At 35.4% G+C, this 1,153,433-nt stretch overlaps 8 protein-coding genes and 3 long non-coding RNA genes across 12 annotated transcripts; 8 read left to right on the top strand and 3 right to left on the bottom strand.

The window, feature by feature from the left end:
• The first annotated feature begins 108,094 nt into the window (after positions 1 to 108,094).
• Positions 108,095 to 112,071, top strand: LOC137398999 (uncharacterized). The gene is made up of 4 exons (XR_010979104.1): positions 108,095 to 108,257; positions 109,242 to 109,402; positions 110,305 to 110,439; positions 111,856 to 112,071. It is a non-coding gene; the product is annotated as an uncharacterized lncRNA (long non-coding RNA).
• Positions 112,072 to 172,311: 60,240 nt separating this feature from the next.
• On the bottom strand, positions 172,312 to 187,343 carry LOC137398358 (uncharacterized). The gene is made up of 10 exons (XM_068084465.1): positions 187,251 to 187,343; positions 183,791 to 183,944; positions 181,734 to 181,952; positions 181,489 to 181,625; positions 178,117 to 178,256; positions 175,670 to 175,808; positions 173,752 to 173,821; positions 173,216 to 173,434; positions 172,970 to 173,106; positions 172,312 to 172,362 (listed from the first exon to the last, which is right to left on the bottom strand). Exons 1-10 carry the CDS (start codon positions 187,341 to 187,343, stop codon positions 172,312 to 172,314), a joined length of 1,359 nt encoding a protein of 452 aa, XP_067940566.1.
• A 71,955-nt stretch (positions 187,344 to 259,298) lies between these two features.
• Positions 259,299 to 268,256, bottom strand: LOC137398544 (uncharacterized). Its single transcript, XR_010978961.1, has 5 exons — positions 267,523 to 268,256; positions 266,263 to 266,381; positions 263,500 to 263,606; positions 261,074 to 261,375; positions 259,299 to 259,600 (listed from the first exon to the last, which is right to left on the bottom strand). It is a non-coding gene; the product is annotated as an uncharacterized lncRNA (long non-coding RNA).
• Positions 268,257 to 272,190: 3,934 nt separating this feature from the next.
• LOC137398990 (uncharacterized) lies at positions 272,191 to 274,432 on the top strand. Its single transcript, XM_068085159.1, has 4 exons — positions 272,191 to 272,529; positions 273,438 to 273,500; positions 273,823 to 273,906; positions 274,267 to 274,432. The coding sequence occupies exons 1-4, from the start codon at positions 272,235 to 272,237 to the stop codon at positions 274,392 to 274,394; spliced, it is 570 nt and encodes a 189-aa protein (XP_067941260.1). The 5' UTR covers positions 272,191 to 272,234; the 3' UTR covers positions 274,395 to 274,432.
• Positions 274,433 to 329,027: 54,595 nt separating this feature from the next.
• Positions 329,028 to 333,061, top strand: LOC137398357 (uncharacterized). Its single transcript, XM_068084464.1, has 6 exons — positions 329,028 to 329,709; positions 330,595 to 330,657; positions 330,980 to 331,063; positions 332,260 to 332,322; positions 332,439 to 332,522; positions 332,958 to 333,061. The coding sequence occupies exons 1-6, from the start codon at positions 329,028 to 329,030 to the stop codon at positions 333,059 to 333,061; spliced, it is 1,080 nt and encodes a 359-aa protein (XP_067940565.1).
• Positions 333,062 to 425,817: 92,756 nt separating this feature from the next.
• On the top strand, positions 425,818 to 928,166 carry LOC137398356 (26S proteasome non-ATPase regulatory subunit 10-like). Its single transcript, XM_068084463.1, has 5 exons — positions 425,818 to 426,499; positions 926,586 to 926,648; positions 926,982 to 927,065; positions 927,528 to 927,611; positions 928,063 to 928,166. The coding sequence occupies exons 1-5, from the start codon at positions 425,818 to 425,820 to the stop codon at positions 928,164 to 928,166; spliced, it is 1,017 nt and encodes a 338-aa protein (XP_067940564.1).
• Positions 648,261 to 651,784, bottom strand: LOC137398993 (uncharacterized). Of its 2 annotated transcripts, XR_010979095.1 has the most exons (4): positions 651,737 to 651,784; positions 651,056 to 651,216; positions 650,023 to 650,157; positions 648,261 to 648,611 (listed from the first exon to the last, which is right to left on the bottom strand). It is a non-coding gene; the product is annotated as an uncharacterized lncRNA (long non-coding RNA). The 2 variants fall into 2 exon arrangements; XR_010979094.1 differs by lacking the exon at positions 651,737 to 651,784 and having other exon boundaries at positions 651,056 to 651,396.
• A 45,601-nt stretch (positions 928,167 to 973,767) lies between the features above and the next one.
• Positions 973,768 to 974,580, top strand: LOC137398355 (uncharacterized PPE family protein PPE24-like). Its single transcript, XM_068084462.1, has one exon. It carries the CDS (start codon positions 973,768 to 973,770, stop codon positions 974,578 to 974,580), a length of 813 nt encoding a protein of 270 aa, XP_067940563.1.
• A 15,775-nt stretch (positions 974,581 to 990,355) lies between these two features.
• LOC137398354 (uncharacterized) lies at positions 990,356 to 994,681 on the top strand. Its single transcript, XM_068084461.1, has 10 exons — positions 990,356 to 990,397; positions 991,088 to 991,524; positions 991,668 to 991,771; positions 992,820 to 992,885; positions 992,997 to 993,095; positions 993,234 to 993,296; positions 993,564 to 993,626; positions 993,745 to 993,828; positions 994,007 to 994,069; positions 994,578 to 994,681. Exons 1-10 carry the CDS (start codon positions 990,356 to 990,358, stop codon positions 994,679 to 994,681), a joined length of 1,125 nt encoding a protein of 374 aa, XP_067940562.1.
• A 67,513-nt stretch (positions 994,682 to 1,062,194) lies between these two features.
• LOC137398353 (CARD- and ANK-domain containing inflammasome adapter protein-like) lies at positions 1,062,195 to 1,066,235 on the top strand. The gene is made up of 6 exons (XM_068084459.1): positions 1,062,195 to 1,062,236; positions 1,062,930 to 1,063,617; positions 1,064,758 to 1,064,823; positions 1,064,943 to 1,065,026; positions 1,065,621 to 1,065,695; positions 1,066,132 to 1,066,235. Exons 1-6 carry the CDS (start codon positions 1,062,195 to 1,062,197, stop codon positions 1,066,233 to 1,066,235), a joined length of 1,059 nt encoding a protein of 352 aa, XP_067940560.1.
• Positions 1,066,236 to 1,093,464: 27,229 nt separating this feature from the next.
• Positions 1,093,465 to 1,149,554, top strand: LOC137398352 (fibrinogen-like protein 1). The gene is made up of 5 exons (XM_068084458.1): positions 1,093,465 to 1,093,540; positions 1,095,347 to 1,095,565; positions 1,146,184 to 1,146,320; positions 1,148,697 to 1,148,814; positions 1,149,351 to 1,149,554. Exons 1-5 carry the CDS (start codon positions 1,093,465 to 1,093,467, stop codon positions 1,149,500 to 1,149,502), a joined length of 702 nt encoding a protein of 233 aa, XP_067940559.1. The 3' UTR covers positions 1,149,503 to 1,149,554.
• Positions 1,149,555 to 1,153,433: the final 3,879 nt, after the last annotated feature.

Here is a 1,153,433-nt window from a genome sequence, read left to right as displayed (position 1 = left end):
TCACTCATCAGATTTGAAATCTACATATGTGAGTTAGTATAAATTTAAGAGATCTTCCATCTGAAAGGAGGTGGCCACGAAATCAAAAAACTAAGCACTTTTTATATCTCGGCTGATAGCCTATGAAAAGTGTTATTAAATGAGTGAATTACATTCGTGCTCGAGAACTCAATCATCACCAATTCAAGGCATTTTTAGAAGAACTTTATTCAGATTACCTAGATGTTGTGTACTTCTCTGCAGTGCGTTGGTTGAGCCGAACTAGTACGCTGAAAAGATTTGGGAATCTGAGAAAGGAGATTGTGACTTTCATGGTTAATAAGCAGCAGGACGTTGCTTGTTTAACTGATGATGACTCAATAAATGACCTTGCCTTTCTAACTGACATCGCACAACATATTTCAAATTTAGATGTTAAACTACCAGATAAATGCCAGTTAGTAAACAAGATGTTTGAACACATATGTTCCTTTGAAAAGAAGCTTCAACTGTTTCGGAATCAACTGAGTAAAACACAACTTACTCATTTTCCTTGTTTAGCAGTCAGAAAAGCAGAACTGCCAGGAAGAGATTGCTCAAAATATACTAAACTTGACAAGTTGCATTCTGAATTTTCAAGGAAGTTTACTGATTTTAGGAAATGTGAACCTAGGTTCAAACTACTTTCTCAGCCCTTTGACATGGTACCTGAAGACAGTCCTGACCGCTATGAAATGGAGATGATAGAATTAAAATCACATGCTGATTTGAGGAGAGCATATACTAATAATGATTTAGTAACTTTTATGAGAAATATGTATTTGGAAAGTATCCAAATCTAGAGCTGCATGCTAGAAACATGTTATTACTTTTTGGCAGTTCATTTTGTTGCAAAGTTTCCTTCAAAAATGAAATTCACTAAAGACAGGTACCGAAGTCAACTCACCGATGAACACTAGACCAGTCAACTTTGAGTTGCAACTACATCGATAAAAGCGGACATTGAAAAGTTGTGTGAAAGTGTAAAGTACCAAGTTTCACCCTAATTATCTGATCTGCGCTTTATTTTTTTTGTCTCAACTTCTTGTTCCAGTATTACAGATTCATGCTAATAATAGTTTGTATTTATTGTTTGCAAGAAATGTACTTACTTGAATTACATCATTTTCTCAGTCTCCTCAACTCGACACACAATTTTCCATTAGATTACATCATTATGGGTTGTTGGCCATAGGTATTGTTCAAATATTGAAAAGTGGTCCTCAAAAGAAACATGTTGCACACTCTTGGTCTAGGCAAATGTAACTCTATCGGTGAACTTCTACTTGCTTTCTGCTCAGAGCATAAATTCATCACATACAAGGGTCATCATAAGACATCATTGATGCGTCAAAAGTCCAAACATTGGCACCTACTAGACTGTGATCACAAAGCAAGTAGACTGGAGACATGTTCAGACATCTGTGTTCATAGAGGTACATAATGATGTGCAGACCAAAACATGGTCTATTCCATGATAACAGTCGCAATACAAACGAAACATGGAGAGACCCATTCAAAACCACCAAAGAACCTAAAAGTTGGAAAGCCAAAAGACAGCAAGATTCGAGAAAGCCTAGAGGAGAAAATAAATGAAAGTTACATAAGATAATAAGAGGTCACTGAACGATGTGGAACTTTAAAGACCGTGACATTAAACGCAGCATATGAAATACTGGGCCAACTGTTCGAAAGACACCAAGATTGGTTCAGAGAGGACGATGTGAAGTTAAACTAGCAACTTGAAGAAAGAAATGTTGCAAGAAGTCAGTATCTTTTTAGTTGCGCCAGAGTGAACCAAGCAAAACTTTTAACAGTAAGGACTATAAGCTCTAGCAATACATCACAGAGCCAAAACCACATTTATCAGAAAACGAAGCCTACCATCCACTGCCCATTGCAGAAATATAAAGAAATTCTTCTATGGTCTAAGAGAAGTATTTCTTCTCACCCAAAGAAGAAAGGAACACTCCAGCTAAAAACACTTGATGGAGAAACTGACCCATAGAATAAGAATTGCTGTCCAAGACAGTATGGATTTTGCGAGGGGTCAATAATATTGACATCGGATTGGCCACAGCCATCAGGTGGCGAAATTTGTTGATCGAGCTCCGTTGAGATTGCACTAACCTGGGTTTTGGGGCTAACACTATTCTCACGAGGTGGTTGCGTTTCCTTGCTAGGTTTTGGGGTCTAGGTTTTTATTGCAGATATGCGTTGATCGCTGATAACAAACCATAAATCAGCAAACCTTGCATTCCTACAGCGCAGGGGTAGTACCTAACCAGAAAAATGAATCCATGGAAAATAAAACATTTCAAATTACTTATTTTCACAAAATTTGAGATTGGTAGAGGTCTTAGTATATGCTTAAAGTTAAATATAAGTTACCCGAATTCACCCAAACAACGGCCTTTTTTCCTAGTTTTTGATTAATATTTTGCCACCCCTACCAAAAAATGACAAAGTCCTTTATCGTTGTCACATTGTTTGACCTGGCCAATAAGATGGGACAGCAGGCAAAGTTATGCAGTGTAATTTTCATACTCAAAATTTAAATCTAAAACCAAATGTGGGCCATTTTAAAATGGCGACTATTAATATCATGAATGCTTGTGAATGGCAACTGACTGATCATTACTGTGACAATATTAGACAACTATATTTATTTGATAACAAAATGAAACCAACAGATCAGTAAAATAACCATCATTGTTCATAATATTTGTAAATATTTGTAAGGTGCCTTATTCGGCATATTTCTTTGTTCTGGTGCCAAGTTCGGGTTCATCCCAAAAGAGCTTGACATGTTTATAACCCAACCCCGACCTTGCCCACATGATGACCGTGACCAATCCTGTAGGAGAGGAGGGGTTTATACCAATGGAGGGATGTAGTACAACATTTAGAGTGTTTGGCCTCAATAGATATAGGAAAAATGTCTAGAACATGTCATGCCTTTGCATGTATTTTCTATCTGAATCAAATTAGAACTTCAACAAATTTTCAAGGAGGTGAAGTGCAAAAGAAGAGAAGTTATCAGAAGGAATTGCTGCCACGAAACGCTGCAAGGCGTCTATGCAGTAGAAATAACACACTTGAATGACAGTTCGACCTGATGTTACTGTGCCACCATCAACATTGTTCGAACAAAAGTTAGAAAAACATTTGGGAGGCAATTTTCAAAAATTGACCCAGCAATGAAACAGATCTGGCTGCTGACCAAAAACTTTTTATGTCTAGTTTATGACGAGATGAGTGAACAGAGTCAACCCACCAAACAAATCAACCTATGAAAGGAAAACAAGATATGTGTATCCATACTTACAAGGTTAAGGAAGTTTCTATCATCAGTGCTTATAATCATGATTGAATGATAAGGTTTATAATAAGCTGACTGTGACAATAACAATAGTTTTAGATAGAAAACAACCTGATGGATACAGCAACACAACTGTGATAGTTCACAATGAGAGTAACTCTATGTCTATATCATTGTTATGTATTCGGGTGACTCAAGTTATAGAATATTTTACTGATTGATGGTTTAGACAAAAACATACATGCTTAAAGGCCGGGCCACACGTATCGTGTAATTTCAACTAATCTGGGAAATTCCATTCGTACGAAATTTCTGACCTGCCACACAGAGTTTCCCCACCACGGATTCGTACGAAACTAACTTTCAACTAGCCAATCATAACGCGGTGATAAATTGAAGCCGATTCCGTTTCAATCATTTGCTTCAGTACAAACATGCGGGTCAGATCTAAAAAAGATAACGATTTGTGAGTTTCTAGTCGCAATTCCTAATTCCTAAAATCGGTTGCGGAATGTACACGTAAATTAATTTCGGGGCTTACAATATAACTGCGCATTAATAAGGTTGTTTCTACGCAATTACAAAACTGCTAGTGCTAGTTGCACTGAGTAGTTGTAGTCGGCTGTTGTTGTAAATGGTTTTTAGTATACTTTTGAATAGAGCTTGTACATTGATAATATTATTACGAACTATTACGTATGTACTACATTGCAAAACGGTTATTTTGTATGACTAGAGCAGGTTTTGGCTTGCCCACAAAACCGTTTTACTTTTTCTTCTAATTACAATACAAATGTGAACCTGACTTTTCAGCAGTTATTAGCCTAGCTACAAAACAGTTATATTTATATTAAATACATATTGAAACCTGACTTTTCAGCAAATATTAGTCTAGCTACAAAACAGTTATATTTCTATTAAATAAATCCATTACGGCCATGGTACTACTGATTACATATAATCGCCAACACAGTACGCAGTTTTCAAACCGAGTTAGGAACTGCGGGCTAGAAACTCGCAAATCGTTATCTTTTTTAGATCTGACCAAACATGCGCAAAAGAAAACGACCTTCAACATTCAACTAACCTTTTCAACCGACCAATCAAACAACGATTTGTAGGAATTTTTGACGTTTCGTTCAATTCAGGATTCGTTCATCGTGCGCAACCAACGATGGACGAATTCGTCCAAATGTCAATTCGTACGAATCGTTTCGTCCAAATTTCGCCGATTTCGTGAGAATTTTGTCTCATGTGGCCCTACCTTAAGCCTGTTCATACGCTACAGAGCTCAACGTACTGATGCTTTTAAACCTTACCGTTTCTTCATTCCACATTCCTTTGGGATTCCTGCATAAAGGACACAACTCTTTAGAAGGAAACTGAATTTTAGCATATACGGGATCCTCACTGGTCTTTCCAGCCAACCTCTTATTTGCCTGACAGTATAATAAAATGTAAATGATTAGACACTTTGTGTTAATACACAAAGGGATCAAAGCAAAACCGAAATCGCTACAAACCAAACAACGGAGTATGCAGTTAAGCTAAAGTTGAATCTCTACTTACTTATTTTAACACCAAAATCAAAAACGCTATTAACCGATAGTTAGCAAAACAGAGGGATCTGGAAATGATTAGTTTTACCGTGAATAAAGGTTTTGGGTCAAGGTTACGAAGCTGGCCACAATGAGTAAACTAAGTTTCGATAACGAGGAGTAAAGAATTCTCATATATATTATCATTTTATCTCTACTATTATAGACGTGATTAGCAACAGTTGATATAACAGAACTAACTATTGCTACAGAGTATTCAGTTAAGCTATAGTCGAACCTCTACTTATGATTATATTAACATATTCTGATATCAGCAGTCAGCAAATGTAAATACAGTAATCTCTTGCTATTTCACGTCACATATTTCACATCCTCACAGCATCGCAGACTCATTAATAGCAACAGTTCTATCGAACGTGACACGGAGGGAGGCAAAAGTCAACATGAAATCAGTAATCAGTATCAAATGTTTACGAAATTTAAAGTAATAAATTATAAATAATCATATTGAATTATTGTTACTATGTATACTAAGCAATTTGCACAATAAAAGGCTTTTAGAAGTCAGTTAAATTAAAAGTGCAACTATGTATTATATATACCAACTGTTGCTAATGCAAATTAATACAAGCACTAAATTCCTCGCTCTTCTTTAAATACTCAAAATAAACCCAATGAATCAATATCTAGTACAAATATGATGTTTGAACCAAACGATCCCTGATATGGAAGATAGAAAGAAGCAAATCTCACCCTGTTATGAGCGTCCCAGAGCCATAGAGCGCAATCACTGTTAGACTTTCCCTTCAGTTCAGGAATTTCAACAGCCATCTGAGCAAAGTTGATCCTGCAGTCAGCGCAGGTAAAGAAGTGTGCCACATAACCACGTACGGACTCGAGTGCCTCATAGCAGACATCTTCAGTTTTCCTTATCTTCTCATCTTTTCTAGCAGCTGCTGATGCTACAAAAAGTTACATACAGTCAAACCTTGACTTATGAACAAAGCAGCTCAATATACAAGCGTTTCTGATTTATGAGCCATGATTCAAGTTGAGTTTTTTGTTTGTCATTTCGTCAAATTTGAAATGCCAGCCATATTTTAAGAAGCTGTTTGACGTATAAGAAGTGAAAGCCAATTATGGACTGGTATATGTCACGCGTTTATTCTGCATCAAATATAAAACACTCTGCATCCTTCGTACCATCTAAGACAGGATGGGAACAGTTTGAAAGGCAGGAAAAAGCAAATCTCATAAGATAGGTTTTCCAAAAAGACCAAAAAGTGAAACAGATGAGAATATAACTAACAATAAGAGTGATGATTAAATATACAATGTTAAGTTTAAGTTGAAAGTTAACAAAACAGATTATTGTCTTGCAAATACATAGTTTCTTGTATTCATTGAAAAACATGGAATTAACCCATATCATTGTTGATTTTGACACCAAGGAAAATGCCCTTCATGTTTAAAGTTGAGAAAATGCACAGCTTCAGCCACCTCCACTTCTATTGGCTGCAATAATCCATTGCTGAAGTTTGACAGCCAAATAATATCCTTCTTTGACGTAGTAACACTTTTTCTTTGCTTTTATCATGCACTGTCAGATGATATTTAAGTATTTATTATTTAGAAAACCTGATTATTTCCCTAAATCACAGATTTAATTTTTTCCAGGTCAGAAATTAACTTGATATCAGTGATTGTGTATGGGATTTATTCGATTGACATTCAAGTTGATTGATGTACGAGTTTAATACCGTACATGATGAATTTATTCGCGGAGTTATATTTCGTGAAAATTGTCTTTTCATGCATATTCGCGGATGAATTTATTCGCGGCTGAAAACTGCCACTATCTAGGAAAAGTTAACTCTATTACGTCTAGCAATAGAGTTAACCTTACGCATGCGCGGCTGCGCGTTTCGTTTTCTATTTAGCTTACAACTACGGGTGGATCGTACTAAGCTATAAATTCTTTGTTGCGTTCAGAGGTTTTCACGAATATTCACAGATTTGGAGGCCTTTGATGAACCAACTATTTGTGGTAAGTAATGAGTTTTTCACATTTACTAAATTAGTTGAATTTTACCTTGGTTCTTCGGTAAAACGCAATATTTATGTTTTCCATCCCTACCAATTCATTATTTGTTTTAGTGTGAGAGAGATTTTTCATCATACACGGAAGAACAATGATTGCAAGGGTGGTGTATGTCATTTTTAGAAGATCACGAATCATTCAAGGAAGTCTGGAAATTCAGATAGAAGTGACCGCAGCTACTTACGAGAATATATCTGATTTAAAAAAAGAGCAAAAACGCCTTTACGAGCTCAAATCTTTGGCCAACCGGCAGAACTTTGCAATAGTAAGCTACGAGGAGAGTTCTGATGATAACTTCCTTACCAGCCATGTAGTAGCAAGAGAATCGCCTTTAACATCTACCCAAGACAGTGACAGCGATGTAGAGCTGCTATTACCAAAATAACTAGTCAGAGAGCGCCACTACACGCTAGTATTCACTTATCAAGAGTATCAGTTTAATTTTATTGCTCTACACAACCGCAATATATACTAAACTGTTTATATTTACTCCATTCATCGTTTGTAAAATTTTATTTGTACACTCAAGTTTGTAATAAATTATAATATATCTATACATGAAATAAAATATATAATTTAATCATGTTTGCTGCAGCGATATCAAGGAGTTGTTGTCAATGAAGGGGGTCTAGGTTGACTGGTTGCTTCTCTGCCAATATTCCTGCCTTGATGAATATTACTACTAGTCTCTAGTTTTCGTAATCAGAGTAGGTTGTTTTATTCTCAATCTGCAGTAAACACAAAAAAGAAAAAATCTTAACAAGTGTCAAGGAAGTACAAAAACAATAGCTGAAGTATTTAATGAAAGCGATCAGTTTTTGAACAAAAAAATTAACTAATGCAGTTAATAATGAAAAAACGTATCTGCACTGCACATCAAATACATACCATAATGTCCAGATCAGAATCATGATTGTCCTCAACTTCGGTATTCGAGATTGATGGAGTTGATTTTAATGTATAAAGACTAGGAGAGCTTTTTTGCGATGATGAAGCCATGCCGAACTACTTGTAAAAACCTTGAATAATTTTGTTGATTAAGTTTGATGCAATGGCAATAAAACTAGAACCCCGGCGAGGATTTTAAAGAAGTTTTGGAACTCGGCTACGTTTAGTACTTCTGCCTAGTGGCTATTTTCGCTATGACGCCATTCTGCCTATCTTGTGACAACCTTGAATAATTTTGTAAATAAATGTTTTGGAACTCACCTACGTTTAGTAGTTATATTAAAAACTAGCCTAGCGACTAGTTTTCAATTTGATGCAGTAGTTATTCTCCCTTGTGATAAAAAATAGAACTAATTATTCACGGAATTTAATAATTCGCGGAGTTAACTGTTCGCGAAATCGCGAATTTTTATATCCATCGGATATTTTCATCCTGTACGGTAACAGCATGAATCAAATTCACACCTTGAGGTTCAACTGTATTGTTCACAGAAAGAATACTGACCCTTTCACTTTGCATATTATCAGATAAAATAACATTATTGATTAAATATTTTATCAGTAATTTTATTAGGCTAAGAATCATTAATATAGTAAAATAACGAATAATGCAAGAGGAATTGCTTCCTCACAATATTGTGCTAATTACTCCAAATTTAATGTGGCCAGGTCTAATAGATCACATACCTGCATTTACAGTTAATGTGTGAAAAAGGGTCCACAAGGTACAAGGAAACCCTCTGTATTTAGCTTGACTGCCCCGACATCGCAACAACTTTGCATGAGACTCCGTAGCAATAAGAAGACCACTAGCCTGTAAATATATATATATATAGATATATATATATATATATATATATATATATATATATATATATATATATATATATATATACTCAAAATATGTAGGATGGGAGGCCCCCTAATAAGAGGCCTTTGTATATATAAAAATTATTTAAAATGTGTATAGCAAATTGATAATAGGAGGCGGAACAATTTTGCCTCCTATCGTGGATATATTTTTAATTTCGTTAGAGGTAGTTTTGAACTTGGAGTTGTCTCCTCGTTGATTTGTGTCCAAAATTAATGAATTCTTTGGTAAAATTTGTTCACACTACAAAAGTTAAGTCTCCTTACACCAAAGTTTGCCATAAAATGCACAACTGATGGCTGCCAGCAGAGCTTTTATAGGCAGGTTTTTATCAGGCATGAAATCAAAGTGTTTTGTGATGTAAAAGAAAAACAAACCAATTATGAATTGAATTACCAAGAAGTGGTTTGGGAATATAAAACCACAAAACTGATGGTTTGATTTCGATGATGGTAGTCTATCTTTCGAACTTGTCTGTAAATTGGCTACTTTTCCACAAAGTACAAAAATTCATAGCATTTTATTTATTGCACAACAAATATAGTTTGCAAATGTGGATGTTGGCTGACTGGTTATGGTCATGGCAAAAAGGGACTGAATGGTAGGTACTAGAACAGCTGGTTTACCTAACATTTTTATCTAAAAAGTTGTAAATGCATTAAAACCAACTAAATTAGTTTGTATTTTATTACCTCCCAAGGGTGCCAAAAATAAATAGCAAACATCAATAAGTTTATGCAAACATAGTATGATCATGCAGAACTACGCTAAAAAATTTGTCTTTGGTTATTAATGTTAATTAATCAACAACATATTGATACATAATTAAAAAAATACGATACAATAACAAATAAATTTAAAAGATAATTTCTACAAAAGTAGAAACACCATTATTCAAACACATACAAAATGTTCACAATGTGTTTTTATTATTTTGTATGATTCATCAGTGTCAGTTTATAAAACATAGTTATAATGTTTTTATTTTGAATTGTAAAATCAAGCTATTGAAATCTAAGGTTATATACTTTTGTACATATACGTATGTTCATGTATATAATTTAAGTGCGCATGTAACAATCATAGGATATGGAATGTTCAACAATAGATAGAAATTAAATTTTGACTTCACCCTGACATTCTAAATCACTGCAAAATAATTTTGATGAAAAAGTTGCTAATCTGATGCTTCTATGGAAAGAATCGTTTTTACAGGGGAGATAAATGCTAAAAAATCATTTTTATCAAATCTCTCATAGAAGTGGAAATGACAGCTACGGCACTTCTTCAGCTTTGAATTATCCATACAACAATTAGTCTAAAGCACTGCATAAATTTCCCCTGAAAAACGGTGCAAATGGAAATGCAAGATAAACTGCCTTGGCGCACGGCCTATACTGCTTGAAAGTGTTAATCGACTTCTTAACAGGTGTTCAGAAAACCATGAACAGGCCATTAAGCATGCCACTAATTAACAAGCTTACACTGTTCTGTCTACAATTGAACAAACATACTGTGAGAATCGCATGCAGCTAGTTTTGCGATGAAGGCAGCGAAACGCCAGTTATTTTGTCTTAGTTCATTGGCTACTACTACAATGATGCATCAATAGTTACAAAGAAGATATTTTCTTGCTTCTACTAGCATTTTATATTTATATAATTGTAAGTAATAAAACATTGCCTTTTGCCAATAAAATGCTACCTTATCAAGCAGAGAGTGTTTAAGCGCATTACTTCATTTAATGAAGAACCAGTTCAGGCATTCTTTTTCTACCTGTTTTAATAACAGCACATCAAACAGAACAGACACTAGTCAATCATTTATATAGTATATGGAATTTTTGTCTGGGCCTCTGAAGCCAGGGTTAGAGATTTAGAAATCGTTGTTTTTATTGGTTTCAAATGTGTGGTATATAGCTTAAGAGTCAACTACCTTAATGCATGCAATAATGAGCTGCCTTCTTTAAGGATAGAATAATCAAAAATATACTTATTCTCTGCACATTATCGACACACATGACCATTCCTCAAGATACAGCGGACTGCCATGGGACTAGTAATAATAATAACAATAATAACTGTAAAGTATGAAGGCCGCATTCTGACGAAATACACAAGGACCAGAGTGAAGAAATTATACATATTTTAAATGAACTGATAACGAATAATGAAGAAGGAATACAAATATAGAATTTAGAGAAAAACGGAAATTTGCTATGCTAGATAATATACACCGAAACTGATGAATGAAAAATAACAAATAAAAACAAGTAATCAGAGAGTACGGGGACACAAAAGTGGATGACAAGAAGAAGCCTTTAGAAAGAGGTAGATAGTCTAATAACAGCAGCACAAGACTAAGCACTGCAAACCAATGCCAGGAAAGCATGGATTGAGGAGAGTATGAATGATGTTAAATTCAGATTGTGTAAGACAAAAGATGTACCAGCCATATTGTAAATGAGTGCTCAAAGATTGCACAAACATAATACAACCATCGACATGATCAAGTGACTGCAGCAGGTTGCTGGACTTTCTGTGAGAAGCATCACATGCCACACACAGCATATTGGTATAACCATAGGGTAGAGCCAGTGTCTGAAAATGACAAAATGAAAGGTTTAGAACTAATCATAAAAGAAACAACATGGGTTAAGATTAGTTATATAACCATCCCAGGTGATGCAAGAGTAAAAAAAAGATATTAAGAAGATGTACAAAGGGCAAGATTTGAGCTTTGAAGGCTGGAGAATGTCCAAGCGAAAGTGTTATCTGTAGTAATTGGAGTGATTGAGACATTAATCAGCTAGCTTTTCTTATATCTCTCTGAGGGCAGAGCTCAACAGTTTTTCAAACAACTTAGAAAACAGTGCTGCTAAGAGCTAGATTTCTTTTGAATACTGATGAATCTAAAATCAGTTAAAATAGTAGGATTTGCAGAAAGCACTTCTCCATAAGTTGTCAGAATTATCTTCTCTTTCCTTAGTTTACAAACAAGAGCCCTCTTTATGTAATGGTCCATATCAGTGACTATACTCATATAGGTATACTTTATAGGAATATTTATGTCAAATTTTAAGGAAGACTCCTCAGTAGAAGGACTCGTTAAAGTCAAATTCCTCAAGCTAAGGCCTTGGCTCACCTACTACCAGCCACTCGGTTGTGAAGACAGTTTTTAGAATGATACTAAAAATATTAATAAAAGCCGTGTCTGTCCATCTGTCTAAAGCTAAATATAGAGGATAGGAAAAACATTGCACGGAGAATTGAACTCAAAATATTTGGCGGAGCAGCTGTGCACCCTAACGATGGCTCAGCTTAACCACCTTGCAGCTATGTGTAATAATTTTGCAAATTCAGCGTGCCAGACTGACAGGGTAGGCTACTAGTTTTCTGGTAATAACAGCCCTGGACCTCCTTGGTTCCAAGCCATGGTTGGAGGTTTGGGATAAACATTGCATAATAGGGAAGTCAAACCTACAACATGCAAACTGATTCCCAAGAATGCCACTACCAGCGTCGACCATTCAGCTTCAATTGGTTTAAATTGTTTGCCTAGGCATACTCACTATACTTTATTGACACATCTGTTAGTGTAGGCTGTACTGGTATATATAAACAGTTTGGAAAAACTTGTTTGTTGATAATCTACTCATGACACACTTACATCTGCATAACATTACCATGGTTGACAGTTAGTTGTGAAGATAGCTTGCACATTACTTTCATAACAATATTGTTTACCAAAGATAAAGGGCAGATGTGCTTTGCTATTCTCAAGCAATTATCTGTGTCGCTTAAAAAATGATACTACTGAATAAATGGGCTGTTTGCTTAGTTTGTGTGACAAGCATGCAAATTTTAATAAAATTTACTGTAATAGGTTAAGACTGAAAAGTTGCAACGCAAACATTATTTTTGAAAAATAAATTCCTGCTGTGATAATTTGCTGAGATATAGTTTTTAGAATTTGGCCCATTCATGAAACATTACTGCCAGAGACAGTTAAAAGAAAAACGATAAAAGGATAATGAGAGCTTAGAAGATTAGGTCGTCACACTGACCAAGAACAATCCTAGCAATATTGTACTATGGCTAGAAAATCAGCAAAGAGCAACAAAAATTTGTAAAAACTATTTAAAAGAACACTACCACTGATTAGTTTACACTCTCATTCATCTACAAATAGAACTGGTTGGAATTTGTATTGGGTGATGAAAAGGCTAATGAAAAGGCTGAGCTAATGAACTGCCTATACAAGCATCCAGGCATCTTGTTTGCAGCTTTTGCATATATGCAGGATGAGAAAACTTGTGCTCAGAGGCCACTTATGATGGATAGTCAAAGCTGCCATGATTTTTCGCAAGCTTTTTAAAAACGTGTGGTTCTCCTTGCTGTCTATTTCACGTTAATATAACTCTCGCTGTGCTTCCCGAAATGTCAGCAATTCTTATATGGTTTAAACAGTAATTAAGATGCTTGTGACATTTTAGTCTCAATTTTTATACATAGTTCATTTGCTTTAATATCTTTAAGGCAATTTTACCTGTCAAGTATTTGAAGAGTTAATCAAAAAGTATTGAAGTTTTTTATCATATGGAATTTTGCTGGTGGTTTTCGGAGTTCGGACAAGCAGGATATTTTAAGATTAAAATTTGCGAAACTCAATTCCAGTTACAATGCTCACAAGAAAAGAAATGTGCCCAGACCTCAAAAATTACATCAATAGTCATGCTTGTTGTTTATCAAAATACACATACTGTCTCATTATCAATGATTCCTCATGTGTTCATACAGTAGTTAATGGAAAACAATGGGACTAATTCTAATCAACCTATAATTAACCTAATAGCCTTATAATTGCACTTAAATGTTAACAATTTTAATTTTGAAACATCCCAGCAACCAAATCACATAAAACCACATGCAGAAATTCAACAAATTGAAAAATGCCAATAGTTTTTTAAAACACTTTTTAAAATTTTATGTAATGGACCCTTTCAAAATATTTGTTTCAAAAAGTTTATGGAAATTATTTGCCAAATAATGACATCAAGATTAGTTATGCGTTATACTCAATAAATAGTAGGTAAAAGTTGCAACAATTTACATGTAGATGATATCAACATTTTAATATTTTTATGAAAAACGCTTTGATAACTTTAATTAGCTCGTGTCATACATTAAACTCTGCCACAGAAAGCTAAATCTGACAAAAAGTGATTATTTTTAACGTCTGTGACTTTTTTTGGTGGACTGCATCACAACTGTTGTGTCACACATGAGAGCACATCACATATTACCCAACATATATAAAAAAGAGTCGTTGTTAGCTCATTTGTTTTTTAGGATATGATGCTACCTCGCAACGCTTGTAGGCTTATACTGTTTTCTGTTGGTAGGATTTTTACTGTTAAAAATGTGGTTGTGTCAAATTTGAGTTGATCCTAAAAGAAAGCATTTTTTTCTCTATCAGTTGATATGTTGTATGTTGTGTTAGGCAATCTCATTGCCAAGATATTTGAAGATTAAAATCGGAAAAATATGGTCGCCGTAAAAACGCTCAGGCCAAAAAAACATGCCCAGACTTGCCCAAAATGATGTCACAAGTGAATTTATCTGTCAATATATCTCGTATTCACATCGGCTATTTGCGATAAAAGTCTAGTCCTACGCGGCTCTATCGGCATATACTTTATTTTGTATTTGCTCATGTTGGTTAGAATAAAATTTTAAACCCTACTACAGATACATTATTATGAATGTTTCAAAGGCCTCAAATAACAAAAATTAAAAATTAGTCTTGCTCACTTTTTCTAAATGCGGTGTAAAGATTTGAGTACCGACTACCAATTCTACCGGTCTACGGTAATTCTGTCAAGTTAACTGTATAATAAGGTCTTTGTATCAGCACACTTCCGCCGCTACCCACACTAACGATATACAGCCCGTGTCGTATAGGGACATGTCCCTATACAACACTGTATACAGCCTCCCGAAAGCCCCGCCCACATTATGTCCGTCGCCTATCTTTGGTGCGGGGCCGTATATCATTGCCAACACTGAAAACTAGTTTCTTACTACCTTTGAAAATAATATACATAGGGATAAAGTTTTAAGGATGAGAAGTCTGCTGCAAACTGGATTTGAACTCACATTCTCCAGCTCTGCGGACATCCATATACCGTATCCAATTCAATACAATATTCTGTAAATCATGTTTTGCATTATCGTCAACAATATAATGCTATTATATAATTTTTACAAGCAAAATATTTTCATCCCGGCATAAAGCTTTTATTAAAAATATTCATCAATTCGTGGCCACTCACATAGTTTTAGCTGTTACAATAAGACAAATTCATCTACTGCAAGAAACTTAAACAAAACATGGTTTATACAGCACACATTCAAGTCTCTCTTTTCCCTTTATGGCAGTTTCTATACTGACAAAGCTGCTTCGGATGGTGGGACGACATAAACATCCTGTAATCAGTAACACAAAGGCAATAAAAATATGTCATTCATAAATATGTCATTCTAAAGCGTATCTACTGAAAGCTTTCAAATTGGGAGTTTGATAGACTGCGAGTGTAATTTTAAAAACGAATAAACGTTTAACAAAGGCACAAGTACGCCAAGCCAACGATTCGGAGCTTCGGTTCTGGAAATTAAAGATTTGCATTGATCAATCGATTTTCTTCACTTTCTACAAGTGAAAAGTGAACATCTAAAGTCAAATCATGAATCTAATTTACTACATAAAACTGCCACAGAAAATTTGAAGCAAATGTAGCTAGGAGAACCGATAAAAAAACATAAAAAGATAATTATTGATAGCAAAAATGTATAATTTTATTAATTAGTACATGTATTATTGAGTACTAAAATATTACCTTTAGTATATTCATCAATCTAAGCCATTGTATTGCTAGATGCTAAAGATTAGAAAGAAGCCATCAAAAATTCACTGTACATACGTATCTCGCACGCGCAGGAAATTACATTTCAGCCTCAAACAGGGAAATATAATCTGAATGTAAACTCAACAGGAAACTTTATAGGAGAATCATAGTAAAAGATAAATTTATCTCCATTTTCCAATCTTCCTCCGTAGAACTTTTACTACCTGATGCCAAGAAAACTCACAGCCACCTTCGCAGCAATTTTTACAATCATGTTGTTCGCCAATAAAACGTGTCGATCGAGTAATTCATTAAAGTAACGATGTTAATTAATTTAGTAAATATCGATGTCCATGCGATTTAATAATATAGTAATAGTCCTAAATTTGAGATCACAGCCAACGCGTCTTACGACTGACAACATTTGTTACGGCCTATATAAAAATTCTACGCTGTGATTGACTAAGGAAGCTACCTCATATTTATCGCTCGTGGTTTCTTTTCAGATATATTGCTTGTGACGTCACGAAAGAAGCACCCGCTGGAACGTGAGCTTTTTAAAAGCGGGCCCCACTTAAATGCATATATCTCTGAACAGGGTTGGTCTACAAAGACAAAAATGGCATCAAATTGTAGCTGATGTTTCAGCCTTTTATGGGTCTTAATTTAATTAAATAAAATTTTTTGACGCAACCACATCTTTAAAGCCTTTGTAAGATATATAGTTGGGGTCTGAAAAGTGAAAACATGACAAGCTACATCAAATTTACATACTTGAGCAGTAGCAACTGCTTTGCTTCAAGGAAAGCTTTTAGAAGTTAATTTCTTTTCAGCCTTTGAAGTTTTTCGTGACTCTGAGTTAGGAAAGAAAATTTTAGTTTACCAACGCAAGTGTGTTACTATGCTACATTGTTTTCATGATTGTTTATAAAAATAAAAAATCTCAGTGAGCCGCAGCACTACTAATGTAAGCATTGTTTATAAACTAGCTGAATGCATTTACTTGCCTAGGCATTCTCATTGCGCAAAACTAAAGATTACATTATCTCAAGGAGTATGAACATTGCTCAGAATTTTCTAACAACAGACTTTAAACTTACAGTGAAATGTTGATCACTTGCAACATTTTATTAATTTGCAGTTTTAATAATGTCTATTGAAACAATGCAACTTTTTGTGGTGTATACTTGTACTTTTAGATATAACACTAGACCCATTCAAACCAAGCTCTTGCTGATTAAACTCCGCTAAACAATTGTAATGCAATCAGACTGCTGATTTGTGTGAATGGTTCAGAGTTGTGATGCGTTAAATCTGTACTGTGTAATTGCAGCTCAGTAAACAGTAATTTTCCACCGCATTACAACTTTACAAGGCAAAATGGACATTTTCTGTTACTTAAACCGTGCTCCTACTGTAATTTTCCTACTTTCATCCACTGCCTATTTACTTTCATGACTCATTACCTAAAACCCAGCAATTCATACATAGTACTAATGCACATTCTTAAAAACTTGAAACTGCATGCGTACTGCAATTGTGAATTAGTATGAAAATGATACTGTGAACCAGCTGACACTACTGACTTTCTAAGCATCTGTACTGCATTGTACAAGATCGTCCAATACTATTGTTAGCACTACTGAACTTGTCTAGTAAGTCCCATATCATATTCCAGATTCCAATCATATAAGCTACAATATGCTAGTGGTGATCAACTTGTTTGCCTAATTACATTCAAATTTTAATACCATCCACATCTTGCAATTGTGTTGCAATTTTCAACACTATACTTGATTTTGGAATGATATTTCATGAAAATGTACTGTGCATGTATGTACAATCAACCGTAATGCAGAGGTTTTTATTGCTTGTAACACTACGAAATGTACCTTAGCAACACTTCCACTGTATCTAGCATTGCACCCTGTGCAGAAGGTAATACTGTCACTGAATCAATACTCATTAGTATGCATTATAAAAGACTTGTACAGCATGTATAGTGCATACTACCCATAGTAAAAGTTTGTAATGCAATTATCCTGACAGCATCATGGCTGTGACACACTTACTAGTGCTACTGCACGGCTAATGCAAATATATAGATGTCTAGACTGGCAATTGTTGAAATTGCTATGAGTTTTATATCCAAGCACAAGTGAGGGCAGTGCTCATTAATGAGTAGTTATGTTTTCTCATAATGGTGACAACCCTGACCATGGTTTTATGTCAACTGTTAATCCGCTTAATCTGCAAGAATAACGTAATCCCCTACCAAAGCTAAGTGATTAGAATAACATAAAAATGCTTTGTGACCTTGTCTTTAAACCTTGCAGTTACATGATATTGACATGTTGGTATGAAGTTTATTTTACTGGCTAATGGAAGAATTGGTAAAAGCAAGTGATGTTGTGTGGAAATAAAAGAAAAGAGCAATTATAATGACTCAAAAACTTAACAACTTTTAATAGCAAACCTTTTGTGAGATCAGGATATTTTCTGGCATCAAAGTTGCGGCATAGTATGCAGGATAGTCTGTTGACGTGCTTTAGACAACAGAGATTAAAAAAACCCGAGGTACATCGAGCCCAATTCTATACCTATCAAACATCATCAATCTGAAACAAAACTTGTGTAGTGTTTCTAGCTTTTCCATAGCTCTATCTAATAAATATGAAAAAAAATTAAATGAAACAGCAAGCAGTTGCAGTGAATAACTTTGTTATATATGCATAGGACATGATATGTTCTCATGATTGGCCTATGATTTACAGACTAGCTAGATAAAAGGGGTAGCGAGAGGGATTTTCTGTGTTATGAGTCATTGGTTTAACATTACATAACCAGGCTTCATAATTGGTAGCTAAATGAAAGCAGTGGATGTCATTGGGAAACGACCTAGATACTGACATTTCAGTAGATGCTGTAATGCTGAGATAACATTTTACCAAATATTTTACCTTGTATCAATGGTAGTGACAATTTGCCACTACACTGTGTCATCATAGCGCAGTAGCAAGTGATATTTCAGTGCAATCAAATCTTTTAATATGAGTAGGCTTTTACTTTATAGGCTTTAACATATATGTAATAAATTTAAATACTTATATTATTTTTAGCCATTTCTTAAACATATTTCTAGCAAACATCAGCCCCAGACTTCTTTGTTTTCAAGGTGTAATAGATAATTACTTCAACAGATGTGTCCTGACTATATAACAGGTACATTTTTATTAAATACTAATAATCTTTCCAGTTTTTGGTTGTTGGGATGAATAAGATGGAGAGCTGCTGCTGCTTCTGCTGCGATTGGTGTGGCTGAGACTAGGACTAATTTAGGCACCGAGATGTGCACTAATTCTGTTTAGTTTTATGCATTCTCGGCTCATCTTGGTCTACTGTCTCCTCTAGACCTGGTCAGTAAAGCGGCAGTTGTTGTCCTGAGCAATATGGCTTAACAAGCTTACCCTATTGGTGATAAAGCTTCTAAGTTTATAAAGTTTTTTTTTTAAGTTTCAAAGTCTACAATATTTTCAATTTTATTCTACCAAGACGAGCCACAGAAGGCAACAAGGCAATTTTTTCTCAATTATTTTGTGTATTTCATTTTTAGCAAACTGTTGAACTTTTACACACATTAATATTTGTTACATTCACTGCCTATTTCTGATTTCATGTTTATTTTACATTTTATGGCTAATTCTATTCACTTGAGCTGCCTCTAAAACATTTGCACCAATATGTATATTTTAATCTGTTAGAAGTATTTGCAACTGTTTTATATTGATTTACATGTCATGTAGTTCACAATGCAGACTTCACATTGAGCCAGTTGGGTTAAATAGAGTCACATGAACCACAACTTCTCATCATTAAATCTAGCTCTCCATTATGGCTTGTTGCCCTAGATAGGGCATGTTGCTGCAATCATGTAATTCACTTCAAATTGACTGATTTGAAAAAAAAATTCATTGGCGCTTAATGTTAGTGTTTTTTAAACTTCTCTCATTGACAAGCAGTTAGTCATGATGCATTTCGCTTGCCAATAGCTTGTGAAATGTGTGCTGTTTTTTAAGCATTGCAGAAAGCCCTAAGATCTTCAAATAAATCCCATAGGCATACCAGATAGCAGAGATTACCAAAAGGGGTTGGCAAGGCATTAAAATCACTTGTATGGTTCAAACTTGCATGTCCTAGAACATGTTATACAATACAAAAAAACGGTTTTTTAAAAATTGTGCTCAAATTTATGCACGCTTTCATCATTGCCTTTTAAACCAATAATTTGGCAAGTCTCTCCCAGCTATTGTTTTAAACATATATGTATATTGTCTATACATATTAGTGTACGTGCTGTAGCGTAGCGTATAAATTAAAACCATCAAAAATGTACAAGCCTGATAGTAAACTCTCTCTGTTATATTGAAATCATCAAAGAGTTACAATACTTTTTCTGCATAGGCTAAGGTAAGGCCCGCTTCAAACCTGCAGACAGCTGTGTAAACCCTGAGTCTTCATTTATCCAACAGCCAAAAAATTAAACAAATTACGTAGCTGCGTATGGGCATATACCTAATTTAATTGTGCTGATAACCACATTTCTTTCTGTAGGATTTACTATCGCTTGCGTGAACTCGGAGTGCACTCGGGATCGAATCTAAGCTTCAAATCTAATTCATTTAACTCATCTCATGTCAGCAACGCTTTTTAGTGCAAGTATTATCAATGGAGGACAACTGAGCTGGCAGAAGATCTATGTGGCTGCAAGTTTCTGATTTAGACCAACGTGAGTAGGATAAAACTGTATTTAAGAAATGAAACAGATAATGAAAGCAGCAGGTATGTGTGCTTTTGCTTTAGATTTTACTTTACCTTGAACTTTGGGGACTACATTGGGCTACAGGATTTGTTGTTGTCGCTCATCCAAAGTAACAAAAATATACGACTTTCAATGAAAACTTGGATGACTGTAGCTTAACATTTGCTTCATACTCAAGTCAAGTCAAGCTCATATGTCAAGCGATTTTCAGGAATCGAGTGTTGCGATCATTGGTAGACATTGGTATATATGCATCACTGAATAATTTTCCATTGCTAGCTGGTTGTCGGATGCATGCTTTACGTTATATCCTTAAAATCCCAAATTTTTCCAACTTCTCAAAAATTCAAGTGATTCAAAGATCTATAACAAAAGTTTAATTAAAAATGGTTTACAGAAAGAGTTTTTAATTGAATTCTGAAAGAATATATAATTTATATTGTAATACTCATACAAAAATTAGTTCCGTAGGCCTACTATATGCTAATCAAAGCAACCGTTTCAAGGCAAAGGTTAGCAGTAGTTAACCTTTCGGTATAGAGATTCAAGACAAAGAAATTCATGTAAAATAAACGTGTTATAATGCTAGAAGCCTAGAACTAAGTGCCAGCAAAGCTTTGCTAGCAAAGCTTTGCTAGCAAAGCTTTGTGAAGTGTATTAGATACACATGGCATGAGGAAAATCTGTTGCTGCAGATGTTTATATTATTGATTGATATAATTAATGTGGTTATGTAAACATTGACTGTAGCATATATTCTTTAAGGGGAAATATATATTTTGCCATAAGCCTTGTTTTTTTTAAAAACATTTTTTGAAGATTGACTAACCAAACATGAAACAGGTACATTAAAAATAATTAAGCTTTTCGTATACCCATTATTATGCTAGTTTGCAACGAATTTGCGTGTAGCCTATCATCAGAAAACTCAATGACCAAAATTTGCTTGATATTTCTCCAGTATCCTGCGGGACATGTATTGCCTCCAGCTAGCTTTAGCTTTCAGAGCCAGACATAGAACCCAGTTCGAGCAATAAAGGTCATAAACTAGTAACAAGCATTAATTAAACATCTCTTTGTATATAGCTTAGTGTATGGCATTACGTAATCTCATACCTGTTGGCTGTTTAGCTCAGAGAAAGAGCTAATCTCATCAATCACTGTCAACAGGGTGTCAACAATCACTGTCTCTGTTGGCTGGCACTGGCTACATGCATTACTCATGTGTCTTTGTGTAACTTGTGATGTACTCTCTAACTTGGTCCACATAAATGCATGCTAATAATCAAATGTCTTTTTTTCTTGTAGAATGTGACATTGTGTTTCGTAATAATGCTATAATGCCTGGCTTGCTATTGGTTGCAGGTATGTACTGACAAGATAAAACAATCTGACTTTTTTTCATTTTTTTTCCAGGCTTTCATTTATATGGTCTCTAATTTAGACAACAACTGCGACGACTTAGCCTTTAGCTGTGCACTTTTCTTGTTGTTTTGTTATCGTTACTTATGCCAACAGAAAATTTAATATTCACATTGTTTTTATATAGTAATGATAATAGCAAAAAGAGTACAATTTAAAATAGTTTTTCTCTGTAATTACCAAAAATCATTTAGCAACCGATATAGTTCTAGTCATAACATTGAAATGAATATTTTCATGGTGTAGTATCCTGGTTAGCCTCTGAACCTTGAGTTAAATGTATTCTGTTTTTGTCTAATTTAAAAGTTTTGAGCTATTGAGACATACACTGACCCTCGTATAGAGATAAACCCTGTCTTTAACAATGATGATTTCAGCCAGCTTTCAATAACCTAACCAACAGACCTTACCCATTCTGTGTTGTGCTGTCCTTGTATTGTGGTTGGTTTTTGTTAGTGCAGAGTAGGTGAGAAGTAGGATACTTGAGCCAATAAAAGAGTTACATTTTTAATATGAAATAACTAAGGTTTTTTTGCGTTGTATTTATAATTTTGCATGCTCTTAGAGCTTGGTTAAGTGCATCGGTGAACATGGTTTTACTTTTGCTCTCTCAACTGCATTCAAATAATTTCATATAGTAAAGTCAATGGGCCATCTATCTTTGAAGAAAGATGCATGGGTCAGTATGGAGGATTCAGAGGCCACCACTTGAGGAAACTTGGGCATAAGGGCAAATTTCATGATCTTAGGCTATACATATAACTGAAAGCTTTTCATTTAATATCTTATTACAGCACTACCCATAACATTATTTGACGTATAGATTTTTGCTGCTTTCTTTTTATAAAACTATGGTATTGGCTAAAAGCGTAAATTGAATGGGTTATGATAAAATTATACTTGGCCGCTTGACCCATCTATCCGTTTTTGCGCTTGCATTGCAGTAGATTAGTTGGGCCAACTGGTCCAACTACCCTCATCCTTAATGGCCCATGTATACCCAGCTTATAACTTTTGTAAAGTGCCATAACTCTCAAGTTATTTACAGATTAGTTTTAAATTTTGTCTCAAATCGGTTAAAAGATGTTTATTTATGTTAAAAACAAAAATTTCAGTAAACGTCATTCATTTGCTGCATGTTAAACCTGCTAGAATATTAAGTAAATTTACGAAACAGTACTGATGAAAGGTAACTTACCTCCATGCTTGACATTTTCACTTTGACAGAAACTAAGATGGCAGCAGTGACCTATTTTTGGATTGGACAATATTATACAAGCAATAGAAAACTAAAATAAAGTAAACAATTTCTAATAATGGGATACCTATGTATCCCCTGTTTCCATATATCCCACTTCTCCCCTAATATTTGTCCTGAGTAATTATACTCACTGGAAATGTGAGTTTATCTTCTCTCAATTTTTGGCATTAGAAAGGTTGAGTATTTTTATCATGTTTGCTAGAATTTTGACTTCTGAGTTCGAGTTTGGCACATGAATTATTGAAGCACAATGAATAAATGTTGGGATTAGTCGCTTGAAAGATGTGCGATACTCAACAACTATGCCTGCTATGGACTAATGCATCTATGGAAATAATTATAATTGTATTTTAATATCACAATTACTATTCTGGTGTTATGGATTAAATTAGGCTGCTGAAATATAACACTGGATATCTAACATGTTTCAGTCAATGCTACTTGCTAAATTAAGTTTGAGCAGGGTAGTGTTTTTAAAAGTTTACTCTCTATTCTTTGGATTTAAGATTCAATGTTTTTGTAGTTGTACCTGCAAAATGATAGAAAATCATTTTCACCTGTAATTACAATTTAAGTATATGGAACAGTACTTGAATTGTTCCATATACTTGAAGAAAGAGATAGAGATAAAGTTATAGCGACCAAAAAAGGTAATTGACATGGTATGGCTAAATATGACAGGGTTGTTATTCACTGCTGCCACATTCAAGGCAAGGCCAATGTTTTCACTGCGGTTTATCTAGTATTTTGCAATATTATCACAGACTCATTATACACGCATTATGTGGCTCTCGGAGCGAATAAGAGTCAGGCTTATAGGGCAGAGCTAGCTAGAGAGTGGCAAAACACACCTGTGAATAATAAAACTTGATCGGAAACACTTACTAGAACCAACATCTTCGTACATACATAAAGCACTAAGCTGGGACAAGAACCCACCAGAGCACGCAAGCCAATAATAGCTAAAGCTGAAGCAATAATAGTCATAAAAGCTGAAGCAAGCGGTAGAAATGTCAAGTGATTTGCAGGAACTGATAATTGCAGGGCTTTGTGAAGCGTATTAGATATGCATGACATGAGAAAAACTCTTTGTCGCGGATTTACATATTATTGATTTTATTGAATGATATTAATTCATTCGCACCTGCCTAATTTTTAGGTGATTTGCCCCAGATACCGCTGATTTTCGGAAAGTTGCCGTAATTCAAATTACTACTACAAAAAACAAACTTAAGATAATTTACTCATTTAAATTTCACAAGAACCAGCCAAATCTCCGTTTTCAAATTATATTATATTCATACAAACAACTCGTATCCCTTTTATGTAGATTCATGCATCAAAGAAGGTAGTTTTAGGAAATTTCCAATTTTCAAAAAAATGTCATTTGCTGAAACAAAGTTAGATTTGCACCATAAAAATTGCAAAATATACTAAGTTTGACTGAAATTAGTTATTTATTACAGACAATACATAGTTATAAAGATTATTTATACAGATGTAGTTAGTCACGAACACGAAAATCATGAAACTTCAAATTTTTCCCAACGAGAAACTTTGAATTTTTTCTTCAAACAAACGCATAGCAAATCTATATGCCAATATAACACGAATAAAACTTCATGAAAATGTTTCAAATAATAAAAATATGTTCAATAACTCTGTTCTTGACTTTTCAGATATCATAGACAGCTCTCAGAACCAATATGATCCTATCGAAACTGAAAGATAACGTCAGTCTGACTACAGCTGGCAGCGTGAAGAATGCATTTTTATTCGAGCATAACAATTCAAATTGGCAAAATTAAAAGTTAATAGAAACTTTGAAACATTAAAAATAATGTTTTAATTTGATTTATGCAGTCTTTCAGTGTCTTACCACTTTTTGATCTGCATATTTACTGCTGAAGTTGAAAAAAGATTATCACAAACTAAAAAAATTTCAAGTCAGCATGATGATTTCTGGTTTTGGTAGATATTGAGATAGGTGTACTAATCGGGTTATAACTTTTGTCGAAGATGTCACAGAAGCATATTTTAAAGTTTTTCTGATTGGCCAGAAATTTTTCTTTATAGCGAATTAAAAGTATTATTTTATAACTAAAAAATAATGATGCAAGGAGTTGGTAAATTTCAGACGCGAGTAAACACGCGTTGAGTGCCTGACAATGTTATAAATACGCATGTTAACTTGCGTTAACTCGCGCATGGGTGCGAATGAGTTTATCTGGTTATGTAAACATTTACAGTAGCAGATATTATTTGAGAGAAAATGACTATTTTGACTTAGCCTTGCTTTTGTTTGTAAACATTTTGTTGAAGATTGTCTAACGAACCATGATACAGGTACATGCAAAATCGTGAAGCTCTTCGTATACACATTATTATGCTGGTTTGCAAGTTTTTGTCTCGAGCTTTAGCTTTCAGAGCCAAACATAGAACCCCGTTCAAGAAATAAAGGTCTTAAACTAGTAAGAAGCATTATTTAAACACCCCTTTGTATATAGCTGAGTGTATGGCATTATGTAATCTCATACCTGTTTGCTGTTTAGTTCAGAGAAAGAGCTAATCTCATCAATCGCTGTAAACCACATGCTGGCACTGGTTACACTCATTACTCATGTCTTTGTCTAACTGGTGATGTACTGTCTAACTTGCCAACATAAATGGATGCTAATCAATTGTCATTTTTCTTGTAGAGTCCGATATTGAGTTTCGTAATAATGCTACAATGCCTTGCTTGCTCTTGATTGCAGGTATGTACTGACCAGATAAAACGATCTAACTTTTTTCCATATTTTCTTTCCAGGTTTGCATTCATATGGTCTCTAATTTAGACAACAACTGCCAGGACTTAGCCATTAGCTGTGCGCCTTTCTTGTTGTTTTTTTACTGTTACTTATGCCAACAAGAACTTTAAAATGGTATTGTTTCATATAACAATAATAACAACATAGAGTTACTACTTAGAATAGTTTTTCTCTGTTATTACAAAAAATCAAAATTTGCATTCAATATAGTTCTGGTGATAATATTAAAATGAGTATTTTTATGGTTTAGTCTCATGGTTAGCCTCTGAGCCTTGATTTCAATGTATTCTGGTTTTGCTAACTGGAAGGTTTTAAGCTATTGAGACATTCACTGACCCTCCAATGAAAATAAAGACTGGTTTTAACTCTTTCGCTACCGTAAGCCGATATATCAGCTTTAGTGGTAGTTCAAGTACAGGCTGTAAGCCATATATCAGCTTTAGTGGTAGTTCAAGTACAGGCCGTAAGCCATATATCGGCTTTAGTGGTAGTTCAAGTACAGGCCGTAAGCCATATATCGGCTTTAGTGGTAGTTCAAGTACAGGCCGTAAGCCATATATCGGCTTTAGTGGTAGTTCAAGTACAGGCCGTAAGCCATATATCGGCTTTAGTGGTAGTTCAAGTACAGGCCGTAAGCCATATATCAGCTTTAGTGGTAGTTCAAGTACAGGCCGTAAGCCATATATCAGCTTTAGTGGTAGTTCAAGTAAAGGCCGTAAGCCATATATCGGCTTTAGTGGTAGTTCAAGTACAGGCCGTAAGCCATATATCAGCTTTAGTGGTAGTTCAAGTACAGGCCGTAAGCCATATATCGGCTTTAGTGGTAGTTCAAGTACAGGCCGTAAGCCATATATCGGCTTTAGTGGTAGTTCAAGTACAGGCCGTAAGCCATATATCAGCTTTAGTGGTAGTTCAAGTACAGGCCGTAAGCCATATATCAGCTTTAGTGGTAGTTCAAGTAAAGGCCGTAAGCCATATATCGGCTTTAGTGGTAGTTCAAGTACAGGCCGTAAGCCATATATCGGCTTTAGTGGTAGTTCAAGTACAGGCCGTAAGCCATATATCAGCTTTAGTGGTAGTTCAAGTACAGGCCGTAAGCCATATATCAGCTTTAGTGGTAGTTCAAGTACAGGCCGTAAGCCATATATCAGCTTTAGCGGTAGTTCAAGTACAGGCCGTAAGCCATATGTCGGCTTTAGTGGTAGTTCAAGTACAGGCCGTAAGCCATATATCAGCTTTAGTGGTAGTTCAAGTACAGGCCGTAAGCCATATATCAGCTTTAGTGGTAGTTCAAGTACAGGCCGTAAGCCATATATCGGCTTTAGTGGTAGTTCAAGTACAGGCCGTAAGCCATATATCGGCTTTAGTGGTAGTTCAAGTACAGGCCGTAAGCCATATATCAGCTTTAGTGGTAGTTCAAGTACAGGCCGTAAGCCATATATCGGCTTTAGTGGTAGTTCAAGTACAGGCCGTAAGCCATATATCGGCTTTAGTGGTAGTTCAAGTACAGGCCGTAAGCCATATATCGGCTTTAGTGGTAGTTCAAGTACAGGCCGTAAGCCATATATCGGCTTTAGTGGTAGTTCAAGTACAGGCCGTAAGCCATATATCAGCTTTAGTGGTAGTTCAAGTACAGGCCGTAAGCCATTTCACCATTTCACCTTTCTTTTAATTATGAAGCCTATAGAACAGCTAGACTAATCAAATTTTGTCTCCAGTGAAACAACCTTGTTGCCAACTACTTGCTATCAATGTAAATATTTTTAGCTAAATATTGTCAACAAATCGCGGTGATAAATGTAGTGACCGTAAAACGATATATCGGCTTATCAATAGGGTTTCACTTTTCTTTTCATTGCGAAGCCTACACATTAGCTAGACCAATCAAAATTTGTCTCCAGTGAAACAATTTTGTTGCCAATCACGTGCACCTAAAAAACTTTTGTTTCAACTAATCCATTTCTAATTATTTTTCAAAACGGTGAAACCAGATCGTTATCGTCATAGCAAGGAAAAACACACTGCGTTCGTTCAACACAAATAAAACGTTTGATATTGTACAAGAGTAAAAATCACCTTGTAATTATCTTGTAGAAAATTTTGTTTTGAATAGGATGCATTTTACAGTAAAGTGATATCTGCTTTTATTCTCGAGATATTGCTTAATTACTAGCGGTATATCAGCTTTTCAAAAAGTTGGTTCATTAATTTGGGCAGAATATTCATTCGGTAAGATTTTAATGTGGTAGTGAAAGAGTTAAAGGTTTACTTGCATCAAAATTTATATTACAGTTATTTAGTATGGAAAGATTAACCAAGTTTTACTTTGTTGTGTTGTAGGTGGAAAATATTTTACTAACTATATTTTTCCAGTATATTTTGAGTCATGAAATGATGATGAGCGTGTGCTGGATGGATATGATCTGTAAATTTTTTTACGAGTTTTTAAAATTGTTCAAAAGTTTATAGTTTCAGCCCGAACAATGGTGAAATACCATTTTTTTCTGTTTGATGACATCGGTGGTAGGTTTTTTACTAGTGTTTGATCAAATATCATTATACTATTCTTTGGATCGCTGAAAATATTGCCCAGGTTTACTGACACGCATTGATAAGATCGGCAAGGATCAAAGCGTTAAAACTTGACATATCATCAATTCATGAATTTTTACAGGTTTATATTTATATTTAAAGACTATGGTATTATCTTATTGACATGGAATTACTTAATTTATTTGAAAATTTTAGCACTTTAACTACCAGAGGTGCGAGCTGTCTACTGACACAGGCTTGGGTAATGTTTCATAACAAAGGCTAGTACAAAGCCATTTGCCCAGCTGCTTGCATTGAAAGCTGCTCATCCATAACAGCTCATGTATTGCTTTCCAGTTGGCAAGCACTTTATGTATGCCTATATCAAATTTATCGGCATGTCCACCAACATATCAACTGGTCGTGGATCAGTAGTTTGTTATCTGTTTAGGCCTACGTAGTCATTAAAGTCATCTTTCCTGAGAGATGTTACAATGATGAACGGATCTCAAATGCTAGTTCAACGCTTCTTCCCAGTCATTGGATGCGTAACCAACCTGATTTTCAAGGGCTGGTAGGTCATCCTTAACTAGTTCACTTAATAAGCTTTTTACTCAATGACCTCGCATAGACCTTTCAACACATTAGTTTCAACACTTGTTGCCATTTGTCTGTTGCTTTGAATTTCTTTGCATAAAGTGAACCTTTTTGCGGTATAACTTTAATTTATTTTAGACTTGATCGATACCCCAAACTTTTTTTTTAACTTTTGATAAACGCGATAATAATACCTCAAAAAAATACCATAACGCATCTATTTTGATGCAACAACACTCTATCTTTCAGTCCTACTCCCATCCTTCAATAAAAAATGGCCCTCAATTTTTCAAACAATTGCTTTAAGTGGTCTCAAATAGCAGTACCATTAAAATAGAGTTAGCATTCAAATATAGGTTTAATGGTAGCCCACTTTCAACATGTCTGCAAATACCAAATAAAAGGTGGTCAGAGGCTCAATGCATAAAGTGGTCATCAACTTTCTTACTTAATATTATGTTACAAACATTTTACTTTTGTAGAAATTGTTTGATCTGGAGAATAAAGATGAGCTCTCCACACCGAACTATAGTCCCTCGATCATTTCCTCATAGAACCAATCATATCGGTCTACAAGTTTTTAAAAAAGCTAAAGGGTGAGTTTATGAGCCCTTGTTTTTTTAGTCTTGATCTTTTGATGATTATAGTTGGCTCTGGAGACTGCAGTCATTAATTACATTGGGCAGTTGGCTAAACCAAAATACCATAGCACTGGCAATCAAAAAAATAACTAAAACAATAGTTAGGATGCAAAATACTAATGTATGAAGTTGTATGTACAAATTATCCGTTTTTTATATTTATGTACAGTATTTCAACTATGTATAAATTTAGTATAAAGTTTATTAAAATATTATTATTAAATATTAATATTTAAATGTTAATATAAAAATATTAACCATTTTTGCAAAGTTTGACTGATTTTTTTAATGAGTTTAATTTGGGTTCTCAGAATTGAAACGTTTTAAAACACAAGCAGGTTTGTACGTAGTCCATTAACTGAGTGCATACAACAGGCTGTGCAGTGCAGCTCAGCACAACGTACGCGTTTAGCCAAGATCAATGTTCTATGGCTCTTACAAAGTTTTCCGTACAAAACACTTTTTTTAGTGAGTAGCTGATTAATTGATTAATTGATTAATGGATTACTGATTGCTTCCTATTTTATTAGCAAAAGAGGCCGAGAACACGGCCGAGCTCACACTGCAACACACTTTTAGCTTTTTGCTCGCATCTTTAGATGTAAAATTTTCTGTTGATTGATGTGTATATAAAAAATCTCATAGGCGGCGGGTTCAAAAATAGGGGCCATGCTAACCTGAGGGCACACTTCATTCATTGGTGAAAGTTAGGTCTTTAACAAAAGCCATTACATTTATGAGAATAGCGATTTGTATACCAAAATATGTTGTATTCTAATAAATAGTGTATTACGTTGTTCTATATAGAACGATATGGTAATGATGCTACCATATCACTACCAGGCACACTGGCTTTTTAGCTATAACTAAAAAACAACTTGTATTAACCGTTTTAGGCAACACTCTTGCTCACCTAAATTCTGGAGTTTTCTGTTCATGTAATAATATTATGTTTTCCAAACTATGATACAATTAAAAGTGCTGTTGTGAATCCTGGTCATCAAATGTTTTTAGCATTTTTTTATAACATCAAGTGGCAATTAAATTTTCCTATTTAATAATAATAATTTATTGTGTTTTCCAAACTATGATACAATTAAAAGTGCTATTGTGAATTCTGGTCATCAAATATTTTTAGTAATTTTTTTATAACATCAAGTGGCAATTCAAATTTCCTATTTTCCAGCAAGATCAATAAATTTTTAACCCCTCTTAGCATTTTCAACATATTGAAGAGTGAAGTAATAATTTGTGGACATGATCCACAATAATCATGAACTTGTGGTATGACTCTTACTCTGTTTCTTACATCAAGCCTGCTTATAAACATGCTGTCAAAATGCAGTTGCATTTAAAGGTCGACTCGCAACAAAATTTACATTACAGTTATTTGGTATCAAAAAATTCACCATGTCTTACTCTACTGGGTTGTAGGTGCAGAATTTGTAGAATGGTAATTACAAGCTCTTAAAAGCTCAAAAATGAACAGTTAATCGCAGCCATCAGGAAAACATCGTAGGTTAGAATCCCTGTATTTTGATTACGTACTCAACTCAATGTAGTTATTGTTCTGACATGCAGTGTTATTACGTAAAATTAAAGGCCAATCACAGCCTCGGTATAAAACGTCTCGTAGCACTAGTTTATGACAAACACTTCGGGTTCTACCGGGAAGCTCTCATCAAATATACATGCTCAATTATAAATGCTCGCTACTTTACAATTTTTTCAGCTTGGTGTAATTTTTTGTCGTAATTTGATCATGTGACCCATAATTCCTGTCAAAAAGCATGAACAATTTCTGCAGAATCCTTTGACTATCGCAGGTGACCAACAGGCTCCTCATGTCATCAGAGGATGGTATACATTCCTTCGAACTAAAGTTAAAAAATAAAATAATTTTTAGGCGAGGTTTTGAGATATCAGTGCTCAAAGTGACAGCATTACAATGATCAGGAAATAGTCACCTAAGGACAATAGACATGATTTATTGAATACATGAGGTAAATTTGTAAAAATATTTTGACAAATGAGGTTGCAAAAAAGTTTAAACAGAAGCCATCACTGCGCAACTTACACCCCATTTTAGCCGTTTCGTAAAGGGATTCCAACCTATGACGTTTTTGTGATGGCTGCGATTAACTGTTTGCTTTTGATCTTTTAAGATCTTGTGATCACTTTTTCCCATATTTTGCACTTACAACACAGCAGAGTAAGATACGGTAAATGGTTTGAGACTAAATAACTGTAATGTAAGTTTTGCTGCAAGCTCACCAATAATTTACGCATAAATTGTCTCAGTTATTTTTTTAATCATTTAAGAATTGAATTAGCTATAATAATAATTAGCTCGATTAATATTAAAAGCTTGGAAACCTCTGGTCCTGATTTTTTCTGAATTATACACGTATACAATATGATTCTCAAATACAGCAAAGCATGACGTAAAAGTAATACAAAGCAGATTTTACACTGATTGCTTCTGTTTTCTTTTGACGAAGCTGTTTCAGTACGAATCAAATTGTTCAACTCCTGAGCTACTGTGAACCTAGTAGGACAGTAAAGATAGTCAAAGTATTTTTGCATAACCAAGTGCTGCATGATGTGGCTTTGTCAAGCTTTTGTACGAATGGGTCGCAATCTCAAAAACCATGGTCAAGTCGCAAACCATGAAGTTGAGTTATCCGACTATAAAGCTGCACTAACTGAATAAGTAATACATTTTTTTTAGATATACAGCTATTTCTATGACAACCAGCTACAATCTGTTTAGATTTTTAACTTCAGCATAATTTTCTGGATATAAATTCAGAAATCTAGATAAATATCACAACATCTTGATTGATATTGGTTGCTATGACATTTTGAAATGTAAACACAATTGTGCATTAGTTTTTGTTTCTCAAACTTCAACACTTGTTTTCTCGGAACTATGTTTTGGCATTAATGGTTTCAGCATTCAGCATGCATTAATTACATGCATTCAGTTTATTGACCATAAAACCTGCTGTAATTGAGGTAAAATCAAAATTTTGTTGTGCAAAATAGCTGTGAACTCACTCCTTTTGATAGTAGTGTAGATAACTCCCAATCTCAAACCACTGATTTAACCATGGTTTCTGAGATCATGACCCAAATTGTTTATGATTAGTGAGTAATTGACAAATTACTTTACTGTATATATACCTGAATGAAAAAAGCAATTGTTTGTATATGTTGAACCAATAAAAATATGTTTACAACCCAAGTGTAGTTTCGCTTTGCGAATACTTGCTTTATGACAATTTCTTCTTAGAAATGACAGTCATGTCGGAGGCATAACAGCCACAAATTTTTACTAGTTTTAGTTCTATGGACTGGGTAATTTTATTGAGTAATAGTGCTGATGAGAGTAATCTTTTATCAGTAATAATATATTGTAAACTAATAATATTCATGAATCACCTCACGGTAATTTCAAAATGAACGAAAAGTGTTCCCTCTCATTCTGCAACACATTTTTTATAGTTTTCGCGGCATCAACTAACGTATTATTATATTGATTAATTTGCTATAAAAAGACTGTTAATAGATCATGTGGTTTAAAGTTATAACCATTTATACAGACTCATTTTAGAAATTAGGTGTCACTAATTACTTATGTTACAGTAAAGAAATTCCTTTCGTAGTAAAGGAGTTGACGTTAGTTTGTTAAATACATCATGTAGTTACCACACTGTTTAGAACAAATAGTGCTAATGTAAAACTACAATAAAAATATGTCATCGCTAACATAAATTTGCTACCAGTTTTAATTTTATATTATACTATATATTTTATATAGGTTTTGCATTTTCTATTAAAGGATTTTAAATGTTCCCAGAACAAAAAGAAGCCACTGCAACAGGCTTTTCATAGAAATGATTTTAAACTCTATCTTAGTATGATAGATATTTCTGTAACAAGTATTGATGTGGCTAATTGTGCCTAATACTTTTATACGCTTTTGACTAAGTCGAACAAATCTAGTTTGTTTCACTCTTACCACCTGCCTCAAGTCGGTGCAAATGATCATCAAAAATTTGATTTCTTTGTGCCGCTAAAAATGGCACATTAAAGAAAATTTAGTTTGGTGAACACTCAAATATTGATTAATTATTTGCCTTGCTAAAAACCGTAATAGACTCATCTGGATTACATGTACAACTTAGCTGCCTAGGCTGCTAACTCGTAGTTCCGTGGCTTGTTATCATTTTGCTTGTTAGGGAGTAGTAATCTTTTAAAAAAAATGAACCCGCTTTTTTGTTGGAAACATACCATTCAAGCAGCAAATGTATGTCAGTGCTACTGCGCATTATGCTGGTTAATATTCTCAGCTTTGTTAATCATTCTTAGTATTGAATAAGTGTTGCTGCTTTTTGGTTTGTCTCTTTTTCCATATATATGTAACTATTATGTATGACTTTTTAGCTTCATGAAGCTGGTGCAGAGTTCTTACTAACCCTTTAGTGACCGCGGGCTTACGGCTGGAATTCCCCCAGCGCACCAGAGCATTTACTATGGTTATTTGAGCCTTCGATACCACTGCGTAAAAACTGCATCAACTTTTATCAAAATTGAGGTAGATACATAAATTAACATGCACAAGAATGCTGAGAAATTTCTCTACAAGCTGATTTTTTTTATGTAGCTAGCTTGCATTTGCTTTCCTGCAAAACTCTCAATTCGTTGAAGCGACGAGTTTTTTTATTTTTGTCGGTCATTTTCAATTGTTTTTATATTTACTAAAAGCAATTTTGCAATGTTGTATAAATAATTCCTGCATGGATTTATATGTTCACAACAATTTAAAAAAAATTAGTCGTCCAAGAGCATTGAAAGTGGAGTTATGAGCTCCAATGTATAGCGGGAGCGCCACTGGAAATGCTCAAGACGCCTTGTCCATAAGCAGCGCAAGACAGTCACCCGACAAGGTTGCTCCAACTTTTGTGCAAATTGGCACAAAACTGTGAATAAATATGCATCTGGAAGCTGAGAAATTTTTCTGCAGAATGAGATTTTTTCCTCCACACAGCTTGCAAAAACTTGGCAGCTAGACATATATAATTATATGCAGTTACGATTTTTTGCTCTAGTTTTTATGCATTTCTTGAGACTATAGATCTATGTAAAAGTTTTGCATATAAAGTCAATGCACAGGTTCATGTGTGCTGCAGCAAACATTAACCGGTTGTGTGCAAGAAGAATTAAGTCGTGAGCCTATATTCACACATTTGGTGAAGCAGCAAAAAACATGAAGTAACATTTATTATGAGCAGAAACAGCAAATCATGGACTACTAGATTGCAAAACAATATGAGAACAGAACTTTTTGATTAGACCGCTGCTCTGAAGATGAAAGTGTGCAACAAATACAGCACACCAATGCACAACTAATACAATAGATTAGCAAATTTATGTAAAAATGCTAGCAATACAAAGCAGTGAAGCATTTGCGGAAACAATAAAATACCATTTGTAAATAAATTTAGTTAGCATGGTAAAGATCAAAACATGACTTGCACAAATATATTCCACTTGTGACTCCGCTGCCAGTGCATTCAGCTTGCTCGTCGACAATGTATACAGACAACTGGTGCACATAGCCAGAGACAGCAACGGAAAGCAAATAACTTAATTCCAAATTTAGATCTGTTAGATGGAATATACTGTCCGAAGTTGAGCCATCCTTCCCATGCCAGCAAGCTTTCATTTACAGATATAAATTTATCAGAGTGAAAAACAGGATAGAACCAGTCGCATGTCATGGCAAAATTTTTTTCTAACTTGAACATTTTATTGCCAGTAGGGTCTTCAAAATTGTCAATAAAGTGTAAGCTTGCTTCTAATTTTCTTTCAATTTTTAAATTGATTAAAAATCAGTGTAGATAATAAAGGAATGTCACAGTGGACCAGTAAGGCAGCATAGTAGGCTTTTTGAGAATACCTAAATGCAAAACTAAACAAACAACTCGCCAAATCTTTATCATCAACAGGCTCCGACGCATCGCAATGTTTTTGAAGGCCATATTTATTTGTTTCGTTCAAAATAATATTTATAGTGACCGATGTTTAAAAAGCTTTGAATAATAAAAAACACCTACCTGTTTAAGAATTCAAACTTATACTCCTGCCAGACTGTTAGCAAAATGTAATTATTTTGGTTTTAAATCAGCTCCTCTTTGATATCCGTCATTATTAGCCGTTTCAACGCCGGCCGTTTCAGTCTCACTTTCGCAATCCCATTCATTTTGTTGATTTTCTTTTTTACTTTCATCGGCTTCCTCACATTTTTTGGTCTAAAATCCCCTTCTTCACTTTCAAACCTGTCGTTATCTTCCTGTAAACAAATCTTTTTAACCCTTTAGCGACGATCGGCTTACGGCTTGGAAAGTACCAGCGGACGGGGGCAATTACTAGGGCGATTTGACCCTTCGACATGACTGCATAAAAACTGCAGTAACTTACATCACAACTGCGGTAGTGGCATAAATCAACATGCATGAGAAAGCTGAGAAATTATTCTACAGGCTCATTGTTTTTGCATGCAATTAGCTTGCAAATACTTTCCAGCAAACGTGTCCATTTGTTGAAGAGATGATTTTTTTATTTTCATGTGCCAACTTCCATTGCATTTTCCAAATCGATACGAATAATCGACAATGTTGTACAAATACTACTTGCAAGGATTCATAGGTTCACAACAGTTTGCAAAAAAAATTGGTCGTCTAAGGGCTTTGAAAGTTAAGTTACGAGCTCCGATACATTACGGGAGCGCCCCTCGAAATTCTCAGTGCGCGACCTGTAAGACAAGCAAAAATTGAAGGCCTGACATGGCCGCCTAAAAATCGCAATAACTTGCCTACAAATTGACATGGAGCTATAAATTAATATGCATTGGACAGCTTAGAAATTTCTCAACAGGCAGCCAATAATTTCCTGGAAATAGTCTGTGATTATTTTTGACAAATTATTAATTTGTCTAAGTTTTCACTTCTTTTTCCATAAAATATCGATAACAAATACATTTTTAAAAGCAATAACTCTGTGAAAATGATTTATAATATGCATCTGCACAGTGTCATATGTTTGCAAGAATTAGCAAAAAAAAAATTTGTTTAAGTGCATTAAAAGTAGAAATAGGAGCTTCGGTGCATTGCGGGTGAAGACCTTCAAAATGCTCATGACGCCATGTCGATAACCGTGCAACAGTCGCCCGACAAGGCAGCTCAAACCTTGCTATAACTCTCGTGCAATTTGGCATAAAGCTGCAAATGAATATGCATCTGAAAGCTGAGATATTTTTCTATACAGACTGAGATTGTTTCCTCCAGACAGCTTGTGAAAACTTAGCATCTTGAGATCTATATGTTTGCAGTTATGATTTTTTGCATTCAATTTATTATTATGTATTTCTTGAAGCTATATATGTATCAATTTTGCATATAAACTCATTGCACAGACTCATATGCGCTGCAGCAAAGATTAACTGTTTGTGTACAAGAAGAATGGAGTGGTGGGCCTGTATTCACACATTTGGTGAAGCAGCAACAGACAAGAAGCAACATTTATTATGAACAAACACAGCAAATCATGGAGAAAGCAATCTGCTACATTGCAGAACATGTGAACTGAACTCTCTTGATTAGTTGGCTGCCCTGAAAAGGGCAATGGACAACAAATACAACATATCAAAGCAATGCAGAACAAATACAACATATCAATGCAATGCAGAACAAATACAATAGACTAGATGACATTTCAGCAAATGTATGTACAAAAGCTAAAAATACAAAGCAATGAAACAGTTGCCAAAACTAAATAAATTAATTTGTAAAGAAATTTATCTAGCATGGTAAGGAATAAAACATGACTTGCACAAAGATACTCCACATGCTAGGCATTTAAACTTAGTTTCGCTTCGTTTATGGGTGCCGTCATCATTTCGCCTTGAGCAGCACTTACAAACTCTATATTTTGGTTTTCTATTTTTTCCTGGACTATTTAGCACTAGTCGATGAGGGGAAGAAGTTGAAGAAGTTGAAGCGCAGGAACTAGTGTATTTGCGGCAAGATCCAGTGTATTCAAATATCTGTTCAATTAATTTATTTCGAAACTCTAGGTCAGTTATTTTACAGCCGCTATGTACTCTATAAACTATGACTGCATTATACACACAAATATCCAATAAGTGAAAAAATAATTTTTTGTACCATTTCATGGTTTTACGCGCAACGTTATAATAATGCAAGTTTTGATCTGATTTGTCAACTCCCCCCATGTATTTGTTGTAATCCAAAATAGCAGCTGGTTTGCAAATTTTACCCCCTTTATAATTTACTTTGCCTGTATCTACGACTTCCAAGTTTTTATGCATAGTTGAAATTAAACAAATAAATTTTTTATCTCTCCAACAGCCAATCATACTATCACCATTAGAAAAACTCGTTGTTTCACCTTTTTTAATAGTTTGTCCATTACATAATTTTAAATCTTTAGGAACACCTTTTCTGTTTGGACGCAGAGTTCCGCAAACATGAGTGTTATTTTTTATAAGTTCAGCAGCTAACTCTGGCGAATTATAATAATTGTCCATATATAAGCAACGACCTGTATTCAGCAAACCATTCATTAATTTCATTACTATATTATGGGTGACTCCTCTGCCGGTGCCTTCAGCTTGCTCTCGCTCATCACCTATGTACACGGACAGCTTGTGCACGTAGCCAGAGACAGCATCGTAGAGAGCAAATATCTTAATTCCAAATCTGGATCTTTTAGATGGAATATACTGTTTGAAGCTAAGCCGTCCTTTCCATGCCAGCAAGCTTTCATCTAAAGATATAAATTTACCTGGCAGTAAAACAGAAGATAACCGCTCACATATCATGGATAACACATTGCCTAGCTTGAACAATTTATTGCCAGCAGGGTTTTCCGAGTTGTCAGTGAAATGTAAACAGTTTAAAATCGTTAAAAACCTGTCTCTTGAAATCATTTTCCCAAATATTGACGTAGATAAATGGGGACGGGTAGACCAGTATAATTTTAGAGTAGGCTTTTTAACAATACCCATGAGCACAACTAAACCAAAAACTCGCCAAATATCTTTGTCATCGACAGGCTCCCAGGCATCGCGATGTTTTTGAAGGCCATATCTATTTGTTTCGTTAACTATTACATTCATGATGGCCGATGTGATAAAAAGTTTTAAATAATCAAAAATACTTATCTGTCCAGGAATTCGACTTTTTACTCCTGCCAAGCTTTCATCAAAATGCAAATCTTTGGGTTTTAAGTCGGCTCCTCTTTGAAAGCCGTAAATACTCCCTGTTTCATCGCCGGCCGTTTCACTCTCATTTTCGCTATCAGATTCACTCTGTTGATCTTCTATTTCACATGCATCGTCTTCCCCACTTTCTTCTGACCTGATATCCTCTTCCTCACTTTCGAACCAGTTGATGTCTTCATCTAAACGTACTTTTTTGGCTGAGCTGGAACAATCGCGTCCGTCCATGTTGACTAGCTTTCCAAAAAGGAAGAGCAATTTTTTGCAACGTGTTCTTCTTGCACATGCGTATTAGGGATTACTTTTCAGTCTCAAAACATTACTACAAAACCTACTGAAATTGATGAAATAATTAATTTTATTTTTAAACGCTATTTTCTTAAAAAATAAAATATTTTAAAAAAGGTCTATCGTAGACTGATTTCTAACGGGCTTTCACGTGATTCGGCCTCTGAGACATTGCCCGGTTGACGGGCTTTCACGTGATTCGTCCCCAAAGAGTTAATAGCGCTTCAAATATCGAATCCGTTCATGATGATCAGCTTTCCATAAAGACCGTTCAACTTCTAACAAAGTGTTCTTTTTGCACATGCGTAGAAGGGAGTAATTACAGCCTCAAAACAGTAGTATGATATCTTTTAAAACTCCTCAAAATATTAATGAAAAATGTTAGTGCCATTTTTAAAATAAATAAATGAATTTAAAAAATACCTATCGAAGACTCAGATCTGATGGCAATTACGGGTTTGGTGCGCTGAGACTGCGCTCTCAGCCCATAAGATTTACGGGAACGGTGTGGAAAAGGTTAACAATAATTTGGTTGAACGTCAGGTTCTGGTTATTATGTTTTACAAATTGGACTATGCCCTGTGAATAACTGCTTAATTTCAATTATGTACACAGCTCCTATTTACCCTTGCATGTTTATAGTTGTCGTGTTCTTGCATTCCTGTTACCTGTTTACCGGCGATAGCACTTGTACAAACTATAGGTTAGCGTAGCGTCTGAGACAGGAACAGAAACTTGCAGTTAACACCCATGGTGACGAGCTCTAAACTTTACCTTACAATAATGTCTAGAAGCCAAGTCCAAATCAAGGTCAGACAACTGGCAATCGATTTCATGACTTGGTAATCGCTTTTGAAATTTTGTTCACATTGCTTAAGTCATGCTCTTCTAATGCCTAAAGACTACACCGGTGAGGAATATAAAAGCTGTGATTGAATGTCAGGGCTAGAATACCAAATACACTTCTACTTGCACAGTTTTTGTTTTTTTCTGCAGCAATCAATGAACTTGCAAACGATTTGCTGTAAACGTATGTTGAAAACAGTTAATGTAAATCGGAAAAGGTTCTATTAAAAAAAAACTTGTTATTTCTATTTTGTTATGAATCATTGCAGAGTGCTGCCATAACATGTCCTGCATCCTCTTTGATGCTAGTCAAGTTATCTACAGAACTGGCAATTTAAGTTTCAAACAGCTTACATACATCTTTGGGATGTTTCTGGTCAGAAGAGAGTGGACACAAGAACTTAGTGAAGGTAAATCACGGTGTTTATAGACCAAAATATTGAGAAACGTAGAATGAGCTTTAGTGAGAAAAAAAATTTTTTTTTAGAGGTATTTTACAATTATAGAGATAAAAAATCACTTCTAGTCTTAAAAATTCAATTATATTATTTTTGGCAAATACATTTAACACTTTTGCTATCACATCAATTTCTGACCAAACAAAATTAATTCAAACAAATTTTCAAAAAACTGATATACAGCTAGTATTTAAGTAATATCACAATAATCAAAACCTACCGTTTCACTGCTAAATGCATCTTTTTCAAAAAAATTCTACAAAATAACTATGAAACTGTTTAGTGAGTCCCAATCTCACAAATGTTCTGACGCTTTCTTTGCGTTGAATGAACGCTGTGTGTTTCTTATTGCCATGACGATAATGATCTGGTTTTTCTGTTTTGATAATAAGTAGAAATGAAACTGTTAGGCTAAAAATTATTCTATTGGTTGCGGGTGATTGGCAACCAAATTGTTTTGGTAGAGACAGAGTTTGATTTGTCTAGCTAATGTGTGTGCTCCGTAATGAAAAGAAAAGTGAAACCCTCATGATAAGCCAATACATCGGCTTATGGTCTGTACTTATATTACCTCGGAAGCCGTGACATCGGCTTATGGTAGCGAAAGAGTTAATAATTTGCCCCATGCTATACCCTTTATAACTTTCAATGGCATTCATGTTGGTTAATAGATTGACTCGCATATTAGTATTACTTACAATCTTTTTGTGATAAATCCAATTTTTGCTCAAAATCCCGTTCTGCCTGTCATAGCTATCTTTTGCAGTTATCCTTCATTTTTCGTGATACACAGGGACATTGGTTCTTTGTGAAAAGTGAAATCGCAAAATAAAAAGTAGTTTTTTTTACGTACTATATATACATGTACGTGGCTCAAACTTTTTTTGTTAAAACACTTGCATTTTTCTCTAAACATAATGTATTTGTTTCCTGTATGATAAATAAATTAAAGTTCTCTTGATTGACTGTTATGTCGTATTTCAATTTCAATCCCAGTATGGTAATTCAAAGAATGAACTTCAAGTGTATGGGCATAGTTTGGACTTTATCTGGTTGGAATATCTGTCCAGTAAATGCTCTTATAATGCATACCTCTTATAACGGGAACTCCACCTAAAAATAATTTATGTAAAGCTTTTGTTTGATGCAACATAAATACTTTCACATGAAGTAAAGTGTCAAGTTGGTGCAAATTCTCAAATTCAATGACGAGAATTTTATAGCTGGCTTTAAAAATATAGTTTACATTATTGCCGAACTGGAGCAATAAGAGTATGTATAGGGTTTGCTATTATAGATTTTAGTACATTGTTAACTCTGTTGCCACCGCAAGCCTATAATGCATCAGCTTATCAATAGGGTTTCACTTTTTTTATTAGGAAGCCCACACATTAGCTAGACACATCAAATTATGCCTCCAATTAAAGAAATTTGTTTCCAAGCAGGTGCAACCAATATAATTCGTTTGCAGTTCAACCATTCTAACATTTCACAGTAATTTAAGTACAGACAGTAAGCCAGTGTCTTGACAGTTCAATAGGGTTTCACTTTGCTTTTCATTACGAAACTTACACATTAGCTAGACTAATAAAGTCTGGTCTCGCACGAGACCACCTTGTTGCTAGTCAGGTGCAACCAATATACATTATTTTTGTTCAACTATTCAATTTCCAATCATTTTTTCAAAACGGCAAAACCAGATCGTTATCGCAAACAAAGCGTCAGAAAAATTGTGAGAGTGAGATTCACCAAACAATTCTAAGCTTACCTTGTAGAGAACATTCTTTTAAATAAGATGCATTTTACAGTAAAATAATATCTGTTTTCATTCTTGAGTTATTGCTTAAATACTAGCGGTATATCGCTTTTTTTCAAAAAAACGTTTGAATTAATTTGGGAAGGTTAATCATTCGGTCAGAATTTTATGCAGTAGCAAAAGAGTTAAACTAGTTTGCCATTAGAAGATGTCAGTTGTGTCAAAAAATAGAAAAAATGACTAGCCTTTCATAAACTCCCAAAAATTGGAAAGCTACCTATTGGTGCAAGCATTGGAGTATTGATATACCCAGATGAATGTTATGAGCTCTAGTCTCATCAAAAATATATATTTTTCCTAACTGTATCCCGACGATGGATAAATGAAAAGTCAGACAGACACCGCTTTCACCTTGTTAGTTAGCAACAACAAGTATCAATCAGTCTTTTGTTGCTTTTATTTACTTCACCTTCTTGTTTGTCTCCAAATTCATGTCTACTGCCAATTAACCAGAATGTTTTTAATTGTTTAATCGGTTGATATGAGCATTAAAGTGGAAATTTTACCTGAGCTAGTAATTATTTCAGTTTTCTTGAATAGTGTTACAAAAACGAACTGTAACAAACAGGCGCAGTGGCACTTGCATGCCAATGGCAGAGTAACTTTATTGTAAAAGCACATGCCATAATCGTGTAAACCAAGGCTGAAAATCTGTTCTACTAGAAACTTCTAAGCTATTTAAAGGACTTTAATAATGTCTATATAATCTCAGATTTTTTGAATTTTTTTAAAGTGGTCGAAAGGGCAACTTCATGTTTTTTTGTCCCAGCATTGAACCTTCTTCAAATAGATTACAATTTTTGGAGAAAAGCCGTCTGCACAGCAATTGAAGGCTCATGTTGTTCGTTGGAGCTTAGGACATATTATTTTAGTGTTAATTGTGTTTTAGTTGTATCATGCGTATTTTGGAAGAAAACATTAAACCTAGAAAGAGTAATTCAAAGTGGTCTAAAAACATGCGAGTTATAAAGCAAGCTGACTTATTTTTAATAATCCTAGCTTAGACAACTGAAAAAATTATTTCTGTAAGAAATGACATCTTGAAGCATATTTGTTAAAAAAATTATTTGCTTGCAAAATCTGTTGGTCTAAACTTTTCTTGATTTTGCTGGACTTGCTGGACGTACTATTTTAGTGTTAACCCTTTGGCAGAGAAACGACTAAAATGTCGTTTACCGGTTGCGTGAAGAAACAAAATTTATGTCGCTTTCGGTAGACGTTTATAAAACTGTCGCCTAGTAACGTTAAACAAAGGATATGAACACTAGTAAGTTTTAAATATCATCAACAATATATCGGTTGATGATTTACTATATGAAATGATTATCTGAGAGGCTTTGATTTGTGCTAAAAACTAAACAAATTGCCTCTCCTTGAAAAAGAATAAAATTTGGAAAAAACAGTCAACATCAGCTCGACTTTCAAAACGGTAAAATAAAAGATTATTTGATCCTGCGATCATTAGTGACTTTTTGTTTGATCAGAATCAAAATAATTCAAATAATAGAAGTGATGTAAACTTTTTGGATTTTTAATAAACTTGGAAAATATAGGGAAAACGATCGTTGTGGTGTCAAATGCCTTCCAACGCTAAGTCGGTTAATATGCATCTGCAATGTTAGATTTCAAAATTTGATCACTGGCCATTTAAGAAGAACTAAATAGTTTTAGTGTAATCAGTATTAATAATACAAATAAAATCCACATTGATCGAAAAGTGTGCGTGAGGATCTTGTCTGTTTATATTTGCCTCCAGTGTCACCTGCCTACAATAAATGATTTTAGTTTACATAAAACCTGTTGTTATTCAATAAAAGCACTGATTCAACTTATGCTACTTCTATTTCAGCTCATCAAAAATTGGTAAACTTGCAATGAATCTATGTACTTATTTTATATATTTAGCTCTTCATCTTAAGCTTTCTTAAATTGCAATTGAGGTCCGTAAAAGTCGACGATAATTTTTTGCGATAGATGTAAGAAATAGAGTAGTAGTCATACCACAAGTTCATGATTTTTGAACAATTTATTACTTCATTCTTTAATAAGTTGAAAATGCTAAGACGGATTAAAAAAATTATTGATCTTGTTGGAAGAGAGGAAATTTGAATTGCCATTTGATGTTATAAAAAATTGCTAAAACATTTGATGACCAGGATTCACAAGAGCACTTTTAATTGTATCATAGTTTGGAAAACATAATATTATTACAGGAGCAGACAACTCAATAATTTAACTGAGCAAGAGTGTTGCCTAAAACAGTTAATACAAATGGTTGTTTAGTTATAGCTAAAAGGCCAGTGTGCCTGGTAGTGGTAGCATCATTACCATATCAATCTATATAGAACAACGTAATACACTTTTTATTAGAATACAACATATTTTGTTATACAAATCGCTATTCTCATAAATGTAATGGCTTTTGTTAAAGACCTAACTTTTACCAATGAATGTGTGTGCCCTCAGGTTAGAATGGCCCCTATTTTTGAACCACACCGCCTATGAGATTTTTATAAACATATCAATCAACAGAACTTATTACATATAATGATGCAAAGAAAAAGCTAAAAGTGTGTTGCAGTGTGAGCTCGGTCGTGTTCTCAGCCTTTTCCGCTAATAACATAGGAAGCAATCAGTAATCCATTTTCAAAAGTCTATTGATTGCCCATTTCTGAAACCTTGGTAACTTTAAAGGTCTGACACGGCTGGTTAAGTAACCAGCCGTGTCAGACCTTTAAAGTTACCAAGGTTTTTTTACTACACTTGTAGTAAAAAATGAAATTGCGAGAACAAAAATATGTGCTCCCAAAAAACGGAAAATCCCAGGTCGGTGAGGGTTGTTAACATGTTTTCTATTGGTTCAATGCAGGCAGATGATTCTTTTCTTTCAAATAGGTACACGTATGACAGGCTAATTAATCAGCTACTCAATAAAAATGTGTTTTGTACAAACATATTTGTAAGAGCCATAGAACATCGATCTTGGCTATACGCGTATGTTGTGCCGAGCTGCACTGCCTGTTGTATGTAAATGTTGTTTCAGCCTGTTGCAAGTAAATATTGTTTCTTTTTTAGATCAGCTGTCTCAATGAAGTTCTGCTTGGCTTTTAAATTGGCATCCCACTGTGTGGTCGTGTTTCAGTCAGTGTTTTTCACCTCCGTGTTTCAGGTCGCAAGCAGAATTTCGCGATAGTAAAAGTACTTAGATGATACACCCTAAGATGCATTCTAAACAGTATTGTACGATAGCTTAGTGCTATAGACTACAACCCTATTCTGGTGTTTCAAACTATTGCCAGTTAGGAGTGTGGTAAGTAGCAGCTAAAGCTAAATGTTTTTATTATATAAAGTACCTAAATACTGGCAAGGCAGAAGCGCATGGAAAACATGTAACTATAGAAACTGTTCATAGCAAGATATCCCTTTTGCTGCCATATGCGCATTTATGCAAAGTGTATGGCCAACTGTCATATGCACACTATAGCAAATTTTCAAGCAGTCGCATAGTAACTTAATTTTATTACTTGTTGATAACATAACCAACGACCTTTAGTACTTTTATAGTATTGACAGTGTTGTCTAAATATTTTTCTATGAAAGTTGCATAAATTCGCAAGTCTGTTTTAAGTCTTTGTTTGGAAAATTTCAACTTGGAAACGCTCATCTTTTTTTCAACATTTGAACTATTTAGAGTTATTATGGCCTTCGCAAGTTCCTCGCGACTTAAAAAACAAAGAGTTACATATGTTGATGAAATTGCAGCCAATTCAAAATCTGGCTTAGTAATTAGAAAGATAATGAAAGACGCAGCACTAACTCTGACGGTAATCTGCTAAGTTCTGACGGAAATAATAGTTTTGTAAGTGTAAGTAAAATTGGAGATGATCATTTTAGTTTCATTGCGATCACAGCTTTACATAGGTTTAGTAATGCACAAAGCATAAACATGTCGATTTGGTGCATAGCTCTGGTAACACGTTTGCAAAATAAAATGTTACAAAAATGTTTTAGAGTTTGAAGTTTAAAAAACCCGTGAACATATCATGAAGTAAAATCACGATATTTCAGTAAAATGACTGACAGTAAGCCGATGCTTAATTGGTACATGGATGGCAGCAATAGGCATATCTAAACACACCAACCTTAGAGTGTTAAAGGCCAACTGAATAATAAGGGATTTTTATACAATTAAATAGTCAATCTGTGCATGAAAAAACATTGACTGTTAGACAGTTAATAATTTTATTCAGCTCAAGAGTTGGACTAAACTTGGTTTGTACTAAAAATACCATGGCAGTCTAGAGTGCGGTAAAATATTGTCAGTTGCAATAATTAAACATTCAATTATTGCAAACTATTGCAAGAAGGTCAATTAGCACAATTGTTATTGTGTCAGTCTAACGCGTTGAATCTTGCAAGTTTAAATCCTATGTGACACAATTTTTTTTTCTGATTTCCAACTGTGGCTTTAGATGGACATATACTGTTCTCATAATAGTACAGGCTGAATGTGTACAATGTTGTTGATTTTTGTGCGTTTTGCTTAGAAGGGAAAGGAACAGTACCGCTGTAATTGTTGGTTTGTAAAATAGAGCTTTTCTTAATCCAACTATTTATTACATATTATATTTCAATGATACCATTCTTAACTAAGATTTGAACAAAGAAGCATTAGCTTGAAATAAATCACTGATGATAATCATTGTTTTTAATTTTACTGAGCGAAATGATTTGTGTTAACCACAACATTAAAACAAACTTTTTCAAAGAAAAGCTTATTGATTAAAGTTTTATTGTTAGGTGGAACATCAGCATACTTAGAATTGCAATATCTTTAGGAGAAATGTAATTATGCAGTTTCAGTAGGAAGACATCTTCTGTGCCACACCTACATGTAGTAGTGCTGCCAAAGTAACCCGCTGCAAAAGCTTCCTTTTAAAGTTCAGGTCCATTTCCTAAGTATTTTGAAACAACGTGATGGAACACACTTTTTAGTAATTAATGTTAGAAAACTTCCTTGATATTTTGGGAAAGTCTGTAAAATGGGTAGGGTTCAAAATTCTCCTAATTTTCAACTATACAAGCGGGTTACTTAATGGTTTCTTTGCAGGAAGAGCAGCAACTCTACCCGTTGAAGCATAGTGGTCTAGAATGCCTGACCTTCAAACGACAGGTTGTTGTTCAATTTCCAAAAAGGTCTCCAGTGACAGGAAAGACATCCAAGCTTGAAGTTCTTTCTGCAACTGGGCGTGTCTGCAATCAGCAAAGTTCCCTTGCCAATTACTTTAGAGATGTCTTGCTAGAATATTATTGTAAAAAATTGTGCCTAGCCGTTGGTTACACTAACCATAACATATTGCACTATACTCAACATGCAAGGGACTGCTCACACAAATCGCAGGACAATTATTGTAGCAGCAGTGTTTTGAAGCTCTAAAACTTTATTTGACAGAAATAAATCAGATAATCCATTTTTGTTGACAAAAGGTTTGATGCTATGCTTTGTAAATCATTCAATTTTCAATATTTTGGTATTGCAACAACTGTTCGGGCTGCTTTTGATGGTTGGTTCCATTTTCACAAAAGACCTTTAGGTTCATACAAACTCATTGTTTGTAATAATATTGTCTTTGTCATTGTTGCACTCAATTAAACTATTTGTTTGACACGCCTATATTAAGCTTATAACATCTCTAAACTCTACTCCCTAAAGGGGCCGCTTATGAATTCATTTTTTTCTTTTGACTAAGAATGATATTTTGAAATGAAAGTGTTGACCAATGTTGATAAATGCGAGATGAATATCTATGTAATCTTCACAGTGTGTTCAAAGTTACTCCTTGGTTTCATCGAAAGCTCCTATCGTAAATTTTTTTATAATTCAAAGGCCACCACATGCTATCTTTTCCAGTTTTGTCTGCTAGTAGCAATGATTGGATTTGATGAACATGTTTTAGTAATGAAAGTGGTCACAGTTCATGTTTGAAATTTATGTTTTGAACATTTTAGCTCTGTGAATGTAACGGGCATATTTGCAGCATGCTTGAATATATGCGATGCTTTAATATATGATCACAAAGTGTATTTGTTTCTATGTGAAAACTATGATGATCTCGATACCAATCCGATCATTATTGCAACTTGTTTAAAACTAACAAAATGCTAGTTCTTGTGTTGCTTAACACGAACAAGCTATAAAGGGTGAAACAAAATTTTCATGTGGATAAACAATATGACAAACATTTGATCAAAGCACAAAAATATTTGCCAATAAGTCTTTTTTTTGGCATTAGTTGACCAAAGTCCTCAAAACCGAATTAGTTGGCTTTTGCAACCTATTATTAAAACATTTTATCTAATAATCAAGGTTCATTGCAACTAAAATCCGTAAAATTAAATATCATATGGAATTTAGCTAAATTCATATAAAAAGAAGTAATGTAGACCTTGACACTAAGACTATCTAATGCTAGACATAAAAAACCTAATAGAAGTCCATGAAATTAAAGAGAAGATAATTGCTTGTGCAAAAGAGAAAACAACTCCAAATTTTGTATAAAAAAATTCAATTTGTGCGCTAATGGGAGGCCCTCCAATTCATACTACAGAGCCTCCCAACCTGCAAAATTTTCCAAAATGTTGCATTCTCCGGCAAAATTTTTGCAAAATGCAAAATAGATACATATGCGATCAGCATGACGAGTAGAGTTGTTTTAGCATGTTTTTAGCGAAGCCTCCTATCAGAAGCCTCCTATTATCCAAAAGCCCTATATCGTGGATATATTTTCCAAAATGGCCTCCTATTCACTACAATTTGACTATATATATATATATATATATATATACAGTGGTGTGCATAAACTTGGAATCGCATTGTTTTGTTCACTCTATATCGAATGGATCTCCCATTTGCTTTCTATTTTCCCGCCAATTATGATGCCATGCCAGATATTATATATCAATCTGATCAGCAGAAGATGTGCTTTCAAACAATGCATTGATTGATTTAACACAATCATTTCTGAGTGATTTATATTAATCCTTGGCATCACATCATCACTCCTGAAGAGCTCAGAAAGTTGGTAAACGGCATGCCTCGACGGTGTCAGATGGTGATCAAGAACAAGGGCTGGCCAAAAAAATACTAATGATCAGCTCAAGACACCTTACCAGTCCTTCTGAAGACCAACAATAACCCAACAGCCCTTTTCAGGGCCACCAATTTGTATAAAAGAGTTTGTTTGTATCCTATTTTATCAATTTTCACTAACAACATTCATAGCCTGCAATAAGTCTGCTTTTCGGTAGATCCACCCCCAGCGATAAAAATCTGAGAATATTTTTGAATATTTGACATCATCTTGTTCTTCAGAATTTTCTCTTTCAAATGATATATATATTGATGGGGTTGAGGCACTTAACTCCCAAGAATTTCTTAGACAACAGCATATAAACATACATATTTGAAGATTTAACTGGTGATTCCAAGTTTATGCACACCACTGTATATATATATATATATATATATATATATATATATATATATATATATATATATATATATATATATAGTCAAATTGTAGTGAATAGGAGGCCATTTTGGAAAATATATCCACGATATAGGGCTTTTGGATAATAGGAGGCTTCTGATAGGAGGCTTCGCTAAAAACATGCTAAAACAACTCTACTCGTCATGCTGATCGCATATGTATCTATTTTGCATTTTGCAAAAATTTTGCCGGAGAATGCAACATTTTGGAAAATTTTGCAGGTTGGGAGGCTCTGTAGTATGAATTGGAGGGCCTCCCATTAGCGCACAAATTGAATTTTTTTATACAAAATTTGGAGTTGTTTTCTCTTTTGCACAAGCAATTATCTTCTCTTTAATTTCATGGACTTCTATTAGGTTTTTTATGTCTAGCATTAGATAGTCTTAGTGTCAAGGTCTACATTACTTCTTTTTATATGAATTTAGCTAAATTCCATATGATATTTAATTTTACGGATTTTAGTTGCAATGAACCTTGATTATTAGATAAAATGTTTTAATAATAGGTTGCAAAAGCCAACTAATTCGGTTTTGAGGACTTTGGTCAACTAATGCCAAAAAAAAGACTTATTGGCAAATATTTTTGTGCTTTGATCAAATGTTTGTCATATTGTTTATCCACATGAAAATTTTGTTTCACCCTTTATAGCTTGTTCGTGTTAAGCAACACAAGAACTAGCATTTTGTTAGTTTTAAACAAGTTGCAATAATGATCGGATTGGTATCGAGATCATCATAGTTTTCACATAGAAACAAATACACTTTGTGATCATATATTAAAGCATCGCATATATTCAAGCATGCTGCAAATATGCCCGTTACATTCACAGAGCTAAAATGTTCAAAACATAAATTTCAAACATGAACTGTGACCACTTTCATTACTAAAACATGTTCATCAAATCCAATCATTGCTACTAGCAGACAAAACTGGAAAAGATAGCATGTGGTGGCCTTTGAATTATAAAAAAATTTACGATAGGAGCTTTCGATGAAACCAAGGAGTAACTTTGAACACACTGTGAAGATTACATAGATATTCATCTCGCATTTATCAACATTGGTCAACACTTTCATTTCAAAATATCATTCTTAGTCAAAAGAAAAAAATGAATTCATAAGCGGCCCCTTTAGGGAGTAGAGTTTAGAGATGTTATAAGCTTAATATAGGCGTGTCAAACAAATAGTTTAATTGAGTGCAACAATGACAAAGACAATATTATTACAAACAATGAGTTTGTATGAACCTAAAGGTCTTTTGTGAAAATGGAACCAACCATCAAAAGCAGCCCGAACAGTTGTTGCAATACCAAAATATTGAAAATTGAATGATTTACAAAGCATAGCATCAAACCTTTTGTCAACAAAAATGGATTATCTGATTTATTTCTGTCAAATAAAGTTTTAGAGCTTCAAAACACTGCTGCTACAATAATTGTCCTGCGATTTGTGTGAGCAGTCCCTTGCATGTTGAGTATAGTGCAATATGTTATGGTTAGTGTAACCAACGGCTAGGCACAATTTTTTACAATAATATTCTAGCAAGACATCTCTAAAGTAATTGGCAAGGGAACTTTGCTGATTGCAGACACGCCCAGTTGCAGAAAGAACTTCAAGCTTGGATGTCTTTCCTGTCACTGGAGACCTTTTTGGAAATTGAACAACAACCTGTCGTTTGAAGGTCAGGCATTCTAGACCACTATGCTTCAACGGGTAGAGTTGCTGCTCTTCCTGCAAAGAAACCATTAAGTAACCCGCTTGTATAGTTGAAAATTAGGAGAATTTTGAACCCTACCCATTTTACAGACTTTCCCAAAATATCAAGGAAGTTTTCTAACATTAATTACTAAAAAGTGTGTTCCATCACGTTGTTTCAAAATACTTAGGAAATGGACCTGAACTTTAAAAGGAAGCTTTTGCAGCGGGTTACTTTGGCAGCACTACTACATGTAGGTGTGGCACAGAAGATGTCTTCCTACTGAAACTGCATAATTACATTTCTCCTAAAGATATTGCAATTCTAAGTATGCTGATGTTCCACCTAACAATAAAACTTTAATCAATAAGCTTTTCTTTGAAAAAGTTTGTTTTAATGTTGTGGTTAACACAAATCATTTCGCTCAGTAAAATTAAAAACAATGATTATCATCAGTGATTTATTTCAAGCTAATGCTTCTTTGTTCAAATCTTAGTTAAGAATGGTATCATTGAAATATAATATGTAATAAATAGTTGGATTAAGAAAAGCTCTATTTTACAAACCAACAATTACAGCGGTACTGTTCCTTTCCCTTCTAAGCAAAACGCACAAAAATCAACAACATTGTACACATTCAGCCTGTACTATTATGAGAACAGTATATGTCCATCTAAAGCCACAGTTGGAAATCAGAAAAAAAAATTGTGTCACATAGGATTTAAACTTGCAAGATTCAACGCGTTAGACTGACACAATAACAATTGTGCTAATTGACCTTCTTGCAATAGTTTGCAATAATTGAATGTTTAATTATTGCAACTGACAATATTTTACCGCACTCTAGACTGCCATGGTATTTTTAGTACAAACCAAGTTTAGTCCAACTCTTGAGCTGAATAAAATTATTAACTGTCTAACAGTCAATGTTTTTTCATGCACAGATTGACTATTTAATTGTATAAAAATCCCTTATTATTCAGTTGGCCTTTAACACTCTAAGGTTGGTGTGTTTAGATATGCCTATTGCTGCCATCCATGTACCAATTAAGCATCGGCTTACTGTCAGTCATTTTACTGAAATATCGTGATTTTACTTCATGATATGTTCACGGGTTTTTTAAACTTCAAACTCTAAAACATTTTTGTAACATTTTATTTTGCAAACGTGTTACCAGAGCTATGCACCAAATCGACATGTTTATGCTTTGTGCATTACTAAACCTATGTAAAGCTGTGATCGCAATGAAACTAAAATGATCATCTCCAATTTTACTTACACTTACAAAACTATTATTTCCGTCAGAACTTAGCAGATTACCGTCAGAGTTAGTGCTGCGTCTTTCATTATCTTTCTAATTACTAAGCCAGATTTTGAATTGGCTGCAATTTCATCAACATATGTAACTCTTTGTTTTTTAAGTCGCGAGGAACTTGCGAAGGCCATAATAACTCTAAATAGTTCAAATGTTGAAAAAAAGATGAGCGTTTCCAAGTTGAAATTTTCCAAACAAAGACTTAAAACAGACTTGCGAATTTATGCAACTTTCATAGAAAAATATTTAGACAACACTGTCAATACTATAAAAGTACTAAAGGTCGTTGGTTATGTTATCAACAAGTAATAAAATTAAGTTACTATGCGACTGCTTGAAAATTTGCTATAGTGTGCATATGACAGTTGGCCATACACTTTGCATAAATGCGCATATGGCAGCAAAAGGGATATCTTGCTATGAACAGTTTCTATAGTTACATGTTTTCCATGCGCTTCTGCCTTGCCAGTATTTAGGTACTTTATATAATAAAAACATTTAGCTTTAGCTGCTACTTACCACACTCCTAACTGGCAATAGTTTGAAACACCAGAATAGGGTTGTAGTCTATAGCACTAAGCTATCGTACAATACTGTTTAGAATGCATCTTAGGGTGTATCATCTAAGTACTTTTACTATCGCGAAATTCTGCTTGCGACCTGAAACACGGAGGTGAAAAACACTGACTGAAACACGACCACACAGTGGGATGCCAATTTAAAAGCCAAGCAGAACTTCATTGAGACAGCTGATCTAAAAAAGAAACAATATTTACTTGCAACAGGCTGAAACAACATTTACATACAACAGGCAGTGCAGCTCGGCACAACATACGCGTATAGCCAAGATCGATGTTCTATGGCTCTTACAAATATGTTTGTACAAAACACATTTTTATTGAGTAGCTGATTAATTAGCCTGTCATACGTGTACCTATTTGAAAGAAAAGAATCATCTGCCTGCATTGAACCAATAGAAAACATGTTAACAACCCTCACCGACCTGGGATTTTCCGTTTTTTGGGAGCACATATTTTTGTTCTCGCAATTTCATTTTTTACTACAAGTGTAGTAAAAAAACCTTGGTAACTTTAAAGGTCTGACACGGCTGGTTACTTAACCAGCCGTGTCAGACCTTTAAAGTTACCAAGGTTTCAGAAATGGGCAATCAATAGACTTTTGAAAATGGATTACTGATTGCTTCCTATGTTATTAGCGGAAAAGGCTGAGAACACGACCGAGCTCACACTGCAACACACTTTTAGCTTTTTCTTTGCATCATTATATGTAATAAGTTCTGTTGATTGATATGTTTATAAAAATCTCATAGGCGGTGTGGTTCAAAAATAGGGGCCATTCTAACCTGAGGGCACACACATTCATTGGTAAAAGTTAGGTCTTTAACAAAAGCCATTACATTTATGAGAATAGCGATTTGTATAACAAAATATGTTGTATTCTAATAAAAAGTGTATTACGTTGTTCTATATAGATTGATATGGTAATGATGCTACCACTACCAGGCACACTGGCCTTTTAGCTATAACTAAACAACCATTTGTATTAACTGTTTTAGGCAACACTCTTGCTCAGTTAAATTATTGAGTTGTCTGCTCCTGTAATAATATTATGTTTTCCAAACTATGATACAATTAAAAGTGCTCTTGTGAATCCTGGTCATCAAATGTTTTAGCAATTTTTTATAACATCAAATGGCAATTCAAATTTCCTCTCTTCCAACAAGATCAATAATTTTTTTAATCCGTCTTAGCATTTTCAACTTATTAAAGAATGAAGTAATAAATTGTTCAAAAATCATGAACTTGTGGTATGACTACTACTCTATTTCTTACATCTATCGCAAAAAATTATCGTCGACTTTTACGGACCTCAATTGCAATTTAAGAAAGCTTAAGATGAAGAGCTAAATATATAAAATAAGTACATAGATTCATTGCAAGTTTACCAATTTTTGATGAGCTGAAATAGAAGTAGCATAAGTTGAATCAGTGCTTTTATTGAATAACAACAGGTTTTATGTAAACTAAAATCATTTATTGTAGGCAGGTGACACTGGAGGCAAATATAAACAGACAAGATCCTCACGCACACTTTTCGATCAATGTGGATTTTATTTGTATTATTAATACTGATTACACTAAAACTATTTAGTTCTTCTTAAATGGCCAGTGATCAAATTTTGAAATCTAACATTGCAGATGCATATTAACCGACTTAGCGTTGGAAGGCATTTGACACCACAACGATCGTTTTCCCTATATTTTCCAAGTTTATTAAAAATCCAAAAAGTTTACATCACTTCTATTATTTGAATTATTTTGATTCTGATCAAACAAAAAGTCACTAATGATCGCAGGATCAAATAATCTTTTATTTTACCGTTTTGAAAGTCGAGCTGATGTTGACTGTTTTTTCCAAATTTTATTCTTTTTCAAGGAGAGGCAATTTGTTTAGTTTTTAGCACAAATCAAAGCCTCTCAGATAATCATTTCATATAGTAAATCATCAACCGATATATTGTTGATGATATTTAAAACTTACTAGTGTTCATATCCTTTGTTTAACGTTACTAGGCGACAGTTTTATAAACGTCTACCGAAAGCGACATAAATTTTGTTTCTTCACGCAACCGGTAAACGACATTTTAGTCGTTTCTCTGCCAAAGGGTTAACACTAAAATAGTACGTCCAGCAAGTCCAGCAAAATCAAGAAAAGTTTAGACCAACAGATTTTGCAAGCAAATAATTTTTTTAACAAATATGCTTCAAGATGTCATTTCTTACAGAAATAATTTTTTCAGTTGTCTAAGCTAGGATTATTAAAAATAAGTCAGCTTGCTTTATAACTCGCATGTTTTTAGACCACTTTGAATTACTCTTTCTAGGTTTAATGTTTTCTTCCAAAATACGCATGATACAACTAAAACACAATTAACACTAAAATAATATGTCCTAAGCTCCAACGAACAACATGAGCCTTCAATTGCTGTGCAGACGGCTTTTCTCCAAAAATTGTAATCTATTTGAAGAAGGTTCAATGCTGGGACAAAAAAACATGAAGTTGCCCTTTCGACCACTTTAAAAAAATTCAAAAAATCTGAGATTATATAGACATTATTAAAGTCCTTTAAATAGCTTAGAAGTTTCTAGTAGAACAGATTTTCAGCCTTGGTTTACACGATTATGGCATGTGCTTTTACAATAAAGTTACTCTGCCATTGGCATGCAAGTGCCACTGCGCCTGTTTGTTACAGTTCGTTTTTGTAACACTATTCAAGAAAACTGAAATAATTACTAGCTCAGGTAAAATTTCCACTTTAATGCTCATATCAACCGATTAAACAATTAAAAACATTCTGGTTAATTGGCAGTAGACATGAATTTGGAGACAAACAAGAAGGTGAAGTAAATAAAAGCAACAAAAGACTGATTGATACTTGTTGTTGCTAACTAACAAGGTGAAAGCGGTGTCTGTCTGACTTTTCATTTATCCATCGTCGGGATACAGTTAGGAAAAATATATATTTTTGATGAGACTAGAGCTCATAACATTCATCTGGGTATATCAATACTCCAATGCTTGCACCAATAGGTAGCTTTCCAATTTTTGGGAGTTTATGAAAGGCTAGTCATTTTTTCTATTTTTTGACACAACTGACATCTTCTAATGGCAAACTAGTTTAACTCTTTTGCTACTGCATAAAATTCTGACCGAATGATTAACCTTCCCAAATTAATTCAAACGTTTTTTTGAAAAAAAGCGATATACCGCTAGTATTTAAGCAATAACTCAAGAATGAAAACAGATATTATTTTACTGTAAAATGCATCTTATTTAAAAGAATGTTCTCTACAAGGTAAGCTTAGAATTGTTTGGTGAATCTCACTCTCACAATTTTTCTGACGCTTTGTTTGCGATAACGATCTGGTTTTGCCGTTTTGAAAAAATGATTGGAAATTGAATAGTTGAACAAAAATAATGTATATTGGTTGCACCTGACTAGCAACAAGGTGGTCTCGTGCGAGACCAGACTTTATTAGTCTAGCTAATGTGTAAGTTTCGTAATGAAAAGCAAAGTGAAACCCTATTGAACTGTCAAGACACTGGCTTACTGTCTGTACTTAAATTACTGTGAAATGTTAGAATGGTTGAACTGCAAACGAATTATATTGGTTGCACCTGCTTGGAAACAAATTTCTTTAATTGGAGGCATAATTTGATGTGTCTAGCTAATGTGTGGGCTTCCTAATAAAAAAAGTGAAACCCTATTGATAAGCTGATGCATTATAGGCTTGCGGTGGCAACAGAGTTAACAATGTACTAAAATCTATAATAGCAAACCCTATACATACTCTTATTGCTCCAGTTCGGCAATAATGTAAACTATATTTTTAAAGCCAGCTATAAAATTCTCGTCATTGAATTTGAGAATTTGCACCAACTTGACACTTTACTTCATGTGAAAGTATTTATGTTGCATCAAACAAAAGCTTTACATAAATTATTTTTAGGTGGAGTTCCCGTTATAAGAGGTATGCATTATAAGAGCATTTACTGGACAGATATTCCAACCAGATAAAGTCCAAACTATGCCCATACACTTGAAGTTCATTCTTTGAATTACCATACTGGGATTGAAATTGAAATACGACATAACAGTCAATCAAGAGAACTTTAATTTATTTATCATACAGGAAACAAATACATTATGTTTAGAGAAAAATGCAAGTGTTTTAACAAAAAAAGTTTGAGCCACGTACATGTATATATAGTACGTAAAAAAAACTACTTTTTATTTTGCGATTTCACTTTTCACAAAGAACCAATGTCCCTGTGTATCACGAAAAATGAAGGATAACTGCAAAAGATAGCTATGACAGGCAGAACGGGATTTTGAGCAAAAATTGGATTTATCACAAAAAGATTGTAAGTAATACTAATATGCGAGTCAATCTATTAACCAACATGAATGCCATTGAAAGTTATAAAGGGTATAGCATGGGGCAAATTATTAACTCTTTCGCTACCATAAGCCGATGTCACGGCTTCCGAGGTAATATAAGTACAGACCATAAGCCGATGTATTGGCTTATCATGAGGGTTTCACTTTTCTTTTCATTACGGAGCACACACATTAGCTAGACAAATCAAACTCTGTCTCTACCAAAACAATTTGGTTGCCAATCACCCGCAACCAATAGAATAATTTTTAGCCTAACAGTTTCATTTCTACTTATTATCAAAACAGAAAAACCAGATCATTATCGTCATGGCAATAAGAAACACACAGCGTTCATTCAACGCAAAGAAAGCGTCAGAACATTTGTGAGATTGGGACTCACTAAACAGTTTCATAGTTATTTTGTAGAATTTTTTTGAAAAAGATGCATTTAGCAGTGAAACGGTAGGTTTTGATTATTGTGATATTACTTAAATACTAGCTGTATATCAGTTTTTTGAAAATTTGTTTGAATTAATTTTGTTTGGTCAGAAATTGATGTGATAGCAAAAGTGTTAAATGTATTTGCCAAAAATAATATAATTGAATTTTTAAGACTAGAAGTGATTTTTTATCTCTATAATTGTAAAATACCTCTAAAAAAAAATTTTTTTTCTCACTAAAGCTCATTCTACGTTTCTCAATATTTTGGTCTATAAACACCGTGATTTACCTTCACTAAGTTCTTGTGTCCACTCTCTTCTGACCAGAAACATCCCAAAGATGTATGTAAGCTGTTTGAAACTTAAATTGCCAGTTCTGTAGATAACTTGACTAGCATCAAAGAGGATGCAGGACATGTTATGGCAGCACTCTGCAATGATTCATAACAAAATAGAAATAACAAGTTTTTTTTTAATAGAACCTTTTCCGATTTACATTAACTGTTTTCAACATACGTTTACAGCAAATCGTTTGCAAGTTCATTGATTGCTGCAGAAAAAAACAAAAACTGTGCAAGTAGAAGTGTATTTGGTATTCTAGCCCTGACATTCAATCACAGCTTTTATATTCCTCACCGGTGTAGTCTTTAGGCATTAGAAGAGCATGACTTAAGCAATGTGAACAAAATTTCAAAAGCGATTACCAAGTCATGAAATCGATTGCCAGTTGTCTGACCTTGATTTGGACTTGGCTTCTAGACATTATTGTAAGGTAAAGTTTAGAGCTCGTCACCATGGGTGTTAACTGCAAGTTTCTGTTCCTGTCTCAGACGCTACGCTAACCTATAGTTTGTACAAGTGCTATCGCCGGTAAACAGGTAACAGGAATGCAAGAACACGACAACTATAAACATGCAAGGGTAAATAGGAGCTGTGTACATAATTGAAATTAAGCAGTTATTCACAGGGCATAGTCCAATTTGTAAAACATAATAACCAGAACCTGACGTTCAACCAAATTATTGTTAACCTTTTCCACACCGTTCCCGTAAATCTTATGGGCTGAGAGCGCAGTCTCAGCGCACCAAACCCGTAATTGCCATCAGATCTGAGTCTTCGATAGGTATTTTTTAAATTCATTTATTTATTTTAAAAATGGCACTAACATTTTTCATTAATATTTTGAGGAGTTTTAAAAGATATCATACTACTGTTTTGAGGCTGTAATTACTCCCTTCTACGCATGTGCAAAAAGAACACTTTGTTAGAAGTTGAACGGTCTTTATGGAAAGCTGATCATCATGAACGGATTCGATATTTGAAGCGCTATTAACTCTTTGGGGACGAATCACGTGAAAGCCCGTCAACCGGGCAATGTCTCAGAGGCCGAATCACGTGAAAGCCCGTTAGAAATCAGTCTACGATAGACCTTTTTTAAAATATTTTATTTTTTAAGAAAATAGCGTTTAAAAATAAAATTAATTATTTCATCAATTTCAGTAGGTTTTGTAGTAATGTTTTGAGACTGAAAAGTAATCCCTAATACGCATGTGCAAGAAGAACACGTTGCAAAAAATTGCTCTTCCTTTTTGGAAAGCTAGTCAACATGGACGGACGCGATTGTTCCAGCTCAGCCAAAAAAGTACGTTTAGATGAAGACATCAACTGGTTCGAAAGTGAGGAAGAGGATATCAGGTCAGAAGAAAGTGGGGAAGACGATGCATGTGAAATAGAAGATCAACAGAGTGAATCTGATAGCGAAAATGAGAGTGAAACGGCCGGCGATGAAACAGGGAGTATTTACGGCTTTCAAAGAGGAGCCGACTTAAAACCCAAAGATTTGCATTTTGATGAAAGCTTGGCAGGAGTAAAAAGTCGAATTCCTGGACAGATAAGTATTTTTGATTATTTAAAACTTTTTATCACATCGGCCATCATGAATGTAATAGTTAACGAAACAAATAGATATGGCCTTCAAAAACATCGCGATGCCTGGGAGCCTGTCGATGACAAAGATATTTGGCGAGTTTTTGGTTTAGTTGTGCTCATGGGTATTGTTAAAAAGCCTACTCTAAAATTATACTGGTCTACCCGTCCCCATTTATCTACGTCAATATTTGGGAAAATGATTTCAAGAGACAGGTTTTTAACGATTTTAAACTGTTTACATTTCACTGACAACTCGGAAAACCCTGCTGGCAATAAATTGTTCAAGCTAGGCAATGTGTTATCCATGATATGTGAGCGGTTATCTTCTGTTTTACTGCCAGGTAAATTTATATCTTTAGATGAAAGCTTGCTGGCATGGAAAGGACGGCTTAGCTTCAAACAGTATATTCCATCTAAAAGATCCAGATTTGGAATTAAGATATTTGCTCTCTACGATGCTGTCTCTGGCTACGTGCACAAGCTGTCCGTGTACATAGGTGATGAGCGAGAGCAAGCTGAAGGCACCGGCAGAGGAGTCACCCATAATATAGTAATGAAATTAATGAATGGTTTGCTGAATACAGGTCGTTGCTTATATATGGACAATTATTATAATTCGCCAGAGTTAGCTGCTGAACTTATAAAAAATAACACTCATGTTTGCGGAACTCTGCGTCCAAACAGAAAAGGTGTTCCTAAAGATTTAAAATTATGTAATGGACAAACTATTAAAAAAGGTGAAACAACGAGTTTTTCTAATGGTGATAGTATGATTGGCTGTTGGAGAGATAAAAAATTTATTTGTTTAATTTCAACTATGCATAAAAACTTGGAAGTCGTAGATACAGGCAAAGTAAATTATAAAGGGGGTAAAATTTGCAAACCAGCTGCTATTTTGGATTACAACAAATACATGGGGGGAGTTGACAAATCAGATCAAAACTTGCATTATTATAACGTTGCGCGTAAAACCATGAAATGGTACAAAAAATTATTTTTTCACTTATTGGATATTTGTGTGTATAATGCAGTCATAGTTTATAGAGTACATAGCGGCTGTAAAATAACTGACCTAGAGTTTCGAAATAAATTAATTGAACAGATATTTGAATACACTGGATCTTGCCGCAAATACACTAGTTCCTGCGCTTCAACTTCTTCAACTTCTTCCCCTCATCGACTAGTGCTAAATAGTCCAGGAAAAAATAGAAAACCAAAATATAGAGTTTGTAAGTGCTGCTCAAGGCGAAATGATGACGGCACCCATAAACGAAGCGAAACTAAGTTTAAATGCCTAGCATGTGGAGTATCTTTGTGCAAGTCATGTTTTATTCCTTACCATGCTAGATAAATTTCTTTACAAATTAATTTATTTAGTTTTGGCAACTGTTTCATTGCTTTGTATTTTTAGCTTTTGTACATACATTTGCTGAAATGTCATCTAGTCTATTGTATTTGTTCTGCATTGCATTGATATGTTGTATTTGTTCTGCATTGCTTTGATATGTTGTATTTGTTGTCCATTGCCCTTTTCAGGGCAGCCAACTAATCAAGAGAGTTCAGTTCACATGTTCTGCAATGTAGCAGATTGCTTTCTCCATGATTTGCTGTGTTTGTTCATAATAAATGTTGCTTCTTGTCTGTTGCTGCTTCACCAAATGTGTGAATACAGGCCCACCACTCCATTCTTCTTGTACACAAACAGTTAATCTTTGCTGCAGCGCATATGAGTCTGTGCAATGAGTTTATATGCAAAATTGATACATATATAGCTTCAAGAAATACATAATAATAAATTGAATGCAAAAAATCATAACTGCAAACATATAGATCTCAAGATGCTAAGTTTTCACAAGCTGTCTGGAGGAAACAATCTCAGTCTGTATAGAAAAATATCTCAGCTTTCAGATGCATATTCATTTGCAGCTTTATGCCAAATTGCACGAGAGTTATAGCAAGGTTTGAGCTGCCTTGTCGGGCGACTGTTGCACGGTTATCGACATGGCGTCATGAGCATTTTGAAGGTCTTCACCCGCAATGCACCGAAGCTCCTATTTCTACTTTTAATGCACTTAAACAAATTTTTTTTTTGCTAATTCTTGCAAACATATGACACTGTGCAGATGCATATTATAAATCATTTTCACAGAGTTATTGCTTTTAAAAATGTATTTGTTATCGATATTTTATGGAAAAAGAAGTGAAAACTTAGACAAATTAATAATTTGTCAAAAATAATCACAGACTATTTCCAGGAAATTATTGGCTGCCTGTTGAGAAATTTCTAAGCTGTCCAATGCATATTAATTTATAGCTCCATGTCAATTTGTAGGCAAGTTATTGCGATTTTTAGGCGGCCATGTCAGGCCTTCAATTTTTGCTTGTCTTACAGGTCGCGCACTGAGAATTTCGAGGGGCGCTCCCGTAATGTATCGGAGCTCGTAACTTAACTTTCAAAGCCCTTAGACGACCAATTTTTTTTGCAAACTGTTGTGAACCTATGAATCCTTGCAAGTAGTATTTGTACAACATTGTCGATTATTCGTATCGATTTGGAAAATGCAATGGAAGTTGGCACATGAAAATAAAAAAATCATCTCTTCAACAAATGGACACGTTTGCTGGAAAGTATTTGCAAGCTAATTGCATGCAAAAACAATGAGCCTGTAGAATAATTTCTCAGCTTTCTCATGCATGTTGATTTATGCCACTACCGCAGTTGTGATGTAAGTTACTGCAGTTTTTATGCAGTCATGTCGAAGGGTCAAATCGCCCTAGTAATTGCCCCCGTCCGCTGGTACTTTCCAAGCCGTAAGCCGATCGTCGCTAAAGGGTTAAAAAGATTTGTTTACAGGAAGATAACGACAGGTTTGAAAGTGAAGAAGGGGATTTTAGACCAAAAAATGTGAGGAAGCCGATGAAAGTAAAAAAGAAAATCAACAAAATGAATGGGATTGCGAAAGTGAGACTGAAACGGCCGGCGTTGAAACGGCTAATAATGACGGATATCAAAGAGGAGCTGATTTAAAACCAAAATAATTACATTTTGCTAACAGTCTGGCAGGAGTATAAGTTTGAATTCTTAAACAGGTAGGTGTTTTTTATTATTCAAAGCTTTTTAAACATCGGTCACTATAAATATTATTTTGAACGAAACAAATAAATATGGCCTTCAAAAACATTGCGATGCGTCGGAGCCTGTTGATGATAAAGATTTGGCGAGTTGTTTGTTTAGTTTTGCATTTAGGTATTCTCAAAAAGCCTACTATGCTGCCTTACTGGTCCACTGTGACATTCCTTTATTATCTACACTGATTTTTAATCAATTTAAAAATTGAAAGAAAATTAGAAGCAAGCTTACACTTTATTGACAATTTTGAAGACCCTACTGGCAATAAAATGTTCAAGTTAGAAAAAAATTTTGCCATGACATGCGACTGGTTCTATCCTGTTTTTCACTCTGATAAATTTATATCTGTAAATGAAAGCTTGCTGGCATGGGAAGGATGGCTCAACTTCGGACAGTATATTCCATCTAACAGATCTAAATTTGGAATTAAGTTATTTGCTTTCCGTTGCTGTCTCTGGCTATGTGCACCAGTTGTCTGTATACATTGTCGACGAGCAAGCTGAATGCACTGGCAGCGGAGTCACAAGTGGAATATATTTGTGCAAGTCATGTTTTGATCTTTACCATGCTAACTAAATTTATTTACAAATGGTATTTTATTGTTTCCGCAAATGCTTCACTGCTTTGTATTGCTAGCATTTTTACATAAATTTGCTAATCTATTGTATTAGTTGTGCATTGGTGTGCTGTATTTGTTGCACACTTTCATCTTCAGAGCAGCGGTCTAATCAAAAAGTTCTGTTCTCATATTGTTTTGCAATCTAGTAGTCCATGATTTGCTGTTTCTGCTCATAATAAATGTTACTTCATGTTTTTTGCTGCTTCACCAAATGTGTGAATATAGGCTCACGACTTAATTCTTCTTGCACACAACCGGTTAATGTTTGCTGCAGCACACATGAACCTGTGCATTGACTTTATATGCAAAACTTTTACATAGATCTATAGTCTCAAGAAATGCATAAAAACTAGAGCAAAAAATCGTAACTGCATATAATTATATATGTCTAGCTGCCAAGTTTTTGCAAGCTGTGTGGAGGAAAAAATCTCATTCTGCAGAAAAATTTCTCAGCTTCCAGATGCATATTTATTCACAGTTTTGTGCCAATTTGCACAAAAGTTGGAGCAACCTTGTCGGGTGACTGTCTTGCGCTGCTTATGGACAAGGCGTCTTGAGCATTTCCAGTGGCGCTCCCGCTATACATTGGAGCTCATAACTCCACTTTCAATGCTCTTGGACGACTAATTTTTTTTAAATTGTTGTGAACATATAAATCCATGCAGGAATTATTTATACAACATTGCAAAATTGCTTTTAGTAAATATAAAAACAATTGAAAATGACCGACAAAAATAAAAAAACTCGTCGCTTCAACGAATTGAGAGTTTTGCAGGAAAGCAAATGCAAGCTAGCTACATAAAAAAAATCAGCTTGTAGAGAAATTTCTCAGCATTCTTGTGCATGTTAATTTATGTATCTACCTCAATTTTGATAAAAGTTGATGCAGTTTTTACGCAGTGGTATCGAAGGCTCAAATAACCATAGTAAATGCTCTGGTGCGCTGGGGGAATTCCAGCCGTAAGCCCGCGGTCACTAAAGGGTTAGTAAGAACTCTGCACCAGCTTCATGAAGCTAAAAAGTCATACATAATAGTTACATATATATGGAAAAAGAGACAAACCAAAAAGCAGCAACACTTATTCAATACTAAGAATGATTAACAAAGCTGAGAATATTAACCAGCATAATGCGCAGTAGCACTGACATACATTTGCTGCTTGAATGGTATGTTTCCAACAAAAAAGCGGGTTCATTTTTTTTAAAAGATTACTACTCCCTAACAAGCAAAATGATAACAAGCCACGGAACTACGAGTTAGCAGCCTAGGCAGCTAAGTTGTACATGTAATCCAGATGAGTCTATTACGGTTTTTAGCAAGGCAAATAATTAATCAATATTTGAGTGTTCACCAAACTAAATTTTCTTTAATGTGCCATTTTTAGCGGCACAAAGAAATCAAATTTTTGATGATCATTTGCACCGACTTGAGGCAGGTGGTAAGAGTGAAACAAACTAGATTTGTTCGACTTAGTCAAAAGCGTATAAAAGTATTAGGCACAATTAGCCACATCAATACTTGTTACAGAAATATCTATCATACTAAGATAGAGTTTAAAATCATTTCTATGAAAAGCCTGTTGCAGTGGCTTCTTTTTGTTCTGGGAACATTTAAAATCCTTTAATAGAAAATGCAAAACCTATATAAAATATATAGTATAATATAAAATTAAAACTGGTAGCAAATTTATGTTAGCGATGACATATTTTTATTGTAGTTTTACATTAGCACTATTTGTTCTAAACAGTGTGGTAACTACATGATGTATTTAACAAACTAACGTCAACTCCTTTACTACGAAAGGAATTTCTTTACTGTAACATAAGTAATTAGTGACACCTAATTTCTAAAATGAGTCTGTATAAATGGTTATAACTTTAAACCACATGATCTATTAACAGTCTTTTTATAGCAAATTAATCAATATAATAATACGTTAGTTGATGCCGCGAAAACTATAAAAAATGTGTTGCAGAATGAGAGGGAACACTTTTCGTTCATTTTGAAATTACCGTGAGGTGATTCATGAATATTATTAGTTTACAATATATTATTACTGATAAAAGATTACTCTCATCAGCACTATTACTCAATAAAATTACCCAGTCCATAGAACTAAAACTAGTAAAAATTTGTGGCTGTTATGCCTCCGACATGACTGTCATTTCTAAGAAGAAATTGTCATAAAGCAAGTATTCGCAAAGCGAAACTACACTTGGGTTGTAAACATATTTTTATTGGTTCAACATATACAAACAATTGCTTTTTTCATTCAGGTATATATACAGTAAAGTAATTTGTCAATTACTCACTAATCATAAACAATTTGGGTCATGATCTCAGAAACCATGGTTAAATCAGTGGTTTGAGATTGGGAGTTATCTACACTACTATCAAAAGGAGTGAGTTCACAGCTATTTTGCACAACAAAATTTTGATTTTACCTCAATTACAGCAGGTTTTATGGTCAATAAACTGAATGCATGTAATTAATGCATGCTGAATGCTGAAACCATTAATGCCAAAACATAGTTCCGAGAAAACAAGTGTTGAAGTTTGAGAAACAAAAACTAATGCACAATTGTGTTTACATTTCAAAATGTCATAGCAACCAATATCAATCAAGATGTTGTGATATTTATCTAGATTTCTGAATTTATATCCAGAAAATTATGCTGAAGTTAAAAATCTAAACAGATTGTAGCTGGTTGTCATAGAAATAGCTGTATATCTAAAAAAAATGTATTACTTATTCAGTTAGTGCAGCTTTATAGTCGGATAACTCAACTTCATGGTTTGCGACTTGACCATGGTTTTTGAGATTGCGACCCATTCGTACAAAAGCTTGACAAAGCCACATCATGCAGCACTTGGTTATGCAAAAATACTTTGACTATCTTTACTGTCCTACTAGGTTCACAGTAGCTCAGGAGTTGAACAATTTGATTCGTACTGAAACAGCTTCGTCAAAAGAAAACAGAAGCAATCAGTGTAAAATCTGCTTTGTATTACTTTTACGTCATGCTTTGCTGTATTTGAGAATCATATTGTATACGTGTATAATTCAGAAAAAATCAGGACCAGAGGTTTCCAAGCTTTTAATATTAATCGAGCTAATTATTATTATAGCTAATTCAATTCTTAAATGATTAAAAAAATAACTGAGACAATTTATGCGTAAATTATTGGTGAGCTTGCAGCAAAACTTACATTACAGTTATTTAGTCTCAAACCATTTACCGTATCTTACTCTGCTGTGTTGTAAGTGCAAAATATGGGAAAAAGTGATCACAAGATCTTAAAAGATCAAAAGCAAACAGTTAATCGCAGCCATCACAAAAACGTCATAGGTTGGAATCCCTTTACGAAACGGCTAAAATGGGGTGTAAGTTGCGCAGTGATGGCTTCTGTTTAAACTTTTTTGCAACCTCATTTGTCAAAATATTTTTACAAATTTACCTCATGTATTCAATAAATCATGTCTATTGTCCTTAGGTGACTATTTCCTGATCATTGTAATGCTGTCACTTTGAGCACTGATATCTCAAAACCTCGCCTAAAAATTATTTTATTTTTTAACTTTAGTTCGAAGGAATGTATACCATCCTCTGATGACATGAGGAGCCTGTTGGTCACCTGCGATAGTCAAAGGATTCTGCAGAAATTGTTCATGCTTTTTGACAGGAATTATGGGTCACATGATCAAATTACGACAAAAAATTACACCAAGCTGAAAAAATTGTAAAGTAGCGAGCATTTATAATTGAGCATGTATATTTGATGAGAGCTTCCCGGTAGAACCCGAAGTGTTTGTCATAAACTAGTGCTACGAGACGTTTTATACCGAGGCTGTGATTGGCCTTTAATTTTACGTAATAACACTGCATGTCAGAACAATAACTACATTGAGTTGAGTACGTAATCAAAATACAGGGATTCTAACCTACGATGTTTTCCTGATGGCTGCGATTAACTGTTCATTTTTGAGCTTTTAAGAGCTTGTAATTACCATTCTACAAATTCTGCACCTACAACCCAGTAGAGTAAGACATGGTGAATTTTTTGATACCAAATAACTGTAATGTAAATTTTGTTGCGAGTCGACCTTTAAATGCAACTGCATTTTGACAGCATGTTTATAAGCAGGCTTGATGTAAGAAACAGAGTAAGAGTCATACCACAAGTTCATGATTATTGTGGATCATGTCCACAAATTATTACTTCACTCTTCAATATGTTGAAAATGCTAAGAGGGGTTAAAAATTTATTGATCTTGCTGGAAAATAGGAAATTTGAATTGCCACTTGATGTTATAAAAAAATTACTAAAAATATTTGATGACCAGAATTCACAATAGCACTTTTAATTGTATCATAGTTTGGAAAACACAATAAATTATTATTATTAAATAGGAAAATTTAATTGCCACTTGATGTTATAAAAAAATGCTAAAAACATTTGATGACCAGGATTCACAACAGCACTTTTAATTGTATCATAGTTTGGAAAACATAATATTATTACATGAACAGAAAACTCCAGAATTTAGGTGAGCAAGAGTGTTGCCTAAAACGGTTAATACAAGTTGTTTTTTAGTTATAGCTAAAAAGCCAGTGTGCCTGGTAGTGATATGGTAGCATCATTACCATATCGTTCTATATAGAACAACGTAATACACTATTTATTAGAATACAACATATTTTGGTATACAAATCGCTATTCTCATAAATGTAATGGCTTTTGTTAAAGACCTAACTTTCACCAATGAATGAAGTGTGCCCTCAGGTTAGCATGGCCCCTATTTTTGAACCCGCCGCCTATGAGATTTTTTATATACACATCAATCAACAGAAAATTTTACATCTAAAGATGCGAGCAAAAAGCTAAAAGTGTGTTGCAGTGTGAGCTCGGCCGTGTTCTCGGCCTCTTTTGCTAATAAAATAGGAAGCAATCAGTAATCCATTAATCAATTAATCAATTAATCAGCTACTCACTAAAAAAAGTGTTTTGTACGGAAAACTTTGTAAGAGCCATAGAACATTGATCTTGGCTAAACGCGTACGTTGTGCTGAGCTGCACTGCACAGCCTGTTGTATGCACTCAGTTAATGGACTACGTACAAACCTGCTTGTGTTTTAAAACGTTTCAATTCTGAGAACCCAAATTAAACTCATTAAAAAAATCAGTCAAACTTTGCAAAAATGGTTAATATTTTTATATTAACATTTAAATATTAATATTTAATAATAATATTTTAATAAACTTTATACTAAATTTATACATAGTTGAAATACTGTACATAAATATAAAAAACGGATAATTTGTACATACAACTTCATACATTAGTATTTTGCATCCTAACTATTGTTTTAGTTATTTTTTTGATTGCCAGTGCTATGGTATTTTGGTTTAGCCAACTGCCCAATGTAATTAATGACTGCAGTCTCCAGAGCCAACTATAATCATCAAAAGATCAAGACTAAAAAAACAAGGGCTCATAAACTCACCCTTTAGCTTTTTTAAAAACTTGTAGACCGATATGATTGGTTCTATGAGGAAATGATCGAGGGACTATAGTTCGGTGTGGAGAGCTCATCTTTATTCTCCAGATCAAACAATTTCTACAAAAGTAAAATGTTTGTAACATAATATTAAGTAAGAAAGTTGATGACCACTTTATGCATTGAGCCTCTGACCACCTTTTATTTGGTATTTGCAGACATGTTGAAAGTGGGCTACCATTAAACCTATATTTGAATGCTAACTCTATTTTAATGGTACTGCTATTTGAGACCACTTAAAGCAATTGTTTGAAAAATTGAGGGCCATTTTTTATTGAAGGATGGGAGTAGGACTGAAAGATAGAGTGTTGTTGCATCAAAATAGATGCGTTATGGTATTTTTTTGAGGTATTATTATCGCGTTTATCAAAAGTTAAAAAAAAAGTTTGGGGTATCGATCAAGTCTAAAATAAATTAAAGTTATACCGCAAAAAGGTTCACTTTATGCAAAGAAATTCAAAGCAACAGACAAATGGCAACAAGTGTTGAAACTAATGTGTTGAAAGGTCTATGCGAGGTCATTGAGTAAAAAGCTTATTAAGTGAACTAGTTAAGGATGACCTACCAGCCCTTGAAAATCAGGTTGGTTACGCATCCAATGACTGGGAAGAAGCGTTGAACTAGCATTTGAGATCCGTTCATCATTGTAACATCTCTCAGGAAAGATGACTTTAATGACTACGTAGGCCTAAACAGATAACAAACTACTGATCCACGACCAGTTGATATGTTGGTGGACATGCCGATAAATTTGATATAGGCATACATAAAGTGCTTGCCAACTGGAAAGCAATACATGAGCTGTTATGGATGAGCAGCTTTCAATGCAAGCAGCTGGGCAAATGGCTTTGTACTAGCCTTTGTTATGAAACATTACCCAAGCCTGTGTCAGTAGACAGCTCGCACCTCTGGTAGTTAAAGTGCTAAAATTTTCAAATAAATTAAGTAATTCCATGTCAATAAGATAATACCATAGTCTTTAAATATAAATATAAACCTGTAAAAATTCATGAATTGATGATATGTCAAGTTTTAACGCTTTGATCCTTGCCGATCTTATCAATGCGTGTCAGTAAACCTGGGCAATATTTTCAGCGATCCAAAGAATAGTATAATGATATTTGATCAAACACTAGTAAAAAACCTACCACCGATGTCATCAAACAGAAAAAAATGGTATTTCACCATTGTTCGGGCTGAAACTATAAACTTTTGAACAATTTTAAAAACTCGTAAAAAAATTTACAGATCATATCCATCCAGCACACGCTCATCATCATTTCATGACTCAAAATATACTGGAAAAATATAGTTAGTAAAATATTTTCCACCTACAACACAACAAAGTAAAACTTGGTTAATCTTTCCATACTAAATAACTGTAATATAAATTTTGATGCAAGTAAACCTTTAACTCTTTCACTACCACATTAAAATCTTACCGAATGAATATTCTGCCCAAATTAATGAACCAACTTTTTGAAAAGCTGATATACCGCTAGTAATTAAGCAATATCTCGAGAATAAAAGCAGATATCACTTTACTGTAAAATGCATCCTATTCAAAACAAAATTTTCTACAAGATAATTACAAGGTGATTTTTACTCTTGTACAATATCAAACGTTTTATTTGTGTTGAACGAACGCAGTGTGTTTTTCCTTGCTATGACGATAACGATCTGGTTTCACCGTTTTGAAAAATAATTAGAAATGGATTAGTTGAAACAAAAGTTTTTTAGGTGCACGTGATTGGCAACAAAATTGTTTCACTGGAGACAAATTTTGATTGGTCTAGCTAATGTGTAGGCTTCGCAATGAAAAGAAAAGTGAAACCCTATTGATAAGCCGATATATCGTTTTACGGTCACTACATTTATCACCGCGATTTGTTGACAATATTTAGCTAAAAATATTTACATTGATAGCAAGTAGTTGGCAACAAGGTTGTTTCACTGGAGACAAAATTTGATTAGTCTAGCTGTTCTATAGGCTTCATAATTAAAAGAAAGGTGAAATGGTGAAATGGCTTACGGCCTGTACTTGAACTACCACTAAAGCTGATATATGGCTTACGGCCTGTACTTGAACTACCACTAAAGCCGATATATGGCTTACGGCCTGTACTTGAACTACCACTAAAGCCGATATATGGCTTACGGCCTGTACTTGAACTACCACTAAAGCCGATATATGGCTTACGGCCTGTACTTGAACTACCACTAAAGCCGATATATGGCTTACGGCCTGTACTTGAACTACCACTAAAGCTGATATATGGCTTACGGCCTGTACTTGAACTACCACTAAAGCCGATATATGGCTTACGGCCTGTACTTGAACTACCACTAAAGCCGATATATGGCTTACGGCCTGTACTTGAACTACCACTAAAGCTGATATATGGCTTACGGCCTGTACTTGAACTACCACTAAAGCTGATATATGGCTTACGGCCTGTACTTGAACTACCACTAAAGCCGACATATGGCTTACGGCCTGTACTTGAACTACCGCTAAAGCTGATATATGGCTTACGGCCTGTACTTGAACTACCACTAAAGCTGATATATGGCTTACGGCCTGTACTTGAACTACCACTAAAGCTGATATATGGCTTACGGCCTGTACTTGAACTACCACTAAAGCCGATATATGGCTTACGGCCTGTACTTGAACTACCACTAAAGCCGATATATGGCTTACGGCCTTTACTTGAACTACCACTAAAGCTGATATATGGCTTACGGCCTGTACTTGAACTACCACTAAAGCTGATATATGGCTTACGGCCTGTACTTGAACTACCACTAAAGCCGATATATGGCTTACGGCCTGTACTTGAACTACCACTAAAGCCGATATATGGCTTACGGCCTGTACTTGAACTACCACTAAAGCTGATATATGGCTTACGGCCTGTACTTGAACTACCACTAAAGCCGATATATGGCTTACGGCCTTTACTTGAACTACCACTAAAGCTGATATATGGCTTACGGCCTGTACTTGAACTACCACTAAAGCTGATATATGGCTTACGGCCTGTACTTGAACTACCACTAAAGCCGATATATGGCTTACGGCCTGTACTTGAACTACCACTAAAGCCGATATATGGCTTACGGCCTGTACTTGAACTACCACTAAAGCCGATATATGGCTTACGGCCTGTACTTGAACTACCACTAAAGCCGATATATGGCTTACGGCCTGTACTTGAACTACCACTAAAGCTGATATATGGCTTACAGCCTGTACTTGAACTACCACTAAAGCTGATATATCGGCTTACGGTAGCGAAAGAGTTAAAACCAGTCTTTATTTTCATTGGAGGGTCAGTGAATGTCTCAATAGCTTAAAACCTTCCAGTTAGCAAAACCAGAATACATTGAAATCAAGGCTCAGAGGCTAACCATGAGACTAAACCATAAAAATACTCATTTTAATATTATCACCAGAACTATATTGAATGCAAATTTTGATTTTTTGTAATAACAGAGAAAAACTATTCTAAGTAGTAACTCTATGTTGTTATTATTGTTATATGAAACAATACCATTTTAAAGTTCTTGTTGGCATAAGTAACAGTAAAAAAACAACAAGAAAGGCGCACAGCTAATGGCTAAGTCCTGGCAGTTGTTGTCTAAATTAGAGACCATATGAATGCAAACCTGGAAAGAAAATATGGAAAAAAGTTAGATCGTTTTATCTGGTCAGTACATACCTGCAATCAAGAGCAAGCAAGGCATTGTAGCATTATTACGAAACTCAATATCGGACTCTACAAGAAAAATGACAATTGATTAGCATCCATTTATGTTGGCAAGTTAGACAGTACATCACCAGTTAGACAAAGACATGAGTAATGAGTGTAACCAGTGCCAGCATGTGGTTTACAGCGATTGATGAGATTAGCTCTTTCTCTGAACTAAACAGCAAACAGGTATGAGATTACATAATGCCATACACTCAGCTATATACAAAGGGGTGTTTAAATAATGCTTCTTACTAGTTTAAGACCTTTATTTCTTGAACGGGGTTCTATGTTTGGCTCTGAAAGCTAAAGCTCGAGACAAAAACTTGCAAACCAGCATAATAATGTGTATACGAAGAGCTTCACGATTTTGCATGTACCTGTATCATGGTTCGTTAGACAATCTTCAACAAAATGTTTACAAACAAAAGCAAGGCTAAGTCAAAATAGTCATTTTCTCTCAAATAATATCTGCTACTGTAAATGTTTACATAACCAGATAAACTCATTCGCACCCATGCGCGAGTTAACGCAAGTTAACATGCGTATTTATAACATTGTCAGGCACTCAACGCGTGTTTACTCGCGTCTGAAATTTACCAACTCCTTGCATCATTATTTTTTAGTTATAAAATAATACTTTTAATTCGCTATAAAGAAAAATTTCTGGCCAATCAGAAAAACTTTAAAATATGCTTCTGTGACATCTTCGACAAAAGTTATAACCCGATTAGTACACCTATCTCAATATCTACCAAAACCAGAAATCATCATGCTGACTTGAAATTTTTTTAGTTTGTGATAATCTTTTTTCAACTTCAGCAGTAAATATGCAGATCAAAAAGTGGTAAGACACTGAAAGACTGCATAAATCAAATTAAAACATTATTTTTAATGTTTCAAAGTTTCTATTAACTTTTAATTTTGCCAATTTGAATTGTTATGCTCGAATAAAAATGCATTCTTCACGCTGCCAGCTGTAGTCAGACTGACGTTATCTTTCAGTTTCGATAGGATCATATTGGTTCTGAGAGCTGTCTATGATATCTGAAAAGTCAAGAACAGAGTTATTGAACATATTTTTATTATTTGAAACATTTTCATGAAGTTTTATTCGTGTTATATTGGCATATAGATTTGCTATGCGTTTGTTTGAAGAAAAAATTCAAAGTTTCTCGTTGGGAAAAATTTGAAGTTTCATGATTTTCGTGTTCGTGACTAACTACATCTGTATAAATAATCTTTATAACTATGTATTGTCTGTAATAAATAACTAATTTCAGTCAAACTTAGTATATTTTGCAATTTTTATGGTGCAAATCTAACTTTGTTTCAGCAAATGACATTTTTTTGAAAATTGGAAATTTCCTAAAACTACCTTCTTTGATGCATGAATCTACATAAAAGGGATACGAGTTGTTTGTATGAATATAATATAATTTGAAAACGGAGATTTGGCTGGTTCTTGTGAAATTTAAATGAGTAAATTATCTTAAGTTTGTTTTTTGTAGTAGTAATTTGAATTACGGCAACTTTCCGAAAATCAGCGGTATCTGGGGCAAATCACCTAAAAATTAGGCAGGTGCGAATGAATTAATATCATTCAATAAAATCAATAATATGTAAATCCGCGACAAAGAGTTTTTCTCATGTCATGCATATCTAATACGCTTCACAAAGCCCTGCAATTATCAGTTCCTGCAAATCACTTGACATTTCTACCGCTTGCTTCAGCTTTTATGACTATTATTGCTTCAGCTTTAGCTATTATTGGCTTGCGTGCTCTGGTGGGTTCTTGTCCCAGCTTAGTGCTTTATGTATGTACGAAGATGTTGGTTCTAGTAAGTGTTTCCGATCAAGTTTTATTATTCACAGGTGTGTTTTGCCACTCTCTAGCTAGCTCTGCCCTATAAGCCTGACTCTTATTCGCTCCGAGAGCCACATAATGCGTGTATAATGAGTCTGTGATAATATTGCAAAATACTAGATAAACCGCAGTGAAAACATTGGCCTTGCCTTGAATGTGGCAGCAGTGAATAACAACCCTGTCATATTTAGCCATACCATGTCAATTACCTTTTTTGGTCGCTATAACTTTATCTCTATCTCTTTCTTCAAGTATATGGAACAATTCAAGTACTGTTCCATATACTTAAATTGTAATTACAGGTGAAAATGATTTTCTATCATTTTGCAGGTACAACTACAAAAACATTGAATCTTAAATCCAAAGAATAGAGAGTAAACTTTTAAAAACACTACCCTGCTCAAACTTAATTTAGCAAGTAGCATTGACTGAAACATGTTAGATATCCAGTGTTATATTTCAGCAGCCTAATTTAATCCATAACACCAGAATAGTAATTGTGATATTAAAATACAATTATAATTATTTCCATAGATGCATTAGTCCATAGCAGGCATAGTTGTTGAGTATCGCACATCTTTCAAGCGACTAATCCCAACATTTATTCATTGTGCTTCAATAATTCATGTGCCAAACTCGAACTCAGAAGTCAAAATTCTAGCAAACATGATAAAAATACTCAACCTTTCTAATGCCAAAAATTGAGAGAAGATAAACTCACATTTCCAGTGAGTATAATTACTCAGGACAAATATTAGGGGAGAAGTGGGATATATGGAAACAGGGGATACATAGGTATCCCATTATTAGAAATTGTTTACTTTATTTTAGTTTTCTATTGCTTGTATAATATTGTCCAATCCAAAAATAGGTCACTGCTGCCATCTTAGTTTCTGTCAAAGTGAAAATGTCAAGCATGGAGGTAAGTTACCTTTCATCAGTACTGTTTCGTAAATTTACTTAATATTCTAGCAGGTTTAACATGCAGCAAATGAATGACGTTTACTGAAATTTTTGTTTTTAACATAAATAAACATCTTTTAACCGATTTGAGACAAAATTTAAAACTAATCTGTAAATAACTTGAGAGTTATGGCACTTTACAAAAGTTATAAGCTGGGTATACATGGGCCATTAAGGATGAGGGTAGTTGGACCAGTTGGCCCAACTAATCTACTGCAATGCAAGCGCAAAAACGGATAGATGGGTCAAGCGGCCAAGTATAATTTTATCATAACCCATTCAATTTACGCTTTTAGCCAATACCATAGTTTTATAAAAAGAAAGCAGCAAAAATCTATACGTCAAATAATGTTATGGGTAGTGCTGTAATAAGATATTAAATGAAAAGCTTTCAGTTATATGTATAGCCTAAGATCATGAAATTTGCCCTTATGCCCAAGTTTCCTCAAGTGGTGGCCTCTGAATCCTCCATACTGACCCATGCATCTTTCTTCAAAGATAGATGGCCCATTGACTTTACTATATGAAATTATTTGAATGCAGTTGAGAGAGCAAAAGTAAAACCATGTTCACCGATGCACTTAACCAAGCTCTAAGAGCATGCAAAATTATAAATACAACGCAAAAAAACCTTAGTTATTTCATATTAAAAATGTAACTCTTTTATTGGCTCAAGTATCCTACTTCTCACCTACTCTGCACTAACAAAAACCAACCACAATACAAGGACAGCACAACACAGAATGGGTAAGGTCTGTTGGTTAGGTTATTGAAAGCTGGCTGAAATCATCATTGTTAAAGACAGGGTTTATCTCTATACGAGGGTCAGTGTATGTCTCAATAGCTCAAAACTTTTAAATTAGACAAAAACAGAATACATTTAACTCAAGGTTCAGAGGCTAACCAGGATACTACACCATGAAAATATTCATTTCAATGTTATGACTAGAACTATATCGGTTGCTAAATGATTTTTGGTAATTACAGAGAAAAACTATTTTAAATTGTACTCTTTTTGCTATTATCATTACTATATAAAAACAATGTGAATATTAAATTTTCTGTTGGCATAAGTAACGATAACAAAACAACAAGAAAAGTGCACAGCTAAAGGCTAAGTCGTCGCAGTTGTTGTCTAAATTAGAGACCATATAAATGAAAGCCTGGAAAAAAAATGAAAAAAAGTCAGATTGTTTTATCTTGTCAGTACATACCTGCAACCAATAGCAAGCCAGGCATTATAGCATTATTACGAAACACAATGTCACATTCTACAAGAAAAAAAGACATTTGATTATTAGCATGCATTTATGTGGACCAAGTTAGAGAGTACATCACAAGTTACACAAAGACACATGAGTAATGCATGTAGCCAGTGCCAGCCAACAGAGACAGTGATTGTTGACACCCTGTTGACAGTGATTGATGAGATTAGCTCTTTCTCTGAGCTAAACAGCCAACAGGTATGAGATTACGTAATGCCATACACTAAGCTATATACAAAGAGATGTTTAATTAATGCTTGTTACTAGTTTATGACCTTTATTGCTCGAACTGGGTTCTATGTCTGGCTCTGAAAGCTAAAGCTAGCTGGAGGCAATACATGTCCCGCAGGATACTGGAGAAATATCAAGCAAATTTTGGTCATTGAGTTTTCTGATGATAGGCTACACGCAAATTCGTTGCAAACTAGCATAATAATGGGTATACGAAAAGCTTAATTATTTTTAATGTACCTGTTTCATGTTTGGTTAGTCAATCTTCAAAAAATGTTTTTAAAAAAAACAAGGCTTATGGCAAAATATATATTTCCCCTTAAAGAATATATGCTACAGTCAATGTTTACATAACCACATTAATTATATCAATCAATAATATAAACATCTGCAGCAACAGATTTTCCTCATGCCATGTGTATCTAATACACTTCACAAAGCTTTGCTAGCAAAGCTTTGCTAGCAAAGCTTTGCTGGCACTTAGTTCTAGGCTTCTAGCATTATAACACGTTTATTTTACATGAATTTCTTTGTCTTGAATCTCTATACCGAAAGGTTAACTACTGCTAACCTTTGCCTTGAAACGGTTGCTTTGATTAGCATATAGTAGGCCTACGGAACTAATTTTTGTATGAGTATTACAATATAAATTATATATTCTTTCAGAATTCAATTAAAAACTCTTTCTGTAAACCATTTTTAATTAAACTTTTGTTATAGATCTTTGAATCACTTGAATTTTTGAGAAGTTGGAAAAATTTGGGATTTTAAGGATATAACGTAAAGCATGCATCCGACAACCAGCTAGCAATGGAAAATTATTCAGTGATGCATATATACCAATGTCTACCAATGATCGCAACACTCGATTCCTGAAAATCGCTTGACATATGAGCTTGACTTGACTTGAGTATGAAGCAAATGTTAAGCTACAGTCATCCAAGTTTTCATTGAAAGTCGTATATTTTTGTTACTTTGGATGAGCGACAACAACAAATCCTGTAGCCCAATGTAGTCCCCAAAGTTCAAGGTAAAGTAAAATCTAAAGCAAAAGCACACATACCTGCTGCTTTCATTATCTGTTTCATTTCTTAAATACAGTTTTATCCTACTCACGTTGGTCTAAATCAGAAACTTGCAGCCACATAGATCTTCTGCCAGCTCAGTTGTCCTCCATTGATAATACTTGCACTAAAAAGCGTTGCTGACATGAGATGAGTTAAATGAATTAGATTTGAAGCTTAGATTCGATCCCGAGTGCACTCCGAGTTCACGCAAGCGATAGTAAATCCTACAGAAAGAAATGTGGTTATCAGCACAATTAAATTAGGTATATGCCCATACGCAGCTACGTAATTTGTTTAATTTTTTGGCTGTTGGATAAATGAAGACTCAGGGTTTACACAGCTGTCTGCAGGTTTGAAGCGGGCCTTACCTTAGCCTATGCAGAAAAAGTATTGTAACTCTTTGATGATTTCAATATAACAGAGAGAGTTTACTATCAGGCTTGTACATTTTTGATGGTTTTAATTTATACGCTACGCTACAGCACGTACACTAATATGTATAGACAATATACATATATGTTTAAAACAATAGCTGGGAGAGACTTGCCAAATTATTGGTTTAAAAGGCAATGATGAAAGCGTGCATAAATTTGAGCACAATTTTTAAAAAACCGTTTTTTTGTATTGTATAACATGTTCTAGGACATGCAAGTTTGAACCATACAAGTGATTTTAATGCCTTGCCAACCCCTTTTGGTAATCTCTGCTATCTGGTATGCCTATGGGATTTATTTGAAGATCTTAGGGCTTTCTGCAATGCTTAAAAAACAGCACACATTTCACAAGCTATTGGCAAGCGAAATGCATCATGACTAACTGCTTGTCAATGAGAGAAGTTTAAAAAACACTAACATTAAGCGCCAATGAATTTTTTTTTCAAATCAGTCAATTTGAAGTGAATTACATGATTGCAGCAACATGCCCTATCTAGGGCAACAAGCCATAATGGAGAGCTAGATTTAATGATGAGAAGTTGTGGTTCATGTGACTCTATTTAACCCAACTGGCTCAATGTGAAGTCTGCATTGTGAACTACATGACATGTAAATCAATATAAAACAGTTGCAAATACTTCTAACAGATTAAAATATACATATTGGTGCAAATGTTTTAGAGGCAGCTCAAGTGAATAGAATTAGCCATAAAATGTAAAATAAACATGAAATCAGAAATAGGCAGTGAATGTAACAAATATTAATGTGTGTAAAAGTTCAACAGTTTGCTAAAAATGAAATACACAAAATAATTGAGAAAAAATTGCCTTGTTGCCTTCTGTGGCTCGTCTTGGTAGAATAAAATTGAAAATATTGTAGACTTTGAAACTTAAAAAAAAAACTTTATAAACTTAGAAGCTTTATCACCAATAGGGTAAGCTTGTTAAGCCATATTGCTCAGGACAACAACTGCCGCTTTACTGACCAGGTCTAGAGGAGACAGTAGACCAAGATGAGCCGAGAATGCATAAAACTAAACAGAATTAGTGCACATCTCGGTGCCTAAATTAGTCCTAGTCTCAGCCACACCAATCGCAGCAGAAGCAGCAGCAGCTCTCCATCTTATTCATCCCAACAACCAAAAACTGGAAAGATTATTAGTATTTAATAAAAATGTACCTGTTATATAGTCAGGACACATCTGTTGAAGTAATTATCTATTACACCTTGAAAACAAAGAAGTCTGGGGCTGATGTTTGCTAGAAATATGTTTAAGAAATGGCTAAAAATAATATAAGTATTTAAATTTATTACATATATGTTAAAGCCTATAAAGTAAAAGCCTACTCATATTAAAAGATTTGATTGCACTGAAATATCACTTGCTACTGCGCTATGATGACACAGTGTAGTGGCAAATTGTCACTACCATTGATACAAGGTAAAATATTTGGTAAAATGTTATCTCAGCATTACAGCATCTACTGAAATGTCAGTATCTAGGTCGTTTCCCAATGACATCCACTGCTTTCATTTAGCTACCAATTATGAAGCCTGGTTATGTAATGTTAAACCAATGACTCATAACACAGAAAATCCCTCTCGCTACCCCTTTTATCTAGCTAGTCTGTAAATCATAGGCCAATCATGAGAACATATCATGTCCTATGCATATATAACAAAGTTATTCACTGCAACTGCTTGCTGTTTCATTTAATTTTTTTTCATATTTATTAGATAGAGCTATGGAAAAGCTAGAAACACTACACAAGTTTTGTTTCAGATTGATGATGTTTGATAGGTATAGAATTGGGCTCGATGTACCTCGGGTTTTTTTAATCTCTGTTGTCTAAAGCACGTCAACAGACTATCCTGCATACTATGCCGCAACTTTGATGCCAGAAAATATCCTGATCTCACAAAAGGTTTGCTATTAAAAGTTGTTAAGTTTTTGAGTCATTATAATTGCTCTTTTCTTTTATTTCCACACAACATCACTTGCTTTTACCAATTCTTCCATTAGCCAGTAAAATAAACTTCATACCAACATGTCAATATCATGTAACTGCAAGGTTTAAAGACAAGGTCACAAAGCATTTTTATGTTATTCTAATCACTTAGCTTTGGTAGGGGATTACGTTATTCTTGCAGATTAAGCGGATTAACAGTTGACATAAAACCATGGTCAGGGTTGTCACCATTATGAGAAAACATAACTACTCATTAATGAGCACTGCCCTCACTTGTGCTTGGATATAAAACTCATAGCAATTTCAACAATTGCCAGTCTAGACATCTATATATTTGCATTAGCCGTGCAGTAGCACTAGTAAGTGTGTCACAGCCATGATGCTGTCAGGATAATTGCATTACAAACTTTTACTATGGGTAGTATGCACTATACATGCTGTACAAGTCTTTTATAATGCATACTAATGAGTATTGATTCAGTGACAGTATTACCTTCTGCACAGGGTGCAATGCTAGATACAGTGGAAGTGTTGCTAAGGTACATTTCGTAGTGTTACAAGCAATAAAAACCTCTGCATTACGGTTGATTGTACATACATGCACAGTACATTTTCATGAAATATCATTCCAAAATCAAGTATAGTGTTGAAAATTGCAACACAATTGCAAGATGTGGATGGTATTAAAATTTGAATGTAATTAGGCAAACAAGTTGATCACCACTAGCATATTGTAGCTTATATGATTGGAATCTGGAATATGATATGGGACTTACTAGACAAGTTCAGTAGTGCTAACAATAGTATTGGACGATCTTGTACAATGCAGTACAGATGCTTAGAAAGTCAGTAGTGTCAGCTGGTTCACAGTATCATTTTCATACTAATTCACAATTGCAGTACGCATGCAGTTTCAAGTTTTTAAGAATGTGCATTAGTACTATGTATGAATTGCTGGGTTTTAGGTAATGAGTCATGAAAGTAAATAGGCAGTGGATGAAAGTAGGAAAATTACAGTAGGAGCACGGTTTAAGTAACAGAAAATGTCCATTTTGCCTTGTAAAGTTGTAATGCGGTGGAAAATTACTGTTTACTGAGCTGCAATTACACAGTACAGATTTAACGCATCACAACTCTGAACCATTCACACAAATCAGCAGTCTGATTGCATTACAATTGTTTAGCGGAGTTTAATCAGCAAGAGCTTGGTTTGAATGGGTCTAGTGTTATATCTAAAAGTACAAGTATACACCACAAAAAGTTGCATTGTTTCAATAGACATTATTAAAACTGCAAATTAATAAAATGTTGCAAGTGATCAACATTTCACTGTAAGTTTAAAGTCTGTTGTTAGAAAATTCTGAGCAATGTTCATACTCCTTGAGATAATGTAATCTTTAGTTTTGCGCAATGAGAATGCCTAGGCAAGTAAATGCATTCAGCTAGTTTATAAACAATGCTTACATTAGTAGTGCTGCGGCTCACTGAGATTTTTTATTTTTATAAACAATCATGAAAACAATGTAGCATAGTAACACACTTGCGTTGGTAAACTAAAATTTTCTTTCCTAACTCAGAGTCACGAAAAACTTCAAAGGCTGAAAAGAAATTAACTTCTAAAAGCTTTCCTTGAAGCAAAGCAGTTGCTACTGCTCAAGTATGTAAATTTGATGTAGCTTGTCATGTTTTCACTTTTCAGACCCCAACTATATATCTTACAAAGGCTTTAAAGATGTGGTTGCGTCAAAAAATTTTATTTAATTAAATTAAGACCCATAAAAGGCTGAAACATCAGCTACAATTTGATGCCATTTTTGTCTTTGTAGACCAACCCTGTTCAGAGATATATGCATTTAAGTGGGGCCCGCTTTTAAAAAGCTCACGTTCCAGCGGGTGCTTCTTTCGTGACGTCACAAGCAATATATCTGAAAAGAAACCACGAGCGATAAATATGAGGTAGCTTCCTTAGTCAATCACAGCGTAGAATTTTTATATAGGCCGTAACAAATGTTGTCAGTCGTAAGACGCGTTGGCTGTGATCTCAAATTTAGGACTATTACTATATTATTAAATCGCATGGACATCGATATTTACTAAATTAATTAACATCGTTACTTTAATGAATTACTCGATCGACACGTTTTATTGGCGAACAACATGATTGTAAAAATTGCTGCGAAGGTGGCTGTGAGTTTTCTTGGCATCAGGTAGTAAAAGTTCTACGGAGGAAGATTGGAAAATGGAGATAAATTTATCTTTTACTATGATTCTCCTATAAAGTTTCCTGTTGAGTTTACATTCAGATTATATTTCCCTGTTTGAGGCTGAAATGTAATTTCCTGCGCGTGCGAGATACGTATGTACAGTGAATTTTTGATGGCTTCTTTCTAATCTTTAGCATCTAGCAATACAATGGCTTAGATTGATGAATATACTAAAGGTAATATTTTAGTACTCAATAATACATGTACTAATTAATAAAATTATACATTTTTGCTATCAATAATTATCTTTTTATGTTTTTTTATCGGTTCTCCTAGCTACATTTGCTTCAAATTTTCTGTGGCAGTTTTATGTAGTAAATTAGATTCATGATTTGACTTTAGATGTTCACTTTTCACTTGTAGAAAGTGAAGAAAATCGATTGATCAATGCAAATCTTTAATTTCCAGAACCGAAGCTCCGAATCGTTGGCTTGGCGTACTTGTGCCTTTGTTAAACGTTTATTCGTTTTTAAAATTACACTCGCAGTCTATCAAACTCCCAATTTGAAAGCTTTCAGTAGATACGCTTTAGAATGACATATTTATGAATGACATATTTTTATTGCCTTTGTGTTACTGATTACAGGATGTTTATGTCGTCCCACCATCCGAAGCAGCTTTGTCAGTATAGAAACTGCCATAAAGGGAAAAGAGAGACTTGAATGTGTGCTGTATAAACCATGTTTTGTTTAAGTTTCTTGCAGTAGATGAATTTGTCTTATTGTAACAGCTAAAACTATGTGAGTGGCCACGAATTGATGAATATTTTTAATAAAAGCTTTATGCCGGGATGAAAATATTTTGCTTGTAAAAATTATATAATAGCATTATATTGTTGACGATAATGCAAAACATGATTTACAGAATATTGTATTGAATTGGATACGGTATATGGATGTCCGCAGAGCTGGAGAATGTGAGTTCAAATCCAGTTTGCAGCAGACTTCTCATCCTTAAAACTTTATCCCTATGTATATTATTTTCAAAGGTAGTAAGAAACTAGTTTTCAGTGTTGGCAATGATATACGGCCCCGCACCAAAGATAGGCGACGGACATAATGTGGGCGGGGCTTTCGGGAGGCTGTATACAGTGTTGTATAGGGACATGTCCCTATACGACACGGGCTGTATATCGTTAGTGTGGGTAGCGGCGGAAGTGTGCTGATACAAAGACCTTATTATACAGTTAACTTGACAGAATTACCGTAGACCGGTAGAATTGGTAGTCGGTACTCAAATCTTTACACCGCATTTAGAAAAAGTGAGCAAGACTAATTTTTAATTTTTGTTATTTGAGGCCTTTGAAACATTCATAATAATGTATCTGTAGTAGGGTTTAAAATTTTATTCTAACCAACATGAGCAAATACAAAATAAAGTATATGCCGATAGAGCCGCGTAGGACTAGACTTTTATCGCAAATAGCCGATGTGAATACGAGATATATTGACAGATAAATTCACTTGTGACATCATTTTGGGCAAGTCTGGGCATGTTTTTTTGGCCTGAGCGTTTTTACGGCGACCATATTTTTCCGATTTTAATCTTCAAATATCTTGGCAATGAGATTGCCTAACACAACATACAACATATCAACTGATAGAGAAAAAAATGCTTTCTTTTAGGATCAACTCAAATTTGACACAACCACATTTTTAACAGTAAAAATCCTACCAACAGAAAACAGTATAAGCCTACAAGCGTTGCGAGGTAGCATCATATCCTAAAAAACAAATGAGCTAACAACGACTCTTTTTTATATATGTTGGGTAATATGTGATGTGCTCTCATGTGTGACACAACAGTTGTGATGCAGTCCACCAAAAAAAGTCACAGACGTTAAAAATAATCACTTTTTGTCAGATTTAGCTTTCTGTGGCAGAGTTTAATGTATGACACGAGCTAATTAAAGTTATCAAAGCGTTTTTCATAAAAATATTAAAATGTTGATATCATCTACATGTAAATTGTTGCAACTTTTACCTACTATTTATTGAGTATAACGCATAACTAATCTTGATGTCATTATTTGGCAAATAATTTCCATAAACTTTTTGAAACAAATATTTTGAAAGGGTCCATTACATAAAATTTTAAAAAGTGTTTTAAAAAACTATTGGCATTTTTCAATTTGTTGAATTTCTGCATGTGGTTTTATGTGATTTGGTTGCTGGGATGTTTCAAAATTAAAATTGTTAACATTTAAGTGCAATTATAAGGCTATTAGGTTAATTATAGGTTGATTAGAATTAGTCCCATTGTTTTCCATTAACTACTGTATGAACACATGAGGAATCATTGATAATGAGACAGTATGTGTATTTTGATAAACAACAAGCATGACTATTGATGTAATTTTTGAGGTCTGGGCACATTTCTTTTCTTGTGAGCATTGTAACTGGAATTGAGTTTCGCAAATTTTAATCTTAAAATATCCTGCTTGTCCGAACTCCGAAAACCACCAGCAAAATTCCATATGATAAAAAACTTCAATACTTTTTGATTAACTCTTCAAATACTTGACAGGTAAAATTGCCTTAAAGATATTAAAGCAAATGAACTATGTATAAAAATTGAGACTAAAATGTCACAAGCATCTTAATTACTGTTTAAACCATATAAGAATTGCTGACATTTCGGGAAGCACAGCGAGAGTTATATTAACGTGAAATAGACAGCAAGGAGAACCACACGTTTTTAAAAAGCTTGCGAAAAATCATGGCAGCTTTGACTATCCATCATAAGTGGCCTCTGAGCACAAGTTTTCTCATCCTGCATATATGCAAAAGCTGCAAACAAGATGCCTGGATGCTTGTATAGGCAGTTCATTAGCTCAGCCTTTTCATTAGCCTTTTCATCACCCAATACAAATTCCAACCAGTTCTATTTGTAGATGAATGAGAGTGTAAACTAATCAGTGGTAGTGTTCTTTTAAATAGTTTTTACAAATTTTTGTTGCTCTTTGCTGATTTTCTAGCCATAGTACAATATTGCTAGGATTGTTCTTGGTCAGTGTGACGACCTAATCTTCTAAGCTCTCATTATCCTTTTATCGTTTTTCTTTTAACTGTCTCTGGCAGTAATGTTTCATGAATGGGCCAAATTCTAAAAACTATATCTCAGCAAATTATCACAGCAGGAATTTATTTTTCAAAAATAATGTTTGCGTTGCAACTTTTCAGTCTTAACCTATTACAGTAAATTTTATTAAAATTTGCATGCTTGTCACACAAACTAAGCAAACAGCCCATTTATTCAGTAGTATCATTTTTTAAGCGACACAGATAATTGCTTGAGAATAGCAAAGCACATCTGCCCTTTATCTTTGGTAAACAATATTGTTATGAAAGTAATGTGCAAGCTATCTTCACAACTAACTGTCAACCATGGTAATGTTATGCAGATGTAAGTGTGTCATGAGTAGATTATCAACAAACAAGTTTTTCCAAACTGTTTATATATACCAGTACAGCCTACACTAACAGATGTGTCAATAAAGTATAGTGAGTATGCCTAGGCAAACAATTTAAACCAATTGAAGCTGAATGGTCGACGCTGGTAGTGGCATTCTTGGGAATCAGTTTGCATGTTGTAGGTTTGACTTCCCTATTATGCAATGTTTATCCCAAACCTCCAACCATGGCTTGGAACCAAGGAGGTCCAGGGCTGTTATTACCAGAAAACTAGTAGCCTACCCTGTCAGTCTGGCACGCTGAATTTGCAAAATTATTACACATAGCTGCAAGGTGGTTAAGCTGAGCCATCGTTAGGGTGCACAGCTGCTCCGCCAAATATTTTGAGTTCAATTCTCCGTGCAATGTTTTTCCTATCCTCTATATTTAGCTTTAGACAGATGGACAGACACGGCTTTTATTAATATTTTTAGTATCATTCTAAAAACTGTCTTCACAACCGAGTGGCTGGTAGTAGGTGAGCCAAGGCCTTAGCTTGAGGAATTTGACTTTAACGAGTCCTTCTACTGAGGAGTCTTCCTTAAAATTTGACATAAATATTCCTATAAAGTATACCTATATGAGTATAGTCACTGATATGGACCATTACATAAAGAGGGCTCTTGTTTGTAAACTAAGGAAAGAGAAGATAATTCTGACAACTTATGGAGAAGTGCTTTCTGCAAATCCTACTATTTTAACTGATTTTAGATTCATCAGTATTCAAAAGAAATCTAGCTCTTAGCAGCACTGTTTTCTAAGTTGTTTGAAAAACTGTTGAGCTCTGCCCTCAGAGAGATATAAGAAAAGCTAGCTGATTAATGTCTCAATCACTCCAATTACTACAGATAACACTTTCGCTTGGACATTCTCCAGCCTTCAAAGCTCAAATCTTGCCCTTTGTACATCTTCTTAATATCTTTTTTTTACTCTTGCATCACCTGGGATGGTTATATAACTAATCTTAACCCATGTTGTTTCTTTTATGATTAGTTCTAAACCTTTCATTTTGTCATTTTCAGACACTGGCTCTACCCTATGGTTATACCAATATGCTGTGTGTGGCATGTGATGCTTCTCACAGAAAGTCCAGCAACCTGCTGCAGTCACTTGATCATGTCGATGGTTGTATTATGTTTGTGCAATCTTTGAGCACTCATTTACAATATGGCTGGTACATCTTTTGTCTTACACAATCTGAATTTAACATCATTCATACTCTCCTCAATCCATGCTTTCCTGGCATTGGTTTGCAGTGCTTAGTCTTGTGCTGCTGTTATTAGACTATCTACCTCTTTCTAAAGGCTTCTTCTTGTCATCCACTTTTGTGTCCCCGTACTCTCTGATTACTTGTTTTTATTTGTTATTTTTCATTCATCAGTTTCGGTGTATATTATCTAGCATAGCAAATTTCCGTTTTTCTCTAAATTCTATATTTGTATTCCTTCTTCATTATTCGTTATCAGTTCATTTAAAATATGTATAATTTCTTCACTCTGGTCCTTGTGTATTTCGTCAGAATGCGGCCTTCATACTTTACAGTTATTATTGTTATTATTATTACTAGTCCCATGGCAGTCCGCTGTATCTTGAGGAATGGTCATGTGTGTCGATAATGTGCAGAGAATAAGTATATTTTTGATTATTCTATCCTTAAAGAAGGCAGCTCATTATTGCATGCATTAAGGTAGTTGACTCTTAAGCTATATACCACACATTTGAAACCAATAAAAACAACGATTTCTAAATCTCTAACCCTGGCTTCAGAGGCCCAGACAAAAATTCCATATACTATATAAATGATTGACTAGTGTCTGTTCTGTTTGATGTGCTGTTATTAAAACAGGTAGAAAAAGAATGCCTGAACTGGTTCTTCATTAAATGAAGTAATGCGCTTAAACACTCTCTGCTTGATAAGGTAGCATTTTATTGGCAAAAGGCAATGTTTTATTACTTACAATTATATAAATATAAAATGCTAGTAGAAGCAAGAAAATATCTTCTTTGTAACTATTGATGCATCATTGTAGTAGTAGCCAATGAACTAAGACAAAATAACTGGCGTTTCGCTGCCTTCATCGCAAAACTAGCTGCATGCGATTCTCACAGTATGTTTGTTCAATTGTAGACAGAACAGTGTAAGCTTGTTAATTAGTGGCATGCTTAATGGCCTGTTCATGGTTTTCTGAACACCTGTTAAGAAGTCGATTAACACTTTCAAGCAGTATAGGCCGTGCGCCAAGGCAGTTTATCTTGCATTTCCATTTGCACCGTTTTTCAGGGGAAATTTATGCAGTGCTTTAGACTAATTGTTGTATGGATAATTCAAAGCTGAAGAAGTGCCGTAGCTGTCATTTCCACTTCTATGAGAGATTTGATAAAAATGATTTTTTAGCATTTATCTCCCCTGTAAAAACGATTCTTTCCATAGAAGCATCAGATTAGCAACTTTTTCATCAAAATTATTTTGCAGTGATTTAGAATGTCAGGGTGAAGTCAAAATTTAATTTCTATCTATTGTTGAACATTCCATATCCTATGATTGTTACATGCGCACTTAAATTATATACATGAACATACGTATATGTACAAAAGTATATAACCTTAGATTTCAATAGCTTGATTTTACAATTCAAAATAAAAACATTATAACTATGTTTTATAAACTGACACTGATGAATCATACAAAATAATAAAAACACATTGTGAACATTTTGTATGTGTTTGAATAATGGTGTTTCTACTTTTGTAGAAATTATCTTTTAAATTTATTTGTTATTGTATCGTATTTTTTTAATTATGTATCAATATGTTGTTGATTAATTAACATTAATAACCAAAGACAAATTTTTTAGCGTAGTTCTGCATGATCATACTATGTTTGCATAAACTTATTGATGTTTGCTATTTATTTTTGGCACCCTTGGGAGGTAATAAAATACAAACTAATTTAGTTGGTTTTAATGCATTTACAACTTTTTAGATAAAAATGTTAGGTAAACCAGCTGTTCTAGTACCTACCATTCAGTCCCTTTTTGCCATGACCATAACCAGTCAGCCAACATCCACATTTGCAAACTATATTTGTTGTGCAATAAATAAAATGCTATGAATTTTTGTACTTTGTGGAAAAGTAGCCAATTTACAGACAAGTTCGAAAGATAGACTACCATCATCGAAATCAAACCATCAGTTTTGTGGTTTTATATTCCCAAACCACTTCTTGGTAATTCAATTCATAATTGGTTTGTTTTTCTTTTACATCACAAAACACTTTGATTTCATGCCTGATAAAAACCTGCCTATAAAAGCTCTGCTGGCAGCCATCAGTTGTGCATTTTATGGCAAACTTTGGTGTAAGGAGACTTAACTTTTGTAGTGTGAACAAATTTTACCAAAGAATTCATTAATTTTGGACACAAATCAACGAGGAGACAACTCCAAGTTCAAAACTACCTCTAACGAAATTAAAAATATATCCACGATAGGAGGCAAAATTGTTCCGCCTCCTATTATCAATTTGCTATACACATTTTAAATAATTTTTATATATACAAAGGCCTCTTATTAGGGGGCCTCCCATCCTACATATTTTGAGTATATATATATATATATATATATATATATATATATATATATATATATATATATATATATATATATATATATATATATATGTATATATATATGTATATATATATACATATATATATTAATATATACATACATATATATATAATATATATAATCAGAGTCGCTAATCATGGTAGCCCAGGAGCAAGTGCTCCCAACAAGGCAACTCCAAACGAAAATCTATCACACTGGAGACGATCCTAGATGCAGACTGTGCAAAGATGCACCTGAGACCATCCAACACATCATCAGTGGATGCAAGCAGCTAGCAGGGAACGCATACACTGAGCGGCATAATCATGTCGCAGGTGTTGTGTATAGAAGTCTATGTGATGAGTCTGGCCTTAATAAGCCATAACACTGGTGGGAAGCTCCTAGTAAGGTCAATGAAAATGACCGGGCTAAGATCCTCTGGGACTTCTACATCCAAACTGACAAGCATGTCCTAGCAAACCAACCAGATATAGGGGTGGTAGACAAGGAAAACAAGAGGGCTACTATAATAGATATACATGTAGCAGTACCCAATGACTACAATATAGCCAGCAAGGAAAAAGAAAAGGTAGAGAAATATCTCCCTTTTTGGAGAAGAAATTGAAAAATGCTGGAATGTAAGAACAACTGTAATCCCAGTAGTCATTGGGGCACTGGGCGCAATAACACCGGCGCATAAAATGTGGCTTGCCCAAATACCAACAGCAATCAACTCAGGTGAGTTGCAGAAAAGTGCGCTATTGGGAACAGCTAAGATCTTGGGGCGAGTGCTCAAACTCCCAGGTCTCTGGTAGGAGACCCGAGTTAGAGCAGAATTTACCACCCATACGGGGTATCCGGGGTGAGGAAACAATTTTTTTTATGTATATATTGTGGAGGACTAGACAAATGTATTACCTATGCTCTTATCCTTAGATATCAATGTTCTGTATTACAACCTTATGTGTGCTTTTCTATTATACCCTATTATGTAACACTGCATATCTAGGCCTGCCTCACAGGCCTTCCGCAACGTAATTAGGTGTTATGTAATCATTATGTAAGTGGGCGACGCTGTGCAACATGTATTCATGATTATATATAATAAATAGGCTAAATTCACTCACACCGACTGATCACGTTTATGCCTGCCTGGGTGGCTTAGTCAGGACCATTCTACCAAAACTGATCTAGCTTCAAGTAAGGACTGCTTGGGAGATACCTAAGGAAGGCTAAGGGTTGGCTACGCTACAACAGGACCTGATCAGAAATGCGATAGCATTAGAGATCAGGCCCTACAGTAAGCTAGCCCGGAACCTAGACTAGCCAAGATAGGGTCTCAGAGAGCAGGCTGTGTTAGCGTTCCAAGTGAGCCTGAGATTGGGGCAACCAGCCGTGGCCTGATCAGACCACTAGGTGTGTCAGGCAGGCCGACGAGGGGAAGGCCCAGAGTTCAGGCTGCACCGGCTTGTTAGGATAGTAAGGCTGGCTCAGCTACCGGGCCAAGCCATTACAATATATATATATATATATATATATATATATATATATATATATATATATATATATATATATATATATATATATATATATATATATTAATCTGTGTCTAAGTGTAGTCCTGTTATAGCAATGATAATAATTACCATCTAGCTTCAGGGCTCATAGCCTCACTAGCTGAATGCCTGGCATTGCAGGGGTAATAAAACAACTTATAAACAGTTGCAGATAATGTACTGTAATTGTAATGTAGTAGGTAATGTAGTGTTTATAAGCAGTTCTATTACCCTTGCAACGCAGGGCATTCACCAAGTAATAAATGAAGCGTTGTGCATGTCTTGACAATGTTCTAATGAACTGGAATGTTTTGCAGAGATAAATTAATCATATTAGCAATGCGCATATTAGTCTTTTTAGCAATGAACAAGATGAATGTTTGAAATATGTGACATATTATCTGAAAACCTACCTCAAAGAAGAATAATGGCTAATTTTGTGAATACTTTTTACAGAAGCAGCGGACCATTTTAACCTTAGCTCAAGTGTTGTTTTTGTTGGCCCAAATTTATTTTGGCTTAGTTTAACTTTAACTTAAGTGACCTCATAACACCTTTCAGAGGTACATGTATATGGTTTCATTTGATACCATGCCTTCAAAGTTTGCTCCATAATTGAATTAAGGGCAAGTCAGTTAATGTCAACTCATGCATACCTCAGATGTTTAGATTTGTCACTCTGTAGCTTTTAAATGAAATAGACGTATTGAAAGTGATTGTGAAGTATCCCTACCATAACTTTGCTAGTAGATGAACTAGGAAGCCTCATACTAAGTCATACACTGTGAAAAGAAGAAAAGCGATGAGACATGATCAAAGTCAACTAGCATTTGCAATGATTGGTGAAACATGTTTATTCATATAGAAGAGCAATAAAGGTGAAAAATTCAAACAGCAAGCAATAAGCGCTGTAAAATAGTCAGCTTGTCTGAGGTTGGGTGAACAAAATCCTCCATAACATGACAAAAGCAATCACAAAGATTCTGTTATAAATTCTGCTGATGTTCCAAGTTTTAGCTGCGGGTAACAACATCTGTAAGGGCAAAAGCTTACAAAGATGTTTGATGTCAAAGATAGTCAATGACTCCGTCCAATGCACTCGCGCAACTGCATCAAGCTTCAAAAATATAAATTCTAACTGTTTACATGTTTCAAAAAACAAATAAGTCTGGTAAATCTAAAATTTTACTGTGCAATCATCGGTGGAGTTGTAGGAAGTTGCAGCTATGTGATTGCAGCCAATTTCATGTGCAACTAAAATTGATAGTAGTTGCTGCAGTGTAAACACACCGTAAGACATTTCCACTGTAAGCCTATTGAGTGATGTCATAGCGAAGAGGCAAACTGGTAAACATGACTAAAATAGTAAACTTTTGATTGATTACTGTTCATGCAGTCATAGAGCTTACTCCATGAATAATACCTACTTTGGGACAGCCATAGCATTGCTCAATGAGCGAATGATGGAGATGCGATGCACATGAGACTGGTGGGTTTAAATATACCATAGTCATCTATTTTGGCAGCACAACTAAATGTCTGGCCAGGTGTTTATTTGTTAAAGGTTGACTTGCAACAAAATTCACATTACCGTTATTTGATATGAAAATATTCACTATGTCTTACTCTGTTGTGTTGTAGGTGCAAAATATGTGGAAATGTGATTACAAGCTTTTAAAAGCTCAAAAACGAACATAAAATCGCAGCCCCACGAGACCGCCGTAGTTTGGATTCCCTTTCCAAAACGGCTCAAACGTGATGTAGTTGTGAGAGATGGATTCTGTTTACACTTTCATGCAATCTTATTCGTCAAAATGTTTTCGCAAATATACTTCACGCATTCAATCAAACTATGTCTATTGTTCTTACGCGTCAGTTTTATCGTCATTGTAATGCTGTCACTTTTAGCACTGATATCTTATAACTTATCGCAAAAGTTCATTAAATATTTTAACCTTACCCCGAAGGAGTACATATCATTGTCTGATAATCATGACGAGCCTGTTGGTCACCTTTGATGATCGAAAAGTGCTGCAAAATTTATTTGCGAAGTGTTGGGTCACATTATCAGATTATGGCTTGCCAATTAGACCAGGCCGAAGCAAAACTGTAAAGTAGTGAGCATCTATATTTGATATGCGGTCTTTGGTAAAACCCAAAGTGTTTGTCATAAACTAATACTACGATAAGTTTTATATTGAGCTTTGTATTGGCCTTTCAATTCGCGTGAGAACATTCGTGACAAGACAATAACCAAACTTCGTGGTTACGTCATCGAAATAAAGAGATTCTAAGCTATGGCGGCTTTTCGTTTTTGAGCTTTTAAGAGCTTGTAATTCCTTTTCACATATTTTGCACCTACAACATAACAGAGTAAGACACGGTGAATCTTTTAATACCAAATAACTGTAATGTGAATTTTATTGCAAGCCAACCTTTGACACAGCTGCAACTATAATGGAAGACAGCTTCAAAACAGTGCCATTATATGTTGTAGCCACACAAGTATCAAAATGATTAATAAAAATTTGTGTGTATTTCTATTTTCAGAATGGCTGTAACATATATGCAACATTCCAAAACATTATGGTTAGGATGATGTACATAGCAAAATGCTTAATTATTCATATTCTCTGATTGTAACGCGCAGTCACTCGTACTAATTCCTCATTGAAGTTGAGAGCACTTTTGCAGGATTTTATTACATTCAATTTACTCTTTTCTACATTTCAAGTGAACTTAGGTACAATACACCAACATTTTACTCAATCGAGGCCTGCATTTGTTTCACCTATGTTGTCATTTAAGTTCCTTCTATTTTATTGTTTGCATGCAAAACTTTAGCACAGAATAGAAAACCATTTTAATATTTAACAAGGCTCTTTAAAACACAAACAAAATTATTATTAATGAAGTATCCTTATTCAGCTTTAGTCTTGCTTCATGCAATGAAAACAACTTCTCTATAAGATATCACGGTTTTTCTGCAACAATGCTTTATTCAGTTGCAGAATTTAAAAAAAACTTTAGATAGATTATTTTAAAATCTAAGCAAAAATCTTTAGCTGTTTTATGGTTATAAAATACCTGCAAATTTTCCAAATGTATAAAAGGAAACCTTATTGCAAATATCGTTCACAATAAACGAGCTGCTCTGTTTAAAGATCGGTCTATTGTTAGGGCAATGTTAAAAGGACTATAACTATGTTTCCATGGTGCGCAGTACTGCGATACAGCCCCCTCCGAAGTCGAAGGGATTGTGCGTTACCATGCTGTGCAGTGGTTTTCAGCAAATTAGCCAGAGAAGAGACATTGTATAAATCGAATCGCCTGATGGAGAAATTGAATCGATCATGGATACCGAACATCAGAAAAGGTCTTTTTATGCTTCTGTCATCATTATACTTTTATTTACAATACACAATCACAATGTTTTACAAAACTTAACACAATTTTTACAAAGTAATATATTTTTAATAAGAATTTTTTAAGCAATATATTATTTAAACGTTATTTAGGACGTGCCTCCTGTTTTTCGAAAAGTGTTGGCATCGATAACAAAGTCTGGGAAAGTAATCACCTCATCCTTGTGGGCGCAGACCATAATTAAATATAGGTGAAAGAAAATCAGATTAGAAAAAAACAAGATTAGCAGGATAGCTTTTGTACTATTTCATGGCCCTCGAAGAATCCGTTTTCATGGCATGGGAGATATGTGCAGCCACTGCGCAGTTGCTGTTTCCTTGTTGCAAATTTGCATAGACTTCGCACTGATCAAGGCGCAGTGATTTCAGTGCGAAGACGCCGTTTCCATGATTCGGAAAGGGCGCAACTCCGAAGCACTGCGCATCATGGGAAAATAGTGTATGTCAAAAACCCTCCTAAGAAGGTTGAACTGGCTAATTTTGAGCACGTAATATTACTGCTGCAATATTTGGGTAGACCTTTTGCTAGATTAATTAAACGCTCATGCTCTAATATTGTTCGATTCATTTTGGTTCAGTAAATGTTTGTTCCAGCTGTCTCAAGCCATTTTTAGTCCTAATAGTCAAAATAGTCCTATAAAACCACGGGTACGGGTACGCTGTAAGCCTCATAAGGACACAACAGAGAGCATTTAAATCCAAATTGCTGATTACAGCTGATGTCTGATCAGAACTTTGCAGGATAAAAATAAACTAACTTGAATTGCATAAAATTTGCAAAGTTCTCACAATTGTATTCACATAGTTAAACAGCTGCAAAATGGCTGAAGACTGTTTTGCCATAGATGTTGGAGATTATATTCATGACCAGGGGAGTGTCCTACTACATGACTGACCCTGACACTATATTGAACTCATGAGTGATGTTACCACTTATACCCCATACAGAGTGAAGTAGCAGGGATAGCTCAATATGTATGTGTGCCTGTGTGTGTTGGTCTGCGTACTGCTACTCATGTTTAATTCTCAGCTTGACCTTTGGTGTATTTTAAATGCCAATGCGCTGGCTGAAGCTCACTACCCTTTCTTGAAGGTGACATTTACGAGCCTATTTAAGACCTATTAGCTATAGGAGACTGGGCAATGCAAAGCCGTGGTGTCCTACATAAATAGCCGCATGCTTTGTGACAGAAGGGAAATGCTTTGTTCACTTGCAGCTGGTCAGGCAAGTGAGTCATCATTGTTTACACTGAAAGAATCAAGAGACATTTTTGTTGCTACATGTAATTTGATATAACTACTAAAGCACACAAGATATTTGTTTCAAATTTTAGATACAACGCTTATACACTATTTATTTCCTACCCTGCAAATTTATAAACATAAAGTTGAATATTTCATATAAAAAGTGCGAGTAAAAGTTTATATTGATGCACATGTATTCCAAAAGATATTGCAAAATTATCAATGTTGCCATATGCTATGGGCTAACATGCCAGATAGCTAGGTGTACAAACTGATTTCAAATGCATACACACTGGTACATCGTACGCTGATTGCAGTCTGCCATGAATATAAATGTTGGGTCTTGGGTGTTATGCAAACAACATCAGCAAACTCGTAGAAAACAAGCGACAAATGGTACACTTTTCTAGACATACTGTGAAAGGCTACAAATGACTAAAGACGATCAGTCGGGTGAGTTTTGATCTGAGATTCCCTTGTTAGCTGCTACCTTTGTAGCCTCCTGATGAATTATAATCCTGAAATATCTGGAGGTGATATTTTAACTAACGTTGCGCTGTGCAGTGGAACGAGCATGGAAATCCCTGATGCAAATTGCTTTGTAAAACCGATGAAAGAGTTTTAGTGACCACCAGCTTGTGTATGTCTGCAGTGATTCCTTGTAAGTCGACACCCTGCTGTATGCTCAGTTCTGAGCCTAGACATATCTTTGTGATGACAGGATGAGGTGGAAACAGACCACCTTTATCTTTTACACTGATTAGTATCGCATAATCCCCTGATGGGTAAACCTGGACAGGAGGCTATAAAGCTGGTGCAGTCATTGCAGTTGAGTTTTAAGCTCTGTACCTCATAACCTGCTAAATAAATATCATATGCTAATATTATTATAAAAAGCATGTATCAACCATAAAATAAATTTACCTACATTTCACTGATCTGCTGCAGTATTATTTCAAGCCACTCTGCTTTCTGTATATCTGCTTTATACACTAACAATAAGTGAAAGTAGCTAATACCAAAATACATTTATATACCCAAATTATGCACCACAATATGAGCAGCCATGCAGTTTAGCATATGCAGCAAGGCTGCAATGTGTGCCAGATATTTTGTTTTGTAGAAAACCTGGATATATTGGTCATATTTACCTACCGATGCACTCCACTATGTCCGAGCCAGACCTTGACAGTTCGATTTCCAGCTGTTCGCTTGATTCCAAATCATCATGGAAGTCATCGTCACCTTCTACATGACTCTTTCTTGGTTTAGATGAGAGAAGTAAGGGCAGGAGCCATCTGTGTCATTAAAATCAAGTTTTAATTGCATAACACAATTGCAAAGAATGCTATTTTTAATAAATTTCGGTAGGTCTCAGGATCTTTTCATGAGTGACATCGGAATACTGTGCCAAAATTTATCCAAAGTTTCCAAACCAGCCATTGTACCTACCACTTAGATTTAATAGCAATTACTTTTAAAAATATTATTAAATTCACATAAAAGCTTTGCATCCATAAAGCTGGTTGCCGTATGACATTAAAAAATACTCAGCATTTAAGTGGCTGAATGGCATGTAGTAGAGTCGCAAGTGGTGATAAGTGAGCATGCTAGTCACAGTAAATGTAATAAACATGGGCTAGTTAAGTTGAATCAAAAAGCACTAGAAACAGTATTGCTGTTTTTCTAGCAAAAAAGCCATTTTAAAGCTGATCCAAAAAATAGGTGCGAGCTTAGCAACAAAGGTAGTTACCATTTTTAGAACACATTCTCCTATTCTGTAATATATTTGATTGTTAATGTGTTTGCTTGCAGATTTCGATGCCATCTACCAAGTCCAGCATACTAATAAGTTAAGACGAAGAATCATAGTGCTATACTTTTAAAATTATAAAATAAAATACATTTGTCTACCTTTGGGTTGTAATGTATAGAGTTCCATTATAACATGTTTTATAGAGAAAACAAATAAAGCAATTGAGGATTTCAGGCCTACGCCAACAATAATAAGTCTGACAAAGATACTAATGCTCAGCAAACCAAGCCAATCAATGATTAACCAGATTTTTGAGAATACAATAGAAACACTCATGAAGAGATCTGCCATCTTACAATATTCAGTTAAGAGATACACAGTTTTACAAGCAACTTGTGTGGAGTATAGTATGGAAGTTAGTGATGTACTTGCGGTTATTATACAATGTATATAGTTAAAATCAATACACTCAGATTTTCAACAGTTTTGCTGGAAACAATTTGCTGTTAGAAAGTTGCTGGCAGCAACATCACAAACTACTATCTACAACCACCACAAACATGCTGCTTCAGTAATGAACTTGTCAATTGAATAGTTGACTGATGACATAGAAATTGTAATGACCCTCTGTTTAAAGGATTATTAACTATAAGTGCTGGATTGGTGGTTCAAGTAGTTGGTTTATGATTTGCGAATTTATAAAGGACTGTATTTTAGGTGTAGATTTAATGTCAAGAATTAGACTGGTTTGTTTTAGTTAAAAAACTTTAAAACAGAATATATTTATTAAAAATTCAAACTTTCAATTGCAAAAACATAAAATATATGAAGGCTAATCAAGTCAATGGCCGATGCTCATTGCGCAAGTCTAAAAATATAAAGAGTGATACAAGAGCAGAGTGATACGTAGAGCGTGAGTAAAATATGGAGTTCGAATTGTTTCTGATCTACACAGGCTTATATATGTTTGCCTAATCAGTCAGGCAATCGTCACATCCGTAGATCACAGACGATTGGGCGCTGCAAAGCTTCCTAGGCAGTAAGCGAGTAAGTACAAGGAAGCAGATAACATTTATGCTAAGCAGTAAAATAGCAGGTGCTAGGAAGTTGGAATAATAAATCTGCGTGTCAGGCTAGCAAGTAGCCTGGGCATGGCTCTCGTGGGGATTGGGAGAGAGAGCCTGGGACACATCGCAACACGCGGGGAAGACAACTCTAAAAGCCGACTTCTGAAGTCGCTAATATCACAATCGTTATTTCCGAAGGAGTATCATGTGATGGTCTTATTTATGATCTACGCGAGTATTATGTATTATTTTTAATCTGAATTGGCAGCAAACAAACGCTGGTTAGTAAGTATGAACTGTTGGTTGCATAATAAATCAATCACGACAGTTATATTATTTCATATGTTCAATTCATTATGTTTTGATTTAATTATAATAAAAAATTGAATCAATTGAATAAAAAAAATTCACAATAACAATACAAACATAGCAAACGAATAGCAATAGAACAACAAAAATGAATTGCACGCTGCTAGTAAAGAAAAGTTTATCTAGTAAAAAGTAATCTCAGTTTTATTTTACTCACGAGTATTATTATTCGCGACAGTTATTATGAACAACTCGGACCTACCACTGCAAAACGGTGCCATCTGAAAGCAAATACTCTTTCCGAAGCCAGTAGGAAGAACTATAAATTGGTCAAGACCTGCGATAATATGTTGTAAAGCTTGAAACTGTTCTGGTCTCAGTGCGACTATGCCTAGCTTTGATAGTAATTTTTGAATGGCTCCATTTTTATCAGTATAGGAAATGAAACTGCTAACGTGAAAACGCAAGAGAATAGTAGCCTATGGTTCCTATCGTTTTATTATCAAACAAGGTATTTCGTAACCACCCAGCCTATCAAAAAATAGCGCTTTTTACTAGATCAAGTCATGTTACCGTGACAATAGGCTTTTAAACGCGCCACATCTAATACATCGTGAGATACGAATCTAACAACACGCTTCCATTAGTATCAGTCTGAGCGTCATATGTAACATATGTCGCTCGTTTTGCAGAAGTTATCTTACCTTTTTTTCGCTATGTGTCCCAGGCTCTCTCTCCATATCCACCACGAGAGCCATGCCCAGGCTAGCTAGCAAGAGTTCAGAAAGCTGTTTCCTAATCACATCAGAAATGGTTAAATAAAAGGGGATGAGTGGTTATGTAAGAGGTGTATAATACTCTTAAGACAGGATGCATAAATACTAATATAGAAGTTGAATAACATGATGAGTTCCTTTGTTTCACAATGACAGGTATTCATGGGGTGTGTAACTAAAGATTACAAATGCTGGTCGCTTCACAAAATGGCACCACAATGCACGATTATATTAGCTCAAAATTCAAAAGCAGACACTACCACTGAAGCTGCAATAAATTAGAACTGGAAACAATTGCCAAAAATGAACTAAAGTCAGATATATGCTTCTACTGAGAATACCCTCTAGAGAAGAAAAAAAACATCAGTTTCTATTAAACCCCTACAACAAACTAATAAGCATTAAACCTGACACCACTGCCCTGCTAGAGCAGATACACGATGTGACCAACCAACAATATTCGTTATAATACTTTTGCATAACATAAGTTTCCTCCTAAAAGCAGAAAGCTAAATCTAACAGACTAAAGCTGCGGTCACAGCAGCCGATTTTGGGTCAATTCTCTGACCAATTTTTCTACTGACCGAGAATCGTATCGTGTGAACAGCGCAAACAAGCCTGATACCGATATAGTCCAAAGAGAAAAAATTTTTTCAAAGCCGATATTCTATTTGAGTAGCCAATGACATCTTTTTTACCGTGAGTCATAGTGTCATTAAAGCCTGGTTTCCATATGACAGCACAATGATCGTGCGCAGCCCAGTGATCGTGCACAATGCATTTCATGGGCCGCGATGCGGTGTTTCCATATCGCGCGTAGGCACCACGCTTGCATTGGACAGAGTGGATAATTTCCTTACTTTTTCGTAGGAGAGACAGATTTCTTCGGAAAACAGCCCTCCGTTTGAATCATGGGATGGGTTAACAAGGTCTAGCGATGTATTGTTGGATACATAATCGTGCGCACCCATCGCAAGGACCCATTCCATTGGATCCTTGCGATTAGCGTACGCACGTCGCGCTATCGTCGTGTGTTGAAGTTTCCATATCACAGCTAGCCTACGCACGAAGGACGTCGCGGCCTTGTGCTGTCATATGGAAACCAGGCTTTAATATGAACACCATATTTGTCTTCACACATGTGTATGCTATTGTCATAGCTTCACTCATGAGTAACAGCAACCCGGAAAACTGCTGTGGAATTGTTGCTCAGGTTCAATTATCATAGCAACCACATGCTAATTGAAGTATCTGCTGTTATTATAATAGTTGAAGCACATTATGTTAGCAAAAGATCGTCCTCCTTATGGTTATCCATTATTAGCGATGAGCAGTGCAAAACAATCAGGCAGCTTGCTAAAAAAGTTCACTAAAAACATTGTAGGAAACAGTCAGCAAAATTCAAGGAGTGACTCACTAAAATATATCAGCTAAAGTTATCTGACCCTGCAAATAAAAAACGGACAAAATCATCCACTCTCATATCAAACTTGGCCTCTGCACAATGGCTGATCTGAACGCAGCTTAATACTAAAGCCTGGTTCACATATCGATTGCGAAACTCTGGCGGTAACTTGCGCAGCAAAACGCTTGCGGCACTAGGCTCGGTGGCATATGTTCACATATAAGCTACATCGCTAAACATAATCGAGGAATCACATAAAATGTTCGCTCGCCATGCCGTTTCTATAATGGTGACCTTCACCTGTACGAGTATTACATGAAGGTTTTGCCTGCGGCCTTTTGCGACATTTGAACAGCACTAAACTATTGCGAGGCCGTCTGCAACTATCGGCGGTCCTTGGCTGTACCCGGCGCATAGGTTCCCATTTCACCGCTAATAGCATGCGGTGCTGTCGCCAGTACTTTGCGACGTGTATGGGAACAGGCGAGTGACCAGAGCACACATACACACACACACACAAACAAACTGCTTATGAATCATTCAATAAACTAGTGGACAACCAAAGCGACACAAATGATTGTCCATACTGGTTAGGTTATTAAACTATTGAGGCACTCTGCTTGCGCAAAATCTAGTGCGTTCTATACAAGAGGTCAGAGGCTTTTCTGCTCCTTCCAACCTCGGACAAACAGCACAAATAAGCCTAATTGCCAAAGAAATAAGTATAACATCATAATTCATGTAGTAATTGGACAAGCACTGATCATTTTTAGTACCAAAGATGGCTGTGATTCTTTGTAAAGTGCTTAACCTCATCCTATTCTGATATTCGATATTCTAGAGCACTTGCACTATTTAATTGAAAAAATAAAATAAAAATCATGACTAGGCTGAATTATTAATAACAGTGACTATATACATGTAGAAACGTGTGTATACAAAGGTTACTGCTGCAGCAGAAGCTACTTTGAAAAAGTATTGAAAAAGTTTTTATGGACGATACCAGTACAAATGTATAGAAATGAAGCGCACCACGGTACTTTGTAGATTTAGCGATTGCTTTATAAGAAACCGAAAATAGGAGTGTAGCAGGACATCTAAAATTGAAACGTCACATTAAAAGATAGGTAATGGATTTTAAAATGACTTTATAAAAATGAAACAAATGGTAATATTAGTTAATAGTAAAAATTACATATACATTTAGTTAGTAACCTACAATCACAATACGGATACTGAAAAAAAGATGGCCGAAAATCACAATCTTGTGGTTAGTTATGCGTGTTTGCAAACTTGCGATTACAATCTTCGCAAGTTTAAATCCTCTGCGAAGCGAATTTTTTATTACTAAAACTATCCGTATACAACTGGACCGACCGACAAACGCTCACATTTATATATAGATTGAATGTCATCCGCTGCTAACAGTATTGCATTGTAACATATTGCCACAATTTATTTTACCATTGCTTTAACTTATTGAATAATTATATTAATTACACTAACTATCATGGTTGTTTTACTTTTATTTTGGTCAGCTGCCAATGACATCTTCGATAACAGAACGACTTTGGAGAGACCTCTGCAAAAGGCTATGTAATATTGTATAGCCCTTCGGACCTCTATAGAACCTCTCAGCTATGTATGCATGTATGGACCACGTGATGTAATGGAAGGTGCACCAGTAATAGATTCGCTTACTTGAAACACAGCCTTTTAGTAATGTTGCAAAGGTGACACGCTAAAGCCGTGGTCACGCGATGACCGAACTGACTTAGGTTTGGAGGTTAGTTTACTTCGGGTCGGCTAAGCCACATGTCACATGGCATCCGGAGTCAGTTCGCCTCCTAGATACCATACGCATGGAGACAGGACACTGTTTCATTGGTAGTTTTTATGTATTTAAACTAAATATTTCTATTGTAAACAAAAAACTTTGAGGAACAATTATTAATTATTATTACACAGCAGACTTATCAGAAGATCGTTCAGCTGCTCAGAATAAATTACTCGATAGAAAAATTTTGCCAAACCTTCCATCAACAAAATTATACTTTTTGTTAATATATGAATGTTTTTCTATGCTGAGTACATAACAAACAAAAACAGTCTTCATCATAGTACTGTGGTTTTACATAAATAAAACAGGCAACGATTATTCATCAGGATGAGTATGACACATTACTTATATTCTACAGGAAATAAAACCACAACCATTCTTTAACATTTATGCAAAACTCAAGCAGAACATCTTACATTCATGCAACACAATCACAAGTCCGGGAGAGCCTTGTCATAAATTGTTTGATGTTGTTTATTTAACCAAATAAAAAGATCGTCCCATTTCTATTTACCTTTGCTCACACGCACATAAATAGAAATGTGACGAGTGCTCGGTAGAATTTTAACCAGCCAATAAACGCAAGGGTTCGACCACAAAATTTCGAGCAGGATCGAAATGGTTCATTTCAGCCAGAAATGTCTTAGGCTGAACAGTTTACAACTGACAGCGACGTTGTTTTGTGTTGTTTAGTTCGTTTCGGCTCTCACATGACCACTGACCACCCTTAAAGAGTATTGATGAGTAAGAAATTTGTAAGCTGCGAGTCTAAGATACACCGGTAACTGCTCAGTTGAGCGATAATCCCATTGAAATACAATTCTTGGATAATACTGTGATAATGTGGCATCATGCGGATCGATCACCCATAGACTCCCCTTCAATCTATTGCATGTGCGTTTCTATTAATAAGACAAAACTGTCACCATAGAGCTATAAGCTGGGCTGACTAATACTTTTTAACGAATGCCATAGCTGTTTAGTAGTTAAAAGTTACTGGATAAGTGGAATTGTCTGCTCCAAGGAGAGATAGCTTTATCGTTGCAACAGTATGTGTAGACGTGAACAGAGCCGTATAGCACACATGTGAGCTCTACGACTCTGAGAGTGAATTTTAAAAAGCTGAAGCTTTTGCTGTTGATGAAAAGCAGCTTAGCCTCCAAAGCTTTAGTTTTAGTCTTAAAGGTTGACTTGCGACAAAATTCACATTACAGTTATTTGGTATCAAAAGATTCACCATGTCTTACATTGTTGTGTTGTAGGTGCCAAATATGTGGAAATGTGATTACAAGCTCTTGAAAGCTCAAAAACGAAAAGCCGCCGTAAATTGGAATCTGTTATTTCTCTGACGTAGTTCTGACAGTTTGGTTATTGTCTTGTTACGTGATGTTCTCATGTGAATTGAAAGGCCAATAAAAAGCTCCATATAAAACTTATCGTAGCACTAGTTTATGACAAACACTTCGGGTTTTACCGAAGACCCCATATCAAATATAGATGCGCGCTACTTTAAATTTTGTTTTGGCTTGATCTAATCGTCAAGTCGTAATCTGATCATGTGACCCAATACTTCGCAAATAATTTTTGCAGCAATTTTCGAATATCACATGTGACCAACAGGCTCGTCATGATTATCAGACAATGATATGTACACCTTCGAACTAAGGATAGAAAGTTTAACGACTTTTTACGGTAAGTTATAGTATATCAGAGCTAAAAGTGACAGCATTACAATGACGATAAAATAGACGCGTAAGAACAATAGACCTGGTTTTATTGAATGTGTGAAATATATTTGTGAAAATATTTCGACGAATGAGGTTGCATGAAAGTGTAAACAGAAACCATCCTGTAACAACTACGTCCCATTTGAGCCGCTTTGGAAAGAGAATTCAAACTACGACGGTCTCATGTGGCTGCGATTAACTGTTGGTTTTTTTGGCTTTTAAAAGCTTTTAATCACATTCCCATATAATTTGCACCTACAACACAACAGAATAAGACATGGTGAATCTTTTGATATCAAATAACTGTAATGTGAATTTTGTTGCAAGTCAACCTTTAACAATAGGTCATATATAACAATCTTATTTTTTGTTCATGAAATGACGAGAACACCTATTGTAGGTTTTCGTAAACAGTGTTAAATAATACAGTGTGATATTCACTGTTCTTTTGAAACCTTTGGCTCAGTTTTTGTTGTTGCTTGTCACAGTAGATATTACAAATAATTAACAAAACAACGAAGTGTTCAGTTATTGTTATTAGCTTGCTTATATGACATTGTCAATTTACTAAACAAATCTTCCTTTTGCAATTACAAAATAGTTTGCGCCCATCTGGGGCATTGGTCAGTAATGACACAAGAAACAACCATCGTAACCGAGCCTGTCAACTTGCAGAAAATTCTCACATAGATGATTTATACAGCTTGCAGGCAATTACGCGGCTATATCAAACAGTCAGTTCACATACCTGTTGAAATGATTGTTGTATTGTCAGATTTGCTCTTTACAAAATAAGAAAAAGGGGATGCACCTTCAAAAAAATTTCCAAACCTTTATGCAATGTTGTTGTTGAATTTAACTCGAAGAGAGATTATCTCATTTATATCAAATTGTAAAAATCACAATTAGATAAATTACAGAAATTAAAAATTACAGTTACTACATGGTCATGTCATAATAATTAGTCTACATGTATTTGTTAGAATAGACCATGGATCCGTATAACGTTACTTCCACTTGGCAATGCTTAAATAATTTTGGCAAAGATAAATTTTCTTAGAATTGTGTAACATATTAGCAGACAAATCACTGAAAATTATGTTTTTTTGCAAGGAATGTTAGAAGTGAAAAGGTTGCTTTGCTTGTTGTCTGATGGATTATTTTTGGACTCAACAAAGTTTCATGCTGTAAATAAAAAATGATTGAGTCTTGACTGACAATTTGCAACTTCGTTTTTCTTTTCAGTCAGTACAATAAATAGTTGTGTAACATAAACATGATGTACTGCTCACAAAAAATCACCTCAAAATCTCTTTCTCATAAAATGTCTTCAACTTATTCACTACGTAATTCATTTTAGGTTGAACATAATTAATTTGTATCAACAAAAGCCATTCAAACAGCTGCTAACAAAATGGGTCAGGCCAAACAAGGCAAGTCTTCGTCAGATGCGATGAAATTCGTATGCTCTCTACGAGCGCGTTTCAGAGCTTTTGTGCTTATAGATGTTGGGAATCATCCACAGTTAACGTTTCACATGAAATGAATACAAATGCTATATATATATAATACTTATAAGAATCCTTTACTGTCAGTTTCACATGAGCACACACTACAATAGTCTCCATACTAAGCATTTGAACCAAGAAAATCTGAATCCATTCACTTGTAGCTACAAAAAGAGAACCAAACCACATAATATAAAAAAGCTCCAGTGAGGGGCTTCCGTCTGATTTAAATTGTCTGTAAGCCCCACAGAGGGGCTTATAGTAGTGCATGAGTTAAATCGGTCACCACAAGGCAAATATGGTATTCATTATTCGATATCAAGTTGATTTCAACCCTTCAGGCACCATTTTCGCAGGTCTGCGAGTGTGCAGTGGCTTTGTGTAAGGCAGTTTTGTAACTGATCAACAATTTGAGGTTTCTTACCAAATAGCGTCAAATCACGTCCATTAGTAGTGAATAAATCACTCGGCGATATTTATTCAGAACTCTTTTAGCAGTTTTAACACAACATCATGAGTATAGGCAGCGGTAATCACATCGGTAGTTTCAGAAAAAATCACCAACTTGTCGGAATCTCCAACAGGTATTCGGCGTTAAGTATGACTCGCTTGGTCTTCCATAACCGTGGTTTTACGACGTTTTGTCAGTTTACGTCTATTAAATCTTTACAAAGAGATTAAACGCTTTTTTTTGTATTACTGTATAATGAACCAAAACATCAACCGAGATTGTTTGTGGGCATATACATAGAATTTAGTTATAACTTTTCGGAATTTATGAAGTTCGATGCGTGGGAAAGCTAAAAATCCGCATCGTACTCCTTCGAAAGATTTCGAAGGTATGCATTTACATCGTATTATGCCTGAAAATATCGGACAAGGCAAAACTAGGAGGAGGAAATATCCGCCATACTGATTTATTTTTCCGGTTGTTGTAGTTTAATTAATGATTTAACGATGCTTAACTCATCTGCAATACTTGCAATAAAATTCACAATATAGTAATAAATGATATTGACGCTCTTTGCGATCGTTATTGCAGGTGAGTAAAGTTTTTTGCATTGGTACAAATTCAAGTTTTTCTCCGTAAATAAAACCGAGTGTTAAAGACTGTGTTTCTAAATAATTGCACTCCATGGTGGTAAACTGCAGTGGATTATCGTTCTTGGATGCGTTTGACGTTGGAAAACAGCTTGAAAAGCATTTGCGAGTCATAGAATGGATATAATTTGTCTTTAAAATGTCACGCTTCTGTAAACAGGAATTCATTAAAAAGAGTAGGCCTATGGCACTAAAAGGGTTACATATTGCTTTCGTTCTTTAACTGTACCTCTGTGCTTTAAGAGAAGTACAACTTTTAATATGATTTTTTTCACGTATCACAGCGATGTTATCGAATGTCTTAATAACTGATAAAAACACTTTTGCTGGTTGAGCGAGCTTTTGCTAATGGAATTGAAATGGCTTTGAAGCCATATATGCGTAGAAAAATGTGTAAAGCATGTTACTGAGTAGTAGCATGTATCTTTTGATTTCATTACCTACTTCAGAGGCATTGTTGATAATAAATCTCATTGCGAGTGACTGTGTGTTGTGTACAAACGGAGTAATGGTGAATCATTAATAGTTTTTGACTGCCATAAAATAGAGAAGACAACTCTGATGTGACAAACTCTGATACAAGTTTGAACGCCATTTCCTAAACTTAATTTGAAGAATTCTTTCTTTGCCATTATTTTTGTCTCCAAAATTTCATAAAGATGAAGATCTATACGCATATATCAAATGAGTAAAGACATGTTTGTTAGTCACTGAGCTACTAAACTTGTTATTCAGTTGGAAAATGTTGAGCAATATTAGTAGTGACCAACCAGCAGTTTTTAGTGGCCAGATTTAGGGTTTGCAACTACAAGGTTATCGGTTCAATCTCAGTCCAAGTCCATAACCATTAGATTCTTACCATATAGATAGTTTATCGATTTGTTGTTTGCAAGATCTCTAATGTGGTTTGTTTGCGATTTTTTAGAATGAATCTCACAAGATCTGGCCATTATCCTTGCAACTAATCGTCTAATCGCTATCTAGTCAATCACCACTACTATGGTCAATTTGCCAACCATACACCGGTTCGGCTCAACAGTGAATTCTCCATAACCAATTGAATCGGTATCAATAAATGTGGGACAGGTGAGATCTAGACATATTTCTTGCATTTTTCCATCACTATTGCAAATTTTCCATGTCTGTGTTTTTATTATACATGTTGTAGGCTCACTAATATGTTATCAATATGCTTTAATTCAGCTACATGGAAAGTTTGTTTATTTGTGCCCTAAGCCCTTAACGTCATGACAACCATATCAAATTCGATAAACATACCATATAATATTCAGTACATAAGACCAGTCCTTCTAATGCAATGTCGCCTCGCACACTGACCAGTGTGTTTTTATGCTACACCTACAACCTTCCAGCTCGCTGCGCTGGAAGATGTTACCATAGAGCATTTGTGTTTGAATCCCAACAGTGACTTCGTTTCTTTCATGAATTTAAATAGTATTGCTGCGGTGTCTGCACAAAAATACGACGGTAATGTAATTCATGGCACGATTTCTAGTAAAATTCAACTTCAAAAAACCGTTGCAAATCAAAATTACATGATATCACATATAGGAATTTATTTATAAAATAGTGAAATACCAGTAATCCTACTCAATGTGAGCTGATTGGAACACCAGGTCCCCATTATTCACCATTCGAAATGTCATCACTAGGATTCTCTTCTGGAATTACGTGATATGTTTTGAATTTGATGTTGGTTTTTGTAGTATCTGCCTACAAGGCCACACTTCAGTAATCCATTTGACACATCCACTATTGGTGGGCATTCACACCTTTTTCTTGTACATGAATCACGATTCCTGACAGAAATCTGTCTTGAGGCATTGCTACTCTGTTGAATACCTATTATCCGAGGTAGCGGTTTTGTTCTTGTATTGAGGTGAACCAGTACGTTGGTTAAGTGCTTGTTTTTTGTTCCCTGTGATCTTCACTATAACATGCTACTCTCAGTCTTTTGTTAATTGTAGTATTCCCGACGGCGCCAAAAATGGTGTCCTTACTGATGGTGTTTTGAATGCCATTTCCTCAGCTACGCATTGCCCGCCTCTGATCCCGATTGAACTATTAGCGAATAAAAGATTTGGGCCATGGAAGAGGTTACGGTATGTACATGTCAAAACCAGGATTTTCGAACCAAACTTCAGATCTCGACTTGTACTCTGGAATTTACGATAGATCTATAGTTACTCTCCCTTTAACTGTGATTTTTGTTATTGAAAGTTGGAAAAATTAGTTTCAAATTTAGAAATGCTGTAGTACAAAACGTAGATTTTTTTGGCAGATTGGAAGCACATTTTAACACTAACTACCTAGCACATCAGAATTTTAAGCAGAGAAAATATGGAAATCTAAGAGTTGTGTGCACATGTACATAATTAAGAAAGCAACTCTTGAAAGTTTGCATTGTGTTAGATTATGTATAACTTGTGATAAGCATGATAGGTTGAGAATTGTGCTGCCTTTTACCAAAACGTCAACTTAGAGCTAGTAGTGCGATGTAATTTTTTTTTCTCTTTTTATGACATGATTTTCAGCTATTTTATTGTGATATAAGATAGGTATGATTGAAGAATTTGACAATATGTAAGAGGCAACAATAGCCGATTGACTATGTATTTTTAAAAGAGTGTACGCGCTAATTCAAACAAGCTTATAAAGGAAATTGAAAAGGCAGGCTGCTCGCATACTTCTAGATCAACTAAAACTTACAAAATCTTATCGTTTAATTTTTAATTTTTCATTAAATATCTGCACGGCGTTTCTTAAAGCTTAGGAACAATCTGCAATAGCATTAGCAGTGCTTCTCATTTACCTGCGTATATAGCTGTTTGCACATATAGCGTCTCATCAGAAAGGTTTACTCCAAGTGAATAACTCGACTAATGCGGAGTTGTTAGCTTACAGTTTGTTATTATTTTTTAATGGATATGTCCAAGTTCGTGTTTTTGGCTACATGAGATTTACTAATTAATTTACCGCATTGCTATTCTACAACAACTCTTTTTTAAATTTCAAATTATTAAAATGATAATTCAGCATAAGAACAATGCGACTAGGACATTAGTTGCTTCTGAAGAAACTTACTATTAGTGCAACCCTAAATATGATATGCTTGTGCATTTTTCATAATATGCCAATATGAATTTGCAGCCTTATAGGAAGCTCAGTTATGAAGCAATTAAATAAAAAGCTGATTGGGATGTTTGAAAATATGGTGGTTGTGCACTCTTGTATTCAGCTGTGCCTATTATGAGGAATCGCGATTCCAAAAACTTGAATGAGTGTACAATTTTGCCTTATTATAGAGTGCCCACAAATAGTGAAAAGAAAAGTATTGCTGGTACTATTTCATGTATCTAGCAAGGGACACTGTGATGTTGCAGATCAACCTCGATGTTCATAATTACTTTGTTAACAGGTTGTTGCCATATTTAGTTTATACTCATATTTGCTTTGTTTGTATTCTGTACTTTTTAGCAGTTCTCATCTGATAATATAAATGCTTCTTCACATTTCAGGCCTATACTGAAGGATTGTACTGTAATCTGAATTGTTGGATGAAAGAACAGCCTTCGCCACCACAATCCAATGACGAGCTGGAAAAACTTTAGTCTAATGTGGTAAAGCATTTGGTGGACTGTAGCATTATTCACAAATATGATCATAGCTTTGCTTGTTTGTCTCTGTGTATCATTGATATATAATTTATTCTGGTGTAAAGGTTGTGGTATTTTTCTGCCTTGTTTTGATGATGACAATATATATAGAGTTTAGTCATTTTATAGCTATATTTTTATTGTGTTTCATATTGTTTTTTGTTATTATATCATGCAACTGTTTGTACCAAAATATACAGCTTCGGAACCATGCCCTAACTATTGAGATGCTCACAAAGATTATTTTAAGAATAATCTAGTAATAGTCTTCGTATATATCTAAGGTGCAATATTTGTTGAATGTCCGTCAGCCTTGAGAAGAGATGTTGTGTGAAGGTTAAGCATTGTACGTTATAGAAAAGTTAGGTTGCTTCGGAGGCGTAATGTTGGTGGAATGTTGTATAGCTTAAGGAAAAAATATTGTCGACGGTTATGCTCGGTACATTATAGTAACATTGTACGCAATTCATTAGAGGAACATTCTGCGAAACATCAAAATGTTAGATATTGTCTACACAGTTACACCCCATTAATGTTCTGCACGAAAATGTTCCTGGGATGTTAGCGAATATCTTTGAAGCAACTTCATGAAAGGCATGCTTGTGGAATATTCTGTAACATTCTTCCCATGTCGCAGGAATTTTGCACCAGATCATCTGCTGAATGTTCCATAATGGTGAAACGCCATACTGTTCCGAATATATTAGAAGACAATATTATGTGAATGTTTATACCCAAACATTTCAAAGTAGCAATCCTGTAACATTGCTGGGACATTCGATAACAATGTTTTGTAACAACGTTATAATAACGTTAGCAAACCTTTTCCTCTAACGTTCTAGCTAGAATGGTACAAAAACGCATGATTTAATTTTTGGAAGTTGTCACCCTTTCATAACAAAAAATTATTTAAAATGAAGCAAACTAAAAATTTTATAGATTTTTCATTACAGATATAAAAACAAACAAAATAATGAATAAAAATAATGATAAATTTGAATGATTTATGTAAATGAAATAAAAAGTCACTACAAATTTCAATTTTCGCACTTCATTAGACATATCCCAAAAATGACTACGGTCCATTAGGCTCCAGTTGTGTGTTAAAGTGTCAAATTAGACGCAACTGCGTAAACGCGTCGCAACTGACCAAGTCTCCGTATGTACTAATTGTGTGAGATGCATGCTGATAATTTATTTTTCGATAAATTAACGCCACGTTATCGTCTAACAGGCTGACGCGTATGTGAATCATTTCGTTAGTAGAGCGAGCCCAATTAACTTGTATGACCTTTATATTTCGTTTTAGCACAACGAGATTACCGCGGCAAGGAAAGCAATGTGAAAGCTAGGAATATTGTATAATAAAGATGGAAAATCCCTATGCGTTAATGTCCCACTAATGTTCTATGCGTAACCTTCCTGGGATGTTAGCTAATAGCCTTGAGACAATCTTATGGAAGAAATGTTCGTGGAATATTACGCAATGTTCTCCCAATATTGTGGGAATGTTATGCGAGATCATTTGCTAACATTCCAGCAACGTATTTCCAACAACGTTGCTGGGACGTTGTGGGAAATTCGTTCCAGCAACGTATTTCCCACAACGTTGTAGGGACATTATGGGAAATACGTTCCAGCAAAGTATTTCCCACAACATTGATGGAACGTTGTGAGAGTTACATTCCAGCAATGTATCTCCCACAACGTTGCTGGAACGTTGAAAATGTGTCTACAAATAATCTTGTGACAACGTTACGATGAAACGTTTCTGGGACTTTTTGGAACATCCCTGGAACGTTCTGGGAACGTAAAATTGTTAGTTGGGAAGTTAGTAAATTTCGTTGAATTCTTTTTGTTTCAGCCATATCTATGCGATAATTTTAGTGATGTTATAGTAATCACTCAGAGGAAGATACAGAAATGGTATGGTGAATATTTAAAGAGAACTTGGAATATATACTTGTTTTATTTAATTATGGAATACAAATCAAAATCGTTTGCTTAATTAGGCTTATAAATAATCATAGGCGTAGAGTCAACAGGAGGGAAATTTCCCATAATTCTCATTGTATCATCGGTTTCTTGTCGAAGGTCCAGTCTCATGAAGGAATATGGTGAAGATGTTGCATCTCGGTAGGATTCCTGAAAATATTTAACTTGTCCAGGAAAAACTTGTTTTCCTAAAAATGTGATTGATGTAGAATCCCTGGGGTTTTTTCCTATAAAAAAATAGTGACTATTCAGCGAAATTGTTCTAAGTTTACCAAAGAATAAGTTTTGTGTAATAGTAAAAATACTAATATTTAGATGGTGACTTTCTCGAGTATACAAATTGTTAGCCATCTTGATATTTGATGATAATTCCTCCATTAGGTCATCAATGATCATCCATCTATTTTCTCCATCTTTGGGAAAAGTACTCGGATCTTTCAATCCTTCATGAAATTCTACTCCTTTCATATCCTCAAAAGCTTCCTGCCATATTCCATAGCAATATATAATTTCGATTGGAGGAGGAGTAGATATTAATTGAGATTGTTCAATCAACCGTTTAACGAGTTGAGTTTTTCCTGATCCTGTTGGTCTTGTTATCATAGATGTGAAAGGAGAATGTAACCTCACATCAATTGATTGTAGTCCGTCTTTCTCCATGTTTTGATAAATACTAACATTTGAAGTTTTCATTTAAACTAATTATAATGATGAGGAGATGTTTCAAAAATCATACTTTCATTATTCACAAAATTTTGAAAAAATACTTCTACATAGTTCACAGTAGCATTCATCTTTTCTCCTGTAATCCGAATAAAAAAATATTCAATCAAAGATGAAGCTACAGTTATTGCAAGTAATATTAAAACCACTCCAAAAAATTGAAGCAAACTTTGTCGAAGCGGTTTTGATGTAGATTTAGTGATGTTATCAAAATGATTATGTAATAATACAGCCTCTTCAACTAATCCATCTGTTTCATATTTTTCTTCTTCACAAGAATTGTAAACTTTAGAATTATCCTTGTGAATAGTTTCCATTATTTTATATTCCTTCTAGTTGAACTTCTCAATGATATAATGTTCATATATATAAAACTCTTAACTTATAAATAGTGAATGGACAGTTAATCGATTCCACGAATAGACACGCCCGAACTCGTCCAACATCAGCGTTCATTCAACCGAAACGACATAACACCGTTCACCCCACCGGTCGCCAACCCGACCCCAACCATTCGACGATCGATCGCTCAACTCGTCGACACCCGAACCCCAAACCCATCGCATCGAAACCCGAAACCATCGCCCTCTTCACCTCATCCTTCCCACAATTCCTCTCGACCAGCACCGCATCCTTCCCACAATTCCTCTCAAACTTCATAACCTTAGCTCCCAACACTCACACACCTACCCCCCCCCCCCAAACTTTCCATCAGACAACACCATTCTCCGAGGTTCTCGGGCTAAAATGTACCCAAAATCCAACTTTAAGTGCACAAATGTGTAGATCTGCTCTCACTATACTACTCCTATATATCAATACACCTATATATCAATATGCCTATATATCAATATACCTATACTTCAATATGCCTATATATCAATATGCCTATATATCAATATACCTATACTTCAATATGCCTATATATCAATATGCCAGTATATTAATATAATAATATATAAATTTACCAATGTATCAACTCACCTATATATTAATATAACAAAGTTACATGTTCGAGTTTCAAAATATTTTAAAGAATAAATAAACACATTCCAGTATCCTCTACTTTACCAGATGCAAGCTTTAGTTTAACAATTTCAATATTTACCAAAGAAAGGAATTAAAAGGTTTAAGAACATGTATTTTTAGGTACAAAAATAATGATGCTTCTGATGCTACCTTCAGACAAGTATTACGGTACCTAGTGAGTACAGTTACTCAGACCTTGCAGTGTTGTATAAAGACAGGTATAGACAGACTTATAATATACACTTATTCACCCCTTACTATGATGTTCATACATATATTTCGAGAGTTAGCCTGCCATCTCTGGTGGTAAAGGTTAAATTAATTTCGTCGTAGATAGAGAGAGACCACTTGCCTTATCATTACAATTGATGTTGCATTCCGCTGTTCCACCAAATTTACTTACTAGGCTATAGAAATATAAGCATATAATATAGAGATATCTATTCTCAATGAGAAAAAAACTCTTGTTTTATTTCAAAAAAGCTTCTTTTGATAAAATTTTACACGTCTAACTACTACACAGAAAAAAATTGCATTGTACATGATTCGAACTCACTACTTTCAGCAATGTAGATCTACACTCTAACAACTGTATCAATCAACTGTCTACTGACATCATAGAATAATTGTATGTTCATGTCTAGTTATTACACATGACAGTCTCCCACGACACATCACACTGTCAGGTTATTAGTTAGCAGTATTTACTATAATAAGAGTCGTGTCTGTCTGTCTGTCTGGAGCCATGCTAAGAGAGTTAAGAATAAAGATTACATCATACAGGAGTCCATCTTAGATATTCAAATTCTCAGCCAAGCGCTAGTATCAGCATCACTCGACCACCCTTCCATATCTAAGAATAATTATGCTAATAACTATTACATATGATGATCTCTCATGGTGCACGGTACTTCCATCATACTAGTAATAATAATAACAATACTATATAAGGATTAATAATGATTATACTATTATCTAAAGAACTTATAATCTAATGTTTAAGTTTTACTAAGGAGTTGTCATAACTTGAAAATACAGACAGTTTGTCAATGTTTGGGATATTAAGCAATAGTTGATAATTGCTGTCAATCAATGTTTGCCACAACCTTTTGAAGAAATAGAAGTGAACCCTAGGATATTAAAGTACATGGTTTAGTCATAGTTGGCAATGTGAAGCAGTACATTTACACTAATTACAGCAAAGCATATAAACCTGAGTGTTTTGCTATGGACAAAGATTATGTTACAAATTTGCTTGAAATAATATATTAATAGACATCACTTTATCCATACTGGTATGATGGTAGCCCCTGCACTGTGAGAGATCATATAATTTAGCATATGAGCACAACTACTAGAAAAGGGATATCACTGCAAGGTGGATGAGTAGTGCAGGAGGGAGTGTGCTCGGTGAGGAATCTTAATATCCTAGTTTGATACCCATGTGGAGCAATCCTTTATCCTAATGCTGTTAGCTTGGTTTCTGAGGAGCAGACAGGGCTAGCATTATAGCAAAGATCCTTATATGATTCATTCAGAGTAAAATGAGAGAAGGGTAGAGAGTCCACCCGCACGCATGATATACTCACTAATAAATATCATGAGCATAACACAATGAAACATAATGTTAAAGACACTCCCAACCAAAACTGAAGCTTTGCCGCTAAACATTATTCCAAAATTTGATAAGACTTACGTTTGCCCGACTGCTGCAGAAGGCCGTGAGAAACTTTTACAACTTTTACAAAACCTACAACTTTTACTGTTGCTGTTACAGCAAGAGCCTATTATCACCCTGAGTCTATATAAATGAGTGGATATGAAATGCCCAGTTTTGTTTCATTGTACCAGTCTACAGTTTGCCTTTAGAGTATAATAAACCAAATTACGGAACGAAACTCACCTAAAACCCCACGTACCTAAATAAGTTCAATGTCCCCTTAAAGAAATAAATATTTTTTGAAAGAATTCACCAAAAAAAGATCTGACTTGATAAATTTGGATAATAAAACCACTCCAGCAAACACCATTTTTATAATAGGCCTATAAATTATAACTAAGCTAAGATAATCCAAACTGCATGGTTTGAGAAAGATGTAGGAACTAGCATTATGACATAACGTTAATATGTACTTCTGTTAGCACTCCTTGTTTAATCACCAGAGTTTACAGTATTTTAAATGGAGAGAAGAATTTTAGCTGACAGCTCCATGGTTCCTAGCATATGCCATGTAGATTAGACCCTGAGACATTTACTAGCTTTTAGAAAGGCTAAGAAGGTGAATGGATGATGACATGAAGATACCATGTAACCATGTCAGCCAATCAAAATAAATAGAGGTGAATGAAGATAGTTGTAAACATAGATGTAACCAGTCAAAAACAAAGAGATATGAATGAAGATAGTTGTAAACATAGATACAGCAAAACAAAACGAACAGAGATTAATGAACATAGTCAAGAACATAGACGTAACCTATCAATACATATAGAGATGAATGAAGATAGTGATAACCATAGATGTAACCTATCAGCAACAAATAAAGATAAATGAAGAAATTCGTAAACATAGATGTAGCTTATCAGCAACAAATAGATTTGAATGTAGTTAGTGGTAAACATAGATGTAAACACTCAAAAACAAGTAGAGATAAATGGTCTCACTGTCGCAGCTGACTACCTTTCTAATGTTAAATATGAATAGTTCCGTAGCATTGATAAGAAAATGGCTAACAGGAACAGCAATGATTGTCTAATGATAAGGTAGACCATCTAAATTGCAGTAAAATTTATCTCGATTAGCCAAAGATCATGGGCATTATTGAAGAAAAAAGTTGCACTAAAGGATCACTTGTCAAGCGCTTGGCCTTATGTAAACATTAATTGCCAATCATGGTTTTTTAAAACTAAGAGAAAATGTCTAAAATGCACCAACAATTAGCAAGCTTGGCTGCTGCAAGAGATGTGGTTGTTACATCGCTACTAGACCGATGACAGATAACCTTAGCATTCATGTTTGATCTATGACAGATAGTGTTAGCATTAAGGCTATCAACAAAGCTTGACAGAAGTTCAATATGAACAGTAATGGTTGGCTAATAGTTAAGTGAACTGTTTACAACCGGGTCCAACTTTTCCCTCATAACCAGACATACTGGTAACCAGGTGTTGTCCAACATAACAAGGACACCTAATAACTTGTTGTTAAGACATGGAAAAAGGTCAGGTACAAACTTAGAAAATGTAAAAACATCGAGTGATAACTAAGAATGGGAAGTCAACTAGTAGTTTTAAATAAAGTACGCAGTGCTTGCCAAGCGCTGCCAGTGCACGCTGTTCTGTAGGGTCACAATCCGTATATATATTTATCAAAGTATGTCGTATGTCTGCCTTCCAGCTATAGATATAGCTATAGCGCACGCTGATTATTATACTGACGCAGCTACACGGTATGACGCTGTTGTTAGGAATCCTTTTTCGTAAGGTTAAATTGCTATATCTGGGGTCAAGGCCAATTCTTATTGACTATACAGTTACGTTTTTTCTATGGGAAGAGTCTTCATAGAATAGGAATGTCTATGTATTCAAAGTTTTGATCGATAGCCTCTGCTAGAACGGTAAACGCAAACGGTTTATACACAAACACTTCTTTGCAAGAATTGTTATTAATAATTCCACATAGTCAGGATTTTATTTGGTTTTCTCAGTTCATATTAATTGTATCATTACAAAATTACCGAATCATGATCTATAGTAATCGTATCGAAATCGAATTACTTTAGCTATTAATTGCTAATTATTTTACATTTAAATCTAAACCTTTTTATAGTCGTTTTATTTTTTTAATTTATTTGTTACGCACGAAACATTTGTCTCATGATATGAGTAAATATGAGTTTAAAAGTTTTTTGACAAAGTTGGAAAATCTTTTCAGCTGTTTTTATGTTTTTATTTTCTATTAAATTATTTCAACTAACAATGTTCTCATGATATGTAGTTTCAAAGTTAAAATGGCAAAATTTGTTATACGTAAATTACAATTCAATTTTCTGACCAAATATTTTCTATTACCCGGGCAACAGCGGTTTGTAAAGCTAGTCTTTTATACAGCTATGAGAAATGATTCTTTGATAATAATACTCTCAGGATGAGAGGAGACAAGTCTTTCAAAATGAACTCCATCTAAAAAGATGAAACTGATGTCAACTGTATCACTGATTGACAAAAGTACTTTGTTGTATCTTATCTTCAGAACCTAAAACCTATTTTAAAGCATTTGCTTTTTTAAACACCAAAGTACCCTCACAGAGTTAAATGGTTAATAGCCATGCTGTACATACATATCTTATAGGGGTGCAATATTACCAGAGGACTGGTATTGAGAGGGTAGATTATGGTTAAATTATGAATTCTACAGAGAGTGCTTGCAAGTGTTTAGCCCCAGTAATTCTGTGTGACAAACATAAAAGCTCTTTATACATACTTAAGATAATGAACAAACATACCTGTAACTGCACTGCGTATATAGTACTTCAGTTATTGTACTCAAATTACCATATAAGGTAATATCATAATCTACACATCATCATGATATGTTATTACCAAAAGATAGCAGGATCTCAGAAATCTATTCATAGACCTGACTCTTTCCATTATGTAAGAAGGAAAGTGGGATCATCATCTCAGACTACTTCATTGCAAGGGTCCTGCTATTGTTTGAACGTGGTCTAAGATAAATACTACATTGTTGAGATGAGCATACAATCCCCCAGGGCTTAGCAACCAACCAAGAGAAGAGCAAACATTGTTTGTTGTCGTCACGGGAGTAAAGTTGAGCCCTGGATTAGTCCTCTCACATTCGAGAGCCAGTTATAATACAGGGAAGATATGATGATGGGTAGTCTAGAAAGGATGTATAAACTTGTGCAGGCAGACATGTGTAGAGTAATCCCTCATATGTTTCTATATAAAAGTCTCACACAAACAACCAGGCTAATGTTTATATAATATGGTTTGTACTTCATATTTAAGATATTATTTGATGGAATCACAATATATGATAGAAAACTACAGTAATATGCAAAACACAGATATAGGTGTGTAGGCTATTTTGACGTTTTAATTGTATTTAGTGTAAGATATATTGTACAATATTTAAGATATTTAAAAGTCATAACTCGAAAATACAGACAGTTTGTCAATGGTTGAGATATTATTCAATAGTTGATCATTGCTGTCAATCAATGTTTGCCACAAACTTTTAAAGAAATATAAGTTAAATCTAGGAGATTAAAGTAGGTGGTTTTTGTCATTGTTGGCTATGTGAAGCAGTACATCTACACTAATAACAGCTAAGAATATGAGCCCGAGTGTTTTGCTATGGACAAAGATTATATTACAAACTTGCTAGAAATAATATTTTAAAAGACAACACTTTATCCATACTAGAATGATGGTAGCCCATGCATGAGAGAGACCATCATATATAATAGCATATGAGCACGATTATTACTTCAAGGTGGTAGAGTGGTAAAGGGGCCGTGTGCTCGGTGAGTAATCTGAATATCTATGTTTGATACCCATGCAGTGCAATCCTTTATCCTAATGCTGTTAGCTTGGTTTCTAAGGAACAGACCGGGCTAGCATTATAGCAAAAGTTCTTAACTAATCCATTCAGAGTAAAATGAGAGAAGGGCAAAGAGTCCACCCGTACACATGATATGGTCACTACTAAATATCATGAGCATAACACAATGAAAAACAATGTTAAAGACACTCCCAACCAAAACTGCTAGCTTTTCCGCTAAACATTAGTCTAATATTTCATAAGACTTACATTTGCCTGACTACTACAGAAGGCCATGAGAAATCTAGCTACAACTTTTACTGTTGCTGTTACAGCAAGAGCCTATTTGTCATCAACTGAGTGTATCAACTGAGTTTGCCTCTAGAGTATAATAAATCAAATTATGGAACAAAACTCACCTAAAACCCCACGTATCTAAATAAGTCCAATGCCCCCTTAAAGAAATGAATATTTGTTCAAAAAAAGATCGGACTTGATAAATTTGAATAATAAAATAACTCCAGCAAACAGCATTTTTATAATGGGCCTATAAATTTTAACTAAGCTAAGTTAATCCAAACTGCATGGTTTGAGGAATATGTAGGAACTAGCATAGAGACATAATGTTAATATGTACTTCTGTTAGCACTCCTTGTTTAATCACCAGAGTTTACAGTAATTCAAGTACAGAGAAGAATTTTAGCTGACAGCTCCATGGTTCCTAATATATGTCATGTAGATTAGAACCCGTGACATTTACTAGCTTTTAGAAAGGCTAAGAAAGTGAATGGATGATGACATGAAGATAGAGATTAGTGACACGGAGAGATTAAGTAATGAATATGATGAACAATGGAATGAGTATTATAAAAAGGGATAATAGAGAAACAAATAAGAACCTAATGAGAGAGTTAAAAAGAAAAGAGAGAAAGCTGATGATTTCTCCACCTTAAAACTGGCTCAAATCAGATCTAATCAAGACATCTGAGAAACACAGTAAATTTACAAGTATTAACTAGCAGTAACTGTTATTATGAGAAGAAAGATGGTTGCCGGCACAGATTAGTACTGTAAAAGACTGACTGATATTAGCACAAATTTAAAAGAAAAGGGCAAGTGTATTCATGAATATGTTAAGTGCACCGCAAATGGCTCCCATCAGAGGTGCATTATTTCTAATTATTGACCATGTTAGCCATGTCAGTGGTCAGGTGATCAGAGGGTCTGTGAGTCAGATGATCACCAGGTCATGTATCAGTAGTTTTTGAATATATCAGTTGCTTTAAAATATTTTTTCATCGCAAGGTCAGGTCAGTTGAATCAACAGTTTAGAAACGTTGGACTTATTCTAAAAATATGCAAAAAGCTGCTCTCTGAAAAATAACATTTTCTCATGTCTATGTAGTCATGCAGTGTGAACTTACTTGAATATGTTCCAGCTTATTAATGAAATACATGTATGACCACAATGTATGAAGTTTATATTCTAAAAAATGTTAGTAATTTTATATTATATTAACCTTAACAGTTATTAGGAGAATAATCTTCAGTTAAGAACTCACAAGGTGCACCAACTTTTAATAGAAAAATTAAAAGACCAACTACGAACACAACAGCAAGAGGGGAACATGGAAAAGCCAAGAGTAGATATATGTTTGGTAGAATTTGCTGGTAGAAGAATACAGCTCAAATATCTTCAAGTACCTGACATAAGTGTATAACTCAAGATATGTTATGGCTGGGGTCATGATGTTGGGTTAGAGTTGTCAGCACCTTCTTAAGAATAGGATGTTGGTATAAGGAACTAAACATAACCATGGCAACCAGTCACCCTACATAGAGAAGTCACAGAGCTAGGAATTGTAGTACCTCAATAGATTTGTTATATATATATTACTAATAGTCTAAAACTGAGGAGTGAACTAGTTAATATCTGGTTAGATTTCTTGTTAAATGTCTATCTTCTATGAGGATAGCTTACACTTACAAATGTAGTATATTTATCGTCCATTTTGTAGAGAATGATTGAAGAGAAAGTATACCACTAGACGAAAAGTTGTCTTACCTTTATAAACAGAATGCACCACTCCTACCATATAAATATGGCTTAAGGAGATTATCTGCTCTATATCAGTCTGTTACCTGGGAAGAGAGGAACATTACCCATGGTTATTCAAAGGCAGGAGAGAAAAAGGCTGATATTGGAAGAAGGCAAGAGAGAGGTACAACAAGGAGAAGGAGTAAAAGTCAAACCTCTTTATCAGGAAAGGAGAAAGAGAATACAACAAGGAGAAGGAGCATTGGTCACACTGGAGAGGAAGGAGGGAGGTACTAGGATAAACATAGTATAGGTCTGATGAGGAGGTAGAAAAAGAAAGTTGAAACTTACAAGAGAGGAAGCAGAGGAGTTCAAAGAAGTTGGGATGACTGTAGACTGTGAGACAATGAATAGTCATAACATGGAGTTGCTGGCATTCAAGTCAACCAGAGCACTGTTGAGGTCTTCTGTTAGAAGCAAATAACAAATGCCTTCTAATGGCGTTGTTAAAAACAGCAAAGACTTTGCTAAAGCATTCCAACAACCAATGACTGCGTGTGAAATATGATAAATGGAAGTTATCTTACTAAAAGCAAATAACTCCAGTTCTTAGCAATATGGTATTTTAAGGTGAGCCAAAATGTCCTGGTAAAACCACTCAACAACTCCATTAAATATCAAAATAGCCTTAGAGTCTCTTAGAGGGTGTGGGTAACATCTGCATGTTGAGATTGAAGGTGTGTTAGTGGCACTGAGTCTGTATACTTATTTACCTGATGAGAACTTATTACCATCAGAACAAATATGTAGCCAGAGACAGAATTGCAAATACTGACTTCCAACAGACATCAGCCATGTTAGTATATCCGGGTACTAAGATGACCTACTTTATTACAAATGTATATTACATGTAGATGTTGAATTAAAAAGGTAGATTAGGTGCTGCAATTATGAAAAATTTCAAAATAATCTTTTGAATTTTTGTTATGAAAAACTAGCCAAATTCTGGGCGTGGCATAGGTATTAAACAGCTTATAAACAGTGACAGGTAACGTAGTCACCTACCACTGCCATTAGCCTGGCACATTGCCAATGACTAATTTGAAAAGCTACTATTTGTGGGGGTTCTCCCATGTTTTGTGACGATTCTGCCGACCCGACGACAGGGATATTTAAAAAGTGACAGACCAGACGATCATTTATCAATGTAGGTGACGATGATTGTGTAAGGATTACTAAAGGTTCGGCTACACGTAACAAATTTTTCGTTGGTTCTGAGTTCTGGCCGGAAATCACGAAAAACGCAGAATTAATTGGTCGAAATTCACAGAATTATTTGAGCAGTACATGCCCACCGAGTTCGTCGACGAAACGCTTTTAACAGATTAAACAAATTATTGGCGAGCACGATTCTACATGTAGCAGCTTTAGCAATTAGTATAAGGATGAGAGATAGTTCAAAACTTCCTAGTCCAAGACTTTGCTAGTCCAATCCGCAGTTAGAATGAAAAATATAGATCGCATGTAAAACATTTACCTGTGGCTTAGGCATATTCAAACTTCTGGAATTTTGAAAAATGGAGTGTAATATGCCGTTTTATGAGTTGTGAAGCTACTATAAAAACACATTTAATAGCAATATCGGCATTTCAACTAGTCAATAGTTCAAACTACATGTATATTTAACATTGTGAATGTGTGAACTACTGTAAAGATATAATATAACTGTATTCTTAGACAGCAGCAATGAGGTTCCTTTTTCCACTGTGAAACCCAGCAGTAATCTCATGCAGCAAAAAACTAGTGCTACTAGGCTCACACATACAAGTATCATTAGTCCTGGATTCGATTTTAATATTCATCAAATTTCTTTTTCATATAATAGACTCATGTGATGAATCATTTAAATATTGTTTCATGTGTACATTATTCAATATTATTACAAGGTTAACTGTTCATTGACATTACTTGCCTGCGAACTATTCTCTAATTGGACAAGTTATATTTGCTTCAGCCAATCAAGAGGCAGATTGTTGAATAAGGGGCGGAGACATTTTCAACCTATAAAACACACTGAACAGTCAGCAAGCATATCACTTACAGAGCACCTACAGGTAAGTATAACTTCTTTATTATATTAGCATCTGTTGATATTATACTTACTCGGAATACTAGAGTAGATGAGGAGAGACACTGAGTCAGTGTGATTATAATATAAATCTGACCTGAGACTATCACTCTCTACCCTGAGGAGACTCATAGAGTCTATTCTCTAGTGAGGTTAAGTTAAGGTCAGGAGGCTCTGGTTTCATTCCTCAGTCATTTTTGTACCTGCAAACATTCCCTACTGTAAATATGTCATATTCCATTATGAATAGAATGAGGAGCCCTGAAACTGAAGTTTTTAACTGCTTCTCTTGTCTTTATTCTGATCAGAATCAGCTGCAGGTCACTGATTGTATTTAGTCACCAGTTTTATAGGAAATTAGTGTTTAAAGTAGGAGACTGTATGAATCTTATTGCTGTCTCCTGCTTTGTCATTCGATTTTGTCATTATTAAAATTTTGTTGAGTTTATTTCCATTAGTTTAACACATGAGGATTGGTTTAGCATAACACATTGGTTTAGCACATAATAGAGCAAATAGGAGTGTTGATGCTTGATTTCCCAGTTCTCAGTATCACATTCCTAGTCTCATTTTTATACTCTGTGAATATCCAGGGTTCACCTGCAGCAACTCTGTTATGGTTGGCAGCTTTATAAGTCATCAGCTAACCCAGAGTCAGCAGTTGAGTCACAATTTGTCTTCATTTTTCTCTATCATATTTTACTATGTGGAGTATTTTACAGGAAACAATGGAGCAATGGATTAGGGAATATATTAGAGCTAGCGGAGCTCCTGACATTACCTCTCTTAGGGCTGCCCTAACAACCACCCCTCCTGATCAGCTACTTCAGCTTATAACAACTATCAGAGATAGTAAGTCGCATACAGCTCTGCTATTGGCTATCTCCCGTGGCCATCCTGTGGTAGCTCATATGTTACTCACTCCATTGAGAGGAATAGCAGATGAGTTGCTGTTTGAGAAGGATGTGGGTGGATATACAGCTCTGTACAGGGCTGTAGTGAAGAGAGATAGAGAGTTAGTAGAGCTTATACTTCATACAGTATCCTCTGGTAAGAAGTATGAGCTGATAGCTGAGAAGGATGGAGTTGGTTACACAGCTCTAACAAAGGCTGCATTGAGTGGATATACAGAGATAGTAGAGACTCTACTGATCAGCCTGTCAGTAGAGCAACGAGTCTCCCTGCTCAACATACAGGATATCTACCTGAACACAGCACTGCACAAGGCAGCCTACATGGGACAAACAGCAGCTCTACAGTCAATGCTGACCTCCATCCCTCCTGATAAAATCTCTGCTCTCCTCAGTATAAGGAACAGAGACAGTAGAACTCCTCTGGAGTATGCAGAGTCTGTGGGAAAGAAAGAGACAGTAGAGCTGCTTAAGAGCTGGAAGCAGCCAGTATTAGCAGGTAGGATTATTATACAGTGTGATACCAGCTACTCACTTGTACTATATTGCATAACTCTCTGCTTGTCCCCAGGGTATCTTTATAAACATACCCTGGGGAATTCCATCTACATTTTCCTTGCATAGAGACTGCAGTGGGCTGTAGAAGCAGTTCAGCTCTGTCTCTGTATTAAATGCTGTCAGTTCAGCCTCTTCTCTTCAGCCAACACTCAGCCCTTGCTAATCACTCATCACTTCTGCTCTCTCTTGGATAATTATAGTCTGAGTATTTTAATTCCTTATTCAAAACTTATAGGATTAAAGTGATGTTAGCAACTCAACACCTTGTGGCAGCTATTAGTCAGCACTTAGCTGAACTCTCCTGGTTCATGAATATTCTTATTACTCACTACAGTTTTAATAGAAACATGAGCTATTTACTAGAATTATAGTAGTAGGTAAAGGGCATGAGACTAGTGTGAAGCTGTATCAATTTGGACTCAAAAGGTTTTTCAGTTTTATTGCAGGTTCTCAGTCTATTATTACTCACTGAGGCTGTACACATGGTTGTAGCCTTAGAGAAGATAAGTGCAACATGCAATAGGAAAGTTTTAAGCATTAGGAATTAGGTAGGAACGCAGTAGAACTTATAAAATATTTGTTCCTATCAACCATACTAGTTGATTATCATTTTATTAACTCCTAACATAAACTTTTAGCGCTAGTTTTTCAGGCTATTATTTAGCATTTGCTGAAATAGTTTTAACTCATAGTAATAACATTGCACCCACAACACCAGTTGCTTCCTTCCACATATACCTGAGGCTATAATAAATAAGGGGAAGGCTTCCTATTCATAAGATGGTTTGTCTGTTGATCCTTTTATTATAATGAAGTCTTTATTTTCACTTTGTTGTAGCCCATGCAGCCACGTACCAAAAATTCGCTGCCCTGCACAAAGCTGACAATCAAAAATCAAAAGGTGGGATTTACAGTTCTTAAGCTGTTACTGGAACAACAGTACCTGAGCCCATGAAAATATTCTTTCCACAGAACTTCATTTTTTTTTAGTTTTTAAAAGTGTGTTAAAAATGTGTTAATTCGTAAATTTATACCAAAACTAATTTACTCCTCACCATAAACTCTGTGCACCAGTTCTGAGTCTATACTCTTGTGTTTCTCTATATCTCCTTCTCATGTAGTAACAGTATATGAGCCATGATTCTATAGTTGTTAACAGAATATTGATGTTTCTACACATCCTCAATATATGAGCCATGATTGTTATATTATTATCATCATATTATTGTTTTAGCATTGACCAATCAGGGAGCGGAGTTAGCAGAGTCTAAGCAGCAGATTGTAGCCTTGCAGGAAGAGGATAATCGCAAGACGGCAGGTGAGTTTTTAATTTTAGTAGAGCTGGATTTATTTCTTGTCATAAAATATGATGACGTCTGCACACTGTTATATAAATCGATGTGTACTCACATGCGGTTGATGTCAAGAAGAAAGCTCTCTCAATCTCCCCACGCCTTTATACTCCCGTAACCTCTTGTACTTCCTGTAACCGCTCGTACTTCCCGTGACCTCTCGTAACTACCTGTAACTACCATGACCTCGGGCATTAGCGTAGCCCGCGGCCCACCAGCTCGATTATACAACATGCCCTTTTTCTTTTCTCTTTTTGTATGGGCCACTAACCTTCCAGAAATACATTGGGACTCATTCATCAACTCACCTTGCTGGTGAAGTTTACCTTACGCTTAGTCTTCCTCCATCGACACCTCCTGCGTACCATCCTCCCGAGCAACCCGGGGCTGCTGTTGTACTCGGCCGCACTACTCTCCTGATCTTCCACTCTCACTGTTGTATAAATCAGTGTACTCTTCTCGCTACTGCCAGCTCCATTGCCAGTCTGCACTGGCTTTTCCACCACTCTGACCTCCGCCGCTACCAATACTTTTACCGTGACCACTGTCACTACCAACACTCCTTCCACCAACATCTCCAACACTACTTCCACCAACCCTGACAAGCCCGGAGTCTTTTGGTTGGGTCAGTAATGACTCCTCAACCTCATCTCCGTCTCTTCCGTCTTTACCTCGCTCTCCCCAGTAAGAGGCAGGCTCGACAGGCTTCCTGTGGGAGGTCTCCACCTGGGCCGTAACCGGCTGCACAGGGGATGGCACCACAGAGCTGGGAGTTGGCATAGGCCCAGACCTATCTAGCTCGACCTCACCTGCAACCAGTGCAGGTCTGCTACCAGCAATTCTCCTCTGAACCTCGGCTAACTCCTGCACCACTACCCTGAAAGCCTTGACATTTTCCAACTCCATGACTGCTGCCTCCCGTTTGGCTTTCAGCTTAGCCAATTTCTCCTTCGACTTCCTCCGCACCTCCCTTTCCTCTCTTTCAATCTCTGCTACCTTTTTCTCATGACCTTCTCTGTCTAACATTCCATTGCTGGATACCTCGGCTAAAAAAGAGCAAACCTTTTCCATTACAGACACTGGTTCAGCTACTTTCTCAGCACCTTCCCTTACCTCATCGTGACTCTGTTCTCCATCACACCCCGTAGACCCTTGCACATCTCTGGTGCCTTGGGCTGTCCCCTGTTGGCTACCAATTTCCACGTATTCGCTACTCTTCACTCCCTTGGTTTTACAAGTCCACCAATCTTGACCTGTGTGACCTCTCTTAACTTCGCTCTCTCTGTCAGACTTCTTTGTCAGGTTTTGCAACTCGACATCATCTGAAACATAACTTGACCCAGCAATAATGGTTCTTGACGAAAACGGCTTAACCGGCTTAATACTTCTACACTCCTTAACAGCCTCAAACTTACTTTCGCATAACGCATTTACAACAGCAAATAATTTAAGCTGCCTTAACTCAGTTATGCCCAAGAAGTTCGTTCTCAATCCTTTCACCACATATACCTCTGTCTCCATAACTCTATATTTACTTTCCAACTGAACACCTGCTTTACCGACTACTCTTAGCTTACAACCATCTATTCCCGCCAAAACAGTAGATGGCTCCTCTAGCCGTAGGTTCAGCCTTTCGGCCGTCCCCTCGGTTACAGTCGACACCTCTGCCCCAGTATCAAACGTAAATTCAACGTTCTTCCCATTGACCTTCAAAACCTGTACAATTCTCCTTTCTAGTCAACTGTCCTCCTCATACTTATCCCTAGAACCAGAGAACCTGACACTTCTGCCCTTACTACTATCTTGGTACCTCTCCTTATACTTCTCCCCCTCAAACCTATCCATACTGTTGTCCCTGTACCTGCCAAATTTGTCTCTAATCTCGCGGGGGCTTCCTCGGCCCCTATACCTTTCCCCACTACTGTCCCTGCTACCATACCGCTCATAGCTATTATCTCGACTACCTCCTGACCTCCTGCTACTACCCCGCCCGTCATAACCTACTTCTCTCCTATCCCTACAATAACGGGATACATGTCCTCGCTGTCCACAACAAAAACATTTAATGGAGGGACAACTCCTCATCTCATGCCCACTACGTTTGCAATTGTAGCATACTCTACCTCCACTGCCTTCTCTACTGCTTGCTCTAGATCTAGAGACATGCCTCTCCCTGCTATTGTCTCTATACTTTCTACTGTCACCGTCCTTGTTATACTCCCTGCCTCTTGTCCCATATCTACTAGCACCTTGCTCTTCACTACCATAAAACTCTCTACTACTCCTAGGGCTACCCCTAGGGGAAGATCTACCTGCTGAATCATAACTTCTATCTCTATCATTACTCCTGTACTGCACTCGGCTATCAAACTCTGATACCTTTGCTACTTCTCTCTTAACCTCACTCTTTAAATCGGTACTTCTACCCTCACCTCTCAAAAATCTATCAGAGCTGTCGGCCATTTCTCGAGCCCTCAATGCCTCCTGCAATAACGCCCAAGTAAGATTTGCATTCTTCATTAACTCTCTGCTTACTTCTCTATTTCTCAACCCGTTAACCACCACAATAAGGGCAAACCTTACCCTATCATTATCGTTAGTCACCTCTGCATATCTGCTCAAACTCTCTACCCGTTGTAAAAACTCTCTATCACTTTCCCCAAGTGTCTGCCTAGCCGTAAGGAACTTATGCCCCTTTACGAACATACTCTCCTGTCTACCATAATACCCCTGTAAAACCTCCACTGCCCCTTCATAAGTAGAATTTACGCCATCTACGTTAAACCCTGCACCTCTCAATACTTCTCTACCACTGTGCCCAATAGCTCTCAATAGTGGCACTAACCTAGCTCTACCTCTCATAATAGGGCGCCTATTTTCACCTTCACCTTCGTAACCTCTTCTCTCTACAGCACTCTCTATACATAAATTCATCTCCTCTATGAATCTCTCCCACGACCCATCTCCGTGCTCTCCAAACACCAGCTTCGGAAACCCACTCTCCATCTCTACCCGATACAATATCTCCCTCGCCACGAATACACTCTACCCCACTCGTATAATTAGTGTAACTCCCACCTCCGAATATGTAATAAATAATTGCACCTCAACACCGCTACTACACCTCACAACACTACCCTAATCAATAATTGCACCTTAACAACACCGCTACTACACCTCACAACACTACCCTAATAAATAATTGCACTTTAACAACACCGCTACTACACCTCACAACACTACCCTACCTCACGTTACCTCACCTACACGCCCGTGAAAGGGTCTATACAACCGTTTAACTTACCCGCAACCAGAAAAATTATCGCTAATGATAACAAAACAAGAAAAAAATCAGAGCTTCGTCAACTGCGCCATGTTATATAAATCGATGTGTACTCACATGCGGTTGATGTCAAGAAGAAAGCTCTCTCAATCTCCCCACGCCTTTATACTCCCGTAACCTCTTGTACTTCCTGTAACCGCTCGTACTTCCCGTGACCTCTCGTAACTACCTGTAACTACCATGACCTCGGGCATTAGCGTAGCCCGCGGCCCACCAGCTCGATTATACAACAGCTCCTTTGTATGTAGTACCTGATATATATACACTATCACTAGAGTTCAGTTTTGTTCCTGCCCAGACATGTGCAGCTAGTGCTCTATAAATAGCTTAGGATGAGTCATCCCCCTATCTTTTGTCTTACTTAGCAGCTGGTCAGCTGACCTTGCTCAGTGTTTAGTTGGCTAGTGTTAACTCTGGTTCAGTTGCTAATAAAGCTGTCTAATTGTAATGTTACACTTGCTTATGTCTTCTTTTTGTAAGATGTAACAGTACATGAACCCTGATTAAAGTGTTGTTTTAGCATTGGCATTAGCATTAGCATTGTACAATAACAAGCATTAATTGTAAGTATCAGTTGTGTAACAGTAGAGTCTCATAGTGGTAGCAATACATAAGCCATGTTTATATTGTTTTAGAATTAGCCAATCAGAGGGAGGAGTTAGTAGAGTCTCAGCAGCAGATTGTAGCCCTTCAAGAAGCAAACAATCAAATGACGGCAGGTAAAGTATTACTCGCAGTTTAACTAGTATTTGAATTTTAATATCCACCTATTTACTGTTCATCAGTAACAACACGTATTCATTTACCTTCATGTATACTTTGTCTTGCTAGTTATTAACTTATAAGGAATGGATATGATGAGTATTGGTTCATTTTTGCTATTGGTTGGTCAGCAATTAGTTCTATTGGTTAATGTGCAAAGTGAGCGCATCGCTCATAATTAGCTGTTGTGAATAAGTGAATCACAGACTAAATTGTATTGCTGTACAGTAACTGAGCAGATTAGTCTACAGTAGTCACATCTCCAAACCATCTCTTGTGAACCTTCCCTTAGTCTGAAGGATGGTTTACACAAGGTGATTGTGAGATGGTACAATTCTCATAAAAAGAGAAACATTATATTATATATTATTGCTTATAATAAACACTAATAAATATCTGTTTATTTAGATATGGCTGCCATGATGGAGAGACTTAATAGACTGTATATTTATCTGCGTACTCCCACTGATACAGACGAGACAGGAGACCAGCTCCATGAGCCTTTGGGTTGATACCTTTCTCTTTGTTTAATTAAAATCACATGCAATTCTTGTTCAAGATTTATAATTAAATACAATTTCATATTTGTACTTGATACATTTTCTCCTCTCTACTGATCTAGCAGTGATTTTTATGAACACATGTTCATCATTGAACTGCACCCATGCTATATAATGCCACCTGCATTGCTTGGCAAAATTCCAAATCTTGTAGACTGGCATAGATTAACAGATGGTATTCCCTACTCATTGTGGACCTTTCAATGCTTTAGAGCTGGTCTCACTGCTGCAGCTGGCCACATTTCTAATATTAAGTATGAACAGTTCCTTAGCATTGATAAGAAAGTGGCTAACAGGAACAGCAATGATTGACTAATGTTAAGGTAGACTGTCTAAATTGCAGTAAAATTCATCTCGAATAGCCATAGATAGTGGGCATTATTGAGGAAACAAGTTACACCAAATGATCTCTTGGCTCTAAATCCTGGTTTTCATATCACAGTGCAAGGCGTGCAACAAGGCGCATGACGTCAGACGAAGGCTGGCTGTGATGTGGAAACGTCAACGCACGACGACCGTGCGCCGATCGCAAGGATCCAACAGTAGATCCATGCGACGGGTGCGCATAATGATGTATCCCACAATACACCACCCGTCCTTTTCAACCTATCCCACAATTCGAACGGAGGGCTGTTTTTTGAAAAAATCTACAAAAAAGTAAGGAAATTACCCACCCTGTCCAAAGCAAGCATGGCGCCTACCAGCGCTATGGAAACACTGCATCACAGCCCAAGCAATGCATAGCGTGCGATCACTGGGCCGCACGATCAGTGCTCTGTCATATAGAAACAAGGCTTTATGTAAACATGCATTATGAAAATTGCCTGGTTAAATCAAAGGGAAAATGTCTGACACGTACCAACAACTAGCATGCTTGTCTGCTGCTGCCAGGAGATGTGATACTGAAGGGACAATACTAAGACTGATGACAGATAGCTTTAGCAATCATGTCAGATCTATGACAGATAGCCTTGGTATTCATGTCAAACCTATGACAGATAGCCATTCTATTCATTTCATATCTATGACACATAGCCTTAGTAGGCCTATTCATGTGTGGTATGAACATATAGTTTTTCAACAATAGATCCAGTTGTTGTGAGGAGATAATTCGGTTGCTATACATTCCAATATAACATATATAATATATGGGTCATGACCTCTGAAAGTGTTCCTAAATTTAAAAAGATTATAATTTAAATAGTTGCTTAGCTAAGCAGAGAAAAATCTACAAATTTTCTTACAAAAAGGTTTTTGAAGTTAATTCAAGATTTAGCTACATCACAAATTAGAGTATACGGGCAAACATTAAAATACTTACTGGTAGATAATGGTGTCGTTCCGCTGACAAGTCCAGCATAAATCTGACATGGGTTTACAGCAGTGTACTCCAGGAAACAGCAACTTTGACAGTCGTTTAAAACTAGAGATGCTGACTTTTAAAGATTCAGCATTAGAACTTGTCTCACAATATTGACTGTAGAGGTATTTTAGTCATGTGTAAGCCAACACCTATGTAGCTTTTCTGGATATACCATTCAGTCCACCAGGTAGCACTAAACTGAGCTGCTGTAGCATATTCTTCATAGAAGTTTGAAAGCATACGGACTGTTCGTTTGTGATACCGTAGGACACTTATGTATTTGCCTCATCTAAGTTTTGCGTTTTCGCGAAGTCATTCTCTCACAAAACTTTCATGAGCGAAACTAAACTATTATAACGAACGAGCGAAAATGCGGAATTAAATAGCTTTGTTTAATGATAGTTCAAGAAACAAATGGCAGCAAGCGATCAAATTGCATTATTGATCTGGGCCACACAATTCTACCTGTGGTTCACAATTACAAACTAGTCTCAAATTGTTTTCTTACCGATGAACCGAACCTGAGAAATCTAATTATGTTTGTTCCACTGCATTTATTTTCACATCACTATATTTTCGCACTCATCAAAGCTGCGAAATTAAGTTGCATCAAAATTTTACTCTTTATGCTACTCAGGAATCTAGATACTAGCGAAATATAAGTGTCCTAGGGTATTAATTTTGCTTTTTTTCGAGGATTCAGCTTCCTTGCACTGATTAACTGAAGCTTATATTAGACACTAATAAATATATGTTTATTTAGATATGGCTGCCATGATGGAGAGACTTAACAGACTGGATATTTATCTGCATACTCCTACTGATACAGACGAGACAGGAGACCAGCTTCATGCGCCTCTTGGCTGATACCTTTCTCTTTGTTTAATTGAAATCACTTGCAGTTCTTGTTTAATATTTATAATTAAATACAATTTCATATTTATACGTGATACATTTTCTCCTCTCTACTCATCTAGTAGGGATTTTTATGAACACACTGCACCATCATTGAACTGCACTCATGCTATATAATGCCAGCTGCATAGCTTGGCAAAATCACAAATCATTTAGACTGGCATAGATTAAAGGTAGGGCCACACGAGACAAAATTCTCACGAAATCGGCGAAATATGGACGAAACGATTCGTACGAATGGACATTTGGACGGATTCGTCTATCGTTGTTTGCGCACGATGAACGAATCCTGAATTGGACGAAACGTCAGAAATTCCTCCTGTTTGATTGTTCGGTTGAAAAGGTTAGTTGAATGTTGAAGGCCATTTTCTTTTGCGCATGTTTGGTCAGATCTAAAAAAGATAACGATTTGCGAGTTTCTAGCCCGCAGTTCCTAACTCGGTTTGAAACTGTGTACGGTGTTGGCGATTATATGTAATCAGTAGTACCAGGGACGTAATGGATTTATTTAACAGAAATATAACTGTTTTGTAGCTAGACTAATATTTGCTGAAAAGTCAGGTTCCAATATGTATTTAATATAAATATAACTGTTTTGTAGCTAGGCTAATAATTGCTGAAAAGTCAGGTTCAAATCTGTATTGTAATTAGAAGAAAAAGTAAAACGGTTTTGTGGGCAAGCCAAAACCTGCTGTAGTCATACAAAATAACCGTTTTGCAATGTAGTACATACGTAATAGTTAGTAATAATATTATCAATGTACAAGCTCTATTCAAAAGTATACTAAAAACCATTTACAACAACAGCCTACTACAACTACTCAGTGCAACTAGCATTAGCAGTTTTGTAGTTGCGTAGAAACGACCTTATTAACGCACAGTTATATTGTAGGCCCAAAATTAATTTACGTGTGCATTCCGCAACCGATTTTAGGAATAAGGATATTATAAGGAATAGGAATTTTAGGATTTTAGGAATCGCGACTAGAAACTCACAAATCGTTATCTTTTTTAGATCTGACCCGCATGTTTGTACTGAAGCAAATGATTGAAACGGAATCGGCTTCAATTTATCACCGCGTTATGATTGGCTAGTTGAAAGTTAGTTTCGTACGAATACGTGGTGGGGAAACTCCGTGTGGCAGGTCAGAAATTTCGTACGAATGGAATTTCCCAGATTCGTTGAAATCACACGATACGTGTGACCCGGCCTTAACATATGGTATTCCCTACTCAATGTGGACCCGTCAATGCTTTAGAGCTGGTCTCAGTGTTGCAGCTGGCCACCTTTCTAATATTAAATATGAACAGTTCCTTAGCATTGATAAGAAAGTGGCTAACAGGAACAGCAATGATTGTCTAACAATAAGGTTGTGCATATAAATTGCAGTAAAATTTATCTCTAGTAGCCAAAGGCAATGGGCAATATTGAAGAAACAAGTTGTACCAAAGGATCTCTTATCAAGGCAAGTGATTGGTTCTTATGTAAACTTACATGACAAAAAGTGATTAAATCTTTAGAATTGAGACAAAATGTACTAACAAACAGCACATTTGTCTACTGCTGCCAGGAGATGCAATACTGTAGGGCCAATACTAAGGCTGATGACAAATAGCTTTAGTATTTATGTTTGATCTGTGACAGATAGCCTTAGTATTCATATCTAATCTGTGACAAATAGCCTTAGAATTAACAAAAAGGTTCAATATAAACAGCAATGATTGGCTAATATTGAAGTAAACTGGTTACAACTAGGTCAATCATCTTCCTTATAACCAGACACACTGGTAATCAGGAATTGTCCAACATAGCAAGGACACCTAATAACTTGTTGTTAAGCCATGGAGAAGGCTCAGGTACAAACTTAGAAAATGTAAAAACATCGAGTGATAACTAGGAATGGGAAGTCAACTAGTCATTTCAAATAATGTAAGCAGTGCTTGCCCAGCGCTGCCAGTGCACGCTGTTCTGTAGGGTCACAATCCGTATATATATTTATCAAAGTATGTGTGTCGTATGTCTGCCTTCCAGCAATAGATATAGCTATAGCGCACGCTGATTATTTTACTATGCGGCACGACGCCATTGTTAAGAATCTTTTTTCGTAGGGTTAAATTACTATATTTGGGGTCAAGGCCAAATTTTCTCGCCTGGACAGTTAAGTTTTTTTCTACTGGAATAGTCTTCGTAGAATAGGAATGTCTCTGTATTCAAAGGTTTGATGGATAGCCTCTGCTAGAACGGCAACTTTTTTTATACGCACACGCTTCCATGCAAGAATTGTTATTAATAATTCTACATATTTAAGATTTTTATTTTGTTTTCTCAGTTCGTACTAATTGTATCATGACCAAATTACCAAATCATGATTTATTGTAATCATAGCAAAACCGACTTAATTTAACTATTAATTGCTAATTATTTCACATTTACCTCTAAACTTTTTTATGGTCATTTTATTTTTTTAATTAATTTGACACGCACAAAACATTTGTCTCATGATATGAGGAAATATGGGTTTAAAAGGTGTTTGACAAAGTTTGAAAATCATTTTAGCTGTTTTTGGTTTCCATTAAATTATTTCAACTAACAATTTTCTCATGATATGTAGTTTGAAAGTTAAAATGGCAAATGTTGTTATATGTTAAATACAAATCCATTTTCTGATCAAATATTTTCTATGACCCGGGCAACAGCGGTTTGTAAAGCTAGTCTTTTATAAAGCTATGAGAGATGATTCTATGATAATAATACTCTCATGTTGAGAGGAGACTAGTCTTTCAAAATGAACTCCATCTAGAAAAATGAAACTGATGTCAACTGTGTCACTGATTGACAAAAGTACTTTGTTGTATCTTATCTTCAGAACCTAAAACCTATTTTAAAGAATTTGTTTTTTTTATATACCAAAATATCCTTCTAGATTTAAATGGTTTATAGCCATGCTGTACATCCATATCTTCTAGAGCTGCTATATTACCAGAGGACTGGTATTGAGAGGGTAGATTATGATTAAATTATGAATTCTACAGAGAGTGCTTGCAAGTGTTTAGCGCCAGTAATTCTGTGTGACAAACATAAAAGCTCTTTATACATACCTAAGATAATGAACAAACATACCTGTAACTGCTGTGTGTATATAGTACATCAGTTATTGTACTCAAATTACCATATACATGTAAGGTAATATCAAAATCTACACATCATCATGATATGTTATTACCAAAAGATAGCAGGCTTTCAGAAATCTATTCATAGACCTGACTCTTTCCATTATGTAAGAAGGAAAGTGGGATCACCATTTCAGACTACTTCATAGCAAGGGTCCTGCTATTGTTTGAACGTGGTCTAAAATAAATACTACATTGTGGAAGATGAGTATACAATCCCCCAGGGCTTAGCAACCAACCAAGAGAAGAGCAAACATTATTTGTTGTCGTCACGGGAGTGAAATTGATCCTTGGATTAGCCTCTCACATTCGAGAGCCAGTCATAATACAGGGAAGATATGATGATGGGTAGTCTAGAAAGGATGTAAAAACTTGTGTAAGCAGACATGTGTAGAGTAATCCCTCACATGTTTCTATATAAAAGTCTCACACAAACAACCAAGCTAATGTTTATATAATATGGTTTGTACTTCATAATTAACATATTATTTGATGGATTCACAATATATGATATGATAGAAAACTACAGTAATATGCAAAATACAGATATAGGTGTGTAGGCTATTTTAACGTATTAATTGTATTTAGTGTGAGATATATTGTACAACATTTAAGTTATTTAAAAGTCATAACTTGAAAATACAGACAGTTTGTCAATGTTTGGGATATTACGTAATAGTTAATCATTGCTGTCAATCAATGTTTACCACAAACCTTTAAAGAAATGAAAGTAAATCCTAAGAGATTAAAGTACGTGATTTAGTCATAGTTGGCTACGTGAAGCAGTACATTTACACTAATCACAGCTTAGAACATGAGCCCGAGTGTTTTGCTATGGACAAAGATTATATTACAAATATGCTAGAAATGATATATTAATAGACAACACTTTATCCATAATAGAATGATGGTAGCCCATGCACTGAGAGAGATCATCATATATATTAGCATATGAGCACGATTATTACTTCAAGGTGGTAGAGTGGTAAAGGGGCCGTGTGTTCGGTGAGTAATCTGAATATCTAGGTTTGATACCCATGCAGTGCAATCCTTTATCCTAATGCTGTTAGCTTGGTTTCTAAGGAACAGACCGGGCTAGCATTATAGCAAAAATTCTTAACTAATTCATTCAGAGTAAAATGAGGGAAGGGTAGAGAGTCCACCCGTACACATGATATGGTCACTACTAAATATCATGAGCATAGCACAATGAAAAACAATGTTAAAGACACTCCCAACTAAAACTGCTAGCTTTTCCACTAAACATTATTTCAAAATTTCATAACATTTACGTTTGCCCGACTGCTGCAAAAGGCCATGAGAAATCTACCTACAAATTTTACTGTTGCTGTTACAGCAAGAGCCTATTTGTCATCAACTGAGTGTATCAACTGAGTTTGCCTCTAGAGTATAATAAATCAAATTACGGAACGAAACTTACCTAAAACCACACGTAGCTAAATAAGTTCAATGCCCCCTTAAAGAAATGAATATTTGTTGAAAGAATTCACCAAAAAAAGATCGGACTTGATAAATTTGGATAATAAAATCACTCCAGCAAACAGAATTTTTTATAATAGGCCTATAAATTTTAATTAAGTTAAGTTAATCTAAACTACGTACTTTGAGGAAGATGTAGGAACTAGCATTGCGACATAATGTTAATATATACTTCTGTTAGCACTCCTTGTTTAATTACCAGAGTTTACAGTATTTCAAGTGGAGAGAAGTATTTTAGCTGAAGCTCCATGGTTCCTAGCATATATGCTATGTAGATTAGAACCCGCAACATTTACTAGCTTTTAGAAAGGCTAAGAGGGTGAATGGATGATGACATGAAGATAGAGATTAGTGACACGGAGAGATTAAGTAATGAATATGATGAACAATGGAATGAGTATTATAAAAAGGGATAATAGAGAAACAAATAAGAACCTAATGAGAGAGTTAAAAAGAAAAGAGAGGAAGCTGATGATTTTTCCACCTTAAAACTGGCTCAAATCAGATCTAATCAAGATATCTAAGAAACACATAGTAAATTTACAAGTATTAACTATCAGTAACTATTATTATGAGAAGAAAGATGGTTGCTGACACAGATTAGTACTGTAAATGACTGATTGATATTAGCACAAATTTAAAAGAAGAGGACAAGTGTATTCCTGAATATGTTAAGTGCACAGCAATTGGCTCCCACCAAAGGTGCATTATTTCTAATTATTGGCCATGCCAGCCATGTCAGTGGTCAGGTGATCAGAGGGTCAGTGAGTCAGATGATCACCAGGTCATGGACCAGTAGTTTTTTGAATATATGATTTGCTTTAAAATATTTTTTTCATTTCAGGGTCAGATGAATCAAAAGTTTTGAAAAGTTGGATTTTTTCTACAAAATATGCAAAAAGCTGCTCTCTGAAAAATAACCTTTTTTCGTGTCTATCTGGTCATGCAGTGTGGACTACTTAAATACGTTTCAGTTGATTAAGGAAATACATGAACGACCACATCATATGAAGTTGATATTCTAAAATTATTTTTAATTTTATATTGTATAAACCTTAACAGTTATTTGGAGAATAATCTTCAGTTAAAAACTCACCACAAGGTGCAGCAACTTCTAATAGAAAAATTAGAAGACAAACTTTGAACAAAACAGTAAGAGGGGAAAATGCAAAAGCAAGAAGTAGATATTTGTTTGGTAGAATTGGCTGGTGGAAGCATCCAGCTCAAATACTTCAAGTTCCTAACATAAGAGTATAAATCAAGATATGCTATGGCTGGGGTCATGATGTTGGGTTAGAGTTGTCAGCACCTTCTTATGAACAGGATGTTGGTATAAGGAACTAAACATAATCATGGTAACCAGTCACCCTACATAGACATTTAACAAGAGATCTAATCAGATAGTGATCTAATCAGATCTAATCTTCTATGAGTATAGCTTACACTTTCAATTGTAGTATATTTATCATCCATATTGTAGAGATTGATTGAAGAGAAAGTAGACCACAAGAGGAAAAGTTGTCTTACCTTTTTAAATAGAATGTACTACTCCGACTATATAAACATTCCTTAGAGGAGATGGTCAGTTCTATATCAGTCTGTTACCTGCAAAGAGAGGAACATCACCAATGGTTATTAAATGAAATGGAAGTTATCTTAGCAATAGCAGATAACTCCAGCTTTTATCAATTCGGTATTGAAAGGTGAGCAAAATGCTTTTTGGTACAAACCGTTCAGCAATTCAATTAAATGTCAAAATAGCCTTAGAGTCTCCTATAGGGTGTGGTTAACCTCTGTATGTTGAGATTGAAGGTGTGTTAGTAGTACTGAGTCTGTATACTTATTTACCTGATGAGAACTTATTACCATCAGAACAAATATGTAGCCAGAAACAGAATTGCGAGTACTGACTTCTAACAGACATCAGCCATGTTAGTATATCCGGGTACTGAGATAACCTGCTTTATTACAAATGTACCTTACATGTAGATGCTGAATTAAAAAGCTAATTTAGGTGCTGCAATTATGAAAATTTTCAAGATCTTTTTAAAAATTTATGAAAAATTAGCCCAATCCTGGGCGTGGCGTGGGTTTTAAAACAGCTTATAAATAGCGGCAGGTAACGCAGTTGCCTACCATTGCCATTAGCCTGGCGCATTGTCAATGACTAACTTGAGTAAGCTACCATGCGTATTGCTAAACATACTACTAAGAGCCGTGAGATCAAGCTTTAGTGAAGTTGCATAACACGGAGTGCTAGGCTTATTTTAACCAACATAACAATGTGTATCACCTAATGAATTCATTGCATCTGGCTTAGCTTAATTGGTTAAGCAATAACAGGGTGAATGGGAGGTTTTAAGATCAAATCTAGCACCAAACAGATCTGTCATTCTCAGATTTCAATAGCTATAGCTAGACACAACAGAGTGGTAAATTTACATATACAGTGAAACTCGGATAACTCGCCCTCGGATAGCTTGAACACATGGTTAACTGGAACGGATTTGTTTGGTCCGTTCCAAAGCGATGATGAATTGCTTTAGATAACTTGACCACAACTTGGTTAACTCGAACAGTTTTTTGCCCAAAGGCTACCGAGATGGTTGTTATCGCTTTAGAATATCACTTTATTCCAAGCCATAGAGATAAACAACAACTTTTAGTAGTTCTTAGGCATCATTATTACCACTATCGGCAATATGTTTTCGTTAGCGACTTTTCTATAGGTTTGCATAAAATCAAATTTTACCAGACATCCGCTTGGGGATAGCCCTCCGCAAGCAAGGATAAGCAAGTTAACCTTCAGATAAACTTTAAGAAAAATCGGCAAAACTGGTTTTTGTTAAAAAGCTCTAAAGTAAAATACATGTATGCCTTTTTTTCTGAGAGTTTCAACTGCAATCAGGTTTTGCCTATTTTAATCTGAAAACGTCCTAGCAGTCACATTACCTAAAACAAACAAATGAATCTCAAGTAATAACAGGAAAATATTTACTTTCTGATAAAAATGGTTAAAACATTACATGAGAGGTCCCTTAACTTGCAACAAGCAATCAAAGCTTTTGATTTATAAATAGTTTGTATATGTACTGATAAATACAATAATACATGCACTTGTGACAGTGTTCTCATAACTTGAACACTCTGATAACTCGAACACTTTCTCTCTGTCCCGTGAAGGTCAAGTTAGCCAAGTTTCACTGTATATAGATTATGTTGGCTAACCGAGTATTACAAAATATCTAAGTATTCAAAAGTATGTAAGGAAAGTGCTCAACAAGAAAACTCCTTTCAGTTACAACCCTCTAAAGTAACTTGATATGATGATAATGGCAGCACTACCTGACTACAAGTAGGTGTCTCTACAATTATTTCTAGTATCATGTGTAAATATTGTGATAGAGGTCACTAAGAGGTCAGTTGGTATGAATGGTAAACCATACAATAACTCATCTTAATGAAAGTAACTTCTTGTGAAACAGCAGAGAACTAGTAACAAACATGTCTTCATAGCCATATATTTACCTTCATAATAATATTTTATGCAATTAACTTAAAATTTATCTTGTACATAATAAGTAACTGAACCTAAAGTTTTTAGCAGCAATAAATCACCCGTTACTAGCTTGACTAGCGCTAAGCTTCATAGCTTGGAACTTTTATCAAGTGCTATCAGTAACAGCAAACCTGATTGGCTAAGTGGTGGAGGAGGGAGCATATGCAATGCCTGGTGTGAATGTCTAGGAATTTTGGCAGGCGAAGCAGGTCTTTGCAGATAGTAACCTGAATGCATTTCCCTCAGCTGTGGTGACATGACAAGCTCAGCAGGTGGCACAAACCGGCAGGTTCCGCAGGTGGATAGTGAATCGTCAGCTAAAATTTAGTGTAAAGAAAACTTGAGATAATATGAAATGCTAAAATTTAATTTTAGCTCGTTATGTGTCAATGTGTGTTCTGAATGTTTTAGTAAGCTTCAGATACCCTTCAGAGATTGTACTTAATAAGGTTTCCATAAGCATTTTCAGCAAGTCTTTTTATAACTATGATATTCCTTCTCCACAGTTGACTCCCAGAGCTAAAGCTGCAGAGTTATAGAGCTATATAGCACACACAAATAGTTACAATAACATCACACATCATGAGATTCAAAAAATATCTAAGAATTAGGTAACTAAGAGACGATCCACTGACAATAATTAAAATGACAAAAATAAAATAGTAGAATAATAAAATAAAATGACAGGGCAAGTACATTAAGCCTGGGATAGATTGCGAGACTCTGGTGCTAATATTGCGCAGCAAAACACTTGGGACGCTCGGCTTATGTTCACATAAAGCCGCATCGCTAATAACGGCATAAAAATGGTCGCTCTCCATGCCGTTTAGATAATGCTGACCTTCACCTCTACAGTGCATTTTGGTAAGGTTTTGGCTTCTGCGTTGCCGCCGGCAACTACCGTCGGTCCTCGGTGCGTAGGCTCCCATTTCACCGGTAACAGCATGCGGTGTGGTCGCCGGTGCTTTGCGGTGTATATGGGAACCAGGCTTTACAAGGCAGAGCAAGTACATGGCATGACAAGTGCAAAGTGCAGGACATGCCCAAACAAGAACATAACATGATCAAACAAGAACATTACATGATCAAACAAGAACGTAACATGCCCAAACCAGAAAATAACATGACCAAACAAAGACATGATAGGGTTAGTATGTGGCATGACAGTGAAAGTACATAACCAAACAAGTTGACACTTCACTCAGTAAATAGAATTCATTTCTATATTCACTGATGGAATGTTTGGGAAGTCTAAAAGAGCGTGTTTGCCAGTGTACTTCAGATAGAGCTGTGTATCTTGCGGCTGGCTGGGCTGATAACTGCCTGAGGTATATAACAGCCAAGCAACTCAGGCTTTCCACCTGCACAAAAAAAACTCATTTCAAACAAGTGGAAAAATTTGACAAAATATGAATTATTAGGATTTTAATCATTTTGAACTGTAAATCCTGATATTAAGTATATAACTTGATGTTTTTATTTGAAGGACTTTTGCTTCACCTCATCATGATATTTACCACTTGAATAGTTCTAGTAAATATATTAGCTATGAAGATTATTTTAAAGATTTTTTTATCACAGTTCAAAATTCCAACATTACCGATGTTCATATTGAGCCATGGCTATGTACGTCTGTGAAATGCATACTTTGTGTGTAAAATGCATTGGCAAAAGGCAGTCTTGACAAACATGTTGGTCTACTAGAAATCAAACACTTTACAAAAGGTAACAGGAAAAACTGAACCATGATGACCACAATCATGACAACTGCTACCATAGTGATGCTTATTGAGAGATTTCAATGGGTCAGAGTGAATGAAATAGAGTAGTATGAAATAGAGTGGTATAAAGTAGATTGGTATGAAATAGAGTAGTATGAAATAGAGTGGTATGCAATAGAGTAGAATGAAATAGAGTAGTATGAAATAGAGTGAGAGTGGTATGATATGGCAAGATATGATATGGCAAGATATGATATGGCAAGATATGATATGGCAAGATATGATATGGCAAGATATGATATGGCAAGATATGATATGGCAAGATATGATATAGCAAGATATGATATGGCAAGATATGATATGGCAAGATATGATATGGCAAGGTATGATATGACAAGGTATGATATGGCAAGGCATGATATGTAATGGCATGATATGTAATGGTATGAGATGTAATGGTATGAGATGTAATGGTATGAGATGTAATGATACGAGATGTAATGGTATGAGATGTAATGGTATAAGATGTAATGGTATGATATATAATGGTATGATATGTAATGTTATGAGATGTAATGGTATAAGATGTAATGGTACGATATGTAATGGTATGAGATGTAATGGTATAAGATGTAATGGTATAAGATGTAATGGTATGAGATGTAATGGTATAAGATGTAAAGGTATAAGATGTAATGGTATAAGATGTAATGGTATGATATGTAATGGTATGAGATGTAATGGTATAAGATGTAATGGTATGAGATGTAGTGGTATGATATGTAGTGGTATGATATGTAGTGGTATGATATGTAATGGTATGAGGTGTAATGGTATGAGGTGTAATGGTATGAGGTGTAATGGTATGAGGTGTAATGGTATGATATGTAATGGTATGATATGTAATGGTATGATATGTAATGGTATGATATGTAATGGTATGATATGTAATGGTATATGTAATGGTATGAGATGTAATGGTACGAGATGTAATGGTACGAGATGTAATGGTACGAAATGTAATGGTACGAAATGTAATGGTATGAAATGTAATGGTATGAAATGTAATGGTACGAAATGTAATGGTATGAAATGTAATGGTATGAGATGTAATGGTAGGAGAAGTAATGGAACGAAATGTAATGGTATAAGATGTAATGGTATAAGATGCAAAGGTACGAAATGTAAAGGTACGAGATGTAAAGGTACGAGATGTAAAGGTACGAGATGTAATGGTACGAGATGTAAAGGTACGAGATGTAATGGTACGAGGTGTAATGGTACAAGGTGTAATGGTACGAGGTGTAACGGTATGAGGTGTAACGGTATGAGATGTAACGGTATGAGATGTAACGGTACGAGATGTAATGGTACGAGATGTAATGGTATAAGATGTAATGGTATGATACGTAATGGTATGAGATGTAATGGTACGAGATGTAATGGTACGAAATGTAATGGTACGAAATGTAATGGTACGAAATGTAATGGTACGAAATGTAATGGTACGAAATGTAATGGTACGAAATGTAATGGTATGAGATGTAATGGTACGAGATGTAATGGTACGACATGTAATGGTACGAGATGTAATGGTACGAGATGTAATGGTATGAGGTGTAACGGTATGAGATGTAACGGTATGAGATGTAATGGTACGAGATGTAATGGTACGAGATGTAGTGGTATGCTATGTAATGGTACGAAATGTAATGGTACGAAATGTAATGGTATGAAATGTAATGGTATGAAATGTAATGGTACAAGATGTAATGGTACGAGATGTAATGGTACGAGATGTAATGGTACGAGATGTAATGGTATGATGTGTAACGGTATGAGATGTAACGGTATGAGATGTAATGGCATGAGATGTAATGGTATGAGATGTAATGGTACGATATGTAATGGTACGAAATGTAATGGTACGAAATGTAATGGTACGAAATGTAATGGTACGAAATGTAATGATACGAAATGTAATGGTACGAAATGTAATGGTATGAGATGTAATGGTACGAGATGTAATGGTACGAGATGTAATGGTACGAGATGTAATGGTACGAGATGTAATGGTATGAGGTGAAACGGTATGAGATGTAACGGTATGAGATGTAATGGTACGAGATGTAATGGTACGAGATGTAGTGGTATGATATGTAATGGTACGAAATGTAATGGTACGAAATGTAATGATACGAAATGTAATGGTACGAAATGTAATGGTATGAAATGTAATGGTATGAGATGTAATGGTACGAGATGTAATGGTACGAGATGTAATGGTACGAGATGTAATGGTACGAGATGTAATGGTACGAGATGTAATGGTATGATGTGTAACGGTATGAGATGTAACAGTATGAGATGTAATGGCATGAGATGTAATGGTATGAGATGTAATGGTATAAGATGTAATGGTATGAGATGTAATGGTATGAGATGTAATGGCATGAGATGTAATTGTATGAGATGTAATGGTATGATATGTAATGGTATGAGATTTAATGGCATGAGATGTAATTGTATGAGATGTAATGGTATGAGATGTAATGGTATAAGATGTAATGGTATGATATGTAATGGTATGATATGTAATGGTATGATATGTAATGGTATGATATGTAATGGTATGAGATGTAATGGTATGATATGTAATGGAACGAGATGTAATGGTACGAGATGTAATGGTATGAAATGTAATGGTATGAAATGTAATGGTATAAGATGTAATGGTATAAGATGTAATGGTATGAGATGTAATGGTATGAGGTGTAATGGTATGAGATGTAATGGTATGAGATGTAATGGTATGAGATGTAATGGTATGAGGTGTAACGGTATGAGGTGTAATTGTATGAGGTGTAATGGTATGAGGTGAAATGGTATGAGGTGTAATGGTATGAGATGTAATGGTACGAGATGTAATGGTATGAGATGTAATGGTATGAGGTGTAATGGTATGAGGTGTAATGGTATGAGGTGTAATGGTATGAGATGTAATGGTATGAGATGTAATGGTATGAGATGTAATGGAATGAGATGTAATGGTATGAGATTTAATGGTACGAGATGTAATGGAATGATATGTAATGGTACGAGATGTAATGGTATGAGATGTAATGGTATGAGGTGTAATGGTACGAGGTGTAATGGTACGAGGTGTAATGGTACGAGGTGTAATGGTACGAGGTGTAATGGTATGAGATGCGATGGCATGATATGGCATGATATGATATGTAGTGGTATGACCTGTAGTAGTATGACATGTAGTAGTATGATGTGTAGCGGTATAATATGGCATGGTAAGATATATAATGGTATGAGATGGCATGGTAAGAGATAGCATAGTAAGTGAAGACATGGTATGAGATGGCATGGTGAGAAATAGAGTGGTATGAGAGAGACAATGGTATGAAATGGCATGGTTGGAAATGGAGTAGTATGAGATGGAGTGGTATGAGATAGAGTGGTACGAGATGGCATGGTATGAATTGGAGTGGTATGAGATGGCATGATATGATTTAGAATGGGATGAGATGAAGTGGTATGAGATGAAGTGGTATGAGATGAAGTGGTATGAGATGGAGTGGTATGAGATGAAGTGGTATGAGATGTAGTGGTATGAGATGTAGTGGTATGAGATGTAGTGGTATGAGATGTAGTGGTATGAGATGTAGTGGTATGAGATGTAGTGGTATGAGATGTAGTGGTATGAGATGTAGTGGTATGAGATGTAGTGGTATGATATGTAGTGGTATGATATGTAGTGGTATGATATGTAGTGGTATGATATGTAGTGGTATGAGATGACATTTTATGATATGACATGGTATGAGATGACATGGTATGAGATGAAGTGGTATGAGATGAAGTGGTATGCTATGTAATGGTACGAAATGTAATGGTATGAATTGTAATGGTATGAAATGTAATGGTATGAAATGTAATGGTACGAAACGTAATGGTATGAAATGTAATGGTATGAGATGTAATGGTACAAGATGTAATGGTACGAGATGTAATGGTACGAGATGTAATGGTACGAGATGTAATGGTATGATGTGTAACGGTATGAGATGTAACGGTATGAGATGTAATGGCTTGAGATGTAATGGTATGAGATGTAATGGTACGATATGTAATGGTACGAAATGTAATGGTACGAAATGTAATGGTACGAAATGTAATGGTACGAAATGTAATGATACGAAATGTAATGGTACGAAATGTAATGCTATGAGATGTAATGGTACGAGATGTAATGGTACGAGATGTAATGGTACGAGATGTAATGGTACGAGATGTAATGGTATGAGGTGAAACGGTATGAGATGTAACGGTATGAGATGTAATGGTACGAGATGTAATGGTACGAGATGTAGTGGTATGATATGTAATGGTACGAAATGTAATGGTACGAAATGTAATGATACGAAATGTAATGGTACGAAAGGTAATGGTATGAAATGTAATGGTATGAGATGTAATGGTACGAGATGTAATGGTACGAGATGTAATGGTACGAGATGTAATGGTACGAGATGTAATGGTACGAGATGTAATGGTATGATGTGTAACGGTATGAGATGTAACAGTATGAGATGTAATGGCATGAGATGTAATGGTATGAGATGTAATGGTATAAGATGTAATGGTATGAGATGTAATGGTATGAGATGTAATGGCATGAGATGTAATTGTATGAGATGTAATGGTATGATATGTAATGGTATGAGATGTAGTGGTATGATATGTAGTGGTATGATATAATATGGTATGATATGACATGGTATGAGATGACATGGTATGAGATGACATGGTACGAGATGAACTGGTATGAGATGAAGTGGTATGAGATGAAGTGGTATGAGATGAAGTGGTATGAGATGAAGTGGTATGAGATGAAGTGGTATGAGATGAAGTGGTATGAGATGAAGTGGTATGAGATGAAGTGGTATGAGATGAAGTGGTATGAGATGAAGTGGTATGAGATGGAGTGGTATGAGATGGAGTGGTATGAGATGGAGTGGTATGAGATGGAGTGGTATGAGATGGAGTGGTATGAGATGGAGTGGTATGAGATGGAGTTGTATGAGATGGAGTAGTATGAAATGGAGTGGTATGAGATGGAGTGATAGGAGATGATATGATAAGAGATGGCATGGTATGAAATGGAGTGGTATGATATGTAGTGGTATGATATGTAGTGGTATGATATGTAGTGGTATGAGATGTAGTGGTATGAGATGACATGGTATGATATGACATGGTATGAGATGACATGGTATGAGATGAAGTGGTATGAGATGAAGTGGTATGAGATGTAGTGGTATGAGATGTAGTGGTATGAGATGTAGTGGTATGAGATGTAGTGGTATGAGATGTAGTGGTATGAGATGTAGTGGTATGAGATGTAGTGGTATGATATGTAGTGGTATGATATGTAGTGGTATGATATGTAGTGGTATGATATAATATGGTATGATATGATATGGTATGAGATGACATGGTATGAGATGACATGGTATGAGATGACATGGTATGAGATGAAGTGGTATGAGATGAAGTGGTATGAGATGAAGTGGTATGAGATGAAGTGGTATGAGATGAAGTGGTATGAGATGGAGTGGTATGAGATGGAGTGGTATGAGATGGAGTGGTATGAGATGGAGTGGTATGAGATGGAGTGGTATGAGATGGAGTGGTATGAGATGGAGTGGTATGAGATGGAGTGGTATGAGATGGAGTTGTATGAGATGGAGTAGTATGAAATGGAGTGGTATGAGATGGAGTGATAGGAGATGATATGATAAGAGATGGCATGGTATGAAATGGAGTGGTGTAAGAGGGTATGGCATGAGATGGCATGGTAAGAGATGGCACAGTAAAAGATAGCATGACATAAAATGGAATTGTATGAGATAGCATGGTGCGCGATGACATGGTAAGAGATAGCATGGTATGATAAGGCTTGGTATGATATGATATGGTAAGCGAAGGCTTGGTATGAAATGTAGTGGTACGAGATAGTATGAAATGGCATTATGAGCAACAAGAATGAGCACAGGCCTAAGTGTAGGTCATCAAATGCCATCTTGTGAGACATTTAGGTGAAAAGTTCAATTTAGTTAACCATATCGTAACTCTGAAGGTCTTAAAACTATCAAATCAGCAAGTGGATACCATCTTTTGAAAGGGAAAATTCTAATATTTGGAAAACCTTTGGAAGCATTTAAACCTCCCTAAGCTATAATATCAGGCTTTTAGAAAGGTGCAAGTCATCCTGCATATCAACTACTGGGTCAGTTTCCCTGTGAACTATAGTCTAACACCTGGACAAATAAACATGAGTGATTCATTGAAGTGGAAGACAAACGCAATCTTGCTTCATTCTAGGAAGAATTTCACCTTGACATTTACTGCAAAATAATTCCACTGAAGTCAAAAAGGCGCAAACTAGCATAAACATAGAGTGTCACAATATAATATAGTAAAATATCTACAATCCTTCTAGTATTGAACTAATGGGTGAAACGTTGGATGAAATACAAAAAATGTGACAATTGATAAACATTTGCTCACCTTGCGGCTGGTTTCAGAAGGCTGTATAAAACTCAGCATATCTCTACAATGATCTCCAACAACCATATAAGAGCTTAAATCACATTGTCTATTGATTGGTGACTGTTCAGGCAAATCTCAATGGTGATTGGCCCAGCTTCTGCAAGCAAGTATATAATTGGCTAGCTACTTTATTAATGCTCAGTTTTCAAACTTATACAAAGTCTTTACAGATATTGTGATACAAGCATATTACTCATATATAAGCTCTTATTCTTAGAAGGTTGTAAAATTAACTGTTGTGTTTAATATGAACTATTGTCACCAAAAACCTAAATAGGATGTACAATGGCTGCCCAACACAGTATGAGTACTGGTAAAAAGACATCTATCATAATTTTTCATATTGATTACAGGGTCCCCTCATTCATCACAGTTAATGAGGACCTGTCCCTCATGATAGGCGAATATCTGCAAAATAATATCATCCTTATATGTATTTTTGAAGGTGTTTTAATGATTTAACGGTCTTAATACTAATCAACCTGGTTTTATAAGATAAAAAGCAAAATTATGATGTTATTAATACTGTATATGTGTAGATTCATTCAGCCCGTATTCCCTTACTACAGATATTATTGTCTGATTTTTCAGTCTAATAAAATCACTTTTTTTATTATTTATAAACAATTTTCTTTTTTACTTGTCTTCATTAGATGCCTTTGAAGGTCAAAGACATTTAAATGACATGAAAAAATATATGCACAAGCAAAATGTAGGTTTACGCTTTACAACATGTAACAGGAAATACTAAACCACGACAACTGCTATCACAGTGATGCTCATTGAGAGATTCCACTAGGCCAGAGTATGAGAGAAATTCATGTATTTTAGTTAGTTAATTAATCATTTTAATTTTGAAATAAATATTTTTATTCACAAAATGCTGAGTCCACAGAAGCATGAAGTAGTGAGGGAACAACTACTATGAATCACAACACAGTGATTAAAAATGTCCTCAGAATTGTCCAATGGCATAATTTTAGCACAGGACTATGGATAAACATCAACTAGGAGTTATCCTCTCCATATCGACTTTTGGGTTTAGTACACAACATGATATCTACTAAATACAGATTAGGTGATGACCAGTACATGGATACAGTGAAAACTGTTTAACCCTCACCTAACACACTTGATACACGTAGTAGCCTACAAGTCATAAATAGTGACCAAGATCTCAGGCTAGGTTTATTAACTTAACGCCTCAAGTTAATATTTACTAGCACCCGTAAATGTAATCTTGTATATTTGACAAAAGGCCAGTAAATAAAACTTTTTTCATAAAATGCCTTCATTTAATCACAAATTCAAACTTCAGTTCAAATTACTAACATATTTCATATTTGATATTTTTTATTTCCTGTTTCATCCAAACCTGTAACTCTAGAAAAGTCCAGTGTGTCATGGGAGATCATCAGGTTGAAATATAAATCACAATATTTCAAACTTCATCAATATTATCTCCACTTACTTTTTCTGTCATAAAACACAGATAATATGTATCTGCACAATTAATCTGAAACACTGAAAAGGAGGTTGATTAGCGCAGGTGTTAGTGTCGATATAACAAACTGAATGTTATGAGATCGAGTCTCGTGAGAAGCAATCATTTACTCTGACCTCTGACCCTAACTTCAGACATACAGACAGACAAAGACGGATTTTAATATAGTAAGAGTTGCAGCATTTTTGCACCTTCGTAAATGCAAAATCTTTCACATATTATTTTTAATTGTGAGACATTCACAATTGGAACCCATATGGTATACAAATACTTATGAAGTATAGAGAAACCCAAAAGCACCCAATACATAGGATATATGAAGGAACTCTCACCAAACATTTTCCATTATTAGCAAATGATCTCTAATGACCGACCAAGTTTTTATTTAAACATTATTTAGTAAAATAAAACTGATGTGATAATTTCATTGATATGGCAACTTGTTTAGTTAGAGTGGAAGTTATACCTGAAAATATCTATTATTATTCAACGACACACGGCTAAATGTTATAAAAATCAAATAAAATAATTTACAGAATTTCAAATTGCAGAAGCTATATCATCAGATCCTTTAAAACACATAATAGGGATAGCCTTAGTGTCTAATTATGTAAGGGCTAGCCAAAAATGACATTTTAATGTTAGCTCGGACTAGAATTATGCTGCATCTATTTATTAAATTTATAAAATATCGTGTGCTACACGCCCTCCATTATCATGAAGCTGCAGTACCATGAACAAACCTGATTATTAAGTATTTTCTTTCAGATCTGTAATGGTGAAAATTTCAATTGTATCAACACAAAGAAATGAGCTAAACAATTGTTTTTTCTCAATATCACATAATCCAACAGTTTCTTACAATACGCATGCCTTGAGAGTAAATACAACGCGTCATATGCTTGGATAATGGTAACAAGTGCAGACAACTTCCAAACAGGCACAAAAACACTAGCTAATTAATTATGCGATTAATTAAAATAATAGACACAGTCTGATATGTGCCTACCAGCAAGGTCAGCAATCCTTAGCCATGACTCTTTGAGTGATGTCAGGTTGGTTGGGTGGTTGGTCCACCCTATGACTATGAGGAACTCTGAAATGCTCTGAATGACTCGAGTCTGTAACTTTTGTATGATTAACTTTACCTTTGCTTATGGTGCTATGAATAAAGTAACAATTAAATGTGAAAATGACTCAAAATACCGCACTATAGAATCTTCTAGAATTGTGAAAAAAGTGATCATGTTAAGTCATAAATCTAATAACTCTATTATTGTAATTATGAAGCGAGTCACACTGATGATCAGTCGCACTTCACTCCAAAACTGAACAAAATGAAGCCCTTCAAAACTGTTGTGCAGCAAGAGGATCAAATCATCGACAGCCAGTTTAGTCCTTCAGCACAACCATATTTTATCCATAGAAATTTTCGTAAGAAACATGTTTCTCCGAGTGATATTTACCGTCATTGGAAAAATGACGTACAACACTTTACTGCTCTAGTATAATAAGTATGATGTTCCGCGATGATAACAATTTCTCGTGTGAAAAAGCGTTATAAAAACAGACCCACCCAGTTTATTGAAAGTGAAAAAGCTATGCCAATATCAATTGACCATATATGATAAAAATGTGCTGTCTGTCTGATTAAAAACTCAAAAACCCACCTTCACATGCTTTCAAGGTGAACTTTCACAAAATCTTATTATATTCTATCAGAAAGTATCAATAATTCTCTATCAATTGATATTGTTTCTTAACTTTGAAGTCATCTGACTACCAGGTGTTTCAAAATTAACATAGACAAAACTAGAATGCGATTAAAACCCTCAAAAGAAAAATACTTGCAAAATGACATCATTATTTGCCATTGTAAATATAAAACTAGCAAAATGCTGATACTTTATGATGCAATCTAATAAAATATTGTGTAAGTTCATATTTAAAGATTTAAAAATATTTATAATATATATCATTTATATTCATAATCAATAATAGTTTGTGATAAAATTTACTAAATTTTTGTGCCAGTTCATATTTAAGTACCAGTCTTGTTACTTGAATTAACCAGTTCAGATGTTATAAAGTTTAGCATCGTCTTAGGACACATTTTAGCTGGTTTCAAACATCAAAACAATTGCAAACGATGAAAAATATCGCTACTTTCTGATAAAACTTACAAAATTTTTGCGCCAGTTCATATTTAAGCACCGGACTTGTTTCTTGAATTAACCAGTTCTGATGTTATGAAGTTTAGCATTGTCTTAGGAAACATTTTAGCTGGTTTCAAACATCAAAACAATTGCAAACGATGAAAAATATCGCTACTTTCTGATAAAACTCACAAAATTTTTGCGCCAGTTCATATTTAAGCCCCGGACTTGTTTCTTGAATTAACCAGTTCAGATGTTATGAAGTTTAGCTTCATCATATTACATGTTTTAGCTGGTTTCAAACATCAAAACAATTGCAAACGATAAAAAATATCGCTACTTTCTGAAAAACTTACTAAAATTTTGTGCGAGTTCAGCTTTACGTACCAGTTTTGTTACTTGAATTAACCAGTTCAGATATTGTGAAGTTAAGCATCATGTTATTACATATTTTAGCTAGTTTTTTATAGCAAGATCTACATCTGTCTGTCTGCCTGCAGCCACAGAAAGATAGTGCAAAAACGTTACAGCACTCAAGATTTTAGCTTTTAACATTTAGTTTACACACAATCATCTAGATTAAACATTCACCTTTCAGAATCTTGAAATACTTATAACATACTTATTCCTTTGGCTTCATCAGCACACCTGATAATCTCTCATGGCACACTGGATGGCCAGGGTATTAGCTTTTACTAAAATAAGAGTTGTGTCCATACTTTGAAGTCACGTTTTGAGGTTGCACAGCAGGTTGCTTCGTTCAGTCCCCTGAATGATACCAGCAAAATTTGGCATATCCACCTGTCATACTCCTTCCTGTTCCAATAGTTCTCGTACCATAGTTTTATAGCTACTAGTACCCTTTGAGTCTGGGGTGCCTTGAGTGATCATCAGGTGTAACAACTAAATGTACAATTATTCTGAAATGCTAGTGATCGACGATTGGTTCAGTTGCTAGTGTCAATCCTCTATAATAAATGTTGCTTATTTGTATCTAGCACAGTTATATGTTTTCCTAACTTCAACCTTCAACCAAGGCTTCAACCTCTAGCAATTAGCTTGGGCTAGAGGTTGGAGCAGAAGCTACTGCATGTGCAAAAGATGGTTTGGCGCAGAAAATAAAGAGAGCAAGAATCTCCAGGAAGTGTTTTAAATCGGATACAAAAACAGATCGAATAACCTGTATTCGAGGCGATTTTGTATCCTCACTTTGTACAAAAAACTGAGAGGGGATGCCTATTGTTCAACTGACAAGGTTTCTTTCAAGTTTAGTAAATGGCTTAGACAAATTCCTTTGATAGAGAAGTTAGCTTTTATTGCAGTAGTTTTTCTCATTTCAACAATGGTCGTAATAAAATGTTTTGTATTTATTGATATAGTGTATGAAATTGTTTATACAAATGAATTAATTCTTTGCAGGTAAAAATGTGACTGCAGAAATAACTTCATGGTTGCCGACAATGAGCTTCTTGATGCGTATTTAGAACAGCGGGCAAATGATATCCCTTTCCGATATGAACAAATTTGTTTTTAAAATGCAACTGAACAATGCATAATGAGCTGTCATGTCTTATATATTTTACTAACTTACTAACTACTACTTACTAACTTAAATTTACTAACTTCAGCTTATCACTGACTCTGCACCAGACAAGGAAATGTAAATATGTAGGTTGTGCTTATAAAGTTTATTTATGCACTAACTGGTATTTCTTTGCGGTAATTAATCCGTACTAAAGCAACTGTTGTTAATTGGGTCTAGGTTTTGCTCAAGGCTAATATTAGAGATAAAGTATATTGATAGTTGACAAGGGAACTGTTTGTTAAATTTTTTTGAACTTTTTTGCACATTCTGAGCAATAATTGTTCAAAATTTTACCAGTATTGTTATTTATCTAGATGTGCTGCCTGTGTGACATTTGCTGCCTGTGTAAAATAATTACTTTATTTAAATAAACTAACATATTGTCTTTTTTACTTTTGATTTCAGAGCCTAAAAATTGTGTGAGATTACAACACAGTAAACTAATCCAATTATGAAATATCCGCAATTTGTGAAATACTCAAAATTGGTTTAACAATGTAAAGTGAAAAACTGTATAAAAAAGCTAAAGAAAACTATTCAGCATGAATATAATGAATAATAATTGCTGAGGAAATTTTTCAAGTTCCAATCAGTCTCCTCGATGATACAGTAGACACCCTTATGGTTGATCTGATTAATGGTACAGTAGATGCCCCTATGGTCTGTCACATTAATTATACAGTAACCACCCCTTTTGTTAGTCTCACTAATGGTGCAATAGACACTCCTAAGGCTGGTCTCACCAATGATACAGTAGACACTCATTTGGTGAACGCCATCAATATTTTTCTAATATTTGAAATAGTTTTGGAAGTTTGTGGTAATCTGAGAGCCCAAAAGATTCCAAATTGAAAGTTACAAACATTGATCGCAATTTAAAGCTCACTAGAAAAATACGTGCCAAGAAAGCCTCACTAGTTCCAAGGCTGTCTATTTCTAGCCAACCTTATGATGAATTTCAGCAACTATCTTATGAATGACTTCCCAATTGTATGCTAAACTTATCACGATAGGCAGCAATGATGACCTACAGGGTAAGTGATACATTCAGAGTTTTCGTCGCAGCCCATGTATTTATTAACTAATATTTCTTATTTAAAATAATTATTATTTTGACTTGTCAGTCTTATCAGAATATTTGGCCTAAACAAAATTAAAAATTGGAGTTGTTTACTCTATAAGTCTTTCTGCTGTGTGTATTTTTTAATGAATTCACTTTTTGCTAAGTATCAGTTCATGAATACACAACCAGTTTGCAGTCTTATGAGAGTATTTCATTGTGACAGAATATATTTACTTCTTTTGTATCTGATGCTGTTAGATTGCCATCATAAAGCTTAAGTCATGCTAAATTTGCGCTATCTATTTTAATATAGCTAAAATATTCTAATACAAGGAATGCTTTTGTTTAGCTATTTATTAGATAGCCATAGCTGAGGCTTATATAAACTAGGTCTGGAAGGCAACAGTACAATACATACTATGAGAGTGAATAAACCACATCTTGTGTTATTATTCATACAGGAACATAACAGAAGTTATTGGCGACAAGGATGGGATATTCTTGAGCAGTACAACTGATATTCTTACAAGAATATAACCCGGAACCTATACAGCATTCTCAGTATATACAAGTATGTCTTCGGAAGTGGATAAGTTAATTGAAGTAATTACAACTCAAACCAAAAGATGGAAGAACAACAACAAGCTTATCTGGAAGAAAATAGGAAACTCATGGAACTACTGGTGAAAGGTCAAACCGAGACAGCAGCGAAGATAGCACCATCGGCAGCCTTACCCAAGTTTTCAGAGTATGATCCAGCTACCGAACTATTGACTGATTACATAAATCGATATGACACTTTTGTAGCAGCTCACTCTATACCTGAGGAGAGGAAAGCTAACGTGTTCTTAATTAATCAGTCACCTGTTCTTTACAAACAGATCAGCGACATGGCTAGCCAACTGGAGACCCCGAAACTTATAAAGGAAGTTACCATGGAAGAAATAGATAATTTCTTAAAAGAACAATATGATCCCACACAATTTTTAGTACGCGAGTGTTATAAATTCTGGAGTACTATGAAAAGGAAACCTAGAGAAACTATTCATGAATTAGCGAATAGAATTAGACAGGAAGCGACCACATGTGACTTTTCTAATATTGATGATCCATTAGATGAAGCTATGAGAACACGGTTCGTCTGCTCAGTAAATAATGAAGCAGTTCTCAAAGCACTGTTCAAAGTAAAAGAAACTGAACTATCTTTTAAAAGAGCTATTGAAAATGCGACAGAAAAGGAGGACGCAGCCAAGATAGCCAAAGAAACCGTATATGGAGAGCAACAAAAAGTTAACAAGGTACAACCAGATCATAGAACTAAGACACCAACAGGAACTTCAAACTACAAAGAAGCAAGACAGACAACTTTCAATTGCTACAGATGCAATAAAATACACATACTGCTAAGGAATGTCCATACAGATCTGCTACATGTAATTTTTGCCAGAAGTTAGGACATCTAAGAGTTGCCTGCCGAAAAAGAAAGCAACTACTAATAAAAGGCCTATAGCACAGAAATCTATACCAAAACAACAGCTTAAAACTATTCGAAGAATACATATGGAACAACTTCAAAAGAGTATTGAGATAGAAAAGCAGATCATCGAGATGGAGTTAGATACAGGAGCCTGTGACAACTTCATTACTGAGGAAGTCTGGTGTAAACTTGGAAAACCTGTACTCTCTACAACAACGACAAACTACGAATCTGCTTCAAAACATCCTATTGAAGTAATTGGACAGTGCCAGCTGAATACTAAAACCGTAAAGGGAAATCCTATTGCTTTGAACATTGTAGTTAGCCGGGTTCTAAATCTCAACCTGATAGGACGAGGAGCAATCAAACTATTGGGGATATCAATAGACAACCTGCTCAGCCAACCAACTACTACGACTTGTAAATTAGTAGACCAGGAAACGGCTGACAAAAGTCTACAACAATCTTGCGAGCAACTCTGCAATGAATTTCCTGATCTATTTAACAACGATCTAGGCTGTTTAAAGTATTACGAGCTAGAAATAAAGTTCAAGGCAGATGCAAAACCAGTGTTTCACAAACCTCGACCTGTTCCATTTGCTATTCAAGATGAATTAAATCTAGCCTACGAAACTGGAATTCAAAGAGGAATCTAGAAACCAGTACATTTTAATCAATATGGTACGCCTGTAGTTCCGGTCAGGAAAGCGCAACTTTCCAACAGTCATCAAAGAACGATTAGAGTATGTGGAGACTACTCACAAACAGTCAATCCACAATTAGAGACTCACCGACAGCCTATACCTCTACCCGAAGACCTGATGAACAAGTTAGGAGGAGGATACAGATATACTAAAATTGATCTAGCGGATGCATACAACCAAATCCCCCTGGGACCAAACAGTCAGAAAAAGCTTGCTCTTAGCACTCAAAAAGGAGTACTACTACAGATGAGACTTCCGTTTGGAATCAGTTCAGCACCTGGATATTTTTAGGAGATAATGGAACAATTGACAGCTGATCTACCAGGGGTAGCTGTATATTTAGATGATATACTAGTTAGTGGTACTGATGCTACAAGTCATTTACAGAATTTGCGACAACTACTTGCAAGACTGAGTGAGAAAGGTTTACGATGTCGTAAAGAAAAATGCCATTTTGCTCAACCCTCGGTAGAATATCTTGGTCATAACCTTTCAGCAAAAGGAATTTCTAAAGGACTAAAAGCAGATGCTGTTAAACAGATGCCTGCCCCAACTAACATAAACAGTTTACGTTCATTCCTTGAATCTGTACAGTTCTACAGCAAATTCCTACCTAACCTATCAACGATTACAGAACCATTACATCAGCTAACTAGAAAAAATGTGCAGTGGAAGTGGAGTGCAGAACAGGAAACCAGTTTTCTTCAGCTAAAGCAACTGCTGACTGCTGACACAGTTCTTACACATTTCAACTCAAAGCTGCCTATAGGAATAGCATGTGATACTTCCGAAAAAGGAATTGGAGCTGTCTTATTTCACAGATATGAGGATAATAGTGAAATACCTATTATGCATGCTTCTAAAACATTGACGGCGACCCGAAGAAAATATGGTCAGATTCAAAAAGAGGCACTAGCTATCATATTTGCGTTGAAGAAGTTTCACCAATTTCTCTATGGCAGAAAATTCACCATCATTACGGACCATCGAGCATTGACATCTATGTTTGCACCTAACAAAGGACCTCCTGCACTTGCTGCTCACCGATTAGCAAGATGGGCTCTCTTACTCAGTCAATATGAATATGAAATTGAATAAAGAAAGACTAACAAACATGGGAATGCAGATGCTCTTAGTCGGCTACCTGTTGGACCAGATGTTGAGTTTGACAGAGAGGAAGATGATGCTGACGTAGACATTGTTTGCACTATTAAAACTATTGGAGCTCAACTTAACCCTACAGATCCAGGAGTAATAGTCAATGAATCTTCTAAAGACATTGTTATCTCTACAGTCATGAGATATACAACAGAAGGATGGCCACATCGAGAGGAAGCAACTCCAGCTACTTCTGAAATCAAAGAATTTAGAAAGTTAGAAAACTCACTATCGGTGTGTAATGGTTGTCTACTCTATGGAAACAGAGTAGTAATTCCTACCAGCTTACAAAAAGAAGTACTGAAGATATTGCATCTCGGACATTTTGGGATACAAAGGATGAAGCAGCTAGCACGCACAGCGGTATACTGGCCTAGAATGGATGCTGACATTGCAGAGACAAGCAAGTTGTTTATATCATGTGCTGAAAATCGGAGACTACCTTCAAAGTATCCTGTACATCCGTAGATGCTACCAGAGAAACCATGGAGTCGTTTACACTTAGATCATGCTGCCAACTTTATGGGAAGTAACTGGCTAGTTCTCACAGATGCATACACTAAATATTCTTGCATTCACAGGACCAGTTCTACATCGACAAAATCAACTACTGATCTTTTAGAACAAGATTTTTCACACTTCGGCTATCCACACACATTAGTTACAGACAATGCTACTACCTTTAAATCAGAAGAGTTTCAACAGTGGTGCAAAGAAAGAGGAATTACACATTTATCAGGAGCTCCTTATCATCCTGCAACAAATGAAGCTGCTGAGAGAATGGTGCAATCATTTAAACAAGCTTTGAAAAAGTCTACTCTACCACCTAATGCAGCATTATTAGAATTCTTGATGCATTATAGAAGAACACCTTTAGAGACTGGATATTCACCAAGCCAACTGCTACATGGAAGGCAAATCCGATGCAAAATTGACACAATTATTCCATCACCAGCCCATTCGGCTCAAGGAAAACAATCTAAAAATACACAGCTTCTGAATGACATGGTAAACAAGATTCACAGCTATCAAGTTGGAGATCCATGCTATGCGTTATACTGTGGCCCTAGAAGATCTAATCAGCCTCGATGGGTTCCAGCATTAGTGACTAAAGTCTATGGCCAGCGAAGTGTTAATGTTAGAGTATGGCCACGCGGACCCACATGGAGGAGACATGTAGCACAACTACAACCTAGATTTAGCACAGAAGAAGACCTACACCCTGGAGATATATTTCAAACATCAGATAAAAATAGTGACAGGCTACCTATTCCGGTACCTCCCGAAGAACCAGTGCGTCAACCATAGAGACCAAATCCTAGACATCCTCTACACAGTGATTATGGACCACATAATCCACGTAGGTCATCTAGAAGGAGACAGCAAACACAATTTTATCCGTAACGTTTCGTCTGTTCATTTTATCTCCAGACTAGTGAGGAGGTGTTAGATCACCATCATAAAGCTTAAGTCAAGCTAAATTTGCGCTATCTATTCTAATATAGCTAAAATATTCTAATACAAGGAATGCTTTTGTTTAGCTATTTATTAGATAGCCATAGCTGAGGCTTATATAAACTAGGTCTGGAAGGCAACAGTGCAATACATACTATGAGAGTGAATAAACCGCATCTTGTGTTATTATTCATACAGGAACATAACAGATGCCTAGTTTGGATATTTGCAAAAAATGAGAGTTTTAAAGGAAGTAGAAGAATCATTAGCTCATTTAACTAGACCTGGTGATGACTAATGCAACATTGAATTATGCTTAGAACAATTCAATTATAGCAGTAGTTGCTTAATTGTATAATTCAATTATTCATCATTAAACTATACTAGTACTTTGTTATCATTCATAGTTGTTTTTAGCCAAAGAACTAGGTGACGAGCAATGCATTTTCGAGGATTCATGTAATAAAATTTGGTTAAAAATAGTTTTGTTATCGCTTTGAAAACACTACCAAAAAGTCATTTACATGGCTTAATTGTCTCGGGGTATGATGCTCGCTTAGGGTGCGAGAAGTCCCGGGTTCAAATTCTGGTCAAGCTCAGTAGCATTTCTAAGAATGATCGAAAAGTGTGTTTTTAAAACGTTTACCTCAAAATTGAGCTTAATACCTTCTATGACTGAACTCGTATGTCAATTTTTTCGCATCTCAAAATAATATTTCCTATATGAAATAACGAAACAAGAATTAATTTGTTTCATTATTTCGAAAACAACACCTAAAAATATGAGTTTATGATGTAATGTGTTTTAATTGTTCTAATTGAAAGCAGTTAATGCTCACAAAGTAACAAATATCTATTGGTTATTATTTGCAATAAGGTGTAACATATATATGTACAATACTGCATGGAGTTCTTACCTTCGAGACAAACAGAGTGGATAACATGGGTATAAGAGAGGGGTCACAACAACACATTTGGAACGCTGCACTTTTTGGATGCCATGTAACATAACACAAGGTTAAAATTAACCTAAATGATATTTACTTACTAACCACGTACCTAGACTAAGTGTAAATTTGAAGTGTGTACTTTAGAGTTAACACTTGAACTAAGTGTTAATTCTATTTTGTCTTCATTTAAATTTAGATTATTTTTTTCTTTGCACCTTTTGCCTCACTTTTGCCATCGCTTTCAGTCAGTCTTTAGAAAACTTTTTCTAACTGGTGCAACCCCTATAAATAGTTTGATGGTTCTATGAACAGTTATATAAATTTTACTTTGAGTGTAAACTGTGTGTTGGTTCAAATACTGGTGATGCCAAAAAACATCTTCAGAATGAACTGAAAACTCGCAAACATCACCGTACAGTTTTTCTTTCAGTCTTCAGTTAACTGTATTTTAGGTTTAGTGGTATTAGAAATTGAGTTTTTCTCAAGGGCCACCAGGTTTAGCCATCTATATATCTATGTAAAAATTTTATCTAAAAAGAGGTTATTTACATTGATATGAAAGTTTGGCACTAAATATCAGTAACAAGTATTTGTTTTCTTTTTTTTGAAATTCAACAAAGCTTTGTCATGAGTAGATTTCTCCTTGTTTTTAATAGTTCATTTAAAATCAAAACAAATTGAACTTTAGTTTTGAACATGGAAACTGTGTGCTTATAGCCGAAATCCTGACAGTTATGAACATATAATGAACATATAGTAAAGACTTTAATAACATTGATGAGCCATTAATTGTAATTTTATGAAACAGTTTCATATTGTTTGATTTCTGTTTGTTTTTTGAAAAAATCAAATTTTAAAGAAACTTTATTTCCATTGTATTGCTGATTTCTAAAACTGTTCAAAATTAGAATCGGTCACTCTGTGCCGTGTTAAACAAACATTTTGTGTCATGCAAAAAAGTATGGAGCTTTCAATAAGCTTAACATGAGCTTATCAGTATGGAGCTTAACAGATAATCTTACAAATGTTGGTTGTAAAATGTAAAATTAATTGTGAATTACTAATATTAATAATAAAATTTGGAAACTGACTAAGTAACAATAGCGGTGTTTGAAAATGAATAATGTTAAAACTTCAAACACGAAACTCAAATTACGTTTCAAATAATGCAAGGTGAAATAATAACAATAATGAAACAAACTTTAAAAACTAATATTATAAATTTCAAAAGTTATAAGAAGTTTAAGAATGTAATATGATAATGTAAATCTAGTTATATATTTCTCAAAATATGTAAATGTGTGTAAATATAAGATAGCAAGGAATAACTGATACTTGTAATGTTACATGATAAATTTTACAGATAATCTAATACATAATCTTACAAACGTTTGTTGTGAAATGTAAAATAAATTACAAATTATTAATTGGTTAGGTTTAGAAGCAAACATGTGTAAGTTAGTACAAAAAGAGAGCACTGATAAGAAATGTTGTGATTTTCACAGACGTTTGCAAACTTTGTCTTATCCGTCTGTTGAGAAAAGGAAAATGCGCTTGGTAATATACTATATCGCTATTAAAATAAAGGTTTAATAACAAACTGGAAAATATTCATCCAAACGAAGATGTTTTAATTTAAACTAAAAGAAATAACGTAAAATATTTTTTAAATAAACAATGATTTGGTTCGTATTTAATGATTGTGGAACGCAAGGTACCAAATGAGAAGTCAAAAAACATAAAGTAGCTGTGAAAAAGTCTCCTGAGCAGCTGAAATAAATTAGTAACTAAATGTAGATGTAAAATAAATAGCAGGTATGTAAGGTACAAAATTTCAACAACAAAAATTTATAGTTCGAGATAATTTATCAGTTTTAACGAAAAAAGACGAAAAAGCATCGCGTTGCATATACTTAGGTCCCAAAAAATATCGGAACAATAGCATAGTATTTCGTTGACGCAAGGCTAAAATAAATAGCACGCGTGTATCCGTTAAATTTGTAAGGAGTTAAAATGCAGTTTTAATGGCAATGTTCAAATAGCGTTTGTTAGCAAGGCTAATTTATAGTTTGCACACGCATAGCGTATCTGTTATATGAGAACGTATATAAAAAATGCAAATGTTTACTAAGGCATTATAGCTCAGTGGTAAAGCTTCTGGATATACTGGATTGCCTCATGGATTGTCAATGAGAAAACCGTTGTGAGTTCGAATCCATATGATGGCAGAAAATCAAGGTTTTAGGATCTATAACCAGATTTCCGACGACGACACACAGATGGATAGAATCTGAGAAATATATATGCAAAGATTATCAAAGTCGCTTCACCATTTAAAGGTCCACCATTCACCATTTGACTTGACTATCATAATGGTGGTATTTCAAGTTTTACTAAACAATTTAAGTACTAGAGCACTTTATTAATTGATTGAAATACATATTAAAGTGCACTAATAGTGTGCTAATAGCATTTTAAAGTGAAATAATTAATAATTGATCCAAAATGAAAATTTGCTTCTCAATGGACCTCAAGTGTTTATAATGTTCTATTTTGATTGAAGTATCCATACTACTCAAAAAACAGCTATACAAGACTCCAATAAAGCTCAGCTGTTATGCCAAAAATGCTATGGTATAATTCCTGCTTATGAAATCGTACTAGTAGCATGCTTCACATGTCGCGTCGGAGAGGTATCGGCTTCAAATCCCGGTCAAGCCAAAAAACTTTTTTTAAGAATGATCTGAAAGTGTGTTTCAATATGCTTTGTCGTTGCTTGGGAAACACTACCAACAATTAGTTTACTTAAATTGTAGGGTAACAGTCTAAGGGTGTATTTTTTGTTTTTGGTGTGAAATATTCCAAGTTCAAATCCCGATGAAGTCCCAAAATCTTTTTTCGAATTGATACAAAAGTATGTTTTGATATATGTTTTTCTTGGAAATATATGTTGCTTGGAAGACACTACCAAAAAGTAGTATATTGTAAACATGATTTGTAGCGTGGGAGTATGACCTAGCCTGTCTCGACAAACTGTTGTTTTTGCGGAGTTGTCCCCCGTCGCGCGGGCGAGCACCACAACAGCTTGTCACAAGACGTACTGCACCCGATGCATCAGCTGCACTTATAGGGAGTTGTTTTTTTCCATCTATGCGGCTTGGTTGCGATGCTATGTCGGTCGCTCCATTGGTAATCATAACAGATTTCGTGCAAAAATTCATGTAGAAAAAACTAAGATTACGATGCATTACTAAGATTACGATTACTAAAAATTAAGATGCAGGCGTTTAACCAGCGACCAATCTCTGCGATAAACTTTAGTAGAACCTGAGAACTTAAGCAACAACAGCGATTAAACATGTCGTTATTGGTGCACTCAGTCAGTTTTATTTCTATTTTTGTATCAGTCAGTTATATTTGTTCTTATGGATTTTATTTACAATCTATTTAATTCTGAAGTTTTACTAAAGTTTACAACAGGGGTGTAAACAACCAACAGTCTTTGGTTAAAAGTTGCAATCTTATTTTTTTCTACATAAATTTTTGGGCGAATTCATTTATGATTACCAATGGAGCGACCGATATAGCATCGCAAGTAAGCCGCATAGACGGAAGAGAACAACTCCCTATAAGTGCAGCTGATGCATCAGGTGCAGTACGTTTTGTGACAAGCTGTTGTGTTGCTCACTTGTTCGACGAGGTACAACTCCGTAAAAACAACAGTTTGTCAAGACAGGCTAGGTATGACACTGTTTTGGGTGCCGGTGCCACAGGTCTGAGGTTGCAATCCTGGTTAAGCCAAAAAGTTTTTACAAGAGCTATCTGAAACTGTGTGTCAATATATGCTTTGTTGCTTGAGAAACACTCTCAAAAAAGTCAGATTTTTTTTACATAATTTATAGTTGGATGTTTTATAGATATGATTCTTGTTTTTGGGTGCAACAGGTGTAGAGTTCAAATCCCGATCAAACCCAAAAATACTTTTTGGGTTGACGTAAAATTGTATTTCAGTACATGCTGCGTTGCTGCTATACAAACACTACCAAACAGTGCACTGCAAAACACAAAATGACTTTTATTCATTAACAAAAATCCTTTAATAATTATTTGATGTTGCTACTTCTTATGAAGCAAGTAGGTTAGATTATTTGATGCTATCCTAAACTATCTGATTATCTAAAATATTTGGTTAAAAATCTTTATCTAAGCAGAGTATGGATTGGGTTGGGCAAAGTGTCAACTTTCATGCTGACTTTTTGTATTGGTCCTTTTGATAAAAAATGTGCTAAAATTGATGTTTAAATGATACCTAAATTGAATATTTTTTATAAATTCGAGAAAGTTTTAAAAAGGCAACAGAATCATGAGCTCACTTAAAAGCATGTTCAAGACTACTATAGCATTGAATTACGTTTGCTAACAACTACCACTTTGTTATCATTCATGGTTTCTCTCTGATCTAAGCATGGCTTAGACCAGAGAGAAGTCTCTCTGGTCTTCATGGCTAAGCAAATTACATGTATGGTTTTAATGCAGCTGATCCTAGCAGATAAATCCATCGCATTTGTATATATTAGGGTTGTTTGATGTTTGCCTTGGCTAATTTACTATAACTGGCAAGCTAATTGTTAAGGAGTAGGTTTAAATTTGGTATGGCTGAAATTATAAACTAACTAAAACTTTATTAAGGATAAGTAGTGAAAGGAGCATTTAAAGATTATATAAGTGATTTCAAAATACCTGAATGTAGATTTATTTATATAAATGTAAATGCAAAAAGTTAAGCTTGTTATCAACGAACCCAAGTTGCCTGCATAACACTCATTGCATGAATGATGTCAGTACTAGTAGTTTTAGTGCATCTTTCTTTAACGCAAGTTCTAGTCAGCCTTGATACTCCTAACATGTGATAATGACAACTATTTTATATCATTATTAAACATTTTTGGTGTGCCAAAGGATCTGATTATTTACATGTTCAGTTTAATTTTAGTATAATTAAAGCTGTGTTCGTCTGTCTGTATTTCCATTTGTTTGTCTGAAGCCATAGTTAGATACTGAAAAAAAACATTCCATAGAAAAGATCTTGAGCTCACGACTCGTATAACCTGAAATAGCTTTTTAAAACTTGAGAACGGATTGTAAGCAAGTTTTCGCTTGTCCCACTTACTGATTTCTGTGCTCATTTTCACAGATTCCTCGGTTGCATATTCTGCGACAAAGTGTAAGGTTTACAGCAGATTACCCAGGAGATATGGTAGTTGAACTTTTTAGGAGTTGGCCCACCCTTCAAGTGCTGTGAAAACTATTAACCCTTTGGCTGGAGAAACGACAAGAATGTTGTTTGTCAGTTACGTGGGGAAGCAACTTTTATGTTGCTTTCGGTAGTCGTTTATAATAGAGCTGTCGCTTAGTAACAATTAATAAAAAATATAATTGTTAGTAAGACTAAAATATTATCAACTAGAAATTCCACTGTCATACAGCCCATGACCAAAGTGATACTGGAAAAAATAAAGTGTACTGATGGTTGAAAAATTCAATATTAGCAGTCAAATGGCACTGCAGTGCAATAGGATAACTGCAATGGTAGCTGTAATGTACTAGGTGTGGGTGTTATTATATACAACAAACAGAAATAATGAAAGGAAAAGAATATATGATTGTATCTCTCCCCCTGCAAAAGGAGAAACGCAATATTAGAAGTAAAATGCACTTATATTATTAAAATAACCAATATTATTAATATAGTAACACAGTAATAAATGAAAACCAATGCACAATTTTGTTTACATTTAAAAATGTCATAGCTAACAATATCAAATAGTATTAAAAAGAATATCTAGACTAGTAATAGTAATACAGTAATAATAAAAAGCCAAAGCACAATTTTGTTTACATTTCAAAACATCATAGCTAACAATATCAAGAAGTATCAAGAAGAATATCCAAACTCATAATTAAGTATCGTAATAATCTCATAAGAATCGTTAGAAAAATATCATCGTCATTTCCTTTACTTACACTGCTTTGGACATCAGTTAGAATACCAAAGTACTCAAATGTGTCTAAAATGTCAGTTACGTTGAAATCGGCAAATATGAAACGATTTCTGTACTCTTACGTTAGTTACAAAAACATTCGGCAATTCGACAATGCTATAGACTGGTGAAATGTGCACATTATTTTTTTCGTGAAATGCGCGCGACTTAATCGTTCTATTCTCTTTCGCTCGGCGTTTCAATTTCCGATCTTAACTTTGATAAAAGTGAGGCTTAACAAGTTTTAATAACGTTTTTCGTCCAAATAAATCTGTCTATATGTGTATAATCCGATCAGATTGGTAAGTTTTAAGATAATGCCGACGGTTTACAAAGACTTGGTAACATATTTAAATAGGCTTATATGTGTTTTGTATCGTTATTATACTTTAACGACTCTACAAAACGATAGTTAAATTTGTTGATGAAATTTTAAGACAAGGGTTCATCACAATGTTGATGAATAATTTTCGGGAGTTGTGTGCACACGTTCATTTATTATCATAAATCGCCCTACCAATTGCTTCGCTCGTGTTTGGCCGTGGGACAAAACGTTGATCAACGAATTAGAATATAAAACAATTATCTATAAGGCGTTGATTTGTGCTAAAAACTAAAGAAATCGCGACTCCTTTTAGATGATTTGAGTTCGAAAAACCAGTCAATATTTGGCTCAATGTTCAAAACGAGAAAATGATAACTTATTTGATCACACAATTGTTAGTGATAATTTGTTTGATCAAGATGATAATAATTCAAATGATAGTAGTGATGTAAACTCTGAAGACTGAATATACAGAGAAAATTTATGGTATCTCCAATGATGTCGATGCTACTAGCGTTCACTACGCCATGGGATTGAACTCTGCCAAAAGGAAGGCTTTCAAGCATTTCATACATTATACACTATATATTATTTAGACAATTGTACATAGTCAAAGATTTTTAGTAGTATACATGTAAATTAAAGTTTATGTACAAAGTTTACATTATTATTAATAAAAATAAATATCAGTTTGAGCTATGTAAGGTCATAGTATACAAAATTTATTGAATTTTCAAATGTAAATTACGCAGTTCACAGCAAAGCTAGAAAAAGACCAAATAATGCATGGTCAGGCCAAACTCAGGGTCAGCAATGAGGGCCAAGATCGGGTAAGGCCGGGTCAGCGCTGGCGATTTTTTATTCATTTAAGGTTAAGAGAAAGTTCTATTACAGCCTAATGTTGTGACATCAACCTGAGATAAAAGAACCCATTATCACACCAGCTATTATATTTTGTGGCTTGGTTTATAGATGCAATATATAATCTATTGCTAGACATTGGCGGATCAATACTATTCAATAGGTGATAGATTAATGGCATAAACTTTGGCTAGAGTGTTTTTATTCCAGATTTTATTTTTAACTCCGCTATTGTAATCAACAAGAAGAAATTAATTAAAAAATAGTTAACAATTATAGAAATAGATAGCCCTGCATAATTGAAAGTGAAAATCAATCACTTCCCTAAAATTTCTGGTATTAGTGAAAGAAACTCAAATTAAAAACTGCTTGCTGACAACTTTGATTTTCACACATGAAAGCAGCTGAAGTCGGCTGTTTACTTTTTTTATCATTCTTTCGTTCTTTGCTGGATTGAAAGTTCTAAAACACGCTTTTAAGATCCTAAGGATGCCTTTGTTGTAAATGCCTTAATAGTATTGAGGTGGACCCTTCTTTTTAGCCTAACTTGCTTCCGCACATTGTACAAATAACTTGGCCTTCCCTTTTTACGACTGGCTTCTTCATGAACTTCCAGACGAACCGCCATGTTGATTATTTCTTGCCGAAAAACATTGTGAAATCTATAGTCCAAAAACTATAGGTTAAATCACAAACGTAAAAATATAGCCTTGACTCACCTTGTTTTATTTCGCCTGGTCCTTTTGCGCTAGGACTAAGCGTGACTCTATTACAATCACGCTTAAAAGAGAAATACTACTCTTCTCGTCCAGGCATAAACTTACCCGTGTCTTTGTATAGGAAGATCCAAGAGTCGAGTGGCCCGACCTGGTCACCTCTGACACGGTGGGTCGAAACCGGACAATCTAACCGCGCCAGCTCTAATGAATGCCAAATTTTTTTTAATTGCATCAAGTCTTAAAGCTTCCTTTAAAGTCAAAAAGCTTTCTTTTTAGTCTGTGCATTAGAATACAAATTTATTAAAGTCAAATTTTGTACTGAAGGATAAATCTTTTCTCTCTGCTCAGAAAATGCTAGCGTTAGCTGATATTGCGGGTATTTAATTTAACAATTTAATTAATCACATTTCAGTGAATTATTTTTTACTTGTTGCTTTTTGAAAGGATGTGGTAAGTTAGGGCAATTACTAACAGGATTCTTCTGTCACAATATTTTGTTTCAAGTGTTCTTGTTTGTGTTTTGAAGAGTGTAGAGGCCTGCGAATATAAACTGCGAAGACAAAATTAAAACACTGAATATGTTGAACCAATAATAACCATTAGTGAATATAATAGTGCATGTGTGTGTTTAAAAAAGTTAGTGCTGCAGCAGGACCTATCAATCACAACTTTGAATATGGCGATACTGGTACCTACCGATACTAATCAAATGTAAAAATGAGACATCAGACTGTCTTTGTTTGATCAAACACAGAGAGAATGTAGAGGCTATAATTCTTATGTGAGATAATACAATTGTCCACATGAAAAGCCTTGACCATGATTTATGATGGAACCTTACAAAAAACCGGAAATAGAAACTCACTAAAACACAAAAGAGCATCGCATTTCATATAGTTATTAAGGTTTAAATTAATACAGAATTTAGCATGGGTAATTGCAAAGCAGGGAGATTGCCATATACAGTACATATAAGAGCTATGAATCGTAAAAGCCTTTGTAGACTCGTGGTTAGGCAATGGGATTACTAACATTTGGTTGCCTTCTTAATTGATTATTTGTACATGATTATGTCATAATTATATGATATTCATGATTAACAGAACCTACAAAACATAGCAGAATATGTGAATACAGTCGGATCTCAAAAAACTCACCAAAAGTTGGTAGTTGCTCTCTTTGTTTTCTATCTGGAATAAAGAATAGTTGGCTGTTCTTGACTGACCTTCATGATCTTCAAGAAATATACTCAGTTTCTGGTTCTTCTTTGTTAAGTGGTGAATATTTTTCAGGCCTATAAACATATATAAATTTAATTTCAAAAATACATACATATAACTTAACATAAAAATACCAATGAAAACAATGAATGCAAATTGCCACTTAATATATGTCCTGATTACCTATCCAGTATTCTCCTTGTATATTGCCAAAGCCACGAGCATATTCATCCCATCCTCTGTTGAAATCAATGGTACCATCTAATCTTCTTTGTATTAAAGTCCAACCAGATTGATCATCAAACTGGCAGACAGCTAACACAGGTGCAGAATCAGGGTCAGTATGAAGGGTATACGCAGCTCCACTGTTTCTTTCTCCGTTATCAAAAACATCTTGGCAGTCTGAAGTACAGACAGGTAACATAATTATGCAAATGAGGGTAACCCGTAGTCCCAATTCAAGTTACATACCTAATTCATATTTGATAATTAATAATTCTAAATTCGAATTTATAATTCATAATTCTAAACTCAATTCATATTTTTTCTCAATAGACCATATAACATGTATGGCTTAGAGGGCTGGTACAATACAGAAGTTTTAAAACAATATACATGTAAACAAAGTGTTCTAACCAGAGTAGACAATGTTAAATTATTTGTAGTAAACCATTTGTTAAAATCTTTTTATCTGCTTTTATTTTATTTTGCATACTAACCTTGATAGACTCTTGGCGATGGAGCTGCATTGCACGTAGAACTCTTTTCTGTACCACAGAAACCTTGCATCTAAAACATTTGTATGCGTTAGCAGATATGCAATTGAAGAATAAATTCCAAGCAAAAAGACCAAAATTCAAACGCATTTGATTTATTGTTTATTTACTATTAGCAGCACTGCGTTGTATTACTCAGTGCCTAATTTTTTGAAGTGAAAAATATTTCCAGTAATGGAATGAGCATCCCTATATATCCTCAGAAGACAACAAATACTGAGTAGGATGGCTTTGAACTGTAAACCTATATTTGTTTTGTAGACCTATCTTTATTTGCCCGTCAAGGAGACAGCAGGCTCACACCCCTTTATATAGTGTGTTTATTTAAACCAAGTATTTTATACAGCATCTTGCAGCACATGCTCAACTACATTACAAGTCAAATTTATTTCCATAAGTTTATAGTAAATCTGTTTCGGAGATTTTGTATGAACAGAGGTTTACAGCAACGTTTGAAGCTACTCGAACCAGTCATTTGAGATTATGTAGTAGCTACAGCTCAGGATTAATGTATGTACGTAAAGTACAAAATGTAGAATATATATGTACGTATGTACTCTATGTATGTATGTATGTACGTATGTATGTATGTACATAAGTATGTACGTATCTACATATGTATGTACGTACGTATGTATGTATGTAAGTATGAATGTATGTATGTGCGTATGTATGTATGTATGTATGTATGTACATACGTATGTATGTGCGTATGTATGTATGTATGTACATACCTATGTACATACGTATGTATGTACAAATGTACATATGTATGTACATACGCATGTACGTACGTATGTACGTATGTATGAACGTAGGTATGTACGTAGGTACGTACGTATGTATGTACGTACGTATGTACATGCGTATGTGTGTACATACATATGTACATATGTATGTACGTACATACGTATATACATATGTGTGTGTGTATTATGTATGTACATATGTACGTACATATGTACATGAGTATGTACATACATATGTACATATGTATGTACATACATATGTGTATGTACATATGTATGTACGTATGTATGTTTGTATGTATGTATGTATGTACATAGGTACGTATGTATGTATGTACGTATGCACGTATGTACATATGTACATATGTATGTGTGTACGTATGTACGTGTGTACATATGTATGTATGTATGTATGTACGTATGTATGTATGTACATATGTACGTATGTATGTATGTACGTATGTGCGAATGTACGTATGCACGTATGTGTGTATGTACGTATGTACATATGTGTGTATGTACGTATGTACATATGCACGTATGCACGTATGTATGTATGCACGTATGTACGCATGTACGTATGTACATATGTACATAGGTACGTCTGTACATATGTATGTATGTATGTACGTATGTATGCACATCAATTTAATTAATCACATTTCAGTGAATTATTTTTTACTTGTTGCTTTTTGAAAGGATGTGGTAAGTTAGGGCAATTACTAACAGGATTCTTCTGTCACAATATTTTGTTTCAAGTGTTCTTGTTTGTGTTTTGAAGAGTGTAGAGGCCAATTAACAGGTATTTAATGGTTCTATACATAAATAAAATGCACCAACATGCAAGTAAACTGACTACGAGCTGAGTCCTCAAATGCATGATGCTCGTAAGTCGATGTATAACTGTATTATATGTAACATAAAACTATACAAAGATATGTAATTTTTTTCAGCTGCATACAATCAATAAATTTATATGATATATGTAAATGCACGTAATGTATTTATAAATCAACATATTACCTAGTCAAATGTTGAGCAATAAAATCACCTAGACTCCATAAGGCTTTTCCATGCTTTCTTGTGCTTAAAATGCCGGTCGGTCTGGCTACCATGGAACGGCTAGCTAGCATTAAGAGGCCAGTCAGCATGGAAATGGTAGTCAGCATGGAGGGACCAGCCAGCATAGAGAGGCAAGCTACGTTGGAAGGCCAGCCTGATTGCCTCAAGTTGGGTAGATCTATTGTAGAGCTGTGGTAAGCAAAATACACAAATACAAACTTTTTTATGCCTAATTGACTGAAATACATATGAAACTTTGCTTTTAAGAAAATGCAATGCTGCCTTCAAGTAACAATAATGATGTGGCTTTAAATGAAAGGTAGAGTTATAGCTGTTTGATGCATCACCACTCTTAAGTTCTTAAAATGATAAAGTATTGTGAGTTTTACTTTACTCGTGTCAATCTTTTGAGATTTTTCCAATCTGCATGGTTGTGAAATCCTTTTCTAGTATTTAGTCTTTTGACAACGTTTGCTACACATTAAAAGACAAGATTTATTTGATGAACCACCTTTCCACAAAAAGCAGAGCAAATGCTTTAGTATTCATGTTTGTGTCAAACAAAGTCAAGGAATCATCCAAAAACTATAGAAATTGGAAGAAAGCAGCTTCGAGGTACACAAGAAACCTGAGGAAGAAATAAGATACAAGATAAAACAATATTAATATCATCTTATTTAACTGCATGCTTTGCGGTAGCATCAGTTACCAATCCTCATGTACACAGTTTTAAAGGAATACGGAGATTTCCAAGCAAACCAAGCCACTCAAAATTTCGAAGGTTGAGCATCATCGGCCTTATGCCAGACTCCATTTAAATTAGCCCTCATGTAACTGCCATACCACCAGCCACCTTAAATATGCATGTGATCTAAGAAAAAGCTAAAGCTGGTGAAATGTTTTAGTTACAAATGGTAAATCTTGCTAAGTGCATTCACTATACCCGACTGTTGAACTCTTTAGTGGTAATCAAAAGGCAAAAATCAGCAAGAACCTAAAAGAGGAAAATAACACCAGATACCAAATTCTACTTGTCAGCCGACTATTTTTAGACCAGTATTCCCTGGTTGCATGTTGGGGCGGCAATTGTTAGGTGACTAGTTAGGAACTGGGAGTTGGAAGGGGGCCGTGTAAGTACCCCCCAACAGGTTTCTTTCACGTAGGGCCTTTCATGTAGTTTTGAAAATTTTTATCTGAAAGTAAAAATATTTTTTTACTATTTGAGGTTTGTTTTAGGTGATGTGATTGCAAGGACTTTTTTAGATTAAAATAATCTAAAATTGACTGCAGTTAAAAAGCTAAAAAAAAGACATCATTTTCTTTTGAACGTGTCAAGAAAGATCAATTTTGCCGATTTTATTTTAAGTTCATCTACAGGTTTTCATGATTTCAATTGCCAATCGCCAATTGCCAAGCGGGTGTTTGGTGAAACTAGACCTTTTGCAAACGTTTACAAAAGTCGTTATGAAGAATATTTAGCCGATAATGATAACAACGACCGCAAGAAAATACTAAAAGGTGATGTTTATCTCTATGAATTGGAATATAGTGATATTCTTCAGCGATAGAAACCGATCCACTAGCCTTTGGGCAAATAACTGTTTGAGTTAATGATGTTGAGGTCGAGTTATCTAAAGCAATTTATCATTGTGTGAGAGCGGACCAAACCAACTCATTCAAGTCAACCAAGAGTTCGAGATAAAAATTCCTAAAATGTTGCGGCGGCTCAGCCGGGCTAGGGAATCTGGGCTAGGGAATACGGGCTAGGGAATATGTGCCTGACCTTTTTAGCTTAAAACCAGAATAAAGATTTGGCCTAGTGGGCTTTGATAATTTCGAATATAACGTTTTTATCCCCTAAAAAAACTGAGCGGATAGCCAAATGAATTATATAAAGTATTAATAACCATTTGCCAAGCTACGATATTTCCTGTTAATAACTAACCACTAAGTTTCAAGTCTACTCTAGCAAATAACTATGAATTTAAATACTAAATACCTGACCATGAAATTATTTTTGGATTGCATACATAATTGTATAGTTTAAAAATCCAGGTACAAGTAAAGTCTACTCACGTCGTAAAGAAAAACATAATAAAATCTATGTATTTGGTGGTCAATTTAGGAACTTTTAGAATACCTGTATTTTCTGCCAATTAGTTTTATCGAATACATAGTTATATGTAACTAATTTATCCATTTAGTCTACATGTTAAATAATAGGGTATAGTAAATCTGCAAAAGACATTGCACCCAATCACAATGTGTGTTTACGAAAATAATATGAGTTATTATGTCGAGGACATGTAATCCGCTAAAGTCTCACACTTATCTACATAAGGAACAAATATTTCATACTATCTCAAATGAATTTATTATTGCCATAGTTTGACGTGAATTATGTTGTCAAAGTTAAAGATATTGAAATCTCCAAAAGTCTTCTTAGTTGCAGTTTATTAAGAATAAATGCATGGCACTTTTTTGTCAAACAACTAACTGTATGATTTTGTTATGATCACCTTGGTAAGTAAGAGCGCAGCTTCCTGGGCTACCATCATTGTCATAGTCAAAGGTAGAGAATCCTAGTTCATGATGATAAAAGAGAGAGTCTTCCGCGTCTCTACTGTAGCCACTTACCTATAAACAGGACATGTAGGCTTATTTAACAAAACATACCCAATGAGCATTCTGATGGCATGAAGTGAAAGTTTTACCTACTCTTGACTATAAGACAAAATGATGTTAACAAATACATACATGTAGCTTTGTCATTAGAAATCTTTGCGAAAATGATAATTGCATTAATTTACATTTAAATAGTATTGGTTTACAATAAGTAATTGATTTAAATAATAAATATACCTATTTACAGTCGGTTAGAAATTATATAACCATTACATATATGTAGTGTTGCATCATTAATGTCGAATATAGAAATAGAATAGCCATCCAAAAGAAGGATGCGTCTATAAGCGTGTGGAGTTGTAAGCGTTGTTAACTTAACCTACTGGTACATGTATATTTTCTCTGCATAGCTGTATCTATAAAAGAACTATTGCGAAATCTGCATTTCAGTTGAAAAGTCATTTAGAAAGAATTTATAGAAAGACAATCTCAAAGTGAAATCTATGCGCTTGTGTTGAACCGCAGTATAGAAACATAAGATCAAGAGTCCCTACAAGTGGAAAGATTAAGTTGAAATTTAGACGGCCTATTTATCTGCTGTGTTCAACCATTTCACTATAAAACGAGTTAACTATTTCATTGTCGTATACGCATTTATGCGAAGTCTATGGTCGACTGTAAAATGCGTTTTTATGTGGGCTTCCCAGCAATTGCGTAGTAACTTACTTTTATTATTTGTTGACAAAATAACCAACGTTTTTTAGTACTTTTACAATATCAACAATGTGGTCCAAAAACTACTCTATACATTGAGCATGTAGCAACAATTATAAATACTTATTTGCAAATTTTCAACTAAAAACACACACTTTTTACTTTCCAGCGTTTGAACTGTTTAGTGTTATTATGACTTCTGCATACACCTCCTGTGTAAAAACCAAAATGACTTTTACACAGGAGGTGCTTGCAGAGGCAATAATATAGCCACTGTTGATGACATTATAGCCCGTTTAGACTCAGAATTATTTACATATTCAGTTCATGAATGTCACAGCGCTGTTTCAGATGGTGATGACAGAAAGGTTTTGTAAGAGTAAGGAGCTTTGTATAAGATCGTTGCAGGTCTGTAGCAGTTGTACCTTCACATAGCTTTATCAATAAACATGATATGGATAAATTGAATTTTTTATTGTTTTTTTGTTAAAGTAATGGCAGTATAATATATATAACAAAATTTATCTTTATAGAATTGGAAATGAAAAAATTTGTATACATATCATTCAGCCAATTCGGCAATTTTTATTAAAATGGCTGACATTAAACGAAAAGCTCAACTTGTACATTGATGGAATTGAAATGGTTAATAATGATATCAGATCTAGACCAAATATGTACAGTCACAATAAAGACTGCTATATATATGAGACCCCAATGAAAAAAACCAGTGATGTCACACTTTTACAGCTTCGAGATAATTATCTTTTAAGTTTTGTGGCTAGATCATGCAATTAAAATAAAGTATATGACAAATAAACTATTTATGTTACAATAAATGCAGTTTATGACAAGTAAGTTTACTGAAAAATAAATAGTTTGTTAATTATAAAATAACATTTTCAACTCTGGATATTGGTTTTTTTGGTATTCAGTGGTAAAAAATGAACATGCATGTTGGCAACGGACATTACCTATTTTTTCGTTTGAATGCATTACAAAGGTTTTGCTAAATAAAAATTATATTTTTCTTATTTTAAGCTATGTTTAACTATAATATTAGTACAGTAACACAACCAGTAATTAAGAGCAGTTTAATGTTTCACTACAATGTTCAAATTTTATCATTATTTGCTGTCTCAACGTCACTGGTTGTGAGATTGTCAACAAATTGTTGATTCTCTAATTTGCAAAATCGTTTAAGAACCTGCAAATCTTGGTGTTTTGCTTTGCTGATTGGCAATGTACTGGTGGTTATGCAAGTTGGATGAGCTCAATGAGAAAGCTTAAATGGTTGACCAACAGCACTCTCAATTTAACTGCCATTCCATGGTTCTCTATAAAACGCCATGAGCATGCTTTACATATTCGCAGCTTTCATTTGACGTATAGGCCTAGTTTTCAATTGGGTAAGTTGTTTGGTTGCATCTGTTTAAGATATTCTGCGTTATTAAGGAGCTTTGAGCGGTAAAGATGAATTATATTAATAGGTTTAGGATGTTTGCTAGGTTTTTTAAACAACTTTACCTAATCAGACGATAGATCTACAATTGACTTGCAATTCACTGCATTCGTGTCTCAATCACCTTCCATGTAAGAATGTTCACACATTAAATAGCTTATTGTGATCTAGTTAAAAAAGGTTTTCTCACAGCACAAGCCGATGAATATAGTGAATGAGTATGTAGTTTTTGTTCTGTCAAGTGTTTTGATTACAAAACAAATCCAACTTCATTACTTCGGGATCAATGTGACTTACTACATGAACTTCTTCTCTCTACACAGTGTTATTAGCAAAAATAAGTAAGCGTCTGGTGGATTCTTTGTAATATAAAATTGATTAAAATCAGTCAACAATTTCTGCCTGTCAGTTGGACACACAATTTAAAGGCATTTTTACCATTTGCATAAGCAATTTTCTTTTGTGTTGCTAGAAACCTTTTGCTTTTTAGCCTTCTTTTGTGCATTACCATCTTTTCTTGTTCTGCAGGCTTTTCAGACTTGCTTTCAGAGTGCTGCAGCAAGAGCTATCCATCAAAACTTTGAATATGACAATACTGAAACCTGCCGATACTAATTCAAATGTAAAAATGAGACATCGGATTGTCTTTGTTTGATAAAACACAGAGAGAATGTAGAGCCTATAATTCCTACTCGAGATAATACAGTTGTCCGCATGAAAAGCCTTGACCATGATTTATGATGGAACCTTACAAAAAACCGGAAATAGAAACTCTCCAAAACACAAAAGAGCATCGCATTTCATAGAGTTATTAAAGTTTAAATTAATACATAATTTAGCACAAGTAATTGCAAAGCAGGGATATTGCATTATACAGTACATATAAGAGCTATGAATCGTAAAAGCCTTTGTAGACTCGTGGTTAGGCAATGGGATTACTAACGTGCGGTTGCCTTCTTAATTGATTATTTGTACATATTTATGTCATAATTATATGATATTCATAAATAACAGAACTTAGACAATATAGCAGAATATGTGAATACAGTCGGATCTCAAAAAACTCACCAAAAGTTGGTAGTTGCTCTCTTCGTTGTCTATCTGGAATAAAGAATAGTTGGCTGTTCTAGACTGACCTTCATGGTCTTCAAGAAATATACTCAGTTTCTGGTTCTTCTTTGTCAAGTGGTGAATATTTTCCAGGCCTATAAACGTATATAAATTTTATTCAAAAATACATACAGATAACTTAATATAAAAATAGCAATGAAAACAATAAATGCAAATTGCCACTGAATATATGTCCTGATTACCTATCCGGTACTCTCCTGGTATATTGCCAAAGCCACGAGCATATTCATCCCATCCTCTGTTGAAATCAATGGTCCCATCTAATCTTCTCTGTATTAAAGTCCAACCAGATTGATCATCAAACTGGCAGACAGCTAACACATGTGCAGACTCAGGGTCAGTATACAGGGTATACGCAGCTCCACTGTTTCTTTTTCCGTTATCAAATGCGTCTTGGCAGTCTGAAGTACAAACAGGTAACATAATTATGCAAATGAGGGTAGCCTGTAGTCCCAATTCAAGTTATATACTCGATTCATATTTCTTCTTAATAGACTATATAAAATGTATGGCTTAGAGGGCTGGTACAATGCAGAAGTTTTAAAACAATATACATGTAAACAAAGTATTCCAACCAGAGTGGGTAATATCAAATTATTTGTAGTAAACCATTTGTCAAGATCTCTTTATCTGCTTTTATTTCATTTTGCATACTAACCTTGATAGACTCTTGGCGATGGAGCTGCATTACATGTAGAAACTTTTCTGTTCTGTATGTAGAAGTCTTTTCTGTACCACAGAAACCTTGCATCTATAACATTTGTATGTGTTAGCAGGTATGCAATTCAAGAATAAATTCCAAGCAAAAAGACCAAAATTCAAACACATTTGATTATTTTTTATTTACTATTAGCAGCGCTGTGTTGTATTACTCAGTGCCTAATTTTTTGAAGTAAAAAATATTTCCAGTAATGGAATGAGCATACCTATATAACCTCAAAAGACAACAACTACTGAGAAGGATGGCTTTGAACTGTAAACCTATCTTTGTTTTGTGGACCTATCTTTATTCGCATGTCAAGTAGACAGCAGGCTCACACCCCTTTATATAGTGTGTTTATTTAAACCTAGTATTTTATATGACATCTTGCAGCACATGCTCAACTACATTAGAATTAAGATTTATTTGCGTTAGCTTATAGTAAATCTGTTTCAGAGATTTTGTATGAACAGAGGGTTGCAGCAATGTGTGAAGCTACTTGAACTAGTCATTTGGGATTATGTAGTAATTACAGGTCAGGATTAATGTATGCACTTAAAGTACAAAATCTAGAATACATATGTATGTATGTACTCTATGTATGTATGTACTCTATGTACTTATGTATTTATGTAGGTATGTATGTTTGTATGAAGCTTCCCAGCATGCAATTTCTGTTTATCGACCTCCGGTTTATGAGCAAAACTAACATATAAGGTTGTTTTTAAATCAATGCTTAGAAAAAGCTTAGATTTTGACTGAAACATCTAAAAACTTCTAAAATTTCCTTACGAATAGTCCTCACATCTTGAGCGTCAAGCTGTTAATAAATAATAATAATTATTATTGTATAGGGATCCTATTAGATATCAATAGGTATTAAATTTCAATTAAAAAGTTTGACCTTATACTCAAACACAGGGATTATAGAAACTGGTGTCAGTACATGTCCATATGTACCTCTGTTGTGCTTTTTGCCGCATCAGATTTTCTCTTTTTGATGTATGTCAGCCCAGTTTTTGTTCCAGTAGGAAGCGCGTGCAGAATTGAAGAAATTAACTTACATTCTCCAGATGCACTGATTCTCACAGCTGACAGGCAAGTAGGGCTTGCAGTACACAGGTTCACACAAAATGAGAGAGAAAAACTTCCTATATAAAATAAAAGAAGCCATTTAATTTATGCCTCAGTATATGCTACTTTATTAATATTTGTTTTTTATTTGTAATTAATCTGAGTATCTTACTAGAAAAAGGGACTTGGGGCTAGTCTGAACTTTTATACAATGACTCTGTAGATAAATTGCATGTAAAAAATGATTGCTAAATTTTAATATTAGTCAAAAATAACGATCGGAGATGCAACAGCCTAATATGTTGTGATCTCCCAAGTTGCGATATGGCAATGTGCAAATACATGTAGAACACAACAAATATACATTTAGATTTTTAATGTTATATTTGCATCAGAACATATTTTGTTAGAAATTTGTGTTAGAACATATCAAAGTTACTAGCTGTCTAACATCGTAAAAGTTACCTGCTGTCTCAAAACTAGTGTGGTTGGTGAGCAGATCTTGAGAAACATCTCTGATGATATCATAGAGTTCATCCATTGCCACTGGAGTACTGAATATTGTGATGATCAGTAGAATAAAGTTAGGATAAGATAAATGAAACTTCATGCTGGCTCGCTGGAAACAGCCCAAATGAACTGTAGATACTCTGCACTTAAGTTGCTGTTCCGTCAAAACTAGAAATCAATGTTTGATCAGCGACTTGCTTCATCTCTTGTAATTAAAACTGTCTTCTTACCGCATTTACTTTGATGTTACAGCAGTTGTAATTTGACAGAAAATATAAAATAGATTTCCAATGTTTTAAATTTCAAGATTACAAGCCGTAATCAGTAGTATATCTCAACTGTGTCTGCGGAAAACATAAAATATTGATAATGTGTTTTATATTTATGGCTAGCATTGAAGTCTGTCGACAATATCATCCGTTGCTAGCAGTAACCTTTCTTCTTAGTTTACTCTTTAAAATGAGTCTCTCAAACTGATTGAATATGCTTTGGTTATAGCTTTATCCAACTCTAACTGCAAAGACTAGAAGTCTCATTGATGTATTTAGGCTATAGCATTAATATAGAATTTTTACAGAATATTTACAATTAAACATTCATCTTAAATACTAACATGCTCAGGTGCTTTATGATATATAAGGGGCGCCTCTATGATATAGAAGGGGTGCCTCTATGATATAGAAGGGGTGCCTCTATGATATAGAAGGGGTGCCTCTATGATATAGAAGGGGTGCCTCTATGATATAGAAGGGGTGCCAAACTCATTTTAATCAAGGGCCACATCAGCGTAATGGCTGTTCTCAAAGGGCCTGATAAAACTTATAATTGTAACAAAAAGGTAATTGAATAATGTAAAATAGCTTTAACTACTCTTTGATGTTGAATAACTCTGACTTTATTACTTAAAGTTGCAAACAGAACCGTTGCACAGCAAAGAATGCAGAACATTTTTTTCGGAAAAGAAACAGAACGAATACGCAATACCTTATTACAATCTTATTTTGATGTAATTACTTTGTATTGTTTATTAATAGGCCTTGAATGAATGCTGTGAAAACATTTTTGCTAACTTTAAATGTTGTTCTTACTGACAAGTCCATAGTTATCATAGGCTACAAATATTAATAATTTATAATGATCTCAGGCTATAGCTTTTAATGAAGTATCGACATGCTTACGCACATCTGCTGATAACAAAAGGTGTCTAACTTTGTATCTGCATTTATCAATCGAAGAAAAATATGGTGCTGGTGTTACGCCGTATTACTGAAAATCGAATGTTTATTGTGTGTACATACTCAATCCCCTACATAACTTTTGCCCTATATTTTCTCTCTCATTCATCACTAACGAAAACATTCACCTTTTGGGCTTCCTTTTTAATACATTTATAAATTTAATATTTGAGATTTGCAATTTTGAAATTAAAGATCTCTATAGATAGGTCTTCGATAGATGATGATGATCATCATTCTTAGGCTAATTTACAGTATTTACAATGATTAAAAAAGTTTCAAAGAAAGTTGTGGGAACATTTGCTACCTTGTTTAGATTTACCCATGTCTATTGATGGGTATATTCAGCAGAAGTTATGAGTAGTGTTATCCATCTAACACTCTCACCTACTTGTTATCATAAATGGTGATCCTTTAGGAGTTGATTAAATTACACACATAGTTTTACTTTTAGTAAATTTTTCAAAAAAATGTTTTTTCTCTGCATATAACGTTATAATTACCTGTTTATTTCATACATTAGCCATATTAAAAGCTTTCTGAATTGCCGATATTTTCGCAAAATTGTGTGATTTACAAACAGCCTTCCGAAGCAAATATACTTCAGGAAAACAAAAGAATATGTGGCCACTTCATGCCAGGTAAGCAAGCATATCTAGGTTAGTATTTGTAGACTTTGTTAGTGTTATGCTAAAATTATTTGGTATCATGAGAACATTTAGATATATTTTATAAAAGCTTAAAAACATTGCATTATTAGACAAATTGTGCCGTGTTACTGAACCACCTTAACAAGTTTTGCCTGGGTTCAAAGGGTGAAATTTTGCCTACTTGTATTATTGAACAAATTGGTTAGCTCGGTATCAGCAGAGCTTGTTAGCCAGCTAACTATCTAGCTAGCTCCGAAAAGCCAAAGATCTCCTAATAAATGTACATCGAGAAACACAGAAATATTTAAACCAGTTGATATCTATTGTTTGTAATTGACCTGTGATGGTATCATAGCCTGTGTCCTTCTTCGCACTTTAGTATTTTCAATTTTTGTTTTATTTTAAAATTGAAGACACATTTTGTAAGCAGTATTACTTTGTTGAGGCAATGATTTAAAAAATCATTAGTTTGAATCACTTCAAAAAGTTAAACATGCAGCGTTTGAAACCATTTACATGCTATGAAGATGAAAATTATGACAAAATTCATAGCGAGTACACTGGTGATAGAGAGCAGATAGATGCTAGGTTGTTACATAATACACACATACTTCTCATTTGGTATTCTCCATCAAGAGTAAATACCTCTAAAGCTACCATAATTGCTCCAACTTGCTCAGTTTCTCCATAAGACAGCTTTTCTCTCTAATATCAGATACTGGAGTGTAATTTATTAAGGTATTGTCACCCTTTTGCTGCAGTCTGTGAAGTATCGAGTTTATCATTATCAAGTACCATCACAATTCCTTTAACACCTTGCTAGGCAAGTTTATTTTCAGAGTTTCCCTTTTTGTTGGGGTAAGATAATTTTAAATGACTATTCGTTACGTTTCACTATTTTAGACTGACCTCAATTTGACCTTTGATTCTCATGAACTATGCAGAAAAAGGATGAGTAGAAAGTCCACTAGCAAATACTAATACTAGTACTGATGAGTTTAATACTAATGATTATCAGATGATTAGCTAATCGGAGCAGATCATTTATCTACAAAATTTGTGGCTTGTTAGCCCACATCAACTCCAACTTTATGAGCAATGTTGTGGAATGCACTTTTTCAATTAACGAAAATCTCATTGAGCAGTCAAATTCCAGTTTATTCATTTTCAGTGATTGCACCGCTTTGGTAGCTCACTTTAAATTTGTTGTAATTCTTTGACCTTCACTCGTCCTTACCAACTCTGACCATGAGTGAATGTTTGCTTGATATTTGTCAATCTCTGTCTCCTAAGAACAATTAGATGGTTTCTGCATGCTTGGTTCTCTTCTCTGCTATCGGTAATTACCAGAGTCTGGACCAGTTGTGATGTCATACACTTGAACATATGTATATATCTATACATTAAGGTCACTTTGCAGTGACCTTGCTAGGAGGTACCAGCAAGTAAAAGAGATGCTGAGAAGAATAATTGTAGAACTCTACAAATCAGCAGATTTTGCAGGAACTCGAGTCGATCTTAAATTCCCACCATAAGGTCGGTAGCAGGTCTCTCATCCCTTATGTCAAGGGTGTCAGGTTCGATGTACATGTCTTTATCGATGAGTGAGTCAACACAAGTCATGGTGTACATCCTATCCATGGTGCACTTGACACACATTCCTCTTTGATAGAGGTAACTTGGGTCTTCGGCTCTCTGGCTGCATCCACCTCAAGTTCTGATATCATCTGTCTCCTGACTATATTGTTACTCTAGACAATAAGTTGTTAAGCAGTCAGAGGCAATTCAGGACAAGATTCCATTCACAGATGTTACCCAACTTCTTAAATTTTCTCACGAACTAGCACTCCATTAGGTTCATGTTATTAGACCGAGTCCATTTAATCCTTTTAACCAGTAGCCCATTTAGCACAGCCTTGTCCTGGTTCAGCTACCTGGTAGCTAGGACAGTGAGTGGTGGTAGCTGGGATCTCACGGTCACCAGTGAACTCCCCTACCAACTGAGCTATACTTTCTATATAGATATTCACATAAATAAAATTTTATAAGTTATTTTAAGGTCTTTTCTGGATAACATTATTGTAGTTACCCACTGATAACATCTTGTAGTTGTTGTGTTCTGTAGAAAAGCAGGAAAGCAGGCGACAAATTAAAAAAGGAAATCAGGAAAGTAGGAAAAAATGTCAGAAATTAATAAAGCAAAATACTTAAGGATTGAATTTAATTGCAGACTTTTGTGTGCGATTACTAACTCAGTCTATTTTTATATGAAATCGTGTGAATACATGGAAGTTTTTTCTGTGTATTGCTATTAGCAATAGAGAAGGCAATTTCATGTTGGTTCAACTGAAGTCCTTAATACATTTACTTAGGCATAGTAGAGTGGACAACTCCATCAACTACACCCATCACTCGCTACATCTACAAATGTATCTTGTATCAACTAATCATTTCAAACCTCAACCTGAGTTATTGACTGTAATCAGGTGACCACTCAGAGTTTACAATCATTCTCATCACACGACTATCTACATTCATCTCTCTTTGTTTCTGAGGGTTACATCTATGTTTACGACTCTCCTCATTTATCTCTATTTGTTTTTGATTGGTTACATCTATGTTTACGACTCTTTTCATTAATCTATATTTGTTTTTGAATGGCTACATCTATATTAGGACTACCCTGTTACCTGCGTCATTACAGCGTAGCATGGTGCAATTTGGCAAAGCATTACAACCTCCACTTACAATTTTTACTGCACAGTGCCTACTGCCATCTACCATACATTTACTTCCATGACTTATGATCTGAAACCAGTCCTTAACCCTGGTTTCCATATGACAGCGCAATTTCGCAACTGAGGGCTGTTTTTCCGAAGAAATCTGTCTCTCCTACGAAAAAGTAAGGAAATTATTCACCCGGTCCAATACAAGCATGGCGCCTACGCACAATATGGAAACACTGCATCACAGCCCAAGAAATGCATTGCGCACGATCACTGGGCCTCGCATGATCTTTGCGCTGTCATATGGAAACCAGGCTTTAATGTTGATCACTATTTTAATTCATCTCTTTGTCTTAGATAGGTTACATCTATGTTTACAAATATCTTCATTCATCTCTATTAGTTTTCGATTGGTTACATCTATGTTTATGACTCTTCATTCATCCCTATTGGTTGATAGGTTACATCTATGTTTACAAATATCTTCATTCACTTCTTTTAGTTTTTGATTGGTTACATCTATGTTTATGACTCTTCATTCATCTCTATTGGTTGATAGGTTACATCTATGTTTACAATTATCTTCATTCATCTCTATTAGTTTTTGATAGGTTACATCTATGCTTATGACTCTTCATTCATCTCTATTGGTTGATAGGTTGCATCTATGTTTACAAATATCTTCATTCACTTCTTTTAGTTTTTGATTGGTTACATCTATGTTTATACTCTTCATTCATCTCTATTAGTTTTTGATAGGTTACATCTATATTATAACTGCCTATTACTTGTGTCATTACAGAGTAGCATGCTGAAACTTTGCTGAGCATTACAACTTCTAACACACAGTAGACATTTACTGCTACCACACACAATTGAGCATCTACTGCACAGTGCCCACTGCCATCTGCCATGACACATGACCTGAAGCCTGCCCTTCATGCATGCAGTGAATGCTCATTCTTTCAGCAACCACACATTAGTGTGAAGTTCATACTGCAGATCAACAGCGACTTCTGGCTCTCTAAAGCCTGGTTCCCATACTTGTCGCAAATCACCGGCGACAGCACCGCAGGCTATAACCATTGTAATAGGAACTTACGTGGTCCTCGGTTGCCGCCGAGGACCGCTGGTAGTTGTCGGCTGCAACGCTAGTGTTTAGCGCTGTTCAAATTTCGCGAAGAGTCGCAGGAAAACCTTCACGAAATGCATTGTACAGGTGAAGGTCAACATTATCGAAATGGCGAGCGAAGATTTAATGCCATTATTAGCGATGCAGCTTTATGTGAAAATAAGCCGTCGGGCCGAGCGTCGCTAGCGTTTTGCTGCACAATTTTACCGCCAGAGTCTCGCAATTGATATGGGAACCAGGCCTAAGCGTCTGCTCTGTAATTTCATTGTTACTGCGCATCACACAAAGTTTTCACCACAGTTGTTGGTGTTTGAAAGTTGAAAATGAAACTAGACTAGGTAGACACCTTCATCTAGGATTGCCTCCAGTAATTTTCATCAACTAATCAAACTTATGCTTTAACTTCCATATCATTTGAAGATAAGGAGTCAGGTATTATCACCCGATTCCTTAATTCATTGTGATGGAATTTGGGTCTTTATGTTGTACTCTGATGGAAATTGTATATTAAAAGCATAATAGATTTTTATTCAACTCTACACAATGTGCTCATTGTGATCAATTTGTTTGTCCACTCACGCTCAAGTTTAACCAGAATTCACATCTAGCAATTGGATTGTGGTTACACCAATGTCAATTCAATACTTGATTTTGTGATGAGTTTTCACGAACATTTACTGCGCATATATGTACAGTGTAACGCCAAAGTTCCTACTACATAGTACACTGCAAAATCTGCACTAGCAACACACCCACTCCATCCAGCATTACATAATGTACTGTAGATAATACCACCACTATAACAATACTGCTTCATGAGCATTAGCAAATAATGTAGTTGTAGTGCATTTATAGTGCATACCGTGCAGTAGTAAAACTACGCAAAGCTGTAATACTGCTTGGTTGTGGCACGCTTACTACTGTTCTGCACTGCTAATGCACCTACATAGATATCCATGTAAAGATTTACTGCAAATGTAATGCATTTTACATATAAACATCAGTGAGTACTTACCAATGCGCAGTTATAATTTTAATATTAGTCATATATTATTTTTTATAAATTTTCCAAATAGATTTTTGTATAGTTTGTTTATAACTGCAGCACCTGATCTACCTTTTTAATACAGCATCTACATGTAATATACATTTGTAATTAATTAGGTCATCTTAGTATCCAGATATACTAACATGGCGGATGTCTGTTAGGAGTCAGTGTGTTTAATTCTGTCTCTGGCTACATATTTGTTCTGATGGTAATAAGTTCTCATCAGGTAAATAAGTATACAGACTCAGCACAACTAACACATCTTCAAACTCAAAATACAGACCCGTCCCTCAACCTGTACAGTGCTCTTAGACTATTTTTTATTTGTTTTCACCAAAAGCCAGTAACACTGCTCTTGTTTCCCTCAGATCAAGCAGACTTGAGCTATGGTTCTTGGACTTTCAGGTGCTTCTAAAGCCTGGTTTCCATATGACAGCGCAAGGCGCGCAACAAGGCGCACGACGTCGTGCGTAGGCCAGTTGTGATATGGAAACGTCCAATGCACGACGGTCGCGCGACGTGCGTACGCTGATCGCAATTATCCAACAGAATTGATCCTTGCGATGGGTGCGTGCGATTATGTATCCCACAATACACCGCTAGACCTTTTCAACCTATCCCACAATTCCAGCGAAGAGCTTTGTTCCGAAGAAATCGGTCTCCCGTACGGAAAAGTAACGAGCCTTATTAGCCTGTTTTTTATATGACAGCGTAATTTCGCAACGGAGGGCTGTTTTCATGAAGAAACATGTCTCTCCTACGAAAAAGTAAGGAAAATATCCACCGTGTCCAATGCAAGCATGGAGCTTACGCGTGATATAGAAACACTGCCTCGCGGCCCAAGAAATGCATTGCGCACGATCACTGGGCCGCGATCACTGTCATATGGAAACCAGGCTTACATACCATAACATGAGGTACATAAGATTAGAAGGTGTATTCATACTTTTTTCTGGTATATTGTTGTACTTGCTGTGAACATCAAGTAGTATGAGGTATAATCAGATGCATACAAAGGCTTAGGTAGACACCAATATTCAGATGATAGAAATCTCTAGTAGTAATATAGTAGTATATAGATATCGTAATACTGATAGCAATGTATAAACTACAGTAATTTAATAATTATCAATTATCTAGAAGAGTTTTTCAATATCTGTTCATATTTCACCCATTGAGATGTTAAATCTCACTGTATGAAATTGAGTCACTGATAGAGTCATATTCAGGGCTCATTTGAATATGTCTTGTTAGCAGGTCAGTCAGAAAGGAATTCAATTAGTATCACATCTCATCAGCTCATCAGGTTTTTGTCTGTATTCATCTTATTATTCATTTATTTTGTTAACTGTTGTTCTCTTTTAGTCTGATAATATCAACTTTCTAGATTCTTTGGTACCTCTTATATTTTATTTATGGGCAGGTCATGCACCACTGCCACAGTTTTTATGTTGAAGTTAGGAATCAGGAAGATCTCAAGCTACACATTGAGGATCTCTCCACTCCACCCTGCCCTAGATCACTTAAGCTATAGACACCTCACACTAACCAATGACTCACCGTCTACAGTCATTCCAACTTTTTTGAATTCCTCTGCTTCCTCTCCTGCAGCTTCAAAGTGTAAGTTTCAACTTCCTTTTCCACCTCCTCACAATACCTACTATGTTCATTCTAGTACCTCCTTCCCCTCAAGTGAGAGGTATGTGACTTATACTCTTCTCCTTGTCGTATCTCTGTCTTGCCTTCTTCCAATGTCAGCCTTTCTCTCTCCCCTGTCTATGAGTAACCATGGATAATATTATTCTCTTCTCAGGTGATAGGCTGATGTAGAACGGGTTATTCTCCTCTAAGGAATGTTTGTATAGTGGGAGTTGTGACACTACTTAAAAAGGTAAGACAACTTTTTCTCAGTGATATACAACCCTAGCAATAGACATTTTTCACTACTACTCTTTGCTGCTTGCATTGTTTTATCAAACACTTCTAATATCAACCAAATATTTTTAATTTACACAATTTTATTTTCTTTCCTACTGCTAATTTTTCTCTCTTCTCACTTTCTTATAACTCACTGTTTTTTGACATCCTCATAGTCCTGTCCACGGGCCATATGATAGTCTATAGATATGTTTCACATGTATGTTGACTATATGACCCACAGACCATGTTTTACATGCCTGGTCTAGCATTTGCCGAAACTGAAAGAAGAATTGTTATCCATTCAGTGACTCAACTTTGTCCTACAAGCAATAAAACCAATACATAATTGTAGACAAATAAGCTAATCCGAGCAGATCACATTGGAGTTGCGTACTCATTGTTACTTCCTGAAGCCTTCAAGTACAGTGGCTTGTTATACCTGGGTGGTCAGCTTGTGTGTGGTAATAGCTTTACAACTGTCGGTTTACATTAATCACTAGAAGAGAGTGGAGAGAGCTTGAGTTGGATGCAGAGAGCTGGGATCTACTTTAGTTATTTTGAGAATCTATATACAAAATTTCATATGAACAATTTATATTATCATGTAACTAGAACATAATTGTCACTGGAGAAGAGTGGAAAGGGTTTGAGTTGGACGACTTGAACTTGTCACATAGAAAAATAATCCAGTTTTTAAATTTATCATATAGAGAGTCCACTTTGTAACCATAATAGCATTGATTCATAATAGTCCTTGACCTTTTCTATGGCTCTAAAGTTTGCTAAATGATGTTCAATTGTGATCTAAAAAAAATTCTGCATGCTTGAAATTTGTTTGCTTGAAACCATTTGATGACTTTCATAAGGCATATGCACTGTGCAGCCATCAAATCTCTTTTAAAAGAGATGAGATATTAAACTTTTCAAGATTTTATACAGGAGCTAATAACTTCTCCATGTTTGCACTTTGTGTTAAAACCGAGATTGTTTCCATTATAAAATCACACTGCGTGTTGATAATTACTCACTGATGTCTATATGTAAAATGCATTAGGTTGCAGTAAATTTTATGTATGACTATTTTTATATTGTACATTCATGCGCAGCACATTTTCATAAAATTTTGTACCATAATCAAGTATTGAGTGGAATCTGCTGCAACTAATTCACTAGTGTAAGAAGTAAATGTTGCTCAAACTAGAGTTTGGGTGGGCAAAGAACTTTTTAATCTGTATAAGCGCTTTTAAACTTCAAACTTTTTAAAAGTTTTAATTTAATTGAAAGCCTCCGTACTGTTCAAAATTTTTCAATAGCTATTCCAACACTAGTTTTTTAGCCGTGTCAAGTTCAGGAACTTAGGCTCATCAATCAACAAATGATGATAATATCTGAAGCTTTATTTTAAAGTGATATGGGAGTTAGCATATGAGTTCATACGCTTGTTTAATATAGCATCTGACAATTTCATAAGATGCAGTGCAGATGCTTAAAAATCCAGCTGCTTTAAGTGATTCACCGTATCAACTTCATACCAGTGCGCAGTTGCAGTACATATGCAGTTTCAATTTATACATAATGCGCAGTTGCAGTACACATGAATTGCTGGTTTGTAGGTAATGCTTCATACAAGTAGATTGCAGTCAGCAATTTGCAGGAGTGAATTTGAAGTAGCAGTAATTGTGTACCACGCACTAGAAGTTGTAATGTACTGCAAAATTACTGTACTGCAATGACAGAGTGCAGCTCTATTGCGTCACAACCCTGGTTAAAACCAAGTCTAGATTATTTTTGTATGTGATGCGCTGTTGAAACGCCAACAACTCTTTTTTAGAAAGCAAGTGGAAATATTAACAATTGTTCTCTGAAGCAAGTTCTTCTGAATACACAAAAGTTATCCTGTTGCTTTTATTAATGGACAGGAGCAAACAATAGACCTAAGTTCTTTCAGAATGCTTAGCTGAATAGTAAGTTGGAATCACAACCCACCCATAATTATATTAGTAATAATATCTGTTTTTATTCAAATATTAGGTTATTTTGGTCAACATTTTTGGTCAACAGCAAATGGCACAACAATATTGCGTTACCCTGAGCATTGAATTTGAGTTTATTTGACGATTTAAAATGGTGAAACTATGTCAAGGGGGTCTTTGTGACTCCGTTGACATCGTTTTCGACTTTGTGACTTTATTTGAATTTCAATAAAGATAATTCTACAAATATTGACTTCATACAATAAACAGAACAAACATTAATATACATACATGTACATTATGCTAAGGGCAGAATTAATCATTATTCCAACAGTCATTTTTTATCCGATTAAGAAAAATAGCTGGTCGCTTGAAACACACATATAAATAATTGGACACAAGTACATTAAAGTAAAATAAATATTGTCAATATATTTCTGCTATATATATATATATATATATATATCTGATATATTTAGCTCTAGCGTTGAGCCAGCATTCTGTTCACCACAGCTGTTGGCCACTGTCTTGTATGGCTTGGATGCTAAGTACCAAGTAGCGTTGAGCCAGCATTCTGTTCACCACTGCTGGTGGCCACTGTCTTGTATGGCTTGGGTGTTAAGTACCCATGTGGTGTACCCCTCATAGCGATGAGAAGCTCAATGTCCCTGTTCAACAGCTAAACTTTTCTGAAATAAAGTGAAACAGAATGTATTATCACACGTTGTATATATTTTAGAGAGTTAACATTAAAATTTTATTATTATAAGGAACACTTTTTCAATTCATACTTGAAGAATTGTTGACTATTTATTCATAGCATTGTAACTAAAACACATGTGTTTTATTTACGAACACAGTGTCTTCAATAAAGTGTTGAAACTCACTACCTTTTTTTTGTTGAAACTGTTGAAACTCACTACCCCTTGGCCTGTCCCATTCCTGCGGTTTTGATGTGCAGACTGGTTCACTGGGAACTTCTTGCAGGCCACTGGTCAGCCAGTCGGTCAACTTGAGAACTATAGTCCCAAGACATGGACACATTCCCCTCCAGCTCAGAAATTTAAATGTGTTATTATGAAATAATGGGCCTCAATTAAATTCAATCAAAAATTAACTGTATCAATTATTGCGCATCTTGACAGTAACGTGCCTAAAGTAATATCAGTAGACATGTTGCACAGAATTCTTCCAAACTCCCATTTGCCATATCAAAAATCATAAAAAACTGTCAACGTACAAATTATTTGGTCTAATCTTGACAGGTGCTGTACCTGGTATAGATCGGACACATGGAACGAAATTGATTCAGTCATAGTGAATATTACTAAAACATACACTTATTTTTGTAAGAATTAAAGAGTTAATTTACCCCACTTTACAAGAACAGTGTGCATCAGTGACCTTCAGCGGCTTCTCATTCTTTCGCTGTGACCGGTACGTTGTCGCCTTTACAGTACTTTCTTCGTCATTTTTTTCAACAGACACATTCACTGATGCAAAGAAGCTTTCATTTGCAGACTTTCTTTCTTGAATCCGTTGCCTAAGAGTTGGAATATACGGTAAAAAGCTTTCGCCAAAATCACTCCGTAAACAATGTAAACTTCGTGTAGCCGCCATTTCGGTTTATGCGTGTCGGAGGGCGACTAGTTGCTTGGTCACCTGACGAGTGGGTGGAGCTACTCTGGGACTCAGGGTCAAGTCAATTGACATCCTCGCTTTGTCCTGGAACCCATTAGGCTTGTATGTTAAGGTATGACAGTATATGCCTCAGGTTGTTCGTTGTTACACCAGTTCCATTATAAGCATCGTAACATGTATCCTTCTCACTGCTATTATATTGTTGATAGACATGATTGAGGTCACCTGCTCCCATGTGTCAGAAGTCTACCGGGTAATCATATTGGCTGTGATTGACCATCACTCTAGTAATATTTTCTACTTGACAACAAGCTCTGAGGTGTGAGGGTTGAGAGAATTCACTGTGGTAAGTACAACTATTGTTTGGTATTCAGTTATAATCAAAGCAGGAAATGGTATTGACACTACTATTTATATAGTTCACATTCATTACAGTAGACGCTCCTATAAGCTATCCCTTCTATAACCTTAATTCCAGAAAACGTAAATAATTTATGTAAAGTTTTTGCTTCGTATAACGTAAAAAATTCAATATAACTAAATATGTCAAGTAAATTGGGTTCACAATTTCGATTTGAATGTTAATCTAACTTGCTGCACTTGTGAAATAGAAAATGATGAGTTTATATCATTATATATATTATATATACAACCTACGACACATTTTAGTTCGTCGTGATAGATCATCGTCACATGTGTCGCCAACACAGAGAATAGGATAGCGGTGCAATTATTCATAAATACAAAGGCGATCGGTGCAGGTGTTACAGCGTCGGTCCATCAATATTAATGGCACGAGTTGGTTTTTTGTCGAAAGTTCTTTTTTATCCTAACCTTGACCCCTGAAAGCAGATAGGCGACAAACAGGTAATACTGTGCTTTTATAATAAAAATATTTTGAATATTTTGTTGTTTTGCCTAATTGTAAACATAAAATATTGGTTATTACTTTTACTTTGCAGAATACACTTTTCTGTTTATAAGAAAATGAGACAATAAACATTGAAGATGTTTGCTCCTTATAAACCTATAATTGAAGTACTACAATAATGGCCTATGAAGCCAGCGAAATCAATCAGAAACAAGAGAAAAGTTGTCGATGCAAGCCAATCCAATAATACTGCAGTCACAGTACAGCCTATAATTAATAATGTTAATTCTTGTTTTTCCTTTTTGTATGGCCAATGGGGCAAGTTTGGCAAGATCTTGGAATGGATTAGACAATTTATTTGTATTTAACTGTTCTTATAATGTAAAATCCCAATAACGTAAAGGTTCCTAAAGCAGATTATTCACGCTGTAGGAGTGCCTACTGTAGTTTTATCTGCATGAGTTACATAATTAGCAGATCGATGATAGGTTATTATATGTGACAGGTCGTGTCATTTTCAATACAAACGAGGTTGGATCACAAAATTGTTTTTAGCCCAATGTAATAGAAAAATTTCTCAGCTTTTTAAAACTGTTTTCGAAATTGAAATCGAAGCAACTCAACCTAAGATACAGGTTTTTATCGAAGAAGGTGTTGGTCAATATGGTCGTCACCACAAACTGAGAAATTCGTCTTTAAAGTTGATGGATTGAATTTTAAACAGTATTATTTGTTGACGTTTTGGAATGTCATAGCAACCGCACGCTACAGACATTATATTTTCATGAATGTTAAGATCTATAGGGAAGAGAACATGGCGAACGGTATGAAATGAGTCCCGATGATGTCACTTCAACTTGAATACATAAAAACAGTGAGGTCAAGGTCACATGTTGTGTCGTTGGAAAGGAACACATTATTACACAGTAAACGAGTTACTACCAAATTGTGTTGCACATTGAATTGATTATTTTGAGCATAAAGTTGATGCAAATGTATCAGTGTTAGAATATATACTCAATGCACTCACAGAACTTTTACTGAGATGAATAAGTTAGCGTCTTTAGGGTAAGACGATCCAAGGCTTCTGAGCCCAGGGAGACAATTTGAGATTAATGTTACCTGTTTAGTAGATAACTTAGGTTTAAGTTAAAGCAAGTTAAAATTGATTAAAACATTATTAAAATAACATGAATATAATATATTAATATAAATAAATTAATAGCACTGCTGCTACTGTCTGTGATTGACATTTACATTTTTGTATCAGGGCGATACAGCTAGCCTTAGTACACTTTTTAGTAGTTTTTGGATTATGCAGTCGTTGCAGCAGACGTATTGAGCTGTGATGGCTGTTGAATGGGCGCTGGGCACACAAGATTTCTTTTGCTCTCATCACATAACTCTGATTTCTTTTAAAAGATATTGCTGACGTTCAACACTCAGACAAGGTGGCGGAATGATTTCAGGCCGCCCTGACCTGGCTGACTCTGCAGACATAAGCTGTATATCTTCACTCTCCCCGCTATTGGCATGCTTTTTACTTGGACACTGCCTGCAGCAAAAAAACGATTACTGCACACACTGTCTATTTGTATTACATTTATTGTACAACATTATCGAATTTCCCATGTTGTACTTTCAACTCAGATTAAGTAACCAAGAACCTTTAGATAGTTTGTGTATAAATAGCGCGTGCAAGAATTGCAAATTCTTATTTCACTAATTGACAAAATGAGAAACATACCTCAGCTATATCAGAAAGAGAGCAACTATGTTAGTTCTGTAGTTCCTTTTCAGCAGGCCAAAGCAGTAATCACAGCTGAACTTCGTGTGACCTGCGACGAGAAAATTCAGTTCAATCTCCTTGTGCAGCCCGTTTGCAACGCGCCAAGCCATGTACTGTATTACTGCGTTGTTTTTATTCTGGCCACTAAAAAGGGTTTGATATACATAATTTTATCAATACATTTTCAATACAAACATGAAACTTCATAACATTGGTTGTTGCTTGCATACCAACAGTTGTCAGCGTGGAACAAAGCTTTCTTTTCACCAAGGCCATAGGTCTCTAGATAGTGATGAAAATAGGATACGACACTGTTGGCTCATCAATCAGATAGTTCACTTGTGCAGGGAAGGTGTCACAGGCCACTCCAAATAGCGCACACATCCGACGGGTTTTGAAATAGAGTGGCTCAAGTTGCTGTGGGTTGGCAGGGTAGTCAGCCTAAGAATTAAACAAAACAAACATTTGTTGTTTGCTGTAGACATGCAAGTACCTTGTACATTTACCATTTAAATTTTAATTTTTAAATATACATTTTGATTTATAAACTTGATTGTTTTTATAAATCTTAATTAGCATTTGCAATTGATAATTGCAATATGTTAAAACTCAGCAATGTTTCAACTTAAAACACTACATTCATAGCCTTATACCTTGTAATAATCAAGTAATTATTGTTATATTTTGGGCTGCGTGTGCGTTTTTGACGAAAATATAAAATAAGATTTGCGTTTTGTAACAAGCAACAATAAATGTTTAAAAAAATGTTTTTGACCTACCTGCTGTGCATAATAAAATCCGTAGTGAACAACAGAAGATCCAGTCAGAAGAGTGTTGGTACCAAGCTTCGAACCTTCTGTTAAATATTGTCGTGACAACAGGATCCCTAAACTACGACTGTTATTAGTAAAACTTAGCTGAAACTTTCCATCTAATCCATCATTCTCAAGATCTAAATCGATCTTACTGCTTCGAGAATCACTATTACTTGCTTCTCTACACAATAAATCTAAATAATCCACATCGACCTCCTCAAATTCTTTCCAAAGGTCACCACCACCGATATCGCAGTGAGACGTTTTAAAACGCGATACGTAGACTGAATAACCGGAAATAAAAGATCGCCATTTTTGTTGTCCTTAGCAACCACTTTAAAGTCTGCAAAACAGTCTAATAAAGCATCCTAGCTAATCAAACACCTCAGAAAATGATTCCTGACATATGATTCGCCCTAGATAAGTCATGACCTCAAATTACAAAAGTCTAAGCTGCATGGACAAGTTTCACTTTGAAAGCCTATTGTGCGTTATATGAAATGCCGCGTTTGTATTGAAAATGATACGCGCTGTCACATATATTACACACAAACTTCCTATGTAGTATTCTCTAGTAGAGGAGACAACTTCAAAGCTACCATAGCTGCTCTAACTTGTGCAGTATATCCATAAGACAACCCTTATCTCTAGCATCAGTCACTAGAATGTAATTGATTGAAGTACTGTCAAATTACTGGTAATGCTGGAGTATCTGAAGCATGGAGTTTACCATTATCAATCAGTCAGTTTTTACACAAATTGCAACGTGGTGATCATAACTTAACAAAACAGTTCTATAGCAGTGGGTGGTCTAGAGTTTGCTTCTATATGGAACACCCTGTTTGTAGCTCTTCAACTATAGCTTTGTTCCTTTCCGATTAGCATTAGTTCGAGCATCAAGTAGTAAAGCAGCATAGCCATTTGTGTTAAAATCTATTTGTGTACTTCAGACTATCTAATTGAAAATAAAACAAAGTCTTGGCATACAACTGAATTACATCTTCATTTTTACTCCTACCAATTTAATACTAAGACAGGACAGGAGGAGACAAAACAGACAGAAGCTGTAAGAAATAGTGTAACCCTTACTGTTGTACGGCTTTGAAATAAATAAAAAATATCAAATAATATGCAGAAGCTAAGGATATACTCTAAAATATTAACTGCTTTTATGTTAAAGCAAAACAATCTGGTTTTTAATGTTTGCTATTCATGAGTGTAAACAGGTTTCATATCATCTGCCCCTTTTTTCTCTCGCTCACTACACTCCTGTAGTCTATCTGCTACTGCCTGTTTCTTTAACACGGCATCTTATTACCTTCACAAGTGCATCACTATTAGGTGTGATATTTTGAGTAGCAAAACATTTAACAATGTCATTAATGTGTTTGTTTGTTAATCTTGATCACTACTTTGTTTTATTATTGTTGATCATGAAGACCACCTGTTGACAAATATCAGTAGTTCTCACTAACATCAGTAGACCGGTTTAAACCGGTTCGAACTGATTCAGCGAGTCATTAGAATTGAAGATTTTTTGCACAGCTTCTCTGAACTGCTAGAAACAATGCATTCATTAATTTGTCTGCCACATAGAGAGTGCATCTAAGGAAGGTGACGCGCGATCATGAAGCTAGTACTGTGATTACTGGTGTCAGTGTAAAATGAACACCTAAATCTATTACACAAGTTCTAAAAATGTATGATATATTTTTCTTCTGACCGAATGCTATAACAAGAGTCCGAAAATAATGCATTGTTTTGTGTCCGTATGCGACTTTCATAGCGGATCAGAATATCTTAAGTGTTATAGTTTGCAAATATAAATTTATAAAGTTGCATACTATAAAACTATAGTTGTATCTATAGTTTTATATGCAACCTTTATAGTGGCTAACTTGTGTCAGTGCATCATGAATCATGCTGGGCATGAAACTTTTAAAATGCTTGAAACATGCTGGGTAAACTTTTATCATCGCTTGGACCCATCGTGTTGTGTTGATTTTATGTGACTAACTCATGTCAGTGCAGCATGCTAGGGATGAATGCTGGGCATGAGCACTTTTACAGATTTAATATCCTCAAGCAGCTGTAGGGAGCATTTGGGTTGTATTTATCTTCAAAAATCACAAATTTTGATAGAAATGAACTGGAGACTTACTTCTTTTCTTACATACTCAGTGTCCTGTCCACATGTCATGTTTCACATTCCTGGGCTAGCATATGCTGAAACTGTAAGAGAAACTGCTATCCATTTAGTGACTCAACTTTGTCCTACAAGCAGTAAAACCATTCTGTATTTGTAGATAAGTGAGCGGATCTGAGCAGATCACATCGGAGTTGTGCTTTCATTGGTACCGCTTCATGCCTTCAAATAAAGCAGCTTTTAACACTTGGGTGGTCCTTTTTGTGTGCTAATAGCTTTATAGCAATCAGTTTACACTCATCACCAGCGGAGAGTGGAAATGGCTTGAGTTGGACGGCCCTAAACCTTCACATTGAAGAAATAATACAGGTAGTACATCTCGAGTATTTTTTTCCTTTGCCATATAGATTGTAACCATAGTAACGGTGATTCGCAGTTGTCCTTGACTTTTGCTACTGCTCAAAAACTGCTAAATGACCTTCAATCGAGATCTGAAAATCGTTTTCTTGCTTAAATAAAATTTGTCAGCTTGAAACCATTAGATGAATTTATAAGGTTTGTGGAATGTACAGCTGTTAAATCTCTTTTTCAAAATGTGGTTGCGTCAAATTTGAGTTGATCTTGAAAGAAAGCATTTTTATCTCTATATCAGTTGATATGGTGTTTGTTTGTCCTTGTGTTAATTCAAGGAGAGCCTCATTCAGACGCATATATCTCTGGGCAAGGTTGGTCTACAAAGACAAAAATGGCATCAAATTGTAGCTAATGTTTTAGCCTTTTATGGGTCTTAATTTCATTAAATTTAATTTTTTGACGCAACAACATCTTTAATAGAGACACAGCACTTTTCAAGACTTCGTACAGCCTAACTTCTCTATATTTAGACTTATACACAAGATTTAATATAGTTTTTCCATGTTTAGATTTTTGTTAACTTGTCTTTACAACAGGCTTGTGTTCATTATAAAAATTGCACTGCATATTGATAAGTACTCGCTGATGTTTATATGTGAAATGCATTACAGTTGGAGTAAATTGTCGCTTGGATATCTATGTAGTTGCATAAGCAATTCAGAGCAGTAGTAAGTGACTCACTTCTTTTTGACTTACTCAGAAATTGATGTCAGGCCAGATTGAATCATCCAACAGGGCAGGTCCTGCTGACAGGCCATATTTCACAAGCCTGGTCTAGCATATGCTGAAACTGAAAGAGGAATTGTTATCCATTCAGTGATTTACCTTTGTCTTACAAGCTGTGCAACCATTCAATATTTGTAGATAGATGAGCTACTCCCAGTAGATCACATTGAAGTTGTGTACTCATTGTTACTTCCTGTAGCCTTCAAGTACAGTGGCTTGTTATACCTGGGTGGTCTGCTTGTGTGTGGTAATAGCTTTATAACTGCCAGTTTACATTAATCACTAGCGAGGAGCGGAGACAGCTTGAATTTGATGCAGAGAGCTGGAGATCTACTTTTGTTATGGTGAGTATCTATGTACAACATTTCATATGAACAATTCATAAATCCTTATGTATTTGCTTTATTTCTTCACAGACATCTGTACAAGTCTCAGCATAGTAGTGTTTGCTCTGAATACCTTTGCACTCTATGATGCTCTTTTTGAACTCACTGAACACTCTATGATTTTTAAAATATGACAGGAAGCTATATGACCGCAATAACTTCAAAGTTGTTGTTCAAAAATTATATTTAATGACAACGATATTACTATAAAAAACCTTTTTGATGAAGATGAGAGATTGTTCAAAACTTCCTAGTACAGGATTTCGCTTGTGCAGTTAGTATAAAAATATAGATCCCATGTAAAACATTTACTTGTGGCTTAGGCATATTCAAACTTCTGTAATGTTGGAAAATGGAGAATATTATGCTGTTTTATGAGTTGTGAAGCTGATATAATAATACATTTGATAGTAATATAGACATTTCCACTAGTCACTAGTTCAAACTATATTGAACATTGCGAATGTATGAACTACTGTAGTAGGGATATAATATTACTGTATTGTTACTCAGCAGCATGTAAATCATGGTTCCTTTTTCCACTGTGAGACCCGGCAGTAATCTTGCACCCCAAAACACTAGTGCTGTTAGACTCACACATATAACTAGCATTAGTCCTGGATTTGCTATAAATATTCATCAAATGTCTTTCTCATATAATAGACTCACATGATGAATTATTTAAATATTGTTTCCTGTGTACATTACTCAATATTATTACAATGTTAACTGTTCATTGTCATTACTGGCCGGCAAACTATTATGTAATTGGATCAGTTATATTTGCTTCAGCCAATCAAAACCCGGATTGCTGAATGAGGGGCGGAGATATATTCAAGCTATAAAATGCATGGAGCGCCCAGCAAGCATATCACATACAGAGTATCAACGGGTAAGTATAACATCTCTATTATATTAGCATCTGTTGATATTATACTTACTGGGAATAATAGAGTAGACGAGGAGAGACACTGAGTCAGTGTGATTATAATGTAACTCTGACCTCCTGAGACTATCACTCTCTACCCTGAGGAGACTCATAGAGTATGTCCTTTAGTGAGGTTAAGTTAAGGTCAGGAGTCTCTGGTTTCATTCCTCAGTCATTTTTGTACCTGCAAACATTTCCTACTGTAAATATAACATATTCCTCTTATGAATAGAATGAGGAGCTCTGAAACTGGAGTTTTTAGCTGCTTCTCTTACCTTTATTCTGGTCAGAACAGCTGCAGGACACTGATTGTATTTAGTCACCAGTTTTATAGGGAATTAGTGTTTAAAGTAGGAGACTGTATGAATCTTATTGCTGTCTCCTGCTTTTTTATTTGCTATTGCAATTTTTGATCGAGTTTATTTCCATTAGTTCAACACATGAGAGAGTAAATAGCAGGAATGTTGATGCTTGATTTCCCAGCTCTGAGTATCACATTCCTAGTCTCCTTTTTATACTCTGTGAATATCCAGGGTTCACCTGCAGCAACTATGTTATGGTTGGCAGCTTTATAAGTCATCAGCTCGCCCAGAGTCAGCAGTTGAGTCACAATTTGTCTTCATTTCTCTATCATATTTTACTGTGTGGAGTATTTTACAGGATACAATGGAGCAATGGATAAGGGAATATATTAGAGCTAGTGGAGCTCCTGACATTACCTCTCTTAGGGCTGCTCTAACAACCACCCCTCCTAATCAGCTACTTCAGCTTATAACAACTATCAGAGGCAGTAAGTTGTATACAGCTCTGCTATTGGCTATCTCCCAGGGCCACTTTGTAGTAGCTCATATGTTACTCACTCCATTGAGAGGAATAGCAGATGAGTTGCTGTTTGAGAAGGATGAGGGTGGACATACAGCTCTGTACTGGGCTGTATGGAAGGGAGATAGAGAGTTAGTAGAGCTGATACTTCGTACTGTATCCTCTGGTAAGAAGTATAAGCTGATAGCTGTGAAGGGTGGAGAGGGTTGGACAGCTCTAACATGGGCTGCAGGGAGAGGATATACAGGGATAGTAGAGTCTCTACTGATCAGCCTGTCAGTAGAGCAACGAGTCTCCCTGCTCAACATACAGACTATCAGCCTAAACACAGCATTGCACTGGGCAGCCTACGAGGGACGCACAGCAGCTCTACAGGCAATGCTTACCTCCATTCCTCCTGATAAAGTCTCTGCACTCCTCAGTATAAAGAACTGTGGCAGTAAAACTCCTCTGGAGGAGGCAGAGTCTGAGGGAAGGAAAGAGACAGTAGAGCTGCTTAAGAGCTGGAAGCAGCCAATATTAGCAGGTAGGATTATTATACAGTGTGATACCAGCTACTCACTTGTACTACTCTATTGCATAACTCTCTGCTTGTCCCCAGGGTATCTTTATAAACATACCCTGGGGAATTCCATCTACATTTTCCTTGCATAGAGACTGCAGTGGGCTGTAGAAGCAGTTCATCTCTGTCTTTGTATTAAATGCTGTCAGTTTAGCCTCTTCTCTTCAGCCAACACTCACCCCTTGCTAATCACTCATCACCTCTGCTCTCTCTTGGATAATTATAGTCTGAGTATTTTAATTCCTTATTCAAAACTGATAGGATTAAAGTGATGTTAGCAGCTCAACACCTTGTGGCAGCTATTAGTCAGCACTTAGCTGAACTCTCCTGATTCATGGATATTCTTATTACTCACTACAGTTTTGAATAGAAACATGAGCTATTTACTAGAAGTATAGTAGTAGTAGTCCTGACAGACGGCTCTTATTGTTGTAAATATCTTTTCTATGGAGCAGCTCTTGCTAAAGATAGAATCACAATGTTTGAGGAAGCATAAAATATGGTATAGTTTTACTGAAATTTTTTAACAGTTTAAATGCAGTTTCTCAGTCTATTATTACTCACTGATGCTGTACACCTGGTTGTAGCCTTAAAGAAGATAAGTACAACATGCAGTAGTAGATTTTAGAATATTTGTAGCCAGTAGCAACACTAGTTGATTCTCATTCACTAGTAATTCCTACCACCAACTTTTAGCTGTGGATACTGAAGCTATGTTTTAACTATTAACATATTCAAAGGCTATGTTTTGAGAAATTATCCAATAGCTCTGATTATTAGTACTAGTACTCTAACAGTCCAATGCAGTCAAGCGTGACTTTTTGGTTAATTACTCCTGAATGTTGAAAGGCAGTCACTTAGTGCAGGTGGTACTGTCAGCCTACATAGCTGAAAGTCAAAAGTTTTACTCCTGATGACAGCAATCTTTTTCCCAGACATACCATTACTATCACCATGTGTTACTTTTTTATTGCAATAATGTTTTTGTTTTTTAATTTGGTTCTATAATGTAGTGAGGTGGAGGACTTCCTATTTATAAGATGATCTGTTCGTTTATTAGATTGAAGTATTATTTATTTTTACTTTGTTGTAGCCCACGCTGCTCCCACTTTCTGGAGGTTTGCTGCCCTTCATGAAGCTGACAGACACAAAACAAAAGGTAAACTTGGGATAAGATTGCTTTGAAGACTAAAGTCTACAGATCTTGAAACGTAAACTTTTTCCCAGAAATTGGATTAAATCAAAGTAACTTTTAATTTTTGTTTTTTAGCGTTTACCGAAGCTTCACTTTTCCTTTTTGTAGCACATGCCGCTGCCACTGATGAGGAAATTGCTGTTCTTCATGAAGCTGACAGACACAAAACAAAAGGTGAGCATAGAATAAGATTAGTTTTATTTTGTAGTTGATGCTGCCGCTGATAAAACAATTCATCAACTTGTAATAGCAGAATATGAACCCTGATTATATTGTTATTTTAGAATTGACTAAAATAAAGGAGGAGTTAGTAGAGTCTCAACGACAGATTGTAGCTCTGAAAGAAGCGGATAATCGTAAGACGGCAGGTGAGTTTTTAATTTCAGTAGAAATTGATTTATTTCTTGTCATAACATAATGATGACATCTTTACACATCCTTTGTATGTAGTACCTGATATGTATGCACTATCACTAGAGTTCAGTTTTGTTCCTGTCCAGACATGTACAGCTAGTGCTCTATAAATAGCTTAGGATGAGTCATCCCCTATATTTTGTCTTACTTACCAGCTGGTCAGCTGACCTTGTTCAGTGTTGAGTTGGCTAGTGTTAATTCTGGTCCAGTTGCTAATAAAGCTGTCTAATTGTAGTGTTACATTTGGTTATTGCTTCTTATTGTAAGATGTAACAGTACCAGTACATGAGCCTTGATTCTATTATTGTTTTAGAGTTGGCCAATCAGAGGGAGGAGTCTAAGCAGCAGATTGTAGCCCTTCAAGAAGCAAACAATCAGATGACAGCAGGTAAAGTTTTTACTCACAGTTCAACTCGTGTTTGAATTTTAATATCTACATATTTACTGTTTATCAGTAACAACACGTATTCATTTACCTTCATGCGTACAGCAGTATATGAGCCATGATTCTATTTTTGTTGTAGCATTGGCCAATCAGAGGGAGGAGTCTCAGCAGCAGGTCGTAGCCCTGCAAGAAGCAAACAATCAGATGATAGCAGGTCAGCAGTTATTGGTTAATGCTCAAAGGGAGCGCATCGCTCATAACTCGCTGTTGTGAATACGTGAATCACAGGCTAAGTTGTATTGCTGTACAGTAACTGAGCAGCTTAGACTAGAGTAGTTACAGCTCTAAACCATCTCCTGTAAACATACCCTTAGTCTGAAGGATGGTTTACACAAGGTGATTGTGAGATGGTGCATTTTTTATAGATAGAGATGAATGATATTGTTGCTTACAATAGATACTGATAAATATCTGTTTATTTAGATATGGCTGCCATGATGGAGAGACTTAACAGACTTGATATTTATCTGCGTACTCCTACTGATACAGACGAGACAGGAGACCAGCTTCATGAGCCTCTGGGCTGATACCTTTCTCTTTGTTTAATTGAAATCACATGCAATTCTTGTTTAAGATTTATAATTAAATACAATTTCATATTTATACTTGATACATTTTCTCCTCTCTACTCATCTAGCAGTGATTCTTATGAACACACATGTCCATCAATGAACTGCACTTGTGCTATATAATGCCACCTGCATAGCTTGGCAAAATTCCAAATCGTGTAGACTTGATTAACAGATGCTATCCCTACTCAATGTGGACCTTTCAATGCTTTAGAGTTGGTCTCACTGCTGCAGGCCACCTTTCTAATATTAAATATGAACAGTTCCTGAGCATTTATAAGAAAGTGGCTAACAGGAACAGCAATGATTGTATAATGTTAAGGTAGACCATCTTAATTGCAATAAAATTCATCTCTAGTAGCCAAAGATAGTGGGCATTATTGAAGAAACAAGTTGCACAAAAGGATCGCTGGTCAAGGCAAGCGCTTTGCTTTTATGTAAACATGCAGTACAAAAATTGCCCTTTTAACACTAAGAGTAAATGTCAACACAAATCTAGATATAGCACGCTTGTCTGCTGCTTCCAGGAGATGTGATACTGAAGGCCTAATACTAAAGCTGATGACAAATAAATTGCAGTAAAGTTCATCTCTAGTAGCCAAAGATAGTTGGCATTATTGAAGAAACAAGTTGCACCAAATGATCTCTTGCCAAGCCATGTGTTGGGCTTTGATGTAAAAACTCAGTGCAAAAAGGGCCCTTTTAATACTAAGATAAAATGTGCAAAATACACCAACATGTAGCACACTTTTCTGCTGCTGCCAGGAGATCTGCTACTGTTGGTCTGATAGTCGACTGATAACAGTAAACTTTAGTATTCATGTCTGATCTGTGACAGATAGCCTTGGTATTCATATTTAATCTGACAAATAGTCTTAGCATTAACAAAAAGGTTCAACATAAACAGCTATGATTGGCTAATATTGAAATGAACTGGTTACAACCAGGTCAAACATCTTCCTCAACCAGACACACTGGTAATGAGTATTGTCCAACATAACCAAGTCGCCTATTGACCTAGTGTATAAACAAGCAGGTGATTCAAGTAAATAACATCTTGTGACTAGGATTGAGAAGACAACTACTTATTTCCAATAACGTGCTAGTTTAATGTTACCAGGACACACAGTGCTGTATGGCACAATCTTTTATAAAGCTATGAGATTCTTTGATAATAATACTCTCCGGTTGAGAGGAGACAAGTCTTCAGAATGGACTCAATTTGTAAAGATGAAATTAATGTCAATGAAAATGTCACCAAAGCTGTCTCAATTGTGTCACTGAATGACAAAAGTTTTTTATTGTATCTCAACTGTAGAGCCTGGAACATATTTTAAAGGATTTGATTTTTAAACACCAAAGTATCCTCCTAGAAGTAAATGGTTTATAGCCATTCTGTACAGCCATATCTTATATGGGTGCTATATTACCATAGGACTGGTATGGAGATTATAGTTAAATTATGAACCATACAGAGAGTGCTTGCAAATGTCTAACACTAACACTAGTTATTATGTGAACTGGGCAAACCGGGTCTCTATATATACATAAGAGAAAGAACAAACATAACTGCACTGTGCATATTGTCCTTACAGTAGCTGCACGCAAAACACATCAAAGGTATTATTATAATCTAGACAGCGCTATGTTATTTTAGTAGCAATCCATAGAATGCTCACAGTAAGCTATTCATAGATCTGACTCTATCCATTATGTGAAAAGGACAAAGGAATATGATTAACATCTCATACCAATTTATTAAAATAATCCTGCTATTGTGTGAACTTGGTCTAGTATAAATACCATTCTGTGTGATGTAAGTATCCATTTACTTAGCGCCTAGCAACCAACAAACAGACAAGCAAACATTGTTTATCCTCATCATGAAAGAAAGTTAAATCTTTGTAACCTCCATTACTAGTCCTCTCACACCCGAGAGCCAGTCATCATATAGTAGAGTAATTAGTAGGTAGTCTTGAAAGGATGTAAAAACTTGTGTAGGCAGACATGACAGGATGTGATGTCATAAAGACTGTCATTTTGATAACAGCTATCAGATTTCACATTTGCTCAGCCTTTCTGTCAGATTCTGCAATCATGAGTAATAACTATGTTGATAGAACTACTGAAAGGTTCTATCAATATAATTATTACTGTGTTTAATTATTAAAGTGACTGCTTTTCTCATGTTGCTATAATAATTGAATCAGATGCTGTTGGTGAAATATCGTCCTCCCATGATTGTCCTATTATCAGATTGTCCTCCCATTACTAGTGATTAGGTGGACAGTGCAAAATAGTTGGTAAACTTGCTACAGGTGTCCATGACAACCTTTGTAAGAAACACTCAACAAAATGTACGTCTTGACGTGCTAAAAATATATCAGGTAAAGTTGACTGACCCGGCAAATACAAATGGCAAAATCGTGCACTCTTGGTTTAAACGCATCCTGAAGTGAACAAAAAATCAGGCTGATAACTCCCATAAAATCATTTAGAGATCGGCCATGAACACATGTTTACAAACTTGCTAGTGTGAAGGCAGCTTGACACAGCACCTTAATCGTACTAGCCAATATAAATAATGAGAAACACCAGCAGCCGTGTCGTTTAGTGCGTATTTTCTTTCAAGCTTTTTAACCGCAATCAAGTTTTAGCATTTTTAATTTAGACGCATCCTGACAGTTAAATCATCTCAACATTCCGAAACAATCGCAAATAGTATAAAAACACTTGTGTGATAAAAAATTTGGGAAAGTTCTTCTTCAACATATCATTTGATGGATTCACAATATATGATACAGCTGCAATACTGGCTAGCCTGGCAGTAAACTGGAAACTGGTTAACTAGTACAAGTCATGGAGTGTCATGCATCTACAAGGGGAACTGTCATGAATTTGACTCCTGTAAAAATTGATCATTTATGAAACATACTAATTATTGTATATGTATTATTTTCTTTGACAGTTTCAAGACTGTAACATAAGAGTTACACAACTTCAGTGATGTAATCTCTTTTGGCATTGCTTAGTAATATTTACTATAATAAGAACCGTGCTCAGCAAAAAAATTCAAAACTTAAAAACTTTCTCATGGGAAAAGATTTATAAGACCCTCAGAACTCACAGTGTTACCTACAGCTTATTTATTGTGAGAAACAGACCAACTCTAAGTGATATCTGGCTCAGTTGGCAATCTTAGTAATAACTTTTGTTTTCATTGCATGATCTACCACAATAGCAACTCATGAATGCACAGTAACATACATGTACAAGAAGGATAACTCCCCTCAATGAAAACATTCATGCATTGTTGCCATAAAAGTAGTGTAAAAATGTGGGATGAAAATATACCTGCAGGCTGCCTGATTGAAATGTTGTTATTTATAAATAACAGTGACTTGAAAGCACGGATCGAAGGATCTAACATGAACAGCAATGATTGGCTAATATTGATGTGAACTGGTTACAACTAGGTCAAACATCTCCCTTTTGACCAGACATAGTGGAAATTAGGTATTTTCCATCATACCAAGGACACCTAATAACCTCGTGTCAAGACATGGAGGTGACTCAGGTGTAGAATATGCCTGTTGAGACTAGGACGAGAAAAAATCTACTGTCAGTAAGTAACCTAAATAATGTGCTTGTCAAACATACCAGGTCACATGCTGCTGCAAGGTTACAAGATTTCATATAATTATGAGATAAATCTATGATTTATCTCAGTTTAAGAGAGGACAAGTCTTCCAAAATGAAATGTGTAGCATACTATTGAAAACACGAAAAGTACATATTTCATTGTTTCAAAAAGATGAATGTCTGTAAAAATTTCAACAGTTTAAAAGGCGGTGTCAATGGCTGCCACAAGCTTGCAGTGTCACAGGCTGCCTCAATCATCTGACTGATTAGCTAAAAAATTTTGTTGTACCATAACCTCAGAACTTATTCTTTAAAGATGTGATTGTGTCAAATTTTTGTTGATTTCAATGGAACATATTGATTTTTTTCAGCTGGTGAAATGTTGTTTGTTGTTTTAGGCGATCTCATTGTCAAGATATTTGAAGATTAAAATCGACGCAAACCGATCGCGGTCATTGCCTAGCAACCAACTAACAAACTAATAATTACTATTAACACTTTATATAGTTGATGTGTACAGCTTGAACTACACTGGGTCACTAGTCTAACTGGTAGTATATTGAAATACCAGAGTAGGAATGTAACCACGTGTAGTGAAGCACAATGGTACTCTGCCATGAGCAGGTATATTTATACATATCATTGAGATATTCTGGTAACAGTATTCCAATAATGATCTACCTAGTTCCACAGGCTATATACCAGAAGTTAAGCTATCCATAGAAACAGAATGGACGCCTACATCGTGAGATATCAAAAGAGACATTAAGCAAGCTGATAAATATCTCTACATAACAGTATAGAGAGAACTGGAACAAGATAGAGACTAGAGGCAATACAAAGGGGAAACAACTTCTTAAACATTGGTTAGACTTATGGGAGGTACTCAGCAATCCATTCAGCAGAGGAATAAACATTATACACATTACACATAAACATTATATACTGGTCTCATTTAGGTCATGAACTATACCTATATATCAATATGCCAATATACTAATATATAAATTTACCAATAATCAATATACCTATATATCAATATGCCAATATACTGATATATAAATTTACCAATATATCAATATACCTATATATTAATATAGCAAAGTTACATGTTCGAGTTTAAAAATATTTTAAAGTATAAATAACCACCTTTCAGTATCGTCTACATTAACAGATACAAGCTTTTGTTTAACAATTTTAATATTTACCAAAGAAAGGAATTAAAAGGTTTTAGAATATGTATTTTCAAGTACAAAAACAATGATGCTTCTGATGCTACCTTCAGACAAGTATTAGGGTGCCTAGTGATTACAGTTACTCAGACCTTGCAATGTTGTATAAAGGCAAATATAGACAGACTTACAACATACACTTATTCACCCCTTACCATGATGTTCATATCAATATAATATAATATCACAGTTAATGAAAAAGGGGCGGAGTTAATATATTACACTTATAATAAACACTTGTTCAACCCTTGCCATGGTGTTCATAGAGACCCATCGAGAGTTATCCTGCCATCTCTGAAGGTAAAGGTTAAATTAATCTATTTATAGATAGAGAGAGACAACCTGTCTTATCATTACAATTGATGTTGCATTCCGCTGTTTCACCGAATCTCCATATTGGGCTATATAAATATAAGCATATAATATAGCGATATCTATTCTCATTGAGAACAAAACTCTTGTTTTATTAAAAAAAAACTGCTTTTGATAAAATTTTAGACGTCTTACTATTACAAAAAAACTGCATTGTACATGATTCGAACTCACTACTTTCAGCATTGCAGATCTGCTCTCTAACAGCTGCATCAATCAACTGTCTACTGACATTACAGAATAATTATATGTTCATGTCTAGCTATTACACATGACAGTCTCTCACAACACACCAGACTGTCAGGTTATTAGTTAGCAGTATTTACTATAATAAGAGTTGTTTATGTCTGTCTGAAGCCATGCTAAAAGTGTTAGGAATAAAGATTATATCATACAGGAGTCAATATTAGATATTCAAACTCTCAGCCAAGCCCTAGTATCAGCAACACTTCCATATCTAAGAATACTTATGCTAATAACTATTACATATGATGATCTCTCATGGCGCACGGTACTCCTAGTATACTAGTAATAATAATAATAACAGTACTATATAAAGATTAATAATGATTATACTAATATCTAAACATTTTATATTCTAATGTTTAAGGTTCACTATAAGGAGTTGTCATAACATGAAAATACAGATAGTTTGTCAATGTTTGGGATATTACGTAATAGTTAATCATTACTATCAATCAATGTTTGCCACAACCTTTTGAAAAAAAAGAAGTAAAGCCTAGGAGATTAAAGTACTTGGTTTAGTCATAGTTGGCTATCTGAAGCTGTACATCTGCACTAATCACAGCTAAGATAATGCGTCTGAGTGTTTTGGTATGGACAAATATTATATTACAAATATGCTTGAAATAATACATTAGTAGACCACACTTTATCCATACTAGTATGATGATAGTCCCGTGCACTGTGAGAGATAATCATAATGAGTAATCTGCATATCTAGGTTCGATACCCATACAGTGCAATCCTTTATCCTGATGCTGTTAGCTTGGTTTCTGAGAATCAGACAGGGCTAGCATTATAGCAAAGATCTTTGACTGATTAATTCAGAGTGAAATGAGGGAAGGGCAGAGAGTCCACCTGTACACATGATATGGTCATTACTAAATATCATGTGCAAAACACAATGAAACATAATGTTAAAGACACTCCCAACCAAAACTGCTAACTTTTCCGCTAAACATTATTCCAATATTTCATAAGACTCACGTTTGCCCGACTGCTACAGAAGGCCATAAGAAATCTACCTACAACTTTTGCTGTTGCTGTTACAGCAAGAGCCTATTATCATCCAATGAGTGTATATAAAATGCCCAGTTTTGTTTTATTGTAACAGTCTGTGGTTTGCCTTTAGAGTATAATAAATCAAATTACGGAACGAAACTCACCTAAATTTCCATGTCCCTAAATAAGTTCAATGCCCCCTTAAAGAGATAAATATTTTTTGAAAGATATCACCAAAAATAGATCTGACTTGATAAATTTGAATAATAAAATCACTCCAGCAAACAACACTTTTATAATAGGCCTATAAATTATAACTAAGCTAAGTTAATCCAAACTGCATGGTTAGAGGAAAATGTAAGAACTAGCATTATGACATAACGTTAATATGTACTTCTGTTAGCACTCCTTGTTTAATCACCAGAGTTTACAGTAATTCAAGCGGAGAGAAGAATTTTAGCTGACAGCTCTATGGTTCCTAGCATATGCCATGTAGATTAGAACCCGCAACATTTATTAGCCTTTAGAAAGGCTAAGAAGGTGATTGGATGATGACATGAAGATAGAGATTAGTGACAGGGAGAGATTAAGTAATGAATATGATGAACAATGGAATGAGTATTATAAAAAGGGATAATAGAGAAACAAATAAGAACCTAATGAGAGAGTTAAAAAGAAAAGAGAGGAAGTTGATGATTTCTTCACCTTAAAACTGACTCAAAGCAGATCTAATCAAGACATCTAAGAAACATAGTAAATTTACAAGTATTAACTAGCAGTAACTGTTATTATGATAAGAAAGATGGTTGCCGGCACAGATTAGTACTGTAAAAGACTGATTAATATTAGCACAAATTTAAAAGAAAAGGGCAAGTGTATTCCTGAATATGTTAAGGGCACCCCAATTGGCTCCCACCAAGGGTGCACTATTTCTAATTATTGGCCATGCCAGCCATGTCAGTGTTCAGGTGATCAGAGGGTCAGTGAGTCAGATGATCACCAGGTCATGGATCAATAGTTTTGGAATATATCATTTGCTTTAAAATATTTTTTCCTTACAAGATAAGGTCAGCTGAATCAACAGTTTAGAAAAGTTGGACTCTTTCTAGAAAATACGCAAAAAGCTGCTCTCTGAAAAATAACCTTTCCTCGTGTCTATCTAGTCATGCAGTGTGAACTTACTTGAATATGTTTCAGTTGATTAAGGAAATACATGTACGACCACAACATATGGAGTTTATATTTTAAAAATGTTTGTAATTTCATATTATATAAACCTTAACAGACATTATGAGAATACTCTTCAGTTAAGAACTCACAACAAGGTGCAGCACCTTTTAATAGGAAAATTAGAGAACAAACTATGAACAATACGAGCAAGTGGGAAATGCAAAAGCCAAGAGTAGATATATGCTTGTTAGAATTGGCTGGTGGAAGCATCCAGCTCAAATATTTCAAGTACCTGACAAAGATTATAAGTCAAGATATGCTATGGCTGGGGTCATGACCTTGGGTTAGAGTTGTCGGGACCTTCTTATGAACAGGATGTTAGTATATGGAACATAAACATAACCATGGCAACCAGTCACCCTACATAGAGAATTCACAGAGCTAGGAACAGCAGTAACTAAATATATTTGTTATATATAAATTACTACTAGTCTAAAACAGAGGAATGAACTAGTTACTATCTGATTAGATCCCTTGTTAAATGTCTATCTTCTATGAGTATAGCTTACACTTTGAATTGTAGTATACCTATTTACCATCCATATCGTAGAGATTGAATGAAGAGAAAGTAGACTACAAGAGAAAAAGTTGTCTTACCTTTTTAAATAGAATGCACAACTCCTACTACATGTATATAAACATTACTTAGAGGTGATGGTCAGTTCTATATCAGTCTGTAACCTGGGAAGGGAGGAACATTACTCATGGTTATTCATAGACATGAGAGAGAGAAAGGCTGATATTGTAAGAAGGCAAGTGAGAGGAACAACAAAGAGAAAGCGTAAAAGTCACACCTCTGTCTGAAAAGGAGAGTGATACTAGGATGAACATAGTAGGTCTGACGAGGAGGTAGAAAAGAAAGTTGAAACTTACAAGAAAAAAAGCAGAGGAGTTCAAATAAGTCAGGATGACTGTAGACTGTGAGCCAATGAATAGTCATAACATGGAGTTGCTGGTATTCAAGTCAAACAGAGCACTGTTAAGGCCTCCTGTTAAAATCAAATAACAAATGCCTCTTAATGACCTTGTTAAAAACAGCAAAGACTTTGCTAAAACATTCCAACAACAAATGACTGCATGTGAAAGATGAAAAATGGAAGTTATCTTATCAAAAGTAGATAACTCCAGCTTTTATCAATACAATGTTATAAGGTGAGCAAAAATGTTAGTCTGGTATAATTGACTCAGCAACTCAAAAAATGTCGAAATAGCCTCAGAGTCTCTTAGAAGGTGTGGGTAACCTCTGTATGTTGAGATTGAAGATGTGTTAGTGGTACTGAGTCTGTATACTTATTTACCTGATGAGAACTTATTACCATCAGAACAAATATGTAGCCAGAGACAGAATTGCAAATACTGACTTCTAACAGACATCTGCCATGTTAGTATACCCGGGTACTAAGACGACCTACTTTATTAAAAATGTAGATTACATGTAGGTGTTGAATTAAAAATGTAAATTAGGTGCTGCAATTATGAAAAATATACAAAAAAATCTTTTTAGAAATTTATGAAAAACTAGCCAAATACTGGGCATGGCATCGGTATTAAAAACAGCTTATAAACAGCGACAGGTAATGTAGTTGCCTACCACTGCCATTAGCCTGGCACATTGCCAATGACTAATTTGAGTAAGCTACTATCCGTATTGCTAAACATCCTACTTAAAGCCATAAAAGCAAGCTTTAGTGACATTGCATAACGCAGAGTGCAAGGCTTATTTTAACCAATAAAATAATGAATTCATTACATCTGGCTTAGCTTAATCGGTTAGACTATCACTTAGCTTAATTGGTTAAGCTAAGCCAGATGCGATGAATGGGTGAATGGGAGGTTCTGAGATCAAATCCCACACCAAGCAGATCTGTCATTCTCAGATTTCAATAGCTATAGCTAGACACGATGCAGTTTTAAATTTATATATAATATGGATTATGTAGGCTAACCGACTATTAGAAAAGAATCCCAACTGTGTATTGATACTTACTGATGCCCGTATGTAAAACGCATTGCAGTTGCAAAATTGTTTCCCATGAATATCTATTTAGCTGTATTAGTTGTGCAATTTTTATTTAATTGATTTAATTTTTCATTATCCTTAAATCAAAACATAATTAATTGAATATATGAAATAATACAACTCATGTGATTGATTTATTATGCAACCATCATTTCATACTTACTAACCAGCGTTTGTTTGCGGACAATTCAGATTAAAAATAATACATAATACTCGCGTAGATCATAAATAAGACCGTCACATGATACTCTTTTGGAAATAACGATTGTGATATTAGTGACTGCAAAAGTCGACTTTTGGAGTTGTCTTCCCCGCGTGTTGCTAGGTGTCCCAGACTCCCTCTCCCAATCCCCCACGAGAGCCATGCCCAGGCTAATCCGTTACTAGCTTGACTAGCGCTAAGCTTCGCAGCTTGGAACTTTTATCAAGTACTATCAGTAACAGCATACCTGATTGGCTGAGTGGTGAAGGAGGGAGCATATGCATTGCCTGTTGTGTATGTCTAGGAATCATGGCAGACGAAGCAGGTATTTGCAGATAGTAACCTGAATGCATGTATCCCAGCTGTAGTTACATGACCAGTTAAGCAGGTGGCACTAACCAGCAGGTCCCGCAGGTGGATAATAAATCATCAGCTGAAATTTAGTGTAAAGAAAACTTGAGATAATATGAAATACTATAATTTAATTTTAGCTCAGTATGTGTCAATTTGTGTTCTGAATGTTTTAATAAGCTCCAGATATCCTTCAGATTGTACTTAATAAGGTTTCCATAAGCATTTCCAGCAACAGTATTTTATAACTATAGTATTCATCCTCCACAGTTAACTCACAGAGTTATAGCTGCAGAGTTATTCACTATGTTTCCATGACTCACATAATTCACATAATTCTCATGATTACCAAGTTGAGTTACTTTGCAAGAGAGCGTTTCAATGAACACCTGCACTGTTGTAGAGGATTTAACGCCAGCGCTTGACCAGCGCTTGAATAGCGCTTAGTGAAGTATTAGCTTTAGAGTAGCTGGTCAAGTATTAGCTTTAGGACTAAGAATATCTACGCAGTCTTGTTACGCCAAGCTTAGCACATCATTTAGAACATCGCCGGAGACTGCATTTGAAGACTGCGCAAATTTATCGAAATAAGAAACGACTGAAGCGTGAAAATGTTTATAATGTAATAGCCTTCAAGCTAATGCGTATTATTCGCAAGTGCCGTTTCCATGATTCGCCAGCGCAATGGATTCGATAACGTTTTTTGCGGATCACAAAACTCGCTTAGCTTGCGCATTCAAGCCATTTCCATGAAGCGGATAGCTTGCGGATTGGCTCAAATTTGTGAATTACACACATCATGGAAACACAGTGATAGAGTCAGAACACATACCAATAATTACAATAACATCACACATCATGAAATTCATAAAATATCTAAGAATTAGGTAACAAAGAGACGATCGACTGATAATAACTAACATTACATAAATTAAAATGCCAGAATAATAAAATAAAATGACAGGCCAAGTACATTAAGCCTGATATCGATTGGGAGACTCCGACCCTAATATTGCGAAGCAAACGCTTGTGACGCTCGGCTTAGCAACTTCTGTTCACATAAAGCTGAATTGCTAATAACGGCATAAAAATGTTCGCTTGCCATGCCATTTTAATAATGTTGACCTTCACCTCTACAGTGCATTTTGGGAAGGTTTTTTCTGGGCCTCTTCACGAAGTTTGAACAGAGCTAAACTTTAACGTTGCCGCTGGCAACTACCGGAGGTCCACGGCGGTGCCCGGCCCGTATGTTCCCATTTTACCGCTAACAGCCTGCGGCGCTGTCGCCGGTGCTTTACTACGTATATGGGAACCAGGCGTTCCAAAGCAGAGCAAGTACATGGCATGACAAGTGCAAAGTGCAGGAAATACCCTAACAAAAACATAACATGACCAAACAAGGACATGACAGGATTAGTATGTGGCATGACAGAGCAGATACATGACCAAACAAGTTGACACTCCACTCAGTGACTAGAATTAATTTCTATACTCACTGATGGGCTGTCTGAGAAGTCTAAAAGAGTGTATTTACCATTGTAATTCAGAAGGAGCTGTGTTTCTTGTGGTTGGGCTGACCACTGCCCGAGGTATATAACAGCCAAGAAACTCAGGCTTTCTACCTGCAAAAACAAACTCATTTCAAACTAGGGGTAAAACTCCACAAAATATGAATTATTATGATTTTTATCAATCTGAACTGTAAATATTGACATTAAGTATAGATGCATGTATCTAGATGTTTTTATTTGAAGGACTTTAGCTTCACCTCATCAGGATATTTACCACTTGAATAGTTCTAGTAAATATATTAGTTTTGAAGGTTATTTCAAAGTTCTTTTTATTACAGTTTAAGATTTCAAACATTACCGATGTTTATATTGAGCCATAGATATGTACATCTGTGAAACACATACTTTGTGTGTAAAATGCATTGGCAAAAGGCGGTCTCAACAAACATGTAGGTATACTAGCCACGGAAACCGTTGCGTCTATGATGGCAACTGTTTCCATTCATCATTTCAAAAGAATTTATGAAGGGGTGCACAAGCAGTTTGCAGGTTTACACTTGACGAAAGGTAACAGGAGAAACTGAACCATGACCACTGCTATCATAGTGATGCTCATTGAGAGATTTCACTGGGTCAGAGTATGAGATATATTTATGTATTTTTAGCTATTTTAAATCAATTTAATTTTGGAATAAATATTTTTATTCATGAAGTACTGAGCACCCAATAGAGCAGAACAGAGAAGTATTGGAGCAACAGCTACTATGAATCACAACACAGTGATTAAAAATGTCCTCAAAAAGTCAAACATGAATTTAGTACCGGGCTACGGATAGACAACAACTAGGAGTTATCTTCTCCATACTGCCTTTGGTGGTTAGTAAACAACACAATAATTACTATACAGATTAGGTGATGACCAGTACTTGGATACAGTGAAAACTGTTTAACCCTCACGTAACACACGTGATACACATATGCCTAATAGCCTGCAAAGATCAAATACTGATCTAAGACCAAGTTTCTTAACTCTTTTGGTATGGTAAGCAAATGTATCGGTTTTCACGGTTATATAAGTACAGACCATGAGCCGATGTACCGCCTTATCAATAGGGTTTCACTTTTCTTTTCATTGCTAAGCCCACGCATTAGCTAGGCCAATCAAATTTTGTCTCCCATGATACAGCTTTGTTGGCAATCAAATGCAGCCAATAACAATCTTTTGGCTCAATAATTCTATTTCTAATTATCTTTTCAAAAGAGGAAAACCAGAACGTTATCATCATGGCATCAAGAAACACACTCTATGATGCTAAAACAGTTGATAGACAATATTAGACAAGTGATTAATTAAACAAGCTAAAATCCCTGCCTCTGAAGATGAATAGAGATAGAGAACCTGAGCTCTCATGCACTACGAAATTTGAACCTTGAAAGACATACATAGAAACAAACATTTAAAGTTTGCTGTTTTTATATGTAATCATACAAGGTGTGAGATGGCATGTTATGAAATAGTGGTATGAGATGGCATGGTATGATATGGCATGGTATGAGATGGCATGGTATGAGATGGTAGGTATGAAATATAGTGGTAAGAAATAGAGTGGTAAGAAATAAAGTGGTATGAAATAGAGTGGTATGAAATAGAGTGGTATGAAACAAAGTGGTATGAAATAGAGTGGTATGAAACAAAGTGGTATGAAATAGAGTGCTATGAAATATAGTGGTATAAAATAGAATGGTATGAAATAGAGTGGTATGAAATAGAGTGGTATGAAACAAAGTGGTATGAAATAGAGTGGTATGAAACAAAGTGGTATGAAATAGAGTGCTATGAAATATAGTGGTATGAAATAGAATGGTATGAAATAGAGTGGTATGAAATAGAGTGGTAGAAAATAGAATGGTATGAAATAGAGTGGTATAATATGGCAAGGTATGATATGGCAAAGTATGAGATGTAATGGTATGAGATGTAATGGTATGAGATGTGATGGTATGAGATGTAATGGTATGATATGTAATTATACGAGATGTAATGGTATGAGATGCAATGTTATGATATGTAATGGTATGATATGTAATGATATGAGATGTAATGGTAGGAGATGTAATGGTAAGAGATGTAATGTTATGAGATGTAATGGTATGAGATGGCAAGGTATGAGATGTAATGGTATGAGAATTAATGGTATGAGATGTAATGGTATAAGATGTAATGTTATGATATGCAATGTTATGAGATGGCAAAGTATGAGATGTAAGGGTATGAGATGTAATGGTATGAAATGTAGTGGTATGATATGTAATGGTATTAAATGTAATGGTATGAGATGTAATGGTATGATATGTAATGGTATAAGATGTAATGTTATGAGATTTAATGTTATGAGATGGCAAAGTATGATATGTAATGGTATGAGATGTAATGGTATGAAATGTAGTGGTATGAGATGTAATGGTATGAAATGTAATGGTATGAGATGTAATGGTATAAGATGTAATGTTATGAGATTTGAGGTTATGAGATGGCAAAGTATGAGATGTAATGGTATGAGATGTAATGGTATGAAATGTAGCGGTATGATATGTAATGGTATGAAATGTAATGGTATGAGATGTAATGGTATGAGATGTAATGGTATAATATGTAATGTAATGAGATGTAATGTTATGAGATGGCAAATTATGAGATGTAATGGTATGAGATGTAATGGTATGAAATTTAATGGTATAAGATGTAATGTTATGAGATGTAATGGTATGAGATGTAATGGTATGATAAGTAATGATATGAGATGTAATGGTATGAGATGTAACAGTATGAGGTGTAATGCTAGGAGATGTAATGTTATGAGATGTAATGGTATGAGATGGCAATGTATGAGATGTAATGGTATGATAAGTAATGATATGAGATGTAATGGTATGAGATGTAATGGTATGTGATGTAATGGTATGAGATGTAATGATATGATATGGCATGATATGATATTTAGTAGTATGACATGTAGTGGTAGGATATGGCATGGTAAGATATGGAATGGTATGAGATGGCACAGTATAAGATGGTACAGTAAGAGATGGCATGGTAAGAGATGACATGATAAGATATAGCATGGTATGTGAAGACATGGTATGAGATGGCATGGTGAGAAATAGAGAGGTATGAGAGGGAATTGTATTAGAGGGAATGGTATGAGAGGGAATGGTATGAGAGGGAATGGTATGAGAGGGAATGGTATGGGAGGGAATGGCATGAGATGGCATGGTTTGAAATGGAGTGGTATGAAATAGCATGGCATAACATGACCAAACAAGGACATGAAAGGGTTAGTATGTGCACGATAGAGCAGATACATAACCAAACAAGTTAAGCCACTTCAATTAGTGCATAGATTTCATTTCTATACTCCCTGATGGGTTGTTGGGCAAGTCTAAAATAATGTATTTGGCAACGCACATCAGAAGGAGCTGTGTTTCTTGTGGTTGGGCTGACCACTGCCCTAGGTATATAACAGCTCAGCAACTCAGGCTTTCAACCTGCACAAACAAAACTTATTTCAAACTAGTAGAAAAAAATTGACAAAATATGAACTATTAGGATTTTAAACAATTTGAACTGTAAATACTGACATTATGTAGAGATGTATGCATCTAATTATGACATTAAGTATATATCTAGATGTTTTTATTTGAAGGACTTTTTTGCTTCACCTCATCATGATATTTACCACTTGAATAATTCTAGTAAATATATTAGCTATGAAGATTATTTTTAATTTTTTATCGCAGTTTAAGATTTCAAACATTACCAATGTTCATATTGAGTCATGGCTATGTACGTCTGTGAAACACATACTTTGTGGTTACAATGCATTGGCAAGAAGATGTCTAGACAAACGTGTTGGTGTACTAGCCGTGGAAACCGTTGTGTCTATGATGGCCTGAAAGAGTTGAATCATAAAAACCCTAACAGCTAATCCATTTATTTCATTATCGGTTCAAGAGTATAATATTTGAGATTGACTTTGAATAACAAAGTTAAGGTTTTCCACAAACCGCTGTTTAACTCTAGATATTGTTATTTGTGACAGATATGTGAAAGTAACCGGTGTCAATTGAAACTGTTCATAATATATTCTAGTTCATTTTAGTTGACCATGAAAAATCAACCCGCTGTCGAATCAAATTTTGTACCTCCTAAACCAAAGTTTTGACAATAAGAGCAACTGATATGACCCATGTTATGACCAGTGAATGTCAAAAGCGAGGAAATAAGCAGAAATAAAAAATATGACCCTAGTTTAATGGTCGACTGGTGTGTGACGATTGGTAAACATCTGCCCACCTTGTGGCTGGTTTCACAAGGTTGTCTAAAACTCAGCCTATCTTGGACAATGATCTGCAACAACGTGTATTATAGCTTCAATCACCTTGTCTGTTGATTGGAGACTGCTCAGGCAAATCTCAATGGTGATTGGCCCAGCTTCTGCAAGCAAAGATATATTTGGCTAGCTACTTTGTCAATGCTCAGTTATCCTACTTCTACAAAGCTTTACAGATATTGTGATACAAACATATTACTCATATATAAACTCTTATTCTTAGGAGGTTGTAAAATTAACTGTTGTGTTTAATACGAGTTACTGTCAACAAAAACCTAAATCAGATGTGAAATGGCTGCCCAACACGGTATAAGTACTGCTAAAAAGACATCTATCATGATTTTTCAAATTGATTACAGGGTTCTCTCATTCATCACAGTTAATAAGAACCTGTAACCTCATGATAGGTGAATGTCTGCAAAGTAATCTCACCCTCATATGTATTTTTGAAGGCTCTTTTAATGATTTAACAGTCTTAACACTAATCAACCTGGTTTTATACGATAAAAAGCAAAATTATAATGTTATTAATACTGTATATGTGTAGAATCATTCAGCCCATATTCCCTTACTACAGATGTTATTGTCTGATTTGTCAGTCTAATAAAATTACTTTTTTATTATTGGCAAAATATTTTCTTTGTGGTTATTTTCATTAGATGCATTTGAAAGTCAAGGACATTTAAAAGACATGACGAAGGAGGTACCCAATTAATTTGTAGGTTTACATTTTACTGAACGTAACATGAAAAACTGAACCATGACAACTGCTATCATAGTGATGCTCATGGAGAGATTTCTGTCGGTCAGAGTATGATGGAGAATTATGTATTTTAGTTCAATTTAATTCTGAAATAAATAGTTTTATTCATGAAGTACTGAAGCCAAAAAATCAGAATCATGAAGTAGTGAGGGAACAACTACTATGAATCACAATCACAACAAATGTCCTCAGAACTGTAAAATGGCATAAATTTAGAATAGGGCTATGGATAAACAACAACTAGGAGTTTTCCTCTCCATACCGACTTTTGTGGTTAGTAAACACCATGATAATTACTATACAGATTAGGCAATGACCAGTACATGGATACAGTGAAAACTGTTTAACCCTCCCCTAACACACCTGATATACATAGTAGCCTACAAGTCATAAATAGTGACCAAGATCTCAGGCTAGGTTTCTTAACTTAACGCCTCAAATCAATATTTACTAGCACCCGTAAATGTAATAATAAAATAATTTATATCTGACGAAAGGCAAGTAAACATAACTTCCTTCATAAAATGCCTTCAAATTCCTCAATGTTCAAATTACTAATATATTTCATATTTAATATTTTTTATTTACTGTCTCTTCCAAACCTGTAACTCCAGAGAAGTCCAGTGTGCCATGGGAGATCATCAGGTAGAAATATAAATCATCATATATCAAACTTCATCGATATTATCTCCACTTACTTTTTCTGTCATAAAACACAGAGAATATGTATCTGCACAATTAATCTGAAGCACCGAAAAGGAGGTTGATCAGTGCAGGTGTTAGTGTCGGTATAACAAACTGAATGTTACGAGATCGAGTCCCGTGAGAAGCAATCATTTACCCTGACCTCTAACTCTGACCTCAGACACACACAGAGACACAGACCTTTGAATTCAGACACACAGACTTACACATTATTTAATATAGTGGAAATTGCAAGTTTTTGCACCTAAATGTAAATGCGAAATTATTTTATTTTATTCACAAATTATTTTTAATTGTTAGACATTCACAACTGGAAACCAGATTGTATACAAATACTTCTGATGTATAGAGAAATCAAGAGCACCCAATACATAAGATATATAAAGGCACTCTCACTAAACATTGTTCGTTATTAGCAAATGATCTCTATTGACAGACCAAGTTTTTATTTACACATTATTTAGTAAAATAAGACTGATGAGATAATTTCATTGCTATGGCAACTCGTTTAGTTAGAGCAGAAGTTATACCTGAAAATATATATTATTATTCAATGACACACGCGTAAATGTTATAAAAATCTAATAAGAGAATTTACAATTTCAAATTGCAGAACCTATATCTTCAGACCCTTTAAAACACATAATAGGGATAGGATAGCCTTAGTGTCTAATTATGTAAGGGCTAGTCAAAAATGACATCTTTAAATTTAGCTCGAACTAGAGTTATGCTGCATCTATTTATTAAAATTATAAAATATTGTGTGCTACGAGCCCTCCATTATCATGAAGCTGCAGTACTATGAACAAACCTGATTATTAAGTATTTTCTTTCAGATCTGTAATGGTGAAAATTTCAATTGTATCAACACAAAGAAATGAGCTAAACAATTGTTTTTTCTCAATATCACATAATCCAACATAATCTAACAGTTTCTTACAATATGCATGCCTTGAGAGTAAATACAACACGTCATATGGTTGGCTAATGGTAACAAGTGCAGACAACCCTTAAACAGGCACAAAAACACTAGCTAATTAATTATGCGATTAATTAAAATAATAGAGACAGTCTGATATGTGCCTACCAGCAAGGTCAGCAATCCTTAGCCATGACTCTTTGAGTGATGTCAGGTTGGTTGGGTGGTTGGTCCGCCCTATGATTATGAGGAACTCTGAAATGCTCTGAATGACTCGAGTCTGTAGCTTTTGTATGATTAACTTTACCTTTGCTTATGGTGCTATGAATAAAGTAACAATTAAATGTGAAAATGACTCAAAATACTGCACTATAGAATCTTCTAGAACAATTGTGATTATGTTAAGTCATAATTTTAATAACTCTATAATTGTAATCATAAAGCGAGTCACACTAATGATCAGTGGGCACTTCACTCCAAAACTGAACAAAAAGAAGCACTTCAAAACAGTTGTGCAGCAAAATGATCAAATCATCGACAGTTAGTTTAGTACTTCAACACAACCATCTTTTATCCATAGAAATGTTCATAAAAACCATGTTTCTCTGAGTGGTATTTACCGTCATTGGAAAAATAACGTACACCACTTTACCACTCTAGTATAATAAGAATTATGTTCCGCGATGATAACAATTTCTCGTGTGAAAAAGCATTATAAAAAAAGACCCACCCATTTTGTTGAAAGTGAAAAAAACTATGCCAATATCAATTGACCATATAATTTATGGTAAATATGTGCTGTCTGTCTGATTAAAAACTCAAAAACCTACTTTTGCATGCTTTCAAGATGAACTTTCACAAAATCTTATTATATTCTATCAGAAAGTATCGGTAATTCTATATCGATTGAGATTGTTTCCTAACTTTGAAGTTATCTGACTACCAGGTGTTTCAAAATTAACATAGACAAAACTAGATTGCGATTAAAATCCTCAAAAAAAAATACATGCAAAATGATATCACTACTTGCGTTTGTGAATATAAAACTAGCAAAATGCTGTTACTTTATGATGCAATCTACTAGAATATTGTGTAAGTTCATATTTAAAGATTTAAAAATATTTATAAAATATAACATTTATATTCATATTTAAAAATTCTGATAACTTCAGATGAAATCTACTAAAGTATTGTGTAAGTTCATATTTAAGGACAATTGTTCTCAATGAACATGTTTATGGACTTTTGTTGACAATGAACAAAATTCCAACAAGGATAATAAAGGACAACTGGCGAATCAACCTAATGAAAATATTTGCAGCTTTCTCCTAGCGCACTTGCTATACAGCGGGTGGTTGGCTACCCTAATCTACTAACACTAAATTATGACAAAGACCTTAGGCTATGGGTTGTAAATAATATGAGGCACACATATGCACCGTTTAGAAGCTTCTACTATTGCTTTTTAAAAGACCACCTTGTTTCCTCATCATCACAAAAACTATTGTAACCTTATGAGTTATTAAGTGGGTGATTACCATATATGCATACCAACTACACCAAGGAAATCTAAAATTACCGTAGCGTATCTCGGCGTAGTCTTCCGTTATGATAGTTCAGTTACAAATCTTGATATATCGCTCTGGTGAGGTGCATTGTGAAAGTCAATGAAACATGTTGTTATATAATCAACCTATTGATGTAAACTCAGATGGTTACTTCCCCTGGGTCAAAACTAAATAAATGCAAATTGAAAACAGACGTAGAAATCCATTATGTATTGGAGTTTGCTGTAAGCAATTAGGCTTGCTTGGTCAATGGCATTAATTACAGCATCACAGTATCTATACAGCAAAAAAGAAAACATTGAACATATATTAACTGATTGATAAACAATTAATATTATTGGTATCAGGCCTACAGCTGAACTTCTTGCAATCAACAGTCACACATGCACAAAATTTTGCACTCTTGAACAGTGTTATTTAAGTCATGCATATTCCAATAAATTGAATAAAATTTTATAGGCTATTTAAATCAGAACACCCTAGAACAATTCACTGCTTGAAATACAATCTACTCTTAGTGAATGAATGCAGCCGTTGGCCTATAAGTTAAAGTATTGATGTAATTAGTTTACACACCTGCTTGATACAGCATTTTCTAATTAGTTAAAATTTAGCAATTAATAATGTTCGTTTAAGTAATCAACTAATATTATCATTGCAACTTTTCCTTGTGGGTAACAAATGTAAAAGCGAGCAAACCGGTGTCCGGGGTTATTTAAATAAGGCGGAAATAGGCAGTGACAAGACGCAACTTTGCGGTCAGATCTAAAAAAGATAACGATTTGTGAGTTTCTAGCCGCAATTCCTAACTCGGTTGCGGAATGTACACAAAAATAAATTTTGGCGCTAACAATATACCTGCACGTTGACAAGGTCGTTTCTACGGAACTACAAAACTGCTAATGCTAGTTGTACTGACTAGTTGTAGTAGGCTGTTGTTGCAAATGGTTTTTAGTATACTCTTGAATAGAGCTAGTGCATAGTGCCAGCTATGCCAGCTGTTACACGCTATATAAAAGATGTCCTGTTTTAAATTTTTAAAACAATTATAATAACTATGCACAGCCATGCAACACTAATTGTTCTCAAAATTAATATCTTGACATAGTCTTTTAGTATAAAAGTGCAGCATAAGAATGCTAAGCATTATGGAGTAGTGACTTTGCTCAGAATCATGTCTTGGAACTATAACAATGTCAGCTGGCTGGTCTAAAGCGTTAGTGAGACTATCATAGATTAGTAGAGCATAAAACTGAAAATAAACATTTGATACACATAAAAAAGTTAACGAATAATACAATATGGCAAGATCTTTTTTACTGCGTTAAGCGTTGCATAATAAGTTTATAAAATATATATTTTGTTGATGTAACAAAAATTATGATAAAATTAATCCCATGATGAACTTTTACTGCTGATTAAATGAAGTAGAGGTATTTGGACAGCATCACGTCACATCAACTTTAGATCACAACCTCAGAAAGACATACCTTGATTGTTGATTTCGACTTGGAAATCGCCAGTTTTATGCCGACATCTAACACCTAAAATAAGTAAAAGAAAATTTAAAACAGTCCAATATTTTGAAGGAAATTACAATTAGAAATTTAACAGACTGCACTAGAAGACACTGTTGCAACACAAACTGTCATCAAGAACGTAGTTGCTTATAAAACATCTGTCTAGGATCATATTTTTTCAATGTATTATGTTTTTATCACTCTTTTATATATATACCTTATATTTCTAGTATCTAGAATAAATATAGGCCTTTCCAGCACCAGCAAAACACCAGTAACCATTCTTTAATGCCAGTAATCATTTTTAATTTTCAAGAAGAAGAGTTTTGACTGTAAGCATGTATTCTCAATGAACATGTTTATGGATTGGTGTTGACAATGAAAGAAATTCCAAAAAGGATAATAAACGAAAATATTTGCAGCTTTCTCCTAACACACTTGCTATACAGCGGGTGGTTGGCTACCCTATTCTACTAACACTAAAGTATGACAAAGAACTTAGGCTATGGTTTGTAAATAATATGAGGCACACATATGCACCGTTTAGAAGTTTCTACTATTGCTTTTTAAAAGACCACCTTGTTTTCTCATCATCACAGAAACTATTGTAACCTTATGAGTTATTAGGTGCGTGATTACCATATATGCATACCAACTACACCATGGAAACGTAGCGTATCTCCATAGCGTATCTCGGCATAGTCTTCCCTTATGATAGTTCAGTTACAAATCTTGAATTATCACTCTGGTTAGGTGCATTGTAAAAGTCAATGAAACATGTTGCTATATAATCAACCTATTGATGTAAACTCAGATGGTTACCTCCCAGGGTCAAAACTAAATAAATGCAAATTGAAAACAGACATAGAAATCCATTATGTATTAGAGTTTGCTGTAAGCAATTAAGCTTGCTTGGTCAATGGCATTAATTACAGCATCACAGTATCTATACAGCAAAAAAGAAACATTTAACAAATATTAACTGATTGATAAACAATTAATATTATTGGTATCAGGTCTACAGCTGAACTTCTTGCAGTTAACAGTCACACGTGCTCAAAATTTTGCACTCTTGAACAGTGTTCTTTAAGCCATGCATATTCCAATAAATTGAATAAAACTTTATAGGCTATTTAAATAAGAACACCTTAAAACAATTCACTGCTTGAAATACAATCTACTCTTAGTGAATGAGTGCAGCCGTTGGCAATTGTAGAACTTAAATGTTGACTTGCAACAAAAATCACATTACAGTTATTTGGTATCAAAAGATTCGCCATGTCTTACTCTATTGTGTTGTAGGTGCCAAATATGTGGGAATGTGATTAAAAGCTCGTAAAAGCTCAAAAACGAACAGAAAATCGCAGCCACACGAGACCGCCCTTGTTTGGATTCGTTTTCCAAAACAGCTAAAATGTGACGTATGTGTGCTAAAACGGCTAAAATGTGTGCGAGATAGTTTATGTTTACACTTTCATGCATCCTTATTCGTCGAACTATTTTCACAAATATACTTCACGCTTGCGATAAAAACCATATCTATTGTTCTTACGCATCTATTGTATCGGCATCGTAATGCTGCAACTTTGAGCACTGATATCTCAAAACATAGCATAAAAATATGTTTAATATTTTAAATTTAGCTTGAACAATTGCATATCATCCTCTGATAAAAATGATGAGCCTTTTGGCCCGCTATGATGGTTGAAAAATGCTGTAGAAATTGTTCGCGCCATATGGCGGGAATTGTAAGTGACATGATCAGATAATGTTAGTTTCAGTTCAAGTTTGATCTATCGCAAATAGCAAACACGCTTTCTCATATTAAACTTGTTAATTTCAATTCGTCATAATGTCTAACGCGCCACATAGTGTTTTTGCAGCTGCCAAGCTGAGAAGCACCGTTTTTTTGGCCAAGAGCTGAGAAAAGATCAGACCTTCACCGGGCGTGGAGCAACTGGGTGAAGCTGGATGTGACAAACTATTTATTCGCCTGCTTACTCTTACCTTTGATTTCGCCAGTTCAAAGACGACATGTTTTCTAACCTGTTTGCATACTCCACATATCACCAAAGCACGTGAGTAATTTATTTTATGAACTACCTGTATTAGTAGTTGTAACTCGGGTTATTTTCTAGTATTCTCCTAATAGTACTGTACTAATCTATATTTAATATAACGATATTAATGTCATTTAATTGTAATATGATATTATTAGTATTTTATCTTTTTAATTACGTGTATTATTCTTATTATAATGACAAAACTAATTCATACTGCATATCTATCTGTAAAGCGTAATGTATTAATATATAATTGATAAAATAATGTTGTTTCAAGATTAATTTCGCCAAATTTCTTAACCCCACTCACTTATAGATATGTTATATAAAATAGTTATTGTCATTTTCTGGTATCATCGTTAATAGCATATTAATATTACTAGATGATTATTATTAGTATTAGATGAAGCATTTGTGCCAACCACTGAAGACTGGGAAGAGTTTGAGCGCTATGTTGGCCAGCGCTATGTTGGCCAGCGTCAAACGCTCTCCAATTACATGTAAGATAGAGCTGAACTAAACCAAACTTGACAAAATATAAAGAATATCCATAGAGTTATTACTCACATTTTTATGTTTACAATATCATGGATTCTGATAAGGTTTTGTAAAATCTGTGTCATGATTGCATGGCTATATATTTATTCTTTTTCTGATCAAGCAAATATGATATAATAACAGGAAATGATGTTGTACAAATCTTATTGCAAGTCAACTATTGTGTTGTGATTTCAGACCCGAATCCTCCTTCAAAGAGGAAAAAATAATTGTAAGTGTGACAGCACCCCAGCGACTATTTCACTGTCACGCCTGCGCCCTCCCCTGCTCATTCACGATGGTGCGAGAAGGCGGATGGGTAGAGTTCAAGGTTACACGTGCCTCCTGTCACCGATCGTACACTTGGGAAACAACTGCCAGGGTGAACAGAGCTCACGTCATCAACCCCCTGCTGGCAGCTGCATCACTCTTTTCTGGCGGATGCTTTACGCAGAACATCCGTTTTCTGTCACTCCTGAACATCGCGATACCAAGCCACAGCGTTTGCCTCTACCAACAAAGAGAATACTTACATGGTGTAAGTGTTAATATTTACTCATAAATTTGAAAAATGTGAGTAAAAGCTTGGCACACTAATTGAATAACGACATTTAGAAACAATTTTTTTCTTGAAATTAAAATATGTCATCCTTCAAGCGAAATATATTATAATTTAAAATTCTGATTCTTCATCATAATATAGCACAAAAAGGGGGAAGAGGATTCTACATTCTTAGACTAATGATAATGATACAAATTAATCTTGTATAATGAAGTTTTACAATATTTTACAGTGTATTGCTGAGCAGTACACCCTGCATAACGAGGGATTGATGGCAGCAATCGATTGGGAGCTTGATTTGGCAGGTGACGGTAGATGCGATAGTCCGGGGCACTGCGCACTATACAGGGCCTACACTATGATGGATCAGAGCTGTGGTTTACTAGTCAGCAGCCATCTTGTAAAGGTAAAACTTTGACAGTTTTTACTTCACAGCCTGACAAAAACCCAAATGTTTTAGTAGTTATCAATACATAAACATGAAGTTGCTGATCTAGCTAAATAATTCATTCAAATAATGTGAAAATGATTGTTGGTCGTAACTTTCTTTACTTTGCAGTCAACAGAGACCACCAGCTCTAACACCATGGAGCTGGAAGGTTTCAAGCGATGCCAGTCCGATCTAATTTCCCACGGCCTGAGAGTGAGGTCCATTACAACGGATATTGTTACAAAGGTTGTGTGCATACCGCAAGCTTGTGTTTTGGCTTATGCCGCAAATTCGTCGCCGTGAGCGACGGCCTCTACCTGCCTGCTTGGTGTCTAAGATTCGGGCTCTTTTCCCACCAACGGATGATGAAGAAGTGTTTGCAGACTTGCAAACAAGATTTGCGGCATAAACCAAAACACAAGATTGCGGTATGCACACAACATTTTCCGAGCATTTGGCGATGGCTCTCCAAATTGGAATAGATTATCTACCAAACAATTATTGAAAAACAATAATTGCTGATCATCAAAATAATCTCGATCTTTATGTAATAAAATCATAAAATTAATACACTCCCTACTGTAGTAAGTGTACAAGCCAAATATAACAGTTCTCCCTGTGTTCCACGAGTTCAGAATATGTGTGTTCAACCGATGCATTAAATGTTTAACACAAGAATTGTAGATAATTCATGACACATTAGCATAGCTTTGGTGTTGTTGGCATTAAATGAAAATCCAACTCACTATGATATCACAGGTAATTATTCCACCCCAACTCAAGGGGTGCAGGCACTACGAGTTCGTCCACACCAGGATGCATACACAGGCATTCATGTTCCCCGCGGTCATGGAGACGATGCACAAACTCAGCATCATGGCAGCGCAAACATTCAGGAAGAGATGGCATGTCTTGTCAGCGCTTGCAGACACACCACTCTGTAGCCAGTGGTATTAGCTCCTAAAGAAATGAACAGATATGTCTATGCAACCATAGCTAATACATCGGGTCGATGTTATCCAACAGTATATCAGTGCAGCACTAGATTAAAATTATTAATGTTGTCATTCGAGAAAAATCTGTAATTATTTTTTCGCAATATGAAACGATAATTATCATTACTAAAATCATATATATAATAACAATATTCGTTCTATCACTCTCAAGCTAAAACTATTACTACTAGCTAGCTTGGCACATAAGAGCTGGCTTGTGGCGGTGCTTACTTGCTGTGAGGTTTGATTCTGTTGAGAATCAGTTCTTCAGAGTTCTTCAGATAGAGCGTTAGGCTCGAAACGCCAGGGTCTTAACTATTCAGAATTTGACATTTTTTATGATCGCAACTGAGACATGTACACGTACGTTGAATCGTTGGACGGAATGCCCAACCAGAAACTGTAAAGTAGCGAGCATCTATATTTGATACGGGGTCTTACGTAAAGCCCGAAGTGTTTCTCATAAACTATCGCTACGATAAGTTTTATATTGAGCTTTTTATTGGCCTTTCAATTCACGCGAGAACATCACGTGACAAGACAATAACCAAATAGCGCGGATACGTCATCGAAATCAAGAGATTCCAATCTACGGCGGCTTTTTGTTTTTGAGCTTTTAAGAGCTTTTAATCACATTTCCACATATTTGGCACCTACCACACAACAGAGTAAGACATGGCGAACCTTTTGATACCAAATAACTGTAATGTGAATTTTGTTGCAAGTCAACCTTTAAGTATTGTTTCTTATGTACATTATTCAATATTATTACAATGTTAACTGTCCATTGTCATTACTGGCCTGCGAACTATTCTGTAATTGGACAAGTTGTATTTGCTTCAGCCAATCAAGAGGCAGATTGTTGAATAAGGGGCGGAGACATTTTCAAGCTATAGAACACATGGAGTGTCCAGCAAGCATTTCACCTACAGAGCACCTACAGGTAAGAATAACTTATCTCTTATATTAGCATCTGTTGATATTATACTTACTGGGAATAATAGAGTAGATGAGGAGAGACACTGAGTCAGTGTGATTATAATATAACTCTGACATCCTGATACTATCACTCTCTACCCTGAGGAGACTCATAGAGTCTGTCATGTAGTGATGTTAAGTAAAGGTCAGGAGTCTCTGGTTTCATTCCTCAGTCATTTTTGTACCTGCAAACATTTCCTACTGTAAATATGTCATATGCCTCTTATGAATAGAATGAGGAGATCTGAAACTGGAGTTTTTAGCAGCTTCTCTCATCTGCCTTCTGATCAGAATTAGCTGCAGGTCACTGATTGCATTTAGTCACCAGCTTTATAGGAAATTAGTGTTTAAAGTAGGAGACTATGAATCTTATTGCTGTCTACTGCTTTGTCATTGTTAAAATTTTACTGAGTTTATTTCCATTAGTTTAATACATTGGAGAGCAAATAGCAGGAGTGTTTATGCTTGATTTCCCAGCTCTGAGTATCACATTCCTAGTCTCCTTTTTATACTCTGTGAATATCCAGGGTTCACCTGCAGCAACTCTGTTATGGTTGGCAGCTTTATAAGTCATCAGCTCACCCAGAGTCAGCAGTTGTGTCACAATTTGTCTTCATTTTTCTCTATCATATTTTACTGTGTGGAGTATTTTACAGGATACAATGGAGCAATGGATTAGTGAATACATTAGAGCTAGCGGAGCACCTGACATTACCTCTCTTAGGGCTGCTCTAACAACCACCCCTCCTGATCAGCTACTTCAGCTTATAACAACAATCAGAGATAGTAAGTCGTATACAGCTCTGCTATTGGCAATCTTCCGTGACCATCATGTGGTAGCTCATATGTTACTCACTCCATTGAGAGGAATAGCAGATGAGTTGCTGTTTGAGAAGGATAAGGGTGGGCGTACAGCTCTGCACAGGGCTGTATTGAAGGGAGATAGAGAGTTAGTAGAGCTTATACTTCATACTGCATCCTCTGGTAAGAAGTATGAGCTGATAGCTGAGAAGGATGTAGGGGGTTGGACAGCTCTAACATGGGCTGCGGTGAGAGGATATACAGAGATAGTAGAAACTCTACTGATCAGCCTGTCAGTAGAGCAACGAGTCTCCCTGCTCAACATACAGACTGAGTACCTAGACACAGCACTGCACTTGGCAACCTACAGTGGACACACGGCAGCTCTACAGTCTATGCTGACCTCCATCCCTCCTGATAACGTCTCTGATCTCCTCAGTATTAAGAACTGTGACAGTAGAACTCTTCTGGAGTATGCAGAGTCTGAGGGAGAGAAAGAGACAGTAGAGCTGCTTAAGAGCTGGAAGCAGCCAGTATTAGCAGGTAGGATTATTATACAGTGTGATACCAGCTACTCACTTGTACTACTCTATTGCATAACTCTCTGCTTGTCCCCAGGGTATCTTTGTAAACTTACCCTGGGGAATTCCATCTACATTTTCCTTGCATAGAGACTGCAGTGGGCTGTAGAAGTCGTTCAGCTCTGTCTCTGTATTAAATGCTGTCAGTTCAGCCTCTTCTCTTCAGCCAACACTCAGCCCTTGCTAATCACTCATTACCTCTGCTCTCTCTTGGATTATTATAGTCTGAGTATTTTAATTCCTTGTTCAAAACTGATAGGATTAAATTGATGTTAGCAGCTCAACACCTTGTGGCAGCTATTAGTCAGCACTTAGCTGAACTTTCCTGATTCATGTATATTCTTATTACTCACTACAGTTTTGAATAGAAACATGAGCTATTTACTAGAATTATAGTTGTAGTAATTCTTACAGACAGACACAGCTTTTATTATAGTAAAGATTTTCCTATGGAGCAGCTCTTGCTCTTGCTAAAGATAGAATCACAATGTTTGAGTAGGCATAACATATGGTATAGTTTTACTCAAATTTTTTAACAGTTTAAAAGCAGGTTCTCAGTCTATTATTACTCACTGAGTCTGTACACTTTATTAGAAACTTAGAGAAGATGAGTACAACATGCAATAGGAATGGTTGGCTCATTAGGAATTAGGTAGGAATGCATTAGCAATTTGCTTAAAGAATAGAGAAAGCATAATATTATTATGCTTTATTATTCATCCTGAGGTGTTGACTGATGTTTTAAAAAAAGAATCAAGGAGATTGACCAACCAGAAGCTGAGATATAGCCAGCCAAACACAGGTCTACCAAAAAACAAAAGTGTTTTGGTAATCATCAATATATGACGTATGAAATCGACTTGTGTGCCATTGGTCAATTAAGCCAACTAATGCGCTCTCCTATAACAATCACGGCGTTTTAATTGGTTTAATCCCTGGGAGTATAGAACAATCAAATTGGGCCTAACAATCATCGCTCCTAGAATTCCGAACCAGTCCCTCTGACGTGTAGATTAGTTTTAGCATAAAATAATTACACGCATCTATTATTTCGCAACATTTCGCTATCTTGCTAGTTCAGCTCAGTTTTGTTGTTCTCCTACTTAGCTTCCCTATTCAGACTCATCTTTAGCGTTGTTCAGATTTTTTTAATTATAGCTAATAAATGGAATCAATTAAATCAATCATCAATCTCGGTTATCATTTGGAATTTTCTACAAATTGTATTAGTTACATCATTTGTTCTATACACAGTTATATTATTATTTTGTATAATCTGCATTATGAATATTATATAAATCATAAAAAATAATCATAGATAAGATAATAGATCAATAGAAAAATCAAAGCAAAAGTTATCGTTTTCTTTTCTTATAGCAAGAGCAGCACGGTCAAGTTAGTCTTTTTAAGATTATGGCTGTAGTGAACTTCCAGTCTGTTAATAGTGACGATAATCATGAAAATCAACTGAATGCTGCAGTAGATACACAGTAGAAGAATGCTGCAGTAGATACACAGTAGAAAAATGATGAAGGAACAAAAAGTCCCATTCCTATTTCTTATTCTAACAAACTGCAACTCGCGGATATCGCATATAGACTATACACGCGCCGTTCGTTGAACAGATGATCTTCGGAGCAAATCCGTGGAGATCGAGTTAAAGTTTGAAGCACAATAGTCAAAATCTGCTCTTCTGCTTTGAAAAATCATGGCAAAGGGTTGTGGGCAAATGCCTTTACCACACAATGTTTGGTTGATTTTTCTGAGAACCCAGAGCTAGTATGTAAACTATTTACTATCGCGAGAAGCGTTTCACATCTCGTAGCCGAAACAATCATTATACATAACGGTGGTAAGGGTGTGCAACTCCGGCACATGACCATTAAGTCGATTTTATACGTCACAGTTTTCGGGATTTTCGAAGGGTTTTCCTCTGATTCTTTATTAGGTAGACCTGTGTTTGGCTGGCTATATCTCAGTTTCTAGTGGGTCAATCTCCTTGATTCTTTTTTTAGAACATCAGTCAACACCTCAAGATAATTAATAAAGCATAATAATATTATGCTTTCTCTATTCTTTAACATTAAATTCAATTGCATTAACATTTGCTCAAATAGTTTTAACTAATAGTATTAACATAACACCCGCAGCACCAGTTGCCTCCTTCCACATATAGCTGAGGCTATAATAAATAAGGGGGAAGGCTTCCTATTTATAAGATGGTTTGTCTGTATCCTTTTATTATAATGAAATCTTTATCTTTACTTTGTTGTAGCCCATGCAGTCACTTACCAAAAATTCGCTGCCCTGCACCAAGCTGACAAACTAAAATCAAAAGGTAGGGTTTACAGTTCTTAAGCTGTTACTGGAACAACAGTACCTGAGCCCATAAAATACTCTTTCTACAAAACTTTATTTATTTTTAGTTTTTAAAAATGTGTTAATTCGTAAATTTATACCAAAACTAATTTACTCCTCACCATAAACTCTTTGCACTAGTTCTGAGTCTATACTCTTGTGTTTCTCTATATCTCCTTCTCATGTAGTAACACTGTACTTGAGCCATGATTCTATAGTTGTTAACAGAATATTAATGTTTCCACATATCCTCAATACATGAGCCATTATTGTTATATTATTATTATATTATTGTTTAAGCATTGACCAATCAGGGAGAGAAGTTAGTAGAGTCTAAGCAGCAGATTGTAGCCTTACAGGAAGCGGATAATCGCAAGACAGCAGGTAAATTATATCATTAGTCTGTTGCTGTAGAGAAATGATAGTTGATACCCGAGGAACTTTGCTGTACAATCACAAGTATTAACTGTAATGGTGCGTTTACACTGGCCGATTTTGTCACCGATTTTGTCGTGCACAGACAAATTTGATGAGTCGGTGTCGGTAGGTGTGAACAGAAAAATCAGTGTCGGCACCGATCTGAAATTCGGTGTCGGAGCTACCCAGCAGTGCCCGGTTGCACCGACAAATCGGACGCTCATCAGCCAATCAGAAGCTAGGAGCCTCTGGTTAAATGAGCCTAGGCTTTAATGACAGTGCTAAGTTTATGAAACGAAAGGGTTAGGTTTAATGAGAGGCTAGAAGACTGTCATTAAACTTTCCCTCGTTCTCTTTTTAATAGTGAACCAGCATGGCTAGCAACGCTGTGAACGCGAGAGTACCAAAAAATCAAGTTAGTTCTTTAATTTAAATTAATTAAAAGTGAATAGCCAGTTGTACGACTACTACTAGTTATACTACAAGTACTACTGTAAAGGAATATGCTGGCCCTTACTTGGTACGATCTAGATTATGTCATACAGAAATAAATTGCGTGTGATTTCATACAATGTTTTATTAGCGAAGGAAATTCACTAGCCGAGGAGCGTACGGCCTTTTGCTCTGTCTACTAAGTGAGCGTTGCTCCCTTATATACAATAAAATTGCCCGTTTCGGCTAACGGGACCGAGTGAGAACACTGGCTAACAATGTTTGAATGGCCAATAATTAGGCCCGCTAGTGCGTTGATATGACAACATAAACGACGACAATTGATAGCATAACGAGTAACAAGGCCAACAATAAAAAGGACAACCCATATAATAAAATAATTACAGACATATAAAATATATACAAACAAATAATTACAAAAAGTGTAAAGTGTTGGCCCGGCGTCCACCAAACTACTACTACCACAAATATACATTCACCATTAAATCTTCTTCATTATTCATTTTATTTATTATAATTACTCTGACGAAAGAACTGTACGTACAGTTCTTTGCTCGGGTTTTCATTGCCTTATCATTCATTCATTGCTTGGCATTCAGTAGTTGTTTCTAGCGATAGTAGTATGAGCAGTAGTAGTAGTGTAGTACTAGTATATAATTTTCCACATCAAGCGCGTTGATTTTTATGTGTACTCGTCTTCGCGTGGGCGGGTGAAGGTCAGAACGGCGAAACGCTGTGATTGGCTGTTGGTACCGACAAAAATCGTTTGATCGTTGCAATGTAAAGGGGGAGTCGGTGTCGGCGCCCACACGTGAAATGTCTGAGGTACCTGTCTGAGTCGGAGTATTGGCACCTAATCGGAGTCGGTGACGGCCAGTGTAAATGCACCATAAGTAACAGTTGTGTAACAGAAAAGTCTCATAGTGGTAGCAGTACAAAAGCCATGTTTATATTGTTTTAGAATTAGCCAATCAGAGGGAGGAGTTAGTAGAGTCTCAGCAGCAGATTGTAGCCCTGCAAGAAGCAAACAATCAGATGATGGCAGGTAAAGTTTTTACTCACAGTTCAACTAGTATTTGAATTTTAATATCTACATATTTACTGTTCATCAGTAACAACACAGATTCATTTACCTTCATGTGTACTTTTTCTTGCTAGTTATTAACTTATAAAGAATGGATATGATGAGTATTGTTTCATCGCTGCTATTGGCTGGTCAGCAGTTAATTCTATTGGTTAATGCTCCAATGGAGCCAATTGCTCAAATCTGTTTTTATGGTCCTATGAATTCTGTCTAAATTGTATTGCTATACTTAACAGATTAGACTGCAGTTTTTACAACTCCAAACCAACTATTTTAAACCTACCCTTAGTCTGAAGGATGGTTTACACAAGGTGGTTGTGAGATGGTGCAATTTTTATAAATAGAGATGAATGATATTGTTGCTTACAATAGATACTGATAAATATTTGTTCCTTTAGATATGGCTGCCATGATGGAGAGACTTAACATACTAGATATTTATCTGCGTACTCCCACTGATACAGACGAGACAGGAGACCAGCTTCATGAGCCTCTGGGCTGATACCATTCTCTTTGTTTTATTGAAATCACATGTAGTTCTTGTTTAATATTAATAATTAAATACAAATTTTATATTTATACTTGATACATTTTCTCCTCTCTACTCATATAGCAGTGATTTTTATGAACACATCTGTCCATCATTGAACTGCACTCATGCTATATAATGCCACCTGCATAGCTTGGCAAAATTCCAACTTTCTTAGACCACCATAGATTAACATATGGTATTCCCTACTCAATGTGAACCCTTCAATGCTTTAGAGCTGGTCTTACTGCTGCAGCTGGCCACATTTCTAATATTAAATATCAACAGTGCTGCCAGGAGATGTGATACTGTAGTGCTGATAGTCGACTGATGACAGATAGCCTTAGAACTGTCGCTATCAGTAAACCTTAACAAAAAGGTTCAACATAAACAGCAATGATTGGCTAATATTGAAGTGAACTGGTTACAACAAGGTCAAACATCTTCCTCAACCAGACACACTGGTAACGAGTATTGTCCAACATAACCAAGTCGCCTATTGACCTAGTGTATAAACAAGCAGGTGATTCAAGTAAATACCATCACGTATCTTAGCTTTAGAACCTGAATATATTTTAAAGGATTTGCTTTTTTATACACCAAAGTATTATCATGGAAGTAAATAGTTCATAGCTATACTGTACATTCATATCTTCCAGGAGTGCTACATTACCAGAGGATAGGTATTGAGAAGGTAGATTATGGTTAAATTATGAATCCTACAGAGAGTGCTTGCATATGTTTAGCAGTGGTGACTGCTTGGGCAAAGCAGGCCTCTGCATATACATAAGAGAGAACAAACATACCTGCAATGTGCATATTGTCCTTTCAGCTGTTGCACTCAAATCACCACTAATGGTATTATTATAATCTAGACATCCCTATGTTATTTTACTAGTAATCCATAGCAGGCTCCCAGAAAGCTATTCACAATTCTGACTATCTATTCTGTGAGGACAATAGAAAGTGATTAATATCTAGGACCAATTTATTGACATAATCCTGCTATTGTGTCAACTTTGTCTAGAGTAAAGACTACTTTGCGTAACGTTTTTTATCTATTAGCTCAGCGCCTAGCAACCAACAAAGAGACCGGCAAGTTTGTTGTCATGCACTGTGAGAGAAAAGTTGACTCTTTCTAACCTCCATGGCTAGTCCTCTCACATTCAAGAGCCAGTCATCATATAGTAGAGTACGATAGTAGGCAGTCTAGAGAGGATGTAAAAACTTGTGTAGACAGACATGACAGGATGTGGTGTCATCAAAGCTGTCACATTTAATATACAACTGTTATACTATTCTCAGACTAGAGCTGGAACGAGACCAAAGAATGCAGGGTCGGGCCAGACTCAGGGTCAGCAATGACGGTCAAGATCGAGTCGGCCAGGTCTGCACGCATGATTTTTTATTCATTTAAGGTTACGAGATAGTTCTATTACAGCCTAATGTTGTGACATCAATAGCCTAAGATAAAACAACCCATTATCACACCATTCATTATTATTATATATTATTATTATATATTTTGTGGCTTGGTTTATAGATTCAGTCTACAATTCATGGCTAGACATTGTTGGATCAATGCTATTCAATGGGTGATAGATTAATGGCATGACTTTGGCTAGTGTTTTTATTACAGATTTTATATTCAACTGCCATTATAATCAACAAGAGATTAGTTAAGAAATACTTTACAAATATAGAAATAGATAACTCAGCATAGTGGAAAGCAAAAATCCCATCACTTCCGTAAAATTCTGGTATTAGTGAAAGAAACTAAAAATAAGATAAAATAAATTTGCTGGATTGAATGTTCTTAGACACGCTTTTAAGTTCCTCAGGATGCCTTTCTTGTAAATACCCGGTGAGTCTGACCCGGTGAGTCAAGACCGAGTGAGCTACCCGTGCCAGCTCTATCTCAGACTCGAAAGTAATTTTTATGCACAAAGTTCTTTGCATAGTTTAGTGCTCAAGTAAACCTGTGCCCTTCATGAGATAGACTGAGTTCCTATAATTAAGACCTTATGTAGGTAAATAAAACGAGCCATAGAATGATCTTTTTATGACGATTTCAACTTGAAAGTAAATTTTTATTTCAGTTTATAAATTTATAATCTGAATTAATATGAGAATCTGAATATTTCACTTGTTTTTTATATAAAAGTATCATGCAAACAACCAAGCTAATGTTTATATAATATGGTTTGTACTCCATATTTAGCATATCATTTGTTGGCTTCACAATATATGATATGACAGAAAACCACAGTAATATGTAATACACAGCTATAGGGGTGTATTGTGAAGTCTGAAGGTGTCACAATACAGGCTAGACCAGCAGTAAACCATAAGGTGGACAATTAGCAAGGATCATATAATGTTGGTCTTCTAAGCAAAATGTCGTGAGTTCGAGTCCTGTAATAGTCGATATTATTTATATATATTTGACAAAGTCACAATACATGTATAGGCTAACCTGGCAGTAAACTGGAAGGTGGTCAATTAGTGCAAGTCGTAGAGTGTTAATCTTCCCAGCGAAAAGTTGAGATTTTGAAATCTGTCCAGTTTGAATTTTTTATGAATCACTCTACTTATCGTATATATATTATTTTGATATATTACTAATAGTAATATAGTAATACTAATACCATGATATATTGCATTATTTTTGATGGTTGCAAGACCAAAAGATCAGAGTTACATAATTATAAGAAATTTACTGCCTATTGGCTTTCCTTGGTAACATTTACTATAATAAAATCGGATGTCTACAAAAAATTAAATTTTTTTTAAATATCTCGAGTGAAGAGTTATGAAAGCAGACCACCAGACCTCAATACGTTACCTACAGTTTATTAAAAGGAAAAAACTGGCTCACTAAAACTAACGCTGAGCTCAGTTGGCAATTAAATTGCATCAATCTCAACTAAATTAAAATGCCTCAATCTCAATTTAAACTTGTTTTCGATGCAGATGCTTCACTATCTACCACCTTAGTAACTCATGCATGCACTTTTGCATGCAAGAAGGACAACTCCCCGCAATGAACACACCCATGCATTGTTGTCATCAAAGCACTTTAAAAATTTGTATTAATAATCTATACATGAACTGTGACTACCTGATTGAATATTACAGAAACATCAGAGAACCAGACAACGCAGAAAATACAAATAGTTGATAATAAATAAAAGTGACTTGAAAGGAGAAACAAAATAATCTAACATGAACAGCAACGGTTGGCTAATATTGAAGTGAACTGTTTACAACTAGGTCAAAAGAAAATATCCGTGGTGACCAGACATACTGGTAACCTATGACTAGGTATTTTACAGTTTAACAAGGGCATGCAATAACTTTCTGTTAAGACCTGCAGGTGACACAAGCACAAACATAATAAATGTTAAAACACCCTGCTGTGACTTGGAATGAGAAGACAACTACTGCAGTCATAGACACCTATGTACCCAAACATACAAGAATCTCGAGATACAAGCACTATTTGAACAAGCTTCTTCTTTGAAATACAAGTCACCTTTGAGATACGAGCGTACTAGCCAGTTTCCGATTGCCTGTATATAAGGCCAAGTATGCGAGAAGTCACTTTTGAGAACAGCATTGCTCAATTTTTCTACTCAAATCAGTTTATCACAGTTTTTAACAGGTTAGTTAAAGGCTATAATGAACGCAAGGCAAAAAGAGCCAAACTAAAAACATATAATAGCAAATCAAGACAACAAAATTATGGTAAGAGAAGTAAAAGATTAAAACTTAGCTTTATCTGTGTGTTTAGTTGGCTAACTCCATTTAAATTCAACGTTTGTTGCGTTGTGTCACAAAAGTTTAGTGTTTTTAAAGCGTTAGCTGCCAACCGGTCGTTGACCCGCGATCGACGTTAGCTACTAAGTCTGTCTAGAAGACAAAAACTTACAGTAGTGTACATAGCAATGTTACATTTTGTTGCAAATGTTAATAACTAAATATATATTTGTTACTTTGTAAGCGTTGGTACTAAATTACAACTGTTAAAAGCACATTTTTGCTGTAATGCATGCATTCTGTTTTATGTACTTCTTCTCAGAGCATGGTAATGACTTAGTTTGTATTTAATTATTTTATATAGAAAATGGTGCTTTGAGACACGAGTAGACTGACGTATGATCTCAGTGAAAGAATGCAATAAGATCTTTTTTGAAGATATGCCTTTAATTAATTTAGATAATGTGTTGTCAAACATTTCTAAGGTCACAAGCCTGTGTAGGGCTACAAGTCTTATAGCTATGAGATAATTCTTGAACAGTAATACTCCAAGGTTGGGAGAAGACAAGTCTTCAAAAAAGAAAGGTGTAGCATCCATTTTAAAATTGAATTGTTTATAGTTTTTTCCTTTTCAAAAGAGTCAAACCATGTCAGTAGAAATTTTACAAAGGCTGTTTCATTTGTGTCACTGAGTGACAAGCGAACTTTGTTGTACCTTAGCCTCAGAACGTATAACCTATTTTGTAAACAGGTATTCAACCAGGTACATCAGTACAAAAGTGCACGGCCAAAAGTTTTGGTATTATAGCAGTACATCAATATAAAATGAAAGAATCAGTATCGTAGCAGTACAAAAGTATAGGAGTGTGCTGCTACTACTACTAGTATTACCACTACTATTACTACTGCTGCTAACACTACTACCACTATTACTACTATTACTACTATTACTACTACTACTAGTATTACCACTACTATTACTACTGCTACTACCACTATTACTACTACTATTACTACTACTACTATTAATACTAATGCTACCACTACTATTGCTACTAACAGTACGATAACACTACTCCGCAACAACCAGTTTTTTCATGTCAGTTACTATAAACCACAGAAATAGCACACAAGACGCAAAATAATTTTCAACATAAAACTTTACAAGTTTACCAAAACTCAGGAGTTTTATAAATAAAAAAAACACATAAATAATAAGAAATTTAAGAGTTACCTAATACAAGATAGAGTAACATACATGGTATGTGTACTTCTACTTCTACCTTTGTACCAATTTTACACTTATGTTTCACTTATAATTCTCCAAAACGTATCGTTTAGTTGATTGTTATTTCCATTATTTGATTTATATGCAAAAATGTGTAATATTTTCAAACATAATAATTCTGTATGGTTTATATTGTTTAATGCTATATATTCAAAGTACTTATAAGGTAGTTATTACATACCTTTAGAAGGCTGAACCGATTAAACCAATTACAGTGTATTCTTATGACAATATTCTCCATATACTAATAGTGAATATGATATATAACTCATATCTTACAACGAGTCAACTTCATAAGTTGAGGTTTGACTGTATTGGTAGTATTATAGAATCTGTCATAAGTGCAGCGTTTAGGAACATTTACAGCTCATCGTCATGTGACCAGCATGTGAAAGGAACATAGCTAACATTTATATATACTTAAGAGAAGAAACAATGATATTTGCATACTCAGTCTCTGAAATGCTGCATGTAAATATCTCATAGTTGGATAAAATACAAGTATTATTGTGTTTTAAACAGCAAAATACTATTTATTAAGGAAACCATAACAGGCTGACGTCTGATGTAACTATGAAGAGGTTCAGCAATACCAGTTATTAGGAAAGCAAAGAAATGGTTTTAGAATATTGATACATTAAGAAGAAATATTTAATTGTGTGAATTTGTATATAAAATAAGTATTATTAATTTCAAGATGAGTAACAAATTACTCATTGCCTAGCAACCAACCAACAGACTAATAATTACTATAAATACTTGATATAGTTGATGTGCACAGCGTGAACTGCACTGGGTCACTAGTCTAACTGGTAGTATATTGAAATACCAGAGTAGATATGTAACCGTGTGTAGTGAAGTACAATGATACAGTCATACTTCAACTTACGAGCTTAATGCGTTCCGAGACTGAGCTCGTATGGTAATTTACTCGCATGTTGGTGCAATTTATTTGTATATAGAACCATTAAATATATATATTGATTGGTTTCCATACTCTAAAAAATGCAAATAAAACATTCAAAACAAGATATTGTAACAGAACGAACATGTTGGTTATTGTCTTAATTTACCAAATGCTTTCAAAAAGCAACAAATAAAAAATAATGCAAGGAAATGTGATTAATTAAAATGTAAAATTAAATACATACAATAGCAGCTAACGCTAGCATTTGCCAGAGAGGAAGATATAAGTTATCCTTCATTACAACAGTTGACTTTGATGAATTTGGATTTTATCAATGTCTTAAAAGACAAACGTAAAAGCAAACCTAAAAGCAAACTTTCATTTTTAACTTAACGTAATTAAAATTTCTTCGGCGTTCCTACTTTGAAGTTTCTCGCTGGTTAGCTAATTTTTTCTTTGTTTCGCCTTCACGACTAGCCGGCCGTTTTAAGATAATCCTATCTAGAGACTTTTGCCTTTGTCGCCCTTTCAATGTGTTGCGATTAGGACGAACGCAGGTGTCGTCACAAAAGGTTAATGCACGACCACTAGCCAACTTGTCCGAATGTCTATTTTAACAGTTTTGCTAGATGGTGCAGGCCTTTTCATATAGCATCGTTTCAGTTACGCTGTCACCGGCCAATTGTTTATCCAATGCCCGAGCAGTCTCTCCACCAGCGGTCGTGAAGATCGCTGGGCCGTTTAGAAACTGTGGCCAATCCTTTTGCGAACTAAATGCCCTGAATACAATCCTTTGATTTGATAATAGTGGATGTATTTCTGTCATATTGCTGAGCTAGCTCAATCACGCATACACATTTTGCATATTTTTCAATAATTTTCCGTTTAATATCAACTGTTATCATTTGCTTTTTCTTTGCATTGTCTTTCATTTTACTGGCAAACTTTCGGTCAACGCAGAGTACTTTTAATTCACATAATTCTGCACTGAAAATCGCAGACAAAAACACAGTACAAAAGTATAACCTGAGCAGTTGAAAAATACAGAGTGATGCTGTTCTCAAAAACACCTCCGGCATACTTGGAAACTGACTCACGTGCTCGTATCTCAAACATGGCTCGTATGTTAGTGCTAAAACTCGCTTAAAAGCTGGCTCGTATCTCAAGTTTCTTGTACGTTGGAGCACTCGTAAGTTGAAGTATTACTGTATGACATCCTGCTATGGGCAGGTATATTTATATTTATCATTGAGATATTCTGGTAACAATATTCCAATAATGATCTACATAGAGTTACACGGGCTATATTTACCAGAAGTTAAGCTAGCCATAGAAACAGAATAGACATACTTATATATTTATACTTATAATATACACCTGCATCATGAAATATCAGATAAAAGGTTATTAAGCAAGCTGATAACTATATCTACATAACGGTATAGAGAGAGCTGAAACAAAGATAGAGAATAGAGGAAATACAAAGGTGAGACAACTTCTTTAACATTAGTTAGACTTATGGGAGGGACTCAGCAATCCATCCAGAGGAGGAATAAACTAAACATTAGATACTCATTTAGGTCATGAACTTTACCTATATATCAATATATCAATATACTGATATATCAATATACCTATATATCAATATACTTATATATCAATATATCGATATATCAATATACCTACATGTATATATCAATATACCTATATATCAATATACTAATATACTAATATAGTAATGTATAGATTAACAATATATCTATTCAACTATATATTAATATAACAAAGTTACATGTGGGAGTTTTAAAATATTTTAAAGTATAAATAAAGACCTTCCAGTAACCTCTACATTAACAGATGCAAGCTTTAGTTTAACAATTTTAATATTTACCAAAGAAAGGAATTAAAAGGTTTAAAAATATGTGTTAATAGGTTTACGGTTCCGAAGGTAAAGGTTAAATTAATTTCTTTGTAGATAGAGAGAGACCACTTGCCTTATCATTAATCTCTCCGCAGATAGAGAGAGACCACTTGCCTTATCATTACAATCGATGTTGCATTCCGCTGTTCCACCAAATCTCCATACTGGGCTATATAAATATAAGCATATAATATAGCGATATATATTCTCATTGAGAATAAAACTCTTGTTTTACTTCAAACAAATTGCTTCTGATAAAATTTTACACATGTCTAACTATTACACAGAAAAAAATTGCATTGTACATGATTCGAACTTACTACTTTAAACAATGTAATTATGATGTAATAATTAGTAATAATTATGTAATAATTATTATTATTGTAATTATTGTATATGATGCGAACTCACTACTTTTAGCAATGTAGATCTACACTCTAACAGCTGCATCAATCAACTGTCTACTGACATTACAGAATAATTGTCTGTTCATGTCTAGCTATTACACATGACAGTCTCTCACGACACACCAGACTGTCAGGTTATTAGTTAGCAGTATTTACTATAATAAGAGTTGTGTATGTCTGTCTGTCTGGAGCCATGCTAAGAGTGTTAGGAATAAAGATTATATCATACATGAGTCAATATTAGATATTCAAATTATCAGCCGAGCGCTAGTATCAGCACCACTTGACTACCTTTCCATATCTGAGCATAATTATGCTCATAACTATCACATATGATTGTCTCATGGCGCACGGTACTTCCATCATACTAGTAATAATAATAACAATACTATATAAGGATTAATAATAATTATGCTTTTATCTAAACTACATGTACTTACAATCTAATGTTCAAGTTTCACTAAGAAGTTGTCATAACTTGAAAATACAGACTGTTTGTCAATGTTTGGGATATTATGTAATAGTTAATCATTGCTGTCAATCAATGTTTGCCACAAACTTTTAAAGAAATAGAAGTGAATCCTGGGAGACCTAAGTAAGTGGTTTAGTCATAGTTGGCTGTGTGAAGCAGTACATTTACACTAATTACAGCAAAGCATATAAACCTGAGCGTTTTGCTATGGACAAAGATTATGTTACAAATTTGCTTGAAATAATACATTAATAGACCACACTTTATCCATACTAGTATGATGGTAGTCTCGTGCACTGTGAGAGATCATATAATTCAGCATATGAGCACAACTACTAGAAAAGGGATATCACTGCAAGGTGGATGAGTGGTGCAGGGGGAGTGTGCTCGGTGAGGAATCTTAATATCCTAGTTCGACACCCATGCGGTGCAATCCTTTATCCTAATGCTGTTAGCTTGGCTTCTGAGGAGCAGACAGGGTTAGAATTATAGCCAAGATCCTTAACTTATTTATTCAGAGTAAAATGCAGAAAGGGCAAAGAGTCCACCCGTACACATGATATGGTCACTACCAAATATCATGAGCATAGCACAATGAAATATAATGTTAAAGACACCCCAAATAAAACTGCTAACCTGCAATAAGATTTACATTACATAATTACAAAATTCATATGACAGTTATTTGGTATCAAACGATTCACCATGTCTTACTGTTGTGTTATAGGTGCCAAATATGTGGAAATGTTCTTAAAAGCTCAAAAACGAAAATCTCTTTATTTCGTTTATTCAGGGTAAGAGGGAAGGGCAGAGAGTCCACCCGTAAACATGATATGGTCACTACTAAATATCATGAGCATAACACAATGAAACATAATGTTAAAGACACCCCAAATAAAACTGCTAACTTTTGCACGAAACATTTTTCCAATATTTCCATTTTTCCAAAAGTGCAAAAGACTTACGTTTGCCCGACTGCTGCAGAAGGCCATAAAAAATCTACCTACAACTTTTACTGTTGTTGTCACAGCAAGAGCCTATTTGTCATCAACTGTGTGTATATAAAATGCCCAGTTTTGTTTCATTGTACCAGTATGCAGTTTGCCTTTAGAGTATAATAAATCAAATTACGGAACGAAACTCACCTAAAACCCCACGTACCTAAATAAGTTCAATGCCCCCTTAAAGAAATAAATACTTTTTGAAAGAATTCACCAAAAATAGATCTGACTTGATAAATTTGAATAATAAAATCACTCCAGCAAACAACACTTTTATAATAGGCCTATAAATTATAACTAAGCTAAGTTAATCCAAACCGCATGGTTTGATGAAGATGTAAGAACTAGCATTGTGACATAACGTTAATATATACTTCTGTTAGCAATCCTTGTTTAATCACCAGAGTTTACAGTAATTCAAGTGGAGAGAAGTATTTTAGCTAAAGCTCCATGGTTCCTAGCATATGCCATGTAGATTAGAACCCGTGACATTTAATAGCATTTAGAAAGGCTAAGAAGGTGAGTGGATGATGACATGAAGATAGAGATTAGTGACACAGAGAGATTAAGTAATGAATATGATGAACAATGGAATGAATATTATAAAAAGGGATAATAGAGAAACAAATAAGAACCTAATGAGAGAGTTAAAAAGAAAAGAGAAGAAGTTGATGATTTCTCCACCTTAAAACTGGCTCAAATCAGATCTAATCAAAACATCTAAGAAACACAGTAGCTTTACAAGTATTAACTACCAGTAACTGTTAATATGAGATGAAAGATGGTTGCCAACACAGATTAGTACTGTAAAAAACTGATTGATGTTAGCACAAAATTAAAAGAAAAGGGCAAGTGTATTCCTGAATATGTTAAGTGCACTGCAATTGGCTCTTACCAAAGGTGCATTATTTCTAATTAATGGCCATGCCATTCATGTCAGTGTTCAGGTGATCAGAGGGGCTGTGAGTCAGATGGTCACCAGGTCATGGTTCAGTAGTCTTTGAATATTTCATTTGCTTTAAAATACTTTTTTCATTACAAGGTCAGGTCAGCAAGGTAGCCGTTGGCCAAAAAACAGTTCGACTTAACAGTGTTGAGTTCGAGTTATATAGAGCCATTTATCATTGCGTGGGAACGGACCAAGCAAATCCAGTCGAGTTAACTATGTGTTCGCTATATCCGAGGGCGAGTTATCCATGTTTGACTGTATATTTAATTTACACAATTTTATCTTCCTTCCTACTGCTAATTTTTCTCTCTTCTCACTTTCTTATAACTCACTGTTTTTGGCAAACTCAGAGTCGTGTCCACGGGCCATATGATAGTCTATAGATATGTTTCACATGTATGTGGACCATATGACTCACAAGCCATATGTTTCACTTACCTGGTCTAGCATGTGCTGAGACTGAAAGAAGAATTGTTATCCGTTCAGTGACTCACCTTTGTCCTTCAAGCAATAAAACCATTCAGTATTTGTGGATAAATAAGCTAGTCCGAGCAGATCACATTGGAGTTGTGTACTCATTGTTACTTCCTGTAGCCTTCAAATACAGTGGCTTGTTATAGCTGGGTGGTCTGTTGTGTGTGGTAATAGCTTTACAACTGCCAGTTTACATTCACACTAGAGGAGAGTGAAGAGAGCTTGAGTTGGATGCAGAGAGCTGAGATCTACTTTAGTTATGGTGAGAATCTATATACAACATTTCATATGAACATTTTATATTATGATGTAACTAGAACATATTTGTCACTGGAGAAGAGTGGAAAGGGTTTGAGTTGGATGACTTGAAATTGTCTCATAGAAAAATAATCCTGTTTTTAAATTTATCATATAGAGAGTACACTTTGTAACCATAATCGAATTGATTCATAATAGTCCTTGACCTTTTCTATGGCTCCAAAGTTTGCTAAATGATGTTCAATTGTGATCTAAAAAAAATGTTCTGCGTGTTTGAAATTTGTCTGCTTGAAACCATTTGATGACTTTCATAAGGCGTATGCACTGTGCAGCCATCAAATCTCTTTTAAAAGAGATGAGATATTAAACTTTTCAAGATTTTATACAGGAGCTAATAACTTCTCCACGTTTGCACTTTGGGTTAAAACCGAGATTGTTAACATTATAAAATCACACTGCGCATTGATAAGTACTCACTGATGTCTATATGTAAAATGCATTGCAGTTGCAGTATACTTTATGTATGAGTATCTATTATTTTGTACTTTCATGCACAGCACATTTTCATAAAACTTTGTAACATAATCAAGTATTGAGTGGAATCTGCTGCAACTAATTCACTAGTGTAAGAAGTAAATGTTGCTCAAACTAGAGCTTGGGTGGGCAAAGAACTTTTTAATCTGTATAAGCGCTTTTAAACTTCAAACTTTTAAAAGTTTTAATTTAATTGAAAGCCTCCGTACTGTTCAAACTCCTTCAATAGCCATTCCAACACTAGTTTTTTAGCCGTGTCAAGTTCAGGAACTTAGGCTCATCAATCATCAAATGATGATAATATCTCAAGCTTTATTTTAAAGTGATATAGGAGTTAGCATATGAGTTTATATGCTTGTTTAATACAGCATCTGACAATTTCATACGATGCAGTACAGATGCTTAGAAATCCAGCTGTTTTAAGTGATTCGCCGTATCAACTTCATATCAATGCGCAGTTGCAGTACATATGCAGTTTCAATTTATACAGAATGCGCAGTTGCAGTACACGTGAATTGCTGGTTTGTAGGTAATGCTTCATACAAGTAGATTGCAGTCAGCAATTTGCAGGAGTGAATTTGAAGTAGCAGTAATTGTTTACCACCCACTAGAAGTGGTAATGTACTGCAAAATTACTGTACTGCAATGACAGAGTGCAGCTCTATTGCGTCACAACCCTGGTTAAAACCAAGTCTAGATTGACTTTTGTATGTGATGCGCTGTTGAAACGCCAACAACTCATTTTTAGGAAGTGGAAATATTACCAATTGTTCTCTGAAGAAACTTCTCCTGATTACACAAAAAATATCTGGTTGCTTTTATCAATAGACAGTGGCAAACAATAGGCCTAAATTCCTTAGCAATACTTAGCTGAATAGTAAGTTGGAATCACGACCTACCCATAATTATATTAGTAATAATATATGCTTTTGCTACAAATGTTAAGCTATTTTAAATAAAGCCTTTCAACATCTTTGGTCAACAGCAAATGGCACAACAACATTGTGTTGCCCTGACCATTGAATTTGAGGTAGTCAAGTACATGTAGATAACTGGCTAAATGACTATAACAGCTCAACTTAATATTTGTCCTTGACCTGTGTTATTGATGACTGGAAACTTGTAGGAAACTACTTTCTATTAATATATAGTTGTTTATAGACTGTTTACTTTGGAGTTGTCACACCTCCTTAAATACAGGACTAGAATTATATTTATGTAGTTACTTTTTATTTGGTAAGCACATGTGGTGAACTGTAGTTGAGTCAGGGTCATTGGTTAACATGGGTCAACCAGGTCTACAGGTTGAGTCGAGTCAATGTAGGTAGGGTCATTGTGAACACTTACAAACTTGTTTTTCTGCTATGTTTAGGTTTTAGTTTGGTATTGGTATTTGGTATTTCCGAGGGTTGGAATGAATTAATTTGTATAGAGTATTTTTCCATAGGAAAATTTGATTTGACACAAAAAAGAATTGACATTCTCGCTTTCTCCTGGAACCCAGTAAGCTTGTATGTTGAGGTATGACAGTATATGCCTATGGTTGTTGGTTGTTACACCAGTTCCATTATAACCACCATAACTGGTATCTTTCTCACTGCTATTATATTGTTGATAGACATAATTGAGGTCACCTGCTCCCACATGTCAGAAGTCTACCAGGTAACCATTTTGGCTGTGATTAACCATCACTTTAGTAATATTCTCTATTTGACTACTAGCTCTGAGATATGATGGTTGAGAGAATTCACTGTGGTAAGTACAACTATTCTTTGGTATTCAGTTATAATCACAGCAAGAACTAGTGTAGACACTATTGTTTATATGGTTCAAATTCAATACAGTAGACGCTCCTATAACTTATACCTCTTATAACCTTAATTCCAGATAACGTAAATAATTTATGTAAAATTTTTGCTTCGTATAATGTAAAAATTCCATATAACTAAAAGCGTCAAATCAAGCGGGTTCACAATTTCGATTTGAATGTTAATCAAACTCGCTGCATTTGTGAAATAAAAATGATGAGTTTATATCATTATATCTATTATATATACAACTTACATTACATTTTAGTTCATCGTCATAGACCGTCACATGTGTCGCCAACACAGAGAATAAGATAGCCGTGCAATTATTCATAAATACAAAGGCGATCGGTACAGGTGTTACAGCGTCGGTCCATCAATCTGAATGTCATGAGTTGGGTTTTTGTGGAAAGTTCTTGTTTATTTTAACATTGACCCCTGAATACGAATAGACGACAATTAAAGTAATAATGTACTTTTATAGCAAAAATGTTTTGTTGTTATGCTTTATTGTAGGCAGACATATAAAATATTTGTTATTAGTTTCATTTTGCAGAATACACTTTGTTGCTTAAAAAAATGAGCAAACTTTGTATATAAATGTCAAAGATGTTTGTTCAATCAACTGGATGTAAAAGTACCACAATAAGGACCTATTAAATCTATATGGAATAGCTTTGTTCCTTTCAAACTAACATTAGTCCGAGCATCAAGTAGTGAAAACAGCATTGCAATTTGAGTTAAAATCTGTTTGTGTACTTTAGGCTATCTAATTTACAATGAACAAAGCTCTGGCATACAACTGAATTACATCTTCATTTTTACACCTACCTATTTAACACTAAGACAAGGCAGGAGGAGGCAAGACAGACAGGAGCTGTAAAAATAGTGTAACTGTCACTGACATACTGCTTTAAAATAAATATAAAATACAAAATATTTTGCTGAAGTTAAGGATATACACTAAATATCAACTGTTTTTTATATGAAACCATAACATTCTTATTTCATGGCATCGCAACACAGAACAAATTTTATGTCATCACCCCTTTTATTCTCTATCGCTAAATTCTTGTGGTCTACCTGCTCCTTAAACTTATCATCTTATTACCTTCACTAGTGCATCACTATTAGGTGTGATATCTTAACCCTTTCGTGGGCGAATTTTCAAAACTAAATCAGAAATTCCAAAAGGTTCATACACTTTTCTGTGTGTTATTATGTGCATATCTCTATGTTTAAAGGTGCATATGTATACATGTATATGTCCATAGGCATATATATATTATAAATAAATAAAAATGTATAACATAAAATATATGCTTTTCATAATAATTGTCTATTTACGAATGATATTTTCGAAAGCATTCTCTTTTACAAAGGCCCACATCACAGTCTTTGCACCATGTACTTATTCGTGTAACAAAGAGCTCCCACAAAAATGTACTTCCTTGATTGACAGGCTCAAAAAACTTTTCAAAATACTCTACTGGTTGAGCATCTACTGGAGTAAATACTGGGCCTGTCACTGCTATAAACTGCTGAATTGTAGGAGATTTATCTCTGTTTATGTTGGTTATATTCGTCCAGGCACTGGCATCACTCCTACTCACATCCTCATCATTACTGCTACCAGCCTTTTCATCACTGTCACTTGTAGATGTAAAGTCATTACAATCACAATTCAAACCTGATTCACTGTCATCTCTTGCTACTAAATCTAAAAAGTCACTGTCATCTCTGAATCTCTTAGTAATTTTGGTGTTATATCTCGTTTTGTCAGTTTCTGCTTGCCGAAAAGGAGTTGTCTCGTCATAGCTGGTAAATTCGACCTTCACATTATCTAAGTCGGAACTTCGTAGGAAATTGCATTATGGTTTGGATCCGCCATCTTGTAGTCCACGTTGGCATTCGCTATAGTGTATTAGGCACGATTAGTACGACCAATAATATTGCGTAGCTGGCCTACGTCACATTGGTATAGCGTGAGTTATTTCTCTTAATAGGGGCAGTACTGATAACCTCCCCCCCCCGTCACAATTCTTGCACTCGTTGGTCTTCAGATGCAACATCTAACCGGGAGATTTAGAACTATCCTCCTTTCTTTTTGGGATGAACTCTCGACCGGTGAAGACCACTTCCACGAGACGGTGATCGCCCTATACATTACTATCCAAATCCGTGCCTTGTCACGGCAGGCTGTGTACGTCCAAGAAGGAGTGACCAGTCTGCAGTGGACGATCACTAATAAAAAGGTAAATTACTGTTCTAACATATTTTCGTAATTAAAGTCATATTTCTATTGAATCATTCGTCCCACAATGTAATAGCTATAGGGTTCACACCGTAATATTATTAAGCTCTGCTTAATAATATTATGTAATAATAATAACAGCCAACGGCTATCTCTCTATCTCTCTCTCGCATGCTCAGCGAGCTGTTGAATATTGTGATATGAAGAGAATTTAAACACCATACAATTTCATTTATGGATAACTGAATAATACCGAATTCTATCATATCATCGGTACTAGTACTTGCTTTATGAGAATAATCTCGGGAGGTTCTTTTAGAAGTCGCCATGACGGTAAACTAAAGTCAAACTCTCAAAAAATTCGGTAAATAAAAGCTAAAACCGAAGCAAGAAAAATAAAAGTTGATAAATTATTTAGAACAATTTTCTAATTTTTTTCGAAAGTTTATTTATTCATCACTGCTAAAAACGATCGTTTTTTTTCAACCTTTAAGTCAATTTTTGAGGCTAACTGAAACTACTATATCGTAGCTTGCTATTGGTAAAAAAAGTAAACAAAAAATGAGATTTAGCTAACCAGAAACGGCAATAATAAAATACGTTACCGAAACGACAAAAACGTCGCACTGCCCATTAGCAGCCGTATCGCAAAGCGACAAAAACTTCGCACTGCCCACGAAAGGGTTAAATAGCAAAACAATTAACTGTAGTCTATCCTGTAGTCTATCTGCTACTGCCTGTTTCTTTAACATGGCATCTTATTACATTCACGAGTACATTACTATTAGGTGTGATATCCTGAGTAGCAGAACATTTAACAATGTCATTCATGTGTTTATTTGTTAATCTTGATCACTACTTGGTTTTTTTATTGTTGATTATCAAGACCACCTGTTGACAAAAATCAGTAGGTCTCAGTAAGATCAGTAGACCGGTTCAAACCGGTTCAAACTGATTCAGTGAACTAGTAGAATTGAAGATTTTTTGTGCAGCTTCTTCACTGAACTGGTAAAAGCAAAGTGCTCATGCATTTATTTGTCTGCCACATAGAGAATACATCTAAGGAAGGTGACGCGTGATCATGAAGGTAGTACTGTGACTACTGGTGGTAGTGTAAAATGAACACCTAAATATATTAAACAAATTCTAAAATGTGTGATACTATTTGCTTCTGACCGAATGGTATACCAAGAGTCCAAAAATGATGCATTGGTTTGTGTTCGTTTGCGACTTTCATAGTAGATCAGAATATCTAAAGCGTTATAGTATGCAACTATAAAACTTTACAGTTGCATACTATCAAACTTTAGTTGTATCTATAGTTTTATATGCAATCTTCATAGTGGCTAACTAGTGGCATTGCATCAGACTGGGCATGAATGCTGGACACGAGCGCTTTTACAGATTTCATGTACTTAAGCAGATGCAAGGAGCATTTAGAATTTATTTATCTTCAAAAATCACAAATTTTGATGGAAATACCTGGAGACTAACTTCCTTTTTTACATACTCATAGTCCTGCCCTCGGGCCATGTTTCACATGCCTGGTCTGGCATATGTGTAAGATATTATAATATCTCAAAGAAGAAGACCGCCAGAGTTGACCCAAATATGTCAGCCTTATACGACAACCATTATCTCGTTAAAATAGCAACGCTGTAACATTCCAAGAACTACACTCATTTACACAAGCTATGCAATGTTTACTGGTTTATTTATACCGACAGTCATTGCTGACATTAATTACTACGAACAATGTCTAAAGCCAACAATTCCATCCTGTCTCCATCTTCAAGGTTTATTCTTGATACATTGCCTCCAACATAATAGTATAATTTCCTGTGAACTTTGGTTGTGCCATTGGTGTCTAAAACATAAATTGTATATTTTGGCTATTATTATGCGTCACATGTACCAAGTTGTGTTTGGCAAAGTTTATATCCTTTGACGTCAATCATGCTGTCCATGTTTTTATATATAAGAAACACTCTCAGCTATAGAGAGTTAGTCTTTTTACACGTGCTTGCTATATGCAGTGTAATTTACTCAAATATATAATCTTGCTTGAAGTTTAAAGTTAAAGTCATATTTGCACAAGAGTTACGCCGAACCCATAAGTGTGAGCGCAGCACACCCTGACATATTTTGGTGTCAGAAGTATCAGAAGTTTTAAAGAGAGGCTAAAGCATGGCCGATGAGGATCGTCAGGAGGACCAGGCTGTAGTCAATGGTCAGCAGAGAGGCGATGATGGCAACCCCGCTGCGGTGGGTGATGGAGTGCAGGCTGAGGGTCTGCGAGTACTGGAGGGCCAGATGGCAGCGCGTTTTGAGGACATGGCGGACAACATGGATGCCACCAGTCACAGAATTGATGGGATGGAGGACAGGCTGGCACAGCTGGTACGTGCGGTTGGGAGAATGGAGAGACGTTTAGGAACGCAGGAGCAAGGTGGAGGGACAGAGAGCGAGGTTTCCTTTGACGGTAAGTCAAATTTAAATACATTTAGTAATTCTAAAAGAGACTGGGTTAAATTTGGTCTTTCATATACAGGTAAACCGTCGGACGAAGATTTTGATTCCTTTTGTTTGAGATTTGAAACGTGTTGTAACTTAAATGATGTGCCAAAAGAGAGTTATACGATGCTTCTGGGAGTATATGTGAAAGATTTGGCTGCCACATATCTGCGTGAGACAATTAAGGAAATGGGCACAGATGCCTCATACAGTGTAGTAAAAGCAATGATGAAAAAGCGTTTGACTGCCTCTCATGGGGCAGAGCAAGTAGCATTGGAAGTCTCTACCATTAAGCAACGTAGTGATGAGACAGTTAGAAAATATTACGAGAGATTCAGAAAATTGGTCAGTCAGGGGGAAGACTCTGAGCTGAGCCCTTTTGTTTTGTTACACTTTCAGCAGGGGCTAAAGCCAAAGATTAGAGAAAGTGTTATGGCTTTAGCAGGCAAGTCTCTGCCAGAGTTGTTACAGGCTGCAACAAGTGTAGAGGCCGGCTTGGCAGTTACTGCCGAGGAGCCTGCTATAGTTGCTGCCAGTGACAACTCTGGGGGGAATCGGGTTCCACCACAAAATAACAGATTTTTCAGACAAAGGGATCCACATGCAAAGCGACTTTGTTATAGGTGTGGGTCAGATAAGCACTTATCCTATAACTGTGAGGGCAGTGGACATAGTAATGGTGGGAGTAACACCAGGACTGGGGGTTGTGGGCGCGGTGGTGGTGGCCGTGGTGGCTACCAACAACGTGCCAACAACATCCAGTATGCTGAGGCTCAGGCTATTCCGAAGCAGCAAAATGGTAGGAGTGATTTTAATGGTGACTTACCTCAGGCTAGAGACAGCCAACAGAGTCAGTATTCATATATGCAGTCTATGCCGGCGTATCCATGGATGCAACCTCCACCATGGATGCAGTGGTATGGTCAATTTCCAAACCAGCCACCGGCAGCTTCTTTTGCTTCAAGTAACACTAATGAACAGTCAGCTTCAAAGAAAGCTGAAAAGCCTGAACAAGTAGATAACTGTACAGTATTTTGTTCAACTGCTTTTGAGGTTGTTGAAGTTGAAGTTGCTTCGGTTGAGTCTGAGCCTGAGGTTGACTGTGTTATGGTCTTTGCTGAATGTGACCTGCAACGATGTACTAACACTATTTCTCTTTTTACACAGAATCAGTTATCAGATTCCAGTGTAGGTGCTGACTGTGTGGAGACAATTGCGAAAGAGCTGAAGGTCGAGGGTCGAGCAATTAAACAAGTGGCTTTAGGAACCCCAACTCCAACACAGACGCAGGAAACTAGAGGGGAGATCCCTACAAGCAAGCTGACGTTGGGTAATCAACGAATGCCACAGGGTGAGTTGATCAAAAGGCCATCAACTAAACCACCAGACTGCTGGCATGTCAATGGGCGCACGTTCAGTCATTTATTACTCAGTGTTCTTTGTTTGTTTACTGTGGTCACGCCATGTGCAAGTCAAGCGCCTATGATATGTAGGACAGGGCACACAATTGCCAAATTCAAAATTCCTGACCCACCACCCTGTTCGCTGCCAAATGCCGAAAATGTCCATGAACCCTACGATTTGACATTTACCCTTTATAAACCAAATTTGGTACAATACAAGAGTGAGGCTTATCATTGCCGTATTGTAAAAACGGTTATAGTAACACACTCAGGGTTTTTTGGAACAGGGCAAACTAGAACTGATGACTACATTGATCAGCAAGTTTCACGAGATATTTGCTATTCCATGTTTAAATGGCACACTTCCCCTCATGGCGACCTGGTTCAAGTTGGCACATTGTATCAGACTAATAATGTAGCAGAGCCGAAATTTCGTACAGGATTTCATTGTTGCAAGGATTATGAATTTACTGTTCTTAATTCTTATTTGTATCAAACTGTGGTGCTGAAGAGACATGGAAGGGAGGAGAAAGTAGAAAGCCCTGCTGGTGTGGCAGGTCATTGCGCGTACCCGTCTGGCTTTTGCACCCTCAAAGATGGATCAGCGCTGCTTTGGGAACCAGACAACAAGGAACAGTGTCAGTACCTGCCACATCAGCAGTTTGAGGGCAAGCTACAGGACCTCTTTTGGATGTCCAATAGCGGTGAGTTAGCACTCAGTTTCACAAAACAAAAAATTATGAACCAGGCTCCGGAGTGTGGTGGTGAGGTTATGGTGAGTGATCAGGGAATTGCATGTAACAGAGTTCAAAATTTGTCTCGTTTAAAGCGAGAAGCTGACAAATTGGATGGTGAAGTAACTGATAGCGAAGTCAATGCTAAATTGCAAGCCCTTGAGTTGCGAATTAATCAAAACTACAATCATTTGTTCAGAACTTCTTTCTTGACATACTGTCAAAATATGCAGTCATTGGCTCAATTGATCACATCAACATTGGAACGCAATCCTACATTAGCAGCTCGTCACCTCTTGAATCACACATACATGCTAAATTAACGCACAACCTATTATCTGTTTATCCATGCGAAAAAGTGGACATACACCGTGCTTCCTGCTGATACATGTTCTAATCGCATTCCTTTAAATGCTATTATTGCTGGTAGTAATCAATCAATTTGGCTTGACACTCACACTAACATCGTCTACCACAACCCGGAGCTGGGTGATTGTTCTTTAGAACAAGAAATTCCTGTTTCACTAGATGGTCAGTTATATTATTATCACCATAAGACTGGGGAGTTGACTAAGATCTCCGAGCTAGATTCTATCAATTTGGTTTTCCTAAATTACTCAGGTTTTGCTGTTGAACCAGATAAAATTGTGATTCATGAGTTATTACTGTATGATTGGAATGTATTCAAAGACAAATTTAGTCTCAATGACTGGACTGGATCTGTCTCACACCAGTCACGGATTTTCAAGCACTTAGGTGCGACTTCAGGCTTTCATCAGAACCCTCAGAAACAAGCAGAAACTTTTGCTAGCAATGTGGTTAACACGGGGATATTTTCATTTTTGTCAGATCTGGGTGAATTGAGCGTAAAACAGCTATGGATTTTCCTCTGTTGCGTGGCAGTAACCGCTAATGTGTTTTGGAGTTGTCTACGCACGTGCACAGGCGCTAGAAACTTTAAACAGAGACCACAAAAATACATACGCGATTATTTTCTGGGACCTGGTGCTGACAAACCTACCAATGAAAAGAACACTAATATCAGTATTTCATTGACACAAAAAGCAGTAAATGAAAATGTAAATAGTGCAAATACTCCTTTGGAAGAGACAAACCTTGATGTGCTTGAATCCCAAGTTGCCAGTTCTAAGTCGATTGAGCCAGAGCCTGCTGAGCTAGCTGAGGCTAATTCTAGCGTGACTGAAACATTGCCTGCTGTAACCTACAATAAACCACGGCATGCTGGTAATTGGCCATCTAGAGTGACCGCAGACACATACACTGCAAGAGCAGTTAGAATTGCAAGATCGCCTGCTTCAAAACCTGCAGGTAGTTGGAGACGTAGTAAGCACGCTTACACATTGAGACAAAAACCACCAACGCTAGGTGACATATTGTGTGCTTTCACGAAGGTGGTACATGAGTCATTAGTCAAAGCAATCATTGCCAATCGTGAGATGGATGTGTTGATTGATACGGGAGCGCAGGTCTCTACTATATCCAAGTCACTTTGTGATGAACTAGGCTTGACATGTAAGATTAGACAAACTGCACGATCAATTAGAGCAGTTAGCGGTGATATTGTGAAAGGTATAGGTGACGTGTATGCACCCATCCGTTGCGCAGACATTGAGCTCGTTGAAGCTAGACTGTTAGTCATTGCTACATGCCACTATCCATTAATATTAGGTGTTGACAATTTAAGACACATGGGCAGACTCTGCATAGATTTCTCCACTGGTAGATTATACCTGCTACCTCTCCCACTTTCTAAGAAAGCGAGAAAACGCCTGCCCACTATAAATGCTAATGCTGATAGTAATGAGGCAAGTGAAAACAGATTTTGCAATGTTTTTGCAAACAGAGATCTTGTTTTTCCACCTATGTCTGACAGCATTTTTTGTGTACCAAGTCCCAAGTTTGATACGCAGACTTTGTTTGAACTAACATTTGTGAGTCCACTGTTATTGTTTGCATCAACTCTTAGTAAAGCCGATGGTTATGTTAAGTGCAGAGTTATTAACACTAGTCATCAGTATGTCCAGGTTTTCAAAGAAACACCATTGGGGATTGCCAGTGAACTACCAAAGAAAAGAATGGCTGAGGTCAATGTACAAGAAATCATGTCAGACATCAATGAAAAGCCGGTAGACCCCATAGCTAACATTGACATGTCAAAATCAGCTCTTTCAAAATCTGATCAACGTAAGTTCATAGATTTTCTGAAAACTAAGCGTACGGTTTTTGCCAAACATGACTACGATTTGGGAAAAGTTGGTGGTGTTTCAGGTAGACTTTGTGACACAGGTAATGCGGCACCAATTAGAAAGGCTCCCTATAGAATTCCCGTTGCGTATAAACAACCAGTTGATGAAGAGATTTCAAAAATGCTTAAAGCTGGCATTATTGAACCAGACAACCGCAGTGCATGGGCTTCTCCAATTTTAATGGTTAAGAAAAAGAATTCTGATAAACTTTGCCTTTGTACAGACTTTCGCAAGATTAACTCAGTAACAACTACTCTTACATACCCGCTACCACACCAAGACAGTGTGAAAGAAATGTTAGCAGGGCAGGGCCTGTTCACGACTTTAGATTTGGTAAAAGCGTATTGGCAAATAAAACTTGATTACGAAGAAGACCAAGAGCGGTCAGTGTTTGTTACGCACAGTGGAACTTATAAATATAAGGTCATTCCTTTCGGCTGGAAAAATTCTCCAATACAGTTTCAGAGAGCTATTTCGACAATACTTGACAAACTAAATTGGCAAACTTGTCAGTGCTTCATTGATGATATTTTGATATTCAGCCCGATGGATGTGGATGAGCATATCAAACGAGTAGGTGCAGTGTTAGACAGATTTATAGAACATGGGTTGAAAATTCATCCTAAAAAGTCTACGTGGGCACGCTCAGAAGCCCAGTACTTGGAGCATGTGTATGACAAAAATGGGAGTCGCCCTACGGGGGAGCTGGTAGATAAAATCAAACGTTTCCCATCCCCGACTGACCTGCCTAGTTTGCGTAGAGCTTTGGGCCTCGTAAACTATTATCGTGGTTATATTGCAAACTTTTCAGAAATTGCTAAACCTCTGCTGGAACTTTTGAAAAAGGATAAGCCATATACATGGTCACCTCAGTGTGAATCTGCTTTTAAACTTCTCAAAACAAAGTTAGCTGAATACCCTGTGTTACGCTATCCTGATTTCTCTAAAAGGTTCATTTTGCAAACTGATAGTAGTGGCTTTGCCTTAGGAGCGCAGCTGTTGCAGGAATTTGAGGATGGAAATCTCCATCCTGTTGGCTTTCATAGCAGAGTTTTGACACGTGCAGAGACTAATTACTCGACCATTGAAAGGGAAGGGTTGTCGATTTTAGATTCTATGGCTAAATTTAGACATCTGCTGCTAGGACACAAAGTAATAGTAATGACTGATCATGCCCCATTGAAATGGTTGATGACTTGTGATCATAAAAGCTCACGATTGGCGAAATATTCTCTTAAATTGCAGGAATATGACCTTCAGGTCATATACAAGCCAGGTAAGTCTAATGTGGTTGCAGATGCTTTATCTAGGGTCACCCTCTATGACAACAATGTGGTTGGTGTTACTGAGACACACCTCTCAGCAAATAAGACAGACCTCCTTGCCTTTGCCAGAGGTCAACGAGAGGACAACTTCTGGGCACAAATCATTGATTACATCATGACTGGTAAGAGACCTATATATATGAATCCTACTCAGTGGCAACATTGGCAACATCAGAAGGACAAATATTTTTTACAAGAAGGCGTGTTGTATTACTGTCCGCCTGATGCAATGAGACCTCTTTTGTGTGTACCTGAATCACTTCAATTTGACTTGATTACTACGTACCATTCCTCACTGTTTGGTTGTCACACTGGTCGTAGTAGAACATATAAGCGCTTGAGTTTGAAGTATCATTGGCTTGGCATGTCACATAGTGTTGCGGAGTTCGTTGCTGGCTGTATACCCTGTAATCAAAGAAAGAGAGCACCTGTGAATGCTATATACCCATTGAAGCCTTTGACATGTGAACGCCCCTTCTCACGTCTGTCCATGGATGTGTTAGGGCCTTTGCCATTGACACCCAAGGGAAACAAATACATAGTTGGATTTCAATGCAGCTTTACCAAAGTGACAATTGCCAGACCAATACCTGACAAAACTGCTGAATCCATTGCTGAACAGTTTGTGGAATTTGTCATTTTACCACATGGAACTCCGAACGTTATTCTCTCAGACAATGGTAAAGAGTTTGCTTCTCAAATCATGGAAAAATTGGCTGAAATTCTTAGGATTGATAAGCGTACGATAAGCCCCTTTTGTGCACAGACCAATGGCGAGATTGAGAGATGGTTCAGTACCTTTAGCAACTTGATGTCCACTATTGTAAACCGAACTCAAACTGACTGGGACTATTTGACTAAGTTTGTACTACATAGTTACAACAACACAGAGCACTCTAGTACAGGCTTCTCACCGAACTATTTGTTATATGGACGTGACTTGGACATACCTTTTGACCTCTGTGTGCCTATTACTATGCCGAGGTCATGCAGCGACGACAAAGACTTCATTCAAACAATGACTGAATCATTAGCACACGCATGGGCTGTAGCTCGTGACAATATCGAAAGTGCCCAGCGTGAGTACAAATATTACCATGACTTACACGTGAAAGGACCTACTTATGCTTTAGGAGACATTGTCTACATTTTAGTACCTAGAGTAGCTCTTGGCCAGGTAAAGAAATTTTCGAAGCAATACCATGGACCATACGTAGTGACCAAGTTACGAGGACTTAATGTGTATATTAGAGCTCTAGGTACTTCTGGTATACCTGTAGGAGTCGAATTCATTACTCACATGCGACGCTTAAAACGATGTAAACCACCTATGACTAACGACTTTCAGACACCCACATATGTTTCTGTCAAACGTGGTACAGACTCAGAAACTAGGACTTCTACTGACACTCAGATCACTACTGCAAACAGTACCGACAAACCTAGCCACTCGTACTATTTAAGAAAGAGACACTAAAATAGTAATTATTAATGACTTATTAGCGAGCTTTATATTATTGAATAATAGCGACTTGTTTTGCCGTACCCTTAATCTGAACTCCTTTTTATGTGATCACTGTTTGCTCTCACCACTTCACATTGTGTAGCCATCTTGTTGATAAGCTCTTTTGTCCTGTAATTCAATAATGATAATCTCCACGCTAACTCATTCATGCTGTGCGGACGATTGCCGCTGTAACACTGTTCAATACTTCCGTTTTGAGCCTACGAACAAGTTGACCTAATTAAGAAAATGCAATGGAGAAGTTAAATTAATCAGAGTTGTTATAGTGCTACGGCTATGACATAATGCAGGCAGTTGTCCTACCTTAAAATAAGTTGTAAATATTGGGCACACAACTCCGAGATTGCTGAACTAGTGGTAACATGTTTTAACTTAAAGCCAGTGTGTAAATTTTGGATTGGATGCCCATTAATCAGAAAAGAAAAAAAAAAAATAGTTGAACAACTTAAACTACTTGGCTTATGAATCAAAATTAAACTGGCCCATGTGAAATTTGTAAAGATTGATGTAATTCACTGAATTAGGGGATCTACCTCTGTGTCCACTGAGTTTGTGGCCAGATTGACTATACCCCTTCTTTCTCATTTATGCTCTGCGGCTGACTCTTCAAAGCTATAAATACGGCTTCCTGAACCTCCATGGAGATCTATCGATGAATTCTGCTATGACTGGCTAATTCTACACATATAACCTATTTATGATCGGATGGTACCTATGACCAGGGCTGATGTTGTTTTACTTCCCTGATATGGACTTACCAATCAAGATAAGTTTTGTAACTATTGCTAAGATAAGTTTTGTAACTATTGCTAACAAGTGCTTTTCGATTTGTTTATGTTCTCAGTAATATGAAAAAAAAAAAAAAATTATGGATGAATGAGGTTGTTATATCTAGGATAAATAGAAATACTTTTTTTATTTTTGTTTTATATTGTAGTAGCAATAATTGGAAACCTGAACAGTAGAGTAAGGTTTCACCTAGTTTGTGACGATTAATGTTTTTTTTGTGTAACTAAATATTTACAAGGGTTACTGCACATTACGTTATATGTTTTCTCAGGGCTCAAGAACATCACATAAGAGCGCCACAAGTGACGTGTCATCGACAACATGGTATATGGACGCACCGAAATTTGTTGATATTCGTTAGGCACACAGACACCGAGGCAGATGTTGGTATACGACATGCATCAAACATCCTCTGCAATTGAAAGGCATTAATTGTAGAGGGTACCTAAATTTTAAGATTTCGTTTCTCCTCCTCTCCGCACTTTGAAGCAGTGTTCCTGCGGTTCAGCCAAATGACTCATATACGCTCCGACTTTTTCAAAGAGGGAAGGTGTAAGATATTATAATATCTCAAAGAAGAAGACCGCCAGAGTTGACCCAAATATGTCAGCCTTATACGACAACCATTATCTCGTTAAAATAGCAACGCTGTAACATTCCAAGAACTACACTCATTTACACAAGCTATGCAATGTTTACTGGTTTATTTATACCGACAGTCATTGCTGACATTAATTACTACGAACAATGTCTAAAGCCAACAATTCCATCCTGTCTCCATCTTCAAGGTTTATTCTTGATACATTGCCTCCAACATAATAGTATAATTTCCTGTGAACTTTGGTTGTGCCATTGGTGTCTAAAACATAAATTGTATATTTTGGCTATTATTATGCGTCACATGTACCAAGTTGTGTTTGGCAAAGTTTATATCCTTTGACGTCAATCATGCTGTCCATGTTTTTATATATAAGAAACACTCTCAGCTATAGAGAGTTAGTCTTTTTACACGTGCTTGCTATATGCAGTGTAATTTACTCAAATATATAATCTTGCTTGAAGTTTAAAGTTAAAGTCATATTTGCACAAGAGTTACGCCGAACCCATAAGTGTGAGCGCAGCACACCCTGACATATGCTGTAACTGAAAGAGAAACTGCTATCCATTCAGGGACTCAACTTTGTCCTACAAGCAGTCAAACCATTCTGTATTTGTAGATAAGTGAGCTGATCTGAGCAGATCACATCGGAGTTGTGCTTTCATTGGTACCGCTTCACGCCTTCAAATAAAGCAGCTTTTAACTATTGGGTGGTCCTTTTTGTGTGCTAATAGCTTTATAGCAATCAGTTTACACTCATCACCAACGGAGAGTGGAAATGGCTTGAATTGGACGGTCCTAAACCTTCACGTTAAAGAAATAATACAGGTAGTACATCGAGTATATTTTTTCCTTTGCCATATATATTGTAACCGTAGTAACGGTGATTCGCAGTTATCCTTGACTTTTGCTACTGCTTAAAAACTATCGTATATGACCTTCAATCGTGATCTGAAAATCTCTTTCTTGCTTAAAAAAACTTGTCAGCTTGAAACCATTAGATGAATTTATAAGGCTCATGTACTGTGCAGCTGTTAAATCTTTTTTTTAAAAAAAACACAACATTTTTCAAGATTTCGTACAGCCTAACTTCTCTATAATTAGACTTGTACACAAGGTTTAATATAGTTTTTCCATGTTTAGATTTATGTTAACTTGTCTTAACAACAGGCTTGTGTTCATTATACAAATTGCACTGCACATTGATAAGTACTCGCTGATGTTTGTATGTGAAATGCATTACAGTTGGAGTAAATAGTTGCTTGAATACCTACGTAGTTGCATTAGCAGTTCAGAGCAGTGGTAAGTGACTCACTTCTTTTTTGACATACTCAGAAATTGTTGTCAAGCCAGATTGAATCATCAAACAGGGCAGGTCCTGCTCACAGGCCATATTTCACAAGCCCGGTCTAGCATATGTTGAAACTGAAAGAGGAATTGTTATCCATTAAGTGATTTATCTTTGTCTTACAACAGTAAAACCATTCAGTATTTGTAAATAAATGAGCTACTCCCAGAAGATCACATTGGAGTTGTGTATTCATTGTTTCTTCCTGTAGCCTTCAAGTACAGTGGCCTGTTATACATGGGTGGTCTGCTTGTGTGGTAATAGCTTTATAACTGGCAGTTTACATTAATCACTAGAGGAGAGTGGAGAGAGCTTGAGTTGGATGCAGTGAGCTTGGATCTACTTTTGTTATGGTGAGAATCTATGTACAACATTTCATATGAACAATTCATAAATACCGATGTAAATTCCTGGTTGATAGTAATATAGACATTTCAACTAGTCAGTAGTTCAAACTATATTGAACATTGTGGATGTTTGAACTACTGTAGTAGGGATATAATATGACTGTGTTCTTAGACACCAGCGTGTAAATCTTGATTCCCATATTGGCAGTGAGACCCGGCAGTAATTTAATGCAGCAAAACACTAGTGACGCTAGGCTCACACACATATAACTAGCATTAGTCCTGTGTTTGCTTCAAATATTCATCAAATGTTTTTTTCATATAATAGACTCGCAAATAAATATTAATAAATTAATAAATTAAATATTGTTTCCTGTGTACATTATTCAATATTATTACAATGTTAACTGTTCATTGTCATTTCTGGCCTGCGAACTATTCTGTAATTGGACAAGTTATATTTGCTTCAGCCAATCAAGAGACAGATTGTTGAATGAGGGGCGGAGACATTTTCAAGCTATAAAACGCATGGAGCAGCCAGCAAGCATATCACATACAGAGCACCTACAGGTAAGTATAACTTTTCTGTTATATTAGCATCTGTTGATATTATACTTACTGGGAATAATAGAGTAGATGAGAAGTGACACTGAGTCAGTGTGATTATAATATAACTCTGACCTGAGACTATCACTCTCTACCCTGTGGAGACTCATAGAATCTATCATCTAGTGAGGTTAAGTTAAGGTCAGGAGTCTCTGGTTTCATTCCTCAGTCATTTTTGTACCTGCAAACATTTCCTACTGTAAATATGTCATATGCCTCTTATGAATAGAATGAGGAACTCTGAAACTGGAGTTTTTAACTGCTTCTCTTGTTTTTGTTCTGGTCAGAATCAGCTGCAGGTCACTGATTGTATTTAGTCGCCAGTTTTATAGGAAATTAGTGTTTAAAGTAGCAGACTATGAATCTTATTGCTGTCTCCTGATTTGTCATTGTTAAGATTTTACTGAGTTTATTCCCATTAGTTTAACACTTGAGAGAGCAAATAGCAGGAGTGTTGATACTTGATTTCCCAGCTATGAGTATAACATTCCTTGTCTCCTTTTTATACTCTGTGAATATCCAGGGTTCACCTGCAGCAACTCTGTTATGGTTGGCAGCTTTATAAGTCATCAGCTCACGCAGAGTCAACAGTTGAGTCACATTTTGTCTTCATTTTTCTCTATCATATTTTACTGTGTGGAGTATTTTCCAGGATACAATGGAGCAACGGATTAGGGAATATATTAGAGCTAGTGGAGCTCCTGACATTACCTCTCTTAGGGCTGCTCTAACAACCACCCCTCCTGATCAGCTACTTCAGCTTATAACAACTATCAGAGACAGTAAGTCGTATACAGCTCTGCGATTGGCTATCTCCCGAGACCACCCTGAAGTAGCTCATCTGTTACTCACTCCATTGAGCGGAATAGCAGATGAGTTGCTGTTGGAGAAGGATGAGGGTGGAGATACAGCTCTGTACAGGGCTGCATTGAAGGGAGATAGAGAGTTAGTAGAGCTTATACTTCATACTGCATCCTCTGGTAAGAAGTATGAGCTGATAGCAGTGAAGAATGAACTGGGTTGGACAGCTCTAACATGGGCTGCTATGAGTGGACATACAGAGATGGTAGAGTCTCTACTGATCAGCCTGTCAGTAGAGCAACGAGTCTCCCTGCTCAACATACAGAATATCAGCCTAGACACAGCACTGCACTGGGCAACCTACGAGGGACACACAGCAGCTCTACAGACTATGCTGACCTCCATCCCTCCTGATAAAGTCTCTGCTCTCCTCAGTATAAAGAACAGTGACAGTAGAACTCCTCTGGAGGAGGCAGAGTCTGAGGGAGAGAAAGAGACAGTAGAGCTGCTTAAGAGCTGGAAGCAGCCAGTAATAGCAGGTAGGATTATTATACAGTGTGATACCAGCTACTCACTTATACTACTCCATTGCATAACTCTCTGCTTGTCTCCAGGGTATCTTTATAAACATACCCTGGGAAATTCCATCTACATTCTCCTTGCATAGAGACTGCAGTGGACTGTAGAAGCAGTTCAACTCTGTCTCTGTATTAAATGCTGTCAGTTTAGCCTCTTCTCTTCAGCCAACACTCAGCCCTTGCTAATCACTCATCACCTCTACTCTCTCTTAGATAATTATAGTCTGAGTATTTTAATTCCTTATTCAAAACTGATAGGATTAAAGTGATGTTAGCAGCTCAACACCTTGTGGCAGCTATTAGTCAGCACTTAGCTGAACTCTCCTGATTCATGAATATTCTTATTACTCACTGCAGTTTTGAATAGAAACATGAGCTATTTACTAGAATTGTAGTAGTAGATAAAGGGCCTAAGACTAGCGTGAGACTGTATAAATTTGAACTCAAAATTTTTTTCTAGTTTTGTTGCAGGTTCTTAGTCTATTATGGTTGCTGATGCTATACACCTGGTTGTAGCCTTAGAGAAGATAAGTGCAACATGCAATAGGAATGTTTTGAGCATTAGGAATTAGGCAAGAATGCAGTAGGAACTTATATAATATTTGTTTCTATCAGCCATACTAGTTGATTCTCATTGCAATTTTAATAACTCCTAACATAAACTCTTAACACTAGTTTCTCAGGTTATATTTTAACATTTGCTCAAATAGTTTTAACTAGTAGTATTAACATTACACCCGCAGTACCAGTTGCCTCCTTCCACATATACCTGAGACTATAATAAATAAGGGGAAGAGTTCCTATTCATAAGATGGTTTGTCTGTTGATCATTTTATTATAATGAAGTCTTTATCTTCACTTTGTTGTAGCCCATGCAGCCACTTACCAAAAATTCGCTGCCCTGCACAAAGCTGACAATCAAAAATCAAAAGGTAGGATTTACAGTTCTTAAGCTGTTACTGGAACAACAGTACCTGAGCTCATGAAAATATTCTTTCTACAAAACTTTATTTCTTTTTAGTTTTTAAAGATGTGTTAATTCGTAAATTTATACCAAAACTAATTTACTCCTCACCATAAACTCTTTGCACTAGTTCTGAGTCTATCCTCTTGTGTTTCTCTATATCTCCTTCTCATGTAGTAACAGTACTTGAGCCATGATTCTATAGTTGTTAACAGAATATTGATGTTTCTACATATCCTCAATATATGAGCCATGATTGTTATATTATTATTATCATATGATTGTTTAAGCATTGACCAATCAGGGAGAGGAGCTAGCAGAGTCTAAGCAGCAGATTGGAGCCTTGCAGGAAGAAGATAATTGCAAGACAACAGGTGACTTTTTAATTTCAGTTGAACTGGACTTTCTTCTTGTCATAAAATATGGATGACATCTATACACCTCCTTTGTGTGTAGTACTTGATATGTATGCACTATCACTAGAGTTCAGTTTTGATCTTGCCCAGACATGTACAGCTAGTGCTCTATAAATAGCTTAGGATGACTCATCCCCCTATCTTTTGTCTTACTTACCAGGTGGTCAGCTGACCTTGTTCAGTGTTATGTTGGGTAGTGTTAACTCTGGTTCAGTTGCTAATAAAACTGTCTAATTGTAATGTTACATTTGCTTATTGCTTCTTTTTGTAAGATGTAAAAGTACCAGTACATGAGCCTTGATTCTATTGTTGTTTTAGAGTTGGCCAATCAGAGGGCGGAGTTGACCAAACTAAAAGAGGAGTTAGTGGAGTCTAAGCAGCAGATTGTAGATCTTCAGGAAGCAGATAATCGCAAGACAGCAGGTGACTTTTTTATTTTCTGTTAAACTGGACTTTCTTCTTGTCATAAAATATGGATAACATCTATACACCTCCTTTGTGTGTAGTACCTGATATGTATGCACTATCACTAGAGTTCAGTTTTGATCCTGCCCAGACATGTGCAGCTAGTGATCTATAAATAGCTTAGGATGAGTCATCCCCTATCTTTTGTCTTACTTACCAGCTGATCAGCTGACCTTGTTCAGTGTTGAGTTGGCTAATGTTAACTCTGGTTCAGTTGCTAATAAAGCTGTCTAATTGTAATGTTACATTTGCTTATTGCTTCTTTTTGTAAGATGTAACAGTACCAGTACATGAGCCTTGATTCTATTGTTGTTTTAGAGTTGGCCAATCAGAGGGAGGGGTTAGTAGAGTCCCAGCAGCAGATAGTAGCTTTGCAAGAAGCAGATAATCGCAATACAGTAGGTAAAGTTTTTACACACAGTTCAATTCGTGTTTGAATTTTAACATCCACATATTTACTGTTCATCAGTAACAACACGTATTCATTTACCTTCATCTGTACTTTGTCTTGCTAGTTATTAACTTATAAGGTATGGATATGATGAGTATTATTTCATCATTGCTATTGGCTGGTCAGCAGTTAATTCTATTGGTTAATGCTCAAAGGGAGCCAATCGCTCAAATCTGTTTTCATGGTCGTATGAATTCCAAATAAATTGTATTACTAGACTGCAGTTTTTACAACTCCAAACCATCTATTTTAAACCTACCCTTAGTCTGAAGGATGGTTTACACAAGGTGGTTGTGAGATGGTGCAATTTTTATAGATAGAGATGAATGATATTGTTGTTTACGATAGTTATTGATAAGTATTTGTTCCTTTAGATATGGCTGCCATGATGGAAAGACTTAACAGACTAGATATTTATCTGCGTACTCCCACTGATACAGACGAGACAGGAGACCAGCTTCATGAGCCTCTGGGCTGATACCTTTATCTTTGTTCAATTGAAATCACTTGTAGTTCTTGTTTAAGATTTATAATTAATACAATTTCATATTTTTCCTGGATACATTTTCTCCTCTCTACTCATCTAGCAGTGATTTTTATGAACACACATGTCCATCATTGAACTGCACTCATTTTATATAATGCCACCTACGTAGCTTGGCAAAATTCCAACTTCCTTAGACCACCATAGATTAACAGATGATATTCCCTACTCATTGCAACACTTCAATGCTTTAGAGCTGATCTCACTGCTGCAGCTGGCCTAAAAAGGCTCTAAAAATGGCTAACAGAAACAGCCATGATTGTATAATGTTAATGTAGAGTCGTAGACCATATAAGTTGCAGTAAAATTCATCTCCAAAGATAGTGGGCATTATTGGGGAGCAAGTCGTACCGATCTCTTGTCAAGCAACGCACTGGGCTCTTATGTAAACCTATTACAAAAAGTACCTTTTTAAAATAAGAGAAAATGTCCAGAATGCACCAACAAATAACACACTCGTCTGATGCGGCCAGGAGAAGTGATACTGTATGTCAACACTAAGGCTGATGACAGATAGCCTTAGTATCCATGTATGATCGATGACAGATCGCCTTAGTATTCATGTCTTATCTATGACACAGCCCAAGTTTTTATGTCTGACTTATGGTAGGTAGCATTAGTATTTGTTAGATCTATAATAGATATCCTTAGTATTCATGCCTGATCTATAGCAGATACTTTATGAGTCATGCGTGATCTATAACATATAGCCTAACTATTCATATCTGCCATCAACATATAATTTTTCCATGATAGATGCAACTGCTGAGAGGAGACAATTCTGATGTCATACTTTCCAATATAAAATACATAATATATATTTGAAAAAATTAAAGTTATAGCATATGTATGATTTTGTTAAATTTTTTATTATATAAATAAGATTTATTTTTGCTGTGAAGGCTATTGACATCAATAAATTGAAATCAATCTGTTACTCACTTCATTGAGAGGAATAGCAGATGGGTTGTTGATTGAGAAGGATGAGGATGGACATACAGCTCTGAACAGGGCCGTAAGGAAGGGAGATAGAGAGTTAGTAGAGCTTATACTTCATACTGCATCTTCTTGTAAGAAGTATGAGCTGATAGCTGAGGAGGATGGAGTGGGTTACAGAGCTCTATTATGGGCTGCATGGAGAGGATATACAGAGATAGTAGAGACTCTGCTGATCAGCCTGTCAGTAGAGCAACGAGTCTCCCTGCTCAACATACAGACTCTCGACCTAGACACAGCACTGCACTGGGCAGCCTACAATGGATAGGATTATTATACAGTGTGATACCAGCTACTCACTTGTACTACTCTATTGCATAACTCTCTGCTTGTCCCCAAGGTATCTTTGTAAACATACCCTGGGAATTCCATCTACATTTTCCTCGCATAGAGACTGCAGTGGGCTGTAGAAGCAGTTCAGCTCTGTCTCTGTATTATATGCTGTCAGTTCAGCCTCTTCTCTTCAGCCAACACTCAGCCCTTGCTAATCACTCATCACCTCTGCTCTCTCTTGGATAATTATATTCTGAGTATTATAATTCCTTATTCAAAACTGATAGGATTAAAGTGATGTTAGCAGCTCAACACCTTGTGGCAGCTATTAGTCAGCACTTAGCTAAACTCTCCTGATTCATAAATATTCTTATTACTCACTACAGTTTTGAATAGAAACATGAGCTATTTACTAGAATTATAGTCCCACGACCAAACAAGAGTGAAGCAATTGATTGGGAGATTTATGATAAATGCACATGTGCACACAACTCCCGAAAAATTATTCGTTAACGGCCGTCACTAAACCCTTGCAACGAAATCCTATCAACAAATTAAATATTTTTCAGTAAAGTCGTTTAAAGAATAGAGAAAGCATAATATTATTATGCTTTATTATTCATCTTGAGGTGTTGACTGATGTTCTAAAAAAAGAATCAAGGAGATTGACCAACCAGAAGCTGAGATATAGCCAGCCAAACACAGGTCTACCAAAAAACAAAAGTGTTTTGGTAATCATCAATATATGACGTATGAAATCGACTTGTGTGTCATTGGTCAATTAAGCCAACTAATGCGCTCTCCTATAACAATCACGGCGTTTTAATTGGTTTAATCCCTGGAAGTATAGAACAATCAAATTGGGCCTAACAATCATCGCTCCTAGAATTCCGAACCAGTCCCTCTGACGTGTAGATTAGTTTTAGCATAAAATAATTACACGCATCTATTATTTCGCAACATTTCGCTATCTTGCTAGTTCAGCTCAGTTTTGTTGTTCTCCTACTTAGCTTCCCTATTCAGACTCATCTTTAGCGTTGTTCAGATTTTTTAACTATAGCTAATAAATAGAATCAATTAAAGCAATCTCGGTTATCATTTGGAATTTTCTACAAATTTTATTAGTTACATCATTTATTCTATACGCAGTTATATTATTATTTTGTATAATATGCATTTTGAATATTATATAAATCATAAAAAATAATCATAGATAAGATAATAGATCAATAGAAAAATCAAAGCAAAAGTTATCGTTTTCTTTTCTTATAGCAAGAGCAGCACGGTCAAGTTAGTCTTTTTAAGATTATGGCTGTAGTGAACTTCCAGTCTGTTAATAGTGACGATAATCATGAAAATCAACTGAATGCTGCAGTAGATACACAGTAGAAAAATGATGAAGGAACAAAAAGTCCCATTCCTATTTCGTATTCTAAAAAAACTGCAATCGCGGATATCGCATATAGACTATACACGCGCCGTTCGTTGAACAGATGATCTTCGGAGCATATCCGTGGAGATCGAGTTAAAATTTGAAGCACAATAGTCAAAATCTGCTCTTCTGCTTTAAAAAATCATGACGAGGGGTTGTGGGCAAATGCCTTTACCACACAATGTTTGGATGATTTTCCTGAGAAACCAGAGCTAGTATGTAAATTATTTACTATCGCGAGAAGCGTTTCACATCTCGTAGCCAAAACAATCATTATAAGTAACAGCGGTAAGGGTGCGCAACTCCGGCACATGACCATTAAGTCGATTTTATACGTCATAGTTTTCGGGATTTTCGAAGGGTTTTCCTCTGATTCTTTATTAGGTAGACCTGTGTTTGGCTGTCTATATCTCAGCTTCTAGTGGGTCAATCTCCTTGATTCTTTTTTCAGAACATCAGTCAACACCTCAAGATAACTAATAAATCATAATAATATTATGCTTTCTCTATTCTTTAAGTATAATAATGATGCAAAACGCATATAAACCTATTTAAATACAGTCAAACATGGATAACTCGTCCACGGATAGCTCGAACACATGGTTAATTCGAACATTTCCTTTGGTCCGTTCCCACGTAATGATAAATTGATATAGATAACTCGAACTCAACACTGTTAATTCGAACTGTTTTTTGCCCAACGGCTACCAAAACGGTTGTTATCGCTTTAGAAAATCACTTTATTCAAAGCCATAGAGGTAAACTTCATCTTTTTGTAATTCATAAGCGTCGTTATTACCACCATCGGCAAAATATTTTTGTCAACGACTTTTCTAAAAGTTTGGTGAAATTTGATTTATACTGCGATACGATGAATAGCACGGGCTAGCCGGGTCACGCGCGCAAGGATTTTCGCCACGCACATACAAAAAAAGAAATTGCATGTTGTTTTGTATGTGCGTGGCGAAAATCCTTGAGTGCGTGACCCGGCTAGCCCGTGATGAATAGTTTTCCGACGTTGATTCCGTGTTGAATCAACGTCGGAATGTTGAATGTTTAAAACGTCTTAAAAATTGTTGCAATTAAGAGTATACGTTGTCTGAGCTACAAAAAACTATTCATCGTTTGACCTAAACACAGAATACGTGTGTACATTCGATAAGTATCTATTAAAAAAGCGTGAGCGATATAGAATGTATCGTAAAACCTCGTAAAACTTCTAATTGAACTGCCTCGAAGTGTTGCTCTTAACGAATCTCAGGTAAAGTAAGGTAATCTGCATAAACTTCAAGAAAAAATGGCAAAATTGATCGTTGGTAAAACCCCAAAAGAAATAAATGTCTTTTCTTTTGAGCATTTCAACAACGATCAAGTTATGCCAATGTCAATCTGAAAAACTTCATGGCAATAACATCACCTCAAACAACAAACCAATCTCAAGTGATAGAAAAATCTCTGTAATTTTTTCATGAAAACGTTTTAAACTTTACATTAGAAGCATTTAATTTGAAACAAGCCATTTGTGCTTTTGATTTATATTTTAATTTGTATATGTACCTGTATCTACTAATAAATAAGTAAATATATAAAATATGTGACAGTGCTCTGATAACTTGAACGCTCTGATAATTCGAGCACTTTTGCTCGGTCCCTTGAAGTTCGAGTTATCCATGTTTGACTGTATGTTACCAAGCCTTTGAAAGGTTACCGCAAATTCCTAAAACTAACCCATCTGATCGGATTACAGATAAATAGACAGATTTATTAGGACGAAAATCGTCACAAAACGCTTGAAAAGCTTGGTTTAATAAAGGTTAAGACCGGAAATTGAAACGCCGAGCGACAGAGAATAGAACGATTAAGTCTTGCGCATTTCACGAAAAAATGTGCACTTTTCACCAGTCTATAGCATAGTTCCCAAGGTTTCGGCAATTAACATAGAAGTACAAAAATCGTTTCATTCTTGTCGATTTCAATTTTTTCATTGTCAATTTCATTTGCTGACACATTTGAGTACTTTCGTATTCTAACTGACATCCAACAAAGTATAAGTAAAGGAAATGACAATGATATTTTTAACAGTTCTTATGATATTATTACAATAATTAATTATAAGTTTGGATGACTACAGAACAATGACTACGTAGTACAGATTTTCTCAAAATCTAACGCAGTGTAAGTAGCCTAAAGGGAAAGACGATGATATTTTTTCTAACGGCTCTAATGAGATTATTACAATAATTAATTATAGGTTTGGATGACTACAAAACAATGGCTACGTAGAACAGATTTACAAAATCTATATCAGTGTATTTCACTTCCAATATTGGTCGATATTGCATTTCCCTTTTTGCAGGAGAGATATAAACATATAATATTTTCCTTTCATTATTGCTATTTGTTGTATATAATAACACCCACACCCAGTACATTACAGCTACTATTGCAGTTATCTTATTTGACTGCTAATATTGCATTTCTCAACCATCAGTACCCTTTCTTTTTACCAATATCACTTTGGTCGTGGGCTGTATGACAGTGGAATTTCTAGTAGTAGTAATTCTTACAGACGGCCAGGGCTTTTATTATAGTAAATATTTTTCCTTTGGAGCAGCTCTTGCTCTTGCTACAGATAGAATCACAATGTTTGAGTAAGAATTAAATATGGCATAATTTTACTCAAATTTTTTAACAGATTAAATTCAGGTTCTCAGTCTATTATTACTCACTGATGCTGTACACCAGGTTTAGCAGTAGTATGTAGAGAGCAGATCTACACAAAAAAGTGACAGATCCAGCGAGGGGATAGAAAAAGGGGGTTGCGAATTAAATTGGCTAGGGGTGTAGATTGAATTGGGTGGAGTTGAATGAGATGTTGGGGTTTGGGGGGAAATTGTGGTGTAGAGTAGGGGGTTGAATTCGAGGGGGTATGGATCCGCTCCCGGCGTAATCGGCGGATTATCTGTGGATGAGTCATCCGATTAGTGGGGGATGAGTCATCCGATTAAACATGGATTATCGCGGGATTAGTCGGGGGAATCGTTGCGGATTAGTCGGCCGAATCGTCGCGGATTATCGGTGGATTAGTGGGGGGTGAATATCTGGGACATCGAGGGCTGGTTGGTTTTCCGGAGTGGATCTCGCGGATTATCGAGAAGAGCGAGAGGAGAATGTTATATATTTGGTTGAATGAGAGATAAGTTTTTATTATAAAATATAAACTATAAATGTTACAAAAATTCAAAATCATTCTGTCATTCGTTTTAAAAAGGAAAGTTTTGGAATACATCTTTCATCAATTTCTGTGTCACATCGAAGAACTAAAATAAGAGTTGATTTTCCCAAAGAATTGAGAAACTGAACAGGAAGTAACAAATCTAACCCTTCATTTTTTCCAATATTATCATAAATGAAGGTATCTTTAGGTGTAGTAGAATTTGAAATAGGCTGAAGATTACAGATAAAGTCAATATCTTGAAAATTCGATCCTGGAGGACATTGCAACATTGAAAGAGTAGAGTTATATCCACATAATTCTCCTCTGTAGAATAATTTGAAATCAATTAGAATATCGATTGTGGAATTTTGAACTGAATATTCACATTCAGAATATGTTAGAACTTGTTCCGATGAAGCTGACACTATAGGATTAAGGTATAGGTTTTCTCCATCTGTTTCATCTTCATTTAGTAGTTCTTTACATACAAATCTGTGGTTGCCTGGTAATGGATAACCACAATGAAAGTAGTCTGATGGAAATATTCTTCCACATGTTTCATTATTCTTGTGATATAAAGTAGTTTCTTCGAATGGAAGTAGTAATGAAACTTCAAATTCATTGAGTGTTCTGCTTAAGCAGCTATTCGCATCGGTAACATATTGAATTCTTTGATTTCCATTTATTATTCCCGTAAACCGTAAAATGAGAAATATTATAATGTGCAAATTCATTATAGTCATAGTGTCTTTTTAAAATACTACTCTCTTGAGTGAAGTAGGCAAAGAAAATGAATAAAAAGTATGTCGATATAATATATATAGTTCATTCTTCAAAATTATCTTGAAATAGTATACAAAAAAGTTATTCAATCCTTCTTGGAAATGAAGTGAATAAATATAAAGAATTATGCAAAGTCTAACTGTGATGTTTATTAATTCTTTCCATTGATATGTAGGAGTTCACTGAAGTAATGATTTGTAACTTGTTGATCATTGGCTTCTCCTCTCAAATATGGATAAAGTCTTGATTCGGTTAATATTATGTTTGAAGGTGTGTTCCAATCAAGTGAGGATAATAATGATAGTTGGACTTTGTCACTCCTTGGTCCGATTTTAGCAGATTCCAAACACGTTCCAATATCGAGTTCGGCAAAAGTCTCATGAAGTTCTTGTCGAGTCAATCCTTCATTTCCATATCGTACTTGCATTATTCTAATACAATGTTGACATCCTTGAGCTCCCTCGAAGCATCTACACTGACTTTCTAAATATGTTACGAAGCGTTTATAGATATAGAATCCGATAACATAGTAAAAAGTTTCTTCAGTAACTCTTCTGATGAATTTTTTTGTGTTTTTCTTTACAACCACTCTTGATAATTGTCCATCCTTAAGATGAGCTGGAATAAACTCCTCTAGAAATATAACCGACATTGTTTCTGTTTTCTTCGTTTTTGGTTCCTTCACCGTCAGAGCTAAATTGAAGAATGGTGGAGAATTCTAGAGGAGTAGACTTAATAACATTCCGAATCTTTTATTATTTTCATCCAACAGTTTTTTCATCTATAATTACATCATCAATTTCATGCTCGATTTCCTCTTCCAGTCTTTCTCCGATTAATGGAAATTGTGCTATATGAAGGAGTCTTCTGAAGAGCAGTTGTTTCGTTTCTTCACGTTGTGTAGGATGAGTCATGTAGTGCCGAATTCTATTCCAAAGCATGGTTTAAAAAATCTTTTCTTCCATCGTTTTAAAATCGATCGCGATAAATCTGTTAATCCATTCTAAATCAACCTCTTTTCCAATTTTACCTTCTCGAATGGTAGCTTCAAGATCAACCCATTCAAAGATCATCTTCAAATCTGAGGGTGTTATCGATATTTCTTTTACAGATATTGTTGATTCCAAACATTCCCTGCATTCCATCGCACTGCAGACACAGTTGGACTTTAATCTTTTTAATGACACAACTTTTCTAAAAGCAGCTGTTCCTAGAATGTAGTATAAACATTCCTGGGTGAGATGTGTACGAATTTGTTCATTTTCGTCAAGTTGAACCAAGATGTTATCCGGGATTATTTCTGCAACCTCGAATGGAACAAAATCTTTAATCAGAATGTTTTGAGCCATGTTACTATGAGAAAGTCTACATTCGAAATGATTTTACATTGGATAGTATATTAAATTTATATGAGCTTAGTTATATATTATTGATATTGTATATACGAAAAGAAGAGTCAATGAAGAAAATAAAATTTTATAGTAATAATACATCGTGGAGCAAAACTCTACTATCATATATACTTAGCAACAAAATCACTTCTAAAAATTATGCTAAAATATATTCTGTGCTCACTCCATCATTACATACTCTTCTTTTTGAATAAAAATATGTCAATCCTGTTCTAAGTTGAGTGTATGAGAACACTCTATTGTCTTTTTTACAAAGCCTTTGTTTATCCCTTCCTTAGGAAATCTTGAATGTAATACTTTTAAAAAAGTGTCTTTTGTAAAACTATTCGTAGTTTTACTTAATCCTTTACTGCTATGCTTTGTAGAATGAGTTTCAACATTCCAGCAAAAGTAAGTCTTAGAATTTAAGGCTACTATTCCATGACCTGAAAATTCTACTTTGAATAAACCAGGAGTCCTTATATCATATTGATATACTTCTTTGCAACAATTTTGTAATTCCCACAACTTTGTAAGATCAGATTTACAGAGTTGGAAATCATCCGCGTGTCGTTCGCAATACATCCTAGGAAACCATTTTCCATATTCTTTGTAGTATATATCAGCGATCTCTTTTCTAACGATATTATCCATAGGTGCTGAAAGAGCCATGTAGGCACTATCTGTATCCATCGCCACATACTGGAAGTCCTTTCTGTCGAAGAATCTAAAATAAAAAAATTTCAATCCTTAATTCTTATTATCTTAGTATTATAATACTCTCATTTCAAAAATTTATCATTCAAATGAATACCATTATACATATTTTTTCTAGAAGATACAAATAAGATTACTTACCTATCCATGAAGTCATAGTAGAACTCCAACATCCGAAGTTTAGCCAGTTGTAATATGTAGAATCCGATATGTACAGGTATATCCATCTTCATCTGAATAAATATATATACAGTCTTATTAGATTTCTTTACATATATTACTCCAAGTAAATTTTTCATTATGATTCAATTATATCAATAAGATAATAAATATATACTACTAACCGAAGACTTGTGTTGAGTCAACTCATAGAAGCTATCATCGATTTCCTCCAAAGATTCAAATCTGTGTGATCGTATTCTCAAGGATGCTTCATAAACTCCTTGAATATACTTGACATTTCGATGTTTTAATTTCTCAGTGATTGTTTTCCCGTACGATGAATTTCCAATGAGTTTATTGGTTGTGGCTATCAACTCTTGGTCAGGATCTTTGTCACCAGCTCTTCTAGCATTTGAGACAGATTCTCCAAATGACTTGAAAACTCTTCTAGGGGTGTATTCTATGAGTTGATATATTTTGGTTATAATCATCCCATGATTAAGATACCATTTTGCTAAAGTGGTGAGTAGTAAAATTTTTTGTCCAAACATTCTCCCCACCAAAGTTCGTTGTTCTTGAGGTAGCATTCCTTCCTTTTCAGCAAATTCTTTCATACTTTCACTAAGATGATTTCTATTCAAAGATGTATTCTTGAAAATGGGGCTCATTTCTGAAAACTTTTCGTATAAGTTTTCAGGAACAGATATATCGCATTCAATGAATCCATATATCTCCCCTTTTATAATCTGCTGAATAATCTCATCCTCGGTGGCAAAGGAATTGGAAGGATAAAACTCTTCGTTGAAGATACTAATAAAGTTCTTAATCTCGGTGTTATCCTCAACCATCTTGTCCCATTCACACTCCCAGATTCTTACTAAACGATATCCAAGTTCTTTAACATATTCTTCCTTCTTTTTCGTTTCCTCCAGAACTTCACTCATGGGTCGATTCTTATATGGATGTATACTTATTCCTCTGGTCTTGTTACAGTTATGTCCATGCCAGAAACATCCATGAAATTGAAACACTGTATTCGATTCTTCACAATATCCATCAACAGGAAGATTATGTTGTCCAATTCTAAATTCTTTATCATTGTTTTCATGTAAGATTTGAATATTATCCTTCCAAGTCAAAAATTGTAACCATCCATGAGCAGCCATGCTATTTTTTCGAGGATGAGTGTATGCAAATCCATTTTCGATTCGCCTTATTCTAGGGTTTCCAGTAGGCATTTCTTGCATCATACTCCACAAATATAATGCATTTGCATCAACTCCTAGAATAAGTTCACAAAGTTTGGATTCCTTTCCAAACTTTCTTTCTCGAATCAGTGTTTTCTTCGACTCATGAAGTCTGTGAAAAATAATGCTAGGTCCACCTACGATATTGTCCTTGATGGTAAAGTAAATATCTTTATCGTTTTCCTTGATCAGACAGACAGGTTGACAAGTTTTGAAATGATGTGATGAGATTGTCTGATGATGAGAACTTATAGGATGAGGAGGTGAATCTGAAAGTTTCAACATCCATTTTACCGCCAATCCAGGAAGTGAAATGGCGTCTTTCCACATATCGATTCCCATGGTTCTGTAAACTTTTTTTTGTTTTTCTACAGCTTCAACAAATGGTACTACATCGAGATTGTTGTACCATACTAGAAAATCTTTTAACGTTTTCATCTTCTCTTGTTTCCAAATGTTTAAACAGATTTCATAATCAGCATCCGAAATATGTTCATCTCTCAAAGAACTGTAAAAACATTCTTTAGGTGGTAGAAACGGTTGTTTCAACTTCTCAAGATCATCCATATATTCATAAGGATAGAATCCTTTTTGTTGAGAACATTTGAAAGCTTTGAGATACTTTGCATAGGAAAATCCTGGAGCAATGAAGTTGGAAATATCCAAGAATTTGAATCTTCTTGATTGAATACAGCTCATCTTGTTTGTTCTTTTCACTACAAAATCAAAATCTTCATCTTCTGTGTCTTGAAGACATCGAAGTAGAGGTCCTTTCATCACATTCAGGTCGTAGTTTTGTGAATTAAATCCTAGAATCGGAATACATGAGATGAATTTGTCGAAACGTTCAAATAAATGACGAAATCCCTCTCTTGAATGGTATACTCGAGGGTTGGAAAATTTGCAGAATTTAAATCTTTCTTCAACTTTTCCTTGCTTTTCAGCTTTTGCCTTCATCATCTGTCTAATGTAGTAAAGTTTTTTTTCAAGGATATCCCGGGCTTCATCAGCAATTTGGGAAATATACTGAACAAAAAAAGATATACAAGAATCAGTATCTCCCTCACTTACAAAACACTTTGGATCCTTAAATCCGGGTACATTTGAACAAACTGATATACTCATCAATTCGTGTCTCGATGTGAATGTAACCGAATTGGAATTTGGTGGAAGGTCGGATTTTGGAAGATAACACTCGATATCATAGGTGATTAAAAAAGGATAATAAGTATTTTCCTCAGCCACGGATATTCCTATCTCTCGTTTCAGTTGTTCGAAAATTGTAGGTGTTGCCTTAAACTTTCCTCCTTCGAAGATGAAGTTTGTTACTGTTTCTTGACTACATTTATGTCTCTTGAAATTTCCTCTTTTTATAAAGCTCACTTCACAGGAAGGACAACTAAACCCTTTAGTATAAGCATTAACATCCTTGATGAAACTGAAATGAGAGTTCTGCAAATCGAGGAAGAGTTCCTTTCCCTCTTTTTGGGTCGATGTCCAGATGACTGTTGAGGTTTCATCAGCATTCAGAGATAATACGGTTATACGGATGTCAAAACACTTCTCAAGATAAATTAAGTCTCCTAACTCAATTCCAGGAAAATTCTTCATCAGATCTTTGGAGGGTGAGGAAGGAGAAGAAATGTGTTTCGAGTACTTTTGAAATAGCATCTTCACAAGATGCTGTTTTGGTCTTTGTCTGGTGCAACTACATCGCTTTGAACACTCACACATCTCCTTCAATGCTAAACATCTGAAGAAACAGAGATTGTCTGTGTAAGGAGTGCAGCTCATAGTGATTACATGTCGATTGTTAAGAATGTGAGACGGAAGATCTGAAGCCACTCCTATTTGCCCCATTCCAATCAATTTATAGAAATAGAATGAAATATTGGTAATTACATTCAATTTCCAAGCTGTATTCGGGCGTTCTCGAATCGCTATAGCAGCAAGATCTTGTCTTGTCAATTCTTCAAAAAAATTCTGTAGTTCCTGTCTTGTTGTAATCAGTTTTGCTTTTTTGAAAATTGTAGCATTATTCGATGAAGCATGAAAATATCTTAATTCTCCTGTGGCTTTATGTTCAAGAATGCATCCCACACTACAATTTAATTTAGCTCTTGTTTGTATCCCATTCCAAGTTGTCATCATTTCGTTCCATATTCTTTCCGAATGGTTTGGAGTTGGAAGTTCTGCTTGAGGAATATTTCTATTCCATAAATTTACGTTTAACATTTCAACAACTCTTCCTCGTCGTCTTTTTGTTTTCATAGCATTCCAATATCTTCTTATTAATTAATCCCATGCCTCATCATCATTAACAGGAATGATATCCTGATTAACTTGTTCTCTTTCATTTTCGATAGGAACGATGGGCTCGACTCTATCATTAATACCAACTAAATTGTCATCATCAGCGTCCACTTCATTTTCGTTTCTTTCGAATTGATTTGTAGGTTGATCAGATAAATATCTATTTTCTTCGATTTCATTTGTATTTTCTTCTTCTGATACATCTGATTCATCGGATTCATCATCAGCAAGATTTCGAGTAATAGGAGTTACTGTTATCTTAGATCGACTAAGATCTCCTCTTCCATTTTGAGTTGAAGCAGAACGAAATGAAGAATGATGAGAAACAATCTTTACTTTTTCGAAAATGAAAGGGGGATTGGAAACTTGTATAATAATCGAGGCATCATCATCATCATCATATTCGTGATATTGTTCCGAAGAATCATTAGTTGATGTTGTAAACGATTCTGAACTTTCATTCGATTGGAGATGAATGTGTTTAACATGTCTTTTGAGGATTGAGTTTTTGTTAAATGAAGTCGAACATTCTAAGCAGATATATTTATTAGCTGAAACGGATGATACACTTCTTTCCCTACTTCTGCTTCTTTCTCTATTATCAATTGAAGTGGAAGGAGCAGAATTTTCCGATGAAATTAATTTATGCTCTCGTGAAAGCTTGAACATCTTTGAGGAAGATTTCCAGCTGTCAAGAATTAAAAATCTCATTTTACTATTCTCTCTACATTTATTCATTCATTAAAATTTTTTTCCACCAATTATTGTAAATCAACTCACCTCATCAGATTTGCTCCAGTCTCTTTCTGAATGGGAAGATGCCGGATACATTTCCTTGATGTATTCAAATTTCGGAGATATATAATCCAGTGAAACAGAGATAATCCGAAGTTCTGAGAGAAGATTATACATAGATATCCAAATTGTAGAATTAATCCAAACTTTTGTGAGATATATAATCCAGTTAGTTCGGAGAAATATAATCCAGTGAAACAGAGATAATCCAAAATTCTGAGAGAAGATTATACATAGATATCCAAATTGTAGAATTAATCCAAACTTTTGTGCGATATATAATCCAGTTAGTTCGGAGAAATATAATCCAAAGTTCTGAGAGAAGATTATACGTAGATATCCAAATTGTAGAATTAATCCAAACTTTTGTGAGATATATAATCCAGTTAGGTATAGAAATAGTTCGAAAAAAACTCTCGATTATGGTGAGTCCATCAAACTTGGCTGTATTTATACTAGTCAAGTTCAAGGAGGTGGAACCTGCACAAAAGCTATAAATCACTTCTAATCCAACTTGTCTCACTCAACTTTCGCGAAATTGGATTTCGCGAAAGTGAATTTCGCAAAATTGGATTTCGCGAAATTACACATTATATATATTATATAGTCAACTTTCGCGAAATTGAATTTCGCGAAAGTGAATTTCGCGAAATTCCATTTTGCGAAATTACACATTATATATATTATATAGTCAACTTTCGCGAAATTGAATTTCGCGAAAGTGAATTTCGCGAAATTCCATTTCGCGAAATTACACATTATATATATTATATAGTCAACTTTCGCGAAAGTGAATTTCGCGATTTTCAATTTCGCAAAAAGTCTTCTGATATTATGGATGATGCAGCTAAATTTATCAAAACTCATTAATCATTTGATGAGGAGAATTGTATATAACCAGCAGAATTTTACTAAAACGATATCAGTTCTTCATTCAAACTCAGAGAATTAACACACTACACAACTATGGAGGATAATACTCAATCTGGAGTGATAAAACCTGGATCGAATAGTTCAGTGAAGATGACGAAAAAGAGAATTTCACCTGTAACTCTTTCTAACACGACTCCTTCAACGAAGAAGAAGAAAACCACCCAAATCGAAACGAATTTGGAGCAAAGGGCAAAAGATGTGGCAGACAAGTTAAGAACATTAAGTAAGGATACTTTAATGGAGGCAAAATCACTGCAGAAAATGACAGACCTTTCAGTAGGATTGATTATGGAGGTGACAAAAACGGAAGAAGCTCATTCGATCCATGGAGCGTGCTGTATCATTCACTTCAACTATGTGGAAAATGGGATTACTAAATCTACTGCTGTATTTGCTCCAAAACGATTTCTAGATGAATCGCTGTCTTATCCAAGTATTATGGTATATCTTGGATTAAAACCTAAGAGTAATGGACAGGGAAGTTACCATGACTTAAGACGAGTAACAGAAGGATCCTCAACTCCCTTGGACATGAAACGCACTCTAGCCAATCTGAGAACGAAGAGAGTTGAAAAACTTATACAACTTTTCGAGACTCGTCATCTCAAGGAGTTCAAAGCACCATCTATTTTCTACTATCACAATGTTGGAACAAGTGAATACAAAGATGCTGAAGGCAAGGTGAATGTGGTACCAACTGTAGCATTTTCAACCAAAGTTGATGGAGAGGAAGTTCAAGGAACTTTAACGATGCCTTCGAGATATGCCCTTTCGTTGAAAGAAAATTACCCGGGTATCATTATATACAAGGGACTAGTAACATCTCACAATACTCGCGAATACTACGATGTAGTAGTCATGGGACATGAAGAAGCAAGCAGATTTTACGAGAGTACACAATGCAAAAAGGAATCTGCTATCACAGATATTTCCGATGACGATGAGTGAATGATAAACAACTCGATACAAACTTCGTTATAAAGATTGTACATGAACATTTTCTTATGTATATATTCAATGTTTCATTTATACTATATTATCTTTATTGTGTCCTATCTACTTGAACATTTTCATATATTTCAAGTTAAACATAAACTATTTTATTTTTATTGAAACAAAATGATGATGGAAATAATGAATAATACATATAAATATATCTTTTAAAGTGAATAATTTTGTAAAAAAACTGATCTTTCATTCAACATATTAATTTCTCCAACAAATTTCAATCTTACATACAAAAAAATACAAAAAAAAATCCGAAAATAAATTCCTTAAAATTCTTAAACATTCAAGAGCTTCAACATTACAAAATCATCAAAACTTCAAAAAATAACTTTGTACATAAACACTTTCTCATATATATTCAATGTTTCAAATATATAACAATCTCAGGAAAATCAACCCCTCGGTGTCCCAGATATTAACCCCCTCACTCATCCGGTAATCTCTCGCTCTCCTCGATAATCCGCGAGATCCACTCCGGAAAACCAACCAGCCCTTGATGTCCCAGATATTCACCCCCCACTAATCCACCGATAATCCGCGACGATTCGGCCGACTAATCCGCAACGATTCCCCCGACTAATCCCGCGATAATCCACGTTTAATCGGATGACTCATCCCCCACTAATCGGATGACTCATCCACAGATAATCCGCCGATTACGCCAGGAGCGGATCCATACCCCCTCGAATTCAACCGCCTACTCTACACCACAATTTCCCCCCAAACCCCAACATCTCATTCAACTCCACCCAATTCAATCTACACCCCTAGCCAATTTATTTCGCAACCCCCTTTTTCTATCCCCCCGCTGGATCCGTCACTTTTTTGTGTAGATCTGCTCTTTACATACTACTTTTAGCCTTAGAGAAGATAAGTACAACATGCAGTAGTTTTTAGAATATTTGTAGCCAGTAGCAACACTAGTTGATTCTTATTCACTAGTAATTCCTACCATAAACTCTTAGCTGTGGATTCTAAAGCTATGTTTTTAACTATTAACATATTCAAAGGCTATGTTTTGAGAAATTATCCAATAGCTCTGATTAATAGTATTAGTGCTCTAACAGTCCAATGCAGTCAAGCGTGACTTTTTGGTTAATTACTCCTGAATGTTGAAAGGCAGTCACTTAGTGCAGGTGATACTGTCAGCCTACATAGCTGAAAGTCAAAAGTTTGACTCCTGATGACAGCAATCTTTTTCCCAGACATACCATTACTATCACCATGTGTTGCTGTTTTATTGCATTAATGTTTTTGTTTTTCAATTTGGTTCCAACATGGAGTGAGGTGGAGGACTTCCCATTTATAAGATATCTGTTTGTTGATTAAAGTATTATTTATTTTTACTTTGTTGTAGCCCACGCTGCTGCCACTTTCTGGAGGTTTGCTGCCCTTCATGAGGCTGACCGACACAAAACAAAAGGTAAACTTAGGATAAGATTGCTTTGAAGACTAAAGTCTACCAATCTTGAAACGTAAACTTGTTCCCAGAAATTGGATTAAATCAAATTAATTTTTAATTTTTGTTTTTTAGCATTTACCGAAGCTTCATTTTTTTGTAGCACATGCTGCTGCCACTGATGAGACAATTGCTTCCCTTCAGCAAGCTGACAGACACAAAACAAAAGGTGAGCATAGAATAAGATTACTTTGAAAACGGAAACCAGCAGTATCAGAGGCTATACTGAGTGATGAGGAGGTCTTCCTATCTATAAGATGATTTGTCTGTTTTTTATAACAAAATCTTATTCTTTATTTTGTTGTAGCCCTTGCTGCCGCTGACAAGAAAATTGCTGTTCTTCATGAAGCTGACAAACACAAAACAAAAGGCAAGCATAGAATAAGATTAGTTTTATTTTGTAGTTGATTCTGCCGCTAATAAAACAATTCATCAATTTGTAATAGCAGAATATGAGCCCTGATTATATTGTTATTTTAGAATTGACCAAACTAAAGGAGGAGTTAGTAGAGTCTCAACGACAGATTGTAGCTCTGAAGGAAGTGGATAACCGTAAGACGGCAGGTGAGTTTTTAATTTCATTAGAAATGGATTTATTTCTTGTCATAACATAATGATGACATCTTTACACCTCCTTTGTATGTAGTAGTGCTGGGCACGAGCACTTCTTGGTCAACGGGTTTAGACCCGCCCCCTTCTGTTCGGGTTTTTCGAGTATCGGGTAGCTAGTAGTGCTAGGCTCGGGTATTCCTTTGCCTACGGGTTTTTCGGGTATCGAGTTTGTTGATATGGATTTTATGTTTAAATTTTCTAAACAGATATATCTTCAAATTTACAAAGCAATTATATTTCTTTTCTATTTATTTATCATTTTTCAGTTTTCATTGACTGACATTCGTACTCGCAGCATTAACAGGTAGATTGTTAAACAGTCAAGATAGTCTGGGGCTACAGGCCATTTTCATGTCAACAGGTGGCAGAAGATAGGGTCTATGGTAGCTTAATACTTAAGCATGTTCTATGTACCTCTCTGACTTTTTGTAGATGGTGCTCCAAATCTCATAAAAAACTTTACATTATCGGCGTTTCCGTTAGTAAGGCTTGTTGGCTTAGTGAAACTTGGTTATAATGAATTATGTAATCCATAATAGCTAATCATATAGCTAATCCATAATGGTAATCAATTTAAACAGAGTTATTAAATTTTCACTGCTACTATCAACGCTGATAGCTTTTTCTCACAAGGCGATAGCGGAAACAGACTAAGGACCTATGTGTTATCGGTGATAGCGAACACGCGCCGTATTAAAAATGACATAGATTTGTTTACGAAGCCGATTTGGCTAACTGCGCAAATAAAATTTGATGTAAGTATTTCTTCTCACCTTTTAATGACAAGTAATCACTGCCTGACTACAATATTTCTAGTAGGCATAGTAAATAAGGTACGATATATTTTATTCTATCCATTAAATTAAAGACTCGTTAAACCCCATTGTCATGCCTCCTTAGCAAAAATGACACAGAAATGCCCTGTGGTCCCAGACTAAGAGCGCAGGGTGCAATAGACCGAGTTTTTGTTAACACTACCCGACGGATCCGTGTACCGAAACCCGAACTTGAAAGTCAAAACCCGAACCCGAAGGACCGGAATACCCAAAATCTCGATTACCCGATACTCGAGAGAAGATAAACCCGCGAGTTCAATGAGTATTACTACCCGTGCCCAGCACTAGTATGTAGTATCTGATATGTATGCACCATCACTAGAGTTCAGTTTTGTTCCTGCCCAGATATGTGCAGCTAGTGCTTTATAAATAGCTTAGGATGAGTCATCTCCCTATCTTTTGTCTTACTTACCAGCTTGTCAGCTGACTTTGTTCAGCGTTGAGTTGGCTAGTGTTAACTCTGGTTCAGTTGCTAATAAAGCTGTCTGATTGTAATGTTACATTTGCTTATTGCTTCTTATTGTAAGATGTAACAGTACCAGTACATGAGCCCTGATTCTATCGTTGTTTTAGAGTTGGCCAATCAGAGGGAGGGGTTAGTAAAGTCCCAGCAGCAGATTGTAGCTTTGCAAGAAGCAGATAATCGCAAGACAGCAGGTAAAGTTTTTACACACAGTTGAATTCGTGTTTGAATTTTAACATCCACATATTTACTGTTCATCAGTAACGTCACATATTCATTTACCTTCATGTGTACTTTGTCTTGCTAGTTATTAACTTATAAGGAATGGATATGATGAATTTTGTTTCATCACTGCTTTTGGTTGGTCAGCAATTAATTCTATTGGTTAATGCTCAAAGGGAGCCAATTGCTCAAATCTGTTTTTATGGTCGTATGAATTCCGTCTAATTTGTATTGCTATACTTAACAGATTAGACTGCAGTTTTTACAACTCCAAACCGTCTATTTTAAACATACCCTTAGTCTGAAGGACGGTTTACACAAGGTGGTTGTGAGATTGCTATACTTAAAATTATACTGCGTACTCCTACTGATACAGACGAGACAGGAGACCAGCTTCACGATCCTCTGGGCTGATACATTTATCTTTGTTTAGTTGAAATCCCTTGTAGTTCTGGTTTAAGATTAATTGTATTTAATTTAATTGTAATTAAATAATTAATTACAATAAAATTAAATACAATTTCATACCGTACAGGATGAAAATATTCGTCGGTTATGAAAATTCGCGATTTCGCGACCAGACAACTCCGCGAATTATAAAATTCTGTGAATATTTAGTTCTACTTTTAATCACAAGGGAGAATAACTACTGCATCAAATTAAAAACTAGTCGCTAGGTTGGTTTTTAATATAAATACTAAACATAGTTGAGTTTTAAAACATTTTTAAAATCATTGCCTGGGCTTTGAGCTTACACCATTGCCAATGCATCACATTTTTTTACAAAATTATTCAAGGTTGTCACAAGATATGCAGAATGGCGTCATCGCAAAAATAGCCACTAGGCAGAAGTACTAAACGTAGCTGAGTTCCAAAACTTCTTTAAAATCATCGCCGGGCTTCGAGTTTTATTGCCATTGCATCAAACTTTACAAAATTATTCAAGGTTTTCACAAGTTATTCGGCATGGCTTCGTCATCGCAAAAAATCTCTCCTAGTATTTTTACATTGAATTCAACTCCATCAATCTTTAATACCGAAGTTGAGGATGATCATGATTCTGATCTGGACATTATGGTATGTAATTGATTTGCAGTGCAGATACGTTTTTCCATAATCAACTGCATTAGTTAATTTTTTCGGTTAAAAACTGATCGCTTTCATTAAATACTTTAGCTATCGCTTTTGTACTTGACACTTTATAATATTTTTTTCTTTTTTGCGTTTACTGCAGATTGAGAATAAAACAACCTACTCCGATTACGAAAACTAGAGACACGTAGTAATATTCATCAAGGCAGGAATATTGGCAGAGAGGCATCCAGTCAACCTAGACCCATTCATCGACAACAACTCCTTGATATCGCTGCAGCAAACATGATTAACTTATATATTTTATTTCATGTATAGATATATTATAATTTGTTACAAACTTGAGTGTACAAATAAAATATTTCAAATACAAATAAAATTTTACAAACGATGAATGGAATAAATATAAACAGTTTAGTCCATATGGCGGTTATCTAACAACAAAATTAAACTGGTACTCTTGATAAGTGAATACTAGCGTGTAATGGTGCTCTCTGACTAGTTATTTTGGTAATAGCAGCCCTATATTGCTGTCACTGTCTTGGGTAGATGTCAAAGGCGATTATCGCGCTACTACATGACTGGTAAGGAAGTTATCATCAGAACTCTCCTCGTGGCTCGCTATTGTAAAGTTCTGCCGGTTGGCCAAAGATTTGTGCTCGTAAAGGCGTTTTTGTTCCTTTTTTAAAACATATATTATTCTTGTTAGCAGCTGCGGCCACTTCTACTTCTATTTCAAGACCTCCCTGAATGATTGGTGATCTTCTAAGAATGACATCTACCACCCTTGCAATCATTGCTCTTCCGTGTACGATAAAAAATTTCTCTCTCACACTAAAACAAATAATGAAGCGGTAGGGATGGAAAAAATAAATATTGCGTTTTACTGAAGAACAAAAGTAAAGTTAAACTGATTTAGTAAATGTGAAAAATTCATTACTTACCACAAATTGTTGGTTCATCAAAGGCCTCCAAATCTACGAATATTCGTGAAAACCTCTGAACGCAGCAAAGAGCTTATAGCTTAGCACGATCCACCCGTAGTTGTAAGCTAAATAGAAAACAAAATGCGCAATGCGCGTAGCCGTGCATGCGTAAGATTAACTCTATTGCTAGACGTAATAGAGTTAACTTTTCCTAAAGGAGTGGCAGTTTTCAACCGCGAATAAATTCATCCGCGAATATGGATGAAAAGACAAGTTTCGCGAAATATAACTCCGCGAATAAATTCATCCTGTACGGTATTTATACTTTATACATTTTCTCCTCTCTACTCATCTAGCAGTGATTTTTATGAACACATCTGTCCATTATTGAACTGCACTCATGCCATATAATGCCACCTGCATAGCTTGGCAAAACTCCAAATCTTGTAGACTGGATTAACATATGGTATTCCCTACTCAATGTGGTCATTTCAATGCTTTAGAGCTGGTCTCACTTTTGTAGCTGGCCACATTTCTAATATTAAATATGAACAGTGCTGCCAGAAGATGTGATACTGTAGTGCTGATAGTCGACTGACGACAGATAGCCTTAGCATTCATGTCTGATATGTAACAGATAGCCTTAGAATTGTTGCTATCAGTTAACCTTAAGTCTCAACATAAACAGCAATGATTGGCTAATATTGAAGTGAACTGATTACAACCAGGTCAAACATCTTCCTCAACCAGACACATTGGTAACCAGGTATTGCCCAACATAACCAAGTCGCCTATTGACCTAGTGTATAGACAAACAGGTGATTCATGTAAATAACATATTGTGACTAGGAATGAGAAAACAACTACTTGTTTCCAATAACGTGCTAGCCTAATGTTACCAGGTCACACAGTGCGGTAGGGGCACAATCCTTTATAAAGCTATGAGATTCTTTGGTAATAATACTCAGGTTGAGAGGAGACAAGTCTTGAGAAATGAACTCTGTTTAAAAAGATGAAACAATGTCAATGAGAATGTCACAAAGGCCGTCTCAACTGTGTGTTGATTGTCAAAAGTACTTTGTTGTATCTTAGCTTTAGACTTTTATACAGCAAAGTATTATCATGGAAGTAAATAGTTCATAGCTATACTGCACATTCATATCTTCCAGGAGTGCTAAATTACTAAAGGACAATTATTGAGAGAGTAGATGATGGTTCAATTATGAATCCTACAGAGAGTGCTTGCCAATGTTTAGCAGTGGTGACTGCTTGGGCAAAGCAGGCCTTTGCATATACATACATAAAAGAGAACAAACATACCTGCAATGTGCCTATTGTCCTAACAGCTGTTGCGCTCAAAATACCACTAAAGGTATTATTATAATCTAGACAGCCCCATGTTATTTTACTAGCAATCCATAGCAGGCTCCCAGGAAGCTATTCACAAACCTGACGATCTATTCCGTGAGGACAAAAGAAAGTGATTAACATCTAGGACCAATTTATTGACATAATCCTGCTATTGTGTGAACTTAGTCTAGAGTAAAGACTTCTTTGTGTAAGGTGATTATCTATTATCTCAGCGCCTAGCAACCAACAAACAGACCAGCAAGCAATGTTTGTTGTCATTGTGAGAGAAAAGTTGACTCTTTCTAACCTCCATGGCTAGTCCTCTCACATTCAAGAGCCAGTCATCATAATATGATGACTGGCTTGTACTCTACTATATTATAGTAGAGTACGATAGTAGGCAGTCTAGAGAGGATGTAAAAACTTGTGTAGGCAGACATGACAGGATGTGGTGTCATCAAAGCTGTCACATTTAATATACCACTGTTATACTATTTTCAGACTAGAGCTGGAACGAGACCAAAGAATGCAGGGTCGGGCCAGACTCAGGGTCAGCAATGACGGTCAGGATCGAGTCAGCCAGGTCCGCACACATGATTTTTTATTCATTTAAGGTTACAAGATAGTTCTATTACAGCTTAATGTTGTGACATCAATAACCTAAGATAAAACAACCCATTATCACACCATTCATTATTATTATATATTATTAATATCTTATATTTTGTGGCTTGGCTTATAGATTCAGTCTACAATTTATGGCTAGACATTGTTGGATCAATGCTATTCAATGGGTGATAGATTAATGGCATGACTTTGGCTAGTGTTTTTATTTCAGATTTTATATTCAACTGCCATTATAATCAACAAGAGATTAGTTAAGAAATACTTTACAAATATAGAAATAGATAAGTCAGCATAGTGGAAAGCAAAAATCCCATCACTTCCGTAAAATTCTGGTATTAGTGAAAGAAACTAAAAATAAGATAAAATAAATTTGCTGGATTGAAAGTTCTTAGACACGCTTTTAAGTTCCTCAGGATGGCTTTGTTGTAAATGGCTCAATAGTATTGAGGTGGACCCTTCTTTGTAGCCTAACTTGCTTTCGCATATTGTACAATTAATTTGGTATTTCTCTTTCTTGACTGGCTTCTTCATGAACCCCCACACCACCAACATGTGGATATTTTCTTGCTGAAAAATGTTGTGAAACCTATAGCTCAAAGACTATTGTCACAGACATAAAATATAGTCTTGAGTCACATTGTTTTATTTCGCCTGGTCCTTTCGCGCTAGGACTGAGCGCGACTCTATTTCAATCGCACTTAAAAAACGATATACAATCGATCTCGTTTAGCCATTAACCTACCCGTGTTTTGGTATAAGAAGACCCGAGGGTTGGGTGACCCGATCCGAGAACCTCTGACCCGGTGAGTCAAGACCGAGTGAGCTACCCGTGCCAGCTCTATCTCAGACTCGAAAGTAATTGTTATGCCTGAAGTTCTTTGCATAGTTTAGTGCTCAAGTAAACCTGAGCACTTCATGAGATAGACTGAGTTCATATAGTTAAGACCTTATGTAGGTAAATAAAACGAGCCATAGAATGATCTTTTTATGACGATTTCAACTTGAAAGTAAATTTTTATTTCAGTTTATAAATTTATAATCTGAATTAATATGATAATCTGAATCTTTCACATGTTTTTTATATAAAAGTCTCATGCAAACAACCAAGCTAATGTCTATAGAATACGGTTTGTACTCCATATTTAGCATATCATTTGTTGGCTTCACAATATATGATATGACAGAAAACTACAGTAATATGTAATACACAGCTATAGGGGTGTATTGTGAAGTCTGAAGGTGTCACAATACAGGCTAGACCAGCAGTATACCATAAGGTAGGCAATTAGCAAGGATCATATAATGTTGGTCTGCTAGGCGAAATGTCGTGAGTTCTAGTCCTGTAACAGTCGATCTTATTTATATATATTTGAAAAAGTCACAATATAGGCTAACCTGGCTGTAAACTGGAAGGTGGTCAATTAGTGCAAGTCGTAGAGTGTTAATCTTCCCAAGTTGAGATTTTGAAATCTGTCCAGTTTGATTTTTTATGAATCACTCTACTTATCGTATATATATTATTTTGATATACTACTAATAGTAATAGAGTAATACTAATACCATGATATATTGCATTATTTTTTGATGGTTGCAAGACCAAAAGATCAGAGTTACATAATTATAAGAAATTTACTGCCTATTGGCTTTCCTTGGTAACATTTACTTTATTAAAACCAGATGTCTACAAAAAATTAAAAAAAATTGAAATTCTCGAGTGAAGAATTATGAAAGCAGACCACCAGACCTTAATACGTTACCTACAGTTTATTAAATGGAAAAAAACTGGCTCACTTCAATTAACGCTGAGCTCAGTTGGCAATTAAATTGCCTCAAACTCAACTAAATTAAATTGCCTCAATCTCGATTAAAACTTATTTTTGTTGCAAATGCTTCACGATCTACCACCTTAGTAACTCATGCATGCACTTTTGCATGCAAGAAGGACAACTCCCGCAATGAACACATCCATGCATTGTTGTCGTCACATCACTTTAAAAATTTGTATTAAGAATCTATACATGAACTATGGCTACCTGATTGAATATTACAGAAACCCTAGAGAACCAGACAACGCAGGAATTACTAATAGTTGATAATAAATAAATGTGACTTGAAAAGAAGAACAAAATAATTTAACATGAACAGCAACGGTTGGCTAATATTGAAGTGAACTGTTTACAACTAGGTCCAAAGAAAATCTCTGTGTTGACCAGACATACTGGTAACCTATGACTAGGTATTTTACAGAATAACAAGGGCATGTAATAACCTTCTGTTAAGACCTGCGAGTGACACAAGCACAAACATAATAAATCTTAAAACATCCTGCTGTGACTAGGAATGAGAAGACAACTACTGCAGTCATAACTTGACACCTATGTACCCAAACATACAAGAGACTCGAGATACAAGCACTATTTGTACAAGTTTCTTCTTTGAAATACAAGTAACCTTTGAGATACGAGCGTACTAGCCAGTTCCCGATTGCCTGTATATAAGGCCAAGTATGCGAGAAGTCGCTTTTGAGAACAGCATTGCTCAATTTTTCTACTCAAATCAGTTTATCACAGTTTTTAACAGGTTAGTTAAAGGCTATAATGAACGCAAGGCAAAAAGAGCCAAACTAAAAACATATAATAGCAAATCAAGACAACAAAATTATGGTAAGAGAAGTAAAAGATTAAAACTTAGCTTTATCTGTGTGTTTAGTTGGCTAACTCCATTTAAATTCAACGTTTGTTGCGTTGTGTCACAAAAGTTTAGTGTTTTTAAAGCGTTAGCTGCCAACCGGTCGTTGACCCGCAATCGACGTTAGCTACTGAGTCTGTCTAGAAGACAAAAACTTACAGTAGTGCACATAGCAATGTTACATTTTGTTGCAAATGTTAATAACTAAATGTCTATTTGTTACATTGTAAGCATTGGTACTAAATTACAGCTGTTAAAAGCACATTTTTACTGTAATGCATGCATTTTGTTTTATGTACTTCTTCTCAGAGCATGGTAATGAATTAGATTGTATTTAATTATTTTATATAGAAAATGGTGCCTTGAGACACGAGTAGATTGACGTATGATCTCAGTGAAAGAATGCAATAAGATCTTTTTTCATGGTATGACTTTAATTAATTTAGATAATGTGCTTGTCAAACATTTCTAAAGTCACAAGCCTGTGTAGGGCTACAAGTCTTATAGCTGGAGATAATTCTTTAACAGTAATACTCTCAGGTTGGGAGAAGAAAAGACTTCAAAAAAGAAAGATGTAGCATCCATTTTAAAATTGAATTGTTTATAGTTTTTTCCTTTTAAAAAGAGTCAAACCATGTCAGTAGAAATTTTACAAAGGCTGTTTCATTTGTGTCATTGAGTGACAAGAGAACTTTGTTGTACCTCAGCCTCAGAACTTATAACCTATTTTGTAAACAAGTATTCAACGAGGTACACCAATACAAAAGTGCACGGCAAAAAGTTTTGGTATTATAGCAGTACATCAATATAGAATGAAAGAATCAGTATTGTAGCAGTACAAAAGTATAGGAGTGTACTACTACTATTACTACTAGTATTACCACTACTATAACTACTGCTACTACTACTAGTATTACCATTACTATTACTACTACTAGTATTACCACTCCTATTACTACTGCTGCTACTGCTACTACTACTACTACTTTTACTACTACTACTACTACTATTACTACTACTAGTATTACCACTACTATTAATACTGCTACTACTGCTACTACTATTACTACTGCTACTACTACTATTACTACTACTACAATTAATACCACTAGTATTACCACTACTATTACTACTGCTACTACTGCTACTACTACTACTATTAATACTACTGTTACTACTATTACTACTACTATTACTACTACTATTACTACTGCTACCACTACTACTAGAACTAATACCACAATTACCACTATGATTACTACTATTACTACTGCTACTACCGCTGCTACTACTATTACTACTACTCCTGCTACGACTACTACTACTATTAATACTACTGATACCACGACTACTGCTACTAACAGTACGATAACACTACTCCGCAACAACCCATTCTTCCATGTCAGTTACTATAAACCAAAGGAATAGCACACAAAACGCAAAATAATTTCCAACATAAAACTTTACAAATTTACCAAAACTCAGGAGTTTTATGAATAAAATAAAGCATATAAATAATAAGAAATTTAAAAGTTACCTAATACAAGAAAGAGTAACATACATGGTATGTGTACTTCTACTTTTGTACCAACTTTACACTTCCGTTTCACTTTTTATTCTCTAAAATGTATAATTTAGTTGATTGTTATTTCCATTATTTGATTTATATGCAAATGTGTAATATTTTCAAACATAATAATTCTGTATGGTTTATATTGTTTAATGCTATATATTCAAAGTACTTATAAAGTAGTTATTACATACCTTTAAAATGCTGAACCAATTAAACCAATTACAGTTTATTCTTATGACAGTATTCTCTATAAACTAATAGTGAATATAATATATGACTCATATCTTACAACGAGTCAACTTCATATGTTGAGGTTTGACTGTATTGGTAATATTATACAGTCTGTCATAAGTGCAGCGTTTAGGAATATTTACATCTCATCGTCATATGACCAGCGTGTGAAAGGAACATAGCTAACATTTATATATAATTAAGAGAAGAAACAATGATATTTGGGCACTCAGTTTCTGTAATGGCTGCATGTAAATATCTCATAGTTGGGTAAAATTCAAGTATTATTGTGTTTTAAACAGCAAAATACTCTTTATTAAGTAAACCATAACAGTCTGACGTCTGATGTAACAAGGAAGAGGTTCAGCAATACCAGTTGTTAGGAAAGCAAAGAAATGGTTTTAGAATATTGATACATTAAAAAGAAATATTTAATTGTGTGAATTTGTATATAAAATAAGTATTATTCATTTCAAGATAAATAACAACTTACTCATTGCTTAGCAACCAAGTAACAGACTAATAATTACTATAAATACTTTATATAGTTGATGTGTACAGCTTGAATTGCACTGTGTCACTAGTCTAACTGGTAGTATATTGAAATACCAGAGTAGATATGTAACCACGTGTAGTGAAGCACAATGGAGTCCTGCCATAAGCAGGTATATTTATACTTATCATTGAGATTTTCTGGTAACAATATTCCAATAATGATCTACATAGAGTTCCATAGCCTATATACCAGAGGTTAAGCTAGTCATAGAAACAGAATAGACACCTGCATCATGAGATATCAGATAAAAGGTTATTAAGCAAGCTGATAACTATATCTACATAACAGTATAGAGAGAGCTGAAACAAAGATAGAGAATAGAGGAAATACAAAGGTGAGACAACTTCTTCAACATTAGTTAGACTTATGGGAGGGACTCAGCAATCCATCCAGAGGAGGAATAAACTAAACATTAGATACTCATTTAGGTCATGAACTTTACCTATATATCAATATATCAATATACTGATATATCAATATACCTATATATCAATATACCTATATATCAATATACTTATATATCAATATATCGATATATCGATATATCAATATACCTACATGTATATATCAATATACCTATATATCAATATACTAATATACTAATATAGTAATGTATAGATTAACAATATATCTATTCAACTATATATTAATATAACAAAGTTACATGTGGGAGTTTTAAAATATTTTAAAGTATAAATAAAGACCTTCCAGTAACCTCTACATTAACAGATGCAAGCTTTAGTTTAACAATTTTAATATTTACCAAAGAAAGGAATTAAAAGGTTTAAAAATATGTGTTAATAGGTTTACGGTTCCGAAGGTAAAGGTTAAATTAATTTCTTTGTAGATAGAGAGAGACCACTTGCCTTATCATTAATCTCTCCGCAGATAGAGAGAGACCACTTGCCTTATCATTACAACTGATGTTGCATTTCGCTGTTCCACCAAATCTCCATACTGGGCTATAGAAATATAAGCATATAATATAGAGATATCTATTCTCATTGAGAATAAAACTCTTGTTTTACTTCAAACAAATTGCTTCTGATAAAATTTTACACATGTCTAACTATTACACAGAAAAAAATTGCATTGTACATGATTCGAACTTACTACTTTAAACAATGTAATTATTATGTAATAATTAATAATAATTATGTAATAATTATTATTATTGTAATTATTGTATATGATGCAAACTCACTACTTTTAGCAATGTAGATCTACACTCTAACAACTGCATCAATAAACTGTCTACTGACATTACAGAATAATTATATGTTCATGTCTAGCTGTTACACATGACAGTCTCTCACGACACACCAGACTGTCAGATTATTGGTTAGCAGTATTTACTATAATAAGAGTCGTTTCCGTCTGCCTGAAGCCATGCTAAGAGTGTTAAGAATGAAGATTATATCATGTGGGAGTCCATCTTAGATAGTCAAATTCTCAGCCAAGCTCTAGTATCAGCACAACTCGACTACCTTTCTATATCTAAGAATAATTATGCTAATAACTATTACATATGATGATCTCCCATGACGCACAGTACTTCCATAATACTAGTAATAATAATAACAGTACTATATAAGATTAATAATAATTATACTATTATCTAAACTACTTATATTCTAATGTTTAAGTTTCACTAAGGAGTTGTCATAACTTGAAAATACAGACAGTTTGTCAATGTTTGGGATATTATGTAATAGTTAATCATTGCTGTCAATCAATGTTTGCCACAACCTTTTGAAGAAATAGAAGTGAACCCTAGGATATTAAAGTACATGGTTTAGTCATAGTTGGCAATGTGAAACAGTACATTTACACTAATTACAGCAAAGCATATAAACCTGAGTGTTTTGGTATGGACAAAGATTATGTTACAAATTTGCTTGAAATAATATATTAATAGACCACACTTTATCCATACTAGTGTGATGGTAGTCTCATGCACTGTGAGAGATCATATAATTCAGCCTATGAGCACAACTACTAGAAAAGGGATATCACTGCAAGGTGGATGAGTGGTGCGGAGGAGAGTGTGCTCGGTGAGGAATCTTAATATCCTAGTTCGACACCCATGTGGTGCAATCCTTTATCCTAATGCTGTTAGCTTGGCTTCTGAGGAGCAGACAGGGCTAGGATTATAGCAAAGACCCTTAACTGATTTATTCAGAGTAAAATGAGGGAAGGGTAGAGAGTCCACCCGTACACATGATATGGCCACTACTAAATATCATGAGCATAGCACAATGAAAAACAATGTTAAAGACACTCCCAACTAAAACTATTAGCTTTTCCACTAAACATTATTTCAAAATTTCATAACATTTACGTTTGCCCGACTGCTGCAGAAGGCCATGAGAAATCTACCTACAACTTTTACTGTTGCTGTTACAGCAATAGACTATTATCATATGAGTGTATATAAAATGACCAGTTTTGTTTCATTGTACCAGTATTCAGTTTACCTTTAGAGTATAATAAATCAAATTACGGAACGAAACTCACCTAAAACCACACATACCTAAATAAGTTCAATGCCCCCTTAAAGAAATAAATATTTTTTGAAAGAATTCACCGAAAAAACATCTGACTTGATAAATTTGAATAACTAAATCACTCCAGCAAACCACACTTTTATAATAGGCCTATAAATTTTAACTAAGCTAAGTTAATCCAAACTGCATGGTTAGAGGAAAATGTAGGAACTAGCATTATGACATAACTTTAATATGTACTTCTGTTAGCACTCCTTGTTTAATCACCAGAGTTTGCAGTAATTCAAGTGGAGAGAAGAATTTTAGCTGACAGCTCCATGGTTCCTAGCATATGCCGTGTAGATTAGACCCTGAGACATTTACTAGCTTTTAGAAAGGCTAAGACTGTGAACGAATGATGACATGAAGATAGAGATTAGTGACACGGAGAGATTAAGTAATGAATATGATAAACGAAGGAAGGAGTATTATAAAAAGGGATAATAGAGAAACAAATAAGAACCTAATAAGAGAGTTAAAAAGAAAAGAGAGCAAGTAGACGATTTCTCTATCTTCTTAAAACTGGCTCAAATCAGATCTAATCCAGATATCTAAGAAACACAATAAATTTACAAGTATTACCTAGCAGTAATTGTTATTATGAAAAGAAAAATGGTTGCCGGCACAGATTAGTACTGTAAAAGACTGATTGATATTAGCACAAATTTGAAAGAAAAGTGCAGGTGTATTTTTGAATATGTTAAGTGCACTGCTATTGGCTCTTACCAAAGATGCATTATTTCTAATTATTGGCCATTCCAGCCCTGTCAGTCTTTAGGTGATCAGAAGGTCAGTGAGTCAGATGATCACCAGGTCATGGATCAGTAGTTTTTGAATATATCATTTCCTTTAAAATATTTTTTCATTACAAGGTCAGGACAGTTGAATCAACAGTTTAGAAAAGTTGGACTTTTTCTAAAAAATATGCAAAAAACAGCTCTCTGAAAAAGAACCTTTCTTTGTGTCTATCTAGTCATGCAGTGTGGACTTACTTGAATATGTTTCAGTTGATTATGAAAATACATGTATGACCAAAACATATGAAGTTTATATTTTAAAATTATCTGTAAATTTATTTTATATAAACCTTAACAGTTATTAGGAGAATAATATCCAGATAAGAACTCACAACAAGGTGCAACAACTTTTAATATGAATATTAAAAGACAAACTATGAACAAAACAGCAAGAGGGAAATGCAAAAGCCAAAAGTAGATATATGTTTGGTAGAATTGGCTGGTAGAAGCATCAAGATCAAATATTTCAAGTACCTGACATAAGAGTATAAATCAAGATCTGTTATGGCTAGGGTCATGACCTTGGGTTAGAGTAGTCAGCACCTTCTTATGAATAGGATGTTGGTATAAGGAACTAAACATAACCATGGCAACCAGTCACCCTACATAGAGAACTCATAGAGCTAGGAGTAGTTGTACCTCAATAGATTTGTTATATATAAATTACTAATAGTCTAAACTGAAGAATGAACTAGTTACTATCTGAATATATCTGCTGTTAAATATCTATCTTCTATGAGTATAACTTACACTTACAAATGTAGTATATTTACCATCTATATTGTAGAGATGGAATGAAGAAAAAGTCGACCACAAGAGGAAAAGCTGTCTTACCTTTTTAAATAGAACAACTCCTACTATACAAACATATAGGAGATTAAATCTCTTAAGGAGATTATCTGCTTTATATCAGTCTGTTACTTGAGAAGAAAGAGGAACATTACTCATGGTTATTCATGGACAGGCGAGAGAGAAAGGCTGATATTGGAAGAAGGCAAGAAAGTGATACAACAAGGAGAAGAACTATCAGTCACACCTCTCTTTGTAGCGCGCTCTTGGGCTGCGATTGGCCCCGTTATACGATTTTCTTTCCCTACAATCTAGAACACAATGATTGTTTGTCCTTTCCATACAAAATATTTCTCACCATACAACATTGACAAAATTTTCTCTCAAATTCAAATTTGGCTGCCGGTGTGCTGATGGCGTCGGAATAACTAATATGCCACAATGCTATTCGCTGAAATCCTTCTAACAACAACTGAAAGAGATATGATGCTCCATTTCGCTTAGTTTTGCGTTATTTGTTGTAAATCATTGAAAAAATGATAAATTAGTATCTCTATCTGGGAAGGATGGAGATACTTGGATGAACAAAGTACGTCTGACGAGGAGGTAGAAAAGAAAGTTGAAACTCACAAGAGAGAAAGCAGAGTTCAAAGAAGTTAGAATGACTGTAGACTGTGAGCCAATGAATAGTCATAACATGGAGTTGATGGTATTCAAGTCAACCAGAGAGTGTTAAGGCGTTTTATTAGAAGCAAATAACAAATGCCTTTTCACGGCGTTGTTCGAAAAAGTAAAGTCCTTACTAAAGCAATCCAACAACCAATGACTGCATGTGAAAGATGAGAAATGGAAGTTATCTTACCAAAAGCATTCAACTCAAGCTTTTATCAATTCGGTATTGTAAGTTGACCAAAAACTTCATTCTGGTACAAACCATTCAGCAATTCAATTAAATGTCAAAAACATCTGTACAGGTTGGTGAGCGGATCTCTATTTTGAGATTGAAGGTGTGTTAGTGATACTGAGTCTGTATACTTATTTACCTGATGAGAACTTATTACCATCAGAACAAATATGCAGCCAGAGACAGTATTTAATACACTGACTCCTAGCAGACATCAGCCATGTTAGTATATCCGGGTACTGAAATGACCTACTTTATTACAAATGTAGATTACATGTAGGTGCTGAATTAAAAAGGTAGATTAGGTGCTGCAATTATGAAAAATTTCAAAATAATCTTTTGAATTTTTTTATGAAAAACTAGCCGAATTGTGGGCGTGGCATAGGTATTAAAACAGCTTATAAACAGTGACAGGTAATGTAGTCACCTATCACTGCCATTAGCCTAGCACATCGCCAATGATTAAATTGAGTAAGCTACTGTCCGTATTGCTAAACATACTACTTAGAGCCGTGAGAGCAAGCTTTAGTGACATTGCATAACACAGAGTGCTAGGCGCATTTTAACTAACATAACAATGTGTATCACCTAATGAATTCATTGCATCCCGTTTAGCTTAATTGGTTAAGCAATAACAGGGTGAGTGGGAGATTCTGAGATCAAATCCAGTACCAAGCGGATCTTTCATTCTCAGATTTCAATGGTTATAACTAGACACGACTGAGTTTAAAACTTATACATGTGGATTATGTAGGCTAACTGACTATTAGAAAAGAATCACAACTGCACATTGATACTCACTGATGCCCATATGTAAAATGCATTGCAGTTGCAGAATTGTTCTGTCTGAATATCTATTTAGTTACATTAACTGAGCAGTAGCAGTAGCAAGTGTGTCAAAACCATGCAGTATACAAGATAATTGTATTGCATATTTTTACTAATGCATGTACAAAGACATAACACGCAGACCCAATTCCATCACAATGGTGATAATGCTCGACTCCCTATTTTCAAATGATATGGAAGTTAAAGCATAAGTTTGATTAGTTGATGATAATTACTGGAGGTAATCCTAACTGAAGGTGGGTACCTAATCCAGTTCAATTTTCAACTTTCAAACACCATCAACTATCAACTATTGATTATTGATTATAATTATTGTTCCATCTCAGCATATCTCTGCCAGTTTTGAACAATAGATAGTCACATAGAACCAAAATACAGACACTGCAGATCACAGTGTTTAGTCATGTGTTATTTAAGGAAAGTATTCAACAAGGAGACTCCTCTCAGTTACAGTATTCTAAAGTAACTTGATATGATGATAATGGCAGCACCACCTGACTACAAGTAGGTATCTCTACAATTATGTCTAGTATCATGGGTAAACATTGTGATAGAGTTCACTAAGAGGTCAGTATGTATGAATGGTAAACAAAACAATAACTCATTTTAATGAAAGTAATTTTTTGCGAAACAGCAGAGAAAACCAGTAACAAACATGTCTTCATATCCATATTTTTACCTTTATAATAATATTTTATTATAAACCTCAAATTTATCCTCGTATATAAATAGTAATTGAATCTAGAGTTTTTAGTAGCAGTAAATCATTGTTACTAGCTTGACTAGCACTAAGCTCCATAGCTTGAAACTTTTATCAAGTACATGTACTATCAGTAACAGCTTACCTGATTGGCTGAGTGGTGAAGGAGAGAGCATGTGCATTGCCTGGTGTGAATGTCTAGGAATCATGGCAGACGAAGCAGGTATTTGGAGATAGTAACCTGAATGCATCTCTCAGCTGTGGTGACAAGACAAGCTCAGCAGGTGGCACTAACCAGCAGGTCCCGAATGTGGATAGTAAATCATCAGCTAAAATATAGTGTAAAGAAAACTTGAGATAATATGAAATGCTAAAAGTTAATTTTAGTTCGTTAAGTGCCAATTTGTGTTCTGAGTGTTTTAATAAGCTTCAGATATCCTTCAGATTGTACTTAATAAGGTTTCCATAAGCCTTCCCAGTGACAGTCTTTTTATAAATGTGACATTCATTCCCCACAGTTGACTCCCAGAGTTATAGCTGCAGAGTTATAGAGTTACAGCACAGACCAATAAGTAAAATAACATCACTTAGCATGAGATTCATAAAACATCTTAGAATTAAGTTACTAAGAGACGATCGACTGACAATAATTAAAATTACATATCACAAATAACAGAATAATAAAATAAAATGACAGGGCAAGTACATGAAGCCTGATCCCGATTGCGTCAAGCCTGGCATCGAATGCGAGCCTCCGGTGGTAATATTGCGCAGCAAAACGCTTGGGACGCTCGGCCGCTTATGTTCACAAGAAGATGCATCACCAATAACGACCTAAAATGGTCGCTCTCTGTGCCTTTTTAATAATGCTGATCTTCACCTCTACAGTGCATTTCGGGAAGGTTTTGGCTATGGCATTGCCGCCGGCAACTACCGTCGGTCCTCGGTGCGTAGGTTCCCATTTCACCGCTAATAGCATGTGGTGCGGTCGCTGGTGTTTGCGGCGTATATGGGAATCAGGCATTACAAAGGAGAACAATTACATGGCATGACAAGTGCAAAGCGCAGGACATGCCCAAACAAGAACATAAAATGACCAAACAAGGACATGACAGGGTTAGTATGTGGCATGACAGAGCAGATACATTACCAAACAAGTTGACACTTCACTCAATGATTAGAATTCAATTCTATATTCACTGATGGGTTGTCAGGGAAGTCTAAAAGAGTGTGTTTGCCAGTGTACTTCAGAATGGGCTGTGTTTCTTGTGGTTGGGCTGACAACTGCCCATTGTATATAACAGCCAAGCAACTCAGGCTTTCAACCTGCACAAATCAAACTAATTTCAAACTAGTGGAAAAATTTTACAAAATATGAATTATTAGGATTTTAATCATTCTGAACTGTAAATCCTGACATTAAGCATATATCTAGATGTTCATTTGAAGGACCTTCGCTTGACCTCATCAGGATATTTACCCCTTGAATAGTTCTAGTAAATATATTAGTTATGAAGGTTATTTTAAAGTTGTTTATCACAGTTTAAGATTTCAAACAATACCAATGTTCATATTGAGCCACGGCTATGTACGTCTGTGAAACACATACTTTGTGTAAAATGCATTGGCAAAAGGCGGTCTAGACAAACAAGTTGGTCTACTAGCCACAAAAACCGTTGTCTATGATGGCAATGGTTTCCCTTCATCATTTCAAAAGAAATGATGAAGGGAAACCGTCAAACCGATGAAAGTCAAGGACATTTAAAAGACATTATGAAGGGGGTGGACAAGCAGTTTGTCAGTTTACACTTTAAGAAAGGTAACAGGAGAGACGTTGAACCATGACAACTGCTATAATAGTGATGTTCATTGAAAGATTTCACTGGGTCAGAGTATGAAAGAGACTTATGTATTTTAGGTATTTTAAATCAATTTAATTTTGGAATAAATATTTTGTTCATGAAGTACCGAGTACCCAATAGAACAGAACAGAGAATTATTGAAGCAACAGCTACTATGAATCACAACACAATGATTAAAAATGTCCTCAAAAAGTCAAACATGAATTTAGCACAGGGCTACGGATAGACAACAGCTAGGAGTTATCTTCTCCATGTTGCCTTTGGGGGTTAGTAAACAACATGACAACTACTATACAGATTAGGCAATGACCAGTACACGAATGCAGTGAAAACTGCTTAACCTTCACCTAACACACTTCATATACATATGCGTAATAGCCTGCAAAGATCAAATACTGATGTAAGACCAAGTTTCTCAACTCTTTTGCTATGGTAAGCCGATGTATCAGTTTTCACGGTTATATAAGTATACAGACCGTGAGCTGATGTACCGACTTATTAATAGGGTTTCACTGTTCTTTTCATTGCGAAGCCCCCACATTAGCTAGGCCAATAAAATTTTGTTTCTCATGAAACAGCTTTGTTGGCAATCACATGTAGCCAATAAAAATCTTTTGGCTCAACAATTCCATTTCTAAGTAGTTTTCAAAACAGGAAAACCAGATTGTTATTGTCATGGCATGAAGAAACACACTCTATGATGCTAAAACAGTTAATAGACAATATTAGACAAGTGATTAGTTAAACAAGCTAAAATCCCTGCCTCTGAATATGAATAGTGATAGAGAACCTGAGCTCTCATGCACTATACTAAATTTGAACCTTGAAAGACATGCATAGAGACGAACATTTAAAGTTTGCTGTTTTTATATGTAATCATACTCGGTATGAGATGGCATGGTATGAGATGTAATGGTATGAGATGTAATGGTATGATATGTAATGGTATGATATGTAATGGTATGATATGTAATGGTATGATATGTAATGGTATGATATGTAATGGTATGATATAGCATGATAAGAGATAGAATGGTACGAGATGGCATAGTATGAGATGGCACGGTAAGAGATGGCATGGTAAGAGATGGCATGATAAGAGATAGCATGGTAAGTGAAGACATGGTACGAGATGGCATTGTGAAAAGTGGAGTGGTATGAGAGGGAATGGTATGAGATGGCATGGTATGAGATGGCATGGTATGAGATGGCATGGTATGAGATGGAGTAGTATGAGATGGAGTGGTATGAGATATAGTGGTATGAGATGGCACGGTATAAAATGGAGTAGTATGATATGACATAGCATAATTTGGAGTGGTATGAGATGTAGTAGTATGAAATGGCATGGTATGAGATGACACAGTAAGTGATGGAAAGCTATGAGATAGCATGGTAAGTGATGACACAGTATGAGATGGCATGATATGAACTGGCATGGTATGAAATGGTGTAAAATGGCGTGGTATGAGATGGCATGGTAAGAGAAGGCATGGTATGATATGTAGTGGTATCAAATGTAGTGGTATGAAATGTAGTGGTATGAGATGGTATGAGATACTATGAAATGAAAATGAAATGACATATCGAGCAACAACAATGTCCACAAGCCTAAGCTTAGGTCATCATATGCCATCTTGTGAGACTTATGTGAAAAATTCGTTTTAGTTAAACATATCGTAACCCTGAATGTCTTAAAACTTATCACATCAGCAAGTGGATACCATTTTCTGAAACAAAAAATTCTAATATTCGGCAAACCTTTGGAAGCATTTAAACCTCCCTAAGCTGTAATATCAGGTATTTAGAAAGGTGCAAGCCATCCTGCATATAAACTACTGGGTCTGTTTCACTGTGAACTAGTCTAACACCTGGACAAATAAACATGAGCGATTCATTGAAGTGGAAGACAAAACACGATTTTGCTTCATTCTAGTAAGAATTTAACCTTGACAATTACTGCAAAATAATTTCACTGAAGTCAAGAAGGCGCAGACTAGCATAAACATGTAGAGCCACAATATAATATAGTAAAATATCCACAATCATTTTAGTATTGAACTAATGGGTGATACTAGAGATTAAATAAAAATTGCAATTGGTAAACATCTGCTCACCTTGTGGCTGGTATGAGAAGGCTGTATAAAACTCGGCTTATCTCTACAATGATCTCCAACAACCGTATAAGAGCTTCAATCACCTTGCCTATTGACTGGTGACTGCTCAGGCAAATCTCAATGGTGATTGGTCCAGCTTCTGCAAACAAGGATATAATTGGCTAGCTACTTTGTTAATGCTCAGTTCTCATACTTATACAAAGCATTTACAGGTATTGTGATACAAACATATTACTCATATCTTATTCTTAAGAGGTTGTAAAATTAACCGCTGTGGTTACTACGAGTTAGTGTCAACAAAAACCTAAATATGATGTACAATGGCTGCCCAACACAGTATAAATATTATTAAGTACTTTTAAAAAGACATCGATCATGCTTTTTTATAATGATTACATGGTAGATGCGTAGATTCATTCAGCCCACATTCCCTTACTACAGATATTATTGTCTGATTTTTCAGTGTAATAAGATAACTTTTTATTATTTGTAAAAGGCTTTCTATTTTAGTTATGTTCATTAGATGCCTTTAAGAAGTAGTGAGGGAACAATTACTATGAATCACAACACAGTGATTAAAAATGTCCTCAGAAGTATCCAATGGCATAAATTTAGCACAGGACTATAGATAAACATCAGCTAGGAGTTATTCTCTCCATATCGACTTTTGGGTTTAGTAAACAACATGATAATTACAATACATATTAGACAATGACCAGTTCATGGATACAGTGAAAACTGTTTAACCATCACCTAACACACTTGATATACATAGTAGGTTTCTTAGGTTCTTAGGTTTAGGTTTCTTAACTTATTGCCTCAAATTAATATTTACTACTACCCGTAAATGTAATAATAAATTAATTTATATCTGACGAAAGGTAAGTAAATAAAACTTCCTTTATAAAAATGCCTTCATTCAATCACAAACTCAACCTTTAGTTCAAATTACTAACATATTTCATATTTGATATTTTTTATTTACTGTTTCATCCAAACCTGTAACTCTAGAGAAGTCCAGTGTGTCATGGAAGATCATCAGGTTGACATAGAAATCATCTTCATTGATATTATCTCCACTTACTTTTCCTTTTATTAAATGCAGAAAATATGTATGTGCACAATTAATCTGAAACACTGAAAAGGAGGTTGATTGGCGCAGATGTCGGTGTCGATATAACAAACTGAATGTTACGAGATCGAGTCCCGTGAGAAGCAATCATTTACTCTGACCTCTGACCCTGGCTTCAGACATACAGACAGACATGGATTTTACTATAGTAAAAATTGCCTCATTTTTGCACCTTCGTAATTGCAAAATCTAACTCAAACTTTTTTCAATTGTAAAACATTTACAATTGGAACCAAAATGGCCCACAAATACTTCCGATGTATAGAGAAACTCAAAAGCACCTAATACATAGGATATTTAAAGGCACTCTCACTAAACATTGTCCATTATTAGTAAATGATCTCTAATGACAGACCAAGTTTTTATTTACACATTATTTAGTAAAATAAGACTGATGTGATAATTTTATTGCTATGGCAACTTGTTTAGTTAGAACAGAAGTTATACCTGAAAATATATATTATTATTCAATGACAGACGGCTAAATGTTAAAAAAATCAAATAAGAGAATTTACAATTTCAAATTGCAGAAGCTATATCGTCAGATCCTTTAAAACACATAATAGGGATAGCCTTAGTGTCTAATTATGTAAAGGCGAGCCAAAAATGACACTTTAATTTTAGCTCGAACTATAGTTATGCTGCATCTATTTATTAAAATTATAAAATATCGTGTGCTACAAGCCCTCCATTATCATGAAGCTGCAGTACAATGAACAAACCTGATTATTAAGTATTTTCTTTCAGATCTGAAATGGGAACAATTCAATTGTATCAACACAAGGAAAATAACTAAACAATTGTTTTTTCTCAATATCACATAATCCAACATAATCCAACAGTTTCTTGCAATTTGCATGCCTTGAGAGTAAATACAACGCGTCATATGGTTGGCTAATGGTAACAAGTGCAGACAACTCACAAACAGGCACAAAAACACTAGCTAAATAATTATGCGATTAATAAAAATAATAGAGACAGTCTGTAATGTGCCTACCAGCAAGGTCAGCGATCCTTAGCCATGACTCTTTGAGTGATGTCAGGTTGGTTGGGTGGTTGGTCTGTCCTATGATTATGATGAACTCTGAAATGCTCTGAATGACTGGATTCTGTAGCTTTTGTATGATTAACTGTATCTTTGGCTTATGGTGCTATGAATTAAATAACCTTTAAATGTGAAAATGACTCAAAATACTGCACTATAGAATCTTCTAGAATAATTGTGATTATGTCAAGTCATAATTCTAATAACTCTATAGCTGTAATCATAAAGCGAGTCACACTGATGATCAGTGGCACTTCACTCCAAAACTGAACATAATGAAGCACTTCAAAACTGTTGTGCAGCCAGAGGATCAAATCATCGACAGTCAGTTTAGTACTTCAACACAACCATCTTTTATCCATAGAAATGATCATAAAAACCATGTTTCTCCAAGTGGTATTTACCGTCATTGGAAAAATGACGTACAACACTTTACTGCTCTAGTATAATAAGAATGATGTTCCGCGATGATAATAATTTCTCGAGTGAAAAAGCATTATAAAAACAGACCAACCGAGTTTATTGAAAGTGAAAAAGCTATGCCAATATCAATTGACCATATATGGTAAAAATGTGCTAATGTCTGTCTGATTAAAATCTCAAAAACCCACCTTCACATGCTTTCAAGATGAACTTTCACAAAATCTTATTATATTCTATCAGAAAGTATCAGTAATTCTCTATCAATTGAGATTGTTTCTTAACTTTGAAGTTATCTGACTACCAGGGTGCTTCAAAATTAACATAGACAAAACTAGAATGCAATTAAAATCCTCAAAAGAAAAATACATGCCAAATGACATCACTATTTGCGTTTGTGAATATAAAACTAGCAAAATGCTGATAACTTCAGATGAAATCTAATAAAATATTGTGTAAGTTCATATTTAAAGATTTAAAAATATTTATAAAATATAACATTTATATTCATATTTAAAAATGCTGATAACTTCAGATGAAATCTACTAAAGTATTGTGTAAGTTCATATTAAAGGACAATTGTTCTCAATGAACATGTTTATGGATTTGTGTTGACAATGAACAAAATTCCAAGAAGGATAATAAAGGACAACTGGCGAATCAATCTAATGAAAATATTTGCAGCTTTCTCCTAACACACATGCTATACAGCGGGTGGTTGGCTACCCTAATCTACTAACACTAAATTATGACAAAGAACTTAGGCTATGGATTGTAAATAATATGAGGCACACAGATGCACCGTTTAGAAGCTTCTACTATTGCTTTTTAAAATACCACCTTGTTTTCTCATCATCACAGAAACTATTGTAACCTTATGAGTTATTAGGTGGGTGATTACCATATATGCATACCAACTACACCTAGGAAATCTAAAATTACAGTAGCATATTTCGGCATAGCCTTCTGTTATGATAGTTCAGTTACAAATCTTGATATATCACTCTTTTGAGGTGCATTGTTAAAGTCAATGAAACATTTTGATATATAATCAACCTATTGATATCAACTCAGATGGTTACCTTTCCTGGGTCTAAACTAAATAAACGCAAATTGAAAACAGACATAGAAATCCACTATGTATCGGGGTTTGCTGTAAGCAATTAGGCTTGCTTAATCATTGGCATTCATTACAGCATCACAGTATCTATACCTATACAGCAAAAAAAGAAACATTTAACAAATATTAATTGATTGATAAACAATTAATATTATTGGTATCAGGCCTACAGCCGAACTTCTTGCAATCAACAGTCACGGTTGCACAAAATTTTGCACTCTTGAACAGTGTTCTTTGAGTTATGCAAATTCTAATAAATTGAATAAAATGTTATAGGCTATTTAAATCAGAACACCCTAGAACAATTCACTGATTGAAATACAATCTACTCTTACTGAATGACTGCAGCCGTTGGGCTATAACTTAAAGTATTGATGTAATTAGTTTACACACCCGCTTGGTACAGTATTCTCTATTTAGTTAAAATTTAACAATCAATAATGTTCGTTTGAGTAGACAACTAATATTATCATTGCAATATTTACTTGTAAGTAACAAATGTAAAAGCGAGCAAACTGGTACCCGAGGTAGACGGAAATAGGCAGTGACAAGACGAAACTTTGTTCGGTCAGTCGTAACCCACGATATAACACTTCGCATTTTTTCATACGCTTTTGTATGACGCCCGGAAAAGCTTAAAATGCTGAAACTCACAAACATGACTTAGACATAGGCAAATAATTATGCCTGATATCGTTAATAAAGTTTATTTAACGGGTCTGAGGAGAACGGGCATTAGGCGCGTCTTTGCGTTAAGTATGATTTCATTCAAACGCTTATATCACTGACCAGGGCTAGTCTACCAAGACACACTGTACATCAAATTGTAGCTGATGTTTTAGCCTCATATCGGTTCTAATATTCTTTGAATGACTTCAATGGTGCAATCATATCTTCAATAGCAACAGTTTGACATCAGTGTGAGATAGCATTTTGTGTTTTGTAGATTTCAATATCCCACTCTGACTTAACTTAATCACAATCATTTTCGAGTCATTTTTGCATCTAACAGTTACTTTATTCATAACACTTGAAGCCAAAGATACAGTTAATCATACAAAAGCTACCGACTCTAGTCATTCAGAGCATTACAGAGTTCCTTATAATCATAGGGTGGACCAACTACCTAACCAACCTGATATCACTCAAAGAGTCACGGCTAAGGATTGCTGAGCTTGCTGATAGGCGCATATAAGACTCCTGTTATTTTAATCAACTCCATACTTAACTAACAGGTCTATCTGTGCCAGTTTGAGAGTTGCCTGCACTTAGTCGCCTGTAGAGTCTTTAGCCTCAACTGTACTGCCAAGTTGTGATTGCTCTCTAGGCATGTATATTGTCATTATGTTAGATTATGTTGAGTTATGTGATAACATGGAAATATGTACCTTATTATATTCTATGCATCGAGTGCTTTTGGGTTTCTCAATACATCGGAAGTATCTGTATGCTATATGGGTTCCAATTGTAAATGTCTCACAATTAAAAATAATTTGTGAAAGATTTTACAATAACGTAGGTGCAAAAATGCTGCAGTTTTTACTATAGGGAAATCTGTGTATGTCTGTATGTCTGAGGTCAGAGTTAGAGGTCAGGGTAAATGATTGCTTTTCACGGGACTCGATCTCATGACATTCAGTTTGTTATATCGACACTAACACCCGCGCTAATCGAGAACTTCTTTAGCAGTTCAGATTAATTGTGCAGATTTTGTACACTTTGCATTTTACGTCAGAAAAAAGTATGTGAAAATGACATTTGAAAAATGATGATTTATTGATACTGGACACTGGACTTTTAGAATTAGAAGTTTGGATAAAATACAAAATAAAAATTATTAAATAAGAAATATATTAGTAATTTGAATTACATATGTAGAAGTTGATTCTTTTATTCAAGAGTGCATTTTTATAAAGGAAGTTTTATTTACTTACCTTTTGTCAGATATATGTATTTTATTATTACATTTACAGGTACTAGTAAATATTGATTCATGATGTTAGGTTAAGAAACCTTGCTTAAGATCCTGGTCAGTGTTTATGGTTTGCAGGCTATTATGTATATCAAAGGTATTTAGTGAAGGTTAAACAGTTTACACTGTATCCATGCACTGGTCATCACCTGATCGGTGAAGTAGTCATTGTGTTGTTTACTAACCCCAAATTCAATATGGAGAGGATAACTCCTAGCTATTGGCTTTCAGTATCCCTGTGCTAAATCTATTCCTTTGAACGTTCGGAGGAGACTTTTATTCACTGTGTAGTGATTCATAGTATTTGTTGCCTCACTAGCTCTCAATTATGCTTTTGTGGACATTATTTTGTGAATAAAAATATTCACTTTCAAATTAAATTGAACTAAATAACTAAAATACATGAATTTCTCTCATACTCTGACCCTGGGAAATCTATCAATGAGCATCACAAAGATAGCAGTGGTCATGATTCAGTTTTTCCTGTCATAATTTGTAAAGTATGAACCTGCAGACTAGTTGTGCATCCACTACATCATGTTTTTCAAGTGCCCTTGACCTTCAAAATCAACTAATGAACATAAGAAAAAGGAAACCCGCCTACAAACAAAAAAGAGTATTTCTAGTATATTGAAAAAAACACTGTCTGTGGCAAAAAGGCTGTGGCTGAAGGAATTTACACTTATACTGTATCAATAGCATTATATTTTGACTTTTTATTACTTAAAACCGGGTTAATGAATATTGATATTATTAAAATTTTTACAAAAGTACATATAGGGATGAGATTGCATGGCAGATTTTCACCTATCGTGAGGGTGCTGGTTCCCATTAACTTTGATGAATGAGGGAACCCTGTGAGCACTATTAAAAATCCTGATAGATGTATTTTTAACTGTACTTATACTGTGTTGGGCAGCCATCACATTCGCTTTAGGTTTTTGGTAAAAATAACCCATATTAAACCCATCAGTTAATTTTACGACCTCTTAAGGTTGAGAGCTTATATGATAGTAATATTTTTATGTCACAATATTTGGAATTTGGAAAGCAGGCCTGTACTCCCTGGTTGCAAATTGGGGCGGCAAATCTTAAGCGACTAGTTATGAAAACCTGGAGGTTTGGGGGCAGTGTAACCCCTAACAGGTTGCTCTCATGTAGGTCTTCAACAGGACCTCTCGTGTACCGTTTAAAATCTTTTTATCGGAAAGTATAAACATTTTGCTATTATTTGAGATTTGTTTTTAAGGTAATGTGACTGGCAGGATGTTTTCAGATTACAATAGGCAAAACTTGATCTCAGTTAAAACGGTCAGAAAAAAGACATTTTTCTTTTGAGCGTTTTAACAAAAATCAATTTTGCTGATTTTATTTTAAGTTTATCCGAAGGTTTCTACGCTTTTCATGGGCCATCGCCAAGTGGATGTTTGGATAACCTTGACATTTTGCAAACCTTTAGAAAAATTGTTAACAAGAATATTTTTTCCGATGATAATAACAATGACGCCTAAGAACTACTAAAAGTTGATGTTTATCTCTATGGCTTGGAATAAAGTGATAATCTACAGCGATAAAAACAGTCCCCGTAGCTATTGGGCAAATAACTGTTTGTCCAAATGTTAGACTATAGTTCACAGTGAAACAGACCCAGTACTTGATACACTGGTTGGCTTTCTGAAAGATCCTCATAGTTGAGATATGGTTAACTAAAATAAACTTTGCGCATAAAAGTCGCACAAGATTGCAGATAAACAGGTTGGCATGAAGAATGGGAAGAAAATAGGGAAACAATAATTGAAACTGGTTTATAGTTTTATCTTCTCCTTGTTTCCTCACTTTTGTCATATACTGAACATGACATGGGAGTGTTTATAGGTTGCTCTTATTGTCAAAATATTGCATGTCACACAAAGTATCGGTTTCACAGACATACATAGCAATATCTCAATATGAACATTGATAAGGTTTTAGATCCTGAACTGTGATCATTTACTTTAAAACAACCTTCATAGCTAATGTATTTACCAGAACTATTCAATGAGTAAATATCCTGATGAGGTCAAGATAGTCAAGAGGTTCCTTTAAAAACAAAACTATTTTTATATATGATGCAAATCCACAGCATGTGTGTGGACCTGCCTGCACAGTGTGCACCCTTCATCATACCTTTTAAATACCCTTGACCCTCTAAAATCATCTAACAAACAATAAAAAGAAACAAAATTTCTGGAATTCGATGTTTAGTATAATCAGAATCATAGTACTTTACATTTTGATGAGTTTGAAATGAGTTTGTTTTTGCAGGTAGAAAGCCTGAGTTTTTTGGCTCTTATATACCTCGGGCAGTTGTCAGCTCAACCACAAAAAACACAAGTCCTTCTGAAGTACACTGGCAAGCACACTCTTCTAAACTTCTCCATCGGTGAGTATTGCAAGGCATTCTAATCGCTAAGTTTATCCCCCTAACTTGTTCTATCATGTCTTGCACTTGTCATGTCATACACCTATTATGTCATGCCTTCGTCTTGTCATGCTCTCGTCCTGTCATGCCCTCGTCCTGTCATGCCCTCGTCCTGTCTTGCACTCGTCCTGTCTTGCACTCGTCCTGTCTTGCACTCGTCGTGTCTGGCACTCGCCGTGTCTGGCACTCGTCGTGTCTGGCACTCGTCGTGTCTGGCACTCGTCGTGTCTGGCACTCTTCGTGTCTGACACTCGTCGTGTGTGAGTCGTCGTCTCTGACACTCTTCATGTCTGGCGCTCGTCCTGTATGGCGCTCGTCCTGTCTGACGCTCGTCCGGTCTGGCGCTCGTCCGGCCATGCGCTCATCCGGTCATGCGCTCGTCCGGTCATGCGCTCGTCCGGTCATGCGCTCGTCCGGTCATGCGCTCGTCCGGTCATGCGCTCGTCCGGTCATGCACTAGCCCTTTTATGTATATAATTTGCTTGTCCTCTCTTGCATTTATGGTGTCATGCACCGGTCCTGTTATGCACTTGTCCTGTCACGTACCAGTCCTGTCACGTACTTGTCCTGTCACGTACTTTTTCTGTCATGCACTTGTCATTTCACGCACTAGCCCTTTTGTCATTCACTCGTCCTGTCTTACTATTTTTATGTCATGCTCTTGCCCTGACATGGGTGTGTTCTGTATTGCATGTGTCTTGTCACGCATTTGTCCTGTAATGCGGTAGCCCTGTTATTTCATGCACCAATCATATCACGCCCCTGTTTTGTCATTTTAAACCAGCGTGATGATGATCGCTGGTTCATTTTCATACTCGGATGTTTTATGAATCTCATGCTATGTGATTTTATTGTAATTATTTGAGTGTGCTATAACTCTAGAGCTCTGCAGCTATAACTTTGGGGGTCAACCGTGGAGGATGAATAACCAAATAATAAAAAAGATCCCTACTGAAAATGCATATGAATACTTTTTATTAGTTCAATCTGAAGTATATATGAAACTTATTAAAACATTCAGCAAAAACAAAATTAAATGTTCAGAACACAAACAGATGCAACACACTAAAAATGAAATATATACATGTAGAGCATTTCACATTATCCTAAAATTTCTCTACATTATAATTCAGCTGATATCTATTCACCTGCAGGACCTGTTGTTTAGCTGCCACCTGCTTAGCTTGTCATGTCACCATAGCTGAGAGATACTTTCAGGTTACTATCAGCAAATACCTGCTTCGTCTGCCATGATTCATAGACATAGCTGATATACCGCATTATTGTGGCACGCTTACCACTGTTTTGTACCGTTGATGGAACTGCATAGATATCCATACATAGAATAAACTGCAACTGTAGTGCATTTCACATATGGACAGCAGTGAGTACTTATCAATGCACAGTAGGGATTTTATAATAGTCAATAATAGTTCATTTAAATTTTAAATGATTTTTTTAATGAGTTTTTGTTTAATTTTTTATAACTTCATTACCTATCTTCCTATTCAATTCAGCACCCACACATAATCTATATTTCTAATAAAGTAAGACATCTTAGTTCCCGGGTATACTTACATGTAAATGGCTGATGTCTGCTAGGAGTCAGTGTATTCAATACTGTCTCTGGCTACATATTTGTTCTGATGGTAATAAGTTCTCATCAGGTAAATAAGTATACAGACTCAGTACCAATAACACACCTTCAATCTCAACATACAGACCCATCCCTCAACCTGTACAGTGCTGTTAAGCTATTATTTCCTCAATCGACTTGCTGAGTTATTTGTATCAGTAGGAAATCTTTGTTCATGTCATAGTCAGTAACCTGACTATTCAACCCATAGTCAGACAATAGAAGTATTTCTAGGCACTGTCAGAGGATTAGAAATGCTTTTAATGTTTACATTAAGTTATTATTCCATATTCATGTAATTTGAGTGACTGACAGTCATGTTCAGGGTCTATTTGATTGTATTCGTAAGCAGGTCTGTTGGACAGGAAGTCAAGTAGTACATGTATCTCTTCTTGTTAGCTTGGTTCTTGTTCACGTTCATCTTAACATTCATTTTATATTTCCCATGGTGGCTCTGTCTCTAGTTTAGGAATTTCATCTCTCCTGATTCATTAGCATCTTTTTATTCTGTTTATGTCCAGGTCACGTGCCACCCCTTCAGTTTTTTTATTCTAAAGAAAAGAAACTGGAAGGAAATTTCTGGCTACCCTTAAATCTGTTGGATCTCTCTACTCGACACTGACTAGATACTTGAGCTACAGACCTCTCATACTATGACTATTCATTGGCTCACAGTCTACAGTCATCCCAACTTCTTTGAACTTTTCTCCTTATTCTCTTACAGCTTCAAAAGTGTAAGTTTCAACTTCCTTTTTCTACCTCCTCAACAGACCTACTATGTTCATCCTAGTACATCATTTCTTCTTCTCCAGTGTGACCAATGCTCTTTCTCTTTGTTGTATCTCTTTAGCAGTTCATTGTAAATATCTAATGCAAACAACCCCTGGTAAAAGCCATCATTATTTTATATATATATATATATATATATATATATATATATATATGTCCATTTTAAAGATTTATAACAAAAATAATATGTTAACCTTTGTAACTACAGGTATCTACAGTAACTTTGGTATACTCAGTGGTTGTGATCTGCATCAAAATGTAACTTTACAATGTACTATGTGCAGTACGTACTGTAATCATTTTTTCAATGATTAATAATAAATAACGCCAAACTAAGCGAGATCGAGTGTTTAGTATTTATATCCATTTTACTGAACTTTAACATTTTTATCGGCTAAAATTTTATTATCTGTGTTATCTATTATTAATAGTACCCGAGGAGCCGCTCCATAGAAAAGTGTTACTGATAGTCCTTCTCCTTGTTGCATCTCTTTCTTGCCTTCTTCCAATATCAGTCTTTCTCCTGTCTATGAATAACCATGGGTAATGTTCCTCCCTTCTCAGATAACAGACTGATATAGATGTATAGCTGATTATTCTCCTGTAATGAATATTCTGGAGTAGTGGGAGTTGTGGCATTCTACATCAATAGGCAAGACAACTTGTTTTCTTCATAATATACCTCACTAAGAGTTAATCAACTCCTTTACTGCTATCCTTTGCTACTAGCATTTGTAGAGCTGGAGTTGTGCCATTCTCTTTGTAAAGGTAAAATATCTTTTTTTCCTCACAATAAGCCTCAGTTATAGGCATCTCCTTCACTACCATACTGTACTGCTAGCATTGGCTTATCGAACACTTCTGATCTGTTAAGACTTTGGTAGCAACACCATAGAAATAATCAATAACTACATCAGGATAATAGTAGTTCCTTGTTCAACGCAGTCTTGATACTTATATGGATCTGAAAAATGGTTTACATTTACGATGGTATATGAACAACTAGTTTTAGGCTAAAAGTTTGCCTCGCGCCCATCCGACTAAAGAATTATTATTATTTATTTATAAAGTTTATTGGTATTTGTGGGAAATTCTATGCGTAAAAGTTATACTCTGCCAAAACAATAATTCGGATGGTAATATTTACTAGCATAGCAGTGCCGAAGAAGAGTTGAGGTCAGAAGATATTGTGTAAGGTAGTAAACAATCAGAAGATGTTTGTTCCATCGAAAGCAACGATCAGATGGCAACTGGTCGAGCAAACGATGCAAATATTTTTGTTGCAAAAATGTTAATTTTTATTTTTGCTCGTGTTATATATGGTTCATTTATGTTACTTGTTTTTGAGTGTATTATATTTGTAGCTTTAGATAATTTTTTATTATGTAACTTATAAATTTGCAGATTTATAGGGTATTATTCGATAGCATTCTTGCGTCTATCTTAACTCGTCTTACAATGGATCGATACTCACAACTCCTCATTCTGATCACACGGCTATCTACATTCATCTCTATTTGTTTTGATAGGTTACATCTATGTTTACTCATCTCTCCATTCATCTCTCTTTGTTTCTGATAGGTTACATCTATGTTTACAACTATCTACAATCATCTCTCTTTGTTTCTGATAGGTTACATCTATGTTTACTACTCTCTTAATTCATCTCTCTTTGTTTCTGATAGGTTATATCTATGCTTACAACTATCTACATTCATCTCTTTTGTTTCTGATAGGTTACATCTATGTTTACTACTCTCTTCATTCATCTCTCTTTGTTTCTGATAGGTTACATCTATGTTTACTACTCTCTTCATTCATCTCTCTTTGTTTCTGATAGGTTACATCTATGTTCACTACTCTCTCCATTCATCTCTCTTTGTTTCTGATAGGTTATATCTACGCTTACAACTATCTACATTCATCTCTTTTGTTTCTGATAGGTTACATCTATGTTTACTACTATCTTCATTCATCTCTCTTTGTTTTGATAGGTTACATCTATAATTACTACTCTCTCCATTCATCTCCATTTGTTTCTGATAGGTTACATCTATGTTTACAACTATCTACATTCATCTCTTTTTGTTTCTGATAGGTAACATCTATGTTTACTACTCTCTTCATTCATCTTTCTTTGTTTTTGATAGGTTACATCTATGTTTACTACTCTCTTCATTCATCTCTCTTTGTTTTTGATAGGTTACATCTATGTTTACTACTCTCTCCATTCATCTATCTTTGTTTCTGATAGGTTACATCTATGTCTACAACTATCTACATTCATCTCTCTTTGTTTCTGATAGGTTACATCTATGTTTACAACTATCTACATTTATCTCTATTTGTTTTCGAAAGGTTACATTTATGTTTACGACTATCTTAGTTCATCCTACTTGTTTTTGATAAGTTACATCTATGCCTATGACTATCTCCATTAATCTATATTGTTTTCGATTGGCTACATCTATGTTTATGACTGCCCTGTGTCATTACAATGTTGTACATAGCACGTTGTAACTTGGCTGTACATTACAACTTCTGATGCACAGTAGACATTTACTGCTACCACAACTGAGCTCCAACCGTGTAGTGCCCACTGCAGTCTACTGCACATTTAAGCCTGGTTCCCATATACGTCGCAAAGCACCGGCGGTAATATCGCGCAGCAAAACACTTGCGGTGCTCGGCGCAGTTTAATGTTCACATAAAAGCGACATCGTTAATAATATCGTAAACAGAATTGCGTAATCAAATTAAATGTTCGCTCACCATGCAGTTCCTATAATGGTGACCTTTACCCGTACAATGCATTTCGGGAAGGTTTTGCCTGCGGCCGTTTGCGAAATTTGAACAGCGCTAAACTATTGCGATGCCGCCGGCAACTACCGGCGGTCCTCGGCGATCCTCGGCGCATACGTTCCCATTTCATCGCTAATAGCCTGCGGTTTGTCGCCGGTGCTTCGCGAAGTATATGGGAACCCGGCTTTACTTCCATGATATAATTACTTGTAAACCAGCCATTCATACATACTGTGAATGCCCATTCTTTCAGCAACCACACATTAGTATGAAGTTTATAATGTGGATCAACTGATACTGTTGGCTCTCCAAGCATCTCTACTGTAATTTCATTGTTACTCCGCATCACAAAAGTTCTCACCGCAGTCGATAGTGTTTGAAAGTTGAAAATGGAACTAGATTAGGTACACATCTTCAGCTAGGATTGTCTCCAGTAATTATCATCAACCAATCAAATTTATGCTTTAACTTACATATCATTTGAAAATAGGGAGTCAGGCATATTCACCATTGCGAGGAAATTTGGGTATTAGTGTTATACTCTCAAGGACATTGTATATTAAAAAGACACTATATTTTTATTTAAACCCTAAACAATGTGCTCATTGTGATCAATTTGTTTGTCCACTCATGCTCAAATTTAACCGGAATTCTCATAGCAGATCCAAGTATTGAGTGGACTTTGACGCAACTACTTTACTATTGTAAGATATAAATGTTGCTCAAACGTGAGTATGAGTTAACAGAAAACTTCATAATTTTGAGGGACAAAAATCTTTTAATCTTCTTAAACTTTATACTTGAAAATTTATACTAAATATTTGTTGAAAGGACTCTACAATATATAATAGACTCACACGATGAATTATTTAAATATTGTTTCCTGTGTACATTACTCAATATTAATACAAGGTTGACTGTTCACTGTCATTCTTGCCGGCAAACTATTATGTTATTGGATAAGTTATATTTGTTTCAGCCAATCAAGAGGGATATTATTGAATGAGGGGCGGAGACATTTTCAAGCTATAAAAGACAAGGATCAACCAGCTAGCATATCAACTACAGAGCACCTACAAGTAAGTATAGCTTCTCTATTATATATTAGCATCTGTTGATATTATACTTACTGGGAACAATAGATTAGATGAGGAGAGACACCGAGTCGGTGTGATTATAATATAACTCTGACCTCCTGAGACTATCACTCTCTACCCTGAGGAGACTCATAAAGTCTATCCTCTGGTGAGGTCAAGTTAAGGTCAGGAGGTTCTGGTTTCATTCCTCAGTCATTTTGTACCTGCAAATATTTCCTACTGTAAATATGTCATATTCCTCTTATGAATAGAATGAGGAGCTCTGAAACTGGAGTTTTTAACTGCTTCTCTTGCCTTTATTCTGATCAGAATCAGCTGCAGGCCACTGATTGTATTTAGTCACCAGTTTTACAGGAAATTAGTGTTTAAAGTAGGAGACTATGAATCTTATTGCTGTCTCCTGATTTGTCATTATAAAAATTTTACTGAGTTTATTCCCATTATTTCAACACATGAGAGAGCAAATAGCAGGAATGTTGATGCTTGATTTCCCAGCTCTGAGTATCATATCCTAGTCTCCTTTTTATACTCTGTGGATATTCAGGGTTCACCTGCAGCATCTCTGTTATGGTTGGCAGCTTTATAAGTCATCAGCTCACCCAGAGTCAGCAATTGAGTCACAATTTGTCTTCATTTTTCTCTATCATATTTTACTGTGTGGAGTATTCTACAGGAGACGATGGAGCAATGGATTAGGGAATACATTAGAGCTAGTGGAGCTCCTGACAATACCTCTCTTAAGACTGCTTTAACAACCACCCCTCCTGATCAGCTACTTCAGCTTATAACAACTATCAGAGGCAGTAAGTTGTATACAGCTCTGCTATTGGCTATCTCCCGCGGCCATCCTGAAGTAGCTCATCTGTTACTCACTCCACTGAGAGGAATAGCAGATGAGTTGCTGTTTGAGAAATATGAGGTGGGTTATACAGCTATGCACTGTGCTGTAGAGAAGGGAGATAGAAAGTCTGTAGAGCTTATGCTACATACTGTGTCTTCTCGTAGAAAGTATAAGCTAATAGCTGAGCAAGATTGGTGGTGTTGGACAGCTCTAACAGTGGCTGCAGAGAGAGGATATGCAGAAATAATAGAGACTTTACTTATCAAACTGTCGGTAGAGCAAAGAGTCTCTCTGCTCAAGATACAGGATATAAACCTTTATACAGCACCACACAGGGCAGCCAGATGTGGAAACACAACAGTTTTACAGTCTATGCTGACCTCTGTCCTTCCTCATACAGTCTCTACTCTACTCAGTATGAAAAACTGTGTCGCTAGAACCCCTCTAGAAGAAACACAGCGTCAGGCGTCGAAGGGGTCGGTAGAGCTGCTTAAGAGCTGGAAGCAGCCAGTATTAGCAGGTAGGATTATTATACAGTGTGATACCATCTACTCACTTGTACTACTCTATTGCATAACTCTCTGCTTGTTCCCAGGGTATCTTTGTAAACATACATTGGGGAATTCCATTTACATTTTCCTTGCATAGAGACTGCAGTGAGCTGTAGAAGCAGTTCAGCTCTGTCTCTGTATTAAATGCTGTCAGTTCAGCCTCTTCTCTTTAGCCAACACTCAGCCCTTGCTAATCACTCATCACCTCTGCTCTCTCTTGGATAATTATACTCTGAGTATTTTAATTCCTTATTCAAAACTGATAGGATTAAAGTGATGTTAGCAGCTCAACACCTTGTGGCAGCTATTAGTCAGCACTTAGCTGAACTCTCCTGATTCATGAATATTCTTATTACTCACTACAGTTTTGAATAGAAACATGAGCTATTTACTAGAATTATAGTAGTAGTAATTCTGACAGACGGACACAGCTCTTATTATAGTAGAGATTTTCCTATGGAGCAGCTCTTGCTCTTTCTAAATATAGAATCACAATGTTTGAGTAAGCAGACAAGCAGAAAACATGTGATATTTTCACTCAAATCTTTTAACAATTTAAACACAGGTTCTCAGTCTATTACTCACTGAGACTGTACACTTGATTATAGCTTCAGAGAAGATAAGTGCAACATACAATAGGAATGTTTTAAGCATTAGGAATTAGGTAGGATTGCAGCAGGGACTTATATAATATTTGTCCTTATCAGCCATACAAGTTGATTCTCATTCACCAGTTGCTTCCTTTCACATATACCTGAGGCTATAATAAATAAGGGGAAGGCTTCCTATTCATAAGATGGTTTGTCTTTTGATCCTTTTATGATAATGAAGTATTTATCTTCACTTTGTTGTAGCCCATGCAGCCACTTACCAAAAATTCGCTGCCCTGCACAAAGCTGACAAACTAAAATCAACAGGTAGGATTTACAGTTCTTAAGCTGTTACTGGAACAACAGTATCTGAGCCCATGAAAATATTCTTTCCACAAAACTCTATTTCTTTTTAGTTTTTAAAAGTGTGTTTAAAAGTTGTTATTTCATAAATTTATACCAAAACTAATTTACTCCTCACCATAAACTCTTTGCACTAGTTCCGAGTCTATACTCTTGTGTTTCTCTATATCTCCTTCTCATGTAGTAACAGTATATGAGCCATGATTCTATAGTAGTTAAAAAAATATTGATGTTGTTACACCTTCTCAATACATAAGCCATTATTATTATCATATTATTGTTTAAGCATTGACCAATCAGGAAAAGGAGTTAGCAGAGTCTAAACAGCAGATTGTAGCCCTGCAGGAAACAGATAATCACAAAACGGCAGGTGCGTTTGAATTTCAGTAGAACTGGACTTTTTCTTGTCATAAAATATGGATGACATCTTTACTCCTCTTTTGTATGAAGTACCTGATATCTATGCACTATCACTTATGGCGCCTTACAGTGCCTCGCGTTGCGTATTCCCAACTCGAGTTTTACAACTCGAGTTGTGAACACGCAACGCGACTTTTCAAAAGTAAGGTGCAATATATTGGTATTACGGTAGGATAACCGTAGATCTGGTTATATTAACAATGGTACATCAATAGGCACTCGTTAGCTAATAGAAATTAAACTATGTATGTACTGTAAAACTAAAAATAAATGGCGAATTATAGTGTGCCGAGTTTACAATTCGAGTTGTATAACTCGAGTTGCGCAACTCGAGTTCATCAAAACCCAAGCCAAGTTCTTTCAACAACAACTCGAGTTCAACAACTCATCTTGAGAACATCTCATCGTTTCATTGTCTCAAGCTATATGAAATTTATTTTGGTACATCATTAAAAGCCGTTGAAATAATTTCTATGTTCGTTTTTGGTGTTCATTCAGTTTCTTGTCAGGTACTAAAGAGATAACTCTTTTTTCATTTGAAAAAGAAATGGCCCAGCTCCCACATAGATTGTTTTTTGGTTTGCTTTTTACATTCTACAATTGTTTTCGTCTCGTTATATTTATAGCAACAAATATGCGCAAATATCGCCAATATATATAATTTAAATGTGTATGTATATATTTAAATTATTATTATTAAATTTCGGTAAATGTTCTGTAAATGAGACACCCCAATTACTCATTTTGCTTTCATTACGAACCCGTGTTAGTTTTGCGTAACACAACTCGAGTTAATCATAAACTCAGGCCGAGTTGTACAACACGGCAACTCGAGTTGTACAACTCGAGTTGTGAACACGCAACGCGAGGCACTGTAAGGCGCCATAATCACTAGAGTTCAATTTAGTTCCTGCCAAGACATGTGCAGCTACTGCTCTATAAATAACTTGGGAAGAGTCATCCCCCTATCTTTTGTCTTACTTACCAGCTGGTCAGTTGACCTTGTTCAGTGTTGAGTTGGCTAGTGTTAACTCTGGTTCAGTTGCTAATAAAGCTGTCTAATTGTAATGTTACATTTGATTATTCCTTCTTATTGTAAGATGTGACAGCACCAGTACATGAGCCCTGCATATATTCCTTTTTTAGAATTGACCAATCAGAGGGAGGATTTAGCAGCTCTAAAGGAAGCAGATAGTCAAAAGGCGGAAGGTGAGTGTCTCACTTTCAGTAGAACTGGACTCTTCCTTGTGATTAAATACTGATGTCTCTACATCTCCTCCTCACAGGGTAACAGTATATAAGCCATTATTCTATTGTTGTTTTAGAGTTGGCCAATCAGAGGGAGGAGTTAGTAGAGTCTAAGCAGCAGATTGTAGCCCTTCTTGAAGCAAACAATCGGATGACAGCAGGTAAAGCTTTTACTCACAGTTCAACTGGTGTTTGAATTTTAATATCCATATTTACTGTTCATCAGTAACAACACAGATTCATTTACCTTCATGTATACTTTGTCTCGCTAGTTATTAACTTATAAGGTATGGATATGATGAGTATTGTTTCATCATTGCTATTGGCTGGTCAGCGGTTAATTCTATAGGTTAATGCTCAAAGGAAGCCAATTGCTCAAATCTGTTTTTATGGTCCTATGAATTCCGTCTAAATTGTATTGCTATACTTAACAGATTAGACTGCAGTTTTTACAACTCCAAACCATCTATTTTAAACATACCCTTAGTCTGAAGGACGGTTTACACAAGGTGGTTGTGAGATGGTGCAATCTTTATAGATAGAGATGAATGATATTGTTGCTTACAATATATACTGATAAATTTTTGTTCCTTTAGATATGGCTGCCATGATGGGGAGACTTAACAGACTAGATATTCATCTGCGTACTCCTACTGATACAGACGAGACAGGAGACCAGCTTCATGAGCCTCTGGGCTGATACCTTTCTCTTTGTTTAATTGAAATCTCCTGTAGTTCTTGTTTAAGATTTATAATTAAATACAATTTTATATTTATACTTGATACATTTTCTCCTCTCTACTCATCTAGCAGTGATTTTTATGAACAGACATGTCCATCATTGATTTGCACTCATGCTATATAATGCCCTCTGCATAGCTTGGCAAAACTCCAAATATTTTAGACTGGCATATATTAACAGATGCTATTCCCTACTCAATGTGGACCCTTCAATGCTTTAGAGCTGATCTCACTGCTGCAGCTGGCCACATTTCTAATATTAAATATCAACAGTGCTGCCAGGAGATGTGATACTGTAGTGCTGATAGTCGACTGACGACAGATAGCCTTAGCATTCATGTCTGATATGTAACAGATAGCCTTAGAATTGTTGCTATCAGTAAACCTTAACCAAAAGTCTCAACATAAACAGCAATGATTGGCTAATATTGAAGTGAACTGGTTACAACTAGGTCAAACATCTTCCTCAACCAGACACATTGGTAACCAGGTATTGCTCAAAATAACCAAGTCGCCAAACAACCAAGCTAATGTCTATAGAATACGGTTTGTACTCCATATTTAGCATATCATTTGTTGGCTTCACAGTATATGATATGACAGAAAACTACAGTAATATGTAACACACAACTATTATAGGGGTGTATATTGAAGTCTGAAGGTGTCACAATACAGGCTAGACCGGCAGTAAACCATAAGGTGGGCAATTAGCAAGGATCATATAATGTTGGTCTTTTAAGCGAAATGTCGTGAGTTCTAGTCCTGTAACAGTCGATCTTATTTATATATATTTGAAAAAGTCACAATATAGGCTTACCTGGCCGTAAACTGGAAGGTGGTCAATTAGCGCAAGTCGTAGAGTGTTAATCTTCCCAGCGAAAAGTTGAGATTTCGAAACCTGTACACTTTGATCTTTTATGAATCACTCCCCTTATCGTATATATATTATTTTGATATATTACTTATAGTAATATAGTAATACTAATACCATGATATATTGCATTATTTTTGATGGTTGCAAGACCAAAATATCAGAGTTACATAATTATAAGAAATTTACTGCCTATTGGCTTTCCTTGGTAACATTTACTGTATTAAAACCAGTTGTCTACAAAAAATTAAAAAAATTTGAAATTCTCGAGTGAAGAATTATGAAAGCAGACCACCAGACCTCAATACGTTACCTACAGTTTATTAAATGAAAAAAAACTGGCTCACTTCAATTAACGCTGAGCTCAGTTGGCAATTGAATTGCCTCAATTTCAACTAAATTAAATTGCCTCAATCTCAATTAAAACTTATTTTTGTTGCAAATGCTTCGCGATCTACCACCTTAGTAACTCATGCATGCACTTTTGCATGCAAGAAGGACAACTCCCTGCAATGAACACATCCATGCATTGTTGTCGTCACGGCACTTTAAAAATTTGTATTAAGAAACTTTACATGAACTATGGCTACCTGATTGAATATTACAGAAACCCTAGAGAACCAGACAACGCAGGAATTACTAATAGTTGATAATAAATAAATGTGACTTGAAAAGAAGAACAAAATAATTTAACATGAACAGCAACGGTTGGCTAATATTGAAGTGAACTGTTTACAACTAGGTCCAAAGAAAATCTCTGTGTTGACCAGACATACTGGTAACCTATGACTAGGTATTTTACAGAATAACAATCGCATGTAATAACCTTCTGTTAAGACCTGCGAGTGACACAAGCACAAACATAATAAATCTTAAAACATCCTGCTGTGACTAGGAATGAGAAGACAACTACTGCAGTCATAGCTTGACACCTGTGTACCCAAACATACAAGAAACTCGAGATACAAGCACTATTTGGACAAGTTTCTTCTTTGAAATACAAGTAACCTTTGAGATACGAGCGTACTAGCCAGTTCCCGATTGCCTGTATATAAGGCCAAGTATGCGAAAAGTCGCTTTTGAGAACAGCATTGCTCAATCTTTCTACTCAAATCAGTTTATCACAGTTTTTAACAGGTTAGTTAAAGGCTATAATGAACGCAAGGCAAAAAGAGCCAAACTAAAAACATATAATAGCAAATCAAGACAACAAAATTATGGTAAGAGAAATAAAAGATTAAAACTTAGCTTTATCTGTGTGTTTAATCTAAATCCAATTACATTGGACGTTTGTTGCGTTGTGTCACAAAAGTTTAGTGTTTTTAATGCGTTAGTTGCCAACCGGTCGTTGATCCGCGATCGACATTAGCTACTAAGTCTGTCTAGAAGACAAAAACTTACAGTAGTGTACATAGCAATGTTACATTTTGTTGCAAATGTTAATAACTAAATATCAATTTCTTACATTGTAAGCGTTGGTACTAAATTACAGCTGTTAAAAGCACATTTTTGCTGTAATGCATGCATTCTGTTTTATGTACTTCTTCTCAGAGCATGGTAAAGAATTAGTTTGTATTTAATTATTTTATATAGAAAATGGTGCTTTGAGACACGAATAGATGGACATATGATCTCAGTGAAAGAATGCAATAAGATCATTTTAAAGATATGCCTTTAATTAATTTAGATAATGTGTTGTCAAACATTTCTAAGGTCGCAAGCCTGTGTAGGGCTACAAGTCTTATAGCTAGAGATAATTCTTGAACATTAATACTCTCAGGTTGGGAGAAGACAAGTATTCAAAAAAGAAAGATGTAGCATCCATTTTAAAATTGAATTGTTTATAGTTTTTCCTTTTAAAAAGAGTCAAACCATGTCAGTAGAAATTTTACAAAGGCTGTTTCATTTGTGTCACTGAGTGAAAAGCGAACTTTGTTGTACCTCAGCCTCAGAACTTATAACCTATTTTGTAAACAGGTATTCAACCACGTACACCAATACAAAAGTGCACGGCAAAAAGTTTTGGTATTATAACAGCGCATCAATATAGAATGAAAGAATCAGCATTGTAGCAGTACAAAAGTATATGAGTGTACTACTACTACTACTAGTATTACCACTACTATTACTACTGCTGCTACCGCTACTACCACTATTACTATTACTACTGCTGCCGCTGCTACTATCATTACTACTATTAATACTACTGCTACCACTACTACTGCTACTAACAGTACGATAACACTACTCCGCAACAACCCATTCTTCCATGTCAGTTACTATAAACCACAGGAATAGCACACAAGACGCAAAATAGTTTCTAACATAAAACTTTACAAGTTTACCAAAACTCAGGAGTTTTATGAATAAAATAAAACATACAAATAATAAGAAATTTAAAAGTTACCTAATACAAGAAAGAGTAACTTACATGTTATGTGTACTTCTACCTTTGTACCAATTTTACACTTCCGTTTCACTTATTCTCTAAAACGTATCATTTAGTTGATTGTTATTTCCATTATTTGATTTGTATGCAATAATGTGTAATGTTTTTAAACTTATAATATTTCTGTATGGTTTATATTGTTTAATGCTATATATTCAAAGTACTTATAAGGTAGTTTTTACAGACCTTTAGAATGTTGAACCAATTAAACCAATTACAGTTTATTCTTGTGATAATATTCTCTATATACTAATAGTGATTATAATATATGACTCATATCTTGCAACGAGTCAACTTCATATGTTGAGGTTTGACTGTACTGATAATATTATACAGTCAACTATAAGTGCAGCGTTTAGGAATATTTACAGCTCATCGTCATGTGACCAGCATGTGAAAGGAACATAGCTAACATTTATATATACTTAAGAGAAGAAACAATGATATTTGCATACTCAGTCTCTGTAATGCTGCGTGTAAATATCTCATAGTTTGGTAAAATACAAGTAATATTGTGTTTTAAACAGCCAAGTACTATTTATTAAGGAAACCATAACAGGCTGACGTCTGATGTAACTAGGAAAAGGTTCAGCAATACCAGTTGTTAGAAAAACCAAAGAAATGGTTTTAGAATAATGATACATTAAAAACGAAATATTTAATTGTGTGAATTTGTATAAAAATTAAGTATTATTAATTTCAAGATGAGTAACAAGTTACTCATTGCCTAGCAACCAACCAACAGACTATCAATTACTATAAACACTTGATATAGTTGATGTGTACAGCTTGAACTGCACTGGGTCACTAGTCTAACTGGTAGTATATTGAAATACCAGAGTAGATATGTAACCATGTGTAGTGAAGCATAATGGTATCCTGTCATAAGCAGGTATATTTATACCTATCATTGAGATATTCTGGTAACAATATTTCAATAATGATCTACATAGAGGTCCACAGGCTATATACCAGAGGTTAAGCTATCCATAGAAACAGAATAGACACCTACATCATGAGATATCAGATAAAAGATATTAAACAAGCTGATGATTATATTTACATAACAGTATAGAGAGAACTGGAACAAAGTTAGAGAATGGAGGGAGTACAAAGGTGAGACAACTTCTTAAACATTGGTTAGACTTATGGGAGGGACTCAGCAATCAATTCAGAGGAGGAATAAACTAAGCATTAGATAGTCCTTTAGGTCACGAACTTCACCTATATATCAATACATCAATACATCAATATATTAATATACCTATAAATCAATATGTCAATATACCTATATATCAATATATCAATATATATATATATATATATATATTCAAGTCGGGTGAGGAGGTAGAAAAGAAAGTTGAAACTTACAAGAGAGGAAGCAGAGGAGTTCAAAAAGGTTGGGATTGTTGTAGACTGTGAGCCAATGAATAGTCATAACATGGAGCTGCTGGCATTCAAGTCAAACAGAGCACTGTTAAGGCCTCCTGTTAAAAGCAGATAACAAATGCATCTTAATGGCATTGTTGGAAACAGCAAAGACCTTGCTAAAGCATTCCAACAACCAATGGCTGCATGTGAAACATGAGAAATGGAAGTTATTTTACCAATAGCAGATAACTCCAGTTTTTATCAATATGGTATTTTAAGGGGAACAAAAATGTCCTTCTGGTAAAAACCACTCAGCAATTCAGTTAAATATCAAAATAGCCTTAGAGACTCTTAGAGGGTATGGGTAACCTCTGTATGTTGAGATTGAAGATGTGTTAGTGATACTGAGTTTGTATACTTATTTACCTGATGAGAACTTGTTACCATCAGAACAAATATGTAGTCAGAGACAGAATTGCAAGTACTGACTACTAACATACATCAGCCATGTTAGTATATCCGGGTACTGAGATGACCCACTTTATTACAAATGTATATTACATGTAGATGTTGAATTAAAAAGGTAGATTAGGTGCTGGAATTATGAAAAAAACTCAAAATAATCTTTGGAAAAAAACGTTATGAAAAAATAGCCAAATTCTGGGCATGGCATAGGTATTAAAAACACCTTATAAATAGTGACAGGTAACGTAGTTGCCTACCCCTGCCATTAGCCTGACACATTGCCAATGACTAATTTGAGTAAGTTACTATCAGTATTGCTAAACATACTACTAAGAGCCGTGAGAGCAAGCTTTAGTGACATTACATAACGCAGAGTTCTAGGTGCATTATACTAATATAACAACACATGTCAACTAATTCATTCATTACATCTGGCTTAGCTTAATTGGTTAAGCTATTACTCGGTGAATGGGAGGTTCCGAGATCTATTCCCGCACCAAGCAGATCTGTCATTCTCAGATTTCAATAGCTATAGCTAAACACGACAGAGTTTTAAATTCATATGTATGGAGACCCACATTCCATCACAATGGTGATAATGCTTGACTCCCTATTTTCAAATGATATGTAAGTTAAAGCATAAGTTTGATTAGTTGATGATAATTACTGGAGGCAATCCTAGCTGAAGGTGTGTACCTAATCCAGTTCCATTTTCAACTTTCAAACATTTTCAACTATCGACTATTGATTATATTTATTGTTTCATCTCAGCATATCTATGCCAGTTTTAAACAATAGATGGCCACATAGAACCAAAATACAGACACTTCATGTGTGGTTTAGTCATGTGTCATCTAAGGAAAGTATTCAACAAGGAAACAGACTCCTCCAGTTACAATACTATAGAGTAACTTGATATGATGATAATGGCAGCACTACCTGACTACAAGTAGCTGTCTTTACAATTATTTCTAGTATCAAGTGTAAATATTGTGATAGAGTTCACTAAGAGGTCAGTTGGTATGAATGGTAAACAATACAATAACTCATCTTAATGAAAGTAATTTCTTGTGAAACAAGTGAGAGAACTAGTAACAAACATGTCTTCATATCCATATTTTTACCTTTATAATAATACTCTATAACAAACTTAAAAATTATTTTGATATAATTTGTAACTGAACCCAGAGATTTAGCAGCAGTAAAGCATCCGCTACTAGCTTGACTAGCGCTAAGCCCCACAGCTTGGAACTTTCATCAAGTACTATCAGTAACAGCATACCTGATTTGCTGAGTGGTGAAGGAGGAAGCATATGCATTGCCTAGTGAGTATGTGTAGGAATCATGGCAGACGAAGCAGGTATTTACAGATAGTAACCTGAATACATCTCTCAGCTGTGGTGACATGACAAGTTCAGCAGGTGGCACTAACCAGCAGGTCCCGCAGGTAGATAGTAAATCATCAGCTAAAATATAGTGTAAAGAAAACTTGGATAATATGAAATGCTAAAATTTAATTTAAACTCAGTATGTGTCATTTGTGTTCTGAATGTTTCAATAAGCTCTGGATATCCTTGAGATTGTACTTAATAAGGGTTCCATAAGCATTTTCATCAACAGTCTTTTCATAACTATGATATTCATCCTTCACAATTGACTCCCAGAGTTATAGCTGCAGAGTTATACACTATGTTTCCATGACTCACATAATTCACATGATTAGAACGATTCGAATAATTCGCAAGTTGAGATACTTTGCAAAGGATCGGTTTGATGAACACCTGCCAATGCGGATTGATGCAGATTTAACATTTGCTTGACCCCATAGGTCAAGTATTAGCCTAATTAATGACTCTATAAATAGCTAGCAGTTTTGTCACGCTAAGCTTAGCAGCAATCGAAAACCCCAAGAAATGCGATGCACACGATCATTGGGCTGCGCACAATCATTCCGCTGTCATATGGAAACCAGGCTTAAGCTTAGCAGCAATCGTTTGGAAAATTGGGCATTGCAGATTGCACAAATCGAAATAAAAACAACTGAAGCGTGAAAATGTTTGTAATGTAATAGCCATCAATATTCTAATGCCATTATTCGCAAGCGCCGTTTCCATGAATCGCAAGCATAATGGATTCGATAAAGTTTTGCAGATTGCAAAACTCGCTTAGCTTGCGCATTCATGTTATTTCCATGACGCGAATAGCTTGCGGATTGGCTCAAATTTGCTAATTATATGCATCATGGAATGCCAGTGATAGAGTTATAACACACCAATAATTACAATAACATCACAAAGCAAGATATTCATAAAACATCTAAGAATTAGGTAACTAAGAGACATGATCGACTGATAATAACTAAAATTACACAAAATTAAATGATAGAATAATAAAATAAAATGTCAGGGCAAGTAAATTAAGCCTGATATCAATTGCGAGACACCGGCCCTAATATTGCGCAGCAAAACGCTTGTGATGCTCGGCTTAGCAACTTCTGTTCACATAAAGCCACATCGACAATAACGGCATAAAAATGTTTGCTTACCATGCCACTTTAATAATGCTGACCTTAATCTGTACAGTGCATTTTGTATATAGCCTGCAAAGATCAAATACTGATCTAAGACCAAGTTTCTTAACTCTTTTGCTATGGTAAGCCGATGTATCGGTTTTCACGGTTATATAAGTATACAGACCGTGAGCCGATGTATCGGCTTATCAATATGATTTTACTTTTCTTTTCATTGTGAATCTCACACATTAGCTAGACCAATCAAATATTGTATCTCATGAAACAGCTTTGTTAGCAATCACATGTAGCCAATAAAAATCTTTTGGCTCAACAATTCTATTTCTAGCTATTTTTCAAAACAGAAAACCAGATCGTTATTGTCATGGCATCAAGAGACAATATTAGACAAGTGATTAATTAAACAAGCTAAAATCTCTGCCTCTGAAGATGAATAAAGATAGAGAACCTGAGCTCTCATGCACTGTACTAAATTTGAATCTAAAAGACATACATAGAGACAAACAATAAAAGTTTGCTGTTTTTATATGTAATCATACACGGTATGAGATGGCATGGTATGAAATGGAGTGGTATAAGATGGCATGGCATGAGATGGAGTGGTATGAAATAGGGTGGTATGAAATAGAGTGGTATGAAATATAGTGGTATGAAATATAGTGGTATGAAATATAGTGGTATGAAATAGAGTGGTATGAAATAGAGTGGTATGAAATAGAGTGGTATGATATGGCATGGTATGAGATGTATCAGTATGATATGTAATGGTATGATATGGCATGATATGTAGGGGTATGACGCGTAGTGGTATGATATGACATGGTAAGAGATAGAGTGGTATGAGATGGCATGGTGAGAAATAGAGAGGTATGAGAGAGAATTGTATGAGATGGCATGGTTAGAAATGGAGTAGTATGAGATGGAGTGGTATGATATATGATGTATGAGATGGCATGGTATGAGATGGCATGGTATGAGATGGCATGGTATGAGATGGCATGGTATGGTATGAGATGGCATGGTATGAGATGACATGGTATGAGATGGCATGGTATGAGATGGCATGGTATGAGATGGCATGGTATGAGATGTATGATAAGATATGGCATGGTATGAGAGGGATTGGTATGAGATGACATGGTAAGAGAAGGCTTGGTATGATATGACATGGTAAGACAAGGCTTGGTATGAAATGTAGTGGTATGAGACAGTATGAAATGAAATGGCATATCGAGCAACAAGAATGAGCACATGCCTAAGTGTAGGTCATCATATGCCATCTTGTGAGACTTTCAGGTGAAAAGTTTGTTTTAGTTAACCATATCATAACCCTGAAGGTCTTGAAACTTATCAAATCAACCAGTGGATACCATTTTCTGAATAAGAGAATTCTAATATTTGGGAAACCTTTGGAAGCACTTAAACCTCCCTAAGCTATAATATCAGGCTTTTAGAAAGGTGCAATCCATCCTGCATATCAACTACTGGGTCTGTTTCACTGTGAACTAGTCTAACACCTGGACAAATAAACATGAGCGATTAATTGATGTGGGAGACAAAACGCAATCTTGCTTTATTCTAGGAAAAATTTAACCTTGACAATTACTGCAAAATATATCCACTGAAGTCAAAAAGGCGCAGACTAGCATAAACATAGAGCGCCACAATATAATATAGTAAAAGATCTACACTCATTCTAGTATTGAACTAATGGGTGAAGCGTTGGATGAAATAAAAAAATGTAACAATTGGTAAACATCTGCTCACCTTGTGGCTGGTTTCAGAAGGCGGTATAAAACCCAGCTTATCTCCACAATGATCACCAACAACCATATAAGAGCTTTAATCACCTCGTCTATTGATTGGCGACTGCTCAGGCAAATCTCAATGGTGATTGGCCCAGCTTCTGCAAGTATGGATATAATTGGCTAGTTACTTTGTTAATGCTCAGTTCTCATACTTATACAAAGCATTTACAGATATTGCGATACAAACATACTACTCATATATAAGCTCTTATTCTTAGGAGGTTGTAAAATGAACTGTTGTGTTTAATATGAACTATTATCAACAAAAACCTAAATAGGATGTACAATGGCTGCCCAACACAGTATAAATACAACTAAAAAGACATCTATCATTTTTCTATATTGATTACAGGGTTCCCTCATTCATCACAGTTAATGAGGACCTGTACACTCATGAGGGGTGAATGTCTGCAAAGTAATCTCAACCCCATATGTATTTTTGAAAGCTTTTTAACGATTTAAACGGTCTTAATACTTATCAACCTGGTTTTATAACATAAAAAGCAAAATTATAATGTTATTAATACTGTATATGCGTAGAATCATTCAGCCCATACTCCCTTACTACAGATGTTATTGTCTGATTTTTCAGTCTAATATAATTACTTTTTTATTATTTGTAAATGAATTTATTTTTTACTCAAGTTCATTTTGTGCCTTTGAAGGTCAAGGACATTTAAAAGACATGAAGAAATATATGCAAAAGCAATATGTAGGTTTACGCTTTACAAAATGTAACAGGAACTACTAAACCATGACTACTGCTATCACAGTGATCCTCATTGAGCGATTCCACTAGACCAGAGTATGAGAGAAAATCCTGTATTTTAGTTTTTTAATTCATGCAAATAATCAATTTAATTTTGAAATAAATATTTTTATTCACGAAATACTGAGTCCACAGAAGCAGAATCATAAAATTGTGAGGAAACAACTACTATAAATCACAAGACAGTGATTAAAAATGTCTTCAGAAATGTCCAATGGCATAATTTTAGCACAGGACTATGAATAAACATCAACTAGGAGTTGTCCTCTCCATATCGACTTATGGGTTTAGTGAACAACGTATTACTATACAGATTAGGCAATGACCAGTACATGGATACAGTGAAAACTGTTTAACCCTCGCCTAACACACTTGATATACGTAGTAGCCTGCAAGTCATAAATAGTGACCAAGATCTCAGGCTAGGTTTATTAACTTAACGCCTCAAATTAATATTTACTAGCACCCGTAAATGTAATAATAAATTAATTTATATCTGACGAAAGGTAAGTAAAAAAAACTTCCTTCATAAAATGCCTTCATTTAATCACAAATTCAACCTTCAGTTCAAATTACTAATACATTTCATATTTGATATTTTTTATTTCCCGTTTTATCCAAACCTGTGACTCTAGAGAAGTCCAATGTGTCATGAGAGATCATCAGGTTGAAATATAAATCATCATATTTCAAACTTCATCGATATTATCTCCACTTACTTTTTCTGTCATAAAACGCAGAGCATATGTATGTGCACAATTAATCTGAACTGCTAAAGAAGTTCTCGATTAGCGCAGGTTTTAGTGTCGATATAACAAACTGAATGTCATGAGATCGAGTCCCGTGAGAAGCAATCATCTACTTTGACCTCTCACTCTAACTTCGAACATACAGACAGAAAAAGACGGATTTTAATATAGTAAAAATTGCAGCATTTTTGCACTTTCGTAAATGCAAAATCTTTCACAAATTATTTTTAATTGTGAGACATTCTCAATTGGAAACCAGATGGTATATAAATACTTCTGATGTATAGAGAAACCCAAAAAGCACCCAATACATAGGATATTTGAAGGCACTCTCACCAAACATTGTCCATTATTAGCAAATGGTCTCTAATGACAGACCAAGTTTTTATTTACACATTATTTAGTAAAATGAGACTGATGTGATAATTTCATTGCTATGGCAACTTGTTTAGTTAGAGCGGAAGTTATACCTGAAAATATCTATTATTATTCAACGACACACGGCTAAATGTTATAAAAATCAAATAAAAGAATTTACAGAATTTCAAATTGCAGAAGCTATATCGTCAGACCCTTTAAAACACATAATAGGGATAGCCTTAGTGTCTAATTATGTAAGGGCTAGCCAAAAATGCCATTTTAATTTAAGCTCGGACTAGAGTTATGTTGCATCTATTTATTAAAGTTATAAAATATCGTGTGCTGCAAGCCCTCCATTATCATGAAGCTGCAGTACGATGAACAAACCTGATTATTAAGTATTTTCTTTCAGATCTGTAATGGTGAATATTTCAATTGTATCAACACAAAGAAATGAGCTAAACAATTGTTTTTCCTCAATATCACATAATCTAATAGTTTCTTACAATATGCATGCCTTGAGAGTAAATACAACGCGTCATATGGCTGGCTAATGGCAACAAGTGCAGACAACTTCCAAACAGACACAAAAACACTAGCTAATTAATTATGCGATTAATTAAAATAATAGAGACAGTCTGATATGTGCCTACCAGCAAGGTCAGGAATCCTTAGCCGTGACTCTTTGAGTGATGTCAGGTTGGTTGGGTGGTTGGTCCGCCCTATGATTATGAGGAACTCTGAAATGCTCTGAATGACTCGAGCCTGTAGCTTTTGTATGATTAACTTTACCTTTGCTTATGGTGCTATGAATAAAGTAACAATTAAATGTGAAAATGACTCAAAATACCGCACTATAGAATCTTCTAGAATTGTGAAAAAAGTGATCATGTTAAGTCATAAATCTAATAACTCTATTATTGTAATTATGAAGCGAGTCACACTGATGATCAGTCGCACTTCACTCCAAAACTGAACAAAAAGAAGCACTTCAAAACAGTTGTGCAGCAAGAGGATCAAATCATCGACAGCCATTTTAGTACTTCAACACAACGATCATTTATCCATAGAAATGTTCATAAAAACCATGTTTCTCCGAGTGGTATTTACCGTCATTGAAAAAATGACGTACAACACTTTATCACTCTAGTATAATAAGAATGATGTTCCGCGATGATAACAATTTCTCGTGTGAAAAAGCGTTATAAAAACAGACTCGCCCAGTTTATTGAAAGTGAAAAAGCTATGCCAATATCAATTGACCATATATGGTAAAAATGTGCTAATGTCTGTCTGATTAAAAACTCAAAAACCTACCTTAACATGCTTTCAAGATGAACTTTCACAAAATCTTATTATATTCTATCAGAAAGTATCGGTAATTCTCTATCAATTGAGATTGTTTCTCAACTTTGAAGTCATCTGACTACCAGATGTTTCAAAATTAACATAGACCAAACTAAATTGCGATTAAAATTCTCAAAAGAAAAATACATGCAAAATGACATCACTATTTGCTATTGTGAATATAAAACTAGCAAAATGCTGATACTTTATGATGCAATCTAATAAAATATTGTGTAAGTTCATATTTAAAGATTTAAAAATATTTATAAAATATAACATTTATATTCATATTTAAAAATTCTGATAACTTCAGATGAAATCTACTAAAGTATTGTGTAAGTTCATATTAAAGGGTTATTGTTCTCAATGAACATGTTTATGGATTTGTGTTGACAATGAACAAAATTCCAACAAGGATAATAAAGGACAACTGGCGAATCAACCTAATGAAAATATTTGCAGCTTTCTCCTAGCGCACTTGCTATACAGCGGGTGGTTGGCTACCCTAATCTACTAACACTAAATTATGACAAAGACCTTAGGCTATGGGTTGTAAATAATATGAGGCACACATATGCACCGTTTAGAAGCTTCTACTATTGCTTTTTAAAAGACCACCTTGTTTCCTCATCATCACAAAAACTATTGTAACCTTATGAGTTATTAAGTGGGTGATTACCATATATGCATACCAACTACACCAAGGAAATCTAAAATTACCGTAGCGTATCTCGGCGTAGTCTTCCGTTATGATAGTTCAGTTACAAATCTTGATATATCGCTCTGGTGAGGTGCATTGTGAAAGTCAATGAAACATGTTGTTATATAATCAACCTATTGATGTAAACTCAGATGGTTACTTCCCCTGGGTCAAAACTAAATAAATGCAAATTGAAAACAGACATAGAAATCCATTATGTATTGGAGTTTGCTGTAAGCAATTAGGCTTGCTTGGTCAATGGCATTAATTACAGCATCACAGTATCTATACAGCAAAAAAGAAAACATTGAACATATATTAACTGATTGATAAACAATTAATATTATTGGTATCAGGCCTACAGCTGAACTTCTTGCAATCAACAGTCACACATGCACAAAATTTTGCACTCTTGAACAGTGTTATTTAAGTCATGCATATTCCAATAAATTGAATAAAATTTTATAGGCTATTTAAATCAGAACACCCTAGAACAATTCACTGCTTGAAATACAATCTACTCTTAGTGAATGAATGCAGCCGTTGGCCTATAAGTTAAAGTATTGATGTAATTAGTCTACACACCTGCTTGATACAGCATTTTCTAATTAGTTAAAATTTAGCAATTAATAATGTTCGTTTAAGTAATCAACTAATATTATCATTGCAACTTTTCCTTGTGGGTAACAAATGTAAAAGCGAGCAAACCGGTGTCCGGGGTTATTTAAATAAGGCGGAAATAGGCAGTGACAAGACGCAACTTTGCGGTCAGATCTAAAAAAGATAACGATTTGTGAGTTTCTAGCCGCAATTCCTAACTCGGTTGCGGAATGTACACAAAAATAAATTTTGGCGCTAACAATATACCTGCACGTTGACAAGGTCGTTTCTACGGAACTACAAAACTGCTAATGCTAGTTGTACTGACTAGTTGTAGTAGGCTGTTGTTGCAAATGGTTTTTAGTATACTCTTGAATAGAGCTAGTGCATAGTGCCAGCTATGCCAGCTGTTACACGCTATATAAAAGATGTCCTGTTTTAAATTTTTAAAACAATTATAATAACTATGCACAGCCATGCAACACTAATTGTTCTCAAAATTAATATCTTGACATAGTCTTTTAGTATAAAAGTGCAGCATAAGAATGCTAAGCATTATGGAGTAGTGACTTTGCTCAGAATCATGTCTTGGAACTATAACAATGTCAGCTGGCTGGTCTAAAGCGTTAGTGAGACTATCATAGATTAGTAGAGCATAAAACTGAAAATAAACATTTGATACACATAAAAAAGTTAACGAATAATACAATATGGCAAGATCTTTTTTACTGCGTTAAGCGTTGCATAATAAGTTTATAAAATATATATTTTGTTGATGTAACAAAAATTATGATAAAATTAATCCCATGATGAACTTTTACTGCTGATTAAATGAAGTAGAGGTATTTGGACAGCATCACGTCACATCAACTTTAGATCACAACCTCAGAAAGACATACCTTGATTGTTGATTTCGACTTGGAAATCGCCAGTTTTATGCCGACATCTAACACCTAAAATAAGTAAAAGAAAATTTAAAACAGTCCAATATTTTGAAGGAAATTACAATTAGAAATTTAACAGACTGCACTAGAAGACACTGTTGCAACACAAACTGTCATCAAGAACGTAGTTGCTTATAAAACATCTGTCTAGGATCATATTTTTTCAATGTATTATGTTTTTATCACTCTTTTATATATATACCTTATATTTCTAGTATCTAGAATAAATATAGGCCTTTCCAGCACCAGCAAAACACCAGTAACCATTCTTTAATGCCAGTAATCATTTTTAATTTTCAAGAAGAAGAGTTTTGACCGTAAGCATGTAGCGCGTTGCTGGCCCCACGATGCCGCTTGATTTGGTCAGGTATAATTGCAGTGGCTCAAAACCTGGTCAGTTTCTGGGTCGTTTTGTAGGGGTGGAGCTTAATCCGGAAATACAAAAGCTTTAAAGTTAGTCGGACTGAGCCACAGTTAGTCGTTTCCAGCCACTGCAAACGTTATCTTTTTGTTTAACAAAATATCACGTAAGCATCTTTTTCAAGCAAACTTTTAATTACAAATATGAGTTATTTTAGCAAATTAACTTAAAGTATTTACATAGTTTTTGCTTGTTAAAAATAAATGGTAACATGCTCACGAAACGGAATTTTTTTTTCTCAAAAATACACCATTAATTATTCTGTATTCGTTTATATTTGAAAAAATAGTTTTTTTTAATATAAATACATTTTTGTAAAGCGGTATTACATGAAATATTGAAAAGTTACGATCATGTTCTGAACAAATAAAATGCACATTAAAACGATTGTCCACTTCGTTACCATTCTGAGAGCCTAAAATGATTCTATTTAATTTCACTGTAAATATTAATATTAGCATCTCGTTAAGCATTGATTGTAAAAATGAAGGCAACGGAAGACAACAGTTTCTTATCTTTACTGTATTTGCTGCAAGCACACACTTTAACAACTAACTTTGTATTACTCCTAAGTCTCAACTGTAGCACCTTTTGAAACAACGACAGTATGTAGTTACATAAGGAACAACCATTTAATTGTGTATCTCAAACTTTATTTGAACTTGTTTCTACAATGGTGCGTTGTAAGTAGCACTGCCATGCCTAGGCTGTATCTCATCTGTTTGGTTCACAAGAAATGTAGGAGAGGAGGCAAGGTAAAGCAAATTTTTTTAGTCTTCTGCAATGCAGGGCAGTTATATTTTTGGACTAAACAGCCTGCCTGTGATCAGTAATCCTCAGTAGTCAGAGTCGGTCACTGCTTGCAATGTGTCTTAAAAAAATTAATTGAAATGCGCTACATATTCATATTACTTCAACCCTAAAAGAAGACCTCAGTGGGTCATCATGTATTCATAACTGACTTCTTGTATTCGTCATTTCATCTTCTATATAGGCCTACCTACAGGCCTCCCATTCCTGTAGTCGGCAATCGTGTCGGTATGTTATCGAAGCCTCGATAGCTGAATGACGTGATTGCTGACGACAGTCAATTTCTACAAAGAGCCTGAGGGCCTACCAAATACATTTTTTAATTGCAGTGCATTTAAGCATTATGCCACTTGTTCTTGCCTCATCGTTAGACGAGGCTGAGCAAGCCATCAAAGCCCATGAAATCGAATATGGCAACAAGTTTTACACATACCACAAGGACTGCATATTCAACAAGCATGAAAGACTTTTTGAAAGTAATCTCATATCCTTAAAGCACTTTTTCTCCACTGTCTAATTTGTGATCTTGTGTTGAAAATTAGCATTTTATAGCTCGGATATTTTAGTGTAACCTTGATTGTGAAGTGTAACCTTGATTGTAGAATGTAGGCCTATGCTTGGTTGTTGTGCAATAGAAGTACATGTCAATAGTAGCTTATATGTTTTTATTCTGCAGTTTTATGAAGCCCTTTTTGGTTTGTTTTTGTATCATGGGATCTATGACGTCACAGGCGCTACTTAAAGCAGAGTTGACACAATTTTCATCAGTTCACTAGCAACTCACACTGGATACACACCACCTACCTCTCAGCAATAAAGGATTACTCGCTATAGACACTCAACTCTTAAGCTTAATTTGACGAAGTGGATATTCGTGTATATACAGACATGCAGTGGATTACAATCAAGCTTATAGTGCAGCCTTGATTAGAAGATATACATGGGTTTCAATGTACAAGCATTGGCATGCAATTGAAATGACATTAAAAATCATTGTATATATTAATAACTACGATCAAGCAAGCAATAAATGTATCAAGCATCATATACATGCAGCAGTTAGTTCTCAATTAAATGTTAGCAATCAAGTAAGGCTAAAAACCTACAACGTCTTCAGCCAATGAATCTAAAAAATCTGTACCATGTTTCTTAATTTTAAAATTTTATCTGCTCTAATTTAGCAAGGTGAAGATATTTGGAGAGGTAAGACCGTCATTCATGACAGTCAAGGCTATTTATGTATGTATGGCAAAGAAAAAGAGTATGGCTGCATGTACGGCCCTGAAAGACAGCAAACCCAGAAGGAAAAGTACAAAGAACAGTGGAGGGTAAGTTACCGGTACACCAAGAATATTTTACTCAGCCTATTAAAAGGGATATTTTTGGACAGCAAAACTCGGTCATTGTATGTCCAATATTATTAGACAGGGCTATCCTTCCATGTCTTTGCAAATGCACAGATAGTTTAGTATGGATTTTACATAGAGATGATAAATAATATTTATTACTTTTATGGATTTTAATTTGTCTTATTTCTGAAATAGCTATCTTGTAACAAAAGCATGCGTGCACATATATATTCTTGTAAGCATGAAATCAGAGAATGTAGTAAATCTAAGTCTACACTGCTGTGAGGGTTGCGACATGTCTAAGCTGTATTTGATACTTTGCTCTCGGTCTCACAGTACATCAAAGTTCAAAAACATTTTCTCTTTTTTTAATTCATCTACACTCTCATAGAATTTTGGTAGAATTGCAAAGAAACAAGGACTTGATTGGAATGCTCAGATACCATATCCTTGACCCAATAGCCAGTGAATTTTACGGCAATCTGTCTCATTTTTCTTGAGAATTTCTCATCCCGAGGCCTCACACATGCGCCAGATAGTATTATATCGCAGTTCACACCTTTGGTTAAACTTGGACGTAATATTTTATTTTACATTTAATATTTCACACCTAAAATTTGCAGAAACAATCATTAAAAGCAAGATAAAATAAATGCCTATTTTGGAGCTCTGGCAACGAGGCCTTTGTTTGGACTCCTTTGCCAATTTGAATTTAGTTAGATTGTGCCCACAAATATAAATATGCTATGCATGTGCATAAATTCATATATGTTGTCACATGCTGTCGATATACATAATTTACGTATTGTTTACATTTTTAGACACAGAATCCAACAAAGAGACCGCATCCTCAAGACAATACATCTGATAGTAACACGGAGGTATTCACTCACATAACCAGCAATAAAATTTTAGGCAAATCGTGCAATATTAATAATGGTTAAAGTGGAATTTCATTGGTAGGCGGATCTTCAAGCCATTTTTAGCCCTAGATTAGTAGCTAGAAAAACCTGAAGTTTTAGTAAGTAAGATAATGCAGAAGAACCCCTTGTGTAAGCAGGATTAGGTTTTAGAAACAAATTATTTGCTGCCAACTGCAATATTTGTTAAGTGTCCTGTTCACACCCAGCCAAACGTTCAATGCCTCGAGCATTCTGATTTATAGCTCAAGATAAGGAGGAAACGCAGTGCTTGCTCAGGACGGGTAGGAGTAAGAGCAGAGGCTATGCGAGCTTTCATAGATGTGGGGAGCATCTACGAAACGCCACAAACGACAGCATTATAGATGTAACTCAGACACCTGATGTTACTTTCATACCTAACAGTCCGGACAGTGGTAATATTCAGTAACTCAGTTTTAAAATTAGAACCCTGTTGCATGATGCTTTCGTGTCACTTTAGTGTAAGTGCTCAGTGTCTGAATTGGAGAGAGTTGTGCGGCGATGCTTCCAAATCTCTGATTTCAAATTTGTAAAGCATATCAAATCGCTGGCATGCGTTTTGCTCCAAATCAAATCACTTAGAAGGGTGACGACTCAGCTTTGAAAAAAAATGAAATTAAAACCATCATCCACTATGTAATTGATGGTTTTATTTGATTTAACTTACATGCTGGGCAATCCATTTTCATGGTGCTTTGATGCCAATCTCATGATTGGTGATTTGATGTGATTTGCATATCTCTAATCGGGATTTGGGAGCATCTCTGGAGTTGTTATCAACTCTTTGAGAAGTTGATATCAACTCTTTGAGAAGTTGATAACAAGGTGCCACAACACCATCCGATTCGTTGACTGAGTACTTGACTAATGTCGTTGTTGTCTTCTACAAGTCAACTCTATGGGCTAAGTTGGTTGAGCAGTGTAGGATCGGAGAAGATATATGAAGCCAGGAAATAATTGTGAAATAAAACTATTGTAAAAACAGTAATAAAGTCAGGAACTAGTAAAAAAAGCAGATTTGCCCGGTTCTTTCAGATCGCCAAATTAACTTCCAGCTAATCACAATGTCCAATGTAACTTTCCAATCTACTTCATTAAATTAACAAATAATATTCCTGTCAAAGTCAAAAATCGTCGCAAATAATGCCACTTGAATACTGCATTCACAGTACTTTACAAGTTCAAGGAGATGTAAATACACATGCTATGATTGTTTTTATTTTAGATCAAAGATCTCCAAGAGGAGTTTGCAGGGAGTAAGAAATGACAGAGCAAAAATGCTTCCTGTGGCTTTCTAATACATGCAATATCTAGATAGGCATAGAACAAGTTTGTTCCCTATAGCTGTGGGTGAACTGGCAATGAAGGGAGGGCACGCCAGATGGCATCTGGCGTGCCCTCCACCTCATTGCCAATTCATCTGCAGCCATAGAGAACAAATGTGTTCTAGATAGGAATACTTTTATATGCAAAAACTTGAACTGTTTCAGCTTGTACTGTGCTCGATTTTGAGTGAATATATTGATTAAATTAAAACATACCTGCGTACATAAAACATTCAGGATTTTCAACACTAATTTTTTGGTTTGTGAAGAAGCTTTGTCAGTGTGGAAACTGCTATAAAGGAGAAAGCAAGACTTGAATGCGTGCTGGATGTTTTGTTTGAGTTTGTTGCAGTAGATGAATTTGTCTTATTGTATCAGCTAATACTATGTGAGTGGCCACGACTTGATGAATATTTTTGATAAAAGCTTTATGCCGAGATGAAAATATTTTTGCTTGTAAAAATTATATAATAAAATAATATTGTTGAAGATAATGCAAAACATGATTTGCAGAATATTGTAGTGAATCGGATATGGTATATGGGTGTCCGCAGAACTGGAGAATGTGATTTCAAATCCAGTTTGCAGCAGACTTCTCATCCTTAAAACTCTATCCCTGTCTATATTCTTTTCAAAGAGGTGGCTTGCTAGTAGTAAGAAACTAGTACGTAGGCAATAGGTAATAGGCGACATAATGTGGGCGGGGCTTATGGGAGGCTGTATATCGTTTATATGGGTAGCTGCAGAACTGTGCTGATACAAAGACCGCGTTCTACATAAAGTGACTAGACAGAATTACCGTAGACCGGTAGAATTGGTAGTCGGTACCCAAATGTTTACACAACATTTGGAGAAAGTGAGTAGAACAAACTTTCAATTTTCGTTATTTGAGGCCTTTTAAACATTCATAATAATGCATCTGTAGCAGGATTTAAAATTTTATTCTAGCCAACACGAGCAAATACAAAATAAGATATATGCCAATAGAGCCGCGTAAGACTAGACTTTTATCGCAAATAGCCGATGTGAATACGAGAGATAGAGAGAGGTTGCCAAACGCGTGACATCATTTTTGGCGAGGCTGGGCATGTTTTTGTGGCCTGAGCGTTTTTACGGTGATCAGATTTTTTTGGTTTTACTCTTCAAATATTTTGGCAATGCGATCGCGTAACACAACAAACAACATATCAACTGATAGAGAAAAAAAAAATGCTTTCTTTTAAGATCAACTTAAATTTTGACGCAACTACATCTTTAAAGCCCATGAAATCAAATATGGCAACAAGTTTTACACATACCATGAGGACGGCATATTAAACAAGCATGAAAGACTTTTTGAAGGAAATCTCATATCCTTAAAGCACTTTTTCTCCACTGCCTAATTTGTAATCTTGTGTTAAAAATGAACATTTTACAACTCGGATCTTTCAGTGTAACTTTGAGGTTGTTGTGCAATAGAAGTACATGTCAATAGTAGCTTATGTGTCTTTATGCTGCAGTTTTATGAGGCCCCTTTTGGTTTGTTTTGTACCATGTGATCTATGACATCACAGGCCCTACTTGAAGCAGAGTTGATACAATTTTCATCAGTTCACTAGCAACTCACACTGGATACACACCAACTACCTCTCAGCAATAAAGGATTACTCGCTATGGACACTCAACTCTTAAGCTTAATTTAATGAAGTGGATATTCATGTATATACAAGCATGCAGTGGATTACAATCAAGCTTATAGTGCAGCCTTGATTAGAAGACATACATGGGCTTCAATGTACAAGCATTGGCATGCAATTGAAATTACATTAAAAGTCATTGTATATTAATAACTACATTCGAGCAAGCAATAAATGTATAAAGCATCATATGCATGCAGCAGTTAATTCTCAATTGAGTGTTAGCAATCAAGTAAGGCTAAAAACCTATAACGTCTTCAGCCAATGAATCTAAAAATTCTGTACCATGTTTCTTAATTTTAAAATTTTATCTGCTCTAATTTAGCATGGTGAAATTATTTGGAGAGGAAAGAAGGTCATTCATGACAGTCAAGGCTATTTATGTATGTATGGCGAAGAAAAAAAGTATGGCTGCATGTACGGCCTTGAATGACATCAAACCCAGAAGGAAAAGAACAAAGAACAGCGGAGGGTAAGTTAACGGCACACCAAGAATATTTTACTCGGGCTATTATAAGAGATATTTTGGACAGCAAAACTCGGTCATTGTATGTTCAACAAATTTAGACAAGGCTATCATTTCATGTCTTTGCAAATGCACAGATAGTATAGTATAGATTTCACATAGAGATGATAAATAATATTTATTACTTTTATGGATTTTAATTTGTCTTATTTCTGAAATAGCTATCTTGTAACAAAAGCACGCGTGCACATTTATGTTATTGTAAGCCTGAAATCAGAGAATGCAGTAAATCTAAGTCTACACTACTGTGAGGGTTGGACATGTCTAAGCTGCATTCGATACTTTACTTACAAAATTCAAAAACACTTTTTCTTATTTTAATTCATCTACACTCTCATAGAAATTCGGTAGAATTGCAAAGAAACAAGGACTTGATTGGAATGCTCAGATACCATATCCTTGACCCAATAGCCAGTGAAGTTTACGGCAATCTGTCTCATTTTTCTTGAAAATTTCTCATCCCGAGGCCTCACACATGCGCCAGATAGTATTATATCGCAGTTCACACCTTTGGTTAAACTTGGACGTAATATTTTATTTTACATTTAATATTTCACACCTAAAATTTGCAAAAACAATCATTAAAAGCAAGATGAAATGAATGCTTATTTTAGAGCCCTGGCAACAAAGCCTTTGTTTGGACTCCTTTGCCAATTTGAATTTGGTTAGATTGTGCCCACAAATATAAATATTATGGCGCCTTACAGTGCCTCGCGTTGCGCGTTCACAACTCGAGTTGTACAACTCGAGTTGCACAACTCGAGTTGCACAACTCAAGTTGCACAACTCGAGTTCATCAAAACCCAAGCCGAGTTCTTTCAACAACAACTCGGCTTGAGAACATCTCACCATTTCATTTTCTCTAGCTACGGTATATTTTTATATGGAATTTTTTTGGTGCATCAGTGAACGTCGTTGACATAATTTCTATGTTTGTTTATTTTCGGTGTTCATTCAGTTTCTTGTCAAGTTCTAGAGAGATAACTCTTTTTTCATTTGAGAAAGAAGTGGCCCGCCTCCCACATAGATTGTTTTTTAGTTTGCTTCTTACGTTCTACAATAGTTTTTGTCTCGTTATATTTATAGAAACAAATATGCGCAATATCGCCAATACATATAATTTAAATGTGTATATATATTTAAATTATTATTATTAATTTTCTGTAAATGAGACACCCCAATTACTCACTTTGTTTTCTTTACGAACCCGTGTTAGTTTTGTGTAACACAACTCAAGTTCATCAAAAACCCAGGCCGAGTTGTACAACACAGCAACTCGAGTTGTACAACTCGAGTTGCGAACACGCAACGCGAGGCACTGTAAGGCGCCATATAAATATGCTACACATGTTCATAAACTCATATATGTTGTCACATGGTGTCGATATACGTAATTTTCGTATTGTTTATTTTTTCAGTCACAGAATCCAACAAAGAGACCGCATCCTCAAGATAATACATCTGATAGTAACACGAAGGTACTCACTCACATAACCAGCAATAAAATTTTAGGCAAATTGTGCAATATTAATTATGGTTAAATGTGGAATTTCATTGGTAGGCGGATCTTCAAGCCCTTTATAACCCTAGATTAGTAGCTAGAAAAACATGAAGTTATAGTAGGATAATGCAGAAGAACTCCTTGTGTAGGCAGGATTAGGTTTTAGAAACAAATTGTTTGCTGCCAACTGCGATATTTGTTAAGTTGCCTGTTCACACCCAGCCAAACGTTCAATGCCTCGAGCATTCTGATTTATAGCTCAAGATAAGGAGGAAACGCAGTGCTTGCTCAGGACAGGTAGGAGTAAGAGCAAAGGCTATGCGAGCTTCCATAGATGTGGGGAGCATCTACAAAACGCCACAAACGACAGCATTATAGATGTAACTGAGACACCTGATATTACTTTCATACCTAACAGTCCAGTGAGTAATATTCAGTAACTCAGTTTTAAAATTAGAACCCTGTTGCATGATGCTTTCGTGTCACTTTAGTGTAAGTGCTCAGTGTCTGAATTGGAGAGAGTTGTGCGGCGATGCTTCCAAATCTCTGATTCCAGATTTGTAAAGCATATCAAATCGCTGGCATGCGTTTTGCTCCAAATCAAATCACTTAGAAGGGTGACGACTCAGCTTTGAAAAAAAATGAAATTAAAACCATCATCCACTATGTAATTGATGGTTTTATTTGATTTAATTTACATGCTGGGCAATCCATTTTCATGGTGCTTTGATGCCAATCTCATGATTGGTGATTTGATGTGATTTGCATATCTCTAATCGGGATTTGGGAGCATCTCTGGAGTTGTTATCAACTCTTTGAGAAGTTGATATCAACTCTTTGAGAAGTTGATAACAAGGTGCCACAACACCATCCGATTCGTTGACTGAGTACTTGACTAATGTCGTTGTTGTCTTCTACAAGTCAACTCTATGGGCTAAGTTGGTTGAGCAGTGTAGGATCGGAGAAGATATATGAAGCCAGGAAATAATTGTGAAATAAAACTATTGTAAAAACAGTAATAAAGTAGGGAACTAGTAAAAAAAGCAGATTTGCCCGGTTCTTTCAGATCGCCAAATTAACTTCCAGCTAATCACAATGTCCAATGTAACTTTCCAATCTACTTCATTAAATTAACAAATAATATTCCTGTCAAAGTCAAAAATCGTCGCAAATAATGCCACTTGAATACTGCATTCACAGTACTTTACAAGTTCAAGGAGATGTAAATACACATGCTATGATTGTTTTTATTTTAGATCAAGGATCTCCAAGAGGAGTTTGCAGGGAGTAAGAAATGACAGAGCAAAAATGCTTCCTGTGGCTTTCTAATACATGCAATATCTAGATAGGCATAGAACAAGTTTGTTCCCTATAGCTGTGGGTGAACTGGCAATGAAGGGAGGGCACGCCAGACGGCATCTGGCGTGCCCTCCACCTCATTGCCAATTCATCTGCAGCCAAAGAGAACAAATGTGTTCTAGATAGGAATACCTTTATATGCAAAAACTTGAACTGTTTCAGCTTGTACTGTGCTCGATTTTGAGTGAATATATTGATTAAATTAAAACATACCTGCGTACATAAAACATTCAGGATTTTCAACACTAATTTTTTTTTAAATAACTCAGACTTATATTTACTTATTTTCACATATCTACATGTAGTACATGTAGCCCTTTTCTACTGTGTTATTCTGTTCTCATTTGTGCTTGTTAAAGGCCTTTTATGGTTTTGGTGCTGATGTGGTAGTAATTAAGTTATGTGCAACATTTTTTTTATATCAAATAAAGTGAAATTATTAAACTTTACAATTTACCATGATAGATTCGTTCGATAACTGAAACAACCTACTTCCCATCATTGTTCCAGTGGTCCATCACCAAACATTTTGTCATTGCGCATCGACTTTTCAAACAATGTATGTTGTACAACGTCAGCAATGCCAATAGACATACATCATGCTGAAGGTTTTGTGTGTGCTGCCCTCTGATTTTCCAGAATTGGCTACATTGTGCTTGTGGAGGTAACGGGAAAGCTGCTAACAATGATGCACAACAATTTCCACATGCGTTATTTATATTGGAGCAAGAAAATACATCATCATGCCAACAGTAACAAAATATTTTTTGCCCAACAAATCAAGAAAATTGTTTTGGTCACACAATGCTGTACATGAATAATAAATATATAAGCAAATTGACAAATGAATACCTACAGAGTGCAGTCATGTTCAAAATCTAAATAAAGTTAGTTGTTGGAGAAGTCGGTGTTGGCAGTAAAGATAAGATAGACTAATGTATTCTGTTGCCTTTTCACAATCTTTGTCTTACGATACGCTAACATAAATAGTTACACTAAAGTGGAATAGAATTTTCTTTAGCTCTCAGAGTGGTAGCAAAGTAGACAATTATTTCAATGTGCATTTTATTTGGTTAGAACCATAGATATAGTAAACCCTAGATATGCGAATAATCAAAACAAGTGAGGCCTATAATTAGCATGACGCAACGTCATGGTGATGTGCAAAGCGAATCAGCTGATCTATTAACTCCTATTGACTTAGCACTAAAAACTGCTCAATTTTTCCATAGGTTGTGCATCTGAGACTGCATATTTTATTGAAAATATGTAAAACTTATATGCAGTAATACTTCAACTTACAAGTGCCCTAACATACGAGAAACTTGAGGTACGAGCCAGCTTTTAAGCAAGTTTTAGCACTAAAATACGAGCCATGTTTGAGATACGAGCACATGAGACAGTTGCCAAGTATGTCGGAAGTGTTTTATGAGAACAGCATCACTCTGTATTTTCAACTGCTCAGATTATACTTTTGTACCATGTTTTTTGTGCGCGATTTTCAGTGCAGAATTATGTGAATTAAAAGTACCGTGCGTAGACCGAAAGTTTGCCAGTAAAAGGATAGATAATGCAAAGAAAAAGCGAATGATAACAATTGATATTAAATGGAAAATTATTGAAAAATATGCAAAAGATGTATGCGTGATTGAGCTTGCTCAACAATATGACAGAAATACATCCACAATTATCAAACACAAGGATTATATTCAAGGCATTTAGTCTGCAAAAGGACTAACCATAGTTTCTAAATGATGCAGCGATCTTCACGACCACTGATGGAGAGACTGCTCAGGTTTTGGATAAAAGACAAACAATTGGCCGGTGACTGCGTAACTGAAACGATGCTACGTAAAATGGCCGGTGCTATCTATCAAGACTATAAAAAATAGACATTCGGACAAGTTGCCTAGCGGTCGTGCATTAACCCTTGGTGACAACACCTGTGTTCGTCCTGATCGCAACACGTTGAAAGGGCGACAAAGGCAAACGTCCTTAGATAGGTTTTTCTTAAAACGGCAGGCTGGTCGTGAGAGCGAAACAAAAGAAAAATTAGCAAACCAGCGAGAAACTTAAAACTATGAACGCCGAAGAAACTTTAATTACGTTAAGTTAAAGATTAAAGTTTGATTTTAGGTTTGCTTTTAAGTTTGTCTTTTACGACTTAAATAAAATCTAAATTTATCAAAGTCAACTGTTGTAATGAAAGATAACTTATCTCTCCCTCTCTGGCAAATGCTAGCGTTAGCCGCTATTTTATGTATTTAATTTTACATTTTAATTAATCACATTTCCTTGCATTATTTTTATTTGTTGTTTTTTGAAAGCATGTGATAAGTTAGGACAATAACCAACATGTTCTTTCTGTTACAATATATTGTTTTGAGTGTTTTATATGCATTTTCAGCGTATGAAAACTTATCAATATGTATTTAATGGTTCTATATATAAATAAATTGCACCAACATGCGAGTAAATTGACATACGAGCACAGTCTCTGAACGCATTAAGCTCGTAAGTCGAAGTATGACTGTAATGACTTTGGATGAGAAAGGCAAGAATCTTACACACATGGTAATGAATAATACCAATGATTTAGAAGCTTCTATATTATTGATAATACAAAGAGTGATCAAATAGAAATTAAACTAATAACAAACTAATGAATCAAATGAGGTTTAGAAGCAGTTAAGCTGGACCACTGTATTAAACACCCATTAGACATGACTGAAAATAATTAGACGAGATAGTTTTTGTCTAAGGTTGGTTGAACTAGATTCCTGCTTTGAAGCGGCATAGTGTTTTCTGATTTTAGTATAGTGATTTACTAGTTTTGAGTAGACTGTTGGCATGCACTGTACATGTAAAACCTTGATGGAGGTTATGTAATAAGACATATACGTTACTGTCTGTGTTGTTACTTGTTTAAAAGCTCTCTGTGTGATACCACAGCTCTCCATGTGTGACCGTAGGCACTTTTCTGCAGCAATTCATATTCGGCCTATCAATCTGGTCACCAATCCTCCTCTGTTTTTAACTGAGATTAGGGTTATGTCATCACTATTTCTACTTCCCACTACTTCGACATCGGTCAAGAACTTGATACGCTCATCACATTTGAGTTAGAAAAAAGTCCTCATCACCGAACTCCTCATCTTCACCTTCCTCAGCTTTTGTCTCTTCTTTCTTTTTCTTTCTAGCCAGAGAATGTAGCAGGAGTTGGCCAGTTTTTTCAGCCCTGCTCACATCCAGATCAATACAGTTAACATTGGGACATGGTGTGATATCTGCTTTTATGAACAGTGCTCGAAGTGCAGATCTAAAGAACTGCACATCCGGATTATTGTTATAGCCACCCTTAGATCGTATTGTGAAAAACAGAATCTCAATGTGATCCTGGTTGATCTTAAAGGTTAGGAAGTAGTTGATGTAAGGGTAGTTGCTGAAAAGATATTGAGCAATGTCATGTACAGATTTGGCTGCTGACTCAAAACCAATGACGAAATGATGATGATTTTCCTATTATTTTCCACTAGCAGCTTTCAGCTTGGTGTCTTTAATCGGCATAGATAGCTTATGATATTGTTGAGAACTTCTTGTTTTGAGTTGAAGTTCTGTTTTGTTATGGGCAATTCAGGATATACCTGGGGTGTTGTGGTCTCTTCTGATGACATTTCACTAAGAATTTGGTCTTATTGTTAGGTTTATGACTTAAAAACTAGCATGCCAAGCGTGCTTCCACTACTAAACTTATTGCTCAATTGAAGGCTTTGATGCTGTGATGCACATCACTACGACATAACGTCGTGAAAACAACAGCCAATTATAGGCCTCACTTTTGCTCCATTGTATTGATAGCTATTCGCCAATCTAGGGTTTACTATATCTATGGTTAGAACATAATCACAAATATTCAATAACTTATATGATACCGCGTTACATACATGTAAGTGCAATCATATTACAACGTATGTAAGATATTTTTCATACACACTGTATAAACGAATAATTAATGATGTATTTTTGAGAAGATTTTTTCCCGTTTCGTTAGCATGTTGTTATTTCGTCTTAACACGACAAAACTACAATAAACAACTATGTGAATACGTTATGCTAGTTTGATGAAAGATCTCATATGTTTGATTAAAGATTTGCCTAAAACGATGTTTAGGCTTTATTTTGTTACAAAAATTAAAAAGATTACAGACTCAATTTCTAACCGACTAAACATTGGCACTTGCTTAAAACCTCGTCGCTTAGTGCCGACAAAATATTTGCATTTCCTGATTAAGCTCCACCTCTACAAAACGACCCAGAAACTGACCAGGTTTTGATCCACTGCAATTATTTCTGACCGAGTTAGGAACTGTGAGCTAGAAACTCACAAATCGTTATCTTTTTTAGATCTGACCCAACTTTGCTCGGTCAGTCGTAACCCACGATACAACACCTCGCATTTTCTCATACGTTTGTGCATGACGCCCCATAAAAGCTTATAAAGCTGAACCTTGTGCGCTTGACCAAGAAAAAAGCTTCTAATTACGCCTGATACAATTAATATAATTTATTTACTAGGTCTGTGGAAAACGAACGGTCAGCGCGTCTTTACGTTATGAAATATGATCTCATTCAAACGCTTATATCTCTGAACAGGGCTGGTCTACCAAGACACAAATTACACCAAATTGTAGCTGATGGTTTAACCTTATATTGGTCCTAATTTCTTTTGAATGACTTTAATGGTGCAATTACATCTTTAATAATGTAAAATTATGCTGAGACCGTTACGCTATACTATGACATAGTGCCAGTTTAATCATATTAAAAATTAGCTTTCAATGATTTCACGGGGCGTCCCCATAAACTCATAAAATAAAGTGACTTGTTAAATTGTGGGTTACGATTGACCGAGCACAGTTTTGTCTTGTCACTTCATATTTCCGTCTTATTTAAATCAGTCCATGCAGCGGTAACCCGCTTTCGCATTTGTTACTTACAAGTGAATATTGCTATGATAAATTGGTTATGTACTTGGTACTAAGACTGTTATTAATTATGTACTTGGTATTAATACTTCAAGTTATAGGCCAACGGCTGCACTCATTCAGTAAGAGTAGGCTAGATTGCATTTCAAGCAGTGAGTTGTTTTAGGGTATTCTGATTTAAATGACTCATAAATTTTTAATATATTCATAAAATATGCAAGGCTTATAAAACACTGTTCAAGAGTCGAATTGTGCAAGCGTGATTGTTGATTAAAAGAGGTTCAGTAGGCCTGACATCAGTTGCTGAATAATATTCGTTCAATGTTCATTACTTGCTGTAAATATATATCACTGCTGTAATCTATACCATGGATTACGCAGCCCTAATTGTCCACAGCGAACTGATATACATAATATATTTCTACGTCTGTTTTTAATTCGCTTTTATGTAGTTTTGACCCAGGGTAGGCAACCAAGTGAGTTAATATCACCAGGTTGATTATATTGCAAATTGTTTATTGTCGTTTTCAATGCACCTCATACTAGGGATATATCCTGATTTGTAACTGAACTATCATAATAGAAGGCCATGCCGAGATAAGCTAGGGTGCTTTTGGATTTGCTTGGCATAGTTGATATGCTTTTATGGTAATCACCCACTTGATAATTGTATAAGAGTTAAGATAGTTTATGTGATGATGAAGATGATACATGATTATATGTTAAAAGTAATGGTAAAAGCTTATCAACGCTGCATTTGTGTGCCTCATCATATTATTTACAAACCATGACCTGAGGTCGTTGTCATAATCTATTATAAATAGATTAAAGTAGCCGGCCACCTGTTGTATAGCAAGTGTGTTTGGTGAACGCTGCTAATATTGTCTTTCTTTAACTTACTAACTATCCTTCAACTAATAGAGTGGTTTAATTACCTCGTTGATTGCTAATTATTGTATGTGGTGTTTAGAGAATAACTGTAAGTTTATGAGTTTGCATGAAGATCTATGATATATTTGTTTTATACACAAGGTGGTACTCCTTGGGAACCCAAAAACATTCTTAATTAATATAAAACTGAGTCGTAATGCTTGACCTAAACTTTAGAGATCTATGATATATTTGTTTTATACTATAGTATTATCGCTTGTTACATGTTGGATGTCGTTGGATATTCGTAGAGACTAATTAAGTAACAACCGCGAGCATTGAGTAGTGTGCCGGAAGAGAGGGTGAAGTGTATTTGTTCCGAATACAATCAGCAACATACGAGTAAACAAATAGCATGTGAACCAAAGTAATATGATAATGCTACATCTCCCTTATTATATAAAGGCACCAACATAGTGTGATCATAAAACAAAATGATAATATAAAGCGTATCTATTGAACTACTGAGTATAATAGAATGACTAATACAATAGTAAACCTACATCTACAAGTCGAGACGGTTTATCGGTTTACGGGTTCGAGTGTTCCGACGAGGAGTTGTCGTAACCTGCGGTCTGGGCGAGCTAGATAAGTGCGGTCTTCTTTCTGTAGGTTCAGGAGTATTAGATATGCGATTGTCAGTACTCTGATTGTCAGGTAGAGGTATTATTTGTATCCTTAGATATCACACCACTTGATTCCATTTTGTCTAACTGTCTCTTTACTATCTGCAGTCTAGGAAGTGAAACATCATACGGAACGTGTAACGCCACAGGTTCGACATCGTACCTAACTTCTATGTTGTATGACTCGGAAAGTTTACCTAAGCCTACAAAAACTTCAAGATATTCTGTTTTAAATCTACAAAAGTCAGTAACATGTGTAGCATCAGTAACATTCATAACATGCTCAGTATCACAATGAACTAAACCTAAAGAAACACAAGCGGTTTTGCTCAACAAATTAGTTTGCTGGTTTTCTACAATGTATAAAACTTCATTTGCATGCCTATCAGCTATTCTCAATCTAGCATTTACTTTGCCTAAAACAGGTAATACAGTGTTGCCAGGGCCTATGAGACGTCCATCTGACGGGCATATTTGGCTGCTATGCCAACCAAAGTCACTACACACTGACACATCCGCGCCAGTGTCAAGCTTAAAATCATGTTTTACTTCATGTCTGTCATCTAAGGATACAAATAATGATGCAGATCAAGGCTTGTTTGTAATGTTAGCATGTCTAACTTCACCTAAGAACGGGTCAGGGAAGTTTACTTCAGTTACATTAGCAGTTTTCTTACGACACATAATCTTCCAGTGGCCCGTGAGGTTACAAAATTTACATTTGGATTAGATGGCTGGACAAGACTGCTTGTTGTGCTGGGGAGTTTTGCCGCATCGAGTGCATCTAGAGTTATTGTCAGAGTTATGCTGTTTATACGTAGTCTGTGTTTGGGCCCTGTGTTCTGCAGTTTTGGGTCTCTGTGTGTGACTATTCTGGCGTTTATCTCGGTTATTGTTGTAACCTTTGGATCTCACCATGTCCACCGTACCGGTATGACCAGCAACGTTATCTCTTACTACAGGTTGAGCTTCCTTAGCAGCTTCAAATCGCCTACATATTTCTACAGCAGCAGCTAGAGTTAAGTCTGCTTCCGTCTGGAGCTTTTTACTCAGTCGGTCATCACTAACTTCTATGACTAACCTGTCTCTTAATAGTTCTTCTCTCAATGCTCCATACGCACAATTCTCTGCCTGTCTATAAAGTTTATGTATATAACTGTCCATTCCATCTTGTCCTTGAGTTCGTTTATTGAATTTAGCACGTTCTATTATGGTATTATTTCTGACGCCAAAGTAGTCGTTGAAGGCCATGATCACGTTATCATGTGCGTCTTCATTTATATTTCTGGCTAGTATAATATTTTCTGCTTGCTCTCCTAAAGTATATACTAATGTATTGATTTGTTCGATTTCTGGCTGTTCAGATAGCCTGCTGGCATCCCTATATTGTAACCACCTTGCCCTCCATCTAGTCCATTGAGCCAGATCTGTGAAATCGAATCTATCTGAAGATGTCAATCTTGGTGCATGAAACCTAGGAATAACAGCCGCTTGAGGGTTCTCCTCCTCTCCCATGATGAACAACTGGTCAGGAAGAGGAGTTTCGCTGCCACCATATAGTATTATCGCTTGTTAAATGTTGGATGTCGTTGGATATTCGTAGAGACTAATTAAGTAACAACCGCGAGCATTGAGTAGTGTGCCGGAAGAGAGGGTGAAGTGTATTTGTTTCAAATACAATCAGCAACATACGAGTAAAAAAATAGCATGTGAACCAAAGTAATATAATAATGCTACATATACTCAAAGTGGTACTCCTTGGGAACCGAAAAACATTCTTAATTTAATATAAAACTGAGTCGTAATGCTTGATCTAAACTTTATGCTCAGTCTTGATAAGCTATTAGGGCACATGAACTATATTTCTCTTTTTAAATAATAGGATTAAGTTTGATGTTGCTCAGAATTTCTTTCATTGTCAACACAAATACATAAACATGTTCACTGAGAACAATTGTCCTTAAATAGGAACTTACACAATACTTTAGTAGATTTCATAAGGGTTCATCTTTAATGTGTTACCGGAATGTAACACTCTTTGCATGAAAGTGTGTTACGATCATGGAACATCAAGTATTTGTTATCGGACTATCATTTTTATTATACTAAAGATGGCCGAGTGGTAAAATATCGCACTTTTAATCTGATTGTCGCAGATTCGAGTCTCATGCTGTGAAATGATTGTGAAGTGTTACAATTGCTGTCGTTCAGCAGTTCAACATCAGTGTGAGAAAGTATTTTGTAATTTGTAGATTTCAATAGCCCACTTTGACCTCACATAATCACAATTATTCTAGCAGATTCTATAGTGCAGTATTCCTAGTCATTTCCACATTTAACGGTTACTTTATTCATAGCACTTTAAGCTAATGATACAGTTAATCATACAAAAGCTATCGACTCTAGTCATTCAAACCAAGCATTTCAGAGTTCCTCATAATTATAGGGCCGGCCAACTACCCCGCCAACCTGACATCACTCAGAGAGTCACTGCTAAGGATTGCTGAGCTAGCTGATAGACGCATATAAGACTCGTTCTGTTATTTTAATCAACTCCATAATTAACTAACAAGTCTATCTGTGCCAGTTTGAGAGTTGTCTGCACTTAGTTGCCTGCAGAGTCGTTATACTCAACTATCTACCAAGTTGTGGTTGCTCTCTAGGCATGCATATTGTCATTTTTTTAGATTATGTTATGTTATGTGATAACATGGAAATATATACCTTATTATATTCTATGCATCGAGTGCTTTTTGGTTTCTCAATACATCAGAAGTATCTGTATGCTATATGGGTCCCAATTGTGAATGTCTCACAATTAAAAAAAATTTGTGAAAGATTTTACAATAATGTAGGTGCAAAAATGCTGCAGATTTTACTATAGTAAAGTCTGTGTCTGTCTGAGGTCAGGGTTAGAGGTCAGAGTAAAGGATTCCTTTTCACGGGACTCAATCTCAAAACATCCAGTTTGTTATATCAACACTAACACCTGCGCTAATCGAGAACTTCTTTAGCAGTTCAGATTAATTGTGCAGATTTTGTACACTTTGCATTTTATGACAAAAAAAGTATGTGGAAATGACATTTGAAAAATGATGATTTATTGATACTGGACACTGGACTTTTAGAGTTAGAAGTTTTGGATAAAATACAAAATAAGAATTATTAAATATGAAATATATCAGTAATCTGAACTAAAAGTTGATTTTGTGATTAAAAAGTGCATTTTTATAAAGGAAGTTTTATTTACTTACCTTTCGTCAGATATTTGTATTTTATTATTACATTTACAAGTACTAGTAAAAATTAATTTATGACGTTAGGTTAAGAAACCTAGCTTGAGATCCTTGTCAGTGTTTATGACTTGCAGGCTAATTTTAAAGTTGATTCGACTAGAAGATCTTGTCCTTTCTGGAAATAACTTTTCTTGTGGACTACCAGATTTTTTTGGTGATCTTGGTAACTTAAAAACACTCAAATTTTATATGTGCAAGGTAAGATCTCTACCAGAAAAGTACGTATCATCTACAGACTGATTCTGCTTCTAGCTATCATTCTATCAACAGCAAAAAAGTTGTAGTCAGCTTTCATTACATTACCCTTACTGACTTTTGCTGATTTTTTATGAAAAAATGTCTCTGCTGCAAACCTTTCAAGGTCCTAATTAATGGAAACCTTTGTAAGGGCTGTTTTGTGAATCACTAAACTTGCACTTATAAGAAGTGTATAAACATAATATTTCACTCAAAATTATTACAAAGAAATTAAGCTCGACGTTACAAGTGTTTGATAAAAACTCTACTGTATCTAGCACCTATAGTCAAATCGTGTGCAAAATCACAGCGTTACTGAAACAAATTTTTTTCTCTGATGCTTCGTCGCTTTTTGCATCGACAATTTTAAAGAACTAATCAGTTATCTTATCTAAAACTTTATCATTGCTTATAATTTAAGACTTTCATTACTAAACCAATGTTGATTACATGTATTTTGTTGTCAGTTTAATTCATTTATATGGAATTCACACATTTTACTCATTGATTTTTTTCTATCAATCATCTATTTTGCACTGTGTTTTTGGTATTTTTTCAAATATGTCAAACAAGTTAACCACTGCGACCTTTGCTATTTGTTATATTGTACTCATAACAGTTCTTTATCAGTAGCTGAATTCGGGTGTATTTACAAGATTTTGTATTCTCTGCATTTTATGACAGAAAAAGTATGTGGAAACGACATTTGAAAACTGACGATTAATTGATACTAGACGCGGGACTTTTAGAGTTAGAAGTTTGGATAAAATACAAAATAAAAATTATTAAATATGAAATATATTAGTAATTTGAACTAAAAGTTGATTTTATTATTAAAAAGTGCATTTTTATAAAGGAAGTTTTATTTACTTACCTTTTGTCAGATATTTGTATTTTATTATTACATTTACAGGTACTAGTAAACATTGATTTATGATTTTAGGTTAAGAAACCTAGCTTGAGATCCTGGTCAGTGTTTACGACTTGTAGGCAACTATGTATATCGAGAGTGTTAGGTGAGGGTTAAACAGTTTTTACTGTGTTCATGTACTGGTCATTGCCTAATCTGTATAGTAATTATCATTTTGTTTACTAACCATGCAAGTCTTTATGGAGAGGATAACTCCTAGTTGTTGTCTATCCATAGCTTGTGCTAAACTTACATTGGATGCTATTTGAAAATTCTGAAGACATTTTTAATCACTGTGTTGTGATTCATAGTAGTTGTTGCCTCACTACTTCATGCTTGTGCTTTTTGGCCTCAGTACTTCTTGAATAAAAATATTTATTTTGAAATTAAAATAAGGTAGGGTTGAAAATTAGATTATGCTAGTACGTAGTTACGCTTTTGTAGGCATTACTTTGTGAATAGAAACATTCACTTTCAAATTAATTTGGACTGAATCACTTAAACACATAAATCTCTCTCATACTCTGTCTCAGTTGAATCTCCCAATGAGTATCACTGTGATAGCAGCATTCATGGTTCTGTTTTTCCTGTCATAATTTGTAAAGTGTAAACCTTTACAAATTTATATACTACAACATTTTTATATCACACTATCTTATACCATACCATCTTATGTCATACCATCTTATACCACACCATCTCATACCACTCCATCTTATACCACACCATCTCATACCACTCCATCTTATACCATACCATCTTATGTCAAACCATCTTATACCATACCATCTCATACCACTCCATCTCATACTGTCTATGATTACAAATGAAAGCAACAAACTTTAAATGTTTATCTCCATGTATGTCTCTCTAGCTTCAAATTTAGTATAATGCATGAGAACTCAGGTTCTCTATCTCTGTTCATCTTCAGAAGCAGAAGCTTGTTTAATTAATCACTTGTCTAATATTGTCTATCAACTGTTTTAGCACTGATATACAGGAAAAGGGGAATTAGTGGATTTCCTTAAAGCAGGTTGGAAGGAAGCTTGGGAAGAAACAGAAAAACAGTCAACTTAATTCAAACAGGTTTATATTTTATCTTCTGCTTGTTTCCTCGCTTTTATCATATACTGAACATGACATGGGGTGTTTCTAGGCTGCTTTTATTGTCTAAGTCTTGCATGTCTTCATTTTCAGAGAGAAAATTGTTGCATATCACACAAAGTATGCGTTTCACAAGTGTACATAGCCATATCTCAATATGAACATTGATAATGTTTTAGATCCTGAACTGCGATAATTTACTTTAAAACAACCTTCATAGCTAATACATTTACCACAACTATTCAATGAGTAAATATCCTGATGAGGTGAAGATAGTCAAGAGGTTCCTTTAAAAAAAGCTATTTTATATGATGCAAATCCACAGCATGTGTGTGGACCTGCCTGCACAGTGTTCACCCTTCATCATGCCTTTTAAATGCACTTGACCCTCAAAATCATCTAACAAACAATGAAAAGAAACGAAATTATTGGGATTCACAGTTCAGTATGATCAGAATCATAATATTCTATATTTCTATGAGCTTGAAATTAGTTTGTTTTTGCAGGTAGAAAGCCTGAGTTTCTTGGCTCTTATATACCTCGGGAGTTGTCAGCCCAACCATAAGAAACACAAGTCCTTCCGAAGTACACTGGCAAGCACACTCTTCTAAACTTCCCCATCAGTGAGTATTGCAAGGAATTCCAATCGCTGAGTTGATCCACCTAACTTGTTCTATCATGTCATGCACTTATCATGTCTTGCACTTGTCCTGTCGTGCACTTGTCCTGTCATGCCCTTGTCATTTCATGCACTTGGTCTGTCATGCTCTTGGTCTGTCATGCACTTGGTCTAGCCTGGGCATGGCTCTCGTGGGGGATTGGGAGAGAGAGCCTGGGACACATAGCAAAAAAAAGGTAAGATAACTTCGGCAAAACGAGCGACATATGTTACAAATGATGCTCAGACTGATACTAATGAAAGCGTGTCGATAGATTCAGATCTCACGATGTATTAGATGTGGCGCGTTTAAAAGTCTATCATCACGGTAACGGGACTTGATCTAGTGAAAGGCCTTATGTTTTTGATAGACTGGATAGTTATGCAATACCCCGTTTGATAACAAAACGATAAGAACCATAGGTTACTATTTTCTTGCGTTTTCACGTTTGCGGTTTCATTTCATTTACTGATAAAAAATGGAGCGATTCAAAAATCATCTATCAAAGTTAGGCATAGTCACGCTGAGACAAAAACAGTCTTAAGTTTTACAACATATTATTGTAGGTTTTGACTAATTTATAGTTCTTCCTACTGGCTTTGGAAATTGTATTTGCTTTCAGATGGCACCGTTTTGCAGTGGTAGGTCCGAGTTGTTCATAATAACTGTCACGAGCAATCGCAATACTCGCGAGTAAAATAAAACTGAGATTACTTTTTGCTAGATAAACTTTTCTTTACTAGCAGCGTGTGATTCATTTTTGTTGTTCTATTGCTATTCGTTTGTATTGTTATTGTGAAAATATTTTATTCAATAGATTTAATTTTTGATTATAATTGAATCAAAACCTAATTAATTAAACATTTGAAATAAAATAACTCCCGTGATTGATTTATTATGCAACCAACATTTCATACTTACCAACCAGTGTTTGTTTGCTACCAATTCAGATTAAAAATAATACATAATACTCGCGAAGATCATAAAAAAGACCATCACATGATACTCCTTCAGAAATAACGATTGTGATATTAGCGACTGCAGAAGTCGACTTTTAGAGTTGTCTTCCCCGCGTGTTGCTATGTGTCCCAGGCTCTCTCTCCCAATCCCCCCACGAGAGCCATGCCCAGGCTACACTTGGTCTGTCATGCACATGTCATTTCTTGCACTTGTCCTGTTTTGCCCTTGTCCTGTCATGCACTTGTCCTGTCATGCACTTGTCCTGTCATGCACTTGTTCTGTCATTCACTTGTTCTGTCATGCCGTTGGCCTGTCATGCGCTTGTCCTGTCATGCGCTTGTTCTGTCATACGCTCGTCCTGCCATGCACTCGTTCTGGCATGCACTCATTCTGCCATGCACTCGTTCTGCCATGCACTCGTTCTACCATGCACTTATTCTGCCATGCACTTGTTCTTCCATGCACTTGTTCTGCCATACACTTGTTCTGTCATGCATTTGTTCTGCCATGCACTTGTTTTGCCATGCACTTGTTCTGCCATGCACTTGTTCTACCATGCACTTGTCTGGTCATGCATTTGTCTGGTCATGCATTTGTCTGGTCATGCATTTGTCTGGGCATGCACTCGTCTGGTCATGCACTTGTCCTGTCATGCACTTGTCCTGTCATCCACTTGTAATGTCATGCACTTGCTATGTCATGCACTTGTTATATCATGCACTTGTTATTTCATGCATTTGTCATTTCATGCACTTGTCATTTCATGCACTTTTCACGGGACTTGATCTCATAACATTCAGTTTGTTATATTGACACTAAAACCTGTGCTAATCGAGAACTTCTTTCGCAGTTCAAATTAATTGTGCAGATTTTGTATTCTCTGCATTTTATGACAGAAAAAGTATGTGGAAATGACATTTGAAAAATGAGGATTTGTTGATACTGGACACTGGACTTTTAGAGTTAAGAAGTTTGGATGAAATACAAAATAAAAATTATTAAATATGAAATAGTGTATATCAGTAATTTAGACTAAAAGTTGATTTTATGATTGAAGAGTGCATTTTTATAAAGGAAACTTTTATTTAGTTACATTTCATCAAATATATGTAGTTTATTATTACATTTACAGGTACTAGTAAATATTAATTTATGACGTTAGGTTAAGAAACCTAGCTTGAGATCCTCGTCAGTTTTTGTGACTTGCAGGCTAATATGTATATCAAGGGTGTTCCATGCAGGTTAAACAGTTTTCACTGTATCCATGTACTGATCATCACCTAATCAGTATAGTAGTTATTGTGTTGTTTACTAACCACAAAAGTCAATATGGAGAGGATAACTCCTAGTTATTGGTTATCAGTATCCCTGTGCTAAATTTATGCTATTTGACAATTTGACACTTCTGAGGACATTTTTAATCACTGTGTCGTGATTCATAGTAGTTGTTCCCTCTCTACTTCATGATTCTGATTTTCAGCCTCAGTACTTCTTGAATTAAAATATTTAATTCAAAATTAAAATAAAGGGAAGTTTAACAATAGATTATGCTAGTTCGCATTTATGCTTTTGTAGTAATTACTTCGTGAATAAAAATATTCACTTTCAAAATTAAATTGAACTAAATATCTAAAATACATAAATCTCTCTCATACTCTGACCCAGTAAAATCTCCCAATGAGCAGCACTGTGATAGCAGTTGTCGTGGTTCCGTTTTTCCTGCCATAATTTGTGAAGTGTAAACCTGCAAACTAGTTGCGCATCCACTTTGTCACATTTTCAAGTGCCCCTGACCTTCAAAAGCATCTAATGAACATATGAAAAAAAAAACTCCATCTGTGGCAAAAGAGTATGGACTGTTTTTATTAGATTGAAAAAATCTCTGTCTGTGTCAAAGGAGTGAATGAATTTACACGTATACAGTATCAATAGCATTACAACTAAAAGACATCATGATTTTCATATTGATGACAGGGTTCCCTCGTTCATCACAGTTAATGGGAACCTGCACCCTCACGATAAAGAAAAATCTGCTGAGTCATCTCATCTCTATATGTACTTTTGATGACATTTTTAATAATATTAATATTTATTAACCTCGTTTTAACTATTAAAAAAGTCAAATTATACTTATACTGTATTGGGCAGCCATTGCACATTCACATAAGGTTTTTGATAAAAATAACTCGTATTAAACACAGCAGTTAATTTTACACCCTCCTAAGTAGAAGAGCTTATATATGAGTAATATTTTTGTATCACAATATCTGTAAAGGCTTTGTATAAGTATGAGAACTGAGCATTAACAAAGTAGCTAGCCAATTATATGCTTTCTTGCAGAAGCTGGGCCAATCACCATTGAGATATGCCTGAGCAGTCGCCAATCAATAGACAAGGTGATTGAAGCTATAATACGTGTTGTTGGAGAACATTGTCCGAGATAAGCAGAGTTTTTTACATCCTTTTCAAACCAGCCACAAGGTGAGCAGATGTGTACCAATTGTTACACAATTTATTTCATCTCATGCATCACCCATCAGTTCAATAATATAAGAATTTTAGATCCTTCACTATATTATATTGCAGAACTTTGTATTTATTGCAGTCTGCGCCTTCTTGACATCAGTGAAATAATTTTGCAGTAACTGTCAGCTAAATTCTTATTAGAATAAAGCAAGATTGCACTTTGTCTCCCACCTCAATGAATGGTTCATGTCTATTGTCAGATGTTAGACTATGGTTCACGGTGAAACATACATGTACCTAATAGTTGATACACTGGTTGGCTTGCAGCTTTCTAAAAGCCAGATATTATTGCTTAAGGAGGTTGAAATGTTTTTAAAGGTTTGCCGAATGTTAGAAATTTTTATTTAAGAAAATGGTTTTCACTTGCCGATTTGATAAGTTTTAAGGCCCTCATAGTTAAGATATGATTAACTAAAACAAACTTTTCACATAAAAATCTCACAGGATAGCATATGTTGGCCCACACTTAGGACCATACTTGTTCTTGTTGTTTGATATGCCATTTCATACCATCTCATACCATGCCACCTCCTACCATGCCACCTCCTACCATGCCATCTCATACCATGCCATATCATACTATGCCATCTCATACCATGCCATATCATACCATGCCATATCATACCATGCCATCTCATACCATGCCATCTCATACCATGTCATCTTATACCATGCCACCTCATACCATGCCATCTCATACCATGCCATATCATACCATGCAGTACCTTGCCATGCCATATATTGCCATGCCAGCGCTTGTAACTTCGAAATATCTCATACCATACCATTTTATACCACACCATTCTATACCATACCATCTTATGTCATGCCATCTTATACCATATCACCTCATACCACTCCATCTCATGCTGTGTATGATTGCATATGAAAGCAACAAACTTTAAATGTTTGTCTCTATGTATGTCTTGCCAGGTTCAAATTTAGTATAGTACATGAGAGCTCAGGTTCTCCATATCTATTCATCTTCAGAAGCAGAAGCTTGTTTAATTTATCACTTGTCTAATATTGTTTTTCAACTGTTTTAGCACTGATCTACGGGAGGTGATTTTGGGGATTTTCCTAATCCAGGTTGGAAGGAAGATCGAGAATGGAATAGAGAAACAGTCGACTTAATTAAAACAGGTTTATATTTTTATCTTCTGCTTGTTTCCTCACTTTTATCATTTACTGAACATGACATGGAGTGTCTGTAGGCTGCTCTTATTGTCAAATTTTTGCATGTCTTCAATTTTAGAGACGCAAAATGTAATTTGGCCGCTGATTGATTTTTCATTGTCAGCTAATCTTGAATAGAATGAGTTATGAAGAGTTTCAATTGACACTGGGACCTTCACATATTTATCACAAGTAAGAATATCTATATTTAGTTAAACAGCTGTTGTGGAAAGTGTGTTACTATCGTTATTCAAAAAGATTGCAAAAGAATATTCTCAAACAAAACAATTAAATTCATTTGCTGTTAGGGTCTTTAAAATAAACTTTTTCATGCAATCATAAACATTCATTTCTGTGGCAGGTAGATCAACATGTTGGTCCAGACGGTCTTTAACCAATGTATTTGTCACACACACGATGCCTTTCACTGACATGCGTAAACATATCTCAGTAAGCACATTGATAGTGTTTTAACCCTTTCGCAGGTGAGTTTTTGAGCCTATATCAGCTTGTCATGGGTGAATTAATTTTTCAAAAAAATGAAAATTCTGAAACTTTATTGAAATGATATTTTTTTGCTACACTATGGTTGTATGATATGTTTGTATCATATAACAAGGCACTGTACAAACAGTTTTACACCCTTTGTGCCTATATGAGCTATTTAAACTACCCTTACACATGTAAATTTTTAAGAAAATTGAAAAAATGGATTGTTTTTGCGATAATGTTATATTGTTGGATAAAACATATTCTGTATTTATATTACAAATAAAGCATTTTACAAGTAGAACCACACTTTGAAAGGCTTAGTATCTTACCGAGTAAAAAAACACATCGATATTAATAACGATCGCCCAAAACGAGTTGAAATGAAAAGATACATGTCTAAAATGTAGTTATTCAAGTCCTCACAAGTGTTCTTTTACTTTAAAAGTACTTAATTTGATAGAATAACAAACACAGACCAATACACGCGAGTTCTTTTGTTCACATAAAAGCATAAAATTCGATTCGGTGGAAAAGGCTTAGTATCTTACTGAATAAAAAAACATTGAACGACGTTTGATAACGATCGCCCCAAAACAAGTTGAAACGAAAAGATACATGGCTAAAATTTAGTTGTTCAAGTCGCCACATGTGTTCTTTTACTTTATAACGTATTTAAATGATTAGAAAAACGAAGACAGACCAGTAGTAAGTCTTAATACGTAGTGCGTGCGATATCGACATTAATGTCGCACCACCCACTAGGATCGATATCGCAAAACGACATTAATGTCTCACCACCTGTAAAAGGGTTAAATCCTGAACTGTGATAACTAACCTTCACAGCTAATATATTCAACAGAACTATTCGATGAGTAAATGTCCTGATGAGGTCAAGACAGTCAAGAGGTCCCTTTAAATGAATATTATTTTTATACTTGATGTTTTACCACAGTATGTGTGTAGACCTACCTGCACAGTGTGCACCCTTCATCATGCCTTTTAAACGCCCTTGACCCTCAAAATCATCTAACAAACAATAAAAAAACGAAAATGATGGGATTCACAGTTCAGAATGATCAGAATCATAATACCTTTTTACATTTTGTGGAACTTTTTACGAGTTTGAAAGGAGTTTGTTTGTGCAGGTGGAAAGCCGGAGATGCTTGGTTGTTATATGCCTCGGGCAGTTGTCTGCCCAACCACGAGAAACACAAGTCCTTCTTAAGTACACTGGCAAACACACTCTTCTAGACTTCCTCAACAGCCCATCAGTGAGTATTGCAAGGAATTCAGATCGCTTAGTGCATCCCCCTAACTTGTTCTGTCATGTCTTGCACGTATCATGTCTTGCACTTATCCTGTCATGACTTGTCCTGTCATGCACTTGTCCTGTCATGCCTTGTCCTGTCATGTACTTGTCGTGCCATGTACTTGTCCTGTCATGCACTTGTCCTGTCATGCACTTGTTCTGTCATGCACTTGTCCTGTCATGCACTTGTCCTGTCATGCACTTGTCCTGTCATGCACTTGTCCTGTCATGCACTTGTCATTTCATGCACCAGCCCTTTTGTTATTCACTTGTCTTCTTTTACATTTTTTATGTCATGCACTTGTCCTGACGTGAGTGTGTTCTGTAATGCATGTGTCTTGTCACGCACTTGTCCTGTCATGTGGTAGCCCTGTTATTTCATGCACCAATCATATCACACCCCTGTTCTGTCATTTCAAACCATCGTGATGATGATTTCTGGCTCATTTTCATACTCAGATGTTTTATGAATCTCATGCTATGTGATGTTATTGTAATTATTTGTTTGTGCTATGACTCTAGAGCTCTGCAGCTATAACTCTGGGGGGTCAACTGTGGAGGATGAATGCCAAAGTTATAAAAAAAATCCCTACTGAAATGCATATGAATACTTTTTATAAGTTCAATCTGAAGTATATCTGAAACTTATTAAAACGTTCAGAACACAAAATGACGCAACACACTAAAAATTAAATATGTAGACCATTTCATATTATCCTAACCTTTCTTTGCATTATAATTCAGCTGATCTCTATTCACCCGCAGTACCCGTTGGTTAAGTGCCACCTGCTTAGCTTGTCATGTCACCACTGCTGAGAGATGCTTTTAGGTTACTATCAGCAAATACCTGCTCCACTTGCCATGATTCCTAGACATACTCACCAGGCAATGCATATGCTCCCTCCTTCACCACTCAGTCCAACAAGTATGCGGTTACTGATAGTACGGTACCTGCTCCTACAACATAAATAATTGGTTCCAGTAGCGTTTACGTTACTGGAACAGATTGTTATGTTGTACCAGTTGTACTGCATTTATAATGCATATTGCTCAGTAGTAACAGTACACAAAGCTTCATTACCTTCAAATAACTTTATTACCTATCTACCTATTCAATTCAGCACGCCCATGTAGTCTGTATTTCTAATAAAGTAAGACATCTTAGTTCCCGGGTATACTTACGTGTACATGGCTGATGTCTGCTAGGAGTCAGTGTATTGAATTCTGTCTCTGGCTACATGTTTGTTCTGATGGTAATAAGTTCTCATCAGGTAAATAAGTATACAGACTCAGTGCCACTAACACACCTTCAATCTCAACATACAGACCCATTCATCAACCTGTAGAGATGCTCTTAGGATATTATTCTTTCAATTGACTTGCTTAGTGTTTTGCACCATTACGCCATTTCTGTTCATGCAATAATGTTTCATTTATGAAAGCTAGAGTTGTCTTCTTATGGTATGATAAGTTCTGTCTGTTATCTTATTATACGTATACAATACCTGTATGTTGGCCTGCATGAGAAAGTCTCTGCTTTCAACCCTATTTGTCTGACAATGTCATCCAGACTCATTTGAGATTTGCCTTCAACAGAAGCCCATAACAGTTGTCTAGACTCTCCACATGAGTGCTCTGGCTGGCGGCGGATCAAGTATTTTTAGGACTATGGCTCTTGGGCTGTCATGTGCTTCAAAACACCATAACATGTGGTGCATAATATTGGATGGTGTACCCTCTTTTACTTACATATTGTTGTACTTGCTCTGAACATCAAATAGTATGTGGTCTAATCATATTAATCAGATACATACAAAGGCTTAGGTAGACACTAGGGTTGCACGATAGCTTGATAGTCAAATTTGAGAGTCGATACTTGTATTCTCGATATGAATATGTTGATTATTTTTGGCTTATTGAAACATCTGGAAATTATATATCGTTATCGGATAATAAAAAAGAATAAAACCCGATAGTTTTGCAGATAGTTTGTTGTTGTTTTTCTGGCAGAGTTTCTTTTTTTCACCCCCAGAGCCGTATAGTTTTACAGAGTCCCGCGACCAGCAGAAGCGTATATGGGAGCTCGCTCGATTCCAAACAAACAGGCCACACTTACTATATTTATATAAGTTATAGTGGTGAGACCGCAAATTAACCGACAAAAATTACTCCCCGTTGACAGTCGCTTTTAAATTGATTGTTGTATCATACACCATTTGAAAGAAGACAAGTTTCCTACAAAAAGCTACTAATAACTTTTTTGTAAAACCGTAAAGTAAACGCAAAAACGAGTGGTATTTAGAACGATGTATGAATTTTCCATTCGAGATCAGTATGTCGATCGGGTTTGTTTGGAATCGAGCGTTTTTGTTTCTGGTTTTTGATGCTGACTCTGTGAAACTATACGGCTCTGTCCATCCCTTCTCACAATCCTCGATCCTTTCAAGCACGCGTGGTCGTCTGGCTACTAGAGTTTTACAAAAATATGGCATTAAAATGTCTTGTGAATTTTGATTAATCTTCTTGATAATACGATAGTTTTACCAGCTGCCAAGTCACGCCATAACTATCGGTGAACTCTGTCTGCTCATTGATAATTTGATACTATCGCTATTGGTGGGACGACTCCAACGATAGTTGATAACACCTTTTCATACAACAAATGTCATCCCTAGTAGGCACTCCTTAGTCAAACGATAGAAATATTTCTAGGCACTGTCAGGGGATTAAAAATGCTTTGTAATGTTTACATTCAAAGTTCTTATTCCATATTCATGTAATTTTAGTGACTGACAGTCATTTTCAGGTCTATTTGATTGTATCCATAAGCAGGTCTGTTGAACAGGAAGTCAAGTAGTACATGCATCTCTTTTCATTGCTACAGTAGTTTGTTATCTCTTCTTGTTAGCTTGGTTCTTGTTCATATTGTCATCATTAATTGTATTTTGCCTATTAAGAATTAGTAACAAAATAATATAATAATCTTAGTAACTATAGTCATCCACAGTAACTTTAGTGTGTTAAGTGGTTGTGATCTGTAATAACATGTAATGCTACAATGTACTATGTGCAGTACTTACCATATGGAGTGTTTACCTTTAAGACAGATGTATGATATAAGCTTTTAATCTAAATGAATTTAGCTTACTAAACACATTATACTCAAAGCTAAGTTTTAGTATGTATTGTTTACTATTTTACTGAACTTCAACATTTTCACAGGATAAACTTTTATCACCTTGTCTTTGGTTTCCTATCTCTTTCTGGTTTGTTTTCAAAATAACTAATAACAAGTAATGCTACACTGAGCAAGATTGAGCATCGTATCTCTTTCATTCATTGTTAGAGAGATTTTTGTGATTAGCGTATTGACATATTTTTTATTCCGACGTAATCAGCACACCAGCTGCCAAATTTGAACTCAAGATAATTTTTTGTTGATGTCATATGGTAAAAAAAATTTGTATGGAGAGCAAAATTCATCATGTTTCACATCGTAGGGTGAAAACAACATATAACAGGGTCATCAAAGCTCGAGAACGCACTGTACCTTCATCATTTCATTCCAGAGAGCAAATTTATTGCATCTAAAGGGATTAATGTTGCTTCACCCAAAGGAGTGTGAAAAATGTAGGCTACATTCGTTTCACCCATAAAAAGGTTAAATTTCTCACTCAAAACCTTTAACAAGCTTTTTGAAAAATACAATGCCAGCCTCTATTTGAACGTCACGTCTATTTGGCCGCTAGTATAGGGAAGGGTTAAAAATGGAGTGTCATGGTAATCAAATATATTTTTTATCGTTATAGCCATTGTTGATACTAGTGCTCTGACAGTTCTTCAAGCCATGATAAATAGTCAGGGGTGTCAATAAAACACAGAGATATGCGATCACAACTGTTCTAAGATAAGTGGATGCACGTAATTATCACGGCAGGTAGGGGTTGGTATGCTACGCCGTACATAGCGAGCTCTATAATGGTACGATGCTAGAGTTTTCCCCAATCTCCTATCGAGGCTCAGGACAGACGGACAGACATGACTATTATTATAGTAAAGACTAGTGTCCTGGCAGCCCAGTATGTTGTGAGACATTGTCATGTGGTTACACTGAAGATTATTGTTTTCCATGCATATGGTTACATTTATCTTTCTCACTGCTATTATATTGTTGATAGACATACCTGAGGAGTCCTGCACTCACATGTAGGAAGTATATCTGGTGGTCATCCTGCCTGAGAAGAAACAGTCAACTAAATAGGCGATTGACTATTAGCTGGAGGTGGGAGGATTGGGGGAATTCGTTAGGTATTTTCACAGATTATGTGATATCGAGTTACCGACTGAACAACAAATATTACCCATAATGCTGTTTAGATAACTAAAATTAGGTAGTTTTAGTAGCATAGAGAGTGGATAGATGCTAAGTTGTTACATAATACACACATATTCCCACTTTAGTATTATCTAGCAAGGGGACAAGACTCTAAAGGTACATCTAAGGTTTCTCCAGGTTGCACAGCATTTCAATAAGGCAACCTTTCTCTCCAGTATCAGTCTCTAGAATGTAATTGAATTAGGTATTGTCACCTGTTGCTGCAGTCTATGAAGTATTGAGTTTATCATTATCAAGTACCATCACAATTCATCTGGCACTTTGCCATGCAAGTTTATTTTTAGAGTTTCCCCTTCCTGTCGTCAAATTAATTTTAAATGAAAGGCTGTCATGTTTTATTAATTTGCTCATAATTCGAAAATTGTCAGTTTTATTTTAAATTACCGTTCATGAGAAGGGTTCAGTAGAAAATGATCTACCAAATAATAAGAATAATGATTAGATTTCTATTAAATATACATGAAATATTTAGGGATGCAGTTGGTTGTAACTAGGTTTTAGGGCTGCAACTTGGAGAAGACATTTTTACTATTTGCCACAATCCCTTATTAAACTACAAATATTTTTGACTTTTTGTAAAACTTTGCGGTGATTACGATTGAGATAAGTAAGCATTTTATTGGTCTAAACTGTGCTTGACAATAAGTTGCGCTTGTTTGACTGATTCTGATTCAACCAATTTAAAAATATGCTGACACAAGAGGAATTAATATCACTTTTTCTTGAATTATTGGTTCTTTTTTAAACTTTGAATATATTGATCGCAATGAGGAAAAGTTATATCGGTTTAATATATTTTGTGCAAAATAGTATTTTGCTTGACTCATTCTGATGTTTTGATGAATATAAAAACTGATATGAAAAATGCTAACGCAAGCAACATGACTGCTGTACTGCCCGTGGGAGAACACAAATATAGGTGACATAAATGTCACTACGCCCTTTAAAAGGTTAATCCTGTCAAATCTAATTCTAGCTGAGGTCAATCTCATTCAGTTGTTGCAATGATATAATCCACCAGGATAAGCAACGATTATCATATGGGATGGTTTAATGATTGTGCTTTGCATTGAACTTAAAACCCCTGGAATGGCAATCATGTGACCTTTGCGTTGATAGCGATACGTAATGTATGCGCCATATTGGAGAGCTAATCGTACACTAGTTCCATTTGTAAACAAACAGAGAAAAATGACAGAAATGTGCAGGTTGAATAGTTATTTTCTAGCTAGGTGTTAATGAAAACTCCTCCTACACAACGTTTAGAGTGCCCTGATAGAAGAAAGTCTATTTATAACATATGCAGTGGGATATATCAAATGATAAGTAGATGTAAAATAGATTTCCGTGGACCATATTATTCATACAAACTGTTGTATTACAGATGCATAAACCCAGCAAATGATATATTCAAGCAAATAACCACTGTTCCATTATATTAAAATTGATATTACACATGCATAAATGCATATGGAAAATCTTAGCACATGAAGTATTTCGATAAAAACAACACATAAGTATGCTGCCAAAACAAAAACTGTTTTCAAGATTTAAGTGATAATAGCCCATGAATGTATGATAAGTACGATATAGTATCTGTAAAAGATGGAATGAACTACTGCAACAACTAAACGGAAATTAAAAAAGTTGTTATAGAGGATAATCAAAATAATGCAAACAAGGAAATGCAGGAAATAGTGTAATCTATGGAGTGCCATTTGTAAAATTTTGTGATATCCACAATATAAAAACTTTTTAGTATATAAGTTCACATGTTTAATATGTGAAGATTCATGTTTAGTATGCTAACTTACATATTTAGTATGCCAACTTACATGTTTAGTATGTGAAAATTCGTGTTTAGTATGTCAGTTCACATGTTTTATATGGCAAGATTCATGTTTAGTATGCTAACTTTCATGTTTAGTATGTGAAGATTGGTGTTTGGTATGTCAAAATTCATGTTTTGTATGCTAACTTTAATGTTTTGTATTGCAAAACGCGCATGTTCGCTATTCCGCCGCGATCCTGTTTGATATGCCAATACGCATGTTTGTTATTCAACTTTTATTTTATATGCGATCTCCTTTTTATTGCATTTTGAAGAAATGCTCCTAAGTCAATCGCGCCCTGTTTTACACGTAGCCCGCGGCCCATCAATAAATAGTTGGCAAACGTGGAGAATTTCGATCAATAACCCTGGGGAGCGAAGACACTATAGCGAGATTTCCTCACTTGCGTACATCCGAAGCTAGCTTTGCCACACTCGTTTAATAGAAAATTATTTCAAATTCAAAAGTTGCTTGACTTTGAAAAAAGGTAAGAGTCAAGATTCTATTAAGAATCAACTTTCTATATGTGATTTTTTATCACAGCAAGTGAGTATTGTAGGTTACTGTTCTGTTTTGTAGTAACAATGACGTAGATTTCTTCAACGACTTTTTTAATAATATATTGAGGAAGTTAGTTATTAGATGTTATTAAAAATTAAATAGTTATTGAGGAATTCTCCAAGTTTGCCAACTATTTATCGATGGGCCACGGGCTACATGTAAAACAGGGCGCGATTGACTTAGGAGCATTTCTTTAAAATGTAGTTAAAAGGAGATCGCAAATAAAATAAAAGTTGAATAACAAACATGCGTATCGGCATATCAAACAGGATCGCCGCGGAATAGCGAACACACGCGTTTCGCGATACAAAACATTAAAGTTAGCATACCAAACATGAATTTTGACACACTAAACACCAATCTTCACATACTAAACATGTAAATTAGCATACTAAACATGAACCTTGCCAGATAAAACATGTGAACTGACACACTAAACACGAATCTTCACATACTAAACATGTAAGTTGGCATACTAAATGTGTAAGTTAGCATACTAAACATGAATCTTCACATATTAAACATGTAAACTGATATACTAAAAATGTTTTTATAGTGTGGATATCACAAAATTTTACAAATGGCACTCCATAGTAATCAGATGATTAAACTTATACATACATGTTACAGAAACTGTGCAAAAGGAGATTTGTATAGCACTGGATATTGAGCCAAGGTGCATCAGAAATTTTTAGAACTAAACCAGATTAGGAATAACAGCACAACAAAAGCTGCAGATAAATATTACAGTGATTACATTGTTACTGGCCTTTAAAAAGTACTACTTTAGTATTGTATACCACAAAGATGCACTTGCAGTTTGTGTGTAGGATTTTAGCATAATGATGGTGTAGGAGATCATAAAATGACTGAATCAGGTTTTTCATCAATGACGCAGTGGTTGGATATGCCATCTGCGTATCCGTAAGGTGTTTCACAAAGCATAACACATCACTAGATCTTACACTACTAATAAAATACACCACACAATGGAGTGGATCTGGCTTTGTATTAATACGAAAGTATTGATATGCAACTATCAGGATCCTGATGACACCGTCTGATGGACGCACCAATCCTTTATTGTTTTGTAGCTTGAGTAGAGTATAGAGATGTCAGTACTGGATACTTTATTTGGTGGTAATCAGCAACTGACGGCCAATGTCATGACAGCACTTTAGTTAGCTTTTGCACAACGTAGCCAGTTATATAGACTATACTGTTACCTATAACAAAAATTTGACATCTGAAATCATTGAGTTCCACAAACTGATCAACTTCTGGAGTAGCCTGTATGATGAGAACCTCGTTTTGAGCAGTGACATTACCTGTCTTGCTAGCATCTGATTCTGCACCAAATTTGCTGATAAGTTTGCGAAAGGTAGCCTTAAACTGAGTAACAGTTGGATTATTATACCAACCACCTAAACAAAAGCATCTATTATAACAATTACATAAAATCAACAAAAATGAATGTCTTATTCACATAAACATAGTACCCTTAATATACAACAATACAACTAACAAAATAAGCGAAAATAAAACAGCTCAAAATGCTACCATATCGCTATGCAAAATGAATATGTGGTAATTTTTACTGTAAGTCACTCCAGTAAAACAAAAACTTTCAACAAAGTTCACATTACCCTTATTTGATATGAAAAGATTCACCATGTCTTACTCTGTTGTGCGATATGTGCAAAATATGTGGAAAGGTGATTACAAGCTCTTAAAAGCTCAAAAACGAACAGAAAATCGCAGCCACACGAGACTGCCGTAGTTTGGATTCCCTTTCCAAAACGGCTCACATGTGATGTAGTTGTGAGAGATGGTTTCTGTTCACACTTTTTCGCAACTCTATTCATCGAAATATTTTCACAAATATACTTCACGCACTCAATAAAACTACGTCTATTGTTCTTACGCGTCTGTTTTATCAATCGTCTGTTTTTTAATCATTAGAATGCTGTCACTTTTAGCAGTGATATCTTATAACTTACCGTAAAAACTTGTTTAATTTTTTAGCCTTAGCTCGAAAGAATACGTATCATTGTCTAGTAATCATGACGAGCCTGTTGGTCACTTGTGATAATCGCAAAGTGCTGCAGAAATTATTGGCGAAGCATTAAGTCACATGATCAAATTACGACTTACCGATTAGACCAGGCCGAAAAAAACCGTAAAGTAGCCAGGATCTATATTTGATAAAGGGTCTTCGGTAACACCTGAAGTGTTTGTCATAAACTAGTCCTAAGATAAGTTTTATATTGAGCTCTGTATTGGCCCTTCAATTCACGTGAGAACATACGTGACAAGATGACAACCAAATTTCGTGGCTATGTCAGAAAAATAAATAGATTCCAATCTACGGCGGCTTATAATTTTTGAGCTTTTAATAGCTTGTAATTACATTCCCATATAATTTGCACTTACAACACAACAGAGTAAGATATGGTGAATCTTTTGATACTAAATAACTGTAATGTGAAATTTGTTGCAAGTCAACCTTTAAAGGTTAACTTGCAACAAAATTCAATTTTGTTGCAAGTTCACTTTTATTTCAATGGTTGTGTGGTTCATTTCAAGGCATGTCAGCATATGAAGTTACAGAATAACAAGATCTCTGCACATGCGCAAGTGTGGCTAGTTTTTTGATTTTAGCGAAACTGGCTACAAACAGAATAAATGCTATCGTATTTGCAGTGTTACCAAAATGCGGAAAGCCATTCTCAAATATAAAATATATTTATCAGCAAGATCCTGGGCAAAAATTTGAAAAAATTAACTAGCAAAAACAAGTTTAGGCCAATGTTTTCAATTTTTCCTTTTATTCATCTGAAAAGGAAAATAAAACAGCGATATTGCTTTGCGAATTATGAGTGAAAAAAAAATTTAGTTTTTGTTAATTCATGCAAAATGATAGCCTGATATTGTAAATTTATAGTGGCAAACCTTTGATAGTATCTGTTAACTCTGTGATCTGTGGTCAATGTTTTTGTATAGGGCACTATAAGGTGAGCTGTTATATATCTTTCTAAGGTACACAGGGGTATGCCAGCACATCTAAAACCTTCCAATGTGTGATCATGTATCTTGATCACCGTGTAATTATTATGCTTGCAATTCGTATATTTTAATTTCTAGTAACTTTTTTGAGTAATTATAATAATAGCTTGTATATTAAAGACAACTTCATTTATTTCATATAGAAATTGTACAGTCTAGCCTGCCTATAGCAGCGCTCTTTTGTTTCTACGGTGTTTCCATTGTAAATAGCAAGCTGTGTCATGGATGTCACTGTCATGGAAACTTGTGCTATATTACCTAACTTGGATCAAAACTGAATGGAATGATGCATTAGGAATACGGAGAGGAGCTTATAGAAAGTTTGTTAGAAATTTTAATCAATCTCTTGCAGAAATTTTGAAGAGAGGACTTGAAATTAACTTATTATAACAAAAATATTTTACCAGAGTTGGTAATTGTTTAGCAGTAAAATAGAGTGCATTTGGTAATGATGGCAGCTGTCTGCTCTTGGCGTGCTATACTGTACTTTGTGCAAGCGTGAATACAACTCCTAACATGGAAATATCAATTATAGTTTGTGATAAAACTTACTAAAATTTTGTGTGAGTTCATATTTAAGTACCAGTCTTGTTACTTGAATTAACCGGTTCAGATGTTATAAAGTTTAGCATCATCATATTACATATTTTAGCTGTTTTTTACTATAGTAAGATCTTCATCTGTCTGTCCGTGTGAAGCCACAGAAAGAGAGTGCGAAACTGATTGTACCACACAGGATTTTAACTTCTAACATTTAGTTTACACACAATCATCTAGACTAAACATTCACCTTTCAGAATCATGGAATACTTACAACATACTTATTCTTTTGGCTTTATCAGCACACCCGATAATCTTTCATGGCACACTGGAAGGCCAGGGAGTTGGTTTTTACTATAATAAGACCCGTGTTCATACTTTGAAGTCATGTTTTGAGGTTGCGCAGCAGATTGCTTGGTTCAAAAATCAAACCAGTCACATCTGGTATATACACCTGTCATACTCCTTCCTGCCCCAATCATTCTCGTACCATAGTTTTATAATTACTAGTACCAGTGGAGTCTGGTGTGCCTTGAGTGATCTGCATGTGTAATAAATAAATGGAAAGTTATTCTGGAATACTAGTGAGTTGATGATTGTTTCAGTTGTTAGTGTCAATCATCTATGATAAATGTTGCTCATTTGTATCCAGCACAATTATATGTTTCCCTAACTTCAAGCAGGGCTCCAACCTCTAGCCATTAGCTTTAGTTAGAGGTTGGAGCTGAAGCTACTGCATCTGCAAAAGATGGTTTGGTGCAAAATATAACGATAGTGAGATTTTTTAGGAAGTGTTTTAAATCGGATACAAAAACACTTCGAATAACCTGTTTTCGAGACGATTTTGCATCCTCACTTTGTACAAAAACTGAGGTGGGTTGATATAGCCTATCATACAACTGACAAGGATTCCTTCAAGTTTAGTAAATAGCTTAGGCCAATCCCTTTGATAGAGAAGTTAGCTTCTCTTGCAGTAGTTTTTTCTCATCCCAACAATGGTTGTCATAGAATATTTTGTATTTATTGATATAGTGTATGAATTTGCTTATACAAATAAAGTAATTTTTTGCAGGTAAAGTTGGTGTCTGGAGAAATAACTTCACGGTTGCTGACAATGAGCTTCTCGATGCGTATTTAGAACAGCGGGCCGGAGGAAAATATACCCCTTTCCGATATGAACAAATTTGTTTTTAAAATGCAACTGAACAACGCATAATGAGGTGTCATGTTTTATATATTTTACTAAAATCTGCTAATCACTAACTCTGCACCAGACAAGGAAATGTGAATAGGCTTTGCTTATAAAGTGTATTTATGCACTAACTGGTATTTCTTTGCAGTAATTAATCCGTACTAAAGCAATTGTTGTTAACTGGGTCTAGCTTTTTGCTCAAGGCTTGTGTTAAAATTGAAATATATTGATAGTTGTCAAGGGAACTGTTTTTAAAATTTTTAGAACTTTTTGCACATTATAATCAACATTTTTTTCAAGATTTGACCAGTATTGTTATTTATCTAAATGTGCTGCCTGTGTGACATTTGCTGCCTGTGTAACCTAATTACTTTATTTAAATAAACTAACATATTGTCTTGTTAACTTTTGATTTCAGTGCCTAAACATTGTGTGCGAATAAAAACAGCAAAGTCATCAAAATATGAATTATCCGCAATTCGTGAAATACTCAAAATTGGGTTAATTAACAGTGTAAAAAGAAAAATTTATGAAAAGTTAGAGAAAGCTATTCAGCATGAATGTAATGAATTATAATTGCTGAGGAATTTTTCAAGTTCCAATCAGTATCCTCGATGATACAGTGGACACCTTTAGGATTATTCTGGTTAATGGTACAGTAGATGCCCTAATGGTCTGTCTCATCAATGATCCAGCAGACACCCTTTTGGTTTGTCTCATCAATTATACAGTAGACACTCCTATGGCTGGTCTGATCAAATATACAGTAGTCGACCCTTTGGTTGATCTGATCAATGATACAATAGATGGCTTTATGGTTTTTCCATCAATGATACAGCAAACACCCCTATGGTTTGTCTCTCCAATGATACAATATACACTACTAAGGTTGGTCTTTTCAATGGTACAGAAAACACTAATATGGTCAATCTCATCAAGGATACAGTAGAAACCCTGTCGGTAGAGGCCAACAGTATTTTTCAAATATTTGAGATAGTTATGGAAGTTTGAGGTGATCTGAAAACCCAAAGATTCCAAGATTGAAATTTTAAAAAATTGATCGCTATTTGAAGCTCACAAGAAAAATGTGTGCCAAGATGGCCTCATTTGTTCCAAAAACTGCCTATTTACATCCAAGCCTATGATAAATTTTAACAGCTATCTAGGGAGGACATGTTGTACTTTCCAGTTCCGCACTACGAATTAATTTCCACTTGCATGGACCAGTCTCCTCAGAAAAAAGCATCTAAAAAAAGCCGGGCTATATTTGGTGTAACATAGTTTCTTTTGACGAGACATGCTGTCTGATTTCATTTTGTTGATCTTGTGTTAAAATTACAATTTTTTCAGTAACAAAGGTTTTTAATCCTTTTTAAGTAATGATATATTGAATACTTTTTTGTGAAACTGTTGCTTTAGAATCTTTTACAATTATCTTTATTTTATACTTATCAACTGCTCTGTAGACGTTGAGAACTAGACTAGATATTGTGTCGATTTCTCCTTGCTCAATACTGGTGTATTTTGTTGCTTTTATTATTAATGTGCTCTACCATACCAATAGTAAATAAATCAGCAAATTTCAAAAATGAGCATTTTTAAAACTGAAAATGCTTCAAGGGCCTGTGCACGTTAACTTTTTCACAGACGTAGACACATTTATGGTTTATTTGTTTTCTATGATCGAGTGCCGTAGACGCATTTTTGCAACTTTCTCATCGATTGCTAGTAACTTAATTTTATTATTTGTTGATAACATAGCCCACGGTCTTTAGGACTTTTATGATGTTGAAAACGCTGTCTGAAGGTATCTCTATAAAATTAGTCTAAAATAATGAAGCAGTTTAATATTTTTGTGTGAGAATTTCCTAACCAAAAACGAACCTTTTCTGTGTAAGCTCTGTTGAGTACTGCATGAGTCAGAGAACAGGTAACTACTTATGTTGATGACATTATAGCCAATTTAGATTTTCAGATTATGCAGACAATTAAAGTTGCAGCGCTGGCTCTGATAGTGGTGAAAGTAATAATTTGTAAGAGTAAGGAACATTGTGGAGAATCGTTTTAACTCTGTGGGGATCATAGATTCACATAGCTTTATTATCACACAAAGTATAGATGCATTGAATTTTTTGTATAGCAATGTTGATTAAAATGTTGGCCAATCAAAATATAAAAAGTACAATGTTCTAGAGGAAGTTTGAAGTTGAAAAATATCGTATACATATCATGAAGCAGTATCGGCAGTTTTCTGTAAAGTGGCTGGCAGTAGGCCGATAGCCAAATTTGTACATAATTGGCAGTAAAAGGGTTAATACTTGATGGGGAATAGAAATTGGTTTCTCTATAAAACTCAAATGTTTGCAGGCTGCTACCTTGACATGCATACTCAAATTCTCTAGCAACACAGCTGTATATGTCTATGAGTTTTAAACAGCCTGTTGAAAGTTTCAACAATTGTCAGACAGTGATGTAGGGACATGATCAGTCTGCAGTTCCTTAAAAATCTGCCCATACACCAAAATAAATTAATTGCTGTCATATGTAATGCATTTTTTGAAATATATTTTTTTGTATTACACTTGTTTATTTTTCAGTTTGTTTATCTTATCATGCAGATTTTATTTAAAAATTTACTCATTAGAAATGCTTCATTTGTAGGTTTATCGTCTTTTTGCTGTACCAAATAGGTAAGTTGTTAAGAGAATTTTGCAGCTTGGATGTAAAATCTCAGAACTTGCATTAATAAAAAAAATTTGAAAAATTTGTTTTTTGCTCTGGATGCTCGATATTCTAGGAATATTGTTTCCACTTTGGGTGTTAGAGGTCTGGGTTTTGATCGTTGTTAAGCTAAATAACCTTTTTAGGTAGAAATGAAAGGGTGTATTAATATGAGCTTTGTTTTTACCTTGTCAGCTAGACTTTCATTACATCATTCATGGCATGATAGTCTGTGGTATTATTCCCGGTTTGGGTGCTAAAAGTCCTGGGTTCAAATCCTAGTCAGTCTAGCCATGTTTTATTAAGATTCGTTGCTGCAATAAATTAAACAATTAATCATTTCAATATAACTATCTTTATTTAGCTACTAAATATTCTATTAATAAAACATAATATTTACACGTTGAATTTCTGATTCGAATTGAAGCCAGTCAGAGTGAAAAATACTCTGTCAACAAGTTTTTTAGTATCGCATACTTTCAAAGGAAACCCGCAACCCACTTCCTTCAAAAAAAGCGTCTCAAAAATTTAAAATGTAAGTTAGATGTAGCGTGTTTATTTTGATCTTACCCGCTGTCTGATGTCACTGTTTTGCTTCTGAGTTAAAATTATAACCTCTTACATTAACTAATACTAACCTTGTTACTACCCTTTTCAACTGCACAATAGGCAATGAGAACTGAACCAGGCAGTGTGTCTATATCTCCTTGCCAATAAACACACCTGCATAAGCCTACGATGAATTTCAACAGTTATCCTATAGATGCCACAGTATACTTTCCTGTTTCATGCGCTATGACTGAATGACCCCTTGCATGATAAACCTGTGATGATAGGCAGCTATTATCATCTGCAGGTTAGTGCTCTGTTCTCAGCTTTAGTCGGAATCCAAGTATTTATTACCCATTCCACCGCCATCTATGGACATATTTAGCTTTTGGACTTTTGCCAGCCATTTTACTGAAACTCCCATTTTGTTGCATGTTGTATACATTTTTTTCCATTTGAGAGCCTATGTAGAACATTTTGTTAAATATTTTAAGATGTCATTGTGTTAACAAATAAAGATTTGCTAAACACTTCATGTTTCTATATTATGTGCTTTGTTAAAGCTCTTTGAAGCTACGACTGCTACAAAGCTATTGTGATTCTCTGCAATTTTCCTTGTTCTTACAAAACTATTACTTTCACCAACATCAGAGTTAGTGCTGCCACTTTCATTATCGAAAGATTTAATTAAATATTAATCAGCTATAATGTTGTCAACAAAGGCTATTCTGTTTTTAACGCAGGAGGTGCTTGTGGAAACCATATTACCACTGAATAGTTGGATCATTCGAAAAAAAAAATTTTTTCACTGGAAGTTTATTGATCAAAGATTATAATTTGCTTGGCTCATGAAGGCTAATTTGTTAAAGAATTATTCGATAACACTTTCAACAGTTTGAAAATGCTGATGATCATTGGTAATGTTGTCACAAATTCATAATATTCAGTTACTACGCAACAACAGCAAATTTTTCAAACATGCTTCCGTAGCAGTCGATCTTAAATTTTGCCTAAACACACATAGAGCAGTAAAAATTTAACTAATATTTTGGTCTGTAAAAATAATGAATAATAGTTGTCAGTTTTAGTAAGATACGTAGGCTAAAATGTATGAATCGGAGTTGTTTACTCTTTCGGTTTTTTACTACGGATAGCTTTTTAGTTAATTCAATTTTTGTAAAGCTTGTTTACAAAAATTGTAAACAAACTTGACAAGCTTGTCAAGCTTTGTCAAGTTCATGTACAGTAGTACTTGCACATAACCTGAACTTGAATTCTTTTGTTACATAATTCGGTGCTTGAAGGTCTAGGGGTATGATTCTCACTTTGGATGCGAGAGGTCCCTGGGTTCAAATCTTGGTCAAGCCCAATAACATTTCCAGAACTGATGGAAAGTGTTTTTTTGAGAAACACCCTCAAGAAGATAGATATTTTGTACATAATTTGTAGGTTGATGGCCTAGGGTTGTGATACTTGTTTGAATGCTAGTGATTTCAGTTTTGACTCCCGGTCAAGCTTAAAGATTTTTTGAATATCTTCAGGAAAGAAAAATTTAGATCGACTTTTTAAAAGGTTGCTATTTTAACCTCGTCATCCATATTGAAGTCTGTTTCTCTCAGAAACTCCCTAATCGACCCAAACTGATAGATGTCAGATAATGCAAGATCGGGACTTGAAGGAGGATGTGATAGCAAATGCTGATATTGTTGATTGTTTCTATTGTTTTGGCAGGTTTAATAAGACTTCTATTGTTGTAGCTTTAATGTTTTTGAATGTGCTTTAATGTTATCTTTTGAAATTGTAAAAGTTTATGCAATATCTACCGCGAAGTCTGTACGTAATTACTGCAGGTCAAAATCGATCCAGTTTTTCTTTAGCTTTGTGAAAAAAATTATAGTTGTAAAGAGGGTGGTGCTTTCAACTCATTTCTACACTTTGACAACTTCAGTCTCCATCAAGTCATCATTACATTGAATCTTAATAACTACTCTGTGTAATAGTGTGTTTGGGTCAACAGGCCTCTAATATATCTGTTTTATCTATTGCACATATTATTCTCATATACAGATTATAATGGTTACAACAACGGTTCAAATTGTAACGGAAAAAGGGCCAACACCTAAAGTTTGGAAGCATAAAGTTTTTCTCATCATCACGCAAAAAACAATTTGTTTCCTTTCTTACGTTTAGCAATATTTTCCCAAAGACAAGTTTTTTGTGTGTAGTTACGATGAAAAGAACAGACATCAGGTAACTACATGTATTTAACATAGTAAAACTAATAACTTTAAATTGTTAAAAAGAAAACAAACTGAAGTGTGTTGAGCTGTATTTCTATACTTGTGCAGTGAGAATGGTTTTTCGTTATTCAATAGGTTTGTTTAAAATTTAATAGTGGCTCAGGTCTAATGAACTTTACCTAGTTTCTGGTATTCTAGAGGTTTGCCGGTTAGTGCACATTTAAAAGTAAAAACTGCATTTTTTTGTTATTTTCAACAAAAGTGTTAAACGCAAAATAAAAATGTCGATGAAACTTGGGGTGTGGATTAAAACCAGTACCCTATGCTTTAAGGATTTCCCATTTTTGAGCCATGATGCTACGCGGGCCTTTTATAGCATTTCCATTATTGCTGGAATATTATCTATTGAGAAACAGGTAATACTATAACCATTGCACTGATGTATTGAACAGATTGTGCATGTTTTTATGACTTTTTATGAAAAAAGAGCATGCAATATTACTCTAGACATGATGTATATATATATTTATATATATTTTTATATATATAGTTATATAGTAATATTGGATGCTCTTTTCCCAACTATTTACTCGTAGTGGTGGTCAAATAGAGGTAGCGGTCAAATAAAGGCAGCCTTCATTTTGAAGTTTCACGGTATATATATATAATTTTCAGTCATTTTACTGTTTGTATATATTATTGTATATATACAATAATCTTTTTGTGGGTTTTTTTTCGAGCAGGTGTCCATAAAAGACCCAAATACATGCAATTTTTAATGTTTGATTCAGTTGAATACATATTAATCTTTGCTCTTTAGACTATATGATACTGCCTTCTAATAAAAATGGTATAGAGGCTCAAGACAAAAAGTAATGTTACGACTGTTTACTGCATCATAACTCATAAAATATTCAAAGTATTGCAATTTTACTTAAGTTCTGTTAATCTTTTAACATTTTTCAAACCTTGATGTACAGTATATGAAGTAATTTTTTGTAGTAATTATTTTGGCACGGTATGCTACGCTTTGAAAGACATCAATTTATTTAATGAATAACCTTTCAACAATAAGCAGGATGAATGCCTTACTATTTTTTTGTGTCAAAAAAATCAAGAGATCATCCCAAAACTACAGAAATTAGAAGACAGCGACTATAAAGTACATTAGGAACTAAGGAAGAAATATGATATAACATGAAACAATATTGAAACTGTCTTATTTAACTTCACGTTTTGTGGCATCAGTTACCAATCCTCATGTACACAGTTTTAAACGAATACGGAGATTTCTAAGCAAACCAAGCTACTCCAAATGTCGACGGTCGAGCATCGTTGGCATCGTGCCAAACTCCATTTAAATTAGCACTCATGCAAGCGTCATACCACCAGCCACCTAAAAATATGCATGAATTTTTAAGAAACAACTTGATTTTGCTAGACATTCTAAATAATAATGGTCCCCTCTTGTCAGCTGCATCAACTATATCTAATACCTGGTGAAATCTCTAGTGGTGATCAAGAGGCAAAAATAAACACGACCCTAAATGATGAAAATAAATTACTCCCTATTACATTGCCCGATACCAAATATAACTTGTCAGCCAACTATTTAACTCAAGACCAGAAGGATGATATGGTTAACAATGGATTCAACAACTTTGAGTATTACGCTTCTATCTCTACTAAAAACTGTGCTGATAGCCAGTTGAATAATACCATACTAATAACTGTTTGCGCTGCTATAATATTTCATGTTGCAGGACTAGACATTAAGCTTCAAGTTCATTCTAGTAAATAATCATTAATTTATCTCCCTGATATCTAACCCTGAAAATGATTTTGGAATGCATATGTACATATTTGTGTTATCCAATAATGCATGTACAAGTAAACTCTATACATACATCTTAGAAAAGAAAAAGTCTCTGTATTTAGAGGTACCTTGATGAAGTTCAAAAATATTTTTTGACATTTAGTAAGATTAAGTACCTAGTATTATGTTAGTAGGTCATGCATTGAGTCTACATGTAAAAAAAAGATTTAGTAAATCTGAAACAGATCTTGTAGCCATGCAATCACAATGTATGTTTAGGGAAAAACAAAAGTTAGTTAGGTAAAGTACATGAAGCTTCCACAAGTATCTAACTTATTCACATTAGGAACACATATTTTATACCACATCAGACAAAATAATTGTTGCCATAGTTTTACGTGAATGAGGCTATCAAGGTCAAAAGTATTGAATGCTCTGAAGGTCTTTTTAGTGTCGGTTTATTAGGAACAATGTTATGTTCCTCCTTTTTTTGTCAAACAGTTATATAATTTTGTTATGTTACCTTGGAAACTTGAAGCGCAGCTTCCAGGGTGACCATCATTGTCATAGTCAAAGGTAGAGAAGCCCATTTCATGATGATAAGAGAGAGAATCTCCCGCATCTCCGCTGTAACCACTTACCTAAAATTGAGACATGTAGGTTTGTTTGCAATAACAGATTCATTAAGCATTCTGCTAGTACAAAGTGAAAACTCTACCTACAACGGATTGTAAGCTAAACGACTTTTACAAATGAAAAGCTTTGTCAACAAAAAAACTTTTGAATGGGATAATTGCATTACCGCCATTTAAATACTGTTTATTTACAATAAGTACTGGATATAAATAATTCAACTACCCATTTACAGTCCAATATAAATTATATTCACATTTATTTTATGCAGCATTTCATCATCAATGTGGAATATATAAATACAATAGCTATCTAAAAGAGCAATTTGTCTGTAAGATGTGTAAAATTACAAGTTCAGTTTACTTAATATGCGTAAATGTATTTTTTATTTGAAAAACGGTATATATGAAAGAACAATTTTAAAATATGCATGTCAATCAGAAAGTCGTCAAAAGAAATTTGCAAAATGACAATCTCAAATTAAAATATATTTGCTTTTGTGTAACACGTAAGTATAAAAACACTGTTTCCAGAGTCCCTACAAGCCAAATATGCAGGTAAAATTTTAAAACCCTAAATATTTGTGATGCATGACCCTTTAGCTATAGAAAAAACTACTAAAGACATCAGATCTAAACTAAGTATGTACCTTCACAACAAAAGCTGTTGTGTATATAAATATATACATATGTATTTCGTCTTGACAGAAGACGAAAATACAATCACACTACATGCAAAATATTGCTTGTATTTTACAACGACACGGCTTGATCAAAGAACGACACTAATAGGTGGTTTGACAGGACTATGGGCAGCTTCGAGGTGCAGACACTTGTAAATTAGTAGGGACTTGCTTACTGACTCAAATACCCAAAAACTTGATTTGCAGTATTGTGTTATACGAATGCAACGAACAAACTACAGAGAAAACAAATAAACTATTATGCAACATATTTAAAAAAACAACTTGAAAATTACTATTAAAGCCAACAAACAATCATTAAGCTTTCTTGACGTAACTGTATACATAACGTAACAAAATCACAGCTTCAAACCTGCCCGAAAGCTGGGTAATATAATACTGTATGCGCACAAACAAAGCAACCATCCACCTTCCATATCTAAAAAATGGAACAGACATTGTGACCAAACGATTAAACACACATTCAGCCAATGAACAACAATTTAACAGCACAGTGCAACCAAACCAACAAGGACTCCACAAGAGTAGATGCAACAGCAAACTACAATATGGTACCAACATACAAAAATTCATAAAACGTAACAGACAAAAAAATCATTTGGTATAACCCCGATTCAGCACAAACGCTGCAACCATGATGGGACAAAATTTCTTCAACATAGTTAAAAATGCTTCCCAAAGAAACACCCACTCCAGGCAAAATTTAATGGACAAAACTTAAAACTGAGCTACTAAATAATGCCAAACATGAAGGCAATATTTGATGCAAGCAATAATAAAATAACAGAAACTTACACAACAAAGAGAAAAAAAATTGAAAAAATATGCAACTGCAGGCAAAAAAGAAATTGGCCTTTGGAAAGAAAATGCTGAGCTAAGAGTTTGATATCCTACGCAACAGCGAATAACACTACAGACAACCACGCATCAACCTACATGTACACAGGACTTTGCTCAACAGAATTTAAAACAGGATACAGCAATCATAAAGTTTTTTTACCTACATTAAAAAACACACACAGAACTGAGCAAACACATTACGAAGTTGAAAGAAACCAATTCAACATACGACTTAAAGATGTAGCTGCGTCAAAATTTAAGTTGATCTTAAAAGAAAGCATTTTTTTTTTCTCTATCAGTTGATATGTTGTTTGTTGTGTTACGCGATCGCATTGCCAAGATATTTGAAGATTAAAACCGAAAAAATCTGATCGCCGTAAAAACGCTCAGGCCACAAAAACGTGCCCAGCCTCGCCAAAAATGATGTCACGCGTTTGGCAACCTGTCTCTATCTCTCGTATTCACATCGGCTATTTGCGATAAAAGTCTAGTCTTACGCGGCTCTATTGGCATATATCTTATTTTGTATTTGCTCATGTTGGCTAGAATAAAATTTTAAATCCTGCTACAGATGCGTTATTATGAATGTTTTAAAGGCCTCAAATAACGAAAATTGAAAATTTGTTCTACTCACTTTCTCCAAATGTTGTGTAAACATTTGGGTACCGACTACCAATTCTACCGGTCTACGGTAATTCTGTCAAGTCACTTTATGTAGAACGCGGTCTTTGTATCAGCACAGTTCTGCAGCTACCCATATAAACGATATACAGCCTCCCATAAGCCCCGCCCACATTATGTCGTCTATTACCTATTGCCTACGTACTAGTTTCTTACTAGTATTCTTACCGATTACTAAATAATTGAAATAAGCAAGCCACCTCTTTGAAAAGAATATAGACAGGGATAGAGTTTTAAGGATGAGAAGTCTATTGCAAACTGGATTTGAACTCACATTCTCCAGTTCTGCGGACACCCATATACCATATCCGATTGACTACAATATTCTGCAAATCATGTTTTGCATTATCTTCAACAATATTATTTTATTATATAATTTTTACAAGCAAAAATATTTTCATCTCGGCATAAAGCTTTTATTAAAAATATTCATCAAGTCGTGGCCACTCACATAGTATTAGCTGATACAATAAGACAAATTCATCTACTGCAACAAACTCAAACAAAACATCATCCAGCACGCATTCAAGTCTCGCTTTCTCCTTTATGGCAGTTTCCACACTGACAAAGCTTCTTCGGCTAGTGGGACGACATAAACATTCTGTAATCAGTAAAACAAGTAAATGTAAACAAAGTAGATGCAATAAATGTGTCATTCATAGATATGTCATTCTAAAGCGTATCTATTTACAGCTTCCAAATTGGGAATTAAATAGATTGCGAGTGTAATTTTAAAAACGAATAAACATTTAATAAAGGCACAAGTACGCCAAGCCAACGATTCGAAGCTTTGGTTCTGGAAATTAAAGATTTGCAATGATCAATCGATTTTACCCACTTTCTACGAGTGAAAATAATTTGTAATCATGACTCTAATTTACCAAAGAAAATTCGAAAAAAATATTATAGCTAGGTAAAACGGCAGATAAGCTATGAAACGATGATTGGAGATAGCAAAGAATTATCATTTTATTAATTAGTATATGTATTTATGACTATAAAAAATATTACATTTACTAAAGTATGGAAGACTCTAAGTTAATTTACCTCCATTCTGTCTGCTTCTGCAGCAAAACGCTGCTGACGCCTGTCAGCTTTGGCCATAGGCTGTCTACTCTAATCTTTTAGTAAAAGTTGCTCAGATAACTCTGAGTAGCGGTCGCTCGAACTTGAAGCCATTTTAAAACTATGTATAACTTAGTAATTGTTGAAACGCGTTGAATCAGTAACGATGAGAATGAATTATCTAACGATGAGAATCTTCGAGATCACAGACAACGCGTTTTACGAGTGATAACATTTATTACGGCCTTTATAAAAATTTCGCACGCATGATTGGCTAACGAATCGACCTCATATTTATTGCTCGTGGTTTCGTTTCAGATACCTTGCTTGTGACGTCACGAAATAGGCACCCGCTGGAACGTGAGCTTTTTAAAAGAGGGCCTCATTCAAACGCATATATCTCTGGACAGGGTTGGTCTACAAAGACAAAAATGGCATCAAATTGTAGCTGATGTTTTAGCCTTTTATGGGTCTTAATTTCATTTTTGACGCAACTACATCTTTAATATGGAAAATATAGGCTCAATCACAACCATATACAAACAAAACAAAACTATGTACACTATGTTTACTAGAAAAATACTTCAAAATATGTAGACCCAACTTCAGCACATTGAATAAAATAAATGAGTTGTCTTCTAATTGAAGACTTGCTAGGAGTTGTCTTCTTGGTTACACTTGGCATTAAATCACATGATTATAACAACGCGTCCATTTCTAGCATTTCGGCACAGCTTTGCATTTTAGTACAACTGAGCCTGGGGAGTGCAACACAAGAAACAAATTTTTTGCGCTTTTACTGAAAATTTACTGTCTTCCTTATAGTTTTTGTTCTATTGTACCTATATATGTATATTATATAAATATATGTATTTTTATATTTATATATGTGCCAAACATGAAGGAAATATTTATATATACACAAACATAAATATTTATGCACACATATACAAATGTATACCTTTGTATGATCTATAAATATTGCAGAATTATTGAAAGTTCTCTATGTAAGTTAATTATTTCTACACTAATACGGCGCACTAATGTGATAATAACTGAAATTCCATAATATATCACAATATGTAGATACAGATGTATCTCAAAAAACCTACCAAAAGTTGGTAATTGCTCTTTTCGTTTTCTATTTGAAACAAAGAATAATTGGCTGTTCTTGACTGACTTTCATGATCTTCAAGAAATATACTCAGTTTCTGGTTCTTCTTTGTCAAATAGAAAAGATTTTCCAAACCTTTAAACATACATGAATTTCGTTAGAGAGAAAAAAAGTATAACATCCCGTGAACAGACCAATGAAAATGATATATGCAAATTGCCACTGAACAAATGTCTTGGTTACCTATCCAGTACTCTCCTTGTAGAATGCCAAAGCCGTCAACATATTCATTCCATCCTCTGTTGAAATCAATGGTACCATCTAATCTTCTCTGTATTAAAGTCCAACCAGATTGATCATCAAACTGGCAGACAGCTAACACAGGTGTAGATTCAGGGTCAGTATAAAGGGTATACGCAGCTCCACTATTTCTTTCTCCGTTATCAAAAGCATCTTGGCAGTCTGAAGTACAAACAGGTAACACAATTATGCGAATGAGGGTAGACCGTAGTCACAATTTCGGTTCTATACTCAATTCATTTTCCTTCTTAATAGACCATATTAAATGTATTGCTTAGAGGGCTGGTACAATACAGAAGTTTTAAAACAATATACATGTAAACAAAGTATTCCAACCAGAGTGGGTAATATCAAATTATTTGTAGTAAACCATTTGTCAAGATCTCTTTATCTGCTTATATTTCATTCTGCATACTAACCTTGATAGACTCTTGGCGATGGAGCTGTGTTACATGTAGAACTTTCTTCTGTACCACAGAAACCTTGCATCTTTAACATTTGTATGTATTAGCAGAGATGCAGTACAAAAATAAATTCCAAGCAAAAAGACCAAAGTTCAAACGCATTTGATTTATTGTTTATTTACTATTAGCAGCACTGTGGTGTATTACTCAGCGCTTAACTTTTTGAAGTAAAAAATATTTTCAGTATTTGAATGAGCATATATAACCTCAAAAGACAAAAAATAATGATTAAGGTTGGCTTTAAACTGTAAACCTATCTTTGTTTTGTTGACCTAAATTTATTTGCCCGTCAAGTAGACAGCTGGCTCACACCCTTATAGATAGTGGGGTTATTTAAACCAAGTACTTTATCTGACATCTTGCAGCATATTCTCAACTACATTAAAAGTAAAAATTATTTGCATTAGTTTATAGTAAATCTGTTTAGGAGATTTTGTATGAACAGAGGTTTACAGCAACGTGTGAAGCTACTCTAACCAGTCATTTGGGAGTAGGTAGTAGTTACAGTGCAGGAGTAATGTATGTACGTAGAGTACAAAATGTAGAGTACATATGTACGTATGTGCTCTATGTACGTATGTGCTCTATGTACATATGTATGTACGCATGTATGTCATATGTATGTACATACGTACGCACGTATGTATGTATGTAGGTATGTACGTATGTACATACGTATGTATATATGTATGTACGTATGTATGTACTTATGCACATACAGATGTACGTACATCCAAACATATCTATGTACGTACATTTGTACGTAGACATGTATGTACGTACATATGTATGTACGTATGTATGTACGTATGTATGAACATACACATGTACATACATATATATGTGCATGTGTACATATGTACGTATGTATGTGCGTATGTGTGTACATATGTATGTATGTATGTGCGTACGTATGTACATACGTGTGTACGTACGTATGTGCGTATGTATTTACGTACATGTGTATGTGTGTACATATGTACGTATGTATGTGCTTATGTATGTACATATGTACATACATATGTATGTGCGTATGTATGTACATACGTGTGTACGTACATATGTGTGTATGTATTTACGTATGTGTGTACATGTGTAGGTACATACGTGAGTACGTATGTATGTACATTTGTATGCAGGTTTGTATGTACATACCTATGTACGTACATACATATGTACATATGCATGTACGTATGTACGTATGTATGTACGTACATATGTATGCACATATGTACATAAATATGTATGTATATATGTACATACGTATGTACGTATGCACGAACATATGTATGTACATATGTACGTACGTATGTACATACATATGTATGTATGTATGTATGTATGTATGTATGTATGTATGTATGTATGTATGTATGTATGTATGTATGTATGTATGTATGTATGTATGTATGTATGTATGTATGTACACACGTATGTACGTACATAGGTACGTACGTACATAGGTACGTACGTACATATGCACCTTTGTATGCACCTATATATGTACATACATTTGTATGTACATATGTACGTACATATGTTCGTACGTATGTTTGTACTTATGTTTGTGTGTATGTTTGTATGTATACACGTACATATGTACAACATATGTATGTACAAACATAGGTACATACGCATGTATGTACGTATGTATGTATATGATACCTTACACGTAAAACTTAAATAAGTTTAAAGTTTGCTATTTTTGAAAGCATGCAGCAGGCAACTTCTGTTTAAATCATTGCTTAGAAAAACCTTAGACTTTGAATAAATCATCTAAAAAATTCTAAAATTTGCTTACGAATAGTCCTCTCATCTTGAGCGTCAAGTTGTTAATTATTGTTTAGGGATTCTGTTAGATATCAATAGGTTTTAAATTTCAATTAAAAAAGTTTCACACTATACTCAAACACAGGGTATATAGAAACTGGTGTCAGTACATGTCCATATGTACCTCTGTTGTGGTTTTTGCTGCATCAGATTTTCTCTTTTTGATGTATGTCAGCCCAGTTTTTGTTCCAGTAGGAAGCGCGTGCAGGATTGAAGAAAATAACTTACATTCTCCGGATGCACTGATTCTTACAGCTGACAGGCAGGTAGGGCTTGCGGTACACAGGTTCACACAAAATGAGAGAGAAAAACTTCCTATATAAAATAAAAGAAGCCTTTTTATTTATGCCTCAGTGTATGCTACTTTGTTAATATTTGTTTTTTATTTCGAATTAATCTGAGTATCTTACTAGAAAAATGTACTTGGCGTTAGTCTGAACTTTTATACATTGACTCTGTAGATAAATTGCATGTAAAAACCGATTGCTAAATTTAAATATTAGTCAAAAATAACGATCCGAGATGCAACAGCCTTTAAAAGGTTTGGATGAATAGAACCAAAGCTAATGAAATGGCGATAATGGCAACGCGCAAGTGTAACAAGACAAATAAACATTTATACTTTTAATGTTATATTTGCATAGGCGTTAGAACACAGCAAAGTTACTAATGGTTTAAGATCGTGAAAGTTACCTGCTGTCTCAAAACTATTTTGGTTGGTGAGCAGATCTTGGGAAACATCTCTGATGATATCATAGAGCTCATCCATTGCCACTGGAGTACTGAATATTGTGATGAGCAGTAGAATAAAGTTAGGATAAGTTAAATGAAACTTCATGCTGGCTCGCTGGAAACAGCCCAAATGAACTGTAGATACTCTGCACTTAAGCTGCTGTTCCGTCAAAAATAGAAATCAATGTTTATGTGTCAGCGACTCACTTCATCTCTTGTAATTAAAACTGTCTTCTTACCACATTTACTTTGATGTTACCACAGTTGTATTTTGACTGAAAATATAAAAAAGATTTCCAATATTTTTAATTTCAAGATTACAAGCCGTAATCAGTAGTGCATCTCACTTGTGTCTGCGGAAAACATAAAATATTGAAAATGTGTTTTACATTTATGGCTAGCATTGAAGTCTGTCGACAATATCATCCGTTGCTAGCAGTAACCTTTCTTCTTAGTTTACTCTTTAAAATGAGTCTCTCAGACTGATTGATGTTGCTGTGGTTATAGATTTAGCCAACTCAAACTGCAAACACTAGAAGTCCCATTGATGTTTTTAGGCTATAGCATTAATATAGAATTTATAAAGAAATACTTACAATTCAACATTCTTCTTAAATACTAACATGCTCAGGTGCTTTATGATATAGAAGGGGTGCCTCTATGATATAGAAGGGGTGCCTCTATGATATAGAAGGGGTGCCAAACTCATTTTCACTGAGGGCCACATCAGCGTAATGGCTGTCCTCAAGGGGCCAGATGTAACTTATATTTGTAACAAAATTTAATTGAATAATGTAAAATAAACTTAACTACTCTTTGATGTTGAATTACTCTGACTTTATTACTTAAAGTTGCAAACAGAATCGTTAGACAGCAAAATATGCAGAACACTTTTTTCGGAAAAGGAACAGGAAAATTATGCGATACCTTATTACAATAATATTTGATGTAATTACGTTGTATTGTTTATCAATGGCCCTTGAATGAATGCTGTGGAAACATTTTTGCAAACTTGTGAAAACTTTAAATGTCCTTCTTACTGACAAGTACTGTACATAGTTATCGTAGGCTAGAAATATTAACTATTCATTAAGATCTCGGGCTATAGCTTTTAATGATGTATCGACACGCTTACACACATCTGCTGATAACAAAATGTGTCTACCTTTTTTATCTGCATTTATCAATCAAAGAAAAATATGGTGCTAGTTTCAGGCCATATAACTCGAAATCAAATGTTTATTGTGTGTACATACCCAATCACATACATACCTTTCGACCTATATTTGCTCTCTCATTTATCACTAATAGAGCCATTCACCTTTTTGGCTTCCTTTTTAATACATTTATAAATCCAATATTTAAAATTTGCAATTTTGAAATTAAAAATCTCTATAGATAAGCATTTGATAGATGATGATGCTCATCATTCTCAGGCTAATTTACAGTATTTTCAATAATTAAAAATGTTTCAAAGAAAGTTGTGGGAACATTTGCTACCTTGTTTAGACTTGCCCATGACTACTGATGTGTATATTCAACAGTATTCATGAGCAGTGTTATCCATCTAACACTCTCACCTACTTGTTATCATAAATGGTGATCCTGTAGGAGTTGATTAAATAACACACATAGTTTTACTTTTAGTAAGTTTTTTCAATTACATATATTTTTCTCTGTGGTTTATAATAACCTGTTTATTTTATAAGCAGTCAGCATTAGACTTAGATTAGACTTAGATAAGACTCAGATTAGGTTTTGCATTAAATTACACGTATTGGTGTTTTATGAATGACTCACAAACCTCTTCCTTTTATACATGGATGTGACAAAACCCCTGCTATGCGTGTCCACCAATCCGGTTGAACCTATATAGTTGCTATTTTTTTTATGTTAGGAATCGTGATACTCCGATATATGAACATAACAGCCATAAAAGCATAAAATACTTTTCAATTTTGTTGATGTGAATATAATTGTGTTCTGGATTTTGTTAGTTTTGCCGAGTTCTTTTCATATTGCAATAAAATTTAAAGATATTCTAAAGTGTTAGTACTTTCATAAAAATTGTCTATTGGCACAGTCTTCTTTCTCTATAATGTATAAAATAAGATTTGGTCATTGTGGTCTGGTCTACATGATCTATAACCAACCTTTTATTTATAAAGGTAATTTGTAGATAGTTAGACTACTTTGTTGAAATAGTTGCACATTGGAATATATGTTTCTATAGTAATATACTCTATTAGCTTATTAGTTTCAAACCACAGGCATTGATCATGGCTTAATAACCATGGTGTAGGTAATACCTGCTGAAAGGTATACTTAAATAATATGTTACATGCATATTATAGGTTCAGCATCAAATAGTAGTTTTTATGGAAAGCTTCATTATTTGCTAATGAAAAATTTTAAAAAATGGTTGTAGCTTCTCAGAGAATATAAATAAATAAGATTGCTGCTTACATCATTATTTGTTTTATAGACTAGAGATACGATTCTCACTTAGGGTGCAAACATATAGGTTGTGGGTTAATTAGGTTGTGGGTTCAAATCCTGTTTAGCCCACCAACTTTTGTAGAAACAATATAAAAGTGTGTTTCAATATATGCGCCTTCCTCTTTTGGAGATATTACAAAAATATTAAATCTGAGCAGAAATTGGTTTACAAAAATTATTTATTGACTATCGATGAAGCCGTGTTTGATTGTTTTAACTGTGTACAGACAAATACCTTGCAACCTGTTACTTTCAAATATAACTATTTTTGCAACTTACTCTGCCTTATGCTACGGCAACTTCAAGCTAACTGTGAATGTTAGTTCACAGTTCCTAACTAAAACTAACTTTTTCAATAAGATATTTGGAGTCAGTTAGAATATATGTTTGAATTAAATATATCTTTTTGCATTCAATTTTCCGTTTTTACTAACGTCATCATTTTCTGTCCAAAAAATCTGAAATATTTGAAAACTTTGCGAATCGAATATCACCAATTCCTTACACTATAGAGTCAGTATCCATAACAGTTATATTGTGTGCTAGAAAGTTGGTTTGTTGAAATGGATGTAAGTATTATTAGGTTTGATTGTTTTTGCTTTATCTATCGCAGGCTGTTATAATGCTTACAACGTAGCTGAAACTCATTGAAGTAAGATTGAGTGCATTTTTTTGAACAAACCTACTGGTGTGGCTGCTGTAGTTGGTGCTAGCATTGAATGTTCTCATGTTCGATGGTCTAAGAGATGGTTGATGTTGGCACCCAATGACAAAGGTACATTAAAACATGCTGCCACTACATTTAAAGAGCTTTTAAATTACATATGTAAGTTGTACACTACTAAGTAAATGTGAGGCATTCAGGTTCCGATTGCACAATCCTTAAAACTTTCGTACAAAAAATGATACTTTCCTTTAAAAAAATAACTTGATGAGCTCATATGTTATTTGTCATCTCACGCTGGCTCTCTTGAAAGGATTCTGTATTTTTTCATGATATATTATAAAACTTTCTTTTCTTGAATGTTGTTTGGTACACCACAAAACTGTGTTGATAAACTTGGAGTTATCTTTTCATACTGCTTTTGTTAATACGAGTTGCAGAGTAATCGCTTTATCGATTTATGAGAAATTGTGTACCACTGTGATAAAATTCTTTTTTCTACTAAATGTAATTTCCTATTATACAGCAAGCGCTCGATTATAGTAGCCGTCAAGTATTAATTGTTTATTATGATCTCAGGCTATTGATTTTAACGATACATATCAGCACACTTTCTCTTAAAGCTTGTCAACAAGTGCTGTTTGTTTTCTATTTGTTTTCTCATAATACCAACTTTTTGTCGAACTACAGTAAGTTTTGGTGGCACAAAAGATCACTGCAAAATGCTGCTTTAATCCTTCGTAACATGAAATTTCATAGAATGTTATCAGTTTTACGCTAGAGCTTGGCAAGTTTAGTATGTGTTGACTATGTCTGGTCATGTGAGTAACCTAAGATCAAAGAGTCTGGGTGTAACACTAATTCTCTGTGTCTCATATGTCATTTGACAAAATTGTCTCATTTGTGAGTTGAAAATATATTTCTTACGATTGATGACTTACACAATAATTGCTGCTGAATATCTATGGCAAGCGTCTCGATAACTGCCCTGTTAATATTTCCTAGAAGCATTAATATTATATTATAGTCTTTTAAGCTATTATAAATTTCTGACTCTTTTATGATCTTGTGATTAAGCGAAAATTGTTTTTTTCATTGCCCGTTTGCTCATGACCACCTTCTTCAATAAACCATATTTTCTCACATAAGCAAGAAGCTTCTATGAAATAAGTTGCTGCATTATATTTTAATAAGACATTACATCCCAATATAATTTACTCAGTATAGAACATTTTGTAGCTTACGTAGGCATATCACTGTGGTAGGCATATCACTGTGGTAGGCATATCACCGTGGTAGGCATATCACCGTGGTAGGCATATCACTGTGGTAGGCATATCATGGCGGTAGGCATATCACTGCGGTAGGCATATCACATATCACAAGTGTTTTTATAATTATCTTCCTTTTACAAATTAAAGTAGATACAAGTAAGGTATGAAATCTCACCGGAAAATACTGGTTGCAATAATTGTCGAAGTTAACTTCTGAAATTAATGACACAAGATTTCATGCATAATTGATTGTAATGTCTTACATACTGTAGCTCATTCCTGTTGTTCATCGTGTATCACTGTAAAACATAGGCAAGGTTTAACTACTGCATTCCCTCTAAAATGTTCAATATATCTTACTGAAATCCAAATGTATAGAAAAATGTCTATGGAATCTGATAGCAGATTTTATGAACAAAATTCATATGTCCAATACGCAGCGCCTGAGAGTGTTTAGTGACTTCTGGCTATTGAGCAAACTCAAGGTGAAGGAGTTACCTTGTAACGCTCAACTTTTTATTCTTCGTGTTTCCAACCTCGTCTGATGTCATTGTCTTAATTGAGAGTTAAAATTATAATTCATACAATTGATGACTGACTCAATAACAACAGCTAACCAATTTCTAAGTTTCTGACAATTTCTAAGGAAGCATTTCTAAATTTCTGACAATTCGTAAAAATGCAATAAAAAAATTGCTTAACAATGCATGTGGTATATCACTGTAGTAGGCGTATTACAAACCCAAATATTTCTTATAATGACATTTATTTTACAAATCAAAGTATATACCGATAGGGTATCAAAGCTCACCATGAAATACTGCCTGTAATAATTATTGAAAGTAACTTTTGAATCTAATGACACAAGATGTTATACATAATTGATTTTAATGTCTTGCATAGCTCATCTTTGTTGTTCATCATTTATCACTGTAAACCACGAACAAGGTTAAAATACTGCAATAAATATCAAGCATATGTTACTGAATTCCAAATGTATACACAAATGTGAGGGCAATCCGACAGCAGATTTTATGAACAGAACTCATAATATAGGTATGAAACAAATTATGTCCAACACATAGTGCCTGAGAGTGTTTAGTTATTTCTGGTTATTGATCAAACTCAAAGTTAGGGAGTCACAGTGTACCGTGTAACTTTTAATTCTTTGGGTCTCCAATCTCGTCTGATGTCATTGTCTTAATTGAGAGTTAAAATTATAATCCTTACAATTGATGACTGACTCGATAATAACGGTACACCAATTATTGCAAATTGTTCACTAATTATGTGCTGGTAATACTTCTTTTAAGTAATTATGTTATAGTATTAAAAATAATACATATTTCTTACGTATTTATTATTTTAAAAAAAGGCAAGCAGTAATTTGTTTTATTTTCAATGCTTGCTCGCTCATGACCATCCGCATCAATGAGCAAGAACTTTTCACATCAGCAAAGAATTTCCATGAACTTTTAACCGAATGGCTTCATCTGTTTATCCACAAGGCACTTCATAACTGATATGAAATTCAAATCACATAAATGCAAGTTAACCTTAGTAAATGTCTCTTGTCTGTATAGCTGTAAAATATTAATGTATCAGAAGTTGTCAGCACCTGTGCTAGGGATTTTTACACTTGTCATTCACTCTGTGAATGAGAATACAGGCTAATTGTTTTACAGACAATTTTATAGTTTACGGTCTTTTTAAGATAGGCACATGCTACTATTTTTATAGGAGAGCAGATGTGACACTGGCAATTGAGAAGGCTAAAGTGTCGATTCGTTAGGCTGACTATAATATGTATACGACACATTCTGAAAGGTTGACTGGCAACAAAAATCACCTTACAGCTATTTGGTATCAAAAGATTCACCATGTCTTACTACGCTGTGTTGTAGGTGCAAAATACGTGAAAATGTGATTACAAGCTCTTAAAAGCTCAAAACGTAGTTCAACTATATAAATAAATTTATTTATTTATTTATTCGATTATTTTACATGTCCCATTTAGCCAAGTGGTAAAACTTCCCAATGTTTAAACTTAAAACACTATAATGAAACTATGTTTACAAAAGCTGAAACACCAGCAATAACTTGATATCAATACTGTAAGTAACAGTTACACATAAAGCTAACTTACATTACATGTTATACCTTATTTTACACCATTAAACTTTCACTTTAGAACAATTTAGGTAGATCTTGTTGTTTTATTATAATTTGTACTATGCACAATTGTCAGTTTGTTTAAATGATCTTGTAATTGCCTTTTTTACAACGTCTCTCATTGGAAGTGCTCCGCTTAAAGGTTTATCATATATTTGCTGTCCGGGTTCAAAACCTGTTGAAGCCGGTCAAGCATTATTAAGACTCGTCTCCCCAACATGTCAAACTAGCAATAATTTCAAGATTATTATTTTGATTTAGTTACCCATTTTTGTACTAACAGAACTAATTACATATTTTAAAAGCTAAAACTGAATTAAAACTAAATTTAAACTAAAATTAAAACTAGTTAGTTTTATAAAACTAATTTCATATTTGGTTTGAATTAAAATGGGTAAGAACTAAAAGAAATCGTTTTGGCCCTGTCAAATTTGTCTTAATATTGCATACTTCTAAGCGTGACCCACTCCCCTCACAAAGAGGCATCTCAAACATAGCTAGGTTAATTGCAACTTAGTTTAGTTCAACCTACCTGCTGTTTGATGTCATTGTTTTTTTCCTGAGTTACAATTATTATCTATTCCAGTAACTATAATACTAGCTCTCAGAGTAAACCGCTACGCAATTATGGTTGTACATGACACCGGTTACACATTGCTAATACTACTTTTGAAACCAGCTCTAGAGCCTTTGAAGTCATATTTAATGATCATTTAAGTCCGCTGCTCAATACGCTATGAGAACTGAACAAGATAGTGTGTCGATACCTTTTTGCTTCTTACTCGTGTATCTTGATGCTTTTTGTTTCCGAGCTGCTTCTCCATTGAAAACCTATGCAAGCAACTAAATAATATTTAGTAAAAATATTATAATAAAATAGGTATTTAGTATTAGAAAATGTTTGAGGTCTAGGACACTCTCTTGTATATAGCTGACTCTATGTATATGACAAGCTGTGCTAGTCAGCATTGCCTGGGTAATAAAAAAGTTTTTTGCCAGAACATTGATTTGTATTTAACATATAGCAACATTTGCCATTTAAACTTTCAAACGACATGTCATGAAAAAATGTTTCGTGTAGTTAAAAAAAGTGAGAGAGAAAATAAAAACAGCTGTAACTTTCAAACTTTATACCATGAGTCCTAAGAGTCAAGTAAGAAGTAGACTTTTATTTGGCTTAAAAATTGTTTATTTATTGCTGAAAGTGGCATGGTTGAGATAACTCCAAGTTTACAGATATACAAAGAACTAAGCAAATGTATATCACTCGCCCAATGCCACAATAATTCTACCATAGTTATTTTGCAACATTTTTGAATAAACACCTTCAGGGTCTATCTCAGCCTTTATATTGACGTTTTTTGAATTTTGATATAGCTAAATTTACATAATTGTCTAACTTTTATGAGTAGGCTTAAAACTGTGATCTCTGGATTTATAAAGTAACTAGCTAAATGCCCTGCATTTAGCACTAGTAATGATTTTTGCACCAAAGAAATTCTTGTTTATATAATATATACAATGTTTACCAGTTTAATTTTAAATGAAAGTATTTATTCAGTTATATTATGGATAATTTTTATATTTGCCAATTAGCAATATACTGTTGCTAAATGGCAATTTATAATCGCTAATAGCAGTTTTAAATTGTTAAAACTTAGCAATGTTTAAACCTTAAACGCCATATTAAATTTATAGAACATGTTTAGTCTGCAGTACCTTTAAAAACTGTCTTTGGTACTAAATATATCAACCCTTACACTGTCACATTATTCTTTGTGCCTCAGTGACATCCAATTGAATCATATTGAGATTTTGATTGCTCCGATGCAAAACTTCAGCACTTGTAATAGCAAAAAAGTAAAAATAAATGGTTATTGCTCTCATGGCTGTACCTAGAAGTCAGATTTAATATACACTGTTCATAATTCGCTCATGATTCTCTCCTTTGGTGGGAAAGGTCCCGAGTTCAATTCTTAGTTCAGCCAAATATGTTTTTTAAAGAATGATCTAGAAGTGTGGGTGTCAATATAATTTGTTGTTGCTTGGGAGAGACTTTCATGAAGACTAATAGTTTGTAATAATAATGTAATTTGTAGACTGATAGTCTAAAGTGTGATTCTGGTATCGAATACGAATGGTGCTGGGTTCAAGACCAAGTCAAGCCAACAATTTTGTTAAGAATGATTTGCAAGTACATTTTTATATAATTATGCTTTGTTGTCGCTTGGGAGGCAATACAAAGATATCAGTTTTCCTTTATAGAGTTTTTAGCTCGACGGTTCAAGGGTATTATTCTTTCTGTGGGTACGAAAGGTCCTGAGTTCAATTCCCGACGAAATCAAACGATCTTTATAAGAACAATTTAAAAGTATGTTTCAATGTACATTTATCTTTTGCTGTTGCTATGGAAACGCAACCAAACGATGGGAGTTTCCTTACAATCTCCAGGTATCAGAATAATTAAGTATGGATGGTCTACGTTTGGTAAATAATTGTTATCATGGGCCACATGAGAAATTCGAGTTGCCTCAGAGTGTCATAAACTTTTTTTGAATTATACAATTTTCTCAGCCTAATATTTTGAGTATGTTACTGATACTAATAAGGAGCAAGCGCTCTACAAATATGTGACATTGTTGTAAATAAGTTAAATAAGAAAAAATACATTGGTTCTACCGAATTATTATTGAAATGTAATATAAATTGTCCAAATATAGTCTAAGTTGTCTACTGAACAGGTTTAAATTTACTCATTTTGGAGTCGTGTGCACTCAACAGTGAAAGAGTTGAAGTAAACTTGGCCATAACTACATTGGCATTAAAAATTAACTTACACAATTTTCTTAGAGTTTATCAGAATATAACAGCATTTTTCTATCATTCACAATTGTTTTTGGTATATGAGGTGACGTGATTGCCAAAATGTTTCAAGATTAAAATTGATAAAAGATGACCACTATTAAAACGCTTAAACTTTCACTATAATATAACTATTTATAGAAAAATGATAGAATACAGAATGCTAGAAACTTAGTAACAAATACCTCTGCTCACATGGGCACACCATTAGACAAATTTGACAGGAACCAATCGTGTTTTTGTGACGGTGGTATTCTGCATTCATTTTTGTTCTATTGAAATATTATTTACTGAACAAAAGGCTTTGTTCAGATTGGCAGCATCGACAAGTCGATGTGTCAATGTTTTGCAGGTTGTAGCTGGTCAAAGCGCCACTGACTCGCTCGAGCCAATTCTTGCATAAATCCTACGGCTAACCGTAATCACGTTCCGAACCAATAAGGAAACAACAGGGCTCAGTGCAGTGTACGAGACGCAGCTCTGGTAACGCAACCTTCAAATCGAAGCGTTTGGTTATATACCAGGGATAAATTATTTCCGCCTCCTATACGCTGATGAGGGCATGACTAGCTGTTGTAAGCTGTGATTGGCTGAGGCTTTCTCGAAGATTTCTAGACAATAGCCAGCTCCTGTAGTTCGGGACCAATGACTACAGCTGATGTAGAAAATTATTGACTCAAGAGTAACAGCTGAGTGCAAAGGTAAGATTCAGCGATGTTGCCTTATAAAGGCAAAAAGACGTGAAAATACAGTTTCAAGAACCTTTTTATGCTTATTTCTTACTTCTATTCATTTTCTTTCTTTTTCCTTTTTTGTTCTCTATTATATATTTATTTATTGACATACATGTATAAATTGTACATGTATTGATATACATGTACAAATCTCTCCGGTTAAATCAACGAAACTAAACACCTGCACATTCGACATCCCCTCAAAGATCCCTAGTAGTTTTGGCCAAAAGGAGTGAAAATATTGCCCTGATTTTATAGATGGCGTGTACAATTCCCTATTTTTTCTTGTATCATGTGGGTTATTGGGAAGAGTAAAAGTGTTTTGAATAACAACAGAACTCAACACTTTGCAATATAGTTTTATTCGGGCATATGTTCTACGTTCTTGTGATGATTTTATGTTAGTGCTTTCCTTTAATTGTGAAAAGCTTACTGGTGATCTTATGCGGTAAACAAATTTTAGACATTTATTTTGGATTTTTGATATTTTTTTGATATCTTTTTTTAAATGTGGGTCCCACACCTGGCAAGCATATTCAAGGCCTGATCATATCAGAGTCTTGTATGCCACTATTCTTGTATGTGGGTCCCACACCTGGCAAGCATATTCAAGGCCTGATCGTATCAGAGTCTTGTATGCCACTATTCTTGTATGTGGGTCCCACACCTGGCAAGCATATTCAAGGCCTAATCGTATCAGAGTCTTGTATGCCACTATTCTTGTATGTGGGTTCCACACCTGGCAAGCATATTCAAGGCCTGATCGTATCAGAGTCTTGTATGCCACTATTCTTGTCTTAGTGTCAACTGTTTTAAGAACTCTATGTAACATTCCTATATACTATTCTGTTAGCTTTTGATGTACTTTTATCTCTGTGTTTTTCCCATTATAATTTACTACTCAGCTCCACTCCTAAATATGGATTAGAGACAACATTTGTTAACTTTACATTATGTAAATAGTAGTCTTGCTGAGATTTCAGTTCTCCGGTGGAAAAAAAACTGAACACTTTGAAGGATTAAAAGAAAGTTGTCAGATGTGAGAACATTCCTCGAGAGTCCTTAAATATTTGTTTAAAACTGTACTCTCACTTCTTAAATTGTACACAAGGGCATCATCTGCCAACAGACGACATTCCCATGTTATTTTGTCTGGCAAGTCGTTCACATAAACAAGAAACAGAAGCGGACCCAAAACGGATCCCTGAAGGACCCCAGAGAGAAAAGCGCAAAAATGTGATTCAACACCTTCCACTGAAACTAACTGCTTCCTACTAATTAAAAAATGTCTAATCCATGATATAAATATAGGGCAAATTCCAAGGCTTTCTAACTTAAATAGCAATAGTTGGTGCATTTTATTTATATATAAAACAAATAAATATTTATTGATTGGTTTCTATACTCGAAAAATAGCAAATAAAACACTCAAAACAAGAAATTGTAACAGGAAGACTATATATGCTCGTTATTGTCTTAACTTACCACATGCTTTCAAAAAGCAACAAATAAAAAATAATGGAAAGAAATGTGATTAATTAAAATGTAAATTTAATACATACAATAGCAGCTAACGCTAACATTTGCCAGGGAAGGAGATATAATTTATCCTTCATTACAACAGTAGACTTTAATAAATTTGGATTTTATCAAAGTCTTAAAAGACAAACTTAGAAGTTGTTACAATCAATGTTGTTGCTCGCCGCTCAACGGGGGGACAACTACGCAAAAACAACAGCTTGTCAAGACAGGCTATTAAACATTGTATATATTACATGAACAAGAATTATTTTGGTGCAAAAACCATTGCTATTGCTAAATGCAGAGCATTTAGCTAGTTACATTATAAATCCAGGTATAGCAGTTTTAAGCCTACTCACAAAAGTTAGTTAGCCAGTTATGGCAATTTAGCTATATCCAAATTCAAACAACTTTAATATAAAGACGATACAGAATCTGAAGGTGTTTACTCAAAAATGTTGCAAATAATTATTGTAGAGTTATTGTGGTATTGGATGAGCGATATACATTTGCTCAGTTCTCTGTATATCTGTAAACTTGGAGTTATCTCATACATGCCACTTTCAGCAATAAACAAACATAACTTTTCATCAAAATAAAGGTCTACTTCTCGCTTGGCTCTTATGACTCATGGTATAAAGTTGGAAGGTTACAGTTGTTTGACAAAGTCTGAAGTCCTTTACAGTTGTTTTTATTTTCTTTCTTAATTGTCTTTCGACTACACAAAACACTTTTCTCATGATATGTAAATTGAAAGCTTAAATGGCAAATGTTGCTATACTTTAAATACAAGTAAATGTTCTGTCCAAAGACTTTTTTATTACCCAGGCAATGCTGACTAGCACAGCTTGTCACATATATAGAGTCAGCTATATACAAAAAAGAGTATCAGTCCTCAAAGAAATTTTAATACATAAAACCTATTTTATTATATTTAGTTGTTCCCGTGTGTTTTCAATGGAGAAGCAGCTCGGAAACATAAATGATCAAAATCCACGAGTAAGAAGCAGGGAGGTATCGACACACTATCTTGTTCAGTTCTCATAGCTTATTGAGTAGTGGACTTACAATGTAAATGATAATTAAATATGGCTTCAAAGACTCTAGATCAGTGGTTTCAAAAGTAGTATTAGCAATTTGTAACCGGTGTCATGTATAACCATAATTGATTAGCGGTTTACTGTGAGAGCTAGTATTAGTTACTGGAATATATAATAATTGTAAATCAGGAACCAAACAATGACAACAAACAGCAGGTAGGATAAAATAAACTAAGTTACAGTTAACCTAGCTATGTTTGACATGCCTCCTTGTGAGAGAAGTGGGTCACACTTAGAAGTATGCGTTGAGACAACTTTGACAGAGCCAAAGCAATCACTTTTAGTGCTAATTTATTTCAATTCAAACTAAATATGAAATTAGTTTTATAAAACTAACTAGTTTTAATTTTAGTTTAAATTTAGCGTTAATTCTGTTTTGGCTTTTAAAATATGTAATTAGTTATGTTAGTACAAATATGGGTAACTAAATGAAAATAATAATCTTGAAATGAGTGCTAGTTTGACATGTTGGGGAGACAAGTCTTAATAAAGCTCGACCTGCTTCACCAGGATTTGAACCCAGACAGCAAGTATATGATCAACCTTTAAGCAGAGTTCTTTCGATAAGGGAAGTTGTAAAAATAAATTTACAAGATTATTTAAACAAACTGACAATTGTGCATAATACAAATTGTATTAAAACAACAATATCTACCTAAACTGTTCTAATGTGAAGGTGTAATGGTGTAAAATGAGGTATAATGTGTAATGTAAGTTAGCTCTATGAGTAAGTATTACTTACAGTATTGATATCAAGCTATTGCTGTCGTTTTAGCTTTTGTAAACATAGTTTTAATATAGTGTTTTAAGTTTAAACATTGTGAGGTTTTAGCACTTGGCTAATTGGGACATGTAAAATAATTGAATATATAAATAGATAAATAAATTTATTTAGAAATGAAAATAGTAAACAGTGTCTATGTCTAATAAAATTGAATTTTTGTGCAAAAACTTTTTAATTATGTGTGCAACGTCGGGACTCGTTTAGATGCATAATAAATACAGCCATACCAGTTTTGAGCTTAGTCACTAACAATCAACTAACCAATCATGGCAAATCAGCCAGGGCAAACATCAAGCAACCCTAATATATACAAATATGATAGATTTCACTTCTAGCATCGGTTACAGCAAAACCATACATGTGATTTGCTTAGCCCTTTGACCAGAGAAAAACCATGAAAAATAACAAAATGGTAGTGGTTAGCAAGTATATTCTAATGTTGCAATAGTCATGAATTATAGTTCATTAAAGAAGCTAAATATTCCAATACTTTCTTTAAAACTTTCTAATTTATAACATATACTCAAATTAGGCATAATATATATCAGCAATAAATATATTATGTCACAATGATACTTAGCAATACTGATACTGATTACTGAATTACTGATACTTGACAAAGGTTGCATGAAAATGCTATGAAAAAAACAAAACGAGTGAACAACTCCGATTCATAGATTTTTTAGACTACTCAATAATACTGATGAAACTGACAATTGTTGAAAACAATAATTTTTCAGACCAGAAATATTATGTAATAGATATGCGGGTTGTGACTGAAACTGTGGATGAAACACTTACCCTGCAGGTCATCATAGCTTCCTATCATGATAAGTTCAGCATGCAAATGGGGATTCAGCCATTACGTGGAAGAAGGGAATACACCATCTGTTGGCCAACATCTTTTCAACATCAACATCATTTTGTGAATAAAACAGATGAAGCCATTATGTTAAAAGTTCATGGAAATTTTTTGCTGATGTGAAAAGTTTTCGCTCATTGCTACAGATGGTCATGAGCATGCAAGCAATAAAAAAAGACTGGAAAGCAAGACTGGAAAGCAACACCTATATGAATGCACAAGTGCAATGCTGTCAGTCTGTAAGATCAATTCCATGGCACAAACATGGCAGATTGTATGAGTGTCTCATTTGTAAACAGTGACACTAAATCATGAAAGAATGAGAAAAACACAGCTGTTTCCATCATAATATCCCCATGCCATACATTGTCGATCGCAGTGTTATGTATGTATGAAAATCTTGTAATCAAATTACAAAAAATAGCTACGCACATACCTCCTGTTAAAGCCATCGTTCTATAAATGTTGAATTAATTTATGTTACCATAAAACGATTGATTTTCAATAGATTATGTATGTGGCTCTCTATTACAAATTAGAAAATATAAACTATACTGGTACAGTTAACAGCTCAAAAACAATGGTAATGGTGCAAGTTGGTAGTTTGTTACAGATGACTGACACTGTGATGATAATTCAAGCCAGCAAGGTTGATCCAGAGTGACAGATGATTTCTTTGATCAAATTGATCAATTGCATAGGTTTTTTTGAAATCAAACAATGACATTGAATTACAAAAGAATGAGAGTGACTCAACTGTTTTCATGATGGCATTGCAGTATGTTGCTATGGTGATACAGAGTGAAAACTTCTAGTAATTATTTTACGCAAAATAGCTTTGAGAATCCATCCTATCAAAATCATGGCATTGAAAATATGAAATTAACTTTTGTTGCTATTTGAAAACCAATTTTCAATAAAACCTGAAAGTGAAACTTTATTACAAAATATGAAACGCAAACTATACCAAAAACACCTGCACAAATTGGACTGTCATCCCTGCGTTAGTCAGTTGATGGTAGACGACTAACACTCCAATGGTATTTTATACAAATCGTGGTGATCAAACGTAGCAATTCAACAATGGATTCTATTAAAATAAACAAAATGAATATAATGAATTAAAAACTTGTCACTTGCTTGTTGATTTTCTTCTTCTCTTCTTATGAACTTATTTATTATGATAAGATTTGTGTACATTTCTGTTCAAGCAAACTCAAAAAACGAAAACAAGTATTTCTTTGTCTGGGTTTTGGTCATATGCCCTGCCGATTGATGAGACAAAATAAACATATTGTATCTTAACTTCTAACGCATCAATTGATTAAGAGCTAATAGCAATTTAATTTACATTAGATGACACACTATGTCGTAAGATAATCAACATTTGGGTACCTTTCTAATGCAAATATGTTTCAACCCCGCACATAACTTTGTTTTAAACAAATCACAGACATTACATATAACACAAAAAAGTTTGTTTCACATTGTTGTGTACCATAAACAATACATCATAAAAAACCTGCCAACGTGGTTTAAAGGAGAATTCTAGAAAAAATGTATGTAGTCTTCATAATTTTAATCATGGCGTGATAACTTCTATCATAATTTTGTCGAAAAATGGTAAAATTGCTGCAAATGGTTTAATCACTCGGGTAAGTGTAATGCTCATGTGATTAGGAAATCTCCTGCAGTATGCGATGAGGAAGCTCATAAAGGCATTGAAGGCTAGTGGCACTGTAATTTACATCAGATGACACCATGGCCCAGCTTGATCAAAGTTCAGGTATCTTCTTAACGCAATTACTTTTTCGACACGACGCTTTGCTCCATTTTGAACATATCATAGCTAGTAGCACAATAATGTTTTTAACGCATTTTATTTAAGCTTTGAAGAGTTTATTACAGCAATTTGCATTCACGGTTTCGGGGAATATTTGAAAAACATGTATGCAAGGTTATTTTATTCATGAGAAGATAACTACTAATTTAACATTTCCAAAAGTTTGTAAATGACTACAATTACTTTATAAACTCAGACTGTCATGCATTGCTATTTTGAGATGTCTTCGGTTTGGCGTTGAGTGAACCTTTATGAAAGTTTTGCTTACGATTGCACTTTCCCATCGTATATCTAAATATTGATCTAAACTGTTGGACTGACTTTAAAAATATTATATTTTAATCCTATTTCTACAACTATTTTTGGACTCTGACTTTTGACACAGTGAACAGAGAAAATCTGCAACTATAGTCGATTAAGGCTCATTGTTTAGCAGCCTATATAGTATATAGGCTAGACCAAAACATGGAAAAACCTGAAGATTTCATTATAGCAGTTTGCAATTTAGGTTTTAAATGTTACCTGAAACATTTTATTTTATATCTTATATTTTATCTTATTTTATGTTTATCTTGAGGTGTTGACTGATTTTCTAAAAAAAATCAAGGAGATTGACCAACCAGAAGCTGAGATATAGCCAGCCAAACACAGGTCTACCAAAAAACAAAAGTGTTTTAGTAATCATCAATATATGACGTATGAAATCGACTTGTGTGCCATTCGTCAATTAAGCCAACTAATGCGCTCTCCTATAACTATCGCAGCATTTTAATTGATTCAATCCCTGGAAGTATAGAACAATTAAATTAGGCCTAACAATCATTGCTCTGAGAAGTCCGAACCAGTCTCTCTGACGTGTAGATTAGTTTTAGCAAAAAATAATTACACGCATCTATTATTTCGCAACATTTCACTATCTTGCTAGTTCAGCTCAGTTTTGTTGTTTTCCCACATGGCTTCCCTAGTCAGACTCATATTCAGCGCTGTTCAGATATTTTTAACTATAGCTAATAAATGGAATCAATTAAATCAATCATCAATCTTGGTTATCATTTGGAATTTTCTAGGAAGTATATTAGTTACATCAATGGTTTTATACACAGTTATATTATTATTTTGCATAATATGTATTATGATTATTATATTATTCATAAAAAATAATCATAGATAAGATAATAGATAAATAGAAAAATCAAATCAAAAGTTGTCAATTTCTTTTCTTACGGCAAGAGCAGCACGGTCAAGCTATTATTTTTAAAATTATGGCTGTAGTGAACTTACAGTCTGTTAATAGTGACAATAATCATAAAAATCAAGTGAATGCTGCAGTAGGTACACAGTAGAAAAACGATGAATGAACAAAAATTCACATTGCCATTTCTATTCTAAACAAACAACAAACAAATCGCGGATGTCGCATAGAGACTATACACGCGCCGTTCGTTGAGCAGAGGATTGTCAGAGCATATCCATGGAGATCGAGTTAAAATTTGAAGCACAATAGTCAAAACCTGCTCTTCTGTTTTGAAAAATCATGGCAAGGGGTTGTGGGCAACAGCCTTTACACAGTGTTTGCTTGATTTTTTTGAGAAACAAGAGCTAGTCTGTAAATTATTTATTATCGCGAGAAGCGTTTCACATGTCGTAGCCTAAAACAATCATTATACGTAACGGTGGTAAGGGTCCGAAACTCTGGCATATGTTCAATGAGTCGATTTCATATGTCACTACTTTCGAGAATTTCGAAGAGTTTTTCTTCTGATTTGTTTTTAGGTAGACCTGTGTTTGGCTGGCTATATTTCGGCTTTTGGTGGGTCAATTTTCTTGATTATTTTTTTAAAACATCAGTCAACACCTTAAGATAACTAATAATGTACAAGAGCATAATGTTATTTTCATTATTTAACATACATTGTCCATGTTAAGGCTTTGTTCAACTTGTTTTAACAACAGGTGTGTCATCCATTATAAAAATTTCACTGCACATGGATACGTACTCACTGATGTTTATATGTAAAGTGCATTACAGTTGCAGTAAATTGTTGCTTGGCTATCTATGTAGTTACATTATCAGTTCAGAGCAGTGGTAAATGACTCACTTCTTTTTGACATACTCAGAATTTTATATCAAGCCAGATTGAATCATCCAACAGGGCAGGTCCTACTCACGGACCATATTTCACTTACCTGGTCTAGCATATGCTGAAGCTGAAAGAGAAATTGTTGTTCATTTAGTGATTTATCTTTGTCCTACAAGCACTGCAACCATTTGTAGATAAATGAGCTACTCCCAGTAGATAACATGAGAGTTGTGTACTCATTGTTACTTTTTGCAGTCTTCAAGTACAGTGGCTTGTTTACATGGTTGGCATTTTTGTGTGGAAATAGCTTTATAACTGTCAGTTTACATTCATCACTAGAAGAGAGTGGAGAGCAGCTAGAGTTGAACGTAGACACCAGAGTTTTTAGAACCAGGATCTACTTTTGTTAAGGTGAAAATCTATGTACAACATTTCATATGAACATTTCATAATGATGTATTTGGTCCATTTCTTCACTGACATCTGTACAAGGCTCACCACAGTAGTGTTTTTTCTGAACACCTTTGCACTCTACCATGCTCTTTTTGAACTCACTGAACACTTTAAGATTTTTAAAATATTACAGGAAGCTACATGACTGTAATAACTTCAAAATTATTATTAAAAATTATATTTAACAACAACAATATTACTATAATAACCTTTTTGAGCTCATGATAAAGATGGGAGATTGTTCAAAACTTCCTATTTCAGGATTTTGCTAGTGAAGTTAGAATGAAGAATAGAGATCACATGTAAAACGGTAACTGGTAGCTCAAGCACATTCAACCTTCTAGAATGTTGGAAAATCAAGAATAATATGCCGTTTTAAAGTTCTAAAACTGATATAATACATTTGATAGTAATTTAGACATTTCAACTAGTAAATAGTTCAAACTATATTGAACATGGTGGATGTTTAAACTACTGAAGTAGGGATATAATGTTACTGTATTGTTACTCAGCAGCATGTAAATCTTGGTTCCTTTTTCCACTGTTAGACCCGGCAGAAATCTCAAGCAGCAAAACACTAGTGCTGCTAGGCTCACACATATAACTAGCATTAGTCCTGGATTTGCTTTAAATATTCATCAAATGTCTTTTTCATATAATAGACTCACATGATGAATTATTTAAATAATTGTTTCTTCGGTACATTACTTATTATTGATGCGAGGTTAACTGTCCACTTTCAATACTGGCTGGCAAACTATTCTGTTATTGGATAAGTTATATTTGCTTCAGCCAATCAAGAGGCAGATTGTTCATTGAGGGGCGGAGACATTTTCAAGCCATAAAGTTCATAGAGCAGCAAGCAAGCATATCACCTACAGAGCACCTATATGTAAGTATAACTTCTCTGTTATATTAGCATCTGTTGATATTATACTAACTGGGAATAATAGAACATATGAGGAGAGGCATTGAGTCAGTGTGATTATAATATAAGTCTGACCTCCTGAGACTATCACTCTCTATCCTGAGGAGATTCATAGAGTCTATCCTCTAGTGGGGTCAATTTAAATTCAGGAGGCTCTGGTTTCATTCCTCAGTTGTTTTGTTCCTGCATACATTTCCTATTGTAAATATGTCATATTCCTCTTTTGAATACAGGCGTCCCCCACTTACAAACATTCGAGTTACGACAACGGTACATACGAGCAGATCTATGTAAATCCGCTGCTAATATCGGCGGTATTAAAGACACATTAGCGGCAGAAAGAGGCACTACTCAGAGGCATCACCCAGCATCCACGTTCCTCTGCCCAGTTCATTGCAGTGCATAAGTGCGTGAACGTATCTCCAGTGCGCAAATAACTTTTTTATTTTTACTGTAAGGTTGTAAAGGAAATTGCAGGCCTTTACTTGGCACGATCTAGACTAATCAATAACAAGAAGAGATTGTGTGTATTTTCATTCAGCTTTTTATTAACGAAAGAAATTTTACTAGCCGAGGAGCGTACGGCGATCTGCTTTGCTCAACTAAATGAGCGCCCTCTTTTATATAAGATAATATCAACCGTTCCGGCTAACGGCAAAAGGTAAGAACACCGGCTAACAAGATGAAAAATAGGACAGCTAGCGCGTTGGTATGACAACAATATAAGTTACGATAAGTGATAGTGTTGTGATGGGATATCAGATATAACTAAAGCATTACAAGTGAAACAACGATATTATAAAAGGACAACACATACAAAAAAAGACAACAACGATAAGTGATACCATAACAACTAAAACAACGATATAATAAAAAAGGACAACATATACAATAATTCAGAAATGCAGTGTCATGGCCTGGCATCCACCACAGTATTCTCTCCATTTTATCAGATTTTTTTTAGTACAAACCACTACAAGTTACTTATACAAGCCTTGAACATACTTATATAAACTTTCAAAATACTTATGTAGGCCTTAAACATAAATTATAATACAAAATATAGCACTGAAGCAACTTACGGACAAATTCACCGTACGAACAATCGTCTAGAACGTAACTCTTTCGTAGGTTGAGGACTGTCTGTAGAATGAGAAGCTCTGAAACTAGAGTTTTCAGCTGCTTCTCTTGCCTTTGTTCTGATTAGAATCAGCTGCAGGCCGCTGATTGATTGTATATAGTCACCAGTAATATAGGAATTTAGTGTTCAAAGTAGCAGACTCGACCAATTTTATTGCAGCTTCCTGCTTTGTCTTTATTACAATTTCATCGAGTTTCTTTTCTTTAGCGTAACACATGAGAGAGCAAATATCAGGACAGTTGATGCTTAATTTCTCAGCTCTGAATATCATATTCATAGTCTTCTTTTAATATACTGAATATCCAGGGTGCATCTGCAGCAACCTTTTTATGGTTGGAAGCTATATAAGTCATCAGCTCACCCAAAGTCAGCAGGTGAGTCACAATTTCTCTTCATTTTTCTCTATCACAATGTACTGTGTGGAGTATTTTACAGCAGACAATGGAGCAGTGGATTAGGGAATACATTAGAGCTAATGGAGCTCCCGACATTACCTATCTTAAGGCTGCTCTAACAACCACCCCTCCTGATCGGCTATTTCAGCTTATAAGAACAATCAGAGGCAGTAAGTCGTATACAGCTCTGCTATTGGCTATCTACCGAGACCACCCTGAAGTAGCTCATCTGTTACTCAGTCCATTGAGAGGAATAGCAGATGAGTTGCTGTTTGAGAAGACTAAGGATGGACATACAGCTCTGCACAGGGCTGTGGAGAAGGGAGATAGAGAGTTAGTAGAGCTGTTGCTTCATACTGTGTCCTCTGGTAAGAAGTATAAGCTGCTAGCTGAGAAGGACGAACTGGGTTGGACAGCTCTAACAGTGGCTGTGGGTAGAGGATATACAGAGATAGTAGAGACTCTACTGATCAGCCTGTCAGGCAGGCAACGAGTCTCCCTGCTCAGCATACAGGATAGCAGCCTAAACACAGCACTGCACAAGGCAGCCTACATGGGACACACAACAGTTCTACAGTCTATGCTGACCTCCATCCCTCCTGATAAAGTCTCTGTTCTCGTCAATAGAATGAACATGAACAGTAGAACTCCTCTGGAGGATGCAGAGTCTGAGGGAAAGAAAGAGTCAGTAGAGCTGCTTAAGAGCTGGCAGCAGCCAGTATTAGCAGGTAGTATTATTATACAGTGTGATACCAGCTACTCACTTGTACTACTCTATTGCATAACTCTTCAAGTTGCCCCCCAACGTATCTTTATAAACATGCGCTGGGGATTTCCATCTACATTTTTCTTGCATAGAGACTGCAGTGGGCTGAAAAAGCAGTTCAGCTCTGGCTCTGTGTTAAATGCTGTCAGTTCAGCCTCTTCTCTTCAGCCAACACTCTTGCTAATCACTCATCACCTCTGCTCTCTCTTGGATAATAATAGTCTGAGTATTTTAATTCCTTATTCAAAACTGATAGGATTAAAGGGATGTTAGCAGCTCAACACCTTGTGGCAGCTATTAGTCAGCACTTAGCTGAACTCTCCTGATTCATGAATTTTCTTACTACTCACTACAGTTTTAAATAGAAACATGAGCTGTTTCCTAGAAATATAGTAGTATATTTTTCCTATAGAACAACTTTTGCCTTTGCTAAAGATAGAATCACAATGTTTGAGAAAGCACAAAAATGATGTAGTTTTATTTAAAATTTTCAACAGTTTAAATGCAGGTTTTCAGTATATTATTACTCAGTGAAGTTGTACACCTGGTTGTAGGCTCAGAGAAGATAAGTACAATATATTGTAGGAACTTATCGAACATTTACTCCTAGTCAGCCCCTTATTTCCTGGGACGGCTGGCCTGCTGAGCCGCCCCAACTTTTTAGGAACTTTCTGTGGTTAAGTAGAGCCAAACTCAGATAACGCACCCTCAAATAACTGTAAGATTTCATCTCAAATACAAGGTTAACTCGCACGGAGTTGTTTGGTTCGTTCCCTCGCAATGATAAATTGCTTTAGATAACTCGACCTCAACATCATTTATTCGAAAAGTTATTTGCCCGACGGCAATTAAGACGGTTTTTATCGCTGTAGGATATCACTTTTTTTTCAAGCCATAGAGACAAACATCAATTTTTGGTAGTTCTTAGGCGCCATTATTATCATCATCAGTGGCAAAATATTCTTACTAAAAATTCTCACATTAAACAGTTTAAATGCAGATTCTCAGTCTATTGTTTCTCACTGAGGCTGCATATCTGGTTATAGCCTTAAACAAGATAAGTATATCATTCAGTCGGAACTATTAGAATATGTACTCCTAGCAGCAACACTATTTGATTTACCTTCATTAGTAACTTTTACCATAGACTCTTAGCAGTAGACTGACTCTAAGGCTATATTTTAACATTTTTTAACATTTGACAGATTCTAAGGCTACGTTGTGAGAAAATCTACAACAGCTGTAATTAATAGTATGAGTACCATAAAAGCCCTGTGCAGTAAACTGTAATGACCTTCTACTGAATTACTCCTGAATGTGGCAAGGCAGTCACTTAGTGCTGGTGGTACTGTGTGCCTACACAGCTGAAAGTTGAAAGTTCGTTTCCTGATGAAAGCAATCTTTTTTTCAGATGCATCATCACAATCACTGTGTTAATTTTGTTACATTAATTTTTCTGTTCTTCGACTCTGTTCCCAACATGGAATGAGGTGGAAGACTCCCTATTCTTAAGATGGTCTGTTGATTGAATTAAAGTATTTATTTTTACTTTTTGGTGCTTATTGAAGTTTTATTTTGTACCTATTTGTAGCACATGCTGCTGCCACTGACAAGAAAATTGCTGCTCTTGAGAAAGCAGACAGACACAAAACAAAAGGTGAGCATAGAATAAGATTAGTTTTATTTTGTAGCTGATGCTGCCGCTGATAAAACAATTCATCAACTTGTAATATCAGAATATGAGCCCTGATTATATTGTTGTTCTAGAATTGACCAAACTAAAGGAGGAGCTAGCAGAGTCGCAGTTGCAGATTTTAGCCCTGCGGGATGTGGGTAATCGCAAGATGTCAGGTGAGTTTTTAACTTAAGTAGAACTGGACTTCTGGTCATTAATTATGGATGCCATCTTTACACCTCCTTTGTATGTAGTACCTGATATGTATGCACTATCACTAGCGTTCAGTCTAGTTCCTGCCCAGACATGTGCAGCTAGTGCTCTATAAATAGCTTAGGATGAGTCATCCCCTATATTTTGTCTTACCTACCAGCTGGTCAGCTGACTTGTTCTGTGTTGAGGTGGCTAGTGATAACTGTGGTTCAGTTGCTAATAAAGCTGTCTAATTGTAATGTTACATTTGCTTATTGCTTATTATTGTAAGATGTAACAGTACCAGTACATGAGCCTTGATTATATTGGTGTTTTAGAATTGGCCAATCAGGAGCATTGGTTCATCAATGCTTTTGGCAGGTCATCAATTAATTATATTAGTTAATGTTCAATTGAGCAAATCAATCAAAATTGGTAGCGATGAACAGGTGAACCACAGGCTAAATTGCATTGCCTGGCTCAACAGATTAGACTACAGTTTTGGCTTTTCCAAACCATCTTTTAAAAACCTAGCCTTAGTCTGATGGTTTACACTTGGTACTTGTGAGATTGTACAGAGCTAATAGATAGAGAAGAAATCTATTAATGATTTTATTAGACTCTGATAAGCGTCTGTTTTTAGACATGGCTGCCATCATGGAGAGACTTAACAGACTAGATATTTATCTGCGTACTCCCACTGATACAGACGAGACAGGAGACCAACTTCACGATCCTCAGGGCTGATTCCTTCCTCTTTGTTTAATTGAAATCACTTATAGTTCTTTTTTAAGATTTATAATTAAATACAATTTTATATTTATACTTGATTCATTTTCTCCTCTCTACTCAACTAGAAGTGATTTTTATGAACCCACATGTTCATTATTGAACTGCACTCATGCTATATAATACCACCTGCATAGCTTGGCAAAATTCCAAGTCTTATAGACTGGGATCATAGACCTATTAACTATACTAGACTGGGCAATGCGAAGCCACGTTGTCCTACATAAATAGCCACATTCTTCGCGACATAACGTCAACGCTTTGTTCACTTGCAGCTGGTCAGGCAGGCGAGTCATCATTGTTTACATTGAAATAATGACAGAGGACAGCTTTGTTGCTACGTGTAATTTGACATAACTACTAAAGTACACAATATATCGGTTTAAAATTTTAGATGCAAAGCTTATACACTATGCATTTCCTACCCTGGCAATTTGTAAACATAAAGTTGAATATTTCATATGTAAGGTGCGCGTAAAAATGTATATTGATCTATTCAAAAAGTATTGCAAAATTATCAATGTTGCCTTATGCTATGGGTTAACATGTCAGATAGCTAGGTGTACAAACTGATTTCAAATGCATACACACTGGTAAATGGCACACTGATCGCAGTCTGCCATGAACATAAATGTTGGGTCTTAGGTGTTATGCAAACAGCATCAGAAAAATTGTAGAAAACAAATTACAAATGGTGCAATTTTCTAGACATATTGTGACAGGCTACACATGACTAAGGACGACCAGTCGGCTGAGCTTTGATCTAAGATTACTCCTGTTAGCTGCTACCTTTGTAGCCTCATGGTAAATTCTAATTCTGACATATCTGGATGTGATAGTTTTAAATAACGCTGCGCTGTGACTTGAGCATGGAAATTCCTGATGCAAATTGCTTGGTAAAACCAATAAAAGAGTCTTTGTGACTACCAGCTTGTGTATGTCTGCAGTGATTCCTTGTAAATCGACACACTGCCATATGATCTGTTCTGAGCCTGGACATATCTTTGTGATGACAGGATGAGGTGTAAACAGACCACCTCTATTTTTACACTGATTAGTATCGCGTCATCCCTGGTGCGTAAATCTGGACAGGAGGCTATAAAGCTGGTGCAGTCATTGCAGTTGAGTTTTAAGTTCCGTATCACATAGCCTGCTAAATAAATATCATATGCTAATATTATTATAAAAAGTTATACACTATAAAAGTTATAACTATTAACTATATGTTACGTATGTGTAGGTGTTTTTCTTCTGATGGAAAGGTGTGGAAACAGAGTTAACTGTCTTTTGCTGGAGTATTAGAACAACCAAATGCACAGCAAAATTTTTTACTCCCCTTGTCCTGCAAAATAATCAGTAAATAATTGCATTCTTATGCAACCATCATAAAGTAAAAATATTTTCGTTAGGTCTAGCTACACTTCTAAATATAGCACAGCCATCACCATACTCATTTACTAGCCTATGTCCACCTGTCATGGTTATGAAATGCTTCATGAAATGGGCAACACTTTGTCTACTCCGGGGTTGACACCTCTTTGTGCGAAGCAACTTTTCAAATATTAGTGCCAGCAAGGAACTCTAAGAAATTTTTTTAGAAAAAACGATTATTTGTATGCATATCTCAGAAAAATCCGCAAGATTTCTTGCTCTTCATATCTAGGTACCTCTCACAACCACACTTGAAAACAATTGGAGTAAAATTTACTTTCGAATCATTTCCAGTGCTGGTAGTTGCTCCACTCTCAATGGCTTCCTACTTAAAACTGGAATGGACTGGGCAAAGTGAACAAAGCAACAAAGTGAACATAAACCTATTTTCTGATGCTGTTTGCATAACACCTAAGACCCAACATTTATATTCATGGCAGACTGCAATCAGTTTACCATTTACCAGTGTGTATGCATTTGAAATCTGTTTGTACACCTAGCTATCTGACATGTTAGCCCATAGCATAGGGCACCATTGATAATTTTGCAATACTTTTTGAATAGATCAATATACATTTTTACTCGCACTTTACATATGAAATATTCAACTTTATGTTTACAAATTTGCAGGGTAGGGAATGCATAGTGTATAAGCTTTGCATCTAAAATTTTAAACCAATATCTTATGTACTTTAGTAGTTATGTCAAATTACATGTAGCAACAAAGCTGTCTCTGCCATTCTTTCAATATAAACAATGATGACTCGCTTGCCTGGCCCCGCCTGGCCAGCTGCGAGTGAACAAAGCGTTGACGTTATGTCGTGAAGAATGTGGCTATTTAAGTAGGACACAATGCTGAGCCGTGATGCCTTGGATTGCCCAGTCTAGTATAATTAATAGGTCTATGACTGGAATAGATTAACAGATGACATCCCTACTCAATGTGGACCCTTCAATGCTTTAGAGCTGTTCTCACTGCTGCAGTTGGCCACATTTCTAATATTAAATATGAACAGTTCCTTAACATTGATAAGGAAGTGGCTAACAGGAACAGCAACCATTGGCTAATGATAAGGTAGACCATCTATGTTGCAGTAAAATTCATCTCCAAAGATAGTGGACATTATTGAAGAAACAAGTTGCACCAAATGATCTCTTTTCAAGCCACGTGTTTGGCTTTGATGTGAACGTATTACAAAAAGTACCTTTTTGAAACAGAACAAAATGTCCAAAATGCACCAAAAAATAGCACACTTGTCGCCTGCGGATACTGTAGGGCCAATACTAAGGCTGATGACAGATAGCCATAGTATCCATGTCTGATTGATGACAGACAGCCTTAGTATTCATGTCCTAGCTATGACAGAGCCCAAGTTTTTTGTCTGAATTATGGTAGGTAGCTTTAGTATTTGTTTGATTTATAACAGATAGCCTTAGGATTCTTGGCTGATTTATGACAGATAACTTCATGATTCATGTGTGATCTGTAACAGATAGCCTTACTATTCGTATCTGCAATCAACATATAATTCTTCAACAATAGATGCAATTGCTGAGAGGAGACAATTCTGATGTCATAATTTCCAATATAAAATACATAATTTTAATTTTTTTTTAAGTTACAGCAATTGTGTTATTTTGTTAAATTTATTACTATGTAAATAAGATTTATTTTTGTTGTGAAGGTTATTGACATCCATAAACACGCTGTTGAAATGACTAGAAAACTTTTGCAGTAGTATAAGCTCTTGTTTACAGCAAGTAATCGGGATATATTATAACCAACAGGTTTACATACACACTCTATGGAAGTTGATTCTTTGAAGAAGGAATTGTTAGTTAAAAGAATATAATTCCTTGAACAGATTGGGACCAACCAGAAAAACCAACAAGTTCACAGATGGTGGACATTTCACCTTCCAGTAGAGTTGCCGCAAACACTAGGAGTAATATTAATTCTGGAGATCTTCAGAACTACATTAAACAATTTTAAGATATTTTAGATATTTGTGGTGTCTATAAAATAGCTTTATATGACACTATAGTGCTGAATCACTATGATGACAGAAATAAAGTCAATGTTTTATTGAAGCTCACATATTGAAATGTCAACCCAATTAACTGGAGTGCTTTATTATGGGAGTTGAAAACAGAGTTTGTCACTAAAGGGTATGTCAATAAGTGATAAACATGTAAAAGGTATAAAGGTTAAAGTGTGTCACTGAGTGTCTCATGGCAAAAGTAAACATTCATAATTGGCTTGTATACGTGGGAGCTTGAATACCATGTGAGTTGTTTCAAGAGTTTTGTAGTAACAGCATATCGGGTGTGGGTAACTTTGATAATTTTTTTTATAAATTGTATACATAAGGAGCTTAAAGGTCAGAAGGTGGTCGTTTACAATGTGATAAATGTCTGACACACTGAATATAGCAGTGTTATCATAGATGTGACGCCAGTCAGACTCTCACATGACTAAGTACCTGTTAGGTTACAAAGTTTATCCTGCCAGCTAAAGAATTCAGATTAATAGCTCAGTATGTATGGCTGACTTGTGATGCAGAGAATCAGTTTATGCTGTTAGAGCTGTGATACCTTTGCAGTCTAAAATGCAAAAATGGGTACCAGCATTCTCTATTGTATTGATTTAGAATTGATCAATAAAACATAAATCAATCATTGATTCAAAAGTCAAATTAATACTCAAATATGAACGCACATAGTACCTTTTTTTACAAAATGCGCAGGTGTCTCCACAGTTATCACATGACATGTCAAAAGCTAAAAGGATTCACTACTGATGTCATAATAATGTATTGAATGGTAGTTAAGATATCTTGTAGAGAAGTGGTTTGTAATTGTGCAGCTGACAAGTTTATGAAGACTATGAAGATTAACTCTTTAACAATAGAAGTAATAAATGTGAAGAGATAAATCTAAAAGGAGAGAATGTATTGTTATAAAAGCTATGAGTCATGTTAATATAAGTTCTCAGAGCCTTACTGGTGAATATTATTGTGTAAGTCATCAATATTTTTGATAAGCATTTGATGTGTAAGTTTGTTTACAATGATGACAACTTACCAGGACTCTTGACATTAATTTACTGTTTCAATGGTTTTCAAATAGTAATAATATTCTCTTCATAAATTGAACCATAAAAGTTGAGCTATTTATTCTACCGATTCAAAGTAGCCCCTGCTACCTACTTGACAAGGAAGAGGTACTAAAATAAATCCTTGAGATAACATATATTTTTCCCATTGGCTCATGGCAACAGCCGGCATGGTGAGCAGATCACTGATAAGCTAATCATTGATATAAATTGTATACATTAGAGCTAAATGCTAGGGGGTGTGCTGTTTGAGTTGGTGATTAAATATCTGTCACAATGCTTAGTATTAATTTTACCAGAGAGATGACAACTACCAGACTCTCACATGACTAGGAACCTGTGTAGTTACAAAATTTACCGTGTTGGATAAACCAATTATTTTTAGTTATCTGAAAATACTCACAGAGCTCTACAGAGATCTTTTGAGAGTAATAGGCAGTAAACAGAAATAAATCTAGAGATAGATAAAACGTGGTGGAAAATCAGAGAAAATCAAGAGTTGGTTAAAAAAAATAGAGACATTGGAAGCATAAAAGGAATTCGAATATTCATAGAGTGTAAGAATATTTCTATTGATAGTTTTATTGCTCAGTCAATTGAAATATAAAATGTATAAAGTGTAGCTAATAAAAGGTAGAGGTAATACATGTGTATTACTATGAATCACTCGCATACTAAAACCAAAAAATGTGTTTTATATGTATGATCATTAGATGTTTTAATGTACATATACATTAAAACATCTTGTGCTACAAGGTGACAGCTCATAGAACAGTGTATTAAGGGCCATTATAGAGTTACTGACTATTTATATGGATCACATGAAAAACTAGGAAGTTGAGGTTTTCTCTTATAGTCGTAAAATATGATAACCTTTGCTTAGGTTACAGGTAATATTTATGCCAGTTGAAAAATCCCAATAGACTACATGAGAAACCAATGTAAAAATATATTATTGACTATTAGTCAGCTCTTTATATTTGAAAATTTCACTAAGAAGCTAGCTCAGTCATATAGAAGCTGTTTTATGTAGAAGTCGAAAGGTCATTCAACTTTTGCATTCATGTTATTTTCTACTACAAACTGTGCATAAAACATTATTAGACAGTTGATATGGAAGTTATTTATATACCATTACTGATGTTTGTTTGTTTTATACCGAGTTTAGTTCACTGTAGACTAGTTGATTTCTTTATCAAATTTATTGGAGGTGAAAGAGACCATATTTTGGTTTATGCAACTTGGATATGGTATAATCATACTCTTTTGGTCTACTGGACACTATGTAGTACTCAGAGGTTATCTCTTGTTGTGCAATGAATGAGCTGACCAAGCATTGCTCACTAGGTACCGAGGTTCAAAGTTGAAAAGCGTGGACAATTTATTTGGAGTTGTCTATTAAAACAAAAAGTGCCAACAACTCCAAAGATCAAAATGTGTGTCAAACTTAGTACAGTAGACGCTCATCTAATGTAAATTCCGAATAGCGTAAAAAATGTATGTAAAGTTTTTGCTTCGTACAACGTAAAAAAACTACTACTGTATGTAAAAAATCCATATAACCGATATAATATATAATCGATTTAAATGTTAGTTTCTTTCGCTGCACTTAAGAAAGAAAAGATGTCGTGCACTTATCGGGATATCTATTATATGTGTATAACTTTTGCGACATTCTAGTTTGTTGTAATAGATCATTAAATGTGTTGACAAAAAGGCGAATAACATAGCTGCGCAATTGTTCATAAACACAAAGGTGATCGGTTGGTGCAGGTGCTTTAGCTTTGGTCTACCGGACCTAATGTCACGAGTTGGAATATCGTCGAAAACCATGTTTATCCTAACTTTGACCCCTGGATAGTAGTAAATGAACAAACAGGTAGAACTGCTTTTTATAGTAAAAAGTAACCTTATTGTAGACGTGCAAAATATTTGTTATTAGCTTTTCTTTGCAGAATAGACTTTGTCGTTTAGAAAAACAAGCAAATCATTGTTAGTGAACGTCAGAAATGTGCAGTCCCTATCAACTTGTTGTAAATTTACCGCAATCATGGTCTATAAAACCAGCGGGATTGATCATTGAAAGTTGTTGATGGTAAGCAATAGTTCTGCAGTTACAGAACAGCCTAGAAATTAAAAGAGTTAGGTAAAGTTTTACCATTTTGCATGGCTAAAAGGGTGAGTTTTGAAAGATCTTGGAACAGATTAGGCAATTTACATGCATCTTACTGTCCTTATGACGTAAATCTCTTACAGCACAAATGTTGCAGCATGATCCTCACACTGGCACACTGTAAGTTTTATAATAGATTTCCATCTGACACAAAGTACTGCTGTTTCTACAAAGTATCCTTTTAATTCATAGTAGAACTGTGGCTCCCTCTAAATTAACCACTACTCCTAGTACAACTATAGTAATTAAGTCAGACCAACTCATTAATTCCTTATCCATTGTACTACAGCAACTTCAGCAAGTACTAATAGTACTATAGCTGTTATTATTGACTCAACTGGTTGCAGCGATTTATTGCTATTTTTAAGAGTGTCGGTATAGATATATTTCCTGGCAAAGCTAGTGTAAAAACTTATAACAGATCAGCAGAAAGTTAATTGGCTAAAAAAGAAGCACCAGTAGACAAAATTCTACATACAAGAAGATGGCATGTATGCTAGCACAAAATTTGCAAAAAAAATATAAATAATTTGGTGACATAGCTTTCTATTTGGTTATTAATTTGGTTTATGATAGTCAAGGTTTGACTCAGCTCGTGAGGAACACTTTCTGGGGCGCAGTCGAAGTCTTCTCTTGATGACAACAAAATAGAACAAACCGGCAATTACAATAGCGGATGTGATATACAATAAATAGCACATAGACATCTCTGCACGACCTATGGCTGTTTTGGTATCCCAATCTCGCAGTGAGTCCACGCCTGGCAAGTGTTTCCACTCCGGAGCCTGAGAGAGGAGTTTAGGAAAGTTGAAGGGTCTAACATCTGCATAGAGTGAATGTAGAAAATCATAAACCTGGAAGAAACAAAACAATCAAATAAATATTAGCTGATACAGGTAACTGTTGACTGGGTGTACATAACTAACAGATAGTCACTGTACTCACCAACTACACTCATAATAAATGGCCTTGACAATTCATTACCACTGCAGATAATCCTATAAGGTAAAGGTTCCTGGAATAGATTGTTTTGTTTTAGAAAGGTCTACTGTATATTAACTTTAACCATCGCACCTGATACTTGCACCTGCTATAGGATAATACACAACCTGCTTCGAGGGTCATATTGCCGGAGACTAAACTGGCACTACCAGCTTTAAACTGGGGTGTATTTGGGCATTCTGTTAGAATGAAGTAAAATACCCATCAAAGTCTGACTAGACTTCCCAGAAAGTGTGCTATGGCTGCACTCGAAAACACGAAAAGATAGAGTTAGTCTTAAGCTAGTCGCAGCAGCAGACCAAAGATGACTGTATGTGTTGACCTGTTTTTTCTTGCTCGATTACATCTCTGTACTGCCAAGATAGGGATTCTAGTAGAGCAAAAACTGGTGTTTCTTTAAACCTTATACATGCAGATATATGGAAATGATTCGAATCAATACTAATCATACCAACTCAACCATCGTCCGGCTAGAACAGGGTTCTAGCTCTGGCGCCATCACTCAGTGAAATATCGGCTAGGAAGGAAACAAAGGAGTAACAAGACCATCTTGATAATTGCAGAAGAGTTCTTTGTAGTGATAGCTCAAATCAATCATAATGAAAAATTGCACTGGTGGCAACAACACTTTAGATCTACCAGATTAATATCACTGCACTCTGCGAGACCCGTTTAACGCTGTCAAAAACAGAACTTTAGATTTACCAGATTATTATCGCAGCACTCTGTGAGACATGTCTAACGTTGTCAACAACAGACCTTCAAATGCACCAGATTGATATAGCAGCACTCTGTCAGACCTGTCAAACGCTGTCAACAACATAACTTCAAATACACTACATGTAAATTAATATCACATCACCCTGTGAGACCCATCTAACGCCATCAACAACAGAACTTCAGATAAACCAGATTATTATTGCAGCATTCTGTGTGAGACCTGTCTAAAAGTATGGCCACACGTAACGAATTATTCACCAAATCTGACCAAACTCACGAAATTCACAGAGTTCACAGAATTATTAGGCCGAATATAACAGAATTATTTGAGCTGTGCATGCACATCGAGTTCATCGACGAAACGCTTTAAATTAGCTAAACAAGTTATTAGTGAGCAGGATTTTAGCAGCTTTTGCAATTAGTATAGTCTAAGAAATGTATTACACACACAATAAAAGTACCCGTGCAATTCAGCATATGTAGTACATACGATACATCTGCTTAGATTGCGCTATTGTTGGTTTTTATCGTTCGTGCACTATGGTTACAGATCGTTTCTTTTTAATAATAACAATTTCCTTTTAGGCAGCAAAAGTTCCGTGGTAAAAGCATTGTCATCTTGAGCGCAATCAAGTCAGTTCCATCATATTTACTATGGCAAAGTGCCGTAATATTTTTCTTGTGTGTCACCATATGTGCTTCGAACTACGTAAATTTTAAGAGATGTTAGAATCATGCTCGCTAACCAACAATAGTGCAACCTAAGCAGTTTGATAAGTTTAAGCGGTTGAATTGCACTCATACTTTTATTGTGTGTCGCGATATCTGTCTTGGACTATACTAATTGCAAAAGCTGCTAGAATCATGCTCGCTAACAACTTGTCTAACGAATTAAAAACGTTTTGTCAAAGAATTTTGAGTGCATGAACAGCTCAGATAATTCTGTGATATTCGACTAGATAAGTCTGTGAATTCTGTTAACTTCGAGGATTCTGTCACATTGAACGAATCATTTGTTACGCATGGTTGTACCTTAACGCTGTCAACAAAAGAATTTCAGATATGCCACATTAATATTGCAGCACTCTGTGAGACCCGTCTAACGCTATCAAGGAGTTTAGTGAGCAGCGGCAACAAACTTTATTAGAGCTGCAGAGAAGTGCATAAGCAAAAAAAGGCTGGAGTTGGCTTTACTACCAGAAATGACATAGCCTAGGAAATAGAGCATGACCCAATCACAGTGATTGACAGGATAATGACTCTGCACATGCCATTACAGAGAAATATGTACTTGTCTATCATAAGCGTCTGTATTTCCACTATGAAAATTTTTGATAAAAACCAAGAAAACTTTTGCAACCTGTTGAAATGCGTGTTAAAAATAAAAATCAACCCAGCAAAGATGAGTTGCTCATTGCAGGTGATATTAATGCGAGAGTTAGATTTGATCACCATAGATGGCAGAGTTATTGGATATCAAGGTCTAGAAAAAGATAACACTAACGGTGAACTTCGACTTGCTTAGATAGAAACATGCATGCTTCGTGCTATGTTAGAGAGCTCAATGTTTTGATACTTTAAACCTTACTGTTTCTCCATTCCACATTTCTTTGGGATTCCTGCATAAAGGACACAACTCTTTAGAAGGAAACTGAATTTTAGGATACTCGGGATCCTCACTGGTCTTTCCAGCCAACCTCTTATTTGCCTGAAAGTATAATAAAATGTAGATGATTAGACACTTTGTGTTGATACACAAAGGGATCAAAGCAAAACCAAAAATGCTATCAACCAAAAGGTAAAAAGATCAGGAAATGATTAGATTTGCCGTGAATAAAGGTTTTGAGTCAAGGTCACAAAGCTGGCCACAATGAGTAAACTAAGTTTTGATAACGAGCAATAACGAATTCTCATATATACTATCATTTTATCTCTGTTATTATAGACGTGATTAGCAACAGTTGATATAACAGAACTAACTATTGCTATAGAGTATGCAGTTAAGTAATAGTTGAACCTTTACTTATGATTACATTAACATGTTTTGATATCAGCAGTTTGCAAAAGTAAATGCAGTAATCTCTTGCTATTTCCCGTCACATATTTCACATCCTCAGAACATCGCAGACTCATTAATAGCAACAGTTCTATCAAACGTGACAAGGAGGGAGGCAAAAGTCAACATGAAATCAGTAATCGGAATCAAATGTTTATGATATTTTAAAGTGAAATACCTTAACAAATAATCATATTGAATTATTGTTACTATATATACCACATGATTCACATAATAAAGAACTATAGGAGGCTTATATAAATTAGTTAAATTAAAAGTGCAGCTATGTATTATATAAACTTACTGTTGCTAATGTAAATTAATACAAGTACTAAATTCCTCGCTCTTCCTTAAATACTCAACATAAACTCAATGAATCAATTTCTAGTACAAATATGATGTTTGAACCAAACGATCCCTGATATGTAAGATAGAAAGAAGTAAATCTCACCTTGTTATGAGCATAGATTTGCCGCTATGGGAGATATAGTAAATGAGCAGCAAAACGCTCACAACGCATTTGACCGTACGGTAGAAAACTATGAACAGATGATATGAACATTAACGCAGAAAGTATCGCAGTTAACTGACTGAGAAGCAGAAATGAGAGGAGAGAGCCCGTTTCCCATCACACCAAAATCACGAGATAAGTTATTCTGGGCACACGCTCGAAAGAGAGAGCTATGAAGTGCGTAAGTGCAATAAGAATGACTGGGTGAAGTTTGGCCTCAGCTTTACAGGTGTAAGTGAAGACGATTTTGACGCATTTTTAATGCATTTTGAAACTTGTTGCTTATTAACCCTTTAGCGACCGCAAGGTTACAATGGAAAAACCACTATCGTACCAGCCAATAACTGGCGCGATTTGAGCTTTCGACATGACCGCATAGAAACTGCAGTAACTTACATCAAAATTGTGGCAGTTACATAAATTGACATGCATAGGAAAGCTGAGAATTTTATCTACAAGCTGATGCTTCTTTTATGTAGATAGCTTGCAAATATTTACCAACAGAAGTCTCAATTTGCTGAAGCAATGAATTTTTTATTTTTGTACGTCATTTTTAATTGTATTTTTTAAATTGATAAAGGCAATTGACAAGGTTGTCTGAATAATTCTTGCATAGATTCATATCTTCACAACAATTTGCAAAAAAAACTGGACGTCAAAGAGCATTGAAAGTGTAGATATGAGCTCCGTTACAATGCAGGAGCGCCTTTCCAAATTTTCACCGCGTGACCCTAACGACCTGCGACAATCGAGGCTTGACATGGCCGACTAAAATTGGCTATAACTCGCATGCAAATTAGCATGGAGCTATAAATGAATATGCATTTGAAAGCTTAGAAATTTCTCAACGGACAACCATTTATTCCCTGCAAATCGGCTGTGCACACTTTAGTCAAAATTCTGATTTAACAAAGTTGTCACCTCTCTATCATGAAATATCGATTACAAATATATTTTTATAAGCAATATCTCTGCCAAAACTGGTTTATGATAAACATATGCACGGTGTCATATGTTTACAAAAGTTTGCAAAAATATTGGGTTATTCAAGCGCATCAAAAGTTGAGTTAGGTGCTTCTGTGCATTGCGGGAGCAGACCTTCGAAATGCTCATATCACCATGGCGATAAGCAGTGCAACTGTTACCCGACATGGCTTCTCAAACTCTGCTATAACTTTCACGCGAATTGGCATAAGACTGCAAATATATATGCATCTGAAAGCTGAGACATTTTACTTCAAGCAGCTTGTCGAGACTGCAACTTGAGATGAATATATTCACAGATATGATTTTTTACTGGCAGATTTATGTGCATTTCTTGAAATTATAGATTCAAGTAACAATTTTGCATATAAACTCATTGCACAGATTCAGGTGTGATGCAGCTAAGATCAATGTGTGCTGCAGCAAGGATTAACTGGTTGTGCACAAGAATTGAGTGGTGAGCCTGTATTCACACATTTTGTGAAGCAGCAAAAGACAGGAAGCAACATTTATTATGAGCAGTTACAGCAAATGATGGAGAAATCATTCTGCTAGATGGCAAAGCAATATGAGAACTGAACTCTTTTGATAAGGTGGGTGATAGGGGCAATGGGCATCAAATACAACATATCAATACACAACAAATACAATAGATAATGACATTTCAGCGAACGTATGTACAAAAGCTAACAATACAAAGCGAGGAAGCATTTGCAGAAACTAAATAAAATTTGTAAATAAATTTATTTTGCATGGTCGGGATCAAAATATGACTCGCATAGAGATATTCCACAAGAGAATCTGCTGCCGGTACCTTCAGCTTTACTTGCTCATCACCCATGTATACAGACAACTTGTGCACATAGCCAGAGACAGCATCGGAGAGCAAATAACTTTGATCCATATCTGTTAGATAGAATACACTGTCTGAAGTTGAGCCGTCCTTTCCATGCCAGCAAGCTTTCATCTATAGTTAGAAATTTATCAGGCAGCAAAACAGAATATAACCAGTCGCATATCATGGGAAAAACATTTTTCAACTTGAACAATTTATTGCCAGCAGGGTCTTCAAAATTGTCAGTAAAAGGTAAACTTGCTTCTATTTTTCTTTCTACTTTCAATTTTATTAAAAATCCGCGTAGATGATGAAGGATTGTGAAACAGTAAGACAACAGAGTATGTTTTTTGAGAATACCTATATGCAAAACTAAACCAATAACTCGTCACATATATTTATCATCAACAGGCTCCGAAGCATCGCGATGTTTTTGAAAGCCATATTTATTCGTTTCGTTAAATATTACATTTATCATGGCCAATGTTATAAAAAGCTTCAAATAATAAAAAATACTTACCTGTTTAAGTATTCGAACTTATCTCCTGCCATGCTGTCATCAAAATGCAATTATTTTGGTTTTAAATCAGCTCCTCTTTGATGTCCGTCATTATTCCCTGTTTCAACGCCGGCCTTTTCAATCCCACTTTCGCAATCCAATTCAACCTGGCGATCTTCTTTTTCACTTTCATCGTCTTCCCCACATTCTTTTGACTTGAAATCATCTTCACTTCCGAACCAGTCGATATCATCCACTAAACAAATTTTTTAGCCGAGCTCAAATAATCACAAACGTCCATGTTGATCAGCTTTCCATAAAGAAAGATCAAATCTTTACAACGTGTTCTTTTTGCACATGCACATAAAATTTATTATTTTTAGCCTCAAAACAGTAGTAAAAAACTTACTGAAATTGCTCAAATTTTTAATTTTAATTTTTAGCGTTGTTTTTAAAATAAATACAACGTTTTAAAAAAGGTCTATCGAAAACGGCAAAAATGTCGGGTTTGTCGGTTTTGGTACGCTGAGACATTGCTCGTAAACCGACAAAGGTCGGTCTTGGTACGCAAAGGGTTAAACAAAGTTCCAAAATCTTCTTTTGTGTTAATACAACAACTTTACCTCAAAGATTCGGCAGCAGCCTATCTAAGAGAGATTATTAGATCTGAAGCTAGCTCAGTGAGCTATGAAAAAGTGAAAAAACTCATGAGAGAAAAATTGCATGCTGTAAAGGGAGAGGAACAGATAGCGATGGAAGGCTCCGCAGTGAGACAGGGGAGTACTGAAACTGTTCGAAAGTATTACGAACTTTTTAGAAAAATTGTGGCCTGCGGAAGTGCGAGGGAAGATAGCCTGCATATCCTATTGCATTTCAGAACAGGCCTACGCCAGGAAATAAAAGAAAAGATTATGGGAGTTTCATCACAAAATCTCTCAGATAGTTCCCGCTCTGCTATGGGAGTAGAAACTGCACTCCTTGCAGATAAAGATATTTCTGATGTACATGTAAGTGTGAATTTTCAAAATGCCAGACTTCACCCAAGTCAAAACAGAAGATTTTAAAAACCAGTAAGAAAATGCTTTATATGCTTGTCCGAGAAGCATTTGGCTAGTTTTTGTGATAAGCGGGCGGCTAGCGGAAAAATTCAGCCTAATCTAGCTAATAAAGGTAGGACTTCAGCTTACCAACAGCCTGCATATAGACCTAACTATAGCAGTGGCAGAAATGAAGGTCAGCGTAGAGTGACCAATGGGCAAAATGAGATGCCATGCTGGTTTAGGGACTGGAGGATTATCAGCCACCAGTAGCATATTATGCTTCAGCTGAAGTGCCTACAGCCTCTACTGAAAAGCAGTCAACCATGGCACGGGTAGTACCCAGCCAGGTGAAAGATAATAATACAGTGATTATGATAGCATTGCTACGGAAACAGTTGAAACACCTGTTGAAAGGACTTCAACTGAACTTGTAGAAAGTGTACCTTTTAGGGTAGCCACTATAGTGCCAGCTGTAACTTTTGAGACAGCCTGAAGTTCTCAGCTAAGTGTGAAGACAAGCTAGTCAGCATTGCCTTTGAGAATGTTGGAATAGCTAGCAATGTAAAAAAGGTTTCAGCTTTTGAACATATCACTCAAGCCTGAAACAAACATATGATTTTGTTTCATTAGATGAGACAGTTAGCAATAAGCAGTCAACAAGCAATAGCGAAGCTTGCGTAAGCCAAGTTGATAGGAATTTGAAAGGCTTGAGTGCACAAGCAAGGGATAATAGCAGAGCTTGTTACCACCCGTCTAGACCACGAGGTTTAAACAAAAGAGCTAGAAATATGACTGGAATGCCATGGGCAACATTTTTGTTGTTGTCATTCTTTGCACTGTTGGCTGTGGGCCAGACTCAGTATTCAAAGCTCTATAGAACTTGGCATACAGCAGCCAATATTCGACTACCCAATTTACTACCTTGTATATTACCCGACATTCCTGCTGCACATGAGCAGCACGGCCTGACGTTGACTCTGTATAAACCTAACTTCATACAATACAAATGTGCAGCTGTCATTGTACAGACTAAGATTCTGACACACTCTGGATTTTTTGGTGAGAGACAAACCAGGACGGATGAGTATTTAGACCAACTAGTTGCACGAAACATTTTCTACTCCATGCATAAGTGGCACACATCTTCACATGGTAAAATCAAGAGGTTTTTCAGTACTTTCAGTAACCTCATGTCTACAGTGATCGACAAAACACAGATCAACTGGAATGACATAACTAAATACGTTTTGCATGCTTATGACAATACTGCCCATAGTTCAACCCAATTCAGCCTTAGCTATATGTTGTATGGAAATGAGCTAGACATGACCCTTGAACTCTGCATGCCAATCACAAATCCGAATAGCTATGCGAGTGAACAATCTAGTGTAGACATGCGTGAATTTTTAGCTATCGCATGAGCTCAAGCTTGCAACAACAATTAATAGCGCTCAGGCAAGCTATAGGCCTAAGTACTATCTTGACAATTATGTTATGGGACAAGACTATGCAGGAGATAACTGTGTACACATTCTGGTAATTCCGGTCATGCCTGGCAAAGGAAAGAAATTTACCAGTCGAAACCATGGCCCATATATTATCACAAAATTGACAAGGACAGTGAATACCCTAAACATACCTACAACCTTAAATCACGGGCTTTAGATTTGTTATGGCTTACCTAGCTGTTTACTAATGGTAATTCTTAATAACAAGGATTTAGTTATTGCTTATTCCCCTAATAAGCTAATGCTATCATAGATTGAACGCTGAATGAAAGCAGGAATTCTATTTCGATGCTCTCATGATACTATCTAACCGCCTCAATACTAGGCATTCCCTTAGTTTGGAATTTATTATAAAAATATACTTTCAGTTACGGAAACGAGTTTTTCTGTAGCCTCAGGCAAATGGGACATAACCTAACTAGCTCCCTGATAAACCGTGTAAATTAAAAACTGGAGTGAATAAGTGAGTAATTAAGTGAGCAGCACTCTGCCTTAGCGCTAGAGTTTTAACATATTAATACAAATAAAAAAACTGTAAAATATCTAACAAAAATGGCAGAGTATTTAACGGCACACAACATTCTGATATAAATAGATGTTAACTAGTAGTAATCAAAGGGAATCAAGACGTTAAGTATTAACATGTCAACATTAAATAGTTCGTCTTCTCCTTCACTGCCACTATCCATTTCGTCAATATTGGCAAGTTGCCCTAAATAAATCAGCTCCGGAACAGTAGGCCGATAATTTGTTCTACGAGATTGCATAAATTTGTAAATAAAAACGATGGCAAAAGTGGCCAAAGTAATTCGTATACTGAGTGATAAGCCAATGATCATTGGTGTAGAATCTCCGGAATCATGAGTAACAAAATCAGTAAGATCGGTAGTGTGGAAGGTGGTAGAAGGAATGCGGATAGACTTGTTAGTAGGAGAGAGATGGTTAGTAGCGTTGTTATTAACCTCAGGTATCTTATAATCAGACGGTGAATCAGCTAAATATACAAGGTACCAAAGCTGTAAGTTGACATAACAAATTTGTATGAAGTAAATAGTACTCACTTAGATCACTTTCTAGTCACGCTAACAGTTATAAATTTTTCTAATAACTCACACGTAAAAATGATTCACATGTTGTAACAAAAGAGGAAATGCTCGTTATGCTTACAGGGACAATTAAGGTATAGATAGCACAACTCCTAATTTTTTGAGTTATTTTCATAGGCTACGTGTGTAATGCTTATTTCATAATAATAGAAGTGGCTAAAATATTAATGGGTTATACTTACACTTGTGGATAACTAGCTCAGCGTTGTCAAATAAAACTTTAACGTTGTTAGGTACATTGATCTGGCTAACATCGAGATTCCCTCGAATATCAATTAAAATGTAATTAGTGTAATAATATGGAGAATCGATAGAGATAAGGTCTTTGTTAGTTAAATTTCGGCTAGAACAATCTATTTTTGATAATGCAATGAAACAATAGCAAACAGCAAGTAAAGAGCAAAACATTGTTGCAAATCAGAAATTGTTGTTTAATACTGGATTCTTAAAATCAGAAACTGTATTTACTCACATAAAATTTTATTATTAATGTGAAGATTGAGATTTGATTTCCTCTTCTAAATTGGTCCTTGAAATTAGCGCGCAATAGCCGGCGTGCAATCTTTATTGACGACTGAATTAGCAGTCAAGATTTCTTCATCCCTTTTTATCCTTTGCCTTCATCAACCAACGAAACCAGTCTATAACCAAGTCTCAGCTCGGAGTTCCCACTGTATATAAGAAAGGACAGATGCTTCTGAGGACTAACTCGATGACAGCATCTACCTTGGACTCTTCATGATAAGTTAAGTTGATAATATAAAAAAAACATGAGAAGAGAGATAGAAAAACTCTGCTTAGTTTCAACAAAAGCTTAAAGAATGATCTTCACTAGGTAGGTACACAGAGAGAAATTTTGATTGAATTTTAAATCATTAATAAATCTAAATTCAGGGTGACAAAACTGTACTCAAAATTGATTTAATTTGCATTTAATAATGATTTACCTATGCCAACGCATACTGTGGCTATTAAATCATATTATGATTGATAGCTGAGCTTTTTTACAGCTTTGCTAGTGCCTTTTCAATCATATTATGATTGATAGTTGAGCTTTTGTACAGGTATGCTAGTGCTTGTTCAATCATATAATGATTGAAAGTTGAGCTTTTGTACAGGTATGCTAGTGCCTGATCAATCATATAATGATTGAAAGTTGAGCTTTTGTACAGGTATGATAGTGCTTTTTCAATCCTATTATGATTGATTGTTGAGCTGTGGTACAGGTATAATAGGGCTTATTCAATCATATTATGATTGATAGTCGAGTTTTTGTACAGGGATGCTTTTTGTGGAAATAACCAAAACTAAATCATTCTGTGATTCAGTGCTGTGCTGCTATGGATGCTCCTTGTTCACTCATGGTACTGTCATTTTTAAATCACAATAAAATTGTAATTTTATACCAGGAGAAGACAATTACACACTTGAGTGAACTGATTACTATGAACTTCTTATTTTTATTTTCATGAAATACTGAGGTTAAATATATGTATAAGCAAAATATATTATGATAACTTTAAAGCTATAATATGAATAAAAAGGTTAAAAATGAACTGTTTTGCAATGAAGTATTTACATGTAAACACATGTGAATGGGCTTGGATGTGGTACCTCTGGTTAACCACAAACAAACACTTAACATAGGCCAGACATGCATCTACCTCAGTTGCCATCAGGAACACTGCTCCCGTTGGCAAAACCAGGTAGATGCATTCCTGTTCATTTGTCAATACAATGGCTCCTCTGCTGGTTTCATCCAAGGTACTTTGCGAAAGTCTCTCCATAAACAGGCTTGTGGCTGTCGACTTGCCCCTCAAAACACATTGCTTTTCATCATCAAGCTTGTCACCTATAAAACCACAAAGGTAAATTGGTAATAATTGGTACAAAGGTAACAATCATATAGGTAATAACACAGTTCATAACTAATAATCATGTAAATGTGCTAAAACTAGCAATATAGTGATGTGGGTAGGTAGGATTAATGATTAGGAGTTACCTTACTCTGTGTTAAGGATTGAGTAATAATTATAAGACAATTCATAACTAAGAGCTCTGGCTACAACTAGTGATATAGTTATGTGAGTCGGTAGGGTAAATGATTAGGAGTTATCTAGCTCTGCGTCAATGATTAGGAGCTATCTAACTCTGTGTTAAGGTCTGGGTGATTATAATAATACTAGTCATAACTAATAGCTCTGGCTACAACTAGTAATATAGTTATGTGGGTAGGTAGGGTAGATGTTTAGGAGTTATCTAACTTTGCGTTAATGATTCTGAGTTATCTAACTCAATGGGGAATATTGATTTACTCAACATACTCTTACAATTTGAATTAATGTTTTTTCAACTTACTCGTTTTAACTCCTTTTGTTTCCTAATAAGGAGAGTTTGAGTTCTTGAGATCATGTTAGGCTGAAGGTTGGCCAGCTGGTGTTTCATCAGTTCTATAAAAATATCTTCATCGACGCCTTGGTCTAAAATTGATAGAAAAATTTAAATGATATATTCTGGTTGAATATGTGAGCAATTTCTTCATAGTTGTTCTGTTGTTTCCGTGAAGTTAAATATTCTATTATATGTTTTAAACAACAGACGATATACATTAAATTATAAAAGATTTGAGATTGTGAATATAGTCTTAAAAATCCCAATACAGCCACCATTACTCTTGCTTCAAGGGGTGTGCGTGTGTTCTATGATTTTTTGTGATATCCAATGATGTAGTTCTCAGGAATTTTACATTGCTTAGTGACAGAAACATTAGCATGACATTTATGATAAATTTTTGGCTAAATAGTGCCATGTTGTATGTTATACAAACTCACCATGGCAGGCTTTCACAATTGATTATCCAAATGACTGCAGAAAGTGTGATGGCACAGATGACACAAGCTCTTCATGGTTACTTGCTTCAATATTGTCTATGTCGTCACTACGATATATTTTGTAATTATCTGAATAGTTATCTATTGCGTTGTGTATCCTACTAGGTGATCGCTTTAACAGTATCAAGTGCAAAATGACCATTGCCAGCTTTAATTCTACAATGATGATTTGAAAATGCCTCCCTTGTTTTCATTGGTCAATGCGATGAATAGGCTGCCCAGCGCCTGAGCCGCTTATCATCATCATAGATATTGGGCATTTATAGCTTTAAAGCAAGGCATGGCCAATTTGTTGTACATGTATTCAGCAAAAATACTGTGAATAATAGTTAACCGTGGAATGCAATGATTTTAGTTTGTATTTTTAAGCTAGGAATACAGAGAATTTAAAAAACCCCAAGATGTCAACATAAGTAAAAAAAGACATAATGAATATGAGTTAGTCTGGATAGGCTCTCTTGGAGAGGGAAAGAGCCGTGCCTCTACCCCACCACGCAATATGTGTAGTGTAGCTACTAGAGGTGGAACGAGACACGAGACGTCTCGAGTATCAACCTGTCTCATCTCGTATCGGTCTCGTCTCGACTTAACTATTGCCAAACTCGAGACAGGAAATAGAACTAAAGCGCCTGCGCACGGTTGTTAAAACATGGCTTCTTACGGTAGCGACAATTCCATATATTGTAATGGATTGCGGGCAACTGCCTTTAAAGTTATACCCGGTACGTTACTACCTGTTGCAATTGATTATGTTGGCCACTGAGTCTAATCGTGTAGTCCGGACAACGGCCCTGTTATATTTTAGTTCGGTTCTGTGTCCTTAAAACAGATACCGGGTCGTATCTAATTACTCTTCGGATAATCCAATTTAATAAATAAGACATTTGCAGGTAAAATGTCTGTATTTTATCGTATCGTGTCTAAACACCAACTGCCCTTCATAAGATTCGGCCCTTTTTTACGTATATACTACCAATCGCGGGTAAAACTTGCCCGGACACGGAGAAACGAACGAAAGGCCGTGTCGACCATAGTCCGTGTTCGGTTAACAATGACGTTTTGTTAGCTCAATATAAGAATATACATATGCATGTATACAGTAATTAATATAATTTCATGAGTACAATTTAAATATAATTCACATACTACAGTTAATACACAAACAACACTTGACATTAATGAAACGATAAGAATGAAAGTATTATTGTGTGTTCCTTTAGTTGCGGTATTTCTTTGTAGAGCGACGGCTATCGGTTTCATTACATTAAAAAGTAAGAACTATTCAATAGATGTTAAAAATATACATGTACAAAGCAATATGTTTATAATAATTATGATCAATCAAGCTCAAAATTCTTAGAATATATAACTTCGGTATTTTAGAGCTGTTTGTGTCACTTTTGTTTACAAAAACTACATGCATATCACTATTAAAATGTTGTATTTAAATCGTTTACACCAGGCGAAAATTCAATTTAAAAATAGTTTTATTAATTTTATATATACCAAATAGCTAGTACTTGTGTAGTGAAATCATCACCAAATGCTCATTATTTTACTGTCTCTTGTCTTGAGTCTCGAATTTTTACAAGACAGTGTCTCGAGTCTCGTCTCGAACTTAAGAAAACCTGTCTCGTTCCACCTATAGTAGCTACTTGAGTTGACTTAAAAACAAATAGCTTATCTTATACTGAATATTGTATTATGGATACATTAATCATTTCAGTTGGGTTGAGTATCAGATAGATGTTGCAACAGTGGCGAAGATGTGTGGTGTTAGGAATGCATTACTATCAGGGTTTTTCCTTATTACCACGTAAATCAAATTTTGTGTATATACTGTATAGCACCAATAAACAGCGAAATCGACGTCTATATGATACTGTGAATAAATGTCAGCTCATGGCAAACCATGGCCACCCCCTTGGCTCACATATAACCACCTTAACTCCATGTTTCAAGCAACACTTACAAAAGTCAAATAAACATACAGATTACAGATCTTCTGAGCACTACAAATGACGATGCAACTTAATAGGAGAAATCAATCTTCACTCAGTAAAATAAAAGACACTAAAGGTTTATATGTATCAGATTAAGTGAAAACAATTGCCAGATCAATGCTCCCAACCAAATGTTTCGCTGGTAATAAGTGTATTTTATCGATATCAGGCAAGGCAAAACATCCTAAATAAGTGTAATGTAGTAATTTAATCTAATATTTCATCCTTTTAGCTCTAGTAGAAAGCTTACAGATGGCTCAACTAATACTATACTATTCACTTATATTCGACTCCACAAACTACATTTTGTTTGTTGAATTAGGAAAGTGGAATTAGGAGATTTGAGTCATACAATGGCTATCGAATGGGTTGTTTGAAGCCATCATTCAAATATTAAGGTGATGAAAATTTGTCAATAGTACAGCTTCAAGCTTAGATTGCAGCAGTTTGGATACATTAGCTACATGCTACAATTAGAGGGTTGCAGAGTCATGTTTATCCTTGAATTTTAACAAGATGGTAAGTTTTCTTAGCTATTGTATCTCTGGTGAAATACAGTCATACTAGTGACAAACATCAATTGGCCATTAATTATATCCATGAAGCATTGGTTAAACAACTGTGACTGCATTGCACAATAATTTTGTATGATTAGCTGAAACTTTATTTTTGTTTTCATTGATAATAGGAGAATGGCTTCAGTTGCCTCAAAACCTGACATACATTAAGCTCTACCAAAAACCACTTTTTTCAAAAGGCCACCATAATTGAAATGCCAAGCCATATAGAAATTTACATTTAAATCATACTCATTTCAAGGCATCATGAGTTTTGCTGTCGGTCAAGGGGGGGTTTCAACTACCTTTTTCTACTGCAAAAGCACATTACAGAATACTAGTATTAAGGCTGCTTGGTATCATAGTGTACAGTGCTCAGCAAAACATCCTGATAGCTAAAAGAACAAAGTGACCGACAATAATAACTAAATGCTTGTCTATAAAAATGTTCTTCTCAGCTGTGGTTGTAATATTACCAGGTCGCTCTAGTTGTTGCGCTGGCCCATACTGAAAGCAAGCACTCCCAATAACTCACAGCGTCATTGTTTCATATACAACATAAATCCCATCATTGAATTAAGTTATGTAACTCATAGCATCTGTTAATAATAAGACAAGGTATAACCACGCTATAAATAAGCAATCATATAGTATTAGATAATTGTAGTATTAGATTGTGGAAGATAGCATTTTATGCACAATCCAACAGAGGTTTTAGGCATTGGCTAGTAGATAGTATTGGGCTCGCTGAATTAGGAAGGCTGTAGCATAACAGCCAATGAGTTTACTATCTAGCATGTATATAAAAATATATCAACTGCAACTAACCTGAGACAGGCTGAGCTTAGGCTACAATAAAACTAAATAATAAATAAAACAATTAAACCAATGATATTAGATAGAGGGTTTTTACCATTGATATCAATTATATCTAAAACTGTCTACAAAAGCAATGTTTGACTGATTGCCCTGTTTTTAACATTCTTTTATTGTAGCTCATTCCAATTTTCTGCAAGTGTGAAAAGGTGTGATACTATAATTTTACTTGGTTTTACATGTACAACTATTTAGTCAAGAGATTCACAACACAATTCTATGTTTATCAAGAAGAATATATACAAAGCTCTAATTATTAATATGTACACAACTTAGTCATGCTTGTGAAATTTCAATTGCTTCAAAATGAATTTTTTCAATATCAAAGAAGTCTAATAATAATAATTATGCTGTTGACATTCCAGAGCAGACCAATAATATGCAATAAGGCAATTTTTCAATTATTCCAGATTTGAAACTCAACAACATTCTGATCATAGCTATTTCCTTACTACAATGTCCAAGGTTTAATAGAAAATTTAAAACAACTATTGCAAGTTGATCGTGTCAGTCCTTTGCCAGCTATTTCATTGGATTCATTAGATAGAGAGCATGCCTAAAGAGCTTTCATTGCTTCTGCATAAGCTCGTTAATAAACAGCTTTGTAAATGACAGCTCAATTTTGTGTTGCTGGTAGAACGTGAGATATGACTTGCTGCAGTCTGTGCAGCTAAGTTGATGATATGGTGGTCTGGATTTATTAATGAGATCTCACTATTGGCCCTTATATTACTAGACTTTTGACATCCAAGCTAAACATATTATGATGAGATAAATTGCTAGAGGAAATTTTGTATTTTACCAATTCACATTTTTTAGGCAAAAGGTTAATGCAATTACCGAATTCTCAATAATTTACTCTGTTGTGTAGTCTTATTCCAGCATTTCATTACCCCAGCGATCAGACCAAAGCAGTCTTGGGCCAAAAATGGTGTTTGGCTACACACCATTTCTGCAAAGTTGTGCAAAGGAACCTTAGTTCAGTGAACTCAACAATGCCATGTTGAAAACCTTTCTTGAGAGAATATCTAGCTAGGTTTGAACAAACTGACGAATGAATATATTTATAATTCTCCAAATGTATAAATTGTTCATATGAATCAATCAAGGGGGCAGTGCCCAGATCTCGGCAAGGAAGGATGTCCAGCACTTTTTATTTATTGACTGTTAGTTTCCACTACCAAGTTCAAATCCAACACTTCTGTCTAGTTCCAATTAGGGAACAGATAATTTCATGAACTAACCCCAGCTTGATGCGGTTCAAAATACAATGCATTACATTTCTTAGCTCAGTTCACTAAACTGCCGTGCAGGGTCGTATCCTTCTATACTGCGGTTTCTGCCATGGCAGTACCATTTTTTGAAACTCAAATCCTGGAATTCACGTCATTTTTGCTTGACTTCAACCCTTGGGCTGGGGAAAGGGTGTCGTTTATCATTTTAATGTCGTTTATCGGTTGCGTGGAGAAACGAACTTTATGTCGCTTTCGGTAGACGTTTATAAAGCTGTCGTCTAGTAGCGTTAAACAAAAGATGTGAATGCTAGTAAGTTTTAAATATCATCAACAAGATATTAGTCGATGAATTACAATATGAAACGATTATCTGAGAGACGTTGCTTTGTGCTAAAAGCTAAAAAAATCGTGCCTTTTTGGAAAAGAATAAAAATTGAAAAACCTAGTCAACATAGGCTCGAATTTTAAAATGGTAAAATAAAAATTAATTGATCCTGCGATCGTTAGTGATTTTTTGTCAGATCAGAATAAAAAATAATTCAGATGATAGAAATGATGTAAACTTTTTGAACTTTTATTATACTTGGAATATACAGAGAAAAACAAATGTTATGGTAGCTCACACGGCAACTTTATAGCGTTGGACTCTAGCAAATTGAATGCTTATAAGCATTTCATACAGAGACAATGAACATGGTTGTATTTTTTATGTGTAACATATGTATTTAATATGTGTAACCAGATTAAAGTGGGAACAACTCTTGGTCTAAACTGCTGTGGATTGTGGAATCAATATTAAATGGCAACTGTCTGAAATTTGATTTATTTCAACAATGATTTAAAACAGATTCATGAGAAAGTATGTGATTGAATTTTGATAGTCCTGGCTGTCAACAATTAATTAGCGATCATTATTAAATCAATCTTCAGTGTCATATGATTGATTTTTTCATTTTGCTTCACTGATTTAAGAATGATCAGTTGTGATTGAAGTTTGAGTTGTCAGCTGAATGTAGCATAGACTCACTATTTACTCCAGCTCTTGATTAATTTGCCATTAATTATCATTATCAAATCATTTTTCAATCAGTATGGGTATGTGTTATGGGTAACAGTGATTTTTAGATCATTATCAACATAATATTAAATCTTAAGCCTGGCTAAATCAAATTACAATCATTTTTTTCTCTCTGTGTATACTTTTAAATTTTGTCATACCTTTTATCTTTGCTCTTAGACCGAAGTCTGAATAGTAGAGTAAGGTTTTTCTTTTGTACTTTTGTAATGTTGCTACATGTGATCGTGATTATTATTATAATCGTACAAAAAAAGGTTTTGCCGATGTTTTCATTTCTTTTCCAGGATATAAATTACACACAATAATGGATACCACTGACACACACATGAGCCATCGATAAGATACAACCTTTGCTATATAAAATTAGGAAGCGTCTAACCGCTACAGCTCACACGCAGAGCAAACAAACACTGATCCAGACCATTACTAAAGACTATACCAAAACTACACCTCTTGACATTAAAACAATGACCGAGACGCGATGATAAGAAGAACCAGTAAATCTCCACGCTTCCCTAAATGAACAAACGGACCCTCACTGAAGATCCATTCAACTACTTTTAAAATAACCACCGCCCAGTTGGCATCTAAGGAGGAAGGTGTGAGATAAGTATATCTCGACGACAATCATGGCTCTAACCTTCTTTACCTAACTATTGCCTCAGCATACCAGCATCCTTCCGTTCCCATGTCAAAGCGAAATGACAATCGCTCCAACATACAGTAATTCTAACAAACTTTATTTTATATATACATACAAATAACATTAGATGGTGAAAGAAAATCATCTTGGTATTCAAAGCCGGACATTGAAAATGCAATAAATATATATTTGATGCCAATGTGAGATTTGACATCATAACATGTCAGCTTTAAAGTTGGAGCCTGTTTATCCAAGGACATATTTATATATTTGCTTGTTGCTTCTGCCTCTGTGTGTCTGAAACAAATTGAGTGTTGTAATGTTATTCTGTTTCTTTTTGTATCCTGTGTTTGGCTCGTGTCAAAATAGTTTAGCTTTGTACTATTATTGAAAAGCGAATGCCATCCTTCGTGGATGTGTCAGTTTTTCTACTTGTTTCGTCTGTGTGTGGCTTTATAATAAATAGACTCTGTGAATTTGAACATCGTATTACTAAAGCAGCAAATCAATACAACATTGGGCTACTAAGGAAAGCCCCCCTTAGAATAGCATTGTTGGAATAATGCGCTATCACAATTTTTGTTCAAAAGACCTAAAAGTTGAACCTACGAGAATATTACTAGAAATTCCACTGTCATGCAACCCACGACCAAAGTGAGATTGGATTGAGAAATGGTTGAGAAATGCAATATTAGCAGTCAAATGGCACTGCAATGCAATATGATAACTGCAATGGTAGCTGTAATGTCCTGGGTGTGGGTGTTATTATGTACAACAAACAGCAATAATGAAAGGAAAAAAATTATATGTTTGTATCTGTTCCCCTGCAATAGGAGAAATGCAATATAAAATGCACTGATAGTATTAGAATAACCAATATTAATAATATAGTAATACAGTAATAATAGAAAAAACAATGCACAATTTAGTTTACATTTCAAAACGTCATAGCTAACAATATCAAGAAGTTGTGATATTTATATAGATTTTTAGAAAATCTATTTAGAAAAACTATTTAGAAAGAATAATAACAGTAACATATTGCCCCTCATTGATTTTGTTAGTGTGACTATAACACTTCAATAGTCATCCAAACTTATAGTTAAATATTGTAATAATCTCATAAGAATCGTTAAAAAAAAATCATCGTCATTTCCTTTACTTTCACTGCTTTGGACATCAGTTAGAATACCAAAGTACTTGAAATTTTCCAAAATGTCAGTTACTTTGAAATCAGCAAAAAAAAAACGATTATGTTTTAGTACTTCTACGTTAATGACAGAAACCTTCGGCAATTCGACAATGCTATAGACTGGTGAAATATGCATGTTCTTTTTCGTAAAATGCGCACGACTTAATGGTTCTATTCTCTGTCGCTCGGCGTTTCGTTTGCCGGTCTTAATTTTGATAAAAATAAGGCTTGGCCAGTTTTAATAACAATTTTAGGCCAAATTAATCTGTCTAATTATGTATAATCTGATCAGATTGTTAAGGTTTAAGATATTTTCTACAAATAATAAAGACTTGGTAACATATTTAAATAGGTTTATAAGTGTTTTGTATAGTTATTATACTGAAACGACTCTATTGAAAAATGGTTAAATTTGTTGATGAGATATCGGTACAAGGGTTTGCGACGGTATCGATGAATAGTTTTCGTGAGTTGTGTGCACAAATACATTTATCATAAAGCTCCGAACAATCGCTTCGCTCGTGTTTGGTCGTGGGACTAACAATAAAAGTGATGATTAAATAAACAATGTTAAGTTTAAGTTGAAAGTTAACAAAACAGATTATTCTCTTGCAAATACATGATTTCTTGTATTCGTTGAAAAACATGGAATTAATCGATATCATTGTCATCATCATATCATTCGAAAATGCACTGCTTCAGCCACCTCCGCTTCTATTGGCTGTAATCATATGTCGTTAAAGTTAGCCAGCTAAATAATACCAATAAATAATAAATTCTTTGACGCAGTAACACTTTTTCTTTGCTTTTATCATGTACTGTTAGATGATATTTAAGTATTTATTATTTATAAAACCTGATTATTTCCCTAATTCACAGAATTCATTTTTCTAGGTCAGAAATTAACTTGATATCAGTGATTGAAAATGGGATTAATTTGATTGATATTCAAGTTGATTGATGTACGAGTTTGATCACAGAATGAATTAAACTCATGTCTTGAAGTTCAACTATATTGTTTACAGTAGGAATACTGACCCTCACACTTTGCATATCATCAGATAAAATAACTTTATTATTGACCAAATATTTTATCACTATGTTTGTTAGGCTAAGAATCATTAATATAGTAACAAAAAGAATAATACAAGAGGAGTTGCTTTCTCACAAATTGTGCTGGTTACTCCAAAATTAATGTGGCCAGATCTAATAAATCACATAGCCTACCTGCATTTACAGTTAATGTGTGAAAAAGGGCCCACAAGGTACAAGGAAATCCTCTGAATTTAGCTTGACTGCCCCAACATTGCAACAACTTTGCATGAGACTCCGTAGAAATAAGAAGACCACTAGCCTGTAAACATATATTTATACGCGTAATTGTTAGAGAACAGTTTTATTACGAAGCGCTGACTAAAGTTCTGTATACTACAAGTTAAGTGCAGAAGGACAATAACAATAAGAATATTTACTATAATCAGAGTGGTATCTGTCCATCCGAAGCTACGCTTACCACTTTAAAAAGAAATGCAGCAAATAAGAATTCAACTCAAATAATTGGCTTTGCATACCGACCCTCTAACCACTACACTAATCAGCTATGTCCTCACTTATCAGAATAATTATGCACATAGTTATTACACATGACGATCTCTCATGGCACACAGAACTCCAGAGTACTAGCAATAATAAAATATACTAGCATTAAATAATAATAGAATAATTGTGCACATAGTTATTACATATGACAATCTATCATGGCACACAAAACTCTAGAGTACTAGCCATAATGAAATATCCTGGCATTAAATAATAATAGAATTAATGTGCACATAGTTATTACATATGACATTCTATCATGGCACACAGGACTCCGGAGTACTAGCCATAATAAAATATACTGGCATTAAATAATAATAGAACAATTATGCACATAATTATTACACATGACAATCTCCCATGGCACACAGAAATCCAGAGTATTAGCAATAATAAAAGATACTGACATTAAATAATAATAGAATAATTGTGCACATAGTTATTACAAATGACAATGTCTCATGGCACACAGAACTCTAGAGTACTAGCCATAATAAAATATACTGGCATTAAATAATAATAACATAACTGTGCACATAGTTATTACACATGACAATCCCTCATGGCACACATAACTCTAGAGTACTAACCATAATAAAATATGCTGCCATTAAATAATAATAGAATAATTGTGCACTTAGTTATTACACATGACAATCTCTCATGGCAAACATAACTCCAGAGTATTAGCCATAAGAAAACATACTGGCATGAAATGATAATAGAATAATTATGCACATAGTTATTGCATATCATAACCTCTCATGGCGCAAAGAAATCCAGAGAATCAGCCATAATAAAACATACTGGCATTAAATAAAAATAGCATAATTGTGCACTTACATGTAGTTATTACACATGACAATCTTTCATGGCACACAGAACTCTAGAGTACTAGCCATAATAAAATATGCTGGCATTAAAGAATAATAACATATTGTGCACATAGTTATTACATATGACAACCTCTCATGACACACAGAACTCCAGAGTACTAGCCATAATAAAATATACTGGCTTTAAAAGATAATAGAATAATTATGCACATAGTTACTACAAATGATAATCTTTCATAGCGCACAGAAATCCAGAGAATTAGCCATAATAAAATATACTGGCATTAAATAATGATAACATGATTGTGCACATAGTTATTATACATGACAATCTCTCATGGCACACATAACTCTAGAGTACTAGCCATAATAAAATATGCTAGCATTAAATAATAATAGAATAATTGTGCACTTAGTTATTACACATGACAATCTCTCATGGCGCACAGAAATCCAGATAATTAGCCATAATAAAATATACTGGCATTAAATGATAATAGAATAATTGTGCACATAGATATTACAAATGACAATGTCTCATGGCACACAGAACTCTAGAGCACTAGCAATAATAAAATATACTGGCATTAAATAATAATAGAATAATTGTGCACACAGTTATTACACATGACAATCTCTCATGGCGCACAGAAATCCAGAGAATTAGCCATAATAAAATATACTGGCATTAAACATTAAATTATAAAAACATAACTGTGCACAGAGTTATTACACATGACAATCTCTCTTGACACACAGAACTCCAGAGTACTAGCCATAATAAAACATACTGGCATAAAATTATAATAGCATAATTGTGCACTTAGTTATTACACATGACAATGTCTCATGGCGCACATAAATCCAGAGAATTAGCCATAATAAAATATAATGGCATTAAATAATAATAACATAATTGTGCACATAGTTATTACACATGACAATCTCTCATGGCACACAGAACTCTAAAGTACTTGCCATAATGAAATATACCGGCATTAAATAATAATAGAATAATTGTGCACTTAGTTATTACACATGACAATCTCTCATGGCTCTTATAACTCTAGAGTACTAGCCATAATAAAATATGCTAGCGTTAAATAATAATATAATAATTGTGCACTTAGTTATTACACATGACAATCTCTCATGGCGCACAGAAATCCAGAGAATTAGCCATAATGAATATACTGGCATTAAATAATAATAACATAATTGTGCACATAGTTATTACACATGACAATCTCTCATGGAACGCAGAACTCTAGAGTACTAGCCACAATGAAATATACCGGCATTAAAAAATAATAGAATAATTGTGCACTTAGTTATTACACATGACAATCTCTCATGGCACACAGAATTCCAAAGTACCAGCCATAATAAAATATACCGGCATTAAATAATAATATAATAATTGTGCACATATAGTTATTACAAATGACAATGTCTCATGGCATACTGAACTCTAGAGTACTAGCCATAATAAAATATACTGGCATTAAATAACAATAGAATAAATGTGCACTTAGTTATTACATATGACCTTCTATCACAGTACACAGAAATCCAGAGTACTAGCCATAATAAAAGATACTGGCATTAAATAATAATAGAATAATTATGCACATATTTACTACATATGATAATCTCTCATGGCGCATAGACAGCCAGAGTATTAGCCATAATATAATATACTGGCATTAAATCATAATAAAATAATTGTGCACATGGTTATTACATATGACATTCTATCATGGTACACAGAACTCCAGAGTATTAGCAATAATGAAATATACTGGCACTAAATGATAATAGAATAATTGTGCACATAGTTATTACATATGACATTATATGATGGCACACATAACTCCAGAGTACTAGCCATAATAAAATATACCGGCATTAAATAATAAAAACATAATTGTGCACATAGTTATTACACATGACAATCTCTCATGACACACAGAACTCTAGAGTACTAGCAATAAAGAAATATACCGGCATTAAATAATAATAAAATAATTGTGCACTTAGTTATTACACATGATAATCTCTCATGGCACACATAACTCTAGAGTACTAGCCATAATAAAATATGCTGGCATTAAATGATAATAGAATAATTATGCACATAGTTACTACATATGATAATCTCTCATGGGGCACAGAAATCCAGAGAATTAGCCATAATAAAATATACTGGCATTAAATAATAATAACAAAATTGTGCACATAGTTATTACACATTACAATCTCTCATGGCACACAGAACTCTAGAGTACTAGCCATAATAAAATATGCTGGTATTAAATAATAATAACATATTGTGCACATAGTTATTACATATGACAACCTCTCATGACACCCAGAACTCCAGAGTACTAGCCATAATAAAATATACTGGCATTAAATGATAATAGAATAATTGTGCACATAGTTATTACAAATGACATTCTATCATGACACACAGAACTCCAGAGTATTAGCCATAATAATATATACTGGCACTAAATGATAATAGAAATATTGTGCACATAGTTATTACATATGACTTTCTATGATGGCACACATAACTCTAGAGTACTAGCCATATTAAAATACACTGGCATTAAATAATAGTAGAATAATTAGGCACATAGTAATTACACATGACAATCTCTCATGGCAAACAGAACTCCAGAGTACTAGCAATAATAAAATATACTGGCGTTGAGTAATAATAGAATAATTGTGTACATAGTTATTACCCATGAAAATCTCTCATGGCACACATAACTCTAGAGTACTAGCCATATTAAATTATGCTAGCATTAAATAATAATAGAATAATTATGCACATAGCTATTACATATGACATTCTATCATGGCGCACAGAAATCCAGAGTACTGGCCATAATAAAAGATATTGGCATGAAATAATAATAGAATAATTATGCACATAGTTACTACATATGATAATCTATCATGGCGCACAGATATCCAGAGTATTAGCCATAACAAAATATACTGGAATTAAATGATAATAGAATAATTGTGCACCTAGTTATTACATATGACATTCTGTCATGGCAGACATAACTCCAGAGTACCAGCCATAATAAAATATATTGGCATTAAATAATAATAGAATAATCATGCACATAGTTACTACATAAAATAATCTCTCAAGGCGCCCAGATATCCAGGGTATTAGCCATAATAAAATATATGTGCATTAAATGATAATAGAATAATTATGCACATAGTTACTACATATGATAATCTCTCATGGCGCACAGATATCCAGAGTATTAGCCATAAAAAAATATACTGGAATTAAATGATAATAGAATAATTGTGCACATAGTTATTACATATGACATTATATCTTGGCACACATAACTCTAGAGTACCAGCCATAATAAAATATACTGGCATTAAATAATAATATAATAACTATGTACATCATTACTACATATGATAATCTCCCATGGCGCACAGAAATCCAGTGTATTAGCCATAATAAAATATAATGGCATTAAATGATAATAGAATAATTGTGCACATAGTTGTTACATATGACATTCTATGATGGCACACAGAACTCCAGAGTACTTGCCATAATAAAATATACTGGCATCAAATAATAATAGAATAATTATGCACATAGTTATTACACATAAAAATCTCTCATGACACAAAAGACTCCAGAGTATTTGCCATAATAAAATATACTTGCATTAAATAATAATAGAATAATTATGCACATAGTTATTACATATTATAATCTCTCATGGCACACTGAACTCCAGAGTACTAGCCATAATAAAATATACCGTCATTAAATAATAATAGAATAATTATGCACCTAGTTATTACATATGATAATCTCTCATGGCCCACTGAACTCCAGTGTACTAGCAATAATAAAATATACTGTCATTCAATAATAATAGAACTATTATGCACATAGTTATTACATATGATAATCTCTCATGGCCCACTGAACTGCCAGAGTACTAACCATAATATAATATACCGTCATTAAATAATAATAGAATATTTATGCACCTAATTATTACATATGATATTCTCTCATTGCACACTAAACTCTAGAGTACCAGCCATAATAAAATATACTGGCATTAAATAATAATAGAATAATTGTGCATATAGTTATTACACGTGATGGTCTCTCATGGCACACAGAACTCCAGAGTACTAGTAATAATTATACTCCATAACTGTAGTACTTGAGCAATCTTTATGGTTATGATTTTGAGTTAATTTCATTTCTTTGAGCTTTCATGTACCTGCTCTGTTCTGTTTGGTTTGCTGGAATATAGTCACATAATTATATCTTATCACATGTTCTCTTGGAGTTCTGTAGTTTCCTACTGTATGTGCCTTCTACTGTTTAAATCATGACTGCCGCGTACAACTTTTATCATATTTTCGAGGTAAATCAGACACGCTGATTCCGATTCTGGACTCAAAATAATAATAATATCGGTCTCAAAAACAATAAATGGCACAACAAGCTCCGCCCATAAATATTTGACGTAGCCTAGCTTTTTAGGAACGAAACTTGTTTATGTGGGGTGTTTATTTTGATTTAGAACAATACAGATGGGTGTCTTAAAACCCATTATTATCTAAATTCAGCCTTCAAAATAATCTCAGTTTTTGCTGAAAGGTAGCTCGACTATTTAAAATTGCTCGTAGCTAATTACAAGATGTTTAATAGGCTGAAAACCAAAAAAATGAGCTCAAAAAACATGATTTTATCCCAATCTAGCGTTGTTATCACACTTTATTGAGCTTATTTTTAAACATAAAATGTTAAATAGCTCATCTACCTTTCAGAAAACACTGAAATTATTTTGAAGGCTAAATTTAGATAATAATGGGTTTTAAGACACCCATCTCTACCATTCTAAAGCAGACTAAACATTCCTAATTTCCGTTCCTAAAAAGCTAGGCTTTGTCACATACTTATGGACGGGACCTGTTGTGCTGGTTGTGTTGTTGTTGAGATCGATATAAAAACCCTGTAAAAAAAAACATTCATTAGTCTGAAAGTTAGTGGGTCAATCTTAATTTTAAGTACAATAAGTACAATAAAATCGCAATCAGTGCGTCTGCTTCACCTAAAAATATGATAAAAGTTGTACATGGCAGTTATGATTTCAGCTATGCGGCTAGCTGGAGTAGCCAAGCTTGTTTACTAAGCTATGGTATTTTGCTTTACTATAATCTCCCATTGATCATGGATGTGTTCTCACCCTACAGCAAAAGGTGACAACTCCTGATATAAAATAGGAATATAAACAGCTTTATAGACAAGATTTAACCTATAGAGACACTCCTCAAACTGTCATCAATTGTTCCTAGCCTCACTTCCAACTGTCTTACAAACACTTTGGATGTCATGAAAACCCTACTAGTGCTATAATAGAAGTAAGGCTAGGCTGGAGGCATGAAAATAAATTTGCTTTGAAAACTTGAAAAAAACTGTTGCCAGATGCCGTCAGCTGATAAGATATTGATTGGTCGGAAAATGGAAACCATGTGAGCCAGAAATTGATGATATCATTTTATTAGGAATGAGAGTTGATAGAAAACATCAATGACTCTGATCTAGTGTTTTTTGTAAAAGCTGATTCAATGATGTTGATTTTTGTTAAGCTTTTACATTGAAAGCATCTCAAAATGTTCCTAAATTAGCTCATTTAAACGATTGAACACGAACTGAAGAGAGACAACAGGAATAATATATCAGCACATTATTATAATTATTATTGTTATTCTCTGTTTTATTATGATAACTCTTCTTTGACATGTTTTTTATCATGTTTATGTTGTACTACAGAAAGTTGGAATAAGGAACACAAAAAAGCTTAGGCTTGCTCATCATATGCTAGCAAGTTCAATGTACTGCTGCTTTCAAACCTTACCATATATTCATCTGACATTCCTTTGCATTTCCTGAAGAGAGGACCCGACTCTCGAGAAGGAAACTCAATTTTAGAACACACAAAATCATCATTTGTCTTTCCAGACCAGCCCCATATTCACCTGTCAGTATAATAACGTGTATATGAGTACACCCTGGTAAGTATATTAACAAAAGGTAGCAAATGGATGGAACAGGAAATGAATTTTACCATGTCTAATTATTTATATAGACTTCAAAATAATATTATGTTTCTGTAATTCTCAAGTCAATTTAAAGAGGTTTACAGTCGTCTACTTTACAACCTCTAATATGTACTACAGATAGTTGGAGTAGAATACTGGAATAGTATGATTACTTATAGGGCAGTATCTTTCTTACCTGAAAATGATCATAGAGGTTAGTTTATTTGGCATGGCAATGGATAAATATAGTTGTTGTATTTCTTCAGATATGTCCTGATTGCCTTCTGGGAAGAGCTAAAAGAACAGCATTGACTTCACAGAATGCGTTCTATGATAAAGATACCCCGATGGAAGAATGTGAAAAATACTGATACATATCATTATACGGAGGAGTATATGTAACAAAACACCTGACTGTATAACTATTAAGTGTAAGTCAACAGTCGGATAGAATCTATGGTATCACTTCTGCTCCTAGTAAGATGTTATTATGAAATATATGCACACATGCGCATTGGAGTCATAGACTAGCATACAAATACACGCATTGTATTATATGACAATCTATCTATTATTATACAGATCTCAGAGTTTGTGTGGTGGTGCATCAGTTTTTCATGCTATAGCTATTAATATCCTGAAATTAAAAGCTTGCAATCTGCTGGATTTGATCTCGGAACCTTCCATCACCAGGCAAATATCTTACCAATTATTCTACACAAGATTGGTGGATTATATGGGCGGTAGATACCGCTATGTGGGTGAAAATAAGCTACCGCTCTCTGTTACGGCGCAGCGTCATTTCGTGCATGCTTTCATGACTCTTATTAGTAAGATCGGTAGATAAATGGCTTACTCAAATTAACCATTTGCTATGTGCCGGGTTAACGGCAAACGTCAAACAACTACATTACTTTTCACTGTTCATAAGTTGAATTTTAATACCCGTGCAACGCCGAGCATTATGCTAGTACACACTATAGATACACGAAACATAAAACTCACCATGTCTATGGTATATAGATACCTAGAAAGGGTATGCCTAGATTCTTCAGTTATGACCAGCTGTCTCCTTGAACATAGAGTAATGTAAGGTATGAACTAGGTCCTCAGAGAAAGGAGTAGAAGGGCTAAAATATCAGATTGGATGACTATTCACAGTACAGTGGTACATTGAGATACGATTGCATAGACATATAATTTATTTGAGATACAAAATAAAAACTTCTTACAGTTTTGTTATGACATTCGCCGAAAAACTTGAGATACGATTTGATGATGGCCGTGACTGGTAAAGAGGGGTGCGTTGGCTTTGCCTGTTTGGTTGTCTGCCGCCACTCTGTTTACACGTTCCTGCTTATTCACAGTTTTGTTTTATTTTGGATTGTACACCCTTATTTTGTTGTCAACCATGCAACTCGGGGCTAAAGACAGAAAAGAAAAAAGCATAAGAAATGCTTTTGATGGAAGATAGGCATAAGATTACAGTGAAGGTTGAGCGTGGTGTTTGAATCATTAACTTAGCAAACAAATACAGCCACAATATCTACGATCATCAGGGAGAACGATGCCATAAAGATGTAGCAGCCTTGCAAAAATGTCACCATTATTTTGAAGATGGGAAGTAATGTGCATGATAAAATGGAACAGTTACTTTTATTGTGGAACAAGGACAAGAAATTAGCTAGTGAACCTGTTTCTGAACAGATTATTTGTGAGAAGGCTTACACCCGTTTTTATAACCATAATTGTTGCCTTGCAACAAAATTCACATTACAGTTATTTAGTATCAAAAGATTCATCCTGTCTTACTCTGCTGTGTTGACAGCGTTGTAGGTGGAAAATATGTAGAAATGTGATTAGCAGCCCTTAAAAGCTCAAAAACGAACAGATAATCGCAGCCATCACAAAAACGCCGTTTCGGAGATCCTTTTCTGAAACGTCTCCAATGGGACTTAGTTGAACACAATGGCTTCGGTTTACACTTTCACGCAACATAATTTGTCTAAATATTTTCACAAATAGACTTTACACATTCAATAAAATCATGTCTATTGTCCTTGTGCGTCCATTTCATCATCTCGGAAGTGCTGTCACTTTGAGCACTGATCTCTCAAAACCCACCGTAAAAACGCATTCAATTTTTTAACCTTGGCTGGATGGATTGCATATCATCCTCTAATAAAAATGAGGAGCCTGTTGGTCACCTGTCATCGTCGAAAAATGCTGTAGAAATTGTTTGCGCCATTTGGCAGGAAGTATGGGTCACAAGATCAGATTATGACGAATAATTAGACCAGGCTGAGACGAAACTGTAAAGCAGCGAGCATCTATATTTGATAAGGGCCTTCCGGCAGAATTCGAAGTGTTTGTCATAAACTAGTGCTACGAGGCATTTTATATTGAGCCTTTTGTTGGCCTATAACTTCATGAGATAACATCTTGTGTCAAAGCAATAATCACAATGTTTGATTACTTCGTTGAAATAAAGAGATTCAAACTATGGCTCAAAAAACATGATACTTGTAATCAGAGCTATGCGAAATCTAAGAAACAACATAAACCAATCAAATTTTCAAAGTTTTCCAGATTATTTATATATTCATTAGTCATGAAAGAATAATGAACATGGGATCGATGGATATGATGCTATCATTATTGTTTGAAGCTCGTGTTGCTTCAATAAAATATCTCAACTTTCAAATCATGTAAGTTTAAGAGATCACTCAAATTAGAATTTTAATGAAATACTAACAGAAATACAATATGTATTTATGAGCAAAAACTATGAACAAATCAGGACTCACTTCCTGTCAGTGACTAGGCCGTCACTAGGGTGTCCATGAACTGTGTGGTTATGTCTCCATTCCTTTTTGGTATTGGAGTGTACGGCCTGCGATACATTTCTGATAAAACATACAGTTGAACTTAAAGAAACTGAGTGAAGGTGTTTGGGTTGTCTATTTGTACACATGTTCCTAGTAAGATGTTATTGTGAAATATATGCACACTTATGTGCATTGGAGTCATAAACAAGCCCACAAAATACATACATTGTATTATACTACAATACAGACTAATGTTATAGATACATAAAAGAAGAACTCACGATGTATATAGTATACAGAAATTTGGAAAGGGTATGCCTAGCTTCTTCAGAAATGACCAGTTGACCTCCGATCTCCTTGACCATAGAGTAGTGTAAGGCATCAATTAAGTCCTCATAGAAAAGAGTAGATGTGCTAAAACATCAAAGAGTCCATATTTCACAGAAAGAATATTGATATCTCAGCATAACTAGCATCATAGTAAGAATAATTCTACAGTTTATGCGGTTTATACAGTCATCGCCTGTACACTTTATACAGTCATCCCCTGCACACTTCATGCAGTCATCACTCGTACACTTTACTGTATATAGTCATGATCCTTACACTTTATACAGTCATCACCCATACACTTTACACAGTCATCACCCGTACAGTTTATACAGTCATTACCCATACACTTTATACAGTCATCACCCGTACACTTTATACAGCTATCACCTGTACACTTCATACAGTCATCATCTGTACACTCTATACAGTCATTCCCTGCACACTTCATGCATTCATCACCCGTACACTTTATATGGTCATCATCCTTACACTTCATACAGTCATCACCCATACAGTTTACGCAGTCATCACCTGTACACTTTATACAGTCATCACTCGCACACTTTATACAGCTATCACCTGTAGACTTCATACAGTCATCACCTGTACACTTTAAACAGTCATTACATGTAAACTTTATACAGTCATCACCTGTACCCTTTATACAGTCATCACATGTACACTTTATACAGTCATTATCTGTACACTTTATACAGTCATCACACGTACACTTTAAACAGTCGTCACCTGTACATTTTATACAGTCATCACGTGTACACTTTATACGGTCATCGCCCGTACACTTTAAACAGTCATCACCTGTACACTTCATACAGTCATCACAAGTACACTTTATACAGTCATCACCCGTACACTTCATACAGTCATTACACATACGTTTTTTACAGTCATAACCTGTACACTTTGTACAGCCATTCCCTGTACACTTCATACAGTCATCCCCTGCACACTTTATACAGGCATCACTGATACACTTTATACAGTCATCACCGATACACTTTATACAGTCATCACCTGTACACTTTATACCGCCATCACCTGTACATTTTATATAGTCATCCCATGTACACTTCATACAGTCATCCCCTCCACACTTTATACAGTCATCACTGATACACTTTATACAGTCATCACCGCTACACTTTATACAGTCATCACATGTACGCTTTATAGATTCATCACATGTACGCTTTATACAGTCATCACCCATACACTTTATACAGACATCACCTGTACACTTTATACAGTCATCACCTGTACACTTTATACAGTCATCACCTGTACACTTTACAGTCATCACCCGTACACTTTATATAATCATCACCCATACACTTTATACAGACCTCACCTGTACACTTTATGCAGTCATCACCTGTACACTTTATACAGTCATCAACCGTACACTTTATACAGTCATCACCAGAACACTTTATATAATCATCACCCGTACACTTTATACAGTCATCACCTGTACACTTTATGCAGTCAACACCTGTACACTTTATATAATCATCACCCATACACTTTATACAGACCTCACCTGTACACTTTATGCAGTCATCACCTGTACACTTTATACAGTCATCACCTGTACGCTTTATACAGTCATCACCCGTACACTTTATATAATCATCACCCATACACTTTATACAGTCATCACCTGTACAATTAATACAGTCATCACCCGTACACTTTACAGTCATTACCCGTACACTTTATATAGTCATCACCTGTACATTTTATACAGTCATCACCCGTAAACTTTATACAGTCATCACCTGTACACTTTATACAGCCATCACCTGTACACTTTATACAGTCATCCCCTGTACACTTCATACAGTCATCCCCTCTACACTTTATACAGTCATCACTGATACACTTTATACAGTCATCACCGCTACAATTTATACAGTCATCACATGTACGCTTTATACAGTCATCACCCATACACTTTATATAATCATCACCCATACACTTTATACAGACATCACCTGTACACTTTATACAGTCATCACCTGTACACTTTACAGTCATCACCCGTACACTTTATATAGTCATCACCTGTACACTTTATACAGTCATCAACCGTACACTTTATACAGTCATCACCCGTACACTTTATATATTCATCACCTGTACACTTTGTACAGTCATCCCCTCTACACTTTACACAGTCATCACCTGTACACATTATACAGCCATTACCCTTACACTTTATACACTCATCACCCATACACTACATACAGTCATCACCTGTACACTTTATGCAGTCATCACCCGTACACCTTATACAGTCATCACCCGTACACTTTATACAGTCATCACCTCTACACATTATACAGCCATCACCCGTACACTTTATACAGTCATCACCCACACACTTTATACAGTCAGCACCCTTACACATTATACAGCCATCACCTGTACACTTTATACAGTCATCCCCTGTACACTTCATACAGTCATCCCCTCTACACTTTATACAGTCATCACTGATACACTTTTTACAGTCATCACCGCTACAATTTATACAGTCATCACATGTACGCTTTATACAGTCATCACCCATACACTTTATATAATCATCACCCATACACTTTATACAGACATCACCTGTACACTTTATACAGTCATCACCTGTACACTTTACAGTCATCACCCATACACTTTATATAGTCATCACCTGTACACTTTATACAGTCATCAACCGTACACTTTATACAGTCATCACCCATACACTTTATATATTCATCACCTGTACACTTTGTACAGTCATCCCCTCTACACTTTACACAGTCATCACCTGTACACATTATACAGCCATTACCCTTACACTTTATACACTCATCACCCATACACTACATACAGTCATCACCTGTACACTTTATGCAGTCATCACCCGTACACCTTATACAGTCATCACCCGTACACTTTATACAGTCATCACCCCTACACATTATACAGCCATCACCCGTACACTTTATACAGTCATCACCCACACGCTTTATACAGTCAGCACCCTTACACATTATACAGCCATCACCTGTACACGTTATACTGTCATCACCTGTACACTTTGTACAGCTATCACCATAAACTCTAATGACTGGCATTAAATCAACTTTAAACAATGCATATAACTTTTTTGTATCAAACTTTTACATATACACGGTATTTATAATATTTCAATAAAACTTTTAAAAATGAACATTATACGATTTTAAGAGTTAATGATTTTAATTTTATGATTTTAATATAGTGCTCAAACTGAACTTTAAATAAAATCCTAACCGAAATACAACATGTATGAACATAACAACGATCGAACGAGTTGGGACTCACTTCCTGTCAGTGACTAGCGTGTCCATGAACAGTGTGGTTGTGTCTAAATCTCTTTCTGGTATTGTAGTGTATGGCCTGCAAGAATACATTTCTATAATAAAACATAGAGTTGAACATGAATAACTCAACTTTAAAAGGACTGAGTGAAAGTGTTTGGGCTATTAGAGCAATCAAGTTATCCGCAGGCAGTCATGAGTGCAAGTATTTACCTTATGATACATACACCAACAATATATAAGTATAGAATCACATTATTTGTGGTAAACTAAGAGAATTGCAACGATTGAGTTTAGAACCTGCAAAAATAAATTCATGACTTAACATATTTGCCTTTAAAATTAAACTGATAGAACGCTCAAGAGCGACAGAATTGAAAGTAAAGCAAGACTTGTTTTACTGTGCTGCAAAGAAACCAACGACTAAAGAATATGAAAAGAATGCAAAGCTGATGTGTACTGCGTTATAAGGAAAGACAAGTAACTTCCCTACTAAAATGGCACACAAGTAACTCTAATACTTCACTCGAAAACTAGTAAGTTTGCTGTTATCACAGTACAATAATAACTCAACCACCAAAACTACTACAAATGTGCACTAATACCTCTACTACTATAATGGTACACTAATAACTCTACTACTATAATGGCACACTAATAACCCTACTACTATAATGGTACACTAATAACTCTACTACTATAATGGTACACAAATAACTCTGCTATTATAATAGTACACTAATAACCCTACTGCTATAATGGTACCCTAACAAATCTACTACTATAATGGTACACTAGTAACTCTACTACTATAATGGTATACTAGTAACTCTACTATTATAATAGTACACTAATAATTCTACTACTATAATGGTACACTAACAATTATACTACTACAGTGGTACACTAGTAACTCTACTACTACAATGGTACACTAATAACTCTACTACTATAATGGTACACTAATAACTCTACTACTATAGTGGTTCACTAATAAATCTGCTATTATAATACTAGTACAACAATAACCCTACTTAAAACATACTTAGGAGATAAAGCAATTCCTAAGGCACAATGATGTTTTACCATACAAAGTACATCTTCAAACCACTTACATGTAATTTTGTATTAAGCTGTCTGGTCACACCAGACCTCTTAATGCAAAATACCAAACCTCTTAAATCCAATTAATTCCTAGTTATTTGTGTAATACACAAATAATTATAATTCAATTATTTAGCCATGATATATAGAATTTCAGCTGTATTGAATACAGTTAAATCTGAATTAGAATGAGTCCATCTTTGTAAAACTTGAGAAAGACGAGTCAAAGGTAAAAAGTACCAAAGATGAAGTCTCCTAAGTCAAACTCCACAAAATACACCAACTAACATTATGAGCTTTATTTTTAATTGCGAACTGATCAACCTAAACATTTTCTTGTCGTTGAAAACTTGCCAATCCAAAAATATCTTGACGAATAGTATTGTAGGAAAAAAGGAATAGAGAATGATAGGACTGGGTGATGCCAAAAATGTTTTATTAGCGCAGCCAACCAGAGTTTAGGAAAATAAGCTGGAACTCTGAGGCTACTTCAAAAGTTACACTGCGTGAAACACAGCTGCAATTACATTAATTTAGGACGGACGGGTGATGGCAGAAAAATCACATGTTCTCAGCGAGTAAGCATATGCTAGCTATTCAAAATCCATTGAACTCAGTTACAAGTATATTTATCTTGGTTATTGATTGTAAGCATTGTAAAAGTGAGTTTAGTATTGAAGATGGTAATTGTAATAAAACATAACGCATTGGGTTGAGAATTCAAAAATTATTTTTATATTTTGCAAATAACTAGTCACCATACATTAAGTGAATGAGTCTTGAAATTCTAATGCGGTGTTATTAGAGTTGAAAACATTGAAAGTAGAGTCTGCTGCAAACAGCGTAACAAAAAGCAGCAATCAAGATAAGATTGGCATCACAAAAATTGTAACGCTAAAATAAAAGCATGAAAAACTTGTAAGCTAAGAATGCCTCAACGTTAGAAGCTTTAATAGGTCAGAATGAGAAACTGGGAAGCTAGGAATGCGAAGCATTGTACATGACAACTAAGAATGCATCAGCGTAGGAATCATTGCTACGACAGACCGCATAGGAAACATTCGAAGCTGAAAAGCTGAGAGAAATAGCAATACCATCCGCTGCTACAAACATTGTGGTAAATGATGTATTACTCCCATGCTCCTTTGTATCATGCAAAGGAGCCATCTAACCATTACGGCTGTTTATAGATATTAATAAGCCTGGTAGATGTACGACCATATATGTTGTCACCACAACACATGAATGAGACGTATGATCATATGATAATTAATTATGATTGTCACTAATACATATGAAGAAGAACAATACATCAGAGGAATTACTGAAGGTAATTCTTGCACAAAGGAACTTTGCCATAACATTTCACTGGCACAATGGTTGATGATGATAGCAAGTCTGAGACGGAGAATTGCAATGAAGAAATAAAACTAAAAACTATTGTAGAGATTTTGAAGAGGTGATACGGTATGCTTTAAAAAAGAGATTGGTTCACTATGTTGAAATCGTAGAAGACAAATTTACCCAAGAATATCTCGAAGGGGAAATTCTTCAAAGTACAAACTGGGACGCGCTACTTCATAGTTGTTGATAAAAGATGCGAAGTTGACAATGACCAAGTCATCATATTGCTCTCTAGCAATTACCAAAGGTTATTCTACAGAGCAAACAACTTTTCAGAGTGACAACACGCAAACAGATACATATATACATGTATATATCGAATTATCAACCAGTCATAATCAAACCAAATATTTACAAAACTTTTTATAGATATAGCTTATAACATCATTTATTGTAGATAAAATGACTTTGTAAAATAGGAATATAATTATGCATGAGTTTTAATGTTTTGCAAAACAAAAAAGATTGATGTAATGGCTCTAGAATGCATACGAATGCATGGCATAAAATACGAATACCTATTTTGCCCTATATGTAAGATAGATCATTAAGACTGTCTCAAGATAAGGAGTATAGCAAAATCCATTTTTACAAATCATCAATTGATGGTTTGCAGGTTATGCCTGATCTTGTAAAAATTATTGACTTAATTTAATTCACGGGCACACCGAATCATCATGAAATCTCATAGAATGTCAGACGTCAAGACGTCAGATATCAGGTATCACACATCAGAAAAGAATGCTGACTGACATCATGGGAACTAAAATAGTCGTTACAAGAATAGTGTAAGATTTGCAAGAATGAACGTAGGCAACCAATGACACTTGGCAATCATCTGAGAATGAGTATATAAGGCGAAGCTGGCAGCAAGCAGAAGCGGCGATGAACTGGCAGCAAGCCAAAGAGAATTGAGCTGGCAGCGAGCCAAGCAGCAAGAAGTGTGGAGAGATAAAGGAGCAAAGACATACCCTGGGACACTCATATTTCGCTAGTATTTAGTTTCGTGAGTAGCACACAGAGTAAAATCTCGCTGCAACTTAATTTCGCGGCTCTGCCGAGTGCGAAAATATAGTGATGTGAAAATAAATGCAGTGCAAAAAAACAGATTACAATCTTCAGGCCCAGTTTGCTAATAAGAAAAAAATTTAATTTGGGACTAGTTCGTATTTGTAAACCACAGGTTGAAATGTGTGGGTGAGATCGACAATTCAATTTGATCACTTGCTGCCATTTGTTTCTTAGACTATCAATGACGTCTAGGTCCTTCCCGCCGTGACTTTCACACTCGAATCCCAAGAAGAAGAAAATAGATAGGTAACAACCAACTTCACAACCAAAACTGTCTAACCCTTACGCTGCCATAAACACATTTATGCGTTTTCTAGGGGCCACTGCCATAAACGCATTTTTGGACTTTCTCAGCGTGGTAACCTGATTTTATTATTTGTTGACCACATGACCCACGGTCTTTAAGACTTTTATGAAATTGACGGTGTTGTCCAAAGATTTCTTTATAGAATCAGCCTAAAACAACGAAGCAATTTTAAACTTTTGTTTGAGAATTTCTAATCTAAAAGCGAACATTTTTCTGTGAGTTCATTAACTACCCCGCGCGAGTCATAAAACAGGTAATTAGTTGTTGATGACATAATAGCCAATTTAGATTCTCGTGATTATCCAGATAATTAAAGTAGAACTTGAAAAAATACTGTATAAATATCATGAAGCAATATCGGCAATTTCGTTAAGATGGCTGGCACTAGGCCGGTAGCGATTTTTTACATGGTTGGCAGTGAAAGAGATAATGTGGTTGGACCTGATGAGGGTTGATATTGTCTTTGGTTGGTAATAAAATTCATCACTACAATAATTATTCTTCAACTTTATGACTTCACCTACCAGATTTTATACTCATCAGTTACAAATTCGGTGACTAAACTAATCTTAATTTGCTTTGCCATGCTGCTAAGTCGGTGTATTGGCTATAATAAGTTTATCAGAAATTTCTCATTGAGCCCAACCACAGACAAAAATTGCATGCATTTCTAATATGACGGTTTTATTGTGGATATCAATGAACAAAGCTATTTAACTTCGCTTTTTCGCTCGTTCGTTATGATAGATTAGTTTCGCTCATTATATTTTCGCAAAAGGATGACACCGCGAAAATGTGAAAGTTAGATGCCGCGAATACATAAGTGTCCTGGGGTAGAAAGGCTTACATTATCCAAAAGAGCCTGCAGCAAATGGCCTGCAGAGAATCAACTCATCGAGAAGGAAACACATTCGTCGACACAATTCACTCAAAGAGGTGGAAAACCAAGAAACTATAAAGCCCCGAGAAAAGAGAGTTTATTTAGCCTCCCTGCCAACAGAAAGAGCCATCACGACATGCCTAGTAGACACATACTTATTGAACTTCAAAAGGTCATAACTACTAGGGCTAAGTTTATAAAGGAATAGCGTTCTTTTTGTTTTGACTAGTGAGTAATGACAAAATAATTGTCATTTAAGACCTTTAGAAGAAAATAGAGTTCACATATACTTGGAAACAAACCACTGGCGTGTTATTGATGATAAGATAATTGCTTGCGGAAAGTTGTGGGCCTCGCATCTCAATACCACTTGTGAACATCAAAATTTAGGCTAATTACAGCAGCGCCTTATTGTCAAAACAAACTTTATGTAAAATTATAGTAGTGCCCACCTCCATTGATTGGGTTGTTGTTGCAATTTTGTTTTATAGCAACAGTCAGATTTTTGTGTGGTAGAAGCGCAACTATGTTTGCGGTAAAAACATAAAAGTATTGTAAAGGATTTGCCAGACTTAGCTATTTCTAATTGCCACATGATATCAAGCTATCCTGGGATTAGCGTAGTGATATGCAAGCCAGCTTGCATAGAAAGCCAATGAAACACTGTATAATTATAAGGATATGCAAGCCAGTGTAGAACATGATGGGAAAAAACAAATAACGAAGGAAGATACACTAGTGAGACAGAAGAACAAAAAGCACGAGATACTGCCTACAAGCGACGCAACTATATATGGGCATTTGTGGATTATATGAACATTAACTCATATATGTTGAGCTTTAGCTTGCATAATAAAGAGCCATACTCATTACTCCAGTCATATTGCTTGCAACAATTATAGTTGTGCATGAGAGCTAATACTCATTCAGTATAAGACAATTGTAACCACAACTCACTTAGTAATGATTGCAAGTGCCAAAAGTCGCTATATTAGCGAGAGGCAAGCGCAAAAACTCACTACAGTATGACTGAGGTGTTAATGATACCAAATCTATAAACAAGATTGACAACAATGAAAAATGTCTATCAATGATTAGCCGAGTAATTAAATCTTCAAGTAAGCTACATGAATTCTCACTTAAACATTTGATTGTCGCTATAGTAAGCATTATCGCCAATTAAATCTTCGATATGCAAAAGCACGACCAGCCGAGACGCTCATTTGGAAAAATCTAGTTCCGAACCAAAAAGTCTTGGGGAAGAGCTACGGTATACGACGTATACGGTAGGAAAATTTCTGTTTCCATTCCAGAAATCTTCACTCGCTAATTACATAGCTCACCTCGAGCTAGAAACAAATGAGTTGATACCGCATTCTGAAGAGATTACGGTTATTTATAATTTCCTATACCATTTACAGGCAGGATTGGAGTGAGAGAGATTAAGCGAGTTGTTGCAAGACTTTAAAGATAGAAAATGTTCTACCGTATATACCGTATACCACACACTGCGAACTTAGGACTTTTGGATAGGAATTAGTATTTACCCGCTCATTTCAGTCCCACCATGACATAGCGCAAGTTTCAACAACGCAAGATGTAGCTGCTGACTTTTGAGATTCCTCAAATGTTAGAAAGACGTCAACATGTTAGGTCGTGAGTTAGAGTTGGCCGAGCACAGTTTTGTCTTTTTCACTGCATAAATTCTACTCGTTTAAATCCGCCTCTTTGCCTGTTTGTTCGTGTGTGCGCCTACATTTACTACTTGTAAGTAATAATAATAATAATATTAGTCATCTAGTTAGACAAGCAGTAGCATTTAATAAAATTCTAGTTAAACAAAGCACTATGTATGAAATTATTTATAAACTCGATAATTGCATAGAGACTCAAAGGTATAGCAGGCCTACATTCAACGCCTGCACACATTCAAATAAATGAGATTATAATTCAAACAGCTAATTGTTTTTAGGTTCGCTGAGTTAGATGGCCCAAAAACATTTATTCAATTTTTGAGGAGGTGCTAGGCTCAAATAACACTCTTTCAGGGTGCAATTATTCAAGCTTGATAGCTAATTGCAAGGCGTTTAGTAGGCTTGATATCATATGTTCATTTAAGTGTCAATTAATTGTCGCTAAAGTGTTGGAATGCTGTAATCTATGCTATGAGTGTTTTTTGTTGTTTATACAGTATAATAATTAGTAGAGAACATCAGTTTTAATTTTTTTCATCTCATAAATAAGCCAAAGTGTAGGTAGGGGCCTACTACAAAACAACCCAAAGATGCACTAGTGATCTAAATGAATGTACTAAACAATACTAAGTATTAGCCAAGAATAACAGTACTAATTACTGCGTACATAACTTGATGGCTTCAACTATATTGTTGTTTGTGTGCTCATTGTTGGTTGCTCGTAAGTACAGATCGGAAAAAGAGGAACACGCAGCGAGAAAAAATGGAACTTTATTAAATTTGTAACCGGAAGAAGGAGACAGGAAACTTGCAGTGTAATAATTACACGAATAGAAAATATTGCCGCATTACTTCTACGAAAATATAATATTGTGAACATAATGTATTTTTTGGATTGTTGTTCAGCAACCCCCCCCCAATCCAACATATATTATTGTGGCCATTATGTCAGTGAGGGTAGCGTTGGTGTATCGAGCATCTGTATTTTGTGCCGGGATACTGGTTTGGCCATAGAGTCCGCTGGATTACACTGGGTCGCAATCAGGCTTGGGGCCACTAGCAGTGCAGTGCGCACTGCACTAGTGCAGTGCATAGTGTAGTGCAATTTGGAAATAGAATGGCTAGTGCAATGCTAGTGCAAATTTGACATGAGTCTCTGGGTGCACTAGTGCAAGTGCAGTGCTTAGTGTGACAAGGTATGTACCAGTGCAGTGCCTAGTGTGGAATAGAAAATTCCCATAAACGCACTATGCAAATTCAGTGCACAGTACAACATAAAATTCTCTAGTGCAATGCCTAGTGCGGATTGGAAACTGTTTCATAAATGCACTAGTGCAAGTGCAAGTGCAGTGCCTAGTGCACAAGAATTTCTGCTAGTGCAGTGCCTAGAAATGACGCCACAGAAGCTCCAGCTGCAAAAAAGACGAAACGTCTGTTTCCAACTATTTTGACTAACAATTCGTACAATGCCAAGAAGATTTCGGGCCAAGCTATTATTGACAGAGAAGTAAATGAGTATTTAGCAGAGGATCTTGAGCCAGAGTTGTATTTGCCAAATGTATACTAGAAGAATTGTCAAGCCTATCCAAATTTGAGACATTTGGCTGAGCTACATATGCCCGTATTAGCATCATCTACTCCTGTAGAGCGTTTGTTTAGCCAGGCTTGTCGAATCTTCTGTGCAGATAGATATAAACTGACTGACGCCAACTTTGAAAGGCTAATGTTCCTTCGGTCTAATAAACATCTTCTCTGAACAATATTGCTTATCAATTTCGCCATCAATATGACTTACTGTTTACATGATACTGGTTTATCCAAGGGTAGAATTTCTTGTTGTACATAGTACATTTATGTAATAAGAAGTGAATTCTTTCATTCCATGCTTGCTTAGTATAGTTAGTTATTGTAATTGTAATACATTGCACATTTGCACTATTTGATATCTGTTGTCATCTGCACTATTTAATATTGAGCATTATTGTAGGTCTATGGTTTGTTTGAAATTTTAGGTGAGGCTAGTTTATTTGACAAATACATGGCTGACATCCTTTGCACGGCTATAATTGTAATATTGCAGTGGATAGCAGTAGATATATGTTGATTAGCAAGCAATTCTTGTCGCTGCTATAGCAAAAAAGCTCATTGGTCTAGTGCCTAGTGAAGTTTAATAGTGAAGTGCTTAGTGCATTTATGATTTTACACTGCACTAGTGCTAGTGCAGTGCCTAGTGCATTTTTGACTTCACTTTTCGATGCACTAGTGCTAGTGCAGTGCCTAGTGCACAATAATTTCTGCTAGTGCAGTGCCTAGTGCATTTTATATTATTACTATGCCATGCACTAGTGCTAGTGCAGTGCCTAGTGTACAAGAATTTCTGCTAGTGCAGTGCCTAGTGCATTTTATATTATTACTATGCCATGCACTAGTGCTAATGCAGTGCCTAGTGCACCTTACTGTCGTCTAGCCAGCAAATAGTGCAGTGCGCTCAATACTCACTAGTGGCCCCAAGCCTGGTCGCAATATATTTGTAGGTGATATTCGTCAGTTCCTTTACGAAATGACAATGTACATCTATGTGTTTTGTTCTCGAGTGTTTAGCACCATCCTTTGTGAGTACGATGGCTCCTTGGTTGTCGGTGTGGAGTGTTGTCTGTGCCGATTGTACGATACTTAGTGATGCACATAAACCTCGTAGAAATAGTGTTTCTTTAGTTGCTTCAGCTAGTGCCAAGTATTCTGATTCACAAGAAGATAGTGCTACCGTGTGCTGTTTTCTTGTCTTCCGGCTGATAGGTGTGCTTCCGAGGTCGAATACATATCCATCTGTTGATCGTCTGTCATTGATGTCTCCAGCCCAGTGAGACCGTATATCCTGTTAGCGTTCCAGTTGTCTTGGTGAAATGAAGGTTGTGTGTGAGAGTTCCTTTAATGTATTTGAAGACCCGTTTAACAGCTGTGGTGTGTGCAGGTCAAGGGCGTTCCAGAAATTATGACAGTTTAGATACTACCCAACTTATATCGGGACGTGTTGCAGTCATCAAGTATATCAGGCTTCCTATGGCTTGTCTGTAGGGGAATTTTGTGTCTAGGAAAGCGTTATGTTCTTTGTCGGTCGGGTTGGTAAGTTGAAGTCCCATTGCAGCTGGTGTATCCGCTGGCTTACAGTCTCCCATGTTGAATCTTTGTAGGATAGGTCCTGCATAATTTTCTTGGCTCATTTGATAAGTACCATCTGAGTGTCTAGTGAAGTCAAGTCTCAGAAACCATTGTAATGGTCCTCGGTCATCCATTTTGAATCGTGAGTTTAGCTTCTCCTTTAACTGTGCTATAATAATTGTGTCCTTATTGTTACTTGCAATGATTTTCATCTACCGAAAATAGAATAATGAGTCGCTTTTCTGGTTTTGTGTAGGTGTAGATACATGGGTCAAGTTTGTTTGGTGTGTGTCCTAGTGTTTCCAGATAGTCAGTCAGTGTGTTGTGCCAGTTTTTACCGCTCTGTTCAAGTCTATATAGTGACTTGTGAATTTGGCATATCAGTTTCTTACTGTCTTGTTGTGTCTGTTCATATATTGGGGGTTGTTGGATGGAAATCTCTTTGTTGATGTCTGCGTTCCGGTAGGCTCCTTTGACATCCATTTGGTGCAGGGATAGTCCGTTGTTGCTAGCTTCCTGTAGAAGTGTTCTGATTGAGGTGAAGCAGGTAGTTGGTGAGAAGACGTCGTCGTAGTCTAGTCCGTGTATTTGAGAATACCCCTTTGCTACATATCGCGCTTTGTATTGGTTATTGTTATAGTTCTTAGATTGTTTGAGTGTGTATACCCATTTTCCTCCGATTGCTGTTCTGTCATCTGGTAAGGTGGTGAGTTCCCATGTGTTGTTGTCGAGAATTTTTGATATTTCTTTGTCCATAGCAGTACGCCATTCATCGGAGTCCTCCGAGTTTATTGCTTCATTATATGTAGTGGGTATCTGCTGCGTTGTGTTGTAGGCGTATTCTACAGTTGCTGTCTTAATGTGGTAATCAGCTAGGTAGCTGGGTGGTCGAGTTACTCGCTTGGGTCTGCCTTGTGACATAGGTTGTGGCAGAGATGGTGTAGTGAGTGGAAATGATTCAGTTGAACCGTGAGTTGACTCAGTTGAGTCAGTCTGTGGCTCAGTTGAACCGTGTGTAGCCTCAGTTGAGTCAGTCTGTGTCTGAGTACTGTAGGAAGGCTGAGTAGTTTTGTAGTCATAGCCTAGGGTTAGTTGCAGTGTCGTGTACGACAATGTTTCTTGCGGTGACAACGCTATGGTTTAGATTGTTCATTTCGTAGAATCCTTTATTACGCAGGTTTACACCTAGGTAGATGCCAAGTTGGCTTTGATTGTTCAGTTTAGATTTGTGACCTATGATGTAGAATGTTCATTGTGATCCGAAACGATGTATGTTTCTCATGTCCGTTGCTCGTCACTGAACAGTTGATAAGCTGTGCTGTTGGTTCTGCGTGACCGAGTCCATTTAATCCTTTTAACCAGTAGCCCATTTATCACAGCCTTGTCCTGGTTCAGCTACCGGGTAGCTAGGAAAGGGAGCAGTGGTAGCTAGGATCTCACGGTCACCAGTGAACTCCCCTACCAACTGAGGTATACTTCCTATATGAATATTCACATAAATAAAATTGTATTGGGTATTTTAAGGTCTCTCTAGAATTGCTTCCTCAGTGTTACTCACTGAGATCACTTGTACTTGTTGTGATCTGTACAAGAGCAAAAGGTCACAAATTAATGAAGCAAGGTTGAGTTTTATTGTAGACTTTTGTGTAAATTTACTACACGTAACTCAGTCTATTTTTGTATGAAATAGTGTGAATACATGTATGTTGTGGCTGTGTATTTTTATTTTCGAAAGAAAACTTAATTTCATGTTGGTTTAACTCAAGTCCTTAATACATTTACTTAGGCACAATATAGTGAACAGCTCCATAACTTACACCTACCACCCGCTACATCAACAACTGAATACTGTATCAACAAATCATTTCAAACCTCAACCTGAGTTATTGACTGTAATCAGTTGGCCAATCAGAGTTTACAATCATTCTCATCACACAACTATCTACATTCGTTTCTCTTTGTTTCTGATAGGTTACATCTATGTTTGCGACGCTCTTCATTTATCTCTATTTGTTTCTGATAGGCTACATCTATGTTTACGATTATCTACATTTATCGCTTTTTGTTTCTGAGGGTTACATCTATGTTTACAACTATCTTCATCAATCTCTATTTGTGTCTGATAGGTTACATCTATGTTTAGGACTAACTTCATTTGTTTCTATTTGCTTTTGATAGGTTGCATCTATGTTTATGACTCTCTTCATTTATATCTATTTGTTTTTGATAAGTTACATCTAGGTTTACGACTATCGACTTCATCTTTGTTTGTTTTTGAAAGGGTAAATCCACATCTACGACTCTCTTTGTTCATCTTTAGTTGTTTTAGCTAGTTTACATATATGTTTATCACTGTTTTCATTCATTTCTATTTGTTTTTGATACAGTAAGTTACATCTGCATGTATGTTTATTAATATATTCATTTGTATCTATTTTTTTCTGATAGGTTACATCTATTTTTGCAACTATTCATTCATCCTTATTTGTTTTGATAGGTTACACCTATGTTTATGACTATCGACATTCATCTCCTTTTGTTTTTTTTTGATAGGTTACATCTATGTTTATGAATTGCTTCAATCACCTCTATTGTTTTTTGATAGGTTACATCTATGTTTATGATTCGCTTCGTTCATCTCTATTGGTTTTTTATAGGTTACATCTATGTTTTTTTCTATTTTCATTAATCTCTCTTTGTTTCTGAGGGTTATATCTATGTTTACAACTACCTTCATCAATCTTTATTATTATCTCTTCATTCATCTCTATTTGTTTCTGATAGGTTTCATCTATGTTACATCTATCTTGACTCATATCTATTTGTTTTTGATAGGTTACATCTATGTTCATGACTATCTTTTTTCATATATCTATTGGTTTTTGATAGTTTTACATCTACATGTATATTTACAACTATATTCATTAATCTCTATTTTTTGATAGGATACATCTATGTTTATGAATATCTTCATTCATATCTATTGGTTTTTGATATGTTAAATCTAAGTTTACAACCCTTTTCATTCCTTTTCATTCCTTTATATTTCTTATTGAATGGCTACATCTATATTATGACTGCCCTGTTACATGTGTCATTACAGTGTAGCATAGTGCAATTTTGCAGAGCATTAGAACCTCTACTTACAACCTTTACTGCGCAGTGTCCACTGCCATCTGCCATGACGCTTGATCTGAAACCAGCCCTTCCTGCATACAGTGAATGTTCATTCTTTCAGCAACCACACAATAGTGTGAAGTACATACTGCAGATCAACAGCCACTGCTGGCTCTCTAAAGCCTGTTTCTTTTACCTTCCGCAAAGCACCAGCAACAGCACCGCAGGCTGTTAGCCGTGTAACGGGAACCTACGCATCGGGTACCGCCGATGACCTCCGGTAGTTGCCGGCGGCAACGCAAGAGTTTACCGCTTTTCAAACCTTGCGAAGAGCCACAAGCAAAACCTTCCCGAAATGCATTGTACAGGTGAAGGTCCACATTATTAAAACGTGATGGCGAGCGAACATTTTTATGCTGTTATTAGGGATGCAGCTTTATGTGAACATAAGCCGCCTAGCGTCGCTAGCGTTTGGCTGCTCAATTTTACCGCCGGAGTCTCGCAATCGATATGGGAGCCAGGGTTAAGCATCTGCTCTGTAATTTTATTATTACTGCACCTTGCCCAATGTTTCCACCACAGTTGATCCTGTTTGAAAGTTGAAAAAACAACTGGATTAGGTAGACACCTTCAGCTAGGATTGCCTCCAGTAATTATCATCAACCAATCAAATTTATGCTTTAACATTCATATCATCGGAAAATAGAGGCTCATGCATGATCGCCTGACTCATTAATTTATTGCGATGGAATTTGGGTCTTTGTGTTACACTCTCATGGAAATTGTATATTAAAACGATAATAAATTTTTATTCAACTCTATACAATGTGCTCAGTGTGATTAATTTGTTTGTCCACTCACGCTCAAATTTAACCAGAATTCACATATTGCAGTTGTATTGTGGTTACACCAATGTCAACTCAATACTTGATTTTTTGATGAGTTGTCACGAACATTTACTGTGCATATATGTACACCGTAACGCCAAAGTTCCTACTACATAGTAAACTGCAAAATCTGCACTAGCAACACACCCACTCCATTCAGCACTACATACTGTCCTGTAGATAATACCACCACTATAAAAAATACTGCTTCATGAGCATTAGCAAATAATGTAGTTGTAGTGCATTTATAGGGCATACCATGCAGTAGTAAAACTACGCAAAGCTGTAATACTGCTTGGTTGTGGCACGCTTACTACTGTTCTGCACTGCTAATGCACCTACATAAATATCCATGCAAAGATATTCTGCAAATGTAATGCATTTTACATATAAACATCAGTGAGTACTTATCAATGCACAGTTATAATTTTTATATTAGTCAGATATTACTTTTTATAAAATTTTAAAATAGATTTTTGTATAGTTTGTTTATAACTGCAGCACCTAATCTACCTTTTTAATACAGCATCTACATGTAATATATATTAATAATAAAGTGGGTCATCTCAGTATCCGGATATACTAACATGGCTGATGTCTGCTAGAAGTCAGTACTTGCAATTCTGTTTCTGGCTACATATTTGTTCTGATGGTAATAAGTTCTCATCAGGTAAATATGTATACAGACTCAGTACCACTAGCATACCTTCAAACTCAAAATACAGACCCGTCCCTCAACCTGTACAGTGCTCTTAAACTATTTTTGATTTGTTTTCACCAGAAGCCAGTAACACTGCTCTTGTTGCCATCAGAGCAAGTAGACTTGAGCTATGGCTCTTGGACTTGCAGGTGCTTCTAAATACCATAACATGAGGTACATAAGATTAGAAGGTGTATTCATACTTTTTCTAGTATTTTGTTGTACTTGCTGTGAACATCAAGTAGTATGATGTATAATCAGATGCACACAAAGGCTTAGGTAGACACCCATATTCAGATGATAAAAATCTCTCTAAGCACTAATATTTATATAGTAATACTGATAGAAATGTATAAACTACAGTAGTTTAATAATTATCAAATATCTGGTAGAGTTTTTTAATATCTGTTCAAGTTTCACCCATTAAGATGTTGAATCTCACCATATGAAATTGAGTCACTGACAGAGTCATATTCAGGGCTCATTTGAATATGTCTTGTTAGCAGGTCAGTTAGAAAGGAATTCAATTAGTATAACGTCTCATCAGCTCATCAGGTTTTGTCTGTATTCATCTTATCATTCATCTTATTTTGTTAATTGTTGTCCTCCTTCAGTATGATAATTTAGACTTTCTAGATTCTTTGGTACTTCTTATATTTTATTTATGGGCAAGTCATGCACCACTGTCACAGTTTTTATGTTGAAGTTAGGAATCAGGAAGATCTCAAGCTACACATTGAGGATCTCTCCACTCCACCCTGCCCTAGATCACTTAAGATATAGGCACCTCACACTAATCACTGACTCACAGTCTACAGTCATCCCAAATTTTTTGAACTCCTCTGATTTCTCTCCTGCAGCTTTAAAGTGGAAGTTTAAACTTCTTTTTCCACCTCCTCACAATATCTACTATGTTCATCCAATGATATACAGCCCCCTAAGGATAGCCGACGGCGCTCATTAAGGCGGGGTTTAATGATAGAGCTCTGTTAGGATTAAAGATGTGGTTGAGTCAAATTTAAGTTGATCTTAAAAGAAAGCTTTTTTTTCTCTATCAGTTGATATGTTGTTTGTTGTGTTACGCGATCGCATTGCCAAGATATTTGAAGATTAAAACCAAAAAAATCTGATCGCCGTAAAAACGCTCAGGCCACAAAAACGTGCCCAGACTTGCCCAAAATGATGTCACGCGTTAGGCAACCTGTCTCTATCTCACGTATTCACATCGGCTATTTGCGATAAAAGTCTAGTCTTACGCGGCTCTATTGACATATATCTTATTTTGTACTTGCTCATGTTGGCTAGAATAAAATTTTAAATCCTGCTACAGATGCATTATTATAAATGTTTCAAAGGCCTTAAATAACGAAAATTGAAAAGTTGTTCTACTCACTTTCTCCAAATGTTGTGTAAACATTTGGGTACCGACTACCAATTCCACCGGTCTACGGTAATTCTGTCAAGTCAACTATGTATAACGCGGTCTTTGTATCAGCACAGTTCTGCAGCTACCCATACTAACGATATACAGCCTCCCATAAGCCCCGCCCACATTATGTCTGTTGCCTATCCTTGGGGCGGGGCTGTATATCATTGCCTACACCGTCTACGTACTAGTTTCTTACTAGTAGTATTCTTACCAAAAACTACCGAAGTGAAATAAGTCAGCCACGTTTTTGAAAAGAATATAGATAGGGATAGAGTTTTAAAGATGAGAAGTCTGCTGCAAACTGGATGTGAACTCACATTCTCCAGTTCTGCGGACATCCATATACCATATCCAATTCACTACAATATTCTTCAAATCATGTTTTGCATTATCTTCAACAATATTATTTTATTATATAATTTTTACAAGTAAAAATATTTTCATCTCGGCATAAAGCTTTTATTAAGAATATTCATCAAGTCGTGGCCACTCAGATAGTATTAGCTGATACAATAAGACAAATTCATCTACTGCAACAAACTCAAACAAAACATCATGGCTTATGCAGCACACATTCAAGTCTCTCTTTCCCCTTTATGGCAGTTTCCACACTGACAAAGCTTCTTCGGCTGGTGGGACGACATAAACATTCTGTAATCAGTAAAACAAATGCAATAAATATATGTCTTTCATAGATATGTCATTCTAAAGCGTATCTATTGACAGCTTCCAAATTGGGAGTTGAATAGATTGCGCATGTAATTTTAAAAACGAATAAACATTTAATAAAGGCACAAGCATGCCAAGCCAACGATTCAAAGCTTTGGTTCTGGAAATTAAAGATTTGCAATGATCAATCAATTTTACCCCCTTCCTATGAGTGAAAATAATTTGTAATCATGACTCTAATTTACCAAAGAAAATTCGAAAAAAATATTAAAGCTAGGTAAAACGGCAGATAAGCTATAAAACGATGATTGGAGATAGCAAAGAATTATCATTTTATTAATTAGTATATGTATTTATGACTATAAAAAATATTACATTTACTTAAGTATAGAAGACTCTAAGTTAATTTACCTCCATTCTGTCTTCTTCTGCAGCAAAACGCTGATGACGCCTGTCAGCTTTGACCATGGGCTGTCTACTCCAATCTTTTACTAAAAGTTGCTCAGATAACTCTGAGTCGCACTCGCTCGAACTTGAAGCCATTTTAAAACTATGTATAACTTAGTATTTGTTGAAACGCGTTGAATCAGTAACGATGAGAATTCTCTAACGATGAGAATCTTCGAGTTCACAGACAACGCGTTTTACGAGTGATAACATTTATTACGGCCTATATAAAAATTTCGCGCTCATGATTGGCTAACGAAGCGACCTCATATTTATCGCTCATGGTTTCGTTTCAGATATCTTGCTTGTGATGTCACGAAAGAAGCACCCGCTAGAACGTAAGCTTTTTAAAAGAGGGCCTCATTCAAACCCATATATCTCTGGACAGGGTTGGTCTAAAAAGACAAAAATAGCATCAAATTGTAGCTGATGTATTAACCTTTTATGGGTTTTAATTTCATTAAATTGAATTTTTTGACGCAACCACATCTTCAACCCGAACACGGCACCTGAACAAACAAATATGCTGAATAAAGCACCTTGTAAATTTACAAATATTATGTGGTTATTTTACTTATCTGTTGAATTCATTTTGCGGTCAAATAAATATAATATCCCAATATTGTCACCGTTATGATCAGTCAGTTGCCATTCACAAGCATTCGTGATATTAATAGTGACAATCGTAAAATAGCTCAAATTCGGTTTTGCATTAAGATTTTGAGTATGAAAACTACACTGCACAGCTTTGCCTGCTTACCCATCTTATTGGCCAGGTAAAACGATGTGATAACGATGATAGACTTTGTCATTTTATATTAGGGGTGGCAAAATATTAATCAAAAACTAGAAAAAAATGCCGTTGTTCGGGTAATTATATTCAACTTTAGGCATATACTACGACCTTTACCAATTTTAAAATTACTAAAAGCAGGTAATCTGAAATGTTTTATTTTGTATGGATCGATTATTTTGGTCAGGTATCACCCCTATATCGTAGAAATTCAAGGTTCGCTATTGTGAACCGCGGGATCTACTGACTGAATGAGTTGATGAAACAATAACAGCGAGTCGGGTTTTCCAAAACCTGACAAGGCAACGCGACCACCCCGCGAGAGTTGTGTTTGCTCCGAAACCCAGGCTTGCACAATCCTAACAGAGCTCCATTATTAAACCCCGCCCATATGATAGTCGTCGGCTATCCTTGGGGGCTGTATTTCATTGGTTCATCCTAGTACCTCCTCCCCCTCAAGTGAGAGGTACAATATGTGACTTATACTATTCCCCTTGTTGTATTCTTATTCTAGTCTCCTTTTTCTTCTGTCTTGCCTTCTTTCAATGTCAGCCTTTCTCTCTCTCCTGTCTATGAGTAACCATGAATAATATTCTTCTCTTCTCAGGTGATAGGCTGATATAGAACGGGTTATTCTCCTCTGAGGAATGTGTGTATAGTGGGAGTTGTGACACTACTTAAAAAGGTAAGACAATCTTTTCTCAGTAATATACAACCCCAGCAATAGACATATTTTTACTACTACCCTTTGCTGCTTGCATATTCTTATCAAACACTTCTAATATCAACAAAATATTTTAATTTTACGCAATTTTACCTTTTTTCCTACTGCTAATTTTTTTCTCTTCTCACTTTCTTTTGATTCACTTCATTTTTTGACATACTCAGAGTCCTGTTCACTGGCCATATGATAGTCTATAGATATGTTTCATGTGTATGTGGACCATATGACCCACAAGCCAAATGTTTCACTTACCTGGTCTAGCATATGCTGAAACTGAAAGAAGAATTGTTATCCATTCAGCGACTCACCTTTGTCCTACAAGCAGTAAAACCATTCAGTATTTGTAAATAAATGAGCTACTCCCAGTAGATCACATTGGAGTTGTGTACTCATTGTTACTTCCTGTAGCCTTCGAGTACAGTGGCTTGTTATAGCTAGGTGGTCCGCTTGTGTGTGGTAATAGCTTTACAACTGTCAGTTTACATTCACACTAGAGGAGAGTGGAGAGAGCATGAGTTGGATGAAGAGAGCTGGGATCTACTTTAGTTATGGTGAGAATCTAGATACAACATTTCATATGAACAATTTATATTATGATGGAACTAGAACATATTTGTCACTGAAGAAGAGTGGAAAGGGTTTGAGTTGGACGACTTGACATTGTCACATGGAAAATAATCCAGTTTTTAATTTATCATATAGATCGTACGCTTTGTAACCATAATAGCATCGAGTCATAATAGTCCTTGACCTTTTCTATGGCTCCAAAGTTTGCTAAATGATGTTCAATGGTAATCTAAAAAAAATTTCTGCATGCTTGAAATTTGTCTGCTTAAAACCATTTGATGACTTTCATAAGGTGTATGCACTGTGCAGCCATCAAATCTCTTTTAAAAGAGAAGAGATATTAAACTTCTCAAGATTTTATGCAGTAGCTAATAACTAATAACTCCATGTTTGCACTTTGTGTTAAAACCGAGATTTTTACCATTATATAATCACACTGCACCTTGATAAGTACTCACTGATGTCTATATGTAAAATGCATTGCAGTTGCAGTAAATTTTATGTATGAGTATTTATTATACTGTACATTCATGCGCAGCACATTTTCATAAAATTTTGTAACATAATTATAACTAATTCACTAGTGTAAGAAGTAAATGTTGCTCAAACTAGAGTTTGGGTGGGCAAACAACTTTTTAATTTGTATAAGCGCTTTTAAACTTCAAACTTTTTAAAAGTTTTAATTTAATTAAAGGCCTCCGTACCGTTCAAATTCCTACAAAGCTAGTGCTGCAATAGCCATTCCAGCACTAGCTTTTTAGTAGTGTTAAGCTCTGGAACTTGAGCTCATAGATCTTTACAATTGATAACAATATCTGACGCCCTATTTTAAAGTAATATGGGAGTTAGCGTGTGAGTTCATATGCTTGTTTAATACAGCATCTGACAATTTCATAAGATGCAGTACAGATGCTTAGAAATCCAGCTGTTTTAGGTGATTCACCGTATCAACTTCATACCAATGCACGGTTGCAGTACATATGCAGTTTCAAGTTATACAGAATGCGCAGTTGCAGTACACATGAATTGCTGGTTTTTAGGTAATGATTCATACAAGTAGATTGCAGTCAGAAAGTTGCTGTAGGAGTGAATTAGAAGTAGCAGTAATTGTGTACCACGCACTAGTAGTTGTAATGTACTGCAAAATGACTGCACTGCAATGACAGAGTACAGCTCTATTGCGTCCCTGGTTAAAACCAAGTCTAGATTATTCCTCTGTGAGATGCCTGTTGAAATGCTAATGCCTCATTCTAGAAAGCATGTGGAAATATTACCAATTGTTCTCTGAAGAAACTTCTCCTGATTACACAAAAAATATCTGGTTGCTTTTATCAATAGACAGTGGCAAACAATAGACCTAAATTCCTTAGCAATACTTAGCTGAATAGTAAGTTGGAATCACAACCCTTCCCATAATTATATTAGTAATAATATCTGTTTTTGCTACAAATGTTAAGCTATTTTAAATAAAGCCTTTCAACATCTTTGGTCAACAGCAAATGGCACAACAACATTGTGTTGCCCTGACCATTGAATTTGAGTTAGTCAAGTAGATAGCTGGCTAAATGACTATCACAGCTCAACTTAATATTTTTCCTTGACCTGTGTTATTGATGACTGGAAACTTGTAGGCAACTCTTTTCTATTAATATAAAGTTGTTTATAGACTGTTTACTTTGGAGTTGTCACACTTCCTTAAATACAGGACTAGAATTATATTTATGTAGTTATTTGTTATTTGGTGAGCACAGGTGGTGAACTGTAGTTGAGTCAGGGTCAATGGTTAACAGGGGTCAACCAGGTCTACAGGTTGAGTCGAGTCAATGTAACTAGGGTCATTGTGAACACTTACAAACATGTTTTTTATGTTATGTTTAGGTTTTAGTTTGGAGGTGGTCCTTTTCCAAGGGTTGGAATAAATTAATTTGTATATAGTATTTTTGCATGGGGAAATTCAAATTGACACAAAAGAGAGTTGACATACTCACTTTATCCTAGAACCCATTAAGCATGTAAGTTGAGGTATGACAGTATATGCCTATGGTTGTTGGTTGTTACACCAGTTTCATTATAAGCACCATAACTGGTATCTTTCTCACCGCTATTATAATGTTCATAGACATGATTGAGGTCACCTGCTCCCACATGTCAGAAGTCTACCAGGTAATCATCTTGTCTGTGATTGAACATCACTTTAGCAATATTCTCTACTTGACTACTAGCTCTGAGGTGTAAGGGTTGAGAGAGTTCACTGTGGTAAGTACAACTATTCTTTGGTATTCAGCTATAATCAAAGCAAGACTAGTATAGACGCTACTGTTTATATGGTTCAAATTCAACACAGTAGACGCTCCTACAACTTATAACTTTTATAACCTTAATTCCAGATAATGTAGATAATTTATGTAAAATTTTTGCTTCGTATTACATAAAACTTTCATATAACTAAAAGCGTCAAGTCAAGTGGGTTCACAATTTCGATTTGAATGTTAATCTAACTCACTGCATTTGTGCAATAAAAAATGAGTTTATAGCATTATATCTAGTATATATACAACTTACTTCACATTTTAGTTCATTGTGATAGACCGTCACATGTGTCGCCAACACAGAAAATAGGATAGCTGTGCAATTAGTCATAAATACAAAGGCGATCGGTGCGGGTGTTACAGCGTCGGTTCATCAATATTAATGTCATGAGTTGGGTTTTTGTCGAAAGTTCTTTTTTATCCCAACCTTGACCCCTGAAAGCAGATAGATGACAAACAGGTAATACTGTGCTTTTATAATAAAAAATACTTTGTTGTTTTGCTTAATTGTAAACATATAAAATATTTGTTATGAGTTTTACTTTGCAGAATACACTTTGCTGTTTAGAAGAATATGAGAATTTTTTGTAAATAAATATTGAAATTGTTTGTTCCTTATCAACCCATTGTTGAAGTACCACAATAATGGACTATGGAACCAGTGAGATCGATCAGAAACAAGAGAAAAGTTGTCGATGCGAACCAATCCAATAATACTGCGGTCACCGTACAGCCTATAATTAATAATGTTAATTATAGATTTTTTTCCTTTTTGTATAGCTGAAGGGGCAAGTTTGGCAAGATTTTGGAATGAATTAGACAATTTATTTGTATTTTACTGTTCTTATAATGTAAAATCCCAATAATGTAAACAATCCTAAAGCAGATTATTCACGCTGTAGGAGTGCCTACTTTAGTTTTATCTGCATTGGTTACATAATTAGCAGATAGATGATAGGTTATTATATATTACACACAGACTTCCTATGTAGTATTCTATAGCAAAAGAGACAACTTCAAAGTTACCATAGCTGCTCCAACTTGTACAGTATCTCCATAAGAAAACCCTTATCTTTAGTATCAGTCACTAGAATGCTATCCATGAAGGTATTGTCACCCTTTTGCTCCAGTCTGTGAAGCATGGAGAAGATGTGAAGCAATATATTGTCAAATTACTGGTATTGCTGGAGTCTCTGAATCATGGAGTTTACCATTATCAATTAGTCCGTTTTTACACAAATTGCAACGTGGTGATCACAAATTAACAGTTCCGTAGCAGTGGGTGGTCTATAGTTTACTGGTATATGGAACACCCTGTTTGAAGCTCTTCAACTATAGCTTTGTTCCTTTTAAATTAGTACCAGCATCAAGTAGTAAAAACAGCATAGCAATTTGTGTTAAAATTATTTGTGTACTTCAGACTATCTAAATGAAAATAAAACAAAGCCTTGGCACACAACTGAATTACATCTTCATTTTTACTCCTACCTATTTAATACTAAGACAGGACAGAAGTAGACAAGACAGACAGGAGCTGTAAAAAATAGTGTAACCCTTACTGTCATACTGCTTTGAAATAAATAAAAAAATATAAAATAATTTGTTGAAGCTAAATATACACTCTAAAATATCAACTGCCTTTTATGTTAAAGCAAATCAATCTGGTTTTTAATGTTCGCTATTCATGAGTGTAAACAAGTTTCATATCATCTGCCCTTTTTTTCTCACTACACTCCTGTAGTCTATCTGCTACTGCCTGTTTTTTTAACCTGGCATCTTATTATCTTCACAAGTGCATCACTATGAGGTGTGATATCCTGAGCGGCAGCACATTTAACTGTTTCATTCATGTGTTAATTTGTTAATCTTGATCACTGCTTCGTTTCATTATTGTTGGATATGGAGACCACCTGTTGAGAAATATCAGTAGGCTTCAGTGAGATCAGTAGACCGGTTCAAACCGATTCAGTGAGTCATTTGAAATGAAGTTTTTTTGCACTTATTCTCTGAACTGCTAGAAACAATCCATGCAATTTATTTGTCTGTCACATAGAGAATACATTTAAGGAAGGTGACGCGTGATCACGAAGCTAGCACTGTGATTACTCGTGGTAGTGTAAAATGAACACCTAAACCTATTACACAAATTCTAAAAATGTGTGATATTATTTTCTTCTGACCAAATGGTATAACAAGAGTCCAAAAATAATGCATTATTTTGTGTCCGTATGCGACTTTCATAGCGGATCAGAATATATGAAATGTTATAGTTTGCAAATATAAAATTATATAGATGCATACTATAAAACTATAGTTGTATCTCTAGTTTTATATGCAATTTTTATAGTGGGTAACTTGTGTCAGTGCATGAGAGCATGACATGAGAGCTTTTACAGATTTAATGTTCTCAAGCAGATGTAGGAAGCATTTGGATTGCATTTATCTTCAAAAATCTCAAATTTTGATGAAAATACCTGGAGACTAACTTCCTTTTTTACATACTCAGAGTCCTTCCCTCGGGCCATGTTTCACATGCCTGGTCTAGCATATGCTGAAACTAAAAGAGAAACTGCTATCCATTCAGGAACTCCCCTTTGTCCTACAAGCAGCATAACCATTCTGTATTTGTAGATAAGTGAGCTGATCTGAGCAGATCACATTGGAGTTGTGCTTTCATTAGTACCCGCTTCATGCCTTCAAATAAAGCAGCTTTTAACACTTGGGTGGTCCTTTTTGTGTGCTAATAGCTTTATAGCAATCAGTTTACACTCATCACCAGCGAAGAGTGGAAATGGCTTGTGTTTGACGGCCCTAAACCTTCACATTGAATAAATAATACAGGTAGTACATCGAGTATCTTTTTTTCTTTGCCATAAAGATTGTACACGATGTAACCGTAGTAACGGTGATTCGCAGTTGTCCTTGGCTTTTGCTATTGCTCAAAAACTATGCTAAATGACCTTCAATCATGATCTGAAAATCTTTTTTTGCTTAAATGAAATTTGTCAGCTTGAAACCATTAGATGAATTTATAAGATGCGTGTTCTGTGCAGCTGTTAAATCTCTTTTTAAAAGAAATACAACACTTTTCAAAATTTTGTACAGCCTAATTTCTCTATATTTAGACTTGTACACAAGATTTAATATTCATCGTTCTTTTTTGACGTCATCAAGTCGTTTGCGCATGTGCACGTTCACGAAAAAGCCGCCATTTTTATAGAAAACGATCGTTTTTCTTTGATTTATTTGTAATTTTAAATGTTGTTTTGATACTATAATAATAAATTGCAAACAAAAAGATCGTTTTCAAATTATCATTGCAAAAGCTTCAAGTTTCTAACAAAAAAGTTGTCTATAAAGATGGCCGCCAACGATAAAATGACGTCACGAAAAAACGAAGGATAGTTTTTTCATGTTTAGATTTTTGTTAACTTGTCTTAACAACAGGTTTGTATTCATTATAAAAATTGCACTGCACATTGATAAGTACTTGTTGATGTTTATATGTGAAGTGCATTACAGTTGGAGTAAATTGTTGCTTGGATATCTATGTAGTTACATTAGCAGTGCTGAGCAGTGGTAAGTGACTCACTTCTTTTTTGACAAACTCGGAATTTTATCTCAATTTTATCTGCGGCAGGTTCTGCTCACAGGCCATATTTCACAAGCTTGGTCTAGCATATGCTGAAACTGAAAGAGGAAATGTTATCAATTAAGTGATTTATCTTTGTCCTACAAGCAGTGCAACTATTCAATATTTGTAGATAGATGAGCTACTCCCAGTAGATCACATTGGAGTTGTGTACTCATTGTTACTTCCTGTTGCCTTCAAGTACAGTGGCTTGTTATATCTGGGTGGCCTTTTTGTCTGGTATTTGTCTGGTACACCAGGGTGGTCTGGGCTTCTTGTGTGGCAATAGCTTTATAACTGTCAGTTAACATTCATCACTAGAAGAGAGCGGAGACAGCTTGAGTTGGATGTAGAGAGCTGGAGATCTACTTTTGTTATGGTGAGTATCTATGTACAACATTTCATATGAACAATTCATAAATCCTAAAGTATTTGGTCCATATTTTCACTGACATATGTACAAGGCTCAGCATAGTAGTGTTTTCTCTGATCACCTTGGCACTTTATGATGCTCTTTTTTAACTCACTGAACACTATGATTTTTAAAATATGACAGGAAGCTATATGACCAAAATAACTTCAAAGTTATTGTTCAAAAATTATATTTATCAACAACGAAATTACTATAAGAATCTTTGTGAGCTTATGACAAAGATGAAAGATAGTTCATAACTTCCTAGTAGAGGATTTCGCTAGTGCAGTTAGAATGAAAAATAGAGATCGCATGTAAAACATTTACTTGTTGCTTAGGCATATTCAAACATCTAGAATGTTGGAAAATGGGAGAATATTACGCTGTTTTATGTGTTGTGAAGGTGCAATAATAATACAGTTGATAGTAATATAGACATTTCAAGTATTCAATAGTTCAAACCATAATGATTATGGTGGATGGTTGAACTACTGAAGTAGAGATATAATATTACTGTATTGTTACTCGGCAGCTTTTACAACGAGGTTTCTTTTTCCACTGTGAGACCCGGCGGTAATCTGGCACCCCAAAACACCTTGTGCTGTTAGGCTCACACATATAACTAGCATTAGTCCTAGACTTGCTTTAAATATTCATCAAATGTCTTTTTCATATAATAGACTCACATGGTGAATTATTTAAATATTGTGTTCCGTGTACATTACTCAATATTATTACAAGGTTAACTGTTCACTGTCATTACTGGTCGGCAAACTACTCTGTAATTAAATAAATTATATTTGCTTCAACCAATCAAGAGGCAGATTGTTGAAAAAGGGGTGGAGACATATTCAAGCTATAAAACACATGGAACAGTCTGCAAACATATCACATACAGAGTACCTACATGTAAGTATAACTTCGCTGTTATATTAACATATGTTGATATTATACTTACTGAGAATAATAGAGTGTATGAGGAGAGACACTGAGTCAGTGATATTATAATATAAATCTGACCTCCTGAGACTATCACTCTCTATCCTGAGGAGACTCATAGAGTCTGTATTCTAGTGAGGTTAAGTTAAGGTCAGGAGACTCTGGTTTCATTATTCAGTCATTTTTGTACTTGCAAACATGTCCTACTGTAAATATGTCATATTCCTCTTTTGAATAGAGTGAGGAGCTCTGAAACTGCAGTTTTTGACTGCTTCTCTTGCCTTTATTCTGGTCAGAATCAGCTGCAGGCAACTGATTGTATTTAGTCACCAGTTTTATAGGAAATTAGTGTTTAAAGTAGGAGACCTTATGAATTTTAGGAGACTATGAATCTTAGTGCAACTTCCTGCTTTTTCATTTGCAATTTTCGAAAATTTTCACTAAGTTTATTTCAATTAGATAAACACATGAGAGAGCAAATAGCAGGAGTGAAGATGCTTGATTTCCCAGCTCCGAGTATCACATTCCTAGTCTCCTTTTTATACTCTGTGAATATCCAGGGTTCACCTGCAGTAACTCTGTTATGGTTGGCAGCTTTATAAGTCATCAGTTCACCCAGAGTCAGCAGTTGAGTCACAGTTTGTCTTCATTTTTCTATATCATATTTTACTTTGTGGAGTATTTTACAGTAGACAATGGAGCAATGGATTAGGGAGTATATTAGAGCTAGTGGAGCTCCTGACATTACCTCTCTTAGGGCTGCTGTAACAACCACCCCTCCTGATCAGTTACTTCAGCTTATAACAGCTATCAGAGTTAGTAAGTCGTATACAGTTCTGCTATTGGCTATCTCAAGTGAACACCCTGTAGTAGCTCATCTGTTACTCACTCCATTGAGAGGAATAGCAGATGATTTGCTGTTTGTGAAGGATTGGGGTGGACATACAGCTCTGCACAGGGCTGTATTGAAGGGAGATAGAAAATTAGTAGAGCTTATACTTCATACAGTATCCTCTGGTAAGAAGTATGAGCTGATAGCTGTGAAGGATGGACTGGGTTACACAGCTCTAACATGGGCTGCAGGGAGAGGATATACAGAGATAGGAGAGTCTCTACTGATCAGCCTGTCAGTAGAGCAACGAGTCTCTCTGCTCAACATACAGGATATCAACCTAAACACAGCACTGCATAGGGCAGCCTACAGTGGACACACAGCAGCTCTACAGTCTATGCTGACCTCCATCCCTCCTGATAAAGTCTCTGCTCTCCTCAGTGTAAAGAACAGTAGCAGTAGAACTCCTCTGGAAGAGGCAGAGTCTGAGGGAAGGAAAGAGTCAGTAGAGCTGCTTAAGAGCTGGAAGCAGCCAGTATTAGCAGGTAGTATTATTATACAGTCTGATACCAGCTACTCACTTATACTACTCTATTGCATAACTCTCTGCTTGTCCCCAGGGTTTCTTTGTAAACATACCCTGGGGAATTCCATCTACATTTTCCTTTCATAGAACCTGCAGTGGACTGTAGAAGCAGTTCAGCTCTGTCTCTGTATTAAATGCTGTCAGTTCAGCCTCTTCTCTTCAGCCAACACTCAGCCCTTTGCTAATCACTCACCACCTCTGCTCTCTCTTGGATAATTATAGTCTGAATATTTTAATTCCTTATTCAAAACTGATAGGATTAAAGTGATGTTAGCAGCTCAACACCTTGTGGCAGCTATTAGTCAGCACTTAGCTGAACTCTCCCGATTCATGAATATTCTTACTACTCACTACAGTTTTGAATAGAAACATGAGCTATTTACTAGAATTATAGTAGTAGTAATTCTTACAGATGAACACGGCTCTTATTATAGCAAATATTTTACCTTTGAAGCAGCCCTTGCTAAAAATGGAAGCACAATGTTTTAGTAGGCATAAAATATCGTATAGTTTTACTCAAATTTTTTAACAGTTTAAATACAAGTTCTCAGTCTATCGTTACTCACTGAGTCTGCACACCTAGTTGTAGCCTTAGAGAAAATAAGTACAACATCCAAAAGGAACTTATTGAGTATTTACTTCTAATAGCAACACTAGTTAATTCTCATTCATTGGTAACTCTTCTCATAAGCTCTAAGCAGTTGGTTCTAAGGCTTTGTTTTAACATTTTTTAAGATTTTACAGATTTCAAGGCTAAGTTGTGAGAAATTCTCCATTAGATATAATTAATAGTATAAGTACCCTAACAGTCCGATGCAGTCAAGTGTAATGACCTTGTGTTGAATTACTTTTGAATGTGTCAAGGCAATCAATTAGTGCCATACTGTATGTCTTCATAGCTAAAAGTTGAGAGTTCAAATCCTGATGAAATTTTTTCATCCAGAGTTTGAACTCATTTTATCCTGATGCATTATCACTATTATTATCACATTGAATATCACTGTATTAATGTTGTTACAAATTTTTTTCTGTTTTTCAACTCAGTTCCTAACATGGAGTGAGGTGGAGGACTTTTTATTGACTAGATAGTCTGTCGATTGGATTAAACAATTTATTATTTCTTGTGAGTTTTTACTTAAATTTAATTTTTTAATTATTTGTAGCACATGCTGCTGCCGCTGACAAGAACATTGCTGCCCTTCAAGAAGCAGACAGACTCAAAACAGAAGGTTTGTAGTTTGTGCTGCTGCTGACAAAGCAATTCATCAACTTGTAATAGCAGTATATGAGCCTTGATTATATTGTTGTTTTAGAATTGACCAATCAGAGGAAGGAGTCTCAGCGGCAAATTGTAGCTTTGCAGGGAGCAAACAATCAGTTGACGGCAGGTAAAGTTTTTACTCACAGTTCAACTGGTGTTTGAATTTTAACATCCACATATTTACTGTTCATCAGTAACAACATTTATTCATTTACCTTCATGTGTAATTTGTCTTGCTAGTTATTAACTTATAAGAAATGGTTATGATGAGTATTATTTCATCACTGCTATTTGGGGGTCAGCAATTAATTCTAGTGATTAATGTTCAAAGAGAGCCAATCAATCAAAATCGGTTGCTATGAACAGGTGAATCCATGGCTAAGTTGTATTGCTTGGCTCAGCTGGTTAGACTGAAGCTTTTACGACTCTAAACCATCTCTTGTAAACCTACCCTTAGTCTGAAGGACGGTTTACACAAGGCGGTTGTGAGATGGTCCAATTTTTATAAATATAGACGAATGATATTGTTGCTTACAATAGATACTGATAAATATCTGTTCCTTTAGATATGGCTGCCATGATGGAAAGACTTAACAGACTAGATATTTATCTGCGTACTCCCACTGATACAGACGAGACAGGAGACCAGCTTCATGAGCCTCTTGGCTGATACCTTTCTCTTTGCTTAATTGAAATCACTTGTAGTTCTTGTTTAAGATTTATAATTAAATACAATTTCATATTTATACTTGATACATTTTCTCCTCTCTACTCATCTAGCAGTGATTTTTATGAAAACACACGTCCATCATTGAACTGCACTCATGCTATATAATGCCACCTGCATTGCTTGGCAAAATTCCCAATCTTGTAGACCGCATAGATTAACATATGCTATTCCTACGCAATGATACCCTTCAATGCTTTAAAGCTGGTCTCACTGCTGCAGCTGACCACTCTTCCAATATTATTAAATATGAACAGTTCCTTAGCACTGATAAGGCAATGGTAATTATTGAGGATACAAGTTGCACCAATCGATCTCTTATCAAGGCAAGTGATTGGCTCTTATGTAAACTTGCATGACAAAAAGTGATTAAATCTTTAGAATTGAGACAAAATGTACCAACAAACAGCACATTTGTCTGCTGCTGCCAGGAGGTGCAATACTGTAAGGCCAGTGCTAAGGCTAATGACAAATAGCCTTAGTATTCATGTCTGATCTATGACAGATAGCCTTAGTATTTATATCTAATCTGTGACAAATAGCCTTAGCATTAACAAAAAGGTTCAACATAAACAGCAATGATTGGTTAATACAGAAGTAAACTGGTTACAACTAGGTCAACCATAATTGTTAAAAATGTAGTTGCGTCAAGAATGAAATTAGGACCCATAAAAAGCTAAAACATCAGCTACAATTTGATGCCATTTTTGTCTTTGTAGACCAACCCTGTCCAGAGATATATGCGTTTGAATGAGGCCCTCTTTTAAAAAGCTCACGTTCCAGCGGGTGCCTATTTCGTGACGTCACAAGCAAGGTATCTGAAACGAAACCACGAGCAATAAATTTGAGGTCGATTCGTTAGCCAATCATGCGTGTGAAATTTTTATATAGGCCGTAATAAATGTTATCACTCGTAAAACGCGTTGTCTGTGATTTCGAAGATTCTCATCGTTAGAGAATTAATTCTCATCGTTACTGATTCAACGCGTTTCAACAATTACTAAGTTATACATAGTTTTAAAATGGCTTCAAGTTCGAGCGACCGCTACTCAGAGTTATCTGAGCAACTTTTAGTAAAAGATTAGAGTAGACAGCCTATGGCCAAAGCTGACAGCCGCCAGCAGCGTTTTGCTGCAGAAGAAGACAGAATGGAGGTAAATTAACTTAGAGTTTTCTATACTTTAGTAAATGTAATATTTTTTATAGTCATAAATACATAAACTAATTAATAAAATGATAATTCTTTGCTATCTCCAATCATTGTTTCATAGCTTATCTGCCGTTTTACCTAGCTATAATATTTTTTTTTTATTTTCTTTGGTAAATTAGAGTCATGATTACAAATTATTTTCACTCGTAAGAAGTGGGTAAAATCGATTGATCATTGCAAATCTTTAATTTCCAGAACCAAAGCTTCGAATCGTTGGCTTGGCGTACTTGTGCCTTTATTAAATGTTTATTCGTTTTTAAAATTACGCTCGCAATCTATTTAACTCCCAATTTGGAAGCTGTCAATGGATACGCTTTAGAAGGACATATCTATGAATGACATATTTATTGCATCTACTTTGTTTACATTTACTTGTTTTACTGATTACAGAATGTTTATGTCGTCCCACCAGCCGAAGAAGCTTTGTCAGTGTGGAAACTGCCATAAAGGAGAAAGCGAGACTTGAATGCGTGCTGAATGATGTTTTGTTTGAGTTTGTTGCAGTAGATGAATTTGTCTTATTGTATCAGCTAATACTATGTGAGTGGCCACGACTTGATGAATATTTTTAATAAAAGCTTTATGCCGAGATGAAAATATTTTTACTTGTAAAAATTATGTAATAAAATAATATTGTTGAAGATAATGCAAAACATGATTTGCAGAATATTGTAGTGAATCGGATATGGTATATGGGTGTCCGCAGAACTGGAGAATGTGAATTCAAATCCAGTTTGCAGCAGACTTCTCATCCTTAAAACTTTATCCCTGACTATATTCTTTTCAAAGAGATGGCTTGCTTATTTCAATTATTTAGTATTCGGTAAGAATACTAGTAAGAAACTAGTATGTAGGCAATAGGTAATAGGCGACATAATGTGGGCGGGGCTTATGGGAGGCTGTATATCGTTTATATGGGTAGCTGAAGAACTGTGCTGATACAAAGACCGCGTTCTACATAAAGTGCCTTGACAGAATTACCGTAGACCGGTAGATTTGGTAGTCGGTACCCAAATGTTTACACAACATTTGGAGAAAGTGAGTAGAACAAATTTTCAATTTTCGTTAATTGAGGCCTTTTAAACATTCATAATAATGCATCTGTAGCAGGATTTAAAATTTTATTCTAGCCAACATGAGCAAATACAAAATAAGATATATGCCAATAGAGCCGCGTAAGACTAGACTTTTATCGAAAATAGCCGATGTGAATACGAGAGATAGAGACAGGTTGCCAAACGCGTGACATCATTTTTGGCGAGGCTGGGCACGTTTTTGTGGCCTGAGCGTTTTTACGGCGATCAGATTTTTTCGGTTTTAATCTTCAAATATCTTGGCAATGCGATTGCGTAACACAACAAACAACATATCAACTGATAGAGAAAAAAAAATGCTTTCTTTTAAGATCAACTTAAATTTTGACGCAACTACATCTTTAATACAATTAATACAATATTAACAATTAGTCATCATAACCAGACACATTGGTAACCAGGTATTGTCCAGCATAACAAGGACACCTTATAACCTTGTGTAAAGACAAGCAGGTGACTCTAGTAAATAACATCTTGTGACTAGGAGTGAGACAAGTAGTCGTTTTAAATATTACGCTAGTTTAACGTTACCACGGTGATGTATAGCCATTTGTAAAGCTATGATATGATTATTTGATAATGATACTCTCTGGTTGAGAGGAGACAAGTCTTCAAAAATGAACTCAATTTGTAAAGATGAAATTAATGTCTATGAAGATGTCACCAAAGCTGTCTCAATTGTGTTACTGACTGAAAAGTTTGTTGTTGTATCTCAGTTGCAGAACCTAAAACCTTCTTTTCAGTGCATTTGCTTTTTAAACACCAAACTATCCTCCTATAAGTAAATGGTTTATAGCCATTCTGCACAGCCATATCTTATAGGGGTGCTATATTACCAGAGGACTGGTATGAAGATTATAGTTAAATTATGAACCCTACGGAGAGTGCTTGAAAATGTCTAGCACTAGTGACTGCATTAGGCCAAGCAGGTCTTTATATGTACATAAGAGAAAGAACCAACATAACTGCACTGTGCCTATTGTCCTAACAGCTGTTGCACTCAAATAACCATACAAGGTGTTATTATAATCCAGACAGCCCTATGTTATTTTATTAGCAAACTATAGCAGGCTCACAGTAAGCTATTCATAAGTCTGACTCTATCCATTCTGTGAGAAGGACAAAGGAATTTGATTAACATCTCACACCAATTTATTAAAATAATCTGGCTATCGTGTGAACTTAGTCTAGTATAAATACCACACTGTGTAGGGTGAGTCTCCATTTACTTGATGCCTAGCAACCGATAAACATGCAAGAAAACAAGGTTTGTTCTCATCGTGAGGGAAAAGTTGATGTTTTGTAACCTCCATGACTAATGCTCTCACACCTTAGAGTCAGTCATCATAATTATAGTAGGGTATGATGGTAGGTAGTCTAGAGAGGATACAAAAACTTGTGTAGACAGACATGACAGGATGTGATGTCATAAAGGCTGTCATTTTTGATAACAGTTACTAGACTATTCTCAGACTATAAGGCTATTTTCACTCACGATGTTTCATTACGAGGATAAGACATTTACTTGGTACTTTACTTAATCTTAAGACGACCTCTCAGTCTCTAAGATTATTCCCATGTGTGAAGTTCTTTTCAGAGAATAGAGCTCAGGTAAACCTTTGTACATCCTGAGATAGACTGAGTTCCTATAAGTAAGACCATATGTATGTAAATAAAATGAGCCACAGAATATTTAACACTTTTTAGGATTATGTTAATTTGAATGTAAATTTTAATTTAAATTGTTCAGCCTGAATGAATATGCAATTCTGAGTATTTAGAAGCTTTTTTTAACATCTAATTTCCTAACCTGCAGGCTAAAAGTTTATGGAATTTGGTTTGTATTTCATATTTAAGATAAACTTACACAAAATTGTATCAGATTTTATCAGGAAAATCAGTATTGTTCTATTAATTACGATTGTTATTGATGTTTGAGGTAATCTGACTGTCACAATGATGCCTGATTGAAATTGACAAATCTTGATTAAGGGTAATACACTCAGATTGGAGTGAAGTGTGATTATGACTTCTATTATAGTTGCAGTGCGGCGAAGAGACCGATGGAATAAAGACGTATAAAATTGTGTTCACACTAGCTGATTTCATACCCGTTCTCACACTAGCTGATTTCATACTGGAAGGTATGGTAGGTGGTCGATTAGTACGAGTCATATAGTGCTGATCTGCCAAACGAAATGTCGTGAGTTCGAATCCTGTAAAAATTGATCTTGCATGAAACATACTAATTACTATATATATATTATTTTCTTTGACAGTTTCAAGAATACAAGATAAGAGTTAGATAACTTTAAGCAATTAGCTCTTCTGACTTTGCTTATTAATATTTACTATAATAAGAGCCGTGTTCAGCCAAGAGATCCAAAATGTAAAAATTCTCCCAAAAAAGAAGAGTTATACTAGCAGACCACCAGAACTCAATGTCTTACCTGCAGCTTGTTTATTATGAGAAACAGACCTTCTCCAAGTGACATCTGGCTCAGTTGGCAATCTTAGTTATAACTTTTGTTTTCATTGCGAACACTCCATGATCTACTACAATAGCAACTCATGAATGCACAGTAACATGCAAGAAGGATAACTCCCCTCAATGAAAACATTCATGCATAGTTGTCATAAAAGTAGTGTAGAAATGTGGGATGAAAACATACCTGCGAGCTGCCTGATTGAAATGTTGTTATTTATAAATAACAGTGACTTGAAAGCACGAATCGATGGAACTAACATGCACAGCAATGATTGGCTAATATTGAAGTGAACTGGTTACAGCTAGATCAAATATCTCCATTCTGACTAGACATATTGGTATCCAGGTATGGTCCAACATAACAAGGATACCTAATAACCTCGTTTCAAGACATGGAGGTGACTCAGGTGTAAACATAGAATATGTTAAAACATTCTGTTGAGACTAAGATAAGAAGACAACTCCTGCAACTAACTTAAATAATGTGCTTCTCAAACATACCAGGTCACATGCTGCTGTAAGCTTACAAGCTTTTGTATAATTATGAAATAAATCTATGATTTATTTCAGTTTAAGAGAGGGCAAGTTTTCAAAAATGAAATGTGTAGCATTCTATTGAAAACACTAAAAGTACATATTTCATTGTTTCAAAAAGATGAATGTCCATGAAAATTTCAACAGTTTAAAAGGCTGTGTCAAAGACTGTCACAAGCTTGCATCGTTACAGGCTGCCTCAATCATTTGAATGATTAGCTGAAATTCTTTGTTGCACCATAGCCTCAGAACTTATTCTTTAAAGATGTGAGTGTGTGAAATTTTGTTGATTTCAATGAAAAGAATTGATTTTTTCCTATTTGTTGATATGCTTTTTTTGTTTTAGGCAATCTCATTGTCAAGATATTTGAAGATTAAAATCGACAAAAATTGATCGTGGTCATTGCCTAGCAACCAACCAACAGACTAATAACTACTATAAATACTTGATATAGTTGATGTGTACAGCTTGAACTGCACTGGGTCACTAGTCTAACTGGTAGTATATTGAAATACCAGAGTAGGTATGTAACCACATGAAGTGAAGCAGAATGGTATCCTGTCATGAGCAGGTATATTTATACTTATCATTGATATATTCTGGTTACAATATGCCACTAATGATCTACTTAGAGGTCCACAGGCTATATACCAGAATTTAAACCACCCATAGAAACAGAATAGACGCATGCATCATGAGGTATCAAACAAAAGTCATTAAGCAAGCTGATGATTATATCCATATAACAATATGGTGAGAACTGGAACAAAGATAGAGAATAGAGGCAATACAAAGGTGAGACAACTTCTTAAACATTGGTTAGACTTATGGGAGGGACTCAGCGATCCATTCAGAGGAGGAATAAACTAAACATTATATACTCATTTAGGTCATGAACTTTACCTATATATCAATATATCAATATACCTATATATATCAATATATCAATATATCGATATACCTATATATCAATATATAAATATAGCAATATATCAATATACATATATATCAATATATCAATATAGCAATATATCAATATACCTATATATCAATATATCAATATACCTATATATCAATATACCTATATATCAATATATCAATAGACCTATATATCAATATATCAATATGCCAATATACTAATATATTAATATAGAAATCTACCAATATATCAATATACCTATATATTAATGTAACAAAGTTACATGTTCGAGTTTTAAAATATTTTAAAGTATAAATAAACACTTTTCAGTATTCTCTACATTAACAGATGCAAGCTTTAGTTTAACAATTTTAATATTTACCAAAGAAAGGAAGTAAAAGGGTATTTTTAAGGTACAAAAATAATGATGCTTCTGATGCTACATGTACCTTCAGACAAGTATTAAGGTGCTTAGTGAGTACAGTTACTCAGACCTTACTGTGTTGTATAAAGACAAATATAGACAGACTTATAATAAACACTTATTCACCACTTACTATGATGTTCATAGAGACCCATTGAGAGTTATCTTACCGTCTCTGAAGGTAAGGGTTAAATTAATTTTTTCATAGATAGAGAGACCACTTGCCTTATCATTAGAAATGATGTTGCATTCTTCTGTTCCACCAAATCTCCATACTGGGCTATAGAGATATAAGCGTATATTACAGCTATATCTATTCTCATTGAGAACAAAACTCTTGTATTATTTCAAACAAACTGCCTCTGATAAAATTTTACACATGTCTAACTATTACACCGAAAAAAATTGCATAGTACATGATTCGAACTCACTACTTTTAGCAATGCAGATCTACACTCTAACAACTGCATCAATCAACTGTTCACTGGCATTACAGAATAGTTGTATGTTCATGTCTAGCTATTACACATGACAGTCTCTCATGATACACCAGACTGTCAGGTTATTAGTTAGCAGTATTTACTATAATAAGAGTCGGGTCTGTCTGTAGCCATGCTAAGAGCGTTAAGAATAAAGATTGCATCATACGGGAGCTCATCTTAGATATTCAAATTTGCAGCCAAGCACTAGTATCAGCATCACTCGACTACCTCTCCATATCTAAGAATAATTTTGCTCATAGTTGTTACGTATGATGATCTCTCATGGTGCACGGTACTTCCATCATGCTAGTAATAATAATAGCAATATTATTTAAGAATTATCAATAATTATACTACTATTTAAAGCAAATCCAAATGACCAAAGTTCTAAAATTCAAGTTTCACTAAGGAATAGTCGTGACTTGAAAATACAGACAGTTTGTCAATGTTTGGGATATTATGCAATAGTTAATCATTGCTATTAATCAATGTTTGCCACAACCTTCTGAAGAAATAGAAGTAAAGCCTAGGAGATTAAAGTACTTGGTTAGTCATAGTTGGCTATCTGAAGCTGTACATCTGCACTAATTACAGCTAAGAATATGAGCCCGGAGTGTTTTGCTATAGACAAATATGATATTACAAATTTGCTTGAAATAATACATTAATTGACAACACTTTACCCATACTAGTATGATGGTAGCAGGTGCACTGAGAGAGACCATCATATCTATTGGCACAATCACTACATGAGCTTCAAGGTGGTCAAGTGGTGCAGGGGGCAGTGTGCTTGGTGAGGAGTTTGAATATCCAGGTTCAATACCGTTATAGTTCAATCCTTTCTTCTAATGCTCTTGGTTTTGGAGGAGCAGACCAGGCTTCTATTAATATTTTCGTAAATATTACTAACTTATTTACATGTATTTATAGTAACAATTATTAACTGATTTTTTAAATAAGGTTTAGGGAAGGATAGAGAGTATACTCATACATGTGATATGACCACTGTTAAATATCATGGGCATAGCACCTTCAAACATAATGTTAAAGACACTGCCACCAAAACTTAGTTTTTCTGCTAAACAGTGCACCAAAATTTCATAAGATTCATGTCTGCCCTACTGCTACAGAGCACAATGAGAAATCTATCTACAACTTTTACTGTTGCTGTTACAGAGAGAGCCTGTCGTCATCAATTGAGTGTACATATATATAACATGCCCAGTTTAGTTCAATTGTACCAGTCTACATGCTACCGCAAGACTATACAAGATCAAATTATGAAAAGGAAGTCATTTAGAACTACAGGTAGCGAAACAAGCTCAATTCCTCCATAAAAAACCAAAAATACTTTAAAGGTTGACTTGCAGCAAAATTCACATTAAAGTGATCTGTTATCAAAAGATTCACCATGTCTTACTCTGTTGTGTTGTAGGTTTCAAATACGTGGACATGTGAGTACCAGCTCTTAAAAGCTCAAAAACGAAAAGCCGCCATAGATTGGAATCTGTTTATTTATCTGACGTAGTCATTCCAGTTTGGTTATCATCTTGTCACGCATGTTCTCACGTGAATTGAAAGGCCAATAAAAAGCTTGATGTAAAACTTATCGTAGCACTAGTTTATGACAAACACTTTGGGTTTTACTGAAGGCCCCGTGTCAAATATAGATGCTCGCTACTTTACAGTTTTCTTTCGGCATTATTCAATTGCCAAGTCGTAATCTGATCACATGACCCAATACTTCGCAAATAACTTTTGCAGCTCTTTTCGATTATCACAGGTAACCAACAGGCTCGTCATGATTATCAGACAATGATATATACTCCTTTGAGGTAAGGTTAAAAAGTTTAACGATTTTTTATGGTAAGTTATAAGATATCAGTGCTAAAAGTGACAGCATTACAATGACGATAAAACAGACGCGTAAAAACAATAGACATGGTTTTATTGAATGCGTTAGGTATATTTGTAAAAATATTTCGACGAATGAGGTTGCATGAAAGTGTAAACAGAAGCCATCCTGCAACAACTACGTCCCATTTGAGCCGTTTTGGAAAGAGAATCCAAACTACGGCAGTCTCTTGCGGCTGCGATTAACTGTTCGTTTTTGAGCTTTTAAGAACTTGTAATCACATTTCCACATATTTTGCACCTACAACACAACAGAGTAAGACATGGTGAATCTTATGATACCAAATAACTTAAATGTGAATTTTGTTGCAAGTCAACCTTTAAAGAATTCACCAAAAAAGACCTGTTCTGATATTTTTTAATAATAAAAGCACTCCAGCAAACCGCATTTTAATGGCGTGAATTTTATCTACGCTAAGTTGATCCAATCTGCTTGGTGTGATGAAAATGTAAAAACTAGCATGGTGACATAACGTTAATATGTACTTCTGTTAGCACTCCTTGTTTAATCATCAGAGTTTACAGTAATTCAAGTGGAGAAAAGAATTTTAGCTGACAGCACCATGCTTCCAAACTTATGCCGTGTAGATTAGAACTCGCGACATTTACTAGCTTTGAGAAAGGTTAAGAGGGTGAGTGGATGATGACATGGAGATAAAGGTTAGTGACACGAAGAGATTAAGTAATTAATATGATGAACAATGGATTGAGTATTACAAAAAGGGATAATATAGAAACAAATAAGAACCTAATGAGAGAGTTAAAAAGAAAAGAGAGGAGGTTGATGATTTCTCCACCTCCATAAAACTGGCTCAAATCAGACCTAATCAAGACATCTAAGAAACACATAGTAAATTTAATAGCATTAACTAGCACTGTTACAGTAAACTGTTAGTATTATGAGAAGAAAAATGGTTGCCGGCATAGATTAGTACTGTAAAAAACTGATTGATATTAGCACAACTTTAAAAGAGAAGATAAAGGCCTTCTAAAATTGATAATGGAAAACATTGGTTTAAAATCCGCTTTTCAGCATAATAACTATCGGGACAGTTAAAATGGACAAAAACAGACGGGATGGAAAGTGACAACAAAATGTAACATGCCTATTTTCAAAACTCGTTACAGACATTGAAACTGGAAAATATATTATTTGAAGTATCGATCAAATTTTGGTTTATGAAATCTCCCGAGGCATCGCATTTGTTACCCCATAACGACCGTTAATAAACTTACATTTACTTTTTAATATTGATATCCAGTTACCTTATTTAGTAGTTTCAAATGGATTTTGTGATTCGCTGTAATAAACCAGCTGGCTCCAAATGAGACTGTTGTATGCATTACGTTTTGAAGGCAGGTTGATTTTGGATAACTTCATATATTTTTGTGTTTTGTAAACCCACTTGCCTCCATTAATTGCTCAAAATTTATAACTATGCCTTGACCACAATGAAAACATCCCTTAAAACGGGGAAAGTTCCCTCAATTGTGTTATAACAATAGACTAAATTTTCCATTATGTAAAATAGTTAGATGAATGCTATTTGACTTTCTGTCAACTCATCTGAGTAAGATTATTATAACTATCAAAATCAAGAAAAGAATCTAAATCAAAATAAGAAATATTTGACTGTCTAAATTTGTTTATGAAATAAATCTTAGTCAGTACAAAATAAAAAAACAAATCATTTATTGCCTAGCAACCAACTAACAGACTAATAATTACTATAAATATTTGATATAGTTGGTGTGTACAGCTTGAACTGCACTGAGTCACTAGTCTAACTGGTAGTATATTGAAATACCAGAGTAGATATGTAACCATGTGTAGTGAAGCTCAGTGATATCCTGCCATGAGCAGGTGTATTTATACTTATCATTAAGATATTCTGGTAACATCTGATATATAGCTATTGAAGCTGGAATATCTGTAACTATGCCTTCACTATAAATGAAGACATCCCTTAAATACACAAAGATGGTACATTCATATATGTCACTACATCAGAGACTGAATTTGGTTTATATGAAATCATCTGAAAGAAAGAACAGGAAAGTGAATGGCGTTTCACTCTCTGTAACCTTATCCCTGTAAGATAATTCTAACTATCAAAATCAAAGGATTATATATATTATGTTGTACTACATTTGATCCTTAATAAAGGTCATGTTTTTAAAATTTCAGCAGAAAACATAAACATAACATTTTTGAAAGAGTAGGAGAAGGTGAGTGACATGAGAAAGATGCAGTAGCAATCGTTGAGAAAGTAGAGCGCAACCGACAGAGGCAAACGACAAGAACGCATGATTACAATTAAACCTATGAAACCGATATAACATTGGCTCATATTGCCTGTTTTATTCAGATACCAAGTTGATAGCTACCAATTCAGAGTTTTGTTTTCAGTGATATATCAACATTTGTGACAACATTTGACAACATCTATATATATTTTTTTAAAGTATGTCGTATGTGGATATATCTGAGTGTCATTCCGGTTATAGCTATTAAAATCTTGAAATAAAGAATCCATACTGAAGATGATTTGATCTTGGCTTTCCCTTTCACCAGTCCAACACCATACCCATTAGGCCAACAAGATTGAGTTGCTAGCTTGCAGATATAAGTCATGAGAGCAAATACCCAAGGGCTTTGTTACTTTTATTACCCGGGTTTGCTGGGTAGCACAGCTAGTATATCAATATAGATGAGGGCTAACAGGTAGGCCTAATTTATGGCTGTTTTTGATATTTCAGTACAGAAGTAAACACACACTATTTTAGAAGGAGGCTAAGAAGTCCGTGACACGAGGAAGATGTAGTAGGAATGCTAGCAAATATTGTTGGGAACACCAGCAAAAATTGTGGCCTAATAATCCTACTTGGAATATTAGCCAGATAGTGAGAAGCACATAGAGTGAAATTAGGTCAATAAGTAAAGCGCGTCAACACAGATGAGCTTACATAACTTATATATTGACCCGTTTGGCATACCTTTTTATATAATTACATGGTAGCATTCTGTTACCATCAGTTTAGTGATAACTTTAACGACACATTAATTAATGTTGAATAACTAACACAGGTAATTAATGTTCTTTATTGCGTTACAGTGAAATAATAAAATAGACTGCTCTGACAGTTTTGATGTTCATAATGATAAGAGCTTATACATCTTCCAATTGATAGCTATTACTTTAGCATTGCTTGAATAACACAATAAAACTTCTGGGTTAATAAGAGTGACTGTGGAATGTTACAAACAACTACATCAGCCTGTAAACCAGCCTATTTAAAATCGGATAAAAGATTTATCAGTTCAATCATTGTAACAAATTATACATATTGACCAACAATTGCATTTATCTGATTGCAGAGCAGTGATATGTACTCAGTGAGCAAGCACAGATTAGCTATAAAAAAACCAAATGAAATACTTGACATTCTAATACTGTACGAATAAAATATAAACAATCCCGACTTCCGAAACAAGATTATTAAGAGTGTTGCTTGTCATTGAATAGTTAGTTGTGAAAATAGATACACATATTCTCTAACATTAAAGATGTGGTTGCGTCAAAGTTGAGTTGATTTTAAAAGAAACTATTTTTCTTTGTCTATCAGTTGATATGTTGTTTGTTGTGTTAGGCGATCTCATTACAAATATATTTGAAAATTAAAATCAAAAAAATTTGATCGCGGTAAAAACGCTCAGGCCAAAAAAACGTACCCAGACTTGCCCAAAATGATGTATGGCGTGATACAACCTGTCTCTATCCCTCGTATTCACATCGGCTATTGCGATAAAAGCCTAGTCCTACGCCTAACTATTACCCAGAAAAAAACGTTGCCTTGTACAGGATTCGAACTGACTACTTTCAGCAATGTAGATCTACACTCTAACAACTGCAGCAATCAACTGTCCACTGACATTGCATAATAATTGTATGTGCATGTCTAGCTGTTACACACGACAGTCTCTCACGACACACCAGATTGTCAGGTTATTAGTTAGCAGTATTTACTATAATAAGAGTTGTGTCTGTCTGAAGCCAAGCTAATAGTGTTAGGAATAAAGATTATGTCATACATGAGTCAATATTAGATATTCAAATTCTCAGCCAAGTGCTAGTATCAGCACCACTTGACTACCTTTCCATATCTAAGGATAATTTTGCTCATAGTTATTGCATATGATGATCTCTCATGGTGCACGGTACTTTCATCATACTAGTAATAATAATAATAACAACAGCACTATATAAAGATTAATATTGATTATACTATTATCTAAACAACTTATATTCTACTGTTTAAGTTTCACTAAGGAATAGTCATAAATTGAAAATACAGACAGTTTGTCAATGTTTGGGATATTATGCATTAGTTAATCATTGCTATCAATCAACGTTTGCCACAACCTTTTTGAAGAAATAGAAGTTAAGCCTAGGAGATTAAAGTAAGTGGTTTTATGATAGTTGGCTATGTGAAGCAGTACATTTACACTAATGACAGCTAAGAATATGAGCCCCGAGTGTTTTGCTATGGATAAAGACTATATTACAAATTTGCTTGAAATACTACATTAATTGACAACAATTTGTCCATACCAGTATGATGACAGTCTCATGCACTGTGAGAGATCATCATATATGTTAGCATATGACCTCAATTATTACTAGATGCTTCAAGGTGGTAGAGTGGTGCAGGGGGTGCTCGGTGAAGAATCTGAATATGCAAGTTTGAGCCCCATGTAGTGCAATCCTTTCTATTTACAGTAAAAATGAGGGAAGGGCAGTGAGTCCCCTGTACACATGATATAGTCACTACTAAATATCATGGGCATAGCTCCTTGAAACATAATGCTGAAGACACTGCCTCCAAAACTGTTAGCTTTTCTGCTAAATAGTATTATAATATTTCATAAGACTTATGTTTGCCCGACTGCTACGGAAGGCAATGAGAAATCTACCTACAACTTTAACTGCTGCTGTTACAGCAAGAGCCTATTTGTCATCATATGAGCGGATATAAAATGCCCAGTTGTGTCTCATTGTACCAGTCTGCCGTTTGCATTTAGAGTACAATAAGTCAACTTACGGAACGAAACTCAACTAAATCCCCACGTAGCTAAATAAGTTCAATGCGTCCCTTAAAGAAATAAATATTTTTTGAAAGAATTCACCAAGAAAAGATCTGACTTGATAAATTCGAATAATAAAATTACTCCAGCAAACAGCATTTTTTAAAATAGGCCTATAAATTTTAACTAAGCTAAGTTAATCCAAACTGCATGGTTTGAGGAAAATGTAGGAACTACCATTGTGACATAACTTTAATATATACTTTTGCTAGCACTCCTTGTTTAATCACCAGAGTTTACAGTAATTCAAGTGGAGAGAACAATTTTAGCTAACAGCTCTATGGTTCCTAGCATATGCCGTGTAGATTAGAACTCGCGACATTTACTAGGTTTTAGAAAGGCTAAGAGGGTGAGTGGATGATGACATGAAGATAGAGGTAAGTAACACGGAGAGATTAAGTTATGAATATGATGAACAATGGAATGAGTATTATAAAAAGGGATAATAGAGAAACAAATAAGAACCTAATGACAAAGTTAAAAAGAAAAGAGAGGAAGTTGATGATTTCTCCACCTTAAAACAGGCTCAAATCAAATCTAATCAAGACATCTAAGAAACATAGTAAATTTACAAGTATTAACTAACAGTAACTGTTATTATGAGAAGAAAGATGGTTGCCGGCACAGATTAGTAATGTAGAAGACTGATTGATATTAGCACAAATTTAAAAGAAAAGGGCAAGTGTAATCCTGAATATGTTAAGTGCACCGCAATTGGCTCCCAACAAAGGTGGATTATTTTTAATTATTGCCCATGCCAGCCATCTCATTGTTCAGGTGATCAGAGGGTCTGTGAGTCAGATGATCACCAGGTCATGGATCAATAGTTTTTGAATATATCATTTGCTTTAAATTATTTTTTCATTACAAAGTCAGGTCAGTTGAATCAAAAGTTTAGAAAAGTTGGGCTTTTTCTAGAAAATATGCATAAAGTTGCTCTCTGAAAAATAACCTTTCCTCGTGTCTATCTAGTCATGCAGTGAGGACTTACTTGAATATGTTTCAGTTGATTAAGGAAATACATGTATGACCACAACATATGAAGTTTATATTCTGAAATTATTTGTAATTTCCTATTATATTAACCTTAACCCTTTGCGTTCCAAAACCGAATTTCGTCGGTTTACGAGCAATGTCTCAGCGTACCAAAACCGAAAAACCCGAAATTTTTCCTGTTTTCGATAGACCTTTTTTAAAACGTTTTATTTATTTTAAAAACAACGTTAAAATTAAAAATTAATAATTTGAGCAACTTCAGTAAGTTTTTTACTACTGTTTTGAGGCTATAAATAATAAATTTTATGTGCACGTTCAAAAAGAACACGTTGTAAAAATTTGATCTTTCTTTATGGAAAACTGATCAACATGGACGGACGTGATTATTTGAGCTCGGCTAAAAAAATTTGTTTAGAGGATGATATTGACTGGTTCAAAAGTGAAGAAGAGGATTTCAGGTCAGAAGAATGTGGGGAAGACGATGAAAGTAAAAAAGAAGATCGACAGAGTGAGCCTGATGGCGAAAGTGAGAGTGAAACGACCGACGTTGAACCAGGGAATAATTTCGGATTTCAAAGAGGAGCTGATCTAAAATCAAAAGAACTGCATTTTGATGAGAGCTTGGCAGGTGTACATAGTCGAATTACTGGACAGATAAGTATTTTCAATTAGTTACAGTTTTTTATTACATCGGCCATCATGAATGTTATAGTTAACGAAACAAATAGATATGGCCTTCAAAAACATGGCGATGCATGGGAGTCTGTCGATGGCAAAGATATTTGGCGAGTTTTTGGTTTAGTTTTGCTCATGGGTATTGTCAAGAAGCCTACTTTGTTGTCGTATTGGTCTACCAATCCGTTAATATCAACGCCAATGTTTAGAAAAATGATTTCGAGGAATAAGTATTTAATGGTTTTGAACAGTTTGCATTTCACTGACAATTCGGAAAACCCTGCTGGCAATAAGTTATTCAAGCTAGGAAATGTTTTAGCCATGATATCTGACCGATTATCTTCTGTTTTGCTGCCTGGTAAATTTATATCTATAGATGAAAGCTTGCTGGCTTGGAAAGGACGTCTCAGCTTCAGGCAGTATATTCCATCTAAAAGATCTAGATTTGGAATAAAGCTATTTGCTCTCTGCGATGCTGTCTCTGGCTATGTGCACAAGCTATCTGTGTACATTGGTGATGAGCAAGAACAAGCTGAAGGAACTGGTAGAGGAATCACTCACAACATAGTGATGAAATTAATGAATGGTTTGCCTAATTCGGGTTGTTGTTTATATATGGATAATTATTATAATTCGCCAGAGTTAGCAGCTGAACTTATTAAAAATAACACTCATGTTTGCGGAACTCTGCGCGCAAACAGAAAATGTGTTCCTAAAGATTTGAAAGTTTGCAATGGAAAAGCTATTAAAAAGGTGAAACAACAAGCTTTTCTAATGGAGAAAGTATGATTGGCTGTTGGAGAGATGAAAAATATATTTCTGTAATTTCAACTATGCATAAAGACTTGGATGTCGTAGATACAGGCAAAGTAAACTATAAAGGGGATAACGTTTGCAAACCAGCTGCTATTTTGGATTACAACCGATACATGGGAGGAGTTGACAAATCTGATCAAAATTTGCATTATTATAACGCTGCGCGTAAAACCATGAAATGGTACAAAAAACTATTTTTTCATTTATTAGACCTTTGTGTGTACAATGTAGCCATAGTTTATAGAATCCTTAGCGGTTGCAAAATAACTGACTTACAGTTTCGACAGAAATTAATTGAACAAATATTTGAATACACTCGATCTTGCCGCAAAAACACTGTTCCCCGCGCTTCAACTTCTTCCGCTCATCGATTAGTGCTAAATAGTCCAGGAAAAAATAAACGAGCCAAATATAGAATTTGTAGGCGCTGCCCAAAGCGAGCTGATGACGGCACCCGTAAGCGAGACAAAACTAGATTTAAATGCCAAGCATGTGGAGTACCTTTGTGTGAACCATGTTTTGATCCTTATCATGTTAGATAAATTTCCAAATTGTATTTAAAATAATTTAGTTTATGCAAATGTTTCGTTGTGTTGCTAGCTATTGTACATACATTTGCTGAAATGTCATGATATATTGTAGTTGTTGTGCATTGGTATGTTATGTTGTATTTGTTGCCCACGGCCCTCTTCAGGGCCACATATAATCAAAAAGTTCAGTTTTCATATTGTTCTGACATCTGGCAGAAGGATTTATCCAACATTTGCTGTTTCTGCTCATAATAAATGTTGCTTCCTGTCTTTTGCTGCTTCACCAAATGTGTGAATACAGGCTCACCACTCAACTCTTCTTGTGCGCAACCAGTTAATCTTTGCTGCAGCACACATGCATCCGTGCGATCAGTTTATATGCAAAATTGTTACATGAATCTATAGTTTCAAAAAATACGTATAAATCTGACAGTAAAAAATAATAACAGAATATATAGATCTGAAGTTGCAGTATTTGCAAGCTGCCTGGAGAAAAATATTTCAGTCTGTAGAAAAATATCTCAGCTTTCAGATGCATATTCATTTGCAGTTTTATGTCACTTTGCACAAGAGTTATAGCGGAGTTTGAGGAGCCATGTCAGGTAACCGTTGCAATGCTTATCGCCATGGCGTCATGAGCATTTCGTAGGTCTGCACCCGCAATACACAGGAGCACCTAACTCAACTTTTAATGCGCTTATACAACCAATTTTTTTCAAACTCTTGTAAACATATGACACAATGCAGATGCTTATCATGAACCGGTTTTGGCAAAAATATTGCTTCTAAAAATGTATTTGTTCTCGAAATTTCATGGTAGAGGGGTGACAACTTCGTCAAATCTGACTTGTGACTAAAGTGTTCTCAGCCGATGTACATGGAATATATGGCTGTTTGTTGCAAAATTTCTAAGCTTTCAAATGCATATTCATTTATAGCTCCATGCGAATTTGCATGCGAGTTATAGCAAAGTTTAGACAACCGTGTCAAGCCTCCATTATTCGCACGTTGTTAGGGTCACGAGCTGAAAATTTCAAAAGGCAGTCCTGCATTGCAACGGAGCTTGTAACTCCGCATTCAATGCTCTTCAACGATCAGATTTTTTTGCAAATTGTTGTGAACGTATGAGTCTATGCAAGTATAATTTATACAACATTGTCAGTTACTTATATCAATTAGAAAAATACAATTGAAAATGACGTACAGAAATAAAAATTTCATAGCTTCAGCAAATTGGGACTTTTGTTGGTAAGTATTTGCGAGCTATCTACATAGAAAAAACGTAAGCTTGTAGATAAATTTCTCAGCTTTCTTATGAATATTAATTTATGTAACTGCCACAATTTTGTTGTAAGTTACTGCTGTTTCTATGCGGTCATGTCGAAAGCTCAAATCGCGCCAGTTATTGCCCGGTACTCTAGTAGTTTTTCCATCGTAACCGCATGGTCGCTAAAGGGTTAACAGTTATTAGGAGAATAATCTTCAGTTAAGAACTCATAACAAGGTGCAGCAACTTTTAATAGGAAAATAAGAAGACAAACTATGAACCAAACCGCAAGAAGGGAAAATTCAAAAGCAAAAAGTAGATAAATGTTTGGTAGAATTGGCTGGTGGAAGCATCCAGCTCAAATATTTCAAGTGCCTGACATAAGAGTATAAATCAAGATATGTTATGGCTGGTGTCATGACCTTGGGTTAGAGCAGTCACCACCTTCTTTTGAATAGGATGCTGGTATAAGGAACTAAACATAACCATGGTAACCAGTAACCTACAAAGAGAATCCATAGAGCTGGGAACAGTAGTACCTCAATAGATTTGTTATATATAAATTACCAATAGTCAAAAACTGAGGAATGAACTACATGTAGTTACTATCTGATTAGATCTCTTGTTAAATATATTTATCTTCTATGACTATAGCTTACACTTTCATCTGTAGTATATTTACCATCCATATTAGAAAGATTGAATGAAGAAAAAGTAAACCACCAGAAGGAAAAGTTTTCTTACATTTTTAAATAGAGTGTTGCAACCCCTACTATACAATCATTCTTTAGAGAAGAACAATCAGCTCTATATCAGTCTGTTTCCTGCGAAGGGAGGAATATTACTCATGGTTATTCACAGACAGGAGAGAAAGGCTGACATTGGTAAAAGGCAAGACTGAGGTCCAACAAGAAGGCGTGTATAAGTCACACATCTTTATCTGGAGAGTAGGGAGGTACTAGGTACTATGATGAGTATGATAAAATGAGTAAAAAGGGAAAAAAGGAAGTTGAAACTTACAAGAGAGGAAGCAGATGAGTTCAAAGAAGTTGGGATGACTGTAGACTGTGAGCCAACGAAAAGTCATAACATGGAGTTGCTGGTATTCAAGCCAACCAGAGCACTCTTAAGGTCTTCTGTTAAAAGCAAATAACAAATGCCTCTTAATGGCTTTCTTAGAAAAAAACAAAGACATTTCCACAGCATTCCAACAATCAATGACTGCATGTGGATGATGAGAAATGGAAGTTATCTTAACAAAAGCAGATAACTCCCGTTTTTATCATTTCGGTATTGTAAGGTAAGCAAAAATGCCCTTCAGGTACATACGACTCAGCAAGTCAATTAAATGTCAAAATAGCCTTAGAGACTTTTACAGGATGTGCGTAACCTCTGTATGTTGAGATTAAAGGTGTGTTAGTGGTACTAAGTCTGTATACTTATTTACTTGATGAGAACTTATTACCATCAGAACAAATGTGTAGCCAGAGACCGAATTGAATACACTGAATCCTGGCAGACATCAGCCATGTTAGTATACCCTGGTACTAAGATGGCCTACTTTATTACCAAGGTAAAATACAAGTGTATGCTGAATTGTAGGGATAGCAGCCTAAGAGTGTCTGTACAGGTTGAGGGAGGGCCTGTATTTTAAGATTGAAGGTGTGTTAGTGGTACTGAGTCTGTATACTTACACTGATGAGAACTTATTACCATCAAAACAAATATGCAGCCAGAGACAGAATTGCAAGTACTGACTTTTAACAGACATCAGCCTTGTTAGCATATCAGGGTAATAAGATGACCTACTTTATTACAAATGTAGATTACATGTAGGTGCTGAATTAAAAAGATAGATTAAGCGCTGAAATTATGAAAAATTTCAAAAATGCTTTTTTAAAAAAATGTATGAAAACTTACTTGAATTCTGGATGTGGCATAGATATTCAAAACAGCTTATAAACAGTAACAGGTAATGTAGTTGCCTATCACTGCCATTAGCCTGGCACGTGCCAGTACAATGTACATTGCCAATGACTAATTTGAGTAAGCTACTATCTGTATTGCTAAACACACTACTAAGAGCCGTGAGAGCAAGCTTTTTTCATGTTGCATAACACAGAGCGCTAGGCGCATTTTAATCAATATAACTACGCATATCACCTACCCTAGGACACTTATGTATTCGCATCATCTAACCTTCGCATTTTTGCGGAGTCATCCTCTCGCGAAAATTTCATGAGCGAAACTAAACTATCATAACGAACGAGGGAAAACAAAGTTTAATAGCTTTAAACTACCCATGTATAGCATACACACTTAATTTTGAGTAGAAAATCTGTTCAAAACTGTGTGATATGCTCATATAATTACTGAAATTTCAAGATGGCAAAGAGTTGCTAAATTAGCAATATGCTAACTCAGTCAAACAAGTATGGATAATTTTGCATCAATTATTGGACACATATGGCTTTGGTAACAATTTGTAGATTTTATCAGGGCTAACACACTGTGTTCGTCATTCCGTCTGTCATTAAGGAAAAATATGGCATCACACAGAAACAGCCAGTAGCACTGCCACTAACCCCCGTAGTCAGCTTTTTACCTCTTGAAATCATTGTACTTATAATCGGTACGTGTCATGATCTCTCCCGCAATCCTGATCTTAAAGTGTGCTAGATTATTAGCATGCCCAGATAAGTGTCATAATTCTATAGTAATGCAAGTAAACTTTGTAACGTCGTTGATAGAGCTATTGTCAACAGATCTGTTACTTCTGAGTTCAAGGCCACTAGTAATGGTTTTTTGTTACTAGAATTTAATCGTTAAAATTGGACATACAAAGGGCAGACAAAAAATGTAAAACTCAAACTTCTATATATAGATTCAGAAAGCTCACACAAACAAACCACCTCACAAGCTTACAATATATTACATATTTTTGTATATTTTAACATAAAATTTTAACATAAAATATATTATAACATACGATATGGTATTATACATGTATATTATAATATATTACAGCATATTAATTATTATAATATATTTTATATTAAAATATGAAATAATATGTAATATATTATATGTTATATTATAATATGACATTTTATAATATACATGTGTTATATATTGAAATATATAAAATATATTTTTTCGACTTACTCTGAAGAGCTGAAATATGTTTCAGCATAAAATTATTCTCACTTATAGTATTTCCGCATATGTTATAATATATAATATAGTATATATCATATTATAGTATTTAACATATTATATATTATATTATATATTATAATATATGCGGAAATATTATAAGTGAGAATTACTTTATGATGAAACATATTTCAACATTTCAGCGTAGGTCGAGAAAATAACATTTATTCTACAAATAGCATGACTTGAAACACTCAGTGTTACATTTTATTTATAAAACTTTTCTATTTTTATTATAAATAAGCAGTAGCCCCGGGATATTTTTCACTTTTAACCAAATAGCCTGCAGGTGAGTGTTTAAGAAGCTGCTTCTTAGAAACCAAATGGATTTTGTAACCAATTTATTTTCAGCCGCCTGGGAAAGGATGAAAAAGCCTGTAAAGTTTAGATAAAACCAAACCACATCTACGCAGACTAACAGACAGACACATTACTAAATTAAAACATGATTTATTAATATAGATGTTTAAATACTTTTGTAAATTAATTATTAATATGTTTAGTCATACAGCAAAGAAGCATATATATTTAAAAAAATACGCTTTTAAAATCTACTAATCTTTTTTATGCTGAAAATGTGCAGCCAGCTTGATTGCCAAAGTTTTTGTTACATGAACTAATACGAATTGTTTCTATGGTAACAGTAATATAATTAATGAAAAGCATTTGGCTGATTTCAGAGCAAAAAGGAATCTCGTATTAGTATCTATCTAAGTACTGTAATAATTTGTATGTAAATCTTGGTGTCATTTGTCCAGTTAACAATAGAGTTTTAGTAACAAAATATTCACTCTACCGAGAATTTGATCTCGGAACCTTTAGTTCTGGCATCATTGAGCTTATCTTTTAGATTATATTGATTCAATTGATACGTTCAATTGATTCTAGTGATCAATTTATCTTCACCACAATTTTAGTGGTAAAGATATTCATTACATTGGTTATAATACTGGCTCCATTGGGTGAATGCATGGTGTTGCACAGTTGATAAAGCAGCTTAGGTAATGGTTGCAGTTAATGTAGTAGCTAATGTAAGGTGTAAAAGCAGTTTGTTTATTACCCATGCAATGCCGGGCATTCAGTTTGTGTTTTATATTCTGTCACATTTTTAAAAACTCGTTACTACATGTTCTCTTTACTGCAATAAGAGCCGTTTCCATCTGTGCACAAGTGTTTAAAAAACAAACTCCATCACAGAGGATTTGAACTTCTGCCATCCAGTTTTACAGCAAAGTATACTATCACTTTCACTAATCATTCAATCTTCTGGGTTTTAGAATCTTTATATTACTGCATTATTATTTGAAATAGTACCACATTTACTTACCATTAGTGTTTCGTTAGCTATATTGTTTATATATTAGATCTTAGTTTATTATATTAGCTATATTGTTTATATAGTAGATTATTACTTGAAATTCTCTGGTTTAGAATCATTATATTACTGAACTATTAGTGTAAATATGAGTGCATATACTTACCATTAGTGCTTTATTGGCTGACCATCTCTTCAGAATGTTGTATATGAACAAAAACTGTTTTTATTTGCTTCTACGCATTGACAGTTTGTAAAATATGAGTAGTTTTTTTCCTGAGGATGAAAATAAACTGAGAGCTCTCGAAATAAAAACATATAATATCACAACTTGCAGTTGGAAGCTTATTTCATTTTTGTTAATCAGTTTCGCTTAAAGGGTTTCCGCAAATCAATAACATACAAGGAAGGGATCTGAAGAACTATTCTATTTTGACTGTTTAAAGTTTAAACAGATTTGCATAAAATAATTTACCAGTAGAGTTGTAAAATATTACTCCTGATGAAACCAGTTTTGTTTTTCACTATCAAAATAGTGAAACAATAAAAAATGAGTTCTTTTAGATTATTTACTCACAGGCTATTGTAAAGTTAACCATTTTTACGGTTTTAAAGATATCCTACAGCCTTTACCGATAGTCCAATATTGTATCTTTACAAAACTCAAAGAGAAGGATATGTTGCTAGGATTAGAAAACTTAGTTCATATCTAACAATGTATTTTTTAGCAATGTATCTAACTTTTTTAGATACATTGCTAAAAAAGTTTAAAAATATTCTGAAGCTAAGTAGGTTAAAATTTGTCTCATTGTTCGTTTAAATGTTCTGTAAACAAATACATGCAAGTAGCTGGAACTGATGAGACCGTATACTTTTTACCTATAAAGAATATGCATGACTAATGACGCCATTCTTGGGAATGTCTTTTTTGAGCGTTTTCACTGTATTAGAGTATTATCGGTTTTAATTTTAAAACATCATGGCGGATAAGCTAAAGCAACAACATAAACCTCAAATAAAAGAAAAAATATCTACTGTTTATATTTTCCAATAAAATTGGTTAAAATTTGACATGAGTGATCCATTTAAGCCCAGCGCTGTGCGGGATTTTTCTGTTTTCAATCACATATGTAAATTACCAAATCAAATTGCTACACCTTTTTTACGACAGTTTTCCATGAAACATTCATTCCCTCAAGTACCTTTTAGAACATCAGCCTACCATTGACGGAAATATCTAATGTAGGCATTTCAGGCTTTGACATAAAATAGCGAGTAATAACAAGATAAACCAATTTTTCTAGTTCGAGGAACATAGCCTTCTTTTTAGGTTTTTGTAAAAATGCAATATTGGACTATCGGTAGAGACTGTAAGATATAAAAAAATAGAAATGTTTAGTTTTACAACATTATTCTAAAATTAATTAATTAAATTAATTAAATTAATTAAAATTAACAACTATCATTAATTTAAAAGACTTATTTTTATTGTTTTACTTTTTTGATTGTGAACAAAAGAACTGGTTTTTCAGATGTAGTATAGCATAACTCCACCTCTGAGTTTAAAAAAAATTTTGATTAAACAGTTCAAATAAAATTATTCTGCATATCACTTCCTTAGATGCGGTTAGTCTGCAGATCACATTTACGCAATGGACATTTGAAATGTGTGATTCATCAATTTTTAGTATTAATCAAATTACTCAGCTGTGCAGGAGGCCTGCATGCTAGTTTCCATTTTGAGCTATTTGTAAATAATGCTTAAATCAAAAATATTCTATAATACAAAACTGAAAAATCTAAATTTTTTATTTGAAAACAATCTTTTAAAATAAGTGTATTGTTTTTCATCATTTCAATAATTTTTTTAAAAAAACACTGTATAGAGATATTTCTCTTTTTGATTTTAATAAAGATTGTCTTTACAAACGGAAAACAGCAATCCTATTTGAAACAACAAACTTGCACACAGAGAGAGATAGAGAGAGATAGAGAGGGGGAGAGAGGGGGAGAGAGGGGGAGAGAGGGGGAGAGAGAGAGAGGGAGAGAGAGAGAGGGGAGAGAGAGAGAGAGAGAGAGAGAGAGAGAGAGAGAGGGAGAGAGGGAGAGAGAGAGAGGGGGGGAGAGAGAGGGGGAGAAAGAGAGAGAGGGGGAGAGAGAGAGGGGGAGAGGAAGAGAGTGAAAGGAAGGATAGGGAAAGAAGGAAGGGGGAGGAGGGAGAGAAAAGAGGGAAAAAGGAGGAAAAGAAAGGAGGAAGAGAGAAGAAAAGAGAGAAAAAAGAGAAGTTGATAGAGAAGAGAGGGAAGGAAAGAGAGTAGAAGAGGAGGAATTAGAAAAAGAGATTATAATAATGCGAGAGATAAAAAGAGAGCAATTTATAGTTGGTTTATTATAACCACTAGTTGCAATTTATAGGAAATAAATTTTAACTTGTCATCTGCTGCTCAGGCATTATTGCAGCTTTCCCTGAGCTAATACCAGGTAAAAAGCTGATGTAATTAGTGCGTGTCACATATTTCCTGTAGGATATTTTACCTTTGACATATTACATTTTAGTTTTATTTACTTAAAGATATGTTTGTCCAACCTGTCTACACAAATGTCCTGCTAATGGTTAGATACCTCTATAACAATAAAAGGTCCTGCTAGGTCACATTTTAATGCCAGAACTTACCGGTTCACTTGAGAAATTCTGGTAACAAATGCGAGCTAAAATACTGATTAAGGTGCTGGATTAAAAATGACATAGAGCTCAATTTCCATGGCAACAAAACCATAGTAAGTCAACAAACAGGCTTCAAGTCTGTCAGAGTCACATTGCCCAGAAAGCTGTTGTTTGCCTTCAGATGGAGTTGCTAGTTAAGGTCTTTCTCTGCTCTTTTTTGGTAAGTGTACATATATGAGCCTAACATATTTCTTGTCAAAGCAACTTGATGTATGAACTTAAGTGAAGTAATATTATTGTTTTAAAATAGACTTTTTATATCAGCGTTATAAATTGCACCACAAAATGCGGTTTTGGTAAGCGACCAACAAAGTTTTTAAGAATTAAACCAAAAAATGGTTTTATTTAAACTTTTAAAAGTAATTTTCAATATAAAACTTATGTTGCTCAAATTGCTGATTAGTAACGTGGTAGATAAGTAATTGAAATCCGAATACCTTCTGTGTCACGAAGAGTAACCTTTTTAGAAACTCCATAAAACATTATGTTCACAATTCGTCTTCATGAAGATGATGAGCAACTATATAGTTCTTTACCATAATAAAAAGTTTGTCTGTGGTGCGTCTCAAAATCAAACATCATTAAAACTGAGCATGCACAAAATTTTGGAAAATTTTATCAGGAAGTATCAGTATGTTTTATAATTTGCGATCGTTGTTGATGTTTGAGGTGGTTCAATTGTCAAGATGTTTCAAGTTTAAAATGAAATTTGAGTACAATTAAAATGATCAGATTAAGCAAAAGTGGGATTATGACATCTATAATTACAAAGTGACCAACAGAATAGAGACACAAATTCTGCTGCTAATCGAGCGCAACAGATGATATCAACTATAGCAACGTTAACAACAAGTGAACTCATTTCACATCTATTTTTCTTCTAAACAATTGAACCAAAATTAAGTTTTGTCAATTTTAATCTTAAAACATGCTGGCAGTCAGATACCCTAGACATCGAAAAAAAAAAAATGATGGAAAAATATGAAACTTTCGGATAAAAAATTTGTGTAAGTTCATTTTCAAGTGAAACTTAATTACACTCTTTTTTGTAAACTTCTGCAATCTAAAGAAGCGCAGTTAAAAATTTGCCAATTGTCTACCAATATTTTGATCGGCTGGCATTCAAAGGTTTTTTAGTTCTCAGTAGATTTAGTAGGAAGTTGAATGTGTCCTCATCTACGCAGAAGTGAATAAAATAAGGCAGCAACTTGCAAAGATATTTTAGGATTGTATTTTTTTCAAAGGATAGCCAGCTTAAAAAATGAAAGTCTTCTGGTGCATTACTAGTAATCTGGTGCTAGTATATCAGCATTGCGGTCATTTGACGGTACAGGTAGACCTTAGGTTACCGGGTTGCATTCTGAAGTACCCATTAGAAGCCATTCTGCTGTTAAATAAAGGCTCCTTCGAGCTTCCAATACACGGGTATAGGCTATAAAAACTCTACCGTACTTTTTATCTTTTATCTTTTTCTGTTTTCAGAAAGTTAGAAGTACCTTTTCAGTAGGACTACACTCTATCAGTGGTTGTGGCTTTTTTTAGACCTTTCGCCGTTTTTTGGAAATAACTGTTCCTTTTCAATTGTTCATAGAATCATTTATTTATGACTACTGAATGCCCAAAGCTGCTCGGGTAATAAAAGGGTTTTTGCGCAAAAAAATTATTATTTATGATGTGAGGCCAACTAGACATGAGAACATTCCGCATGTCATGACCTCTATATATTAATGCTAGTGCCCTGACAGTTTAGTGTGTTTTGAGAAACCATCAGGTGTCATAACTAATGGCACAATTATTCTGGAATGTGGCAAAGTTGATTGGTGGTTGATTGGCAGAGTCAGTATTATTATTAACATTACGGTCTTTGTTGATTTCCTCAGCTCTTCAGCCAGTGATACGTTGGTATCAGGTCAGAGTCCCTAACCTGGGATATCTAACACATCTCTCAGTATCCTCAATAATCTTAGTAGGGCAGAGAATTGTACTCTATATCTACTTCCATCTTCTCTATGTCCAGCAGCTGCATTTGTCTGTGAAGGCTTGCCACTGCTAACAGTGCTCCTATGATGATTGATATTACTACAATTATTATTATTATTATTATCCCACGACCAAACAGAGCGAAGCAATTGGTTGGGAGATTTATGATAAATGCATGTGCACACAACTCTCGAAAATTATTCATCAACATTAAGACAAACCCTTGTCTCAAAATTTCATCAACAAGTTTAACCATCGTTTTGTAGAGTCGTTAAAGTATAATAATGATACAAAACACATACAAACCTATTTAAACACGTTACCAAGTCTTTTTAAACCGTCGTTATTATCTTAAAACTTACCCATCTGATCAGATTATACACAAATAGACAGATTTATTTGGACGAAAATCGTTATTAAAACTTGCCAAGCCTCATTTTATAAAAGTTAAGGCCAAAAATTGAAACGCCGAGTGACGAAGAATAGAACGATTACATCGTGCACATTTCACGAGAAAATAACGTGCACTTTTCACCAGTCTATAGCACTGTTGAATTGCCGAAGGTTTCGGTAATTAACGTAGGAGTACTGATATCGTTTCATTTTTGCCGATTTCAAATTAACTGACATTTCAGACACATTTGAGTACTGTGGTATTCTAACTGATGTCCAACGCAGTGTAAGTAAAGGAAATGACGATTTTTTTTTTCTAACGATTTTATGAGATTATGATATTTAATTATAAGTTTGGATATTCTTTTTGATACTTCTTGATATTGTTAGCTATGACGTTTTGGAAAGTAAACAAAATTGTGCATTGGTTTTCTATTATTACTGTATTACTATGTTAATAATATTGGTTATTCTAATAATATCAGTGCATTTCACTTCTAGTATTGCATTTCTCCTATTGCAGGGGGAGAGATATAAACATATAATCTTTTCCTTTCATTATTGCTGTTTGTCATGACCAAACACTTTTTTAAATAGATTTTCTAAAAATCTATATAAATATCACTTCTTGATATTGTTAGCTATGACGTTTTGAAATGTAAACAAAATTGCGCATTCGTTTTATATTATTACTATATTAATAATATTGGTTATTCTAATAATATCAGTGCATTTTACTTCTAATATTGGCCAATATTGCATTTCTCCTATTGCAGGGGGAGATATATAAACATACAATATTTTCTTTCATTATTGCTGTTTGTTGTATATAATAACACCCAGTACATTACAGCTACCATTGCAGTTATCCTATTGCACTGCAGTGTCATTTGACTGCTAATATTGCATTACTCAACCATCAGTACCTTTTCTTTTTTCCAATACCACTTTGATCGTGGGCTGTATGACAGTGGAATTTCTAGCTATTAATATTACTATAGTTTTTTTTCACAGTCGTGTGGTGGTAGGTTACTGGTTTTAGTCCGTATTGAGTCTGGGGTTTTAGCGAAAGGCTAAATGATCCAACATCTTCCTCAATTCTACTAAGAGAGGACTTTCATCAATATGTGAGATGTTCCTAAGATGGCTGTCTTTTGTATAGTCTCAAAAGACATTATTATTGTTAATATTGTTGTTGTTATAATAAAGAATATTAGACTAACCTAACATGGCAAAATAAAACACTCATGATGAAGCGATACCATACATCTTATGCATCAGGATATTTTCTGACTGATTAATGTACTAAACTAATAACTTCAAAATATAACTTTAATGTAGCTGTGGTTGATCGGTTTCGAACAAAGTTTGTTAAGAGAAATAAATAATATTTTATAAAACAAACTACTAATCCTTAGAAACCGTAATGAGAAACATAAACCATGCATCTGAATAAACAAATAATAAAATTAAACTTCTTCTTTTACTCTATTTCTGCAAAATCCGATTGCTATAACTGCTAGCTACTAGTGGCATCATCAGGTGTGAGAAGTCTACTTACAATTATTCAGAGATGCCACTGAGCATTGAAGTGGTGCGGTTGGTAGACTGCTTTTCATGATAAAAGTTGTGAGTTTAAATCCTGACTGATGCAATTATTTTCCCAACTGTTAACAAAGGCTGCGAACAGACAAACATGACTCATTTTATAATAAAGATTAATACTCAGACAGTGTAGTATGCCGTGAGAAATCTTTAGGTGCAATAACTATGAATCCAAATATGCAGTAATTAATATAATGTGCCACTGATGTACCAGTGGCACAGGTGTTAGAATGTTGGCCTGGCATGCAGAAAATCATGAGTGGTTATCTCGTACAAATTTGATTTCATTGGGAAATCGATTAAGATCAATTGAGAATCTGATTTCTCAAGAGACTTACACGGCTCTCATTATAGTAAAGATTGTAGTCAGCCTAGCTAATTAGAAACATCTATTTTAGCCAAAGCTTATAATCATAGATTATGTATTGGACATTGCAAACTGTCTTTCTTTGCAGTCTGTTTAGATAAATAAACTTTCTAATCTATAGAAGAACAGCTTGATTGGAAACCTCAGTTCATAGCTAATATCTTTAGAGTTTATGAGAGGTACTAAATATGACATGGTTAAACTTTGTTGAGCTCATCGACCAAACATGAGTTCATGGAAGTTTGCTAATAGAAAAGGTCAATAATCAGATGCATCAGGGGTCAATAACTTGTTTATCCATGGCACTAGCCATTTTCATGCATAAAATATGCTCTGATGAACACTAACTGTCAATTGATAGAGATGAAGTGAAAGATCCTAGCAGTGTCATAAAGAAAAATTGACATTTAATTGCAGGTGCTTGTCTACAGTCAAGGAGAGGATGAAAGTGCCTTGTACCTCCAGTCAGGTGACAAGTGAGTTATATTTCAACCATTTTAGTTGTTTATTACTTGTATAATTACCAAATGACATAAAATGTTATTTGTGAATGTTACAACATTATCAAGTTAATAAGTTAGGTTAAGCCCCCTATCAAGTTATTAAGTTAGTTCGGTTAAGCTACTTAGTCAGGTTAGAATAAAGTGTATCATACTGGCTTCATACCACAAAAACAAAGTGCCTTATTTAGTAAAAAGGCAGCAAAAAAATAGTAATATAATATTATTATAAGAGTATTAATATATTATTATACAATATATTAATCTAATAATTGCTGAGACTAACAGCAATGATAAAATCTGTTTGCTTCAAACCTTTCATGGTAAACGCTTGTTTTGGTCAAGCTTTCCACAAGCTCTCAGCAAAAGCGTACAAAAGGTCTATACAAGTTTCATTCTGACTACCACAGTATGGAATAGAGTTTAGAGGTCTTAATGACTCAACAGAGTTGAAAAATATTCTTTTATTACAAACAAACTGTAAAATTTATTTTAAAAATTAAACCAAAAGCATCAGTAATTAGTAGCTTTTCTTCATTAAAATAATGCCTATAAAAAGCTTTTTTAACACCGGCGTGTGCTGCATTTTATTAATGGTTTTAAAGATTTACATTTTCTAAATATGTTAATTGATCACAGCTACTGTACCAGGTTAAAGACAAGCAATGCTTTTAAAATACAACATTTTAAAACTAATAAAAGTCAAAGATCTATGTTGTGCACTGCAGCTAAATTATTCAAAAATTACTTATTTGACTTTCATGACTTATTTACAGTCTTTTATTTATTTTATTTGCATAAAAGGATTAATATATTAAATATATTAAAGATCAATATTAAAATAGAGCTATATTCTATTGGAACTCTATTCAAATTGATGCCTCTGATTTAAATAAAGTTCTGTAACAAACTGTAGTTTGACAGCTCAAACATGATATTTTATTTTTGTAGCAATAACTGATGATTTCAAGTTTGTACTAAAGCTGTATCTGTTTGTACTATTTCAATGTATTATATTATCCGTTGTCAAAATTATGGCATAAAGTTATTTTTTTGAATAAATTTTCTAATAGCCATATTTCTCAAACCGGAATATCTAATGTTCATTTGTTTTTTGAGGTTATATAACATGTGGACAACTAACCACGCATTTTAACTTTTTTTTATAAAGCGTTTAATTATCATATTATGGATTGTAGCCACGGATTTTCATGGCATCACAGCTGATGACTAACATGTCATTGATCGCATGGCAGTGAAAACCCATGGCCACCATCCACTATATGATAATTAAATCTTGCACCGATGACCTAGTGCATTTGGCAGGTTTTGCGTTCAATTTAAAAAAAAGCAACTGATAGTAGCAGGAATTACATCCAACTTTAGATTACTCTCTGCATATGGCCATGTCTTCAGTTATCATGGTTTTCTTACTCCTGAACTCAGACATGTTCAGCCAAGAGCAAGGTTGTTTGGTCAATCGCGCTCTTGAAAAATCAAGCATGACCTACATCTGCACAAAGCTAAGCAGACATAAAATCTACAAATATTCTACTTAAATAAGAGAAAAAATGAGGCAAACATAGACCTTAAAGACTTTGATGTCATTGACTTGAGAGCCAAATAATTAATTGTTCATCTTGGCATAGTCATCAATCGGTAGTTTATAATTCCTGTTTCTTCATAGTGAGAGAAAGTTATCTGCATGCATATTTAAAGCTTCAACCTTCATGCAGATTATAATGTTTGGTGTCAGTTGAGGTTTAGCATATTTAAAATTCCTTTTCTTTCCCTCTGTGTCTCTTTCTCTCCCTCTTTCTTTCGGTCTTCCTTTGTCCCTCTCTTCCTCTCTGTCTCCCTCTCTTTCCCTCTGTCTCTCTTTTTCCTTCTCTTTCCTTCTGTGTCCTTTTCTGCCTATCTTCCCTCTGTCTCCCTCTCTCTTTCTCTCTCTCTTTCTCTTTCTCTCTTCCCTTCTGTCTCCCTCTTTTTCCCTCTGTCTCGCTTTCTCGCTTTCTCCTCCTCTTTCCTTTTGTGTCCCTTTCTCCCTCTCTTCCCTCTGTCTCCCTTTATTTCTCTCTCTTTCCATCTGTCTTCCTTTCTCCTTCTTATTCCTTCTGTCTCTCTTTCTTCCACTTTTCCCCTCTGTCTTGTTTTATCTCTCTCTTCCCCTCTGTCTCTCATTCTCTTTCACATTTCCTCTGTCTCTCCTCCCTCTCTTTTTCTCTGTCACTCTTTCTCCTTCTCTCTCTCTCTTCCCCTCTGTCTCTCGTTCTCTTTCATATTCCCTCTGTCTCTCCTTCGCCATCTCTTTTTCTCTGTCACTCTTTCTCCTTCTTTCCTCCTCTCACTTATCTCCTCCCTTTCTCTTCTTCTCCTTTTTCTCTATCTCCTGTTCTCTTTCCCCACTTTCCCCTCTCTTTCGTTTTCTCTCATTCTCTTTTGTTCTCTCTCCCTCATTTTCTTTCTTTTGCTTTTACTCTTTCTCAAGAAAGAGCAAGAGTGTCTTTATTTCTTTTATATTATCACTTTTTTGCGCATTTCACAACCATCCTAAGCTTTTTCATAATGTGAATAGAAGACAAGCTCGTTTTAAGATTTTAGTAATTTTCACTTCATCTTTTCATGATGCGTAGTTGTCTCATCATGAATGCGTGCAGTCTCTTCCCTTGTGTTTGGCACAATGGCCTTGTATCAGCTTTAGATACAAGGACTACTTTTAAAGCCTTGACTAGTTATTCATTATTCATGATCAAGTTTTTCACCTACACAATATACTAGCAAAACTCTGTTTTGACTTACGTGGAAAAGTTGAATTAAAATTTCAAGCTCTTGTTAAGCTAATTTTAAATGGAAACATTTAATATTAAATTATCAGAATAAAATCAAAAATTAAAATTAAAACTTTAAATTTCAATTATTTTTGTTGAGACCATATTGTTCAACCAAATCTTTTATGTAGATTCCCCAAAGTTGAGGTCAATTAGAGAACCAATTTTTTTAACTGAATAAAATGTTCTCAAACGTTTTTGCTAGGTTTCAAAAACCCCATATTTTTTCAATCTGTCATCTGACGACTGATGACAACTTGTTTAAATTTGATACATACATATTTCCTTTATAATATGTACTAGGAATACATATTTTGACTTAGACAACATAGTTAAGCTGTTCAATGTAATTTATAGATCATTTTAGGTTTGTTGGTGCTTTGCTAGATATTAATATTAGAATTAAAAAAGGCCATCACAAGAGATAAGTCACATGTTCAATAATTTTACAAAATATAACCACTTCTTCATTATGAATATATTAATAATTTTTAGTTTAAAGTTTGGAAAGTTGTCAAACCTTGACCGTGACATTCGCATCGAAAAAAGAGTTTGGCACATGGAAGGTGACATTTACAGAGATAGTCAGTTTATCCTTGCTGACGGATCAGCTCTTAAACAGATGAAGTTCAGCTTTGATGATACTGAACAGTCAACAATAGCGGGTCAAAGTGGAGTAGATTCCTATCAAGAGGGTATAGGTACAGAGGCCCTATTTAATCAAATAACAGGGTTTTCACAAATTAATTCTACCCACATCCTGTTGGTTGACTCCAACAACCACTGTCTCAGATTTCTTCAAAGAGATTCACAACAATCGTCAAGGTTTGCTGGCACTTGTACAAGCGCTGGATACCAGAAAGGTTCTTGTGAGGAAGCACAGTTTAACACTCCAAAAAAAGTGCTGCAAGGCGAGTACGACCTTTATGTAACAGACCTTGGTAACAGTGCTATTAGTAAAATAAGCATTGACAGAAATATAGTGATAAATTGGGTGGAACTTGAAGAGCCACCAATTGATTTTGTAATTGATGAAAATGTAAAACATTTTTTTGTCACCACTTCATCACAAGTCCTTAGAGTAGGCATGAAGCATCGAAGAGTCATCCCTCTGGTACAGTCAACATCTTCCGTATATCGAGACGGTCCACTTCCTAATACTTTCATTCAGCCATTTGCAATAGTGAAGCTTGGCAGACATGACATACTCATAACTGAACCAGAAATGAATCAGATCAGACTAATCAATTTAGGTTCTTCCATAATATCTTCCATCTGCAATGGCCAGAGTAACTTTACTTCTGCTGCTAAAAGTATTGCCACATGTCAGATTGTACAGCCCCTTTCCTTTTTGCAACTTCGACCTGGATTAATGCTAATTGGTACAAACACTACAGAACTGAGAGTTCTTCACTACTGGAGAGGTGGGTATAGATTTCAAATAGATAAATGCATATAAGCCATCCCTGGAAGAAGTTTAGTATAACCTCTCATATATGCTCACTTTTTATAGAATATAATATATATTTTTTACGTCATATATTATATGTTATATATTAGGCCTATATATAATATATACGTGTATAAACATATATGTATATAATATATTATTATAATCTATAGCGAATATATAATTTATATATTATATTATTTAATATATATAGTATGTAAATTGTATAATATATTATATGTAATATTTACCATATATGTATAACTCTTTTGTATAATATATTATTATAAATAGTATAATATATGTGTTTTATATATTTTATTTATATATTATATATAATATATGTAATATAATATATAAATAGTATATATTGAATATATATTATATAACATATTATATATCATTTATATTATATCATATATAATTATTATTTTATATATAGTAATTATATTATATATACTAACAATTCGATTATATCATTATCTTAGTTATATTATTTTGATTATATTAGTCAGCTATAATATCGTATATATAATAGATGACCTGAGTATAAATAGTGGATCAACTATTTTAACTGTTTCATTTTAAATTACTCGGTTTATATATTTCAGTTTTTCTACTAGTCACGCAAAAAACTATCAACAAAGTTTTATGAAACTCGACACAATATACCAACAATGTGGCTGACCTATCAATCAAATTTTGGTAGAAACAGAAAAACTGAAAAAGCGAAGCTGCAACCATTAGAATTAACACCTAAGGTATTATCAGACTCGATTAGGCTGCTTCTTATTAGAGTTATAGTTAGCATTAACATTGAGGTGTCGATTGTTTATATCACTTTTATTTATGAATGTATGAGTGAATAGAAAAATAATGACATCATTGATATCTCACAGCTTCAAAAGTGCATGTTTGATGAGATGCACGAGATTTATCAAACTTGCATATTTATGTATAAAAATTATGCTGAAATACAAAACCTCAATATTTTCCTAAATGTTATTCAGTATTCAACTACATAAATTTATATACGGTATTTATTCAAACCATTATATGTTTTAGAGTTTTCTAAAGCTGCTGGACCACCACCACCAAGAGATAGACCTGACCAGAATTGGCTCTCTCCTAAAAATAATGGTTAGTATTTTATTTGTTTTCTTGAAGTTATGAAATAAACAGATAAAATACTTTATTACATATTATTAATCATATTATTATTAATAACATTACTAACAATAATGTTATTAATCATAATATTAAAAAATATTATTAACACAATTATTAATATTATTATTAATAACAATTTATTATTAATAATATTATTAATAATATTATTAATATACTAGTATTATTAATATGCTTAATAGTATTAGTGATAGTAATATTATTAATAAGGATAAATATAAATAAAACGTACTATGGCTTGGACTAGACACTGAGAAGTGATATTTATTGTTAAGTTATGATGTTCTGTATAACAAAACTTTAGATATGTTCATGATCTTTTTGAAGCTATCAGCTTTATTTCATTACGTTATTTCATTAGTTTTTTAAATGCTTTTTAACTTTTCAGTAAAAATACTTGTCATTTTTAGGTTTCCAGGAGGACATTCAAACAAAAATAATTTTCCAAGTCTCAAAAACCAATTTCTTTTTTTTTTGTACTGACAATTGGTCAGATTTAAAGAACTCGTAGCTCTAGTATGGACACAAACTGACCTCGTGAGTCATGATGACCTTCACATGACCTTGAAAAGAAGATTATTGTAAGCCGTTAGTGGCATCTTAAATCAAGTACTGTCACATTCAGGGCTTTTAATAGACGCAACCTGTGTGAAGGTTTAGAAACTAAAGCCTGTTGCAACATTTGCGACTGAATAGCTCACATTACAAGCTGGTGCACATTTATTACTTAACCTTTTGAATACCGTTCCCGTAATCTGACGGGCTGAGAGCGCAGTCTCAGCGTACCAAACCCGTAATTGCCCGTCAGATCTGAGTCTTCGATACGTATTTTTTAAATTCATTTATTTATTTTAAAAACGGCACTAAAATTTTTAATTAATATTTTTAGGAGTTTTAAAAGATATCACACTACTATTTTGAAGCAATAATTAGTCCCTTATACGCATGTGCAAAAAGAACACGTTGTTAGAAGTTGAACGTTCTTTATGGAAAGCTGATCATCATGAACGGACGCGATATTTGAGGCGCTGCTAAAAAGATTCGTTTACAAGAAGTTACCGACTGGTTTGAAAGTGAAGAAGAGGATTTTAGACCAGAAAAATGTGAGGAAGACGATGAACGTAAAAAAGAAAATCAACAGAATGAATTGGATTGCGAAAGTGAGACTGAAACGGCCGGCATTGAAACGGCGAATAATGGCGAATATCAAAGAGGAGCTGATTTAAAACCAAAAGAATTACATTTTGCTGACAGCCTGGCAGGAGTACAAGTTTGAATTCTTAAACAGGTAAGTGTTTTTATTATTCAAAGCTTTTTAAACATCGGCCATGATAAATGTTTTATTTAACGAAACGAATAAATATGGCCTTCAAAAACATTGCGATGCTTCAGAGCCTGTTGATGATAAATATTTGGCGAGTTGCTTGTTTAGTTTTGCATATAGGTATTTTCAAAAAGCCTACTCTATTGCCTTACTGGTCCACATTCCTTTATTATCTGTGCTGATTTTTAATCAGTTTATAAATTGAAAGAAAATTAGAAGCAAGTTTACACTTTATTGACAATTTTGAAGACCCTGCTGGCAATAAATTGTTCAAATTAAAAAATGTTTTTGCCATGACATGCGACTGGTTCTATCCTGTTTTTCTATCTGATAAATTTATATTTGTAGATGAAAGCTTGTTGGCATGGAAAGGCTGGCTCAACTTCAGACAGCATATTCCATCTAAAAGATTTAAATTTGGAATTATGTTATTTGCTTTCTGTTGCTGTCTCTGGCTATGTGCACCAATTGTCTGTATACATTGTCGATGAGCAAGCTGAATGCACTGGCAGCGGAGTCACTTTTGGAATATCTCTGTACGAGTCATGTTTTGATCCTTACCATGCTAGCTAAATTTATTTACAAATGGTATTTTATTTAGTTTCTGCAAATGCTTCACTGATTTGTATTGCTAGCTTTTGTACATACATTTGCTAATCTATTGTATTATTTGTGCATTGATGTGCTGTATTTGTTCCACACTGCCATCTTCAGAGCAGCAGTCTAATCAAATAGTTCAGTTCTCATATTGTTCTGCAATCTAGCAGTCCATGATTTGCTGTTTCTGCTCATAAATGTTGCTTCCTGTCTTGCTGCTTCACCAAATGTGTGAATATAGGCTCACGACTCAATTCTTCTTGCACACATCCAGTTAATCTTTGCTGCAGCACACATGAATCTGTGCAATGACTTTAGATGCAAATTTTTTACATAAATCTAGTCTCAAGAAATGCATAAAAATTCAGAGCAAAAAATTGTAACTGCGCATATATAGATGTCTAGCTGCAAAGTTTTTGCAAACTGTGTGGAGGAAAAAATCTCATTCTGCAGGAAAATGTCTCAGCTTCCAGATGCATATTCATTTGCAGTTTTGTGCCAATTTGCACGAAAGTTGGAGCAACCTTGTCGGATGACTGTCTTGCGCTGCTTATGGACATGGCGTCTCGAGCTTTTCCAATGGCGCTCCCGCTATACATCGGAGCTCATAACTCCGCTTTCAATGCTCTTGGACGACTAAATTTTTTTGCAAGTTGTTGTGAACATATGAATCCATGCAAGAGTTATTTATACCACATTGCCAATTGCTTTCAGTGAATATAAAATACAATTGAAAATGACGTACTAACACAAAAAACTCGTAGCTTCAACGAATTGCGACTTTTGCAGGTAAGCAAATGCAAGCTAACTACATTAAAAAGATATCAGCTTGTAGAGAAATTTCTCAGGATTCCGATGCATGTTAATTTATGTAACTACCTCAAGTTTGAAGAAAATTGATGCAGTTTTTACGCAGTGGTGTCGAAGGCTCAAATCGCTATAGTAAATGCACTGGTACGCTGGGGAATTTCCAGCCGTAAGCCCGCGGTCGCTAAAGGGTTAAACTGAATAGTGACGGCAGCGTTTGTGCTGATTAACTAATAAAAAAATGTGTTTCCTAGTTTAAAATAAGCAATGAAGGTGTTAATCAGAATAGACTATGGTGAACATGGTTTATGAGGTTTTAGCGAATATGGTTTTAGGGCATCCTCGACGGGGTGATGGACCTATGGATAGACCTCGAAAAGATCGACTCGCATCTCAGTACAAAGGTTGGTACCTGCGGTAGAGTGAAGAGCATGTCTAACTAGTTCATTTTGATGAATTTATAAACATACATATATATAAATATCAGTCTGTCTCGTGTATATTCCGCTATAGCCATTAAAATCTCGCAAAGTGCCATGTATCTCTGCATTGTATTTGAACTCCTGCCATTCAACTTGCAAGCCTACAAACAGACAGGCCTAACTACCAAGCTAAGCTATCTTCACCATCCCTAACTACTTTATCTATTGTTTTCGCAACTGCAAGTTACAAGCTAACGATGTACTTTTTATTATTAATTAATATTACCTCTTGTGTTTGCTTTTTTTAATTTTTTAAAAGCTTTATAACCATTACCAATTTTTTAATTTGTTATTTGCAAGTGTGCTGCTTATTTTCAAGTGTGCCATTATATGCCTTCAATTTCAGGTTCTTCTTAAAGGCAATTGCTAAAAACTTTTGGCACTTAAAATCAATACCTCATTTTTAAATTTGGGTAATATTGAGAAGTACCAGTAATATCGCATTCAAATTTTTGATTGATAATAATTTTGATGTAGGTTATGAGATCAAGTCTTCTGTGATATGAATTCTTCATTCTAAGATTTCAATAGCTATAGCCTAACAGACAGATATCCTGAAAGACAGATGACGATAAACTTTGAGATTTAGGTATATACATAGGTATATATTCAAACATATATGTATGTATATATATATATATATATATATATACATGTATACATATATATATATGTATACATATATACATATACACTTTTTACTAGCCTTGGTAGTAAAAAGTAATTATAAACTATTAATATATTTATAGTACACAGTGGTTAAAATAGTTGATTTCTTTTTAACAATAGAGTAGAACACCTTTTTAAACATAGGAGCAAACAAGTTTTTTTTAAATATTAGAACTGAAAAATGACCTTTCCTCTATCAATTTATATTAATATATATATATAAGTATATACGTATATACGTATATATAACGTACATGTACATATATAATTTTTTGCAAAATTCGATTTTATAAGCACGCTTTACAGACATATATCTAGAAAGAATAAGTATTTCAAATGGTAAAAACTAAAGAAGTATTGAATCATGTTGGCTTTTGAAAATAGTATAAAATAAGCTAACAATAAATTAAGCTGATAGCATATATGATGTATATATGTATATGATTGTGACCAGTAGAAGATAACCGTTTGTTTACATACACAAATTGATCGACAACAGTTTGTTTGACTTACGATTCATTGAACAACATATATTTTTTACACACATTAGAGGACTGCATGTTAATTCGAAATCACCATATGTTCGAGCTTGAGCTAAATTTTGATATACATGTGGTAAACTGAGAGACTCAAAAATATGTTGTAGAAAACCATGAAACCCGGAAGAGCACAACTCCAACAGTAGAAGGAATGAATGACAGCCAAATATTAGCAATGGTTATAGTTATCACAGTTGGAGTTGTCCTTCTAGCTGTAATTGCTGCCTTGGCTGGTGTCAGATTTCACCTTGCTAGTAAAAAGTAATTATAAACTATTAATATATTTATAGTACACAGTGGTTAAAATAGTTGATTTCTTTTTAACAATAGAGTAGAACACCTTCTTTTTAAACATAGGAGCAAACAAGTTTTTTTTAGATATTAGAACTGAAAAATGACCTTTCCTCTATCAATTTTTAGCAACAAATACATTCATTCTAACAATATAATAAAAGTAAATGAATGCCCAGAGTTGCACGGGTAATAAAATAATTACTTAATAAATTTGAGCAACTTATTTGGTAAGCTAGTAAAGGGTATGCTTACCTTCACTAAACCAATGATAAACAGCCTCCCAAGGATAAGCGACGGCTATCGTATGGGCGGGGTTTAATGATCGTGCTCTGTTAGGATTGTGTTAGCCTGGGTTTCGGAGCTAACACAATTCCCGCGGGGCTGTCGTGTTGCCTCATTAAGTTTTGGAAAACAAGACTCGCTGTTATCGTGCTATTAGCTCATTCTGTCAGTGGGCCCCGGCAATTCACAATAGCAAATCTTGAATTTCTACAATGTAGGGGTAACACCTAACTAAAAAATGAATCCATAGAAAATAAAACATTTCAAATTATCTAGTTTAACTAATTTTGAAATTGGTAGGTGTCGTAGCACATGCTTAAAGTTAAATATAATTTACCTAAAATCACCCGAACAACAGCCTTCTTTTCCTAATTTTTGTTTAATATTCTGCACCCCTAATATAAAATGACAAAGTATTTCATCGTTGTCACATTGTTTTACCTGACCAATAAGATGGGACAGCAGGCAAAGCGTTGGAGTGTAGTTTTCATACTCAAAATCTAAATATAAAACCGAATTTGAGCTATTTTACGATTGTGACTATTTTTATCGTGAATGCTTGTGAATGGCAACTGACTGATTATAACGATGACAATATTGAGCAACTATATTTATTTGACAACAAAATGAAACCAACAGATCAGTAAAATAACCACTATTGTTCATAATATTTGTAAATTTACAAGGGCTTTATTTAGCATATTTGTTTGTTTGGGTGACTGTTTATCCCAACAGAGCTCGATCATTAGGCCCCGCCCATATGATACCGTCGCCTATCCTTGTGGGGGCTGTATATCATTGACTAAAACAATTGTCTGGTTGCAGACAGGTCAATAGTATTTTTGTTACATGTTACTGTCAACCGTGCTAGTCAATGATCTCAAGCGCTTTAAGGGTGAGCCTTGTAACCAATGTAATAAAGGTCATAACTGTAATTGGTTGTTTGAGTACTGTATTCAAATGGTTTAGTTCACTGCTTCTAGAGTTCTGAGCTCAAATCCAGTGCTGTGAGCGTTTTTCATTACTACATTCTAATTGCTATAGCTGGACATACACACGAAACACAGACTTTGAGATTGATCTATATATAGATCAATATTCTTCTTTTCATAATAAAATAGAACAGGCAGTCTTTTTAACAATAGACTAAAGCAAACACTTTCATTCTAACAATAAAATATATTACCGTATTAGTTTCTTGAGTACCCTGACAGTCACGTGTGCCAAAAAGCGTAGAATAATCTAGAATAGATTATTCTAGAAAAAGCGTTAACAGATTATTCTAGAGAATAATTGACTACAGCTTATTTTAGAGAACAATCTACCTAGAACTAAAGATTATTTTCATAAAGACTAATTTCAGTCATTCATAGAAGCGGGAGATTCAATTGTTAAAGCGTTGGTCTCAAATGTGGAAGCTTGAAGTATTGACTCTTGTAGAATGCAATAATGTTTCCCAACCAATGCGTTAATCATTTCGGCCGATGGACGAACAGGGCTCTTATTATAAATAAGATTATATTATTAATAGCTACCTGTAAAAATCTTTGCATTCTCTGTGTAGTTTGAACTCAATAACACAAACAATCAACAGTTCATGTTTGTCTGCAACTGTTCATTAACAAAGCCGAGAAAACTCTATGTTGACCTTTTTCCCAATTATAAACTTCTCATCATGTTTACTCCATCGCCGTGTTTACTTTTCTTCCAAGTTTTTGTGCCCTTGTAAATATTCATTTCCTCACACAACCGAATATTTTCAATATGAACGATATTGTTTTTAACCGATACATGTTTTTATTGAGAGTGAGAGGTCTTCTTCAGTCATGTCTTTTTTTATAATTTTCATCTGTTGTCTCTTCATGCCTTGTTGCTCTTGTTTATCATCTCTTATATCTCTTCATGTCTGTGTTTGTTTGCTTAAATGCTTTGAAATTCTCCTTATTCTTTATTTATTGGATTTCATCTTGCCTGCCATTATGGTAGTTCTTCACTATGACACTTATATGTAACCGTCTCTTATTCACTTATTTGATTCCTCATTCCCCACATTTGTTCTCCGTTTCTATTGGGTTGGGCTTGTTTTTCATTTGCTCTGAGCTGATCCCATCTCCTTGTTTGTCATCCTCTGGCTGCCTCACTTTTTGCATTTTTGTTTACCTATGTTGACGCTAAACAGTTGAGGATATATATTATTATATCATGTTATATAAGTATACATTGATATATGCTATACTAAACCTATATACTAATATTATATTAATAATAATATATATTAACATTAATTAATATGTATTGATTAATTAATATATGTATATCAATTTCACAAAATTATATATATTTATGTATCATACATAAATGTATTATACATTTGTGAATAACGAATTTACATTTAAAAAGTAATGGTAATAAATCAAAATTAATTAACTAATTAATTAATTAAATCAATCAAATATTAATTCATATATAATATATATATATATATATGTATTAGTATTTTATTAATAATATATATATGTTAATTAATATGTATTCATTAGAATGTGTTTATATTTGCTAAAGAAACAAAGAACTTATTAAAAAAAATTTAAGTGTTTTCGGATGGCGACAAATTGCGAAGTTCTTATTTATGAAAAAGGTTAATTAAATCGGAGCAAAACCAATTAGAGCTTTTGTATTTGTGATTTGCCACAATATATTTGATATACAATTGTGGATTAAAGTAGACCAGAATAAATTGTGGATTTTGTTCCACAATTTATTTTTATCCAATTACTGAAGGGCATCACAGATGGAGAACTAAAACATACGCTAGTACCCAGGCAGTCTAGTGTACCATGAGTGATAAACAGGAGTGCCAATGAAACATAGAAATTAAACGCGTACTGCGCTATTCCAAACACTGCAGAGCCTTTGCATGCTCGTGGTGCAAGTTCCGCTCACTCAAGTGAATGTGCGAGTCGTGCTGGTGGGAGTGTTTTATTTCAAACCGTAATGACAGCTGAACACGGTGATGCACAACAAACAAAAACGCTACTATTTTTACTATTATTATTGTGTTATTATGTAAAAAATAGAAAAAAATTAAGGTAAAAGAAAATATAATGTAAAGTACATGTATGTATTCCACATAAAGGATGTATTTCCTACAGGTTACAACTATCTAGACAGTCTTCAACAGGGTCAGAAACTGATGTTAAACTAGGATGTGAACTGCAACTAAACACAGGTAGGTGTAACTGCTTAATTCTTTTAAAACTCGCTATAAAAGGTTGCCTGTGGCAAATTAAACAAGATAAATTATCTGTTAGCTTCTTTTCTATGACAATAGAATTTTTTTCAAGCTTTATTATTTTTCAATAGCTTGCCAAGATGCTGCTGGTCTGTTGCTTTGCTTATCAGATACAAGTATGCTTTAAACAGTTAACAGTAGAAATGACACCTTCCTTCTAACAAGACATTAGTACAAACACAACATTTTGTTAGATGTTAAAAAAATAAAACAAAATAATTATTTTCCTGTTTCATTAAACAAAACAAAACATTCCATTTCTATTTTTCGCGTTACCTTTTTATTATTATTGTAGTTAAACAATGCTAACTTAAAACTTAGATTTAAACCTAAACTTCTAATTTGAAATGTTTTATGAGAATTAGCTTGAAAGATTAACCACTAAACTGTACATTTAAAACAGCTGCATATGATTGGTGTAGTAGTCACTGATTAAACTTGTGTAAAATGTGCAGAAGAGAGCTGCTCAAGTGGCTATCAGACAACAACAAACCCCAGCAATGAATATGCAGAATTAGACCACGTTTATCAGTTCCTTGAACTACCAAGGGTCAAAGGACCTCCAACACCGAGACTTGGGGAGCGTCTAAAAATCAGCAGAATGTAAGCATAGTAATAATTCTATACAACCAGTTTAATATGTCACATCATATGTATTGCATAATGCATTAGTTGAGTTATTGCATTAGTGCACTGATATACTCTCTCAAGGCTCCATTAATTTTAATAGCTAATGTTTACACTTCCTGTTGGACATTTAGTGATCAACACTTTGATAAAAGTTATGACTAAATTATTTATAATTAAAAAGACCAATTAAAATTGCAGTGATTTTACCCATAATACATTACAAAGATGTCTTCCAACAAGCAATGTTATTAAAAAATATGAAAATAAGTACAATTAATGTGTTTATAAACAGTTATAAGTATATTACAGCAATTGTAACAGAATAACTTTGATATAGCTTTAACTTTTACATACTTTAGCCTCAGATTATGAGTGATTGTCATGAAGCTAACTACAAATAGCAGGCCTATCCTTGAGGGATTTGTCTGACCTCTGTAGATTTAGTTAATAATGGCAGAGTCACAGATTAGTAGATGCCTTGTTATGTTGATGCTTGCAGAATCAAGTTACAGGATGTTAAGTTGTACAAATGCATGTTTGTATATTTGTAGCAGTGTGATTGGGTACCGTAACTAATATCTGTACAAGGAGTCGCAACTCCATATTTACTTTTCATTCCTCAAAAAGACTTGATGAATTGAATTTCTTCGGATCATAATATTAGTAAAATTTTGATGCTACACCATAAAATACAAGAAAGATATAAATTGTAATTTTGTGTAACAGAAGAATGATGTTTATACGAATAAAAACATAAAAATGTACCTAACCGATTGTAAACTAGTGATTTACTAATAAGTAAACCAGACGCCATTATATATATTTTTTCTACACAGAAAATGGTTGATGTCTGCGGTGCTCTACTAACTTTTGTTTAATAACATCAACTGCATTGTAGATTAAAATTAATATTAAGTGAATTAATTAGAAATTAATATTATGACAAATGGTGCAATCAACTTGTTTGCATTGTAGATCTTTCCGGTACGCCATCACACCACCCCTACCCCGTTCAGCAGCCAGTCAATCTACTCATCCAGACTATTATGGTGGAGCATCAGATATTTCTGAACAAGCTCCGCCCTCAGATCTTGGTTATATGGAGTTTCTTGAAGATGATGCACAAATGGGTGATTGTAAAGTTATAGCTTTATAATGGTTGCTGTCAGCTTGTATATATTTATATTTTACTATTATTTTTTTTATCCAATTTTGAATCTTTCATAATATGTGAATATTACAATTTCAGGAGTTGTCTTCTGTTTTTAAAACTTTTTATTATGATTAGTGAAAAACTATAAAACGTGACTTCTATTCATAAGAAGAAAGGGCCCCTTCCAGTTAATTTACTTTTCAAATTTCTCTCAAATAAACCGTCTTCCCCAACAAAAAAAACCTGGTAATTTCAGCTGGTGTAAAAGAGTTGAGTCATAAATTAGGACAGTATCAACTGATTTAGCTGTAATCACAATGAACAGTGGAAATGATGCATAGCCACCTTTGCAACAGTTTTATAAAAACTGTGTGTACAGCCACTTTAATTTTTATAGCTGTGGGCACTGTTGTTGTTAGAAGATAACTCCAAATAGATTAGCAATGTGCATCAACTTTCAATTTTTGTGTACCTATTATGTAATGCTTGCGCAGCTCATAACCTACACAAGATAACAACTAGTTACTACATAGAGTCAGGTGGATAACTTTGTACTACCTAAAGAGTATAATTATACTATTTATAAAAAAATTGTTTCCTCACCCTGGTTAACCCATTTGGGCAGTAATTTCTGTTTTAACTCGGGTCTCCTACCAGAGACCTGAGAGTTTGAGCACTCAACCGTTTTGAACCAGTAGCCCATTTGTCACTGCCTTGTCCTGGTTCAACTACAGGCAGTGCAGACCGTGTTTGGTTAGGCGACATCCAAGCCAGCATGGCTTTGGTTATTGCACTCGTTATAGAGTGCACTCTTTATATATATATATATATATATATATATATATATATATATTACAGACAGTACTGTATCGGCTATTGAAGCCTCATCAGTGCAGCTCAGAGCTTAGGCAAGGTACACAAATCCCATTACTAATGAGAGTTGTCTTCCTGCCATGAAACAACTAAGTTGCCTCAGAGACTTTAAGAAAGCCAATGTGGTGGCACCAGAGTGCTCAAATCACAAAAGTGATGAGCTTAGCACAAAGGCTAACAGTGCCGCACCTCTCACAGAGTGCTCAACCAAACCAAAGTGAGGGAGCTTATACTCATGAGACAGACAGTACTGTATCGGCTATTGAAGTCTCATCAGTGCAGCTCAGAGCTTAGGCAAGGGACACAAATCCCATTACTAATGAGAGTTGACTTCCTGCCATGAAACAACTAAGTTGCCTCAGAGACTTTAAGAAAGCCAATGTGGTGGAACCAGAGTGCTCAAATCACAAAAGTGATGAGCTTTGCACAAAGTTATAAGTTTAGCTAATGATAATCGAACCAAAGCTAAAACAATATATATATTTGAAAAAATGTTAAGAAGACAGTAAACTTTTAGTAATTGCGCTACAAATTTGTTTCGTGTGATGCACTCATTAGACGCGGTTCTGATGAGTGCATCACACAAAACAAATTTGTAGCGCAATTACTAAAAGTTAACTTTCTATTCATTATTTTTTTCAAATATTTCATACTCTACTAATTATCTTTTATGTTTTTAGTGTAGAGATCTCTTTTTATATGCTTTTGCGCCTCCTTTTAGATAGTATATATATATACATGTATATATGGTTATATATATACGGTTATATATATACGGTTATATATATGGTTATATATATATACGGTTATATATACGGTTATATATATACGGTTATATATACGGTTATTTATACGGTTATATATATACGGTTATATATATACGGTTATATATATACGGTTATATATATGGTTATATATATACGGTTATATATATGGTTATATATATATGGTTATATATATGGGTGTATATATATGGTTATATATATGGTTATATATATGGTTATATATATATGGTTATATATATGGGTGTATATATATGGTTATATATATGGTTATATATATGGTTATATACATATGGTTATATACATATGGTCATATATATATGGTTATATATATATGGTTATATGTATATGGTTATATATATATGGTTATATATATATGGTTATATATATATGGTTATATATATATGGTTATATATATATGGTTATATATATATGGTTATATATATGGTTATATATATATGGTTATATATATGGTTATATATATGGTTATATATATGGTTATATATATATGGTTATATATATGGTTATATATATGGTTATATATATATGGTTATATATATGGTTATATATATGGTTATATGTATATGGTTATATATGGTTATATATGCTTATATATGGTTATATATGGTCTGCTGGTCTGTATCTTTTCAAGTTGCAAGCTTGCAAGCTTTTACTACTGTACAAACATTTGTTTGAGTCACTTAAAAGAGCCCTGTATCACTTTGCCTCGCTAAATAACATTTTGGCAATTAAAAAATCATTTCCCTGCCTAGCCAATCACAACTCATTTAGCTAGTAGGTAATTCAACTACTAAAGCTCACAACGACTTACAAATTGCATTGTTGGTTTTGGCGCAACTGTCAAAAAACAAGTTGTAAATAAATCCTTTGTCTGGGATCTTCAATTGATCAACTAGCATTGATCTACAGTTTGTATTTTTTTTCACAATGCATCCTATTGCTGCTTATTGCTATCCTAATGCTGCCTGACTTCTCATATTGATACATTGAACTTGTTACCTCAGTTGCCTCAACCAGTATATTAAGGTAAAGTGGTGCTTTGTTGCTTATACATTATTGAAATGTTTTCTTAGTGATGACATGTCTAATTCATGATTCTAGTCTACACCGGACAGCTAACGGTGACTAAATTGACCTTAGTACTTTTAGTTTTACTCTTCTTATATGAGTTACATACATACGATGAATTGTATTCACGGAGGAGATAACAAGCTCACCTGCAAAGACATGGTTAAACAAGAAAAGAAAACATAAAAACAGAAGGAAACAAATAAATGAATAAAATATGAAAAACATGCAACACAAGAGATAAACAATATATATTATACATGCATTGTTTTAATGTACCGGTCCACATCAGTAAATTAAACACTTGAAATATTTCCGCCGATGTTGGGTATCTTCTACTTCCTCGCCCTTACTAATTGTTTGCTCCTTTTGAATGCTGGTTGCACGCATGGCCTTCTAACTCCTTCATATCTTCAGTCGTAAGCTCCTTCTTGTGCTTGCTTTAATGGAGTTCTTGTTTCAATAATAATTGCAAATGCTGATTGGTTACAATCATATTCCTTGACAATGTTTATAATACGTGTGCCTTCTTATTTACGACGTCCAACTTTGTTGACAGAAATCATTTTCCTTTGTTTTGTAACATTTGTAACGGTCTCAGATTCCATAGCAAACAAATGAAATATAAATACTTGTAGTTGCTGACTTACGTATGCTGACTAAAAATTTATAGTAAAATATATTATAACGCCACAAATAAATATTTGCTCTCGCTTGTGTATTTCACATGAAGTTTTGAACGTGGAATGCTACCATGACAGAAGTCGATCATGTGTCTCTTCTAAACGTTCTGAAAATGTTTTCGGTGAACTATATTTTGGTGTCTTTTTTTTCGACGTGCGTTATGAGCACACGGACCGCCAAATTTTAACACGGGCAAAGGATTTCTCGAAATTGTATGGTGAAATAAAATTCATATAGCGAAGTGAAGATCCCCCAATGTTTGACTTCGTAAGGTGACAAAATCGTATATCAGGGTAATCGTATCTCGAGGGTGCACTGTACGTTGCTTGGTAGTACCTGAGTTAGTATATGGGCGTACACAGAATCTACCAACTTAAAGGTGTGACAATACATGCAAGAGAAAGGGTAACATTTGGATGTGCATCACAACCTGTGGTTGCTATGTTATATGAAGATAATTCCGAGTTGCAAAAGCCTGAGACAGACAAGTTGACTATTGAAGATACTGACTTTAAAGCTGTATTTGATGAAACTAAGTAGACGGTAGTATGGAAACGGAAAAGCCCCAAACCAGAGTTGAGAAACCAATGCCCTGAGTATGCTAAAAACACAGACTATAAAGAACAATACAGCTTTGAGATTGAGCAGTGGATTTCTAATGGCTAGCTGGAGCCACACGATGGGAAGATTCATGGCAACGTACATGTATGTGGCATAATTCCACTGATGGCAGTCTTTCAGCCAAACAAAAGTAGAAAGGTGAGACCAGTGATGGACTATAGCAGGGAGTTAAACAAGCATGTGAACAGTAATCCTGGAAATGACGTAGCTGTATGTCAAGAAAAACTGAGGCAGTGCAGAGGATTATGGGACAATGTATGTATGTTAGATCTGAAAAAGTCATACCTACAACTTCTTGTGGACAGATCACTACAACGGTTTCAAGCTGTTTGATTCAATGGTCAGTTGTATATGATAACAAGATTAGGGTTTGGCTTAAATGTGGCACCTAAGATAATGTCTCGTATCTTAGCAAAGGTTCTGTCAATGAAAGAAAAGATAGCCAAAGGCACAGATCATTACATAGATGATATTGTGGTAACTAAAGATGTTGTGTCAGTGTTGAAAGTGAAGGATCATCTGCAGAAGTACGGCTTACTCTCAAAAGAACCAAAAAGTCTGTCAAGCGCACGAGTATTGGGTTTGAGAATAGAGGCTTCCAATAGCGGTACTCACAAGTGGAGTAGAGATTCTGAGCTGCCAGAAGTGTATTCCACTGTGACCAAACGAAAACTGTAATCATTATGTGGAAAGTATATTGGTCCCTTTCCAGTAGCCAGGTGGTTGCGAGTAGCATGTAGCGATCTCAAAAAAGGAATTAACGCCTATGGGTGGAATGATGAGGTACCTAGTAAAGTCAAGAAAAAATTAGATGAGCTTGATAACAGCATACACCGCCATGACCCTGTAACTGGCCAATAAAAAGTACCTGCATCTGAGAGTGGTAGTGTTGTGTGATGCTAGCAGCTTGGCAATAGGAGCATGTATCGAGATTGATAATCAGATAGTAGAGGATGCAAGTTGGTTGAGAGGTGTCAATGATGGGGCCCATATCAATACGGCAGAGTTAGAAGGAGTTATCAAAGCATTAAATATGGCTATGAAATGGAATCTCAAAAATGTGACAATTTTGACAGACTCTGCCACAGTATTTGAATGGGCGAAATTTGAACTACAGGGGGTCCTCCCATGTTTTGTGACGATTCTGACGACCCGACGACAGGGATATTTAAAAAGTGACAGACGAGATGACCATTTACCAATGTAGGTGACAAAGATTGCGTAAATAGGATTACTAAAGGTACGGCTGCACGTAACGAATTTTTCGTTGGTTCGGAGTTCTGGCCGAAATCACGAAAAACGCAGAATTAATCGGTCAAAATTCACAGAATTATTATTTGAGCTGTGCATGCCCACCGAGTTCGTCGACAAACGCTTTTAACAGATTAAACAAATTACTAGCGAGCACGATTCTAGCAGCTTTAGCAATTAGTATAGTCCAAGACATGTACCGTGACACACAATAAAAATACGAAAGCATTTCAACATAGAACACACGAAGTAACTGTCTAAGTCGCGCTATTATTAGTTAGCGAACACGACTTTAGCAAATTTTAAGATATATGTAGTCTGAAAACATAATGCGACACACAAAGAATAATTACAGAAAGTTATCATAGTAAATACGATGCAACTGACTTGTTTGCGCTAGAGATGTTGACATTCTCTACCACAAAACTTTCGCTGCTAAAAAGGAAATATAATTAAAAAATAAACAAATTGTAGCTATAGCGTCCAAACAATAAATACATTCAATAACGCAATCTAAGCAGTTGCATCGTGTGTACTATGCTGATTGGCACTTATACTTTTACTATTGTGTGTCATTATACGTCTCTTGGACTATACTAATTGCAAAAGCTGCTGAGATCGTGCTCGCTAGCACGATTCTAGCAGAATAATTCTGTGTGTTTCAATCATTTCGTGATTTTAGTTAGAACCAACGGAAATTTTGTTACGTGTTGCCGTACCGTTACTAACTTATTATTTGTTCATAAATCACCATGGTCAACCGAAACTTCACTAGTTTTGGTTTGAAGCATCTGGCCTAGCATTTATAGACTGCCAAATAATTAAATCAATGAAATGCCACGACATTGACAGCAAATCCGTTTCTAAGTCAGTGACTGACAGTGATTATTAAAGGCAATCTCGGTCTATTTTCAGTACAAGAAATATAGCTCTAAAAACCTAAGACAGCTGTAACTCTTCGCGGAGTAATCAGCAACGCTCCCAAACATCACTAATACATTTGTAAAGGTCGCTGGTTGAGCCATGCTTTTGGTCAGCAAAAGTTCAAACCTAGTGAGTTTCAGATTTTTAACGCAACCCAGTGCCACCAGTATAGATATTTGTATTAAAATAACGAATGTGAAGAAAGAGGTTGTTTTGGTTACCAATTTGAAAAAGGTGACAGTGATTTTAAAAGTGACGACAGTGATTTTAAAAGTGACGACAGTGATTTTAAAAGTGACTATTCTGACGACAGCTTTGTGTGGTAGGACCCCCACTACAGGACTGTAAAAGACCAAAGGTGAGCGGCCTCAGTGAAATGCTGGTGAAACGACGTCTCAATCTACTAAATGATCTAATCAGTGAGTATCAGTTGGTCTTACAAATAACTCTCGTAAAGTCTGAAGACAATAAAGCTGATGAACTGACTAGAGTTCCCTGCTAATGGTTGGAGAAACAAGTATGTGCTGTCAATGTAACAACTTCTGACATTATAGAAGAGAAACTGCTTGTTCTACACGAAGCTTATCACCTAAGCTTTGATCGTACATGTACATGGTATCCAGCTACAGAAAGGTAGAGGCCTACTGTAAAAAATAAAGACATTGAAGAAGTAGTGACGCACTGTCATGTGTGCAAACGAGTCGATACTGCACCAGCTCATTGGGAAACTGGTCAAATTGACGTGGAAAGTGATTGGTATCGTTTAGCAACTGACATAACACACTACCAGGGAATCCTGTACTTGACTGTTATTGACTGTGGACCGAGCAGGTTGGCAATTTGGAAAAAGTTAAGAAACGACACTTGTCCTGCTTCCATGGAACAGTTAGACCACATATTTTTGAGCGTGGATTTACAGTGGAAATATTGTCAGATAATGGACCTTGCTATAGATTGTTCAAGCCTCTTCTTGACAAATAGGGTGTAAATCATATCTACAGTTGTGCTTATAGAGCTTCTGGCAATGGAATGATAGAACACAATCATTGTACTATTAAGCGCATGCTTGCCCGCTCTGGTGGCGCTGTCGATGGCATGCTATATTGGTACAACAAGTCTCCTAATGCCGATGGTGTTGTGCCATTTTAGAGATTGTTTAATTACAATCCTCGAAAACAAGAGACTACTAGAATATCGGCTAGATGAAACATTAGTTTAAACCCTTACAAAGTGGGCGATCAGGTATATGTAAAACCAGGTAACGCCAAGTGCACATCAGGATGGAAAACTGGCAAGGTAACTTCCTTGGTCTCCAACACAGCAGTTAAAATGGATGACATGACTCACCATATAAAAGACATAAGATTTTGCTGGAGAGTTGATAAACAGCCAGCTACTTTAGACTGTGAGTTAGACATAGCTAATACTAATACTAAAAAGTCAACTGAGGGTTTAGTAAACGTTGAAACTCCACCTGTAACTAAAAACAGTCACAAAAATTATTCAATTGCAGCTAACAATGCCACTAGACCTTCTAGGGCTAGGAAACACCCATATTTTTATGTAGATGCTTTTAATTGATCTTGGAGATCAGGGGGAGGTGTAGTCTATGTATATATAGTAACCTATGCGTGCATGTGTTATTTTATAAGCCTACATCATTTACTCTTGCTACTGTATGTAATACTATCACTCATTTCTGTGTACAATTAGTTGCTGTCTCATGGATTGCTGTCTTTGTGTTTCTTACCTGGTGTTTACGCCATTCGTTACGTCATTCATTATGTTATACCTTCATTTTTGTCTTTCGAATACAAGCGGTCTTGATGTCAAGTTAGCTGGTGCACTATACAAGGATCAAAGTACTTATTACAAGTATATTAAGGTAAAGTGGTGCTTCGTTGTTTATATATTATTGAAATTTTTTCTTAGTGATGATATTATATCACAGTTGTAACCCTGAGTAGCTCTGTTGTATGACATTTGTAACACTACTCAACACCGGGTACCATTGTCACAACACTGCGCGACTCTATATAGAATTTTGACAATTAACTAATTATTTCCTTGCTCAGCGTGTCACAACTTATTTAGCTAGTAGGTGATTCAACTATACTAAAGCTCACAACGACATACAGCCGATTGCATTGTTGGTTTTTGCGCAACTGTCAAAAAACAAGTTGTAAATAAATCCTTTGTCTGGGATCTTCCACTGGTCAACTAGCATTGACCTACAGTTTGTATTTCTTTTCACAACGCATTCTATTTGCTGCTTGACTACTCATACTGATACATTGAACTTGTTCCCTCAGTCGCCTCAACCAGTATATTAAGGTAAAGTCAAGCTTTCTTGTTTAAATGTTTTTGATGTGTTTTCTTAGTGATGACATGTATAATTTATTATTCTAGTCTACGTCGGACAGCTAACGGCGACTCAATTGACCTTAGTACTTTTACTTTTACTCTTCTGTTAGTTTAGCGTAGTGACCTTCCTTACAGTATTTGTCAGACATCTAAATATGTAAGCTATGCTATATATATAGTATATGGAAAATGTTAGTAGGAGCTTAAAGTAGCCAAAACATTGTCTCCTTTGAATTCATTGTTGTCTTTGCTGTGATCTTCTTGAAATTCTTTCATTATTTTCACGCAATCAGCACACCAACTGCTAAATTTCAATTTCAAAATAATTTTTTGTTGATATCGTTTGATGAGAAAAAATTGAAAAAGAAAGTTCTTAAATAGCGAGAATGAAAAAAACATTAAGCCTCAGTTTCTTTGGCAAATAGCTTGTATAACAGAGGCATTATAACCCAAAGGCGCACTGTATTAACTAACCATAAAATGTGCAGGGTTAACATGTGCAATCACGAAAAGAATATACAGTATTTGACAGTACGGCTTACTCATGTGGTTAAGCGTGCTTGTTAATAGGCTTGCAATTTATAATCCCGTGTTAAAATCCAGTGAGAAGGTCATGTTTCATCCCTAAACTTTATTGCTATATCTGGACAAACAAACGACAGACAGATGACAGACAAACACAGTGACTAATATAAAAGGATTAAGATTACAATAGCAAAAAAACATATGTTTTCAAATCAAATGTATTCAATCATTATAAAACTCTCTTGTATGTGTGTACTAGTCCATATATACACTGATTTTGTTATTTATTAAGTAATAGAAATATTGAATGAAATCTATTGATTAGCTGAATTGATAAATAATGTCAGTAGTGTAGTTTTCAAAGTTAATCAACCGAAATTGATCTTTAGTTCAAATTTGGCAGTAAGAAGCACTTTGCGTCATCTTCTACCTTTGAAGATGACGCAAAGCGCTACATCTTTAAATATAATTAGTTTAAAGTTTGCGGTTAATTTCTACAAATAAATGAAGTAAGTAAATTAATACTTACATATATATTTTACCAAATATTATATCTACTGCTGACCCATACTTGTAGAATATTTTATGCATGAAAGCTTCCATTTAGATAATGCACGTTACAGCTGCAGGACATGTATATTATCTAGTGATAAATTTGCCTCATTTTTACTACAAACATTTGCTTGTGTAACTTAAAACAACCCTGTACCATTTTGTATACGATCGTATTTTAGAGAACGTTGCATTTGATGCAGTATCCAGTTTAAAAACAATGATATGTATTAGGACCTATAGAAAAAACAAGCTCTGCTTACACTACGATTAGCTGATCAGTGCAATCTAAATATCTGCTCGCTAATTGAACAAAATTCTTTCATAATGTTCTATTCAAAAATGGTAAATTAAGTTTACGAGCTTTATTCAACCAATATCGTTTACGTTAATTCATATGCATATACACATATACATACACCCATATATACATATATATATATATATATATATATATATATATATATATATATATATATATAGAGAGAGAGAGAGAGAATTTTAGATAGCATTTTAGAGAACATTGCAATTTATGCAGCATCCAATTAGAGCAAGCTTAAGAAACAATGATATGTATTAGGACCTATAGTAAAAACAAGCTCTGCTTACACTACGATTAGCTGATCACTGCAATCTGAATATCTGCTCGCTGATTGAACAAAATTCTTTCATAATGTTCTATTCAAAAATGGTAAAATAAGTTTAAGAGCTGTATTCAACCAATATCGTCATATGCGTATACATATAATTATACATACACCCATTTATATATACAACTAAAGTAGTTATATATGTATTTACTATTCTTATTATATATATATTTATTATCGGTACATTTATTCTTTTTTATATCTTGTTCTTTATTTTGTAAAGAACAATAAATTAAAAGGACTCCAAACGCTTTGTGCTGAGTGAATTATAAAATATAATGTGGAAAGAATATGCATGTAACTGCTAGTATGAACAAGGGATCTGTTTTGATTAGACATATGTCTGCTCTCATTAGGCGGTAACTTAAGAAAACTAAATTTTTTCATTTTTTTCATGATTATATGTAAGTAAATATACAGACATATATATATATATATATATATATATATATATATATATATATATACATATATTTATATATATATATGTATGTATCCATATATATTTATACATATTATATATATACATTATCAAATATGTGTGTATATGTATATATATATGTACGTATACATGTACATATGCCAAAGACGTAATAGTGTATATATTATATACACCATTACATCTTTGGCCCTAGATTAGCCATGCACTCATTTTCGCTTCTACACTCACATTTTCATAAGTCGAGTACTAAGTAGATAGGGGTGCAGAAGTTGACACTCATGCATTGGTTGTTGTAATTGATTCTAGATCTGAAAGAAACTAGCCAAATGTCTATTAGCCAAAAAGGAATTTCTGTCTTTGTTGTGGCTGTTGGATGCATAGTGCTGGCTGGTATTCTGATGAAGTAAGTTAAAATTTAAATTTCTACATCTGCGGAGCTTTAACTTATTCGGAGGTACAACATAAATGTTGAATTCAACTTAGAAATGAATTTAGCTTACTAAACACATGTTTAGAGCTAAGTTGTAATTTGTATTTTCTAAACTAAACTTTAATTTTGCTCTTGTCTAAAGTTTAATGACTGGCTAAAATTTTATCACCAATTTTAGACAGTCACCAAACTTTAAAAAAGGGCTAAATTTTATCTTAGTTTGGAAAATATACCTTGAGTATAACTTATAATGAATAATTCTGAACTGAGGAAGAAAGAGAGAGAGAGAGAGAGAGAGAGAGAGAGAGAGAGGGAGGGAGGGAGAGAGAGAGAGAAGAAAGGAGAGGGAGAGGGAAAGAGAAGAAAGGAGAGGGAGAGAGAAGAAAAGAGAGGGAGAGAGAAGAAAGGAGAGAGAGGGAGAAGAAAGGAGAGGGAGAGAAAAGAAAGGAGAGGGAGGGAGAGAGAGAAAGAGGGAGAGAGAGAGGGAGGGAGGGAAGGAGAGGGAGAGAGAAGAAAGAAGAGAAAGGGAGGGAGTGGGAGGGAGAGGGAGAGAGAAGAAAGGAGAGGGAGAGAGAAGAAAGGCGAGGGAGGAAGGGAAAGAGAGAGAGAGAGAGAGAGAGAGGGAGAGAGAAGAAAGGAGAGGGCAAAAAAGGGAGAGAGAAGAAAGGAGAGGGAGAGAGAGAGAAGAAAAGAGAGGAATAGAGAAGAAAGGAGAGAGAGAGAGAGAGAGGGAGAGAGAGAGCGGGAGAGAGAAAAAAGGAGAAAGAAAGGGAGAGAAAAGAAAGGAGAGAGGGAGGGAGGGAGAGAGAGAGAGAAGAAAGGAGAGGGAGAGAGAGGGAGAGAGGAAGAGAGAGGGAGAGAGTCATCGGAGTGTAGGGTGCAAATAAACCAACCGACATCAAATATGGCTTTTTTACATACAATCAACAATCAACTCAAGTTAGTCTCAGAGAAGCGACTCATTGGGTTAAGAACCTAAAGTGAGAATTTCAACTTTTAGGTCTCTGTTAGGAGACCTGAGTGTAAGTATATTTTGACATCTAGTTAAGTTAACATGGCTGAGGAAACAATCTTTTATGTAAGCATAATTATATTTAGGACACACGGAATGACTGACCTGAGGTATTTGGTATCTAGTAATGGTACAGATATGAAGGAAAAGTCACAGCGTGCAGGTTGGTTAAGATATTTTGCTTATCAATATAGCGGTTGTGTTTACATAAATAATACTTTACTGACAATAATGTCATTTCAAGTGTTCTTTTTTCATACATGGCTAAATAAAAATCACAGATCAAAAAAGAAAAAAAGGAGTAACCATTAGCCACTAAAATAAAATAATTGGTTGGACATGTTTAGTCAAAAGTCACTTAAGTTAAAATGAGTTTAAACCTGTAACCTTTCTGTAAAACGAAATAAGATGCTTTGAAAATCTTAAAATCTTTAATCGACGTAAAAGAAACATTTAGCATAATTAAGATAAAATAATTAAGTTGTTTTGAAAGGTCATTCGTTGGAATAAGATATGCTAGAATATGATCTATATTTACAATTAATCAGAATATTTCTGTGTGACAAGAATGAATCATTAGTGTTTTTGACTACAACTGGAGCTGGATTGCCTGAACAGCGAAAACAAACAGTCATACAGGGGTGAACAGTTTACCAGATTCACAGCTATGATTTTTCTTTTTAGTATGGCTTGGTTTGCCTTCAAACTAAAGGTACGTTCACACCAAAATGATCTGTCATAGTTGTTTCTGATAAAAGAGTTTCAATTGATAAGGTTTTTTGTCTATGTCTTTACAAGACATTTTTGTAAATACTATGTTAAACTGCAGTCAACTCCGACTACCAAATAAGTCATCGTTTTTGTCAATGAAATGCATTATTGATATCGATTTATTTTTGACCGCTGATCAGATTAAATTTCTAAAAAGCCAATGCATCGCTACATGCCATGTACATGCATGCGTAATAATTATAGTTATTCAAAATTATAATCATTGTATTATTAATTTTAAATCGGCTTGTTGCAAACTCACCTATAATGCTATTAAGGCTATTTTAACTGTTGTTTTTGGAGAACACAACAACCACCATTGTATTTCTCGTGCTATTGCAAGATGTAATTGCTCAAATCCATGTTGTACTACATCTATTATGACCGTCAAATTCAGACAAACATAGTATGCAGCAGTTCACCAATTTTGTGTTGGCGATTGGAACAACGCCCTTTATACAATCTTTTTTGTTTAAACCAAACTGACTTTGTCGGTGTTGAAGCATCTCTGATAGATTGTACTGGTGTAAACATACTTTAAGTAGCATTGTTCGAATTGTAGTTTTTACTGCTTTTCATAGCTATCAAACTCCGGTTTCAACTAAATTTCAAGAGATAAAATGCATCATAAACATGTAGATCACACGCTTCATTTGTAGTTTTGTGAATGCATCTGGTCTATGTAGTCTGACTCTACTTCATGGTGAGCTGGCAACTTTTTACTCTTCACTTCTGATGTTGCTTGCTAGCATTTTTGGTATCCATTCAAGTAGAACATGATATGCTGGCATATACAACCTTGCAAGTTATCTACATTTATTATTAATAAGCTTTTAGAGAAAGCATAACTGGCAATTTGCTCTGCACACAGACTGGAGCATAAACAATGAACAATATACCTATGATAGCAAATAAATATTTAACCAAATGACTATCAGAAACTAAACTGTCTCACACGAGTCATTTCAACAGCCCTTCTGATAGTTTCTATTTATCACTACGCTTCTATGACGCGTATGATACATCAATTTGAGCCAATCCGCAAGTTCACCTCATCATGGAAACAGAATAAAACTGCAAGCAAAGCGAGTTTTCCAATTCATGAAACTTTATCAAATCCATCATGCTTGTGAACAATGAAAACACTACTCGCAAATGATGCGCATTAAAATTCCGCGCCAGCTATTCAATTTTAAACACTTTCAATACTTCCGTCATACTTTTTCAATTGAGTTTCACGTGTTTGTGTTGCTAACACGTGCATCGCTAACGGTGTTGCTAATTATTACTTTATACCGTACGACTCCTTAACCTTTTTAAACAAGGCACCAGAGTCAATACGGATCATGTGAATGTCTATAGAAACACTTAATTCACAGGGTAACACAACTTACACACAACTTCAACTCTGACGCAGAAACATACAGAATGTAGAGCTAAGCATTTCCATGACATAATTCAAGGGTAAATTCTTTGTGAACAGCTTACTGCTCTTTGGAGTTGTAAAAACGTGTCAGATTTTAGGCAATTAATTTTGTCTCTAAAACTGAATTGCCTGGCACAACTCGTTATGTGTATGATAAGGAGTTGATTTAACTTGCAACTCGTTCAGTGTTGCAAGTTAAAGCAATTTGCAACACAGATCGATTAACAACATATTGGCATTGCTTTTGTCAGTTGAATGGTGTAGCTAACAATTGAAACATTCTAAATTGAAACTTGATGAACAATAATTTGATTGGTCTTTTCTGAGAATAAAACGCTTGCATAATAAAACTTCTCCATGCAAATAGATATCTCGTACGCCTGTGTTGTCTCACCATTTTGTCGCGAGTGCATCTTTAGGCTCCGTGTAGACAATTCCAAGCAGCTTAATTCCGGAATGCTGATTATAATAAAAATATTTACATTGCAGTTAATCCCGTAGATAAGCTAAAAGAGAGCAAACCAGTTCTGAGGTTTGTGATGACCAAGGTAGAAAAAACAGGTTCTTCTACAATACGTGCCATTCTCGCTCGGTTTATTATAAACAACAGGTTGAATGTCCTAACATCCTGCAAAGGTTACCATATTAATTGGACCAACAAGAAAAGTGAGTTCTGTTATGTACACTTGTGACTTACCATACAATTGAGCATAACGCTAGCTTAGTTTACAATGAACCCTAGTGGGAAACAAAACATAGGCCTTTTGCAAACTGGGTCACAATGGAGAGCAGTAATCTTCTTTGAACAATTCATGACTAGTACCCTGTGGTAGTCTTGTGTGCTGTGAGAGATATTGAAGTGTCTTTATGAAGCAAAGAGATTAAATATGGCCACAAATATTCTGATGTTGTTGGAAGGCAAATGGGGTAGCCCAGGTGTTAGAGAGTCGGCTATAAAGCCAAGGGTCAGAAGTTCAAACCTAGCATAAGGAATCTTTTCCTAACCGTTAGTCATTTCTACTGATGAATGAACAGACAGACGTAGCTTTTATTATAGTAAAGATTAGGTGATGTATTTTCAAACATATTAATAATAATAATTTTCTACACGATAAACTCAAAGACTGAAGTTACAATATAAGTATTCAACAATTACATGGCAAAAAGCATAGTTGTGGCAACAGACATCAGAATAATGTTCATGTAGCAGGAGAAACACAAAAACATCAATAATAAACAGAACTGGGAACTTCTCGAATTCTACTTCACTGATTCAGTTCTGTTCATTTTACTTCCACAAAATAAAGTCCATATCAAGGGGATTGAAGAGTTTTCTATTTATGCCTCCTTTGAAAAAAGTTGACATTAAGGTACCTTGAAAAAGAGCTGCCAATTTGTGTCCAATTAAAGTTGAAAAAATATAGTTTATATTTCCAAGCATCTGGTATATTTTTATTTGCTGATGCAATGTTAAGTAATGCAAATACTCCCTATTAAAAAATCTGCTATCAAATATACCAACTAAAAATTCATGAAATCTTTATTACACTATTTATTGTATTATTGTTGATTTCGAAATATTTTTTTATTCTGAATGTTCAATTTGGCATTAATTTGACTAGTCTTGCGATTTGTTGTATTTTTTGTGAATCTACTTAACAGACACCAAGTGTGATGCTCATGATGCACAAATGGAGTTATCCTCTCCTATAGATTGAAAAATTCTCAAAATGAGTTTTCCGATAGCATCATCCAAGCATTTCTAATCGGCAATTACATTTAGCTTTTTGATTTTGTTTTTTCAATTGGCAGACCTATATCTGTTATACCATTTTAGTTCTATTGATCTATAAGCTATCTAGTTCGTTGTGCCAATTTTAAAACTAAAACTGACTGATAATAAAAAAACATCAAAAAGGTCTTTCGTGGAGTTCACTTGCCTCACTGATATTTAAGTTGATGTTTCATATGTGTTTCTGTTTTATTAAATTTTGTTGCTGGGTGTACAGAAAAAGTATGTCCTACTCAGTGGATTGTGTGGCAGTAGCCACCCACTTTTAATCTACTCAGGGAAAGTGCAAACTTTGAATACACAAAAAATATAATTCCCAAGAATAAAAGTTCATAAGACAAACGTTATTCAATCACTCTACAATTATTGATAAAGTATAGATGAGAGCTAAGACTAAAAAACATCTGCATGAGAACACAACTACTAACAGCACAGGAGTATTAAAGCTTACTTTACATGTTTTACTGTGTGAAAGTCAAATAACGCGGCAGAAATAGTATTTAGTTAAGCAATGATCATATAACTTTAAAACAATGCTGTTTCAAGGTAATCAAGCGTCTTGTAGATATCCTATGTTTTCTTCTCCGCTGTAACAATGATCTCCCTATGCAAAATTTCACTTTATTAAAATGAGTGCATCTCATGAAGAACTGAGGCTATTTTTTAAGGACCGCTTGATAGATTTTGAATCTATTTAAAGAGAAATGTATCAGAATGTATCATTATTTTGCTACCAGTTGCAATTGCTTTTGATGATTAAGATTATCTGACTGCCAAAATGTTTCACAATTAAAATCGACAAAACAAATTGGACTAACAACTGCAAATAATTGAATGATAACCCACCTTTGTTGATGTCAGTAGAATGCTTAGTAAGTATTTGATAGCATCGTTTAGACCTTATTTAAAAACAGCTATATTTATCTCAGGCTGGACAATTGGACCAAAAAAGGAAGAAAAAGCGGATGCACTGGTAAACCATGCTTTTTACAACAAGAGCATTTTGCAGAAGCTCATGAAGCCTGGTTACAAACACATAGCACTCGTCAGGGAACCAATTTCCTGGTTTAAATCAGCTGTCAGATTTTTTACGAATCCTAATCCCAGCGAGTTTAGAAAACAACTTCATTACACCAAACCTGGGCCTCTGGTAAGACTTTCTCTATTTTGAAAAACTAGTTATCATTGTGCTAAAACTACCTTTTTTTTGTAAAGACCATCTCTTGTGTTAGGTTGCCTATATTTTTAACAAAGCTACCACATTTTTTAGTCAAAATGTTTTGTTTTTAGAATTTTATTTGTTAGCAGCCCCATTATCACAAGGACTATTTTTTCAAAATTTAGTTATCAGATTTTGTAGCATTCTTTGATGTCACAAACGCACAAAACTACAAGTTCTGAAAAAACTGTGGTTAAAAGAAAAAGGCTGAAATACAATTTTAACCAAATTTAAATTTTTTACATTGTTTCTAGTCTAAACTGTATAATTTTTACCTACCAACCAAAAACTGAATTATTTTTCAGAAACCTGAGGAAGTAGCTACTAATGATAGTTTGCTCTTTGCAACTCGGCCAGCCCAAGGACTTCCTAATGCATTTTTTCATCTTGGTCAGCTACAGTGGTATGGCTTCAACTATGCTGACAGGAATAACATCGCAGCTATAGCTAACTTTATTGCATCCCTCATTAAACAGTAAGTTAGCCTAAACTATATAAAAGCCGTTTCTGGAGACCTCTGTATCACAATGTGTGAAAGTTAACTGACAGCATTTTGAAATTACATTTTTACTATAATAAGAGCAGCATTCGTCTGTCTTTCGGGATTAAAGATTAAACCCAGATATTCAGATTCAAAGACAAGCGAACTACCATTGGCACTGCTCAATCACCTTTCCTCCTTTGAATATATGAATAATTGTGCACAGACTTGTTACACTTGGCCATCTGTCATGGTACACAGTACTGTTGGCATATTAGTTACTTATAACTATATATAATCATAATATTTTAGCAATCATTTTGATGTTAGTAGAACAGAAAGCATTATTTGACAGAACAACACTCACAAGGCAATCTCTTGCCTCTAACATCATTATACGGTTTTCTCTTGTTTTCTCTTTTCAATTGTCTTTTATCTCCAATTAAATTTTCCCATATAACATAACTAAATACAAATTGATTCATTCCACTCTCTGAAAACCGCCGAAATATAGGATACTATACGAGGAATAAACTTGTTTTTATTTGTTTCAATTTATCACTGATGCTTAAAAATTAACAATTACCTATTCAGTGGTTATGATCTGCAATAAAATGTAACATTATTATGTACAATACTGTATGGAGCTCTTACCTTAGAGACAGACAGTAGCGTCTAATGATGGTGTGAGATAGACCTAATGGCACAGCTTTCAACACAAACTATTATGGTGCTACAGAACATAAACTTTATAATTGACTTAAATAAATTTATTTTACTAAACACAAACATTAAAATAATATTTAATTTTACAATAGGTTTTAATTTTGTACAAAAGTTTAATAAAGTTTGTCAGAAAATATCGGTATTTTTTTGTAATTTGCAATTATTTTTGATGTTTGAGGTGATTTGATTGCCAGAATGTTTCAAGATTAAAATTGATAAAAAATGGATCGCAATTAAAACGCTTGAATTAATCAAAGTGCTATTGTAATACGTCTCATGGCAAAAGGTTGACAAAATAGAGATACGAAACACTGCAACTTGAACGTAGTAGCGGATATCAACTAACCCGACAATAACAACTCGAGACGTCCTTTCACGCATATATCTTCTTTCGAGCGTTTTATTCCTGATGAGACAACTCCTTTCTTGGTAATGGTCATTACACTGTGATTAACATACTGAAAGTAAAATATATAATTGCACCTGCTGAAAGATTTAAACAACATATGAAATAAAAAAGTTTCTCTATGACTCTTTAATGCTAATCAACATGAAAATAAGTTTAAATATTCATAAAAGGATTCATAAACATGGAGTAACATATTTACAAAACAGCAGTACTAGGTACAGCGTTTTAGTTTTTGTACTAATGGAACAGTGAAAAACTGCAGTTGAAATTTTCAAAATACCTGGAATATTAAGTATCTATTATATTTTTTATCCTCATATTATCAAATCACTCGAAGCCTTGCAACAACAAACTAACCTTAAAAATCACACATAAGCTATGGAAATGCTGACAATAATCTGATAGCAAACTATAAAAAAGAAAAACTCAACATTCTAAAACACTTTACATAGCAGAGAAACTTGTCGAAGGGCCATAAACTTGGAGTTATTTGTCAGCTCAACCTTTACCAGTATTTTCTATAATGAGACCCGTGTCTATTCATCTGTAGCAAGGTTAGAAGTGATAGCAAGGTCTGTAGTGGGAGAAGGTCTGTAGCAGGATAAATAATTGCTCTGTACTGGTTTCAAACTATTGACAATCGGATTAGCAGTCTGACACTTTACAACCATTGTAAAGTGTCAGACTTCTCTCATTTGATAAGGAATTTTGGGCGTTTATCTATTTTTAACCAGTTCACAAAACTCCTCATAGATGAGGATTCAAAAAACCTTGACCCCTTAAGGCATGGGCGTTCAGCACTGCTGCATTGACATACGCTTTTAGGTTGATCGAAAACGCGCTGAGTATGTGCGTGTTTGTTGAGACAGCATTTGAATAGCTTATTTTGTTAACAATGAGCACACTTACAAAATATTGTGGATACTACGGGCTTTAATTTACTAAATTTCTTTTTGCAGCTCAAATAATACTAGATGATTATTAAAACCATTTCAAACACCAAACTTCATTGGGAGATGTGTGGCCAGCTGTAGCTATACTTATATTAACTGCTAGCCACCTTTTTTTCTTATTCGTAAGAGCGAGTGACATTCCGCCGACCCGGAATATGCCTTTTAAACTTTCAAACAAAATGTTACAAGAAGAAAAAGAAAAACCACTCATATAATAGGCAAAAAAATGTAGGAAAGAAGAAGTGTAAATAATGCACAAATAGTATTAGTCATCATACATCAGCTAATGTTTTAATTGACAAATAGTTCTCATCTAACATCTCAAACAAAAATTAGTGTACTTGCTTCACATGCGTATTTACTGACCACTAAAAAAAGATTTTTCTTTGTTACTATGCAAATATCCCAAATATAAACTCTTACTACACTCAAATAACCTGTTTTACACTATAGCTAGTTGTGATTTCATTTTGTTCCCAGAGCCGATGTTATAATGCTCTATGACCAGCTAGATGCTTCACTAGTTCTGCTGAAGAGAAAGTTCAACTGGGCTTACCTTGATATTTTTTACGAGTCCTACGGGTTAAATCTAAATCCAAAAGGAGAACTATCAAAGAAATCTATAGAAAGGATACTTTCCAAAGAGGTCAACCTCGGAGATAAACTTTTTTATGACAGTATGAACCGAACATGGTGGAACTATCCAGAGCTCAAAGAACAACACTTCTGGGAAGAGGTGAGCATTTATTAGGAGTTATTTACTCCCGTAATGTTTTATGATTAAACTTGAACAACTAAATGGGGTGACCAGTAGTGCTAACTGATCGAAACTCAGGTAGTGTAATACATAGTTTCTTGATTATATGGTTATGAAAGAATTGTGCAATGGCAACAAACATTAACGTGATAGTGAGAATTTACTAGTTGGTACACATTGTACATTAACATCCAGAGGTAACTACAAAAAAGTTGCGTACATCAATACATATTATTTACAGTATCAAAATATAAGTAACAAATATATTCACAACAGCGAGTTCTTCATTTACAAACTAGTTGTGCTACCCGGCATTGCCCGGGTAATAAAACAGACATTAGTCAGAAGACTGATTTGTATCTAACATATAACAACATTTGCCATTCTAACTTTCAAACTAAATATCATGAAAAAAGTGTTAGTTGAAATGACATAGTAAAAAATAAAAACAACTGTGAAGGTTATCAAAGTTTTTCAAACAACTTTTAAGGTCATGTTTACTTTTATCATGAATAAAGGGTTTCATGAAGGTTAAATAAATTTAAAAAAATGAAACGACTATAAAAATGTTTAGATGTAAATGTGAATTAATTAGCATGTAATAGCTAAATGGAGTCGGTTTTGCTACGATTACATTAAAAGATGATTCGGTATTTCGGTGATGATACAATCTTTTTGAAATGAAGTAATTGCCAATATAATAGTATATGTAAATATATAGCCTATTTCATTCAAGTCATAACATCAACAATAAGCCATAATGGTAGCAATAGGTCATGATTTCAGCGGAAGTTCATAACATTAAAGATGGGGTATAATGTTAGAAGTAGATCATTATGGCAGTGATAGGTTGAAATGTCAGAAATAGGCCATGACTTCAGCCATAGGTGACAATGTCAGCTATAGGTCATCGTTTCAGCTATAGGCCATAATTTCAGCAATAGGTCATATTTTCAGCATTGAGTCATAAAGTCAGTGATAGGTAATAATGACAGCAATACGTCATAATGTCAGCAATAAGCCACAATGTCATCGATAGATCATCATGCTACCGGCAAGTGACGGTGTAACTGACAGGTCAAGTCACTTCTCACTGCTCAAAGTACTGCTCAAAAGTCAAAATAATGCTTAAACTCATAATGTGGCTGTAAAAAACTTACTTGGTCAGTCACTTTCTATTTTAGCCATTCTGTTTTTTTTTTGCAGGTAAAACATTTTAAGGATTTGAACCGAGAAGTTAATTCTTACTGTTCAAGAAAACATGAACTAGATGAAGGAGTCTTTGTCATACCTGCGAGTGAATGGCATGAAGCTTTTTATGTCCCTCCTCAGCTCTGTTCTTACCTCCGCTTACCGAGCATAAATCAAAACTTGATCAACCGGATCAATGCCTACGCTGATAAAAAATGCATCTTCTAGTTCAATTATAGCATCTAAAAGTACTTGTGGAGTTTTAGATATTTTATTTCTGTTTTAATTGCACTTTTTTTAGCCACCTCTAATTTATTTTTGTCAATCACACATCAGAAAATTGAATATAAAATCAATCAGAGGCGCACAACTGTTACTTTCATTAATCAAATCGGGCATCTTTCTTAAAGACCCTGTTTTTTTCAATATTAGTTTAAAGCAGTTACCAAACTTATTTTAGTAAAATGCAAAGTTGTTTGCTCATTTATTTTGAATTTTCAATAAATTTTGACGTCAAACATTTTTTCACTTCTCTGGCTCAGATCTAGAACAGACAGTAGCAACTACAGTTGAAGATATGCAATTAGGACAAAAAATCGTTGACTGATGAATCAATAAGATTACATTCCAATAGCTATGGCTGGAACGAAATACCAATGTTAAAAAAAACCAAAAATTATATATATACATGTATATATATATCCATATACGTATATAGTTTGTACATATTTACATCCTCGAGGGCAGGACTTTAGCAAGTTCTAGAAAGTAATGTAGATGTTTCAACTATCTTGAGTAGCTAATTATATATGAGTTACTTGGTGGTGGACAAGGAGAACAAGAAGGCTACTATAATAGATATAGCAGTACCAAATGACTACAATATAGCCAGTAAAGAAAAATAAAAGGTAGATAAATATCTCCCTCTTGGGAAAGATATTGAAAAATGCTAGAATGTAAGAACAACTGTAATCTCAGGAGTCATCGGGGCACTGGGTGCAATAACACCGGCGCATAAAATGTGGCTTGCCCAAATACCAACTGCAATAAACTCAGGTGAGTTGCAGACAAGTGCGCTATTGGGAACAGCTAAGATCTTGAGGCGAGTGCTCAAACTCCCAGGTCTCTGGTAGGAGACCCAAGTTAGACCAGAAATTACCACCCATACGGGATATCCGTGGTGAGGAAACAATTTTTTTATTTTTATATATATGGTATGGTGAGAAATTCATATGTAAGGTTATGGAGACCATTGTAATTACACAATACAAACATCTCCTGGTAAAAACCGTCAAAGTTTTATAAAAAATGTGTGCATATTGAAAATACGTAACAAAATAGTATCTTTAGTAACTGTAGATACCTGCAATAACTCTATGGTATTTACTGTATTTTAATGGTCATGATCTGCAATAAAGTGCAATATTATAATGTGTGTACCAATTGCAGTTCATACAGTAAAAAGTACTTACCTTTAAGACGTACGTTTAATATAAACTTTCAGTTCACTTCAAGTAAGTTTAGCTTACTGAAATCACACTTGAAACTAAGCTTTAGTATGGTTTTTAACCGCTTTACTGAATTTCAAGTTTTTATCACAAAAATTTTGTTATTTATTATTTTCTCTCTTCACTTTCACTATGACATTCAGATTGTCTGGTTAAAACTTTTTTCAACCAAACTCAACAAGAAAGGCTGAGACAGCCTCTCGCACACTTGACTATTTAATTGCCATCAACAAAAAATGAAACTATTTCCTATACAGGTCGCACATATCGTTGGAAAAACCTGACTTGAGCTGGTACAGGTAGCAAGTAGACCGGAGACGAAAACGTATGAATGATAATTATGTTATTGTACACTTAAAATAAATTTCTTACCTAATGCCATAGAATTATTTTAGCATACTAGAAGAAGTTGTCTAAACCTGTTCTTTTTTAGTGGTGTTAAGAGAAAAGTTTACCTCTTTTAGGTCCTGACAAACAGAAATGGCCAAGAAAACACGCTTTCCGGCTAGGGCAGAGAGTGCTATAAGAAACAAGTTTGTATGTATTTACATCCTAAAGGGCAGAGCTTTTGCAAGTTCTAGAAAGTAATGTGGTTGTGTCAATCATCTTGAGTAGCTAAATATATATGAGTTGTATATATACAAATATTTGTATTTATGTATTGGAAGACAGGCCTGCCTGCCAAAACCTGAAAATAAAACATAAAAACAAAATAAAACAAATAAAACATGAAATAAAATAAAACATTAAATGAAGTGAACACAATATAAAACAACACGCGACACAAAGAAGATAAATTAATGATATACACTATACATACATTGTACAATATTGCTCTTATGTACCAGTCTATATCAATCAATTGAAAACTCAAATTTTTTTGCCGATGTAAGTTTTTCTGTCCCTTCTACATTCTCACCACCATTAAACGGTTGCACCTTTTGAATGCTGATCCCGTGCATGGCCTTCAACTTTTCCAATTTTTCAGTTGTGAGCTCCCCCTTGCGCTTGCTTTAACGAATTTCTTGTCTTTACTAATAATTGCCCCTTTTGATGGTTTGCGACATATTCCTCAGTAATATTAACAATACGAAGGCCTTCTTTTCATTTTTTATGATCTCCAACTTTGCTGGCATGGATATCATTTTTCCTTCATCTTGTAATGTTTGTGTTGGTCTAAGATTCCATAGCTAACGAGATAAATATAAATTTTTGTAGTTATATACATATGCTGAATAAAAGTTCATATTAAAAAAGAGTATAAAACTAAAAATGGATAGTTCTTTTCACTTGTATGCTTCTCACAAAATTTTTTTCATGAATTGCTGATCTGAGAGAAGTCGGTCATCGTCTCCCTTTCAAATGTTGTGGAAATGTGTCCAGCAAACCACATTTTGGCGTCTTTGTTATTTTGACGTGGGTAATAAGCACATCGGCTACCAAATTTGAACTTAAGCAAAAAAATTTTGAATTTGTATATTAAAATAAAATTTGTATGATTAGGTGAAAATCTCATTCAACTTCGTATAATGAAGAAATCGTATATCAGGGTAATTGTATCCTGAGGGTACACTGAACCAGCCTTTACAGTTAATGTGTGAACAAGGGTCCACAAAGTACAAGGAATCCCTCTGTATTTAGTTTTGACTGACCCGACAACGCAACAACTTTGCATGAGACTCAGTAGCAGTAAGAAGACCACTAGCCTGTAAATATACGTTTATATGTGTAGTTCTTAGGGAACAGTTTTATTATGTTAAAAAATAGTGTATGAAGTATTGAGCAAAGTTATACCACAACTACAGTACAGAAAAAAGTAGCAATTAAAATCTTAACTATAATAGGAGCCGCGACTGTCCATCCAAAAAATTTAATAAATTGAATGTACTAAATAGAAATTTAACTCCGATACTTGGCTTTACGCATCAGCATGAACCCCTATAATATTTGCTGTACGCTTTTGTAATCATTATTAATGTCAAATAGTATCAGTCAAATAAAAGGAGCGTCTAATCAAAAGTGGCAATCTTTTTTCAACCTTTGTCTTATTGTGGCGCTCAAATAGGGGTGACGCTCAAATAAAGGTGGCAATCAAATAAAGGTTGCGCTCAAATACAGGTTTTACAGTAACTTAGTATTTTAGTGAATAAATATTGGAAGTTACAAAAGTTATGATTACCACAAGCTGTTTTCTCACGCGCCATGAATCAGTCATAACGCCTATATGACTACACAATATTTTTCTAGTCGACTGTAAACGCGATACAATGATATGATTAAACAGTTCATCTTCTCACCACCAGAGGGCGCTGACCTTTTTCTTGTTACAGAGTTTTAGTAGGGTTTTTTAACCTGATAACCTTTTTTATTATGATACATTTAGTTTTGGTAAGGACCATGTTTAAAACAGAAATTTTAATATTCGTTTGCACACCTTTATTATATGATAATAATGTATAATAACAACCAGTTATTAAAATCAACATGATAGGGAAGTTTACCTAGGACTAATATAGTACACCTGTACCTTAATTATAGAAAAGGCTCAGTGTATGAAATTTTAACTTATGTAAGGTGAATTTTGAAAAGAACGTTAAGTTTAAGTATAACTTTGAACAACTACTAGTTTTTGGTACAAAAAAAATTTAAAAAGGTAAAATGAAGCAATTTTTAGCAAGCGTTTTTTTCATTTGTCATCAGACACGAAGATCTCTATTGGTAGAAAGCCAATATATTATTAAGGAATAACTAGTAATACTACAAGTGCCGTGCCACAGAACAATAATAATAACAATCCATCATACCTACAATAAAATAAAAACTATCACTGCAAAACTTGAACAATTGCCAGGCTTATGATTTTCATTAACCAGGAAGATCCCAACAGTCAAAATCTCAACAGGATTAAGTGATAATGAGTATAAACATGCTTTGGAAATGTTCTGAACAGAGCTGTGGCCAGATGTGGTCACCTGAAGATATCAATTGGTCGGAAGCTGGAGAGTGTGTGAGTAAGAAGTTGATGAAACTGTTTCTTTAAGAAAGAGCGTTGAGGTGAAAGAGCTGATCAAGAACTTTGATCTGGTGTCTTTTTATAAAAGCTGATGCAAGGATATCTTTCGATTTTTGTGATCTCATTCTATCGTTGTCTGCCATCTTTATGGACAACTTTTATTCTTAAAAACACAAATTTTTCGCAAATAATTATTGCAAACAATGCTTTTGTTTGCAAATTTTTTATTCTTGTATCAAAACAAAACCGGAAAATACTATTAATCAAGAGAATGAAAATCTTTTTCTACAAATATGGCGGCTTTTCCGAGGACGAGTGCATGTGCAAACAAGGTGATGACGTCAAAAAAGAACCAATGGATGGGTTTTTGTTACCTGTTAACAGTAAGCTTTTACATTGGAAGCATCTGAAAGTGTTGCCCAATTGTCTCATTTAAAAGAATGAACATGAACTGAAGAGAGAAAACAGGAATAATATATTGTTGTGTTGAATATCGATAATATTGGATTACTCTACCAAGTAATTTCACAACTGCTAGGGAGTAGCTCAAGTTTATTATAGAAGGCAGATTCACTGCTTAATCGTTAATACTAACTTTTCGGATTAGGACCAATATTGATAAACGACTGCTTAACCAATGTGTTGTTGATTAACGTAATCAATACCCTATAAAAGATTTTCCTAGATATGGGACTCTAAGACTATTCTCTGAAAAACAAAATCCCTAAGGTGTGCAAAAGGGGTTTTCCCAATACCTTATGACTTTATTAAGAACAAGAAAGATATATAATAAGTTGCACTCTAGACTAAACTTATAAAATTATAAAAGTAATTTCTAGAGACTTAAAATATAGTCACCATCTTTGTTCTCTAAAAGGGGACTTTTCCACTTAATCTGCTGACATGTCTGTCTGCCATGATGAAGCTGTATTGAAAGAGTGAAGTACATGAGTGAAAATCATATATGAATTCTTACATATGGGTTGAGAGTTAGCCTAGGTGTCCAAGAGTGGAACTGTATGCTTCAGCTCTTCAATTTGGAGTTTTGAAGTTATTGGAACTCTTGGCTACGTTCTGTTGTGTTTCCGTCAGCAAGGGTTTCATAACTTTTTATATTCAGTTTTTAATACAAGTACCGACCATGAAAATTTGTCAAATGACCGTCTATGTCAGGGATAATTGAGGCATGTGGCTAATGCCAATTATTCAAAAAGTTGTCATTTAAACTTTGGCAATGCATACATTTTCTGAAAGCTAACAAGGTGAACAACCCAACTAGACCATAATTTAGGTTTTAAATATTCATTAGACACACTATCTTTGACCATACATCATAGTGAGATATTTTCTTCAAGTTTTTCTTGTGTTTCAGAAGCTGTAGGCAAAGGTAGTGTTTTTCTGTTAGAAGTCTTTTTTACAGAATCACTTGAGAATAAGTTTGAAAAATATCTGCATAAAATATTTAAGGATTATCTTCATTACTTTTCATTTTATTGCAGTTTTATTTTAAACCGATGAAGGTAAAAATAAGGAGAGAAAATAAACTAGCAATATTCGAGTATGCATACTGAACTAGATGAATGCAAACAGAGAGTTACAGTAAATTGATATTACTATTAATTAATACAATATGATTATCATTAGTATTAATTAAAGTAATTAGAGCTTATGAATGAAGTTCTCATAGCAGCCTAAATGGCGGCCCATTTTGCATGCTGCACACGAGGTCTGGGAAGGCTTGCAAATTTTGGCAATCCGATCAGAACACAAAACGCAATCACGTTCCATTTTCCGGGAACCGGAGTTAGTTCATGGCCATCAACAGTTGCTCATACTTCTTTGTTATCAACTACGGGCCCACTAACTGCATAAATATTTTGAAAACAAAATCGGCGATGTCCGTCTTAGTGTCAGGGTTTTCCAGCTTAAAAAGTTTGTGGCAGTTACGAAGCGTTATGTCTATCAAGTTCCAGGTAACTTTCACCCAATATCTGTGTGTTGCACATTCAGTTGCTTGAAATTGTAGGTAAGAATTACCTAATGATTTTGAGTAGCTTCGAGAGTTTAGTTGAACAGTTAAACAGCATAGTCCTTTGGGCAAACAGATCTTCTGCGAGTGAAGGCTTTATGCAATAGTTATCGGTTACCAGATGATAGCCTTTATTATACATGTTACAACTAAACATTAGGTGTTTGACAACTGTGATCGCTTGCCCCTCTTCAGATTGAATGTCAAAGTTTTGGTGGAATAAAGCTCTATGTGCATCAGCCAGCCTGTCTTACTATCACACAGCTGGAATTTCTTTTTGGCCAGTCTTGAGTGGGCTTATTTGGCGAATATTGGATATAAATGTTTCTGTTGTGCATACCTAGTATCCTCTCATCAATGGAAACAAGCTGATAGGTACGGAAATATTGCTTGAAGCAACGATTTAGTGGGTTAAGAAGATTTCACACTTTGTACCAGGGATCGAAGCTTTGCTCTCTTCGTCGAGGTTGCTGTTCATTGTTGCATAGATGAACGAATCTATGAATTAGGACAAACCAGCCATAGCTCATCACATTCCTGCAAGACATATCATGAGCATACAGCACCATTATGTGTATGTTTGCATGCAGCTATATATAAAACTTGAATTTATAAGTCAACGGTGACATTAAACTGTGTGCAAAGTTGACCTTCTAAATTTGAAATATTACATGCACATGCTAAACGGACTAAATCCATGATCACACGAGCACGTAAGCTATTTCTTTACCTACACCAATTATGATTTTATTTTTATTGAAAACTCTCCATGTGTCTAACATCTACTTAGATAGCACACTGTTGTTCTAAATTTTACAGGTTTATTGACTTGCAACTTTGTGTCAAGTTTCACTCAGCTTTTATACAAAATTGATCATCTATTTGAAAAGAACAGCACTGCCCAGATATACATGGAAATAACACAACTGCCTGTAGTCTCCTGGTCACATTCAATTCCTGACATGTGTTATAAATATCAATTTTTATAAACATCTGTATAATTTCATAGCGTAACTAAAGTCCAAATGTAAATTTGATGTGAGTTTGCATTCCGAAAGAATGGTTTGTCCATGTTAGGGAACTTTTGTCTCCAGTAGTCATAGGTGTTTTTCTTTTTCACTGTTCCCATGTTTATTCCGAAAGCAATGTACCTTCTCATCTCCTCAGCAGTGCAGTCTTCTCAGAGACGAAACCGAAGTCAGGTTTCAGTGAGCCTAGTGAAGCTACAGTATATACCCTGCTGCATACCTATGTGATAAAAAATATGTAGCTCAAGTACATTCTAACTAAAAGAAATAAAACTAAATTTGATTCATGTCATGATTAAGCCAGAGGTGAAATTTACTGAATGGCAACTCTAAAAACTCATGCTATTCAAGTCATTATCAATAAATTGACTAAACATTTTGCAACAGAAGATCCATACAATTTGTAAGTTTCATCATAGTTCAGTACCTGTTTGTCTTTCAAACCATAATGGAAATCGATGCCGTTGTGATGAATAGTTTGAAGGACAGAAGTGGGGTAACACGATCATCAGGTATGTCGGTAGTACCAAGCTGCCGCACTGTAAAATCTGGCACACCATAAGCAAGCTCATAGCTCTCACCCTCAACCACATCTGCAATAACCTCACTCTAGCCAGCATCAGGATCATATTGCACAGCTGCCTGTCGGCCACGTACAGCTTGTCTCTCTCTACCGGATCTCTGGCCTCGAGCTCCTTGATTGGCACTTTGTAGAGCACCAACAACCAAAGATACAGCTAGAAAAGAAGACCGGCAATCCAACATTGATTGAAACAACCAGTAGACTAGGAATTTGTTGATGAAACAATCACAAAAACGATAGAATATTGAGGCTACCTACAAACTGTTTCAACATTTGTTCATTCACCCAAACTGGGTACAAGCACCATTGGGTATGAGTTGATGCAGATACTCAGCACAGTACCTTATCGTTGAATAGTGAGGTTTGACTGTAGTGCACCATCTAACAAGGTGAGACAACCCTGAATCAGAGTGAAATAGCTAATAATTGTCATTATTATTCTTCTTTAATATGCATATTGTTGTTGTTTGTTACACCAGTTACGTTATAACAGGCATAGCTTTTTCTGCTATTGTACTGTTGACATAGAAACAATTGAGCTCACCTGCTCTCAGTTGTCAAAAGCCTACCAGGTACATATATTGTACTCATCTAGGTACTCAATCATATTTCTAATGCTTGCTATTCATGAGTGTAAACAAATTTCATATCATTACCCTTTTATTTTCTCACACTACATTCCTATAGTCTACAATGTAATTGCTACTGCCTGTGGTCTACTTGCTACCGCTTGCACTGAAACTTGTCATCTTATTACCTTCACAAGTGCATCACTATTAAGTGTGATATCCTGAGTAGCAGAATATTTAACAATGTCATTCATGTGTTTATTTATTAACCTTGAGCACTGCTTTGTTTTATTAATGTTGATTAAGGAACTGAAACTTCATTTCCTCTGGATAAATTTTTGCTTTTTGATTGAGTGAACGATAAACTTTACAATGATTATCACCCAGGTGATAATAATGGGAAAAGTTAAAATGAAACTTAACTCTTCAATTTAATGACTGTACAGTAGCTGTGGCACTATTGAATTGTGTCTACAACTTTTGTCTGTCAACTAATCATCTTCTCCTGGTTCAGGATTCACAATTATAGCAGCTTTTGTTAAGCTGAAGAGAGTGCTATTTTCCGTGTTAATTTAAATCAATTATTCTCCCATTTTCTATCGATATCAGACCTGCCAACCCTGGAGTGGGGAAAGGAGTGAGAGTCTATTTTTGGGGCAATGAAAACGCAAGGATTTGATAAGTGGGGTAAATTTTCATAGCGTATAAAAACACCACAACGAAAGATAACATAACACCATTTGGAAAATACATGTCATGGAGGAGGAGGAGGTTATTGATATATGAGAATACCATAAATATGTTTTTACATAGTTGTTTATTAGTAGTAAAAATATGATTACTACTTGAAATTTGGGGCAAAAAACAGGTTTGCTTGAGTAAAGGGGCTATTGCGTGACACAGGCGTGAGATGCGTGAGGCATGGGGCACTTGTGTGAGTCTCACGCTCAATTCGTGAGAGTTATGATATAATCGAGATATATGCTGCAAAGAAAAATTGGTCTAAAATGGAATAATGCAAAAACTATATTTACTATAATAAGAGTAATGTCTTCCCATCTATCTGGCAAGCCAAGCCTTAGAGGTTAAGATAAAACATCACTTTTAATTTGACTCTAAGTCATGAGGTTCAGCGTGTAGGCATACATTGTATCACCTGCATAAATGGCTGCCTTTGTATATTTTTGAATAACTTTGCAGTTACTTATTCTCTACACAATGTTGGCATACCTAGTGGTCTCTTCTGTCACACTAGACTAACATGATGCTAATGCATCTAATAGGGATACATACTCTTATACAGCATTTTTTCTCCCAATTGTAGGAAGAGATTAAGCAATATTTTAAGGCTAACTATAGAATTCTCATTATTTAAATTAATTTTAGAACCTGCACCAATTTGCCCTTTACTATACATGTAATAATGTTACATAATACAAAGCAAAAACTTTACATTAACTGGAAATTTCATAATAGGAGGTTTATGTTATAGGAGGCTTATGTTATAGGAGGCTTATGTTATAAGAGGCCTATGTTATAGGAGGCTTATGTTATAGGAGGCTTATGTTATAGAAGGCTTATGTTATAGGAGGCTTATGTTATAGTAGGCTTATGTTATATGAGGCTTATGTTATAGGAGGCTTATGTTATAGGAGGCTTATGTTATAGGAGGCTTCTGCTATAGGAGGCTTATGTTATAGGAGTGTCTACTGTAGTTTTAAGGTTTATTTTGGATGTTCTACTTCACTTGGGCAGCTTCAATTTGAAGTTCATTCATACCTGCAACATCTTGAGATGATTTCAGAATTGTCTACTCCCGTTTCCACATTAATCTCTTAAAAGATTGTTTTGAATTGGCCAATATCTATATGTGAGTACAGGGCACAGTCCTGTCCTGTTGGTAGTTGCCTCCTTCCACACCTGGAACAATTTCTAGTTTACTGATTGACAACAGCATCAGCCTTGTCAAACTAGATAGTCCTGAAGTATGTTATCTGTGAGGTCAAGGACACACATCCTGAGGCTATATTTAGTTATCGTACTTATCTGATACTATAATATAAACTATCAACTTAACAAACTGAAGCACTAGTCTTCATGTTGAATGAACAGAGACATTTCATTGATTGAGGGAAAATTTCAGAATATTTTACTTTCTTTTTACTCTCATAAATCCTCAACACCATATGCTTTGCCAATTTTAATTGAAGCTACAACTTACTCATCTATAAGTACTGTAAAAGAAGAAAAGGTATTAGTGTCGCATTATAATAGTAGAGGAATTAGCGTAGCATTATAGTAGTAGACTTATTAGTGTACCATTATAGTAGTAGACTTATTAGCGTACAATTACAGTGGTGGAGATATTAGTGTACCACTATAGTAAAAAACCTACTAGTTTTCCAATAAAGTACCAGCGTTACTAGTGTGTCATTTTAATAATCAAGTCTCTAGTATATAGTCCCTTTATAATATTGCAGTACACACAATCTTTTCATTATTTTTAGTCTGTGTTTTTTTCCCGAAGTGCAATAAAAACAAATCCTGCTTCAAGTGTTAGAACTTCTGGCGCTCTAGAATGTTTTATTAGTTTAATTTTAAAGGCAAACATGTTAAACCATAAATTTATTTTTGCAGGTCATAAACTGGAATGTTGCAGTGGTCCTAAATTATCAATAATAATTTACTACTGTATTTCTATCTTGCTGGTGTATATCCGTGTATCAACTGGTAAATACATACACTTGTGACAGCGTGTGGATGACTTGAATGCTCTGAAGACTAAAAACCTTCAATAAGTTCCTTGAAGGTTGAGTTAAGGATGTTCGACTCTATGTTTTTTTCAGAAATGTATTCTTGCAGGCCATACAGTCCCATACCAGACAGGATTGAAGACATAACCACACAGTTCATATACACCCTAGTCCAGGGGTTCCCAATCTTTTTTACCATGTCTCCCTAGAAATATTCAGAAATTTGAATTCCCCTCCACACGTACTACATGGCTAAAAACAAAAAATAATACAAATTATTATTAGACTTTATTGTACATGTACAAACGCATAACAAAATATTTGTATACAAAATGTAACTATGTAATTATTGAGATTTCTGTTGCTGCTCATTTGGGTACAGTACTTCAATAAGAGGCTTTGTTTCGGACAAAGCACAGCACAGATCATTTGGTACTATCAATTGATCACAGCTTTAGACTTAGTGGTAAGTACATGTAATGTTGGGTAGCCTGACTCACACAGATATGTAGTCACAAATGGCAGCAGTTTGTGGAGTGCAATTTTCGCCACCTCGGGATAACATGCGGTCATTGTTGGCCAAAAGTCGGCAATTGACATTGTTCCGAATGAAAGTTTGAGAGCAGGAAGAGCTAAGTTGCCACTGTCCAGCAAGTTGTCTAAGCTTTCAAACATTGCAACAATTCCACATCAGACTTTCCTATTCCAGTTCACCAGCTTTGCTTGAAAAGCATTCAGCTGGTTGATAAACTTAATCATGTCAGTATTAGGACCCTGCCTCTTTAGATTTAGTTGATTAAACTGCTCAAAAATATCCACTAGGATCTGAATAATCCAGTTGTTGCCTGTGAGACTTTTATGGAAGCTTTCTTTTCCTTGTAGCCCGGTAAACAATATCAGTTCATTGTGGAGGCTGAAAACCCGAGCTATGACATTACCTCTTGATAACCAACAAACATTTGTGTGATACAAAAGTGTTTGTTGCTTGGCATCCATGTCTTTGCAAAGTACATGTACCTTGAACAGCCTTGTGTGCAGTGCATGGCTCTTTATGTAATTAATTAGTTCGATTATCTCCTGTGAGACAACGGAGAGGGATGAATGAAGAATTCTAACTGCCAGTGCATGCCGGTGCAGCATACAGTGAGTGCTCTTTACATTTGGTGGTAAATTTTTATAAGAGCCTTGAAAGCCTGATCTTGTGCCTAGCATAGCTGGTGCCCATCTGTACAACAGCCAATAACATTTTCCTGTTTTAGATCTACTTTATCGAAAACGTTGGAGACAACATCAAAAATGTCTTTAGCTTTGGTTGTGGCTTCCAGAAGTACACAAAACAAAAATTCCTCATTAATTGCTTTATTGTGTACATAGCGGGCATACACCATTAGCTGTGAGCAAAAAGCTATATTAGTTGATTCATCCAGCTGAATAGCAAAGAGCCCAAATAGAGATAACTTTGTATGTTGGACAACCTGATCTTTAATGTCATTAGCCATGTTGCTAATCATGCTCTACATTGTGTTATTAGACAATGACACTGCAGCCATCTTCTTCTCAGCCTCCTTTCCCAGTTTGTTCCGCCATAATCAGTGTACATGGCTTTATTAAATCTTTTCTAATGGAATGTGGATTTTTCTGATTAGCAATTTAATATGCTACTTTGTACAAGGCCACCAGTGGTTTGGAGTTTCATTCATGAAAAGCCCCAATCGCGTCTAGCCTCATTTGCTTAAGCTGTTTTCCATGTCGCTCAAAGAAGTTTTGATCCTTTGCTGTGTGTTGGGGATGCACTGAAGAGAGATGATGCTTCAATTTGTTGGGTCGCATTGAATCATTGCCAAGATTTTCATGCATAACACACATTGTGTCTTTTTTTCACCGTTGCTAACTAGACAATGAAAGCTATATTGCATGTAGCTCGCATCATACTTTCGCTTCTTGCTAGTACTCATTCCAAAATTAAAGTTATAATTAGTTATATATTTAAGCCATATTTTAACATTAAATCTGTAGTTTGAACAATATTACACACTCATGCGCACCAAACAATACACAAATGCAAATCATTAAATATATATACTGACCTGATGAAAAGCGGAATGTGCTGTACTGTAGCTACCCTGTTGACTGTTGACTGTTATTAATATCCACTATTACTTGGTACAAGCAGCCAATAAAAGTGCAGCGCTACTGAACAATTCCTACTACAGGGGCTCCCAACCAGAGGGGAATTCCCTTGGTTCCCTTATTGTACTATAAGCAAAGCATTCATGCCTGGACGTAGCTGAACAATGCCAGCATGGCAGTTCGCTAGTATTACTTATGGTGGAATGTGGAAACTGTTAAAGGAAGGCACTCAAGCTTGCACTACAGGATACAAACAAAAAATTTAAAAAGTCAGACACCTCTCTGTTCCCCCTGTATGTTCAAAATTCTCCCAGAGAGAGTCCCCCCTGGTTGGGAATCTCTGCCGCCTAGTCACTGAAAAGAGGTGAGTTTTGATTTATTCTTAGTTGTTGCTCATAAATACATATTGCACTTCTGTTGGTATTTCTTTATAATTTTAATTTTGAGTATTTTTTAATTAAACTTGCCTAATTTGAAACTGGTGACATTTTAGTGAAATAATTTTAAACGTTCTATAAATCGATTGAATTATATTTAAAGTCAAGGGTGTTAACTGTATAAAGCCTAAAGGTGATGACTGTATAATGATTTAAACTAGTCATGCTAAGAAGCTGACATATCAATATTCTTTCTGTGAAATATAGACTTTGAGTCATTCTCTTTGATGTTTTAGCACATCTACTCTTTTCTATGAGGACTTAGTCTATGTCTTATGCTACTCTATGGTCAAAGAGATCAGAGGTCAACTAGTTATTTCTGAGGAAGCTAGGCATACCCTTTCCAAGTTTCTGTATACAATAAACATGATGAGTTCGTGTTTCATGTATCTATAATAATAGTCTGTATTGTCGTATAATACGATGTATTTATTTTCTGCGCTAGTTTATGACTCCAATGCCCAAGGGTGTGCATATATATCATAATAACACCTTACTAGGCGCAGAAGTGGTACTATATATTGTAACTGTTGCCTTACATTTAATATGTACATATTTGAGCGCTTTTAACACAGAGTCCACTATAGATATATATCGAATAAATCTTTTACATTTTTCTGTCACTGTATATTTATGATTTATTGCACTGTGGGAAACCGATGCTGTTCTTTCAGTTTTTTTCCAGAAGGCAATCGGGAAATATCTGAAGGAATAAACAAACTATATTTATCTATAGCCGAGTTAAATGGATCAATCTCACACAGCTTCTGGTCCGACCATCTTCAGGTGTAACAGTTACTTCTCTATAATTCATTAGACTCTTCCAGTATTCTACTCCAGCTCTCTGTAGTACAGCATAAATATGAACAAACTAGACTAGTTGTGACTAACAAAAGTTAAAATAATAAACTAGGGAATAGTTATGTTTATTCTCTTGAATGAGCTAATTTAGGAACACTCTGAGATGCTTTCAATGTAAAAGCTTAACAATAACCAACATCCTTGCATCGACTTTTATAAAAACACCAGATCAGAGTCGTTGATGTCCCCTATCCCCTCAACTCTGCTTCCTAATGAAATAATTTTGTCAACTTCTGGCTCACATTCTCTATATCTTCTTTCTTATCAGGTGACAGCATCCGGTCACAGCTTTGTTAAAGATGTTTACAAAGCAAGTTTTTTCTTGATCACTTACATTTGTACATGTAATCTGAATTTGTACATGTGAGATTGAGACTTTGGGATCTCCCTGACTGATGATAACTATAAGCCTAAATACGGCTCAAGGGTTACAGTTATGAAGTATAATTATTACTAGGACTCTGGCTGTCCCATGTGTTATGAGAAATCATCATGTGTAATAACTATGAGCATAATTATTCTGATTAGTGAGGAGGTAGCTGAGTGGTGCAGCTGTTAGAGTGTCGGTATGCAAAGCCACATATCTGAGATAAGTTCGTATTGGGTGCATTTTTTTTAATCTCGAGCATAGCTTAAAAGTTGTAAGCATAGCTTCAGATGGACATATACGGCTCTTATTATAGTGAAGATTCTTATCTTTATTATCCTTCTGCACTGAACCTGTAGTATAACTTTTGTCAGTACTTTGTAATTAAACTGTTTTCTAACATTTACTCATATAAATATATATTTACAGGCTAGTGGTCTTCTTATTGCTACAGAGTCTCATGCAAAGTTGTTGCGATGTCGGGGCAGTCAAGCTAGATACAGAGGGATTCCTTGTACCTTGTGGACCCTTTTTCACACATTAACTGTAATTAATGTGTGAAAAACTGTATGTTATTTATTAGACTAAGCCAAATTAAATTTGGAGTAACCAGCATAATATCGGGAGGAAACAACTCTATTAGTATATCTTGTCATTCCAGTATATTCATTACTCTTAGCCTAATGCAAATAGTGGAAAAAGATTTAGTCAATCATAAAAAATTTTTTATCTGGTGAGATGCAAAGTGAAAGAGTCAGTATCTTTTCTGTAAACAATACAGTTGAACCTCAAGGTGTGAATTTAATTCATACTGTGATCAAACTGGTACATCAATCAACTTGAATATCAATTGAATTAATCCTATTTACAATCACTGATATCAAGATGATGCATTTCTGACCCAGAAAAAAATGAAATCTGTGAATTGGGAATTAATCAGGTTTTCTAAATAATAAATACTTAAATATCATCTAACAGTGCAAGAAGGAAGGATATTATTTAGCTGACTAACTTTAGCAACAGACTATTACAGTCAATAGAAGTGGAGGTGGCTGAAGCAGAGCATTTCTCAACTTTAAACATGAGGGGCGTTTTCCTTGGTGACAAAATCAACAATGATATGGATTAATTCCATGTTTTGCAACGAATACAAGAAATCATGTATTTGCAAGAAAATAAAGCTGTTTTGTTAAGTTTCAACTTAAACTTAACATTTGATATTTAATCATCACTCTTATTATTAGTTATAATCTCATCGGTTTCAATTTTAGGTCTTTTGAACAAAAACCTATCTAATGAGATTTGCTTTTTCCTGCCTTTTAAACTGTTCCCATCCTGTCTTAGATGGTACGAAGGATGCAGAGTGTTTTATCCTTGATGCACAATAAACGTGTGACATATACCAGTCCTTAATTGGCGTTCGCTTCTTATACGTCATGACAGCTTCTTAAAATATGGCTGGCATTTCGAATTTGACGAAAATACAAACAAAAAACTCAACTTGAATCATGGCTCATAAATCAAAAACGCTTGTATATTAAGCTGCTTTATTCATAAGCCAAGGTTTGACTGTACGTAACTTTTTGTAGAATCAGCAGCTGCTAGAAAAGATGAGAAGATAAGGGAAACTGAAGATGTCTGCAATGAGTCACTCGAGTCCGTACGTGGTTATGTGGCACACTTCTTTACCTGCGCTGACTGCAGGATCAACTTTGCTCAGATGGCTGTTGAAATTCCTAAACTGAAGGGAAAGTCTAACAGTGAGTGCGCTCTATGGCTCTGGGACGCTCATAACAGGGTGAGATTTGCTTATTTCTATCTTACACATCAGGCATGGTTTGGTTCAAACATCATATTTGTACTAGATATTGATTCATTGAGTTTATTTTGAGTATTTAAGGAAGAGCGAGGCATTTAGTACTTGTATTAATTTACATTAGCAACAGTAGGTTTATATAATACATAGTTGCACTTTAAATTTAACTGACTTATATAATCCTCTTATTGTTCTTTATTATGTGAATCATGTAGTCTATATAGTAGCAATACTTCAATATGAATATTTATGAAGGTATTTCACTTTAAATATCGTAAACATTTGATACGACTGATCACTGATTTCATGTTGACTTTTGCCTCCCTCCGTGTCACATATGATAGAACTGTTGCTATTAAAGAGTCTGCGATGCTTTGAGGATATAAAATGTGACATGAAATAGCAAGAGATTACTGTAATCACATTTGCTGACTGATGATATCAGAATATGTTAATATAATCATAAGTAGAGGTTCAACTATAGCTTAACTGCATACTCTATAGCAATAGTTTGTTCTGTTATATCAACTGTTGCTAATCATGTCTATAATAACAGAGATAAAATAATAGTATATATGAGAATTCTTTACTCCTCGTTATCGAAACTTAGTTTACTCATTGCGGCCAGCTTTGTGACCTTGACCCAAAATCTTTCTTCATGGCAAAGCTAATCATTTCCTCTTTATCTACACAAAGAGTGTAATCATCTACATTTTATTATACTGTCAGGCAAATAAGAGGCTGGCTGGAAAGACCAGTGAGGATCCTGTGTATCCTAAAATTATGTTTCCTTCTAAAGAGTTGTGTCCTTTATGCAGGAGTCCCAAAGGAATGAGGAAGGAAGAAACGGTAAGGTTTAAAAGCATCAGTATGTTGAGCTCTCTAGCGTATGAGCAGGCTTAAGCATGTATGTTTTTGTCTAAACCATCAATCAGTAAAATATTATATAATTTGAGTCACCGGAATACATAACAATGATATAGACATAGAGTTACTCTCATTGTGAACTATCACAGTTGTGTTGTGGTATCCATCAGGTTGTTTTCTATCTAAAACTATTGTTATTGTCACAGTCAGCTTATTATAAACCTTATCACTCAATCATGATTATATGCGCTGATGATAGAAACTTCCTTAACCTTATAAGTATGGATACACATCTCTTGTTTTCCTTTCATGGATTGATTTGTTTAGTGGGTTGACTCTGTTCACTCATCTCGTCATAAAATAGACATAAAAAGTTTGTGGTCAGCAGCCCGATCTGTTTCATTGCTGGGTCAATTTTTGAAAATTGCCTCCCAAATGTTTTTCCAACTTTTGTTCGAACAATGTTGATGGTGGCACAGTAACATCAGGTTGAACTGTCATTCAAGTGTGTTATTTCTACTGCATGGACGCCTCGCAGCGGTTCGTGTCAGCAATTCCCTCTGATAACTCCTCTTCTTTTGTACTTCACTTCCTTGAAAATTTGTTGAAGCTCTAACTTGCTTCACATGGAAAATACATGCCAATATTGGGTGAATAAATCTCTGAAGCAAGATTCACTTTGGCCACCTATGCCTGTGTTCCTTCATGCATGGATCTTATCGGTTTTATCATCTTGCCAGTGGAGACCTTGTTTTGAGACTGCATCGAAGGCCTTGGGTGAAGTCATTGAAAACGGAATGCAAAGGCATGATATGTTGTAGACATTTGTCCTATATCTATTGAGGCCAAACACTCAAAATGTTGTACTACATCCTTCCATTGGTATAAACCAATCCTCTTCTACAGGATTGGTCACGGTCATCATGTGGGCGAGGTCGGGTTGGGTTATGAACATGTCGAGCTCTGTTCGGATGAACCCGAACATGGCACCAGAACAAAGAAATACGCCGAATAAGGCACCTTACTAATATTTACAAGTTTACAAATATTATGAACAATTATAGTTATTTTAATGATCTGTTGGTTTCATTTTGTTATCAAATAAATATAGTTGCCCGATATTGTCACAATTATGATCAGTCAGTTGCCATTCACAAGCATTCATGATATTAATAGTCGACATTATTAAATGGCCCACATTTGGTTTTAGATTTAAATTTTGAGTATGAATACTACACTGCACAGCTTTTCCTGCTGTCCCATCTTATTGGCCAGGTCAAGCAATGTGACAATGATGAGAGACTTTGTCATTTTACGGTAGGGGTGGTAAAATATTAATCTAAAACTAGGAATTGATGAAACTAGTTGAAACTGTAACTAGGAATAGGATTGTGTGAATTTGGTTAAATTATATTTAACTTTAAGCATATACTAAGACCTCTACCAATCTTAAAATTTGTAACAATAGGTAATTGGAAATGTTTTATTTTCTATGCATTCATTTTTCTGGTTAGGTACTACCCCTACGCTGTAGGAATTCGAGATTTGCTGATTTATGGTTTGTTATCCATTATCAACGCATATCTGCAATAGAAACCTAGACCCAAAAACCTAAAGGCAGCGCAACCGCCCGGCGAGAGTTGTGTTAGCCTCGAAACCCAGGCTAGTGCAATAACAACGGAGCTCGATCAACAAACCCCACCCACATGATGGCCGTGGCCAATCCGATGTCAATATCATTGGCCCCTCACAAAATCCATACTATGTCTTGAACAGTAATTTTTCTTCTATGGGACAGTTTCTCCATCAAACATTTTTAGCTGGAGTGTTCCTTTCTTCTTTGGGTGAGAAGAAATACTTCTCTGAGACCATGGCAGAATTTTTGTATTGCTGCAATGGGCAGTGGATAGTAGAGTTCTTTTTCTGATACTTGTGGTTTTGGCTCTGTGATGTATTGCTGGAGTTTACTCCTTACTGTTAAAAAGTTTTGCCTTGGTTCACTCTGGCACAACTCCACAGATACTGACTTCTTGCAACATTTCTCTCTTCAAGTTGGTAGTTTAACTTCACATCGTCCTCTCTGAACCAATCTTGGTGTCTTTCGAACAGTTGACCCAGTACTTCATATGCTGGGTTTAAAGTCATAGTCTTTAAAGTCCCACATCGTTCAGTGACCTCTTATTATCTTATGTAACTTTCATTTATTTTCTCCTCTAGGCTTTCTCGAATCTTGCTGTATTTTGGCTTTCCAACTTTTAGGTTCTTTCGTGGTTTTGAATGGGTCCCCCATGTTTCGCATGTATTGCGACTGTCATCTTGGAACAGACTATGTTTTGGTCTGCACATAATTATGTACCTCTATAAACACTGGTGTCTAAACATGTCTCCAGTCTACTTGCTTTGTAATCACAGTCTAGTAGGTGCCAATGTTTGGACTTTTGACACATCAATGATGTCTTATGATGACCCTTGTACATGTATGTGATGAATTTATGCTCTGAGCAGAAAGCAAGTAGAAGTTCATCGATAGCGTTACATTTGCTTAGACCAAGAGTTTGCAACATGTTTCTTTTGAGAACCACTTTTCAATATTTGAACAATACCTATGGCCAGCAACCCATAGTGATGTAATCTAATGGAAAATTGTGTGTCGAGTTGAGGAGACTGAGAAAATGTTGTAATATAAGTAAGTACATTTCTTGCAAACAATAAATACAGACTATTATTAGCATGAATCTGTAATATTGGAACAAGAAGTTGAGACAAAAAAATAAAGTGCAGATCGGATAATTAGGGTGAAACTTGGTACTTTACATTTTCACACAACTTTTCAATGTCTGCTTTTACCGATGTAGTTGCAACTCGAAGTTGACTGGTCAGGTGTTCATCGATGAGTTGACTTCGGTACCCGTCTTTAGTAAATTCCATTTTTGAAAAAAACTTCGCAACAAAATGTACTGCCAAAAAGTAATAACATGTTTTTAGCATGCAGCTCTAGATTTGGATACTTTCCAAATACATATTTCTCATAAAAATTACTAAATCATTATTAGTATATGCTCTCCTCAAATCAGCATGTGATTTTAATTCTATCATCTCCATTTGATAGCGGTCAGGACTGTCTTCAGGTACCATGTCAAAGGGCTGAGAAAGTAGTTTGAACTTAGGTTCACATTTCCTAAAATCAGTTAACTTCGTTGAAAATTCAGAATGCAACTTGTCAAGTTGTTTAGTATATTTTGAGCAATCTCTTCCTGGCAGTTCTGCTTTTTTGACTGCTAAACAAGGAAAATGAGTAAGTTGTGTTTTACTCAGTAGGTTCCAAAACAGTTGAAGTTTCTATTCAAAGGAACATATGTGTTCAAACATCTTGTTTACTAACTGGCATTTATCGGGTAGTTTAAAATCTAAATTTGAAAGATGTTGTGTGATGTCAGTTAGAAAGGCAAGGTCATTTATTGAGTCATCATCAGTTAAACAAGCAACATCCTGCTGCTTATTAACCATGAAAGTCACAATCTCCTTTCTCAGATTCCCAAATATTTTCAGCGTACTAGCTCGGCTCATCCAACGCACTGCAGAGAAGTACACAACATCTAGGTAATCTGAGTCAAGTTTATCTAAAAATGCCTTGAATTGGTGATGATTGAGTTCTCTAGCATGAATGTAATTCACACATGTAATAACACTTTTCATAGGCTATCAGCTGAGATATAAAAAGTGCTTAGTTTTTTTGATTCCGTGGTCACCTCCTTTCAGATGGAAGATCCCTTAAATTTATACTAACTCACGTATGTAGATTTCAAATCTGATGAGTGACTCTGGATTTGATTCTCATTTCTTTGTAAAACAATTTTTTTTATAATTCGGTAGTTATCTACACCTAATATATGAACATATGTGATTTTCTGGGCCAAATAGCAATAAAAATACAAATTACTGCAAATAACTAGCCTGCATGAACAGTTTCAGCTCCCATGAGTTTGTCAAGTACTGTCTCTGATTTTACAAACAAGTATCCGGTGTGTTTCTCGCAGATCACACATACTCTCTCCAGTACAGGCTCATTTGTGGACAGCTTCACTTTACTTGCGGATCTTAATGTTTTCTTTGGTAGAGAGGATACTGAAATGTCTCCTGGGTCATCTGCCACTGACAACTGTAGTAAAAAATAAAGATAGTTTTTCACACCACATGACAAAACAGGGACCTAACATGCATTCACAAGCCAAATCAACCTTACTGTGAGGGTAACCCAATTAGTGCTGGAAAAGTGGATATCATTTTTTATCTTCTTTAATCTAACTTTTCAAGGACTTAACTGCAGTGAGTTTGTCTGTACTCTGTGCAAAAGTGAATTAAAGTGATACACTGAGAACCTGACACACTACATAATATGACAGGATCTCGGCAGGATTGGATAGTGCTAATTAAAGTTACCTCTGAGTAGTTTCTCCTTGCTTTCTCAAGCTTGCTTTTATTAACTAGTCTGGAGTAGCAATTATTGTGGATAGTTGCTCTAACCACCAATAAATCTCCTTATTTTACTTTGCGTTGTTGAACGTTGCTGAATTTATTGATGTGAAATGTCCTTTGATGTTGTATTCCTTCAATACAGCGATTGTAGATTGGCAGATTACACGTATATATAACACCTTTGTTGTGCTCAACAACAAAATATTTGCTACGCGAGTCTTAATTGAAAACTCTTCCTACAACCTCAATTTTTCTTTTCTTATTAGCAGAGATGATTAGCTACAAAAAATTTCATTCGACTGTTCTAATACCATCGCATAAAGCTTTAATGAGTACAATCAGCTGACACAGAACTGGGTAGAATTGATAAATTTCATTTAAATTTGTGATACAAGTTTAAGAAAAAAATTCTAAAATATTTTAATAAAAATTTATTAATTTTTTGGAAGAATAATTTGGCCCGGAAAATTCAACTTTATGTTTTGTATTTTACTTCATTCTAACAGAATGCCCAAATACACCCCAGTTTGGAGCTGGTAGTGCCAGTTTAGTCTCCGGCAATACGACCCTCTAAGCAGGTTGTGTATTATCCGATAGTAGGTGCAAGTATCAGGTGCGATGGTTAAAGTTAATATACAGTAGACGCTTCTACAGCGTAAACAATCTATTCCAGGAAACTTTACCTTATATGATTAAGTGCAGTGTTAATGAATTGTCAAGACCATTTACTATGAGAGTAGTTAGTGATTACAGTGACTATCAGTTAGTTACGTACACCCAGTCAACAGTTACCTGTATCAGCTCATGTTTATTTGATTGTTTGGTTTCTTCCAGGTTTATGATTTTCTACATTCACTCTATGCAGATGTTAGACCCTTCAACTTTCCTTAACTCCTCTCTCAGGCTCCGGAGCGGAAACACTTGCCAGGCGTGGACTCACTGCGAGATTGGGACACTAAAACAGCCATAGGTTGTGCAGAGATGTCTATGTGCTATTTATTGTATATCACATCTGCTATTGTAATTGCCGGTTTGTTCTATTTTGTTGTCATCAAGAGAAGACTTCGACTGCACTCCAGAAAGTGTCCCCCACGAGCTGAGTCAAACCTTGACTATAATAAACCAATTTACTAACCTAATAGAAAGCTGTCACCAAAATCTTAATATTTTTTTGCAAATTTTGTGCTAGCATGCATGCCATCTTCTTTTATGTAGAATTTTGTCTACTGGTGCTCCTTCTTTTAGCCAATAAACTTTCTGCTGATCTGTTATAAGTTTTTACATTAGCTTTGCCAGGAAATATATCTATACCGATATTTTTAAAATTAGCAATAAATCACTGTAACCGATTGAGTGGATAATAACAGCTATAGTACTATGAACACATGAGGAGTTGCTGTAGTACTATGGGCAAGGAATTAATGAATAGGTCCGACTTGCTAGAGTTGTACTAGGAGTAATGGTTACTGTAGAGGGAGCCACAGTTCTACTATGAATTTAAAGGATACATTGTAGAAACATCAGTACTTTGTTCAGATGTAGATTTATTAGAAACTTACAGTGTGTCAGTGTGAGGCTGATGCTGCAAGATGTTGCTTGATAAGTCAGAGGCAATATCATGAAACTTGGTGAGAGTTTATTAAAATTAGAGGATGTCAACTGACTGATACCAAACTCAATAAATTTGCAGCTGTTCTAACAACCACAGCAGGTGTTCTGTAGTTCAGTAATACTTGTTTACACACTTCGATCTTTGGAGTTGTTGGCACTATTGGTTATAGAAGACGACTCCAAATACACTTTGTATTCTCAATTTTGTACCTAGTGAGCACTGCTTGTGCAGCTCGTAACTGACAGTGAATTGACACAACAAGAGATAACAACTCATAACTACATAGTCGGGTGGATAACTTTGTACTACCTAAAGAGTATAATTATACTATATCAAAGTTGCATAAACCAAAATATGGTCTTTCTCACCTCCAATAAATATGATAAAAGAAGTAAACTGGTTTAAGTTGAACTAAACTCAATATAAAACAAACTAACAGCAGTAGTGTTAAATAAGTAGCTTCCGCATCAACTGTTTAGTAATGTTTTATGCACACTCTGTAGTACTGAATAACTTGAACGCAAGGGTCATGACCTTCCAACCTGTACATGAAATAGATTCCATATTACCGAGCTAGCTTTCCAGTGAAATTGTCAAATATAAACAGCTGACTAACACTCACTAATATATTTCTACATTGTGTTCTCATGTAGTCTATTGGGTATTTCAAATGACATAAATATTACCTGCAACCTAAGGGAAGGTTATCATATTTTACGACTAAGAGAAAACCTCAACTTCCTAGTATTTCATGAGATCTATATAAATCAGGGGTTCTTAAACAGTGGGAAATTTGAGGTGAGAAACTCTCAAGCTTCAGATTGAGAAAATTGATTACGTGCATTTCAAGGATATAGCTGTTGTACTGTATTTTCACCACATACATGGTGCAGATACATGCTTTCATTGTGGGTACAACTGTATTAATACGGAAACCAAGCCTTGTGATGTATCAACAGGCTTTTTGGATAATTAAATTTCTCTATTGTTGTGTTTATCTTGAACTTTATTTTTTCATAAATAAAAAGTATATCATGACAAACTATCCATAAAATATGATTTCTATCACAGTTCAATTAATATTTGATTCATTTTGACTGTATGGCAAAATGCTATCTGAAAAGCCTTCTCTTGCAATCTGAGAGTGGCAAAAATACCACAATTTTCAGCTGCTATAGAGAGAGAAATCTCGAAGTGTGGTTTGTCAAAGTGGGAAATACACTGAAAAAGGTTAAGAACCACTGATATACATGTAAATAGTCAAAAACTCTCTAATGGCCCTTTATACACTGTTTTATGAGCTGTCACCTTGTGCCACAAAATGTTTTAATGTACATGTACATTAAAACATTTAATGTAAATACATGTAGAACCCATATCTAGTTTAAGTAAACGAGTGATTCATAGCACTACACATGTATTAGCTCTATCTTTTATTAGTTACACTTTGTACATTTTATATTTCAATTGACTGAGCAATAAAACTATCAATATAAATACGCCTACACTCAATGAATATTCAAGGTCCTTTTATGCTTCCAATGTCTCTGTTCATTTTGTAACCAACTCTTGAATTTCACAGATTTTTTACCAAGTTTTCTCTATATCTAGATTTTTTTCTGGCAACTGCCCACTACTCTCAAAAGATTTCTGTAGATCTCTGTGAGTATTTTTAGATCACTAAAAGTAAATGGTTTATCTAACATGGTAAACTTTGTAACAAAACAGGTTTCTAGTCATGTGAGAGTCTGGTAGTTGTCATCTCTCTGATAAAATTAATACCAAGCATTGTGACAAATATTTGGTCACCATCTCAAGCAACACACCTCCTGGCATTTAGCTCTAATGTATACAATGTACCTAATTTATATCAATGATTAGCTTATCAGAGATCTGCTCAACACGGCGGCTGTTGCCATGAGTCAACGGGAAGAATATATTTTATCTCAATAATTTATTTTAGTACCTCTTTCTTGTCATGTGGTAGCAGGTGCCCCTTTGAATCTGTATAATAAATAGCTCCAATTTTACAGTTCATTTTATAAAGAGAATATTTTTACTATTTTAGAACCATTGAAACAGTAAATTAAGGTCAGGAGTCAGATATTTATTGTCATCATATTCACAAACTTACACTTCAAATACTTATCAAAAGTATTGATGACTTACACAATAATATTTACCAGTAAGGCTCTGAGAGCATGTATTAACATGACTCATAGCTTTTGTAACAATACATTCCCTCGCTTTAAGATTTATCTTCTCGCACTCATTACCTCTATTGTTAAAGAGTTCATCTTCATGGTTTGCATAAATTTGCCAGCCTCACAGTTACAAATCACTTTCCTATACAAAATATCAAAACTACCATTCAATACATTATTATGACATCAATAGTGAATCTTTTTAGCTTTCGACATGTCTTGTGATAACTGCGGAGACACCTACACATTTCATCACAAATATACTATGTGTTCATATTAGAGTATTAAAGATGTAGTTGCGTCAAAAATGAAATTAGGACCCATAAAAGGCTGAAACATCAGCTACAATTTGATGCCATTTTTGTCTTTGTAGACCAACCCTGTCCAGAGATATATGCGTTTGAATGAGGCCCTCTTTTAAAAAGCTCACGTTCCAGCGGGTGCCTATTTCGTGACGTCACAAGCTTGGTATCTGAAACGAAACCACGAGCGATAAATATGAGGTCGATTCGTTAGCCAATCATGCGTGCGAAATTTTTATATAGGCCGTAATAAATGTTATCACTCGTAAAACGCGTTGTCTGTGATCTCAAAAATTCTCCTAATTAGAGAATTCATTCTCATCGTTATTACTGATTCAACGCGTTTCAACAATTACTAAGTTATACATAGTTTTAAAATAGCTTCAAGTTCGAGCGACCGCTACTCAGAGTTTTCTGAGCAACTTTATGTAAAATATTAGAGTAGACAGCCTATGGCCAAAGCTGACAGGCATCAGCAGCGTTTTGCTGCAGAAGAAGACAGATTAGAGGTAAATTAACTTAGAGTCTTCTATACTTTAGTAAATGTAATATTTTTTATAGTCATAAATACATATACTAATTAATAAAATGATAATTCTTTGCTATCTCCAATCATCGTTTCATAGCTTATCTGCCGTTTTACCTAGCTATAATATTTTTTTCGAATTTTCTTTGGTAATTTAGAGTCATGATTACAAATTATTTTCACTCGTAGGAAGGTGGTAAAATCGATTGATCATTGCAAATCTTTAATTTCCAGAACCAAAGCCTCGAATCGTTGGCTTGGCGCACTTGAGCCTTTATTAAATGTTTATTCGTTTTTAAAATTACACTCGCAATCTATTCAACTCCCAATTTGGAAGCTGTCAATAGATACGCTTTAGAATGACATATCTATGAATGACATATTTATCGCAACTACTTTGTTTACATTTACTTGTTTTACTGATTACAGAATGTTTATGTCGTCCCACCAGCCGAAGAAGCTTTGTCAGTGTGGAAACTGCCATAAAGGAGAAAGCGAGACTTGAATGCGTGCTGAATGATGTTTTGTTTGAGTTTGTTGCAGTAGATGAATTTGTCTTATTGTATCAGCTAATACTATGTGAGTGGCCACGACTTGATGAATATTTTTAATAAAAGCCTTATGCCCAGATGAAAATATTTTTGCTTGTAAAAATTATATAATAAAATAATATTGTTGAAGATAATGCAAAACATGATTTGCAGAATATTGTAGTGAATCGGATATGGTATATGGGTGTCCGCAGAACTGGAGAATGTGAGTTCAAATCCAGTTTGCAGCAGACTTCTCATCCTTAAAACTCTATCCCTGTCTATATTCTTTTCAAAGAGGTGGCTCGCTTATCTCACTTATTTAGTATTCGGTAAGAATACTACTAGCAAGAAACTAGTACGTAGGCAATAGGTAATAGGCGACATAATGTGGGCGGGGCTTATGGGAGGCTGTATATCGTTTATATGGGTAGCTGCAGAACTGTGCTGATACAAAGACCGCGTTCTACATAGTGACTTGACATAATTACCGTAGACTGGTAGAATTGCTAGTCGGTACCCAAATGTTTACACAACATTTGGAGAAAGTGAGTAGAACAAATTTTCAATTTTCATTATTTGTGGCCTTTTAAACATTCATAATAATGCATCTGTAGCAGGATTTAAAATTTTATTCTAGCCAACATGAACAAATACAAAATAAAATATATGCCAATAGAGCCGCGTAAGACTTGACTTTTATCGCAAATACCCGATGTGAATACGAGAGATAGAGACAGGTTGCCAAACGCGTGACATCATTTTGGGCAAGTCTGGGCACGTTTTGGTGGCCTGAGCGTTTTTACGGCGATCAGATTTTTTCGATTTTAATCTTCAAATATCTTGGCAATGCGATTGCGTAACACAACAAACAACATACCAACTGATAGAGAAAAAAAATGCTTTCTTTTAAGATCAACTTAAAATTTGACGCAACTACATCTTTAAGTAGCTTTTGAATCATTGAATCAAATATGTTTAATCAAATATCAGGAGTCATGGTAAGTTGTCATCATAGTAACAAACTTACACTTCAAATACTTATCAAAAGTCCTGATGACTTACACAATAATATTTACCAGTAAGGTTCTGAGAACAGATATTAACATGACTCATAGCTTTTATAACAATACATTCCCTCTCTTTAAGATTTATCTCCTCACACTTATTACTTCTATTGTTAAAGAGTTAATCTTCTTAGTCTGTATAAATTGTCAGCTTCACAATTACAAATCACCTTTTCAAAATACCTTGGCTACCAGTTAATACATTTTTGCGATATCAGTAGTGGATCTTTTTAGCTTTTGACATGTCATGTGATAACTGTGGAGACACCTGTGCATTTTGTCAAAAAGGAACTATGTGTTCATAGTTGGGTATTAAATTGCCTTTTGAATCAGTGATTGAAATATGTTTTATTGATCAATTCTAAATCAATACAATAAAGAATGTTGGTACCAATATTTGCATTTTAGACTGCAAAGGTATCACAACTCCAGCAGCATCAACTGATTCTTTGCATCGCAAGTCAGCCATACATATGGAGCTATTAAACTGAATTCTTTAGCTGACAGAGTGAACTTTGTAACTAAACAGGTGTTTGGTCATGTGAGAGTCTCGCTGGCGTCACATTTGTGATAACAATGCTATTTCCAGTGTTTCAAACATTTTATCACATCTTTAACGACCACCTTCTGACGTTTAAGCTCCTTATGCATACAATTTACATGAAAGTTTATCTTATCAGAGTTTCACCGCAAACAAAATGCTGCCTGTTATCATGAAACTCTTGAAACAACTCACATGGTATTTGATCTCCCCCTCCCAATATACAAGCCAATTATGTATGTTTACTTTTGACATGAGACACTCGAGTGATACACTTTAACCTTTATACCCTTAAATATTTATCACTTATTGACATACCCTTTAGTGACAAACTCTGTTTTCAACTTCCATAATAAAGCACTCCAGTTAATTGGGTTGATATTTCAATATGTGAGGTTCAATAAAATATTCCTGGTATGATGACTACGATGTCACTATGATGACTTTATTCCTGCCATCATAGTGATTCAGCACCATAGTGTCATATAAAACTATTTTATAGACACCCCAAATATCTAAAATATCTTAAAATTATTTAATGTTGTTCTGAAGATCTCCAGAATTAATGTTACTCCTAGTGTTTGCGGCAACTCTACTGAAAGGTGAAATGTCCACCATCTGTGAACTTGTTGGTTTTTCTTGTTCGTCCTATTCTGTTCAAGGAATCATATTCACTTAACTAACATTTCCTTCTTCAAAGAGTCAACTTCCATAGAGTGTGTATGTAAACCCATTGGTTATAATAGATCCAGATTACTTGCTGTAAACGAGAGCTTATACTACAGCAAAGTTTTTCCAGTCATTTCAACAGCATGTTTATTGATGTCAATAGCCTTCACAGCAAAACTAATTCTTCTTTATATACTAATAAATTTAGCAAAATCATACAATTGCTATAACTTTAATTTTGTAAATTATATATTATGTATTTTATATTAGAAAGTATGACATCAGAATTGTCTCCTCTCAGCAGTTGCATCTATCGTGGAAAAATTATATGTTGATGGCAGATATGAATAGTTAGGCTATCTTTTATGGATCACGCATGACTCATAATGTATCTGTGATAGATCAGCCATGAATACTAAAGATATCTATTATAGATGAAACAAATACTAAAGCTACCTACAATAAGTCAGACATAAAAACTTGGGCTGTGTCATAGATAAGACATGAATACTAAGGCTATCTGTCATCGATCAGACATGGATACTAAGGCTATCTGCCATCAGCCTTAGTGTTGGCATACAGTAGCACTTCTCCTGGCCGCAGCAGACAAGTGTGCTATTTGTTGGTGCATTTTGGACATTTTCTCTTATTTTAAAAAGGTACTTTTTGTAATACGTTTACATAAGAGCCCAGCGCGTGGCTTGACAACAGATCCTTTAGTACGACTTGCTCCCCAATAATGCCCACTATCTTTGGAGATGAATTTTACTATAACTTATATGGTCTACGACTCTACACTAACATTATACAATCATGGCTGTTTCTGTTAGCCATTTTAGAGCCTTTTTAGGCCAGCTGCAGCAGTGAGATCAGCTCTAAAGCATTGAAGTATCGCAATGAGTAGGGAATATCATCTGTTAATCTATGGTGATCTAAGAAAGTTGGAATTTTGCCAAGCTATGCAGGTGGTATTATATAGCATGAGTGCAGTTCAATGATGGACAGATGTGTTCATAAAAATCACTGCTAGATGAGTAGAGAGGAGAAAATGTATCAAGTATAAATATGAAATTGTATTTAATTATAAATCTTAAACAAGAACTACAAATGATTTCAATTAAACAAAGATAAAGGTATCAGCCCAGAGGCTCATGAAGCTGGTCTCCTGTCTCATCTGTATCGGTGGGAGTACGCAGATAAATATCTAGTCTGTTAAGTCTCTCCATCATGGCAGCCATATCTAAAGGAACAAATATTTATCAGTATCTATCGTAAGCAACAATATCATTCATCTCTATCTATAAAAATTGCACCATCTCACAACCACCTTGTGTAAACCGTCCTTCAGACTAAGGGTAGGTTTAAAATAGATGGTTTGGAGTTGTAAACACTGCAGTCTAATATGTTAAGTATGGCAATATAATTTAGACCGAATTCATACGACCATAAAAACAGATTTGAGCGATTTGCTCCCTTTGAGCATTAACCAATAGAATTAACTGCTGACCAGCCAACAGCAGTGATGAAACAATACTCATCATATCCATTCCTTATAAGTTAATAACTAGCAAGACAAAGTACACATGATGGTAAATGAATCTGTTTTGTTACTGATGAACAGTAAATATGTAGATATTAAAATTCAAATACTAGTTGAACTGTGAGTAAAAACTTTACCTGCTGTCATCTGATTGTTTGCTTCTTGCAGGGCTACAACCTGCTGCTGAGACTCCTCTCTCTGATTGGCCAATGCTACAACAAAAATAGAATCATGGCTCATATACTGCTGTACGCATGAAGGTAAATGAATACGTGATGTTACTGATGAGCAGTAAATATGTGGATGTTAAAATTCAAACATGAATTGAACTGTGTGTAAAACTCTGTGCTGTCTTGCGATTATCTGCTTCTTGCAAAGCTACAATCTGCTGCTGAGACTCTACTAACCCCTCCCTCTGATTGGCCAACTCTAAAACAATAATAGAATCAAGGCTTATGTACTGATACTGTCACATCTTACGAAAAGAAGCAATAAGCAAATGTAACATTACAATTAGACAGCTTTATTAGCAACTGAACCAGAGTTAACACTAGCCAACTCAACACTGGACAAGGTCTAAAGTAAGTAAGCTGGTAAGTAAGACAAAAGATAGGGGGATGACCCATCCTAAGCTATTTATAGAGCACTAGCTGCACATGTCAGGGCAGGAACAAAACTGAACTCTAGTGAGAGTGCATACGAATCAGGTACTACATACAAAGGAGGTGTAAAGATGTCATCCATATCTTATGACCAGAAAATCCAGTTCTACTGAAATTTAAAACATACCTGCCGTCTTGCGATTATCCGCTTCTTTCAGAGCTACAATCTGTCGATGAGACTCTACTAACTCCTCCTTTAGTTTAGTCAATTCTAAAATAACAATATCACCAGGGTTCATATTCTGCTATGGCAAATTGATAAACTGTTTCGTCAGCGGCAGCATCGACTAAAAAATAAAACTAATCTTATTCCATGCTTACCTTTTGTTTTGTGTCTGTCAGCTTCATGAAGAACAGCAATTTTCTTGTCAGCAGCAGCAAGGGCTACAACAAAATAAAGGTTAAGATTTCGTTAGAATTAACAGACAAATCATCTTATAGATAGGAAGACCTTCTCATCAATTAGTATAGCCTCTGATACTGCTGGTTTCCATTTTCAAAGTAATCTTTTTCTATGCTCACCTCCTGTTTTGAGTCTGTCAGCTTGCTGAAGGGAAGCAATTGTCTCATCAGTGGCAGCAGCATTTGCTACAAACAAGAAAAATGGAGCTTCGGTAAAAACTAAAAAACAAAAACTAAAAAATACTTTGATCTAATCCAAATTCTGGGAAAAAGTCTATGTTTCAAGATCCGAAGACTTAGTCTTCAAAGTAATCTTATCCTATGTTGACCTTTTGTTTTGTCTCTGTCAGCTTCATGAAGGGCAGCAAACCTCCAGAAAGTGGCAGCAGCTTGGGCTACAACAAAGTAAAAATAAATAATACTTCAATCTAATCAACAGACAGATCATCTTATAAATCTGAATACCTCTACATGACTCAGTATAGCCTCAGCTACATGTAGAAATAACTCTAGTGTTACTATGGCAACAGGCTGAATGATGTACAAACAACGTTAATCTTGAACTCTTACCATGCTATGAACCAACTTGAGACCAAAAATTGATAAAATAAAATAATACAAAAGTAATACTGATAGTGGAGTTAAATTAATAATAATTATTTGAAGCTATTGATGGTATTGTTAAAATATAACCTTAGAACCAATTGCTTAAAGTTTATAGTTAGGGTTACTAGCGAATGAGAACCACCTAATTTTGCTACTGGGAGTAAATATTCAATAAGTTCCTACTGGATGCTGTACTAATCTTCACTAAGGCTACAACCAGGTGTACAGCCTCCATGAGTAATAATAGACTGAGAACTTGCATTTAAACTGTTAAACAATATGAGTAAACATATAACATATTTTTTGCTTCCTCAAACATTGTGATTTTATCTTTAGCAACAGCAAGAGCTGCTCCAAAGGAAAAATATTTACTATAATAAGAGCCGTGGCCGTCTATCAGAATTACTACTACTATAATTCTAGTAAATAGCTCATGTTTCTATTCAAAACTGTAGTGAGTAGTAAGAATATTCATGAATCAGGAGAGTTCAGCTAAGTGCTGACTAATAGCTGCCACAAGGTGTTGAGCTGCTAACATCACTTTAATCCTATGAGTTTTGAATAAAGAATTAAAATACTCAGACTATAATTATCCAATAGAAAGGAGAGGTGATGAGTGATTAGCAAGGGCTGAGTGTTGGCTGAAGAGAAGAGGTTGAACTGACAGCATTTAATACAGAGACAGAGCTGAACAGCTTCTGCAGCCCACTGCAGTCTCTATGCAAGGAGAATGTAGATGGAATTCTCCTGGGTATGTTTATAAAGATACCCTGGAGACAAGCAGAGAGTTATGCAATAGAGTAGTACAAGTGAGTAGCTGGTATCACACTGTATAATAATCCTACCTGCTAATAATGGCTGCTGCCAGCTCTTAAGCAGCTCTACTGACTCTTTCCTTCCCTTAGACTCTGCAACCTTCAGAGGAGTTTTACTGCCTCTGTTCTTTATACTGAAGAGATCAGAGACTTTATCAGGAGGAATGGAGGTCAGCATTGACTGTAGAGTTGCTGTGTGTCCCATGTATGCTGCCTTGTGCAGTGCTGTGTTTAGGCTGATAGTCCGTATGTTGAGCAGGGATACTCGTTGCTCTACTGACAGGCTGATCAGTAGAGTATCTACTATCTCTGTATATCCTCTCCACGCAGCCCATGTTAGAGCTGTGTAACCCACTCCATCCTTCACAGCTATCAGCTCATACTTCTTACCAGGGGATGCAGTATGACGTATAAGCTCTACTAACTCTCTATCTCCCTTCAATACAGCCCTGTGTAGGGTTGTATATCCATCCTCGACCTTCTCAAACAGCAACTCATCTGCTATTCCTCTCAATGGAGTGAGTAACATATGAGTTACTACAGGGCGGTCTTGGGAGATAGCCAATAGCAGAGCTGTATACGACTCACTGTCTCTGATAGTTGTTATAAGCTGAAGTAGCTGATCAGGAAGGGTGGTTGTTAGAGCAGCCCTAAGAGAGGTAATGTCAGGAGCTCCACTAGCTCTAATGTATTCCCTAATCCATTGCTCCATTGTATCCTGTAAAATACTCCACACAGTAAAATATGATAGAGAAAAATGAAGAGAAATTGTGACTAAACTGCTGACTCTGGGTGAGCTGATGACTTATAAAGCTGCCAACCATAACAGAGATGCTGCAGGTGAACCCTGGATATTCACAGAGTGTAAAAAGGAGACTAGGAATATGATACTCAGAGCTGGGAAATCAAGCATCAACACTCCTGCTATTTGCTCTCTCATGTGTTAAACTAATGGAAATAAACTCAGTAACATTTCAACAATGAAAAAGCAGGAGACAGCAATAAGATTCATGCAGCCTCCTACTTTAAACACTAATTTCCTATAAAACTGGTGACTAAATACAATCAGTGGCCTGCAGCTGATTCTGACCAGAACAAAGACAAGAGAAGCAGCTAAAAACTCCAGTTTCAGAGCTCCTCGTTATATTCATAAGAGGCATATGACTTTTTTACAGTAGCAAATGTTTGCAGGTACAAAAATGACTGAGGAATGAAACCAGAGACTCCTGACCTTAACTTAATCTCATTAAAGGATAGACTCTACGAGTCTCCTCAGGGTAGAGAGTGATAGTCTCAGGAGGTCAGAGTTATATTATAATCACACTGACTCAATGTCTTTCCTCATCTACTCTATTATTCACAGTATGTATAATATCAACAGATGCTAACATAATAGATAAGTTATAGTTACCTGTAGGTGCTCTGTATGTGAAATGCTTGCTGGCTGCTCCATGTGTTTTATAGCTTGAAAATGTCTCCGTCCCTCATTCAACAATCTGCCTCTTGATTGGCTGAAGCAAATACAACTTGTCCAATTACAGAATAGTATGCCGGCCAGTAATGGCAATGAACAGCTAACTTTCTATTAATATTGAGTAATGTACATAGGAAACAATATTTAAATAATTCATCATGTTAGTCTATTATATGAAAAATACATTTGATGAATATTTAAAGCAAATCCAGGACTAATGCTAGTTATATGTGTGAGCCTAGCAGCACTAGTGTTTTGATGCATGAGATTACTGCCAGGTCTCACAGCGGAAAAAGGAACCTCCTTGTACATGCTGCTGAGTAACAATACAGTAATATTATATCCCTACTACAGTAGTTTAAACATCCACCATGTTCAATATAGTTTGAACTAATGACTAGTTGAAATGTCTATATTACTATCAACTATATTATTATATCAGCTTCACAACTCATAAAACAGCATATTATTTTCCATTTTCTAATATTTCAAAAGTTTGAATATGCCTAAGCTACAAGCAAATATTTTACATGCGATCTCTATTTTTCATTTTAACTGCACTAGCGAAATACTGGACTAGGAAGTTTTGGACTTTCTCCCAACTTTATTATTAGATCAAAAAGGTTTTTTATAGTAATATCGTTGTTGTTAAATATAATTTTTGAACAATAACTTTGAAGTTATTGCGGTCATATAGCTTCCTGCCATATTTTAAAAATCATAGAGTGTTGAGTGAGTTTACAAAGAGCATGATAGAGTACAAAGGTGTTCAGAGCAAACACTACTATGCTGAGACTTGTACAGATGTCAGTGAAGAAATAAAGCAAATATATCAGGATTTATGAATTGTTCATATGAAAGGTTGTACATAGATACTCACCCTAACAAAAGTAGATCTCCAGCTCTCTGCATCCAACTCAAGGTGTCTCCGCTCCTCTCTAGTGATGAATGTTAACTGACAGTTATAAAGCTATTGCCACACAAGAAGCCCAGACCAATCTGGTGTACCAGACAAATACCATACAAAGGACCACCCAACTATAACAAGCCACTCTACTTGAAGGCTACGGGAAGTAACAATGAGCAAACAACTCCAATGTGATCTACTGGGAGTAGCTCATCTATCTACAAAGATTGAATGGTTGCACTGCTTGTAGGACAAAAATAAATCACTTAATGGATAACAATTCCTCCTTCAGTTTCAGCATATGCTAGACCAGGCTTGTGAAATATGGCCTGTGAGCAGGACCTGCCCTGTTTGATGATTCAATCTGACTGGCATCAATTTCTGAGTAAGTCAAAAAAGAAGTGAGTCATTTACCACTGCTCTGAACTGCTAATGCAACTACATAGATATCCAAGCAACAATTTACTCCAACTGTAATGCATTTCACATATAAACATCAGCATAAACTTATCAATGTGCAGTGCAATTTTTATAATGAACACAAGCCTGTTGTTAAGACAAGTTAACAAAAGTCTAAAAATGGAAAAACTACACTAAATCTTGTCTACAAGTCTAAATATAAAGAAGTTAGGTTGTACGAAATCTTGAAAAGTGCTGTGTCTCTTGTAAAACAAGATTTAACAGCTGTACATTACACAAGCCTTATAAATCCATCTAATGGTTTCAAGCTGACAAATTTTATTTAAGCAAGAAAAAGATTTTAAGATCACGATTGAAGGTCATTTAGCATAGTTTTTGAGCAGTAGCAAAAGTCAAGGACAACTGTGAATCATCGTTACTACGGTTACATAGTGTACAATATATATGGCAAAGGAAAAAAACAAAATCGATGCACTACCTGTATTATTTCTTTAATGTGAAGGTTTAGGACCGTCCAACTCAAGCCATTTCCACTCTCCGCCGGTGATGAGTGTAAACTGATTGCTATAAAGCTATTAGCGCACAAAAAGGACCAACTAAGTGTTAAAAGCTGCTTTATTTGAAGGCATGAAGCGGTACCAATGAAAGCACAACTCCGATGTGATCTGCGCAGATCAGCTCATTTATCTACAAATACAGAATGGGTTTACTGCTTGTAGGACAAAGGTGAGTCCCTGAATGGATAGCAGTTTCTCATTCAGTTTCAGCATATGCTAGACCAGGCATGTGAAACATGGCCCGAGGGCAGGACTCTGAGTATGTAAAAAAGGAAGTTAGTCTCCAGGTATTTCCATCAAAATTTGTGATTTTTGAAGATAAATACAATCCAAATGCTTCCTACATCTGTTTGAGAACATTTAATCTGTAAAAGCGCTCATGTCCAGCATTCATACCCAGTCTGATGCACTGACACGAGTTACCCACTATAAAAATTGCATATAAAACTAGAGATACAACTATAGTTTTATAGTATGCATCTATATAATTTATATTTGCAAACAATAACACTTAAGATATTCTGATCCGCTATGAAAGTCACATACGGACACAAAACAATGCATTATTTTTGGACTCTTGTTATACCATTCGGTCAGAAGAAAAATAAATCATACATTTTTAGAATTTGTGTAAGAGATTTAGGTGTTCATTTTACACTACCACCAGTAATCACAGTACTAGCTTCATGATCATGCGTCACCTTCCTTAGATGTATTCTCTATGTGGCAGACAAATAAATGCATGCATTGCTTCTAGCAGTTCAGAGAAGCTGTGCAAAAAAGCTTCATTTCTAATGACTCGCTGACTCAGTTTGAACCGGTTTGAACCGGCCTACTGATCTTACTGAGAACTACTGATATTTGTCCACAGGTGGTCTCCATATCCAACAATAATAAAACAAAGTAGTGATTAAGATTAACAAATAAACACATGAATGACATTGTTAAATGTTCTGCTACTCAAAATATCACACCTAATAGTGAAGCACTTGTGAAGATAATAAGATACCATGTTAAAGAAACAGGCAGTAGCAGATAGACTACAGGAGTGTAGTGAGTGAGAGAAAAAAGGGGCAGATGATATGAAACTTGTTTACACTCATAAATAGCAAACATTAAAAACTAGATTGATTTGCTAAAACATAAAAACAGTTAATATTTTAGAGTATATCCTTAGCTTCAGCATATTATTTTATATTTTTTATTCATTTCAAAGCAGTATGACAGTAAGGGTTACATTATTTTTTTACAGCTCCTGTCTGTCTTGTCTCCTCCTGTCTTGTCTTAGTATTAAATAGGTAGGAGTAATTATATATGAAGATGTAACTCAGTTGTATGCCAGAACTTTGTTCATTTTAAATTAGATAGCCTAGAGTACACAAATATATTTTAACACAAACTGCTATGCTGTTTCTACTTCTTGATTCTCGGACTAATGTTAGTTTGAGAGGAACAAAGATATAGTTGAAGGGCTACAAACAGGGTGTTCCATATAGAAGTTAACTGTAGACCACACACTGCTATGGAACTATTTTGTTAAGTTACGATCCCCACATTGCATATTGTGTAAAAACTGACTGATTAATAATGGTAAACTCTGTGCGTCTCCATGCTTCGCAGGCTGCAGCAAAAAGGTGACAATACCTTCATCAATTACATTCTAGTGACTGATACTAGAGATAAGGGTTGTCTTATGGAGATACTGTACAAGTTGGAGCAGCTGTTTTAGCTTTGAAGTTGTCTCCTCTGCTAGAGAATACTACATAGGAAGTATGTGTGTAATATATAACAACCTATCATCAATCTGCTAATTATGTAACTCATGCAGATAAAACTACAGTAGGCACTCCTACAGCGTGAATAATCTGCTTTAGGAACCTTTACGTTATTGGGGATTTTACATTATAAGAACAGTTAAATACAAATAAATTGTCTAATCCATTCTAAGATCTTGCCAAACTTGCCCCATTGGCCATACAAAAAGGAAAAAACTAGAATTAACATTATTAATTATAGGCTGTACTGTGACTGCAGTATTATTGGATTGGCTTGCATCGACAACTTTTCTCCTGTTTCTGATCAATTTCACTGGTTTCATAGGCTGTTATTGTAGGACTTCAACGATAGGTTTATAAGGAGCAAACATCTTCAATGTTTATTTTCTCATTTTCTTATAAACAACAAAGTGTCTTCTGCAAATTAAAACTAATAACCAATATTTTATCTGTTTACAATTAAGCAAAACAACAAAATATTTTTATTATCAAAGCACAGAATTACCTGTTTGTCGTCTATCTGCTTTCAGGGGTCAAAGTTAGGATAAAAAAGAACTTTCGACGAAAAACCAACTCATGACATTAAGATTGATGGACCGACGCTGTAACACCTGCGCCGATCGCCTTTGTATTTATCAATGATTGCACAGCTATCCTATTCTCTGTGTTGGCGACACATGTGACGATTTATTACGACGAACTACAATGTCACGTAAGTTGTATATATAATCGATATAAACTGTTGTTGAATATCTACTAGTTATTTACATTGACCACACTCATTATCCTTCCTGTATTTGTACCCTATAGGATGAATTTATTCGCGGAGTTACATTTCGCGAAAATGGTCTTTTCATGCATATTCGCGGATGAATTTATTCGCGGCAAAAAACTGCCGCTCTCTAGGAAAAGTTAACTCTATTGCGGCTAGTAATAGTTATTACTACGCATGCGCACAGCGTGTGTTCCGGTTTATATTTAGCTTGCAACTGCGAGGCGATCATGCTATTCTACGGTAAACAACTTTTGCAGCATCCAGAGGTTTTCACGAATATTCATCGCTTTGGAGGCCTTTGATAAGCCAACAACGTGTGGTAAGTAATGAGTTTTTCACCTTTACTAAATTAGTTTAATTTTACTTTGGTTCTTCGGTAAAACGCAATACTACCGTATTTTTTTCCATCCCTGCTTCATTATTTGTTTTAGTGTGAGAGAGAGATTTTTCATCATACACCGAAGAACAATGATTGCAAGAGTGGTAGATGTCATTCTTAGAAGATCACCAATCATTCAGGGAGGTCTGGAAATTGAGGTTGAAGTGACCGCAGCTACTTACGAGAAGAATATATCTGTTTTTAAAAAAAGGAACAAAAACGCCTTTACGAGCACAAATCTTTGGCCAACCGGCAGGGCTTTGCAATAGTAAGCCACGAGGAGAGTTCTGATGATAACTTCCTTACCAGCCATGTAGTAGCAAGAGAATCGCCTTCAACACCTACCCAAGACAGTGACAGATCTGCTATTAGTGAAATAACTAGTCAGAAAGCACCATTACACGCTAGTATTCACATATCAAGAGTACCAGTTTAATTTTATTGCTAGACAACCGCCATATGGACTAAACTGTTTATATTTACTCCATTCATCGTTTGTAAAATTTTATTTGTATTTGAAATATTTTATTTGTACACTCAAGTTTGTAATAAATTATAATACATCTATACCTGAAATAAAATATATAATTTAATCATGTTTGCTACAGTGATATCAAGGAGTTGTTGTCGATGAAGGGGTCTAGGTTGACTGGTTGCCTCTGCCAATATTCCTGCCTTGACGAATATTATTACTACTTGTCTCTAGTTTTCGTAGTCAACCTGCAGTAAACACAAAAAAGAAAAAATATTAACGAGTGTTGAAGAAGTACAAAAACAATAGCTGAAGTATTTGATGAAAGCGATCAGTTTTTAAACAAAATAATTAACTAATGCAGTTGATTATGGAAAAACGTATCTGCACTGCAAATCAAATACATACCATAATGTCCAGATCAGAATCATGATCGTCCTTGACTTTGGTATTAGAGATTGATGAAGTTGATTCTAATGTAGAAAGATTAGGAGAGCTTTTTTGCTATGCTGAAGCCATGCCGAATAACTTGTAAAAACTTTGAATAATTTTGTAAAGTTTGACGCAATGGCAATAAAGCTCGAAGCCTGGCGATGATTTTAAAGAAGTTTTGGAACTCGGCTACGTGTAGTACTTCTGCCTCGCGGCTATTTTCGCGATGACGCCATTCTGCATATTTTGTGACAACCTCGAATAATTTTGTAAATAAATGTGATGCATTGCTAATGGTGTTAGTTCAATGCCAAGGCAATGATTTTAAAAATGTTTTGGAACTATATTACGTTTAGTATTTACATTAAAAACTAGGCTAGCGACTAGTTTTCAATTGGATGCAGTAGTTATTCTCTCTTTTGATTAAAAATAGAACTAATTATTCACTGAATTTAATAATTCGCGGGATTGACTGTTGGCAAAATCGCGAATTTTTATGACCAACGAATATTTTCATCCTGTAGGGTATATAGCCGTCAGACTCTTTGTTCATATTGACTTGCTCATATGTTTATGTAATTCTTATGTATTAATCCTTTTATCCTCTCATCTCACTTATATAGTAAGCCAGTTGCTGTTTAGCTTTCAAATATACAAGAGTAACACATGTGACAGTCTATCACGATCATCGTATCTTCTGACAGGTGTGAGCAGGTGACCTCAATCATGTCTATCAACAATATAATAGCAGTGAGAAAGATACATGTTATGGTACTTATAATGGAACTGGTGTAACAACCAACAACCATAGGCATATACTGTCATACCTCAACATACAAGCTTAATGGGTTCCAGGATGAAGCGAGTATGCCAACTCTCTTTTGTATCAAACGAATATTCTTATACAAAACTACTATATACAAATTATTTAATTCCCACCCTCGGAAAAAAAACCAACAAACTAAAAACCTAAACATAACAGAAAGACGTGCTTGTAATTGTTTCCAATGACCCTACAGTGACCCGACCCTACAATTCACCACCTGTGCTCACCAAATAACAAATGCCTACATGAATGTAACTTAATCCTGTAGTTAGGAGGTGTGACAACTCCAAAGTCAACAGTTTGTAAACAACTTTATATTAAAATTGATATGGACTCACATGCTAACCTCCCTATCATTAGAGGAATATGGACTCATGCGCTAACTCCCATATCATTACAAGCATATGGACTCACATGCTAACTCCCATATTATTACAAGCAAATGGACTCACATGCTAACTCTCATATCATTACAAGCGCATGGACTCACATGCTAACTCCCATATCATTACAAGCATATGCACTCATGTGCTAACTCCCATATCATTACAACATTACAAGCCAATGGACTCAGATGCTAACTCTCATATCATTACAAACATAAAGACTCACATACTAACTCCCATATCATTACAAGCATAAGGACTCACATGCTAACTCCCATATCATTACAAGTATATGGACTCACATGCTAACTCCCATATCATTACAAGCATATAGAGTCACATGCTAACTTCCTTATCATTACAAGCAAATGGATTCATGTGCTAACTCCAATATCATTACAAGCAGATGGACTCACATGCTAACTCCCATATCATTACAAGTATATGGACTCACATGCTAACTCCCATATCATTACAAGTATATGAACTCACATGCTAACTCCCATATCATTACAAGCATATAGACTCACATGCTAACTCCCTTATCATTACAAGCATATAGACTCACATACTAACTCCCATATCATTACAAGCATATGGACTCACATGCTAACTCCCATATCCTTACAAGCATTTGGACTCACATGCTAACTCCCGTATCATTACAAACATATGGACTCACATGCTAACTCTCATATCATGACAAGCATATGAACTCACATACTAACTCCCATATCATTACAAGCGTATGGACTCACATGCTAACTCTCATTTTATGACAAGCATATGGATTCATGTGCTAATTCCAATATCATTACAAGCATATGGACTCACATACCAACTCCCATATCATTACAAGCATATGGACTCACATGCTAACTTTCATATCATTACAAGCATATGAACTCACATACTAACTCCCATATCATTACAAGCAGATAGACTCACATGCTAACTCCCATATCCTTACAAGCATATGGACTCATATGCTAACTCCCGTATCATTACAAACAGATGAACTCAGAAGCTAACTCCCATATAATTACAAATGTATGGACTCACATGCTAACTCCCATATCATTACAAGCATATGGACTCACATGCTAACTCTCATATCATGACAAGCATATGAACTCACATGCTAACTCTCATATCATGACAAGCATATGAACTCACATACTAATTCCCATATCATTACAAGCGTATGGACTCACATGATAACTCTCATATCATGACAAGCATATGAACTCACATACTAACTCCCATATCATTACTAGCATATGGACTCACATGCTAACTCTCATATCATGACAAGCATATGGACTCACATGCTAACTCCCATACCATTACAAGCGTATGGACTCACATGCTAACTCTCAGATCATGACAATCATATGGACTCACATGCTAACTCCCATATCATTACCAGCATATGGATTCACATACTAACTCCCATATCATTACAAACATATGGACTCACATGCTAACTCCCATATCATTACAAGCATATAGACTCACATGCTAACTTGTTATCATTTGTAAAGATCTATGAGCCCAAGTTCCTCACTTTGACACTGCTAAAAACTAGTAAAGGAATGGCTTTTCCTGAGATCTTAAAAGGTACAGAGGCTTCTATATAAAAACGTTTTAAAATTGTGAACAAGTTAAAAGTGTTATAAAGTTATAAAGTTAAGGTTCATAAAACGTTTATAAAGTTTTTGTTTAATACTCAGGTTTGAGCAACATTTAAATCCTGCAATAGTGAAGTATTTGAGTCAAAGTCCATTCAATACTAAAATATGTTATGAAATTTCATGAACTGTGCTGTGTATGTGTGTACATTGTATTAAATATCCACCCATAAAATGTGTCTAAACACAATTGTTGCGTGTATATGAATATATACTATGATGCACATTATATATACATATATAGTATGTATAAACAGTTGTGTACATATGTACCATGTAATACAAAGTAGCCTAATGCGTGTAACACTATGAAATGTGCACTAGAAACGCTCCAGTACGGCACTACACTACTGAACAGTGGGCAGTAGGTTATACAGCAAATGTAGGCCTACCAATACTGCACTGTAGGCATACCAATACTGCACTGTATGCCTACAAATACTGCACTGTAGACTTACCAATACTGCACTGTGAACCTACCGATTCTGCACTATAGGCCTACCGATACTGCACTGTATGTCAACCATTATTGCACTGTATGCCTAACAATACTGCACTGTGGGCCTACCAATACTGCACTGTATCCCTAACAATACTGCACTGTGGGCCTACCAATACTGCACTGTATGCCTACCAATACTGCACTGTATGCCTACCAATACTGCACTGTATGCCTACCATTATTGCACTGTATGCCTACCAATACTGCACTGTAGGCGTACCGATACTGCAATGTATGCCTACAAGTACTGCACTGTATGCCTACCAATACTGCACTGTATGCCTACCAAAACTACATGTTAAGCCTACCAATACTGCACTGTAGGCTTACCAATATTGCACTGTAGGCCTACCGTTACTGCACTGTATATCTACCAATACTGCACTGTATGCCTACCAATACTGCACTGTATGCCTACCAATACTGCACTGTATGCCTACCATTATTGCACTGTATGCCTACCAATACTGCACTGTATGCCTACCAATACTGCACTGTATGCCTACCGATACTGCACTGTAGGCCTACCGATACTGCAATGTATGCCTACAAGTACTGCACTGTATGCCTACCAATACTGCACTGTATGCCTACCAAAACTACATGTTAAGCCTACCAATACTGCACTGTAGGCTTACCAATATTGCACTGTAGGCCTACCGTTACTGCACTGTATACCTACCAATACTACACTGTATGCCTACCAATACTGCACTGTAAGCCTACCAATACTGCACTGTATGCATACCAATTCTGCACTGTATGCCTACCAATAATGCACTGTATGCCTACCAATACTGCACTATATGCCTACCTGTACTGCACTGTAGGCCTACCGATACGGCACTGTATACCACCAATACTGCACTGCATGCCTACCAATACTGCACTAATTCTGCTTACGACATATTAATGAATAGTTGTACTGCATGTATACTGTCTACTTCTTAGTAGTAAAAGTGTGCAATTTTGCATAATTGCATACATGTAATTACAAACATGAATTATGTATTGTTACTGCATAATGAATGTTTGTGACATGCTTACTACTGGTAATGCACTGCTAATGCAACTACATATATATCCATACATAAAGTTTACTGCAACTGTATGGCACTTCACATATGGGCATCAGTGAGTACTTATCAATGAGCAAATGTGATTTTCATAATTGTTTCCATCCTATTTTTAACACCAGTCTAAATATGGAAAAGTTATTAAATGTAATACTAAGTGTATAAAATCTCAAACATCTCTGTATCGCACCTTCTTTAAAATCGATTTGACGGCTGCATGGTACAGGCGCCTAATAAAGTCATTAAATGGTCTCAAGCAGCCAAATTTCGTGAAAGCAGGAGGAAATTTTCAGATCATGATTGAAGATCATTTAGCATACTTTTTGAGCGATAGCAAAAGTCAAGGACCATTATTAATTGGTGTTATTATGGTTACTGAGTGTACTATCTATATGAAAAATTTAAAAACTGGATTATTTCTCTATGTGATGGTTCCAAATCGTCCAACTCAAGCCCTTTCCACTCTCCTCCAGAGATGAACACGTCCTAGATACATCATTATTTATGAATTGTTCATATGAAATGTTGTACATAGGCTCTCACCATAGCGGAAGCAGATCCCAGCTCTTTACATCCAACTCAAGCTGTCTCCGCTCTCCTCTAGTGATTAATGTAAGCTGACAGTTATCAAGCTATTACAACGAAAAAGGACCACCCATGTGTTGCAAGTTGTTTTATTTGAAGGCAGTAAGTGGTAGCAATGAGCGGACAACTCCAATGTGATCTCCTCGGATTGGCTCATTTATCTACCAATATGTAATGGTTTTACTGCTTGTAGGACAAAGGTGAGTCACTGAATGGATAACCATTGATCTTTCAGTTTCAGCAAATGCTAGACCAGGTATGTAAACATTGTCTGTGAGTCATATAGTCCACAGACATATGAAACATATCTGTGGACTATCATAAAGCCCGTGGACAGGAAATGAGATAACATTGTGTAAAATAAAAATATTCGGTCGAGATTAGAAGCGTTTGATAAGACAATGCTAGCGGTAAAGGGTAGTAGAGAAGATGATGTCCAATAGTAGGATTGTCTATTAGTGAGAAAAGTTCTCGTACCTTTTTAAGAAGAGTGGCACAACTCCCATTATATAAAGATTCATTAGAGAATAATAACCCATCTTAAATAAGTCTGTTACCTGAGAAGAGAGTAATATTATCCATGGTTAAACATAAACAGGAGAGAGAGAGAGATAGGCTGACATAGGAAGAAGGCAAGACAGAGATACAACAAGGAGAAGGAGCATTAGTCACACTGGAGAGGAAGAACGAAGGTACGAGGATGAACATAGTAGGTCTGATGAGGAGTTAGAAAAAGAAGTTGAAACTTACACTTTGAAGCTGCAAGAGAGGAAGCAGAACAGTTCAAAAAAGTTGGGATGACTGTAGACTGTGAGACAGTAATTAGTGTGAGATGTATATAGCTTAAGTGATCAAAGGCAGGGTGGAGAGATCCTTGACATGTAGCTTGAGATCTTCCAAATTCTTAACTTTAGCATAAAACCTGGTGCATCACCTGCCCATAAATAACATAAAAGAGGTACTGAAGAATCTGGAAAGTTGAAATAACCAGACTAAAAAGAGCTGCATTAACAAGATAAGATGAATACAGACAAGAACCAAGATAATGAAAATATATACTAGTTGATTTCCTTTATAACTGACCTGCTAACAAGACATATTCATATGAGCCCTGAATATGACTCTATCAGTGACTCAATCTCATATGGTGAGATTCAACATCTTAATGGGTGGCACATGAACAGATATTGAAAAACTCTACTAGATATTTGATAATTATTAAATTACTGTAGTTTATACATTGCTATCAGTATTACTATATCTATATACTACTATATTACTAGTAGAGATTTCTATCGTCGGAATATGGGGTGTCTACCTGAGCGCTATTTTTATATAAGAATATACCTCATATTATTTGATGTTCAGAGTAAGTAACCCAATATGTAAGTGAAAGAATGGGATATACCTTCAAATTTTATGTATCTCATGTTATGTTCTTTAGAAGCACCTGACAGTCCAAGAGCCATTGCTCAAGTATACTTGATCTGGGGCCAACAAGAGCAGTGTTACTGGCTTCTGGTGAAAACAAATAAAAATAGTCTAAGAGCACGGTACAGGTTGAGGGACAGGTCTGTATTTTGAGATTGAAGATGTGTTAGTGGTACTGAGTCTGTATACATATTTACCTGATGAGAACTTATTACCGTCAGAACAAATATGTAGTCAGATACAGAATTGAACACACTGACTTCTAACATACATCAGCCATGTTAGTATATCTGGGTACTGAGATGACCTAATTAATTACAAAAGTACATTACATGTAGATGTTGAATTAAAAAGGTAGATTATGTGTGGCAGTTATAAACAAACTATACAAAAATCTATTTTAAAAATTTATAAAAAATAATATCTGACTAATATAAAAATTATAACTGTGCATTGATAGGTACTCAATGATGTTTATATGTAGAATGCATTACATTTGCAGTAAATCTTGGCATGGATATCTATGTAGGTGCATTAGCAGTGCAGAACAGTTGTAAGCGTGCCACAACCAAGCAGTATTACAGCTGTGCGTAGTTTTACTACTGCATGGTATGCACTATAAATGCACTACAACTACATTATTTGCTAATGCTCATGAAGCAGTATTGTTATAGTGGTGGTATTATCTACAGTACAATATGTAGTGCTGGATGGAGTGGGTGTGTTGCTAGTGCAAATTTTCAGTTTACTATGTAGTAGGAACTTTAGTGTTACAGTATACATATATGCGCAGTAAATGTTCGTGAAAACTCATCACAAAATCAAGTATTGAGTTGACATTGGTGTAACCACAATCCAATTGCTAGATGTGAATTCTGGTTAAATTTGTGAGTGAGTGGACAAACAAATTAATCACAATGAGCACATTGTATAGAGTTGAATAAAAATCTATTATCGTATTAATATACAATGTCCATGAGAGTGTAACGCAAAGACCCAAATTCCATCGCAATAAATTAAGGAGTCAGGCGATAATGCATGAATCTCTATTTTCCGATGATATGAATGTTAAAGCATAAATTTGATTGGTTGATGATAATTACTGGAGGCAATCCCAGCTGAAGGTGTGTACTTAATCCGGTTGTCTTTTCGACTTTCAAACAGGATCAACTTTGGTGAGAACATCGGGCAATGTACAATAACAATAAAAATACAGAGCAGATGCTTAAGCCTGGCTCCCATATCGATTGCGAGACTCCGGCGGTAAAATTGCGCAGCAAAACGCTAGCGACGCTAGGCTCGGCGACTTATGTTCACATGAAGCTGCATCCCTAATAACGACATAAAAATGTTCGCTCACCATCCCGTTTCATTAATGGGGACCTTCACCTGTACAATGCATTTCGGGATGGTTTTGCTTGTGGCTATTCGCAAGGTTTGAACAGCGGTAAACTCTTGCGTTGCCGCCGGCAACTACCGGAGGTCCTCAGCGGTACCCGATGCGTAGGTTCCCGTTACACCGCTAACAGCCTGCGGTGCTGTCGTCGGTGATTTGCGACAGGTATGGGAACCAGGCTTTAGAAAGCCAGCAGTCGCTGTTGATCTGCAGTATGAACTTCACACTAATGTGTGGTTGCTGCAAGAATGAGCATTCACTGCATGCATGAAGGGCTGGTTTCAGATCATGTGTCATGGCAGACGGCAGTGGGCACTGTGCAGTAAAAGTTGTAAGTAGAAGTTGTAATGCTCTGCCAAATTGCACCATGCTACACTGTAATGACACATGTAACAGGGCAGTCATAATATAGATGTTGCCATTCAATAACAAATGTAAATGAATGGAAAGGGTTGTAAACATAGATTAAACATATCAAAAACCGATAAATATGAATAAAGATATTCATAAGCATAGATGTATCCTATCAAAAAATAGAGATCAATGAATATAGTTGTAAATATAGATGTAAAACTATCAAAAACCAATTTTTATATGAAGAAAGATAGTCATAAACATAGATGTAACCTATCAGACCCAAATAGAGATTGATGAAGATAGTTGTAAATATAGATGTAACCCTCGGAAACAAAGAGAGATGAATGTAGATAGTCATAAACTTAGATATAACCTATCAGAAACAGATAGATATGAATGAGGAGCGTTGTAAACATAGATGTAACCTATCAGAAACAAAGAGAGATGAATGTAGATAGTCGTAAACTTAGATATTACCTATCAGAAACAGATAGAGATTAATGAAGAGCGTCGCAAACATATATGTAACCTATCAGAAACAAAGAGAGATGAATGTAGATAGTCAACTGATGAGAATGATTGTAAACTCTGATTGGTCAACTGATTACAGTCAATAACTCAGGTTGAGGTTTGAAATGATTTGTTGATACAAGATATATTTGTTGATGTAGCGGGTGATGGGTGTAGGTTATGGAGTTGTCCACTCTATTGTGCTCAAGTATATGTATTAAGGACTTGAGTTAAACCAACATAAAATTAAGTGTTTTTTTCGCAAAAAAATACACAGCCACAACATTCATGTATTCACACTATTTCATAGAAAAATAAACTGAGTTAATAAGTGTATACAAAAGTCTACAAGGAAGTTCAACCCTCAAGTATTTTGGTTAATATTTTGTGATCTTCTGCTTTTCTACAGAGCACAACGAGTACAAGATGATCACGGTGAGTAACTGCAATGATGCCACTATAGACAGACATAAAATATCAAATATAATTTTATTTATGTGAATATTTATATAGAAAGTATAGCTCAGTTGGTAGGGTGTCTGTTGGTGACCATGAGATCCCAGCTACCACCGCTTCCTTTCCTTGCCAACCAGTAGCTGAACCAGGACAAGGCAGTAATAAATGGGCTACTGGTTAAAAGGATTAAATGGACTCAGTCTGACAACATGAACCTAATGGAGCGAAGCTCATAATCAAACTTAAGAAGTTGGGTAACATCCGTGGATGGAAACTTGTCCTGAAATGTCTCTGACTGCTTAACAACTTGTTGTATAGAATAACAATACAGTCAGGAGGTAGATGATAACAGAACTTGAGGTACACGGCTAGAAAACAGAAGACCCAAGTTACCTCTACCAATGGGAAATGTGTATCAAAACACACCATGGATAGGATGCACACCACGACTTGTGTTGACTTACTCATTGATAGAGACATATACCTTGAACCTGATACCCTTGATATAAGAAGTGAGAGAACCATCTAATTGTTCTTAGGAGACAGATATTGACAAATATCAAGCAAACATTCACTCATGGTCAGAGTTGGTAAGGACGAGTGAAGGTCAAAGAATCACAAGAAATTTAAAGTGAGCTACCAAAGCAGTGCAATAGCTAGAAATGAATAAACTGGAATTTGACTGCTCAATGCGATTTTCGTTAATTGCAAAAGTGCATTCCACAACCTGGCTCATAAAGATGGAGTTGATGTGGGCTAACAATCCACAAATTTTGTAGATAAATGATCTGCTCGGATTAGCTAATCATCTGATAATCATTAGTATCAAAGTCATCAGTACTAGTATTAGTATTTGGTAGTGAACTTTCTACTCATCCTTTTTTCTGCATAGTTCATGAGAATCAAAGGTCAAATTAGGGTCAGCTTAAATTAGTGAAACGTAACGAATAGTCATTTGAAATTATTTTGCCCACAGAAAGGAAAACTCTGAAAATGAACTTGCCTAGCAAGGTGTTAAAGGAATTGTGATGGTACTTGATAATGATAAACTCGATACTTCACAGACTGCAGCAACAGGATGACAATACCTTAATCAATTACACTCCAGTGTCTGATATTAGAGAGAAAGGCTGTCTTATGGAGAAACTGAGCAAGTTGGAGCAATTATGGTAGCTTTAGAATTATTTCCTCTTGTTTGAGAATATCAAATGGGAAGTATGTGTGTATTATGTAACAACCTAGCATCTATCTGCTCTCTATCACCAGTGTACTCGCTATGAATTTTGTCATAATTTTCATCTTCGTAGCATATGAATGATTTCAAACGCTGCATATTTAACTTTTTGAAGTGATTTAAACCACTGATTTTTTTAAATCATTGCATCAACAAAGTAATACTGCTTACAAAATGTGTCTTCAATTTAAGAATAAAACAAAAATTGAAAATACCAAAGTGCGAAGAAGGACACTGGCTATAATACCATCACAGGTCAATTACAAACAATAGATATCAACTGGTTAAAATATTTCTGTGTTTCTCGATGTACATTTATTAGGAGATCTTTGGCATCTCGGAGCTAGCTAGCTAGTTAGCTGGCTAACAAGCTCTGCTGATACCGAGATAACCAATTTATTCAATAATGCAAGTAGGCAAAATTTCACCCTTTGAACCCAGGCAATACTTGTTAAAGTGGTTCAGTAACACGGCACAATTTGTCTAATAATGCAATGTTTTTAAGCTTTTATAAAATATATTTAAATGTTTTCATGATACCAAATAATTTTAGCATAACACTAACAAAGTCTACAAATACTAACCTAGATATGCTTGCTTACCTGGCATGAAGTGGCCACATATTCTTTTGTTTTCCTGAAGTATATTTGCTTCGGAAGGCTGTTTGTAAATCACACAATTTTGCGAAAATATCGGCAATTCAGAAAGCTTTTAATACGGCTAATGTATGAAATAAACAGGTTATTATAACATGCAGAGAAAAACATTTTTTTTAAAAAGTTTACTAAAAGTAAAACTATGTGTGTAATTTAATCAACTCCTAAAGGATGACCAATTATGATAACAAGTAGGTGAGAGTGTTAGATGGATAACACTGCTCATGACTACTGTTGAATATACACATCAGGAGTCATGGGTAAATCTAAACAAGGTAGCAAATGTTCCGACAACTTTCTTTGAAACATTTTTAATCATTGTAAATACTGTAAATTAGCCTGAGAATGATGAGCATCATCATCTATCGAAGGCTTATCTATAGAGATCTTTAATTTCAAAATTGCAAATCTCAAATATTAAATTTATAAATGTATTAAAAAGCAAGCCCAAAAAGTGAATGTTTTCGTTAGTGATGACTGAGAGAGAAAATATAGGGCAAAAGTTATGTAGGCGATTGAGTATGTACACACAATAAACATTCGATTTTCAACAATACGGCGTAACACTAGCACCATATTTTCCTTCGATTGATAAATGCAGATACAAAGTTAGACACATTTTGTTATCAGTAGATGTGTGTAAGCATGTTGATACATCATTAAAAGCTATAGCCTGAGATCTTAATAAATAGTTAATATATGTAGCCTATGATAACTATGTACTTGCCAGTAAGAGCAACATTTAAAGTTAGCAAAAACGTTTGCACAGCATTCATTCAAGGCCCATTAATGAACAATACAAAGTAATTACATTAAATAAGATTGTAATAAGGTATTGCGTAATTTTTCTGTTTCTTTTCCGTAAAAAGTGTTCTGCATGGTTTGCTGTGCAACGGTTCTGTTTACAACTTGAAGTCATAAAGTCATAGTTTTTAACATCAAAGAGTAGTTAAATTTATTTTACATTATAAAATTACATTTTGTTACAATTATAAGTTACATCTGGCCCTTTGATGACAGCCATTACGCTGATGTGGCCCTCAGTGAAAATGAGTTTGGCACCTCTTCTATATCATAAAGCACCTGAGCATGTTAGTATTTAAGAAGAATCTTGAATTGTAAATATTTCTGTAAAAATTCTATATTAATTCTATAGCCTAAATACATCAAAGAGACTTGTAGTGTTTGCAGTTTGAGTCGTATGAAGCTATAACCAAAGCATATTCAATCAGTTTGAGAGACTCATTTTAAAGAGTAAACTAAGAAGAAAGGTTACTGCTAGCAACTGATGATATTGTCGACAGACTTCAATGCTAGCCATAAATGTAAAACACATTTTCAATATTTTATGTTTTCCGCAGACACAGGTGAGATACACTACTGATTACGGCTTGTAATCTTGAAATTAAAAACATTGGAAATCTTTTTTATATTGTCAGTCAAAATACAACTGTGGTAACATCAAAGTAAATGTGGTAAGAAGACAGTTTTAATTACAAGAGATGAAGTGAGTCGCTAAGGCATAAACATTGATTTCTAGTTTTGATGGAACAGCAGCTTAAGTGCAGAGTATCTACAGTTCATTTGGGCTGTTTCCAGCGAGCCAGCATGAAGTTTCATTTAACTTATCCTAACTTTATTCTACTGCTCATCACAATATTCAGTACTCCAGTGGCAATGGATGAGCTCTATGATATCATCAGAGATGTTTCCCAAGATCTGCTCACCAACCAAAATAGTTTTGAGACAGCAGGTAACTTTCACAATCTTAAACCATTAGTAACTTTGCTGTGTTCTAACGCCTATGCAAATATAACATTAAAAATCTAAATGTTTATTTGTCTTGTTACACTTGCGCGTTGCCATTATTGCCATTTCATTAGCTATGGTTCTATTCATCCAAACCTTTTAAGGGCTGTTGCATCTCGGATCGTTATTTTTAACTAATATTTAAATTTAGCAATCGGTTTTTACATGCAATTTATCTACAGAGTCAATGTATAAAAGTTCAGACTAACCCCAAGTACCTTGTTCTAGTAAGATACTCAGATTAATTCGAAATAAAAAACAAATCTTAACAAAGTAGCATAGACTGAGGCATAAACAAAATGGCTTCTTTTATTTTATATAGGAAGTTTTTCTCTCTCATTATGTGTGAACCTGTGTACCGCAAGCCCTACCTGCCTGTCAGCTGTGAGAATCAGTGCATCTGGAGAATGTAAGTTATTTTCTTCAATCCTGCACGCGCTTCCTACTGGAACAAAAACTGGGCTGACATACATCAAAAAGAGAAAATCTGATGCGGCAAAAACCACAACAGAGGTACATATGGACATGTACTGACACCAGTTTCTATATACCCTGTGTTTGAGTATAGGGTGAAACTTTTTTAATTGAAATTTTAAGCCTATTGATATCTAACAGAATCCCTAAACAATAATTAACAACTTGACACTCAAGATGGGGGGACTATTCGTAAGCAAATTTTTGAATTTTTTAGATGTTTTAGTCAAAGTCTATGGTTTTTCTAAGCAATGATTTAAAAACTTGCCTTCTATGGTAGTTTTGCTCATAAATGGGAGGTCTTTAAACAGTAGTTGCATGCTGCATGCTTTCAAAAATAGCAAACTTTAAACTTATTGTAAGTTTTACGTGTAAGGTATCATATACATACATACATACATACATGCGTATGTACATATGTATGTACATACATACATCATACGTATGTACGTACATACATACAAACATACACACAAACATACAGACAAACATACATACGAACATATGTATGTACATACATACATGTACATACATACGTATGTACATACATAGGTACATACGTAGGTTCATATGTACGTACGTACCTACGTACGTACATACGTGTGTGCATACATACATACATACATACGTACATATGTATGTACATATGTACGTATATATGTATGTACATATGTACGTACATATGTATGTACATATGTACATACGTACGTATGTGCATACATACATACATACATATTTATGTACATATGTGCATACATATGTACGTACATACATACGTACATACATATGCACATATTTACATAAGTATGTATGTAGATACAAACCTGCATACAAATGTACATACATATGTACACACGTATGTACCTACACATGTACACACATACGTAAATACATACGCACATATGTACATACACACGTATGTACATACATACGCACATACATACATACATATGTATGTACATATGTACATACATACACACATACATACGTAAATATGTACACACATACACACGTACGTAAATACATATGCACATACTTACGTACACCTGTATGCACATACGTACGCACATACATACATACATACATACATACATACATACATACATACATACATACATACATACATACATACATACATACATACATACATACATATGTACATATGTACATACATACACACATACATACGCACATATGTACACATGTACGTATATATGTATGTACATGTGTGTGTTCATACATACGTACATACATACGTACATACATATGTACGTACATACATGTCTTCGTACAAATGTACGTACATAGATCTCTTTAGACGTACGTACATCTGTATGTACATAAGTACATACATATGTACATACATATATACGTACGTATGTACATACGTACATACCTACATACATACGTGTGTATGTATGTACATACATATGACATACATACGTACATACATACGTACATAGAGTACATACATACATAGAGTACATACGTACATAGAGTACATACGTACATAGAGTACATACGTACGTATGTACTCTACATTACGTACTCTATGTACATACATTACTCCTGCACTGTACCTACTACCTACTCCCAAATGACTGGTTCGAGTAGCTTCACACGTTACTGTAACTCTCTGTTCATACAAAATCTCCTAAACAGATTTACTATAAACTAATGCAAATAATTTTTAATTCTAATGTGGTTGAGAATGTGCTGCAAGATGTCAAATAAAATACTTGGTTTAAATAAACCCACTATCTATAAGGGTGTGAGCCAGCTGTCTACTTGACGGGCAAATAAATTTAGGTCAACAAAACAAAGATAGGTTTACAGTTTAAAGCCAACCTTAATCATTATTTTTTGTCTTTTGAGGTTATATATGCTCATTCAAATACTGGAAATATTTTTCACTTCAAAAAGTTAAGCGCTGAGTAATTCAACACAGTGCTGCTAATAGTAAATAAACAATAAATCAAATGCGTTTGAACTTTGGTCTTTTTGCTTGGAATTTATTTTTGTACTGCATCTCTGCTAATACATTCAAATGTTATAGATGCAAGGTTTCTGTGGTACAGAAAAGACTTCTACATGTAACACAGCTCCATCGCCAAGAGTCTATCAAGGTTAGTATGCAAAATAAAATAAAAGCAGATAAAGAGATCTTAACAAATGGTTTACTACGAACAATTTAACATTGTCTACTCTGGTTAGAACACTTTGTTTACATGTATATTGTTTTAAAACTTCTGTATTGTACCAGCCCTCTCAGCCATACATGTTATATGGTCTATTAAGAAAAAATATGAATTGAGTATAGAACTGGAATTGGAACTACGGGTTACCCCCATTTGCATAATTATGTTACTTTTTTTACTTCAGACTGCCAAGATGCATTTGATAACGGAGAAAGAAACAGTGGAGCTGTGTATACCCTGTATACTGACCCTGAGTCTGCACCTGTGTTAGCTGTCTGCCAGTTTGATGATCAATCTGGTTGGACTTTAATACAGAGAAGACTAGATGGTACCATTGGTTTCAACAGAGGATGGGATGAATATGCTCATGGTTTTGGCAATATACAAGGAGAGTACTGGATAGGTAACCAAAACATATGTTCAGTGGCAATTTGCATATATCATTTTCATTGGTCTGTTTACTGGATGTTATATTTTTTTCTCTTTAACGAAATTCATGTATGTTTAAAGGTCTGAAAAATCTTTTTTATTTGACGAAGAAGAACCAGAAACTGAGTATATTTCTTGAAGATCATGAAAGTCAGTCAAGAACAGCCAATTATTCTTTGTTTCAAATAAAAAACGAAGAGAGCAATTACCAACTCTTGGTGAGTTTTTTTTAGATACATCTGTATCTATCATATTCTGACACATCATGGAATTTCAGTTATTATCACATTAACACGCCATATTAGTGTAGAAATAATTAACTTACATAGTGAACTTTCAATAATTCTGCAATATTTATAGATCATACAAGTGTATACATTTGTATATGTGTGCATAAATATTTATGTTTATATATATATATATAAATATTTCCTTCGTGTTAGGCATATATATAAATCTATATATATATACATATATATATAATATACATATATTTACAATAGAAAAAGCACTATTAGGAAAACAGTAAATTTTCAGTAAAAGCGCTAAAAATTTGTTTCTTGCGTCGCACTCCACAGGTGTGGTTGTACTAAAATGCAAAGCTGTGCCGAAATGCTAGAAATGGGCTCGATGTTATAATCATGTGATTTAGTGCCAAGCGTAACCAAGAGGATAACTCCTAGCAAGTCTGCAATTAGAGGACAACCCATTTATTTTATTCAATGTGCTCGAGTTGGGTCTGCATATATGAAGTATTTTTCTAGTAAACATAGTTTACGTCGTTTGGTTTTGTTTGTATATGGTTGTGATTGAGCTTATAATTTCCATTTTAAGTCGTATGTTGAATTGCTTTCTTTCAACTTCTCAATGTGTTTGCTCAGTCCTATGTAGTGCTGTTTGTTATTGTAGGTAAACAATGCTTTATGATTGCTATATCCTCTTTTAAGTTCTGTTGGACAAAGTCCTGTGTACATGTAGGTTGATGCGTGGTTGTCTGTAGGGTTATTCACTGTTACTTAGAATATCAAATTCTTAGCTAAGCATTTTCTTTCTAAAGAGCAATTTCTTTTTTGTCTGCAGTTGCAAAGTTTTTCATTGTTTTCTTTTTGTTGTGTAATAGTTTTTGAGATTTTATTATTGCTTGCATCAAATATTGCCTTCATGTTTGGCATTACTGAGTAGCTCTGTTATAAGCTTTTTCCATTAAATGTTGTTTGGAGTGGGTGTTCCTTTGGGAAGCATGTTGCAGCTATATCGAATAATTTTTGTCCCACGATGGTTGCAGCATTGGCGCTGAATTAGGGTTGTACCAAGTGATTATCTTTGTCTGTTACGTTTTATGAATTTATGTATGTTGGTACCATATTGTAGTTTGCTGTTGCATTTACTCTTCTGGAGTTCTTGTTGGTTTGGTTGCGTTGTGCTGTTAAATTGTTGTTCATTGTATGAAGGTGTGTTTAATCCTTTGTTCACAATGTCTGCTCAATTTTTCAATATGGAAAGTGGATGGTTGCTTTGTGTGTGCACATATAGTATTATATTACCTGGCTTTTGGAAAGGTTTGAAGCTGTAATTTTGTTACGTTATGTTTAAAGTTACGTCAAGAAAGCTTACTGATCTTTTTTGCTTTAATAGTATTTTTCAAGTTGTTTTCTTAAAGAGGTTGCATAATAATTTATTTGTTTTCTCTGTAAATTGTTCGTCGCCTTCGTAATAACACAATACTGCAAATCAAGTTTTTGGGTACTTGAGTCAGTAAGCAAGTCCTTACTAATTCACAAATGTCTGCACCTCAATCTACCCGTAGTCCTGTCAAACCACTTATTAGTGTCTTTCTTTGACCAAGCTGTATCGTTGTAAAATACAAGCAATTTTGCGCATGTAGTGTGATTGTGTTTTCGTCTTCTGTCAAGACGAAATACATATATATATATATATATATATATATATATATATATATATATATATATAAAATTTATTCATGTAAAACCTTAGATAAAAAACAACTTCATTACTATTAGTTTCATGTCTGTTACGCAGACAATCATCAGATAAAGTTGTTTTGGTCCAACTGAGTTATATAAAAGAAAGGTGTAATTACTATAACGACTGATAGCTATGTAATTGCATTTTGTAGTGTGTATTTAGCAGAATGTCGGCATGTGGAAGCTAGCTCATTACGCTTGTTGAGTGAGCTCATTTCTGGCTTTGTGAGGATGATATACTTTTCTGATATGCACAGGTTACAACGCTTGGTGGCTGGGTCGTATGGCCTTGCGTGTTGAATGATTTTCCATTTAATCGTATATGGTGTGTTCAGGCCTTTTAGCTGCCAGATGTAGTTACTAAGCTCGGTGGCAGATTGTTTGTCCTGATGCCTGAAAGATGATATGTGGCCGCTGAATCGTGTCTTAAAGGAATTTTCTGTGAGGCCAATATAACTTTCTGTAGGTTTGCTACCGTCGTCTGCGGTGACTACAGCTTGGTAAATGAGCGACTGGCTAAGACAGTTTCCTTCGAGAGGGCATTCATTTGGTGCGCGACAGTTGCATGTTTTGTTGTTTGCTGGGTGCGTCGAGGCGTTGTTCAAAAGCTTCTTATTGTGATTGTTGATGGTTTGTTTGATGTTAGGCATGCAGATGTAGCCAATCTTTGTGTTGTTTCTATTAAATAGCTTTCTTAGAGGGTGATTGCTCGGAAAAGATTTATTTAATATTTTGATGAATGTCTGACCGATGTTATTTGCCACGTTTCTGCTATATGGTGGGTTGAACCATGTGATTTTTCTTCGTCGCCTGTGTTGTTTAGTTGGTGTAGTGGTTTCATGGGGTGTGAATTTCAGCTGGTGTGTATATCCGCTTGTTGCCAATGCCTGCTGGTACGGTGGTGCTGCTCGGTTGAACTCACTAGCATCGGATGAGATTGCTGATAGTCGGTGGTTGATTGCTTGAGGTAGCTGCTTTATAATGCAGGGTGGGTGGTTGGATTGAGTGTGGATGTATGACGGGATGTTATTGGGTTTGTTGTACGGTGAGTATTTCCCAGTTGTTAGGTCGAATGTGACGTCTAGGAAGTGTGTCACTTTTTTGTTGGTTTCGGCTGTGATGTTTAGTCCGTGCTTCTTGAATATAAGGCAGAGGTCTTTTTTTAGTTTTTCGGCTTGGCGGGGTGTAGATCTTGTTACTGCTAAACCGTCATCTCTATACAGTCTTAGGTTGATGCTGTGCTTTTTACTGATCTCGTGTAGTAAGAATGAGCCAATTAATTCGCACGTTTCTGCTCCGTCGTAACTCCCCATTGTCACGTCAAAATGGGAGTTTTCTCCCTTTTTGCCCCACGTTGTATTTCCGTTGAATAACACTGATTGTTTGGTGTGCATGATGATGTCTGTGTCCTCAGGTGTAATGTTATCGTAGTTCGATGCAAATTTCAATGCTGATTGGAGGAGTTCGGCTGAGATAGAGGGGTAGAAATTGACTACGTCAAACTCTATAAAGATAGCTCTATCTCTGTTCTGGATATTCTTGAACCAGGTAATGACTTCTGCGGTGTTTTTCCACTGGTTGATGTTTAGACTCTTGCTAATGTTACAGTTTATGCGGTCGAGAATTGCTTTGCTTATGCATCCGATGTTTGATTTAGCAGGGTTTATTAATCTACATGCAGGGTTCTCTTTGAAGTTGGTTTTGTGGTCTTTCAATGTGATAAATGCGTCTCGTTGGGTCATGCCATTAATCCTGTCGTCTAGGTCGAGAGTTGTAGCGATCTTTTTGACTTCTCTGTTAATACTGTCTGTTACGTCAGCATCGATCTTTTTGTATGAGTTGGTTATGCTGTTTTGGAGTAGTCGGTTGTAATCAGCGGTGCCTATTTTGTAGAAGTTTGATGTCTTGTCAGCTGGGACTACCATTGATTGTGGGTTGTTAGTGATGTTCGCCATGTCTTTGGATAGTTTCTGTTGGAAAGTGCATGACCGCTGTTGCCTGAATCTCACGTTGCGTATCATATTAGCCATTTCTCGTTCGAATTTCTTTAGTTCGTGTATTTGCGGTGGTGATTTGCGTGAGTTAAATCCGAATGTTTCTTTGCTTTCAGATGTGATGTGCGGGTTCAGGTGGAAAAATGCTTTCCATCGCATTCTCTTTATAAGGTGTTCTACTTTTTCTACAAGTCGTTTGGTATACTCTTGTTGTGATGGTATGCGGATGTTCTTGGCTGAGTATCCAAGGTTTATACAATCCATGTTGGCGTCTTTAAGCGGAGAGTGCTCAACTGTTTATGAGGAGCGTATATATTCCAAAGTAGTGTGTTAAAGCTGCCAAATAGTGCTCAATGAGTGATCAGAGCTTAAATATAAAATTTATTCATGTAAAACCTTAGATAAAAAACAACTTCATTACTATTAGTTTCATGTCTGTTACGCAGACAATCATCAGATAAAATTGTTTTGGTCCAACTGAGTTATATAAAAGAAAGGTGTAATTACTATAACGACTGATAGCTATGTAATTGCATTTTGTAGTGTGTATTTAGCAGAATGTCGGCATGTGGAAGCTAGCTCATTACGCTTGTTGAGTGAGCTCATTTCTGGCTTTGTGAGGATGATATACTTTTCTGATATGCACAGGTTACAACGCTTGGTGGCTGGGTCGTATGGCCTTGCGTGTTGAATGATTTTCCATTTAATCGTATATGGTGTGTTCAGGCCTTTTAGCTGCCAGATGTAGTTACTAAGCTCTGTGGCAGATTGCTTGTCCTGGTGCCTGAAAGATGATATGTGGCCGCTGAATCGTGTCTTAAAGGAATTTTCTGTGAGGCCAATATAACTTTCTGTAGGTTTGCTACCGTCGTCTGCGGTGACTACAGCTTGGTAAATGAGCGACTTGCTAAGACAGTTTCCTTCGAGAGGGCATTCATTTGGTGCGCGACAGTTGCATGTTTTGTTGTTTGCTGGGTGCGTCGAGGCGTTGTTCAAAAGCTTCTTATTGTGATTGTTGATGGTTTGTTTGATGTTAGGCATGCAGCTGTAGCCAATCTTTGTGTTGTTTCTATTAAATAGCTTTCTTAGAGGGTGATTGCTCGGAAAAGATTTATTTAATATTTTGATGAATGTCTGACCGATGTTATTTGCCACGTTTCTGCTATATGGTGGGTTGAACCATGTGATTTTTCTTCGTCGCCTGTGTTGTTTAGTTGGTGTAGTGGTTTCATGGGGTGTGAATTTCAGCTGGTGTGTATATCCGCTTGTTGCCAATGCCTGCTGGTACGGTGGTGCTGCTCGGTTGAACTCACTAGCATCGGATGAGATTGCTGATAGTCGGTGGTTGATTGCTTGAGGTAGCTGCTTTATAATGCAGGGTGGGTGGTTGGATTGAGTGTGGATGTATGACGGGATGTTATTGACGGTTTAGCAGTAACAAGATCTACACCCCGCCAAGCCGAAAAACTAAAAAAAGACCTCTGCCTTATATTCAAGAAGCACGGACTAAACATCACAGCCGAAACCAACAAAAAAGTGACACACTTCCTAGACGTCACATTCGACCTAACAACTGGGAAATACTCACCGTACAACAAACCCAATAACATCCCGTCATACATCCACACTCAATCCAACCACCCACCCTGCATTATAAAGCAGCTACCTCAAGCAATCAACCACCGACTATCAGCAATCTCATCCGATGCTAGTGAGTTCAACCGAGCAGCACCACCGTACCAGCAGGCATTGGCAACAAGCGGATATACACACCAGCTGAAATTCACACCCCATGAAACCACTACACCAACTAAACAACACAGGCGACGAAGAAAAATCACATGGTTCAACCCACCATATAGCAGAAACGTGGCAAATAACATCGGTCAGACATTCATCAAAATATTAAATAAATCTTTTCCGAGCAATCACCCTCTAAGAAAGCTATTTAATAGAAACAACACAAAGATTGGCTACAGCTGCATGCCTAACATCAAACAAACCATCAACAATCACAATAAGAAGCTTTTGAACAACGCCTCGACGCACCCAGCAAACAACAAAACATGCAACTGTCGCGCACCAAATGAATGCCCTCTCGAAGGAAACTGTCTTAGCAAGTCACTCATTTACCAAGCTGTAGTCACCGCAGACGACGGTAGCAAACCTACAGAAAGTTATATTGGCCTCACAGAAAATTCCTTTAAGACACGATTCAGCGGCCACATATCATCTTTCAGGCACCAGGACAAGCAATCTGCCACAGAGCTTAGTAACTACATCTGGCAGCTAAAAGGCCTGAACACACCATATACGATTAAATGGAAAATCATTCAACACGCAAGGCCATACGACCCAGCCACCAAGCGTTGTAACCTGTGCATATCAGAAAAGTATATCATCCTCACAAAGCCAGAAATGAGCTCACTCAACAAGCGTAATGAGCTAGCTTCCACATGCCGACATTCTGCTAAATACACACTACAAAATGCAATTACATAGCTATCAGTCGTTATAGTAATTACACCTTTCTTTTATATAACTCAGTTGGACCAAAACAATTTTATCTGATGATTGTCTGCGTAACAGACATGAAACTAATAGTAATGAAGTTGTTTTTTATCTAAGGTTTTACATGAATAAATTTTATATTTAAGCTCTGATCACTCATTGAGCACTATTTGGCAGCTTTAACACACTACTTTGGAATATATATATATATATATATATATATATATATATATATATATATATACATATATATACATATATATATATATATATATATGTATGTATATATATATAACTGTATATATACTGTATATATAAACAATATATATACACAAATATACACAACATACACAATATATATACACAATCTATACACGATATATACACGATATATACACAATATATACACAATATATACACAATTTATTTATATACACAACAGTTTTTTGTGAAGGTACATACTTAGTTTAGATCCGATGTCTTTGGCATTTTTTTTCTATAGCTAAAGGGTCGTGCACCACAAATATTTAGGTTTTTAAAATTTTATCTGAATATTTTGCTTGTAGGGACTCCGCAAACAGTGTTTTTTATACTTACGTATTACACAAAAGCAAATATATTTTACTTTGAGATTGTCATTTTGCAAATTTTTTTTGGCGACTTTTTGATTGAAATGCATATTTTAAAATTGTTCTTTTATATACACTGTTTTTCAAATAAAAATTACATTTACGCATATTAAGTAAACTGAACTTGTAATTCTACCCATTTTACAGGCAAATTCCTCTTTTAGATAGCTATTAGATATTGTATTTATATATTCCACATTGATGATGAAATGCTACATAAAATAAATGTGAATATAATTTCTATTGAACTGTAAATGGGTATTTTAATTATTTATATCCAGTACTTATTGTAAATAAACAGTATTTAAATGGCGGTAATGTAATTATCACTTTCACCAAGTTTTGTGATGACAAAGCTTTCCATTTGTAAAAGTCGCTTGGCTTTCAATCCGTTGTAGGTAGAGTTTTCACTTTGTACTAGCAGAATGCTTAATGAATATGTTATTGCAAACAAATCTATATGTCTCAATTTTAGGTAAGTGGTTACAGCGGAGATGCGGGAGATTCTCTCTCTTATCATCATGAATTGGGCTTCTCTACCTTTGACTATGACAATGATGGTCACCCTGGAAGCTGCGCTTCAACTTTCCAAAGTAATATAACAAAATTATATAACTGTTTGACAAAAAAAGGAGGAGCATAACATTGTTCTTATTAAACCGCCACTAAAAAGACCTTCAGAGCTTTCAATACTTTTGACCTTGATAGCATCATTCACACAAAACTATGGCAACAATTATTTTATCTGATGTGATATAAAATATGTGTTCCTAATGTGAATAAGTGAGATACTTGTGTAAGCTACATCTACTCTACCTAACTAACTTCTGTGTTTCCCTAAACATACACTGTGATTGGGTACAAAATCTGTTTCAGATTTACCAAAACTTGTTTTTTCACATGTAGATTCAATGCATGACCTACTAACGTAAAACTAGGTACTTAATCTTACTAAATGTCAAAAAATATTTTTGAACTTCATCAAAGTACCTCTAAATACAGCGACTTTTTCTTCTCTAAGATGTTTGTAGAGTTTACTTGTACACGCATTATTGGATAACGCAAATATGTACATATGCAATCCAAAATCATTTTCAGGGTTAGATATCAGGGAGATACATTAATGATTATTTACTAGAACGAACTTGAAGCTTATCGTCCAGTCCTGCAACACGAAATATTATAGCAGCGCAAACAGTTATTAGTACAATATTATTCAACTGGCTATCAATACAGTTTTTAGTAGAGATAGAAGCGTAATACTCAAAATTGTTGAATATATTGTTAACAATATCGTCATTCTGGTGTTGAGTTAAATCGTTGGCTAACAAGTTGTATTTGGTATCTGACAATGTAATAGGGAGTACTTTATTTTCATCCTTTAGGGTCTTGCTTATTTTTGCCTCTTGATCACCACTAGAGATTTCACCAGGTTCTAGATATAAAAGTGAATGCAGCTGATAAGAGGGAACCATTTTTATTTAGAATGTCTAGCAAACCTCTGGTTGTTTCTTAAAAATACATGCATATTTTTAGGTGGCTGGTGGTATGACGCTTGCATGAGTGCTAATTTAAATGGAGTTTGGCACGATGCCAACAATGCTCGACCGTCGACATTTGGAGTAGCTTGGTTTGCTTGGAAATCTCCGTATTCATTTAAAACTGTGTACATGAGGATTGGTAACTGATGCCACAAAACGTGAAGTTAAATAAGACAGTTTCAATATTGTTTCATGTTATATCATATTTCTTCCTTAGTTCCTAACGTACTTTATAGTTGTTGTCTTCTAGTTTCTATAGTTTTGGGATGATCTCTTGATTTTTTTGACCCAAACAAATAGTAAGGCATTCATCCTGTTTATTGTTGAAAGGTTATTCATTAAATAAATTGATGTCTTTCAAAGCGTAGCATACCTTGTCAAAATATTTACTACAAAAAATTACTTCATAGTCTGTACATCAAGGTTTGAAAAATGTTAAAAGATTAACAGAACTTAAGTAAAAATCGCAATGCTTTGAATATTTTATGAGTTATGGTACAGCAAACAGTCGTAACATTACTTTTTGTCTTGAGCCTCTATACCATTTTTATTAGAAGGCAGTATCATATAGTCTGAAGAGCAAAGATCAATATGTATTCAACTGAATCAAACATTAAAAATTTCATGTATTTGGGTCTTTTATGGACCCCTGCTCGACAAAAAACCTACAAAAAGATTATTGTCTATACACCATAATATATACAAACAGTAAAATGACTGAAAAAATTATATATATATACTGTGAAACTTCTAAATGAAGGCGGGCCTCTATTTGACCACCACTACAAGTAAATAGTAGGGAAAAGAGCATCCAATATTACTATATAACTATATATATATATATATATATATATATATATATATATATATATATATATATATATATATAATATATATAAATCTATATATTCATCATGTCTAGAGTAATATTGCATGCTCTTTTTTCATAAAAAAGTCATAAAAACATGCACAATCTGTTCAATACATCAGTGCAATGGTTATAGTATTACCTGTTTCTCAATAGATAATATTCCAGTGATAATGGAAAATGCTATAAACGCCCCGCGTAGCATCATGGCACAAAAATGGAAAATCCTTAATGCATAGGGTACTGGTTTTAATCCACATCCCAAGTTTCAGTGACATTTTCATTTTGCGTGTAACACTTTTGTTGAAAATAACAAAAATATGTGGTTATTACTTTCAAATGTGCACCAGCCGGCAAACCTCTAGAAGTACCAGGAACTAGGTAAATTTCATATGACCTGAGCCACTATTAAATTTTATACAAACCTATTGAATAACGAAGAGCTATTATCACTATAAAAGTATAGAAATACAGCTCAACACACTTTAGTTTGTTTTCTTTACAATAATATAAAGTTATTAGTTTTACTATGTTAAATAGTTACCTGAAGTCTGTTATTTTCATTGTAGCTACAACCAGAAACTTGTATTTGGGAAAAAACTTTTGCTAAACGTAAGAGAGGAAAAAACTGTTTCTCTCGCAATCATAAGAAAAACATTATGCTTCCAAACTTTAAGTGTTGGCCCTTTTTCATTACATTTTGAACCCTTGATGTAACCATTATAACTTGTATATGAGAATAATATGTGCAATAGGTAAAACAGATATATTTTAGGCCTGTTGACCCAAACACGCTATTACACAGAGTAGTTACTAAGATTCAATGCAAAGATGACTTGATTAAATCTGAAATCGTCAAAGTATAGAAATGAGTTGAAAGCTCTCAAGCACCACCCTCTTTACAACTATAATTTTTTTCACAAAGCTAAAGAAAAGATGGATCGATTTTGACCTGAAGTAATTACGTACAGACTTTGCTGTAGATATTGGAGAAACTTTTACAATTTCAAAGGATAAATTTGGTACCGTACAAAAAACATTAAAGCTACAACAATGGAAGTCTTATTAAACCTGCCAAAACAATAGAAACAATCAACAATATCAGCATTTGCTATCACATCCTCCTTCAAGTCCCGATCTTGCATCATCTGACATCTATCAGTTTGGGTCGATTAGGGAGTTTCTGAGAGAAACAGACTTCAATATGGATGACGAGGTTAAAATAGCAACCTTTTAAAAAGTCGATTTAAATTTTTCTAAAATTTAAAAAACCGAAAGAGTAAACAACTCCGATTCATGCATTTTAGCCTACATATCTTACTAAAACTGACAACTATTAATCATTATTTTTACAGACCAAAAATATTAGTTAACTTTTTACTGCTCTATGTGAGTTTAGGCAAAATCTAAGATCAACTGCTACGGAAGCATGTTTGAAAAATTTGCTGTTGTTGCGTATTAACTGAATATTATGAATTTGTGACAACATAACCAATGATCATTAGCATTTTCCAACTGTTGAAAGTGTTATCGAATAATTATTTAAGATATTAGCCTTTATGAGCCAAGCAAATTATAATTATTGATCAATAAACTTCCGGTGAAAAACAAACATTTTTTTTCAAATGATCGAACTATTCAGTGGTAATATGGTTTCCACAAGCACCTCCTGCGTTAAAAACAGAATAGCCTTTGTTGACAACATTATAGCTGATTAAGATTTAATTAAATCTTTCGATAATGAAAGTGGCAGCACTAACTCTGATGTTGGTGAAAGTAATAGTTTTGTAAAAACAAGGAAAATTGCATAGAATCACAATAGCTTTGTAGCAGTCGTAGCTTCAGAGAGCTTTAACAAAGCACATAATATAGAAACAATAAGCTTTTTGGCAAATCTCTATTAAATTTTGTTAACACGACGACATCATAAAATATTTACCAAAATGTTCTACATAGGTTTTCAAATGGAAAATAATGTATACAACATGCAACAAAATGGGAGTTTCAGTAAAATGGCTGGCAAGAGTCCAAAAGCTAAATATGTCCATAGATGGCGGTGGAATGGGTAATAAATACTTGAATTCCGACTAAAGCTGAGAATAGAGCACTAACTTGCAGATGATAATAGCTGCCTATCATCACAGGTTTATCATGCAAGGGGTCATTCAGTCATAGCGCATGAAACAGGAAAGTATACTGTGGCATCTATAGGATAACTGTTGAAATTCATCGTAGGCTTATGCAGGTGTGTTTATTGGCAAGGAGATATAGACACACTGCCTGGTTCAGTTCTCATTGCCTAATTGCGTATGATTTTAAAGAGTCTAAAACAATTGTTTCAAAAGGGTAGTAACAAGGTATAATTGGTGTAGTGTCTGCCCCGTTTGAGTTCCAGTTTACGTTGAAAACATGTATTAGTTAATGAAAGAGGTTATAGTTTTAACTCAGAAGCAAAACAGTGACAGCAGACAGCGAGTAAGATCAAAATAAACACGTTACATCTAACTTACATTTGAAATTTTTGCGACGCTTTCTTGCGAGGGAAGTGGGTTGCGGGTTTCCTTTAGGAGTATGCGATACTTAGAAACTTGTTGACAGAGTATTTTTAACTCTGACTGGCTTCAATTCAAATCAGAAATTCAACGTGTAAATATTCCGTTTTATTAATAGAATATTTAGTAGCTAAATAAAGATAGTTATACTGAAATGATTAATGGTTTAATCTACTGCAGCAATGAATCTTAATAAAACATAGCTAGACTGACTAGGATTTGAACCCAGGACTTTTAGCACCAAAACCAGGATTAATACCACAGACTATCATGCCATGAATGATGTAATGAAAGTCTAGCTGACAAGGTAACAACAAAGCTCATATTAATACATCCTTTCATGTCTACCTAAAAAGGTTATTTAGCTTAACAATGATCAAAACCCAAGACCTCTAACACCCAAAGTGGAAACAGTATCCCTAGAATATCGAGCATCCAGAGCAAAAACAAATTTTTCAATTTTTTTAACGATGCAAGTTCTGAAATTTTACATCCAAGCTGCAAAATTCTCTAAACAACTTACCTCTTTGGTACAGCAAAAAGACGATAAACCTACAAATGAAGCACTTCTAATGAGTAAATTTATAAATAAAATCTACATGATAAGATGAACAAACTGAAAGAATAAACAAATGTAATACAACAATAAATATTTCAGAAAATGCATTGCATACGACAGCAATTATTACATTTTGTTGTATGGGCAGATTTTTAAGAAACTGCAGACTGATTATGTCCCTACATCACAGGCTGACAATTGTTGAAACTTTCAACAGGCTGTTTAAAACTCATTATAGGCATATACAGCTGTGTTGCTAGAGAGTTTGAGTATGCATGTCAAGGTAGCAGCCTGCAAACATTTGATTTTCATAGAGAAACCAATTTCTATTCCCCATCAAGTATTAACCCTTTTACTGCCAATTATGTACAAATTTGGCTATCGGCCTACTGCGAGCCACTTTACAGAAAACTGCCGATACTGCTTCATGATATGTATACAATATTTTTCAATTTCAAACTTCATCTAGAACATTGTACTTTTATATTTCGATTGGCCAACATTTTAATCAACATTGCTATACAAAAAATTCAATGTATCTATACTTTGTGTGATGATAAAGCAATGTGAATCTATGATCCCCACGGAGTTAAAACGATTCTCCACAATGTTCCTTACTCTTACAAATTATTACTTTCACCACTATCAGAGCTAGCGCTGCTATTTTAATTGTCTGTATAATCTAAAAATCTAAATCTGAATTGGCTATAATGTCATTAACATAAGTAGTTACCTGTTCTCTGACTCATGCAGTACTCAACAGAGCTTACACAGAAAAGGTTCGTTTTTGGTTAGGAAATTCTCAGACAAAAATATTAAACTGCTTCATTATTTTAGACTAATTTTATGGAGATACCTTCAGACAGCGTTTTTAACATCATAAAAGTCCTAAAGACCGTGGGCTATGTTATCAACAAATAATACAATTAAGTTACTAGCAATTGATGGGAAAGTTGCAAAAATGCGTCTACGGCACTCGATCATAGAAAACAAATAAACCATAAATGTGTCTACGTCTGTGAAAAAGTTAACGTGCACAGGCCCTTGAAGCATTTTCAGTTTTAGAAATGCTCATTTTTGAAATTTGCTGATTTATTTACTATTGGTATGGTAGAGCACATTGGTAATAAAAGCAACAAAATACACCAGTATGGAGCAAGGAGAAATCGACACAATATCTAGTCTAGTTCTCAATGTCTACAGAGCAGTTGATAAGTATAAAATAAAGATAATTGTAAAAGATTCCAAAGCAACAGTTTCACAAAAAAGTATTCAATATATCATTACTTAAAAAGGATTAAAAACCTTTGTTACTGAAAAAATTGTAATTTTAACACAAGATCAACAAAATGAAATCAGACAGCATGTCTCGTCAAAAGAAACTATGTTACACCAAATATAGCCTGGCTTTTTTAGATGCTTTTCTCTGAGGAGACTGGGCCATGCAAGTGGAAATTAATTCGTAGTGCGGAGCTGGAAAATACAACATGTCCTCCCTAGATAGCTGTTAAAATTTATCATAGGCTTGGATGTAAATAGGCAGTTTTTGGAACAAATGAGGCCATCTTGGCACACATTTTTCTTGTGAGCTTCAAATAGCGATCAATTTTTTAAAATTTCAATCTTGGAATCTTTGGGTTTTCAGATCACCTCAAACTTTCAAAACTATCTCAAATATTAGAAAAATACTGTTGGCCTCTACCGACAGGGTTTCTACTGTATCCTTGATGAGATTGACCATATTAGTGTTTTCTGTACCATTGGAAAGACCAACCTTAGTAGTGTATATTGTACCATTGGAGAGACAAACCATAGGGGTGTTTGCTGTATCATTGATGGAAAAACCATAGAGCCATCTATTGTATCATTGATCAGACCAACTAAAGGGTCGACTACTGTATATTTGATCAGACCAGTCATAGGAGTGTCTACTGTACAATTGATGAGACAAACCATAAGGGTGTCTGCTGGATCATTGACGAGACAGACCATTAGGGCATCTACTGTACCATTAACCATAATAATCATAAAGGTGTCCACTGTATCATCGAAGATACTGGCAGGAACTTAAAAATTTCCTCAGCAATTATTATTCATCAGATTCATGCTGAATAGCTTTCTCTAGCTTTTTTGTAGTTTTTCTCTTTACACTGTTAAACCAATTTTGAGTATTTCACAAATTGTGGAGAATTCATAATTTGATGACTTTGCTGTTTATATTCACACACAATGTTTAGGCACTGAAATCAAAAGTTAACAAGACAATATGTTAGTTTATTTAAATAAAGTAATTAGGTTACACAGGCAGCAAATTTCACACAGGCAGTACATTTAGATAAATAACAATACTGGTCAAATCTTAAAATATTTTTGATTATAACATGCAAAAAGTTCTAAAAATTTTAAAAACAGTTCCCTAGACAACTATCAATATATTTCCATTTCAATACAAGCCTTGAGCAAAAAGCTAGACCCAATCAACAACAATTGCTTTAGTACGGATTAATTACTGCAAAGAAATACCAGTTAGTGCATAAATACACTTTATAAGCAAAGCCTATTCACATTTCCTTGTCTGGTGCAGAGTTAGTGATTAGCAGGTTTTAGTAAAATATATAAAACATGACATATCATTACGCGTTGTTCAGTTGCATTTTAAAAACAAATTTGTTCATATCGGAAAGGGGTATCCTTTCCTTCGGCTCGCTGTTCTGAATGCGCATCGGGAAGCTCATTGTCAGCAACCGTGAAGTTATTTCTCCAGTCACCAACTTTACCTGCAAAAATTACTTTATTTGTATAAGCAAATTCATACACTATATCAATAAATACGAAACATTCTATGACAATCATTGTTGGGATGAAAAAAAAACTACTGCAAGAGAAGCTAACTTCTCTATCAAAGGGATTTGCCTAAGCTATTTACTAAACTTGAAGGAATCCTTGTCAATTGTATGATAGGCTATATCAACCCATCTCAGTTTTTGTACAAAGTGAGGATGCAAAATCGTCTCGAATACAGGTTATTCGAAGTATTTTTGTATCCGATTTAAAACACTTCCTAAAAAATCTCACTATTATTATATTTTGCACCAAACCATCTTTTGCAGATGCAGTAGCTTCAGCTCTAATCTCAAGCCAAAGCTAATGGCTAGAGGTTGAAGCCCTGACTGAAGTTAGGAAAACATATAATTGTGCTGGATACAAATGAGCAACATTTATCATAGAAGATTGACACTAACAACTGAACCAATCGTCGACTCACTAGCATTCCAGAATAACTGTGCATTTAGTTATTACACCTGCTGATCACTCAAGGCACACAAGACTCCACTGGTACTAGTAATTATAAAACTATGGTACGAGAATGATTGGGGCAGGTGGGAGTATGACAGGTGTATATGCTAGATGTGACTAGTTTGATTTTTGAACCAAGCAATCTGCTGCGCAACCTCAAAACTTGACTTCAAAGTATGGACACGGATCTTATTATAGTAAAAACCAACTCCCTGGCCTTCCAGTGTGACATGAGAGATCATCAGGTGTGCTGATGAAGCCAAAAGAATAAGTATGTTATAAGTATTCCAAGATTCTGAAAGGTGAATGTTTAATCTAGATGTTTGTGTGTAAACTAAATGTTAGAAATTAAAATATTGTGTGGTGCAATCTTTTTCGCACTCTCTTTCTGTGGCTTCACACAGACAGACAGATGAAGATCTTGCTATAGTAAAAACTAGCTAAATTATGTAATATGATGATGCTAAACTTTATAACATCTGAACCGGTTAATTCAAGTAACAAGACTGGTACTTAAATATGAACTCGTACAGAATTTTAGTAAGTTTTATCACAAACTATAATTGATATTTCCATGTTAGGAGTTGTCTTCACGCTTGCACAAAGTACAGTATAGCAAGCCAAGAGCAGACAGCTGCCATTATTACCAAATGCACTCTATTTTACTGCTAAACAATTACCAACTCTGGTAAAATATTTTTGTTATAATAAGTTAATTTCAACAAGTCCTCTCTTCAAAACTTCTGCAAGAAATTGATTAAAATTTCTAACAAACCTTCTATAAGCTCCTCTCCATATTCCTAATGCACCATTCCATGTAGTTTTTATTCAAGTTAGGTAATATAGCACAAGTTTCCACGACAATGACATCCACGACACAGCTTGCTATTTACATTGGAAACACCCTGGAAACAAAAGAGCGCTGCTATAGGCAGGCTAGACTCTGTAAAATTTTTATATGAAATAAATGTAGTTGTCTTTAATGTACAAGCTATTATTATAATTACTCAAAAAAGTTACTAAACATTAGACATAAGAATTGCAAGCATACTAATTACACGGTGATCAAGATACATGATCACACAGTGGAAGTTTTTAGATGTCCTGGCATACCCCTGTGTACCTTAGAGAGATATATAACAGCTTACCTTATAGTACCCTATACAAAAACATTAACCACAGTTCACAGAGTTAACAGATACTATCAAAGGTTGGCCACTATAAATTTACAATATCAGGCTATCATTTTGCATGAATTAACAAAAACTAAATTTTCTTTTCACTCATAATTCGCAAAGCAATATTGCTGTTTTATTTTCATTTTCAGATGAATAAAAGGAAAAATTGAAAACATTGGCATAAACTTGTTTTTGCTAGATAATTTTTTCAAAATTTCGCCCAGGATCTTGCTGATAAATATATTTTATATTTGAGAATGGCTTTCCGCATTTTGGTAACACTGCAAATACGATAGCATTTATTCTGTTTGTAGCCAGTTTCGCTAAAATCAAAAAATAGCCACACTTGCGCATGTGCGGAGATCTTGTTATTCTGTAACTTCATATGCTGACATGCCTTGAAATGAACCACACAACCATTGAAATAAAAGTGAACTTGCAACAAAATTGAATTTTGTTGCAAGTCAACCTTTAAAGGTTGACTTGCAACAAATTTCACATTACAGTTATTTAGTATCAAAAGATTCACCATGTCTTACTCTGTTGTGTTGTAAGTGCAAATTATATGGAAATGTGATTACAAGCTATTAAAAGCTCAAAAATTATAAGCCGCCGTAGATTGGAATCTATTTATTTTTCTGACATAGCCACGAAATTTGGTTGTCGTCTTGTCACGTATGTTCTCGCGTGAATTGAAAGGCCAATACAGAGCTCAATATAAAACTTATCTTAGTACTAGTTTATGACAAACACTTCAGGTGTTACCGAAGACCCCGTATCAAATATAGATCCTGGCTACTTTACAGTTTTTTTCGGCCTGGTCTAATCGGCAAGTCGTAATTTGATCATGTGACTTAATACTTCGCAAATAATTTCTGCAGCACTTTTCGATCATCACAAGTGACCAACAGGCTCGTCATGATTATTAGACAATGATACGTATTCTGTCGAGCTAAGGCTAAAAAATTAAACAAATTTTTACGGTAAGTTATAAGATATCACTGCTAAAAGTGACAGCATTCTGATGATTAAAAAACAGACGATTGATAAAACAGACACGTAAGAACAATAGACATAGTTTTATTGAGTGCGTGAAGTATATTTGTGAAAATATTTCGATGAATAGAGTTGCGAAAAAGTGTAAACAGAAACCATCTCTCACAACTACATCACATTTGAGCCGTTTTAGAAAGGGAATCCAAACTATGGCGGTCTCGTGTGGCTGCGATTTTCTGTTCGTTTTTGAGCTTTTAAGAGCTTGTAATCACCTTTCCACATATTTTGCATATACCGCACAACAGAGTAAGACATGGTGAATCTTTTCATATCAAATAAGGGTAATGTGAACTTTGTTGAAAGTTTTTGTTTTACTGAAATGACTTACAGTAAAAATTACCACATATTCGTTTTGCATAGCGATATATGGTAGCATTTTGAGCTGTTTTATTTTCGCTTATTTTGTTAGTTGTATTGTTGTATATTAAGGGTACTATGTTTATGTGAATAAGACATTCAATTTTGTTGATTTTATGTAATTGTTATAATATATGATTTTGTTTAGGTGGTTGGCATAATAATCCTACTGTTACTCAGTTTAAGGCTACCTTTCGCAAACTTATCAGCAAATTTGGTGCAGAATCAGATGCTAGTAAGACAGGTAATGTTACTGCTCAAAACGAGGTTCTCATCATTCGGCTACTCCAGAAGTTGATCAGTTTGTGGAACTCAATGATTTCAGGTGTCAAATTTTTGTTATAGGTAACAGTATAATCTATATAGCTGGCTACATCGTGCAAAAGCTAACTAAAGTGCTGTCATGACATTGGCCGTCAGTTGCTGGTTACCACCAAATCAAGTATCCAGTACTGACATCTCTATACTCTACTCAAGCTACAAAACAATAGAGGATTGGTGCGTCCATCAGACGGTGTCATCAGGATCCTGATAGTTGCAGATCAATACTTTTGTATTAATACAAAGCCAGATCCACTCCATTGTGTGGTGTATTTTATCGGTAGTGTAAGATCTAGTGATGTGTTATGCTTTGGGAAACACCTTATGGATACGCAGATGGCATATCCAACCACTGCGTCATTGATGAAAAACCTGATTCAGTCGTTTTATGATCTCTTACAGCATCATTATGCTAAAATCCTACACACAAACTGCAAGTGCATCTTTGTGGTATACAATACTAAAGTAGTACTTTTTAAAGGCCAGTAACAATGTAATCACTGTAATATTCATATGCAGCTGTTGTTGTGCTGTTATTCCTAATCTGGTTTAGTTCTAAAAAACTCTGATGCACCTTGGCTCAATATCCAGTGTGCTATACAAATCTCCTTTTACACAGTTTCTGTAAAGTGTATGTATAAGTTTAATCATCTGATTACACTATTTCCTGCATTTCCTTGTTTGCATTATTTTGATTATCCTCTATTACAACTTTTTTAATTTCCGTTTAGTTGTTGCAGTAGTTCATTCCATCTTTTAGATATACTATATCATACATATCATACATTCATGAGCTATTATCACTTAAATCTTGAAAATCGTTTTTATTTTGGCAGCATACCTATGTGTTGTTTTTATCGAAATACTTCATGTGCTAAGATTTTCCATATGTATTTATGCATGTGTAATTTAAGTTTTAATATAATGGAACAGTGGTTATTTGATTGAATATATCATTTGCTGGGTTTATGCATCTGTAATACAACAGTTGGTATGAATAATATGGTCCATGAAAATCTATTTTACATCTACTTATCATTTGATATATCCCACTGCATATGTTATAAATAGACTTTCTTCTATCAGGACACCCTAAACGTTGTTAAGGAGGAGTTTTCATTAACACCTAGCTAGAAAATAACTATTCAACATGTACATTTCTGTCATTTTTCTCTGTTTGTTTACAAATGGATCTAGTGTACGATTAGCTCCCCAACTAACAATTTTACGTTCCCAGAACGTTCCAGGGAGGTTCCGAAAAGTCCCAGAAACGTTACATCGTAACGTTGTCACAAGATTATTTGTAGACACATTTTCAACGTTCCAGCAACGTTGTGGGAAAAATATTGCTGCAACGTAACTCTCAAAACGTTCCATCAATGTTGTGGGAATTACTTTGCTGGAACATATTTCCCATAATGTACCTACAACGTTGTGGGAAATACGTTGCTGGGACGTATTTCCCACAACGTCCCAGCAACGATGTGGGAATTACGTTGCTGGAATGTTAGCAAATGATCCTGCATAACATTCCCACAATATTGGGAGAACATTGCGTAATATTCCACGAACATTTCTTACATAATATTGTCTCAAGGCTATTAGCTAACATCCCAGGAAGGTTACGCATAGAACATTGGTGGGACATTGACGCGTAGGGATTTCCATCTTTATTGTACAATATTCCAAGCTACTGAGAATCGCTTTCCATGCCGCGGAAATAGCGTTGAGCTAAAACGAAATATAATTATAAGGGCAAACAAGTTAATGGGCATTGGCTTCGCTCTACTAACGAAATGATTTACATACGCGTCGGCTTGTCAGACGACACGGAACGTTAGTCAATCGGTAGATAGACCTGGTAGATAGACTACCACCAACAATCTGACACAACATGTATATGTAGCGACTTGGTCAGTTGCGATGAGTTCACACTGTCGCGTCTTACATTGACCCGTTTAACGGATAGACAGAGCTAATGGACCCTAGTCATTTTTGCGATATGTCTAATGAAGTGCGAAAATTGAAATTTGTAGTGAATTTTTATTTCATTTACATAAATCATTCAAATTTATCATTATTTTTTTTCATTATTTTGTTTGTTTTTATATCTGTAATGAAAAATCTATAACATTTTTAATTTGTTACATTTTAAATAATTTTTTGTTATGAAAGGGGGACAACTTCCAAAAAATGAATCATGCGTTTTTGTACCATTCTAGCTAGAACGTTAGAACGAGGAAAAGGTTTGCTAACGTTATTATAACGTTGTTACAAAACATTGTTATCGAATGTCCCAGCAATGTTACAGGATTGCTACTTTGAAATGTCTGGGTATAAGCATTCACATAATATTGTCTTCTAATATGTTCGGAACAGTATGGCATTACACCATTATGGAACATTCAGCAGATGATCTGGTGCAAAATTCCTGCGACATGGGGAGAATGTTACAGAACATTCCACAAGCATGCCTTTCATGATGTTGCCTCAAAGATATTAGCCAACATCCCAGGAACGTTTTCGTGCAGAACATTAGTGGGATGTAACTGTGTAGACAATTTCTAACATTTTGATGTTTCACAGAATGTTCCTCTAATGAATTGCGTACAATGTTACTATAATGTACCGAGCATAACCGTCGACAATATTCTTTCCTTAAGCTATACAACATTCCGCCAACATTACGTCTCGGAAGCAACCTAATTTTTCTATAATGTGCCATGCTTGACCTTCACACAACATCTCTTCTCAAGGCTGACGGACATTCAACAAATATTGCACCTTAGATATATACGAAGACTTTTACTAGATTATTCTTAAAATAATCTTTGTGAGCATCTCAATAGTTAGGGCATGGTTCCGAAGCTGTATATTTTGGTACAAACAGTTGCATGATATAATAACAAAAAATAATATGAAACACAATAAAAATATAGCTATAAAATGACTAAACTCTATATATATTGTCATCATCAAAACATGGCAGAAAAATACCACAACCTTTACACCAGAATAAATTATATATCAATGATACACAGAGACAAACAAGCAAAGCTATGATCATATTTGTGAATAATGCTACAGTCCACCAAATGCTTTACCACATTAGACTAAAGTTTTTCCAGCTCGTCCGTCCTTGGATTGTGGTGGCGAAGGCTGTTCTTTCATCCAACAATTCAGATTACAGTACAATCCTTTAAGCCCTGAAATGTGAAGAAGCATTTATATTAGCAGATGAGAACTGCTAAAAAGTACAGAATACAAACAAAGCAAATATGAGTATAAACTAAATATGGCAACAACCTGTTAACAAAGTAATTATGAACATCGAGGTTGATCTGCCACATCACAGTGTCACTTGCTAGATACATGAAATAGTACCAGCAATACTTTTCTTTTCACTATTTGTGGGCACTCTATAATAAGGTAATATTGTCCACTCATTCAAGTTTTTGGAATCGCGATTCCTCATAATAGGCACAGGTGGATACAAGAGTGCACAACCACCATATTTTCAAAATCATCCTAATCAGCTTTTTATTTAATGGCTTCATAACTGAGCTTCCTATAAGGCTACAACTTCATATTGGCATATTATGAAAAATGCACAAGCATATCATATTTAGGGTTGCGCTAATAGTAAGTTTCTTCAGAAGCAACTAATGTCCTAGTCGCATTGTTCTTATGCTGAATTATCATTTTAATAATTTGAAATTTAAAAAGAGTTGTTGTAGAATAGCAATGCGGTAAATTAATTAGTAAATCTCATGTAGCAAAAAACACAAACTTGGACATATCCATTAAAAAATAATAACAAACTGTAAGCTAACAACTCCGCATTAGTCGAGTTATTTACTTGGAGGTTAACCTTTCTGATGAGACGCTATATGTGCAAACAGCTATATACGCAGGTAAATGAGAAGCGCTGCTAATGCTATTGCAGATTGTTCCAAAGCTTTAAGAAACGCCGTGCAGATATTTAATGAAAAATTAAACAATAAGATTTTGTAAGTTTTAGTTGATCTAGAAGTATGCGAGCAGCCTGCCTTTTCAATTTCCTTTATAAGCTTGTTTGAATTAGCGCGTACACTCTTTTAAAAATACATAGTCAATCAGCTATTGTTGCCTCTTACATATTGTCAAATTCTTCAATGATACCTATCTTATATCACAATCAAATAGCTGAAAATCATGTCATAAAAAGAGAAAAAGAAATTACATCGCACTACTAGCTCTAAGTTGACATTTTGGTAAAAGGCAGCACGATTCTCAACCTAACATGCTTATCACAAGTTATACATAATCTAACACAATGCAAACTTTCAAGAGTTGCTTTCTTAATTATGTACACGTGCACACAACTCTTAGATTTCCATATTTTCTCTGCTTAAAATTCTGATGTGCTAAGTAGTTAGTGTTGAAATGTGCTTCCAATCTGCCAAAAAAATCTACGTTTTGTACTACAGCATTTCTAAATTTGAAACTAATTTTTCCAACTTTCAATAACAAAAATCACAGTTAAAGGGAGAGTAACTATAGATCTATCGTAAATTCAAGAGTACAAGTCGAGATCTGAAGTTTGGTTCGAAAATCCTGGTTTTGACATGTACATACCGTGACCTCTTCCATGGCCCAAATCTTTTATTCGCTAATAGTTCAATCGGGATCAGAGGCGGGCAATGCGTAGCTGAAGAAATGGCATTCAAAACACCATCAGTAAGGACGCCTTTTTTGGCGCCGTCGGGAATACTACAATTAACAAAAGCCTGAGAGTAGCATGTTATAGTGAAGATCACAGAGAACAAAAAACAAGCCCTTAACCAACGTACTGGTTCTCCTCAATACAAGAACAAAACCGCTACCTCGGATAATAGGTATTCAACAGAGTAGCAATGCCGCAAGACAGATTTCTGTCAGAAATCGTGATTCATGTACAAGAAAAAGGTGTGAATGCCCAATAGTGGATGTGTCAAATGGAATACTGAAGTGTGGCCTTGTAGGCAGATACTACAAAAACCAACATCAAATTCAAAACATATCACGTAATTCCAAAAGAGAATCCTAGTGATGACATTTCGAATGGTGAATAATGGGGACCTGGTGTTCCAATCAGCTCACATTGAGTAGGATTACTGGTATTTCACTATTTTATAAATAAATTCCTATATGTGATATCATGTAATTTTGATTTGCAACGGTTTTTGAAGTTGAATTTTACTAGAAATCGTGCCATGAATTACATTACCGTCATATTTTTGTGCAGACACCGCAGCAATACTATTTAAATTCATGAAAGAAACGAAGTCACTGTTGGGATTCAAACACAAATGCTCTATGGTAACATCTTCCAGCGCAGCGAGCTGGAAGCTTGTAGGTGTAGCATAAATACACACTGGTCAGTGCGCGAGGCGACATTGCAGTAGAAGGACTGGTCTTATGTACTGAATATTATATGGTATGTTTATCGAATTTGATATGGTTGTCACGACGTTAAGGGCTTAGGGCACAAATAAACAAACTTTCCATGTAGCTGAATTAAAGCATATTGATAACATATTAGTAAGCCTACAACATGTATAATAAAAACACAGACATGGAAAATTTGCAATAGTGATGGAAAAATGCAAGAAATATGTCTAGATCTCACCTGTCCCACATTTATTGATACCGATTCAATTGGTTATGGAGAATTTACTGTTGAGCCGAACCGGTGTATGGTTGGCAAATTGACCATAGTAGTGGTGATTGACTAGATAACGATTAGACGATTAGTTGCAAGGATAATGGCCAGATCTTGTGAGATTCATTCTAAAAAATCGCAAACAAACCACATTAGAGATCTTGCAAACAACAAATCGATAAACTATCTATATGGTAAGAATCTAATGGTTATGGACTTGGACTGAGATTGAACCGATAACCTTGTAGTTGCAAACCCTAAATCTGGCCACTAAAAACTGCTGGTTGGTCACTACTAATATTGCTCAACATTTTTCCAACTGAATAACAAGTTTAGTAGCTCAGTGACTAACAAACATGTCTTTACTCATTTGATATATGCGTATAGATCTTCATCTTTATGGAGACAATTTTGGAGACAAAAATAATGGCAAAGAAAGAATTCTTCAAATTAAGTTTAGGAAATGGCGTTCAAACTTGCAAGCTGATGCTTTTCAAGCTGTTTTCCAACGTCAAACGCATCCAAGAACGATAATCCACTGCAGTTTACCACCATGGAGTGCAATTATTTAGAAACACAGTCTTTAACACTCGGTTTTATTTACGGAGAAAAACTTGAATTTGTACCAATGCAAAAAACTTTACTCACCAGCAATAACGATCGCAAAGAGCGTCAATATCATTTATTACTATATTGTGATTTTTATTGCAAGTATTGCAGATGAGTTAAGCATCGTTAAATCATTAATTAAACTACAACAACCGGAAAAATAAATCATATGGCGGATATTTCCTCCTCCTAGTTTTGCCTTGTCCGATATTTTCAGGCATAATACGATGTAAATGCATACCTTCGAAATCTTTCGAAGGAGTACGATGCGGATTTTTAGCTTTCCCACGCATCGAACTTCATAAATTCCGAAAAGTTATAACTAAATTCTATGTATATGCCCACAAACAATCTCGGTTGATATTTTGGTTCATTATACAGTAATACAAAAAGGCGTTTAATCTCTTTGTAAAGATTTAATAGACGTAAACTGACAAAACGTCGTAAAACCACGGTTATGGAAGACCAAGCGAGTCATACTTAACGCCGAATACCTGTTGGAGATTCCGACAAGTTGGTGATTTTTTCTGAAACTACCGATGTGATTACCGCTGCCTATACTCATGATGTCGTGTTAAAACTGCTAAAAGAGTTCTGAATAAATATCGCCGAGTGATTTATTCACTACTAATGGACGTGATTTGACGCTATTTGGTAAGAAACCTCAAATTGTTGATGAGTTACAAAACTGCCTTACACAAAGCCACTGCACACTCGCAGACCTGCGAAAATGGTGCCCGAAGGGTTGAAATCAACTTGATATCGAATAATGAATACCATATTTGCCTTGTGGTGACCGATTTAACTCATGCACTACTATAAGCCCCTCTGTGGGGCTTACAGACAATTTAAATCAGACGGAAGCCCCTCATTGGAGCTTTTTTATATTATGTGGTTTGGTTCTCTTTTTGTAGCTACAAGTGAATGGATTCAAATTTTCTTGGTTCAAATGCTTAGTATGGAGACTATTGTAGTGTGTGCTCATGTGAAACTGACAGTAAAGGATTCTTATAAGTATTATATATATAGCATTTGTATTCATTTCATGTGAAACGTTAATTGCGGATGATTCCCAACATCTATAAGCACAAAAGCTCTGAAACGCGCTCGTAGAGAGCATACGAATTTCATCGCATCCGACGAAGACTTGCCTTGTTTGGCCTGACCCATTTTGTGAGCAGCTGTTTGAATGGCTTTTGTTGATACAAATTAATTATGTTCAACCTAAAATGAATTACGTAGTGAATAAGTTGAAGACTCTTTTATGAGAAAGAGATTTTGAGGTGATTCTTTTGTGAGCAGTACATCATGTTTATGTTACACAACTATTTATTGTACTGACTGATAAGAAAAACGAAGTTGCAAGTTGTCAGTCAAGACTCGATAATCATTTTTTATTTACAGCATGAAACTTTGTTGAGTCCAAAAATAATCCATCAGACAACAAGCAAAGCAACCTTTTCACTTCTAACATTCCTTGCAAAAAAACATAATTTTCAGTGATTTGTCTGCTAATATGTTACACAATTCTAAGAAAATTTATCTTTGCCAAAATTATTTAAGCATTGCCAAGTGGAAGTAACTTTATGCGGATCCATGGTCTATTCTAGCAAATACATGTAGACTAATTATTATGACATGACCATGTAGTAACTGTAATTTTTAAATTCTGTAATTTATCTAATTGTGATTTTTACAAGTTGATATAAATGAGATAATCTCTCTTCGAGTTAAATTCAACAACAAGATTGCATAAAGGTTTGGAAATTTTTTTGAAGGTGCATCCCCCTTTTTCTTATTTTGTAAAGAGCAAATCTGACAATACAACAATCATTTCAACGGGTATGTGAACTGACTGTTTGATATAGCCGCGTAATTGCCTTTAAGCTGTATAAATCATCTATCTGAGAATTTTCTGCAAGTTGACAGTCTCGGTTACGATGGTTGTTTCTTGTGTCATTACTGACCAATGCCCCAGATGGGCGCAAACTATTTTTCTAATTGCAAAAGGAAGATTTGTTTAGTAAATTGACAATGTCATATAAGCAAGCTAATAACGATAACTGAACACTTCATTGTTTTGTTAATTATTTGTAATATCTACTGTGACAAGCAACGACAAAAACTGAGCCAAAGGTTTCAAAAGAACAGTGAATATCACACTGTATTATTTAACACTGTTTACGAAAACCTACAATAGGTGTTCTCGTCATTTCATGAACAAAAAATAAGATTGTTATATATGACCTATTGTTAAAGGTTGACTTGCAACAAAATTCACATTACAGTTATTTGATATCAAAAGATGCACCATGTCTTATTCTGTTGTGTTGTAGGTGCAAATTATATGGGAATGTAATTAAAAGCTTTTAAAAGCTAAAAAAACCAACAGTTAATCGCAGCCACATGAGACCGCCGTAGTCTGAATTCTCTTTCCAAAGCGGCTCAAATGGGACGTAGTTGTTACAGGATGGTTTCTGTTTACACTTTCATGCAACCTCATTCGTCGAAATATTTTCACAAATATATTTCACACATTCAATAAAACCAGGTCTATTGTTCTTACGCGTCTATTTTATCGTCATTGTAATGCAGTCACTTTTAGCTCTGATATATTATAACTTACCGTAAAAAGTCGTTAAACTTTCTATCCTTAGTTCGAAGGCGTACATATCATTGTCTGATAATCATGACGAGCCTGTTGGTCACATGTGATATTCGAAAATTGCTGCAAAAATTATTTGCGAAGTATTGGGTCACATGATCAGATTACGACGTGACGATTAGATCAAGCCAAAACAAAATTGAAAGTAGCGCGCATCTATATTTGATATGGGGTCTTCGGTAAAACCCGAAGTGTTTGTCATAAACTAGTGCTACGATAAGTTTTATATGGAGCTTTTTATCGGCCTTTCAATTCACATGAGAACATCATGTAACAAGACAATAACCAAACTGTCAGAACTACGTCAGAGAAATAAACAGATTCCAATTTACGGCGGCTTTTTGTTTTTAAGCTTTCAAGAGCTTGTAATCACATTTCCACATATTTGGCACCTACAACACAACAATGTAAGACATGGTGAATCTTTTGATACCAAATAACTGTAATGTGAATTTTGTCGCAAGTCAACCTTTAAAACTAAAACTAAAGCTTTGGAGGCTAAGCTGCTTTTCATCAACAACAAAAACTTCAGCTTTTTAAAATTCACTCTCAGGGTCGTAGAGCTCACATGTGTGCTATACGGCTCTGTTCACGTCTACACATACTGTTGCAACAATAAAGCTATCTCTCCTTGGAGCAGACAATTCCACTTCTCCGGTAACTTTTAACTACTAAACAGCTATGGCATTCGTTAAAAAGTATTAGTCAGCCCAGCTTATAGCTCTATGGTGACAGTTTTGTCTTATTAATAGAAACACACATGCAATAGATTGAAGGGGAGTCTATGGGTGATCGATCCGCATGATGCCACACTATCACAGTATTATCCAAGAATTGTATTTCAATGGGATTATCGCTCAACTGAGCAGTTACCGGTGTATCTTAGACTCGCAGCTTACAAATTTCTTACTCATCAATACTCTTTAAGGGTGGTCAGTGGTCACGTGAGAGCCGAAATGAACTAAACGACACAAAACAACGTCGCTGTCAGTTGTAAACTGTTCAGCCGAAGACATTTCTGGCTGAAACGAACCATTTCGATCCTGCTCAAAATTTTGTGGTCGAACCCTTGCGTTTATTGGCTGGTTAAAATTCTACCGAGCACTCGTCACATTTCTATTTACGTGCGTGTGAGCAAAGGTAAATAGAAATGGGACGATCTTTTTATTTGGTTAAATAAACAACATCAAACAATTTATGACCAGGCTCTCCCGGACTTGTGATTGTGTTGCATGAATGTAAGATGTTGTGCTTGAGTTTTGCATAAATGTTAAAAAATGGTTGTGGTTTTATTTCCTGTAGAATATAAGTAATGTGTCATACTCATCCTGATGAATAATCGTTGCCTGTTTTATTTATGTAAAACCACAGTACTATGATGAAGACTGTTTTTGTTTGTTATGTACTCAGCATAGAAAAACATTCATATCTTAACAAAAAGTATAATTTTGTTGATGGAAGGTTTGGCAAAATTTTTCTATCGAGTGATTTATTCTGAGCAGCTGAACGATCTTCTGATAAGTCTGCTGTGTAATAATAATTAATAATTGTTCCTCAAAGTTTTTTGTTTACAATAGAAATATTTAGTTTAAATACATAAAAACTACCAATGAAACAGTGTCCTGTCTCCATGCGTATGGTATCTAGGAGGCGAACTTACTTCGGATGCCATGTGACATGTGGCTTAGCCGACCCAAAGTAAACTAACCTCCAAACCTAAGTCAGTTCGGTCATCGCGTGACCACAGCTTTAGCGTGTCACCTTTGCAACATTACTAAAAGGCTGTGTTTCAAGTAAGCGAATCTATTACTGGTGCACCTTCCATTACATCACGTGGTCCATACATGCATACATAGCTGAGAGGTTCTATAGAGGTCCGAAGGGCTATACAATATTACATAGCCTTTTGCAGAGGTCTCTCCAAAGTCGTTCTGTTATCGAAGATGTCATTGGCAGCTGACCAAACTTAAAGTAAAACAACCATGATAGTTAGTGTAATTAATATAATTATTCAATAAGTTAAAGCAATGGTAAAATAAATTGTGGCAATATGTTACAATGCAATACTGTTAGCAGCGGATGACATTCAATCTATATATAAATGTGAGCGTTAGTCGGTCGGTCCAGTTGTATACGGATAGTTTTAGTAATAAAAAATTCGCTTCGCAGAGGATTTAAACTTGCGAAGATTGTAATCGCAAGTTTGCAAACACGCATAACTAACCACAAGATTGTGATTTTCGGCCATTTTTTTTTCGGTATCCGTATTGCGATTGTAGGTTACTAACTAAATGTATATGTAATTTTTACTATTAACTAATATTACCATTTGTTTCATTTTTATAAAGTCATTTTAAAATCCATTACCTCTCTTTTAATGTGACGTTTCAATTTCAGATGTCCTGCTACATTCCTATTTTCAGTTTCTTATAAAGCAATCGCTAAATCTACAAAGTACCGTGGTGTGCTTCATTGCTATACATTTGTACTGGTATCGTCCATAAAAACTTTTTCAATAGTTTTTCAAAGTAGCTTCTGCTGCAGCAGTAACCTTTGTATACACACGTTTCTACATGTATATAGTCACTGTTATTAATAATTCAGCCTAGTCATGATTTTTATTTTATTTTTTCAATTAAATAGTGCAAGTGCTCTAGAATATCGAATATCAGAATAGGATGAGGTTAAGCACTTTACAAAGAATCACAGCCATCTTTGGTACTAAAAATGATCAGTGCTTGTCCAATTACTACATGAATTATGATGTTATACTTATTTCTTTGGCAATTAGGCTTATTTGTGCTGTTTGTCCGAGGTTGGAAGTAGCAGAAAAGCCTCTGACCTCTTGTATAGAACGCACTAGAGTTTGCGCAAGCAGAGTGCCTCAATAGTTTAATAACCTAACCAGGATGGACAATCATTTGTGTCGCTTTGGTTGTCCACTAGTTTATTGAATGATTCATAAGCAGTTTGTTTGTGTGTGTGTATGTGTGCTCTGGTCACTCACCTGTTCCCATACACGTCGCAAAGTACTGGCGACAGCACCGCATGCTATTAGCGGTGAAATGGGAACCTATGCGCCGAATACAGCCAAGGACCGCCGATAGTTGCAGACGGCCTCGCAATAGTTTAGGGCTGTTCAAATGTCGCAAAAGGCCGCAGGCAAAACCTTCATGTAATGCTCGTACAGGTGAAGGTCACCATTATAGAAACGGCATGGCGAGCGAACATTTTATGTGATTCCTCGATTATGTTTAGCGATGTAGCTTATATGTGAACATATGCCACCGAGCCTAGTGCCGCAAGCGTTTTGCTGCGCAAGTTACCGCCAGAGTTTCGAAATCGATATGTGAACCAGGCTTTATTATTAAGCTGCGATCAGATCAGCCATTGTGCAGAGGCCAAGTTTGATCTGAGAGTGGGTGATTTTGTCCGTTTTTTATTTGCAGGGTCAGATAACTTTAGCTGATATATTTTAGTGAGTCACTCCTTGAATTTTGCTGACTGTTTCCTACAATGTTTTTAGTGAACTTTTTTAGCAAACTGCCTGATTATTTTGCACTGCTCATCGCTAATAATGGATAACCATAAGGAGGACGATCTTTTGCTAACATAATGTGCGCAGCAGTTATATGTTCCACAGCAGTTTTCCGGGTTGCGGTTACTCATGAGTGAAGCTATGACAATAGCATACACAGGTGTGAAGACAAATATGGTGTTCATATTAAAGCCTGATTTCCATATGACAGCACAAGGCCGCGACGTCCTGCGTGCGTAGGCCAGCTGTGATATGGAAACTTCAACACACGACGATAGCGCGACGTGCGTACACTAATCGCAAGGATCCAACAGAATGGGTCCTTGCGATGGGTGCGCACGATTATGTATCCCACAATACACCGCTAGACCTTGTCAACCCATCCCATAATTCAAACGGAGGGCTGTTTTCCGAAGAAATCTGTCTCTCCTACGAAAAAGTAAGGAAATTATCCACTCTGTCCAATGCAAGCGTGGTGCCTACGCGCGAGATGGAAACACCGCATTGCGGCCTATAAAATGCATTGTGCACGATCACTGGGCTGCGCACGATCATTGTGCTGTCATATGGAAACCAGGCTTTAATGACACTATGACTCACGGTAAAAAAGATGTCATTGGCTACTCAAATAGAATATCGGCTTTGAAAAAAAATTTTCTCTTTGGACTATATCGGTATCAGGCTTGTTTGCGCTGTTCACACGATACGATTCTCGGTCAGTAGAAAAATTGGTCAGAGAATTGACCCAAAATCGGCTGCTGTGACCGCAGCTTCAGTCTGTTAGATTTAGCTTTCTGCTTTTAGGAGGAAACTTATGTTATGCAAAAGCTATTATAACGAATATTGTTGGTTGGTCACATCGTGTATCTGCTCTAGTAGGGCAGTGGTGTCAGGTTTAATGCTTATTGTTATCTGTTGCTTAATGTTATCTGCTTCCTTGTACTTACTCGCTTACTGCCTAGGAAGCTTTGCAGCGCCCAATCGTCTGTGATCTACGGATGTGACGATTGCCTGACTGATTAGGCAAACATATATAAGCCTGTGTAGATCAGAAACAATTTGAACTCCATATTTTACTCACGCTCTACGTATCACTCTGCTCTTGTATCACTCTTTATATTTTTAGACTTGCGCAATGAGCATCGGCCATTGACTTGATTAGCCTTCATATATTTCATGTTTTTGCAATTGAAAGTTTGAACTTTTAATAAATATATTCTGTTTTAAAGTTTTTTAACTAAAACAAACCAGTCTAATTCTTGACATTAAATCTACACCTAAAATACAGTCCTTTATAAATTCGCAAATCATAAACCAACTACTTGAACCATCAATCCAGCACTTATAGTTAATAATCCTTTAAACAGAGGGTCATTACAATTTCTATGTCATCAGTGAACTATTCAATTGACAAGTTCATTACTAAAGCAGCATGTTTGTGGTGGTTGTAGATAGTAGTTTGTGATTTTGCTGCCAGCAACTTTCTAACAGCAAATTGTTTCCAGCAAAACTGTTGAAAATCTGAGTGTATTGATTTTAACTATATACATTGTATAATAACCGCAAGTAGATCACTAACTTCCATACTATACTCCACACAAGTTGCTTGTAAAACTGTGTATCTCATAACTGAATATTGTAAGATGGCAGATCTCTTCATGAGTGTTTCTATTGTATTCTCAAAAATCTGGTTAATCATTGATTGGCTTGGTTTGCTGAGCATCAGTATCTTTGTCAGACTTATTATTGTTGGCATAGGCCTGAAATCCTCAATTGCTTTATTTGTTTTCTCTATAAAACATGTTATAATGGAACTCTATACATAACAACCCAAAGGTAGACAAATGTGTTTTATTTTATAATTTTAAAAGTATAGCACTATGATTCTTCGTCTTAACTTATTAGTATGCTGGACTTGGTAGATGGCATCGAAATCTGCAAGCAAACACATTAACAATCAAATATATTACAGAATAGGAGAATGTGTTCTAAAAATGGTAACTACCCTTGTTGCTAAGCTCGCACCTATTTTTTGGATCAGCTTTAAAATGGCTTTTTTGCTAGAAAAACAGCAATACTGTTTCTAGTGCTTTTTGATTCAACTTAACTAGCCCATGTTTAGTACATTTACTGTGACTAGCATGCTCACTTATCACCACTTGCGACTCTACCACATGCCATTCAGCCACCTAAATGCTGAGTATTAATTAATGTCATACGGCAACCAGCTTTATGGATGCAAAGCTTTTATGTGAATTTAATAATATTTTTAAAATTAATTGCTATTAAATCTAAGTGGTAAGTACAATGGCTGGTTTGGAAACTTTGGATAAGTTTTGGCACAGTATTCCGATGTCACTCGTGAAAAGATCCTGAGACCTACCGAAATTTATTAAAAATAACATTCTTTGCAATTGTGTTATGCAATTAAAACGTGATTTTAATGACACAGATGGCTCCTGCCTCTACTTCTCTCATCTAAACCAAGAAAGAGTCATGTAGAAGGTGACGATGACTTCCATGATGATTTGAAATCAAGCGAACAGCTGGAAATCGAACTGTCAAGGTCTGGCTCGAACATAGTGGAGTGCATCGGTAGGTAAATATGACCAATATTTCCAGGTTTTCTACAAAACAAAATATCTGGCACACATTGCAGCCTCGCTGCATATGCTAAACTGCATGGCTGCTCATATTGTGGTGCATAATTTGGGTATATAAATGTATTTTGGTATTAGCTACTTTCACTTATTGTTAGTGTATAAAGCAGATATACAGAAAGCAGAGTGGCTTGAAATAATACTGCAGCAGATCAGCGATATGTAGTTAAATTTATTTTATGGTTGATACATATGCTTTTTATAATAATATTAGCATATGATATTTATTTAGCAGGTTATGAGGTACAGAGCTTAAAACTCAACTGCAATGACTGCACCAGCTTTATAGCCTCCTGTCCAGGTTTACGCATCATCCCCTGATGCGATACTAATCAGTGTAAAAGATAGAGGTGGTATGTTTCCACCTCATCCTGTCATCACAAAGATATGTCTAGGCTCAGAACTGAGCATACGGCAGGGTGTCGACTTACAAGGAATCACTGCAGACATACACAAGCTGGTGGTCACTAAAACTCTTTCATCGGTTTTACAAAGCAATTTGCATCAGGGATTTCCATGCTCGTTCCACTGCACAGCGCAACGTTAGTTAAAATATCACCTCCAGATATTTCAGGATTATAATTCATCAGGAGGCTACAAAGGTAGCAGCTAACAAGGGAATCTCAGATCAAGGCTTAGCCGACTGGTCGTCTTTAGTCATGTGTAGCCTTTCACAGTATGTCTAGAAAAGAGTACCATTTGTCGCTTGTTTTCTACGAGTTTGCTGATGCTGTTTGCATAACACCCAAGACCCAACATTTATATTCATGGCAGACTGCAATCAGCGTACGATGTACCAGTGTGTATGCATTTGAAATCAGTTTGTACACCTAGCTATCTGACATGTTAGCCCATAGCATATGGCAACATTGATAATTTTGCAATATCTTTTGGAATACATGTGCATCAATATACACTTTTACTCGCACTTTTTATATGAAATATTCAACTTCATGTTTACAAATTTGCAGGGTAGGAAATACATAGTGTATAAGCGGTGTATCTAAAATTTGAAACAAATATCTTGTGTGCTTTAGTAGTTATATCAAATTACGTGTAGCAACAAAAATGTCTCTTGATTCTTTCAGTGTAAACAATGATGACTCACTTGCCTGACCAGCTGCAAGTGAACAAAGCATTGCCCTTCTGTCACAAAGCATGCGGTTATTTATGTAGGACATCACTGCTTTGCATTGCCCAGTCTCCTATAGCTAATAGGTCTTAAATAGGCTCGTAAATGTCACCTTCAAGAAAGGGTAGTGAGCTTCAGCCAGCGCATTGGCATTTAAAATACACCCAAGGTCAAGCTGAGAATTAAACATGAGTAGCAGTACGCAGACCAACACACACAGGCACACATACATATTGAGCTATCCCTGCTACTTCACTCTGTATGGGGTATAAGTGGTAACATCACTTATGAGTTCAATATAGTGTCAGGGTCAGTCATGTAGTAGGACACTCCCCTGGTCATGAATATAATCTCCAACATATCTATGGCAAAACAGTCTTCAGCCATTTTGCAGCTGTTTAACTAGGTGAATACAATTGTGAGAACTTTGCAAATTTTATGCAATTCAAGTTAGTTTATTTTTATCCTGCAAAGTTCTGATCAGACATCAGCTGTAATCAGCAATTTGGATTTAAATGCTCTCTGTTGTGTCCTTATGAGGCTTACAGCGTACCCGTACCCGTGGTTTTATAGAACTATTAGGACTAAAAATGGCTTGAGACAGCTGGAACAAACATTTACTGAACCAAAATGAATCGAACAATATTAGAGCATGAGCGTTTAATTAATCTAGCAAAAGGGCTACCCAAATATTGCAGCAGTAATATTAGGTGCTCAAAATTAGCCAGTTCAACCTTCTTAGGAGGGTTTTTGACATACACTATTTTCCCATGATGCGCAGTGCTTCGGAGTTGCGCCCTTTCCGAATCATGGAAACGGCGTCTTCGCACTGAAATCACTGCGCACTGATCAGTGCGAAGTCTGTGCAAATTTGCAACAAGGAAACAGCAACTGCGCGGTGGCTGCACATATCTCCCATGCCATGAAAACGGATTCTTCGAGGGCCATGAAATAGTACAAAAGCTATCCTGCTAATCTTGTTTTCTAATCTGATTTTCTTTCACCTATATTTAATTATGGTCTGCGCCCACAAGGATGAGGTGATTACTTTCCCAGACTTTGTTATCGATGCCAACACCTTTCGAAAGACAGGAGGCACGTCCTAAATAACGTTTAAATAATATATTGCTTAAAAAATTCTTATTAAAAATATATTACTTTGTAAAAATTGTGTTCAAGTTTTGTAAAACATTGTGATTGTGTATTGTAAATAAAAGTATAATGATGACAGAAACATAAAAAGACCTTTTCTGATGTTCGGTATCCATGATCGATTCAATTTCTCCATCAGGCGATTCGATTTATACAATGTCTCTTCTCTGGCTAATTTGCTGAAAACCACTGCGCAGCATGGTAACGTGTCAATCCCTTCGACTTCGGAGGGGGCTGCATCGCAGTACTGCGCACCATGGAAACATAGTTATAGTCCTTTTAACATTGCCCTAACAATAGACCGATCTTTAAACAGAGCAGCTCGTTTATTGTGAACGATATTTGCAATAAGGTTTCCTTTTATACATTTGGAAAATTTGCAGGTATTTTATAACCATAAAACAGCTAAAGTTTTTTAAAAATTCTGCAACTGAATAAAGCATTGTTGCAGAAAAACAGTGATATCTTATAGAGAAGTTGTTTTCATTGCATGAAGCAAGACTAAAGCTGAATAAGGATACTTCATTAATAATAATTTTGTTTGTGTTTTAAAGAGCCTTGTTAAATATTAAAATGGTTTTCTATTCTGTGCTAAAGTTTTGCATGCAAACAATAAAATAGAAGGAACTTAAATGACAACATAGGTGAAACAAATGCAGGCCTCGATTGAGTAAAATGTTGGTATATTGTACCTAAGTTCACTTGAAATGTAGAAAAGAGTAAATTGAATGTAATAAAATCCTGCGAAAGTGCTCTCAACTTCAATGAGGAATTAGTACGAGTGACTGCGCGTTACAATCAGAGAATATGAATAATTAAGCATTTTGCTATGTACACACTGTACTCTGCAATCAAGCGTTTCAATAAACACTTGCTGATGTGGATTTAACACCAGGCTTGACCTCAGAGGTCAAGTACTAGCCTAATTAATGACTCAATCAATAGCTAAGCAGTCTTGTCCCCGCTGAGCTTAGCAGCAATGATTCGGAAGGTTGGCACATTGAGACTGCTGAAATGGAAATAAAAACGACTGAATCGTGAAAATGTTTTTAATGTGATTGTCATCGATATTCTAATGCACATTAATAACACTAGTGCCGTTTCCATAATTGGCAAGAACAATGGATTCGATAATGTTTTTTAGATCGCAAAACTCGCTTAGCTTGCGGATTTATGCTGTTTCCATGACGCAGATAACTTGTGGATTGGCTCAGTTTGCAAATTATGAGCGTCATGGAAACGCAGCTATTGTCTGTTAATTCTCTAGCATGTTGAACTCTTCTCTAGTTGAGCTCTAAGAGATGAGCGAATTAATCACATCCTTCAAATAGCACGACAGTAGACGGTCTCACTGTCAAGGACTGTTACACAGGCTGAGGATGTCTGACTGCTAACACGAGCTCACTCCGTTGACTATCTATGCGTTGACTATCTATGCCATCTCACCGTGCGGCGCATGGGCCATCATCCTAACCATAATGTTTTGGAATGTTGCATATATGTTACAGCCATTCTGAAAATAGAAATACACACAAATTTTTATTAATCATTTTGATACTTATGTGACTACAACATATAATGACACTGTTTTGAAGCTGTCTTCTATTATAGTTGCAGCTGTGTCAAAGGTTGGCTTGCAATAAAATTCACATTACAGTAATTTGGTATTAAAAGATTCACCATGTTTTACTCTGTTATGTTGTAGGTGCAAAATATGTGAAAAGGGATTACAAGCTCTTAAAAGCTCAAAAACGAAAAGCCGCCATAGCTTAGAATCTCTTTATTTCGATGACGTAACCACGAAGTTTGGTTATTGTCTTGTCACGTATGTTCTCACGTGAATGGAAAGGCCAATACAAAGCTCAATATAAAACTTATCGTAGCAATAGTTTATGACAAACACTTTGGGTTTTACCAAAGACCGCATATCAAATATAGATGCTCACTACTTTACAGTTTTGCTTCGGCCTGGTCTAATTGGCAAGTCATAATCTGATAATGTGACCCAACACTTCGCAAATAAATTTTGCAGCGCTTTTCGATCATCAAAGGTGACCAACAGGCTCGTCATGATTATCAGACAATGATATGTACTCCTTCGGGGTAAGGTTAAAATATTTAATGAACTTTTGCGATAAGTTATAAGATATCAGTGCTAAAAGTGACAGCATTACAATGACGATAAAACTGACGCGTAAGAACAATAGACATAGTTTGATTGAATGCGTGAAGTATATTTGCGAAAACATTTTGACGAATAAGATTGCATGAAAGTGTAAACAGAATCCATCTTTCACAACTACATCACGTTTGAGCCGTTTTGGAAAGGGAATCCAAACTACGGCGGTCTCGTGGGGCTGCGATTTTATGTTCGTTTTTGAGCTTTTAAGAGCTTGTAATCACATTTCCACATCTTTTGCACCTACAACACAACAGAGTAAGACATAGTGAATATTTTCATATCAAATAACGGTAATGTGAATTTTGTTGCAAGTCAACCACCAAACACCACTAAACACCTGGCCAGACATTTAGTTGTGCTGCCAAAATAGATGACTATGGTATATTTAAACCCACCAGTCTCATGTGCCTCGCATCTCCATCATTCGCTCATTGAGCAATGCTATGGCTGTCCCAAAGTAGGTATTATTCATGGAGTAAGCTCCATGACTGCATGAACAGTAATCAATCAAAAGTTTACTATTTTAGTCATGCTTACCAGTTTGCCTCTTCGCTATGACATCACTCAATAGGCTTACAGTGGAAATGTCTTACGGTGTGTTTACACTGCAGCAACTACTATCAATTTTAGTTGCGCATGAAATTGGCTGCAATCACATAGCTGCAACTTCCTACAGCTCCACCGATGATTGCACAGTAAAATTTTAGATTTACCAGACTTATTTGTTTTTTGAAACATGTAAACAGTTAGAATTTATATTTTCAAAGCTTGATGCAGTTGCACAAGTGCATTGGGCGGAGTCAATGACTATCTCTGACATCAAACATCTTTGTAAGCCTTTGCCTTTACAGATATTGTTACCCACAGCTAAAGCTTGGAACATCAGCAGAATTTATAACAGAATCTTTGTGATTGCTTTTGTCATGTTATGGAGGATTTTTTTCACCCAACCTCAGACAAGCTGACTATTTTACAGCGCTTACTGCTTGCTGTTTGAATTTTTCACATTTATTGCTCTTCTATATGAATAAACATGTTTAACCAATCATTGCAAATGCTAGTTGACTTTGATCATGTCTCATCGCTTTTCTTCTTTTCACAGTGTATGACTTAGTATGAGGCTTCCTAGTTCATCTACTAGCAAAGTTATGGTAGGGATACTTAACAATCACTTTCAATACGTCTACTTCATTTAAAAGCTACAGAGTGACAAATCTAAACATCTGAGGTATGCATGAGTTGACATTAACTGACTTGCCCTTAATTCGATTATGGAGCAAACTTTGAAGGCATGGTATCAAATGAAACCATATACATGTACCTCTGAAAGGTGTTATGAGGTCACTTAAGTTAAAGTTACACTAAGCCAAAATAAATTTGGGCCTACAAAAACAACACTTGAGCTAAGGTTAAAATGGTCCGCTGCTTCTGTAAAAAGTATTCACAAAATTAGCCATTATTCTTCTTTGAGGTAGGTTTTCAGATAATATGTCACATATTTCAAACATTCATCTTGTTCATTGTTAATAAGACTAATATGCTCATTGCTAATATGATTAATTTATCTCTGCAAAACATTCCAGTTCATTAGAACATTGTCAAGACATGCACAACGCTTCATTTATTACTAGGTGAATGCCCTGCGTTGCAAGGGTAATATAACTGTTAATAAACACTACATTACCTACTACATTACAATTACAGTACATTAACTGCAACTGTTTATAAGTTGTTTTATTACCCCTGCAATGCCAGGCATTCAGCTAGTGAGGCTATGAGCCCTGAAGCTAGATGGTAATTATTATCATTGCTATAACAGGACTACACTTGGACACAGATTAATATATATATATATATATATATATATATATATATATATATATATATATATATATATATATATATATATATATATATATATATATATATATATATATATACTCATGCTACAGACAGTACTGTTTTGGCTATTGAAGCCTCATCAGTGCAGCTCAGAGCTTAGGCAAGGGACACTAGAGGTGGAACGAGACAGGTTTTTTAAGCTCGAGACGAGACTCGAGACACTGTCTTGTAAAAATTCGAGACTCGAGACACGAGACAGTAAAATAATGAGCATTTGGTGATGATTTCACTACACAAGTACTAGCTACTTGGTATATAAAATTAATAAAACTCTTTTTAAATTGAATTTTCACCTGGTGTAAACGATTTAAATACAACATTTTAATAGTGATATGCATGTAGTTTTTGTAAACAAAAGTGACACAAACAGCTCTAAAATACCGAAGTTATATATTCTAAGAATTTTGAGCTTGATTGATCATAATTATTATAAACATAATGCTTTGTACATGTATATTTTTACTATCTATTGAATAGTTCTTACTTTTTAATGTAATGAAACCGATAGCCGTCGCTCTACAAAGAAATACCGCAACTAAAAGAACACACGATAACACTTTCATTCTTATCGTTTCATTAATGTTAAGTTTTGTTTGTGTATTAGCTGTAGTATGTGAATTATATTTAAATTGTACTCATGAAATTATATTAATTACTGTATACGTGCACATGTATATTCTTACATTGAGCTAACAAACGTCATTGTTAACCGAACACGGACTATGGTCGACACGGCCTTTCGTTCGTTTCTCTGTGTCCGGGCAAGTTTTACCCGCGATTGGTAGTATATACGTAAAAGAGGCCCGAATTTTATGATGGGCAGTTGGTGTTTAGACACGATACGATAAAATACAGATATTTTACCAGCAAAAGTCTAATTTATTAAATTGGATTATCCGAAGAGTAATTAGATACGACCCGGTATCTGTTTTAAGGACACAGAACCGAACTAAAAAATAACAGGGCCGTTGTCCGGACTACATGATTAGACTCAGTGGCCAACATAATCAGTAGCAACGGGTAGTAACGGACCGGGTATAACTTTAAAGGCAGTTGCCCGCAATCCATTACAATATATGGAGTTGTTGCTACCGCAAGAAGCCATGTTATAACAACCGTGCGCAGGCGCTTTAGTTCTATTTCCTGTCTCGAGTTTGGCAATAGTTAAGTCGAGACGAGACCGATACGAGACGAGACAGGTCGATACTCGAGACGTCTCGTGTCTCGTTCCACCTCTAAGGGACACAAATCCCATTACCAATGAGAGTTGATTTCCTGCCATGAAACAACTAGGTTGCCTCACAGACTTTAAGAAAATCAATGTGCTGGCACCAGAGTGCTCAAATCACAAAAGTGATGAGCTTTGCACAAACACACCTAGTAGTCTGATCAGGCCAAGGCAACCAGCCGTGGCCTGATCAGACTACTAGGTGTGTCAGGCAGGCCGACGAGGGGAAGGCCCAGAGTTCAGGCTGCACCGGCTTGTTAGGATAGTAAGGCTGGCTCAGCTACCGGGCCAAGCCATTACAATATATACATATATATATATATATATATATATATATATATATATATATATATGTATATATGTATATATATATATATATACATATATATATATATGTATATATATATATATATATGTATATATATATACATATACATATATACACATATACATATATATATATATATATATATATATATATATATATATATATATATATATATATATATATATATATATATATATATATATATGTGTGTATATTGTAATGGCTTGGCCCGGTAGCTGAGCCAGCCTTACTATCCTAACAAGCCGGTGCAGCCTGAACTCTGGGCCTTCCCCTCGTCGGCCTGCCTGACACACCTAGTAGTCTGATCAGGCCACGGCTGGTTGCCCCAATCTCAGGCTCACTTGGAACGCTAACACAGCCTGCTCTCTGAGACCCTATCTAGGCTAGTCTAGGTTCCGGGCTAGCTTACTGTAGGGCCTGATCTCTAATGCTATGGCATTTCTGATCAGGTCCTGTTGTAGCGTAGCCAACCCTTAGCCTTCCTTAGGTATCTCCCAAGCAGTCCTTACTTGAAGCTAGATCAGTTTTGGTAGAATGGTCCTGACTAAGCCACCCAGGCAGGCATAAACGTGATCAGTCGGTGTGAGTGAATTTAGCCTATTTATTATATATAATCATGAATACATGTTGCACAGCGTCGCCCACTTACATAATAATTACATAACACCTAATTACGTTGCGGCAGGCCTGTGAGGCATGCAGTGTTACATAACAGGCTATAATAGAAAAGCACACATAAGGTTGTAATACAGAACATTGATATCTAAGGATAAGAGCATAGTTAATACATTTGTCTAGTCCTCCACAATATATATATAAAAAAAATTGTTTCCTCACCCCGGATATCCCGTATGGGTGGTAAATTCTGCTCTAACTCGGGTCTCCTACCAGAGACCTGGGAGTTTGAGCACTCGCCTCAAGATCTTAGCTGTTCCCAATAGCGCACTTTTCTGCAACTCACCTGAGTTGATTGCTGTTGGTATTTGGGCAAGCCATATTTTACGCGCCGGTGTTATTGCGCCCAGTGCCCCAATGACTACTGGGATTACAGTTGTTCTTACATTCCAGCATTTTTCAATTTCTTCTCCAGAAAGGGAGATATTTAAATATCTCCCTTTCTGGAGAAGAAATCTTTATGGTAAATGGATTATGATATACTTTAAATGCACAAACCCTATTACCCAAACAGACAATAGAAAAACCATTTGTGGTTGCATTGTACTATAGCCATTTTGCTTAGTATCAAATCTATATATGATGTATTTTAACAATTCTAAAGCCAAATTAATCTAGCTTATCCTTCAGGGTCCTATTGGGATCTGAACTGCAACATGATAAAAATGAATTTTTTTAAACTAATTTAATGTGAACTTGTTAAAGATTTTCATAAACATGACTTGACTTGGAGCTCTCTACATGCACATGTATTTTTCTATGTAATGCAAAAACACTGATTCAGTTCAAGCATGTACTCAGCTGCAATCTATTTCAATAACAGATTACCCAGTTTTTTCCAGTTAGAGTTTTCCCTCCTTGGAAGGTTGCATCTATGAGGTGTTAATCATGCCTCATAGCATTTCTCTAGAATTACTAGCAATTATCTGATACAACCTCCGGTAACTTCTCTTACTGCACCCTAAAACTTATGCTTAGTACAATGTGATTCTGCAAAAGAGTTGAAACCTGACAACAACAGAAGCTATGAAACATCCTGATAAAATACACCACAGTATAACAACTCCTTACCAGGTCTTTAGTATAACTACTAAATTGATGAAAACTGCCATATTTGGTAAAATCATCATTTATTATTATTCTAACATTATGACAGAACTAAATTATTTAGCGGAATGAAAGGTATATACTTTCGGTACTATGTTATGCAAATAAAATGTATGAATAAATCGAGTATTGAATTGTAATTTGAAAGTATTCAAACAATGTTGTTTTGGTATAATAAATCAAAACTCAAACCAAAAATGTTTAAAAATATTGCACAGGCTCACAACAGCAGACTCAAGTCTTTTGAAATAATTTCAACAAAATACATTTTTAATCAACTGGTTGAAAACATTTAACTTACAAAACAAAATGTAAACATGAAAAATTTGTTTAAAATGTACTAATACACATATTAAACTTACTTGTATTTCGTCTATATAATTTGTAAAAGCTTTTAATGATGAAAAAACAAATATCTGGCAAGCCAATTGAATTATCGTTTTTGGAATTTCAAAACTTAATGCTACAATTTTTAAAACCTTGCCGTAGTATTATTAATTCCCCTAAAACATATCAGTTGATGTTACACACATAGAATCAAAGTACTTGTTAATAAAATGTCGTTTGTCAATTTATATAAAGACTGTTTTTTGCATCATCATTACTTCTAAGAACTACAATTGTAGCTGAATGCTTTATGCCTATTTACCAAATGTATATGTAGAACAGTCTAAACAGATGCAACTACTGTGAACTAGTAAGTGCTGCAGCTTTATAACCTCGTTACATTTATATTACTGCTACACTTTCCTCTTTAGAAACTCTTTGTTTGCATTCAAACTTCTTTGCGTTGGCCTGTTATCAAATTAGCCAATGTTTTACTTTTTCAGTTAGTATACAGAAGTACAGAAGTTAGTACAGAAGTTAGTACCAGTACCAGTTGGTATTATTTTTGAAATTTGCTCTTTTCAACTATATTTGCATTTATCTCAAATTTTTAACAGGTTACTAATGAGGTATTAACTACATTACTAATGAGTTTATGGTCAAAACGCATACAGCGATAGTCTGTCATTCTTGCTATAAACTTTGTAGTATTATTTTACATACCAAGTATTTAGGATCTTCAGTTAATAGCATCTATAAACTGTATGCAAAGTGAATACAGTGTCTTTCTTTTCGTGAATTTTAGCAAGTCAATAATCTTACTTTCCATTTTATTGACTACTGCAGTTTAACTATGTTAGTTTCAAAAAACTGCAAGCACCAACTATTATAGCAATTTAATAAAAACGAGTTAATGTGAAACTAAAAGTTGTCCTTCTGTTAAAGCGTAGTGGTACAACTCCCAAATTATTAAAACATCACTTGAAGTTACTGTATCTTGCTGCAAAATGAGAAGGTAACTTCTATGTAATTTTGTATGCAAAATATAAATATTGTGTGGCGTGCTCCGAGCAAATATGTCAACAGCATTGTTGCTTTTAGATGCAAGCTTCTAATTTGTTTAAATAGGTTTCTTTCTAAATATTATTGAATATATCCCAGTTGAAAATTTGGGATCTAGAAGCGACCATTAGCGGTGGAAACCGTCATGGTCAGGATACACTTGCCTGACCATAATGTTCCTGATTGCAACTCATAATTAATCACATTTGGCTAATGTCTAAAACTCTCTGTACCATTGTGCTCGATTTCTCAAAATAATGAATATCGATAGAGCTATTAATAATTCCCATACAAAAATGAGAAAAGTAAAATGATTGCAAACAGCTGTTATGATGAAAAAGACAAATGATTGCTATCAATTGGTACAAGTCAAAACAATATTTGCATAGGAGGATGGCAAAATGGGTAAAAGTAAAATTAATCTTTTTTTTAATGGTTTGTTGTTCGCCTATTTATTAAACTACCAACAAAAGCTCTAATAGAACCAGTTATACAACTATGTACATATGTTACACCATAATGTTATAGCAACATAGCAAGCCCATGTTATACGCATTTTTACACTCCAACATCCCAAAGTAATGTTTTTGTAACATTGCTGGGACATTTATTTGAAAGTAAAAACGATATAACACCATAATGTTCTAACTACATTGCAAGGCAATGTTATATAAATGTTTACGCTGGAACATTCAAAGGTAATATTTAATGAATATTCCTGGGACATTCATTTGAATGTAAGTATGATGTCACACCATAATATTCCAACTACATAGCAAGCCAATGTTATATGAATGTTAGCACTCGAACATTGCAGAGTAACGTTCCTGTGACATTTCTGGGACACTCATTTGAAGTTAATGATGATGTCACACCATAATATTCTAGCTACATTGCTAGCCAATGTTATATGAATGTTTTCACTCGAACATTCCAGAGTAACGTTCCTGGGACGTTCCTAAGACATTCATTTGAAGTTAAATATGCCGTCACACCATAATATTCTAGTTACAATGCCAGCCAACGTTATGTGAATGTTTTCAATTGAACATTCCAAAGTAACGTTCCTGGGACATTCCTAAGACATTCATTTGAAGTTAAATATGATGTAACACCATTATATTCTAACTACATTACAAGCCAATGTTATATGAACATTAACTCTCGAACATTCAAAAGTAACATTCTTGAAACATTGTTGGGACAATTATTTGAATGTAAATATGATGTCACCCCATAATATTCCAGTTACATTTCAAGCCAATGTTATATGAATGTTTTCACTTGAACATTCCAGAGTAACGTTGCTGGGACATTCCTGGGACATTCATTAATAATGTTCGCTAACGATGTTATGATAACGTTTCCAAAGTATATTCCTGTAACATTCTGCTGAACGTTATGATAATATTATTGCACAACATTATATGCAACGTTCCTGCAACATTGTTGGAACATAATTCCACAATGATCATCAAATAACGTTTGTAGAACGTTATGACAATGTTTTTGGAACGTTATTTCAGCGTAACGTTACAGAACATCCCAGGAATGTCGTTGTTAGTTGGATATCCTGGTGAATGACAGGATTTGCCCATTGTATTAGCAATTGCAAATGCAGTGTAGAGTAGATATGCTGCTTCTACAATTATATTATATTCATGAATAAACTAACTTCAATTTATGAATAAAATATCAAATATATCATGGGACATTCCTATGAAATTCATTTATAGTTAAATATGATGTCACACCATAATATTCTAGTTACATTGCAAGCTAATGTTATATGAATGTTAACCCTCGAACATTCCAAATTAACATTTTTGTAACACTGCTGGGACATTCATTTGAAATTAAAATTGAGGTAACACCATAATATTCCAACTACATTGCTAACCAATGTTATATTAATGTTTGCACTCGAACATTCAAAAGTAACATTCCTGAAACATTGCTAGAAAATTCATTTGAAGTTAAATATGATGTCACACCATAATATTCTAGCTACATTGCTAGCCAATGTTATATGAATGTTTTCACTTGAACATTCAAAAGTAACATTTCTGTAACATTGCTAGGACATTCATTTGAAAGTAAAATTGATGCAACACCATAATGTTCTAACTACATTACAAGCCAATGTTATATGAACATTAACTCTCGAACATTCAAAAGTAACATTCCTGAAACATTGTTGGGACAATTATTTGAATGTTAATATGATGTCACCCCATAATATTCCAGCTACAATTCAAGCCAATGTTATATGAATGTTTTCACTTGAACATTCCAGAGTAACGTTCCTGGGACGTTCCTAAGACATTCATTTGAAGGTAAATATGACGTCACACCATAATATTCTAGCTAAATTGCCAGCCAACGTCATGTGAATGTTTTCACTTGAACATTCCAGAGTAACGTTCCTGGGACGCTTCTAAGACATTCGTTTGAAGTTAATTATGATGTCACACCATAATATTCTAGTTACATTGCAAGCCAATGTTATGAGAATGTTAACACTCAAACATTCAAAAGTAACATTCCTGAAAAACTGCTAGAGAATTCATTTGAAGTTAAATATGATGTCGCGCCATAATATTCTAGTTACATTGCAAGCCAATGTTATATGAATGTTAACCTTCGAACATTCAAAAGTAACATTTCTGTAACATTGCTAGGACATTCATTTGAAAGTAGAATTGATGTAACACCATAATGTTCTAACTACATTACAAGCCAATGTTATATGAACATCAACTCTCGAACATTCAAAAGTAACATTCCTGAAACATTGTTGGGACAATTATTTGAATGTAAATATGATGTCACCCCATAATATTCCAGTTACATTTCAAGCCAATGTTATATGAATGTTTTCACTCGAACATTCCAAAGTAACGTTGCTGGGACATTCCTGGGACATTCATTAATAATGTTCGCTAACGATGTTATGATAACGTTTCCAAAGTATATTCCTGTAACATTCTGCTGAACGTTATGATAATATTATTGCACAACATTCTATGCAACCTTCCTGCGACATTGTTGGAACATAATTCTACAATGATCATCAAATAACGTTTATAGAACGTTATGACAATGTTTTTTTTGGAACGTTATTTCAGCGTAACGTTACGGAACATCCCAGGAATGTCATTGTTAGTTGGGTCTCCAATATGGTGCATACGTTACGTATCGCTATCAACGTAAAAGTCACATGATTGCCATTCCAGAGGTTTTAAGTTCAATGCAAAGCACAATCATTAAACCCATCCCATATGATAATCGTTGCTTATCCTGGTAGATTATATCATTGCAATAACTGAATGAGATTGACCTCAGCTAGAATTAGATTTGGCAGGATTAACCTTTTAAAGGTCGTAGTGACATTTATGTTACCTATAGGCCTATTTGTGTTCTCCCACGGGCAGTACAGCAGTCATGTTGCTTGCGTTAGCATTTTTCATATCAGTTTTTATACTCATCAAAACATCAGAATGAGTCAAGCAAAAAACTATTTTGCACAAAATATATTAAACCGATATAACTTTTGCTCATTGCGATCTTTATATTCAAAGTTTAAAAAAGAACAAATAATTCAAGAAAAAGTGATATTAATTTCTCTTGTGTCAGCATATTTTTAAATTGGTTTAATCAGAATCAGTCAAACAAGCGCAACTTATTGTCAAGCACATGTTAGACCGATAAAATGCTTACTTATCTCCATCGTAATCACCGCAGTTTTATAAAAAGTCAAAAATATTTGTAGTTTAAGAAGGGATTGTGGCAAATCGTAAAAATGGCTTCTCCAAGTTGCAGCCCTAAAACCTAGTTACAACCAACTGCATCCCTAAATATTTCATGTATATTTAATAGAAATATAATCATTATTCTTATTATTTGGTAGATAATTTTCTACTGAACCCTTCTCATGAACGGTAATTTAAAATAAAACTGACAATTTTCGAGTTATGAGCAAATTAATAAAACATAACAGCCTTTTATTTAAAATTAATTCGACGACAGGAAGGGGAAACTCTAAAAATAAACTTGCATGGCAAAGTGCCAGATGAATTGTGATGGTACTTGATAATGTTAAACTCAATACTTCACAGACTGCAGCAACAGGTGACAATATACCTTATTCAATTGCATTCTAGAGACTGATACTGGAGAGATGGGTTGCCTCATTCACTATGTTTCCATGGTGCGCAGTACTGCAAAGCAAGCCCCCTTCGAAGTTGAGGGGATTGTACGTTTCCATGCTGCGCAGTGGTTTTCAGTAAATACCGCAAATTAGCCAGAGAAGAGAAATTGTATAAATCGAATCGCCTGATGGAGAAATAGAATCGATCACGGATACCGAACGTCATAAACGGTTTTTTTATGATTCTGTCGTCATTATACTTTTATTTACAATACACATTCACAAGGTTTTACAGACCTTGAAGAATAGAGAAAGCATAATATTATTATGCTTTATTATTCATCTTGAGGTGCTGATTGATGTTCTAAAAAAAGAATCAAGGAGATTGACCAACCAGAAGCTGAGATATAGCCAGCCAAACACAGGTCTACCAAAAAACAAAAGTGTTTTGGTAATCATCAATATATGACGTATGAAATCGACTTGTATGCCATTGGTCAATTAAGCCAACTAATGCGCTCTCCTATAACAATCACGGCGTTTTAATTGGTTTAATCCCTGGAAGTATAGAACAATCAAATTGGGCCTAACAATCATCGCTCCTAGAATTCCGAACCAGTCCCTCTGACGTGTAGATTAGTTTTAGCATAAAATAATTACACGCATCTATTATTTTGCAACATTTCGCTATCTTGCTAGTTCAGCTCAGTTTTGTTGTTATCCTACTTAGCTTCCCTATTCAGACTCATCTTTAGCGTTGTTCAGATTTTTTAACTATAGCTAATAAATAGAATCGATTAAATCAATCATCAATCTCGGTTATCATTTGGAATTTTCTACAAATTATATTAGTTACATCATTTATTCTATACGCAGTTATATTATTATTTTGTATAATATGCATTATGAATATTATATAAATCATAAAAAATAATCATAGATAAGATAATAGATCAATAGAAAAATCAAAGCAAAAGTTATCGTTTTCTTTTCTTATAGCAAGAGCAGCACGGTCAAGTTAGTCTTTTTAAGATTATGGCTGTAGTGAACTTCCAGTCTGTTAATAGTGACGATAATCATGAAAATCAACTGAATGCTGCAGTAGATACACAGTAGAAAAATGATGAAGGAACAAAAAGTCCCATTCCTATTTCTTATTCTAAACAAACTGCATTCGCGGATATCGCATATAGACTATACACGCGCCGTTCGTTGAACAGATGATCTTCGGAGCATATCCGTGGAGATTGAGTTAAAATTTGAAGCACAATAGTCAAAATCTGCTCTTCTGCTTTAAAAAATCATGGCGAGGGGTTGTGGGCAAATGCCTTTACCACACAATGTTTGGATGATTTTCCTGAGAAACCAGAGCTAGTATGCAAATTATTTACTATCGCGGGAAGCGTTTCACATCTCGTAGCCAAAACAATCATTATACATAACGGCGGTAAGGGTGCGCAACTCCGGCACATGACCATTAAGTCGATTTTATACGTCACAGTTTTCGGGATTTTCGAAGGGTTTTCCTCTGATTCGTTATTAGGTAGACCTGTGTTTGGCTGTCTATATCTCAGCTTCTAGGGGGTCAATCTCCTTGATTCTTTTTTTAGAACATCAGTCAACACCTCAAGATAACTAATAAAGCATAATAATATTATGCTTTCGCTATTCTTTAACACACTTTTTACATAGTAATATATTTTTAATAAGAATTTTTAAGTAATATATTATTTAAATGTTAATTTAGGATTTGCCACTATTTTTCGAAAAGTGTTGGCATCGATGACAAAGTCCAGGAAAGTAATCACCTCATGATCCACGTGAATGCAGACCACAATTAAATTTAGGTGAAAGAAGATCGGAAGAATATTAAAAAAACAAGATTAGCAGGACAACCTTTGTACTAGTTTATGGCCCTCGAAGAATCCGTCTCCACGGCATGAGAGCTATGCGCAGCCAATGCGCAGTCGCTGTTTCCTTGCTGCGAATTTGCACCGGCTTCGCACTGATCAGTGCGAAGATGCCGTTTCCATGATTCGGAGATAGCCCAACTCTGAAGCACTGCGCATCATGGAAACATAGTGATTAAGATACTGTGCAACTTGGAGAAACCTTAGAGGTAGCTTTAGAGTCTTCTCTCCTTGCTAGATAATACTAAAGTGGGAATATGTGTGTATTATGTAACAACTTAGCATCTATCCACTCTCTATCTTACTAAAACTACCTAACTTTGGTTATCTAAACAGCATTATGGGTAATATTTGTTGTTCAGTCCGTAACTCGATATCACATAATCTGTGAACTTACCTAACAAATTCCCCCAATCCTCCCACCTCCAGCAAATAGTCAATCGCCTATTTAGTTGACTGTTTCTTCTCAGGCAAGATGACCACCAGAGATACTTCCTACATGTGAGTGCAGGACTCCTCACGTATGTCTATCAACAATATAATAGCAGTGAGAAAGATACATGTAACCATATGCATGTATAACAATAATCTTCAGTGTAACCACATGACAATCTCTCAGAGTATACCATGGCTGCCAGGGCACTAGTCTTTACTATAATAATAGTCATGTCTGTCTGTCCCGAGCCTAGCTAAGATATTGGGGAAACTCTAGCATCGTACAATATTAGAGCTCGCTATGTACGACATAGCATACCAACCCCTACCTGCCGTGATAATTACGTGCATCCACTTAAATTAGAACAGTTGTGGTCGCATATCTCTGTGTTTTATTGACACCCCTGACTATTTATCATGACTTGCAGAACTGCCAGAACTGCCAGAACACTAGTATCAATAATGACTATAACTACAAAACATCTACTTGAATACCATGGCACACCATTTTCTAAGCTTTCCTCTATTATACTAGCGGTCAAATAGACGTGACGTTGAAATAGAGGCTGGCATTGTATTTTTCAGAAAGCTTGTAAAAAATTTTGAATGGGAAATTTAACCCATTTATGGGTGAAGCGAATGTAGCCTAAATGTTTCACACTCCTTCGGGTGAAGCAACATTAATCCTTTTGGATACAATAAATTTACTCTGTGGAATGATAGGATGAAGGTACAGTGCGCTCTCAAGCTTTGATGACCCTGTTATATGTTGTTTTCACCCTACGATGTGAAACATAATGAATTTCGCTCTCCATACAAATTTTTTTTTGCCATATGACATCAAAAAAAATTATCTTGAGTTCAAATTTGGCAGCTGGTGTGCTGATTACGTCGAAATAACAAATATGTCGATACGCTAATCGCAAAAATCTCTCTAACAATGAATGAAAGAGATACGATGCTCGATCTTGCTCAGTTTAACATTACTTGTTATTAGTTATTTTGAAAACAAACCAGAAAAAGACAGGAAACCAAAGCCAAAGACAACTAGGTGATAAAAGTTTATCCGGTGAAAATGTTGAAGTTCAGTAAAATAGTAAACAATACATACATGTACTAAAACTTAGCTTTGAGTATATTGTGTTTAGTAAGCTAAATTCATTTAGATTAAAAACTTATGTTATACATCTGTCTTAAAGGTAAACACTCCATAAGGTAAGTACAGCACGTAGTACATTGTAGCATTACATGTTATTACAGATCACAACCACTTAACACACTAAAGTTACAGTGGATGAGTATAGTTACTAAGATTATTATATTATTTTGTTACTAATTCTTAATAGGAAAAATACAATTAATGATAACAATATGAACAATAACCAAGCTAACAAGAAGAGACAATAAACTACTGTAGTAATGAAAAGAGATACATGTACTACTTGACTTCCTGTTCAACAGACCTGCTTATGGATACAATCAAATAGACCTGAAAATGACTGTCAGTCACTCAAATTACATGAATATGGAATAAGAACTTTAAATGTAAACATTACAAAGCATTTTTAATCCCCTGACAGTGCCTAGAAATATTTTTATCGTTTGACTTAGGGGTGCCTACTAGGGATGACATTTGTTGTATGAAAAGGTGTTATCGACTATCGTTGGAGTTGTCCCACCGATAGCGATAGTATCAAATTATCAATGAGCAGACAGAGTTCACCGATAGTTATGGCGTGACTTGGCAGCTGGTAAAACTATCGTATTATCGAGAAGATTACTCCAAATTCACAAGACATTTTAATGCCATATTTTTGAGAATTCTAGTAGCCAGACGACCACACGTGCTTGAAAAGATTGAGGATTGTGAGAAGGGATGGACAGAGCCATATAGTTTCACAGAGTCCCGCATCAAAAACCAGAAACAAACATGCTTAATTCCAAACAAACCCGATCGACATACTGATCTTGACTGGAAAATTCATAGCTCGCTCTAAATACCAATCATTTTTGCATTTACTTTACGGTTTTACAAAAAAGTTATTAGTAGCTTTTTGTAGGAAACTTGTCTTCTTTCAAATGGTGTATAATACAAACATCAATTTTAAAGCGACTGTCAATGGGAAGTAATTTTTGCCGGTTAATTTGCGGTCTCACCACTATAACTTATATAAATATAGTAGGTGTGGCCTGTTTGTTTGGAATCGAGCGAGCTCCCATATACGCTTCTGCTGGTTGCGGGACTTTGTAAAACTATACGGCTCTGGGGGTGAAAAAAAGAAAATCTGCCGGAAAAACAACAACAAACTATCTGCAAAACCATCAGTTTTATTCTTTTTTTATTATCCCAATAACGATATACAATTTTAAGATGTTTCGATAAGTCAAAAATAATCAACATATTCATATTGAGAAGACATCTATCAACTCTCAAATTTGACTATCGAGCTATCGTGCAACCCTAGTGTTTACCTAAGCCTTTGTATGTATCTGATTAATATGATTATACCTCATACTATTTGATGTTCAGAGCAAGTACAACAATATGTAAGTAAAAGAGGGTCCACCATCCAATTTTATGTACCACATGTTAAGGTCTTTTAAAGCACGTGACAGCCCAAGAGCCATAGTCCTAAAAATACTCGATCCGCAGCCAGCCAGAGCACTCATATGGAGAGTCTAGACAACTGTTATGGGCTTCTGTTGAAGGCAAATCACAAATGAGTCTGGATGACATTGTCAGACAAATAGGGTTGAAAACATAGACTTTCTAATGCAGACCAACATACAGGTATTGTATACGTATAATAAGATTACAGACAGAACTTATCATACCATAAGAAGGCAACTCTAGCTTTCATAAATGAAACATTATTGCATGAACAGAAATGGCGTAATGGTGCAAAACACTAAGCAAGTCAATTGAAAGAATAATAGCCTAAGAACATCTCTACAGGTTGATAAATGGGTCTGTATGTTGAGATTGAAGGTGTGTTAGTGGTACTGACTCTTTATTTACCTGATGAGAACTTATTACCATCAGAACAAATATGTAGTCAGAGACAGAATTCAATACACTGACTCCTAACAGACATCCGCCATGTACACACAAGTATACCCGGGAACTAAGATATCTTACTTTAGTAGAAATATAGACTACATGGGCGTGCTGAATTGATTAGGTAGATAGGTAATAAAGTTATTTGAAGGTAATGAAGCTCTGTGTACTGTTACTACTGGGCAATATGCATTATAAATGCAGTACACCTGGTACAACATAATAATCTGTTCCAGTAACGTAAACGCTACTGAAACCAATTATTTATGTTGTAGGAGCAGGTACCGTACTATCAGTAACAGCATACTTGTTGGACTGAGTGGTGAAGGAGGGAGCATATGCATTGCCTGGTGAGTATGTCTAGGAATAATGGCAAGTGAAGCAGGTATTTGCTGATGGTAACCTGAAAGCATCTCTCAGCAGTGGTGACATGACAAGCTAAGCAGGTGGCACTTAACCAGCAGGTACTGCGGGTGAATAGAAATCAGCTGAATTATAATGTAAGGAAAGGTTAGGATAATATGAAATGGTCTACATATTTAATTTGTAGTTTGTTGCGTCAGTTTGTGTTCTGAACGTTTTAATAAGTTTCAGATATACTTCAGATTGAATTTATAAAAATTATTCATATGCATTTCAGTAGGGATCTTTTTTATAACATTGGCATTCATCTTCAACAGTTGACTCCCAGAGTTAAAGCTGCAGAGTTATAGAGTTATAGCACACACAAATAATTACAATAACATCACATAGCATGAGATTCATAAAACATCTGAGTATGAAAATGAGCCAGAAATCATCATCACAATGGTTTGAAATGACAGAACAGGGGTGTGATATGATTGGTGCATGAAATAACAGGGCTACCACATGACAGGACAAGTGCGTGACAAGACACATGCATTACAGAACACACTCATGTCAGGACAAGTGCATGACATAAAAAATGTAAAAGAAGACAAGTGAATAACAAAAGGGCTAGTGCATGAAATGACAAGTGCATGACACGAAAAGTACATGACAGGACAAGGCATGACAGGATAAGTGCAAGACATGATAAGTGCAAGACATGATAAGTGTAAGACATGACAGAACAAGTTAGGGGGATCCACTAAGCAATCAGAATTCCTTGCAATACTCACTTATGGGCTGTTGGGGAAGTCTAGAAGAGTGTGTTTCCCAGTGTACTTAAGAAGGACTTGTGTTTCTCGTGGTTGGGCAGACAACTGCCCGAGGTATATAACAACCAAGTAACTCAGGCTTTCCACCTGCACAAACAAACTCATTTTAAACTCGTAAAAAGCTCCACAAAATGTAAAAAGGTATTATGATTCTGATAATCCTGAACTGTGAATCCCAACATTTTCATTTTTTTATTGTTTGTTAGATGATTTTGAGGGTCAAGGGCGTTTAAAAGGCATGATGAAGGGTGCACACTGTGCAGGTAGGTCTACACACATACTGTGGTAAAACATCAAGTATAAAAATAATATTCATTCAAAGGGACCTCTTGACTATCTTGACTTCATCAGGATATTTACTCATATAATATTTCTGTTAAATATACTAGCTGTGAAGGTTAGTTATTCTCATTCTCATTCTAGTCAAGATTAGCTGACAATGAGAAATCAATCAGCGGCCAAATTACATTTTGCGACTGTGAAATTGAAGACATGCAAGAATTTGACAAGAAGAGCAACCTAGACACACTCCATGTCATGTTAAGTATATGATACAAGCGAGGAAACAAGCAGAAAATAAAAATATAAACCTGTTTCAATTATGTTGACTGTTTCTCCATTTCTTCTCGATCTTCCTTCCAACCTGGATTAGGAAAATCCCCAAAATAACCTCCTGTAGATCAGTGCTAAAACATTTGATAGACAATATTAGACAAGTGATTAATTAAACAAGCTAAAATTGCATGCAAGTTACTGTCACAAATCGTTACAAATTACAAAAGTTACAAATCGCATACAAGCTAATGCGCCATACTAAATTTCAACCTTGCAAGACATACATAGAGACTAACATTCAAAGTTTGTTGCTTTCATTTGTAATCATACACAGTATGAGATGGAGTGGTATAAGGTGATACGGTATAAGATGGCATGACATAAGATGGTATGGTATATAATGGTGTAGTATAAAATGGTATGGTATGAGATATTTTGAAGTTACAAGAGCTGGCATGGCAAGATATGGCATGGCAACATACTGCATGGTACGAGATGGCATGGTATGAGGTGGCATGGTATGAGATGACATGGTATGAGATGGCATGGTATGAGATGGCATGGTATGAGATGGCATGGTATGAGATGGCATGGTAGGAGGTAGCATGGTATGATATGGTATGAAATGGCATATCAAACAACAAGAACAAGTATGGTCCTAAGTGTGGGCCAACAGATGCTATCTTGTGAGATTTTTATGTGCAAAGTTTGTCTTAGTTAATCATATCTTAACTATGAGGGCCTTAAAACTTATCAAATCGGCAAGTGAAAACCATTTTCTTAAATAAAAATTTCTAATATTTGGCAAACCTTTGGAAACATTTCAACCTCCATAAGCAATAATATCTGGCTTTTAGAAAGCTGCAAGCCAACCAGTGTATCAACTACTGGGCTGTTTCACTGTGGACTATAGTCTAACATCTGGACTAATAGACATGAACCATTCATTGAGGTGGGAGACGAAGTGCAGTCTTGCTTTATTCTAGTGAGAATTCAGCTGACAGTTACTGCAAAATTATTTCACTGATGTCAAGAAGGCACAGACTGCAATAAATACAAAGTTCTGCAATATAATAGAGTAAAGGATCTAAAATCCTTATATTATTGAACTGATGGGTGATACATGAGATGAAATAAATTGTGTAACAATTGGTACACATCTGCTCGCCCTGTGGCTGGTTTGAGAAGGATGTATAAAACTCAGCTTATCTCGGACAATGATCTCCAGCAACACGTATTATAGCTTCAATCATCTTGTCTATTGATCGGAGACTGCTCGGGCAAATCTCAATGGTGATTGGCCCCGCTTCTGCAAGAAAGCATATAATTGGCTAGCTACTTTGTTAATGCTCAGTTCTCATACAAGTGATACATAGTGATACAAACATACTACTCATATATAAGTTCTTATACTTAGGAGGTTGTAATATTTACTGCTGTGTTTAATACGAGTTATTTTTATCAAAAACCTAAAGTGAATGTGCAATGGCTTCCAAACACAGTATAAGTACAACTAAAAAGACATCATGATTTTCATATTGATGACAGGGTTCCTTCGTTCATCACAGTTAATGGGAACCTGCACCCTCATGATAAGGAAAAATCTGCTAAGTAATCTCATCTCTATATGTACTTTTGATGACATTTTTAATAATATCAATATTTATTAACCTCGTTTTAACTAATAAAAAAGTCAAATTATAATGCTATTGATACTGTATAAGTGTAAATTCATTAGCACCTTTGACACAGACAGAGTTTTTTTCAATCTAATAAAAACAGTCCATACTATTTTGCCACAGACGGAGTTTCTTTTTTCATATGTTCATTGGATGGTTTTGAAGGTCAAGGGCACTTGAAAAATGGGACGAAGTGGATGCGCAACTAGTTTGCAGGTTTACACTTCACAAATTATGGCAGGAAAAACTGAACCACGACAACTGCTATCACAGTGATGCTCATTGGGAGATTTTACTGGGTCAGAGTATGAGAGAAACTTATGTATTTTAGTTATTTAGTTCTATTTTATTTTGAAAGTGAATATATTTATTCATGAATTCATGTACACAAAAGCATAACTGCGAACTAGCATAATCTATTTTTCAACCTTCCCCTTACTTTAATTTTGAATTAAAAATTTTTATTCAAGAAATACTGAGGCCAAAAAGCAGAATCATGAAGTAAAGAGGGAACAACTACTATGAATCACAACTCAATGATTAAAAATGTCCTCAGAAATGTCAAATAGCATAGATTTAGCACAATGCTATGGATAAACAACAACTAGGAGTTATCCTCTCAATATTGCCTTTGGTGGTTAGTAAGCAACATGCTAACTACTATTACGCAGATTAAGTGATGACCAGTAAATGGATACAGTGAAAACTGTTTAACCCTCACCTAATACACTTGATATACATTGCAGCCTGCAAGTCACAAACACTGACCAGGATCTCAAGCTAGGTTTCGTAACCTAACTTCAAAAATTAATATTTACTAGTGCCTGTAAATGTAATAATAATATACATGTATATGACAAAAAGTAAGTCAATAAAACTTTCCTTTATAAAAATGCTCTCTTGAATCATGAAATCAACTTTTAGTCTAAATTACTAATATATTTCATATTTAATAATTTTAATTTTGTATTTCATCTGTGATGCGGAGAACCGCATGTCCGGTTGGCGACAAGAAAGGGGAATAGCGGCATCTTAACTGCGAGAACGAGAGAGGTAGGACGCAAGAACCAGGTACGTTATATGGTGTCAAGAGTGGCTACTACAAGGAAAATCAGTAAGTCAACGATAATAGTAGCGATAATAATCAAATTATTAGGCAATAGCGAATAATCGATGATTAGAGAGAGAATTTGCGAGGATAATAGTTAAAGAAACAAATAAAAAAATATAAGTTATACAATAGTGAAGGATTGAGGATAATAACTTGGAAAATGAGCGACAGACACAATAATAGTATTTTTGGGCAGGGGGTTAAGACACCCGAACTGAGACTAGAAACAGGAGCCGAATTGAAGGATGGAGGAGATTTATTAAGAGATTTGAGATAGCGATTGTGTCGGCAGGATTAAAAAGAAAGGAACACACCAGAGTGACAAGAAAAGTAGAATCAGAAGAATACGATTTAAAACAAAAGAAGGCAGCGTTTCTGTTGGACTGCATGGGAGAGAAGAAGTATGATATTTTTGAAACATGGGAGATAGAGGTCGACGCCATGCAATACGACGACATTAAAGAAAAATTTGACGATTGTTTTTCTGAGAAGGAAAATATAGTAGCAACGAGACACAGATTATTTACTATGAAACACGATAATTGTGAAGATTTATGCAGGTTTATAGAAAGAATAGAAAGGGCAGCAAAACAATGCAGGCTGGAGGAGTTAGAGAAAGATGTAATACTGCAGATTTTGATAATGGGTATGAATGATGATAAAATGAGAAAAGAGTTGTTACTTAAGAAGAATATCACCCTAGAGAAGGCAAGAGCTAGGTGCAGTCAGTACGAGTCGGCCACAATAGCAGCGGGGATAATAACAACAAGGGAAAAGGAAACGATAGATCAAGTAATAGGAGAAGAAGAAGACGATGAGTTAATACAAAGGATAGGAGGTAGAGCTGACAGAGGAGCAAGAAGCAAAGGTAATATCGGTACAGGGAGATCAGGAGTATAATGCTATACATGCGATAGATTCGGACACATCTCAAAATATTGCTTCAGAAATAGAGGAACTGGGTATAATAGAGGATACAGAGGACGAAACTTAACCAGGGGGCAGGCACTTTAAGAACAAATGATGAAAAGTCACCTATCACATGCTATGCTTGCTCAGGAACAGGACATATGGCAAGAAGCTGTCCTAACCGGCTAACAGATAAGAAAATAAGCATGGTTGAAAATAATGCATCAGAATATTAAGAAGATTCATTATAACTAAAAGCGAGATTAAAAAGATTTAAAGCAGCCAATGACTTCCTAATCAGCTTGAAAACTAAAAACAAAATATAAACTTCGAGATAGACACAGGAGCTGATTTAACAGTTATAAGTGAAGCAACAGCAAGGAGGATAAACTGCAAGATTGAACCAACTAAACGAGTACTGAAAGGGGCAGATGGCAAGAGGTTAGAGACAGTAGGCGAGTCAAAAACTGAGTTGATCTCAAAGAGAGGACAAAGAATAATAGCGAGGATCAGTGTTATGAAGGGAAACAATAGTAATCTGTTAGGGAAACCGGAAATAATAAAGTTAGGGCTAGTTAAAACAATTCAAAAAGTGACTAGGATAGAGGACGAGATGGCAAAGAAATACCCAAATTTGTTCAAAGAGCTTGGAACACTACCAGACGTGTTCTGGATAAATTTAAGGGAAGATTTGACAGCGGTGTGTCTCCAAGTACCAAGGAGGTTGCCTATAGGTCTGAAGGAAGCAACCAAACAGGAAATAGCAAGGATGGAAAAATTAGGAGTAATAAAGAAAATAGAGAAATCAACAAAGGGGTGTTCAGGAATGGTAGTAGCGCCAAAGAGTAAGGGAAAGGTCCAAATTTGTGTTGATCTGACGCAACTAAACAAGAGTGTGCTCAGAGAAGATTTCCCACTGCCGACATTGGAAGAAACAATAGCCGAGCTAGAGGACAGCGTCATTTTTAGCAAAATGAATGCTAATTCAGGATTTTGGCAGAGAGAATTAGCGGAAGAGTCACAAGAGCTTACTACATTCATTACACCATTTGGTAGGTATAAGTTTCAGCGAATGCCGTTCGGTATTTCGGCAGCTCCAGAATTTTTCCAACGCCAAGTGAGTAAGATAATAGGACAACAACAAGGAGTTGTTTGTATGATGGATGACATTCTGGTAGTAGGAAAGAACAAAGAAGAACACAACATAAGGCTTCACGAAGTGCTAGACAAGCTTAATAGAGCAGGGTTGACACTTAATAGAGATAAATGTCAGTTTGGAGTTGATGAAGTCAAGTTTTTAGGTCATATCCTAAACAAAGAAGGAATTCGGAAAGATCCAGAGAAAGAAAAAGCAATCAAGGAGATGCCAGCACCTATAGACAGGAAGAGTTTGAGAAGGTTCTTGGCGATGGTGAACTATTTAGGAAGGTTCAGCCCCTTGTTAGCAGAAGTGGAAAGACAATTGAGACTAATAGACAAAAACAATGCAGCATGGTGTTGGAATGAAGAACAGCAGAAGGGCTTTGAAAAGATTAAGGAGATCATCTCTACAGCACCAGTCTTGACTTTATTTGATAATAGTAGTAAACACCGGATAACAGCGGATGCCAGTAAACATACATTGGGAGCAGCTTTGCTGCAGATGAATAGAGAAGGGAGATGGCAACCAGTAGCCTATGCCTCAAGAAAAATGAGTGAAGCAGAGCAAAAGTATGGACAAATAGAGAACGAGGCACTGGCCGTAGCGTGGGCATGTGACAAATTCGATTTCTACTTGGCGGGGATAGACTTTGAAGTTGAAACTGATCATAAGCCACTGGTTCCGCTGTTGGGAAATAAAGATCTGTCAAACTTGCCATTAAGGATCCAAAGATTTAAGATGAGGATGTCGAGATACAGATATATTGTCCACACACCAGGATATAAGATGTTTCTGGCTGACCTGTTATCAAGACCAGCATCAAAAAGAGACGAAATAAAATTACAAAGAGTGGAAGACCATGCCAGTAGGATAGTAGCAGCAATAGAGGATGTTCTAATAGAGAAAATTAAAGGGTACGCGGAAACAGATGAAACGTATCAGACAGTGATGAAAGGAATAGAAACAGGATGGGAATATCCAATATGCGGCGAGGCAAAAAAGTTGAAGGAAAAGAAAGATGAGCTCAGCGTGGTGAATGGAATCATTATGTGGAACGCCAGGGTTTACATACCTATTAATATGAGAAAGAAAATAATGGAAAAACTCCATAGTGGACATCAGGGCCAGGTCAAGACGTACCGAAGGTGTCAAGATTCAGTGTGGTGGCCAGGGATTAGAAAGGAGATAATAGAGATGGTGGAACGCTGTGAGGCATGTATAAAAAATAGAAGGGTATCACATGAGCCGATGAGTAACACTCTATTACCAGAGAAACCTTGGCAAGAGATCGGAACAGACTTGTTCGAGTTCGAAGGAAGGCGCTACGGTATTTTCATGGACTACTACTCGAAATGGATAAAGGTAGTTCAGATGAATAATCAAACAGGAAGAGAATTGGCGTTGAAATTTGCAGGAATAATAGCAAGGTTGGGAGCCCCATTAAAAGTACGTAGCAATAACGGACCATGTTACAACTCACCCGAATGGAGGGAAATTTTGATAAGGCACAACATAATAGGAGAAACTAGTAGTCCTAGATATCCTGAAAGTAATGGCTTAGCGGAGAGAGCGGTAGGGATAATAAAAAGTTTGTGGAGGAAAGAGAAGGAATGGCTTAGCGGAGAGAGCGGTAGGGATAATAAAAAGTTTGTGGAGGAAAGAGAAGGACAAGAACTTGGCACTGCTAGCCTATAGAACTACCTCACTGGAAAGTGGAAATAGGCCAGATGAATTAATGTATAATAGAAGAATTCGAAATGAGTTACCAGGACAGCACTTAGTCATACCCAATCTCGGACAAGTCAAAGAAAGAGAAAGACACCTCAAAGAGAGGCAGAAAAGCAATTTTGATGGGGTAAAGAGGCCAAAGAGATTGTCCGTATCAAAAGAAGGGATAGAGTATGGGTGAAAATAAACCACGAAGATGAAGGGAGAAAGGCAACAGTTATTAAGGAGGTTTTAGAACCAAATAGCTTCTGGGTGGCTATGAACGGAAGAAGAGTAAGAAGGAATAGGAAAAATCTGAGATTATTATTTAAAAAAGCTTCGCGCTACATGATAGAGTCTCAGGATAAGGAAGTAGTTAGTAATAGTAAGGAAGGGAATAGAAAGAAAACATTGGTAGGAGATAATAGAAATAGTAACCCAATAAGAAAGAGTACTAGAGATATAATAAATAAACGTGACAATGATTTTGTTTACTCCAAATAACTTGTTGTAGACACTTAGAATACTATAACCAAAGTTGGATTCAATAGAAAAGGCTCAAAGTAAAAGAAAGGCTTGACAATAGAAAGTGAGGAGGTTAACAGCCCGGATAATAGAAAGGGTTTAATAGAAAGAGAAAGAGCGAAGGAATAATAAAGATGAAGGACTACACAATAGTCGGGAACAGCGTAGCTCACTGCATCACGCCACCAGTGGAAGTGAAAAAAATTGCCTGAGGAGGAGCCAACCTGAAGGAGCTGCTGTACAGGTGTGGAATCCCCGGGATAAAGATTATCATTTCCGGAGTTCCCAACATCATGAGCCGAAAAGATAACGCCGTGGATGGGGACAAGGTTTCCAGGTACGAGCAGACCCGGAGAAGGGCATCAAATAGACCGGGAGTGAACCTTTGCTCCTTTTACCCCTCTACCAGGGTGCCAGCTGCACAGTACGGCGTTATAGGTCGCATAAATAGGCTCATTTGTACCCTCAACTCCAACAAGAAGGAGGGCATGCCGAACTTGTGCACCCGCCTTTTCGGAAGAGGTCAGGATGGCCTGCTTTTCTTCAATAAAGAACATTTGAAAGACAAAGTCCACCCTAACGAACCCTGGGCGAGGGTGTTATCTGAGACTATGTTTAGATACATAGCGACCAGGAGAAAGGGTGCAATGGACTTGAGGGAACATCTGTATTGGCCTCCAAAAAGAGAGAGACACTAGGGCAGGAACAGAAAGGGGAAACAAGAGAAAGAAGATTAATAGGGAGAGGTTGGATAGAGAAGGAAGTTCAGAGGAAAGGAACGTTGAAGCTGTGAGGGAAACCCAAGAGAGAGAAGGTAGTCAACAGGAGGAAGAGAGCATATGGAGGAGAAAAGAAAGAGAGGTGATAGAAAGAGCAAGACAAGATAGAGAACAAAAGAAAGGTGAAATAAGAATAAGGTTCGAAAGCGAAATGGCAGCAGTGGAAAGACAATACGAAAGAGATGTGGTAAGAGCTAGAGTAGATAGGCAAATAGCTGAAGGAGCTATTGAAAGAGAAAGAGCCAGGGGGCAAGATGCAGAAAGGGTTAACAGGGAGGAAAAGAGACAACAAGAAATCAGAAGGATAGATAGAAAGACAAGGGAGAGAAAGTCACTAGTCAGGCAGCGCAGAGTACGTTTTGCTGAACCACCAGAGATAAGAAACAGAGACATCCGACTAGATGTCCCTACTCTTCGGGAATATGTGAAGTAGAAGGAATGAATGGGAACAATAGTCAGGGCTTAAGAATAAGGTAATAGTTTCAGAGAACAATAGAGTGGATAATAGACAGGGCAAAAACAAGAGATAAAGAGAAGGGAGAGAAAGGGAGATGTGATGCGGAGAACCGGATGTCCGGTTCGCGACAAGAAAGGGGGATAGCGGCATCTTAACTGCGAGAACGAGAGAGGTAGGACGCAAGAACCAGGTGCGTTAGAAGGCAAATTTTTAAGCCTAGAAGGCCAGTGTCAAGTATAAATATATCATCATTTTTCAAACGTCGTTTCCATATGCTTTTTCTGTCATAAAATGCAGAGAATAAAAAATCTGCACAATTAATCTGAACTTCTAAAGAAATTCTCGATTATCACAGGTGTTAGTGTCGATATAACAAACTGAATGTCATGAGATCAAGTCCCGTGAAAAGCAATTATTTACCCTGACCTCCAACCCTGACCTCAGACATACAGACAAACACAGATTTTACTATAGTAAAAACTGCAGCATTTTTGCACCTATGGTATTGTAAAATCTTTTGCAGATTCCTTTTAATTGTGAGACATACAAAATTGGCATCCATATGGCATACAGATACTTCCGATGTATTGACAAACCCAAAAGCTCTCAATGCATAGAATATAATAAGGTATATATTTCCATGTTATCACATAACTCAACATAATCCAACAGAATGACAATGTGCATGCCTAGAGAGCAACAACAACTTGGTAGATAGTTGAGGCTAGCAACCCTGCAGGCGACTAAGTGCAGGCAACTCTCAAACTGGCACAGATAGACTTGTTAGTTAATTATGGAGTTGATTAAAATAACAGAAGGAGTCTTATATGCACCTATCAGCTAGCTCAGCAATCCTTAGCAGTGACTCTTTGAGTGATGTCAGGTTGGTGAGGTGGTTGGCCTGCCCTATGACTATGAGGAACTCTGAAATGCTTTGTTTGAATGACTGGAGTCGGTAGCTTTTGTATGATTAACTGTATATTTGGCTCAAAGTGCTATGAATAAAGTAACCATCAAATGTGGAAATGACTCAGGAATACTGCACTATAAAATCTTCTAGACTAATTGTGATTATGTGAGGTCAAAGTGGGCTGTTGAAATCTATCAATTACAAAATACTATCTCATACTGATGTCAAACGGCTGAATGACGGTAATTGTAGCACTTCACAATTGTTTAGCAGCATGCTACTCAAATCTGCGACATTCAGTTTAGAAGTGCGAAGTTCTACCACTTAGCCATCTTTAGTATAATAAAAATGATAGTCCGATAACAAATACTTGATGTTCCATGATGGTAACACATTTTCATGCAAAGAGTGTTACATTCCGGTAACACATTAAAGATGAACACTTATGAAATCTACTAAAGTATTGTGTAAGTTCATATTGAAGGACAGTTGGTCTCAATGAACATGTTTATGTATTTGTGTTGACAATGAAAAAAATTCTGAGCAACATCAAATTTAATTCTAGTATTTAAAAAGAGAAATATAGTTCATGTGCCCTATTAGCTTATCAAGACTGAGTATAAAGTTTAGGTCAAGCATTACGACTCAGTTTTATATTAAATTAAGAATGTTTTTGGGTTCCCAAGGAGTACCACCTTGTGTATAAGTCAAATATATCATAGATCTTCATGCAAACTCATAAACTTGGAGTTATTCTCTACACACCACATACAATGATTAGCAATCAACAAGGTGATTAAACCACTCTATTAGTTGAATGATAGTTAGTGAGTTAAAGAAAGACAATATTAGCAGCATTCACCAAACACACTTGCTATACAACAGGTGGTCGGCTACTTTAATCTATTTATAGTTGGATTATGACAACGACCTCAGGTCATGGTTTGTAAATTATACGATGAGGCACACAAATGAACTGTTGATAAGCTTTTACCATTGTTTTGTAACATACCATCATGTTTCATCTTCGTTATCACATAAACAATCTTAAGTCTTATACAATTATCAAATGGGTGATTACCATTAAAGCATATCAACTATGCCAAGCAAATCCAAAAGCACCCTAGCTTATCTCGGCATGGCCTTCTATTATGATCGTTCAGTTACAAATCAGAGTATATCCCTCTTATGAGGCGCATTGTAAATGACAATAAACAATTTGCAATATAATCAACCTGGTAATATTAACTCACTTGGTTACCTACCCTGGGTCAAAACTAAATAAATGCAAATTGAAAACATATGTAGAAATACATTATGTATATCAGTTCGCTGTGGGCAATTAGGCCTGCCTAATTGCCCACAGTGATTACAGCAGTAAGATATTTTTACAGCAAGTGATGAACATTGAACGAATATTATTCAGCATCTGATGTCAGGCCTACTGAACCTCTTGTAATCAACAATCACGCTTGCACACTTCGACACTTGAACAGTGTTTTTAAGCCTTGCATATTTTATGAATAGATTAAAAATTTATGAGTCATTTAAATCAGAATACCCTAGAACAACTCACTGCTTTAAAGGCAATCTAGCCTACTATTACTGAATGAGTGCAGCCGTTGGCCTATAACTTGAAGTATTAATGTAATTAGTCTACAAACCTGTTTAGTACAACACTCTCTATTTATATAAAATTTAACAGTTAATAAAGTTTGTTCAAGTAGATAACCAATTTATCATAGCAATATTCAATGGTAAGTAACAAATGTGAAAGCGGGTTACCGGTGCAAGGACTGATTTAAATAAGACGGAAATGTGAAGTGACAAGACAAAACTGTGCTCGTTCAATCGTAACCCACAATCTATTACGTCACTTTCTTTTATGAGTTAATGGGGACGCCCCGTGAAATCATCAAAAGTTAAAATTCAATATGAATAAACTGGCACTATGTCATAGTACAGCATAACGGTCTCAGCATAATTTTACATTATTAAAGATGTAATTGCACCATTGAAGTCATTCAAAGAAAATTAGGACCGATATAAGGCTAAAACATCAGCTACAATTTGATGTAATTTGTGTCTTGGTAGACCAGCTCTGTTCAAAGATATAAGCGTTTGAATGAGATCATACTTAATGAAGTAAATTCTGGTCGTTGAGGATAGCCAACTCCCTACTCAAGAGGGAGTTCACGCAAACTCCATGAGTTGATGAACAGACTCGTGGGCGAGTCGATAAACAGACTCGTGGGTGAGCCGATAAACAGACTCGATGGCGAGCCGATAAACAGACTCGATGGTGAGCCGATAAACAGACTCGGAAGTGAGCCGATAAACAGACTCGATGGCGAGCCGATAAACAGACTCGATGGCGAGCCGATAAACAGACTCGATGGCGAGCCGATAAACAGACTCGGGGGTGAGCCGATAAACAGACTTGTGGGTGAGCCGATAAACAGACTCGAGGGCGAGCCGATAAACAGACTCGATGGTGAGCCGATAAGCAGACTCGATGGTGAGCCGATAAACAGACTCAATGGCGAGCCGATAAACAGACTCGTGGGTGAGCCGATAAACAGACTCGATGGTGAGCCGATAAACAGACTCGGGGGTGAGCCGATAAACAGACTCGTGGGTGAGCCGATAAACAGACTCGGGAGTGAGCCGATAAACAGACTCGATGGTGAGCCGATAAACAGACTCGATGGCGAGCCGATAAACAGACTCGTGGGTGAGCCGATAAACAGACTCGGGAGTGAGCCGATAAACAGACTCAATGGCGACTTCTCTCAATTGTTACACCCTAGCAAGCCAAGCGCAATAATTCTTGATGTTCGGTCAATAGCATTTATAGTGAAAGCAGCTATGATACGCTGGCTAATATCACAATGCTAAAGGCAGAAACAGTGACAAGAATCTTGTACCCTATTTGCTTTTGAAAATCAAACAGAGCTTATTATAAAGAACGCAGTATCTTTATTGGTGTTATATCTCTCAGTACCAAGCAGTAACACACCAACAATGATCAAACCGGCAGGTTATATAGCAATCCCAAGAAAAATCCACAAATTGATTGGCTGCACAGTAATCAGGTCAACCAATTCCACAATAACATATTTCGAATACAAAAACGATAACATTTGTCACTAACTAATCACGCAATACGAGTATTAATAATTTTTTTTGTGTTTGTATAGTAACATGCAAATCTTAGAACAATATGGTAATAAATGGTTAACATAAAAAAATTGCTAGTATCACACATACATACACTCTACATTGAACAAGTGTTAAGCGTGCGCCTTATAAATGACTATTCAAATTTGTCTGAATTGCGATGAACGTAATATAGATCCGTTGAGTTAGCAATTTGAAGCTGCCGGATTATAGGCTTAGAAAAGATGTCATCAACTCTTGCGTATTATGACGTCTACAATTACGGGTACACACTGATTGACAGCTCATTCGCTTTTACAAGCATGAAGTGGGGTCCAAGACCATTCGCCCATCGGTAGATCCTATCGGGGACGACAGTGACCCTCTCGGGCTACTGGACTCACCAGTCAAAATCGATTTCTGAGTGCCAGTAGTCTCACCAACCACCTCAGCCCTTCTCAGGGCCACCATTTCCATTTTAAGGGTTTTGTTCTGCGTCGACAATGGCGGAAACTCAGTGTCGTACTTCTCATCCATTTTTATTACACTGTCCCCTCCTAAGACAGAATTCTGTCCCAGAATTGGTCTATCTGGGAGCGAAACACGCTTCATCCGATTTAGCCAATAATCAGAGAGATGTGCAGGCTGTTTGACATTCCGGCCAGAACGCCGTGCAGCCAAAGTTGCCCTCTCTTCTACCGTTACTGGAGGGTTATTCTCCTCTGGGAGAGGATCCTGTTTGTCTTGCACTGATCCAGACACTGGCTCATTCAAGTCTCCTCGATAAAGCTTAATCCTGCCCTCGTGCTGAACTGTCAGTTTGCCTCTTCGCTCCATCTGGTAGGTCTGGAATGGGAGTACCTTAGTTATGGAATAGGGCCCAACATATTTCGGCTGTAACTTGGCTCCCCGACCCTTTCCTTTAAAGTATGACTTGAGCCAGACTTTGTCGCCAGTCACAAACTTAGATTCTTCTTCACTGTCATCAGTTCTAGGGACACGGAATTGTTGCTGTCGTAGTCTCTCATGCACTGTCTGTAGATCATTCTGCAGACGAACTGCGTACTCATTTTCAGAGCAGTCTACACCAGTCGGATAGTTGAGGAGTAGATCATGGGGCAGGCGTGTTTCTCTACCGAGCATGAGGTAGTTTGGAGTCTCACCAGTACTCGAATGGGGGGTGGCGCGCACTGCACGCATAATCTGGGGAACCAGTTGATCCCATTCCAGGTGTTCTGACTCGGCGAGCATAGCTCTCAGAGAGTTTCCCATTGTTCGGTTCAACCTCTCGACCACCGAGTTTCCTTGAGGGTGGTATGGAGCGGACTGTGTCTTGTCACAATTCCACAGCTTACAACATTCAGCAAGCAACTCCGATTGGAACTGTGACCCCTGGTCTGTGTGGATGATTTCTGGTATGCCAAAATAGCTAAAGATCCGCTCATCCAACACACGAGCCACTGTGCTGGCCTGTCCATCGGGAATGGGGATAGCATCATACCATCTCGTAAAGTGATCAGCCAGCACCAAAATTTCTGTATTCCCTCGTGTAGTCTCCGGTAGCGGACCACACAGGTCTACAGCGATAATCTGCCAGGGTCTTCCTGCCCAGAGTTTGTTCCTGGTATTGTGGCTCTTGTGAGAGGCAGGCTTGGACTTCTGACATGGTAGGCAGGCTTGGATCCACTGCCTCACTTGACTTGTCATGCCTGGCCAATACCACCTTTGGCGCACTACCGCCAATGTTTTGTTGAAACCTAGATGAGCTTCTGCATGAGTGGCCTGTATAATTTCAGCCCTCATGCTCATAGGGCAGACTGTCCTCCACGTCCGCGAGCTCCTCTGAGGCAGATTTACCTGTAGCACACCCTCCTCAGTCAATCTCAAATGCTCCCAAAGTCTGAGCAGCTTTTGTGCATGCCAACCAAGCTCTCTACCAGAAATGGTAGCCTGTTCCTTCACAGCCTGATAAACCTTTTTGATTTGCTCATCTACCTTCTGCGCCAGAGCAATATCAACAACATCAATCTCCCCCTGAGTAGCACAGGCAGCTGTGGAACAATCCAAAGGTTGGCTATCAACCTGTAGTTGTCGCATCATCGATTTCTGATCGGGGAACATTCTTTGGCACTGCTGGCAATCATGGCAGACCTGCCGGCTGAGTCCATCGGCATTGCAGTGTTTCAGACCTTTGCGGTGCAGCAGTTGGAAGTTATACTCTGTCAATATCTCCAGCCACCGTGCTAGCTGACCTGCAGGATTGGGCATCCGGAGAAGCCAGGGTAGTGAGGCATGGTCGGTACGAATGGTGAATTCCCTTCCAAACAAAAGAGGACGAAAATGCTTCACAGCGTTAATGATGGCCAGAAGCTCCTGACGCGTGACACAGTAGTTCCTTTGTTCTTTAGTATACATTTTAGAAAAATAGGCAATGACTCGCTCGTGGCCATCTTGGATTTGTGACAGTACTGCTCCAGTGCCAACTCCACTGGCATCCGTGTCCAAGAGAAAGGGCAGTGAATGGTTCGGGTAAGCAAGGATGGGTGCAGAGGTGAGTCTCTCCTTAAGCTCTTGGAACGCCAGCTTACATTTCTCTGTCCATTCAAACCTTGCATGTTTCGAACTGAGCTGGCTCAATGGTCGGCTGATGTCAGAGTAATTGTGGATAAACCTTCGATAATATCCGCAAGTGTCTAAAAAGGCCCTCACGTCCTTTTTGTGACGAGGTACTGGCCATTCCTTTATAGCAGAAACCTTGCTCTCTTCAGTCTCCACCCCGCTAGCACTTACTACATGCCCTAGGTAGTGGACTCTATCAGCAAACAATCTGCACTTTGCGGGCTTTAGCTTCAGCCCAGCTTCTTGTAGCCTTACAAATACCTCCTTTAGACGCTCCAAATGGCTATCTAAATCCTTGGAGAACACAATAATGTCATCAAGGTAGATTAATAGTGTCTTCCAATGCAATCCTCTTAATACAGTCTCCATCAGCCTTTCAAAGGTAGACGGAGCTGAGATCAAACCGAATGGGAGGACTTGCCACTCCCATAACCCTGATCGTGTGGCGAAGGCAGCCTTTTCCTTTGCATCATTTTCCATTTCGACTTGCCAGTAGCCGCTAGTGAGGTCCAGGGTGCTGAAAAGACGGCTGCCCCCCAAAGCATCAAGGGTGTCATCTATTCGGGGTAGCGGGTAGGCATCCTTGTGAGTGACCTCATTAAGCTTACGGTAGTCAACGCAAAATCGCCAGCTCCCGTCCTTTTTTTGCACTAACACCACTGGGGAGCTCCAGGCACCATGCCCTTCCCGGATCAGGCCCTGCCCTTGCAATTCCTTGACTTGCTTTTCTATCTCGGCTTCCTGAGCCATCCCATGTCGATACGGTCGCTGTTTTAGGGATTTTGCTCCTGGCACTAGCGGAATACCATGTTTAATCACATTAGTCTTGCCTAAGTCATATTGGGAGCTACTGAACGCACTCTGATGCTCTGTTATCAGCGCCTGAACTTTCTGCTTCTCCTCAAGGCTAAACCCTTGACAACTCTCTTCTACTAGCGTCTTGAGGTGTTCAGGCAGCTGGCCACGGCTAGCTGATTCTGTAGGGGCCGGTCTAGTTAGATTAGCAGCCATACACGTAGCCACTATTTTCCCCGGTGGAATTCGTATTTCCCGATCTGTGTAATTCATCAGTCTCAGGTGAACTTGTTGCTCATCAGGATCTTGAACAGTGGTGGCGACAAGCACCCCTGGAACCCTATCGGCTGATTCAATGCAAGCAGTCCCTTGAACCCACTTAGTGCTAAGCCGTGCCATGCTAAACTTCTCTGTGCGGGGAGGCAACACTGTGTCCTGGCGGACCTGAACATTCACTTTCAATAGGTTTCCCTGGCTGTCACAGCACCTGACCGCTGAATCTCTGATCTTTATCTGAGCATTTTGAAAGTCTAAAAGGCACTGATGGTGCTCGAAGAAGCCCAATCCAAGCAGAATAGCATTGTCGATATCTGCTATGACAAACTGGTGACTTATCTTCTGAGTTCCCAACTGAAACTGTATATAGCTTAAGCCCTGCAGTTGAATCTCGGTACCATCTGCCAAAATACCTTGCCGGAGTACGGGCTGGAGTTTGGTGCAGCTTTGGCCGAAAGTTTTTGGAACTCTTTAAGTGGAAAGGCGGACTGGGTGCACCCGCTGTCCAACAGCATAACGTTCTTTCCCTGATCTATAGTGACAGGCACATAATAAGCAGTGGTCATATGGCCTCCATGTAATTGGCATTTGCCCAGGTTTAAAGGTATCTGTCCAGGGGGCTCTGGGCCTATGACCCCTGGACCTTGGAGTTTCCCTCTATTGAAGCCTTGTTGGAGCTTTTGGTAGGACAATTCCGAGCAATATGACCAATGTTCTGGCAAGTGTAGCACTTTCTATTATCAGGCTCTGAACGATTATTAGGGGGCCCACGTCGCTGCCTTTGTTGTACCAACATTTCCAGCATCTGCTTTTGCCCTTCAGCAATTTGCTTCTGTCCCTCTGCAAGTTGCTGCACTAGGGTTTGCATGCTGGCCTGTGTGCCCTGCATCATGGCCATCATTTTGTCAGACAGGTTCGACGATGACTCAGTTGCATCCTGTTGATTTATCTTTCGCTCAACGCTTGGATTAGCTTCATGAATCCTACGGACAGCCTCTTCCAAACTATGAGGTGGTTGCGCTTTAAACAGCCAAGCTGCTTGCGAGCTTGGAGGTAGCATAGCAATTAACTCCCTCATGGCATGTCGGTCCACCGACTCACGTTCCATTTCAGGGAATGCCTTACTAACGAGTTTACAAAGTTTGTCTGAGAAAGAGAATACATTATCCCCCGGCCTCAGCCGCAGCGTTTTAAGCACAGCCATTGCCTTTTCCATGCTAATAGAGTGGTTGGCCACTAGTCTGTCCCTCAACTCTAAGTAGTTAATCCCATGTAAAGTTATACCGGCTGAGCCTCTCACTGACAGACGGAAACGAATAGCCATTTCCCCAACAGACCAGCCATTATGCATGGCTATGTTCTCAAATAGCTCCAGAAAATCTTCCACATCAGTAGAGCCATCAAAAACAGGTGGAGCAATTGCCGGGGCATGCCTGGTACGCACTAATTCAGTCATGCCTCTGACTTCATTCATCATATGCCTCATGTCATCATTTTGAGGGCGCATGGCTGGGCGCCGCATGGCTACATCCTCCAGAGCAGCCATCCCAGCCTCTGCATCATTTAAGTTTGTCGCATACGGTGCTACAGGAGTGTTATCCTCCATGTTCGCTCTGATTTTGGACCAGAATATCCTACTGCTGCCACCAGTGAAGTAAATTCTGGTCGTTGAGGATAGCAAACTCCCTACTCAAGAGCGAGTTCACGCAAACTCCATGAGTTGATGAACAGACTCGTGGGCGAGTCGATAAACAGACTCGTGGGTGAGCCGATAAACAGACTCGATGGTGAGCCGATAAACAGACTCGGAAGTGAGCCGATAAACAGACTCGATGGCGAGCCGATAAACAGACTCGATGGCGAGCCGATAAACAGACTCGATGGCGAGCCGATAAACAGACTCGGGGGTGAGCCGATAAACAGACTCGTGGGTGAGCCGATAAACAGACTCGAGGGCGAGCCGATAAACACACTCGATGGTGAGCCGATAAGCAGACTCGATGGTGAGCCGATAAACAGACTCAATGGCGAGCCGATAAACAGACTCGTGGGTGAGCCGATAAACAGACTCGATGGTGAGCCGATAAACAGACTCGGGGGTGAGCCGATAAACAGACTCGTGGGTGAGCCGATAAACAGACTCGGGAGTGAGCCGATAAACAGACTCGATGGTGAGCCGATAAACAGACTCGATGGCGAGCCGATAAACAGACTCGTGGGTGAGCCGATAAACAGACTCGGGAGTGAGCCGATAAACAGACTCAATGGCGACTTCTCTCAATTGTTACACCCTAGCAAGCCAAGCGCAATAATTCTTGATGTTCGGTCAATAGCATTTATAGTGAAAGCAGCTATGATACGCTGGCTAATATCACAATGCTAAAGGCAGAAACAGTGACAAGAATCTTGTACCCTATTTGCTTTTGAAAATCAAACAGAGCTTATTATAAAGAATGCAGTATCTTTATTGGTGTTATATCTCTCAGTACCAAGCAGTAACACACCAACAATGATCAAACCGGCAGGTTATATAGCAATCCCAAGAAAAATCCACAAATTGATTGGCTGCACAGTAATCAGGTCAACCAATTCCACAATAACATATTTCGAATACAAAAACGATAACATTAATTTTGTCACTAACTAATCACGCAATACGAGTATTAATAATTTTTTTTGTGTTTGTATAGTAACATGCAAATCTTAGAACAATATGGTAATAAATGGTTAACATAAAAAAATTGCTAGTATCACACATACATACACTCTACATTGAACAAGTGTTAAGTGTGCGCCTTATAAATGACTATTCAAATTTGTCTGAATTGCGATGAACGTAATATAGATCCGTTGAGTTAGCAATTTGAAGCTGCCGGATTATAGGCTGATATGAAAGAAATCGGAATAAATCAGTTACCCATAACTGAAATTAATCGGTTGTTTAAATTCTTTTCATACCACAATATTTAACAGCTCGCTGAGCATGCGAGAGAAAGAAAGCCGTTGGCTGTTATTATTATCACATAATATTATTAAGCAGAGCTTAATAATATTACGGTGTGAACCTTATAGTTATTACATTATGGACGCGTGAATTAATAGAAATACGACTAATTAATTATGAAAATATGTTATAACAGTAATTTACCGTTTTATCAATGATCGCCCACTGCAGACTGGTCACTCCTTCTTGGATGTACACAGCCTGCCGTGACCAGGCACGGATTTAGATAGTAAAGGTGTAGGACGATCACCGTCTCGTGGAAGTGGCCTTCACCGGTCGAGAGTCCATCCCAAAAAGAAAGAAGGATAGTTCGAATCTCCCGGTTAGATGTTGCATCTGAAGACCAACGAGTGCAAGAACTGTGACAGGGGGAGGTTATCAGCACTGCCCCTATTAAGAGAAATAACTCACGCTATACCAATGTGACGTAGGCCAGCTACGCAATATTATTGGTCGTACTAATCGTGCCAAATACACTATAGCGAATGCCAACGTGGATTACAAGATGGCGGATCCAAACCATAATGCAATTTCCTACGCAGTTCCGACTTAGATAATGCAAAGGTCGAATTTCCCAGCAATGAGGAGACAACTCTTTTCGGTAAGCAGAAACTGATAAAACGAGATATAACATTCTCCCTGATATTAAGAATTCACAGTCCTCTGTGAAGATTCACAGAACAGTGGGTGGAAAAATAGCATCTCCCTTTATTCAAGTGGTGACCCATGATGGAAATATGGTTAGATGTTAATAGACCAAACAAGTTATTCTAAGACACGATGGATAATGTCTATAGATGAAAAATGAAAACTTACCAATGGGTGGTTAAAGAAAAATTATACCACCTATTGTCTTTTAGGTTTAAAAGGGGCAACTCCAGTCGTGAGATAGAAGTATATACACCAATTACTAGAGTTCTCTATCTTCGACTTCTCTCTTTGGCCTAACTATACCTGCTGATAGGAAGTAGCAGATGATTAAGTATGCTCTTAGGTTCGTATGTGATATACGGGACACACACATTGATTATTATGTCATACAGTAGTATACATGTAAATACTTGTGAACACCGCAAATGTTACGTATAGGAGACATCACAATGCGAGTACACTCGCAGCATAACAAGGAGATTATAGCAGTGTCTCATTCAGTTTGTAGGTATACAGTTAATACCCATGGATTAGATAATAGGAACATGCAGATCAGCACGTAAGCCATAAAGAGAATATTTGAACGTAATAGTTCAATGTTAATAAAAAGTTTACAACGTAAGCACGTAAGCCATAAAGAGAATATTTGAACGTAATAGTTCAACGTTAATAAAAGTTTACAACGCTAAATAAGATTTTTTTGGATTTTGTTATTTTTGGTTATAAATGAACGAATGTAAGCATCTCTATGATATACATATATGTATGAGTAAACTACTGACATCGACCGGACAATATAATCGACTGTCCGCAGTCGACAGGAAGAACATATAACATGACTAAGAAGTATATACAAAGTTTGGGTCCCTCTTCTTGTTAGGGCGGCGACGTAGGGTATACCTATTATCGTCTCTCGACGCTGTAGAAGAGGAACTATGTGGACTGTTCGCTTTATTTGATTTTGCGACAGTAGCAAAGTGATCCGAAGCATTGTGGTCACTCCGTTTTGTATGGTCACTTGATTGTGCCTGTAAAGTACTGTGACATGAAGGTTGGTCGTCCGATGAGCTATCATCGAAATTGGAGTGATTTGTGTCATAACGACCACTTACAGATGGGGATTTATGAAAAGAAACCTCACTCTCATCTTCAGAAGTATCTTGTACATCAAATTCAACGTTTATATCACTGCTATCACCACGCACAAGAGGTCCACGATAAAGTTTGAGATTATTTATGTGTACCCGCATGGGAGAGTGATCTGGATCGTCGAATAGTTGGATGTCTGCATTTGTATCTGAAACCCATTTGATGATATAGACGCCGGTCCATCTCTGGATTAGCTTAGACGTTCGGTTTTTGTATCCGCGTCTATTGTAGTATAGGACGGCATCGCCTACTTTTAGGTTAGATGGATGGGTATTTCAGTCATAGTACTTTTTCTGTTTATGTTTTCCCTGGCTGATGTGTTCTCTAGCCAGATCCCATACTTGGTTCATTCGATTGTGTAGCTCTTCAGCATATGAACCTTCAGCTTGTTCCTTTTGTATGCGAGGTTTAGTGAGGTCGAAAGGTAAACGCAGTTCTCTGCACATCAGGAGAAGGCTTGGAGATGCGTTGATAACAGTGTATCGGGAGCTATTGTGAGCTAGCTGACAAAAAGGAACAAACTTATCCCAATCACGATGGTTATCGGCTACAACATGGGATAACATATTGGCTATACTACGGTTGTAAACCTCGACTTGCCCATTAGTTTGAGGGTGATAAGGTGACGTAAATCGGTGATCAACGTTCAACAAATCGTTGATTTGTTTAACTACATCACTAAGAAAGTTCTTAGCACGATCACTGATGAGGGTTTCACTACACCCGTAACGACAAAAGATTTTGTCTATATAACATTGTGCAACCGTACCAGCCGTTTGATCTTTAGTGGGGATCATCTCGCACCACTTTGTGAAATGATCCGTAAACATAAGGATATGTTTCATGCCCGATTCGGACTCGACATATGGGCCTTGAAAATCCAAAGAGAGAACTTGGAAAGGATAGGTAGCCATTTGATTTTTCAAGGGGACTCTCATTGGAGTTTTAGGGTTCTTACGACGCTGACAAGACCCACATTGTGCAATATGTTCGGTGACTTCTTTAGTCATATGAGGAAACCAGTATTGATCTTTTAGTTTCAACAAGGTTTTCGTAACACCAGGGTGTAATGACATGAGAGATTCATGGGCAGAAAATAGCAGAGCTTTTCTCTGGCTACTTGGGATGGCAAGAAGTAACTTTGAGTTTTGATCTCTATAGAGAACACCGTTAACAATTCGAAAGTTTTCACTGTCTTTTCGTACTTGACTTTGGTTGCGTTTAGACATATCTGCTGGAAACTTTCCTTTCTCTAGGAATAACTTTATCGGACCTAGGTAGTAATCTCGACTTTGAGCTACACTCATCTCGCTCTCAACAGGGTCTGGAAAATCAGAGTGAATAGTAGCAACCATTTCAGCTCTGGAAAGAGCGTCAGCAACATGGTTATGTCTTCCAGGGGTGTGTATAATCTCGTAGTCATAGTCTGCAAGTTGTACGGCCCAACGAGCTAGCCGTGGAGACAGCTCTGATTTTCTTAGAACATACGTACACGCTTTGTTGTCAGTTCTAATTAGGAACTTTGTGTTTAGCAAATAATGTCTGAAATGCCTTACAACAGAAAGGATAGCGAATAATTCTTGTTCACAAGAGTCCCATTTCCTTTCGGCTTTGTTTAAAGCTTTTGAAAAGAAGGCGATTGGATGGTCTTTGCCATCTTCTCGTATTTGAGATAGAACACCACCGACGGCAATAGCTGACGCATCAGTAGTAAGGATGAACTGACGAGAGAAATCAGGAAAGACTAGGACAGGAGCAGAGGTTATGTGGGACTTCAATTCAGCAGTGGCGCGTTGGCACTCTTCGTCCCAATGGAAAACAATGTCTTTATTAGTAAGTTTGATCAAAGGGGCAGCAATTTTGCTAAATCCCTTGATGAAACTCCTATAAAATCCGAACAGACCCAAGAGTCTGCGAACACCAGTCTTGTCCTTAGGAGCAGGGAAGTCCACAATTTTTTTGACATTATGTGGAGCTACGGCCATACCGTCTTGGGAGATTACATGTCCAAGATACAAAACCTCTTTCTGACAGAAGAAGCTCTTGGAAAGACGATATTTCAATCCTGCAAACCTCAAACGAGTAAAAACAGTTCTCAATAATTGAAGGTGTGACGGAAAGTCCTTTGACGTCATCAACCAGTCGTCAAGATATACACAGCTACTACCATTACTGATGAGGTCGGCCATAATTGCAAGAGACAGGCGGGCAAATGTGGAAGGAGAACCCGAAGCACCTTGCGGCATGACTTTCCATTTGTAAGGACCCCAAGGGGTTATAAAACCAGATTTCTCCTGGGAAGACTCATGTAGAGCTACCTGAAAGAAACCGGAGCAAAGATCGATAGTACTGAAATATTTCTTACCATGCATGATTTCAGCAGCATTATCGATAGAAGAAAGGGCCATAGAGTGTTTTACAGTTACAGCGTTCAGTTTGCGATAATCGACGCAGAAACGCCAGGTGTTATCTTTCTTCTTCACCAGAACAATGGGAGAAGACCATTCCCCAGTACCAACAGTGATTAACCCTTGCCTTTGCATTTCATCAAGCTGGGCTTTGACCTCAGCACGGAGACCAACAGGGATGTTGTAAGGTCTACTCCTTACTGGGACAGTTCCAGGTACGGTCTCAATGACATGCTGTACTATTTTTGTTCTGCCCAATTCAGATATATTTTCACCGACAATATCTTTGAATTCATCAAGCAGATCAGAAAGTTTAGCTTTTTGGTTGTCAGTCAGCATCGTATTACGTAGATCCACACGCTCACTAGGTTTAATACTCTTCACATTTACTGTATTCCCCTTTGTAGGAATCTTGATCTTAGTGGTCATAAGATTGTCATCCTCATCTAGAGGTTCGATCGTGCCAACAATCGAATTCACACTAATTTCTTGTATTTCTTTACTTACATTTATAATGGGTATACGAACTTTAGTACCAGAAACACGATCTACACATTTTCCAACCAACAAATGCTTAGAAACATGACGATTGTCGCCTTCAAAAAGGCATTGATGACCGTCAAGAAATGGGGTTGAAACGTTAGCCACAACTGCGACTTCAGATAAAGGAGGGATCTGAAGCGCGTTAAGAACTGAAACAGAATCAGATTGATTGCGAGTGCCCATAGGCAGGACGGTACTATTGAATTTGAAAGTGCAATTGTTGAAGTTATAGGTCACATCACCTAACCTTTTTAAGAAATCAGTACCCAATATCACTTCTTGGGTGATATTAGAAGTCACGAACAATCTTTGATTGTAAGATTGTGAACCAACAGAGACCTTCACAGTGGTTTCACCGAGAATTTTTAAGGATTCACTGGTGACGCTAGTGGCATTCAATTTAGAAGCAGTAAGTTTCAAACGAAGCGCTTTAGCGGTATCACTATGAAGTAAAGATACAGAAGCACCAGCATCAGCAAGGGAGATGCATTCTCGACCATTGATGATAACTGATATGAGGGCTTGACATTGGGTAGATTTCTGATGATTGCCAATCATATTGATCTTTGATAAGGGATTAGGTGACTGACCGAATTGTCATTTGGTACTCTTCCTGTAGAAAAAAGGCCAATTGAATGGGCGCCAAGGAGCATCATTGGTCGACTCATCACATCGTTCTAATTCAGCTTCGGCAAGGTTGGGGTAGATAGGTTGGTACGCAGGAGGACGGATGTACGTAGCCGTTGAAGTAGTTGGAAGAATCCTGAGATGACATGTCTCAGATGTTGATGTTAAAGGGGGAAGGTAAGATTGACCAGTAGGGGCTGGACAATTGGGTTCCATTGGCACTATTTGTTGAGGGGTTAAAGGAGAGACAGCCGTCTCTGCGACTTCATCCTCAGAATCAGTGGAACAATCTGCATCATTACGCTCAACGTCTACATTAGCTACAAGCTGTCCATTACCAAGACGAGGTATAGTGACTCGAAAGTTCGGACAACAATGTTTTCTCAATGTGTACAGTATGAAACCTATGGCCACTATCGAAACAATGATATTACAGAAGAAAGACCATAATTCATAACCGGAAGCAACGTGTCCACCAAACAGGAAGGCAAATAAGGAATTACCAAGCAGTGATTCCTTTGACTCGATAACATTATGTTCTAAAGTATGATGTGGTGAACTTTGTACGCCCATAGCTTCCAGAACTTGTCTTTGGCGGTCTAAAGTTGCTAACAAGGTATTTAGACTTTGGTGGTTACTTAATTCATGCCAGTTTAAACGATGAGCAGTGCTATAAACAGTTTCATGGATTTTAATAGGCTGTATGCCTAATTGAATGTCAGGGAGACGAAGTCTAGAAACATTAGTCAAAGCAGAAAAATCACCAGTTCGTGAATAACGTAACGTACTACCATTTAGTCTAAGGATCACTCTGTCTATGTAGGAACAGTCAACAGTGTGGGTATCTTTGTGGACAACGTTTTCTATAGGATCTAGATATCCAATTCTCTTTGAACCGCCCATGCTTACTTCGATGGGAATAAATTGCATACAATTGTTTTCCGACATTGGAAGAATGCGGTAAAGATCAGGAGGTAATTCGGTACAAGGATAAATTTCTAGAATACCAGGCCCACTTGAAGCTATTATGTATGGGTTTTGTAGCATGTACCTAGCACTGACTGTAGGGTGTTTCTCCATAAGCAAAGTGATTATTTTTAAAGTTTGTGAAAGAAGGTGGCATGTATAATAGTAACTGTTCCAGAACTGCTCTATCAGGTTATTATGCATTTCTCCTGCTAATCCTTGCAACATGGCATTCAAAAGTACTACATCATCACCCCAAGCAATGTAATCAGCCTTAATTTTCTGAGCTAACTTAGTGAAATTGACAGTATCAAGAAAAGATATCATGACCCCTTGATCAGAGAGACTAATTTTGTTTCCTTTACAGTTAATGAATGACAGAAACCCGTATGTGTGGAAAGTTAGAGCCAAGTTGCGATCATTACTGACAAAATGGTCTTCATACAATTTCCCTTTTATCGTGTACCATTTTTCATATTCACAATAACTTTCCTTATTAGTTTCCCATACAAGTATCGATTGATCTGAAAGTAAACAGCTACCATGTTCATAACGACAATGCAAAACATCACCTGCGGGTGACTCAAAGACTTCTACATTGTGTTTCTTAAAGACAGAAGTTACAATGACACTACATTGATCAGCTTCAAAAGTATGTTCTTTACAACAGTATTGGTAGGATGCATTGGCAGAATTTTGAGTAACATATACACCATTAGAACCAATTAAAGAACCAGCAGAACAAGTTTTGTGTGTTATCATCCTTTCACATTCCTCTCTGCTTACAGGTATGCGTTCAGTTGTAGCAGTACGGGATTTTATATCTGTAAAGAAAGAAATTTGGGTAGCTATTTTGTCCTTAAACTTTGCACACTGGTAGGCTTTTGATTGCCACTCTACTATGTTCTTTTGATATACTTGTATGTTCATGTTTTGAGGGACTGTATGATTGTTGCTCATTGCATTGGATGTGCAAGGGTATTCATGAGTTATGTTGTAAATGTGAGCAGCTTTTGGAGTAGAACCGCAAATCATCGGGTTATCAGGAAGGATGATCCGTGCGGATTCAGTACCAGAAAACAGAGCACAGACTGTAAGAAGGGTGAGCATGAAACTATTCTTAGGTGATAGTTTCGAACCAGTACCACGTGAAGATGGTTTCCTCAAAGGTGGATTTGAAACGACCTCAACAGCGTTGACTTTCAAATCATCCATTTCTTGAGGTTGAGTAAGAAGAAACTCCGGATACTGTTGTGGTTCGAGTCCATCAGCAGTAGCAGTGACAGCGTTTACATTTTTCTTAGGACACTCTCTCGACCAATGATTCCGTGAACCACATGTCCAGCAGCCATTGTTAGATTGATTGTTTTTAGATCTAAGTCTATCCGCCGATTGCGGTTGTTGTGGACGACCATAAGAAGGTCTTTGCGAGCGACCACGATTAGATATATTCCGAAAGATTGCGATTGACTCTGCGAGTTGTAACTTTGGGTACGTGGTCGTGGTTGAAAGTTGTTTGAGAACTGTCGAGGTTTATTATTATCCTGTGGTCTACGGTGATTACTACCATAACTAGACCGATATGGTGGTTGAGGCTGGTGATTACGTTGAGCTACTGGGTTACCTGCCTGTTTTTCCACCAAGAGCTTCAAATCCTTGATTTGATTACATAAGGGAGCGAGAAGAGGTTCGACTGAGTTAACTTCGTTTACAGACATTATTTTAGCTGGGGTTTTATTTTGTAATTCTGCAAGCTCGACAACTTCAGCTTCATGCAGCGCTTGAGAAAGGGTCATTTTTCCTTTAAACATAAGTCCTTTCTTAATAGATTCTCTAAGTCCTTGAATAAAAATGTCTACAACGAAAGTGTCACGATATGCCTCTGGTACGTTGCCATACGCTGTATCGGCAAGCAAGGAGAGTTCGGCATAATATTCACCGACAGTTCGGCAACCTTGTTGGATAGAGTATAAACCACGCCCCTGAAGATTAGTATGGACAGTGAAAAGTTTGTTTAATTCAGCTCTAAGCTGTACGTAGTCAATCATGAGTGAAGGGTTGGCCCTAACGACCCGTTTATATTTAGCATAAGCCGCACCAGTAAATCTATCTGGCAGAGTAAGTGCCAGTTGCTCGCTCGAGAAGCGATATGGTCTAATCTTAATCTCCCACCTTTCAATAAAACTATCCCAACTTTCTCCTGGACCATTGGAAAAATTGTCCATATCATGGAAGTTAGGGAGTACTATTGGTGCCAAAGGTGGCTGTACAGGGACTACTGAAGATGGCTGTGTAGCGAATACTGAGGGTGGCTGTGTAGTGAATACTGGAGGTGGTTGTGTAGCGAGTACTGAAGGTGGTTGTGTAGCGAGTACTGAAGGCGGTTGTGTAGCGAGTACTGAAGGCGGTTGTGTAGCGAGTACTGAAGGCGGTTGTGTAGGAAGTGCCCTGGTTGGCAACTGTGTACTGGCCGTAGGATGAATGGAAGAAATACTTGCTCTACTGCGGGTTATAAAAGGATTGCTCGGTGTTGGCGAAAGAGATTGCATTCTGGGTGTTTTAAATGCAGATGCTGCGCTTAGATTTGGTGCATCCGACCCTAGTTCATGGTTCATCACCTCCAATTTTAAATCCTCGGGAAGAGTTTTCCAGAACTCGAGCGTCTCCTTTTTCATATCAGCTCTTGTATCCTGCTTATGTGTACTTGATTTATCTTGAACATTTAATCTACTTCGTGAGTTTAGTTGATTTGTATCTGCCATGGGGTCAAAGTTATCATCAAACCCTTCTGCCATAATGCAAGAATTAAAATTATTATCTCAATGAAAAGAACGTATTAATGTATTACTATAACAATATAATGCTTTTAATACTGTGTAATAGTGATTACTTCACTATAATAGTTCTAACAATATAATGCTTTTAATACGGTGTAATAGTGATTACTTCACTATAATAGTTCTAACAATATAATGCTTTTAATACGGTGTAATAGTTTTTATTTCACTATAATAGTTCTCCCAAAATTTTTAAACAGTGAGCCCACAAACACCAGGCAACACTAACAAACCCTAATGAAAACAGCGCAACGCAATAAGCGGCACTACAAACACAGCTGGAACGACGCCAGCAAAGGGGGAGCTCTGATACGCACAACACCAACGCGAGGTGATCAGCCACGCGATTGCAGGTGTGGGTAAGAAAGTAGGGTTTACGGCAAGACTGCCACTAACGAGACCGATAACAATCAGTTCGAGAACATGCAAGCTGACAAGCGAGCAAACAATCAGTGAACCGGCACTGATTACAGGGAGGAAACACCGCGTGTAAGAAAGTGAAAGAACAAGGAACAATATTATAATAAATGAAAAAAAAAAATTCCAATAAACCCACTAAAGAACGGGGCAAAATTATGTTTAATATCTGATTCGAAAACACATACTTTGTAAAACAAACCAAACAGCGGTTAGCTGTAAAAGAACTTCACGACAAGTTCGAGACAATGAAGATTAAAGCCAGTAAGGTCAGCGAAGATACGAAAGCCTTCGTGTAGTAGACCAGGAATGGCACAGAAAGAAAATTAGTGAATTATTCCTATTAGTAAATTATTTCTTTATTTATATTCATTATGAAACTTATTTTCCTAACAGCCTTTTATATATATTATAACCTGTACCGCGTTGAAGGAACAGGCACCTCCACCAAAATGATATGAAAGAAATCGGAATAAATCAGTTACCCATAACTGAAATTAATCGGTTGTTTAAATTCTTTTCATACCACAATATTTAACAGCTCGCTGAGCATGCGAGAGAAAGAAAGCCGTTGGCTGTTATTATTATCACATAATATTATTAAGCAGAGCTTAATAATATTACGGTGTGAACCTTATAGTTATTACATTATGGACGCGTGAATTAATAGAAATACGACTAATTAATTATGAAAATATGTTATAACAGTAATTTACCGTTTTATCAATGATCGCCCACTGCAGACTGGTCACTCCTTCTTGGATGTACACAGCCTGCCGTGACCAGGCACGGATTTAGATAGTAAAGGTGTAGGACGATCACCGTCTCGTGGAAGTGGCCTTCACCGGTCGAGAGTCCATCCCAAAAAGAAAGAAGGATAGTTCGAATCTCCCGGTTAGATGTTGCATCTGAAGACCAACGAGTGCAAGAACTGTGACAGGGGGAGGTTATCAGCACTGCCCCTATTAAGAGAAATAACTCACGCTATACCAATGTGACGTAGGCCAGCTACGCAATATTATTGGTCGTACTAATCGTGCCAAATACACTATAGCGAATGCCAACGTGGATTACAAGATGGCGGATCCAAACCATAATGCAATTTCCTACGCAGTTCCGACTTAGATAATGCAAAGGTCGAATTTCCCAGCAATGAGGAGACAACTCTTTTCGGTAAGCAGAAACTGATAAAACGAGATATAACAAGGCTTAGAAAAGACGTCATCAACTCTTGCGCATTATGACGTCTACAATTACGGGTACACACTGATTGACAGCTCATTCGCTTTTACAAGCATGAAGTGGGGTCCAAGACCATTCGCCCATCGGTAGATCCTATCGGGGACGACAGTGACCCTCTCGGGCTACTGGACTCACCAGTCAAAATCGATTTCTGAGTGCCAGTAGTCTCACCAACCACCTCAGCCCTTCTCAGAGCCACCATTTCCATTTTAAGGGTTTTGTTCTGCGTCGACAATGGCGGAAACTCAGTGTCGTACTTCTCATCCATTTTTATTACATTAATAACGTAAAGACACGCTGAGCACTCGTTTTCCTCAGACCTGGTAAATATAATTATTATATTAATTATATCAGACGTAATTAATAGCCTATGTCTTGGTCAAGCGCAAGTTTTAGCTTTATAAGCCTTTACGGGGCATCATGCAAAAACGTATGAGAAAATGCGAAGCGTTATATCGTGAATTACGACTGACCGAGCTAAGTTGCGTCTTGTCACTGCCTATTTCCGGCTTATTTAAATACCCTTGGACACCAGTTTGCTCGCTTTTACATTTGTTACTCACAAGTAAAAATTGCAATGATAATATTAGTTGTCTACTCAAACGAACATTATTAATTGCTAAATTTTAACTAATTAGAGAATGCTGTATCAAGCAGGTGTGTAGACTAATTACATCAATACTTCAAGTTATAGACCAACGGCTGCACTCATTCACTAAAAGTAGATTGTAGGCCTATTTCAAGCAGTGAATGGTTCTAGGGTGTTCTGATTTAAATAGCCTATAATATTTTATTTAGTTTATTAGAATATGCATGACTTAAAGAACACTGTGTAAGAGTGCAAAATTATGTGCAAGCGTGACTGTTGATTGCAAGAAGTTCAGCTGTAGGCCTGATACCAATAATATTAATTGTTCATCAATCAGTTAATATTCGTTAAATGTTTCTTTTTTGCTGTATAGATACTGTGATGCTGTAATTAATGCCATTGATTGAGCAAGCTTAATTGCTTACAGCAAACTCCAATACATAATGGATTTCTATGTCTGTTTTTAATTTGCATTTATTTAGTTTTGACCCTGGGAGGTAACCATCGGAGTTTACATCAATAGGTTGATTATATAACAACCTTTTTCATTGACTTTCACAATGCACCTCACCAGAGCGATATATCAAGATTTGTAACTGAACTATCATAACAGAAGGCTATGCCGAGATATGCTACGGTAATTTTAGATTTTCTTGATGTAGTTGGTATATGCATACATGGTAAAGACCCACCTAATAACTCATAAGGTTACAATAGTTTATGTGATGATGAGGAAACAAAGTGGTATTTTTAAAAAAGCAATATTATTTTTTTAAATAGCAATACTATTTCTTTCATATTCACCACAAATCCATAAACATGTTCATTGAGAACATGTTTATAATATGAACTTTAATATGAACTTACACAATATTTTAGTAGATTTCATCTGAAGTTATCAGTATTTTGTTATCAGTATATAGTTCCATCATAAAGTATCAGCATTTTGCTAGTTTTATATTCACAATAGCAAATAGTTATGTCATTTTGCAAGTATTTTTGTTTTGAGGATTTTAATCACAATCTAGTTTTGTCTATATTAATTTTGAAACACCTGGTAGTCAGATGACTTCAAAGATAAGAAACAGTCTCAATTGATAGAGAATTACCGATACTTTCTGATAGAATATAATAAGATTTTGTGAAAGTTCATCTTGAAAGCATGTGAAGGTGGGTTTTTGAGTTTTGAATCAGATAGACAGCACATTTTTATCATGTTTGGACAATTTATATTGGCGTAGCTTTTTCACTTTCAATAAACTGGGCGAGTCTGTTTTTATACACTTTTTCACACAAGAAATTGTTATCATCGCGGAACATCATTCTTATTATACTAGAGCAGTAAAGTGTTGTACGCCATTTTTCCAATGATGGTAAATAACACTCGGAGAAAACATGGTTTTTATGAAAATTTCTATGGATAAAAGATGGTTGTGTTGAAGTACTAAACTGACTGTCAGTGATTTGATCCTCTTGCTGCACAACAGTTTTGAGGTGCTTCATATTGTTCAGTTTTGGAGTGAAGTACCACTGATCATCAGTGTGATTCGCTTTGTGAATACAATAATAAAGTTATTAGAATTATGACATAACGTAATCACAGTTGTTCTTGAAGATTCTATAGTGCAGTATTTTGAGTCATTTTCACATTTAATTGTTACTTTATTCATAGCACCGTAAGCCAAAGATACAGTTAATCATACAAAAGTTACAGACTCCAGTCATTCAGAGCATTTCAGAGTTCCTTATAATCATAGGGCGGACCAACTACCTAACCTGACATCACTCAAAGAGTTATGGCTAAGTATCGCTGACCTCACTGGTAGGCACATATCAGACTGTGTCTGTTATTTTGATTAAATGCATTATTAATTAGCAAGTGTTTCTGTGCCTGTTTTGGAGTTGTCTGCACTTGTTGTTGTTAGCCAACTATATGACAAGTTTTGTATGCTCTCAAGGCATGCATATTGTAACAAACTGTTAGATTATGTTGTATTATGTGATATTGAGGAAAAGCAATTCTTTAGTTGTTTTCTTTGTGTTGATACAATTGAAATGTTCACAAATACAGATCTGAAAGAAAATACTTAATAAAAATAATCAGGTTTGTTCATAGTACTGCAACTTCATGATAATGAAGGGCTTCTAGCACACAATATTTCATAATTCTAATAAATAGATGCAGCATAACTCTAGTTCGAGCTAAAATTAAAATGTCATTTTTTGGCTTGCCCTTACATAACTAGACACTAAGGCTATCCCTATTATGTGTTTTAAAAGATCTGACGATATATATTCTGCAATTTATAATTGTAGATTCTCGTATTTGATTTTTATAACATTTACTCGTGTCATTGAATAATAATATATATTTTCAGGTATAACTTCCGCTCTAACTAAGCAAGTTGCCATAGCAATGAAATGATCACATCAGTCTTATTTTACTAAACAATGTGTAAATAAAAACTTGGTCTGTCATTAGAGATCATTTGCTAATAATGGACAATGTTTAGTGAGAGTGCCTTTACATGTATATATCTTATGTATTGAGTGCTTTTGGGTTTCTCTATATATCGGAAGTATTTGTATGGTTTCCAGTTGTAAATGCCTCACAATTAAAAAGAGTTTGTGCAAGATTTTGCATTTATGAAGGTGAAAAAATGCTGCAATTTTTATTATAGTAAAATCTGTGTCTGTCGGTATTTCTGAAGTCAGGGTCAGAGGTCAGAGTAAATTATTGCCTCTCACGGGACTCGATCTCGTAACATTCAGTATTTTTTATTATAGTACAATCCAGTGGTTCCCAACTGGTGGTCTATGGACTCCTAGGGGGTCCACATGAGGTTTTGAGGGGGTCCACAGGCTGGTGCCAGTATTGGTTTTTTTAGCTAGATATTTACAGCTATTTCTGTCATATTGGTATGATCAATGATATAAAACCCTAAAAGGATAGGCGATGGCTATCATATGGGAGGGGTTTAATGATCAAAGTCTGTTGGGATTGTGCTAGCCTGGGTTTCGGGGCTAATGAAATTTCCACAGGGTGGTCGCGTTGTCTTGTTAGGTTTTTGGGTCTAGATCTTTATCACCTATGTGCGTCAATCGCTGCATAGTACATGATTTCTGGTTATTAGTACAAAACAACACAACTTATAACGAGCAAACACGGAATTAGCTCTTTCCCTTTTCAATTTCAGCGATATACTAAGATCCATAGAAAATAAAACATTTCAACTTACTTATTTTACAAATTTTCAAATTAGTAGGGGTCTTAGTATATGCTTAAATTTAAATATAATTTCATCAAAATCACTCGAACAAGAGCTTTTTTTCCTAGTCTTTAATTACTATTTTTCAACCTATAATATAAAATGGCAAAGTCTTTTGTCGTTGGCACATTGTTTGACTTGGTCAATAAGATGTGACATCAGGAAAGCTGTGCAGTTTAGTTTTCATACTCAAAATCTAAATGTAAAACTAAATATGGGTCAGTTCACAATGGTGACTATTGATATTATAAATGCTTGTTAATGGCAGCTGACTGATCATAATTGTGACAATAATTGATAACTATATTTATTTGACAACAAAATGAAACCAGCAGATCGGTAAAATAACAAAAGATGTTTATGAAGATAAAACCATAGAAGAATTTTGGCCTTCCATGATTCATCCATATCCACAGACAGCCAAACACGCCCTTTGAACTCTGCTCCCATTTGTGTCTACATACTTATGCAAGTCCGCTTTCTCCTCCACGGTTGTTCGCAAATCAAAACAACGAAACCGACTGGGACTTGAAGACGACATGCGATGCGCCTTGTCAACCATTTCACTAAAGATTGAGAATAAAAATGTAATTCGTATTCGAATGAAAAATAGTAATTGTTTTTTTCACCAACTTCTCAGTTGGTGAAAAAAAGAAGTACAATCTATCCCACTAAAAAACTGACTACTGAAAATTAACAGTCAAAGCAATTTAGTATAGCATTGCTTTATGAAAGTAAATAAATATAAACATGTCAAATATATTGAATCTTATATTATTCTAATTTATAATGTACACCAATTGACAATGCATTGTTATAAACACCATATATTATGATGTTTAGAAGGGGGTCAATGACTTTTAGATAAAGAGCTCAGGGGGTCCATGGCTCCAAAGTAGTTGGGAACCACTGGTATAATCTGTGTCAGTCTGAAGTCAGGGTCAGAGGTCAGATAAATGAATGCTTCTCACGGGACTCGATCTCATGACATTCAGTTTGTTATATCGACACTAACACCTGCACTAATCAATCTCCTTTTCAGTGTTTCAGATTAATTGTGCAGATAAATATTCTCTGTGTTTTATGACAGAAAAAGTAAGTGGAGATAATATCGATGAAGTTCGAAATATAATGATTTATATTTCAACCTGATGATCTCCCATGACACACTGGACTTCTCTAGCGTTACAGGTTTGGATGAAACAGGAAATAAAAAATATTAAATATGAAATATATTAGTAATTTGAACTAAAGTTTGAATTTGTAATTGAATGAAAGCATTTTTATGAAGGAAGGTTTATTTACTTGCCTTTCGTCAGATATGAATTAATTTATTATTACATTTACGGGTGCTAGTGATTATTAATTTGAGGCATTAAGTTAATAAACCTAGCCTGAGATCTTGGTCACTATATATGACTTGCAGGCTACTACGTATATCAAGTGTGTTAGTTGAGGGTTAAACAGTTTTCACTGTATCCATGTACTGGTCATTGCTTAATCTGTATAGTAATTATCATGTTGTTTACAGTTGTTTACAGTGTTTGTTAACATGTTTTGTTTGTTAATTATCATGTTATATTATCATGTTATGGAGAGGACAACTCCTAGTTGTTCATCCATAGCCCTGTTCTAAATTTATGCCATTTTACATTTCTGAGGACACTTTTAATCACTGTGTTGTGATTCATAGTAGTTATTCCCTCTCTACTTCATGATTCTGCTTCTGTGAACTCCGTATTTCGTGAATAAAAATATTTATTTCAAAATTAAATTGGTTAATTAAATAAATTAAATAACTAAAATACATGAATTTCTCTTATACTCTGGCCTAGTGGAATCTCTCAATGAGTACCACTGTGATAGCAGTAGTCATGGTTTAGTATTTCCTGTTACATTTAGTAAAGCGTAAACCTACATATTGCTTGTGCATATATTTCTTTATGTCTTTTAAATGGCTTTGACCTTCAACGACATCTAATGAACATAAGTAAAAAAATAAAATCATTTACAACTAATAAAAAAGTAAATTTATTAGACTGAAAAATCAGACAATAACATATGTTGTAAGGGAATATTGGCTGAATGAATATACGCATATACAGTATTAATAACATTTTAATTTTGCTTTTTATTCTATAAAACCAGGTTGATAAGTATTAAGACAGCTAAATCTTTAAAAATGCTTTCAAAAATACATATGGGGCTGAGATTACTTTGTAGACATTCACCTATCATGAGGGTACAGGTCCTCATTAACTGTGATGAACGAGGGAACCCTGTAATCAATATGCAAAATCATGATAGAGGTATTTTTAGCAGTACTCATACTGTGTTGGGCAGCCATTGTACATCCTACTTAGGTTTTTGTTGACAATAGTTCACATTAAACACAGCAGTTAATTTTACAACCTCCTAAGAATAAGAGCTTATATATGAGTAATATGCTTGTATCACAATATCTGTAAATACTTTGTATAAGTATGAGAACTGAGCATTAACAAAGTAGTCAGCCAATTATATCCTTGCTTGCAGAAGCTGGGCCAATCACCATTGAGATTTGCCTGAACAGTCGTCGATCAATAGACAAGGTGATTGAAGCTCTTATACGGTTGTTGGAGATCATTGCGGAAATAAGCTGAGTTCTGTACATCCTTCTGAAACCAGCCACAAGGTGAGCAGATGTTTACCAATTGTCACATTTTTTTATTTCATCCAACGTTTCTTTCATAGTTTAATACTAAAATAATTGTATATCTTTTACTATATTATAATGTGGCTCTCTATGTTTATGCTAGTCGACGCCTTCTTGACTTCAGTGGAATTATTTTGCAGTAATTGTCAAGATTAAATTCTTCCTAGAATGAAACAAGATTGCGTTTTGTCACCCACTTCAATGAATCGCTCATGTTTACTTGTACGGGTGTTAGACTAGTTCACAGTGAAACCGACTCAGTAGTTGATATCCAGGATGGCTTGCACTTTTCTAAAAGCCCGATATTATAGCTTAGGGAGTTTTAAATGCTTCCAAAGGTTTTCCGAATATTAGAATTTTTTGTTTCAGAAAATGGTATCCACTTGCTGATGTGATAAGTTTTAAGACCTTCAGGGTTATGATATGGTTAACTAAAACCAACTTTTCACATAAAAGTCTCACAAGATGGCATATTTTGACCTACGCTTAGGCCTGTGCTCATTGTTGTTGCTCGATATGCCATTTTATTTTCATTTCATGCCATCTCATACCATCTCATACCACTACATCTCATACCACTACATCTCATACCAAACCTTTTCTTACCATGCCATCTCAAACCCTGCCATTTTACACTACTCCATTTCGTACCATGCCATCTCTTATCATATCATATCATACCACTTCATCTTCTGCCATGTCATCTCATATCATGCCATCTCAAACCACTAAATCTCACACCACTCCATTTAATACTACTCCATTTCAAATCATGCCATCTCATACCATTCCCTCTCATACCACTCCATTTTTCACCATGCCATCTCATACCATGTCTTCACTTACCATGCTATCTCTTACCATGTCATCTCTTGCCAAGCCATCTCTTACCGTGCCATATCATACTACGCCATCTCATACCATTCTATCTCTTACCATGCCATATCATACCACTTCGCGTCTTACCACTACATATCATTACATATCATACCATTACATCTCATACCATTACATCTCATACCATTACATCTCATACCATTACATCTCATACCATTAAATCTCATACCATTTCATTTCATACCATTACATTTCATACCATTACATTTCATACCATTACATCTCATACCTTGCCATATCATACCACTATATTCATACCACTCTATTACATACCACTCTATTTCATACCATGCCATCTCATACCGTGTATGATTACATATAAAAACAGCAAACTTAAAATGTTTGTCTCTATGTCTTTCAAGGTTCAAACTTAGTATAGTGCGTGAGAGCTCAGCTTCTCTATCTCTATTCATCTCCAGAGGCAGGGATTTTAGCTTGTTTAATTAATCACTTGTCTAATATTGTTTATTAACTATTTTAGCATCATAGAGTGTGTTTATTGATGCCATGAAAACTATGCTCTGGTTTCCTGTTTTGAAAATACTTAAAAATGGAATTGTTGAGCCAAAAGATTTTTATTGGCTGCATGGCGTTGCCAACAAAGCTGTTTCATGGGATACAACATTTGATTGGCTTAGCTAATGTGTGAGCTTCACAATGAAAAGAAAAATGAAACCTTATTGATAAGCCGGCACATCGGCTCACGGTCTGTACTTATATAACCGTAAAACCCGATACATCGGCTTACGGTAGCAAAAGAGTTAAGAAACTTAGTCTTAGATCTGTATTTGATCTTTGCAGGCTATTAGGTATATGTGTATCAAATGTGTTCAGGGAGGGTTAATCAGTTTTTACACTGTATCCATGTACTGGTCATCACTTAATCTGTAAAATAATTAGGCCATCAAAGGCCACATGGAGAAGATAACTCCTAGTTGTTGTCTATCCGTAGCATAGTGCTTAATTTATGTTAGACTTTTTGAGCACATTTTAATCACTGTGTTGTGATTCATAGTAGCTCTTGCTCCAATACTTCTCGGTTCTGCACTATTGGGTACTCAGTACTTCATGAATAAAAATATTTATTTCAAAATTAAATTGATTTCTTGGGCTGCGACGCAGTGTTTACATAGCGTGCGTAGGTGCCATGCTTGCATTGGACAGGGTGGGTAATTTCCCTTATTTTTTGTACGGTTGACCGATTTCTTCAGAAACAGCCCGCCGTTGCAACCTTGTGCTGTCATAGGAAAACCAGGCTTACTCTTTCTACGGGAGACTGATTTTTTCGGAAAACGGTTCTCCGTTTGAATTGTGGAATAGGCTGAAAAGGTCGAGCGGTGTATTGCGGATACATCATCGGGCGCACCCGTCGCAAGGATCCATTCTGTTGGATCCTTGCGATCAGTGTACGCACGTCACGCGATCGTCGTGTGTTGGCGTTTCCACATCACAGCTTGCCTACGCATGGCGTCGTGCGTCTTGTTGCGCGCCTTGCGCTGTCATATGGAAACCAGGGTTTAGTGTGACAAGACTGCATAGCTATTTATAGTGATTGATTAGGCTATGCGGTCAAGCGCTTGCGTTAAATCCGCATCAGCAGGTGTTCAATGAAACGCTCCGTTGCAAAGTAACTCAACTTGCGAATCATTCAAACTATTCTAATCATGTGAATTATGTGAGTCATGGAAACATAGTGTATAACTCTGCAGCTATAACTATGGGAGTCAACTGTGAAGGATGAATATCATAGTTATAAAAAGACTGTTGCTGAAAATGCTTTTAAAAGTATAATGCTGAAAAACTTTTAGGTATAATCTGAAGCGTATCTGCAGCTTATTAAATCATTCAGAACACAAAATGACACATAACGAACTAAAATTAAATTTTAGCATTTCTATCATGCAATTTCTATCAATTTTAGCATAATTATTATCTCAAGTTTTCTTTACACTATATTTCAGCTGATGATTTACTATCCACCTGTGGGACCTGCCGGTTAGTGCCACATGTTGAACTTGTCATGTAACTACAGCTGAGAGATGCATTCAGGTTATTATCTGCAAATACCTGCTTAATCTGCCATGGTTCTTAGACATACACAACAGGCAATGCATATGCTTCCTCCTCCAACACTCAGCCAATCAGGTATGCTGTTACTGATAGTACTTGATAAAAGTTCCAAGCTATGAAGCTTAGCGCTAGTCAAGCTAGTAACAGTTGATTTACTGCTACTAAAACCTCTAGATTCAATTACTACTTATATACAAGATATATTTTAGGTTTATTATAGTATTATTTATAAATGTAAAAATATGGCTATGAAGACATGTTAGTTACTGGTTCTCCCTGCTGTTTCACAAGAAATTACTTTCATTAAAATGAGTTATTGTATTGTTTACCATTCATACATACTGACCTTTTAGTGACCTCTATCACAATATTTACACATGATACTAGAAATAATTGTAGAGACACCAACTTGTAGTCAGGTAGTGCTGCCAGTTTCATCATATCAAGTTACTTTAGAGTATTGTAACTGAGAGGAGTCTCCTTGTTGAATACTTTCCTTAGATAATACATGACTAAACACAATGATCTGCAGTGTCTGCATTTTGTTCTACGTGACTATCTATTGTTTAAAACTGACATATAGATACGCTGAGATACAACAATAATTATAATCAATAATCGATAGTTGAAGATGTTTGAAAGTTGAAAATGGAACTGGACTAGGTACACACCTTCAGCTAGGATTGCCTCCAGTAATTATCAACTAATCAAACTTATGCTTTAACTTCCATATCATTTGAAAATAGGGAGTCAGGTATTATCACCATTGTGATGAAATTTGGGTCTTTATGTTATGTCTTTGTACATGCAGTAGTAAAAGTACGCACTGTGATTATCCTGTATACTGCATGGCTTTGATACACTTGCTACTGCACAGTTAATGTAACTAAATAGATATTCAGGGAAAACCATTCTGCAACTGCAATGCATGTTACATACGGGCATCAGTGAGTATCAATGTGCAGTTGGGATTCTTTTCTAATAGTCAGTTAGCCTATATAATGTATATGTATAAATTTAAAACTGTCCTGTCTAGCTATATCTATTGAAATCTGAGAATGACAGATCTGCTTGGTGCTGGATTTGATCTCAGAACCTCCCATTCACCCAGTGATAGCCTAACCAATTAAGCTAAGCAAGATGCAATGAATTAATTAGTTGAAATGTGTTGTTATATTGGTTAAAATAAGCCTAGCACTCTGTGTTATGCAATGTCACTAAAGCTTGCTCTCACTGCTCTAAGTAGTATGTTTAGCAATACGGATAGTAACTTACTCAATTTAGTCATTGACAATGTGCCAGACTAATGGCAGTGGTAGGCAACTACATTATCTGCCACTGTTTATAAGCTGTTTTAATACCTATGCCACGCCCAGAATTCGGCTAGTTTTTTTTATACATTTTTGTACAGAGTATATAACTCTGGTAGTTAACTATGAAGGATGAATGCCAAGGTTATAAAAAGACGATTACTGCAAATGCTTATGGAAACTTTTTATCGATACAATCTGAAGTATATCTGAAGTTCATTACATAAATAGACCAAAAGCACTAAAAATTTTAATATAGTTTTCATATTATTTTAAGTTTTCTTTACACTGTAGTTCAGCTGGTTTCTAACCACCTGTGGGACGCGCTGGTGAGGTGCCACCCGCTGAGCTTGTCATGTCACGGCAGCTGAGAGATGTATTCTTGTTACTATCTGCAAATACCTGCTTTTACCCGCCATGTTTCCTAGACACCACGCCAGGCAAGGCATATGCTCCCTCCTCCACCTGATAGTACAGTACGGGCTCCTACAACATAAATAATCTGTTCTAGTAGCGTTTACATTACTGGAACAGATTATTATATTGTACCAGTTGTACTGCATTTATAATGCATACTGCCCAGTAGTAACGGTAGACAAAGCAATATACTGCATGGTTGTGGCATAATGACTACTGTTTTGCGCTGTTGATAAAACTGCATAGATATCCATACATAGAATCTACTGCAACTGTAATGCATTTTACATACGGACAGCAGTGAGTATTTATCAATGCACAGTAGGGATTTTTATAATAGTCAGTTATAATTTTTTCATAAATTTTTAAAAGGTATTGTTGTATAATTTTTTCATAACTTCATTACCTATCTACCTATTCAATTCAGAAACCCACATGTAATCTATATTTCTAATAAAGTAAGACATCTTAGTTCCCGGGTACACTTACGTAATATACATGTAATGTACCTTTGTAATTAATTAGGTCATCTCAGTATCCAGATATACTAACATGGCTGATGTATGTTAGAAGTCAGTACTTGCAATTCTGTCTCTGGCTACATATTTGTTCTGATGGTAATAAGTTCTCATCAGGTAAATAAGTATACAGACTCAGTACCACTAACACACCTTCAATCTCAACATACAGATCCATTCATCAACCTGTACCGATGCTCGTAGGCTATTATTCCTTTAATCTATTTGCAGAGTGATTTGTATCAGAAGGAAATTTTTGTTCATGCAATAATGCTTCATCGATGGAGGCTAGAGTTGTCATCCTGGGGTATGATAACTCCTGTCTATTGTTTTATTATACACATGCAATACCTGTATGTTGTCCTGCATTAGAAAGTCTTTGCTTTCAACCCTTTTTGTTTACCAATGTCATCCAGGTTCGTTTGAGATTTGCCTTTAACAGAAGCCCATAACAGTTGTCTAGACTCTCCATATGAGGCTTCTGGCTGGCTGCAGATCAAGTATATTTGGACTATGGCTCTTGGACAGTCAGGTGCTTCTAAAGACCATAACATGAGGTGCATAAAATTGGAAGTTACATAGATATTGCTGTACTTGCTCTGAACATCAGATAACATGCAGTATATTCGTACGAATATAAAGGTTTAGGTAGACACCCCTTAGTCAAACGATAGAAATATTTCTAGGCACTGCCAGGGGATTAGAAATGCTTTTTAATGTTTACATTTAAAGTTCCTATTCCATATTCATGTAATTTGAGTGACTGACAGTCATGGCCAGAGTCTCTTTGATTGTATCTATAAATAGGTCTGTTGGACAGGTAGTCAAAATTAGTAAATGTATCTCTTCTTGTTAACTTGGTTCTTGTTCACGTTCATCTTATCATTCATTTTATATTTCCTATTGTGGCTCTGTCTCTAGTCTGGGAATTACATCTCTCCTGATTCATTAGCATCTTTTTCTTCTGTTTATGGGTAGGTCATGTGCCACTCCTTCAGTTTTTCATACTAAAAAAACTAGGGAATTTTCGGCAGGCCCGTATTTTCTGGGGTGGCTGGCCGGCTGACCCGCCCCAATGTTTTAGAATTTTTTGGCGGCTAAATACAGTCAAGCTAGAATAGTTCGCCCTCGGATAAAATGTAAAATTTTATCACGAACACTTGGTTAACTCGAACGGATTTGTTTGGTCCGTTCCCACGCAATGATAAATTGCTTTAGATAACTCGACCTCCACAACATTAACTCGAACAGTTATTTGCCCAACGCCTACAGGAACCGTTTTTATCGCTGTAGAGTATCACTTTATTCCAAGCCATATAGATAAACGTCTACTTTTAATAGTTCTTGGGGGTCATTATTATCATCAGCGGCAAAATATTCTCGTTAACGACTTTTATAAAGGTTTGCAAAAGGTCATGTTTTAACAAACATCCGCTTGGCAATAGCCCCACAAAAGCGTAGAAATCTTAGGATGAACTTAAAATAAAATCGGCAAAATGGATCTTTGTTGAAATGCTAAAAAAAGATGTATTTTTTCTTAGCGTTTCAACTGGAGTCAAGTTTAGCCTATTTTAATCTGAAAACATCCTGGCAGTCACATCACCTAAAACAAACAAATCTCAAATAATAGAAAAAATGTTTATACTTTCCGATAAAATTTTTTAAAACTTTACATGAGATGCCCGGTTGAGGCCCTACATAAAAGAAACTGTTGAGGGGGGCTGACACGACCCCTCCAAACCCCCAGATGCTCATAACTAGTCGTTTAACATTAGCTGCCCCAACTTGCTTAGCCGCCCCAACTTGCAACCAGGGAATACAGGCCTGAATTTCGGGCTACCCTTAAATCTCTGTTGGACTTCTTTACTCCACACTGACTAGATACTTAGCTACAGATATCTCATTCATTGGCTCACAGTCTACAGTCATCCCTAATTTTTTGAACTTCGCTGTTTCCTCTCTTACAGCTTCTAAGTATAAGTTTCAACTTCTTTTTCTACCTCCTAATCAGACCTACTTTGTCCATCCTAGTACCTCCTCTCTTCCCTACCAGTGTGACTAATGCTCCTCCTTGTTGTAACACTGTCATGTCTTCTTCCAATATTAGCCTATCTCTCTCCGTTCTAGGAATAACCATGAATAATATTTCTCTCTTTTTATATAACAGACTGGTGTAGATCGGAGGATCTCCTCTAAGGAATGTTTTCGTAGTTGGAGTTGTGACATTACTTGAAAAGGTAAGACAACTCTTCTCAGTAATAGTCAACCCCAGCAATAGGCATCATCTTTTTCACTACTAATCTTTACTGCTAGCATTGTCTTATCAAACGCTTCTAATCTCAACCAAATACAGTCAAACATGGATAACTCGAACTTCAAGGGACCGAGCAAAAGTGTTCGAATTATCAGAGCATTCAAGTTATCAGAGCACTGTCACAAGTCCATGTATTTACTTATTTATTAGTAGATACATGTACATATGCAAACTATAATATAAATCAAAAGCACAAATGGCTTGTTTCGAATTAAATGCTTCTAATGTAAAGTTTAAAACGTTTTTATCAAAAAGTATAGAGATTTTTCTATCACTTGAGATTGGTTTGTTGTTTGAGGTGATGTTATTGCCAGGACGTTTTTTTAGATTGACATTGGCAAAACTTGATCGTTGTTGAAATGCTCAAAAGAAAAGACATCTTTTTCTTTTGAGCGTTTTACCCACGATCAATTTTGCCGAGTTTTCTTGAAGTTTATGCAACTTCAAGAAAAAGTTACCAAAGAAAAATCCCTTACTTTACCTGGGATTCGTTAAGAGCAACACTCCGAGGCAGTTCAATTAAAAGTTTTACGAGGTTTAACGGTACATTGTATATCACTCACGCTTTTTGAATGGATACACGTATTCTGTGTTTAGGTCAAACGATGAATAGTTTTTTAGCTATGACAACATATACGTTTAATAAAAACAATTTTAAGACGTTTTAAACATTCACCATTCCGACGTTGATTCAACACGGAATCAACGTCGGAAAACTATTCGTCACAGGCTAGCCGGGTCACGCACTCAAGGATTTTCGCCACGCACATACAAAACAACATGCTGTTTTTGTTTTGTAAGTGCGTGGCGAAAATCCTTGCGCGCGTGACCCGGCAAGCCCATGCTATTAATCGTATAGCAGTATAAATCAAATTTGACCAAACCTTTAGAAAAGTCGTTGACAAAATTATTTTGCCGATGGTGGTAATAACGACGCTTATGAATTATGAAAAGATGAGGTTTACCTCTATGGCTTTGAATAAAGTGATTTTCTAAAGCGATAACAACCGTTTCGGTAGCCGTTGGGCAAAAAAACAGTTCGAATTAACAGTGTTGAGTTCGAGTTATCTATAGCAATTTATCATTACGTGGGAACGGACCAAAGAAACCGTTCGAATTAACCATGTTTTCGAGCTATCCGTGGCCGAGTTATCCATGTTTGACTGTATTTTTATTTTGCACAATTTTATCTTTCCTACGTTCCTCTCCTCTCACTCTTTTTTGACTCACTTATTTTTTTTTAAATAGCATTGTTATTTTTACCAGCATAGATTTTGACGAATACTCACTTATATGGAAAGTGTCTCAATGACGCTGATGTCGGTTAGGAGTCGGTGTATTCAATTCTGTCTCTGGCTACATATTTATTATGATAGTAATATGTTCTCATCAGGTAAATAAGTATACAGACTCAGTACCACTCACACATCTTCAATTTTAACATACAGAGGTTACACACACCCTCTAAAAGACGCTAAGTCTATTTTGACATTTAATTGAATTGCTGAATAGTTTGTACCAAAAGGACATTTTTGCTCAACTTGCAATACCAAACTGATAAAAGCTGGAGTTATCTGTTATTGGTAAGATAACTTCCATTTGTCATATTTCACATGCAGTCAATGGTTGTTGGAATGCTTTTGCAAGGCCTTTGCTTTTTCTAACAACTCCATTAAGAGGCATTTGTTATTTGCTTTTAACAGAAGACCTCAACAGTGCTCTGGTTGACTTGAATGCCAACAGCTCCTTGTTATGACTATTCATTGGCTCACAGTCTACAGTCATCTCAATTTCTTTGAATTCCTCTACTTCCTCTCTTGTAAGTATCAACTTCCTTTTTCTACCTCTTCATCAAACCTACTATGTTCATCCTAGTACCTCCCTCCTTCCTCTCCAGTGTGACTAATGCTCATTCTCCTTGTTGTAACTCCTTAGCAATCCATAGTAAATATCTTATTCAAATAACCCCTGGTAAACTTTTGGAACTACAGAAATCTACAGTAACTTTGGTATATTCACCGGCTGCCAAATTTGAATTCGAGATAAATTTTGTCAACGTTGTATGGTGAGAAATATTTTGTATGGAAAGGACATTCATTGGGTTCTAGATGATAAGAAAAGAAGATTGCTTTCTCCTAATATCAGCCTTTTTCTCTCCTGTCCATGAACAGCCATGAATAATGTTTCTCTTTTCTCAGCTAACAGACTGATATTATTACAGCTGATTATTCTCCTCTATGGCATATTCTGGTGTAGTGGGAGTTGTGACATTCCACATCAATAGGTAAGACAACTTCTTTTCTTCATAATATACCCCACTAAAAGACAATCAACTCCTTTACTGCAATCCTTTGCGACTAGCAATTGCGGAGCTGGAGTTGTGGCATTCTATTTGTAAAGGTAAAAGAACTATTTTTCCTTACAATAAGCCTCAGTTATGGTATCTCCTTCTCTACCATACTGTACTGCTAGCATTGGCTTATTGAACACTTCTGATCTGTTAAGACTTTGGTAGCAACACCATAGAAATAATCAATAACTGCATAAGGATAATAGTAGTTCCTTGTTCAACGCAGTCTTTATACTTATATGGATCTGAAAAATGGTTTACATTTACGATGGTATGTGAACAACTAGTTTTAGGCTAAAAGTTGTGCCCAGCGCCCATCCGGCTAAAGGTTTATCACTGTTTATTTATAAAAGTTTATTATTATTTGTGGGAAAAATGTTGATTTTTGTACCTTATAAATTCGCAGATTTATAGGATATTATTTGAGAGCATCCTTGCGTTAATCCTAACTCCTCTTACAATGGATCGATGCTCACAACTCCTCTTCTATTGCGCATATAAAGCTAGTTTTGGCTGCAAACTGTAGTAAACATAACAATGAGTGCAATGGAATTTTGTACAACATTGTTAAATACAATTATAAAATCAAAATATACTTTTAAATGTACAGCGGAATGAAAAATTTAAAGCTCTACCAAATTGCAAAGCAAGGCACAGGCCGTAATTCCATCATACCAGCAGATTAATTAAAAGCAATATGTCTGAACTTGTAGAGATATTTATTGGGTTCCAAATCCATATTTATTTAGAGATTTTTGACAAGTTCAATGTAACTCAGCAGTTTTATTGCATCCAAAAGATCTAATGTCGCTCCTCCTGAAGGCGAGTGCGAAATACAGGCGCCATTCGCTTCGCCTGTGTAAGGGTTAAATTGTCTTTCTTTACTGCAAGGTTATATTTAAAAAATACAATGCCAGCCTCTATTTGAACGCCACCTCTATCCGAATGCCACCTCTATCTGATCGCCACCATTGGGGAAAGGTGGGAAGGTAGAGTGCCATGGCATTCAAATAGAGGTTTTACAGTAATAGTGATTATGAATACTAGGGCCCTGACAGTTCTACATGCCATGAGAAATCATCAGGGGTGTCAATAAAGCTCAGAGATATATGTACACTACTATTCTAAAATACTTCTAAATAAACGCCATGGTGCTCTATTTTTCAACATTTCCTCTGTAGTGGCGGTCAACTGGAGGCGGTGTTCACATAGAGGCTTGCGGTGTATTCTCAAATGGCTCATCAAAATTTTCGGAAGATTAATTTAGCCCTTTTTATCTTTATTTAGCCCTTGTCGCTTATATTTTGCGCTATTTTTCTGGTAGAGCAAGATTAAACCTTTTGGATGCAATAAATCTGCTAACTTACCTCCGATTTGTCAAAGATCTCTTAATAAATGTACATCGAGAATATATCTACCAGTTGACATCTATTGTTTGTAATTGACCTGTGATGATATTATAGTCTGTGTCCTTCTTTGCACTTTGGCATTTTCAATTTTTGTTTGATTCAAAATTTGAAGACACATTTCGTAAGCAGTGCTACTTTGTTGACACAATGATTTAAATATTCAGTGGTTTGAATCGCTTCAAAAAATTAAATTTGCAACGTTTGAAACCATTTACAAACTAAAAAAATAAAAATTATAACAACAATTCATAGCTTGTACAGTGGTGATAGAGTGCAGACATATGCTAGGTCGTTACATAATACACACATACTTCCCATTTGATATTCTCCAACAAGAGGAAATAATTCTAAAGTTACCATAATTGCTCCAACTTGCTCAGTTTCTCCATAAGACAACCTTTCTCTCTAATATCATATACTGGAGTGTAATTGATTAAGGTATTGTCACCATATTGCTGCAGTCTGTGAAGTATTGAGTTTATCATTATCAAGGACCATCACAATTCCTTTAACACCTTGCTAGGCAAGTTTATTTTTAGAGTTTCCTTTCCTGTGGGCAAAATAATTTCAAATGACTATTTGTTACGTTTTACTAATTTAGGCTGACCCTAATTTGACCTTTGATTCTCATGAACTATGCAGAAAAGGGATCGGTCGAAAATCCACTACCAAATACTAATACTAGCACTGATGAGTTTGATACTAATGATTATCAGATGCTTAGCTAATCCGAGCAGATCATTTATCTATAAAATTTGTGGATTTTTAGCCCAAATTAACTCCATCTTTGTGAGCAAGGTTGTGGAATGCACTTTTGCAATTAACGAGAATCTCATTGAACAGTCAAATTTCAGTTTATTCATTTTTAGTGATCGCACTGCTTTGGTAGCTCACTTTAAATTTGTTGTGATTCTTTGACCTTCACGCGTTCCTACCAACTCTGACCGTGAGTGAATGTTTGCTTGATATTTGTCAATCTCTGTCTCCTAAGAACAGTTAGCATGCTTGGTTCTCTTCTCTACTATCGGTAATTACCAGAGTCTGGACCAGTTGTGATGTCATACACTTGAGCATACTTACATTTCTATACATTAAGTGCGCGTTGCAGTGACCTTGCTAGGAGGTATCAGCAAGTAAAAGAGATGCTAAGAAGAAACATTGTAGAACTCTACAAATAAGCAGAAACTGCAGGAACTCGAGTCGATCTTAAACTCTCACCATGAGGTCAGTAGCAGCTCTCTCACTCCTTATATCAAGGGTGTCAGGTTCAATGTACATGTCTTTATCAATGTGTGAGTCAACACATGTCATGGCGTGCATCCTATCCATGGTGTACGTATACACACATTCCTCTTTCATAGAGGTAACTTGAGTCTTCTGTTCTCTGGCTGCATCCACCTCAAGTTCTGATATCATCTGTCTCCTGACTATATTGTTACTCTAGACAACAAGTTGTTAAGCAGTCAGAGGCAATTCAGGACAAGTTTCCATTCACAGATGCTACCCAACTTCTTAAGTTTCCTCATGAACTAGCACTCCATTAGGTTCATGTTATCAGACCGAGTCCATTTAATCCTTTTAACCAGTAGTCCATTTATCACAGCCTTGTCCTGGTTCAGCTACCAGGTAGCTAGGAAAGGGAGCAGTGGTAGCTGGGATCTCACGGTCACCAGTGAACTCCCCTACCAACTGAGCTATACTTTCTATATGAATATTCACATAAATAAAATTATATAAGTTATTTTAAGGTCTTTTCTGGATAACATTATTGTAGTTACCCACTGAGAACATCTTGTAGTTGTTGTGCTCTGTAGAAAAGCAGGAAGGCAGGCCACAAATTAATAAAGGAAATAAGGAAAGTAGGAAAAAGGTCAGAAATTAATAAAGCAAAATACTTAAGGATTGAATTTTATTGCAGACTTTTGTGTACGATTACTAACTGAGTCTATTTTTATATGAAATAGTGTGAATACCTGAACGTTATTTCTGTGTATTGCTATTAGCAATAGAAAAGGCAATTTCATGTTGATTTAACTCAAGTCCTTAATACATTTACTTAAGCATAATAGAGTGGACAACTCCATCAACTTCACCCATCACTCGCTGCATCTACAAATGTATCTTGTATCAACTAATCATTTCAAACCTTTACCTGAGTCATTGACTGTAATCAGTTGACCAATCAGAGTTTACGATCATTCTCATCACACGACCATCTACATTCATCTCTCTTTGTTTCTGGTAGGTTACATCTATGTTTATGACTATCTTGATTCATCTTTATTTGTTTCTGATAGGTTACATCTTTCTGATAGGTTACATCTATGTCTATGACTATCTACATTCATCTCTCTTTGTTTCTGAGAGTTACATCTATGTTTACGACTCTTTTCATTCATCTCTATTTGTTTTTGATATGTTTAATCTATGTTTACAACCCTTTTCATTCATTTATATTTGTTATTGAATGGCAACATCTATACTATGACTGCCCTGTTACATGTGTCATTACAGTGTAGCATGGTGCAATTTTGCAGAGCATTACAACTTCTACTTACAACTTTTATTGCTCAGTGCCCACTGCCATCTGCCATGACACATGATCTGAAACCAGCCCTTCCCACATACAGTGCATGCTCATTCTTTCAGCAACCACACTAGTGTGAAGTTCATACTGCAGATCAACAGCGACTGCTGGCTCTCTAAAGCCTGGTTTCCATACCTGTCGCAAATCACCGACGACAGCACCGCAGGCTATTACCATTGTAATGGGAACCTACGTGGTCCTCGGTTGCCGCCGAGGACCACTGGTAGTTGCCGGCTGCGACGCAAGTGTTTAGCGCTGTTCAAATTTTGCGAAGAGTTGCAGGAAAAATCTCCCGAAATGCATTGTACAGGTGAAGGTCAACATTATCGAAATGGCGAGTGAAGATTTAATGCCGTTATTAGCGATGCAGCTTTATGTGAAAATAAGCCGTCGGGCCTAGCGTCGCTAGCGTTTTGCTGCACAATTTTACCGCCATAGTCTCGCAATTGATATGGGAACCAGGCCTAAGCGTCTGCTCTGTAATTTCATTGTTACTGCGCATCACACAAAGTTCTCACCACAGTCAATGGTGTTTGAAAGTTGAAAATGGAACTAGATTAGGTACACACCTTCATCTAGGATTACCTCCAGTAATTATCATCAACTAATCAATCTTATGCTTTAACTTCCATATCATTTGAAGATAGGGAGTATCACCTGGGTAAGATAGGGTATTATCACCTGATTCCTTAAATCATTGTGATTAAATTTGGGTCTTTATGTTGTACTCTGATGGACATTGTATATTAAAAAGATAATAAATTTTTATTCAACTCTACACAATGTGTTCATTGTGATCAATTTGTTTGTCCACTCACGCTCAAATTTAACCAGAATTCACATCTAGCAATTGGATTGTGGTTACACCAATGTCAACTCAATACTTGATTTTGTGATGAGTTTTCACGAACATTTACTGCGCATATATGTACGGTGTAACGCCAAAGTTCCGACTACATCGTAAACTGCAAAATCTGCACTAGCAACACACTCACTCCATCCAGCACTACATACTGTACTGTAGATAATACCACCACTATAACAATACTGCTTCATGAGCATTAGCAAATAATGTAGTTGTAGTGCATTTATAGTGCATACCATGCAGTAGTAAAACTACGCAAAGCTGTAATACTGCTTGGTTGTGGCACACTTACTACTGCCCTGCACTGCTAATGCACCTACATAGATATCCATGTAAAGATATTCTGCAAATATAATGCATTTTACATTGAAACATCAGTGAGTACTTATCAATGCACAGTTATAATTTTTATATTAGTCAGATATTATTTATTATAAATTTTTAAAATAGATTGTTGTATAGTTTGTTTATAACTGCCACACATAATCTACCATTTTAATTCAACATCTACATGTAACATACATTTGTAATAAAGTGGGTCATCTCAGTAACCGGATATACTAACATGGCTGATGTATGTTAGGAGTCAGTGTGTTTAATTCTGTCTCTGGCTACATATTTGTTCTGATGGTAATAAGTTCTCATCAGGTAAATAAGTATACAGACTCAGTGCCACTAACACATCTTCAAACTCAAAATACAGACCCGTCCCTCAACTCGTACAGTGCTCTTAAACTATTTTTGATTTGTTTTCGCCAGAAGCCAGTAACACTGCTCTTGTTGGCCCCAGAGCAAGTATACTTGAGCTATGGTTCTTAGACTTTCAGGTGCTTATAAATACCATAACATGAGGTACATAAGACTAGAAGGTGTATTCATACTTTTTCTGGTATATTGTTGTACTTGCTCTGAACATCAAGTAGTATGAAGTATAATCAGATGCATACAAAGGCTTAGATAGACACCCCATATTCCAACGATAGAAATCTCTCTAAGCACTAATATATATATATATATAGGAATACTGATAGCAATGTATAAACTACAGTAATTTAATAATTATCAAATATCTAGTAGAGTTTTTCAATATCTGTTCATGCGCAACACATGCATTGAGATGTTGAACCTCACCATATGAAAATGAGTCACTGACAGAGTCATATTCAGTGCTCATTTGAATATGTCTTGTTAGCATGTCAGTTAGAAAGGAATTCAATAATTAGTATCATGTCTCATCAGCTCATCAGGTTTTGTCTGTATTCATCTTATTATTCATTTATTTTGTTAATTGTTGTTCTCTTTTAGTCTGATAATATCAACTTTCTAGATTCTTTGGTACCTCTTATATTTTATTTATGGGCAGGTCATGCAACACTGTCACAGTTTTTATGTTGAAGTTAGGAATCAGGAAGATCTCAAGCTACACATTGAGGATCTCTCCACTCCACCCTGCCATAGATCACTTAAGCTATAGACACTTCACACTAATCACTGACTCACAGTCTACAGTCATCCCAACTTTTTTGAACTCCTCTGATTCTTCTCCCTCAGCTTCAAAGTGTAAGTTTTAACTTCCTTTTCTACCTCCTCACAATACCTACTATGTTCATCCTAGTACCTCCTTCCCCTCAAGTGAGAGGTATGTGACTTGTACTCTTCTCCTTGTTGTATCTCTGTCTTGCCTTCTTCCAATGTCAGCCTTTCTCTCTCTCCTGTCTATGAGTAACCACGAATAATATTATTCTCTTCTCAGGTGATAGGCTGATGTAGAACGGGTTAATCTCCTCTAAGGAATGTTTGTATAGTGGGAGTTGTCACACTACTTAAAAAGGTAAGACAACTTTTTCTCAGTAATATAAAACCCCAGCAATAGACATTTTTCTCTACTACTCTTTGCTGCTTGCATTGTCTTATCAAACACTTCTAATATCAACCAAATATTTTTAATTTACACAATTTTATTTTCTTTCCTACTGCTAATTTTTCTTTCTTCTCACTTTGTTTTGACTCACTGCTTTTTGACATCCTCAGAGTCCTGTCCACGGGCCATACGATAGTCTATAGATATGTTTCATGTGTATGTTGACCATATGACCCACAAGCCATATGTTTCACTTACTTGGTCTAGCATATGCTGAAACTGAAAGAAGAATTGTTATCCATTCAAGGAATCACCTTTGTCCTACAAGCAATAAAACCATTCAGTATTTGTAGACAAATAAGCTAATCCGAGCTGATCCCATTGGAGTTGTGTACTCATTGTTACTTCCTGAAGCCTTCAAGTACAGTGGCTTGTTATACCTGGGTGGTCGGCTTGTGTGTGGTAATAGCTTTACAACTGTCAGTTTACATTCACACTAGAGGAGAGTGGAGAGAGCTTGAGTTGGATGCAGAGAGCTGGATATCTACTTTAGTTATGGTGAGAATCTATATACAACATTTCATATAAAAAATTTATATTATGATGTAACTAGAACATATGTGTCTCTGGAGAAGAGTGGAAAGGGTTTGAGTTGGACGACTTGAAGTTGTCACATAGAAAAATAATCCAGTTTTTAAATTTATCATATAAATAGTACACTTTGTAACCATAATAGCATCGATTCATAATAGTCCTTGACCTTTTCTATGGCTCTAAAGTTTGCTAAATGATGTTCAATTGTGATCTAAACAAATTTTCTGCATGCTTGAAATTTGTTTGCTTGAAAGCATTTGATGACTTTCATAAGGCATATGCACTGTGCAGCCATCAAATCTCTTTTAAAAGAGATGAGATATTAAACTTTTCAAGATTTTATACAGGAGCTAATAACTTCTCCATGTTTGCATGTTGTGTTAAAACCGAGATTGTTTCCATTATAAAATCACACTGCGTGTTGATAAGTACTCACTGATGTCTATATGTAAAATGCATTGCAGTTGCATTAAACTTTATGTATGAGTATCTATTATTTTGTACATTCATGCGCAGCACATTCTCATAAAATTTTGTACCATAATCAAGTATTGAGTGGAATCTGCTGCAACTAATTCACTAGTGTAAGAAGTAAATGTTGCTCAAACTAGAGTTTGGGTGGGCAAAGAACCTTTTAATCTGTATAAGCGCTTTTAAACTTCAAACTTTTTAAAAGTTTTAATTTAATTGAAAGCCTCTGTACCGTTTAAACTCCTTCAATAGCCATTCCAACACTAGTTTTTTAGCCGTGTCAAGTTCAGGAACTTAGGCTCATCAATCAACAAATGATGATAATATCTGACGCTTTATTTTAAAGTGATATGGGAGTTAGCATATGAGTTCATATGCTTGCTTAATACAGCATCTGACAATTTCATACGATGCAGTGCACATGCTTAGAAATCCAGCTGTTTTAAGTGATTCACCGTATCAACTTCATACCAATGCACGGTTGCAGTACATATGCAGTTTCAAGTTATAGAGAATGCGCAGTTGCAATACACATGAATTGCTGGTTTGTAGTTAATGCTTCATACAAGTAGATTGCAGTCAGCAATTTGCAGGAGTGAATTTGAAGTAGCAGTAATTGTCTACCACACAATGGAAGTTGTAATGTACTGCAAAATTACTGCACTGCAATGACAGAGTGCAGCTCTATTGCGTCACAACCTTGGTTAAAACCAAGTCTAGATTGACTTTTGTATGTGATGCGCTGTTGAAACGCCAACAACTCATTTTTAGGAAGTGGGAAGATTACCAATTGTTCTCTGAAGCAAGTTCTCCCGATTACACAAAAGATATCTGGCTGCTTTTATTGATAGACAGTGGCAAACAATAGACCTAAGTTCCTTAGCAATACTTAGCTGAATAGTAAGTCGGAATCACGACCCACCCATATATATATTAGTAATAAGATCTGTTTTTGCTACACATGTTAACCTGTTTTAAATAAAGCCTTTCAACATCTTTGGTCAACAGCAAATGTCACAACAACATTGTGTTGCCCTGACCATTGAATTTGAGTTAGTCAAGTAGATAGCTGGCTAAATGACTATAACAGCTCAACTTAATATTTGTCCTTGACCTGTGTTATTGATGACTGGAAACTTGTAGGAAACTACTTTCTATTAATATAAAGTTGTTTATAGACTGTTTACTTTGGAGTTGTCACACCTCCTTAACTACAGAACTAGAATTATATTTATGTAGCTACTTGTTATTTGGTGAGCACAGGTGGTGAACTGTAGTTGAGTCAAGGTCAATGGTTAACAGGGGTCGACCAGGTCTACAGGTTGAGTCGAGTCAATGTAGATAGGGTCATTTTGAACACTTACAAACTTGTTTTTCTGTTATGTTTAGGTTTTAGTCTGGAGGTGGTCCTTTTCCGAGGGTTGGAATAAATTAATTTGCATATAGTATTTTTACATGGGAAAATTTGATTTGACACAAAAGAGAATTGACATCCTCGCTTTGTCCCGGAACCCATTAAGCTTGTATGTTGAGGTATGACAGTATATCCCTATGGTTGTTGATTGTTACACCAGTTCCATTATTAGCACCATAATATGTATCCTTTTCACTGTTATTATATTGTTGATAGACATGATTGAGGTCACTTGCTCCCACCTGTCAGAAGTCTACCAGGTAATCATATTGACTGTGATTGAACATCACTCTAGTAATATTCTCTACTTGACTACTAGCTCTGAGGTGAGAGGGTTGAGAGAATTCACTGTGGTAAGTGCAACTATTCTTTGGTATTCAGTTATAATCAAAGCAAGATATATAGTATAGACACTATTGTTTATATGGTTCAAATTTAATACAGTAGACGCTCCTATAACTTATACCTTTTTTAACCTTAATTCCAGATAACGTAAATAATTTATGTAAAGTTTTTGCTTCGTTTAACATAAAAATTCCATATAACTAAAAGCGTCAAGTCAAGCGAGTTCACAAATTCTATTTGAATGTTAATTTAACTCGCTGCACTTGTGAAATAAAAAATTATGAGTTTATAGTATTATATATCTATTATATATACAGCTTACATCACATTTTACTTCGTCGTGATAGACTGTCACATGTGTCGCCAACACAGATAATAAGATAGCTGTGCAATTATTCATAAATACAAAGGCAATCGGTGCAGGTGTTACAGCCTCGGTCCATCAATCTTGATGTCATGAGTTGGGTTTTGTTGAAAGTTCTTTTTTTATCCCAACCTTTACCCCTGAAAGCAGATAGACGACAAACAGGTAATACTGTGCTTTTATAATAAAAATACTTCGTTGTTTTGCTAATTGTAAACATATAAAATATTTGTTATTAGTTTTACTTTGCAGAATACACTTTGCTGTTTAGAAGGAAATTAGAAAAAAATTTTGTAAATAAATTTTGAAGATGTTTGCTCCTTATAAACCTATTGTTGATGTACCACTATAATGGCCTATGAAACCAGTGAGATCGATCAGAAACAAGAAAAAAGTTGTCGATGCAAACCAGTCCAATAATACTGTAGTCACATTACAGCCTATAACTATAATAATGTTAATTCTAGTTTGTTTTTTTGTATGGCCAAAGGGGCAAGTTTGGCAAGATCGTGGAATGGATTAGACAATTTACATGTATTTTACTGTTCTTAAAATGTAAAATCCCAATAACGTAAACGTTCCTGAAACATAATATTCACGCTGTAGGAGTGCCTATTGTAGTTTTATCTGCATGAGTTACATAATTAGCAGATAGATGATAGGTTATTATCACTGCGTTTTCATGACCGGCATAATTCGCAAATTAGAGCCAATCCGCAAGTTATTTGCGTCATGGAAACAGCATAAATCCGCAAGCTATCCGCATAAATCCGCAAGCTAAGCGAGTTTTACGATCCACAAAACTTTATCGAATCTATCGTGCTTGCGAATCATGGAAACGGTACTTGCGAATGATGTGCATTAAAATTCCGATTAATGCGCATTTGATTATCGTTGGCTATTACATTAAAAACATTTTCATGCTTCAGTCGGTTTTATTCCGATTTCAGCAGTCTCAATGCGCCAACGTTCCGAACGATCGCTGCTAAGCTAAGCGTGACAAGACTGCTTAGCTATTTATAGAGTCATTAATTAGGCTAATACTTGACCTATGGAGTCAATTACTGGTGTTAAATCCGCATCGCCAGGTGTTCATTGAAACGCTGGATTGCTAAGTAACTCAACTTGCGGATCAATCAAATTATGTGAAACATACGGATTATGCGAGTCATGGAAAAATAGTGTATATATTACACACAAACTTCCTATGTAGTATTCTCTAGCAGAGGAGACAACTTCAAAGCTACTTTAGCTGCTCCAACTTGGACAGTACCCTAGGACACTTATATTTCGCTAGTATTTAGTTTTGTGACTAGCATACAGAGTAAAATTTTGCTGCAACTTAATTTCGCAGCTCTGATGAGTGCGAAAATATAGTGGTGTGAAAATAAATGCAGTCGAACAAACATAATTACATGTAGATTCCTCAGGTTCAGTTCACTGATGAAAAAAAATTTCAATTTGCGACTAGTTTGTAATTGTGAACCGCAGGTAGAATGGTGTGGTCAAGGTCGATAATGCAATTTGATCACTTGCTGCCATTTGTTTTTTGGACTATCAACATACCCGTATTTCATTGGCCGGCTGAGCCGCCCCAACTTTTTGGGAAATTTTCACGGCTAAGTACAGTCAACCTCGGATAACTTGCCCTCGGATAAAATGTAACATTTCGTCTCAAACACAAGGTTAACTCGAACGGATTTGTTTGGTCAGTTCCAACGCAATGATAAATTGCTTGAGATAACTCGACCTCAACATCATTAATTATTATTAATTATTCTAAAAGTTATTTGTCCAACGGCCATGGAGACGGTTTTTATCGCTGTAGAATTTCACTTTATTCCAATCCATAGAGACAAACATCAACTTTTAGTAGTTTTTAGGCATCATTATTATCATCATCAGCGGCAAAATATTCTTGTTAACTACTTTTATAAAGGTTTGCAAAACATCAAGTTTTACCAACCACCCGCTTGGCCATGTTCCATTGAAAGCGTAAAAACCTCCGAATGAACTTAAAATAAAATCCACAAAATTGATCTTTGGTAAAACGCTCAAAAGAAAAAGATATCTTTTTTTCTGAGCGTTTTAACTGCGGTCAAGTTTTGCCTATTTTAATTTAAAAACATCTCGTCAGTCACATCACCTAAAACAAATCTCAAAAAATAGAAAAATGTTGATACTTTCCAACAAAATTTTTTAAAACTTCATATGAGAGGCCCGGCTGAGGCCCTACATGAGAGAAACCTGTTGGGGGTTTTACACCGCCCCTTCCACACCTCTAGGTGTTCATATCTAGTCGTCTAACACTAGCTGCCTCAACGAGCAACCAGTTAATACAGGCCTGACTATCAATAAACAAAGCTATTTAATTTCGCGTTTTCGCTCGTTCGTTATGATAGTTTAGTTTCAAACATGAATCTTTTGCAAGAGGATGACTCCGAAAAAACGCGAAAGTTCGATGAGGCGAATACATAAGTGTACTAGGGTATCTCCATAAGACAACCCTTATCTCTAGTTGTTGTTATAATAACTTGTAATGACATGTGATTTCATTTGTCCTTTTATGTACTTGTCCTGTTTATCCTTTGCCTGTACTTATTGACCTATGAGTTAGGCCTTACTGTCTGAGTTGCCTTCATGACGATACGTTATGCCTTATGTTATGCTAGTCAGTCAGTTGTTCAGAATATATGCAAGCAGCAACAACACAGTGCACTGAATTCACGTTTTAACACTAGTATCAGTAACTAGAATGTAATTGATGAAGGTATTGTCACCTTTTTGCTGCAGTCTGTGAAGCATAGAGAAGATGTGAAGCAAGATATTGTCAAATTACTGGTATTGATGGAGTCTCTGAAGCATGGAGTTTACCATTATCAATCAGTCAGTTTTTACACAAATTGCAATGTGGTGATCACAACTTAACAAAACAGTTCCATAGCAGTGAGTGGTCTAAAGTTTACTTCTATATGGAACACCCTGTTTGTAGCCCTTCAACTATAGCTTTGTTCCTTTCTGATTAGCATTAGTTCGAGCATCAAGTAGTAAAAACATGATAGTAATTTCTGTTAAACTCTATTTGTGTACTTAACCCTTTTGCAGGTATAGCATCAAGTATCAGCATCAAGTAGTGAAAACAGCATTTCTGTTAAAATCATTTGTGTACTTCAGACTATCTAATTGAAAATAAAACAAAGTCATGGCATACAACAGAATAACATCTTCATTTTTACTCCTACCTATTTAATACTAAGACAGGACCGAAGGAGACAAGACAGACGGGAACTGTAAAAAATAGTGTAAGCCTTACTGTCATACTGCTTTGAAATAAATAACAAAATATAAAATAATTTGCTGAAGCTAAGGATATACTGTACTCTAAAATATCAACTGCTTTTTATGTTAAAGCAAATCAATCCAGTTTTTAATGTTTGCTATTCATGAGCGTAAACAAGTTTCATATCATCTGCCCTTTTTTTTCTCACTACACTCCTGTAGTCTATCTGCTACTGCCTGTTTCTTTAACCTGGCATCTTATTATCTTTACAAGTGCATCACTATGAAGTGTGATATCCTGAGCAGCAGCATATTTAACAATTTCATTCATGTGTTAATTTGTTAATCTTGATCACTACTTCGTTTCATTATTGTTGGATATGGAGATCACCTGTTGAGAAATATCAGTAGGCTTCAGTGAGATCAGTAGACCGGTTCAAACCGGTTCAAACTGATTCAGCGAGTAATTAGAAATGAAGTTTTTTGCACATATTCTCTGAACTGCTAGAAACAATCCATGCATTCATTTGTCTGCCACAAAGAAAATGCATCTAAGGAAGGTGACGCGTGATCATGAAGCTAGTACTGTGATTACTGGTGGTAGTGTAAAATGAATACCTAAATCTCTTACACAAACTCTAAAAATGTGTGATATATCTTTCTGCCGACCAAATGGTATAACAAGAGTCGGAAAATAATGCATTGTCTTGTGTCCGTATGCGGCTTTCATAGTGGATCAGAATATCTTAAGTGTTATAGTTTGCAAATATAAATTATATAGATGCATACTATAAAACTATAGTTGTATTTCTAGTTTTATATGCAATTTTTATAGTGGGTAACTCGTGTCAGTGCATTAGACTGGGCATGAATGCTGGACATGAGCGCTTTTACATATTGAATGTTCTCAAGCAGACGTAGAAAGCATTTGGATTGTATTTATCTTCAAAAATCACAAACTTTGATGGAAATACCTGGATACTAACTTCCTTTTTTACATACTCTGAGTCCTGCCCTGTGGCCATGTTTCACATGCCTGGTCTAGCATATGCTGAAACCGAAAGAAAAATTGCTATCCATTTCAGTTACTCAACTTTGTCCTACAAGCAGTAAAACCATTCTGTATTTGTAGCTAAGTGAGCTGATCTGAGCAGATCACATCGGAGTTGTGCTTTCATTGGTATCGCTTCATGCCTTTAAATAAGGCAGCTTTTAACACTTGGGTGGTCCTTTTTGTGTGCTAATAGCTTTATAGCAATCAGTTTACACTCTTCACCAGCGGAGAGCGGAAATGGCTTGAGTTGGACGGCCCTAAACCTTCGCATTGAAGAAATAATACAGGTAGTACATCGAGTATATTTTTTCCTTTGCCATATAGATTGTAACCGTAGTAACGGTGATTCGCAGTTGTCCTTGACTTTTGCTACTGCTCAAAAACAATGCTAAATGACCTTCAATCGTGATCTGAAAATCTTTTTCTTGCTTAAATAAAATTTGTCAGCTTGAAACCGTTAGATCAATTTATAAGGCTTGTGTTCTGTGCAGCTGTTAAATCTCTTTTTAATAGAGTCACAGGACTTTTCAAGATTTCGTACAGCCTAAATTCTTTATATTTAGACTTGTACACAAGATTTAATATAGTTTTTCCATGTTTAGATTTTTGTTAACTTGTCTTAACAACAGGCTTGTGTTCATTATTAAAATTTCACTGCACACTGATAAGTATACTTGCTGATGTTTATATGTGAAATGCATTACAGTTGGAGTAAATTGTTGCTCAGAAATCTATGTAGTTACATTAGCAGTTCAGAGCAGTAGTAAGTGACGAACTTCTTTTTTGACATAGGCTATTCAGAAATTTATCTCAAGCCAAATTGTATCATCCAACAGGGCAGGTCCTGCTCGCAGGCCATATTTCACAAGTCTGGTCTAGCATATGCTGAAACTGAAAGAAGAATTGTTATCCATTCAGTGATTTATCTTTGTCCTACAAGCAGTGCAACCATTCAATATTTGTAGATAGATGAGCTACTCCCAGTAGATCAGATTGGAGTTGTGTACTCATTGTTACTTTCTGCAGCCTTCAAGTACAGTGGCTTGTTATAGTTGGGTGGTCCTTTGTCTGGTATTTGTCTGGTACACCGGAGTGGTCTGGGCTTCTTGTGTGGCAATAGCTTTATAACTGTCAGTTAACATTCATCACTAGAGGAGAGCGGAGACAGCTTGAGTTGGATGCAGAGAGCTGGAGATCTACTTTTGTTATGGTGAGTATCCCATGTACAACATTTCATATGAACAATTCATAAACACCGATGTATTTGCTTTATTTCTTCACATACATCTGTACAAAGCTCAGCATAGTAGTGTTTGCTCTGAACACCTTTGTACTCTATCATGCTCTTTGTAAACTCACTGAACACTCTGTGATTTTTAAAATATGGCAGGAAGCTATATGACTTCAAAGTTATCGTTCAAAAATTATATTTAACAACAACAATATTACTATAAAAAACCTTTTTGATCTAATAATAAAGATGGCAGACAGTTCAAAACTTCCTAGTCCAAGATTTCGCTAATGCAGTTAAAATGAAAAATAGAGATCGCATGTAAAACATTTGTAGCTTAGGCATATTCAAACTTCTGGAATGTTGGAAAATGGAGAATATTATGCTGTTTTATGAGTTGTGAAGCTACTATAATAATTTAGTTGATAGTAATATAGACATTTCAACTAGTCAGTAGTTCAAACTATATTGAACATTGTGGATGTTTGAACTACTGAAGTAGGGATATAATATTACTGTTACTCAGCAGCATGTAAACCGTGGTTCCTTTTGTTTCCGTGCTGCTAGGCTCACAGGCTGCTAGGTAATCTGTGAGACCTGTGAGACCAGGCAGTAATCTAATACAGCAAAACACTAGTGCTGCTAGACTCACTCATATAACTAGCATTAGTCCTGGATTTGCTTTAAATATTCATCAATTGTCTTTTTCATATAATAGACTCACATGATGATTTATTTAAATATTGTTTATGTGTACATTACTCAATATTATTACAAGGTTAGCTGTTCATTGCCATTACTGGCCTGCGAACTATACTGTAATTGGACAAGTTGTATTTGCTTCAGCCAATCAAGATGCAGATTGTTGAATGAGGGGCGGAGACGTTTTCAAGCTATAAAACACATGGAGCAGCCAGCAAGCATTTCACCTACAGAGTGCCTACAGGTAAGTATAACTTCTCTGTTATATTAGCATCTGTTGATATTATACTTACTGGGAATAATAGAGTAGATGAGGAGAGGCACTGAGTCAGTGTGATTATAATATAACTCTGACCTCCTGAAACTATCATTCTCTACTCTAAGGAGACTCATATAGTCTATTCTCTAGTGAGGTTAAGTTAAGGTCAGGAGGCTCTGGCTTCATTCCTCAGTCATTTTTGTACTTGCAAACAATACCTACTGTAAATATGTCATATTCCTCTTATGAATAGAATGAGGAGCTCTGAAACTGAAGTTTTTAGCTGCTTCTCTTGCCTTTATTCTGGTCAGAATCAGCTGCAGGCCACCGATTGTATTTAGTCACCAGTTTTATAGGAAATTAGTGTTTAAAGTAGGAGACTATGAATCTTATTGCTGTCTCCTGATTTGTCTTTGTTAAAATTTTACTGAGTTTATTCTCATTAGTTTAACACATGAGAGAGCAAATAGCAGGAATGTTGATGCTTGATTTCCCAGCTCTGAGTATCACATTCCTAGTTTCCTTTTATACTCTGTGAATATCCAGGGTTCACCTGCAGCAACTCCATTATGGTTGGCAGCTTTAAAAGTCATCAACTCACCCAGAGTAGGCAGTTGAGTCACAATTTGTCTTAATTTTTCTCTATCATATTTTACTGTGTGGAGTATTTTACAGGAGACAATGGAGCAATGGATTTGGGAATATGTTATAGCTAGTGGAGCTCCTGACATTACCTCTCTAAGGGCTGCTCTAACAACCACTCCTCCTAATCAGCTACTTCAGCTTATAACAACTATCAGGATTGGGTCGGATACAGCTCTGCTAAAGGCTATCTCCCGAGACCATCCTGGAGTTGCTCATCTGTTACTCACTCCATTGAGAGGAGTAGCAGATGAGTTGCTGTTTGAGAAGGATGAGGATAGACATACAGCTCTGTACTGGGCTGTAGAGAAGGGAGATAGAGCGTTAGTAGAGCTTATACTTCATACTGTATCCTCTGGTAAGAAGTATGAGCTGATAGCTGAGGAAGATGTATGGGGTTACACAGCTCTAACAGAGGCTGCAGCAAGAGGATATACAGAGATAGTAAAGTCTCTACTGATCAGCCTGTCAGTAGAGCAACGAGTCTCCCTGCTCAACATACAGGATATCATCCTAGACACAGCACTGCACAAGGCAGCCTACATGGGACACACAGCAGCTCTACAGTCAATGCTGACTTCCATTCCTCCTGATAAAGTCTCTGCACTCCTCAGTAGAAAGAACAGAGACAGTAGAACTCCTCTGAAGGATGCAGAGTCTGAGGGAAGGAAAGAAACTGTAGAGCTGCTTAAGAGCTGGAAGCAGCCAGTGTTAGCAGGTAGGATTATTATACAGTGTGATACCAGCTAGTCACTTGTACTACTCTATTGCATAACTCTATGCTTGTCCCCAGGGTATCTTTATAAACATACCCTGGAAAATTCCATATACATTTTCCTTGCATAGAGACTGCAGTGGGCTGTAGAAGCAGTTCAACTCTGTCTCTGTATTAAATGCTGTCAGTTCAGCCTCTTCTCTTCAGCCAACACTCAGCCCTTGCTAATCATTCATCACCTCTGCTCTCTCTTGGATAATTATAGTCTGAGTATTTTAATTCCTTATTCAAAACTGATAGATTAAAGTGATGTTTGCAGCTCAACACCTTGTGGCAGCTATTAGTCAGCACTTAGCTGAACTCTCCTGATTCATGAATATTCTTATTACTCACTACAGTTTTGAATAGAAACATGAGCTATTTACTAGAATTGTAGTAGTAGGTAAAGGGCCTGAGACTAGTGTGAGACTGTATAAATTTGGACTAAGCATTAATAATTGGGTAGGAATGCAGTAGGAACTCATAAATATTTGTTCCTATCAGTCATACTAGTTGATTTTCATTTTTAATAACTCTTAACATAAACTCTTAGCACTAGTTTCTCAGGCTACATTTTAACATTTGCTCAAATATTTTTAACTAATAGTATTAATATTATTCTCGCAGCATCGATTGCTTCCTTCCACATGTATCTGGGGCTATTATAAATAAGGGGAAGGCTTCCTATTTATAAGATGGTTTGTCTGTTGATCATTTTATAATAATGAAGTCTTTATCTTCACTTTGATGAAGATAAAGACATACAGCCACTTACCAAAAACTTGTTCCTCTCCGGAAAGATGACAAACTAAAATCAAAAGGCAAAAAATACCATGATGATACCATATACAGTTCCTAAACTGTAATGGAACAACAGTATATGCGCAACTCAAAATATTCTTTCTGCAAAAAAAAAATTATTTTAGTTTTTAAATGTGTGTTAAAAGTGTTTCATGCATGAATTTGTACCAAAACTTATTTACTCCTCACCACAAACTCTTTGCACTAGTTCTGAGTCTATACTCTTGTGTCTCTCTGTATCTCCTTCTCATGTAGTAACAGTATATGAGCAATGATTCTATAGTTGTTAATAAAATATTGATGTATCTACACTATATGAGCCATTATTGTTACATTATTATTGTTATTAAATTGTTATTTTAGCATTAGCCAATCAGGGAGAGAAGCTAATAGTCCTACAGGAAGCAGATAATCACAAGACAGCAGGTGACTTTTTAACTTCAGTTGAACTGGATTTTTTGTCATGAAATATGGATGACATCTTTACACCTCCTTTGTATGTAGTACCTGATATGTATGCACTATCACTAGAGTTCAGTTTAGTTCCTGCCCAGACATGTGCAGCTAGTGCTCTATAAATAGCTTAGGATGAGCCATCCCCCTATCTGTTGTCTTACTTATTAGCTGGTCAGCTGACCTTATTCAGTGTTGAGTTGGCTAGTGTTAACTGTGGTTCAGTTGCTAATAAAGCTGTCTAATTGTAATGTTACATTTGCTTATTGCTTCTTATTGTAAGATGTAGCAGTACCAGTACATGAGCCTTGATTATATTGTTGTTTTAGAGTTGACCAATCAGAGGGAGGAGTTAGCAGTCTTAAAAGAAGCAGATAGTCAAAAAGCGGAAGGTTAATTTCTCACTTTTAGTGAACTAGACTCTTCCTTTGTGATTAAATACTGATGTATCTACATCTCCTCCTCACAGGGTACCAGTATATGAGCCATGATTCTATTGTTGTTTTAGAGTTGGCCAATCAGAGGGAGGAGCTTGTAGAAATCCGAGAAAAGCTAGTCCGGTCTCAGCAGCAAACTAAAGCCTTTCAGGAAACAAACAATCAGATGATGGCAGGTAAAGTTTTCACTCACAGTTCAACTGTATCAGACTGCAGGTTTGTATAGCAGACTGCAGGTTAATTTGTATTGCTATACTTAACAGATTAGACTGCAGGTTTTAAATGTCCAAACCATCTCTTGTAAACCTACCCTTAGTCTGAAGGATGGTTTACACAAGGTGATTGTGAGATGGTACAATTCTCATAAAAAGAGAAACATTATATTATATATTATTGCTTATAATAAACACTGATAAATATCTGTTTATTTAGATATGGCTGCCATGATGGAGAGACTTAACAGACTAGATATTTATCTGCGTACTCCCACTGATACAGACGAGACAGGAGACCAGCTTCATGAGCCTCTGGGCTGATATACCTTCCTCTTTTTTTAATTGAAAGCACTTGTAGTTCTTGTTTAAGATTTATAATTAAATACAATTTCATATTTATACTTATACAATTTTTCCTCTCTACTCATCTAACAGGGATTTTTATGAACACACATGTCCTTCATTGAACTGCAGTCATGCTATATAATGCTTCCAACATAGCTTGGCAAAATTCCAAATCATGTATCCAAATCCAGATGCTACTCCTACACAATGATACCCTTCAATGCTTTAGAGCTGGTCTCACTGCTGCAGCTGGCCTAAAAAGGCTCTAAAAATGGCTAACAGAAACAGCCATGATTGTATAATGTTAAGGTAGACCATCTAAGTTGCAGTAAAATCATCTCTAAAGATAGTGGGCATTATTGGAGAAACAAGTTGCACCAGATGATCTCTTGTCAAGCCACGTGTTTGGCTCTTATGTAAACAAGTGTTACAAAAAAGCACCTTTTTAAAACAAGATGAAGGTCCAAAATGCACCAACAAGTAGCATGCTTGTCTGCTGCCGCTGCCAGGAGGTGTGATACTGTATGCCAATACAAAGGCTGATGACAGATAGCTTTAGTATTCATTTCTGATCTATAACAGATAGCCTTAGTTGTCATATCTGCCATGAACATAATTTTTCTACAATAAATGCAATTGCTGAAATAAGACGATTCTGATGTCATACTATACATATAAAATACAACAAATGCAATTTTTAAAAATTTAAAGTTACAGCAATTGTATTATTTTGTTAAATTTATTACTATATAAATAAGTATTATTTTTGTTGTGAAGGTTATCGACATCAATAAACATGCTGTTGAAATGACTGGTAAAACTTAGCAGTAGTATAAGTTCTCGTTTACAGCAAGCAATCTGGATCTATTAAACCATTAGGTTTACATACACACTCTATAGAAGTTGATTATTTGAAGAAGGAAATTTTTATTAGGTTTATAGGTTTCAATAGGTTTACATTTACACTCTATGGAAGTTGACGCTTTGAAAAAACATTAAGTAATCTGGATCTATTAAAACCAACAGATTTACATACACACTCTATGGAATTTGACTCTTTGAAGAAGAGATTTTTAGTTAAGAGAATATAATTCCTTGAACAGATTGGAACCAACAAGAAAAACCAACAAGTTCACAGATGGTGAACATTTCACCTTCCAGTAGAGTTGCTGCAACACTAGCAGTAACATTAATTCTGGAGATCTTCAGAACCACATTAAATAATTTTAAGATATTTTAGATATTTGGGGTGTCTAAAAGATAGTTTTATATAACACTGTGGTGCTGAATCACTATGATGACAGGAATAAAGTCAATGTTTTATTGAAGCTCACATATTGAAATATCAACCCAATTAACTGGAGTGCTTTATTATGGGAGTTGAAAACAGAGTTTGTCACTAAAGGGTATGTCAATAAGTGATAAAGATTTAAGGGTATAAAGGTTAAAGTGTATCACTTGAGTGTCTCATGTCAAAAGTAAACATACATAATTGGCTTGTATACGTGGGAGCTCAAATACCATGTGAGTTGTTTCAAGAGTTTCATGATTACAGGCAGCATTTTGTTTGCGGTGGAACTTTGATAAGATAGACTTTCATGTAAATTGTATGCATAATGAGCTTAAAGGTCAGAAGGTAGTCGTTTAATATGTGATAAAATGTTTGACACGCTGAATATAGCGGTGTTATCACAAATGTGACGCCAGCCTAGCCTGTCTTGAAAAACTGTTGTTTTTGTGGATTTGTTCCCCCGTCGAGCGGGCGTGCAACACAACAGTTTGTCACAAGACGTACTGCACCTGATGCACCAGCTGCACTGAAACGGAGTTGTTCTCTTCCATCTATGCGGCTTGACTGCGATGTTATGGCTGTCACGCCATTGGTAATCATAATGAATTTCGCGCAAAGATTCATGTAGAAAAATAAGATTACAACGTTTAACCAGCGACCAGTCCCTGCGATAAACTTTAGTAGAACTTGAGAACTTAGGCAACAACAGTGACTAAACATGTTGTTATTTGTGCGCTCAGTCAGCTTTATTTCTATTTTTGTATCAGCCAGTTGTATTTGTTCTTATGGATTTTATTTTCAATTTATTTTATTTTTAATTTCTACTAACGTTTACAACAGAGACTGGTCTTTGGTTAAACGTTGTAATCTTATTTTTTCAATTTAAATTTTTGTGCGAAATCCGTAATGAATACCAATGGAGCAACCGCCATAACATCGCAACCAAGCCGCATAGACGGAAAAGAACAACTCCTTTTCAGTGCAGCTGATGCATTAGGTGCAGTACGTCTTGTGACAAGCTGTTGTGTTGCTCGCCTGCTCGACGGGGGACAACTCCGCAAAACCACAGTTTGCCAAGACAGGCTACGCCAGCCAGACTCTCACATGACCAAACACCTGTTTAGTTACAAAGTTAACTCTGTCAGCTAGAGAGTTCAATTTAATAGCTTCATATGTATGGCTGACTTGCGATGCGGAGAATTACTTGATGCTGCTGGAGTTGTGATACCTTTACAGTCTAAAATGCAAATATGGGTGCCAACATTCTTTATTGTATTGATTTAGAATTGATCGATGAAACGTAATTGATTCACTTGTTCAAAAGGCTACTTAATACTCTAATATGAACACATAGTACCTTTTTGATGAGATGTGCAGGTGTCTGCAAAGTTATCACATGACATGTCGAAAGCTAAAAAGATCCACTACTGATGTCATAATAATGTATTGAATGGTAGTTAAGATATCTTGTATAGGGAAGTGATTTGTAACTGTGAGGCTGGCAAGTTTATGAAGACCATGAAGATGAACTCTTTAACGATAGGGGTAATAAGTGGGAGGAGATAAATCTTAAAGAGAAGGAATCTATTACTTGATATAAAAGCTATTAGTCGCGTTAAAATTTTCTTACTGGTAAATATGTTTACACTTTCATGCAACCTCATTTCCCGAAATATTCTCGCAAATATACTTCACGCATTCAATCAAACCATGTCTATTGTTCTTACGCATCTGTTTTATCGTCATTGTAATGCTGTCACTTTTAGCACTGATATCTTATAACTTACCGTGAAAAATCGAAAAACTTTTTAACCTTATCTTGAAGGAGTACATATCATTGTCTGATAATCATGACGAGCCTGTTGGTTACCTGTGATAATCGAAAAATCCTGCAAAAATTATTTGCGAAGTATTGGGTGACATGATCAGATTACGACTTGACGATTGAATAATGCCAAAACAAAACTGTAAAGTAGCGAGCATCTATATTTAATACGAGGACTTCGGTAAAACCCGAAGTGTTTGTCATAAACTAGTTCTGCGATATGTTTTATAGTGAGATTTTTATTGGCCTTTCAATACACGTTAGAACATCACGTGACAAGACGATAACCAAACTGTAATGACAACGTCAGATAAATAAAGAGATTCCAATCTACGGCAGCTTTTCGTTTTTGAGCTTTTAAGGGCTTGTTATCAAATTTCCACGTAATTGGCACCTACAACACAACAGAATAAGACATGGTGAATCTTTTGACACCAAATAACTGTAATGTGAATTTTGTTGCAAGTCAACATTTAAAGAGAGGGAATGTATTGTTATAAAAGCTATGAGTCATGTTATTACAAGTTCTCAGAGCCTTACTAGTAAATATTATTGTGTAAGTCATCAGGACTTTTGATAAGTATTTGAAGTGTAAGTTTGTTACTATGATGATAAAAAAGATCTGACTCCTGACATTACTTTACTGTTTCAATGGTTCTCAAATAGTAATAATATTCTCTTCATAAAATGAACCGTAATAATTGAGATATTTATTATACAGATTCAAAGGGGTACCTGCTACCACATGACAAGAAAGAGGTATTAAAACAAATCCTTGAGATAAAATATATTGTTCCCATTGGCTCTTGGCAACAGCTGGCATGTTGAGCAGAGATCTCTGATAAATTAATCATTGACATAAATTATGTACATTAGAGCTAAATGCCAGGAGGTCTGTTGTTTGAGTTGGTGATTAAATATCTGTCGCAATGCTTGGTAATAATTTTACCAGAGAGATGACGCCTACCAGGCTCTCACATGACTAGGCACCTGTGTAGTTACAAAGTTCACTGTGTTAGATAAACAAATCACTTTTAGTGATCTAAAATTACTCACAGAGCTCTACAGAGATCTTTTGAGAGTAATAAGCAGTAAACAGAAATAAATCTAGGGATAGATAAAACGTGATGGAAAATCAGTGAAAATCAAGAGTTGGTTAAAAAAATAGAGACAATGGAAGCATAGAAGGAATTTGAATATTCATAGAGTGTAAAAGTATTTATATTGATAGTGTTATATCTCAGTCAGTTGAAATATAAAATGTATAAAGTGTAACTAATAAAAGATAGAGCTAATACCTGTGTAGCGCTATGAATCACTCGTATACTTAAACTAGATATGGGTTCTACATGTATTTACATTAAATGTTTTAATGTACATGTACCTTAAGACATTTTGTGGCACAAGGTGACAGCTCATAAAACAGTGTATAAAGGGCCATTAGAGAGTTTTTGACTATTTATATGGATCTCATGAAAAACTAGGAAGTTGAGGTTTTCTCTTATAGTCGTAAAATATGATAACCCTCGCTTAGGTTACAGGTAATATTTATGCGAGTTGAAAAACCCCAATAGACTACATGAGAAACCAATGTAAAAATATGTTATTGAGTATTAGTCAGCTGTTTATATTTGAAAATTTCACTAAGAAGCTAGCTCAGTCATATAGAAGCTGTTTTATGTAGAAGTCGAAAGGTCATTCAACTTTTGCATTCATGTTATTTTCTACTACAGACTGTGCATAAAACATTACTAGACAGTTGATATGGAAGTTATTTATATACCATTACTGCTGTTAGTTTGTTTTATACCGAGTTTAGTTCACCTTAGACTAGTTGATTTCTTTATCAAATTTAGTGGAGGTGAAAGAGACCATATTTTGGTTTATGCAACTTGGATATGGTATAATCATACTCTTTTGGTCTACTGGACACTATCTAGTACTCAGAGGTTATCTCTTGTTGTGTCATGAATGAGCTGACCAAGCATTGCTCACTAGGTACCAAGGTTCAAAGTTGAAAAGCATGGACAATTTATTTGGAGTTGTCTTTTAAAACAAAAAGTGCCAACAACTCCAAAGATCAATATGTGCGTCAACCTTAGTACAGTAGACGCTCCTTTAATGTAAATTTCGAATAGCGTAAAAAATGTATGTAAAGTTTTTGCTTCGTACAATGTAAAAAACTACTACTGCACGTAAAAAATCCATATAACCGATATAATATATAATCGATTTAAATGTTAGTTTCTTTCGCTGCACTTAAGAAAGAAAAGATGTCGTGCGCTTATCGGGATATCTATTATATGTGTATAACTTTTGCGACATTCTAGTTCGTTGTAATAGATCATTAAATGTGTTGACAAAAAGGCAAATAAGATAGCTGCGCAATTGTTCATAAACACAAAGGTGATCGGTTGGTGCAGGTGTTTTAGCTTTGGTCTACCGGTCCTAATGTCATGAGTTGGAATATCGTCGAAAACTATGTTTATCCTAACCTTGACCCCTGGATAGTAATAAAAGAACAAACGAGTAGAACTGCTTTTTATAGTAAAAAGTAACCTTATTGTAGACATACAAACTATTTGTTATTAGCTTTTCTTTGCAGAATAGACTTTGTTGTTTAGAAAAATAAGCAAATCATTGTTAGTGAACGTCAGAAATGAGCAGTCCCAAACAACTTGTTGTAAATTTACCGTAATCATGGTCTCTAAAACCAGCGGGATTGATCATTGAAAGTTGTTGATGGTACGCAATAGTTCTGCAGTTACAGTACAGCCTAGAAATTAAAAGAGTTAGGTAAATTTTACCATTTTGCATGGCTAAAGGAATGAGTTTTGAAAGATCTTGGAACAGATTAGGCAATTTACATGCATCTTACTGTCCTTATGACGTAAATTCCTTATAGCACAAATGTTCCTGGAACTGATTATTTACGTTATAGGAGCGCCTACTGTGTTGTTGAATTGCTTCAGAGCATCAAATGCGTTTGCTAGAACCGCTACAATCTTATTGATTTTGGTAACAGTCAGTTACAATCCTCTAATTTTAATAAATTCTCACCCAGTTTCATAATATTGCCTCTGACTTATTAAGCAACATCTTGCAGTATGAGCCTCACACTGGCACACTGTAAGTTTCTAATAGATTTCCATCTGACACAAAGTACTGCGGTTTCTACAAAGTATCCTTTTTATTCATAGTAGAACTGTGGCTCCCTCTAAATTAACCACTACTCCTAGTACAGCTATAGTAATTAAGTCAGACCAACTCCATAATTCCTTACCCATTGTACTACAGCAACTTCAGTAAGTACTAATAGTACTATAGCTGTTATTATCCACTCAACCAGTTGAAGCGATTTATTGCTAATTTTAAGAGTGTCGGTATAGATATATTTCCTGGCAAAGCTAGTGTAAAAACTCATAACAGATCAGCAGAAAGTTAATTGGCTAAAAAAAGAAGCACCAGTAGACAAAATTCTACATACAAGAAGATGGCATGTATGCTAGCACAAAATTTGCAAGAAAAAATAAAAATATTTTGGTGACAGCTTTCTATTTGGTTAGTAAATTGGTTTATTATAGTCAAGGTTTGACTCAGCTCGTGGGGGACACTTTCTGGAACGCAGTCAAAGTCTTCTCTTGATGACAACAAAATAGAACAAACCGGCAATTATAATAGCGGATGTGATATACAATAAATAGCACATAGACATCTCTGCACGACCTATGGCTGTTCCGGTATCCCATTCTCGCAGTGAGTCCATGCCTGGCAAGTGTTTCCGCTCCGGAGCCTGAGAGAGGAGTTTAGGAAAGCTGAAGGGTCTAACATCTGCATAGAGTGAATGTAGAAAATCATAAACCTGTAAGAAACAAAACAATCAAATAAATATGAGCTGATACAGGTAACTGCTGACTGAGTGTACATAACTAACAGATAGTCACTGTACTCACCAACTACACTCATAGTGAATGGTCTTGACAATTATTCATTACCACTGCAGATAATCCTATAAAGTAAAGGTTCCTGGAATATATTGTTTATGGTGTACGAGCGTCTACTGTATATTAACTTTACCCATTACACCTGATACTTGCACCTGCTATCGGATAATACACAACCTGCTTCGAGGGTCGTATTGCCGGAGACTAAACTGGCATTACCAGCTCCAAACTGGGGTGTATTTGGGCATTCTGTTAGAATGAAGTAAAATACCCATCAAAGTCTGACTAGACTTCCCAGAAAGTGTGCTATGGCTGCACTCGAAAACAGGAAAAGCTGGAGTTAATCTTAAGCTAGCCGCAGCAGCAGACCAAAGATGACAGTATGTGTAGACCTGTTCTTGCTAGTAATAGCTCAAATCAATCATAATGAAACATTGCGCTGGTGGCAACCGCACTTCAGATATACCAGAGTAATATCTCAGCAGTCTGTGAGACCCGTTTAACGCCGTCTAAACAGAATTTAAAATATACCAGATTGATATCGCATCATTTCGTGAGACCTGTCTAACACTGTCAACAGCAAAATTTCAGATATACCAGATTAATATCACAGCACTCTGTGAGACCTGTCTAACTCTGTCAACAACAGAACGTCAAATATACCAGATTAATATCACAGCACTCTGTGAGACCTGTCTAAAGGTCCGGCCACACGTAACGAATTATTCGTTCAATCTGACCGAATCCACGAATTTCACAGAATTCACAGATTTATTCTGCCGAATATCATAGATTCGTCTGAGCTGTGCATGCACACCGAATTCGTTAACGAAACGCTTTTAATTGGCTAACCAATTTTTTTTAGCGAGCACGGTTCTAGTAGCTTTGACAAGTGGTATAGTCCAAGACACGTACGACGACACACAATAAAAGTATCACCGCGATATGACTTGATACATACGATGCAACGGCCTATATGCGCTATTGTTGGTTCTCTCTCGTTGGTTCACCATGACAGGAACTTCTCATCGTGTATCTAAAATTTTCTTTTATATGTTTTAGAAGCTATGAATTATTTCTTTTTCAATAATAATTTCTTTTTATACTGCAAAAGCTCCGTCGCAAAAACAGTCGCTATCTCTAGCGCATATAGGCAGTTGCATCGTATGTATCAAGTCATATCGCGGTCATACTTTTATTGTGTGTCGTCGTACGTGTCTTGGACTATACCATTTGTCAAAGCTACTAGAATCGTGCTCGCTAAAAAAATTGGTTAGCCAATTAAACGCGTTTCGTTAACGAATTCGGTGTGCATGCACAGCTCAGACGAATCTATGATATTCGGCAGAATAAATCTGTGAATTCTGTGAAATTCGTGGATTCGGTCAGATTGAACGAATAATTCGTTACGTGTGGCCGGACCTTTACTCTGTCAACAACAGAACGTCAGATATACCAGATTGATATAGCAGCATTCTGTGAGACCAGTCTAACGCTGTCAACAACAGAACTTCAGATGTACCAGATTGATATGGCAGCACTCTGCGAGACCCGTCTAACGCCATCAACAACGGAACTTCAGATAAACAAGATTAATATTGCAGCACTCTGTGTGAGACCTGCCTAAAGGAATGGCCACACGTAACGAATTATTCGCTCAATCTAACCGAATTAACGAAATTCGCAGAATTCACAGATTTATTCGTCCGAATATAACATAATTATCTGAGCTGTGCATGCACACCGAATTCGTCGACGAAACGATATCAGCTTTTGCAATTAGTATAGTCCAAGACATGAATGACGACACACAATAAAAGTAGCAGTGCTATTCAACATAGTACACGCAATACAACGGCCTAGATTGCGCTATTGTTGGTTTTTATCGTTTGTACACTATGGCTACAAATCGTTTCTTTTTTAATAATAACAACTTTCTTTTTAGCAGCAAAAGCTCCGTGGCAAAAGCATTGTCCTCTTTAGCGCAATCAAGTCAGTTCCATCATATTTACTATAGCAAATTGCCGTAACAATTGCACCACTCTGTGAGACCCGTCTAACGCCATCAAGGAGTTTAGTGAGCAACAGCAACACATTTTATTAGAGTGGCAGATAAGTGCATAAACAAAGAAAGACTGGAGTTGGTTTTACTACCAGAAATGACATAGTCTAGGAAATAGAACAAGGCCCAATGGCAGTGATTGACAGGATAATGACTCTGCACATGCCATTACAGAAAAATGAGTATTTGTCTATCATAAGCGTCTGTATTTCCACTCTGAAAGATTTTGAAAAAAAACCAAGAAAAACTTTTGCAACCAGTTGAAATGTGTGTTAAAAATGAAAATCAACCCAGCAAAGATGATATGCTCATTGCAGGTGATATTATTGCGAGAATTGGGATTGATCACCAGAGATGGCAGGGTTATTGGATATCAAGGTCTAGAGAAATTTAACACTAATGGTGGACTTCTACTTGCTTAGATAGAGACATGCATGCTTAGTGCTATGTTAGAGAGCTCAATGTTTTGGTACTTTAAATCTTACCAATTCTTCATTTCACTTTCATTTGGGATTCCTGCAGAAAGGACACAACACTTTAGAAGGAAACTAATTTTAGGATACACGGGATCCTCACTGGTCTTTCCAGCCAACCTCTTATTTGCCTGACAGTATAATAAAATGTAGATAATTACACTCTTTCTGTAGATACAGAAAAATAAATACAGAGGGATCAAATCGAAACCAAAAACGCTACCCGCCAAAAAGTAGAAAACAGAGAAATCCGGAAATAATTAGTATTGCCGTGAATAAAGGTTTTGGGTCAAGGTCCCGAAGCTAGCCACAATGAGTAAACAAAATGTCGATAACGTCGAATAAAGAATCGTCATAGATATTTTCATTATATTTGTTAATACAGAAGCGATAAGCAGCAATTGATATAACAGATGAGAATATTACTAACAATAGGAGTGATGATTAAATATACAATGTTAAGTTTAAGTTGAAAGTTAACAAAACAGATTATTGTCTTGCAAATACATGAATTCTTGTATTCGTTGAAAAACATGGAATTAATGGATATCATTGTTGATTTGTCACCAAGTGTGCCCCTCATGTTTAAAGCTGAGAAAATGCACTGCTTCAGCCACCTCCACTACTATTGGCTGCAATAATCCGTTGCTAAAGTTAGACAGCTAAATAGTATCCTTATTTGACGTAGTAACAATTTTTCTTTGCTTTTATCATGTACTGTTAGATGATATTTAAGTATTTATTATTTAGAAAACCTGATTATTTCCATAATTCACAGATTTCATTTTTTCCAGCACAGAAATGCATTACCTTGATATCAGTGATTGTAAATGGGATTAATTCAATTGATATCCAGTTTGATTGATGTACGAGTTTGATCACAGTATGAATTAAACTCACATCTTGAAGTTCAACTATATTGTTTACAGAAAAAAATACTGACCCTCACACTTTGCATGTCATCAAATAAAATAACTTTATTATTGACTAAATCTTTTACCACTATTTTTATTAGGCTAAGATTCATGAATATGCTAAAATGAAGAGAGGTACAAAAGGAGTTGTTTCCTCACAATATTGTGCTGACTACTCCAAATTTAATGTGGCAAGGTCTAATAAATCACATACTTGCATTTGCAGTTAGTGTGCAAAACAGGGTTCACAAGGTACAAGGAAACCCTCTGTTTTCAGCTCTACTGCCCCTACATTGAGACTCAAGAGCAATAAGAAGACCACTAGCCTGTAAATATATATTTATATGTGTAATTGTTAGAAAACAGTTTTATTATGAAGTACTGACTAAAGTTATACTATAAGTTCAGCGCAGAAGGACAATAAGAATAAGGATTTTTACTATAATAAGAGCCGTGTCTGTCTGTCTGAAGTCATGCTTGAAGCATTAAAAAAAAGAAATACAGATGGGTATATTAAACCCATTATTTTATAAATTCAGCTTTCAAAATAATATGTCTTTTCTGAAAGGTAGATAAACTATTTAAAATTGCGTGCAGCTAGTTACAGGATGTTTAATAGGCTGAACATCAAGAAAAATGAGCTCAAAAACACGATTTTATCACAATCTAGCGTTTTTATCACACTTTTTTGAGCTTATTTTTTAAATACGAAATGTTAAATAGCTCATCTACCTTTCAGAAAAGACAGATTATTTTGAAGGCTGAATTTAAATAATAATGGGTTTTAAGCCACCCATCTCTATCATTCTAAATCAGACTAAACATCCCTAATTTCCGTTCCTAAAAAGCTATGCTACGTCAAATATTTATGGGCGGAGCTTGTTGTGTCAATTGTGTTGTTTTCGAGACCGATAATAAAACGCTGTAAAAAAGCCTTCATTACCTTGAAAGTTAGTGGGTCAATCTTAATTTTAAGTACCATAAAATCGCAATCAGCGTGTCTGTTTCACCTAGAAAATATGATAAAAGTTGTACATGGTAGTTATGATTTGAGCTATGCGGCTAGCAGAAGTAGCCAAACTTGTTTACTAAGCTATGGTATTTTGCTTTACTACAATCTCCCATCGTTCATGGAAGTGTTCTCAGCCTACAGCAAAAGGTGACAACTCCTGATATAAAATAAGAATACAAACAATTTTATAGACAATATTTAACCTATAGAGACACTCCTCAAACTGCCATCAATTGTTTGTAGCCTCACTTCCAACTGTCTTACAAACACTTTGGATGTCATGAAAACTCTACTAGTGCTATAATAGAAGTAAGGCTGGAGGCATGAAAATAAGTTTGCTTGGAAAATGTGAACAAAACTGTTGCCAGATGCAGTCACCTGATAAGATATTGATTGGTCGGAAAATGGAAAGCATGTGAGCCAGAAGCTGATGATATCATTTTATTAGGAAAGAGAGTTGATGTGAGGACATCAATGACTGTGATCTGGTGTTTTTGTAAAACCATATTCAAGGATGTTGATTTTTGTTAAGCTTTACATTGAACGCATCTCAAAGTGTTCTTATATTTGCTTATTTAAAAGATTGAACACGAACTTAAGAGAAAAAACAGGAATAATATATCAGCACATTGTTATAATTATTAATGTTATTCTCTGCTTTATTATGATAACACTTGTTTGACATGTTTTATTATGTTGTACTTCAAAAAGTTGGAGTGCACAACACAAAAAAGCTTAGGCTTGCTCATTATATGCTACAGAGCTCAATGTATTTATGTTTTTAAACATAAATACCATTTATTCTTACCATTTACTCATCTAACATTACGCTGTGAGTCCTGCGGAGAGGACACAACTCTCGAGAAGAAAACTCATTTTTAGCATAAACGGAGTCATCATTTATGTTTCCAGATCAGGCTCATGTTTACCTGTCAGTATAATAACATGTATATGAATATACCTGGTAAGTATATTAACAAAATGTAGCAAATGGATGGAACAGGAAATAACTTGTACACTGTCTGATTTTTCATGCCAACTTCACTATACATTTTCTGTAATTATCAAGTCAAGTTACAGAGGTTTGGAGTTGTCTATTCTACAACCTCTAATACGCAATACAGAGAGCTGGAGTAGAATACTGGAAGAGTATGGTGAATTATAGAGAAGTATATCTCACACCTGAAGATGGTCAGAGTGGTTAGTTTATTTGGCATGGCGATGGATAAATATTATTAGTTGTTGTATCCCTTCAGATATTTTCTGATTGTTTTCTGGGAAGAGCTAAAAGAAACACATTGATTTCACAAAATGTGTTCTATGATAAAGATACCTCGATAGGAGATTGTAAATTATATGGATACATATCATTATATGTAGGAGTTTATGTAACAAAAAACCTGACTGAATACCTATTAAATGTCAACAGTTGGGTAGAATATATTTTATCATTATATAATGGATTATGTGTGAGAAACACTCAAAGGTGTACCTATTGAGTGTACTTCAATTTGTCCTGTTATAGCTATTGATATCCTGAAATTAAAATCTTGCAATCTGCTGGATTTGATCTCGGAACCTTCCATCACCAGGCAAATATCTTACGAATTATTCTACCCAAGATTGGTGAATTCATTTGGCGGGATATGTCACTATGTGGGTAAAAATAAACTACCGCTCTCCATTACGGCGCAGCGTCATTTTGTACTTGCTTTCATGAGTCTTATTAGTAAGAGCCATAAATAACTGGCTTATCAAATTAGCCATTTGCAATGTGCCAGGCTAACGGCAAACAGCAAGCAACTACAATACTTGTCACTGCTCTTAGTAGGATGTTATTATGAAATATATGCACACTTATGTGCATTGGAGCCATAAACAAGCACATACAATATATGCATTGTATTATACTACAGTACAGACTATTATTATAGATACATAAAACAAGAACTAACCATGTATATAGTATACAGATACTTAAAAAGGGTATGCCTAGCTTCTTCAGAAATAACCAGTTGACCTCCGATCTCTTTGACCATAGAGTAGCGTAAGGCATAGATTAAGTCCTCATAAAAAAGAGTAGATGTGCTAAAACATCAAAGAGTCCATATTTCACATAAATAGTAATATTTTAGCATCCCTAGTTAGAATCATTATACAGTTTATATGGTTTATACAGTCATCACCTGTACACTTTATACAGTCATCACCTGTACATTTTATACGGTTATAACCTGTACACTTCATACAGTCATCACCTGTATACTTTATACAGTCATCACCTGTACCCTGTGACCAGTCATCCAATGTACCCTTTATACAGTCATCACCTGTACACTTTATACAGGCATCACCTGTACTCTTTATACAGTCATTCCCTGTTCACTTTATACAGTCATCACCTGTACACTTTATACAGCTATCACCCATAGGGGTTTATACAATCATCACCCGTACACTTTATACAGTCATCACCCATACACTTTATACAGTCATCACCCGCACACTTTATACAGTCATCACCCGTACACTTTATACAGTCATCACCCGTACACTTTATACAGCCATCACCCGTACACTTTATACAGTCATCACCCGCACACTTTATACAGTCATCACCCGTACACTTTATACAGTCATCACCCGTACACTTTATACAGCCATCACCCGTACACTTTATACAGTCATCACCCGTACACTTTATACAGCCATCACCCGTACACTTTATACAGTCATCACCCGCACACTTTATACAGTCATCACCCGCACTCTTTGTACAGTCATCCCCGGTAAACTTTATACAGCCATCACCTGTACCCGTTAAACAGGCATCACCTGTACTCTTTATACAGTCATTCCCTGTTCACTTTATACAGTCATCACCTGTACACTTTATACAGCTATCACCCATAGGGGTTTATACAATCATCACCCGTACACTTTATACAGTCATCACCCGTACACTTTATACAGTCATCACCCGTACACTTTATACAGTCATCACCCGCACACTTTATACAGTCATCACCCGTACACTTTATACAATCATCACCCGTACACTTTATACAGTCATCATCCGTACACTTTATACAGTCATCATCCGTACACTTCATACAGTCATCCCCTGTACACTTTATACAGTCATCACCAGTACACTTTATATAAGTATAGAATCACATTATTTGTAGTAACCTAAGAGGATTGCAACAATTGAGTTTAGGACCTGCAAGAATAAATTCATGGCCAAACATATTTGCCTTTAAAATAAAACTGATAGAATGTTCTAGAGCGACGGAATTGACACCTAGAGTAAAGCAATATTTGTTTTACTGCGCTGCAAAGAAACCAACAACTAAAAATTATGAAAAGATTGATAAGATTATATGCACTGCATTATAAAGATATACAAGTAATTTCACTATTAAAATGGCACACTAGTAACTCTAGTCCTGTAATAGAAAGCTAGTAAGTCTGCTGCCATCACGGTACACTAATAACTGCACCACCATAATTGTATGCTTATAGCTCTACTACTGTAACGGTACACTAATAAATCTACTACTATAATGTTGCACTAGTAAATCTACTACTATTACAATACTTATAGATGTGTATTTAGTGTAGCTTCATTTAAAACTGGCAAAGCATATGGTGTTGAGGAATTATCAGAGAAGAAAAGGGTAAAATATGCTGAGTCTTTCCCCCAAACTATGAAAAATCTCTGCTCATACAACATGAAGACTTTACAAAAACCTTAACCTTTAGTGTGACTAGTTACTCTCCATGATAAATTTAGATAAGAGAAGATGCAAAAACTGATAAATAACACAATAAAATAGAAGACGTCGAAATTTGTTTTCATCAGAACCACCATCTGAACAATAACCAATACAAAGTTGATCATCTAGTCAGTCAGGAAATCAAAGAATATCTTTAGGAAATAAAGCAGTTCCTAAGCCACTATGATGTTTTAACATACAAAGTACATCTTCAAACTACTTAATTTCAGATTAAGAGGTCTGGTCACACTAGACCTCTTAATACAAAATAACAAACCTCTTAAAACCAATTGATTCCTAGTTATTTGTATAATACACAAATGACCATAAATCAATTATTTAACCATGATATATAGAAGTTGAGCTGCATTTAATATAGTTAAATCTGAATTAAAAGGACTCCATATTTGTAAAACTTCTTCGAGCGCCATAAACTAGTACAAAAGTTACCCCACTTATCTTGTTTTTGCTATTCTTCTGATCTTTTTTCAATTAAATCTAATTATGGTCTGCCCCCACAAGGATGATGAGGTGATTACTTTCCTGGACTTTGTTATCAACACCAACACTTTTCGAAAAATAGGTGGCAAGCCTTAAAGGTTGACTTGCAACAAAATTCACATTACAGTTTTTTGGTATCAAAAGATTCACCATGTCTTACTCTGTTGTGTTGTAGATGCCAAATATGTGGAAATGTGATTACAAACTCTTAAAAACTCTGAAACAAAAATTCGCCGTAGTTTGGAATCTCTTTATTTTTCTGACGTAGTCATGACAGTTTGGTTATTGTCATAGATATAGTAAACTCTAGAATGGCGAATAGCTATCCTTACGATGGAGCAAAAGTGAGGCCTATAATTGGCTGTTGTTTTCACGACCTTACATCGCAGTGATGTGCATCACAGCATCAGAGCCTTCTATTGAGCAATGAGTTTAGCAGTGAAAGCATGCTTGTCACACTAGTTTTTAAGTCATAAACGTAACAGTAAGACCATATTCTTAGTTAAATGTCACCAGAGGTGACTACAACACCCCAGGTATATCATGAATTGTCCATAACAAGACAGAACTTCATCTCAAAACAAGAAGTTCTCAACAATATCATAAGCTATCTATGCTAATTAAAGACACCAAGCTGAAAGCTGCTAGTGGAAAATAATAGGAAAACCTTCATCGGTTTTGAGTCAGCAGCCAAATCTGTACATAGCATTGCTCAATATCTTTTCAGCAACTACCCTTACATCAACTACTTCCTAACCTTTAAGATCAACCAAGATCACATTGAGACTCTGTTTTTCACTATACGATCTATCATGGGAAAGGTAGGGTGGCTGTAACAATAACCTGGATGTGCAGTGCTTTAGATCTGCACTTCGAGCACTGCTCATAAAGGCAGATATCACACCAAGTCCTAATGCTAACTGTATTAATCTGGATGTGAGCAGGGCTGAAAAACCTGGCCAACTCATACTACATTCTCTGGCTAGAAAGGAGAAGGAAGAGACAAAAGCTGATAAAGGTGAAGATGAGGAGTTCAGTGATCAGGAAACTTTTCTAACTCTAATGTGATGACTGTAGCAAGTTCTTGACCAATGTAAAAATAGTGGGAAGTAGAAGTAGTGATGAAATAACTCTAATCTCAGTTAAAAACAGAGGAGGCTTTGTGACACCATTGATACGTCAGGCCGAATATGTATTGCTGCAAAAAAGTGCTTACGTTCACACATGGAGAGCTATGGTATCACACAGAGAGCATTTAAACAAGTAACATCACAGACAATAACATATATGTCTTATTACATAGCCTCAAACCGGGTTTTACATGCACAGTGCAGGCCAACAGTCTACTCAAAACTATAGTAAATCAATATACATTTAATAAAATCATAATACACTATGCCGCTTCAAAGCAGGATTTTAGTTCAACCAACCTTAGAGAAAAGCTACCTCATCCAGTTATTTTCAGTCATGTCTAATGGGTGTTTAATACTGTGTTCCAACTTAACTGCTTCTAAATCTCATTTGATTTATTAGTTTGTTATTAGTTTAATTTCTATTTGGTCACTCTTTGTATTATCAATGATATAGAAGCTGTGCATATAGTTATTACACATGATGATCTCTCACGGCACATAGAACTCCAGAGTACTATAGCCATAATAAAAGATACTGGCATTAAATAATAATAGAATAATTATGCACATAGTTATTACATATGATAATCTATCATGGCACACAGAGCTCCAGAGTACTAGCAATAATAAAATATACTGGCATTAAATAATAATAGAATAATTGTGCACATAGTTATTACACATGACAATCTCTCATGACACAGAGAACTCCAGAGTACTATAGCCATAATAAAAGATACTGGCATTAAATAATAATAGAATAATTATGCACATAGTTATTACATATGATAATCTATCATGGCACGCAGAGCTCCAGAGTACTAGCAATAATAAAATATACTGGCATTAAATAATAATAGAATAATTGTGCACATAGTTATTACTCATGACAATCTCTCATGGCACACGGAACTCCAAAGTACCAGCCATAATAAAATATACTGGCATTAAATAATAATAGAATAATTATGCACATAGTTATTACACATGACAATCTCTCATGGCACACAGAACTCCAGAGTACTAGAAATAATAAAATATACTGGCATTAAACAATAATAGAATAATTATGCACATATTTATTACACATGACAATCTCTCATGGCACACAGAACTCCAGAGTACTAGCAATAATAAAAGATACTGTCATTAAATAATAATATAATAATTGTGCACATAGTTATTACACATGACAATCTCTCATGGCACACAGAACTCCAGAGTACCAGCCATAATAAAATATACTGACATTAAATAATAGAATAATTGTGCACATAGTTATTACACATGAAAATCTCTCATGGCATACGGGACTATATGACTGGGCGCTCATGGCACCCAGTCATTGCTATTGGTATTATCCATTACTATTGGAGAACTATTGGTATTATCCATTACCATGTGTGTAAGATTCTTGCCTTTTTCATCCAAAGTCAGTTTTATTTATTTTCAACAAAATATGCAGTCTTAGATGCACAAGCTATAGGAAAATTGTGCAGTTTTTAGTGCTAAATCAATATGATTTCATAGATCAGCTGATTCACTTTGCACATCACCACGACGTTGCGTCATGCTAATTATAGGCCTCACTTGTTTTGATTATTCGCATATCTAGGGTTTACTATATCTATGGTTTGGGCTATCAGAGCAATCAAGTTATCCACACACTGTCATGATTGCATGTATTTACATGATGATACATGCATATACACTAACAACCTATAAGTAAAAAAGCAATATATTTGTGGTAATGTAAGAGGTTTGCAACAATCGAGTTTAGTACCTGCAAGAACAAATTTATGGTCTAACATATTTGCCTTTAAAATAAAACTAATAGAATGTTCTAGAGCGACAGAATTAACACTTGAAGTAAAGCAAGATTTGTTTTACTGCACTGCGAGAAAAACCACCTACTAAAAATTATGAAAGGATTGAAAAGATTATGTGCACTGCATTGTAAAGGCATACAATAAATTTCACAATTAAAGTGGCACACTAGTAACTCTAGTACTGTAATGGAAAACTAGTAAGTCTACTGCTATCACGGTACACTAGTAACTGCACACCATAATTGTATGCTAAGAGCCCTACTACTATAAATGTGCACTAATAACTCTACTACTATAATGGTACACTAATAACTCTACTACTATAATGGTACACTAATAACTCTACTACTATAATGGTACACTAATAGCTCTACTACTATAATGGTACACTAATAACTGTACTACTTTAATGGTACACTAATAACTCTACTACTATAATGGTACACTAATAACTATACTACTATAATGGTACACTAATAACTCTACAACTATAATGGTACACTAGTAACTCTACTACTATAATGGTACACTAGTAACTCTACTACTATAATGGTACACTAATAACTCTACTACTATAATGGTACACTAATAACTTTACTACTATAATAGTACACTAGTAACTCTACTACTTAAATGGTACACTAATAACTCTACTACTATAATGGTACACTAGTAACTCTCCTACTATAATGGTACACTAATAACTCTACTACTATAATGGTACACTAGTAACTCTACTACTATAATGGTACACTAGTATCTCTACTACTATAATGGTACACTAATAACTCTACTACTATAATGGTACACTAGTAACTCTACTACTATAATGGTACACTAGTAACTCTACTACTATAATGGTACACTAGTAACTCTACTACTATAATGGTACACTAATAACTCTACTACTATAATGGTACACTAATAACTCTACTACTATAATAGTACACTAGTAACTCTACTACTATAATGGTACACTAGTAACTCTACTACTATAATGGTACACTAGTATCTCTACTACTATAATGGTACACTAATAACTCTACTACTATAATGGTACACTAGTAACTCTACTACTATAATGGTACACTAGTAACTCTACTACTATAATGGTACACTAGTAACTCTACTACTATAATGGTACACTAGTAACTCTACTACTATAATGGTACACTAATAACTCTACTACTATAATGGTACACTAGTAACTCTACTACTATAATGGTACACTAATAACTCTACTACTATCATGGTACACTAGTAACTCTACTACCATAATGGTACACTAGTAACTCTACTACCATAATGGTACACTAATAACTACACTACTATAATGGTACACTAGTAACTAGAGCTGCACAATGATCGCGCTAATTAAACGATTAATGGCGAACAATACAAATAAACGATTAACTGAGTTGAGCCAATTAATCTTCAATTAAAATGCATGTCATGATTTTGATGTAGTTCCTTTCCTTTGTACTGTTTAGTAATACTAACGTAGCAGGTTACTACCATTTAATTTACTAACAAATAAATATTATGACAAGTAACACTTTCTTACCAATAAATTAAACCACAATTATTTTGCACTCAACTACGAAAACACAGTGAGTCCCTAACATTAAACTTGTTTATACAATACAATGCACAAGCGCCGCGCCTATCTAGTTGTAAGCGGCCATGTTGTTAGTTGTTTGAACATGTTTCTAGGTAATAGCAGTAAAATTGATTTCAGTATTATTTAATATCTTACAGTTGATTTTTGTTTATTTTTAAAAACTTTTTAAAGTAAATTATACATGTAGCGGATTCCATTGAAATTTTGCAACAGCTGAAACTGTTGTGCTGTGTACAATCATACCTGTTTACTTTACAACCATGCAATCACGCTTCCACCTAATACCTATCATACGCATCACACTATCAACCTATTTCCATTACGAAATGTTATTGGCAGCAAGGTGCAAAGTACAAATATCGCTATAATCACATCATCATAAACAATTCTAAGCACAGCACGCAGTTGACCACAGAATATGATTCAGGCAGTGTTTTGTCAGCATTTGCAAAATAGAAAAGAATCGTTTGACGATGATTCCGCAGGAAGTTATCGGAACCTTCTGCTTGGAGATTGGCTGGGGTTGGTGGCCCAGGTTCGATAACCAATGAGACAAAACCCTTGTTTTTTGTTTTGTTTTTGTTTACTGAATTCTCCCTGAAGCTCTGGTAGATGGTAAGCTCTCCTGGTCAGTAGACATCCATATCTTCAGCTGATCACCAGCATTTTATTTCACTCTTACATATATTGAGTGGTTACATTTAATTAAATTAGTCTACTCACCAACAACTATTTACTTAGTGCAAGCCAAGGAGAACAAAAGGTTCGTTTTATTTTGTTTATCAATGGATTATTTCTCGTCTTGTCACTGCTTTTGGGAAAATTGTTGAGATCTGATTTTTGCTGCTATAATCTTTGCTTACTTCAATTATCATTTATGTCTCAATTTATATTCTAGCATCATGATTTGTGTTTTATTCATGTTAACCATTTTCTTATAGACTTCACGTTGCTGACTCTAATAAGAAAATACAATATAGAAACAGCGTCAATCAACAAACAAATCAAGCTGCTTCTTATTGTTATATATTGGATAGCATCAGTAAAGTTCCACGCTCTCCAATTAAGCTTGCAGGGTGTCTAGCAGACCCAAACTGCTATAATACATGTATTTTCATTTTTCGAAAAAATCACAACCACATTTCAGCTTCAGAATATTAGTAATATAAGATTGACACTTTATTGGAACATGAAAGCAGAAAAATGTCTTCCACCCTAGGTAGCGCATTTCTGTAAGTTGTTGGAACCGTAAACAAGAAAGCGAAAAGCAGTATATGCCAGAAAGAATTTGCTTACCACCACAGCACATCATCATTGAGATATATTTTAAATAATTCTCATCCTACCACGCAGAAATCATCACCAGCTGTCACAAACCATAACTAAGAGGCTACTAGTGACTACCGGCACTGCTGTCCCCTATGAGCATACCTGCCAACTCTCACGCATTTGGCGTGAGGCTCACGCAATCACCCTAAAGAGAAAATAGAAATGCGTGTGATTTTTGCCCAATTTCCACAATTTCATATATACTATCATTGATACATCAATTGCCCCAAAACCAAATCGCACGCATTGCCCCACTCTTGGGTTGGCAGGTCTGCCTGTGAGCGGCCATTCTCTAAAGCTAGCAATGTTGTATGTAGGAAGAGTGCATCTCTTTATTCAGATAATGTAAATAAACTGTGCTGCCTCAACTCTTGGCTGCTTAATTATAGAGTTTCATTGACAGTTTTCATACTCATAATAATTATTACATTGTAACTTATGTACATTGTACATAACATGTACTACTGCTAATATTGTTTAAAATAAATTAAATCTATATGTAGCTGTATTATTTGTTTTTAAATATGCAGGTTTTTGCTAGATTAATTCTAAGATTAATCAAAGATTAACTAGTTCAGGCAAGTTATTAATCGCGATCAATTTTTATAATCGTTGTGCAGCTCTAATAATAACTATACTACTATAATGTTACACTAATAACTCTACTACTATTACAGTAATTATAGACGAATAAAATGTATCTTCGATTAAAACTGACAAATCATATGGTGTTGAGGAATTATGAGAGTAGAAGGAAAGTAGAATATGCTGAACCTTTCCCACAAACTATCAAATGTCTCTGCTCATTCAACATGAACATGTTACAAAAACCTTCACCTTTAGTGTGACTAGAATTAGTGTAAAATAGAAAACGTTGAAATTTTTTTCATCAGAATCACCATCTGAACAATACTCAATACAAAGTTGATCATCTAGTCAGTCAGGAAATCAAAAATATATTCAGGAAATAAAGCAGTTCATAAGGCACTCTGATGTTTTAACATACAAAGTACATCTTCAAACTACTTAATTTTAGATTAAGAGGTCTGGTCACACTAGACCTCTTAATACAAAATACTAAACCTCTGAAAACCAATTGATTCCTAGTTATTTGTATAATACACAAATAACTATAATTCAGTGATTTGACCATGATATACAGATGATCCGCTGTATTGAATCTCGTTAAATCTGAATTAGAATGAGTCCACCTTTGTAAAACTTGAGAAAGATGAGTCAAAGGCAAAAAGTACCAAAGATGAAGTCTCCTGAGGCAAACTCCACAAAATACACCAAATTCTAATATTATGAGCTTTATTTATCACTATGAACTGATCAATCTAAACATTTTCTTGTGGTAAAAAACTTGCCAATCCAAAAATATCAGGACGAATAGTCTGGTAGGAAAGAATAGAGAATGGTAGAACTGGATAATCCAAAAAAGGTTTTTGCACTGCGCAACCAACAAGAGTTTATGAAAATAGGTTGGAGCTCCGAGGCTACTACAGTTACACTGTGTGTAACTACACAAGCTGCTCAATTACATCATTCAAGGACGGATGATTCCGGAAGCATCACATGGCCTCAGCGAGCAAACGCATGCTAGTTCTGCAAAATCCATTGAATTCCGTTACAATTATATTAATCTTAGTTGTTGTTACAACTTCTTACAACGTTTATTCATCTGTTATTCATCTGTTTATCAAACTGCTAAGCTAAGAATGCAAAGCATTGTAGATGACAGCTAAGAATGCATCAACGTTGGAAGCATTGCTTTGACAGACCGCATAGGAAACATTGGAAACTAAGAAGCTGAGAGAAATAGCGATCCCACCCGCTGCTACAAACAGTGTAGTAAATGATGTATTACTCCCAAGCTCCTATGTATCAAACAAAGGAGCCATCTAACCAATTCAGCTGATGATAGATATTAATAAGCTTGGTAGATGTACATCCATATATGTAGTCACCACTACACATGAAGGAGATGTATTATGAATATATGACAATCAATTATGATTGTCACTACTACATATGAAGGAGAACAATACAACACAAGAATTACCAAAGGGTAATCTACAGAGCAAACAACTTTGCAGAGTGACAACACACAAGCAAGTACATATATATACAGTGACACTCGGATAACTCAAACTTCAAGGAACCGAGCAAAAGTGTTCGAGTTATTAGAGCATTCAAGTTACAAGTCGTAAGGAGGACAGTCATAAGTGCACGTATTACATCCATCAGTAGATACATGTACATATACAAACTATATACAAATCAAAAGCATAGATTGCTTGTTGCAAGTTAAAGGGTCTCTCGTGTGAAGTTTTAAATATTTTTAATCAGAAAGTATAGATATTTTTCTATCACTTGAGATTTGTTTGTTGTTTTAGGTGATGTGACTGCCAGGACGTTCTCAGACTAAAATTGGCAAAACTTGATAGCGGTTAACACGCTCAGAAAAACTACACATGTAGTTTTCTACCAAGCAATTTAACCAAGATCAATTTTGCAGTAAGTCAGTTATTACAAAACTTCTTTACTATTAAAAGCCCATTATCAATTTTGCCGATTTTACTTTAAATTTATCCGAATTTTACCTCGCTTTTCTTGCTTTCGGAGGGTTATCGCTAAGCGGATGTTTGGTAAAATTTGAGTTTTCCAAACCTTTAGAAAAGTCGTTAATGAAAATATTTTGTCGATGTTGGTAATAACGAGGCCTAAGAACTACTAAAAGTCGATGTTTATCTCTATGGCTTGGAATAAAGTGATATTCTAAAGCGATAGTAACAACCGTCTCGGTAGCCGTTTGACAAAAAACTGTTCGAGTTAACAGTTTCGGTCGAGTTTTCTATAGCCATTTATCATTGCGTGGGAACGGACCAAACAAATACGTTGAGTTAACCGTGCTTTCGAGTTATCCAAAGGTGAGTTATCCGAGTTTCACTGTCTATCAAACACTCAACCAGTCATAATCAAATCAAATATTTACAGCACTTTTATAAATACAGCTTTTAGCTTCATTTATTATAAATATTATGATTTTGTAAAATCGTAATATAATATGTTTGGGTTTTGATGTTTTAAAAACAAAAAAAAGATTGACGTAATGGCTTTAGGATGCGTGGCAAGAAATATGAATAATCTTTTGCCTTATGTAAGATAGATCATTAGAACTGTCTCAGGATAAGGATTAAAGCAAAATCCATTTTTACAAATCAGTGGTTGATGATGGTTTGCAGGTTATGGCCAATCTTGTACAAATTATTGACATAAATCAAGTATAATTACTCTGGCCCACCCCAACGTCATGAAATCTCATAAGATACCAGATGTCAAGACGTCAGATACCACATGTCAGAAAAGAATGCTGAGTGATATCACAGACACTAAAAATAGGCATTACAAGAATAGTGTGAGATTCGCAAGAATGAGCTAAGGCAACCAATGACACTTGGCAATCATCTGAGAATGAGTATATAAGAAACTGGCAGCAAGCAAAAGCAGCGATGAACTGGTGGCAAGCTAGAGAGCAATAATCTGGCAGCGAGCAAAGCAACAAAAGAAGGGTGCAGCGAGAAAGGAGCCAAGACATAGAGAGGCTAACATAATCTAAAGGAGATTGCAAAAATGGCCTGCAGAGGATCAACCCATCGAGAAGAAAACACACAGCTGACACAATTTACTCAAAAAGGTGGAAAATCAGGAAATTATAAAGCCCCGAGAGGAGAGGGTTTATTTAGCCTCCCTGCCAACAGAATGAGTCATCATCACATGCCTAATAAACACGTACTTATTAAAAGATCATAACTAATAGAGCTAAGTATAAAGGCATACTGTTCTTTGTGTTTTGACTAGGGAGTATTGACAGAATAATTGTCATTTTTGACCATCTGAATAAAATAGAGTTCCCATATACTTAGAAACAAACCACTGGCGTGTTATTGTTGATTACAAGATAATTGCTTATAGAGAGTCGTGCGCCTCGCATCTCAATACTACTTATGAACATTGATATTTGTGCTCATTATTGCAACAGCGTGTTACTGTCACAACAAATTTCAAAAGAAACTATAGTAGTGCCCGCCGCCATTGATTGATTTGTTGTTTCAAATTTGTTTTATAGCAACACTCAGATTTTTGTGTGGTAGAAGTGCAACTTTGTTTGCGGTAAAAATTTGTCTTGAATGAATTTGAATTCAAGGTCCAGAGGCTAACCATTACATATAGAATCGTAGCATTTCACTCAAAAGAGACACATAAAAACATTACCTTTCACATCAATATTATCACTACAAAACTTTAAAAAAAATCAATTTTATAATCCTTAATATCTAATTTGATATCTAAGTAATAGTATATTATTACTTAAACATCAAGTAATTAATATTATAAAAAATAAAATAAAATAATTATAACAAAATATTTCTCCCATGGAAGTATTGTTAAGGATTTGCCAAACTTAGCTATTTCTAATAGTCACATGATATCAAGCTATCCTGGGATAAGCGTAGTAATATGCAAGCCAGCTTGCATAGAAAGCCAATGGAACACTATATAAGGATATGTAAGCCAGTGTAGAACAGGATGGGTAAGAATAAGTAACGAAGGAAGATACCCTAGTAAGACAGAATAACAAAGAGCACGAGATACTATCGACAAGCCACAAAACTATATATGGACATTTGTGGATAATATGAACTTTAACTCTATCTGTGGAGCTTTAGCTATTATTATTATTATTATTATATTTTCCCACTTAGACCGCACATCAGGTGCGTAAGGGGCGTGGGAACACGGTGTGTTTAGACTAATAAGTGGTTTCAAAATAATAATTTTTTTAAAAGTTATATTGTGTTTTTCTCATCTTATCATGATCTTAACTCTCTTAGTGTATGGGCAAAAAGGACTGATAGAATACATTAGTTCTTATATATGGAGTATAGGTGTTTGATTTTTGGCAGGTATTTTATCTTATGTTTTCGCCTTTGAATGGTGGTTCTATGCCCTCGGCAGCACATCTTCAACACAGTTTATGCCTACCCTCTCTTCTTCTCCCCTGTAAGGACTCAACACTTGTATCTTCTCGTAATTTTGTAAAACTTATCCGGCCCTTAATGTTAAAAATAAATCGTAGTGCTTTATTTTGAAACTTTCCAAGCTGTTTGACATGTTTATTTTGATAGGGATACCAAATTTGTGAGGCGTATTCTTGTGTTGGCCTTACTCAAGAAAAACAGGCAATCTTTTTTGTAGGGGTATCTGCAGCTCACGTAATAAAGAGCCATACACCTTATTCCAGTCATCTTGCTTGCAACAATTATAGTTGTGCATGACAGCTAATATTATTTCAGTATAAGACAACTTGTAACGACAATCTACTAAGTAGTGATGGTAAGTGCCGTAAGTCGCTATGTTAGCGAGAGGCGAGCGCAAAAATTCACTACAGTATGAAGTAAACGTTCGTAGCCAGATGAACAACACACTTGTACAAGGTGGTGGCCCTGAAAAGGGCCCTTTGGGAGAAAATCAGCTCGGAACTATAGGTTATAGTCCGAGTCGATCACGAGGGTCAGGTCAGATCGCGAAGACTACTCGCTTTGGAGGAGAATTCTGTGCGGTAGAGCGCCGTGGTTGCGGCTGATGTGTGTTAGAACTAGCTTACGGTATTTATGGCTAATAAGCGGGCGTATCGGAGAGAGGACTTGTAAAGCGGAGGTAAATAGACACCCGTTTTGTTGGTTTTGCGCTAACTTTTGTGGTAAGATTTGACTGGATCTTATCGTTTTGCTGTCTTATCCATGTGTGTAACCAATTACAGTCAGTAAAACTGACCTATATTATTTTAACCAATTATCTTAGTTTTTGCCAATTTTTCTGTGTATATAAGAACATGCAATTGTGTTGTTAGAGCAGTCTGCTCGTGTTGTGCTTTGTGCTGATATTTGTGAATAAACTTTGACGCTTTCTCAAAGTATTGTTAATTGATTCATAGCAGACTATCTAGTAGGGAGCACTAGCTTTATTTGTTTTGTCTTCTCCTCATAAGCCGTGGCTTAAGACTACGTTTCATAGCTGCAGCCACACAAGGCTTCGAGGGATGACAGACAGATTTGGCGAGTCTGTAACGCTGTGCGTAGGCACGTGGTATTAGACAGCGAACCACAGCTGCACCCACGCTAGTGCACCACCTCAGCCAGACAAGTGTTCTGCCAACTAATAGGAACTAGACATTTAATGATAGTTGGATAATTTCGTGCCTGAAGCCGGGTAACTCTAACTTCCAAGAGTTCTGTTCAGTGAGTTACAGTGTTGGGGTATACCTGGCAACCATGTTATGAGGCCAGTATTCGGTCTTATCCTACGAGGCCAGTCTTCGGTCTGATCCTACGAGGCCAGTATTCGGTCTGATCCTACGAGCCAGTATTCGGTCTGATCCTACGAGGCCAGTATTCGGTCTGATCCTACGAGGCCAGTATTCGGTCTGATCCTACGAGGCCAGTATTCGGTCTGATCCTACGAGGCCATATTCGGTCTGATCCTACGAGGCCAGTATTCGGTCTGATCCTACGAGGCCAGTATTCGGTCTGATCCTACGAGGCCAGTATTCGGTCTGATCCTACGAGGCCAGTCTTCGGTCTAATCCTACGAGGCCAGTATTCGGTCTGATTCTACGGGCCTGTGTTCGGTCCAAATTCGTCAGGGCCAGTCTTCGGTCCAGCTTAGTCAGACTTAGGGTAGCTCCCGTATAATCTTGACGGTCGGGTGTGGCATCAGTAGCGAGTACTACTTTATTGGTTGCAGCGGTGGGATCTTGCTGGAGAAAGACCAGAGAACCCACATAAAACAGGAGGATGTCGACACCCCAAGCCTCACCAATATCATCGCGAACCAGGACAGCTATTGGAAATAGCTCGATTACAAGACAGATGGGAGCCATAGCAGCTGATGTGAATCATATGGCGGAAGAAACTGTACACCTAATGAAGGCATCAAAAAGGGCAAATCTACCTACACCTACGTTTGATGGTACCTCCGATGTCGATACATTTATACACCAGTTCACCCCAGTTACGCAGTTAATGCAGTGGGAGGAGCCAGAAGCTGCTATTAGATTTCAGATGGCGATATCGGGGCCTGCTCAAAAGGGACTAACAGCAACATCCTTCGAGGGGATGTGTACTCAGTTAACCTCCCGCTACCGTTTGAGTGAAGATAGCGCGGTGAAGCTATTGAAATCATTGAAGTGGAAGGCGAATGACAATGTTCATGAATTTGCTGCTTATGTGCGCAAATTGGTAGAAAAAGCTTTTCCGGAGCTGGATGATACACAGCAAAAGAAAAGAGCCATTAAGGAACTTACCAATGCGTTGCCATCGGGATGTCAGCCGCTTTCATGGGAGCTGCGACATCGTACTCCTGATAGTTATGAAGAGGTGGTTGAGCTTGTACAGTCATTTGGGGAGCCAAACTTTGGAGGACTCAATCGCATAAACCAGGTCGACACAGATGAAGTGAGCTGCCTGCGGAAGGAAGTTGCAGCTCAGGCCGCCCTAATTGAGCAAATGGTAGCTTCGCAGGCGCAAATGCAAAAGCAGCTGAGCGCTGCCTTAACACAGATACAGCCCAGGCGTACACCAATTACATGCTACCGTTGCCAAAAGACTGGGCATATGGCCAGGAGTTGTCCGACCATGCCTAGACCGGCCCCAAAGCTGCAAGCGGAAAATGGCAATGTTCAGCAGGGTCAAGCCTGAGCCCTGCTGAACAGGACCCTATCCGGCAAACAACTGTATTTAACATTGGAGGGCACACATCTGCTCTATTTGTTCCTACCAGGTTTGAGAACAAAACTATGCCCATGCTACTCGACAGTGGTTGTACACAATCCGTCATTCCAACCGCGGTGCTGGAGACCTTGCCACGAAGTTGTTACACACCGGTATCGCCCACCCGAGGTCACGGGGTGCTCGCTAATGGGGAGGAGATCTGGTTAGATGGGGTCACAACACTAACCTTCAAGCTGGGTCGTCTGCAAGTAAGTGCACCATTCTGGGTGGCAGACATCGACAACCACGCCTTATTGGGGCTCAACTTTTTCCAGGAGCATGACAGCTCAACCGACTTTAAAACTTGCCAGTTCCAATGCGATGGTATCAAAGTCAGCTGTTGCTCAAAAGAGGGAGAACCCTTACAGGTCGGGGTGCAAGCCAGACACGCAAGCAGGATTCCTCCGCAAACAGAATTGGTCATACAGGCCCGACTAAATCGTGTCTGGGTACATGGGGCTGGGTGTATTGAAACCACTCAAGCAGCCCCAGGAGTGGTAGTGGCTAGCTCGTTGCACCGCCCTAATGGGCAGCTCTTACCCATACGGGTGATGAACTATAGCGACCATGAAGTGACCATTCCTGCGGGCAGACGGATTGCGGTTTGTACAGCAGTACAAGCAACAGAAAGCCTAGACATGGCCACCCCAGCCATACCAGACAAAAACTGAGAGGATATCGTCTGCAGAGGGTGTGAAGGTCTGGATCAAGAAGGATTCGTAAAAGCAAGGAATCTGCTCAGCAAACATCACGCAGTATTTAGCAGAGAGAAATTTGATCTGGGTCGAACAGATGTTGTACAACATGACATAAATCTCAACACTGGAGCTAGGCCTATCAAACAAAGACCGTATAGACATGGGCCCGTGCAAGAGGAAAAGATTGAAAAGCAAGTCGAAGAACTAAAAGCACATGGCCTGGTCAAGGAAGGTCATGGTGCATGGAGCTCTCCAGTGGTGCTGGTAAAAAGAATAGATGGCAGTTGGCGTTTTTGCGTCGACTATCGTAAGCTAAATGAGGTCACACAAAAAGATGCTTACCCCCTCCAGCGCATAGACGACAGTCTGGATGCTCTCGGCGGGAGCCGATTGTTTAGCACCTTGGACTTGACATCCGGATATTGGCAGGTGGGGCTAGCTAAGGGAGCTCGAGAGAAGGCAGCCTTTGCCACACGTTCTGGTTTGTGGGAATGGCAAGTCCTCCCCTTTGGTCTAACCTCAGCTCCATCGACATTTGAAAGACTAATGGAACGAGTACTGCGAGGGCTACACTGGCGAACTCTGCTTATATATCTGGATGATATAATCGTGTTTTCCAAAGATTTGGACAGCCATCTCAGTAGGTTGGAAAAAGTATTCACCCGACTGAAGGCTGCGTGATGCACAGAAATCCAAAGAATTAGCCATAATAAAAGATACTGGCATTAAATGATAATACAATAATTGTGCACATAGTTATTACACATGACAATCTCTCATGGCACACATAACTCCAGAGTACTAGCCATAATAAAATATACTGGCATTAAATAATAATAGAATAATTGTGCACATAGTTATTACAAATGACAATGTCTCATGGCACACAGAACTCTAGAGTACTAGCAATAATAAAATATACTGGCATTAAATAATAATAGAATAATTATGCACTTAGTTATTACATATGACAATCTCTCATGGCACACGGAACTCCAGACTATTAGCCATAATAAAATATACTGGCATTAAATAATAATACAATAATTGTGCACATAGTTATTACACATGACAATCTCTCATGGCACACAGAACTCCAGAGTATTAGCCATAATAAAATATACTGGCATTAAATGATAATATAATAATTATGCACATAGTTACTACATATGATAATCTCTCATGATGCACAGAAATCCAAAGAATTAGCCATAATAAAATATACTGGCATTAAATGATAATAGAATAATTATGCACATAGTTACTACATATGATAATCTCTCATGGTGCACAGAACTCTATAGCACTAGCCATAATAAAATATACTGGCATTAAATAATAATACAATAATTGTGCACATAGTTATTACATGTGATAATCTCTCATGGTGCACAGAACTCCAGAGTATTAGCCATAATAAAATATACTGGCATTAAATGATAATAGAATAATTATGCACATAGTTACTACTTATGATAATCTCTCATGGTGCACAAAAATCCAAAGTACTAGCCATAAAAAAATATACTGACATTAAAATAATAATAAAATAATTGTGCACATAGTTATTACAAATGATATTCTCTCATGGCACACAGAACTCCAGAGTACTAGCCATAATAAAATATACTGGCACTAAATGATAATAAAATAATTATGCACATAGTTACTACATATGATAATCTCTCATGGTGCACAGAACTCCAGAGTACCAGCCATAATAAAATATACTGACATTAAAATAATAATAGAATAATTGTGCGCATAGTTATTACAAATGACAATGTCTCATGGCACACAGAACTCTAGAGTACTAGCCATAATAAAATATGCTGGCATTAAATAATAATAGAATAATTGTGCACATAGTTATTACAAATGACAATGTCTCATGGCACACAGAACTCTAGAGTACGAGCCATAATAAAATATGCATGCATTAAATGATAATACAATAATTATGCACATAGTTACTACATATGATAATCTCTCATGGTGCACAGAAATCCAAAGTAGCAGCCATAATAAAATATACTGACATTAAAATAATAATAGAATAATTATGCACATAGTTATTACACATGATGATCACTCATGACACACATAACTCCAGAGTATTAGCCATAATAAAATATACTGGCATTAAATAATAATACAATAATTGTGCACATAGTTAGTACACATGACAATGTCTCATGGCACACAGAACTCCAGAGTATTAGCCATAATAAAATATACTGGCATTAAATATTAATAGAATAATTGTGCACATAGTTATTACAAATGACAATGTCTCATGGCACACAGAACTCTAGAGTACTAGCCATAATAAAATATACTGGCATTGAATAATAATAGAATAATTATGCACTTAGTTATTACATATGACAACCCCTCATGGCACACAGAACTCCAGAGTACTAGCCATAATAAAATATACTGGCATTACATAATAATAGAATAAATGTGCACATAGTTATTACACATGACATTCTATGATGACACACAGAACTGCTAGAGTACCAGTCATAATAAAATATACTGGCATTAAATAATAATAGAATAATTGTGCACTTAGTTATTACATATGACATTCTATGATGGCACACATAACTCCAGAGTACTAGCCATAATAAAATATACTGGCATTAAATAATAATAGAATAATTGTGCACATAGTTATTACAAATGACAATGTCTCATGGCACACAGAACTCTAGAGTACTAGCCATAATAAATTATGCTGGCATTAAATAATAATAGAATAATTGTGCACATAGTTATTACACATGATAATCTCTCATGGCACACAGAACTCTAGAGTACTAGCCATAATAAAAGATACTGGCATTAAATAATAATAGAATAATTGTGCACATAGTTATTACACATGACAATCTCTCATGGCACACAGAAATCCAGAGTATTAGCCATAATAAAATATACTGACATTAAATAATAATAGAATAATTGTGCACATAGTTATTACAAATGACAATGTCTCATGGCACACAGAACTCTAGAGTACTAGCCATAATAAAATATGCTGGCATTAAATAATAATAGAATAATTATGCACTTAGTTATTACATATGACAATGTCTCATGGCACACAGAACTCTAGAGTACTAGCCATAATAAAATATGCTGGCATTAAATAATAATAGAATAATTATGCACTTAGTTATTACATATGACAATGTCTCATGGCACACAGAACTCTAGAGTACTAGCCATAATAAAATATACTGGCATTAAATAATAATAGAATAATTGTGCACATAGTTATTACACATGACAATGTCTCATGGCACACAGAACTCTAGAGTACTAGCCATAATAAAATATGCTGGCATTAAATAATAATAGAATAATTATGCACTTAGTTATTACATATGACAATGTCTCATGGCACACAGAAATCCAGAGAGTTAGTCATAATAAAATATACTGGCATTAAATGATAATAGAATAATTGTGCACATAGTTATTACATATGACATTCTATGATGACACACAGAACTCCAGAGTACCAGCCATAATAAAATATACTGGCATTAAATGATAATAGAATAATTGTGCACATAGTTATTACATATGACATTCTATGATGGCACACAGAACTCCAGAGTACCAGCCATAATAAAATATGCTGGCATTAAATGATAATAGAATAATTGTGCACATAGTTATTACATATGACAATGTCTCATGGCACACAGAACTCTAGAGTACTAACCATAATGCCATAATAAAATATACTGGCATTAAATAATAATAGAATAATTGTGCACATAGTTATTACACATGACAATCTCTCATGGCATACAGAAATCCAGAGTATTAGCCATAATAAAATATACTGGCATTAAATGATAATAGAATAATTGTGAACATAGTTATTACACATGACAATCTCTCATGGCACACAGAACTCTAGAGTACTAGCCATAATAAAATATACTGGCATTAAATGATAATAGAATAATAGTGCACTTAGTTATTACATATGATAATCTCTCATGGTGCACAGGAATCCAAAGAATTAGCCATAATTAAATATACTGGCATTAAATGATAATAGAATAATTGTGCACATAGTTATTACAAATGACAATGTCTCATGGCACACAGAACTCTAGAGTACTAGCCATAATAAAATATGCTGGCATTAAATATTAATAGAATAATTATGCACATAGTTATTACATATGACATTCTATCATGGCGCACAGAAATTCAGAGTATTAGCCATAATAAAATATACTGGCATTAAATGATAATAGAATAATTGCGCACATAGTTATTACACATGACAATCTCTCATGGCACACAGAACTCCAGAGTACCAGCCATAATAAAATATACTGGCATTAAATATTAATAGAATAATTATGCACATAGTTATTACATATGACATTCTATCATGGCGCACAGAAATCCAGAGTACTAGCCATAATAAAATATACTGGCATTAAATAATAATAGAATAATTGTGCACATAGTTATTACATATGACATTCTATGATGGCACACAGAACTCCAGAGTACCAGCCATAATAAAATATGCTGGCATTAAATAATAATAGAATAATTGTGCACATAGTTATTACATATGACAATGTCTCATGGCACACAGAACTCTAGAGTACTAACCATAATGCCATAATAAAATATACTGGCATTAAATAATAATAGAATAATTGTGCACATAGTTATTACACATGACAATCTCTCATGGCACACAGAACTCCAGAGTACTAGTAATAATAAAATATACTGGCATTAAATAATAATAGAATAATTGTGCACATAGTTATTACACATGACAATCTCTCATGGCACACAGAACTCCAGAGTACTAGCCATAATAAAATATACTGGCATTAAATAATAATAGAATAATTGTGCACATAGTTATTACACATGACATTCTATGATGGCACACAGAACTGCTAGAGTACTAGCCATAATAAAATATACTGGCATTAAATATTAATAGAATAATTATGCACATAGTTATTACATATGACATTCTATCATGGCGCACAGAAATTCAGAGTATTAGCCATAATAAAATATACTGGCATTAAATGATAATAGAATAATTGCGCACATAGTTATTACACATGACAATCTCTCATGGCACACAGAACTCCAGAGTACCAGCCATAATAAAATATACTGGCATTAAATGATAATAGAATAATTGTGCACATAGTTATTACAAATGACAATGTCTCATGGCACACAGAACTCTAGAGTACTAGCCATAATAAAATATACTGGCATTAAATATTAATAGAATAATTATGCACATAGTTATTACATATGACATTCTATCATGGCGCACAGAAATTCAGAGTATTAGCCATAATAAAATATACTGGCATTAAATGATAATAGAATAATTGCGCACATAGTTATTACACATGACAATCTCTCATGGCACACAGAACTCCAGAGTACCAGCCATAATAAAATATACTGGCATTAAATGATAATAGAATAATTGTGCACATAGTTATTACATATGACATTCTATGATGGCACACAGAACTCCAGAGTACCAGCCATAATAAAATATGCTGGCATTAAATAATAATAGAATAATTGTGCACATAGTTATTACATATGACAATGTCTCATGGCACACAGAACTCTAGAGTACTAACCATAATGCCATAATAAAATATACTGGCATTAAATAATAATAGAATAATTGTGCACTTAGTTATTACATATGACAATGTCTCATGGCACACAGAACTCTAGAGTACTAACCATAATGCCATAATAAAATATACTGGCATTAAATAATAATAGAATAATTGTGCACATAGTTATTACAAATGACAATGTCTCATGGCACACAGAACTCTAGAGTACTAGCCATAATAAAATATACTGGCATTAAATGATAATAGAATAATTATGCACATAGTTACTACATATGATAATCTCTCATGGTGCACAGGAATCCAAAGAATTAGCCATAATTAAATATACTGGCATTAAATGATAATAGAATAATTGTGCACATAGTTATTACAAATGACAATGTCTCATGGCACACAGAACTCTAGAGTACTAGCCATAATAAAATATGCTGGCATTAAATAATAATTGAATAATTGTGCACATAGTTATTACAAAGGACAATGTCTCATGGCACACAGAACTCCAGAGTACTAGCCATAATAAAATATACTGGCATTAAATAATAATAGAATAATTGTGCACATAGTTATTACAAATGACAATGTCTCATGGCACACAGAACTCTAGAGTACTAGCCATAATAAAATATGCTGGCATTAAATAATAATAGAATAATTGTGCACATAGTTATTACAAATGACAATGTCTCATGGCACACAGAACTCTAGAGTACTAGCCATAATAAAATATGCTGGCATTAAATAATAATAGAATAATTATGCACTTAGTTATTACATATGACAATGTCTCATGGCACACAGAACTTTAGAGTACTAGCCATAATAAAATATACTGGCATTAAATAGTAATAGAATAATTGTGCACATAGTTACTACATATGATAATCTCTCATGGTGCACAGAAATATAAAGAATTAGCCATAATTAAATATACTGGCATTAAATGATAATAGAATAATTGTGCACATAGTTATTACAAATGACAATGTCTCATGGCACACAAAACTCTAGAGTACTAGCCATAATAAAATATGCTGGCATTAAATAATAATTGAATAATTGTGCACATAGTTTTTACAAATGACAATGTCTCATGGCACACAGAACTCCAGAGTACTAGCCATAATAAAATATACTGGCATTAAAGAATAATAGAATAATTGTGCACATAGTTATTACAAATGACAATGTCTCATGGCACACATAACTCTAGAGTACTAGCAATAATAAAATATACTGGCATTAAATAATAATAGAATAATTGAGCACATAGTTATTACAAATGACAATGTCTCATGGCACGCAGAACTCTAGAGTACTAGCCACAATAAAATATACTGGCATTAAATGATAATAGAATAATTATGCACATAGTTACTACATATGATAATCTATCATGGCACACAGAAATCCAGAGTATTAGCCATAATAAAATATACTGGCATTAAATAATAATAGAATAATTGTGCACATAGTTAGTACACATGACAATCTCTCATGGCACACAGAAATCCACAGTACCAGCCATAATAAAATATACTGGCATTAAATAATAATAGAATAATTGTTCAGATAGTTATTACAAATGACAATGTCTCATGGCACACAGAACTCTAGAGTACTAGCCATAATAAAATATGCTGACATTAAATAATAATAGAATAATTATGCACATAGTTATTACACATGATGATCTCTCATGGCACACAGAACTCCAAAGTACCAGCCATAATAAAATATACTGGCGTTAAATATTAATAGAATAATTGTGCACATAGTTATTACAAATGACAATGTCTCATGGCACACAGAACTCCAAAGTATTAGCCATAATAAAATATATTGGCATTAAATAATAATAGAAAAATTGTGCACATAGTTATTACATATGACATTCTATGATGGCACACAGAACTCTAGAGTACTAGCCATAATAAAATATACTGGCATTAAATGATAATAGAATAATTGCGCACATAGTTATTACATATGACATTCTATGATGGCACACAGAACTCCAGAGTACCAGCCATAATAAAATATGCTGGCATTAAATAATAATAAAATAATTGTGCGCATAGTTATTACAAATGACAATGTCTCATGGCACACAGAACTCCAGAGTACTAGCCATAATAAAATATACTGGCATTAAATGATAATAGAATAATTGTGCACATAGTTATTACACATGACATTCTATGATGGCACACAGAACTGCTAGAGTACCAGTCATAATAAAATATACTGGCATTAAATAATAATAGAATAATTGTGCACAGATTTATTACAAATGACAATGTCTCATGGCACACATAACTCCAGAGTACTAGCCATAATAAAATATACTGGCATTAAATAATAATAGAATAATTGTGCACATAGTTATTACAAATGACAATGTCTCATGGCACACAGAACTCTAGAGTACTAGCCATAATAAATTATGCTGGCATTAAATAATAATAGAATAATTGTGAACATAGTTATTACACATGATAATCTCTCATGGCACACAGAACTCTAGAGTACTAGCCATAATAAAAGATACTGGCATTAAATAATAATAGAATAATTGTGCACATAGTTATTACACATGACAATCTCTCATGGCACACAGAAATCCAGAGTACTAGCCATAATAAAATATACTGGCATTAAATAATAATAGAATAATTGTGCACATAGTTATTACAAATGACAATGTCTCATGGCACACAGAACTCTAGAGTACTAGCCATAATAAAATATGCTGGCATTAAATAATAATAGAATAATTATGCACTTAGTTATTACATATGACAATGTCTCATGGCACACAGAACTCTAGAGTACTAGCCATAATAAAATATACTGGCATTAAATAATAATAGAATAATTATGCACATAGTTATTACAAATGACAACGTCTCATGGCACACAGAACTCCAGAGTACTAGCCATAATAAAATATACTGGCATTAAATAATAATAGAATAATTGTGCACATAGTTATTACACATGACATTCTATGAAGGCACACAGAACTCCAAAGTACTAGCCATAATAAAATATGCTGGCTTTAAATAATAATAGAATAATTGTGCACATAGTTATTACAAATGACAATGTCTCATGGCACACAGAACTCTAGAGTACTAGCCATAATAAAATATACTGGCATTAAATATTAATAGAATAATTATGCACATAGTTATTACATATGACATTCTATGATGACACACAGAACTCCAGAGTACCAGCCATAATAAAATATACTGGCATTAAATAATAATAGAATAATTGTGCACATAGTTATTACACATGACAATCTCTCATGGCATACAGAAATCCAGAGTATTAGCCATAATAAAATATACTGGCATTAAATGATAATAGAATAATTGTGAACATAGTTATTACATATGACATTCTATGATGGCACACAGAACTGCTAGAGTACCAGTCATAATAAAATATACTGGCATTAAATAATAATAGAATAATTGTGCACATAGTTATTACACATGACAATCTCTCATGGCACACAGAACTCTAGAGTACTAGCCATAATAAAATATACTGGCATTAAATAATAATAGAATAATTGTGAACATAGTTATTACACATGATAATCTCTCATGGCACACAGAACTCTAGAGTACTAGCCATAATAAAATATACTGGCATTAAATAATAATAGAATAATTGTGCACATAGTTATTACAAATGACAATGTCTCATGGCACACAGAACTCTAGAGTACTAGTCATAATAAAATATGCTGGCATTAAATAATAATAGAATAATTATGCACTTAGTTATTACATATGACAATGTCTCATGGCACACAGAACTCTAGAGTACTAACCATAATGCCATAATAAAATATACTGGCATTAAATAATAATAGAATAATTGTGCACATAGTTATTACAAATGACAATGTCTCATGGCACACAGAACTCTGGAGTACTAGCCATAATAAAATATACTGGCATTAAATAATAATAGAATAATTGTGCACATAGTTATTACATATGATGATCTCTCACGGCACACAGAACTCCAAAGTACTAGTCATAATAAAATATACTGGCATTAAATGATAATAGAATAATTATGCACATAGTTATTACACATGACATACTCTCATGGCACACATAACTCCAGAGTACTAGCCATAATAAAATATACTGGCATTAAATAATAATAGAATAATTGTGCACATAGTTATTACAAATGACAATCTCTCATGGCACACAGAACTCTAGAGTACCAGCCATAATAAAATATACTGGCATTAAATAATAATAGAATAATTGTGCACATAGTTATTACAAATGACAATCTCTCATGGCACACATAACTCCAGAGTACCAGCCATAATAAAATATACTGGCATTAAATAATAATAGAATAATTGTGAACATAGTTATTACACATGATAATCTCTCATGGCACACAGAACTCTAGAGTACCAGCCATAATAAAATATACTGGCATTAAATAATAATAGAATAATTGTGCACATAGTTATTACAAATGACGATCTCTCATGGCACACATAACTCCAGAGTACCAGCCATAATAAAATATACTGGCATTAAATGATAATAGAATAATTGTGCACATAGTTATTACATATGACATTCTATGATGGCACACAGAACTCCAGAGTACCAGCCATAATAAAATATGCTGGCATTAAATAATAATAGAATAATTGTGCACATAGTTATTACATATGACAATGTCTCATGGCACACAGAACTCTAGAGTACTAACCATAATGCCATAATAAAATATACTGGCATTAAATAATAATAGAATAATTGTGCACTTAGTTATTACATATGACAATGTCTCATGGCACACAGAACTCTAGAGTACTAACCATAATGCCATAATAAAATATACTGGCATTAAATAATAATAGAATAATTGTGCACATAGTTATTACAAATGACAATGTCTCATGGCACACAGAACTCTAGAGTACTAGCCATAATAAAATATACTGGCATTAAATGATAATAGAATAATTATGCACATAGTTACTACATATGATAATCTCTCATGGTGCACAGGAATCCAAAGAATTAGCCATAATTAAATATACTGGCATTAAATGATAATAGAATAATTGTGCACATAGTTATTACAAATGACAATGTCTCATGGCACACAGAACTCTGGAGTACTAGCCATAATAAAATATACTGGCATTAAATAATAATTGAATAATTGTGCACATAGTTATTACAAAGGACAATGTCTCATGGCACACAGAACTCCAGAGTACTAGCCATAATAAAATATACTGGCATTAAATAATAATAGAATAATTGTGCACATAGTTATTACAAATGACAATGTCTCATGGCACACAGAACTCTAGAGTACTAGCCATAATAAAATATGCTGGCATTAAATAATAATAGAATAATTGTGCACATAGTTATTACAAATGACAATGTCTCATGGCACACAGAACTCTAGAGTACTAGCCATAATAAAATATGCTGGCATTAAATAATAATAGAATAATTGTGCACATAGTTATTACAAATGACAATGTCTCATGGCACACAGAACTCTAGAGTACTAGCCATAATAAAATATGCTGGCATTAAATAATAATAGAATAATTATGCACTTAGTTATTACATATGACAATGTCTCATGGCACACAGAACTTTAGAGTACTAGCCATAATAAAATATACTGGCATTAAATAGTAATAGAATAATTGTGCACATAGTTACTACATATGATAATCTCTCATGGTGCACAGAAATATAAAGAATTAGCCATAATTAAATATACTGGCATTAAATGATAATAGAATAATTGTGCACATAGTTATTACAAATGACAATGTCTCATGGCACACAAAACTCTAGAGTACTAGCCATAATAAAATATGCTGGCATTAAATAATAATTGAATAATTGTGCACATAGTTTTTACAAATGACAATGTCTCATGGCACACAGAACTCCAGAGTACTAGCCATAATAAAATATACTGGCATTAAAGAATAATAGAATAATTGTGCACATAGTTATTACAAATGACAATGTCTCATGGCACACATAACTCTAGAGTACTAGCAATAATAAAATATACTGGCATTAAATAATAATAGAATAATTGAGCACATAGTTATTACAAATGACAATGTCTCATTGCACGCAGAACTCTAGAGTACTAGCCACAATAAAATATACTGGCATTAAATGATAATAGAATAATTATGCACATAGTTACTACATATGATAATCTATCATGGCACACAGAAATCCAGAGTATTAGCCATAATAAAATATACTGGCATTAAATAATAATAGAATAATTGTGCACATAGTTAGTACACATGACAATCTCTCATGGCACACAGAAATCCACAGTACCAGCCATAATAAAATATACTGGCATTAAATAATAATAGAATAATTGTTCACATAGTTATTACAAATGACAATGTCTCATGGCACACAGAACTCTAGAGTACTAGCCATAATAAAATATGCTGACATTAAATAATAATAGAATAATTATGCACATAGTTATTACACATGATGATCTCTCATGGCACACAGAACTCCAAAGTACCAGCCATAATAAAATATACTGGCGTTAAATATTAATAGAATAATTGTGCACATAGTTATTACAAATGACAATCTCTCATGGCACACAGAACTCCAAAGTATTAGCCATAATAAAATATATTGGCATTAAATAATAATAGAAAAATTGTGCACATAGTTATTACATATGACATTCTATGATGGCACACAGAACTGCTAGAGTACTAGCCATAATAAAATATACTGGCATTAAATGATAATAGAATAATTGCGCACATAGTTATTACATATGACATTCTATGATGGCACACAGAACTCCAGAGTACCAGCCATAATAAAATATGCTGGCATTAAATAATAATAAAATAATTGTGCGCATAGTTATTACAAATGACAATGTCTCATGGCACACAGAACTCCAGAGTACTAGCCATAATAAAATATACTGGCATTAAATGATAATAGAATAATTGTGCACATAGTTATTACACATGACATTCTATGATGGCACACAGAACTGCTAGAGTACCAGTCATAATAAAATATACTGGCATTAAATAATAATAGAATAATTGTGCACAGATTTATTACAAATGACAATGTCTCATGGCACACAGAACTCCAGAGTACTAGCGATAATAAAATATACTGGCATTAAATAATAATAGAATAATAGTGCACTTAGTTATTACATATGACATTCTATGATGGCACACATAACTCCAGAGTACTAGCCATAATAAAATATACTGGCATTAAATAATAATAGAATAATTGTGCACATAGTTATTACAAATGACAATGTCTCATGGCACACAGAACTCTAGAGTACTAGCCATAATAAATTATGCTGGCATTAAATAATAATAGAATAATTGTGAACATAGTTATTACACATGATAATCTCTCATGGCACACAGAACTCTAGAGTACTAGCCATAATAAAAGATACTGGCATTAAATAATAATAGAATAATTGTGCACATAGTTATTACACATGACAATCTCTCATGGCACACAGAAATCCAGAATACTAGCCATAATAAAATATACTGGCATTAAATAATAATAGAATAATTGTGCACATAGTTATTACAAATGACAATGTCTCATGGCACACAGAACTCTAGAGTACTAGCCATAATAAAATATGCTGGCATTAAATAATAATAGAATAATTATGCACTTAGTTATTACATATGACAATGTCTCATGGCACACAGAACTCTAGAGTACTAGCCATAATAAAATATACTGGCATTAAATATTAATAGAATAATTGTGCACATAGTTATTACAAATGACAATGTCTCATGGCACACAGAACTCTAGAGTACTAGCCATAATAAAATATACTGGCATTAAATATTAATAGAATAATTATGCACATAGTTATTACATATGACATTCTATGATGACACACAGAACTCCAGAGTACCAGCCATAATAAAATATACTGGCATTAAATAATAATAGAATAATTGTGCACATAGTTATTACACATGACAATCTCTCATGGCATACAGAAATCCAGAGTATTAGCCATAATAAAATATACTGGCATTAAATGATAATAGAATAATTGTGAACATAGTTATTACACATGATAATCTCTCATGGCACACAGAACTCTAGAGTACTAGCCATAATAAAATATACTGGCATTAAATAATAATAGAATAATTGTGCACATAGTTATTACAAATGACAATGTCTCATGGCACACAGAACTCTAGAGTACTAGTCATAATAAAATATGCTGGCATTAAATAATAATAGAATAATTATGCACTTAGTTATTACATATGACAATGTCTCATGGCACACAGAACTCTAGAGTACTAACCATAATGCCATAATAAAATATACTGGCATTAAATAATAATAGAATAATTGTGCACATAGTTATTACAAATGACAATGTCTCATGGCACACAGAACTCTGGAGTACTAGCCATAATAAAATATACTGGCATTAAATAATAATAGAATAATTGTGCACATAGTTATTACATATGATGATCTCTCACGGCACACAGAACTCCAAAGTACTAGTCATAATAAAATATACTGGCATTAAATGATAATAGAATAATTATGCACATAGTTATTACACATGACATACTCTCATGGCACACATAACTCCAGAGTACTAGCCATAATAAAATATACTGGCATTAAATAATAATAGAATAATTGTGCACATAGTTATTACAAATGACAATCTCTCATGGCACACAGAACTCTAGAGTACCAGCCATAATAAAATATACTGGCATTAAATAATAATAGAATAATTGTGCACATAGTTATTACAAATGACAATCTCTCATGGCACACATAACTCCAGAGTACCAGCCATAATAAAATATACTGGCATTAAATGATAATAGAATAATTGTGAACATAGTTATTACACATGATAATCTCTCATGGCACACAGAACTCTAGAGTACTAGCCATAATAAAATATACTGGCATTAAATAATAATAGAATAATTGTGCACATAGTTATTACAAATGACAATGTCTCATGGCACACAGAACTCTAGAGTACTAGTCATAATAAAATATGCTGGCATTAAATAATAATAGAATAATTATGCACTTAGTTATTACATATGACAATGTCTCATGGCACACAGAACTCTAGAGTACTAACCATAATGCCATAATAAAATATACTGGCATTAAATAATAATAGAATAATTGTGCACATAGTTATTACAAATGACAATGTCTCATGGCACACAGAACTCTGGAGTACTAGCCATAATAAAATATACTGGCATTAAATATTAATAGAATAATTATGCACATAGTTATTACATATGACATTCTATGATGACACACAGAACTCCAGAGTACCAGCCATAATAAAATATACTGGCATTAAATAATAATAGAATAATTGTGCACATAGTTATTACACATGACAATCTCTCATGGCATACAGAAATCCAGAGTATTAGCCATAATAAAATATACTGGCATTAAATGATAATAGAATAATTGTGAACATAGTTATTACACATGATAATCTCTCATGGCACACAGAACTCTAGAGTACTAGCCATAATAAAATATACTGGCATTAAATAATAATAGAATAATTGTGCACATAGTTATTACAAATGACAATGTCTCATGGCACGCAGAACTCTAGAGTACTAGTCATAATAAAATATGCTGGCATTAAATAATAATAGAATAATTATGCACTTAGTTATTACATATGACAATGTCTCATGGCACACAGAATTCTAGAGTACTAGCTATAATAAAATATGCTGGCATTAAATAATAATAGAATAATTGTGCACATAGTTATTACATATGATGATCTCTCACGGCACACAGAACTCCAAAGTACTAGTCATAATAAAATATACTGGCATTAAATGATAATAGAATAATTATGCACATAGTTATTACACATGACATACTCTCATGGCACACATAACTCCAGAGTACTAGCCATAATAAAATATACTGGCATTAAATAATAATAGAATAATTGTGCACATAGTTATTACAAATGACAATCTCTCATGGCACACAGAACTCTAGAGTACCAGCCATAATAAAATATACTGGCATTAAATAATAATAGAATAATTGTGCACATAGTTATTACAAATGACAATCTCTCATGGCACACATAACTCCAGAGTACCAGCCATAATAAAATATACTGGCATTAAATAATAATAGAATAATTGTGAACATAGTTATTACACATGATAATCTCTCATGGCACACAGAACTCTAGAGTACTAGCCATAATAAAATATACTGGCATTAAATAATAATAGAATAATTGTGCACATAGTTATTACAAATGACAATGTCTCATGGCACACAGAACTCTGGAGTACTAGCCATAATAAAATATACTGGCATTAAATAATAATAGAATAATTGTGCACATAGTTATTACATATGATGATCTCTCACGGCACACAGAACTCCAAAGTACTAGTCATAATAAAATATACTGGCATTAAATGATAATAGAATAATTATGCACATAGTTATTACACATGACATACTCTCATGGCACACATAACTCCAGAGTACTAGCCATAATAAAATATACTGGCATTAAATAATAATAGAATAATTGTGCACATAGTTATTACAGATGACAATCTCTCATGGCACACAGAACTCTAGAGTACCAGCCATAATAAAATATACTGGCATTAAATAATAATAGAATAATTGTGCACATAGTTATTACAAATGACAATCTCTCATGGCACACATAACTCCAGAGTACCAGCCATAATAAAATATACTGGCATTAAATAATAATAGAATAATTGTGAACATAGTTATTACACATGATAATCTCTCATGGCACACAGAACTCTAGAGTACTAGCCATAATAAAATATACTGGCATTAAATAATAATAGAATAATTGTGCACATAGTTATTACAAATGACAATGTCTCATGGCACACAGAACTCTAGAGTACTAGCCATAATAAAATATACTGGCATTAAATAATAATAGAATAATAGTGCACATAGTTATTACAAATGACAATGTCTCATGGCACACAGAACTCTAGAGTACTAGCCATAATAAAATATACTGGCATTAAATAATAATAGAATAATTGTGCACATAGTTATTACAAATGACAATCTCTCATGGCACACATAACTCCAGAGTACCAGCCATAATAAAATATACTGGCATTAAATAATAATAGAATAATTGTGAACATAGTTATTACACATGATAATCTCTCATGGCACACAGAACTCTAGAGTACTAGCCATAATAAAATATACTGGCATTAAATAATAATAGAATAATTGTGCACATAGTTATTACAAATGACAATGTCTCATGGCACACAGAACTCTAGAGTACTAGCCATAATAAAATATGCTGGCATTAAATAATAATAGAATAATTATGCACTTAGTTATTACATATGACAATGTCTCATGGCACACAGAACTCTAGAGTACTAACCATAATGCCATAATAAAATATACTGGCATTAAATAATAATAGAATAATTGTGCACATAGTTATTACAAATGACAATCTCTCATGGCACACAGAACTCTAGAGTACCAGCCATAATAAAATATACTGGCATTAAATAATAATAGAATAATTGTGCACATAGTTATTACAAATGACAATCTCTCATGGCACACATAACTCCAGAGTACCAGCCATAATAAAATATACTGGCATTAAATAATAATAGAATAATTGTGAACATAGTTATTACACATGATAATCTCTCATGGCACACAGAACTCTAGAGTACTAGCCATAATAAAATATACTGGCATTAAATAATAATAGAATAATTGTGCACATAGTTATTACAAATGACAATGTCTCATGGCACACAGAACTCTAGAGTACTAGCCATAATAAAATATGCTGGCATTAAATAATAATAGAATAATTATGCACTTAGTTATTACATATGACAATGTCTCATGGCACACAGAACTCTAGAGTACTAACCATAATGCCATAATAAAATATACTGGCATTAAATAATAATAGAATAATTGTGCACATAGTTATTACAAATGACAATCTCTCATGGCACACAGAACTCTAGAGTACCAGCCATAATAAAATATACTGGCATTAAATAATAATAGAATAATTGTGCACATAGTTATTACAAATGACAATCTCTCATGGCACACATAACTCCAGAGTACCAGCCATAATAAAATATACTGGCATTAAATAATAATAGAATAATTGTGCACATAGTTATTACAAATGACAATGTCTCATGGCACACAGAACTCTAGAGTACTAGCCATAATAAAATATACTGGCATTAAATAATAATACAATAATTGTGCACATAGTTATTACAAATGACAATCTCTCATGGCACACAGAACTCTAGAGTACCAGCCATAATAAAATATACTGGCATTAAATAATAATAGAATAATTGTGCACATAGTTATTACAAATGACAATCTCTCATGGCACACATAACTCCAGAGTACCAGCCATAATAAAATATACTGGCATTAAATAATAATAGAATAATTGTGCACATAGTTATTACAAATGACAATCTCTCATGGCACGCAGAACTCTAGAGTACTAGCCATAATAAAATATACTGGCATTAAATGATAATAAAATAATTATGCACATAGTTACTACATATGATAATCTCTCATGGTGCACAGGAATCCAAAGAATTAGCCATAATTAAATATACTGGCATTAAATGATAATAGAATAATTGTGCACATAGTTATTACAAATGACAATGTCTCATGGCACACAGAACTCTAGAGTACTAGCCATAATAAAATATGCTGGCATTAAATAATAATTGAATAATTGTGCACATAGTTATTACAAAGGACAATGTCTCATGGCACACAGAACTCCAGAGTACTAGCCATAATAAAATATACTGGCATTAAATAATAATAGAATAATTGTGCACATAGTTATTACACATGACATTCTATGAAGGCACACAGAACTCCAAAGTACTAGCCATAATAAAATATGCTGGCATTAAATAATAATAGAATAATTGTGCACATAGTTATTACAAATGACAATGTCTCATGGCACACAGAACTCCAGAGTACTAGCCATAATAAAATATACTGGCATTAAATGATAATAGAATAATTATGCACATAGTTACTACATATGATAATCTCTCATGGTGCACAGAACTCCAGAGTATTAGCCATAATAAAATATACTGGCATTAAATGATAATAGAATAATTGCGCACATAGTTATTACACATGACAATCTCTCATGGCGCACAGAAATCCAGAGTATTAGCCATAATAAAATATACTGGCATTAAATGATAATAGAATAATTGTGCACATAGTTTATAATATGACATTCTATGATGGCACACAGAACTCCAGAGTACCAGCCATAATAAAATATGCTGGCATTAAATAATAATAGAATAATTGTGCACATAGTTATTACATATGACAATGTCTCATGGCACACAGAACTCTAGAGTACTAGCCATAATAAAATATACTGGCATTAAATATTAATAGAATAATTATGCACATAGTTATTACATATGACATTCTATCATGGCACACAGAACTCTAGAGTACTAGCCATAATAAAATATACTGGCATTAAATAATAATAGAATAATTGTGCACATAGTTATTACATATGACAATGTCTCATGGCACACAGAACTCTAGAGTACTAACCATAATGCCATAATAAAATATACTGGCATTAAATAATAATAGAATAATTGTGCACATAGTTATTACATATGACAATGTCTCATGGCACACAGAACTCTAGAGTACTAGCCATAATAAAATATACTGGCATTAAATATTAATAGAATAATTATGCACATAGTTATTACATATGACATTCTATCATGGCGCACAGAAATTCAGAGTACCAGCCATAATAAAATATACTGGCATTAAATATTAATATAATAATTATGCACATAGTTATTACATATGACATTCTATGATGGCACACAGAACTCCAGAGTACCAGCCATAATAAAATATGCTGGCATTAAATAATAATAGAATAATTGTGCACATAGTTATTACATATGACAATGTCTCATGGCACACATAACTCCAGAGTACTAGCCATAATAAAATATACTGGCATTAAATAATAATAGAATAAATATACACATAGTTATTATACATGACAATCTCTCATGGCACACAGAACTCCAGAGTACCAGCCATAATAAAATATACTGGCATTAAATAATAGTAGAATAATTATGCACATAGTTATTACACATGACAATCTCTCATGGCACACAGAAATCCAGAGTATTAGCACTAATAAAAGATACTGGCATTAAATAATAATAGAATAATTGTGCACATAGTTATTACATATGACAATGTCTCATGGCACACATAACTCCAGAGTACTAGCCATAATAAAATATACTGGCATTAAATAATAATAGAATAAATATACACATAGTTATTATACATGACAATCTCTCATGGCACACAGAACTCCAGAGTACCAGCCATAATAAAATATACTGGCATTAAATAATAGTAGAATAATTATGCACATAGTTATTACACATGACAATCTCTCATGGCACACAGAAATCCAGAGTATTAGCACTAATAAAAGATACTGGCATTAAATAATAATAGAATAATTGTGCACATAGTTATTACATATGACAATGTCTCATGGCACACAGAACTCTAGAGTACTAGCCATAATAAAATATACTGACATTAAAATATAATAGAATAATTGTGCACATAGTTATTATGTATGACAATCTCTCATGGCACACATGATTCCAGAGTACTAGTAATAATAAAATATATTGGTATTAAATAATAATAGAATAGTTATGCACATAGTTATTACACATGATAATCTCTCATGGCACACAGAACTGCTAGAGTACCAGTCATAATAAAATATACTGGCATTAAATAATAATAGAATAATTATGCACATAGTTATTACACATGATGACCTATCATGACACACAGAACTACCAGAGTACTAGTAATAATTATACTCTATAACTGTAGTACTTGAGCCATCTTTACGGTTATAATTGTGAGTTGATTTCATATTCTATAAAATTTCTTTGAGCTTTCACGCGCCTGTTCTGTCCTGTTTCGTTTGCTAGAATATAGCAAACACATGGCAGCTATGATTTGAGCTATGCAGCTAGCTGGAGTAGCCAAGCTTGTTTACTAAGCTATGGTATTTTGCTTTACTATAATCTCCCATTGTTCATGGATGTGTTCTCAGCCTACAGCAAAAGATGACAACTCCTGATATAAAATTGGAATATAAACAACTTCATAGACCAGATCTAACCTTTAGAGACACTCCTCAAACACTTTGGAAGTCATGAAAACTACTAGTGCTATAATAGAAGTAAGGCTAGGCTGGAGGCATGAAAATAAATCTGCTTTAAGAATTTGAACAAAACTGTTGCCAGATGCCGTCAGCTGATAAGATATTGACTGGTCGGAAAATGGGAAGCATGTGAGCCAGAAGTTGATGATATCATTTTATTAGGAAAGAGAGTTGATGTGAGGACATCAATGACTGATCTGGTGTTTTTGTAAAAGCTGATTCAATGATTTTGATTTTTGTTAAGCTTTTACATTGAAAGCATCTCAAAGTGTTCCTAAATTAGCTCATTTTTAAGATTGAACACGAACTGAAGAGAGAAAACAGGAATAATATATCAGCAAATTATTATTGTTATTCTCTGTTTTATTATGATAACTCTTTTTTGACATGTTTTTTATCATGTTTATGTTGTACTACGGAAAGTTGGAATGCGGAACACAGAAAACCTTAGGCTTGCTCATCATATGCTAGCAAGTTCAATGTACTGTTGCTTTCAATTCTTACCATTTATTCATCTGACATTCCTTTGCAGTTCCTGAAAGGAAGACACGACTCTCGAGAAGGAAACTCAACTTTAGAATACACGGAACCATCATTTGTCTTTCCAGACCAGCCCCATATTCACCTGTCAGTATAATAACGTGTATACGAGTAGACCATGGTATGTATATTAACAAAAGGTAGCAAATGGAATGAACAGGAAACGACTTTTATGATGTCCGATTATTTATATAGACTTCAAAATAATACTATGTTTCTGTAATTCTCAAAGCAACTTAGAGAGGTTTAGAGTTGTCTACTCTACAACCTCAAATATGTACTACAGAAAGTTGGAGTAGAATACTGAAATAGTATGATGACTTATAGAGGAGTATCTTTCTTACCTGAAAATGATCATAGAGATTAGTTTATTTGGCATGGCAATGGATAAATATAGTTGTTGTATTTCTTCAGATATTTCCTGATTGCCTTCTGGGAAGAGCTAAAAGAACAGCATTGACTTCATAAAATGTGTTCTATGATAAAGATACCTCAATGAGAGAATGTAAAATATACGAATACATATCATTCTATAGAGGAGTTTATGTAAACAACTGACTGTATACCTATTAAGTGTAAGTCAACAGTCGGATAGAATCTATAGTATTACTTCTGCTCCTAGTAAGATGTTATTATGAAATATATGCACACATGCACATTGGAGTCATAAACAAGCATACAAATACACGCATTGTATTATATGATAATCTATCTATTATTATACAGATCTCAAAGTTTGTGTGCGTGTACTTCAATTTGTCCTGCTATAGCTATTGCTATCCTGAAATTAAAAGCTTGCAATCTGCTGGATTTGATCTCGGAACCTTCCATCACCAGGCAAATATCTTACCAATTATTCTATGCAAGATTGGTAGATTCATTGGGCAGTATATATCACTATGCGGGTGAAAAAAGCTACTGTTCTCCGTTATGGCGCAGCGTCATTTCGTGCTTGCTTTCACGACTCTTATTAGTAAGAGCCGTAGATAATTGGCTTGCTCAATTTAGCCATTGGCAATGTGCCAGGCTAACGGCAAACGTCAAGCAACTACATTACTTGTCATTGTTCATAAGCTGAGTTTTAATACTCGTGCAACGCCGGGCATTCTGCTAGTACAGGCTATAGATACATGAAACAACTCACCGTGTCTATGGTATATAGATATTTAGAAAGGGTATGCCTAGCTTCTTCAGTGATGACCAGCTGATCTCCTTGACCATAGTGTAGCGTAAGGCATGGCCTACGTCTTCAGAGAAAGGAGTAGGTGTGCTGAAACAACAGAGAGTCCATATTTTAGTGAAAGAAGATAATTGATATCTAAGCATTCCTAGTTAGAATCATTATACAGTTGACGCTCCTATAACGTAAATAATCCGTTCAAGGAACGTTTATGTTTTAGGCAATTTATGTTATAAGAACACTAAAATACATGTTAATTGTCTAAGCCATTCCAAGATCTTTCCAAACTCACCCCTTTGGCCATGCAAAAAAGGTAAAACATTACTTAACTCTTTTAATTCATGGGCTGTACCGTAACGGCAGAAATATTTGTTTGCATCAACATCTTGTCTCCCTGTTTTGATCAATCTCACTGCTTTAATAGACCATGATTGCGGTAAATTTACACAAGTTGGTAGGAACTGTACATTTTCGGCGTTCATTTACAACGATCTGCTAATTTTTTTAAAACGGTAAAGCCTACTTTGGAAAAAAAAGCTAGTAACAAATATTTTGTTCGTCTACAATAAGGCAAAACTACAAAATGTTTTTACTATAAAAAGCATTTTACCTGTTTGTCATCTATTACTATCCAGAGGTCAAGGCTACGATAAAGATAATTTTCGATGATACTCCAGCTCGTGACAATAAAACTGGTAGACCGACACTTTAACACCTACACTTACGTATCGCCTTTGTATTTGAGAACCATTGCGCAGCTATTCTATTCGTCTATTTGTCGATGCATTTAAAGATTTATTTCGACGAGCTAGAATGTCGCGAAAGTCGTATATAATAAATAGTACGCTAAGCGCACGCCGTTTTTTCTTCCGCGAATGCGGCTAAATAAACTAACACTTTAATCGATTTTGAAAACTTACCCGGCTTGACATTTTACGTTAAATGGAATTTTTTTCGCAGTAGGAATCAAAAACTTCACATATTTTTTTTACGTTATCTGGAATTTACGTTATAGGAGCGTCTAGTGTACAGTCATCACCCATACACTTTATACAGTCATCACCCATACACTTTATACAGTGATTACCTGTACACTTTATACAGTCATCACCCGCACACTTTATACAGTCATCACCTGTACTTTTTATACAGTCATCACCCATACACATTATACAGCCATCACCTGTACACTTTATACAGTCATTACCTGTACACTTTATACAGTCATCACCTGTACACTTTATACAGTCATCACCTGTACACTTTATACAGTCATCACCTGTACACCTTATACAGTCATCACCCGTAAACTTTATACAGTCATCACCCATACACTTTATACAGTCATCACCTGTACACTTTATACAGTCATCACCTGTACACTTTATACAGTCATCACCTGTACACCTTATACAGTCATCACCCGTAAACTTTATACAGTCATCGCCCATACACTTTATACAGCCATCACCCGTACACTTTATACAGTCATCACCTGTACACTTTATACAGTCATCACCCGTACACTTTATACAGTCATTACCTGTACACTTTATACAGTCATCACCCGTACACTATATACAGTCATCACCCGTACACTATATACAGTCATCACCCGTACACTTTATACAGTCATCACCCGTACACTTTATACAGTCATCACTCGTACACTTTACACAGTCAACACATGTACACTTTATACAGCCATCACCCGTACACTTTATACAGCCATCACCCGTACACTTTATACAGCCATCACCTGTACACTGTATACAGTCATCACCTGTACACTTTATACAGTCATCACCTGTACACTTTATACAGTCATCACCATAAACTCTAATGCCTGGCATTAAAGCAGCTTTAACCAATGCATCTAACTTTTTTGTATCAAACATTCACAGATACACATTATTTAAAACGTTTCATTAAAGGGTTTAAACTGAACATTATATAACTTTAATATAATGCTCAAACTAAACTTTAAATAAAATACTAACTGAAATACAGTACGTATGAACATAGCACCGATTGAACAAATTGGGACTCACTTCCTGCCAGTGTCTAGGGTGTCTATGAACAGTGTGGTTATGTCTTTATCCCTTTTCTGGTATTGGCGTGTACGGCCTGCAAGAATACAGTTATGATAGAAAATACAGTCAAACATCAATAACTCAAACTTGAAGAGGGTGGGTGTAGGTGTTTGGGCTATCAGAGTATTTAACTTATCCGTGCACTGTAAATGAGTGGATGTATTTACCGGATGATACATGTATATACACCAACAATATATAGGAGTATGCACAGTGTATATTTCAGTGAAAGAGTGTTCATATCTCAGCATTTCTAGTTAGAATCATTATACAGTCATCACCCATAAGGTTTATACAGTCAGCACCCATACACTTTATACAGTCATCAACCATAAGGTTTATACAGTCAACACCCATAAGGTTTATACAGTCATCACCCATAAGGTTTATACAGTCAGCACCCATAAGGTTTATACAGTCAGCACCCATGAGGTTTATACAGTCAGCACCCATACACTTTATACAGTCATCACCCATAAGGTTTATACAGTCATCACCAATAAGGTTTATACAGTCATCACCCATAAGGTTTATACAGTCAGCACCCATACGGTTTATACAGTCAGCACCCATAATGTTTATACATTCATCACCCATAAGGTTTATACAGTCATCACCCATATGGTTTATACAGTCAGCACCCATAAGGTTTATACAGTCAGCACCCATAAGGTTTATACAGTCATGACCCATAAGGTTTATACAGTCATCACCCATAAGGTTTATACAGTCATCACCCATAAGGTTTATACAGTCATCACCCATAAGGTTTATACAGTCAGCACCCATAAGGTTTATACAGTCAGCACCCGTACACTTTATGCAGCTATAGCCGTAAACTTCAAATTGTCAATTATTCTAGCCTTTTTTGTCACAAACCTTTAAGGACTTTCGGTGTTTATATTATTTCAATAACGATTTCATCAACTTAAAAATATACAATTCGATGATAATGTTCTAACTAAACCTTCATTGAAATATACCTACCAGCAGAAATACAATATGTATTTATGATAAACAACTATGAACAAATCAGGACTAACTTCCTGTTAGTAAATAGAGTGTCCATGAGCCGTGTGGTTATGTCTCCATCTTTTTCTAGTACTGGAGTGTACAGCCTGCAAGAATACACAAATAACTATAATTCAACTATTTAACCATGATATATAGAAGTTCAGCTGTGGTTAATACAGTTAAATCTTAATTAGAATGAGTCCACCTTTGTAAAACTTGAGAAAGATGAGTTAAAGGCAAAAAGTACTAAACATGAAGTCTCCTAAGGCAAACTCCATAAAAATATACCAATTAACATTATGAGCTTTATCATCCATCGCTAACTGATCAATCTAAACATTCTCTTGCCGTGAAAACTTGTCAATCCAAAAATATCATGACAAATAGTATTGTAAGGAATGAATAGAGAATGATAGGACTGGGTGATCCTAAAATTATTTTGCATTGCGCAACCAACCAGAGTTTAGTATAATAGGCTGGAGCTCTGAGGCTACTACAAAGTTACACTGTGTGAAAATACACAAGCTACTCAACTACATCATTCAAGGACGGATGATGGTAGAAACATCATGAGGCTCCAGCGAGAAAGCACAGGTTAGCTAATCATAAATCATTGGTTATTGATTGGGAGCATTGTAAGAATGAGTTAAGAATAAAATATGGTAATCATAATAAAACATAACACGTTGGGTTGAGAATTCAAAGATTAATTTTAGATCTTGCAAATAACTAATCACCATAGATTAAGTGAATGCTTTTTGAAATTCTAATGCGGTGTTGTCAGAGTTGAAAACATCGAAAGTAGAGTGTGCCGCAAACAGCGTAACAAAAAGCAGCAAACAAGCTAAGATTGGCATCACAAGAATTGTAGTGCTAAAATGAAAGCGTGAAAAACTGCTAAACTAGAAATGCCTCAGCGCCGAAAGCATGAGAAACCGAGAAACTAAGAATGCAAAGCAATGTACATGACAACTAGGAATGCATCAGCGTTGGAAGCATTGCTATGACAGACAATGTAGGAAACATTGGAAACTAAAAAGCTGAGAGAAATGGCAGGCCCACCCGCTGCTACAAACGGTGTAGAAAATGGTGTAATATGGTGCTATAGCAAAATCCATTTTTTACAAATCAGTGGTTGATCATGGTTTGCAGGTTATGGCCAATCTTGTACAAATTATTGACTTAGCATAATTACCCTGGCGCACCCGCATCGTCATGAAATCTCATAAGATGGCAGATGTCAAGATATATCACATGTCAGAAAAGAATGCTGACTGACATCAAAGACACTTTAAATAGGCGTTACAAGAATAGTGTAATGCTCCCAAGAATGAACTTAGGCAATCAATGACACTTGGCAATCATCTGAGAATGAGTATATAAGGAGAAGCTGGCAGCGAGCAAAAGAGCAATAAGTTGGCAGTGAGCCAAGTAGCAAAAGAGGGTGCAGCAAGAAAGGAACCAAGACATAGAGAGGCTAGTATAATCCAAAGGAGCCTGCAGCAAATGGCATGCAGAGGATCAACACATCAAGAAGAAAACACACAGCTGACACAATTTACTCAAAAAGGTGGAAAACCGGGAAACGATAAGGCCCTGAGAAAAGAGAGTTTATTAAGCCTCCCTGCCAACAGAAGGAGTCATCATCACATGCCTAATAAACACGTACTTATTAAAAGATCATAACTAATAGAGCTAAGTATAAAGGCATACTGTTCTTTGTGTTTTGACTAGGGAGTATTGACAGAATAATTGTCATTTTTGACCATCTGAAGAAAATAGAGTTCCCACATACTTAGAAACAAACCACTGGCATGTTATTGTTGATTATAAGATAGTAGCTTACAGAGAGTCCTGCGCCTCGCCTCGCAAACTCAATACTAGGTGTTGGAACATCGATACTTATGTTCATTATTGCAACAGCGCGTTACTGTCAAAACTAATTTCAGGAAAAACTATAGTAGTGCCCATCTCCATTGATTGGGTTGTTGTTTCAATTTTGTTTTATAGCAACAGTCAGGTTTTTTTGGGGTAGCAGTGCCACTTTGTTTGTGGTAAAAATTTGTCTTGGATGAAATTGAATTCAATGTCCATAGGCTAACCATTACACATAAAATCATTGTAGTATTTCACTCAAAAGAGACACAAAAAACAATACATTTCACATCAATATCATAACTACAAATTAAAAAATCAGAAGTATGATCATTAATATCTAATTCGATATCTAAGTAATAGTATATTCTTAGTTAGATATCAATTTAGAAAATTCTGTCATACAGCCCACGACCAAAGTGATAATGGAAAAAGAAAGGGTACTGTTGGTTGTTGATAAAGTAGTTCTCAGCAGGAATTGACAGAGTACAGTGTAAATGAGACTTGTTTGAAATATAACTGTTCTAGAAATAGCTTGAAAAGCTTGGTTTAATACAATAATAAATCGCACCTAATCACACAAACAATCACACCTAATCTACTACTATCTCAAATCTGTTTTACAACGATAAAAACAATATTAATTTAAGCTGTAGGCCTAATCTATTGTAATGTATGTAATTCAACAACAATAACGAAATATGGTTATTATAACTCTGAAATGCAAAATTAGAAGTAAAATGGCAAGCTTCTGTGTACTATACACAGTTTGAAAGTTGGTTGCGTTGAATGTAGAATGGTTTTGATAGCGATCTTTAACAGAAAGCAAGTATGAGCATTCACGCGTCTGAAACTGCAGCAAAATAAAAAAATGTTTTCGTCATAAAGGGGCATTGTAGTTCCGCCCTAGCTTGTACACAAGTTGTAAAGAATTTTGGCTAAAGTTTTAAATAATGCAACCTTCGGTGATTGGACAAAAAACATAGGCTGATAAACTGTGTACCACAATTTCGTACCTGTAGTTCGGTCTACGCTTCAAACGGTCTACATTTATTACAGAAACCTTTGAATAAATTTGATTACAAGTAAACAATGTCATAGACTGGTGAAATGGGACGAGTACGACTGGAGTGGCTCAGAACCTGGTCACTTGACGGGGAATTTTCTGTTTTTGTCACATTTTCTGTTCTTGCACATGCCCAGTTGCATTTAATCATGATTAATATTAGAAACTGGCCACAATGCTATATTCTATCACAGCAATATTGCAATAACCCACTACTAATAACCCAATACTGTTAAGAAATATAAGATAAGATATTATGCAAAAATGTGCATAAATATTTGCAGAATCTTGCATAAGATTATTGTACACAGAGAGGTATTTGAAAAAATGTATAGTAAAATAGAGAAATGTATCAAAAATATAAATGTCAAAAAAATTGGTAAGATTTGCCATGAGATATTAAATATTAGACAAAAACAGAAAATTCCCCCGTCACGTGACCAGGTTCTGAGCCATTCCAGTTATACTCGTCCGGCAAAATGAGCACGGTATTCTCGTGAAATGCGCGCTGCTAAATAGTTCTACTATCTGTCGCACGGCTTTATTGGCATATCATAGGCCGGTCTTACCTTTTATTAACCAAGCTTTTCAAGCATTTTGTGGCGATTTTCGTTCACACTAATCTGTCTATTTGTGTATAATCCGATCAGATGGGTAAGTTTTAAGATAATGCCGACGATTTACAAATACTTGGTAAAATATTTAAATAGGCTTAAATGTGTTTTGTATCGTTATTATACTTTAACGACTCTACAAAACGATGGTTAAATTTGTTTATGAGATTTCAAAACAAGGGTTCGTCTCATTGTTGATGAATAATTTTCGTAAGTTAAGTGTGTGTGATGCATAGAACAGGATGTCCGGTTTGCGACAGGAGAGAGGAATGCGGCATCTTAACTGCGAGAACGAGAGAGGTAGGAAGGAAGAACTAGGAACTTAAACCAGGTACGTTAGAGTGTGCACATGCATTTACCATAAAAAAAAATCTCAAACTTCGCTTCGCTCGTTTGGTCGTGGGACAATATAGAATAGTTATAACAAAATATTTCTCCCTTGCCTAGGTATGACGAAAGTGTTATTATTATATTTTCCCACCTAGACCGCACAGCAGGTGCGTAAGGGGCGTGGAAACACGGTGTGTTTACACTAATAAGTGGTTTCAAAATAAGATTTTTTTAAAAATTATATTGTGTTTTTCTATTTATTTATTTATATATACATATATATATATATTTATTTATATATATATATTTTTACATCATCTTATCATGATCTTAACTCTCTTAGTGTACGGGGCAAAAAATGCTGATAGAATACATTAGTTCTTATATATGGAGTATAGGTGTTTGATTTTTGGCGGGTATTGTATCCTATGTTTTCGCATTTGAATGGTGGTTCTATGCCCTCGACAACACATCTTACAAAGAGTTTATGCCTACCCTCTCTTGTTCTCTCCTGTAGACTAAACACTTGTATCTTTCGTAATTTTGTAAAACTTATCTGGCCCTTAATATTAAAATGGGTGGCTATTAATGTTTTTACCAATTTGTAAGAATGTGCACTTGTCAACATTAAATTTCATTTGCCACTTAGAAGCCCAAGCCTCTAATGCAGAAAGGTCTTGTTTTAAAAGCGTTAATTTGTCACACGTGTTATACAGTATTGCATCATTGGCAAAAAGACGACACTGTGATTGAAGACAAGATGGTAAATCATTGATATATATCAGAAAAAGCAAAGGGCCCAAAACTGAGCCCTGTGGCACACCTGAAATGACTAGTTTTGTGTTAGACCTCTGACCGTCGATTTCAACAAATTGATGTCGATCGCTAAGAAAGTCATTTGTCCAGGGAAACAAGACATTGTTAATACCAATATGTGATAGTTTAAAGATCAGTTTTCGATGATTAACGGTGTCAAATGCTTTAGAAAAGTCTAATATTAAAACATCAGTGGTTTGTTTTTGATCATATAGGTGTGAAAAGTGTCCAACAGTATGAGCTAATTGAGTCTCGCAAGACCTATGAGGTCTAAAACCATGTTGACTGTCTACAAAAATGTTACCTTCCTTAAAAATCTTATACAAATATGAGGAAACTATGTGTTCTAAAAGCTTGCACACTATGCTAGTGAGGGAAATAGGTCTATAATTGTTTGGTAATTGTTTGTTTCCCTTTTTGTGTATAGGTTGGACTCTACCAAGTTTCCAAATCGAAGGTAGCTTTGCTATTGCCAGAGAGTATGCAAAGATTGAAGAAAGGCTATTACACCGAAACAAATGTTTTTAGCATGATGCCTGTCACATTGTCAGGTCCACAAGACTTGGCGGTGTCCAAGTTATAGAGCAACTGTAGGACTCCTAAGCTATCAATGTGAATTAATGTTTTATCAGAGATATTTTTAGTATTGAAGCTATGACATTGGGTTCCATCATCAACTGTGTTAACGACACTAATTCTATAAACAAGATTGGTAAGCATGATAAACGTCTATCCATGATTAGCTGTGTAATTAAAACTTCAAGTGGGCTACATTAACTCTTACCTTTACATTTGATTGTCGTTATACACGTGTAGTAAGCATTAGGCTACAGTATTCACTAATTAAATCTCCGATACGCAAAGTCACTACAAGCGCGCGACGCTCATTTCAGTTCCACAATGACATAGCGCAAGTTTCAACAACGCAAATTTAGCTGCTGTCTTTTGAGATTCCTCAAACTTCAGAAAGACGTCAACATGTTAGGTCGTGGGTTACGGTTGGCCGAGCACAATTTTGTCTTGTCACTGCATATTTCCGCCTTATTTAAATCAGTCCTTGCACCGGCAACCTGATTTCACATTTGTTACTTACAAGTAAATATTGCTATGATAATGTTGGTTATCTACTTTAACCAGTTTTATTAATTGTTAGTTTTTAATTAAACTGAACACGTTGTACTGAACAGGTTTGTAGACTAATTACATTACTATTTCAAGTTATAGGCCAAGTGGCAAGAATAGGCTAGATTGCATTTCAAGCAGTGAGTTGTTCTAGAGTATTATGATTTAAAAGACTCATAAATTTTTAATCTATTCATAGGGAAACAGTCCCAACATCGACAAGTCCGAACCTAGACAAGTCCCAATCTCGACAGAGGTTGGTCCGAATCTAGACAAAGGTTCATATTCATATTCTATTCATAAAACGTGCAAGGCTTACAAAACACTGTTCAAGAGTAGAATTGTGCAAGTGTGATTGTTGATTGCAAGAGGTTCAGTAGACCTGACATCAGATATATATGAGCAATCTTTATTGTCGTAATCAGTAGTCATGTTTTACAATATGTTTTCCACAAGGTACCACGGCAAGTAAACTAATTAAAAAGCGGTGTACAACAAAAAATAAAAAGGACCGCAAAGAAACTATAGTCTAACTAAAAAACTCGTGAGTAGTCTAACTAATATAATAATATTAGAACTGAATGCATAAAATATGTAGAACGCAAGCTTGAGGATTGATATGATTATTGTTTAAACAAAAAGTGGACAAATAATAGCTCAGTGAAAATAGTATACAAGTATATATATCAGGTGCTGAATAATATTCGTTCAATGTTCATTAGTTGCTGTACAGATATTTTAATGCTGTAATCTATACCACGGATTAGGCAGCCCTAATTGATCACAGCAAACTAATATACATAATGTATTTCTATGTGTGTTTTCAATTCACATTTATTTAGTTTAGACCCGGGATAGGTAGCCAAGTGGGTTAATATCACCAGGTTGATTATATTGCAAATTGTTTTATTGCCATTTACAATGCACCTCATAAGAAGGATATATCCTGATTTGTAACCGAACTATCATAAAATAAGGCCATGCTGAGATAAGCTAGGGTGCTTTTGGATTTGCTTGGCATAGTTGATATGCTTTTATGGTAATCACCCACTTGATAATTGTATAAGAGTTAAGATAGTTTCTGTGATGATGAAGATGAAACATGATGGTATGTTAAAAAACAATGGTAAAAGCTTGTCAAGGGTGCATTTGTGTGCCTCATCATATTATTTACAAACCATGACCTGAGGTCGTTGTCATAATCTATTATAAATAGATTAAAGTAGCCGGCCACCTGTTGTATAGCAAGTGTGTTTGGTGAATGCTGTTAATATTGTCTTTTGTTAACTCACTAACCATCCTTCAACTAATAGAGTGGTTTAATTACCTCGTTGATTGCTAATCATTGTATGTGGTGTGTAGAGAATAACTCCAAGTTTATGAGTTTGTATGAAGATCTATGGTGTATTTGTTCTATACACGAGGTGGTACTCATTGGGAACCCAAAAACATTCTTAATTTAATATAAAACTGAGTCGTAATGCTTGACCTAAACTTTATACTCAGTCTTGATAAGCTATTAGGGTACATGAACTATATTTCTCTTTTTAAATACTAGGATTAAATTTGATGTTGCTCAGAATTTTTTTCATCGTCAACACAAATACATAAACATGTTCATTGAGAACAATTGTCCTTAAATAGGAACCTACACAATACTTTAGTAGATTTCATAAGTGTTCATCTTTAATGTGTTACCAGAATTTAAGACTCTTTGCATGAAAATGTGTTACCATCATGGAACATCAAGTATTTGTTATCGTCACGGACTATCATTTTTATTATACTAAAGATGGGCGAGTGGTAGAATATAACACTTCTAAACTGAGTGTCGCAGATTCAAGTAGCTTGCTGCGAAACAATTGTGAAGTGCTACAATTGCTGTTGTTCAGCAGTTCAAAATCAGTGTGAGATAGTATCTTGTAATTTGTAGATTTCAATAGCCCACTTTGACCTCACATAATCACAATTATTCTAGTGGCACAGTTAATATGTGCCAGTTTGAGAGTTGCCTGCACTTAGTCGCCTGCAGAGTCGTTAGCCTCAATTATCTGCCAAGTTGTGGTTGCTCTCCAGGCATGCATATTGTCATTCTGTTAGATTATGTCGAGTTATATGATAACATGGAAGTATATACCTTATTATATTCTATGCATTGAGTGCTTTTGGGTTTCTCAATACATCGGAAGTATCTGTATGCCTTATGGGTTTCAATTATGAGTTTTTCACAATTAAAAGAAATTTGTGAAAGATTTTACAATAACGTACAGTTATGTGCAAAAGTATGGAGCCGCCCCTAAAGTATTTACAATTTCAAACTTCAAGCTGTTGTTACTCAAGATTTTACAATAACGTAGGTGCAAAAATGCTGCAGTTTTTACTATATTTAAGTCTGTGTCTGTCTGTATGTCTGAGGTCAGAGTTAGAGGTCAGGGTAAATGATTGCTTTTCACGGGACTTGATCTCATGACATTCAGTTTGTTATACCGACACTAACACCTGCGCTAATCGAGAACTTCTTTAGCAGTTCACAATTAATTGTGCAGATTTTGTATTCTTTGCATTTTATGACAGAAAAAAGTATGTGGAAATGGCGTTTGAAAAATGGCGATCTATTAATACTGGACACTGGACTTTTAGAGTTAGAAGTTCGGAGAAAATACAAAATAAAAATTATTAAATATGAAATATATTAGTAATTTTAACTAAAAGTTGATTTTGTGATTGAATGAAGGCATTTTTATAAAGGAAGTTTTATTTACTTACCTTTTCGTCAGATATTTGTATTTTAATATTACATTTACAGGTACAGACAGTTCCCAACCTACGAACGAGTCACGTTCCGAACGATTGTTTGTAAGGTGAATTTGTTCATAAGTTGCTTCCGTGCTATATTTTATAGTATAATTTATGTTTAAGGCCTATATAAGTATATTGAATGTTTATATAAGTATGTTTAAGGCTTGTACAAGTAATCTGTATTGGTTTGTACTGAAAAAAAGTATTTAATAAAATGGAGATAATACTTTGGTGGACGCCAGGCTATGACACTGCATTTCTTATTTATTGTATGTCTTGTCTTTTTTTATTATATTGTTGTTTTAATTGTTATGCTATCACTTATCGTTGTTGTCTTATTTTTTGTATGTTCGGTCTGTTTATTATATCGTTGTTTCACTCGTTATGCTATTGTTATATCTGATATACCGTCATAACACTATCACTTATCATCACTTATATGGTTGTCATACCAACGGTGCTAGCGGTCCTATTCATTCACCTTGTTAGCCGGTGTTATGGCGCCTTACAGTGCCTCACGTTGCGCGTTCACAACTCGAGTTGTACAACTCGAGTTTTACAACTCGAGTTGCACAACTCGAGTTGTGAACACGCAACGCGACTTTTCAAAAGTAAGGTGCAATATATCGTTATTACGGTAGCATAACCGTAGATCTGGTTATATTAACAATGGTACATCAATAGGCACCCGTTAGCTAATAGAAATTAAACTGTATGTACTGTAAAACTAGAGCTAATAGCGAATTATACTAAGCCGAGTTTGCAACTCGAGTTGTACAACTCGAGTTCATCAAAAATCCAGGCCGAGTTATTCTAACAACAACTCGAGTTCAACAACTCGGCTTGAGAACATCTCATCATTTTATTTTCTCTAGCTATATGTTCTATATATGGAATTTATTTTGGTGCATCATTAAACGACGTTAAAATAATTTCTATGTTTGTTTTTGGTGTTCATTCAGTTCTTTGTCAGGCTCTAGAGAAATAACTCACTTTTCATTTGAAAAAGAAGTGGCCTACCTCCCACATAGATTGTTTTTTAGTTTGCTTCTTACATTCTACAACTGTTTTTATCTCGTTATATTTATAGAAACAAATATGCGCAAATATCATAAATATATATAATTCAAATGTGTACACGTATATATATTTAAATTATTATTATTAAATTTCTGTAAATGTTCTGTAAATGAGACACCCAATTACTCACTTTGCTTTTTTACAAACCCATGTTAGATTTGCGTATAACACAACACGAGTTAATCATAAACCCAGGCCGAGTTGTACAATTCGGCAACTCGAGTTGGACAACACGGCAACTCGAGTTGTACAACTCGAGTTGTGAACGCGCAACGCAAGGCACTGTAAGGCGGCCATACGGTGTGCTTGCCGTTAGCCGGAACAGTTGATATTATTGTATATAAAGGAGTGAGCAGAGCAGATAGCCGTACGCTCCTCGGCTAGTGAAATTTCCTTCGCTAATTAAAAGCTGAATGAAACTACACACGCTCTCTTCTCTTTATTTATTAGACTGGATTGTGCCAAGTAAAGCCCAGCAAATCCCTTTACAATACGTACATTAAAAATAAAAAAGTTCTTTGTGGACTGGAGATACATTCACACACCTATGCACCGCAACGAACTGGGCAGGGAAAGGTGGATGCTGGGTGGTGCTTTTGAGTAGTGCCTACGCTCAGACCTGTTCGTATGTACCATTGTTCGTAACTCGAATTTTCGTAGGTAGGGAACCGTCTGTACTAGTAAACATTGATTCATGATGTTAGGTTAAGAAACCTAGCTTGAGATCCTGGTCAGTGTTTATGACTTGCAGGCGCATATGTATATCAAGGGTGTTTCTTGCAGGTTAAAAAGTTTTCACTGTATCCATGTACTGATCATCACCTAATCGTTATAGTAGTTATTGTGAAGTTTACTAACCACAAAAGTAAATATGGAGAGGATAACTTCTAGTTATTGGTTATTAGTAACCCTGTGCTAAATTGAAGAAATTTACACTTGTACAGTATCAATAGCATTATAATTTGACTTTTTTATTAGTTAAAGCCGGTTTGAAAAATATTGATATATTATTCAAAATGTCTTCAAATGTACATATAGGGGTGAGATTACTTGGCAGGTTTTTTCCTTATCGTGAGGGTGCAGGTTCCCATTAACTGTGATGATCGAGGGAACCCTGTGATTAATACGACAATCATGATCTCTTTGTAGCTGTACTCATACTGTGTTGTTGGGCAGCCATTGCACATTTGCAATCGGTTTTTGTATAAGTATGAGAACTGAGCATTAACAAAGTAGCTAGCCAATTATATCCATGCTTGCAGAAGCTGGCCCAATCACCATTGAGATATGCCCGAGCAGTCTCTCATCAATAGACAAGGTGATTGAAGCTCTCGTGCTTGTTGGAGATCATTGTCTGAGATATGCTGAGTTTCATGCCTCTTTCTCAAACCAGCCACAAGGTGAGCAGATGTTTACCAATTGTTACTCATTTTATTTCATCTCTTGTATCACCCATCAGTTCAATAATATAATGATTGTAGATCCTATATTTTTGGCCGTCTGTGTCTTCTTGACTTCAGTGAAACCATTTTGGCAGTAATTGTCCAGGATAAATTCTTACTAGAAAAAAGCAAGATTGTACTTTGTCTCTCACCTCAATGAATGGTTCATGTCTATTGGTCCAGATGTTAGACTATGGTTCACAGTGAAACATACTTAGTAGTTGATACACTGGTTGGTTTGCAGCTTTCTAAAATCCAGATATTATTGCTTAAGGGGGTTGAAATGTTTCCAAAGGTTTGCCGAATGTTAGAAGTTTTTATTTAGGAAAATGGTTTTCACTTGCCGATTTGCTAAGTTTTAAGGCCCTCATAGTTAAGATTTGTTTAACTAAAACAAACTTTACACATAATCCATACAATCTCACAAAATGGCGTATAATTTCCCAACACTTGGGGCTGTTCTTGTTGCTCGATATGCCATCTCATACCATGCCGTCTCATACCATGCCGTCTCATACCATGCCGTCTCATACCATGCCGTCTCATACCATGCCATCTCATACCATGCCGTCTCATACCATGCCGTCTTACACCATGACATTTCATACCAAGACATTTCATACCATGACATATCGTACCATGCCATCTCATACCATGCCATATCATACCATGCCAGCTCATACCATGCCAGCTCATACCATGCCATCTCTTACCATGCTGTCTCATACCATGACATTTCATACCATGACATTTCATACCATGACATCTCATACTATGCCATCTTATACCATGCCATCTTATACCATGCCATCTCATACCATGCCAGCTCATACCATGCCATCTCCTACCATGCCATCTCCTACCATGCCCTCTCATACCATGACATTTCATACCGTGACATTTCATACCATGACATTTCATACCATGACATCTTATACCATGCCATCTCATACCATTCCATCTCCTACCTTACCATTTCCTACCATGCCACCTCTTACCATACCAGCTCATATCATGCCATCTCTTACCATTTCATCCCATTTCATACCATACTATCTCTTACCATCTCATACCATACAATTTTATACCACACCATCTTATACCATACCATCTTATGTCATGCCATATCATACCATATCATACCATACCATATCATGCCGTACCATACCATCTCATACCATTCCATCTCATACCGTGTATGATTGCATATAAAAATGCAAATTTTTAATGTTCGTTTTTATGTATGTATTTTTACCTTCAAATTTAGTACAGTGCATGAGAGCTCAGGTTCTCTATCTCTATTCATCTTCAGAGGCAGGGATTTTAGCTTGTTTAATTAATCACTTGTCTAATATTGTCTATCAACTGTTTTAGCATCATAGAGTGTGTTTCTTGATGCCATGATGATAACGATCTGGTTTTCCTGTTTTGAAAAATACTTAGAAATGGAATTGTTGAGCCAAAACTGTTATCAACTGTTTTAGCTCTGATCTACAGGAGAAAGTGATTGTATGGATTTCCTAATCCAGGTTGGAAGGAAGAATTGGACGAAATCAGAGAAACAGTCAACTTAATTGAAACAGGTTTATAGTTTTATCTTCTGCTTGTTTCCTCACTTTTATCATATACTGAACATGACATGGAGTGTCTCTAGGTTGCTCTTATTGTCTAAATCTTGCATGTTTTCAATTTCAGAGAGACACAACATGTAATTTGGCAGCTGATTGATTTATCATTGTCAGCTAAACTGGTCTAGAATAAGTTATGAACCGTTTCAATTGACACCGGGGACAATCAAAACCATCTAACAAACAATGAAAAAAGACGAGATTGCTGGGGTTCACAGTTCAGAATGATCAGAATCATAATACTTTACATTTTGTGGAGCTTTTTACGAGTTTGAAACGAGTTTGTTTGTGCAGGTGGAAAGCCTGAGTTTTTTGGCTGTTATATACCTCAGTCAGTTGTCAGTCCAACCACATAAAACACAGCTCATTCTGAAGTACGCTGGTAAACACACTCTGTTAGACTTCTCCAATCAGTGGCTCATCAGTGAGTATTACATGGAATTCTAATCACTGTGTGGATTCTCTCAACTTGTTTGGTCATGTTATGTATGTGTCCTGTCAGTCCCTTGCTCTGTTATGGCATGCACTTGCTTTGCCATTTTATATCATCAGTGTGATGGTCATTTCCTGTTCACCTAGTTCTCAGATATTTTATGAATCTCATGCTGTGTGATGTTATTGTATTTATTTTTGTGTTCTATAACTCTGCAGCTATAACTCTGTGAGTTAACTGTGGAGGATGAATATCATAGATATAAAAAGGCTGTTGCTGAAAATGCTTATGGAATTGCTTATGAATATGCTTATGCATATTCTCCCTCCTTAACCACTCAGTCCATCAGGTAAGCTGCTACTGACATTACAATACACGTTCTTACAACATGATAATCTGTTTCATAACATTTACGTTACTGGAACAGATTATTATGTTGTACCAGTTGTACTGCATTTATAATGCATACTGCCCAGTAGTACCGTGTTATTGTGGCATGCTTACCGTGGCTTTTGCACTGCTGATGCAACTACATAGACATCCAAGCAAAGATTTACTGTGACTGCAATCCATTTAACATATGGACAGCAGGCAGTACTCATTAATCTGATATTGCGACTTTTATAAAGGTCAGTCATCATTGTTTTATAAATTTGTGTAATTTTTATAACTGCAACGCATAATGTTCCTTTTTTAATTCAGCACCTACATGTAATGTACCTTTGTAATTAATTAGGTCATCTTAGTATCCAAATATACTAACATGGCGGATGTATGTTAGGAGTCAGTGTATTCAATTCTGTCTCTGACTACATATTTGTTCTGATGGTAATAAGTTCTCATCAGGTAAATAAGTATACAGACTCAGTATCACTAACACATCTTCAATCTCAAAATAAATATCCATCCCTCAACCTGTACAAATGCTCTTAGGCTATTTTTTATTTGTTTTCACCAAAAGCCTGTAACACTACTCTTGTTGGCCCCAGAACAAGTATACTTGAGCTATGGCTCTCGCATCAAGGATCTCTCCACCCTGCCAAGATCACTTAAGCTATAGGCACCTCACACTAATCACTGACTCACAGTCTACAGTCATCCCAACTTCTTTGAACTCCTCTGTTTCATGTCTTGCAGCTTCAAAGTGTAAGTTTCAACTTCTTTTTCTACCTCCTCATCAGACCTACTATGTTCATCCTAGTACCTCCTCTCTTCCTCTCCAGTGTGACTAATGCTCCTCCTCCTTGTTGTATCTCTGTCTTGCCTTTTTCCTATGTCAGCCTATCTCTCTCTTCTGTTTATGAGCAACCATAGATAATATTCCTCTCTTCTCAGGTAACAGACTGATTTAGGATGGGTTATTATCCTCTAAGGATATTTTATATAATGGTAGTTGTGACACTCTACTTAAAAAGGTAAGACAACTTTTCTCACTAATAGACAACTCTAGTATTAGACATCATCTTCTCTACTACCCTTTGCCGCTAGCATTGTCTTATCAAACGCTTCTAATCTCAACCGAGTATTTTTATTTTACACAAGCTTATCTCATTTCCTGTCCACAGGTTTTATGATTGTCCACAGATATGTTTCATATGTCTGTTGACTATATGACCCACAGACCATATTTTACATACCTGGTCTAGCGTATGCTGAAACTGAAAGATGAATTATGATCCATTCAGTGACACACCTTTGTCCTACAAGGTGTAAAACCATTCAGTATTTGTAGATAAATGAGCTAATCCGAGGAGATCACATTGGAGTTGTGCACTCATTGCTACCACTTACTGCCTTCAAATAAAACAACTTGCAACACCTGGTTGGTCCTTTTTTTGTCAAATCACTTTTAAAGAAGATGCAATACAATTGTTTTAAAATTTTATACATTTAATATTACATTTAATAACTTTTTCCATATTTAGACCTATGTTAAAAATAGGATGGGAACCATTATGAAAATCACATTTGCGCCTTGATGAGTTATACTCACTGATGCCAATATGTGAAGTGCATTGCAGTTGCAGTAAACTTTATGTATTGATATATATGTAGTTGCATTAGCAGTGCAATAGCAGTGCATTAGCAGTAGTGAGTATGTCAAAAACATGCATTATGCAGTAACAATGCATAATGCATGTTTGTAATTACACGTATGCAATTATGCATAATTATGTACTTTTACTACTAAGAAGTACACAGTATACATGCAGTACAACTATTCATTAATACGTAGTAAGCAATATTAGTGCAGTATTGGTAGGTATACAGTGCAGTAGTAGTAGGCATACAGTGCAGTACTGGTAGGATACAGTGCAGTACTGGTAGGATACAGTGCAGTATTGTTAGATATACAGTGTAGTATTGGTAGGTTTACAGTGCAGTAGTGGTAGGTTTACAGTGCAGTGTTGGTAGGCATACATTTGTATATATACACATTTGGATGGATATTCACATGTACATGTATATACATATATACATATTTTATGGATATGGATATCTATTACAATGTACACACATACACAGCACATGTTCATGAAGTTTCATAACATATTTAAATATTGAGTAGACTTTGAAGCAAATACATCAGTATTGCAAGATTTAAATGTTGCTCAAACCTGAGTATTAAACAAAAACTTTATAAACTTCATAGACATTCGTAAATACATTTATACTTCGTTACAATTTTAAAAAGCTTTAATATAAAAGCCTCTGTACCTTTTAAGATCTCAGGAATAGCCATGCCTGTACTAGTTATTAGTACTGTACTACTTTTTCTAGCAGGAACTTTGTCAAGCGCAGGAACTTGGGCTCATAGATCTTTACATTTAATGATAACAATATCTGACGGCCTATTTTAAACGATATTATAATATGGGAGTTAGCATGTGAGTCAGTATGCTTGTAATGATATGGGAGTTAGTATGTGAGTCCATATGCTTGTAATGATATGGGAGTTAGTATGTGAGTCCATATGTTTGTAATGATATGGGAGTTAGTATGTGAGTCCATATGCTTGTAATGATATGGGAGTTAGTATGTGAGTCCATATGTTTGTAATGATATGGGAGTTAGTATGTGAGTCCATATGCTTCTAATGATATGGGAGTTAGCACGTGAGTTCATATGCTTGTATTAATATGGGAGTTAGTATGTGAGTCCATATGCTTGTAATGATATGAGAGTCAGCATGTGAGTCCATATGCTTGTAATGATATGGGAGTTAGCATGTGAGTCCATATGCTTGTAATGATATGGGAGTTAGTATGTGAGTCCATATGCTTGTAATGATATGGGAGTTAGTATGTGAGTCCATATGTTTGTAATGATATGGGAGTTAGTATGTGAGTCCATATGCTTCTAATGATATGGGAGTTAGCACGTGAGTTCATATGCTTGTATTAATATGGGAGTTAGTATGTGAGTCCATATGCTTGTAATGATATGAGAGTTAGCATCTTAGTCCATATGTTTGTAATGATATTGGAGTTAGCACAGGAGTTCATATGCTTGCAATGATATGGGAGTTAGCCTATGAGTCCATATGCTTGTAATGATATGGAAGTTAGCATGTGAGTTCATATGCTTGTAATAATACAGGAGTTAGCGTGTGAGTCCATATGCTTGTAATGATATGGGAGTTAGCACGTGAGTTCATATGCTTGTAATGATATGGGAGTTAGTATGTGAGTCCATATGCTTCTAATGATATGGAAGTTAGCATGTGAGTTCATATGCTTGTAATGATATGGGAGTTAGTATGTGAGTCCATATGCTTGTAATGATATGGGAGTTAGTATGTGAGTTCATATGCTTGTATTAATATGGGAGTTAGTATATGAGTCCATATGCTTGTAATGATATGAGAGTTAGCATCTTAGTCCATATGTTTGTAATGATATTGGAGTTAGCACGTGAGTTCATATGCTTGCAATGATATGGGAGTTAGCCTATGAGCCCATATGCTTGTAATGATATGGAAGTTAGCATGTGAGTTCATATGCTTGTAATAATATAGGAGTTAGCGTGTGAGTCCATATGCTTGTAATGATATGGGAGTTAGTATGTGAGTCCATATGTTTGTAATGATATGGGAGTTAGTATGTGAGTCCATATGCTTCTAATGATATGGAAGTTAGCATGTGAGTTCATATGCTTGTAATGATATGGGAGTTAGTATGTGAGTCCATATGCTTGTAATGATATGGGAGTTAGTATGTGAGTCCATATGTTTGTAATGATATGGGAGTTAGTATGTGAGTCCATATGCTTCTAATGATATGGAAGTTAGCATGTGAGTTCATATGCTTGTAATGATATGGGAGTTAGTATGTGAGTCCATATGCTTGTAATGATATGGGAGTTAGCACGTGAGTTCATATGCTTGCAATGATATGGGAGTTAGCCTATGAGTCCATATGCTTGTAATGATATGGAAGTTAGCATGTGAGTTCATATGCTTGTAATAATATAGGAGTTAGCGTGTGAGTCCATATGCTTGTAATGATGTGGGAGTTAGTATGTGAGTCCATATGTTTGTAATGATATGGGAGTTAGTATGTGAGTCCATATGCTTCTAATGATATGGAAGTTAGCATGTGAGTTCATATGCTTGTAATGATATGGGAGTTAGTATGTGAGTCCATATGCTTGTAATGATATGGGAGTTAGCATGTGAGTCTATATGCTTGTAATGATATGGGAGTTAGCATGTGAGTCAATATGCTTGTAATGATATGGAAGTTAGTATGTGAGTTCATATGTTGGTAATGATATGAGATTTAGCATGTGAGTCAATACGCTTGTAATGATTTGGGAGTTAGCATGTGAGTCCATATGCTTGTAATGATATGAGAGTTAGCATCTTAGTCCATATGTTTGTAATGATATTGGAGTTAGCACGTGAGTTCATATGCTTGCAATGATATGGGAGTTAGCATGTGAGTTCATATGCTTGTAATGATATTGGAGTTAGCATGTGAGTCTATTTGCTTGTAATGATATGAGAGTTAGCATGTGAGTCCATATGCTTGTAATGATATGTGAGTTAGCTTGTGAGTTCATATGCTTGTAATGATATCGGAGTCAGTATGTGAGTCTTTATGCTTGTAATGATATGGGAGTTAGCATGTGAGTTCATATGTTTGTAATGATGTGGGAGTTGGCATGTGAGTCCATATGCTTGTAATGATATGGGAGTTAGCATGTGAGTCCATATGCTTGTAAGGATATGAGAGTTAGCATGTGAGTCCATATGCTTGCAATTATATTGGAGTTAGCATGTGCGTCCATATGCTTCTAATGATAGGGAAGTTAGCATGTGAGTCCATATGCTTGTAATGATATGGGAGTTAGCATGTGAGTCCATATGTTTGTAATGATATTGGAGTTAGCATGTGAGTCCATATGCTTGTAATGATATGGGAGTTAGCACGTGAGTCCATATGATTGTAATGATATAGGAGTTAGCATGTGAGACCATATGCTTGTAATGATATTGGAGTCAGCATGTGAGTCTACATACTTGTAATGGTATGGGAGTTAGCATGTGAGTTCATATGCTTGTAATGATATTGGAGTCAGCATGTGAGTTTATATACTTGTGATGGTATGGGAGTTAGCATGTGAGTCCATATGCTTGCAATAATATGGGAGTTAGCATGTGAGTTCATATACTTGTAATGATATGGGAGTTAGCACGTGAGTCCATATCAATATTAATATAAAGTTGTTCACAAACTGTTGACTTTGGAGTTGTCACACCTCCTTAACTACAAGACTAGAATTATATTTATGTAGGTATTTGTTATTTGGTGAGCACAGGTGGTGAATTGTAGGGTCGGGTCACTGTAGGGTCATTGTGAACAATTACAAACATGTTTTTTGTTCTGTTTAGGTTTTTAGTTTCTAGGTGGTTTTTCTGAGGGTTGGAATGAATTAATTTTTATATGGTATTTTTGTGTTGGAAAAATTGATTGGACACAAGAGAGAATTGGCATATTCGCTTTCTCCTGGAACACACTAGGCTTGTATGTTGAGGTATGACAGTATATGCCTATGGTTGTGGGTTGTTACACCAGTTCCATTATAACCACCATAACTGGTATCTTTCTCACTGCTATTATATTGTTGATAGACATGATCGAGGTCACCTGCTCTCACGTGTCAGAAGTCTACCAGGTAATCATCTTGGCTGTGATTAAACATCACTTTAGTAATATCCTCTACTTTACTACTAGCTCTGAGGTGAGAGGGTTGAGAGAATTCACTGTGGTAAGTACAACTATTCTTTGGTATTCAGTTATAATAAAAACAAGAATTAGTATATACATTATTATTTATATGGTTCAAATTCAATACAGTAGACATTCCTATAAGCTATACTTTCTATAACCTTAATTCCAGATAATGTAAATAATTTATGTAAAGTCTTTGTTTCGTATTACCTTAAAAATTCCATATAAATAAAATGTGTCAAGTCGAGCAGGTTCACAAATTCTAGTTGAATGTTACTCTAACTCGCTGCATTTGTGAAATAAAAAATGACGAGTTTATAGCATTATATCTATTATATATACAACTTACTTCACATTTTAGTTCATCGTGATAGACCGTCACATGTGTCGCCAACACAGAGAATACAATAGCTGTGCAATTATTCATAAATACAAATGCGATCGGTGCCGGTGTTACTGCGTCGGTCCATCAATCTGAATGTCATGAGCTGGAGTTTTGTCGAAAGTTCTTTTTTATCCTAACCTTGACCCCTGAAAGAAGATAGACGGCAAACAGGTAATACTGTGCTTTTATAATAAAATTATTTTGTTATTTTGCTTAATTGTAAACATAAAATATTTGTTATTAGTGTTACTTTGTAGAATACACTTTGCTGTTTAGAAGAAAATGAGAAATTTTTTGTAAATAAATATTGAAGTTGTTTGCTCCTTATCAACTTAATGTTGAAGTACCACAATAATGGCCTATGAAGCCAGCGAGATCGATCAGAAACAAGAGAAAAGTTGTTTTTATGTTTCCAAGGAGTACCACCTCGTGTATAAAACAAATATATCATAGATCTTCATGCAAACTCATACTAAAAAGCTAGGTTACGTCACGTATTTATGGGAGGAGCTTGTTATGCCGATCGTGTTGTTTTCGAGACCGATATTAAAATGCTGTAAAAAAGCCTTCATTACTCTGAAAGTTAGTGGACTAATCTTTATTTTGGTTACAAAATTGGAATCAGGGTGTCTGATTTACTTAGTAAATACGATAAAAGTTGTTCGTGACAGTTATGGTTTAAATAGGAACTTACACAATACTTTAGTAGACTTCATAAGTGTTCATCTTTAATGTGTTACCGGAGTGTATCACTCTTTGCATGAAAATGTGTTACCATCATGGAACATCAAGTATTTGTTATCGTCACGGACTATAATTTTTATTATACTAAAGATGGCCGAGTGGTGAAATATCGCACTTTTAATCTGATTGTTGCAGATTCGAGTAGCATGCTGCGAAACGATTGTGAAGTGCTACAATTGCTGTCGTTCAGCAGTTCAACATCAGTGTGAGAAAGTATTTTGTAATTTGTAGATTTCAATAGCCCACTTTGACCTCACATAGTCACAATTATTCTAGCAGATTCTATAGTGCAGTATTCCTAGTCATTTCCACATTTAACGGTTACTTTATTCATAGCACTTTAAGCTAAAGATACAGTTAATCATACAAAAGCTATCGACTCCAGTCATTTAAACAAAGCATTTCAGAGTGCCTCATAATCATAGGGCGGGCCAACCACCTCGCCAACCTGACATCACTCAAAGAGTCACTGCTAAGGATTGCTGAGCTAGCTGATAGGCGCATATAAGACTCGTTCTGTTATTTTAATCAACTCCATAATTAACTAATAAGTCTATCTGTGCCAGTTTGAAAGTTGTCTGCACTTAGTTGCCTGCAAAGTCGTTATCCTCAACTATCTACCAAGTTGTGATTGCTCTCTAGGCATGCATATTGTCATTTTGTTAGATTATGTTAAGTTATGTGATAACATGGAAATATATACTTTATTATATTCTATGCATTGAGTGCTTTTGGGTTTCTCAATATATCGGAAGTATCTGTATGCTATATGGGTTCCAATTGTGAATGTCTCACAATTAAAAAGAATTTGTGAAAGATTTTACAATAACGTAGGTGCAAAAATGATGCAGATTTTACTATAGTAAAGTCTGTGTCTGTCTGTATGTCTGAGGTCAAGGTTAGAGGTCAGAGTAAAGGATTCCTTTTCACGGGACTCAATCTCGTAACATCCAGTTTGTTATATCAACACTAACACCTGCGCTAATCGAGAACCTTTTTAGCAGTTCAGATTAATTGTGCAGATTTTGTATTCTCTGTATTTTATGACAGAAAAAGTAAGTGGAAATGACGTTTGAAAAATGATGATTTATTGATACTGAACACTGGACTTTTAGAGTTAGAAGTTTTGGATAAAATACAAAATAAGAATTATTAAATATGAAATATATCAGTAATCTGAACTAAAAGTTGATTTTGTGATTAAAAAGTGCATTTTATAAAAAAAGTTTTATTTACTTACCTTTCGTCAGATATATGTATTTTATTGTTACATTTACAGGTACTAGTAAAAATTAATTTATGACGTTAGGTTAAGAAACCTAGCTTGAGATCCTGGTCACTATTTATGACTTGCAGGCTACTATGTATATCAACGGTGTTAGTTGAGGGTTAAACAGTTTTCAGTGTATCCATGTACTGGTCATTGCCTAATCTGTATAGTAATTATCATTTTGTTTACTAACCATGTAAGTCTTTATGGAGAGGATAACTCCTAGTTGTTGTCTATTCATAGCCTGTGCTAAACTTAGATTGGATGCTATTTGAAATTTCTGAAGACATTTTTAATCACTGTGTTGTGATTCATAGTAGTTGTTGCCTCACTACTTCATGCTTCTGCTTTTTGGCCTCAGTACTTCTCGAATAAAAATATTTATTTTAAAATTAAAATAAGGTAGGGTTGAAAATTAGATTATGCTAGTACGTAGTTACGCTTTTGTAGGCATTACTTTGTGAATAAAAACATTCACTTTCAAATTAATTTGGACTGAATCACTTAAACATATAAATCTCTCTCATACTCTGTCTCAGTTGAATCTCCCAATGAGCATCACTGTGATAGCAGCCATCATGGTTCAGTTTTTCCTGTCATAATTTGTAAAGTGTAAACCTTTACAAATTTATATACTACAACATTTTTATATCACACTATCTTATACCATACCATCTTATGTCATACCATCTTATACCACACTATCTTATACCATACCATCTCATACCACTCCATCTCATACCGTGTAGGATTACATATAAAAAACACAAATTTTAAATGTTCGTTTCTATGTATGTTTTTCTAGCTTCAAATTTAATACAGTGCATGAGAGCTCAGGTTCTCCATCTCTATTCATCTTCAGAGGCAGGGATTTTAGCTTGTTTAATTAATCATTTGTCTAATATTGTATATCAGTTGTTTTAGCACTGATCTACATGAGAAGGTGATTTAGTGGATTTCCTTAAAGCAGGTTGGAAGGAAGAATTGGAAGAAACAGAGAAACAGTCAACTTAATTGAAACTGGTTTATATTTTATCTTCTGCTTGTTTCCTCACTTTTATCATATACTGAACATGACATGGGGTGTTTCTAGGCTGCTTTTATTGTCTAAGTCTTGCATGTCTTCATTTTCAGCAAGAAAATTGTTGCATATCACACAAAGTATGCGTTTCACAGGTGTACATAGCCATATCTCAATATGAACATTGATAATGTTTTAGATCCTGAACTGTGATAATTTACTTTAAAACAACCTTCATAGCTAATATACTTACCACAACTATTCAATGAGTAAATATCCTGATGAGGTGAAGATAGTCAAGAGGTTCCTTTAAAAACAAAAGTATTTTTATATATGATGCAAATCCACAGCATGTGTGTGGACCTGCCTGCACAGTTTTCACCCTTCATCATGCCTTTTAAATGCCCTTGACCCTCTAAATCATCTAACAAACAATGAAAAGAAACGAAGTTATTGGCATTCACAGTTCAGTATGATCAGAATCATAATATTCTATATTTCTATGAGTTTGAAATTAGTTTGTTTTTGCAGGTAGAAAGCCTGAGTTTCTTGGCTCTTATATACCTCGGGAGTTGTCAGCCCAACCATAAGAAACACAAGTCCTTCTGAAGTACACTGGCAAGCACACTCTTCTAAACTTCCCCATCAGTGAGTATTGCAAGGAATTCCAATCGCTGAGTTGATCCACCTAACTTGTTCTATCATGTCATGCACTTATCATGTCTTGCACCTGTCCTGTCGTGCCCTTGTTCAGTCATGCACTTGGCCTGTCATGCTCTTGGTCTGTCATGCTCTTGGTCTGTCATGCTCTTGGTCTGTCATGCACTTGGTTTGTCATGCACATGTCATTTCTTGCACTTGTCCTGTTTTGCAATTGTCCTGTCATGCCCTTGTCATTTCATGCACTTGGTCTGTCATGCTCTTGGTCTGTCATGCTCTTGGTCTGTCATGCTCTTGGTCTGTCATGCTTTTGGTCTGTCATGCACTTGGTCTGTCATGCACATGTCATTTCTTGCACTTGTCCTGTTTTGCAATTGTCCTGTAATCCATTTGTCCTGTCATGCACTTGTCCTGTCATGCACTTGTTCTGTCATTCACTTGTCCTGTCATGCACTTGGCCTGTCATGCGCTTGTCCTGTCATGCCCTTGTCCTGTCATGCACTCGTCCTGCCATGCACTCGTTCTGCCATGCGCTCGTTCTGCCATGCACTCGTTCTGCCATGCACTCGTTCTGCCATGCACTCGTTCTGCCATGCACTTATTCTGCCATGCACTTGTTCTTCCATGCACTTGTTCTGCCATGAACTTGCTCTGTCATGCATTTGTTCTGCCATGAATTTGTTCTGCCATGCACTTGTTTTGCCATGCACTTGTTTTGCCATGCACTTGTTCTGCCATGCACTTGTTCTACCATGCACTTGTTCTGCCATGCACTTGTTCTACCATGCACTTGTTCTAATATGCACTTGTCTGGTCATGCGTTTGTCTGATCATGCATTTGTCTGGGCATGCACTTGTCCTGTCATGCACTTGTCCTGTCATGCACTTGTCCTGTCATGCACTTGTTCTGTCATGCACTTGTTATATCATGCACTTGTCCTGTCATGCACTTGTCCTGTCATGCACTTGTTCTGTCATGCACTTGTTATATCATGCACTTGTTCTGCCATGCACTTGTTCTACCATGCACTTGTTCTAATATGCACTTGTCTGGTCATGCGTTTGTCTGATCATGCATTTGTCTGGGCATGCACTTGTCCTGTCATGCACTTGTCCTGTCATGCACTTGTCCTGTCATGCACTTGTCCTGTCATGCACTTGTCCTGTCATGCACTTGGCCTGTCATGCACTTGTCATTTCATGCACTTGTTATATCATGCACTTTTCACGGGACTTGATCTCATAACATTCAGTTTGTTATATCGACACTAACACCTGCGCTAATCGAGATCTTCTTTAGCAGTTCAAATTAATTGTGCAGATTTTGGTATTCTCTGCATTTTATGACAGAAAAAGCATATGGAAACGAAGTTTGAAAAATGATAATTTATTGATACTTGACACTGGACTTCTAAGGTTAGAAGTTTGGATGAACTACAAATTGAAAATTATTAGATATGAAATATATTAGTAATTTAGACTAAAAGTTGATTTTATGATTGAAGAGTGCATTTTTATAAAGGAAACTTTTATTTACTTACATTTCATCAAATATATGTAGTTTATTATTACATTTATAGGTACTAGTAAATATTAATTTATGACGTTAGGTTAAGAAACCTAGCTTGAGATCCTCGTCAGTTTTTGTGACTTGCAGGCTAATATGTATATCAAGGGTGTTCCATGCAGGTTAAACAGTTTTCACTGTATCCATGTACTGATCATCACCTAATCGGTATAGTAGTTATTGTGTTGTTTACTAACCACAAAAATCAATATTGAGAGGATAACTCCTAGTTATTGGTTATCAGTAACCCTGTGCTAAATTTATGCTATTTGACAATTTGACACTTCTGAGAACACTTTTAATCACTGTGTCGTGATTCATAGTAGTTGTTCCCTCTCTACTTCATGATTCTGATTTTCGGCCTCAGTACTTCTTGAATTAAAATATTTAATTCAAAATTAAAATAAAGGGAAGGTTTAACAATAGATTATGCTAGTTCCCAATTATGCTTTTGTGGAAATTACTTCGTGAATAAAAATATTCACTTTCAAAATTAAATTGAACTAAATATCTAAAATACATGAATTTCTCTCATACTCTGGCCTAGTGGAATCACTCAATGAACATCACTGTGATAGCAGTAGTCATGGTTTAGTAGTTCCTGTTACATTCAGTAAAGCATAAACCTACATATTGCTTGCGCATATCTTTCTTCATGTCTTTTAAATGTCCTTGACCTTCAAAAGCATGTAATGAACATATGAAAAAAGAAACTCCTGTCCGTGGCAAAGGAGTATGGAGTGTTTTATTAGATTGAAATAAACTCTGTCTGTAGCAAAGGAGTGAATGAACTTACATTTATACAGTATCAATAGCATTATAATTTGACTTTTTTATTAGTTAAAACGAGGTTGAGAAATATTGACATTATTAAAAATGTCTTCAAAAGCACATATAGGGATGAGATTACTTGGCAGATTTTTACCTATCATGAGGTTGCAGGTTTTCTTTAACTGTGATGAACTAGGGAGCCCTGTGATCAATACGAAAATCGGGATCTACGAAAATCGGGATCTCTTTTTAGCAGTACTCATTCTGTGTTGGGCAGCCATTGCACATTCGATTTAGATTTTTGATAAAAATAACTCGTATTGAACACAGCAGTAAATTTTACGACCTCTTAAGGATAAGAGCTTATATATGAGTAATATTTTTGTATCACAATATCTGTAAAGGTTTTGTAAGTATGAGAACTGAGCATTAACAAAGTCTTGTTTGTTGTTAAGATTGTTAAGATATGGTTAACTAAAACAAACTTTGCACATAAAAATATCACAAGATGGCGTATGATGGCCCACACTTAGGACTGTGATCGTTTTTGTTGCTCGATATGCCATTTCATACCATATCATACTATGCCATCTCATACCATGCCATCTCATACTATGCCATCTCATACCATGCCATCTCATACCATGCCATATCATTCCATGCCATATCATACCATACCATCTCATACCATTCCATCTCATACCATGCCATCTCATACCATGCCATATCATACCATGCCATATCATACCATGCCATATCATACCATGCCATACCATACCATCTCACACCATGCCATCTCATACCATATCATCTTATACCACACCATCTTGTACCATACCAACTTATGCCATTTCATATCATCTCATACCACTATCTCATATCGTATATCATTACATTTCAAAACAAGAAACTTTAAATGTTTGTCTCCATGTATGACTCTCTAGCTTCAAGTTTAGTATAGTGCATGAGAGCTCAGGTTCTCCATCTCTATTCATCTTCAGAGGCAGGTATTTTATCTTGTTCACTTAATCACTTGTCTAATATTGCCTATCAACTGTTTTAGCACTGATCTTCAGGAAAATGTGATTTAGTGGATTTCCTAAAGCAGGTTGGAAGGAACAATGGGAAGAAAACAGAGAAACAGTCAACTTAATTGAAACAGGTTTATATTTTTATAATCGGCTTGTTTCCTCACTTTTATCATGTGGGTCATGATCACAGAAACCATGGTTAAGTTCAGATTGTAAGATTTGGAGTTATCTACATTAGCAGGAGGAGGAAATTCTTACTGTTATTTTGCAAAAAGAATTTTGATTCTAGCTTAATTACAGCAGATTTTATGGTCAATAAACTGAATGCACGTTTACCATCAGTGCGAAAACATCGTTCTGAGAAAACTGGTGTTAGAGTTCAAGAATCGAAAACTAATGCACAATTTTGTTTACGTTTCAAAACATCATAGCAACCAATATCAAGAAGTTATCAAGAATCGTTAAGAAAATATCATCGTAATTCTCTTTACTTTCACTGCTTTTGACATCAGTTAGAATACCATAGTACTCATTACATGTGTCCAAAATGTCAGAGTTATCTTTAAAATAGGCAAAAAAGAAACGATAATATTTATCGGACACCATTTTTCAGTACTTCCTGTTTAGCATAGCAATGGTTTCAAAGTGGTTTTTTTGATGGTTAAAGACTTTTATTGGCTAAACTGACTTCAGATTCAGAAAGATCACTCTTTGATTAGTCTAGAGGCACGTGTTACAAAAATCGTTACCGATATTATACATTCAGTTGGTGCAACTTCAAAGTCGGATAACTCAACTTTGTGATTTGCGACTTAACCATGGTTTCCGTGACTGCGTCACATATACTGAACATGACATGGGGTGTTTTTCTAGGTAGCTTTTATTGTCAAAATCTTGCATGTTTTAATTTCCAGAGACGGCAAAATGTAATTTGGCAGCTGATTGATTTCTCATTGTCAGCTAAAATGAACCAGAATGAGTTATGAGCAGTTTCAATTGACACCCGTGACCTTCACATATCTGTCACAAGTAAGAATATGTATGTCTATAGTTAAACAGCTGTTGTGAAAACTGTTTTACCATCGTTATTCAAAAAAATTGCAAAAGAATATGCTCACACTGAAGATCAATTAATTTGATTTGCTGTTAGGGTCTTTAAAAATAAACTTTTTCATGCAATCATAAACGCATTCATTTCTGTGGCAGGTAGATCAACATGTTTGTTCAGAGAGCCAATGCATTGGTTACACACACGATGCCTATCACTGACATATCACTATCACTGACGTAAACATATCTCATTATGAACATTGATAATGTTTTAGATCCCGAACTGTGATAACTAACCTTCACGGCTAGTATATTCAACGGAAATATTCAATGAGTAAATATCCTGATGAGGTCAAGATAGTCAGGAGGTCCCTTTAAATGAAGATTATTTTTATACTTGATGTCGGTCCACAGTATGTGCGTGGACCGACCTGCACAGTGTGCACCCTTCATCATGCCTTTTAAACACCTTTTACCCTCAAAATCATCTAACAAACAATGAAAATAAAACAAAATTATTGGGATTCACAGTTCTGTATGATCAGAATCATAATACTTTACATTTTGTGGAGCTTTTTACGAGTTGAAATGAGTTTGTTTGTGCAGGTGGAAAGCCTGAGTTTCTTGGTTTTTATATACCTCGGGCAGTTGTCAGCCCGACCACGGGAAACACAAGTCTTTCTGAAGTACACTGGCAAACACACTCTTTGAGACTTCCCCAACAGCCCATCAGTGAGTATTGCAAGGAATTCTGATTGCTGAGTGGATCCCCCTAACTTGTTCGGTCATGTCTTGCACTTATCATGTCTTGCACTTATCCTATCATGCCCTTGTCCAGTCATGTAGTTGTCATGTCATGCACTTGTCATTTCAAGCACTTGTCATTTCAAGCATTTGTCATTTCATGCACTTGTAATTTCATGCACTTGCCATTTCACGCACTTGTCATTTCACGCACTTGTCATTTCACGCACTTGTCATTTCACGCACTTGTCATTTCACGCACTTGTCATGTCATGGTCCTGTCATGCACTTATCATATCATGCACTAGCCTTTTTATGTAATTTATTTGTCCGGTCATGCACTCATCCGGTCATGCACTCGTCCGGTCATGCAATCGTCCGGTCATGCACTCGTCCGGTCATGCACTCATCCGGTCATGCACTCGTCCGGTCATGCACTCGGCCGATCATGCACTCGTCCGGTCATGCATTCGTCCGGTCATGCACTCGTCCGGTCATGCACTCGTCCGGTCATGCACTCGTCCGGTCACGCATTCGTCCGGTCACGCACTCGTCCGGTCACGCACTCGTCCGGTCACGCGCTCGTCCGGTCACGCGCTCGTCCGGTCAGGCACTCGTCCGGTCACGCACTCGTCCGGTCACGCACTCGTCCGGTCACGCACTCGTCCGGTCAAGCACTCGTTCCTTCATGTACTCGTCCTTTCATGTACTCGTCCTTTCATGTACTCGTCTTGTCATGTACTCGTCCTTTCATGTACTCGTCTTGTCATGTACTCGTCTTGTCATGTACCCGCCTTGTCATGTACCCGCCTTGTCATGTACCTGCCTTGTCATATACCCGCCTTGTTATGTACCCGCCTTGTCATTTACCCGCCTTGTCATGTACCCGCCTTGTCATGTAGCCGCCTTGTCATCTACCCGCCTTGTCATGTACCCGCCTTGTCATGTACCCGCCTTGTCGTGTACTCGTCTTGTCGTGTACTCGTCTTGTCGTGTACTCGTTTTGTCATGTACTCGTCTTGTCATGTACTTGTCTTGTCATGTACTCGTCTTGTCATGTACTCGTCTTGTCATGTATTCGTCGTGCCATGTATTCGTCATGCCATGTATTCGTCGTGCCATGTACTCGTCTTGTCATGTACTCGTCTTGACATGTACTCATATTGTCATGTTCTCGTCTTGTCATGTACTCGTCTTGTCATGTACTCGTCTTGTCATGCACTCGTCCCGTCATGCACTCGTCCCGTCATGCACTCCTCCCGTCATGCACTCGTCTTCTCATGCACTCGTCCCGTCATGCCCTCGTCCCGTCATGCCCTCGTCCCGTCATGCCCTCGTCCTGTCATGTCCTCGTCATTTCATGCACTCGTCATTTCGTGCACTTTTCCTGTCGTGCACTTTTCCTGTCATGCACTTTTCCTGTCATGCACTTTTCCTGTCATGCACTTGTCATTTCATGCACTTGTCATTTCATGCACTTGTCATTTCTTGCACTTGTCATTTCATGCACTTGTCCTGTCATGCACTTGTCCTGTCATGCACTCGTCCTGTCATGCCCTTGTCATTTCATGCACTTGTCATGTCATGCCCTTGTCATTTCATGCACTTGTCCTGTCATGCCCTTTTCCTGTCATGCCCATGTCATTTCATGCAATTGTCCTGTCATGCACTTGTCCTGTCATGCACTTGTCCTGTCATGCACTTGTCCTTTCTTGCACTAGTCCTGTCATGCACTAGTCCTGTCATGCACTTGTCCTGTGATCCCCTTGTCCTGTCATGCCCTTGTCCTGTAATGCACTTGTCCTGTCATGCCCTTGTCCTGTAATGCACTTGTCCTGTCATGCATTTGTTCTGTCATGCACTTGTCATTTCATGCACTTGTCCTGTCATACACTTGTAATTTCATGCACTTGTCATTTCATGCACTTGTCATTTCATGCACTTGTCCTGTCATGCACTTGCCTTGTTATTTCATGCACCAATCATATCACGCCCATGTTCTGTCATTTTAAACCATCGTGATGATGATTTCTGTCTCATTTTCATACTCAGATATTTTATGAATTTCATGTTATTGTAATTATTTGTGTGTGTGTTATAACTCTGTAGCTCTGTAGCTATAACTCTGGGAGTTATTGCTACAGAGCTGTGGGAGTTATATTTCTAGTAAAGTAAGACATTTTAGTTCCTGGGTATACTTATGTGTATATGGCTGATGTCTGTTCGGAGTCAATGTATTCAATTATGTCTCTGGCTACATATTTGTTCTGATGGTAATAAGTTCTCATCAGGTAAATAAGTATACAGACTCAGTAACAATAACACACCTTCAATTTCAACATACAGACCCGTCCTTCAACCTGTACAGATGCTCGTAGGCTATCATTCCTTAAAGATGTAGTTGCGTCAAAATTTAAGTTGATCTTAAAAGAAAGCATTTTTTTTTCTCTATCAGTTGATATGTTGTTTGTTGTGTTACGCGATCGCATTGCCAAGATATTTGAAGATTAAAACCGAAAAAATCTGATCGCCGTAAAAACGCTCAGGCCACAAAAACGTGCCCAGCCTCGCCAAAAATGATGTCACGGGTTTGGCAACCTGTCTCTATCTCTCGTATTCACATCGGCTATTTGCGATAAAAGTCCAGTCTTACGCGGCTCTATTGGCATATATCTTATTTTGTATTTGCTCATGTTGGCTAGAATAAAATTTTAAATCCTGCCACAGATGCATTATTATGAATGTTTCAAAGGCCTCAAATAAAGAAAATTAAAAATTTGTTCTACTCACTTTCTCCAAATGTTGTGCAAACATTTGGGTACCGACTACCAATTCTACCGGTCTACAGTATTTAGGTCAAGCGAACTAAGTTGATTACGGTCTCTGTGTCAGCGCAGTTCTCAATTGCTACTCGAACGTGAAACTACTAGCTGATCAAGCTACTACCGATATACCGGTATTGCGAAAATACGAAGAACTTTTGCTCATACATTCCAACTTTCGTTGTGTTTGACAGAGACTAAAGTGAAAAGGCAAATCATTATTTAGTAAGTCAATTAGTATTTTCATTTGTTTTGATTTGTTGCTCTATAAATTAAAACAACATTAGCCATACTATTTTAGTTCATAGTTGCAGAACGCTGTTGTAGTTAATTCGACTGGTTTACTAGTCAATCTGTCGTTTCAATTGACGAAAATACTTTAAGTATGAAATATTAATCGTGGTTATACTGTAGTTATTCAACTTCGTTCACTTTTACGTATCTTTAAACGTTGTCGTTTTAAGATAAGATAGACACACCATGTATTTATATGAATAACTTTTTCTCACAATTTCCAACTTTCGTTGTGTTTGACAAAAACTAAAATGAAAAGGCAAATCATTATTTAGTTAGTAAGTCAATTAGTATTTTCATTTGTTTTGATCTGTTGCTCTATAAATTAAAACAACATTAGCCATACTATTTTAGTTCATAATTGCAGAACGCTGTTGTAGTTCATTCGACTGGTTTACTAGTCGATCTGCCATTTCAATTGACGAAAATACTTTTAAGTATGAAATATTAATCATGGTTATACAGCTGTAGTAATTCAACTTACTTCACTTTTTCGTATCTTTAAACTTTTTAGTTTTAAGATAAGGTAGACACACCACGTATTTGTACGAACATAAATATCGGCCATATTATGGATATTAAGAATTTTCTTCAAAGTCACATTAGGTTACACACTTGAATATCGTGATATTTTTCTATTTGTTAAGAATAGTCTGCATAACCACTTCAATGTTTCGTTGTAGCAGTGAAATGTCTTCAAGTCGACATTGGGCTCTCTCCTGTGCTGCAGCTAATTGTGAAGAGACCAAACATCTATTTGCTTGGCCTCGGGGAAGGACATCAACAGATGTACAGCGAGCCAAATGGACAGCATTTGTGAAGAAGCATGTAGCAAATTTTCGATATAAAACCATATCTAGAATTTGCTTCCGGCATTTTACTGAGGAATGCTTCAGCAACTACCACCAATACAGGTACCAACAAGGAGAAGATATCCGGCTCGTGTTAAAGAAGCACTCGGATATAATTCCCACACGAAACCTGCACATTAAAGCTGATTCTGCTGCTACCCCAAGGAAGCAGAAGCCAATTACCCTTTTGCCTACAAGAGAGCGCAGAACAGTGGTGCGAGGCTTACTTGCTGATGCGTAAGTGGTGTAAGATGTGATAATGCACAGTACTAGGAATCTTTGAATTTCACAAGTTATGTTATGAGCTTCCAATTTGAAAATATAAAACAACTCGTGTTTTACGGAAAAAAAATTCTTGTCTATATATTACAGTGTTCCTGCAGTGCCTAGGACAGCAACCTTTTTTCCTCATTCACGATCGAAAATACCAGTTCGTAATCCTCAGCCTGCCGAGTCCTTTGGACCTGGAAAGTCCTCTAAGGTTGACAAAGGGGTACAGCTACGGAAATGTCTTCACCGTCCTAAGTATCGGTCGATTTCAACCCAGACCGATGCTAAACAGTGAGTACAGTTAACTTGTTTCATATGGTTGGACGGGATTCTTTTTTACAATATATATTGATAGTCTATAAATATTTATTCACAGGCCTGATCTTCCAGCCTCACCTCCATCTAAGAGAAAAAAGCCAGTAGTCGATGAAGCAAGCTCCATTCCTTCTACATCTAAGCAGTTACAACGTTATTCTCTAATTATGGAGAGTGATACTAGTGATGAGATGCAGGAACGAGAGGAAGATCTGGTAAGTTACAAATACTTTGATAAAATGTCATAGCAATTTTTCCTTTTCTCATGCTTCTTTTACGTTAAAGACTTAGATGAGTTTCCTAAAATGCCATAGCACTTTTCTTCATTTTCTATGCTTCTTTTAGGGTAAAGCCTTGGATGAAGAAGAATGGGTGCCAGATTCAGATAACAGTGAGACGGAAGACGAGGTTTCAGAAGAAAGCTTTGAGGGGTAAGAAATATAGTAACTGCTAGTTCGTATTTGATAATGCGTATTATTTCATCGATTATATGTACTCACTGTCTTTACAACAATATTTATTTTAGCCTGCTTGCAGTAAGTATGTGTGTGCTTCCTGAAGAAGCTAAACATAGGCTTGCCTTGTCATACGCTTGCTGCTTTCTCATGCCTGCCTAACAACGCTATTTTACATTCAAGTGTTTCACTTAATTGCCGCAAACCAAACTGTAGAGCTCTGCTAGATATTTTGTACATGCTAGCTGCTGTTAAATTTTTTACTATTTATTAACTGTAAAAATGATTGATTTTTTAAATATTTCTAAATTTAAAATATTTACAATATTTCAACCTTACAATATAAATATTGTAAGGTTTCAATTTTTCTTCCTTATACACTAATGAAGGCTTAATCCAGTGCTTGATTTTATATTACTAAAGTATTGTCTGATCTTCACTAAAAATGTTTTGTTGGCGTTCACAGGGAGCGACCTTGGCAGAAACAACCAAAATATATTGTGGAGCATAGCCAGCTTCAAAAACTCCTTGAAGTATGCCCTATGTGTGCGGGTCCCAGTGCTGTGGAATTGGTGGATAGACGTGGGGCGTATATTCGCTACATTACTCGTTGCTCCACCTGTAACCACACGAGAACTTGGTCAAACTCTGACAAGGTTTCCAGATTTCCAGTCATCAACATTCTTATTTGTGCCGCCATATGCTTCACAGCATCACTGCCAAAAAAAGTATTTGACTTTTTCTCTGCGATAAACATCGCAATGCCGACGTTAAATACTTACCACAGGCATCAAAAGGCATATCTACATGGGGTAAGCTTTATCTTAAATCTAGTTCAAAATTGTATCAACTTTATTGTATTCTATGATGTGAGGTTTACATGTTTTGGGATGCGATTTACAACAGGCTGTTAGAAGTGTGACAGCTGAAATGCTGGAAGAGGTTCATCAAGAGCACAGGGAAAAATCCATCGGAGTGAGTGGCGATGCCTGTTTTCACAGCATTGGACATTCAGGTACCATATTTGTTGTGTAACTTTTTATGCTTTGCAAACTTGATCTGTGGACCGCATGTTTCAATATTGGGGTATCCTTGTAGCTACATACAGTTTCTACACTTTGATGGATAACTCTTCCAGCAAGATTGTGGCATGTGAGCTCCTAAAATGTACAGAAACATCATCGTCACCTGCTATGGAACTTGAGGGGCTAAAAAGGTGTCGAGCTTACCTAGAGGAGAAAAATCTACACGTAGCCGAGTTGACGACTGACAGACACTCCTCTGTCATGAAGTACATGTCCACTCAGTGGAGCACCGTTTCTCACACTTTTGACTCATGGCACTTGACCAAAAATTTGAAGAAGCGATTAACAACTCTTGCCAACTCCAAGGTTGCTTACAGAATTCTTCTTGACTGGATACCCGCCGTTATAAATCACATGTACCATGTGATTTCACATACTCAAAGTGGCCAGCTCAGGAAAGAATGGTGGTGCTCCACTGTCAATCACATTTGTGATATACATGTTCACACCTATGAAACTTTTCCAGAGTGCCAACACGAACAAGCAGAAGACGTGTTTGATGAAGAAGGCAACAAGCTTGAGGTTGCCTATCTAGATCGCCAGCTTCATGCCGACCTTATCCAGCTGTTCTCGGATATCATCTTCGATTTTAGCTCAGCTATAAACCGAGCAAGCACCGTCTCTACTAGTGAACTGGAAAGTTTCCACAGCTCTTTAAACCGAAATGCTCCAAAGAGGGAAGGCTTCTCCTTTGCTGGAATGCTCAGCCGAGGACAGCTAACTCTCCTCCATCACAACGAAAACTGCCAAAGACCAGTCATGCTAGATAAGACCAGCAACCCTGTCAAGGTTGTCGCTAGGTCTAAAGCAACCAAGCTCCGTCCCAGTATGCGGTATATCAGATCCAGGCCTACATATGGTAAGTTGCCATTACATTACCACATGCTGCTCAAACTTCTGATGTTTAGGTTTGAAATTTTTTTGTTTTTATTCACAACAGATTATCTCAACAAGCTATTCCATCAGCTGAGACTTTCTATTGTGGATGCCGAAGGTATACCGCATGATGTAGAACCTCCAAGTCTAGCGTCAACTGGTCCTAGCTACAGGTCCATTGATGAAGTAGAGGAAGCAGCCAGACAGAGGAAACGAGGAGTGTATGTCAAGCCACATTACCTTTCGTTGGCAGAGTTGGAGCTAGCCAAGCGGAGAGCTATTCGTGGCAAGAAGAAGGCAACTACGTAGAGCCCCATGTAGGTATGTGCTTGGCTGTTTGTTCTGTGATATGTTCATACTGCATAATTATTGGTGTGATTTAGTCTGTGCATTGCAGGCTGCAGCATGTGTTTGTAATAACATGGCTGGTTCAGGCCAAGGATCTGTATCCCATTTAATTACTGTGATTTTTCGCTGTTCCTATTGCGACTCTGTTTGTTACATTTCTTTTATTTTGTTGTTTGCTGAAGATATACCATGAGATGTACAATCTCTAAGTGGTCCTAGCTACAGATCCATTTATGAAGTAGAGGAAGCAGCCAGACAGGAGTTTGTCAAGCCTCGTTCCCTCCGATGTCTGTCTGTATCCCATTTACTTTCGGTGATCTTTCTCTATTCGTATTGTAACTCTGCTACATTTATTTTGTTGTTCGCCGTTTGCATTCATTGTCTTTTATTTTGTAGGCTATATATATTATGCTTACAAAATTAAAATATATAAATATATTATAATATATATAGTATATATATTATAATTATATATTTATATATATTATTTATATCGTATAATATATAAAAAAGATCGACTTAGTGCCGAGCGCTGGGATTTGCCAAGGTAGATGCCAGCCTCGGTACTAAGTTGGACGCCTTCTGATGTGCCTTGTGTGTTTCGTTGAGCCTCAAATATAGTGGAATACCTCAGTTAACGGCTCAAGGCACTGATGGAGGAACCTTAGCAAGATGCAGACGTTGACGTCGTGCTAAGGCTGAGTAGCCGCATGTTCGAAAAGAACTATTCGAATGTGGTGAAACCAACTGCATCGTGTATTCATCATAATCTAGACATTGTTAGTGTGAATTTGTAGAAATTTTTCTGCTGATCATTTATATGATTAGTTGATAATAGACAAGCAATTGTTTTGTGAGTTGACCAAATTAGTGAACGTAAGACGTAATAAAAAATTTTGTTTATTCAAGTCTATTCAAGTTTATCAAAGTCAATTCACCCGCATTAGAAACTGAAATTTAATTTGACCTGGCAAGGGGTTTTCCTTTTTTTCCATTCGCGGGACAGCAAACCTTTATATTTTGCGATTGATGGTGTGGCTCACAATGGTTTGGTATGGTTATGCAAGGCTTGAGCGCGAGTGCATCTGACCACGCCTTTGTTCATGAGGAGCCAGCAAGACAAGATTTCATGACCATGGTGATTCTAACTTTGTGCGATGAATAGAGCTTTCCACGAATCTCTCAGTAATAGCTAATCATACTGCTGATTATAATTCATAAGCCAGTCTGCCAGACAATACTTTGGCAGATGTGGCAAGACGATAAAGTGTTTAATTTTTTTTGTCATTTATCTTTTGTTGATGATTATAGCTGCAGGTTCGTTGATGAGGTAGAGGAAGCAGCCAGACAGAGGAGACGAGAAGTTTGTCAAGCCACATTTTTTCCATTGTCTGACTGTATTCCTGTGAATTTTCTCTGTTCATAGTTCAACTCTATTTGCTACATTTATTTTGCTGTTCGCCGTTTGCATTCATTGTCTTTTACTTGTTTATTTTTGTATATATTATACATTGCCTACCAAGTTTAAATGTATAAATATATTAATTTATATTAAATAGAAATTTATATCTTTATAGTATATTTGTAAAATAAATTATATAAAAATCACTCCACTGCAGTAAATTCAAATTCTGTATGCGCCATATCTGCATATTCATCCTCATCTTCAGTGCCAGGGTATGCAGCTCGCACCATGTTATACACGCAGGCTGGTAGTGGTCGTCGCTCTCCCCTCCTAAGTCCTGTTGGATATGTCCAGAATACCAGAGATCTATACGCGCATAATCTCCTCTGCCTACACACCATGTTGTAGATCTCGCAGTCTTTCAGATGGTACCAGGCTCTCCGCATCTGGATACTTGGGCACTAACAAAATATCATACTTTTACAGTATCTTGATAACTTACTTGAAGTAAGCAGTAAAAATAGCAGCTGCAAACCTCATAAGCTTACCATGGTAGTGGCAGTAGTTATAATAAGCCACTCTCAATGGACCTGGCTTTATGAGATCTTTTATTTCGTCAGCTTCGGTAACGCATTTGATACCAGTTTGCGGAATGGAATGCCACATATCGTGATTTGTGCAGCATATGTTCATTTCTTTTTTACTCCACGCATGGCAATTCTCACACTTGCACCACTGCTGAACTGGTGGTGCCACGTAAACATCCTGTAATCAATAAAACAAACGTAATGATTACACGCATTCATTGATGTCGTTCTAAGGTGTATTTACAGTAAGGTTTCAATTTGGGAGTCAATTAGATTGCTAATCTAAAATCACGATATGAGTAAACGTTTAACAAAAATATAGGTATGTAAAATATATAAATACAAAACCAGCAATTCGAAGCTTTGTTTTTGGTAGTTAATAATGAGCAATGATCAATCGATTTTACCCACTTCCTACGAGTGAAAATAATTTGTAATCATGACTCTAATTTACCAAAGATTCGAAAAAAAATATTAAAGCTAAGTAAAACGGCAGATGAGCTATGAAACGATGATTGGAGATAGCAAAGAATTATCATTTTATTAATTAGTATATGTATTTATGACTATAAAAATTACATTTACTTAAGTATAGAAGACTCTAAGTTAATTTACCTCCATTCTGTCTTTCTCTGCAGCAAAACGCTGCTGACGCCTGTCAGCTTTCACCATAGGCTGCCTGCTCCAATCTTTGACTAAAGGTTGCTCAGATAACTCTGAGTCGCAGTCGCTCGAACATGAAGCCATTTTAAAACTATAACTTGTATGTAGTAATTGGTGAAAAGCGCTGAACCAGTAACGGTGAGAATTCTCTATCGAATGAGAATCTTCGAGATCACAGACAACCCGTTTTACGAGTGATAACATTTATTACGACCTATATAAAAATTTTGCGCTCGTGATTGGCTAACGAAGCGACCTCATATTTATCGCTCGTGGTTTCGTTTCAGATAACAAGCTTGTTACGTCACGAAATTGGCACCGGCTGGAACGTGAGCTTTTTAAAAGAGGGCCTCATTCAAACGCATATATCTCTGGACAGGGTTGGTCTACAAAGACAAAAATGGCATCAAATTGTAGCTGTTGTTTTAGCCTTTTATGGGTCCTAATTTCATTTTTGACGCAACTACATCTTTAATACTCACTGATGCCCGCATGTAAAATGCATTGCAGTTGCAGAATTTTTTTTTTCCTGAATATCTATTTAGTTACATTAGCTGTGTAGTAGCAGTAGCAAGTGTGTCAAAGCCATGCAGGATACATGATAATTGGATTGCATACTTTTACTAATCTATATACAGTCAAACATGGATAACTCGAACTTCAAGGGACCAAGCAAAAGTGTTCGAATTATCAGAGCGTTCAAGTTATCAGAGCACTGTCACAAGTCCATATATTTACTTATTTATTAGTAGATACATGTACATATACAAACTATAATATAAATCAAAAGCACAAATGGCTTGTTTCAAATTAAATGCTTCTAATGTAAAGTTTAAAACGTTTTCATGAAAAAGTATAGAGATTTTTCTATCACTTGAGATTAGTTTGTTGTTTGAGGTGATGTTATTGCCAGGACGTTTTTCAGATTGACATTGGCAAAACTTGATCGTTGTTAAAATGCTAAAAAGAAAAAACATTTTTTTCTTTTGGGGTTTTACCCACGATCAATTTTGCCGTTTTTTCTTGAAGTTTATGCAGATTACCTTACTTTACCTGGGATTCGTTAAGAGCAACACTCCGAGGCAGTTCAATTAGAAGTTTTACGAGGTTTTACGGTACATTCTATATCACTCACGCTTTTTTAATAGATACTTATTGAATGTACACACGTATTCTGTGTTTAGGTCAAACGATGAATAGTTTTTTGTAGCTCAGACAACGTATACGTTTAATCACAACAATTTTTAAGACGTTTTAAACATTCAACATTCCAACGTTGATTCAACACGGAATCAACGTCGGAAAACTATTCATCACGGGCTAGCCGGGTCACGCACTCAAGGATTTTCGCCACGCACATACAAAACAACATGCGATTTTTGTTTTGTATGTGCGTGGCGAAAATCCTTGCGTGCGTGACCCGGCTAGCCCGTGCTATTCATTGTATCGCAGTATAAATCAAATTTCACCAAACTTTTAGAAAATTCGTTGACAAAAATATTTTCCCGATGGTGGTAATAACGACGCTTATGAATTACGAAAAGATGAAGTTTACCTCTATGGCTTTGAATAAAGTGATTTTCTAAAGCGATAACAACCGTTTCGGTAGCCGTTGGGCAAAAAAACAGTTCGAATTAACAGTGTTGAGTTCGAGTTATCTATAGCAATTTATCATTACGTGGGAACGGACCAAAGGAAATGTTCGAATTAACCATGTGTTCGAGCTATCCGTGGACGAGTTATCCATGTTCGACTGTATATACAGTATATATATTTCTCAAAGTCTGTCTGTGGATCTGTTTGTTGGTTTTCCGGCTATAGCTATTATTAGAACACCTGAGCTGGAGAACAATGCAGACTCAAAGTCATGGCTTACCGTCATTGGAAGCCTAACCTTATTAACTAGCTTTGTGGAATTTTCCATTGGCAATATGCCAGGCTACTAGCTTGAAAGGTACAGTTGTTTGACAAAGTTTTAAAACCTTTACAGTTGTTTATATTTTTCTCATGATATGTAGTTTGAAAGTTAGAATGGCAAATGTTGTTTTATATTAAACACAAATCAATTTTCTGTCCAAATACTCTTCTATTACACGGGCAACACCGGGTGGTACAGCTAGTGCATGTACAAAGACAAAACACAAAGACCCTAATTTCATCCCAATGGTGATAATACCTGACTCCCTACTATTAAATGATATGAAAGTTGAAGCATAAGTTTGATTAATTGATGATAAATACTGGATGTAATCCTAGCTGAAGCTCTGTACCTAATACAGTTCCATTTTCAACTCCCAAACACCATCAACTATTGACTATTGATTGTGATTATTGATTTAATGCACCGCAAAGTTACCAGTAAATTATTGTGAAAGAACAGAGAGCCAGTGACAAGCATGTCTTCATATCCATAATTTTAAATTAATACTGTTTATAATGAACTTAAAATTTATCTTGTATATAATTAGTAATTGAATATATAGTTTTTAGTGGCAGTAAATCATCTGTCACTAGCTTGACTAGAAGCGCTAAGCTCCTTAGCTTGGAAATTTTATCAAGTACTATCAGTAACAGCATACCTGATTGGCTGAGTGGTGAAGAAGGGAGAATATGCATTGCCTAGTGAGTGTGTCTAGGAATCATGGCAGGAGAAGCAGGTATTTGCAGATAGTAACCTGAATGCATCTCTCTCAGCTGTGGTGACGTGAAAAGCTCAGCAGGTGGCACTAACCAGCAGATCCCACAGGTGAGTAATAAAACATCAGCTAAAATATAGTGTAAACTTGAAATAATATGAAATACTAAAATTTAATTTAAGCTCAGTATGTGTCAATTTGTGTTCTGAATGTTTTAATAAGCTCCAGATATTCTTCAGTTTGTACTTAATAAGGTTTCCATAAGCATTGTCAGCAACATTCTTTTATAACTATGACATTCCTTCTACACAGTTGACTCACAGAGTTATAGCTGCAGAGTTATGGCACACACCAATAATTACATCACACAGCATGAGATTCATTAAACATCTAAGAATTAGGTAACTAAGAGACGATCCACTGAAAATAATTAAAAAAAGTAAAATAACAGAATAATAAAACAAAATGACAGGCCAAGTACATGAAGCCTGGTTCCCATTGCATTAAAGATGTAGTTGCGTCAAAATTTAAGTTGATCTTAAAAGAAAGCATTTTTTTTTCTCTATCAGTTGATATGTGGTTTGTTGTGTTACGCGATCGCATTGCCAAGATATTTGAAGATTAAAACCCAAAAAATCTGATCGCTGTAAAAACGCTCAGGCCACAAAAACGTGCCCAGCCTCGCCAAAAATGATGTCACGCGTTTGGCAACCTGTCTCTATCTTTCGTATTCACATCGGCTATTTGCGATAAAAGTCTAGTCTAACGCGGCTCTATTGGCATATATCTTATTTTGTATTTGCTCATGTTGGCTAGAATAAAATTTTAAATCCTGCTACAGATGCATTATTATGAATGTTTCAAAGGCCTCAAATAACGAAAATTGAAAATTTGTTCTACTCACTTTCTCCAAATGTTGTGTAAACATTTGGGTACCGACTACCAATTCTACCGGTCTACGGTAATTCTGTCAAGTCACTTTATGTAGAACGCGGTCTTTGTATCAGCAGCTACCCATACAAACGATATACAGCCTCCCATAAGCCCCGCCCACATTATGTCGCCTATTACATATTGCCTACGTACTAGTTTCTTACTAGTAGCAATGATATACAGCTGTATACATTGCTGTATATCATTGCTAGTAGTTTTCTTACCTAATACTAAATTAGTGAAATAAGCAAGCCACCTCTTTGAAAAGAATATAGACAGGGATAGAGTTTTAAGGATGAGAAGTCTGCTGCAAACTGGATTTGAACTCACATTCTCCAGTTCTGCGGACACCCATATACCATATCCGATTCACTACAATATTCTGCAAATCATGTTTTGCATTATCTTCAACAATATTATTTTATTATATAATTTTTACAAGCAAAAATATTTTCATCTCGGCATAAAGCTTTTATTAAAAATATTCATCAAGTCGTGGCCACTCACATAGTATTAGCTGATACAATAAGACAAATTCATCTACTGCAACAAACTCAAACAAAACATCATCCAGCACGCATTCAATTCTCGCTTTCTCCTTTATGGCAGTTTCCACACTGACAAAGCTTCTTCGGCTGGTGGGACGACATAAACATTCTGTAATCAGTAAAACAAGTAAATGTAAACAAAGTAGATGCAATAAATATGTCATTCATAGATATGTCATTCTAAAGCGTATCTATTGACAGCTTCCAAATTGGGAGTTGAATAGATTGCGAGTGTAATTTTAAAAACGAATAAACATTTAATAAAGGCACAAGTACGCCGAGCCAACGATTCGAAGCTTTGGTTCTGGAAATTAAAGATTTGCAATGATCAATCGATTTTACCCATTTTCTACGAGTGAAAATAATTTGTAATCATGACTCTAATTTACCAAAGAAAATTCGAAAAAAATATTATAGCTAGGTAAAACGGCAGATAAGCTATGAAACGATGATTGGAGATAGCAAAGAATTATCATTTTATTAATTAGTATATGTATTTATGACTATAAAAAATATTACATTTACTAAAGTATAGAAGACTCTAAGTTAATTTACCTCTATTCTGTCTTCTTCTGCAGCAAAACGCTGCTGACGCCTGTCAGCTTTGGCCATAGGCTGTCTACTCTAATATTTTACTTAAAGTTGCTCAGAAAACTCTGAGTAGCGGTCACTCGAACTTGAAGCCATTTTAAAACTATGTATAACTTAGTAATTGTTGAAACGCGTTGAATCAGAAACAATGAGAATGAATTCTCTATGATGAGAATCTTCGAGATCACAGACAACGCGTTTTACGAGTGATAACATTTATTACGGCCTATATAAAAATTTCGCACGCATGATCGGCTAACGAATCGACCTCATATTTATCGCTCGTGGTTTCGTTTCAGATAACAAGCTAGTGACGTCACGAAATAGGCACCCGCTGGAACGTGAGCTTTTTAAAAGAGGGCCTCATTCAAACGCATATATCTCTGGACAGTGTTGGTCTACAAAGACAAAAATAGCATCAAATTGTAGCTGATGTTTTAGCCTTTTATGGGTCCTAATTTCATTTTTGACGCAACTACACCTTTAAGCCTGGCGTCGAATGCGAGACTCTGGCAGGAATATTGCGCAGCAAAACGCTTGGGACGCTATGCTCGGCAACTTATGTTTTCATAAAGCTGCATCACTAATAACGACATAGAAATGTTCGCTCTCCATGCCATTTGAATAATGCTGATCTTCACCTGTACAACGCATTTCAAAAAGGTTTTGGCTCCTGCGTTGCAGCTGGCAACTACCGGCGGTTCTCAGCGCGTAGGTTTCCATTTTACCTCTAATAGCCTGTGGTGCTGTCGCCAGTGCTTTGCGGCGTATATGGAAACAGGCTCTACAATGCAGAGCAAGTACATGGCATGACAAGTGCACAGAGCCGAACATGCCCAAACAAGAACATAACATGACCACACAAGGACATGACAGAGTTGTGTGTGGCAGGGCAAGTACATTACCAAGTTATGGCACTTCACTTAGTGCATAGATTTCATTTCTATACTCACTGATGGGCTGTTGGAGAAGTCTAGAAGAGTGATTTGCTAGTGTATCTCAAAAGAAGCTGTGTTTCTTGTGGTTGGTATGACAACTGCCCGATGTATATACTGTAAGAGCCATGCGACTCAAGCTTTCCACCTGCACAAACAAACTCATTTCAAACTAGTGGAAAAAATTGGCAAAATATGAAATATTAGGATTTTAATCATTCTGAACTGTAATTCCTGACATTAAGTATATATCTAGATGTTTTTATTTAGAGGACTTTTGTTTCACCTTTTCAGGATATTTACCACTTGAATATTTCTAGTAAATATATTAGTTATGAAGGTTATTTTAAAGCTGTTTATCACAGTTCAAGATTTCAAACATTACCGATGTTCATATTGAGCCATGGCTATGTACGTCTGTGAAACACATAACTTGTGTGTAAAATGCATTGGCAAAAGGCGGTCTAGACAAACAAGTTGGTCTACTAGCCGCAAAAACCATTGCGTTTATGATGGCAACGGTTTCCCTTCATCATTTCAAAAGAAATGATGAAGGAAAACAGTCAAACCGATGAAAGTCAAGGACATTTAGAAGATATGATGAAGGGGGTGGACCAGCAGTTTGTCAGTTTACACTTTACGTCTGTGAAACACATACTTTGTGTGTAAAAAGTATAAAGTGTAAAGTTTAGACAAACATGTTGGTCTACTACCTGCCCAAACCGTTGTGTCTATGATGGCCTGAAAGAGTTGAATCATGAAGATCCTAACAGCTAATCCATTTGTTTCATTATCAGTTCAAAAATATTATATTTGAGACTCACTTTGAATAAAAAAGTTAAGGTTTTCCACAAACAGCTGTTTAACTCTAGACATAGTTATTGTTATTTGTGACAAATATGTGAAGGCAACCGCTGTCAATTGAAACTGTTCATAATTTATTCTAGATATTTTTGCTAATAATGAAAAATCAACCCGCTGTCAAATCATATTTCGTACCTCTTAAAGCAAAAGTTTGACAATAAGAGAAGCCAATAGACACCCCATGTCATTTTCAGTAAATTTCAAAAGCGAGGAAATAAGCAGAGGATATAAATATGACCCTGTTTTAATTAGGTCGACTGCTGTGTGACAATTGGTAAACATCTGCTCACCTTGTGGCTGGTTTGAGAAGGCTGTATAAAACTCAGCTTATCTCCACAATGATCTCCAGCAAAACCTATGACCGCTTCAGTCACCTTGTCTAATGACTGGAGACTGCTACGGCAAATCTCAATCATGATTGGCCAGACATCTACAAGCAAGGATATAATTGGCTAGCAACTTTGTCAATGCTCAGTTCTCATACTTATACAAAGCCTTTTCAAATATTGTGATACAAAAATATTACTCATACATAATCTCTTATTTTTAGGAGGTCATAACACTATCAGCTGTGTTCAATAGGAACTATTGTCAACAAAAACGTAAATCAGATGTTCAATGGCTGCCCAACACAGTATAGGTAGTGCACAAAGACATCTATCATGAATCTTTATATTGATTACAGGGTTCCCTCATTCATCACAGTTAATGTGGCCCTGTACACTCATCACAGGTGAAAATCTGCAAAGTAATCTCATCCTTATATGTATTTTCAAAGGCTTTTTTAATGATTTAACGGTATCAATACTAATCAAACTGGTTTTATAAAATAAAAACTGTATAAGTTAAAAAGTATAATTTTATTATTACTGTATATGCGTAGATTCCATACTCCCTTACTACAGATGTTATTGTCTGATTTTTCAATTTAATAAAATTACGTTTTTATTATTTGTAAATGATTTTCTATTTTAGTTAGTTTCATTAGCTACCTTTGAAGGTCAAGGGCATTTGAAAAATACGAAGAAATATATGCACAAGCAATATGTAGGTCTACACTTTACTAAACATAACAGGAAAATCTGAACCATGACTAGTGCTATCACACTGATGCTCATTGAGAGATTTTACTAGCTAGGTTCCACTAGCTATAGATACCTATTAGTAAACAACATGGTAATTACTATACAGGTTAAGCAATGACCAGTAGGAGTAAGTGGGGCACAGTGGACAGGTTTTGACTTTTTCTTTTGGTTTTGACTTCGGTGATTAGTAAGCAACATGCTAACTACTATTATGCTGATTAAGTGATGACCAGTACATGGATACAGTGAAAACTGTTTAACCCTCACCTAACACACTTGATATACATAGTACCCTGCAAGTCATAAATAGTGACCAAGATCTCAGGCTAGGTTTCTTAACCTAATGCCTCAAATTAATATTTACTAGCACCCGTAAATGTAATAATAAAATAATTTATATCTGGCGAAAGGCAAGTAAATAAAACTTTCTTCATAAAAATGGCTTCATTCAATCACAAATTCAAACTTTAGTTCAAATTACTAACATATTTCATATTTGATAGTTTTTATTTCATGTTTCATCCAAGCCTGTAACACTAAAGAAGTTCAGTGTGTCATGGGAGATCATCAGGTTGAAATATAAATCATCATATTTCAAACATCATCGATATTATCTCCACTTACTTTTTCTGTCATAAAACACAGAGAATATTTATGTGCACAATTAATCTGAAACACTGAAAAGGAGGTTGATTAGCGCAGGTTTTTAGGGTTGATATAACAAACTGAATGTTACGAGATCGAGTCCCGTGAGAAGCAATCATTTATCCTAACCTCTGACCCTGACTTCAAACATACAGACAAGCACAGATTTTACTATAGTAAAAATTGCAGCATTTTTGCACCTTCGTAATTGCAAAATCTTTTACAAATTATTTTTAATTGTGAGACATTCACAACTGGAAAACAGATGGTATACAAATACTTCTGATGTATAGAGAAACCCAAAAGCACCCAATACATAGGATATATGAAGGCACTCTCACTAAACATTGTCCATTATTACCAAATGATATCTGATCATCACATAAACTATTGTAACCGTATGAGTTATTATGTGGGCCATTACCATATATGCATAACAACTACACCAAGGATATCTGAATTTACCGTAGCATATCTCGGCATAGTCTTCCCTTATGATAGTTCAGTTACAAATCTTGATATATCACTCTGGAGAGGCATTGTGAAAGTCAATAAAACATGTTGTTATATAATCAAACTATTGATATTAACTCAGATGGTTACCTCCCTGGGTCCAAACTAAATAAATGCAAATTGAAAACAGACGTAAAAATCCATTATGTATTGGAGTTTGCTGTAAGCAATTAAGCTTGCTTGGTCAATGGCATTAATTACAGCATCACAGTATCTATACAGCAAAAAAGAAACATTTAACGAATATTAACTGATTGATAAACAATTAATATTATTGGTATCAGGCCTACAGCTGAACTTCTTGCAATCAACAGTCACGATTGCACAAAACTTTGCACTTTTGAACAGTGTTCTTTAAGCCATGCATATTCTAATAAATTGAATAAAATCTTATAGGCTTTTTAAATCAGAACACCCTAGAACAATTCACTACTTGAAATAGGCCTACAATCTACTCTTAGTGAATGAGTGGATGAGTGCAGCCGTTGGCCTATAACTTAAAGTATTGATGTAAATAGTTTAATCATCTGCTTGATACAGCATTCTCTAATTACTTAAAATTAAACTATTAATATTGTTCGTTTGAGTAGACAACTAATGTTATCATTGCAATTTTTACTTGTGAGTAACAGATGTAAAAGCGAGCAAACTAGTGTCTGGGATGGTCAGGTATAATTGCAATGGCTTAGAACCTGGTCAGTTTCTGGGTCGTTTTGCAGGGGTGGAGCTTAATCCGGAAATACAAAAGCTTTAAAGTTAGTCGAACCACTGCAAACGTTTAGTTGTTGAGAAATCCAGTACATTTTGTAGTTATCTTTTTGTTTAACAAAATATCACGTAAGCATCTTTTCCAAGCAAATTTTTAATTACAAATATGAGTTCTTTTAGCAAAATCACATAAAGTATTTGCATAGCTGTTTATCGTAGTTTTTTCTTGTTAAGAATAAATAGTAACACGCTCACTAAACGGAAAAAATCTTCTCAAAAATACACCATTAATTATTCTGTATTCATTTATATTTGAAAAAATAGTTTAATATTTTTTAATATGAATACACTTTTGTAAAGCAGTATTACATAAAATATTGAAAAGTTACGATTATGTTCTGAACAAATAAAATGCACATTAAAACGGTTGTCCACTTTGTTACCATTCTGAGAGCCTTAAATGATTCTATTTTATTTCACTGTAAATATTAGTATTAGCATCTCGTTAGGCATTGATTGTAAAAATGAAGCCAACAGAAGAGCTCTGTTTCTTATCTATACTATCTATACTGTATTTGCTGCAAGCACACACTTTTTTAACAACTAACTTTATATTACTACCAAGTCTCAACTGTAGCACATTTTGAAACAACGACAGTATGTAGCTACCTAAGAAACAACCATTTAATTGTGTATCTCAAATTTTATTTGAACTTGTTACTACAATGGTGCGCTGTCAGTAGCACCGCCAGGCCTAGACTGTATCTCATCTGTTTGATTCACAAAAAGTGTAGGAGAGGAGGAAAGGTAAAGCAAGTTTTTGTAGTCTCCTGCAATGCAGGGCAGTTATATTTTTGGACTAGACAGCCTGCCTGTGATCATTAGTCCTCGGTAGTCAGAGTCGGTTACTGCTTGCAATTTGTCTTAAAAAATTAATTGAAATGCACTGCATATTCATATTGCTTCAACCCTAAAATAAGAACTCAGTGGGTCATCATTTATTCATAATTGACTTTTTGTATTCGTCATTTCATCTTCTATATTGGCCTACCTACAGGCCTCCCGTGCCTGTAGTCGGCAATCGTGTCGGTAGGTTATCGAAGCCTCGATAGCTGAATGACATGATCGCTGACAACAGTCAACTTCTACGAGGAGCCTGAGGGCCTACCAAATATATTTTTAATTGCAGTGCATTTAAGCATTATGCCGCTCCTTCTTGCCTCATTGGTAGACGAGGCTGAGCAAGCCATCAAAGCCCATGAAATCGAATATGGCAACAAGTTTTACACCTACCATGAGGACGGCATATTCAACAAGCATGAAATACTTTTTAAAGGTAATCTCATATCCTTAAAGCACTTTTTCTCCACTGCCTAATTTGTGATCTTCTGTTGAAAATGAACATTTTATACCTCGGATATTTTAGTGTAACCTTGATTGTGAAGTGTAACCTTGATTGTAAAATGTAGACCTATGCTTGGTTGTTGTGCAATAGAAGTACATGTCAATAGTAGCAAGCAATAAATGTATCAAGCATCATATACATGCAGCAGTTAGTTCTCAATTGAGTGTTAGCAATCAAGTAAGGCTAAAAACCTACAACGTCTTCAGCCAATGAATCTAAAAAATCTGTACCATGTTTCTTAATTTTAAAATTTTATCTGCTCTAATTTAGCAAGGTGAAGATATTTGGAGAGGTGAGAACGTCATTCATGACAGTCAAGGCTATTTATGTATGGCGAAGAAAAAGAGTATGGCGAAGAAAAAGAGTATGGCTGCATGTACGGCCCTGAAAGACAGCAAACCCAGAAGGAAAAGTACAGAGAACAGCAAAGGGTAAGTTACCGGTACACCAAGAATATTTTACTCAGCCTATTATAAGGGATATTTTTGGACAGCAAAACTCGGTCATTGTATGACCAATATATTTAGACAGGGCTATCCTTCCATGTCTTTGCAAATGCACAAATAGTATAGTATGGATTTTACAGAGTTGATAAATAATATTTATTACTTTTATGGATTTTAATTTGTCTTATTTCTGAAATAGCTATCTTGTAACAAAAACATGCGTGCACATTTATATTCTTGTAAGCCCGAAATCAGAGAATGCAGTAAATCTAAGTCTACACTACTGTGAGGGTTGCGACATGTCTAAGCTGTATTCGATACTTTGCTTTCGATCTCACATTACATCAAAGTTCAAAAACATTTTCTCTCATTTTAATTCATCTACACTCTCATAGAAATTTGGTAGAATTGCAAAGAAACAACGACTTGTTTGGAATGCTCAGATACCATATCCTTGACCCAATAGCCAGTGAAGTTTACGGCAGTCTGTCTAATTTTTCTTGAGAATTTCTCATCTCGAGGCCTCACACATGTGCCAGATAGTATTATATTGCAGTTCACACCTTTGGTTAAACTTGGACGTAATATTGTATTTTACATTTAATATTTCACACATAAAATTTGCAAAAACAATCATTAAAAGCAAGATAAAATGAATGCTTATTTTGGAGCCCTGTCAACAAGGCCTTTGTTTGGACTCTTTTGCCAATTTGAATTTAGTTAGATTGTGCCCACAAATACAAATATGCTATATGTGTGCATAAATTCATATATGTTGTCACATGGTGTCGATATACATAATTTACATATTGTTTACATTTTTAGTCACAGAATCCAACAGAGAGACCGCATCCTCAAGACAATACATCTGATAGTAGCATGGAGGTACTCACTCACATAACCAGCAATAAAATTTGAGGCAAATCGTGCAATATTAATTATGGTTAAATGTGGAATTTCATTGGTAGGCGGATCTTCAAGCCATTTATAGCCCTAGATTAGTAGCTAGAAAAACGTGAAGTTATAGTAGGATAATGCAGAAGCACCCCTTGTGAAGGCAGGATTAGGTTTTAGAAACAAATTATTTGCTGCCAACTGCGATATCTGTTAATTTGCCTGTTCACACCCAACCAAGCGTTCAATGCCTCGAGCATTCTGATTTATAGCTCAAGATAAGGAGGAAATGCAGTGCTTGCTCAGGACGGGTAGGAGTAAGAGCAGAAGCTATGCGAGCTTCCATAGATGTGGGGAGCATCTACGAAACGCCACAAATGACAGCATTATAGATGTAACTCAGACACCTGATGTTACTTTCATACCTACCAGTCTGGTGAGTGGTAATATTCAGTAACTCAGTTTTAAAATTAGAACCCTGTTGCATGATGCTTTCGTGTCACTTTAGTGTAAGTGCTCAGTGTCTGAATTGGAGAGAGTTGTGCAGCGATGCTCCCAAATCTTTGATTCCAGATTTGTAAAACATATCAAATCGCTGGCAAGCGTTTTGCTCCAAATCAAATCACTTAGAAGGGTGACTGCTCAGCTTTCAAATAAAATGAAATTAAAACCATCATCCACTATGTAATTGATGGTTTTAATTTGATTTAATTTAACCAGCTGGGTAATCCATTTTTATGGTGCTTTGATGCCAATTTCATGATTGGTGATTTGATGTGATTTGCAAATATCTAATCAGGATTTGGGAGCATCTCTGGAGTTGTTATCAACTCTTTGAGAAATTGATTACAAGGTGCCACAACACCATCCGATTCATAGACTGAGTACTTGGGCTAATGTTGCTGTTGTCTTCTACAAGTCAACTCTATGGGCTAAGTCGGTGTAGCAATGTAGGATCGGAGAAGATATATGAAGCCAGGAAATAATTGTGAAATAAAACTACTGTAAAAACAGTAATAAAGTCAGGAACTAGCAAAAGCAGATTTGTCCGGTTCTTTGAGATCGCCAAATTAACTTCCAGCTAATCACAATGTCCAATGTAACTTTTCGATCTACTTCATTAAATTAACAAATAATATTCCTGTCAAAGTCAAAAATCGTCACAAGTAATGCCACTTGAATACTGCATTCACAGTACTTTACAAGTTCAAGGAGATGTAAATACACATGATATGATTGTTTTTATTTTAGATCAAGGATCTCCAAGAGGAGTTTGCAGGGAGTAAGAAATGACAGAGCAAAAATGCTTCCTGAGGCTTTCTAATACATGCAATATCTAGATAGGCATAGAACAAGTTTGTTCCCTATAGCTGTGGGTGAACTGGCAATGAAGGGAGGGCACGCCAGAGGGCATCTCGCGTGCCCTCCACCTCATTGCCAATTCATCTGCAGCCATAGAGAACAAACTTGTTCTAGATAGGAATACTTTTATATGCAAAAACTCGAGCTGTTTCAGCTTGTACTGTGCTCAATTTCGAGTAAATATATTGATCAAATTAAAACATACCTGCATACATAAAACATTCAGGATTTTCAACACTGATTTTTTTAAATAACCCAGACTTATATTCAGTTATTTTCACATATCTACATGTAGTATATGTAGCCCTTTTCTACTGTGTTATTCTGTTCTCATTTGTGCTTGTTAAAGGCCTTTTATGGCTTTGGTGCTAATGTGGTAGTAATTAAGTTATGTGCAACATTTTCTTTTTATATCAAATAAAGTAAAATTATTAAACTTTACAATTTATCATGATAGATTCGTCTGATAACTGAAACAACCTACTTCCCATCATTGTTCCAGTGGTCCATCACCAGACATTTTGTCATTGCGCATCGGCTTTTCAAACAATGTATGTTGTACAATGTCAGCAATGCCAATAGACATACATCATGCTAAAGGTTTTGTGTGTGCTGCCCTCTGATTTTCCAGAATTGAAAGCTACATTGTGCTTGTGGAGGTAATGAGAAAGCTGCTAACAATGATGCACAACAATTGCCACATGCATTACTTATATTGGAGCAAGAAAATGCATCATGCCAAGAGTAAGAAAATATTTTTTGCCCAACAAATCAAAAAAAAATTTTTGGTCACACAATGCTGTACATAAATAATAAATATATAAGCAAATTGACAAATGAATACCTACAGAGTGCGGTCATGTTCAAAATCTAAATAAAGTTAGTTGTTGGAGAAGTCGGTGTTTGCAGTAAAAATAAGATAGACTAATGTCTTCTGTTGCCCTTTCACAATCTTTGTCTTATGATACGCTAACATAAATAGTTACACTAAAATGAAATAGAATCTTCTTTAGCTCTCAGAATGGTAGCAAAGTAGACAATTGTTTAAATGTGCATTTTATTTGGTTAGAACATAATCACAAATATTCAATAACTTATGTAATACCGCGTTACATACATGTAAGTGCAATCATATTGCAACGTATGTAAGATATTTTTATACACACTGTATAAACGAATACAGAATAATTAATGATGTATTTTTGAGAAGATTTTGTTCCGTTTCGTGAGCATGTTACTATTTCGTCTTAACACGACAAAACTACGATAAACAACTATGTGAATACGTTATGCTAGTTTGATGAAAGATCTCATATTTTTGATTAAAGATTTGCCTAAAACGATGTTCATGCTTTATTTTGTTACAAAAAATAAAAAGATTACAGACTCAATTTCTAACCGACTAAACATTGGCACTTGCTTAAAACCTCGTCGCTTAGTGCCGACAAAACATTTGTATTTCCGGATTAAGCTCCACCCCTACAAAACGACCCAGAAACTGACCAGGTTTTGAGCCACCGCAATTATACCTGACGTCCGGGATTATTTAAATAAGCCGGAAATAGGCAGTGACAAGACGCAACTTTGCTCGGTCAGTTGTAATCCACGATATTACACCTCGCATTTTCTCATACGTTTTTGCATGACGCCCCGTAAAGGCTTATAAAGCTAAAACTTGAGCGCTTGACCAAGACATCGGCTACTAATTACGCCTGATATAATTGATATAATATATTTACCAGTTCTATGGAAAACGAGCGCTCAGCGCGCCGTTACGCTATTAAGTACGATCTCATTCAAACGCTTATATCTCTGAACAGGGCTGGTCTACCAAGACACAAATTACATCAAATTGTAGCTGATGTTTTAGCCTTATTTTGGTCCTAATTTCCTTTGAATGACTTCAATGGTGCAATTACATATTTATTTGTAAAATTTTGCTGAGACCGTTACGCTATTCTATGACATAGCCCAGTTAAATCATATTAATTATTAACTTCTGATGATTTCACGGGGCGTCCCCAAAAGCTCATAAAAAAGTGACGTGTTAGATTGTGGGTTACGATTGACCGAGCACAGTTTTGTCTTGTCACTGCATATTTCTTATTTAAATCAGTCCCTGCACCGGTAACCTGCTTTCACATGTGTTACTTACAAGTAAATATTGCTATGATAAATTGGTTATCTTCTTGAACAAACTTTATTAACTGTTAAATTTTAATTAAATAGAGAGTGTTGTACTAAACAGGTTTGTAGACTAATTACATTAATATTTGAAATTATAGGCCAACGGCTGCACTCATTCAGTAAGAGTAGGCTAGATTGCATTTCAAGCAGTGAGTTGTTCTAGGGTATTCTGATTTAAATGACTGATAAATTTTTAATATATTTTTAAAATATGCAAGGCTTAGAAAAACACTGTTCAAGAGTCGAATTGTGCAAGTGTGATTGTTGATTACAAGAGGTTCAGTAGGCCTGACATCAGATGCTGAATAATATTCATTCAATGTTCATTACTTGCTGTAAAGATATCTTCCTGCTGTAATCTATACCATGGATTAGGCAGCCCTAGTTGCCCACAGCGAACTGATATACATAATATATTTTTACGTCTGTTTTTAATTCATTTTTACTTAGTTTTGACCCAGGGTAGGTAACCAAGTGAGTTAATATCACCAGGTTGATTATATTGCAAATTGTTTTATTGCTATTTACAATGCACTTCATAGGAGGGATGTATCCTGATTTGTAACTGAACTATCATAATAGAAGGCCATGCCGAGATAAGCTAGGGTGCTTTTGGATTTGCTTGGCATATTTGATATGCTTTTATGGTAATCACCCACTTGATAATTGTATAAGACTTGAAATAGTTTATGTGATGATGAAGATGAAACATGATGGTATGTTAAAAGCAATGGTAAAAGCTTATCAACGGTGCTTTTGTGTGCCTCATCATATTATTTACAAACCATGACCTGAGGTCGTTGTCATTATCTATTATAAATAGATTAAAGTAGCTGACCACCTGTTGTATAGCAAGTGTGTTTGGTGAATGCTGCTAATATTGTCTTTTGTTAACTTACTAACTATCCTTCAACTAATAGAGTGGTTTAATTACCTCTTTGATTGCTAATCATTGTATGTGGTGTGTAGAGAATAACTGTAAGTTTATGAGTTTGTATGAAGATCTATGATATATTTGACTTATACACAAGGTGGTACTACTTTAGAACCCAAAAACATTCCTAATTTAATATAAAACTGAGTCGTAATGCTTGACCTAAACTTTATACTCTGTCTTGATAAGCTATTAGGGCAAACAAACTATAGTTCTATTTTTAAATACTAGGACTATGTTTGATGTTGCTCAGAATTTTTTTCATTGTCAACACAAATACATGAACATGCTCATTGAGAACAATTGTCTTTAAATAGGAACTTACACAAAAGTTTTAGTAGATTTTATGAGTGTTCATCTTTAACGTGTTACCGGAATGTAACAATCTTTGCATGAAAATTCGTTACCATCATGGAACATCAAGTATTTGTTATCGTCACGGACTATCATTTTTGTTATACAAAAGATGGCCGAGTGGTATAATATCGCACTTCTAAACTGAGTGTCGCAGATTCGAGTAGCATGCTGCGAAACAATTGTGAAGTGCTACAATTGCTGTCGTTCAGCAGTTTATCATCAGTGTGAGATAGTATTCTGTAACTGGTAGATTTCAATGGCCCACTTTGACATCACATAATCACAATTATTCTAGTGGCACGATTAATCTGTGCCAGTTTGAGAGTTGCCTGCACTTAGTCGCCTGTAGAGTCGTTAGCTTAAACTGTACTGCCAAGTTGTGGTTGCTCTCTAGGCATGCATATTGTCATTCTGTTAGATGATGTTGAGTTATGTGATCACATGGAAATATATACCTTATTATATTCTATGCATTGAGTGTTTTTGGGTTTCTCAATACATCTGAAGTATCTGTATGTCGTATGGGTTCCAATTATGAATGTCTCACAGTTGAAATGAATTTGTGAAAGATTTTACAATAAAGTAGGTGCAAAAATGCTGCAGTTTTTACTATAGTTAAGTCTGTGTCTGTCTGTATGTCTGATGTCAGGGTTAAAGGTCAGGGTTAGAGGTCAGGGTAAATGATTGCTTTTCAAGGGACTCAATCTCGTAAGATTCAGTTTGTTATATCAACACTAACACCTGTGCTAATCGAGAACTTCTTTAGCAGTTCAGATTAATTTTGCAGATATTGTATTCTCTGCATTTTATGTCAGGAAAAGTATGTGGAAATGACATTTGAAAAATGATGATTTATTGATACTGGACACTGGACTTTTAGAATTAGAAGTTTGGATAAAATACAAAATAAAAATTATTAAATAAGAAATATATTAGTAATTTGAATTAAAAGTTGATTCTTTTATTCAAGAGTGCATTTTTATAAAGGAAGTTTTATTTACTTACCTTTTTGTCAGATGTATGTATTTTATTATTACATTTACAGGTACTAGTAAATATTGGTTCATGATGTTAGGTTAATAAACCTTGCTTGAGATCCTGGTCAGTGTTTATGGCTTGCAGGCTACTATGTATATCAAGCGTATTTAGTGAAGGTTAAACAGTTTACACTGTATCCACGCACTGGTCATCACCTAATCGGTGAAGTAGTCATTGTGTTGTTTACTAACCCCAAAAGTCAATGTGGAGAGGATAACTCCTAGCTATTGGCTGTCAGTATCCCTGTGCTAAATATATTCCTTTGAACTTTCTGAGGAGACTTTTATTCACTGTGTAGTGATTCATAGTATTTGTTGCCTCACTAGTTCTCAGTTATGCTTTTGTGGACATTATTTCGTGAATAAAAATATTCACTTTCAAATTAAATTAATTAAATAACTAAAACACATAAATCTCTCTCATACTCTGACCCAGTGAAATCTCTCAATGAGCATCACGAAGATAGCAGTGGTCATGGTTCAGTTTTTCCTGTCATAATTTGTAAAGTATGAACCTGCAGACTAGTTGTGCATCCACTTCATCATGTTTTTCAAGTGCCATTGACCTTCAAAATCAACTAATGAACATAAGAAAAAGGAAACCCGCCTACAAACAAAAAAGAGTATTTCTAATATATTGAAAAAAAAACACCGTGTGTGGCAAAAAGGCTGTGGCTGAAGGAATTTACACTTATACAGTATCAATAGCATTATAATTTGACTTTTCATTACTTAAAACCGGGTTGATAAATATTGATATTATTAAAATTTCTTCAAAAGTACATATAGGGATGAGATTACATGGCAGATTTTCACCTATCATGAGGGTGCTGGTTCCCATTAACTTTGATGAATGCGGGAACCCTGTGAGCACTATTAAAATCCTGATAGATGTATTTTTAACTGTACTTATACTGTGTTGGGCAGCCATCGCATTTGCTTTAAGTTTTTGGTAAAAATAACTCGTATTAAACCCAGCAGTTAATTTTACGACTTCCTAAGGATAAGAGCTTATATGGGAGTAATATTTTTATGTCACAATATTTGGAACTTGGAAGGCAGGCCTGTACTCCCTGGTTGCAAGTTGGGGCGGCCAATCTTAAGCAACTAGTTATGAAAACCTGGAGGTTTGGGGGGCAGTGTAACCCCCAACAGGTTGCTCTCATGTAGGTCTTCAACAGGACCTCTTGTGTACTGTTCAAAACCTTTTTATCGGAAAGTATAAACATTTTGCTATTATTTGAGATTTGTTTTAAGGTAATGTGACTGGCAGGATGTTTTCAGATTACAATAGGCAAAACTTGATCTCAGTTAAAATGGTCAGAAAAAAAGACATCTTTTTCTTTTGAGCGTTTTAACAAAGATCAATTTTGCTGATTTTATTTCAAGTTTATCCGAAGGTTTCTACGCTTTCGATGAACCATTGCCAAGCGGATGTTTGGTAAACCTTGACATTTTGCAAACCTTTAGAAAACTTGTTAACAAGAATATTTTTTCCGATGATAATAACAATGATGCCTAAGAACTACTAAAAGTTGATGTTTATCTCTATGGCTTGGAATAAAGTGATAATCTACAGCGATAAAAACAGTCCCCGCAGCTATTGGGCAAATAACTGTTTGTCCAAATGTTAGACTATAGTTCACAGTGAAACAGACCCAGTAGTTGATGCACCGGTTGGCTTCCTAAAAGACCCTCATAGTTGAGATATGGTTGACTAAAACAAACTTTGCGCATAAAAGTCTCACAAGATTGCAGATAAGCAGGTTGACATGAAGAATGGGAAGAAAATAGGGAAACAATAATTGAAACAGGTTTATAGTTTTATCTTCTGCTTGTTTCCTCACTTTTGTCATATACTGAACATGACATGGAGTGCTTCTAGGTTGCTCTTATTGTCAAAATCTTGCATGTCACACAAAGTATTTGTTTCACAGACATACATAGCCATATCTCAATATGAACATTGATAAGGTTTTAGATCCTGAACTGTGATAATTTACTTTAAAACAACCTTCATAGCTAATATATTTACCAGAACTATTCAATGAGTAAATATCCTGATGAGGTGAAGATAGTCAAGAGGTTCCTTTAAAAACAAAACTATTTTTATATATGATGCAAATCCACAGCATGTGTGTGGACCTGCCTGCACAGTGTGCACCTTTCATCATACCTTTTAAATACCCTTGACCCTCTAAATTCATCTAACAAACAATGAAAAGTAACGAAATTTCTGGGATTCACAGTTTAGTATAATCAGAATCATAGTACTTTACATTTTGATGAGTTTGAAATGAGTTTGTTTTTGCAGGTAGAAAGCCTGAATTTTTTGGCTCTTATATGCCTCGGGCAGTTGTTAGCCCAACCACAAGAAACACAAGTCCTTCTGAAGTACACTGGCAAGCACACTCTTCTAAACTTCTCCATCGGTGAGTATTGCAAGAAATTCTAATCGCTAAGTTTATCCTCCTAACTTGTTCTATCATGTCTTGCACTTGTCATGTCATGCACCTATTATGTCATGCCCTCGTCCTGTCACGCCCTTGTCCTGTCACGCCCTCGTCCTGTCACGCCTTCGTCCTGTCATGCTCTCGTCCTGTCATGCCCTCGTCCTGTCATGCCCTCGTCCTGTCTTGCACTCGTCCTGACTTGCACTCGTCGTTTCTGGCACTCGTCGTGTCTGGCACTCGTCGTGTCTGGCACTCGTCGCGTCTGGCACTCGTCGCGTCTGACACTCGTCGCGTCTGACACTCGTCGCGTCTGACACTCGTCGCGTCTGACACTCGTCGTGTCTGGCGCTCGTTTTGTCTGGCGCTCGTCCTGTCTGGCGCTCGTGCTGTCTGGCGCTCGTCCTGTCTGGCGCTCATCCGGTCATGCGCTCGTCCGGTCATGCGCTCGTCCGGTCATGCGCTCGTCCGGTCATGCGCTCGTCCGGTCATGCGTTCGTCCGGTCATGCGCTCGTCCGGTCATGCGCTCGTCCGGTCATGCGCTCGTACGGTCATGCGCTTGCCCGGTCTTGCGCTCGTCCGGTCTTGCGCTCATCCGGTCTTGCGCTCGTCTTGTCATGCACTTATGACGTCATGCTCTTATGATGTCATGCACTTATGACGTCATGCACTTATGACGTCATGCACTTATAACGTCATGCACATATGACGTCATGCACTTATGACGTCATGCACTTATGACGTCATGCACTTATGACGTCATGCACTTATGATGACATGCACTTATGATGTCACGCACTTATGATGTCATGCACTGGTCCTGTCAAGCCCTCATCATGTTTCGGACTAGCCCCTTTGTGTAATTTATTTGTTCTGTCATGCCCTTGTCCTGTCATGCCCTTGTCCTGTCGTGTCATGCACTAGCCCTTTTATGTCATGTATTTGTCTTGTTTTACACTTACAATGTCATGCGCTGGTCATATCATACATTGGTCTTGTCATGTCATGCACTAGCCCTTTTATATACATGTATATAATTTGCTTGTCCTCTCTTGCGTTTATGATGTCATGCACTGGTCCTGTCATGCACTTGTCCTGTCACGTACCTGTCCTGTCACGTACTTGTCCTGTCACGTACTTTTTCTGCCACGTACTTGTCCTGTCATGTACTTGTCATGTCATGCGCTTGTTCTGTCATGCACTTGTCATTACATTCACTAGCCCTTTTGTCATTCGCTCGTACTGTCTTACTCTTACTCTGTCTCACTTGTCTTCTTTTACATTTTTTATGTCACGCACTTGCCCTGACATGGGTGTGTTCTGTATTGCATGTGTCTTGTCACGCATTTGTCCTGTAATGCGGTAGCCCTGTTATTTCTTGCACCAATCATATCATGCCCCTGTTCTGTCATTTTAAACCAGCGTGATGATGATTGCTGGTTCATTTTCATACCCGGATGTTTTATGAATCTCATGCTATGTGATTTTATTGTAATTATTTGAGTGTTCTATAACTCTAGAGCTCTGCAGCTATAACTCTTGGGGTCAACCGTTGAGGATGAATAACCAAGTAATAAAAAGATCCCTACTGAAAATGCATATGAATACTTTTTATTAGTTCTGAAGTATATATGAAACTTATTAAAACATTCAGCAAAAAAAATTAAATGTTCAGAACACAAACAGACGCAACACACTAAAAATTAAATATATACATGTAGAGCATTTCACATAATCCTAAGATTTCTCTACATTATAATTCAGCTGATATCTATTCACCTGCAGGACCTGCTGTTTAGCTGCCACCTGCTTAGCTTGTCATGTCACCATAGCTGAGAGATACTTTCAGGTTACTATCAGCAAATACCTGCTTCGTCTGCCATGATTCCTAGACATAGCTGATATACTGCATTATTGTGGCACGCTCACCACTGTTTTGTACCGTTGATGGAACTGCATAGATATCCATACATAAAATTTACTGCAACTGTAGTGCATTTCACATATGGACAGCAGTGAGTACTTATCAATGCACAGTAGTAATTTTATAATAGTCAAGAATAGTTCATTTAAATTTTAATGAATTTTTTTAAATGAATTTTTATTTTATTGTTTTATAACTTCATTACCTATCTACCTATTCCATTCAGCACCCACATGTAATCTATATTTCTAATTAAGTAAGACATCTTAGTTTCCGGGTATACTTACGTGTAAATGGCTGATGTCTGCTAGGAGTCAGTGTATTCAATACTGTCTCTGGCTACATGTTTGTTCTGATGGTAATAAGTTCTCATCAGGTAAATAAGTATACAGACTCAGTACCACTAACACACCTTCAATCTCAAAATACAGACCTGTCTCTCAACCTGTACAGTGCTGTTAGGCTATTATTCCCTCAATCGACTTGCTGAGTTATTTGTATCAGTAGGAAATCTTTGTTCATGTCATAGTCAGTAACCTGACTATTCAACCCATAGTCAGACTATAGAAATATTTCTAGGCACTGTCAGAGGATTAGAAATGCTTTTTAATGTTTACATTTAAAGTTATTATTCCATATTCATGTAATTTGAGTGACTGACAGTCATGTTCAGAGTCTATTTGATTGTATCCATAAGCAGGTCTGTTGGACAGGAAGACAAGTAGTAAATGTATCTCTTCTTGTTAGCTTGATTCTTGTTCATATTCATCTTATCATTCATTTTATATTTCCTATTGTGGCTCTGTTTCTAGTCTGGGAATTTCATCTCTCCTGATTCATTAGCATCTTGTTCTTCTGTTTATGGGCAGGTCATGTGCCACCCCTTCAGTTTTTTATTCTAAAGAAAAAGAAACTGGAAGGAAATATCGGGCTGCCCTTAAATCTCTGTTGGACCACTCTACTCGACACTGACTAGATACTTAAGCTACAGACATCCCATACTATGACTATTCATTGGCTCACAGTCTACAGTCATCCCAACTTCTTTGAACTTTTCTCCTTATTCTCTTACAGCTTCAAAACTGTATGTTTCAACTTCCTTTTTCTACCTCCTCAACAGACCTACTATGTTCATCCTGGTACATCCTTTATTCTTCTCCAGTGTGACCAATGCTCTTTCTCCTTGTTGTATCTCTTTAGCAGTTCATAGTAAATATCTAATGCAAACAACCCCTGGTAAAAGCCATCAATATTTTATATATATATGTCCATTTTAAAGATTTATAACAAAAATAATATGTTAACCTTTGTAACTTCAGGTATCTACAGTAACTTTGGTATAATCAGTGGTTGTGATCTGCATCAAAATGTAGCTTTACAATGTACTATGCGTAGTACGTACTGTAAGAAATTTTTACCTTCGAGGCAGACGTATAACATAAACTTCAAATTTAGCTTAATGGATTTATTTAACTAAACATACTTAGAGCTAAGTTTTAAGTATTTTTATCCATTTTATTGAACTTCAACATTTTTATCGGTTAAAATTTTATTATCTGTGTTTGCGGTTTAAATTTTTATATGATTAATTGCGAATTACGCCAAACTAAGTGATAATAAGCATCATATCCTTTCAGTTGTTGTTAGAAGGATTTCAGCAAATAGCATATTGGCATATTAGTAATTCCGACGTAATCAGCACACCGGCTGCCAAATTTGAATTCGAGAGAAATTTTGTCATGTTGTATGGCGAGAAATATTTTGTATAGAAAAGACAAACAATCATTGTGTTCTAGATTGTAGGGAAAGAAAATCATATAACGAGGCCAATCGTAGCCCGAGGGCGCGCTCCGGAGAGAGGTGTGACTGATAGTCCTTCTGCTTGTTGTATCACTTTCTTGCCTTCTTTCAATATCAGCCTTTTTCTCTCCTGTCTATGAATAACCATGAATAATGTTCCCCTCTTCTCAGGTAACTGACTGATGTAGAGCTGATTATTCTGTTCTAAGACATATTCTGGAGTATCGGGAGTTGTGACACCCTATATCAATAGGTAAGACAACTTGTTTCCTTCACAATATACCCCACTAAAAGACAAATCAACTCCTTTACTGCTATCCTTTGCTACTTGTATTTGCGAAGCTGGAGTTGTGACATTCTACTTGTAAAGATAAAATAACTTTATTCCTTACAATAAGCCTCAGTTATAGGTATCTCCTCCACTACCATACTGTACTACTAGCTTTGGCTTATTGAACACTTCTGATCTGTTAAGACTTTGGTTGCAACACCATAGAAATAATCAATAACTGCATCAGGATAATAGTAATTCCTTGTTCAACGCAGTCTTGATACTTATATGGATCTGAAAAATGGTTTGAAAAAGTTGTGAAAAAGTTGTTCCCAGCGCCGATCCGGCTAAAGGTTTATCATTATTTATTTATACAAATTTATTGTTATTTGTGGGAAATGCTACGCGTAAAAGTTATACTCTGCCGAAAACATAGTTCGGATGGTAATATTAACTAGCATAGCAGTGCCGAAGAAGAGTTGAGGTCAGAAAATATTGTGTAAGGTAATAAACAATCAGAAGATGTTTGTTCCATCGAAAGCAACGATCAGATGGCAACTGGTCAAGCAAATGATGCAAATATTTTTGTTTCAAAAATGTAATTTTAATTTTTGCTTGTGTTATAAATATGGTTCAATTAGTTTTACAGCAATAGTGATTATGAATACTAGTACCCTGACAGTTCTACATGCCATGATAAATCGTCAGGGGTGTCAAAAAAGCTCAGAGATATATGTACACTACTATTCTAAAATACTATGAAATCTCCAAGTAAGCGCCATGGTGTTCTATTTTTCTACCCTTCCTCTGTAGTGGCCATCAACTGGAGGCGGCGTTCACATAGAGGCTAGCGGTGTATTTCTCAAATGGCTCATCAAAATTATCAGAAGATTAATTTATCCCTTTTTATCTTTATTTAGCCCTTGTCGCCTATATTTTGCGCTATTTTTCTGGTAGAGCGAGATTAAACCTTTTGGATGCAATAAATCTGCTAACTTACCTCCGATTTTTCAAAGATCTCCTAATAAATGTACATCGGGAAACACAGAAATATCTCTACCAGTTGATGTCTGTTGTTTGTAATTGACCTGTGATGGTATTATAGCTTGTGTCCTTCTTTGCACTTTGGCATTTCCAATTTTTGTTTTATTCTAAATTTGAAGACACATTTCCTAAGCAGTACTACTTTGTTGACGTGATGATTTAAAAAATCGGCGGTTTGAATCACTTCGAAAAATTGAATATGCAATGTTTGAAACCATTTACAAGCTTTGAAGATGAAAATTATGACAACAATTCATAGCATGTACAGTGGTGATAGAGAGCAGATAGATGCTAGGTCACATAATATACACATACTTCCCATTTGATATTCTTCAACATGAGGAAATACCTCTAAAGCTACTATAATTGCTCCAACGTGCTCAGTTTTTCCATAAGACAACCTTTCTCTCTAATATCAGACACTGGAGTGTAATTGAATGCGGTATTGTCACCCTATTGCTGCAGTCTGTGAAGTATTGAGTTTATCATTATCAAGTACCATCACAATTCCTTTAACTCCTTGCTAGGCAAGTTTATTTTCAGAGTTTCCCTTCTTGAGGGCAAAATAAATTCAAATGACTATTTGTTACATTTCACTAATTTAGGATGACCCTAATTTGACCTTTGATTCTCATGAACTATGCAGAAAAAAAATCAGTCGAAAATCCACTACCAAATACTAATACTAGTACTGATGGGTTTAATACTAATGATTATCAGATGATTAGCTAATCCGAGCAGATCATTTATCTACCAAACTTGTGGATTGTTAGCCCACATTAACTCCATCTTTATGAGCAAGGTTGTGGAATGCACTTTTGCAATTAACGAAAATCTCATTGAACAGTCAAATTCCAGTTTATTCATTTCTAGTGATTGCACTGCTTTGGTAGCTCACTTTAAATTTGTCGTGATTCTTTGACCTTCACTCGTCCCTACCAACTCTGACCATGAGTGAATGTTTGCTTGATATTTGTCAATCTCTCTCTCCTAAGAACAGTTAGCATGCTTGGTTCTCTTCTCTACTATCGGTAATTACCAGAGTCTGAACCAGTTGTGATGTCATACACTTGAACATACGTACATTTCTATACATTAAGTGCGCGTTGCAGTGACCTTGCTAGGAGGTACCAGCAAGTAAAAGAGATGCTAAGAAGAAACATTGTAGAACTCTACAAATAAGCAGAAACTGCAGGAACTCGAGTCGATCTTAAACTCTCACCATGAGATCAGTAGCAGCTCTCTCACTCCTTATATCAAGGGTGTCAGGTTCAATGTACATGTCTTTATCAATGTGTGAGTCAACACATGTCATGGTGTACATCCTATCCATGGTGTACGTAGACACACATTCATCTTTCATAGAGGTAACTTGGGTCTTCTGTTCTCTGGCTGCATCCACCTCAAGTTCTAATATCATCTGTCTCCTGACTATATTGTTACTCTAGACAACAAGTTGTTAAGCAGTCAGAGGCAATTCAGGACAAGTTTCCATTCACAGATGCTACCCAACTTCTTAAATTTTCTCATGAACTAGCACTCCATTAGGTTCATGTTATCAGACCGAGTCCATTTAATCCTTTTAATCAGTAGCCCATTTATCACAGCCTTGTCCTGGTTTAGCTACCTGGTAGCTAGGAAAGGAAACAGTGGTAGCTGGGATCTCACGGTCACCGGTGAACTACCCTACTAACTGAGCTATACTTTCTATATAGATATTCACATAAATAAAATTATATAAGTTATTTTAAGGTCTTTTCTGGATAACATTATTGTAGTTACCCACTGAGAACATATTGTAGTTGTTGTGATCTGTAGAAAAGCAGGAAGGCAAGCCACAAATTAATAAAGGAAATAAGGAAAGTAGGAAAAAGGTCAGAAATTAATAAAGCAAAATACTTAAGGATTAAATTTTATTGCAGACTTTTGTGTACGATTACTAACTCAGTCTATTTTTATATGAAATAGTGTGAATACATGAACGTTATTTATGTATATTGCTATTAGCAATAGAGAAGGCAATTTCATGTTGATTTAACTCAAGTCCTTAATACATTTACTTAAGCATAATAGAGTGGACAACTCCATCAACTACACCCATCACTCGCTACATCTACAAATGTATCTTGTATCAACTAATCATTTCAAACCTCAACCTGAGTCATTGACTGTAATCAGTTGACCAATCAGAGTGTACAATCATTTTCATCACACGACCATCTACATTCATCTCTCTTTGTTTCTGGTAGGTTACATCTATGTTTATGACTATCTTGATTCATCTTTATTTGTTTCTGATAGGTTACATCTTTCTGATAGGTTACATCTATGTTTATGACTATCTACATTCATCTCTCTTTGTTTCTGAGAGTTACATCTATGTTTACGACTCTCTTCATTCATCTCTATTTGTTTTTGATATGTTTAATCTATGTTTACAACCCCTTTCATTCATTTATCTCTCTTATGACTGCCCTGTTACCTGCGTCATTACAGTGTAGCATGGTGCAATTTGGTGCAGAGCATTACGACTTCCACTTACAATTTTTACTGCACAGTGCCTACTGTCATCTACCATACATTTACTTCCATGACACATGATCTAAAACCAGCCCTTAAGCCTGGTTTCCATATGACAGCGCAAGGCGCACAACAAGGCGCACGATGTCGTGCGTAGGCCAGCTGTGATATGGAAACGTCAATGTGGGACGATAGCGCGACGTACGTACGCTGATCGCAACGATCCAACAGAATAGATCCTTGCGATTGGCGCTGGCGGTGATGTATCCCACAATACACCGCTAGACCTGTTCAACCTATCCCACAATTCAAACGGACGGTTGTTTTCCTAAGAAATCAGTCTCCCGTACGAAAGAGTAAGCCTGGTTTTCATATGACAGCGCAATTTCGCAACGGAGGGCTGTTTTTCCGAAGAAATCTGTCCCTCCTACAAAAAGGTAAGAAAATTATTTACCCGGTCCAATACAAGCATGGCGCTTACGCGTGATATGGAAACACTGCATCGCGGCCCAAGAAATGCATTGCGCACGATCACTGGGCCTCGCACGATCTTTGCGCTGTCATATGGAAACCAGGCTTTAATGTTGATCACTATTTTAATTCATCTCTTTGTCTCAGATAGGTTACATCTATGTTTATAAATATCTTCATTAACTTCTTTTAGTTTTCGATTGGTTACGTCTATGTTTATGACTCTTCATTCATCTCTATTGGTTGATAGGTTACATCTATGTTTACAACTATCTTCATTCATCTCTATTAGTTTTTGATAGGTTACATCTATATTATAACTGCCTATTACCTGTGTCATTACAGTGTAGCAAGCTGTAACTTTGCTGAGCATTACAACTTCTAACACACAGTAGACATTTACTGTGTCAATATAATCTGCATCAGACTCTTACCTTTGTACATGCATGTTGCGCAATAGTTAAATTGCTGCCGTAGTATTGCGCAATCCATGGTTGAGTCATACTATTTCTTTATTAACACAGTTCACTTACTCAGTTATTACGCAATATTTTATTTTTAGCAACTGACCAATAATGCTGTTTTTGCTGGAAATTACTGTAATAATGTTTTTAGTATATAAAGACTGACATGCTGCTGGCTTGAGACATTCATTATTCACTTGCAATAAAGGCAATGATAGACCCTCACAAGGGGTCATATATAAGGACTTGGGGTGTCACCACATCTACTGTGTGACATACTGCTACCACACACAATTGAGCATCTACTGCACAGTGCCCACTGCCATCTGCCATGACACATGACCTGAAACCAGCCCTTCATGCATGCAGTGAATGCTCATTCTTGCAGCAACCACACATTAGTGTGAAGTACATACTGCAGATCAACAGCGACTGCTGGCCCTCTAAAGCCTGGTTCCCATACCTGTCGCAAATCACCGGCGACAGCACCACAGGCAATTACCATTGTAATGGGAACCTACGAGTAGTATAGTGAGAGCAGATCTACACATAATAGGCGGAGCTTAGTGAGCAGGAAGTGACATCACATCAGGATCTGTTTGATTGACAGTTGGGGGGCGGAGCTAGGCGGTGTTGAGTCATGGTGTGAGTCATGGCGATCTGTGTGATTCGTGGTGCGAGTAATGGTGTGAGTTGGTTGGTGACGTCGCGGTGGTGGTGTCGGTGGCCGAGTGGTGAGTCGGGCCGCGAGACGATTCGCGGTTGTATTTGGGATTATCGGATTTCGTTGGCGTCCGGTAGAGGTCGCTCTTCCGTGCCGTTTCGGGGATTGACGGAGAGCTCGGTGGCGACGGGTTGACGGACGGTGGCGGATGGATTTCGAGATCGTCGGAGCTTGTATGTATTTTCTTTTTTCCGATCCCGAATGAGAATTATGTGTCCGCGAACGAATATTCATTTTGATTGTAAACTTCATAAATTCTGAAATTATCTATCGCCTCTAAGTCTTCATCAGGATTAAAACTTTTCAGAATTGACGGAGCATGCAATCTGAAGGAATTCAGAGAGAAATTAAAAAAAAGATTATAAACTCTGTATATCAAGACAGTAATGAGTTAAGGAAATGATATTATGATTAAATTTTATATAGTTTATTTGATGATATATCATAGGGATTTAAACTTACTATCAATGGATATGTTATTGAATAAAAGTTTTGTATATAAAAATGCTAAAACATAATATAAAAAAGACTATTGAATTTCATTCAATCCCAATTTTCTTCTTCTTCTTTCATTGTCGAATGAGAATGAACTGTCTACAATCAAAACATACATTATTTTTAGTGAGATATAGTAAAAGTAAGACATACAATCAGATTAGATCATTCATTCAAACTAAAAATCAAATATAATGTAATACTTACTGAAGAAGAAGAAGATCCATCCTTTTTCTGAATGGAATCTTCCTGTTGAGATACGGGAGCCTGCAATTGCAATGATTACAGTCAGGATGGTTTACTATATCCTTGCTGAGATAGTAGACTCTACATTCACAATGGACTCCAACTTAAATTGTAAATTTCAATTGCATTAGTCATCGAATCATAGAATGATATGCAAGATGTAATGCAGACAGAATAGGATATGCAATCAGCTAGAGTAGGACATACAGACAATAAGAAAAACAAATATGTTACATCACATAGTCAGACTAGGACACACAGACAGAGGAGGATATTCAGTTAAAATAATCTGTTTTAATCTGAGTAGGGATATAACATACACTTTGCTAAGATATTGGAGTTTGCAATTGCAATGAATACAATCAGCCTAGAAAACATAGTTACTACTCAGAAGAGAAGATTCATTGTATCATTCCTACATAACATCTAGATTGAATTTGTAGTACTTACTGTAAACCGTAATCTTTCGTTGAGATCTTGATAGAACTTTTCACGTAAGAGAAATCGACAAGCTTTTCGCTTCCGAACGCTTATTTCCATTCCATGAGAGCAGTAACCCCATCGCTTCACACATTTATCTACACAATGTAATCGTTCTTGAAATTTCCTTTTTCTGTTGTCTCTGGTACTCATTGTGAAATTATGAACTGAATTGAAAAGGCATATTCGCTCGAAGGTTTTATAACAAGTAGAAGTGTTATCGCGGTTCAATAATTTTGTGATCTAATGATATATATAAACAGTTTTCGCGAAATTCACTTTCGCGAAATTCAATTTCGCGAAAGTTGACTATATAATATATATGTGTAATTTCGCGAAATCCAATTTCGCGAAATCCAATTTCGCGAAATTCACTTTCGCGAAATTCAATTTCGCGAAAGTTGACTATATAATATATATGTGAAATTTCGCGAAATCCAATTTTGCGAAATCAAATTTCGCGAAATTCACTTTCGCGAAATTCAATTTCGCGAAAGTTGACTATATAATATATATGTGTAATTTCGCGAAATTCAATTTCGCGAAAATCTGTTTACTATTTTCGCTTCATTAATTCCTTTGGACACACCCATCATTCTTCAATTCACTATATAAGCGTTGCATAATCTGATGGAATATTCTGCCTCATTAACCATATCTTGATACCTACTTATATTTGAGAATTTGGGTCGATCGAGTGTTGATACCATAAGGCTTGTATGCTTCAGCTAGAATTCTGTTAGCCGGCTACTCGCGATTAAGTTCGTTGAGTGTCGCTGTTTTCAGGGGCTGTTGTGTGGACAAGCGCCTTGGCATTCGACTTGATTGTTTTCCTAGGTTTACCTATGGAATTCTCCTGTTTGGTTTGGCTTAACCATTCCATAACAGCCTCTCGGCCAGTAAATAGATGAAGATGATGAACTAGTAAAGAGGCAGACATGGATTAATATGTGGATTATTTTGAGGATAACTCCAACTCAGCGTGAGTATATCAATATATAAAACTTATATCAAAAATGTTACGTTATTGAATCATTGGCTTTGCCGTTTCCGGTTAGTGCATGCGCACGCAGTTCTGTTTTTATCCTCGAGGATGTGTTACACGTTTTTCTAATGCTCTTGTATTGTATTCCTTATTCACATGTACTATTGTTCGTTATTCATAATATACGTTCTACAGCATTAACTACACACATATTCAACAAAAAAAGTAAATAACATTCGGTTGTATTTTTTACCAAGTTTATTTCGATATAAAGTATATATGTATATTCAATTGTAAAATATAGAAAAAATTTTTATGTCAGTTCTTCTAGTAATTTAACAATTTGGGAAGTTCCTTGAATATGTACATTGTCAATACCTTCATTTTCTTCGTTATTAAGACTTTTACTAATTTTTCCATTCCAATCATATCTATCTAGTATAGTTTTTCGAACTACATGATCTCGTGTATCTTTTTCAGAAATTTTTAGCATAACAGTTAGAAAATCTTCTATTGAACATCCTCTGCTCCAAAATATTGCAAAGAGAAGACAGTAATCTCCACATGTTGTTGAAAGAAAACCTTGGAGTAGAACATCATTCCATTTAATTAACTTTATTCCAGAAAGTTTTAAGATTTGAGCGACATCTGGATATGTTGAAGGATCTCGTCCTGTTGAATCGAAATAATTAATTTCGGATTTTGTTCGAATAACTCCTATCCAGTGTTCTCCTGGTTGATAAGAATAGTGTGTGTTAAAAATATATATTCCTTCATTCGATAAAAATTGTTCTATAGACTAGTACAATCCTAGCTTTGATTGTATCTTCAGTAGCTTTTATCTTACTCACATTTTATTATTATATATACATTTATAATCATTGCTCACTTGTATATCAGCATGGCCTAGCACAATCCTAGTTTTGCTTATTGTATCTTTAGTAGATTTTATCTTACTCACATTTTATTATTATATATACATTTATAATCACTGCTCACTTGTATATTAACATGGCCTAGCACAATCCTAACTTTGTTTATTGTATCTTCAGTAGCTTTTATCTTACTCACATTTTATTATATATACATTTATAATCATTGCTCACTTGTACATCAACAGGGTCTAGCCCAATCCTAGCTTTGTTTATTGTATCTTCAGTATCTTTTATCTTACTCACGTTTTATTATTATATTTTCATTTATATTCGCTGCCCACTTGTATATTAACATAGACTAGCACAATCCTAGCTCTGTTTATTGTATCTTCAGTAACTTTTATCTTACTCACATTTTATTATTATATATACATTTATAATCACTGCTCACTTGTATATTAACACGGACTAGCACAATCCTAGCTTTGTTTATTCTATCTTGAGTAGCTTTTATCTTACTCACATTTTATTATTATATATACATTTATAATCACTGCTCACTTGTACATTAACATGGACTAGCACAACCCTAGCTTTTATCTTACTCACATTTTATTATTATATATACATTTATAATCATTGCTCACTTGTATATCAACATGGACTAGCACCATCCTAGCTTTGTTTATTGTATCTTCAGTAGCTTTTATCTCACTCACATTTTATTATTATATATACATTTATAATCATTGCTCACTTGTACATCAACATGGTCTAGCACAATCCTAGCTTTGTTTATTGTATCTTTAGTAGTTTTTATCTTACTCACATTTTAATATTATATATACATTTATAATCACTGCTCACTTGTATATCAACATGGACTAGCACCATCCTAGCTTTGTTTATTGTATCTTCAGTAGCTTTTATCTCACTCACATTTTATTATTATATATACATTTATAATCATTGCTCACTTGTACATCAACATGGTCTAGCACAATCCTAGCTTTGTTTATTGTATCTTCAGTAGCTTTTATCTTACTCACGTTTTATTATTATATATTCATTTATATTCGCTGCTCACTTGTATATTAACATAGACTAGCTCAATCCTAGCTCTGTTTATTGTGTCTTCAGTAACTTTTATCTTACTCACATTTTATTATTATATATACATTTATAATCATTGCTCACTTGTATATCAGCATGGCCTAGCACAATCCTAGTTTTGCTTATTGTATCTTTAGTAGATTTTATCTTACTCACATTTTATTATTATATATACATTTATAATCACTGCTCACTTGTATATTAACATGGCCTAGCACAATCCTAACTTTGTTTATTGTATCTTCAGTAGCTTTTATCTTACTCACATTTTATTATATATACATTTATAATCATTGCTCACTTGTACATCAGCAGGGTCTAGCACAATCCTAACTTTGTTTATTGTATCTTCAGTATCTTTTATCTTACTCACGTTTTATTATTATATATTCACTTATATTCGCTGCTCACTTGTATATTAACATAGACTAGCACAATCCTAGCTCTGTTTATTGTATCTTCAGTAACTTTTATCTTACTCACATTTTATTATTATATATACATTTATAATCACTGCTCACTTGTATATTAACACGGACTAGCACAATCCTAGCTTTGTTTATTCTATCTTGAGTAGCTTTTATCTTACTCACATTTTATTATTATATATACATTTATAATCACTGTTCACTTGTACATTAACATGGACTAGCACAACCCTAGCTTTTATCTTACTCACATTTTATTAATATATATACATTTATAATCATTGCTCACTTGTATATCAACATGGCCTAGCACAATCCTAGTTTTGCAATTATTATAAAGTGCTGTAAGAGATCATCAAGAGTGTAAATAAAGTACTGAGAATAAGTATATGTACAATTATTATAAAGTGCTGTAAGAGATCATCAGGTGTGGTAAAAAAGTACAGAGAATAAGTATGTGTACAATTATTATAAAGTGTAGTAAAAGACCATCAAGAGTGTTAATAAAATACAGAGAATAAGTATGTGTACAATTATTATAAAGTGTAGTAAGAGATCATCAAGAGTGGTAATAAAGTACAGAGAATAAGTATGTGTACAATTATTCTAAAGTGCTGTAAAAGATCATCAGGAGTGTTAATAAAGTACTGAGAATAAGTATGTGTACAATTATTATAAAGTGCTGTAAGAGAACATCAGGAGTATTAATAAAGTACAGAGAATAAGTATATGTACAATTATTATAAAGTGCTGTAAGAGATCATCAAGAGTGTTAATAAAGTACAGAGAATAAGTATATGTACAATTATTATAAAGTGCTGTCAGAGATCATCAGGATTGTTAATAAAGTACAGAGAATGAGTATATGTACAATTATTATAAAGTGTAGTAAGAGATCATCAGGAGTGTTATTAAAGTACAGATAATAAGTATATGTACAATTATTATAAAGTTCTGTAAGAGTTCATCAAGAGTGTTAATAAAGTACAGAGAATAAGTATATGTACAATTATTATAAAGTGCTGTAAGAGATCATCAAGAGTGTTAATAAAGTACTGAGAATAAGTATATGTACAATTATTATAAAGTGCTGTAAGAGATCATCAGGTGTGGTAAAAAAGTACAGATAATAAGTATGTGTACAATTATTATAAAGTGTAGTAAAAGACCATCAAGAGTGTTAATAAAATACAGAGAATAAGTATGTGTACAATTATTATAAAGTGTAGTAAGAGATCATCAAGAGTGTTAATAAAGTACAGAGAATAAGTATGTGTACAATTATTCTAAAGTGCTGTAAAAGATCATCAGGAGTGTTAATAAAGTACTGAGAATAAGTATGTGTACAATTATTATAAAGTGTTGTAAGAGAACATCAGGAGTATTAATAAAGTACAGAGAATAAGTATATGTACAATTATTATAAAGTGCTGTAAGAGATCATCAAGAGTGTTAATAAAGTACAGAGAATAAGTATATGTACAATTATTACAAAGTGCTGTCAGAGATCATCAGGATTGTTAATAAAGTACAGAGAATAAGTATATGTACAATTATTATAAAGTGTAGTAAGAGATCATCAGGAGTGTTATTAAAGTACAGATAATAAGTATATGTACAATTATTATAAAGTTCTGTAAGAGTTCATCAAGAGTGTTAATAAAGTACAGATATTAAGTTTATGTACAATTATTATAAAGTGTATTAAGAGATCATCAAGAGTGTTAATAAAGTACAGAGAATAAGTATATGTACAATTATTATAAAGTGCTGTAAGAGATCATCAGGAGTGTTAATAAAGTACAGAGAATAAGTATATGTACAATTATTATAAAGTACTGTAAGAGATCATCAAGAGTGTTAATAAAGTACTGAGAATAAGTATATGTACAATTATTATAAAGTGCTGTAAGAGATCATCAGGAGTGTTAATAAAGTACTGAGAATAAGTATATGTACAATTATTATAAAGTGTAGTAAGAGATCATCAAAAGTGTTAATAAAGTACAGAGAATAAGTATATGTACAATTATTATAAAGTGTATTAAGAGATCATCAGGAGTGTTAATAAAGTACTGAGAATAAGTATGTGTACAATTATTATAAAGTGCTGTAAGAGATCATCAAGAGTGTTAATAAAGTACAGAGAATAAGTATATGTACAATTATTATAAAGTACTGTAAGAGATCATTAGGAGTGTTAATAAAGTACTGAGAATAAGTATGTGTACAATTATTATAAAGTGCTGTAAGAGATCATCAAGAGTGTTAATAAAGTACTGAGAATAAGTATATGTACAATTATTATAAAGTGCTGTAAGAGATCATCAAGAGTGTTAATAAAGTACTGAGAATAAGTATATGTACAATTATTATAAAGTGCTGTAAGAGATCATCAGGTGTGGTAAAAAAGTACAGAGAATAAGTATGTGTACAATTATTATAAAGTGTAGTAAGAGATCATCAAGAGTGTTAATAAAGTACAGAGAATAAGTATGTGTACAATTATTCTAAAGTGCTGTAAGAGATCATCAGGTGTGGTAAAAAAGTACAGAGAATAAGTATGTGTACAATTATTATAAAGTGTAGTAAAAGACCATCAAGAGTGTTAATAAAATACAGAGAATAAGTATGTGTACAATTATTATAAAGTGCTGTAAAAGATCATCAAGAGTGTTAATAAAGTACTGAGAATAAGTATGTGTACAATTATTATAAAGTGGTGTAAGAGATCATCAAGAGTGTTAATAAAGTACTGAGAATAAGTATGTGTACAATTATTATAAAGTGCTGTAAGAGATCATCAAGAGTGTTAATAAAGTACAGAGAATAAGTATATGTACAATTATTATAAAGTACTGTAAGAGATCATCAGGAGTGTTAATAAAGTACTGAGAATAAGTATGTGTACAATTATTATAAAGTGCTGTAAGAGATCATCAAGAGTGTTAATAAAGTACTGAGAATAAGTATATGTACAATTATTATAAAGTGCTGTAAGAGATCATCAAGAGTGTTAATAAAGTACTGAGAATAAGTATATGTACAATTATTATAAAGTGCTGTAAGAGATCATCAGGTGTGGTAAAAAAGTACAGAGAATAAGTATGTGTACAATTATTATAAAGTGTAGTAAAAGTCCATCAAGAGTGTTAAAAAAATACAGAGAATAAGTATGTGTACAATTATTATAAAGTGTAGTAAGAGATCATCAAGAGTGTTAATAAAGTACAGAGAATAAGTATGTGTACAATTATTCTAAAGTGCTGTAAGAGATCATCAGGTGTGGTAAAAAAGTACAGAGAATAAGTATGTGTACAATTATTATAAAGTGTAGTAAAAGACCATCAAGAGTGTTAATAAAATACAGAGAATAAGTATGTGTACAATTATTATAAAGTGCTGTAAAAGATCATCAAGAGTGTTAATAAAGTACTGAGAATAAGTATGTGTACAATTATTATAAAGTGGTGTAAGAGATCATCAAGAGTGTTAATAAAGTACTGAGAATAAGTATGTGTACAATTATTATAAAGTGCTGTAAGAGATCATCAAGAGTGTTAATAAAGTACAGAGAATAAGTATATGTACAATTATTATAAAGTACTGTAAGAGATCATCAGGAGTGTTAATAAAGTACTGAGAATAAGTATGTGTACAATTATTATAAAGTGCTGTAAGAGATCATCAAGAGTGTTAATAAAGTACTGAGAATAAGTATATGTACAATTATTATAAAGTGCTGTAAGAGATCATCAAGAGTGTCAATAAAGTACTGAGAATAAGTATATGTACAATTATTATAAAGTGCTGTAAGAGATCATCAGGTGTGGTAAAAAAGTACAGAGAATAAGTATGTGTACAATTATTATAAAGTGTAGTAAAAGTCCATCAAGAGTGTTAATAAAATACAGAGAATAAGTATGTGTACAATTATTATAAAGTGTAGTAAGAGATCATCAAGAGTGTTAATAAAGTACAGAGAATAAGTATGTGTACAATTATTCTAAAGTGCTGTAAAATATCATCAGGAGTGTTAATAAAGTACTGAGAATAAGTATGTGTACAATTATTATAAAGTGCTGTAAGAGATCATCAGGAGTATTAATAAAGTACAGAGAATAAGTATATGTACAATTATTATAAAGTGCTGTCAGAGATCATCAGGAGTGTTAATAAAGTACAGAGAATAAGTATATGTACAATTATTATAAAGTGTAGTAAGAGATCATCAGGAGTGTTATTAAAGTACAGATAATAAGTATATGTACATCTAATCTGATTGTATGTCTTACTTTTACTATATCTCACTAAAAATAATGTATGTTTTGATTGTAGACAGTTCATTCTCATTCGACAATGAAAGAAGAAGAAGAAAATTGGGATTGAATGAAATTCAATAGTCTTTTTTATATTATGTTTTAGCATTTTTATATACAAAACTTTTATTCAATAACATATCCATTGATAGTAAGTTTAAATCCCTATGATATATCATCAAATAAACTATATAAAATTTAATCATAATATCATTTCCGTTAACTCATTACTGTCTTGATATACAGAGTTTATAATCTTTGTTTAATTTCTCTCTGAATTCCTTCAGATTGCATGCTCCGTCAATTCTGAAAAGTTTTAATCCTGATGAAAACTTAGAGTTCATGTAAATCTCACTTCGATCCAATATCATGAGAGCTGGTGTCAACCATTGAAATGATGAGGGAATGTTATACTTTTGAGGTTCGATGATCGAACATAATACCACACGCTCTCCCTTACGTTCAACGAAGAATTGCAACGCAATCTCACAATTGTCATTTTCTTCAGACTTATTTGCTTGTATTACTTCTAACGAAGCTGGAATATCCAAAACTTTTAGATCAATCCATTTCCATGGTTCTTGCATTTCCTCGGTTTTAAAAACTGTTGCAATAGGTGACGTAATTTTCTCATCTCCTTCCATATAATTTTCCTTGGATTCGAATAACCGCTTTACTACCGAACTTTTTCTTGATGATCTTCGTAATGACGTAGTTCTGTTCAATCTAGACTTGGTTGGTCTTCTATACTCTCTTTGTTTCATATTCAATTGGGAAGTTCTTTCAGAAATAATGTCGATATTCATACTATTTGAAGTTGACTCCTCAGAAGCCCCAGTAACAATCAACACTAACTAATAATACTTCATCAATTTATACATTATCTTTAAAAAAGAAGTGGAACCATAACAGCGATGGATAATTTCAGAATTTATGAAGTTTACAATCAAAATGAATATTCGTTCGCAGACACATCATTCTCATTCGGGATCGGAAAAAAGAAAATACATACAAGCTCCGACGATCTCGAAATCCATCCGCCACCGTCCGTCAACCCGTCGCCACCGAGCTCTCCGTCAATCCCCGAAACGGCACGGAAGAGCGACCTCTACCGGACGCCAACGAAATCCGATAATCCCAAATACAACCGCGAACCGTCTCGCGGCCCGACTCACCACTCGGCCACCGACACCACCACCGCGACGTCACCAACCAACTCACACCATTACTCGCACCACGAATCCCACAGATCGCCATGACTCACACCATGACTCAACACCGCCTAGCTCCGCCCCCCAACTGTCAATCAAACAGATCCTGATGTGATGTCACTTCCTGCTCCCTAAGCTCCGCCTATTATGTGTAGATCTGCTCTCACTATACTACTCCTACGTGGTCCTCGGTTGCCGCCGAGGACCACTGGTAGTTGCCGGCTGCAACGCAAGTGTTTAGCGCTGTTCAAATTTCGCGAAGAGTCGCAGGAAAACCTTCCCGAAATGCATTGTACAGGTGAAGGTCAACATTATCGAAATAGCATGGCGAGCGAAGATTTAATGCCGTTATTAGCAATGCAGCTTTATGTGAAAATAAGCTGTCGGGCCTAGCATCGCTAGCATTTTGCTGCACAATTTTACCGCCAGAGTCTCGCAATTGATATGGGAACCGAGCCTCATCGTCTGCTCTGTAATTTCATTGTTACTGCACATCACACAAAGTTCTCACCTCAGTCGATGGTGTTTAAAAGTTGAAAATGGTACTGGATTAAGAACCCACTTTCAGCTAGGATTGCCTCCAGTATGTATCATCAACTAATCAAACTTATGCTTTAACTTTCATATAATTTGAAGATAAGGAGTCAGGTATTATCACCTGACTCCTTAATTCATTGTGATGAAACTTGGGTATTTATGTTGTACTCTGATGGACATTGTATATTAAAAGGATAATAGATTTTTATTCAACTCTACACAATGTGTTCATTGTGATTAATTTGTTTGTCCACTCACGCTCAACTTTAACCAGAATTCACATCTAGCAATTGGATTGTGGTTACACCAATGTCAACTCAATACTTGATTTTTTGATGAGTTTTCATGAACGTTTACTGCGCATATATGTACAGTGTAACACCAAAATTCCTACTACATAGTACACTGCAAAATCTGCACTAGCAACACACCCACTCCATCCAGCACTACATACTGTACTGTAGATAATACCACCACTGTAACAATACTGCTTCATGAGCATTAGCAAATAATGTAGTTGTAGTGCATTTATAGTGCATACTATGCAGTAGTAAAACTACGCAAAGCTGTAATACTGCTTGGTTGTGGCACGCTTACTACTGCTCTGCACTGCTAATGCACCTACATAGATATCCATGCAAAGATATTCTGCAAATGTAATGCATTTTACATATAAACATCAGTGAGTAGTTATCAATGCACAGTTATAATTTTTATATTAGTCAGATATTATTTTTTATAAATTTTTAAAATAGATTTTTGTATAGTTTGTTTATAACTGCCATACATAATCCACCTTTTTAATTCAACATCTACATGTAATGTACCTTTGTAATTAATTAGGTCATCTTAGTATCCGGATATACTAACATGGCTGATGTCTGCTAGGAGTCAGTGTATTCAATTCTGTTTCTGGCTACATGTTTGTTCTGATGGTAATAAGTTTTCATCAGGTAAATAAGTATACAGACTCAGCACAACTAACACACCTTCAAACTCAAAATACAGACCCGTCCCTCAACTCGTACAGTGCTCTTAAACTATTTTTGATTTGTTTTCACCAGAAGCCAGTAACACTGCTCTTGTTTCCCTCAGAGCAAGTAGCCTTGAGCTATGGTTCTTGGACTTTCAGGTGCTTCCAAATACCATAACATGAGGTACATAAGTTTAGAAGGTGTATTCATACTTTTTCTGGTATATTGTTGTACTTGCTTTGAACATCAAGTAGTATGAAGGATAATCAGATGCATACAAAGGCTTAGGTAGACACCCCATATTCCGACGATAGAAATCTCTAGTAGTAATATAGTAGTATATAGATATAGTAATACTGATAGCAATGTATAAACTACAGTAATTTAGTAATTATCAAATATCTAGTAGAGTTTTTCAATATCTGTTCATGCGCAACACATGCATTGAGATGTTGAATCTCACCATATAAAAATGAGTCACTGACAGATTCATATTCAGTGCTCATTCGAATATGTCTTGTTAGCAGGTCAGTTAGAAAGGAATTCAATAATTAGTACCACGTCTCATCAGCTCAACAGGTTTTGTCTGTATTCATCTGGTGATTCATTTTATTTTGTTAATCGTTGTTCTCTTTTAGTCTGATAATATCAACTTTCTAGATTATTTAGTACCTCTTATATTTTATTTATGGGCAGGTCATGCACCACTGTCACAGTTTTTTATGCTGAAGTTAGGAATCAGGAAGATCTCAAGCGACACATTGAGGATCACCCACGCCACCCTGCCCTAGATCACTTAAGCTATAGACACCTTACACTAATCACGGACTCACCGTCTACAGTCATCCCAACTTCTTTGAATTCCTCTGCTTCCTCTCCTGCAGCTTCAAAGTGTAAGTTTCAACTTCCTTTTCTACCTCCTCACAATACCTACTATGTTCATCCTAGTACCTCCTTCCCCTCAAGTGAGAGGTATGTGACTTATACTCTTCTCCTTGTTGTATCTCTGTCTGGCCTTCTTCCAATGTCAGCCTTTCTCTCTCCCCTGTCTATGAGTAACCATGAATAATATTATTCTCTTCTCAGGTGATAGGTTGATGTAGAACGGGTTATTCTCCTCTAAGGAATGTTTGTATGGTGGGAGTTGTGACACTACTTAAAAAGGTAAGACAACTTTTTCTCAGTAATATAAAACGCCAGCAATAGACATTTTTCACTACTAATCTTTGCTGCTTGCGTTGTCTTATCAAACACTTCTAATATCAACCAAATATTTTTAATTTACACAATTTTATTTTCTTTCCTTCTGCTAATTTTTCTCTCTTCTCACTTTTTTATGACTCACTGTTTTTTGACAAACTCAGAGTCGTGTCCACGGGTCATATGATAGTCTATAGATATGTTTCACATGTATGTGGACCATATGACCCACAAGCCATATGTTTCACTTACCTGGGCTAGCATATGCTGAAATTGAAAGAGGAATTGTTATCCATTAAGTGATTTATCTTTGTCCTACAAGCAGTGCAACCATTCAATATTTGTAGATAGATGAGCTACTCCCAGTAGATCACATTGGAGTTGTGTACTCATTGTTACTTCCTGTAGCCTTCAAGTACAGTGGCTTGTTATACCTGGGTGGTCTGCTTGTGTGTGGTAATAGCTTTACAACTGTCAGTTTACATTCACACTAGAGGAGAGTGGAGAGAGCTTGAGTTGGATGCAGAGAGCTGGGATCTACTTTAGTTATGGTGAGAATCTATATACAACATTTCATATGAACAATTTATATTATGATGTAACTAGAACATATTTGTCACTGGAGAAGAGTGGAAAGGGTTTGAGTTGGACGATTTGAAATTGTAAAATAGAAAAATAATCCAGTTTTTAAATTTATCATATAGATAGTACACTTTGTAACCATAATAGCATCGATTCATAATAGTCCTTGACCTTTTCTATGGCTCCAAAGTTTGCTAAATGATGTCCAATTGTGATCTAAAAAAAATGTTCTGCATGAGTAGTATGTAGAGAGCAGATCTACACACGTTTGCACTTAAAGTGAGATTTTGGGTACATTTTAGCCCGAGAACCTCGGAGAATGGTGTTGTCTGATGGAAAGTTTGGGGGGGTAGGTGTGTGAGTGTTGGGAGCTAAGGTTATGAAGTTTGAGAGGAATTGTGGGAAGGATGCGGTGCTGGTCGAGAGGAATTGTGGGAAGGATGACGTGAAGAGGGCGATGGTTTCGGGTTTCGATGCGATGGGTTTGGGGTTCGGGTGTCGACGAGTTGAGCGATCGATCGTCGAATGGTTGGGGTTGGGTTGGCGACCGGTGGGGTGAACGGTGTTATGTCGTTTCGGTTGAATGAATGCTGATGTTGGACGAGTTTGGGCGTGTCTATTCGTGGAATAGGTTAAATCTCCCTTCGTTATAAAACTCTTTAAAGATGAGTAATAAGAAAGGGGAAAGTCGAATGATTTATTCATTATGAAAAAATTCTTTTGAGAAGACATGAAGAGTCTTTATAGAAAACTAGATGATATAATTCAAATTTCTCCAATACTATTTATTAGTTTTGGAATTTTTTCGGTTAACGGTGAATTTTTACGAAATATAATTCAATTAGAACATAACCCCTCGGATTGTACTTATGGTATAGCTAGTTATGAAATTATTCAAAGGTTGGGAATTACTGAACGACTTTTTCAATGGGCTAATCCATCTTCACGGTTAGCGAGATATTGTGTAGGCAACTCAGCTCGTTCAAGGTTTTGTGGAAGGAGAGCATTGCCTATTAAGTTTGTTTGTCATCATCCACATTTCGAAGAAAATAATGGTAGATTTACAGCACCAATTAATACTTCCACTACTCGATCCACCATCAGAACTACACACACATCCAGAATTCCTACCACCACCACAACTACACTCGCTAGTACAATTCCTACTACCACCACAACTACACTCGATACCATCATTCTAGCAAGTGGAATCACAACTCTTCCATCATCTGAAAATCTTAAGGAAAATATAACTAATATCCCATTTGTACCAACAACCTCAAGATTATATAATCCGAATAATGAAGAAAGAGAATATGGAAATGAAAGTTTTTCTGTAGAAAGATCCACCATCAGAACTACACACATTTCCACAATTCCTACCAACATTGCAACTACGGACGTTACCACTATTCCAGTGAGCAGAATGACAACTCAGACATCATCTGAAAATCTTAAGGAAAATATAACTGATATCTTATTCATACCAAGAGCCTTTAGATTATATAATCCAAGTAATAAAGAAAGAGAGTATGGAAATGAAAGTTTTTCTGTAGACAAATTACAGGATGTTGAAATTTTTTATCATAATCACATGCTGCTGCTAAAGTTGTAATCTAATTTTCATGCTTTTCTAAATTTTTATTCCACAATGAAAATGATATGTGAATATTGTATTGATTTTATTTTAATAATAGTATCTTAAAATATACAATAAAATATGAATTCTCCATCTTTGGAGATGAAGATTTTATTTCTAAAGGTTCTATTGATTTGCATATATTGTTACGTCTTGTATGGATTTTCAAATGAGTATAACTGATGCTTGGAATGTGTGTGTATACGTTTATTCCGTTGACCGTAAAACTGCAAAGAAAATATTCATAATGAGTGCAGCTATATAGTATGTACATAAACAAAACAAAGTGAATGTATGAACAACCAAATTTAGTCCCTTTACCTCTAATCATCTGTCCATACAGACGAGCAAATATATTGTCACTAACAGTGTAGTGTGAGTGAGGACGAGTGTTTCTGTGCTGAAGTTCTCGTTTTGTCTTGATCACAACTGTGGCAAGGCATGCTTTTATATGGCAGGCAAAAGTTAATCCTTAGCTTGTCTTGTAAACGATGAGTAGCTTAACGGACAGCAATGTACTTATGCCCAGCAAGCTTATTAGTGGATTACGGAAAGCCTGCACATCGCAAAGGAACAATTCCTGGTGACTTCCATTACACCCCCTCCGAAAACCCTTTAGTTTTCTAAATATCTGGAGTTGTATGTAGAAGTATTAGCTTGTGAACTGGTCTCTTTAGTTTATTTTTGGCCGTTTGCAAGGTCGCATGCCTCACATAGCCATCACTGTTGGTCTGCACTTCCGTTACTCTCCCTAGTTGCCAGTTGCATCGAGGTAACTCGTCATCCATAACTATTACCACATCTCCAGGCTTGAGGTTGATCTTGGCATTTTTCCACTTTTGCCTTTTCTGTAAACTCTGAAGATACTCCAATTTCCACCTAGACCAGAATTGCTCAGTCAGATATTGCACGCGTCTCCATCGCTTGCGGCTGTAAAGGTCTGGTGAAGTAAAGGAGCCTGGTGGTGGTAGGAGATTTTTATTTTTCATCGTCAACAAGTTGTTGGGAGTCAGTGGAATTGGTTCAAAATTTTGATCGGAGTGGAGTGTAGTGGTAGTAAGAGGTCTTGAATTTACTATATACATGCACTCGTATAGCAGTGTACGAAGACTGGACGTATCAATTCGATTAGTGTTGGATTCTATGAGCAAACCTCTAAGAACATTCCTGACAGTGCGAATCATACGCTCCCATGTTCCTCCCATGTGGCTTGCGGTTGGAGTACTGAAGCTGAAAGAGCACTGCTTAGTGCTCAAGTACTCCTTGATGCGAGGTTCAGATAGTTCTTTTACCGTTTTTCCAAACTCGTTGCTGGCTCCAACGAAGTTAGTTCCATTGTCTGAGTATAGGACTGAAACAGGGCCACGTATTGCCAAAAAGCTGCGTAATGAGTTGATATAGCAGTCAGTGGTCATGTCTTCTAACACTTTGAGGTGCACTGCTCTGCTTGCCATACATGTAAACAACAGGCCATATCGCTTGCATTCTTTACGATAATCCTTAACTTTGAATGGACCAAACACGTCGACCCATGTGTGCGTAAATGGCGCTTCTGGTTCTGTTCGACGTTGTGGTAAGTTGGACATTTTCTGACCAACTGGATTTCCTCGTAGTTTAGTGCACTTGGCGCAGTGGCGAATCATGGCTGCAAGCATTTTTGTTCCTCCACCCACTAGGTATACTCCTGCTGCGTGAAGAGCATTTGCTGTAGTGGCACGTCCTTGATGAGCAGCTTCTACATGTTTGAAATAGGCGAAGGCTTTTGTGACCTGAGATTTTCCTGGCAGAATGGCAGGATGCCGGACTTCATAACATGAAAGAGAGTCTCTCAGGCGACCACCTACTCTAATGACTCCACACTTGTCTAAAAATGGGTCTAGACTGGACAATGTCGTTGATTTTGGAAGCCTGGCTTTGCCTTTGAGGAGCAGCAGCTCGTTTGCGAAATAGTGCTGTTGTACCAGCTTGACTATCATATTAAAAATTAGTTTGCTTTGTGGGGAACTATCTGTTAGCTTGGTTTTTTGACAGGCAGTGATGAATATGACAATATTGCTGACAATTTTGGTAATTTTGATCCAGGAACTCCATTTCTCGAGATTGTCAACTAGTCTATTCTCCAATATTCTTGTGGTTGTAGTATGGATGAAAACTTTCCTGATCTCGGGATCCTCATTATTTAGTGTGTATATTGTGGATTGCGGGGTTGGTCTGAAGTCTGGCTGGTTGAGAAAACTTGGTCCATTTAACCAAGAACTTGGAATATTTTGAATTTCTTCTCCGCGTGATGCCAAATCCGCAGGGTTTTCTTCTGTGCAAACATACCTCCAGTCGGTGGGATCGGTCGAGTCTCTGATCCTCTCGACCCGGTTGCACACATGACCCGGTTGCAGACGTGAAATCGTTTTGCCTCATTGTTGATGTAACCGAGAACGGTTTTGGAGTCAGTCCAGAAATAGCGTGTGAGATTTTGGTAGTCGAGCTCTGTTTTGATGAAGTCTGCTACCTTGACTGCTAGTGTGGCTGCCTGCAGCTCCAGACGTGGGATGGTTACAGCTCTTTTGGGTGCTACTCTTGATTTACCCATTATGAGGGACACCGCGACCTTGTAGGTGGTGTTGTCTAAAAGATGTAGGTAACTACAGACACCGTATGCTACGGTGGAAGCATCGCTGAATGTGTGAAGTTCTGCTCTGTAGCTATTGGTAAATTCTGGAGTTAGGTAGCATCGTGGGACCTTGAAAGAAATGAGGTCGTTGGCACTTTCCTTCCAGCTGATCCAATCAGTCATTTGATTGGAAGTCAATGGTTCATCCCACCCAACTTTGTCGTGGCAAAGGGATTGAAGTAGTAACTTTCCTTTCAAGGTGAATGGCGTGAGAAATCCCAGTGGATCGAATGCCGAAGCGATAGTGGAGAGTATACCACGTCTGGTGCAAGACTTGATGTCAACCTTTAAAAATTTAAACACATCTTGTGTGATATCCCAACATAGTCCAAGGGCTCTCTCCGTACTCAAATCTGGCGTGATTACCTTGTTTGTCGGGTTTTCATATCCCAGACTGTTAGATACTGCCTCATTATTTGACAGAAACTTGTGGAGAACCAGGTTTCCCCGTGCCATCATTTCCTTGGTCTCTGACATGAGACTGACTGCATCCTCAGCTGTGGGAACGCTGACCAAGCCGTCATCAACGTAGAAATTTTTCTGCACAAATTTTGCGGCTTGTGGAAAATCCCTTTTGTTATCCTCTGCCAGCTTCTTCAAGCCAAAAATTGCACAACTTGGAGATGACACAGCACCAAAGGGATGAACAATCATCTGATAGTCCATGATATCTGCAGAGTTAGGTTTATACCAAAGGAAACGAAGGTATTTTCTGTCTGGTTGGTCCACTCGAAACTGATGAAACATCCTTTTAATGTCACATGTGACTGCAACTTTGTCTTTCCGAAACCGACACAGCAGACCTATCAGACTGTTGTTGAGGTCAGGACCTTGTAGAAGCAGTTGGTTCAAGGAATGGCCGCGGAATGTTGCACTACAGTCAAATACCACTCTGAGTTTGCCGGGTTTTAGCGGATGAGTGACACCGTGATGAGGAATGTACCATCCAGCCTCCTTCAAATCTTGAACTGGCTCGGCTTCCCCTTTTGAGATAATATCCTGGATGAACTCAAAGTACTTGCTATTTAATGCAGGATTGCTGTTGAGCCATAATCACGGCATAATGAGGGCATAATCACGGTTGTTTGGTAGTGTTGGCGCCGTTTGGAATGGGAGTGGCATGGTGTAAAGGCTGTCTACCTGCTTGATGGAGGTTTGCATCTTTTTTAAGAACAGGAGATCGTGCTGAGACATACGAGGGGTACCATGGATCACAGAAAGATCATCCTCCAAGCAAGCTATTACCTCTTCCTTGGTGAGCTCTGATGTTTCGATTCGGTGAATATAATAGCTAGAATCAGAGGCAAGTTGGCCGCCAATGATTGACCAGCCCAGCTGGGTCTTGACTGCATAGGGTAGCGCGAGGTTAGATTTGTTCCAAATGGTTGTGAGGGGGAGAGATGCGGCTGAGCAGTTGTAGCCTATTATGAGTCCTATTTCACAATCTTGCAGCGGCGCTAGGTGCCTCTTAAGGTGCTTGAGGTGTTCCCATTGACCTGCTGTTTGTGGTGTAGGAATATGGCGTCTGTCTGCTGGGATTGAGCTTTGCGAGTATGCTTTTGGTATAGTGATGGCATCATATTTGCAAGAATTAAATGCTCGGACTCGCAAGTTTAAAATTTCATTGCACCATTGGACTTGTCTTCGTGTGGTGACTGTAGATATCTTTAGCTGTTTCCTTGTTTTATGGGTACCCAGAGTGTCACAAATGTCATCAAGGATGATTGAGGTGTTTGCCATTGTGAGTAGTATAGTGAGAGCAGATCTACACACACTAGGCGGAGCTTAGGGAGCAGGAAGTGACATCACATCAGGATCTGTTTGATTGACAGTTGGGGGGCGGAGCTAGGCGGTGTTGAGTCATGGTGTGAGTCATGGCGATCTGTGTGATTCGTGGTGCGAGTGAGTAATGGTGTGAGTTGGTTGGTGACGTCGCGGTGGTGGTGTCGGTGGCCGAGTGGTGAGTCGGGCCGCGAGACGATTCGCGGTTGTATTTGGGATTATCGGATTTCGTTGGCGTCCGGTAGAGGTCGCTTTTCCGTGCCGTTTCGGGGATTGACGGAGAGCTCGGTGGCGACGGGTTGACGGACGGTGGCAGATGGATTTCGAGATCGTCGGAGCTTGTATGTATTTTCTTTTTTCCGATCCCGAATGAGAATGATGTGTCTGCGAACGAATATTCATTTTGATTGTAAACTTCATAAATTCTGAAATTATCCATCGCTGTTATGGTTCCACTACTTTTTTAAAGATAATGTATAAATTGATGAAGTATTATTAGTTAGTGTTGATTGTTACTGGAGCTTCTGAGGAGTCAACTTCCAATAGTATGAATATCGACATTATTTCTGAAAGAACTTCCCAATTGAATATGAAACAAAGAGAGTATAGAAGACCAACCAAGTCTAGATTGAACAGAACTACGTCATTACGAAGATCATCAAGAAAAAGTTCGGTAGTAAAGCGGTTATTCGAATCCAAGGAAAATTATATGGAAGGAGATGAGAAAATTACGTCACCTATTGCAACAGTTTTTAAAACCGAGGAAATGCAAGAACCATGGAAATGGATTGATCTAAAAGTTTTGGATATTCCAGCTTCGTTAGAAGTAATACAAGCAAATAAGTCTGAAGAAAATGACAATTGTGAGATTGCGTTGCAATTCTTCGTTGAACGTAAGGGAGAGCGTGTGGTATTATGTTCGATCATCGAACCTCAAAAGTATAACATTCCCTCATCATTTCAATGGTTGACACCAGCTCTCATGATATTGGATCGAAGTGAGATTTACATGAACTCTAAGTCTTCATCAGGATTAAAACTTTTCAGAATTGACGGAGCATGCAATCTGAAGGAATTCAGAGAGAAATTAAACAAAGATTATAAACTCTGTATATCAAGACAGTAATGAGTTAAGGAAATGATATTATGATTAAATTTTATATAGTTTATTTGATGATATATCATAGGGATTTAAACTTACTATCAATGGATATGTTATTGAATAAAAGTTTTGTATATAAAAATGCTAAAACATAATATAAAAAAGACTATTGAATTTCATTCAATCCCAATTTTCTTCTTCTTCTTTCATTGTCAAATGAGAATGAACTGTCTACAATCAAAACATACATTATTTTTAGTGAGATATAGTAAAAGTAAGACATACAATCAGATTAGATGTACATATACTTATTATCTGTACTTTAATAACACTCCTGATGAACTCTTACTACACTTTATAATAATTGTACATATACTTATTCTCTGTACTTTATTAACACTCCTGATGATCTCTGACAGCACTTTATAATAATTGTACATATACTTATTCTCTGTACTTTATTAACACTCTTGATTATCTTTTACAGCACTTTATAATAATTGTACATATACTTATTCTCTGTACTTTATTAATACTCCTGATGATCTCTTACAGCACTTTATAATAATTGTACACATACTTATTCTCAGTACTTTATTAACACTCCTGATGATCTTTTACAGCACTTTAGAATAATTGTACACATACTTATTCTCTGTACTTTATTAACACTCTTGATGATCTCTTACGACACTTTATAATAATTGTACACATACTTATTCTCTGTATTTTATTAACACTCTTGATGGACTTTTACTACACTTTATAATAATTGTACACATACTTATTCTCTGTACTTTTTTACCACACCTGATGATCTCTTACAGCACTTTATAATAATTGTACATATACTTATTCTCAGTACTTTATTAACACTCTTGATGATCTCTTACAGCACTTTATAATAATTGTACATATACTTATTCTCAGTACTTTATTAACACTCTTGATGATCTCTTACAGCACTTTATAATAATTGTACACATACTTATTCTCAGTACTTTATTAACACTCCTAATGATCTCTTACAGTACTTTATAATAATTGTACATATACTTATTCTCTGTACTTTATTAACACTCTTGATGATCTCTTACAGCACTTTATAATAATTGTACACATACTTATTCTCAGTACTTTATTAACACTCTTGATGATCTCTTACAGCACTTTATAATAATTGTACACATACTTATTCTCAGTACTTTATTAACACTCCTGATGATCTTTTACAGCACTTTAGAATAATTGTACACATACTTATTCTCTGTACTTTATTAACACTCTTGATGATCTCTTACTACACTTTATAATAATTGTACACATACTTATTCTCTGTATTTTATTAACACTCTTGATGGACTTTTACTACACTTTATAATAATTGTACACATACTTATTCTCTGTACTTTTTTACCACACCTGGTGATCTCTTACAGCACTTTATAATAATTGTACATATACTTATTCTCAGTACTTTATTAACACTCTTGATGATCTCTTACAGCACTTTATAATAATTGTACATATACTTATTCTCAGTACTTTATTAACACTCTTGATGATCTCTTACAGCACTTTATAATAATTGTACACATACTTATTCTCAGTACTTTATTAACACTCCTAATGATCTCTTACAGTACTTTATAATAATTGTACATATACTTATTCTCTGTACTTTATTAACACTCTTGATGATCTCTTACAGCACTTTATAATAATTGTACACATACTTATTCTCAGTACTTTATTAACACTCTTGATGATCTCTTACAGCACTTTATAATAATTGTACACATACTTATTCTCAGTACTTTATTAACACTCTTGATGATCTTTTACAGCACTTTTATAATAATTGTACACATACTTATTCTCTGTATTTTATTAACACTCTTGATGGTCTTTTACTACACTTTATAATAATTGTACACATACTTAATCTCTGTACTTTTTTACCACACCTGATGATCTCTTGCACCACTTTAGAATAATTGTACATATACTTATTCTCTGTACTTCATTAACACTCTTGATGATCTCTTACTACACTTTATAATAATTGTACACGTACTTATTCTCTGTATTTTATTAACACTCTTGATGGACTTTTACTACACTTTATAATAATTGTACACATACTTATTCTCTGTACTTTTTTACCACACCTGATGATCTCTTACAGCACTTTATAATAATTGTGCATATACTTATTCTCAGTACTTTATTAACACTCTTGATGATCTCTTACAGCACTTTATAATAAGTGTACATATACTTATTCTCAGTACTTTATTAACACTCTTGATGATCTCTTACAGCACTTTATAATAATTGTACACATACTTATTCTCAGTACTTTATTAACACTCCTAATGATCTCTTACAGTAATTTATAATAATTGTACATATACTTATTCTCTGTACTTTATTAACACTCTTGATGATCTCTTACAGCACTTTATAATAATTGTACACATACTTATTCTCAGTACTTTATTAACACTCCTGATGATCTCTTAATACACTTTATAATAATTGTACATATACTTATTCTCTGTACTTTATTAACACTCTTGATGATCTCTTACTACACTTTATAATAATTGTACATATACTTATTCTCAGTACTTTATTAACACTCCTGATGATCTCTTACAGCACTTTATAATAATTGTACATATACTTATTCTCAGTACTTTATTAACACTCTTGATGATCTCTTACAGTACTTTATAATAATTGTACATATACTTATTCTCTGTACTTTATTAACACTCCTGATGATCTCTTACAGCACTTTATAATAATTGTACATATACTTATTCTCTGTACTTTATTAACACTCTTGATGATCTCTTAATACACTTTATAATAATTGTACATATACTTATTCTCTGTACTTTATTAACACTCTTGATGATCTCTTACTACACTTTATAATAATTGTACATATACTTATTCTCAGTACTTTATTAACACTCCTGATGATCTCTTACAGCACTTTATAATAATTGTACATATACTTATTCTCAGTACTTTATTAACACTCTTGATGATCTCTTACAACACTTTATAATAATTGTACATATACTTAATATCTGTACTTTATTAACGCTCTTGATGAACTCTTACAGCACTTTATAATAATTGTACATATACTTATTATCTGTACTTTGTTAACACACCTGATGATCTCTTACAACACTTTATAATAATTGTACATATACTTATTCTCTGTACTTTATTAACACTCTTGATGATCTCTTACAGCACTTTATAATAATTGTACATATACTTATTCTCTGTACTTCATTAATACTCCTGATGTTCTCTTACAACACTTTATAATAATTGTACACATACTTGTTCTCAGTACTTTATTAACACTCTTGATGATCTTTTACGGCACTTTAGAATAATTGTACACATACTTATTCTCTGTACTTTTTTAACACTCTTGATGATCTCTTACTACACTTTATAATAATTGTACACATACTTATTATCTGTATTTTATTAACACTCTTGATGGTCTTTTACTACACTTTATAATAATTGTACACATACTTATTATCTGTACTTTTTTACCACACCTGATGATCTCTTACAGCACTTTATAATAATTGTACATATACTTATTCTCAGTACTTTATTAACACTCTTGATGATCTCTTACAGCACTTTATAATAATTGTACATATACTTAATATCTGTACTTTATTAACACTCTTGATGAACTCTTACAGAACTTTATAATAATTGTACATATACTTATTATCTGTACTTTAATAACACTCCTGATGAACTCTTACTACACTTTATAATAATTGTACATATACTTATTCTCTGTACTTTATTAACACTCCTGATGATCTCTGACAGCACTTTATAATAATTGTACATATACTTATTCTCTGTACTTTATTAACACTCTTGATTATCTTTTACAGCACTTTATAATAATTGTACATATACTTATTCTCTGTACTTTATTAATACTCCTGATGATCTCTTACAGCACTTTATAATAATTGTACACATACTTATTCTCAGTACTTTATTAACACTCCTGATGATCTTTTACAGCACTTTAGAATAATTGTACACATACTTATTCTCTGTACTTTATTAACACTCTTGATGATCTCTTACTACACTTTATAATAATTGTACACATACTTATTCTCTGTATTTTATTAACACTCTTGATGGACTTTTACTACACTTTATAATAATTGTACACATACTTATTCTCTGTACTTTTTTACCACACCTGATGATCTCTTACAGCACTTTATAATAATTGTACATATACTTATTCTCAGTACTTTATTAACACTCTTGATGATCTCTTACAGCACTTTATAATAATTGTACATATACTTATTCTCAGTACTTTATTAACACTCTTGATGATCTCTTACAGCACTTTATAATAATTGTACACATACTTATTCTCAGTACTTTATTAACACTCCTAATGATCTCTTACAGTACTTTATAATAATTGTACATATACTTATTCTCTGTACTTTATTAACACTCTTGATGATCTCTTACAGCACTTTATAATAATTGTACACATACTTATTCTCAGTACTTTATTAACACTCTTGATGATCTCTTACAGCACTTTATAATAATTGTACACATACTTATTCTCAGTACTTTATTAACACTCCTGATGATCTTTTACAGCACTTTAGAATAATTGTACACATACTTATTCTCTGTACTTTATTAACACTCTTGATGATCTCTTACTACACTTTATAATAATTGTACACATACTTATTCTCTGTATTTTATTAACACTCTTGATGGACTTTTACTACACTTTATAATAATTGTACACATACTTATTCTCTGTACTTTTTTACCACACCTGGTGATCTCTTACAGCACTTTATAATAATTGTACATATACTTATTCTCAGTACTTTATTAACACTCTTGATGATCTCTTACAGCACTTTATAATAATTGTACATATACTTATTCTCAGTACTTTATTAACACTCTTGATGATCTCTTACAGCACTTTATAATAATTGTACACATACTTATTCTCAGTACTTTATTAACACTCCTAATGATCTCTTACAGTACTTTATGATAATTGTACATATACTTATTCTCTGTACTTTATTAACACTCTTGATGATCTCTTACAGCACTTTATAATAATTGTACACATACTTATTCTCAGTACTTTATTAACACTCTTGATGATCTCTTACAGCACTTTATAATAATTGTACACATACTTATTCTCAGTACCTTATTAACACTCTTGATGATCTTTTACAGCACTTTTATAATAATTGTACACATACTTATTCTCTGTATTTTATTAACACTCTTGATGGTCTTTTACTACACTTTATAATAATTGTACACATACTTATTCTCTGTACTTTTTTACCACACCTGATGATCTCTTACACCACTTTAGAATAATTGTACATATACTTATTCTCTGTACTTCATTAACACTCTTGATGATCTCTTACTACACTTTATAATAATTGTACACGTACTTATTCTCTGTATTTTATTAACACTCTTGATGGACTTTTACTACACTTTATAATAATTGTACACATACTTATTCTCTGTACTTTTTTACCACACCTGATGATCTCTTACAGCACTTTATAATAATTGTACATATACTTATTCTCAGTACTTTATTAACACTCTTGATGATCTCTTACAGCACTTTATAATAATTGTACATATACTTATTCTCAGTACTTTATTAACACTCTTGATGATCTCTTACAGCACTTTATAATAATTGTACACATACTTATTCTCAGTACTTTATTAACACTCCTAATGATCTCTTACAGTAATTTATAATAATTGTACATATACTTATTCTCTGTACTTTATTAACACTCTTGATGATCTCTTACAGCACTTTATAATAATTGTACACATACTTATTCTCAGTACTTTATTAACACTCCTGATGATCTCTTAATACACTTTATAATAATTGTACATATACTTATTCTCTGTACTTTATTAACACTCTTGATGATCTCTTACTACACTTTATAATAATTGTACATATACTTATTCTCAGTACTTTATTAACACTCCTGATGATCTCTTACAGCACTTTATAATAATTGTACATATACTTATTCTCAGTACTTTATTAACACTCTTGATGATCTCTTACAGTACTTTATAATAATTGTACATATACTTATTCTCTGTACTTTATTAACACTCCTGATGATCTCTTACAGCACTTTATAATAATTGTACATATACTTATTCTCTGTACTTTATTAACACTCTTGATGATCTCTTAATACACTTTATAATAATTGTACATATACTTATTCTCTGTACTTTATTAACACTCTTGATGATCTCTTACTACACTTTATAATAATTGTACATATACTTATTCTCAGTACTTTATTAACACTCCTGATGATCTCTTACAGCACTTTATAATAATTGTACATATACTTATTCTCAGTACTTTATTAACACTCTTGATGATCTCTTACAACACTTTATAATAATTGTACATATACTTAATATCTGTACTTTATTAACGCTCTTGATGAACTCTTACAGCACTTTATAATAATTGTACATATACTTATTATCTGTACTTTGTTAACACACCTGATGATCTCTTACAACACTTTATAATAATTGTACATATACTTATTCTCTGTACTTTATTAACACTCTTGATGATCTCTTACAGCACTTTATAATAATTGTACATATACTTAATATCTGTACTTTATTAACACTCTTGATGAACTCTTACAGAACTTTATAATAATTGTACATATACTTATTATCTGTACTTTAATAACACTCCTGATGATCTCTTACTACACTTTATAATAATTGTACATATAATTATTCTCTGTACTTTATTAACAATCCTGATGATCTCTGACAGCACTTTATAATAATTGTACATATACTTATTCTCTGTACTTTATTAACACTCTTGATGATCTCTTACAGCACTTTATAATAATTGTACATATACTTATTCTCTGTACTTCATTAATACTCCTGATGTTCTCTTACAACACTTTATAATAATTGTACACATACTCCTTCTCAGTACTTTATTAACACTCTTGATGATCTTTTACAGCACTTTAGAATAATTGTACACATACTTATTCTCTGTACTTTTTTAACACTCTTGATGATCTCTTACTACACTTTATAATAATTGTACACATACTTATTCTCTGTATTTTATTAACACTCTTGATGGTCTTTTACTACACTTTATAATAATTGTACACATACTTATTATCTGTACTTTTTTACCACACCTGATGATCTCTTACAGCACTTTATAATAATTGTACATATACTTATTCTCAGTACTTTATTAACACTCTTGATGATCTCTTACAGCACTTTATAATAATTGTACATATACTTAATATCTGTACTTTATTAACACTCTTGATGAACTCTTACAGAACTTTACAATAATTGTACATATACTTATTATCTGTACTTTAATAACACTCCTGATGATCTCTTACTACACTTTATAATAATTGTACATATACTTATTCTCTGTACTTTATTAACAATCCTGATGATCTCTGACAGCACTTTATAATAATTGTACATATACTTATTCTCTGTACTTTATTAACACTCTTGATGATCTCTTACAGCACTTTATAATAATTGTACATATACTTATTCTCTGTACTTTATTAATACTCCTGATGTTCTCTTACAACACTTTATAATAATTGTACACCTACTTATTCTCAGTACTTTATTAACACTCCTGATGATCTTTTACAGCACTTTAGAATAATTGTACACATACTTATTCTCTGTACTTTATTAACACTCTTGATGATCTCTTACTACACTTTTTAATAATTGTACACATACTTATTCTCTGTATTTTATTAACACTCTTGATGGTCTTTTACTACACTTTATAATAATTGTACACATACTTATTATCTGTACTTTTTTACCACACCTGATGATCTCTTACAGCACTTTATAATAATTGTACATATACTTATTCTCAGTACTTTATTAACACTCTTGATGATCTCTTACAGCACTTTATAATAATTGTACATATACTTATTCTCTGTATTTTATTAACACTCTTGATGGTCTTTTACTACACTTTATAATAATTGTACACATACTTATTATCTGTACTTTTTTACCACACCTGATGATCTCTTACAGCACTTTATAATAATTGTACATATACTTATTCTCAGTACTTTATTAACACTCTTGATGATCTCTTACAGCACTTTATAATAATTGTACATATACTTATTCTCTGTACTTTATTATCACTCTTGATGAACTCTTACAGAACTTTATAATAATTGTACATATACTTATTATCTGTACTTTAATAACACTCCTGATGATCTCTTACTACACTTTATAATAATTGTACATATACTTATTCTCTGTACTTTATTAACAATCCTGATGATCTCTGACAGCACTTTATAATAATTGTACATATACTTATTCTCTGTACTTTATTTACACTCTTGATGATCTCTTACAGCACTTTATAATAATTGTACATATACTTATTCTCTGTACTTTATTAATACTCCTGATGTTCTCTTACAGCACTTTATAATAATTGTACACATACTTATTCTCAGTACTTTATTAACACTCCTGATGATCTTTTACAGCACTTTAGAATAATTGATAAAAGCTACTGAAGATACAATAAACAAAGCTAGGATTGTGCTAGTCCATGTTGATATACAAGTGAGCAGTGATTATAAATGTATATATAATATTAAAATGTGAGTAAGATAAAAACTACTAAAGATACAATAAGCAAAACTAGGATTGTGCTAGGCCATGTTGATATACAAGTGAGCAATGATTATAAATATATATATAATAATAAAATGTGAGTAAGATAAAAGCTAGGGTTGTGCTAGTCCATGTTAATGTACAAGTGAGCAGTGATTATAAATGTATATATAATAATAAAATGTGAGTAAGATAAAAGCTACTCAAGATAGAATAAACAAAGCTAGGATTGTGCTAGTCCGTGTTAATATACAAGTGAGCAGTGATTATAAATGTATATATAATAATAAAATGTGAGTAAGATAAAAGTTACTGAAGATACAATAAACAGAGCTAGGATTGTGCTAGTCTATGTTAATATACAAGTGAGCAGCGAATATAAATGAATATATAATAATAAAACGTGAGTAAGATAAAAGATACTGAAGATACAATAAAACAAAGCTAGGATTGTGCTAGTCTATGTTGATGTACAAGTGAGCAATGATTTTAAATGTATATATAATAAAATGTGAGTAAGATAAAAGCTACTGAAGATACAATAAACAAAGTTAGGATTGTGCTAGGCCATGTTAATATACAAGTGAGCAGTGATTATAAATGTATATATAATAATAAAATGTGAGTAAGATAAAATCTACTAAAGATACAATAAGCAAAACTAGGATTGTGCTAGGCCATGCTGATATACAAGTGAGCAATGATTATAAATGTATATATAATAATAAAATGTGAGTAAGATAAAAGCTACTGAAGATACAATCAAAGCTAGGATTGTACTAGTCCATGATGATATACAAGGGAGCAGTGATTATAAATATATATAATAATAAAATGTGAGTAAAATAAAAGCTACTGAAGATACAATAAACAAAAACTATGATTGTACTAGTCTATGTTGGTGTACAAGTGAGCAATGATTATAAATGTATATATAATAATAAAATGTGAGTAAGATAAAAGCTACTGAAGATACAATAAACAAAGCTAGGACTGTGCTAGTCCATGTTAATATACAAGTGAGCAGTGATTATAATTATATATAATAATAAAATGTATTATTATATATACTCACATTACTCACTCTCATTTTATTATTATATATATATTTATAATCACTGCTCACTTGTATATTAACATGGACTAGTACAGTCCTAGCTTTGTTTATTGTATCTTCAGTAGCTTTTATCTTACTCTCATTTTATTATTATATATACATTTATAATCATTGCCCACTTGTACATCAACATAGACTAGTACAATCCTGCTTTGATTATTGTATCTTCAGTAGCTTTTATCTTACTCACGATTTATTATATATATATATTTATAATCACTGCTCCCTTGTATATCAACATGGACTAGCACAATCCTTGCTTTGTTTATTGTATCTTCAGTAGCTTTTATCTTACTCACATTTTATTATTATATATACATTTATAATCACTGCTCACTTGTATATTAACTCTTTCGCTACCACGTTAATTGTTGACCAAACGATTATTCTGCCCAAGTTAATTCAAACGGATTTTCTAAAAAATCCGATATACCGTTAGTATTTAAGCAATATCTCAAAAAATGAAAACATATATCGTTTTACTTTTAAATGTATCTTATTCAGAACAAAATTCTCCACAAGATAGGTGTAAAATTGTTTAGCAACTCTTACTCTCACAAAATTCCTGACGCTTTTCTTTGCGTTGAACAAACTCGGTGTGTTTCTTATTGTCATGACGATAACGGACTGGTTTTACCGTTTTTGAAAAAATAATTAGAAATGGAATTGTTGAACCAAAAATTTAGTTGCACGTCATTGGCAACAAGGTTGTTTCATTGAAAACAATTATTTCAACAACATGTGGAGATTACCGTCTTCTCTTTGCAATATTTTGGAGCAGAGGATGTTCAATAGAAGATTTTCTAACAGTTATGCTAAAAATTTCTGAAACAGATACACGAGATCATGTAGTTCGAAAAACTATACTAGATAGATATGATTGGAATGAAAAAAAAAAAAATTAGTAAAAGTCTTAATAACAAAGAAAATGAAGGTGTTGACAATGTACATATTCAAGGAACTTCCCAAATTGTTAAATTACTAGAAGATCTGACATAAATTTTTTTTCTATAATTTACAATTGAATATACATATATACTTTATATCGAAATAAAGTTGGTAACAAATACAACCGAATATTATTTACTTTTTGATATAAGTTTTATATATTGATATACTCACACTGAGTTTGAGCTATCCTCAAAATAATCCACATATTAATCCATTTATGCCCCTTTACTAGTTCATCATCTTCATCTATTTACTGGTCGAGAAACTGTTATGGAATGGTTAAGCCAAACCAAACAGGAGAATTCCATAGGTAAACCTAGGAAAACAATCAAGTCGAATGCCAAGGCGCTTGTCCACACAACAGCCCCTGAAAACAGCGACACTCAACGAACTTAATCGCGAGTAGCCGGCTAACAGAATTCTAGCTGAAGCATACAAGCCTTATGGTATCAACACTCGATCGACCCAAATTCTCAAATATAAGTAGGTATCAAGAGATGGTTAATGAGGCAGAATATTCCATCAGATTATGCAACGCTTATATAGTGAATTGAAGAATGATGGGTGTGTCCAAAGGAATTAATGAAGCGAAAATAGTAAACAGATTTTCGCGAAATTGAATTTCGCGAAAGTTGACTATAAAATATATAATGTGAAATTTCGCGAAATCCAATTTCGCGAAATTCAATTTCGCGAAAGTTGACTATATAATATATATGATGTGAAATTTCGCGAAATCCAATTTCGCGAAATTCACTTTCGCGAAATTCAATTTCGCGAAAGTTGACTATATAATATATATGATGTGAAATTTCGCGAAATCCAATTTCGCGAAAGTTGACTATATAACATATATGATGTAAAATTTCGCTAAATCCATTTTCGCGAAATTCACTTTCGCGAAATTCAATTTCGCGAAAGTTGACTATATAATATATATAATGTGAAATTTTGCGAAAGTTGACTATATAATATATATAATGTGAAATTTCGCGAAATCCAATTTCGCGAAATTCACTTTCGCGAAATTTAATTTCGCGAAAGTTGACTATATAATATATATAATGTGAAACTTCGCGAAATCCAATTTCGCGAAATTCAATTTCGCGAAATTCACTTTCGCGAAATTCAATTTCGCGAAAGTTGACTCTATAATATATATAATGTGAAATTTCGCGAAAGTTGACTATATAATATATATAATGTGAAATTTCGCGAAATCCAATTTCGCGAAATTCACTTTCGCGAAATTCAATTTCGCGAAAGTTGACTATATAATATATATGTGTAATTTCGCGAAATTCATTTTCGCAAAATTCTAAGCATAGAGGAATGTTTTGTAATCTATTTATAAATTTTCATTAAACTCACTCAAGCGTTTTACAGACGTTCAACTATATAAAGCAATCGAGAACAAATCATTATTATCATAACACTCTTCATAAGCTAACAGAATTCTGAGAAGGGTAAAATGTCAGAATGGAAATGTACAGATAGTTGTCTTCAAATTTGGGCTACACCATGGGAATATTGTACACACGGACTACTTTCCTGTACATGTGGATATGTATATGATGGATTAGCACAATGTGTACATTGGTAAGTACATTTTGAAATTTTAAATTCTAAAGTTTTATATGAATATATAATTATTCATTTTATATACATCATCTTTTCTCAATTTTCAATGAATTTTCAAAAAAAATTAAACAGGTATCAAGAAGATGGTAAGGAAACTGATGAAAAAAACAACTCGAAAGAAACAAACTCTCAAAATAGTGAAACGGAGTTGCAATTGGATTTACCATTGGATTATCCTATAGATGGATTACCTTCCTGTAAATGTGGACAAGACGTATACGATGGCTTAGCTCAATGTATATTTTGGTAAGTAGATTTTGAGAATTTTAAATCCAAAGATATATAGTTATCCATTTATTTCATCCTTTCTCAATCCTCAATGTTTTGTATATTTAAACAGTAATGATGCAAAACAAAAAGAAGTTGATGAGAAAAGCGAGTCAAGCATCACATACTTCTATCTCGATAAGAAAGAATTACAATATTCTGAAGTGACAAGCTCTTCAACTCCACAGAAAACTGGCAATTAGTATTTATAAGAAAGAATTTTTTTTTTTTTTTCTGAATGAATATATATGTAATGGAAGTCACCAGGAATTGTTCCTTTGCGATGTGCAGGCTTTCCGTAATCCGTAAAGTATATATGTATATTCAATTGTAAAATATAGAAAAAATTTATGTCAGTTCTTCTAGTAATTTAACAATTTGGGAAGTTCCTTGAATATGTACATTGTCAACACCTTCATTTTCTTCGTTATTAAGACTTTTACTAATTTTTCCATCCCAATCGTATCTATCTAGTATAGTTTTTCGAACTACATGATCTCGTGTATCTGTTTCAGAAATTTTTAGCATAACTGTTAGAAAATCTTCTATTGAAAATCCTCTGCTCCAAAATATTGCAAAGAGAAGACAGTAATCTCCACATGTTGTTGAAAGAAATCCTTGGAGTAGAACATCATTCCATTTAATTAACTTTATTCCAGAAAGTTTTAAGATTTGAGCGACATCTGGATATGTTGAAGGATCTCGTCCTGTTGAATCGAAATAATTAATTTCGGATTTTGTTCGAATAACTCCTATCCAGTGTTCTCCTGGTTGATAAGAATAGTGTGTGTTAAAAATATATATTCCTTCATTTGATAAAAATTGTTCTTTAAATTCATTTCTTGCACAGACAGCAAAAAAATGATTATTAGTCATGTGATCTTGGGAAAGAACATCGAAAATATTTGCTGTATTCATCCTTAGAATATGCTTCCACCACTGAGTCGAACGCTAAAGTCAGAAGCGATTTCCATCATTCCATCTTTTTGTATATATGTATTAAGATAGACATTTTCTGGTGTTGCAGTTCGAAAACCGATATCGATTGTTAGTGAAACATGTCTCATTAAATGAAAACCTTCGGATGAGAGATATCCTGTCAAATCGAAAGCGTATATTGCAAGTCCAGTTTCATATTCAGTCAGTCCAATTCCACTTCCTTCAGAAGAAATATCTTTTCCCATTGCATTTAGAAGTTGTACATATGGTCGAGTATACATTCTATTTTCAAAATTTGGAGTATATCGTTTTCCAAAAGGTAATCCATCAATTTGTAGTTCTACATGACTCACATCGTAATGACCAAATTTGAAAGGATTACGATTGTATGATCCATTTTCTCCATCAGGTGATGAAAGTGAAACAAGTATTAAATTTGGTCTAAGTGTGTTATCAGCAATTTTAATTTGAGTATGGGTTAATCCAGTATTCACATTATAAGATCTGGTGTATACCCGAGAAAGAGGATACTTTGCATTAACACCATTAAATAGTTTTTCGTTATGTCAAAGCTGAATTGTTTGGTTGATTTTTAATTTTCGAAGATGAAGTACACATTTCGTCAACTTTACTTTTCCCCCTCCTCCAGGAGCAGCTCCTGTTGCCATCAGACAATAACTTGGTTTACTTCGGTCTAGTTCTAATTTACAATTCAATGTTGGAATGAGATATCTTTCCTGTTGAAAAATGCTAAGATGGAGTTGTCCAAAAAACTCAAATGTGTTTGATCCTCTAATAAGATTCTTTCTTGCTGTAGACGCAGTATTATCGAAATCCGCACCATCTTTTGCAAGATTATCATCTTGAAACCATCCTTCTGCTTTTAATTGGTATTGTTTTGCTTCTCTGCTATTATTGAGAAGGGTTTCTATGAACGATCTCATAGGATAATCACTTGAATGTTCAACAACGGATCCATTAATTTTGAATGTTGCTGTTTTGATTAGCGAATGAAAAAATGCATCCCCTGGTACAACATTTACGTTACCAACAGTATTGTCTAAATTGGAACCATCGTCCTTGACTACTTTTCCTTCGATTTGCAAATATGAATTACTTAAATCGATATAGTGATCTACATCTCCAGGTATTTCAATTTCAATTGGTCCATATTCACTGAGTCGTGACGGACCAAATTCACTATAATATCCGTGCTCCACCGAACTATGTGTGCCCGGAACATCAAATATACCCTAACTTTCGTTTATCGTAAAAGGAGAACCCGTTATTTTTAAACCTGTTGAACCAATCTCTCCAGAACTCATCTTTCACTATTGATGTATGTCAATGAAATGAACTAAAAATATTGAGATAATAATATATAAAACATTTCAAATTTTAAAAAATATTTGGAGTGGCTTTTCTCCGTCGTTTTGCAGGTTTGCTACGGTTATTTAATTTTCTTTTCCCAGGTTTTCTAACTCTTGGAATTACTACTTCATCTGTTTCTTCTTCTTCTTCTTTTGGTCTCTCTACCATGTTATTAAGATAATTGGATGCAGCATCTAACCCTTTTTTCCCTAATGAGATAGCCGTTTTTTTTGCTAGAGGCGCAACAGCTTTTGCTAATTTTTTAAATATTCCTGATAGTCGTCCATTTCCCATCACTCGTTATCCTTTATATGGTGTCAATCCGCCATTTCCTGTTTGATTAGACGTGTAATATTGAATGTAAAAGTTTTTTGAGTCTTATGGAGTATATGGAATTAATATGGAATTCATTGTTTCTTTCTGAAATGAACCGTTAGTATAACCTTCCCTCCATCAAATGGTACTTTTTCTCCATCATCACTTGTTATAAGGGTCTCTATCACATCAGTAGAAATTTTATCTACTTCAACGTAATGCGCTTGACTGAATTCTGTATAAACTCGAGAGAACTTCTTTCCACTTACTGGGACAACTCGTAACAATCGTACATTTGCATCTCCAATGAGTCTGTTACTTACAATTGATGAATATACGTATAATGATGTAAATCCATAGTTGATATCCGGAGATGTGATGTTTTCGTGTTTTCCCACATTATAAGTTATCTTCGGATCTAATCCTAAGATATTTGCGAAATCTTGTGAAAACGAAACCTGAACACTCGAATCTCTTACATACAACATAGATTTGTTGGATATTTTGTCGTATTCGAATTCTATAGTTGGATGGAAATTGAAGGATTTTAGAACATCATGAGCTCGTTGAATTACTTCATCTATATCTTCGTATCTTCCATTTCCAATTTTTATGTCGAAACGACGAAATCTCCCATTAAGTTCCGCTTTTGTGATGCTTATTATCCCTTCTACTACATTTGGCCAATTATTCAAAAACGATATATCTTTTAGAGCAACTTCCCATCGTCCTTCTGTAAAATCTACATGTCTGGCTAGTCTAACTGTAAAGTTTGAATTAGTATTTTTAGGAAAGTCACTAAAACTAGCATCAGAAGGAAGAGTTACGAACTCTGACATTTTCAATTCTTTCAATGAAGTTCAATTCCTTATCATCCTCTTTTATTTAACAAAATCTCTTTCATTGACCCAGCTATTGAATGAATCAGGATATCCCATCCATTTAACGAGTATTTCCTTTGTTCTTCCTCGTTTCCGAGATTTGAGAATTTTCTTGATTCGAAAAAATGTGGGTTTTTTTACTTTCTGTAGTTCATCTTCATAAAAAGTTCCATCAATCGGTTCGTTTGCCAAATCACGTAATTTATAGATAATCGGTCTTTCAAAATCAAGTACCTCTGTAATTTGAAAAACTTCAACCGTCCAATTTATTGTGAAACCCCTTTCGAAAGCTGTTCTAGCTTTACTAATACGAACGTAATCATCAATATTGAATTTGGTAGTACTGTCAGAACTATATTCTCCATTTTCATAAATCCTATTCCAGATCTTTCTTGATTTTCATAATTTACATCATTCGGTTTTATTCCTAATGTTGTGTGAATAGTATTGTTATATGCTTTTACCATTTGTGGTAAAACATCAATATATCTTCGTTCATCCGAATATGTCATGAATCTATACATCTTCATTCGTAATGTTTTGTTGAATCGTTCTATGATGGAAGCTTTAATTGTCTCATTCTCAGATGTAAACCATTTTACTTTATTTTCTTTCAAAACTTTTTTGACATCTCGATTATTAAACTCTTTTCCTTTGTCTGTTTGAAAAACTCTATAATTAGTTCCATCCAATACTTTTTTTAAGACTTTTGCTACCAATATACCTGATTTGTTAACAAGAGGTTCTACCCATGCTTTTCTTGAAAAAACATCAATCAATGTAAGTAAAAATGTAATTCCATCATTTTCAGCTCGATGAGATCTAACATCCATTAAATCAGCCTGTAATTGTTCACCAACTCCTGCAACAATTGTAGGTCTTCTTCTAAATTTCGTTTTTATTTGTTTGTGTAACGTATAAGCATCTTTACCACTTAACCAATCTCTAACTTCTTGTTCGCTTTCTTTTCTCCGAAGTGCTTCAATCAGTTTTCGTGCTCCACCTAATGAAGATGTTAGATCTGGGGTATAATAGTATTCATTTAGTAAGTCGTCCATTTTTCTCTTGTTCCTACATAAGGTTTTCGTGAAGACGATCTATTCGAATTGGATTTTGATTAATTGATCAATTCGAGTTCGACTCCTTGATAATTTTTTCAAATAGGTTAAATTGTTTCTCAAATGAACTTGGAGAACAGGGAGAAGATACAATTGATCTATCTTTAACACGAAACTTTCTTTCAAGAAGATTTCGTAAGTTCTCAGGTTTAATCTCTCCTGTAGATCCTGTTATTTTCCCGGTTAAAGAATCATAATTTCCAGACTTTTCCAATTTTTCCAGAAGTTTTATTGCTTTAGTTTGATCTTGTTTCGAACCGAAGTCTTCAACTATTGAAGAAATGGAATAAGATCTAGGAGATTTTGACGATGGTTCTTCTTCGTTTAACTTCGGTGGTGATAATGTGTCTTCTTTGTTGGCGATTCTTTTAAAACTGTAGAGTCTTGAGACGAATTATCTTCGGGTAATTCAGGTGTGTCTTTCTTTAGAGTTTCTTTTGAATTTTGAGGTGCTGAAGGTGTTTGTGACATCATTGAAATCGGTTTTCGAATAGTCGGAGACTGTTGAATTGGATAACTCCGAATTGATTTCATTTCATCTAAAAAATTTTGCAGTTCAGCTGCATACAAATTAACTTTGTTATAGTCTGAAATAGTGTTATCGATATTAATTTGACGCATCCTATCTCTGGTCTCCTTAACCTTACTTACTCTTGGATTTTCTATTGGATTAAAACGAAGTGACGAATTATAGCCATCATTGATAATTTTTGAATCCTGTTGACTTTTAAATTGGTTTCTTTTGTACTCGTCTTCAGAAACCAACAAAAATTTTTTTGTGTACTTAGGAAAGCTCATCTTCCTGCTGAATAATTAATACAAGTTGAGGGATGGCTTTATAATCCGTTTCAATAATCCTCTTCCGTTTTGCAAAAACTTTCGTTTATATTTAAGAGGTTTGTTTTCATCGATAATATTCATCAACTCCTTTTTATGTTGACTCAGAGAATGGTATTGATTTTTCGTTAAAGGTACATTCCCATATATAATATTTTTAACAATTTCAAGTAATGTTCTAATTACTTCTTCTTTCATATGAGGTAAAGCAGAACTTGCAAGTTCAACTGTAAGACTGTTCAGTATTTGCAGAATTACTCTGTTTTTTTTTCATTCTCTTAGAAAGTGGAGAATTGTCCATGATAACTTAATTATCTTCTTTTTCGTGGTTTAAAAAATCCTCCGAGCAATGGTTCAACTAATCCTGGGAGTATAGCACCCGCGATCGGACCTAGTAAAGCCGATAAAAACCCTCCTTTTTGCAAAAGTTGTTTCTTTTCCAAATTCGATGTTTTAGAACTAATCAGTCGAGCGATGTTCGTACTTTGTCGACTCAAAGCTTTATACTGAGCATCAGTTAGTCGTTCTTTTCTTTTAATGAGTAATTTCACACAATCAATAATTGCTAAAATTAAATCCGTTTTAGCATTTTTAATAATTGAATGTTGAGAAGAAATAGAATCACCAACTAGAGTTAATAAAGTTAGTAAATTTCGTTGAATTCTTTTTGTTTCAGCCATATCTATGTGATAATTTTAGTGATGTTATAGTAATCACTCAGAGGAAGATACAGAAGTAGTATGGTGAATATTTAAAGAGAACTTGGAATATATACTTGTTTTATTTAATTATGGAATACCAATCAAAATCGATTGCTTAATTAGGCTTATAAATAATCATAGGCGTAGAGTCAACAGGAGGGAAATTTCCCATAATTCTCATTGTATCATCGGTTTCTTGTCGGAGGTCCAGTCTCATGAAGGAATATGGTGAAGATGTTGCATCTCGGTAGGATTCCTGAAAATATTTAACTTGTCCAGGAAAAACTTGTTTTCCTAAAAATGTGATTGATGTAGAATCCCTGGGGTTTTTTCCTATAAAAAATAGTGACTATTCAACGAAATTGTTCTAAGTTTACCAAAGAATAAGTTTTGTGTAATAGTAAAAATACTAATATTTAGATGGTGACTTTCTCGAGTATACAAATTGTTAGCCATCTTGATATTTGATGATAATTCCTCCATTAGATCATCAATGATCATCCATCTATTTTCTCCATCTTTGGGAAAAGTACTCGGATCTTTCAATCCTTCATGAAATTCCACTCCTTTCATATCCTCAAAAGCTTCCTGCCATATTCCATAGCAATATATAATTTCGATCGGAGAAGGGGTAGATATTAATTGAGATTGTTCAATCAACCGTTTAACGAGTTGAGTTTTTCCTGATCCTGTTGATCCTGTTATCATAGATGTGAAAGGAGAATGTAACCTCACATCAATTGATTGTAGTCCGTCTTTCTCCATGTTTTGATAATTACTAACATTGAAGTTTTCATTTCAACTAATTATAATGATGAGGAAATGTTTTCAAAAATCACACTTTCATTATTCATAAGATTTTGAAAAAATACTTCTACATAGTTCACAGTAGCATTCATCTTTTCTCCTGTAATCCGAATAAAAAAATATTCAATCAAAGATGAAGCTACAGTTATTGCAAGTAATATTAAAACCGGTCCAAAAAATTGAAGCAAACTTTGTCGAAGCGGTTTTGATGTAGATTTAGTGATGTTATCAAAATGTTTATGTAATAATACAGCATCTTCAACTAATCCATCTGTATTATCTTTTTCTTCTTCACAAGATTTGTAAACTTTAGAATTATCCTTATGAATAGTTTCCATAATTTTATATATTTTAATATTCCTTCTAGTTGAACGAAATTTTTCATAATGAATAAATCATTCGACTTTCCTTTCTTATTACTCATCTTTAAAGAGTTTTATAACGAAGGGAGACTTAACCGATTCCACAAATAGACACGCCCGAACTCGTCCAACATCAGCGTTCATTCAACCGAAACGACATAACACCGTTCACCCCACCGGTCGCCAACCCAACCCTAACCATTCGACGATCGATCGCTCAACTCGTCGACACCCGAACCCCAAACCCATCGCATCGAAACCCGAAACCATCGCCCTCTTCACGTCATCCTTCCCACAATTCCTCTCAAACTTCATAACCTTAGCTCCCAACGCTCACACACCTACCCCCCCCCAAACTTTCCATCAGACAACACCATTCTCCGAGGTTCTCGGGCTAAAATGTACCCAAAATCTCACTTTAAGTGCAAACGTGTGTAGATCTGCTCTCTACATACTACTTGCATGTTTGAAATTAGTCTGCTTGAAACCATTTAATCACTTTCTTAAGGCGTATGCACTGTGCAGCCATTAAAAACTCTTTTAAAAGAGATGAGATACCGTATTAAACTTTTCAAGATTTTATACAGGAGCTAATAACTTCTACACATTTGCACTTTGGGTTAAAACCGAGATTGTTACCATTATAAAATCACACTGTGCATTGATAAGTACTCACTGATGTCTATATGTAAAATGCATTGCAGTTGCAGTATACTTTATGTATGAGTATCTATTATTTTGCACATTCATGCGTAGCACATTTTCATAAAATTTTGTACCATAATCAAGTATTGAGTGGAATCTGCTGCAACTAATTCACTAGTTTAAGAAGTAATTGTTGCTCAAACTAGAGCTTGGGTGGGCAAATAACTTTTTAATCTGTAGAAGCGCTTTTAAACTTCAAACTTTTTAAAAGTTTTAATTTAATTGAAAGCCTCCGTACTGTTCAAACTTTTTCAATAGCCATTCCAGCACTAGTTTTTTAGCCGTGTCAAGTTCAGGAACTTAGGCTCATCAATCAACAAATGATGATAATATCTCAAGCTTTATTTTAAAGTGATATGGGAGTTAGCATATGAGTTCATATGCTTGTTTATTACAGCATCTGACAATTTCATACGATGCAGTGCAGATGCTTAGAAATCCAGCTGTTTTAAGTGATTCACTGTATCAACTTCATACCAATGCGCAGTTGCAGTTCATATGCAGTTTAAAGTTATACAGAATGCGCAGTTGCAGTACACGTGAATTGCTGGTTTGTAGGTAATGCTTCATACAAGTAGATTGCAGTCAGTAATTTGCAGGAGTGAATTTGAAGTAGCAGTAATTGTGTACCACGCACTAGAAGTTGTAATGTACGGCAAAATTACTGCACTGCAATGACAGGGTGCAGCTCTATTGCGTCACAACCCTGGTTAAAACCAAGTCTAGATTATTTTTGTATGTGATGCACTGTTGAAACGCCACCAACTCGTTTTTAGAAAGTGGAAAGATTACCAATTGTTCTCTGAAGCAAGTTCTTCTGATTACACAAAAAAATATCTGGCTGCTTTTATCGATGGACAGGAGCAAACAATAGACCCAAGTTCTTTCGGAATGCTTAGCTGAATAGTAAGTTGGAATCCCAACCCACCCATAATTATATTAGTAATAAGATATGTTTTTATTCAAATGTTAGTTTATTTTGGTCAACATTTTTTGTCAACAGCAAATGGCACAACAATATTGTGTTATCCTGAGCATTGAATTTGAGTGAGTCAAGTAGATAGCTGGCTACATGACTGTAACAGCTCGACTTCGTGTTGTTCCTTGACCTGTTTTATTGATCACTAGACTCCTTTATAAAACTGCTTTCTATTAATATAAAGTTTTGTCGTTTGAGTGTTGAATTTGGAGTTGTCACACCTCCTTTAACTACTGGACTATAGATTTGTATAAATGTAAATGTCACCTTATTGACATTTGCTAGCTAGAGGTTAAGAACTAGGTAAGAACTAGTGCTTTACATAATAATCGTGCATTTCATTGCAGATCATTACCAGTAGGTAGGTTTTTGTTACTTGGTGAGCATAAGTGGTGAAATGTATAGGGTCGGGTCATTGTAGGGTCATTGTGAACTATCACAAACCTGTTCTTGAATCATAATATTCTGCTATGATGTAGTTTTTTAGAGGATTGGAACGAATTAATTTGTAGTAAGTAATTTTGTGTAAGAAAAATTGATTTGCGACCTGAGAGAATTGACATGACGCGACCTGTCAATCAAACCGAACTATTGACCAATCAGCGTCCAAATACGACGAGGCTTAGCAACCGATGTTGCTATCCGCCATGACTTCCGACAAGCTCCGACAAGCTCCGACAAAGCAACAATAGTGAATGTTGTTTTGAACATTGTGTTTCTATTTTTACGGTTTATTTGACGATTTAAAATGGTGAAACTATGTCAAGGGGGTCTTTGTGACTCCGTTGACATCGTTTTCGACTTTGTGACTTTATTTTAATTTCAATAAAGATAATTCTACAAATATTGACTTCATACAATAAACCGAACAAACATTAACATACATACATGTACATTATGCTAAGGGCAGAATTAATCATTATTTCAACAGCCATTTTTTTATCCGATTAAGAAAAATAGCTGGTCGCTTGAAACACACATATAAATAATTGGACACAAGTACATTAAAGAAAAATAATTATTGTCAATATATTTTGGCTATATATATATATATATATCCAATATATTTAGCTCTAGCGTTGAGCCAGCATTCTGTTCACCACTGCTGGTGGCCACTGTCTTGTATGGCTTGGATGCTAAGTACCAAGTAGCGTTGAGCCAGCATTCTGTTCACCGCTGCTGGTGGCCACTGTGTTGTATGGCTTGGGTGTTAAGTACCCATGTGGTGTACCCCTCATAGCGGTGAGAAGCTCAATGTCCCTGTTCAACAGCTGCACTTTTCTGAAATAAAGTGAAACAGAATGTATTATCACACGTTGTATATATTTTAGAAAGTTATCATTAAAATTTTATTATTATAAGGAACACTTTTTCAATTCATACTTGAAGAATTGTTGACTATTTATTCATAGCATTGTAACTAAAACACATGTGTTTTATTTACAAACACAGTGTTTTCAATAAAGTGTTGAAACTCACTACCTTTTTCTGTTGAAACTGTTGAAACTCACTACCCCTTGGCCTGTCCCATTCCTGCGGTTTTGATGTGCAGACTGGTTCACTGGGAACTTCTTGCAGGCCACTGGTCAGCCAGTCGGTCAACTTGAGAACTATAGTCCCAAGACATGGACACATTCCCCTCCAGCTCTGAAATTTAAATGTCTTATTATGAAATAATGGCCCTCAATTAAATTCAATCAAAAATTAAATTAATCAATTAATGCACATCTTGACAGTAACGTGCCTGATAATAATATCAGTAGACATGTTGCACAGAATTCTTCCAAACTCCCATTTGCCATATCAAAAATCATAAAAAACTGTCAACGTACAAATTATTTGGTCTAATCTTGACAGGTGCTGTACCTGGTATAGATCGGACACATGGAACGAAATTGAGGCAGTCATGGTGAATATTACTAAAACATACACTTATTTTTGTAAGAATTAAAGAGTTAATTTACTCCACTTTACAAGAACAGTGTGCATCAGTGACCTTCAGCGGCTTCTAATTCTTTCGCTGTGACCGGTACGTTGTCGCCTTTACAGTACTTTCTTCATCATTTGTTTCAACAGACACATTCACTGATGCAAAGAAGCTTTCATTTGCAGATTTTCTTTCTTGAATCCGTTGCCTAAGAGTTGGAATATACGGTAAAAAGCTTTCACCAAAATCACTCGGTAAACAATGTAAACTTCGTGTAGCCGCCATTTCGGTTTATGTGTGTCGGAGGGCGACTAGTTGCTTGGTCACCTGACGAGTGGGTGGAGCTACTCTGGGACTCAGCGTCAAGTCAATTGACATCCTCGCTTTGTCCTGGAACCCATTAAGCTTGTATGTTTTGGTATGACAGTATATGCCTAAGGTTGTTCGTTGTTACACCAGTTCCATTATAAGCATCGTAACATGTATCCTTCTCACTGATATTATATTGTTGATAGACATGATCGAGGTCATCTGCTCTCATGTGTCAGAAGTCTACCAGGTAATCATCTTGGCTGTGATTAACCATCACTTTAGTAATATTCTCTACTTGACTACAAGCTCTGAGGTGTGGGGGTTGAGAGAATTCACTGTGGTAAGTACAACTACTCTTTGGTCGTCAGTTATAATCAAGGCAAGAAATAGTATATACACTATTATTTATATGGTTCAAATTGAATACAGTAGACGTTCCTATAAGTTATACCTCCTATAACCTTAATTTCAGATAATATAAATAATTTATGTAAAATCTTTGCTTTGTATTACATAAAAAATTCCATATAACTAAAAGCTTCAAGTCAAGCGGGCTCACAATTTCGATTTGAATGTTAATCAAACTCGCTGCATTTGTGAAATAAAAAATGATGAGTTTATATCATTATATCTATTATATATACAACTTACTTCACATTTTAGTTCGTCGTGATAGACCGTCACATGTGTCGCCAACACAGAGAATAGGATAGCTGTGCAATTATTCATAAATACAAGGCGATCGGTGCAGGTGTTACAGCGTCGGTCCATCAATCTGAATGTCATGAGTTGGTTTTTTGTTGAAAGTTCTTTTTTATCATAACCTTGACCCCTGAAAGCAGATAGGCGACAAGCAGGTAATACTGTGCTTTTATAATAAAAATATTTTGAATATTTTGTTGTTTTGCCTAATTGTAAACATAAAATATTGGTTATTACTTTTACTTTGCAGAATACACTTTTCTGTTTATAAGAAAATGAGAAAATAAACATTGAAGATGTTTGCTCCTTATAAACTTATAATTGAAGTACCACAATAATAGCCTATGAAACCAGCGAGATCGATCAGAAACAAGAGAAAAGTTGTCGATGCAAGCCAATCCAATAATACTGCGATCACACTACAGCCTATAATTAATAATGTTAATTCTAGTTTTTTTCCTTTTTGTATTGCCAATGGGGCAAGTTTGGCAAGATCTTGGAATGGATTAGACAATTTATTTGTATTTTACTGTTCTTATAATGTCAAATCCCAATAACGTAAAGGTTCCTAAAGCAGATTATTCACGCTGTCGGAGTGCCTACTGTAGTTTTATCTGCATGAGTTACATAATTAGCAGATCGATGATAGGTTATTATATATTACACACAAACTTCCTATGTAGTATTCTCTAGTAGAGAAGACAACTTCAAAGCTACCATAGCTGCTCTAACTTGTACAGTATATCCATAAGACAACCCTTATCTCTAGCATCAGTCACTAGAATGTAATTGATTGAAGTATTGTCAAATTACTGGTAATGCTGGAGTATCTGAAGCATGGAGTTTACCATTATCAATCAGTCAGTTTTTACACAAATTTCAACGTGGTGATCATAACTTAACAAAACAGTTCCATAGCAGTGGGTGGTCTAGAGTTTACTGCTATATGGAACACCCTGTTTGTAGCTCTTCAACTATAGCTTTGTTCCTTTCCGATTAGCTTTAGTTCGAGCATCAAGTAGTAAAGCAGCATAGCCATTTGTGTTAAAATCTCTTTGTGTACTTTAGGCTATCTAATTTAAAATGAACAAAGTTTTTGCGTACAACTGAGTTACATCTTCATGCTTAAACAGCATAGCAATTTGTGTTAAAATCTATTTGTGTACTTCAGACTATCTAATTGAAAATAAAACAAAGTCTTGGCATACAACTGAATTACATCTTCATTTTTACTCCTACCTATTTAATACTAAGACAGGACAGGAGGAGACAAAACAGACAGAAGCTGTAAGAAATAGTGTAACCCTTACTGTTATACTGCTTTGAAATAAATAAGAAATATAAAATAATTTGCTGAAGCTAAGGATATACTCTAAAATATTAACTGCTTTTATGTTAAAGCAAATCAATCTGGTTTTTAATGTTTGCTATTCGTGTGTGTAAACAGGTTTCATATCATCTGCCCTTTTTTCTCTCGCTCACTACACTCCTGTAGTCTATCTGTTACTGCCTGTTTCTTTAGCACGGCATCTTATTACCTTCACAAGTGCATCACTATTAGGTGTGATATTTTGAGTAGCAAAACATTTAACAATGTCATTAATGTGTTTGTATGTTAATCTTGATCACTACTTTGTTTTATTATTGTTGATTAGGGAGACCACCTGTTGACAAATATCAGTAGGTCTCAGTAACATCAGTAGACCGGTTTAAACCGGTTCGAACTGATTCAGCGAGTCATTAGAATTGAAGATTTTTTGCATAGCTTCTCTGAACTGCTAGAAACAATGCATGCATTTATTTGTCTGCCACATAGAGAGGGCATCTAAGGAACGTGACGCGTGATCATGAAGCTAGTACTGTGATTACTGGTGTCAGTGTAAAATGAACACCTAAATATATTACACAAGTTCTAAAAATGTATGATATATTTTTTTCTTCTGACCGAATGCTATAACAAGAGTCCGAAAATAATGCATTGTTTTGTGTCCGTATGCGACTTTCATGGCGCATCAGAATATCTTAAGTGTTATAGTTTGCAAATATAAATTTATATAGTTGCATACTATAAAACTATAGTTGTATCTATAGTTTTATATGCAACCTTCATAGTGGCTAACTTGTGTCAGTGCATCATGAATCATGCTGGGCATGAAACTTTTAAAATGCTTGAAACATGCTGGGTAAACTTTTATCATCGCTTGGACCCATCGTGTAGTGTTGATTTTATGTGACTAACTCATGTCAGTGCAGCATGCTAGGGATAAATGCTGGGCATGAGCACTTTTACAGATTTAATATCCTCAAGCAGCTGTAGGGAGCATTTGGGATGTATTTATCTTCAAAAATCACAAATTTTGATAGAAATGAACTGGAGACTTACTTCTTTTCTTACATACTCAGTGTCCTGTCCACATGTCATGTTTCACATTTTTGGTCTAGCATATGCTGAAACTGAAAGAGAAACTGCTATCCATTCAGTGACTCAACTTTGTCCTACAAGCAGTAAAACTATTCTGTATTTGTAGATAAGTGAGCTGGTCTGAGCAGATCAAATCGGAGTTGTGCACTCAATGGTACCGCTTCATGCCTTCCAATAAAGCAGCTTTTAACACTTGGCTCCTTGGGTGGTCTTTTTTGTGTGCTAATAGCTTTATAGCAATCAGTTTACACTCATCACCGGCGGAGAGTGGAAATGACTTGAGTTGGACGGCCCTAAACCTTCACATTGAATACATAATACAGTAGTACATCGAGTATATTTTTCCTTTGCCATATATTGTACACTATGTAACCGTAGTAACAGTGATTCACAGTTGTCCTTGACTTTTGCTACTGCTCAAAAACTATGCTAAATGACCTTCAATCGCGATCTGAAAATCTTTTTTTTTCTTAAATAAAATTTGTCAGCTTGAAACCATTAGATGAATTTATAAGGTTTGTGGAATGTACAGCTGTTAAATCTCTTTTTCAAAATGTGGTTGCGTCAAATTTGAGTTGATCTTGAAAGAAAGCATTTTTATCTCTATATTAGTTGATATGGTGTTTGTTTGTCCTTGTGTTAATTCAAGGAGGGCCTCATTCAGACGCATATATCTCTGGGCAAGGTTGGTCTACAAAGACAAAAATGGCATCAAATTGTAGCTGATGTTTTAGCCTTTTATGGGTCTTAATTTCATTAAATCTAGTTTTTTGACGCAACCACATCGTTAATAGAGACACAGCACTTTTCAAGATTTTGTACAGCCTAACTTCTCTATATTTAGACTTGTACACAAGATTTAATATAGGTTTTCCATGTTTAGATTTTTGTTAACTTGTCTTTACAACAGGCTTGTGTTCATTATAAAAATTTCACTGCACATTGATAAGTACTCGCTGATGTTTATATGTGAAATGCATTACAGTTGGAGTAAATTGTTGCTTGGATATCTATGTAGTTGCATAAGCAGTTCAGAGCAGTAGTAAGTGACTCACTTCTTTTTGACTTACTCAGAAATTGATGCCAGGCCAGATTGAATCATCCAACAGGGCAGGTCCTGCTGACGGGCCATATGTTTCACTTACCTGGTCTAGCATATGCTGAAACTGAAAGAAGAATTGTTATCCATTCAGTGATTCACCTTTGTCCTACAAGCAATAAAACCATTCAGTATTTGTAGATAAATGAGCTACTCCCAGTAGATCACATTGGAGTTGTGTACTCATTGTTACTTCCTGAAGCCTTCAAGTACAGTGGCTTGTTATACCTGGGTTGTCCGCTTGTGTGTGGTAATAGCTTTACAACTGTCAGTTTACATTCACACTAGAGGAGAGTGGAGAGAGCTTGAGTTGGATGCAGAGTGCTGGAGATCTACTTTAGTTATGGTGAGAATCTATGTACAACATTTCATATGAACAATTCATAAATCCTGATGTATTTGCTTCATTTTTTCACTGACATCTGTACAAGGCTCAGCATAGTAGTGTTTGCTCTGAACACCTTTGTACTCTATCATGCTCTTTTTGAACTCGCTGAACGCTCTGACTTAAAATATGACAGGAAGCTATATGACCGCAATAACTTCAAAATTATTGTTCAAAAATTATATTTAACAACAACGATATTATTATAATAACCTTTTCAAGCTCATGATAAGGATGAGAGATAGTTCAAAACGTCCTAGTCCAAGACTTTGCTAGTCCAATCCGCAGTTAGAATGAAAAATATAGATCACATGTAAAACATTTACCTGTGGCTTAGGCATATTCAAACTTCTGGAATTTTGAAAAATGGAGTGTAATATGCCGTTTTATGAGTTGTGAAGCTACTATAACAACACATTTAATAGCAATATAGGCATTTCAACTAGTCAATAGTTCAAACTACATGTATATTTAACATTGTGAATGTGTGAACTGCTGTAAAGATATAATATTACTGTATTCTTAGACAGCAGCAACGAGGTTCCTTTTTCCACTGTGAGACCCTGGCAGTAATCTCATGCAGCAAAAAACTAGTGCTGCTAGGCTCACACATACAAGTATCATTAGTCCTGGATTCGATTTTAATATTCATCAAATTTCTTTTTCATATAATAGACTCATGTGATGAATCATTTAAATATTGTTTCCTGTGTACATTATTCAATATTATTACAAGGTTAACTGTTCACTGTCATTACTTGCCTGCGAACTATTCTCTAATTGGACAAGTTATATTTGCTTCAGCCAATCAAGAGGCAGATTGTTGAATAAGGGGCGGAGATATTTTCAACCTATAAAACACACTGAACAGTCAGCAAGCATATCACTTACAGAGCACCTACAGGTAAGTATAACTTCTTTATTATATTAGCATATGTTGATATTATACTTACTGGGAATAATGGAGTAGATGAGGAGAGACACTGAGTCAGTGTGATTATAATATAAATCTGACCTGAGACTATCACTCTCTACCCTGAGGAGACTCATAGAGTCTATTCTCTAGTGAGGTTAAGTTAAGGTCAGGAGTCTCTGGTTTCATTCCTCAGTCATTTTTGTACCTGCAAACATTTCCTACTGTAAATATGTCATATTCCATTATGAATAGAATGAGGAGCTCTGAAACTGAAGTTTTTAACTGCTTCTCTTGTCTTTATTCTGATCAGAATCAGCTGCAGGTCACTGATTGTATTTAGTCACCAGTTTTATAGGAAATTAGTGTTTAAAGTAGGAGACTGTATGAATCTTATTGCTGTCTTCTGCTTTGTCATTCGCTTTTGTCATTATTAAAATTTTGTTGAGTTTATTTCCATTAGTTTAACACATGAGGATTGGTTTAGCATAACACATTGGTTTAGCACATAATAGAGCAAATAGGAGTGTTGATGCTTGATTTCCCAGTTCTCAGTATCACATTCCTAGTCTCATTTTTATACTCTGTGAATATCCAGGGTTCACCTGCAGCAACTCTGTTATGGTTGGCAGCTTTATAAGTCATCAGCTCACCCAGAGTCAGCAGTTGAGTCACAATTTGTCTTCATTTTTCTCTATCATATTTTACTATGTGGAGTATTTTACAGGAAACAATGGAGCAATGGATTAGGGAATATATTAGAGCTAGCGGAGCTCCTGACATTACCTCTCTTAGGGCTGCTCTAACCACCACCCCTCCTGATCAGCTACTTCAGCTTATAACAACTATCAGAGATAGTAAGTCGGATACAGCTCTGCTATTGGCTATCTCCCGTGGCCATCCTGTGGTAGCTCATCTGTTACTCACTCCATTGAGAGGAATAGCAGATGAGTTGCTGTTTGAGAAGGATGAGGGTGGATGTACAGCTCTGCACAGGGCTGTAGAGGAGGGAGATAGAGAGTTAGTAGAGCTTATACTTCATACAGTGTCCTCTGGTAAGAAGTATGAGCTGATAGCTGAGAAGGATGGAGTGGGTTACACAGCTCTAACATGGGCTGCAGTGAGAGGATATACAGAGATAGTAGAGTCTCTACTGATCAGCCTGTCAGTAGAGCAACGAGTCTCCCTGCTCAACATACAGGATATCTACCTGAACACAGCACTGCACAAGGCAGCCTACATGGGACACACAGCAGCTCTACAGTCTATGCTGACCTCCATTCCTCCTGATAAAGTCTCTGCACTCCTCAGTATGAAGAACAGAGGCAGTAGAACTCCTCTGGAGTATGCAGAGTCTGTGGGAAGGAAAGAGACAGTAGAGCTGCTTAAGAGCTGGAAGCAGCCAGTATTAGCAGGTAGGATTAATATACAGTGTGATACCAGCTACTCACTTGTACTACTCTATTGCATAACTCTCTGCTTGTCCCCAGGGTATCTATATAAACATACCCTGGGGAATTCCATCTACATTCTCCTTGCATAGAGACTGCAGTGGGCTGTAGAAGCAGTTCAGCTCTGTCTCTGTATTAAATGCTGTCAGTTCAGCCTCTTCTCTTCAGCCAACACTCAGCCCTTGCTAATCACTCATCACTTCTGCTCTCTCTTGGATAATTATAGTCTGAGTATTTTAATTCCTTATTCAAAACTTATAGGATTAAAGTTATGTTAGCAGCTCAACACCTTGTGGCAGCTATTAGTCAGCACTTAGCTGAACTCTCCTGATTCATGTATATTCTTATTACTCACTACAGTTTTGAATAGAAACATGAGCTATTTACTAGAATTATAGTAGTAGATAAAGGGCATGAGATTAGCGTGAGACTGTATAAATTTGAACTCAAAAGGTTTTTCAGTTTTATTGCAGGTTTTCAGTCTATTATTACTCACTGAGTCTGTACACCAGGTTGTAGCCTTAGAGAAGATAAGTGCAACATGCAATAGGAAAGTTTTAAGCATTAGGAATTAGGTAGGAATGCAGTAGGAACTTATATAATATTTGTTCCTATCAGCCATACTAGTTGATTATCATTTTATTAACTCCTAACATAAACTTTTAGCGCTAGTTTTTCAGGCTATTATTTAGCATTTGCTGAAATAGTTTTAACTAATAATAATAACATTGCACCCACAGCACCAGTTGCTTCCTTCCACATATACCTGAGGCTATAATAAATAAGGGGAAGGCTTCCTATTCATAAGATGGTTTGTCTGTTGATCCTTTTATTATAATGAAGTCTTTATTTTCACTTTGTTGTAGCCCATGCAGCCACGTACCAAAAATTCGCTGCCCTGCACAAAGCTGACAATCAAAAATCAAAAGGTGGGATTTACAGTTCTTAAGCTGTTACTGGAACAACAGTACCTGAGCCCATGAAAATATTCTTTCTACAAAACTTCATTTCTTTTTAGTTTTTAAAAGTGTGTTAAAAATGTGTTAATTCGTAAATTTATACCAAAACTAATTTACTCCTCATCGTAAACTCTTTGCACTAGTTCTGAGTCTATACTCTTGTCTCTCTCTATATCTCCTTCTCATGTAGTAACAGTACTTGAGCCATGATTCTATAGTTGTTAACAGAATATTGATGTTTCTACACATCCTCAATATATGAGCCATGATTGTTATATTATTATTATCATATGATTGTTTTAGCATTGACCAATCAGGGAGCGGAGTTAGCAGAGTCTAAGCAGCAGATTGTAGCCTTGCAGGAAGAGGATAATCGCAAGACGGCAGGTGAGTTTTTAATTTTAGTAGAGCTGGATTTATTTCTTGTCATAAAATATGATGACGTCTGTACACCTCCTTTGTATGTAGTACCTGATATGTATGCACTATCACTAGAGTTCAGTTTTGTTCCTGCCCAGACATGTGCAGCTAGTGCTCTATAAATAGCTTAGGATGAGTCATCCCCCTATCTTTTGTCTTACTTCGCAGCTGGTCAGCTGACCTTGTTCAGTGTTTAGTTGGCTAGTGTTAACTCTGGTTCAGTTGCTAATAAAGCTGTCTAATTGTAATGTTACATTTGCTTATGTCTTCTTTTTGTAAGATGTAACAGTACATGAACCCTGATTAAAGTGTTGTTTTAGCATTAGCATTAGCATTGTACAATAACAAGCATTAGTTGTAAGTATCAGTTGTGTAACAGTAGAGTCTCATAGTGGTAGCAGTACATAGGCGATGTTTATATTGTTTTAGAATTAGCCAATCAGAGGGAGGAGTTAGTAGAGTCTCAGCAGCAGATTGTAGCCCTTCAAGAAGCAAACAATCAAATGACGGCAGGTAAAGTTTTACTCGCAGTTTAACTAGTATTTGAATTTTAATATCCACCTATTTACTGTTCATCAGTAACAACACGTATTCATTTACCTTCATGTATACTTTGTCTTGCTAGTTATTAACTTATAAGGAATGGATATGATGAGTATTGGTTCATTATTGCTATTGGCTGGTCAGCAATTAGTTCTATTGGTTAATGTGCAAAGTGAGCGCATCGCTCATAATTAGCTGTTGTGAATAAGTGACTCACAGACTAAATTGTATTGCTGTACAGTAACTGAGCAGATTAGTCTACAGTAGTCACATCTCCAAACCATCTCTTGTGAACCTTCCCTTAGTCTGAAGGATGGTTTACACCAGGTGATTGTGAGATGGTGCAATTCTCATAAAAAGAGAAACATTATATTATATATTATTGCTTATAATAAACACTAATAAATATCTGTTTATTTAGATATGGCTGCCATGATGGAGAGACTTAACAGACTAGATATTTATCTGCGTACTCCTACTGATACAGACGAGACAGGAGACCAGCTTCATGAGCCTCTGGGCTGATACTTTTCTCTTTGTTTAATTGAAATCACTTGTAGTTCTTGTTTAAGATTTATAATTAAATACAATTTCATATTTGTACTTGATACATTTTCTCCTCTCTACTCATCTAGCAGTGGTTTTTATGAACACATCTGTCCATCATTGAACTGCACCCATGCTATATAATGCCACCTGCATTGCTTGGCAAAATTCCAAATCTTGTAGACTGGCATAGATTAACAGATGGTATTCCCTACTCATTGTGGACCTTTCAATGCTTTAGAGCTGGTCTCACTGCTGCAGCTGGCCACATTTCTAATATTAAATATGAACAGTTCCTTAGTATTGATAAGAAAGTGGCTAACAGGAACAGCAATGATTGACTAATGTTAAGCTAGACTGTCTAAATTGCAGTAAAATTCATCTCGAATAGCCATAGATAGTGGGCATTATTGAGGAAACAAGTTACACCAAATGATCTCTTGGCTCTAAATCCTGGTTTTCATATCACAGTGCAAGGCGTGCAACAAGGCGCATGACGTCAGACGAAGGCTGGCTGTGATGTGGAAACGTCAACGCACGACGACTGTGCGCCGATCGCAAGGATCCAACAGTAGATCCATGCGACGGGTGCGCATAATGATGTATCCCACAATACACCACCCGTCCTTTTCAACCTATCCCACAATTCGAACGGAGGGCTGTTTTTTGAAAAAATCTACAAAAAAGTAAGGAAATTACCCACCATGTCCAAAGCAAGCATGGCGCCTACGAGCGCTATGGAAACACTGCATCACAGCCCAAGCAATGCATAGCGTGCGATCACTGGGCCGCACGATCAGTGCTCTGTCATATAGAAACAAGGCTTTATGTAAACATGCATTATGAAAAATGCCTGGTTAAATCAAAGGGAAAATGTCTGACACGTACCAACAACTAGCATGCTTGTCTGCTGCCAGGAGATGTGATACTGAAGGGACAATACTAAGACTGATGACAGATAGCTTTAGCAATCATGTCAGATCTATGACAGATAGCCTTGGTATTCATGTCAAACCTATGACAGATAGCCATTCTATTCATTTCATATCTATGACACATAACCTTAGTAGGCCTATTCATGTGTGGTATGAACATATAGTTTTTCAACAATAGATCCAGTTGTTGTGAGGAGATAATTCTGATGCTATACATTCCAATATAACATATATAATATATGGGTCATGACCTCAGAAAGTGTTCCTAAATTTAAAAAGATTATAATTTAAATAGTTGCTTAGCTAAGCAGAGAAAAATCTACAAATTTTCTTACAAAAAGGTTTTTGAAGTTAATTCAAGATTTAGCTACATCACAAATTAGAGTATACGGGCAAACATTAAAATACTTACTGGTAGATAATGGTGTCGTTCCGCTGACAAGTCCAGCATAAATCTGACATGGGTTTACAGCAGTGTACTCCAGGAAACAACAACTTTGACAGTCGTTTAAAACTAGAGATGCTAACTTTTAAAGATTCAGCATTAGAACTTGCCTCACAATATTGACTGTAGAGGTATTTTAGTCATGTGTAAGCCAACACCTATGTAGCTTTTCTGGATATACCATTCAGTCCACCAGGTAGCACTAAACTGAGCTGCTGTAGCATATTCTTCATAGAAGTTTGACAGCATACGGACTGTTCGTTTGTGATACCGTAGGACACTTATGTATTTGCCTCATCTAAGTTTTGCGTTTTCGCGAAGTCATTCTCTCACAAAAATTTCATGAGCGAAACTAAACTATTATAACGAACGAGCGAAAATGCGGAATTAAATAGCTTTGTTTAATGATAGTTCAAGAAACAAATGGCAGCAAGCGATCAAATTGCATTATTGATCTGGGCCACACAATTCTACCTGTGGTTCACAATTACAAACTAGTCTCAAATTGTTATCTTACCGATGAACCGAACCTGAGAAATCTAATTATGTTTGTTCCACTGCATTTATTTTCACATCACTATATTTTCGCACTCATCAAAGCTGCGAAATTAAGTTGCATCGAAATTTTACTCTTTATGCTACTCAGGAATCTAGATACTAGCGAAATATAAGTGTCCTAGGGTATTAATTTTGCTTTTTTTCGAGGATTCAGCTTCCTTGCACTGATTAACTGAAGCTTATATTAGACACTAATAAATATATGTTTATTTAGATATGGCTGTCATGATGGAGAGAATTAACAGACTAGATATTTATCTGCGTACTCCTGCTGATACAGATGAGACAGGAGACCAGCTCCATGAGCCTTTGGGCTGATACCTTTATCTTTGTTTAATTGAAATCACATGTAGTTCTTGTTTAAGATTTATAATTAAATACAATTTCATATTTATACTTGATACATTTTCTCCTCTCTACTCATCTAGTAGGGATTTTTATGAACACACAGCACCATCATTGAACCGCACTCATGCTATATAATGCCAGCTGCATAGCTTGGCAAAATTCCAAATCATTTAGACTGGCATAGATTAAAGGTAGGGCCACACGAGACAAAATTCTCACGAAATCGGCGAAATATGGACGAAACGATTCGTACAAATGGACATTTGGACGGATTCGTCTATCGTTGTTTGCGCACGATGAACGAATCCTGAATTGGACGAAACGTCAGAAATTCCTCCTGTTTGATTGGTCGGTTGAAAAGGTTAGTTGAATGTTGAATGCCGTTTTCTTTTGCGCATGTTTGGTCAGATCTAAAAAATATAACGATTTGCGAGTTTCTAGCCCGCAGTTCCTAACTCGGTTTGAAACTGTGTACGGTGTTGGCGATTATATGTAATCAGTAGTACCATGGACGTAATGGATTTATTTAACAGAAATATAACTGTTTTGTAGCTAGACTAATATTTGCTGAAAAGTCAGGTTCCAATATGTATTTAATAGAAATATAACTGTTTTGTAGCTAGGCTAATAATTGCTGAAAAGTCAGGTTCAAATTTGTATTGTAATTAGAAGAAAAAGTAAAACGGTTTTGTGGGCAAGCCAAAACCTGCTGTAGTCATACAAAATAACCGTTTTGCAATGTAGTACATACGTAATAGTTAGTAATAATATTATCAATGTACAAGCTCTATTCAAAAGTATACTAAAACCATTTACAACAACAGCCTACTACAACTACTCAGTGCAACTAGCATTAGCTGTTTTGTAGTTGCGTAGAAACGACCTTATTAACGCGCAGTTATATTGTAGGCCCAAAATTAATTTACGTGTGCATTCCGCAACCGATTTTAGGAATAAGGATATTATAAGGAATAGGAATTTTAGGATTTTAGGAATCGCGACTAGAAACTCACAAATCGTTATCTTTTTTAGATCTGACCCGCTTGTTTGTACTGAAGCAAATGATTGAAACGGAATCGGCTTCAATTTATCACCGCGTTATGATTGGCTAGTTGAAAGTTAGTTTCGTACGAATACGTGGTGGGAAAACTCTGTGTGGCAGGTCAGAAATTTCGTACGAATGGAATTTCCCATATTAGTTGAAATTACACGATACGTGTGACCCGGCCTTAACATATGGTATTCCCTACTCAATGTGGACCCGTCAATGCTTTAGAGCTGGTCTCAGTGTTGCAGCTGGCCACCTTTCTAATATTAAATATGAACAGTTCCTTAGCATTGATAAGAAAGTGGCTAACAGGAACAGCAATGATTGTCTAACCATAAGGTTGTGCATATAAATTGCAGTAAAATTTATCTCTAGTAGCCAAAGGCAATGGGCAATATTGAAGAAACAAGTTGTACCAAAGGATCTCTTATCAAGGCAAGTGATTGGTTCTTATGTAAACTTACATGACAAAAAGTGATTAAATCTTTAGAATTGAGACAAAATGTACTAACAAAACAGCACATTTGTCTACTGCTGCCAGGAGATGCAATACTGTAGGGCCAATACTAAGGCTGATGACAAATAGCTTTAGTATTCATGATTGATCTGTAACATATAGCCTTAGTATTCATATCTAATCTGTGACAAATAGCCTTAGAATTAACAAAAAGGTTCAATATAAACAGCAATGATTGGCTAATATTGAAGTAAACTGGTTACAACTAGGTCAATCATCTTCCTTATAACCAGACACACTGGTAATCAGGAATTGTCCAACATAGCAAGGACACCTAATAACTTGTTGTTAAGCCATGGAGAAGGCTCAGGTACAAACTTAGAAAATGTAAAAACATCGAGTGATAACTAGGAATGGGAAGTCAACTAGTCATTTCAAATAATATAAGCAGTGCTTGCCCAGCGCTGCCAGTGCACGCTGTTCTGTAGGGTCACAATCCGTATATATATTTATCAAAGTATGTGTGTCGTATGTCTGCCTTCCAGCAATAGATATAGCTATAGCGCACGCTGATTATTTTACTATGCGGCACGACGCCATTGTTAAGAATCTTTTTTCGTAGGGTTAAATTACTATATTTGGGGTCAAGGCCAAATTTTCTCGCCTGGACAGTTAAGTTTTTTTCTACGGGAATAGTCTTCGTAGAATAGGAATGTCTCTGTATTCAAAGGTTTGATGGATAGCCTCTGCTAGAACGGCATCTTTTTTTATACGCACACGCTTCCATGCAAGAATTGTTATTAATAATTCTACATATTTAAGATTTTTATTTTGTTTTCTCAGTTCGTACTAATTGTATCATAACCAAATTACCAAATCATGATTTATTGTAATCATAGCAAAACCGACTTAATTTAACTATTAATTGCTAATTATTTCACATTTACCTCTAAAATTTTTTATGGTCATTTTATTTTTTTAATTAATTTGACACGCACAAAACATTTGTCTCATGATATGAGGAAATATGGGTTTAAAAGGTGTTTGACAAAGTTTGAAAATCTTTTTAGCTGTTTTTGGTTTCCATTAAATTATTTCAACTAACAATTTTCTCATGATATGTAGTTTGAAAGTTAAAATGTCAAATGTTGTTATATGTTAAATACAAATCAATTTTCTGATCAAATATTTTCTATTACCCGGGCAACAGCGGTTTGTAAAGCTAGTCTTTTATAAAGCTATGAAAAATGATTCTATGATAATAATACTCTCATGTTGAGAGGAGACAAGTCTTTCAAAATGAACTCCATCTAAAAAAATGAAACTGATGTCAACTGTATTACTGATTGACAAAAGTACTTTGTTGTATCTTATCTTCAGAACCTAAAACCTATTTTAAAGAATTTGTTTTTTATATACCAAAATATCCTTCTAGATTTAAATGGTTTATAGTCATGCTGTACATCCATATCTTCTAGAGCTGCTATATTACCAGAGGACTGGTATTGAGAGGGTAGATTATGGTTAAATTATGAATTCTACAGAGAGTGCTTGCAAGTGTTTAGCGCCAGTAATTCTGTGTGACAAACATAAAAGCTCTTTATACATACTTAAGATAATGAACAAACATACCTGCCACTGCACTGTGTATATAATACTTCAGCTATTGTACTCAAATTACCATATAAGGTAATATCATAATCTACACATCATCATGATATGTTATTACCAAAAGATAGCAGCTAGGCTCTCAGAAATCTATTCATCGACCTGACTCTTTTCATTATGTAAGAAGGAAAGTGGGATCACCATCCCAGACTACTTCATTGCAAGGGTCCTGCTATTGTTTGAACGTGGTCTAAGATAAATACTACATTGTGGAAGATGAGTATACAATCCCCAGGGCTTAGCAACCAACCAAGAGAAGAGCAAACATTATTTGTTGTCGTCACGGGAGTAAAATTGATCCTTGGATTAGTCCTATCACATTCGAGAGCCAGTCATAATACAGGGAAGATATGATGATGGGCGGTCTAGAGAGGATGTAAAAACTTGTGTAAGCAGACATGTGTAGAGTAATCCCTCACATGTTTCTATATAAAAGTCTCACACAAACAACCAAGCTAATGTTTATATAATATGGTTTGTACTTCATATTTAACATATTATTTGATGGATTCACAATATATGATATGATAGAAAACTACAGTAATATGCAAAATACAGATATAGGTGTGTAGGCTATTTTGATGTTTTAATTATATTTAGTGAGAGATATATTGTACAATATTTAAGTTATTTAAAAGTCATAACTTGAAAATACAGACAGTTTGTCAATGTTTGAGATATTATGCAATAGTTAATCATTGCTGTCAATCAATGTTTGCCACAACCTTTTAAAGAAATGAAAGTAAATCCTAAGATATTAAAGTATGTGTTTTTTGTCATTGTTGGCTATGTGAAGCAGTACAGCTACACTAATCACAGCTTAGAACATGAGTCGGAGTGTTTTGCTATGGACAAAAATTATATTACAAATATGATTGAAATAATACATTAATTGACAACATTTTATCCATACTAGTATGATGGTAGCCCATGCACTGTGAGAGACCATCATATATACTAGCATATGAGCACAACTATTACTTCAAGGTAGTAGAGTGATGCAGGGGGCAGTGTGGTCGGTGTGTAATCTGAATATCTATGTTTGATACCCATGCAGTGCAATCCTTTATCCTAATGCTGTTAGCTTGGTTTCTAAGGAACAAACCGGGCTAGCATTATAGCAAAAATTCTTAACTAATCCATTCAGAGTAAAATGAAGGAAGGGTAGAGAGTCCACCCGTACACATGATATAACCACTACTAAATATCATGAGCATAACACAATGAAACATAATGTTAAAGACACTCCCAACCAAAACTGCTAGCTTTTCCACTAAACATTATTCCAAAATTTTATAAGACTTACGTTTGCCCGACTGCTACAGAAGGCCATGAGAAATCTACCTACAACTTTTACTGTTGCTGTTACATCAAGAGCCTATTTGTCATCAACTGAGTGTATATAAAATGTCCAGTTTTGTTTCATTGTACCAGTCTGTAGTTTGCCTTTAGAGTATAATAAATCAAATTATGGAATGAAACTTACCTAAAACCCTACGTATCTAAATAAGGCCAATGCCCCCTTAAAGAAATGAATATTTGTTGAAAGAACTCACCAAAAAAAAGATCGGACTTGATAAATTTGAATAATAAAATAACTCCAGCAAACAGCATTTTTTATAATAGGCCTATAAATTTTAACTAAGCTAAGTTAATCCAAACTGCATGGTTTGAGGAAGATGTAGGAACTAGCATTGTGACATAACGTTAATATGTACTTCTGTTAGCACTCCTTGTTTAATCACCAGAGTTTACAGTAATTCAAGTGGAGAGAAGTATTTTAGCTGACAGCTCCATGGTTCCTAGCATATGCCATGTAGATTAGAACCCGCGACATTTACTATAGCTTTTAGAAAGGCTAAGAAGGTGAATGGATGATGACATGAAGATAGAGATTAGCTAGCCTGGGCATGGCTCTCGGGGGGGGGGGGGGGGGGGGGGGGGATTGGGAGAGAGAGCCTGGGACACATAGCGAAAAAGAGGTAAGATAACTTCTGCAAAACGAGCGACATATGTTACATATGACGCTCAGACTGATACTAATAGAAGCATGTCGTTAGATTCGGATCTCACGATGTATTAGATGTGGCGCGTTTAAAAGCCTATCGTCACGGTCATGTGACTTGATTTAGTAAAATGCCCTATATTTTTGGTAGGCTGGGTGGTTACGTAACACCCCGCTTGATAAAAAAACGATAAGAACCATAGGTTACTATTCTCTAGCGTTTTCACGCTAGCAGTTTTATTTCCTATACTGATAAAAAATGGAGCGATTCAAAAATTACTATCAAAGCTTTTTGCTAGACAAACTTTTCTTTACTAGCAGCTTGCGGTTCATTTTTGTTGTTCTATTGCTATTCGTTTGCTATGTTTGTATTGTTATTGTGAATTTTTGTTATTTAATTGATTTAATCTTTTATTATAATTAGGTTAAAACATAATTATTGAATTTATAAAATAATATAACTCTCGTGATTGATTTATTATGCGACCAACATTTCGTACTTACTAACCAGCGTTTGTTCGCTGCCAATTCAGATTAAAAATAATACATAATACTTGCGTAGATCATAAATAAGACCGTCACATGATACTCCTTCAGAAATAACGATTGTGATATTAGCGACTTCAGAAGTCGACTTTTAGAATTGTCTTCCCCGCATGTGGGTATGTGTCCAGGCCCTCTCTCCCAATCCCCCACGAGAACCATGCCCAGGCTTTTAGAAGGGCTAAGAGGGTGAGTGGATGATGACATGGAAATAGAGATTAGTGACACGGAGAGATTAAGTAATGAATAAGATGAACAATGGAATGAGTATTATAAAAAAGGGAAAATAGAGAAACGAATAAGAACCTAATGAGAGAGTTAAAAAGAAAAGAGAGTAAGTTGATGATAGTGTTAACATATGATAGAAACATAGTAAATTTACAAGTATTAACTGGCAGTAACTGTTATTATAAGAAGAAAGATGGTTGCCGGCACAGATGAGTACTGTAAAAGACTGATTGATATTAGCACAAATTTAAAAGAAAAGGGCAAGTGTATTCATGAATATGTTAAGTGCACCGAAATTGGCTCCCACCAAAAGTGCATTATTTCTAATTATTGGCCATGCCAGCCATGTCAGTGGTCAGGTGATTAGAGGGTCAGTGAGTCAGATGATCACCAGGTCATGGATCAGTAGTTTTTGAATATATCATTTGCTTTATAACATTTTTTTCATTAAAAAGTAGGGTTAATTGAATCAACAGTTTAGAAAAGTTGGACTTTTTCTAGAAAATATGCAAAAAGCTGCTCTCTGAAAAATAACCTTTCCCTGTGTCTATCTAGTCATGCAGTGTGGGCTTACTTGAATATGTTTCAGTTGATTAAAGAGATACATGTATGACCACAACATATGAAGTTTATATTCTAAAAATGTTTGTAATTTTATATTATATAAACCTTAACAGTTATTAGGAGAATAATCTTCAGATAAGAACTCACAACAAGGTGCAGCAACTTTTAATATGAAAACTAGAAGACAAGCTATGAACAATACGAGCAAGAGTGAAATGAAAAAGCCAAGAGTAGATATATGTTTGGTAGAATAGGTTGGTGGAAGAATATAGCTAAAATATTTCAAGTACCTGACATAAGAGTATAAATCAAGATATGTTATAATTGGGGTCATGACCTTGGGTTAGAGTTGTCAGCACCTTCTTATGAACAGGATGTTAGCATAAGGAACTAAAAATAACCATGGCAACCAGTGACCCTACATAGAGAATTCACAGAGCTAGGAACAGTAGTAGCTCAATAGATTTGTTATATATAAATCACTAATCGTCTAAAACTGGGGAGTGAACTAGTTACTATCTGGTTAGATATCTTGTTAAATGTTTATCTTATATGAGTATAACTTACACTTACAAATGTACAATATTTATCATCTATTTTGTAGAAAATGATTGAAGAGAAAGTATACCACTAGACAAAAAGTTGTCTTATCTTTATAAACAGAATGCACAACTCCTACTATATAAATATGGCTTAAGGAGATTATCTGCTCTATATCAGTCTGTTACCTGGGAAGGGAGGAACATTACCCATGGTTATTCAAAGGCAGGAGAGAAAAAGGCTGATATTGGAAGAAGGCAAAACTGTACAACAAAAATGAGTAAAAGCCACACCTTTCTATCAGGTAAGGAGAAAGAGAATACATCAAAGAGAAAGAGTAGAAGTCACACTGGAGAGGAAGGAGGGAAGTACTAGGATGATTATAGTAGGTCTGGTGAGGAGGTAAAAAAGGAAGTTGAAACTTACAAGAGAGGAAGCAGATGAGTTCAAAGAAGTTAGGATGACTGTAGACTGTGAGCCAATGAATAGTCATAACATGGAGTTGCTGTAGCCTAGGCATGGCTCTCGCGGGGATTGGGAGAGAGAGCCTGGGACACATAGCAACACGCGAGGAAGACAACTCTAAAAGTCGACTTCTGAAGTCGCTAATACCACAATCGTTATTTCCGAAGGAGTATCATGTGACGGTCTATCCCTAAGAGGCATTCTCGGAAATGGCAGGAAGTGGCAACAGAACACCGTAGAACGCACAATTCTAGTAAAGAAAAGCTTATCTAATAATCTAAGTTTTGTTTTATTTATGATCTATGCGAGTATTATTTTTAATCTGAATTGGCAGCAAACAAACGCTGATTATTAAGTATGAAATGTTGATTGCATAATAAGTCAATCACGGGAGCTATATTATTTCATATGCTTAATTAATTGTTTTGTTTTAATTATAATAAAAAATTAAATGTGTTAAATAAAATCGTTTCACAATAACAATACAAACATAGCAAAGGAATAGCAATAAAACAACAAAAATGAACCGCAAGCTGCTAGTAAAGAAAAGTTTATCTAGTAAAAGTAATGTCAGTTGTATTTTACTCACGGTACACGCGAGTATTATGATTGATATTTATTATAAAAAAATAATTACTACTCCGTAATATTATAATTTTGATTTGCAGCAAACAAACGCTGGTAGGTAATTATGAAAGGTTGGTTGGATAATAAATCAATCTCGGGAGCTATAGTGTTTTAAATAATTATGTTTTGATTAAATTATAATTAAAAATTAAATCAATTAAATGAAATCTTTTCACAATAATAACACAAACATAGCAAACGACATGAATTTATTTAATTATCAATATAATTTTTCATATTTTCACTCGATCAAGATGTTAATTAAATTAAATATGATGATAATCAATCATTCACTTTATGGACATGAGTTTTACATAATATAATTAAATATTAATGTTTATATGATCATAGCATTAATTACTATAACATAAAAGTATCTAGTGGCAGGTTTCAGTGACAAAGATAAAGCATCAAACATAAATTTGATATAGTTATAATAACTAATTATAATAATAATGGAATGGAAGTCACATTATAATTATGAGTTTTTTAATCAACAGAACAAGCGGATGTGTAAACATAACATGTTGTCACAAATTTGAACAGCAATGAATACTTGTCATTAGTTCCCATTATTTATTTCTTGGCAAATAAAATCAGTATAACAGCAATAACCTGTATGTGATCGGTTACTGTATTAGGTAGTAATACAACAACATTGTCCTCTTATTTGTTTTTAGGTCTTGTCTTTCTCTGTGTATGAGATGAGTAAGCGATTACTAGAAATCTGTCAGTCACCCACAGGTTACACTCCCACTAAAAAACAATAAGACGTGTTAAACCAAAGGGTGCTCATAGCAAGGTTGTCCAGAATGATATACAGGTAAAGACATATCTGGATTTCTTTTAACATTTTCTATCTCCAATTAACAATTCTCCTTCCTTCTTCTATCAATATGATGCTACCTAGCCATATGTGTGGTTTTGTTAGCCTGAGAATGGCATTGCCATGCCCAGGTTAGTTTGTATTCCATCTTGCTATCTACCTACTATTAATTAGGCATGCTTCCTCAGTAAACCATGTACATGTTAATATATACTTATCAACAGTTGACATATGTTCCTATCCTTGCATGCTTTGTATTTTGTCCCACTCTGACTATCTCGTTACTTTCTTATTCAGTGGATGACACAACACAGCAAGCTGGGACTTTTCATTGTTTGTGCATAATGGAGCTTTTTTACTTGTAAGTTTTAAGATGGTGGTGTCTCTTTTATGACACAGATTAATCCGGCGCTATAATATTCTGACAGATAGCTTTACTTGGGTGTAGAAAAAACTTCTCTGAAGAGCATGTTGTTTTTACTCAGAAATTATTTTGTTAACATGTCACACTCATTGCAGGCATGGGTTTACGAGAACGTCGAGGTTGCAAAGAACAGGAAGTACAAGCTGTGGTTGCACGTAATTAAAGAGGCACTTATGAACCGCTTCACTGATCGCAGTTTGATCTATGGCGTTAAGGCTGTTTTTCCAGACACTATATACAGCAGAGGGTTTGTTAATTTAAACCTCGCCAACCATTCAAAATAATTCAAACCAATCTTTATCTGCAAGTATAGTTTCAGGTGTGACTTTGTACATACAATGTTGGAGAAAGAATATAACCATATTATTGCTATGTTTATAAAATAAATGCTTGGATGATTCAAACCAGCAACTGTTTTTGCTCATGTTTTACAATGTAACGATTAACCAATGTTTGATAGTTTAACCATAGAGTTAACTCTTTGGTTCAACCAAGAATTAACCAATGTTTGATAGTTTAACCATGGAGTTAACTCTTTCGTTCAACCAAGAATTAACCAATGTTTGATAGTTTAACCATGGAGTTAACTCTTTGGTTCAACCAAGAATTAACCAATGTTTGATAGTTTAACCATAGAGTTAACTCTTTCGTTCAACCAAGAATTAACCAATGTTTGATAGTTTAACCATGGAGTTAACTCTTTCGTTCAACCAAGAATTAACCAATGTTTGATAGTTTAACCATGGAGTTAACTCTTTCGTTCAACCAAGAATGTCCACTAGTTAGTTGAACATCCTTGGTTCAACTGTATTCATTCAATTCATTTTTATTGATTAAGGTCTTCATTTACACATTCAGTGTTCATTGATATGGTTGTTTTATAGATATTTTTTGGGTATCCAGCTAAATCAAGCCAAGCTTACTACTCAAAGAAGACTTGAATATCCTGATAATGAACCGCTCTCTTGCCTCGTCACAACTTCTGAGGATGATGATGGGAATGTGTTGATAGAACCAGAGTTGGTGTTTGATCAGAAGCAAAATGATGATGAGACAAGTTGCTGTGATTGTCTGACCAACACAGCTAAGTAAGTTTCTGTTGCACAAATCAAGGTCTCCTTACCTGATGCCTTTATAATACAAGGACATTTGAGTGACCTGTTCTGATAATTTGTAGAATATGATATGAGGTCGGCCTACATTTTGATATAAGCTATTGCAATTGTACTTCAAAAGATTTGACTGTATTCTCCTGCTATAGCTATTACGTTAAAGCAAACTTTAAGGTCAACCAAAGGAAAACCACATTCATATTTATATGTATCTATGTGAATTCATGTTGAAGGTTTGAATGTTCATTGTTATAGACAAATCAAAGAAGAGTTAAAGTTGCTTGCCAGTACAAAGAACCCCTCTATACTTCGTACATCGAACACCAAACTGGACACTATAGGTATAGCAGATATGGAAGATGAGTTTAAGTTAAGGTAAGACTTTATATACAATATCAGTCCATTCGTTGCTTGGGAGTCACGTGTCGCTTCCTGTATAGGTATAAAGGTATAAGTGAGCATAACGAAAGGTCAATCAGCATCAACCATTGCTTCCTACAACCAACAACATACACGGCCTGATATTGTATATGTATTGCTGATGCAAGCCATACATAAATTGAGATGCAAATGTCATCGTTATTTTGATTTTCATTTCAGAACACCAGCACTCCATTTCATTCTGACAACAGCATTAATAAAAAAAGGCAAGCTGAATCAAGAGAAAGCTACATCAATAATATCTGTGATTAGTAAAATAGCCCATATCAGCTGCCTTCATCTGTCAGCGTATGCCAAGATGGTAGGCTTGAGCCTTCGAACCTCTGGCACTACAAAAAGTCAAATTAACAGAATGAGTAAACTATACGACTGTGTGAGTTACACCAGAACGACTAAATTCTTGGATGATTGTGCTGGTGAATCCAAAAGTCTCATTGAGGCGTGGAAAGGGATACCGGTCACCCATTGCGGTGACAACTTGGATGTGAGGGCCAAGGTTCGCCATGAAGCTGGTGGCATTAGCGGCTTTGATTGCCACATGTATAACAATATGATATATAAACTAAGATTTCCAGTCATGCATGTTAGCCCGGCTCTTCCATATGTTCCCCGTAAAGATGATTTAGATTACAGCCAGTTTCTTCTGAGCGATTCTGAGGAAGAACAGTTCAAGAACTTGATGACATCACAGATTCTTGCCTCATGGCGTCAGAATGACTTGACGACGGCAACTCCATCTTACCCACCAAACAAGTATTCTAGTGAAATGTCATCTAAATCACAGAAAGTATCTATTTTATCAATCTGTCTGTTTATGTTACCCCTGTACTAGGCCAAATTTTCTTTTTGATCCATTTAATGCTTTCAATCAATTACTGACTTTTACAGTCTAAGCTTTCTTACTTAAAGAGCTTGAATCTCAGCCCTTATACATAGCCTATGATTTCTCATTATGTTTGACACTTATTTGTAACTCTTATTATTTTCCTTTCTAAGCTACATGCTGGAGTCATCCTGAAAAATGAATCGAAGACTGGAGATATGCATGATATCCTAACATACTGTACCCAATATGTAGCTCCGGAAGAAAAAAAGGTATGTGTGTTTGTTGAGCTCTGATTTTTTTTGTCATTTACGTGAGGCTGCTGTTTTTGAACCCCCATCTGGGTGTATCTATGTGTTGCAATATCCAATGTTTTATGACTAGAAACACTCATATTGTAGATACCATATCGAGGAGACGTTGGAACCTACAAGGTAGCGAAGAAGGCTCTGAATGTTTCTGACCAGGACTTACCTTTTGTACCATGTATCGGTCCATTCCATCTCCAGATGGAATGGTGTCAGGTGTGTAATACTTCAGTTACTCCTGTGACATAACTTATCTTATTCAAACCTTTGTATTGTCAAAATTGAATGAACTTTTTTCATGCTTTTGTATTGTGTGTGCTGCCCAATTTGGTTTATGGAACCTTATAAAAGATAGACATTGTTATGTTTGTAGAATTTGAATCTATTTTGTAGCTGGTATTTGATCTTTTCTACGATGAGACCAGCGGAAGAGATACCAGAGCCCTTCATGCCTTGAGAGTGATTCTGAATGCTAAGCAGGTACCTCCACCCACAGAGATAAGGAAGAACTATTACGCTTCAAACCTTTTCCTCGACAAAGTGCTAGATAGCTTCCTAGTGGAGCTGTTCAAATTGAAAGACCTCAGGAATGGTTGTAGTCAGGAAGATGGTAAGTGTTGGCGACCCATTGGTTAATCGTGAACCAATAGTTTTGATTGAACCATGAAAAAAACTGGTGTCTGCTTATTTGGTTTTTCTACATATATCTGCTGTAATCTGTTGGTAGTTCTATTGTTGCGATTTAGTAAGACTGTTGATGTAATTACATGTATATTATAGGCTTTTGTAAAATAATATTAAAATGATGCATTGGTCTCTCACTGGCAAAGCAAGCATTTTACTGTGTTTTTTTTAATTTCAGTGGACAAAGCTGGTATAGAGGTGTGTGACTTGATCTTCAACAGTAAAAAACTGCCTGAGCTACTCTCAAATCGATGCCCTGTTTGCCAAGGTAGAGGTTACAAAAACCATAACACACTAAGAACTCATATACTGGATAAACACCCTGAGGTATGTCTGATTTGGACGTTGCCTTAATGAATGCATTCAATAAAATTTCTTCTGTCCATCCCATAAGGGTTATCAAAAAGTTTAACTTTAAACTCTAACTTTTAGCTACTTGGTTATTAAGGTTAAATTTTCTAACACCATTGTGAACGAGAGAGACTGGTCATGATACGAATGAAGGATTGTATTCCCACCAACTTTGACAATTTTTTATCTGTTTCATAGCATTTCACCTTGGAGCGAGACGAGAATCCAGACGCTGTATATAATTCTGCCATGGCCTTGCTCAAGTTCCTCCTCATCAAGCGAGCTTTGGACTGGAGTATAAAGACAGCAAATAGCAACATGGTCACACTACTGATGAAGAGGATGATGATATATTACTGGGTATCAGGAAAGGTACATTATGCCAAAGCCTGCTTTGAGCATGTAGCCCAAGTACAAATATTTTTATCTCAGCGAATGAAAGAGATGGTCATATATGGTGCATTTGTTAACAATCAGGGGGGGATAAGCAACAATATGGGAATGGACCTGTATGTCGAACATAGAAATCGGTTTTTCAAAGAGCATTTCACTCTAACTTCACATGAGCCAGAGAGCAAAGTACTAGACCTCCTGTCATTCTCACAAGATAAACTTCAACTAATGCTAGACAACTTTTACAACCAATTTGCTATCAGGTCTGCTAGGTCAGCCCATAAAATGAACAGGAAATTTTATCATGAAGATGTAGTCAAATTGTGCAGGCAATTAGCAAATCACCAACTTTTCATTCAGACTCCTGGTAGAACACTTTTTAGCTCTAAACTGCTCAAATCAAGCCATGATCCTCTATTGAGGCTAGACATGTACAACTTCAAGCAGTGGTTATCAGTCAGTTATGGCTCCATGTGCAAAGATGTGTTCATTAAGTAGAATCAGGTACCCATAGTTATATATTTTTGTATTCCATTGTTTTAAATACTTATGCTTCAGTGCTCTGCCTAGCCAAGACAATCATTTTAACAGAAACTGAGTGATATATATGTATTTTGTAGACTTTTTTACCACAATTTCTAAACCATAGTTATATATGCCATTGTTTCAAATAGTCAATCAGTTTTACAATAACTGAGCGATATATATTTTGTACCGTTGATTTACCACAATACCTAAATCATAGTTTTATATTCCATTGTTTTAAATTCTTATGCTTCAGTGCTCTGCCTCGTTAGCCAAGTCAATCAGTTGAACAAAAACTGAGTGTTATATTTTGTAGACTTTTTTACAATACCTAAATCATAGTTCTGGCTTCCTTATTTTTGTACAATCTGACATTTTGTCTTAGCTTTGGCAAAAGCATAATAAACACAGATCACTTCAAGCTAGAAGTGATATCAAGTACTAATATAAATCAATGCTTCTCAGTCTCTGAGCAGTTTAGCTGTGTGCGCAACACTCTCTTTGCATAGTGAATTGTTTGCCAAATCGTCTCCCCTGTATCTAATAAAAAACTTAGACAAGATCTATTGTAATCATGCTATGAAACTTTATTGAGACTTGACATGTATAAACTTAAGCAGTGGCAGAAATGGTATGAAAATATAATATGAGATATGATTTCATTAACGCATGGTTGGCACAGTTGGTCATCTAGTCAGAATCAGACATAGTTGTATCACTCTCTGTATCAGAAAGCACAAGAGATGCACAAGAATCACACAATGTAAGCTTGCTGTGCTTGTTAAAAACATTTAATATAGCTTGAGCCTGTTCTAGAGAATATGCCCCCATGCCATGATGTTAGCTACATGGTTATCAATGTATTGATGACGTGCCAATATTTTGTCTATCAGTTTTGGATAAATAGATGTAACATTATGAGGTACACTAGTTGTAGGAGTATTTAAAAGGTTCAAATCATTTTTGCAAGCTTGTATAGCAGAAGGAGATAACAAACTTCTACAAATGACTGATGGATCCTGCTCTTTAACCGGTTGCATATAACATGGCATCACAGCCTTGACACAATAGCATTTGATGGCCTTGTCATGGCAGCATGATGTTGCTGTCTTCAAACAATTGTTACAGCAGTTAACAGTAGGCGAAGGTTTCGGCACATTTGAATCGAACGTTTTTAGTATGAAGTGGCGACGGCAATCTTCTGTCTTTACATAGGCCTTAGACTCATCATCTACAGAACCAGATAGAGCATGTCTGTGTAAAATGACAGCGGCTTCACATTCTTGACCATCTCTCCCACCTCGTCCAACTTCCTGCACGTACTCATCTGAAGATGAGGGTGCACCATAATGCACAATGCGCCGAATATCAGCTATGTCCATTCCTAAAAAACAACATTTGTCAATAACTAAAGACTTATTACTGCTATGTGTATAAAAGTCTATGCCTAGAATTCTCCAATTTTGCACATAAGCAATGCCTGTATCATCCTAGTCAACAAACACATCAATTCGACTATAAGTAGCCTAGGCATGGCTCTCTTGGGGGTGGGGCCCCCAAGAGAGCCATGCCCAGGCTAGACCATAGGTGTATTATTGCGTCTGATATTCAATCTTCCATTTACCATTAAATTCTGACAGAGTTAAGATAAAGGTTGATCATTAGCTTACCCATAGAAAATGCGCTTGTGCAGACAACACACTTTAACACGGAGTCTTCAGTTGAGCAAAACTTGGCTGTAATATATGCCTTTCCCTGTTCTGATATCCTACTGTGGTACATGGCAATGCTATCCTCTGGCACTTCAGCTTCAAGGTGACGGAATATCTTTCCAACATGATCCAACCTTAAGAACAGAAAGATTGATAAAACATCTATCGTTTGCTTACAGTGTCAGTGACGATAAAAAGCCATGGACAAAAAATGGATTTGGCACAAGTTTGCATGCTTTGTGATAAGCGCTGAACAACCTATACTTTTATAATCCCCAGCTATGGTAACACTCACACAAATTGTTAGAGGCAGTTAGCCTGGGCATAGCTCTCTTGGGGTCAGGCTAAAAGGCAGTGGCTTAATTGCTCATTAATCATATAAGTTCCTAATTCAATTTAGTCTTCAGACTTTACAAATTACAAACTACAAAAATGTACTTACATTCTAACAAACACCAGAGTTTTTGGGCATGTGCCAGAGCTAAGTTCCTTCGAAAGCCATTCAAAACACTTGTCAACACCACCCTCTATCTTCACCACAGAATATCTAGAAAAGAATTACGCTCCACAAAGTTAATCATTTGATAACTAACATGGAATACCAACAGTTAGCTTGATTAGTCTTTATGAGTTAAACAGTTTTCCCCCAAATTATTGCATATTAATGTAGTTGTTATATGGTTAGAGGAAAATGGGTGGTCAGTAGTCTGGGTATGGCCCTCTACCGCCAACCCCTCCCCAAACAGAGCCATGGCCAGGCTAAGAGGTCAAGCTTCCTATCTCAATAACATAGTGGTCTAACATTTAAAAACCAACCATAGATTTGATTTGTCAGGGGATCTCCTCAAGGTCTTATAATCAGTCATCTGCAGTAGATCACAAACTTGTCTCTCCACTGCAACTGTAGCTGTCATGGCTACCATGGCAGCCTCAGGCATTACACTCCGAATTCTACCGATGAGTGCAAACTTGCCCCGGAAAGCAGTGGTACATTTGTCCGATAATCCCCTGTAATAAACAACATAATATTTACATTCATATACATGTATATGTATACAGTTGAATAGAATACATCATGAAAAAGGCCGCTGTTTACAACACAAGTCAAACATTGCTGGGGCTTGCCAGATTATGATTAATAAAACAATAATAATAGATCAGATAAACTAAAGGCTGCTGCAAAAACTGCTACAAATACAGAGTTATGCCCAAACTGGTAACAAACTAGCAGTAATATCTAAATTTGTCTATCTGTCTGCATATGCATATAATTATGTTGTTGATTTACTCACCAATTGGCAACACAGTGACTCTCATCAACAAACACATGGCTGAAAAGGGATGTATCTGCAGATTCTATGGCAGCTGGAACAAAGAAGTCACAAAACACTTCTGGTGATATGAAAATGTGGGTGACCATAGCATCCTTTTGTAATACGGAGTGGGCATCATCTGTTGACTTGACTATCACAGCATTAAATCCAGATGAAAGCAGTCTCTGGTGCTGTTGTTTCATGAGCGCCTCCAATGGCATAATTATTATCACCTTTGAAGGTGGGTCTACAACAACAATAAGAATACTACACAAAATCCGAGTTCAGCTCAATGACTGCTGCATCATATCATCAATAGCAAATACTTGACGATGAAGCTACCAGCATGCGCATGGCTTTCTTAAAAGGCATGGGGCCTACCTGCATGCATGTGTGGACAAAACATTGTGTAGGTCTAAAATTTAAGAACATCAATGTCACCATGGATGGGAGGAATGTATCAGTAGCTAGCCTTGGGCCACACATTCCATATAAGGACAAACATTAAATCTTGGTAACTACAAAATATTCGATTGGACTTCGGGTAAAGTGTGTTTGTAAATTTGTAAGGGGTGATATAGCCCTACTACAACAACACGGTCCCATACATGAATAATACTAAGGCGAGGAAGAATTAATATCCTGTTGTTTTGTCTACCATAATACTCAGATTTTGCAAACTAATTCTGTACCATCACTTCTAATAATTCTATTTCTAATAATTCAAAGTGAATGGCTTAAAATTTTATTAAATCAATTGGGTGATTGATTGAATCAGTAAATTGAAACTTATTTCAACCAAAAATCACAAGATAAAGATTTATGATCCTAGCTTACGATTTTTTATAGGCTTTTTGTAGTCATTTATTTAGTATTAATAAATAACAAACCTATTAAAAGGTTTGTGATTTAGTATTTAGATTAAATTCTAAAATTGTTGGTTGAAGATTTTATTAATTCATAAAATATAAATTTAATAACTTTTTTGGAACGATACCATCTGCCATGAATTTAAGCTGTTGATCCTTGAACGAGAAATTATTCAATTTAGATTCAAGGCTGTGCTAAACCCAGTACCCAGCTCGAAGAAAGCATGGTCTTAATTTGATGATGATTGATTAAACAACTCGGACCTACCACTGCAAAACGGTGCCATCCGATAGCAAATACTCTTTCCGAAGCCAGTGGGAAGAACTATAAATTGGTCAAAACCTGCGAAAACATGTTGTAGAGCTTGAGACTGCTCTGGTCTCAGTGTGACTATGCCTAACTTTGATAGATGATCCTTGAATCGCTCCATTTTTTATCAGATAAATGTAATGAAATTGCAAACGTTGAACTACTGCCTTTTACTAGATCGAGTCACGTGACCGTGACGATAGACTTTTAAACGCTCCACGTCTAATATATCGTGCGATCTGAATCTAACGACACGCTTCCATTAGTATCAGTCTGAGCGTCATATGTAACATATGTCGCTAGTTTTGCAGAAGTTATCTTACCTTTTTTTCGCTATGTGTCCCAGGCTCTCTCTCCCAATCCCCGCTAGAGCCATGCCCAGGCTAGAGTTGCTGGCATTCAAGTCAAACAGAGCACTGTTGAAGCCTTCTGTTAAAAGCAAATAACAAATGCCTTTTGATGGCGTTGTCAAAAAAAGCAAAGACCTTGCTAAAGCATTCCAACAACCTATGACTGAGTGTGAAAGATGAGAAATGGGAGTTATCTTACCAAAAGCATTTAACTCAATATTTTATCAAAATGGTATTGTAAGGTGAGCGAAACGTCCTTTTGGCACAAACCACCCAACAACTCAACTAAATGTTAAAATAGCTTTAGAGACTCTTAGAGGGTGTGGGTAACCTCTGTATGTTGAGATTGAAAGTGTGTTAGTGATACTGAGTCTGTATACTTATTTACCTGATGAGAACTTATTACCATCAGAACAAATATGTAGCCAGAGACAGAATTGCAAGTACTGACTTCTAACAGACATCAGCCATGCCAGTATATCCGGGTACTGAGATGACCTGCTTTATTACAAATGTAGAGTACATGTAGATGCTGTATTAAAAAGCTAGATTAGGTGCTGCAATTGTAAAAAATTTCAAAATAATCGTTTGATAATTTTTTATGAAAAACTAGCCCAATTCTGGGCATGGCATAGGTATTAAAACAGCTGATAAACAGTGACAGATTATGTAGTCACCTACCACTGTCACTAGCCTGGCACATTGCCAATGACTAATTTGAGTAAGCTACCATCCATATTGCTAAACATACTACTTAGAGCTGTTAGAGCAAGCTTTAGTGACGTTGCATAACTCAGAGTGCTAGGCGCATTTTAACCAGCATTTTAACCAATATAACAACGCATATCACCTAATGAATTCATTGAATCTTGCTTAGCTTAATCGGTTGCACTATCACTGGGTGAATGGGAGGTTCTGAGATCAAATCCAGTACCAAGCAGATCTGTCATTCTCAGATTTCAATAGCTATAGCTAGACACAACAGAGTTTTAAATTTATACATATACATTATTTAGGCTAACTGACTATTACAAAAGAATCACAACTGTGCATTGATACTCACTGATGCCCGTATGTAAAATGCATTGCAGTTGCAGAATGGTTTTGACTGAATATATATTTAGTTACACTAGCTGTGCAGTAGCAGTAGCGAGTGTATCAAAGCCATGCAGTATACAAGATAATTGCATTGCATTCTTTTACTACTGCATGTACAAAGACATAACACAAAGACCCAAATTTTATCCCAATGATGATAATGCCTGACTCCCTATTTTCAAATGATATGGAAGTTAAAGCATAAGTTTGATTAGTTGATAATTACTGGAGGCAATCCTAGCTGAAGGTGTGTACCTAATCCAGTTCCATTTTCAACTTTCAAACACCAACAACTATTGACTATTGATTATGTGATTATTGATTTAATGCACTGCAAAGTTACCAGTCAGTTATTGTGAAAGAACAGAGAGAGCCCGTAACAAACATGTCTTCATATCCATACCTTTATAATAATACTTTTTATAATGAACTTAAAATTTATCTTGTATATACAGTGAAACATGGATAACTCGCCCTCGGATATAGCGAACACATGGGTAACTTGACTGGATTTGCTTGGTCCATTCCCACGCAATGATAAATGGCTCTATATAACTCGAACTTAACACTGTTAATTCGAACTGTTTTTTGCCCAACGGCTACCGAAACGGTTGCTATCGCTTTAGAAAATCACTTTATTCCAAGCCATAGAGGTAAACCTCAACTTTTCGTAATTCATAAGCGTCGTTACTACCTCCATCGGCAAAATATTTTTGTCAACGACTGTTCTAAAGGTTTGGTGAAATTTGATTTATACTGTTATACGATGAATAGCACGGGCTAGCCGGGTCACGGGCGCAAGGATTTTCGCCACGCACATACAAAACAAAAACAGCATGTTGTTTTTGTTTTGTATTTGCGTGGCGAAAATCCTTGAGTGCGTGACCCGGCTAGCCCGTGATGAACAGTTTTCCGACGTGGATTCCGTGTTGAATCAACGTCGGAATGTTGACTGTTTAAAACATTTTAAAAATTGTGGTAATTAAACGTATACGTTGTCTTAGCTAAAAAAAACTATTCATCGTTTGACCTAAACACAGAATACGTGTGTACATTCAATAAGTATCCATTCAAAAAACGTTAGTGATATACAATGTACCGTAAAACCTCGTAAAACTTTTAATTGAACTGCCTCGGAGTGTTGCTCTTAACGAATCCCAGGTAAAGTAAGTTAATCTTTGCATAAACTTCAAGAAAAATCGGCAAAATTGATCGTGGGTAAAACGCTCAAAAGAAAAATATGTCTTTTCTTTTGAGCATTTCAGCAACGATCAAGTTTTGCCAATGTCAATCTAAAAAACGTCCTGGCAATAACATCACCTCAAACAACAAACCAATCTCAAGTGATAGAAAAATCTCTATACTTTTTGATAAAAACGTTTTAAACTTTACATTAGAAGCATTTAATTTGAAACAAGCCATTTGTGCTTTTGATTTATATTATAGTTTGTATATGTTCATGTATCTACTAATAAATAAGTAAATACATGGACTTGTGACAGTGCTCTGATAACTTGAACACTCTGATAATTCGAACACTTTTGCTCGGTCCCTTGAAGTTTGAGTTATCCGAGTTTCACTGTAGTTAGTAATTGAATATAGAGTTTTTAGTAGCGGTAAATCATCTGTTACTAGCTTGACTAGCACTAAGCCCCATAGCTTGGAACTTTTATCAAATGCTATCAATAACAGCATACCTGATTGGCTGAGTGGTGAAGGAGGAAGCATATGCATTGTCTGGTGTGAATTTATAGCAATCATGGCAGACGAAGCAGGTAGTTGCGGATAGTAATCTGAATGCATCTCTCTCAGCTGTAGTGACATGACAAGCTCAGCAGGTGGCACTAACCAGCAGGACCCGCAGGTGGATAATAAATGATCAGCTGAAATATAGTGTAAGGAAAACATGAGAAAATATGAAATGCTAAAATTTAATTCAAGCTTGTTATTTGTGTTCTGAATGTTTTAATAAGCTCCAGATATCCTTCAGATTGTACTTAATAACGTTTCCATAAGCTTTTTCAGCAAGTCTTTTTATAACTATGATATTCCTCCTCCACAGTTAACTCCCAGAGTTATAGCTGCAGAGTTATAGAATTATAGCACACACAAACAATTACAATAACATTGAACAGCAAGAAAATCATAAAACATCTAAGAATTAGGTAACTAAGAGACGATCCACTGATAATAAATGAAATAACAAAAAATTAAATTTCTTAATAATAAAATAAAATGATAGGGCAAGTACATTATGTCTGGTTCCGATTGCATTAAGCCAGGCATCGAATGCAAGACTCCAACGGTAATATTGCGCAGCAAAACGGTTGGGATGCTAGGCTCAGCGACTTACGTTCCTATGAAGACGCATCGCTAATAACGACATAAAAATGGTCGCTATCCATGCCGTTTTAATAATGCTGAACTTCACCTCTACAGTGCATTTTGGGAAGGTTTTGGCTACGGCATTGCTGCTGGCAACTACCGTCGGTCCTCGGTGTGTAGGTTAATTCCTATTTAACCGCTAATAGCATGTGGTGCGGTCGCTGGTGTTTGCGGCGTATATGGGAATCAGGCTTTACAAGTCAGAGCAAGTACATGACATGACGAGTGCAAAGTGCAGGAAATGCCCAAATAAGAACGTAACATGACCAAACTAGGACATGACCGGGTTAGTATGTGGCATGACAGAGCAGATACATGACCAAACAAGTTGACACTTCACTCAGTGACTAGAATTCATTTCTATACTCACTGAAGAGCTGTAGGGAAAGTCTAAAAGAGTGTGATTGCCAGTGTACTTCAGAAGGAGCTGTGTTGCTTGTGGTTAGGCTGACAACTGCCCAAGGTATATAACAGCCAAGCAACTCAAGCTTTCTACATGCACAAACAAACTCATTTCAAACTAGTGGAAAAATTGGACAACATATGAATTATTAGGATTTTAATCAATCTGAACTGTAAATCCTGACATTAAGTATATATCTAGATGTTTTTATTTGAGGGACCTTTGCTTCACCTCATCAGAATATTTACCACTTGAATAGTTCTAGTAATTATATTAGTTATGAAGGTTATTTTAAAGCTGTTTATCACAGTTTAAGGTTTCAAACATTACCAATGTTCATATTGAGCCATGGCTATGTGCGTCTGTGAAACACATGCTTTGTGTGTAAAATGCATTGGCCTAGACAAACAAGTTGGTCTACTAGCCGCGAAAACCGTTGCGTCTATGATGGCAATGGTTTCCCTTCATCATTTCAAAAAAAATGATGAAGGAAAACTGTCAAACCGATGAAAGTCAAGGACATTTAGAAGATATGATGAAGGGGGTGGACAAGCAGTTTGTCAGTTTACATTTTAAGAAAGGTAACAGGAGAAACTGAATCATGACAACTGCTATCATAGTGATGCTCATTGAGAGATTTCGCTGGGTCAGAGTATGAGAAAGATTTATGTATATTAGTTATTTTAAATCAATTTAATTTTGGAATAAATATTCTTTATTCATGAAGTACTGAGTACCGAAAAGAGCAGAACAGAGAAGTATTGGAGCAACAGCTACTATGAATCACAACACAATGATTAAAAATGTCCTCAAAAAGTCAAACCTGAATTTAGTACAGGGCTACGGATAGACAACAACTGGAAGTTATCTTCTCCATATTGCCTTTAGTGGTTAGTAAACAACATGATAACTGCTTTACAGATTAGGTGATGACCAGTCAATGGATACAGTGTAAAAACTGTTTAACCCTCACTGATCACACTTGATATACAGATCCCTAATAACCTGCAAAGATCAAATACTGATCTAAGACCAAGTTTCTTAACTCTTTTGCTACCGTAAGCCGATGTATCGGTTTTCACAGTTATATAATTACAGACCATGAGCCGATGTACCGGCCAGGTTATCAATAAGGTTTCACTTTTCTTTTTATTGCAAAGCTTACACATTAGCTTGGCCAATCAATTTTTGTCTCCCATGAAACAGCTTTGTTGGCAATCACATGCAGCCAATAAAAATCGAGCCAATATGAAATAGAGTGGTATGAGATGAAATGGAATGAAATGTAATGGTACGAGATGTAATTGTACGAGATGTAATGGTATGAGATGCAATGGTACGAGATGTAATGGTATGAGATGTAATGGTATGAGATGTAATGGTATGAGATGTAATGGTACGAGATGTAATGGTATGAGATGTAATGAAATGAGATGTAATGGTATGAGATGTAATGGTATGAGATGTAATGGTATGAGATGTGATGGTATGAGATGTAGTGGTACGAGATGTAATGGTACGAGATGTAATGGTATGAGATGTAATGGTACGAGATGTAATGGTATGAGATGTAATGGTATGAGATGTAATGTTATGAGATGTAATGGTATGAGATGTAATGGTACGAGATGTAATGGTACGAGATGTAATGGTACGAGATGTAATGGTACGAGATGTAATGGTATGAAATGTAATGGTATGATATGTAATGATATGATATGTAATGGTATGAGATGTAATGGTATGAGATGTAATGGTATGTAATGGTATGCGATGTAATGGTATGATATGTAATGATATGTAATGGTATGAGATGTAATGGTATGAGGTGTAATGTTATGAGATGTAATGATATGATATGTAATGGTATGTAATGGTATGAGATGTAATGATATGAGATGTAATGGTATGATATGTAATGATATGATATGTAATGGTATGATATGTAATGATATGATATGTAATGGTATGAGATGTAATGGTACGAGATGCAATGGTATGAGATGTAATGGTATAAGATGTAATGGTATAAGATGTAATGGTATTAGATGTAATGGTATGATATGTAATGGTACGAGATGTAATGGTATGAGATGTAATGGAATGAGATGTAAGGGTATGAGATGTAATGGTATGAGATGTGATGGTATGAGATGTAGTGGTACGAGATGTAATGGTACGAGATGTTATGGTACGAGATGTAATGGTACGAGATGTAATGGTACGAGATGTAATGGTACGAGATGTAATGGTATGAGATGTAATGGTATGATATGTGATGGTATGAGATGTAGTGGTACGAGATGTAATGGTACGAGATGTAATGGTACGAGATGTAATGGTACGAGATGTAATGGTATGAAATGTAATGGTATGATATGTAATGATATGATATGTAATGGTATGAGATGTAATGGTATGAGATGTAATGGTATGTAATGGTATGCGATGTAATGGTATGATATGTAATGATATGTAATGGTATGAGATGTAATGGTATGAGGTGTAATGTTATGAGATGTAATGATATGATATGTAATGGTATGTAATGGTATGAGATGTAATGATATGAGATGTAATGGTATGATATGTAATGATATGATATGTAATGGTATGATATGTAATGATATGATATGTAATGGTATGAGATGTAATGGTACGAGATGCAATGGTATGAGATGTAATGGTATAAGATGTAATGGTATAAGATGTAATGGTATGAGATGTAATGGTATGATATGTAATGATATGTAATGGTATGATATGTAATGGTATGAGATGTAATGGTATGAGATGTAATGATATGAGATGTAATGGTATAATATGTAATGGTACGAGATCTAATGGTATGAGATGTAATGGAATGAGATGTAATGGTATGAGATGTAATGGTATGAGATGTAATGTTAAGAGATGTAATGGTATGAGATGTAATGGTATGATATGTAATGGTATGATATGTAATGGTATGATATGTAATGGTATGATATGTAATGGTATGATATGTAATGGTATGATATGTAATGGTATGATATAGCATGATATGATATGTAGTGGTATGACACGTAGTGGTATAATATGGCATGGTAAGAGATAGAATGGTATGATATGGCATAGTATGAGATGGCACGGTAAGAGATGGCATGGTAAGAGATGGCATGATAAGAGATAGCATGGTAACTGAAAACATGGTACGAGATGGCATGGTGAAAAATGGAGTGGTATGAGAGGGAATGGTATGAGATGGCATGGTTTGACATGGAGTAGTATGAGATGGAGTGGTATGAGATATAGTGGTATGAGATGACACGGTATGAAATGGAGTAGTATGAGATGGCATAGCATAATTTGGAGTGGTATGAGATGTAGTTTTATGAAATGGCATGGTATGAGATGACACAGTAAGTGATTTAATGGTATGAGATAGCACGGTAAGTGATGACACAGTATGAGAAAGCATGATATGAGATGGCATGGTATGAAATGGAGTGGTGTAAAATGGCGTGGTATGAGATGGCATGGTAAGAGAAGGCTTGGTATGAGATGTAGTGGTATGAAATGTAGTGGTATGAAATGTAGTGGTATGAGATGGTATGAGATACCATGAAATGAAAATAAAATGGCATATCGAGCAACAACAATGAGCACAGGCCTAGGCGTAGGTCATCATATGCCATCTTGTGAGACTTTTATGTGAAAAGTTCGTTTTAGTTAAACATATCGTAACCCAGAAGGTCTTAAAACTTATCACATCAGCAAGTGGATACCATTTTCTGAAACAAAAAATTCTAATATTCGGCAAACCTTCGGAAGCATTTAAACCTCCCTAAGCTATAATATCAGGCTTTTAGAAAGGCGCAAGCCATCCTGCATATCAACTACTGGGTCTGTTTCATTGTGAACTAGTCTAACACCTGGACAAATAAACATGAGTGATTCATTGAAGTGGGAGACAAAACGCAATCTTGCTTTATTCTTGGAAGAATTTAACCTTGACAATTACTGCAAAATAATTCCACTGAAGTCAAGAAGGCGCAGACTAGCATAAACATAGAGCGCCACAATATAATATAGTAAAATATCTACAATCATTCTAGTATTGAAGAAATGGATGAAACGTTGGATGAAATAAAAAAATGTAACAATTGGTAAACATCTGATCACCTTGTGACTGGTTTCAGAAGGCTGTACAAAACCCAGCTTATTTCAGCAATGATCACCAACAACCATATAAGAGCTTTAATCACCTCGTCTATTGATTGGCGACTGCTCAGGCAAATCTCAATGGTGATTGGCCCAGCTTCTGCAAGTATGGATATAATTGGCTAGTTACTTTGTTAATGCTCAGTTCTCATACTTATACAAAGCATTTACAGATATTGCGTTACAAACATACTACTCATATATAAGCTCTTATTTCTAGGAGGTTGTAAAATTAACTGTTGTGTTTAATATGAACTATTGTCAACAAAAACCTAAAGTGAATGTACAATGGCTGCCCAACACAGTATGGGTACTACTAAAAAGACATCTATCATGATTTCCATATTGATTACAGGGTTCCCTCATTCATCACAGTTAATGGGGACCTGTACCCTCCTGATAGGTGAATGCCTGCAAAGTAATCTCACCCTTATATGTATTTTTGAAGGCTTTATTAATGATTTAACGGTCTTAATACTTATCAACCTGGCTTTATAAGATAAAAAGCGAAATTAAAATGTTATTACTACTGTATATGCATAGAGTCATTCAGCCCATATTCCCTTACTACAGATGTTATTGTCTGATTTTTCAGTCTGAAAAAATTACTTTTTTATTATTTGAAAATGAATTTATTTTGTACTCAAGTTCATTGCGTGCCTTTGAAGGTCAAAGACATTTAAAAGACATGAAGAAATATATGCACAAGCAATATGTAGGTTTATGCTTTACTAAATGTAACAGAAATTACTAAACCATGACTACTGCTATCACAGTGATCCTCATTGAGCGATTCCACTAGGCCAGAGTATGAGAGAAATTCATGTATTTTATTTTTTTAATTCATGCAAATAATCAATTTAATTTTGAAATAAATATTTTTATTCACGAAATACTGAGTCCACAGAAGCAGAATCATAAAATTGTGAGGAAACAACTACTATGAATCACAAGACAGTGATTAAAAATGTCTTTAGAAATGTCCAATGGCATAATTTTAGCACAGGACTATCGGGTAAACATCAACTAGGAGTTGTCTTCTCCATATCGACTTATGGGTTTAGTGAACAACATATTAATTACTATACAGATTAGGCAATGACCAGTACATGGATACAGTGAAAACTGTTTAACCCTCACCTAACACACTTGATATGTACGTAGTAGCCTGCAAGTCATAAATAGTGACCAAGATCTCAGGCTAGGTTTATTAACTTAACGCCTCAAATTAATATTTACTAGCACCCGTAAATGTAATAATAAATTAATTTATATCTGACGAAAGGTAAGTAAAAAAAACTTCCTTCATAAAATGCCTTCATTTAATCACAAATTCAACCTTCAGTTCAAATTACTAATACATTTCATATTTGATATTTTTTATTTCCCGTTTTATCCACACCTGTGACTCTAGAGAAGTCCAGTGTGTCATGAGAGATCATCAGGTTGAAATATAAATCAACATATTTCAAACTTCATCGATATTATCTCCACTTACTTTTTCTGTCATAAAACGCAGAGCATATGTATCTGCACAATTAATCTGAACTGCTAAAGAAGTTCTCGATTAGCGCAGGTTTTAGTGTCGATATAACAAACTGAATGTCATGAGATCGAGTCCCGTGAGAAGCAATCATCTACTTTGACCTCTGACTCCAACTTCGAACATACAGACAGAAAAAGATGGATTTTAATATAGTAAAAATTGCAGCATTTTTGCACTTTCGTAAATGCAAAATCTTTCACAAATTATTTTTAATTGTTAGACATTCACAACTGGTAACCAGATGGTATACAAATACTTCCGATATATAGAGAAACCCAAAAGCACCCAATACATAGGATATATGAAGGCACTCTCACTAAACATTGTCCATTATTAGCAAATGATGTCTAATGACAGACCAAGTTTTTATTTACACATTATTTAGTAAAATAAGACTGATGTGTTAATTTCATTGCCATGACAACTTGTTTAGTTAGAGCAGAAGTTATACCTGAAAATATATATTATTATTCAATGACACACGGCTAAATGTTATAAAAATCAAATAAAAGAATTTACAGAATTTCAAATTGCAGAAGCTATATCGTCAGACCCTTTAAAACACATAATAGGGATAGCCTTAGTGTCTAATTATGTAAGGGCTAGCCAAAAATGACATTTTAATGTTAGCTTGGACTAGAGTTATGCTGCATCTATTTATTAAAGTTATAAAATATCGTGTGCTACAAGCCCTCCATTATCATGAAGCTGCAGTACAATGAACAAACCTGATTATTAAGTATTTTCTTTCAGATCTGTAATGGTGAACATTTCAATTGTATCAACACAAAGAAATGAGCTAAACAATTGTTTTTTCTCAATATCACATAATCCAACATATTCTAACAGTTTGTTACAATATGCATTCCTTGAGAGAAAATACATCGCGTCATATGGTTGGCTAATGGCAACAAGTGCAGACAACTTCCAAACAGACACAAAAACACTAGCTAATTAATTATGCGATTAATTAAAATAATAGAGACAGTCTGATATGTGCCTACCAGCAAGGTCAGCAATCCTTAGCCGTGACTCTTTGAGTGATGTCAGGTTGGTTGGGTGGTTGGTCCGCCCTATGATTATGAGGAACTCTGAAATGCTCTGAATGACTCGAGTCTGTAGCTTTTGTATGATTAACTTTACCTTTGCTTATGGTGCTATGAATAAAGTAACAATTAAATGTGAAAATGACTCAAAATACCGCACTATAGAATCTTCTAAAATTGTGAAAAAAGTGATCATGTTAAGTCATGAATCTAATAACTCTATTATTGTAATTATGAAGTGAGTCACACTGATGATCAGTGGCACTTCACTCCAAAACTGAACAAAAAGAAGCACTTCAAAACAGTTGTGCAGAAAGAGGATCAAATCATCGACTATTAATTTAGTACTTCAACACAACGATCTTTTATCCATAGAAATGTTCATAAAAACCATGTTTCTCCAAGTGGTATTTACCGTCATTGGAAAAATAACGTACACCACTTTATCACTCTAGTATAATAAGAATGATGTTCCGCGATGATAACAATTTCTTGTGTGAAAAAGCATTATAAAAACAGACCCATCCATTTTATTGAAAGTGAAAAAGCTATGCCAATATCAATTGACCATATATGGTAAAAATGTGCTAATGTCGGTCTGATTAAAAACTCAAAAATCTACCTTAACATGCTTTCAAGATGAACTTTCACAAAATCTTATTATATTCTATCAGAAAGTATCGGTAATTCTCTAACAATTGAGATTGTTTCTCAACTTTGAAGTCATCTGACTACCAGATGTTTCAAAATTAACATAGACAAAACTAAATTGCGATTAAAATCCTCAAAAGAAAGATACATGCAAAATGACATCACTATTTGCGATTGTGAATATAAAACTAGCAAAATGCTGTTACTTTATGATGCAATCTACTAGAATATTGTGTAAGTTCATATTTAAAAATTAAAAAATATTTATAACATATAACATTTATATTCATATTTAAAAATTCTGATAACTTCAGATGAAACACACTAAAATTTTGTGTAAGTTCAGATTTAAGGACAATTGTTCTCAATGAACATGTTTATGGATTTGTGGTGAATATGAACAAAATTCCAACAAGGATAATAAAGGACAATTGGTGAATCAATCTAATGAAAATATTTGCAGCTTTCTCCTAACACACTTGCTATACAGCGGGTGGTTGGCTACCCTAATCTACTAACACTAAAGTATGACAAAGAACTTAGGCTATGGATTGTAAATAATATGAGGCACACAGATGTACCGTTTAGAAGCTTCTACTATTGCTTTTTAAAAGACCACCTTGTTTCCTCATCATCACAGAAACTATTGTAACCTTATGAGTTATTAGGTGGGTGATTACCATATATGCATACCAACTACACCAAGGAAATCTAAAAATACCGTAGCGTATCTCGGCATAGTCTTCCGTTATGATAGTTCAGTTACAAATCTTGATATATCGCTCTGGTGAGGTGCATTGTGAAAGTCAATGAAACATGTTGTTATATAATCAACCTATTGATGTAAACTCAGATGGTTACCTCCCCTGGGTCAAAACTAAATAAATGCAAATTGAAAACAGACGTAGAAATCAATTATGTATTGGAGTTTGCTGTAAGCAATTAGGCTTGCTTGGTCAATGGTATTAATTACAGCATCACAGTATCTATACAGCAAAAAAGAAACATTTAACATATATTAACTGATTGATAAACAATTAATATTATTGGTATCAGGCCTACAGCTGCACTTCTTGCAATCAACAGTCACACGTGCACAAAATTTTGCACTCTTGAACAGTGTTCTTTAAGCCATGCATATTCCAATAAAATGAATAAAATTTTATAGGCTATTTAAATCAGAACACCCTAGAACAATTCACTGCTTGAAATACAATCTACTCTTAGTGAATGAGTGCAGCCGTTGGCCTATAACTTAAAGTATTGATGTAATTAGTCTACACACCTGTTTGATACAACATTCTCTAATTAGTTAAAATTTAGCAATTAATAATGTTCGTTTAAGTAGGCAACTAATATTATCATTGCAACTTTTCCTTGTGAGTAACAAATGTAAAAGCGAGCAAACTGGTGTCCGAGGTTATTTAAATAAGCCGGAAATAGGCAGTGACAAGACGCAACTTTGCTCGGTCAGTCGTAACCCACGATACAATACCTCGCATTTTCTCATACGTTTTTGCATGACGCCCCGTAAAAGCTTATAAAGCTGAAACTTGTGCGCTTGACCAAGACATGAGCTTCTAATTACGCCTGATACAATTAATATAATTTATTTACCAGGTCTGTGGAAAACGAAAGGTCAGCGCGTCTTCACGTTATGAAATATGATCTCATTCAAACGCTTATATCTCTGAACAGGGCTGGTCTACCAAAACACAAATTCCACCAAATTGAAGCTGATGGTTTAGCTTTATATTGGTCCTAATTTCTTTCGAATGAGTTCAATGGTGCAATTACATCTTTAATAATGTAAAACTATGCTGAGACTGTTACGCTATAGTATGACATAGTGCCAGTTTAATCATATTAAATATTAGCTTTCGATGATTTCACGGGGCGTCCCCATTAACTCATAAAATAAAGTGACTTGTTAGATTGTCGGTTACGATTGACCGAGCACAGTTTTGTCTTGTCACTGCATATTTCCGTCTTATTTAAATCAGTCTATGTACCCGCTTTCGCATTTGTTACTTTCAAGTGAATAGTGCTATGATAAATTGGTTATTTACTTGAACAAACTTTGTTAACTGTTAAATTTTAACTAACTAGAGAGTGTTGTATTAAACAGGTTTGTACACTAATTAAATTAATACTTCAAGTTATAGGCCAACGGCTGCACTCATTCAGTAAGAGTAGGCTAGATAGCATTTCAAGCTAGAGGTGGAACGAGACACGAGACGGCTCGAGTATCGACCTGTCTCGTCTCGTATCGGTCTCGTCTCGACTTAACTATTGCCAAACTCGAGACAGGAAATAGAACTAAAGCGCCTGCGCACGGTTGTTAAAACATGGCTTCTTGCGGTAGCAGCAACTCCATATATTGTAATGGATTGCGGGCGACTGCCTTTAAAGTTATACCCGGTCCGTAACTACCTGTTGCTACTGATTATGTTGGCCACTGAGTCTAATCATGTAGTCCAGACAACGGCCCTGTTATTTTTTAGTTCGGTTCTGTGTCCTTAAAACAGATACCGGGTCGTATCTAATTACTCTTCGGATAATCCAATTTAATAAGTCTTTTGCGGGTAAAATGTCTGTATTTTATCGTATCGTGTCTAAACGCCAGCTGCCCTTCATAAAATTCGGGCCTCTTTTACGTATATACTAACAATCGCGGGTAAAACTTGCCCGGACACGGAGAAACGAACGAAAGGCCGTGTCGACCATAGTCCGTGTTCGGTTAACAATGACGTTTTGTTAGTTCAATATAAGAATATACATGTGCATGTATACAGTAATTAATATAATTTCATGAGTACAATTTAAATATAATTCACATACTACAGCTAATACACAAACAAAACTTAACATTAATGAAACGATAAGAATGAAAGTGTTATTGTGTGTTCTTTTAGTTGCGGTATTTCTTTGTAGAGCGACGGCTATCGGTTTCATTACATTAAAAAGTAAGAACTATTCAATAGATGGTAAAAATATACATGTACAAAGCAATATGTTTATAATAATTATGATCAATCAAGCTCAAAATTCTTAGAATATATAACTTCGGTATTTTAGAGCTGTTTGTGTCACTTTTGTTTACAAAAACTACATGCATATCACTATTAAAATGTTGTATTTAAATCGTTTACACCAGGTGAAAATTCAATTTAAAAAGAGTTTGATTAATTTTATATATACCAAGTAGCTAGTACTTGTGTAGTGAAATCATCACCAAATGCTCATTATTTTACTGTCTCGTGTCTCGAGTCTCGAATTTTTACAAGACAGTGTCTCGAGTCTCGTCTCGAGCTTAAAAAACCTGTCTCGTTCCACCTCTATTTCAAGCAGTGAGTTGTTTTAGGGTATTCTGATTTAAATGACTCATAAATTTTTAATCTATTCATAAAATATGCAAGGCTTAAAAAACACTGTTCAAGAGTCGAATTGTGCAAGCGTGATTGTTGATTACAAGAGGTTCAGTAGGCCTTACGAATTATGGACGGTTGGGCGACAGTCAATAGGGCGACAGACACTTGGGCGACACTTTCGGTTCGAAAGGCGACAACTTCAGACGGAAGGGCGACACAGCGGACAAACAGGCGACAATTCTGGACATTGAGGCGACAATTCTGAGGGCAGGATTAATTCAAAACGTTCAGTCCTGTTATGGCCTGTTATGTTGTTGTGAATTAGTAGTGAACACTAACAGGACGCCAACTTTATTGATGCCCAGATCGGAAATCTTGCATTAGTATATTTTTCACACATTGCTCCACCTTATTTCCTTGGCATCTATTACCTGCTTATATCCTCATTAATCTGATTACATTATTCTTTTACACACAGTAGAATTTCATATTGTATTAATGAATGTACCCAATATTTATTTAATTGAGATGGTTATTATTAAAAAAAACTACTGAGATTAATCTGTTTTTAATCGCCCAACTATTCTTCTGTTCATCCTTTTCCACAAATTTAACTCTAGAGTCTGTCAACTCTACACACTCAGAAGTCATTTAGCCAGTCACTATTTTCTTTTTCACTTCCTTGAATGCTTGGAAAAACTGGCTAGTTGCTTATCAGTGTGGCAAGAGTCTGAGATTCCTTACCGCCTAATTTATGACATCATAGAGGTACCAACTTTTTTAACTCCTTTGAAGCGATGCATTCTTGAGTCACTAGCATACCGCTGTTTATGAGTCATTATACTATCTTTGGCTCATGTATCATATATAAGGACCCTCAGTAGTAGCTCTCAAATTAATGTATATTCTTATTCTGATTGCAGTATAAAAATAAATATATATATATATATGAGATTAGCTTGATACATTTTAATAAATTTGCTTTTTGGTATATTTATACAAATAGTAAAGCAGATTTTTATCATATATAACTTTCAAAAATACGTATATCAATAATTTGCAGCATTAATTTTTTTACAATGACTTTATTCTGATTGATCCTATGTAGATAAACCCATCTAGCAATAGAACTTCTTTTTCCTATCTAGAATAACGAGATCAGGTTCACGGTTATAAATTGGCAACTGAATATTACTTTCTGCTAATTCTAAAACTTAAATGAAAAGATAATTTGAATTACAGGAGTATAATTATACACAGTGACTTGCAGGTACTCGAATGCACTTGCACTTCCAATCATACACAAAAATAATTGCAGGAAATTCGCTACACCATTGTTTAATAAAGTTGTCATTAAAGTTCAAGCCGATGGCTGTCTATGTAATATCTTCCCATCTTTTCTGAAGTCTGTCCTTTGTTAAAATAGTCGTGTATAAAAAAGATTCGCAGTGCGTGTTAAAATGCAAAATATAGTACCGTATATGATGTGGCACGTGGCAGCATTAACCTGCAACTGAGTATATATCACAAAGGTCTTTGAGGTGTTGATCACTCCTCATTGTCTCAAACTACAGGTTGTGTGTGCCATCGGGATCTGTGACAAGGATAATTTGGTCAAATATCTCAAGTGACTCTAAAGGTAACATGGCATCAGGACCGGTTGATTTCTATGCTTTGGAATGGATCATTTCTCCATAAGCTTTCTGTGATGCTGTTTAGTCTTCTTGCAACAAGCTGCAGAAGTTGGTAAAATATGGATATATCTTAGACACCTATGTCAGAAAAAGCCTTCATTCTTCATACTCAAATAAAATCTCGACAAACATAGATCAGTGTGAACCGCCTATTGAGTCTGTATTATAAAGACATTGAATTATTATCATAATTGTAAAGAAACAAGGAGAAGGAAATCATTATTTCCACAAGTAAATGAGAAATCACAATAATAGGGAATTGTCTTTTCATCTCACACAAAGAGCAAACTCTTCTCCCAGCTACTGTGAATTTCGACGATCGAAACATAAATTATTTCTTCTCGAGGTAAGATAACTCTAAAGTTTCAACAATCAGCGACAAGATCGTCGACATTTCAGCCGAGAACGTAACTTTTCGAACAGTTGTGAACAAACATGCTGATACAAAAACAAGTTTTGGTGTTTTAATTGAATAAGCTAGATGTCCTTTGAGAAAAACTTTAATATTTTGTTAATTGTCTGGGCTAGCATAATCAGAGAAATCCCACCAATGGCGTTTAAAATACATTTACAGTTGCTATTTCGATTTATAAAAACGTTTGTAAAAAACAATAACACTGTCAAGGTTACATTTCAAAAATATACGTAAGCATTTCACACGACGACAGCTTCTCCTAGTTTGTCAGTACATTACCTTGCCTTCAACCAAACAACAAACCAATTTGTCGCCTTTCAGTCTGGAATTGTCGCCGGTTTGTCTGCCGTGTCGCCTTTCCGTCTGAAGCTGTCGCCTTTCGAACCGAAAGTGTCGCCTAAGTGTCTGTCGCCCTAATGACTGTCGCCCAAAAGTCCAGTTACCGGCCTTACATCAGATGCTGAATAATATTCGTTTAATGTTCATTACTTGCTGTAAATATATATCACTGCTGTAATCTATATCATGGATTACGCAGCCCTAATTGCCCACAGCGAACTGATAAACATAATGTATTTCTACGTCTATTTTTAATTCGCTTTTATGTAGTTTTGACCCAGGGTAGGCAACCAAGTGAGTTAACATCACCAGGTTGACTATATTGCAAATTGTTTATTGTCATTTTCAATGCACCTCATACTAGGGATATATCCTGATTTGTAACTTTACTACCATACTAGAATGCCCATGCCGAGATGAGTTAGGGTGCTTTTGGATTTGCTTGGCATAGTCGATATGCTTTTATGGTAATCACCCACTTGATAATTGTATAAGACTTAAGATAATTTATGTGATGATAAAGATGATACATGATTATATGTTAAAAGCAATGGTAAAAGCTTATCAACGCTGCATTTGTGTGCCTCATCATATTATTTACAAACCATGACCTGAGGTCGTTGTCATAATCTATTATAAATAGATTAAAGTAGCCAGCCACCTGTTGTATAGCAAGTGTGTTTGGTGAACGCTGCTAATATTGTCTTTCTTTAACTCACTAACCATCCTTCAACTGATAGAGAGGTTTAATTACCTCTTTGATTGCTAATCATTGTATGTGGTGTGTAGAGAATAACTGCAAGTTTATGAGTTTGCATGAAGATCTATGATATATTTGTTTTATACTATAGTATTATCGCTTGTTACATGTTGGATGTCGTTGGATATTCGTAGAGACTAATTAAGTAACAACCGCGAGCATTGAGTAGTGTGCCGGAAGAGAGAGTGAAGTGTATTTGTTCTGAATACAATCAGCAACATACGAGTAAACAAATAGCACGTGAACCAAAGTAATATGATAATGCTACATCTCCCTTATTATATAAAGGCACCAACATAGTGTGAGCATAAAACAAAATGATAATATAAAGCGTATCTACTGAACTACTGAGTATAATAAAATGACTAATACAATAGTAAACCGACATCTACAAGTCGAGACGGTATGTCGGTTTACGGGTTCGAGTGTTCCGACGAGGAGTTGTCGTAACCTGCGGTCTGGGCGAGCTAGATAAGTGCGGTCTACTTTCTGTAGGTTCAGGAGTATTAGAGATGCGGTTGTCAGTACTCTGATTGTCAGGTAGAGGTATTATTTGTATCCTTAGATATCACACCACTTGATTCCATTTTGTCTAACTGTCTCTTTACTATCGGCAGTCTAGGAAGTGAAACATCATACGGAACGTGTAACCCCACAGGTTCAACATCGTCCCTAACTTCTATGTTGTATGACTCGGAAAGTTTACCTAAGCCTACAAAAACTTCAGGATGTTCCGTTTTAAATCTACAAAAGTCAGTAACATGTATAACATGCTCAGTATCACAGTGAACTAAACATAAAGAAACACAAGGGGTTTTGCTCAACAAATTAGTTTGCTGGTTTCGTACAATGTATAAAACTTCATTTGTATGTCTATCAGCTATTCTCAATCTAGCATTTACTTTACCTAAACAGGTAATACAGTGTTGCCAGGGCCTATGAGACGTCTATCTGACGGGCATATTTGGCAGCTATGCCAACCAAAGTCACTACACACTGACACATCCGCACCAGTGTCAAGCTTAAAATCATGTTTTACTTCATGTCTGTCATCTAAGGATACAAATAATGATGCAGACCAAGGCTTGTTTGTAATGTTAGCATGTCTAACTTCACCTAAGAACGGGTCAGGTAAGTTTACTTCAGTTACATTAGCAGTTTTCTTACGACACATAATCTTCCAGTGGCCCGTGAGGTTACAAAAGTCACATTTGGATTAGATGGCTGGACAAGACTGCTTGTTGTGCTGGGGAGTTTTGCCGCATCGAGTGCATCTAGAGTTATTGTCAGAGTTATGCTGTTTATACGTAGTCTGTGTTTGGGCCCTGTGTTTTGCAGTTTTGGGTCTCTGTGTGTGACTATTCTGGCGTTCATCTCGGTTATTGTTGTAACCTTTGGATCTCACCATGTCCACCGTACCGGTACCACCAGCAACGTTAGCTCTTACTACAGGTTGTGCTTCCTCAGCAGCTTCAAATCGCCTACATATTTCTACAGCAGCAGCTAGAGTTAAGTCTGCTTCCGACTGGAGCTTTTCACTCAGTCGGTCATCACTAACTCCTACGACTAACCTGTCTCTTAATAGTTCTTCTCTCAATGCTCCATATGCACAATTCTCTGCCTGTCTATAAAGTTTATGTATATAACTGTCCATTCCATCTTGACCTCGAATTAGTTTATTAAATTTAGCACGTTCTACTATGGTATTATTTCTGACGCCAAAGTAGTCGATGAAGGCCGTGATCACGTTATCATGTGCGTCTTCATTTATATTCCTGGCTAGTATAATATCTTCTGCTTGCTCTCCTAAAGTATATACTAATGTATTGATTTGTTCGATTTCTGGCTGTTCGGATAGCCTGCTGGCATCCCTATATCGTAACCACCTTGCCCTCCATCTAGTCCATTGAGCCGGATCTGTAAAATCGAATCTATCTGGAGATGTCAATCTTGGTGCATGAAACTTAGGAATAACAGCCGCTTGAGGGTTCTCCTCTTCTCCCATGATGAACAACTGGTCAGGAAGAGGAGTTTCGCTGCCACCATATAGTATTATCGCTTGTTACATGTTGGATATCGTTGGATATTCGTAGAGACTAATTAAGTAACAACCGCGAGCATTGAGTAGTGTGCCGGAAGAGAGGGTGAAGTGTATTTGTTCCGAATACAATCAGCAACATACGAGTAAACAAATAGCATGTGAACCAAAGTAATATGATAATGCTACATATACTCAAGGTGGTACTCCTTGGGAACCGAAAAACATTCTTAATTTAATATAAAACTGAGTCGTAATGCTTGACCTAAACTTTATACTCAGTCTTGATAAGCTATTAGGGCACATGAACTATATTTCTCTTTTTAAATACTAGGATTAAGTTTGATGTTGCTCAGAATTTCTTTCATTGTCAACAGAAATACATAGACAGGTTCATTGAGAACAATTGTCCTTAAATATGAACTTACACAATACTTTAGTAGATTTCATGTGTTCATCTTTAATGTGTTACTGGAATGTAACACTCTTTGCATAAAAATGTGTTACCATCATGGAACACCAAGTATTTGTTATCGTCTCTGACTATCATTTTTATTATACTAAAGATGGTCGAGTGGTAGAATATCACACTTCTAAACTGAGTGTCGCAGATTCAAGTAGCATGCTGCAAAACGATTGTGAAGTGCTCCAATTGCTGTCGTTCAGCAGTTCAACATCAGTGTGAGATAGTATTTTGTAATTTGTAGATTTCAATAGCCCACTTTGACCTCACATAATCACAATTATTCTAGTGGCACAGTTAATCTGTGCCAGTTTGAGAGTTGCCTGCACTTAGTCGCCTGCAGAGTCGTTAGACTCAACTATCTGTCAAGTTGTGGTTGCTCTCTGGGCATGCATATTGTCATTCTGTTAGATTATGTTGAGTTATGTGATAACATGGAAATATATATACCTTATTATATTCTATGCATTGAGTGCTTTTGGGTTTCTTAATACATCGGAAGTATCTGTATGGCATATGGGTTCCAATTGTGAATATCTCACAACTAAAAGGAATTTGTGAAAGATTTTACAGCAACGTAGGTGCAAAAATGCTGCAGTTTTTACTATAGTAAAGTCTGTCCGTATGTCTGAGGTTAGGGTTAGAGGTCAGGGCAAATGATTGCTTTTCACGGGACACAATCTCGTAACATTCAGTTTGTTATATTGACACTAGCACTTGCGCTACTCGTGAACTTCTTTAGCAGTTCAGATTAATTGTGCAGATTTTGTATTCTCTGCATTTTATGACAGGAAAAAGTATGTGGAAATGGCGTTTGAAAAATGGCGATTTATTGATACTGGACACTGGACTTTTAGAGTTAGAATTTCGGAAAAAATACAAAATAAAAATTATTAAATATGAAATATATTAGTAATTTAAACTAAAAGTTGATTTTGTGATCGAATGAAGGCATTTTTATAAAGGAAGTTTTATTTACTTACCTTTTCGTCAGATATTTGTATTTTAATATTACATTTACAGGTACAGACAGTTCCCAACCTACGAACGAGTTACGTTCCGAACGATTGTTTGTAAGGTGAATTTGTTCGTAAGTTGCTTCACTGCTATATTTTGTATTATAATTTATCTTTAAAGAATAGAGAAAGCATAATATTATTATGCTTTATTATTTATCTTGACTGATGTTCTAAAAAAAGAATCATGGAGATTGACCAACCAGAAGCTGAGATATAGCCAGCCAAACACAGGTCTACCACAAAACATAAGTGTTTTGGTAATCATCAATATATGAAGTATGAAATCGACTTGTGTGCCATTGGTCCATTAAGCCAACTAATGCGCTCTCCTATATTAATCACAGCGTTATAATTGGTTTAATCCCTGGAAGTGTAGAACAATCAAATCGGGCCTAACAATCATTGCTCTGAGAATTCCAGTCCCTCTGACGTGTAGATTAGTTTTAGAATAAAATAATTACACGCATCTATTATTTCGCAACATTCTGCTATCACTTTCTACAAATTATATTAGTTACATCATTTATTCTATACGCAGTTATATTATTATTTTGTATAATATGCATTATGATTATTATATTAATCATAAAAAATAATCATAGATAATAGATCAATAAAAAAATCAAATCAAAAGTTATCGTTTTCTTTTCTTACAGCAATATCACGGTCAAGTTTTTCTTTTTAAGATTATGGCTATAGTGAACTTACAGTCTGTTAATAGTGGCGATAATCATGAAAATCAACTGAATGCTGCAGTAGATACACAGTAGAAAAATGATGATTGAACAAAAATTCACATTCCCATTTCTTATTCTAAACGAAATGCAATCGCGGATGTCGCATATAGACTATATACGTGCCGTTCGTTGAACAGAGGATCTTCGGAGCATATCCGTGGAGATCGAGTTAAAATTTGAAGCCCAATAGTCAAAATCTGCTCTTCTGTTTTGAAAAATCATGGCGAGGGGTTGTGGGCAAATGCCTTTACCACACGATGTTTGCTTGATTTTCTTGAGAAACCAGATCTAGTCTGTAAATTATTTACTATCGCGAGAAGCGTTTCACATCTCGTAGCCAAAACAATCATTATACGTAACGGCGGTAAGGGTGTGCAACTCCGGCACATGAACATTAAGTCGATTTTATACGTCAGTGTTTTCGGGATTTTCGAAGGGTTTTCCTCTGATTCTTTATTAGGTAGACCTGCGTTTGGCTGGCTATATCTCAGCTTCTAGTGGGTCAATCTCCTTGATTCTTTTTTTAGAACATTAGTCAACACCTCAAGATAACTAATAAAGCGTAATAATATTATGCTTTCTCTATTCTTTAAGGCCTATATAAGTATATTAAAGGTTTATATAAGTATGTTTAAGGCTTGTATAAGTAACCTGTATTGGTTTGTACTGAAAAAAATATTTAATAAAATGGAGATAATACTTTGGTGGACGCCGGGCCATGACACTGCATTTCTTATTTATTGTATGTCTTGTCCTTTTTATTATATTGTTGTTTTAATTGTTATGCTATCACTTATCGTTGCTGTCTTATTTTGTGTATGTTCTGTTCGTTTATTATATGGTTGTTTCACTCGTTATGCAATTGTTATATCTGATATACCGTCATAACATTATCACTTATCGTCACTTAGATTGTTGTCATACCAACGGCTAGCGGTCCTATTTATTCACCTTGTTAGCCGGTGTGATTGCCGTTAGCCGGAACAGTTGATATTATTGTATATAAGGGAGTGCGCTCATTTAGTTGAGCAGAGAAGATAGCCGTATGCTCCTCGGCTAGTGAAATTTCCCTCGCTAATTAAAAGTTGAATGAAACTACACACGCTCTCTTCTCTTTATTTATTAGACTAGATCGTGCAGAGTAAAGCCCGGCAAATCCATTTACAATACGTACAGCAAAAATAAAAAAGTTCTTTGCGCACTGGAGATACATTCACACAACTATGCACGGCAACGAACTGGTCAGAAAAAAGTTGATGCTGGGTGGTGCTTTTGAGTAGTGCCTACGCTCAGACCTGTTCGTATGTACCGTTGTTTGTAACTCGAATGTTCATAAATAGGGAAACGTCTGTGCTAGTAAACATTGATTTATGATGTTAGGTTAAGAAACCTAGCTTGAGATCCTGGTCAGTGTTTATGACTTGCAGGCTGATATGTATATCAAGGGTGTTTCTTGCAGGTTAAAAAGTTTTCATTGTATCCATGTACTGATCATCACCTAATCGGTATAGTAGCTATTGTGTTGTTTACTAACCACAAAATTAAATATGGAGAGGATAACTCCTAGTTATTGGTTATCAGTAACCCTGTGCTAAATTGAATAAATTTACACTTATACAGTATCAATAGCATTATAATTTGACTTTTTTAAGTACATAGAGGGGTGAGATTACTTGGCAGGTTTTTCCCTTATCGTGAGGGTGCAGGTTCCCATTAACTGTGATGATCGAGGGAACCCTGTGATTAATACGACAATCACGATCTCTTTTTGAGCTGTACTCATACTGTGTTGTTGGGCAGCCATTGCACATTTGCAATAGGTTTTTGTATAAGTATGAGAACTGAGCATTAACAAAGTAGCTAGCCAATTATATCCATGCTTGCAGAAGCTGGCCCAATCACCATTGAGATATGCCCGAGCAGTCTCTCATCAATAGACAAGGTGATTGAAGCTCTCGTGCTTGTTGGAGATCATTGTCTGAGATATGCTGAGTTTCATACCTCTTTCTCAAACCAACCACAAGGTGAGCAGATTTTTACCAATTGTTACTCATTTTATTTCATCTCTTGTATGACCCATCAACTCAATAATATAATGATTGTAGATCCTATATTTTTCGCCATCTGTGTCTTCTTGACTTCAGTGAAACAATTTTGGCAGTAATTGTCCAGGATAAATTCTTACTAGAATAAAGCAAGATTGCACTTCGTCTCTCACCTCAATGAATGGTTCATGTCTATTGGTCCAGATGTTAGACTATAGTTCACAGTGAAACAGACTCAGTAGTTGATACACTGGTTGGTTTGCAGCTTTCTAAAATCCAGATATTATTGCTTAAGGGGGTTGAAATGTTTTCAAAGGTTTGCCGAATGTTAGAAGTTTTTATTTAGGAAAATGGTTTTCACTTGCCGATTTGCTAAGTTTTAAGGCCCTCATAGTTAAGATATGTTTAACTAAAATAAACTTTACACATAATCCATACAATCTCACAAAATGGCGTATAATTTCCCAACACTTGGGGCTGTTCTTGTTGCTCGATATGCCATCTCATACCATGCCATCTCATACCATGCCGTCTCATACCATGTCGTCTCATACCATGCCGTCTTATACCATGACATTTCATACCATGACTATTCATACCAAGACATTTCATACCTTGACATTTCATACCATGACATATCGTACCATGCCATCTCATACCATGCCATATCATACCATGCCAGCTCATACTATGCCAGCTCATACCATGCCATCTCTTACCATGCCATCTCTTACCATGCTGTCTCATACCATGACATTTCATACCATGACATTTCATACCATGACATCTCATACTATGCCATCTTATACCATGCCATCTTATACCATGCCATCTCATATCATGCCATCTCATACTATGCCATCTCCTACCATGCCATCTCCTACCATACCAGCTCATACCATGTCATCTCCTACCATGCCATCTCCTACCATGCCCTCTCATACCATGATGTTTCATACCGTGACATTTCATACCATGACATTTCATACCGTGACATTTCATACCATGACATTTCATACCATGACATCTTATACCATGCCATATCATACCATGCCATCTCCTACCTTACCATCTCATACCATGCCACATCTTACCATACCAGCTCATATCATGCCATCTCTTACCATTTCATCCCATTTCATACCATACCATCTCTTACCATCTCATACCATACAATTTTATACCACACCATCTTATACCATACCATCTTATGTCATGCCATATCATACCATATCATATCGTACCATACCATCTCATATCATGCCGTACCATACCATCTCATACCATTCCATCTCATACCGTGTATGATTGCATATAAAAATGCAAATTTTTAATGTTCGTTTTTATGTATGTATTTTTAGCTTCAAATTTAGTACAGTGCATGAGAGCTCAGGTTCTCTATCTCTATTCATCTTCAGTGGCAAGGATTTTAGCTTGTTTAATTAATCACTTGTCTAATATTGTCTATCAACTGTTTTAGCATCATAGAGTGTGTTTCTTGATGCCATGATGATAACGATCTGGTTTTCCTGTTTTGAAAAATACTTAGAAATGGAATTGTTGAGCCAAAACTGTTATCAACTGTTTTAGCTCTGATCTACAGGAGAAAGTGATTGTATGGATTTCCTAATCTAGGTTGGAAGGAAGAATTGGACGAAATCAGAGAAACAGTCAACTTAATTGAAACAGGTTTATAGTTTTATCTTCTGCTTGTTTCCTCACTTTTATCATATACTGAACATGACATGGAGTGTCTCTAGGTTGCTCTTATTGTCTAAATCTTGCATGTTTTCAATTTCAGAGACACAACATGTAATTTGGCAGCTGATTGATTTATCATTGTCAGCTAAACTGGTCTAGAATAAGTTATGAACCGTTTCAATTGACACCGGGGACAATCAAAACCATCTAACAAACAATGAAAAAAACGAGATTGCTGGGGTTCACAGTTCAGAATTATCAGAATCATAATATTTTACATTTTGTGGAGCTTTTTACGTGTTTTAAATGAGTTTGTTTGTGCAGGTGGAAAGCCTGAGTTTTTTGGCTGTTATATACCTCAGTCAGTAGTCAGTCCAACCACATAAAACACAGCTCTCTCTGAAGTACGCCGGTAAACACACTCTGTTGGACTTCTCCAATCAGTGGCTCATCAGTGAGTATTACATGGAATTCTAATCACTGTGTGGATTCTCTAAACTTGTTTGGTCATGTTATGCACGTGTCCTGTCAGTCCCTTGCTCTGTTATGGCATGCACTTGCTTTGCCATTTTATATCATCAGTGTGATGGTCATTTCCTGTTCACCTAGTTCTCAGATATTTTATGAATCTCATGCTGTGTGATGTTATTGTATTTATTTTTGTGTGCTATAACTCTGCAGCTATAACTCTGAGTTAACTGTGGAGGATGAATATCATAGATATAAAAAGGCTGTTGCTGAAAATGCTTATGGAAGCCTTATTAAGTACAATCTGAAGGGTATCTGGAGCTTATTAAAACATTCAGGACACAAATTAACACATGCTGAGCTTAAATTAAATTTTAGCATTTCATATTATCTCAAGTTTTCTTTACACTATATTTCAGCTGATTTTCATCTACCTGCGCGACCTACTTGTTAGGTGGCATCAGCTGGTTAGATGCCACCTGTTTAGCTTGTCATGTCACCGCAGCTGACAGATGTGTTCTGGTTAATATCAGCGAATACCTGCTTCTGCCATGATTCCTAGACATTCATACCAGGCAATGCATATTCTCCCTCCTTAACCACTCAGTCCATCAGGTAAGCTGCTACTGATATTACAATACACGTTCTTACAACATGATAATCTGTTTCATAACATTTACGTTACTGGAACAGATTATTATGTTGTACCAGTTGTACTGCATTTATAATGCATACTGCCCAGTAGTACCGTGTTATTGTGGCATGCTTACCGTGGCTTTTGCACTGCTAATGCAACTACATAGACATCCAAGCAAAGATTTACTGTGACTGCAATCCATTTAACATATGGACAGCAGGCAGTACTTATTAATCTGATATTGCGACTTTTATAAAGGTCAGTCATAATTGTTTTATAAATTTGTGTAATTTTTATAACTGCAACACATAATCTACCTTTTTAATTCAGTATCTACATGTAATGTACCTTTGTAATTAATTAGGTCATTTCAGTATCCAGATATACTAACATGGCTGATGTATGTTAGAAGTCAGTGTATTGAATTCTGTCTCTGGCTACATGTTTGTTCTGATGGTAATAAGTTCACATCAGGTAAATAAGTATACAGACTCAGTATCACTAACACATCTTCAATCTCAAAATAAATATCCATCCCTCAACCTGTACAAATGCTCTTAGGCTATTTTTTATTTGTTTTCACCAAAAGCCTGTAACACTACTCTTGTTGGCCCTAGAACAAGTATACTTGAGCTATGGCTCTCGCATCAAGGATCTCTCCACCCTGCCTAGATCACTTAAGCTATAGGCACCTCACATTCATCACTGACTCACCGTCTACAGTCATCCCAACTTCTTTGAACTCTTCTGCTTCCTCTCTTGCAGCTTCAAAGTGTAAGTTTCAACTTCTTTTTTTACCTCCTCATCAGACCTACTATGTCCATCCTAGTACCTCCTTTCTTCCTCTCCGGTGTGACTAATGCTCCTTCTCCTTGTTGTATCTCTGTCTTGCCTTTTTCATATGCCAGCCTATCTCTCTCTCCTGTTTATGAGTAACCATGGATAATATTCCTCTCTTCTCAGGTAACAGACTGATTTAGGATGGGTTATTATCCTCTAAGGATATTTTATATAAAGGGAGTTGTGATACTATACTTAAAAAGGTAAGACAACTTTTCTCACTAATAGACAACCTAGTGCTGGATAACGAGTGCATTCGGTTTTTCGATAGTTGTTCTCTCTCGGTTCATCGATTCAGAAGGAGAAAACAACTGTGTATGAACTGAATTTCACATCACGATTCGATTCAGTGTTTGTGCATGCCCACGCAGCAGTTTCCTAAGCAAATTTTCGTGAGAGCATCGATCAGTCAGCAAATGAGTTTAGGGTTTTTTCATCCAAATTGCAGCAATAGCCTTGACTCTTGCCAAGTAAACTCATGTGATGTTTTGTAGTTAAGAGACTTATATTTGTAATATCTTATTATGGTATTAATCTTCATTGATTGTATTTGTCCTGAGTATATTGTAATTTTTTATTTACACTATTCAATTGTTTTTAAATTCCGTAATCAATTTGATGTTGATTCATTAAATTTTAAAGAGGATAAATTTTTTCAAATTGTACTGGTTAATTAATATGAATATAATTAAAATTTTCACCATTAATTAAACGTTTTTTTTGCAAATATTAATTATTAGTTTACTATTTATTAATAAATATACAAATCTCGGTTCGATGCGGTTCCTAATGCCAATATGAGTAAACTGAAGTAACAATTGAAGATTCGGTTTCATTCAGTATTCAGGAGAAAACAACTCTGAAATTGAATGCATAGTGCAGGTAGACATCGAACGACTCTAAGACAACCCTAGTATTAGACATCATCTTCTCTACTACCCGTTGCTGCTAGCATTGTCTTATCAAACACTTCTAATCTCAACCGAGTATTTTTATTTTACACAATGTTATCTCATTTCCTGTCCACGGGCTTTATGTTAGTCCACAGATGTGTTTCATATGTCTGTGAACTACAATATATGACCCGCATACCATGTTTTACATACCTGGTCTAGCATTTGCTAAAACTGAAAGATGAATTGTTATTCATTCAGTGATTCACCTATGTCTCACAAGCAGTAAAACCTTAACATATTTGTAGATAAATGAGCCGATCCGAGGACATCACATTGGAGTTGTGCACTCATTGCTACCACTTACTGCATTCAAATAAAACAACTTGCAACACCTGGTTGGTCCTTTTTTGTTGTAGTAGCTTAATAACTGTTAGTTTACATTCAACACTAAAGGAGAGTGGAGAGAGCAAGAGTTGGATGTAAATATTACTGCATTATGCATTGTTACTGCATAATGCATGTCACAAACATGCATTATGCAGTAACAATGCATAATGCATGTTTGTAATTACATGTATGCAATTGTGCATATTTGTGTACTTTTACTACTAATAAGTAGGCAGTATACATGCAGTACAACTAATCATTAATACGTAGTAAGCAGTATTAGTGCAGTATTGGTAGGGATACAGTGCAGTATTGGTAGGGATACAGTGCAGTATTAGTAGGTACACAGTGCAGTATTGGTAGGCATACAGTGCAGTATTGGTAGGCATACAGTGCAGTATTGGTAGGCATACAGTACAGAATTGGTAGGCCTACAATGCAGTACTTGTAGGCGTACAGGGCAGTATCGGTAGGCATACGGTGCAGTATTGGTAGGTTTACAGTGCAATATTGGCAGGCATACAGTGTAGTATTGATAGATATACATTGCAGTATTGGTAGCATACAGTGGAGTAATGGTAGGCATACATTGCAGTATTGGTAGGCATACAATGCAGTATTGGTAGGTTTACAGTGCAGTATTGGCAGGCATACAGTGTAGTATTGATAGATATACATTGCAGTATTGGTAGCATACAGTGGAGTATTGGTAGGTCTACAGTGTAGTATTGGTAGGCATACATTTCAGTATTGGTAGGCATACAATGCAGTATTGGTAGGCATACAATGTAGTATTGGTAGGTTTACAGTGCAGTATTGGCAGGCATACAGTGTAGTATTGATAGATATACAGTGCAGTATTGGTAGCATACATTGGAGTATTGGCAGGCCTACAGTGCAGTATTGGTAGGTATACAGTGCAGTATTGGTAGGTATACAGTGCAGTAATGGTAGGCTTACAGTGCCGTATTGGTAGGCCTACAGTGCTGTATTGGTAGTCCTACATTTGCTGTATAACCTACTGCCAATTGTTCAGTAGTGTAGTGCAGTACTGGAGCGTTTCTAGGGCACATGTCATAGTGCTGCATGCATTAGGCTATTTCGCATGACATGTTTAAATGACATGACTGTTTAAACATACTATATATGTATATATAATATGCATCATAGCATTGGAGTCCATATGCTTTTGATGATATTGGAGTTAGCATGTGAGTCCATATGTTTGTAATGATATGGGAGTTAGCATGTGAGTCGGTATGTTTGTAATGATATGGGAGTTAGCATGTGAGTTCATATGCTTGTAATGATGTAGGAGATAGTATGTGAGTCCATATGCTTATAATGTTATGAGAGTTAACATGTGAGTCAATATGCTTGTAATTATATGGGAGTTAGCATGTGAGTCCATATGCTTGTAATGATATGAAAGTTACCAGGTGAGTCCATATGCTGGTAATGATATGGAAGTTAGTATGCCAGTCAGTATGCTTGCAATGATATGGAAGTTAGCATGTGAGTCAATATGCTTGTAATGATATGGAAGTTAGCATGTGAGTCCATATGCTGGTAATGATATGGAAGTTAGTATGGGAGTCAGTATGCTCGCAATGATATGGAAGTTAGCATGTGAGTCTATATGCTTGTAATGATGAGGGAGTCAGCATGTGGGTCTGTATGCTTGTAATGATATGAGAGTTAGCATATGAGTTCATGTGATTGTAATGATATACAATGTAGGAGTTAGCATGTGGGTCCATATGCTTGTAATGATATGGGAGTTAGAATGTGAGTCCATATGCTTGTAATGATATGGGAGTTAGTATGTGAGTCCATATGCTTGTAATGATATGGGAGTTAGTATATGATTCCATATGCTTGTAATGATATGGGAGTTAGCATGTGAGTCCATTTGCTTGTAATGATATCGGAGTTAGTATGTGAGTTCGTATGCTTGTAATGATATTGGAGTTACCATGTGAGTCCATATGCTTGTAATGATTTGGGAGTTAGTATGTGAGTCAATTTGCTTGTAATGGAATTGGAGTTAGCATGTGAGTCAATATGCTTGTAATGATATGGGAATTAGCATGTGAGTCCATATGATTGTAATGAAATTGGAGTTAGCATGTGAGTCCATATGCTTGTAATGATATAGAAGTTAGCATGTGAGTCAATATATTTGTAATAGTATGGGAGCTAGTATGCGAGTCCATATGCTTGTAATGATATGGGAGTTAGCATGTGAGTTAATATGCTTGTAATGATATGAGAGTTAGCAAATGACTCCATATGCTTCTGATGATATGGAAGTTACTATGTGAGTGCATATGCTTATAATGTTATGAGAGTTAGCATGTGAGTCAATATGCTTGTAATGATATGGAAGTTAGCATGTGTGTCCATATGCTTGTAATGATATGGAAGTTACTATGTGAGTCAACATTTTTGTAACAATATGGAAGTTATTATGTGAGTCAGTATGCTTGCAATGATATGGAAGTTAGTAAGTGAGTCAATATGCTTGTAATGATATGGAAGTTAGCATGTGTGTCCATATGCTTGTAATGATATGGAAGTTACTATGTGAGTCAATATGCTTGTAACGATATGGAAGTTATTATGTGAGACAGTATGCTTGTGATGATATGGAAGTTAGCATGTGAGTATATATGCTTGTAATAAAATGGAAGTTAGCATGTGAGTCCATATGCTTGTAATGATATGGAAATTAGTATGTGAGTCAGTATGCTTGTAATGATATGGAAGTTAGTATGTGAGTCAGTATGCTTGCAATGATGTGGAAGTTAGCACGTTAGTCAATATGCTTGTAATGATATGGAAGTTAGCATGTGAGTCCGTATGCTTGTAATAATATAGAAGTTAGCATGTGAGTCCATATGCTTGTAATGATATGGAAATTAGTATGTGAGTCAGTATGCTTGTAATGATATGGGAGTTAGTATGTGAATCAATTTGCTTGCAATGATATGGAAGTTAGCATGTGAGTCAATATGCTTGTAATGATATGGAAGTTAGCATGTGAGTCCATTTGCTTGTAGTGATATGGAAGTTAGTATGTGAGTCAGTATGCTTGCAATGATATGGAAGTTAGCATGTGAGTCTATATGCTTGTAATGATCTGGAAGTTGGCATGTGGGTTCATATGCTTGTTATGAATTGGAAGTTAGCATGTGAGTCTATATGCTTGTAATGATATGGAAGTTAGTATGTGAGTCAGTATGCTTGCAATGATGTGGAAGTTAGCACGTTAGTCAATATGCTTGTAATGATATGGAAGTTAGCATGTGAGTCCGTATGCTTGTAATAATATAGAAGTTAGCATGTGAGTCCATATGATTGTAATGATATTGGAGTTAGCATATCAGTCCATATGTTTGTAATGATATGGGAGTTAGTATGTGAGTCCATATGCTTGTAATGATATTGAAGTTAGCGTCTGAGTCAATATTTTTGTAATGGTATGGGAGTTAGAATGCGAGTCCATATGCTTGTAATGATTTGGGAGTTAGCATGTGAGTCAATATGCTTGAAATGATATGAGAGTTAGCATATGAGTCCATATGCTTGTAAGGATATGGAAGTTAGTATGCGAGTCGATATGCTTGCAATGATATGGGAGTTAGTATGTGAGTCCATATGCTTATAATGTTATGAGAGTTAGCATGTGAGTCAATATGCTTGTAATGATATCGGAGTTAGCATGTGAGACCATATGCTTGCAATGATATGGAAGTTAGCATGTGAGTCCATATGCTTGTAATGATATGGAAGTTAGTATGTGAGTCAATATGCTTCCAATCATATTGAAGCTAGCATGTGAGTCTATATGCTTGTAATGATATGGAAGTTAGCATGTGAGTCCATACGCTTGTAATGAACGGGAAGTTAGCATGTGAGTCCATATACTTGTAATGATATGGAAGTTTGTATGTGAGTCAATTTGCTTGTAATGATATTGGAGTCAGCATGTCAGTCCGTATGCCTGTAATGGTATGGGAGTTAGCATGTGAGTCTATATGCTTGTTATGATATTGGAGTTAGCATGTGAGTCAATTTGCTTCTAATGATATGGAAGTTACTATGTGAGTCCATATGCTTGTTATGATATGGAAGTTAGTATGTGAGTCCATATGCTTATAATGTTATGAGAATTAGCATGTGAGTCAATATGCTTGTAATGATATGGGAGTTAGCATGTGAGTCTATATGCTTGTTATGATATTGGAGTTAGCATGTGAGTCAATTTGCTTCTAATGATATGGAAGTTACTATGTGAGTCCATATGCTTGTTATGATATGGAAGTTAGTATGTGAGTCCATATGCTTATAATGTTATGAGAATTAGCATGTGAGTCAATATGCTTGTAATGATATGGGAGTTAGCATGTGAGTCCATATGCTTGTAATGATATGGGAGTCAGCACATCAGTCCATGTGCTTGTAATGATATAGAAGTTAGCACCTGAGTCCATATGATTGTAATGATAGGGAAGTGAGCATGTGAGTCCATATCAATATTAATATAAAGTTGTTTACAAACTGTTGGCTTTGGAGTTGTCACACCTCCTTAACTGAAGGACTAGAATATTATTTATGTAAGCATTTGTTATTCGGTGAGCACAGGGGGTGAATTGTAGGGTCGGGTCACTGTAGGGTCATTGTGCACAACTACAAACATGTTTTCTGTTATGTTTAGGTTTTTAGTTTGTTGGTGGTTTTTCTGAGGATAGGAACGAATTAATTTGTATATAGTATTTTTGTGTAGGAAAAGTTGATTTGACACAAGACAGAATTGGCATATTCGCTTTATCCTGGAACACATTAAGCTTGTATGTTGAGGTATGACAGTATATGCCTATGGTTGTTGGTTGTTTCACCAGTTCCATCTTAAGCATCATAACTGGTATCTTTCTCACTGCTATTATATTGTTGATAGACATGATCGAGGTCACCTGCTCCCACCTGTCAGAAGACTACCAGGTAATCATCTTGGCTGTGATTGACCATCACTTTAGTAATATTCTCTACTTGACTACTAGCTCTGAGGTGTGAGGGTTGAGAGAATTCACCGTGGTAAGTACAACTTCTCTTTGGTATTCAGTTATAATCAAAGCAAGAAATAGTGTAGATGCTATTGTTTATATGGTTCAAATTCAATACAGTTGACGCTCCCATAGTCTATACCTCTTATAACTTTAATTCCAGATAACGTAAATAATTAATGTGAAGTTTTTGCTTCGTGTTACGTAAAAATTTCCATATAACTAAAAGCGTCAAGTCAAGCAGGTTCACAAAATTGATTTGAATGTTGATCAAACTCGCTGCACTTATGAAAGACAAATTGACCAGTTAATAGCATTATATCTATTATATATACAACTTACATTACATTTTAGTTTGTCATGATAGACCGTCACGTCACTGTCATGTAGTGCGAGTTTTATGATTCTCAAAACTGTATCGAATCCATCGTGCTTGTGAATCATGGAAACGGAACTTATGATTAATGCGCATTTGATTATCGTTGGCTATTACATTAAAAACATTTTCACGCTTCAGTCGTTTTTATTCCAATTTCAGCAGTCTCAATGCGCCAATGTTCCGAACGATCGCTGCTAAGATCGTTACAAGACTGCTTAGCTATTTATAGAGTCATTAATTAGGCTAATACTTGACTTATGGGGTCAAGTACTGATGTTAAATCCGCATCACCAGGTGTTCATTGAAACGCTCGATTGCTAAGTAACTCAACTTGCAGATCGTTCGAATTGTGTGAAACATGTGGATTATGCGAGTCTTGGAAACATAGTGTATATATTACACACAAACTTCCTATGTAGTATTCTCTAGCAGAGGAGACAACTTCAAAGCTACCATAGCTTCTCCAACTTGAACAGTACCCTAGGACACTTATATTTCGCTAGTATTTAGTTTCGTGAGTAGCATACAGAGTAGCATACAGAGTAAAATTTCACTGCAACTTAATTTCGCAGCTCTGGTGAGTGCGAAAATATAGTGATGTGAAAATAAATGCAGTGGAACAAATATAGTTAGATTCCTCAGGTTCAGTTCACCGATGAAAAAAAATTTCAATTTGCGACTAGTTTGTAATTGTGAACCGCAGGTAGAATGGTGTGGTCAAGGCCGATAATGCAATTTGATCACTTGCTGCCATTTGTTTTTTAGACTATCAACATACCCGTATTTCATTGGTCGGCTGAGCCGCCCCACTTTTTTGGGAAATTTTCACGGCTAAGTACAGTCAACCTCGGATAACTCGCCCTCGGATAGAATCTAACATTTCGTCTCAAACACAAGGTTAACTTGAACGGATTTGTTTGGTCAGTTCCAACGCAATGATAAATTGCTTGAGATAACTCGACCTCAACATCATTAATTATTATTAATTATTCCAAAAGTTATTTGTCCAACGGCCATGGAGACGGGTTTTATCGCTGTAGAATTTCACTTTATTCCAATCCATAGAGACAAATATCAACTTTTAGTAGTTTTTAGGCATCATTATTATCATCATCAGCGGCAAAATATTCCTGTTAACTACTTTTTTAAAGGTTTGCAAACATCAAGTTTTACCAAACACCCGCTTGGCCATGTTCCATCAAAAGCGTAAAAACCTTCCTTGTTAAAACGCTCAAAAGAAAAAGATGTCTTTTTTTCTGAGCGTTTTAACTGCGGTCAAGTTTTGCCTATTTTAATTTTAAAACGTTTCGTCTGTCACATCACCTAAAACAAATCTCCAAAAATAGAAAAATGTTGACACTTTCCGACAAAAATGTTTAAAACTTCACATGAGAGGCCCGGCTGAGGCCCTATATGAGAGAAACCTGTTGGGGGTTTTACACCGCCCCTTCCACATCCTTAGGTGTTCATATCTAGTCGCCTAACATTAGCCGCCCCAACGAGCAACCAGTTAATACAAGCCTGACTATCAATGAACAAAGCTATTTAATTTCGCGTTTTCGCTCGTTCGTTATGATAGTTTAGTTTCAAACATGAAATTTTCGCAAGAGGATGACTCCGCAAAAAACGCGAAAGTTCGATGAGGCAAATACATAAGTGCCCTAGGGTATCTCCATAAGCCAACCCTTATCTCTAGTATCAGTCACTAGAGTGTAATTGATGAAGGTATTGTCACCCTTTTGCTCCAGTCTGTGAAGCATGGAGAAGATGTGAAGCAAGATATTGTCGAATTACTGGTATTGAGGGAGTCTCTGAAGCATGGAGTTTACCATTATCAATCAGTCAGTTTTTACACAAATTGCAACGTTGTGATCATAACTTAACAAAACAGTTCCATAGCAGTGCGTGGTCTAGAGTTTCCTGCTAAATGGATCACCCTGTTTGTAGCTCTTCAACTATAGCTTTGTTCCTTTCCGATTAGCATTAGTTCGAGCATCAAGTAGTAAAAACAGCATAGCAGTTTGTGTTAAAATCTATTTGTGTACTTAACCCTTTTGCAGGTATAGCATCAAGTATCAGCATCGAGTAGTGAAAACAGCATTTCTGTTAAAATCTATTTGTGTACTTCAGAATATCTATTTGAAAATAAAACAAAGTCTTGGCCTACAACTGAATTACCTCTTCATTTTTACTCCTACCGATTTAATACTAAGACAGAACAAGAGGATACAAGACCGACAGGAGCTGTAAAAACTGGTGTAACCCTTACTGTCATAATACTTTGAAATAAATAAAAAATATAAAATAATTTGCTGAAGCTAAGGATATACTTTAAAATATTAACTGCCTTTTGTGTTAAAGCAAATCAATCTGGTTTTTAATGTTTGCTATTCATGAGTGTAAACAGTATCATATAATCTGCCCTTTTTTCGCTCGTTCACTACACTCCTGTAGTCTATCTGCTACTGCTTGTTTCTTTAACATGGCATCTTATTACCTTCACAAGTGCATCACGATTAGGTGTGATATCTTAAGTAGCTGAACAAAACAATGTCATTCATGTGTTTATTTGTTAATCTTGATCACTAATTTGTTATATTTATTGTTGATTAGGGAGACCACCTGTTGAGAAATATCAGTAGGTCTCAGTAACATCAGTAGACCAGTTCAAACCGGTTCGAACCAACGAGTCATTAGAAGGAAAGTTTTTTGCACAGCTTCTCTGAACTGCTAGAAACAATGCATGCATTTATTTGTCTGCCACATACAGAATGCATCTACGGAAGGTGGCGCGTGATTATGAAGCTAGTACTGTACTTACTGGTGGTAGTGTAAAATGAACACCTTAACCTATTACACAAATTCTAAAAATGTGTGATATTTTTCTTCTGACCAAATGGTATAACAAGAGTCCAAACATAATGCATTGTTTTGTGTCCGTATGCCACTTTCATAGCTGATCAGAATATCTTAAGTGTTATAGTTTGCAAATATAAAATGATATAGATGCATACTATAAAACTATAGTTGTATCTCTAGTTCTATATGCAATTTTTATGGTGGGTAACTCGTGTCAGTGCATCAGGCTGGGCATGAATGCTGGACATGAACGCTTGTACAGATTTAATGTTCTCAAGCAGATGTACGAAGCATTTAGAATTTATTTAACTTCAAAAATCACAAATTTTGATGGAAATACCTGGAGACTAACTTCCTTTTTTACATAATCAGAGTCCTGCCCTCAGGCAATGTTTCACATGCCTGGTCTGGCATATGCTGTAACTGAAAGAGAAACTGCTATCCATTCAGGGACTCACTTTTGTCCTACAAGCAGTAAAACCATTCTGTATTTGTAGATAAGTGAGCTGATCTGAGCAGATCACATCGGAGTTGTGCACTCAATGGTACCGCTTCATGCCTTCAAATAAAGCAGCTTTTAACACTTGGGTGGTCCTTTTTGTGTGCTAATAGCTTTATAGCAATCAGTTTACACTCATCACCAGCGGAGATTGGAAATGGCTGGAGTTGGGCGGCCCTAAACCTTCACATTGAAGAAATAATACAGGTAGTACATTGAGTGTCTTTTTTCATTTGCCATATAGATTGTAACCATATTAACGGTGATTCACAGTTGTCCTTGACTTTTGCTACTGCTCAAAAACTATGCTAAAGGACCTTCAATCGTGATCTGAAAATCTTTTTCTTGGTTAAATTGAATTTGTCAGCTTGAAACCATTACATGAAGTTATAAGGCTTGTGTCATGTACAGCTGTTAAATCTCTTTTTAATAGAGACACAGCCCTTTTCAAGATTTAGTACAGCCTAACTTCTCTATAATTAGACTTGTACACAAGATTTAATATAGTTTTTCCATGTTGAGATTTTTGGTTAACTTGTCTTGACAACAGGCTTGTGTTCATTATACAAATTGCACTGCGCATTGATAAGTACTTGCTGATGTTTATATGTGAAGTGCATTACAGTTGGAGTAAATTGTTGCTTGGCTATCTATATAGTTACATTAGCAGTGCAGAGCAGTGGTAAGTGACTCACTTCTTTTTTGACGTACTCAGAAATTGATGCCAGGCCAGATTGAATCATCCAACAGGGCAGGTCCTGCTCACAGGCCATATTTCACAAGCCTGGTCTAGCATATGCTGGAACTGAAAGAGGAATTGTTATCCATTAAGTGATTTATCTTTGTCCTACAAGCAGTGCAACCATTCAATATTTGTAGATAGATGAGCTACTCCCAGTAGATCACATTGGAGTTGTGTACTCATTGTTACTTCCTGTAGCCTTCAAGTACAGTGGCTTGTTACAGTTGGGTGGCCTCTTTGTCTGGTATTCGTCTGGTACCCCGGAGTGGTCTGGGCTTCTTGTTTGGCAATAGCTTTATAACTGTCAGTTAACATTCATCACTAGAGAGGAGCGGAGACAGCTTGAGTTGGATGCATAGAGCTGGAGATCTACTTTTGTTATGGTGAGTATCTATGTACAACATTTCATATAAATAATTTATAAATCCTGATGTATTTGCTTCATTTTTTCACTTACGTCTGTACAAGCCTCGGCATAGTAGTGTTTGCTCTGAACACCTTTGTACTCTATCATGCTCTTTTTAAACTCACTGAACACTATAATTTTTAAAATATGGCAGGAAGCTATATGACCGCAATAACTTCAAAGTTATTGTTCAAAAATTATATTTAACAACACTGATATTACTATAAAAACCTTTTTGAGCTCATGATAAAGATGGAAGACAGTTCAAAGTTCAAACTTCCTAGTACAGGATTTCGCTGGTGCAGTTAGAATGAAAAGTAGAGCTCGCATGTAAAACATTTACTTGTAGCTTAGGCATATTCAAACTTCTGGAGTGTTTGAAAATAGAGAATAATATGCTGTTTTATGAGTTGTGAAGCTGCAATAATAATACATTTGATAGTAATATAAATAGCTCAACTATTCAATGGTTCAAACTACAGTCAAACATGGATAACTCGAACTTCACGGGACCGAGCAAAAGTGTTCGAATTATCAGAGCGTTCAAGTTATCAGAGCACTGTCACAAGTCCATGTATTTACTTATTTATTAGTAGATACATGTACATATACAAACTTTGATATAAATCAAAAGGGCAAATGGCTTGTTTCAAATTAAATGTTTCTAATGTAAAGTTTAAAACGTTTTCATCAAAAAGTATAGAGATTTTTCTATCACTTGAGATTGGTTTGTTGTTTGAGGTGATGTTATTGCCAGGACGTTTTTTAGATTGACATTGGCAAAACTTGATCGTTGTTAAAATGCTTAAAAGAAAAGACATTTTTTCTTTTGGGGGTTTTACCCACGATCCATTTTGCCGTTTTTTCTTGAAGTTTCTGCAAAGATTACATTGCTTTACCTGGGATTCGTTAAGAGCAACACTCCGAGGCAGTTCAATTAGAAGTTTTACGAGGTTTTACGGTACATTCTATATCACTCACGCTTTTTGAATGGATACTTATTGAATGTACACACGTATTCTGTGTTTAGGTCAAACGATGAATAGTTTTTTTGTAGCTAAGACAATGTATACGTTTAATTACAACAATTTTTAAGGCGTTTTAAACATTCAACATTCCAACGTTGATTCAACACGGATTCAACGTCGGAAAACTATTCATCACGGGTTAGCCGGGTCACGCACTCAAGGATTTTCGCCACGCACATACAAAACAACATGCAATTTTTGTTTTGTATGTGCGTGGCGAAAATCCTTGCGTGCGTGACCTGGCTAGCCCATGCTATTCATCATATAGCAGTATAAATCAAATTTCACCAAACCTTTAGAAAAGTCGTTGACAAAAATATTTTGCCGGTGGTGGTAATAACGACGCTTATGAATTACGAAAAGATGAGGTTTACCTCTGTGGCTTTGGATAAAGTGATTTTCTAAAGCGATAACAACCGTTTCGGTAGCCGTTGGGCAAAAAAACAGTTCGAATTAACAGTGTTGAGTTCGAGTTATCTATAGCAATTTATCATTACGTGGGAACAGACCAAAGAAACCGTTTGAATTAACCATGTGTTCGAGCTATCCGTGGACGAGTTATCCATGTTTGACTGTATATTGAGCATTGTGGAGCTTTGAACTATTGAAGTAGGGATATAATATTACTGTGTTCTTAGACACCAGCATGTAAATCTTGGTTACCATATTGACAGTGAGACCCGGCAGTAATCCAATGCAGCAAAACACTAGTGAAGCTAGGCTCACACATACAACTAGCATTAGTCCTGGATTTGCTATAAAGGTTGACTTGCAACAAAAGTCACATTACAGTTATTTGATACCAAAATATTCACCATGTCTTACTATGTTGTGTTGTAGGTGCCAAATATGTGGGAATGTGATTACAAGCTCTTAAAAGCTCAAAAACGAAAAGCTAAAAAAATCTTTTGATACCAAATAACTGTAATGTAAATTTTGATGCAAGTCAACCTTTAAATGTTCATCAAATGTCTTTTTCATATAATAAACTCACATAATGGATTATTTAAGTATTGTTTCCTGTGTACATTATTCAATATTATTGCAATGTTAAATGTTCATTGTCATTACTGGCCTGCGAACTATTCTGTAATTGGACAAGTTGTATTTGCTTCAGCCAATCAAGAGGCAGATTGTTGAATAAGGGGCGGATATCTTTTCAAGCTATAAAAGACATGGAGTGTCCAGCAAGCATTTCACCTACAGAGCACCTACAGGTAAGTATAACTTTTCTGTTATATTAGCATCTGTTGATATTATACTTACTGGGAATTATAGAGTAGATGAGGAGAGACACTGAGTCAGTGTGATTATAATGTAACTCTGACATCCTGAGACTATCACTCTCTACCCTGAGGATACTCATAGAGTCTATCCTCTAGTGAGGTTAAGTTAAAGTCAGGAGTCTCTGGTTTCATTCCTCAGTCATTTTTATACCTGTAAACATTTCCTATTGTAAATACGTCATATTCCTTTTATGAATAGAAGGAGCTCTGAAACTGGAGTTTTTAGCTGCTTCTCTTGTCTTTATTCTGGTCAGAATCAGCTGCAGGTCACTGATTGTACTTAGTCACCAGTTTTATAGGAAATTAGCGTTTAAAGTAGGAGACTGTATGAATCTTATTGCTGTCTACTGATTTGTCATTGTTAAGATTTTACAGAGTTTATTTCCATTAGTTCAACACTTGAGAGAGCAAATAGCAGGAGTGTTTTTGCTTCATTTCCCAGCTCTGAGTATCACATTCCTAGTCTCCTTTTTATACTCTATGAATATCCAGGGTTCACCTGCAGCAACTCTGTTATGGTTGGCAGCTTTATAAGTCATCAACTCACCCAGAGTCAGCAGTTGAGTCACAATTTGTCTTCATTTTTCTCTATCATATTTTACTGTGTGGAGTATTTTACAGGAGACAATGGAGCAATGGATAAGGGAATATATTAGCGCTAGTGGAGCTCCTGACATTACCTCTCTTAAGGCTGCTCTAACAACCACCCCTCCTGATCAGCTACTTCAGCTTATAACAACTATCAGAGATAGTAAGTTGTTTACAGTTCTGCTATTGGCTATCTCCCGAGACCATCCTGAAGTATCTCATCTGTTACTCACTCCATTGAGAGGAATAGCAGATGAGTTGCTGTTTGAGAAGGTTGAGGGTGGATATACAGCTCTGCACAGGGCTGTATTGAAGGGATATAGAGAGTTAGTAGAGCTTATACTTTTTACTGTATCCTCTGGTAAGAAGTATGAGCTGATAGCTGTGAAGGATGGACTGGGTTACACAGCTCTAACAGAGGCTGCATTGAGAGGATATACAGAGATAGTAGAGACTCTACTGATCAGCCTGTCAGTAGAGCAACGAGTCTCCCTGCTCAACATACAGACTAACTACTTCCTAAACACAGCACTACAGCCGACATGGGACACACAGCAGCTTTACAGACTATGCTGACCTCTATCCCTCCTGATAAAGTCTCTGCTCTCCTCAGTATAAAGAACAGTGACAGTAGAACTCTTCTGGAGGATGCAGAGTCTGAGGGAAGGAAAGAGACAGTAAAGCTGCTTAAGAGCTGGAAGCAGCCAGTACTAGCAGGTAGGAATATTATACAGTGTGATACCAGCTACTCACTTGTACTACTCTATTGCATAACTCTCTGCTTTTCCCCAGGGTATCTTTGTAAACATACCCTGGGGAATTCCATTTACATTTTCCTTGCATAGAGACTGCAGTGGGCTGTAGAAGCAGTTCAATTCTGTCTCTGTATTAAAAGCTGTCAGTTCAGCCTCTTCTCTTCAGCCAACACTCAGCCCTTGCTAATCACTCATCACCTCTGCTCTCTCTCTTGGATAATTATAGACTGAGTATTTTAATTCCTTATTCAAAACTGATAGGATTAAAGTGATGTTAGCAGCTCAACACCTTGTGGCAGCTATTAGTCAGCACTTAGCTTAACTCTCCTGATTCATGGATATTCTTATTACTCACTACAGTTTTGAATAGAAACATGAGCTATTTACTAGAATTATAGTAGTAGTAATTCTTACAGACAGACAGCTCTTATTATAGTTAAGATTTTTCCTATGGAGCAGCTGTTGCTAATTATAGAATCACAATGTTAGAGGAAGCATAAAATATGGTATATGTTTACTCAAATTTTTAATAATTTAAATGCAGGTTCTCAGTCTATTATTACTCACTGAGTCTGTACACCTGGTTGTAGCCATGGAGAAGATAAGTACAACATCCAGTAGGAACTTATTCAAGATTTACTTCTACTAGCAACACTAGTTGATTCTTATTTATTAGTAACTCTTACCATAAACTCTAAGCAATTGGTTCTAAGGCTATATTTTAACATTATTATCAATAGATTTAATTAATTATTATTAATATAACTGCAATATCAGTATAAATTTTGTATTCTTTTATTTTATCAATTTTTGGTCTAGAATTGGTTCATAGCATGGTAAGAGTTTGAGATTAAATTTGTTTGTACCTCATTCAGCCTGTTGTCATTGTAACACAGCGTTATCTCTTCTTGTAGATAAGGCTATACTGAGTCATGTAGAGGTATTCATATTTATCAGATGATCTGTCTGTTGATTGGATTGAAGTATTATTTATTTTTACTTTGTTGTAGCCCACGCTGCTGCCACTTTCTGGAGGTTTGCTGCCCTTCATGAAGCTGACAGACACAAAACAAAAGGTAAACATAGTATAAGATTACTTTGAAAACTAAAGTCTACAGATCTTGAAATGTAAAATTTTTCCCAGAAATTGGATTAAATCAAAGTAATTTTTAATTTTTGTTTTTTAGCATTTACCGGAGCTTCACTTTTCTTCTTTGTAGCACATGCCGCTGCCACTGATGAGAAAATTGCTTCCTTTCAGCAAGCTGACAGACACAAAACAAAAGGTGAGCATAGAATAAGATTACTTTGAAAATGGAAACCAGCAGTATCAGAGGCTATACTGAGTGATGAGGAGGTCTTCCTATCTATAAGATGGTTTATTTGTTAATTATAACAAAATCTTATTCTTTATTTTGTTGTAGCCCATGCTGCCATTGACAAGAAAATTGCGGTTCTTCATGAAGCTGACAGTCATAAAACAAAAGGTGAGCATAGAACAAGATTAGTTTTATTTTGTAGTTGATGCTGCTGCTGATAAAACAATTCATAATCTTGTAATAGCAGAATATGAGCCCTGATTATATTATTGTTGTTTTAGAATTTATTAAACTAAATGAGTTGAGTTGGCTGGTGTTAACTCTGGTTTAGCTGCTAATAAAGCTGTCTAATTGTAATGTTACATTTGCTTATTGCTTCTTATTGTAAGATGTAACAGTACCAGCACATTAGCCTTGATTGTATTATTATTTTAGAATTGACCAATCAAAAGGAGGAGTTAGTAGCACTAAAGGAAGCAGATAGTCAAAAGCTGGAAGGTGAGTGTCTCACTTCCAGTAGAACTAGACTCTCCCCTTGTGATTAAATACTGATGTGTCTGATTACTACACCTCATAACAGGGCAACAGTGTATAAGCCATGATCCTATTGTTTTAGAGTTGGCCAATCAGAGGGAGAAGTTAGTAGAGTCTCAGCAGCAGATTGTAGCCCTTCAAGCAGTAAACAATCAGTTGACGGCAGGTAAAGTTTTTACTCACAGTTCAACTAGAGTTTGAGTTTTAACATTCACATATTTACTGTTCATCAGTAACAACATATAGATGTGTAGAAGTGATAGTTAACAAGAGTAACTATAACTGTAAGTATCAGTTTTGTAACAGTAGGGTCCCAGGCTATAAATTTACTCCATATGTTGTAGCCTTGGCTCAGGCTGAAAGGAGAATTGGTCTTCTACAGGACGAATCTGAGCAACATGCAGCAGGTGAACATAAGCGTTTTAGTTTTCAATATTTGGTCAAAAGGTTAAACTAAAAGCCCCTTTTTCAGGTTTCAATTTTTATGAGCCAATAATCAAGTTGTGATTGAATGTAATTGTTCATATATTTACTGTTCATCAGTAACAACACGAATTCGTTTACCTCCATGTGTACTTTGTCTTGCTAGTTATTAACTTATAAGGAATGGATATGATGAGTTTTGTTTCATCACTGCTATTGGCTGGCCAGCAGTTAATTCTATTGATTAATGCTCAAAGGTAGCAAATCACTCAAAATTGGTAGCTATGAACATGTGAATCACAAGCCAAATTTTATTGCTTGGCTCTGCAGATTAGACTATAGTTTTGACATCTCCAAATCATCTTTTACAAACCTAGCCTTAGTTTGAAGGATGGTTTACACAAGGTGGTTGTGACATGGTACAATTATCATGGGTAGAGAGGAATTCGATTATAACTTCGAATAGACACTTATAAACGTTTGTTTCTTTAGATACGGCTGCCATCATGGAGAGACTTAACAGACTAGATATTTATCTGCGAGCTCCCACTGATACAGACGAGACAGGAGACCAGCTTCATGAGCCTCTTGGCTGATACCTTCCTCTCTGTTAAATGGAAATCATTTGTAGTTCTTGTTTAAGATTTATAATTTAATAAAATTTTATATTTGTTCCTGAAACATTTTCTCCTTTCTACTAAGCTAGTAGTGATTTTTATGAACACACATGTCCATCATTGAACTGCACTCGCGCTACATAATGCCACCTGCATAGCTTGGCAAAATTCCAACTCAATTCCCTACTCAATGTAGACTAGTGCTGGGAACGAGTACTTCTTGGTCAACGGGTTTAGACCCGCCCCCTTCTGTTCGGGTTTTTCGAGTATCGGGTAGCTAGTAGTGCTAGGCTCCGGTATTTCTTTGCCTACGGGTTTTTCGGGTATCGGGTTTATTGATATGGATTTTATGTTTAAATTTTCTAAACAGATTTATCTTCAAATTTACAAAGCAATTATATTTCTTTTCAATTTATTTATCATTTTTCACAGTTTTTATTGACTAACATTCGTACTCGCAGCGTTAACAGGTGGATTGTTAAACAGTCAAAATAGTCTGGGGCTACAGGGCATTTTCGTGTCAACAGGTGGCAGAAGATAGGGTCTATGGTAGCTTAATACTTAAGCATGTTCTATGTACCTCTGACTTTTTGTAGACGGTGCTCCAAGTGAAGTAAATTCTACTCGACAAGGATAGACAACTCCCAACTCAAGAGCGAGTTCACACAACTTGATGAGTCAATAAACAGACTTGTGGGTGAGCCGATAAACAGACTCGAGAGTGAGTCGATAAGCAGACTCGAGAGTGAGCCGATAAACAGACTCGAGGGTGAGCCGATAAACAGACTCGATGGTCAGCCGATAAACAGACTCGAGAGTGAGCCGATAAACAGACTCGATGGTGAGCCGATAAACAGACTCGATGGTGAGCCGATAAACAGCCTAGATGGTGAGCCGATAAACAGACTCGATGGTGAGCCAATAAACAGACTCGAGAGTGAGCCGATAAACAGACTCGAGAGTGAGCCGATAAGCAGACTCGAGAGTGAGCCGATAAACAGACTCGCGGGTGAGCCGATAAACAGACTCGATGGTGAGCCGATAAACAGACTCGATGGTGAGCCGATAAACAGACTCGATGGTGAGCCGATAAACAGACTCGATGGTGAGCCGATAAACAGACTCGAGGGTGAGCCGATAAACAGACTCGATGGTCAGCCGATAAACAGACTCGAGAGTGAGCCGATAAACAGACTCGATGGTGAGCCGATAAACAGACTCGATGGTGAGCCGATAAACAGACTCGATGGTGAGCCGATAAACAGACTCGATGGTGAGCCGATAAACAGACTCAATGATGAGCCGATAAACAGACTCGATGGTGACTTTTCTCAACTATTACACCCTAGCAAGCCAAGCGCAATAATTCTTGATGTTCGGTCAATAGCACTTATAGTGAATGCAGCTATGATACGCTGGCTAATATCACAATGCTAAAGTCAGAAACAGTGACAAGAATGTTATACCTATTTGCTTTTCAACTCAAGCAGAGCTTGTTTGTAAAGAACGCAGTATCTTTATTGGTGTTATATCTCTCAGTACCAAGCAGTAACACAACAACAATGATCAAACTGGCAGGTTATATAGCAATCCCAAGAAAAATCCACAAATTGATTGGCTGCACAGTAATCAGGTCAACCAATTCCACAATAACATATTTCGAATACAAAAACGATAACATTTGTCACTAACTAATCACGCAATACGAGTATTAATAATTTTTTTTGTGTCTGTATAGTAACATGCAAATCTTAGAACAATATGGTAATAAATGGTTAACATAAAAAAATTGCTATTATCACACATACATACACTCTACATTGAACAAGTGTTAAGCGTGCGCCTTATAAATGACTATTCAAATTTGTCTGAATTGCGATGAACGTAATATAGATCCGTTGAGTTAGCAATTTGAAGCTGCCGGATTATAGGCTTAGAAAAGACGTCATCAACTCTTGCGCATTCTGACGTCTACAATTACGGGTACACACTGATTGACAGCTCATTCGCTTTTACAAGCATGAAGTCGGGTCTAAGACCATTCGCCCATCGGTAGATCCTATCGGGGACGACAGTGACCCTCTCGGGCTACCAGTCAAAATCGATTTTTGAGTGCCAGTAGTCTCACCAACCACCTCAGCCCTTTTTAGGGCTATCATTTCCGTTTTAAGGGTTTTGTTCTGCGACGACAATGGTGGAAACTCGGTGTCGTAATTGTCATCCACTTTTTTTATTACACAAATATCATAAAAAACTTTACATTATCGGCTTTTTCCGTTAGTAAGGCTTGTTGGCTTAGTAGAACTTGGTTATAATGAATTATGTAATCCATCATAGCTAGCTGTGGTAATCATTTTAAACAGAGTTAATAAAATTTTCACTATCAGCACTGCTATCAATGCTGCTATCAAAGCTACTATCAATGCTGATAGCTGTTTCTAACAAGGCGATAGCGGAAACAGACTAAGGACCTATGTGTTATCGGTGATAGCGAACACGCGCCGTATTAAAAATGGCATAGATTTGTTTACGAAGCCGATTTGGCTAATTGCGCAAATAAAATGTGATGTAAGTATTTCTTCTCACCTTTTAATGACAAGTAATCATTGCTTGACTACAATATTTCTAGTAGGCATAGTAAATAAGGTATGATATATTTTATTCTATCTATTAAATTAAAGACTCGTTAAACTCCATTGTCATGCTTCCTTAGCAAAAATGACACAGAGATGCCTTGTGGTCCCAGACTAAGAGCGCAGGATGCAATAGACCGGGTTTTTGTTAACACTACCCGATGGATCCGTGTACCAAAACCCGAACTTGAAAGTCAAAACCCGAACCCGAAGGACCAGAATACCCGAAATCTCTATTACCCGATACTCGAGAGAAGATAAACCCGCGAGTTCAACGAGTATTACTACCCATGCCCAGCACTAATATAGACCCTTCAATGCTTTAGAGCTGGTCTCACTTCTGCAGCTGGCCACCTTTCTGATATTAAATATGAACAGTTCCTTAGCATTGATAAGAAAGTGGCTAACAGGAACAGCAATGATTGTATAATGTTAAGGTAGACCATCTAACTTGTAGTAAAATTCATCTCTAATATCCAAAGATAGTTGATATTATTGAAGAAACAAGTTGCACCAAAGGATCTCTTGTCAAGCTCTTGGCTCTTATGTAAACATGCATTATGAAAATTGTCTCGTTAAAACAAAAAAAAGTCTAACACGCACCAACAAAAAGCATGCTTATCTGCGGCTGCCAGGAGATGTGCTACTGTTGGACTGATAGTCGACTAATAACAGAAAACCTTAGTATTCATGTCTGATCTGTGACAGATAGCCTTGGTATGCATATCTAATCTAACAGATAGCCTTAGAATTAACAAAAAGGTTCAACATAAACAGCAATGATTGGCAAATATTGAATTAAACTGGTTACAACTAGGTCAAACATCTTCCTCATAACCAGACACACTGGTAACCAGGTATTGCCCAACATAACAAGGACACCTTATAACCTAGTATAAAGACAGGCAGGTGACTCAGGTAAATAACATTTTGTGACTAGGAATCAAACAAGTACAGTAATACTTCAACAAGTTACACGGTGCTGTAGGGGCACAATCTTTTATATAAAGCTATGAGATTCTTTGATGATAATACTCTCAGGTTGAGAGGAGACAAGTCTTCAGAAAAGAACTCCATTAAAAAATGAAACTAATGTCAATAAAAATGTAACAAAGGCCGTCTCAATTGTGTCACTGAATGTCAAAAGTACTTTGTTGTATCTTAGCTTTAGAACCTGGAACATATTTTAAAGCATTTGCTTTTTATACACCAAAGTATCTTCATGGAAGTAAATAGTTCATAGCTATACTGTACATTCATACATATCTTCCAGGAGTGCTACATTACCAGAGGACAGTTATTGAGATGGTAGATTATAGTTAAATTATGAACCCTACAGAGAGTGCTAGCAAATGTCTAACACTAGTTATTCTGTGAACTGGGCAAACCAGGTCTTTATATGAACATAAGAGAAAGAACAAACATAACTGAACTGCGCATATTGTCCTTACAGCTGTTGCACTCAAATCACCATACAAGGTAATATTATAATCTAGACAGTTCCATGTTATTTTAGTAGCAAACTGTAGCAGGCTCAAAGTAAGCTATTCATAGATCTGACTCTATCCATTATGTGAGAAGGACAAAGGAATGTGATTAACATCTCAGACCAATTTATAAAAATAATGCTGCTATTGTGTAAACTCAGTCTAGAACAAACACTACTTTGTGTGAGGCGAGTATCCATCTACTCAGTGCCTAGCAACCAACAAACAGACAAGCAAACATTGTTTATTCTCATCATGAAAGAAAGTTAAATCTGTGTAACCTCCATGACTAGTCCTTTCACACCCGAGAGCCAGTCATCGTATAGTAAAGTATGATAGTAGGTAGTCTTGAGAGGATGTAAAAACTTGTGTAGGCAGACATGACAGGATGTGATGTCATAAAGACTGTCATTTTGATAACAGCTGTCAGATTTCACATTTGCTCAGTCTTTCTGTCATAAGCTACAATCATGAGTAATAATTATGTTGATAGTACCACTGAAGGGTGCTATGACAGAAATGCTGCACCTTGATCACAATAGTTAATATTAAGAATGAGAAAGACAAGCAGCCCCCGTAACTAGTGACATCATTTCAGCACGTTTTTTTTAGCGTTTTAAACGTGATCAAGTTTGGTTGATTTTAATCTTGACACATCCTGACAGTTAGATCATCTCAAACATCAGAAACATCAGAAAAATTCAGAAACAATAGCAAATAGTAGAAAAATACTTGTGTGATTAAACATTTGGGAAAGTTCATCTTCAACATATCATTAGATGGATTCACAATATATGATACAGCTGCAATACTGGCTAGCCTGGCAGTAAACTGGAAACTGGTTAACTAGTACAAATCATGAAGTGTCCATCTACCAAGGGACATGTACAGAATTTGACTCCTGTAAAAATTGATCATTCATGAAACACACTAATTATTGTATATAATGTATTATTGTGAGAAACAGACCAACTCTAAGTCACACCGGGCTAAGTTGGCAATCTTAGTTATAACTTTTGTTTTAATTGCGCACACTCCATGATCTACCACAATAGCAACTCGTGAATGCACAGTAACATACGAGAAGGATAACTCTCCTCAATAAAAACATTCATGCATTGCTGTCATAAAAGTAGTGTAGAAATGTTGGATGAAAATATATCTGCGAGCTGCCTGATCGAAATGTTGTTATTTATAAATAACATTGACTTGAAAGCACAAACAGAAGGATCTAACATGAACATCAGTGATTGGCTAATACTGAAGTGAACTGGTTATAGCTAGGTCAAATATTTCCCTTCTGACCAGACATAGTGGAAATTAGATATTTTCCATCATAGCAAGGACACCTAATAACCTCGTGTCAAGACATGGAGGTGACTCAGGTGTAAACATGGAATATGTTAAAACATTGTTGTGACTAGGATGAGAAGACAACTACTGTAAGTAACTTAAATAATGTGCTTGTCAAACATACCAGGTCACATGCTGCGGTAAGGTTACAAGCTTTTGTATAATTATGAGATAAATCTATGAGTTATCTCAGTGTAAGAGAGGACAAGTCTTCAAAATTAAATGTGTAGCATACTATTGAAAACACTAAAAGTTCATATTTCATTGTTTCAAAAATATGAATGTCTGCGAAAATTTCAACAGTTTAAAAGGCTGTGCCAAAGGCTGCCATAAGCTTGCAGCATCACAGGTTGCTTGAATCATCTGACTAATTAGCTAAAATTCTTTGTTGTACCATAGCCTCAGCACTTATTCTTTAAATATGTGATTGCGTCAAATTTTTGTTGATTTCAATGGGAAGTATTGATTTTTCCCAGCTGTTGAAATATTGTTTGTTGTTTTAGGCGATATCATTGTCAAGATATTTGAAGATTAAAATCGACAAAAATCGATCGCGGTCATTGCCTAGCAACCAACTAACAGACTAATAATTACTATAAATACTTGATATAGTTGATGTGTACAGCTTGAACTGCACTGGGTCACTAGTCTAACTGGTAGTATATTGAAATACCAGAGTAGATATGTAACCACGTGTAGTGAAGCACAATGGTATATTTATACTTATAATAAACACCTGCATGATGAAACATCAGATAGAAGTCATTAAGCAAGCTGATACTTTTATCCACATAACAATATAGAGAGAACTGGAACAAAGGTAAAGAATAGAGGCAGTACAATGGTGAGACAACTTCTTAAACATTGATTAGACTTAGGGGAGGGACTCGGCAATCCATTCAGAGGAGGAATAAACTAAGCTTTGGATACTCATTTAGGTGATGAACTTGACCTATATAGCAATATATCAATATATCAATAGATCAATAGATCAATATATCAAAATACCTATATATCAATATACCTATATATCAATATACCTATATATCAATATATCAAAATACATATATATCAATATATTAATATACCTATATATCAATATATCATTATACTAATATATCAATATACCTATGTATTAATATACCTATATATTAATATATCAATATATCAATATACCTATATATCAATATATCAAAATACCTACATATCAATATATTAATATACCTATATTTCAATATATCAATATACTAATATATCAATATATCAATATACCTATATACCAATATACCTATATATCAATATATCAAAATACCTATATATCAATATATTATTATACCTATATATCAATATATCAATATACTAATATATCAATATACCTATATATCAATATACTTATATATCAATATACCTATATATCAATATATCGATATATCTATATATCAATATACCTATATATCAATATACCTATATATCAATATGTTAATATACCTATATATCAATATATCAATATACTAATATATCAATATACCTATATATCAATATACCTATATATCAATATACCTATATACCTATATATCAATATACCTATATATCAATATACCAATATATCAATATATCAATATACTAATATATAAATTTACTAATATATCAATATACCTATATATTAATATAACAAAGTTGCATGTTCAAGTTTTAAAATATTTTAAAGTATAAATAAACACATTCCAGTATCCTCTACATTGACAGATACAAGCTTTAGTTTAACAATTTTAATATTCACTAAAGAAAGGATTTATAAGGTTTTAGAATATGTATTTTTTGGTACAAAAATAATGATGCTTCTGATGCTACCTTCAGACAAGAATTAAGGTACCTAGTGATTACAGTTACTCAGACCTTGCAATGTTTTATGAACACAAATATAGACGGACTTATAATAAACACTTATTCACCCCTTACCATGGGGTTAATAGAGACTCATCGAGAGTTATCCTACCATCTCTGAAGGTAAAGTTTAATTAATTCCTTCATAGATAGAAAGAGAGCACTTGCCTTATCATTACAATTGATGTTCCATTCCGCTGTTCCACCAAATCTCCATACTGGGCTATAGAAATATAAGCATATAATATCGCGATATATATCCTCATTGAGAACAAAACTGTTGTTTTATTTAAACAAAAATGCTTCTGATAAAATTATACACATATCTAACTATTACACAGAAAAAAATTGCATAGTACATGATTCAAACTCTAACAACTGCATCAATCAACTGTCTACTGACATTACAGAATAATTATATGTTCATGTCTAGCTATTCCACATGACAGTCTCTCATGACCCACCAGACTGTCAGGTTATTAGTTAGCAGTATTTACTATAATAAGAGTTGTGTATGTCTGTCTGTCTGTCTGAAGCCATGCTAAAAGCGTTAAGAATAAAGATTATATTATAGAGGAGTCAATATTAAACATTCAAATTCTCAGCCAAGCGCTACTATCAGCATCACTTGACTACCTTTCCATATCTAAGAATAATTTTGCTGATAACTATTACATATGGTGATCTCTCATGGTGCAAGGTACTTCCATCAAAATAGTAATAATAATAATAACAGTACTATATAAGGATTAATAATGATTATACTATTATCTAAACTACTTATAATCTATGTTCAAGTTTCACTAAGGAGTTGTCATAACTTGAAAATACAGACAGTATGTCAATGTTTGGGATATTATGTAGTAGTTAATCATTGCTGTCAATCAATGTTTGCCACAACCTTTTGAATAAATAAAAGTAAATCTTAGGAGATTAAAATACAGTCAAACATGGATAACTCGAACTTCAAGGGACCGAGCAAAAGTGTTCGAATTATCAGAGCGTTCAAGTTATCAGAGCACTGTCACAAGTCCATGTATTTACTTATTTATTAGAAGATACATGTACATAGGATATACAAACTATAATATAAATCAAAAGCACAAATGGCTTGTTTCAAATTAAATGCTTCTAATGTAAAGTTTAAAACGTTTTTATCAAAAAGTATAGAGATTTTTCTATCACTTGAGATTGGTTTGTTGTTTGAGGTGATGTTATTACCAGGACGTATTTTAGATTGACATTGACAAAACTTGATCGTTGTTGAAATGCTCAAAAAGTAAAGACATCGTTTTCCTTTGAGCGTTTTACCCACGATCAATTTTGCCAAATTTTCTTGAAGTTTATGCAAAGATTACCTTACTTTACCTGGGATTCGTTAAGAGCAACACTCCGAGGCAGTTCAATTAAAAGTTTTACGAGGTGTAGCGGTACATTGTATATCACTCACGCTTTTGGAATGAATACTTATTGAATGTACACACGTATTCTGTGTTTAGGTCAAACGATGAATAGTTTTTTTTAGCTAAGACAACGTATACGTTTAATTACAACAATTTTTAAAACGTTTTAAACATTCAACATTCCGATGTTGATTCAACACGGAATCAACTTCGGAAAACTATTCATCGTTGGCTAGCCGAGTCACGCACTCAAGGATTTTTGCCACGCACATGCAAAACAAAAACAACATGCTGTTTTTGTTTTGTATGTGCGTGGCAAAAATCCTTGCGCGCGTGACCCGGCTAGCCCGTGCTATTCATCGTATAGCAGTATAAATCAAATTTCACCAAACCTTTAGAAAAGTCGTTGACAAAAATATTTTGCCAATTGTGGTAATAACGACGCTTATGAATTACGAAAAGATGAGGTTTACCTCTATGGCTTTGAATAAAGCGATTTTCTAAAGCGATAACAACCGTTTCGCTAGCCGTTGGGAAAAACAGTTCGAATTAACAGTGTTGAGTTCGAGTTATCTATAGCAATTTATCATTACGTGGGAACGGACCAAAGAAACCGTTCGAATTAACCATGTGTTTGAGCTATCTGTGGGCAAGTTATCTAAGTTTGACTGTACATGGTTTAATCATAGTTGGCTATGTGAAGCAGTACATTTACACTAATTACAGCCAAGAATATGAGTCCCAATGTTTTGCTATGGACAAAGATTATATTACAAATTTGCTTGAAATAATAAATTGACAACACTTTATCCATACTAATATGATGGTAGCCCATGTACTGTGAGAGATAATCATATATATTAGCATGTGAGCACAATTATTACAAGATGCTTCAAGGTGGTTGAGTGGTGCAGGGAGGGCAGTTAGCCTGTCTTGACAAACTTGTTTTTGTGGAGTTGTTCCCCCGTCGGGCGAGTGAGCAACAACAGCTTGTCACAAGACGTACTGCACCTGATGCATCAGCTGCACTTATAGGGAGTTGTTCTCTTCCGTCTATGCAGCTTGGTTGAGATGTTATGTCGGTCGCTCCATTGGTAATTATAACAGATTTCGCGCAAAAATTTATGTAGAAAAAAATAAGATTACAACGTTTAATCAGCGACCAGTCTCTGCGATAAACTTTAGTAGAACTTGAGAACTTAGGCAACAACAGCAACTAACTATGTCGTTATTTGTGCGCTCAGTCAGTTATGTTTTTGTATCAGTCAGTTTTATATGTTTTCATGGGTTTTATTTTCAATTTATTTCATTCTTAAGTTTTACTAAAGTTTACAACAGAGTTGTAAACAACCAACAGTCTTTGGTTGAACGTTGTAATCTTATTTTTTTCTACATAAATTTTTGCGCGAAATCAGTTATGATTACATGATTACCAATGGAGCGACCGATATAACCTCGCAACTAAGCCGCATAGACGGAAGAGAACAACTCCCTATAAGTGCAGCTGATGCATCAGGTGCAGTACGTCTTGTGACAAGCTGTTGTGTTGCTTGCCCGCTCGACGGGGGGACAACTTCGCAAAAACCGCAGTTTGTCAAGACAGGCTAGGGGGCAGTGTGCTTGGCGAGAAATCTGAATATCCAAGTTCGAGCCCTATGTAGTGCTATCCTTTCTCCTAATGCCCTTCTCCTAATGCTTGGATTTAGAGGAGCAGACAGGGCTTGCATTATAGTAAAGGTCCTTAACTAATTTGTTCAGAGTAAAATGAGGGAAGGGCAGAGAGTCCACCCGTACACATGATATAGCCACTACTAAATATCATGGACATAGCACAATGAAACATAATGTTAAAGACACTGCCACCAAAACTGTTAGCTTTTCCGCTAAACAGTATTTCAAAGTTTCATAAGACTTACGTTTGCCCGACTGCTACAGAGGGCCATGAGAAATCTAACTATACCTTTTACTGTTGCTGTTAACATCACGTAGCTAAATAAGTTGAATGTCCCCTTAAATAAATAAACATTTTCTGAAAGAACTCACCAAAAAAAAAAGATCTGATTGATAAATTTGAATAATAAAATAACTCTAGCAAACAGCATTTTTATAACAGGCCTATAAATTATAACTAAGCCACATAAATCCAAACTGCATGGTTTGAGGAAGATGTAGGAACTAGCAATGTGACATAATGTTAATATGTACTTCCCTTAGCACTCCTTGTTTAATCACCAGAGTTTACAGTAATTCAAGTAGAGAGAAGAATTTTAGCTGACAGCTCCATGGTTCCTAGCATATGCCATGTAGATTAGAACTCGTGATATTTACTAGCTTTTAGAAAGGCTAAGAAGGTGAATGGATGATGACATGAAGATAGAGGTTAGTAACATGGAGAGATTAAGTAATGAATATGATGAACAATGGAATGAGTATTATAAAAGGGATAATAGAGAAACAAATAAGAACCTAATGAGAGAGTTAAAAAGAAAAGAGAGGAAGTTGATGATTTCCCCACCTTAAGACTGACTCAAATCACATCTAATCAATACATCTAAGAAACACATAGTAAATTTACAAGTATTAACTAGCAGTAACTGTTATTATGAGAAGAAAGATGGTTGCCGGCACAGATTAGTACTGTAAAAGACTGATTGATATTGGCACAAATTTAAAAGAAAAAGGCAAGTGTATTCATGAATATGTTAAGTGCACCGCAATTGGCTCTTACCAAAAGTGCATTATTTCTAATTATTGGCTACGCCAGCCATGTCAGTGGTCAGGTGATCAAAGGGTCAGTGAGTCAGATGATCACCAGGTCATGGATTAGTAGTTTTTGAATATATGAATTGCTTTAAAATATTTTTTTTCATTACAAGGTCAGGTCAGTTGAATCAACAGTTTTGAAAAGTTGGACTTTTTCTAGAAAATATGCAAAAAGCTGCTTTCTGAAAAATAACCTTTCCTCGTGTCAATGTAGTCATGCAGTGCGAGCTTACTTGAATATGTTTCAGTTGATTAAGGAAATACATGTACGACCACAACATATGAAGTTTATATTCTAAAATTATTTTTAATTTTATATTATATAAACCTTAACAGCTATTTGGAGAATAATCTTCAGTTAAAACTCACAACAAGGTGCAGCAACTTTTAATAGGAATATGAGAAGACAAACTTTGAACAAAACAGTAAGAGGGGAAAATACAAAAGCAAAAAGTAGATATATGTTTGGTAGAATTGGCTGGTGGAAGCATCCAGCTCAAATATTTCAAGTTCCTAATATAAGAGTATAAATCAAGATATGCTATGGCTGGGGTCATGATGTTGGGTTAGAGTTGTCAGCACCTTCTTATGAACAGGATGTTGGTATAAGGAACTAAACATAATCATGGTAACCAGTCACCCTACATAGAGAATTCACAGAGCTAGGAACAGTAGTACCTCAATAGACTTGTTATATATAAATCACTAATAGTCTAAACTGAGGAATGAACTAGTTACTATCTGATTAGATCTCTTGTTAAATATCTATCTTCTATGAGTATAACTTACACTTTCAATTGCAGTATATTTACCATCCATATTGTAGAGATTGAATGAAGAAAAAGTAGACCACAAGAGGAAAAGTTGTCTTACCTTTTTAAATAGAATGTACTACTCTGACTATATAAACATTCCTTAAAGGAGATGGTCAGTTCTATATCAGTCTGTTACCTGCAAAGAGAGGAACATCACCCATGGTTATTCAAAGACAAAAGAGAGAAAGGCTGATATTGGAAGAATGCAAGAGAGAGGAACAACAAAGAGAAGGAGTAAAAGTCACACTTCTCTATCTGGAAAGGAGGGAAGTACTAGGATGAACATAGTAGGTCTGGTGAGGAGGTAGAAAAAGGAAGTTGAAACTTACAAGAGAGGAAGCAGAGGAATTTAAAAAGGTTGGGATGACTGTAGACTGTGAGCCAATGAATAATCATAGCATAGAGTTGCTGGCATTTAAGTCAACCAGAACACTGTTGAGGCGTTATGTTAAAATCAAATAACAAATGCCTTTTAATGGCGTTGTTAAAAAAGTCAATACCTTGCTAAAGCATTCCAACAACCAATGACTGCATGTGAAATATGAGAAATGGAAGTTATCTTAGCAATAGCAGATAACTCCAGCTTTTATCAATTCGGTATTGAAAGGTGAGCAAAATGTCCTTTGGTACAAACCATTCAGCAATTCAATTAAATATCAAAATAGCCTTAGAGTCTCTTAGAGGGTGTGGGTAACCTCTGTATGTTGAGATTGAAGGTGTGTTAGTGGTACTGAGTCTGTATACTTATTTACCTGATGAGAACTTATTACCATCAGAACAAATATGTAGCCAGAAACAGAATTGCAAGTACTGACTTCTAACAGACATCAGCCATGTTAGTATATCCGGGTACTGAGATAACCTGCTTTATTACAAATGTACCTTACATGTAGATGCTGAATTAAAAAGCTAAATTCGGTGCTGCAATTATGAAAATTTTTAAGATCTTTTCAAAAACTTATGAAAAATTAGCCCTATTCTGGGCGTGGCATGGGTATTAAAACAGCTTATAAATAGCTGCAGGTAACGCAGTTGCCTACCACTGCCATTAGCCTGGCTCATTGTCAATGACTAACTTGAGTAAGCTACCATCCGTATTGCTAAACATACTACTAAGAGCCTTGAGATCAAGCTTTAGTGATGTTGGATAACACGGAGTGCTAGGCTTGTTTTAACCAATACAACAACGCATATAACCTAATGAATTCATTGCATCTTGCATAGCCTTATTTCGTTAAGCTATCACTGGGTGAATGGGAGGTTTTGAGATCAAATCTAGCGCCAAACAGATCTGTCATTCTCAGATTTCAATAGCTATAGCTAGACACGACAGAGTTTAAAATTTACATATACAGTGAAACTCGGATAACTCGCCCTCGGATAGCTTGAACACATGGTTAACTCGAACGGATTTGTTTGGTCCGTTCCAAGGCAATGATAAATTGCTTTAGATAACTCGACCACAACTTGATTAACTGGAACAGTTTTTTGCCCAAAGGCTACCGAGATAGTTGTTATCGCTTTAGAATATCACTTTATTCCAAGCCATAGAGATAAACAACAACTTTTAATAGTTCTTAAGCGTCATTCTTACCACTATCGGCAAAATGTTTTCATTAGCGACTTTTCTATAGGTTTGCATAAAATCAAATTTTACCAGACATCTGCTTGGGGATAGCCCTCCGCAAGCAAGGATAAGCAAATTAACCTTCAGATAAACTTTAAGAAAAATTGGCAAAACTGGTTTTTGTTAAAAAACCAGTTTTGCCAGGCATACATGTATTTTACTTTTTTGCTCAAAAGTAAAATACATGTATGCCTTTTTTTCTGAGAGTTTCAACTGCGATCAGGTTTTGCCTATTTTAATCTGAAAACGTCCTGGCAGTCACATTACCTAAAACAAACAAATGAATCTCAAGTAATAACAGGAAAATATTTACTTTCTGATAAAAATGGTTAAAACATTACATGAGAGGTCCCTTAACTTGCAACAAGCAATCAAAGCTTTTGATTTATAAATAGTTTGTATATGTACTGATAAATACAATAATACATGCCCTTTTGACAGTGTTCTCATAACTTGAACGCTCTGATAACTCGAACACTTTCTCTCTGTCCCGTGAAGGTCGAGTTAGCCGAGTTTCACTGTATATAGATTATGTTGGCTAACCGAGTATTACAAAATATCTAAGTATTCAAAAGTATCTTAGGAAAGTGCTCAACAAGAAAACTCCTTTCAGTTACAACCCTCTAAAGTAACTTGATATGATGATAATGGCAGCACTACCTGACTACAAGTAGGTATCTCTACAAATATTTCTAGTATCATGTGTAAATATTGTGATAAAGTTCACTAAGAGGTCAGCATGTATGAATGGTTAACAATACAATAACTCGTTTTAATGAAAGTAACTTCTTGTGAAACAGCAGAGAACTAGTAACAAACATGTCTTCATAGCCATATATTTACCTTTATAATAATATTTTATGCAATTAACTTAAAATTTATCTTGTACATAATAAGTAACTGAACCTAGAGTTTTTAGCAGCAGTAAATCATCCACTACTAGCTTGACTAGTGCTAAGCTTCATAGCTTGGAACTTTCATCAAGTACTATCAGTAACAGCATACCTGATTGGCTGAGTGGTGGAGGAGGATGCATATGCAATGCCTGGTGTGAATGTCTAGGAATTTTGGCAGGCGAAGCAGGTCTTTGCAGATAGTAACCTGAATGCATTTCCCTCAGCTGTGGTGACATGACAAGCTCAGCAGGTGGCACAAACCGGCAGGTTCCGCGGGTGGATAGTGAATCGTCAGCTAAAATTTAGTGTAAAGAAAACTTGAGATAATATGAAATGCTAAAATTTAATTTTAGCTCGTTATGTGTCAATGTGTGTTCTGAATGTTTTAGTAAGCTTCAGATACCCTTCAGAGATTGTACTTAATAAGGTTTCCATAAGCATTTTCAGCAACAGTCTTTTTATAACTATGATATTCCTTCTCCACAGTAGACTGCCAGAGATAAAGCTGCAGAGTTATAGAGCTATATAGCACACACAAATAATTACAATAACATCACACATCATGAGATTCAAAAAATATCTAAGAATTAGGTAACTAAGAGACGATCCACTGACAATAATTAAAATGACAAAAATAAAATAGCAGAATAATAAAATAAAATGACAGGGCAAGTACATTAAGCCTGGTATCGATTGGGAGACTCTGGTGCTAATATTGCGCAGCAAAGCGCTTGGGACGCTCGGCTTATGTTCACATAAAGCTGCATCGCTAATAACGGCATAAAAATGGTTGCTCTCCATGCCGTTTAGATAATGCTGACCTTCACCTCTACAGTGCATTTTGGTAAGGTTTTGGCTTCTGCGTTGCCGCCGGCAACTACCGTCAGTCCTCGGTGCGTAGGCTCCCATTTCACCGGTAATAGCACGCGGTGTGGTCGCCGGTGCTTTGCGGTGTATATGGGAACCAGGCTTTACAAGTCAGAGCAAGTACATGGCATGACAAGTGCAAAGTGCAGGACATGCCCAAACAAGAACATAACATGATCAAACAAGAACATAACAGGGTTAGTATGTGGCATGACAGAGCAGATACATGACCAAACAGGTTGACACTTCACTCAGTAAATAGAATTCATTTCTATATTCACTGATGGAATGTCTGGGAAGTCTAAAAGAGTGTGTTTGCCAGTGTACTTCAGAAGGAGCTGTGTATCTTGTGGTTGGTTGGGCTGACAACTGCCGAGGTAGCTAACAGCCAAGCAACTCAGGCTTTCCACCTGCACAAACAAAACTCATTTCAAACAAGTGGAAAAATTTGACAAAATATGAATTATTAGGATTTTAATCATTTTGAACTGTAAATCCTGATATTAAGTATATAACTTGATGTTTTTATTTGAAGGACTTTTGCTTCACCTCATCATGATATTTACCACAAGAATAGTTCTAGTAAATATATTAGCTATGAAGATTATTTTAAAGTTTTTTTTATCACAGTTCAAGATTCCAACATTACCGATGTTCATATTGAGCCATGTCTATGTACGTCTGTGAAATGCATACTTTTTGTGTAAAATGCATTGGCAAAAGGCAGTCTTGACAAACATGTTGGTCTACTAGAAATCAAACACTTTACAAAAGGTAACAGGAAAAACTGAACCATGATGACCACAATCATGACAACTGCTACCATAGTGATGCTCATTGAGAGATTTCAATGGGTCAGAGTGAATTAAATAGAGTAGTATGAAATAGAGTGGTATGAAGTAGATTGGTATGAAATAGAGTAGTATGAAATATAGTGGTATGCAATAGAGTGGAATGAAATAGAGTAGTATGAAATAGAGTGAGAGTGGTATGATATGGCAAGATATGATATGGCAAGATATGATATGGCAAGATATGATATGGCAAGATATGATATGACAAGGTATGATATGACAAGGTATGATATGGCAAGGCATGAGATGTAATGGTATGAGATGTAATGGTATGAGATGTAATGGTATGAGATGTAATGGTATGAGATGTAATGGTATGAGATGTAATGGTATGAGATGTAATGGTATGAGATGTAATGGTATGAGATGTAATGGTATGAGATGTAATGGTATGAGATGTAATGGTATGAGATGTAATGGTATGAGATGTAATGGTATGAGATGTAATGGTATGAGATGTAATGGTATGAGATGTAATGGTATGAGATGTAATGGTATGAGATGTAATGGTATGAGATGTAATGGTATGAGATGTAATGGTATGAGATGTAATGGTATGAGATGTAATGGTATGATATGTAATGGTATGATATGTAATGGTATGATATGTAATGGTATGATATGTAATGGTATGATATGTAATGGTATGAGATGTAATGGTATAAGATGTAATGGTATAAGATGTAATGGTATAAGATGTAATGGTATAAGATGTAATGGTATAAGATGTAATGGTATAAGATGTAATGGTATGAGAAGTAGTGGTATGAGAAGTAGTGGTATGATATGTAATGGTATGAGATGTAATGGTATGAGATGTAATGGTATGAGGTGTAATGGTATGATGTGTAATGGTATGAGATGCGATGGCATGATTTGGCATGATATGATATGTAGTGGTATGACCTGTAGTAGTATGACATGTAGTGGTATGATGTGTAGCGGTATGATATGGCATGGTAAGATATATAATGGTATGAGATGGCATGGTAAGAGATAGCATAGTAAGTGAAGACATGGTATGATATGGTATGGCGAGAAATATAGTGGTATGAGAGAGAATGGTATTAAATGGCATGGTTTGAAATGCAGTAGTATGAGATGGAGTGGTATGAGATAGAGTAGTACGAGATGGCATGGTACGAGATGACATGGTATGAGATGACATGGTATGATATGACATGGTATGAGATTACATGGTATGAGATGACATGGTATGAGATGACATGGTATGAGATGACATGGTATGAGATGACATGGTATGAGATGACATGGTATGAGATGACATGGTATGAGATGACATGGTATGAGATGACATGGTATGAGATGACATGAAATGGTATGACATGAAATGGTATGACATGAAATGGTATGACATGAAATGGTATGACATGAAATGGTATGACATGAAATGGTATGACATGAAATGGTATGACATGAAATGGTATGACATGAAATGGTATGACATGAAATGGTATGAGATGAAATGTTATGAGATGAAATGGTATGAGATGAAATGGTATGAGATGAAATGGTATGAGATGAAATGGTATGAGATGAAATGGTATGAGATGAAATGGTATGAGATGAAATGGTATGAGATGAAATGGTATGAGATGAAATGGTATGAGATGAAATGGTATGAGATGAAATGGTATGAGATGAAATGGTATGAGATGAAATGGTATGAGATGAAATGGTATGAGATGAAATGGTATGAGATGAAATGGTATGAGATGAAGTGGTATGAGATGAAGTGGTATGAGATGGAGTGGTATGAGATGGAGTGGTATGATACCACTCCATCTCATACCACTCCATCTCATACCACTCCATCTCATACCACTTCATCTCATACCACTTCATCTCATACCATTTCATCTCATACCATTTCATCTCATACCATTTCATCTCATACCATTTCATCTCATACCACTGGTATGAGATGGAGTGGTATGAGATTGAGTGGTATGAGATGGAGTGGTATGAGATGGAGTGGTATGAGATGGAGTGGTATGAGATGGAGTGGTATGAGATGGAGTGGTATGAGATGGAGTGGTATGAGATGTAGTGGTATGAGATGGAGTGGTATGAAATGGAGTGGTATGAGATGGAGTGGTATGAGATGGAGTGATAGGAGATGATATGATAAGAGATGGCATGGTATGAAATGGAGTGGTGTAAGAGGGCATGGTATGAGATGGCATGGTAAGAGATGGCATGGTAAGATATGGCACAGTAAAAGATAGCATGACATAAAATGGAATTGTATGAGATAGCATGGTACGCGATGACATGGTAAGAGATAGCATGGTATGAGAAGGCTTGGTATGATATGACATGGTAAGCGAAGGCTTGGTATGAAATGTAGTGGTACGAGATAGTATGAAATGAAATGGCATATGGAGCAACAAGAATGAGCACAGGCCAAAGTGTAGGTCATCAAATGCCATCTTGTGAGACATTTAGGTGAAAAGTTCAATTTAGTTAACCATATCGTAACTCTGAAGGTCTTAAAACTATCAAATCAGCAAGTGGATACCATTTTTTGAAAGGGAAAATTCTAATATTTGGAAAACCTTTGGAAGCATTTAAACCTCCCTAAGATATAATATCAGGCTTTTAGAAAGGTGCAAGTCATCCTGCATATCAACTACTGGGTCTGTTTCACTGTGAACTAGTCTAACACCTGGACAAATAAACATGAGTGATTCATTGAAGTGGAAGACAAACGCAATCTTGCTTCATTCTAGGAAGAATTCAACCTTGACATTTACTGCAAAATAATTTCACTGAAGTCAAAAAGGCGCAAACTAGCATAAACAGAGCGTCACAATATAATATAGTAAAATATCTACAATCCTTCTAGTATTGAACTAATGGGTGAAACGTTGGATGAAATACAAAAAATGTGACAATTGATAAACATCTGCTCACCTTGCGGCTGGTTTCAGAAGGCTGTATACAACTCAGCATATCTCTACAATGATCTCCAACAACCATATAAGAGCTTCAATCACATTGTCTATTGATTGGTGACTGTTCAGGCAAATCTCAATGGTGATTGGCCCAGCTTCTGCAAGCAAGTATATAATTGGCTAGCTACTTTATTAATGCTCATTTTTCAAACTTATACAAAGCCTTTACAGATATTGTGATACAAGCATATTACTCATATATAAGCTCTTATTCTTAAGGTAGGGCCACACGAGACAAAATTCTCACGAAATCGACGAAATTTGGACGAAACGATTCGTACGAATTGACATTTGGACGAATTCGTCCATCGTTGGTTGCGCACGATGAACGAATGCTGAATTAGACGAAACGTCAGAAATTCCTACGAATCGTTGTTTGATTGGTCGGTTGAAAAGGTTAGTTGAATGTTGAAGGCCGTTTTCTTTTGCACATGTTTGGTCATATCTAAAAAAGATAAACATTTGCGAGTTTCTAGCCCGCAGTTCCTAACTCGGTTTGAAAACTGTGTACTGTGTTGGCGATTATATGTAATCAGTAGTACCATGGACGTAATGGATTTATTTAATAGAAATATAACTGTTTTGTAGCTAGTATAATATTTGCTGAAAAGTCAGGTTCCAATATATATTTAATAGAAATATAACTGTTTTGTAGCTAGGCTAATAATTGCTGAAAAGTCAGGTTCAAATTTGTATTGTAATTAGAAGGAAAAGTAAAACGGTTTTGTGGGCAAGCCAAAACTTGCTGTAGTCATACAAAATAACCATTTTGCAATGTAGCACATACGTAATAGTTCGTATTAATATTATCAATGTACAAGCTCTATTCAAAAGTATACTAAAACCATTTACAACAACAGCCTACTACAACTACTCAGTGCAACTAGCATTAGCAGTTTTGTAGTTGCGTAGAAACGACCTTATTAACGCGCAGTTATATTGTAGGCGCCGAAATTAATTTACGTGTACATTCTGCAACCGATTTTAGGAATTAGGAATTGCGACTAGAAACTCAAAAATCGTTATCTTTTTTAGATCTGACCCGCATGTTTGTACTGAAGCAAATGATTGAAACGGAATCGGCTTCAATTCATCACCGCGTTATGATTGGCTAGTTGAAAGTTAGTTTGGTACGAATCCGTGGTGGGGAAACTCCGTGTGGCAGGTCATAACTTTCGTACGAATGGAATTTCCCAGATTAGTTGAAATTACACGATACGTGTGGCCCAGCCTTTAGAAGGTTGTAAAATTAACTGCTGTGTTTAATATGAACTATTGTCACCAAAAACCTAAATAGGATGTACAATGGCTGCCCAACACAGTATGAGTACTGCTAAAAAGACATCTATCATAATTTTTCATATTGATTACAGGGTCCCCTCATTCATCACAGTTAATGAGGACCTGTCCCTCATGATAGGTGAATATCGGCAAAATAATATCATCCTTATATGTATTTTCGAAGGCTTTTTTATTGATTTAACGGTCCTAATACTTATCAACCTGGTTTTATAGGGTAAAAAGCAAAATTATAATGTTATTAATACTGTATATGCGTAGATTCATTCAACCCGTATTCCCTTATTGCAGATGTTATTGTCTGATTTTTCAGTCTAATAAAATCACTTTTTTTATTATTTATAAACAATTTTCTTTTTTACTTATCTTCATTAGATGCCTTTGAAGGTCAAAGACATTTAAAAGACATGAAAAAATATATGCACAAGCAAAATGTAGGTTTACGCTTTGCAACATGTAACAGGAAATACTAAACCATGACTACTGCTATCACAGTGATGCTCATTGAGAGATTCCACTAGGCCAGAGTATAAGAGAAATTCATGTATTTTAGTTAGTTAATTAATCATTTTAATTTTGAAATAAACATTTTCATTCACAAAATGCTGAGTCCACAGAAGCATGAACTAGTGAGGGAACAACTACTATGAATCACAACACAGTGATTAAAAATGTCCACAGAAATGTCCAATGGCATAAATTTAGCACAGGACTATGGATAAACATCAATTAGGAGTTATCCTCTCCTTATCAACTTTTGGGTTTAGTACACAACATGATATCTACTATACAGATTAGGTGATGACCAGTACATGGATACAGTGAAAACTGTTTAACCCTCACCTAACACACTTGATACACGTAGTAGCCTACAAGTCATAAATAGTGACCAAGATCTCAGGCTAGGTTTATTAACTTAACGTCTCAAGTTAATATTTACTAGCACCCGTAAATATAATCTTGTCTATTTGACGAAAGGCAAGTAAATAAAACTTTTTTTCATAAAATGCCTTCATTTAATCACAAATTCAAACTTCAGTTCAAATTACTAACATATTTCATATTTGATATTTTTATTTCCTGTTTTATCCAAACCTGTGACTCTAGAGAAGTTCAGTCTGTCATGAGAGATCATCAGGTTGAAATATAAATCATCATGTTTCAAACTTCATCGATATTATCTCCACTTACTTTTTATGTCATAAAACGCAGAGAATATGTATCTGCACAATTAATCTAAAACACTGAAAAGGAGGTTGATTAGCGCAGGTGTTAGTGTCGATATAACAAACTGAATGTTATGAGATCGAGTCTCGTGAGAAGCAATCATTTACTCTGACCTCTGACCCTAACTTCAGACATACAGACAGACAAAGACGGATTTTAATATAGTAAGAATTGCAGCATTTTTGCACCTTCGTAAATGCAAAATCTTTCACAAATTATTTTTAATTGTGAGACATTCACAATTGGAACCCAGATGGTATACAAATACTTCTGATGTATAGAAAAACCCAAAATCACTCAATACATAGGATATTTGAAAGAACTCTCACTAAACATTGTCCATTATTAGCAAATGATCTCTAATGACAGACCAAGTTTTTATTTACACATTATTTAGTAAAATAAGACTGTGATAATTTCATTGATATGGCAACTTGTTTAGTTAAAGTGGAAGTTATACCTGAAAATATATATTATTATTCAATGACACACAGCTAAATGTTATAAAAATCGAATAAAAGAATGTACAGAATTTCAAATTGCAGAAGCTATATCATCAGATCCTTTAAAACACATATTAGAGATAGCCTTAGGGTCTAATTATGTAAGGGCAAGCCAAAATGACAGTTTAATTTTAGCTTGGACTAGAACTATGCTGCATCTAATTATTAAATTTATAAAATATCGTGTGCTACAAGCCCTCCATTATCATGAATCTGCAGTACAATGAACAAACCTGATTATTAAGTATTTGCTTTCAGATCTGTAATGGTGAACATTTCCATTGTATCAACACAAAGAAATGAACTAAACAATTGTTTTTCTCAATATCACATAATCCAACAGTTTATTACAATATGCATGCCTTGAGAGTAAATACAACGCGTCATATGGCTGGCTAATGGCAACAAGTGCAGACAACTTCCAAACAGACACAAAAACACTAGCTAATTAATTATGTGATTATTTAAAATAATAGAGACAGTCTGATATGTGCCTACCAGCAAGGTCAGCAATCCTTAGCCGTGACTCTTTGAGTGATGTCAGGTTGGTTGGGTGGTTGGTCCGCCCTATGACTATGAGGAACTCTGAAATGCTCTGAATGACTCGAGTCTGTAGCTTTTGTATGATTAACTTTACCTTTGCTTATGGTGCTATGAATAAAGTAACAATTAAATGTGAAAATGACTCAAAATACTGCACTATAGAATCTTCTAGAACAATTGTGATTATGTTAAGTCATAAATCTAATAACTCTATTATTGTAATTATGAAGCGAGTCACAGATGATCAGTGGCACTTCACTCCAAAACTGAACAAAATGAAGCACTTCAAAACAGTTGTGCAGCAAGAGGATCAAATCATTGACAGCCAGTTTAGTACTTCAACACAACCATCTTTTATCCATAGAAATGTTCATAAAAACCATGTTTCTCCGAGTGGTATTTACCGTCATTGGAAAAATAACATACACCACTTTATCACTCTAGTAAAATAAGAATGATGTTCCGCGATGATAACAATGTCTCGTGTGAAAAAGCATTATAAAAACAGACCCATCCATTTTATTGAAAGTGAAAAAGCTATGCCAATATCAATTGACCATATATGGTAAAAATGTGCTAATGTCTGTCTGATTAAAAACTCAAAAACCTACCTTAACATGCTTTCAAGATGAACTTTCACAAAATCCTATTATATTCTATCAGAAAGTATCGGTAATTCTCCATCAATTGAGATTGTTTCTCAACTTTGAAGTCATCTGACTACCAGATGTTTCAAAATTAACATAGACAAAACTAAATTGTGATTAAAATCCTCAAAAGAAAAATACATGCAAAATGACATCACTATTTGCGATTGTGAATATAAAACTAGCAAAATGCTGTTACTTTATGATGCAATCTGCTAGAATATTGTGTAAGTTCATATTTAAAGATTTAAAAATATTTATAACATAACATTTATATTCATATTTAAAAATTCTGATAACTTCAGATGAAACATACTAAAATTTTGTGTAAGTTCATATTAAAGGACAATTGTTCTCAATAAACATGTTTATGGATTTGTGTTGACAATGAACAAAATTCCAACAAGGATAATAAAGGACAACTGGCGAATCAATCTAATGAAAATATTTGCAGCTTTCTCCTAGCGCACTTGCTATACAGCGGGTGGTTGGCTACCCTAATCTACTAACACTAAATTATGACAGAGACCTTAGGCCATGGATTGTAAATAATATGAGGCACACAGATGCACCGTTTAGAAGCTTCTAATATTGCTTTTTGAAAGACCACCTTGTTTTCTCATCATCACAGAAACTATTGTAACCTTATGAGTTATTAGGTGGGTGATTACCATATATGCATACCAACTACACCAAGGAAATCTAAAATTACCGTAGCGTGTCTCGGCATAGTCTTCCGTTATGATAGTTCAGTTACAAATCTTGATATATCGCTTTGGTGAGGTGCATTGTGAAAGTCAATGAAACATGTTGTAATATAATCAACCTATTGATGTAAACTCAGATGGTTACCTCCCCTGGGTCAAAACTAAATAAATGCAAATTGAAAACAGACGTAGAAATCCATTATGTATTGGAGTTTGTTGTAAGCAATTAGGCTTGCTTGGTCAATGGCATTAATTACAGCATCACAGTATCTATACAGCAAAAAAGAAACATTTAACATATATTAACTGATTGATAAACAATTAATATTATTGGTATCAGGCCTACAGCTGAACTTCTTGCAATCAACAGTCACATGTGCACAAAATTTTGCACTCTTGAACAGTGTTCTTTAAGCCATGCATATTCCAATAAATTGAATAAAATTTTATAGGCTATTTGAATCAGAACACCCTAGAACAATTCACTGCTTGAAATACAATCTACTCTTAGTGAATGAGTGCAGCCATTGGCCTATAACTTAAAGTATTGATGTAATTAGTCTACACACCTGCTTGATACAGCATTTTCTAATTAGTTAAAATTTAGCAATTAATAATGTTCATTTAAGTAGGCAACTAATATTATCATTGCAACTTTTCCTTGTGAGTAACAAATGTAAAATCGAGCAAACCGGTGTCCGGGGTTATTTAAATAAGCCGGAAATAGGCAGTGACAAGACGCAACTTTGCTCGGTCAGATCTAAAAAAGATAATGATTTGTGAGTTTCTAGCCCGCAGTTCCTAACTCGGTTTGAAAACTGTGTAACTGTGTTGGCGATTACGGTATATGTAATCAGTAGTACCATGGACGTAATGGATTTATTTAATAGAAATATAACTGTTTTGTAGCTAGACTAATATTTGCTGAAAAGTCAGGTTCCAATATGTATTTAATAGAAATATACCTGTGTAAACTAGTGCTAATCTAGTTTAGTGGGTTCTTAACAAGTATCTACTTAGCAGGAGGCAAAACAAACACGTTAACACTCACCGAGCTTCTAGTCGTAAGAGAGCGATGACCGGTTTTTCCTCAGCGGTCTCGCGCCTTTTTCTCGTTTCCGGTCAAGCCGGAGTTCTCGCGAGCCGAGTCGATGATATCACATCTTCTTTTGTTTGTTTGGTGCTGATCTTTTACCGGGGGTGTTCAGTGGATTCTGGGAGATCCCGTGAGGCCAAACCCTCAGCAGCCTGTATAGCCTGTAGGCGACTACTTGCTGGTCTTCTGCACTTTCAAGTGCACATGGGTAAACCTGAGTTTTCCCCCCAGAGTCTGGTGTCTCTGTGAGTAGAGCCTGGTAATTCTACTTTGCTTCTAGGGCGCTTTGGTACTCCGGGTATCCTTGGAAACACGAGGTTTTGGAAAAAGGAGTCTGGGAACTCCTTTAAAAGGGTTGAGAGTCTGGGATATCTCCAAATGTCGCCGAGAGTCTGGAATCTCTCCGACGTGGCTTCCCCCTTGTGAAGCTCACAATGCGCTTTCGCCTGGACCGAGCAACAGGTCCTCGTTGGCGGTGTCCATGTCTTCTTTCTCTTCCGCACAGTCTCCTTCCAGAGGAAGATCTCTGGCTTCGTTGGTAGGTTCAGTGCGGTCTCCTGTGGACAGGTTTCCGGCTGAAGTCGCCTGCTCAGCACGGTCTCCTGCAAGCAGGTTTCCGGCCGCAGTCGCCTGTTCAGCGCGGTCTACTGTCACGACGGGGTTTCCGGCTGTGGCGGAGGACGTGGAGCCGCCTCCTTCTAACGGAAGGCTCTCTATTTTAAGGTGGTCTCTTCCATCGTCTCCACTAGATGCCTCGCTGCTGTCCTTGGTAGGGGACGGCGGTAGCATGGCGGTAGCCGCAGGTGTTGTCTGAGACGTGGGTGTCTGGGGAGCCATCCGGGGACTAGGGGAGCCAGCCGAGGCTAGAACTTCCCGAAGAGGGCGAACTCGCTCATGCTCCCGCCTCTTTGCGTGGAGCTCACTCTCCCGTCTCTCCAGCTCTTTCATTTCCCTGTCGTACCGCTTTTTTAGTGCGGCACGTTCTTCTCTGAGGGTCCGCAGATCTCCCTCGAAATCAGTCTGGGGACCGGAGCCACCCCTGATCATGGCCTGGATGTCTTCCAAGGTGAAGACATCGGTGGCACTTGCAGCCTGTCTGGCTACGGGCGGGTTGTACGGGGTACGGGATGTCGCGTGCCGCCTGCTCCCACCTTCCTCCCGTCTTTCCACCCTTCGTTGACCTGGGGCCTGTCCTGATTTTGAAGGATTGCCCGCAGGTACTGGAGGCCTGGAGGGCTTTCCTCCTCTCCTTCTCGGCGCGTTCCGACAGACTTCTACTGTGTGGCCCTTTTTTCCCACACATGTTGCAGACTATGCGGGGGCACCGTTTCCTCTCGTGACCCTCTTGTCTGCACTTCTTGCACCTGACGCGGGAGCACCGGTCGGTCGCGTGGGAGGTCTCCCCACATCTCCAGCATCTCGGGCAGTCCTTTCCCAGGTGATCTCCTGCCTCCTTACAGTGTGTGTTGGGACACTTCATAATTGGATCGTAGATTGGATGTAGTAGAACATAGTAATCTACAAAAGGAAAACACTATTTATAATAGAGGAACCCATCTTGCCTCTTTGTCTTGACAGTCCGACCACTTCTGGTCACTCTGTCACCAGTCTGAGCAACGGGGTTTGCAACCCGGCTGCTACTACTGGTTTGTCCCGCTTCTGCAGGTTTGTCAGGCAAAGCCTCACCCTCTGTTAAGCGATCAGAAAATAAGGTATCTAAAGCTAGATCGCTTTCTACACTATCAGTTGTGCTCAGGTTAACAGGTAGCGTGTTATTGTAACCACCATTGCTGCAGATACCATCCCCCCAAGCATTAGTGCCACTGTTATAAGAGTTATCACTACTGGCGTGAGCCTCGTTGTCTATTGCGTTCTCCCCATTACCAGTGTTATCTCTAGTCAAAGCGGGGTTAGTAGAGTTAGGCACCCTAGGGGTTAGTAAAGCGGGAAAAGCTGGTCTATCTACGACCCTTTTACTCACGGCTGCCTCTTCGGCATTCCCCACACTGGTAGGGTGTATGAAAAGGTAATCATCCTCTCTATACTCAGAGTCGGAAAGCACGAATAAATGCTTGCGGTTGCGCCGAAGGTCGCTCTGTCCTACGCAAACCCAATAGCTCTCCGGAGAGCTGTCCGCCCGGACTACAACCCCTTCTTTACCGACATCAGATGGAGCATTAACCCATACCCGCTGCCCCGGTAGGAGGTCTGGCAGAGGCTTCGCCCTGTGTTTAGCGTTCCATTTCTCACGCTTAGCCTCTTTGGCTTCGAGTTCTTTATGTTCAAATAGATCGTAGTCTACAACTCGGGGAACGGGTTTTCCCGACGTTGTCCTGATCGATCTAGCAAACATTAACTCGCTCGGGGAGTAACCCGATTTGAGGGGTGTTGATCGGTAATCGAGGAGTGATTTGTCCTTGTCCATTGACATGTCCCACATCCGTTTGACGGTTTTGACTGCCCGTTCTGCTAGTCCGTTGGATGGCGCATACCTTGGGCTGCTGGTGGCTATTTGGAAACCCCATGCTTGCGCAAAGTTGTGATATTCCTGGCTAGCAAAACATGGTCCGTTATCACTCCTGACTAATTTTGGCACCCCCAGCCTGGCGAACACCGGCTTCATTGCCTGGATTACAAGACAAGAAGTCTGAGCTCGAATCCGGGGTACCTCGATCCACCTGGAGTAATAATTCATCATGACTAGGTACAAGTTACCTTGATGTTCCATAACATCACACCCAATCTCCAACCAAGGAGCTACAGGAAGCTGAGCGTGCTCCATGGGCTGGTGTTTGATAGAACAGTGTCTAATACAGACATTACATCGAGAGACATAATGGTCTATATCACCACTCATTGAGGGCCACCAAGTGAATTGCCTCATTTTTACTCGCATCTTTTCGATCCCCTGATGGCTTTTATGGAACCGTGCAAGGTAAATGGGCCTCAACTCATTCCGGATGTAAATTCTGCCTTTGAACAGAATTAGACCCTGGTATGACGTAATCGTATCACGACTACCATACAACTTTGCGAGCTCTGCATCCAATTTCTTTTTGTCTGGCCACCCTTTCGCAAGGTATTCCAAACATTTTCTGGATGTTGTGTCTCGCCGAGTGGCGTCAAACAACTCAGTTCGTCTACACGGGTCTAGCATCTCTGCAACCTGTGTCTCGACGTACTGTTCCACTGCGGAACAGTAACCTATGTTTTCACTGCTAGCGGCGCTAGGCCGACTCAGTGTGTCTGCTAAGTATATTTGAGGTCCTGTGATATGAAAAATTGAATACCCGTACCTCATCATCCTCATTTTAAACCGTTGTACCGGCACAGGTAGCTTAGACAGATCTTTGTCACCAAGGATGGAGACTAAAGGTTTGTGGTCTGTCTCTACCTCAAAATATCGACCTACCAGGTAATAATCGAATTTTTTGCAGGCCCATGTGACTGCCAGCGCTTCTTTTTCAACCATTGCATACCTAGTTTCGACCTCAGTCAATTTGCGTGAAGCGTATTCGACTGGTTGCCAAGTATTCAGCTCGGTCTGCTGTAATAGCACAGCACCGAGAGCATACTGGCTTGAATCTGCTGACACGCGATGCAGCTTATTCAAGTCGAATGCACATAGCACAGGGGCTCGTGACAGTTCCCGTTTGATCTGTTCGAAAGCCAACTGTTGACTACTGCCCCACAGCCACATGCTGCGCGCTCCCATCACTGCATAAATAGGTATAGCTAAACCCGACAATTTTTTGGAAACCTTGCCGAGATAGTTAACCATGCCGATGAAGCGCCTAGCAGCTTTTTTATCTTCTGGGGGATTTAACTGACAAATTGCTTTTACTTTGTCTGGGTCTGGCCTTACACCTTCAGCGCTGACAAAATGTCCAAGGAATTTGACCGAAGTACAGCCAAATTCACATTTGTCTTCGCGAAGTGTCACTCCAGCAGCTTCGATCTTGGATAGAACCTTTCTCAACCGTTTCCAGTGAGTGGTCTCATCCTTACCGAAGATTAAGACATCATCCATTAGACAGATAACTCCGTCCATCTGGCCTAATATCTTTTCCATGCCCCTTTGGTAATACTCAGGAGCTGACGATATGCCGAAGGGCATTCGTTTAAAGCAATACCTCCCCCATGGAGAGATGAACGTCGTCAGTAGCTTTGCCGTCATCGCTTCTCCGGTAGGGAGAGTCACGGCGCCTCCGCCGGTAACTATTCCTGCCCACACGGTCCTTGGGGTCATCTGAATCGCTGTTAACACTATAACGGCGATAGCGATAACGTCCTTCGTGGCTACTTTCCCGGCTGTTAGAGCCGCCTTTGTAGCCACTACGACGCCCAAAGCGTTCCTGACTACCCTCACGGCTGCTAGAGCCGCGTCCGTAGCCATCGTAACACCCTTGACGTTGTCGATCCTTGTAGCCGTCTCTGCTACCATCCCTTCTCTTTCGCCAACCGTCCCGGTCCTCTCGCCTCCGCACCTCGCCAACTTCCTGTTTGACACGCTGCTGTGCCCCACCGCCTGTCGCCTCCGAAGAGACACGAGCCCCTGGGGTCGGCACCGCAGCATCCTGTGTCGCACTAAGTTGGGCGGCAGCAGGTCGAGTCGAACTAGACTTCGCCGCGATCATCTCTGAAGCCTCTTGCGCTACGTTTCTGGTTCGAAGAAGGTTCGTCAACCTCTCCCAATCCAGATCATTTTGGGCTATTAATTCCCTACTCAATTTTATGTCACGCAGTCCATTCACGGCAATGACTAGGGCAAAGCTCCTACGTGAATCGTCATTCCTACCAAAATCGAGCTGCCTACTGAGCCGTTCTACTCTGAGGAGAAAATCCCTGTCGTCTTCTCCCGCAAGTTGTCTCGCAGAAAAAAACTTTTGGGTTTTGACGTAGACATTCTCCTCTCGTTCATAAAGCCCTCTCAGCAGGCCCCAAGCCTGGTTGAATGTTGAGTCCGGGTTATTGGACTGAAAACCCAACGATCTTAGGGTTTCCCTACCCTCTTGGCCTATGGCTTTTAAGAGTGCCAGCAACTGAGCCCTAGGAGTGAAGTTGGGGACCACGACGGCCTCCCCCTCCACCGTAGCCTCACTATCCCCTATCTCAAAGTCCTTCATTTCAATACATAGGGTAAACTCTTCGCTAAACTTTTTCCAGCTACCGAATACATCAGTAGCCAAAATTTCTAGCGCAGGCAAGCTAGCAAAAATATTTGCACCCACCCTTCTTCCAGCCATAATTCTATTTTAATTCGAAAAATTACAACAGAATCTACTGAACAGTATCAATGGTAGAACGGTCAACTGAGATCCGTTCGTGTATCTATGGTGTCACCACACCTCAATGCACTTCGCCGAGCGTCTACACACTCCACAATTGTCCAACACAATTCAATATACTCACCTCTACTTATCACTGTATTATCATATTAATTTAGCACTACACTATCGTACAACTTAGCTCAATCACAAACGTATTACTCTTATCCTGTAAGTAAACACTCGTGGTACCATGTAAACTAGTGCTAATCTAGTTTAGGGGGTTCTTAACAAGTATAGCTTTTGTAGCTAGGCTAATAATTGCTGAAAAGTCAGGTTCAAATTTGTATTGTAATTAGAAGAAAAATTAAAACGGTTTTGTGGGCAAACCAAAACCTGTTGTAGTCATACAAAATAACCGTTTTGCAATGTAGTACATACGTAATAGTTTGTAATAATATTATTAATGTACAAGCTCTATTCAAAAGTATACTAAAAACCATTTACAACAACAGCCTACTACAACTATTCAGTGCAACTAGCATTAGCAGTTTTGTAGTTGCGTAGAAACGACCTTATTAACGCGCAGTTATATTGTAGGCGCCGAAATTAATTTACGTGTACATTCCGCAACCGATATAGGAATTGCGGCAAGAAACTCACAAATCGTTATCTTTTTTAGATCTGACCACTTTGCTCGGTCTGTCGTAACCCACGATACAATACCTCGCATTTTCTCATACGTTTTTGCATGACGCCCCGTAAAAGCTTATAAAGATGAAACTTGTGCGCTTGACCACGACATAAGCTTCTAATTACGCCTGATACAATTAATATAATTTATTTACCAGGTCTGTGGAAAACGAACGGTCAGCGCGTCTTTACGTTATGAAATATAATCTCATTCAAACGCTTATATCTCTGAGCAGGGCTGGTCTACCAAGACACAAATTACACCAAATTGTAGCTGATGGTTTAGCTTTATATTGGTCCTAATTTCTTTTGAATGAGTTCAATGGTGCAATTACATCTTTAATAATTTAAAATTATGCTGAGACTGTTACGCTATAGTATGACATAGTGCCAGTTTAATCATATTAAATATTAGCTTTCGATGATTTCACGGGGCGTCCCCATTAACTCATAAAATACAGTGACGTGTTAGATTGTCGGTTACGATTGACCGAGCACAGTTTTGTCTTGTCACTGCATATTTCCATCTTATTTAAATCAGTCTGTGTACCCGCTTTCGCATTTGTTACTTACAAGTGAATATTGCTATGATAAATTGGTTATTTACTTGAACAAACTTTGTTAACTGTTAAATTTTAACTAAATAGAGAGTGTTGTATTAAACAGGTTTGTAGACTAATTACATTAATACTTCAAGTTATAGGCCAACGGCTGCACTCATTCAGTAAGAGTAGGCTAGATTGCATTTCAAGCAGTGAGTTGTTTTAGGGTATTCTGATTTAAATGACTCATAAATTTTTAATCTATTCATAAAATATGCAAGGCTTAAAAAACACTGTTCAAGAGTCGAATTGTGCAAGCGTGATTGTTGATTACAAGAGGTTCAGTAGGCCTTACATCAGATGCTGAATAATATTCGTTCAATGTTCATTACTTGCTGTAAATATATATCACTGCTGTAATCTATATCATGGATTACGCAGCCCTAATTGCCCACAGCGAACTGATAAACATAATGTATTTCTACGTCTGTTTTTAATTCGCTTTTATGTAGTTTTGACCCAGGGTAGACAACCAAGTGAGTTAAAGATGTAGTTGCGTCAAAAATGAAATTAAGACCCATAAAAGGCTAAAACATCAGCTACAATTTGATGCCATTTTTGTCTTTGTAGACCAACCCTGTCTAGAGATATATGCGTTTGAATGAGGCCCTCTTTTAAAAAGCTCACGTTCCAGCGGGTGCCTATTTCGTGACGTCACAAGCTTGGTATCTGAAACGAAACCACGAGCGATAAATATGAGGTCGATTCGTTAGCCAATCATGCGTGCGAAATTTTTATATAGGCCGTAATAAATGTTATCACTCGTAAAACGCGTTGTCTGTGATCTCGAAGATTCTCATCATAGAGAATTCATTATCATCGTTACTGATTCAACACGTTTCAACAATTACTAAGTTATACATAGTTTTAAAATGGCTTCAAGTTCGAGCGACCGCTACTCGGAGTTTTCTGAGCAACTTTAAGTAAAATATTAGAGTAGACAGCCTATGGCCAAAGCTGACAGGCGTCAGCAGCGTTTTGCTGCAGAAGAAGACAGAATAGAGGTAAATTAACTTAGAGTCTTCTATACTTTAGTAAATGTAATATTTTTTATAGTCATAAATACATATGCTAATTAATAAAATGATAATTCTTTGCTATCTCCAATCATCGTTTCATAGCTTATCTGCCGTTTTACCTAGCTATAATATTTTTTTCGAATTTTCTTTGGTAAATTAGAGTCATGATTACAAATTATTTTCACTCGTAGGAAGTGGGTAAAATCGATTGATCATTGCAAATCTTTAATTTCCAGAACCAAAGCTTCGAATCGTTGGCTTGGCGTACTTGTGCCTTTATTAAATGTTTATTCGTTTTTAAAATTACACTCGCAATCTATTCAACTCCCAATTTGGAAGCTGTCAATAGATACGCTTTAGAATGACATATCTATGAATGACATATTTATTGCATCTACTTTGTTTACATTTACTTGTTTTACTGATTACAGAATGTTTATGTCGTCCCACCAGCCGAAGAAGCTTTGTCAGTGTGGAAACTGCCATAAAGGAGAAAGCGAGACTTGAATGCGTGCTGGATGATGTTTTGTTTGAGTTTGTTGCAGTAGATGAATTTGTCTTATTGTATCAGCTAATACTATGTGAGTGGCCACAACTTGATGAATATTTTTAATAAAAGCTTTATGCCGAGATGAAAATATTTTTGCTTGTAAAAATTATATAATAAAATAATATTGTTGAAGATAATGCAAAACATGATTTGCAGAATATTGTAATGAATCGGATATGGTATATGGGTGTCCGCAGAACTGGAGAATGTGAGTTCAAATCCAGTTTGCAGCAGACATCTCATCCTTAAAACTCTATCCCTGTCTATATTCTTTTTAAAGAAGTGGCTTGCTTATTTCACTAATTTAGTATTCGGTAAGAATACTACTAGCAATGATATACAGCAATGTATACAGCTGTATATCATTGCTACTAGTAAGAAACTAGTACGTAGGCAATATGTAATAGGCGACATAATGTGGGCGGGGCTTATGGAAGGCTGTATATCGTTTGTATGGGTAGCTGCAGAACTGCTGATACAAAGACCGCGTTCTACATAAAGTGACTTGACAGAATTACCGTAGACCGGTAGAATTGATAGTCGGTACCCAAATGTTTACACAACATTTGGAGAAAGTGAGTAGAACAAATTTTCAATTTTCGTTATTTGAGGCCTTTGAAACATTCATAATAATGCATCTGTAGCAGGATTTAAAATTTTATTCTAGCCAACATGAGCAAATACAAAATAAGATATATGCCAATAGAGCCGCGTCAGACTAGACTTTTATCGCAAATAGCCGATGTGAATACGAGAGATAGAGACAGGTTGCCAAACGCGTGACATCATTTTTGGCGAGGCTGGGCACGTTTTTGTGGCCTGAGCGTTTTTACGGCGATCAGATTTTTTCGGTTTTAATCTTCAAATATCTTGGCAATGCGATCGCGTAACACAACAAACAACATATCAACTGATAGAGAAAAAAAATGCTTTCTTTTAAGATCAACTTAAATTTTGACGCAACTACATCTTTAATATCACCAGGTTGATTATATTGCAAATTGTTTATTGTCATTTTCAATGCACCTCATACTAGGGATATATCCTGATTTGTAACTGAACTACCATACTAGAAGGCCCATGCCGAGATAAGCTAGGGTGCCTTTGGATTTGCTTGGCATAGTCGATATGCTTTTATGGTAATCACCCACTTGATAATTGTATAAGACTTAAGATAGTTTATGTGATGATGAAGATGATACATGATTATATGTTAAAAGCAATGGTAAAAGCTTATCAACGCTGCATTTGTGTGCCTCATCATATTATTTACAAACCATGACCTGAGGTCGTTGTCATAATCTATTATAAATAGATTAAAGTAGCCAGCCACCTGTTGTATAGCAAGTGTGTTTGGTGAACGCTGCTAATATTGTCTTTCTTTAACTCACTAACCATCCTTCAAATGATAGAGTGGTTTAATTACCTCTTTGATTGCTAATCATTGTATGTGGTGTGTAGAGATTAACTCCAAGTTTATGAGTTTGCATGAAGATCTATGATATATTTGTTTTATACTATAGTATTATCGCTTGTTACATGTTGGATGTCATTGGATATTCGTAGAGACTAATTAAGTAACAACCGCAAGCATCGAGTAGTGTGTCGGAAGAGAGGGTGAAGTGTATTTGTTCCGAATACAATCAGCAACATACGAGTAAACAAATAGCATGTGAACCAAAGTAATATGATAATGCTACATATCCCTTATCATATAAAGGCACCAACATAGTGTGAGCATAAAACAAAATGATAATATAAAGCGTATCTATTGAACTACTGAGTATAATAAAATGACTAATACAATAGTAAACCTACATCTACAAGTCGAGACGGTTTGTCGGTTTACGGGTTCGAGTGCTCCGATGAGGAGTTGTAGTAACCTGCGGTCTGGACGAGCTAGATAAGTGCGGTCTACTTTCTGTAGGTTCTGGAGTATTAGATATGCGATTGTCAGTACTCTGATTGTCAGGTAGAGGTATTATTTGTATCCTTAGATATCACACCACTTGATTCTATTTCGTCTAACTGTCTCTTTACTATCGGCAGTCTAGGAAGTGAAACATCATACGGAACGTGTAACGCCACAGGTTCAACATCGTCCCTAACTTCTATGTTGTATGACTCGGAAAGTTTACCTAAGCCTACAAAAACTTCAGGATATTCCGTTTTAAATCTACAAAAATCAGTAACATGTGTAGCATCAGTAATTTTCATAACATGCTCAGTATCACAATGAACTAAACCTAAATAAACACAAGCGGTTTTGCTCAACAAATTAGTTTGCTGGTTTTCTACAATGTATAAAACTTCATTTACATGCCTATCAGCTATTCTCAATCTAGCAATTACTTTGCCTAAAACAGGTAATACAGTGTTGCCAAGGCCTATGAGACGTCTATCTGACGGGCATATTTGGCTGCTACCCCAACCAAAGTCACTACACACTGACACATCCGCGCCAGTGTCAAGCTTAAAATCATGTTTTACTTCATGTCTGTCATCTAAGGATACAAATAATGATGCAGACCAAGGCTTGTTTGTAATGTTAGCATGTCTAACTTCACCTAAGAACGGGTCAGGTAAGTTTACTTCAGTTACATTAGCAGTTTTCTTACGACACATAATCTTTCAGTGGCCCGTGAGGTTACAAAAGTCACATTTGGATTAGATGGCTGGACGAGACTACTTGTTGTGCTGGGGAGTTTTGCCGCATCGAGTGCATCTAGAGTTATTGTCAGAGTTATGCTGTTTATACGTAGTCTGTGTTTGGGCCCTGTGTTCTGCAGTTTTGGGTCTCTGTGTGTGACTATTCTGGCGTTTATCTCGGTTATTGTTGTAACCTTTGGATCTCACCATGTCCACCGTACCGGTACCACCAGCAACGTTAGCTCTTACTACAGGTTGTGCTTCCTTAGCAGCTTCAAATCGCCTACATATTTCTACAGCAGCAGCTAGAGTTTAGTCTGCTTCCGACTGGAGCTTTTCACTCAGTAGGTCATCACTAACTTCTACGACTAACCTGTCTCTTAATAGTTCTTCTCTCAATGCTCCATACGCACAATTTTCTGCCTGTCTATAAAGTTTATGTATATAACTGTCCATTCCATCTTGACTTCGAATTAGTTCATTAAATTTAGCACGTTCTACTATGGTATTATTTATGAAGCCAAAGTAGTCGTTGAAGGCCGTGATAAGGTTATCATGTGCGTCTTCATTTATATTCCTGGCTAGTATAATATCTTCTGCTTGCTCTCCTAAAGTATATACTAATGTATTGATTTGTTCGATTTCTGGCTGTTCGGATAGCCTGCTGGCATACCTATATCGTAACCACCTTGCCCTCCATCTAGTCCATTGAGCCGGATCTGTGAAATCGAATCTATCTGGAGATGTCAATCTTGGTGCATGAAACCTAAGAATAACAGCCGCTTGAGGGTTCTCCTCTTCTCCCATGATGAACAACTGGTCAGGAAGAGGAGTTTCGCTGCCACCATATAGTATTATCGCTTGTTACATGTTGGATATCGTTGGATATTCGTAGAGGCTAATTAAGTAACAACTGTGAGCATTGAGTAGTGTGCCAAAAGAGAGGGTGAAGTGTATTTGTTCCGAATACAATCAGCAACATACGAGTAAACAAATAGCTTGTGAACCAAAGTAATATGATAATGCTACATATACTCAAGGTGGTACTCCTTTTGAACCAAAAAACATTCTTAATTTAATATAAAACTGAGTCGTAATGCTTGACCTAAACTTTATACTCAGTCTTGATAAGCTATTAAGTTACATGAACTATATTTCTCTTTTTAAATACTAGGATTAAGTTTGATGTTGCTCAGAATTTCTTTCATTGTCAACAAAAATACATGAACATGTTCATTGACAACAATTGTCCTTAAACCATAACTGTCACGAACAACTTTTATCGTATTTACTAAGTAAATCGGACAAGCTAATTCCGATTTTGTACTCAAAATAAAGATTAGTCCACTAACCTTCAAAGTCATTTAGGCTTCTTTAAAGCGTTTCAATATTCGTTTCGAAAACAACACAGTCGGCATTACAAGCTCCGCCCATGAATATGTGACGAAACCTAGCTTTTTCAGGAACGGAAGTTAAGAATGTTTAGTCCGATTTAGAATAATAGAGATGGGTGTCTTAAAACCAATTATTATCTAAATCCAGCCTGTAAAATAATTTCAGTTTTTTATGAAAGGTATATAAACTATTTAAAATTGCTCGTAGCTTGTTACATGACGTTTAAATGGGCTGGACGCCGAGAAAGATAAGCTCAAAAAGCGCGGTGTTATCACAAGCTAGCGTTGTTATCGCGCTTCTTAAATATGCAATGTTAAATAGCTCATCTACCTTTCAGAAAAGACTGATATTATTTTTAAGCCTGAATTTAGATATTAATGGATTTTAAACCATCCATCTCTATTATTCTAAATTGGTCTAAACATTCCTACGTAACTGCTGTTCCTAAAAAGCTAGGTTACGTCACGTATTTATGGGAGGAGCTTGTTATGCCGATCGTGTTGTTTTTGAGATCGATATTAAAACGCTGTAAAAAAGCCTTCATTACTCTGAAAGTTAGTGGACTAATCTTTATTTTGATTACAAAATTGGAATCAGCGTGTCTGATTTACTTAGTAAATACGTTAAAAGTTGTTTGTGACAGTTATGGTTTAAATAGGAACTTACACAATACTTTTGTAGATTTCATGAGTGTTCATCTTTAATGTGTTACCGGAATGTAAGACTCTTTGCATGTCAATGTGTTACCATCATGGAACATCAAGTATTTGTTATCGTCACGGACTATAATTTTTATTATACTAAAGATGGCCGAGTGGTAAAATATCGCACTTTTAATCTGATTGTCGCAGATTCGAGTCTCATGCTGTGAAACAATTGTGAAGTGATACAATTGCTGTCGTTCAGCAGTTTAACATCAGTGTGAGATAGTATTGTGTAATTTGTAGAATTCAATAGCCCAATTTGACCTCACATAATCACAATTATTCTAGCAGATTCTATAGTGCAGTATTCCTAGTCATTTCTACATTTAACGGTTTCTTTACTCATAGCACTTTAAGCTAAAGATACAGTTAATCATACAAAAGCTATCGACTCCAGTCATTCAAACAAAGCATTTCAGAGTTCCTCGTAGTCATAGGGCCGGCCAACTACCCCGCCAACCTGACATCACTCAGAGAGTCACTGCTAAGGATTGCTGAGCTAGCTGAAAGGCGCATATAAGACTCGTTCTGTTATTTTAATCAACTCCATAATTAACTAACAAGTCTATCTGTGCCAGTTTGAGAGTTGTCTGCACTTAGTTGCCTGCAGAGTCGTTATCCTCAACTATCTACCAAGTTGTGATTGCTCTCTAAGCATGCATATTGTCATTTTGTTAGATTATGTTAAGTGATAACATGGAAATATATACCTTATTATATTCTATGCATCGAGTGCTTTTTGGTTTCTCAATACATCGGAAGTATCTGTATGCTATGTGGGTTCAAATTGTGAATGTCTCACAATTAAAAAGAATTTGTGAAAGATTTTACAATAGCGTAGGTGCAAAAATGCTGCAGATTTTACTATAGTAAAGTCTGTGTCTGTCTGTAGTCAGGGTTAGAGGTCAGAGTAAAGGATTCCTTTTCACGGGACTCAATCTCGTAACATCCAGTTTGTTATATCAATACTAACACCTGCACTAATCAAGAACTTCTTTAGCAGTTCAGATTAATTTTGCAGTTTTTGTATTCTCTGTATTTTATGACAGAAAAAGTATGTGGAAATGACGTTTGAAAAATGATGATTTATTGATACTGAACACTGGACTTTTAGAGTTAGAAGTTTTGGATAAAATACAAAATAAGAATTATTAAATATGAAATATATCAGTAATTTGAACTAAAAGTTGATTTTGTGATTAAAAAATGCATTTTATAAAGAAAGTTTTACTTACTTTTCGTCAGATATATGTATTTTATTATTACATTTACAGGTACTAGTAAAAATTAATTTATGACGTTAGGTTAAGAAACCTAGCTCAGATCCTGGTCAGTGTTTATGACTTGCAGGCTAATGTGTATATCAAGTGTGTTAGTTGAGGGTTAAACAGTTTTCACTGTGTTCATGTACTGCTCATTGCCTATTCTGTATAGTAGTTATCATTTTGTTTACTAACCATGTAAGTCTATATGGAGAAGATAATTCCTATTTGTTGTTTATTCATAGCCTGTGCTAAACTTACATGGTATACTATTTGAAATTTCTGAAGACATTTTTAATCGATAGCTTTTAGTATTTGTCCTTATTTATGATTTACAGCTTTTCAAAGTTGATTCGACTAGAAGATCTTGTCCTTTCTGGAAATAACTTTTCTTGTGGACTACCAGATTTTTTTGGTGATCTTGGTAACTTAAAACACTCAAATTTTATATGTGCAAGCTAAGATCTCTACCAGAAAGGTGAGTATCATCTACAGACTGATACTGCTTCCAGCTATCATTCTATCAACAGCAAACGAGTTGTAGTCAGCGTTCATTACATTACCCTTACTGACTTTTGCTGATTTTTTATGAAAAATGTCTCGGCTGCAAACCTTTCAAGGTCCTAATTAATGGAAACCTTTGTAAGGGCTGTTTTGTGAATCACTAAACTTGCACTTATAAGAAGTGTATAAAAATAATTTTTCACTCAAAATTATCACAAAGAAATTGAGCTCGACGTTACAAGTGTTTGATAAAAACTCTACTGTATCTAGCACCTATAGTCAAATCGTGTGCAAAATCACAGCGGTTACTGAAACAAAATTTTTTCTCTGATGCTTGGTCGCTTTTTGCAACGACAATTTTAAAGAACTAATCAGTTAGAAACTTTATCATTGCTTATAACTTAAGACTTTCATTACTAAACCAATGTAGATTACATGTATTTGGTTGTCAGTTTAATTCATTTATATGGAATTCACACATTTTACTCATTCATTTTTTTCTATCAATCATCTATTTCGCACTGTGTTTTTGGTATTTTTTCAAATATGTCAAACAAGTTAACCACTGCGAACTTTGCTATTTGTTATATTGTACTCATAACAGCTCTTTATCAGTAGCTGAATTCGGGTGTATTTACAAGATTTTGTATTCTCTGCATTTTATGACAGAAAAAGTATGTGGAAATGACATTTGAAAACTGACGATTTATTGATACCGGACAGGGGACTTTTAGAGTTAGAAGTTTGGATAAAATACAAAATAAAAGTTATTAAATATAAAATATATCAGTAATTTAAACTAAAAGTTGATTTTATGATTAAAAGTGCATTTTTATAAAGGAAGTTTTATTTACTTACCTTTCGTCAGATATTTGTATTTTATTATTACATTTACAGGTACTAGTAAATATTGATTTATGATTTTAGGTTAAGAAACCTAGCTTGAGATCCTGGTCAGTGTTTATGACTTGTAGGCAACTATATATATCGAGAGTGTTAGGTGAGGGTTAAACAGTTTTTACTGTGTTCATGTACTGGTCATTGCCTAATCTGTATAGTAATTATCATTTTGTTTACTAACCATGTAAGTCTTTATGGAGAGGATAACTCTTAGTTGTTGTCTATCCATAGCCTGTGCTAAACTTACATTGGATGCTATTTGAAATTTCTGAAGACATTTTTAATCACTGTGTTGTGATTCATAGTAGTTGTTGCCTCACTACTTCATGCTTCTGCTTTTTGGCCTCAGTACTTCTTGAATAAAAATATTTATTTTAAAATTAAAATAAGGTAGGGTTGAAAATTAGATTATGCTAGTACGTAGTTACGCTTTTGTAGGCATTACTTTGTGAATAAAAACATTCACTTTCAAATTAATGAACTGAATCACTTAAACACATTAATCTCTCTCATACTCTGTCTCAGTTGAATCTCACAATGAGCATCACTGTGATAGCAGCCATCATGGTTCAGTTTTTCCTGTCATAATTTGTAAAGTGTAAACCTTTACAAATTTATATACTACAACCTTTTTATATCACACTATCTTATACCATACCATCTTATGTCATACCATCTTATACCACACCATCTCATACCACTCCATCTTATACCACTCCATCTCATACCGTGTAGGATTACATATAAAAAACACAAATTTTAAATGTTCGTTTCTATGTATGTTTTTCTAGCTTCAAATTTAATATAGTGCATGAGAGCTCAGGTTCTCCATCTCTAGTCATCTTCAGAGGCAGGGATTTTAGCTTGTTTAATTAATTACTTGTCTAATATTGTCTATCAACTGTTTTAGCACAGATCTACATGAGAAGGTGATTTAGTGGATTTCCTTAAAGCAGGTTGGAAGGAAGATTGGGAAGAAACAGAGAAACAGTCAACTTAATTGAAACAGGTTTATATTTTATCTTCTGCTTGTTTCCTCACTTTTATCATATACTGAACATGACATGGGGTGTTTCTAGGCTGCTTTTATTGTCTAAGTCTTGCATGTCTTCATTTTCAGAGAGAAAATTGTTGCATATCACACAAAGTATGTGTTTCACAGACATACATAGCCATATCTCAATATGAACATTTATAAGGTTTTAGATCCTGAACTGTGATACTTTAATTTAAAACAACCTTCCTAGCTAATTTATTTACCACAACTATTCAATGAGTAAATATCCTGATGAGGGGAAGATAGTCAAGAGGTTCCTTTAAAAAAAGCTATGTTTTATATGATGCAAATCCACAGCATGTGTGTGGACCTGCCTGCACAGTTTTCACCCTTCATCATGCCTTTTAAATGCCCTTGACCCTCTAAAATCATCTAACAAACAATGAAAAGAAACGAAATTATTTGGATTCACAGTTGATTATGATCAGAATCATAATATTCTATATTTCTATGAGTTTGAAATTAGTTTGTTTTTGCAGGTAGAAAGCCTGAGTTTCTTGGCTCTTATATACCTCGGGAGTTGTCAGCCCAACCATAAGAAACACAAGTCCTTCTGAAGTACACTGGCAAGCACACTCTTCTAAACTTCCCCATCAGTGAGTGTTGCAAGGAATTCTAATCGCTGAGTTGATCCACCTAACTCGTTCTATCATGTCATGCACTTATCATGTCTTGCACTTGTCCTGTCGTGCACTTGTCCTGTCATGCCCTTGTCATTTCATGCACTTGGTCTGTCATGCACTTGGTCTGTCATGCACTTGGTCTGTCATGCTCTTGGTCTGTCATGCACTTGGTCTGTCATGCACTTGGTCTGCCATGCACTCGTTCTGCCATGCACTCGTTCTGCCATGCACTCGTTCTGCCATGCACTCGTTCTGCCATGCACTTATTCTGCCATGCACTTGTTCTGTCATGCATTTGTTCTGCCATGCATTTGTTCTTCCATGCACTTGTTCTGCCATGCACTTGTTCTTCCATGCACTTGTTCTGCCATGCACTTGTTCTGTCATGCATTTGTTCTGCCATGCATTTGTTCTGCCATGCACTTGTTCTTCCATGCACTTGTTCTGCCATGCACTTGTTCTGTCATGCATTTGTTCTGCCATGCATTTGTTCTGCCATGCACTTGTTCTGCCATGCACTTGTTCTACCATGCACTTGTTCTGCCATGCACTTGTTCTACCATGCACTTGTCTGGTCATGCATTTGTCTGGTCATGCACCTGTCTGGTCATGCACTTGTCCTGTCATGCACTTGTCCTGTCTTGCACTTGTCCTGTCATGCACTTGTTATGTCATGCACTTGTTATATCATGCACTTGTCATTTCATGCACTTTTCACGGGACTTGATTTCATAACATTCAGTTTGTTATATCGACACTAACACCTGCGCTAATCAAGAACTTCTTTAGCAATTCAAATTAATTGTGCAGATTTTGGTATTCTCTGCATTTTATGACAGAAAAAGCATATGGAAATGAAGTTTGAAAAATGATGATTTATTGATACTTGACACTGGCCTTCTAAGGTTAGAAGTTTGGATGAAATACAAAATTAAAATTATTAAATATGAAAAATATTAGTAATTTAGACTAAAAGTTGATTTTATGATTCAAGAGAGCATTTTTATAAAGGAAAGTTTTATTGACTTTCCTTTCGTCAGATACATGTATATTATTATTACATTTACAGGTACTAGTAAATATTAATTTATGACGTTAGGTTAAGAAACCTAGCTTGAGATCCTCGTCAGTGTTTATGACTTGCAAGCTAATGTGTATATCAAGTGTGTTAGTTGAGGGTTAAACAGTTTTCACTGTATCTATTTACTGATCATCACCTGATCGGTATAGTAGTTATTGTGTTGTTTACTAACCACAAAAGTCAATATGGAGAGGATAACTCCTAGTCGTGGTTTATCCAAAGCCTTGTGCTAAATTTATGCTATTTGACAATTTGACACTTCTGAGGACATTTTTAATCACTGTGTCATGATTCATAGTAGTCGTTCCCTCTCTACTTCATGATTCTGATTTTTGGCCTCAGTACTTCTTGAATTAAAATATTTAATTCAAAATTAAAAAAAGGGGAGGGTTTAACAAAAGATTATGCTAGTTCGCAATTATGCTTTTTTGGAAGTTACTTCGTGAATAAAAATATTCACTTTTAAAATTAACTTCATTTAAAATAACTAAAATACATGAATCTCTCTCATACTCTGACCCAGTGAAATCTCCCAATGAGCATCACTATGATAGCAGTTGTCGTGGTTCAGTTTCTCCCGTCATAATTTTTAAAGTATCAACCTGCAAACTAGTTGCGCATCCACTTCATCACGTTTTTTCAAGTGCCCTTGACCTTCAAAAGCATCTAATGAACATATGAAAAAAAAAACTCCGTCCGTGGCAAAGGAGTATGGAGTGTTTTTATTAGATTGAAATCAACTCAGTCTGTGTCAAAGGAGTGAATGAATTTACACTTATACAGTATCAATAGCATTATAATTTGACTTTTTTATTAGTTAAAACGAGGTTGATAAATATTGACATTATTAAAAATGTCTTAAAAAGTACATATAGGGGTGAGATTACTTGGAAGATTTTCACCTATCATGAGGGTGCAGGTTTTCATTAACTGTGATGAACTAGGGAACCCTGTGATCAATACGAAAATCGGGATATCTTTTTAGCAGTACTCATACTGTGTTGGGCAGCCATTGCACATTCGCTTTAGGTTTTTGATAAAAGTAACTCGTATTGAACACAGCAATAAATTTTACGACCTCTTAAGGATAAGGGCTTATATATGAGTAATATTTTTGTATCACAATATCTGTAAAGGTTTTGTATAAGTATGAGAACTGAGCATTAACAAAGTCTTTTTTGTTGTTAAGATTGTTAAGATATGGTTAACTAAAACAAACTTTGCACATAAAAATATCACAAGATGGCGTATGATGGCCCCCACTTCGGACTATGATCGTTTTTGTTGCTTGATATGCCATTTCATACCATATCATACTATGCCATCTCATACTATGCCATCTCATACTATGCCATCTCATATCATACCATCTCATACCATGCCATATCATTCCATGCCATATCATACCATACCATCTCATACCATGCCATCTCATACCATGCCATCTCATACCATGCCATATCATACCATACCATCTCATACCATGCCATCTCATACCATATCATCTTATACCACACCATCTTATACCATACCAACTTATGCCATTTCATATCATCTCATACCACTATCTCATATCATGTATCATTACATATGAAAACAGAAAACTTTAAATGTTTGTCTCTATGTATGTCTTTCTAGCTTCAAATTTAGTATAGTGGATGAGAGCTCAGGTTCTCTATCTCTATTCATCTTCAGAGGCAGGTATTTTATCTTGTTCACTTAATCACTTGTCTAATATTGCCTATCAACTGTTTTAGCACTGATATTCAGGAAAATGTGATTTAGTGGATTTCCTAAAGCAGGTTGGAAGGAACAATGGGAAGAAAACAGAGAAACAGTCAACTTTATTGAAACAGGTTTTTATTTTTATAATCTGCTTGTTTCCTCACTTTTACCATGTGGGTCATGATCACAGAAACCATGGTTAAGTTGAGATTGTAAGATTTGGTCTTGGTCTTTTGGTCTAAGAGATGTCTTGCACTTATCCTATCATGCCCTTGTCCAGTCATGTACTTGTCATGTCATGTACTTGTCATTTCAAGCACTTGTCATTTCAAGCATTTGTCATTTCATGCACTTGTAATTTCACGCACTTGTCATTTCACGCACTTGTCATTTCACGCACTTGTCATTTCACACACTTGTAATTTCAAGCATTTGTCATTTCATGCACTGGTCATTTCACACACTTGTCATTTCACGCACTTGTCATTTCACGTACTTGTCATTTCACGCACTTGTCATTTCACGCACTTGTCCTTTCACGCACTTGTCATGTCATGGTCCTGTCATGCCCTTGTCATGTCATGTACTAGCCCTTTTATGTCATTTGTTTGTCCTGTCTTGCGCTTATGATGTCATGCATTTATCAAGTCATGTACTTGTCCTGACATGCCCTTGTCATATCATGCACTAGCCTTTTTATGTAATTTATTTGTCCGGTCATGCACTCGTCCGGTCATGCACTCGTCCGGTCATGCAATCGTCCGGTCATGCACTCGTTCGGTCATCCACTCGTCCGGTCATGCACTCGTCCGGTCATGCATTCGTCCGATCATGCACTCATCCGGTCATGCACTCGTCCAGTCATGCACTCGTCCGGTCAAGCACTCGTCCCTTCATGTACTCGTCCTTTCATGTACTCGTCCTTTCATGTACTCGTCTTGTCATGTACTCGTCTTGTCATGTACTCGTCTTGTCATGTACTCGTCCTTTCATGTACTCGTCTTGTTGTGTACTCGTCTTGTCATGTACCCGCCTTGTCATGTACCCGCCTTGTCATGTACCCGCCTTGTCATGTACCCGCCTTGTCATGTACCCGCCTTGTTATGTACCCGCCTTGTCATGTACCCGCCTTTTCATGTACCCGCCTTGTCATGTACCCGCCTTGTCATGTACCCGCCTTGTCATGTATCCGCCTTGTCATGTACCCGCCTTGTCATGTACCCGCCTTGTCATGTACCAGCCTGGCCAGCTACCCGCCTTGGCATGTACCCGCCTTGTTGTGTACTCATCTTGTCGTGTACTCGTCTTGTCGTGTACTCGTTTTGTCATGTACTCGTCTTGTCATGTACTCGTCTTGTCACGTACTCGTCTTGTCATGTACTCGTCTTGTCATGTACTCGTCGTGCCATGTATTTGTCGTGCCATGTACTCGTCTTGTCATGTACTCATCTTGTCATGTACTCGTATTGTCATGTTCTTGTCTTGGCATGTACTCGTCTTGTCATGTACTCGTCTTGTCATGTACTCGTCCCGTCATGCACTCGTCCCGTCATGCACTCGTCCCGTCATGCACTCGTCCCGTCATGCACTCGTCTTCTCATGCACTCGTCCCGTCATGCCCTCGTCCCGACATGTCCTCGTCATTTCATGCACTCGTCATTTCGTGCACTTTTCCTGTCGTGCACCTTTCCTGTCATGCACTTTTCCTGTCATGCACTTGTCATTTCATGCACTTGTCATTTCACGCACTTGTCATTTCATGCACTTGTCATTTCATGCACTTGTCCTGTCATGCACTCGTCCTGTCATGCACTCGTCCTGTCATGCCCTTGTCATTTCATGCACTTGTCATGTCATGCCCTTGTCATTTCATGCACTTGTCCTGTCATGCCCTTTTCCTGTCATGCCCATGTCATTTCATGCACTTGTCCTGTCATGCACTTGTCCTGTCATGCACTTGTCCTGTCATGCACTTGTCCTGTCGTGCACTAGTCCTGTCATGCATGCACTAGTCCTGTCATGCACTTGTTCTGTGATCCCCTTGTCCTGTGATCCCCTTGTCCTGTAATGCACTTGTCCTGTCATGCCCTTGTCCTGTAATGCACTTGTCCTGTCAGGCATTTGTTCTGTCATGCACTTGTCATTTCATGCACTTGTCCTGTCGTGCACTTTTCCTGTCATGCACTTGTCATTTCATGCCCTTGTCCTGTCATGCACTTGTCCTGTCATGCACTTGTCCTGTCAAGCCCTTGTCCTGCCATGGCCTTGTCCTCTCATGACCCTGTCATTTCATGCACTTGTCATTTCAAGCACTTGTCCTGTAATGCACTTTTCCTGTCATGTACTTGTCCTCTCATGCACTTGTCCTGTCATGCACTTGTCCTGTCATGCACTTGTCCTGTCATGCACTTATCATGACATGCACTAGTCATGTCATGCACTTGTCCTGTGATGCCCTTGCCCTGTCATGCACTTGTTCTGTCATGCACTTGTCATTTCATGCACTTGTTCTGCCATGCACTTGTCATATCATGCACTTGTCATTTCATGTACTTGTCCTTACATACACTTGTCATTTCATGCACTTGTCCTGTAATGCATGTGTATTCTCATGCACTTGTCCTGTCATGCACTTGCCTTGTTATTTTGTGCACTAATCATATCACGCCCATGTTCTATCATTTTAAACCATCGTGATGATGATTTCTGTCTCATTTTCATACTCATATGTTTCATGAATTTCATGTTATTGTAATTATTTGTGTGTTTTATAACTCTGTAGCTCTGTAGCTATAACTCTGGGAGTTATTGCTACAGAGCTGTGGGAGTTATATTTCTAGTAAAGTAAGACATTTTAGTTCCTGGTTATACTTACGTGTATATGGCTGATGTCTGTTCGGAGTCAATGTATTCAATTCTGTTTCTGGCTACATATTTGTTGTGATGGTAATAAGTTCTCATCAGGTAAATAAGTATACAGACTCAGTACCAATAACACACCTTCAATTTCAACATACAGACCCGTCCTTCAACCTGTACATATGCTCATAGGCTATCATTCCTTAAATCGACTCGCTGAGTGATTTGTATCAGTAGGACATTTTTGTTCATGCAATAATGCTTCATCGATGAAAGCTAGAGTTGTTATCCTATGATATGATGAGTTATGTCTGTTTTTTTATTATACACAGGCAATACCTGTATGTTGTCCTGCATTAGAAAATCTCTGTATTCCACTTTTTCTGCCTAACAACTTCATCCAGATTCATTTGAGATTTACCCTAACAGAAGCCCATAACAGTTGTCTAGACTCTCCATATGAGGGCTCTGGCTGGCTGCAGATCAAATATATTTGGACTATGGTTCTTGAACGGTCAGGTGCTTCTACAGACCATAACATGAGGTGCATAAGATTGGAAAGCGTACCCTCTTCTACTTACATATTGCTGTACTTGCTCTGCACATCAGATAACATACGGTATATTCGTACGCATATAAAGGCTTAGGTAGACACCCCATAGTCAGATAAAAGAAGTCTTTTTAGGCACTGCCAGGAGACTAGAAATGCTTTGTAATGTTTACATTTAAAGTTCGTATTCCATATTCATGTAATTTGAGTGACTGACAGTCATGGTCAGAGTCTATTTGATTGTATCCATTAGCAGGTCTGTTGGACAGGAAGACAAGTAGTAAATGTATCTCTACTCTGTCTCTAGTCTGGGAATTTCATCTCTCCTGATTCATTAGCATCTTTTTCTTCTGTTTATGGGCTGGTCATGTGCCACTCCTTCAGTTTTTTATTCTAAACAAAAAACTGAAAAGAAATTTCGGGCTACCCTTAAATCTCTGTTGGACCTCTTTACTCCACACTGACTAAAGACTTAAGCTAGAGACATCCCATATTATGACTATTCATTGGCTCACAGTCTACAGTCATCCCAACTTCTTCTAACTCCTCTGTTTCCTCTCTTACTGCTTCAAAGTGTAAGTTTCAACTACCTTTTCTACCTCCTCGTCAGAGCTACTATGTTCATCCTAGTTCCTCCTGTCTTTCTTTCCAGTTCGACTAATGCTCTTTCTCCTTGTATCTTGTGTTCTAGATTGTAGGGAAAGAAACCCGTATAGCGAGGCCAATCGTAATCCAAGGGCGCGCTCCAGAGAGAGGTGTGATTGATAGTCCTTCTTCTTGTTGTATCTCCTTCTTGCCTTTTTCCAATATCAGCCTTTCTCTCTCCTGTCTCTGAATAACCATGAATAATGTGCCTCCCTTCTCAAGTAACAGACCGATGTAGAGATGATTATTCTCCTTTAAGGCATATTCTGGAGTAGTGAGAGTTGTGACGTCATGCATCAATAGGTAAGACAACTTGGTTTTTTCATAATATACCCCACTGAAACACAATCAACTCCTTTACTGCGATCCTTTGCTACTAGCATTTGTGGAGCTGGAGTTGTGACATTATATTTGTAAAGGTAGAATAACTTTTCTTTTTTACAATAAGCCTCAGTTATATGTATCTCCTTCACTACCATGCTGTACTACTAGCATTGGCTTATTGAACACTTCTGATCTGTTAAGACTTTGGTAGCAACACCTTAGAAATAATCAATAACTACATCAGGATAATAGTAGTTCCTTGTTCAACGCAGTCTTTATACTTATATGGATCTGAAAAATAGTTTACATTTACGATGGTATGTGAGCAACTAGTTTTAGGCTGAAAGTTTGCCACGCGCCCATCCGACTAAAGAATTATCATTATTTATTTATAAAGTTTATCGTTATTTGTGGGAAATTCTATGCGTAAAAGTTATACTCTGCCAAAAAAAAATGCGTATGGTAATATTAACTCGCTTAGCAGTGTCGAAGAAGAGTTGAGGTCAGAAGATATTGTGGAAGGTAATAAACAATCAGAAGATGTTTGTTCCATCGAAAGCAAGGATCAGACTGGTCGAGCAAACAATGCAGATATTTTTGTTTCAAAATGTCAATTTTCATTTTTGCTTGTGTTATAAATATGGTTCATTTATGTAACTTGTTCTTGAGTGTATTATATTTGTAGCATTTGATAAATTATTATTACCTGACTTATAAATTTGCATAGTTGTAGGATATTATTCGATAGCGGTTATCTTAACTTGTCTTACAATGGATCAATGCTCACAACTGCTCTTCTATTGCGCATATAAAGCTAGTTTTGGCTGCAAGCTGTAGTAAACATAACAATGAGTGCAATGGAATTTTGTACGACATTGTTAAATACAATTATAAATTCAAAACATGCCTTCAAATGTACAGTGAAATAAAAAGTATAAAGCTGTACTAAAATGCAAAGCAGTGCACAGGCCGCAATTCCATCATATAAGCAGATTAATTAAAAGCAATATGTATGAACTTGTAGAGATATTTATTGGGTTCCAAATGCATATTAATTTAAAGATTTTTGACATGTTCAAGGTAACTTAGCAGATTTATTGCATCCAAAAGAGTTAATGTCGCTCCTCCTGAAGGCGAGTGCAAAATATAGGCGAAATTCGCCTTGCATGTAAAAAGGTTAAATTTTCTTTCTTTATTGCGACGATCTATTTGAAAAATACAATGCCAGCCTCTATTTGAACGCCACCTTTATCTAACTGATCGCAAGTATCTGGTAAAGGTAGAAAAGTAGAGCACCATGGCGTTCAAATAGAAGTTTTACAGTAATAGTGACTATGGCAATGTCCTGACAGTTCTACATGCCATGAGAAATAGTCAGGGGTGTCAATAAAGCTCAGAGATATATGTACACTACTATTCTAAAATACCGTAAAACCTCTAAATGAATACCATGGTGCTCTATTTTTCAACACTTCCTCTGTATAGTGGCAATCAACTGGAGGCGGCGTTCATATAGAGGCTTGCGGTGTATTTTCAAATGGCTCATCAAAATTTTCGGAAGATTAATTTAGCCCTTTTCATCTTTATTTAGCCCTTGTCGCCTATATTTTGCGCTATTTTTTCGGTAGAGCGAGATTAAACCTTTTGAATGCAATAAATCTCCTAACTTACCTCCGATTTTTCAAAGATCTCTTTATAAATGTACATCGAGAAACACAGAAATATCTCTACCAGTTGATATCTTTTGTTTGTAACTGACCTGTGATGATATTATAGTCTGTGACCTTCTTTGCACTTTGGCATTTTCAATTTTTGTTTTATTCTAAATTTGAAGACAAATTTTGTAAGCAGTACTACTTTGTTGATGCAATGATTTTGAAAATCAGTGGTTAGAATCACTTAAATTAAATATGCGTTTGAAATCATTTACATGCTACGAAGATGAAAATTATGACAAAATTCATAGCGAGTACACCGGTGATAGAGAGCAGATGGATGCTAGGTTGTTACATAATACACACATACTTCCCATTTGATATTCTCCAACAAGAGGAAATACCTCTAAAGCTACCATAATTGCTCCAACTTGCTCAGTTTCTCCATAAGACAACCTTTCTCTCTAATATCAGATGCTGGAGTGTAATTGATTAAGGTATTGTCATCCTGTTGCTGCATTCTGTGAAGTATCGAGTTTATCATTATCAAGTACCATCACAATTCCTTTAACACCTTGCTAGGCAAGTTTATTTTCAGCGTTTCCCTTCTTGAGGGCAAAATAATTTCAAATGACTATTCGTTACGTTTCACTAATTTAAGCTGACCCTAATTTGACCTTTGATTCTCATAAATTATGCAGAAAAAAGGATCAGTAGAAAATCCACTACCAAATACTAATACTAGTACTGATGAGTTTGATACTAATGATTATCAGATAATTAGCTAGTCCGAGCAGATCATTTATCTACAAAATTTGTGGATTCTTAGCTTTCATTAACTCCATCTTTATGAGCAAGGTTGTGGAATGCACTTTTGCAATTAACGAAAATCTCATTGAACAGTCAAATTCCAGTTCATTCATTTCTAGTGATTGCACTGCTTTGGTAGCTCACTTTAAATTTGTTGTGATTCTTTGACCTTCACTCGTCCTTACCAACTCTGACCATGAGTAAATGTTTGCTTGATATTTGTCAATCTCTGTCTAGTAAGAACAATTAGATGGTTTCTGCATGCTTGGTTCTCTTCTCTACTATCGGTAATTACCAGAGTCTGGACCAGTTGTGATGTCATACACTTGCACATATGTATATATCTATACATTGAGTGCACATTGCAGTGACCTTGCTAGGAGGTACCAGCAAGTGAAAGAGATGCTAAAAAGAATAATTGTAGAACTTTACAAATCAGCAGAAATTGCAGGAACTCGAGTCGATCTTAAACTCTCACCATGAGGTCAGTAGCAGCTCTCCCACTCCTTACATCAAGGGTGTCAGGTTCAATGTACATGTCTTTATCAATGTGTGAGTCAACACATGTCATGGTGTGCATCCTATCCACGGTGTACGTAGACACACATTCCTCTTTAATAGAGGTAACTTGGGTCTTCTGTTCTCTGGCTGCATCCACCTCAAGTTCTGATATCATCAGTCTCCTGACTATATTATTACTCTAGACAACAAATTGTTAAGCAGTCAGAGGCAATTCAGGACAAGTTTCCATTCACAGATGCTACCCAACTTCTTAAATTTTCTCATGAACTAGCACTCCATTAGGTTCATGTTATCAGACCGAGTCCATTTAATCCTTTTAATCAGTAGCCCATTTATCACGGCCTTGTCCTGGTTCAGCTACTTGGTAGCTAGGAAAGGGAGCAGTGCTAGCTGGGATCTCACGGTCACCAGTGAACTCCCCTACCAACCGAGCTATACTTTCTATATAGATATTCACATAAATAAAATTATATAAGTTTTTTTAAGGTCTTTTCTGGATAACATTATTGTAGTTACCCACTGAGAACATCTTGTAGTTGCTGTGCTCTGTAGAAAAGTAGGAAGGCAGGCCACAAATTAATAAAGGAAATAAGAAAAGTAGGAAAAAAGGTCAGAAATTAATAAAGCAAAGCACTTAAGGATTGAATTCTATTGCAGACTTTTGTGTGAGATTATTAACTCAGTCTATTTTTATATGAAATCGTGTGAATACATTCGGACGTTATTTCTGTGTATTGCTATTAGCAATAGAGAAGGCAATTTTATGTTGATTCAACTCAAGTCCTTAATATATTTACTTAAGCATAATAGAGTGGACAACTCCATCAACTACACCCATCACTCGCTACATCTACAAACGTATCTTGTATCAACTAATCATTTCAAACCTCAACCTGAGTTATTGACTGTAATCAGTTGACCAATCAGAGTTTACAATCATTCTCATCACACGACTATCTACATTCATATCTCTTTGTTTCTGAGAGTTACATCTATGTTTACGACTTTTTTCATTAATCTATATTTGTTTTTGAATGGCTACATCTATATTAGGACTGCCCTGTTACCTGCGTCATTACAGCGTAGCATGGTGCAATTTGGCAAAGCATTACAACTTCTACTTACAACTTTTACTGCACAGTGTCCACTGCCATCTGCCATGACACATGATCTGAAACCAGCCCTTCCCACATGCAGTGAATGCTCATTCTTTCAGCAACCACACATTAGTATGAAGTTCATACTGCAGATCAACAGCGACTTCTGGCTCTCTAAAGCCTGGTTCCCATACATGTCGCAAATCACCGGCGACAGCACCGCAGGCTATAACCATTGTAATAGGAACTTACGTGGTCCTCGGTTGCTGCCGAGGACCGCTGGTAGTTGTCGGCTGCAACGCTAGTGTTTAGCGCTGTTCAAATTTCGCGAAGAGTCGCAGGAAAACCTTCACGAAATGCATTGTACAGGTGAAGGTCAACATTATCGAAATGGCGAGCGAAGATTTAATGCCATTATTAGCGATGCAGCTTTATGTGAAAATAAGCCGTCGGGCCGAGCGTCGCTAGCGTTTTGCTGCGCAATTTTACCGCCAGAGTCTCGCAATTGATATGGGAACCAGGCCTAATCATCTGCTCTGTAATTTCATTGTTACTGCACATCACACAAAGTTCTCACCACAGTTGTTGGTGTTTGAAAGTTAAAAATGGAACTGGACTAGGTAGACACCTTCAACTAGGATTGCCTCCAGTAGTTATCAACTAATCAAACTTATGCTTTAACTTCCATATCATTTGAAGATAAGGAGTCAGACATTATCACCTGATTCCTTAATTCATTGTGATGAAATTTGGGCCATTGTGTTGTACTCTGATGGACGTTGTATATTAAAAAGATAATAGATTTTTATTCAACTCTATACAATGTGTTCATTGTGATCAATTTGTTTGTCCACTCACTCTCAAATTTAACCAGAATTCACATCTAGCAATTGGATTGTGGTTACACCAATGTCAAATCAATACTTGATTTTGTGAGGAGTTTTCCCGAACATTTACTGCGCATATATATACAGTATAATGCCAAAGTACCTACTACATAGTAAACTGCAAAATCTGCACTAGCAACACACCGACTCCATCCAGTACTACATACTGTACTGTAGATAATACCACCACTATAACAATACTGCTTCATGAGCATTAGCAAATAATGTAGTTGTAGTGCATTTATAGTGCATTCCATGCAGTAGTAAAACCACGCAAAGCTGTAATACTGCTTGGTTGTGGCACGCTTACCACTGTTCTGCACTGCTAATGCACCTACGTAGATATTCAGGCAAAGATACAATGCAAAGGAGATGCTTTTTACATATAGGCATCATTGAGTATATATCAACACCCAGTTCTGATTTTTAAAATAGTTATCATTTCTTATAAACTTTTAAAATAGATTTTTGTATAGTTTGTTTATAACTGCCACACATAATCTACCTTTTTAATTCAACATCTACATGTGATGTACCTTTGTAATTAATTAGGTCATCTTAGTACCCGGATATACTAACATGGCTGATGTATATTAGGAGTCGGTACTTGCAATTCTGTCTCTGGCTACATATTTGTTCTGATGGAAATAAGTTCTCATCAGGTAAATAAGTAAACAGACTCAGTACTACTAACACATATTCAAACTCAAAATACAGACCCGTCCCTCAACCTGCACAGTGCTCTTAAACTATTTTTTATTTGTTTTCACCAGAAGCCAGTAACACTGCTCTTGTTGTCCTCAGAGCAAGTAGACTTGAGCTATGGTTCTTGGACTTTCAGGTGCTTATAAATACCATAACATGAGGTACATAAGATTAGAAGGTGTATTCATACTTTTTCTAGTATACTGTTGTACTTGCTCTGAACATCAAGTAGTATGAGGTATAATCAGATGCATACAAAGGCTTAGGTAGACACCAATATTCAGATGATAGAAATCTCTAGTAGTAATATAGTAGTATATAGATATAGTAATACTGATAGCAATGTATAAACTACAGTAATTTAGTAATTATCAAATATCTAGTAGAGTTTTTCAATATCTGTTCATGCGCAACACATGCATTGAGATGTTGAATCTCACTATATGAAAATGAGTCACTGACAGAGTCATATTCAGGGCTTATTTGAATATGTCTTGTTAGCATGTCAGTTAGAAAGGAATTCAATTAGTATCACGTCTCATCAGCTCATCAGGTTTTGTCTGTATTCATCTTATCATTCATTTATTGTGTTAATTGTTGTTCTCTTTTAGTCTGATAATATCAACTTTCTAGATTCTTTGGTACCTCTTATATTTTATTTATGGGCAGGTCATGCACCACTGTCACAGTTTTTATGTTGAAGTTAGGAATCAGGAAGATCTCAAGCTACACATTGAGGATCTCTCCACGCCACCCTACCCTAGATCACTTAAGCTATAGGCACCTCACACTAATCACTGACTCACCGTCTACAGTCATCTCAACTTCTTTGACTTCCTCTGCTTCCTCTCCCTCAGCTTCAAAGTGTAAGTTTCAACTTCCTGTTTCACCTCCTCACAATACCTACTATGTTCATCCCAGTACCTCCTTCCCCTCAAGTGAGAGGTATGTGACTTATACTCTTCTCCTTGTTGTATCTCTGTCTTGCCTTCTTCCAATGTCAGCCTTTTTCTCGCTCCTGTCTATGAGTAACCATGAATAATATTCTTCTCTTCTCAGGTGATAGGCTGATGTAAAACGGGTTATTCTCCTCTAATGAATGTTTGTATAGTGGGAGTTGTGACACTACTTAAAAAGGTAAGACAACTTTTTCTCGGTGATGTACAACCCTAGCAATAGACATTTTTCACTACTACTCTTAGCTGCTTGCATTGTCTTATCAAACACTTCTAGTATCAACCAATGTTTTTAATTTACACAATTTTATTTTTTCCTACTGCTAATTTTTCTCTCATCTCACTTTCTCTTGACTCACTGCTTTTTGACATACTCAGAGTCCTGTCCACGGGCCATATGATAGTCTATAGATATGTTTCACATGTATGTGGACCATATGACCCACAAGCCATTGGTTTCACTTACCTGGTCTAGCATATGCTGGAACTGAAAGAAGAATTGTTATCCATTCAGTAACTCACCTTTGTCCTACAAGCAATAAAACCATTCAGTATTTGTAGATAAGTCAGCTAATCCGATCAGATCACATTAGAGTTGTTTACTCATTGTTACTTCCTGTAGCCTTCAAGTACAGTGGCTTGTTATACCTGGGTGGTCCGCTTGTGTGTGGTAATAGCTTTACAACTGTCAGTTTACATTCACACCAGAGGAGAGTGGAGAGAGCTTGAGTTGGATGCAGAGAGCTGGGATCTACTTTAGTTATGGTGAGAATCTATATACAACACTTCATATGAACAATTTATATTATAATGTAACTAGAACATATTTGTCACCGGAGAAGAGTGGAAAGGGTTTGAGTTGGACGACTTGAATTTGTCACATAGAAAAATAATCCAGTTTTTAAATTTATCATATAGAGAGTACACTTTGTAACCATAATAGCATCGATTCAATGATAATAGTCCTTGACCTTTTCTATGGCTCCAAAGTTTGCTAAATGATGTTCAATTGTGATCTAAAAAAAATGTTCTGCATGTTTGAAATTTGTCTGCTTGAAACCATTTAATCACTCTCTTAAGGCGTATGCACTGTGCAGCCATCAAATCTCTTTTAAAAAAGATGAGATACCGTATTAAACTTTTCAAGATTTTATACAGGAGCTAATAACTTCTCCACGTTTGCACTTTGGGTTAAAACCGAGATTGTTAACATTATAAAATCACACTGCACATTGATAAGTACTCACTGATGTCTATATGTAAAATGCATTGCTGTTGCAGTATACTTTATGTATGAGTATCTATTATTTTGTACATTCATGTGCAGCACATTTTCATAAGATTTTGTACCATCATCAAGTATTGAGTGGAATCTGCTGCAACTAATTCACTAGTGTAAGAAGTAAATGTTGCTCAAACTAAAGTTTGGGTGGGCAAATAACTTCTTAATCTGTATAAGCGCTTTTAAACTTCAAACATTTTAAAAGTTTTAATTTAATTGAAAGCCTCTGTACCGTTCAAACTCTTACAATAGCCATTCCAACACTAGTTTTTTAGCCATGTCAAGTTCAGGAACTTAGGCTCATCAATCAACAAATGATGATAATATCTGACGCTTTATTTTGAAGTGATATGGGAGTTAGCATATGAGTTCATATGCTTGTTTAATACAGCATCTGACAATTTCATAAGATGCAGTTCAGATGCTTAGAAATCCAGCTCTTTTAAGTGATTCACTGTATCAACCTCATACCAATGCGCAGTTGCAGTGCATATGCAGTCTCAAGTTATACAGAATGCGCAGTTGCAGTACACGTGAATTGCTGGTTTGTAGTTAATGCTTCATACAAGTAGATTGCAGTCAGCAATTTGCAGGAGTGAATTTGAAGTAGCAGCAATTGTCTATCACGCACTAGAAGTTGTAATGTACTGCAAAATTACTGCACTGCAATGACAGAGTGCAGCTCTATTGAGTCACAACCCTGGTTAAAACTAAGTCTAGATTATTTTTGTATGTGATGCGCTGTTGAAACGTCAACAACTCATTTTTAGGAAGTGGAAATATTACCAATTGTTCTCTGAAGAAACTTCTCCTGATTACACAAAAAATATCTGGTTGCTTTTATCAATAGACAATGGCAAACAATACACCTAAGTTCCTTAGCAATACTTAGCTGAATAGTAAGTTGGAATCACGACCCACCCATAATTATGTTAGTAATAAGGTCTGTTTTTGCTACAAATGTTAAGCTATTTGAAATAAAGCCTTTCAACATCTTTGGTCAACAGCAAATGGCACAATGACATTGTGTTGCCCTGACTATTAAATTTGAGTTAGTCAAGTAGATAGCTGGCTAAATGACTATAACAGCTCAACTTAATATTTTTTCCTTGACCTGTGTTATTGATGACTGGAAACTTGTAGGAAACTACTTTCTATTGATATAAAGTTGTTTATAGACTGTTTATTTTGGAGTTGTCACACTTCCTTAACTACAGAACTAGAATTATATTTATGTAGTTATTTGTTATTTGGTGAGCACAGGTGCTGAACTGTAGTTGAGTCAGGGTCAATGGTTAACAGGGGTCAACCAGGTCTACAGGTTGAGTCGAGTCAATGTGGAGACGGGTCATTGTGGGGTCATTGTGAAAACTTACAAACATGTTTTTCTGTTATGTTTAGGTTTTAGTTTGGAGGTGGCCCTTTTCCGAGGGTTGGAATGAATTAATTTGTATAGAGTATTTTTCCATAGGAAAATTTGATTTGACACAAAAGAGAATTGACATCCTCGCTTTGTCCTGGAACCCATTAAGCTTGTATGTTGAGGTATGACAGTATATGCCTATGGTTGTTGATTGTTACACCAGTTCCATTATAAGCAGCATAACATGTATCCTTCTCACTGTTATTATATTGTTTATAGACACGATTGAGGTCACCTGCTCCTACCTGTCAGAAGTCTACCAGGTAATCATATTGGCTGTGATTGAACATCACTCTAGTAATATTCTCTACTTGACTACTAGCTCTGAGGTGAGAGGGTTGAGAGAATTCACTGTGGTAAGTACCACTATTCTTTGGTATTCAGTTATAATCAAAGCAAGATATATAGTATAGACACTATTCTTTATATGGTTCAAATTCAATACAGTAGACGCTCCTATAACTTATACCTTTTATAACCTTAATTCCAGATAACGTAAATAATTTATGTAAAGTTTTTGCTTCGTATAACGTAAAAATTTCATATAACTAAAAGCGTCAAGTCAAGCGGGTTCACAAATTCTATTTAAATGTTAATTTAACTGCACTTGTGAAATAAAAAATGATGATTTTATAGTATTATATCTATTATATATACAACTTTCATCACATTTTAGTTCGTCGTAATAAATCGTCATATGTATCGCCAACACAGAGAATAAGATAGCTGTGCAATTATTCACAAATACAGAGGCGATCGGTGCAGGTGTTACAGCGTCGGTCCATCAATCTTGATGTCATGAGTGGGTTTTTGTCAAAAGTTCTTTCTCATCCCAACATTGACCCCTGAAAGCAGATAGATGACAAACAGGTAATACTGTGCTTTTATAATAAAAATATTTTGCTGTTTTGCTTAATTGTAAACATATAAAATATTTGTTATTAGTTTTACTTTGCAGAATACACTTTGTTGTTTAGAAGAAAATGAGAAAATTCTTTTGTAAATAAATATTGAAGATGTTTGCTCCTTATCAACCCATTGCTGAAGTACCACAATAATAGCCTATGAAACCAGTGAGATTGATCAGAAACAAGAGAAAAGTTGTCGATGCAAACCAATCCAATAATACTGCGGTCACAATACAGCCTATAATTAATAATGTTAATTCTAGTTTTTTTCCTTTTTGTATGGCCAAAGGGGAGAGTTTGGCGAGATCTTGGAATGGATTAGACAATTTATTTGTATTTTACTGTTCTTATAATGTAAAATCCCAAGAATGTAAACTTTCCTGGAACAGATTGTTCACGCTGTAGGAGTGCCTATTATAGGTCTATCTGCATGAGTTACATAATTAGCAGATAGATGATAGGTTGTTACATATTACACACAGACTTCCTATGTGGTATTCTCTAGTAGAGGAGACAACTTCAAAGCTACCATAGCCGCTCCAACTTGTACAGTATCTCCATAAGACAACCCTTATCTCTAGTATCAGTCACTAGAATGCTATTGATGAAGGTATTGTCACCCTTTTGCTTCAGTTTGTGAAGCATGGAGAAGATGTGAAGCAAGATATTGTCAAATTACTGGTAATGCTGGAGTCTCTGAAGCATGGAGTTTACCATTATCAATCAGTCAGTTTTTAAACAAATTGCAACGTGGTGATCATAACTTAATAAAGCAGTTCCATAGCAGTGGGTGGTCTAGAGTTTACTGCTATATGGAAAACCCTGTTTGAAGCTCTTCAACTATAGCTTTGTTCCTTTCAAATTAGCACCAGCATCAAGTAGTGAAAACAGCATAGCCATTTGTGTTATAATCTATTTGTGTACTTCAGACTATCAAATTGAAAATAAAACAAAGTTCTGGCATACATCTGAATAGCATTTTCATTCTTACACCTACCTGTTTAACGCTAAAACAGGACAGGAGGAGACAAGACAGACTGGAGCTGTAAAAAATAGTGTAACTCTTACTGTCATACCGCTTTGAAATAAACAAAAAATATAGAATAATTTGCTGAAGCTAAGGATATACTCTAAAATATTAACCACATTTTGTGTTAAAGCAAATCAATCTAGTTTTTAATGTTCGATATTCATGAGTGTAAACAGTTTCATATCATCTGCCCTTTATTCTTTCTCTCACTCGCTACACTCCCATAATCTACCTGCTACTGCCTGTTTCTTTAACATGGCATCTTATTACCTTCACAAGTGCATCACTATTAGGTGTGATCATAGAGCTATCTCCCCTCTAGAGTGATAACTGTGCCTTCGACAACACGAGCGTTTCCGGTGCCAACAAGGAGCGTTTAGGCCACGCCTCTTTTTTTGTGCTAGTAAATTGTAGTGATTGACAGAACAATCACATCAGCCATGAGAATGATCATGAATTTCCACAGTTAAGATGGTAATTATTGCTCATATTAAAGAAATGATGATTAAAAGTTTATTACTCTAATATATGCTTATTATTTAAAGCAATTCAATACCTACATGCATTGCAAAGGCACTGAATAGATGGTGTTAAGTAAGTGAGTTAATGCAATCAGTTACTCCAATGATATACAGTCCTCACACATGGGGGGCTGTATACCATTGATTACTCATAGATAAGATAGATAGTCATACTGGGGTTGTATTAAATTGGTGTGATGGGAAGCTAATCGACTGCCAACAACTGAAAGTATTGACATTGTATGATGATAGAGTTATTCATTGACACCACAGTTCACAAACAGCCCTTGCATGTAATATTAGATTTCAATATAATTATATCAATCAAATACATAGATTAGCTTGAAGCAGATGTCCACTAGTTAGTGGACATCTTTGCTTGAGGTAAGCAAGCAAAAAGTTTGAAAATTAGAGTGGCAATTGTTGTTATATGTTAAAAAAAATAAACTATACTTAATTATACTGAATTATAATTATTTAAAAAAAAATAGACTTTTTTATTACTTTATTCATTAAATAATTTTTTATTGTAATCATAGCTAAACAGACTATAATTAGCCATTACTTGCTAATTATTTCACATTTACATTTAAACACATTTGAAGTTTCATATTTCTTCCTAATTCATTTCAACAAAAAACTTCTTTCATGATATGAAATTTAAAAGGTGTAGTTGTTTGAAAAAGATTGACAACATTCACAGTTGTTTTTTATTCTCTCTCTTCTCTTCATTTATTTCAATTACACAAAACACTTCTCATAATATGTAGTTTTAAAGTTAAATTGGCAAATGTTGTTATATATTAAATAAAAATAAATTATACTTAATTATACTAAATTATAATTATATAAAAATAGAATAGACTTTTTTATTACCTTGTTTATTAAATAATTTTTTATTGTAATCATAGCTAAACAGATTATATTTAGCCATTACTTCCTAATTATTTTACGTTTAAACACATTTACAGTTTTATTTTTTTTCCCAATTTATTTAAACAAAACACTTATTTCATGATATGAAATTTAAAAGTTGCAGTTGTTTGAAAAAGCTTGAAAACCTTTACAGTTGTTTTTTTTCTCTTAATTCATTTGAACTGCTTAAAAATATTTTTTCATGACATGAAGTTTAAAAGTTAGAATGGTAAATGTTATATAAAAATAAATTTTCTCTCCAAAGACTTTTTTATTACTCAGGCAACTCGGGTAGTACAGCTCATAGTTGATGGCAGTCGATTAGCTTCCCATCACACTAATGTAATACAACCCCAGTATGACTACCTATCTTATCTATGGGTAACCGATTGCATTAACTCACTTACTTAACACTATCTATTCAATGCCTTCACAAGTCATGTAGGTATCAGGGATTACGTGTATGTTACAATTTCCATTTCCATAATTCATTCCCATATTACTTCCATTTCCATAAAATTTCCATAATTTATTTCCATATAAATTCCATTTCCATAACATTTCCATAATTCATTTCTATATTATTTCCATAACATTTCCCTACTTCATTTTCATATTATCTCCATTTCCATACCATTTTCATATTTCTAAACTAAATTTTCATATCCATTTCCCTAAAATTAAAGAAATATTTATGTTTACGGAAAAGGATATGGAAAAGGATATGGAAAAGTAAACATTTCCATAATATGTTTAGCGATCCCTACTAGGTATTGAATTGCTTTAAATAATAAGCATAGATTATAGTAATAAACTATAATCATCATTTCTTTAATATGAGCATTAATTACTATCCTAACTGAAAATTCATGACCCTTGTTTAACCATTCTCATGGCTGATTTTATTGATCTAGTCAATCACTACGACTAACTAGCACAAACAAGAGGCGTGGCCTAAACGCTCCTTGTTGGCATCGGAAACGCTTGTGTAATTATCACTTTAGGGGGAGATAACTCTATGGGTGTGATATCCTGAGTGGCAGCACATTTAACAATTTCATTTATGTGTTAATTTGTTAATCTTGATCACTACTTACACGTAGTTTCATTATTGTTGGATATGGAGACCACCTGTTCACAAATATCAGTAGGCTTCAGTAAGATCAGTAGACCGGTTCAAACCGGTTCAAACTGACTCAACGGGTCATTAGAAATGAAGTTTTTTTGCACATATTCACTGAACTGCTAGAAACAATGCATGCATTTATTTGTCTGCCACATAGAGAATGCATCTAAGGAAGGTGACGCGTGATCATGCAGCTAGTACTGTGATTACTGGTGGTAGTGTAAAATGAACACCTAAATCTCTTACACACATTCTAAAAATGTGTGATATTATTTTCTTCAGACCGAATGGTATAACAAGAATCCAAAACTAATGCATTGTTTTGTGTCCATATGCGACTTTTATAGCAGATCAGAATATCTTAAGTGTTATAGTTTGCAAATATAAAATTATATAGATGCATACTATACAACTATAGTTGTATTTCTAGTTTTATATGCAATTTTTATAGTGGGTAGCTCGTGTCAGTGCATCAGACTGGGTATGAATGCTGGACATGAGCGCTTTTACAGATTTAATGTTCTCAAGCGGATGTAGAAAGCATTTGGATTGTATTTATCTTCAAAAATCACAGATTTTGATGGAAATACCTGGAGACTAACTTCCTTTTTTACATACTCTGAGTCCTGCCCTCGGGCCATGTTTCACATGCCTGGTCTAGCATATGCTGAAACTGAAAGAAAAGTTGCTATCCATTTCAGTTACTCAACTTTGTCCTACGAGCAGTAAAACCATTCTGTATTTGTAGATAAGTGAGCTGATCTGAGCAGATCACATCGGAGTTGTGCTTTCATTGGTATCGCTTCATGCCTTTAAAATAAGCAGCTTTTAACATTTGGGTGGTCCTTTCTGTGTGCTAATAGCTTTATAGCAATCAGTTTACACTCATCACCAGCAGAGAGCAAAAATGGCTTGAGTTGGACGGCCCTAAACCTTCACATTGAAGAAATAATACAGGTAGCACATCGAGTATCTTTTTTCCTTTGCCATATATATTGTACACTATGTAACCGTAGTAACGGAGATTCGCAGTTGTCCTTGACTTTTGCTACTGCTCAAAAACTATGCTAAATGACCTTCAATCGTGATCTGAAAATCTTTTTCTTGCTTAAATAAAATTTGTCAGCTTGAAACCATTAGATGAATTTATAAGGCTCGTGCAATGTACAGCTGTTCAATCTCTTTTTAATAGAGACACAGCACTTTTCAAGATTTCGTACAGCCGAGCTTATCTATATTTAGACTTGTACACAAGATTTAATATAGTTTCTCCATGTTTAGATTTTTGTTAACTTATCTTAACAACAGGCTTGTGTCCATTATAAAAATTGCGCTGCACATTGATAAGTACTGTACTTGCTGATGTTTATATGTGAAATGCATTACAGTTAGAGTAAGTTGTTGCTTGGCTATCTATATAGTTACATTAGCATTTCAGAGAAGTGGTAAGTGACTCACTTCGTTTTAGACTTACTCAGACATTGTTGCCAGGCCAGATTGAATCATCCAACAGGGCTGGTCCTGCTCACAGGCCATATTTCACAAGCCTGGGCTAGCATATGCTAAATCTGAAAGAGGATTTGTTATCCATTCAGTGATTTATCTTTTTCCTACAAGCAGTGCAACTATTCAATATTTATAGATAGATGAGCTACTCCCATGGAACAGATTCGAGTTTTGTACTCATTGTTACTTCCTGTAGCCTTCAAGTACAGTGGCTTGTTACAGTTGGGTGGCCTTTTTGTCTGGTATTTGTCTGGTACACCGGGTGGTCTGGGCTTCTTGTGTGGCAATAGCTTTATAACTGTCAGTTTACATTAATCACTAGAGGAGAGCGGAGACAGCTTGAGTTGGATTCAGAGAGCTGGAGATCTACTTTTGTTATGGTGAGTATCTATGTACAACATTTTATATGAACAATTTATAAATCCTGATGTACTTGCTTCATTTTTTCACTGACATCTGTGCAAGGCTCAGCATAGTAGTTTTTGCTCTGAACACCTTTGTACTCTATCATGCTCTTTTTAAACTCATTGAACACTCTATGATTTTTAAAATATGGCAGGAAGCTATCTGACCGCAATAACTTCAAAGTTATCGTTCAAAAATTATATTTAACAACATTGATATTAATATAAAAACTTTTTTGAGCTCATGATAAAGATGGAAGACAGTTCAAAATTTCCTAGTACAGGATTTCGCTAGTGCAGTTAGAATGAAAAATAGAGATCGCATGTAAAACATTTACTTGTAGCTTAGGCATATTCAAACTTCTGGAATGTTGGAAAATGGAGAATATTATGCTGTTTTATGAGTTGTGAAGCTAATATAATACATTTGATAGTAATATAAACAGTTCAACTAGTCAATAGTTCAAATGATATTGAACATTGTGGATGTTTGAACTACTGAAGTAGGGATATAATATTACTGTGTTCTTAGACACCAGCATGTAAATCTTGGTTCCCATATTGGCAGTGAGACCCGGCAATAATCTAATGCAGCAAAACACTAGTGACACTAGGCTCACACATATAACTAGCATTAGTCCTGCATTTGCTATAAAGGTTGACTTGCAACAAAATTCACTTTACAGTTATTTGATACCAAAATATTCACCATGTCTTACTCTGTTGTGCTGTACGAGCAAAGTATGTGGGAATGTGATTACAAGCTCTTAAAAGCTAAAAAACGAACAGTTAATCGCAGCCACACCAGACCGCCATAGTTTGGATTCCCTTTCCAAAACGGCTCAAATGTGATGTAGTTGTTACAGGATGGTTTCTGTTTACACTTTCATGCAACCTTATTTGTCGAATTATTTTCACAAATATACTTCACGCATTCAATAAAACTATGTCTATTGTTCTTACGCGTCTGTTTTATCGTCATCGTAAATGCTGTCCCTTTTAGCAGTGATATCTTATAACTTACCGTAAAAAATCGTCAAACTTTTTAACCTTACCTTGAAGGAGTACATATCATTGTCTGTACAATCATGACGAGTCTGTTGGTAACCTGTGATAATCGAAAAGTGCTGCAAAAATTATTTGCGAAGTATTGTGTCACATGATCAGATTATGACTTGACGATTGAATAATGCCGAAACTAAACTATAACCGAAAGTATCTATATTTGATACGGGGTCTTCGGTAAAACCTGAAGTGTTTGTCATAAACTAGTACTACGATAAGTTTTATATTGAGCTTTGTATTGGCCTTTCAATTCACGTAAGAACATACATGACAAGACGATAAACAAATTACGTGGTTACGTCAGAGAAATAAATAGATTACAATCTATGACGGCTGTTCGTTTTTGAGCTTTTAAGAGCTTGTAATCACTTTTCCACATATTTGGCACCTACAACACAACAGAGTTAGACATGGTGAATCTTTTGATACCAAATAACTGTAATGTGAATTTTGTTGCAAGTCAACCTTTAAACATTCATCAGATGTCTTTTTCATATAATAGACTCATACGATGAATTATTTAAATATTGTTTCCTGTGTACATTATTCAATATTATTACATGGTTAACTGCTCATTGTCATTATTGGCCTGCGAACTATTCTGTAATTGGACAAGTTGTATTTGCTTCAGCCAATCAAGAGGCAGATTGTTGAATAAGGGGCGGAGACATTTTCAAGCTATAAAACACATGGAGCAGCCAGCAAGCATATCACCTACAGAGCACCTACAGGTAAGTATAACTTTTCTGTTATATTAGCATCTGTTGATATTATACTTACTGGGAATAATAGAGTAGATGAAGAGAGACACTGAGTCAGTGTGATTATAATATAACTCTGACCTCCTGAGACTATAACTCTCTACCCCGAGGATACTCATAGAATCTATCCTCTAGTGAGGTTAAGTTAAGGTCAGGAGTCTCTGGTTTAATTCCTCAGTTATTTTTGTACCTGCAAACATTTCCTAGTGTAAATATGTCATATTCCTCTTATGAATAGAGTGAGGAGCTCTGAAACTAGAGTTTTTAGCTGCTTCTCTTGTCTTTATTCTGGTCAGAATCAGCTGCAAGTCACTGATTGTATTTAGTCACCAGTTTTATAGGAAATTAGTGTTTAAAGTAGGAGACTGTATGAATCTTATTGCTGTCTTCTGATTTGTCATTGTTAAGATTTTACTGAGTTTGTTCCCATTAGTTTATCACATGAGAGAGCAAACAGCAGGAGTGTTGATGCTTGATTTCCCAGCTCTGAGTATCATATTCCTAGTCTCATTTTTATACTCTGTGAATATCCAGGGTTCACCTGCAGCATCTCTGTTATGGTTGGCAGCTTTATAAGTCATCAGCTGACCCAGAGTCAGCTGTTGAGTCACAATTTGTCTTCATTTTTCACTATCATATTTTACTATGTGGAGTATTTTACAGGAGAAAATGGAGCAATGGATTAGGGAATATATTAGAGCTAGTGAAGCTCCTGACATTACCCCTCTTAGGGCTGCTCTAACAACCACCCCTCCTGATCAGCTACTTCAGCTTATAACAACTATCAGAGATAGTGAGTCCGACACAGCTCTGCTATTGGCTATCTCCCATGGCCACCCTGTAGTAGCTCATCTGTTACTCACTCCATTGAGAGGAATAGCAGATGAGTTGCTGTTTGAGAAGGATGGGGGTGGATATACAGCTCTGTACTGGGCTGTAAGGAAGGGAGATAGAGAGTTAGTAGAGCTTATACTTCATACTGTATCTTCTGGTCAGAAGTATGAGCTGATAGCTGTGAAGGGTGGACTGGATTGGACAGCTCTAACATGGGCTGCACGGAGTGGATATACAGAGATAGTAGAGTCTCTACTGATCAGCCTGTCAGTAGAGCAACGAGTCTCCCTGCTCAACATACAGGATATCTTCCTAAACACAGCACTGCACATGGCAGCCTGCAGGGGACACACAGCAGCTCTACAGTCTATGCTGACCTCCATTCCTCCTGATAAAGTTTCTGCACTCCTCAGTATAAAGAACATATACAGTAGAACTCCTCTGGAGGAGGCAGAGTCTAGGGGATGGAAAGAGTCAGTAGAGCTGCTTAAGAGCTGGAAGCAGCCAGTATTAGCAGGTAGGATTATTATACAGTGTGATACCTGCTACTCACTTGTACTAATCCATTGCATAACTCTCTGCTTGTCCCAAGGGTATCTTTGTAAACATACCCTGGGGAATTCCATCTACATTTTCCTTGCATAGAGACTGCAGTGGGCTGTAAAAGCAGTTCAGCTCTGTCTCTGTATTAAATGCTGTCAGTTCAGCCTCTTCTCTTCAGCCAACACTCAACCCTTGCTAATCACTCATCACCTCTGCTCTCTCTTGGATAATTATAGTCTGAGTATTTTAATTCCTTATTTAAAACTCATAGGATTAAAGTGATGTTAGCAGCTCAACACCTTGTGGCAGCTATTAGTCAGCACTTAGCTGAACTCTCTTGATTCATGAAAATTTTTATTACTCACTACAGTTTTAAATAGAAACATGAGATATTTACTAGAATTATAGTAGTAGTAATTCAGACAGACAGACATGGCTCTTATTATAGTAAATAGTTTCCTATGGAACAGCTCTTGCTGTTGCTAAAGATAGAATCACAATGTTTGAGTAAGCATAAAATATGGTATAGTTTTACTCAAATTTTTTAACAGCTCAATTGCAGGTTCTCAGTCTATTATTACTCACTGAGTCTGCACACCTGGTTATAGCCTTAAAGAAGATAAGTACAACATGCAGTAGTAGCTTTTAGACTATTTGTAGTCAGTAGCAACACTAGTTGATTCTCATTCACTAGTAATTCCTACCATCAACTCTTAGCTGTGGATTCTAAAGCTATGTTTTAACTATTAACATATTCAAAGGCTATGTTTTGAGAAATTATCCAATAGGTCTGATTAATAGTATCAGTAGTCTAACAGTCCAATGCAGTCAAGTGTGACTTTTTGGCTAATTACTCCTGAATGTTGAAAGGCAGTCACTTAGTGCAGGTGGTACTGTCAGCCTACATAGCTGAAAGTCAAAAGTTTGACTCCTGATGACCGCAATCTTTTTCCCAGACATACCATTACTATCACCATGTGTTACTTTTTTATTGCAATAATGTTTTTGTTTTTCAGTTTGGTTCCAACATGGAGTGAGGTGGAGGACTTCCTATTTATAAGATGATCTGTTTGTTGATTAGATTGAAGTATTACTTATTTTTACTTTGTTGTAGCCCATGCTGCTGCCACTTTCTGGAGGTTTGCTGCCGTTCATAAAGCTGACAGACACAAAACAAAAGGCAAGCATAGAATAAGATTAGTTTTATTTTGTAGTTGATGCCGCCGCTGATAAAACAATTCATCAACTTGTAATAATATATATTGCAGTATATGAGCCCTGATTATATTGTTATTTTAGAAATGACCAAACTAAAGGAGGAGTTAGTAGAGTCTCAGCGACAGATTGTAGCTCTGAAAGAAGCGGATAATCGCAAGACGGCAGGTGAGTTTTTATTTTTGTATGTTTTAAATTTCAGTAGAACTGGATTTTCTGGTCATAAAATATGGATGACATCTTTACACCTCCTTTGTATGTAGTACCTGATATGTATGCACTATCACTAGAGTTTAGTTTGGTTCCTGCCCAGACATGTACAGCTAGTGCTCTATAAATAGCTTAGGATGGGTCATCCCCCTAGCTTTTGTCTTACTTACCAGCTTACTTTTTTAGACCTTGTCCAGTGTTGAGTTGGCTAGGGTTAACTCTGGTTCAATTGCTAATAAAGCTGTCTAATTGTCATGTTACATTTGCTTATTGCTTCTTATTGTGAGATGTAACAGTACCAGTACATGAGCCTTGATTCTATTGTTGTTTTAGAGTTGACCAATCAGAGGGAGGGGTTAGTAGAGTGCTCAGCAGCAGATTGTAGCTTTGCAAGAAGCAGATAATCGCAAGACGGCAGGTAAAGTTTTTACACAGTTCAATTCATGTTTGAATTTTAACATCCACATATTTACTGTTCATCAGTAACAACATATATTCATTTACCTTCATGCATACAGCAGTATATGAGCCATGATTCTATTTTTGTTGTAGCATTGGCCAATCAGAGAGAGGAGTCTCAGCAGCAGGTCGTAGCCCTGCAAGAAGCAAACAATCAGATGACAGCAGGTAAAGTTTTTACACACAGTTCAACTAGTATTTGAATTTTTATATCTACATATTTACTGTTCATCAGTAACAACACAGATTCATTTACCTTCATGGGTACTTTGTCTTGCTAGTTATTAACTTATAAGGAATGGATATGATGAGTATTGGTTCATCATTGCTATTGGCTGGTCAGCAGTTAATTCTATTGGTTAATGCTCAAAGGGAGCCAATTGCTCAAATATGTTTTTATGGCCGTATGAACTCCGTCTAAATTGTATTGCTAAAATTAACAGATTAGACTGCAGTTTTACAACTCCAAACCATCTATTTTAAACCTACCCTTAGTCTGAAGAATGATTTACACAAGGTGGTTGTGAGATGGTGCAATTTTTATAGATAGAGATGAATAATATTGTTGCTTACATTAGATACTGATAAATATTTGTTCCTTTAGATATGGCTACCATGATGGAGAGACTTAACAGACTAGATATTTATCTGCGTACTACTACTGATACAGATGAGACAGGAGACCAGCTTCATGAGCCTCTGGGCTAATACCTTTATCTTTGTTTAATTTAAATCACTTGTAGTTCTCTTTCAAAATTTATAATTAAATACAATTTTATATTTATACTTGATACATTTTCTCCTCTATACTCATCTAGCAGTGATTTTTATGAACACATCTGTCCATCATTGAACTGCACTCATTCTATATAATGCCACCTACATAGCTTGGCAAAACTCCAAATAATTTAGACTGGCATAGATTAACAGATGGTATTCCCTACTCAATGTGGACCCTTCAATGCTTTAGAGCTGGTCTCACTGCTGCAGCTGGCCACATTTCTAATATTAAATATCAACAGTGCTGCCAGGAGATGTGATACTGTAGTGTTGATAGTCAACTGATGACAGATAGCCTTAGAATTGTTGCTATCAGTAAACCTTCACAAAAAGGTTCAACATAAACAGCAATGATTGGCTAATATTGAAGTGAACTGGTTACAACCAGGTCAAACATCTTCCTCATAACCAGACACACTGGTAACGAGTATTGTCCACCATAACCAAGTCGCCTATTGTACTAATGTATAGACAAACAGGTGAATCAAGTAAATAACATATTGTGACTAGGAATGAGAAGACAACTACTTGTTTCCAATAATGTTCTAGTTTCGTGTTACCAGGTCACACAGTGGCTGTAGGGGCACAATATTTTATAAAGTTTGAAGATTCTTTGGTAATAATACTCTCAAGTTGAGAGGAGACAAGTCTTCAGAAATGAACTCTATTTAAAAAGATGAAACTAATGTCAATAAAAATGTCACAAAGGCCGTTTCAACTGTCTCACTGAATGTCAAAAGTACTTTGTTGTATCTTAGCTTTAAAACCTGGAACATATTTTAAATGACTTGCTTTTTTATACACCAAAGTATTCTCATGGAAGTAAATAGTTCATAGCTATACTGTACATTCATATCTTCCAGGAGTGCTACATTACCATAGGATAGGTATTGAGAGGGTAGATTATGGTTAAATTATGAATCCGACAGAGAGTGCTTGCATATGTTTAGCAGTGGTGACTGCTTGGGCAAAGCAGGCCTTTGCATATACATAAGAAAGAACAAACATACCTGCAATGTGCCTATTGTCCTTACAGCTGTTGCACTCAAAACACCACTAAAGGTATTATTATAATCTAGACATCCCTATGTTATTTTACTAGCAATCCATAGCAGGCTCCCAGAAAGCTATTCACAATTCTGACTATCTATTCTGTGAGGACAATAGAAAGTGATTAATATCTAGGACCAATTTATTGACATAATCCTGCTATTGTGTGAACTTTGTCTAGAGTAAAGACTACTTTGCGTAACGTTTTTTATCTATTAGCTCAGCGCCTATAGCAACCAACAAACAGACCGGCAAGTTTGTTGTCACTGTGAGAGAAAAGTTGACACTTTGTAACCTCCATGACTAGTCCTCTCACATTCAAGAGCCAGTCATCATATAGTAGAGTACGATAGTAGGCAGTCTAGAGAGGATGTAAAAACTTGTGTAGGCAGACATGACAGGATGTGGTGTCATCAAAGCTGTCACATTTAATATACAACTGTTATACTATTTTTAGACTAGAGCTGGAACGAGACCAAAGAATGCAAGGTCGGGCCAGACTCAGGGTCAGCAATGACGGTCAAGATCGAGTCGGCCAGGTCTGCACGCATGATTTTTATTCATTTAAGGTTACTAGATAGTTCTATTACAGCCTAATGTTGTGACATCAATAACCTAAGATAAAACAACCCATTATCACACCATTCATTATTATATATTATTAATATCTTATATTTTGTGGCTTGGCTTATAGATTCAGTCTACAATTTATGGCTAGACATTGTTGGATCAATGCTATTCAATGGGTGATAGATTAATGGCATGACTTTGGCTAGTGTTTTTATTACAGATTTTATATTCAACTGCCATTATAATCAACAAGAGATTAGTTAAGAAATACTTTACAAATATAGAAATAGATAACTCAGCATAGTGGAAAGCATAAAACCCATCACTTCCCTAAAATTCTGGTATTAGTGAAAGAAACTAAAAATAAGATAAAATAAATTAGCTGGATTGAAGGTTCTTAGACACGCTTTTAAGTTCCTCAGGATGGCTTTCTTGTAAATGGCTCAATAGTATTGAGGTGGACCCTTCTTTGTAGCTTAACTTGCTTTCGCATATTGTACAAAAAACTTGGTCTTTCCCTTTCGTGACTGGCTTTTTCATCAACTCCCAGACTACCGACATGTGGATTATTTCTTGCTGAAAAATGTTGGGAAACCTATAGCTCAAAGACTATCATCACAAGTGTAAAAATATAGTCTTGAGTCACCTTGTTTTATCTCGCCTGGTTCTTTCACACTAGGACTAAGCGCGACTCTATTTCAATCGCACTTAAAAAACGATATACAATCGATCTCGTTTAGCCATTAACCTACCCTTGTATTTGTATAAAAAGACCTGAGGGTTGGGTGACCCAATCCGAGAACCTCAGACCCGATGGGTCAAGACCGAGTGAGCTACCCGTGCCAGCTCTATCTCAGACTTGAAAGTAATTTTTATGCACAAAGTTCTTTGCATAGTTTAGTGCTCAAGTAAACCTGAGCACTATCATGAGATATTCTGAGTTCCTATAATTAAGATCTTATGTAGGTAAATAAAACGAGCCATAGAATGATCTTTTTATGACGAATTCAACTTGAAAGTAAATTTTTATTTCAGTTTATAAATTTAAAATCTGAATTAATATGATAATCTGAATCTTTCACATGCTTTTTATATAAAAGTATCATGTAAACAACCAAGCTAATGTCTATAGAATACGGTTTGTACTCCATATTTAGCATATCATTTGTTGGCTTCACAATATATGATATGACAGAAAACTACAGTAACATGTAATACACAGCTATAGGGGTGAATTGTGAAGTTTGAAGGTGTCACAATACAGGCTAGACCGGCAGTAAACCATAAGGTAGGCAATTAGCAAGGATCGTATAATGTTCGTCTTCTAAGCGAAATGTCAGTAGAAATTTTACAAAGGCTGTTTCATTTGTGTCACTGAGTGAAAAGCGAACTTTGTTGTACCTTAGCCTCAGAACCTATAACCTATTTTGTAAACAGATATTCAACGAGGTACACCAATACAAAAGTGCATGGCAAAAAGTTTTGGTATTATAGCTGTACATCAATATAAACTGAAAGAATCAGTATTGTAGCAGTACAAAAGTATAGGAGTGTACTACTATTGGACTATTACTACTACTAGTATTACCACTACTATTACTGCTGCTGCTACCGCTACTACCACTATTATTATTACTACTGCTACTACTGCTGCTCCTGCTACTATCACTACTACTATTAATTCTACTGCTACCACTACTACTGCTACTAACAGTACGATAACACTACTCCGCAACAACCCGTTCTTCCATGTCAGTTACTATAAACCACAGGAATAGCACACAAGATGCAAAATAGTTTCTAACATAAAACTTTACAAGTTTACCAAAACTCAGGAGTTTTATGAATAAAATAAAACATACAAATAATAAGAAATTGAAAAGTTACCTAATACAAGAAAGAGTAACTTACATATTATGTGTACTTCTACCTTTGTACCAATTTTACACTTCCGTTTCACTTATAATTCTCTAAAACGTATCGTTTAGTTGATTGTTATTTCCATTATTTGATTTATATGCAAAAAATGTGTAATATTTTCAAACATAATAATTCTGTATGGTTTATATTGTTTAATGCTATATATTCAAAGTACTTATAAGGTAGTTATTACAGACCTTTAGAATGCTGAACCAATTAAACCAATTACAGTGTATTCTTATGAGAATATTCTCTATAAACTAACAGTGAATATAATATATGACTCATATCTTGAAACAAGTCAACTTCATGTGTTGAGGTTTGACTGTACTGGTAATATTATACAGTCAACTATAAGTCCAGGGTTTAGGAATATTTACAGCTAATAGTCATGTGACCAGCATGTGAAAGGACATAGCTAACATTTATATATACTTAAGAGAAGAAACAATGATATTTGCATACTCAGTCTCTGTAATGGCTGCGTGTAGAATGTTGAACAACTTACACCAATTACAGTGTATTCATATGACAATATTCTCTATGAACTAATAGTGAATATTATATATGACTCATATCTTACAACGAGTCAACTTCATATGTTGAAGTTTGACTGTATTGGTAATATTATACAGTCAATTATCAGTGCAGGGTTTAGGAATATTTACAGCTCATCGTCATGTGACCAGCATGTGAAAGGAACATAGCTATCATTTATATATATTTAAGAGAAGAAACAATGATATTTGCATACTCAGTCTCTGTAATGGCTGCATGTAAATATCTCATAGTTGGGTAAAATACAAGTAATATTGTGTTTTAAACAGCAAAGTACTATTTATTAAGGAAACCATAACAGGCTGACGTCTGATGTAGCTAGGAAAAGGTTCAGCAATACCAGTTGTTAGGAAGACGAAGAAATGTTTTTAGAATAACGATACATTAAAAACGAAATATTTAATTGTGTGAATTTGTATAAAATTTAAGTATTATTAATTTCAAGATGAGTAACAAATTACTCATTGCCTAGCAACCAACCAACAGACTAATAATTACTATAAACACTTGATATAGTTGGTGTGTACAGCTTGAACTGCACTGGGTCACTAGTCTAACTGGTAGTATATTGAAATACCAGAGTAGATATGTAACCACGTGTAGTGAAGCACAATGGTATCCTGTCATAAGCAGGTATATTTATACCTATCATTGAGATATTCTGGTAGCAATATTTCAATAATGATCTACATAGAGGTCCACAGGCTATATACCAGAGGTTAAGCGATCCATAAAAAACAGAATAGATGCCTACATCATGAGATATCAGATAAAAGATATTAAGCAAGCTGATGATTGTATTTACATAACAGTATAGAGAGAACTGGAACAAAGTTAGAGAATGGAGGGAATACAAAGGTGAGACAACTTCTTAAACATTGGTTAGACTTATGGGAGGGACTCAGCAATCAATTCAGAGGAGGAATAAACTAAACATTAGATACTCCTTTAGGTCACGAACTTCACCTATATATCAATACATCAATACATCAATATATTAATATACCTATAAATCAATATGTCAATATACCTATATATCAATATATATATATGGATTCAAGTCGGGTGAGGAGGTAGAAAAGAAAGTTGAAACTTACAAGAGAGGAAACAGAGGAGTTCAAAAAGGTTGGGATTGCTGTAGACTGTGAGCCAATGAATAGTCATACCATGGAGCTGCTGGCATTCAAGTCAAACAGAGCACTGTTAAGGCCTCCTGTTAAAAGCAAATAACAAATGCAGCTTAATGGCATTGTTGGAAACAGCAAAGACCTTGCTAAAGCATTCCAACAACCAATGGCTGCATGTGAAACATGAGAAATGGAAGTTATTTTACCAATAGCAGATAACTCCAATTTTTATCAATATGGTATTTTAAGGGGAACAAAAATGTCCTTCTGGTAAAAACCACTCAGCAATTCAGTTAAATATCAAAATAGCCTTAGAGACTCTTAGAGGGTGTGGGTAACCTCTGTATGTTGAGATTGAAGATGTCTTAGTGATACTGAGTTTGTATACTTATTTACCTGATGAGAACTTGTTACCATCAGAACAAATATGTAGTCAGAGACAGAATTGCAAGTACTGACTACTAACATACATCAGCCATGTTAGTATATCCGGGTAATGAGATGACCCACTTTATTACAAATGTATATTACATGTAAATGCTGAATTAAAAGGGTAGATTAAGTGCTGGAATTATGAAAAAAACTCAAAATAATCTTTGGAAAAAAAACGTTATGAAAAAATAGCCAAATTCTGGGCATGGCATAGGTATTAAAAACACCTTGTAAATAGTGACAGGTAACGTAGTTGCCTACCCCTGCCATTAGCCTGACACATTGCCAATGACTAATTTGAGTAAGTTACTATCAGTATTGCTAAACATACCACTAAGAGCCGTGAGAGCACGCTTTAGTGACATTACATAACGCAGAGTTTTAGGCGCATTATACTAATATAACAACACATGTCAACTAATTAATTCATTACATCTGGCTTAGCTTAATTGGTTAAGCTATTACTCGGTGAATGGGAGGTTCCGAGATCTATTCCCGCACCAAGCAGATCTGCCATTCTCAGATTTCAATAGCTATAGCTAAACACGACAGAGTTTTAAATTCATATGTATGGAGACCCACATTCCATCACAATGGTGATAATGCCTGACTCCCTATTTTCAAATGATATGGAAGTTAAAGCATAAGTTTGATTAGTTGATAATTACTGGAGGCAATCCTAGCTGAAGGTGTCTACCTAATCCAGTTCCATTTTCAACTTTCAAACATCTTCAACTATCGACTATTGATTATATTTATTGTTTCATCTCAGCATATCTATGCCAGTTTTAAACAATAGATGGCCACATAGAACCAAAATACAGACACTGCATGTGTGGTTTAGTCATGTGTCATCTAAGGAAAGTATTCAACAAGGAGACAGACTCCTCCAGTTACAATACTATAGAGTAACTTGATATGATGATAATGGCAGCACTACCTGACTACAACTAGGTGTCTTTACAATTATTTCTAGTATCAAGTGTAAATATTGTGATAGAGTTCACTAAGAGGTCAGTTGGTATGAATGGTAAACAATACAATAACTCATCTTAATGAAAGTAATTTCTTGTGAAACAGGTGAGAGAACTAGTAACAAACATGTCTTCATATCAATATTTTTACCTTTATAATAATACTCTATAATAAACTTAAAAATTATCTTGATATAATTTGTAACTGAACCCAGAGTTTTTAGCAGCAGTAAATCATCCGCTACTAGCTTGACTAGCGTTAAGCTTCATAGCTTGGAACTTTTATCAAGTACTATCAGTAACAGCATACCTGATTTGCTGAGTGGTTAAGGAGGGAGCATATGCATTGCCTGGTGAGTATGTCTAGGAATCATGGCAGACGAAGCAGGTATTTGAAAATAGTAACCTGAATGCATATCTCTCTGCTGTAGTTACATGACCAGTTTAGCAGGTGGCACTAACCAGCAGGTACTACAGGTGGATAGTAAATCATCAGCTGAAATATAGTGTAAAGAAAACTTGAGATGATATGAAATGTTAAAATATAATTTTAGCTCAGTATGTGTCAATTTGTGTTCTGAATGTTTTAATTGGCTCCAGATATCCTTCATATTGTACTTAAATTGATGCGGATTTAACCGACTGCTTGACCCCATAGGTCAATTATTAGCCTAATTAATGACTCTATAAATAGCTAGCAGTTTTGTCACGCTAAGCTTAGCAGCAATCGTTCGGAAAATCGGGCATTGGAGACTGCACAAATCAAAATGTAAAACGACTGATGCGTGAAAATGTTTATAATGTAATAGCCATCAATATTCTAATTACCATTATTCACAAGTGCCGTTTCCATGAATCGAAAGCATGATGGATTCGATAAAGTTTTGCAGATTGCAAAACTCGCTTAGCTTGCGCATTCATGCCATTTCCATGATGAGGATAGCTTGCGGATTGGCTCAAATTTGTGAATAATGCTCACCATGGACACGCAATGATAGAGTTATAGCACACACACAAATAATTACAATAACATCACACATCATGAGATTCATAAAACATCTAAGAATCAGATAACTAAGAGACGATAAACTGCTAATAATAAAAATTACACAAAATAAAATGTCAGGGCAAGTACATTAAGCCTGGTTCCGATTGTACTAGGCCTGATATCGATTGTGAGACTTAGTGCATAGACTTCATTTCTATACTTACTGATGGGTTGTTGGGAAGTCTAAAAGAGTGTATTTACCAGTGTACTTCAGAAGGAGCTGTGTTTCTTGTGGTTGGGCTGAGAACTGCCCGAGGTATATAACAGCCAAACCACTCATGCTTTCTATCAGCACAAACAAGCTCATTTCAAAATAGTGGAAAGGTTTGGCAAAATATGAATTATTAGGATTGGAATCATTCTGAGCTGTAAATCCTGACATCAAGTATAAAACTAAATGTTTTTATTTGAGGGACTTTTGCTTCACCTCATCAGGATATTTACTACTTGAATAGTTCTAGTAAATATATTAGTTATGAAGGTTATCAATAGATACGCTTTAGAATGTCATATATTTATTGCATTTTTTTACTGATTACAGAATGTTTATGTCGTCCCACCAGCCGAAGAAGCTTTGTCAGTGTGGAAACTGCCATAAAGTGGAAAGAGAGACTTGAATGCGTGCTGCATAAGCCATGATGTTTTGTTTGAGTTTGTTGCAGTAGATGAATTTGTCTTATTGTATCAGCTAATACTATCTGAGTGGCCACGACTTGATGAATATTTTTAATAAAAGTTTTATGCCGAGATGAAAATATTTTTGCTTGTAAAAATTATATAATAAAATAATATTGTTGAAGATAATGCAAAACATGATTAGCAGAATATTGTAGTGAATCGGATATGGTATATGGGTGTCCGCAGAACTGGAGAATGTGAGTTCAAATCCAATTTGCAGCAGACTTCTCATTCTTAAAACTCTATCCCTGTCTATATTCTTTTCAAAGAGGTGGCTTGCTTATTTCACTTATCTAGTATTCGGTAAGAATACTACTAGCAAGAAACGAGTACGTAGGCAATAGGTAATAGGCGACATAATGTGGGCGGGGCTTATGGGAGGCTGTATATCGTTTGTATGGGTAGATGCAGAACTGTGCTGATACAAAGACCGCGTTCTACAAAAGTGATTTGACAGAATTACCGTAGACCGGTAGAATTGGTAGTCGGTACCCAAATGTTTACACAACATTTGGAGAAAGTGAGTAGAACAAATTTTCCATTTTCGTTATTTGAGGCCTTTTAAACATTCATAATAATGCATCTGTAGCAGGATTTAAAATTTTATTCTAGCCAACATGAGCAAATACAAAATAAGATATATGCCAATAGAGCCGTGTAAGACTAGACTTTTATCGCAAATAGCCGATGTGAATACGAGAGATAGAGACAGGTTGCCAAACGCGTGACATCATTTTTGGCGAGGCTGGGCACGTTTTTGTGGCCTGAGCATTTTTACGGCGATCAGATTTTTTCGGTTTTAATCTTCAAATAGCTTGGCAATGCGATCGCGTAACACAACAAACAACATATCAACTGATAGAGAAAAAAAATGCTTTCTTTTAAGATCAACTTAAATTTTGACGCAACTACATCTTTAATTCCTTATTCAAAACTGACAGGATTAAAGTGATGTTAGCAGCTCAACACCTTGTGGCAGCTATTAGTCAGCACTTAGCTGAACTCTCCTGATTCATGAATATTCTTATTACTCACTACAGTTTTGAATAGAAACATGAGCTATTCACTAGAATTATAGTAGTAGTAATTCTGACAGACAGACACGGCTCCTATTATAGTAAAGATTTTTCCTATGGAGCCGCTCTTGCTCTTGTTGAAAATAGAACCACAATGTTGGAGGAGGCAACAAATATGTTATATTTTTACACATAATTTTTTAGTTTAAATGCAGGTTCTCAGGCTATTATTACTCACTGAGGCTGCACACCTGGTTGTAGCCTTAGAGAAGATAAGTAAAACATCTATTAGGAACTTATTGAGTATTTACTTCCAGTAGCAACACTAGTTGATTCTCATTCATTAGTAACCCTAACTATAATCTCTAAGCAATTGGTTCTAAGACTATATTTTAACATTCATGCCAATAGCTTTAATTAATTATTCTGAATTTAATTGCACCATCAGTATTACTATTTTATTCTTTTATTTTATCACTTTCTGGTGTCAAATTGGTTAATAGCTTGGTGAGAGTTCGATATTAAATTCATTTGTACATCATTCAGCCTGTTGTCATAGTAACACTAGCGATTTTTCCACATGTAGATAAGGCTATACTGAGTCATGTAAAGGCCTTCATATTTATAAGATGATTGGTCTGTTGATTGGATCGAAGTATTATTTATTTGTACTTTGTTGTAGCCCAAGCTTCTGCCACTTTCTGGAGGTTTGCTGCTCTTCATGAAGCTGACAGACACAAAACAAAAGGTAAGCATAGAATAAAATTAGTTTTATTTTAGTTGATGCTGCCATTGATAAAACAATTCATCAACTTGTAATAGCAGAATATGAGCCCTGATTATATTGTTATTTTAGAATTGACCAAACTAAAGGAGGAGTTAGTAGAGTCTCAGCTGCAGATTGTAGCTCTGCAAGAAGCGGATAATCGCAAGATGGCAGGCAAGTTTTTAATTTCAGTAGAACTGGACTTCTGGTCATAAAGAATGGATGACATCTTTGCACCTCCTTTGTATGTATTACCTGATATGTATGCACTATCACTAGAGTTCAGTTTAGTTCCTGCCCAGACATGTGCAGCGATGCTCTATAAATAGCTTAGGATGAGCCATCCCCCCTATCTTTTGTCTTACCAGCTGGTCAGCTGACCTTGTTTAGTGTTGAGTTGGCTAGTGTTAACTCTGGTTCTGTTGCTAATAACGCAGTCTAATTTTAATGTTACAATTGGTTATTGCTTCTTATTGTAAGATGTAACAGTACCAGTATATGAGCACTGATTATATTGTTGTTGTAGCATTGGCCAATCAGAGGGAGGAGTCTCAGCGGCAGATTGCAGCCCTGCGAGAAGCCAACAATCCGATGACAGCAGGTAAAGTTTTTACTCACAGTTCAACTGGTGTTTGAGTATTAGCTTTCACATATTTACTGTTCATCAGTAACAATACATATTCATTTTCTTTCTTGTGTACTTGGTCTTGCTAGTTATTAACTTATAAGGTATGGATATGATGAGTATTGGTTCATCGTCGCTATTGGCTGGTCAGCAATTTATTCTATTGTTTGGTGTTCAATTGAGCAAATCACTCAAAATTGGTTGCTATGAACAGGTGAATCCATGGCTAAGTTGTATTGCTTGGCTCAGCAGATTAAACTGCAGTTTGTAAATCTCCAAACCATCTCTTGTAAACATTCCCTTAGTATAAAGGATGGTTTACACAAGTTGCTTGTGAGACAGTGCAAAGCTCTGTTTTAGGAAAGGAGAGGAATTAATGCTTATAATAGATACTGATAAATATCTGTTCCTTTAGATATGGCTGCCATCATGGAGAGACTTAACAGACTAGATATTTATCTGCGTACTCCTACTGATACAGATGAGACAGGAGACCAGCTTCATGAGCCTCTGGGCTGATACCTTCCTCTTTGTTTAATTTAAATCACTTGTAGTTCTTGTATAAGATTCATGATTAAATACAATTTTATATTTATACTTGATAAATTTTCTCCTTTCTACTAATCTAGCAGTGATTCTTATGAACACACATGTCCATTTTTGAACTGCACTCCTGCTATAAAATGCCACCTACATAGCTTGGCAAAATTCCAGATCTTGTAGACTGGCAGAGATTAACAGATGCTATCTCTACTCAATGTGGACCCTTCAATGCTTTAGAGCTGGTCTCACTGCTGCAGCTGGCCAAATTTCTAATATTAAATATGAACAGTTCCTTAGCATTGATAAGAAAGTAGCTAACAGGAACAGCAATGATTGTATAATGTTAAGGTAGACCATCTAAACTGTAGTCAAATTTATCGCTAATAGCCAAAGATAGTGGGAATTATTGAAGAAACAAGTTGCACCAAATGATGGCTGGTCAAGGCAAGCACTTTGCTCTTAGGTAAACATGCAGTACAAAAATTGCACTTTTAAAACTAAAAGTAAACGTCAACACACATATACAAATAGCATGCTTGTCTGCTGCTTCCAGGAGATGTGATACTAATACTAAAGCTGATGACAGATAGCTTTAGTAAACATGTCCAATCTAGTCAAATAGCCTTAGTGTTCATGTCTAATTTATGTCAGATAGTATCAGTGTTCATGTCTGATATATGACAGATAGCTTTAGTATTCATGTCTGGCATGAACTTGTGATTTTTCAACAAAATATGCACGTGCTGAGAGGAGAACATTCTGATGGAATACTATACAACATAAAATACACAATAAATTACTTAAAAGATTTAAGATTAATTTCTTATTAGTTATATTGATTACTTTGTATATAACGGCTTACTAACATATTTTGTTGTGAAGGTTATTGAGAGCGATATACATACTTTAGGTAACTGGTAAACTTAGTGGGAGCAATAAGCACTTGTGTACAGCAGTAACACCACACGTTTACTTGCGTACTCTACGGATGTTGACTCTTTGAAGAAGGAAATATTAATTAAGAGAAAATAATTGGTTAAATGGATTAAGAACATTTCACCTTATTAATACAGTAATTAATCGGTGTTGTCATTTTGGCGTTGGTCGGCGATTATGTGAACCATGAATTGATATCATCGACAAAGCATCGCATACACGTCGAGAAAGTTTGCAGCTGTCAAACTTTCACGATGCTTCGCCGATCATCGACGACTGCCTTTCAAATGGGAACCACTTCGGCCATGATAACTCACAGTTGTAGATAGCGTGATCTATTCATATTCGTTTATGATAGTCGCTGGGGGACTAGTTTTTGGTTCCCGCATGTATCCGCATGCAAAAACAAAGAGGTTTCTTTGGGAAAAATTAAAAAGATAAATGTCACGGGGTATTTCGCTAAAATGACAAGTCGAAGTACGATGATATAGTGTGAACCAGCCTTTAACAATCGTAATTCATTTTGTAACAGAGATGAAAACATACCACTCTGGTGCCTCATGACAAAAGTAAACATAATTGGCGTGCATACAAATTAGCTTGTATAACAGGTGAGGTGTGTCCAGAGTTTTGTAAAAACAGTTAGCATATCGGGTGTGGGTAACTTTGATAAGATACATTTTTAAATAAATTGTTTACATAAGGAGCTTAAAGGTCAGCAGTTAGTTGTTTAGGATGTGATAAGATATTTGACACACTGAATATAGCAGTGTTATCATAGATGTGACGTCAGCCAGACTCTCACACGACTAAACACCTGGTTAATTACCAAGTTTACTCTGCCAGCTAAAGAATTCAGTTTTATAGCTTTGCATGTATGACAGACTTGCGATGCAGAGTTAATCAGTAGATGTTGCTGAAATTGTGATACTTTTGAAGCGTAAGATGCAAATATGGGTGCCAACATTCTTAATTGTATTGATTGAGAATTGATAAATGAAACATGTTTCTATCTATAATCGTTTTGAATGTTTTAGCTCTCTGTTTAATAAAGGCTGCTTAATACTCAAATACAAACATATAGTTCCCTTTTGTCAAGACCTGCAAGTGTCTCCAAAGTTATCACAGAACATGTCAATAGCTAGAAAAGATCCAATATTGATATCGCAAAATATATTGATATATTTATATCAATATTGATTAGTATTTAAAATATATTGTATAGGAAAGTGATGTGTAACTATGAAATTGACATGTTTATGTATACCAATAAAATTAACTGCTTGACAATATATGTAATATGTGGGAGGACAGAAATCCTAAAGAGAGATATTTTATTACTCGATATAAAAGCTATGGGTCATGCTAATATATGTACTCAAAGCCTGACTGGTTAATATTATTGTGTACGTCATCAGGACTTTTGATAAGTACTTGATGCGTAAATTAAGTAATCCTGGTTTCCATATGACAGCGCAAGGTGCGCAACAAGGCGCACGACGCAGTATTGCAGTCAGTGATGTGACCGATCCATGATGTGGAAACCTCATCGCAAAATGAATGCATAACGAACGTATGATGATCGCAAGGATACAACCAAATGGATCCTTGCGACGGGTGTGTGCATTGATGTATCCCACAATACACCGCCATACAATACACAATACACAATACACAATGGTTCTCAAATAGTTATAATATTCTCTTTATAAAATTGAATGTAAAAGTTGAGCTATTTATTATACAGATTCAGAGCAGCACCTGCTACCACATGACAAGAGAGAGGTATTAAAAAAAATCCTTGATCTAAAATATATTCTTCTCATTGCTTCATGGCAGCAGTCATCATATTCTCATCTTAAAATGAATAGTAAAAATATGGACACTTTACTATGAAGGCTAAAATATTCTTTTGTGTTTGCTATGTTGGTCAAAAGATACACTTGTCACCATATAATTGTATATCCTTAACTGATGGAGAGAAAAATATGTTCTTTCCATTGCCTCATGACAACAGCCGGCATGTCGGGCAGATCTCTGATAAGCTAATCAATGACATACATTGTATATATTAAAGCTGAATGCCAGGAGGTGTGTTGTTTGAGTTGGTGATTAAATATCTGTCACAATGCTTGGTATTAATTTTATCAGGGAGGTGATGCTTACCTGACTGTCACATGGCTAGTAACCTGTTTAGTTACAAAGTTCACCTTGTTAGATAACTAAACTATTTTTAGAGATCTAAAAATATTCACAGAGATCTACAGAGATCTTTTGAGAATAGTGGGTGGTTGACAGAAAAAACTCTCGAGATCTAAAAAGATTTATAAAAATTCGGCAAAAATCAAGAGTCGGTTACAAAAGGATAGAGACATTGAAGTATAAAAGGAACATGAATATTCATAGAGTATAAGATTATTTCTATTCATAGTTTTATTGCTCAGTCAGTTAAAATATAAAATGTATAAAGTGTAGCCAATAAAAGGTGGAGCTAATACAAATATAATGCTATGAACCACTCACATACTTAAGCTAAATATTGGTTTTATATGTATATACATTAAAACGCCTTTTGTCACATGTGCCACAAGGTGACAACTTGTGAAACAGCATAGTAAAAGCCATTATGGAGTCGTCTGCCTTTTGACGGTCCATTCATAAGGATCACACTAAGTATTAACAAGTTAGACATTTTTTTATAGTTGTAAAATATGATAACTTTCTCTTAGGTTGCAGGAAATATTTAGGCCAGTTGAAATACTCTAATAAACGGCATAAGAATGCAATATAGAATTATATTATTTAGTTTTAGTTTGCGGTTTATATTTGACAATTTTACTAACAAGCTAGCTCAATCATATAAAAGCTGTTTCATGTAGAGGTTGAAAGGTCATGACCCTTGCATTCATGTTATTCTGTACTACAGACTGTGCATAAAACATTAATAAACAGTTGATATGGAAGCTATGGTTGATATGTGAGCTGCACAAGCAGTGCTCAGGAGGTGCAAAATTAAAAATACAAAGTGTAATTGGAGTCGTTTTTTATAACCAATAGTGCCAAAAACTCCAAAGATCGAAGTGTGTGTAAACATGAGTATTATTGAATTGCAGAACACCTGCTGTGGTTGCTAGAACAGCTGCAATTTTATTGATTTTGGTGTCAGTCTGTTAAAATCCTCCGATTTTAATAAATTCTCACCCAGTTTCATCAGATATTTCCCTGGGAAGCTAGCTCAGTAATATAGCATCTATTTCATGTAGAGGTTGAAAGGTAATGACCCTTGCATTCATGTTATTCTGTACTACAGACTGTGCATAAAACATTATTAAACAGTTGATAGGTAAGCTATTTATATACCATTACTGCTGTTAATTTGTTTATGTTAGACTTGGTTTAGTAGCCTCAGATAGAGGTGGAACGAGACAGGATTTTTAAGTTCAAGACGAGACTCGAGACACTGTCTTGTAAAAATTCGAGACTTGAGACAGGAGACAGTAAAATATTGAGCTTTGTGGATGATTTCACTACACAAAAACTAGCGCACTTGATTTATTAATCTGATAAACCTCATTTTAAATTGAATTTTCCCCTAGTGTAAATGATTTAAATACAACATTTTAATAGCAATATGCATGTTTTTTTTGTAAACAAAAGTGACACAAACAGCTCTAAAATAGCGAAGTTATATACATGTATTTCTAAGAATTTTGAGTTTGATAATAATTATTATAAACATATTACTTTGTACATGTATATTTTTACCATCTATTGAATAGGTCTTACTTTTTAATGTAATGAAATGTGTAATGAAACCGATAGCCGTCAATCTACAAAGTACGCGACTAAAAGAACACATGATAACACTTTCATTCTTGTTGTTTCATTTATGATAAGTTTTATTTGTGTATTAACTGTAGTATGTGAGTTATATTTAAATAGTACTCATGAAATTAAATGAACTGGAAATTCCACGGTCATACAGCCCACGACCAAAGTTATATTGGGAAAAAGAAAGGCTACTGTTGGTTGAGAAATGCAATATTAGCAGTCAAATGGCATTGCTGTGCAATAGGATAACTGCAATGGTAGCTGTAATGTACTGGGTGTGGGTGTTATTACTGTATATACAACAAACAGCAATGTTGAAAGGAAAAGATTATATGTTTATATCTCTCCCCCTGCAATAGGAGAAATGCAGTATTAGAAGTAAAATGCATTGATATTATTAGAATAACCAATATTATTAATGTAGTAATACAGTAATAATAGAAAACCAATGAACAGTTTTGTTTACATTTAAAAACGTCATAGCTAACAATATCAAAAATAATTTTCAAACTTAGTAATAATAATACAGTAATTATAGAAAACCAATGCACAATTTTGTTTACATTTCAAAACGTCACAGCTAACAATATCAAGAAGAATATCCAAACTTTTAATTAAATATCGTAATCTCATAAAAAAGTATTTCAAAACGTCATAGATAACAATATCACGAAGTTGTGATATTCATACAGATTTTTAGAAAATCTGTACTACGTAGTCATTGTTCCGTAGTCATCCAAACTTATAATTAATTATTGTAATAATCTCATTAGAACCGTTAGAAAAAATATCATCGTCATTTCCTTTACATAAGGAACGTTGGACATCAGTTAGAATACCAAAGTACTCAAATGTGTAGGCAAATGAAAATAAAAATATGGAAATCGGCAGAAATGAAACGATTTCTGTACTCCTATGTTAGTTACCAAAACCTTCGGCAATTTGACTATGCTATAGACTGATGAAAAGTGCACGTTATTTTTTTGTGAAATGCAAAAGACTTAATCGTTCTATTCTATGTCGCTCGGAGTTTCAATTTCCAGTCTTAACTTTTATAAAATTGAGGCTTAGCAAGTTTTAATAACTATTTTCCGTCAAATTAATCTGTCTATTTGCGTATAATCCGATCACATTGGTAAGCTTTAAAAGAATTTCGATAATTTACAAAGACTTGGAAACATATTTCAATAGGCCTATATGTGTTTTGTATCGTTATTATAATTTAACTAATCTACATGTACATAACGATGGTCCCACGACCAATTGAGCGGAGCGAAGTTTGAGAGTTTTTATGATAAATGCATGTGCACACAACTTACGAAAATTATTCATCAACAATGAGACGAACCCTTGTATAAAAATTTCATCAACAATTGAGTTGATTGAGTTGTTATCTCATGCTGTGCCAGTTCGCTGTCAATTATGTGCTGCACAAGCAATGCTCACTAGGTACTAGGTACCAAGGTTTAAAGTTGAGAATACAATGTGTATTTAAAGTTGTCTTCTATTTCCAAAAGTGCAAACAACTACAATCATCAATGAGTGTGTAACCACTAGTTTTATTGAACTGCTTCAAAGCATCTGCGAATGTTGCTAGAATTGCTACTATCAACTATCTTATTGATTCAAAAACAGTCAATTAGAATCTTTCAGCCTTTATAAATTCTCACCCAGTTTCACGATATTGCCCCTGACCTATCAAGCAACATCTTGCAGCATGAACACCACACTGAAAGTATCTAAAAAAATGACATCTGACACAAAGTACTGATAATTTTTCAATCTATAGTTTTTATTCATAGTAGAACTGTGGCTCCCTCTACAGTAATCACTACTCCTAGTACTATAGTCACTCTGACCTATTCATAGACTCCTTACCAATAGTACTACGTCGATTCCTCAAGTACTCATAGTACTGCAGCCGCTATTACCAATTCAATCAGTTACTGTTATTTATTGCAAGTTGTAAGAATATCAGTATAGATAAATTTCCATTTACTGGCAAAGCTAGTGTAAAACTTATAACAAATTAGCAGAAAGCTAATTGGCTAAACAAAGACGCACCAGTAGACAAAATTCTACATACATGTACAAGAAGATGGCATGTATGCTTGCACAAAATTTGCAAGAAAAAATATCAATATTTTGGTGACAGAGATTACTATTTAGTTAGTAAATTGGTTAATGATAGTCAAGGTTTGACTCAGCTCGTGAGGGACACTTTCTGGAGTGCAGTCGAAGTCTTCTATTGATGACAACAAAATAGAACAAACCAGCAATTACAATAGCGGATGTGATATGCAATAAATAGCACATAGACATCTCTGCACGACCTATGGCTGTTTTGGTTTCCCAATATCGCAGTGAGTCCACACCTGGCAAGTGTTTCCACTCCGGAGCCTGAGAGAGGAGCTTAGGAAAGTTGAAGGGTCTAACATCTGCATAGAGTGAATGTAGAAAAACATAAACCTGGAAGAAACAAAACAATCAAATAAATATGAGCTGATACAGGTAACTGTTGACTGGGTGTACATAACTAACAGATAGTCACTGTACTCACTAACTACACTCATAATAAATGGCCTTGACAATTCATTACTACTACAAATAATCCTATAAGGTAAAGGTTCCTGGAATAGATCGTTTGCGGTGTAGGAGCGTCTACTGTATATTAACTTTACCCGTCGCACCTGATACTTGCACCTGATACTTGCACCTGCTATCGGATAATACACAACCTGCTTTGAAGGTCGTTTTGCCGGAGACTAAACTGGCACTACCAGCTCCAAACAAGGGTATAATTAGGCATTCTGTTAGAATGAAATAAAATACCCAACATAGAGTTTGACTAGACTTCCCAGAAGGTGTGCTATGGCCACACTCGAAGACAGGCAAAAATAGAGTTAGTCTTAAGCTACCCGCAGCAACAGACCGAAGATGACAGTATGTGTAGATCTGTTTTTGCTTGCTAGATTACGTCTCTCTACTGCTAAAAGATTGACTCTAGTAAAGCAAAAACTGGTGTTTCTTTAAACCTTTTACATGCAGTTTTATGGAAATGACTCAAATCAGTACTAATCATATCAGCTCGACCATCGTCCGGCTAAAAAAGGGGTTTTCACTGTGGAGCTCTGGCGCCATCACTCAGTGAAATATCAGTTAGGAAGGAAACAAAGGAGTTACAAGAAGAGTTCTTGGTAGCTCAAATCAATCATAATGAAAAATTGCACTGGTGGCAACAACACTTTAGATATACCAGATTAATATCGCATCACTTTGTGAGACCCGTCTAACGCCGTCAACAACAGAACTTAAAATATGCTAAGTTAATATCACAGCACTCTGTGAGACCCGTCTAACGCCGTCAACAACAGAACTTCAGATATACCAAACAAATATCACAGCACTCTGCGAGACCCGTCTAACGCTGTCAACAACAGAACTTCAGACAAACCACATTAATATCACAGCACTTTGTGTGAGACCTGTCTAAAGGTATGGACACACGTAACGAATAATTCGCTCAATCTGACCGAGTTCGCAAAATTCACAGAATTCACAGATTTATTCGGCCGAATATAACAGAATTATCTGAGCTGTGCATGTGCACCAAATTTGTAGACGAAACGCTTTTAATTGGCTAAACAAGTTATTAGCAAGCACGATTCTAGCAGCTTTTGCAATTAGTATAGCCCGAGACACGTATGACGACACAGAATAAAAGTAAGAGTGCAATTCAACTTTTCCAATCCCCACGAGAGCCATGCCCAGGCTAACCAGACATAGTCAGACCAGCTACTAAACTTGCACAAGTGCTAGGCGTCAGCCTTATAGAACTTGTTTACAATGTTTATTGAAAATTAAAGTTACACCAAGAGTCCCTAACCTAAGTTAGATTAATAACAAGAATATGCAGAATAGCAGGTATATGAGTTCAACTCGCCACAAAAAGTTTTAGCGATATACAATCTTTAACTAATGTCAGTCAATGGTAATCATGAAATTGGTGCAGTCACATACACGCAACCTTGTTTATATACTTAAAAAAGGGTTGAATTTTAAACGCTGCTTTTAGATTCAGTACTGATAAGTGTAAAAACTAAAAATAACTAAAACTAACTTATTGTGAGCGTTAGTTTTAGTTAGGAACTGTGAATTAACTTTCTTAGTAGGTTAGCTTGAAGTTGCCCTAGTATAAGGCAGTGTAAGTTGGAAAAATAATTATATACGAAAGTAACAGGTTGCAAGATAATGCTAGGTATTTGTCTGTACTCAGTTGAAACAACCTAACATGGCTTCATAGAAAGTCAATAAATCATTTTTGTAAACCAATATCTGCACCCAAAACAAGAATCCTAGCATAGGTCATCAGACTTCCCATTGATCATTCTAATTAAACAAAATCTGATTTCTTGTAAGTGTCTCCCAAACAACAACAAAAGCAAATATCGGACGAGCTTACAGACAGTTCTTTAATTAAAAAGTTTTATTGATTTCACTGGGATTTGAACCCAGGACCTCTCGCACCCAAAACAAAAATCATGTCATAAACCATCAAGATTTGAATTATGTAAAAAAATCTTATTTCTTGTTAGTGTCTTCCAAACAACAAAAAAACATATATTGAAACAAGCCTACAGATAATTTTCAAAAGGTTTAGTTGACTTTACTGGGATTTGAACTCATTACCTCTTGCACCCAAAACACAAATCCTTTCATAGACCATCAAGATTTGAATTATGTAAACAAAATCTTCTTTCTTGTTAATGTCTCCTTAACAACAAGGAAGCACATATTGAAACAAACTTCTGTAGAATTCCTTAAAGGTTTTTTGGCTTCAGCGAAATTTCAACTCGGGGCCTCTTGCACTCAATATAAGAATCATTTTCTAGACCATCAAGCCATCAAATAATACAAACAAGGTTTCAATTTTTGGCAATATCTCCAAAACAGAAAGGCACATATATTGAAACACACTTTCAAATTGTTTTAAAAAGGTTGGTAGGCTAAACAGGATTTGAACCCACAACCTTTCACACCTAAGCGAGAATCGTATCTCTAGTCTGTCGAACCAATAATGATGCAATCAGCAATATGATCTACATGTATTTATACTGTGTAAGAAGCTATGACCACTTTTTTATAGAAGTTTTGCTGTTGAAAATACTGACGCTTGACATAAAAACTACTATTTGATGCTGAACCTATATGCATGCAAAACATGTAATTTAAGTACACTCCAGCGAGTATTACCTACACTATGGCTATTAAGGCATGATCAATGCCTGTGGTTCGAAACTAATCAGCAAATTGTGTGTATTACTATAGAAATATATATTCCAAGTTGCAAATATTTTGACAAAGTAGTCTAACCTCTCCACCAATCACCTTCAAAAATAAAAGGTTGGTTATAGATCATGTAGACCGGCCCACAACAATGACCAAACTATATTTTATACACAATAGAGAAAGAAGGCTGTGCGCCAACAGGCCATTTTTATGGAAGTACCAACACTTTAGGATATCTAAAGTTAATGTCTAAGTCTAATCTAAGTCTAATCTAAGTCTAATCTAAGTATAATTTAATTCTGATTTAAGTCTTATTTAAGTATAATCTAAGTCTAATCTGAGTCTAATCTAAGTCTAATCTAAGTCTAACCTAAGTCTAATCTACGTTTAATCTATGTCTAATCTAAATCTAATCTATGTCTAATCTAAGTCTAATCTAAGTCTAATCTAAGTCTAATCTAAGTCTAATCTAAGTCTAATCTAAGTCTAACCTAAGTTTGTTCTAAATCTAATCTAAGTCTAATCAATTTCTAATCTAAGTCTAATCCAAGTCTAATCTAAGTCTAATCTAAGTCTAATCTAAGTCTAATCTAAGTCTAATCTAAGTATAATCTAAGTCTAATCTAAGTCTAACTTAAGCTTGTTCTAAATCTAATCTATGTCTAATCTATTTCTAATCTAAGTCTAATCTATTTCTAATCTAAGTCTAATCCAAGTCTAATCTAAGTCTAATCTAAGTCTAATCTAAGTATAAAGATAGTTACTGATAATACTCAACTACTCAATAATACAAGTATGCAAAAGTTCACCCTAGGAACCCTGGCCATACTTGTTAAAGTGGTTCAGTAACACGGCACTATATGTCTAATGATGCAATGTTTTAAAGCTGTTAAAAATATATATCTAAATATTCTCATGATACAAAATTATTTTAGCATAACTCTAGGGAAGTCAACAAATACTAACCTAGATATGCTTACTTACCTGGCATAAAATGGCCACATAATTTCTTATTTTCCTGGAGTATATTCGCTTCGGAAGGCTGTTTTTAAATCAACGAATTTTGCGAAAATATCAGCAATTTAAAAAGTTTCTAATATGGCTAATGTACGAAATAAACATACTTTTATAACATGCAAAAAAAATTTATTTGAAAAACTTACTAAAGGTAAAACAATGTGTGTAATTTAATCAACTCCTAAAGGATGAGCGATTATGATAACAAGTAGGTGAGAGTGTTAGATGGATAAGACTGCTCATTACTACTGCTGGATATACACATCAGTAGTCATGGGCAAATCTAAACAAGGTAGCAAATGTTCCCACAACTTTCTTTGAAACCTTTTTAATCCTTGTAAATACTGTTAATTAGCCTAAGAATGAAGATCATCATCATCTATCCAAGGCTTATCTATAGAGATCATTAATTTCAAAATTGCAAATCTTAAATATTGAATTTATAAATCCATTAAAAAGAAGCCCAAAGGTGAATGACTCTGTTAGTGATGAATGAGAAAGAAAATATAGGGCAAACGTTATGTATGTGATTGGGTATGTACACACGATTAACATTCGATTTTCAGTAATAAGGCGTAACACTAGCACCATATTTTCCTTCGATTGATAAATGCAGAGACAAAGTTGACACCTTTTTGTTATCAGCAGATGTGTGTACGCATGTCGATACATCATTAACCCTTTAGCAACCGCGGGCTTACGGCTGGAAATTCCCCAGCGTACCAGTGCATTTACTATGGCGATTTGAGCCTTCGACACCACTGCGTAAAAACTGCATCAAATTTCTTCAAAATTGAGGTAGTTACATAAATTAACATGCATCAGAATCCTGAGAAATTTCTCTACAAGCTGATACTTTTTTAATGTAGTTAGCTTGCATTTGCTTACCTGCAAGAGTCGCAATTCGTTGAAGCTACGAGTTTTTTATGTTAGTACGTCATTTTCAATTGTATTTTATATTCACTAAAAGCAATTGGCAATGTTTTATAAATAATTCTTGCATGGATTCATATGTTCACAACAATTTGCAAAAAAAATTAGTCGTCCAAGAGCATTGAAAACGGAGTTATGAGCTCCGATGTATAGCGGGAGCGGCATTGGAAAAGCTCGAAACGCCATGTCCATAAGCAGCGCAAGACAGTCATCCGACAAGGTTGCTCCAACTTTCGTGCAAATTGGCACAAAACTGCAAATGAATATGCATCTGGAAGCTGAGACATTTTCCTGCAGAATGAGATTTTTTCCTCCACACAGCTTGCAAAAACTTTGCAGCTAGACATCTATATATGTGCAGTTACCATTTTTTGCTCTGAATTTTTATGCATTTCTTGAGACTAGATTTATGTAAAAAATTTGCATATAAAGTCATTGCACAGATTCATGTGTGCTGCAGCAAAGATTAACTGGATGTGTGCAAGAAGAATTGAGTCGTGAGCCTATATTCACACATTTGGTGAAGCAGCAAAAGACAGGAAGCAACATTTATGAGCAGAAACAGCAAATCATGGACTGCTAGATTGCAGAACAATATGAGAACTGAAGTATTTGATTAGACTGCTGCTCTGAAGATGGCAGTGTGCAACAAATACAGCACATTGATGCACAACTAATACAATAGATTAGCAAATGTATGTACAAAAGCTAGCAATACAAAGCAGTGAAGCATTTGCAGAAACTAAATAAAATACCATTTGTAAATAAATTTAGCTAGCATGGTAAGGATCAAAACATGACTCGTTCAAAGATATTCCAAAATTGACTCCGCTGCCATTGCATTCAGCTTGCTCATCGACAATGTATACAGACAATTGGTGCACATAGCCAGAGACAGCAACGGAAAGCAAATAACATAATTCCAAAATTAGATCTTTTAGATGGAATATGCTGTCTGAAGTTGAGCCAGCCTTTCCATGCCAGCAAGCTTTCATCTACAAATATAAATTTATCAGATAGAAAAACAGGATAGAACCAGTCGCATGTCATGGCAAAACATTTTTTAATTTGAACAATTTATTGCCAGCAGGGTCTTCAAAATTGTCAATAAAGTGTAAACTTGCTTCTAATTTTCTTTCAATTTATAAACTGATTAAAAATCAGCGTAGATAATAAAGGAATGTGGACCAGTAAGGCAATAGAGTAGGCTTTTTGAAAATACCTATATGCAAAACTAAACAAGCAACTTGCCAAATATTTATCATCAACAGGCTCCGAAGCATCGCAATGTTTCTGAAGGCCATATTTATTCGTTTCGTTAAATAAAACATGTATCATGGCCGATGTTTAAAAAGCTTTGAATAATAAAAACACTTACCTGTTAAAGAATTCAAAATTATACTCCTGCCAGGCTGTCAGCAAAATGTAATTCTTTTGGTTTTAAATCAGCTCCTCTTTGATATCCGCCATTATTCGCCGCACGGGCTAGCCGGGTCACGAACTCAAGGATTTTCGCCACGCTCATACAAAACAAAAACAACATGGTAGACACACTTTTCGCGGTCTTCCGCACGAATATTCAGAAATACTAACAGATGTCAATTCTATCGGCCAAACACAACCTTCTAATGGATGAGCAACCTATTAATGTATCCGAATACCTCATATAAAATAAGCCAACCAGGTTACATAAAGGTTAATACCCACTTTATCTCTGGAAATATGCCTGCCCGCGGTTTTTGGCCAAGATTAACCAGGGTTCATCACACACCAAATTGTCTCTTACGGGTTCTGGAGGTAGTCCGTCATTTAATATTATCGGGTGGGTCTATTGTCCCCGTACCAAAACTTAGACTATTTTTAAGCCAACCAAATTCACGCGTTGAATAAATCATGAGCACGTAAATGAACTACCACTCCACGCGTAGGTAGCGGGTAGGTACCGTATTGTATGGCGTTGTGATTAGCTTACATTGTGGCTTCTATTCGGGACAGGGTGTTTATATGGACGCCCGAACTTAATAAACAGAACGGGGTCCCTCCGGAACCCGTAATAGACATTTTGGTGTATAATGAACCCTGGTTAATCTTGGCCAAAAACCGTGGCAGGCATATTTCCAGAGATAAAGTGGGTATTAACCTTTATGTAACCTGGTTGGCTTATTTTATATGAGGTATTCGGATACATTAATAGGTTGCTCATCCATTAGTAGGTTGTGTTTGGCCGATAGAATTGACATCTGTTAGTATTTTTGAATATTCGTGCGGAAGACCGCGAAAAGTGTGTCTACCCTGTTGTTTTTGTTTTGTATGAGCGTGGCGAAAATCCTTGAGTTCGTGACCCGGCTAGCCCGTGATTCGCCGTTTCAATGCCGGCCGTTTCAGTCTCACTTTCGCAATCCAATTCATTCTGTTGATTTTCTTTTTTACTTTCATCGTCTTCCTCACATTTTTCTGGTCTAAAATCCTCTTCTTCACTTTCAAACCAGTCGGTATCTTCCTGTAAACGAATCTTTTTAGCAGCGCCTCAAATATCGAGTCCGTTCACGATGATCAGCTTTCCATAAAGAACGTTCAACTTCTAACAACGTGTTCTTTTTGCACATGCGTAGAATGGACTAATTATTGCCTCAAAATAGTAGTGTGATATCTTTTAAAACTTCTAAAAATATTAATTAAAAATTTTAGTGCTGTTTTTAAAATAAATAAATGAATTTAAAAAATATGTATCGAAGACTCAGATCTGACGGGCAATTACGGGTTTGGTACGCTGAGACTGCGCTCTCAGCCCGTCAGATTACGGGAACGGTATTCAAAAGGTTAAAAGCTATATAGCCTGAGATATTAATAAATATTTAATATTTGTAGCCTATGATAACTACGTACTTGTCAGTAAGAATGACATTTAAAGTTAGCAAAAATGTATGCACAGCTTTCATTCAAAGGCCATTAATAAGCAATACGACGTAATTACGTCAAATAGGATTGTAATAAGGTATTGCGTAATTGTTCTGTTTCTTTTCTAAAAAAAGTGTTCTGCATGTTTTGTTGTGCAACAGTTCTGTTTGCAACTTTAAGTAATAAAGTCAGAGTTATATTCAACATGAAAGAGTAGGTAAAGCTATTTTACATTATTCAATTACATTTTGTTACAAATATAAGTTACATCTGGCCCCTTGAGGACAGCCATTACGCTGATGTGGCCTTCAGTGAAAATTAGTTTGGCACCCCTTCTATATCATAAAGCACCATGAGCATGTTAGTATTTAAAATGAATGTTTAATTGGAAATATTTTTTTAAAAATTCTATATTAAGACTATAGCCTGAATACATCAATGAGACTTGTAGTGTTCGCAGTTGGAGTTGGATGAAGCTATAACCAAAGCATATTCAATCAGTCTGAGAGACTCATTTTGAAGAGTAAACTAAGAAGAAAGGTTACTGCTAGCAACTGATGATATTGTCGACAGACTTCAATGCTAGCCATAAATGTAAAACAAGTTTTCAATATTCTATGTTTTCCGCAGACACAGGTGAGATACACTACTGATTGCGGCTTGAAATCTTGAAATTAAAAATATTGGAAATCTATTTTTTATTTTCGGTCAAATTACCACTGTGGTAACATCAAAGTAAATGTGGTAAGAAGACAGTTTTAATTACAAGAGATGAAGTGAGTCGCTGACACATAAACATTGATTTCTAGTTTTGACGGAACAGCAACTTAAGTGCAGAGTATCTACAGTTCATTTGGGCTGTTTCCAGCGAGCCAGCATGAAGCTTCATTTAACTTATCCTAACTTTATTCTACTGCTCATCACAATATTCAGTACTCCAGTGGCAATGGATGAGCTCTATGATATCATCAGAGATGTTTCTCAAGATCTGATCACCAACCACACTAGTTTTGAGACAGCAGGTAACTTTCACGATCTTAAAACATTAGTAACTTTCTTGTGTTCTAACGCCTATGCAAATATAACAATAGAAATCTAAATGTTTATTTGTCGTGTCACACCTGCACGCTGCCATTATCACCACTTCATTAGCTATGTTTCAATTCATTCAAATCTTTTAAGGGTTGTTGCCTCTCTGATCGTCGTTATTTTTGACTAATATTGAAATTCAGCAATCAGTTTTAAATGCATATTATCTACAGAGTCATTGTATAAAAGTTTAGACTAGCCCCAAGTAGCTTTTTCTAGTAGAATACTTGGATTAATCACAAATAAAACACAAATATTAACAAAGTAGAATATACTGAGGCATAAATTAAATGGCTCCCTTTATTTTATATAGCAAGTTTTTCTCTCTCATTTTGTGTGAACCTGTGTACTGCAAGCCCTACTTGCCTGTCAGCTGTGAGAATCAGTGCATCTGGAGAATGTAAGTTATTTTCTTCAATCCTGCATGCGCTTCCTACTGGAACAAAAACTGGGCTGACATACATCAAAAAGAGAAAATCTGATGCGGGAAAAACCACAACAGAGGTACATATGGACATGTACTGACACCAGTTTCTATATACCCTGTGTTTGAGTATAGGGTGAAACTTTTTTAATTGAAATTTAATACCTATTGATATTTAACAGAATCCCTGAACAATAAATATTATTTCTAATTGTTAACAACTTGACGCTCAAGATGTGAGGACTAATCGTAAACAAATTTTAGAAGCTTTTAGATGTTTTTGTCAAAACCTCAGCTTATTCTAAGCATTGATTTAAAAACAACCTTATATGTTAGTTTTGGTCATAAACCGGAGGTCGATAAACAGAAATTGCATGCTGGGAAGCTTCATACAAACATACATACCTACGTACATACATAAGTACATAGAGTACATACATACATAGAGTACATACGTACATATGTATTCTAGATTTTGTACTTTAGGTACATACATTAATCCTGATCTGTAATTACTACATAATCCCAAATGACTAGTTCAAGTTGCTTCACACGTTGTTGTAAACCTCTGTTCATACAAAATCTCTGAAGCAGATTTACTATAAACTAATGCAAATAAATCTTACTTCTAATGTAGTAGAGCATGTGCTGTAATATGTCGTATAAAACACTAGGTTTAAATAAACACACTAACTAAAAGGGTGTGAGGCAGCTGTCTACTTGACATGCAAATAAAAATAGGTCCACAAAACAAAGATAGGTTTACAGTTCAAAGCCATCTTCACTCATTATTTATTGTCTTTTGAGGTTATATATGCTCATTCAATTACTGGAAATATTTTTTACTTCAAAAAATTAGGCACTGAGTAATACAACGCAGTGCTGCTAATAGTAAATAAACAATAAATCAAATGTGTTTGAATTTTGGTCTTTTTGCTTGAAATGTATTCTTGAATTGCATATCTGCTAACACATACAAATTTTATAGATGCAAGGTTTCTGTGGTACAGAAAAGACTTCTACATGTAACACAGCTCCATCGCCAAGAGTCTATCAAGGTTAGTATGCAAAATGAAATAAAAGCAGATAAAGAGTTCTTAACAAATGGTTTACTACAAACAAATGAACATTGTCTACTCTGGTTAGATCACATTGTTTACATGTATATTGTTTTAAAGCTTCTGTATTGTACCAGCCCACTAAGCCATACATGTTATATGGTCTATTAAGAAGAAATATGAATTGAGTATATAACTTGAATTGGGACTACAGGTTACCCTCATTTGCATAAATGTGTTACCTGTTTGTACTTCAGACTGCCAAGATGCTTTTGATAACGGAGAAAGAAACAGTGGAGCTGTGTATACCCTGTATACTGACCCTGAGTCTGCACCTGTGTTAGCTGTCTGCCAGTTTGATGATCAATCTGGTTGGACTTTAATACAGAGAAGATTAGATGGTACCATTGATTTCAACAAAGGATGGGATGAATATGCTCATGGCTTTGGCAATATACAAGGAGAGTACTGGATAGGTAATCAGGACATATATTCAGTGGCAATTTACATTCATTGCTTTCATTTGTATTTTTATGTTAAGTTATCTGTATGTATTTTTGAATAAAATTTATATATGTTTATAGGCCTGGAAAATATTCACCACTTGACAAAGAAAAACCAGAAATTGAGTATATTTCTTGAAGACCATGAAGGTCAGTCAAGAACAGCCAACTATTCTTTATTCCAGATAGACAACAAAGAGAGCAACTACCAACTTTTGGTGAGTTTTTTTTAGATCCGACTGTATTCACATATTCTGATATATTGTGTAAGTTCTGTTATTAATGAATATCATATAACTATGACATAATCATGTACAAATAATCAATTAAGAAAGCAACTGAAGGTTAGTAATCCTATTGCCTAACCACGAGTCTACAAAGGCATTTACGATTCATAGCTCTTATATGTACTGTATAATGTAATCTCCCTGCTTTGCAATTACTCATGCTAAATTATGTATTAATTTAAACCTTAATAACTATATGAAATGCGATGCTCTTTTGTGTTTTAGTGAGTTTCTATTTCCGATTTTTTTGTAAGGTTCCGTCATAAATCATGGTCAAGGCTTTTCATGCGGACAACTGTATTATCTCGAGTAGGAATTAGAGCCTCTACATTCTCTCTGTGTTTTATCAAACAAAGACAATCCGATGTCTCATTTTTACATTTGAATTAGTATCGGCAGGTACCAGTATCGTCATATTCAAAGTTTTGATGGATAGCTCTTGCTGCACTCTGAAAGCAAGTATGAAAAGCCTGCAAAACAAAGAAAAGATGGTAATGCACGAAAGAAGGCTAAACAGCAAAAGGTTTCTATAGCAACACAAGAGAAAATTGCTTATGCAAACGGTAAAAACGCCTTTAAATTGTCTGTCCAACTGACAGGCAGAAATTGTTGACTGATTTTAATCAATTTTACATTACAAAGAATCCACAAGACGCTTATTTATTTTTGCTAATAACAGTGTGTAAAGTAGAGAGAAGAAGTTCATGTAATAAGTCACCGGACCCGAAGTAAGGAAGCTAGATTTGTTTTGTAATCGATACACTTGACAGAACAAAAGCTACAGACTCATTCACTATATTCATTGGCTTTTTTAAACTAGATAAAAGTAAGCTAATGTGCGACTGTTTAATTACCGTCTGATTAAATGTTGTAGTAGTTGAGTAAAGTTGTTTAAAAATTCTAGCAAACATCCTAAACCCTTTAATATAATTCATCTTTACTGCTCAAAGTTCTTTAATAACACAGAATATCTTAAACAGATGCAACCAAACAATTTGCCCAATGAAAACTAGGCCTATACGTCAAATGAAAGCTGCGAATATGTAAAGCAAGCTCATGGCGTTTTATAGAGAACCATGGAATGGCAGTTACATCGAGAGTGCTATTGGTCAACCATTTAAGCTTGCTCATTGAACTCATCCAACTTGCATTACCACCAGTGCATTGCCAATCAGGAAAGCAAAACACCAAGATTTGCAAGTTCTTTAACGATTGTGCAAATTAGAGAATCAACAACTTTTTGACAATCTCACAACCAGTGATATTGAGACAGCAAATAATGATGCAATTTTGACATTGTAGTTAAACATTAAACTGCTCTTAAAGAATAGAGAAAACATAATATTATTATGCTTTATCATTCATCTTGAGGTGTTGACCGATGTTCTAAAAAAAGAATCAAGGAGATTGACCAACCAGAAGCTGAGATATTGCCAGCCAAACACAGGTCTACCAAAAAACATAAGTGACATTGGTAATCATCAATATACGACGTATGAAATCGACTTGTGTGCCATTGGTCAATTAAGCCAACTAATGCGCTCTCCTATAACAATCACGGCGTTTTAATTGGTTTAATCCCTGTGAGTATAGAACAATCAAATTGGGCCTTACAATCATCACTCCTAGAGTTCCGAACCAGTCCCTCTGACGTGTAGATTAGTTTTAGCATAAAATAATTACACGCATCTATTATTTCGCAACATTTCGCTATCTTGCTAGTTCAGCTCAGTTTTGTTGTTCTCCTACTTAGCTTCCCTAGTCAGACTCATCTTTAGCATTGTTCAGATTTTTTTAACTATAGCTAATAAATGGAATCAATTAAATCAATCATCAATCTTGGTTATCATTTGGAATTTTCTACAAATTATATTAGTTACATCATTTATTCTGTACACAGCTATATTATTATTTAGTATAATATGCATTATGAATATTATATAGATCATAAAAATAATCATAGATAAGATAATAGATCAATAGAAAAATCAAAGGAAAAGTTATCGTTTTCTTTTCTTATAGCAAGAGCAGCACGGTCAAGTTAGTCTTTTTAAGATTATGGCTGTAGTGAACTTTCAGTCTGTTAATAGTGACGATAATCATGAAAATCAACTCAATGCTGCAGTAGATACACAGTAGAAGAATACTGCAGTAGATACAGAGTAGACAAATGACGAAGGAACAAAAAGTCCCATTCTCATTTCTTATTCTAAACAAACTGCAACGCGCGGATGTCGCATGTAGACTATACACGCGCCGCTCGTTGAACAGATGATCTTCGGAGCATATCCGTGGAGATCGAGTTAAAATTTGAAGCACAATAGTCAAAATCTGCTCTTCTGCTTTGATAAATCATAGCGAGGGGTTGTGGCCAAATTCCTTTACCGCACAATGTTTGGTTGATTTTTCTGAGAACCCAGAGCTAGTATGTAAATTATTTTCTGTCGCGAGAATCGTTTCACATCTCGTAGCCAAAACAATCATTATACGTAACGGCGGTAAGGGTGCGCAACTCCGGCACATGAACATTAAGTCAATTTTATACGTCACAGTTTTCGGGATTTTCGAAGGGTTTTCCTCTGATTCTCTATTAGATAGACCTGTGTTTGGCTGGCTATATCTCAGCATCTAGTGGGTCAATCTCCTTGATTGTTTTTTTAGAACATCAGTCAACACCTCAAGATAACTAATAAAGCATAATAATATTATGCTTTCTCTATTTTTTAATTACTGGTTATGGTACTGTACTTCATAGACCTATTTACTATACTAGACTGTGTTGTACATAAACAGCCACATTTTTCGCGACGTAACGTCAATGCTTTGTTCGCTTGCAGCTGGTCAGGCAAGTGAGTCATCATTGTTTACATTGAATGAATGGTGGAGACAGCTTTGTTGCTACATGTAATTTGACATAACTACAAAAGTACAAAGGATATTTGTTTAAAATTTGAGATGCAAAGTTTATACACTATGCATTTTTTACTTTGCAAATTTGTAAACGTAATATTGAATTTTTCGTATGTAAAGTGCGAGTAGAAATGTATATTGATCTATTTAAAAAATATTGCAAAGTTATTAATGTTGCCCTATGCTATGGGCTAACATTGATATTTATATAACATATATAACATATTGATTTCAATTGCATACACACTGGTAAATGGTACACTGATTGGAGTCTGCCTTGAACATAAATGTTGGGTCTTAGGTGTTATGCAAACAGCATCAGAAATATCGTAGAAAACAAGCGACACATCGTACACTTTTCTAGACATACTGTGAAAGGCTAAGATCTAAGATTACTTTTGTTAGCTGCTACCTTTGTAGCCTCATGGTGAGTTCTAATTATGACATATCTGGATGTGATAGTTTTAACCAACGCTGCTGTGCTGTGACTTGAGCATGGAAATTCCTGATGCAAATTGTTTTGTAAAAACAATAAAAGAGTCTTAGTGACTACCAGCTTGCGTCTCTCTGCAATGATTCCTTGTAAGTCGACACACTGCCGTATGATTTGTTCTGAGCCTACATATATTTTTGAGATGACAGGATGAGGTGTAAACAGACCACCTCTATCTGTTACACTGATTAGTGTCGCATCATCCCTGGTGTGTATACCTGGACATGAGGCTATAAAGCTGGTATGTCTGCTATATCTGGTATATACTTGTATATCTGTTCTAGACACTAACAATAGGTGAAAGTAGTTAATACCAGAATACATGTACATACCTAAATCACGTACCACAATATGGGCAGTCATGCAATTTAACACATGAATCAAGGCTGCAATGTGTGCCAGAACCCTTGTTTTGTAAGGAATTTAGAGGAATTGGTTGTGTTTACCTACCGATGTACTCAACCAAGTCCGAGACAGCATTTGACAGATCGATTTCTAGCCGTTCGCGTGATTCCAAATAATCATGGAAGTCATCGTCACTTTCTACATGATTTTTTCTTCATTTAGATGAGAGAAGTAGGGAGCAGGAGCCATTTGAGCTATCACAATCAAGAGAGTTAGCACTCATGCTAAGTGTGATGTCTGTTTTCACTAGTCGAGCTTTCAGCGCAGATTTGAAGCTACGGACATCTGGATTATTGTTGAAACCTCCCTTGGTACGAATCTTTGAGGACAGTGTTTCTATATGCTCCTGTCCAAGCTAGTACAGAAGTAAATACTTGGCCTCGCAAAATGTTTGAAAAACTTAATTCCCTATTCCAAGGTACGCGGTACACTTATGTAGAGAAAGAAAATGATCTCTTCAGATTGCTTAGCGGCTGTTGGCTGTTCACAGCAAAGTGTATAGGTTCCAGGACGGGCTCATCTCGGTCTGGTGGAGATTATTTAGACAGTGTTGGTCGGCATAACAGTCGTCTATGTTTTGGTTGAGTCGGTTGTAAATATTTTGACAGATAATCCAAAACCTTTGGTACAACAGTAGGCTTTAGTATGGTGCCATCATCATGCCAGGAGGTCTGCAAGAGATCACTACCGAGCGCATAGTATTTGGAAGGCATCCAGTCCTTACATTTCACGGTGTCTATCCACTTGTTGCATATACGTCTAGGTGTTTTTCTTCCGATGGAAAAGTGTGGAAACTGAGTCAACTGTCTTTTTCTGGAGTATTAGAACAACCAAATGCACAACAAAAAATTTTACTCTTCTTGTCCTGCAAAATAATCAGTAAATGATTGCATTCTTATGAGACCATCATAAAGTAAAAATCCTTTTGTTGGGTTTAGCTACACTTCTAAATATAGCACAGTCATCACCATACTTATTTACTAGTCTATGTCCATCTGCCTCTGTGATGAAATACTTCATGAACTGGGCAACACTTTGTCTACTTTGCAGTTGGCACTCTTTGTGCGAAGCAACTTTTCAAATATTAGCGCTTGCAATGAACTTTAAGAAAACATTTTTAAAAAAACTATTATTTGTACGCATATCTCGGAAAAATCTGCAAGATTTCTTGCTCTTCATATCTAGGTACCTCTCACAACCACACTTTAAAACAATTGGAGCAAAATTTACCTTCGAATCATTTTCAGTGCTGGTAGTTGCTCCACTCTCCATGGCTTCCTACTTAAACTATGGCCTGGACTAGGCAAAGTGAACAAAGCAACAGAGTGAACATAAACCTATTTTCTGATGCTTTTTGCATAACACCTAAGACCCAACATTTATATTCATGGCAGACTGCAATTAGTGTACCATTTACCAGTGTATATGCATTTGAAATCTGTTTTTACACCTACCTATCTGACATGTTAGCCAATAGCATAGGGCAACATTGATAATTTTGCAATGTTCTTTGAATAGATCAATATACATTTTTACTCGCACTTTACACATGAAATATTTAACTTTATGCTCAAAGGTTTGCAAGGTAGGAAATGCATAGTCTATAAGCTTCGCATCTAAAATTTTAAACCAATATATATTGTACTTTAGTTTTTATGTCAAATTATAATTATGTAGCAAAAAAGCTGTTTCTGTCATTCTTTCCATGTAAACAATAATGACTCGCTTTCCTGACCAGCTGCTAGTGAACAAAGTAGTGATGTTACATCGCGATGAATGTGGCTAATTAAGTAGGACACAATGCTGGGCCGTGATGCATTGGATTGCTCAGTCTAGTATTATAGTTAATAGGTCTATGATGTACTTATATTATAGTTTAATATAGTTTGAAGTGGGAAAAATTTAATATTTTATTGAGCAAAACCTCTGTAATGCATTCAAACAAAGAAATACATATAGGTAATATTTGTTGCCAACATGAATGTTCATTTTTGAACACTGAATACCAAAAACCAATATCCAGAGTTGAAAATGTTCTTTTATAAGTAACAAACTATTTATTTGTCAATAAACTTACTTTTCATAAACTGCATCCATTGTAACATAAACAGTTGATTTGTCATATACTGTATTTTAATTGCGTGATCCAGTCTCAAAACTTGAAAGATAATTATCTCAAAGCTGCAAAAGTGTGACATCATTAGTTTTTCCATTGGGGTCTCATATATATATAAGTCTTTATTGTGACTGTACATATTTGGTCTAGATCCGATATCATTGTTAACATTTCAATACGATCAATGTACAAATTGAGCGTCCCCTTAAATGTCAGCCATTTTAATAAAAAATGCCAAATTGGCTGAGTGATATGTATACAATTTTTTTAATTTCTAATTCTTTAAAGATAAATTTTGTTATATAATTTATATTGCCATCACTTTAACAAAAAACTAGCAATAAAAAATTCAATTTATCCATATCATGTTTATTGATAAAGCTATGTGAAGGTACAACTGCCACGGACCTGCAACGATCCTGTACAAAGCTCGTTACTCTTACAAAACTTTTCCTTCATCACCACATTCATGATCAAAATATGTAAATAATTCTGAATCTGAAAAGGCTATAATGTCATCAACAGTGGCTATATTATGGCTTCTGCATGCACCTTCTGTGTAAAAGCCATTTTGGCTTTTACACAGGAGATGCTTGCAGAAGCAATAATAACACTAAACAGTTCAAACGCTGGAAAGTAAAAAGTGTGCGTTTTTCAGTAGAAAATTTGCAAATAAATATTTAAAATTGTTGCTACATGCTCATGGTAGAGAGAAGTCTTCGGACCACATTGTTAATATGGTAAAAGTACTATAAAAAGTTGGTTATTTTGTCAACGAATAATAAAAGTAAGTTACTACGCAATTGCTGGGAAGTCCACATAAAAACGCATTTTACAGTCAACCATAGACTTCGCATAAATGCGTATACGACAATGAAATGGTTAACTTGTTTTATAGTAAGATGGTTGAGCACCGCAGATAAATAGGCCGTCTAAATTTCAACTGAATCTTTCCACTTGTAGGGACTCTTGATCTTAAGTGTTCATACTGCGGTTCAACACAAGCACATATAGATTTCATTTTGAGATTGTCTTTCTATAAATCCTTTCTAACGGACTTTTCAACTGAAATGCAGACTTTGCAACAGTTCTTTTATAGATACAGCTATGCAGAGAAAATATGCATGTACCAGTAGGTTAAGTTAACAACGCTTACAACTCCACATGCTTATAGACACATCCTTCTTTTGGATGGCTATTCTATTTGTATATTCCACATTAATGATGCAACACTACATATATGTAATGTTGATATAATTTCTAGCAGACTGTAAATGGGTATTTTTATTATTTACATTCATTACTTATTGTAAACCAATACTATTTAAATGTACATTAATGCAATTATCATTTTCGCAAAGATTTCTAATGACAAAGCTACATGTATGTATTTGTTAACATCCTTTTGTCTTATAGTCAAGAGTAGGTAGAATTTTCACTTTATGCCATCAGAATGCTCATTGGGTATGTTTTGTTAAATAAGCCTACATGTCTTGTTTATAGGTAAGTGGCTACAGTGGAGACGCCGAAGACTCTCTCTCTCTTATCATCATGAACTTGGATTCTCTACCTTTGACTATGACAATGATGGTAGCCCAGGAAGCTGTGCTCTTACTTACCAAGGTGATCATAACAAAATCATACAGCTAGCTGTTTGACGAAAAAGTGCCATGAATTTATTCCTAATAAACTGCAACTAAGAAGACTTTTGGAGATTTCAATATCTTTAACTTTGACAACATAATTCACGTCAAACTATGGCAATAATAAATTCATTTGAGAAAGTATGAAACATTTGTTCCTTAAGTAGATTAGTGTGAGACTTTAGCGGATTACATTTCCTCTACATAACAACTCATATTTTTTTCATAAACACACATTGTGATTGAATGGAATGTCTTTTGCAGATTTACTATACTCTATTTTTTAACATGTGTACTAAATGGATAAATTAGTTACATTTAACTACGTATTCGATAAAACTAATTGGCAGAAAATACAGGTATTTTAAAAGTTCCTAAATTGACCACCGAATACATAGATTTTATTATGTTTTTCTTTACGACGTGGGTAGACTTTACTTGTACCTGGATTTTTATGAGAATACAATTATGTATGCAATCCAAAAATAATTTCATGGTCAAGTATTTGGTACTTAAATTAATGGTTATTTGCTAGAGTAGACTTGAAACTTATTGGTTAGTTATTAACAGGAAATATCGTAGCTTGGCAAATGGTTATTAATACTTTATATAATTCATTTGGCTATCAGCTCAGTTTTTTAGGGGGTAAAAAAGCGTTATATTCGAAATTATCAAAGCCAACTAGGCCAAATCTTTATTCTGGTTTTAAGCTAAAATGGTCAGGCACATATTCCCTAGCCCGTATTCCCTAGCCCAGATTCCCTAGCCCGACTGAGCCGCCCCAACATTTTAGGAATTTTTATCTCGAACTCTTGGTTGACTTGAACAAGTTTGTTTGGTCTGCTCCCACGCAATAATATACTGCTTTAGAAAACTCGACCTCAACATCATTAACTCAAACCTTTATTTGCCCAAAGGCTATGGGAGCGGTTTTTATCGCTGAAGAATATCACTTTATTCCAATTCATAGAGATAAACATCACATTTTAGTATTTTCTTGGGGTCATTTTTATCATTATCGGCTAAATATTCTTATTAACGACTTTTATAAAGGTTTGCCAAAGGTCTAGTTTCACCAAACATCCGCTTGGAAATTGGCAATTGCCAATTGAAATCAAGAAAACCATTAGATGAACTTAAAATAAAATCGGCAAAATTGATCTTTGTTGACACGCTCAAAAGAAAATGATGTCTTTTTTCTGAGCGTTTTAACTGCAGTCAATTTTAGACTTTATTAATTTAAAAACGTCCTTGCAGTCACATCACCTAAAACAAACTTCAAATAGCAAAAAAATGTTTTTATTTTCAGATAAAAATTTTCAAAAGTACATGATAGGCCATATGTAAAAGAAACCTGTTGGGGGTACTTACACGGCCCCCTTCCAACTCCCAGTTCATAACTAGTCACCTAACAAGTGTCGCCCCAACCTGCAACCAGGGAATACTGGTCTGAAAATAGTCGGCTGACAAGTAGAACTTGGTATCTGGTATTAGTTTCTTCTTTTAGGTTCTTGCTGATTGTTGCCTTTTGATTACCACTAAAGAGTTCAACAGTGGGGTATGGTGAATGCGCTTAGCAAGATTTACCATTTGTAACTAAAACATTTCACCAGCTTTAGCCTTTTCTTAGATCACATGCATATTTTAGGTGGCTGGTGGTATGGCAACTGCATGAGGGCTAATTTAAATGGAGTCTGGCATAAGGCCGAGGATGCTCAACCTTCGAAATATGGAGTGGCTTGGTTTGCTTGGAAATCTCCGTATTCATTTAAAACTGTGTACATGAGGATTGGTAACTGATGCTACCGCAAAGCATGCAGTTAAATAAGATGATATTAATATTGTTTTATCCGGTATCCTTTTTTTCCTCAGGTTTCTTGTGTACTTCGAAGCTGCTTTCTTGCAATTTCTATAGTTTTTGGATGATTCCTTGATTTTGTTTGGCACAAAAATGAATACTAAAGCATTTGTTCTTCTTTTTGTGGAAAGGTGGTTCATCAAATAAATTTTGTCTTTTAATGTGTAGCAACCTTTGTCAAAAGATTTAATACTAGAAAAGGATTTCACAAACAAGCAGATTGGAAAAATCTCAAAAGATTGACACAAATAAAGTAAAAATCACAACACTTTATCATTTTAAGAACTTAAGAGTGGTGATGCAGCAAACGGCTATAATTTCACCTTTCATTTGAAACGACATCATTATTGTTATTTGAAGGCATTACTGCATTTTCTTAAAAGCAAAGTTTCATATGTATTTCAGTCAATTATGCATAAAAAAGCTTGTATTTGTGTATTTTGCTCATCCCAGCTCTACAATAGACCTGCCCAACATGAGCCAATAAGGCTGGCCTTTCAATGTGGCTTGCCTCTCCATGCTGGCTGGTCCCTCCATGCTGGCTGGTCTCTCCATGCTGGCTGGCCTTTTCATGGTAGCCAAACCTACCGGCATTATAAGCACAACAAAGCATAATAAAAGCCTTATGCAGTCTACGTGATTTTATTGCTCAACATTTGACTGCACAATATGTTGATATATAAATAGATTGTATGGATTTACGTACAAATAGAGTTATTTATTGTATGCAAGTGAAAAATTACATCTCTTTGCATAGTTTTCTGTCACATATAATACAGTCCTACATCGACTGACAAGCATCATGCATTTGAGGACTCAGCTCGTAGTCAGTTTACTTGCATGTTGGTGCAATTTATTTATATATAGAACCAATAAATACCTGTTAATTGGTTTTTATACTCTTTGAAAAACAAACAAGAACACTAAAAACAAAATATTGTAACAGAAGAAACATGTTAGTATATGTTCTAACTTACCACATCCTTTCAAAAAGCAACGAGCAAAAAATAATTCACTGAAATGTGGTTAATTAAAATGTTAAATTGAATACCTGCAATAACAGCTAGTTTTAGGGAATACCAGAAGTTTTAGGGAAATGATTGATTTTGACTTTCCACTATGCAGGGCTATCTATTTCTATAATTGTTAAGTGTTTTTCAATTAATTTCTTCTTGTTGATTATAATAGCAGAGTTAAAAATAAAATCTGGAATAAAAACACTCCAGCTAAAGTCTATGCTAATAATCTATCACCTATTGAATAGTATTGATCCGCCAATGTCTAACAACAAATTATATAATGCATCTAAAAAAACAAGCCAAAAAATATAATAGTTGGTGTGTTAATGGGTTCTTTTATCTTAGGTTGATGTCACAAAATTAGGCTGTAATAGAACTACATGTATCTCTTAACCTTAAATGAACAAAAAATCGCCAGCGCTGACCCGGCCTTACCCGATCTTGGCCCTCATTGCCGACCCTGAGTCTGGCTTGACCGTGCATTATTTGGTCTTTTTCTAGCTTTGCTGTGAACTGTGTAATTTACTTTTGAAAATTCTATAAATTTGGTATACTATAACCTTGCCTAGCCCAAACTGAAATTTATTTTTATTAACAATAATTTAAACTTTGTACACAAACTTTTATTTGCATTTGTACTACTAAAAAAGCTTTGACTATGTATAATTGTCTGAATGATATATAGTGTATAATGTATGAAATGCTTGAAAGCCTTCCTTTTGGGAGAGTCCAACGCCACAGCGTAGTGAAAGCTAGTAGCATCTTCATCATCGGAGATACCATAAATTTTCTCTGTATATTCAGAGTCTTCAGAGTTTACATCACTACTATCATTTGAATTATTATCATCTTGATCAAACAAATTATCACCGACGATTTGGGGATCAAATAAATCTTCCTTTTCTCGTTTTGAGCGTTGAGCCAAATATTAACTGGTTTTCCAACTAAAATCTTTTCAAAAAGGAGTCGCGAATTCTTGAGGTTTTAGCACAAAGCAACGCCTTTCAGATAATTGTTTTATATTCTAATTCATTGACTAATGTCAATTGTTGACAATATTTAAGTCTTACTAGTGTTTATATATTTTTTGGTAATTGCTACTAAGCAACAGCTCTATAAACAACTACCGAAAGCAACATAAAAGTCGTTCCCCCATGGAACCAACCAACGAGATTTTTGTCGTTTTTCCAGACAAATGGTTAACAGCTTTTACAGCACTTGAAGGGTGAGCCAACTTCTAAAACGTTCAACTACCATAACTCCTGGGTAGTCTGCTGTAAACCTAACACTTTTTCGCCAAATATGCAACTGAGAAATTAGAGAAAATGAGCACAGAAGTCAGTAAGTAGAACAAACGAAAACCTGCTTACAATCTGTTATATAATTCCAAAAATTATTTCAGGTTATACGAGTCATGAGCTCAAAACCTTTACTATGGAATCTTATTTTTCAGTATCCAGCTATGGCTTCAGACAAACTAATGGAAATACAGACAGACGAACACAGCTCTAATTATACTAATAATTGAACATGTAAATAGTCATATCCCTTTGCACACTAAATATTTTTAATAATGATATAAAATAGTTGTCATTATCACATGTTAGGAGTATCAAGGCTGAATAGAACTTGAGTTAAAAGAAGATGCACTAAAAATACTAGTACTGGCATCAGCCATGCAGTGAGGGTTATGCAGGCAACTTGGGTTTGTTGAAAACAAGCTTAACCTTTTGGCATTTACATTTGGATAAATAAATCTACATTTAGGTATTTCTAAACATTTAAAATCACCTATATAATCTTCAAATGCTCATTTTTGGCAATTATTTTTAATAAAGTTTGAGTTATTTTATGATTTCAGCCATACCAAATTTAAACCTATTTCTTAACGATTCGCTAGCCAGTTATAGTGAATTAGCCAAGGCAAACATCAAACAACCCTAATATATACAAATATGATAGATTTATCTGCTAGCATCAGCTGCAGTAAAACCATACATGTGATTTGCTTAGCCGTTTGATCAGAGATAAACTATGAATGATAACCAAGTGGTTGTTGTTTGCAAAGCATAAATCAATGCTATAGTAGTCTTGAACATGTTTTTAAGTGAGCTCATAATTCTTTTGCTTTTTTTAAACTTTCTCAAAATTTAAAAAATATTCAATTCAGGCATATTTTTAAGCATCAATTTTGGCACATTTTTTATCAAAAGGACCAATACAAAAAGTCAGCATGAAAGTTGACACTTGTCAGTGGTCCTTGTTAAAAACTCAATTTCTAATACTATCAAACTTAAAATTCAGATAACTGAAGACTGAAAGAAAAACTGTACTGCGTTGTTTGCGAGTTTTCAGTTCATTCTGAGAATGTTTTTTGGCATCACCAGTATTTGAACCAACACACAGTTTACACTCAAAGTAAAATTCGTATAACTATTCATAGAACCATCAAACTATTTATAGTGGTTGCACCAGTTAGAAAAAGTTTTTTAAAGACTGACTGAAAGCGATGGCAAAAAGTGCAAAGAAAAAAAATAATATAAATTTAAATGAAGACAAAATAGAATTAACACTTAGTTTAAGTGTTAATTTTAAAGCACTCCCTTGAAATTTACACTTATTCTAGGTACGTGGTTAGTAAGTAAAATTCATTTAGGTTAATTTTAACCTTGTGTTATGTTACATGGCATCCAAAAAGTGTAGCGTTCCAAATGTGTTGTTGTGAACCCTCTTTTATACCCATGTTATCCAGTCTGTTTGTCTCGAAGGTAAGAACTCTATGCAGTATTGTACATAATTATGTTACACTTTATTGCAGATAATATCCAATAGATATTTGTTACTTTGTGAGCATTAACTGCAGTCAATTAGAACAATTAAAACACATTACATCATAAACTCCTATTTTTAGGTGTTGTTTTCGAAATATTGAAACAAATTATTTCTTGTTTCATTATTTCATATAGGAAATATTGTTTTGAGATGCAAAAAAATCGACGTACGAGTTCAGTCGGAGCATGTATTAAGCTCAATTTTGAGGTAAACATTTTAAAAACACACTTTAGGATCATTCTTAAAAAAGTTACTGAGCTTGACCAGGAATGGAACCCGAGACCCCTTGCACCCTAAGTGAGATTCATACCCCGAGACAATCAAGCCATGCATAGTGCGACCTGTAAATGGCTTTTGGTATTGTTTTCAAAGCGATAACAAAACTATTTTTAACCCAATTTTATAACGTAAATCCTCGATAAATGCGTTGCTCGTCACCTAGTTCTTTGGCTAAAAACAACCATGAATGATAACAAAGTACTAGTATAATTTAATGATGGAGAATTGAATTATGCAATTAAGCAACTAATGCTATAATTGAATTGTTCTAAGCATAATTCAATGTTGCAGTAGTCATCACCAGGTCTAGTTAAATGAGCAAATGGTTCCTTTACTTTCATTTTAACTTTCTCATTTTTTGCAAATATTCAAACTAGACGTCAAATACAAAAGCAGTAAATACATTCTTTCACAATGAAATACTCTCATAAGACTGCAAACTGGTTGTGTACTCATGACCTGATACTTAGCAAAAAGTGAATTCAATTAAAAACTACACACAGCAGAAAGACTTATAGAGTAAACAACTCCAATTTGTTAACTTTGTTCAGGCTAATTATTTTGATAAGACTGACAAGTCAAAATTATAATTATTTTAACTAAGGAATATTAGCTAATAAATACATGGGCTGTGACTAAAACTCTGAATGTATCACTTACCCTGTAGGTCTTCATTGCTGCCTATCATGGTAAGTTAGCATACAATTGGGAAGTCATTCATAGTGCAAAAACTAGTAAGTACAACATAGCCTCCATAAGATAGCTGCTGAAATTCATCATAAGGTTGGCTGGAAATAGACAGCCTTGGAACTAGTGAGGCTATCTTGGCATGAATTTCTTTAGTGAGCTTTAAATTGCGATGAATTTTTGTAACTTTTAATTTTGAATTTTTTGAGTTCTCAGAATACTACAAACTTCAAAAACTATTTCAAATATTGGAAAAATATTGATGGCGTTCACCAATGGGGTGTCTACTGTATCATTGGTGAGACCAACCTTAGGAGTGTCTATTGCACCATTAGTGAGACCTACCAAAGGGGTGGTTACTGTAGAATTGATGTGACAGACCATAGGGGTATATACTGTACCATTAATCAGATCAACCATTAGGGTGTCCACTGTATCATTGAGAAGACTGATTGGAACTTGAAAATTTCCTCAGCAGTTATTATTTATTAGATTCTCGCTGAATAGTTTTCTCTAACTTTTTATACAGTTTTCTCTTTACATTGTCAAACCAATTTTGAGTATTTCACAAATTGCGGATATTTCATAATTTGATGAATTTGCTGTATTTTAATCTCACACAGTTTTTAGGCTGTGAAATGAAAAGTAAAAAAAACAATATGTTAGTTTATATATATAAAGTAATTAGGTTACACAGGCAGCAAATGTCACACAGGCAGCACATCTAGATAAATAACAATACTGGTAAAATCTTGAAAAAAAACTATTACTTATAATGTGCAAAACCGTTCAAAAAAATTTAAAAACAGTTTCTTAGTCAACTATCAAAATATTTTATCTCTAATACTAGCCTTGAGCGAAAAGCTAGACCTAATTAACAACAATTGCTTTAGTACGAATTAATTACTGCAAAGAAATACCAGTTAGTGCATAAATACACTTTATAAGCAAAACTTATTCACATTTCCTTGTCTGATGAAGAGTCAGTGATCAGCAGAAGTTAGTAAAATATATAAGACATGACACCTCATTATGCGTTGTTCAGTTGCATTTTAAAAACAAATTTGTTCATATTGGAAAGGGATATCCTTTGCCCGCTGTTCTAAATACACATAGATAAGCTCATTGCGGCAATCGTGAAGTTATTTCTGCAGTCATCAATTTTACCTGCAAAGAATTAGTTCATTTGTATAAGCAAATTCATACACTATATCAATAAATACAAAACATTTTATGACAACCATTGTTGAGATGAGAAAAAACTACTGCAAGAGAAGCTAACTTCTCTATCAAAGGGATTTGCCTAAGCTATTTACTAAACTTGACGGAATCCTTGTCAGTTGAACAATAGGCATCCCCTCTCAGTTTTTGCACAAAGTGAGGATACGAAATCGCCTCGAATACAGGTTATTCGAAGTGTTTTTGTATCCGATTTAAAACACTTCCTGAAAAATCTCGCTCTCATTATATTCTGCACCAAACCATCTTTTGCAGATGCAGTAGCCTCTGCTCCAACTTCTAGCTCAAGCTAATAACTAGAGGTTGAAGCCTTGCCTGAAGTTAGGAAAACATATAACTGTGCTGGATACAAATGAGCAACATCTATCATAAAGGATTGACACAAACAACTGAACCAATCGTCGATAACTAGCATTCCAGGATAATTATACATTTAGTTATTACACCTGATGATCACTCAAGGCACACCAGACTCAAAAAGTACTAGTAATTATAAAACTATGGTACGAGAATGATTGGGGCAGGAAGGAGTATGACATGTGGATATGCCAAATATTGCTGGTTTCATGCAGGGGACTGAACAAAGCAATCCGCTGCGCAACCTCAAAACATGACTTCAAAATATGGACACAACTCTTATTATAGTTAAAGCTAATACCCTGGCATTCCAGTGTTCCATGAAAGTTCATCAGGTGTGCTGATGAACCCAAAAGAATAAGTATGTTGGAAGTATTTCATGATTCTGAGAGGTGAATGCTTAATCTAGATGATTGTGCGTAAACTGAATGTTAAAAGTTAAAATATTGTGTGGTGCAACCTTCTTCTCACTATCTTTCTGCGGCTTCAGGCAGACGGGCAGATGTAGATCTTGCTTTAAAAAACCAGCTAAAATGTGTCATGAGGCGATGCTTAACTTTATAATATCTGAACTGGTTAATTCAAGTAACAAGACTGGTACTTAAATATGAACTGGCACAAAATTTTAGTAAGTTTTTTCAGAAAGTAGCAATTTTTTTATGGTTTGCAATTGTTTGGATCTTTAAAACCAGCTAAAACATGTAATATGATGATGCTAAACTTCATAATTTCTGAACTGGTTAATTTAAGTAACAAGACTGGTACTTAAATATGAACTGGCACAAAAATTTAGTAAATTTTATCACAAACTATTATTGGTATTTCCATGTTAGGAGTTGTCTTTGCGCTTGCACAAAGTACAGTATAGAAAGCCAAGAGCAGACAACTGCCACTATTATCAAATGCCTTCTATTTTACTGCTAAACAATTACCAACTCTGGTAAAATAATTTGGTTAAAATAAGTTAATTTCAAGTCTTCTCTTCAAAACTTCTACAGGAAACTGATTAAAATTCCTAACAAACCTTCTATAAGCTCTTCTCCGTATTCCTAATGTACCATTCAGTTTTCATCTAAGTTAGGTAATATAGCACAAGTTTACATGACAATGACATCCACAACCAAGCTTGCTATTTACATTGGAAACGCCCTGGAGACCAAAGAGAGCTGCTATCGGCAGGCTAGACTCGGTACAATTTCTATATGAAATAAATGCAGTTGTCTTTAATTTTCACTCTATTATTATAGTTACACAACGAATTTACTAAAAAAATAGCATATAAGAATTGCAAGCATAATAATTACAAGGTGATCAGAATACATCATCACACATTGGAAGGTATTAGATGTGCTGGCATATCCTAGCCCACCCTAAAGAGATATATAACGGCTCACCTTAGTACCCTATACAAAAACATTGACCACAGATTACAGAATTAACAGATACTATCAATAGTTTGTCACTATAAATTCATGATCTCAGGCTATCATTTTGCATGACTTAACAACAAGTAAAGTTTATTTTCACTCATGATTCGCAAAGCAATATCACTGCTTTATTTCCCTTTTAAGAATAATAATTGGAAAAATCGAAAACATTGACTTAAACGTGTTTCTGCTAGTAAAATTTTCAAAATTGTGCCCAAGATATTGCTGATGAAAATATTCTATATTAGAAAATGGCTGTTCGCATTTTAGTAACATTGCAAATATGATAGCATTTATTTTGTTTGTAGCCAGTTTCGCTAAACTCAAAGAACTAGCCACACTTGCGCATGTGCAGAGATCTTGTTATAGATCTTGTCACACAACCGTCACTCAACTACAACCGCCTTTGGAAACATATCCGCTTGTCAGCACAGCATAGTGCTTCTGCACTGGCTCACCTCACCCATATGTCTTACGCATTTACTGAATGCAAGTTGAAGGTTGACTTGCAACAAAATTCCCATTTAAGTTATTTGGTATCAAAAGATTCACCATGTCATACTCTGTTGTGTTGAAGGTGCAAAGCATGTTGAAATGTGATTACAAGCTCGTAAAAGCTCAAAAAACGAACAGTTAATCGCAGCCATTACAACACCGCCGTATATTAGAAAGCTTTTAATTACATTTCCACATATTTAGCACCTACAAACCAGCAGAGTAAAACATAGTGAATCTTTTATTACCAAATAACTGTAATGGGAACTTTGTTACAAGTCAACATTTACATTGTAGGTAATTTAGTCATTCTAGCCTATTTATAGAAAGCTGGCAGACAATGTTTGGACTTGTGCCAAATTCAGTAGCCCTATTTTTAGGTGGTAGAAGGCTTCTACTGGTTGAGATATGGGAGTGTAAAGGAGTGGTCACACGAGAACCAAAACAAACTAAAGGACGTCGCTGTCAGTTGTAAACTGATCGGCCGAAGACATTTCTGGCCGAAACAAACAATTTTGGTTCTGCTCGAAAATTCATGGCCGAACCCTTGCTCTTAGTGGCTGGTTGAAATTCTAGCGAGCACTCGTCACATTTTTCCTTACGTTTGTGTGAGCAAAGTTAAAAAAGAAATGAGACGATTTTTTTATTTTGCTAAATAAACAACATGAAGCAATGTTATTCTTGTATATTTGAAAGCTAGACAGCAACTGACTTACTACATAAGTGAGACAATAGAGTAAAGGATTATTACATAAGAATTACATAACAGATGAGTAAGCCGATATGAACAAAGAGTCTGACAACAGCTATATACAAATACAAGATAATGACTGGTCAATGTCAACAACTAGTACATATTCAACACTCCCACATAGTTTTGACATGTTGAGCCTGGCTTACATACTCATCAATTACATAGCAAACCGGAGGTCTACGTTTGCGAGGAGATAAGCGTCGCTGTTGCCCTTCACCAATGCATTGCCCAGAGAAGTTTGGAGTTGTCTGTTCATTTACTGAATGTTTAACAACAATAGATTTCTGCTTTGTATATTGGTCACATGATGGTTTAACGGTGTTTGTAAAGTTCGTTTCATCAAATACCACGTCTCGTCTAGTAGTGACTTTACCAGTCGATATATCAAGCAGGCGGTATGCCTTTGACTGTTTGCTGTATCCTATAAACCTTAGCTTCTGGCACTTGTCAAGTTTCTGTTGTAGTTGATCTGGAACATGAGCATAAGCAATACATCCAAACACCCTTAGATTGTCTATGTTGGGTTTGCGTTCATACCACTTCTCATACGGTGTGAGATCATTCTTGTGTGAAGAAGTGGGAAGCTGATTTCTAACGTAGGCAGCAGTAGAAATGGCCTCAGCCCAGTATTGCTTTGGCAATTTAGCATGGCACAACATTGAATGTGCTGCTTCACACAGAGTTCTATTCATTTGGTCAGCAACACCATTTTGTGCTGGTGAGTAGGCTGATGTGAGTTCATGATGAATACCTTTAGATTTCAAGTAGTCAGTAAATTCTTGAGACAAGTATTCACCACCTCTATCTGATCTCAGTGTTTGAAGGGTTTCTCCAGATTGGTTGGCTGCATATGCTTCAAACTCTTTTAACTTCTCAGGTACCTCAGATTTGTTTCTAAGAAAATACACAGCACAGCATCTAGAAAAATTGTCTATAAAAGTAACGAAATATTTGCTACCTCCAATTGATTCTGTTTCCATTGTACAAACGTCGGAATGTACTAGTTCTAGCTTACGGGTAGCCTTGATATCTCCCACAGGTTTGAAGGGTTCACGAGTCATTTTCTCTTCAGCACAGCCTTCACAGAAAGAAATTTTCATAGCAGGTAAGCTTGTTGCACAGACTATATTTCCTTTGTTCAGTTTTTTCATATCAGAGTCATTCACATGTACTAGACGTTGATGCCAAATCTCTGCGCTAGCAGTGTTTGCGTATTGAGTTTCAGTTTGCACACAGTCTAGACTAAACAGCTTATTAGCTAGTGATCCCATGGCCCTAACTCGACCGGTAGCATCTTTAATCCATCATCGAGTATGACCGAACTGAACAATGTAGCCTTTCTTAGTGGCAGCTCGAACTGAAAATAAATTACTAGCTAGCTGAGGGACATGAAGTACATTGTAAAATACAGCCGCACATTGAACTCTACGATTGAGTTTTAGCATCACTTTCACAGCACCAACTCCCACAGCTTCAACTGTTCGACCATCACCTAGGCTGACCATTTTTATATGTTCTAGCTTCTTGTAGCTATTAAAACTTTCCCTGTTAGGTGACATATGACACGATGCTCCAGAGTCAATTAGCAAGAGTGAGCTACTGTGCAATGAAAATGTGTTGCCATGATGAGTGATAAATGTAAATTCATTGCCTACACAGTCGTTGTCACTTTCACATACAGTTTTTCTACATTCACTTACTAACTGCGCGTTCGGTCGGCGCCTGTCCTCTGAGCATTCTGGTGACTTGTGCCCAGGTTTATTACAGTTGTAGCAAATAATAGGTTTTCTGGCTCTAGGCTGCTTTCTTGACACCAATGCAGAATCAGATGCACCGGCAAAACTAGATTCATCGGAGTTTCGCTCACTACATTTCAACTCTTCATTTATCAATGACTGCTGGGCAAACTCAAGACTCAAGTTGTCTACTCTTGCTTCTAATGCTGTTGCAAGATGAGCATAGCTGTTTGGAAGGCTGCCTAAGAGCGTGACTACTTGATCTTCTTCAGAAATTGGTGCATCGATAGTGGCAAGTTTATCTGTAAGTCCTTTCATGTGTTTCAAATGCTGTTCTACAGGTGTACCCTCCTTCATTACTGTTCTGAAATATTGTCTCTTAAGAAATAACTTGTTTGCTAGTGTATTGCGTTCAAAGTGGTTTTGAAGCCGCTTCCATGCTACATCAGGTGCTTCTGTATCTGTTATTAAGTAGAGAAGCTCAGTACTAACAGACAGAGCAATTACTGAGAAAGCCTTACGATACCTGGATGTAAAAGCAGTTTTCAGCGCTTGATCAGCCGAACCTTCTGGTGCTTTCTCAGTGCCATCCACGATATCGTACAGATCCTTTACCAGCAAAATGTGTTTCATCTGAAACTTCCATGTCTGATAGTTCTGACTGTCCAACTTATCTATTGTCCATTTATCACTATCCATTGTAGAATGAAAGATACAATCTAAGTTCTGGTTCAGTAGTCCTTGTTTTACTGTTCCTGATATCAACTCGTGTACAGCTTCTTTGGTTGCCTGTCTGGGCCCATAACCTGTTATTCTTGTATATTTGAAAGCTAGACAGCAACTGACTTACTACATAAGTGAGACAATAGAGTAAAAGGATTATTACATAAGAATTACATAACAGATGAGTAAGCCGATATGAACAAAGAGTCTGACAACAGCTATATACAAATACAAGATAATGACTGGTCAATGTCAACAACTAGTACATATTCAACATTTACGACAAGGTTCACCTGTACTTGTACAATATATAGAAGTAATGGCTCATGCTCATCCTGATGAAGAATAGTTGACTCATTTATTTATGTAAACCACAGTACTATGATAAAGACTGTTTTTGTTTGTAATGTACTCAGCATAGAAAAACATTCATGTGTCAACAAAAAATATAATTGTGTTGATGGAGAAAGGTTGGCAAAATATTTGTATCAAGTGATTTATTTTGAGCAACTGAACGATCTACTGATAAATCGGCTGTGTAAATATAATTATTAATTGTTCTTCAAAGTTTTTTGTTTACAATAGAAATATTTAGTTCAAATACACAAAAACTACCAATGATACAGTGTTCTGTTTCCATGCGTATAGTATCTAGGAAGCGAAGTGACTTCGGATGCCGTGTGACATGTGGCTTAGCCTAGCTGAAGTAAAACAACTTCCGAACCAAACCAAACCTAACTCGGTTCGGCCATTTTGCTACTTCAACTTTAGCCTCAAACTATCAATCACTGCGTTTCCACGATGCACATGGTTCACAAATTTGAGCCAATCCGCAAGTTTTCCGCGGCATGGAAACAACATAAATCCGCAAACTAGGTGAATTTTGTGATCCACAAAACTTTATTGAATCCACCATGTTTGCAAATCACGGAAACGGCACTTGCGAATCATGGAAACGGCCCTTGCGAATCATGGAAACATCATTTGCGAATCATGTTCATTAGAATATCGCTGGCTATTCCATTCTAAAAAATTTCACCTTTCAGTCGTTTTTATTTTTAATTGAGCAATCTGAATGCACCAATGTTACTAACGATTGCTGCTAAACTTAGCTTGAACAAATTTCATAGCTATTTATAGAGTCATTAACTAGGTTAATACTTGACCTATGGGGTCATGCCATGTTTATTGAAACATTCCATTTCAAAGTAACTGAACATGCTCACAGCCCCAAATGCTACCATGCAGTCATGGAAACAGTGATTATATACTTGAGTCTTTGACTCACCTCCAGTCTATGTAAAGATGATCCAGAGGATAGTAGAGATCAATGTGAACACAACCAGTTGTGGAGCAAGGGTGAGACATTCCTCTCACTTCCTTCATGTATCTATAAACAATGGATATAGGAAATCACTGGACCATTTTATCATAAAGCAATACAAAAGAATAATTTACAAACCAACATTGTTAAAACTTTACAAATATGTAAGGAATTCAACAAGAAACAGAATCAGCTTTGCAAGTGAGTTTGACTTTAAAAACCCTGCAGTGCGTTTTCATGGTTTTATGACTACTGAGTTTTCATGGAAATAGCAGAGGCCTTCCCAAAATAACAACTACCAGGTCTACAGGTAAAAGTCAATGTATAACAGCATAGAAAGATGGCTGTAGAATTTTCTCTCATACATTTATCCCAAAGTTTTTAGTAAAATTGATATTCACCAGCAGAATACCACCAGACAAGCTGAATTCAACAAAGTTAAAAGTATTAAATTAAGAAGTAATTATTGCTCTACCAGTTTAGAAGGATCAGGCAAGCTAGATAGTATTCTACTAACATCACGCACATCACAAAGGGAAGTTTTGTGAGTTGTGTAACAGCTACAATGTATAGTGCATTGGTGGAAGAACATCGAGAGAAATTGATGACCTTGAGTTCATTGCAGCTGACTCTAAGTATAAACACTAGTGTGTATGTACTTGTAGTGCTTAATATTTACTCCTGCTGCTTTATCAAGACTGGCAAGACTGGCTAGTCCAAGTAGATATTAAAAATTAACACTGAAAGGAACAAAAAAGTACTCTGACTTTCAACTCTTTGAACCCAAACAGCCGGTATTTCGGCATTGTGAACGGTGTTTTAGAAACCCTAACGGCCGGAACACTAACACTCACACAGCTATGTTTATACATGCTCTTTCTAAGTAGCAGGGTGAACCAATCAAATTAAATTTTGCACAAGGCATTCATTTGACAAAAAATATTTTTGCCAGTTTTTAGAAATTGTGCGAACTTTTTTATCTTAGCCCTAATAATGGTGAAATACTGTTTTTTTTATTGTTTGATAACATTTGTTGTGGGCTGCCCGACTTTTTCACTGTTTCACCAAATATAATTGTATTATGAGCAAATTTACATGTATTTAATAAAAGTTTAAGGTTTTATTAAATATCTGAACAAGTATTTACCATCTGAACCCATTTCGATCGTAACATCATAAACCAATAAAATTAATTCTTACATATAATTTTAGACCAAATATCTCACTTTCAATTGTAACAGTTTTCAAATATATCTATCTACTTTTCGTTATAATAACAAATATTTATTAGGATATCACGAAAAAATTGATATGGCTTGTTCGTCGGTAGGTAATAAAATAAAATTATAGGTAGGATCATAAAATTCTTTATTTGCATCACAATCATTTAATGATTGTGATGCAAAAAAATCTTTTATGATATTACATATCATTTTCTGGTATATTTTGAGTCATGAAATGATGATGAGCATGTGTTTGATAGATATGATATGACTGTAAGTGTTTTCTATGGGTTGTATAAACTTTACGATTTCTTTAAGTTTTAGCCCGAATAATGGTGAAAGACTATTTTTTTCTGGTTAAAAATGTTTGTTGCGGGATACTCGACTTTTTTACTAGTGTTTGACCAAAAATTATTGTATTATGAGCACATTTAGATATATTTATTAAAAGTTAAAAAACACTCGATGATTGGACAAGTTGCCCAGGGTTACGTACACGCATTGAATACAAATAGGGTTCAATATTTAAACTCATTACTCAACAATTTGGATAAAAACAAATTGAACCATTATCGTAACATATATACAGTTAAAGAAAAAGCTGAAACCCACTATTTTAACTCGGTAGGAAACGGGAAAGTCTGCCAGAGCAACATAGGCCTACTTTAACATTGCCAACATGATAACATAAATGTTCTCATAAATTTTTGACTGGCGTGGACTCTAAGACAAATATGAGTCCACTACTAACAATTGACCAGCGAGAATAAAAAAACTGCTGTTGATATAACTATACGAGTGAATTTAAATGTACTAGAGCTTAAAAAATTTTTAAAAACCTAAAAGGTTTGGCTAGCCTAGAAGTCAGCCAGTTTTGTGAAGAGACTGACTGACTCTCGCATCAGCTAGCCTGACTCAAGAAATCGTGTTCATTCATCGCTAGCTTCAGGACCTGGTATTCATTTACAATACCGCTTGATTTAGTGAGGGGTCAGCCCTTTAACCAACCATTGATAGAGCAGAGACAGAGTATAGCCAGACAACTACATAAAACGTACATAAAACTACACAATGTACGACTGTACATGAAATGACAACAACTGAGATGAAACAGTCCAAGTTGTTGGCTGCATAACTACTCTGGACTCTCATGTGATACTGCCGAATAGAAAATAGCGAAGCAGAAAGTTTTCTGTTTCCTTTATATGCCTGAACAAACAGGGCTTATGTTTACATTTTTTTTTACTCAAGCTCTGGTTGGATGGCAGTGCTTCCCAAAAGTCAAGTTAAAATTAACTTTTTAATTCATTTCATCATTATTTACCCTTTATCCCTTACTTTGGTGCAAATTGATTGCTAATAAATATAGGCATCATTTATCTACTCCGGTTCATTCCATCGACTGATTTGGAAAAATCGCTTAATTGTAATATTCGTCTGAATAAGTTCTGTAAAAAATATTATTTGATGTAGTTCAATGTTACCATCAATATTCTCTTCCAGTTGATAATTTCATTAGAAAACAGAGCAGCTATTAATTCTTTAAAACAAGCTTACTTACTTCTTTTACTTATTTGAACCTGAGCCGTTTAGATTACACCCCGACAGACTTCACCATCTTTTCATCCCTCTATGTCAGGTTATCTAACACTCCAACAGACCTCACCATCTCTTCATCACCCTATGTCAGGTTATCTAAAACTCTGACAGACCTCACCATCTCTTCATCACTGTATGTCAGGTTATCTAAAACTCCGACAGACCTCACCATGTCTTCATCACTGTATGTCAGGTTGTCTAACATTCCGACAGACCTCACCATCTCTTCATCACTGTATGTCAGGTTATTTAAAATTCCGACATAACTCACCATCTCTTCATCACTGTATGTTAGGTTATCTAAAACTTCGACAGACTCACCATGTCTTCAACACTGTATGTCAGGTTGTCTAACATTCTGACAGACCTCACCATCTCTTCATCACTTTATGTCAGGTTATCTAAAATTCCAACATAATTCACCATCTCTTCATCACTGTATGTTAGGTTATCTAAAACTTCGACAGACTCACCATCTCTTCATCACTGAATGTCAGGTTATCTAAAACTCTGACAGACCTCACCATCTCTTCATCACTGTATGTCAGGTTATCTAAAATTCCGACATAACTCACCATCTCTTCATCACTGTATGTTAGGTTATCTAAAACTTCGACAGACTCATCATGTCTTCAACACTGTATGTCAGGTTGTCTAACATTCTGACAGACCTCACCATCTCTTCATCACTTTATGTCAGGTTATCTAAAATTCCGACATAACTCACCATCTCTTCATCACTGTATGTTAGGTTATCTAAAACTTCGACAGACTCACCATCTCTTCATCACTGAATGTCAGGTTATCTAAAACTCTGACAGAACTCACCATCTCTTCATCACTGTATGTTAGGTTATCTAAAACTTCGACAGACTCACCATCTCTTCATCACTGTATGTCAGGTTATCTAAAACTCTGACAGACCTCACCATCTCTTCATCACTGTATGTTAGGTTATCTAAAACTTCGACAGACTCACCATCTCTTCATCACTGTATATCAGGTTATCTAAAATTCCGACAAAACTCACCATCTCTTCATCACTGTATGTCAGGTTATCTAAAACTCCGACAGACCTCACCATTTCTTCATCACTGTATGTCAAGTTATCTAAAACTCCGACAGACCTCACCATCTCTTCATCACTGTATGTCAGGTTATCTAAAACTCCGACAGACCTCACCATCTCTTCATCACTGTATGTCAGGTTATCTAACACTCCAACTGACTTCACCATCTATTCATCACTCTATGTCAGGTTATGCAGCACTCCAACAGACCTCACCATCTATTCATCACTGTATGTCAGGTTATCTAAAACTAAAGCAACAAAATTAAAGCTTAAACTAATAAAAGCAACAATATTGAAAATCCCGAGATCATTCTTCCTGCTGCATGAGTTCAGAAACACCTTCCATCAGACTTTCACACATATTTCATATTTATTATTTGATCGATTGAAATAGCATTATCAGCAAAATGTTTTCTTAAATCATCCTACAATTTTATATGTTTCTATGATGTTGATTGAAATATATGAATTCCACATTTAAAAATGCTCACCGTGAAAGTTTTAAAAATATCACGGTCAGCCAGAAACTTCTACACTCGTCAAAAACATGTACGGGGTTACCATTATTAGGTTCTTAAAGCTGATTTTGTTTGTTATCAAAGCATAAAAACAAAAAAAAGTGAAGACAACTGTAGTGGGGACCGTGGCAACAATAATTTGAGTAAATCATTATTTATGCAACACACAAACAAATGCCTAAGCGGCTTTCACTATACAATCATAAACTATTTGCTGATACTTGTATACTTGCCAGCATTATGAACATTGTATAAGCTTGCTCACAGCTCTCTTCAATCCCTAAACAAAATTTAACACATAAAATTGTGTGTAATATATAAATTTAAAAACATGGTCTAAAATAATTTTATTGAGGAGTTTACAATAATTCTGAAAGGTTAAATAAAGTGAACCACATTGAGAAAGTCCTCATGGGAACTGATTGTTTGCTTTCATTTGCTACTAGTATTTGCTTAAAAAGAATACTTATGTCGTAGAATATCTGAATTATCTTGACAAAAAAGCAAGTTTTCTTCTGAAAAAACGGAAAAGTTCTGAATTTAACATTGTTTATCAATCCTTCACGAAATTATTTAAAAGTAGACAAACTAGTACAATATACTTGGAGTAGAAGCAACACTACTTTTCATTGTCATCTGCATTTTTGTGCAATCAATTTTTTTTGAAATTTTAATTACAGCATAATGATGTAATTGTAACACACAATAATAATTCCTACTAATGAGCCTCAGGTTTCCACAATTTCTAAAACTTCTGGATTCTGTAATGTCTTGGAAAAGTTTTCCTGATATGATTTGCTTTTTAGAATTAGCTTTTAATCTAGTAATTTAAATCTAAAACAGAATGACACGTACATCTCTGAATAATAGAAAATGTAGTTTGTGAACTTAGGAAATCTGCATCTACCACAATTTGTATAAGTTACTAAATTCGTTGCCTCTAAAATATAAATTTAGCCCTAAACCTTATGTTTAGATTGTGAGGCCCTAACTTTTTATTGAAATCTTTTATTCAGTTTCCTTTTTCTTCAAGAGTTTCAATCTGTGTGACATGCATTAACTGTGAAGCTTATCAAATGTATTTACTTTGAGGTATTACAAACTAACAATTTGTTATCAGTAATATTCTTCGAGTCATGGCTTAGGTATAATTAATAATATGACACGCACGGAACATCTAAAGAGTGGATTAAAATCTATATGGCACTCACAGTGAACGCTGATAAACTGGTAATAAAGCATCTTTGTCAGTTTTTCTGTGTGCAGCACTTCACAAGCAATTTTAAACAAAAGTTTTTTTTCTTCATTTAATATTTTTATAACAGTTTCTTGGAGTGATTAATTATTCTTTGCATTTTTGCTGATTAACTAAAATATATATGTCGTTGACAAAATAGTTTCAAAATATGAAATAATTTTATTTAGGTAACAATGCATTGACATCGAAGTCAGTGATTTCTCTGAAGTAGTAGAAGCAACCAAAAGATAAAACTTCTTATATGTAATATAGATTCAAACATTGAAATAAACAAAACAGTTGTTTGACAAACTCTGAAAGCTTATGCATTGTTATATTCACCTTCCTGAGTTGTTTCATCTAAACAAACCGATTTCCTCATCTTATGAAGTTTAAAAATTAGAAATAAACTTTTGTATCATGTTAAATACAAGTAAATGTTGTTACATGTTAAATACAAACAACTTTTCTGACCAAATGAATATATTACCCGGGCAACGCAGGGTAGTACAACTAGTGTGCATATATATAGATGCAAAAAGTGCTACTTTGAACCAAAATACAAGCAAATATGTTCTACAAATGTTACCTGTACAACAGATGTAAGTAGATTATTGACTAAGAAGATTCATACATTTTGAGTTCAGCCAGCTGTTCTCCCGTGTCCGATACAAACAAATTTTCTGACCAAACGGGCAACGCCGGGTGGTACAACAAGTATATATATATATATATATACAGTTTGAGATTTTAAAGCACTGACAGAACAACGCATAAAAGCTGATTGGACCTTGTTAAAAGTGTAAAAACATAATTTTTCATTCATGTGTCGCATTTTCTTTCCGACAGTAAACAGTTTTGTTGCGTGTTCACTTACAACTGTATTAAACAATAAAAAAGAAACAAGTTTTTTCAAAGTCTTTTTGTGTTAAGAACCAAATAAGCAACTTTGATTGAGCAAGATAATAAGTGTTTTCAACAGACCAAATATCGCTGGCAGCAATTTTTTTGCTGAATTTATATATCAACAACCCTTCAGTTAGAGCCATTTAAAGTTTTTATAGCCATTCTTATTGATGCATAACATATCCAACAGTTTGCTTCTTAATTACATACATCTTGGTGTTGTGCTATATTTTTCTGGCTATAGGATAGCTAGTACTTTTTTGTCTAACATTCTACCAGCATACATTACCTATATGGTGACATAACAACCCTAAGGTTGCTATAAATATAAATATTCTACCGCTCTACAACCAATAGGTTGCCATTTCATTGGCCTCTGTTGCTGCCTTTTGTATTCAAAAACCTGCCAAATATTTTTGACATAAAGTAAAGTTATATCATATTATATTACTGCATTGTAACAAAGCGTTGTTTTTATTATGCTGTGACCTTTCTGTTATTGTACAAAAATTTATATTTTGTGAAAATATTTTAGTAATTTTTATACTTTACCATACCTTGTTATAATAGATTATTTCGTGCTGCATTGCACCATAGAAACATTGCTACTTTATATTATTCTAATTAATGCCATGTTGTATTTTATTGCATGACATAATTTCTTTACAATAAGCTTTCTTAATAAGCTTTCTTTACAACTATTTTATAGAAAATGGTTTTTACCATGTCTGCTTAAAAAACCAAAATCGTATATTACGCTATAAACGTTAAGTTATGTAATTTATTTTACTGTAACATGTGATATATAGTATTCTTTCTTATACAATGCCTAGTTACTTCTATTTATATTTTAGTATTCATTTGTTTGTCAACTTGCATTCTAAAATACTGTTAGGTTAACTCAAAAAAGAGCGATCATACCATTTTGTTCTATACATCATGCGCTAAAACGTGTTATTTAATTATGGATTATTTGGGTATAATTCAATATGATACAATATATTATTCATGCCACTATAATCAATATTGTACTATATTATACTGTTTTATATTATAAATAATAAACTATATTGTATAATGTTGCAATGTTGTGGTGCACAAATTACAGTAAAGTTTTATATTTTCATCTTTTTGCTTGCTTATATTTTTATTGTTATCAATAATTTAAATATGTAAAGTTTTCATCTTTTGTAATTTTTTTCAGTGCTTCATTGTGTTATACGACATACACTGTAGCTTTGCCTTGTCTTATACAATACAACACTGTCTACCTGTATATGATATTATATAATATAGTACAAAATTATTTATTTTATTTTTTTGTAAATACATTGTACTATTTACAAAATAGTATGCTATATCGAAAATAATGTATACTACAGCAGTGAAATGTTGGTATACGTTGTTATAAACAGTATTATTACGGGTTTAATTGTTTAATGTTATGGCATTGTAAATTGGAGCATAATTATATTTTTGTAGTTCGCATCATTTCAAAATTGGTTTTAGTATGTTACATTGCATTATAATGTAATTTATAATTCAATTTTGGCAATAAAATTTGGTGCTGCTTTGCATTGTTCTAGAGTTTTTAACACCACATTCTATAATTCCAAAAACATTAAACTTTAAACATCATGCATGTATATGTCATACGGTTAAAATAATCAGTCATAGTAATTCAGTTGTGTTACAAATCTGTTGTTGGTTGATTTTGATATAATCCAGATAATCACGTATTATTAGGTATCGAAAATGATCGCAATAAACTCAATTTAATGCGATGCAAATACTATTTCCAGCCATCAACGATTGGTCTCAGTACACAATTGAAAAGAGAACAACGCATCAACAGTATCTTCAAAACATGCCACTGTCAGTGTGCTGGCAAAGGTTTTGACAACTTTTCAACAAGGTCCAGTAGCCATTGGTCACTTACTTTCAGATTTGCTAGCTATGAAACAACATAGGTAAACCACAAAAAAATGTCCAAAATTTTTACCCTTTGAAAGTTTTTACCCTCCTTACCTTCCAACATTTCTTGCAGAGTACTATAGAGGTGTAAAGCTAATAAGGTAATGAAGTGTCGTATAAAAGATAATATATATTTAGCTAAAGTTTTTAATTATAAACCATAACTTACATGTAGTTTCTACACGTAGTTAGATATACATGCACATGTAAATGTATATATAGCATAATAAATATTGGGAGTTAAGTAAATTTTCAATAGAGACGCCAAAAATTTTTTTCCCTGTGATGAACTTCTGAGTCACAGTTTTACTGATATAAAAAAGCTGTAACAAAATAAAAGAGATGGGCTCGATGTCTCACCCTTGTGATTTAGTACAAAGTGTAACCAACAAAATGTTGTATAAATATGTACACTTACGTGTATTGATGTGAAGATGAAGAAGATCATCCGTTTTTCATTACACTTCCTTATACCCTCCCATACTGCCTTATACTACCTCATCTACTAGCTTTACCCACCTTTATCCACTCACCGTAATTACCAAGACCACCTGTACTGCCTCGAGCTCAGACACCAATATAGCTTGAGCCTAGCAAATCTGATAATACAACATGCCCTTTCCTTTTTTTCTTTTTGGCTGCTCAAACACTACCAACAAGCAGATGTAGTAGTTACCTTACTCGTGTTGCTCGTTACCTGACTCCTGGCTTGTCTGACCCTGTGCCACCGTCTAAAATACTCTCTTCATTACTGCCAGCTCCATTGCCAGTCTGCACTGGCTTTTCCATTACCCTGACTTCTACCCTGACCTACTTCCACCAACCCCGACTAGTCCGGAGTCTTTTGGTTAGGTCAGTAACAAGTCCTCAACCTCAACTTTGTCTTTTCTGTTTTACTTCGCTTTTTCCGATAAGAGGCAGACTCGACAGCCTCCTGTGGGAAGTCTACACCTGGACTGTAACCGGCTGCACAGGGAATGGCACCACAGAGCTGGGAGTTGACATAGGCTCAGACCTATCCAGCTTGACCTGACCATCCCCCAGTGCTAATCTGCTACCAGCAATTTTCATCTGAACCTGGGCTAACACCTCTGCACAGCTACTCTGGATGCCTTAAAATTTTCCAAGTTCATGACTGCTGCCTTACACTTCGCTTTTAGCCCAGCCATTTTCTCCTCTGACTGCATCTGTACCTCCTTCTCTTCACTCTCTATCTCTGCTACCTTTCTCTCATGACCATCTCATTTTAAAATTTCCTTGCTGGACACCTCAGCTGAAAAGAGCAAACTTTCTCCATTGCATATACTGGTTCAGCTACTTTCTTAGCACCTTCACTTACCTCATCATGACTGTGTTCTCTATTATAACCCATAAACACTTGCACCTCTCTGGTGCTTTGAGCTGTCTCCCCCTTGACTCGCAATTTCTACGTATCTGCTACTCTGTGCTCACTTAGTTTCACAAGTCCACCAACTTGACTTGTGTAGGCTTTCGTAACATCATGCTCTCTGCCAGACTTATTTGTCAGGTTTTGCAAGTTGACATCATCTGAAACATAACTTGACTCAGAATAATGGTTCTCCGCGAAAACGGCTTAACTGGCTTAATACTTCTACACTCCTTAACAGGCTCAAACTTACTTTTGCATAATGCATTTACAACAGAAAGTAATTTTAGCTGCTTCAACTCAGTTATGCCCAAAAAGTTTGTTCTCAATCCTTTCACCACATAAACTTCAGCATCCGCATGACTGTGTTTACTTTCCTCACTTTAACTCACTACCATCAGCAGTTTCTACAACTGTCGACGGTTTCTTTAATTGTAAATTCAACTTATTGGCTGTTGCCGCAGTTACTATTGACAACGCGGCCCCAATATCAAACTTAAACTCCACATTTACTCCATTAACTTCAAAAACATGCACAATTCTCCGTACTAGTCAAGTGTCATCATCATATTTATCCCCAGAACCAGAGAACTTAACGCTTCCGCCCCTTATATCGGTACCTATTGTCATTCCGACTCGTCTCAAGCCTTTCCTTATACCTCTCCCCCTCAAGCCTATTCATACTATTTTTCCAGTACCTACTCAACTTGTATCTTGCCTTGCAAGGGCTTTCTCGGCCCCTGGACCTCTCCCTACTTCTATTCCGGCTACCATACCGCTCATTGCTATTATCGCCGCTACCTCCTGACCACCTGCTGCTACCTCATCTGTCGTAACTTACATCTCCTCCTTTATTTGTACAATAACGAGATACATGTTCTTGTCGTCCACAAGAAAAAAATTTAATGGAGGAACAACTCCGCGTCTTGTGGCCACTACCTTTGCAATTGTAGCAAACTCTATCTCTACTACTCCCTCTACTGTTTTCTCTATATCTAGAGACATACCTTTTTTTGTTAATATCTCTATACTTTCTACTGTCACTTTCCTTGTTACACTCCCGACATTGTTTCCTATACCTACTAGTATCACGCTCCTCACTACTATTACCATAATATCTTCTACCACTCTTAAGGTTACTTCTAGGGGATGATCTACTTGCCGAATCGTAGCTTCTACTGTTATTCCAGTACTGCACACAACTATCACACTCTGCCACTTTTGCTACTTCCATCTTAACCTAACTTTTTAAGTCAGTACTTCTACTCTCAGTTCTCAAGAATCTATCCAAATTGTTTGGCATCTCACAAGCCCTCAATGCCTCATGTAACCACTCCCAAGTCAGATTGGCAATCTTCTTCAAATCTCTACTTACTTCTCCATCTCTCAACCCGTTAACCGCCACTATAAGGGCAAACCTTGCCCTATAATCATTGTTAGCTACCTCGGCATATCTGCTCAAACTCTCTACCCATTGTAAGTATTCGCTATCACTTTCTTCAAGTGCCTGCCTGTTCGTCAGAAACTTATGCCGCTTTAAAAACATACTCTCTTGTTTACCATAGTAACCCTGCAAAATCTCCACTGCCTTTTCATAAGTAGAAAATGCACAATTTACATTAAACCCTGCACCCCTCCATACCTTTCTACCATTATGCCCAATAGCTCTCAATAGTTGCACTAACCTAGCTTTACCTCTCATAATAAAGCAGCTATTGCCACCTTCACCTTCGTAACTTCTTCTCTCAACTGCACTCTCAATACATAAATTCATTTCTTCTATACATCTCTCCCATGAACCATCACTGCTCACCAAAAACCAGCTTCGAATAATCAATCTTCATCCCGACACAAAACAGTATATTTCTTTCCTGCCACAAGTTTACTTTGCCCCACACGTATATATTTTTGTAATCCTCGCCTTCGCCGAACACTTAACAAATATCTACACCTCTCCAACACCGATGCCTCACCGCTGCAACACCTCACAGCCTCACAACACTACTCTACCGCACCTCACCTTACCTGCACACTCGTGAATAGGTCTAATCAAACGTTAAACTTACACTGAAACCAGTAAATTATCATTAATGATAGCACAAAGAAAAAAAATTAGAGCTTTGTCAACTGCGCAATGTTCTGTAGATATATGCACTTACATGAAATTGAAGCGAAGAAGCCCAAAACAAATCCTGTCAACCATGACAAGTTGTATAAATAAGTACACTTACATGTATTGATGTGAAGATGAAGAAAAACGTCTGTCTTTCATTACGCTTCCTTACACCTCCCCATACTGCCTTATATTACCTAATCTACGAGCTTTACCCACTAGCTATATCCAGCTTTATCTACTCACCGTAATTACCAAGACCACCTGTACTGCCTTGAGCTCAGACACCAATATAGCATGAGCCTAGAAAATCTCATAATACAACACAACATAATTCTATAAAGTTTGAAAACCTTGACAGTTATTTTATTTTCTCCGTAAATTTATTTCAATTTCGCAAAAAAAACTTTTCTCATGATATGTAGTTTTATAGTTAGAATGACAAATTTTGTTACATGTTAATCAAAAATGAATTTTTTTGTCGAAAGACTTTTTAATTGCTCGGGCAATGCTGGGTGGTACAGCTCATCTAAAAATATAATTACATCTACTATATAAACGACAATCGTTGTCTGTGTATCTGTGTATGTGTCCACTTTATAGATCGGTCTTTCTCTTTTTCGTCGTACGAATTTTGGTCGTACGGAGCCAACTGAATTAATACGTATGAGTAGTAACAGTAATTAAAGTAAAGAGCGGTCTTTTTTTCCATTCAGTCGCACAAAGCCAACTGAATGAGTACTAAATACCGTTATGTCGAACTATTAGCCGCTGCTATTCTTCTGAGGATTTGAGCCAAGCGGCTTATATTGAAGTGCAGCAATTCTGTGGTTTTGCTTTCACCGCTAGGGCGCATTCACCGAAATCTCCGGTTAGCACGCCTCTTTACGTTGCCCAATGTTACTGTTCCGTTTTAAACAGCAAAGTTGCTGCCGTGTTAAACACACCGTCGTGAGTTCTGTGGCCTACACAAAGGTGTCTTTACAGCTATACAAATGTACTACTCATTAAATGAAATAAATTAATGAGTAGTACTTTACTTGTCATTAATTATCTCTGCGGATGTGTACCGAAAAGTTCACGCGAACGTTTGTTTCTTGAGGCCACTGGAAAAATGCTGTTCTCACCGACTAAATTTATACATAAAAATGTGAGTTATTGTCATTCAATGTTGTATTGTCTATAAATTGACACACCACCACTACATAACCCTTTCACTTGCGTTCATGTTCAAATTTAGCTGTCGGACTAATGCCAACCATTTTACCGATATTGCTTCATGATATGTATACAATATTTTTTAAATTTCAAACTCCATCTAGAACGTTTATTTTGGTTATACATTTCTTTTTGCCAACATGTTAACAAACACTGCTATGCCAAAAATTAATTGTATATATATTTTGTGCATTGATACAGCGATGTAAAGCTACAAAGCTAAAACGATCCTCTACCATGTTCCTTAGTCTTACAAAACCCTTACTTTCACCACCATCAGAGTCAGTGCTGCTATTGCTATTTTAATTATCTATGTAATCACGAAAGTTTGAATCGGCTATGGTGTCATCAACATAAGTAGTTATTTTTTTTCTATCTCGAACACATTTTATGAACTTGCACAAAAAGTCTTCGTTTTATGTTGAAAAATCTAAAGCAAAAATTTAAAATTAAACTTTAGGCTAATTTTATAGATAAATCTTAAAACAACACTGTCACTGCTGTAAGTCTCAAAGATATTTGGTTATGTCATCAACGAATAAAAAAGTCAGTTACTAGATATTGCTGGGAAAGTTGCAAAAATGTATCTATGGCGGCAGACCATAGAAAACGCAAAAATGAGTCTATTTCAGTGAAAGGGTTGAAAATGTTGGATTTGCTACTGTTTGTGATAGTAAACATGTTCATTTCCTTCTGCTGCTACAGTAATTTACTTTTGCTTTTTTCCGGCTACGAGTACTACAGCTACGACAGAACTTGCACGGGTACTGCTACTGTGTTTCACCTACTAAGTTTCTACATCAAAAAGGTTAGTACTTCTTATTAAATGTTCTACTGTCTATGAATTGCCACACCTCCACTAATTAAAAAGGTTGAATTTGCTACTGTTTGTGATAGTAAGCATGTTCATTTCCTTCCGCAGCTGACTTACTTTCACTTTTTTTTTAGCTACGAGTACCACAGAACTACAGCTACTACAGAACTTGCACGGGCACCCCGACTGTCGCAATAGACGACGGTGAGAAGAAAGCGAGCAGCATATATTACAAAAACCACATCATCTCATTCACTTTTAAAAACAGTTGAAGCAATACAATGCATCCCAAAAAGCCTACTGCCCAAATGCAAGAACAGATTGATTCCTGTAGAGAAAGAGACCGAATTCGCAAAGCAGCAGCTAGACGAGCAGAAACTGCAGAGCAAACACAGCTATGCCTACAACGAAACAGAATAGCCACTGCATCTGCTAAAAGCGCAGAAACTGCAGAGCAAACACAACTACGCTTACAACAAAACAGAATAGCAGCTGCTAGAAGAGCAGAAATCGCTGAACAAACACAGGTACATAGAAAACAGGCCAAAATAGATGCTGCAGCTGCTAGAAGTGCAGTGACTGCTGAGCGGACCCAGCAGTGACTCAAACGGTTCAGTGCAGCCACTACAACGACCAGACACGCAGAAACCTCTGAGCAGATGCAGCGGCAACAAGAACATGATGCACTAGCTACAACAGCTGCTCGGCGAGCTCAATTTTCAGAGCAGATGAAACGGCGTCAACAGCAAGATGCACTAACTACAGCAGCTGCTACCAGGCACCATGCATAGGCAGAAAACTTTGCACTTGACTACAGTCCTGGAACACAGTAAAGGGTCAAAGTTTTCCATGGGACGAATATTCATAAATTCTCCAAATGTAATGCTTTACGTTGGAAAGGCGGAAGGCCATATACATGTATGTAGTTTATATACAGTAGTAGATGTTATTGATAATAGGTTTTATGCACACAATCACATTACTGTTGCTCAGTTTGTATATACCATGGCAAAAAACAGGCTATAGACAAATAACTGGTGAGTCATGATTTGTGTTTTAAGCATGTAGAAGTCTCAATTCAACAAATTGTGGCGATCGCTTAGCAGTGCAGTAGCAAAATATTTTCTAGATTTTTTTGCTATAAGAATAAGTGCTATAAGATTAAAGTAATTTTTATTGGTAACTTAAGTGACAGTACTGGTAGTTTTGAAGAGCAACATTTACTGTTTAAAAACCAGTCATACCAGTCAGGCTCAAAGCTGTTAATCTAATAACAAATTGCTGATAATAAACATGTAAAAATGAAAAGATTTGTTATAGTTACGACAATAACAATAAATTCGTGTTGCAACTGTATACACATAACCCAAGAAGTGCCATAAAAAACAAAAAAATATGTAGCATAATGTGAACATGGTACTACTGCATTTTTGAGTTGCTGCACACTTTTGAAATAAAATCAGTTTAGTATGTATAAGGGAACTGAAGAAGTTGTTTTTTACTTGTAGATGTATTTTGCTTGCAGTTAACGCTTGGTAATCTTATAATTTTATCGATTTGGCTGAGTCAGAAAAAAATATTATAAATGCTAAATATAGATTTAATTTTTTGATTATAATGATATAGTAGCGGAACTATGCGGCATTGCTCGAGAAATAAAAGTTTTTGTGTTATTGTGGACAAAAGTCATATATCCACACTACCCAAGAAGTAAAATAATGACGCACAACCCATGTTTTAAAGTCGCGAGCTCCCAGGAGGTATATAAAGTTCTGAAAATGTAAACGTGTATAAATGAATATAATGTATTCTAAGTAAGTTTTATGTATCCTTGTATGCAGTACATAGGGGGCTAGTTAAATGTAGTCTCAGTCATTGTAAATCACTCAAGCGTATTTGAATCTATATCAAACAGGCTTTGGAGTCAGCCATGCTCGTAAAGATGTTGTATTAGACTTTTCCCTTCATAAAGGCCTTTTCCCTTCACAGACTTTGTTAAATCGGTTTTTCTATCTGTTATAACAAAAATTCGTTCAAAAACAGATAAAGAACAAAAATAGAGTTAAAAGATGACTGAATATTGTACAAAAATTATTTAAAATATGTTTGTAGTAAACTAAATTTATATAAATTAGATACAATGTTTGTACATGTATGTCTTAAAGGTAAGAACTGTGCACAAAGTACATTATTACCATATAATCTTTTGCGCTATGCCCCTGAGAACATATAGTCAGTGTTTTTTCACGGATCTTTGTAAGCAGTCATGGGAAACCACTTAAACGTATTTGAATTTTAGTATTAAAGTTCATTTCAAAACTGACTGCGGCAATTATTCATTGTTTGTATGTTGCATCATTTTAGAGATGCATTGCATCAGCTGTACGCTCTTCCGATCACGTTTCTCGAGAAAAAAAAATGTCTTCAGGGAAAAACCGCTTCACCAATTTTAAGAAAACTCCCTTTGAAATCCATTTTTGCTTGTTAGAATGTTTTATTTTTTGTATTATTATTTTCCTTCATAATTCCTTTTTTCCTTCACAGCTAAAACTTAGTTTAATCTGTTTTTTTTACCCTTTTAACAAAACATGCTGGCAAACAGATGTGATAATTATAGAATTCAAAGACATTTAAAATAAAGAGTTAAATAAAAAATTCAACAATCTTTTTAAAAATAAAGAAAACATTTTTAAGTAGAGCTTGTTAAAAGTTATTTTAATTTAAAGAAATACAATAAAAACCATAAATGTAGTTGTAGCTTTACTACCAAGCGCCAATAAATTTAATTATTTTATTACTTGTAAACATAAGTCATTTCCGGACCATCTAAAAGGTAGACAAATGCCGTGTTACTCAATTTTAAGTAGAACGTATAAACCATTGAACATGTATACAACATTTAATATCTGAATAATTTTAATGTTGCGCCCAAAAATGATTACAAGACAGTGAAATTATAGGTTCTATAACACATTTTATGAGATAATCAGTTTTTGCAGATCCAAAGAGATTAAAGAAAAAAACTAAGACACCAGTAACGTCTCTAAACCTGAAATATTTCGGAAAACGTGGTTAAAGGGAGTCTGTTCTACTACAATGAATAATGGTAAAAATATGAGTTGATAGAAATGTGATGTACAAAAGTAAAAATAACCATAAAATCATGATTATATCAAACAAATAATAACAAGGAAAAGTGACCGTGGCTGTGGAAGACATCTTTGAAAGGTTTCTAGGCATGGTATTAGTATATCACTAATGCGCCCGAGAGTAAACAATATTTGTTGTCTAATCAAATAGAGAGAAAATGAAAAGGACTATTACACTGCTTACTCTGGTTAGCGCAACATAAAATTGTCCATGTAGAAAAAGAGGTTTTCAAAGATTAATGCCAACAGTCTTCAGTGTTTGACCTTGAGATTTGTTGATATTCTAAACAAATGAAAGTCGAACAGAAATTTCATTGCATTTTAATTCAAACGAAAGATTTGTAGGAATTAGTGGTACTCAAGGGATAAAAATGTTCATCCATTGCAGCTCCGGTAAGCACTGTAGCACAATCAAGAGTTAGTGATAGATATTTGATAATCATTATTGTTCCATTACAGACCTAAATATATCCAAATTTTAAAGAAGCATAACCAGGGCACCAATGTGTTGTTAAAAAACTTCAAAAACACAGTCCATGCTAAGGAATGAAGTTGTAGTCGCAATGATATTTTCAAGAATTAGTTGATTTATGTGGTCAAAAGTGCTATTTTAAGGTCCCAGAATTACCTTTTTTCTCTCAGGCATTGGTGCTGAAGTTTTTGAATAATTATAGATTGTTTGCTGTTGAGTTGGATGTACAATCCATTATTGATAACTTACTCTATTATTAGAGACATTAAAGGAGCATGAGTTTCATTAATCTTATTTTATTTGTTCCTAATCATCTCTCAGTAGATAATCAATAGATGACTTCTTCTTACCAAGTTTACTCTGTGTAGTTTGTGTTGTTTCTGTACACATTATAAAAACAAACAGTTCTTTGAAAGTTTTTAAATTGCATGTTTTATAAGAAAAAAATATGTCAGAAGAACTTAGTTTTTCTCTTTTGCTTTTTCTTATATTGTTATAACAAAAGCAATATACTAGCAAAAACGTACAAAATAGATCAAACAAATTAATTAAATGTATTTTCAGATGTTTGTGGTTTGAAGTACTCAAAATACATCTCCATTCTGGCTGAACTTTCATTACATTCCTACATTTACAAAAAAAAACACTTCGCCTTATACTGGAGTACTGGACATTTTACCATTTTATGTTAGTCTATAACAAAAAAAAGATTTATTCTTTCAATACAGTTTACTGTATTTTGTTTTGTTTTTAGTTGGTTTAATGTTCTAATTTGTTACAAACTACATTGACCAGTTATAATAAAGTTCATATCTATTAAAGGTCATATTACATAAATATATATATTTGAGATGCTTTTTGAAACTTAGCTAGTTTACCAATAAGACAAACTGGTAACATATGGCATCACAACATCAAAACCTATTGTGAGATCAATAAAGTAAAAGTGACTTTAAGTTTTCAAAAGTTAATAACTTTATAAGATATGATTTTATGAATCTATCAAAGCTCTATGGTTTCAGACATTTCATGGCTAAAAAAGTAACCCATAATCAGCCGTCATGTCCAAACAGTTTTAATGTTTTCCTGGTAGCATCCTTAAAGTTCTCATTGTGTTAATATGAACTTATACACACTTATTGGAGATTTTATCAGAAATAGTTGGTATTTTTTATTATGTGTTATTATTTTTTATGTTTGAGATGAAGTTACTGCCTCAATGTATCTAGACTACAATTTATTCAACTTGATTTTGATTAGGACACTCAGAATAAACTTACGTGCAAAACAATGTCACTTTTTCGTTAATAATATTCCAGTTTTTTAGCACTTCTAAATGTCATAATTGCACTTTTTCTTGCTGTGAGCATTTTAATCGAGATCAAGTATTATTGATTTTACTCTTGAAATATCCTGGCAATCTGATCCCTTTAAACATCGTAAAAAATTTCTATTGATCGAACAATATCAATACTTTTGAATAAAATATATACAAGTTTTTTTTCTAATTTCATTAACAGACACATCTAACCATTTACTCTAATGGTGAGATTTTTTTGCCTTAAAATACACATATGTCATTATCAATATATACCTTGTTCATCGCAGAAGTGTATGAGTCAATCATATCTGTATTTATTGTTCAATCATTTTAATAATCATTTGGCAGCACAAGTTGAAACATAATATAAAATGTTGCATGTTGAACTTAAAAGTTCAACATGCACAACAAGGTCCTAAGTAAACATACACCCTTTAAAAACAACATTATATGGTAATTTTTGGAAAGGAATGAAACAAAATTATTGACAGTAGAACCTGTAGACCACACTTCAACTCATACTGTGGTAATCTATTTTTGTAATTTTGATGATTTGGCACATAAATCAAAGACCGAACCTTGTTTAACAAATAGATTTTGATTTCTCTTTGAGTGTGCAGATAGGTAGTGGCTCATTCCAGTAGCAAAGAAAAGAATCAGTGTTGTTCCTTATTCACACTCTTCTTTTGCTGGTCTACACTGTACAGACAATCTACTGATGAACAATGAAATACAATAAAAATGTAAACACATACCTTTTTATTCAGTGGTGGCAAATGACGCTGATGAACACATAAAAAGGTTTGACTTTTCACCAATAAACAGGTTAACTAGTGACTGGTGTCATGACATATCCAATTTTACTGTTGTTGCTTTTTTGCAAACCAATTTTTTTTTTGTTTCAATGTATATCAGCTCAGTCTCTGTCTTTATAGGCTGGTGGAGGGTGTGCATCAAAGGTTGAAGAGAAAAAATGACATTCTCCAGATGCACTACATGACAAATGATACTCTAATATGAAGCACCATGGACACGCTAGTATTTCAAAATGATGGTCAATTCTAAATAATTTCATACAAAAATCATTTTTCATTTATATAACTTAACGACATTAATAAAACTTCAAATTTTCCAGCTTGAATTGGATAAAGCAATAGCCGGCATAACCAATTAGTTTCAGAGCTTTATTGTAAAAATTAGACTAAAAAAGGTTAGTTCTAGCAAGTGATGATATTTTTGACAGAATTCAATGCTAGTCATTGTTGTAAAATACATTTCCAATTTTTCAAGTCTGCTGACACAGATTACACACTTTACTGATTACAGCTTTTTATCCTAAAATTAAAAATTTTGAAAATACATTTTACGTTTTCAGTAAAGCATAATACTTATAATAAAATGGCTGTAGTATCAAAGTAAATGTTGTAATCCTGAAATTAAAAATATCGGAAATCAATTTTATATTCTCTGCAAAGATAAATTGACTGTAGTATCAAAGTAAATGTTGTAATGAGCAAATTTTAGTTTCAAGAGATGAATGAACTTGCTTATACATTACCATTGATTTCTATTGTGGATGAAACAGCCACTTAAATTCATAAAATATATGGTTCATTTGTGCGGTCTCCAGCAAACCAGCATGAAGTATTGTTTAATCTCTCCTAACTTTATTCTACTGATCACCATCATATGCAGTACTCTGGTGGCAATGGATGAGCTATATGATATCATCAGAGATGTTTATCCAGATCTGCTCATCAACCACAATTGTTTTGAGGCTAAAGGTACCATTTTACGATCTTAGACATTTAATACCTTTGATTTGGTCCACCTTTAATGCATATATAACAAGAAAAATATAAATATGCTTAAAAAATTGCCGTGTTTTTGTTCCTAAAAACCTTTTAGAAGCAGTTGCATAGTTTATCATTATTTAGCAGAATTTAAAGTTTAGCAAATAGTTTTACCTGCAGTTTTACCTGCAATTCGACTAAAGATTCAATGCTCTGATTGGTCTAAGGCACTTTTTCAAGTGTAATACTTAGATTACTTTGAAATGGAAAACCAAGCTTTTATAGCATATAATAAGGCATATGGCAAACTGCTCCCTAATTTAAACACAGAAGGTTTTTTTTAATTTTGCGTACACCTGTGTACTGCAAGCCCTACCTGCCTGTCAGCTGTGAAAGTCAGTGCATCTGGAGAATGCCTCTTGTTTTTTTTCAACCTTACAAGCACCCTACTAGAACAGAGACTGACTTGACATCGAAAAGAGAAAATGTGGTGCTGAAAAAAGCACCAAAGTGATAGTTATGAATATTTCATGAAAGGAACCTGATTGTCAATTAAAAATTTTAATGATTTTCGAAGCTAATCATGTCTAACAGCGCGCTACACAGTGTAAGTAATGGATTGAAGATCAAGATTAAAGTATTATTTTTATATTAGTTACATTCTTTAGATGCTCTAGATGTAATACTGGCCTTCTAACTAATGATTTAAAAGCTAAGCTTTCACAGTATTTATAAACACCAACTAGTTTTCAAAAGAGAAGTTTAATACCTGTTAGATGCTTCTAAATAACATGGGATGTAAAATTTACCTTAAATTTTACATGTAAGCTACTATATATACCTACTAACACACACATATACATTCATGTGCCTGTACGTGTTTTTTGATAAAATTGTAGATCTACATACTTCCGTAAACCCAAGTATTTGTATGTATATTAAAACATGTGTCTGTTCACACATTTGTACCTACATGCATCTGTAAATTCATACATCCCAACATACTTACAACAGTTACTGTTGTATGTTGGTATTTGTATGTTGGTATTGTATGTTGGTTACGGTTAATTTTATTATTATTATACATGAGTACATGCAAACATACATAGAAGCTTACACACATGCATACATACGTAAATACATATATACATGTATATATACATGCATATATAAACTTAGTAAGAAATTTATTAAATTTTGACTAAGGAAAAAATTACTAAAAGTTTCATAGTTTTGCTTAGTCAAATTTTAATAAATTTCTTACCAAATCTATAGTAAGCTCTACATTAGAATTGAGCACTTTATGCTGACTTTTAGCCTTTTTATGGTACATGAATATTTATATTTGCATATGTGCATACATACGTACATACCTACGTATGTACCTACATGCATATGTAGGTACATACATATAGGTACATATGTACGTACATACATACATTACATACATTTGTACATATGTTCGCATGCACCCACAAAAATATACATACATACACACACATGTACATGCATATGTACATACATACACACATGTATACACACAAACATACATATGTACATATATGCATACCTAAATGTACACATACATACATGCCTAAATGCAAACATGCATACACACATACATACACACATTCATACATACATGTACATACATACATTCATACATACATGTACATACACACATCCATGCACATACATACATTGAATTTTAGCTAGTTTATCAGCAAATTAAACTTACTGAAAAGACAAGGCATGACCACATCAAAGTCTATTTGGAGATTACCAAAATAAAATTGATTTAAAGTTTTCTAATTCTATTTTTTCAACTTTCTTTTTTGCAACACCATTTTTTTTATTTCAATGTATATCAGCCCAGTCTCTGTCCATGTAGAATGTGCATGCGAGGTTGAAGAGAATAATTAGCATTCTCCAGATACACTACATTGCAAATTATATTCTACTATGAATCACCGGGGGAACGCTAGTATTTCAAAATAATGTTCACTTCTAAATAAATCTGTAAAAAATTCTTTTGTAATTATACAACTTAAAGCCATCAATTAGACTTCAAATTTTGCAGTTTAAATTGGGTGAAGCTAAAAACGACATAACCAATTAGTTTCGGAGCTTTATTTTAAAAAGAGAACTAAAAAGGATGGTCTGTGCCAGCAAATGACAATATTATTGACAAACTTTAATGCTAGTCATTAATGTAAAAGACAGTTCCAATATTTCAATTAGTCTGCCGACACCGATTGAACAGTTTACTGATTACAGCTTTTCATCCTAAAATTAAAAATATCGGAAATCAATTTTATATTCTCTGCAAAGATAAATTGGTTGTATTATTAAAGTAAATGCTGCAATGAGCAAATTTTAGTTTCAAAGGATGAATGAACTTGCTTATGCATTACCATTGATTTCTATTGTTGATGAAACAGCCACTTAAATTCATAGTATATATGGTTCATTTGTGTGGTCTCTAGCGAGCCAGCATGAAGTATTGTTTATTCTATCCTAACTTTATTCTACTGATCACCATCATATGCAGTACTCTGGTGGCAATGGATGAGCTCTATGATATCATCAGATAATTTTTTCAATATTTGCTTACAAACTACTATTATTTTGAGGCAGCAGGTAACTTTCACGATTTTAAAATATTAGTAGTTTTGCTGTGTTCTACTTTTAATTCAAATATAACATAAATAATGTAAACATATTTGCTTCATTGCCAAGTTTTTGTTCATTAAAATATTTGAGGGCCATTGCATCTTTTATAATTATATTAAGCAAATATTAAATTTTGGCAAGGGGTCTTTACATGCAAATCATCTGCAGAACCAATGCATACATGGTCAGACTAGACTAAAGTTTAAACCTAGTCGAAACCTAGTGTAAACCTTTTTCTAATGCAATAATTAGATTACTTTGAAATGGAAAACCAAGACTTAGTACCATGTACAAAAGCATATATTAATCTGTTCTTTTTATTTATATAGGAAGTTTTTCTCTCTCATTCTGCGTGAACCTGTGCACTGCAAGCTCTATCTGCCTGTCAGCTGTGAGAATCAGTGCATCTGGAGAGTGTCATTTATTTTCTTCAACTTTGCACAACCACCCTACTGGAAATGAGACTGGGCTGACGTACATCGAAAAGAGAGAACCTGCTGCTGCAAAAAGCACGAAAGTGGTACATATGAACATGTTATGACATCAGGTCCAGAATAACCTGTTTATGAATAATGAGTCAAATTATTTTCAATTAGTTTAAAATCAAATGTCATCTAACATTTTTGCTACATAATAACTATTATGCACGATAGAAGCGTCTAAATAACGACATACTTTAAGTTCACCATGGATTTTATATGTAAGCTATTATATACGTAAATACAATTGTACACACTACACACATAGACATACATTCATTGGTTTGTACATATTTTCCCACTAAGCTGTTGACATACATACTGCCGTACTTCTGCACAATTGTGCATTAATACATATGTACGTTTGTACAATCGCACAACCGTACATTCAAGCTTGCATACATGTATACATGCATATCTTCATACATTCATATATTTATACATGTATACAATCATATGTGCATTTACACAAACGCGACTACATGTACATTCATACATGCATACATTCATATATGCATACATTCATACATGCATACATGAATGCATGCATCAGTGCATATGTGCATACTTGCAAACCTACAAGCCTGCAAACTCACATTCACCAGTAAGCATATACACTCATACTTGTTTACATGTGTACACGCATACATACATATATATGTACATACACACATACGTACACACACACATATATACGTACATACATACCCATACATACACGCTCACATACATACATACGTGTACTACATACTTGCATTTATGCATACCTTAAGGTATACCCGAGTACATACATGCATAGATACATATGTTTGTACATGTATACTTTATGTTTATTAGTATACATATATTATATAGGTATCCAAGTTTTATATGTATTCATTTATATCAAAATATTACCCACATAAACATGGTATATGCTACCCAACCGATTTGCATCTAATTATATTCTTCTCAGGGTTCATGTGTTGGTGCTTTCAGTTGTAGATATAGCGCACACTGATTATTTCACTCACTCAGTCATGTGTGATGATATCCCTTTTGAGAAGTATTTTTCATAAGATTTAATTACTATATCTGGGGCCATGGCCAATTCCTTTCTCGCAGACAATTAATCCATCTCCGTGGGAAGATCCTCAACATTATTTCTACGTTGGGTCGCAGAAAGTACAACCCGAAATCTCATATTTACGTTTGTTTTTTTTAGTTTGTTTTTACATATTTGTAAAGTTTAGATGGATGGCTGGTGGAACAGTAACCTTTTTTATACACATGCACTTCAATGCAATAAGTGTTATTTATTCAACATAATCAAAAATTTTTCCAAGCTCAAAATAATTGTATCATTTCTGAATCACGTTTTATTGTAATCGTAGCAAAACCGACTTCTTGGCTATAACTTGCTAACTATTTCACAGTTCCAATTAAACTTTAAAATTGTCGTATTAGGTTTACTAATTAATTAGAATTTGTTTTAGTTTGAAAGTTAGAATGGCAAATGTCGGTATATGTTAACCACAAAGTAATTTTCTGACCAGAGACTTTTTTAGTACCCAAGAAATGACGGGTAGCAACGCTGGTATATACATGCATATACATTTATTTATGCATATACTGTGGTGAAACCGATTGGGCACCATCAAGGTTGCCTAAGTAAGCCGACCGCTTTTTCCAAGTGCGTTACCGAGTAAACGCCGGCCAGCTGAGCAAGAAAAAGGCATGAAGTTCAGTACCAGAATCAAATATACAGATTTACCACTCACACAAACACGGAAAAGTAGCTGCCGTCTGGTTTTGCATTTGTGTTTGTGCGATCGGTATATCTGCATACAAACATATGTCAAGTCTAAGTTATGACAAAGTTTACATTAAATATTATTATAGCCAATGTGTTTGCAAACGGTGGCATTAGGAGTCTTGTTTATGCATGTACTTATAAGGATACTGTGTATCAGACCTGGTTACATGTGAGTTTTTATGCAAGTGTTACTGGTAGGATATTATATATGCACTTTTGTTATGACTTTGTAATGCATAGTTAAGGTATGACTTTCAGCAGTAGGCTCTGTTTAGAAATTTATTTCATAGAAATATTTGGTGTTAATCTCATGCATCAACTTCCATTCTATTATCCGAGTCCCTGACTCCTACTATTGGTCTTTTTTATCAGTTTAGTCCTTCAAGTGTGTCAACTCAATAAATGTTGGTTTATCTGGTGTCACAATCATGGCTACTATCAGCTGTATACTAATATGTGTTTAGATATGTAAACTGTATGTAATAGTAGTTGCTAGTGCTGAATCTAAGAAAACCAAAAACAAACCTCTAAAACCAGTCAATGGACATTTTTTAAACTAGCAACAGCTCTTTGTGTATCTTACAGAACAAAAATGATGCATAGTCTGCAGAACTCGTGACAAGCCATTATTGAACCTATGTCAAATGCATGCACTGTAACTACTACCTATTCTAAATTGACTGGTTCGAGCAGCTTCACACTTTGCTGTAAACCTCTGTTCGTACAAAATCTCCGAAACAGATTTACTATAAACTAATGCAAATAAATTTTACTTCTAATGTAGTAGAGCATGTGCTGCAAGATGCTGTATAAAATACTTGGTTTAAATAAACCCACTATATAAAAGGGTATGAGCCACAGGGTAGGTCCACAAAACAGAGATAGGTTTACAGTTCAAAGCTAACCTTACTCATTATTTATTGTTTTTTTAGGTTATATGTGCTCATTCAGTTACTGGAAATATTTTCACTTTCAAAAGTTCAGCGCAGAGTGATACTCCACAGTGCTGCTAATATTAAATACATATTATATCATGAGTTTTTTTAACTTTCTGTCTTTTTTGTCTTGAATTTCTCCTTGTATTACATATATGCATATACATACAAATTTTATAGATACTAGAGTTCTGTGGTGCAGAAGGGATTTCTACATGTAACACAGTTACACCGCCACAAGTTTATCAAGGTTAGTATGAAAAATGAAATAAAAGCAGATAAAGCGGTCTTAACAAATGGTTTACTACAAATAATTTAATATTACCTACTCTTGTTAGAACACTTTGTTTACATGTATGTTGTTTTAAAACTTCTGTATTGTACCAGCCCTCTAAGCCATACATGTTATTTAGTCTATTAAAAAAATGAATTGAGTATAGAACCGAAATTGTGACTACGGTCTACCCTCATTCGCATAATTGTGTTACCTGTTTGTACTTCAGACTGCCAAGATGCTTTTGATAACGGAGAAAGAAACAGTGGAGCTGCGTATACCCTTTATACTGACCCTGAGTCTGCACCTGTGTTAGCTGTCTGCCAGTTTGATGATCAATCTGGTTGAACTTTAATACAGAGAAGATTAGATGGTAGCATTGATTTCAACAGAGGATGGGATGATTATGCTCATGGTTCTGGTAATCCACAAGGAGAGTACTGGATAGGTAATCAGGACATATATTCAGTGGTAATCCACAATGAGAGTACTGGATAGGTAATCAGGACATATATTCAGTGGTAATCCACAAGGAGAGTACTGGATAGGTAATCAGGACATATATTCAGTGGCAATCCACAAGGAGAGTACTGGATAGGTAATCAGGACATATATTCAGTGGTAATCCACAAGGAGAGTACTGGATAGGTAATCAGGACATATATTCAGTGGCAATCCACAAGGAGAGTACTGGATAGGTAATCAGGACATATATTCAGTGGTAATCCACAATGAGAGTACTGGATAGGTAATCAGGACATATATTCAGTGGTAATCCACAATGAGAGTACTGGATAGGTAATCAGGACATATATTCAGTGGTAATCCACAAGGAGAGTACTGGATAGGTAATCAGGACATATATTCAGTGGTAATCCACAAGGAGAGTACTGGATAGGTAATCAGGACATATATTCAGTGGTAATCCACACAGAGAGTACTGGATAGGTAATCAAGACATACATTCAGTGGCAAGTTGCATATATCATTTTCATTGGTCTGTTCACAGTATGCTATATTTTTTTCTCTTTAACGAAATTCATGTATGTTTAAAGGTTTGGAAAATCTTTTCTATTTGACGAAGAAGAACCAGAAACTGAGTATATTTCTTGAAGATCATGAAAGTCAGTCAAGAACAGCCAATTATTCTTTGTTTCAAATAGAAAACGAAGAGAGCAATTACCAACTTTTGGTAGGTTTTTTTAGATACATCTGTATCTACATATTCTGATATATTATGGAATTTCAGTTATTATCACATTAGCGCGCCATATTAGTGTAGAAATAATTAACTTACATAGTGAACTTTCAATAATTCTGCAATATTTATAGATCATACAAGTGTATACATTTGTATATGTGTGCATAAATATTTATGTTTATGTATATATAATTATTTCCTTCATGTTTGGCACATATATAAATATACATATATATATATATATAATATACATTTATATGTACAATAGAACGAAAACTATAAGGAAGACAGTAAATTTTCAGTAAAAGCGCAAAAAAATTTGTTTCTTGTGTTGCACTCCCCAGGCGCAGTTGTACTAAAATGCAAAGCTGTGCAGAAATGCTAGAAATGGGCTCGATGTTATAATCATGTGATTTAGTGCCAAGTGTAACCAAGAAGACAACTCTTACCAAGTCTTCAATTAGAAGACAACTCATTTATTTTATTCAATGTGCTGAAGTGGGGTCTACATAATATGAAGTATTTTTCTAGTAAACATAGTTTACATAGTTTTGTTTTGTTTGTATATGGTTGTGATTGAGCCTATAATTTTCATATTAAGTCGAATGTTGAATTGCTCTCTTTCAACTTCATAATGTGTTTGCTCAGTTCTGTGTATGTTTTTATTGTAGGTAATCAAAACATTATGATTGCTGTATCCTGTTTTAAATTCTGTTGAGCAAAGTCCTGTGTACATGTAGGTTGATGCGTGGTTGTCTGTAGGGTTATTCGCTGTTGTGTAGGATATCAAATTCTTAGCTCAGCATTTTCTTTCCAAAGGCCAATTTCTTTTTTGCCCGCAGTTGCAAATTTTTTCAATTTTTTTTCTCTTTGTTGTGTAAGTTTCTTTTATTTTATTATTGCTTGCATCAAATATTGCCTTCATGTTTGGCGTTATTGAGTAGCTCAGTTTTAGGTTTTGTCCATTAAATTTAGCCTGGAGTGGGTGTTTCTTTGGGAAGCATTTTTTAACTATGTTGAAGAATTTTTGTCCCATAATGGTTGCAGCTTTGTGCTGAATCAGGGTCGTACCAAGTGATTTTTTTTGTCTGTTACGTTTTATGAATTTTTTTATGTCGGTACCATATTGTAGTTTGCTGTTGCATCTACTCTTGTGGAGTTCTTGTTGGTTTGGTTGCACTGTGCTGTTAAATTGTTGTTCATTGGCTGAATGAGTGTTTAATCGTTTGGTCACAATGTCTGTTCAATTTTTCGATATGGAAGGTGGATGGTTGCTTTGTTTGTGCACATAGAGTATTATATTACCCAGCTTTCGGGCAGGTTTGAAGCTGTAATTTTGTTACGTTATGTTGAAAGTTACGTCAAGAAAGCTTAATGATTGTTTGTTTGCTTTAATAGTAATTTTCAAGTTGTTTTCTTAAATATGTTGCATAATAGTTTATTTGTTTTCTCTGTAGTTTGTTCGTTGCATTCGTATAACACAATACTGCAAATCAAGTTTTTGGGTATTTAAGTCAGTAAGCAAGTTCCTACTAATTTACAAGTGTCTGCACCTCGAAGCTACCCATAGTCCTGTCAAACCACCTATTAATGTCTTTCTTTGATCAAGCCGTGTCGTTGTAAAATACAAGCAATATTTTGCATGTAGTGTAATCGTATGTTCGTCTTCTGTCAAGACGAAATACATATGTACATATTTATATACACAACAGTTTTTTGTGAAGGTACATACTTTGTTTACATCTGATGTCTTTAGTAGTTTTTTTTATAGCTAAAGGGTCGTGCACCACAAATATTTAGGTTTTTAAAATTTTACCTGTATATTGTGCTTGTAGGGACTCTAGAAACAGTGATTTTTTATACTTAGGTATGACACAAAAGCAAATATATTTTACTTTGAGATTGTCACTCTGCAAATTCTTTTTGACGACTTTTTGATTGACATGCATATTTTAAAATTGTTCTTTCATATATACCGTTTTTCAAATAAAAAATACATTTACACATATTAGGTAAACTGAACTTGTAATTCTACACATCTTACAGGCAAATTCCTCTTTTAGATAGCTATTGTATTTATATATTCCACATTGATGATGACATGCTGCATAAAGTAAATGTGAATATAATTTCTATTGGACTGTAAATGGGTAGTTGAATTATTTATATCCAGTACTTATTGTAAATAAACAGTATTTAAATGGCGATAATGTAATTATCCCTTTCACAAATTTTTGTGTTGACAAAGCTTTCCATTTGTGAAAGTCGTTTGGCTTACAATCCGTTGTAGGTAGAGTTTTCACTTTGTACTAGCAGAATGCTTAATGAATCTGTTATTGCAAACAAACCTACATGTCTCAATTTTAGGTAAGTGGTTACAGCGGAGATGCGGGAGATTCTCTCTCTTATCATCATGAAATGGGCTTCTCTACCTTTGACTATGACAATGATGGTCACCCTGGAAGCTGCGCTTCAAGTTTCCAAGGTAACATAACAAAATTATATAACTGTTTGACAAAAAAAGGAGGAACATAACATTGTTCTTAATAAACCGACACTAAAAAGACCTTCAGAGCTTTCAATACTTTTGACCTTGATAGCCTCATTCACGTAAAACTATGGCAACAATTATTTTGTCTGAACATGAAATAGTCTTGCAACATGAAATATTATAGCAGCGCAAACAGTTATTAGTACAATATTATTCAACCGGCTATCAGCACAGTTTTTAGTAGAGATAGAAGCGTAATACTCAAAGTTGTTGAATCCATTGTTAACCATATCATCCTTCTGGTGTTGAGTTAAATAGTTGGCTGACAAGTTATATTTGGTATCGGGCAATGTAATAGGGAGTAATTTATTTTCATCATTTAGGGTCTTGTTTATTTTTGCCTCTTGATCACCGCTAGAGATTTCACCAGGTATTAGATATAGTTGATGCAGCTGATAAGAGGGGACCATTTTTATTTAAAATGTCTAGCAAAATCAAGTTGTTTCTTAAAAATTCATGCATATTTTTAGGTGGCTGGTGGTATGACGCTTGCATGAGTGCTAATTTAAATGGAGTTTGGCACGATGCCAACAATGCTCGACCGTCGTCATTTGGAGTAGCTTGGTTTGCTTGGAAATCTCCGTATTCATTTAAAACTGTGTACATGAGGATTGGTAACTGATGCCACAAAACGTGAAGTTAAATAAGACAGTTTCAATATTGTTTCATGTTATATCATATTTCTTCCCTAGTTCCTAATGTACTTTATAGTCGCTGTCTTCTAGTTTCTATAGTTTTGGGATGATCTCTTGATTTTTTGACGCAAAAAATTGTAAGGCATTCATCCTGCTTATTGTTGAAAGGTTATTCATTAAATAAATTGATGTCTTTCAAAGCGTAGCATACCGTGCCAAAATATTTACTACAAAAAATTACTTCATATACTGTACATCAAGGTTTGAAAAATGTTAAAAAATTAACAGAACTTAAGTAAAACGTGCAATACTTTGAATATTTTATGAGTCATGATGCAGCAAACAGTCGTAACATTACTTTTTGTCTTGAGCCTCTATACCATTTTTATTAGAAAGCAGTATCATATTGTCTGAGGAGCAAAGATTAATATGTATTCAACCGAATCAAACATTAATGAATGCATGTATTTGGGTCTTTTGTGGACCCCTGGTCGACAAAAAGCCCCACAAAAATATTATTGTATATATACAAACAGTAAAATTTCTGAAAAATTTACATATACAGTATACCGTGAAACTTCTAAATGAAGGCTGCCTTTATTTGACCGCTACCTCTATTTGACCACCACTACGAGTAAATAGTTGGGAAAAGAGCATCCAATATTACTATATAACTATATATAAAAATATATATTCAATCTATATATACAACATGTCTAGAGCAATATTGCATGCTCTTTTTTCATAAAAATTCATAAAAAACATGCACAATCTGTTCAATACATCAGTGCAATGGTTATAGTATTACCTGTTTCTCAATAGATAATATTCCAGCAATAATGGAAATGCTATAAAAGGCCCGCGTAGCATCATGGCTCAAAAATGGGAAATCCTTAATGCATAGAGTACTGGTTTTAATCCACACCCCAAGTTTCATCGACATTTTTATTTTGCGTTTAACACTTTTGTGGAAAATAACAAAAAAACGCAGTTTTTACTTTCAAATGTGCACTAACCGGCAAACCTCTAGAATACCAGGAACTAGGTAAAGTTCATTAGACCTGAGCCACTATTAAATTTTAAACAAACCTATTGAATAACGAAGAGCCATACTCACTGCACAAGTATAGAAATACAGCTCAACACACTTCAGTTTGTTTTCTTTTTAACAATTTAAAGTTATTAGTTTTACTATGTTAAATACATGTAGTTACCTGATGTCTGTTCTTTTCATCGTAGCTACACACAAAAAACTTGTCTTTGGGAAAATATTGCTAAACGTAAGAAAGGAAACAAATTGTTTTTCGCGTGATGACGAGAAAAACTTTATGCTTTCAAACTTTAGGTGTTGGCCCTTTTTTCGTTACATTTTGAACCGTTGTTGTAACCATTATAATTTGTATATGAGAATAATATGTGCAATAGGTAAAACAGATATATTAGAGGCCTGTTGACTCAAACACACTATTACACAGAGTAGTTACTAAGATTCAATATAATGATGACTTGATGGAGACTGAAGTTGCCAAAGTGTAGAAATGAGTTGAAAGCACCACCCTCTTTACAACTATAATTTTCTTCACAAAGCTAAAGAAAAGATGGATCGATTTTGACCTGCAGTAATTACGTACAGACTTTGCGGTAGATATTGCATAAACTTTTACAATTTCAAGAGATAACATTAAAGCACATTCAAAAACATTAAAGCTACAACAATAGAAGTCTTATTAAACCTGCCAAAACAATAGAAACAATCAACAATATCAGCATTTGCTATCACATCCTCCTTCAAGTCCCGATCTTGCATTATCTGACATCTATCAGTTTGGGTCGATTAGGGAGTTTCTGAGAGAAACAGACTTCAATATGGATGACGAGGTTAAAATAGCAACCTTTTAAAAAGTCGATCTAAATTTTTCTTTCCTGAAGATATTCAAAAGATCTTTAAGCTGGACCGGGAGTCAAAACTGAAATCACTAGCATTCAAACAAGTATCACAACCCTAGGCCAACAACCTACAAATTATGTGCAAGTACTACTGTACATGAACTTGACAAAGCTTGACAAGCTTGTCAAGTGTGTTTACAATTTTTGTAAACAAGCTTTACAAAAATTGAATTAACTAAAAAGCTATCCGTAGTAAAAAACCGAAAGAGTAAACAACTCCGATTCATAAATTTTAGCCTACGTATCTTACTAAAACTGACAACTATTAATCATTATTTTTACAGACCAAAATATTAGTTAAATTTTTACTGCTCTATGTGTGTTTAGGCGAAATTTAAGATCGACTGCTACGGAAGCATGTTTGAAAAATTTGCTGTTGTTGCGTAGTAACTGAATATTATGAATTTGTGACAACATAACCAATGATCATTAGCATTTTCAAACTGTTGAAAGTGTTATCGAATAGTTCTTTAACAAATTAGCCTTCATGAGCCAAGCAAATTATAATCTTTGATCAATAAACTTCCAGCGAAAAAAAACCATTTTTTTCGAATGATCCAACTATTCATTGGTAATATGGCTTCCACAAGCACCTCCTGCGTTAAAAACAGAATAGCCTTTGTTGACAACATTATAGCTGATTAATATTTAATTAAATCTTTCGATAATGAAAGTGGCAGCACTAACTCTGATGTTGGTGAAAGTAATAGTTTTGTAAGAACAAGGAAAATTGCAGAGAATCACAGTAGCTTTGTAGCAGTCGTAGCTTCAAAGAGCTTTAACAAAGCACATAATATAGAAACATGAATTTTTTTGGCAAATATCTATTTTTTAACACAATGACATCAAAAAATATTTAACAAAATTTTTCTACATAGGTTTTCAAATGGAAAACCTATTACCATGAGAACATGTATTAGTTAATGTAAGAGGTTATAATTTTAACTCAGAAGCAAAACAGTGACATCAGTCAGCGGGTAAGATCAAAATAGACACGTTACATCTAACTTACATTTTAAATTTTTGAGACGCTTTTTTTGAAGGAAGTGGGTTGCGGGTTTCCTTTGAAAGTATGCGATACTGAGAAACTTGTTGACAGAGTATTTTTCACTCTGGCTTCAATTCGAATCAGAAATTCAACGTCTAAATATTATGTTTTATTAATAGAATATTTAGTAGCTAAATAAAGATAGTTATATTGAAATGATTAATTGTTTAATTTATTGCAGCAATGAATCTTAATAAAACATAGCTAAACATCACAGGCTGACAATTGTTGAAACTTTCAACAGGCTGTTAAAAACTCATTATAGGCATATACAGCTGTGTTGCTAGAGAGTTTGAGTATGCATGTCAAAGTAGCAGCCTGCAAACATTTGAGTTTCATAGAGAAACTAATTTCTATCCTCAACAAGCATTATCCCTTTTACTGCCAATTATGTACAAATTTGGCTATCGGCCTACTGCCAGCCACTTTACAGAAAACTGCCGATACTGCATTATGATATGTATACAATATTTTTCAACTTCAAACTTCATCTAGAAGATTTTAATTTTATATTTTGATTGGCCAACCTTTTAATCAACATTGCTATAGAAAAATTCAATGTATCTATACTTTGTGTGATGATAAAGCTATGTGAATCTACGATCCCTACGCAGTTAAAACGATCCTCCACAATGTTCCTTACTCTTACAAATTATTACTTTCACCGCTATCAGAGCCAGCGTTGCTACTTTAATTGTCTGTATAATCTGAAAATCTAAATCTGAATTGGCTATAATGTCATCAACATAAGTAGTTGTTTGTTCTCTGACTCATGCAGTACTCAACAGAGCATACACAAAAAAGGTTTGTTTTTGGTTAGGAAGTTCTCAGACAAAAATGTTAAACTCCTTCAATATTTTAGACTAATTTTATAAAGATATCTTCAGACAACGTTGTCAACATCATAAAAATCCTAAAGACCG

This window comes from Watersipora subatra, chromosome 6 (assembly GCF_963576615.1).
Source record: "Watersipora subatra chromosome 6, tzWatSuba1.1, whole genome shotgun sequence".
Taxonomy (NCBI): domain Eukaryota; kingdom Metazoa; phylum Bryozoa; class Gymnolaemata; order Cheilostomatida; family Watersiporidae; genus Watersipora; species Watersipora subatra.
Note: the sequence above shows the minus strand (reverse complement) of the source record. Positions and strands in the feature narration are given on the sequence as shown.

Bases quoted from the DNA above. Each gene is read 5' to 3' on its own strand.
- LOC137398354 (XM_068084461.1), top strand. From the start codon at position 990,356: ATGGAGTGTCCAGCAAGCATTTCACCTACAGAGCACCTACAG. The intron at 991,525-991,667 runs GTCAGTAGAGCA...TGCTCTCCTCAG, and splicing joins GAGACTCTACTGATCAGCCT to TATAAAGAACAGTGACAGTA. The intron at 993,829-994,006 runs GTAAAGTTTTTA...CATATGTTGTAG, and splicing joins AAACAATCAGTTGACGGCAG to CCTTGGCTCAGGCTGAAAGG.
- LOC137398355 (XM_068084462.1), top strand. From the start codon at position 973,768: ATGCCATCTCATACCATGCCATCTCATACCATGCCGTCTCATACCATG.
- LOC137398358 (XM_068084465.1), bottom strand. From the start codon at position 187,343: ATGACTTGTGTTGACTCACTCATCGATAAAGACATGTACATCGAACCT. The intron at 183,945-187,250 runs GTGGGAATTTAA...GGCTGTTTCCAG, and splicing joins GACCTGCTACCGACCTTATG to CGAGCCAGCATGAAGTTTCA. The intron at 172,363-172,969 runs GTGAGTTTTTTG...TTGTCTTCGCAG, and splicing joins AGAGCAACTACCAACTTTTG to TTTATATTCGCAGGCCTCTA.
- LOC137398353 (XM_068084459.1), top strand. From the start codon at position 1,062,195: ATGGAGCAGCCAGCAAGCATATCACCTACAGAGCACCTACAG. The intron at 1,063,618-1,064,757 runs GTAGGATTATTA...ACTTTGTTGTAG, and splicing joins GAAGCAGCCAGTATTAGCAG to CCCATGCTGCTGCCACTTTC. The intron at 1,064,824-1,064,942 runs GCAAGCATAGAA...TTGTTATTTTAG, and splicing joins TGACAGACACAAAACAAAAG to AAATGACCAAACTAAAGGAG.
- LOC137398356 (XM_068084463.1), top strand. From the start codon at position 425,818: ATGGAGCAGTGGATTAGGGAATACATTAGAGCTAATGGAGCTCCCGAC. The intron at 926,649-926,981 runs GTGGGATTTACA...TGATTGTTTTAG, and splicing joins TGACAATCAAAAATCAAAAG to CATTGACCAATCAGGGAGCG. The intron at 927,066-927,527 runs GTGAGTTTTTAA...ATATTGTTTTAG, and splicing joins GGATAATCGCAAGACGGCAG to AATTAGCCAATCAGAGGGAG.
- LOC137398990 (XM_068085159.1), top strand. From the start codon at position 272,235: ATGAGTGGACATACAGAGATGGTAGAGTCTCTACTGATCAGCCTGTCA. The intron at 273,501-273,822 runs GTAGGATTTACA...TGATTGTTTAAG, and splicing joins TGACAATCAAAAATCAAAAG to CATTGACCAATCAGGGAGAG. The intron at 273,907-274,266 runs GTGACTTTTTAA...TTGTTGTTTTAG, and splicing joins AGATAATTGCAAGACAACAG to AGTTGGCCAATCAGAGGGCG.
- LOC137398352 (XM_068084458.1), top strand. From the start codon at position 1,093,465: ATGGATGAGCTCTATGATATCATCAGAGATGTTTCTCAAGATCTGATC. The intron at 1,093,541-1,095,346 runs GTAACTTTCACG...TTTGTACTTCAG, and splicing joins CACTAGTTTTGAGACAGCAG to ACTGCCAAGATGCTTTTGAT. The intron at 1,146,321-1,148,696 runs GTAGGTTTTTTT...TCTCAATTTTAG, and splicing joins AGAGCAATTACCAACTTTTG to GTAAGTGGTTACAGCGGAGA.
- LOC137398357 (XM_068084464.1), top strand. From the start codon at position 329,028: ATGGAGCAATGGATTAGGGAATACATTAGAGCTAGTGGAGCTCCTGAC. The intron at 331,064-332,259 runs GTGCGTTTGAAT...TTCCTTTTTTAG, and splicing joins AGATAATCACAAAACGGCAG to AATTGACCAATCAGAGGGAG. The intron at 332,323-332,438 runs GTGAGTGTCTCA...TTGTTGTTTTAG, and splicing joins AGATAGTCAAAAGGCGGAAG to AGTTGGCCAATCAGAGGGAG.